This window comes from Zootoca vivipara, chromosome 12, assembly GCF_963506605.1.
Source record: "Zootoca vivipara chromosome 12, rZooViv1.1, whole genome shotgun sequence".
Taxonomy (NCBI): domain Eukaryota; kingdom Metazoa; phylum Chordata; class Lepidosauria; order Squamata; family Lacertidae; genus Zootoca; species Zootoca vivipara.
Genome location: NC_083287.1, coordinates 48465833 through 49619265, shown reverse-complemented (window position 1 = coordinate 49619265; position 1153433 = coordinate 48465833). Strand labels below are relative to the sequence as shown.

At 43.6% G+C, this 1153433-nt stretch overlaps 11 protein-coding genes and 1 pseudogene across 30 annotated transcripts; 4 read left to right on the top strand and 8 right to left on the bottom strand.

Moving 5' to 3' along the window:
* Positions 1-97772: 97772 nt before the first annotated feature.
* Positions 97773-98352, bottom strand: LOC118078769 (meiotic nuclear division protein 1 homolog; annotated as a pseudogene).
* Positions 98353-172826: 74474 nt separating this feature from the next.
* Positions 172827-268358, bottom strand: XYLB (xylulokinase). Of its 2 annotated transcripts, none has more exons than XM_035129159.2 (19): positions 268196-268358; positions 264518-264600; positions 264162-264231; positions 259736-259816; positions 259109-259195; positions 256146-256274; positions 254240-254305; positions 251350-251422; positions 242494-242612; positions 241849-241930; positions 241501-241541; positions 240065-240180; positions 239571-239686; positions 238919-238992; positions 237718-237814; positions 193835-193893; positions 193058-193145; positions 191461-191555; positions 172827-173886 (listed from the first exon to the last, which is right to left on the bottom strand). In XM_035129159.2, the coding sequence occupies exons 1-19, from the start codon at positions 268247-268249 to the stop codon at positions 173788-173790; spliced, it is 1629 nt and encodes a 542-aa protein (XP_034985050.2). In that variant the 5' UTR covers positions 268250-268358; the 3' UTR covers positions 172827-173787. The 2 variants fall into 2 exon arrangements, 1 of the variants encoding a protein (XP_034985050.2); XR_009558425.1 differs by having other exon boundaries at positions 173867-173886; positions 191461-191575.
* A 6820-nt stretch (positions 268359-275178) lies between these two features.
* On the top strand, positions 275179-283847 carry C12H9orf152 (chromosome 12 C9orf152 homolog). 2 transcript variants are annotated; one of them, XM_035130366.2, is made up of 3 exons: positions 275179-275997; positions 276187-276324; positions 282990-283847. In XM_035130366.2, the coding sequence occupies exons 1-3, from the start codon at positions 275817-275819 to the stop codon at positions 283532-283534; spliced, it is 864 nt and encodes a 287-aa protein (XP_034986257.1). In that variant the 5' UTR covers positions 275179-275816; the 3' UTR covers positions 283535-283847. The 2 variants fall into 2 exon arrangements, with proteins under 2 accessions (XP_034986257.1, XP_034986258.1); XM_035130367.2 differs by having other exon boundaries at positions 275179-276043; positions 276147-276324.
* Positions 283848-287820: 3973 nt separating this feature from the next.
* Positions 287821-312195, top strand: NUB1 (negative regulator of ubiquitin like proteins 1). Of its 2 annotated transcripts, XM_035129392.2 has the most exons (16): positions 287822-288133; positions 294977-295099; positions 295196-295363; positions 295941-295999; positions 296608-296678; positions 298036-298230; positions 299267-299355; positions 299489-299595; positions 301029-301215; positions 302927-303034; positions 303251-303403; positions 304014-304160; positions 304750-304842; positions 305368-305548; positions 308203-308244; positions 309952-312195. In XM_035129392.2, the coding sequence occupies exons 2-16, from the start codon at positions 294983-294985 to the stop codon at positions 310122-310124; spliced, it is 1890 nt and encodes a 629-aa protein (XP_034985283.2). In that variant the 5' UTR covers positions 287822-288133; positions 294977-294982; the 3' UTR covers positions 310125-312195. The 2 variants fall into 2 exon arrangements, with proteins under 2 accessions (XP_034985284.2, XP_034985283.2); XM_035129393.2 differs by lacking the exon at positions 308203-308244 and having other exon boundaries at positions 287821-288133.
* A 4436-nt stretch (positions 312196-316631) lies between these two features.
* WDR86 (WD repeat domain 86) lies at positions 316632-344870 on the bottom strand. Its single transcript, XM_035129395.2, has 9 exons — positions 344385-344870; positions 343029-343100; positions 339342-339489; positions 335005-335327; positions 333516-333657; positions 331472-331904; positions 326025-326160; positions 320142-320245; positions 316632-318804 (listed from the first exon to the last, which is right to left on the bottom strand). Exons 4-9 carry the CDS (start codon positions 335165-335167, stop codon positions 318586-318588), a joined length of 1197 nt encoding a protein of 398 aa, XP_034985286.1. The 5' UTR covers positions 335168-335327; positions 339342-339489; positions 343029-343100; positions 344385-344870; the 3' UTR covers positions 316632-318585.
* A 10220-nt stretch (positions 344871-355090) lies between these two features.
* On the bottom strand, positions 355091-368305 carry CRYGN (crystallin gamma N). Its single transcript, XM_035129157.2, has 3 exons — positions 364653-368305; positions 360590-360735; positions 355091-355814 (listed from the first exon to the last, which is right to left on the bottom strand). The coding sequence occupies exons 1-3, from the start codon at positions 365028-365030 to the stop codon at positions 355679-355681; spliced, it is 660 nt and encodes a 219-aa protein (XP_034985048.1). The 5' UTR covers positions 365031-368305; the 3' UTR covers positions 355091-355678.
* Positions 368306-368458: 153 nt separating this feature from the next.
* RHEB (Ras homolog, mTORC1 binding) lies at positions 368459-401048 on the bottom strand. Its single transcript, XM_035129158.2, has 8 exons — positions 400744-401048; positions 379411-379482; positions 378441-378508; positions 377027-377109; positions 373196-373252; positions 373039-373086; positions 371350-371431; positions 368459-368967 (listed from the first exon to the last, which is right to left on the bottom strand). Exons 1-8 carry the CDS (start codon positions 400793-400795, stop codon positions 368875-368877), a joined length of 555 nt encoding a protein of 184 aa, XP_034985049.1. The 5' UTR covers positions 400796-401048; the 3' UTR covers positions 368459-368874.
* Positions 378440-592405, bottom strand: PRKAG2 (protein kinase AMP-activated non-catalytic subunit gamma 2). 2 transcript variants are annotated; one of them, XM_035129352.2, is made up of 18 exons: positions 590866-592390; positions 530908-530979; positions 522278-522560; positions 463933-464144; positions 439133-439199; positions 428033-428142; positions 426164-426245; positions 423665-423723; positions 419129-419174; positions 417743-417797; positions 416846-416972; positions 414958-415123; positions 412972-413009; positions 412042-412188; positions 408653-408746; positions 401066-407256; positions 379411-379482; positions 378440-378508 (listed from the first exon to the last, which is right to left on the bottom strand). In XM_035129352.2, exons 1-16 carry the CDS (start codon positions 590962-590964, stop codon positions 407225-407227), a joined length of 1689 nt encoding a protein of 562 aa, XP_034985243.1. In that variant the 5' UTR covers positions 590965-592390; the 3' UTR covers positions 378440-378508; positions 379411-379482; positions 401066-407224. The 2 variants fall into 2 exon arrangements, with proteins under 2 accessions (XP_034985243.1, XP_060136906.1); XM_060280923.1 differs by lacking the exons at positions 378440-378508; positions 379411-379482; positions 401066-407256 and having other exon boundaries at positions 408659-408746; positions 410332-412188; positions 590866-592405.
* GALNT11 (polypeptide N-acetylgalactosaminyltransferase 11) lies at positions 589741-648200 on the top strand. Of its 5 annotated transcripts, none has more exons than XM_035129345.2 (12): positions 589741-589763; positions 621923-622255; positions 624503-624626; positions 629510-629676; positions 629790-629915; positions 633305-633554; positions 634950-635067; positions 635515-635667; positions 636786-637004; positions 641760-641864; positions 642852-642989; positions 644217-648200. In XM_035129345.2, the coding sequence occupies exons 2-12, from the start codon at positions 621961-621963 to the stop codon at positions 644346-644348; spliced, it is 1827 nt and encodes a 608-aa protein (XP_034985236.1). In that variant the 5' UTR covers positions 589741-589763; positions 621923-621960; the 3' UTR covers positions 644349-648200. The 5 variants fall into 5 exon arrangements, with proteins under 5 accessions (XP_034985236.1, XP_034985234.1, XP_034985235.1 ...); XM_035129343.2 differs by lacking the exon at positions 589741-589763 and adding an exon at positions 612643-612824; XM_035129344.2 differs by lacking the exon at positions 589741-589763 and adding an exon at positions 613104-613474.
* Positions 648201-648356: 156 nt separating this feature from the next.
* KMT2C (lysine methyltransferase 2C) lies at positions 648357-822950 on the bottom strand. 8 transcript variants are annotated; one of them, XM_035129359.2, is made up of 60 exons: positions 822177-822950; positions 777337-777425; positions 769943-770081; positions 768027-768224; positions 764058-764203; positions 760740-760849; positions 745534-745696; positions 744318-744489; positions 743214-743328; positions 734502-734674; positions 733813-733973; positions 731839-731949; positions 727800-728509; positions 722540-722659; positions 720467-720583; positions 720247-720348; positions 719145-719249; positions 717053-717234; positions 716659-716823; positions 715285-715394; positions 708164-708229; positions 706857-707069; positions 704617-704745; positions 701501-701620; positions 699556-699686; positions 698416-698602; positions 696429-696527; positions 696024-696071; positions 692197-692334; positions 692022-692054; positions 691811-691936; positions 688578-688716; positions 688137-688351; positions 687795-687868; positions 686734-686916; positions 683481-685595; positions 682468-682772; positions 679532-681318; positions 677515-677626; positions 677047-677125; positions 676504-676567; positions 675067-675299; positions 671855-673513; positions 668661-668876; positions 665723-665887; positions 663892-664033; positions 662702-662849; positions 662056-662234; positions 661812-661948; positions 660860-661112; positions 660256-660395; positions 658362-658469; positions 656448-657567; positions 655832-655968; positions 655033-655175; positions 654586-654754; positions 652930-653046; positions 652000-652073; positions 651534-651642; positions 648357-650302 (listed from the first exon to the last, which is right to left on the bottom strand). In XM_035129359.2, exons 1-60 carry the CDS (start codon positions 822362-822364, stop codon positions 650210-650212), a joined length of 15081 nt encoding a protein of 5026 aa, XP_034985250.2. In that variant the 5' UTR covers positions 822365-822950; the 3' UTR covers positions 648357-650209. The 8 variants fall into 8 exon arrangements, with proteins under 8 accessions (XP_034985250.2, XP_034985263.2, XP_060136900.1 ...); XM_035129372.2 differs by having other exon boundaries at positions 655045-655175; XM_060280917.1 differs by having other exon boundaries at positions 663892-664030.
* Positions 822951-846714: 23764 nt separating this feature from the next.
* Positions 846715-857327, bottom strand: XRCC2 (X-ray repair cross complementing 2). Its single transcript, XM_035130114.2, has 3 exons — positions 857178-857327; positions 849218-849299; positions 846715-848788 (listed from the first exon to the last, which is right to left on the bottom strand). Exons 1-3 carry the CDS (start codon positions 857214-857216, stop codon positions 848079-848081), a joined length of 831 nt encoding a protein of 276 aa, XP_034986005.1. The 5' UTR covers positions 857217-857327; the 3' UTR covers positions 846715-848078.
* Positions 857328-873008: 15681 nt separating this feature from the next.
* ACTR3B (actin related protein 3B) lies at positions 873009-895915 on the top strand. 5 transcript variants are annotated; one of them, XR_004693462.2, is made up of 12 exons: positions 873009-873192; positions 879556-879611; positions 880075-880199; positions 881644-881754; positions 882142-882237; positions 883307-883414; positions 885104-885247; positions 886239-886412; positions 887980-888072; positions 892773-892882; positions 894250-894333; positions 895290-895345. XR_004693462.2 is itself a non-coding variant. In XM_035129567.2 (12 exons), the coding sequence occupies exons 1-12, from the start codon at positions 873149-873151 to the stop codon at positions 895597-895599; spliced, it is 1467 nt and encodes a 488-aa protein (XP_034985458.1). In that variant the 5' UTR covers positions 873009-873148; the 3' UTR covers positions 895600-895915. The 5 variants fall into 5 exon arrangements, 4 of the variants coding, with proteins under 4 accessions (XP_034985458.1, XP_034985453.1, XP_034985454.1 ...); XM_035129567.2 differs by having other exon boundaries at positions 892757-892882; positions 895294-895915; XM_035129562.2 differs by having other exon boundaries at positions 892757-892882; positions 895290-895915.
* The last annotated feature ends 257518 nt before the right edge of the window (positions 895916-1153433 follow it).

Sequence of the window (1153433 nt, the reverse complement as noted above, 5' to 3'; positions counted from 1 at the left end):
CTGTGGAGAGGAGGAGGAAGAGGAGCCGATGTCACACACCTGCGTAATGGCGGCAGGCACCCACAATCCTGAGGGAGAGATGGCACCCCTGGTGGGAGCTGTTTGATAGTGGAACAGATTACCTCAGAAGGCGGTGGTCTCCTCTTCACTGGAAGTTTCTAAACAAGGGTTGGGTGGCCATCTGTCAGGGATTCTTTAGCTATGATTCCTGCTCTGCAGGGGATTGCACTAGATGACTCTTTAGATCACTTCCAACTCTACAATTCTGTGATTCCATGATTTGCGTGACCCTAATAACAATCCTCTGCATACCTGTTGCTCCTCCTACAAATCTATTATCTCCCAGGGGAGATAATGGTCAGGGATAATGGTAGCCTCAGTCCAAATGTCGGGGTGATACTAGCAGAGAGGCAGAAGAGGATGTGCTCAGGCATAGACAGATACCGTCGTACCTTGTTTTTTGAACAGCATAGTTCTCAAATGTTTTGGCTCCCAAACGCCGCAAACCCCAAAAGTGAGTGTTCTGATTTGTGAATTATTTTAGGAAGCCAAACACCCGATAGAGCTTCCGTGGCGTCTGATTGGTTGCAGGAGCTTCCTGAAACCAATCAGAAGCCGTGCTTTGGTTTCTGAAAATTTTGGAAGTCGAATGGACTTCCGGAACGGATTCCGTTCAACTTCTGAGGTACGACTGTATAGATATAGATTAGATATAGATCAGGCACCCCCAAACTGCGGCCCTCCAGATGTTTTGGCCTACAACTCCCATGATCCCTAGCTAACAGGACCAGTGGTCAGGGAAGATGGGAATTGTAGTCCAAAACATCTGGAGGGCCGAAGTTTGGGGATGCCAGATATAGATATAGATGATATAGATATAGATATGCCCTCCCTCTGTCAGGGCACAGTGGAAGTGTCTCTCACAGAGTTTGTTCTAGCAAACTTACAGGAAAAAACTGTGAGCTTCAGCTCCTATCACGGGCCTATCTAGCAAACATGCAATGTTGGTTTGATTGACTGCATTGCAAATATCCCACACCATTTGGAGGGGCACCGCGTTGGCCGTCCCTGTTCTAATCTCTTGTCATGCCCCATTACTGACATAGGCTGGGGGTGGGGGAAGCATTCCCTCTTTGCAAAAAAGGCAATCCGTTTTCTAACGCTGAGCAGGGGGAGTGCAATTTTTTTGAGAGACTAGTTCTCACCACAGTGAGAAGTTCTTTGTGGATATAAATTATCGCGGCCATATGGCAGACACCACACACACACACAGAGGGGGGGGGCGATGCAGGCGTTGCATATTCAATATCTCTATGGCCCATGTTGAAACCTGACTGAAATGTGCCCATTTAGAATGCAGTGCAAGCAGACACGGTTGCAGCCGCCCAACGCTCTCCAATGGCGCCGTGATTGCTAGGATCGTACAGAGTGCTACGACAGGCGCAGCAGAGGTAGCCAGAGAAGACTAGCCAGGCGGAGCTGGGAGAGATGAAAACAGCAATATTTGAATAAGATGGACGGCTTTCAGGGAGGCGGTCATGCTGATAGAATGTCACAAATGAGAGGGAGATTGTAAGAGGAGTGCATGGTAAATTGGGCACTGAGACACTTAAAGGTCTGGTTATTTTCTGGCTAGTTGCCTTCTGATTGTTCCTTTTTTTAAAAAAGAAAGAAAGAAAAAGAGAAAAATGAACCTGAGAACCAGAGAAGGAGGCACAAAAAGCCATTTATTTACAGCTTGCGAAACGCACAAAGGCCGAGTGCACACCTTACACTTAAAGCGCATTGAATGCGCCTAAGGATCCCGTGGACTGTAGTTTGCCCTTCCCAGAGCTCCAGTTCCCCACAAACTACAGTTCCCAGTATTCTTTGGGGGAAGCCCCATGCGCTTTAAATGCCCTTTAAATGTGCAGTGTGTAAGCAGCCAAAATCACAGAGACACGCTGTTCTTTGTGCCCTGCCATTATTGCCCAGGCTGTCATGCGTACATCACGGCAACATGGCTTGTGACAATGACAATGTTACCCAGGTGGCAGCTGCTCACAGGACGTCCGTTTTACTTATTTATGAACTTATTTCCATTTATTATCATCCCTCTCTTTCTGCCCAGCAGAGTCCAGAGGTGACTAATGCTTGCAAGCATCGAGAAGCCACACCGTAAAAACCAAATCAAACCACTAAAAACAACAACAACAACACCTTAATAGCATTAAAACAAACTCACTGGGCTTTCTGAAATAAAATGTATTTCTTTGCATCCTAAAGACCCACCAGCAAAGGAGGCAGCCCATCACTGGGCCACCTCTTTTATCAAGCACCACTTATATTTAAGCTGCTCATGCATTGCAGGGTTTGCTTAGCTAATGCTGTGCAAAATTATATGAAAAAATACATATATTATGCATATAACAGCACATAGAACGGTTGAGCCCCTTGAGGTGCTATAGAGAGGTAACCGTGCCCCTAAAGGACCAAGTATGCAGCCATTTTGGATTCTTATGGAGGTGCAGGTCAATTCTATGTCCAGGGCAGCTGTCTACCAGCTCCATCTGGGACGCTGGCTATGACCTAGCTGCTTGCACACTGTCTTGCCAAAGTGGTACATGCTCTGGTTATTTCCTGCTTGGACTACTGCAATGCACTCTGTGTGGGGCTACCTTTGAAGGTGACTCGGAAACTACAACTACCGTAATCCAGAATGTGGCAGCTAGACTGGTGACTGGGAGCGGCCACGAAGACTACATAACGTTGGTCCTAAAGGATCTACATTGGCTCCCAGTACGTTTCAAAGCGTTGGTGCTGACCTTTAAAGCCTTAAACAGCTTTGGCCCTGTATACCTGAAGGAGCACCTCCACCCCCTTCATTCAGCCCGGACACTGAGGTCCAGCTCTGAGGGCCTTCTGGCGGTTCCCTCTCTGCGAGGTTACAGGGAACCAGGCAGAGGGCCTTCTCAATAGTGGCACCCGCCCTGTGGAATGCCCTTCCACCAGATGTCAAAGAGAACAACAACTACCTGATTTTTAGAAGACATCTGAAGGCAGCCCTGTTTAGGGAAGCTTTTAATGTTTAATAGATTATTGTATTTTACTGTTTTGTTGGAAGCCGCCCAGAGTGGCTGGGCCAACCCAGTCAGATGGGCGGCATATGAATAAATAGTCTAGTCCCCTGAGGTACTGTATTTTTCTTGCATTGTTTAATATAAATGCATACTTTTTATGTACCAGAGTAGCAGGCATCTGCTTGCATGCTGGTTCAAAGGAAACCTGAACATGTATGCATGCCATACGCATACAATATTATACATGTAATGATGTGTCGTATGATACATGCGATAAGTGAGAATTGATTGTATTTATAGCAGGACTGGTTTTTTGTTTTAAAAAAGGTAACTCGCTTCTCTCAAGATTAAAGAGGAATTAAAAAAAACAACAGCGCACGACTCCTGGCAGATCACATCATCAAGATTTTCAGAAAATCCCACCCCTAGACCTGGCCCTGTATGATACATATGTCGGCAATTGTGCCTTTTGCCAGTAACATTTGTAGACACACATCCTTTAAAAACCACAATGTGTGAAGTGACCCTTAGAGCCCGCCTCAAAATGGCCGAACATCTGCTCTGCAACCTCTCGCTTGGAGGGAAGGGAGCCCTGAAATCCCTGAGCTCAGAACTTCAGTCAAGTCCAGGGCCTTCCTTCTGAAAAAGCTCGGCCTCAACATTTTTGGAACAAAATCAGCCCCCGCCCACCCCCACCCCTTGGAGATATATGCCTTGCTGTCAAGGGCTCATAAATGGATGAACAGCTCAGCTCTTTTTAATAGAGTGAGGCACGAGGCGATAATAGACTAGCACCACTTCCCCCCACCCTCTGCTGCTTAATTCATCTTTCTAAAAATCATTAACATTGCTGGAATAACTGCTATCATTAGATGGGTTTGCCTTCTTCCAAACGGCGGCCAGAGGGGTTTTAACAGAAAGTTCCGGGCAGTGGGGAAGAGCAACGAGGCTCAAAGTGACCTGCATAGCTCTGGCTGCAAATAGGTTAGGGGGTTCTGTGTTTGTGCTTGGGCACAGTTGTCTGAATGAGAACTTTAAAAAACAAATGTCTCCAGAGAGGCAGGAGAAGGTTCATCTGCTCCTGCTGGTCTGTGCCATATTTGCAAGGAGGCAGAAATGGTAGTCAGGCAGGGTAGAAAGGACAGGAATAGCTGGCGTGGTGCCTTCAGATATTGTTGGATTGTGACCTTCATTATGCCTGACCATTGGTCATGCTGGCTGGAGAGCCCAGAAACATCTGGAAAGCACATGTATGTTTTAAGAGGAAGGTACGGAACCTCAAACCTGGAGGCAGAATGCAATTCTCCAGTTGCCTCACAACACTCCAGAGCAAAACTATGTTGAGGGCAATTGGCATTACTCAAGCTTTACTCACTCATAATAATGAACAGACCTAACTTAGCCATGTTCACCTATTTCAATAGGCCTACTCTGAGTAACACTTAGTAGACCATCACCCAATGTATGCATGCCCCGTGAGTGTCCCAGAAAAAATGAGACACCCTTCTTTTTTCTTGTGAGAGGATGGCGGCCATTTTGGTTGCCATGATTTCACGCTTTCTTTCCCCCACCCCACCCCGGAAAATAGTGCCTTTTCAGGCCCATGTTTTCATGTGTTGCCCCCAAAACACACTTTTGGGTGCAGTGCCCCTTGGGGGAATTAGCAGCTCAAAATGGCCACCGTCCTCTCAAGAAAAAACGGGAAGCCAGTGTTTCGGTTTTGCAATTGAAATGTTGGCTCCAAGATTCCCACTGCATGCTGCCTGTTGCTCATTGGAGTGCTGCTTCCTGACAGTACTTATTCCATTAATGTTCTCTTCCTGACAGTAAGAGCTGTTCGACAGTGGAATTTGCTACCAAGGAGTGTGGTGGAGTCTCCTTCTTTGGAGGTCTTTAAGCAGAGGCTTGACAGCCATATGTCAAGAATGCTTTGATGGTGTTTCCTGCTTGGCAGGGGGTTGGACTGGATGGCCCTTGTGGTCTCTTCCAACTCTATGATTCTATGATTCTACTGTCTTAAGGACTAGAAACTTTAGAGGACTGTTACTGTTTTTAAGTAAGCTAAGTTGCTCAGGAAATGTTGTCGAGTGCAATCACAGAATAAAAATGATTATGAATGTCCTCATACTCTCTCCTACATATAAACATTTGCCTGTAACAGTCTCTTTGGTCTCCAGCTTAGCAGGTTCATCCATGGGGACAATTTTTGAATGGTCTTTCTAGGTCAAAAGGAAAGCTTTGATGCAGCCTGTTTTCGACATGGGCTCTGTAAGCAGGAAAGGTTTGCTTCTGCTGGTCCATTAATACAGACGACGACTTTTGCATTTTTATTTCGGTGGTAAGAGTAAGAGCAAAGCTTTTACTTATTGCCTCCCTTGTGTGATATAAACCATCATTATGAGATACATTTTCTTTCCATTATACAATAAGAAAAACCTTCCACCTTGCGATCTAAATATACATTTCCTCCGGGGCATCCTATTTGGTAACGAACATGGTGGAAATCTAATCTCCTTTTAATCAATAAAACACCAAATGATGTTTCTATTTAATGCAAACTTTGCTCCTTGCCATGTAATGAACCTGTTTCTATTAAGGATACAAACATTAATGGAATAAGTAATGTGTTCCTGCTTAGGTTTCTGCTGCTTCGCGGCTTTGGTTTCCCACTGCAGTTCAGTTATAAAGCTTAATGTCTAAAGGTCTGTAATTCGGCAATAAGGATGCAGTTTTGCTCATGAAACCTCAATTTCCTGCCTCTATTTATTTATTTTAATACTGTTACCATTATTATTTTATGCATGTAGTATTAACGGGATGTCAGGTTCGCCACTGCGATTTTGGCAAAAGCCATATGACCTTGGTGATAAGCCCTGGCCCATTTGGCTGTAAAACAGAGGCTAAGCTGTACACCATCAGGAAGTACAAAACGACGCACCTTCAATTCATTTAGTGAAGGCACTGCTAGTTGACCGGCACTAGAGACTGGTAATGGGTTTGGGGAGCTCTTGGTTTGCAACGTTTATGCTCCTTAACAAACGAACAAAAAAAATAAAAATAAACACAAAGCAGGCAAAATGCTTATTTATTTACTTCGAAAGATTTATATCCTGCTTGAAAATAAAACCCTCAAACAGGTTTACAAAAAGAGTAAAGCAATAAAAAATTATCCACAGAAACGGATAAAAACAGCTGTTTTAAAACATGCAGAAATTGGCGAAAGATTTATACGATCTGAAGAGAAATCAGAGTGAATTTAAGTACAGCATTTGACCTTTTTTTTACAATTGAAACAATACAAGGAAATGTAGAAATAAGGTATTTTCGGACAAAACATGAAACAAAAAGTTATAAGATATATGTAAACAAATGTGTATACATAAATGGACAACCGATTTAGATTTGTGAAAGAAAAAGAGAAAGTTGATGGATGAAAGAAGAACGTGCGGAATTCAAGGACTGAGATAAAGAAGGCAGAGAAAGAAAGAATGGAAGTCAGATCTTATGAACAAAATGTTTAAAAGCAATTGACAATTGTAAATACAGCATGTGTAAAATGAGAAACTAATAAAAAATATATGTCAAAAAACACATGCAGAAATTCATTAAAATCGGTGATAAGCTAAAAACAGATTAAAGCGCGTGGCCACGTTTTTCATGCCTGGATAAAAAGGTAAAGGTAAAGGGACCCCTGACTATTAAGTCCAGTCGTGACCGACTCTGGGGTTGCGGCGCTTATCTTGCGTTATTGGCCGAGGGAGCCGGCGTAGGTTTGCCCAAACAGAAATGCTTTTAGCAGGTGCTGAAAAGAGTTCAGCAAAGGCCTGATGTTAATGGGCAGGGAGTTCCAAAGTGTGGATGCTGCTACACTGGAAGTTCGATTTCTTACCAATGCGGGACGAGTGCTATGTGACACCTGTAACAGTGCCCGTTTTACAGACTGAAGCAGTTGTGTAACACTGATATACAGTATGTGGGGTGAGATGTTCAAGCCCAGCCAGGGATGGCAGGGGGTTGGACTAGATGACCCTCAAGATCCCTTCCAACTCTACAATTCTATGATTCTATGACCTTGCAGGAAGGCTAGTCCCAAGTTGTTAAGTGCTCTCTCTCTCTCTCTCTCTCTCTCTCTCTCTCTCTCTCTCTCTCTCTCTCTCTCTCTCTCTCTCTCTCGACTTCAGTGCCTTTGCATTTCATCAATCACTTTGTGGAAGCAGTGGCATTGCCAGGACAAGACGTTAGGGCGGTCGTTCTGGGTCCCACTCCACAGAATGAGTAGGAGGAACAGCTTACCACAATTTAGAGCAGGGGTCAGCAACCTTTTCCAGCCATAGGCTGGTCCACCATCCCTCAGACCATGTGGTGGGCTGGACTATATTTTTTTTTGGGGGGGGTGAACAAATTCCTATGCCCCACAAATAACCCAGAGATGCATTTTAAATAAAAGGACACATTCTACTTATGTAAAAACATGCTGATTCCCGGACCGTCTGCCGGTCGGATTGAGAAGGCGATTGGACCGCATCCGCCCCCCAAGCCTTAGGTTGTTTACCCATGATTTAGTGTTTATGCCCCACATAATACCATACCTCCCAAGTGCCCTGGGGAAAAAACAGCTCTCTTTCTCATGCTCTGGGAGGAAGACCTTTCATTGCCTACAGACAGCCACCCAATCTTAAACAACTCCTCACCCACAATAATACAACCACCAGACTTAACATGGACGCTGGTACCAGAGCCTGCAATAAACCCAGATGCCAACTTTGCTGCCACATACACCCGGACAACACTATTACTGGCCCCAACAACATCCAACATACCATCTCAGGACTATTTAATTGCTCATCTTCTAACATTGTGTATGCCATCAAATGCCAACAGTGCCCTTCAGCTCTCTATATTGGACAAACAGGCCAAACCCTACGCCAAAGGATAAATGGTCATAAATCTGACATCAGGAACCACAAGACAGAGAAACCAGTAGGAGAACACTTCAATCTCCCAGGACATTCTGTACAAGATCTCAAAGCAGCTGTTTTATTACAGAAAAATTTCAGAAACAGACTGGAAAGAGAAGTTGCTGAATTGCAACTCATTAGCAAGCTTAAAACCATGGAGCCACCTGGGATGAACAAAGACATAGGATTCTTATCTCATTATACATGATCAAGCTTTCCTTAGCACCTCAGCCCTTGCTCCCCCCCGCAAGACCAATTGCAGTCATTAACAGTCGTTAACAGTCATCAACAGGTTTACCACTCCTATCAGCCCATCACCCATTCCCATCACCCCCACCCTCTGAATATACATAAGGGTCTGGCTACTTCTGTTTCAGTGTATCTGACAAAGTGTGCATGCACACGAAAGCTCATACCAAAATAAAAACTTAGTTGGTCTTTAAGGTGCTACTGAAGGAATTTTTTTTATTTTGGAAAAAAACAGGACAGCCTGTTTTCTGGCACAAGATCTCAGTGGCCATTTTGGATGCCATGATCTCGTGCTGTGTTCTCACTCCCAAAAAGTGTGGGTCACGTGATTTGCCAGGAACATGTCCTGGAAGACACACATCCCAGTTTGGTCCCCACCCTGCACTCAGCTCTCACCTGTGGCTCCTTGAAGTTGTCAGTATGTGACAGCAGCCACACTCTGGGAACAGTTCCCACTGGCTGGCTAAATTAGGGGAGGGGAGCTGATGGGTCTCAAACCCTCAGTGAGTTAGGGACTTCCCCTGCATGCGAAGACAGGCTCCGGAGGATTGAGGGGACGAGACCAATAGGGGGTCCCACGGTCAAGAAGGCGGTTTCTGCACATGCTCTAGGGAAGTGTGGGGCAGATGGGGCTCGTCAACCTGGAAAAAGTCCTAAATCTTCCACCTTGCGAGATATATTCTGGAAAATAAAGGGCTAAGGAGTAAATCCTACACAAGTCCGGAGTCAAGTCCCTAACATGGTTGAATGGCATCTTGCACGCCTCCTTCTAGGGACTTCTGCAGCCAAGCTGGTGCCAGATGTATTGCTCTGTTTTCTTTTGGACCGCATCGGCGAGGCCGAAAGGAGGGTCTTGTTTTCTGTGCAGCCCAGGACCTCCATACACACTGCCCAGGTTTGCACCTCGGGGCGTTCACTTTGGTGCTGCTAACACAGGGGTTTGACTTCACCCCCAGAGGGTGGACTCCATTGACTCTCGAGACAGAAAGATGCCAACAATTAATTATACAAAAATTATAATTTGAGATCATTGCAGGTCTCTGTGAGTTGCTTTTCAGTGGGATCTACTATTTTCCATGCACATTTAGAGATCCTAGGGCTTGCCGATCAGAAGGCCGGTGGCTCGAATCCCCGCGACGAGGTGAGCTCCCGTTGCTCAGTCCCAGCTTCTGCCAACCTAGCAGTTCGAAAGCACGTCAAAGTGCAATTAGATAAATAGGTACCGCTACAGCAGGAAGGTAAACGGCGTTGCCGTGCGCTGCTCTAGTTCGCCAGAAGGGGCTTTGTCATGCTGGCCACATGATCCGGAGTACGAAGGCTCCCTCGGCCTACCACAGAGTCGGTCACGACTGGACCTAATGGTCAGGGGTCCCTTCACCTTTACCTTTCGTACCTTCATTTGGAATTACTTTTGTTGTGTTTTCCATGACATTCCATTTACATGCCACAGAACGTGCACACCATTTTCCTAAATGCTGAGCATTGGAGTATGTAGTGGCAGATCTCCTGGTTTCAGAGGCCGGCAGCAACACCAGGACGCCGTCATCCCACCCTACCTGCAATTCGGCACTCATTCCTCTGTGGTTCTCTGGTTCCCATCAAATAACCCCCACAGAGCCTGAGGCACCGCAGAGAATTTATCATCATCTTTTCTTTTGACAACTCTTGTCATTCCCATCCCGTAAATAAGGAAGTGATGGCAATATGATGAACCAGGGTCATAGAACCAGGGAAGAGAAACTAGGAAGCGATGTAGTATAAATGATATTTGAAGTTTGTGATGCAAATTGACCCCCCCCCCCCACACACACACCAGCCTCCCAAACGGCAGAGAAGTGCAGGGGAGGGGGGGATATTGGGGGAGAGGGAAAGATGAAAAACACCTATCTGATTTGCAATCTGACAATCTTTCTCCATTTTGAGCCCCTTTTTAAAATGTATAGGTGCTGTTTCAGTCTTAATAAATGGCCCTTTTGGGCAATAAAGCATGTAAATTGGGCTGCCAAGTATTTCAGAGGCGAGAAATTTCCCTGTTCAAATATCATAAATATCACCATGTAGATGCTATGCTAACACAGAGAGAGGCCATCTCAGCTTCAACTAATTCCCACAGAAGCACCTCTTATCCAGCAAGGAGTTTGTTCATATGCTATCTATCAGCTCTTCTTTTTAAAGAAGACGACTATGGAGACGGATCCTTACCTGATGTAAATTAAGGGCGGCACTGACATAAGCAATTTATGCTAGTGAAGGTTTTGGCCTCTGCCTGCGCTGTCTGTTTACCCTATGTAGGGACATCGGCACAAGAGAAAATTGACGATATTGGCAACTAGTGTTGGGTGGGAGAAAAATAGCGGGCAAGATCTTGGGGTGCTGGTGGTGAATCTTCATTTTTTTAAAAAGAGCAAACTAGTGTAGCAAATCAAGCTCTTTTGCTTCATTAGTTTTACCTGTACAGTACAAACAAGTGGGGATCCAGACCAACAAGTTACAAAGGAACTTCCCATTTGAAACTCTGGAACTTGCTTGCTAGAATCAAAGCCCTGGAACAACTTGTAAAGGTAAAGGTAAAAGGACCCTTGACCATTAGGTCCAGTCGTGACCGACTCTGGGGTTGCGCGCTCATCTCGCATTATTGGTCGAGGGAGCCGGCGTACAGCTTCCAGGTCATGTGGCCAGCATGACAAAGCCGCCTCTGGCAAACCAGAGCAGCACATGGAAACGCCGTTTACCTTCCCGCTGTAGCGGTTCCTATTTATCTACTTGCATTTTGACGTGCTTTCGAACTGCTAGGTTGGCAGGAGCTGGGACCAAGCAACGGGAGCTCACCCCGTCACAGGGATTCGAACCGCCGACCTTCTGATCAGCAAGCCCTAGGCTCAGTGGTTTAACCCCCAGCGCCACCCGGGTCCCTGGAACAACTTGTACAGATCATTTAAAAGTTACAGGGATGGGAGGGGATTGACAGACTGTTCCTTCTGCAGAGAAACATCAGCAAGGTCTGACGGCCCAATAGGTCTTCAGCTGACCATCGCTCTTCTCATGGTGAACAAGGGGAGGAATTCTCTGCAAGTATTCTCCTTTCCTGCAGGCCCCCTTTGCTGTCTTATGGTGTGCAAAACCAGATCAGTTTCTCTTCTGCTGCTGAACTCTGGCTTGCTGGAACCCAAATCTGCTTCTCAGTTCTGCTGCACAACACTGGCACCCCAGTTGCTTTCATGTCTGCTGTGCCACTCTGTAATTCTCTTAAGTTTTGAATAGTAGTTAGGCTGCGCTTGTGCACCTTCTAAAACTGCCCATGAAACAAAACCTTTTGACCTATCCGAAATGTGACAAGTCTGGTCATTTTTGGAGGCAGTGTTGGCTGCTGAAACATTTCTGCAGGAAAACAGAGAAGTTACAGGCAGAAGAAGTGCAAATGTGTCTTTAAGGAAAGCAATGAGAAGTTGGCAAGGATGTGTGCCATTTTAAGTGCCTCTAAGACTAGGACTTTTGTCCAAACCATCTGAAATGTGGTGGGTGTGTGCAACTCTCTCTGGATCAGGCTTACTTGTTTTAAAACAACCACAAAAGGAGCCACAAAGGAGCTACATTGGAATTGAATGGGAGACGTGCTTAAGTCCCTCACTGAAATGAATGAAGCTTACAAGCGCTTAACTTTGGCTGGATCCTGAGCTGATTGTGGACTGGATAAGGAGGAAGGCAAAAAACAAAACAAAACAAAAAACAGGCACAACATTTGAAGGTCTGGAAGCTCCAGCCAGTGTGACCTCTTTTGAAATATTCAGAAACCAATTTCCTCTGCCCCCTGTTTATAAGCATCTGAGCACATGCAGTCATCTACAGACATTACTTGGCCATGGCTGGGCTCTTTCGAGTCCTATTTGCTGGTCCATTACTGCATCAGAAATGACGAGATTGAATTTGATCCCAGCAAAATTACATTACGCACCCCAAAGAGTTCTTTTACTTCAAATTGGATGTGGCAGTTTCCTCTGGTATTTTTAATTCGCTCACAAACACACACACACCCCCTGATGCCAAAATGCAAGGCGAAACATTCTCAAGGTTTTTTTAAAAAATAAAAAATAAAATCAGTGACCTTCTTCCATAGCAGCCTTTGCTAACCTGGTACCCTCTGGATGTTTTTAGACTACAAATCCCACCAGCTCAAGATGTACCCACTCACCTGCCAATCCCCTGATGTCATGGCTTCGATGTTGTGCTTTGAAGCCCTGACTGTTGAGACTTTAAAGCGCAGCATGGAACTGTTTGAAAGTGCTTGTGGAAAGAGCCCCGTGGTGTTTTTTCAGTCTGATGGACAATTGGGCATGGTTTAGGGAAAACAGCCTCACAGGCCAACTTGGACCTCCTGGCAGGTCAAGACCGGCCCACGACCCACAGGTCGTCCCCCCAGCTGATAAGTTTAAGGAAACCAGTGCACTCCTTCCTGCCCTGTTTCACCAGGTAAAGGTAAAGGGACCTGTGACCATTAGGTCCAGTTGTGACCGACTCTGGGGTTGCGCTCTCATATCGCATTATTGGCCGCGGGAGCTGGCGTATAGCTTCCAGGTCATGTGGCCAGCATGACAAAGCCGCTTCTGGCAAACCAGAGCAGCACACGGAAACGCCGTTTACCTTCCCGCTGTAGCGGTTCCTATTTATCTACTTGCACTTTGACGTGCTTTTGAACTGCTAGGTTGGCAGGAGCTGGGACGGAGCAACGGGAGCTCACCCCGTCACAGGGATTCGAACCGCTGACCTTCTGATCAGCAAGCCCTAGGCTCAGTGGTTTAACCCACAGCACCACCAGGTAGGTCACCTTAATTATTTTTTTAAAAAAGTTTAAAGAGTCACAGACATTGCATGAAGCTTTCACCTACCACCAACTGCCCACCAGACCCTGCAAGAGTGTGTGTCCTAAAGAAAATTACAAGGGCTGGATAGAGGTCTGGAGGGCCATATCTAACCCCTGAACGCAAGGGTCTCTACCTCTGCTCTCCATGAAAATAAAGGGTCGTGGTTGGGAGTCATGACCAACCGGCTCCATTTATTTGCTTTTCCCTTTTACCCTGCCAAAAATCAGAATGGGGGATGAGAGAGAAGCATTTTTTGGGACTGGGCAAATGATGCCATTGTGCAGGTTGTGGAAGCTGCTTACCTTAAGAGCAATTATTTTTAGTTTCGCTGCCATTAGAGGGAAGTGTGACATCTCTTCTCCTGCTGTGATTTGTCATCTCACAACTGTGCTTAATCAGACAGTGCTGAAAAGCAAACTGAAGAAATAAGTGTGTGTTCCTCCCCCGACTTGACACAACCATAAAATATAATAAACAAACATGCAAAGTGCTAGGTTAATGCCCTCTGGACATCATTACTTGTTGGTTGTCACGAGCTGGCAGAATAAATAAGTATACCGGTATATCAAAATCCGGGGGAAAGGAAAAATCTGGATCCTTGAGTAAGGGATGCCATGAAATCTTCAAGAGGGAGATTTGTAGACATGAGCCCACAGCCCAGAGCCCCAGGAGGATCTGAAGCGCATCTCGCAGATGGAAGCCAGGAAAAGTTCGGGTCAAAACTAGAAGTAACATTATTTGTGCATTTTACAATTGCATGAATGCTTTTCAAATGCAAAGCAGTTGCAAGGGGGGAGGGCTTTAGCCTTTGCCTCTGCCATAGTCCTCATCCAACCCAGGACCCCCCCCCCCCGATACAGCTGCTATTTGCATCATTAGCAACTGTAAGGGGAAGGGCTTATAGAGAACAGCCCCCTCTCATCAGAAGCAGCCCATCTCCAAGCAGTCATGAAAGCGAAGGGACGGATGAGGAAAGTCAGGAGACGGAAAGTCTGGCAACATCCAGGAGCCCCTGCTCCACAGGCAGGAAGAGAGGGAGAGGGAAAGAGAGGAGAGGACGCAGGCAGAACGTAGACCCTTCCCCCGACTCCGGAATTGAGGAGGAGGAGAAAGGGGAGGAGATTCGCTGTCCCAAGGCTTTTATGCTGGTCCAAATTGCGTAAAGGGGCAGTGCCGGATTCTGATACGGAATGAGAAGACATGAAACCGACAGCTCACTACACTGTAAATAATGTGCACCAATAAAGACTTTTGAAAGACAAGTATGTGGAAGGTCGTTACTCAAGAGTAGTCGCAATAATCCCTGACAGCAACTAATAGTGATGGGGGACAGTGGCGTAGCATGGGATGCCAGCACCCGGGTGGTGGGTGGGATGGAAATGAACGGAGTATGCATGTGTATTCAACTGCCTATTGAATGCGTAGGGCTGCCATACATCCAGACCTTACAGGGATTTCAAAGGCGGAATTGACATCCGGGGAGGGGGTGGTTCTGAAATGCGGTGCTTTGTCCTGGATTTTAAGCAAGTCAATCGAAAATTCGCTTTGGTGTTTGTCTAAGAAAAGCTCAACAACTTTTGGGTTTTCCAAAAAAAAAAAAAAGCTCAACAATTTTGGGGAACTCTTTGAAATATGGCAACCCTACATTCGCGTCACCCAGGAGATTGCAGCCACAGAGATAAGAAGAGTCGTTCCATTGTCTGGAGAGGTCACTTCCTGGTTCACAATGAGAACCCCTATGGCTGACCCTCAGCTATGCCGCTGATGGGGGACAGCAATCCAGATTGAGGCCTTGATAGAAGAAAGGGCCCTTTCCTGCCATCAGAGCTCCATCAATCTATCTCTCCATCTAGCACAGGTGCTAAATGCAGTAGGCGTTAACGTTGCTACCTTTGTCTAAATCAGGCCCAAATTGTGTTGCTTCCGATATGCTGAACCGATCCATTGGCATGTTGCAGCCAGCGGATGTGATGTTCACCGCCAGCAAGAATCCATCAGGGCTAAAAATGTATCAAGTCTTGAGTGGAGCTTGCCTGGTTAATTAGCTGTATGCAAAGAGAGATGAATCTCCTTCCTTAGCCCTCCACCCATCCTTCACATATCCGCAGGGGAGCTGATAGCCCTGCTGCAGAGACCCTGAGAAGAGATCGGCATTGAAATAAAGGGTTTTAATTATTTAGCTCCCCCACCCACCCACTTTCACATTTACTGGAGGTGACGTGTGATCAAAGTGCCTATTCAAGGATGTGTCTGAATTCCTTCATTTCAGGAGCAATCTAAACAATTGTTTTATTGTGTTTGGTTGTGTGAGGTGGATATCAACATCAGAAGCATTATTTATAAAGGCATGAATAAGAGGAATAAGGTTGGTGGGGAGGGGGAAGAGAAAGGATTTATTTCCTATGATTCCACCCATGAGCACACACACACACACACCAGTCAGAGCAAAATAATGCTCTCACATGCCACAGAATGATCTGGAGACCAATAGGGCTTCCCGATTTCCCCTTAGGGTCATACTGGATCAGAAGTCTGGAAATAATAATAATAATAGTCAAAGGTTTTTGTGGCTACTCTTGAGTAACGACGCTCCACACCTCCTTGTCTTTAAGGTATTTTTATTGTGCATATTATTTACAGTGCAAAGAGTCTGGAAAACATGTCTGCTTAGACCGAGTCAGAACCTTGCAATGGCTTCTTCCTGTTTCGCGCCCAACATAACAGCTTGGGAACCCCAAAGCGCCTCCCTCTCGCCCTACGGGGTGCCGTGCGCTTCAATTCGGGCGTTGGGGGGAAGGGCCGTCCTTCTGACTGCTCTCCAGTGGCCGATCCCGTCATTTCCTTCCCAGCTGCTTCCCTCTCTATGTGGTGCTGAGGCTCTCGCATGCTGTCAGAGCCTCTTACCTCCCTTTCTACTTCCTGATTCCTGTAATCCGATCTGCTACTGGACTTGCTGCTCTGCGAAGAGCTCGGCCTGATTGGGGGAGGCTGTTCTCTATAAGCCCTCCCCCTCACAATAATAATAATAATTTATTATTTATACCCCGCCCATCTGGCTGGGTTTCCCCAGCCACTATGGGCGGCTTCCAACAAAACATTAAAATACAGTAATTCATCAGATATCTGCTACACATTCTCAAATGAGTTCTCTATGATGGGAAAGAGTTTTCGAGTTGACTCTACAGTGGTACCTCGGTCTATGAACACAATTGGTTCCGGAAGTCTGTTCATAAACTGAAGCGTTCATAAACTAAAGCGAACTTTCCCATTGAAAGTACAGTACTTGAAAGTACTTTCCATTACTTTCAATGGGAAAGTTTGCTTCACTTTATGAATGCTTCAGTTTAAGTACACCGCGGACCGTCTGGAACAGATTAATCCACTTTCCATTACTTTCAATGGGAAAGTTCGCTTCAGTTTACGAGCGCTTCAGTTTATGAACAGACTTCCGGAACCAATTGTGTTCATAAACTGAGGTACCACTGTAATGGAAAGTGGATTAATCCGTTCCAGACGGGTCCGCGGAGTACTCAACCTGAAGCGTACTTAACCCGAAGCATGGGTGTAATTGGTTCCGGAAGTCTGTTCATAAACTGAAGCGTTCATAAACTGAAGCGAACTTTCCCATTGAAAGTAATGGAAAGTGAATTAATCCGTTCCAGATGGGTCCGCGGCGTTTGTAAACCGAAAATTCGTAAACTGAGGTGTTCATAAACCGAGGTTCCACTGTACCAGTAAAGAACAGGCGATAAAGTTCGCTGAGGGCAGGAATGAGAAACCCACCCACCTCAACTGTTACTTCAGGGATGGTGGATGTTGTAGGGCTGCAACAGTTGGAGGGACAGAGATTCCTCACCCCCCCCCCGAGTATCTTCAATATATTGGCCTTTTCTTTAGCAACAATACTCAGCTGAAGTACGGTACTCTGTTCCTGGAAACCCTGAGGTGACTGGTTGAGAGAATGTCCTTAACTATTTCTAGGATGCTTTTAATTTTTAAAATTATAATTATGGTTGTGTTTGCCGCCCTGGGCTCCTTTGGGAGAAAGGGTAGCAGGGGTGGGGGGCATGGAATAATTGAATAAATGGGAAGGACTATTGGGGGACTGTTTAAACCGATGAGATAGCTCAGTCGGTAGAGCATGAGACTCTTAATGTCTGGGCTGTGTGTTCGAGCCCCATGTTGAGCAAAAGGATTACTGCATTGCAGGGTGTGGGGCTAGATGACCCCTCGTGGTCCCTTCCAACGCGACAGCTCTATGATTCCGTGAAAAATGAAGAATGCTAAGATGGGGAGGCCTTCAGGAGCCTTGGAGTTGCCCAGTTAGCACCCGGAGAGCAGACTGAGAAGGCCACAATCTTCCCAGCCATGGCACTGGGCTGCAGTAGCTAATGTTACATTCAGAGTAGACTACTGTCAAGCAAAATAATTGAGCAAGGTGGAGAGTTTGCTTGCTGCATACCCTCCAAGCGCCCCGATTTTCCAGGGACAGCCCCAGAACTGCAAAAGTCCTCCTAGATTCTGCTCTGATCCTGGAATGTCCCTATTTCCCCTGCCGGTGCCACCGTGCCAAGCTCAGGACACGAGCTGACTCTCAGGGGCTGAGGTCCCTTTGGTCACCCCAATAAATATTGAGGGGGGCCCTGCCAAGTTGATGGGCATTGCCATTCAACCCTGGGGAGGAGGAAGAGCCAGTGCTTGTCCCAAGCAGCTACTGCTGCAAGGGAGCGTCTCCTTGCTTCCCCATGGCCTCTCCAGGGCTGCCCTGGCCAGGAAGAAATGGGGAGCGGAATGAAGGAGTCTTTATTATTATTATTATTATTATTATTATTATTATTATTATTATTCAAAATGCTTTGTGCGTCCTCATCTAATCTTACCCCTTTCTAATATATATTTATTGCTCTGTGTTTTTCTTTCTGTAGACCTACCAAAGAATGAAATAAAATAAAATTGGGACCAAGGGGTTTTCTCAGGACAGTGGAGGGTGTGTGTTCTGTGTCCCCTTGGTGTGGGGGTGGCACTTGCCCTTCTTCTGATAAGAAATGTTCTGCAGGGGGTGGGGACAAAAACTGGGGGTTGAGGAGGGTCAGTTAGGGGGTGGAAAGTCCCTATTTTCATCTGAGGGATGTTGGTGGGTATGTTGATGGTGCTGCTCAGGGGCGTAGCCAGGATCAAAATTAGGGGGGGCAAGGGGCGGGAGGGGAGGGGCCACAGCGGAAATGTGGGCGGGGCCACGTGGCCTGCGCCTCCCAGGTCTTTGGAGGAGGCGGCCCCAGGCTCGCGTTCCCTGCGCGACTCTGGAGCTTCGCGCCGGGAGCGGGAGCCTGGGGCTGCCACACTGCGCCCCTCAGCCTTTGCTTCTGGGGGGGGCAATTGCCCCCTCCTGCCCCCCTGCCTACGCCTATGGGCTCGAAAACGCGATGTGGCCAAAATAAACACAAAAATTATCCTCGGGGGAAACTTCACCAAATCTATTAAGTGTCCTGACAAATGACTCTTCTCCCCCCCCCCACCGCCCACAATCTCTCAGACAGCACATGGCCTCAGGAGTCATTCTGATGCCTACATACTACATTGTGACCACAGCCAGTAGCACGCAATCTAGCAATGTGGGGATAAAGAGCTTAGAATTCATTCCCCCTCCTACTCCTCATTCAAGGATAATAAGCTCTTTTGAAAGCATATCGTGTAATATAGGGTTTTGCCCTTTGTACGATTTCTGGGAGCGATCAGATCAGAACTCAACTGCCTTTCTTTACAGCCAAGGCCACAGGTATTAATAAACCAGAGTGCTAGTTTGTCAATTGCCCTCCCGGTCCAGGGAAGTTGCTGACTTTTAGTACAGGGGTAGCTGGCGAAGAGGGGGGGGGTCTGTCGTTTTTATGAAGTGAAGCCCCCGCCTCGTTCCACAGCGTGATTTGGGCTGTAACATGGGGACCCAGGAGACCTCTCTTAAAGCAAAAGATAAATGATTTGTGTTGGGCTTTTCTGAGAAGTAGTGACCAAACTCATTTTTCTCGGGGTGACCTCAGCCAGAGTGATAGCCACATCTCATAAACAGAAGTGAATCAGTTATTATTGTGAAGCCCTGAACTGAGCTGACACTGGCATGCCGTCGCCAATGAAGCTGTCAGAGCCCGAGAGGATTTGAGCATTGCCATGGCCACGGGTCTGGCTGCCTCTCTCCTGGACAGCGGGAGGAAAGGGCTGTAGCTCAGGGGCAGAGCTGCTGCTTTGCATGCAGAAGGTTCTGGGTTCAATCCTCGGCATTTCCAGGTGTGGGTGTGGGAAAACTTCTGCCTGAAACCCCAAATAGCTGCTGCTAGTTTGTGCAGACAGTGTTGAACAACTACAAGGGCCAAGCTTCTGACTCAGTTTAAGGCAGCTTCCTTTGTTCCTAAAAAAAGGTAAAGGTAAAGGGGCCCCTGACCATCAGGTCCAGTCGTGTCCGACTCTGGGGTTGCGGCGCTCATCTCGCTCTATAGGCCGAGGGAGCCAGCGTTTGTCCGCAGACAGCTTCCGGGTCATGTGGCCAGCATGACAAAGCTGCTTCTGGCGAACCAGAGCAGCACACGGAAACACCGTTTACCTTCCCGCCGGAGCAGTACCTATTTATCTACTTGCACTTGACGAGCTTTTGAATTGCTAGGTTGGCAGGAGCAGGGACCGAGCAACAGGAGCTCACCCCATTGCAGGGATTCGAACCACCGACCTTCTGATCAGCAAGCCCTAGACTCTGTGGTTTAACCCACAGTGCCACCTGGGTCCTACCCCAATTTTCTCTGAACAGATGCACAGCAAAGTGTCAAAGCAACTCACCTTTGCTCGCCTGTACTTTGTGTGGTTGTTTATTTATCTCTAGATTATCTTTACCTTTAGATTTTTTTTTAGGTGGCGTGCAACTAGGGATGGAAAGGTCTTCCCATTTCTGGCCTCTCAATCTCTCATTTTTCCAATCCAAAATTCCGTGCTCAACATTTCTACAGCAAAAGAAATCATTCTGAAAATTCTTTGGTGTTCTAGTGTGAATCTCTTCTGATAAAGGTCCATGTTTTTGCAAGCATTTCCCCCATATAGAACAAATTTTTGTATGATAATTTTCACCATCCGCATTCTTTTTTCTGCACACTTCCCCCTAAAACGCCGTAGCTAGCGGGCGGCGAGATGGGCCTCCGCCGGGGCCATAGCTGCCAAGTTCTCCCTTTTTTTAAGGGAAATTCCCTTATGCTGAATAGGCTTCCTCGCGAGGAAAGGGAAAACTTGGCAGCTATGGCCGGGGCACAGGCAAGAGGGGGTGCAAAATCAGCTTAAAATATGTCCATAAATATGTCTTTTAATAAAAATATTGATTATTGCCTCATAAGAAAAGGTTTTTAATAGAGGGTGAATTGAATGGGTGGAGGGGGGTGGCTTGGAGGAGAGGCAGAAAGAATAGCTAATTTGTCTGTGGCTAGGGGGCGCAATCTGGACGGTTCTGCCAGGGGCGCAAGATCACCTTGCTACGCCTCTGCCCTAAAATATGAGTTTTTGAAAAACTTTGGTTGGTTGGAGAACTACATCACAAGATGAGTTTTGAAGGAGAGCTGTGCTTCAGTTGACACTATTTAGGAAAATGAAGATTTGGTAGATTCGTCTTTAAACATGAACTGAATTAGAATTACTCCCCTATCCTTTCCCCGCATCATTACAATAAGAAAGGGAGGGAGGAATCCTGAGGGTTGTAAGCTTTAGTACACAGGGAGAGGGGGAAATTGTGCCCTTTCAAATGTTGTTGGACTCCAACTCCCATCAGCCCCAGCCAGTATGGACAATGGTAAGGGATGATGGGAGTTGTAGTCCAATGAGATCTGGCGGGACACTGGTTCCCCAGCCCTGCTTTAATATGTTTAGCTGGATGGCATTCGGGGTGGAGGGGTGGGGGTGGGGTCAACTGGCAGCCAGCCCATGTGTTGAATCCAGCCAGAGAAAAACTTCTCTGGCATCTAGTGGTGACCCATACAATCCTGAATCAAGATATGCTACCAGTTTCAAGAAAGAAGATATTCTGCACATAATATCACATGTCTTTGTTGGATTTTGCATGGAATCTGTGCATAATGTGTTAAGGTCCATATTATTTAAACACGATGTACCTGATTGAGCATATGAGCTCCGTGATGACTACCTGCGCACCCGTTTTATTAGGTAGCCTAATCAGCTGCATGGAGCTCAGAACCTAGCAGGTGGCTTCTGTAATTCATAAATTTATTTTCATTGAATAATGATTAACTAATTGAAAGGTTTGTGGTTAATCAACTAACATTCTTTCCTTGGTGGACTGCTTATCCCATGTGGTCGCAGTGTAATATTTTTCCTCCCCTCCCCAAATGCATTTCCACAGGTTCCGCTTGGCATGGGGGGGGGTGCCCTTTGGACAATGGGGAAAGTAACTTAAACATTTATTCTGCCCCTTATCCATCCAGCTTCCCTTTGAAAACAATCAGTTCCCAGTGCCCTGCAGAAACAATTAACGAGTCCGACTTTGCTTAGCCTTCTGAAGGTGTGAAGTACTTGAGAGGTATTGCTAAGGCTGCTTTATTAATTATTACTAGCAGTAGCGGCGAAGCCAAGAAAACCAGCAGCCATACATGCGCAAGGAGAAATTTCTTTTACTATTCCGGCTAATTGCTTCTGAAGTTACACTGGCTAATTAAAGACAGGCACGGGAACCCAAAGAGAACATAGGCTTTTAACTTTGCAAGAGACAAAGGGATTCAGAACCAGCTGGGGAGATAACAGTATCCCAAATATCTAAACTTGAGGGTACCCCAACCCACACCTGTATGTTCATATCACATAAGATTTGCATGCTTAGTTCTTTGCACTAGGGTGGCAGTAGTTGGTAGTCACATGACTAGCCTGGCCTAATGTCGGACACCATGGAAAGCTACCACAAATTCTACATCTTTGCCCTAAGGCTGCAGAGGGGGTGGAGAGCTTGACCTTGTGCAGCGTGTTGTAGTGCGTTGCATTGGCTTGGTTCCTCCATCAAATGCCTTGCCCACATAGCTGCCAAGTTTTCCCTTTTCTCGCGAGGAAGCCTATTCGGCATAAGGGAATTTCCCTTTAAAAAAGGGAGAAGTTGGCAGCTATGCTTGCCCCTCCCCTCTCCCTCTCAGTAAGCGCCAGCTACTGTTGATAAGTGATTGCACTTGTATTATTAATTGATATGGTTTGACTGATTGTTTGATTGCTTTGATGGATGGATGGCTTTAAGTGTCATAACGGTCGTATAATCCAGCTGAGTTGTTTGCTGGGTGGTTTGTTGCGTTCCGAAATGATTTCCCTGCGTTTGATCCATTACTGTAAGGATGTGTCGATTCGCATTGTTTTTTGTTTTGCTGCCGTGAGCCTCTCTAAGCATATGTGTATGGAAAAGAGGCGTGTGAATTTAAATAACAAACTAACCAACCCAGTCATGTTGCACATACTTAAGTATCCCTGATTTCAGGGGCCCCTGGAAGTCGAATTGCATTGTGCGGTTTGTGGAGTCCCCTTGCAAATTTCTGTATTCATTTGAAAAGCGTGTACCGAAGGCTTCATTCTGGCATGGCAGATGCACAGGGCTGGGGAGGGATGTTTAACTTCTCCCTGCAGGCCATTTTTTCTTCTCAAACGCACCCATCTCAAGTGGCCTTTCACCCTGCTGGGGAAAAAATCCAGGCAGGGGTGGATTGCCTCACTGGGCGCCACAACAATGGCAAACAATGGAAGGTGAGAGGTGGGTGCAGGTGTTGAATTTTGGCGTTGCACAGGGTGCCGCTGGAATTTTAAAGCCCAAATCCTGCCACTGATCCAGGGACCTGTTTTACTCAGTGATAAAGTGGCCAATTAACATACTACCCCACCCACCCACCCAAAGGAAATGCAGGTGTTGTCAAGGCAGGACTTTGAAGCAGACAGGTGTCTGTGGCCCCACTCAGCAGATTCCCCACCCCCCAAAATGCAGCTGGGTTGGCTCGCCACATTTTGAAGGAAGTGAAGTAACGCATAACACCGGTGCTTTTTTTCTATGGGGGTACGCAGGGGTATGCACACCCCTAAACATTTTGTGAATCTAAGTTTGGCCTCATTGAGGGGCACTATTTCAATATGAGTAGGAAAATCAGAGTACCCCTAAATATTTTTTTAAGAACACTGCGGGAAACCCCTGAATTTAAATCCGTTTCCCGCTGCAACCCTGGACTGTAAAACACCCCGTAAATGTCCCGGCTCCTGGCTGGCTGCTCACTCACTTGCTGAGTGCTGCCAGAAATCGCCTCTGCGCATGCCCAGGCATGCGCAGAAGTGATTTCTGGTGCTCAGACATGCAGACATGGGCAGCCCAGCACTGGAAGTCGCTTCTGGACATGCCTGGACATGCGCAGAACTGATTTCCGGTGCCACTCTGCCCATGTCTGGGCACCGGAAATCGGGCACAGCCAGCACCGGAAGTCGGTTCTGCACATGTCTGAACATGCGCAAAAGCGACTTCCGGTGCCACGCCGCTGCTGATCCCTTATTTTCCAATCCGGAAGTTGATAGCTATGCTCTGGTACCACTTTATTGCTTCCCCCGGGGTGCTGTCCTCACAGACCTACAGTTCCCAGTACGCTGAACAAACTACAGCTCCCAGAATTCTCTGTGACTGTTAAAGTGGCATAAAACTGCTTTAAAGGCCTGGTGCGGATATAACTGCAACAACAACAATGTGTATCTTGAATTCTTCATGTGGGGGAGAGAGAGAGAGAGAGCGCAGACTTCTTTCTCCCGGCTAGTTCTTTGTACACGTTGACCGAAGCGAACCAGAACGTTGGAAGCCTCTTCCTCTTTGCAAACAATGCTTTTATTTTGTTATTTTTTGCTTCTCTCTCTTGCCGGCCCGGCTTTTCGCTCCGGACTTAATGCAATCAGCTTATCAGCGAGGGCGGCCTTTCGAGGCAGGCCTTGGTAGCACAAGGGGCCTCCTTAATCTAATACAGCAGAGTGGAAAGGGGGAAAAAAAGAAGAGGCAAGGACAGATGTTCAAATACTTTCACCTTGGCAACAGGGAGCTCAAGCATGCCAGGGAGGTCGGAAGGGCAAAGGGCAGAGGGGAAAGAAAAGCTGCCTAAGCAACAGGCATAGCTTAAGGATGGCGCTTTAAGGCCCAAGGCTGAGAAAACAAAATGGTGGGGCAAGGTTGAACTTGCCTGGAAACAAAATAGTGAACTCAAGGACCTTCTGCGCCCACTGGGGAAGTGCTTAGGTCTTCAACAGTCCTCTTTAAGTCTGTCAAGATAATACTATGTTTCAGAGTGATTGATTCCAACCCAAGGTGCTGGATTTTCAACCCCGCCCCCCTCCAAAACACCCCTCCCTCTAGCACAGGCATCCCCAAACTTCGGCCCTCCAGATGTTTTGGACTACAATTCCCATCTTCCCTGACCATTGGTCCTGTTAGCTAGGGATCATGGGAGTTGTAGGCCAAAACATCTGGAGGGCCGCAGTTTGGGGATGCCTGCTCTAGCAAATTGCATTGCAATTATTATTATTATTATTATTATTATTATTATTATTATTATTATTATTATTAACTAAGAAACCGTGTTACTTCATTCTCCTTAAGGCAAGAAAGGTCCCTGTAAGGCTTTGCCGAGAAAAGCGTTGTTTGTTTGTTTGCTTTTAAAAAAAAAAAAACCTCTGCAAAAGGCGAGGTGGGGGGAGAGAATGACGCCCAACTGCCTTTTCCACGCCGCCTGTTTTGACGGACTGAGCAAACACGTTATTTGGGTGACAGGCAATTTTCATACTGATTAATTCCCAAACATGGGGAACAATGGGCTCCTTGGGCTTCTGAATAATGCATGCCAGGCGACGCAGGCTGCTGTCAGCGGGGTTCCCGGCTAGTGACAGAAATTCACACTCGAGGGCTATTTTAAGACGTCGTCGCCACTGAAATTGTTTGCGTTCTCCATCTCCAACATGCGCGGCGCAAACATGTCAAGAACAGGGAATGTTGTCAGAATATAAACCTTGTTGACGACGGTGTCAATTAGGCAAATCTGATATGGACAAAGGTTGCAGGGAGGGGTGAAGCCTGCCTTTGTCCTCCCTGCTCTCTCCTGACCAGCAGGGCTGATATCCTGCATTGATGGATCGCTTGGGTTTCAATGGACGAGGGGAGCTGCCGCAAAGCCCCAGGGTCCTCTCTGGAGAAAGTAGGGCATCTCGTATGTGTGTGTGGTTTGTTTTTTTTTTAAAAAAAAATTATTTATACCCTGCTTTTCCAAATAATGCACGCTGGAAGCAACCCAGAATGCAAGAGCAATAGGACACAATTCAAAACGGAAAGAACAAAGTGGAACAACACAAACAAAGAGTGCAGAACCAGAAGAGGACAATCTAAAACAGTGAAAATGAATAATAAAACGTCTGGGATTTTTAAAAAAAGTTTTCAATGCCCATTTGTGTGTGGGAGATGTCTCTCCCTACACCTTACAGCAGACTGCCGTAGGCAGTCTTGGCTCCTCTCGCCTGTCTTCCCTATTGCTCTATCCTGTAACAGGGCGGATTGTTGGGGATACCTTGGTGTGCTTCTCTGAATACCAGTTGCTGGAAGCCGCAGGAGAGGAGAGGGCTCTGGTGCTTGGACCCTGTTTGCAGGCTGAACATAGGCATCTGAGAACAGGATTTATGACTAGATGGGCCATTGGTCTGATCCAGCAGGCTCTTCTTATGCTCTTAGGCCAGTGATGGCGAACCTATGACATGCGTGTCAGACGTGACACGCAGAGCCCTCACTGCTGGCACACGCCCCATCAGCCCATTCGTGCTGTTGTTGTTGTTGTTGTGTCCCCCCCCCTTTGTTCTCCCGCTCCTCCTTACACTACAGCTTGTCTTCGCTGTTAAAACCTGGATCCTTTTTTGTTGTTGTTGTTGTTCCTGGTAGCCAGAGATTGGTTTTTAACCCTTTCTGTGCCTTTTTTTCTGGCGCTTTGGCAGACGATGATTGGGTGTAACAACGTTCATTTTTTAACCCATTCTGTGCTGGGTTTTTTTGGTGCTTTGGCAGACTATGTTGGTGCTGCGTGTTAGTTCCAACGAAGGTATTATTCGTCATTTATTTCTGTTCTCTTCCCCCCCCCCAAAAAAGCAAAGCAACTTTTGCACCCCCCAAAAAATCTTCCAAAACTTTGGTCAGCATCTCCCCCCCAAAAAAGCTCAACAACTCTGGGCACTTTGTGATAAATAAGGGGTTTGTGGTTTGGTTTGGTTAAATAATTAGTTTTTGGTTTATTAAATACAGTTATATATTACAATTATACATTTTTGTTATTTAAACTATAAATATCATGAAATTATGGTTTTTTTCTCGAAGTGACACACCACCCGAGTTATGCTCGGTTTTTTGGAGAATTTTGACACACTAAGCTCAAAAGGTTGCCCATCACTGTCTTAGGCGCTTACCCGGGTAGGAAGGAGAAAAGAAGGTGGAAGCAGCAATGGAGACACAGAAGCAGCAGAGCCAGCACCACAGCTGGGGAACTGGAGGGTCAGATGTCAGGTGCCATTGTGGGCCTGCAAGCAGGTGTCCAACCATGCCACCTGGTGCCTCCAGGTCTTGTGCCCATCGAAACCCAGAATGAGATCAGGAAGCTTGATGGGAGGGAATTCCATGACTGAGGTGCCACTGCTCTCTCTAGTACGTGCCAGTCTAATCTTTTCTGAAGCTGGGAAGGGCTGCAGTTGAATGGCAGAGCAGCCCTTGGCATCTCCTGGTAGGGTTTGGAAATTCCCCAGTTTGAAACCAGTCAGTGTTGGTAGTACTGAGCTAGATGGATCAACAGTTTGACTTGTAGAATCCTAGAATTGTAGAGTTGGGAGGGACACTGAGGGCCATCTAGTCCAACCCCCTGCAATGCAGGAATCTCAACTGAAGCATCCATGACAGATGGCCATCCAACCTCTGCTTTAAAACCTCCAAGGAAGGAGACTTTGTATATAAGTGCCTTTGGAACTGCAGGGTGATAGTCTTTATATATATATAAAATTACCCCAAAGCAATACCACCGGTAAACAACAAAAGAGTAAAGAAAACACCACATACACAGTCAAACAGCTTTTTACAGAGGGCAGCAGCTACACAGTGTCAGTCCAAAGTCTGGGTGAATAAGCTGGTTTCAACTGGTGCCATAAGCTTATAAGACGTGGTGCCAACTGTATTGGGGATGAATGGGGGGAGAGTTATGTAAGAAAGGTGCCTGTATTGAGAACACCCTCTCTCATGTTGCTTCCACTCTCATATCGCTGCTCAGGACTTTTTCTTTTTTTAAAATTACATGAAATCAATAACAGCAGTATTTGTGCAGTGTTTTGGCCTCTTCAAAGCATCCCCCCCATGTGTGAGTGAAGAGAGAAAGTGTGAGTGTGAAAGAGAAAGAGAGAGGAATATGTGAGCAGAGGGGGAGGGATGAATCGACCCGCCCAGACTGCAGGCGGTTTGTAAAATGATTGAATTTTATTAATTTATTATTTCCTGCCATTCACTCTAAGGTCCCAGTGTGGGTCAAAGCATTAAAAATGTAATACAGTATAGCTCAGTCGGTAGAGCACGAGAGACTCTTAATCTCAGGGTTGTGGGTTCGAGCCCCAACAGGGGGTTGGACTAGATGATCCTTGTGGCCCCTTGCAACTCTACAATTCTATGGTTCTATTCAAGGCACTTATAACGAAAGGTGGGCTTTATGGCCACTGTTACCAGTCAGTTCAGCACCATTCACCGTGGGCGCCATTGAAGATGAAGCCCAACTCTGCCATTCCTTTGGCTGGTTCCACCACCAAGTGTTGTAGAGTTCAGGATATAATCAAAGTCACCTATTACTATAGGACTTCCTCCTTTGTGGTGTAGTGGTTAAGAGCGGTAAACTCATAATCTGGGGAACTGGGTTCGCGTCTCCGCTCCTCCACATGCAGCTGCTGGGTGACCTTGGGCTCGTCACACTTCTCTGAAGTCTCTCAGCCCCACCCACCTCACAGAGTGTTTGTTGTGGGGGAGGAAGGGAAAGGAGAATGTTAGCCGCTATGAGACTCCTAAGGGTAGTGATAAAGTGGGATATCAAATCCAAACTCCTCCTCCTCCTCCTTCTCCTCTTAAGATCACTCTGGGTCAGGGGAGAGAATAGTACAACCCCAGAACTAATTTACTATTGAGGCCCAGGAGCAATCCTTTCAGGATTTCTACCTTCTTGGACTCTAAATGCCACCTTTGACGTACATTAGGAAGATTGATATGCTGCAGATGTCGAAAGAATCAGCTTGCACATGTTCGCCACACAGCCATTTTTAAAATATGCTTCTCCAGCCACGTGGAAGCACAACTTATCTGTACATCCTGGACCTGCCCCAAATAGATAACACTCTTTCGAATTTATTCACTAACAAGGCTTTTCATTTTCTTGAGGCTGAGTAAAACTATTCCGTTTAATCAGGACCTTGGGAGGACGAAGCGTTGCACCCTTTTGTTGCAGTGAGTTTGTGAGCTGGAAAATTCTGATGGTAGATTGGTTTTAAGTTGCTTTTAGTATATAGCTTTTATTATGTATCTTAACTTTCTATGTGCCACTTTAAGAACCCTGCAAACTGGCAAAGAAGCAGGCTGTACATTTTTAAAACTAAATTGCAGTGCAATCCTATATATGTCTACTCAGGAGTAAGCCCCGCCGAGTTAAATGGTGCTTACTCCCAGAATACAGGATTGCAGCTTTAATTAAATAAATCTGGGATAATAGCTTCCCGAGAAAATTACATTTCCGTTTATAGTTTTTCTTCATGGCACCCTCTCCTTTTCACCCTCAGTTCCCCATCTGTGAAATGGGAATAATTATGATCTCCCCTGCAAACATAAGGCAGTTGTTGAAGCAAACACAGTAAAGAAGACTGCAGAGTGGTTATATATGCCAAAGCCCTTTGCAAATTTTAAGCGCTATCTCATTATTACACCGGAGTGGCTATTACTCTGCATTTGTGCTACAATGTGTCATTCCATTTCCGTGTTTGGGGACATTTGTAATGGATTTAGGCTGCAGAAAACAACTTAAGGAAAATAACAAATGCTGTAACGATCCTTGAAGATGCTTGATTGATACAACATTAGGATCCAATTTTCCGCTCACCTTCAAGAAAACCTTCATCTCTGGTCTGGAAACATGTGTGAGAAATTACATTCTGATATTTCTTGGGGAAGAAAGGGGGGGGGGCTGACAAGGTGACTGGAGTTTCAATCCAAACTCAAGCTCTTCCTTCTCTCTTTCACTCCTCCCAGCCCTACATTAAAGTTCTTTTGCTATAGAGAACAAAAGTTAAGAGTCTGTATTTTAGAGAATGGCTTGAGATGATGAGTTGTGCAAACAGAGAAGAAGAAAGAAGCCCTAAGGCTGCAATCCTATACCCTGAACACGTATAGGATTGCAGTTTCAATCAGTTCTAGCTGTTTGACAATGGAACCGTCTCCCTCGGGAGGTTGTGGACTCCCCTTCCTTGGAGGTCTTTAAACAGAGGTTGGATGGCCATCTGTCACGGATGCTTTAGCTGAAATTCCTGCATTGCTGGGGGGTTGGACTAGATGACCCTCGGCGTCCCTTCCAACTCTACAATTCTATAATTCTAAAAAGCTGGCCCTAGTTCCACTCGATCTCTGGGCATGGCAATCTTTACAAAGTGATGCCAATAATCCAATTAAATTTCCCCTTCACAAGAATGTTGCAGGAATTTTTCCTGTGTAGGATAATCCACATGGAAAGTGCTACTCAAAGGGACAAATCCATGATTCTGATTTTGAAGGAAAGCCCTTTGAAGTCACCTGGCACTCTCAGTCATGGATCCTTCCTGTAAAATCCATGTGGATTTTCCTTTCCAACACAATGCTATGCAAATTGTGTGTCCATCACATTTCTCAGGTGACATAGCTGGTCCTCAAAATGTTGGTAGCTTCCAGACTCTAAAGCTCAACCTCTCTCTCTCTCTCTCTCTCTCTCTCTCTCTCTCTCTCTCTCTCTCTCTCGGCTTGTCCATACAATTGTTTAACACCAATAGTAAGCTTCTTGCAGCTTCCATTAGTTCTCTGTTGGTCATATGACATTCACTGTCTTCCCAACATTTTCCCTTCCCTCAATCCAGATTTTCTCACATCCTCTTCCTTTTCAGAGTATCCCCTTTATGAGAGACAATAAAGTGCTGGAAGGCAGTGGTTTAGATTAGAGGAGAACATAATGTTATGAGTTTGGGTGCCAGAGATCATAGAATCATAGAGTTGGAAGAGACCAAAAGGGCCATCCAGTCCAACCCCCTGCCAAGCAGGAAACACAATCAAAGCATTCCTGACATATGGCCATCAAGCCTCTGCTTAAAGACCTCCAAAGAAGGAGACTCCACCACACTCCTTGGCAGCAAATTCCACTGGGTGCAAGACACCCATAATTCCTGGATTTAGTAAATGTTAGAATTTAATCAGTGCTTGGAGTATTGAGATGGGCTGGCAGCCGCTGGATTTAGCAAAGTGCTAAAATACAGGCCAAGCCCATTTTCCCCTGCTCAGGGAAACACCACCAGAGAGGCAGGCCATTAACACAGAACAAGGCTCATTAGCAAGGCAAAAAAACGTTCCCGGCTGCCAGATGGGTGAAGCCTGAGCTCTGTGTTTGTTAGCAGAAACAGAGGCAAGCAGTAGTAGAAGTTTTAGGCTTACAGTTCCCCCTGATGTTTCAGTTGGTAAACAGTGACAAGCTGGAGAATAAAGATGGCCAGAGCACAATGGGGGTCTGAAATTTTTGATTACAGGTAGGTAGCCGTGTTGGTCTGGGTCGAAGTAAAATAAAAAAATTCCTTCAGTAGCACCTTAAAGACCAACTAAATATCTCAGGACCTGGTTTGAACAGAGATATCGGATTCTTATCTCATTATACATGATAAGCGATCTTCAGCCATCTCAACCCTTGCTTTTTCATGCAAAACCATTTGCAGTCGTTTTCGGTCATCAACAGCTATCAGTCAGTCAATCACCCACTTCCACCACCCTTCTGAGTGATCCCCCCTCCCCTCCCCTCCCCATCCCCACCCCTTCTCTACATAAGTGCCTGGGGACTTCTATTTCACTGTATCTGAAGAAGTGTGCATGCACACGAAAGCTCATACCAAAATAAAAACTTAGTTGGTCTTTAAGGTGCTACTGAAGGAATTTTTTTATGAAATTTTTGAGTCCTCGGTGACCACCCAGGAAGAAGGAGAACCCTCTTAGAGTTTAATGCTGGAAGCCCCTCCATGGTAGTCTCAGGTTGTATACCTGTGTAAATAAACCATACAGCATAAAGACACCACAGTCTCTGCTGCATCAACAAAGGAGAATCTAGGTGTGCAGGAAGCTTCCTGTCCACATTAAATGACAGTAGGGATGAGCCTTCAGTCAGGCCAAGCCTGCCACTCAATTGCTCTGTTTCTCACACAGAAGACACCTGGATGATATTGCCTACAGCCAGGGAAGGGGAAAGAAAGGCATGGCTCTCTTTTGCCATGCTGCCTCTCACTTCCAGGTGAGTCTCCAGGTATTTAGTTTCCATAGCAACATATTGCCCTTAGCTTACATAGCAAAGGGGGGTATGACGGATCTGCTGTTTACATAACTAAAGAAACTGGTTTGACCATTTCAGCTGTCCTCCTCTTTTCTAGATTCCAGCCTCACAACTATATAACAGCAGCGCTAGATTATCCCAAGGGATACCCAGCCCACCACATTAGTATTCTCGTAATCTCTCCTGGGAAATATCTCAGAACCAGTCACATAGACTCTATGAAATCTATGGAGAGAAAAACATCACATTATTTTCACGGTTGGGCAAAAGATTCCTGCATTGCAGGGGGCTGGACTAGATGACCCTCAGGTCCCTTCCGACTCTACAATTCTATGATATGATTTATATGTTCGCCTTACCTTTTGTAATGCCTCCCTTAGCTTTCTTTTTTTAAGCATGGGGGATGACTCCAATCAGATGGAGTCGGGGTTAAGACTTCTGGATTTCATAAAAAGCCCCCCCCCACCTCAGCCTTTCCCTCCAGAATCCAAACATAATTTGCCTGCTGTTATTTCCTCAACCATGAGGTCTAGAAACTTACTTGTGAAAATTTGAAAAGTTCAAAAACTATTATTCCTGGGGCCTGCAAACCCCCTTCCAGTTCTCTATCCGATTTTACCTGTGGTTCCACAAGTGTTTATTCACAGAGGGAGAGGCAAAGTGACCCATTCTCTCTGGGGATTATCTGAAAGTACCTAGTGAATTAATCAATCTCCAAGTCCCTGGTGGGAAAGGAAGCCTCTCCAGCCTCGCCCTTTTCTTGAAGCACTCTTTGCTGATTGCAAACAGTCCTTAGTAGCTGAAATGGAAACAGCAAGCAGCTATTTTGAGCACGGGGGCCCTCTAGGCAAGCTCAGTCCGTTGAACCCTCTCAGCTCTAATTTATTGCAGCAGATCAATACTAATTATTTTAGTGCTTAAGCCTTATGATGGTCCCTCTCCGAGACATAATGATGATCTTTTACTACCTGTTTTGTAGCTTTACTGTATCATCCTTCATTACGGGGCACAGGGCTCCAAGCAGGCAGAAGGAGAAGCTGCTTCTAGGCATGGTGACATGATACACAGGGCTCTCCAGAGCCACATCTCTATAGATGTTTAACAGGGCCACATCCTTGAGCGTCCTATTGACAAAAAGGAGGGTGGATGCTGAAAGACTCTGGAAGACGATGATTTCATGTCAGCCAAAAATTCACACCAGATTCCAGGTGCTAGGAAATTGGGAACTTAATGTCACGAGCTGGAGATCGACTCTGTAAGGTGCCGGCAACCCTTTAATGGCATGTTTTGTGTTCTTCTGGCATCATGGAACCATAGAATTGTAGGTGGATGAGGGTCATTGAGTCAAACTCCCTGCAATGCAGGAATTTTAAATGAAAAATCCCTGGCAGGTGGCCACCCCAACCTCTGCTTTAAAATCTCCAATAGTGGAGAGTCCACTACCTTCTGAGGGAGTCCGTTCCACTGTTGAATAGCTCTAACTGTTACAAAGTTCTTCCTGATGTTTTGTTGGAAACTCCCTTCTTGAAGCATCACTCCATTGGGTTTGTCCCTACTCTCTGGAGCAGAAGAAAACAAGCTTCTTCCATGTTCCACATAACAGCCCTTAAGATATTTGAAGATGGCTATCATATCACCTCTTGATCTTCTCTTCTCTAGGCTACACATACCTAACTCATGCATTCATGGTAAACAGGCACCCCCAAACTGCAGCCCTCCAGATGTTTTGGCCTACAACTCCCATGATCCCTAGTTAACAGGACCAGTGGTCAGGGAAGATGGGAATTGTAGTCCAAAACATCTGGAGGGCCGAAGTTTGGGGATGCCTGCTTGGTTTCCAGACCCTTGATTATTTTGGTCGCCCTCCTCGCTCCAGCTTGTCAATATCATTCTTAAATTGTGGTGCCCAGAACTGGAGACAGTATTCCAGGTGTGGTCTGACCAAGGCAAAATAGAGTGGTATTTTTTCCTTCTCTTGATCTGGACGCTTCTGTTGATGCAGCCTGGCATTGAATCTCATCAACATAGTGTCCTTGCAAAAGAAACAGCTGTGAACTTAGGATGCTTCCATATCTTCTTATTTACAAATACATGACTTGAACTTCAGGGGAGCAGGCCAGCATCCAGGCAGGCAGTGCTGGCCTTTAAGGCAATATCAGTTGATACAGCTCCCCCCCCCACTGTCAGGGCTGGAGCCAGGCATAGGTCATCGACAAAGCAATAACTCACCCAAGGCTAGTGAAGTTAACTCTTTATGCAAGGAAACAACCACAGCTCAGGCCTGGTGGTGTCAGCAACTCTTGCTAGGAAGTCTTGCCTTGATGAGGCAGTCATCAGGACTGAAGATCTCCACCTTCCCAGTGCTCACTAGGGCTCCTCCTTTCCAGGGTCTTTCCCACACAGTCTCAGGCTTGTGTCTACGCACAACCACCCTCTTTTCTGCCCGTTTCATTTCTCTGTGTGTTCTAGGAGACCAGGTAGGAAGAGGAGCTGGTCACAGCAGGATGGTAGCCAGTTTCCACTTTGCCTTTTGGCCACTCTCCCCTCCAGCCTCTGCTTCAGACTCAAGAGTCTGAACTGCTCTCTGCCTCAGCCTCTTCCTGGTCACTAAACCCCATCTTCTCTTCTGCTGGCACCTCCTCCTCTCAGTCTGTTCCTTCTCTCTCTGGCCACTCATCGTCATCCCACCACCAATCCCCTGGCTCTGAGCCTTCTTCCCCTGGGGGTTCCTTAGGGAATTCCCTGGCTGGTGCCTCCCACCATTCCTCTGTCTCCACCCGGACCGTGACACCCAGCAGCCGACATTCCCGCTTGCTACAGCTCCTCCTTCCCAGGAAACCGCAGAAACCCAAGCTTCCTTATCCTTTTCTGGCTGCATGCCATTGTTCGCTTCAGGCCAATCAGTAGAGAACGGGCATAATCTAACCTCTGTGTAAGATTTGTGCAAGCAAAGCTGGATGCAACAAACAGGATATTGGGAAGAGGCTCTGACTTTTTTGCATTTTGTGCAAAGTGTCACTATGTGTGCATAACCCATTTAACCTTCACAAAACTGTAGGGTTCCCTCCTAGACCTTGGGTGAGATGATACATGCTGCACAGGAAGCAGAATTCCACCCCGTAAGAACCTTTCCCCCAGAAAAGCTGGCTTTAAGGATTCTCTCTTCCTGCACCTTTTCGTAGACCTGGCCCTGAGAGGCAGCGCAATGCCAAAGTGTTCTAAATTCAAATTGGGGTGACCCCAGGAGGTCTCGCCAGTTCGGAAGCAGCTGACACCAACCATATGATTCAGCAGATTGAGTCTGTATTAACAAAAAGCAGCAGATTATTTTCAGCCGGGCACAATTTCTTGCTATCAAAGCACTTGTTCAATTTGGGGCCGATGTGAGAGAGTTTCCCAGACAGCTTGCATAAACAGGAGTATCTCAAGAAATGAAGGGCCTGCTGGATTTATATAACCTTTATGGGAGGAAATAGATTATTGGCAGCGAGAGTGATGGAGAGGCATAAAATTACCCGGCAGTGCTTTAAAAAGAAAACTCTCGGAGAATTCCCATGTGCCCCTGGAAATCCTTTGTGCATGGCTCAGAATATCTGATTCCTTTGTGATGGCAGGGATGGCTGAACTGCGAAGAAGTGAAGCTGGCTTTCATCTGACCTGGAGCATCGTTTTGCCAGCAATTCAAGCAGCAGCCAATGAAGTGAAGCAGGGAAAAGGCATGACGATATCACATCCTTCATTGCGTTTAAATGGACAGAGGAAGAGGAGGTAGAGATACAGAGCTGATGTTTTAAGTAGATCACCTCCCCCCACCCCATAACATCACAGGCTCACATCCCGCATAACATCAATTCCCCCTCGAGTGAATATAACAGGGAACAATTGCAAGGAGCTGATATTTTAGTGTGGCAGCGGATGTGCTTTGGAACTCCCTGCCTATTGACATTAAGCAGCCGCCCCCATATTATTGGTTTAGATGCCTGCTGAAAACTCAGCATGAGAACATGAGAAGAACCCTTCTGGAACAGGCAAGTGACCCTCCTACCTCCACATCCTGCCCTCACAATGGCCAACCAGATGCCCTCAAGGAAAGTCCACAAGCAGGATCTGAGTGCCTCAGCCTTCTCCCCACTTGTGACCCCCATCATTCAGAAGCATACTCCCTTCAAAAGTAGGGATCAAACAGAGGCATTCTGGCTAGTAGCCATCGATAGCCCTCTCCGCTGTGAATTTGTCTAATCCTCTTTTAAAGCCATCCAAGTTGGTGGCCATCGCGCCATCTTGTGGGTAGCACACTTTTTATCATCTATATATATAATTTAATTAAGCATAGATAAAAGTCCCATTGATTTTATCTGTGTTTTAATGATGATGACATATCTGCGTTTTAAAGAGTTCTGTGGATTTTAGCTGTCTTTTACCAGTAATTGTGCTGCGTGCCCTGCTTAGAGTTTTGTGATTAAGTAGTTTTTCTAAACGAATGGATAAATTAAATGTATTTTAACACAGTGTGTGCTTGTGGTGCTGGATCTTCTGTTCATGGGACCCACATATTAGGAGTATGGGTTGACCACGGACAGTAATAATATCATCTAGTGCAGGAATATGCAGCTGTCCCAAATGGGGACTGAACCTGCAGCCTTGGCTTTATCAGCACCACACTCTAGCCAAATGAGCTATCCGTGGTACCGATAGATAGATAGATGATGGATAGATAGATAGATAGATAGATAGATAGATAGATAGATAGATGATAGAATTTTGTTGTTGTTTAGTCATGTCTGACTCTTTGTGACCCCATGGACTAGAGCACGCCAGGCACTCCTGTCTTCCACTGCCTCCCACAGTTTGGTCAGACTCATGTTGGTAGCTTCGAGAACACTGTCCAACCATCTCGTCCTCTGTCATCCCCTTCTCCTTGTGCCCTCAATCTTTCCCAACATCAGGGTCTTTTCCAGGGAGTCTTCTCTTCTCATGAGGTGGCCAAAGTATTGGAGCCTCAGCTTCAGTATCTGTCCCTCCTGTGAGCACTCAGGGCTGATTTCCTTCAGAATGGATAGGTTTGATCTTCTTGCAGTCCATGGGACTCTCAAGAGTCTCCTCCAGCACCATAATTCAAAAGCATCAATTCTTCGGCGATCAGCCTTCTTTATGGTCCAGCTCTCACTTCCATACATCACTACTGGGAAAACCATAGCTTTATCTATACGGACCTTTGTCGGCAAGGTGATGTCTCTGCTTTTTAAGATGCTGTCTAGGTTTGTCATTGCTTTTCTCCCAAGAAGCAGGTGTCTTTTAATTTTGTGACTGCTGTCACCATCTGCAGTGATCATGGAATCCAAGAAAGTAAAATCTATCACTGCCTCCGTTTCTTCCCCTTCTATTTGCCAGGAGGTGATGGGACCAGTGGCCATGATCTTAGTTTTTTTGATGTTGAGCTTCAGACCATATTTTGTGCTCTCCTCTTTCACCCTCATTAGAAGATTCTTTAATTCCTCCTCACTTTCTGCCATCAAGGTTGTGTCATCTGCATATCTGAGGTTGTTGATATTTCTTCCGGCAATCTTAATTCCGGTTTGGGATTCATCCAGTCCAGATTTTCGCATGATGAATTCTGCATATATGTTAAATAAGCAGGGAGACAATATACAGCCTTGTCATACTCCTTTCCCAATTTTGAACCAATCAGTTGTTCCATATCCAGTTCTAACTGTAGCTTCTTGTCCCACTTAGAGATTTCTCAGGAGACAGATGAGGTGATCAGGCACTCCCATTTCTTTAAGAACTTGCCATAGTTTGCAGTGGTCGACACAGTCAAATGTTTTTGCGTAGTCAATGAAGCAGAAGTATATGTTTTTCTGGAACTCTCTAGCTTTCTCCATGATCCAGCGCATGTTTGCAATTTGGTCTCTGGTTCCTCTGCCCCTTCGAAATCCAGCTTGCACTCCTGGGAGTTCTCAGTCCACATACTTCTTAAACCTGCCTTGTAGAATTTTAAGCATAACCTTGCTAGCGTGTGATATAGTGATATAGAGATATAGATAGATATAGTGATAAAATCAGAAGTGTGTCTATAAGGAGGGTGTGCACCTTTGATTAATTTGAGAGATTTGAGTGACAATTGATTGCATCTTCGACCCTTCAAGTGAAGCTTCCAAATGGGGATTTATTTGATCTGACGTTCTTGCAGCTTTGATGTCTTCTGCTGTCTTTTGGGAGCAGATAGTGCTCCGAGTGAGATGACATTTGCCTTGCTCCTCCCGAGCCCTCTAATTTCATCAGCCCTGAGTTTCCCTTCCTCTAATTTCATCAGCCCTGAGTTTCCCTTCCTTTATTTGTTTTAAACCTTTTTGCAAAAGCAAAAGTCGAAGGGGTTCATCCAGGCCAGAAATATTCTATGAGAGCAGAGGAGGAGTCAGTTACAGATGGCCAAAACTGGCTAAGCCAACAGGAATTACTGGAGGAATATTCCTATTACACAAGGCAGAATTCTGTCACTTTCTTAATCACGAAATGTTGATGAAACCATAAGCAGCCCCACCAAGGTGTTCACCTTTGCCCTCTTCCCCATTTGTGTGTGTGTGTGTGCGTGCACATGCGCGCATGCATGCAAGGACTGAGGAAGTGGATATGTGCCCATCCTAATCTCTGAGCGGTGCAGTGGGATTCTGCCTCAGATTTTGTCACATGAAATGACAATGCAGAACTCCCGCAATTTACTGAGTAAGCAGGGTTGCAAACTATTCCCGCCCCCCTGGGAACAATTAACATGGAAATGAGAACTAAACCTCTGCTAGATTTCCAGAGGTGGCTTTTATGTTGTGCGAAGGATCACATGAAATGCAGGAATTATCAGGTAAGGAGAATCAGAAGAAAGTTCTGTCTGAATGCAGCCTCAGTCTCTGAGAACAGCGAGAACAGATATCCTTGCAAGATGCTAGCTATCTTGTGGTATATCAGGTGTGAGTTTGTGGTACAAGGGGCTCCCTGTTTCTGTATCCTTTCTGACCACAGAAGACACACAACCCGATCTCCAGCATTAACATCTCTTTTATTTTACTACATTGGAAAACTTGGTTACTATTGAAGATAAACAGGCCATTCTTTTTGCATGGATCAGTTCTTCTTCCCTTGCAGGCCCCTCCTCCTCTTCCCCGTTCCTCTCCCAAGGCTCTGTGGCCTCTAAAGGCCTCCTAGAAAAAGGGGGGGAAATGCGTGCTTTCTCCTTTAAATGTTAACCACAGGGTTAGAGCCAATTACTTGTCCTTTGATCAGCTACTGCGGCTGACAAAGACCACCTGATGTGATGTAACACAGCAGGACAGGACAGAACTAGCTGCAGCAGAGCTGCCCTGTGTCCTTGCAACAGAGCGGCTGAGCTACTAAATGTGGTTTTCCTGTTGTTTCCTCCAGTCGCGCACACACCACCCCCAGCCGAAACCTCCCCCTGCACATTATGGTGATGCCAGTCACAAAAGGAAAACGCTCCAGTGGCTCAAGGCCATCAGTCACAAATGACTGCTTTGAGCTCTGAGTGCTGCAATCATATACACACATTTAATTGGGGAGTAGGTGCCATTGAACTTGGTGGGGATCTGCCATTGACTTCAAGGAGTATAGGATCTTGCTGCACATCCTTAAGCATTTTATGTTCAGTGGGAACTTTCACAAGCACCATCCATCCATCCAGGCTGGTTTATACTTTAAAGTAATGATGGGAAACTTGTGGCTCGTCAGATGTTTTTGTTGGACTCCAGTTCCCATCAGCCAATGGGTCAGGCATGATGGGAGTTGTAGTCCAGCCTCATGTGGAGAGCTAGAGCTTTCCCACTACTGCTCTAAGGCTGCAATCCAAGTTCTACTGACTACAGTAAGACTTATTTCTGAACAAACATGCCAAGCTGCAAAACACGCCTAGATAGCTTTGTGGGCTCTACTGAACATGATTCACTCTAGATCCCACTCTAGATCTGCCGTCTGGAGCTTCTGGTCCTCATCTTTTGCCCTGTTCTTCTTCTCATGACTTCTTTGGAGTGTCTTCTTCCTTCCATTTGTATCCTTCCCCTTGAGGGACTGTACTTTATGAACAAAGCTAAGTGGCCAGTGCACCGTTGGAGGAGGCTGGGGAGGGGAATGATAGAAGACATGGCTTTATCATCATACACAGCACCTTTCCCAACTTTGATCCTCAGATGTTGTTGAATTATGATTCCAATCATCCTTGACCATTGGGCATGCTGGCTGGGGCTGATAGGAATAGCAGTCCAACACCTGGGGACCCAAAGTTAGAAGGGGCTGATGTAAAGCAGGGGTGGGGAGCTGGTGACCCTCTAGATCAGGCACATCTAACAGGTAGATCGTGATCTACCAGTAGATCACTTGATGTTTGTGGTAGATCACTGGCTCCCCCCAAACAAGCTCAACAACTTTGGCTCCCCTAAAAAAAAGTTCAACAGTGTTGGCCTGCACCCCCCAAAAAAAACCAAGGCTTTCCTTCCTATAAAAAAGCTCAGTAACTTTGACCTGAATCCCATAAAAGGGGGTAGATCACTGCCAGTTTTTAACTCTATGAGGTAGAACGCAGTGTCTTGGGAGTTGGTCACCCTTGCTCTAGATCAGGCATCCCCAAACTTCAGCCCTCCAGATGTTTTGGACTACGACTCCCATCTTCCCTGACCACTGGTCCTGTTAGCTAGGGATCATGGGAGTTGTAGGCCAAAACATCTGGAGGGCCACAGTTTGGGGATGCCTGCTCTAGATCAATGTTTCCCAAACTTGGGTCGCCATTTGTTTTTGGACTACAACTCCCACCATGCCTCGCTAGCAGGACCAGTGGTCAGGCATGATGGGAACTGTAGTCCAAAAACAGCTGGAGACCCAAGTTTGGGAAGCACTGCTCTAGATGTTGCTGGCCTCCATCTTCCAAAATCCCTGACCATTGGCTGGGCTGCTTAGGGCGTCAAGCAACATCTCATTCCCCACCCCTGATCTGAAGTCGTGAATTGTAGTAGAGATATTAATATGAGATTGCCTTTCAATGAAGGTGGCAAATTGGAAAGAAGAAGTGATGGATTCTGGCAGGGATAACTTTTCTTTGGCTCTGTATCACAATCTTCTACGCATGTTTCTGGTATATATAGGAATTTTGTCCTCTGTTGCTGTATTTCATACCAAGATCTTCTGTGGCGCGGGTTCCATGCAACTCAATGAGATTTGCATGTGTAGGATTGCACGGTTATTTTCAATTTCAATTTTCAATTTCACCAGCAAGTCAAAACGTTGCAGGGTTCCAAGCAGCCAGCCCTGCCTCCACACAGCAGTCCTTCTAGGCGGGAAGCATAAGGTTACCTCCTCTCGTACCTTCCCTTCGTGCGGCTCTCTGTTCCTGCCTCCGAGTCCTGACCTTTTTTATTATATTATTTTACTATCACATTATCCCGTGTTGCAATTGTAAAAGCACATTATAAAAGCAACCAATATTGAACTAATTTTATCACAGGCCTGGTAATAAAGTTTAACACCAACTATGATGTTGCTGCACACTGGAAATATTGCGAGAGCGCTGTAATATCCTGTTAAAGTCATTTTTCCAGTCAACACCATGAGATCTGCCAAGAGATGTGTGCATGTGTGTGTGTGTGTGGTTTGGTAAATTTGACTGTGATGTGCCAGATGTGCTCGTAGCTTTGTTGGTCCACAACCAATGGAGCTGGGAAGGGGAACAAATCAATAGAGCAAACTGATACAGAGGAGTGAATAGGGGACAGGGGAGGAAAGGAGGGGAGAGGAGAGTGATGGATTAATCTTTTCCATTTTGCTGAGCCCAGATGAAGACTGCTGCAAAAGGGCAAGGAAAGTGTATTGATCAATATTCACCCTCAAGAAGCGCCTGGGAAGGCCTTACTCTCTACCTGCATGCATACAGAGCTGGAGCTGATAGAAAACCTACGGTAATACATACATGCACACACACACACTATAATGGCTACCATAGCTGCCAAGTCTCCCGTTTCCCCCGGGAAATCCCCGTTTTTCCAGCTGTTCCTAGCTGAAAAAATGGATTTTTTTGTTTTTCCCCGGTTTATTCTGGCGCGGCGGCCATTTTGGAACTGGGCGGAGCTTGCTCAGAAGCAACTTTTGATGCTGCTCTGCCCAGTTCCAAAATGGCTGCAGTGCGACTTCTGGCGCGGCGGCCATTTTGGAACTGGGCAAAGCAGCATCAAAAGTCACTTCTGAGCATGCTCCGCACAGTCCCAAAATGGCGGCAGCGCTACTTCCGGTCTGCTATTTCCGGCCCGGTCCCTTATTTCTCTGACAGCAACTTGGCAGGTATGATGGCTACTAGCCATAAGGCTAGGTTCTGGCTCCATAGCTAGAGGCAGGACTGCTTCTGAAGGCCAGTTGTTGGGAACCACAGGAGAGAGCTTGTTGCAATCCTGCTTGTTGCAACAACAATGGAGAGCTAAAATTCCACGGATCTCTGATGACAGATGACGGTCCTGTCGCGCAGCAGTAAATTAATCAAGCGGAGTCTTCTTCATGAACAGAATAAAACTTTACTGAAGAAAATAAACTTGTTCAGAAACAGCATGTGAATGAAAGCACCTGCTTTGTGGCCGAAGGTCTAACAAGGAACTGCAGCCTTCCCTTGTTTTATTCCATTGGAATGACAAAATGGCCTCAACCTTCCTATGTCTACTTAATGGTTCCTATTGCAGTCCTGCACACACACACACACCACCGCCAACCATATTGTGTTAAGTCTGCATTTTATTGAGGCTGTGCTGAACTTTGTGCCTGCAGCTACAATTTATATTTCATATGGATTTTGCATATTGAGTACGCTGTGTTTATGCTGATCAATGAAGAATTGTCCTTTGTTTTGCTTCTTTCCATATTTTCCAGGCGCAAAACTCTTAATTGCAAATGGAGATAAAAGCAGGTCACTGGTCTAAATTTTGTAATCTATCAAGGGGCCCCAACAGCAAGCCCTAGGTAACAACAAAGCAGAAAGCAGTGTTGCCTAGTGTGTTGCTTTATATATTTATTTAATGTACAATTTCATGTTTCAACAGGAAGCGCTCTCTCTCTTTTTTTACGCAGGAATCAGTATAAGAAATACAACATGAATTTCACATTCAAAACCCAATAATAGACAATTAAGAGACAAAACTTTTGATCAAATACAAACCAATGCAATAGCTGAGCATTCCCAGAACAAGCAGGTTATTCACATGTTCTCTGCAAGATAGTCGGCCATTCTGTTTATAGTGAAATAAAGCTTTTTAACCAAAAAACAAACACAAACACACAAAAGCACAGCCCAATAATAATAATTCCACATTGTAGGTAACAATTCAACAGCAATAAATATCTCTACACAATTTACACAAGTGAAAGAACAAAGAGGCACAAGACTAAATCATATACATCAAGACAGAAGATCAAAATGCAGCTATTATAACAAAATACATTGTAATGAGAGTCCCTTAAGTATTACAGAAAAAACAATTAAATCTTTCATTCAACAATCACCATGCTAAATCTTAATAATTCACACCTTTAGACTGCTGATCACTCACAGTGTTACATAATGAGCCAAGAACTTGGTAGTAAGCGTGGGATATAAATTTAATAAAACAATAATCAATCAATCAATCAATATTCTTCTGCATCCCAGGTCTTCCCTAAACTCCTCTTTGGTGAAGGAAAGAGTGCCCCAAAGGCAAAGAAGGGGCATAACTGGGACAGCAGTTGACCAAGGACATTAGGCAAATTCATGGTGGCTAAGGTTGTCCAAAATCATGGTAGCTATATATTACCTCCAGGTTCAGTGCTTCCAAGAGCAGATAGGGTGTGTGGGCATCCCATGGGCTTCTCATGGGTCATTGTGGTAAGCAGAATGCTGGACTGGATGGTTCTTTGGAGGAAGAAAGTAATAACAGCATGCTGGATCCGGCCAATATCTCCTCTTGTCCAGCATTCTGTTCTCACAGGGGCCAACCAGATGCTATGGGAAGCCCACAAGTGCGATGAGCATTGCAACACCCTCTTTGCATGCAGAATGATACAGCAGGCCTCTTCTCAATGTTTTATGTTTGGAGATTGGTAATGAGGGATCTGTGTTGTTGTTGTTGTGGTGGTGGTGGTGGTGGTGCCTTTTTAAATATCCTAGCAAAGTGATAAAATGGGCCCAAAGGGAAGCGGCAATAAGCCAGGCCTGTGCAATTTCTGACCAGTCAACAACATTTTATGGAGACCCACCTCCAAGTGCTCAATAATCCTCCCATTTTTTTCTCTCTGGGGCTGCAACCAAGGAGTCGCCAAAGCCTTGAAAATTCATGATACGTTGCTGATGGCCTGCCTTGGGCCCAGTGGACCACAAAGTGGGCAGACTTGCTTTGATGGGACTAGAAGGAGCAGACTCTCATTATTATCCAGGGAGACTCCTTGGCTGAGCCAATCTTTATTTTATTTTTATTTCTTAAATGTATGGTTCCTCCAGCTACCTATTCAGATCCAGAACATGCAGTCCATCTGTTCTTTTGCCAGTGTCCTTATGTACATGTTTTGGTGGGAGGGTGGACTTTTATCTTGCGGGGCAGGGGCTGGATCTGGTGATTGTACTGTATTTTTCCTGAGCTAAGGTCCTGTCAGATGGAGCTTAGAACTTAATATATTGTCTATGTTTACCAAGCTGTCTCTGGGAATGTCCATAATGATTCTGTTTTTTATCAGGCAACAAAAGAGGACGAAAGTGCAGCGATGCAAAGAGAGATACATTAGCTGTCAAGGCGCAGGTAACATATCACGCTAACACCCTTCATTCTCTTTTCACCCACTGCTTGGCGCACTGTTTTCCTTTAAGAGTCGCCCATCAGCCCTGACAGATGGATTAAACCTGAAAGGCATCAGCTCCCCTGGAAAACCGGTACCCACTCAAAAGCCAGATGCAGCTCTGTCATTCGAGAGGATTTTGTTTTCCTAATAGGTCCTCTTCTCGGAAAATGGTGGCCGCTCTTTTTCAACTTCTTTTTATATCTACCAGCATTTCGCAGGGAGACGTATTATCCACTGGCTGCAGAGAGATTGCGAGAGTATTTGATACCAATGTGGTTTAAGGACAGGTGAAAGAATTGCCACGGTTCTTGTATATATAAGAAAGAAGAAGCATGTTTTCCGTAGCCTTTGCTTGCAACGAAAAGAGAATAATAATAATAATAATAATAATAATAATAATAATAATAATAATAATACAGTGGTACCTCAGTTTACGAACTTAATGCGTTCCGGAAGTCCGTTCTTAAACCAAAGCATTCTTAAACCGAGGCACACTTTCCCTACTGAGGCCACCCACTGCTGGTGCCCTTCCGCCGTTTGGCTTCCGTTCAGCTTCCGAGGCAAAGTTTGCTAACCGGAACACCTACTTCAAGTTTTGTGGAGTTCGTTGCCCAAATAGTTTGTTAACAGGACTGTTCGTAGACCGAGGTAAAGGTAAAGGTTAAGGGGTGATATGATAGCCATGTTCAAATATATGAAATGATGTCATATGGAGGAGGGAGAAATATTGTTTTCTGCTGCTCCAGAGAATCGGACACGGAGCAATGGATTCAAACTTCAAGAAAGAAGATTCCACCTAAACATTAGGAATAACTTCCTGACAGTAAGAGCTGTTCGGCAGTGGAATTTGCTACCAAGGAGTGTGGTGGAGTCTCCTTCTTTGGAGGTCTTTAAGCAGAGGCTTGACAGCCATATGTCAAGAATGCTTTGATGGTGTTTCCTGCTTGGCAGGGGGTTGGACTGGATGGCCCTTGTGGTCTCTTCCAACTCTATGATTCTAAAGGTAAAGGAACCCCTGACCATTAGGTTCAGTCATGACCCACTCTGGGGTTGCAGCGCTCATCTCGCATTATTGGCCGAGGGAGCCGGCGTACAGCTTCCAGGTCATGTGGCCAGCATGACAAAGCCGCTTCTGGCAAACCAGAGCAGTGCATGGAAAGGCCGTTTACCTTCCCACTGTAGCGGTACCTATTTATCTACTTGCACTTGACGTGCTTTTGAACTGCTGGGTGGGCAGGAGCTGGGACGGAGCAACGGGAGCTCACCCCGTTGTGGGGATTTGAACCACCGACCTTCTGATCGGCAAGCCCTAGGCTCTGTGGTTTAACCCACAGCGCTACCTGCATCCCGTAGACCGAGGTACCACTGTAATTATTATTATTATTATTATTATTATTATTATTATTATTATTATTATTTATATCCCGTCCATCTGGCTGGGTTTCCCCAGCCACTCTGGGCGGCTCCTAACAGAATAATAATAATAATAATAATAATAATAATAATAATAATAATAAAGCGATAAAACATTAAACATTAAAAACTTCCCTAAACAGGGCTGCCTTCAGTTGTTTATTTCCTTGACGATGGGAGGGTGTTCCACAAGGCGGGCACCACTACCGAGAAGGCCCTCTGCCTGGTTCCCTGTAACCTCGCAGGGAGGGAACTGCCAGAAGGCCCTCGGAACTGGACCTCAGTGTCCGGGTTGAACAATTGGGGTGGAGATGCTCCTTCAGTTCAGACTGCTCAAGCCTCACCCAGTTTTGGCATCAGCCCCATTCACACTGAGCAGGTGGCCCCAAAGGGATGACGCCAAAGGGAATACGACCCCTTGACATGCAATGGGCTTTTCTCCTTGAGGAACCTGACCCTGGAGTACTGGGTTGTGTGGCCCTTTGCCCTTGGTGGTGTATGAGTGTCAGAGAACATGGTGCCTATTAAAGCTACAGGACAGCCAGTCCCCTGAAATGACTTTCCCAGCTCATGGCTGGTGGCGTCATGACCCAGCCTTCAAAACAGAGCATGCAGAAAGTCACTTTGAAAAGAAGAGCTGCTGGCCTAAAGAATGATCATTTACTCATAATCAATTTATGCCCATATAAAGATTTTATAAGGAACTCGGCCGTGCTTTATGGGAATGGCTTATTCTATCACTTCAAGGCTTTGTAGTTCTTGCTCCATCAACTCAATATAAGCAGCAGTGCAGTTTGCTGGCTAAGACAGCCTTCCTCAACCTGGCTCCCTCCAGATGTTTCAGAAGGAGCGGCAGTCCTAAGCATCTGAAGGGGCCCAGGTTAGAGAAGGCCGAGCTGGAGCCAGTGTAGTGTAGTGGTTAGAGTGTTGGGAGTGCAAGATCTGGGAGACCAGGGTTCAAATCTCCGTTCACCCATGAAGCTCACTGGCTGACCTTGGGCCAGTCACTTTCCCTCAGCCTAACCGACCTCACAGTGTTATTGTGAGGAATTAAGTGACGAGGGGGGGTTTCCTTGGAGAAAAAAAGTGGGATTTAAATGCAACAAACAGATAAGTAAGAGATTGATCATAGACCACTAAAATTTATATTGTTCCTGTCCTGAACTCATAAGGCAAGCCGCTATCAAAGAACATGAGGCGCGATCTGTTCGGGGAGACTTTAAGGCCTATCTAGACCAGCATCCTGTTCTCACAGTGGCCAAGCAGATGCCCCGATGGAAAGCCCACAGGCAAGACATGAGCTCAGTAGTACTTTCCTGCTTATGATTTCAAACAGCCGCTCCCCTGGGGCATACTGCCTCTGATCTCCTAACTCTCACGTGCATTACGGGGGTGGTGGTGTTGACGATAGCAGAATACCCTCCAACATATTGAATCCCCAAACCGGGGTGCATGTTTCCCTGCCCGTGCACCCGTGCAAGTCACGTGACCTGTGTGAGTTCATGGAAGACCCCAAAGATGCACTTTTTTCGGGGCGAGATCTCAGTGCGAAATTTCACGAGATCGTGGCACCCAAAATGGCCACCGTTCTCCTGTATGAGAAAATGGGATGTCCCATTTTTCCGGCACACTTTCAGGGTATGTAGCAGCATGTTTAGAGAGTATATTGGACTTGGACCGGGAAGATCCAGGTTCAGACCTCCTCTTAGCCTAGAAGCTTCCTGGGTGATCTCTGCGAGGCGCTATCTGTCAGCTTAATCACGACACAGCACTGCTGTGAGGGGAAAACTGGGGCATGTATGACACCCTCAAACTCTGCGAAGGAAAGGTGGGTTTAAAAGGAATGTAACAGATCAATGACAAGATTGGTTTCCCTTGCAGAGTCATTGTAAGGACTGGTGTGATAATGTATACCTGAAGGAGCGTCTCCACCCCCATCGTTCAGCCCGGACACTGAGGTCCAGCTCCGAGGGCCTCCTGGCGGTTCCCTCCCTGTGAGAAGTGAGGTTACAGGGAACCAGGCAGAGGGCCTTCTCAGTGGTGGCGCCCGCCCTGTGGAACGCCCACCCTTCAGATGTCAAGGAAATAAATAATTACATAACTTTTAGAAGACATCTGAAGGCAGCCCTGTTTAGGGAAATTTTTAATGTCTGTTGTTTTATTGTGTTTTTAATATTCCGTTGGGAGCTGCCCAGAGTGGCTGGGGAAACCCAGCCAGATGGGTGGGGTATACATAATAAATTATTATTATTATTATTATTATTATTATTATTATTATTATTATTATTAGTGAAGTTTCAGCAACTCTGCTGCAAATATATAGGTGACACATTATTAATTTAAAACATATTTTACTAAGCTTTTTTTTTTTAATGTCTCCCTTTACATGTGGCAATATCAGGTGTCCCGCTCTTAACTTTGCACAGTAAAAAAGGAATCTGGGGGGGAAGCGCTGGGTTTTCAATCTGTCTTCGTGGTGCTATTTTTCAGGTGAAGTGACATGTTTATTCCACTTGGTATATCAACTTTTACAAGGTCAGCCTGGACATTGAGTTCCCCTTTGATTGATCGTGAAGTGCAAAGCACTGTGACTGATCCGCACATTCCTCATTCTTCTCCCCAGCCACAATCTACCAGGCTCAGCTGCAGCCCAGCCCCACCTAAGAACATGGCAAGCTGCCTTATATTGAGTCTAATCGTTGGGCTGCCTAGCCTAGCATTGCCTTCTGCACTGAACGGCAGTAGCTCTCCAGGGTTTCAGACAAAGATCTCTCCCAGTCTGGCCAGGAGATGCCAGGGATTGAACCCCGTGACCTTTTGGACGTGAAGCTGATGTTCATTTCAGTGGGACTGGAGAACAGGCGAACTCCCCAATGTCATATGCTCCTGCTTCCCTCTGTACCAACTTCAAGAGGCACGGTTGGCTCTACCATTGGGCAGAGTGGAGCAGCTGCCTCAGGCAGCAAGGGTGGCAGAGTCCTTCCAGCACTACACCTCCTGAGTCCCCTATGATAGCTTGCTCTACACTTCCTTTTCCCCCAAAAAATAATTTTTATTGATTTTCTTTTCTCATAACAATTATTCAATACAATCATTTAACATCCATTTTCTAGCCCCCCCCCTCCCTGTTGACTTCCCCCAACTTCCATTTCTGGTTTGTTACACCAAATGTTACATTCTGCTGTTTATTCATAATGTTCTGTTATCACTAATTACATTTCTTGTTCTCTGTAAATAAAGTTGTAAATGTTTATTTAAATCCTGCCAACGAGTCCATGTTTTGTTGTTGTTTCTGCAAGTATGTTGTAAAGGGTTCCCATTCTTTTCCAAAGTCGCTATTGTCCTTTTCATGCAGTTTATCCGTTAATTTTGCCAGTTCTGCGTAGTCCATCCATTTTTCTTGCCATTGTTCTTTGGATGGCATTTCTCCAGTCTCCCAATTTTGTGCTATTGAAATTCTTGCTGCCGTAGTAGCGTACATGAATAATGTCCGATTTTCCTTCAGCATTTCTTGTCCTGGAATACCTAACAAAAAGGCTTCTGGTTTTTTTCACAAAGGTTATTGCTCTACACTTCCTAACCTAGCCCACTGCCCTTGGGTATTGTAGAGCAGGCACGTCCAACAGGTAGATCGTGATCTACCGGTAGATCACTGGCCACCTGTGGTAGATCACTGGTAGATCACTGGCTTCCCCCCCCCCCAAAGAAGCCCTTCACCTCCCAAAAAGAGGGCTTTCCTCCCACTTCAGAAAAGCTCAACAACTCTGACCTGAACCCCTTAAAATGGGCCTTCCTCCTCCCTAAAAAAAGCTTAACAACTTTGACCTGAACCCCCCAAAAGGGGGTAGATCACTGTCAGTTTTTAACTCTGTGAGTAGATTGCAGTCTCTTTGGCGTTGGCCACCCCTGTTGCAGAGAATGTTGCTCCATTGGCAGCATTTCAGTAAGGTTCAACTATCAACCCCTTTGGAGTCTGGACGTGGAACTGGGGTCGGAGATGCCATCGAGTCCTTCACCACAGGCAACAAAATGTTTGGGTCCAGCCCCGAGATGCATAGACCCAAGTACCTCATCAGGCTGAGCCCCAATCCACAACAACAAGTTTCTTCCCCGTACTTGCCAAAGTGTGACTGAGGTATCTGAAGAAGTGTGCATGCACACGAAAGCTCATACCAATGACAAACTTAGTTGGTCTGGTCTCTAAGGTGCTACTGTCTTTGTCCATGGAGTTTTCTTGGCAGGGATACTGGAGTGGGTTGCCAGTTCCTACTCCAGGTGGATCCGGACTGGATGAATCCCAAGACAGAATTAAGCTTGCCGGAAGAAATATCAACAACCTCAGATATGCTGAAGACACAACCTTGATGGCAGAAAGTGAGGAGGAATTAAAGAACCTTTTAATGAGGGTGAAAGAGAACAGCGCAAAATACGGTCTGAAGGTCAACATCAAAAAAACTAAGATCATGGCCACTGGTCCCATTGCCTCCTGGCAAATAGAAGGGGAAGAAATGGAGGCAGTGAGAGATTTAACTTTTTTTGGTTCCATGATGACTGCAGATGGTGAAAGCAGCCACAAAATTAAAAGATGCCTGCTTCTTGGGAGAAAAGCAATGACAAACCTAGACAGCATCTTAAAAAGCAGAGACATCACCTTGCTGACAAAGGTCCGTATAGTTAAAGCTATGGTTTTCCCAGTAGTGAGGTATGGAAGTGAGAGCTGGACTATAAAGAAGGCTGATCGCCGAAGAATTGATGCTTTTGAATTATGGTGCTGCAGGAGACTCTTGAGAGTCCCATGGACTGCAAAAGGATCAAACCTATCCATTCTGAAGGAAATCAGCCCTGAGTGCTCACAGGAGGGACAGATCCTGAAGCTGAGGCTCCAATACTTTGGCCACCTCATGAGAAGAGAAGACTCCCTGGAAAAGACCCTGATGTTGGGAAAGATGGAGGGCACAAGGAGAAGGGGACGACAGAGGACGAGATGGTTGGACAGTGTTCTCGAAGCTACCAACATGAGTTTGACCAAACTGCGGGAGGCAGTGGAAGACAGGAGTGCCTGGCGTGCTATGGTCCATGGGGTCACGAAGAGTCAGACACGACTAAACGACTAAACAACAACAACATACGAAGCTGCCTTAAACTGGTCCATCCAGCTCAGTATTGTCTTTCTTGACTGGCAGTGGTGCCAGGATTTCAGCCAGTGTTCTCTCCCAGATCTACCAGGAGATACTGGAGACTGAACCAGGGGCTTTCTGGATACAAGGCAAATGCTCAGCCATTTCCCCTCTTTCCCTGTCACCTAGCTTCAGGTGGTGGTGGTGGGACCTGGAGAAGAATCTTGGTTGGTGAGTGTAGCATTTGTGCAGGTTAGCACTGTGGAAGCTGGTCCCTTATTCCTCTCCCACTGTAGCTGGTGGGTGTTTATTTGTCTGTTTGTTTCTGTTTTTGCACATGGCAGAAGGGAGAGAACTCTCTGCTAAACAGTTTAGCAATGTGAAATCCACTCAGCCCGTAAATCTGCTAGGGAACTCGTCCGTGTGGGAAATGCCACGACTTCAGACTAATCAAATGGTCCTGGCTGTAGTAGTAGCTGCTCCCCAAGACCTTATAGCTCAGCCGAGGACGGCAAACTGCTAATCAGAGAATTGTTAAGAAGTGCGACACAGACTGAACGCGCGCACAGCCGTGCTCCCAAAACTCTGAAGTAAAGACCCTCTCTGATTTAAATGCACTCTGTCTCTGTCACCTTGCCTGCTAAATGCTTTCTATCGATCTCTGGTGTGTGCTCACTTCCTCCTCCCCCCAGCTCCCCCCCCCACTCCTTTCATTCCAGCCATTTATTTTATAGGTGTAAAGTGTGGTTTAAAGAAAAAGGCTGCAGCGCAGCCATTTACAAGACCAATTCCTCCCTACACCACATCCTTCTCTGTTGCCAATCCCGAAAGGATCAGAGAGAGGAGAGACCTTGTGGCAGAGTCTGGAATCTCGTACGTTCACAAATAGCCCACATTTCTGTGAGCACGGGAATAGTTTTGGTGGTGACCGGTGTCCTGCCTGAGAGCTCTCAGGGGAATGGAGCCATCTCCCAAGGGAGTAATTGTGGAAAAACAAAGGGGAAGGCATGTTGTTGCAGGTTGTGTGGTGTGTCTGCATCTGCTACTGCTATCTCACCCAGTCTTACCATATCAGACAAGACCTAGAGTGAGTGGGGTGGGTAGCCAAAACGGTTCTCTCCAGATGTTGGAATACCCTCCTCTCATCCTATCAGCCTCTGTGGTGTGGTGAATATCAGACTAGGATCTGGGAGACATGGGTTCAAATCCCGACTCAGCTATGAAGCTCCCTGGGTGACCTTGGGGCAATCATTCCCCCATAGCCTAACCTGCCTCAGAGGGCATTAAATGAGGAAGAACCATGTATGCCACTTTTTTCTCCTTGGAGAAAAGGATGAACTATAAATGTGAGAAATAAATAAGTAAATAATGTTGCCTGTGGCTAAAGTCCTGTAATATCTGGAAGGCACCCACATTCTCGTCCAAGACCAAAATCCACATCCATGAGGAAAGCGAGATCTTAATGTAGCCTAAAGACTACAAAACCCATAATGCAGTACAGTTCAGAGTACAATACATACATGCAAGGCATGAGACTAGAAACAACAAGCCAGCAAACACAACACGATGCATTATGTCTGCGAGGCAAAGGTGCCTGCAGGAAAAAAATCTGCAGTTTTCAATTATATATATTTTAATTATTGTCTATTCGGGGAATTCCACAACCTCGCAACCTTGTTGCCACCACAGAGAAGTCTCTCTGCCCCATGTCCCAGCCAATTGGACCTCCATTACTTTGGAGCAAGGCCTCTGAAAACAAATGCAGTGGATATGGAAAGACAGTGTGTGTGTGTGTGTCTTTTAGAACCTGGTTTTAAAACTATTTAGAGCAAGATTTGTCAGGGGATATATCAGATATCCACAATATTTTCTGCTACGGTAAACAGGGATGACTGGAGCCATTGTTTATTACTTTCCAAACTTTGACCAAAACTTCAAATCCACCTTGCACAGCATATTAGCCCCCCTAGAGTTATATCTAGCCGCAAATTAGTTTGAATAATTGCTTTTGCTTCTCTTCTCTTTGGGCAGCGTGACCTTCACTCCTGTTCCCTGCGTTAAAACCCACCTTTATTGCATTAATTATCAGGGGCTGAGTTTGCTTCGCATTCCAAGGCAACCCTTGAAGCCACTTTCTTCCCAGAGACATTTGATGAGCAGGTTCAGGGGGCACCCAGTCATACAGTGCCATTTGCATTCTGCCTGACAGCTCCCAACTTGCTCGACATATTTATTGCTCTTGCTCTTTTTCTTCGCGAGACCTCAGATCTGGTATGGAAGGTTTTTGGGGTTTCTTTTAACTTAAAAGTCAACTCGTGTTTTTTTTTAAAAAAAAAATCCGCATACAGATACTGCAAAAATGTGTGCAAATCTGCAGGCTCTTCTTCAATTACGCATTGTGGTCACCCTAGGCGTTTAGTTAAAAGCAGAGGTGCAAATTAGATAAGCTGGGCTTCAAATGCAAACTGAATTGATTTTTGGCCCCATCCCTGCTCTAGAGGCCCACACAGTCCTGATTTTAGATAGGTGCTTTCCCCATGCTCAACATCTACTTGGGAACTGGTCCACAAGGGCAGGTGATGGGTGTAAGTGCATTCCTAGCAATAGAGCAACCTTTCTAGAAGGGGAGAATGGTCATCCACCTGTAAGGTAAAAAGGTAAAGGACCCCTGGACGGTTAAGAACCGCCAAAGGCGACTATGCGGTTGCGGCGCTCATCTCGCTTTCAGACCGAGGGAGCCGACGTTTGTCCACAGACAGATTTCCGGGTCATGTGGCCAACATGACTAAACTGCTCCTGGCGCAAAGGAACACCATGACAGAAACCAGAGCGCACAGAACCGTCATTTACCTTCCCACTGGAGCGGTACCTATTTATCTACTTGCATTGCCATACTTTCAAACTTCTAGGTTGACAGGAGTTGGGGCGGAGCAATGGGAGCTCACCCTGTCACTGGGATTCGAACTGCCAACCTTCTGATCGGCAAGCCCAAGAGGCTCAGTGGTTTAGACTACAGCGCCACCCGCATCCCCATCCACCTGTAACACACACCATTACTGTGTGCAACGTACAATATGCCGGGCTGTATTTTCCTTTTTCTGGTTTGATCATTTAAACATTGTCCTGCCAGGTAGCGCAAGGATCCAACTCTCTCTGCCAGTGTTCCAGGGGAGGAACTGAGATTGGAAGTGGGGAGGGCACAGAAGGGGCAAAATACACTGCTAGAAAAGGGGAGTTTTGTCCCACCTTTTAGTTTTCTGGAATAATAATAATAATAATGGCATATTAATTTGATATCAGCACTCGCAACTAAACATTAGCCATGTTTAGCCATGTTGATTTTGATGGGGCTGGCTTTCGCATGCTAAGGACTGCAAGTTTATTTTAATTTCCAATACAGAATACGGTGGCAAGTTGGGAGTTATTAGTTTGTGGAGCGTGGGGGGAATTGTTCTTGTTTTTAGTTATGTATTTTGTGTTTTTATCTCATTTATTAATTTACTAGCTATATTAGATTTTATATACCGCCCATCATCAAAAGATCTCACGGCGAAGGTAAAAAGACGAGATAGAAGCAAGAATAAATAGTTTAAATAAATAAACAAATAATTGCTTTTTTATGTTGTGAACCACCCTGGGATCTGCAGGTGAAGGGTGGTTTACAAATTTAATAAATAATAATGAAATAATAATTCATTCAATCAATCAAACAAAGAAACAGCAATGGGGGTGGTGACAGGTAGGGGGTTCTAGTTGCCTCCCTCTGTCTCATGTCACCAATGTCAGCTCTGCTGTAGCTCCGCCTGTATCTTTGGCCCCGCCCAGATTCCTCGAGACTCCTCCTCCTCCACACACGGGTCCATTTAATTCAAACTTATGATTCCAAAGTCAGTATCTCTGCTTAAAATTTACCTTATTCTTTTAATCCCGTTATCCTTTAACTCTGCGGTGTCTCATAGTTTCCCTCTTTAAGAGCTCGAGATGGTAATCCACTCTGCTGGGAACACACCTGGAATTTCACGATCAAGCATCTTTAGATCCTGATGTTCCATGTGCGGAGCACCAGTGTCCATAAGTATAGCTTTTCACAAGATTGCGCTAAAAACATTAATGGCTAGGAGCTTAAAAAGCTTTAAATTACCGGCCGTGGATCACCTCCATGAGGGCTCTTTATAAAATGTGATAATTGTGGAACATTCATTGATATGTTAAGTGCCAAGGAAAGGTAATTACTGTATATGGTACATTGCAATATGAAGTAAATATATGATTTTCTCCCCCCGTAGTCACCTAGCAAAGAGTGCAGTGCAATTATAGCACTGAGTAGTCTGCAGGGATGCATAATTACTCTGTGGTGTGATTCATCTACAAATCCATGCTCAGCTTTCCTTTTTTTGTGCTGCCGAGGAACTACAAGCTGTGAAAAATGCATCATTGATGGCTACGGTGGCCCAGCAAGGACATCAGGTCCAGTCTTTGGATTTGGGGGCCTGTAGTAGAGATGAAGCCATTTTTATGGATGTGAGGCTGTTTTTTTTAACCTCAAAATAAAAAAAATCCTTCCAGTAGCACCTTGTTGTTGTTTAGTCGTTTAGTCGTGTTCGACTCCTCGTGACCCCATGGACCAGAGCACACCAGGCACTCCTGCCTTCCACTGCCTCCCGCAGCTTAGTCAAACTCATTTTGGTGGCTTCGAGAACACTGTCCAACCATCTTGTCCTCTGTCGTCCCCTTCTCCTAGTGCCCTCAATCTTTCCCAATCATCAGGGTCTTTTCCAGGGAGTCTTCTCTTCTCATGAGGTGGCCAAAGTATTGGAGCCTCAGCTTCAGGATCTGTCCTTCCAGTGAGCACTCAGGGCTGATTTCTTTCAGAATGGATAGGTTTGATCTTCTTGCGGTCCATGGGACCCTCAAGAGTCTCCTCCAGCACCATAATTCAAAAGCATCAATTCTTCAGCCATCAGCCTTCTTTATGGTCCAGCTCTCACTTCCATACATCACTACTGGGAATACCATAGTTTTAACTATATGGAGATTTCAGAAAGGGAACATTTCTATCCCTACCTGGAGATTGAACCAGGCACCTTCTGCCATCCTGATAATGGCCGCTAAGTATGAGTTGTTGACTTAACAAAGGCAAGGTGATTAGTCATTAAGAAAGCCGGAGCTTTGTGCCAGATGTGAGTGGGTAGAGCTCCCCCCCAGCACTGAGTTAGTGTAGGGTTGCCGTATTTCAAAAAGTAGAAACCAGGACACCCCAAAACTTGTTGAGCTTTTTAAAGGAAACCCCCAAAATTGATGAGATCCAAGGAAAAAGATCCAGGAAAAAGCGCCACCTTTGAGGAATTCCCCCTAGACATTAATTCCACCTTTGAAATCCCAGATGTATGGCAACCCTAGGTTAGTGACCAGACAGACAGAAGAGTTTTGAGGTTTCAAAACTAAGTTTCCTAGCATTTTGGAATCAAGTTCATAGTTACCTCGCCAGTGGCAAGAGAGGAAGAGGGAGGTTCCCCCAGGTTCCCCACCCCCATCTTTTCCATTAGTTTCAATAATTACTTCAGTGAACCCACATAGAAAAGGTAAAGTGACCCCAGACCATTAAGTCCAGTCGTGGACGACTCTGGGGTTGTGGTGCTCATCTTGCTTTATTGGCTGAGGGAGCGGGCGTATGTGGCCAGCATGACTAAGCCGCTTCTGGCGAAACCAGAGCAGTGCACGAAAATGCCGTTTACCTTCCTTCCGGAGCGGTACCTATTAATCTACTTGTACTTTGACATGCTTTTGAACTGCTAGGTTGGCAGGAGCAGGGACTGAGCAACGGGAGCTCACCCCGTCACGGGGATTCGAACCGCCGACCTTCTGATCGGCAAGCCCTAGACTCTGTGGTTTAACCCACAGCGCCACCCGCATCCTGAACCCACATAAGGTGTATAGTTTATGGGTGTCCATCATCTAACTAGGGGAAAATGTAATTGGGACCCCAGTTTGACCCAGCCACAAAACGTACACAGAACCAAAAAAAAAAAAAGTGTGTTTGTGGCTTAGATATAACTTTACGGTGGTTCAAATGAGCTTTTTATTTTAATTCTCCTTTTAACCCTGGTTCACAGTAGAGAACACTATAGCTTCACTGCCAGATGGAGAATGTTTTTGAAGGATGCATCACTGGAAAAGCTGGATTTTCCCAATCACCTTTTGCCCACAATAAACAGCGGTTGCACCAGCTTTCAAAACCTGGTCCATTTTTCACGCTGACTTTTTTCCTTATGCACAAACTACAAATATAAAGCTTTCACAATAACAGCTCCAGTTCCTTTGCTATACAATTTAACCTCTCAAAATTGTATTAGGCCACCCGGTCATCAAGTGGCCATTAGAAAGCGGCAAATGCTAGAGTGCTGGGCAAAGACTATAACCGTCCCCCCCTCCAAGTTTTACAACCTATATTAACGGAGCAATCCAAATACACTTTGTGTCTTTGAGTGGTTGGGGGCAGCAGACTGTATTGAGTGACAGTATATCTCTGCCCAGTTCTGCTGGCCTCTGCAGCCTCTACCTGTGGAATGACCCCGGTGCCAGTCCTTCTTAAAGTTGTAATCTTAATATGCATAAAATGTAATGTTTGTATGCATTCAAGTTAAAACTTAAGTAAAGGTTTCCATTTCCAAAGCAGAGAAGTGTGTATTAAGTGAGAGGTTCCACTCTAGGTGAAAGCGGAAGGCTGGTGTTTTTCCATTTCAGAGGGTTTTGACTACCTGATGACTCATTGCTGGGAGCCTAAGCAAATCCCCTGTCATTAGGAAGCTGAAATCTAAGAAGCTCATCATCTCTCTGTGTTGTGGGAAGCCAACAGAGAGACCATCAGCTCACTGTGTTGGGAGAAGAAGCTTCCAGCATGATGAAGTCTCTGTCTGGAATCAAAGAGAGAAGTTCCTGAACTGTAATAAAGGACCGAACCGCATTGCTTGCTACTTGAGTGCAATGTGTTACTTGGTTTGTTTGTAACGTTTATATGTAATGAGTTTTATGATGGTTCTGCAGTAAAGCTTTGAAACTCATTTTTGGGGTGGAAGGCTCATTAATTTCGACACAAGGTAGAAAAGATCAGGGATTCCACTGAACAACTCTAACATTTCTTCATTGCAGACTTCCACTTCTGCCACACACAGACCCGGTCTGTGGTATCCCTGCCATTATTAGGCAGTGGAAAGCCTTGAAACAGGACATTCTTAGGGTGGGGAGGTACTGAATCATTCCAGCATCTGTTGGATCTTGAGCTGGCTCTGCTGCCGTCAGGGGACAGTATCAGACTTAATCCAGGCCTGATTCTGCACCGCTTCATTCCCCCCCACCCCCAACTGCCATGACCAGGAGGGCTGTGAGAGTGGCCCTATTCAGTACCATCATTCAGCAGCTGGGGTTAGGATCACCCCTAAATTGTTCAGGGGAGAGAGAGAGAGAGGGGGGGCAACCCAGTCAGATGGGATGGGGTATAATCATCATCATCATTATCATCATCATCTATGTTTTTAATGTTATTCTATGTTTGCAGGCTACCCTAAAAACCTTTGGTGGGTGATATAGGGGTAAAAACCCCATAAAGAAAGCATCACGCAAATAAATAATGGTTTGCTTAGCGCCACTTTTTCAACTCCAAGGAGCTATCTAGCGGTAGCGTATTTGCTCACATTATCCGTGGCGATTTTTACCATCTTCCGGAGTGGAGTCATTTCGCAAGCTACTTGAAGAACTCAAGGCAGAGGCGCATAGCACAGATCTGCATGGGATTTGCATATGCTAATTAATATGCATAAAGGCCTCTGGGCAAATTACAATGGTTGGAGGCTTCGGACTCCGCTGCGCCCGGGTATGCTGCATGCAATTTGAAAAAGAAACATATCGTTTGCTACAATTTTAAGAAAAGGAAAAGAAGGAAAAGGGGCTTGAGAGCCAGGGCCTGGTGCAAAAGACCCAGGGGGTCAGAACGCATGGCTACCACCTGGGTTCCTGAGACAAGGTGAGATCCAGGGTGGGGGGACGAGGGGGGCATGAACATGGCAAGGAGGATTACAGCAGGTGTTGCATAAAGCCTTCCAGGTCAACCCTGGAGCTCTGATTCATTTTTGGACATATGGGGTGTGGTTGCTAATATAAATCTACAATTCAAAATTTTATTTTAAAATGACTCCTGCTTCAGAATGAACAGGAGCGAGGAGTTTTAATGTGACTTTTGAGCAATGTCTCCTTCCCCTCCCTCCTTTCGCTAGTTTCTTTGGAATCCTACACACAAACACACATGGATGGATGAATCCATCAATTTCAGTTTCTCTCAGTTTCTTGGTTTTTCCCAGGACTGAGTTCACTTTGCCACCTTTCCATATCAGTTTGCATTTTTAAAAAGAAGAGTCTTTAAGAAAATTCACCAGCATTTTAGGTTTGAATCCAACAAAATCATACGCAGAATAGATCCACTGAAGTCAGTGGATGTGACTAACTTAGTTCCATTGATTTCAATAGGTCTACTCTGAGTTTGACTTCCTGGATACAACCTTAATATACATATTTTTGAATGCCATTTTGCCTAATGTACATACTTTGGCAAGCAATTTTCCTGAATGTAATGGCTGTTTGCATGCTTCTTTCACTAATATAGGCACACTTTCTCCTAATATACTTTTTTTGTATAATTTTTCTTGGTCAAAGAACTGCCCTGCGGAATTCAGAGATCTGTGAATTTCAAAGGATTGTAGAGATTCAGTTCACATAGAGTTTCAGAAAGTACAGATTAGATTGCTTTGCATTGAGCTGTGAACTAAAATAAATTTCTCCCCCACCCCTAACAACAACAACAACTTATTACTTATACCCTGACCATCTGGCCGGGCCTCCCCAGTCACTCTGGGTGGCTCTCAACAGAATATTAAAAAAACACGATAAAACATCAAACATTAAAACTTCCCTAAACAGGGTTGCCTTCAGATGTCTTCTAAAAGTCAGATATTTATTTCCTTGATGGGAGGGCATTCCACAGGACAGGCACCACTACTGAGAAGGCCCTCTACCTGGTTCCCTGTAACCTCACTTTTCGCAGTGAGGGAATTGCCAGAAGGCCCTTGGTGCTGGACCTCGGTGTCTGGGCTGAACAATGGGGGTGGAGATGCTCCTTCAGGTATACTGGGCCGAGGCCGTTTAGGGCTTTAAAGGTCAGCACCAACACTTTGAATTGTGCTTGGAAACATACTGGGAGCCAACGTAGGTCTTTCAGGACCGGTGTTATATGGTCTTAGGTTATATGGTCTTAGCGGCTGCTCCTAGTCACCAGTCTGGCTGCCACATTCTGGATTAGTTGTAGTTTCCAAGTCACCTTCAAAGGTAGCCCCACAAAGAGCGCATTGCTGTAATCCAAGCGAGAGATAACCAGAGCATGCATCACTCCGGCGAGACAGTCCATGGGAAGGTAGGGTCTCAGCCTGTGAACCAGATGGAGCTGGTAGACAGCTGCCATGGACACAGAATTGACCTGTGCCTAACAAGCAATGTGCCCAATTATTTCACTGGGTCACATACACTTTTTCTCTTCAATTTGTGGCCAGTTTAGCTAAATCCTACATTCCATGATCTGCCTTCTGAAGTAAAACAGGTTCTACCTCCTCTATGCCTTACAGTGTGTGTGTGTGTGTGTGTGTGTGTGTGTGTGTGTGTGTGTGTGTGTAAATGGCCCCTGCAATTTCTTGTGGGGTTGTTACCCATTCCATCTATATAATATACATATTGCACTCGATGCCTTTAAAAAAATGTTTGGTGATTTTCTGGCCTTGGTCTTCTAATGGGAAGCAATTAAAATATACCCCATAGTTGTACTGGGAAGATGAAAAGTTCCTTGTATTACAGCTCCATATGTCACCAATATGCTGATTATTTGCTGTCTCTAAAACATATGCTTTAAAAGCAGTGAGATGGACATCCATCACTTCCTTGGCAACATGTCCTAGTTGCTTTTTCGCAGCCTGAAATTCTTTATCCTCCAGAGCTCGTATGATGTACTTGTGAAATAGCGGTTCTTTTTTTTTTTTCAAGCAACACCAACAACAAGCACCAAGATGCGAGAAACAGGGAGTTCTGGATCTGGTTTGCAAAACGAGCACTCAAAAACCATGTTGTAAACCAACAGCTATTAAATCCTGTTAAGTTATAACATGTTTCCTGTAGCCAGCATGGAATGAGCGAGCAGCTTTTCAACATGACCCATGCAAATATGGACCAAGTTTGCTTGGAGACTTCCATGGAGGGTGTGAGCAGCCAGAAGGTCTTTTGTGGCACGTTGCAGTGTGGACTTAGAATTTCAGCTCCTTTAAAAGGTAGTTTTGGAGCAGGGGGGAGGGCACAGAACTGAGCACAGAGACTACTTGTCGTGACCAGGGGTGCCAGCTCCTGGGGACCAAGTCCTTTTGGGGGTCTCTATATTTTGAGGGTAGAGGCTGGGGGGAGGGCAATGTTTAAAAAGCACAAAGGCAAAGTGTGGAGCTGACCGTGGTGCTGGTTCCTTCTGCTGCTCCTGCAGCAGAGGAGAAGGAGGCAGGGGTGTACGAAGTGGGGGGCAAAGGGGGCGGTCCGCCCCAGGTGCCACTCTGGGAGGGGGTGACAAGATGGCCCCTGCCTCCCCCCAGCTGTACAGTGGCCGAGGGCGCACGGCTTCCGTACAGGCTGCCGCTCCCTCACGCCAGCCATATGGGCGTCCGTACGGGCTGCCGTGCGTGTGCACTCCATATGGGATACAGCACATGCGCCATCCGTATGGGATGCCCACTCACATGGCAGCCCGTACAGATGCCGTGCTAGTGGCAGCCCGTACGGCCGCTGCGTGCAAGCGGCAGCCCGTACAGAGTGCACATGTGCGGCATTCCGTACGGACTGCGCACACATGGGATGCTGCACATGCACAGTCCATACGGGCTGCCCTGCCCCGGGTGCCGGAGAGGGTTCCTCCGCCACTGGAAGGGGTGTCAAAGCTGCCAGAGGCAGCACCAAGAGGGGGCAGAGGTGGAGTTGCCTGCCATTGAAGCCATGTGGCCACCAAGTTCAGCTCCATCCCCGGCTCCTCCTGATATCTTGATGCTGCATGTGTGACGTTGGGGCTCCCCCAATCGCCCTCATAAGCTGGCGCCTCTGGTTGTGACCCTGTATTGGTAGGGTGCTAATTCAAGCCAGTTCATACCCAGTGGGAGCCAAGGTACTTTGGTTTATCATAGGAACATTAACCTGATACCTCCAGGTCAAAGTCAGAAAGGCAATGGGTGCTTTTGAAAGAAGGGACCTATGATGGAGATGGAAAGGTCACAGTGAGGGCAGGCTGAAAAGCCCAGGCTATGAAAGAAAGGGACAGAGAGGCAGCAGGAGCACCTGAGGCTCATTTCACATCAGCCAATAATCGCTGCCACAACCCTGACTGCAGCTGGGGCACCATTGCCTTCCACCCCCCTCGTCCCCAATTCAGCATGATTTCAAATACAGTGGTACCTCGGGTCTCGAATGTAATCCATTCCGGAAGTCAGTTTGAGTTCTGAAATGTTCAAAACCCCAAAACTGGAAGCGGGAAGTGGAAGCCTCAAAACAGAAAACTCAAAACGGAAGCTGCATTTCCTGTTTGACTTCCAAGGCACGTTCGAAAACCGAGGCATTTCCTTCCGGGTTTTCTTCATTTAATGAGCGCTTTGCTCAGAAGACGCACCAACAGGACGGATATGTGAAGAATTCCCCTTTGAAAGCATGGCAAACAGAATTCCAGTGCAGTTTCGGTTTTAAATCTGCTGATCTGAAATAGGATCTGGGGCAGACTTTGGTCATCTTTCATAATATGGTGCAGGGGAACTACCAGCACTGCTCTAAATCTGGCACTGCAGGAACGCAGGAAGTTGTTTTATATTGAGTCAGACCAATAGCCTATTTAGCTCAGTATTGGCAACACTGGTTGGCTGGCACAGGCACCAAAAGACACTTGAGTCAGCTGACCACCTCCTCTGCCCCAGCCCCTACCTGGCAGATGCTCACTCTCTTCCCTCGTCACTCGCTTCCTCCACCTGCGCCGAACCTCCCATGGCCATGACAAGCTTTGGCAGCGGCAGAGAGGGACAAAAAAGAGTGTTGCACTCAACCGCTGCCTCTGCTCCAATGGGGAAATGCACAAAGGTTCTGCTTGAGGGTTCCCCTGCTAAGCACCAGCACCAGCTCATCCTCCTTCCATGTTTGGTGGTGGCGGCACTGGAGGGGGTGGGGAACAGGACACTCGTGGATGAAATCAGAAGCCGGGATTGCTTCTGCAGTTTCGTGAATGTCCCAGCTAAATAGGGATGCTTGACAGGTATGCAAAGGATGAAGGCGTATGCAAAGGATGAAGGCGTATGCAAAGGAAGACAGGTATGCAAAGGATGAAGGGTCTGTGCTGCTCACCTGAGCTGCGTCCAGCTGAATAACTACAGGATGGAGAAGGGGATGGGGGGGCATTGCTCCGAGGCATGGGGGGAAATTGAAAGGGCAGCTTGCCCAGTGGAGGTCTGGCAAGGTCATGGGCAAGCTTCTGCCTTCTGCGCCCACCAGTGATACAGGAGGGGTCCGACTCCAAAAGACAAACACTTTTCTGGAAATCCCCAAACCTAGAGCCAGGGTTGCATGAAATAACTGATATAGTCATGAAAGCCCAATACGCTCAGGAATACAGCATACTCCTTCTGCCACGTGTGGAATATTTGCTGCAAATTAGCCACTTCTAATTGTGTATCGCAGCTTGGTGTTCCTGGCGTAAGAAAAGGAGGTGGATTTCCACTACAGTCGTACCTTGGTTGCTGAACGCCTTGGAACTTGTACGTTTCTGCTCCCAAATGATTGAAAAGCGGAAGTGAGTGTTCTGGTTTTCGAACGATTTTCAGAAGCCAAACATCTGGCGCGGCTTCTGCAGCTTCTGATTTTGGAAGCCACAGCTTGGTTTTCGAACAGTTCTGGGAGTCAAACGGTCTCTCTGTTCGAGAACCAAGGTACAACTGTACAGTTTGCCCACCTGATTTGCACTTCGCAAAAAGATACAGGAAGAAAATGTTAGCTATCCTCTGACGTTCTTTCGGGCGGGGGAGAGACGTGACATGGTGTGCATGGGGAAATGTGTTAAGGTAGGGGAAACGGCTTGCAAAGATGTGTGTTTACTGTGCAGTAAAATGCCTCTATTTGCAGAAAAGCACAGTAAAATGCTGATGGATTACTGGAATAACTTTTAAAAATAAACAAATATATTTATCATAAACTGGCAAAGTGAACTTAAATCTGAAAAAAATGAGAAATTGAGAGAGACTGTAATGGATTTTTGTCCATCCCTACCTGGCAATTTATTTGGCAGTTGGAACAACAAAGGCAAATGCCTGCAGTGTCGCCTCTCCTCTGTCCCCAGTGAGTGGGGGGGGAGGGATTTATTGTGAAACCCTACAAGTACTTAACAACAACAACAACAACAACAACAACAACAACAACAACAACAACAACAACAACAAAGCTGCCTCCTTTGGAAAGGGAGAGTCCCACTGTACACTCTTTCTGAGATTAATGACAGCTTTGGAAAGAAAATGACTAGTGGCTTTATTGATGAATCCCAATGATTATTACAGAGAGATGGATGGAGGGATGGATGGATATAAAGGACTTGACTTCACAGAGACTGATCACTGGGAACACAGAGAAAATTGTTTGTTCTATGAGGTGCATTTATTTTTAAAAGAAAGAGAAGAATCCAGGGAAGATTAATGGCCTTTGCCATAACCTCTCTTGATGACAAACAAGGCTGGTTCGCCCAAGTCTTTGGCCTGGATCACTCGCAGTTTAGCCAAGTGGTATAGATAGGATCTGGGGGGCAAAGTAGACTCTCCTATCCCTAAAGTGCTGACCTTTTGTCTTGGCCACCCCAAATGCCTTTGACTAGGAACAGAGGAAATATATACTCTGGAAGGCACGGTGATCAACACTCAAGCGAAAGGACCTTCCCCAGAGAGCCAGGATGGTGTAGTGGTTAGAGTGTTGGACTAGGTGACCAGGGTTCAAATCCCCGCTCGGCCATGAAGCTCACTGGGTGACCCTGGGCCAGTCACTGCCTCTCAGCCTAACCTACCTCACAAGGTTGTTGTGGGGATTAAATGAGGAGGGGGAGACCCATGTATGTCTCTTCAAGCTCTTTGGAGATACAAGTGGGAAAGAAATGCAGTAGATCAGGCACCCCCAAACTCGGCCCTCCAGATGTTTTGGGACTACAATTCCCACCATCCCTGACCACTGGTCCTGTTAGCTAGGGATGATGGGAGTTGTAGTCCCAAAACATCTGGAGGGCCGAGTTTGGGGGTGCCTGCAGTAGATAGATACAAAGATCTCACTTGCAACAGGTTATCCAGCGCCAGAGATTATTATTATTATTGCAAATTTGCAAATGGGAAGTAAGATTGTTTGTTTATAGCATTTATATACTGCTCAATTAGCCATGACCTCTGGGCAGTTCACATTTTAAAAATCAATACAGCAGAAATACAATCAAACCGAAAAACAACTGAGCTAATTAATAATAAACAACTCACTAGAACAGCACAAGGGTCACATAAAAACAGGATAAAACCATCAAGAGGCAGCATAAGTTCATAAAACAAGGACAGCATCACTAAAACCCAACGAAAGGGGTTGGCGACAAAGTAGTTCTAAGAATTAAAAAGTGCTGAACCTTAGGCAGCAGTCCTAATTCCACTTGCCTGGGAGTAAGCGCCTTTGACTTCAATAGAACTTACTTCTGAGTAGACATGGCTAGAATTACAGCCTTACTCCCAAAGAAAAGCATGCTCAGGATTTCACAGCTTTAATTTCACATGTTATGGTACATTGAGGCTGCTGCCCTGGGCTCTTTCAGGACAGGGTATCAATTCAATGAAGAAGAAGAAGAAGAAGAAGAAGAAGAAGAAGAAGAAGAAGAAGAAGAAGAAGAAGAAGAAGAAGAAGAAGAAGAAGAAGAAGAAGAAGAAGAAGAAGAGAGGTCAGCAGGCAGAGGACAAAATTGGGGTTGGGTAAGTCAAGGGGTTGTATCCAACATCAGTATTTACTCAAAGAGTAGACCCATTAAATTGAATGGATATGACTGACTTGGGTCCATTGATTTCAATGGGCTAACTCTGAGTAAACATTAGTTGGCTACATCCCAGGATGTTTTAGATGATTGCTTATCATGCCTATTATTAGTAGCAGTATTATTATAGCAGCTAACAATAAAAATAAATTGAGCGATTGCCAGAGGAAGGTGCTTCATCAATCAGCAATGGAAAATTGAGCAAGCAAAAGGAAATGAGCAATCGTCAGGGCGTTAATTCAGATTGACTCTCTGGTGCTCCCAGATGCGTGAAGCGCAACCGTTGCAGGGGAGGAAATCCTCTGTTGCTTTTTCACCTTTGCATAAGGGAGGCTTCCTCGAGTGCAGCCCTCGTACGCTTTGGGGGCCAAGAGTTCGAAGAAGTGCCAAATCTGACCCAACAACCCACGTGTTCCTTGGGAGTTGCACATAGGGTTGCCAGACTCAATAGAGGACAGGACTTCTGTGCCTTTAATTGCCCTGCTCTCCTTTGAGTCTGGAAACCTTAAAGAGAAACCAGCAGAGCCTTTGCTTGGAAATTAAACAAAGGGTCTGCTAGTTTCTCTTTAAGGTTTCCAGACTGAAAAGAGAGCAGGGCAATTAAAGGCACAGAAGTCCTGTCCTCTATTGAGTCTGGCAACCCTAGTTGCAGATCCTGTCGGTTTACCTCTCCGTTTGGTACAGATGAATTCTTTGTGCTTTCCTGCCTCTGAGGAGGTCTCATCTTGTTTTTTGGTTCTACCCTGGCGATGCTGCAAAATGATAAGGAGCATGATAGATGGGGAAGCGGGCCAGGTACGCGCCTAGCCACTCAGTGAGAGCATCTTTCTAGCTGCCCTCTCAGGGGCTCTCAGTGATGACATAATGATTACTAGTTATGACGGCTATGGAGAAACTCCAGGTTCAGAAGCAGCAGTGGACCAGCACCGTAGGAGAGAGCTACTTCCCATGCATCCGGCTTATGGCTTGCTATAGACATCTGGTAAGTCACTGTGGGTAACAAGAACTGTGTTAGTCTTTACTACTCTTACTTAGCAGGCCTCTTCCTGTGTCCTGTTTTGCTGATGGTTGGTGGTGCAACCATAGTTTCGTCCAACATCACTCTGGCCCTCCAGATGTTGCTGGGAAAGACCAGCCAGATGGGCGGGGTATGAATAATAAAATTATTATTATTATAACCACCACTCCCACCATCCCTGGCTATTGACTATGCTTGCTCAGCCTGATGGGAGTTGCAGTTCAGCAAGTTTTGGAAGGTCAGGGGTTCCTCAGTCAAACAGCTTTGGACTGTTTATCCTACATGAGTGTCAAATCAGGCAATCCACAACAGAGCCACCTTTCCCGAAGCTGAATGAAGCAGGCAGAGTATGTTGGCAGGTCACCAGCAGCATGGTAATAAATTTCTGCAGGCAAGCCTATAAAAAACTTTGATTTTTATACTCAGGCAACTTAACTGACACCAAAATACATATTCAAAAGGAAAGGGATGATGGCAAGGTCAGCTTAAATTCCACGGTAGAATTACCAAGTCCACTGAACACAAAACTGAAATCACTTATCTTAAGTTAAGAACGTATACCTTTTTAAATCCAGAGTTTAACAAAGGGACAAAGAAGAAGAAGCTCCCTAAATCATCAACAAACAAAAAAGGACATAGGAACCTCCTGTCTACCTGTGCAAAGGTGAATGATGATCCAAATATAAGTTGGAAATGATGTTATATCACTTTGGAAAAATGTAATCCATATTAAAATCATTTGCATAATGGCAATCTGAATTATCTGCATGGCGCTAATCTGAAATATTCCACATGAAATCCACAGTTCTAATTAGCTCAGATTAAACTAGCCTCATTTCCCCATGCAAACAAAACCTATGCTACTGGAAAATAATAGAGAGAAAGGCCTAAAGGAAGTTCTTAATCAAGAAGTTGGCTGCAATCCTGCACACATTTTACAGAGGTTGTAAATCCCATTGACTTCAATGCGATTTAGATGTGTGTAACCTTGCACAGGATTGTGGTCTCTGTCAATGCAAGATTCATTCATTTGGATTAATTTAGGGCGCAAAGATTACATACTGGGCAGAAACTGTCATTTCTCTTTCAGAGCAGTTGATTCTAGAATATGAAGATTGAAAATTAATCAAAATGTGCTAAAATACTTCTGTTTATACATTGGGCCCCAGGCTTCGCTTTCCATCCATAGCTGCTGCACTTTTTAAAAAATCCAGTCTGTTTCTGTCCAGTCTGTTTCTGAATCCCTCTGTGCTCTCTCTGCCTCCAATCTGTGTTTCAGGTTCTAAGCCACTCTGTATGAATGATACTCTGTGATCCCAATTCACTATAATTTCAAAACAGCTATCACTTTCCCCCTGTTTGGCCAAAGTGGGTGAAATTTACAAGCACTGGAGGCCCCTCAGAGTGGATTAAGCCTGCAAGAATATAGACAAATCAAGTGTCAGGGGCTTTGGGTAAGGAAGTAAAAGGGATTCACTTTCCTTCGTAATCCCTTATTTATAATCAGCCTTCCCATTGCAGTGCTTGTTCATATCCTCCCACAAACCCTGCTGACCTAGAACTTTCCAGGCCCTTGAGGCTGTCTAGAATGCTTCCTGTGGAGTTCTGGATTCTTTTGTGTGTGTGTGGGGGGTGTTGTTAAATAGAGCAATGAAGTAGAGCAATGAAGTGAGAGCAGCAGCAGCGGGTCAGGTGGGGGTAATGAAGAAGTTGGCGGATGGAGCAGTTAAGGCTCAGAGATGTAAGAGAGCCCTTGCACTGCCCTGACCAACAGGTGGAGGGGAGCAGGCAGCGCGCCGAAGCGTAAGGTTGGGGGGTGGCATTTTGGGGTTCCCAAGCTCTTATGCTGGACGCGTAACAGGAGGCGTTCACTCCCGGATTCTGCAAGGGACTGAGAGGTCATGTTTTTTGCTATCTCTGCACTGCAAATACTATGCACAATAAAACTCTTAAAGACAGAGCAGACTCGGACGTTGTTACTCAAGAGTAGCCGCAACAGCACCCTTACAGGTATATAGGAAAATACAGAACTCCGTAGTTCGGAAAGAGTGACAGAGATGCCTGAGGCTTTTTGAGAGGGTGGGGCTGATCCAGTGGGAAAGGGCATCATGATTCGAGCTAGGAAGAAGTAAAATCACCCCAAATTGCTCCAGTTTCCCTTTCCCGGAATGGTTGCACGTCCCGAATACATACATTAAAGTGCCCTATAACCTTACACTGAAAGAACTAATATCACCCCTACAATATTTTCTTGCATGAATGCAGCATTTAAACTAGAGCAGCGCTGAAATGTCTGCGGACGATTTCCCAGCACCCTTAACGAAACTACAGTTCCCATGATTATCTGGTGGGGAAGCCATGTGTATTGAATATATGGCATGGCTGTGGCCTTAGCCCCATCCCCTCTGAGACCCGGGGTGAACCAGACTTTAAAGAGCCTCTCCACCCCGAACGGGGGGGGGGGGGTGGAGAAGAGGAAGCAGGCAGCAAAATGGCTTCGGCAGGCCCTGCTCAGTGATTCCATATGGGTAGACTAAGATAATTCACAGTGTACTGAGTCATCCTCTGCTTCAGTGCAATGAGCTCTGCAGATTTAGAATCTCGAGAATTCTTGGTACAGGATTCCCCCCCCCCCCAATTCAGTACCTATTTCTGCAAAAGCCTTTCTGACACATGCCAAGCCCAAGAGCTGCAGGCTGCAAAAGCAGGTAGTGGAGGCCAAGCTGTTACATCAACATATACAGCAGGATATAAAATGGGTGTGGTGTCAGAATATTTACGCTGAGCATCCCAGGCTGCATTTTATAGATCTCTACGGAATTCCCTTTATAGCTTATATGACACAATCAAGCAAAACGCTGAAAGGGAATGAAAAGCAATCCTTTCCTTCGTAGAAGTGGGGTCATAAAACCAACCGTCTCTCTCTCTCTCCTTTACCCCTCTTTTTTCATGAGTTCCTTTGCTTCAATGTCACCATGTAGTTTAATGTAAGAACACAAGAAGAGAAAGAGAGAGATGTTGGATCAGGCCAAAGGCCTACCTAGGCTAGCACCCTGGGCTGCATACACATCTTCCATTTTAAGCACATTTCAAGCACTTGACTCGCCCCTCCCAAGAATCCTGAGAACTGTTGTTGTACAGAGAAACTACAAGAGGACAGTGAAGCTACAAGAGAACCCCCTCTTAGCACATGCAGAGGGTCTATAGAGAAGGTGGGAGCCTTCAGGTCTTCTTCTTCTTCTTTGGCGATCATTTGTAGCCGAGTCTTCCATAAACACAATTTTAAGAGTGAGTCTGTAAGTGACTGGAGGCCAATTCTGGATCCACACGTTCTTCTACGGTGGGGGCATAAGTTTCCGGATGGAAGTTGATCACGGTGTGGATTTGCCAAGCGTGCCTTCCTCTTAGCACATTTCTCCCTTGCGTCCTGAGTCTGAGCGTCTTCAAAGCCCATGACACCTTTGGTAAAGGCTGTTCTCCAGTTGAAGCGCTGTCAAGCCAGTGTTTCCCAGTTGTCGGTTTTTATATTACTTTTTTTTTTTTAGATTTGCCTTGAGGGAGTCTTTAAACCTCTTTTGTTGACCACCAGCATTACGCTTTCCATTTTTAAGTTGGGAAATGCATTGGAATACAATAATCAGGCATCCAAACAACATGACCAGTCCAACGAAGTCAATGTTGAAGTTGATGCCTTTCAGGTACTGGGGGCCTGATTTGTTTAACCCCGAGTATATGCAGTGCTTTTTTTCCTTAAAAAAAGTGTTTAGGGGTACTCTCATTTTGTCTCAAGAAAATCACTATTTTATAGCTCAAATCGGGGGAAATAAATACAGTAAATGGACAAAAGTACAAAGATTCACAAAATGTTTAGGGGTATGTGTACCCCTGCGTACCCCCAGAAAAAAGCAGTGGGTATATGCATCCTTTGCTGGTATAAGCACATCCTCTTCCCCCAAGGGGACGTTTCAGTGAGTGCTGTTAACTTTCTCCACAACCCCGCTATTAATGCAGCCCAGATAACGTTCCCTAATCTTATGCTATCCATCTCCACAAAATTCCTGTTAGTGAATTCATAGTCATTCCTGTTCAAAAAAAATCATTGCTGTGTTAAATATTTGGGGGCAGGATGCGCGGGGGGGGGGAGAGACCCATCATGCGCTCATTCACTTCAGCGCCAGGACCACCAGCTCTCCAAAAATGCAAGCCAGTCTGCTGCACTGGGGTAAACACAACCCGGGGAGGGAGGCATGTTGATGTTTTCTCCCTGTTTGGGTGGAAGCAAACAAACAGAAGCACATAAAGGGAAGGAAGGAAGGAAGGGCCTCCTTGGCACAAACAGGGCTGTTTGGCATGTTGCTTTCCCCACACCCACCCACACTCGCAACAATTTCCTCTTGAATCAGCACAGCTTTGCAATAGCACGGCAGGTTGTTGGAACTGCAGCCCTGTTTGTGCGCCTGCTATTTGTTGAGAGGAGGGGGCTGCCTCGTCGCCAGCAGCTGATAATGCGGCATGGACAAGCGCTTAATGTCAGCACGTTGGTGTAAATATCATCTGGGTTGCTGGCAGAGAGAGACGTTGCACAGAACTGGCTCCAAGAATGAGGAGGTGGGAAGGAAAGAACCTAGGAAGCAATCCTATTCTGAGTCGGACCATTGGTCCATCTAGCCCAGTGTTGTCTACACAAACCGGCAGCATCTCTCCAAGGCTGCAAGGACGGACTCTTTCCCAGCCCTGCGTGGAGATGCTGGAGATTGAACCCGAGACCTTCTGCATGCCAAGCAGATGTTCTGCCACTGAGATCTGGTGCCACCCAATGAGATGCTTTATGATTTTCCCTGGTCTGCTTGGAGCCTGTGTGAGCAGAACAAGGGCCCCAGACCACACAACAGACACCATGTGCCAATATGTTCCTTGGGAGAACCTCTAGGGATGTTTTGGACTACAGGAGAGCAAAGAAAGGAACTTCTGATAATGCCTCTTACTTGTCTGGTTGGAGGATAGAGAGGGCTGTGGGAGCTTCTGCAGAAACTACTCCACTGGAGGAGGAGGAGGAGGAGGAGGAGGAGGAGGAGGAGGAGGAGGAGGAGGAGGAGGAGTTTGGATTTGATAACCCGCTTTATCACTACCCGAAGGAATCTCAAAGTGGCTAACATTCTCCTTTTCCTTCCTCTCCCACAACAAACACTCTATGAGGTGAGTGGGGCTGAGAGACTTCAAAGAAGTGTGACTAGCCCAAGGTCACCCAGCAGCTGCATGTGGAGGAGTAGAGACTCGAACCTGGTTCACCAGATTACGAGTCTACCGCTCTTAACCACTACACCACACTGGTAACAGTTACATTAATTGCTCCGCCCACTTTTTCCTTTGGCCCCTCCCACTATTGGCATGTGGCCCTCAGAAGCTTGACCAGAAGGGAATGTGGTCCCTGGGCTGAAGAAGCCCCCCCCCCGGTTATAAATCATGAGGATGAGCATCCATTTAGGCTGGTCACATTTTACTCCGAGGAGTCCTGCTCAGATCCTGTCTCTGCTTCCTGAGATACTTGTACGTAAGAACTTTAGGGGCTAGGAAAAAAATCTTTCCTTATCTATGGTGTATATAACTATATCACTAATTTAGGGTTGCCAGGTATACTTTGGTTGCCATTAATGGAATATACACAGCTTGGGATGAAGGACTTCACAGTCTGTACAAGTGGAAATGCTATCTCGTAAGATTGTGTCAAATATGGACCAATCTCTTGGAGGGCAACCAAGATGGTGAAGGGCCTGGAAACCAAGCCTGATGAGGAACGGTTGAAGGAGCTGGGTATGTTTAGCCTGGAAAAGAGGAGACTGAGAGGAGGTATAAGAGCCATCTTCAAGTATCTAAAGGGCTGTCTCGTGGAGGAGGGAATAAGTTTGTTTTCTCCTGCTCTGGAGGGTCGGACTCAAGCTAATGGATTCAAGAAAGGAGATTCCACTGTGGAACAGTGGAATGGACACCCTTGAGAGGCTATGGACTCTCCTTCCTTGGTTTTTAAGCAGAGGTTGAATGGCTACCTGTCATGGATGTTAAAGCTGAGATTCCAGCCTTGCAGGGGGCTGGGCTAGATGAGTCTTGGGGTCCCTTCCAACTCTACAATTCTATGATTCCCAGGGCAGGCCTTCTTGACCTGAGACCCACCAAGCACAGCTCATCACTTGTATAATACATATTCCTTCAGACCCCATCCTGCCCCCTTTTGTTTCCAGACCCTGGAGGTTGACCCGAGAGGCTGCGTATGGGTTGGTGGATCACCCGTTGATCAGGAGAGTGACCACCAGCTGATCCCGAATCCACAGCACCAGGACGGGATGCACGAATTCATCGCGGGAAGGAAAATGCAAAGCCATGTTAAGACCCACATTTTCCTACGCTCTTTCCTGGTGTTGAAAACAGACCCTAAATTGCACAGCGCAGCTTATTCTGCCCTTGCCAAACAGAGGTTGAGTTGCTCGGTTCGGGTCAGATTTCGTTGAAGAAAGCAGGTTTATTTTTGTTTTTCGATGGATCCTCAGCAGCAGCATCCCTTGAGTAAACAATCAAGAGTCGGTGCTGTCCAAGTAAATTCTTTTCCAGACTTGGCACAAAATGAGCGTATCGTTGCAGGACGCCACTGCGAAGGAGGGAGATGCAGAAGGAAACTCTACATAAGCTTCCCCTGCCCTCCCGGCCATGTTTTCAGCTGTAAATAATAATAATAATAATAATAATAATAATAATAATAATAATAATAATAATAATAACAACAATAACAATAAAACAGGGCAGGCCTCCAACAGGGTGATTTAATTCCTGCACATGCTGAGCTGTTCTTCCCAACTAAGCGGCTGGCTACCTTTGCAAAAGACAACAAGCCAGCGCAAGCAAATTAGCATTCACAAAGGCCGCTCCTGAATCTGCAGGGGCAGAAAATGGTGTTGGATAGAGGCCCAGGCCCTGCCACAATTTCAGTGGGCAGGTGTTGATCTCAGGAATGGCTTAAACCAGCATTTGGAGTTTGGCATCTGAACGGCCACTTCATGTCAAACTGCCCAAGACTCCTACACATTGGGGAAACGTTTAGCTACTCGCTAAAAATCAGAGAAATTCGCAGCCCATGTTTCGGTGTCACAACTCTACAGCTCAGAATCGCCTGAAACGCCACCCAATTCAAAAGTGCACTCAGACAATACTTTTTACTACAGTGTGGACTTGGACAATAACTCTTGCGAGCCACATATTATTTTATCATTTATTTTTATTCATTTCATTTATATACCGACTTTTCCTTTAAGGAAGCAGCTCCGTTAATCGAGGGTTGCCATATTTCAAAAAGTGAAAATCCGGACAAAAAAAGTTGTTGAGCTTCCCCCCCCCCTTCAATTTTTTGAGCTATTTTTTTTAAAGGAATGTTGCCAAATAAAATACTTTTTATTGCCAAATAAATTGTCGAAAATTGCCAATAATAATAATAATAATAATAATAATAATAATAATAATAATATTTTTTCCTACTGCCGTTATCCCGGCTATGTCTGGGAAATTCCATACACATGGCAACCCTAGTTAACCCATTGACTGGCCCAAGGTCACCCTTAGAGCTTCATGGCCAAGTGGGGATTTGAACCCTGGTCTCCCAGGTCCTAGTCTGACGCTCTAGCCATTACACCACTGGCCTGTATACATGCCTGAGGTCCGATGCACATGCTTAAGCAACTGGAGCCACCACATGAAATTGCTTCCAGTTGCTGCATCCTCAGTATCCTACAGGCCTTCACTGCCCGGTCTACTCATGTTACTTTGGTTTGGAGGTGATGGAAGAAGGATCTACCTTTGAACAGCAACTCAGGCAGCTCCTACCAGCACCAAGGTGGACTGCCCTTAACTTGACACCTGTTATTTCTGGGTCAAATGAAGGAAAGTCTAATGACTATAGACTTGCTCAGTGGGGTGCTACTGTACTGAGACTCTCTTGGCAGATGGTATTTGAAATACGTAGAGGACTTGCTAGTTTGGAAAGCAGGCATCTTCGCTTGCTACCATTGCTAAGTTTTAGATGTTTATCAGACTAGGAAGGGTGATCTGCTTCTCTGATTGGCAATAGCTGGAAAGGGGTTAGAGATGTGAAGGTCTGGAAAAACACTAGAAAGATTCCAGATTTCCCCCCTGAATATTTTTTGGAGTGGTGGTGTCTGTCCGTCCCCCCCATTTTGTTGGAGCATTTCCCCTAATTTTCTTCTGGTTTTTGGAGGGCCTTCCCATCTCTAGGAAGGATATAGGTGCTTGTTGGTCTATGCTTCTAATTTAGATTACTTCTTCTAAGTTCCAACTACAAGTGGACTTTAAAATTTAGTGCAATTTAGTGCAGGCAATTTAGTGGCATGAAATCTGCCCGTTAATTTGATACATTGATGACGATAATAGCCAGCTTGTGCATGTTTTCTTGTTTTATTTCCTTGCAGGGGAAACCATCACTTTAAGTTGTCAGATAAACAAAGCCTTTTAAAAGCACCGGCTAAAAATAATGAAGGATGCCAGTAAATACTGTATGTGCAACAGTTATGCTCTATTAGCAGAACAAGAAGTTTCAACATATATTAAGGAGAAACAGCTTTTGCTGTTGTTGCTTAGACTGTTCGTTTATCGCCCTTTGCTCAGGCTAAAGGGCAGTTTGCGACGAAGTCAAATAAGGAATGAAAGGAATACAGAAAATCTATAAAATAACACACCCCTTAAAAAACACAACTCAAAACAACTCACTAAATAGCAATTCATCAATAGTGGCAGCAATTAAACCATTTGCCCAATCGGGTCTCTTCCCTTCCAACCATCTCCTAAAAATATAAAGAAATGGCGCCAGACACACCTTAGTAGGGAGTTCCACATGCATGGAGCCACCACTAAGAAGACTCTTTCCTTGTCCTCCACAACACATACCAGTACTTCATCCTGTTTAGGACCCACCAACATTCCTCAGATAAAAATAGGTACATTTCTTCCTCCCCCACCACTGGACCTACTCGGATCCCCCCCCATTTCTGCACCCACCCACCCACAGAGCATTTACGCCACCACTGCACCAATGGGACACAGCACATACGCCCTCCACCATCCTGAGAAAAACCCCTTAATCCCATCCTGAGAAAAACCCCTTAATCCCAATTTTGTTTTATTCTTTGGTAGATTTACAAAAAGAAAACACACACCAATAAATAAATTTTAGAAAGGGGCGAGATTAGACATGGACACGCAAAGCATTTAAAACAGGCATCCCCAAACTGCGGCCCTCCAGATGTTTTGACCTACTACTTCCATGATCCCTAGCTAACAGGACCAGTGGTCAGGGATGATAGGAATTGTAGTCCAAAACATCTGGAGGCCCGAAAGTTTGGGGGTGCCTGATTTAAAACAACAACTCAAGACTCCTCGCAATCTGCTCTGCTCCACCATTCTTCTTCTTTTGGTTCAAAAAGTATGAATATTTTTAGAATGAAAACAAAATATCCTCTATCCGCAGTTGTTGCACTGTGTACCTGTTCTGGGCACTGGAAATTTCAAATGAAGCATGTGTGTTTTCCTGTCTTCCAAACATGTACGTAGAATTCTGGATTCCTCAATGTTCTTCCATGCTTAGCCAGAACATCTGTTTAGGAGTATTCTATTGCCTAGGATCCATCTCTATCCCTTTCTTTTCACGACTTCTACTCCTTTGGAGTATAATATTTGTCTATACAACAAATAAAGTGGTTCAGAAAACTACAGTAATTTTACCTACACCTTCTTTCTGAATATGCTTTGTTCAGAGTACGATCAGGGTCCACACATGTGTACACATGTTGTAAAGGAGCCATGATTTGTTGAAGCTTCGCGTTGAGTACAATGTTGGTGACAAACCAGGGCTCTCCCCCCCCCCCAAGTCGGAACTAATCAGAACTAATTCTGGCACCTCTCAGGTGGGTGCCATTGCCATTATAAGAAAACAAGGGTGGGAGGTATTCCTGGTGAGTTCCAGTACCCCTTTTTTCTAGAAAAATAGCACTGGGACAACCCAGCTGGCCAAAAAAACCCAATTCAAGGCCTATGGAACCACCAGCTAAATAAAGATTTGTGGTGGTAGTGTGAAGTGTGTGTTGACTGGAGTGATCCAACTGGTTCTTCCGTAAATCCAGTGTCTGGTCAATCTGACAATGAATCAAAGCTAGCATGCAGCCTTGAAGAATGAAACTAAACAAAATGTACCCCACACTGAAGCACACAGTTGCTCTGGAGGGACGAAGAGGCAGGAACAGCCCCACTGGGGTTGTTAAGGGAGACCTATTAGCATAACCCTAAAATTAAATCCCATTGGGCACCATTTACAATGTTAAAACAGCCCCTCACTTAATTGAGCAAAACATGAAAGGAAGCCCGTGGAATAATGAGATCCACCTTCAAGTTTCTGAGGTTTTGTGTTAGCGGGGACATCAAGAAGACTTGTCAGCAAGACTCTTTCTCAGATATTAGGTGAGCCTCACTTCAGCCAATGGGTCTACGCCAGCGTAAATAGCCACTGAATCACCTATTAAGGCAACTATTGTGAGGAGCTGGGAACTCTTGAAATCCACCGAGGCCGAAGTAATTCCCCCTGAATGCTGGCCCCAAAGGCAATTGTGCAACGGGGAATAAAGATATCAACATGGGCCTTTCATCGTTGGGTGGCAGGGCTGGTACTGCGCATGGAGAGCCCCTTGACCATTTAATTAATGAAGGAGGCCAAGCTGCCGGAATTAATGCGCTCCTGAAAGCATCAAAAAGCCCAAGCGAAGGATCAAGCTGATATTTTCATTTATATATTAGCTTCTTCTGACGCCTTGTTGTGCCCCCTCTTTCACACGACAGAACTGGCCCGTCCTTTGCGCTCTCCTCACCCGTAAGCTCCTTTTCAATCTTCCTCCACATCATTTCAGCAGGATGAAGGCTCACTCACCCCAATTAACAGGGACAATCGGAGTGGAGGGAAATTTTTAGCCAGCTCAGCAGGAACGCTTTTCTGTCCCAAATTCTTGGGGTGGGGTGGGGAGGGGGTGGGTAACGGGATTATCTGAAACTCAACTCGTAGGATGTGCCCCTTTCTTGTTCTGATTTGTAGTCCCGCCCCCTCCTTTCTTCGAACACAACACAAAAAATTGCACAATTCACGTGACCCCATAGTTTCTCGCTACTAAGTTTGGTATGGACAACTGTTGTCTTTGTAGAGCCTGGTTGGTTGGTTGGTTGGTTTTTAGAAGAGCGGGGCTACAATACAGTTTGTGCCACTTTAGAACATAAGGAGAGCCTGCTGGATCAGGCCAATGCCCCCATCTAGTCCAGGGGCCAACTAGATGCCTGTGGGGAACCGGCAAGCAGGATTCGAGCAGAAAAGCCACTCTCATCCCCTCCTGTGGTTTCCAGCAACCGGTCTTTGGAAGCATTGCTGGTTTGATATGTACATACTTTGTTTTGTCTGTCCTGAATCTCCCAACATTCAGCTTCCTTGAATGTCCATGACATCTAATGTTATGAGAGACAGAGGAAAAACTTCCCCCTGTCCCCTTTCTCCATGACATGAATAATTGTACACGTTTCTATCAGGTTTCTTACTTGTCTTTGCTCTAAACTAAAAAAGTCCCAAATACAGCCAGCTTTTTTCATGGTGGAGTGAATTTCTCCTAATAAACATGTACTGTATCTGTGTAGAATTTCCTCTAATATGCACACCTCTGCCATTTATCCTAATCTAAGGCACTTCTACAGGTTATTTTCACTAATATGTGCATTTTCCTGCACTCTTTAGCCTGGTACGTGCACTTTTGTATACACTGAGTGGCTGGAAATCTGCCCTGTGGAATTTAGGGAAGTGCAGATTTCGAAGGACAGCCATGTGTTGGTTTGCATATAGTTCTGGAAAGTGCAGGTTGGGTAGGATTGTCTATAAATCCAAACTGAATCGGATTTTTCCCCCACCCCTGCCTTTTATGCATAGCTAACATCGCTGCTGTTTTCCGTTACAAATCCTTAGGAAAAATTCCTCTGTGTGCGAAAAGATCACCAGTCTCTCCATGCATATACAAACACCAAATGATTAAACAGGTTTATTGGATTTCATGACACAAAGAAAGCTCCCTTCCTCTTTTTGTGTGTGCATTGCGTGTGCGGAGCAAAACACCACCTTGAATTTTACGTGAATATCAATACCAAGCTCTGTTTAATCAATACACTCCCGAGGTTTTTCAGCTTAGATCTCTTTTAAAATACTCCATCACTTTCCAAATAACACTCCCCTAGGAAATGTCTAGGGCACAAATGCCAGCTGTTTCTTGTTAACCTTTTACTGGGTGTTGGGGGGCGGGAGAAGATGGGAGAAAGAACAACTGGTCCCATCACCTCCTGGCATATAGAAGGGGAAGAAATGGTGGCAGTGAGAGATTTTACATTCTTGGGCTCCATGATCACTGCAGATGGTGACAGCAGCCACGAAATTAAAAGATGCCTGCTTCTTGGGAGAAAAACGATGACAAACCTAGACAGCATCTTAAAAAGCAGAGACATCACCTTGCTGACAAAGGTCCGTATAGTCAAAGCTATGGTTTTCCCAGTAGTGATGTATGGAAGTGAGAGCTGGACCATAAAGAAGGCTGATCGTCAAAGACTTGATGCTTTTGAATTATGGTGCTGGAGGAGACTCTTGAGAGTCCCATGGACTGCAAGAAGATCACACCTATCCATTCTGAATGAAATCAGCCCTGAGTGCTCACTGGAAGGCCAGATCCTGAAGCTGAGGCTCTAATACTTTGGGCACCTCATAAGAAGAGAAGACTCACTGGAAAAGACCCTGATGTTGGGAAATATTGAGGGCACAAGGAGGTGCTGTAGAGTCCTAAGCTTCTTGTAGAATTACAAAACTGCAGTTGGAGAAACCTAAAGGGTCCATTTAGTCTACCCTGCTGTGATGTAGGTCTAAGATTGCAACCTTTAGAACATGCTCACTTTTCGTACTTAAAATATAAGGTTTTGCCGCTTGGTTCCTACTCAGAAGTAAGCTCCACTAAATTCTACAACTCCCATCATCCCCAAACACTTTTTTTCCTGGAGAGGTGTATATAGGATTTCAGGCTAAAAGCAATTAACTTTAAATGGATCATGGCCATTTCTATATAATGGATTACCTTCATTTTAGGCACTGGCGTTTAGAGCCTACCCAAGCCCATTGATAGTTGGGGGGAATAATGTTATTTTTTAAAAGTAATATTGTGGTTTTGCACAATACGATAAAGATGCTGTTATTGAAGAAAAAGCCCTGTTAGGGAGTTTTGTCAGGGAGCTGTACATAACCCTGTTGAGAAAACCTGTTAGAGCATGATTCTGTAGCAAGGTTCAACAGAACACCTCCAAGGTACCCTAAATTCTGAACCAGGAAAAACTGGCATCTTTCTTTCAATCTACTGATCAATACACTTTGACCACACCAGGACTTTAACGATATATTTGTTGTTGTTGTTTAGTCGTTTAGTCGTGTCCGACTCTTCGTGACCCCATGGACCATAGCACGCCAGGCACTCCTGTCTTGCACTGCCTCCCGCAGTTTGGTCAAACTCATGTTCGTAGCTTCGAGAACACTGCCCAACCATCTCGTCCTCTGTCGTCCCCTTCTCCTTGTGCCCTCCATCTTTCCCAACATCAGGGTCTTTTCCAGTGAGTCTTCTCTTCTCATGAGGTGGCCAAAGTATTGGAGCCTCAGCTTCACAATCTGTCCTTCCAGTGAGCACTCAGGGCTGATTTCCTTCAGAATGGATAGGTTTGATCTTCTTCTCACAGTCTTGAAAGCTAGAAACATGGACCATTTCCAGACTGTCACTATTTTCAGGTGGGATTCAATCACATACAAACAAGTTCAGTTGTGCAGGTATAGTTGATCGAGAAGTATTGGGCTTCAAAGCTTCTTCCCCCCCAAAAGGCGAGACATTTTAGCAGTAAGGAAAGTGAAAGGAAATCATTTCCCCTTCTCAACCCCTTCAGATCCAAGGCTACTGATAGTGGATGGGTATGCTGATAACCCACTTGCTACTTTCCAAGGAAATGATCTTGGCCTGTCACCTAATCTAATTTGTTCAAGTCCCAATCTGGTGCCTTTCAGTGGAACTCTGAAGGCTTCAGGTCAACATTACATGTTTCCTGTCCTGCAGCGCAGATGGGAATGAAAGGCAGCAAACAGTAGATTAATAAACACACTTGGAAAGGTAGAGAATGGAGAGGAAAGCCCAAATTCCAACGATGTGTATTCTAGAAAGAGGTGTCCAGATGTTCTACAGATGGTCATTCATAACTAGTCTGTGAAGAAACCCAGTGGAATAACGAAAAGAGAATCTGAACTGCAAGCAGGATTATTGTAAAAACCTGCATTATTGTTAAAAAATAATAATGCAGTTTTAAATATATATATAAGATATAATGAGAATAATTAAAAGAATAAGTTGAGGCAATTTGGAGTATCCAGGAAAGGACAGAAATAAATTTAAGGAACTGCAGAAAGAGGGGGGAGGGAGTCGGAAATGTTAAAATTATGAGATTTTTAAATACACCTTTCCCCAAAAACCGGAAGCTTTTTTATTAGGACTTATAGGACAGGAGATAGTGAAAGGAGATCAAGTATTATTTATGTATGCGACAACTGCGGCTAGGACTTTGTTAGCCCAAAAATGGAAAACTCAGGAGTTACCGACGATTGAAGAGTGGCAGACGAAAATGATGGACTATACGGATTTAGCAAGACTGGCTAGAAGGATCCGAAACCAGGGAGAGTCAAAGTTCCAAAAGGATTGGAGTAAATTTGTGGACTATATGGAGAAGAACTGTAGAAGTTTAAAGACACTTGCAGGATTGAAATAAATCCTACAAATTGACTTTAAGTAGAAGGAATAAAGGAACTGTGAGATAGGAATGGATAGGAAAACCGATTGGGGGGAAGGAGGGAAGTCAAAGCTCAACAGAGCAAAGAAAATTGTAATAATTGATAAGATGCTAAGAAGAATTTTTTTGTGTTTATTATGTTTATTATGTGTTGTTGTGGTTGTGGTTGTATGTTTTGTTTTTGTTTAAATGTGTTTAATTGGAAAATTTAATAAATTGCCTTTAAAAAAAGAAAATGTTAAAATTATGGTTAAATAATTGTTGCAATGTATATAAATGAAAATTTTACATAAAATTTTTAAAAAATGAACTGCAAGCAGGAAATCAAGCCATTGGAAGGGCTCCCCTAGTTTTAGGAAATGGTTTACATTGTAAATACCTGTCTAATTGTGAATAGAGAGGTGGTATCGAACTAACCTTTCAGACTCTGATATATTTTGGTCTGCAATTCATATGTTTGCTGACAGATTTGAGTTTGTTAGTGTCTTGGGCAAATTATCTCTCTTACATTATGGATGTTGGCAAATTGGATTTCCAAAAGACAAAATAATATTAGAATTAGAGTTGTCAGAGATGCACAAGGGTTTTAATGCTCAGGAACTTAGCAAAGTCTTTTTCATATGATGATTTTTTATATTATGGGTGTATGTCCTGTATTACGTTATTAATCCTATTGCCTAACACAAGTTTATCATGGCCTTTGGCTAGAACAATAAACTTACGAACTTGAACTTTCGTTTCCCTGTCCTGAATATCTGGCGTTCCTACCAGCAGTTCAACCCACCACTCATATTTTCCATCCAGAACTTTTACCCCTGCATCCATAGCTGTCCATAAACCTGCTCCTGATCAGGGAGGCACCGTGAAGCTGCAGCCCTTGGAAAATGTTGTAAGATGTGGAAAAGCCACTCCATGATTCATGACTCGCTTGAAAACAAACCTTTCTAGGGATCATTAGGCAACCTGCCTTGTCAGCCACAGAAGATGAGAAAGGGAAACTATATTCTGTGTTCTGGCGTCAGGCAGCCTAGAAGAGAGCACTGTGTGTGTGTTTTGAAAACACTATCCAGAGTGGTGATAGGGGTTTTCTGCCAGCTTTTTTCTCATCCAAAAAAATCAATAAGGGAACCCTTTTTAAATTACTGTTAATGCAAGCTGCTCCTTTTGTTTTGTCTCTGTGCACCTCAGGTACTGGAACATAAGGAGAACTGAGAGTCCCCATTAGCACCTGAATGAGAGGAAGCTTTGTTGTTGTTGTTTAGTCGTTTAGTCGTGTCCGACTCTTCGTGACCCCATGGACCATAGCACGCCAGGCACTCCTGTCTTGCACTGCCTCCCGCAGTTTGGTCAAACTCATGTTCGTAGCTTCGAGAACACTGTCCAACCATCTTGTCCTCTGTCGTCCCCTTCTCCTAGTGCCCTCAATCTTTCCCAACATCAGGGTCTTTTCCAAGGATTCTTCTCTTCTCATGAGGTGGCCAAAGTATTGGAGCCTCAGCTTCACGATCTGTCCTTCCAGGGAGCACTCAGGGCTGATTTCCTTGAGAATGGATAGGTTTGATCTTCTTGCAGTCCATGGGACTCTCAAGAGTCTCCTCCAGCACCATAATTCAAAAGCATCAATTCTTCGGCGATCAGCCTTCTTTATGGTCCAGCTCTCACTTCCATACATCACTACTGGGAAAACCATAGCTTTAACTATACGGACCTTTGTCGGCAAGGTGATGTCTCTGCTTTTTAAGATGCTGTCTAGGTTTGTCATTGCTTTTCTCCCAAGAAGCAGGCGTCTTTTAATTTCGTGACTGCTGTCACCATCTGCAGTGATCAAGGAGCCCAAGAAAGTAAAATCTCTCACTGCCTCCATTTCTTCCCCTTCTATTTGCCAGGAGGTGATGGGACCAGTGGCCATGATCTTGGTTTTTTTGATGTTGAGCTTCAGACCATATTTTGCGCTCTCCTCTTTCACCCTCATTAAAAGGTTCTTTAATTCCTCCTCACTTTCTGCCATCAAGGTTGTGTCATCTGCATATCTGAGGTTGTTGATATTTCTTCCGGAAATCTTAATTCCTGCTTGGGATTCATCTAGTCCAGCCTTTCGCATGATGAATTCTGCATATAAGTTAAATAAGCAGGGAGACAATATACAACCTTGTCGTACTCCTTTCCCAATTTTGAACCAATCCGTTGTTCCATATCCAGTTCTAACTGTAGCTTCTTGTCCCACATAGAGATTTCTCAGGAGACAGATGAGGTGATCAGGCACTCCCATTTCTTTAAGAACTTGCCATAGTTTGCTGTGGTCGACACAGTCAAAGGCTTTTGCATAGTCAATGAAGCAGAAGTAGACATTTTTCTGGAACTCTCTAGCTTTCTCCATAATCCAGCGCATGTTTGCTATTTGGTCTCTGGTTCCTCTGCCCTTTCGAAATCCAGCTTGCACTTCTGGGAGTTCTCGGTCCACATACTGCCTAAGCCTGCCTTGTAGAATTTTAAGCATAACCTTGCTAGCGTGTGAAATGAGGGCAATTGTGCGGTAGTTGGAGCATTCTTTGGCACTGCCCTTCTTTGGAATTGGGATGTAGACTGATCTTCTCCAATCCTCTGGCCATTGCTGAGTTTTCCAAACTTGCTGGCATATTGGGTGTAGCACCTTAACAGCATCATCTTTTAAAATTTTAAATAGTTCAGCTGGAATATCATCACTTCCACTGGCTTTGTTATTAGCAGTGCTTTCTAAGGCCCATTTGACTTCACTCTCCAAGATGTCTGGCTCAAGGTCAGCAACCACACTACCTGGGGTGTACGAGACCTCCATATCTTTCTGGTATAATTCCTCTGTGTATTCTTGCCACCTCTTCTTGATGTCTTCTGCTTCTGTTAGGTCCTTACCACTTTTGTCCTTGATTATGGTAATCTTTGTACGAAATGTTCCTTTCATATCTCCAATTTTCTTGAACAGATCTCTGGTTTTCCCCATTCTATTGTTTTCCTCTATTTCTTTGCATTGCTCATTTAAGAAGACCCTCTTATCTCTCCTTGCTGTTTTTTGGAAATCTGCATTCAGTTTCCTGTATCTTTCCCTATCTCCCTTGCATTTTGCTTGCCTCCTCTCCTCCGCTATTCGTAAGGCCTCGTTGGACAGCCATTTTGCCTTCTTGCATTTCCTTTTCCTTGGGATGGTTTTCGTTGCTGCCTCCTGTATAATGTTACGAGCCTCCATCCATAGTTCTTCAGGCACTCTGTCCACCAAATCTAAATCCTTAAACCTGTTCCTCACTTCCACTGTGTATTCATAAGGGATTTGATTCAGATTGTATCTTACTGGCCCAGTGGTTTTTCCTACTTTCTTCAGTTTAAGCTGGAATTTTGCTATAAGAAGCTGATGATCTGAGTTACAGTCAGCTCCAGGTCTTGTTTTTGCTGACTGTATAGAGCTTCTCCATCTTTGGCTGCAGAGAATATAATCAATCTGATTTCGATGCTGCCCATTTGGTGATATCCATGTGTAGAGTCGTCTCTTGTGTTGTTGGAAGAGAGTGTTTGTGATGACCAGCTTGTTCTCTTGACATAACTCTATTAGCCTTTGCCCTGCTTCATTTTGAACTCCAAGGCCAAACTTGCCAGTTGTTCCTTTTATCTCTTGATTCCCTACTTTAGCATTCCAATCCCCTGTAATGAGAAGAACATCCTTCTTTGGTGTCATTTCTAGAAGGTGTTGTAGGTCTTCATAGAATTGGTCAATTTCACTTTCTTCAGCACCGGTAGTTGGTGCATAAACTTGGATTACTGTGATGTTAAAAGGTCTGCCTTGGATTCGTATCGAGATCATTCTGTCATTTTTGAGATTGCATCCCATTACAACTTTTGCCACTCTTTTGTTGACTATGAGGGCCACTCCATTTCTTCTACAGGATTCTTGCCCACAGTAGTAGATATGATAGTCACCCGAACTGAATTCACCCATTCCCTTCCATTTTAGTTCACTGATGCCCAGGATGTCGATATTTATTCTTGTCATCTCATTTTTGACCACATCCAGCTTACCTCTATTCATGGTTCTTACATTCCAGGTTCCTATGCAATATTTTTCTTTACAGCATCGGACTTTCCTTTCGCTTCCAGGCATATCCGCAACTGAGCGTCCTTTCGGCTTTGGCCCAGCCGCTTCATCAGCTCTGAATCTACTTGTACTTGTCCTCCGCTCTTCCTCAGTAGCATGTTGGACGCCTTCCGACCTGAGGGGCTCATCTTCCAGCGTCATAACTTTTATATGCCTGTTGTCTTTGTCCATGGAGTTTTCTTGGCAGGGATACTGGAGTGGCTTGCCAGTTCCTTCTCCAGGTGGATCACGTTTAGTCAAAACTCTCCACTATGACCTGTCCATCTTGGGTGGCCCTGCATGGCATAGCTCATAGCTTCTCTGAGTTATTCAAGCCCCTTCGCCACGACAAGGCATTGATCCATGAAGGGGGAGAGGAAGCTTAAAGACACGAATCTCAATAAAGCGTCAAAAGGCCAGGCCTCTTGCTGCCTTTGAAACCGTACACAAACCAAAACCAACAGCAGCAGCAACAAGAGGACGGCACTCCACTCTAAACTGCACACAAACAAAATCTCATTCATATAGACAGTAGTACAGTATACACACACACAAACACACACAATTATCATCACAAATAAATCATAATCATATACACATAGGATTCTCTGAATCCCCTGACTTCCCTCCATGGTTTCCATCCTTATTCTTTTCCAACTGCATCTTATAATGTTCTCCATATTTTCTTAATACTGTACTCAGTTCTCACCATAGTTTTTGCTATATTGCAAGTGGTTTTTTTTAGAATCCTTCCAGTGTTTTTAATTGTTTACTGTTATGTATTAGTGTATATAGTTTTCCCTCAGGTCCTCAGGTCCTTGTCAGTTGTTTTAGGAGGGAACTTTAGGAGGGAACTTTGAATTATGTTTGATACATTGTTTGAGCCAGCCTTTATAAAAGCAGGCCGGCTCGGCAATGCAGTTCAGTTTTGTTCTGGCTTCCGAATAAAGAGTTTCTTGAAGAACCGCTGTGTTGTCTACCCACTATTTAATACTGGCGACGAAGGTGGGATGGAAGGACAGCAGAGCACAGTCAGAATCGGACATGCAATGAGCTGATCGTTGAGCGAAATCACTGAGCGAAATCACATTCAGAGCTGACCGTTCTGGCTAGAGCACTGTGTGCCCTCCATCGCCATCCACGTAGGCATCGGAACCATGGCTTCATTTGTGCCTCTACCGCCGTTCGCACCAGCCTCTGAATCATGGGATACGTACCTTTTTAATTGTTTACAGTGTTCTTTTAAGTAACTTATAAATTTTCCCCATTCTTTATTAAATTTATTACCTTCTTGATCTCTGATCTTCCCATTTCAGCATAGTCCACCACCTTTATCAGCCATTCTTTTGTAAGTAGTTCATCTTCCTTCCATCTGCACACAAACAAAATCTCAGAGAGGAGCACCTGCAAAAAGGAAGGGTGTTCGGAGCCATTCTAAACTGACTGCCTTTGCAAACCTGTCTTTGCCAACCTGGTGCCCTCCAGAGGTTTTGGACTACAACGTCTGTGCTGGCCTGGGGCTGATGGTAGTCTGAAACATCTGGAAGCACCAGGTTTGTGAAGTCTGCTGAAAACATTTCCCCCTCTTTACCGCTCTTGTTAAGGGCTACTCCAATGGGGCTTTGCTGTCGTTGCTGGATAGGTCCAGATTCATCATGATAAGGGAGCGCTATTATGCAGTGACCTCTCCTCTCCTCACCGGACTGAGCAGGATTGTGCCCTTTTATGCAGAGGACAGGGGTTGTGGAGAGGGACAGAGAGGTATTATGGAGAGGGGGACCGCTCCAGGTTATGGAAACAGGGATAAAGCACCTTTGGCCGTCCCTGTGGACTACACCTGCCATCATCCCTGGTAGCTGAACCTGTTGACAGGAGCACATGGGAACTAGAGTCCAACAGCAGGCAGGATCCCTGCATTGCAGGGGGTTGGACTAGATGTCCCTTGAGGTCCCTACAATTTGATGATTCTATTATTAACAAAAAAGGGACCCAGGTGGCGCTGTGGTTAAACCACTGAGCCTAGGGCTTGCTGATCAGAAGGTCGGCGGTTCGAATCTCTGTGACAGGGTGAGCTCCCGTTGCTCGGTCCCAGCTCCTGCCAACCTAGCAGTTCGAAAGCACGTCAAAATGCAAGTAGATAAATAGGAACCGCTACAGCGGGAAGGTAAACGGCATTTCCATGTGCTGCTCTGGTTTGCCAGAAGCGGCTTTGTCATGCTGGCCACATGACCTGGAAGCTGTACGCCGGCTCCCTCGGCCAATAATGCGAGATGAGCGCGCAACCCCAGAGTCGGTCACGACTGGACCTAATGGTCAGGGGGCCCTTTACCTTTTATTATTAACAAGCACTCCATGGGGAATAAAGCTTGATCGTTTCCCTATTAACGGCACAGTACTTATCATCCATCAGAAAAGCCGTTTCAGCTTAAACAAGAACTCTAATTCTAATTTTCCACAACCCAAACTGTTTCTGTTTAAACTATTTCCTCCTCAAATGGCTATCCACTTTGCTCTTCCTGTAAACACACCTCTAGCCCCTTTCTAGGTCCTTTTCCCTCCACTTGACGAAACTGAACAGGTTTGTCCTGTCTGACAAACCCCTAAGCGCCCCATGCAACTTCCCTAGGCAGCTCAAAGGGACTAACTCTTTTCCACCCTCACTCTCTGCTGATTGGCTGCTTCTTCCTGCTACCGTGATTGGCTAAGGATTTGCAGGATGATGATAGGATGACCTGTCCATCAAAGCGAGCGCCACCAAGTTGAATGGAGCTTAGCACCAGGTAAAAACAGGCCTCGGACTGCAGCCATACGTACCACATGGCTGCCCAGAGATCTGAACCCAGGACTCACCAGCCCAATTCCCACATGCTAACAATCACACCACCCATTGCTGCTTCACAAGTGTCGGATGATGCTAAAATAGACTTTATGCTATGAACTTCTGCTCATTTCAGGGCGTAGACTATTTTCACAGATTAAAAAAAGAAACAACCCAGGTGCTTGGAGTCTCCCTGGGGGTTGCAGTTGCGAGGGCTGTCGTGACGAGTTCACTTCAAAGTTTGCCACCTCACCATGGGATATTTACCATCTCCCCTTCGGGGCTCCGTTGCTGTCTCTCTTAACTACACTGATTCAAATGCAGCACCCTTTTGTGAATATTAACCACCGCGGCCGAGGCACCCAGGGGCTGTTCATTAAAATTTTGTTCCCATTCGACTGAAGAGCCTCAAACCTGTTTGGCCAAACTTCTTAGGAGACTGTCCGAGAGCCTAGCTGAGGAATCTCCTCCCCGCTCCCTCTCCTCCTTTCCAAAGAGCTTCCATGAATTGTAGGGTACAGTCAATTAACTTGAATATTAATTATCTATAATGAATGTACCCTTCCTGAGGGCTTGAAAAGAAGCAAATTACTTGGAGAGGGACTAATTAAGATGATGTAATCTTGACCACGAAGAATAATTCCTTCCCGGTGACAAAGATGATCTAATTGAAGTATCTCATTAATTAACGTCTCGTGAAATTGACTGGGGGAGGGGGCATTTCGATGAATGCCATCTGAACCCGGGGCCAGCCGAGCATTGTAATGCACACAATCCCCTTCCAGACCCCGTTGCTGACAATATAATTAGCCCCTAGAAGCAAGCTGGCTTCAGAAAGATTTACGGCTCTGCAGTGTCTCTGAGAAGGCCCTACGTAGGAAGCTGAAGCGAGACTCTCCTCCGTTTCCAAACAGAGCAAAACATTTGAAGCCAGACAGAGGGAATAGATGGCCACGAACAATTCTCTGCCCTGGGATAATTACAAACTTCTCCCACTACAACTGAGCCCTGGATGGTTCCCCCCTCCCTGTAAGAAGTTGCCTACTACCACAGTTGGTTAATGGGTGGGTCATGGCCTGAACTTATGGAGGGTGGTGCCAGAATCTCGGTTTACTTTTTCCTTTAACAATATATATTAAAGAAAATCGTAAGAAATTCTCCATTTAGGCTACCAATACGCACTTCCCTGAGCATAGGGAGAAGGGGCAGAATTTCGAATCTAACAGCGCATCTATCACCACAGCTATCCATCAAAATTCACACGGGTCTGAATTTCGCAGTGCAGCTCTCCAACTGAACAGCGTTTATTTTTTAAAAAAATGCATCCATTAGGTGAAAATGAATATACTGATGAAGATAATCAAATCCAGAGACAAAAAAAGGTGTGGAAAAGTGGACTTGCAGGCTGGGCATGCTGGCCTGCCACCTCTCAGTCTTCATTTTCCTACATCTCCAGGGGAAACTGACCAGGCCTTCATTCTGGAACCTTTTTCAAGCTTCCATGACTGTGGCTGCAAAAGGATAATCGTTTTGTGCACACACCATACGACCAGTTCTCTCAAAGCGCCGAGCCCTTCGCACACCCACCCGGCGCCATGATGCATATGCCCTACGAATGCAATATTTTGTTTTTATTTGTTTATGCTGCTGTTGTTAAACCTTTTATCAAGTATGGGCATTTAATTGACTTTATCTACTGCAGCTAGGACTCCTTGAGCATCTAGCATCTAGCATCCGAGCACTAATTACATTTCAGGCAGCTACCAAATATACCATAACTAACATTTATTGGGCAATGAAATGTTGCACAGTTAATAATTACAGATTCATGCAGATAATAAAATCCAAAGCGTCGAAAGGGTGATGGCCGATTTACTGGGGATGTGGCATTTTGCAAAGCTGCTCGCTGCTGGCTGGAGCTTTTAGCAGCTTCGCCATCTGGGTTTTTATCTGGATGTGTGTGGTTTTTTTTGGGGGGGGGGGGAAGAGTTGTAGCTCAACGTAAAGCATCTGCATTGCATGCAAAAGGCCTCAGTTTCAACTCTTGGCAATCCTGAACTAAATGGACCAACAAGCTGACGGCTCAATGAAAGCTGGGCCAAGTGCAGTTCCTCCATATACCCTCCAAGCGTCCCCATCTTTCAAGGACAGTCCCGGAATTCCGAAAGCCATCCTGGCTTCTGATTTGACCCCAGAATGTCCTCTGCTAATACCACCACCACTGAGCTCGGGGAGGGGGAGGAGCTGGCACTTGTGCTGAGCAGAGCCGTCTTTCCCATAGGGCTTACTGGTGCATCGCACCAGGGCACCGGCCTCTCAGGGGCGCCCCCGCAAGTGGGGGAGCTGTGCAGCTTTGCCAGCGGCCTCCCCTTTCCCTGCACTCCCGCTAACCATAAGGCTGGCGGGCGTGCAGCTTCCCTCCCAAGCCTCCTCAGGAGGAGAGTGATCCCTGCAGAGGCTTAGGAGGGAAGCTGCGCCCCGCCAAGCATATAGTTGGCGGGCACAAGGATCGCTCTCCCGCAGCAGCATGGGGGAGAGTTGCGGTCCCCCCCCCCAAGTGCCTGGCAGTGTGCAGCTGTGGCCACCCCAACGCTATCCCTGGTAATTTGGGTGCAATGGGCAGATATTTGCACCCCGGTGACACATCTGCTAAAGACGGCCCTGGTCCTGAATGGTGGTGAGGTAGCATCACGTTGCTTCTCCATGGCCTACCCTGCTGGCCTCCTCCCTTGGGCACCTTGTGGCAGCTGCTGAATAGCAGGGAAGGAGGAGGAGAGGCTGTCATCATCAAGGTCTAGTCATGTGTGACTTACCGGCTCCAAGGAGCAGGCAGAGGGCAGGGCCACCCTGGGCAGGAAAAATTGGGAGCGTGGACTTGTAAAAGGGTAAAAGAGTATTGGGAAATGATCCACAATGAATTGAAAAAAATGTTTTAAAGTACTCTCCCCCCCAAAAAAAAAACACCAGAGTCCTTTGTGTTGGGAATAATTCAGACTGAAATTCCCAGGTGTCAAAAAAGGTTATTTATGTATGCTACAACTGCGGCCTGTGTTTCGTTAACCCAGAAATGGAAAATGAGCAAGGTCCCAACTATAGAAGAATGGCAACTTAAGTTGACAGAATATGCACAACTCGCAGACTTAACATATAGAATAAGAGAACAAGAAAAACATACATTTAAAGAAGATTGGGAAATGTTTCTTGAATATATGGGAAATAACTGTGTACGGCTGAAAACGCTGGCAGCATTAAGATAAATTCAACACTGCAAACACGTTTTGATGGATGCAATAATGGAATACTGAATGGTAAATTTGTTGTAAAATATGCAAGGATTTATGATATGTAAAATGAACCATGGAAAGAGAAGAAGGGAAGTCACTGATATCTTAAGGATGCAAAATGAGAATTTCAAATTGTAAAATGGAAAACTTAATAAAATTACAGTATATACCGAAAAAAGACATATTCCCCAAAGTGAAAATCCGGGGGGGGGGGGGGAATGGGAGCAGAGCAGAATGCAAGGATTACTGAGGGTTGTTTTTTTTTAATTAAAAAAATGCTTTGTGAATCTACGTCTAATCTTGCCCTTTTCTAAAATTTATTTATTGATATGTGGTTTTCCCCCTGTAAATATACCAAATATACGTAAAGGGTGGCCTTATTAGTGGCCTTAATTAATAACCTTAATAGAGCTCTTCTCCATCTTCAGAGAGGGGTGTCTGATGTTTCCCGTGGCCCTTGGGACCACCTCCCAAGGACGCTAGGGCTGCAAGGGACCATTATTATATTGGCCATGTCCCCCCCCCCCCATGGTATCTGTTGTGTGTTTTTATTTCTGTTGCATGTCGAGGTCCCCAAGACAGCCTCAAATAAATTCACACTTCACACATAATTTTTGTTTAAGGTTTTTGGCATAATTTTGGCCACAACTTTATTAAAATACAAAATGTGAGTGGTTGCTTAGGCATTGGTTACGACTGTCTATCCCTGCCCAGGGACAGAACTGACTTCCGCATGCCTGCAAAAGTCAGTAAGGGAAACACTTTGGGGAGAGAATGGAGCTGGGCGTCAGACCCTCGCCTCTCCCTAATGCTCCCAGGGGCTCTTGCATGGCCCTAGCCCCTTGGCGGGGGTACGGACAAAAGCATGGCGAGCCCCTAGATTCCTTCAATGGAATACCCTTGCAGCAGCAGCATTGGAGGGGCAGGCATAGCCAATCCATACCCCTCCACCAACCAATTTTTTAACCAATGCCTAACGGCAACCTTACAAGTTGTGACGATTTGCTACGCAGTAGGCAAAAACCAAATGGCACCAGCCAATCAGCCAAATGGACTAAATTCCTACCAGGGCCCTGCCTTAAAAGCAGACAACCCCATGACAGGCATAGCAAGGTCAAACGCAAACAGCCCTAAAATAGGGAGGGTGGGCGGGTGATCCGATGTGCGTGGCGAAAAGAGGAAGCTCATCGCTGCGCGCAGGGAAGATATAATTTCAAAACTGTCAATCAACCATTGGCAACATCAACATCTCCCCAATAACCAGAAGAGCCCAATCACATCTGTGGCCATCCAAACTAACCTGCCCAGCAACAGAGGGGTTTCTAGCCCCCACCGCAACACGTGCTCTCCATGAAGGAGAACATGCTTAAGCCCACATTCTTGGTGAGAAGGACAGAGCAGTGGGGGGAGGCATATGCTTGGCATGCAGAAGTCCCCGGTTCAATCCCTGGCATCTGCAGGTAGGGCTGGGGGGGACGACCCCTGCCCCAAACCCTGGAGAGCTACTGCTAGTAGGTGTGAACCAGGCACGGTGCCCTCCAGAATTTTTGGACTACAATTCCCATCAGCCCTGACCAGCCGCCACCTTTAGGACACCAGTGTAGTCCGTACTGAGCTTGGGGGACCAAAGTTCTGACTCAGTTTAAGGCATCAAAAAACAAAAACGAATAACAAACAAACAAGCAAACTCTTGCTTCTTATGAAGAACAGGCTGCTCCCTCTGCAATTAGCTAACACACCTGAGAAATAATCACCCACTGCAATGGAAAATCAAAACAAGCCTGTCTCCCATTTTTGTTCTCCTAGGCCTTTGCTTGAGTTAACATACTGCACTGTTAACATTAACTCCCCACTGTATATTGCTGTATAGATAGACAATCGATACAGGGACTGAAATATGGTTTTGTTAAATTGTCTAGGGGGCCGTACACATTTAGCTTTCGCACTATTTTCAGAAAATGAACATCAATATAAAAATAATGAGCATCATAAAATAGAACCCTGGTTCGGGCAGCTGAGCTGGCTTTTAAGAAACAGGCAGAGATTTATATGAAGGCACCAGGAAAGACTCAGGTTAGAATAACAGTTAACGTCCTTCAGAGGAAGGACATTCGGAGCCGAGATTGAAACTCTCAATCCCTTTTGTCCGAAGGCCGAAGGATGCAAACATGGCTGCCACTCAGAGGCGGGTTTCAGTGGCTATACAAGGCACCTATATCTGTTTGGCTCACAGGAATGCTGAGTGAATCACCGCGAAGATAAAGGAATTTCCCCTACACTGCTGCAAAACTACTGCAAATTTAGGTGTGTTTGCATTAAAATTTTAATGGAGATGGATGTCCCTTCCATCTCTATATGCTACTGATTCTGCCTTCCTTCTGCCCTCAAAGTAAGTTTCATCAGGGAGGCGAGAGTATTGCATAACCTCCGACGCAACGCACCCCAAATCTGGGACACCATTTTCTGGGTCCGAAATCCTGCGCATGTCACATGACCCACGCAAAATCGCAGACCTGGAAAAAGCTCTTTTTTCATGCATGGTGCCCAATCAGTTCTGTCGCCCACATTGCTGTTGGCAAACCAGACAAACAATTAAAAATATTACTTTGCAGAGAGAGAGAGAGGCACAAAAATAGATTCTGCCTGGGTAGTCATTTCTGAAGTTCGGGAGGAATTCTGTTGACGAATCAAAGAATAAACCCTTCGCTTGAGAAAGGAGCGCTATAGCTCAGTGTTAGCAGAGCATCTGTTTTGCGCGCAGGAGGTGGCAGATCAAATCCCTGGCGTCTCCAGCTAAAAGAAGCTCAGGTTTGTGGAGAGCTTGCTCTATTTTAACAGAGGACAGTCACAGTCAGCTCTTTGGACGAAAGACAGAGATGGTCATATATACTGTAGGATTTAGTCCTCTTCCCCTATGAAGGATGTTCACAGAGGTGAGACAACACACACTTCTGATCAATGAGTTCTTAAATACACAACTCTATTTGTTAGCATCTCCGCCACACCAGCCTGTTTTGCTTGCCTCAGGGAATGTCCTTTCATCTATCCTATTTTCTGCTTGTGGCTGGATTATGTCATATCAAATCCAGTCACCTCTTGTCATGTCACTTGCTGAGGAGACCAGAGCAACACAGCTTGAGGTGATGTGATGTGTTGGACGATTCATTCCCTGCCCAAACAGAAGCTCGTTCTGGGTGCCGAATGCCCCCCGGGGCCCTGTATTATTTACAACCCTCATGGGGAAGAAAGCTGACCTGTCTCTCAACCCAGAATAAACTTCTCCACTGAAACATAAGCACAGATTTGCCTAGAAGACCCTTCTGTGCTCATCATTGCAGCTCCGCTCACAGGCTGGTGGAAAGATGATCGGAAGAACAGGAGGAGGGGCTCACTTGCAACTTGTTTGCTTAGCACTTCAAGGGTAAAATTGTGTGCATCCGCCAAGACTTCTAACAGGTCTGTCTGATGAGAAAATAGGGGCAGGTCTCATATTGATAGATGACTTTCAGACGATGCAGTCAGGGTACAGTGGTACCCTGGTTTATGAACACAATTGGTTCCGGAAATCTGTTCATAAATTGAAGTGTTCATAAACTGAAGCGAACTTTCCAATTGAAAGTAATGGAAAGTGGATTAATCCATTCCAGACAGGTCCGTGAAGTACTCAACCTGAAGCATGCTTAACCCGAAGCATGGGTGTAATTGGTTCCGGAATTCTGTTCATAAACTGAAGCGTTCATAAACTGAAGCGAACTTTCCCATTGAAAGTAATGGAAAGTGAATTAATCCATTCCAGATGGGTCTGCGGTGTTCGTAAATTGAAAATTCATAAACCGAGGTGTTCATAAACCGAGGTTCCACTGTATGTGGAGAAGACACTTGGTTGGGTGTGTGTGGTGGTTTGTGGCCTCAATGCATGCTCTTCTTTATCATTATTATTCATCATTATTGTTATATTCATTTGTATGCTGCCTTTCTCCTAGAACTGGGACTCACAGAAATTAAAACAAACACAACTGAAACACAGAAAGCTGAAAGCACACAAAAGATAAGTAATTAAACCACAATAGAATTAAAATATACCTATATATTATACCTATAGGATATAAAATATAGGTAGTAAAAACAGAACGGTTAAAACGACACTGTTAAAGTGCCCTTTCCTTAAAAGCAGTCAGTTCCCAAAAGCCTGCAGGAATAACACAGCTTTCACCTGCCAGAAGAAGGAAAACAATGAGGGAGCCAGTCTAGCCTCTCAAGGAAGGGAGTTCTCCCTGCCCCCATGTACTTTCAGATTTTATTAACCAAAATATAAATAATGGTAAACGAAAAAGAAACTTCTGAATGAAAACGAAATCTCTTGAACAATATTAAATTACCGTATATGTCATTCTTACTAAACCTTTCTAATTGATGTAGTCAAAGTCTTCAGGACTGTCTGGAGGCGGTTGGAGGATGGATGGCGGCTAACAGGTTGAGATTGAATCCTGACAAGACAGAAGTACTGTTCGTGGGGGACAGGAGGCAGGCAGGTGTGGAGGATTCCCTGGTTCTGAATGGGGTAACTGTGCCCCTGAAGGACCAGGTGCGCAGCCTGGGAATCGTTTTGGACTCACAGCTGTCAATGGAGCCACAGGTCAATTCTGTGTCCAGGGCAGCTGTTTATCAGCTCCATCTGGTACGCAGACCGAGTCCCTACCTGCCCGCGGACTGTCTCGCCAGAGTGGTGCATGCTCTAGTTATCTCTCGCTTGGACTACTGCAAGCCCCTCTACGTGGGGCTACCTTTGAAGGTGACCCGGAAACTACAACTAACCTGGAATGCAGCAGCTAGACTGGTGACTGGGAGTGGCTGCCGAGACCATATAACACCGATCCTGAAAGACCTACGTTGGCTCCCAGTACGTTTCCGAGCACAATTCAAAGTGTTGGTGTTGACCTTTAAAGCCCTAAATGGCCTCGGTCCAGTATACCTGAAGGAGTGTCTCCACCCCCATCGTTATGCCCGGACACTGAGGTCCAGCGCCAAGGGTCTTCTGGCGGTTCCCTCACTACGAGAAGCCAAGTTACATGGAACCAGGCAGAGGGCCTTCTCGGTAGTGGCACCCACCCTGTGGAATGCCCTCCCACCAGAGGTCAAAGAAAACAACAATTACCAGACCTTTAGAAGGCATCTCAAGGCAGCCCTGTTTAGGGAAGCTTTTAATGTTTGATTTCTGTATTTTAATGTTTTGTTGGAAGCCGCCCAGAGTGGCTGGGGGAACCCGGCCAGATGGGCGGCGTATAAATAATAAATTATTATTATTATTACCGGTATTATTATTATTATTATTATTATTATTATTATTATTATTATTATTATCAATTTTGCTCTCTTCAAATGCAAACTTCCGTTTGGCCCAAGATTTCACTGCAAAGATATTATCAGTCCATCTGTTGGCTGCTTCCTTAGCTACTATATTTGCTTGACGGATTTCTTCAACTATATCCAGATCATATTCTTTGTATTTATCTATTTCTGCCGTTAGTTGGTCTCTCTTCTGTCGAAGGGCAGTAAGTTCCTTTATAAGTGACACACGTTCCGCAGTGTCTTGGAGCCCAATTTTTGATTTCTCAATGGTTTCTTGGAAGCTTTTTTCCTTTTGGCTATATTCTGAGAACTGATTCTGCAGTTCCTCAGTTTACGCTTCCTTGCGTGAAAAGCTTTGCATGGAAAAGCCCAAAAATAATTTGAAGTCCCAATCCTATCAGTGTCCACCACACTGTCATCAACTAAGCTCTGTAAGACCTCCTTCACCGACATAGCAGTGATTCCTTTCTCTTTCAGAAAATAATTCTCAGTGTCTTTTAGTTAGAAGACATCTTCTGTTTCAAAAAATATTTCCATCATCCGTGTTCTCTTCTCTTCTCTTCAACGCTCAGCCCCCTTTTCTTTGACATGTCTCTTCCTTCCCTCCGCGGGTAGGCAGGTCCCTGCAAGGAAGGGAGTTCTGAAGCCTGGGAGCACCCACGGAGAAGGCCCTGTCTTGCATCCCCATCTAACGTGCCTCTGGGGGGGGTGGAGCTCCCCTAAAGATATCAGAGCCCAGGCAAGTTTCTAAGAGAGAATACAGTCCTTCCGAAAGCCGGGAGTTGAGCCGTGTGGGGCTTTATAGGTCATAATCAGCACTTTGAATTGCACCCAGAAACAGACTACAGTGGTACCTTGGTTTACGAGCTTAATCCGTTCCGGAAATCCGTTCTTAAACTGAAACCGTTCTTAAACCGAGGCGCGCTTTCCCTAATAAGGCCTCCCGCCACCAGTGCCCTTCCACCATTCGGATTCCTTTCTTGTTGTTGTTGTTGTTTAGTTGTTTAATCGTGGCCGACTCTTCGTGACCCCATGGACCATAGCACGCCAGGCACTCCTGTCTTGCACTGCCCCCCGCAGTTTGGTCAAACTCATGTTCGTAGCTTCGAGAACACTGTCCAACCATCTCGTCCTCTGTCGTCCCCTTCTCCTTGTGCCCTCAATCTTTCCCAACATCAGGGTCTTTTCCAGGGAGTCTTCTCTTCTCATGAGGTGGCCAAAGTATTGGAGCCTCAGCTTCATGATCTGTCCTTCCAGTGAGCACTCAGGGCTGATTTCCTTCAGAATGGATAGGTTTGATCTTCTTGCAGTCCATGGGACTCTCAAGAGTCTCCTCCAGCACCATAATTCAAAAGCATCAAGGAATTGAATTCCTTTCTTAGACAGAGGTAAAGTTCGCAAACCGGGACACTACTTCCAGTTTTGTGGAGTTTGTAAACCGAATCGTTCGTAAACAGGACTGTTCTTAAACCGAGGTACCATTGTATTAGCCAGTGGACCTGTTCTAACAAGGGAACACTATGCTCCCTAGTATCTTGTAAAACACAGCAAAAAGAGGGTGATCAGTTGGATGAGGGAGATAATTCATACCTCACTAAGAGAGGGAGTCTGAAAGAGGTAGTGGTGAATCCAGGAGATATTAATTTTGGGATGGTTGCAAAGGTCCCCTTTCTGGGCAGGATTCTGAAGAGGGTGGTTGCCAATCAGATCCTGACCCTCTTGGATGAGACTGATTTCCTGAATCCATTTGGATTGGGGTTAAGGCCTGGTTTTGGCACAGAAATTTCCCTGGCCGCCCTGCAGAATAGTCTTTGTCAAGAGAGAACAAATTTGCAGGCGGGATTGACAAGACTTTCCATGCCATACCAATTTCACCAGAGCTCAGAGAGGGATATTAAAGGAAGTGGCTTGTACTATAGATGCCCACAGCCATGGGAAGGGAGGAATCGGATCAGGGATTTAACAGTAATCAAAGAGGCTTTTATGTACAGACCTTAAAATGTGAAAAAAAGCCTTTCTCAAATGTATACAACTCCTTCCTCCCCACTTTCTAAATTGCCCAAGGAAGATAGAGGCTAAATTTCAGCTTCTCGTTAAACTTGGGTCACCACGGGATTATTTTTGGCCATTCAGGCGTTTTCCTTCCACGCCTGCTCGTGAGTTTGTGGAGGGCATTTTGCAGAATCGCCATGATTAACCTACTTAAGCGATGCAGCGATGCCGTACTGCTTGTAGCAGAATGCTTCCATTGGTCCTTTAGAAACCCACATATTTGGCAGGCTAGTTTTTCTGCCAGAGCAAAGTCCCACAACCTGTCGAACAACAAGTCCACTGAGTATACAAGTCGCATGAATAGGAAATGGTGAGAGGAGGACTAACAAGGCGTTCCTGATTGAACACATCTGTTTACAGGTGATACAAAAAGGAAAACAGCGCAGAGAGGCTGGAATGTGTTCAATGACCAAGCAGGAAGAGGGTTTACAATTTTTTTTTATAAAAAAAACACTGATTAAAAACCCCATCTGCTTACATATTATAAGCTTTTTATCGGGGGTACTCAGGGGAATGGAGTACTGGCACGCCCCCCCCCAAAAAAATGTTAAAAGTGTGGCACTTATCGCAACAATTTCATGGTGAGTAACAGGACCTTTTTTTCTTTTTCCTTTTAAAAAAGCACTGACTATAAGGTGTTCCATGTCAGGAACCCTGTGTCTTTGATTCAAGATTTAGGAGAAAAACCGTGGGTTGATATAGAATTGGAATATCAGAAGTTTAGGGCCTGGCCCTTTCTTACCATTACCCCGAAATTAATTTACCAGGTGGAAAGCCCATTTTTACTCAGTACGGTCAGCGACCGCCTCCGTTTGCGACCGCTTCGGTTTCCGACCACCGCGGACCTGGAAGTGTTTACATCCGGGTTCCGTGGCACTCGGATGCGCAGAAGCGATCTGCGCAGTGCGCATGCGCGCAGAAACGCTCCTTTGGTGCTTCGCACACACGCAGAAGTGTGCCTTCAGCGAATGACAAATTCGGGGAGCGACTGGCTCCGCTGAACGGATTGCGGTCGCAAACCGAGGTACCACTGTACATTAAGTGCTTGGCAAACAATACTCAAGAAAGTCACTCCTCTGATCTTTCTGCTGTTTCCACTCAGCTACCACCCCATGTTTTGTGAAGCTGGAGATACGATGGTTTGGGAGGACTGGGAACAAGCAGTTCTATGTAAACAACAGATTTTGGCTAAAGTTTCCCAATGTAACATGGTCATGATTTAATTTTAATCAATTGTTTTTCCTGCTGTTGAAACTATGTATAGCCATTCAAGCAGACCAAGGGTCGACTGCTTTAGAAGAACTTATGGGCAACATTCCTGCTGCTCCAAAGGGCGTAGTATCAGCTATGTACAAAATATTGAGCTGGAATTTGGCCATCTTATGGCCTTAAAAATTCCCTGGGAAATGGACCGTCAAGTTGTTGTTGTTTAGTCGTGTCTGACTCTTCGTGACCCCATGGACCATAGCACGCCAGGCACTCCTGTCTTGCACTGCCTCCCGCAGTTTGGTCAAACTCATGTTCGTAGCTTCGAGAACACTGTCCAACCATCTCGTCCTCTGTCTTCCCCTTCTCCTAGTGCCCTCAATCTTTCCCAACATCAGAGTCTTTTCCAAGGATTCTTCTCTTCTCATGAGGTGGCCAAAGTATTGGAGCCTCGGTTTCACGATCTGTCCTTCCAGTGAGCACTCAGGGCTGATTTCCTTAAGAATGGATAGTTTTGATCTTCTTCCAGTCCATGGGACTCTCAAGAGTCTCCTCCAGCACCATAATTCAAAAGCATTAATTCTTCGGCGATCAGCCTTCTTTATGGTCCAGCTCTCACTTCCATACATCACTACTGGGAAAACCATAGCTTTAACTATACGGACCTTTGTAGGCAAGGTGATGTCTCTGCTTTTTAAGATGCTGTCTAGGTTTGTCATTGCTTTTCTCCCAAGAAGCAGGCGTCTTTTAATTTCGTGACTGCTGTCACCATCTGCAGTGATCAAGGAGCCCAAGACAGTAAAATCTTGGATCGTCAAGTAATAATCTCTAATGCAAAATGGTACATGCTTCTTGGGGGGAAATCTTTTAAAGCAGGCTTCTCCCGTGTTTGCATGAGTGCGAGGTACTGATGAATCCAGCTAGTGATGGCTCCTGGAGAGGCATTGGCTCTTGAACTCTGCTCTCTGGAGAAATGCCACCCTCCAGTTATTTACTTTGCCGCTTCTCCTTGCTTGAAAGAGAAGTCAGCAGTTCCTGATTGTGCCAGAACTGGCTGCCTCAATGCACTTTTTCAACCAATCAGAGCCTGAATTGGGTTCAGGGATGGTTATCTTGGGATAGCTAATTGCATAAACAAGAAATACATCAGGAGGAGGCAATTAAGGGAGAAAGGAAAGAGAAGACCCCTCCTCTTCAGAGAGGGGGGGATTTGCGGACGGGACCTGCTCTACGCAACAGGCAGGGGGCGGGATCCGCCCCCTGCTCCACCTATACCTGCCGCGCTCAGGGCTGGCCAATAGGGCCAGCTGAGGGGGCGGAGCTAACAGGTCTTTAAAATAGCGCGGCAGGCTCCAGATCGCCCCTCTTTGCCCCTGCACCACATCGGATCTGGATCTTCGCTGGATCGTCGTTGGATCGTCGTTGGATCTTCCTCAGAGCGACCACGCGCTGTCCTCAGCCCTCTACCGCAGGCGGACCAGCTGGCCGGGTGGCTGCTTTGAGCGCTGCAGATCGCGCTCCTCCTGTATTGCCTGCCCCCACGCTCCCGCCTCTCAGCTGATCAGCGGGAAAGCAGACAGCTTCGGATACACAGCAGCCTTTGCTGTCTCGGCTGAGGATCTGCGGCTTGCCTCCCCTGTAGTGCTTCTGCCCTCCTCACTGTAGCGCTTCCTGGACGCTGTGGGTCATCTGGTTATCCGTCGCTGGATCGGATCTTTGGAGTGACCGCGTGGTTCACCCCACCTCTCCCCGCTGTGCCGTGGTTGCGCCCTGTGTGCTTGGGACCTCGCAGTGAGTACCCGCGATCAGCGCATCCCATTTGGTATCGTGGTATCGTTAGTTGAGGGTGTTTGTGCGGGGGGTGGTTTACTTTCCTTGGTGGTTGGGGCCATTGCCAGTCCTGGGCTTTGCATGCTCCCCATCCCTTAGCAGGCGCCACGTATTGTTCCCCTCTGGTTACCTAGGTAACGTGGGACGCCATTTAGTCGGACCACGTGGGAGGCCGCTAGGCGCACGTGGTACGTATTTGTAGCTTGTTGCGGTTGCCTTCTGGAACTTGGTTATTGAATCGGTGGCCCCTATTTAAACTCAGCGCCATCTTGAGTGTCCCCACGTGTGCAGCCCCCGGCAGCCATTTTGAGTGTGTCTCTGGCTGTTTTGTTTTGCAAACCCGGCGCCATTTTGAGTGTCCCCACGTGTGCAGCCCCCGGCAGCCATTTTGAGTGTGTCTCTTGCTGTTTTGTTTTGCAAACCCGGCGCCATTTTGAGTGTCCCCACGTGTGCAGCCCCGGGCAGCCATTTTGAGTGTGTCTCTTTGTGCCCTGTTTTGTTTTCCTGCTATTTTCCTTTTGCTAGATAATAATAGTAATAATAATAATAATAATAATAATAATAATATAATAATAATAATAATAATAATAATAATAATACAGCAGTGCGTTGCCTGGGCGCCTTTATAAGCGAACTAATTCAGGAATCTTGCCTTTAATTGGGCCAGGGCACTGAGCAGGCTGATTCATTGCCTCTCCTTGGGGGCTGCATTATCAGCAATAGACACTTAATTGCATTGGGAGTTCTCTCCGGTACAAGTCTTTGTTCCCTCTTGGCCTGTAGCGGCTGTGCCCCAGGCAATTGCTTCCCTTGTGTGTTTTATCTGGCCCTTGCTACAATTTAGCTTGCCTTCCCTGATCTGAGATTCAGCTTGCCTGTGCTAGTGTCTGCCGCCTTGGACCCCCTGCTCGGTTTTTGCTTGTGATAAGGCCAATCCCCTGCACACAATAGTAAGAATAATACAGTTTAGCTTGCCTTTGCTAATTTAGCTTGCATTTGCCGGTCTCCTCCTTTAATAGTAAAGAATAATAATAATAATAATTAAATAAATAAATAAATAAATAAAAAATAAAAATAAATAAAAAATAAATAAATAAATAAATAGAATAAGTTAAAATAAATAAATAAATTAAACAAAGAAAAATAACCAAAAATATATATAATAATAATAATTATAGCATAATTAATTAATAGATTGTTGGACATATACTGTTGTCATTGTTGTTGGTTGGTTTCCACATGGAGTCGGGGAACAAAGTCGCCATGGGCGTGCAGCCACCAAAGGATGTGGAGTCGGGAAAGAAGCCCGCCCATGTTGACACTGCCTCTAACGCGAGACGACAGGTAGGCAGCAAGCCGCGGGCTCCTCGTAAGAAGAGTGCTACCCCAAAGGTGGTGACTCAATTCTTTAGCGAACTAAAAACCTTTATGTTGGGTTTCGAGGAACGCATGACTAACCCTTCTTCTAAGGAATCTAGGTCTTCATCGCCCGATATTATTCCTGATACGGAGCAGGACGATCGGCCGGGCACGTCAGCGTCTTTGTGTCACGGTCCACAGTCAGGTAGGCTGGACAGGTCCCCGGTCGCTGCCTTAATATCTGCAGCATCTGTGGCTAGGGACCAAACGGTGCAGGCTTCCCTCCGTGACTCATCTTTGCCCCAGTCTTCCTTGAGCATTCCACAGGGTCAGCGGCATAGCGTTCAGCATCCCGGGGCCGATATTTCTTCCGGAGGCGAGGAAGCACAGCCTCATGCCCCGAGGAGCCAGCAGCCGGGTGGAAAGCGGCGTGCCAAGACGAAGCATATCCAGGAGTCCCACACCTCTTCTGATGGGGAGGATGAGCGGCGTCAGGTCCGGAAAAAACACCAGGCAAGGCGAACAGGCAGTTCCGGGGGTAAGCATGTACAGGACTCCTATGCCTCTTCTGGAGATGATGAGGATCACAGGGACAAGCCAGCACGAAAGAGACATCATAAGAAGAAACATGCCTGCAGGAAGTCGCGTTCTCACAGTTCAGAATCAGGTACGTCATCCGATTATGATAGCGATGCATCTCTGGAGTCTTACTGGGGGAAGGCTGAAGAGATTTCTGGCCTTCCGGACTGGGCCTGGCGTAGGAGGGCTAATTCCCACCGTAAAAAATTTGGGGGTGCGTTGGAATGGAAGGATGGGGCCCTAGTAGCGGATGTTACTTCCTCCATGCACAATGAATCGGACACAGTTCCTGGTGACCACCTTTCCCCTAAACTGAGGGAAAAAGTATTGAATGGGGAGTACGTAGATATGTTCGATTTGGTCCCACCTGCTGAGGAGCTGGGTAAGGGAGAGAAAAAGCCTTCTTACTCGAGGCGTAGGGGCAAGCCGAGGGTACCTAGGACCTTCGAGAACTGGCTGGACGGCTACCAGGCTTTCATGGGGGCTGTAGTGGCCGCATACCCCAAGCGGGCCCTTCATCTGGTGGCCTATCTGACCAATATTAGGACAGCCTTTTCCCTAGCCGGTGAAGCGGCGGCTATTAGATATGACGAGAAGTTCCGCAGGAAGGCTTCTCGCATTCCTAATGCGCGCTGGGACAAAATTGAGAGTGGCATCTGGAACGTTGTGGTTGGCCCGTATGTGGAAAAGAAACCGCAGGAGGCCTACCACTCGGGCCGTGCAGATGCCAGGAAGGAGGTAAGGCGAAAACTGCTGTGTTGGGAGTACAATAAAGGTGTTTGTAACAGATCTGTCTGCAGGTACTCGCATGAATGCGAAAAGTGCGCAGGAGCTCACCCAGCAACGTCATGCCACAAGGGTAGGCAGCCCTTTCGTGGGGGCCGGGGACACTACCAACAAGGGCCTAGAGGTGCCCCCGGCCCCACCAATGCAACAGCAGGGAACCGCAATTGACATGAGACCGCAGGAAACCAACAGGGAACCGGGGCTGGCGTGTTCCCCCATTAAGCTTGCCCCATTGCGTCTCCTTCTGGATATCTATCCTAACAAGAAAGCCGCTAATTATCTCTGGCTAGGTTTTTCACAGGGTTTCAGGATTCCTGTAGCGGGTTCACTTACAGCCAAGGATTCCCCAAATCAGAAATCCGTCAGGGAAATGCCCGAGGTCGCCATCAAAAAAATTGGAAAAGAGATTGCAGCGGGTAGGGTGGCAGGCCCCTTCCCTGACCCCCCACTTCAAAACCTACACATCTCCCCTTTAGGCATTGTCCCCAAGAAGTCCCCGGGAGAATATCGGTTAATTCACAACCTGTCCTATCCAAAAGGGGGCTCCGTTAACGATGCGATACCACCCGAGTTATGCTCAGTCAAATATGCATCTTTTGATCAGGCAGTAAAGCTAGTTAGGGGGCATGGGCCGGGTGCCCTCCTGGCAAAGTGTGACATTGAGTCCGCCTTCCGGCTCTTGCCGGTTCATCCTAGGGATTTTCATTTATTAGGTTTCAAGTTCCAAGGAAATTTTTACTATGACAAGGCCATGCCGATGGGTTGTTCGGTTTCCTGTGCTGCATTTGAGACCTTCAGCACCTTCCTGGAATGGGCCCTGCGTTTTAGGACCGGCCTGTCAGGGGTGTGTCATTATCTGGATGATTATTTACTCGTGGGTAAACCAGACACAGCAGAATGTGCTTTTCTTTTAAATGCATTTGCGTCCCTAGCTCATGAATTAGGCGTTCCCCTGGCTGCCGATAAAACGGAGGGTCCAGTTCACTCCCTCACCTTTCTTGGCATTGAGCTAGATACCATTTCTCAGTCTTCCCGCCTTCCCCGAGACAAAATCCGTGCCCTTAGTGATACCATACGTGAGGTCCTTCCACTTAAAAAGCTTACTCTTAGGCAGATCCAATCCCTCCTTGGTCATCTTAATTTCGCGTGTAGGGTAGTCTCCCCTGGCCGCCCCTTTTGCTCGCGGCTGTCTAGATTGTCCGCCGGCCTCAAGCTGCCTCATCACAGGGTCCGCCTCCCAAAGTCCGTCAAAGCGGATTTGGAAATGTGGTTAAAATTTTTGGAGCATTATAATGGTATCTCATTGTGGCAGGACACCTTGACGTTACATGCAGACTTTCAGGTCCAATCTGATGCGGCGGGGTCCCTTGGGTTCGGCGTCTACTTCCGAGGGCGCTGGTGCGCTCAGCGTTGGCCAAAGAACTGGCAAGGCAAGGCCATCACTAGGGATCTCACTTTTCTTGAGTTTTTCCCAATAGTGGTTGCAGTGCACCTGTGGACAGCCGAATTCCGGAACCGCCGGGTTTGCTTCAGGACCGACAATCAAGCTGTGGTAAACGTATTGGCCAAGCAGTCCTCACGTTCTGATAGGGTTTCCAGTCTACTGCGCTCATTTGTGCTGCTCTGCCTAGAGTGTAACATACTGTTTTCAGCCAAGTTTGTGCCCGGGATAAAGAATGACATAGCGGATGCTTTATCTCGATTTCAGATGGACCGCTTCCGGTCACTGGCACCTCTAGCTCAGCAGTGGCCAGAACCCTTCCCGGACCACCTCTGGAGCCTTGGAAACGCAACGTGATTAAGGGAGTATTGGCCTCCGTGGCCCCTTCTACCCTCCGTTCTTACAATCAAACCTGGGGTAACTTTTTGGACTACCGGTGCAAAGTTCTAGCCCTTGCACATAATATCCCACCGACCACAGATCACGTTTTACAATACTTGGAGCATCAGTACACTTTGGGGCGGGCAGCAAAAACTTTAAAAATACATACAGCTGCAATTACTTTCTTCAGTAAGGCTATGTTCTCCTTGGACCCTTGTGCGGACTTCATCGTCCACAGGGCAATTGACGGTTGGGGCAGGCTTCAGCCCAAAAAAGCCGAAGGGCGTAGGCCAATAACTTACGAATTGCTCTGCCTGGTTCGCCAAAAGTTAAGGTCAATTTGTTGGTCTAGATACGAGGCACGTTTATTTTCTGCTGCCTATGCCATCTCCTTCTTTGGGGCCCTCAGGGTCGGAGAGGTGGTAGTGGAAAAGCACTCAGACAATGAATATCGTGGCCTTCTTTTGAATGACATTCAGTTGTCCAGCGCAGAACTGTTAGTACATATCCGCAGTTCGAAAACTGATCAGCGCGGCAAGGGTGCCTGGTTAAAGTTAACAGCTTCTGACCATCGAGGTCCATGTCCTGTGAAGGACACTAGGCGTTATTTGTGCCTGAGACCTGCTGGCGCTGGCCCACTATTTATTCATGAGGACGGTTCCCGGCTGATGAGGCACCAATTCACGCGGGTCTTGCGCATGGCAATCGACGCATGTGGGTTTCCAGCAAAGGAATATGCTGCACATTCTTTTAGGATAGGGGCTGCTACCTCTGCAGCACATTTAGGCCTCCCTACAGACAGGATTAAGGAATTGGGCCGTTGGAAGTCGAACGCCTATAAGGGGTACATTCGTAAGGATCTTTAGCTGGCAGCCACTTACCTCCTCCCTCTCCTCCCTTCATTCCGCAGCTTCACCCTCAGTACGAGTCTGGATTTGTGGGCACAGCATCGTGCACTGGGCGCGAGTGCGGGCGTGCGATCGGGGCCTTGGCAACAACCTGGGTTTGCCGGCTGACGTGTGCGTTTCCTGGATCTCAAGGCGTGGGATGCGTTGGGAAGAGCTGATGCCTGCTGTGACAGCTCGAGCTGCTGCTTGTGGTCCCCCTGATATCCTCATTATCCAGCTGGGGGAAAATGATCTTGCTTACAAAAAGAGCGTGGACTTATTGCTCCATATAAAGAAGGACTTTGATGGACTTGCTGCCTTGTTCCCGGCTACTACCTTGTTTTGGTCCACACTGCTCAAGAGGAGAGTGTGGCGCGACAGTCATAACCCACGGGCCTTGGAAAAATCCAGGAAACTGCTGAATCGTGTTTTGGCACGCAAACTGCGTAGCATGGAGGGCAATGTTGTGGAGCACCCTGAAATCAAGTTCAGTGAGGTGGCTCTCTACCGTGATGATGGCGTGCATCTTTCAGATCAAGGAAACGACATCTGGCTGGCTGATATCACACGAAGCATTAGGGCTTGGTTACAGCGGTGAGGGTATTGGCGGCGAGCCCCTTTTGGGCTCGGGTGGCGGTAGGCATTGGAATATGGAGTTGTCTGGTGTGTTCGAGGACTGGTTGTGGCCATCATCCAACCCTCCTCATATAGGGGTATCCCCTTAAGGGATCCGGCGGTCGTGGATCCCGTCCGACGCCCTGCGGGTGGCTAGGGCCATGGCACGACCCCGGTGGCACCAGGGGGAGCTTTCAGTTGTATTTGCATCAACAGGCTCCTCCCTTGGGGTGTTAACCTGATATGACCCCCCGCCGCGCGGGGTGGAGTCACGCTTGCTAGGGAGTCCAATGCCTAAGCCAATACCTCTCACTTGCTTTAACCAATAAAGTTGTGGCCTTATTCTACCCATTAACCTTAATACCACGTGTCACTGTGTCTTTATTTCTTGCGGGGGGCGGGTCCTCGAACCGCAAGACCCCTCCTCTTCAGAGAGGGGGGGATTTGCGGACGGGACCTGCTCTACGCAACAGGCAGGGGGCGGGATCCGCCCCCTGCTCCACCTATACCTGCCGCGCTCAGGGCTGGCCAATAGGGCCAGCTGAGGGGGCGGAGCTAACAGGTCTTTAAAATAGCGCGGCAGGCTCCAGATCGCCCCTCTTTGCCCCTGCACCACATCGGATCTCCCACCCACCCGCCCTTTAGGTCGTCCCTTAGTCAGGTACATTTTGACCTTGCTATGGACTTCGGTTGGTCGCCTTTGGGTCGCCTTTGGTGGCCCAAAGGGTCCGGGTAGGAGTTTTTTCTCCAATTGGCTAATTGGCACCGGCCTCTTGGTTTTTTCGCCTACCTCGTAGCAATTCGTCACAACTTATTCTTCGGTATTTGGCGGTAGGCATTGGAATATGGAGTTGTCTGGTGTGTTCGAGGACTGGTTGTGGCCATCATCCAACCCTCCTCATATAGGGGTATCCCCTTAAGGGATCCGGCGGTCGTGGATCCCGTCCGACGCCCTGCGGGTGGCTAGGGCCATGGCACGACCCCGGTGGCACCAGGGGGAGCTTTCAGTTGTATTTGCATCAACAGGCTCCTCCCTTGGGGTGTTAACCTGATATGACCCCCCGCCGCGCGGGGTGGAGTCACGCTTGCTAGGGAGTCCAATGCCTAAGCCAATACCTCTCACTTGCTTTAACCAATAAAGTTGTGGCCTTATTCTACCCATTAACCTTAATACCACGTGTCACTGTGTCTTTATTTCTTGCGGGGGGCGGGTCCTCGAACCGCAATGCCTGAAATAAGTTCAAGAAAGTATTTGAAATTTGCCTTCAATATTCAAAGAAGGGATTATCTAATCTGCCTGACCTTCGGAGCTTCCACCTTCAGCAGAAATAAAGAGCTCTGTGACTTAGATCAGATAGGATTGTTCTTTGCCTAGAATTGTGTTATTCTTTGTTCCTAATACCCAATAGGAAAAGGGGAGATAGGGAAGACCAGAACTTGGAGTTCCTGTTCTCTCTCTCTCTCTCTCTCTCTCTTTCAATAGAGAAGGCATTTCTCATGCTATGAGCCTTTGATGGGAGACATATAAATGTGAACAGAACCCCTTAGAGATAAGGGAAGTCCCATTTTAACTGCAGGTGAAGAAGGAAGAGAGCACAGAGTTCTCTTTGAAACTTTGCTGGTGCCCGTGCAACACATTGTATTTGTGCACCGGATGACAAATCATCTGTCTCTTCCCTGTCTTTTGTGCAGTATTAGCCTTTGCCTGGATGGGACTAGGAGGTGAACCTAGGATCACAGAAGGAAGGAAATGCACCAGCATTAAAGTTGTGTGATATCTAAATGTTTTGGAAATATGCAGCCATGTACTTTCATAAAAAGTACAGGTGAAACTCTGGAAAATTAGAATATTGTCAAAAAGTGCATTTATTTCAGTAATACAACTTATATATATATTTCTTTAAATTTTTACAAAAGCTCTCTTTTGGAAATTCCACAGTAATAAAACAAATAGTTACAATAATACAAAAATAAACATCGCTATTACATTTCATTAATTACATTCCATTTATGATTGACCCGCCTAACGACAAATAATTACAATTACAACAAACAAAGGCTTGACATATCTTGCTTTGCATGTCATGCATCTATCTCATATATTGGTTTCACTTTTTAAGTTGCATTCCTGAAATAAATGCACTTTTCGACGATACTCTAATTTTCCGAGTTTCACCTGTAAGGTCCCGTTTAGGTGACGTTCTCAGGCATGACCCATAATGATGATCAGCAAGATGGGACAGGCACTGTAGCCCTAAGCACATGGGATATGATAGCCATCTTCAAATATCTCATGTCACACGGAAGAGGGAACAAGCTTGGTTTCTCCTGCTCTGGAGGGTAAGACTTGAACCAGTAGCTTCAAATTACAAGAAAGGAGATTCCGACTAAACATCAGGAAAAACTTTCTGACAGGAAGAACTATTTGACAGTGGGCCAGTCTCCCTCGGGAGGTTGTGGACTTTCCTTCCTTGGAGGGTTTTAAGCAGAGGTTGGATGGCCATCTGTCATGGATGCTTTAGCTGAGATTCCTGCATTGCAGGGGGCTGGACAGGATGACCCAATTCTATGATTCTAGGAAGTTGGACCAACCCATTGAAAGGCCTTTGTTTTGCTTCTAATCTTCTTCACTAGGCTTGATGCCCATCATCTTATTGCACTCACAACAAGGGTGATTTGGACTCAGCTATACAGATGCAAATAAAACGTTTTGAGTGTGTTTTAAGTGCTGTTTGCTGTTTTATGCCTCAGAACCTTTATATATCAGGACTACTACCTTTTGCATAGAATTCTCTGTATTAGATATGTCTCCTGTAAAAGGAAATGCTGCATAACCTGTGCATGACCCCAGCCCACCTGAACCTTGCCCCATCGCCATCCTGATTCAAAAGACACACATGGACAAAGATGGATTAACTGGGACAGTTTATTCAAACCTCCAGAAGTGTCACCTTTTACATAATCCCAGGGATCATCCTTGCGTGACCTGGGGGAAAACACCTGCCGGATGGACCCCAACCCCTGGAACAGCCCCACCTCAACTCCCATCTAGACTGATCAAACAAAGGGAAACCCATCAGCAACGGAGGAGAACAATTGACTTTTCACCATATGAAGAAATAGTCCTATCAACACCCAGTTAATCCCATCAGCACCCATTTTCCTTGTCTTTCCCGTCCCTCCCAGTCCAGGGATTTCCATGTGTGGACAGAAAGGTATAAAAGGGAAATGCACCATTTCCTGGGGTTCCTTCCTACATTCTTTGAGGCAGGGACCCTACAGCTGTAGTTCTTTCTTTTCTGTAATAAAAGGATCAGTTTGTTTTTCCTGACAGCATCGTGTGGTCTCTGTCATTTCCCGGCGGAGCTGAACTTAGTGCAAATTTTGGAGCTTCCGACCCGCGTCTGTCCTTCCTAAAAGGCTGAGCATTTTAGGGGCAATTTTCCATAACAGTGCAATATCGGGTCCTCCCTAACAAGAGGGCATGTGTTGCAGTGTGACCTGGCAACCAGACCCTGTGTTGTTGGTGGGAACGTTTGGATGGCCACAACACACAATTGGAGGTCCCTCGATGCTGGGTGCAATCAGACCAATGGGATGCCAGCAAATTTGTGTCGAGGGACCTCTATTTAAGCCCATGCACGTGTTCCCTGAGCTTCCTCTTTGGGGCCAGTGCATCGGAACACCCGCCCACATCTCCCAATATTTAGGGCTTGCATGCATGACCTTGCCATGCCGTCATGGGTCACCTGTCGTTGGGACAGGGGCACGGCAGGAATTTTCTCCACTTGGCTGATTGGCTGGTGCCATTTGAGTTTCGCCTGCCACGTAGCAAATCCTCACAACTTGTAAGGTTGCGGATAGGCTCTGGTTCAGGTGATAGGGGTGGCAGAGCGGTCTGGCCATCCCTATGTGATGGGTATTCCATTTAAGGAATCCTGAGACTCTTGGGCCCAGGACTTCCCTGAGAGGGGTTGTGCCTAGAGCCAGAGTCCAGGGGGGCATCTGGCTGGTGGACTGGCTTGACCCTGCCTTCCACTATGCCGGGTGTTTGCCCAAGGCTGACCTATGGTGTGACCTGGGTCAGCGCTGCCTGCAAGGGTGCAGGGAGCTAGTCGAACCAGAGCCTATGCAACCACTCACTTGATTGGAATCAATAAAGTTGTGACCTAAATTCTGCCAAAAACCAAACCAAAATGTAACACTAGATGGCGAGCCTTATGAAAAATCCAATGTATTTTTAAGAAGGTTTTTTAAAAGAAGCATTTTCAGAACGGTTTTATATGTTTGTAGAATCCACCAAAGATATGGTGTACACGATATACTTTCAATGCACACTACCAGGGGAACTGGGCATTCCAATGGCCATGACCGAGTGTGAGCAATGGCTCTAGGATACAGGATTGCACCCATATTCCAAAATATTCCATATTCCAAGTGGCCACACTGGGTCTCCAAACTATATAGGTTTGGAGAATGGCATTGATGAAGCCCAGGCCTCAAAAAATGATCATCTGGTTGAGAAAGGGCTGGTTGTAAAGAGATGCATCATCTAACAAAAGTTATTTGTGCACACAGCACGGCAAAATAAAAATAAAAATAGAATCCCTTCAAAGCTCTTATGGGAATAAACATCTGCTGAAGAAGGATATTGTGAGGACACACACAACTGTGAAGATGACATTAGATGGAGATGGGCTCAAAAATTAACATGAAAACAAAGACCATAAATCCCGTCTTCCTAACAATGCCAAAGGTTTTTTTAATGGCGCCAGCCAGGAAGAGTTTAGCTAAAGAAAAATGGTTTGCATAATAGCTTCTGGATAAATCTTATCCTACTGACCACCAGGTGAGGTGGGGGAAAGAGACTAGCATATCTTTTGGACTCCGCTGGCGAGATCCTCAGGCTACTGAAACTTATTGATTTGTGATTGGGAGTGGCATGTTGGTGACGGCATCTGGGTTGAAAGGAGGCAATAAATTTACCGGATGCTGTTGCAACTCAGCTCGCTCCTTGGGACATGCAAGTCTGGCTTTCTGCAATGGAGACAATGAGGATGCAACAAAAGGTTGAAGTGGTTTCAGGCCAGCCTGCCCGTTCCATCAACGAAAGCATTCTCTGGGCTGACTAGTGTCAAGTTCTCTTGCTTCCACCTGACAATTAGAGGATCCAGCCTGTTAATTGTTCTCACAAGCTGAGAGCCTTCTTTCTTCAGTACAGTAATTATCTTCTGCTGTGGTTGGAATTTGTGGTTTATTTGCTCTTTAGTGAAATCGAGTCGTATCTTTTCCCCTTTTGCGGTCTAGATTTCTATTCCGGATTACAAGGCCTGTTATACTCTCAAATTGACGGACGTCAGCACTTACGCTGCTGATCATTAGTTAGTTGCACGGAAAGATGGTGAAGAGAGACTGGAGATGTGCTTTTCGAAAAGGCTGTGGCACATGGCTTGACTTGCTTGCATGAGTCGTCTGTGTAAGGGGCTCGACTCAAGACTCCTCAATGGTTAAAGAGCTGCACGGATAATCTTGTTCAGGGTCCCACCAATTTAAGAGCCACTCATTTAGAACTTCCCAGCTGCACCAAAATGCAAGCTTTTGGATTTGTTTTGCACAGATTTTTGTTTTTGATAGCTCAGAGTCTATCCAGCCTTAAATCTCTCTCTCTCTCTCTGTGGACACACCATCTAAATATAACCTCCTCTTCACTTGCTGCATGACACAGCCCATGATTTAACATGGAGCCTTTCTCAGCTGCTTGCTCCCTTCAGGTTAGCATGAATGTGCTCACTGCCTATCGATCATTTGTCAAATATCATACACCCGACTCTGAAGCTGATTAAGAAGCATTTCCTCAAAAAGTCAATATTTATTCATTAACAACCTTTTAGCAAGTTAATTGAAAGTGACAGGTTGCGCTTTTTTTTAGCTTAACGGATCAGTACATTTTTGTGCCCCCCCCCCGCAATTTCTAATTTACAGTAAAGATAATGAGCCATAGAAGTTGGTTCTGCAGATCAGGATAGACATGGCTTATGCTTCTAACGCTCAGCAAACAAAGATTATGCAAGGCCCTGGAGAGAGAAATGTGAGCTTCTGCAATCTCCCCACCCCAAAATTGCCATAACAGTGGCAAGGTGTGATACCACAATGAAGGCGGTAGCAAATTTCACTAGAGCACTTATTAAATATGAGCCAGGTATTGAAACAACACGAGACCTGAAACACGCAACTGTCCTTTGAAGTTCACACTTAACCAGATTTTGTGATGGAGTTTTCCTACCAATTTTTTAAATTGCATATAGAGAAACTGCCTGCAAAAATGGGTACGTTAGTCAAAACTGCGTACAAAAATGTGTTTATTGGGAGAAATGAACGCTGAAATGTTGGTGAATTCATAGAATTGTAGAGTTGGAAGGAACCATGAGGGTCATTGAGTCCAACCCCCTGCAATGCAGGAATCTTTTGCCCAGTGGGGGGCTTGAACCCATGTTCCTGAGCTTAAGAATTGAGGAAGTATATACAGTACTTTTCCATCTATAAAATGCCCCCATGTATAAGACGCCCCCTATTTTGGGGGGCCCCCTCAAATTTAAGAAAATGGGGGGAGATGGCACAGAGTTGCTGAGCTTTTTTAGGGAGGATTGCCGAAAATCGCTCACCCTCACACATTGCAAAATCCGCCTCCCATATGTCCCATCGCCGGCAGATGCTGCCCATCGCCTGCCCAACTGCCTGAGCACCAGCCAATCAACACCACCCATTGACACAGCAACCAATAACACACACAATAGCTGCTGACAACCAAGGCAGCAACCAATCCAATGTCCACCCTATGCACTACCCCCACTTTTCCAACTGAGGGACCAAAATGTATTGGGCTGGTCCTGAATCTAGAGCTGCTTCAACCCAAACCTGATAATTGCTCCATCTGTCCAGGTATTACTTCCTCTAGTCTAGCTTGCAGCAGCTCTCCAGAGGTCTCTCGCACACATACACCCTGTTAACTTTAACTGGAGATGCCAGTGTCCAAACCTTTGACATTTTGCATGCAAAACATGTGCTGCACCTCCAGGAATTGGGCCCTTCTCCCCACAGAGGCTTAAATTTGCTTCTCGGTTACCTATCATTCTCTTCCTGCCACAAAAACCATTACTGGCTACATTCTAGATTCCCCAGCAAGACAAAACAGAGCCTTCCTGTGCCAGCTTTTCAGCAAGGCATGCAAATGGAGCAGATTTATGCAAAACAAGGACATCTGCATATGTCGCATTGATTGACACCACGTATTTGGAGCCCAGAAACGGAGTTTCTGCCGTGTGGAATTGTTTTGGCCACAGATTTATGAATAACCTTGGCCACCGCTCTGCGTGAGCCTGGCCCCAAGCTGTTATTGTTTAAAATATCTTGCCTAGTACCTTTGCAGATTATAAAGCGGCGATAATTCACTCGGTGTGGCAGGCCAAGAGAGTGGAAAGAGAATTCTCTGCCCAGCAGCCTGGAGCACCGTCTTCTAAGCGTCACTCTGCATAATCGCAGTTCAAGCCCTCAGCCAGGAATGGCTTTCTTTCCGACGCCCTCTAGTTACATTTCTCGCCGTGAGACTTTTGCATCAGAATAAATTGAAGTCCGCTGCAACAACTGTCACCGCACAACATGCTTCCGCAGAAACAAATGGATTGCCAGCTAAACAGAGGAATAACCATTTTAATACAGCGGTGTATTACAGCACGGCTGTTTCAGCGCTCAGCCAGCGGACCCCAGTCTGCAGTCTCTCAGAGCAACACAGGGTGCCTGGCACTGCCTCAATAGCACTTGGCTACCTGTGCTTATTAGGGACCCAGGTGGCACTGTGGTTAAACCACTGAGCCTAGGGCTTGCTGATCAGAAGGTCGGCGGTTCGAATCCCTGTGACGGGGTGAGCTCCTGTTGCTTGGTCCCAGCTCCTGCCAACCTAGCAGTTCGAAAGCACATCAAAATGCAAGTAGATAAATAGGAACTGCTACGGTGTTTCCATGTGCTGCTCTGGTTTGCCAGAAGTGGCTTTGTCATGCTGGCCACATGACCTGGAAGCTGTATGGCCAATAATGTGAGATGAGCGCGCAACCCCAGAGTCGGTCACGACTGGACCTAATGGTCAGGGGTCCCTTTACCTTTACCTGTGCTTGTTAAAGGTAAAGGTAAAGGGACCCCTGACCATTAGGTCCAGTCGTGACCGACTCTGGGGTTGTGCGCTCATCTCGCATTATTGGCCGAGGGAGCCGGCGTATAGCTTCCAGGTCATGTGGCCAGCATGACAAAGCCGCTTCTGGCAAACCAGAGCAGCACATGGAAACGCCGTTTACCTTCCCGCTGTAGCGGTTCCTATTTATCTACTTGCATTTTGACGTGCTTTCGAACTGCTAGGTTGGCAGGAGCTGGGACCGAGCAACGGGAGCTCACCCCGTCACAGGGATTCGAACCGCCGACCTTCTGATCAGCAAGCCCTAGGCTCAGTGGTTTAACCACAGCGCCACCTGGGTCCCTACCTGTGCTTGTTAGATGATACTTATTACTTCTCAGGGCAGAACAGCACATAGCAGGTACTACAGTTCAGAGGGTCCACTTTAGCCATTGAAGCAGCAAACCATCACATGTGTACTTGGCCTTAAGAACGCAAATGCAACTATGGTTTCCACTTGGCAGTTCTTATCACCGTCCCCCAAAAGGAAGTGAAATGGGAAGAAATTACAATTTTGCTCCAACCCAGTGCCACATATCGCCCACAGCAGCAGCCAGCAGAAGTAGATCCGGATCTGTTCCTGGAACTTTGGGTGATTTGCAGTAGATTAACCAGGGTTTCTGATTTCCAATCAATAAAGAAAAGTGGCAAGAAAAGTATTTCTCCACCATGACTGGCCTTCTGCAAACCACTTGTCTCTTGGCCTCTGTGTTTCTGACCTGTAAAAACTGAGAATTAATCTGTTGCCTTTGACCAAGCCTTTGTGCGGCTATGCCTGCCAATGTTGGAGTTTTGTGTTAAATCAGTCAGATGTAGATCTGTAGTCTTATATTCAGGTCGTCCTAATATAAAGCTCTCAGGGTGCCATGAGAAATTGACTGTCCCCTGAGTCACCATTTTGTGCCTGGTTCTTGTTGGTAGATTTGCAGATTTGAAACCTTACACTTCTTCTCTCTACTAGGGGTTTCCATGCTGTGTTCCTGGTAACCATGAGGTTCCTCGGAAGCTTATTAGTTGCCCCTCAATGGAAACATCAGCAATAGTCAGTGACGGCTGGTGCCTTGCAAAAATGTTTGGTGGTGTACACCCCTCTTGCCTTCCTTGCCCAAATTTAACCCATCTGGGGTAGGTGCCCCCCTTTTGCTCCACAACGAAACAAAGGCTAAATCGGGTGAATGGGGCAAACAGGATTCCCAGGGGAACTGACCAGACCCAGAATTACTTAAATGCATCATATCTCAGTGTATCTGATGAAGTGTACATGCACACGAAAGCTCATACCAAAATAAAAACTTAGTTGGTCTTTAAGGTGCTACTGAAGGAATTTTTTTATTTTGTTTCGACTCAGACCAACACGGCTACCTACCTGTAACTGCATCATATATCTTCAGCGATAGAACTGGAGCACCGTGGATCCAGTTGCGTTATGGCCACCGTCCTAAATTTGTTCCTAGCCTGCTCTGCAGAAAATGCATGCCATAGCCACTCCCATGGTTAAAAGAGGATTTACTTAAATGTTTTCGAGAACTCTGTTTTTTAAAAATTGTTTTTTCCATTTATCAATCCATAAAGAATTAGGAACTCTCCGCTTCCCACCAACCTATCATTGCCCAACAGTGACGCGAAAACTTTTTGAAGCAACATCAAACTTATTTCCAGATCTCTCTTCCCCCCACCACAGCTTTCTAGTTATTTCCCTCCCCTGCCAGCACCTTTGCAGTAAAAAAAAACCACGAAGAAAAGCCCACAGGGAAATAAATGTAGCAAGTGCAATTCAAACCCTGAATGCCAGGGTAATGCTCAGTGGGCTTAATTATGAATTGTACATCTCCGAGTGTCTCTTGTGAAGCACAGAATCTCTGATGCATCAATGCTGTGTTTTGGAACAACTTTTGCAGAGGAGCTAGTGAGACTATAAAGAATTCAGGAACATCTGCTTCAATCCAAAATAGATGTACGCTGGGAGAGAGCCAGCCAAGCAGGCATCTTTGTCTATATGGCCCTTCTCTCACCACAGATCTGACTAGGATGCCTTTTCCCCCTCCAGAGAAACATGGAAGAAAGTCCATGGTACTGTATAGGAGAGACAGGCACCTCGTGGCCTTTCAGGGCATCCCCAGGTGACCCACAATTTACCCATACTGTACTTCTTCAGGTAGATAAACTGAGACTCCGCATACCTGGAAGTAGCCTTTCCTTCCATTCCATTGTAATGAGCAGACAATTCCATCCAGGAATTTCTCCCACTCCAATTTGTTTGCTTAATTCAGCACCCAAAATAGAAGTTAGGAGAAGCTCGCCAAAGAATAGGTTATATGGGGCTCCCTCCTATGATGTTGCACCTTTGTCTGCGTGAAGAAAACCATCCCTCTTTACCCTGCCAATGATTTACAAGGATAAGATGCACTTAATGCCTTTACTATAATGGTTAATGCATTTGCCTAGTGGGCAAAATGCAAATAGTTAAAATTTATGGCATCCAATCAGGAGGAGTCAGGAAATTGCTTAGAAAGCGCCTAAACAAAAGAACAGGGGTGGTTAAAAAAAGAAAAGAAAAAGATTACAGTAATCCTAATGTTTGGCCACACAGAATTCAAACAGAAGAAACTGGATTGGTGCCATCTAGAGCTTGGACTCCACAGTTGTGTGGCTTTCAACACACTTAAAACTCGTTTGCATTTGGCTTTTATCCTTTATAGGTAACATCTGCACCATGTGTGTCTGAGTCAATGGCTTCCCCAAGGAATCCTGGGGACTCTAGCTTACCCCCCATAGAGCTGCAATTCCCAGCACCCATAACAACCCAACAGTTCCCAGGATTTATAAGCATTTAAATGTGCTTTAAATTTAGGGTGGGGGAATGACTGATGTTGCATCAAAGCAAGTGTTACGTCACGCTTGAATTTTGAAATTTTCCATCACTTTCCTTATCGTAAAAAGTCCAGTCTTTGGGGGGAAGCAGGTGTGTTGTGCCAGAACTCCAAACCAGCTTTAACTGTGGAATCTGAATTTGCTGCTGTCTGATTGAATCCCATCACAAAATAGCAACAGACGGTGAGCACAAACTGGCAGAAAACCGATATAGGTCTGCATTATCAAAGGTTATGGTGGAAACATTGTCTTTCCGAACACACACACACACACACTAGGGTGGTCTCATTGTGTAATGTGGGGCAAATTTGGTTTTATTTATCTATTTTCAGTTTAAATTCACATTCCAGAAGCTCCCAAGGATGATCTAGAAAGCACATAATGCAGGGCCCTTCCTGAAGCTAAGTAGGCATCAGCAAGGTCAGATCCTGACTGGGAGACGACACAGGGATCCTTGATTTTTCCACAATGAGGGGGGCGGGGCGGGAGTGAGATAATCCAAATGTCCCAAATAAAACAATTAAAATGTTACTTTTGAGAAGACGTTCCTTAAGAGAAAATAAAATACACTGAAAGAATAGATGAGGTTGGATCGCCATATTTCTAGAAGTAAAATGCACAAAGTTGTGTGGCAGCCCTAAGGTAGGCAATTCCACTTACTGATTCAGATAGCTGGAGTGCTAGAATACAAGAAACAGCCTTATTGTTAGGAACACAGGAATCTGAATTAAACTGAATTCAAACCATGGCTCCATCTAGCTCAGTATTGTCTGCACTGACTGGAAGAGTCTCTCCATGATTTCAGACACTGGTCTCTCTCGGCCCTACCTTGAGATACCAGAAATGGAACTTTAATTAACTTTTGGTGTAGTTTTTTGTTGTTGTTTTACTCCTGTTTACTCATAACCATCGGCTTAATCCGAGTTTGCACTTGGCATATTCTACACACACACACACACACACACACACACACACACACACACACACAAACATCCCTCACATATTCTGAGCTTTAGCTTCATCCTTCCCTCTGTCTAAATTCTCCTGATTTTCTAGGGACCCTTGAAGGCATAATTCCCATTTCTGCCCCTTTCGGCCTGGCTCCTTTTCTCTCTCTGCATATGCAGCGTGAATTTTCCTTCAGCTGCAAGAAAAGATGGGTTTTCCTGAGAAGAGATGGAGTTGGGGGACGGGGAGAGAGAACAGTGGAGGGGTGGGGTGGATTGGGCTCAAATTGACAGCACGCACCAGCCCCTTCTGACACGCTTGCAACAATACATGTGAGCCAGAAAGGGGGGGGGGTCTTTCTGCACTCTCCCACCAGCAGGGCCTCTCATTGTTTGTCCCTCCTCCGAAGAAACCCAGAGTCTCTGTTGTTAATTCTCTGTGACAGAGGACCAAGTGGGTTGTGCCAGAGTAGGAGGAAGTGGCGGGTGAGGTGGGGTTAGCTCCCAGCTGCCTTTGCAAAACAGTTTACTCTTCTCCATCGATGCCTCCGCCACCACCCCTGCGGAGCCCATCTGCTTTATGGGCTTCTTCCTCCCCTGCCATCGGCAGCCAGCTGGCCTGCCTCGTTCCAGCCCCCTCCATGCACAAACCCTTGGGGGACCCGAAAGAGAGAGGAGGAATTAACCCCAATGGGCAAGGGCAGCCAGCAGGCATGGCAGCGAGAGGATGGAAAATAGAAGCCAGAAATCCAGATTGCGCTGGATGATCTGCCTAGTGGGTGGCCGAGAGGCCTAGTTTAACTCCGATAAATGGCTTGTTAGGCTTCCTCCCTGGGCCATGGATTCAGCGGTTGCCCCCTTGGGCTAGTCAGGGTATTGCCGAGAGCCTCTCTGTACACTTCAGAGAAGGCGTGAAAATTGGGTGCTTCTGTGTCTGTGGGTGTTGCTTTCTGAAGCCGGACATAAAATAAAATGGTGCTGATTTTATTGTTTTATATTTTTTTGTAAACCACTTTGAGGTTTTCCCTTCACCCCATAATCAAGTGATATATGAATTTTATGAAATCAATCAATCGCTGGGTGCTATGCTCTAGGGCAGGGGTTGGCAACCTAAGGCCCACGGGCTACAAGCAGCCCACAGGGGTCATTTAACTGGCCCATGAGCCGCCCCTGAACCAAGTGGCCCACTCGGTGAGTCCCCACGCGCTGCGCTAAACCGGCACAGGGACTTGCTTCTGCTGCGCCGAAAATAGTGTCTGCACATGTGCAGGCGCCGGAAAACACGGGGCCGCGTGTGTGATATGGTCCACAGAGGGATCTCCGCTGGAGTGAACCGGCCTAGGTGAGGTAAACCTCGCCGACCCCTGCTCTAGGGGCTACTTTCAGAGGCCCCCACAATGCAACACCTCCAGAAGATCTTGGAAGTGAGTGTTGAATGTTGAGTCTCTTATTTCTTTCACGTGTGGTGTGCTGATGCACAGACGGCATACTACATACCCTCCAACATTTCTCTGATGAAAATAGGAACATCCAGTGATATTTTTCTAGAAAAAGGGGTGCTGGGACGCCCTTTTCCTCTTATAATGGCATTGGCACCTGTCAGAGGTTGTTACGGCTACTCTTGAGTAACGACTTTCCACATACTTGTCTTTAAAAGAGTCTTTATTGGTGCACATTATTTACAGTGTGGTGAGCTGTCGGTTTCATCTCTGCTTACTCCGTCTCAGAATCCGGCACTGCCCCTTTTCGCAACTTGGACCAACATAGCAGTCTCGGGACAGCGAATCTCCTCCCCTTTCTCCTCCTCCTTAATTCCTCTGCCGGGGGAAAGGGTCTGCGCTCCGTCTTTTCCCTCTCCCGCCTTTCCGTCTCTCTCTCTTCCCGCCTGTGGAGAAGGGGCTCTCCTATGCTGCCGGAGACCTGGCTCTCTCTCTCCGCCTCCTGACTAGCCCCTTCAGACCCCGTGCTTTCATGGCTGCTTGGGGACGAACTGCTCCTGATGAGAGGGGGAGGTTCTCTGTAATCTCTCCCCCTTACAGCACCCACCCGAGAGGTGCAGGAACGGAGGTCTAATGAGTTGCGGCTGAAAACAAAGTCCTGGGGACGTCTTATTCCACACCCTCCAACATTTCACCGATGAAAATAGGGATGCCCTAAGGAAAAGTGGGACACTCCAGAATGAAATCAGAAACTGGGGTGGCTTCTGTAAACCAAGGACTGTCCTTGGACAGTCTGTAAACCTTGCAGACTGTCCATCTGCAATGCCATTTGCTGGAAACCACAGGAGGAGAGAGTTGCTCTTGTGCTCAGCTTCTGCTGAAAAGTTTCCCACAGGCTACTGTGGGAATATTATGCTGGACTAGATGGGCCACTGGCCTGATCCCACAGGCTCCTCTTATATTCTTATGTCCCCCCCCCCAACTCTTCTTTAATGATAGCAGTCTGACACTTCTGGAGTTTAAAAGAAGGAAAGACTTTCCCGGCATAGAGAAAAGTTTGGGGGAAGCCTTCGCCTCCCTAGTGCATCAACTCTGAAGACAGCTCCAGGATAACCAAGCATCATTTACATTGATGCAATAAACTTTGGGAGTTCCCCCCCCCTTAAATTCTATTCTTCCAGAATATCCATCCACTGACAGATCAGAATGAAATGTCTCTTATTTCAGACTAGTCCAGCTCTGAGGGTTGTCTGTTCTGTCTAGAGCGAACCCTCAACTGCTGTGACCTGGCATCACTCTAGAAAAAGCTCTGTGGCGTCTGACACCAAGCTGGGCAAAAGTCCAGGATTTATTTTTTTTACAAGACATGGGACTTTGGGGCAGTAAAGGTTTAACAAGGGCTGTATTTACTGGGTAGCAAGCAATCTGTTCCTCTGACACTCCGCCACACTAGGCACTCGGCTAGATTTATTTCATCTGGGTTCCTATTTATTTTATTTTTAAAGTTTTTACTGGCCTCTCTGTTCAGTTTTGCCCCACTTTGAGTGAAAGTCTTATCTCAACAAGCAACAGTGATGGACTGCGGGAAATGACTTAGTTCCAGCCTATGGAAACCAGTGTACAAACCTTCTCAGGGTACTTCTGAATTTCTGACTGGATTCTGGAGCTCAGAATTTCTTTTTTTTTTTAAAACGATCTAAATAGGATGTTGATCTCCCTTATTCCTGCTCAGGCTGTTTTTCTCTCCAGCTACATATTGCTGACTCTATCTGGCAACTGTTCCCTGGGGCCTCAGGCAAAAGCCTACCTGATCCTTCTTAACTGGAGATGTCAGGAATCGAACCCAGAGCTGCATAAAAGATGTACTGTTCTGCAGCCAAAGTCCCACCCAACCGCTGATGGCAGTTACATCAACAGAACGAAGAACAAATTCCAAAAGGGTAACAAAATACAGTATAACCTGAAAAAGCAGGAAGCAGATCAAGTTATAAACAATTGCAGTCGCACCTTGGTTGCCGAATGCCTTGGAACTCGTACGTTTCGGCTCCCGAACGATCGAAAACCAAAAGTGAGTGTTCCGGTTTTAGAATGATTTTCGGAAGCCGAACATCCGGTGTGGCTTCTGTGGCTTCCCATTGGCTGCAGGGCGCTCCTGCAGCCAATCGGAAGCCGCGTCTTGGTTTTCGAACAGTTTCGGAAGTCGAACGGACTCCCGGAACGCATTATGTTCGAGAACCAAGGTACGACTGTACAAGTAAAAAATCCTAAAAGTGCCAGGGGGGGGAGAGGGGGGATTCAGCTGGCCAGAAAGAGAACAAGAACAGCACCAAGCCAATCTCACGAGGGGAGAATTCCAAAGAGAGGTTGCGGCCATCCTTTGAACATGGAGGTTATATAAAACTAGACACAGGTGGAGAAATTGGACTAGTCCTCTCTCATAACACTAGAACTCAAGGATGACCCTTGAAGCTGAATGTGGAAGATGACTTGGGTGATGGGCTTGAGGGCATCCTGATCAAGTTTGCAGGCGACACCAAATTGGGAGTGGTGGCTAATACCCCAGAGGACAGGATCACACTTCAAAATGACCTTAACAGATTAGACAACTGGGCCAAAGCAAACAAGATGAATTTTAACAAGGAGAAATGTAAAGTACTACACTTGGGCAAAAAAATGAAAGGCACAAATACAGGATGGGAGGCACCTGGCTTGAGAGCAGTACATGTAAAAAGGATCTAGGAGTCTTGGTAGACCACAAACTTGACATGAGTCAACAGTGTGATGCAGCAGCTAAAAAAGCCAATGCAATTCTGGGCTGCATCAATACGGTAGGAGTATAGCATCTAGATCAAGGGAAGTAATAGTACCACTGTATTCTGCTCAGGTCAGACCTCACCTGGAGTATTGTGTCCAGTTCTGGGCACCACAGTTCAAGAAGGATACTGACAAGCTGGAACGTGTCCAGAAGAGGGCAACGAAAATGGTCAAAGGCCTGGAAACAATGCCTTATGAGGAACGGCTTAGGGAGCTGGGTATGTTTCGCCTGGAGAAGAGAAGGTTAAGGGGTGATATGATAGCCATGTTCAAATATATAAAAGGGTGTCATATAGAGGAGGGAGAAAGGTTGTTTTCTGCTGCTCCAGAGAAGCAGACACGGAGCAATGGATTCAAACTACAAGAAAGAAGATTGCACCTAAACATTAGAAAGAACTTCCTGACAGTAAGAGCTGTTCGGCAATGGAATTTGCTACCAAGGAGTGTGGTGGAGTCTCTTTCTTTGGAGGTCTTTAAGCAGAGGCTTGACAGGCATATGTCAAGAATGCTTTGATGGTGTTTCCTGCTCGGCAGGGGGTTGGACTGGATGGCCCTTGTGGACTCTTCCAACTCTATGATTCTATGATTCTAAGATTCAGGACAGACAAAACTTTGGAATTCACTGATGGGAATCATAGAATTGTAGAGTTGGAAGGGACCCTGAGTATTGTCATTTTCATTTCACTTTTAATTTGTACACTGCCTTGCTTACTGTGCACAAGGCGGTTTGCAAGCTGGAGAAACAACAAAGATCGCACACACCTTAGACCAGCCTGATCCAATACAAAAATGTCGTAATAAAAACATAACTTCAAAATAAACAACTTATATCAAATAAAGTAACATTCAATAATCCGTTAGGATATAATAGCGCACAATCAAATTCAATGTCGGCAAATGGCAATGAAACAGAAATTCACTCTTTAACAATTACAATAAATAATTCCCAAGCTAGAATCAATAAAAATAACTGCAAGTCAGAGTGCATAAAACAACCCAATACAAACTGAGAAGCAAAGACATACAACATATAAAATTGAGATAATCTAGTCCAACCCCCTGCAAGGCAGGAAGATGCAGCTGTCCCAGATGGGGATTGAACCTGCAACCTTGGCGTTATCAGCACCACGCTCTAACTAACTGAGCCACGAATCACAAGTAGGGAGAGCGCTCAGGTCCTGCTGGTGAGCTTGCATCCACTCCAACATTCCTCCAATTAGGGATGTCCCATTCCATAATGATAATTTTATTATTTATACCCAACACATCTGACTGGGTTGCTCACTCTAGGCAGCTTCCAACATATATAAAAACATAATAAAACATTAAACTTTCTTTCTTTTTTAAGCCTTTCCTTCAGACGGCTCGGGGGGTCAGATAACTCCATACCCTCCAACATTTCTCCAATGAAAATAGGGACATTCCAGGATCAAATCAGAAAGCGGGATGGCACATATAAATCAGGGACGTCCCTGGAAAACAGGAACACTTGGCGGGTCTGGGCTTGAGCATCTTGTGTCCGTGTGCACTGAGAAAGTCACCACCTGCAGCCAAGCAGAGGGAATTGGCGGAAGTTCACAGAAAAAGGAATCTAAGAAGGGTACCCTTATCTCTTCACTCCTTTGAGATAGCTGTGGACGCCAGCTTGCATTTCCCTCCCTAAGCCGGCAGCTGCATGGGTGAGAGAAATCTCAATTCCAGTATCAGTGGCTGAGTGAAGAATAAGCCTCCCCCTTTCAGGAGCTGACTTTGCAATGAGAATCGGGCTCCGCACCCCTGTAATTAATTAAGGGAAAACAAACCACCTGCTGGGTAATTAAGTGCACATCTAGATTAGCCCTATGTTCAACAAAACTGAAGAAATTCAAAGGGCAAAGCTTTTTTTTCCCTGCCACGGAATGCATTGTTGGGATGGGAAGCCACACCTGCCGAATTCTAATTGCAATTCTAATCCATGCCGGGATAAATTTGTACGGAATCCACCATGAAATAATTTAAATGTTTATAATCTGCATGTTCGTAAAATATATGGAGGCAGCTTGCAACACTCCAATGCAATGATGTCATTCCATAAATATCCGTAAAATATAATTAGAAGCATCAATGGAACACCAATAGGCCGTCATTGGTTAAAAATAGAAAATTCCTAGCGTGAAGGCCTCTCCAAACTGTACCGTTTTCAGAAGATGTCTGAAAGAAGACAGGGATAGTACCTGCCGAACTTCAACTGGCAGGGAGTTCCACAGGACAGGACTGAACTGCCACGCTAAAATCTCGGCCCTTAGTGAAACTCGGCTGTGTGGGGAACCACCAAAAGTGATCCACCAAGGAATTTCATTGATCAAGGTGAAGCATAAGAGATCTTAAGGTCAATAGAAGGAACATCTGACGTGAAAGTCTAGCAATTTGCCTACTTTTTTTTTCTTCAAGGGTAAGGAGAATGAGCTGGAAAACATCTGTGAAGGTCTGCAAGAGCCATTTGTTCCCGGAGTAAGGATTACATGGTTTTAAAGATCCCTTTCTCTTACATGTCAAACTGTCACAAAAGGCCCCCTTTTGTGCATGAGCTATTCCTCGGTGATTGGCGTCAAAAAAGGAAGAGATTTGCCAAGGACAAAAACTTCAGTGGCACAAACACCCCTGTGGTCACCATTCACTGTACTTTTACAGCCCTCCCAAATTCGATCCAAACCAACCTTTGTACTTGCTTCCTCCCAAAGAAAGCCGAAAGGCAAAGATATTGGCTAGGCGGGTGGTATTGCATTTTTGAAGTGCGGTTCTCTATCACTTCCTCTTCAACTCTCTTGAAAATGATGGTCCAATCCCAGCATCAGATTCTGCTCCAGCCACCACAACACTCTTTCCTAGATGCTGCAAATTTTTCACACAGGCGATTTGCAAGACAGCAACTCAAACAGTCATGAAATAAAGTAATTTCCAGCTTCCCTACTCTGCACACAAAGATTTCCCTGAAATTGTCCCACCCCTGTGAAAAGCAGCAGAACATGGTCCCACGCGGGACAATTTTTGACACACTTTTTATGCCTTCTGATGGATGTTGGCCAATAGGCATGCTCTCAAACTAGCGCTGTGCCAAACATTTCTTGCATAGTGGCTTCTCACCATTTCTCCAATGATCAACAAGAGGAAAAATTGCACGAGAAAATTATCAAAGGGGAGAGAAAATTTCAGTGGAATTCTCATGGCTTGGGTCTTGTCATTTTGCATTCACCTTCCTTCCAATGTAGCTAAAACATTTTGTGAGTGTCCTTCCTCTGATCCTTTCACCAGGGATGTCCCCTAGTACGCACCTGAAAAATTTTCACTGTTATTGTTATGTACTGAGTAAAGAGCATTAAATTCACTCTCGACTCCGAGTATATTTCAGTTATATAAGTGACTTTTTCTTACTTCTCAAGAAATGAGAAGGAATGATTTAGCATAAAAAAATAAGATCAGCAAACATCTCAGGTGTTTGGTAACTGACCTCTTGGCTTTCCTTGCTTCAGTTAAAATCCTGGCAAGATGTCCTGAGGAAACTCCTCCCATAAGACTTTTTCAAATCAGGACGTGTGGTCAGTCTGGGTGCTGCACAAATGTTTAATGGAAAGCAAAACGCAAACACATCGTCCTCAGTCACCTGGTTACAGTAAGTTCAAAACCCAGCAGTCTCTGAATTCTAAAGTGCCCTGAGAATAAATAAGGCAGAAAAGCAGAAACATCTTTTGCAGGTGGGGATGAAGGATAAATTAATTATCAGGGAGAAATTGGCAGGGGCACAGACTTGGGCGCCAGATCATGGGTGCCCAGCGACATCGACAAACGTGACACCATGACATCACATGCACCATGTCACATGATGTCACTTCCAGAAGTGGTGGCAGAGGCCCTGCGAGGCTGAGGAAGCCGCTTCCAAGGCCCACTGAGGCCTTGGAAAGGACCCTGAAGTCGTGTCCAAGGCCCCGTGGAGTGGATGCTGAGCACCCACAATAATTGTTTTGTGGGTCCCCAGGCCCCCCTGGCGTAGGCCCAGTCGAAATTGGCACTTCCTGAACCAAAACACAGCATTCACAACCCGCACTTCTTTGCAGTGCAGTTCTCCAACCAGAACTGTGCGCAAAAATACAGGGAACAGTGAAAATAACATACAAAACTACTTCTGTTATGAAGAATTGCATGCAAGAAGAATGTGTTTCTTAGGCAAAAGTACATACAAAAATTCATATCCATAAAGAGAAATGAAAATGGATACAAATTTTCGTGCAGGCTTTTTTTAAAAAACACACACCAAAGAAACAAATTGCAGATTGATGCTGAAAGGAGATAAACGGAACTTGGGGAATGAGAAATTGAAACGGACAGATTTAACCCATCCCTACCTGCAGGGAAATGAAACTTTTGAGGAAATTGGAGGACGTGTTTCAGCACTAAACATCGCTGGGAATGTATGGAACCAATTTCCCTTTGCACTGAACACAGCGAGGAAGCTATTGCAGCAGTCTTCACCGCTGCAAAACGCCACACCTGTCTCCTTGATCCTTGCCCATCCTGGCTTATAAAAGCTAGCCGGGAAGGGCTGGGCGATGGGCTTCGCGGGTTGGTAAATGCTTCTCTCCATGAGGGAGTCTTCCCAGACCCGCTGAAAGAGGCGGTTATTAAACCGCTTCTTAAAAAACCATCTTTAGATCCGGCCAATATGGCCAACTATCGCCCAGTCTCAAATCTTCCATTCTTGGGCAAGGTGATTGAGCGAGTGGTTGCTGAACAACTCCAGGCACGCCTGGAAGAAGCGGACCATTTGGATCCCTTCCAGTCAGGATTCAGGCCTCATCATGGGACTGAAACTGCCTTGGTCGCACTGGTCGATGATCTCCGGCGGGCTAGGGACAAAGGTAAGAGCTGTTTCCTTGTTCTGCTGGATCTCTCAGCGGCTTTTGACACCATCGACCATAACATCCTTCTGGACCGTCTAGAGGGTTTGGGAGCTGGGGGCACTGTTATGCAGTGGTTCCGCTCCTTCCTCCTGGGCCGTGTTCAGAAAGTGGTGGGGGGGGATGAGTGTTCAGACCCCTGGGCTCTCACTTGTGGGGTGCCTCAGGGTTCTGTCCTCTCCCCCATGCTTTTTAACATCTATATGCAGCCGCTGGGAGAGATCATCAGGGGGTTTGGGCTGGGTGTCCATCAGTATGCTGATGATACCCAGCTCTACCTCTCTTTTAAATCAGAACCAGTGAAGGCGGTGAAGGTCCTGTGTGAGTGCTTGGAGGCGGTTGGAGGATGGATGGCGGCTAACAGATTGAGATTGAATCCTGACAAGACAGAAGTACTGTTTGTGGGGGACAGGAGGCGGGCGGGTGTGGAGGACTCCCTGGTCCTGAATGGGGTAACTGTGCCCCTGAAAGACCAGGTGCGCAGCCTGGGAGTCATTTTAGACTCACAGCTGTCCATGGAGGCACAGGTCAACTCTGTGTCCAAGGCAGCTGTTTATCAGCTCCACCTGGTACGCAGGCTGAGTCCCTACCTGCCCACTGACTGTCTCTCCAGAGTGGTGCATGCTCTAGTTATCTCCCGCTTGGACTACTGCAATGCGCTCTACGTGGGGCTACCTTTGAAGGTGACCCGGAAACTACAACTAATCCAGAATGCGGCAGCTAGACTGGTGACTGGGAGCGGCCGCCGAGACCACATAACACCGGTCCTGAAAGACCTACATTGGCTCCCAGTACGTTTCCGAGCACAATTCAAAGTGTTGGTGTTGACCTTTAAAGCCCTAAACGGCCTTGGTCCGGTATACCTGAAGGAGCGTCTCCACCCCCATCGTTCTGCCCGGACACTGAGGTCCAGCTCCGAGGGCCTTCTGGCGGTTCCCTCACTACGAGAAGCCAAGTTACAGGGAACCAGGCAGAGGGCCTTTTCGGTAGTGGCTCCCACCCTGTGGAATGCCCTCCCACTAGAGGTCAAAGAGAACAACAATTACCAGACCTTTAGAAGGCATCTCAAGGCAGCCCTGTTTAGAGAAGCTTTTAATGTTTGATGGATCTCTGTATTTTAATGTTTGATGGATTTCTGTATTTTAGAATTTCTGTTTTGTTGGAAGCCGCCCAGAGTGGCTGGGGGAACCCGGCCAGATGGGCGGGGTATAAATAATAAATTATTATTATTATTATTATTATTCCTAAGGAGAGTTTTCCTCCTCCCCCTCAGGACCCCACAGGTCACCGATCCCAACATATCTCTGAGAAGTCAAAATCTGGCCCATGACATTCTTCCAGGACTAAAATTAAAGGTGCCTCCTTCCAGCTCATCTTGGCTCCCTGGATGTGCGCCGCAGTAACAACACCTGCAGTTAATCACCTGCCTTCCTCCCTTGTCACCGCGAGGTCTGCAGGGAACCGCCCGATCATTTGGCCAGCATTTTGAGGAGGGGACAGAGCGATCCAGGAAGAGCAGGGAAGGAAGCAACAGCCAGGCAGGGAAGCAGCACCGTGGAATTAGCAAGGAATTCATTCAGCCTGACCTCTCCATAAATATTTAGATATAATCATTATTACCGCGGAGTAAATTAAGTTATAAACAGCCTTCAGAACTGCACATGACAAATGTCTCTCGGTGTACAGGAGCACTTCATTGCAAGTTAATGTGGGAAGGGAGAGGCACAATCAATCAAGATGCAAAAAGAAAAAAAAAGCGCCGTCTGGTTATATCAGCCAATATAAACCTTCGCTCCAGCTGGACAAGAGACGCACACCCACCAACCAGGACTGACTGGGCACATCCTAGCAGAGCAGCAGATGGTAACAAGGAAGTGTATATGACAAGGGAATAATGAACTAGAAGGAATGGGGAGGGGTGGCGTCGCTGGAGCTGTCGGCTATTTGTCTTCTTCTCGTCCCTTATTTATTTATTTGTGTCTAGGCAATCTTCCCACCGTGCGGATGAAAGTCCTTCTGTGGAATTCTGAGTGAGGAGAGGAAGGTGGACCCTGCCCGTCAGTGTTCACAACCGTCAGCTAGCTGGGCAGGAGAGACACTTGCGGGGTGGGGGTGGCTAACTTACTTTCCCGTGACACGAAGGCGGGTGCCACCACCCCACCCGATTCGTCACCTGCTCCTGCGGCCACCTAGTCAGGTGAGCGGCTGTTGCCGGGTGCAGGGACCAAAACTTGCCTGCTGCCGGTACTCTTTCGGATTTCACCAGCTGTCAAAAGAGAAAAACAACTACCAGACTTTTAGAAGACATCTGAAGGCAGCCCTGTTTAGGGAAGCTTCTAATGTTTAATAGATTATTGTATTTTAATGTTCTGTTGGAAGCTGCCTAGAGTGGCTGGGGAAACCCAGCCAGATGGGCGGGGTATAAATAATAATAATAATAATAATATATTATTATTATTATTATTATTATTATTATTATTATTATTATTATTTCAGGGACACCAGCGGCATACGGTTGGTGGACTAGCAGGGGTCGGTGAGTCCCCGAAATGTTCCCCTGGCGCCTCCATCCCAAAGCCCAGGAGGGAGGCGCCATTGCAAATTTGCAGACTGTGGAACTCACTCCCACAAGAAGTGGTGACAGCCACTACCTCGAATGGTTCCCCAAACTCCAGATATGCCTTTTTAAAAGAAGCCAACAAAGAAACTGTGTGACATGCAGGAAAATAATTAAAAAGCAAAGGTTACGAAAAGCGAAGACCTTTCCTAGGCTGAATATTTATAGGGTGAGGTGGGACTAATGTGGCCATAATGTTTTCTCGCCCCTGATCTGTTGCTGGATAAGAATGGCACCTGCCTCTTCTCTCTCCTAGGCTGCCTCTGAAGAAGGAGCGGCCTCCATCATTAAAGTCCTTGGCGAAACCAAGGCTACGCAGTCGAAACCTCAAGACCTCTGTAGGGTTTTTAGCTGTGTTTGAACAGGTTTTGCGAGCCTAAATCCACTTGTTTAGTTTGCCTCAGAGCTGCATTAATAATCACACCAACCCCATAAATTATTACAATTATGCGGAGATCTCTGTCACAGCTTCAGGAACAGGCTCCCAGCAGGCATTCAGATGGATTTGTCTCCATAAAATAGGAGCTGAAAGGAGACGCTTGGGGTTCCTTTCCCCTCCCATTGAGCTCAGCTGAGGAGCTAGGCATAAAATGCAAACAAACAAACAAACCCACAACCTTTTGGCTCATGGAAAAAGCAAGGCCGTACCCATGATTTCATTAGACATGCCTAATACATGGAGTGTCCAAACTGGTATAATGAAATTTCACAGCATTTTAAAATTAAGTTTCTAGTCCATATGACCATGCTTGATATCGGACATCAAATACTAGAAGGAAGGTTAGGCAGCCTTATCCTCCTGTTTCATCCTATGATACCGTATTTCAGGGGCGTAGCAAGGGAGGGTGGGGGGGCGCTCTGCCCCGGGCAGCACGCGATCCCGAGGGTGCCATGGTGGCTGCCACCCCGCCCGCGCTGGGCACCCCACCCCCAAAATGTGCACCCCGCCCCCGCGGGCGACGCACACCGCCCCCAAAATGTGTGCCAGCCCCACCCCTGCCTGCTCTCCGCCCCCGGTGGCAGAGCATGAAGCTACACCAGAGCCGTATTTTTCTGTGTATAAGACGACCCCTATTTTTTTAACCCAAAATTAAGAAATTTAAGTTGTTTAGGTTTTTTGAGGGGCCAATTGCTCACCCGCCTGCCTGCCACTGCCAGTCGCTTGCCACAGCCCCTGCTGATCGTACACCTCACCGCAGCTGCCAATTGTCTGCCACCAACAGCCCACCCTCCCACTTGCCACAGCTGCCAATAGCCTGCCCGCCTCGCCACAGCCGCCAATCACCTGCCCAATCGCCGCAGTCGCAGCCAATCACCAGCAGGCCTTGCCGCAGCCACCAATCACCCGCCCAGTCGCCACTGCCAATTTCCCGCTTGCTGCTGCCATTAATCGCATGTCCCCTCTCTGCATTCACTATCTGTGTATAAGACGACACCCAATTTTTGCCTAATTTTTTTTAAAAGCAAAAAACATCGTCTTATACGTGGAAAAATACGGTATTTTTAGTTGAACAACAACAACAACATTTATGAATCTGTATATTTTGTTCAAAGAACAGCATTAGGAATTGAGAGGTGCATTTTAAACCTTCACAGAGATTAAGTATCTGCTAGACCAGGCCTTCAGCTTCAGAAACTAGAATCATAGAATTGGAAGGGACCCTAAGGATCATCTAGCCCAACCCCCTGCGATGCAGGAATACACAGCTATCCCATATGGCGATCGAACCTGTAACCTTGGCATTAACAGCACTGTGCTCTATCCAACTGAGCTATCCAGGCTATGCTTTAAGAGAGCAGCTTAAGCTTCTATATATCATACTTTGTGGATCATCCTCAGTCCTTGCCAGTTTGGCCAAATGCCTCCTAAATGCATAGCTGCCCTTTTCTGAACCTTTTCCATCTATACAATATCATTTGAGAGGTGAAGTGACCAGAACAGTACAGAGCCATCCAAATGCGGTCACACGGCACAGATTTGATATCAGCAGTTTTCATTTTCAGTTCATTTCCTAATGAACCCTAGCATGGAATCTGCCTTCTTCACAGCTGCCAGATGCAGGGTCAACATAAAAAAAAAAAGAACACGTATTAAACAGCTCTGGTGATTGGGGAGAGGCTTCCTGGTGACTTCGCAGGCACTAGCCAATCAGTGCTGCCAAGCACACAATGGGTTTCTCCAGAACTAACCAAGGATTGTTGTTTTCCCCAGAGCTTGATCCTGGAGAAGTAAGGCACATTCATACTGACTGTGTGCCTGCCAGCCAGAGCAGACCATATTGAGCTAGATGGACTAATGGTCTGATTTGGTGCAAGGTCAAAGCAGCTTCCTATATTCCCCTGCGTCGAATCAGCCCCATCGCCTGACAAACACTAGGCCTGCCTTGACCTTCAGGGCCAACAAATGCCCACTAGATCTCTACGGCTTTCTGGCAGAACAAATTTCCCGCCAGCAAAAGGAACACATGGGTAGGACTGTTTGTCTTAAAAGCAGCTGATTTGTGTCGGGGTGCACTGCAGATCTGATGGGGTCAAATGAGCAGGCCCTGACTGCTTATGTGTGTGAGAGAGACAGAGAGATGGGGAAATGCATAACTAAACTGGTATCCCCGGAAAGATTTGGATGCCCCATTCAGTATGCCAAGCAAACAAGCCGTGGCCATCCTATTGCATGTGGATTAAAAAGGACCCAGGCATCAGTTATGCCCCATGCATATCCTTTTCTTGTAAAACAAAGAAAAGAGGGGAGGGGGGGAGGAAGGGTGATCCTTGTGCAATGCCTGGAGGGCAAATCTGCTTTTATGAGCCTGAATAATGCATGCGTGTTCATCTATTATTAATTAATATTCCACGAACAAGCCTGGTTTATTCACCCAAACAAAAGCATCCGAACCCCCATCCGGCACCCGCGCCACCGTCAGAGCCCACCCCTGCCCTGCAGCCTGGCATGAACCTGCTAAAGTGGCTAGCTGGCTTGACCAAGCAGCTTTCGAGCCTTTGCGACCCGAAAACACATAATCCATAGGAGGGTCCAGCAAGTCAAAGTGATGGGTGGCTTTGCAAGCAACCGAGCCCAGAAGCAGCCGGACAGGATCTGGCCTAGGGAAGTCCTGGGCAGAATCAGGACTAGGAAGGAAGCTGGTCCATTAAGGAGGCAAAGGCGTGTGACCCACTGAACAGGCTTGTCTACACTGACTGGGAGTGGTTCTCCAGGGTTTCAGACAGGGGGCACTCCAGCCCTACCTGGAGATACCAGGGACTGACCCCCGGACTTGCAAAGGGTGTGTGACTGAGCTATAACTTCCCCCAAAACTAGACAAGCAGGCCCAAGTAGCTCAGCATCCTCTGTGGCAGGAAAGGGGAACTTTAGCCCTTCCCCAAGATGGACTGCAACTCCCATCATCTCTAACCCTAGACCATGCTTTGTGGGGTTGTGGGAATCCAAGAACAGGGGCACAGGTTCCCCATCCCTGGTCAACGTTGACTGGTAGTAGCTCTCTGGGGCTTCAGGCAGAAGCCTCTTCCCATAACACCTGGATATTGAAGGTGGGACCTTCAGTGTGAAAAGCACATGTCCTGCCAGGGAACTAGAATGCTTGAATTAAAGGAGATCAATGGGCTGCGTACCATTTGTGATGGCTCCCCCAGCCCAGCTACTGTTTTTCAAGGACAAGATGCAGGCGGGATTTGGCTAAATCTGAGACATAGCTGCCAAGTTATCCCTTTTTTTAAAGGGATTTCCCCTTATGCTGAATAGGCTTCCTCGTGAGAAAAGGGAAAACTTGGCAGCTATGATCTGAGAGGAGTCCAGGCAGGGCTTGTGGGTTTCATTAAAGGCCCTGGACCTTCCCCTCCATAATATGTACATTGAAATTTGCAGAATAGGACATGAAGCAAGCAAAGTGACAATAAGCAGCCTTCACTGTTGGATCCTGCTGCATGTTAGGTAAAGGTAAAGGGACGCCTGACCATTAGGGGTTGCGGCGCTCATGTTGCTTTATTGGCCAAGGGAGCCGGCGTACAGCTTCCAGGTCATGTGGCCAGCATGATTAAGCCGCTTCTGGCAAACCAGAGCAGCACATGGAAACGCCGTTTACCTTCCTGCTGTAGCGGTATCTATTTATCTACTTGCACTTTGAGGTGCTTTCGAACTGCTAGAAGAAGAAGAAGAATTTGGATTTGATATCCCGCTTTATCACTACCGGAAGGGCTAACATTCTCCTTTTCCTTCCTCTCCCACAACAAACACTCTGTGAGGTGAGTGGGGCTGAGAGACTTCAGAGAAGTGTGACTAGCCCAAGGTCACCCAGCAGCTGAATGTGAAGGAGCGGAGATGTGAACTCGGTTCCCCAGATTACGAGTCTACTGCTCTTGACCACTACACTACACAGCTAGGTTGGCAGGAGCAGGGACCGAGCAATGGGAGCTCACCCCGTTGCGGGGATTCGAACCACCGACCTTCTGATTGGCAAGCCCTAGGCTCTGTGGTTTAACCCACAGCACCACCTGCGTCTTTGCATTAATCTTTGCAGTGGCAGGGATTGTGTCTGCTAAGGTACAGGAGCCCTAGCCCTCTTTTGCATGTGGCCAACGTAAGGCCAGCTCATGCATCAGTGTAGCATCAGTGTAGCAGTTTTCCCATGTTCATCACGTTGCACCATGGCTGAGACTCAAACTGCAAGACTATGAATGCTTACTTGAGAGTAAGCCCCATTAAACTAAGATGGATTTACTTCCAAGTAGGAATGGGGGAGAATTTTGATGCAAATGTACCTAATTCATGCTTCCTGAAACTATCAGCAAACTGAAACACAACTATCTTTCAAAATTCCCGCCTCTCTGAATTTTGCAGTGCAACTCTGCAGCATAGCAATGTGTGCAAAAATGCATACAACCAGGATAGATTGTGCCTGAAAATGCACATACAACTGAATATAAATATGCAAAATGCATATTGTGTTAGGGGGGAAATGCTTAGGCAAAATTGCCAACAAAAATGTGTTTTGGACTACAATTCCCATCTTCCCCAACCACTGGTCCTGCTAGCTAGGGATCATGGGAGTTGTAGGCCAAAACATCTGGAGGGCTGCATGTTTGACATGCCTGTACTAGAGAATAAGCCCCACTGAACTTAGAGAGCCTACTCAACACTTACGGTAGTACTTTGGGGTGCCCTCCAAATCTGTTGCACAGATACTCACAGTCCAATGCTTTGCTTGCTTCCATTGGGTTCAATGGTTCTTGCTCCCAGGATTGCAGCCTCAGTATACATTATGGACCATTTAACAACCAAGAGCTGTACTAGGAAGACTCCAAACTTTTTCAATTCATCTGTCCCCTCCCCGCTCTGTCCAGAAATGAAAAATTAAACCCTGGAAGATTTATTAAATTGATCTGTAAACAGAAATGTTTAAATTCTCTCTGTTAATCGTTCAAATGTAATTGAATTTATGTAAAACGCAGGGGGAAGGGGCGGCAATGCGGCTGCTCGTGGAGGGAGCCAAACATCATTGCATTCAACGGCTGCTTGCAAGGCAAATTGACAAACAACTCGGATCCATTTAAAGGTGTGGCAGAAGGAGTTCGACGCGCGCGCGCGCACACACACACACACACACACACACACACACCCAGCCTGAGCTGTGCTAAAGCTTGGGATGGCCAGCAAAGCAAGCATAGGTAATGTAGCAAGTCCTGCCATTCCGACATTTCAGTTAACACCACAAGGATGTTGTACAGAACAGAGACAAGGGAAAGGCTACAGCTCCGTGCCAGTGCACCTGTTTGGCATGCATAAAGTCCCAGATTTGATCCCTGGCCAATGAAGGTGTATTGTCTGAAATCCACATTCTCAAAGAGCGTCCAGGATTTACTTGCCAGGGGCAGGTCCGGGGCCAGAGACAACAGCGGTTTGAGGAAGGCATGTAAACTTTTGCCTTTGCACAGTAGCCTCGTTTCTACACCTCTTTATCCTCCGTCCAGGCAAGCAGGTGGCATGATCTGAGTTCAAGGACACATTCCAGGCAGGCAAAAACACCTGAGGCTGGTGCAAAGTATGACCAGGGAAGCATATGCCAGGAAGAGAAGGTATGTAGCTGGGGGTATGTCAGGCGTCAGAGGAACCAACCCCCGCAGTAGGTTGCCAGGAACAGATAAGACAAGGAAAGTTCTTGCCAATGCTTTTTATTCAATATTCACACAGAGAGGCTTAGAAATAGAGCCTCTTGGAGCAATGGCGCTGCTCTGAGTGAGTCTCTACCCCCTCCCTCTCTCCCATTATGTGTTATCGCTACGGGTGCTGAAAAGTGCCCTCTGCCTCTGAGCTCTCTGCTCTCCTACTTTCAAGGCCCACTGGGTTCTGGGAGAAGGGGGGTCTGGAATGCTTTCTAAAGACACTGTGTCTGTCAGCTGTACCCCCTCTGGTGGTGCTTCTTCTTCCTCCTCTCCCATTATTTCCCAGCTTTCCCCCTCATCTTCCTCTGAGTTGTGATCTCCCCCAAACCCTGTTGTAATTCTGAACTGTCTTCTCCTTTTCTGGAAGGGTCAGGCTGGGGAGGCGGTCTCTAGCATTCCTCCTCTGTGTGGAGCCAGTGTGGTGTAGTGGTTAAGAGCGGTAGACTCGTAATCTGGGGAACCGGGTTCGCATCTCCGCTCCTCCACATGCAGCTGCTGGGTGACCTTGGGCTAGTCACACTTCTCTGAAGTCTTTCAGCCCCACTCACCTCACAGAGTGTTTGTTGTGGAGGAAGAAGGGAAAGGAGAATGTTAGTCGCTTAGAGACTCCTTCCGGTAGTGATAAAGCGGGATATCAAATCCAAACTCTTCTTCTTCTCCTTCTCCTTCTCCTTCTCCGTCTCCTTCTCCTTCTCCTTCTCCTTCTCCTCCTTCTCCTTCTCCTTCTTCTCTGCCCAGTCCCTGGCTGGGTATGACCTGGTGGACGTGCCGGAGTGCAGATAGAGAAGCCTAGAGGGTCCCAGACCCCTGAGCTTGGTAGGCTAGTGGCCTGATCTGGTATAAGGTAGCCTTGAAAGCTCAACATATTGTTGGTGGGAATTGCAGGTGGTCGTGTGCCGTTGTGCTCAAGCCCTGGTCACAGACTTCCCACGGGGAACTATTTGGTCATTGTGAGAACAGGATGTTGGGCCACATGGAGCCCTTGCCAGATCCAGCAGGGCTTGTTTTGTGTTTCTGTGTTCTTTTAAACAAATGCCCCGATGGCTGGACCTCAATGCATCTGGCCATTTGACAATCTGGTGTCCCCCACCCTACAGCTCGGACGCCATCAGCCTGGACACCTTCCCTAACTTTGGGGAAAGGCAGGGGGTAAGGAGGTCAGCAGACAGCCGCACTTCTTCCCGAAGTCCCAGGAGGAGCCGGAGCCATTTGGTGACATTTGTGCAGCAAATTGAAATTTCAGGTTTCTCCGAATGCATTTGTAATCAGCAGCTGCATCCCTTCTGGCATCCAGGGGTAACTTATCACCCAGACAGCAGCAATCTGGGCTTTCACAACCATATTGAACTTCTGCGCCGCGTTCTTGAAGGTTATATATTAATTCCTGATCAATACCAAAAGTCGCAGACTTTCTGCCCCCCCCTCCTGCTGTTCTCCCCTCCCCACCCCCCCACCCCCCGCCCCGCCGGCCTCCACCCTTGCCGCCAGCTCCCTCGCTAAATGCATTGTCCTACATTATTTACAATTCCCCTGTTTTGTCCAGCAATCACCTTCAATCACAGCATTTCCATCACTTGGGGATGCCGGGAACCAGGAGCGACTCGTAGATCGGCGTTCTATGAACTGGAGAGAATGAAGAGGAATTGGAAGGAGGCAAACTGATCCGTCCTGGAGGCTGGCAATGTGATTGAATGGACACACACACACACACACACACACACACACCTAAACACAGAGAACTGTCATAGCACAGCGAGGGCATCATCCATAACATCCTTCTGAACCGTCTAGAGGGGTTGGGAGCTGGGGGCACTGTCATACAGTGGTTCCACTCCTTCCTCCTGGGCCGTGTTCAGAAAGGGGGGGTGAGTGTTCAGACCCCTGGGCTCTCACTTGTGGGGTGCCTCAGGGTTCTGTCCTCTCCCCCATGCTTTTTAACATCTATATGTGGCCGCTGGGAGAGATCATCAGGGGGTTTGGGCTGGGTGTTCATCAGTATGCGGATGATACCCAGCTCTACCTCTCTTTCAAATCAGAACCAGTGAAGGCGGTGAAGGTCTTGTGTGAGTGCCTGGAGGTGGTTGGAGGATGGATGGCGGCTAACAGATTGAGGTTGAATCCTGACAAGACAGAAGTACTGTTTGTGGGGGACAGGAGGTGGGCAGGTGTGGAGGACTCCCTGGTCCTGAATGGGGTAACTGTGCCCCTGAAAGACCAGGTGCGCAGCCTGGGAGTCATTTTGGACTCACAGCTGTCCATGGAGGCACAGGTCAATTCTGTGTCCAGGGCAGCTGTCTATCAGCGCCACCTGATAGACACTTTAAACTACCTGACTGCAGACTGTCTCGCCAGAGTGGTGCATGCTCTGGTTATCTCCCACTTGCAATGCGCTCTACGTGGGGCTACCTTAGAAGGTGACCCAGAAACTGCAACTAATCCAGGATGCAGCAGCTAGACTGGTGACTGGGAGCAGCTGCCGGGACCACATAACACCGGTCCTGAGAGATCTACACTGGCTCCCAGTACATTTCCGAGCACAATTCAAAGTGTTGGTGTTGACCTTTAAAGCCCTAAACGGCCTGAAGGAGCGTCTCCATCCCCACTGCTCAGCCCAGACACTGAGATCCAACACCAAGGTCCTTCTGGCAGTTCGCTCATTGCGAGAAATGAGGTTACAGGGAACCAGGCAGAGGGCCATCTCGGTAGCAGCACCCGCCCTGTGGAACGCCCTTCCATCAGATGTCAAGGAAATAAGCAGCTATCCTAATTTTAAAAGACATCTGAAGGCAGCCCTGTTTAGGGAAGCTTCTAATATTTAATGCTGTATTGTTTTAATATTCAATTGGGAGCCGCCCAGAGTGGCTGGGGAGACTCAGCCAGATGGGCGGGGTATAAATAATAAATTATTATTATTATTATTATTATTATTATTATTATTATTATTATTATTATTATAATAAATTATTATTATTATTATTATTATTATTATTATTATTATTATTATTATTATTATTATACTTCTAGCTAAAGGTTGTGCAAAGCCACTTCTGAGAAGTTTTGGTAGCGGAATGATTCAATTTTCGTTTTGCCCAAGCTTCAGGGTGGATGCCATATCAAGACTCAGTTCCACAACAACCCGCTCCAAATAGATGCAAATGGGGTTATGCAACACATGTCCTAAACCTATCAAGGGGACAATGAAGCCACTATCCATATTGACTCCTTGGGCAGGGGGGATGCTCTGGGACACAGAGTATGGATCACAGTACTAGAAGAACAGGATGGATGGTTGGATAGCATTTATCTACCGCCTTTCTCCCCAAGGAGCTCAAAGCATGTGTGTGTACTTGTGTATGTGTATCTGTGTATAAAAGAGGGTGTGATTTTGCTGTTGTCTGTGTGTAAGATTTTGCTATCTTAAATTATTGTCAGTTGCACCTTATTAGTCAAATCTTGTATCTATTTTGACCTTGGTGATCCACCTTGGGGGCCCTTTTGCCGAAAGGCAATATGGAAATAAAACTTAAGTAAAAGATCAAGGTGGTGTGCTTGGCTGTCCACATCCCACAACAACCCTGTGAGGTAGGTTAGGCAGAGGGGCAGTGACGGGCTTAAGGTCACCCAGTTAGCTTCATGGCCAAGTAGGGATTCAAACCCTGGTGTCCCAGGTCCTAGCCTGACACTCTAACCCAGGCTTCCTCAAACTGGGCCTTCCAGATGTTTTTTGGTCTACAACTCCCATGATCCTTAGCTAGCAAGACCAGTGGTCAGGGGTGATGGGAATTGTAGTCTCAAAAACATGTGGAGGGCCGAGTTTGAGGAAGCCTGCTCTAACCGCTACGCCGCATAAGTAAGCCTGCCAGATTATGCCAAAGGCCCATCTCCTCCCGCATCCTCTCCACAGAGGGGCCAACCAGACGCCCGTGAGAAGCCTGCAAGCTGGACACGAGAGCAACAGTTTCCAGCAACTGGCATTCAGAGGCATGATGACTTTGACAATGGAGATAGCCCTTGATAGCCTTGTCTTCCTTGGATTTATCTAATCCTCGCTAGGCCTTGCCTCGTGTTCCGGGCAAGGTCTCCAAGTGCCAAAAGGACCCAGAGGTCTCTGGCCTGCAGAGATTCCCGGAAAACAGCAAGGTCTCAGAAGCTTAACGCTTGACCTCGCTTTCCTTGCCCAGAGAAAATCCCACAGTCCCTCTCCCTGAAAAGATGGCCCAGCTGCTGTTCATTTCCTTTGTTCCTTAGAAATGAATGGGAGCCATGGAAAATGGAGAAGCCTGCTCACAGTCTGCAAACAGTCCTGTTATAGTCGCATAGCTCCTTCCCCCTACGTCCTGTCTCTTGGTCTCTCTAGAGTGGAATAAAGGGATGGCTAAGGGGAATAGATAAATAGACAGAAAGCAAGAGCAAAATGCATATCCTCCAATGTTTCTCCAGTGAAAATAGGAACATCCTATTCAATAATAATAATTGTATTATTTGTACCCCCGCCCATCTGACAGGGTTGCCCCAGCCACTCTGGGTGACTTCCAATTCAATAAAACATTAAACACTAAAAAAAAACTTCCCTATACAGGGCTGCCTTCCGATGTCTTCTAAAGATTGTATGGTTATTAATCTCCTAGGCTCGGGGGTCGCATAACTCCATCCCCTCCAACATTTCTTCAATGAAACTAGGGACGTCCTAAGGAAAAGCAGGACGTTCCAGGATCAAATCCGAAACTGAGATGGCTTCTGTAAATCTGGGACTGTCCCTGGAAAATAGCGGCACTTGGAGGGTCTGAAAAATGCCAATTTTTGTGGTGGGTTTCCTGCATGTTCCAAGGACCCATGAGGAGGGTGGTGTACTTGTGGGGTCTCTGAAGACGGATACATTCGGCACTAGCATATCCTCAATGAACTGGAGCACTCAGTGTCAGGGGGAAGGAGATAAATGTTGCCCTCATGGCAACATTTACTGTTCCCTGCAGGGCTGAGAGGCAACTGTTCACTTATATGAGACCGAGCCAAGAGATGCACCCTGGGAGACCATTGGCATTTTGGCTAAACTTGTCCCATCCCTTGAGGCGCCACTGAGAATCGAGATTGTTCCTATCTGAATAGCCTGTTTCTGGGTCCTCTCCCCACTTACTAAGGAGCAAGCTCCACTGAACTTAATGGTACTTACACTGGTGTTGACATGTATAGGGTTGTGCTGTTGGTCACACAGTGTGTGATGGAATGCAGAAAGAAAGAAAGAGGAGGGAGGGAGGGAGGGAGGGAGGGAGGGAGGGAGGGAGGGAGGGAGCACCATAGCCCAATGCTTTGCATTCAGAAGTCCCAGGTTCAATCCCAGGCAGAGCTGGGAAAAGACCGTGTCTGAAGACGAACGCTGCCAGTCAGTGTTGTCAAAAGGGAGCTAGATACACTCTGCCTTGGTATAAGGCACCTTCCCATGTTCCCAGATGTACGAATGCTGAGAAAAGGCAGAAGAGCTGCAACGTTTAACTTGGTTAATCAGTTTTAAGATTTTCAATCAGCTGAAAAGGTGCTGCAATTAATCAAAAAGCAGATTATTATTTTTAAAGGGATTATTCTTTTTAATACAAATGCTGATGGCAAGCACCAGTCACAGGGTGAAGACAAGGTAATAAATTAAAATATAACAACAACAACAACAACAACAACAACAACAACAACAACAACACCCAGTTTTTCTCTCACATATGATGTCTACGGCACATGTGAATGTCAACTACTGGTAAATCCCCATGTCCTTGCAGTGTCCCGATCAGACCACTATAACATGTTATATGTGGGGCCGCCTTTGGAAAGTGCAGTCAGGCTGCTAACTGGACCCGGTATTCCATCTGGGAATTTCATTTGAAGAGTAGGGGTATAAACCAAGCAACGAAATAAATAAGACAAAGGGAGCGAGATTCTTGCTTTCAGAAATATTGTTTTTGCGTGCATATGCAAATTCAATCAATAGCCTAATCGACTAAAACTCATAGGGTTAATCAATCAAAATATTTTTAATCAAGTTGCAGCCGTGATAGATATTAATGCGGCATGCTGACTGCCGTCTCCTTTTCTCGTCATCCATTCCTTGCACGAAAACCATCCATGGCGGCAGAATGGCTCCCCCCCCCTTGCAATTTGCATTGGTACCATCGGGGCAGGATTGGGGGAATGGTCTGGGGGCCCACTCAGCAGAGAAAGCAGGGGGGGGCTCTCAAATGCCGCCCGGTAAAACACATGACCACATGCCAGTCAGCAGAGGGCAGGCCCTGTGCTGGTCCCTAGGGTTATCCAAGAGGCATAGTCAAAGTCCGGTCCATGGTTCAAACGTTCAGGGTCAAGACAGTCCAAAGTAGCCGAAGCTGAGAGCAGGGCAGGGCGTCAGGTGAGATCAGGAACAAGTATGTAGGTCGGGAACTAAGGCAGGTCAGAAGTGCGGGCAGGAAAGCTAGGCAGGTCAAAGGCAGAAACACTAGCAGGGTCTAGCAACCAACAATGTTGCTCCCGCATTCTGGGGCAGGGTTTGGCCGCCTTTTATCTAGAGTGGGGTAACGGATGGCCCCGATCCCCTGGCAACTCACTTCCTCGCCTCGCCTGGAGGTGAGCACTCCTCCTGCGAGTACTCAGGTCACTTCTTCTATCAGCCCTGAGTCGCTGCAGCTCAGGAGACACCGGTGGGTTACTGGACCCAGGAGCCCCCTCAGCCCCAGCCGGCAGTGGGCCAGCTGCTGGTGACGACCCGGCTGATGGCAACAAGGTATCTTCTCCATCTGGAACCAAGGCAGGCTCAGGCCCCAGACTCGGCTCAGCTGATGCTTGCTGCAGAGGAGGTTGAGTGGACTGAGGCTCCTCAGGATCAGGCCCCAAACTTGGTTCAGCCGATGCCCCAGGCAGAGGGTCCGGTACAGGCTGCGATTCCTCCGGCTCCAAGTCCGAGTCCCAGGACATCACAGGTCCAGAGGCAAAAATGGGTAGAGCAGATTTGTGATTCTGAACCTTTGCAGAGCAGACTAAATTCCAACCAACTAACTATTTACTATTTATGGACCTTAAGGTCCTCCGCGGGCATACCGGGAGAGGCGGTCCCGTAAGTACGAGGGTCCTAGGCCGTAAATAGAAAATATAATCCAGTAGCAAACAAGCTCTATCTAATTTGATGGACCAGTATTGTTGCTTTAAAGTTTACAGATTCCTTTAGGGGTGTTTCACTGCTGCAACCCAGGCTGGAGTCTTATGGAGAAGGGTTGTGGTCGGCGTCCATCTGTCTCAAGAGACAAGGGGCGGAAGCCTGGGCAGTGCGTAGGGAGGTGCTGGGACGCTCAGATGACAAGACCACCCTCTTCCTAGCCATGCTGACGTGGTCCAAAGGAAAGCAGAGCAAGACATTTGGCACCAACTTGGCTATGGGAATTGCTGGAAGGAGGCATACAAGGCGTCATCCAACCGTCTTAGGGACGTCTTAGGATTTGTGTAGGGTTCACTCCTTAGCCCTTTCTTCTCCCAAAGATAAACCTCAAGGCACCAGAGGTTTTGGCGAAGGGTGGGATGTAAGTTTTAAAATAATGCATTTTAGAAAATTGGGCATGGTGACCTCATCCTGCTCCTTGCTCAGCCTACCTTGCAAATGCAGTAAGATCCTCCAAGCTCTGGAGATGTCTGCAGAGGGATTTGGGCGAGGGTGGTGGTGGAGGTTTTTTTTGTGCGTTTCCCCCCTTCTGCCTGTTTCATTTGTGTATTTAATTGTTTTCCTTTCTTCTTCCTGTCTTGACTTGTTTGATCTTGTGGTAACAGCTGTTAGAGGCTCCAAAGATACCTGTCAGAGCGTAATTGCTAGTGTATGGTTAATTAGTTGAGCTAATCAGCGATGTTTAATCGGTGTGGGAAAATAAACACACAGTCACCCCCGGCCTCTGAGTGGCTGAGCTGAAGCATAGTTGCCAGCAAGGAGGTCAGCCAAAGATAATTCCCAGGACCTGGGAGTCCCTACGACAGCGGAGAGGGAAAGGAGAAAATAGGCAGGCTGTGTAGCGCAGGCCCTCCAACATGGCACAGGTGAGAACAGGTGGGTGGCTGTGTTGCACCTTTGCAGCATCTATGTGCATGGCCTATGCGCATAGATCCATGTGCAAGTAAGTGTGCGCTGGAATCAAGTTGCATGTCATGACACACAGGGTTGTATTCTACCCAGAGCAGACCCATTGTAATATTAATAAAAAATCTAAGTTTTGTCCATTAACATCAATGGTCAGTCTGTCACGTCAAATTTATTGTATATAGCCAAATTATTATGATTATCATCATCATCATTATCATTATTATGTTGCCTTCTTCTCTAGCAGGGACACAAGGCAGCTTGCAGATATCCAAAGGCCTTTACAATAAATTTTATAAAACATAAAATTTCCAAAATAATACATGAAATAAAGGAGAAACTTGTTAAGGAAGTCACAGGGTGAACATTAACAGCATGTATGCTACCCTCGCAGGGCAACAAAGCATCGGATTAGAAATTATAATATATTATAATTCTTGATATGGCTAGAAAGCGGCTTCTTAGCTACCAGTGCAAATTTAGCTACCAAATGTGTAATGCACAATTCTTTGTCAGCTGGAAGTTCAATTACCACTTCCCGAGGCGATTGATCTAAATACAACTGAAGAACAGGTGACAAAAATTTCACTCTGGGCTCTGAATGCACACGAAAGCTCATACCTATGACAAACTTAGTTGGTCTCTAAGGTGCTACTGGAAGGAATTTTTTATTTATTTTTTGTTTCAGCTGCAATAAACTTACCTTTAAAATTATGGACTGGTCATTTCTTCGTCAGAGGGCAAACGGGCAAATTTAGCAGGGGATCAAATACTTTTTCTCCTCACTGTATATTAATAGTGAAATAATTATTAAGCTCTAAGTTAAAATGTTTTTTTTTATTCCTAACAAACTTAATAATGCATTTGGCAATAACAAAAGTTCCTTTAGAAACACAGTTTACAAAGACTCATAATCTAGTCTCTAGAAACTTGCTATAACATGAAATAATAATAGCAAACCAGTGATATTTTAGGGAGCAGGCTAGCAGGCGGGGGCCTTACTTACATCCTAGGAGCCTCCACAACACAAAACACTGTTGCTGTATGTAGGTTTTATTTTTTGCTTTTTATCTTATATTTTGGAAATTTACATCCAGGTGTTTTTTTCCTTCAGTTTTTTTGGGGGCCCCCAAGAGAGTGGGGCCCTAAGCTATAGCTTGTTTAGCTTATACATAAATCCGGCACTGGGCATGGCGTGAAATGTGGCGGGGGCCCTGGAGCATTCTGAGGGCCGGGAGGCCTGCATTTGGCCCCCGAGCCAGAGGCTCCTCACCTGTGGCATAGGCACTTCACCAACCAACAGACTCTTTCCCGGGAGTCTTTGCTTGGTGGAAAGGAACTCCGCACATGCTCAGAGGCAGCAAGTTCTAGGGCCAGCCCCCCGCCCCCCCCCCCCATGAAAGCAAAAGTGGCAGGCCTGGAAAGAACCCTGAAGGCAGCAGGAGGAGAAATGAGTTTGTGACAGTTCCCCCCACCCCCTTTCCCTTCCGCACCACTAGCAAGTCACCAGCAACATGAGATTAATTGCCGTGACAAAACTAACCACGCTGGCATAGACATCTGTCATTCTGGCTGGGGCTGCGGGTCTGAAGCCAGATTGAACGTGACTGAGGGTGTCGTAGGAGGTAAGAGGCCTCTGGAGCAGCAGAAGGAAGTGGCATCTTTCCATGCGCCTTGCTCAGGGGGGGGGGGGACATCAGGAGGAAGACAACCCTTAAGTCAGCTGAGAATTTTTTATAAAGCTCCCCTGTTTGGTCTGTCTTGCCACAGACAAGGCAGGAGGTGTTCACACACACACACACACACACACACACACACGTGCATAGGGATGTATATTATGGGTGTGCGTGGAATCTGAACAAAATACACTACCATCTGTCCAATAAATCTGACATAATAAATATGTCATTTTACTTAACTAGTGTTCAAGATAAATAGACAGAGCTAAAGGAATCAGGAGAGTGTTTGGTTTAAAGCAGGCATGTCAAACCTGCGGCCCTCCAGATGTTTTGGACTACAATTCCCATCTTCCCCAACCACTGGTCCTGCTAGCTAGGGATCATGGGAGTTGTAGGCCAAAACATCTGGAGGGCCGCAGGTTTGACATGCCTGGTTTAAAGTGTATGTGTGTGTGTGTGTGTGCGCGCGCACACACACACACACACCCTCTCAAGACGGCAAAATTAAAGCAATCAATCAGGGCCTCTCAAAACGTTGACATCACTTGGAATAATATTTTATTGTCAGCTATTGATTGGATCCCGCAGCACCAAATTGCAAACAATGAATTCTGGCATTCTCTAAACAAGAAGCGCCACTGGAATAACTTATGCTGAAACCTCTCGCGTGCTCTCTGCGCGTTTGGCAAGATTGGGGGGGGGGGAGTTAAACAAAAAACCGTTCTGGAAGTGTTCTGCTTCTTGCTTGCTTTTATGTGGAGCTCCTTGTCAGGAGGTTAGCAGAGAGAAACCTTTGCTCCCAATTTCTCCCCATCTTTCTGTTCTTGAGATTGGTTGTTGTTGTTGTTTGTTGTTTTGTTGTTTGTTGTCGTTGTTGTCGTTTGGTTAATTGGGTTTATTAGGGCACATCCAAAGTATGCATGAGGGAAAGACCAGTTGGGCAACCAAGCTTTCTCCCCTCCCCCAGCAGACCCCGTCGCCACCCAAATCTATGGCCAGAGTGTGTGATGTTCATTCTGACAGCGCGGGCTGTGTTGGAGGAGAATACAGCAGGAGAGGGTATCTCCCAAAACTGGGTGGAAGAAATGCGCAATGTGTCGGTGCATTTGTAACCTGCGTGCATGCGCAGAAGCGCTAAATCACACTTTGTGCATGCGCAGAAGCACCACAGATGTGGCGCTTCATGTTGCAGCCTTTTCATGTTGCGAACGGGCCGCCGGAACGGATCCCGTTTGCAACATGAGGTACCACTGTATTCCAAATTTTTAAATGAAAAGCGTAATGCTGGTGGTCAACCGAAGAGGTTCAAAGACTCTTTCAAGGCAAATCTAAAAATATGTAGTACTGTACAAACACTGACAACTGGGAAACACTGGCCTGAGAGCGCATCAATTGGAGAACAGCCTTTACCAAAGGTGTCATGGGCTTTGAAGATGCTTAAACTCAGGACAAAAGGGAGAAATGTGCTAAGAGGAAGGCATGCTTGGCAAACCCTCATCGTGATCTCTTTTTTATTATTATTGCGTTCTAATAAAAGAAATTTACAGAATATTCCGATACAACAACAACAACCAGCAAGATATATCAACTTATACAAGTACATAACTACCTTCTTCCCCCTCCCCTTTCCACCCCAGAAGCCTATGTCCCCACTGTGGAAGGACGTATGGATCCAGAATTGGCCTCCACCGTCATTTATGGACTCACTGTTAAAACCGTGTTTATGGAAGACAAGCTTACTCGGCTACGAGTGATCGCCAAAGAAGAAGTACGGTAGTAGTAGTTGGGGAGGGAAGTTGTTTTCCTTTGATTGGCAAAAGTTGCTTCTAAAGGAAGCTGCTGAGGGTGGCAGTTGTGGAGTGTGTGCGTCTGGACATGGCATCTCTTAAAATTCAGCTCCGAGATGCTGCTGGTGACGAGCATTCCCAGGACAACTGAAAATCAATGGAAGCCCCCAAGAAAAGGGCTCCGAGATGTAATTAGCCAACACACACATTCCTAACCCAAACATCTCTGCGGATGAATGGGAAGCAGCTCCCCGTATCCCTTAGCTACATCTGAACCCCTTTGACCCTAATTCTCCCCTCCCGCCTGTGAATCGATGATCCCGGGCCTTGCAAAGGCGACCTTCGCACGTTAATTCTCCCGCTATGAAAGAGTCCCTCTCCGGGCAGCTGATTCTAGGGAGAGAAATTAGTAATTCAAATGGGAACAAAGACTAATCCACCGATTCGAAAGCTCTGGATTGAATTTTCTAACATTTATTTTAACTGAGGAGAGGACGGCACTTGCATTTGACCATCTTAACAGGTCGATTCGTTATGCAAAAGTTCCCCCGAGACAGGGCCCCCTGATGATCATTCAGCACAGCAGCAGGAAAGGAAGACTTTGGGAAGGCAGAGTGCAAAGGAAAAATAGGGTTGGAGAAGAGGGGAAATCTGTCTATTTTTCCAGCGTGGTACCGAAACTTGACGAAACGCTGTTGGATGGAACAGATGGCTGCGTGGGCAGAGTATATGGCAGGATGTTGTATGCGGATTCTGACTCCAAAGGTTACAGAAGTGCTGCAGGGGGGAGGTAGAGGGAGAGAGATTTACTTCAGCAAATGGGCATACAAATAGTAGACACATTTAATACACCAACCATTCTCACAAAACACACTGAAGGCTATTTAAACAGAGGTTGGATGGCCATCTGTCAGGGTTTTTTTTAAGTTGTGCTTCCTTGCATTGCAGGGGGTTGGACTAGATGACCCATTGGGTTCCTTCCAACTCTGCAATTTTGTGATTCAACATTACATTTAATTTGAATCCTCTTCGCAGGATAACCGTGAATTGTTATTCAATTCACCTTACAATGTATTGCATTAATTCGCCTTGCAATGTATTGCATTGTTGGTTTCCATTCTTTTCCTCCCCCCTCCCCCCCCAAAATTTTTTTATTTGCATAACACTCACAAAAAGTATAAAAAGGGGTTTCAGGATATAAAAGTACATCCTGAAGAAAAAAAGATAGATAGCAATAAAACCAAGTAAAAGAAAAGAATCTATTATAAAGGCACCAACAACTATTACTAGACACTGTGCTTCTGTTGATGCGGCCAAGAATAGCATTAGCCTTTTTTGCTGCTGCATCACACTGCTGACTCATGTTAAGTTTGTGGTCCACTAAGACCCCTAGATCCTTTTCACATGTATTGCTGGTAAGCCAGGTGTCCTGAATCTTCAAAGATTCAGCTACACTGGATGTCCCCGAGGTCTAGTGTCATGAAGGGACACACACGACTTTTTCCTCTATCCATTCTCTCCATGCTGTTCATAATGTGTGAAGCACACATTACTCAATCCTCATTTGTAGTTCTGGTGAACACAAAGGGACCGTCCATAAAAACATATCATGTTATCAGTACCTAAAACCTTCTCACTACCTCCTTGTCTTTTTGCCCTCGTTTTAACTAGATCTCTCCCTGAAGACCAGATTTGCTGTGGCAACGCAACCCAGATAATAGAGAATTTGTAGGCCGGTGGAATGGGCAGCCAAGATGCACAGAACTTGGAAATTTCAGCCGAGAGGGAAAGTATCAGACATGCTAGGGCAATCTGAAGAGAAGGCTCCTTGGATTAAAGCAAACTCTGGTGGACCGAAGTGCCCTCTGGTGGGGATGATTTGGAACCTGCCGCATTCGAGCCTTTCCTCGCCCTTGCTTCTCACTGGGTTATGTTTTATTTTAGGGATTCCCCTGCCTTCCTTCATCTGTCACGCACAATGTGTGAGAACGGCGGCTCAGAATGCAAGAGAGAGAAGGCAGAGGCGGTGTGAACAAGCTGCTGCCATAACAGTACGTCCTCGCCACCGACACGCTTCCAAAATGCAATGCCCTAACACGACACTAAAAGCTACCCCATCGCACATGGCACAAGTTCACATGAAACCGTTCGGTGAAATCTTGAAGGCCTCAAACTTGCAAGTTTGTTTTTATATGATGATGATGATGATGATGATGATGATGATTCCCCAGCCACTCTGGGCGGCTCCCAATGAAATATTAAGAACACGATAAAACATCAAACATTAAAAACTTGCCTAAACAGGGCTGCCTTCAGATGTCTTCTAAAAGCCAGGTAGTTGTTTATTTCCTTGACATCTGATGGGAGGGCGTTCCACTGCTGAGAAGGCCCTCTGCCTGGTTCCCTGTAACCTCACTTCTTGCAGTGAGGGAACCGCCAGAAGGCCCTCGGAGCTGGACCTCAGTGTGATGGGGGTGGAGACGCTCCTTCAGGTCTACTGGGCCGAGGCCGTTTAGGGATTTAAAGGTCAGCACTGTTGCAAAAAAATACCCCCCCTTTCATTCTTATAATACATAGGTTCACTATCAAAGGGGGGATCTTGGAGGCCACATACACAGCCTCCTCTGGCAAGGGAATTTCCTCCTCCGACTGTGCCACACAGCCGACTATCTTCTACACAATGGATTTTCATCCCAAATTGGATTGACTCAGGATCTAATCAGAGAACAGCTATCACCTTCATAATGACTGTGAAACTTCTCTTTGTCCTGTGGAATGTAACAGGGAGGGGGTGAGAAGAGGCCAGGAGCAGCTGGCCAGGTACTCAAATTTCTACCTCTGGACCCCTCCTTTTTGTGATGTATCTATGACATATGAGTGACATATTAGTGATGTATCTTTAGGGGTGTACCTTGGTGGTGGGATGCTAATAAAAAGGGAAGACCCCCTTTGTTCGGGGTCTCCATCTTGCTTCACCTTGTTGCAGGTGGGGCCCTGTCGCGACAGTATTTTTCTTTAAGAAAGACCAAGCCTACTGGCTGCTGTTTTGCTCTGATAATCTTGGCTGGAGTCTTGTTTTGTCCAAGGGAGCCCTCAGATTTTCCGTTAACAGCACCAACACTGAGAGGCGCCGCACGCCCAATGCAAGGAATATGCAGAAATCACACCCTCATCTAAAATATCTCGGGGAATATCTGGCCGCACGTCAAATTAAGCCAAACAGCCTTACAGGTATTGCACATGGGCCAAGCAGAGCCCCCAAACAGGTCCTAATTTGGGACATAAGGCTGTTTTCCCCAAGCTACCCCACACCTGATGCCCTATGGCACAAGGTGGAGGGGGGGCAAGTAAAGACATGGCTGCAAATGAAACATTGGGAGACTCTGTGTGTGCTTCTGATGGTTCCTTGGCAAGTGGGGCTGACTGCCAATCCCCACTGGGACCAGCTGTGCTCAGGGGATCCTGGCCAGGAACTCCCAGGCTAAGCTGATCCCTAAGCTGATCCCTAATAAGCAGCCTTTGGGGGGGGGACAAGCCCTACAGGGATGTAGCAGCAAGAGCACCTGGAACTTAGGAAGCTGCCACAACTGCACTACTACTTGTGGCTTGTATAACACAGGTGTGCAGAAACTTTGGCACTCCGCAAAATTTGTAAAGGTAACGTCACACCCACTTGCTTCATGCATCCAACGTTTCTTATGGCTCAGCTCTCCAAGATGGAGCACACCCAACAAGGGCCAAAGAGAGCGGCTTCAGGGCACTGTGTGTACACACTGGAAAACTAACTCTCCTTCTCTAAATGCTGCCATTTCCCCCTGCCATACCCTTTGCCCCATCAGTCACCTATCCTAAGCATTGGCAATTGTATTTTACGATACCGAACACTGCCATGAATTGCAGATTCTGCATGTCTGTAACTAATTGTTAGGGGAGGAGGAAGGTTCAGCCAGTGGCATTTAAGTGCAGGACGGAACCCAACATCCATTGTTCAGCTGGTGAAGGGTGAAGGCTGTGGCATGAATTTTAAAGGGACCTCGCGACAACTTTTACTCGCTGCGATAAATGCATGCACTTGTGAGGCAGCCAGACATGGGCGTAGCCAGGATTTTTGTTGGGGAGGGCAGAACCGACATGATTGATCAGTTAGTTAAGTATTTCTATGGTTTTACTTGATCTGGGGGGAGGGCAGCTGCCCCCCCCCACTGCTATGCCCATGCATCCAGATGTTTTTCACTTACCCCCCCACCCCACCCCAAATCATAGTTAGGACTTTCAAAAAGAAATAAGATTGCAAAGGAAAGGGGAAACAAACTTATACTATTACTTCTTGTAATTTTTGTTTTTATTGTTATTTAGGAGGGCACAAGGAGAAGGGGACGACAGAGGACGAGATGGTTGGACAGTGTTTTCGAAGCTACGAACATGAGTTTGACTAAGCTGCAGGAGGCAGTGGAAGACAGGAGTGCCTGGCGTGCTTTGGTCCATGGGGTCACGAAGAGTCGGACATGACTAAACGACTAAACAACAACTACTACTACTACTACTTACCTTTCACCATAAGCTCCCAGGGTGGGTTGCAACAATGGAAAGATGAAATAGTAAAAGTAGTGAAAAGGACACATTAGGAGTGCATTCTAGTGCAATTTTAAGATCAGTTAAAATAAGATACCCCAAGAAAAGGGAAGGGAAATATCAAATGATCACAACAGTAAGCCCCAGGAAAAGGAAAACCCTCAGGGAGGATGCAGTTGGTAAAGAATGAGACTCTTAATCTCAGCGTCGTGGGTTCGTGCCCGACGTTGGCCAAAAGATTTCTGCACTACAGGGTGTTTGGACTAGATGACCCTCGTGGTCCCTTCCAATTCTACAATTCTATGCTTCCATGAACACCCCTGTATATCAGGAGCAAGGAATACCTTTTCCCCTAGGGCCCAGCTCCCTGGGGAAATTGGGTGGGGTGGTCACATGCCCAAAGTGGGTGGAGCCAAAGTCCAAAGTATGTAGGCTTATGACGTCCACTGCTAACTCCTTTTTTTTAAGCTGCTAACTACCCATAATGCTTCTCCCTTGAATGGTTCCTCGATAGAGAAGGCAAAGGGGTCAATTTTAAGCTGTTCAAGAAAGCCACAGCAGGTTCCTTCAAACTTTGAAGGCTTTAATTTCCACATAGCTTTGCTCAGTGGGCAGGACTCTGGCAGCGATTATTAGGCTGAGGGATGTAAAGACTTGGTCAAACTCTGGGGACTCTGTTAGATGAACATCTGCCCTTCCTGGGAGTTCTCCCAGATCCAACAGAGCCAAACTCCGCTTGTGTCGGCCAGAGCTTGCATTGTGCCCTATTATTTGGAGCCTGAACCATCTCGCTGGCCAGATTCCAGCTGAAGGTCAGTGAATACTTGCCAGTTGTGGCTTATCATGCTGCAGGCCCATAGCTTGGTTGGAACAGGACAGTATCCTGGCAACTGAGAGTGACAGCAGTCTGCAAAGTTAAGTTTGCCAGCCCTGTGTGTCAAGATGGGCATCTGCGTACATCTGACCAATCAGATCTTATGAATGTAGGTGTTTTAAGGATGCAATGATAAATAGTAAAATATAACATCAGTCGTATACCCAGGACTGGAAACCAGAGCCCCCATTTCCAGAAAGTCACTTTGGAGGGACTTTTTGTCTTAATTGTGAACAGGTATAGTAGATGCGCTAACCTAAGTCTAAATTTGTTATTGACCTAACCAGACACATGGTTTGTAAATAATTTTTTATTTTATTTTACAAACGAAGAGTTATAACAATACCAAATAAATATCCAGATTTAGAGATTTCTCTGAATCTCCTGACTTGCCCCCCATGCCCTCCATAATAATAATAATAATAATTTATTATTTATACCCCGCCCATCTGGCCGGGTTCCCCCAGCCACTCTGGGCGGCTTCCAACAAAACACAAAAATACAGGAATCCATCAAACATTAAAAGCTTCCCTAAACAGGGCTGCCTTAAGATGCCTTCTAAAGGTCTGGTAATTGTTGTTCTCTTTGACCTCTGGTGGGAGGGCATTCCACAGGGTGGGTGCAACTACCGAGAAGGCCCTCTGCCTGGTTCCCTGTAACTTAGCTTCTCGTAGCAAGGGAACTGCCAGAAGGCCCTCGGCGCTGGACCTCAGTGTCCGGGCAGAACGATGGGGGAGGAGACGCTCCTTCAGGTATACTGGACCAAGGCCGTTTAGGGCTTTAAAGGTCAGCACCAACACTTTGAATTGTGCTCGGAAACGTACTGGGAGCCAATGTAGGTCTTTCTGGACCGGTATTATGTGGTCTCGGCGGCCGCTCCCAGTCACCAATCTAGCTGCCGCATTCTGGATTAGTTGTAGTTTCCGGGTCACCTTCAAAGGTAGTCCCATGTAGAGCGCATTGCAGTAGTCCAAACGGGAGATAATCTTATTGTCAGCATTTTCAACTGCATATTATTTCATAATCCCATGTTTTGTATCTATCCATATTGTCCATAGTGATTGTTACATTACAAGTGTTTTTAAATACTGCTAATGTTTTCATCTGCTTACAGTGGTCTCCTAAATAAATTATAATTTGTTCCCATTCTTTCTTAAAGTTTTTGTCTTCTTGGTTCCTGAGCTTTCCGGTCAGTTTTGCCATTTTGGCATAGTCCATCAGCTTGGTTTGCCATTCCTCTCTGGTAGGGACCAGACACACGGTTTGTATTGTCAAATTGAAATCTTCTGGTGTGGCTGGATGCATTTTCTCCAATCTTGCAGTTGTTTGTTTTGTGGAAATAATAATAATAATAATAATAATAATAATAATAATAATAATAGCTTTTTTCAGCCGGAACTCAGTTCTGGCACCTCTCAGGTGGGCACCATTGCCATTATAAAAGAATGAGGGAGGTGTTCATGGTGAGTTCAGCCACCTGCTTTTCTAGAAAAATAGCATTAATAATAATAATACTTTTTATAGTGTGAACTCACTGTGTGCCCCGCCACACTGATTCCTGTTTACCTCCCACATTATTTACTCCAAACTTCAAATTATCACAGTGCTTTCTGGACATTCTCTGAAGGTGTCACAATAAATTAGGTTGCCTTCTACTATTGCTGTGCAGCGCCGTCTTAAGCGCCCCTGTCGCCATGCTGCGCTGAATCTCTCCGGCGCCCTACGGCGACCCTTTCGCCATGGCGCGCCGGATCTCTCCGGCGCCCTTCCGCCCCGTTTCCCAGCGCGGTGGGCGGGTGGGCGCGGCGCTGCAGCGCGGCGGGCGGGTGGGCAGACACAGCGCGATCTCTACGGCGCCCTCCCGCCCCGTTTCCCAGCGCGGTGGGCAGGTGGGCGCCACGCGCAGCTGCGCAGTGGACCAGCGGACCGGCCGGCCAGCGGGCGGGCGCAGCTCGCGGCGCCCTCCTGGCGGGCCGGCGCCATGGTGCCCTGCGCCACCGGGGGTCTATGATGAGCCGGCCCTGTTGCTGTGGCCTAACACGCCCCCTTCCCCAAGCTCTGCACCTGATCAGTCAATGCCAACATATTGGCCTGCTATCTATGAATACTGTGAAGTAAACTGAATAGAGCAAGGAGGGAGGAAACCCCTTTTTTAATAGATTTGAATCCCTTGCCAATGGTGATGTCAATATCCCTTTATGTTAACCATTTTAACTCTCATCTGAGAATCTAGGGGGAATGGAAATAAACCAAGCCAGTGCCTTGAAGGATAATTTCTCCACCCCACCATCAGTTAGAGTTGGGGGAGAAATTCAATTCAGTTTGCATTTAAAGGTGAAACTACCTAATTCACACTTTCCAAAACAATACAGAAACGGAAATGCAGCTATCCTTCAAAATTTGCAATGCAGTTCTCCATAGCCGCCAAGTCTCCCGTATTCCCCGGGAAACCCCTGTTTTTCCAGCTGTTCCCAGCAGAAAAAACAGATTTTTTTGGTTTTACCCCAGTTTATTCTGGCGCAGCAGCCATTTTGGAACTGAGCGGAGCATGCTCAGAAGTGACTTTTGATGCTGCTGTGCCCAGTTCCAAAATGGCTGCAGCGCGACTGCTGGTGCGGCGGTCATTTTGGAACTGGGCACAGCAGCATCAAAAGCCACTTCTGAGCATGCTCCGCCCAGTTCCAAAATGGTGGCAGCGCTACTTCCGGTCTGCTACTTCCGGTCCGGTCCCTTATTTTTCAGGCTGGAACTTGGCAGGTATGGCTTCTCCAGCTGAGCAATGCATACAAAAACCCATACACTTGGGTTGAGTCCAAAGGTGCATAGAAATGCATTTATTAGTGAAAGTAACATACAGACATTCATTATTTGCTTTGTGACAATATGTATATTCGGCAAAACTGCATTCATAAGTATGTCTGTTAGGAGAAATTCACACTAAAATGCTTATGAGTTTTAATGAGGCCTCTTTAAGAATAACAACACTCAAACCAATGAAGAAATGCGGAGAACTATGATTGGGAAAATGAGAAACTGCAAGATTCCAAAATTATTAGATTTACTAATCCTTACCTCTAGTGCCCTAGTACCTCTAGGGCATCAGTGAACTAAAATGGAAGGGAATGGGTGAATTCAGTTCGAGTGACTATCATATCTACTACTGTGGGCAAGAATCCTGTAGAAGAAATGGAGTGGCCCTCATAGTCAACAAAAGAGTGGCAAAAGCTGTAATGGGATGCAATCTCAAAAATGACAGAATGATCTCGATACGAATCCAAGGCAGACCTTTTAACATCACAGTAATCCAAGTTTATGCACCAACTACCGGTGCTGAAGAAAGTGAAATTGACCAATTCTATGAAGACCTACAACACCTTCTAGAAATGACACCAAAGAAGGATGTTCTTCTCATTACAGGGGATTGGAATGCTAAAGTAGGGAATCAAGAGATAAAAGGAACAACTGGCAAGTTTGGCCTTGGAGTTCAAAATGAAGCAGGGCAAAGGCTAATAGAGTTCTGTCAAGAGAACAAGCTGGTCATCACAAACACTCTCTTCCAACAACACAAGAGACGACTCTACACATGGATATCACCAAATGGGCAGCATCGAAATCAGATTGATTATATTCTCTGCAGCCAAAGATGGAGAAGCTCTATACAGTCAGCAAAAACAAGACCTGGAGCTGACTGTAACTCAGATCATCAGCTTCTTATAGCTAAATTCCAGCTTAAACTGAAGAAGGTAGGAAAAACCACTGGGCCAGTAAGATACAATCTGAATCAAATCCCTTATGAATACACAGTGGAAGTGAGGAACAGGTTTAAGGATTTAGATTTGGTGGACAGAGTGCCTGAAGAACTATGGATGGAGGCTCGTAACATTATACAGGAGGCAGCAACGAAAACCATCCCAAGGAAAAGGAAATGCAAGAAGGCAAAATGGCTGTCCAACGAGGCCTTACGAATAGCGGAGGAGAGGAGGCAAGCAAAATGCAAGGGAGATAGGGAAAGATACAGGAAACTGAATGCAGATTTCCAAAAAACAGCAAGGAGAGATAAGAGGGTCTTCTTAAATGAGCAATGCAAAGAAATAGAGGAAAACAATAGAATGGGGAAAACCAGAGATCTGTTCAAGAAAATTGGAGATATGAAAGGAACATTTCGTACAAAGATTACCATAATCAAGGACAAAAGTGGTAAGGACCTAACAGAAGCAGAAGACATCAAGAAGAGGTGGCAAGAATACACAGAGGAATTATACCAGAAAGATATGGAGGTCTCGTACACCCCAGGTAGTGTGGTTGCTGACCTTGAGCCAGACATCTTGGAGAGTGAAGTCAAATGGGCCTTAGAAAGCACTGCTAATAACAAAGCCAGTGGAAGTGATGATATTCCAGCTGAACTGTTTAAAATTTTAAAAGATGATGCTGTTAAGGTGCTACACCCAATATGCCAGCAAGTTTGGAAAACTCAGCAATGGCCAGAGGATTGGAGAAGATCAGTCTACATCCCAATTCCAAAGAAGGGCAGTGCCAAAGAATGCTCCAACTACCGCACAATCGCGCTCATTTCACACGCTAGCAAGGTTATGCTTAAAATTCTACAAGGCAGGCTTAGGCAGTATGTGGACCGAGAACTCCCAGAAGTGCAAGCTGGATTTCGAAAGGGCAGAGGAACCAGAGACCAAATAGCAAACATGCGCTGGATTATGGAGAAAGCTAGAGAGTTCCAGAAAAACGTCTACTTCTGCTTCATTGACTATGCAAAAGCCTTTGACTGTGTCGACCACAGCAAACTATGGCAAGTTCTTAAAGAAATGGGAGTGCCTGATCACCTCATCTGTCTCCTGAGAAATCTCTATGTGGGACAAGAAGCTACAGTTAGAACTGGATATGGAACAACTGATTGGTTCAAAATTGGGAAAGGAGTACGACAAGGTTGTATATTGTCTCCCTGCTTATTTAACTTATATGCAGAATTCATCATGCGAAAGGCTGGACTAGATGAATCCCAAGCAGGAATTAAGATTGCCGGAAGAAATATCAACAACCTCAGATATGCAGATGACACAACCTTGATGGCAGAAAGTGAGGAGGAATTAAAGAACCTTTTAATGAGGGTGAAAGAGGAGAGCGCAAAATATGGTCTGAAGCTCAACATCAAAAAAACCAAGATCATGGCCACTGGTCCCATCACCTCCTGGCAAATAGAAGGGGAAGAAATGGAGGCAGTGAGAGATTTTACTTTCTTGGGCTCCTTGATCACTGCAGATGGTGACAGCAGTCACGAAATTAAAAGACGCCTGCTTCTTGGGAGAAAAGCAATGACAAACCTAGACAGCATCTTAAAAAGCAGAGACATCACCTTGCCGACAAAGGTCCGTATAGTTAAAGCTATGGTTTTCCCAGTAGTGATGTATGGAAGTGAGAGCTGGACCATAAAGAAGGCTGATCGCCGAAGAATTGATGCTTTTGAATTATGGTGCTGGAGGAGACTCTTGAGAGTCCCATGGACTGCTAGAAGATCAAACCTATCAATTCTTAAGGAAATCAGCCCTGAGTGCTCCCTGGAAGGACAGATCGTGAAGCTGAGGCTCCAATACTTTGGCCACCTCATGAGAAGAGAAGAATCCTTGGAAAAGACTCTGATGTTGGGAAAGATTGAGGGCACTAGGAGAAGGGGACGACAGAGGACAAGATGGTTGGACAGTGTTCTCGAAGCTACGAACATGAGTTTGACCAAACTACGGGAGGCAGTGCAAGACAGGAGTGCCTGGCGTGCTATGGTCCATGGGGTCACGAAGAGTCGGACACGATTAAACGACTAAACAACAACACCTCTAGTGCTTGCATATTATAGTATGTTGAGTCAAGACTCTTCTTCTTCTTCTTTGGCGATCACTCGTAGCCAAGTAAGATTGGCTTCCATAAACACGGTTTTAACAATGGGTCCGTAAGTGACTGTGGAGGCCAATTCTGGATCCACACGTCCTTCCACAGTGGGGACATTGGTTTCCGGGCAGGAGTTGATCACAGTGTGGATTTGCCAAGCGTGCCTTCCTCTTAGCACGTTTCTCCCTTGCATCCTGAGATCGAGTTTCCATAGCTGCCAAGTTTTCCCTTTTCTCGCGAGGAAGCCTATTCAGCATAAGGGAAAATCCCTTTAAAAAAGGGATAACTTGGCAGCTATGAGTTTCTTCAAAGCCCATGACACCTTTGGTAAAGGCTGTTCTCCAACTGGAGCGCTCGCAGGCCAGTGTTTCCCAATTGTCAGTGTTTATACTACATTTTTTAAGATTTGCCTTGAGACAGTCTATAAACCTCTTTTGCTGACCACCAGCATTATGCTTTCCATTTTTAAGTTCGGAATAGAGTAGTTGCTTTGGAAGACGATCATCAGGCATCCGCACAACATGACCAATGTTGGCCCTTGTGGAAAGGTAACTGCCTAGGTAGGAGAAGTGATCAATGTTTTCCAACGTTACACTACTGAGTTGGATTTGTGGCGCTGCAAAGGGGTTATTTTGTACTTGTTGGTGCAGCACTTTGGTTTTTTGGATGTTGAGTGATAGGCCAAGCTTTTTGTAAGCTGCTGCAAAGATATTTAGGATGGTTTGGAGGTCATCCTCTGAGCGTGCGCACACTACATTGTCATCAGCACACTGAAGCTCTATGACGCAAGTCAAGACTACTGTTTTGTTGAGCCTTTGGTCTGGATTACATAGACATTGTTTGTTTGTTTGTTTGTTTGTTTGTTTGTTTGTTTGTTTAAAAAATCTATCCCACCTTTCCCCCCAAAAAGCTCAGAGTTTCCTTCTCCTTGGTGCTTTGATTATTTTGCTTGTGCTGCTGACTGCACTTAATCCGCTGCTCCAATTTCTGTTGCTTATTTAGTTGTCCCGCTGTTGTGTTCTCCTGTGTATAATTTTCTCCTTCAGCTGCATTATTTGGGTGTGTTTCACCCAAATCCCCCAGGGCTGCAATAGGAAGGAAAGCCCTTGACTTTGTTTGCAAATGCACCTCTTCTCGTTCTGGCACGGTGCCACTGCGTTGAGGTTCTTAGTGGTCAGGAAACAGGAAAAAGAGCACTTATTCCTGCTTCCTAAGCACTAAGACCTTGGGTGCAGTAGCAGTGCACCGGAAGGAGAAGAGGCATGTCTCCGACGTAAGTCGAAGGCAAAAGAAAGAGGTGCCTAATATTAGGAGGGCTGGCAGGTCAGCAGAAGTGGTTTTGCAGGCCAGACGTGGCCCGAGGTTCCATGGGATGATCGCTAGCCCTGAAGTGAGTCGTGGGCAGCTTACCACTGCCAGGAGCAATGCCCCAATGCCTTCTACATGCACTGCATCAGGAAGATTTGGGGTATCACAAGGCAGTGTGCTCCCAAGCCCACATTCCCAGCATGTTTGCACTCCTGTCTCAGTGACGTCTACACTTGCTTGGTCCTGTCCACAGAATGGAAGATGGCAGGATCCCCAAGGATGTGCTCTTCGGAGAGCTGGCTTCTGGCACCAGGCCCATTTGGCAGACCAACTCCGCGTTACAAAGATGTCTGCAAGCATGACAAAAAGGCCGGCAACACCACCCCCGCCATGTGGGAATCTCCTGCAGATGACCACAGTGCCTGGAGACAGACAGTCAAGCTCTGTATCCACAGCAGTGACCAGAAGAGAAATGACCGCTGGGAGGAGCACAAAGAGACGAAACACTGTGGTGCATCTGCAGCAGCACAACCGGACTCCTTCATCTGCCCCAGCTGCAGCAAAACATGTCTCTCCTGCATCAGTCTCTACAGCCACAGCAGGCACCGCAACCACATTTGAGGGCCCTGAAATGTAGCCTGCAAAATATAATTATAAATTCCAGATGGAGGGAAATGGTTGAGCAATAACCTTCCTTTCTTTTGGACCCGGGATCCAGCTTTAACTCTAGCCTGAAATAGGAAGCCCACTTTCCATTTTGTAACAGCTGAAAATCCGTTTGGGAAGGGTCACAGCCCAGAGGCAGAACACCTGCTTTGCTTGCAGTTCCTGGCACCTCCACTTAAAAGAAGCAGACAATGCGAAGGATCTCTGCCCGAGATCCCAGGGAGCTGTGGCCAGTCAGAATAAACGATCCTGGACTAGCCTTTTACTCTCTCAACCATGCCTGCCTTCCTCTCTAGGAGACCAAGATGCCAATGAAAACACGACCCCTGGGCTTTACCAGTTCTGATGAAAGGGCAACTGTACCCCAGCCACAATCAAAACTACTCCAGGACTTCAAAGATGGGTGTGACACCGCTCTGGTCTTCAGCTGGTGGGTTGTTGTTCCATAGGGGTTGTTGGGGAAACCTGTGGCTCTGTTTTTAATCCTATTCCTTGTAGTTTTACCATGTCATGGGAAATCCATCTCCATGTCCAGGCTAAATACAGACAGACAAGGATGGCTCAGTTGTTCTGAAGGCATGGATAGGATTACGATGCACTGCAAAATCAGGAAACCAATGAGAAGATTGTATTGAGAGTAATAAGAAACATAGTTCATCATTATTAGGAGAAGCAGTGGTGAATGTTAGGCTAACGTGTTCCCCTCTCATTTTTGCTTCTTCCTTCATGTGTGAAGGGGGAATGGCAAACCACTGTTTCCCATTTGCAACAAATGAGGGTTTGTGCAAACCACAGTTTGCTCTCAAACCTGGATCCCAAACCATATATGAAGGAAGTGGGGGTGGGGGGAGCCCAGACCTCACCACTGTTCATTCTTGCAATGATAAACGGTGGTTTTCCATAGCATCTGGTTGCACTGAATGCCAAAATGTTCTGAAGCCCATGATATAATGGAACCGCATATATTAAAACACATTCATAAAAAACACCAATGGTGCATATCACATTGACAAACTGAGAGAGCAGTGCACTACAGAAGTGCCAAATTTGGTTCAGCAAACAGATTTTCTAAGAAAACCCACTCCTTGGGGCTAATATAATGGAACTGATTCTATCCTATGGGCTTTTGCGCATAGCTAATAGTAACACGTAGCTTAATCTGCTTGTGTTTGCTGTAGGAAACTCAATCTAACAAGCTCCGTTTTGTCATATTAAAAATAAACCGATGAAACAATTTGTCAAACCCCTAAGGCAAAATGTTCATGAAGCCACTAAGGATTTCGGAGAACTTCTTTTGATACTTCTTTTGATCAAATGACCTTTTGCTGGCAATTAATCCTAAAGTAAATAAAATGTTGGTAGAGTTAGAGAGCCCAAGTGATCAGCCAGTGCATAGAGCTGCTTTTTAATTATTATTTTTTGCGCAGATGAGGCAACATAACCCATCTGTGACCTTTAAAATGACTCTTAAGCAGATCTTGCCTGTCGTTCCAAATTGTGCGGTCAGCTGGTGATGGGGATGTGATGTTCACAAGGGACCAGGAGCAGACCATCAAAATTGACATCAACCCTCTTAACAGGAATAGCTCCATCTTCATCTTCCAGGAACCTGAGAGAACTAAGGTACGTGCAATGCAAGTTATATTACCAAATCCAAACAAACGAAATAAATGGATGTTGTTTAGTCAGTCGTGTCCGACTCTTCATGACCCCATGGACCAGAGAATGCCAGGCTCTCCTGTCTTCCACTGCCTCCCGCAGTTTGGTCAGACTCATGTTGGTAGCTTCGAGAACACTGTCCAACTATCTCGTCCTCTGTCGTCCCCTTCTCCTTGTGCCCGCCATCTTTCCCAACATCAGGGTCTTTTCCAGGGAGTCTTCTCTTCTCATGAGGTGGCCAAAGTATTGGAGCCTCAGCTTCAGGGTCTGTCCTTCCAGTGAGCACTCAGGGCTGATTTCCTTCAGAATGGATAGGTTTGATCTTCTTGCAGTCCATGGGACTCTCAAGAGTTTCCTCCAGCACCATAATGGGAATGGGGAGTAGGTCACAAGGCGACTGATACAGCCAAAATTAAATATGGCAATAGTCTACTACTGATTTCGGAGAGACTAAACCCTTAACTCTCCTAGGGGGGGGTCTGTGGCCTTGATCCAGCTGTGGACTTTTTTTGAGCAAAAAGCAGCAACTTTGCAAAACATCTGTTCAGCCAGGAAGGGTCAGCAAAGGAAACTGAATCTAACCTGCACACACACACACACACACACACACACACACACACACACACACACACACACACCGGTCCCTTTTTCTAGAACAGCTTCTTGATGCTTCTAGAGCAGTCCTCTTGGTAGCTGGTTCTGGGTACATCTTCTCACAGAGTTAGGAATATGCACGTGAAGTGGCTCTCACAAGTGTATGGGGTATCAAAATGCTGACCTTTGGCCGTTTACTTGCTTCTGTACTACATTGTATGCAAGGGGCGGGGAGGTTCCTGAAATATGAACTGGTTCTGTGTTTGATTAAACCAAATGCTAAACAAGATAAGCTGCTTGACATCTGTGATTGAATCTTCCGCCTCTGTAGTTTTCTCTTGCGAAGCAGTCACTGTGTGGAGGGAGTCGGGGGTGTTTGTGTATGAGAGAAAGAAGAGGGGGAGAATCGGTTTGGGATTGCAGTGCTTGGGAGGGGAGGTTAACTTCTTACAAAACAGGGACCCCCAAGCTGCCCATTTTCCCCATTGAGGAAGGCACGCCCACCTACAGTTTAAAAAGAAAATCCTAAAATGCAGCAGATCCAACTGTTGATCTCCATGCCTCGTTGGGTTTTGTCCCGATGCACACAGCTGGGCTGCGTTGTGTAATAATGACCCTATCTAAAGCCTACAGAAAACGATGGCGTTGTTCAGCAGTGTGATGGTTAGAAAATGGCTCTTATGTCCTTCCCAACTGCTCATTTAATGCTGTGTGTATCCATATTTCCTCTTCCCACCCACCCACCCAGCCCTTCTGCCTATCTAGTCAAGAGTTCCTTTGACAATCTGGGAGAGTGCTACTCCCTGCAGCACTCGCTTAAATTTTTAACAGATGGCCTGTAATAAGTAAATTGAAAAGTGCAAATAAGGTTAAAACAATTTTTCGTTATTGAATATCATTAACTTCAAGGCTGCCCACTTTAAAATGCTAATTAAGCCTCGCTTTCCCTTTCGCGGGGTCCTGGTGAAGACAAATGGCTGTGGAGTAAATTAATCTTGTTTGCAAAGGACCGGCCCAGGAGAAAATCTGATGAATAGATCTTCATCCCCACCCCCCAAGGTTATGCAAAGCATTTTTGAAATTTTCCACAGCGTGCAGCAGCCCCTGCTAATTAATTTCTTTCCCAAAACTATAAAGGGGGTCAACAAGAGCGTTGCAGACTGAGGAACATGGGTTAAACAGCAAAATGAACCCCTCACCCGCCCCTTGCTCTTGAACGACGTCAGGACCAGGAATTACGTTGCCAGCTAGCGCAATCTAAAGGCAAAGTCTCCCTTGGATGGCCTTCAGGAGATTCGCTGTCCAAGAACCAGGCTATGACTTCATTTCAAGAAACCTGGCTCCAATTCAGTGCTGGTCTCTTTAGGGTCACAAAGGAGGGGAAACACTTTGATGAAGGCACCCGGCTGAAGTCAAGAAGATCCCCATGTTCATCTGAGGAAGGGGAATTGGGGAACCCCTTTTGGGCTGAGGGCCACATTTCCCTGGCGCAAAGCTCTTGACACCCGTTTTTCAATAATGGGCAGGGACAGACACACACAGTCACAAACCCTCAACAGAGGGAGATTGGCACCCACATTCACTCATGTGCACTGCACTTTCCAATGGAAACAGAGGTGCATTTAATCCTGAGTGACTCCGGTCATGTTTAACCTTCTGCATTCTGCGTGGGCGCTTTCTTATGAAGTTGGATACCCAACACCTTTCCTCTGTCCCCACAATTCTAGCAGAAGAATGTAAATACACGGATGAAGTAGAAGCTCTGCAGCAGCCGTTTAAAACCGTAAATTTCAAAATGTTGTTACATTATGCAAACTGTGTGCATGGTTCGCTTTCTGCATATTTGCAAGGAACACCAGTCTGCCTCTCTGCTGAGACATTCCCCTCTGCTTGTATTTTCCTGAGGCAGATCCTCTTGCAGAGGACGGAGCTGGGCTTGCATGCTTTGAACAGCATCGAAGCCTTGCCCCCTCTCAATTGATGTCCACTGGGGGAGAAGTCCAGGGGCATTGTGGCCCTTGGTCTGCAAAAGGTTTCCCAGCTCTACTTTATGGTCTGTTGGGAAACTTGCAACCTCATGTGTCCATGGAGTCCCATTTCAAAGCAAGTCGCCCCTGGTTGGGTCTGAAAAAACATCTAAGCCAGTAAGAATGTTCACTGGGTCAATAGCAAAAGAGGCACTTTCTGCAAGGATGCTGTATTGATCTGTGTAAACTCAATTATGTTTCTAAAGGAAAGAACTGTAAGCAAAAGGAATGAAGCATCCAGATCTCCTGAGCCAACAGGCATTCTCTGGGCCAAGCTAGGCAGAAGGTGTGGGAAACCCGTGAATAGGATCCCAATGGTTGGTTTGTTTTTTCTTAGCTCGAAGAAGCACCAGGAGGTGGGAGTGTGACTTAGATTGGAGACATGGTTTAGGCAGCAAGAGGTTGAATTGCTTTGCCATAGGTCATCATCCCAAGCCAAATCAAATTCCCTACCACTGAATGGTACCTCTATGTTGTGGGATGTAACATCAATGAAGCAGTCAAATACAACATTTCCTGTTTGCCTAGAGTGGATACACAGGGGAATGTTGCTCCAGCCAGGAGGACTTCCTGTCACACCTGGTCTGGAGCATCCTCCCCCTGTGTGTGACCAGGTAGATGGGTGTGGCCCTGGCAGACCCTATAAAAGGGCTGGTCACGCAGCCATCTTCCCTTTTTTCACCTTATCCCATCTTGATGCCTTTTGCTGTGTGCTGGCTCTCAGCCAGCAGCACATGAGATCTTCCCTCACAAAGGATGAACTTTTCTCTGTAACTGTAACTACAAGCTAAAGCCTGCCTTCAGGCCCAATACTGTGAAATGGATGTAAGTAAACCTTTTAAAAGAAGACTGTTGTGTCATGAACATTTACCATGAACAATCCAATCTGGACAAGCCAGACTGGATTGCTTAACTCAAACGGTTCTAATGAATCTATCAACTAGCTTCCTGCTATGTACAAGGGAATATGCTCTGACACTAGCTCACTGGCGTAAGTGAGGTAGGATAATATTTAATCAATACCCACAACATTCCCACAAATGTTAATCAGGAAAACTCAATGGAGGGAAGGATTACTGCCCCCTCCCTCTTTACCAGGGGGAGCCAGATGTTGTTAGACTCTGTGTAAAGCAGCAGTGAAAAAGGTGAATCATTAGGAAAGGGATTGAAAATAAAATTCCCAGCATTATAATCTATGGTGTCTCCGCATTTGGAAAAAGGATTCAGAAGAGCTCAAAAAGGTTTAGAAGAGGGCTAACGCAGCTGGAGCAATTCCCCTATGAGGAAAGGTTGCAATTTTCAGGGCTCTTTAGAGGAAAAGTGGGTAGAGAAATGAAAGAGCTGTATAAAATTATGCATGGAGTGAAGAAAGTGGATAAAGAATAACTTTGTTCCGTCTCTCATAAGACTAGTCAGGTTGATGGGAGTTGCAGTCCAACACTTCTCAGAAGGTGACAGGTTCCCCACTCAGGGACCAGAAACAACCGAAGCACAAAACCACAGCAATATTAATACCCTGGGAGAACAGTGATGGCATCAAAAAGATGACCCTGTTGGTACCCTGGCAACAGTGCTCCACAAATCGGGGGCTTGCTCTGACAAAGCCTGCTCTAGATTTAACTATAGAGCAGGTGCAGCAAGCCAGAGCCCTCAAGATATTATAGGCTATAATTCCAGTCAGTCCCAGCCACCATATTCAATGGTCAGGGATGGGCAACATTGGCTACCTCTGGGTCAGAGGAATCGAACATCGCCTTAGGTTGTCAGTTGCTTAGGTGGAAAGGCAATTGCATAATGCTTATACAGAAAATAATAGTGCAATGGTACAGGCAACGATTCTTATTGCGAGATGTCACAATTGTCACCAAAAGCAGCCTGAATTTCGGATCGCACAGATGAAGTATACAAGAATAGGTGTTGCTCCTCCACATGCTCATACGCGGAATCTGCAGCAAAGATGCACAGCCTTTTGAGCCATGGAACCACAGCCACCTTCTTGAAGGAATCTCACCTGGCCAAGCTGCAGGATGGGGGCTTGCGGGCACAATCTGGGTGTCTAGAAGAGTCCCAACTAAATCAAGGAGCAAAGCATGATTGACGGAACGCCGTGCAGAGACAGAGATCAAAGGGAGTGGGGGTGAAATGCATGCCACCCTCAATGAATGCCCATCATAAACTGCAGGCATCCTGTGCTATATACAGTCTTAGTAGGGTGCCACCTGGCCAGGGAAAAATATACTGTACCCAGATTATGACCAGATGCTTTTTGACAACCTATGCTTATTCCTCCTGTCCACTGCTGGCCTTGAGCCTAACCCTTAAGAGTAATGGCTTGCAGTGGCGTTGCTTTTTAAGCACCTCCTATATTCGCCACACACATCCACACATAAGCACACACCAAAAATAGTTAAACTGAAGAGGATTCAGCAGAGATCAAATTAGGTGTTGTTGGATCAATGGTGTCTTTTAAAGCATGAGCACTGGGGTCGGTAGCTTCAGTTTGTCAGCACTTTGAAAGCAAATCCCTTCAGAAAGCGCCAACTGGTTTGTTTCCATTTCCATGATAAAAGGGCTTTAGGCAGCAAAGAAAATAATTTTTCATTGTGTCAAGCTTATTGGAGAATCAATAAACGTTTTGCAGATGGATTAGAGGTAGGTCCCAGGGACCATCGTGATGTTAAAGGGAAAGGCTGCAGCTGTAGGCTGTCTAAGTCAACGCTTTGTATTCAAGGTCCAGAAAACTAGAACTAGGAGAAAGGAGAGGCGAAGCGTGCGGCTGAAAGGATGTTAACAGGCAGAAAACGTATTCAAGAACCGCCACCTGAGTTGAAAGCTTTTTCAGAGATCCAAGGGAGAGTCTAGTTCCTCGAATCCCACCTACACATGATACTCCAGATACACTTATGTTTTTGTCCAAATTCTCAGAGAGTGGAAGTTTCACATTTTCATAGCAAGGTTGAGAAAATGCTAGGCAGAGGTATAGGACGGGTGCTGCCAGATGGAGCAGTTGACAATTCCAGGCTAGAAAGTTCTCTGGTTTGACTCTTAATAGAAAGAAGCTCCTAATAGCTTAGTAAATGACTCACAGTTCTGTGACAGAGTAAACGCATTGCATGTGCAAGTTCCCAGGGACAGATAGGTAGCCGTGTTGGTCTGAGTCGAAGCAAAATAAAAGAAATTCCTTCAGTAGCACCTTACTGGCCCCAACAACATCCAACATACCACCTCAGGACTATTAAATTGCTCATCTTCTAACATTGTGTATGCCACCAAATGCCAACAGTGCCCTCAGCTCTCTATATTGGACAAACAGGCCAAACCCTACGCCAAAGGATAAATGGACATAAATCTGACATCAGGAACCACAAGACAAAGAAACCAGTAGGAGAACACTTCAATCTCCCAGGACATTCTATACAAGATCTCAAAGCAGCTGTTTTATTACAGAAAAATTTCAGGAACAGACTAGAAAGAGAAGTTGCTGAATTGGAACTCATTACCAAGCTTAAAACCATGGAGCCACCTGGGATGAACAAAGACATAGGATTCTTATCTCATTATGCATGATCAAGCTTTTGTTAGCGCCTCAGCCCTTGCTTTTCCCCCCGCAGGACCAATTGCAGTCATCAGCAGTCGTTAACAGCCATCTACAGGTTTACCACTCCCATCACCCATTCCCACCCACCCCCACCACCCTCTGTATATACATAAGGGTCTGACTCTTCTGTTTCAAGTGTATCTGAAGAAGTGTGCATGCACACGAAAGCTCATACCAAAATAAAAACTTAGTTGGTCTTTAAAGTGCTACTGAAGGAATTTTTTTTAAGTTCCCAGGGTCAATTCCTAGCATTGCCAATTAAAAGGAACTCCAGGGACAAGGCTGCAAGAGAATCCTGTCTCAGACCCAAGAGCCAAGATCTGGTTGGATTACAATTCCTATCATCTCTCCCCATGCATTATATTAGGGGAAACTGCTTGCAAAAATATGTATGTTAGGGGGGAAATTGCATAAAAATATGTGCATATTAGAGAAGTATGCACAAAAACGCTGGGAAATATCCGTGAGGATTTAAAAAAATATTCCAAACCTTAAAAAAAAAACATTTATTCGAAAGTTACAATACATTTTCCAATCAATATATCCCCTCCACAGACACCTCTGTGATGATGGTGGTATTAAAATATCCTGTGCTTCTTCCATAAAAGAGAAAAAGGGTGACCAGATCGTGTCAAAGGTATCTGATGCAGAAATGTGACAACATAGACTTAAGGTTGGGGGGGGGGGAACTGGGAGAAACCTGAATTGATATCCCTAGTTAGCTTAGGGCTGTCACATGTCCGGATTCCCCTGGTTTAGGGCAACCCTAAGTTAGCTGGCCATATGAATTGGACACCAGGAACCGTCCTGGGCCTCATAACCCAACACTAATTACCTGCCTCTTTACATAAGGTTTGTTTGTTTGCTTGTTTCTTAGGGGATGGAAGATGCCTCACCTGGGTTTTGTGATCATTTCTAAATATTAACACACACACACAAACGCCTCACTTTCATTTTCTTTTTTAAAGTATTCACAAAGAATGGTGAGAAAACCTAGATGCTATGTAAGTCAAAAAGGGGGAAGTTTGTCCATCCCTAGTTCTGGGTTAGATGAACTAATCATTTGGCCGAGTTAAATGTTGCCTTGCAGTACCCCCCCCCCCATCCCACTCCAAAATTATAAGACAATATAACTTTTCACATATTTGAAAAAAAATGCAGTATAAGAAAAGTCTAAAGGATCCTTCCTCACTGAAGCATCATAAATAAGTTTATGGCAGGAAGGCAGAAACCTCTACCATAAAAGCCGTGCAACTATTGCAGTTTATTAGCTGCCCAATGAAACAAGCAACGCTAAAGGCGTTCCTCCTTGAAAGGAAAGAGAAAGGCCATTTAGCATCAGTCTTTAGGAGAGGGGCAAAGTTGGCTCTTAAGTTTTTGTGGGGCAAGTTCATGCCTCACCTCTCTACACTACTTTGAAGCAGAGATGTCTCAGCTAGGAAACACATGCCAGAGAGGGAATGGTGGAGTGGCATTTAATCCAGAATTTCCTCTTTCTCCAGAAATAAGCTTCCCTTCTCCATTCCTGAGCTGGCCTCTAACCTTGTCCCAGCTCCCAAGACTCATGTTCTGGTTCTTGCTATGAATTCTGTATCAGAAATAACCAAATATTGCACACGGAACAAATGGTGCAAATCAAATTTATTGGTTGCATTTATGTTGCACATGCAATTCAAATTTTCAAAGAATTTAAGTCATTTCTCCTTTTTTATTTGTTTGTGTTGAAAAGGGGAATATAGAAAGACTACATGAAGCCTTGCAGGACTTTACAACCCAGCATCGTAACCTGTGAAACATCTACCCAGCTCCAAGCTGGTTAATGAGGGTATAGCTACAATACAGGGTTACTTTTGCCCACAGGATTGAATTCTTTGAAAAGGATGCGTGAATGCAAAATTCTCAGTGATCTCTTACAAAAATTAAATCAGATTTCCAGGTTCTTTGGGGGTAAAAGCATAGTAACTAATTGGTAGAGTAAGCCATCAGCTTTCATTTAGCACTGCCCAAATGTTTGTCCGAAGCTACAAACTTTGAAAAAAGTGCAGGTATTCTCAAAGTCCCAGATTTCAGGATTTCAAGGTGAAGCAGCAGGCTTGCTTTTGCTTTTCCTGTTTAAAGAAGGTTTTAGACTGATTTTTTTGGTTCTCTCATATGATGCTCCTTTGGCCTATTCAGTACCTGCTGCTCGAGTTCCTTATATCGTTTAAGCAAAGGCTGGTAAACCTAAAACAAAAGAGAAAGAATACATTTTAAAGGGGGCCATTAAAAATATTTTAGTCTTTTAGCCTCATAACCAAAGAAATCAATCTAGTACAAAAGTCCAGGGCTGTTTATGTGCACCTACCATTCTTTGAGTTACCTGTGCGTTCACACATCTGGGCTCTGTGGTAAACGGTAGTGAAACTGAGGTAAACAGTGGCAATGAGAGATTAAATTCTAGCCCTTACTGGCAAATTTAATATGAGCAAATGACCAGGTCCGGAGGACACCCACATGAGACTTTCTTAAGCAACTCAAATGCGAAATTGATGAGCTTCTAACAAAAATATGTAACTTGACTCAGAGACCAGCCTCCTTATCTGAGAGCCAAGAAAATAAAATAAGAGATCTTTAAAACTCCAAAACCCAGTGTAGCTAATATTGCAGGACCAGGTCTCTTCTCACATCTAGCGTATGTCAAAAACTACTGCCTGTGAAAAATGGGGTGGGAAATAGGAGTTTACCTTGGATAAACAAAGTGTTTGTCCCAAGCACCACTTTACATTAATGAAACCCACATAACGAGGTCTGAAAACCCTCCTTTCTAATGTTATCACAAGTAGTAAAACAATCCAGTAAGATGGCAGCTTCAGGCAACAGGTTCTTAAACTGCTGTTTAAGAAGGTAAACCGACGACTAGAAGGGCTTGGAGGCTTCTCCTCCTCTTAATAAGCCAATATAGACAGAAGCATCTTCTTGTCCTTGATTCCATTAAAAAAAAACAGGCTCAGAACTCTCCAGAGGAAATATATGTCAAAGAAAGGAATAAATAACATTTATCTAGTATTTAAAGCATACACTTCATTTAATATCGAACTGCCAAGTTCCAAACAGAAAAAACCCAGAGAATAGCACCTGAGGTTTTGTCTACTATCACATGCAGGCCTTAGTCAAGTTACACATATTGTACAGAAAAACTAAGGTCCACTGAAGGTGTGTATACCAGGAGTTCCTTAAGCCAATGAATTGAAAACCTTTATAAAAGAGAAGGAATTGTGCATTTTCAAAGGCTACAGCTGAAGCCTCGTGAAACTTGAATAAAAGACAAGTCCATCTTTCAGTTTCATCCACCAGGCTAACTCAGACCCCTTTTCTAGGGGAACCCTTAAAATTCCTCATGGTCTCGTGAGGTGATTATTTTATTTATCTGTTTTAAAGTATAGCTATTTAGGAGAGCAAACTGCCCTTTTCAGTGCTTCCACATATAAGTATTACAAGGTCTTCTGGGTGAGTAGGGGGGGACCTTTTGCAAACACATGAAAAAAATCCTGAAGGAATTTGTATCTACTAATTTATTTGACTGTCCCCCTCTGGAAGAGCCAACAAACTTTTTTGTCCTTGCCCTTGGAAATGCTGCCCTGACCTTTCAGACCTTGGAGAGGAGAGTCAGCTTTCTAACAGGAAACAATCTGATCCTCAAATTCCAGCACTTTCTGGAAAAAGAGGGGAAAACTCCTCAGCTAGAGGACTGCTCTCACATATCTGCCCATATTGCCTAATTTTGTTGTCTGTTCTGAGGAGAAAAGTGTCTCATTTTCCACAGAAACAAACCTGGAACTTATTATTAATTATTATTATTATTATTAATTTCATTTCTAGACCGCTGTGTATTTTTTAGGGGGGAGACTGGCAGCAGTTTATAGCCTACGCTAAAACACCAAACAAAACAATCCAGAATCAAACATTACAGATGAAAGTCAATACAAAGTATATATTTGCAATGTAATTAACAGGGAACAAAAAAATATGTTATCTTAAAAGATTTCAAAACAGAACATGATGAAGGAGGTCAAGTGCAGAATGCACATTTAAAACAGCATTTTAAGATTCCTCACCCAACATCTCACCCCTCGTGTTTCTGAGGGGGGCGAGAACTGACACAGGTAGCCTTGAGATTGACAAGGTTTGAGGAAATTGCACATCACCACAACCTGAGTGTAAGCCTATCTGCAATGATATCATATCCATAGCTCCACTCCTTGACCTTAAACCCCTGCCATTTCAGGGCTGGAAAACATGGAGAAAAGATACACTTCGCAACCTGCAAAAACTTTTGCATCACAGTCCAAGGTAACACAATCTCCCAAAAAAACTGATTAGCAACCTTTTCTCCAGCTGACAACTTTGTGGGCAAAGGGACCTAACATCAGCCATCACAGCAGAAACACAGGAAACTAGAGACTGATTTAAACTTATTTGGGAAAAGCCTACTGAGCCTTCCAAGCGTTATTATTGAAATGAGAGCTAAGGCTGCAAAATCTGCCTGGCCTTTGCCAAGCAGGCAGAGAAAACTTCAGGTGTGAAAAGGCTGCCTTGAGAAACCGCAGATTCCAACTCTGAAAACTCACAGCAGAAGCAGCCTAAGGCATAAGCCAGTAGACCAAGCACTGGGCTTCCCTTGTAATCTCAGTTCTGTAGGAGGAAAAATATACGATCCCTGTGACCCATGTGTTTGGGGGTGAATAATAAAAGAATCAGCTGGGTGTCTGGATTCAAAATGTGGGCTTTAACAGTCTCTCCAGCAGGAGAGAGCCCCCAGCAGCAGATTCACAAAGTCAAGAAGCACAGTGAAGCATTAGGAATGCAGGCTGTTAAGCCTTTGCCCCATTTAGTCCACTTGCAAGCAGCGTTCCTCTGTTTCTATTTACCCCTCTTGTGATGAATAGACCACACCCTGTTAAGTACGTATAAAAGGCTTTACTTACTAAATCCAAAGGTCTGATTCATTGTCCCATACAGCAGCAAGGAGAACACAGGTAGATTACTCCTGGGTGCAAAATACACAATATAGTTTCCAACATGTTGTCTGAACCTGCAGCAAGTTCAAACACATCCATCCTGGGTGATTACATGGCGAGAAGAGGGAGGGAACAGGAAGAGAAGGCTTTAATTGCTTTCTCATGAAAGAAGAGGGGGCGTGGCCCAGCTGAGTCTAGGAATCAAGCTCTATTGTCTTAACCGCTTCATGCACCAACTAGGACTCATGTTTGACTGCAAGTTCAACTACAAGTTTGCTTGGGTAGCCTCCGTCTACCAAGCTGTAATGTCTCAGCTGCAGATTCTTTGCTATAAAATGGAGACTAACTGGCTGGGCTTTTGTAGGGACAGATGAGATGGATTGTAACGTATTTTGTGCATTTAAAAAGGCTATAAAATGGCTCTTTAACAGCTACATTTTAATGATATACTCAGCCAGTTTCTATGGAGATTGTGGTGGTGGCCAGAAAGGAGTGCTTCACATTAATATCATTCTAGTATGTATCAGCCACTTACTTCAGGGATAAATCTTAAAATCACAAAAGGATTTCTAGCTAACCACATGACCAGGGCTGAGCACAAGCAATTGGGAAACCTTTGGTGAAAAAGTATGTCCGAAATGTCAAAAGTAAGAGTTTCTTAAGCACCTAGGCCTGGAGCTCCTTTCTCATCCACCTGGTCCTGCAATTTGTAAAACTGTTATGGCCAGTTTGAGGCACACTGTGGGTGTTTTTTTTAAAAAAAACTAACAACCCATTGCCCAGGTAGCCTGAATTCAACAGCAAGAAAAGCTGCAACCTACGTAAATTATGCAAATAAAGTATATCCTCATAATTTCACACTGGCTGGGGGGGGGGCTTTGCTAGTTATGGGGAAAGGAGAGATGCCCATAGCCACTCTGCATAGTTACATTAGAGGGCAGGCAAGAAAGAGATGCTCCTCCATCAACTGGACCAGGGATCGAGGAAACCTTTTTCTTTAGCATGGTATTCCCTTCTGGGGAACCTGCCAAGGGTTGCATGCCAGTAGAGCAGGCATCCCCAAACTGCGGCCCTCCAGATGTTTTGGCCTACAACTCCCATGATCCCTAGCTAACAGGACCAGTGGTCAGGGAAGATGGGAGTTGTAGTCCAAAACTTATGGAGGGCCGAAGTTTGGGGATGCCTGCAGTAGAGGGTGGAGTCAGGGGCAAATGTGAGCAGGGCAACAAATACCAATTTTGCACAATACCCTAGTTTATATTCTCATTGCTGCCTGGGGGCCCATCAGAGTGAGAACAGTGACTCCAAAGGACTTCACTGAGGGTGAGCTGACATCAGAGTCATTGGAGGTTCACAAATTAGAGCTGCTTTGCTGAATATTATTGCTTTGCTCTTGTCTTCTCCCCATATGAGGGATGTTATCAGTGCTTTTTTCCCCCTGGGGGTACTCAAGGGGGTACTCAACTCCCACTATGCAGTACCAGCACACCTTTTCAAGAAGAAAAGCACCGGTTAAAAGTATGGCACTTGCTGTAACAACTTCATGGTGAGTACGGCACCTCTTTTTCTAGAAGAAAAGCGTTGCCAGCATCCATCTCTATTCTCCATTTGGGGCAAGCAAGGAGCAGTATCAGAACTCAAGGACACATTCCATGTTATCAACAATTAGCAATAGTCCAGTATTGGAAACAATCTAGAAATCCCCATTGAAATCCGGTTAAATAATATTTGGAATGTGGCTCCATCTCACCACAGAAGGGTAATTAAAGGCAGTTCAAGGATAGAGACTTTTGGTGAGACTTGGCTTCCTTTCTTTGCCTTTATAAATAGAGACAGGAGGTACTTTTATTCCACCCTTAACACAAGAATCTCTGTGGAGAGGCTACTTGAACTGATAATGCATAAATAAATATAGTGCTTGTGTGCTGTGTGCTGCATATGGAACTTGATAAGAATGTACCACTGGACGAGTTACTGTAGTTACATGCTGTTCTTATATTTAAATGGACAACAAGAAAAATTACAGGGGGAAAGGACACATTCCAGCCAGGGAAAAACACTGGGGAGGAGGCGGCAAAGGATGACCAGTGAGTGGTGTGGCCCGGGGAGAATTTCAAGGGCTGCATTTAGTCCTTGGGCCTGAAGTTCCCCACTCTTGATCAAGTGCCAACTGGTCCATCCCCCTCCTAGCCTTTTCTCCACCAGTGCCCATTTCTCCACCTGGTTATCATGTGAGTTTTATGTGAATTATGGAACAAATAGACATGATAGAAAAGGAATAAGGGATGAGTAGGGAAGAGGACAACCAACAGATTCGTTGCTTGTCCTCTTCCTTCCTCGTCCCTTTTTCCTTTCCTATCATGTCTATTTGTTTCAAAGCCATTATGGCAAGAACCCATCCAGTCTAGTTTCTGTACAGCGCTAATGAGCATCTTGGTGTAACTAAACATGCGCACCCAAGCAAGGTGGTGGGTTTATTTCCTGTCCTCAAGGATAGAGAAAAGTGTGGAGCTTGTGGAGCTTGAGCCTCAGAGGATGAGGATGCTTGGCAAAAAGAAAAAAGGTAAGGGTTGCAAACCTCTGGCCTGCACCAGGAATTACTGCTGCATCCTCATAGCATCCCACAGCATCTTGTTTTCTTTGAATATATATGTTGGAGCAAGCAAACTACTGAACAAGCACTTATGGCTGTATTAGGGCATCAATATGTCAGGCAAAAATAGCTCTTTTATTTACTGAAATATCTATAGTCAAGCCTCACTAATTCTCACTTTGATTATCTGCAACCCTGATAAAGCCTGCTTGCTTTGTGCCAACTGAGATTTAATAGCACGGCCCTGTATTGGCTGAAAGCGGCTGTGCTACTGAGATAGCAAAAGCCGTATTCCTTTCCCAGTGTGAATAATATTACAGTATTATTGTTTTTACAAATTAAAAGAGAGAGAGAGAAGAAACCACACTACCTTTATATACAGGCGTGTTCCAGAGCATAGTGGTGAACACATTGCTCTAAATTAAAAGTGTCAAAAGAAACGAACGGCTACATTTAAGGCTACAGTGCTTTTGACTGTTTTATTGGACTTGAATGCTTAACTTGCTAATTTGCAAAATTCAAGCATCTGCTGCAATGGGTCTCCCAGCCATTAGCATGAATAACTGATGTTTGGCTGTTGTTTTATACCCATGTGAACGTGGAGGGAAAATTAAACCGATCCCTCTTTCTTTGTTTCTATTAATTTTCTGTGAAATTCACCTCCTTGGGCCTCTCTGTTACTGTAAATATGGGATATAAAATAAAGAAACTTTTGCAACCCATCCTGGACTCTTAAAATGAGGCACACTGTCTGAAGAAGAGGCTGTGTAATTTGAAAGCTGGCTTTCCTCCTCCTGGAATTGTTCCCATTAAACAATCAAGGCTTGTTAGGGTTGCCAGAATCGCTGCAGCCTGATCTGAAGAAATCTTGGTTGATTAATTTCATGGGTTTTTAACCAATTGACTCCTTATCAATTAAATCTGCATATCAGCACATATGGATGAAAGAAATGACATACTTTGTGTCTACATGAAATCTGCACTTGTTGTAGGGGCACCATCTGAGAAAAGGCATCCCCTCTCACATGTTGAGAGAATAAAGAACGCCTCTTCCAAGATGGCGCCAGCTATTGTCATGGCTCCAGCCTTGAGCTCAGATGAGGAGGAGCCAGTCAAGTCTGGGGCTGCTGTAGCATCAGGTGAAGAACTGAGCCAGGCTCCCAAGGCTGGTGGCCCAGAGCCAAGCTCAAAGCCTCACAGATGGCGCCCACAATACTGACTCACCTGCCCAGTGGCACCAGCAGTGTACAAGGCAGGAAGCCACAGAAAGGCAAAGATGTGTTCATCTTCATGTTGGGAATCTGACATGAGATACCCACACAGCAGAGGTTGCCCCCAGTTCTAGTCACCACATAGGATCCAAAATAGTTTACCGCCTTAGAAGATTAGGCTTCAGTAATAGTTCCTGATATTGATCTGTGATACAGCTTGTAAAGGTAAAGGACGCCTGGACGGTTAAGACCAGTCAAAGGTGACTATGGGGTGTGGGGCTCATCTCACTTCAGGCTGAGGGAGCTGGCGCTTGTCCACAGACAGCTTTCCAGGTCATGTGGCCAGCAAGACTAAACCACTTCTGGCGCAATGGAACACCATGACGGAAACCAGAATGCATGGAAACACTGTTTACTTTCCCACCACAGTGGTACCTGTTTATCTACTTGCACTGGCATGCTTTCGAAGGGCTAGGTGGGCAGGAGCTGGGACAGAGCAACAGGAGCTCACCCAGTCATGCTGATTCGAACCGCTGACCTTCTGATCGGCAATCCCAATAGGCTCAGTGATTTAGACCATAGCGCCACCCACATCCCTATATAGCTTGTAGGATTTTGCAGATACAGATAAATCCAAACACTGAGTATCTCTGTTGCTCTGTCTTCAAGATGTAACACAGACTTCGACTCCCTTCTCAAGATTCACTGACTGACTACTGAGCTGACATGCTTTAATCACTTATATAGTCAGCACTGGGCCGTTACCATAGCAACTGGCTTGGCTGACCTTGCACCTGTGACTTATCTCATCCATGGGACGATTTGTGCCCATGAAGGAAATTAACCCTTTGCTCCATGTCCAGTTCCTCCAGCACTTCAGACCAGCGAACAGGCCCTTTAAGAGCCACAGCCTTCAGGCCCAAGGCACTGGAGCCTGGGAAGGATGGGCCCGGTTGAAGCAAATCACTTGGAACTCTCCGTGGTGCTGCAGCCACTGGTCCACTTTAACTCTCTGGGTACCTGATACGGACAGCCACCTGCAGTTTGCAGCAAGTGGAGGAATTCTTGTAGGTCTTGCTAGGGACCACAATGTGTTCTCAGGAAATTGCTCGCATAATGAGTCAATTATTTCCAATGATTTCTATGGGGAAATTTCTAATGCATTCCTGACCATGTAATTTTGACAGGGCAAAATCCAGGAAAACCCTCTGAAATCTTGCAAAAGGCAAACAAGTAGCAAATAAAGCTCTCCACTAATGGTTCCTCATCATCGTGGGAAAAAGTGACTAGTGGGATGCCACAGGGTTCTGTCCTCAGCCCGTTGTTGTTCAACATCTTTATAAAAGACTTGGATGAAGAAATTGGGGGGATGCTCCTTTCTTAGAGGTTTATAAGTAGAGGTTAGATGGCCATTTCTCATGTAGGATTTAGTTGAGATTCCTGCACCACAGGGGGTTGGACTAGATGACCCTCGGGTTCCTTCCAACTCTACAATTCTATGATTCTATTCCCCCCCCCTTTTGGAAAAATGGCCGCCGTGGACCAGCAAAACACAAAGATGTAAGGCTTGTTTAAGACTGCTTATTTGTTTACAATACTACACACAGGTCTGGCTGTTTGGATGTCTGACTCTGCAGTGTGCATAGCAAGGCTTGGGTACTAATCTCTTGTGTTTTGATAAGTGATTTTCCAAACAGCAAGTGTTTGGATAGTGGGACCTGCATGTAAGTACAATAATTATACTTATTATACTTTACCTTACTGTTTTATCTTCTTTGTAAACGGCTTTGAGGTTGTTGTTTTTTTACAATCAAGCGATGCATAAATTTTATGAAATAATAATAAAGTGAATTATATACAATGTTGTATACCAATTATTTCTTTTTGAGACTCTTGCATGGTTAATTGGAGTTGCTCTTTCAATCAATCAAAATGTTTTTAATCCTATTAATCTAACCAATCAATCAACCAAAGAGATTTCATACCCTAGTTGCCAAAGTTCAACCCACAGAGCCCACTTGTGCCTTGACCAGTATCTGTGTGGCGAGAGAAGTTGTCTGGACAGTTTAATCCCAAGTCGTTACATCAATTGCAGGAAACCCAAATCTCATGGTACCTTTAAAGGCTTAACAAATGTATCATGGTATAAGCTTTCATGCCCACAAAAGACAAGCAGGGTCCTTCTCTTTGTTGGCATCTCTTGTATGGAATGCCTTTCTTTCTGAAGTATGAATGGTCCTGACTTTGTTTTTCAGCACCAGTTGCTAACTTCTCTTTGCCTGGGGTTTTGCAAGAGTTTAATGTGATGTGACTGTGTGCATTCTTAAATGGTATGTTTCTCTTAATCTTTATATTTTAACTGATTCTGTTGTGTTATGAACTGGACTTTTGTGTTTTTGGGGATTTTAAATGCAATCCACCTTGGGGTTGTTAATCAATGAAGGGTGTGGCTAGAAATACACGAATAAAAAATCATGACAATAAAATTAAAGGTTAATAATCTGAACCCTTACCTACCCACAGCAGCTGAAAATGTGAAGTCTAATTCCTTTGCATTTCAGGTAGCTGCATTCTATTGACCTTATTTTGGAAATCTCCTTCTAAGAGATTTCTGGAGTATATAGCCTTAGGCAATTAAATGGATTTATTTTTTGTAATTGATGTCCAAAGGAAATAAAGAACACTCAACGATGCGTTAAAAAGGACCCTTAGGAACATAAATTCCCTCGTCGTTACAGCAGCAAAATCTAATGCATCACAAGGAGTGATATTTTACAAAAAGTAATTATACAGGCCACCCTGAGAAGCCTGATCTTGCTGTGTGTAGCGATGCACTCAGCAGACTTCTGCATACGCGGCAGCTACCAGTGGGTAAATTAGTTTCACTTGCTACCTGTCCTTAACTGCATCTGAAGCAAGTGGGGTAGATACATTACAAGTCTCCACTGTGGCTCCTCAGTGCACAGAAGGTGCAGACAGCTTTCTCCATCAAGCTGTTGGGCTCTGAAGGAGGAATAGAGATGGATAGAGCTGTGAATTTCAGTTTCTCTCCACTTTCCATTCATGGGGATGGTTCAGGAAGACAAATTAGGAAGATCTGCAAACCAAACGAATATCCCTACCCCCAGACCCCCTATAATGTGGAAGTAAGCTATCACTTCATGGAGCAAGATACAGTGGTACTTCGGTTTATAAACACAATTGGTTCGGGAAGTCTGTACTTAACCTGAAGCGTACTTAACCTGAAGCGAACTTTCCCACTGAAAGTAATGGAAAGTGGATTAAACCGTTCCAGACGGTCTGTGGAGTACTTAAACTGAAGCGTACTTAACCTGAAGCGAATTTTCCCATTGAACGTAATAGAAAGTGGATTAAACCATTCCAGACGGACCATGGAGTACTTAAACTGAAGCGTACTTAACCTGAAGCAAACTTTCCCATTGAAAGTAATGGAAAGTGGATTAATCTGTTCCAGATGGGTCCGCGGAGTACTCAACCTGAAGCGTACTTAACCCAAGGTACCGTACACCCAAGGTTTATTTCAGCACTGAACTTGCTCCAAGGAATGCAGGCTAGCATTGTACCGTTCGCCCAGTGTAAGCTGCCTTGCCTCTTTAGCTCACAGACTGCTTTTTAAAAACCCCAGCGCTAGCAAAAACAAATAAATGACAACACAGGTATTAGACAATCCTGAAGCAAAAGAGAAAGAGAAAACAATTACACCCATGAGTAGATATCAAGACTAATTTTATGAATGCTCCGTTGCGTTGCCCTCCACCTACATTTTAATAATAGGAGTGAGTGCAATGAAACTGAAGCACACTGCCCTGTCTCCCTTCTTGGAGAAGGCGACGACATGCCTCATTGCAGGGAAAACCTTGCTTCTTTTACCTCCTGACAGATTTGCAAGTCACGTTCCACTGAGCCACTGAATAGGAAACAATGCAAGTGGGGTTGTGTGGGCTGGTGATGTTCTGGGTTTTCAAAAAGGAAATGGATTAATAATTCTTGGGTAGTGCCAGTGTGCTCTCATGTATGAAGTTTTAGAGTTGATTCTGGTTTCAAGTCCATCTAGTGAGCTCTGTGTGTGTGTCAGAGAGACAGAATGGTCTGCAGGGTCTCCCATTGTCTCTGTTGAAATACCAGTAACTTTTGGCTTCTCTCCAAATTTTTCCATCCCTGCTGTTCACTACTAGATCTCTGTAACTAAGAATTAATGCATGAGCTTGCTTTCTTCCTACTCGTACCCAATCAGAGGCTGAAGAGAAGGATAAAAATGTGAATGCTATGAATAATAATAATAATTTAGATTGTAAGAAGGGCATGTGTTTCCATTTTATGATTATTTTTACAGCATCTAGATTCTATTTAAAATTATATGGTAGAAGGCATGGGAGAGTAGAGAGAGAGAGAGAGAAGTGAGAGTTCTTTTTCCATTAAACTTATTTTATTACAGTACTAGCTTATGTTGCAGTTCTTGTTTTGTAACTGAAGCTTGAGGCCCATTGCTCAGATTTCACTTTAGTGTTTATGCTACAATTCGCTCAATATTAGCCTTGGAGTTGGCTTCTAGTTCTTGGGTGGTGAAAAAGCAGGGTGCCCCCCCCAAAAGTCGTCTTCTCTGATATTCACCTGTTTAATTGCCAAACAAAGGAATACCTTAGAAAATGATAGCAGAAGATGAACATGTTCACACAGGAGAAAGTGGTAAATACCTGGTTCCCAGACAGTTTGAAACAGCATTCCTCAATCTGGTGGCCATCAGATATTGTTGGACAACAACTCCCATGAGCCTTAGGCAGCATGGCCAATGGTCAGGGATAATGGGAGTTGCAGTCTAGCAATGCCTGGTGGGGGAAAGCTGACTCAGAGCTTAGTAGGTTAAACCAGCACTTTGAATTGTGTCTCCAAACAAACTGGGAACCAGGTTGAGGAACACTCCCCCATTGTTGGCGTAGGAATAGAGGATCTCAGCCTTTGGGGGCTTGCGGGCATATTTAGAAATATAAGAAACTGTTTTGCATACCACAAAGTACCCATTTCACAGAGTAAAAACTAGCAATTCTCAGACAACCATCCCAAACAAAACAGCTACCCTCTAAAAGCAAATAAAACCCACAAAAAGCGTACACCCCCCGCCAAAAGACAGGCAACCCCCTCCCAACCAACCTAAAAGAGAGAGAGAGAGAGAGCAGGGGCCTTGGTGGGTGCCAAGGGTTTTGGCTGAGGGTGCTGTGGTTCCCATGGGTGCCATATTGGGCAATCTAGACATCGAACAAAGCCAGCCATGTAGAATTTAACAAATAGGAGATTCAACTAATAACATGGAGGTGTCTGTCTTTGCGGTCTGGACTCTTGGCAAATGCCCTCATTTATCATGATGATGTTGCGGTGTTGGAAAGCTGGCCTGGAGCAACTGATTCTGTCTTCAAATCAGTGGACAAATGAATAGGCTGTTAAAAGAGCCATCTAATGGTAATTAATTTTTGCTCATTATCCATCCAGGGTGGATTTGAATGACCAGCTGAGCCCATCAAGTTCTTTGTGTCTTGTTTCAGTAAACCTATTGAGGCTTCTCCCCCAACCCTCATTTGATAATAAAAAGAAGAGGTAGAAGAGAAGATTTGAAAACATTTCTTTTAGAAAAGGAAGATTAATCCGAAGCAGTAGGCATGACTGAAATAACTGGGAAGATTTTATAACACTAAGTATATGCTAACAGACAGTAAGAATCCATTATTACGGCATTAAAATGCAGCACTAGTTTAGCAATCTATTAAAACCGGAGATGCTTGGCTTGTTGGTTAATTAAGCCAAAAGGCACAAGAATGGAGTACGATTATCTCGGAAGATAATCACAGCGCTGGTGTTTTTACAAGCCACATGCCCTGCAAAACGGCCTAACAATGTTAAGGCACATGACACTTGCTTCAAGGCCTCTCGCTGTGTTTGTGCATATGCATGGAAGTTGTTAATACGAAATGTTTGTGATTACCTTCCAAAGCCTTAAACCTGCTGCACACCTCTCTTATATACTGAAAATCATAGCCTGATGCTGAGACCATGTGCAGTGAGCTACCCAAATTACATGCATGTGCTTGCAAATGGAACAGAGGGCTGTAATGCTGACTCCTGTGATTGGCAGTGCTTCAGCCCCTAGACCAGCCTTGGCCAACCTAGTTTCCTCTGCAAGTTTTGAACTACAACTCCCATCAGCCTGTGCTGGTTGGGGCTGATGGGAATTGTAGTCTAAACCACCTGGGATACTAGGTTTGGAAAAGGTTGCCCTAGATTATACATCCCTGAAGCAATCCACCGAGCTGTTCAGTGTGCATTTGGGACACCCCTTTGTCCCTTTGTTTAACTTAAGGAAAGAGGACCATATGGCAAACAACCATGTTGAGTGAATTTACCTTCATTTGAAGCTTCCTTCAAATGTTGGTTTTGCTTCCTCGAGGGACTTTCAACCAGGAAGGAGGAGCCATGAGGGAGAAAGGCTTCCATCTAATGAGCTTATTACCAGCTGAATGAGGCTTCACAGTAAGTGGAGTGGTTCCATTTGTTGGGTGAAATGTCACGTTAATACAGTGGTACCTCAGTTCTCGAACAAAATCCATTCAGCTTCCGAAACATCCGAAAACCAAGGCGCGGCTTTCCATTGGTTGCAAGAGCTTCTTGCACTCAGCGGAAGCCGCGTTGCATGTTCGGGTTCTGAAAAACATTCGAAAACGGAAGCATTTCCTTCCGGGTTTTCAGCGTTCGGGATCTGAAATGTACAACGGAGCCGTTTGAGAACCAAGGTTCCACTGTAATGGCTGGATCTAGACACATCAAAAAAATGTTTCAGGAAAATATGTTGTAAACCTCATAATGGGAAATTGTGTTGGTGAAAAAGGGAACTCTACAGCATGATCTGGTGTCACAGTGTTATAACGCATTTAAAATACTTTTTCTTTACTTATATAGCTGAGTCCTATGGCAGTCCGCTTGCTGGGGTCACTCACAGAACTGGGCAAATAGCTTGAGAGAACCTTTGCTCTAGGTGGAGTTGCTGGTTTAAAACAATCACTGCCTGTTTGGTATTGATTTCTTATGGATTATTATTTTGTTTTATGGTGGTTTGTGGATTTTATTGCTTTTGTTTGCTGCTTCACAGGCCTTTATTTATTTTTTGCAGTGAATGCAAGTAACTGAAATCTCATTGAGGGTCAGGGCAAAGAGAGGAAAACTGTCTTTGTTTGCTCTTCTCTTTCATCCTCCACACATCCATGCCCTGATCCAGCCCCTTACATGGAACCAAACTTCCATGGGTATCTTCAGTTGGTGGATCAGGGGCTGCATAAAGGTAAAGGTAAAAGGACCCCTGATTAGGTCCAGTCGTGACCGACTCTGGGGTTGCACGCTCATCTCGCATTATTGGCCGAGGGAACTGGTGTACAGCTTCCAGGTCATGTGGCCAGCATGACAAAGCCACTTCTGGCAAACCAGAGCAGCACACGGAAACGCCGTTTACCTTCCCGCTGTAGCAGTTCCTATTTATCTACGTGCTTTCGAACTGCTAGGTTGGCAGGAGCTGGGACCGAGCAACGGGAGCTCACCCCGTCACAGGGATTCAAACCGCCGACCTTCTGATCAGCAAGCCCTAGGCTCAGTGGTTTAACCCACAGCGCCACCTGGGTCCCTGAGCAGGGACTGCATACGTAACCCAAATGTCTGTGAAGTGATGTCTTGGTTTGCCCATGCTGCTTTGTTTTTGGTGGGATGTGCGTTTGGATTGTTATAGAAATAATAAAATTGAAAATTGAAATGTGTGAGAGCAAGGCTGAGCAAGTGAAGGTTGGAATGTGAAGGTCATGCTTTTTAAAAGAACCATGAAAGAAGGATGGAAGGACATGCGTACAGGAGTTTTGCTAAAACTGTTAAGGACAGTGCCTTGTGATTAAACCAGTGGAAGCTAGTAGAGGGAAGTACTTGCATATATGGACATAATTGCCCCTTTGCTTCCCTATGCTTTTTTATTTCCTATTTGGTGTGTCACCCCTCAACTGCATGCTATTGGAGGTTGTGTTGCCTTGGCCTTGCAATGCCTAAATAAACATCCTGTTTAATGGACAGTTGGAGTATGGATCTTTTTGGCCATCCAGGAAGAACCCACAGGATATATTGGGTATTGAACCCCAAGATTTCCCCAATTAGATGAGCATCCAGAATGCCTGGATGTGTATCCCACTGGAAGCAAAGTAGAGACAGAATCTTCACTCAGATGTTCATTCAGTTTAACCTCCCACCGCTAATACAGTCATACCTCGGTTTAAGTACGCCTCGGTTTGAGTATTTTCAGTTTAAGTACTCCACGGACCTGTCTGGAACGGATTAATCCACTTTCCATTACTTTCAATGGGAAAGTTCACTTCAGGTTAAGTACGCTCAGGTTAAGTACGGACTTCCAAAACCAATGACACTCATACTGGTACATTTACATTTGATGCATGCACACGTCTGGATCCACAATGTCTTCAGGACATCACCCATCTATATGTTGGCTTGACTGTATAGTGACACAACCTGGTGTGAAGAGAGCTTGCCACACATGGATGCTCATCATTTGATGTTCGTAGTATCGGGTGGTGACTTATATGTGTGATTGAGGCACCAGACTGCTGTGTGCCAACAGCCACTAGACAGACACCGAGTACCTAGAGCAGGTAAAGCAGGCTGTATGCAGGCATGCAACCTGGAAGTGAAGAGTGGCTTCTTTCTAGTTGCTAAGACTATAGGAGTGCAGCAGACCTTGGATAGCAGGCCATGTTATAGGACTGGCCATTTGGGATTCTGATGCACAGGACAAAGAGGATTGTGCTCTCAGGTGCTGGCATCCCAATGTGAATGGCTTGTCCTCCTCTATTTTGACAAGCGGTCTTGGTGCTGCTGAAGGAAAAAAAAAAACAGGAATCCATGCCTCACCCGAGTTCAAGACTTAAACCAGGAGCCAGATAAAGCACAACAGAAAGCACTTTTTTAAAACCGTTGCTTGCATTTCTTCACATGGCAAAGATACAAATTTCATACGCTCAAAAAAGAAAAAAAAAGAAAACGTAGGGTTGTGACCAAGACAACTTCACATGAGGTTAGGCAGGTTGCTTTGCAGAGTATTCCCCAGGAAGACAGTGCTTAACCTCAGGTTGACTTTGAAGTTTATAAAAAGAACCATCACTTAAGTGAAAGCTGCTAAACTCGACAGAATGAAATCAGATGGACAGAGAGAAGCAGCCCTGTTAAAAACAGAACCAAACTGACTCATCAGATTATGAACTTCTCCTGCACTTTTCATGCTAGCACACTATATTACTGACAGGCCCTCTGGCTTTTGTGGTTTTGCAGCCATGAAGCTCACACAGGAACCCATACTGTCAACAAGCAGAATTGTATAGATTTCTAAAATGGGAAGGGAAGTGTTGGGGGGCCAGGGAGAGAGCATTTTAGTAAGATATGGTCTGAGGACATCAAGGCCCCCAAAACCCACAGAAAAAAAAACAGGGAAAGGAGAAAACTACATGCTATGAGAAAGCATGGGTCTGTACCAAGAACGGCAATTCTGCGCCTCTCTGTAATGTATAGTACAACTTACCCTGTGTCCTATGCATTTATCTGCCCCCTAATTCCACATTATTGGCTACTTCTGGCAGGGAAGAGCTCAGCACAATGAGCTTAGGACATAGAGTAAGTTGCTCTATACATTATACAGGGGTGAATCTGCCAGCAGCAAACCTGTGTTGGTTTGTTTTCAACGCTTAGTTTCTTTCTTAAATTTAGAACTGCCTCTGGGGTGGTAAGGCCATGCTGTACGTAGGGCAACTGCTCCATCCACGCTTCTCCATGGCATAAGTCGTCAATGCCTGGCATTGGTTGCTGCTCAAAAATGGACATGCTCGGTTTGATACCAGAAATACCAATCTGACTGCAAGGGGTTTGGACTGTGTTGGAAAACAGAGAGATCACGTCAGTTCCAGTGCCTTTCCTCTTTCCTTCCTACGCCAAACTGCACAGAAAGGCAGGTCAAGGGGAGTAGCTCCAAAGCGTAGGAATTTGTCCAGCCATGCTAGGGTTGGATAGCTTGTTCCCATCAGCAGCAAACTACTCTCTGCCAGTGACTTGTAATGTGCTTGCCATAATTACTTTTGTTGTTGTTGCTAATACTTGCTGCTACAGTGCATGTTAAAACTCTCAGGAGGAGGTGGATAGCCCCCCAAGGGCTTAATTAACAGCTCCAAACCCTTGTCATCTCTACACTCATGGCTAATCCCATCTAAGACGCCTTCCACCGATGGTAACATGGCACTGATTTACTAATGCAATGCAGCAAGTTGGGCATCTCAACATCAAGGTAGTTCAATGCACAACAGGGAACTACAGAGACATATGTGGCCAAAAAGCTTTACCATAACAGGAACCCAGTATCCCCGAGAAGTTTATGCAGCATCTTCAGTGAAAATCAGTAGCGGTGGGCAAGTGTAGTTGAAAAAACAGCTTACCCAGTACAACCAACCCTCCCTTCTTCTGAAATGCACAACCACTGGAGACGGTTAGGTTTGAGCTTTACAGAATTCACAGAGTCCAACATGCATCCAAATCCTTTGTAATGTGTAATGTTCATCTCCATTCAGTTTTATCTAGAAAGAGTTACCTGAAGGCAGAAGCTTGCCATTCATAGAATACACTTAAAACTGGTCATTCCCCCTTCCCAGGGAACTCTGGCGATTTCAAGGCAAACACTCAACCCCAAACATATTCCTTAAACAAAGGAGACTAGCCCAGATTCACCCTATAATACTGATTTGCAGTACATCCCCCCCAAAAAAAGCTATTCTTCCCGTAATAAGTTCGCTCCCCTCTATAAACATTTTAATTATCAGCCAATCTATTTTTAAAGCAGAAAGAAACAAAAAAAAGGGGGAGGGGGGAAGCCAACCAATAATATTGCCTGAAGCCACCTCACCTGGGCCATGCCAGCTGTCGGAGTAGCAACTAATCTGGGCTCTGGAGCTAATTTCACAACATCAGTCAAGGACACGCTTGTCTCTGCCACGAGTCCTGCAATGAGGATCACAGACCTGATCAATGAGCAGAAACAAGATGAGGGATGTGCCTGGACTCCTTGGCAAATTAATACATTGCATTGATCTTCCTTGGTCAGGTCAGCATTCAGAAGTGAAGGATAAAGGGTAAAGATCTTACATTCCAATGCACTTGGGCCTGGGCAAGCAGGGTCTCGGAGATTGAGTTTACGTCAGTCATTCAATTTGTCCCATGGAGGGCAAAGCTAGCCACAGAGTTGCAAGTTCAACAGTATCAGTAATCATTGAGGAACGCCAATAAAGCAGCAAATAGATGGGGAAAATATGGAGAAGTAATAAATTCAAGGACAAAGCATGACTTAAAAAAAAGAAGAGTTTAGCTACAAAAAGGGAAAAAATTGGGGGCAAGGGGAAAAAAATATTAGCTTTACCAATATTTTGGCTAGCTTGTCTGTCCACACATATCTGTGCTGGTCTGTTAAAGCAAACACACCCACAAAGAGTCTTTCGGCACTTTAGGATTAATAGACATAGCACTAAGTCCCTCATTCCGTTAGCACACAAATTTCCATTCACTCAGTGGAACTCCCCCCCCCACTAAATCTGTTCTAGGGGTTCCACCAATCTTCTGGAGCAGATCTGGGGAAGAGTGCATAGCTGCCAAGTACCCCGTTTTCCCCGGGAAACCCCCGTTTTTACTTACCTTTTCCCGGTGGTCCCCCGTATCACTTCGTCTCCCGTTTTTCTCCGTTATTTTCTCCTGCCGGCGGCCATTTTTTTCTTTCCGATTTGCCCTTCTATGGGCACCAAAAATGGCCGCTGCCGGCTTCAAAAGTCACATCTACACATGTCCGGAAGTGCATAGAGGCGACTTCCGGTGTTGGCGGCGGCCATTTTTGGTGCCCATAGATGGGCGGAGCGACACCAGAAGTTGCGTCGACGCACTTCCTGACATGCATACAAACGACTTTCGAAGCCGGCGGCAGCCATTTTTGGTGCCCATAGAAGGGCAAAGCGACACCGGAAGTTACGTCGACGCAACTTCCGGTCCCGGATTCTGCAGTCCGGGACTTGGAAGGTAAGGGAAGAGTGCAAGGTATGCACAATGCACAAGCAGAGGTGGTGTGGGAGTTCCGCTGCGCAAATCCTTGCACTTGACGGAACAAGGGAGCTGGATACTGCCCAGAGGCAGTAGGTAAGTGAATAACAGTAGCTGGGGGACAAGAAGCAGGGAAGTTGCTTTCATGCCCTGCTTGTGGGCTCCCCGAGCCAATGGCTGGCCATTGTGGGAAACAGGATGCTAGACTAGGCAGGACTTCAGTCTGATCCAACAGAGCTCTTCTCCTATTCCTACACAGCACGTTAAATAACTTGACTCAAGGGAGCCTTGTGAAAAGAGCAAGTAAGGACATAAATTTAAGCTGAGGATTGGCCTGTGACAAGGACGGGAGGCAGCAGCTGCAAACAAAGTTTTTGAATCCTGTTCATGCTGCTTAGAGGACTCTTTGGTTGACTTACCATGGATTGCTCTGTAAGCAGATCCTAAACAGGCTGAATTAGCAGTGTCAATAGTGTAAACTGGAGCACTGAACACATCAGACAAGACCTGAGAAGCATAAAAAAGCATCTGTTACAACCAGACTGTGGGAAACAGAGACAGCAGGCAGTTTTGTTTCCATTGGCGAGACTTACAGAGAAGCGTTTGTTTCAAGACGGGACCTTGTACTGATAATCAGGTTTGGATAACTAGTCACTGAAGTTCCCGGGCACTGAATCTGGAAGGCCACATGACAAAGGAGATTTCTGTGGCTTTTTTGAGTGCTGCCTCAATAAAGCAGGGGTATGGAACCTTTTTCAGCCCTGGGGGCTGCTTCCCATCCTGAATAACCTTCCTGGGGCATGTGCCAACCTTCAGTGCTCCTCACATTTCCAATGACCCCCTAAGTTTCATTTCTAATAGTAAAAGACAGTCGTGAATCTCTAACACGCAGGTGGTTAATCTCCAGGTTGTGCTCAGACCACTATTTAAACAATACTGACTTTCTGTGAGAGCGTTCAATGGGAACATTCCTAGGTCTACAGGCTGACCCAGCCCTGCCTACCTACAACGGATGTTTCTCTGCTGTTTCACACTGCCGGCTAAGGGTCAAAACAATCATTCCTCCAATTGCATCTGTGTCTGGACTTGTAAAAATAATAATATTTGTTTGGCCCCAACTTCTGCTTGAGATCAGTCCCCTCCCAGCCCAATAGCTCAATAGGTTTGGTATTACAAATGCAGTAAGCCCAACTTACTTGTAAAATTGCTTTATTGTGGGATGCCCCTCCAGTAGCCAGGATTCTTGTTGTAGGCACTGCAAACCGAAAAGGAGAAAACAAATTAACGCAAGTATAATGTGTCCCCATTTATACTATGATGAATGTTTGGTTATGCTAGCCTAAATTGCCCGGTTTGGGTTCTGGGATAAGTGATGGAAAGCTGATTCGCACAGTCCTTTGCTTGCACAAAGTTGTCCATTCACAATAGCATGTTGCAAAACAGGAATTGTATTGCTTCACAACAGGGGGTCCACTGCCCTGTTCTGTACATGTCATGGACTGGCTGGATACAGAGGAGGGGTGGGAAGCACCAGCTGGGGAATCCCCAAGGGAACTCCCAAGGGAAGATGCCTCAGAGCCAGGGGATTGGTGGGGGGAGGGCAATGAGTGGTCAGAACAAGAACAGGGAGCAGACTGGGAGGAAGAGGTATCAGTAAAAAGGTCATCTGGAAGCATCCTAAGATGATGATGATGATGATGATGATAATTTTATTTATATGCTGCCCTCTCCGGCCAAAACCGGGCTCAGAGCGGCTAACATCAAATATATAACATGTTACCATAAAATCAAGCAATCAATTAAAATACATCCTAAAATCAAATCAGAATCAAAGTGAAATCCAATCAGACGGCAACCTGCAAATTAGGGATAGGGACCTTAAATGCTCACCAGGCCTAACTGTTTATACTGATCTTATATGAGCCTGTGAGAAAAGTTGGGGGGGCCACTTTCATGCAAGTTCTTATAAGGAGAGAGGGGGAGTCAGAATGGACCCTGCAAAAGGCTGGCGGAACAGCTCCGTTTTGCAGGCCCTGAGGAAAGATGTCAGATCCCGGAGGGGGGCCCTGGTATCTTGCGCCAGAGCATTCCACCAGGAGTTGGAGGTGAAGAACAGGCTCTCCTCATCACTCCTGCTACAGGGTGAATGCAACATTCACCGTGGAAAGAACGGTTAAGAAAACTGTGCAGCCATTGAAATAACTTTATACTGAAGCTATTTTTAAAATGTCTGCCTCAGTCTGAGTTTTCATTACGCAAATTTTAATTGGAAGGTAAGCAGCAAAGTCAATAAAATTCCTGAAAACATCCTTTTACAATGTCCACAAATGAGACATCAATTAAATTTTGGCAAACCCTAGCAATATATTAATGAAATTTGGTCCAGACATGAATCATTAGCAAAGAAGAAGGGAACAATTGATTTATTAAGCAAATATATACCCCGCCTTTCCTCCAAGGAACTCAAGGAGGTATAGAAACCCATGGCGAGACAAAAGAATCTTCCTGAAACTTTGCATCATCTTCATTAGACAAAACAGGTTGGTAGGACAAGGAGCTTCCTGCATGGGTTTCTGAGCCCAGAATGCTTTGCTTGGGTGCGGACTTTCACAATGCAGCCAACAGCTCTGCATAGAGGAGACTTCATTCCACCGATAAATTTAATCAGATCTTCCTCTTTGGAGGATATTCAGCGATGCACAAATTGGGTTTAAAAAGCCATTAAGATCTCTGTCAATGTCAGTAAACAAATAAACCACACAGCTGAGTGATTCCTTGGAGAAAACAAGTTTCAATTATACCTGTGCACAGTGACAGAGCCCTGCCAATACTTTCAGAAACATGTCACTGAAAAGCAGTGAAAAATAACTACTAAGACCACTAGGCTTGGAAGGAAAAGACAAGAAGAAAACACAAACACACACCCAACACAAATTCTAAAAGCCTTGTGGTTAGCCTTATTTATATGCCACAAACAAGGGACCAGCAAGTTTACACCGCAAGAAAACAAATGCGCAGTTGTGGATCTGGTTCTCCTTAAGTAAGGCAAGGCTAGTTCAACATTTTATTACACATTTAACAAAAAATATATACCCCTTACTCAAACTAAAGTGGTTTACTAAAAGCAAGGCACCTGAAACAGCTGGCATTGCCTTCTTTTAGAAAAAGTGCACCCACAGTTCTTTTAGATATTTCAAGGAATGCTGGGGCATAATCCTCAGAATTCATTCTTATTTCATTGGCACGAAATCAAAGCTGGAAAAGTTACAGAAAAAGGCTACAAAAATGATCAAGAAATCAGAGCACTTTCCCTACAAAGAAAGACTGGAGCACTGGAAGATTTTAGTTGGGTTCCCCACCACACCAAATCGAAGGGATGCTTAACAGAACCTTATAAAATTATGCTTGGTGTGGAAGGAACTCTTACCCCCTTTCCCATAATACCAGACCTTAGTGGTCTTCCAGTGAAATTGATCAGCTATAAATCCAGAGCAGACAAGTATTTCTTCACGCAATGCATAATTAATTTACGGAATTTGCTGCCAAGAAATGCGATGGTCAGTAGCGTTGACATGTCTTGACTGATAGCCACATACATCCTAACCGTACCAGTAGACCTCATGAAATTAAGAATATAAGAATTGCCATGCTGAGTCGACCTAAGATTCATTTACCGTAGCCCAGTACGCAGTGGGTGATGGGATCGCTCATGGATTTAGCCCCACAGCTATAGACCAGAGTTAGTTCCTAGAAATGAAGTCCACATAATGCCTATATGAAATCTAAAAATCCCAATCCCTGACTCAGTCCATTTTTAGATACATTTTGTCCAGGGCTCCCCCCCCCCGGGCCAACCAGAATTCACCAAAACTCAGTTGTGGCACCTCACAGGTGGGCACCATTGCCATTATAAGAGAACTTCAAGGGAGGTGTTCATGGTGAGTTCCAGTACCTCTTTTTCTAGAAGAATAGCATTGATTATGTCCCCTTCTGAAAACATTGAGTAATGGGGCTGGACAGCTTCTGGATCCCCCATAATGTGAGCGTAGAATTCACATAAAATCAACCCAAGGACACCTGACAGTGCTTGTAAAAGAAAGTCCTAAAAAATTTAAGCAGCGGGGAAACAAGCCACTCTTCAGGGCTGGTCCTGAATCCCCAAGCATGAGCAAAAAGGCAATCAAGTAAGTCAGGTAAGTGTATCAGAGGGTAAGCGAAACATCAGAGGGGTAGCCAAACATGAAGTCATAAACCAGAAGCCTCACATGGACTTCTTATGCAAAAGCCTATCTGGAGCTCCCAGGAAGCTGGCTAGATGTCCCCAAGCTTCAGCTAATCAACAAACAAGAGGTGGGTCAGAAAAGCAAGCAAGGCCCATGGATTCAAACCTGACACTGCCCTGTTGAGATCTTCAGCCAAAGCCTCCAAAGTCTACTAGCCCTCAGTACAAGAAAGCAGTTGTAAGCTCGAGGAAGGAAGGGCACATGTAGCAAAAGCTGAACTCAGAAGCAGACAGAGGAGAAAGTGTGCTACTTGGAGAGAATTGTGTTGTTCTGGCTTTTAGGGATGGCTGGTGAGATACTTGAGACATCACGCTAGCAGATGTCGGAACCAGAGAGAGCCACTACGTACTAAGGAAATAATTCTGTACCTATCTGCATCCTCAGCTGTTGACTGTAATGGAATTAAAGGGACAAAAATCTTGTCTTGGAACAGCATGTCTCTTGTTCTGGGAGGCTTTTATGAAGCCGCTTTGTCATTTTGAGCTAAGGGTCGCAGGCAATGGAGGGTCAGGAAATCTGCAAGCCTCTCTGCTGAAAAAGAGACCTCAAAAATAATGCCAATAGGGCTGGAAGGAGTTCAGAAAAGGGCTGCCAAGTTGATCAAGGGTTTGGAGGAACTCTCCTAGGAGGAAACGGGGAACAGGCAAGTAAGCAGAGACATGATAGAAGGTAATGAAATTATGTTTGGGGTGAAGAAAGTGGGTAGAGACGTTTTCTTCCTCGTCTCATGATACCAGAACCTGGGTTCATCCTATGAAGCTGAATGTTGGAAGATCCAGGACAGACAAAAAGAGGTTCCTCACACAGTACATAATAAAACTAAGGAATGTGCTATCAAAAGATGACCACCGACTTACATGGCTTTAAAAGGGGGTTAGACAAATGATGACTATTGATGACTACTAGCCTTGATGGCTAGACTACTGCCAGTATCAGAGGGAACATGTCTCTAAACATCCAAAGTGGGATCACCTGGTTGATTTCATGTCCTGCTTAGGGGCTTCTCATGGGCATCTGGTCGGTTTTGAAGAGAGCCATTCTGTTCTCTGAATGGGGCCAGGTGCTTGTTTGAAGCCTCAGTCCTCCTAACTTGCCAAGGATGTACAAATCACAGAACCAAACAGGTTGTGTGCTAAAAACAAGCCCCTGGAGACCCAATACTTGACGAAGGGAAACAATCTTAGCACTTTGCACACAACACCAAAAAGCGTATCACAAGCCCTGTACAATTTGTGTCGAAACCTCAATCTTCCTTTAGCTTGGACCCTGAGATTTCACTGGCCATATTGAGACTGAAAGCTTCAGCAAACAGACAAGCTAATAAGCCGAAGGAATCCTTTAAAGAATTGCTCTATTCCTCTATCAACTTGCCTATGCAGATTGGTAGCTGATGCGCACCTTAACAGGCAAGCACCAGGTGGTACCAATCTATTCGCTGGACAAGGTTCTCACAAACAGGATGGTGGTGTTGCCTAGCAACAAGAAGATACTTAAGGCTGGAAATTTAGCTTACAGAAATCTAACAGGCTGAAGGGAAACAAAGCCACAGTCTCGTCTAGATTCGTAATTATTTATTTCATTTTTAAACCACCCTTCATCCTGTAGGATCCCAGGGTAGCCTGCAACATAATCAGATAAAAATGCATTGCCACAGAACAAGGTTTGAAACAATTAGAAGTCTGCTTACCAAAAGCACATTACAACCATAAGCAATTTCTATCCATCCGCAGAGAAAATAAGGACGGCTGGGCTTCCATAGCGTGTTCCATCGCCCCAAAGGAGAAATGCACCTTTCAGTTGATGCTGGAAAGCTGACTGCTAAGGGGAAGCCATGCCTCCACACAGAAGTGGCCCATGAGTTGGGGTGGAGTCACTAGCTCAACACCAGCATTGCTACAGCTTTTCTGGGTGGGGCTAAGAAAGCTGAGGCTGAGCAAGTTGTAGTGATACCAGTATCACATAGACCACTGCTGGCTGCATTAGAAGGAAATTCCACAATCAGGGTGCGGCAGCCAGGAGGGCACTATCTTGTGTCACCACCAAATAAGCTAAGCCCATCAGAGGGCTACAAACAGGGCTTCCCCCTAGAACTCAATGAATGGGCCAGCAGGTTGTAAGAAAGTTGCTCCTTTAAATACTTGCGCCCCAAGCCATCTTTGTACAACGGTACCAATACCCTACAGGGTTTGTGTGCAATACAGCAAATAACGATTAGTACGGTATATTTTCAGAAATCAAACAGCACAAAGCTGTTGGCGAAAGTGCGGCATGGGCTTGATTAAGCTAAAAGCCAATGATTGAAAGACCCTGAAGAAATTAACTCAAGAACAGCCCAAGGAATCAGGAGCTCATCCGGATGAGAAGAAGCTAAAGCTAAAAGTAAGTCCAGTTGCGAACGACTCTGGGGTTGCGGCGCTCATCTCGCTTTACTGCCCAAGGGAGACGGCGTTTGTCCACAGAGAGTTTTTCCAGGTCATGTGGCCAGCATGACTAAGCCGTTTCTGGCGAAACCAGAGCAACACACGGAAACGCTGTTTACCTTCCCGCTGGAGCGGTACTATTTATCTACTTGCACTTTGAAGTGCTTTCGAACTGCTAGGTTGACAGGAGCGGAGACTGAGCAACGGGAGCTCACCCCGTCATGAGGATTTGAACCGCCAACCTCCCGATTGGCAAGCCCTAGGCTCAGTGGTTTAGACCACAGCGCCACCCACGCCCCTAGCGTAACGTTAACAAGGGAGTGGTGTGTGCGAAGCATCAGGATGTCTCAGTTCAAATCTTGCCTCTGCCATGAACACACAAGTTGGGCTCACGAAAGCCGCATCCTCTTAACCTCAGCTCCCAATCTGCAACCTAAGGACAAGACGCCCATCAATGGCTACCATTCATAGTGGCGGCAGACTATCCCCAGGTTCAGGGATCCTATGCAGGAGTGGCCCGTGCAATAGGTGAAGTGAAGCCATTTGCTTCAGGTGGCAGATCCGCTCGCCACCCTTGCCATTGTGCTGTTGCCAGCCCTTGCCAACACAGCCCTGTTGCCCTCACTGCTGCGCCCTTGCCGCTACTGCCTTGTGATGGCAGCACAAATTCAATGGCTTGGGCAGGGAAATGGTGGGGTGGGGTGGGGTGGGGTGGTGACCCAGATCTGCAGGGGCAGAGGTGGGGCGTTTTACCTACATTGGCAAAATGTCTTGGGCCAGCCCTGATCCTATGCCTCTGGATAGATGTTGCTGGGGGGGGGGACAGAGCCTACTGCCTGCATGTCCTTCTTGCGGACTTCTCCAAGGCAACTGGTTGGCCACTGTGGGAATCAGGGTGCTATATTAGATAGGCCTTTGGCTTGATCTAGTAGGGCTGTTATTATCCATTGTGCAATGGAGCAGTGATAAGGAAGAATGATAAGCAGCACTGTCACTTTTTATCACAACATGGAGAACAATGTCATCTTCTATGGGGGAGCTCTACATACCAAATGAATAAGCTTCTTCCCCCCCCCCCTCCAAAGAGAAACCCACCCAATAAGCTATGCAGAGAAAAGAGGTGGCATGCATGGCTAGGGGTTAAACTGTCACCTTTATTTTAGTCCCTTTATTATGAGCGATCAAAGTGCCTCAAAACAGCGAGCAAGCTTTTCAGTGCACCAGAACTCCTCATCAGGCTGGATATGAAGAAAACCTGGAGGGGCCAGACAAAAAATTGTGACTTGGTATTGAAGCCATGGGGTCAAAAAAATTGTTTGCATTGTAAATACTCTTAGAAAAGGAAGAGTTATGGGGGCACTTCACAATTTCCCACTGAACCACTGATTCTTGTTTTCCTAACTCTTGGACAACCTCAAAAGATTGCTGCAAGGATTGTTGAGATAACGGAGTTTTATGAACTCCTGAAATGTAAATGTTAATGTTAATATTATGAGTGGCAGCACCAATTTAAACTTTCACTCATGTGCACTAGATGTGCTGAGTCACCAAATGTTTGTATTACTAATTCAATTTTTTATTACTAGATTAAATTGTGTTCTCAAATGCAGACATAAGAATGACTTGTATGAGTACAGAAATTGAATGTAAGAACCCACCTAAATCTGTTTCACACAGATCTGGGCTCTCATTGTGTATTTTATGCAGAAACCCATTACTGCTATCAAAGCCAAGAAAGGTTTTTACTCCATGTTTGGATTCAGAGACATTTGACCAAACTACACAGAGTGTACACCTGGGAACAACCTGAAATAACCTTGGCTTTAAGCGTGTGCTATAAATTCCTGGTTTTAATGGCCACTGAATGTCACCAATCTCTGCTGCACTGTATTAAACAACACCGGGAGCACTGGGGAAAGTGAATAGCACTGAAACTGCCCTTGAAGGACATGGGTCTAAATTACTCTCCCCGCCAGAATATTCATATGATCCTACCGAGAACGAAACAATTATGGAATGACAATGCCAAGAGAAATGACAATGGCAATATTAACCAGAAGAGACACACCTCATTCATTCATTTATTCACTCATTAATCCAATTGTCAATCTAGAGAAAATCCAACATGTTGATTTCAAACTCTTCTCTTGTTTTTGGACTCTCGTTAAAAAGCTCTGGAGTGGGCATACACCATTTCTGTGTCTAGCGAAGGACACTTGAACAGGGCTAGCGGTGGTCCAGCACACAAAGGATATCGCAGAGATGGAAAAGTCACAGAAATGAGAAAACAAAATTATTTAGAAGTTGTGGCACCTTTCGTATAAGGAAAGGCTTAAGTGGTTGGGGTGATGAAAAAAAGATAACTAAAGGATAGGCATGTTAGAGGGTTATAAAATCATGCCTGATGTGGAGAGATTAGATAGATATTTTTGTCCTTCCCATACCACTAAAGCTCAGGTCTCCTAATAAAATTGATTAAAAGTTCAGGACAAAAACACAACACTTCTTCATGTAATGCATAACAACGGTATGGAATTCACGGCCACCAAATATGAGGATGACCACTTCCTTAAACGGATTTTAAAAGGGGGGTTGTTATGTTAAAAGCTTTGTTTCTTCCTCAGTACTGCCTTTTAATTGAAACACCCAGTTCAGATTTTAAAAAAACACAAAAGCTTCTGTCTCTTTCACATCATTTCTCAAATTCACGCAGCCTTCAGGAATCAATGTCACTGGCTGCTCCATTTGGCGCTCTCCCCCTTCCTTCCAAACTGACAATATTCATCCCTCACTGCAAAGTGCCTAGGACTGACAGAGCTTTGCTTCAAGTTCCCTGGCACACACAAAAAGATTATTTATTTATTTTTGCCAGATTGTTCATAGAGAGGCTGTTCCAAGAGGTAAAACAATGCCCTGCTGGAGTAGCCGAGTGAAACTGAGTTAAGTTGCAAGGAGTTTCGTTCCCAGAAATGAAATTGTGGGCACTGTGCAGAACAAAACTATGCTGAACTCGAGAGGACGCACCAGCAGCAAGACCAAAAAATGCAGCTTTGTTGCAAATGCAACACAAATGTGGGGCATAAATATATAATAATCATCAACCTCGAGCAAACTACCTTGCTCCATCCAGACGCTGGACTAAATGTCACAATTAGGCCAGTGGCGTAGCAAGGTCAGGTGGTACCCAGTGCGAAAAAATCTTGTCACCACCCCACCCCACCCACACTGAAATCTAGTTGGACTCGCAAGAGACTGTGATCTACTCACAGTATAAAAAGACTGGCTGTGATCTACCCATTGTCAGTGCCAGGAGTTGTTGAGCTTTTTCTAGGGGAGGGTTGCCCAAAGTTGTTGAGCTTTTGGGGGAGTGGAGAGAGCTTCTGCTTCTCTCCTTCCCTCCATCCTCCGCTTGTTTGATCGCCTGCATCCTTCCGGTCCTCTCCCTGCATCCCTGCAGGCCTCCTCCAGCAGCCTGGGAGAACAGGGCTGTCAAAATGAAGTGGCAAATAGCAGCACAAATACGCCCCTTCCCCTGATGGCTTGGGGTAGGCAGGAGCCGCGGGCGGTGCGCCAAATGTCACCCCCCTCAGTGATGAGATCCGGGGCGGGCTGCCCCCACCACACCCACCTTGCTCCACCCCTGACTTAAACTACTGCATTGTGCTGTACAAGGCACTGTGCTTGAAGAGTTTGAAAGCTTCTGCTGGTGCAAAATGCTGCAGCCAAGTTACTGCCCAGTGCCACCAAGTGGGATCAGGTTAACACCTATCCCTAAGAACCCGCACTGGTTGCCTGGTTGCTACTGGGCCAAATTTAAGGTGCTACCTTTTGACTATTACGTTCTATACAGCCTAGGACCCACCTCTTGCTATCATGATTTTAAAGCAAGTGGGGAGAACCCGAGGTCATTGAGATTACATCCCATTATCCTTTGGCCATTGATCACTCTGCCTGGGACTGATGGAAACAAGATTTGGAGGACACAGGTCCCCTTGTTTTAGACATCAGGCCAGTTCTGTCTTGTTGGCCCAATATTTTCATGGCAGTTAACATGAACTGCTTGTAGCTGTGTCTTGGTAATGGTACTAGTGGCTGCTCTCTATTATTTTAACCTGCTTTTAGGATTGCAAACATTATTACTATTTATTATTGTGATATTAATCTGATGACTGTAAGATGTCTTGTGGGCTATTCTAGCGTGAAGTGGGATATAAATCTGGTAATTAAAATTAGATATTCTTTAGGCAAGTATCAAGGCACAAGTAATCAAAAGTCTTACATGTAAGAACAATAATGAAACATAATTAGTGACCAAAAGAAACCCACTGGTCATACTTGGCCACAATGTTTGCCCAGATAAAGGGAGCTATTTGAGAAAATCCACACACTTTGACAGAATTCTGTGAGAACAATGCTTGGGAGCTGCCACAGACTACACCTCCCTGAAAGTCCTCACATTGGGCATTTGCGACATGGAAAGCACAGACAAGAGGCTATTCTCAGTTGACCAGAAAGATCACACAGAGGCACAGGCAAGGGCAACCTTGAAGGTTACAAAGGGCTTGCTTAGAATTGCCATCAAAATGTCACCTAGAGTGAATTTTAGGATTCTTTCTCAGGAGAACCCTCTAAGGAATTGCTAAGGAGTTTTGCTAAGGAAATAAAAGAAGCGGAGATGGAAAACGGAAGCTTTTTAGCAGTCTCACGAATTCCCAGAAGAAAATATCTTCTGGGGCAACCCTCCTATTCTACTCTTACAAAGCCTCACAGCTTTGCCTGATTAGCAGCATCCTAATTCTGCAAAACATGCAAATACAGTTAATCTGTATATTTCCAAGATGTTAACAGAATTCATATTTTCTCTGAGTAACGTTTGGGAAAGGGGTGGGAGCAGAGGAAGAGTCAGCAGGGTGCAAAAAATGTTTGCAGCAAAAGAAAGGCTCCTATTTGAGTGAGTCTCACATTGTTGTGCACTTAGCACAAGAGTTAAGTTAGCACCAAAGCCAGAAATGGTAATTGTGCAAAATGTCACCCTTGCATGATAAAACTGAAAGCATCCATAGAAGTAACTGTTTCTCCTTTTCCATTCCTCAGGACCAACAAGGATCTTGCACACATAGAGAAGGTGGGCTGGGGGTGGGGATACATTGGGAATTGCAATTGGCCACAACTGCCCATTTCATGTTTATAGATGTGCATCTCCCATTCACACTTGACAGCTTTCCCTTTGGCAAACATCAAACTTGCTGTGCAAAGTGTGAATTGGCTGTGTGCAGAATGGGCTGCTCATATGTGAGTCTCTATATATAGAGACACACATGCTATCAATATTCACTGTATTCCCAGAAATAGTATTAAATGTTGGCTCCCAGTGGGGGAGAAAACCCATAGTCTCTCTTCATTAATACTTCAAGAGGCACAGAAGGTTTTGTATGCTGAAAAGGTTAATTATACCATGAATAAAATAAAGTACTTGAATAAACTGTATGTTTTATAGGTAATGGAGGTTGAAGGTGGGTACATTTGTCGAGCACAGAAGAGAAAGCCTATTAGGTATCAGTAAGTGATGCCAAGTAGCCAAATGAAGTATTAACAAGCAAGAAGGGGAGGCTGGGAAGCTACGTATCACTCGAGGAGGTTGGCGGCCATGGCTTCTCCCTGCGACACTGTCACTGGCAGTCATGTAAGAAAGCATTGTTTTCTTTTCAGCCCTGCAAAAGCAGCACTGCTTCCATTCTGCTGCAGTTTGTCTTCTATTAGATATATTATTCGTTTTTCTGACTACTATGGCAAAATTACACAACTGTCAGGTGGGTGTTGGGAGCAGGTCAGCAATAACTCACAAGGTGTCAATGAAGTTAACTCTTTATTCAAAGAAGCAGAACCGTTCAGGCCTGGTTAGCACAGCAATTCTTCCAAGTAGATCTTGCCCCGATGAGGCAATTGTGAGGACTGGAGGTCCCCGCCTTCCCACAGCCCCCTAAGTGACTTTCTCCCCTGGTTCCTTCCAAGCAATCTGAGGCTCCTTCATGTAGCCTGTCTTCTTCACCAGCCTGACCCATTGCTGCCTCTTGGCCCCCCTCCTCTCCAGCCTCCTCTCCTGCCTCTGATTCTGGACTGCTCTCTGCCACAGACTCTTCCTGCTCACTAAACCTTGTTACCTCTTCAGCTTCTGACACCACCTCCTCCCAGTCTGCTGCCTCTCCTCCCCTGGCTCTGAGTCTTCTTCACTTGAGGGTTCCCTTGGGGGTTCCCCAGCCAGTGCCTCCCACCCCTCCTCTGCATCCAACCAGCCCATAACAACCAATTCCATAATTTGTGTAATGAACTATGTAAGTCATGTTGTTGTTACATCGCTACAGTCCAATCATTTCAATGCAAAGGAAACACAATGCCAGTGGGGAAGAATCATAATCAAATACTGTATATTGTTTGTGGGCTGAAAGCAAGAACAGAAAATAGGAATTCGTTGTAATAGTGATGGAGAAGTGGCCCTAGGAATTTCTAGATTTTCTAATATATTGGCCAAAACTGCTTGGGCAATATATAGCTAAACGCAGAGGAAGCCATTTCTACATTCCCCCCCCCCAAGGTGTGGCTCCCTTTGAGATCAGCCGTGAACTAGAATTACAAAACACAGTGAGTTTGGTTCAGTGCTTAAAGATAAGATCATCATCTTTCTCTAACCCAAGGACAGTTGTTCGCCTTTCAGAAAGTATCAGCATTTGTTGCTTTGCAGCCTTGAATTATTCATCAAGCTCAGACACTTTCTTGTCCAATTCACTTTGTCATTTTCCTCTAACTTATTCCCAGCAGCTCTGATGAAAATATAACATAATAACACCTGCTTACAAGAAGCATTCAATTTACTACATGTCTTGATTGAAAAGACATTTCCTGTGGTCCCAGTTAAAATTAGATGCTCTTTTTAAATGGAAGATTCATGTTCTCTCTCTCTCTCTCTCTCTCTCTCTCTCTCTCTCTCTCTCTCTCTCTGTGTGTGTGTGTGTGTGTGTGTTAGTTATAAAATGCTGCATTATTTTTCCAAGAAAAAAATCCTACCACAAGTTAAAGCTTTCTGCTGAGTTGGGATGTGGCTGCTTAAAATGCCCTAATGTTATTTAGTTCTCTAGCAATTTGAGGGAGGAAGATCACAGAGGAAGTGTCATTATATGGGCACCTTGTCCATCCATTCCCAGAATAAGAGAATTGTATAAGAAGAAGAAGAGTTTGAATTTGATATCCCGCTTTATCACTACCCTAAGGAGTCTCAAAGCGGCTAAGATTCTCCTTTCCCTTCCTCCCCCACAACAAACACTCTGTGAGGTGAGTGAGGCTGAGAGACTTCAGAGAAGTGTGACTAGCCCAAGGTCACCCAGCAGCTGCATGTGGAGGAGCAGAGATGCGAACCCGGTTCACCAGATTACGAGTCTACCGCTCTTAACCACTACACCACACTGGCTCCCATAATTTATTCACATGAACTGTAGGACTCCACATTCATAGAATATCAAGCCATTTTCGCAAAGCAGAAGTGATCTGAGATATTTTGGTGCCCAAATCAGGAAATCCAAACACACAGCAACACACACTCTGCACTACCACCATATCAATATTTGACAATCTGAAGCTCATAAATATCACCGAAATGCCAAACTGGGGCAACTGCCACACTCTCCTTTATGGTAACTGGCTCCAGAAACAGGGTCCTCCTTACCCAAGAACACTTCTTAGGTCTATTATGATTTCACTACTTGTTATTTCTAGGATTTCCTCACAATTTTTGGAGTCAATAATATCACAGCTATTGCTCATCCCATGTGACTAGGAGGTGCTGTTGGTAAGAAGAGATGGGGCTTGTATGACACTGATTTCTCCCTCCCACAAGTTTGTGTGCAAATACTGTCACTAATAAATTTTAAAGTAAGTGCAAACTGAAATCCTGATCAAGCAGTGCCCAAAACCGCCACTTGTAAATTCATACCTGAACTTGCGCAAAAGGCAACGCTAGAAGTGTAAACGACCCCAGTTATGTCATCAACACCATGCAAATATTTAAAAAAACTAAGTTACCCTAACGGAATTGCAATGTGCCAACTAGATGCAGCTCTTTGGCTAGCTGGCTGGCTGGAGGCATTCTCAGTTCAGCCCTTAGTTGATAAGCCAGTTGCCAATCCTTGGAGTAATCTCACCCCAGGTTTACATTGGTTTACCTGAGATGGGAAAGGGAATGTGTCATTTGCTTTATTCCCTAGAAGGCCAAATCAGGTTACTTGGCATGTGCGCAATGATGCCAACCTCTGTCGCTGGCACTGCTTACTGGCGCCATGTGAATTCCTTTTAGCTTCCCAGTTCTTTAGGTTAACAGCAGACCTGAACCATCCTGTGATTTACTAGGCCAGTGGTTCCCAACATGTGGTCCGCAGACCCCCAGGGGTCCGCGGGCTATGCCAGAGGGGTCCGCAAGATGCTATTAGAATAAAAAATATATTGAATATATTTCGTATGATAACAGATTTTTTGTTTTGGCCGCTTCCTGCATGAGCAGAGTCTAGCGCAAAACTAGAATTAGATGAGGCAGTAGTTCTGCTGTATGCCGTTAGGTGGCGCTTTACAAACACTACTGTTTTGCAAAGAGGCAGCGCGCGCATTCTACTAACGCTCACCTCCCCTAGATGCTTTGCGCGCGTCGGCTTCATTTGTGCGCTACTGCGCAGGTACCCTGTCTTCTCCATTCCCCTCCCTCCTCCCTGGACTCTTATAAAAAAGACTCTTAATTTGGCTCTCACTTTTTAATTTTAGGATTAGGAATTAATGGGGGTCCTTGTCACAATAGCGGCTCGATGAGGGGTCCTCGAGAAAATTTTGTTGGGAACCCCTGTACTAGGCCAACCGTAGCCCACCAGCCATTATGGTGGCCCAGCAGAGTTTCAATTTACTTCCTGTTTCATTTGCCTGCCACAGACTTGCCAAAACTAGGGGATTACTAAGCACATGGCAGGTGGCTACAGCTGCATTCAGCTAAGTGGATTTCAAGATTCTTTACTCTCTTCTTCTTTGGCGATCACTCATAGCCAAGTAAGATTGTGTTCCATAAACATGGTTTTAACAATGAGTCCGTAAGTGACTGTGGAGGCCAATTCTGGATCCACACGTCCTTCCACAGTGAGCTGATGACTGTGTGGATTTGCCAAGTGTGCCTTCCTCTTAGCATGTTTCTCCCTTGTGTCCTGAGTTCAAGTGTCTTCAAAGCCCATGACACCTTTGGTAAAGGCTGTTCTCCAATTGGAGCGGTTGCTCCGATTCTTTTCTCTGATGTGTTACCCACTCCTGCTCCCTCTCTTCCGTCTCACACAATGCCCTATTTAGTCTTAGAAAAACTAACAAAAGTCCTTGTTCATGTCAAATATTTAGTCTTAGTTACTATAAACTATCTTCAGGGAGAACTAACATTTTCTCCCTCTGGCAACCTGTCAGTCACAGGAAATCTGCAAATAAACTGTCTGACTCTATTCCAGTCATCGTAAGGAGTAAAACTGGAGCAGCTGATACGACCCCCCCATCCACCCCGCCCCCTGTACCCCCAAACAAGGCTGTTTTCACAGCTTCTGGCTGGATTCACTGCTTCACAGCAAGTCTGATCTGATATATTGTGTGCAGCAATGAGTGACATCTTTGCTAATCATCCTATTAAACTTGCCACCTTTTGGAGAGAGAGAGAGGGAGGGAAAAGTACATACACAAGATGACTTTTCAAGGACACCGAGACTTCTTGATTTTGTAAACAACTGATTCAGTTCTACAAACCAAAATGTAACACAAAAATTATCTAATAGGTCAACTCTCTCCTTGTTTGCTCCAGATTAAGTACCACTGAGGGGTTGTTGTTGTTTTTTTTGGGGGGGGGGGTTCTACTGCCTAGAAAGCACACACAAAATTGCAATCCAAAAGAAGGTACAGTACACTAAAAAAAAGCAATTAAAAAGCAATTCCACTAATAATGGGATATTGTTACACCTTTCCTTTATTGTGACAAATGGAAAGTGGGAGCGAGGAAGCTACGAAACAAATCAAAGGGAGTCAGACAAGAACGCTGACTGAGTGCATTCTTCATCCAGAGACTAATTAGGCATAATGATAAAACTGTTAAGGAAAAGAACTAGTGCTTTCATTCCGCAAGTTACCATTTAACACAGAGGTTTAACATGCATCTAACTCTCGATGCCTTTTGGTGGCAGCCATTTGAATCACATTCCTCCCCAACCCTAACCCCACCCCACCCCCCAAAAAACCCCAAGGCAGTGTGGTTTAGTGGCTGGAGCAGTGAGTAAGTAGCACTTAGCATGCTGTTGCCTTTCAGCCTGCCTTGCAGGGTTGTCATGGGGATAAAAAGGCTACCTGGAGCCTCTCGGAGGAAGAGGGAGATGCAATTGTACCAAACCGAGGCTACAGCAATAGAGCTGCTCAACCGGAGGAAATCTGAACAGATGAAGGGCGTGTGAGCTGTTTGGCAACACCTCACAAACTCTGCAAGCGCTGCCAATGCACCGAAGCACTTCGAAACATAGCTGTTGCACAGCTTGTAAGTTGCCCGCTTTGGAGCTGATGGGCTTGCAGCGCTATAAGCTCCTTAAGCTCTTTAGTCTAGATCTAAGCAAACAGCTTGCTGCAGTTACAAGCTTCCCTACCCTTGCAATAAAGTTATTAAGCCTCTTAAGCTTACTGTCTCCTCCTGCTTCCACTGGTTAAGTTTTTGTTCGCCATACAACCACCTAGCACCCTGGACATGCACATGACATTTATATTTTAACAATCGGCTCCCAATGAGACTTGAAGAGGGGGGTGGGGAATCAAGAAAATCCAGTTCCTCCTACCTGTGAATTTTCATTCTTACAGCTGCACTGGGCAGTAGCTGGAAGAACGGAGAAATCTTTCCCTCCGGCTACTGGAGGAGAAGTGGTGGCGGATCGGGATCTCATCTGATTCTTTAGCATTCAGACTACAAGCACCTCTAAAATGTAATGCAGCAAAAGCTAGTCTGGCATGGTTCTTGGGGCCAGGGGGCAGCAATGTTTGCATGAGCCCCACAACCGCAGAGGTATGCACCTTGTGTGTAGGAATTAGAGGCATATATATATCCTATCAGTCATGATTGCCCATGGGAAGCTGAACCCACAGAAAAGCTTACTCAAAATTTAAGAAAGTGGTTCCTCCCACTAGAGTCTAGTAGCAATCTCAGGTCCCTCCCTAGAGCAATAACCTTTTCTGCTCAAGAATCTACTTGGAGAGAATTGTGCTTAAGAACATCAGACCTGCGTCAGAACTGCCTATGCTGGGTCACTCCAAAATCTAGTCTAGCACTGTGGTCAAAGCAGAGAGCTCAGTGGTATAGGACACACTTTGCACGAAGGAAGTCTCAGGTCCAACCCTGCAATGCAGGAATCCTGCCCACAGCTGCCCCAAACAACCAACTTTCTGGTTAACCTCCTGCTGAAATCCCCACCAATGTTCGGGGGGGGTTCCTCGCTTTCGTTGCACTACAGCCCCTTTGTACAGCAATAACATGGTAGCTTTGGAGAAGCATCACAGAATATGTTGCAGGATACACCCACAATTATACATCATGTGTTGCCACATGCTTCAGTATTCTGGGAGTGCCTCCTAACCGAAAGGAGTTGCAACAGGCAACCTTCTCTATTCTTATCCGCTGCTCTGTATCTTGCAGTGTCTGAATCCTCCAATCACAGAATTTTCTCTGCCTGGCAGAAATAAGTTGGAAGGAGCCCAGATCAAAGTAGTGAATCATGCAGAGATGCACATTAGCACTCCTCTTGCAGCACACTACTGCACTTCCACAAACAGTTTGGGAGTTATTGCATTAGATCATGGCACAGAAAGGGGGAAACCATAAAGCAATGAAATTTGCAAACGGCACAAAACTACCCAAAGCAAGAGGGCAAAGAGGTCACAGAATTATCTCGCTGCTGTTCTGATTTAGCTATTCACAGTGACCTTAGTCAGGGCAGAAAAGAAATATATTCCAAATTCCTAGATACCAACATGACATTTTTAGCTGCTCAGGCAAACAGGATTCTGCCAGCCCTGATCTTGCAAGAGCATTCACTGAGGCATCCATAATGCCGCTCTCAACAAATTCAGCATATGCTCCACTTTTAAGCAGATAATTCACTACTTTCATGAACCAGGAGCTTAATCCTGCCTTCATTTAACAAATCGATGAGAGTTACTCCCTTGTAACTGAGAGCAGGGACAGTCTTAGGAATTCACAACAAGGAGGCCATTCTATGGAAAAGCTCATGCGATCAATTTTTTTTTGAAGCTGTTACCTGGGTTCTGGCAGACAGCAAGTTTTCTTTTTTTCTTTTTTAGCATGCTCCTTCTCTGAATGGGAATGTGCAAATGTTTCACACGGACACAGAGACTTTCCCCCTCCCATTTTTTGAATAGCGATGGATACAACAATATGGTGCAATGTTTTGTAAAGTATCACTCACTGGGTGCCACTTAGCAGCAGAATACAAGCAAACATTCACAAGCATCTAAAAACTACCGCTCTTTCCAGCACAATCTATGGCAGGCTTCCTTAACCTCGGCCCTCCAGATGTTTTTGGCCTACAACTCCCATGATCCCTAGCTAGCAGGACCAGTGGTCAGGGATTGTGGGAATTGTAGTCTCAAAACATCTGGAGGACCGAGGTTGAGGAAGCCTGATCTATGGTACTGTAATGTGAGACAGGCCATTCTAGTTCTGTGAAAAGGAAACAGATATACTTTTCTCAAATAAGCCACAATAGGGAAGAAGCAAGATAAGCTTGGTCTCAGAACAAGACCTCCAGATCACAAGGAATACTGTGGTAGGAAACTTATTCTTCCATGCTGTCCTTACCATAAACAAGCGGAAAGTGCCCGACATTGCTTGGGAATTCTAAGAAACAAAATAAGGAGTTTTGAAATCAATGGTTAAAATCAGTGCAGTTTTGAAAGGTTTGGCCAACCATCTCAATTTACAATGATGCCCAGCTGTGTATCATTATGGGGGCATATAGGTAAAAACTTGCTCCTTGGTCTCAGGAACCATCATGCAAAACTTGGTTGCAATACCTTAAGATGCATAGAGAACAGACAAAGACACAAGAAATGTTCAAAAAAAGAAAAACATAATATGTCAAAGACTTAGGTCTTTTCCTGCAGTCTAGCAAACTGCAGAAAAGGTAAAGAATCCCCTATAGACCTTTGAGAGCTACCATAGCATGGCACTTAACAGCTTATGTTGAGAACTTGGAAATGCCCTTAGTTCAAATCTGATCTTAGCAACAACCCAAAAAAACCCCACACTAGACAAGCCACTGTTTCTGGGCCTCAATCCCAGCTATGATATGGAAATTATTAATAATAATAATAATAATAATAATAATAATAATAATATTTATACCCCGCCCATCTTGCTGGGCTTCCCCAGCCACTCTGGGCGGCTCACAGCATATATCAAAACATACTAAAACATCAAACATTAAAAACCTCCCGATACAGGGCTGCCTTCAGATGTTTTCTAAAAGTCAGGTAGTTGTTTATTTCTTTGACATCTGATGGGAGGGCGTTCCACAGGGAGGGCGCCACTACCGAGAAGGCCCTCTGCCTGTTTCCCTGTAACCTCACTTCTCGCAGCAAGGGAATCAGCAGAAGACCCTCGGAGGAGGACCTCAGTGTCTGGGCTGAATGATGGGGTTTGAGACACTCCTTCAGGTATACTGGGCCGAGGCCGTTTGGGCTTTAAAGGTCAGCACCAACACTTTGAATTGCGCTCGAAAACGCACTGGGATAACACTACATGCCTACTTTGCAGGACTGTGATAAAGTTTGCAAAGATAATGCATGTGAAAAACAGTAAGCTCTTAGGAACAGTGCGATACAAATTACCATCCAAATTCCTAGAACGCAGTTGTGTGATGACTAGGGTAGTCATTTATGGGCATGGGGAACCTCTAATAGTTCCCCCCCCCTTGACTTAAGAGAGTCTCGCAGGGGCAAAGTCAGAGAACCCTTGGCATAATGCAATATGGCATAAAGATGAAGGCATTCTTCATTTGTCAAAAATAATTAAACATGTCACTGACATTCTGCATAACTCAAAAGCCAGCTGGGAAAAGAGCAGTATGTCTCCAGATCCTTTTGACTGACAAGGTCAGCTCATCCCTCTTTTCTTCAGCTGCTCCTCCATCACTGAGCCTGTTCATTATGCCGTAAATTAATCTGTAAAAATTTGGACAGACTACCTAATGTAATTAGCTCGGCCTGTTCAAACACAGCAGAGTTACACGGGGTGGCAAATCTGAGCAGCTGACTGGTCCGCGGCCAATGAATGACAGAAAGAGGTTAATGTACAACCCTTATTCCAAAAGAAAAGCTGCAAGGAGCTTCGAGACCTTCAAACTCAGAGGTCAGGGAAAATGTCACATCCAGTCATTAAGAGTCGAGACTGAACTGCACTTATTTCTGCTCCAGGCTGTTGATTCCCATCCTACCTCCCACAATTGTTGAGAGTGTGACATACACACACACACACACACACACACACAGAATCACTGCTACACACATAGTGATTCATCCTCATCAGGGATGAGCCAAAACATTTCAGCACAAAACAACTCTCACCTTTTGTCATGGACTGGCTGGATGCAGCTGGGGAACCCCTAAGGGAAGAAGGCTCAGAGCCAGAGGATTGGTGGTGGAATGGCAATGAGTGGTCAGAGGTAGAAGAGGGAGAAGATTGGGAGCAGGAGGTGTCGGAAGCTGAAGAGGTAACAGGGTTTAGTAAGGAGGAAGAGGCTGGAACAGAGAGAAGTCCAGAATCAGGATTAGTAGTGGGAGAGGAGAGAGGCCAAGAGGCAGAGATGAGTCAGGCTGGTGAAAAAGCCAGAGGGTCTTCCCCTGCTGCTGCTCCCCTTCCCCTGGTCTCCCAGAACCAGAAGGGGTATGAAGAGGGAGGAGCAGAAACAGGCATGCCGGCAGAGTCTCAAATTGCTTGGGAAGGAACCGGGGGACAAGGAGACCTATGCAGCTGTGGAAAGGCCAGGACCTTCATTCCTCACAGCTGTCTCATTGGGGCAAAATCTACCAAGAGTTGATGTGCTCATTTGACCTGGCACTCTAATAAAGAGTTAAGTTCCCTTACTCTTCTAATATTGGATAGCTTTAGCATTCTCAGGAACCAAAGGTTTTGTGTCTCTTTTAGTAGGAAATGTATGCTTTTCATGTATTCTGCAATCTCCATTTCATTGCTCACCTGCTCCTGTTACCTTTTCACTACCAGAAAAAGGCACACAATCCACCAGGAGCTGGTAAAAATCCCATTGAAATGAATGGGGAAGGACTGTACCTCAGTCCAACCTGGTACCTTCCAAGTAGGGCCAGAAAAGATTCTGGCCTAAAACCCTGGAGAGCTGCTACCAGCCAGTGAGATGAAACTGAAGACCTGACTTGTATAAGGCCTGGACTGTTTTAGAGGAATCAGATTTATCTCCCACTCTGCTGCCCTTAATATCACCCCCCCCAAAAAAAAAACCAGTTGCTGACACCTTGCCTTATGGCAGGGGTGCCTTATAGCTAGGATGCCTGAGATGATAGAAAGGTGTTAAGCAGTGGCAAATTGTGCCTGAAAACTTACTGGAATTCCTCCAGACATCAAACCTGTGATACCTCCCAGTTGCCACCATCAAGGCAGCCAGGAGAGGGATGCTGCAAGATTCAATGGAAACAGACAAAGTGGAAAATACTGCCCATAGCAGCCCATCACGAATCTTATATATCCAACAAGACTGATAGTAAGCTTTTTCTAAGATGGCCCCAGTTCTGGAAACCAATGCTCCAGTGAACCCCACCTGTGTCCAATCTTGCAATTCAAGACACTCACTCTGGATTTGTATCTGTTTTGCCCTATATTCAGATTATATGTGACTTTCTGAATTCTTTATGTCCAAAGCCAGAAATGTCCCATTCTACTTGCTAAAAGGCTTACAGAATATTGAAAACCTCAACCAAGAGCACATGGCTATTGTGTGTGATAATCTAAGTTTACCTAAATTGGAGACACCATTTGTTAACAGAAATTATCCCATGGTTTCTCAGATATTGTCCTCTCTCCAAGGAGGTGAACTGCATGAAATTGAAAGATTTCTAGGAAACTGCTGAACTTACGGTAGCTGTTACTACTCTCAGAGCATCCATTAGGGCTGTTGGGGAAAGATGATTCTCTCAACTTTAGAATCGTGTTTTAATTTAAAGATGGCTTGGTCAACATGGGATTTGTATGTTTCTGCCTCGCAGGTCTACACTCAGGAAGCTGCTCTCTGGGCTAACAGTTTCCTGCAAACTTCAGCTGTAACTTTAATATGTAACTTGAACATTTATTTACACATTTCAAACTAGAACATAAGCTGGTGTCAGAAACAATCTTCTGAAAACATTAATCAAGTTGATCTGTGCCATCCGAATTTTCTAAGCGAAGCTTCTGAGCTGTGCATCAGACTTTAATAAGGACAGAATCCTTATGAACAGACCAACACGAATCAAGGATGCGTACCCTTATTTCTTCCGCTGATAAATCAACCAAAGCTTTGGTTAATCAGCCAGTTAAATGAAGGACCCAGATTTTAGTACTTTTTACTGCAGTATTTTTATTCATACCCCTGTAAAAGGAGGAAATGGAGGAAAGGGGAATAATACCGTAATAATGGGTTTAGTGAACTGGCAGCAGACATATAAGCAGATAAATGAAAGCAAAGTAAGCACTAGTTGTTAACATTTTGGGGACATTCAAATAGCAACATACGAAAGCTCTATCTGCCTTTGTATGGGAAATTGTAGGATACAAATCAAGCCAGGTTAATATGATTCTCCCAAAAAATCTAAAGAAACACAGGAGCTTGGAAATGGTTGGGACAACTTTTTTGTAGCATGTTTTAGGTTCTCCCAATATCTTGGTCAGCAACTAGCTTCACTAGCAGACCCTTCTGAATTGTTGGGACTGATGGGACAACTGATAAGCCCAGGCCCATATTATGGGTGCTGGGAAAGATCTTTATCTGAGATGCAGAAGAGTTGCTGTGGCTGCCCACCAGAGTAGACAGTACTGGCTGGATGGGCCAATGGTCTAAGTCAGGCAGGAGTTCACGTGTGTACTTTTGGCATTCAGTCAGGCCCCAGGAAAGATGACCTCAGTCTGGAAGAGCACTCCAATATCAACCCATGACCAATTACCAGTTATCTCTCTGACCATCTACAGTGGTACCTCGGGTTACAAACACTTCAGGTTACAGACTCCGCTAACCCAGAAGTAGTACCTCGGGTTAAGAACTTTACCTCAGGATAAGAACAGAAATTGCGTGGCGGCAGCGGGAGGCCCCATTAGCTAAAGTAGTACCTCAGGTTAAGAACATTATCAAGTTAAGAATGGACCTCCAGAACAAATTAAGTTCGTAACCAGAGGTACCACTGTACTGACAAACTGGCCAAGATAACAAAGAGTGCAAGTGAAGGAGGTTTGATAGCTGAGGAAGAGTTTGGAGAGAATGCAGTATCTCTGGGGCAAGATGGCGGCCATGATGATGCCTTGGTCCTTCCTCATCTTTCCTTCTTGCCATCACTATGAACTCCTAGACTGACCATCTAGCCATCAGAGCACTTATTCATTCCTGGTAACAATACCTCTCCCTGCGCAGTGTCTGCTAAGGTACATATATGGGAGCTCTTTCATTTTCTGAACTGTATTCAATAAAGGTTGTATTCTTACCTTTACCCTCCCCCAATTTTTTTCTTCTTTCTAGTAAGCATGAATTTTCAGCATCTGAACTCACCCTCTGTCTCAGAACGTCACAGGGCAGCAAAGAAAACAGTCCCATTAAACAGGTCTCTCTGAGATCATAATGCCACATAGTGTTAAGTCAGCTCAGTGACCTAGAAATGCTATGTGCTTCTTATGCGCTGGGAAGCTTTGGAAGGTCAAGAAGGGGAAATGGAAATACAAAATGGACTCCATTAACAGGAGAGCGGGGTGGGGATGGGATGGAAACCTTTTTGGTTGTTGTTGACAGAATAACAAATACTTTGGCCCATGATGGTGGACTAGGTATATGCCCTGCAATTGCTCAGACTGCAATTGGTCTGATACCATGTCCCCGAGTTGTGAAAGTGACTTGCACAACCCAATCCAGTACGTACAGGTGAAACTCGGAAAATTAGAATATCATCGAAAAGTGCATTTATTTCAGTAATGCAACTTATTCTTTTTAATTTTTCTTTTAATTTTTACAAATGCGTTCTTTTTGGAAATTCCACAGTAATAAAACAAATAGTTACAATAATACAAAAACAAGCATCACTATTACATTTCATTACTTACATTCCATTTATAACTGACCCGCCTAATAACAAATAATTACTATTACAACAAATAAAAGCTTGACATATCTTGCTTTGCATGTCATGCATCTATCTCATATATTGGTTTCACCTTTTAAGTTGCATTACTGAAACAAATGCACTTTTTGACGATGTTCTAATTTTCCGAGTTTCACCTGTATTTCCTCAGGGCTTCAATTCGCAGCATCACCTGAGATCCCTATGGTGTCAGGTGATTGACAGGTGGGTAGCCCTGCCTATCATAGCTGTCAAGTTCTCCCTTTTTTTAAGGGAAATTCCCTTATGCTGAATAGGCTTCCTCGTGAGAAAAGGGAAAACTTGACAGCTATGCTGCCCACCTGCCCAATTTGGCCCACCAGGGATAGGGAGATAATGATCCAGCCCACAAGACAGAGAAATCTACAAGCCTGGGACACTCCAATGCTCTGCGCACTGGCCGCTGTAGACACCTGAAGCTTCAGACAGGGCCTGTGCAATAATGTGGGGTTTCTAGAAGTTTCAGGGTCCAAATGCACGCTCAGTACTAGTGATCTAAATGAGAATTCAACTGGGGGGGGAGAGCAAAAGGGCTTATATTGCAACGGTGGTACTTTCCCCCCCAGGCAGAGCATTTAAGGTAAGATACTGGGCTCGGTGAAGAGTCAGGTGCCTGCACGGCAAAGAGCAGATCAAATCTAATTGGAATTTGTTCCACGCCACTGCTCTACAGAATGTCAATAAAAACAATATCCACATTGGATTCCAGGTTCACTTCATTTACATTTCCTAATTTAGAGTTTAACTAATTTAACAATGGTAATGATTTCATTCAAATTAAAGTCCAGGGTAAAATTAAAACAATTTTAAAGGGCTGTTAAAAGGTTTCATTAAGGGCTATCTACAGTAATAGAAGATTTCATAATATCTCCGTAAATCTCTCCCTCCCTTTGCAACAAATACCCAGTTCCCCCTGTGCAGCCAAGCTTTAGACAAACCTTGTTAGATTTATTGGCATTATTTCATGCAATTAATTAATATATATTAGAGCTGTGAAATAAAAAAAATAGTGCAAAGAGTGGCAGTAAAATAAATTAGGCTGTTTTTAAAAAAAACCACTATTGCATTCTTCTGAGATAATTGCTCTTTTATTCAAATGCCTTCCTGATGGGAGCCATCTAGGAATATTCTGCCCATTAGCTCCCTCCTTTTGCTAAATGTTTGAGGCACAGGGCTTAAGCTCTGGCCTCTTAAGCTGCCCATCGGAGATGTTGCAGTGGCACAGCAAGACATTTAAGACTGGATCCCCAATAGGGCTTGTCGTTGTTGCTGCTGCTGCTGTTTTCCTAGCAAGGCTGCTGTGGCTTTATCAGTTTCAGAACAAGCAGAAATGTAGCAAGTGGAGTTTTCCCCACCCATGCATATGTTAAGGCTGACCAAAACACAGAGGAGGACAGGTAGGGATAGGGGAGAAACCTGCCTCAGTTTGCAGCTGAAGGCAAACCTCCCCCATACACACACACACACATTGTTCAGTCTGGACACTGAGGTCCAGCTCCAAGGGCCTTCTGGCAGTTCCCTCCCTGCAAGAAGTGAGGTTACAGGGAACCAGGCAGAGGGCCTTCTCGGTGGTGGCACCTGCCCTGTGGAACGCCCTCCCATCAGATGTCAAGGAAATAAACAACTATCTGACTTTTGGAAGACATCTGAAGGCAGCCCTGTTTAGGGAAGTTTTTAATGTTTGATGTTTTATTGTGCTTTTAATTCTGTTGGGAAACCCAGCCAGATGGACAGGGTATAAATAAATTATCATTATAATTATCAGCATTATTATTATTATTATTATTATTATTATTATTATTATTATTATTATTATTATTTGCACTTCCCGAAACCCCACACAAACTGAGACAGGGCCATCCTTTTTAAAAATTCACGCTTTTCCAAACTTTGCAATGCAGTTTCTTCAGCCAAGCAATTGGTATAAAATGCCTATAATTAGGGTAAAAATATAAAAGAGCTTTATATCAAGGGAAACTGCTTGCAAATGGGTGTACAGGCATACCTCATTTTTTATTGTGTTTCACAAATATTGCTCCTTAGGAGGATGTGGGTGCAGCTACAAGAAGCCCGGCTACTTCCAAGGGGAGGAAGGTCCCTGCTGCTGCTGCTGCTGCTGCTGCTGCTGCTGCTGCTGCTGCTGCTGCTGCTGCTGCCGCTGCCGCCAACACCACCACTGTGAAAGGATTGGAGCTGTCTAGGGCTGGAGCTGGGTTTTTGCCCTCCTGCCCCTGAAGCCATGGGGGCCTGGCTTAATAGACTACAGTATAGTATAAATGTAACTTTTTCATGCACTGGGACACCCCCAAAATTGTGTGACGAGTTTTATTGCAATATTCGCTTTACTGCAGTGGTCTGGAATCAAACCTGCAAAATCTCTGAGGTATGTCTGTATATTAGGCAGAAATGTATACTGGGAGAAATTCACCCTAAAATGCTAAAGCTCCTTAAAGGCTTTTTCTATTAAACAAAAACAAAAAACGATGTGCAAATATGAAGAACAGAGCTTGAGAGTGGAAGAATGAGAAACCAAAATTGACAGATCCGCCCAGCCGTAGGACATGGCTCCTACACACCTTTAATAGCTGGAATGAAGAAATAATTTTGGCAGCTCACCGTGATGGGGTGATAAAGGGCGCATCAGCTCTTTTTGTGCTTATTGCTGTTTTGACAAAAAGAAGCATAGAGGATTGCGAATATATAAAGAAAGAAAGTTGGGTTTGTTTGTTTTTGCTTATTTACATATTTATATCCTGGGTTCTCAGGCAAATCTTCACAAAGCGGCTGCAATGGGAGACTTGGAATACCTTAACGAATGCAGATCTGTTCAAAACCAGTAACATTAAACAACGTTTTCGTAAACCACACAAAAATAAAAAACCTAAGTAGCAGCAGCAGTTAAAAAACAACATTATAAATACTTGGAACAAGCTATAGTATTATGAATATTATTATTATTATTAATTTATTACCTGCCCGTTTCCCTAAAGTCCCAGGCTGGGTTGCAGCATTAAACTGCAATATTAAAAACAATTTAAAACAATTGCTGAGACATGCATGTACAGCACTGCTTCTGAATTGTGCCTATACTTAGAAATGCTTCCACAGAGAAGTACCAGACACCAAGGGAATTTTGTGCTGCCATGGCTGCAAAATTTGGTCAATTGAACGGGGACCCCTTCCAAGTTGCTATTCATATGAACTGTTTTGCAAACAAACAAGATTACGTTTTTTACATCTGTGCCACTGAAATATGACTCACTATACTCTATACTTAGCAACTGGTTCCAGTGTTTAAGTTACAACTTATGAAGCAGCCCCAAGGCTCACTTCTTCAAACGCCCCTTCTTCCCCCCCCCCAGCCCCGAACTCAATGCTAGGGTGCATTAGTGTGTTGTGTAAGGGGCTGGTGGCTGCAAGCATAACACCAACAACCAGGGAGCAAGTTTCACTGAATTCAATAGGGCTTCCTTCTGGGGAAAAAACAGGGTTAGGATTGCACTCTTAATTCATTATTCTGGGTACCGCTACCCAGAGCTTTTTTCCTGGGGGGGATGTGGGGGTACGCATACCCCTAAACATTTTGTGAATCTTTGTACTTTTGTCCATTTGTTGTATTTATTTTTCCCAATTTGAACTATAAAATGGTGATTTTCTTGAATCAAAGTGAGAGTACCCCTAAACATATCTTTTTAGGGGAAATGCACTGCCTCTACCAATTTATGCCCATCAAGAACAGAGGCTGGAGAGGCCCTGTGAAACATAGATGCCTCTCTTCTTGCAAAGAAATGGCCAGCAGCCTCAACCCAAGGAAGCAAATTAAGAATGCTCTGGGGTTCCCTGACGTAGCCAACTGTACTACAGTGGTGCCTCGCTAGACAAAATTAATTCGTTCCACGGGTCTTTTCTTATAGCGAAAAATTCATCTAGCGAATCCCATAGGAATGCATTGAAATTTTTTTGATTTTTTTTTTTTTGCCCATAGGAACGCATTAATTGAATTTCAATGCATTCCTATGGGAAACCGCGATTCGCTAGACAAATTTTTCGTAAAACGCATTCGTCTAGCGAGGCAACCTCCGCTCGAAAAATCCTTTCGTTAAGCGGAAATTTCGTTAAGCAGGGCATTCGTTAAGCGAGGCACCACTGTACCTCTGACTGCCCTAGGGGAATCCCAGGGGCATCATCATTGCCTAGAAAGCACATTCCTATCCCTGAGCCTTAATTGACCAGGTAGACAGTAGGGTGAGTTGCAGAAAAGCAATGTTAACAACTGCAAGAGGATTTCTGTCTTTTGTTTTGGGAAGTGATCCAGAAAATATCTATGCATCTTTCTGAGTGTGAAGAGGAAAGATCTCTGCATTTTTCATCCAAAGGGAAAAACACTACTCTATTCAGCGTATATAACACTGCAGAGTCCGGTTCCATGCATGTTCACTCCTAACAGCCTCAAATGTTGGAGTGAACATCGCCAGAGCCCTGTATTAGCATCAACAGGAATAATCACACATTTAGTAACTAGCTTGATAGACTCCATCTGGAGCACAAATGTTCAGAGCCCTTGATAAATTTAATGGAACTATTTAAACTTGAAGTACCCTTTTAATTTGAAAAGATCATTCAAGCGGTTCCAGCCTTTCATTATAATATAATGAATACACAGGCCTAGAAACCAAGTTTAGGCTTTTTTTATTAAAAAAAAACCTATACAAAGTTTGCTTTGGGAGAATAAGTAACGTAGATCTCTATTGACACAGGCCTGCGTGATTAGCAAAGAGCATCACTCAGGCCTTTGCAAAGCTGCAGTTCCACAACATGTCTGGGGCTCAGAGCATACCGCCTGTTCTCTACCTTCAAAACTGCCAACGGCCAGGATTAGGCAAGGAATGTAAGCGTCCAACCTCAAACTTGAACCCAGGAGGAATGTTTTCCAGCCCTAGATGATTCATGATGACCTTTGCCAGCAGGACCACTGCAAGGGGTGTGAACTGGAACAGCCTTCCTAGGACCTTTTTGACCAGAGGTCGGCAGCCTAAGGCCCATGGGCCGGAAGCGGCCCATGAGGGTCGCTAAACCGACCCATGAGCCATCCCCAAACCAAGCCACTTGCTTGGCGAGTCCCCACACGCTACGCTAAACCAGTGCAGCACGGCGTGGGGAATCTCTTCTGTGGCTCTGGAAATCATGTCTGCGCATGTCCGTGGCGCCAGAAATTGCTTCTGCGCATGCCCACACACTGAAAAACACTTCTCTGCAGGCACAATTTCCGGCATTTGGGCATGTGCAGAAGCAATTTCTGGCGCCATGGACATGAAGAGACGCAATTTCCGGTGTCGCACTGCGCCGGTCTGGTCCACAGAGGATCTCCACGGGAGTGATCCAGCCCATACCAGGTAAGCCTTGCCGATCCCTGTTTTAGATGTTTGTTGGACTCCAACTCCCACCAGCCCCGGCTAACATTGTCAGGGACGATGGGAGCAGTGGTCCAAAACATCTGGAGGGTACCAGGTTGGGGAAGGCTGGGCTGGAGTGCAGGTGTCAGAAGATACTTCCTTGATAACCAGGCAGGGACAGAAGATCAGGCTCCTGTTATTTATACTATGTCCAACAGCCAATCTGGTGGCTACATAGTACTAGCTAATTGCAGGGGATGGTATTGTCCACCCCAGCTCCCATCTATGCCTGAAAGGAGCCATGAAGCAGATTCACACACAGTCCTAGGAAGCTCGCTAGGTTGTAAGTCCTAGCCTCAGAAAATAAGGCTCCCTGGCAAACCAAGTATATTTATTTATTTCTGTTTTATCCCATCTTCCCTGGGGGAAGTGCACATGGTTTCCCTCACTTTATCCTCACAACAAGCAGGGGAGGTAGGCTAGGGTGAGTCGGTTAAAGATCCGAGGTCACCCACTCACCAAAGTGGGGATTTGAACCCTGGCTAATGTCAAGGCTGTTAAGGCTCCGGGAAAGCTATTCCTCCCCCAGTTGCAGCAAGAGCAGATAAAACAAGGTAGACTCCTTTTAATGAGTTTTATTCAATCCTAATAGCAAGAGACAAACTAAAGCAACAAGCCTTAACAATGGCTTCGCTCCAAACTGGGCTCCTCCTCCCTCCTTCCTACCAACAGCAACTTCCCTGATGGTGGCCACTCGTGGTCAAATGTCTTTGAGTCCATTGTTGCTGTACTCTTAACGAACGCCGCATTCTGGGAGAAGGGGGATCAGAAATACTTTCCAGTGACAATGTGTCATCCAGCTGCCCTGTTTCTCCTTCCCCCTTCTTCTAACACTTCCCAACTTTTCTGTTCGTCTCTCTCTTGAGCTGTGACTTTCCTCAGACCCCTCAAAGCCCTGCTGTAAATCAAGGTTGTCTCCCTCATCTTCTGCAGTATCAGGAGAAGATGGAGGGGTGATCTCCACCGTTCCTCCTCCTCCATCTCGCCCTCTTGAGTCCGATCCCTGACAGCTAAGTTCAACATCCTAGCCACTATATCACACCGGTTCTCATGTAAATACATACCAAGTTTAACTGTGGATTTTCAGTGTTCAAGGAGGGTATCACAATTCCACATGTTTTATAGTTTTCCTGGAATTCATGAAAAACAGGAGGAGATGCAGAACTAGTGCCCAAACGTGAAATGTAACCAAGGCGCTCTGAATGTGTATACCACAAAGTTTAATCCTGGTATTCAAGGGAGATTTCGCGTTGATACAGGAGTAATATAAAGCAGACAAGTTAAACCAAAAGCTTTGCTTCCCTTGGCCAGCAGCACAATAGCTCCAATTCCTGTGCAAAAAATGCCCCAGTTCCAAAGCAAAGTTTGCTCATTTGTTTACCCCACTTGTAATTAAAATGGATAAGTAAACTATATACAGAGCGATTCCTTGTGGGAAAGACATTTGATTTGTATAAATAGGATCTACTTAAAAGCTGGCACATCATAATAAATCAGCAGACAGCAGCATGTATACAGGTTACCTTTCAAAGGAGCGATCTGATTGGATAGCCACAAATGGGAAGGAGAGGTAACAGGCAAATTAGTGACATTCTCAGCTAAGATTGACAAATGCATTTATCAGTTTATTTGCACCATGCATATACCCTCTAAAAATTGATTTAGTCCTGTCAAACTATCAACTGCAAAATTATTAGAAATCTGCCCCTAGAGCATAGGCACGCTTTTTTAAAATACATTTGCTCCTTTCAAAATTCTCTGGAGTTTTTTCTCAGCACAGGTTCTAACTTGCCAAGGAAAACACATCATTCAGAGCCAGTGGAAGCTGAAATATGAGAACAGGGATGTCCATTGACTTCAGTTTGGCCAGCCCCAGCAGGGGAGGTGAGTCAAGGTTTGGTTCTTGACTCATTCAGAGCAGCAAAGGGGGTGGGGTCAGGGGTGTATGAAGGGGGGGCGGAGGGGGCAGGCTGCCCCGGGCACCACTCGGGGGGATGACAAGATGGCCCCCTGCTTCCCCCCTGCTGTATAGCGGCCGAGGGTGCACACGCAGTTAGAATGGGAATCGCTCGCATGGCGTCCATACGGGCTGCCGCCTGTGCGCGCCATGCATGCAAACATCCATAAGGGCTGCCGCACGTGCGCCACCTGGCGGTTCATCCCGCCCCTTGGCGTCCCGCCCCGGGTGTTGGAGAGGGTGCCTCTGCCACTGGGTAGGGTTCAGCTCTGGAGACAGCTTTCCTTTTTCCCTGGTGGGGCTCACAAAAACCTGAGATTTGTTCACCACAGGAGGAGTCGCCAACCTTTTTCGACCAGTGGGCACATTTGGAGATGTGAAAATGGGTGCTATCACAAAAATGGCAGGTAAGTTCCATCAGATGCAGCATTGATGGGGGGGAAAGCCACATACACCAATGCTTGCTCAGAAAGAGAAGCTCTTTGCACATCTCCAGAGTAGATGGAAGAGTGGGTCTCCAACCCTGGTATTCAGTGAGCATTGTTCCAAGTGGGCAAGGTGCAACATAGGAGATGCTGAGCCAGTGCAAAAAGGAACTAAAGAGCAAACATTCTCTCGTGTATTGTGACTTATTTTCAGGGGATATTTACTGGGACCTTTGCAGATGCCATAGAAGAAACTGATGGGCACACTATTAGGGCTGTCATACGTCCTGAATTTCCCAGACGTAGCCGGAATACTGCAGTGGGAAGCAATGTCTAGGCATATGGCAATTTTTTATTTTTTGAGATTTTGCAAAAGAAAACTCAACAACTTTTGTGTCTCGGTTTTCACTTTTATCTAGTACAGTTGTACCTTGGAAGTCGAACGGAATCCGTTCCGGATGTCTGTTGGACTTCCAAAATGGGGGTGGCAGCAGCTTCTGATTGGCTGCAGGAAGATCCTGCAGCCAATCAGAAGCCGCGGAAGATCCATCGGACGTTCGGCTTCCAAAAATAGTTTGCAAACCGGAACAGTCACTTCCAGGTTTGCAGCATTTGGGAGCCAAAAACATTCGAGAACTAAGTTGTTCAAAAACCAAGGTACAACTATAATGAGTACACCACGCAAGTAATGCCTACATTGACAAATAATGGGTACAAATATTGGTTCACAGTCTACTAACAATCTTCCTGTTAATGTTCCAGACACCTGCATATGTGTCCCCCTTCCCCTCTTGAGTCACTTCAGTGATGTGTGCAATAGAAATACTTTTTCCACCCTTTCAACTTTAATGGAACCAATCTGGGCATGAGGATCATGTGGGCCTTCATCACAAATGCCCCACTCCTCCTAGCAAAAGCAACAAAGAAAGGGCTTTCTAAAAGCACAGTTTAAATGCCAGTGTAAAATCTAGAGCAAGTAGTCCAATCCTGTATGTGTTCCCTCTCACCTGTATTGCATGTTTGAAAATTCTGGGCTCTCTCTCGGAAGCTAGGCCATGCTGCAGATTTCAAACATTATTTCGTGTTATTCAGCGTGCATCTTGCTGGTATCCCATAATAGGTAAGCTCTTCCAGGAATTTCTCTCTAGCAAAAATGAATGGAGGATATGCACAGTCCCCTTTCATTTGAATGGATGCAAGCATTTAAACATATAAGTGGGCTTCTGACAAAGGACGCCCTTTCACAACATGTAAAATAATTTGTCCATCACTAGGTATGCAATGGGGCCTTTTTAAAATATGATCAAAAGGCAGTCAAAATAGCAACAAAAAGAAAACACAATAAACTCTTTTCCTCACCATCAACAAATCCATCTTCTTATCCCTCATTATCCTTGCCACAAAAATTGGATTGCCAAATTTTGGGTTGTAAACTCCTTGAGGCAGTTGCTTGTCTTTTGTGCCTAAGTTTTTCTCTAATGCCATGAACATAGAAATAATAAGAATTAATGTTCATATTTTCTGCTTGAGCTCCAGCTTGAGCGACCAATAAGAGTTAAAAAAATAAAGAAATCCCTGGCTGAATTCTTGCATGCAAAAATGTCTCATGCATGTAATCCACTTTTATTGCTCATTAGAGGTGTTAAACATGAATTAAACTGCCTTTGTTGTATCCTTAGGCTAGACTTCACTCTATAACCTTCTGCATGTTGCACTCTGCTCAGAAAACCGGCAACGTGCAAAAGAACCTTTCTGCAAATCACTGCTATGAAGCCAAACACTGGCCAATCCTGAATGGCAGCCACTGTTATCGCCAGACAATGCAGTCAAATGAGTTGGGGCACTGAAGTCCCACAAGTTCAATGGAACGAAGGGATCCGCTGCTACTTTCCATAGCTTTTTTCACCCTGTAAGTCTGCAATCCTAACACCATTCATCCATGAGTAAGTCCCACTGAACTCAGTGTAAATTCATTCTGAGCAGACATGGTCAGGACGGCACGAGGAAAGCTTCTTGGTCGGAATGGCAAGGGGGATTTCCCTGCCACTGTGCTCTGCCCCAGATCTCCCTCCTGCTGAACCAGTCAGACCAGGTCCTTTATGGCATTAGTTGACCAGTTAAGTACCACCCTTTACATGTTCAAAAAGGTTGCTCGGTTCCCACAGAGACGAATGAGAATAGCCCTCCTTCCCCCTCCCCACACCTAGTTGGAAGCAAGATGGCTTTGTAAAGATGGGGAACAATAGGCTAAGTGGGGCTGTGTGCAAGAGAGAGAGAGTTTTGACTGGTGCTGGAAAGCTGGAGACACAGTGTCTTGTCTTGCTCTGTGATAGACCCAAAGCTATGGCTTGGGGATCTCTCTGGAAAGCAAGATCTGTTGGGGTGTTAACACTATCCTATGCTCAGATATGCCGAAGAATTGATGCTTTTGAATTATGGTGCTGGAGGAGACTCTTGAGAGTCCCATGGACTGCAAGAAGATCAAACCTATCCATTAAGGAAATCAGCCCTGAGTGCTCCCTGGAAGGACAGATCGTGAAGCTGAGGCTCCAATACTTTGGCCACCTCATGAGAAGAGAAGAATCCTTGGAAAAGACCCTGATGTTGGGAAAGATTGAGGGCACTAGGAGAAGGGGACGTCAGAGGACAAGATGGTTGGACAGTGTTCTCGAAGCTACCAACATGAGTTTGACCAAACTGCGGGAGGCAGTGGAAGACAGGAGTGCCTGGCGTGCTATGGTCCATGGGGTCACGAAGAGTCGGACACGACTAAACGACTAAACAACAACAACATGCTCAGATATGTGTAAATAAAACTTCATGCCCTAGACACCACAGCCTCTACTGAGCATCCCTGGAGTCTCTTGACACCCAGATTGAAGTGCACACTATTTCTGCCTGCACTGTGTGAAGAGTGGGGTTATTGCCACACTCACTGACCATTGTCATGTTGTTCTTTTTTAAAACCTGCTCATTCTGCCAAGAGATGGTTTGTGCACTTGTCTGTGCGTGTATTCTGGAGAGTTATATCCTGCATTTCTTTTCTTCCCTTTTAAAACACAGAACAAACTCAAGGCCTCAAACAATTTGAATAGGGTGTTTGTGTGTATATATAATGTAAATTTCCACCTGTGTACCACTTTCCTTTTTGTTTGTTTTCAACACAACAGCAGGCGTCAGACATGATAGCTGGTGTCAAGCTTAAGGAACACAATGAAAACTCAGAGCAAAGAATGGCAAGAGGGAAGCTGGCAACCAGGGCAACATCTCAGCATTGATTGTCTTTGAGAACTGCAAGTCCCTCTGGGCAAAACGAAAAAGAAAAAGCCATCGATTTAATCTGTATGCAATTACAGAGTGGCCTCCTTGCAGAGCTCTTCACCTCATCCAAGGAGGAACAACATTAGTTACGACACAGGTAGCCATAACTCTTCAGCAGTGAACACAACAAAAGGTGACAGAAAAGGATTTTGACAGGTTGTTGCTCACGTTTAAGCAGAGCTCTTAAAAATGTGAAACTGGGGCCAGAATCAGCTGCACGGGCTGCATTAGCCGCAAAGGAGGCAGCTCCGCAAAGATTTTCACATGGGCACATAGAAGGCAAAATCGTTTTCTGCTGCTCCAGAGGATCAGACTAGATCTAATTAGGGTGATCAGATGCAAAACAAGGTCAGGGCTCCTGCGCCTTTAATAGTTGTTCAGAAGACAGAATTCCAGCAAGTGCAGTTTGCCATGCAAGCAAGACCGGGGGGAGGGGGTTGTTCCCTGTAGAAAACACTGAATCTGGCAACACATCTACTAAGGTGCATAATGCAGGGTGGGAATAGCCCATTCATGTCAACTGAGCTTGCCCAGGAGACTGTTCACGTGGACTGTGCAAATCTCGTTTAACCTTGCCAGTGATAAAGATGCCATCGAGGCAGCACTTTACACTGGGTCAATACCGTACAGCGTACTGAAGCTATTTATTTATTTAAATAGCCTCCCCCTATTCTGAAAGTTCCAGGGATGGAACTAACAATGGACTAAAAGCATGTCTAAAATTATATGCTGCAAAATGCCATTAAAACAAAATGAATGCCAAAGCTTTACAGAGCTTAACCTTGCTACCACAAAGCAGTAACCACTTTGAAAAAACATTGCAGTGCTTCTGGGAAATGCTCATTCTTGGCCCTACTTGCTGATGGCAGCAACAGAACCTGAGACCTTCTGCATGCAAAGCAGAGGCTCCACTGCTGGGATACAGCCCTTCGCACTGCAGACGAGGGTCTCATGTGGCCTACAGTGCCTCTCTACAGATCATTCCCTCATTATAAGGGTTCAAGCCTAGCTTTCTCCCCAGAATGCTTCTTTTCTGTCACTGTGTTCAAGCGTTAAAGGCCGCTGTAACTGGAGTCTGGTGCAGCAATGCCCAGACACATGACAGTGAGAACTGGACTCGTGTTGGGAAGAGAAAGTGGGATTTAGAGAAGAAGCATTAGGGATCCAACATTACTGAACAGGTTCACTCTCGTCACAGCAAGAGCACCAGCTGACATTCCATTCTGCTCATATGCAAGTTTGCTCAGGCGTTGCTCAGTTAAAGCAGGGGTCAGCAAACCTTTTCAGCAGGGGGCCGGTCCACTGTCCCTCAGACCTTGGGGCGGGGGGCAGACTATATTCAGGGGGGGGGATATGAATGAATTTCTATACCCCCCCCACAAATAACCCAGAGATGCATTTTAAATAAAAGCACACAATCTACTCGTGTAAAAACACACTGATTCCCGGACTGTCCACGGGCCAGATTTAGAAGGCAATTCGGCTGGATCCGGCCCCTGGGCCTTAGTTTGCCTACCCATGAGTTAATATTGCCGGCCTGTATTTATGGAGCAAATTCATGGGGCATGTAGTGGGCCTCTGTTCATAAACCTGTTGGCACACCATAGGCAACGGCCCAATTTTTAAAGTCCCCAATACACTTACATTAAAGGTAAAGGGACCCCTGACCATTAGGTCCAGTCGTGACCGACTCTGGGGTTGCGCGCTCATCTCGCATTATTGGCCAAGGGAGCCGGCGTATAGCTTCCAGGTCATGTGGCCAGCATGACAAAGCCGCTTCTGGCAAACCAGAGCAGCACATGGAAACACCGTTTACCTTCCCGCTGTAGCGGTTCCTATTTATCTACTTGCATTTTGACGTGCTTTCGAACTGCTAGCTTGGCAAGAGCTGGGACCAAGCAATGGGAGCTCACCCCATCACAGGGAATCGAACCGCCGACCTTCTGATCAGCAAGCCCTAGGCTCAGCGCTTACATTATCAGATCCAAATTTTAAAGGGTGCGAATTATATACTGAATTCAAACACGGCATTTTATTAACAGCATGTTACATCTCTGGAGGCCTGTGGATTTGACCAGAGTTAAGGGCCAGGCTAACAGGGTAGCAGGAGCAAGATGTCAAACATCAAAACAACAGCGTACCAATCTTGCAATCTGAATATGTGACAACACCAACACCATCCCAACTACATTATGTCTACAGTATATTTATCCTTCCAGATGGGAAGGAGGTGGATAAACCTAACATTTTCAAAATGCCATTAAAATGCACTCACTTGAGACACACAGAGACCCCAAGCTCCAAAAAGTCTGAAAAAGAACCCTTGAAAAGAACGTCTTGAAACACCACTGTGCCCCAGAATGAACTGCTCAAATGTTTTTTTGCATTTAACAAGTAACAGTGCATCATGGACTAGATCAGGAGTGGAGAACCTGCACACACACACACCCGAACTCTTAAAGAATTCAAATGTGAAATTGCTGGTATAGTAACATAAATATGTAACTTGTCCCTAAAATCAGCGCCCACACCCAAGGACTAGAAAGTGGCCAATGTAACACCTTTTTTTTTTTTAAGGAATCCAGAGGGAATCCAGAAAATTATGTCTCTTGGGGAAAACTGGTGGAAAGCATTATTAAACCCAGGAGTACCTAGCATATAGAAGTACAAATTTTGCTGAAGCGTGATCAGCATGGCTTCTGCAAGGTTAAGTACTATCTCACTAACCTTTAAGAGTTATTTGAGAGTGTCAGAAAGCATCTAGCTAGAGGTGATCCAGTCGAACTAGTTAGGAAACTGGAAGCCAAGAGTAGGAATAAATGTACAGTTCTTCCAATGTAGAAAGTGTTGGTTTGGGGACCTATGCTTTTTAATGTGTTCACAATGATTTAGGATTGGGGTGAGTAATAAGGTTACCACAGTTGCTGATGATACCACATTGTTCAGATTGACTAGAACAAAAGGGGATTGTGTGGAGCTCCGAAAGGATTTCTCCAAACTCAGTGAATGTACAGTAAAATGGCAAACAAAACTCAATGGACATAGAGGCAAAAAAATAATAATCCTAATTTCACATACATACAAATAGATGCCACCACCAGGGAATTAAGGTACTGTACTAGCTTTTTACCCGGTTCAGGCTCCCCTGCCTCCCTATTATGGAAATGTGTTTTCTTAACTGCCTGCATAAACCTGGCAGCATAGAAAAGTGTTTGGCATGAGAATATGAGCATGAGAATATGCCCAGAGATTCTCTCTTTCCTGAAAGCAGAGGGAAACGTGGTGGTGCGGGGAGAGAAATTGCAGGAAGATTTCAGTTTGGTAGCCACACAGAATCTCCTGTCCTGGATGAGGGATCTGTGTACTTATGGAAACTAAAAAGGGAAAGGGGAAAGGAAGGTGATTCTCGATAGTAAGGAAATTCATTTAGAGAACTGCCAGGCAGTAGTTTTACAAAGAAGTCCCTATCAAATCTTGCACTGGAAGCCACTGTGATTGCCATTGCTATCAGTTGTGAGTTTTGAAACGCAGCCAAACCAACAGCCCTAAAGCAGAATCATTATCTATGGCTTGATGCCTCTCAAATGTCAAGAGCCCCCTGACAACTAATCTGGCAGCCCGGATTGCTTACACTTCAGGGTGTTGTTCAAATGTTGGTTCCATGAAACGAGATAAGAAGTCACTGTTGTGTTGGTTCCAGAGAATAAAAACGCAAAATAGACCGAGATGGTATCCACTGTTGAAGCAGCTTCTGTTGACACAGCAAGAATTTGCAGGGGGTTTTTTTGAATTACAGAGACATTTTTTCTCATGGACAGTGGAAAGTTAATGAAGTTTCCAACTGTCAGGGCTCTCGACTGGAAGCACAGTCACGGCAGAGCCAGGCAAGCAGAAGGCCGATCACCAAGACATCAGCCTTGGGAAGGCAAAGCAAGAGAGGCACTATGTGGAAGGACAGGCAGGCAGGCAGGCGAGAAGCCTGGAAACAGCAGGTTTACTCTGTCAGCAGTTTTGCAGAGACTCGGTACTCAGACTTGAGGAGCCAGGCCAATGTCTAAAGACTGAGACTCCTTATGTCACCTGGCAAGCCCTGCCTTTGCAAACTGCAGTACCTCCTTCTGCCCACCTACACTGGTGGCGCACAAGTGCAATGTTCCCCAAGCCAAGCGCTCCCTCTTCTGGTACACTGCCAGAGAGGTGCAGAGTGCAAGGCACTGGGGTGGATATGTCTGCCAGAGTCCTCCGCCCAAGGCTCCCAGAGCCTGAAACAAGATGGTGGTACTGATGCTAACCTTTAAATCCTAGTAACCTTTAGAGTTAGGTTAAGGACTGGATTTAAAAGGCATACGTGTTAGGTGCTGAGCCATTTTTGGGCTCCAGATATTTCTGGTCCAAAGGCCAAGCTTGTGTATCCTTGGGTCCATTGCCACTACTGTACTGTCACGTAATATGAAGCCACAGGGCTGATCTCGCCATGCACAGCTTTCACACGGGCTTTGCCCGCATTGTGCAATCATCCATTTTGGTGTCTGGTAGACGACGAAGGGTCTTGGAAATTTCAGCTTTCTTTTCTTTCTTTTCCCCCCCAAAACAACAACAATAAAGCAAGTCTCTGGGCCTTATAGCTTCCGAGATAAGCCTGAAAATATGTGGGGCAGCAACTCATGGAAATTGAGAGGTGGGCTGAGCAGAATCGCAGTCAAGAGGTGGGTCTTCTGTGACGTAGATGTAATAGCTCCACACTCTTTGTTGGGACAAATAGAATAAATTATGCAAAACAAGCAAAAGACGGCATATTTGCATAAGATATTCAGGATGCAAAATTTTCTCAGCATAGATACTGGGTTGCCTTGGTGAGGTTTTTTTTTTTTTTTTTTTTTTTAAAGTGAGCTCCCACAATGGATTGAGCTGCGGGAACTTTTGAAAAACTCAAGTACAGAGAAGAGACAGGGCCACAGGCCATATATAGATACCAGGTCGCCTAATTGCGAAACTGAGACACTCATTTTGCAAAATGGGAGGTGGGGGTATAGAAGAAAAGTGGCAATTGGTTTATGTGGGGGAAATGGGAAGTCAGGGGGAATGAAAAATAAATTGTTCCCTTTACCACCACAGACCAGAGTGTATAAATTAAAAAGAGCTGTGTTTGCTTTTTTTTTCTTTGTCTTTATTTTTTATTTTTATTTTATTTTTTCTTTGCTTTCCACCCCTTAGGTCAACAACCCTTAACAGGATACAGGGCGTTCCTAGAGGATTTTCCTTGTAATTTGATTAAAACGCATACAGAAGAACACAGTAACTGAAAAAACACTACAGTATAAGTTTTACATCATGGCAGGAAACCTGCACTAAACTTTTGTCACACAGTCCAACAAGAGTCTTTGTACTAGAAGGCAGGGCTGAGTCAGATAAAATTAATCTAATTGTTAAGATAAAACTGCCATGAGGTGGGATCTACTGCCCTCTCCTGGAAAGAGGGGGGAAAAAACCAGTTTTTTTAGGTGACCCTATGAGAAACTGTGTGCAGTGTTTTTTGGGATTCTATTCCTGTAGCAATGAGTAATAATATTTAGATTTTAAAACTGCACATGTCTGCTTGGAAGAAAGATACAGCAACCCTTGTCTGTCACTCTGCAATGTATATATTATTATGCAGCAGTTTTTGTATATGCTGTAAGCCGCCCAGAGTGGCTGAGGAAACCCAACCAGATGGGTGGGGTATAAACAATAAAATTATTATTATTATTATTATTATTATTATTACCTGCAACAAAACTCCTAAATATTTTTGTTTTTACTTCTTCAAACTTCAGGACTCCCCCCAAATCTGCTAATGGCTCCCTCTTCGGCATAGGGGGTGCCATTTTGGCTACATTGAAAATGGCACTGGTACTTGAACATCAGAAATAGAAGGAATGCTTCTTTAGTACTAGAGATTAACTATTTCTCCAATGCTGTTGCTTGAGGCTCAGGCAGTCTCAGTGTTGCAGGTGCCTTCCATCAGCTTTGGCTGGTGGCCTAGCTGCCCCCTAGGCAGGGATAACCTAACTTCTGTCATCTAGGCTCTGCTAACCTCTAGGTTTGATTACTGCAACACGTTATACATAGGGCTGCTCTGAAGATGGTTCAGAAAATTCAGCTATGGTAGTGCAGAATTCAGCAGCCCAGTTGCTCTCCAGGGCAACACCATTTGAGCATATTACCCCGATCCTGGCCCGACAGAACTACCTGCCAATTTGTTTCCGAGCCCAGTTCAAAGTGCTGGTTTTGACCTATAAAGCCTTAAATGGCTGAGGACCGCAATACCTCAAGGATTGCCTCTCCCTGTAGGAACCGACCCAGACCCTGTGTTCATCATATGAGGCCCTTCTTTGTGTACCTCCTCCATGAGAAGTCCAGAGGGTGGAAACACAAGAACAGGCCTTTTCTGTGGTGGTTCCCCACTTGCGGACTGCCCTCCCTAGGGAGACTCACCTGGTGCCTTTGATACATAACATTAGGTGCCAGGCAAAACCATTCCTTGTCTCCCAGGCCTTTGGTAATTAAACAATCTATGGCCTTTTATACTGAAGGTGGGTGTTTATTGTCTGTTGCTATGTTATGCATTTTTGCGTTTTCATACAAGCAACTCCCCATTTGCATGGGGGTTGCATTCTGGGCCATCTGACCCCACCCCACCCCCTTCTGGAGCCAACAACGGTATGCGCATTGGCAGTCTGGAGTCAATCAAATGCATGCAAAATGGTCGTCACCTGTATTGTAAACTGCATTATACTTTGTGATAGCAAAGACACAGGCACTAGTATAGTTTTATAAAAGCCAACATTCCGTCTTAATTGCAAGAGACCTGGGCTTCATGCAAATTTATATGCACTTTTTGGAGACGGCAAACACTGAATTAGCAGACGTTTCCAGACTGGAGAGCAGGCTCGAAAACAAGCACTCTTTCCAACAGAGCAACCTTGATTGTTTTCACAAAGGTATGATTTCCGGCAAACATGAAACGTGAGGCACAAGCATCACTTAACAGCAGGCGTTGCCACAACAGAAACTAGAGCACAGGAACTGACCCTCTGTTTCCAGGACTCAAATACTAAATTATAAAGTGTGCTTTTTCCAAACTACAGATATTAGAAGCAATAATAGCATGGATCGCTTTCGCCTAAAACTGCTTCCCCAGGGGTGCCTGTTGCAATGCCCCCTACTGCTTAAAATATGGATTTCTCTGAAGGTGGAAAGATAGGATTTGAGGGAGGAGGCCTTTAGTCTAACCTTCTCCCCTAGCTTTCCATGTGCAGAGATGTGTAGCACTGGGGAGCATTCATTCATGCATTCCACCCGCACTCGCTGCCAGCAGTCTAAACCAATACAGTCCCAGAAGACAACAGACTATGGTTAATTTTTTTCCTGCACTTTCAAATCAGATCAGAAACGTAACAGTTGTTGGTTACTTGCCCATAGCTATACAAAGAGTCAGTAGAAGACTCAAGAATCAATAAGCTCAGGGCACACAGATACCCTCGCCAGCTCGGCAGTGCAAGAGTGACTCCGACCCATTCCCTTCTGGCAAGCATACAGCAAGAGCGCCCTGTAGAGTGCTGGGGCCATGTGGCACCTCTGCTATGCCTTTGTCCCAGGGAAGGGAAGCAGAGGCTGGCCTCAGGGGACAGGCCTTTGTTGTCCACAGGCGGCAGCGGCGGCAGCTCCCGCGTTTGGTAGCAGCCTTAGAAATTGCCCCAGCACCAGGATCAAGAGGAAGGAGATGCAGAAGCCACTGCTGTTGCTCCTGCCCAACCTCAAGACTGGCAGGTCTAGAACCCCAACAGTGCTGATTGGCCCTTCAAGCAGAGGCGGCAGCCCCAACGGAACCAGCAGTCCAATCAGAACAAGCCAGCGATCCTGAGCAGCTCCAACAATCCCTACAGCAGCTGTACAGGTGGTGGCGTCCTTGCCAAAGTTAATTGCCACTGGTAGCAAGGCTGCAGCTGCTGAAGTGATGACTGCTGGAGCTTCTCTGGGGACAGAGTGGTTTGTTCCAGTGGCGCCGCTGCCAAAGCAAGCAGGCTCCACTGTTGCAATCAGCTCTGGTGGCTTATAGGCTCGGCTCAACCTCAGCCTCCTGTTAGACGTCCATGGCTCCCCCTTGCCTCCTTGGAACGAAGCCAAAATCAAGCCCTCCCTCAAGGGAATGAAGGCGCACATTCCAGATGGCTCTGGAAGGCTTGAAGCAGCCGACATGGTTAGACCTCAAGTGCATAGTGATTTCCTACTTTTGGCTCAGCTCCTGCAACAAACCACCCTTCCTTTCACTGGCAAGCCAGGACTTCACTCAATGCACAAAGAGCCAGAATGTAGCCAGCAGTCACCCACAACATCCAGGGACACTGATGCTTGTAACAATCGCACAATATGGCGTCGAAGAGTAAAAGGAAGAAGACCACCCAAACTACACTTTCAATCCTCTGTAGATCCAAGTGATTCACTTTTTTCCATTTCAGCACCCCTTCTCTCAGGCAGGATATTTCATTTCAGATCCAGTGTTTAGAAAAGGGAAAACTCTGAGGAAGCTTTCTCTAGCCCACACTCAAACTACTGACCCACAGGGACCCTTCAGCATGGCAGTGCTCCTCAGAGCTGGGCAGTTGTGCTCTTTTTGATCCAGATCGGCCTGGAACTACTCAAACAGGACTTATCAGCTTAATGCAGAATTCTTTTAGCCCTCTTGTCATGCCATAGACACACTCACGGATTGCATATCCCAGCTTTTCAGCATGAATCCTTTTGGCCATGAACTGCCCTTCAATCAAGGCCCGTATCTCCAATTCCTTGGGAAATGATGAGACCTGTAAAGAAAGAGAAACAGATTAATATCCATGCGCCCAATGCAGCAGGAGGGGCTACTTTAAAACCATGCACACCAAGTGCCCGGTTTATGATGCGACAAAGTTGCCTTCGCCTTCCGAGTCTGTACTTAGTCAGAGCTACTCTGCCTTCCTGCAGCATCATGACAACAACCCCAATTCAGCTCATAATCTTGTCCTAGCTGGCACATTCCTCAATCCTGAAATCAATGCATGATGAAATATTTGCAGCACAACTGCTAACTTTGTTTCTGTATTTTCTCCTTCATATGCAAAGGACCTTTTGAAGCTTGCTTACAGAACCTTTTCGTTGGAGGGGTGGAGTGCAGAAAGCAGAGCCACAGATAAATTCACCAGCAGAAACTTGTCTCCCTGCTGCCTGATTAAAACTAACCCTGCGGTGTTGTCACTTCCCTTCGTAACAGTGAAATCCTTTGCATGTCTACCCAGAAGCAAGCTCCACTGAGTTGAGTGGGGCTTACTCCCAGGTAAGTGTGCTTGGGATTGAAGCCTAATTCAGTGAGGTGTGGCATCAATTTCTCTCTGTCCCATGTACACCATTTAAATAAGGAACCTTGTATCACAAATATTGACAAACTCCCCCATGGACCTGCACATTGTTTTGTTTTACTGCACTGATGGCTGCAGACCAAAGTTCACGCACTAGGAAGCAAGCGAACGTGGTGGGACTTCCTCCTGAGGATCACTGCTAGAAAACAAGTGTTTAAAGTGCTTTGTAACCCTTATTTATGTTCATGACAAGCCTGTGAGGTTCGGCTGCGGTTACTATCTCTCGTCTTAAAAATGGAAAGCTGTGGTACAGACAAGAGTGTCTAGCCCAAACCCATTGCTATTGAAATCAGGGGCGGAGGAGGGATTTGAATCAAAATATCCCACGGACAAACTTGACGTGCCATACATTCTAGGGAACTGAAAAGCTTGATATCTGTTTTGGTTGGTATTGCCTGGTTATGGATTTTGGAACATGCAAAGTTGTGACACGGGTTGTATGTGGAAGTGTTGCCCAGGCTGGAATTCAATTATGCTTCAAGTAACCCTTAAACAAAGATGTGAGGCTGGTCTTACTCTGTTGTTGTGTGTGTTGAATCGGTGAATTCCCATGGTCTCTGGTATAATCTCCATCACATCAAAATAAAAGCCTAAATGGAAAGTTTAAAATATTACATTTTTGTTTGGTAACAACCATCTTTAACCTAATATATATATATATAATATGAAGAGAATAAGCAGAATGATTTACACTTTGTGTTAGGGTATTACATGGGGTCTTTACATGCTTCTTCCTCTCTCTCTCTCTCTCTCTCTCTCTCTCTCTCTCTCTCTCTCTCTTCCCCCCCCCTTCCTTCTTCCATCTCCCTCCTCCCCTTATATGTTCTGTTTAAATAGGTACTTCCTGGTTTCTGGTAAACCACGGCCTGCCATTACATCTTAACCAGCAAACAATGGCATGCACTTGTCCTGGAAGCCACAATTATTAACCAGAGTTTGACTGTGACTCGCAAGGTAAGAAGCACTGCCTTTTTCTGATGGTGATTTCTATGTCTCTTCCAGTGGCTACTAGTAGTCTGCTGCAGCCAGTGTGTCTGATAGCAGTTAACAGAAGATTGTGTTGCTCTTCTGGTAGATGAGCAGGTCATTGGTGCACAAGAGCCCAGTGGAGCAGATGCTAAAGTATCTAATCAAACCTTGATACTTCCCTCTCTTCAAAGACACATACCCACATTCCCATCATTTCCAACAGCCGTAGACACAAGCGCTTTGGAAAATTCCTCCCATGAGCCAGAGGCAAGCTCATCTCGAATCTTCTCTCTCATCAAAGAACCATTCTTATAACTAAAGTAAATTATAAAACTAAAGTTATAAAATGCCAGTCAAATCTCGCAACAGATCCGATCAAAATTTGAAAGTTACATCACTCTTTTGTTGGGGGGGGTCTGGTAGGACTTACTTTTTGCATGTCTGACCTACAAGTTAACAGAAGTCTGTCTGAAAAGGCTTGTGGGTTCCTGGAATCTAGAGATGCTATCAGATCTAATAAGATCTAATTGTGTAACCAAAGCTTATTTTAGCTGGGGACACACCTCGTAAAAGAGAGATCACTGGACCTACTCCAGCGCTCAGTTAGAGTCGACAGGACTACAGAAAACAGGCCACTGGCCCAACTCCAAATAGACACAGTATTCATATGTGAAACAATGTAAACTTTGTTACCACAGCATGGCCATGTAGGCTTGTGAATCAACTGGACTGCAGAGGATGTGACCTTCTAAAGCAGGTTTTGGCTCTTTAATCCAGAGAAGCAATGTATCACTAGTGCCAAGGCTAATCTGTGAGAGGAAATAATTGAGGTGTTAGCGCACAATGTGCATGAAAAGCAATGCAGAAATTAAATTAAACCCATTTGTTTGTAGTACTAATTATCTTTAAATTACACATTAAGGCAATTGCATTCTTGAGGTATCAGCTTGGCTTGTCACCTTTGCGTGAAGCATAGAGCAGAAGGGACTCAAATGAAATCTATGGATTTATTAGGGTAAATTCTCACACATACATAATCGTCACTGAACAACTGTGACATACAGTGATGACTTGCGTGCGTGAAACAGCCGCCACAGAATCCCAAGCCTTCCTAGCACCCGACTTCACTCCAAGCCATACCTTTTAACAGAGCTTGTTTATGCATTCAAGCAGAGAGTCGTTTCACTAGGTTGGTTAATCAACTCTCTTTCTACATCATCTCAATCCATTCCGAAAACCTTCTCAACAGAAATGAAATAAACCTCAGATCAGCAAAGGGTAATCAATGCACACTTCCTATGCTTGTTAGGGCACACAATCCAGTCAAAATTAAGCATTTTAAGCACCACTGATCTTAATGGGGAAATATTTAAGGACATGCATAACAGGATTCCCATGCTTTTTAAGATTCAGAAGTACCATAAATCCCACTATATGTAAGGATTTACTTCAAGACCACATAACACCGGTCTTGAAAGACCTACATTGGCTCCTAGTACATTTCCGAGCACAGTTCAAAGTGTTGGTGTTGACCTTTAAAGCCCTAAACGGCCTCAGTCCAGTATACCTGAAGGAGCGTCTCCACCCCCATCGTTCTGCCTGGACACTGAGGTCCAGCTCCGAGGGCCTTCTGGTGGTTCCCTTACTGCAAGAAGAAAAGTTACAGGGAACCAGGCAGAGGGCCTTCTTGGTAGTGGCGCCCACCCTGTGGAAAACCCTCCCATCAGATGTTAAAGAAATTAACAACTATCCAACTATTAGAAGACATCTGAAGGCAGCCCTGTTTAGGGAAGCTTTTAATATCTGATGAATTATTGTATTTTAAAGTTTTGCTGGAAGCCACCTAGAGTGGCTGGGGAAACCCAGCCAGATGGGCGGGGTATTAATAATAATAATAATAATAATAATAATACTATTATGTTCCATAGATTTTGCTCCCAAGTAACTATGCTAAGGATTGCAGCCTTATCTTCCATTTAAATCAACAGAACCTGAAGGTGATATTTCAAAGGCATTTTCAAAATATGTCAAACACCAATATGTATAATGCAGAACTGCTGCTCAAGGCAACTACCCCATAAAGCACTGGATTAGTAGCATGAGCATAGCATGAACATGTCAACACTTACTGCAATGTCCCCTTCTCTAAGTCTCATTGCTGCCAGGGATGCTGAAAATGCAAGTAAGAGAGTCCTGTGAAATTATGGGATTAGCCTCTGTATCGGATGCTAGGACACCCTGCACAATAGATACAACTGAAAAGATAGAGGCGCACCTTAATTCCATCAAAAGTAAATGGGACTGAAGCTGCTAATTGTGCAACTAAATCCCATTGTTCATCATAAGACTTAAGTTCACCTTTCTTTTTCTGGATGGCTGCAATCTAGGCACAGAAACCATTGCAGCCTCTTTAGAATAATCATAAGGGACCTAGAGAAAAATAGACAAGGGATAGAATTATGGAGAGACTTTCTTACCTGGATTGTCTCCAGTAAATGCAACGACCTTACAGCCAGAATTAAACCCAAAGCGCTGGATGTAGTAGGGTGAAACAGAACCCTAAAATGGGGGGAAAGAGTACAATATGAAAGGTTTTTGGTTTAATAGTGCCACAACCCTTTTGCATTGAACATATGACACTTTAAGAAAAACATCTAGCTTCCTCTACAGAAGATCCACAAAAGTCTAAGTGAGCACTTCAAAAGATAAATCCAGCAGCCACAGTCTACTATTTTGTTACACAGACTCAAAATTCTACCAGCATTTTTTTAACCTAACGTTTTTACAGTACACTCGCAAGTACCTGTGCCTGAAATAATCTGCCACATCAGTTTCAAACAAGAGCAAGTAGCCACTTCAAGGCCGATGGCAGACTCTCTTTCACTCTAAAACAGCATTCACAATACCTGTAGATCACATAACATATACAGCCAAATTTTGCAGCTATCAATTAATTTCTTAGATTCCTTCCAACAATCTAAGTCCCAGGGATCTTTGGGGGGGGGGGGGAAAGCCACGGTAATTTAAACCAGTTTAAATTTGCAGTCCATTGAAAATACAAATAAGTGTAGGAGACACAGGCCTTAATCCTCCACTGTCATGTTTGTCACAGCAGTACATACCAGTACTTTGCTAGATGGTACAGGATGGCCCAACTTTTCCCCTAATCCAGGTGCACAAGCATCCAGACAGACCGGACTCCATACTTTCTCGTGGATCTGCAGTAAGTTCATGCCAGAACCTGAGAAGGGAAGCAGCTTTTTTTTTGCCCAGCAGCCAAAAGCGTGGGTGCAACTACTGTGAAGGCTCTGCACCCTGCAGATCTCAGCTGGCTGGACAAGGGGGTGCTCCCCTGGTGATCAAGCAAACAAAACATAATTTCCATCCCCACAGGCTCACAATACCAGATACACAAACTGGGTAGGGGGGGGTGCGGATAATTTGATGTGAAGGAAGTCAGCTGGAAGTAGTGCAGCAAGTTAACAGAGGCAAGGGCAGTTCAGAAAGGGATTTGCACCTTGAAGAGAGCATGCCCACCACCCCAAACATTCCACAGATTAAACATTTGTTCATTTGTAGCACATCTATGCTCAGGCCAATGGTCACGTCCTGAGCACATTGCAATGATTCCCTTTGTAATAGCTTGTCCCAAACTTGCTTCTGAAATAAGAGGGCATTTGAAAACTTAATAGCCGATGTTTAAAACACTAAAAAGAATGTTTAAGGACACTCGGTATGAAAACAGGCCTGTGGTTACACCTGGTACAGAGCAGCTGAAACTCAAAAAGCCGCAGCATCGTCCCAGAAACGGCCATCTCTCGCACCCATCCTCAAAATCTCCCCGTGCATCGCTGGAGACCTAGGAGGAGCAAGGTCCTTTCTGTGGTGATGCCACAATTCTGGAATGTTCTATCCCACTGAAATCTGTCAGGCTCCCTCTTTCTGCTTCTTTTGCCAGAAACTAGACACATATTTCAACAAGCTTTTAATGTGTAACACCTAGTTTTATTGATGCCAGTTTTAATGAGTAACATCTTTTATTCTTGTCGCTGTGAGTTTTTTTAAGTGTTGGTGGTATCGTATGTTCCCTGTCATCACTTACAGTAATTATTCATTGTGCTGAGATATACAGTATATGAATTATTATTATTATTATCATCCTCGTCCTCGTCCGGGCATTTAGCAGCATTCACTATCTGGACAGGTTGTGGAGGTAAGGATGTAACTATAGCTGAGCATTCAAACAGCACTTTCAGGTGCCATGCATTAACATGAAGATCTTCTGTAGTATTTTGGCCCTTCTGGCTTGCCATACCAAGAGCCAACTGAGCCAACATTCAGAAGCTATGCTTTCAGTTTGCCTGCTGTGTGGTTTTCTCCACCACAAACTTTTTTTGTATTAAAGATGCTTTTGTTATGCATCTTTTCTGTGAATATTTTTTTCATAATTTCCATGACATTTTCTTCATTTTACTGTTTACTGAGCATCCACCTTGATATGTTTGCACAAAATTTGTACAAAGATTGTTGTACAATGTCACTGTTTACCGAGCATTCATTCTGATTTGTTTGCAGATATTATATGACATCACCCAGTAACACCGCCATCTCACATTTTCCTGTGTGTACTTTCACAGAATCATAGAATTGTAGAGTTGGAAGGCACCCTGAGGGTCATCTGGTCCAACCTCCTGCAATGCAGGAATGTCAATTAAAACATGCGTGGCAGATGCCCATCCAACCTCTGCTTAAAAACCTCCAATGAAGGAGAATCCATCACCTTTCAAGGAAGTCTATTCCACTGTCAAACATCTCTTACCCTCAGAAAGTTCTTCATGATCCACAGAAATTTCAGACCTGTGGTGGTGGTGCTTTGTTTTAAAGCAGGTTTGTCACACAAGAGCACCAAATTCACTTGCTATTGCACAACATAAATTTGTCAGCTTATGATCAAATCATATCCACAAAAAAGTGACAGTCTGGAAGCAGCCCCAGGAATCAAGATGCATCCGCCACCCACTCAGATATCTTGTGTGCATGCTAACAAAAAGATGTAAGAAGGCAACCAAACATCTTCCCAAAAGACAAAACGGGTAGTGGTTTTCCAGCAATTCGGAGTAGAGGCTAGCAACACCCTGAGCAGCTCACTTCATACATGGCAGAGGAGAGTCAAGTGCTCTCTCTTGCTTTTGTGCCTTTTCTCTTCTTGTCTTTTTAAAAACAGTGTAAATCCACCTCTTGCACTTCTGTCAATGCTCTCTCTTTTCCCTCCCTACTCTGCTTTACTTCATTTTTCAGCTTCAATTAAGTTATTCTCTCTCTCTCTCTCTCTCTCTCTCTCTCTCTCTCTCTCTCTCTCTCTCTCTCTCTCTCTCGTCTCACCCAGCTATTGGCAAACCTTTCCTTTTAGGTGTTTCTTTGTTCTGATCTCTTCCAAGGTGTAGAGGGAAAGCTACTAGGACTGTGATTCCCTGAGGCTTATTTCCATCCCACTCTCATCCCTTTCTCTTTCTTTCTTTCTTTCTTTCTTTCTTTCTTTCTTTCTTTCTTTCTCTTTATAAATAGAGAGGCACTAAATCTGCTCTTCTTCTGGGACCCTGCCAGTTCTCCAGTTGCTACTGGAGGAAGGAGACATTGAAGCATGCTGCCAATTGGCATGAGGCTGAACTGGCTCCCTTGCCGCGGACCAGGAAGCAATTAGTGGGCTGGCATCGTTCCATGGGCACTCGCTTTAGTTGAAAACCAGGACTTGAAGAACACACGGTTGGTTATGAACACTGCTCAGACCAGAGAGGTGCCACAGAGGTACCAGTTATTTCACAGAAGCTATACTCTTGCATCTGAGCCTAGGCTACTCCAGTTTAGGGGGAAACATCCAGCATCTAAAATCCGTTATCTAACATCACCTAAAAGATACCAGGTGCAGCATAGAGTTTAAAATCAATGAGGCCAGGCTTTAGGCTTGCATGATCTTCATTATTCACTAGTACCCTGATATCCACCAACAGGAACCAAGTACGATACATCGCCTGGGCCTACTCACATCCTTCCAGCACTCTGATGCCAAAACTATTCCTCTCTCTTGCCTTCTCCTTCAAAACTATTATTGCCTTTTCTTTAACTCTTTGGACTTATTTCCAGATCCCATTCTTTAACTTCCAACCCTCAATTATTTTTCTTTTTTGAAAGGTAAGTTTAAATGGTAACAGAAGTGGAAACATTCAGGCAATATTCTATCTATGCAGTTTCAGTTGCTCAGATGGAAGTCAACTTGCCCCTATATTCCTGTGTTCTAGCTACTGAATCCAAAAGGGAAGCAACTGGAAAGCCTGTTACATATTGAAAATCAAAATTATTTCACCCATTAGAAAACTTTGTAAACATATTCAACTATTCATGCTTAGGTTTTGTTGCTCAATGTACCCTTCCCCCTACAAAATAATTTTACGAGTATGAACCAGATACATATTCCATTCAATTTAGGTTGCTGCTGTTCTTTCCATTTCTATTTGGTGGTGGGGTTTAATTTAAAACAAAACAAAAAACTCTAAAGATTTGCCATTTGCATAAAGGCCAAGAATTGACAGATTAATGTATTCAATGAGCAACTGCAGTTTTAAAGCAACATATGGCGATTTTCAGATGAAATCCCTGACTTCTCTGAACCCTGAGAAACATTTAATCAGAACTCTCTTGTGCCACTTTGCAAAAGGGCAAGATAGCTCCAATCTTTAAACTCCATCTGTGCATGATTCTCTAATCTCCTCTGTACAAAGCACATCGTCTAAACCAACGAAACCAGTAAAACCAGTCCACTAATGCTTGCATTGCAGACCTAAGATTATTTATTCAGTATGCCCAGTAATTTAATACATCTCAGCGGTGCTTGTAACCCCGTGAACTATACAGCTAGCTGGATGGTAAACAAAACCATCAGCCAAAGAAAATTAGGTTCCGTCATCTGGATTGCAAAACTATCCGTAGATCAACTTTCCCAGCCTCTTCATCCAGAATTAATGACTTCTAATAACAATGACTGTCCAGTAAATCATGACCCATTAACACACTTTGATATGTCTTGTCAGTGTTTTCAGCCCAGAAAGGCGATGCACTCTATGTCGGGCTACTATTGAGGTTGGTCTGGATGTGGCTACTCCTTTTCTGTGGAACTGTACTTTCCAGAAACAACTGAAGGCATTTTTGTTCTTTTCCCGCTAGTGCTAGACGAAAAGGTGTTCATTTTGTGTTATGTGTAAACCTATAGGGCTGCTATTGCAGCTGTTCTTAAGGATGCTTCTGTAAATTGCTTTGGGAGATATACGTGGAAAGCGATTCACAAATTAAATAACAGCAGCACAGGAGATACCTTTTATCGGGCCAATGTTTGTTAATAAGCATTTTATATTGTAAACCGCATTGTGTTCTTCAGATGAAGCTGGGTAAATAAATTAATAATAATAATAATAATAATAATAATAATAATAATAATAATTACTACTACTACTACTACAGCTTGCAAAGTGCTACCAGGTTTCAACCTGGAGATTCTCTATACATTTCCATATCCCAATAAAAAGATGAAACAACTATGGTTGCTACATCATATCCCCCCCCCCCCGCAAAAAAATGTTGCAACCCTGACATATAAGGCCCTACACAGCTCAGCACCAGATTACTTGAGAGACTACCATATCCCTTAGATACCCAATAGATTGCTGTGACCTGCAGAAGAACTTGCAGAAGTTCCAAAAATCTCAGAATCTTACTTTACATCAACTCAGAGCAGGGCTTTTAGTGTGGCTGCCCCTAGTTCTGTTGAATAACTTTCCTGTCAAGATATGCCGGGCGTCCACTATCTGCACTTTCCAGAAACAAATGGAGACTATTTTTGTTGTTGTTGTTCTGAAAGACTCCCCCCCCCCTCCAAGCTGGGTAAATGGGACTTTGTCATGATGGGATTTTACAGGCAACTGTATGAATTATTATTATTATTATAAGTCCTCTTTGATCCCCAGTTGGAGGAACACCCAGGTTGAATTGTGTTTTAAAAAAATCGAAAGAACTTGAGCACAAGGTTATCTTGCTTACTGAAAGCAATGAGACCACATCTCGGTGGGACTATACCCACGGAGTTTGGAAGCTTGCTTGCGCCGATTCAGAAAGGATTGGCGAGGACTTTGCCCTTGCATTGTTCTGCTTTACAACCTGCTGTTATCTATACAGAGAGATATTGCTTGAGAGAAGACAGGAAGAGAAAGAAAGAGACATTCATTAAGCAGCAATGTAAAGAACGGTGCTGCCCCACAGATCCACATCAAGTGTATTCAATCACTTTGGTCTACTACTCTGAATAGATACAAAACTACCAATGAATAGCAGCTCTCTCTCTCTCTCTCAGGTCGTGGTTCAATGACGAATGCAAAGAGGCGGCAATGTTTAGATGAAAAGTGGGGTCAATATGTGGATGAATAGAGAGGCTCACTAAGTGGATATAGCAGCTCACTTCAAAACTCAAAGTGGCCAAGCAACACAACTGACATTTTTAGGGAATATACAAACGCTGACACAATATTAACCAGGTACGCAAAAACATCTTTCCTAAATGCACAAAGAAGTTCAAGGCTGACAAAGAATTTCTCCTCATTTGTCCTTTACGTTACAAAGATTGATGCTACACAACTCTTTTCTTTGGAATTGCCATCCTCCCCAAATTGTTGACTTCCAATGCTTTATGTATTGCCCTCCTGGGTGGCGGCCCTGTTCAGGGAGGCTTTTAATGTTTACTGTGCTTTATTACTGTGTTTTATTTTTCTGTTGGAAGCCGCCCAGAGTGGCTGGGGAAACCCAGCCAGATGGGCGGGGTATAAATAATAAATTATTATTATTATTATTATTATTATTATTATTATTATTCAGATCAGATCAGATTTCTAGTAATTTTTGTCCTAAAATGCTATTAAACGTTTAATCTCACTGTAAACAAGTGGTACAGTGACAATAAAGTACAGTGGTGCCTCGCTAGACGAATTAAATTCGTTCCACAGGTCTTTTCTTATAACGAAAAATTCGTCTAGCGAATCCCATAGGAATGCATTAAAAAAAATTATTATTTTTTTTGCCCATAGGAACGCATTAATTGAATTTCAATGCATTCCTATGGGAAACCGTGATTCGCTAGACAAATTTTTCGTAAAACGCATTAGTCTAGCGAGGCAACCTCCGCTCGAAAAATCCTTTCGTTAAGCGAAAATTTCGTTAAGCAGGGCATTCGTTAAGCGAGGCACCACTGTATTTCTATATTTCTATTCTATTGTAGCTCCAGCCTCTCTACTGCGGACAGACAAAGTAATGTTAAGGCCCTCATGACTTTACACCCTTCCTTTTTGCAGGCTCTGGCCATTTTATTACTTCCTGTTGATACTGGCTGAGCAATTAGTAAGTAACCTTTGAACAATCTTTCTTGTGATTGCCCCATGTCAGTTTCTATTCCTGCAGGGGGGTGATGGGAGTCTTTAATTACAGTCGGACCTTGGCTTTCAAACAGCTTAGTTCACGAACAACTCGGACCTCAAATGTCGCAAACCCGGAAGTAGGTGTTCCAGTTTGCGAACTTTGCCTCGGAAGCCGAACGTCCGGTGCGGCTTCCGACTGGCTGCAGGACGCTCCTGCAGCCAATCGGAAGCTGTGCCTTGGTTTCCTAACATTTCGGAAGTTGAATGGACTTCCAGAACCCATTATGTTCGAAAACCAAGGTACGACTGTACTGGCTTCATCTTATTATCCCCTCTCCAAAAAAAATCTCTTCACAATTTGGAAAAAAACAAAAGTGGAAGAAATTTATCAAGGCCAGAGGCAAATCCAGCTGCCTCAAGAAAGCCTCAGTCCAGCTGCTGAGAGGACGAGAAAGCTAGGGAAGGAAATTGTTCAGTCTGCTTTCTACAATTTGACATTCCTGAACCTGCTTAAGATCAAAACATAACTATCAATCGGATTACAGACTTCTCCAGATTCTACAGAATCAGTCCCCAAAAGTGCACATATTTTACATTTAAAATGCAGATTAAATACATATTTTAGGGGTGGAGGAATTGTGTTGCAAGATGTTTATTTTATTGAAAGAGTGCAAACGAAATATGTGCAATTTGAACAGTTTTGTGTGTGCTTTCTTTCAGAAAGTGTGCAAAAAATGGAATGGAACCCAGACTTTATGAATGGGTGCAAGCAAAACCAACACGGAATAGGTGCAAGAAAGCATTTGCAACTTAAATTATTAGAAATAGGCTATTAGCACAGTAGAAAAAGAGCTGCTTTTGGACATGAAGAGCTAGGTCAAATAACTACACGCATTTTATGCCTTATGCAAGTCACTATCTGTGAAAGTAAGACATCTCTGTGGTGAGAGTGAATTTTAGGCATCTCCATGGTGAGAGCAGAATGGCTGTTTTCAAAAGTTTTAGTGTTTTATCACTCGAAAAGGGTGATACATCAAATGACACATTTAAGTCGTTTAGTCTCAAGTTTCTCACTTAAAAACAAAACCCCACACAGTATAAATGGAAATCATTTGTCATTCTAATATAGTTTTTTGGCACATTTTAAAAAATCAATCAACAAAGTGCAAAACATTTTACAGGAAGAGATTTGTGCCTCCTGGAACTGGAACGTCATCCTAGATTTGCTTTTATGACACACACACTTTCTGCTGGAGCTTATTGGATTTCTTAATTTTTTTTTAAGGATCTGTTCACGATCCTACTGGAGGGCTAAACAGCTGGACTGAGTATCTTTATAAACCAAGCAGAAATGAAGAAGGGAATCATTATTCGATGAAGGCTGCTTCATATGGCACAGGTCGCCATGCCTATTTGTTTGCAGCTGCATGCTACATCAGCAGATGCAATCGTCTGCCGATTTTTTAAGAGTTCAGGAGAACACCGGGGGATGGAACGCTCCCTTCCCTTCCATCACTTTCCACCATTCTCCACTCTAGTGCAATAACTTGAACCATGGTTAAATATTGTACTGGTCGCAATGTGAACCATGGTTAATGCTATCCATGATTCACACCAAGCAAACTCTACTACAGAGGAAGTCTGTCTTGCATTAAACACCGATAACTTTGGTGTCACAGTCACTCTAAGAAGGGGTGTGTGGAAGGGATAGAAAGGAGCAGAGATGGGGAACCTTTATTCTGTGAACTGCCCTGAGATCTTATGATAACATCGGCATAGCAACCCCCACTTTTTAAAAGAGATGTTGAGCTTTTTTTTTAAGGAGGTCGCCCAAAGTTGTTGGGCTTTTTGGGGAGCAGCGCCAAAACTTCCTTACCTGGCTTAGCCCAGCTGCTTCATATGGCTCCATATGGCACAGGTCACCATGCCTATTTGTTTGCAGCTGCATGCTAGTACATCAGCAGCCACCTTCATGATGCCCTGCACCCCCACCCCATGGTTAAATGATAATAACCTGTGGCCCTCCAGATAATGCTGGACTCTCTTCATCCCCAGCCAGCACGGCCAGTAGTCAGGGGGTGATGGGAATTGGAGTCCAACAATATGTTCCCTACATCTGGTTTAGACAGTCTCCAAGCAAGATAGGCTTTCCCAAGGCTACCCAATTGATCTGTGACCGAACAGGAAGTAAATCCTAGGCTCCCAAATTCAAATCTGATGCTTGATCTGCTTTACCAGAAGCACTATTGCTCCATTCATGCCATATTTCAGGTATTAAAACTCTTTATGGCTTCTTTCGTTCACTCCCAATGGTCAAGAGCAGGCATCCCCAAACTTCGGCCCTCCAGATGTTTTGGACTACAATTCCCATCATCCCTGACCACTGGTTCTGTTAGCTAGGGATCATGGGAGTTGTAGGCCAAAACATCTGGAGGGCCGCAGTTTGGGGATGCCTGGTCAAGAGAGACCTTTTGAATCGGGTCAAACATATTACACAGCCAACAAACAAGCCTAGAAGTCACTTACCGTCACTGTAATCAATGGGAGCATAAGCCCCTAGGAAAAGGGAGGCTGCAAAGCTGCTGACCAAAGAGATCCTCTGGAAGAGAAAAGGGAAATGAGAAACTGAACGCAAAATATATTCGTTTTGATTTACAAACAGATCAAGGGCTCATTCCAATAAAATAAAAAATAAGCATTTTTTAAGTTCCACTTTCAATGGAAGAGTTAGACAAGATACTAAAAAACGTCTTCTTGAACAATAGTCCTTATGGGTGCTGAACTTCCCAAAGACTGCTCTCGGCCCAAGTATACAAAGGCAATATGGAGCTGGGAGATATACAAAGGGGGGAGGGGGACAACAAAATGCAAGTAGGGTGAAAAATCAGGACCTATGCTCCAAAACATAACAAATTCAGAGAAGGCAGATCAAAGCTCAATAAAGCATACACTTTGCCTGCAGGTGGTCGGGGGGGGGGGGTCAATTCTTGGCATTTCCAGTAAAAGCAAGGAGATAGCTAGTGGCCCAGGAGACCTCTGACCAGAAACCTGAATAGCAGCCTGAACAAGTATAAGGCAGCTTCTTCAGTTCCTTATATACAGTATACCATATAGATCATGGGTAGGCAAACTAAGGCCCGGGGACTGGATCTGGCCCAACCGCCTTCTATATCCGGCCCGTGGACAGTCCGGGAATCAGCGTGTTTTTACATGAGTAGAATGTGTCCTTTTATTTAAAATGCATCTCTGGGTTATTTGTGGGGCATAGGAATTCGTTCATTATTATTTTTTCCCCAAAATATAGTCCGTCCGCCCCCCCCCCAAGGTCTGAGGGACAGTGGACCAGCCCCTTGCTGAAAAAGTTTGCTGACCCCTGATATAGATACTGAACACTGTTGGGCACAGCTGTAGGCCAAAGGTGGATGCAAAGGGGCCAACTTTTGTTCTGCACTTGCAATGAATCAGTCCTTCAGTGTAGCAGCATCTACACTTTGGTATTACAGTTTTCAGCGCCTGCCAAAGCCTCTCCTGCTCAAGTATGTCCCACACATGCCCACACATGTAATTGTGACATGTCTTTTAATATGCAACTTTATTTTATAATGTATATTTTAAAAACTAATCGTTTTGTTTTGGGGGGGAAACATAGGCTACCTAACTAATATCTGATTTCATTGGTAATTTTAATGAGTATTTTATGCAGGCTGCGTAAGACAGTTTGATGATGATAAAAAGCCTCCTGTGTATTTATTGACTGTACTTTTCTGCCGTACGAAGCTTAACAGTTATGAAAATACCCAGGCCTTTAGCCATTAAATAATCTATCACCTGTTAAAGCCGGGGGCGGACTGTTATTATGATTTCATTATTGATGCTCCGTAAAATGTCTTTTGATGTTATACACCACCCTGGGATCTTTTGATGAAGGACAGTATATCAATCAAATAAATAATAACTTGTGAATATCAGGTGGATTCTTAACTGGTTAGGATACACAGCTGCCATCCCTAAGTCTGGACTTGATGAAGGGACCAACATCTACAGCTGCAATCTTTCTAGCACCCAGTAAAAAAAAAAAGTATTTGTTTGGACAAGCATTTAAAACTGCTGTGAGTTGATTTTATTGACTACTGTATATTCCGGCGTATAAGATGACTTTCTAACCCCCGAAAATCTTCTCCAAAGTCAGGGGTCGTCTTATACGCCGGGTACTGCCCTGCCGGTCCGTGAACCGAGCTGCCCGCTCGGCAAGTCCCCCACACGCTGCGCTAAACCGACGCAGGGACTCGGCAAGCGGAGCCGGAATCGCGTCTGCGGCTCCGCAGAAGCGATTTCTGGTGCCACGCTGCCCATATCCAACATGTCTGCAGTGCCAGAAATCGCTTCTGCGGAGCCGCGGACGCAATTCCGGCGCCGCTCGGCGAGTCCCCGAAATCGCAGAGGAAAGGGAGATCAAGACACAGCGAGGTTTGACAGCGAGCCGGAGAGGAGGGAGAGGAGCAGCTTTGCTAGTGCTGCTGCTGGGGGGTGGGGACCGCTTTGCTGGGAGGGAGGGAGGGAGACGGAGGAGCCACTTTACAGCAAGCTGGGGAGGGAGGCAGAGGAGTAGCTTTGCCGGTGCTGTTGCTCACGAGTCGCTGGCTTGCCAGAGATTTAGCCGGGGCTTGTCCACGGCTGCAAGTACATAAAATATAGAGTATGTCTCAAGCTCTAGATAAGATAAGATAAGATAAGATAAGATAAGATAAGATAAGATAAGATAAGATAAGATGTCTTTATTGTCATTGTCCCCTTGCGGGAACAACGAAATTACTCGGTTGCTACATCCAGTCAGATAAAGCATTCCGCATAATCCAAAATTACAAAAATCTAATTAAAAACAGTAAATATAATACAAAATAACAAGTAAAATAAGATGACTTCAAAGTCCAGGCTTTCCATTTAAGGCCAAAATTGCTGTAGAGAAGAAACTGTTCCTTCTCTATATTTTAACTTGAAGGGGGGGGGGGCGTCTTATAAGCCGGAATATACGGTACATTCATTGCGTGATTGTGTTTTTTTAATAATAATAAAAAGTAATGGATTGTACACAACTTTGAATGCCTAAAAAAGAATGAAACGTGGTATAAAAATGTTATAAGTATATGGATTGGTAGTCAGAAAGCTATGCATTGCCCATGTTTAACAAAATGGTTGAGGCTGAAGCCAAAACCACCAGGATTTACATTTCAGCAGCAGCTCTTGCTAAGCATTTTCCCACAAAAAAAAATGTTTTCCATTTAGTGAGAATTTGTTTGTTTAACTGTTGCTTTATTTATGCTAGTACAATTTGCGCAACTAAGTTCCTCTCCAAAATATCTAGGCAAAAACAAAAATCAGCTCCGATTTCCAATAAGTGAACTGAAGATTAGCCAACCTCTGTGTGTTTGTAGACCTCGGGGTTCTGGCTGTAAATCTTCGCTATCTGGTTTCCTGTAAAACGCTGCAAAAGACAGGCCAATGCTTAGGAACACAAACTGTAAATTGAGTCAATAACCATTAACTCGGCATAATGAGTTCAGGACGCTGCACTTTGGGTATTTAATTTGTCTGACGCATGATGGAATTTCCTTTTCGGTTGCAATAGGCACAAAACAGACTATAATGCATCGGCTCATTATGATAATTCTGCTCGCCTTTTGGAAAAGCAGAAGAAAAATGAAAACTGCAGCAAGAGAATTCCTGGCCACAATTTACATTCCAGAAATGACGAATCAGTGGAATGTGCAATGCTGGTTGGCTAGGCAAACTCCCATCGCGATCCAGGCATCACCTCAAGTTCTCAACTGGTTAAAGTCCTTCAGTTTGCACAACCCAGCGAGAAGACTAGTTAGATCCACACTAGCTTCAAATTAAAGTTGCTGAGGACCTTTGCTGAAACGGACTTACCATACTTTTCTATGTATAACATGCCCCCATGTATAACACGCCCCCTATTTGGGAGAACTAAAAACTGAGAAAATGGGGGGAGATTGCCCAGAATTGTTGAGCTTTGGTGGGGGGGTTGCCTAAAAACGCTCACCTGCCAGACAAACGCTCCCACCGGACCAATGCTTCTGATTGCACGCAACACAGAAGCAACCATTCATAATCAGACCGCTCACCGGCAACAGCTTAAAATCACCCGCCCAATTGCCACGACAGCAACCAATCAGCCGCACTGTCGCCGCTGACAATCTTCTGCTCACGGCAGCAAAAAATTCCCCATCCCCCCTCTGCACTTTATGTGTATAAGACACCCCCCGATTTTTTTACATTGTTTTAACGTAAAAAAAAACCTAGTCAAATACACTGAAAAGTACGGTACTTCTCAACTGGGGGTCTTAACATCAGCATAAAAAACTAGGGAAGCTGTGGGGAACCTCCAACTCATGCACCATTCTTGACACACCCACACCCCAAGAGGTCCAAGATCAGTAGGGGCAGGACTCAATCCTGCTGGATGTTGCTTCACTAGCACATTACAGGAATGCATTAGCAAAGCAGGCCCCTGCAGAGAGCAGGATTGAAGCCTCTGCTCATCAATTGATGAGTGTAGAGTAGATGAAGTAGATCACCCTCTCCACCCCCATAGATCAACTGACAGGTGGACAGAACTACCCACCTGTCAGTGACCTGCTATCATTATAGCATCAGATGGCTGTCAGGTGGGGAACTAGGCCCACCTGTCAAAGTTGGCCCAATCTGACCAATGAGGACTAAATGGTTTCTCACCCCTCAATAGGAAGTATGCATTCCCCTTTAGAAAAGAGGGCATAATCATGATTCCCCTAACCATAACTGTTATCTGAATTAGAAAAATACTTCTAAACATTAGGAAGAACTTCCTGACAGTAAGAGCTGTTCGACAGTGGAATTTGCTGCCAAGGAGTGTGGTGGAGCCTCCTTCTTTGGAGGTCTTTAAGCAGAGGCTTGACAGCCATATGTCAGGAATGCTTTGATGGTGTTTCCTGCTTGGCAGGGGGTTGGACTGTATGGCCCTTGTGGTCTCTTCCAACTCTATGATTCTATGATTATTTCATTAATTTTATATCCTGCTATTCCTCCAAGGAAATCAACACAACTGTCTCACCGGCCCATTTTATCCTAACAGCAAAATAATTTAAAGACTTTGTTCAGATAAAGACCTTATTCATGGGTGTATGAGCAGGAGAAAAGATACAAGAAGTGGGAATCTTGTGCCCTTACCATTTGGTGCACACAAAAACCTCTTGGAATGACTTGTTCTCACTTCCAAGAACAGCCTCAAAAGCCGAACATTAGTCTCGGTTCTCAGCTCTCACCTCGTAGGCTCGTGAGCCGGTGACCTCAGCAAGTTTCTGAGCCCCTCCAACAGCTTTTTCCAGAGAGCAGCACTGGGCAGTTGTGCTGGAATCCATCCAAACAGGGCTGTTGCTAACAGAAAAGCAGGACTATTGGGGATGAGAAAAAACAATGGCAGAAAAGTGGTCAGTGCCAAACCAGCAAGCTGGTTTAGGAACAATTGCACATATCTATTTTGCATCCCAATGTAGAATGTAGAATCCAATGTAGAAGATCAGTCTACATCCCAATCCCAAAGAAGGGCAGTGCCAAAGAATACTCCAACTACCGCACAATTGCGCTCATTTCACACACTAGCAAGGTTATGCTTAAAATTCTACAAGGCAGGCTTAGGCAGTATGTGGACCGAGAACTCCCAGAAGTGCAAGCTGGATTTCGAAAGGGCAGAGGAACCAGAGACCAAATAGCAAACATGCGCTGGATTATGGAGAAAGCTAGAGAGTTCCAGAAAAACATCTACTTCTGTTTCATTGACTATGCAAAAGCCTTTGACTATGTCGACCACAGCAAACTATGGCAAGTTCTTAAAGAAATGGGAGTTCCTGATCACCTCATCCGTCTCATGAGAAATCGCTATGTGGGACAAGAAGCTACAGTTAGAACTGGATATGGAACAACTGATTGGTTCAAAATTGGGAAAGGAGTACGACAAGGTTGTATATTGTCTCCCTGCTTATTTAACTTATATGCAGAATTCATCATGTGAAAGGCTGGACTAGATGAATCCCAAACCGGAATTAAGATTGCCGGAAGAAATATCAACAACCTCAGATATGCAGATGACACAACCTTGATGGCAGAAAGTGAGGAGGAATTAAAGAACCTTTTAATGAGGGTGAAAGAGGAGAGCGCAAAATATGGTCTGAAGCTCAACATCAAAAAAACCAAGATCATGGCCACTGGTCCCATCACCTCCTGGCAAATAGAAGGGGAAGAAATGGAGGCAGTGAGAGATTTTACTTTCTTGGGCTCCTTGATCACTGCAGATGGTGACAGCAGTCACGAAATTAATAGACGCCTGCTTCTTGGGAGAAAAGCAATGACAAACCTAGACAGCATCTTAAAAAGCAGAGACATCACCTTGCCTACAAAGGTCCGTATAGTTAAAGCTATGGTTTTCCCAGTAGTGATGTATGGAAGTGAGAGCTGGACCATGAAGAAGGCTGATCGCCGAAGAATTGATGCTTTTGAATTATGGTGCTGGAGGAGACTTTTGAGAGTCCCATGGACTGCTAGAAGATCAAACCTATCCATTCTGAAGGAAATCAGCCCTGAGTGCTCACTGGAAGGACAGATCCTGGAGCTGAGGCTACAATACTTTGGCCACCTCATGAGAAGAAAAGACCCTGATATTGGGAAAGATGGAGGGCACAAGGAGAAGGGGACAACAGAGGATGAGATGGTTGGACAGTGTTCTCGAAGCTACGAACATGAGTTTGACCAAACTGCGGGAGACAGTGGAAGACAGGAGTGCCTGGCGTGCTACGGTCCATGGGGTCACAAAGAGTCGGACACGACTAAACGACTAAACAACAACAACATTTTGCATACCAAAATGTGATTACAAGGGGGAAGAGACCATGTGCAAGTCTCTATAGCTGGCCAAAAGAGTTTTTGCTACATCACCCTCTGGTCTGAAGCAGATGCAGCTGGGCAGTAACTGTCTCCTTTCATAGCCTGAGGCAGCACAAACTGAAGCAAGACAAGTCAGCCTGCAATGGGAAAAGGTCTGCCTCTTTGGAAGCATCAATAGAGGAGGGAAAGGCATTTCTCCTATGAAAGAAGTACCTAGGGTCCAAGAAAAAGCCTGGATTTGGATTAAGCAGATGGGGAAACCTGGTTTAAACCTGATGTCATGGATGCAAAAGAGTGATGGCTGGCACTGGCTGGGGAACCACAAAGGGAACCCCCGGGGGAAGAAGGTTCGGAGCCAGGGGACTGGTGGTGGGAGGACAATGAGTGGGCAGAGGGAGAAGAGGGAGCAGACTAGGAGGAGGAGGAGGAGGAGTTGGAAGCTGAACAGGGTTTAGTGAGCAGGAAGAGGCTGTGGCAGAGAGCAGTCCAGACTCCAAGACAGGAGGAGCAGGGCCAGGAGACAGAGTAGAGGCAGGTTGCTGAAGAATCCAGGGAGTCTCCTCCTCCTGCTCCCCTCCTCCCTGGTCTCCCAGAACATGTAGAGAAATGAAGAGGGCAGAGCAAAGAGAGACACGACGGTGGAGCCTTAGGCTGCTCGGAACTGGGGAAGGAGCATTTGAGAGCGCTGGGAAAGTGGGACCTTCAGTCCTCGCAACTGCTTCATTGGGAATCTTCTGGGAAGAGTTGCTGTGATCACTAGGCCTGTGCTGTTTTGGTTTCTTTGAATGAAGAGTTAACTTCATTCATAAAGAGGTGCTTCATTCATAAAGCATTGGATGTTTTATTGTTTTACGGCTGACCTCCACCTGACTCCAGCTCCTGACACCCATATTCAGCCAGGAACTTCACCCATCATGCTAGGAGCTGCCAGAGCATCAGAGTTCAGCCTCATCCATAACTGGGGTCTTTGCAGAGGGAACAGGACTCTCCAGCAGATCCCAGCACCGACTGCAACCCTGAGGAGCCACTGGATCTAGACACCCAGGTATTGGCTCTGCAGGTACTGGCTCTGCCCATACAAGCTGGCCCCTGGCTCCTCCCAGCAGCAAAGGCTTTAAAGGGGTCCTGTTCATACGACCGCCACTGTTATATACTTCTTGTTCAGTGGAAGAAAAAGAAAGCATCTTGTCTGCATCATCATTTGTGCTTATCCTGTGCTAAAAGGAATACAAAGTATGCTTCAATTATTTCTAAAGTCAGCAAGGAGCTGGGAAAGTGAGCACAGCCATTAAGGGTCAATGAGCAATAGTGGACTTAAACGTCCTTCCAAACTCCTAAGATAAGTTACCTTCAGTGACTGATGCAAAGGAAGATCAGGCGATAGGTTTTGTAAAACAAAGTTTGCACCTTCTTTCCAGTAGACACTTCCATGTTGCTGTTAAGAGAGCAAAAGCATAAAACAAAAGCAGAGTGGCAAGTTAAGATGCATATATGGATTTCCACTAAATTTAAAATAAACTTGCATGCTGCTAGAACATCAGCAATGGTGCCTTTTAAGAATACTAAAATAAGTTTGAAAGAATACTAAGATAAGTTTGAAGGCAAGGCAATTTTCTTTATCACAAATCATGCCAGTAACGGAGGCTCGCCCATGGCAGGAGCACATGGCGGGAGCACACTCCTAGATCGCTCCTGTTCTGCCTTCTAAACCTCCTCAAACTCCAACTCTCCACAGGCCTCAATGGTCAGTGTAAGGGCTCCTGGAATTCCAGTTGCAAAGGTTCATGGGATTGCGCACCTTTTTGCCCTTTCTGGGCTCTTTTCGGGCTGTTTCTGCGATTTTTAAAGTCACTTCCGGGTTTGGTGCAATGTATGTGTGCAAGGTAGCATGTCAATCGGCTGTTGGCTGCACAAGCAACCCAGAATAAAGATTCTCCCACTCTCTCTCAAACACACCCCTATACTTTTAACTGACCTGTCCAGCTCCAGACAAAGCTTTCACTCTGGAGAAGTTAAATCCAGAAGACTTCATCTTTTCCAAGATCATATCCAGGGCCTAGAAGAACAAAAACATGATCAAGACTGACTGCTGCACTCCAGGAAATTATGAATCCCAACAGGCTTCAGAATTAAATAGGTAGATTCCTGTCATCAGTGACAGAGAAGGAAAATGGAAGAATTGGATAATCAGTAGAAGGTCTCTCGAGAAAATGAAATGATTAGCATACTGAATAAAAGCATTTTTCAGATGAAGAGGGGGGGGGAAGCCTTCAAACAAGTTTAGTACACATGCTAATCTTCAGGGCCAAACTAAACATCACAAATTCAACCTTCAGATGAATAAATCTTCATCTATTAATTTCAGTCAATTCAAGACCGTCTTAAGCATATCTGGTGCCCTGGCACCGTGGTGCAACGATCCCTCCGCGCCCCCCCTTGCCCCGTTTCCAAGCGCCCGTCGCACGGCTGCCGCGGGCGCAGCAGCGTGGCGCTCCCCTGGCGGCCCTGCGTCCTACACCACCCAGCCTTGCCATAGGGCCGGCCCTGAGTCAATTAACAGTGCAATATTAACCAGATTTACTCAGAGGTAAGTTGTATTTAATTCAATGGGACTTACTGCCAGTGAGTCCGTATGAGTGATCACCAAAGAAGAAGAAGAAAGAAGAACTGCCAGTGAAGTGAGGTTAGGATTTCAGCACAATCTATTAAACTTGAATGCCAAAAAACCCAGTAATTCTGAAGCAAAAAGCACATGTTCTTTGTTTCTAATATGATGCATGCTTGCTTTGTAGCAGGCATCATCTTATAAGAAGCATCCCCCTATATCTCATAGCCAGGAAGCCTCTTCCATAACTGAAAACCTGCAAACACTAAATATTTGAACTAAAAACTGTGTAGAAATAGAGATTTAAACCTGCTGTCCCTTTTCCAATTGAAAGGGTTAGAGTAATAAATCAAAAGCCATTGAATAAATTAAATATTTCCATCTTAATTATCATGAATGCATGTAACATTAACCAAACAATTCACTCTCTTTTGCGAAGTGCCTTTGGGAGGTGGCAATGTGCAGCAGAGAAAGAGACATGAAGGGAAATACCACATATGTTTCCCAGCCTGACTGTTTCAACTACAATTTCCAACCATCAACAGCTGCCAGGGGTTTTCTAACCAGCATATACCACACAGACGTGGATCTGGAATTATTTGGCTGGAAAAGTAGAGTTTCTGTGGGAAATGAAGAGTTAAGCACTCCTCCCCTACCACCCTTACACCTTTCTTATTTCTTGTCTACATAGGTAAAGGTAAAGGGACCCCTGACCATTAGGTCCAGTCGTGACCAACTCTGGGGTTGTGCGCTCATCTCGCATTATTGGCCGAGGGAGCCGGCGTACAGCTTCCAGGTCATGTGGCCAGCATGCAAAGCCGCTTCTGGCGAACCAGAGCAGCACACGAAAACACCGTTTACCAACTGAGCTATCCAACCTCGCTCAACTTTGAGGTGACAAATATGCCTTGAATCTTAGGGGAAACGTGCCGCAGAACAATATCATGCCAGCACAACCCTTAAAAGCAGGCACATGCTGGGAAAGCGGCCATACTAACATCTGGGCAGTTCTGCTGTGCAGATTTGCATGGCACATGGCTGACGTTCAACCATCTGCTGGACTAAGCCGAGCGCAGCCAGTGTGAAAATGGCAAAATAGATTTGCACCAGCAGAAAGGCAGAGCCTAAAAGGAAATTTATGCATTTATTTATCCATTTCAGAAAAGTGTATGTTTCACTTGATTAAAATGTTCCTCGTTCTGAGATGTCTGTTTCTCAGTTGGGGGGGGGGAATCCTCGGCACAAGGTGAGAAATGCTATCATTCTAGCATGGTTACAATATGCTTATAGCAGCAGCACACTGTAAACCAGGCATCCCCAAACTTCGGCCCTCCAGATGTTTTGGACTACAATTCCCATCTTCCCCGACCACTGGTCTTGTTAGCTAGGGATCATGGGAGTTGTAGGCCAAAACATCTGGAGGGCCACAGTTTGGGGATCCCTGCTGTAAACTAAACAAGCAGCTTCTTGGTTTTTCAGTAGGCCAAGATCTGTGGATGCACTTGAGAGGTCGGGAATTTCACGCCCAGGAACTAAAGGCAATCTTCCCAGGCTTCTCTAGCCAACCCCCAAGGCTCTCCCCAGGCCATCCCACCAACCCCCCAGGCCACACCTCTCACCTGCTTGTGGCTGGTTGGAAGGTGTGCTTGAACTGTGATTATGCCTCTTGGTTCTCTGGATTGAGAACTGTGTGTGCACATTTGTGTGTAGGAACCTCTGAGTTTTGCATGGCTTATGTTCCGAGGCACTACACACATCAGTGAAATCTCGTATAATTGAATCTCATTTAAAAAGCCTGCAAACACCCAATTCCGGGCCCCGTTCCGCCCTTTGAGTGACGTTTCAGTGAGATCTTTATGATGTTTCCAGGTCACTTCTGGGTTTGGCGCGATGCGCGTATACACGGTTGCGCACCTATTGAACACATGTTAACGGTGGGCTGCCTGTTTTTCTTTTTCATCATTTGGAAAGAAGGCAGATTTACTGTATAGCTAGTTGGCGCTGCGTACACACCCTTTTTTGCTCCAGTTCATGCATAAGCCCCTACCCTACCCATTGTTAAGCCGTGGTTTGGCTAAGCATTACATCCAAACTCGGTCTCAAACCTCAGTTACAGCTCCAGACAAATCACAAGCCATGGTTTGAACATATCAATAAGCCAAACCATGGCTTCACCATGGGTAGCACAGCAGCGGCAGTTTAGTTTCTCCATACAGTACTAAGAAGTCCCAGAGTTGCTCCATCCCCTTGATCGTTTTGGTTGCCCTTTCTTGAACCCTATGCAACTCTACAATATACTTCCTGAGGTGAGGCAACCAGAGCTGTACACAGTAGTGTACATTTCACTTGTCAGTTGGCTTTATTTTTAAAAAAATTACTGTATCTAGAGATGGGGTATAAAAGCTAAAGTGACCACGCAAAAACCTCCAATGTTCAGCAAACAAGGGGGGAAAAAACAGAGCCAAACTGTTACTCTTCCCCAAAGAACAAAGAGATAAAAAGCAAGAAAGAGCAATACAGCTTTCAAGTGGTGAAAGAGTGTAATTATGTCAAAACTCAGCTTAATCCCAAACGACGACGCCATCATTTAGAAATTAATGCATCTGTTATCACAAACAATGATACAAAATGTGACTACTTAAAGAAATGAAGAAGAAGAAACATGGTACAGGAAACTGCAGCGTCAAAAGGATCCTTAACAGCATTCCAAGTGAAATAGAAAACAAGCAAATTATAAATTGTCTGGCAAATGTAATGGTTTCTTGTATAAAGTAATTTTAATAATGCTGAGCTAAGAAGCTGAATCATTTAATGACACAGACAGAGCCAAGCAACCAAATTTAGAAACAATGGCAGCTCCTAATTAAGAAGGGAAGGGGTCTAACCTCCCAAGTTACAGTCTCTGTATTAGGTAATCACTTTGCACTCCTGCTACTGAAGGATCTAGAGCAGGCATCCCCAGCCTTCGGCCCTCCAGATGTTTTGGCCTACAACTCCCATGATCCCTAGCTAACAGGACCAGTGGTCAGGGGTGATGGGAATTGTAGTCCAAAACATCTGGAGGGCCGAAGGTTGGGGATGCCTGATCTAGAGTATGCACAAAAGATTTCAGAAGTAAGCATAGGCTACTCTCCTACCCAATGAGAGGGGCACACCACTACCCATTTGGGCTGCATTCAGTTTGGTAGGACATCTATGAGCATACCTGAACAACAACTATGTTTAGCATTAGCCCAGAACCACATTGCAAGCACTTGCAAGAATATGGCAAGTATTTCCAGAAACAAAAAGCTGTCACAGCAGAAAACTACCTTTACACCACAAGGCCGCTGCTAATACTGGTCTGATTCCCATTTCTAGTATGTACCAGTAGAGATGTAGCAGATCAACAGAGAACCATCATACTGTAAGATTCAGAAGTGCAGTAAGATACTTCCGAAACCTTTTGAGCCCCATGCAGCACCTCTTACAATTAACTCAAGACCACCAAACGCACTTCATTGCTGAGCAAGGACCTGAACCCGGATATTCTAAGTGAAAAATGAATTATGTCATCCACAGCACAGAATAGAGTCAGATATGGTTGGAGGCAATTCTAGATCATTGCATCTTCCTTGTTGGCACAGAGATTTTGCTAGGCCTCTATTTACATAAACCTAAGCAAACAGGCATTGTGTCATTTTGACACAGACAGGAGGGCAAATGGGGAGAAGGGAGAGGATTGGAGCCAATTGCAGGAACCCACCGGCCTTCCTCTCCAGACACTGGCGACATTACTCAAGCATCAAACACTTACCTTCACCCACATTAGTACAGGAGAAGTCACGGTCAGTCTGTCACTGTGAACATGGACGCCACCTTGAGTGCTGCAGGAAAAACAATGCCTAGGTGAATAAAACTAATTCATTATTTCACTTTGCATTTCCCCAAATAACACACAAGTACTCTCTTGTACACAGCTAGGACAGTTACCCTTAAAAAGAATGCGAAAAGAAAACCAAACATAGTGCAGTGTTACTAAGGAATACTTTTAATCACAGCATTCTATGATCCTTGAACAGGATGTGCCCAAGCGCAAGTACTCCAGATGCAGAGGGAATTTTAATGCCAACGCAGGTTTAGACCAAATAAAGCACAAGTGACGAAACATACCCAAATTCTGGAATATCTTTGTCAAAATTTACACTGTCCTCATGGATGACTCGCAGGTGGTCATCTACAGCAATTACTTTCAGCTGGAGAAAAGAAAATGTTGCTGCTGCTGTTATTTATTTCACTAGGATTTGCTTCCTATAAAGCATCTCAAAATACTGTATAACAAAAACATATATAAAACAATCGTATGTATAAAAAGAGTTAAACAATCACATATATAACGAGTAAAAAACAATTAAATATACCAAACAAAACCAGTAAAAATAATTACAGAGATATAAAAACAATTTCAAATCCAGTACAGATACCTACAGGTATCTTCCAAATGGTGGCGTGCCTTCTAGAATTAATTATATCCGCTGGTTCATTGATTCTAAAATGCATGCATCCATTTGGAAGAATCAATAATTTCTGTGTGATCAGTCACTTAAAATAGCAAGTAGCTAGTTCATTCTGCACTTCATCCCATCTCCAGAAACTGATGGTCCCTGATTAGTGCTCCACTTCCTGGGAGCAAATTAGAGTCTCACTAAGGAAGCAGTGAAACTCCCATGATCAGTTCAGAAAAATGCTTCATGTTTTCCCATAAGTGGCCCTGCCCTTCTTCCTTCACCATTGGTACCTTCTTTCTTTTCATTATCGCTTTTTACAATCTAGTTTTTGTATAGATCTTTGCATTCATCATAAAAACCTCACTTCCACTCATCCTGTCAATTTATTGAAGAGGTGGGATGGAAGGGAAAGATTGCTTCAGTTCTGACCCTACATCACCTTAGCTCAGCCTTCCCAAAGCTGGTGCCCTCAACGTATTTTCAACTCCCATCAAGCTGTTTGTAGTCCAAAACATCTGGAGAGCACCAGGTTAGCAAAGGCAGTTTACTTTATGTTACTTATAACTGCATTTCTATGCCACCTTTACTCCAAAGAGCTCAAGGTGGCATACATGGTCTCCCCTATTTTATCCTCAGAACAACCCTGTGAGGTACTTTAGGTGGCATGATTAGCCCAAGGTCACCAAGTGAGCTTCATAGCTAAGTGGGGATTTGAACCCTAGTCTCCCAAGTCCTAGTTACAGGTAGGTAGCCGTGTTGGTCTGAGTCGAAGCAAAATAAAAAAAATTCCTTCAGTAGCACCTTAAAGACCAAGTAAGTTTTTATTTTGGTATGAGCTTTCGTGTGCATGCACACTTCTTCAGATACATTTGAAACAGAAGAGTCAGACCCTTATGTATATACAGAGGGTGGTGGGGGTGGGTGGGAATGGGTGATGGCTGGTGGGAGTGGTAAACCTGTAGATGGCTGTTAACGACTGCTGGTGACTGCAATTGGTCCTGCGGGGGGGGGGGGGGGAAGCAAGGGCTGAGGCGCTAAAGAAAGCTTGATCATGCATAATGAGATAAGAATCCAATGTCTTTGTTCATCCCAGGTGGCTCCATGGTTTTAAGCTTGGTAATGAGTTCCAATTCAGCAACTTCTCTTTCCAGTCTGTTCCTGAAATTTTTCTGTAATAAAACAGCTGCTTTGAGATCTTGTATAGAATGCCCTGGGAGATTGAAGTGTTCTCCTACTGGTTTCTCTGTCTTGTGGTTCCTGATGTCAGATTTATGTCCCCAAACTAAGGCCTGGGGGCCGGATGCGGCCCAATCGCCTTCTGTTTTTAGATGAGTAGAATGTGTCCTTTTATTTAAAATGTGTCTCTGGGTTATTTGTGGGGCATATGAATTAGTTCATATTTTTTTCAAAATATAGTCCGGCCCCCCCACAAGGTCTGAGGAACAGTAGACCGGCCCCCTGCTGAAAAAGTTTGCTGACCCCTTATCTAACCACTAAACCATGCTGGTTCTCTGTTCACAGTATCTTGAATGAATTAGCAATTATCTGCTTTGCACAAGCAAGTCGTCCTTATTTCTCACCATTGGGCTCCTGCCGTCTGCACCTACCACCCCTTGAAAGACCCTTCTTTCTCGTTTGCTATTTATGATATTTAGAGAGAAAGGAGTGTTTAAATGTTTTTTTAAAAGTGTAACGGCAGTGTCCAAATGAAAATGCTATCTAGTAAAATGAACTTCTCCCACTTCATCAGTTTGGTTGGGGCTATGGGAAAGTTAGGGTATTAAAAAAAACTGCAGGTAATGACTAACTAAACTTCATAGGTTAACCTTTGATTTCTCATTTAAATATGCTGGAACTCAGGAAGTACAAGTAGACTTTGCTTCCAGGTACAACTTGTTGAAGCCTGTGCTAAGGGGCTGAATTTCTCCAGTTTGCAAAAGGATTTTATCAGAACTGTGAGATGTAGTGCCACATCATAAAAACCAAGGGAGAAGGAGGGGGGAGAATCACTTTTGAATTTCAGACTCACAGTTCTAGAAAGACCTATCTTCCACAGCTCAGCTGCAAAAAGGCAAAAGGTGAAATCCATTGGCAAGTTTTCCTAAGCAAGCCACATTTATGTGCACTGTAGCTCTTATTCATTTAAGAATCCATGGGCATAGTGGGGGGGCTGCCCCCCAAACAAAAGCTTGCCCCCCCAACAAAGACCTGCCCCCACCCCCAAAAAAATCCTGCTTATGCCCATGCTAAAGTCCCACCCTGTTCTCACAGTGGCTGACCTGAGTGCAACAACACTCTTCCCACCTGTGATTCCCAGCACTTCAGTAAGGGAACATGCAAACGAATGTACAGTATCAAGCACATGTTTGCAAACACCTTTGTGCCTGGACTGGCTGCAACTTCCTGCTTCAAGGGTACACTCAGGCTTGCCTCTATGTAAGGTGTGAAAAGTCCCTCAGATCCAGAATTTAAAACAAACATGCCTTTGATTTTGTGCATACTTGCAGAGAGGAGGGTGCGTGATGGCAAATCTTAACATTTGCTAACACTTAATAATAATAATAATAATAATAATAATAATAATAATAATAATAATAATAATAATAATAATAATGACTGAAGGTTTTATTATTATTATTATTATTCAATGTCTTCATCTGAGGATCACAGGGAGGTTTACCATATAAAACCAGTTATCACCACATGCTGGCTTGGTTGTAAGTCACTCTGGGCTGCCTAGCGCAAAACAAAGTGACATACTAATATTAAAATTAATACTAATATTAATATAATAATACTAATACTGCTGCCTGCTTGGCTCTGTACCAGGGTTTCCCAAACTTGGGCCTCCACCTGCTTTCCGACTACAATTCCCATCATCCCTGACCGCTGGTCCTGCCAGCCAGGCATGATGGGAGTTGTAGTCCAAAATAAGCTGGAGAGCCCTGTTTGCGAAACGCTGACTTAGGGGCGGGGAAGGAACCATCGCCTCTGCCCATCCGATCAGAGAGGCTCCCGGGGGGCTTCCTCTGTGCCCGAGTCCTGCGATGATGGCACGGGATTTCCTCAGAGCATGTGCAGAGCGCCCGCTTCCTTCCCCCCCCCCGCACCCCCCTCCTGACTGGAACCAGGCCCCAGAGGTGGGGCTGGAGAGGGGACCGAGCGCTGGGCGAGAGGAAGCCTTTCCCGCCGCTTCCTTGCATCCAAGGAGGCCCGTCCCTGAGACGACTCAGCAGCCGCGGCCCCTTCCCCACGGCAGGGACGCGAAGCGAGTGAGGGCGGAGGGGGATGCTTTGCCCCGGCTCCGCCTCCTCCGCCGCGTCCGTTTTTTGGCCACGGGTACCTGCTGGGTGCTGAAGTCCCATCCCAAGTAGCTGGGCTCGGCAGGCGCAGCCATGGCGGCCTGAGGCGAGTGGGCCTCGCCGTCGTCTTCGCTCGGCGGGAGGCAGCCCCGGCGCCCGCTTTTGCCTCAGCGCCGCCTCACAGAAACGGCTCGCCCGGCCTCTCTCCTGTGCCCAAGCGCCGGGCCCTGGTAGTTATTAACCCGCCGGCCCTGCGGTCCCTCCGGGGGCGGTGAAGGAGGACCCGCCTCTCGCTCGCCCAGGCCCGGGGGTCGAAGCGGCGTTGGCGAGCGGCCTCCTCTCGGCGGCTGTTTTCCTCAGGTTTCTCGGCACTTTAATTCCCGCACTTTTTAATATACAAATCACACAACAAGGCGGCCCACAAATAAATGGTGACGGCCAGGACACTAAAGGGGAAATGAGATTAAGTTACGATCGAGTTCAGATTAGCAATGAGACCGTTAGTTTGGAAAAGGAAAGGGAAAAAACGCAAGGTTTAAAAAAAAGCCTAGCATACCATCACAAGAGACTGACCCAAAAAAGGGGACTGGGGCTGGTCATGGCTTGGCTGCTGGAATTCAGATTCAAAAGCAGGGGTCTCCCCCCCCCTCAAAAATAATGGATCTTTGTTGCGTAACCAGCAAAACTTTAGTTACAGGTAGGTAGCCGTGTTGGTCTGACGTAGAAACCAACTAAGTGCCATTGGTATGAGCTTTCATGTGCACAAGGGCGTACCCACCATGCGGCAAGTTAGGGCAGCTGCCCTACTCTAGAAGCAGGGCTGGTGGGCAGAGGCGGAGCACAGCCCGGCGGAGCGCGAGTTCGCCATTCCCGCCGCACCGCGCCGCACCCTCCCTCCAGCTCCCCGGCGCGCCCTCAGGCAAGGCCAAGCGCGGCGGGGAACCAGGGAGCGCGGCGCGGTGGGCGGGAACGCCGAACTCGCGCTCCGCTGGGCTGGGCTCCGCCTCCGCCCACCAGCCCTGCTGCTAGGGAGGGGCACAGCCCGGCGGAGCGCGAGTTCGCCGTTCCCGCCCGCCGCGCTGCGCCCTCCCTCCAGCTCCCCGGCGCGCCCTCAGGCAAGGCCAAGCGCGGCGGGGAACCAGGGAGCGCGGCGCGGTGGGCGGGAACGCCGAACTCGCGCTCCGCTGGGCTGGGCTCCGCCTCCGCCCACCAGCCCTGCTGCTAGGGAGGGGCACAGCCCGGCGGAGCGCGAGTTCGCCGTTCCCGCCCGCCGCGCTGCGCCCTCCCTCCAGCTCCCCGGCGCGCCCTCAGGCAAGGCCAAGCGCGGCGGGGAACCAGGGAGCGCGGCGCGGTGGGCGGGAACGCCGAACTCGCGCTCCGCTGGGCTGGGCTCCGCCTCCGCCCACCAGCCCTGCTGCTAGGGAGGGGCACAGCCCGGCGGAGCGCGAGTTCGCCGTTCCCGCCCGCCGCGCTGCGCCCTCCCTCCAGCTCCCCGTCGCGCCCTCTGGCAAGGCCAAGCGCGGCGGGGAACCAGAGAGCGCGGCGCGGCGGGCAGGAACGCTGAACTCGCGCTCCGCTGGGCTGGGCTCTGCCTCCGCCCACCAGCCCTGCTTCTAGGGAGGGGCACAGCCCGGTGGAGCGCGAGTTCGCTGTTCCCGCCCACTTTGTGGCCCCTCCCCTTCCGTGCCTTGGCCCCTCCCCTTGCCCCCCCCCTAGTTTTGATCCTGGGTACGCCCATGCATGTGCATGCATCTGAAGAAGTGTGCATGCACACAAAAGCTCATACCAATGACAAACTTAGTTTGACTCTAAGGTGCTACTGGAAGGAATTTTTTTATTTTGTTTCAGCAAAACTTTGGCCTCAGTTTCTATATATCAATATGCTGCCATGCCTAAAGACAACAAGGATTCTTTTTTAAAAAATTAACAATATTTGTTTAAAAAGGCCAATGAAACCCAAGCTACTCACTTCAAAAGAATTTAAGGCTATTTGTTTAAAAAAGAATTAAATGAACCAATTTTAATTTTTTTATTTTATGTTTTTTTAATCTACAGTAGAATAAATCAAGTTACATTGAACGAGGAAGGTTTTCTTTTTTCAACTACGCAGTACAGTATTTGAAGTCTGGTTGCACCAAAGATTTTCATAACACCATTATGCAGTACTGGCAGTTTTGTTGTAAGCCAAAAATAGCTTATCTCCTGAATTTAAGCCAGGGGTCAGTAACCTTTTTCAGCTGTCCCTCAGACCTTGTGGGGGGGGGCGGACTATATTTTTTTGGGGGGGGGGAATGAATGAATGAATTCCTGTGCCCCACAAATGACCCAGAGATGCATTTTAAATAAAAGCACACATTCTACTCATGTAAAAACACCAGGCAGGCCCTACAAATAACCCAGAGATGCATTTTAAATAAAAGGACACATTCTACTCATGTAAAAGCACACTGATTCCCAGGCCATCCATGGGCTGGATTGAGAAGGCGATTGGGCCGCATCTGGCCCACGGGCCTTAGGTTACCTACCCCTGGTTTAAGCCAATAAAAACTCAGAAACGTGAGGTGTTAGGAGCCCAACATTGTTTATTGCAAAGCAATAGGTTACAGTCGGATCATTCTGCAAAACTGCAACCACGCCTGGTGGCTCAGGCAGTGGTATAGTATTTCTAAAGTTTCAAACAAAGCATTTTGATTTTTACCAATCATACATCATTACCTCAGTTCATGTTTAATACACATGGGCAATAAGCACTGGTAATTTTGCTGATTCAGTGTTGATTCCCACTGCGTTCTGTTACATTGTGCATGTTGGGAACCTGTGTTACGTGTATCCATTCACCATGTAGCAACTTATGTTCTAGCTTTCAGCTTTATCTTTGTGATTCACATATTAGCTGTATTTCTGCCCCAATGTGGGGGCGGCTACTTGCAAAATCATCAGTTTCACAAAGCAACAGGTTACCATACCTTCTCTATTAGAAGCGCACTCAAGGATTTCCAGGGGTACACATTATCACATTTATTGTGGCCCTTTCAGTCCCTTTCCTAATGATCCCTAGCATGGACTTCATAGTTGCCTCCTACTGTGTCAACGTATTAATTGAGATATTCCCCCCACAAACTCAATATCTCTTTCCTGGTCAGTTGCCAACAGGCCTAAGCCAGGTTTTGAGGCCCTCTTAACCATTAAAAAAATGACAATGCATGGAAAGAGAAAAAGGTGCCCCCCACAAAAGAAAATTGAGTCGTTTGTTTCTATAATCAGCTGGTCTACAAACACATTGGTCATGGTCTAATCTTGTAGCATCATTCCTATTAATATTGATGAAAAAATTTAACTCTGATATAGGGTTGCCAGACTCAATAGAGGACAGGACTTCTGTGCCTTTAATTGCCCTGCTCTCTTTTGAGTCTGGAAACCTTAAAGAGAAACCAGCAGACCCTTTGCTTCGAAATTAAACAAAGGGTCTGCTGGTTTCTCTTTAAGGTTTCCAGACTCAAAAGAGAGCAGGGCAATTAAAGGCACAGAAGTCCTGTCCTCTATTGAGTCTGGGAACCCTACTCTAATATGAAAAAGGTTAACAAAAAAGTATTTTGCCGAATACCTGCAGATCTAAGGAGAGAGTGTGGGTCATGTTTTGGTTTGATGCACATAAAAACAAGTTGCAAAATTTATTGAATGACCCCAAATTAACAAGCATCTAAATCTGAGCCACTCTTTGAACCCAAGGCCCAAGCCAAATGGCAGTATGCATGTATGTCATGTAGAAAATAAACAAGAACAGCTTTTCCTCCTAACACTGAGCAGCTGGGCCAGATTAAGAGTAGCATGATGAAAAAGGTACCCAGCAATGGATGTGTGAAGCCAGCCTGACAATTGTTTTTCTGTAAAAGTATTGCACTAAGTCTTGCAGGGCAGGCAGAAAGCTAGCATCCCCAAAGTTTGACCGCAGTGTCCTCCAGCTTAAAGAAAATAACTCAGCCGTTTTCTACTGTGAACATACCTAAAGCTAGCAATAGAGTTAACAGTAGATTAAGTAGGTCTTTTCATTGTGCACGTGAGCGTTATCAAAATCTGCTTGAAAATTAATGTTGACATTGATTAGAAGCTAGCCGATAGAAAGTCAGGCCTTTTTGCTTTGCTCTTCGATAGGGCCATAATACAGAACAGCAATTTCATATACAATACTTTCTACTTAGATACCTGAATTAACACCTTATAAATTATTTTAATTTTATAGACAAAAGTTGACCACCTTTGCTGAACTCAGAGCTGACCCTACTATTAGGCAGAGTGGAGGATATTATCCAATCACTGGTGATGAAGTAAGATTCAGCTGGCATACTGCTTGGGTTCTGTATATGGAATGTGAGCAGCTAGCCTCGGGCAGCAAAGTGCCTTGGGGAAGCCATGGCTGTGCCCTGTTTAAATATGTAATCCTTTGCTTTCCTGTTCCTAAAGATAGCATAGGCAGGGCTGGGGAACAATGACACACAGGCTGCATATACTGTACAGGGTGAGTCTTTTAAAAGAGGCCCCGTGGAACATGTGTACTCTGTATCCACGGGGCCTCTTTTAAAGGACTCACCATGTACATTTCCCCCTTAAATAATTATGGGCACTGTAGTTTGTTAAGCAATGCTAGGAATTGTAACTCAGTGGTGAGCTACAGTGCCCAGAACCTTTGAGGGTGGAAATGTGCTTCAGATGTGTTTTAAAGATATCTGTACACAGCTACAGTCCAAAATAATATTAATATTCACAAAAGCAAGTATTACCCCTATGGGGGATATCCAGAAGGTACATCTCTCTCTCGTACTGTTCACATATTTCAGAACAGGAGTGCATATTGCTGACTCCCATCCACCTCCACAGAGGTTCACATTCAGTAAAGGTACAGAGGGATATGAAAGTTTCTGCTGGTTTTGCCTTCTACAATACAAATAGTCTTTAGTGGACAGGGGCACCTTGGAGAGGGAATGAACAGGACCAGCTGCTACCGGTATATTGTTCAAAGAAACAGTTCGGGATGGGGAAAGTGTTCCACTTTAAGGACTATCCAGAAATGTTCCTTCTTCATTTGAATTCTTCTATTGCAGCCACTCTACACATTCAGAAGGACTATTTGGCAGAATCTTCCCTGGACTGTTCAATGTTTTGCACAGTCCTCACAGTGATCTACACTGAAGCTAAGTAACGTTAAAGAATAAAATGCATTTGTTAAACTGTGGATATACTATTTATATCACCAAAATCCAAAAATGAAATGTCAGGCTTAAGGTCAAAACAACCTCCTGGAATTACATAATTCCACACAGTGCTTTTTTTTCCCTAGGGGCACTCAAGGATAGGCAGTACCAGCACCTACCCCTCCCCCCCCATTGTTAAAAGTGTGCACTTACTGCATAACTCAGATGGAGACACTATATAGTTCATCAAAATCAGCTTGTGAGATACTACTCAGATTAGGCTTCTGATTTTTGCTGCATTCTACATAAAGTGAAAAGGGCCCAATAGTCCTCCAGTGGCCTCAGGTACGGTAGGTACAGTATCTTCTAGCACCCTGGCTATGCCCCCACCCTCCTATCTCCTTCAGTAGTACTTTCCCCTGGAGGACTGTTTTATTAACTTCATTCAACCTAGTGTTCATTTTATTGAGCTGCCCCTCCATAGGCATCATCAGTTCTTTCTATGTTTCCATCACCCTGGAGCACTTTGATCTGTCAGGACCTCGAATATATAAACCCTTAAACCAGGCATCCCCAACCTTTGGCCCTCCAGATGTTTTGCACTACAATTCCAATCATCCCTGACCACTGGTCCTCTTAGCTAGGGATCATGGGAGTTGTAGGCCAAAACATCTGGAGGACTGCAGGTTGGGGATGCCTGACTTAAATAGTCCAGGATCATAATACCTCAAGGACTGTCTCTCCTCATATAAAAACACCCAGACCCCGCAATCCTCATTTGAAGCCCTTCTTTGTGTATAATATGAGGTTGAATGCAGGTGTAATGCAGGAATGACTCTGAGTAAGCTGAGTAAGTCTTTTGTTCCCATCATTTGTGGGTAACATTTTGGTTTCAGTTTTCAACACTGGGCTATCTCTGATATTTATTTATAATATCACAACAAAGAAGGGGACACAAAGAAATAGGATACATGTCTTGAGTTCTGGTTACCCGCTATTTTGACATACGTATTTATTTTAAAAGTTAAGGGTATGGGAGAAGTGATTAAAATCATTAAATGAAAGAGGATCACTTCTCACTAAGGAGGAGTGTGCCTGCATATTGTTTTGCTTTAGGAAACTCATAGACTGAAACAAAAAGGGGTGCTTTTAATGCATAAGTGGCTTGATAGCTAAATGGTAGCACCTGTCTCATCAAAGTCATGTGGAGCAGCAGTGTCTTTGGTTCTAAGTTTCATTTTAAGATGGTGAAAGTGCTTAAAGATCCACAAGGTCGCTATGTTTTGGCTCAGGGTTTTTTGGATAACACACTCAAGAGAAATAAAAAAAATCCTTCAGTAGCACCTTAAAGACCAACTAAGTTTTTATTTTGGTATGAGCTTTCGTGTGCATGCACACTTCTTCAGATACACTGGAAACAGAAGTGTCAGACCCTTTTATATATATACAGAGGGTGGTGGGGGTGGGTGGGAATGGGTGATGGGAGTGGTAAACCTGTGGATGGCTGTTAACGGCTGCTGATGACTGCAATTAGTCCTGGGGGGGGGAAAGCAAGGGCTTTTTTGCAGTCATCAGCAGCCGTTAACAGCCATCCACAGGTTTACCACTCCCATCAGCCCATCACCCATTCCCACCCACCCCCACCACCCTCTGTATATATATAAAAGGCCCCACCCCACCCCCACCACCCTCTGTGTGTATATATATATATATATATATATATAAGGGTCTGACACTTCTGTTTCCAGTGTATCTGAAGAAGTGTGCATGCACACGAAAGCTCAAACCAAAATAAAAACTTAGTTGGTCTTCAAGGTGCTACTGAAGGAATTTTTTTATTTTGCTTCGACTCAGACCAACACGGCTACCTACCTGTACACTCAAGAGATAACTGCAGGTTCGATTCATGCACCTAATGTGGAACAATTATTTTTCCTGTGGAAAGTTTTTTTTTAGAAAAACAAAACAAATCTTTGCTAAAGGGAATATAATTACAGAGGAGTTTCATCTAAAGTCTTCATCCCATAGTCATATTCAACAGAAGAAGAAAACAGATGAGAGTAGAAAACAGATGAATGCATCATTCTATGGAATATTGATAGGGTGAAATTGGAACAAATCAGAAATTAATACCCCACAACAGAAATGTACTTGTGGACAATCGAGAAGCTACATATTACAGTTTCCAATTCTATGCAACTCTATGTGCTTTACACTTTTTTATCTTAATATCTGGGAGATGGGAGATGAATAAAATAATAATAGTTTGGGGGGGAGAAGCAGCAGCAAAATACCATAGTTATCACAGAGTTTACCACAATAATAATCAAATCTCATAAAATAAATATGGGAAAATTATATATAATCACAGCTAAAGTGACATGCTGCCAACGTATAACTGTGTCACTTTAAAATTAAAATTGCTACATCAACCAGCATCTTTTAGCCTTTTGTGTGCATTTGGCTGTGTTAAATGAGGTTTTGTATTTCACTGTGGGTTTTGGCAAGGCTTCGTATGTTTGGACTTAAGTCAACACCGGTTCCAGCTGAACAGTTCCTGTCATTAACTTTGCTTTCAGAGGTTCAGGACACACTGGATGTATTTGAAGCAAAGTTGATATTTCAGTTGATTGAAATCAGCAGCTCTGCACCAGGTACTGAAGGGAATCCGAGCAATGCAAGAAAGCCATTGCCTGGCTCGTGAGTGACTATTTCAGATGTTACAAACACCCTTTGCCTTTTGGCAAGCACAATGAAGGAAATGCTCTGCTTTTGCCTGATTTTGTCTTTCTTATGGGAACAGATGGTGAAGGCTTATAAATATATGGGTGGTATTTTCTTAGTGACTCATCTATCAAAGCAACGAGCCTCAGACTGTTCCGGGCAGCCAACCAAGATGGACGTAAGCATGCTTGAAGAGCAATACGACTGTCTAAAACAGAAGCAAAAACTGCAGACACACATTATTGTGTTTAAAACAGGTAAGTTTTAGACTTGGCTAAAACTTTAAAAAACAGGGGTCCACAAAAAAGGCTTGAAAATGTTCATTGATTTTTACAATTGCAGTAAGCTTATACTCACATTTGAAAAATTAAGTACAAATGTCTTCATAAGAAATAGATCCGTGATACTTACAGACTAACAGATGTATTGTGGCATACACTATACGTCTGCTGATCTTTAAGGTGCCATAAAACTCTTATTGTGTTTGCTGTAACAGATGGACAGCCCAGTCCTATGCATGTTTACTCAGAAGCAAGCCCCACATTATTAAATGAGACTTGCTTCCTGGTAAGTTTGCCTAGTTTACAGCCTTATTCATCTATTCCCTATGGGAATTGTTTTCACATTGTTATGCACAGTCATAATAATGTTCTAAACAGATCCCCAATATGATTTTATAACAATAACAAAGCCAATCGTTAACACTTCTTTCATGTTCGTGGGGGAAGAATATCTTTTAGATAAATGTGCTCTGTAATATACTTATTAAATGTGGGTCTTGTTGTTGCACAAATTTCAGCTTCAGTCCACAAAGAAAGCCACTGCTGGGTATTACCTTTATTAGAATCGACTAAAATGCTAGAAAATAGTGAGCAAACTTTTACGCTCTCCAGAACTCTTGTTCAGGCAGGATGTTTAGCAAAAAAAATGACAAAAGAGGAAAGGGAGCAAGGTGGGGAGAAGCTGAACATGATGAAAAAGCCCCACTCTGGAACTGGTAAGTAAATTATGGTAGTCGGTATTAAGAGCAAACTACATTTCCGGTTATACCAAGAGTTATTGGGACAAAGAAACACCAACAGCTGTTCCCCCAGTTTCTTTAAACTATAGAAGGCAGTTGTTACTCTGATACGTCCTAAGAGATACAGCAGGAGTGACTAACTTCTCTGGATTAGAGCTGTTTTGTATAGACTGAGAATTGTTGTGTTAGTCCCAGAAAGTGAGAGAAGCAATGTAAGTAATTTATTACGTTTTGTTAAATTAACTGAACCTAGTAAAACAATGGCCAAAAAAATATGCTGATGTGGAAAAAAGTTTGGTAAGGAGAATTTTAAGCACAGCTTGCAGGTAAACTCTTTTCAGTCTTACCCCCAAAGAAACATGGAAAATGGGATCGAACTTATTTTCCACCAACTGTGTTTGATCCAGTAAAAAGTCACTATGGGTTGTCTTGGGCAAGTTAATTATGTCAGGGAGCATCTATGTAGAGTTTATTGTTATATACACAACACAGTCTGTAACCATTTTAGGTTGCAATCCATTGCATATGTTTTTGGGAGTTAGTCCTCTTAATGCAACAGGAACTTCCGAGTAAACATGCATAGGGAGCATATAATTACTTTAAGAACCTAGCAGCCTGCTAAGATTCACCTTGAAGTTTTACTGAATGTTACTGTGAAAGGCAATCATGTGAAAACAGTACACGTAGCTTTGCCAGGTCCTAGGTGGTAATATGTAACTAGGAGAAAACGTGTTGCTCTGGATTACTGGTTATCAAATTATGTCACCGTGAACCTTCCTAACCAATTTGTTCAGGCCTCCTAGAATATAATGTTGGACAATTCCTTAGCCTAAGGAAAAGCAGATCAAAGGAGAAAACTTCTCTTTGCAGGTCCTTCTATAATGTAAACGTGCAGGTGAAAACCAGTTGCTTGGCAGGGAATGGGAAATGATGGCATGCTGAACTGTGAGGTTTTAACCTTTCTGAAAGAACTTAACAGGTACAGGAGTGGCAATGGTGGCAACACAGAAAGGCAGGTCTTCACCAACCACATTACCAACTGACTTGCATACCACTCGGCTATCTATAGTGCCTTGCCAGGTTGGCGTTGCAATTGCATCAGAAAAGTAGCAAAATAAGCTTTTGATAGGAGGATAACAGGAAACATTGGAATGCATGGTTTTGCATTGCCATCATCTGGATTATCTAGGAAGTCCTGGATGCACCTATCTTTCAGTTGCAGAAAAAAACAGCTAGTGTGTGGAAGCGCCCTCACTAATGACAAAATTTGGGAATTCCTCTTTATTCGCAGTTGTATCAATTCCTCAATGAAGAGTATAAGACATTAAATCACCGTGCCCATTCATCTTCTCCCTCTTTCTTTTTTAAAGCAGGTAATTCCCTTTTCCAGCTTCTTCCTATTATTTATTTATTTATTTATTTATTTATTTATTTATGCCCCGCCCATCTGGCTGGGTTTCCTCCGCCACTCGGGCCGCTTCCAACAAATACCAAAATACATTAAAATATCACAGATTAAAAACTTCCCTAAACAGGGCTGCCTTTAGGTGTTTTCTAAATGTCAGTTAGTTGTTCATCTCCTTGACCTCCGATGGAACGGCATTCCACAGGGCAGGCGCCACTACCGAGAAGGCCCTCTGCCTGGTTCCCTGTAGCTTTGCTTCTTGCAGTGAGGGAACTGCCAGAAGGCCCTCGCCGCTGGATCTAAGTGTCCGGGCTGAACAATGGGGGTGGAGACGCTCCTTCAGGTATATAGGACTCAGGCTGTTTCAGGCTTTAAAGGTCACCACCAACCCTTTGAATTGTGCTCGGAAACGTACTGGGAGCCAATGTAGGTCTCTTAGGACCGGTGTTATGTGGTCTCGGCGGCCGCTCCTAGTCACCAGTCTAGCTGCCGCATTCTGGATTAATTGCAGTTTCCGGGTCACCTTCAAAGGTAGCCACACGTAGAGCGCATTGCGGTAGTCCAAGCGGGAGATAACTAGAGCATGCACCACTCTGGTGAGACAGTCTGCAGGCAGGTAGGGTCTCAGCCTGCGATTAACCTGCACCTCCATGGACAGCTGTGAGTCCAAAATGACTTCCAGGCTGCGCACCTGGTTCTTCAGGGGCCCAGTTACCCCATTCAGGACCAGGGAGTCCCCCGCACCTGCCCGCCTCCTGTCCCCCACAAACAGTACTTCTGTCTTGTCAGGATTCAACCTCAATCTGTTAGCCGCCATCCAACCTCCAACCGCCTCTGGACACTCACACAGGACATTCACTTCCTTCACAGGTTCTGATTTAAAAGAGAGATAGAGTTGGGTGTCATCCGCATACTGATGAACACCCAACCCAACCCCCCTGATGATCTCTCCCAGCAGCTTCATATAGATGTTAAAAAGCATGGGGGAGAGGACGGAACCCTGAGGCACCCCACAAGTGAGAGCCCAGGGGTCTGAGCACTCGACCCCCACCACCACCACTTTCTGAACACAGCCCAGGAGGAAGGAGCGAAACTACTGTATGACAATCCCCCCAGCTCCCAACCCCTCTAGACGGTCCAGAAGGATGTTATGGTTGATTGTATCAAAGGCCGCTGAGAGATCCAGCAGAACTAGGAAACAGCTCTCACCTTTGTCCCTAGCCTGGCGGAGATCATCAACCAGCGCAACCAAGGCAGTTTCAGTTGCATGATGAGGCCTAAATCCCAATTGGAAGGGATCCAAATGGTCCGCATCCTCCAGGCGTGCTTGGAGTTGTTCAGAAACCACTTGCTCAATCACCTTGCCCAAGAATGGTAGATTTGAGACTGGGCGATAGTTAGCCATATTCCCAACATGTCCCTATCAAGAAAAAAGGTCAGAAAATCTGTATTTTGATCAGGGTTCTCATTAAAAAGGCAAAGGCCCTCCCTCCGTCTTGCAAAAAATATATATCCTTTTTTAAAAAATAATAATAGAAAAATCTTTATTGGTTTCAAAAAAGAAAAAATATTTACATACAAATAAAAATGTACAACTGCAATACAGGTATTACATTGTCTTATTTTTCCCTCCCACTCCCTCCCTCTCCCCCCCCCCCCACTTACTTCTCACCCTGTTCTGAGCTTATCCCTGTTTTCCAAATATAGATTACATACTGTAATTCATTACTATACATACTATAATAAATTATTTATATAATTCATCTACAACCGTTTTCATGATAGAATCTTTAGATATCTGAGATAAGATTCGGTTTTTCTATTTTGTCATTAATATAATTAATAAATGGTAAATGGTTTCCACATTTTGATGACTTCTTCTAAACTTGTTCCTTTAATTTCTTCATATTTCATCGCTAAATTATAATAATAAAATAACTTTGTTTGCCACTCCTCTTTACTAGGGATTTCTGGGGCTTTCCAATTCAAAATATATATATCCTTTTGTTACACTGAGAAGATGGTGCTCCACTCACATTTTTGAGAGTGTAACAATAGCCTATTTGGGTGCAATGTGGTTATTGTATGCTGTGGCAATTCCCCACCTGCCAATGAGATGATGCATTTACTCCCTTTGGAATCGGTCCCAGAAAATGAGATAGGCTTACCAAAATGTTCAGATTTATGTTGGCAAAAGATTGTGAAAAGGGTTTTTATTTTTTTTAATTAGAAGGAGCACAAACAGAATAATTGATCTGAGGCATTTTTATGTGGCAACAATGCTTCTACTTGAGAATTTAGTGGTAATAAAAATTTCAAGGTAAATAGTTTTTTGGTGTGTGCACCTTTCCTGCCCTTCCCTCTCCACCAAGATGTGAAAGTGGCAAAATTAGCCATAACACAAGATCACTATAAACAGGAGGCGGCAATCTGATACCTCTTATGGTGCCTGTGAAAAACCTCAGTAAATGTACCTCAAAAATCCACACCGCATAAGATAGTATTTACTCTCTCTACCCAGTTGTTGGTTGACTGACTCCTATAGTGCACATGTATCCTTAAAATCACCACATTCCATTGGATACCAAGATTGGACATCCATCCTCCCATCTGTTCAGAACAGAGGAGAAGTCTCTCCTTCTAGATGTGGCAGCCATTTTGTGTTATGCCATGTCGCCATGGCAGCCATTTTGTGGCATGCACACCGGACCCCCAAAGTTGGTGAATCCTGCTATAAAACGTATTGTAGTTAATTGTTTTGCAAAAAATGTTGTTTGTCAAATTAAAAGGGATTTTCTGGACTATACTCCTTGCCACTACACAATTTTTTATGGCATCCTTGATACATCACTTTGTTTCCATTCACTACTGGGAGGAAATATGAATACATATTGTTTGCCCTAGATCAGGGGTGGGTTCAGGGGTCCAGCAGGCGAGATATCTATCTACCCCCTTGGCCCATAGGCCACCTTTGAGAGGTGAGGTGAGGGTTTCTGATGGCACGATCCCATCAAAGTTGACTCATGTGAGTGGAATTTGTTTTACCAGGAGGTTCCTTGCAGGAAGGGACGCGGGTGGTGCTGTGGTGTAAACCACTGAACCTTGGGCTTGCTGATCAGAAGGTTGGCAGTTCGAATCCCCGCGATGGAGTGAGCTCCCGTTGTTTGGTCCCAGCTCCTGCCAACCTAGCAGTTCAAAAGCACGTCAAAGTGCAAGTTGATAAATAGGTGCCACTCCAGTAGGAAGGTAAATGGCATTTCCGTGCACTGCTCTGGTTTCGCCAGAAGCAGTTTAGTCATGCTGGCCACATGACCCGGAAAAACTGTCTGCAGACAAACATCGGGTCCCTTGGCCAGTAAAGCGAGATGAGCACTGCAACCCCAGAGTTGTTCGCGACTGGACTTAACTGTCAGGGGTCCTTTACCTTTACCTCCTTGCAGGAAACAGGCTGGTAAAGGAGCATGCAGCAGCTCTATTTGAATGGCAATGCCCATCAATGAGAGGGGCTCAATTGTTGGGGGGAGGACCTCGATCCCTAGGAGTGGCTCCCATGTCTATTGATGAGGGCTCTGGTTTTCTCATCAGTTGATGAGTAAGAGTCAAATCCTGCTGCTTCCATGGCACACCACTTCCCTGTGGGGAACTGATGGGCACAGACAACACAGAACTGAATTCCAGGAACGGCTGAGGAACGGCTTAGGGAGCTGGGTATGTTTAGCCTGGAGAAGAGAAGGTTAAGGGGTGATATGATAGCCATGTTCAAATATATAAAAGGATGTCATATAGAGGAGGGAGAAAGGTTGTTTTCTGCTGCTCCAGAGAAGTGTACACGGAGCAATGGATTCAAACTACAAGAAAGAAGATTCCACCTAAACATTAGAAAGAACTTCCTGACAGTAAGAGCTGTTCGACAGTGGAATTTGCTACCAAGGAGTGTGGTGGAGTCTCCTTCTTTGGAGGGCTTTAAGCAGAGGCTTGACAGGCATATGTCAAGAATGCTTTGATGGTGTTTCCTGCTTGGCAGGGGGTTGGACTGGATGGCCCTTGTGGTCTCTTCCAACTCTACGGTTCTATGATTCTATCCACCCCGGCCCATTGGCTGACATCACCCAGTGACTCTGGCTGAATGAGAGGCAGGTGTGGTTTGGAGAAATGGCTTTGCAGACCAACACTGGCCCACACAAGCAGGGGGTTCTTCACATTTGACCTTAAGAGAAAACTAGCTGGTGGGACCTAACTTGCCCAATCTTGCATTTATTTTCTACATGTGATTCATTTGTGGCTAGATTATGGTAAGGCAGCCTATCTTTTTGGGATGTGTTAAGATTGTTCATCAGTTTGCAACAACAGATTCTTGCTGTGGCTGATCTGGAGTGAGGGAGAGTCTCTTGCTCCTTTCTACCTATTTTTGCGATAGCCCCGAATGTGAACAATCCCATCAAGCTTGTACTACTTTGCCACTTGTAATAACATGCAAAAATATTTTTTCTTCACAGGTGAGAATGAGACAGTCCCAGGGGAATCGATGGTCAGTGCTGTTTTAATTAACAAGAAAATGAGGAAAGCAAAAGCATTGAAAGAGCATGCTCTTGTCAAAGAGGTTAGTCTTGAATTGCCCTGCAGTGAAAATATACAAGTGAGTTCACCTTGGCGGATACATCTAGAGATCCACCGTCTTGCACATGGAGAACACCAGGAAGTTCCTTTGGGTGCTGTCCAAAACAGCAATGAACAGGTTAGCACTGAGAGCGAAATACTGTCTCAGAAGGAGAGAGTGATGACATGCGAAGAATTATTAAAAGGAAGTGAACAATCTGCTGGAATACTCAGCGAACAGGAAAGTTTGAGCCCTGCTGAAACGACAGACAGTTCTTATTCACATTTGACCTCTGTTACTTCACCAGCTTGGACACACACTCAAATTTCAGTCTCAAAATTGGCACCGACATCTAGTAAGCTACCCTACTACCCTTTCCCTCAGAAGAAAACTCACAAGATCTCTGAAGCTGCAAGAAGACTTGGATTGTATGTTTCACAGTGAGAGCATCTCATTAAGGAAGCCAGCCAAGTCTTGCTATGCACAGAGTCCCCTACGTAGAAGCAGCTGCATGTTCCTTCTGGTCACATGTGCAGCTGTGATCGGATTCAAACACCTGTGGTCACAGGAATTGCTGTGGCTGTAGCCATGTATAGCCCAGCTTACACAAGTGTTACTCTAGAGTGGGAAAGGAAAAACTGGGGACAGCTCAAGCTATTTTAAACATTTGGCTAAAATATTCTTTTGCCCCCATCTCCTGTGTCAAGGGGCTTGTTCACATTTGAGTACTCGTTAGCTGTTAATCAACTCCCCACACATGGGCGTACCCAGGATCAAAACTAGGGGGGGGCAAGGGGAGGGGCCAAGGCACGGAAGGGGAGGGGCCACAAAGTGGGCGGGAACGGCGAACTTGCGCTCCGCCGGGCTGTGCCCCTCCCTAGAAGCAGGGCTGGTGGGCGGAGGCGGAGCCCAGCCCAGCGGAGTGCGAGTTCAGCTTTCCCGCCCGCCGCGCCGCGCTCTCTGGTTCCCCGCCGCGCTTGGCCTTGCCAGAGGGCGCGGCGGGGAGCTGGAGGGAGGGCGCAGCGCGGCGCGCGGGAACGGCGAACTCGCGCTCCGCCGGGCTGTGCCCTAGAAGCAGGGCTGGTGGGCGGAGGCGGAGCCCAGCCCAGCGGAGCGCGAGTTCGGCGTTCCCGCCCACCGCGCCGCGCTCCCTGGTTCCCCGCCGCGCTTGGCCTTGCCTGAGGGCCCACCGGGGAGCTGGAGGGAGGGTGCGGCGCGGCGCGGCGGGAATGGCGAACTTGCGCTCTGCCGGGCTGTGCTCTGCCTCTGCCCACCAGCCCTGCTTCTAGAGTAGGGCAGCTGCCCTAACTTGCCCCGTGGTGGGTACGCCCTTGTCCCCACACCTTTTGAATTAGGTCAGAGTAGTCCACACCTGCACATATGTATTTGAATTTGTATCCAAAGAACAACTTTGGTCTTAGGGGGTTTTGAATTCATCCTAACTTCTCTGTTCTAAATAAAAGGGACTTTCACTCAACTCACTTCTGTGGAATGAGAGAATTGAAGGCTGTAACCCAGGGAACAGCAGGACACAATATCTACCAACCTCAGATCTTCTTAGTCTGGAGACTCTGAAATTCTCCTGCCTCTATCAGCCTCCACTATGTACTGTATAATGCTAACCCATGATTTGTTTAAAAAAACCAAGACTTTTCCCACGGACGGTCAAACAAACATGGCTTGTTCCCCCAAAGCTTGGTTCATTTTCCAGCTGCCCTTGCCTCATGCCCTTCCATGGTTTCAAATATGACACATCATAGTTAAAGGAAGCCAAGGTTTGCCAGCCAACAACAAAGCACGATTGGAGACACTGTGGTTTGTTGGTAAGAAACAAACAAAAGTTAAACCACTGGACAGAGTTCAGGCAATCAAACAATGGCCTCTGCTTATTGGATTCAGCTGGCCCTGCAATGGGGGAGTTAACTGTGAACGCTATCTAATATTTTACCAAATACGTTTGATGTACTTGCTAAGGAATGATTGCTTAAAACCTGTTTTGGACTAATAAGTGTTCAGGCTTATATGAAAATACATTTTGAATGTTCATTGTGTAGAAAATCTTTTATCCCTGCAATGTCTTCATAAGTTCACGTGCCTTTACTAAAATATAATAATGAAAAAGCAGCAGAATAATGTGAATTTGGTTCCTGTTAGAAAAAGAAAGATTGACTAGCTGCACCTTGGTCTGATCAGGTTGAAGAGTTCTTATTATGTCTTTGTTAATCTGTGATCCCTGGACCATGTAAACAAGCCCACAGTGGTTCTCTAAATGCCCTGCTAGTTTTGTTCAGGTGTAGATGTAACTATGAAATGTATTTTTATAAAGTGGTGATAGTGATACTATTTCTAGAAATGTCTTATTTTCATGTACTGGATTTCAGTACAGTATTAATAAGAATGATTGACATATACTGCTTTGTTAATACTTTATTGAAACAAATTATTCCCCCCCCTGCACTTTCTAAAATATGGAGTTGATCCTCTCTTTTTCCTGCCCTTTTCAAGATTAAATATAGTTAATGTGTAAATATATACGTTTCCTATTTTCCCCACATCGTTTTCTCAGCTGCATGTCAGAAAGCACATATGCTTTTCCGCATCACTGAAATAAATTAATGACTTACAATATGATTTTTCAATTCATGGAAATGTTATTTTGTAAGAAATATAAATTGGAAGTACAGTCTACTTTGCATCCAGACCAGTTGTTTTATTTTCGTAATCTGTTCCTGAGAGTCAGTACTGATGTTTCATTTTGAAGGTTTTTTGGTTTTATGTGTATAAATTAATATTTGATGTGGGGACACATAGGCTGCATTCATATATTATAACAAACCCTGGTTTGTTGTTACAGTAATGCGTTGTGACAATACTTTGGCTTCTCATCCCAGAGGAAGGGGGGTGGGAGAGAAGCAAATCGAAGGCATGTTCTCGTATCAGCAAACCATAGTTTGAAGTTACATTTGAGTGTGTCCATAGACCATAGTGGATATTTGTATTACTTTAGTAAAAACGCATGATGCATTTTTTTTCCCTAGTCACTACAATCTAGCATTGTGGTGAAAGTTATAGTATGAACCTTTTTGGCACATTTGTGAGGGCCTTGGGGAGTGGAGATATAAAGACCCACAGTCTTAAGTGGGGTGGAAAAAAATCATTAAAATGTCAGGGATGAAAAGTTACACATACAGTAATGGAATGGATGCCTCCTTCCCTGCTTCTCTCATATTTTAAAAGCACCTTTTCTTCTTCTGTGACATTCTGTGACATGTGCAATGCCCCCTCCCATACTACTTTGGAAACATATGATACACCATAACCTGCTGTTTTTCAAGGGGCATTGTTAGGAGGTGGAACCCCACTCCAACCTGCATTGCCCCAGAAAAAACATGACTGAAGTGTGTCACAAAACTTTATACAAAAACATGTTGGTTGTTCTTTAAGATGCTACAGAAATCCATTTTCCTACAACAGTCATGTGCTTCTGGGCCAGCCACTAAATGCACAAAGGGGCGGGGGGGGGGGAGTTGAGAATTCCATTATCTGCAACATACATTTAAAGCACATGGTTTCTTCCAAATAATCCTGGGAATTGTAGTTTACCCCTCAAGCATCTTTAGCAAACTACATTTTGCAGGATTTGGGGCAGGGAGACATATGTTTAAAATGCACAGTACAGATGTTACCCAAATGTCAAAGTGAGTACTATATTGTGATTTCTAAATAAAGTAGTTGGTAAACACCCTTTTTAACCAACATTTTGCAAAACATGGAGCAAACTTTTGAATCTGCAGACCAGAATAGATTGTTTGTGACATTTTTGCTGGTCATAATTAAGGTGGTTTTTTTTTACTGTTGATTTGTGTTTTTCCTATGTGCTAACATACCTTCCTTTGCTTTTTTATACTATCTATATGTATGTATAGATACACACACACCACACAAAAATTCACAAAGCGAGGTCAGGTTTCCCACTCTCCCCCTTGCCAGTTCTGCCAACTTTGGCTATCCACCCACACCTAGGACAAAAAGGGCTCACAACCTAACAGCAGAATCCTATACATGCCTCGCTCGTGTTTACTGTACTTAATATTGTGTGCACACACCGCCTATGGGGCCTGCAGCCTAAAATGTGTGCTCCTTAAAAGTTTCTGCTAGGAAGCAGTAGGTAAGCACCATGAGTGCCACCATTTTTTATTTTAAAAACAGGAGCCTTTCAAAAATGTGGCCCCTCCATGAGGATCCAGGAGGGCATCAACAAAAGAACGGGGCCTTTTCTGCAATGGCTCCGTTCTTGTGGAATTCTCTCTCCAGGGAAGCTAGCCTGGTGCCTTCATTACATATATTTAGGCGCTAGGAGAAAACCTTCCCCTTCTCCGCCACCTTTCGCTAATTCAATCTATGGACTTCTAAACTGTTGTGTGTTCCAGGCACCGAGTGGTGGTGTTTTTGTTCCGTTACTATGGTGTGTATTTTTGTGCTTTTACGCTGTAAGCAGCCCCTGTGGTCCTCGGACGAACGGGCAGCACATAAATATTCCAACTCCGTTCCGCTCCTGAGGAAAGCGGAGAAGGACCCTCCCGTCGTTGCCGTTAGATTTTTAAACGAGTGCGTGAAGCGATGCGCACACCTGGCTGAGGCAACGGTTGGCTCCTCCCTCGTGTGACGTAGGTCGGCGGCGCGTGCGAAAGAAGGCGGCGAGCCTTTCGACGCCACAAACGAAAGAAGAACTAAAATGGCGGCGGCGACAGCGGCTGCGTCTCGGGAGCGCCGTTCCCGGTCACATGACCGCCCGATCTGGGAGGGGGAGCCGGGAGTGTTTTCTCTTTCATTTCCGACGGGCTTCCACACGTAGGAGACCCGGCAGCGCCTTCTGTTCCTTGTCAGAACCTGGGTCTGGCGGCGGGTGGATCGCCGAGGGGCGGCGGCGGCGGCCGGGAGGCGGAGACGCGTCTCCACCCAGCGCGTGCCGCTCTGGACGCGCCCTCCTCCCCCGCCGCCGCCACTGGGAGCGGAGCGGGGCGGAGAGAGGAAAGCGTTCAGGTGAGTGACGGCCAGCGGCGTCCCATAAGCAGCCGTGGGGAGAGGAGGCCCCCCCCTCTGTTTTCAACAAAGCCCCTCTGGCCTGGAGGAGGGAGGGGGTGGCAAAAGGCTGCTTCAACAGTCACCTTAACCACAAATATTAACAGCAGCTCCCTACAAATGCTCTCTGCATAGGGGGCAGGGTGGGCTCAAAATGTCTTCATAAAGGATTTTAATCTGCATTTTGACAGCATACTCCCCAAAAGTGGCTAACCTATAAAAGTATACAATGCAGTCTGAAAATCTAAAATGCACATTTCATAATAGTACTAAAACCTAAACTGACATGGCCTTGAGATCTTTTGATGAAGGGTGGTATATTTAAATCTAATAAATTTAAATTTAAAAATGCACGCATACCCCACACACTGTGTCCCCAGGGAGGTGGGATCTGACTTGACCCGTCTGCCTCATCTCTGGGGAAGCACTTAATTCCCTTCCTCACACACACACACACACACACACCGAGTTAAATCAGTTGGGTGCTGGCTTGTGGCATTTATGTGCTGCCAAAAGCATCCAATCAAGGTGGTTCGGGGTTAAAAAGCACTGGGCACACGCACCCAAACACATCATTAAACCAGCAGGGTCATTAAAGGTGGCCAACCCAGATGACCTCCTGATTGAGCATTTGTTCTGAGGTGGTTGTGGGGAGGTCATGTGGCGTCTCCCGCAGTTGCTTATAACCACACTTTCCAGCACGGTGCCCCCTCACTTTTCGGTACTGCAAAAAGTCAGATTTTTAGAAGCAAGTTTGTGGTGTGTGAGCTTGAAATGTGTTTTGGTTGCAGAACCTGAATTTATTTGCTTGGTAGGCATCTGAATCCCGCCCTTTCCTCATATGGCCTCCAAGGAAGAATTTAAGCAAAATAAATAGAATAAAACACTTTTGCAGTCAAATAGAACCCAGGTGGCGCTGTGGGTTAAACCACTGAGCCTAGGGCTTGCTGATCAGAAGGTCAGCGGTTTGAATCCCTGTGACGGGGTGAGCTCCCGTTGCTCGGTCCCAGCTCCTGCCAACCTAGAAGTTCGAAAGCACGTCAAAATGCAAGTAGATAAATAGGAACCGCTACAGCGGGAAGGTAAACAGTGTTTCCGTGTGCTGCTCTGGTTCACCAGAAGTGGCTTTGTCATGCTGGCCACATGACCTGGAAGCTATACGCTGGCTCCCTCGGCCAATAATGCGAGATGAGCGCGCAACCCCAGAGTCGGTCACAACTGGACCTTTACCTTTAGGAATATCAGTTGGGGCAGGGCGCCGCAGAATTAAAAAATTGTCATGAAAGTAAAAATGTAGTAAAATGTAGTAAATGTAGAAAGTAAAAAAAAAGTACATCATGGCAATGTACTATGTAAAACTTGGGAAAATGAAACTTTTCACCCCATGCCTAAAAGATGATAGCATATGCCCCGGGCAAATTGTCAACTTGCAACATTTCTCTTTAGTTTCCTTGTGCCTGTGTCTTTTAATAGGAACCTGACTCATGAAAATGACACCACTGAAGCTTTTCCTGCTGCTTAGCTCCATGTACACAATTCATTTTTAGTTCAACGGTGTAGCTTTTCTCCAGAATTGTGATTACTTCAGACCTGCAGATGACAGGCAGTATACAAATTTAATAAATAACAATAGGCATTTGAAACTCCTCCCCTCTAAGGGATCATTGACACCTTTTCCCCCCCACATGCACCCACCCACAACATCACTGGACAGATGTGACTACAGTACACCAACATTGCTGGGACTGTTTTCAAATGGGCACACTGCAGAGCAATGCAGAATCAATCTGCAATAAGCTTTTACTTTCAGAATGAATTATGTTTAAAGGCCAAGGGCACAAAGCCCTGCGCCATCAGCCAGTCCTTAGCCTGCCTTAGGTGGTTGAAATATAATGCTTTGTTTAGTCGTTTAGTCGTGTCCGACTCTTCGTGACCCCATGGACCATAGCACGCCAGGCACTCCTGTCTTGCACTGCCTCCCGCAGTTTGGTCAAACTCATGTTCGTAGCTTCGAGAACACTGTCCAACCATCTTGTCCTCTGTCGTCCCCTTCTCCTAGTGCCCTCAATCTTTCCCAACATCAGGGTCTTTTCCAAGGATTCTTCTCTTCTCATGAGGTGGCCAAAGTATTGGAGCCTCAGCTTCACGATCTGTCCTTCCAGGGAGCACTCAGGGCTGATTTCCTTAAGAATGGATAGGTTTGATCTTCTTGCAGTCCATGGGACTCTCAAGAGTCTCCTCCAGCACCATAATTCAAAAGCATCAATTCTTCGGCGATCAGCCTTCTTTATGGTCCAGCTCTCACTTCCATACATCACTACTGGGAAAACCATAGCTTTAACTATACGGACCTTTGTCGGCAAAGTGATGTCTCTGCTTTTTAAGATGCTGTCTAGGTTTGTCATTGCTTTTCTCCCAAGAAGCAGGCGTCTTTTAATTTCGTGACTGCTGTCACCATCTGCAGTGATCAAGGAGCCCAAGAAAGTAAAATCTCTCACTGCCTCCATTTCTTCCCCTTCTATTTGCCAGGAGGTGATGGGACCAGTGGCCATGATCTTGGTTTTTTTGATGTTGAGCTTCAGACCATATTTTGCGCTCTCCTCTTTCACCCTCATTAAAAGGTTCTTTAATTCCTCCTCGCTTTCTGCCATCAAGGTTGTGTCATCTGCATATCTGAGGTTGTTGATATTTCTTCCGGCAATCTTAATTCCGGCTTGGGATTCATCTAGTCCAGCCTTTCGCATGATGAATTCTGCATATAAGTTAAATAAGCAGGGAGACAATATACAACCTTGTCGTACTCCTTTCCCAATTTTGAACCAATCAGTTGTTCCATATCCAGTTCTAACTGTAGCTTCTTGTCCCACATAGAGATTTCTCAGGAGACAGATGAGGTGATCAGGCACACCCATTTCTTTAAGAACTTGCCATAGTTTGCTGTGGTCGACACAGTCAAAGGCTTTTGCATAGTCAATGAAGCAGAAGTAGACGTTTTTCTGGAACTCTCTAGCTTTCTCCATAATCCAGCGCATGTTTGCTATTTGGTCTCTGGTTCCTCTGCCCTTTCGAAATCCAGCTTGCACTTCTGGGAGTTCTCGGTCCACATACTGCCTAAGCCTGCCTTGTAGAATTTTAAGCATAACCTTGCTAGCGTGTGAAATGAGCGCAATTGTGCGGTAGTTGGAGCATTCTTTGGCACTGCCCTTCTTTGGAATTGGGATGTAGACTGATCTTCTCCAATCCTCTGGCCATTGCTGAGTTTTCCAAACTTGCTGGCATATTGGGTGTAGCACCTTAACAGCATCATCTTTTAAAATTTTAAATAGTTCAGCTGGAATATCATCACTTCCACTGGAAGTGGAAATATAATATCCTGTGCTATAGGCCTGCTGGTTTCTGGTAGACTCTTTTAAACAGCCATGTGACAGATTAAAAGCCAAAGGCAGCAGTCTTCCTGAAGTTTAAGTCTTCCCGCTTTGATCTCTGCATGTCACACAGCTATTAAAATGCAAGAGGGAACTGGCAACTTGGTGGGATGAGCAGAGGGGTTAGATCAGTTGCTAATTGATGTGTGTTTCATGCAATGTTCTCATCAAAAAAATATAATTCAGTGCACCTCCCTCATTGGTTTTCTTACAGAGGCACTGTCTTTAAAGTTCGCTCATATATTTACAGCGTCTGTCTGAGAAGTAGAAGTTTCACACAATAAAACATTAATAGAAATGTTTCCTCATGGAGTCTCCTTCCATTTCAGTGTCAATGGCAGTGCGATAAATGGATATGAACCAAACTCTAGAAATGAAAGCAAAACTAATGAATCAGTTTTACTGCCTTACCCCAAGTGGCAGATGGCAGCATTTTAAAGATCTTCGCCAGATCTTTTAGCAGCCATAAATGAGTCTCTTGACTCTTGAAGAGGCTCTGCATGTAGATTTCTTTCACACAATGTTCTCAGTTTCCGTCCTTTCATTTGTCCTGCTCTTTAATATCTTCCACCACCACCCCTTTCTGTTTTTCTCATCTGGCTCAAACAGAAAAGGCAATGCCAGTCAAGACCACATATTTGGTTGATTTTGTAGAAGGAATCAAAAGTTAAGCCCCTGACCTTCTGCTTATCCATATGGTGACAGAAAGAGAAAGTCCATGAAGAAATTAGGAGTTGCTTTTCTCTGGCTTCCTACTTTCATCACAACTTCAAAAATATCAGCATGTTGGCAGGATATTTTGGCTATGTCTGTAAAATCTGGCAGCAGCTCTGGCTGCGCTGGGATCATTGGCAGATACTAAAGTGTGGAAGGCATGGTAGAGATGGAAAAGAGAAGTAGCAACAGCTGAAGTCCTCAGACCACTTCCTCTATAGAGTTGTGAATCTTGCAAGATAAAAGGGGTTTAAAGATTGCAGCATTTGAAATTTCTGTTTTGCCCTTTTTGGTGCCAACTTTTAATTTGGCCCCTGTAGTGCAGCCTCTGGTGACAGCTTGATCTGCATACATTTGCAGGTGGTCATGTTTTTCTTCCTGCTATCAAAAGCTTCCAAATGCTGATTTCTGCAAATCAAGCTGCTGTTTAAGGCACAAGAGCAGCCCAAGCAAGCTATTCTGGTCAGCTGTCATCCAATGCCAATCCAGTTTAGTTAGAACTTCTCCCAGGCTTTACACAGTCAGCTGCATTAAATCCTGCTAAGATTTTAGTTTGAGTAGATTTCAGAGCTGATATGACATTTTATCCTGGGTAAAGATGTGAAGCTGTGTTGGAGCATTGATTCAGCATCCATCTCCATGTATCTTAAATTTCCAAGCAAATACATTAGTTCTTTCTGTGATTGCAGGCATAAGATTTCAACCTGACAATGGTTTTTATAAGATTGGTTTACAAGAAGAGAACAGCTATATGGAGCAAATAAAAACATGTTAAATCATTAACAAACATCAGTTCCAAGTTTATTGGCTGTTTGCTACTCAGCATCAGCTGAGTGCTTTTGTTTGTTGCTTGCTTGTATAATGTTCTTTGCAACTTCCATTTCATTTTTGCCACCAAAAATACAGGCATCATAGCTTCATATTTTTTGTAAGTTTCAGGATTGCACTATTTCACTCCCTCCCTTTTCCGTAGCTACAACAATCAGTTTCCTTGTTAGGAAGAAAGTCTTAGAAATGTGAGATGAATTAATGCACCATAATATGAATAATATGGGGAGGAAGAGAGCCATGCATGACACCCTGATTTTGAAGGAAAGGTGGTATATAAAAAGGAAAAAATAAAATATATAACTAAATTAAAAACAGTTTGATAACTGGTGCAATTTCTTTGCTACACCTGCACTAAAAGAAACAGTTCCACTTCTCTGCCTCCCCCCCTTTAGCAGTCTATCATTAACTGTCATGTGGGAAAGATCCTGGTGTTTTGTTAAAATGCATAAGTGAGTGCTGTTTGTAAGCTGTTTTCTATGATTTATAACCTGAAAGGCAGGATATAAACAATTGTAACAAAGCCATAATATATTGGAAGCTATTTTGCACCAAGTCAAGACAATGGTCCATCATTCTCGGTATTATTGATGCCAGGGTGGATTTGATTTAAATCAAACTGATTTAAATCACGATTTAAATCACTAGTCAGTAAGGCTTGATTTAAATCATAGTTGATTTAAATCATAAAGACTAATTCTTGCTGGTATAACTTTATTATGCAAGTAGATGAAGATTTTTAGAATAACAACTTTTCATATTAGTTTTTTTATCCCCAGTTTAATAGGTTAATCATTCATATTTGGACAACTTTACTGTTGTACTTAGGAAGGAGAAAAATAATCATTACCTTAATAATAACAATCTAAATAGATTTATTCAACTGAAACAATAACATTTCAGCAAATGTTATTTGCTTAAACAAACATCCATGTTTGTTAACTAATTTGGCTAAACAAAAACAAAATATATATATTTTAAGAAACTTAGACTGTCAGCCCAGCCTACACATGAAAAACTTAAATACTGTCCACTCCAAACAATCAGAAAAATATTGTTTCTATTCTATTCACTGAACTTCTTGAAACTTAGCACTGAAGGGGTTGTTTCTGTATTCATAGGTTTGTAGAACAATAGGATTAAGGTCTTTTTCTCAACTCTGTTCATGTTATAACATTTTTGCTGTGAAGAAGAGGCATGTGATCTCTGTTACAGAGTCAAATTCAGTTTTGAGAACTGCAAAAGTAAACCAAGCACCTGTGATAATATCTTGTAGGCAGAGAAACTGCCCAATAATCTTACAAAAACCTCTGGAAGAGGTGAATGGATTAATGGAATTTATTTACCCCAAAAATTAAACATATACAACCTTATACTACATAATTAAAAAACTAATCTTTATTTCATGATGGAATAACCTTTGGATGGTAATATGTTTTCCTCAAAAAGCATTTTATTTAAAAAAATCCAATTTAAATAAAAAAAAATCGATTTAAATAAAAAAAATTCGATTTTTTTTGATTTTTTTAAAAAAATCATTGATTTTTATCCACCCTGATTGATGCTGACTAGAAGTAGCTTTCCAAGGTTCCAGGCAGGTCTTTCTCACTAGGAGATGCTAGGGGTTGAACCTAGGATTTACTGTATGCAAAGCATGTCATTTTCTACCAAGCCATTCCTGTACTTCATCAGTTTCTGAACCATTTAAACAAGCAAGTTTCTTTTTGGGATAAGAGGAAGTAGAATATGCATTTTGATGCAGCCTATCTACAAGATTACGATGCCCATTTCAGCAACTAGTGCACATCGGACTGAGCATTTTGATTTTGTTTCCTAGGTAAAAATGGCACAGAACAAATACCTCGCAGCAAAACTGAAAAACTATTTGCGAGAAGACAAAATTCAGCTATGGAAACCCCCATATACAAACAGCTACCAGGAGGCGGGTGAGGAGCTGAAGGCAAGTAGTCTGTGGCTGGCATATTGTTGCTGCTTTTTACTTTGTGCAAATTTACTGCTTTCATTTCTTAACAGATCCTTTTTTTAATCATCCTAGGATCTCGCACTGCAATATTCAGCCAGGCTAAATTGTAATGACAATGAAATAGAGGCCCTCCTGGAAGAGATACGCTCCAAAGCAGTCGAGCGAGGAACGAAAAATGAAGCTTATAAGATGACGGGAGTTGCGACGCTTGAAGTAGCCTTGCCTACAAGGATGGGTAAAGTAAGCAATTGTTTAATATTCTCAAAAGAAGCATATATAATACGCTCAGTAATTGCTGTGGATGTGTAACGAATGGAAACATTTCATGTGTACAGAACAGGCAGATAAGCTGCCTTGAAATGGGTCTTCTCTTTGCCTTATGTAGGGGGTGATGGAGTAAGGAGCCACTCGATTGGACAGCTCAGTTGGTTAGAGCACGGTGCTGATCACCCCAAGGTCTCAGGTTCGATCCCTATATGGGATAGTTGCATATTCCTGTATTGCAGGGGGTTGGCTAGATGATTCTCAGAACAATTTCCAACTGCATAATTCTAATATTCAGTGATTGGACTTCTTTTGTTTTACCTTAAGGCTTCATTGCATGGAACTTCACAGTTGGAAAGGATAAAGCATTGAGTCTAGTGCTTTTAAAAACCAATTTACAGATTTGACATTGGGCTCAAATAGCCCTAACATAAACCATTGTTTAGAATAAAAACACTCAATTCCGGAAAGAAATTTGGATTTGTTGAATTTTGTAAGTCTCCTTGGAAGGAACCACACAGTTCACTTTAACTTGGCAATTATATCTCTGCAGGCAAGAAAAAATGTGCTGGAGACAAATTTGGTCATCACAGGCAAGGAGCTCAGATCTCAGTAAGTAATTACCATTTGCCTTTTTGAGGTTTTCTTCCCTACCCACCTTTTATATAGTTTTTTATACCATATAATCTGGGTCTGGTGTATTCATATTTGACATTTAACTTAGTAATGCCTCCTAAATTGAGCACAGTAATGGCACCTTGGGCATATTTTGCAAATATTTTTATCAAAAGGTGCAGGTGAATTTTGTGCATATTTTTTCAAAAGTAAGTCTCTGTGAATTCATTGGGATTTACTCGTGGGGTTATAGCCCTGTGTGATTATCAGTTGAAACAAGAACAGGACTGACGAACCCTCTTGCTTCTGTGTGGTTCTTGGTCTATAGCAGTGGTTCTCAAACTCCCCCCATCCCCATGGACCACTTGAAAACCTCTTAAGGGTCTTGGTGGACCACTTAATGATTTTTTTCTGCCTGTTGTAGTAAATTTAATGAGTCAACTTCCTCTCTGTGTGGTAAAAATGTGTGAAAATTTATTCAGAAAAAAATATTTTAAAATTCAGCATTTCCCCCCCAGAAAAGTAAGTTAGAAGTCAAAAAAATATACAAACTAATATCCTGTTAAAACTGAACAGCATTTAATATCTATTGCTCTGCTTCACAGAATAGCACAAGCATATGGATTGGAAGAAAATTGCATCAAAATAATTATAAATAAGAAGCAGCTTGACTTGGGTATGTATCTTATAGTTTCAGATATGGCGACCATTTTGTGCACATATGATTGACATGCAACTGCCAACACACACACTGCTTTTGGCCCCGGAAGACGGCAGAGGTGGAGCAGGCTTATATGTGACTGCTGACATGCACAGTGACCTGGAACGCAACCCTGGTGCAAATGGGGAATAGGCTATATCTAGATATATATATAAATGCTCCCACTGCATGCGCGGATGTAACACCCTTCCTCCGTAACCGCTGAACCGAAATGCAACAAATTAGGACAAAGCGTACCTTGCCCATCAGGGAGCGATCTGGCATAAAAAATTTTCCAGAAAAGCACACCTTTCATACCTAAAATAATGATTAAACACAAAGAAGGTGGTGCGCAAATTAGACATCACCAGCAGAAACTCTGAAGACTCCAGCAGCATCCAATAGAAAGGCAGATCACACACTGTCGCCAGCAAAAGCTCTGAAGGGCGGCGCCAAATAATGATATCATCAACCGAACAACTGAAACCACCAAAGCGGCCATTACCAGACAACCCACGGCGTCAGGCTGGGGCCGAGGAATGGAGATACAGGGTAGAGGCCTTGGCTCGCATTTAAATACTAGCCCAAGCCAAGGCCAACAGACTAGGCCTCAGCTCTACTTTACAGCCCACAGACTAGGCCTTGGCTCTACTTCACAGACTAGGCCTCGCCTCTAAAGCCTACAAACTAGGCCTCAGCTCTACTTTACAGCCCACAGACTAGGCCTCAGCTCTAATTTACAGCCTATACACTAGGCCTCGGCCCTACTTTACAGCCCGCAGACTAGGCCTTGGCTCTACTTTACAGACTAGGACTGAGGTTCACTTTACAGACAAGGCCTCAGTTCTACAGCCCTTTAAATACTACCCCGAGGGGAGCCCGGGGTGGGGGGAGGAGGGGCCCAAATAGGTCATGGGCTGATATAGGGTGGGGGGAGCCATGGGGTGGGGGGGAAGGGGGACAGGATACCTCATGGGTCACCACAGGATGGGAGTAATCACAGGGATGAGACACAACCGGGAGGGGGGAGAAAACACATAGTCCAGGGGGAAACGAACACATCCTCCCCCTTTCCTGGGAAACAAGGACCCTGAGTGAGGCACAGCAATGTGTCATGGATCGTCACAGGGTGGGGGCAGCCACAGGGATAACCCACAGCAACACATGGGAGGGTCAACTAGTTGACTATAAAGTGTTATGCAGCTGCAGCCTGTATTTTAATTGAAGCTGTGTCGGGTTTTATTTGTTTCTTTTCAGCCATACATTTAAAAAACTTTTAATCCCATATTCCTCCAGCTGACTTTGGCACATTAAACCTGCCTCCATTTTACAGGAAAGACTCTAGAGGAGCAAGGTGTGACGCACAATGTCAAGGTCATGGTGCTTGAGCTAAAACTGTCCGAAGAGGAAACCAGGAAGAAAGTCCGCAATGAGGAAATGGAACAGGAGGAAGAGGCTGTGAAGAAAAAAGAAATGAACAAAAGGATGCAAAGGACAAAAAAAGGCTTAGAAATACTTGCAGAGCGAGGTAAGGAGCGCTTGTAAATCCCATCATTAGCAGTACAGATTAAAATTCCATTTAAAGAAGACTAATGAAATGGAAATGGCATTGTCCTGCTTTGCAAATAGTGTGAAGATGCATGTCGTTCTTAAAAAGAGTCACAGCTGGTTTTTCTCTCAGTGTAAGCCCAGATCTGCTTTTCCCTCAACTGACATACCAGCAATTGCAATCCTGGAAAACCCATCAGCCTTGCCCTTCCTTCATGCTTCAGGCAGTTTGTGTGTGTTTTGTTCACTTACAGCAGAAAGGAGGGGCCTTTTGGCCCAGAAGGCCATAGCATTATATCCCACCCCATGGGTCACCCACTCCTAACTTGGACAGGTGCTCCACAAGGCTACCACATTTCTTTGGTCATGGTTCTAAAATCCAGAATGGCCCATCCAACTGAATGGTTGTACGTGTGTTATCCCAACTAGGAGTTTGTCACTGTCCATGAGTGTGAGACACCTGGTTTGCATGTAATGCTAAATATATTATTTATTTCTTTTATTTTATTTATTGTTTATACCCCACCCATCTGGCTTGGTTTCCCCAGCCACTCTGGGCGGCTCCCAATAGAATATTAAAAACACGATAAATCAAACATTACAAACTTATTTAAACAGGGCTGTCTTCAGATGTTTTCTAAAAGTCAGGTAGTTGTTTATTTCCATTACATCTGATGGGAGGGCGTTCCACAGGGCAGGAAAAAGACCTCAATTTCTTTTGGACAGAGTTGTGTATTATTAAGAACCTCATTCAGGAACCACAAAATACCTACTTAAAAAAAAAAAAAAGATCTAGCACAATAATCAGTTATTTCTCGTGGCAATTGATTTATCCAAAAATTAATACAGATGTGTTGTATACAAAACAAGAACAATCCAGTGAAGCAGGCCATTGTATTTTACAGATGGAATATTGAGAAACAGTGTCTTGGTCTATACATTATTGGAATTTAAGGGAGCCAGAGCTAATCCTGCAAAAACACAGATTTCCTCATTTTCTGCCTGATCTGTTTCAGAGGATTCTATGGATCCCGACAGAGCACCTTACCTGGACATAGCAAACCAAACCGGAAGAACAATCAAGATTCCCCCACAAGCAAAAAAAGTGAGTGTATGCTGTGAATAAGTTGTTCTTTCTGTTTTGTTCTTTTCCCTGAAGAACAGGAAAGGCTTGCTTTTAATTGCAGTTTGTGCTAAGGTTTAGTGTTAGTCAAATGCTTTTCCCTCCACCCCCACAGGCTCTTTTCTTAGCCATGGGCTATCATGAAAAGGGCAGAGCATTGCTGAAGAAAAAAGATTATGCTATGGCGCTGCCGTTCCTGTTGGATGCAGATAAACATTTCTGGTGAGAACCTCTTGGTACTTTTAAAAGAACTTTGGATATGGTACTTGGTACTTTTAAAAGAACTTTACAGCGCAATCCCGTAATGTTCTTTTAAAAAGAACTGACAGTGTATCGCTACTATAACCAGGAGATGACCCACATGGGAAAGAAAGGAGGGCATGTCAGAAATAAAAAAAAATTCAGCAAAAACTCCAGCCACATTTCTATTGTCCTTAGCAACATCACCCCTGCCCACAAATCCCAGGACATAGCTGAAACAATGCTGCACACCACTCAGAAACGAAAGGAACTAACCATGTCAGCCAGTCTGGGATGAAGCCATGATAACACCATGCCCCACCAACATGCACAGCGCCCAACAGCATGTCACAGTGGGTGCCCCAACCAGTGGATTGCAGAAGCATCAAGCGTGCAGCTCCTGAGAGATGTGAGAGAGCCCTTCTGGAAAGAGCTCAGCACCCCAAATACCACTATATTTGCACACACTGGTTGATAGGCTCTAGCAGAAATTAATAATCATAATCTTCCTCTGTGCCACCCACAACATTTTCTGCACAAGTCTTTAGGCGATGGAAAATATTACATGGTTAAATTGTACTCATCTATATGTAGCCCACCCTCGGACTGCATGATTAAGGGTGTGCTTCAAATGCCTATAAATAAACCCAGTCTCATTTTGGTTCTTTCTTTGCCATCTTACTCATAGCGGCGGCGGCCATGTATCTGGCATTTCTGTGCTGATACAGTGGTGTGTTCTCTGAATCCTATTGCCCAGGCGTGCAGAACCAATCATCCAGGAATTGCATGCTGGCAGTAGGAGGGGCCAAAATAAGACCGGGTGCAGCCGTACCCTCCAAAATCATGCCTAATTGCTTTGTGTGGGTAATCTTCACGGAGACTGCTTCTGGGAGAGTTACCCTTCCTTCCCTAATTGCACTGTTAAGAAAAATTCCCACAGCAATTGGGCTGGAAACTGCCTTCTATTTGCACCAGTGGAAGGCGTTTTCAAGCCTGTGTGAGGTGGGGTGGGCTGCAGCTAAGATAGAAAGGCCCCTGCTGGCTGCTACCACCCTTCCTACAGCCCCTAGGCCAACGGAGTTTCAGTCAAGAACTGTACCCTTAACCACTTTGCTACACTAATGCACCAGACTTTTAAGGAAAATAATTGTATTTTGCAGCATTGCACATTTTATAAAAAAAAATTCTTCCAGTAGCACCTTAGAGACCAACTAAGTTTGTCATTGGTTTGAGCTCATACCAATGACAAACTTAGTTGGTCCCTATGGTGCTACTGGAAGGAATTTTTTTATTTTGTTTCGACTACCGCAGACCAACATGGCTACCTACCTGCAACTGCACATTTTATGTTCATGTAAATTCTACTGGTGGCTGAGCCTCTTTGGAATACCAATCATTTTCTTGTTGTGTTTCAGTGAATGTGGTTCAGACCTCCTGAACACTGTTGATAATTACGCAGTGTTGCAGCTGGACATCGTCTGGTGCTACTTCCACTTGGGTCAGCTGGATTGCCTTGATGATGCTGAGAAAAAGCTCCTTGCAGCTCATGATTGTTTCAGGAGGTGTTACGGAGAGAACCACGAAAGACTGGTCACTATAAAAGTAGGCTAAAGAGGATGGTGTGTGGTTGTGGCAGGGTGTAATTCACTCGCCCTTGTTATAGAAAAATGTGTGTTGGAAATCTGAACTGTCACACTAGAGCTTGGTTGCCTTTGGTACTCGGGACTTGCTTCTTGCTTTTCCCAAGGAAGGAGTGTGGTCTTGAGAACCAGAGGCATGAATACAAAATCTCAGAAAGGAAGCGCATTCACAAAAGATGCATTGAATCCAGGACTGATTCTGTAAGATCACCTGCTTGGGTGTCTTCGTTCCGAAACAGATGTTTATGTTGTTCTTCTGACATGGCATTTTTTGCACATCATGGAACACAGGAGTAACTCTGAGAATTGCACTTATTAGACTTCTGCAAAGGCTAGGGCACAGGTGAGGAACCTGTGGTCCTCTACGGTTTGGACTCCAGTTCCTATCACCCCCAGTCAGCATGGCCAGTGGTCAGGGATAGTGGAAATTGTAGCAACTCAGGAGAGTTGCATGTTCTCAGTCCTTGAAAAATCCAAGCAGAAAACCCAGTTGCGCTGTTAACACTCTTACTAAGGATACCATGGTGTGGATACCTGTGGGCCCCTCTCAAAGAGCAACAGTCCTAGGGCCTCTGTTCTACCAATCTGGTTAGAAAGCCTGAAAGGACTGTATAAACTCTACTGAGTGAAGATTGTGGACTTCTGAAATTCTGTTGTTGCATACAAATGGCCTCACGTTCTGTAGCTCCTTTTATACTCTCCAGTTATCTGTCCCTTGAGGTTCCGTATCTTGAATTTGCACGACAAGCAAAGAAAAGGAATAATCCTCCAACTCAGAGCAGTCATTCAGCCCTACTTTTCCAATTAATGTTAACAAAAGTAATGCAATCTGATCCCTGTGTAATCCGGTGGGAAGGTGCTTCCAAAGATTAAGCGAAATGCAGAAGCGTTTAGCTGGAGCATTCCAGCTGTGCCCATTGAAGTGAAAGGGAGTTGTACAAGCACCAGGGGGCTCTTGCACAGTTGCCATTTGTTTCGATGGGACTTGTCCGGCCTGATGGTTTTTCACAAAGCATCATTACAGATCCAAAATAAACTAGGCTCTAAGGCTGGGTTCCCAGCGCAGCATCCATCGGCACCACAGTGCCCTCCTACACATCAGTCTCATTAAGAACCCATTCCCCTCCTAATTTCTAAATTGAGGTGTGTGGGGTTTGTTTTGCTTTTGAGTGGAGCTGCTTGTTTGAACAGGTACCTGTTTTTTATGGAGGGGATCTTGCTTTTTTTGTCCGTGTTTTATCTGTTCTTTTGCAAGGTGTAGGTGTCTGGGGGCAGGTTCCTGAGCATCGCCAGTTTTTCTTCTGTGAAATAGGTATATTTGTGGTGGGTGCCCATGACAGTTTTTGAGATTCCCAGATGTCCCCAGGCCCAAAAGGTTGAGCATATTTTCTCCCCTTTCAATGCCTTTTGAGTGGCTAACCCACATACAGCGAATGACAGAGAAAACAAAAAAATGTACATGTGCTTATTATTGTTAGGAAGCTCTTCATTATTGAATGACTTTCACATTAAGCCTTTTCTAGATTATTGGTTGCATGTCTGGTTTTCAGCTTATTTGACATTACAGGCTATTTACCTATATTCAAGCCTGATCTTTAACCAGTCCATTTCATGGGATTCTTTGTAGAGAACTCATTTAAGTTTACCATTTATAAATGCTTTCTTTTCTTTAGGGAAGCTCTGGGAGAGAGAAGGCTTTGTTTCTAAGGCTGTACTTGCTTCAAGGAATAAGCCATTATCATAATGGCAGAGAGAGGGAGGCTGGTGAAAATCTTCAAAGGGTAAGTTTCTGTGTTTAGTGTCGGACTTAATAATTCCTCCCTAAGCCTGCGCAGTTGCCTGGAAGGAGGCCCCTTTGAACACAAGTCATGAAGCATCAGATTCCCAGTGTTATTTTTCCCAAATAGCCTGTAAGCAGAAAAACTCTTTTTCTTCATATTTTATTCATTCCCTTGAACAGAAGTGTATTTTTCCTTTTCCCTTCTTTTTCTACACAGGCACATGCCTTGTTTAAAGAGTTGTGCATCGATCCTGACAAGATAAATAGCTTGTTACTACTGGGATTCTCTGCTCAGGAAGCCCGCCTGGGTCTCCGAGCTTGCGATGGGAATGTGGACCATGCTGCCAGTCACATTTCCAACAGGAGAGAGGTACCGTAAGGGTCTGTTTTGTATTATTGTGGTGCAGCAAGTGGGGAAACATGAGGAAAAGCTAAATGCCACCAGCATTGGATGTGTGTGTGTGTGTGTTGCTGCATGACAAAAAAAAACCACTGAAGAAACCTCAGAGAGGTTTCCGCATAATGACCAAATGGGTGGATCCCACAATTAAAGAGGCAGAGCTGTTCTCACTTACATGTTGCTTTTCCCATTTAAAAAGGTCATGGGCTGAATTTTTAAGCAGCTTCTGAACTTCTGAATTTAATGAACAATTTGATCATCCTTGGGTAGAAACCTCTGAGAGAGGTGAAAAAAGAAACTTGTTCAAAATCTGTGCTGCACGAACCCTTTTTGATTGTAGACTTTCTGTGCATTCCCTTTGCATTCTCACTTCCTTGAGAACTCTTGCACCAAGTAAGGTTCACTGTAAGGACGCGAGCAAGAAACAGTTGTAATGGGAAGAAATGCACTTGAGTCAAAGAATAAATCTTACCAACACAGAAAATATATCCACCAGGAGTGTGTGTGAGTATGTAACTAGCTTATATAATAAATAGCTTTCTCTCTCCACACCTCCCCCCTCAAACCCCCACTTGTAAAGGAAAAAGCTCAAATAAGAAGAGAGGAGAAAGCTAAAAGAAGAAAGCGATTGGAGGACATTAACTCCTTGAAGAGTATGGGCTATTCAGAGCGAACTGCCAGAGAAGCTCTTCATAATGCAAAAGGAGACCTTGAACTAGCAGTTAAGGTAAATGCTTTTTCCAAACTTTTATTAAACTGCAAAAGAAGAATCCCACATTCAGTTGAAGTGCATAAAAAGAAATTCTGTTGGCTTTATAGTTTCTCTGGCCTTCTTCACTTTTACGGATCCTAACGTTCAATCCCAACCTGGTGAATCAGGTTTCACTGTGCACTAATGTGTAGTCTTGAACATGATCATTGGACCTGGACAAAACTCTTGATTCTAGGAGTTTCTTACCAAGCCTCTCTGTGCCTGGATCTGCAAAATGAAACAAATGGAATTCAGCCACAAACGAGTTCACTGAGCAAATAAGGAAGAGGGAGTGTCAAGCTCCATTTGATGATCCAATGCCTGTTGTTTTGCCCCTAGAAAATGGAAAGGGTGGCCAATAAAGCAAGAAATAATGGCTGTCTTTGTGGCTACTCTTCAGGAGTCCTACACTGAGGGTGGTCAGTGGCACCCAAAATGAGATGGAGGAGATGCATATAGTATCCCACCCCACCCTCTAATTGGTTTTTTTGACAATCATAACTTTTGTGTGAACTGGGGAGGCATAAATTTGTTTGGTATATATACTCACTGTTTTCTGCTCTAGATTATGCTTGAAAACCCCCACCTACTCCTGTCAGATGATGACGATCCAGTGCCAGGGAACCAGTTTCAAGTTCCCCAGGAAAGTATTGATCAAGTAAGTCCAGAGAATACAGTAAGCTTACATTTAAGAAAAATAAATCCAGTGACACTTAGGGTTATCGGGCATTGTTCTCCTTCTATTACAGTTCATTGCAAGCTACTATTTACTTCAGTATAGCCAATTAGTAGACCGTAGGAATATTTACAATCCGTGGTGCATTTTCCCAAAACCCATGCCTCTTGCATTGTGGAAACATTGTGGAACAAGAGCTGAGAGCGTGGAGTTTGTATATGGGATGTACACTTCAGACTCCCATTCAGCCATGCAGTGTAGCCTTAGGCAACTGTTCTCTCTAGGTGGAATCCAAATTAAAGTCATTCTTGGAGTGAGACTTGTTGAAATCAGTGATGCTTAAGTTAGTGATGACTTGGGTCTAAATCTGGCCACGCGCTCTCTTTTTGTGTTACCGTAACCTTGCTTATCAAGCTGTTTTGACATGAAAATGCCATGTTGCCCTCCTTGGAGGAAGGGTCCAATGGCTGGTGATGTGTATTTCTTCCTTGTCTTTTTATTGCCTAGTTGGTGTATATGGGCTTTACTCCTGAAGCAGCGGAGCAAGCTCTGAAAGTGTTTAAAGGCAACATTCAGCTGGCTGTGCAAATGCTTGCTCATTATGGGGGATCTCTCCCAGCTGAATTGCAGACCACTTCAGATAGCATCACTCCCTCAGATGAATCCAGTTCGTCAAAAGACTCTGCAGGTAAAGGAGCTTGCTGCAGGGTTGGGTGGGTGAGATACTCTGGGGTGATGAAACCAGGAGTGAAGAGGGAATTATGTTGCATGCATAGTGCTGGTTGAGACAAGGAAGATGGAGCACAGAAATACTGGGAAATTTCCTTGTCCATGGGCAGCTTCATACGTGTTTGGACTGTAGCAGCAAGGGATGCCTCGTATATGTGATAGAATATTACAAGAATAATGTTAAGTCAGACGCTGCACTATAAAGTTGAGGCGATTCACACATTCAGCTGTGAGTTCTTTATCACACGATGCATGTGCGAACTGTTCCCCATTTCTCAAATTGCTTAGTTTTCCATATTGCTTGGCACCGTAAAACAAGACAGCTTTACAGAAGGATTTCTGATGGTATGCACTGGAGGCCTTTGAATTAGACTCTTAGTGTTATTGCGCAGCTGATAGGTTTGAGTGGGATAGCTCAGTTGGTAGAGCATGAGACTTAATCTCAGAACATGGGTTCAAGACCCACATTGGGTAAAAGATTTCTATATTGCAGGGGGTTGGACTAGATGATCCTTGTGTTCCTTTTCGACTCTACAATTCTGTGACTTGCAAATAAGATACATACCGGTATCCAGTAAAAAAACCAAAAGCCTAACCTCAACCACATTTAATTGCTGCAGTTACTCTGACAGCATTATTTATTTATTACGGTATTAATTAATTAATTAATTGATTAATTAATTTATACCCCACCTTTCCACCAGAGCCAAGTCTTAAGGATGCTTACAAAAATTAAAACAAGCACTAATTAAACACAGAAAGCTAAAACAAATAAAAGATGAGTTAAAAAGTAATTGAAACAATATTTAAAAAATCCTAAATATAAATATTAAAAACTGTAAAAACAGCACAGCACTATTAAATAATGACAATATTTCCTGATGGGAAATTTGTGGTTCCAAACATCACTAACGCTGCCCATTTCTTAGGCTGCTGAGACACTGCATCATCCTGACCTGTCTGTACATCCATAATGGCTAATAGTTTTGTCATAAGCATTATGTGCACAATTTTTCTGCACTATACATTGGTAAATGGTAATTTTTGAATATAATAATAATAATAATAATATATTATTATTATTATTATTATTATTATTAATTCACTTTCCCATAAATCATCTTACTATTTTCATTGTTATCAGGAGAGATACCAAAAGTGGTGAGTTAGTTGTTGACAGTTTGAGAGATACTAAGCATGTTTTTTATATAAAAGAATAGGGGAGTACTCTGATGTGCTCTCTGGACTTCTTTGAGCAGGTTCCAAATTTGAAAGTCCTGAAACTATGGTGGTGGGTGGGTTTGTATAGTTTCCTGAACTTTGATACATGTCATAAATCTTCCTATAATGAATATATTGCAGAGGCAGGTCCTTCTGGGCCCTTCCTAGGTCATAAAGCCTGAGACTTCTTTTGCCACCTTAATATCTTTATAGAAGATCACTGAAGTTATTGGAGATGACTCTGAAGCCCACTTGTTCCCTAACAACATCCTTGTACTACTTAGGCTATGTATAGATAGATATTTTTTCATGTGTGTATATAGACTAGGAACATCCCATTCTTTCTGGTGGATTGCTAGTCTTTGCTATCCAGTATCATAGCAGATATCCTGACTGGACTTCCACCATTGACACAGAGAACTTAATATGGCTATGCATTAATGTTAATTCCCATTGCTGTCTGGCGATGCCATTCCCTTGTCCCTCCATCTCCATTATGAAACCTCAGCTTTGATGCCAGGGATTTTGGTAGGTCCAAATGAAGTAGTTTATAATTGCTTGAATCAAGTTCAGCTTTTCTTCCTTGGGCAGTTTTATTATAAAGTTACGAAAGAAAGAAAAACTTAGGAAGGCGTGCATTTTTAGCACTGTTGTCCTGCCCAGCAGAGTTATGTTTTTAATTTTGACCACTCTAGTATTTGCTGTTTCACCTTGAATATGAGGGTATTATTTTTGACCATTTATTTTTTCTGTCGTTAGAAAAAGTGCCCCGGGTATCTCCCTATGTTTGGCTTTCCACTTAGCTTTACATCAGTGGGCAATTTCCACTTCAGTTGTGTCTCTGTTTACTCAGACTTGTCAAAACCCATATGCTGCCAGAACTCAAAAAACCTTTAAGAGCTCATTTAACTGTGACAAGGTTAAGGCTCTCCAACCATGTGTCTTCCACCCTAAGTCATCCTGTGGACTTTAGGGTACAACGCTGATCAATACATCAGATACCAAAGATGGAGGGAGCCTTGTTTTATGCCTCTCTGAAAATAGACTGTCCTTGACTACTGCCCATTGCCCAGAATGCCACCTGTAAAATGAATCTATCCAAATTCTTATCCCATACGTTTTAAGTTTATCTAAAGCACATCTTAAAATATTACATCTCCTTTCTGCATCTTCTATGCATTCATTAATGGAGAAATGGACACAGTTGGTTATACCAATTACTACACCTTTTGGTTTTGTTCATGGGGGAGCAGGCTGCTTATGTAAAAATTAGATCAAATTCCTCCCTTAAGAAAAGAGAGCTGTCATTTTTAATGGGTTGTTCAACCCACTTACATTCAAGCTCATCCATTTGAAATTACTCATTTTTTATTTTATTTTTTCTAAAAAAAGAGAAAAGGAAAAAGAGAAAAGAAGAAAGAGGAAAAACTCAAGGTAATAACGGCCTTCCTATTATCACTAATTGCTTGTCGGAATGAGATGAAAAATTATAATTAAACGCAAAGATGGCGCCCTAAAATTCCCCACTGTATCTTCAGGGCAGCACTGCCTTCACAATATTCTTTATTTCTTATATCCTCTGTTGTCATGTCATTTAAAACTACACTTTCAACCTCCTCTGAGCTTACATATATACCCCTTGCCTCTTGCACTGAGTGATAGTCAGCTCTCTTTAATAACTTCCATTAATTTAAAGAGAAACCCCAATTTGTATATTCACTTTTCTTTACCTAATGTTGGTTTAAAAAATGTAATTTCCTCCTTTTCAAGTATAAACCTGAATAAACTAAAACTTCCAATCATTCTACCATCAATTTAGGGATTTTGTATGGTGTATTTTCCTCTAAATCTTTCCTTTGCCCGTTCTATAATTTTACTAAGCGATTTTAAGGCATGTTGGTTTTTCCTAAAACAGGCATCCCCAAACTTCGGCCCTCCAGATGTTTTTGACTACAATTCCCATCTTCCCCGACCACTGGTCCTGTTAACTAGGGATCATGGGAGTTGTAGGCCAAAACATCTGGAGGGCCGCAGTTTGGGGATGCCTGTTCTAAAATGTTTATTTAAGATCCTATGCCCATTTTCCTAGAAGTAAGCCCCTCTGAACACAGTGGGCCTTTGAGTAAGCATGCACAGGATTGTGTTGTAAAAGCTTTAACAATCTTTGCTTTGGTCTTTAATACCTGAACTTATACATGTAGTGATCAGTTCCTTTGGACTGCAATCCCATACACACTCCTTTGGAGTAAGTCCTACTATGACTTAATTCTGAATAGACATGTATAGGATGCTTTTACATAAAGAACTAGCTCAGCTCCATTTCCTTTCTTAAGTCTTCTTACTCTGTTGATACCCTGTTCTTATGCTTCTGTCGTCTATATCCTCTTGAGGGATCTGAGAAATTATCTGCTGTCTCTTCTTGTTCATTAAAACTTTCACTTGTATGTGAAAGGCTCTTACAAATTTGTTTGTACTTGTCAGAATTCCTGGATTCCTTTTTGCATTTTAACCGCTTTCTGTCCTAATACTGAATTTGATCTATGCTTGAACGCTCGAAATCTAAAGAGCTTACTTTCAAACGTTTGCTTCTGCTTCATGCATGGGTTTTATAATGGGTTGCATGTAGCCAATGCTGGTTCTACTCCGAGTAGGCCCATTGAAATTAATGGACATAACTAACTTAGGTCCATTGAGTTGGATACAACCCACTAAATGATATTTTTCTTTAAATATTAGCTCTTTATCCATAAAAAAAGTCTTGCACAGTGATATAGCTTGACCCTTGAATAGCTTCCAGGGTCAAGTCAGTAGCATCTTGGGGTGGTTCTCCTCCCCCCTTTTGTTCTGTTAATGTTCACAATACTGTTGTCAGTAATTAGTTACAGGTCTGGACGTTATGGATATAATCCCTGCTTCTCACCCCCCCACTGATATTGTGCTTGATACAATCTGGAAAAGGTTTAAGTCTGAACAGTACATCTCAACTATTGACCAGATTAGATGAGAGATTCCTAAAAAGCCTTGTACCAAATCAGATTGTTGATGCAAAGTACTGTTGCAGAAGAGCTAACGTTATGGTGAGGGGCCTTTTGAATTAGAGACTTTTCCGTCGTGTGTGCTACATGCCTGTCTTCTTTGCAGGCACTTCCGGGGCTTCAACTGATGAAGACATGGAAGTAGATGCTGTCAATGAAATCTTAGAGGACATCCCAGAGCACGAAGAAGATTATCTGGACCTAACTCTGGAAGAGGAAGAGCTTGTCATCAATGAATACCTCTCTTACATACAGCACCTGCAAACACAGTCCCAGTAGGCAAATTCTGAAAGACTCCAGTATCACTTACATGAACCAGCTTTTGGGGGGCTTAGATACAGGGGGGAAATTAGTTGCATGTAAGTCGCAGTGAAGTCAGTGGGTCAAGTTGGTCATGACTAATTTTAAGTGTAATGTACTTAGTCTAGATTAGGACCGTGGACTTCTAATACTTAGATTGCAAATATGTCTGACCCTCTTTTTGCCAAATGCCTTAAGTTAAGTCAGTTGCATATTTTTTTAAAACAAACACTGGCATGAGTAAAACTGTAGTACTATTAATCTAGAGTGATACTGGAGGGGAATACATTTAATTGTAGAACAAAAATATTTGCAGAAGAAATATTTTTATAGAGAGCTTCGATATATTATATTGGTGTGAAATGCATCTATTTAATTAGTAGAGCAAATAAAATCAGTTCTGCATACATTCACAAAACCCAGATTTCTTTTAAAACCACAGATGATCTGATTGTGGCAGCACATACATAGTATCCACTGTGACTAGCTCTGATATCTTCTGGTTGCAGAAATAGAGACCTAAGTGTATAGATTTTGTCCATTCTTACAGAGCTTTTTCTGGCCATCCTGTATTCTAGAGCCAGCTGTAAATCTATTGTGCATGGACTTTAAACAGTTCCTTTTTTCAATAATGCAGTAGCAACCAATAACCCCCCCCCCACCAACCCATCACATTTATTGAAGTTTCCCCATAAAGCTCAGGATTGCCCACTTGGAAGTGGTAGGCATTGAAGTTAATTATCTTTAAAGGAAGAGGCTCTTGGGCAGTGTCCCATGTTGCTTTTCCCTGCTGATGCTTTTCCCTGGAAAAGTGATGCAAGTGTGCATATTCATAGTATACAAATAGCCAGACATGTGTTTGAACTTCAATTGCAGCACATCAGTTTAAGAGGCTTTTGTTTCAAGGGGGTCCAACTGCAGCCATTTTGAGACCTCTTCCCCTTGTCAAAATGCAAATGAAAGCAATACTGCAAGCAGAGCTTTTAGAAATGGGCTGGTGGGTTCTCCTGAGCCTGTTCAAGGAGAAAATTGTGTGGCCTCACTTGCACTAAATCAAACCATGACTTAGCAAAAAGGAACAAGCATGCCAGGCACTCAGAGCAAATATCATGGTCACTAGGCCGTGGTTCAGTTTAGCGCTGTGAGTGAACGTAGATTTGTGGTGTGTCTCCCTGAAACAAACCACTAGTGGTGAATCCAGAACAAACCACAAACTTGGATTCACACACAACACCAAGCCCAAACCATGCCTTAGCTCTGGGTAAAATGGCAGCAGCAGGACAAGGGGAGGAGTGAAAGGGCTGTGGTTTTTGCTCTGGGTACCAGCACACCTGCTCATTTTTGACAAGCCATAATTTGGCTTAGTGTTATGCGCAACCTGTGACATGGTCTTTAGACTAGGCTGTGCTTGTTCAGTAGTTCCAAAATTTAAGGTTTCTTGCCTTAAAAATAGAAGTGTGTTAAAAGTAGAAAGGCAGGCGCCATGCTGTGTTAAACCAGCGGCCCATCCAGTTCAGTACTGATGACTCATGCCATGATTGGCTCTGAGGGATCTCATGCAAAGAAACACCTTTTCCAGTTTTTGCAATATCCCGTAACTGCTAAATTTGTGTCTTCAGTAATTCATCCTGCACTGTGCTCACTGCTGATTAGCAAACCTTGGAAAATTAACTTGCAAATTGCAGCCATAGGGAGCTTGTAGGTGGCTTCGATCTGGACAGGGTTGGCAATGTGGTATGATTCTTCCTTGTACTGCTGGCTTACAAATCACTCCCCTCCTTTATCCTTCCAATGCAAATTGGATTGAGGGGTGATGTTGTCACCTAACTTGTTTTTTTTTTAAGCGTTTGCTGAATTCATCCTGGATACCACACACCAGGCCAAGTTGGTGGTGTGACTGTGGACCTCAACTTAAGCCCCTCTTGATAACCAGACAGGGAACTACTGGTTGTAGTGGTGATGTAGACACAATCTTATGTGCATTTATGTATAACACCAGTTTTTGCAGCTATAAACACGGGGCAGTAAATAAAGAATTGTTGGTAAAAAACATGGCAAACGCTATTTTTTAACCTGCCTAGCAGTCCTGGTTCTGAAGGCACCCTCCAATGTATTTAAAATGCAACAAAATAGGCAAAAGAAACTAGTAAGAGGCAAAGGTGTATACAGTACATTTTTCGCAGATGTTCCAGCTGCTACTCAGCTTCTGAATCCATGGACCACAAAAAAATCAAAGAGTAAATTGCCCTGAAATGTTAGCCTCTCACCTAGGAGGCTGCCGCTGCTGGGGGCAGATTCACAAGGCTCCAGGAGAGCAAATGTGTTTATATAGCAAGAAAGCTTCATGATCTTAATTAGCACCCACATTTTAAGTATTAATGAAGAACTACAAGTATCACCTCTGATGTAGTAACTTGTTTTTATGATGTGATGGTTCTTGCACCCGAACCTTTCCTCCTGTGACACAGGATAAAAACCTTGATCCTTGAAGAGACCTTCCCAAACTGAAAAATAAGTTGCTGTCTCGCCACTAGAGGTCACCCAGGATTCATTCAGTATTTTAACTAATATGAGACAGAAATGCAGGGTTCCTGTTCTGGAGATAATGCTCCTTAAGGCTGTGCTGGACTTAACTTGCTGCCATTAAAATGGCTTGGTCAGGACAGGGGCAGGCAGCCATGTCACGGAGCATCATTCTCCCATCAAGGCACACCCCAAAAGCCACAAACCAAGTCTGCTGGTCATCATCAGAAGGTGATCTTGAACCTGGATGTATCATGTGCAAGGACACATTAGGTACCTTACTTCGCTTTTCCAAGGGACAGGACTAGAAAATGGTAGGTTTAGTTTTTCCGAAATGTCCTGATGCACGTTGGGTGGTAACTTTATGATTGAACACAGTCATTTGGGTGATGACAAGTATCAGTCACATGAGATTTTCTTCTCAGATAAGTGGGGATGTAGCAGCTCCTCCTACCAGTGTCATTGTCCTTACACCTAACTAGCACTTTCTGATGGGAAGACAATGTGCTGGTTATCTGTTACTCTTTATTCTGTCTGTATGGCTGAAAGCATATCTGCACTTGCTTGGAGACAATTCGTTTTAAGAATTCTTGAAGGGCCCAGCCATGGTGGTGGAGAGGAAGTGGGGCTCCTGACATTTTTTCTGCATCCTTTTTGGTGCTAGGTTTCTTAACTGTGTTTTAAATACAGGCTGTGAACAGTGCTTCCTTGCTGTGTCTGTTGTAAAGACAGTCTGTTGTAAATACTTTTTGCTCTTTACAGCTTGTTTCTACCGTAATTGTGCTATACTGTGTGTGTGTGTGTGTGTGTGTGTGTGTGTGTGTGTGTGTGTAATATAGTCATACCTCCATTTACGTAACCATCTGGGGAGCTGCCATGTTTGCAGCAAGCAGTCAAGGCACATGCAGGCTCCTCGGTCAGTGGGGCTCAGCACCCACCTGGACTCAAGCAGCCTGGATTCCACCTGGGAACATGAGTCCTTCAGGGGGCCTCTGGCATTTGAGGATGGTGATAACATGGATAGAACACTGCTCTCCTTTAAAAAAAAGGTTATGTGGAGAAGGTCCATAGCTCAGTGGTAGAGCATCTGCTTTGCATGTGGAAGGTCCCAGGTTCAAGCCTGGGAGTGCTCCTTTCCTGAAATCCTAGAGAGCTGCTGCCAGTCAGTGCAGACAGTACTGAGCTAGATGGACCACCAGTCTGACGCATGTAAGGCAGCTTCCTGTCTTCCACTGAAACGTTAATGGGGAGATGCCTCGCAAGCAGCTGCTTTTCGTAAGGAAGCCTTCCGTTAGCACCTACCGTGTGCCATTTGGCTTTCCTTTTTAAAAATAAGTTTTAAAAATCCGTTGAGTTGTCACATTTATGAGTACTATGAGAGCTAATTAGTGTAGAAGCCATTAGCCCTGCGTCTTTTACTCAAACACTGAAAGCACCCCAAAAGCTGCCACTCCAGCTGGAAAGAATTGTGCAAGTATTTGCAGTTTGCACAGCAAGAGTAATTGGCAGAAGCGTGAGAATGTTGTAATCTGCTCAGGAACAGGAAAGCAAATAAAAGATGCATTCATCCACCCCAAACGAGTAGGCAGAAGAATTGGCTGGAAGCCTCAAAAGCTGCCCAGTCCCCCCACCAACACTCTGACACTGTAGGACGGGTACTATTGAAGTCAATTGAACTCCACAGTCTCCCCCGCCGTCCCTTTTTCTCCTGTGCCCAGTTAACTCTGCTGCTCATCCTTGCTCAAAACCTATCAAGATTGCAACCCAATATAATAATAATAACAACAATCAATCATTTAAAAATAAAATATTGGCCCATGCCCTCCCCTCCAGGAAACTATCAGCTGCAGGAGCTCTTGTGCAGCTTACACCAAATGCCCCCCTTCTCCCTTCTGTCTTAGGGATATTTAGCCTCTTGGTTTTTTTCCCATATATGAATTACACTTCTGAATGAATGAACTTTATTATGGTCACAGACCAACATAATTCCCCCCCCCCAATATATGTATTTTTTGTACTTTTGCCATCTTACGGGATTTCCTCTTAGCATGATGGTACCTCCACTCTTGGCTTCCTCTGTTTTCCCTCCATTTCCCTCAGCACTGCCCACCTGAGTTGTTATTAGAGTAAATGGCTGTTTCATTAAAGGCAAGCTGAAAACAAGGTTTGTCACCTGCTTTGGCATTGTATGATATATTTTTTTTATTGAAACGAAAAGCTGCTTGAGGGAACTAGATTAGAACTACCGTGTTTCCCCCCTTTTAAGACACCGTCTTATAACTTTTTTCCCCTCAAAAAAACACAGGGCGGCTTACTTTCAGTGGGATGTCTTATTTTTTAATTACTGGTACGGTTTTTACGGCTCAGGGCACTGGCTCAGGGCGCTGCTGTGCTCTCTTGAGTGCTCAGCACTGCAGCAGCCACCGGTTCCGGGCGGCGGGGCAGCAGGCGTCCTTGGCCAGGCCAGGCGGAGGCCACTGGCTCAGGCGCTCCCCCCGCCGCTGCAGGGTGCTCCAAGCTCCTTGGCTGGGCCAGGCAAGGAAGAAGCAGTGAGCCCAGCGGTGGTGGCAAGCGGTGGTGGCAAGCGGAGCACGGGGATGCAGCCAGCAAGGCGGGAGCGCGATCAGCTGTTAAGCAGAGCTCTTGGCCGCATGGAGCGACTCTGTGAGTGGAGGTGCCTGTGGGGGTTGGTTTCCATGGCGTGGAAGTATGGCTTATTTTGGGGGTATGTCTTATATTTCTCAAATGCTTAAAAACCCTGCCATGGCTTACTTTATGACTATGTATTAAAAAGGGGGAAACAGGGTATGGGGTGGCAATGGGGACACCAATTGGGATCACTGTAATTGGGATCACTGGCAATGGGTGAATGCACAACCTGCTTTGGTCAGCTAGCAAATGGGCCTTTTTAATTCAATCTAGTGAAGAGAGAGGATGATAAAGTATACACACACTTAATATTTACATAGCACTTGCACCATTCAAAGCATTTCACTGCATACACTATTTGCAGTACAGTAATCCTTACACCAGACCTGTAAAGTAGGCCAGTGTTATTGCAGATGGGGAGGCTGAGGTTGAACTAATATGGCCAGGTAGTGTATTTGTGGTGGAGAGATGTGAACCAGCAGCCTCACAGCTCATTCTCTCAAGTCGCTACACCAGGAATGGGCTTTGGGAGGAAAGCAGTGATTCCTGCTGACCCACCCACCAACACTGCCTTCTTGAGTTGGCCTTCTAACAATATAACTTGTTTTAGAGGTATAGAATCAGCCTTGTAGGCCAAATTTGACAGAAGGTGGGACTGCCCTTCTGTCAACCACCTCACATCACAATGACATCAGGTGGAAGGTGCTTTGAAGTCCCAAAGTTGGGTTTCAAAGCACCTTGCAAGTCGTTGCTAAAAGGAAGGATTTCCCCCTCTGCTTTTGCAGGGGATTCCATGCAAACCGTTTCCTGAAACGGGAAAGGGTTTGGCTGGAATGCTGCCGAACTGAGCAGGATTTAACCCCCACTATCAGCTGATGAGCTGGGGTTAAATCCTGCTCAGCTTGGCTGTGTACCACAATGCCTGCTGGGAACAGGTGCACGTAGCCAAACTGAACAGGATTTAACCCTACACAGCTGATGAGCAGGGTTGTTAATTCCTGCTGCTTTGGCTGCATGTGTTTGTTCCCTGCTGGTAACAGGCATATGCAGCCAATGCAGGATTTAAGTCCATCGGATGATAAAATGAGTGATATCAGCTGATGGGTTTGAGGAAAATGGTCTTATAGGCCAACTTGGATACCCTGGTGGGCTAAGATTAGCCCACAGGCCAGAGGTTCCTGATTCCTGAGATAGAGGAATTATCAATTATTTTAACCGCAGATACTTACAAAATTGCTTCCTTCCTTTTCTCCCCCATGCCAGTTATATTTCTTGTATTAGACTTTCATTTGATGCTGTGGAATATGGAAGCCTTTCTCCTGTTGTTATTAAAATCAGTCCAAAAGGGAAAAAATGAACACGTTAAGTGTTATCTCTATGACAGTTTTTATTACACACACACACCCTTGTCACAGGCACTGGCTCGGTACGCTACACAACAAAGAAAGCCACACACAAGTGATTAAAGTACTTGTTTCAGTTACACGCTGCTACAACAAAATCCACAACATCATAGTTACATATTTATGGCTCAGTGGTTATCTAAAACAAACATCGGGGAGAAAGGAGAAAACCAGGGTAAGGGATTGCTTCCACAGGTGGAGAAGCTCAGCCACACAAGCAACAGAGGTCTTCCAAAGCCTCATGCTAGCCTCCACTTCCTTTGTCTTTCATGAACAGAAAAACAGCTCACACAGCTTCCACTCCACACACGTCCCATCTCAAGGACAGGTTCCAAGTCACTCTGCTGGGCCCTTATTCCATACATTCACACACACATCTTTGCTGCAAGGGTTCCTCTCCAGTAAAGGACAGGAGATGTATCTCCCTGCTCCTTCTGCCACCAAGGAACCTACACACCTTTACTTCTGAAAGAGCTTACGTCAGACCCTCCTTCCATCACCAGTCCCCATGAAGATTATCACAAGTACCTACCCACTTACAAAAAAACCTCCATATTTTACCCTGATAGAACCCAGACAAATTTCCTCCAACCGTATCCTGATGAAGACAAGCCCAACCATTTTCCAGTTCCCAAATGTTGCCAGAAACCTCTCGCCCAGAAACCCAGTTTTGCTTTTAAGAATCCAGCCTTTAGCTTTTAACGGAAGTTTGAAAAACAAATCAGTAAGTGAGGCTTTTTGTGGCCTGGAGCTGAATATACTCGTCTGTAGATCGAACTCTTGTTTAAGGGCCACTTGGAGAGGCCAGTGCATAAGCTCACAACCCACCACAATTGCAATTTCTGCACACCACACTACGCTAAGCTAAGCCATGGCCTAGTGCAGATGTGGAAATGCGCTGGTTCCCTAAGTGGAAAGGAAGCTATGCAAAGTGCTGGTTGGTGGGTGGCTGTGATTCCACCTTGGATGCAATATGCTTTGCATATGCATCATGCTCTACTGGGGGGGGGGGAGGTTGTAAAAGTGCCACATCATTCATGAACTTATCCATCCATTTAGCATGATTCATTTGCAAATAATTGCAAAACTGCTCTGAGGAGAACGAGGGATTACAGACCAGTAACCAGTGCTCTGCTTAGCTGGCTCTGCTGCAGAACCCAGAGAAGCAGTTTCCCCTGGTGTTAAATTATGGAATGGGAATGTGTTGTTAACAAGGGATTAAGTGCGCATCCAATGCACAGCAACTGCTTTTTCCTGCATGTACCATTAAATACCTTTCCAGGTCAGCATGACAACATGACATCAGGCTCCACAACCTTCTATGACTGACCTGTTAAAGCTCTGTCTTCCACCCCTGAGTCTTCCTTGCCCCCTCCCTTTCTGGGCTGCTCCTAGTGGTACTGGCTCTGCGGGCCCAGTTGCTTAGAAATCTGCGCATGCAGCATGCAGGGTGAGACAGCTCTGTGGGCGACAAATGGTGTGTGATGTGGTTGGCCAACAAAACGGGCATTTCTATATGTTTGCGAGAATAGCAAATATTCGTCTTCGTGAAATAGGTATTTGTCATAGTTCACCTCCCTGCTTCTTTTTTGCTGCCATTTCATCAGCATCAGGCCAGGATCGTGCCTACACAGCTTGTGACCGACCTTGCTGAACGCAGCCCACTCAGGATATAAGGGTGTGGCCGGCCAGGTGCTTGATTACGGCAAGCGGGCAGAAATGCCAGGACATGGAATTTGAGCCCCTGATAGGCCTACTCAGTATAATGAGCTACAGGGTGCATTTGGCTTGGTAGGTCAGTTGGTTCAGGCGTTCCCTTATGTAGTTGACTGGATGGTTCCTGTCCTCTTGCACCAGCCCAGCCATCACACAAGCTCCACGGCCTCCTGCTCCCCCCTGTTTTCCTGGTGCACCATGCAGCCCACTTTGTTGTTGAAGAGCCGAGACAGGCTTCCCTTCTGAGAACGCCTGCCCTGGATTGACCTCTCCTTCCAGCGCCGCTTGCTCCGCTTGCTGATCTGCCGTATGTCCCAGATCCTTAGCGTGCCGTCGTGAGAGGCCGTGTACAGTAATTCGTTGTGAATCTGGAACAAAAGTGCCATATTTTAAAAGGACAGCTGAGAACCACCATAATCACAACACAGCACACAGAAGCAAAGAGGCAGCTTCTCTGTTCCTTTTTTTGTACAACCCATTTGTGGAGCAGGGTTTTCTCCCTTCTGAGCCCAATCCTAGGTGGGAGGGGGGGCTGAACCACCTCCTTTATTATTACACTGTATGGTGAGTCAGCTTGTGGCCCTCAATGCCTTTTTTTTGTGGCCCTCGGCAAAATTTGACACACACCCCAACCTTCGCACTGCCTGCCCAAATATGCTTTTCGGGGGAGTTGTAGGTCAGCAACATCTGGAGGACCAAAGGTTCCGCACATCTGTGATACGTGACAGGTGAAAAGACACTCACAGTGTTGTCAGAGGCAGCACACAAAGAAAACGAGAAGTACTCCTTTATTCCCCCTAACCCTGCCTCCAGTATGATGGGAAGAAGAAAGTGTGGCAAGCACAGAAGGAACAAAGTCTGGCAGAGGAGGCCTGCTAATGTCTACCACTCAGAAGCAGGCACAACACCCAGCCGGAGTCGGTGCGTGAACCCAGCTTTAAACCGATAGTGGCAGGAGATGCAATCCTAATTTTATTCATACTTAAACACCTCAGTATTTTTTAACAAAGTGCTCGTGTTTCAAATGTAAAGAAACCTGAAGAGGCATCATTATCTTGACCTCCTGGCTCCCACTTCCTGCGGGCACCATCCAAAAAACAAAGGGCTCTTGGCTCACCCCACTCCATGCAGCACAAAAGAGCAATAGAGCGTTGTTTTTCCCAGGGAGCTGCTCACTGCCATGTGCCTATCTTGGCTCACGAATTTGAGTGTATAACAGAAGAGCACAGCCAATGCCTCTCTCGCTGCTCGCTCTGATGGAAGCTTTTGGCCTTCATCTCAGGCATGTTGGGTGCATAATTATGCAAGCGCTCTGCTAAAGAGTCCACTTCTGTTTACTGGGGAGGAATGGGTGAAAGCTTTTTTTGCATGTGCCTTAGCTCACTGAAAGCCTGCAGATTGGGGCTATAGCAAGCAGCCAGGTATGAAGTCTACGGGGGCTGGCTTGAATCCCCAGGTTGCCTTGTCTGGACCAGTGGGAAGGGGCTTTTCAATGCTATTTTCTAGCCTACCTGGAAATGCTTGGGATTGAACCTGGGGCCTTTAGCATCCAAAGCATGTGTTATAAAAGTGAGCTATGGCCCAGCCTGCCATTAATAGCTAACAGAAGGAACCCTTAAGCGCTTGTAAAACAAGTGACACCAAACCACTCCTGACCCACAGAGCTATAGCCAAATGTTGTGCAGCTGCTCTTTGTGAGGCTCACCTGGATGCAGTTAATAACCAGCTTGTGTCCTCGGAACACTCTTTGCAGGATACCGGTCTTGGTATTAAAAGCTCGAGCACAGGCGTCACCACTTCCTGTAAACACTGTAATGAAAACAAGGATGAGGGACCTTTTCAGAATGACTTTTTTTATTCGTTTGCTATTAAAATGTTTGTTTTCTTCTATTTTCAACCCAAAGGGTCAGCTTGGCAGGCAACAAAACGAAGATTCAAATTACACAAGATAAGTGTTATTGAATTCATCAGAGCTTACTCCCTGGTAAGTGGGTTCAGGGTTGTAGCCTAAAGCAAGTCTTATAAGGGGAAGGGGGGGAACAGAGAAGGTAAATGTGCCAACCCTTTGGGAATTATTTTCAGCTACCGGTAATTCCTATTTTTGATAGCTAATTCTAATTTTGGCCACCTCATGAGAAGAGAAGACTCCCTGGAAAAGACCCTGATGTTGGGAAAGATTGAGGGCACTAGGAGAAGGAGACGACAGAGGATGAGATGGTTGGACAGTGTTCTCAAAGCTACAAACATGAGTTTGACCAAACTGCGGGAGGCAGTGGAAGACAAGAGTGCCTGGCATGCTATGGTCCATGGGGTCATGAAGAGTCGGACATGACTAAACGACTAAACAACAACAATGGAATTATCCAACCCCTAAGCCATCTGAAGGCAATCCTGTATAGGGAAGGTTTTTAAAAAATATTTAATGTTTTATTATGTTTTTATATATGCTGGAAGCTGCCCAGAGTGACTGGGGCAACCCAGTCAGATGTGTGGGGTATAAATAGTAAAATAATCATTATGGATTGGGACGTCCCTATTTTCATTGGAGTAATGTTGGAGGGTATGGTTTTCTTCATACACTGTCCAGTCTAGAGCCCAGAAAGTTGTCCACTGCCATTAACGTCACACTGTCACACACACACACACACACACACACACAATGTAAGGCATAGAGGAGGTAGAACCTGTTTTACTTCAGAAGGCAGATCATGGAATGTAGGATTTAGCTAAACTGGCCACAAATTGAAGAGAAAAAGTGTACGTGACCCAGTGAAATAATTGGGCACATTGCTTGTTAGGCCCAGGTCAATTCTGTGTCCAGGACAGCTGTCTACCAGCTCCATCTGGTACACAGGCTGAGACCCTACCTTCCCATGGACTGTCTCGCCGGAGTGATGCATGCTCTGGTTATCTCTTGCTTGGATTACAGCAATGCGCTCTTTGTGGGGCTACCTTTGAAGGTGACTTGGAAACTACAACTAATCCAGAATGAGGCAGCCAGACTGGTGACTGGGAGCGGCCGCTAAGACCATATAACCTAAGACCATATAACACCGGTCCTGAAAGACCTACGTTAGCTCCCAGTATGTTTCCAAGCACAATTCAAGTGTTGGTGCTGACCTTTAAAGCCCTAAACGGCCTCGGCCCAGTATACCTGAAGGAGCATCTCCACTCCCATTGTTCAGCCCAGACACTGAGGTCCAGCACCAAGGGCCTTCTGGCAATCCCCTCACTGCGAAAAGTGAGGTTACAGGGAACCAGGTAGAGGGCCTTCTCGGTAGTTGTGCCTGTCCTGTGGAATGCCCTCCCATCAAGGAAATAAATACAGTACCTGACTTTTAGAAGACATCTGAAGGCAACCCTGTTTAGGGAAGCTTTAATGTTTGATGTTTTATCGTGTTTTTTTAATATTCTGTTGAGAGCCACCCAGAGTGGCTGGGGAGGCCCAGCCAGATGGGCAGGGTATAAGTAATAAATTGTTGTTGTTGTTAGGGGTGGGGGAGAAATTTATTTTAGTTCACGGCTCAATGCAAAGCAATCTAATCTGTACTTTCTGAAACTCTATGTGAACTGAATCTCTACAATCCTTTGAAATTCATGGATCTCTGAATTCTACAGGGCAGTTCTTTGACCAAGAAAAATTATACCAAAAAAAGTATATTAGGAGAAAGTGTGCCAATATTAGTGAAGGAGAAGGAGACGACAGAGGACGAGATGGTTGGACAGTGTTCTCGAAGCCACCAACATGAGATTGACCAAGCTGCGGGAGGCAGTGGAAGATAGGAGTGCCTGGCGTGCTATGGTCCATGGGGTCACAAAGAGTCGGACCCCACTAAACGACTAAACAACAACAACAACAACAACAAATTCTAATTTGATAATCCACCCTGAGGCTGAATATAACACTCAAAATAATAATATATGCCAGGGGAGTCGTAATGTATTTTTTCACTTTTTATCCTCACAACAAACTTGCACAGTAGGCTGGGATGGGCACTTTCCCCAATTCTCTCAGTGAAAATCACGAGGAGGGGAACTGAACCCAACTTTCTTATCTACTTTGGCACTCCTCAGCTTTACATTTTATAAATTTATCAGCATTCACCAAATACCAAAAATGGAAACAACTGGCACATGCAAAAAAAAAAAGCATTAAAATTTATGACATCAATTATAAATTAAATCAAAGCCAAACACCCTATATAGCCATGTAATTTCCTTTTCTATCAGTTAGGCACGAAGACCAAATATACCACAGGATGTAACACAAACAATGAATCACTTAGCAAGCAGAATGAGATTTTCTTTTCTTTAATTAATTGTTTGAACAACATAGCAAGTCATTTTTAATCTTATTGTCTTCTAAAAAGGGGCATTTCTATTTGGAATGTGTTAAATATTCTTTTTCATTCAATTAACCCAGGGCATTTTTTACTTTGAAAAGGTACCCTGCTATAGCGACCCATAATCACAGGTTTCACGTGATAAACATAATCAAACAAAGGTTGCACTTACAATCCAAGACATGTTGTAAAGCTAGAAAAGGCTTCCAAATAATCCAAAACGGTGGCATGCCTGTCAAATTTAGAGTCCTCTCTTAAAGGTAATTATTTGCCCTTTACCACCCACAGAGGTAATAGCTCCTCCCAGCACTCACATGGGATCTTTCTCCTCCCATATAGCAATGAATTCTTATTAATGGGTCTAGGTGGCAAACAGTTCTGGGTTGCAAACAGTGGCAGAGCCTCTGTTAGGTGTAGTGGGAAGGAAGGACATTAGGAGTGAATTACACAGTCTGATTCATCCTTAAGCTCCTGTTTTCTGTATTCAAAGCTAAAGCATATCTCAAGAGGTCAAGGCCCATTGCTGAGTGGCAAAGAGCATGCTTTGCCTGCTGGATAGATTGCTAGTATCTCCAGACTCCTGCCTGAAACCCTGCAGAGCTGCTGCCACTCTCTGCAAACACTACTAAACTAGATGTAGCACTGCTCTGGCTCAGAATAAGGGAGCTCCTGACTGGCTATGGTGTTAGGATGACAAGACACGAAGGAATGCATTACTAAAGCATTCTAGAGCCAGCAACTTTTTTGCAGCTCAGGCTGCAAGGGGTAGACTCCTAGCTTTAGTTGCCAAGGATGCTTTCTTTCTGGTATGATTACTTCAGGTAGGCAAGCATCCTCTCTACCCTTTCAACTCTAGCATGTCCAGGCTAAGAGGGAAAGGAACCTGTTGGTGCAGAATGGGCATCAAAACACAACTGCAGCCGTTTTCAGCACAAATCATGCCAGTTCAGCTGTATGCTTGCTGCACATCCAATATGCAACTGGGGTTGGGTCAGCATGAATAAAGTCTAAAGGGGGTATCAGATTGGGTATGTAGAAAAAAAAAAGGCATGCAAAATCAGTAACGCCCTCTGAGAACATTTATTACTTTACATCCAATTACTAAGTTGTTGGGTGTTTTTTTTTAACAGAGACCAGGAGAACAGTCCAAGTTTGCCAACTGCCAGGATGATTTTGTGCCATCTGGAAGCATTTATTCCTTAAACGAAAAGGCCTTGGTCTGCTGCTACGGAAGGGGAGGGTATGACTATCTCTGGATGAACAACTGAATGTTCTGCTTTTCTACCAAGGGCAAGGGTGTGCAGGGGGCAAAAAATAAAGACCTAGCTCAGAATACCTCTGCACTTATAGCCCAAATTTGCCTTAAAGTACCCTCAACATTCAACTGAACATGGGGGGCGGGGAGCATCATATAATTTGCTATGCAGCTTAATCTTTTGGGCTAGCAAGGTAGGGTACTGCCAGCCGGGGGAAATACCCAATTTAACATTTGGCTTTTAACTGGTAGCAGCTAATGCCAAGGACATAATCTGCCAGGCACACCTCTGATGAAAGCCTCATTGAAATGAAGCCACCTGGACCATGGGCAGTGAGAGCATGAGGAGGAAGTTAGCTGCTAGCGTAATTCCTCGCCCCGCAACCCAATATGCTCATGCAGCTGAAAGGGATTCCATCCTTCAAGTTACAGAGTCCCCTCTCTGCAGGCTACATGGACCCTCTCTGCAGGCTACATGGACCCATTCCAGGGAGTTCATGCCAAAACCTACATGCTTCTACGACAGGGTAGGGAGTCTTTTTAGCCTGACATGCCAAATCCTTATCTCCCCACACCCCCATGAAAATATGACAGCTTGGTGGGCTGACCCATCTGTCAATCATCTGATGTCATAATGGCATCAGGCTACTGATATCTGGGTGGTCCTACCTACCTGTCAAAGTTGACCGGGGGGGGGGGGTACTGCTTTGCCAGTGTGTTCCCTTCACCTGATGAGCAAAGACTTCAGTCCTGCTCTCTGCAGGAGTCTGAGCAGGATTTAACCTCATCAGGGGATGAGAAAAGGGGTTACATCCTGCTTCTTCGGGTGCACAGCCCCAACCCTGTGGGGAACGTGGGGCAGCCAATGAAAAATTAATTTTTGCTTTGTATTTATGTACTTAAGCCTAGATTGGTTTTTTTCTTTGTAATGTTGAGTTTATTATGTGTTTCCTAAACTACTGATTTTCGTTATTTTGAATTTACTGACATGTTCTATATTTTGTATATTTGTACTTTTAATGTTCTATATTTTAATGCTTTGAATGTTTGCTGTAAGCCACTTTGGCCACAGCTTATTGTGGAAAAGTGACATATATGTAAACTCAATCAAAATAGAACTGTGCCCTTGTATATTGGCTGACATCACTCACCCATCAGCATGACATCAGCTAGGCATGGTTTGGGTGAAATGGCCTTGTAAGCCAAACTGGACTCTCTAGCAGGCCAGGATTGGCCTACAGGCTGTAAATTCTTGCTCACTCCTGTTCTAGGAGGTCTTTGTTTTTTTCTGCAGTATAGTTTTTCCACAAATGCCTGGAAAACTGGTTTAACCAGAGTCCATAGCAAGCCACCAAAATGAGATATAAAGCAAAAACCATCGCTAGGTTTTTTAAAAGATGTCATTCATTCACAATCTACATCCTTAACAGAATATTTCATCGATACTCGTCTGCTTTCACTTCTTGCAACATCTGTCAGTCAGATTTTTATTGTTTGCAGCCAACTTATTACTTAACTTTCAACTATTTATATACCACTTAATCACCATAGTTGCTAAGCGGTGCCATTACAAGCTTTGCAACATACACAAAAGCAATTTCACAGGCCTGGTCTAAAAATATAAGTGTGTCTTCAACTCTAGCAAAGTGTGCCAGGTGAGCAAAATGGCATCAGGGATGAGAGAAAAGAAAATTCAAAACTGAAACGAGATGTGTGACACCCTTTTTATAAGGAGCGAAAACTCTACATGAGCCTCTGCCTGGCTCTGTGTTGTTGGCTTACTTAACAAAAGACGGAGAATAGCATGGGGATGCTTGTCTCCTTCATACCCTCAGGGTATGTCTCCTACAAATTATGCTATAAGGAGAATACACAGGAGGTGGTCGTTCCTGGACTAACATATGTGGACAAGTGGACATGGTCGTTCCTGGACTAACATGTTAGTGGACAAGATGAGAAAAGGCAATTGGGAGGGTTTCCTGGAACTTACATATTCCAGCATGGTATTTCAAAGTGCTGACGCTGTGCTTGTGAGCCTTGAATGTCCGGACTCGCTCCCCGGTATCAGCCAACCAGCATTTCACCGTCCTGTCTGCACTCCCTGAATACAAGCGCCGATTCACAAGCTAAGAGGGGAAAGAGAGGAAAGATCACTTTCGCAAGGGAGCATCATTGGGAGTCATTGTCATTTACGGCCCTGCCTCCCCCCTGCAAAAAGGAAAATGATGACACAATTCAATGATATGATTGCAATGTAGAAAGCAGCACAGCTTTTGGAGCTCTAACATAGACCTCTGATCTTATGTTCTGCACGCAGCCAGGGCTCCCACCGGGCCTCCAAATGGCTTTGAGATGTCAAAGAAGAACAGATGAAATAGCTCTCACTCCACTAGTATAATTAGGAGCAGATCCTTTAAAGCTGGTGAAGCTCCATCCCTTTACATATATCTGTAAATAAACCATGTATCATGAAGACCCCACAGTCTCCGCTGTGCCTCATTCCCAAAAGGAAACACGAATCCTGGGTGAGCACCTGGAACCCCTGGAATCTCTTGGCATTCAGAAACTGGGGCGGCGTGTGACAATACAATACAGTATTAAAAACACTCACAAGAAAGGGAGATCCGTGTGTGTGTGTGTGTGTGTGTGTGTGTGTGTATCAGATGGCAAAGGCCATGGTAAAGAGTTGCATTTCAGCACAATGAATATGCTAGCAGCTAGATGCACCTCTGTGGGGAGGGAATTCCATAACTTCCTGAACTACTTAGGACAGTAGAACTACCCAGAGGGCCCCCTCTGCTGAGCTTAATATCCAATAGAGTCTGTAGGAGAGGTAATGGCTGCAGAATGGTACCTTGGAAGTCGAATGGAATCCGTTCTGGAAGTCCGTTTGACTTTCAAAATGTTCGGAAACCAAGGCACGGCTTCTGATTGGCTGCAGGAAGCTCCTGCAACCAATTGAAGCCACGCTGGACATTCAGGTTCCAAAGAACGTTTGCAAACTGTAACACTCACTTCCAGGTTTGTGGCGTTCCGCAGCCAAAACGTTTGAGTCGCAAGGCATTCGTCAACCAAGGTACGACTGTTCCTCAGAAAACGGAGGTACAAAGAATCCCTTGTATATGCTTCTAATTTAAAAGACAGTGGGTTAGAATGACTAACACAATGACTTGGGTAAAAGACTGGAGGTGGCAATTCAATTGAGGATAATAAACAAGCAAATCTATATGTATTTAGTTAATAGCAAGCAGTTTTTTTAAAAAAAATGTAGGGTCAGTTACAAAACTCTGGGCTCATCTACTCTTACATTTCGCCCTGTGCTTTCTAGGCAGAGGTCCGTGTTTTAAAGTGCAATGTCAGAGCATTTCCCCCTCCCCCCCAACAAGCAGCAATTCAGGTTTTCTGCATATTCACGTTTTCTTCTTTCACGTGTATGGGTGAAAGCACTAGGCCAAACAAAAAAGTGCTCCAACACATAGCTTTAAAGAGCAGACTTGTTCCTAGAAATGTGGCACAAAAGGAAGTCTGGATGAGCTATCTGAGAAGCTGCACACTCTATTACCAAAGCCAATGTCTCCTACAAATTCATATTTTTAGCTATTTTCCTCTTATCTCATTATGCATGATCTAGCTTTCTTTTGTGCCTTGCTCCCCCCCCCCCCGCAGGACCAATTGCAGTCATCAGCAGTCGTTAACAGCCATCAACAGGTTCACCACTCCTATCAGCCCATCACCCATTCCCACCCCCCACCCCCCACCCTCTGAATATAAATAAGGGTCTGGTTGATTCTGTTTCAGTGTATCTGACGAAGTGTGCATGCACACGAAAGCTCATACCAAAATTAAAACTTAGTTGGTCTTTAAGGTGCTACTGAAGGAATTTTTTTATTTCTCCTCTACAGAAAACATACATAGACAAGAAACCCACAAAACAGCAAACTTTCTTGTTCAGAAAACTTCGGTTTGGTGCAGGTTGCCCCTCCCCCTCCCCCTGAAGGAATGCTTGCTTCCAGAAGAGATCCATTATTTTAAATAAAAGAAACATTTCATGCAACCTCCCACAACAGTCGTTTGGCTAATGGAATGGAAAAACAACTGCAGCCGTAGGGCTTAAGGTATCCTATATCGTGAGGCACATACCAAGTGTGTTACAGGAAAGCCTATACATGATTTTTGCTTCATTTATGTCAAGATAAAATAAAGTGGCCAATCGCTGCGAAACGTGCTTTTAATTTCTTTCATTAGAAAGACAGGCATGCATTTCATCGACAAAGAGCAGAGATTAATTTCCCATGATTAGCAAGGGAAGGAAGGGAGAAGCGGGAAAGAGGCCTTTCTACCAGAGGTTTCTTCCAAACTTATCCAAACCCCAACAATGCCTGGTTTAGTTTAGGTTTAGTTTAGTTAAAAAAAAAACATAGCTGGGGAGACACAAATCCCAATTATAATCTGCCTGTGGCTTGAAGAAGCAGCAAACGGCTTTGTTGCTGTGTTTTTCTTGGCTGGCATTGGAAAAGGCTTTGTTCACTCTGGCTAATTTCCCAACAGAGCGGCTGTTGGAGAAAAGCACAGCAGATCACGGAAAACAAGGAGTACAACTGCGCTCGTACCTCTTAGGGAATGTCTGCAGGGTGGCAACTGCCTGAGCTCCGAAAAGACAGATGCTCTATCTTTCTGCGGCATTCACACGGTGCTTCGTGAAGCTGGCCCAGCAGGTCCCCTGCAATCACTTCTGCTGTGTGGACAACTAGAGAAGCAGACAGCATGGAGGTGTCCGTCCTTTACACCAGGGATGGGAAGCATCTCTGGCCCTCCTGAGTTTGCTGGGCTCCCACTCCAATCAGCCCCAGCCAGGATGCTCAGTGGTTAGGGATGATGGGAGTTGTACTACAACATCTGGAGGGCCAGAGGTTCCGCAGCCCTGCTTTAAACCAGCGGAGCTTGCAACCCTTCGTTCAATGGTGCTTGCAGTATCTTCATATCCCAAAGAAAGGGGAACTTGGTGACAACCTATTTGACAAATTTCTCAGGTCATGTTGACAATACTACATGGGATGGCTTTCATCCCATTTCACTTGCTTCATGCCGTCCCATAAAACATGGAGGAAGAGCCTTAACCATTTGATTTCCAGCAGGCCTCCTCTCACTCATCCCAGGCCATGTTCACATCAACATGTTTCATGGAATCACAGATAACACTGTCCACACATGACTGACTCAACCCTGGAAAGCTTAAATTGGCACCTACTCATTCCCACTACTGCACAGGCGTTCGCAAAAACAATGTGTAGAAGACAAGATTATCTATCTCTGCCTTGTAGTTATCCCCCTGCATGGAGCAAGTAACAGCTGCTTCCTGATCAATGTCTTGCTAAACCATCCATTCAAAGTGCCCTGTGTTAAACGCAGGCATGGAGTCAGGTGCTGTCCTCGCGCTTATTCGTTTTTTATAACATTCCTTCAATGAGATCACAGCGTCACATAATCTCTGCAACAATCCTGTGAGGTAGGTGTCAGAAGCTTTTGGGCAGTACACACAAGGCATGTGCCTTATTCAGCTCCTCAACACTTTGACCTGATGAACCACAGCTGAACGTGCGGATTCATTCCACTAAAAAGCAAAGCACGGTTGACATGAGGTAACTGGGTTCTGTCCTTAGCATTTATTTTGTGACAACTCACATGAAGAATACACCCATTCGTGCTGAGTGGTGATGGACATGTGTTTGTGAGCCAGCTTGGCAACTTTCTCAAGGCTGTTCAGCTAGCGTCATTGCTGAGCAGGATCTCAACCTGCATTCTCTATGCCCAAGGCCAGCATTACTCACTCTACTAGTCTACAAATCATAACAATGAAGAGACCTTTGTGGTGGATAGAACATGTTTACAGTGATAACTTATCTCCTGCTCCAACTTTCTGTGGTCCCTTCCCTTGCAATTATACAAATATTGCATGGCTTTTCCTAGCTTCCCACATGGAACCATGCCTGCACAGCTGCATTTTTCAATGGTTACCGCACCACAAATGTCATGGGTCAGTGACAGAGCAGCTGCTTTGCATGCAGAAGGTCTCAGGTTCAATATCCGGTATCTCCAGGGAAGGCCAGGAGAGAATGCTGTCTGAATTCCTGGAGAGCCACTACCTGTCAGTGTATACTGACCTAAATGGACCAAGGGTCTGACTCAGTATAAGGATACTTTCTATGTTCTTCCTAGAATTACTCTCCCCCCCCCTCTGTCACACACATACACTGTACATAATTCTTGCTTCAATGCAAGGAAAATAAAAACCCAGAGTAGTTGACAGACATGCTCCGCATATATGCAGCTGTTCAAGGCTACAGTGATGTATCGCAAGATGAATTAAATTCGTTCCGTGAGTCAATTCATTTTGCAAAAAAATCGTTTTGCGAATCGCGGTTTCCCATAGGAATGCATGGAAATTTCTTTTTTTGCCCATAGGAACGCATTAATTAAATACCGTATCAATGCATTCCTATGGGAAACCACAATTTGCAAGACGAATTTTTCGCAAAATGAATTCGTCTTGCGAGTCACTATCGGATCCAAAAATTCATCTTGCATGGCATTCGTCTTGCGAGGTACCACTGTATTTCTGTATCTTTCTGACCAAAGAAATCTAGAAGAGAGTTGCTTAGAAGTTCCTTCTGACCACAGTTCTCAGGGATGTGCTCCATCCCAGTCGGATGCAGAAGAACATCCTACTTGTATTTTAATATTTTGTTGGAAGCAGCCCAGAGTGGCTGGGAAAACCCAGCCAGATGGGTGGGGTATAAATAATAAATTATTATTATTATTATTATTATTATTATTATTATTATTATTATTTTCTTTTCTTGGTCGTGGAGTTCTTCAGTTCATCTCATTTGTGTACACACTCTGACAGTTGCTTTACTTTTCCTGAATCTCTCCACGTATGTATTGCAATCTGTCAGGAAATACCTTATTTAAGCATACAACACTGGCTATAGAAGTATTTTATCACACTGGCTTCCTCTGTTGTTTTCTCTTCCCAACAAATACTACCCTAGTTGGTTGCCCAGTTGCTCCAAGCAGCAACACTGGCCTTAGTGAACGGCTACATTGCATACATTCAAAGAAGCCGTGGTTCGTTCTCCGAAACTTGGTTCATTTTACAGCTGCTCTTGCCTCATGCCTCTGTAGTCTGGCATGCATTTAGGGTGCTGTGGTCAAACAAACCACAGTTAAGCAAGACACCTGGACTCCAATGTGCCACCAAACAATCTATGGTGTGTTAGCCAACTACAAAACACATCACTGATCGTTCCCAGAAAACAAAAACAAACCATGGTTAGTCTGCTGGGCTGGGTTCAGACATTCAAACAAAGGACACTTTGGTTAAACAAACCATGGTTTAGTGTTATGTACAAACCAGGCCAATATCAAGTCACTTACCTCTAGGCAAATGACAGATCCTTGATGCTCTTTGAACACTCTTAGCTGCTCGCCAGTCACGATGTTCCAAGTCCGAATGGTGTAATCAGTGCTGCCTGAAAAAAGCTCCCTGTTTGGAGCATCAAGTATAAGACATAAGACGGCCCCAGTGTGTCCCAGCAGGGTTTGGTGGCAGCGCCCACTGGACACCCACCAGACCTTGACAGTGCAGTCTGTGCTCCCTGTCACCAAGAAGCCCCTGCTCAATTTCTCCTCCTCCAGCTCTTCCTCTTCTGAATCCTCAAGGACATCCTTGGAGGAGTAAAGAGCCAATGTCAGAACACAGTTGCGGTGGCCTCGAAACTCTTGGATGGGCTTCTCCTTATCCACACTCCAGCACCGTGCTGTCCTGTCATAGGAGCCACTGAAGAGATAATCCTTGAAAACCAGAATCCTGTTGGGGGGGGGGATAAGCCACATGTCAAAAGAGTTCGAAGTTTTTTCCCCAGCTCCTTCTGCCTGCCCTTATAATGTTTGTGCTTTAGACTCTCAGCATGCAATCCTATACAGTGGTACCTCTACTTACGAATAACTCTACTTATGAATGTTTCTACTTATGAATGGAGCTCAGTCCGCCATCTTGGATGCGGTTTAGATAGGATTTTTTCTACTTACAAATTTTTAGATAGGGTTGCTTCTACTTACGAATTTTTTCTCCCAATGCATTCCTATGGGATTCGACTTACACATTTTTCCGACTTACAAATGTGTGTTCGGAACGCATTAAATTCGTAAGTAGAGGTACCACTGTACATCTCTGCTGAAAAGTAAGTCCCACAGAATTAAATGGGGCTTACACTCAGGTAAATAAGATTGCAATCTTAATAATCCTTGTAGCTTTTTTCTCAGTTTTATTAGCTGAACTGCTGTATGCAGAACTAAACATAGTACCCCACATGAATATATTTTTATTCCTCCAATTTGCATACTGCTTAATCACAGTCGTCTCTAAGTGGTGTGCAGAAGATCCAGTAGGATAAAACTAAAAATGAGTTTTAAAAATACAGTAATGTCGTAATTCAGTTGTGAAGCCTGCTGGAATAAAAAATACTGTGCTAGTTCCTCGAATTCCCGGCTACTTTTCCAGAGACGTATTTACAGTATATCTAGATTAACTGAAATGGGGTCAGAATAAATTCTGAGGCAGCTGAATTCTCAACCTTATCCACTAATAGCCATGGTTGCATGCCCGCCATAGTTTCCTAGATAGTGGCTGTTTCTAAACAAATTGTGGTGCAGCTGTGTAATGGAAGTGCTTGGCCATGTGGACAGGTGAACTTTGTCACAGCCCTAGATTTCCCCAGGTGCAATAAAACTGAACACTGCAGATGACCAACCCTAAAGACAGTATAGTAGCCCTAAGGGTGGTCCTCTGTATTCCAGCCTAGGTTGCCAATTAATTTAGAAATTTCATTTGCAAAAAGGAGAAGTACATTTGGCAGCTGACACATACACAAAATACCCTTTCTTGCTTGCACACATAATGCACGTTTAGCATAACAAATCAAGGTCTGTGTTTAAGCTTCTCTGGGGGGTAATTAACAGCAGGGCAAAATTCCAAATCTTAAAACAAAGCTTTAGCTGTATTCCCCCCCCCCTTTCTTTCTTTTACTACTAAGAAGTATGCTTAACACAATGCTTTTTAATCTCTCTATCAGGTGCGGCTGTTGCCAATTTCATTCCCAGCAGAGGATTAGGTTCAGTTCTTCCTTGTTCTTCTGTCCGTCTCTCTTGCCCAGGCTGTGGCTGCATCAGCATTCTTGCTGGAATAACTAATCGCATACAGCCAAGAGCATGTGTAGCAGAAATTTAGGCAATCCACTCGTGCAATACAGCATAGGGAGGAAACAACTAGTTTTGAACAGAATCAGAAATAAGGATGGGGGACCTGAGGAAGTTAGCTGAGGAGCTAACTAGCATCAGATTACAGGTTGTGACAAGCAGAGAATGCAGGGTCAGGGGAGAAATCAAGGCAGCTCTAAATAAAAGACTCTGTAGTACATACCTGTTCACAATCGATGTGTGCCCTCGGTAAATTGCCAGGCACTGGCCTGTCATCACGTCCCACTTTCGAATTGTGTGATCCGCACTACATGTAAAAGCAGCTTCATTTTCTAAGTGGCAAAATGTGATGTAGCTTTCATGTCCTGGGGAAAAAATATACAGAACTAAAAACGATCAGTACAAATTTACCAAAAACTACAAAAGGAGATTTTTGTAACAGGAATGTAGCCACATTCAGATGTTGTTGGATTTCGGCTCCCATCAGCCCCAGGGCAGCATAGCCAGTGTCCAGGGATGACTGCAGTCCTGCAACCTCTGGAGGACCACAGGCTTCCCTTCTCTGGTCTTATAACAGGAAGGTTTGCATCACACTCTTAAATCAATTACTGTGGCAGATCTGAAAGAACCTTTGTACCAGGCATCCCCAAACTTCGGCCCTCCAGATGTTTTGGACTACAATTCCCATCTTCCCCAACCACTGGTCCTGTTAGCTAGGGATCATGGGAGTTGTAGGCCAAAACATCTGGAGGGCCAAAGTTTGGGGATGCCTGCTTTGTACTGATCTTATGCTAGGCTGTCAGGACTTCCCTGAAAGGATTCCTGGGAGGTGTGATTGTCAGTGCCTGGAATTATCTACAGATCTGCAACCACTTGAAGAACTACAATACCCTGGATTGCCAGGAAAGGGAGAGATGTCTGCTTAACTTGTTTTGAATCTGTGATATAAATATGTCCTTATGCAGGGTCTCTTCCCCCCCCCCAGACAATTGCTCTCCTTAACAAATCAATCCAAATTATTTAAATTCAATACAGTACAAATTTTTAAAGTAATTAGGTTTCCCGCTCCTGTTACAAACATATGTCCATTGCTTCCTGATGTTGCTACTTCATTCTTCTTTAATCATCTTCTCATCTATTAATTTTAATCCATTTACATAGCTAGCCTTTGTTTTCTTCCTTGCAATCAGCGATAATCCCTGAATTCTCAGTTGTCATAGACAGGGAGTAAAGGGAAAGGGAAAGGGACCTGTGACCATTAGATCCAGTCATGACCAACTCTGGGGTTGCGGCGCTCATCTCGCTTTATTGGCCGAGGGAGCCGGTGTACAGCTTCCAGGTCATGTGGCCAGCATGACAAAGCCGCTTCTGGCGAACCAGAGCAGCACAGGAAAACGCCGTTTACCTTCCTGCTTGGAGCGGTACCTATTTATCTACTTGCACTTTGAGGTGCTTTCGAACTGCTAGGTTGGCAGGAGCTGGGATCGAGCAACGGGAGCTCACCCCGTTGCGGGGATTCGAACCGCCGACCTTCTGATCGGCAAGCCCTAGGGTCTGTGGTTTTACCCACAGCGCCACCCTCATCCCAGACAGGGAGTAACCAAGGTTAAATCACCTCAGATGCGGTCATTTTGCCCCGCTCCCATCTTGACTGAGGAAGTTTGCCACAGGCTGCACCCCAGAATCAGTGGCTAAGGGAAGGTTTCCCCTACCTTGAAAATGGGCCCTGCACTGGCTGTCTGCAGTGCTCCAGAGCCGTGCAGTGCCATCTTCACTACCTGTCAGGAGCCACTGGCCGTCTGGGCTGAGGCTCAGCCAGTTGATGCCTCCCTGGTGTTCAGTGCAAACTTTCAGTGCTGAACTACTGCTCCCCATCCTGCGGGTTCCACAACAAGGCAGGAACTGGGGCGGAGAGTCTCATAGGGTCCGAGCCAAACAAGGATCAGGAGTAGGCCTTAAAACAGCAGGCTGCATCAAGCTAACGTCAAGGATCATCTTTGGCGCAGAAACAAACAGCAGGGGGATGTTGCGGTCTCTACGGGGAAAAAAACATGTATTAATAATGATAAGAGCAACGACACCATGATAACAAATGATACTACAGTAGATTGCTCAGACACACAGCCATATTAGCCAGAAGCGTAACCATTAAGCTGGCCAACCCCTGTGCCTCCCCACCCCCCGTGAGCAAACTCATTATATTAAACATTTCATTGTTTATTGTAACATGAGAATAACCCTGGAAAATAAACCCTGGAAAAATATCTGGAAACTTTGCCTGGTTAAAAACATGGCCAGACTTTTGACTAAAGCCCACTGGAGTGACCCTGTTTTTCCACATGTAAGCTTTCAGCTGAAACAGAATAAGAACTCCACAATTCTATTATTCTACTACAGTTATTCCCAAATTGTATGCCAGAGCGTTCTGGTATGACTTGGACAAACTACTTACTGTGCCTAAAGGAGGCTTGTCTGAGGCTCTGGGCATGCCTTCCTTGAGAACAGGTAATTCTGCTGATCAGGTGTGATTAAATGATCCGATCATGCAATCATATCAGATGCAGACAAACAACATAATTTCTTTCCCTTCCCTGCTGTCTGTGATTTTCACTGCTCTGGGCATGCCTCTTCTCAGATGCAAAATGAGAGTAGACTTTGCTACCAGTGTTCCTTAGCAATCTGGAGTCTCGGAAGCTGCCCTGCCGAGTTTAGGCAAACTTATATTGAATGATGCACCTACATCACCTTGGAGAATGGAGGGCTATAGTTATGGCTAAGAGTTCAAGCAACAAACTCTGTAGCTTATTCCATATGTTTTTCCTTGATCTCCCTCACCACAAAATAGTGGTTGCTACTCACAAGTGTCCAAAAGCTAAAGGGAAGACAAATTATTTTGACGCTAGCTGCTGTCATTTCAATAAAAGCCAAGGCTGCGCTAAGGTTGTGCCAAAGAAAATCAAATTCTGTGACCAGAATAGACATTGCAAATATTATGCATATCCTTAGTTTGCATTCACTTATCCTGCTTCAAAAATCCAGGTTTTCAAAATGCTTGCAATTCTTTGGCAAAGGTTAAAGGATACTGAAAATATGTGGGCCGGGGGGGGGGCACAGAGCTGCCTCAGATTACCGTAGTATATTCCTTTGTGGAAACACACATACAAAACCATTTCTGCAATAAATCTCAGTGGGAGGGCAGCACGGGTAGCAAGTATTTATCCCAGCAAGTGTCTCCCCAACTCCTTGATCCAATTCGCAAGAGAAAATAGTCTCTAGATACCATGGGGTTTGTCTTTAATCTGCACAAGGCTGCCCGGGCTAATATCTCGAAGCCAAAGGGAAGCCTGTCATAGCAAACTCTGCCTACACAATTTGTGACCCAGGAAGCCAAACACAGCCTGCCAGCAAAATCTATCACAGCCCATCAAGAACTCAATACACTTCCTAGTTTTGCTTCCTGCCTGGGATTGGCAAAGATAAAACAGTAAATTGTGAAGCACCTGGCAGCCCTATTTCAGCAGCCAGAAGAAGCGGCAAAAGGAAAACATACAGATAAGGGTCCATCCATCTTTTCATTCCATCATATGGCAGTAATTTATTCCCCTGAGGGAGGGGCTGGTTCAATCCTCAGCATCTCCAGATAAGGATAGGAAAGACTCATGTCTGAAATCCTAGAGAGCTGCTGCCAGTCAGTGCAGACAATACTGAGCAAGATGAGCCAATGGTCTGGCTCTGTATAAGGCAGCTTCCTGGGCCCTGTGTTCCTGAACCGCTCCTATTATCTTGAATGCAGCCTGGGTCAATATGAAAACTGGCCACAGGGTGAAGCTTGGCACATTCCTCCTCAAGCCACGTTTATTTACTTTCTTACAGTATTTATATGCTGCCTTTCATTTAAAAATAACCCACAATGCAATTTACAGTAAAGAAGTTTAAAATATAGGGCCAGGAGAGGCTAACATGTGGCCCTCCGAATGCTGGTGGACTCCCAACGCTCAAGGCCAATGGCCAGGGATAATGAGTGTTGTAGTCCGGAGGGACAGAGTTTAGCCGCTCCTGCTATAAATTATATTCAAAGCCTTGATTCTTGCATCCACTCTAAGAACAGAGATGTAATATACGTGCAGCTATGAGGAGGGTTTTCCTAGTGGTGCAGCAATAATTGCACAGTCCCTTCCAGCTATACAATTCTATGATTCTATGTGCAACACCAACACTGCCTTTGAGGCTGCCTCGTGTGCTATTTATGTGTTGGTTAGACCACGGTGCTGATAACGTCAAGTTCGCAGGTTTGATCCCTGTATGGGGCAACTGCATATTATTGCATTGCAGATGGTTGGAGCATGATGGTTCTCAGGGTCCCATCATGATAGACCACACTAGCTAGGGATTATGGACTCCCATCTGGAGGCCCACAAGTGCCCCGATCCCTGCCCTACATGAAGGCCTTTAATTTTTAAAATCAAAATTACTTCAAAATTGAGCCCATGCCCAAGGTGGTGTGGTGCAGATATTTTATATTCCATCTCACGTATCCCCTAAAACCTCAATTTAATGCCACAGTCCTGTGCATGTTTTCTCAATAGGCAAACCCATTAAACTCAGCGGGGCGTTATTCCTAACTCTTAAAGAGTACAGGATTGCAGCCCAAGCCTCAGGTGTGAAAGCGCCTTTCTAGTTTCCAAGTCCAAGGGGTTGGCCTGGGGAGAAGCAACCCGAAAAAGGTCTTCCTTATGGAATCGCTTCCCCCTTTGACCGCAGGATATCAACCTTCCTAAATGGGGGCGGGGTGGTGGTGGAGAGAAATGGACCCCTTCGAGGGCGGGAAAACTCCGGGAGCAGCCAAGACCCCTTTCGCCTGCCTCGCCCAGGAAGGGAGACAGCCAACTCCTCCCCATAACCATGTCTGCGCTGCTTCCCTCACGCCACCGCCTCCCCACCCCACCATGTCTGGGTGGGCTGAGGCTTCCCTCGCCTCCTCTAAAAAGACCCCCCCTTCCGACTTCCCTCACGGCCCCTCTTTAAACAAAAAGAAAGAGAAGCTTCAGGGCTCTGTCTGTAACCCTCGCCCACAGGATGCGGAGCAGATCCTGCCCGCTCCCCCACCCCAGTCTGAAGAAAAAAAGGGGGGACGCGCGCACACACAACTAGCAACGCCCCCGACCCAAATCCGCAGCGCCCACCCCCCACGTCTCTCCTGTTTCCTTCGCGCGCGCCCCGCAGATATGCCTGCAATCCTCCTCTCCGCTTTTGTTTCCTGTCCCCCCTCACGCAGCCCCGCTCCTCACAGCATTCTTGCTTTCTCATAAGTTCCCCTCAGGACCCCCCCCCTAAGGCTCCCCTATAACTCCGCTGTTTCCCTCGCCACCGCCACACAAACACGCACGAAATGTATTTATTTTTCCTATCCTGAGGAAAGAAAGAAGAAACCCCCTCCTCGTGTAAAAAAAAAAAAGTCAGCACACATCGCTCTCCTCTCCAGTCACACAACTCCCCATGACTCGACGGCGTTTGGGTTTTTTATTGGGCTGCCTCTTCCCTCAACGAACTTCCCCTTGGGTGTCACACGTTGGGTGCCTTCCCAAGACCCCTTCAGTGGGGAGTGGGTCTTTTTGTGTAGGAATGAGGAGGGGTTTCTGTCTGAGCCAGATTGGTGAGGCCGGTCTTAATATCATGAGGGAGCAGGATACAAGGGTGTGAATTAGCCCCACATGGTGACCCCCCATGACCCCAGCTGTGCCTGCCTTCCTCCCTCAGAAAGAGCCCCCACAGCAATCTCTGTGAAAAGTCCCCAGAGAGAAGCATCCATACCAACTGGGCAAGTTTTCCCACCAGCAGGGAGTCACATCTCCCTTGCGCCTCTTGTCCATTTCTCCACAAAGCTACACCATAATTCATTTTCTAAACAATAAGGCAAATCAAATCTGCACAGCCCCAGCTCTCCCACACGGCACCATTCCTATGTTTCCGCCTAGCAATCTCCCAGATTTTCAAAAAAATTATAATTATTACATGTGGACACAGCCCACGAGAGTTGTTGCTGGCTTACTTCAGTTCAAGTCCCCATCCCAAGGGGAAATCCTCTTGCTCATGATCTCTGGTGTCGTTGGAGAGAAGCCAAATCAGCAAACACGCCGCACACCCCCTTTCGCCTTCAGAGAAGCTTCATCCAAAAATGTTATCTTTTTACGCACAAACTACGGCCAGGCGAACAAGCAAAAAAAAAAATTAAAATCAGAAAGTGCAGGGATCCAGGCTGTAGGATCAGGCTTCTTCACATTGTTCCAGGGGGGGTGGAAGGAAAAATCCTAGAGGACACAAACTCCAGAGAGCAAACCAATCTAGTAACCGCAAAACTCATTTCCAGGCAGATCTCATTTCCTTCCATGATAAGGGGGGTGGAGAAAAAGAGGGAAAAGAAAGAAAGAAAGAAAGAAAGAAAGAAAGAAAGAAAGAAAGAAAGAAAGAAAGAAAGAAAGAAAGAAAGAAAGAAAGAAAGAAAGAAAGAAAGAAAGAAAGAAAAGGGGGTGACAGATTGCTGGGTTAATGGAGCAAAATAGTTTTGCCCGGCAGTTACTAAATCCTAACTTTCTCCAGTGGCTTTTTGCATCGTAATAAGAAGGTGTCTATGCAGATCCTGAGTCTGAGTTTAGCATAATTCATTGGGGCGGCTGCTGCAGCACTGCAGAGAGAGAGAGAAAAAGGTTTTTAAAAGTCTTCCTGTTTAGAGAGACTAGCTGCCTTTTGTCTCCTGTTCTTACCCCCTTCAGTTGTGTGTGAAGAAGGCTCATCTGAACTGCTTGCCAAGATCCCTGCAGGACTCCGAAACCTCTCTCTCTTTCTCTCTCCTTTTACCCAGTTCTCCCCCAAAACTTTTTCACTGTTTCTTAGATTAATGCAGTTGTGCAGAGCATAACTTGTCCGTCTTTTCACGCTCTGCGGGGGATCAAATACCACCCCTCAGATTTCTACAAGGTCCTAAAGAAAGCTGAATTAAAGAGCAGAAACTAGTAGTATCTGCAGCACAAAGAGTGCCGCAAGACTCTTTGCTGTTTTTACTAGGATTTAAACTTCTCGGCAACAGATTCTTGGAAATGCACAATGCCTTGTGGTATATAAGTGATATGGAAAGTTTTGTATCTCAAGGTGCTAAAGGAACAGCTGTTACCCCACACAATATGGAATTCCTAGGAAGGCAAGACGTGAGGACAATGGGGAGTGTGAAGATGAGCAAGAGAAGCTTTGGCTGGATCAGAACTTGGGCTTTATCAGATGTGTCAGTCTAGCTCAGTGTTGCCTTCTCTGATTGGCAGCCACTCTGCAGGGTTGCACTGCACAGTAGTTTTCTTGGGGTATGGGGTGTTAGGGGTTAGGTAGTACCTCTGGTGGGGGTCATGTCATGCTCCTTCTGGGGTAGACTGTCCACCTTTGGTCCCCACCCTGCACTCAGCTCTCACCTATGGCTCCTAGAAGCTGTCACCATGTGACGGTGGCCACACTCCAGGAATGGCTTTAACTGACTGGCTAAACCAGGTGAAGGTAGCCAATGGGTCTCAAACCCTCAGTGAGTTAGGGTGAAGACGTGAAGACAGGCTCTTTACACGTGAAGACAGGCTCAGGCGGATTGACCGAACAAGACCAATGGTGGGTCCATCGGTCAAGAAGGTGGTTTCTGCATGAACTGTAGAGGGAAGTGAGGGGCAGATGGGGCTCGTCAACCTGGGAAGGTAGCCCATCTGGGAGAAGGAAGACTCTGATGCTAAACCTCCGCTGCTTTGTGGGATGTCTTCAGAAGAAAAGGCTAAGGAGTAAACCCCTACAAATCCAGAACGGAGTCCCTAAGAAGGTTGGATGGCACCTTGAACACTTCCTTCCGGCAATTCCTGTAGCCAAGCTGGTGCCAAACAGATTTCTCTGCTTTCCTTTGGACCACACCAGCCAGGCCAAGAGGGTTTTGTTGTTGTTTTCTGCTCCCTGGGCAGCCCAGGAGCTCCATACACACTGTCCAGACTTGTACCCCGGGGAGGTCACTTGGGTGCTGCTAATGCAGCGGTTTGACTTCACCTCGGAGGCACACTCCGTTGTCTCTCAAGACAGGCAGATGCCAACAACACAGTCAGATGCCAACAGGCAGATGCCAACAACACAGTTCTGGGAATTAAACCTAGAAGAACTATCTGCATACAAAGTGAATTTTCATACAGAATTAAAAAAATAAGAGGTGACATACGTAGAGGTGTATAAAATTATGCATGGTGCAAAGAAAGTGTATAATGAAAAGTGTTTATCCCTCCCTCGTTATACTAGAACTCGGGAACATCCAAAGAAGTTGAATGTTGGAAGATTCAGGAGTTAATTTGTCCATGGCATAGTTAAAGAGGCAGTGATGGCCACCAACTTTAAGGACTTTTAAAGAGGATTAGTCTAGACCAGGCATAGGCAACCTTGGCTCGCCAGATGTTTTGGAACTACAACTCCCATGATCGCTAGCTAACAGGGCCAGTGGTCAGGGATCATGGGAGTTGTAGTTCCAAAACATCTGGAGAGCCAAGGTTGCCTGTGCCTGGTCTAGAGCAGGCATCCCCAAACTTCGGCCCTCCAGATGTTTTGGACTACAATTCCCATCTTCCCCGACCACTGGTCCTGTTAGCTAGGGATCATGGGAGTTGTAGGCCCAAACATCTGGAGGGCCGCAGTTTGGGGATGCCTGGTCTAGAGGAATTAATGGAGAAGAAGGCTGCTAACCCTGATGACTACGTTCAACTTCATTCCAAACCAGGTGGGTGGACTAGGCTGGTTAATGGGGCAACTGGGGTGCTCTGAGCACAGCCTGCTGATGAATCTACCAATGGCCTCTTCTTCATCCTGCTTTATTTTGCAGGAGCCACTGAGAGGCTGGAGGGCCAGGAGGACAAGGCAGCCAAATTAGTCCCAGCTGTGCTTCATTCCAGGTCAGGAAGTCAGGAACACATATCCAAGCAGCGAGTCTGAATAACCGTGTCATGCAGTGGCTCATAGGTCCATGCCATAAATCAGCCCTGCAAATAAAATGTATGCTTTAGTGTACTAATCTGTAGCTCCAATCTGATATAGCTGGCTGTCTACCCTGATTACTCACTGTTCTATTCATGCAGTGCTGGGCGTTAAAGGCTGGATATTGCTATTTCAGCCATCGATATAATAAAACAGGGGTTTGCTCCCATTTCACCAAATAGTAGGAAGTTTCAGGGGCAGCCCTGTAAAGGATCAGTTTCCTTGTGAGAGAACAATCTCAATTATCTTTTATTGTAATATTATATTTACAAAAATAGGAAATGAACATGAAGAAGCAGGCAACAGCCAAGACCGATACTGCTGGATTTTAACCCATGTTGGTTTCCCCCATAACAAATAACATGTCATTTGAAACCCTCCCATACAAGGCTCTTTAGCATTTAACTGGTGGAAAACAAAATGTGATTTCTGCCTCCTTCACTAGCTTCTCTCCAACTGTTTCTGTCAAATTCCCACCAAAACAACTAGTGTGTGTTCAGTAGCAAGCTGCCACCAGTCATCAAAAGCCATCAATACTAATTTAAGGAAGCACCTTTCAGCCAACAGTGCTCACTGAAGAAAGATCTTTTAGCTATTGAATTACAAGAGTCTAGAGAAATTTTTGTCCTCTCACTTGACAGCTATAACAACAGTATTATGAGTATTTCCCTTGCATCTGAAGTTTTGACTGAACAAACATTACCTCTGGCTAATCTGGCTTCTTTTTCACTTGGTGAATAAGCATTTAGACTCCCACGGCAAGCTTCAATTGCAGCTGGAACGAAATAAAAGAGGTATAAAAAAATATATGCATTTGATCCTGCCTTGTTTTGCTTTCAAGAGGCAAAAGGTTTTGGACAAAACCACTATTTATGTTTACAAACAAAATAAACAACCTTATTAAGTTTTAAATGGAGAGAGGATAAGACTACTTCTGATTCCTGTTTTGTGGGGCCAAATCCAAAATGATTAGGAGTGCTATGGTCTTCTGCAGACAATAAAGGCTCTTTTGTTCTTTCTAGGAAGTGGAGCCAGCAATGTTTTAAAGGCCTAAGCAGTCAGTCTCAAGCCCCTTCTTAAGCTGATCATAAACAATGAAGTGCCCAGCCATTCGAATTAACTTTCCTAGAGGATTAGCCCCCTGCACAGTGCAAGTCTATCCCATGTGATAAAAGCAAGAAGAGGTCAATATCCAGAAGCAGAGTCTCCAAGTTGCTCAGACTAGTGAGAAATCCTGCTCTGGTCTCCTGCTGTTAAGAAGTTTTGCTACACATGAATATCTGAACCCTTATGCACGTCTACCCTGCCTAAGGACCCAGCAGAGACAAATACCTGGGAAATGAGACCTGTTGCTTGGAAACAGAATGTGCATTTTTTAAATGTGTGTGCACCCCACCCTTGTGCCCAGTAAAACCAGCGCTTTGAATTGGGCCCGGAAACTATTGGCAGCCAGTGCAGTTGGGCCAGGATCAGTGGAACATGTTCTATGCTGGCTGCTGAGGAGGAATGAGCCCTTTCTCTAAGACCAGCATGGACATGCAGAAGGCTAGTGGAGAAGGGAGGGGTGGGTCATTCTGTCTCTCCTCAACCAGTCCACTTGGTAGAAACAGTGGCATAGCATTGGTTGCTGGCGTCCAGGGCGGGTGGGTATATGTCGGGCAGTGGGTGCAGCCCATCTAATGCTGTCAGAGTGACCCCACCCCCACCGGAGCAAAGTGGAGCTGCAATGAGCTGCCTGGCTGGCCAATGTGGCCCTTGGCGGGCGGAGAGGAGCACTAGGCCAGGCCATGCTGGGGGCGCCTGCTTCGCGCCTGCTTGAAAATTGTGCACCTGGAGCCACAAGCCCCTGGCACCCCCCACGCTATGCTCCTGGGTAGAAATGTTTTTCCTAGCCAGTCAAGAGGTTATAAATACCTGCATTTCTATGCAGACTTCAGATGACAACCAACATGGAAATTCAAGCTTCTAGCCTCATGGCACACACACACACACACACACACACACACACACACACACACACACACACACACTTGCAGGCTTCTAGCTTTTGTGGACTTACTTGATCAATGCATTGAATGTGTTAGAAAACCCATTATGGACTCCAGGACACCACCGTTCCTCTTCTATTTTTGAAAGTTGTTTCAATACACAAATCTTCCTCACTGGATTTTGGATAATACGTTTGGTACCTCTAATTATAAAGCACCCTTTTCAGCGGTGCAAACATTGCTGCTGGTACAGCTGTTTTAGGAAAGGGATACTGCCAGCAGCCAGTTCCAGTCAAGCCAGCCATTTCCCAGGGATATTGTTGCATTGTTGGGATTTGAAAAACAACACACACACGCGTTCTAATAACCTAACCTGTTCCCTACTTTGGTGGAAGCTCTTGCTTCATTTGCAGTGAACTGGCCTCTTGCCCAGCCTTGTCTATCTCTAACAATGCATTCCTGAGGGGCTGAATCTAAGCACAAGCCAAAGGATATAAGTGTAAAAGTATATAAACAGGTCTTGGTCAACATCGCTCTTGTTTATACCAGAGATAAATGAGGAAATGGGACCCAAATTGTGAAATTGAAAACAAAATGAAGGAGCAAATAAATGAAATCTACCAGTGGCTGTTTCACATTTCAAAAAGCAACCCTTCTTTTTAGTTTGCAAGATTTGTTTGCAAACTGGCAACTGAAATGGAATGAAGATTGTTGTAATTATTTTTTCAAAGTAGGAAGAGTCTTATAAATAACTCCAGGTTTTTGTTGTTGTTGTTGAAAAAACTACATAGGGTGGGAAAGGAAAGATGACTGGTAAGTAGGAAGATGAAGGTGAGCAAATATCATTTCACATACTTAGAACTTGGTTGCAGCTTGGTTGTCTGCTGAGTGGTGACCAGGTCCAGGGTTACAGCTTGGATGAGACAACCCACCTGTCTCATCCAAGGGAGGTCTGGAGGGTGGAGCCACATGGAGAGGATTTCCCACCCCACCCCACCCCCAGTAATTGTTTTGTTGTCATTTTCCCTGCATACCGTAACAAGACATCCCATTTAATCCAACAGTGTTACAGAATCAAAACATACATAAACTCAGTGCTGGAGACCATTTGTGCCAATAACAATTTTCAAACAGTAGCGGACAGGACGTTTCAGCAGTGGCCACCCATTTGTGGAATGGCACTATCGGGACGCGGGTGGCGCTGTGGGTTAAAACACTGAGCCTCTTGGGCTTTCTGATCAAAAGGTCAGCGGTTCGAATCCCCATGACGGGGTGAGCTCCCATTGCCCAGTCCCAGCTCCTGCCAACCTAGCAGTTCGAAAGCATGTCAAAGTGCAAGTAGATAAATAGGTACTGCTCTGGCGGGAAGGTAAACGGCATTTCTGTGCACTGCTCTGGTTTCGCCAGAAGCAGCTTAGTCATGCTGGCCACATGACCTGGAAAAACTGTCTGCAGAAGTGGACAAACGCTGGCTCCCTTGGTAGGGGCCGTCTTGAGCAGATCGCGCGCCCTGGTGCTGAGGGGCGGAGATCGCTCCGCCGCCCGCCCCGCCCTCGCAGGCCGCAATTGGTTTCTGCGCGGCTTCGTTGCGCGGCGCCCTCCTTGTCAGCCCGGCGCCCAGCTTACCAGCCCCCCCGCCGTGGTGCGCTGCGCCACCGGGGGTCTATGAAGAGCCGGCCCTGTCCCTTGGCCTTTAAAGTGAGATGAGCGCCGCAACCCCTAAGTCGTTCGTGACTGGATTTAATTGTCAGGGGTCCCTTTACCTTTACCACCATGGTCCGGTTTTAGGTGCCAGGCTAATACTTCTTATTGACCCAGGATTTTGGTGGTTAAGTTAGCTGCTTCTGTGGGTCCTCATTTTTTTAGTGGGGTGGCTTAGGGCTTGTACTTATTGTATTGTTGGATGAGCATTTTAAGGAATTTGTATTGCACATTGATTAGAAAATTGGCATTTAATTGATTTTACCTATTTGCATTTTACCCTGTTAAGACCTTTGATTGAGGGTGTGTGTGTGTGGTCAAACACAGTTGATATTAACAGTCGCAATCCACTTCAGAAGGCTGCTTGGAAGGATGAAGTAGAAAAAGTGAAATGTTTTGCTGAAGTGAGAAATAATCGTTCCCTTCTCCTGCGCGAAAGGCAGCAGTTAGCTGATTCATAAGCATCTGTTTCCATTCATTCCAGACTGTGTGCCCTGATACTGCTGGATTCCTTTCCAGCGCTGACTAGGGGGCCAAGGAGCGGTTTTGCTGCTAAACATAGCATATATACCATACCCAAGATGACATGGTCTGAATATGGATGGATGCGGGAAGGAGCCTTTTATGAACTTCCTTTAACTCATCTGGTTTTGCAGACAGTCCTCCGACTCAACTTACACAGTGTAATCAGCGGTTTTGCTCTGACGAATGGAATGTGCATCCATACTCTGTCTTCCTCCAAGTGAAACAGGAGAGTCACTTTCTGACCAAGCAGATGGAGCCCCCTTCCAGTCATTCTTAAACCTCAGAGCAGTCCTCACTTCCTTTCTCTTCCTTCATGTGTACATGATCAACAGTATCCCAGGGGTCACCAGCCTGATGCCCAGAGGCCCACCAAGGCCTTGTGCCCATAGAGTGCCCTCTCCCTGCTGAAATCAGCCTGGATAGAAGCCCCATCTAAGCTAGCTTGTTCTTTTTACTTACAGTGGAGGTTGCTGTCCCATCACCAGCAAGCCAGATTCCATTGCCATTCCAGTTGCCTTTTGTATATGTCAGGCATGTCCAACAGGTGGATCGTGATCTACCGGTAGATCACTGGACGTCTGTGGTAGATCACTAGAAGATCAGTGGCTCCCCCCCAAAGAAGCTAAAAAACTTTGGCTCCCCTAAAAAAACTCAACACCTTTGTCCTGCACCCCTAAAATGACTTGAACCACCAAAAACAGCGCTTTCCTTCCTAAGATAAAAGCTCAGTCGCTTTCCTCCTTCCTAAAGCAGCTCAAGAACTTATACGTGAACCCCAAAAAGCAGGGCTTTCCTTCCTAAAAAAACCCTCAACAACTTTGACCTGAACCCCCCAAAAGGGGGTAGATCACTGCCAGTTTTTAACTCTCTGTGTAGATCGCAGTCTCTTGGGAGTTGGCCACCCCTGGTATATGTCATGGGATTGCTCCATCTTGCTCTTCACCTAGGGCAAATAAATGAGTTGGGCCAACTCTGGAAAGACTGCTTGTGGTACAGCTGTGTTGCCTTGTTTGCCCCTCATCACACACGGCCTGACACGTGAGCCTGTACAAGCAGTGGTTGAATTCACATGTAACAAAAACCTAGAACGACTTACTGCGCCTGGATGTGAATGAGCGGCATGCTGGTGCACAGTGATGCCTGGCTGCTCCCACTTTGCACCTCCCAGGACGTAAGCGGGGTAAACGAACCCAGGGAGGCTGTGCTACATTAATGTTTTAAAATGCAGATGCGTCATTATATCTCTCAATTCGGATTGAAGTGGATTCGGGGTGGGGTGGGGGAACACATCGAAACACAGTCTTTGGACTCAGCTACATTGTCAAAGAAAAAACAGTTTATATGCGTTGTTTATGCATTCTTAACACTGTGACACCAGATGGCGCTGTGGAGTTCCGTTTTTGCCAACCTGATTTCTCATACAAAGTTTGCAATGCGTTTAAACTGAATCGCTTCTTTGGTGTGTCTCGATCCAGCCTCTCTTAAGAAACAACCAAGTAGACCCAGGATTGATATGGATTGTGTGTTACGTTGTGTGTCTACTGCTTCCCAAGCCAGCAGTGAGAGTGCACTTGGTGCAAAGTAAACAGCAGTGTATACACAGCCAAAGATTTAACTTCTCGTTGTGTTGCTCATGGTCTGCTGTTCCCTAACAAGCCTCCGTCACTAGCCATCCTTAAGATGTGGTTTGTTGTTGGCTTACAGATCATGGCTTCTGATGTGACAGGAAGTTGGTTATCCTGGTGGGAGGAGCAAAGTGGGAGACATGATAAAATGTGCTACAAGAAATTGGGTAAACCCGTCATCAACGTGGATTCTGTGACGGAGGTGAGTGATGTGTCAGATTTTGTTTACCTTTCTTTAAAGACGGGTGGATAGAGCCAGTGGCAGAGGAAGGGGGTGTGGTGGGTGTTGGCCGCCCCAGGTGTCATCACTGAGGGGGAGGGGTGGCAAAATGACAAAAATATGAGTTTTTTAAAAATAAAAAGTGGGCTTCCGAAACTTTTTAGTTCAGTCAACAAACGCAACAAAACGCGGCTGGCACTGGGCGCCACACTGCAGGAGCCAGCACTTACCATGGGGCCTGCAGTGTGCCCAAGCCATGTGTCTTTCCTGGGAGTGACGTGGTGGCTTGGGCGCCTGCAGGCTTGGCGCTGGCTGAAACGGCAGTGTGGAGCATGCACCTGCCCCTGCCTCTCCCTCAGCTGCCCTACAGCTGAAGGGGAGGCTGTGGAGAGGCTCCGCGCTCCGCTCCGCGCTCCACCCCCTGGCTGCATGTTCTACCCAGCCAGCTACACCGCTGGATAGAACTGGCTGGATGCGCCGAGACAGGCACATGTTGTGCTGAATACACAGAGAGGTGTGCAAGGTGGTTCACTGCAAGTACACGATAGTGTGTGAACTGCCCCATCTTTGGTATGAGCCCCACAAGATTCCAAGAGACATTATGGAATGTGCCAGCTTGCCAATGGTTAACCGTAACCATTAAATGCTGTGAAAGTGACTCAGTGGGTTTGGGGGGAGGCCATCATTGCTAGGGCTGGGAAGGATGGAAAGCAGTTAAGGTGCCTTTCAAATTCCACTGGTACCCCCAAACTATCTGTGAAAACCTCAGGGTTTCTTTCTGTAAACCCAGAAATAACATTTCTGCCACATTTCACCCACCTTTGGGAGCTATAAAGCACTAAGCCAAAGTACAGCCTGAGGTTTTCCATTCCATTATATGATTATTAATTGCAGTGGGGAGGAATAAATGCATGAAAGTTTGCAAAGCACCCTTCCTCTACCCGGAGTAGAGAACAAATGGAATTATAAAGCTCACAGCAGGAGCACCGAATTGCCTCTGGGTTCAGTTTTCACGTCAAACAAAAAGAGACACACATGAACTTGAACCAGCCATTTTACGGTCCTGCTCATATGGCCAGCAGCCTTGTTGCCATTTTCTCAGGAAGCAGAATAACCACTTTACCCAGCAGGGTGTTGGGAGATGCCATGCTGTGGTCTGTTAACATTTCCTGTGGGAAGTCTCCAGGCCAAGTCACAGTTTAGAGCAAAAAGAAGATGGCCCTGCCATGTTTCCACAGAGGACAAGTGTGCTTACACACAAACAAACACCTGAAGGATGGGCATGAACACGTTGCAAACCAATTGCGTGGAATCTTTATTAACCTGAAGGCCACGTGAGTAGCCTTGCTTCTGAACTTCTTGTTTCTTGGACAGGTGGGAAGTGTGAACCAGTATGTGGCAGTGGGTGGGTTTGAAAGAGGATTAGACAAATTCATTGAGAATAAGGCTATCACAGACCCTCCAAGTGTCCTTATTTTCCAGGGACAGTCTTGGATTTACAGAAGCCGTCCCGGTTTCTGATTTGATCCTGGAATACCCAACTTTTCCTTAAAAGGTAAAAGGACCCCTGACCATTAGGTCCAGTCATGACTGACTCTGGGGTTGCGCGCTCATCTCGCTTTATTGGCTGAGGGAGCCGGCGTACAGCTTCCAGGTCATGTGGCCAGCATGACAAAGCTACTTCTGGCAAACCAGAGCAGCACATGGAAACGCCATTTACCTTCCCTTCCTCCTTGGAGCGGTACCTATTTATCTACTTGCACTTTGAGCTGCTTTCGAACTGCTAGGTTGGGACTTTTCCTTAGGATGTCCCTATTTTCCTCAGTGAAATGTTGGAGCGAACAGAGTTATGCGACTCCCGAGCCAAGGAGATAAGAAACTATACAACCTTTAGAAGACATCTAAATATTGGGATTTTTTTTATTGTTTAATGTTTTATTATGTTTTTATATATGTTGGAAGCCGCCCAGAGTGGCTGGGGCAACCAAGTTAGTTGGGTGGCGTATAAATATGCTGCTGCTGCTGCTGCTGCTGCTGATGATGATGATGATGATATTGGAATAGGATGTCCCTATTTTCACTGGAGAAATGTTGGAGGGTATGCTATCAATGGCCACAAGCAACAATGCCTTCACTGCTGAAATCAACATACAGTACATCAAATACAGCTGCTGGGGATCACAATTGGGGAGAGTGTTGTTGTGTTTAGGTGCTGCTTTTGGGCTTCCCATAGGCATCAGGTTGTCTCCTGTAAGAACAGGATGCTGGGCTAGCTAGATATTTGGTCTAATCCCAGCAGGGCTCTTGTGTAAAGAGAGAATGTCACTTTCAGGAGAGAGAGGAAAAACACCAAACGAAAACAAAGCATTTTACACTTTGAGTTGATGCACACAGGACCCATAAAACAAAAAGAAAGCTCTTGAGTTCTCCTCTGATTACTATTATTACAGGTTCAGATGATCCCATTGTTTTCGTTTCGCCCCGCTGGCCAAGATAACCACGTCCCACTGTGCAAGTCTCAGCACATTCTGCTCCCTGCTTAGTTACATTTCGGAGAAATTGCGATGCTGGAAACTCCAGTCACACAGTCAAACCATTTCAAGTGTTGCAGTCTAAACAGGACCAGACTAGGTTACAACCGGCTTCTAAAGGAGTTCTTTTTTTTTTTTTTGCTTTCACCTTTCTGAAATTAGAACATGAGGAATATGGATGTGCGGGTTTGCCTTTAGAAAAATGTTTGTACCTTGGATGGCAAGCAAAATTATTCCTGAAGGAAGCTGGGGGCTCAGAAAGCAAGGTGGAAGAGAGCTCTCTGTGCTACACGGCTGGCAATGGCTTTAGGAACCAGAACTACAGTCACTGGCAGGCTTCTGTCTATGTGGCGCCTCTTCAAATGTGTACGAAACTAGCTGATTGGTGCTAAGTAGTACCTGGAATGATAAAGGAGAGCACATTTCCTTGCTCCTATTTCCCCTGTTTTAGCCAAATTGATGTAAATTAATGTTCAACAGAAACAGATGAGATTCTCAATTTGTTTCCCTTTATTGTTAATTTGTGAAATTTCACAGCTGCACAAAATGCTTGAGATGCAATTACAAAAACAAAACAAAGCCATGGCTACTGTACTGCCCAAATCTCAAAGGAATTGATTTTTAAGAGGAAACCTTTGCACTCAACTGGAGGCAGTTTGCTCCTTGTGCATTCCTTCTGCTTTTAAGGCAAGCGGCGCGGTTGCTGAATTTTAACTCAAATGGAATTCCACAGCACTTTTGAGTTTTCGCCTCTCACTGGCACTTGGCGTGGAATTCTGCTGGGAATCCACTAGAAACTGACTGTGGTTCCAATGGACTCCGGATTGGGGGCTGGCTGAGGGCGGTGGGGCAGCGGCCCATAGAATATTAGAACCACAGAACCAAAAAATTGTAGAGTTGGGAAATACCCCATGCAGGAATTTAATTATAATTTAATTTTTTATACCCTGCTCATCTGGCTGAGTTTCCCCAGCTACTCTAAAACATCCATGACAGAAAGCCATCCAACCTCTGCTTAGAAACTTCCAAGGAAGGAGAGTCCGCCACCTCCCGAGGGTGTTCCACTGTCGAACACCTCTTCGTCTGTTCCACTGTCAAACACCTCTTACCATCAGAAAGTTCTTCCTGATGCTTGGTCAGAATCTCTTCTCTTGTCACATTACCCACGCAAGATCTTGGAACTCAAAATATACACTATTTTCAGGGCCGTGCTTTCAGAGCACCCCAAAATGTGCATTTTGTGGCGCTGTGGAAGATTGCAGCTCTGAAAAAGCACTGGGGGGCGGGGAGGCGAGATCTCGGCGTGAAATTGTGCGAGGCCATGGCGCCCAAATTGGCCGCCATGCTCTCGCAAGGGAAAATGAAATGTCCCAGTTTTTCTGGGACATTTGAGGGGTATGCCAATGATTAGGCAGAACCACCCTCCTGACACCTGCCATAGCATCCGCCTACCAGGATAGGGCAGGTGGGGGTGCGGTGGTTGCAAGCTTGGGGCTGCAGGGACATACTGGTGGTGGCACCAGAATGCCTCTTCCAGTGCAATCTCACTGTTGCACTGCACCATCCGGATAAGTTGCAGTGATGCTGGTGTTCAGAGGGCAGATCTGCCCCACCACAACAGCTGGTATTGGTAGCTTGGGCCCAGAAGAAGAGACTGAGCTGGAAAGTGCCTATAGGAACCACTGGGGAATATATGCTGCCCACGTGGCACCCAGACCTTGGGCTCAGCATTTCTCCTTGTGCTATGCAAGCTGAGGACAGCAGGCATGAGTTCACTTTCAGGGCAGAGTCAACCTAAGGTTAGCCGCAGTGGAGGAAAGGGATTCATTACAGAATGCATTCAGCATGGGATGCCTTCCGTCCTGTTAAACACCCACATTTTGCAAGACTCAGCTGATGATTATTATGATTATTATTTCAAGCACGGAGCGAGTTCTTCCCGTTTTAAATCACTGGCGCTCTCTCTCCCACTTTATTGCTCTTCGTTCCTAGTTCCAAATGACAACCTCCTCAAAAAGATGGAATAATAAGAAATAGGTCACTGTTCTATTGAAATCATGTCTGCGAAAAAGCCAAAGCTGTGAATTGCTGACAGATTAGCAAGGCAAGAGGTCATGCTGGAGCCAGAATGTACGGTTCTAAACAGAAATATTTAATGGCACTTGGAGCAATTAAAAAAAGGAGACTAGTGAGCTATCCTGGCCCTGGAAGGAATGCAGTTTGCAAGTGGGAAATAATTTTAGGAGAGTGCGGAATCAGGCACAGAGCATCAGTCCCTGAATCTTGCACTTTGCAGCCCAGTCAGGGTGGCATGAGTCATTCTCTTCCTCTGCCCCAAGCCAGCCTTGGTCACTTATTAAAGGAGGGCTATTTCTTTCTAGATGAGGACATAGAAATTGTCTGACATTGCTTCGGAGACAACTCCCTTAGCCACGGCTATGCAGACTAGCTTTGCAAGGGGGGCAGTAGAGAAAGACAAGAGGTTTTAGTAGAAGATGGCTAATGGTCAGAGGTAACTGGGGTTCTAGTTCTAAAACATCTGGAGGGTCATAAATGCTCCATCCTTGATGTAATTGGAGGTGTAGTTTCTTCAGAGTGCTGGAATTTGTGGCTCTGTGTGTAGCTCATTATTCTTTGGGGAAGACTATGACTGTTTACATGGCATAATGTGCCTTATAATGTGCATAGAATATGCTCAGAGGCATTGTGTTCTTGGTGTCTGATAGGGGAACTCTTCCTTGGCTTCCTGCCCCTTTCTAGGTCTGGAGCCTTTCTTCTGCACCCAAACCCCTCTGCATCTATACAGCCAATGGGATGAAATGTGTCATGAAGTGGACTTTGACCAGCCATTAAGGTCCGTGATGGCTTTGGGACACTAGTACACACGCTCTCTCACACTGGCCTACCTCACAGGGTTGTGGTGAAGACAGAATGTGGTAACTCGGGTGTCTGTCAAATTTTTAAACATAGTCTTTACCACCTCAACTTTCTGTGAACTTTCCAAGCGCAGTTCATGGCTGCTGCCAGAGCACAGCAGATTTCCTTGATCTTACAGACATCGCTCCGTGCTTCTCGTTTACTTTTGTTCCTGTCAGCCTGCACTTTGCTGCAGTTCAAAAGCAGCATTAGTCATCATCCTCATCACCAGCAGCACCAGCGTTGCAAAGGAACTCTGCAAATTCTGCTGATTTGAGGCTGGACTGTCGTGAACAGACACCTCCCTCTTCTCTGTGCTCACAGACAGGGTTGAAGTCCAGGGCAGTGGTGTGTGTGTGTGTGTGTGTGTGTGTGTGTGTGTGAGAGAGAGAGAGAGAGAGAGAGAGAGAGAGAGCAGAACCTCCATTTGCCAAGAGCTAGCTGCCCATCCGCCCTCTAGAATTGGCAAGCCAGATAAGATCCCCATAAAAGTGACAGATCAAAGTAGCTAATTCATCAGACTCTCCAGGAGATTGGCAAGAGGGGCTTAGAGCAGCGCCAGCGCCAGCATTTGTGGGCATCCATCATGCAGATGAGTCTAAACAGGCAGTGGGGGAACTTTTCCCGCCCGAGGGCCACATTCCCTTCTGAACGACCTTTCAAGGGCCGCATGCCAGTGGTGAATGGGATCAGAGACAAAAGCAGGCAGAGAAAGTCCCCGGAAGCAGTACGGTTTCAGGAGTGCACAGCCTTCCCTACAGGGTGGCATATTACCAAGGCCCACCCCTGAAGTCCTGCACATTTCCTCTTTGCACAATAGGTTCGTTTCTTCACATGCCAACACACGACTCTCTCTACCCCTAATCTGGGAATGGAAGGACACATCCCAGCCCAGCAGAAGCACTTGGAGTGCAAAGTGGGGGCCGGTGAGGGGTACTGCCTGGGCAGAAATACAAGGGCCAGGGAAAGGGGCCTGGAGGGCCACATTCACTCCTGAGGTTCTTCACCCCTGGTCTAAACAGCCAATGGATGATCTTGCAGAGAATATCATGCAATGCCTTTAGGAGCGTGGTCACTTAACATTGAATGCCTCCTGTGCTCCTTTGGGACCTCATACCAGGGTCAGTATCAACATGTGGCTTCCTTGGACAGTTGCCCCAGCACCTTGCAAGTCTCCACACTCCATCCCACCAATAACAGCACCAGGTTTCTATTATTATTATTATTATTATTATTATTATTATTATTATTATTATTATTATTATTCAGCAAGGCACTCCAAGCAGTAACTAACAGCTGGACTTCCCTGCCATTTTGACTTGCTCCCATTCCCGCCAACGCAGCCGTGCTCTCGATTTCAGAAGCCCACGTCGTGTTGAAATCCATCACAAGTCGATTTCCTTTTTCATCTTGCTCCTTCTTTTCTGAGGGCATGTGCTCACCTCCATATTTAGAATGAGGGTGTCTAAATAGTCTTGTGATGAAAAGCAGCTTTCCGTGCCCGTTAAGGGTCTTCAAACCCCGTAATTATATTTACATCGTTAGAGTTCAAGTAACGACCTCCCTACCCATCTCTTTATCCCTTGCAGTTTATTGAGAGCCTTCAGAATGCCTCATTCCATGAACAATGGCACTTATCCCCAATCAGAATCACCTTCCTACCTCAATTGGCTGGTCCACAGTGGCTACCCAGTGTGCTATCAGGCCCTGGACTGTTTAAGCCAATGATCTGCCTGGACATGTGGAGGAATGCAAAAGAGGCGCATTGGATTTCAAGTCTTTATTATTTCACATTTCTAGAGACCAGGAGGGAAGGGACCAGACTCTCGTTTTCACCAGGCAGTTAGCTAAAAATAGTTGACAACCCTTCTGATTGACTGGATGTTTGCACAGGCAGCTTGCCATTCATTGCAGCTGCTATAGTCACCTCTCTCGACCACATACATCTGGCCACGATAGTTAGGTTCCTCATACAGCACCCATCTGAAACAGAAACAAAATGTTTTCTAGTCAAAACACTCCAAGCCACATTCAGAGATGGTTATGGCGCCATATTGGTTTCCTCCAAACAGTTGGCATTTGATGTTAAAAGTTGATCGCAGCTAAAATTCTAGTGGCTCCGAAGTGGAGAGATGGACTTGCTCCTTTTCTGAAGGATTGGTTAACCAAAGGTTTGGAAAGAGCAGTGATGAAGACATTAACCCCAACATATGTATGTCTGGGAGATGGCAGACAAAAAGCAGAAACTGTTTTTTAAAACAACTGATCACCACTTATTCACCTTATAAATACAGTTTTAACAAATGCGTTATCTTTCCCCCGATGTGAATCAGTACGCACACCTCCCATTTGTTTAATGTTTATCTTGCACATATGTTTGTATTTAATGTGTTTATTTTAGATCTCTGTTGATTATTTAATTGTGTTTGGGTGTTTTGGAGATACTGAATTTGTAATATATTTTGTTATAAGTTCATTGACCTAGACATCTATCAAATTTACTCGCTCAGCCAACCCCCAAAGTTCTTAATATTGAGAATGTTAATATGAAAAGGCTGCAGAAAATATGCTTTAAGATACCCTCTTTTTCATCAATACATCTAATAAGAGACAAAGGACTTAGAGGCCAAGCCACATAATTTCTGGCCAGAAGTTCTATATGAGCACTGGGGTACATGCCCCACTACGTATGCCCTATTCTAGTTGTGCAGAAGAACCCATTGATCAATGCAGGTGGTTGTCTCAGCACCAAGGATAGCGCCTAGTGAGCAACTTGCTCTAACAAAGGCTGGAAGCGAAGCTAACCCTTTTGAGCCTCTGCCTGCTGCCCATCTCTCCTAGGCCAACCCTCTGACCTACAGACGGGCACTTCTGTGCTCCCTGCCCTGCCCACCTGGTGCACCTCCTGTGCCGCTGGACTTTCAGAGTACTGTGGGAGGCACTTGGTTCCTCAGGCCCAAAGGAAAGCACCCGTGAGGGTTTGCCTCTGGTTTTATAGACCACGGATGTTGTGGAATCTGGCAATGTGGACTCCTGCCTGCCAGCCTCAGGTTCAATGGTTCCTTGACTGCCTGCTGAATTCTGGGGTCAAGACTATCGTTTCCACCCATCCTGTATAATATGGGACCGTCCTGTATTTCCATGTAATACAAATGTGAATAAATCCTATTTCATAAAGCTACGACAGCCTCCACTGTGTTTTGATTCCTGGGTGAGCACATGGAACCCCCTGGAATCTTGCCATGGCTTGGCAGAGGTTGGAGATGGTGCCCAACTTTTGTAACAATACAGTCATACCTTGGTTGTTGAACGCCCTGGAACTCGGATGTTTTGGCTTCTGAACGCCGCAAACCCAGAAGTGAGTGTTCTGGTTTGCAAGAATTCTTTTGCAGCCCCAACGTCTGACAGTGCTTCCGCAGCTTCTGATTGGCTGCAAGAGCTTCCTGCTGCCAATTAGAAGCTGCGATTTGGTTTTTGAATGTTTTGGAAGTCGAATGGACTTCTGGAACGAATTCTGTTTGATTTCCAAAGTATGACTGTATATCTGTCAACGGAGGATAACACTTCATGCATCTGATGTGGTGGACTTTATTTCATGAAAGCTGATACTGTAATAAATCTGTTACTTCTTTAAGGTGCCACAGGACTTTCACCTGCATGGCTGTTAGGGATTTAGGAAGCTGCCTTGCTCCAGGCTAGACTCTTCCTCCATCCAATCCAGGGGTTGGTAAGTTGCGGAGATCCTCTGTGGGCTGGGCCGGCACAGCGCGACGCCGGAAATTGCTTCTGCGCATGTCCGCGGTGTCAGAAATCACTTCTGCGCATGCCCGGACACCAAAAAACATGCATGCACAGAAGCGATTTCTGGCATCTGGGCATGCACAGAAGTGATTTCCAGAGCTGCGGAAGAGAGTCCCTAGCGCAGCACGCGGGGACTCACCGAGCGGGCGGCTCAGTTCGGGGGCGGCTCGTGGGCTGGTTAAATGGCCTCTGTGGGTCACTTCTGGCCCATGGGCCTTAGGTTGCCGACCCCTGATCTAATCCACTATTGCTTCTCTTGTCTATCAGCTCTCCAGGGTTTCAAGCAGAGGGTCCTTTAAAATAAAACAAATAACAACAGCCTTGCAGTTGCCAAGCCTTGAAGAAAAGACTCCTCCCTGGCCACAGAGGACATCTGGCAAGCACTTTGGGCATTTCAGCCAGAGAGCCCAGAACAGTTGTCGCCATCCTGCTTCCCCACCTAGCTGCAGGAACTACCATCACCCCAATAGAGACTGTGTCCCGTAGCATCTGTCAGAGCACCAGGTTGGGGAAGGTTGCCTTTGAGGTTCTGCTTTTTTGCCCTCCTAAGAGATGTTCCCTTGGCACGGAAGCACGAAGCAGCATGAACCAGAACTCCAGCTGTGCCTCACACAAGCCAAGCACTCTCTGGCTTGGACAGAGGGCTCCAGCTCTCTCCCAGGCACGCACATCCAAGTCATGCCTTCTGATTGTGTTTGTTTGTCCAAAGGAAGCTCATGGTACCATGAGGTCAGAGAGATAGTGGGGGAGGAGAGAGAACGAGCCAATGACATCATAACACAACAACTCCATCACTTGTGAAAGGGCGAGACACAAACGATGATTTTTGTTTTTCCCCCCACCCCCTCAAGAGAACATTTGTCCCTGGTCAGAGCAATGATGGAAATACAACCCTGCGTGATTGCCGGTTTTCAGGGGAAATGTTTTTGGGACAGAGGGAGGGGCAGCAAGACTGTCGGCCTCTCCAGTTGGCGCTTCGACCAAAGGATCAGAAAGCAAGAATGCGAGAAGGAACTATAGTGGGAAGGCTATAATTGGTGTTAATCTTTTCCAGAATAAAGAGGCTTGTTAAGCTGATCCTCTCGTGCCACATGCAGTCCCCCCCCCCCCTCAGATGAGCATTTATGACAGAACTGCTGGATTGGATATTGCTAACCTGCAATTATTTATTATTACTACAGTAAGGACTCCACACATAGACCCAAGCCCAGGGTTGGTGGAATGTCAGGGGAGTAGAGAGCTGGGTTTTGGTCTCTTTTAAAAGGGATACCCTGTAGATATGGGGGGGGGGAATCAATAAATCAATAACTGTACATGGCTTTTTTGAAGAAAGCAATTGGAAGCTGCCTTATAGTGACACAGACAATCGGTCTATCTGGCTATCTGGTTGTTTATGCTGATTTTGAACTGATCAGCAGTGCTTGCCATAGCTGCCAAGTCTCCCGTATTCCCCGGGAAATTCCCCAGGAAATTTCCCAGCTGTTCCTAGCTGAAAAAAACGGATTTTTTGTTTTTCCCGGTTTATTCTGGCGCGGCGGCCATTTTGAAACTGGGTGGAGCATGCTCAGAAGTAACTTTTGATGCTGCTCTGCCCAGTTCCAAAACGGCTGCAGTGCGACTTCTGGCACGGCGGCCATTTTGGAACTGGGCAAAGCAGCATCAAAAGTCACTTCTGAGCATTCTCCGCCCAGTTCCAAAATGGCGGCAGCGCTACTTCCGGTCTGCTACTTCCGGCCCGGTCCCTTATTTCCCGGACAGCAACTTGGCAGGTATGGTGCTTGCAAACCCCATTTTTCGACCAGCCACATCTTTTCCTGTCCCACATCTGACATCAGGTGTAGAGGAAGTGGATATCAAGTCCTAGACCCAACCCTGGAACATACAAGAGAGATGAGAAACCCACTTAGAAGTAGGTTTAGTCTGTATGGTGGGAGACTGAAGAAGTGTAGGGATTGGTAAAAGCTACAGAAAGCAACAGGGGCCCATGTCTGCGGGTGGCTATTCTGGCATGGAGCTGCAGAGTCAGAGCAGTCATCATCTATATCAGGGTGGTGAGCTCCCCATCTCTCTCCAGATGTGGATGGACCAGCTCCCATCATTGCTGACCTTTAGCTATGCTGGCTGTCAGGAGCTGATGGGAAATGGAGTCCAGCAGCACCAGGGCAAAGCATTTCTTGGAGGATGGATCTGCTGCCCCTGTGGATTCTGCCACCTGAGGCAGTCGCCTCATTTTGCCACAAGGGTGGGCCAGCCCTGACTGCAACAAATCTTGCTTCCCCTGTAGGTTTCCAGAGGAGACCCAAAGTCCAGTACAAAGCAAGACCTCTCTCTCTCTCTCTCTCTCTCTCTCTCTCTCTCTCTCTCTCTCTCTTAGCTCATATACACAACTCTCATCTATCAGGCAGGTGAGGTGGGTAGGGAAAGGCCTGCTCATTTGTTTCTATGGCAACAGAGCTCACCATTTCAAGATGCAGATGGTGGGTAATTAACTGGCCAGTCGAAGGAACTGGCATTGACAAACCTTGACAAAGGAACTGGTTTGGCAAGTTTCCTCTTATGTATGTATTCTATCCTCGCAGATGCAGAGTTGCGGGTTCAGAAGGGATCCAGTTTCATCCAGACTGACCAAACTAGCAAGTACATTAATAGCAATCTGAATTATACAAGTGCTAGTGGGTACATAGCGAAAATGGCACCGTACATGCACACACATCGACACAGAGAGATGAGGTTAGCAACATGCTCAAGGGAACACTGAGAGGCAAATGGCTCACCCAAAAAAAGAAAGCAGCAAGATGGGGGCTGAGTATGCTCAGTGAGCAGGGAATAGGAAAATGGCGGCAGCTGGAAGATGAACGGAATGGAGTGCTCTGAAGAGGGCTAAAAGGAGGACTCCATGCTGCAACCCTTTATTGCAGGTTACCCTTGTATTATTTTGACATCCGTTAGCTACTTACGCTCCATCCCCATAGACTTTGATGGCGTTGATCCAGTTTTTGGCCCAGCCTTGCCTATGCAGGCAAGAGCAATCTTCGGTGAACTCCTGGCTGCGCCCACTAAAATGCCTGCCCTCAAACACTTCGATCCGGTAATGCTCACCATGCTGTTGACAAAGGCAGGCCAAAATTAGCTTCATGAAACAGCAGCGGCAAAACCCAGAGACACCTCACTTTTTCCAAATTTGCACCAAAGAGCTTGGTGTTGCAAAATATGAATAAAAATGTATTTAGAAAAAATAACATTTGCACCCTTCTCTTCTTCTAAGGAGCTCCAGGCAACACAGAGAGGTGTTTTTTTTTTCAATTTGACCCACCAGTGAAAGACAGAAATGTGCCCCAGGCCGGCCAGTGAATTCTGTAGCCAGCAAAAAGCCACAGGTGGAAAATGGGTTCAGCATCAGCACTCGCCGGCCAGCGACTGTTTCATCACTTTAATATTTTATTTTGTCTACTGATTTAAAAATTGGTATTCCACTTTTTGAAATCATAGCAAGATCTCAAGGAGGTGGTTAGCAGCCGACATTAAAATATATATCAATAAAAATGTATTAAAATGTTTGTTTAAACAAGCAACACTTTGTCCCCCCTCCCCCATACTATATACAAAATTTGCCACTGATTTGTGTCCTAAATACAGAAGTAGTGCAGTGTAGTGGTTAGAGTGTCAGGTTGGGATAGGACAATGTTTACAATTTATTACACACCCTTTACCTTTGGGTCCCAGGGTAGGCCACGACAATTAAAACATAACATTGATATTAAAAAAAAAGTTTAAAGCAACTTTAAAATTCAGAAATAAGGCGGGTTCTAAAATATGCATATCCAGTGTCAAAAGCCAAGATAAAGAAATGTGTCTTCAGCTAGGGAGACTCAGGTTCAAAACGGTTCTGAGCCATGAACCTCCCTAGGGAATTGTTTCCCTCAGAGTAGCCTACTTTGCAGGATTGTTGTGAGAATCAAATGGAGGTGGGAGAGAAGGACCCAACACTTTACAATAGGAGCAACATGCCTGTAAAGATGTGGTCATGCTAAGTTCTCCAAGCAGTTAGTACTTTTCTTATTATTACTGTTTTCAGTGAGTAATTTAATGCCAGACTATGAAAGTGTTCAAACTTCAGCTGGGATGGGGGAAAGGGGTTGTTCTTGTGACTGCCCTAAAGATTCACAGCATAAAACACACACACACACACACACACACAGAGAGAGAGAGAGAGAGAGAGAGAGAGAGAGAGAGAGAGAGAGAGAGAGAGAGAGAGAGAGAGAGAGAGATTCAGACCATCCTCAAGTGCCCTTTAGCATAAAACCTGCACCGGAAGAAATACAAACCACGAAACGACCACGCACAAGGTCAAGAAAACAAGGCCACAAGAATGCCACTTTTGACATTTGCAAGAGAACCAGACATCCATACATGGGAAATGAATTAAGAACCCCACGAGGAACGGAACTATGAGGAGGAAATTCCAAAACACACATCTATTTGAGACTGTTTCCCTTAAAACAAACAAACAAAACAATAATCACATTTTCCTTGTTCCTAGTCAAGTCTGTGGTTATTTATTCAGGATAGTTGTGACTTTATTAAGAAAGGAAAAGAAAGAAAGAAAAACACAAGCACACAAGCTTTGGCTTCCAGTATCCTGTCTATGCAATTCTTGGAAGGTGAATTGAGGTAAATCGCTTTGGGAATCTCCCTCTCCTCCCGCCGGTAGTTTTGTTAGGTATTTGTGAGGGAGTCTGCAGACAGGTATAATAGTCTTTTTAGAAAAAAAGAAAAAGAACCAACAGACAGAGGATATAATATATTTATAAATGGAATCATGTATGAGAAGACTTGGCTGAAGAAGAGGAAAGCTTGTGGCATTATTTTGGCTGTGGAATCTCAGATATACCTGAAACATCTGATGGCGGTCCAAAAAAAAAGCAAAGAAGGGGTTCTCTCCTGTTCCCCATCTTGTACATAAAGGTAAAGGGACCCCTGACCATTAGGTCCAGTCGTGACCGACTCTGGGGTTGTACGCTCATCTCGCATTATTGGCCGAGGGAGCCAGCGTATAGCTTCCAGGTCATGTGGCCAGCATGACAAAGCCGCTTCTGGCAAACCAGAGCAGCACATGGAAACGCCGTTTACCTTCCCGCTGTAGCGGTTCCTATTTATCTACTTGCATTTTGACGTGCTTTCGAACTGCTAGGTTGGCAGGAGCTGGGACCAAGCAACGGGAGCTCACCCCGTCACAGGGATTCGAACTGCCGACCTTCTGATCAGCAAGCCCTAGGCTCAGTGGTTTAACCACAGCGCCACCTGGGTCCACATAGAGATGCACAAATACACACATACAGTGGTGCCTCGCTTAACGAATGCCCTGCTTAACTAGACGAATGCGTTTTACGAAAAATTCGTCTAGCGAATCACGGTTTCCCATAGGAATGCATTGAAATTCAATTAATTCGTTCCTATGGGCAAAAAAAAAATTCAAAAAAAAAAATTCAATGCATTCCTATGGGATTCGCTAGATGAATTTTTCGTTATAAGAAAAGACCTGTGGAACGAATTAAATTCATCTAGCGAGGCACCACTGTACACACACCTTCCACTGCAATGCAAATTTAGGCTGGAGACGGGAAATAGTACTGTAGTTAAAAATTGCTGAAGGTACTTTGAGGGAGAGCTCCATTCCTGTGGTGTGTATGTGTCTTATTGTATTAAAAATATGTTTTCTGCTTTTCAGCTAGTAAGTTTGCAGAATACCTTACAAAAAAAGGGCAGCAGGAGGGCTAACGAATTAACAAGCACAATCCAGTACATGTCTAAAAGAAGTCCCATTGAGTTCTATTGGTTGTTTCCAACTTAGAGTAGAGCCACTTAATAGACATAATATAGACCTGCCCATTAAGTACAATGGGTCTACTCTTGAGTATGCATCACCACCCACAGCTATTGCCAGGAGATTGAAGTAGGACATATCTAGTGGATCTTAATGATTGGGTGGGGTATGTTATTCCTTCAGATACTTGGGTTCCAGGTTATTCAGGGCTTTATGCACCACCAATATTATTAAGTTTATTCGAGCCTGGCAATGCACAGGCAGCTGGTGTGGGGACTTGCGAACCAACTGGAGTTTGAAGAAGACAACAGAGGCTTAGACAATAGAAAATAGTTGCCTTGCCACTCCTCCTCAGGTGACAGCTTAGAATTGATGAGCAGCCCCAAGCAATGAACTTGGTCCTTCAACCACCAACCCACAGAACCACCATCTCATTGGGCTTCAGCTTCAATTTATTGGACCTCAACCATCCCAACACTGGTCAAGTACTTAAACAGCATCTCCTGATTGAGGTGAGATAGACCACTCTGTGATCGTCAGATGTAGGGCATCATCATCATCATCACTGAAGAGTGGGCTGTTACCAACACTGATTGGGCCTTGCTCAAAATCCCTGGATGACTTCCCCCAATAACTTCATAAAGATCTTAAAACAGCAACCGGAAACTCAATGGAACCCCGGGGAACCTCACAGTCCAGAAGCCATGAGGTTAAGCAAGGGACTCAGGTTCCTACAGGTATGAACAGAACCACTGGGAGACAGAGGCACCAGCCCCTAACCCAGATTGGATGCCAAGGTCCAGGAGATACGTTCTTGTTCTTTGTCTTGCTTGATCACATGATGGCACAAAGACCTGGGCTATGAAGGCAAGAGTTTAATCCCCTGGAACAGACAAGCCTGCCCAGGCATGTGGAATGTTTTAAATAATAGTAGTAGTTGTTTACTATTTTTACTGATAATTTTGTTTTATACTTTGTAAACTACTTTGAGGTTTTTCTTCTATCAAGCGGTGCATAATTTTTATGAAAAGTAATAAATTATGACCATTCTGGCAAGTTGTTAAAACATACAATGATGCTGAAAACATTCCAAACATCTTCCCAAAGGGCAAGAGTGAGATACCTGGAAATAGAGACTCCCTGTGATAAACAGCACCTGTTCAGTCACTCATCGACAAAAAAAAAGGAGCACTAACCATCCCAACTGGCTTGCAGGATCCCATTCGGTCATTGTGCCCGTTCCAGCGGTGGAAGCCGGGATATTCGCCATGCTCCAGGATGTACTGCTGGCCTCGGAAGTCTGCGAGGCTGAAACAGATCCAGGCTCCGCTCTGCACACAGATGGAATTGACTCTGTTCATGAAGCCTCGCTCCTGGAAGTTGTCGCAGGGCCCGCTAACCTCCAGCTTCCGGCCTGTGAAGCATTTGCCTTCATAGAAAGTTATCTGGAGGAAAGAGGACGTTCCAAGCATTGAGCTACGGCCGTTGCGCGGCCCCCACGACCCACCGGTATTCCAAGCAAATGGAATCCGCTGCCAGACGGATTTAATTTTGCATTCAACGAGAGAGTTCATTGAAAGCTGGAAGTATTCTTTTAATGAGACATTACAGCTTACAACACTGTGTGTGGCTAACAATGCAGCCCCTCGAGGTTTTCTTTTATAAACACCATTTTTTTAAATTGTGTATTTAGATTAAGACACACTTCATTGTATTTCCCAATCCTCTTTATCCTCTTGCTTTCATATGCTTTTCCTTCTCTGGAGTTGCCAGATTACTTGTTTTTAAGGAACACCCCTTAATCTCAGACCACCCCAGCTGTGTAGCCCCATCCTGCAAGGCAACACAGCCCCACAATGTTTTGGAAAGCGTAGCTCCATTAAGCCATCCTGTCTCCTGTTGGCATCCAAAGCTTTTATTTTTCCAGCTCATCTCCTCCTCCCTTTTTTTAAAAAAAGCCTCTGATCTCGTACATAGGCAAAGTTACAAAAAGGAACACGTTACTTACTTTTCCTGAATACTGAGACATGTTTCATTGGCAACTGCTAACACAGAGGCGGACTCCCAAATGGGATTTTCAGAGCCACGGGAACCTCTACTATATATCAGCAGCAGGGAGACCAGGTTGGGTTTGTAAGGCCTGCCAAACAATGCACACTGGGGATGGTTCATGCTTAGCTGGCAAGAACGGCATACCTCTCTCTCTGCTGATATGGGAGTTTTAATTTAATCCATACAATTTAACAAAAGAATCACTCATTGGGGGATTTGAGCAATGAGCATTGAACATTTACAGTTCCTTTTAGAGAGGAGCTTTATTTATTAGACTAGGTAACAAGCCGATTTTCATCTGCTTTTCCTTTTAACACAGCACATGTAAGCCTCTCCTCCTGGAGCCCATAGAGTGAGTCTTCAGAAGATGCCTTGGAAATTAGGAATGTGCCCTATACCCTATTGGTCTGTCTAGTCCGGTATTATCTGTTTTAACTGGAAGTTATCTAAAGCTTCAAGTCTCTTTTTCCTCTTCCTTCCCCGCCCCCTTTTCCTTGTGTCTCTCTTTTTTTAAGATTATAGCAGGGACTGCCTTGTTTTAATCGTATCATGGCTGTCAAGTTTTCCCTTTTCTCGTGAGGAAGCCTATTCAGCATAAGGGAATTTCCCTTAAAAAAGGGGAGAACTAGACAGCTATGATTGTATACGAGCCTTTTTAGCTGGATTCTCAGATACAAATGTACTAAATACGAGTAAAGGAGCCCAAGATCCTGGAGATGAAGCATACTGTATGTAAAGTGTATGAACATAGAAAGTTGCCTTATTATTATTATTATTATTTGCATACTGCCCTTCATCCAAAGGTCACAGGGCAGTTCACAACATAAAAACACTAATACAGAAAATACACAAAACACAGGCCTGAAGGATGTTTAGAATTACATCTGAACCAGACTGCAGCAACAGCCAACATACAAACGCAGACTTGCCCTTCTTTAGGGGAAATGGGACCTTCGACTCTCAACTAGAGGCTTCCAACAAGTGTTTCCAAAAAGCAAATTCCTCTGTGGCTCTGCAGAGGCTAGATGTGTTGTGCTCACATTTTCCTCACAGAAAACAAGCCCCTATGGTGTATTAAAGCACAGAATGGCTATGTTCAGAGAAGCACCTTCTTGCTACCATATTATGCTGTCCTGCTTCATCAGAAGACCTCATTAAACAATGCTGGAACCAATTTCATGTTAAGCCAAGCCCTGAAAATACACTTCTATTGCCAAGCTTCAAAATAATTTCCACATTGCATATGTACACCCCCCCAAAAAAATTCTATATTGCTTATAAACGCCCTGCAGTACTAGAGTTAATTCCTATATGAACCAGCAGATATAGAATGAGATCAAACTGGCTCAGCGAGTGCTATTTTTGTACCAGCACGCAATTTATTAGCAGGAACATTTTATACATTCAAAGCACTCTAGAGACAAAACTAATTAAATCATATTACCCCTGGGGAAGGAGCTAATGATAACCATTCCTTTTTCACAGTTGGGGAAATTGGGCCAATGGGAGGTCCCAAGCCTCAAGAGGGAATTAATGGCAATGGCAGACTTGAAACCTAGCCCTCCAATGCTTGCACTAGGCCCCCAGGTGCCAGACTTCCATTGCTTGGATCTTGGCAAAGCTTGCTGGATGGAGAAATACAATGCACCATGCTGCGTGCTTCCATTGTGAGCTCGTTATTTTTCCGGTATTACCATTTTGTCTTCACAACCAACCCTTCAGGTACAAGAAGGCTGAAGCTGTGATTGGCCCAAGGTCACCAACAGGACGCATGACGAAGCAAGGATTTGTGCTCATTCATCCAATCCAAAACTACCGACTGTAGAACCCTTGTTCTCATATCAGAACTGAACCATGCAATTTGAAAAGGGGAACCCCTAGCATGTTTCAATGTACGCCCAATATGAAATGTGGGCAGCTGACGGAAAGGTTTATGATTGGCTGCTGTGGAGTATCACTCACTGAGGATCAACTGTGGGAGAGGGCTATTGACCTCACGTCCTACTTGTGACCTTCCCAAATGCATTTGGAAACAGAATGCTGGACAAGACATGCCTCTCCTCTGACCAGCAGGGTCCTCAAGTTCTTGTGGCCTTTGCTTTCATTATTAGATTAGCACACCCTAAAATTCATGCAATGGTCAAGACACTTTTCAGAATAGCATACAGAGCAGCAACCCAACTGAAGTATCCCAGCCTGTTGAGATGCTGAAAATTTGTCTGTTACTAAACATCAGCTTGGCCAGCTTTCCAATTTTTGTGTACCATTTTTGGATGACGAGTAGTGCTGTGACATCTTAAATGTTTAATAGAGTCATACCTTGGGTTACAAACGCTTCAGGTTGTGCGTTTTCGGGTTGCGCACTGCGCCGAACCCGGAAGTACCGGAATGGGTTAATTCCAGGTTTTGGCGATCACGCATGCGCAGAAGCAGCAAATTGCGCTTTGCACATGCGCAAAGCACCGAATCGCAACCTGCGTGTGTGCAGACTGATTGCAAACGTGCCTCCTGCACGGATCACGTTTGCAACCTGAGCGTCCACTGTAGTTTATTGTGGAATGAAAGCTTTAGGCCCACATCAAATGAGTGAAGAGGATGAAACTGGATCATACTGGCAGGAAAGTGAGGAAATATACTGGCAGCGGGGGGAGAACCTCGTTCACAAGATTGAGTTTAAAAAGATAATATGCATTCAGTTCACCCGTTACTGGAGCAGTAAATATACCACAATTATGGCCAGGGGGAGGTAATATACTGCTCAAAGCGCAAGAACAAGCCATAATTCTTCTTCAAAACCTGGAAAGTACAACCAAATATGTTAAATTAAAAAACTGCAGTCTTTTCCTGTAACTGACCTTTGAAATTGTTCAGTTTAAGCATTCCATCATACAGGTGGCATACTGGACTAGGTATTTTTCAGAAACGGCATTAAAAAAATGTAAAGAACCTGTTAAGCAGAGGGCACACAAAGGTCTGCAGCTATTTTATTTACAAGTATACATTTAACACAAAGAAACACCGATATTCAAGCCTAGTTAATAGTAGTGTAACAATATGCATTATCTGGATGATTATTCTAACCCAACTACATTGAAAAATTAATGCCAGTAAAATTCTTGGTCATAATATTAAGAAATACAATATATAAATTGAAAATATGATTGCTTAAAATTTGAAAATGGAAGTGAAGCCTTTTTTTTTGCACAGGAGTCAGAGTTTAACATAATCTGAAGGAAAAGTCTCCAACTGACTTTATATTGTTCAGGTTAACAGAAGAAGAAAAAGCGTAGTTTCGCTGTGAGGGGGAACAGGCAGTTTGCTTCTTAAGGTAGAACATATTCTCAGTGTTCAGCCTTCGGTGGGCAATCACATCACCGAGCATGAAGACTTCCCTTGTGAAGATGCCCCGTCAATTTTCTCTGCCTCCAAAATTATCCTTCTGAAGACGTCAACAGCAGTCTGGAAAGAAGGCAGAGGGGCTATTAAGAGTCTCAAGCAGTAGAAAGCACAGCAGCCGCTGTAACTGTTTTAGAATAGTGAACAAGGATGAGAAGAGGAAAGGTGACAACATGCTGTAGCTCAGCATTGCTAGCATGCCTGAGATGGATATGCATGTGACACGATGCAATAAAAGCAACACAAAAAATCAGGATTGCCTTATTTCCCCACCCAACTCTCATTGCTGAACTCTGACCTGCTAGCCTTCCTTTTTCTTGCAATATGCAAGTGATGCTCAACATGTGAACTGCCTCTTGAGCCAAAATCGCTCAGAATGGGCCTTGTGTACCTTGCACAGTGCATGGGAAGATCACTGCAGACCACCATGCTGCTGAAGTTTCAAGCCAAAGTGTAAATTGGTTGGCTTTCCAAAGTGTAACGAAGACCTCTTTGTTAGGCCTGGCATGAGACCAGTGAAATATACAGCGGTACCTCGGTTTAAGTACACAATTGGTTCCAGAAGTCTGTACTTAACCTGAAGCGTACTTAACCTGAAGCGAACTTTCCCACTGAAAGTAATGGAAAGTGGATTAATCCGTTCCAGACGGGTCCGCGGAGTACTTAAACTGAAGCGTACTTAACCTGAAGCGAACTTTCCCGTTGAAAGTAATGAAAAGTGGATTATTCCGTTCCAGACGGGTCCGCGGAGTACTTAAACTGAAAGTACTCAAACCGAAGAGTACTTAAACCAAGGTATGACTGTAATAGTAATTTGGTTTCATACCTACTTGTGTTGCACTGTAAGTATTGTTACCTGCCCTGAGCATTGGGAGTGGACAGATTAGCTGTCTCATCTCAGAAGGCTACGAGGCTATTTCAGGGACATGAGCCTGAATTCATAACCCAATGTGAAGTGAGTTACAGAGCTGGAAGCTATGAAGGCCAGGGAAATGTTTCTGAGAAACTAGATGGCGATGTTAACAGATGCTAAGAGGCAGTTGACTCAAATAAGCTCCAGGAGCTGCATTTTGATTTGGAGGAAAATATGCTTTTCAGAAGGTACTTCCATTATTGAGCTAGAAGGTAGCACAGAAAGGCACCCCAATATTTAAGGAATGAATAGGAAGAACTGTCCCCTGAACAAAAATGTTGCCCTTCAGTATCTTTATTTAAAAAATTATAATCTCTTATCACCTAGTTGCTATTGATGTTTCATTTTTTTCATGTTAAAAGCTCTTTTCCTCTTGTACTGAAACTTGTTAAGAATTTTTGCCTGCAGAAGTAATAGTTGCAGGGAAAATATAGTAAAGAACGAAGAAGCGGAGGTTTTGGTAATGAGAATGCTGCAAATCATTTGTGTGAAACTATCTCGGCATTTCTGAGTTGGCACACTTGGAGAATCCAATGCTCGTCTTTCTATTTTTTTTCTGTTCATCAAGGGTCATTTGCCAACAAGGTACAATTCGGAACTGGGCTTCCTTCCAAATTTGTTCCAATGGATTCAAGCAGTCCCTTAAGCATCTTAAAAGTGCAATACGACAGTTAATTGAACATTGCCTCATATAATGTCAGATATGTACTGTATCTCATGTGACATTTAAAATCTAAAATCAAATGAAAAGGGTATTTGTCAGTACAACGTTTCCCAGGCACAAATTGTCCACAATTGGTCAATTAACGTAATATATTTCCTCTGCAATTAGATTTTTTCCAGAATCCCAAATAGCTTGCTCTACAGAAGTTTCACCTCTACATGCTGTTTCTTTACTCCTGAAGGTAGACAGGAATGCAATTTTATTGAAACATTCAGATACCCTCCCCGATATTCTAAAACAGCAATTCAGCTCCCATTTTTCCTTGTGAATATATGATGTGCTGCTTTAACTCAAGTTCAAGTCTAAAACTGCCAGTGCTCTTTTTAGTGGATCCTTTCATGTTACAAAATTAAGGAGCTCTTAATCTGTGGTGGCAAAGCAAGAGTCCACCCTACCTCTGCATCTTAAGGATAAATTGATGCAGTCATGCAACAAAGTCTATGGAAAATACATGTTTTAACAAGGTTCCCAGTTTGCATCGCCCATAACTAATCTTGTTTTTTTTGTAGTTTCAAGTGGCTGCATTCATGTGACCGCATTAATCTTCTGATGACTGTAATAGTTACATGACAGTCTTGTTGCCTGAAGATTTCATCATATGGTGACATATCACAGTAATCTCCAGATTAGGAACAGTCAATGGGATGCAAACGCCCAAGTGATGAGTTTGCCACTATGCAAATGGTCATGAGCAAGCTGTAAAAGGTTGACTTGGGTAGCTCTTCTCTCATTTCCCTGGAAACACATTCATAATTAAGCAGCAATTCCTATTTCAACTTCAGCCCTTTAGAAGAAGAAAATTGGCTACCTGGTTTTCTTTAGCAGAAGATTCCAAGAAAGCTGCATTCCAGGATTCTGCTAAAGCTTTCCCTTCTTCATAGCTGATCACCCTGAAAAAAGGAGAGTTATTCATAGTAAGAGCCCTCTAAATTAAAGTTCCAACCATTTGACTGCTCGTCGTACTGTATTATATGTAAGATTTAGGAGAACTCGTCCAACAGATCCAGATAAGATATGTTTACAGTTTGGATTATCAATGTTTCATGGAGAAGGTTTCACATCAATTTTCAATTAGAGCAAGAAGCAGGCAACACCGAGTTTTGAAGGAAGGGGAGCTGAGTGTATTGTTAGAAGACACATAATGAAAGCCAAAGCTTAGTCACACAATAACATTAAAGCCCTGCTGATCACACAGGTTTGGAATCAACAACACAGGCACCATCTCTAACAGCAACTTCACAAGCATGTTGCGTATTATTTTGGGTACAGCCACTTTGAAAAATAACTAAGTTAAGGCTGTGCCCATTTACAGGCTAAGCAACGTCCCATGGATGAGGGTATTATCTGGACCATCTCTCTTCTAAGAGAAATTTTTTTAGTAGTGGCAGAAATATAATTATCCTGTCTATTAAAAACGTAGGAGAGCCTGCTGGATCAGGTCTAGGGCATACGTAGCCCAGCATCCTGTTCCCACAGTGGCCAACCTATGGGAAGCCAGCAAGCAGGATGTGAACACAAGAACACTCTCCCCCTCTGCTGGTTCCAGCAAGTGATATTCAGAAGCATAGGGCACCCAATTGTGATTGGCAGAGCATAGCCATAGTGATCACCATATTCTTCACTAATTTGTCCAGTTCTCTTTTAAAGCCATTCAGCCTGGTGGTCATCACTGCCTCCTCAGGCAATGAGTTCCACAGCTGAGCCACGAGCTGCTTGAAGGAGTATAACCATATTACCATAATTCTGAGTTTATGTGTCACCATAAATGTGTGATTATAACGGCAAGTGACTTTTTACCAATCAGCAAAGGGGACTAGTGAAGATTACGGGAATTCTATTGTTGTAGTGGACACAGTAGTCAAATTAAAAATCAACTTTGCCCCGGCAGTAGTAAGATCCACCAGAGGATCGGCGACAAATATCCAGGCAACAGGTTACCCTCAGGCAACTTTACCTGAACCTGACCTGGCCAAAATGCTACGTTTTAAAAACTAATTGCAACTCTAAAACCTGAAAGCAATACTAGTACCAACCCAAGTAGGATGACCTGAGCTCCTTGGAGGAATAGCAGGGCACAAGTGTGACAAATATAGCTCATTCTTGGCCTCCTACACAACTCCTCTGCAGATAAGTAGGTCAACAACTGACCAACATTCCAACCTTAGTTGAATTTATCAAATAAAAGCCAGGAATAGGAACTGGAATGAGGTAAGCTGTGGTATCTGAGGTGATGTATCAGAAGGAAAGGTAGTAAATTACAAAAACATTTCAAGGCATAGGACTACTATAGCTGTCTGCAGACCGTTATGGTCAGAGAAGCATATCCTTCTAGGTTCTACAGAGGTTAGACCCACTGAAATGAATAAATAAAGAATCAAGGTCAGTAACGTCTATTAATTTCAATGGGCCTACTAAGAGTATGACTGTATACAATGCATAACAACATTTTAAGCTTAGCAGGGTTGCCTTAACTCATCTCAAGAGAAATATTCCATACCGTTCCATGTGCAGGTCCTTTTTATTCCCAACCAACATAATGGGGATCCTATGGGATTAAAAACAACACAAATCACTTTCAGAGCAGAAGCTGATGTCTGCAGAGTAATAGGACAGCAAAATGAAACATGGAATGAAATGAGAGTGTTACTACTTACTGGACTTTTCCCACCATATCCAATAACTTGCCATGGATAACTTTAATCACTTCAAAACTGAAAAATAAAAGGATGACATCATACACGCCCTCCAACGTTGCACCCTCTGGCATTTCTACCCTGCCCACAAATAATTCTACAAAGATCAAAGCCACAAGCAAACACTACCTCATTTAACTACTGGGAATTCTATTTTCTGGAAAACCTAAGTGAAGCCCCGATGCCAATGGTATCTCATCATGTTTACACAATTAAAAAATGAGAAATTAAAACCTGCACCCTGGCTTATACATGGCAAGCGAGACATTACTTGAGCTGTGTATGAATTTGATTTCTTTTAAACAGCAAAAGGTGATAAAGTTGAGCATCAAACACCATAATTATTTTAAGTCACAAACTCAGGGTTAAAGAGGCTGTTTCCAAAACGTAACACGAACCCGATACTGTTATATACCAGGTCACTTCCAAAGCAGTTTATGTTCTGTGTAGGCTGGTTGCACAACCCTGGGAACGTGAGCTGTGCAAGCCTCACTGAAAGGAAGGGAGAATTGCACAACTGCAGTGGGAGTACATGCAGAAGTTTCCACCACAGTGTGACCTTGACCATGAAGGACAACTGGGTCAATGAGGTCAGGACTTCATTTTGGCACAGAAAGGTAAACAGAATTGGAGAAAGCCAGAACTGTCATTGTGACAGTTTGATTGCTCATGTAAATGGAAGACAATCCATAAAACACCAATGGCAGAATTCCAACACAGCACAGTACAATCTAAAAACAATTTGCTGACTGAAAAGGGAGATGCACAAGGTCCTGCGTTCACCCTGCTCCTTTCACCTCCCACCAGCAGGCCAAACTCATATCACCCTACGTTTTATGTATGGACTACAATATTTACATCACAAATTCCCCAGGCCCTTGCCCGCTATCTGCACCTAACACTGGGGGGAGGAAACTCCAGCAACTTAAGCCAACTACCCCACGGCTTTCACTTTCTCTACTCAGCTGGTCCGTGTGGTGCTTCAGGCACAGCCTGAACTTGCTGGTGTTTGCTTCACATTTCAGTGTAGACTGCGACATAAGACGACTCATGTTCCCTTCCTACCGCTTGCATTGCAAGGTGTTTAGGATTTGCAGAGCTCACCAGTACCAACACTTGCCAAGGCTTGGCCTTGTTCACCCCCATGAAACAACTTTACACATAAGGAGGAAATAAGAGAGATCACGTCTGAGACATGCAAGACATTAGAATGGAAATATATTTGCAACTCTCATGTTCCTCAAAAACAGAAGCGAAATTACTGCAGAGGTACAGCTTAAGCATACTCTCCAGTATTGACAGGTACCAGGAATTTACGAGAGAAGTAAATGCAGAACTTGTGCCAGTGTTTATTCTTTGTGTGTGAGAACACAGTTAACTCCAGGAAAACAAGGTAGGATCCAGAGGGTTGTAAGTGGCTCTACTACAGCCCTCATGTCCCATTCCAGCCACTCCTGAAGTTTTTGTGTTTTTTGGGGGGTGTATGTGTGTGTTGTTCTCTGGAACAACTTTCAATATAGCACAGTGGGGCCACAGCTGGAAGTGAAGGTTAGCAAATATCCTGGACAGAATACGGATGCAACACAGTGCCTTCTCAATCTACTTTAGGCTCCTGGAATGCAGTGCATAGTGATGAGCTGGCAAGAGGGTAATGGGCAAGTTAGGGAGCAGCTCAAGACCCAAGTGCTCTTCCCTCCTGTGTGGCTTATGGCCCGATCATGTGGGAGCAGAACACGTCCAATTCATGTCTGATAGCTTAAGGTGTAGAACAGCAGACCGGTGAATAAAATATTCTTAAAGGGCAAGAGATCGCAACAATGCTGAGACACATGACCATGCCCTTGGAGGCTTGCTATAATGGGTATGAAGTTCACAGAGGCCGCAGTCACAAGTGACACTAAAGCAAGCTGTGGGGCTCATTTCAAGCAAAACGTGTGTGTGTGTTTGTGCATAGATCTCACTTCGCTTCTCCCTTAATTGAGTAGGGAAGCAAACCATGACTGGGAAGTCAGGCCTTGCATTGCGGTTTGTTTGGAGAGAAGTACACCACAAGAACTCTGTTCAGAGGCAACTCCAAGCCAGCTGACTTGGGACTTCTTTAGCAGCTGAACTAAGGGAGGAGGTGAAGTGTTACGGTTAAAACTAACCACATGGCTTGGCATAGCATGTGGTCACCATGACCCTCCTTCTATTCATTATGGTGAGTCCCAAACAGCTGTTGTCTCCTAACAATATTTTCTTCAGTCTGCTGCTCTCAAAAGGAAGTTAGAAATCACCTTCACTTAAGTCTGTGCAAGAGGACAGTACCACAAGGTTTACAGAATATTAATTTGGAAACTTAAATTAAAACATCAACATTTTTATTAAGACTGCAAACAGGCTTAACAAGAAGCCTATTCTAAAATTCTCTATTAAAAAGAAAGAAAGAAAAGCAAATAAATTGCTATCCACCCTGCGGACAAGAACACACACATATGAGAAAGTGATAATTGAGCCCATCACAGAAAGCAGAGCTCAAAGAATGGAAATTTCCAAAGAAAAAGAATGCCTCAATACTGACTTCAAGAGCCAAGGTTACACAGTCCAATAAACTCTTGTCTTCTGCTATCCTGTACAAAGTGTCCACATACACTGCCCCAATAAGGAGATCTGTCTGAGCCCTCAGAGCATACTGCAAATGGATCAAGGTTGCACTCTCATTTTTCACAGGCTACCAGGCAGCTGAAGGTTGGTAATGCCACAAAGCAACATCGTGAGCGAACTCAACATGAAAGGCTCTATATCCCATTAGCAATCTTTTACCCACAGTAATAGGCTTTAGGTTATCAAGCACTAATGGCCTTGAAATGGTGCCAAGGTTTCTCTTTCAGGAAGGCAGAAGGGTTAATATCAAATGAGTGGAAGATTCAGCCTAGGGACAAATTCTCAGACCTCACTTTTGATACCCACTGAGTTGTGTGCAAGTTCAGTTCTAAGGCTTTGCAATATTCGTTTCAACAGATGAACACGAAGTTCTACTCAGGGTTTGCCCATTGAAATCTATCGACCCAAGTTAGTTTTGCCCATCAGTTTCAATGGATCTGTTCCTACGATACCAGAATGCTTGACACATGGCACATTAGTAGGTCAGAGTAGGTTGCAGCTTGGTTACCACAACTTTCGGTACCTACACACCAGGCATACTGGTGTGCATTTGCAGAGAAGGCAGCAAAACAATATTGGCAGGTACCACTGATGCACACTTGAGAACAAAATTAATTGTCTAAGAAAGTAAGTAAAATAAAACTATTATATGGCAAGATAGATTTTTGAGTAATTTTTATACATATTCAATAGTCAATGTATGTATATTTCTGAGCACAAAACCTACTTTGGCAGTTTTATGCTATTTATGAAAGAGCGTCAGTGGAATGTGCCACTTGGTAGCTGGCTTGGTGGCAAAGGCAGAGGAAAGAACCACAACTGCCTGAAATACTATTCTGTTTTTTTCTTCTCGGTCTTACAATTTTGCTTCATGAAGAGCAAATGGATGCTGCCCTTTTATAGTACTTCTCAATTTAGCTTGCACTTCATGGCTCCCAGAATGTCAGTGAGAGGCAATACTACTCTGAAAGCTAATAAATAAAAACTCAGTATGTTTTTATGGCACTCAACCCATGTCCTGCAAAATATTTTTTCGGATGTGTTTGCACCACATTTTCAATCGAAGTAGGGGGACTAAAGCAGCCAAAGTCTGAAACAGCTCAAAATTAAGAAACTGCCTTGATAGCAGGAATTGGAGGCATGACTTACCTTTTTATTGATGTGACTGAGTAAACAAGAATGTATCCATTAATGTCTATGGAGTACGTCTGAGGAAATATTGAGTATTCATCCTGTTGGAAGATAAAGCTGCACGTTAATGTTTTGCTGCCACACAAGCTCATTAGTAAGCTTGAAGAACTGAGTTAGGATTAAGCGCATTTAATCCTTGCATTGTTAAAATGCTGTGCATGAACGTACATGTACTGACTTCCTTTCACTGCTGTCTTGCATTCTAGTGAATTCTTTGCATAGCTGAAGGATTACAATTCCTCTACAAAGGTCTACAGGAGCAGTGCCACTGCTGAAAATGGAAGGCACCAAACAGGAAAGCTGACATTTCACCGGCATGATGCACTCATGCACTCACTATGCATTTACAAGAGCGGCACTGAATGTGAGAACTGGTAACTTACAATTACTAAACAGCCCTATGGGAAGCTGTGCATCAACTTTGACACAGTGTGTCAAGACAAGAGAATTTTGACATTTAAACCTATCAGTATTATATCTGTTAGGAAATTGGACATCTACTTAAATAACTTAGAACATGCTCAATACTATTGCTCAATACTGTTTAAGATGCCAAATGATCTTTCGACTATGAAGTAATGCAAATAGTAGGTTATCAACAAAGCACTGATCAAATTCCATTTTAGCTTCCACAGATGTGAGCACTAGATCGATCTCTCATTGCTCCTTCAGAATTTAAGGTAACTTTGACTTTATACTCCCACTGGCATCAGCTTGCTTGAAAGAAGGAACTTTCTTAATGACAATGCAAGCAGACAAATTCAAAACAAGGTTCTGTTTAAAGATTTTTATTTTACTAACTGAAATACAACTGTAAGTACACAAAAGTAAACACAATTTCCCTCTTCTTTCCTGTGACTTTAGGATGTTCGCAGAGGGAAAGTTTCCCATTCCCTTCTCCCTCCTTGAACCACCTATGCTCCCACAAGTGTCTGCCTGGAGGGTCAGGAATTCCTACTGCACAATGTGAAATGAGGTCCAGAGAGGCTGCTAGGGAAGAGGGGAAATGGGAATTTTCCTCCCATGAACTTGATTATGCTAAAATGATGAAATTGATGTCTAGGGTTGCCATATTTTGAAGAGCAAAAAAAGAGGACACATTTGCCTAGGGCAGGGAGAAGGGGGTGCGGGAGCGGAATAGCACTGGAGCATGCCATGGGTGGGGCATGTGCTGGAGCAACATCAGAGGGCACTGGGAAGGGACGTGGCAAAATTTGTGCATGCAAAATGGGTGTGTGTGATACACACGTCTAATTTCTACTTGAAAATAATTAAAAGGGCCATAACCTTCTCTCCTAAGTCCTTTAAGCCACCGTACCAATTTTAGGATACCAACACTGGAAATACTATCAGGGAAACAAACATCACTTACTTGGCCAGCTGTGTCAACTACTTGAAGATGATATTCCTGCCCATTTACTGTAATCAGCTTTGTGAATGCTGGACAAATGAGAAAAAGGGCAGTTCAGTGCTTCACAGGAAAAGTCTATCACTTCAGTTCAAACTGGCCATTTTACTCTTTAGGAGACTAAAAATAACCTGGGTTTCATTGGCCAAATTTTCACATCACAGTTAACTATTCTTAATGGATTAAAAAGTATGCGATCTATGGCTTACCATTATGTCTGAACCAGAGGCTGTGGTTGGTTTCACCCAAACACAAATCATGATTTGTAAGTCAAAAACAAACCTTGACTTATAGATCATTGTTTGAGTGAAATACACCATGACCTCCAGTCTTAGATTAAGGCTGTGAAACTTATTCCATACACATATATTCAGTGCTTTTTTCCCTAGAAAAATAGGTGTCAGTACTCACCATGAAGTTGTTACAGTGAGCATCACACTTTTTAACCAAAAAAGAAAAAAAAGAGGGGGGGGCAAGAGAGGTGCTAGTACTGTGTACCCTTGAGTACGTCCTGAAGAAAAGCACTGTACTGTATGTATTTCTGCAGAGCTGAACTAGAAAGAGTAGCCTTAAAGGCTAGCAGTTATATTAACTTTAGATCCAACATAATTTCAAGCTCATAGGTCTCATTTCCCAAAAGGCTGCAGAGAAGTGTTGCTTCTATTCCTTTTCTGCATATGTGATTTCTAAACACAAGCCATAGTATGTGCACAAATTTAAAAAGATCGATTGGTTTACACCCTAGCTTCTCTATAGAAAACTGTACTTCATGAAGTTCTGCCTCCGTTAAACATCCAACTTCAGATTAAATAATAAATCAATGAAGCACAAACTGCTTCAAGCTCTTTGGAGGAAAAGTGCATGTGTGGCCGAAATGGATTAAGGCAAGTCAGCTCTCCTTGCATGGTCAGAGAAATAGTTCAGAGTTACTTACTGTTTTCTATGGTAGGATCATATGAATCAACAAACTGGCCTTCCACAAACTGAATCGTCAATGATGATTTCCCTGTGAATAAAACAAGGCAAAAGCTAACAGTGCTGCACATGCGGTTAATGACATTCTGTTACCAAACACAGAAATTTTGCACTTTTTTTTTGAAGCGCTGTTTAGGTGATGCCGACTACACTGTGCGTGAGAGACAGTGTCTGACTCCCTCCTTCTATGCCGTATCTGCGTTTTAATTGGATTGAAAATTGATTGATGACGACTTTTTCTCCCTTTGAACTGTAGCGCATCATGCCATATCACAAACTGTTCTTCACATTTTCCTCTGCTAGGATCTACACATTATAGCTTGGCTTGATAGTCACACCCATTATTTGCAGCTGCTACAAACACTTCCATTACCCTAAAACCCAAGGATGCTAGCATCTTTTCTACACCCTTGAGTTACTGCCATCCCATTTGGTCATGCTGTCACTTCTGCTGTAAAGCAGCAAATATATCAATAGGCATTAGAATTAACAGTCCTGCCTCACATATATCCAATGCAGGTTTTCACAAGTGCTAAAGGAAATATGTATAGAGGTGAAACTATAACCACGGCCTATTAAATACTGAAGCATTGCTCCAAGCATCTTTCAAACTGAGTTCTGAAGACGTCTATCTGTCTAAAAAAAAAAAAGTTTCATATGGTGAACATATGCCTGTGCCAGGCAGCCATCTTATTTCCACATACCACTTATTACCATTAGAATAATTTAAAATACTCATTGTTTCACGAGAAACCAGAATGATTTGCACATAAGGTGACCATACATTCTTCTCCTTAAGTGTGACAAAAGCCAATGTTCCAACCCTCTTGTCTCTTTAGGAATATTATGTTTGCAAAAAACAAAAACAAAAAACAAAAAAACCCCACAACACCCCCCCCCACCCTGACATCTTCCATGAGGGCAAAGCCTATGACATACATAGGTATTGCGAACAAAGATGTTTCTAACCCACCCCCACCCTGAACCGTCCCAGTAGACACTCCTCGCCCCCACATTCCCATGAATGGAAAGTACTATTATTATATGTATTAGTCACGTTCCTCACAAATGTGACCCAAAACAAACTGATTGTAGGGACTTCCGATCTGCCGCGCTGACTGAGAGCCGCAGAAACCTCGAGCTCCGAGGTTTCTGGCTTGCGGGGGGGGGGATTTCGTGGGGGCGACGCGGACCCCCGTAGAACCCCGGGTAGAGTGTCCCGGGGGCAAAAAAAGCTCGGCGGAGCTCCAGGAACGACTCCTCCGCTGCCCGGTAAGCTCGTAAGAGCCCCGAGAGTCAGCGGAGTCGCAGTTGTGGGAGCCATTTTGAGCACCAAAGTTACCTCCAAGAAGCAAAGCTCCAAGCCTACAGCCTGCAAGCGGCGGATTCTTCCCTTAAAAAGAAGAGATTTGGATCAAGTTAGTCAAAAAATTATGAATTGGACTGGATAATTGGCGCTGGGAGGAGGCTTAAAAGGGAAGTCAGCCCCCCCCCCACTTGAGTAATGGACGATGCAGCAAAGCTGGGGAAAGCCCAGCAATTTTCTTCTAAGAACTTTTTCCTGATGCAGAGTAAGGGAAAAAGATAAAGTGCATATAAATCTCTGCAAAAGACTGTGATTTGACTTGAGCTTGGAGTCGGGTCAAAGGAAGGATCGCCTTTATGACGTCACAATAGAAAAGAATGTGATTGTTGCATGAGACTGAGAGCTGCAGACAAGTAAAAGAGGAAGTTTTAAAAAATAAACTTCAAGGCCACTCAGTGTTGAACTTGAGACTGAATAATAAGAGAAAAAGTAAAGAAATAGAGGTTGGATCCAGTTCAGACGGGACTTTATTCTTTTTATACTTGGAAAATATAAAACAAGGACAATAACAACACCACTTCCTGCTCTGCCATAATTATGGAGGCGGAAAGCATCAACAGGAAGGGAGAGAAGGTTCTGGACTGTGAGAAGAATGGTACACAGTGGGACTTGATTTTGACAACAATTCTGGAAATGACAGAGGAAATTCGCAATCCCAAAGGTGTTGCAACAAGCATGGATGAGAGGACTGATGAACTAATAGAAATGAATTTTGAAATATAGGATCCATACAAATTCAGAGAGGAAGAAGAGGAAGAAGGACTAGGGGAAGGACTAGAACAAGACGCATGCTGTGATTTGACTTTAGGGAAAATTCTGGAAATGACAGAGGAGAACCGCAATCCTGAAGGCAACGCAATAACTACGGGAGAGAAGACTGCTGATTCAACAGAACTGATTTTTGAGACAGAAGAGGAGGAAGAAGAAATCACTGTTTCACCGGTGGGAGGGGTGGAACAGGGAAGGGACTCGATCCTAAAGCCCCCCAAAAAGGGGAAAAACAAAAAGGTTGTTACCCCAGTGAGAGAGGGGGTGAAGGAAGCAGGTGGGGGGCAGAAAGAGAATGAAGATAAAATGTTGGGAATACAGCAGGGGGGGAAGGGTTGAGCAAAATTTAGAATGGGACAGAGCAGGAGTGGGGTGAGGAGGAATTGAGATGATTTTTACAGGTGGATAAAACACGGTATCAAGGGTAAATGGTTAAAAAGAAGTTGTAAATTGGAAGAAAGAAGGTAATCTTAGATTTGGAAACTGCAATAATTAGTGATTAATAAGGAAATCAAGAAGGGGAAATGAGGAGGTCCGAAATGTTTAGATTAGAAATTGGAAAAATGAGTATGTCTTATGTCTATTTATTTTTATTTTGGTTTTTTTCTTTCTATTTTTCCTTCACTCTTCTTCTATATAAAATGAATAAGAATTATTTAAGAATAAGGTTATGAAATGGGAGACAAGATGTAATTTCATGATTTCTAGCTAAGATTTGGAAATGGTAAGAGTTAATTATTAATAAGGACTGTAAGAAGGGGAAGTGAAGTATTTTGAAGAAATAAGATGGGATAATATTGTCATTTTTTGTTTCTTGTATTTTTTAATTTTATTTTTCCCCCCTCTATGTAAAATTCAATAAAAAATAATAAAATAAAAAAACCTGATTGTAACACGAAGCAGCGAATATGTGGAACATTTCAAACTAAGAACCAAAAGCCTGGATAAAAATGAAAGGCTTTGCCTAACACCTAAAGAAAGAAGTTACCAGGCATGCCTCCGAGTGGAGATCATTCCACCAGCCACCAATGAAAAGGCCTGTTCTAGTGTTGTCACTCTCCAGACCTCCCATGGAGGGGGCACACAGAGAAGGGTCACACATATACCCATCTGGGAGGGAATCAGACTCTGCCAGGACACCCATCTCTGTGCCCCTCCTGGCACACAACATACTTAATAGGATGGTCTGGGCATGTCTGTCTCCATTGCTTGAGGGAACTCTCTTGACTGTTTACTTTGGCTTCAACAGATCCTGTAAATCTGCCTGCAGGTAACGGATGCTAATGTTTTTATAAGTCATTGAACTAATCTATTTATTTATTTATTTAATGCATTTTTATCCCACTCTTCAGCTGAAAAAGGGCTTCCAGAGTGGCTTACAAATGTCAATGATGAGCCAGTCTCTGCCCTCAGGCTTACAACCTAGAAGATGCAAAAGAAAAGGAAAAGGGATTAGGAGGGATGGAGAGACTGCATTAGAGGAAGGATTAGTTGGAAAATTACTTTTTTCCTTTTATGCAGTTTCTGATATATCTTACTCTATTGTATTGCAATGTTAAATAAATATATTGAATTAGAAGCCTGGAGTTGATTAAACAGCTTTACCCATACACAGCCTCCTTCATGAGCTGACTGCTGTGCCCAATGCTACTTGGATCCTGAAACGGAACTAATTCAGGTCTGCTTCTTCCCGTTAAAGATACTGTTCAGTCTGAATTCCCACATACTCAGATGAAGGTCACATAACATGGATGGCGGCACCCAAATTCATGAGGAAACATAACAAAGGGTGGTTTTTGGCCTGTCTTACCTCGCAATGAACACCTCTCTGTAACAAATTCTTTTCCTGTTGTTTATTATGGCAATTGTCCAGCTTGTGGTGTTTAACTACACTATAACAACTAGCTCAGAAATATCACATTCTTGCAAAGAGGAGCTGGCAATAACCTTAAGTAAAGCTACCTTCATAAAGGTAAAGGTAACCGACCGTTAGGTCTACCATTCGCACTGAGAAACAGCTTGATACCCTTCTTGCAACTACTCAGAAATCGAATGGCATTGAGGACCTATGTTGGTCTTCTAAACATGTGACATATCATAAACCAGGTATTATGCCTACTCTAAATTGTCGGTTTCTTCACACTGAAAGTAGGGATAGGGAATCTCTGCCCCACAGCACAAAGTTGACCCAGCAGGTCACCCTATTTGGCTCACGAGGCCATTTCTCCCAAACAATGCCCGCCTGGCCCACATCCTATACCACAAGTAAAAAAACCTGACAAAAGCAGGATTGAATGCACTTGGTTCCCATCTCCCTCTATCGCTATGGGTTAAAGATCTGGGCCCATTGGGCCATAAAGGTTCCCCACATCATCCTAAAGGCTTTACTTTATGCTGTGCCCCCACTGTTAATTATGGATTTTAAAATACTGTGACGTGAAGCACTGGGGAGCCAGTGCTAGGCAAAATGTAAGAAGCCTGCCATCTCTTCAGGTCCTTGGAAAAACTTTCTTTTTGAGATATAGCTGTGCCTTTTTCTGCACTGCAGTGACCCCTGTCTACATGAAATAGTTGCTAGCACCTGTCTGATGTGTTTGCCAATGGCAGGCAACATAATCCTAAAGCAAAGATCACAAGGCATGGTGGATACTTTGGGGCCCAGGCTTGCATTTTTTTAAACTACACACCACATTGTAGTTGCATTTCGTAAGCATTTCTAGCTAATAAACAGGTCATCTGAATTAAAAATGAAACCAACAACTTCTCACATGGCAGGAAGAACCAGACGCACAAATATAGGCGGGGGACACCTGGCTTACTAGCAGTACATGTGAAAAGGATCTAGGGGTCTTGGTGGATCACAAGCTTAACCTGAATCAACAGTGTGATGCAGAAGCAAAAAAAGCTAACACTATTCTAGGCTACATCAACAGAAGTATAGTGTCCAGAAATCAAGGGAAGTAATAAGGTAAAGGGACCCTTGACTATTAGGTGCAGTTGCGGACGACTCTGGGGTTGCCGCGTTCATCTCGCTTTATTGGCTGAGGGAGCTGGCATACAGCTTCCGGGTCATGTGGCCAGCATGACTAAGCCACTTCTGGCGAACCAGAGCAGCGCACGGAAACGCCATTTACCTTCCCGCCGGTGCGGTACCTATTTATCTACTTGAATTTTGACGTGCTTTCAAACTGTTAGGTTGGCAGGAGCTGGGACCGAGCAACGGGAGCTCACCCTATTGCAGGGATTCGAACCGCCAACCTTCTGATTGGCAAACCCTAGGCTCTGTGGTTTAGACCACAGCTGCCTTGGTCAGACCATACCTGGAATACTGTGTCCAATTCTGGGTACCACAATTTAAGAAGGATGTTGACAAGGTGGAAAGTGTGCAGAGGAGGGAAACCAAGTTGATTAAGGGCCTGGAAACTAAGCCTTACAAGGAATGCTTGAAGGAGCTGGGTATGTTTAGCCTGGAAAAGAGGAGACTGAGGGGAGATATGATAGCCATCTTCAAGTATCATAAGGGCTGTCACATGGAAGAGGGAACATGCTTGCTTTCCCACCAGTCTGGTAATTCTAAATATGTGTTTCTGATGCAAAAAGAAGCTCAATGGGGTTAAACACCTGCCTTACATGCAGAAGGTCCGAGGTTCAATCCCTGGCATCTCCAGGCACGCCTGGGAAAGACCCTTAAAATCCTGTACAGCCATGGACAAAACAAAAAACACTGAGCTATAAAGACCTGACTCAGTATAAGGGAGTTTCCTATGTCCTGACTATTACTTCAAGATGTCTACAGAAATACAGAAAAGCTTGTAAACTGATTTCACCTATCAGCTTGGCAGAAATATTCCATTTGATGGGCACAGCAAAATTCCCGCTGGTCTAATTATAAAATGTTTTCAAATGTTGCTTTCCCCCATTTGAACTGAATCCAATGTTTCATTCATAGGCGTTGTAGTACATAGTAAGGGCACATTTGAAAGCAAACCAGCAGAAATCCAGATAGCACAAGTTCAGGGTCGGCATTCTATGGATGATATAGAGACAGCAAAAATCCAAGACCAAAACATTCTGCCAATCATATTGGTAAAAAGTGTGAAGCCCCTAAAAAACCCTTTAAAAACCCAGTAAGGCAGAGATGGGAATAATGAATTATAATATGTGACAACACAAGTTCAATTACCTATTCAGCAGCAAGCAGACTAAATTAACATGAAAAAATGTTCATCATTTAAGAAGTTGCCAGTTATGCAACGTTCAAGCTTCTGGGCTCCTTGCCAACCAAGTGTGGGCAGGCAAGCAGCATGCTTGGCTATAGTTCAGGGCTGGCCAAATGGCACTGGAATATATTGCAAAATTGCAGTCAGACAGGATAAAGCACAATAGCTCCTGACTACTTTCAAGTTTGAGTGGGAAGAGGGAAAGAACACTGTTATGTGCAAGTCTAAAATGTCCGCCTGTACCAAGACTATTGGTGTGGCTTGTCTTCTTCATGTTAGTCTGCCATCTGTGAATCAAAACTGCAACAACCCTCAAAGTTGCTTTAAATCCATATTCAGCAACCAGTGTTCGAAACTCCCACTGTTCTAGGCGCATTTTGTGACAGGGAATTTCATTAGTGTAAGCAGTTTCTGAGCTCTGGGTGCAGTACTGTGCGTAAGATTTCAGATTAAAACTGCAGAGTGGAAGGAAAGGAGGATATTTTTCTGCCTCCCCACTTCCAGCTACTCTCTGAAAACTGGAGAAGAGACCCTTTTAATAATATTAGAGGGGTGGGCAGGGGAAGGACTAGACCAGGCACCCCCAAACTTCAGCCCTCCAGACGTTTTGGACTACAATTCCCATCATCCCTGACCACTGGTTCTGTTAGCTAGGGATCATGGGAGTTGTAGGCCGAAACATCTGGAGGGCCGCAGTTTGGGGGTGCCTGGACTAGACCATGTGAAAAATGAGCACAATATTTTAGCTGCAGTTCATTCATTTTCAGCTCTGTTTTGTTATAAAAAGTGTGCCTAGACATTCCGTTGTTGCGCCCATAACCGAGGTTTAAGGTGCCATTTAGCTCCTGGCTTTCATATCTCAGGTTCCAGCACTGTCAGTGACTCACCCTTTATAACATTTAGGGGAGTCCAGGAGGGTTAAAGTAACAGGCCAATTATTTTCAAGACTTTTCCGTTGTTGTTCAAGAATCCACCAACAGCAGCCATCCCTAAACTGTGGCCCTCCAGATGTTTTGGCCTACGACTCCCATGATCCCTAGCTAACAGGGTCAGTGGTCGGGGAAGATGGGAATTATAGACCAAAACATCTGGAGGGCCGAAGTTTGGGGATGCCTGCTGAAATCAGCCTGGATAGAAGCCCCATCTAAGCTAGCTTGTTCTTCTTACTTACAGTGAAGGTTGCTGTCCCATCACCAGCAAGGAAGCCAGATTCCATTGCCATTCCAAAGTTTGGGGATGCCTGACCAATAGCATATGAATCAATATGGCTAGCTTCACCCAACAATCCCCCCCAAGCAAACAAATCTCACTGCAGCCAACTAAAACAACCAACCATGCCCCACCCCTCTTCAACCTCTCTCACTATCAAGGAAATAAAAGTGAATACAAAGAGAACTTCCCAAGTGATGCCGACACAAAACCCCACACATACACCAAGTAAAAGAATATAAGTTTTACCACCCTATCCCCCTATCTGCCAGCTTTTCTTCCCCAACCTTATACTGTCTACAACACTGTCTCCCAACAAATGTAATCAATCTGTAGAAAACACAACCTGAAAAAGAGACAATGCACATACTTTGTAAACCAAGAGAATCTTTAATATTCTTTAATCTTTAATAACACACACACACATCAAAAACTGTTAAAAACTGGTGGAAAGAAGGAAGCAACCGAGTCCATATTTTTGTCCTTAATCTTTTGGAGTTGTAAGCAGAAGTACTTACACCCCTTCCTATAAAACATGTATTCAAGTCTCTATTCTGATTCAGCTGCTGGTGGACTTGAAAAGTTTTGAAGTTACAAAAACTTCAAGGTAGGATTCAACAGAAAGCATCAACAGAGTACGCTTAGATCATTTTCAGAGGTATGGATAGCATATGCACTATGTGTGGGGCGTATTTGCTTAATATGTGTGGGGCGTATTGTCAGCGTCGCTTGTGTAGGTTCTCTGCTGATCGCTTGTGTTCCTTTGCTGGTGAGAGATGTTGGGGTTGGCCTAGGATATGGTTGTTCCTTTGTGGTTGGCTGTGGTGGTCTTTGTTTTGTGTGTGAGTGGGGTGGATGAGTGTTTTGGATCAGGTTAGCCATATTGATTTGTATGCTGTTGGTGGATTTTTGTCATTATCTTGTTGAGCTGTGTATGTGATAAAGGGGAACCATACCGGGGTGAAGCCGTCTTCTTCTATTTGTCCCCGTGTCAGTTTCAACTTATTGGTTAATTTTTCTAGTAAGGCTGTTTCCCATACTGTTTGGTACCATTGGTCCATGTTTACTTCTGACAGGTCTTTCCAGTGTCTGGTTATGGTGTTTCTGGTTGCTAAACAACATAATTCTAAAAAGATTTTTTTTATATATAGACTCAATACAGTACTGCCTCGATTTGAAGTGTCTTTCTGTATACTGTGGCAGACAAGGAGGGGGAGAGAGAGAAGGTGCCCTGCGGGTGTTCTTCTTCTTTATACTTCCCTGAGGGCCAAATTTAACATGGCTCTGCTTTCTCCTCAATACCATCCTTCCCACTTGCAGCAAGCAGCGTAGCCATGAGGGAGGAAATTCTGGCACTGTCCTCCTCCTGCGCTCTCTCGCATTCCCATGCACTGATAGAAGTTCCAGATGGGATATTTCTAAACTTCAGTGGTTTGTTTTGAAATCTACTTCAAAGTGTTAACTATTCTGATGTCGTGCTTAGTGGTCTATACTTGTCTTAGGTTCTCAGTGAACTGCCTTTTCCCATTACCTCTCTTCTCCATAAAATATAAATAACTCTTGGATTAATAAGTACACAGAACTGAATTTCAGAAATTCACCTTAAGCGCCTTTAAAATGCTAACATTCTGTAGCATCTCATTTCTTGTTAATGAAGCTTAAATAAATAAAATTGCAGAAGCCAAAAAGAGCACATAGCTATCCCAACTGCACTCAATAGATTTAAAGTGGTGGGACAGACACCTCCAATGGTATGGTAATACAGGAAGAAGCAAGTTTGCTGCTTTGGTGCTTTCCAAAGACCAGTGTGGGAGACTCAATCTGGTCAGTGGGCCAAATCCTTACCTCCTCCACAGGTCAACTCCAGCAGATAGGCAGGGCTGCCCACCTATCACTTACCTCATATTATTAATTCTGTGTCCAGCAGTACCTGGTACAACAGCTGAGACCCTACCTCCCTGTGTACTGTCTTGCCACAGTGGTACATACTCTGGTTATCTCCCGCTTTGACTACTGTAATGCACTCTATGTGGGGCTACCTTTCAAGGTGACACAGAAACTACAATTAATCCAGAATGCAGCAGCTAGATTGGTGACTGGGAATGGCCACCGCGACCTAACTCCAGCCCGAAAGGATCGACATTGGCTCCCAGTACATTTCCAGGCACAATTCAAATTGTTGGTGCTGACCTTTAAAGCTCTAAACAGTCTTGATTTTGTATACCTGAAAGAGCGTCTCCACTCCCATAATCCAGCCCAGACACGGAGGTCCAGCTCCAAGGGCCTTCTCGATAGTGGCACCTGCCCTGTGGAACACCCTCCCATCAGATGACAAACATAAATAACTATATGACTTTTAGAAGACATCTGAAGGCAACCCTATACAGGAAAGTTTTTAATGGTTGACATTTTACTGTGTAAGATTTTGTTGGGAGCCGCCCAGACTGCCTGGGGCAACCCAGTCACATGGGCAGCATATAAATAATACAGTGATACCTCGGGTTAAGAACTTAATTCGTTCTGAAACTGAAACTGTTCTTAACCTGAGGTACCACTTTAGCTAATGGGGCCACCCGCTGCTGCCGCACCGCCACTGCGCGATTTCTGTTCTCATCCTGAAGCAATGTTTTTAAACTGAGGTACTATTTCTGGGTTAGCGGAGTCTGTAACCTGAAGCGTCTGTAACCTGAGGAACCACTGTAAAATGAAGATGCTGGGCAGTGACAACTTCAAAGGCCTTTGGCTGACTGGTATAGAGAGCAAGCCTCATTGGTGGCACTAGGGAATTCCCAAAAGCAAATATCCTGTCTCCCAGTGGGGCTCACTGCCAGGGAACAATTGGGAGCACACCTTATAAACTCCCAACTGCTGCTTTTCATCCATATCTTTACCTGCCTCACCCCTGATGTCATATGTGACATAGGGCAGGTGGGTGTGGATTTTGAGAAAACAGCCTCACAGACCTCATTAGTACTACTGCCTAACTGAATTAGGCCTAGAGATTGGGGGGTTCCCTACTGCTGCCCTAGACAAATGGCAAGGTGCGGGTCCACTGCTAAGTCATTACACACCATATAAAATGGAAATATTGAAAATAAGCACTGAACACTTCAAGCTTAGTTTTATTTTTGCCACTGCTAGTCTCAATGCTATCATACAATCTCATGAGAAACTATCATGTTAAACCTACCTTTCAAATTTAACCCTCCCCCCCTCATGGGCCAAACAATTTATTATGAAGTATAATCCCCCCAACGTCTCTATTCTTGTTTCCAAAATAACTGCTCTTCAGTTTGAAGAGCCACCACACTGGACAACATAACAAGATTATCCATATCTCCATCAAGATTTACACCCTGAGACAGTTTTGCTTCCAGCAAACCTCCTTCTGTCAGTTAAAATCCACTACAAGATCAAGAAGGAAGTACACTGGTCTTCTATCATCAATCTGCCAACATGAGCTGTATTTTTCATGTTCCTTGCATGCAACTCAAAGGGAAGTGGCAGTACAGTGGTACCTCAATTTAAATACACAATTGGTTCCGGAAGTCTGTACTTAACCTGAAGAGAACTTTCTCATTGAAAGTAATGGAAAGTAGATTAATCCATTCCAGACGGTCCGCGGAGTACTTAAACTGAAAGTTCTCAAACCGAAGCGTACTTAAACCGAGGTATGACTGTACAGTAAAATGGGCAAAGAGAGGAATGTCTAGAATACTGTCCACAAGTTAGAATTCAGAATGTCCTCCTCCTTTTCTATATAAGGGATTTCTAGTCCTCATCGTCTTAGAGGACAGTTTACTAAGGTCAAAGCAGGGTTTACTGAACATTCACAGGCAGAGTTCAATGGGGTCTTCTGGTCTGGGCAAAGTGCTTGATGTCCTATAGAGCAGCGAAGCCTGTGCAAGTGTAAACCCAAAATAATTATTGCTTGCAATCCTTAACTGGAATGATGAATGCCTCTTAATAACTTCATTTGCATACAGTGGTACCTTGGGTTACAAACGGTTCAGGTTACAGACTCCGCTAACCTGGAAGTAGTACGCCGGGTTAAGAACTTTGCTTCAGAATGAGAACAGAAATTGCGTGGTGGCGGCCCGGGCGGCCCCATTAGCTAAAGTGGTACCTCAGGTTAAGAACAGTTTCAGGTTAAGAACGGACCTCCGGAATGAATTAAGTTCTTAACCAGAGGTACCACTTATTATAATCTAGCGTTGACACTTATAAGCAAATTTCAGAAAGGCTTGATTCTTACATTTTAACAATTTGGAACTACTCTCTGATGACTAGTGGCAGAGAAGACCCAAGGTCCCAAATTCATGTGACAATAATTTGATGGGCTATCATACCAAGTAAATTAAGACCAGTGGGTCACCAAACCAAGAAAAATGGGAATCACTAGTAGAGTTTACAGGATTTTCCCAGCACCCCTAGCTGCCAATTTCTTTCTCATTTCCCATCTCCGTGCTGCTCCAACTTCTAATTTCAAACATTCTTCTATAGTTGACAGTTAATGACCTGATTTTTAGATACCTCAAGATTTTTTGGCTAGGTTTAAAGAAGCAACTGGTGTGGGGGGGAATCAATGGCTGTCCCTACATAGTCCCCCCCCCACCTTTTGGTACATGCTACCAAATGCAGACCGTGTGCTGGAACCAAAGTTAATTGATATTAAATTCATAGGAGTTGGAAGTTGACCTCCTGCAATGCAGGAATATGCAGCTGTCCCATATGGTGATCGATCCTGCAACCTTGGCATTCTCAGCACCACACTCTAACCAAATGAACTATCCAGGCATGCATTATCTAAATAATTTTTTTAAGTGTGTACTCAAAGTCAAGTAATGATTTGGAGTCACTCTCATGAAAGGCTACCATCTCCTTCCCTGCCTCCTGAATCTGCAAGGGATTCTTTTTTGTTTTTAATACAGATGTTTTGTGCAAGATCTCTTCTGTGAAAAACAGCTGATTGTTTTTAGAAAGGGGGAACATACCCTATCGGCTGATGAAAGCAAAATGGAAGTAGGGGGTGTGGTGACAGAAATGTCACCAGAACCACCCGCAAATTGCACTTCAGTGTATTCACAGCAGAGTAACAAGTGGTTTTATACTGCATTTAATTCCCCTTTTCGGATTTTCCCCAAATCTGCGTTTATTGTTGAAAAACTGCAGGCAGCCAATTGGATAGGGGAAAATGTCATGTTGAGAGCACATACACACAAAAAGCACATGCTGCTTCAAATTCACATTAAATTCACGTATGGATGAGCCTGTAAACACAACAGTTCACTTTCCCAGCAAAGAAAATGGCAAACAAACTCTTGAGGCTGCACTGAAAGATAGCTGGAAATCTGAAGTGGGAAGTTGCAGTTAGAAGTAAGCAAGCAATATGGTAGACCAGTGGCCTGTGGCCTGGATGTGGCCCATGATGATTTTTTTTGGCAGCCCTTGGCAACGTTAAAGAAAAAGCAACATAAAGCCTTAAAAAGGTTTTTTGTGTAACATGTGTTATTAACTTAAGCACATACATCTATTTGTGTGTTAAAATGTGCTTAATAATTAAATAATATGCCCTGTCAAAGAGCATAGCACAACCCCCAAGTTACATTAGAGACAATCTGAAGACTGCCCCTGATAGCCCACACACTTCTTCAATGGCAGGGGCAGGGAACCTGTGGCCTTCCATTTTTGATTGACTCCAGCTCTTCATGAAAAGTAATGGATGGCTAGTAAGAAAGCCAGTATTTGTGATCCCAGAGGGTATCTCAAAGTAGGCCCAGCACACTTCCAAGGTAGCTTTCTCTCCCATCCACAGCCTTTAAAATCAATGCGTCAAACGGTACAATATCATCTGAGGACCATGTTATAATGAAAAGGTTACATAAAATGTTCAGTATCTGCCCCCAAACTGTGAGACACCCTCATCCTTGAGATCAACAGTCTCAAACTGAATACTGAGAAGTGCTGATCCTGCATTTGACACACAAAGTTAAGTGGGCAGGTGTGTATTTGTCTAATTTCAATATAATTCAACTATCTATCTCAGACATTCTATTTTTAGTGCGGCCTCCCACCCACACCACCTTAAACAGCTACGGTACTTAATCCAAGCCTTTTGAGGCACAGATGAGGACAGAAACTAAAGTAAATGAGGGGTGGGGAAACCCTTTCACCATATCCCTGTAGGACCAACAGTGTCTGGAAAAATTAGACATGCTTTCCTTTGGCAGGAGTTATCAATGCAAACACATCAATAGCCCTGCTTAATGTGCTCCCCAAAGCAAGATCAAGCACTGAAAACAGGCTCTAAACTGGGAGCCTCTTTGCTCATTTTGAATACTACCGTGTTTCCCACATTATAAGACACCGTCTTATGTTTATTTCACTCAAGAAAATAAGCCTATGGCTTATTTTCGGGGGGTGTCTTTTTTATTGTTACTATAAGTACGGTACCTCCTTACTGGGTCCTGCTGGCTCAGGGCTCGGGACGCGCAGCAAGCCGCCTCCTGCTGCTGCCAGATCCCGGAGGCGGCCTACTGGGTCTGGTTGGCCTGCATGGCCTGAAGCTGAGCGGCGGCAGGAGGTCCGCGGGTCCTTCCCTGCCACCAGGGCGCCGGCGGAAGCGCTGCTGGTCCCTTCCGTGCCGCCGGAACGTCGTGGGCTGCATGGCCCGAAGCTGAGTGGCGGCGGGAGGTCCGCGGGTCCTTCCGCACCGCCGGGATGACGGATGGCAGTGGGAGCACTGCTGGCCCCTTCAGCCGGATGAAGGAAGCGGCCTGCCGGGTCGGTGCCCAGCAGCGCTGCGCGGAGCACCAGATCGAGTCAGTGCCCAGCAGCCCCGAGCTGGATTGAGGAGGCGGTGCTCCGTGCAGCGCTGCTGGGCGCTGACTCTGCAGGCCGCTTACTCGATCTGCTGCTCCGCGCGGCGCTGCTGGGCACCGACCCGGCAGGCCGCTTCCTTGATCCGGCGGAAGGGGCCAGCAGTGCTCTCGCCGCCCGTCACCCCGGTGGCGCGAAAGGACCTGCGGACCTCCCACCACTGCTCAGCTTTGGGCCATGCAGCCCACGACACTCCATCGGCACGGAAGGAGCCAGCAGCGCTCTCGCCGGCGTCCGGCGCCCCTGCGGCGCGGAAGGACCTGCGGGCCTCCCGCCGCCGCTCAGCTTTGGGCCATGCAGCCCACGACACTCCGTCGGCACGGAAGGAGCCAGCAGCGCTCTCGCCGGCGTCCGTCGCCCCTGCGGCGCGGAAGGACCTGCGGGCCTCCCGCCGCCGCTCAGCTTTGGGCCATGCAGCCCACGACACTCCGTCGGCGCAGAAGGAGCCAGCAGCGCTCTCGCCGGCGTCCGTCGCCCCGGCGGCGCGGAAGGACCCGCGGGCCTCCCGCCGCCGCTCAGCCTCAGGACATGGAAACTGGCAGGGATGGGGGATGGGGGAGCGCTTTCCCTCCTCCGCATCCCTCCGTGTAACTCTACCCTGCCAGGCGAGCGCTTGCGCTCTAAAGGAACGCAACAAGGTATGGCTTATTTTCAGGGGGTGTCTTAGATTTCACAACTGCTTAAAAATCCTGCCCTGGCTTACTTTATGACTACGTATTAAAAAGGGGGAAACACGGTAACAGAATTTTAAGTTCAAAGTTGCATCACTTGCTTTATAATCTAAATAACAGCCATGTTTTACCTCACATGGGAAATGCAGCAAATAGCATTTCAGGCAAGGGACTATATATTCATTAGCTAAGGCCAAGCATTCACATAATAATAATAATAATAATAATAATAATAATAATAATAATAATAATATTAATAATAATAATTTATTATTCATACCCTGCCCATCTGGCCGGGTTCCCCCAGCATACATACATGCAGTTATATTACGAATACATGCAGTTATATTACGAAAAAGATGAATTTTATTATGCAAAGAAGCTGAAGATATCTGACTTCCAATGTTTAAGGTAGCTCTGAAAAAGAAATCTATTTTGTCGTGATTTACTGCAAAGGTATGCAAAATAGGTTATTGCAAATCAACCTTAGAAAGTGCAATTATTTAAATACACAAAACTGGAAGGTCAGAGCTAAGTTCCATTTGACGGTGTCAAATAGCTTCATAGTACGAGCCAAAAATATTTGAGGCTTCCACAGCACAGAGACCCAAGATTCAATTACATCAGTATCTATATTTGTAGACTATGCATTGCATTTAGGAAACTGATATTTATATAAATACAGGAAGTGTTAAAAGGAGTTGGAGACTGAACAAGGTATCCTATGTAAATATGTTAGCAGCTTGACTGATTTAAGTATTGTTGAGAGTGAGACGAGGAAAAAAGCTCAGAAATGCAAACCAGGCAACGCAGGAGTTAATTCTAGCACAGTGTCCTTAAACAACCCTTCCAGTGGCTTGATATTACAGTCAAACATGCTGCCTCTAGAGTTTACTGCTACCATTAACAAGTGCATTGCAGTAAGATTTGCCACTAGACAGCCAGGAATAAAATGAAGCTTTTAATTAAAGCTGGCATTTCAGGCTACTACTCAGGAGGAGCTATCCTGCTTAAGAGCAAGATCTGGATTCAGCAAATAGTTAAGACCATGACCAAAGTATTGTGTAAAACTGCATTTCAGCAGCTGTTTCAGTGATGTGATTAAATATTTAGCAACTTTTAACTGCAGATTGTCTTTGTGCATTGTGATCATTCCCCCATCCATGTTTGAAAATGTGCCTAATATTTAAGCACCCATAACTAAAATAACTAAGAAAAGAAACTCACACTAAAGGCATAGAATGCAACACTACACTAGCATAAACCAGTCTTTTATTTATTTTAAAAAAATAAACCCTAGCACTAATACCTTAAGGTACAGGTGGTGACCATTTTGCATGGGGGTTCTGTTCTTGGCCCTCATGTGTGTTGGTGGAGCGTGTATAAGCACGTTTCGCCCTCTTCCGGGTCCAAAAGGAGTGACCCACGCGATGGCGATCACATGTCAATTGGATGCATCTAAAATGGCTGCTGCTTGTATATCAGTGTTTATAAGGCTTAGGAATTCAAGGTGGCCTGAAAATATGGATCCTCCATAGAGCCATTCTGCATCTGCTTCTTCCCAAATGAAACTGAATGCCAGAAGAGCCCCAGCTCATCTTATCCACTTTTATAGAAGGAACTTCCTGTCTGAAATGCTGTAAAGCCAGTGTACTGTACTGAGCTGGATGCCAATGGTCAGACTCTGTCCTGTGTACTTCACTGTATGTGTGCTAAGGTTTCAACAGGAGTAGGCCTCCTTCAGAGAGTTCTGTGGACCATTTTCAGATCAGTAAGCAAACATATATTGTAGGGTTGCTCTTTTCAGGCAATCCAAGTGATTTAATGAATTAGAAAGTCTACCTTTACTTTCCTAATCTAATTACAGTGGTACCTCGGGTTACAAACGCTTCAGGTTACAAACTCCGCTAAGCCAGAAATAGTACCTTGGGGTAAGAACTTTGCTTCAGGATGAGAACAGAAATCGTGCTATAGCGGAGCGGCGGCAGCAGGAGGCCCCATTAGCTAAAGTGGTGCTTCAGGTTAAGAACGGACCTCTGGAACTAATTAAGTTCTTAACCAGAGATACCACTGTACTTTCTTCACCAGGTACTTTCTTCTTTGCCTTATACCCATGCTAGCTTGAGCCTTATACAAAGAGGGTACCTTACACCTGAATTATCTTTGCATTCCAGCCTGTAAAGTCCACACATGTAGGGCAAATTCTTGCATTCGATTACAGACTGATGCTGATTGTTTCCTTGGTCACATTGTATGAACAAGCTACATTTTTGTTCTTTTATTCAGGCCTCTCTATAATCTTTGTGCCAGGGAAAGAAATGGAATTACAACAACTGGAACTTGATCCAGGAAGGCTTGAGGTATGCCTTTTTCACACTGAGAAAGCATTTGAAGGGTTCTGGAACCAAAAGTCACTGTTAATTTTACAGTACCGGAGAAGCATGTCAATGTTACATCTGCTTTGTCTACTGCATTGCCTTGATTTCCTCTTCATTCTCAATAAAGGTGGGGGGGAATTGCTATGGTAAAATTTCTATGGCTATATTCTTTCCCAAAGTATATGAAGAAAGATACAGCAGATGATAACTTTATAAGGTTGTACTTGGAAACTATTTTAACAAGGAGTTAAGGTTCTGGATTGAACATATCATTTTAAAGATCCCACTTCAAAACAAAGGTCTTTTAGCTAAGCCTTCTGTACTTTCTAACCGGAGCTGAAAGTGTGCTTGCTTCACTGAACCTAGTAAAAATGCCTGTTTGACTGAGTAGATATGAAAACCTGACCTCAGTATATTTTGCCTTAAATAATTTTCACACTTATTTAATTTATACTCCACCCTTTTCTTCCAATGAGCTCAAAGGTACATGGTTCTCCTCCTCCTCATTTAATCCCAACACCACTGAGGTAGGTTAGGAAGAGAGGTAGTGAATGGGCCAAGGTTACCCAGTGAGCTTCATGACGGAGTGGGGATTTGAACCCTGGTCCTACTTCAACGACTAATCCAGGGGTTGTCAACCTGGTCCCTACCGCCCACTAGTGGGCGTTTCAGGATTCTAGGTGGGTGGTAGGGGGCTCTATGACACAAGCTGAATCCTCCTTCCATCAAGCACTGGTGGGCAGTAAGGAAATTTTACCATCAAGGAAGATGCATTAGTGGGCGGTAGGTATAAAAAGGTTGACAACCCTACTCTAACCACTACATCATTCAAGCTCTCCTATTAACAAAAGGCCCTATAAACCAAAGTATGTTTCAGCATCACGTTTCCAAACATTATGGCAGTCATTATGAAAAATGAAGCTGGAATATAAGAACCTGCCTATTTAAGCATTTCTCTTATCTACATTATACAATAAACTTAAATAAAGATTAAATACTCAGAAAGTGTACTGTGAAAGTGAACATGAACAGCTCCTCAACTTTGGACTCCTCCCACCTTGTGCTGAAAATAACTTACTTTACACACTATGAATTAACACTCAACTGGTTTATATTGTGGATGCTGCTGCCCAGTTTGTTTATACAGTGGGACCTCGACTTACAAAGTACTTGACATCCGATGTTTTCGACTTACAAGCGCAAAAAGTGGCCGCGCGCTTATGATTTTTTCGACATCCGAACAGAAAACCCATTCACGGCTAGATGCGGTTTCCTCGACTTACGAATTTTTCCATTTCCAATGCATTCCTATGGGAAACCGCTTTTCCTGTGGGAAACTCGCCTTACGAAGTTTTTGACCTACGCGTGTGCATTCGGAACGGATTAAATTCTCAAGTCGAGGTCCCACTGTATAGCTGGACTTTGAAGCCCTTCTTCCACCCACCTTGCTCCCTAACATCACTTTTATTTACAACAGAACAAAATATTTAAAGAATGCCATCATTTCAGCATTTAAGGGTCCATGGACCCTTAGGGGCAGAGGAGTGAAAGCAGAGAGCACAGTGTTAAAACAGGGTTAGATTCCAGCTTTAAATGACTGGGACAGGCACCTATGATAGTGCTGTTTATATTGCTAAGCAGTAAGTGGATAGAAAGTGGGGCATCCCAAAGCACTTGCTACATGTTTCAAGCAAGCAGCTGGGTAGCAAACTGCATGACTGACTGACTCATGTAACAGAAGACCTTTACTAAACACTCAAGAGGTTTTTTTTGTGTATGACAAGGTTGTAAACCCAGGTTTGCTGCCAAATGTGCACTCAATGGGAAGCTGTAGCCAATCAGAGCTTCCTGACAAATGTTATTTGTACAATGATACACATGTGCAAACATCTGTGTTCAAGTGCCCAGGTAATTAACACTTCATTTTGTAGGTGTGCGCCATAAAAGATAATGTGATGAGTCTCCAACACAGCTTTGTCAGCTGTAGAAGTGGTCACATGATCTTTGCCCTCAAACGTATTTTGAAAGTGACCCAATTTTTCTGACAAAGACCAGGTGTCACTTGAGCTTTCTAATACAGTACAAGCAAATACATACTATTTAATATTCTCTAACACTTGCTGTACAGTAGCCAATAAAAACACACACATACAGTCACACCCTTTACTATGTGTTTACCTGCCCCATCATCACACCTGGAGGAAACAGTCAGAAACCAGACAAGCTGCAAAATGTTTGAGCAAGCAGAATAAAAGAAGTTTGCCTAATCCCTGAAGTTGATTTGGGCCTCCTTAAGGAGGCAGCTGCTAGAAAAGGGAGGAGGCTTCTTTCAGAGACATTCCCCGGCACCTCCACTACATGTCCTAATTAAGTTATAACTTTATTTTCAATTACTCCACAATAATTACTTTCTAATCTTACGTTTTGAAAGACTTGGCCAATGATTTAGGGAGACTTGATGTGGCAAATCTTGAGACCCTGTAATCTAAACTACTTTAAGCAATAAAGTAAAATGATTTAAAAAGAGCAAACTGAGGTTAATGTATTTTATATGTAGAAACTGTGCTCCTGAGATTAGTTTCAAATTACTAATAGCATTCTGGAGAATTCTGCTTGAATGAGTTTTACTCCCTATGAAAGTCCTTTGGTCTATAAAGTATGTCCAAGACACGAGACAAAGCCATAGTTATCTTCCTCATGGGATTAGACCAAGAAAATTGTTGAATGGTTTTAGTAATGCATCACCAATACATTGTTAACATGCAATAAATCCATAATAACTGACCCACATAGCAATGTAATTTGAGGAAACAAAACTCAAATCGGTTAACTTGCACTAACACTTTAGCCACACTGTCATCTTCAGACCAGGATAATTTGCAGAACCGAATGTGCAAATTATTTCCACCAACTCATTTTAACCAACTCGATACGTTTCCAACTTTGGGGAGGGGTGGAGGGAAAAAACACAAGAGCCCAATTTTCTTAAGGCGGTGGGTCACCGGAAGCGAATGCTCTCAAAGACCAAATGTGTGGAGCGGCAAGAAGAGATTGTCACTCACTGTAGCGGCAGCTACAAAATCATTATTGCGAAAGCGCGATCTTGGGTATGCGGTGCCAGGCGCAGTGGATGGGAGTGGACATCTGGGAGCTACCCCGGAAACCAGCATTACCCGTAACAACGCTTTGCACGAGAGAAAAAAAAGGGGGGGGGATTTCACGTCAGCCTGCAGCAGGAACATTGTTCCCCGCGAGCCAGACCGCGGAAGATTAACAAGTCGCTTCTGCAGACGCGGGAAATGCAAAGGGGCCGCTCGGAGCCTCTCCCGAGAAAACGGCCCCAGGAGTTGTGAGGCATCTGCCCCGGGTGCACTGCGTGGCTCGGCATGCCTCGGGGAGCCCGGCGAGGCTAAGTTACGGGGAAAATGCACACAGACACGCGCGCGAGGCCACCGCCACAAGCTTCCCATCCCCACCAGCACGGAAAGCAAGCAGGGCAGCAGCCCGCCCGGAAAACGGCTGAGAGGCCCAATTCGGGTCGTCGTCCTACTCCTCACCTGCGACCGGCTTCGAAGGCGGGCTGCCCCCTTTCGGCCGTCAAGCCACGAGGTGGGAACGGCGCGCACGTCCGCCTGCGGCGCCTCAACTTGGGCCGAGGGCGGAAGGCGGAGGCCGGGCGCGCCCGCGTGGGGGGCTTGGCGGGCGCCGTTGGGAGAAGCGCCCCGCCGGCAGCCTAGGTATGGGGGGAGCCCCTCAGGGCCCGTTTCCCGCACCCTCCACCCGCCTCAGGGAGTGACTCACCGACGCTCCTGTAGCCCAGGATGGCGATCTTACGGGACTTGGACGGCGGCATCTTTTCCCCGCCGGGCCCCGAACCACATCAAGGGCTCCGGCCACGAGCGGGCGGGACGAGAAGGAGAACGGGAGGCGCTGCTCCTGACGAGGGGGCGGCGGGCGGCCGAGGCCTTAGGTGGGGCCGGCTGGGGACAGGTAGAGGCGGCAGGGGGCGGCAGCGCGCGGCATGCAAGGCGGCGGAGGGAGGGGTGAGGGAAAGAGACAGACCGCGCGGGACTCGCTGACTAACTGAGAGGCACGGCGATGCGACGGCGTCCGCTTCACTCACGTGACAACCGCCGTCCTCGGCCGTCTCCTCCTCCGTTTCCTCCCCCCCCCGCTCGCGCGTGCGCGCATCGTCACCTCAGCATTCGCTCGCCCTCGTACGGCCGCCATCGTGCGCGCTTGCGTCACGTGGGAGGGAGCGGTTCACCGTTGGACTGGCAGGCGGGCTAACGGCCGAGCCGAGCGAGCGAGTGCTGGAAATTTCGCTGCGTCATCCTTCCTTCAAGGGGGTTGCCCCGCCTGGTTGTTTGGCTCTGGCCCTGGCTCTCTCTCCCGCCTCCGCCCACTCCTTTTCACCTCCTCAGAAGGGGCATGCGTTGGTTGGATATATCGGTTGGATATTTTTTGTTGGTTGGCGGAAGGCGGGGTGGCGGCGGCTTCGCGCGCGAACGGGGCTGCTGATTGGTCCCGCTGATGACTCGCTGCTATTGGCCAAATCCGAATGTAAGGTGTGGGAGGGCGGAGTCACGGTGATTGGCAGGAGATAGCGGAGCGGTTTTGCGTGAGGGAAAGAGCAGCGCGTGCGTGCGTGCTTGAGTACGTGCGTGCTGGGCCCATTGTCAAAATGTCCTCTTAGCAGCGGGCAAGAAGCCGCTGGTGGTTTCTGTTTTATGTGCCGAAGAACGTGAGGTTCTACTTCTAGTGCAATGGTTGCGCACGCTTTCGCCCCCAAATCAGCGCACAGGACAGATTGAGCTTCCGTTTGCACTGGGAAATCTTAAAAAATGCATTGACGTATCTTACTATCTGTCTGCCGCCCGAACGCGCCGCCAGGGATTTGTGTGTACCTGAATCACGAGTGCTGTGCTACGATATTTACACTGGTTTGATTCCTTGAATGGTTTTACCACATGTGTGGATCAGGGGGGCTACAGTATTTTTTATTTAATTAATTAATTTCTACACTGCTTTATATTTTTAAGAAAAATTTCAAAGCGGTTTTACAGTATATTAAATCAATGAAGCATAAATAAAACAATCTGAAGAAAGTCAAATATAGAGTATACAGTCAAAGCAACATAATTAACAAAAAAATATTATCGTATTTCAAAATAAAATCTTTCCATCCAGGAAGAGAACGGCAGTTTAGTTTTTCCGTTTCCCCCTCACAGCACGCTGTAAACCAGAGCAAACTAAAGGTTGTGATTTGGTCGAGGTTCATGGTAAAGTGCAGCGATTTCAGCCATGGGTCGTCTGCTTGCTACAACTATACTGCGCCACACAGACTGCTTTTATCAGTGACTAATAATGCTAATATTGTATGCACTCACACAGAGAAATTATATGCACATTAGTCACTGTATTACAACTTACATGGTTAAAACTCTGCTCTTGTGAAGGACTGGGTGAAGAGACATTATAGGTTTCTGCCCAAAACCTACATTATAGGTTCCAAAGCATGCAGGTTCCCGGGGATTTTTTGGGGTGTGTGTGCTGTTTGACAACATAGTGTTAGGTGTGCTTCCTATCTCCTAGTCCCCAACTCACTTGCTTCTCCCAAGCATATGTGTAACTAGCATAGAGTAACTTTTATGCGGGGCAGTGTGGTGTAGTGGTTAAGAGCAGTGGTTCTTGTAAGGGTGTAGTAGCAGAAAAGGATGGCAGTGTGGCAGGAAGATTCAAGGTCCATCAAGGAAACAGTTACATTTCAGTGCAGTATAGTGTAGCATACAGGCAGCAACCATTTTGTACGCATCCAATTGATGCACAACTGTTGACAAGTGGCTCATTTTGGACGTCAGAATGAGGGAGTAACGGGCTTATGCACGCTTTGCTGACGCACCTGAGGGCCAGGAATGGAACCCCCAAGCAAAATTGTTACTGCCTGCATTATCAAAATATTTTTTATTTGTAGAACATTGCTATTTTTGTTTTCTGATGTATCTATCAATTAAAAAAATTAGTGCATGAGCAAATGTCTCTAGGCTAGAGTATAGCCTAGAGAAAAAAGCTTAAAACCATGGAGACCTGGTCTGAATAAGGACACTGGATTCTTATCTCATTATACATGATAAAGCTCTCTTTAGCACCTCAGCCCTTGCTTTTTCCTGCAAGACCAATTGCAGTTGTTAACAGTCATCAACAGGTTTACCACTCCTATCAGCCAATCACCCATTCCCACCACCCTTCTGAGTAATACCCCTCCCCACCCTCTGACTATACATAAGGGTCTGGTAACTTCTGTTTCAGTGTATCTGAAGAAGTGTGCATGCACACGAAAGCTCATACCTATGACAAACTTAGTTGGTCTCTAAGGTGCTACTGGAAGGATTTTTTTAATAGTGTTATAGTAGAGTCTTTGTATACTCTGGAGATTGTTGGGACAAGTAATTGTTGAGAGCATGCTTGCATATGGATGAATGTATGCTGGTAGTTTTACAGATGTTTCAGTAGGAGTGGAATTTATGTGCATATTGAGTGAGGGGAATCCCATTTCATGGATTTTGGTATTTTCTGTTCTATATACTGTACTGTATAAATAATAAAAAAATCAGGGCTTTTATTTCAGTCAGAACTCACCAGAATTCAGTTCCAGCACCTCTCAGGTGGCTGTCATTGCCATTATAAGAGAACAAGGGTTCATGGTGAGTTCTGGCACCTCTTTTTCTAGAGAAATAGCTCTGATGATGATGATAAATTATTTATTACTTTTACCCTGCACATCTATTAATTTTGTTTGTTGATTTCCTTTGTAAACTGCTTTGCCATTTTTTAACTAAAAGTAGTTCTACAAATAAAATAATATTTTGTGTTCTAGCCATTCCCTCCTCTCACATAATACAATTTCATAACCCCTCCTGTTTTCTATTTCTGTAAACCTTTGAGTTCTCCCTAGCTTGCTGATACGTACTTCCCTAGTGCTTTGTGCCGTTTTGGCTGCATAAGGATTCACACTTGAAGAAAGAGTATACTATTAGTATATACAATGTTTCTCTCAGCTCATAAAGTGTTATTTAATTTAAAGATGCTTTGGACAACACGGGATGAAGTTTTCTTATCCAATAGCATTTACTAATAATTGCTCCCAGTTGTTGTTTCATACATGTATTTTGCTTATGTATTTAATTTAAATGTTTAACCTGTTTAAAGCACACATTCTGAAGCAGGATAGAAGTCGGTACCAATGGTGGGGAAAGTGCATTATCCTTCTCAGCTGACTGCAGCTGACAAAATCTTATCTATCCCATCTGAAATCTCTGGACAATTGTTCACCTTTCATGAGACCTCAATGCTGTACTGGCACCCTTCAGACGTAGATTATGAAATTTGCACAAACCATCATGTATTGTTGGAGGGGTCAGGACTCCCCTCAACAAGAATAGTTTGGAGAGTAGTTAAAAGGAACAGGGTATTCTGGATTGTAAGCACGATCAGTTCCTTTTGTTTTTTGTGTCATATGTACCACCTATTTGAAATGTAAATGATGCAGAAGAAAACTAGGACCTCTCTTGTGTCACGTTCCGAATGTCCATAGACAGCAAGTATCTTTTTTGGCAGGGGAGGGGTTTATTTTGTTGCTTCCAAAATAAGACCCTTTCACACTGCTCTTTCATAAGCATCTGGATGTGGAATTAACACAGTGTTTCTACATGGCGCAATACAGCACTATATAATCCACATGTGTTCTTCTCCATGGCCAAGAGTCTTCTGTAATGTTTATTGACAAGGCAGTTCCATTCAGCAAAGGTCTCTTGCAACATTAGTAGATGCCTTATTCCAGGTTTAGTGCTTTTTATTGCTTCCTATGCGGCACAACTGGGTGTGTGGATTAATTATGAATTGCCCCTGAAGTCTGTTCCATTTGTGTGTGGTGTGTATGAAGATTTAATTATTGGCTTCCTTTCATTATGTAATAGATAAAGAGAGCTATTTGCTATGGGAGGAAATAAACAATAATGTTAGCGAAGTTAACTAACATGAAACTTTTCAAGAGACACAGTTGGAACCACCTCAGCAGAAACACTGAAAGGCTGGAGGAGTTAACAGAGCCCACAGCTTTTATCACTGCCCTTAATTTTTTTTTATTTGACTAATTTTTGCTTTCTGTATATAAATAGTTTAAACAATTATAAAATGGGCAGAAACTCTAAAGAAGAAACGGTTAATTAATGATCAAGTAAACTCTAAAGTGCTGGGGAGGTTGGCGCTCTGACAACACCCCACCCCCAAATCAGGACATTGCACTGAACATAGGCACTTTGGCAATGATGTCTGAACAAAGCATGACAGATCTGGAAAAAAATGCTTTGTGTGGAAGCAGCCTCGGGTGGATAAACCTTGTATAAGCAACTTCCCTCCTTTCCCCTCTTGCAGGCACCCATGTGCCCCATTTATTCTAGAGGGTCCCTTAATCATTTGAAGTTGATTTGGTGGGCATACGGAACTACAGGGAATAGGGATGGGAAGTCTTGTTGCAGAGATCCATTCTGCTAGTATACAGCCAACATACCCACACCATGTACAGGGGACAAATAGATGCTTAAGGGACAGGACCTTCCCTGGAAAGAAGCTATCCAACTCCAGAGGCTTCCACAGATATCTTTAATTTCTCAAAAGGGAAAAGAACTGCCTGTTTTCTGGGTTTTTTTTAAATATTAAAAAATAAGATTAAAAAGAGAAGAGCATATCCTTAAAAACAACTACATTTTGGACAACAAATATATGTTTATAGTTAACACAGATAATCAGTTTGGCTTATGAAAGGAATTAATCTGAATCACCCTAAAAATGGAATATGCCAGAACATGTGGTTGTACTGTGTTGCGCTGTGGTCTAAACCAGAGCCTAGGGCTTGCCGATTGGAAGGTTGGTGGTTCAAATCCCCTTGACGGTGTGAGCTCCCGCTGTTCGGTCCCAGCTCCTGCCAACCTAGCAGTTCGAAGGCATGCCAAAAAGTGCAAGTAGATAAATAGGTACCGCTCCAGTGGGAAGGTAAACGGCATTTCCGTGTGCTGCTCTGGTTTCGCCAGAAGCAGCTTAGTCATGCTGGCTACATGGACAAACGGCTCTCTCGGCCAGTAAAGTGAGATGAGTGCCAGAGTTGTTCGCAACTGGACTTAACTGTCAGGGGTCCTTTACCTTTACTTTTTTTACTGCATATGGAGACATGGGTGTAATTTTAAGTGGATTATACCATCTTCTGGGCGCCTAGGATTTTTTTGTTACTAAAATTACATAGCAGGACTTTTGGAATTATTCTCAGACCCTGGCTTTCATTCCAATCTTTACAGAATACCAGCATGATACTGTTACTTTTCTGCTAGTTTATATGCTAATCAACATTCAAATTCCTTTGTTGATTACTTTTTCATAGCTTCTTTTCTGTGGTTATATGAGGTGTCAAGTGGTGATACATTTGACAAACCCCTGATTTCTGTGCCTCTTGTGTACAACCCATCTAAAAGCCACAAGGTATGCACCACTGTTTAAGTAATGAGAGATCTTATATAACAATCAATGTTTTATTAATGAATATGGTGAAGTTTTAGCTATCCACCAAAGATGTGTAAAAAATTGCAAGAAAATAAAAATAAATAAAGCTGGTTTTAGATCAGTCTTGTTTTACCATCTCTTCAGAATGCAACATTTATAAACACACAAAACTGTCATTAAAGTTTTAAAGTAATCTACTGATATTCAAATTACAGCTTTTATGACAAATCTAATGATAACTGAAACTGATTTGGTTTTAGGTTTAGCGACTTGAACATTCAAATACAGTGTCTCGTTTCACACAATACTTCCTCTTATTGTGATGGGCAACAGTGATGACATATTGTTGGCTTTTTGACATAAGGCACTATGATATGAATATGCCATACACTTGCCTTATGTCAGAGATCTGTTGCTGAGCAGTGACTTCTATCAAATACAAAAGATGTTTGTTTTCAGGATACAGTGCATTTTAGATGAAGGACATCATGTGAAGTCTTTCAGCAAACATTTTGAAATGCAAGCCTGTATTTAATACATAAGCCTTTTGTCATGCTGCTTTTTGTGTATGACAGTCACTGGGAAGTAATAGACTAGTTACCCAACACTCAGTCCCAATACACACATACTCATCCCCATTTCTCTCTTCTCTAGTGCTGCCAGTGTTCTTGAGGCAAAGATGACCCAGTAACTTCAATCAAGTTTTTCTACAAAGGTATGTTCACAGCAATCATTCAGTTTCACTTTCCTTTTGTTTGGCACCTGTTAATGGAAAGGTAGATGTGAGAAAAGGTGTACACCGGGGGCCAGCAAACTTTTTCAGCAAGGGGCCGGTCCACTGTCCCTCAGACCTTGTGGGGGGCCAGATTATATTTTTTTGGGGGGGAATGAACAAATTCCTATGCTACACAAATAACCCAGAGATGCATTTTTATTTAAGGACACATTCTACTCATGTAAAAACACTGATTCCCGGACCGTCCACGGGCCGGATTTAAAAGGTGATGATTGGGCCGGATCTGGCCCCCGGGCCTTAGTTTCCCTCCCCAAGGTGTACACTCCCATATCACGGGAGAGATTGCATTTGCCCAGCATTCAACACATAACATTTTTGTGCTTGGCAAAATTTGCCAAGTTTCTACCCCTGCATCCACAGGGACCCAGGTGGTGCTGTGGGTTAAACCACAGAGTCTAGGGCATGCTGATCAGAAGGTCAGCAGTTTGAATCCCTGTAACGGGGTGAGCTCCCGTTGCTTGGTCCCAGCTCCTGCCAACCTAGCAGTTCGAAAGCACATCAAAGTGCAAGTAGATAAATAGGAACCGCTCCGGCGGGAAGGTAAACGGCGTTTCCGTGCGCTGCTCTGGTTCGCCAGAAACAGCTTTGTCATGCTGGCCACATGAACCGGAAGCTGTCTGCAGACAAACGCTGGCTCCCTTGGGCTATAGAGCGAGATGAGCACCGCAACCCCAGAGTCGGACACGACTGGACCTGATGGTCAGGGGCCCCCTTTACCCCTGCATCCAGTGAAATTTTCAAAGCCATTCTGCATTCTGCCAAACCTTATATTTTTATGGAAGTTTGGACTATTCATAATATACAATGTATAAACTTTACTTTTAAGCTCTAATGCAATATACACTTGTACCTTTTATTATTTTAAATTTTTTAGCTAGAGGACACTATGGTCCAAATGCAAAGTTCTGCTGACACCCAAATGCATTCAAAGCACTTGTGGCCTGTATACAATTCTTTGCTCACTTATATCAGAGGCAGCTCAGCGCACAAAGTGCAAGTGCAAGTTCAGTCCATTACATTTGTGTGCAAGGCAGAGATCAATGTGCATACCAATGCTCCAACATGCACAAAGGTCAATCTGTCCGACTAACTGATAACTAGAAGTAGTAATCCAGTTCTCCACATAATGGAGAAATTCACATTGTAGGAGTGCTAACTAAAAGATGTGCTGGTTTTTAGATAAGGTTATCATTGTGGCATTTGGTGTGAATAGAGACAACTGGCTCAGTCATGAAGCCCACTTGGCCTTGAGCAAATCAGCCAGCATCAGTCTCAACTTTCAAGAGTTGTTGTGACATAAAGTTATTGTACGATACTTGGTATGTTACAGAAGAACTCAGTACATAAATGCTGCGTACATACCAGCTGGTGTGAGCACCAGAGCTTGTAGGATGTCCGAGAGGGAGATGATACCAACAATACTATCTGCTTCATTCACTACCACCAATCGATGCACCTGCAAACATGAAACATAAGCATATTAAGAGATTACTGTATTTGCCAATAAGCAGTGCACTCCACATTCATGTTAATAATAGCCAGATGAATCAAGTTATTTAGGACACAACTCCCCCTCAATGAATTAATACAGAGACTTTCCAGAACAAATTTTTGTTCAGCTCCAGAGACCCAGGAGGGCACACCACGTTCAAATCGAATTTACAGTGAGATACAAAGAGAAAACATGAAATGGTTCCATTTTCCAATGCCACTAGGTGAACCCTGGATCAGACCATTTATTTTTACACCAGTATGTCATTAAAAAGCAGTCCCAATTTCCCTCACTGTTAGCACTGTGCGTTTGCATTCACATCTTTTCTGTGGGCTTGTACATGAATAAGTGGAGGCCCAGCTGTTCTATAATTTAACAGGGACGTGCTGCACAGTAGCAGAATACATTTCACTTTTCACAGCTATGAAAGGCTAATTGTTGAAATGCTAGCAAGGTGTTATTTAACAGTAAAGAACTGTCCGTAGACGGCTAGAAGAAATCTGAGAGTGCAGATTGCATTTTCCAAGTTCAACAGAAATCATTCCTACTCATTAAGAATACATTCAAGTGGAAAGTTCTTGTTAAAAATAGATACTGTCTGTAACCCAAACACTGCCACACAATCTAACAAGGAACAGACTAAAACTAACAAGTCTATTTTTATTATAAAAGTGAAGTGTAATGTTACTGGTTCCATACATAGTTAAATCGTATTTATAATTAAAATAGCCTAATTTACAACTTCAGCTTAATTGTGTGTCTTTAAAATTTATGCACTGCTATTTTAGGTGCACATAATAATTTGTGTTTGCCCAGTAGGACTTTTAAATAACATACCCTCCCCACATATCACATCTCCCGAGTTTCAAAAGCAGTTTGCTATACTGCATAGCCACCCCTTTGGGCAAATGTACAACCAGTCAAGCATTGATGAGTAGACAGTGCCAGCAGCCCTCTGTTTGTGAGTTTGCATCTAGTTAATTGAACTGGGGAACAAGCCAACAGCAGTGCCATAAACCCACACGGAGTATGCCACAGTTGGCATCTCATATATGGGGTATGTGAACAGGTGTTTGAGAGAGAAAAGTCCACAACCTTATCTGACATGCTTTTCTAGAGTAGGTCTACATCTTTTTCACTTTATAACCTGACAAAAGTTTTGTTCAGCTGTTTTTAAATATGCACACTTATCATGGAGTACTTGTAGCTTTGCCACGAAGACATTTGAGTAAGACAGCAGTTGTTTATGGGAAAGATGCCCAAATGATTAAGATGCAAAATAGTGAGATGATCAGTTCCTACAAAGCATTTAAAGAATGACCAGACTCTCAACAGATGACCTCGGCTGTACTAAACATTTGATGTTTTATGATTGCTCTCAACCATTTTCCAATTTTGTAACCACTTTAAATTTCCATCAAAATGTTTGCTAAAAGTAACTCAGAAATACAAGAAACAAAGAGCAAGAGAGGCCTTTGTCAAAGAAATAGACATAGCAAAGTTCAAGTCAAGGTACGTCAACAGTTTAGGACAGAGGTGAACTACATACCGGCCAGGTAACTTAGAGCTCCTCTTCTCTTGTATTTGAACAGTCATACCCACCTGATACAAATGGGGAACACAGGAAAGAAATAGAAAAGGGGGGAAATTCTATTTTTATATATGTTCCTCTTACGTTGGCGATACTTTAGACAGGGTTATTATGATGGATGGGTTTAATATGACTATTAAGTATGGACTATCACATGGTCAGTCACTTGGCCATCTTTCTCAAGTTCAACAGCTTCATTACTCAAAGGCTATCGGTTAATAAAGTGACAGTACAAACACTTCTCTGCCAATATGCAATAGTAATAACCACCCATCGTCTAATCTAATTCAGATTTCTGGTATCTACATATGTTGTAAAATAATTACATGGCATCTTTCTGAAAAGATATTGTAAGATCAGCTATGTCTGTATTTAGAAATATATAAAATAAAATTGATATACCATTCATTTTAAAGCACACACCTATCTGAGTTAATGTTGGAAAGTTTCCATTGCTACCTGTTCTTGCTTTGCCTGAGAGCAGGTGTGCACCTGATCAGGTGTCATAACTGATTTTACCCCATATGAAAAATATAACTCAGAACATTTTGCATTCCACTTTTTCAAATTATGGTCTGAAATTAGGGCATTGGGCAGGGAGAGAGGAAAACGAGAAAGCCTGTTATGGCTTGGTTGGCTTTGTCAGTGAAGGAAGAATGTACGGTATGTTCCATTAAAATGGTGGTGGTTGTATGCGAAAGTTTCCCATATGCCTCATAACATTTATCCAGTCCCATCCTAGGGGAGAAGGAAGGAAGAAATCCCAAGATTTTAATGGGGATGTCTAACAGCTTGAGTCTAGAAGCTCAAAAGGATACCCATTTTCTGATGGAAACCTACTTCCTAGCCTGCTGCTTGCAAGGTGATCATGCCTGTGGCTAAAAGGCGGCAGTATCCCAGAAGAACTGTCCTGTCCCTGGTATTACTGCAGAATTCAATACGTGCAGTATTTTGAAAGCAAAGCTTAATTATTGATTACACCCTTATCCAGAACTATGTGCTTTGTATTAAACTTACAGGAACATTCACTGAGTTTGCATTTCTCTTCCCCTTTCAACCAACGTATACTAGTTGTCACATACTGATTAATACAAAGCGCTAGCAGAATCCACATTTCTGTGATGTGCCTTTGCAAACTAATATTCATCAAATTTTAAAAAATATGGCAGAAGTCACAGTTCTCACATAACCACCAACAGTCCGGCTAAGTTTATCATCTATAAACCTTAGGTAAGAGCAACTTTAGATCTCCCACCTCCTGCATTTCTTCGTTTCAGCAAAAGACCTTTAGACTTCAGTCCATCAGCAATGCCACATATTTTCATAGGTAGTCATCACAATCTCCACAAAAATCAGGGCTTGGTCACACTGCTTGTCAAAACCCCAAGTCTCCAAGGCTGTAGTAGTTCATCATGCTCAATTACTTTTTTATTTTAAAGAAAGTGTAAGAAATATGACAGTCTTTAAAAGTTAGAGTAAAGAATCCATGAAGTACAGAGCTGTTGTGCTTTATGTAGGATTATAAAATATAAGTTTAAATGCACATTCTAGCACACCTTTGAAGGAGTCTTATGTAGACATCATCTGAGTCCTTCTTTGAAATTGTGTTAGCTGGAATTCTGGTTAGCAACACTACTCAGAAATGTTTTGTGGTCCAAGAATTCTCACCTCAGCTTTAACTATCCGATCCACGATGGTCTCCAGTGTTTCCAGCTTACTGCATTTCACAACACCTTCAAAATACTGAGAGCGGTGTTGTAGAGCTTGTGTCACTGTGATATCTAAGTTATTATAAGTTTTTTCAGCAGCAAGATTCTGAAAAAAAGTGATTACATAAGACTCTTTTTAAAAAAAACGAGACACCCAATGTATATCAGGAATGTGATGCTACTAAGATCATTTCAGAAATGGAACAAAAACCCAGTCCTCCAGATATGCTAAGAGTACAATCCAAATAAATATGTGCAATGTTAAGTTGCACAAAGATATAACATTATGACCGAGCTTGCATGCCAGTTAGGAGGACTAATGATTGGCTCTTTGCAGATTAATGTTTCCTGATCTCCAAACCAAGTTTAGGATATCAGGAAAACCCAGTGAGCTTGCACACTCCTCTACTTCCTGTCTCAAGTGGGTAGTCCTATTTCCTTTAAGTTTGCACCAGATTTCCACTTTAATCATGGTTGCAAACTGTGGATTAGTGCAAATCAATGTGTAAACACAACACTAATCATAGATAGCTACAAAACTCAAATTGAGTGGTGGGTGCTCACGGAAGAGGGGAGAATGTAGGAGCGTGCAAACCTATGATATCCCAATCTTGATTAGGAGATGGGGCACCATTAGGTCTGCACTGAGTAACAGACTGCAGTCTTTGGTTGGTTGTCAGCTGCTTTCTCTTCTCCAAGGAAATTTACCTCCCCACCCCTCTAGAAGCACTCATGGAAACCATCATAGAAATAAGTAAGGTTAGAGACTAACATAGAAATATCAGGAACTGAAGAGCAAAAAGGACCATTATACTCTAGGAAAAGCCTCTGGGCAAAAGTGAGAGATATAAAATATATTTAAAAAGATATAAAACATGTAAATACTTACTATTACATCAAATTTGGAATAAATATCTACAACTTTTCCTAAAAACAGAAGATAAAACAAACTTTATGTTGGTAATTAAACATAAAACTTTATGTTTGGTAATTAACCAAACTTTATGTTGGTAAATACAAGACACTATATTAGCCTCTGTCAACCTGGTTCAAATGTTTTAAGAGTACAACTCCCACCAGCCCCTGGCCAGCACAATGACTATACAAATTAAAAAATTGTCCAGTAGCACCTTAGAGACCAACTAAGTTTGTTCTGGGTATAAGCTTTCGTGTGCATGCACACTTCTTCAAGATTGATGTTAATACACCTAGAAGTTGTATTAACAGATTTACAGCTTGGTCCCATACTTGTTTATTCAGAGGTCATGGGATTTACTTCCATAATGTGTATACGACACACACTAGGCCTGTGAGTCTGTACATGCTTACTATTTGAGTCAACAAGTTATAGTGCAGGATGAATCCATGTAAAAAGGTGAAACATATTTTAGGAAACACAGTGAATTTTTAGCTTCAATGATTTCAGCACAGAAAATGGGAAATTTCACCTTCTTTACTCAAGAAATGCAAAAACACAATCCATCTGCACTTTTCTGTACATTATTTTGGAATGGAAGGAAAATGAAATTACTGCAGAGGTATAATAAAAATGGAGGTGCAAATCAGGAGTAACTTTATTGAAGTGAAAACACACAGCTGAAAAGAGAAGCAAAAATATACCATATTTTCCGCTCCTTAAGATGCACTTTTTTCCTCCCAAAAAGTAAGAGGAAATGTCTGTGTGTTTTATGGAGCGAATGTGTGATCCCTGGAGCCAAATTGCCCAGGGGCTAAAGGCAGATTGTGCTTTTATATATATATATTTAACTAAAACAGGCACCCTCAAACTTCGGCCCTCCAGATGTTTTGAACTACAGTTCCCATCATCCCTGACCACTGGTCCTGTTAGCTAGGGATCATGGGAGTTGTAGGCCAAAACATCTGGAGGGCCGCATCTGGAGGGATGCCTGAGCTAAAAGCTAACAAGAGGGAAAGAGAGTGTTGAAAGGAACCGCTCAGCAGATGATTGCAAGAGATCGGGGAGGGAGATAAGGGAGCTAGCTCGCTTCCGCCTGGCCCCTTGTCTAGGCCTCAGTTGTTGTCTGCAGAGGGAGACATGTGACTGGCTGATTAGATTGTCTGTCTGGAAACTGTAGAAATGGGTCCCTTTCCTTTCATAGAGAAGCTGCAGAACTGTGAGTTGAACCCCATAAAACAGGATTTTTCCCCTTTGCAAGGAAACTCAACAACTTTCAGCTGATCCTAAAAAATGGAGCTTTCCCCCTTTGCAAAAAAGCTGCACAACTGTGAGCTGACCCCCCCGGGGGGCTTTTCCCATTTGCAAAAAAAATGGGAAACTTTGAGCTGATCCTAAAACTTGCAACTTTGAGCTGATCCTAAAAAAATGGAGCTTTCCCCCTTTGCAAAAGAAGCTTCCTCAAATATTTAATGGGGGGCAAAGGCACCTAGGCCTCTAGGAGTTGGCTGCTATGCCTAGGACAATTCAAGAAAGCAAAAAAATAATAATCTTGTTTTCCTCCTCTAAAAACTAGATGCGTCCTATAGTCAGGTGTGTCCTATGGAGCGAAAAATACAGTATTTTGTTCTAGATCCTATAGGGTTTGATGAGAGTTGAAAAGGAATATGTACAAATGTGCTCTTAGCTTTAAATGATAATGAAAAGAAAGCAAGATAACCAAAGCAGAATGAAACCATTTTGTTATATTACAGTTTCCTAGAAACGTAATTAATTCAAGTGAGATGATAGAGATGTTATGAATAAAAGATTGATTAAAGGTTGATAAAGAAGCTTTTTTCTCCTTTTATTTTTTCCCATTTAATAAGGTGGCTCAGATAATTTCGCACTTAAAGCAGATAATCACTAGCAAAATAAACTATTTCCTTCCGAACGATAGCCATTTTACTGAATACACACCTGACTCATCCACAACAGGTAGTGCCGATATCCTTCTATCTACAAATATATTCAATGCTTTAATGATAGGAGTGTCTGGGTGTATAAAGGCGATGTTGTCATATGTTCCTATCCCAAGTTCATCCAGGTTTTGCTTCATAAAGGCAGGCTTTGGCATTTCTGACACCTAGAAGAATTAAAATACTACTTGTTTGACAGGCATATTTTACAATTTTTAACTTACACAGCACACACAGTTTTAAAAATTACCACGCAAGGAATTTCCTTATTGAGTCTTTCAACTGGTAACATATTTTAGTAGCCTAGTAAGCTTAAGATTAGTGGGCAAAGTCAAATGCGTTAGAATGAAGCTAATACTGTCTTTGAAGTTGAACTCTATTCTGGCATTCTGTCCCACGTTTCTTGCCTATACAGGAATGCCCTGAACTGGGAAAACACAATAAATATCCAATATAACACGTTCATAGCTTTTATAATTGCAGCATGGATTGCAGTGGCACAAGTGTCCTTGGTGTTTTGAAGATGTACCGGTAGCTTATGAATGAAACAGCACAGTTATCATTCAAAGCTTGCTGCTTCCTTGCCCAAGCTTCACAATGCAATGATTAATGCCTTATATAAGGTTGCATGCTAGAACTTTTGAGTGTTGTACAACCCAGGCATCATTTGGACATGCTTCTGCAGCTGTGACATTTAGCACACTGAATTTTGCAAGAGAGTTATGAAAGGGATAGCATGTCTAGGGAGTTGTACTAGCATATCTTTTTATTGTACCGATTACAGACAAGTGGAACCTCCAAGAATGTTGCAATGTGTATCCTCGCCTCTTAATAAGAATGCTCAGCTAGCCAATAATGACAATGTCCATTCTACATTTCTTTTTTCCTACAATCAATCAACATTCTGTGCTTATTGAGCATGCTCAGCCCTCATTGGGCTGTTTTGTGGTTTGCTTTTTCAAAATGTTCTACTTCTGCAAACCTCAGAGTTCCTCTGAGCATGCCAATACCTCTTTCCTTTCTCAGTGCCCCAGTTTGGCTCCAATCCTGTCTCTGAACTCAGTGGTGAGCCCTATTATGAGAATGCAAAGTTTGCGTATATGAAGGTTTCTTGGCAGTAAACACTGTAAAGTTGCTGCTATCTGAACACTTTGTAAATGCTATTTGCATGACCCATCCCAATACAAGTAAATTTGCCACAGGAAAAGTGAGACAACAAAAACCATCCATGTGGTCATTTGACAATTCTCAACTATAATCTAATTATATTCCTAAACTTTATAAAAACCTAGGAGAATCAACTACAGTTTGAAGTGACTGAGCTAGGCCAGATGACTGCAAATGAGCCAAGCCTTGGATTTGCACCCTCTCCTCTATGAACAAGAAATGAGAGTGGAAGCTTAAAAAAACTTAAGGAACTTTTCCTTATTCAAAGTCCAGTACGATAAAGGAATCCAGGATCTAGTTAGAATAAACGAAGGTTCCAAGTTTGTACGTAACAGGAAATGGTGCTTTAGTCTGCAGTGAAAGCAGAAGCTTTGATTTTCCTCTCACACATGCAAACTGGGTGATGAAGTTTCACCTGCAAAAGTGACTGGATTATAGAGTCTTTTTTGAGACTGCTTGATTGCACAGGTCCAATTAAAATACTTCCTACATAGTTATTATGGATGGAAACACTTTTATCACTGGAGTGCAGAGTAAAGGCATGCTACCAACTGCATGAAGAGAGACAACAGGAACATACCTATTATTTCTGTACCAGTGTAAGTGTATTCAAACGGAATGGCTCATATCAGTACAGTTGTTTATAAAGACTTTACTAATGTAACAGTGAGCTTTGTCTGTTCCAACATCAAGCAGTAATAGGAATTTATTATTTTACTTACAAAAAGCTGGAGAAACTTGAGGATTCTTTTATGGGTAAGTATATAAAGTGCATTTCCGCTCACTGGGTCAATAACTGGCAATCTGTGGATTCTGTTTTTGATCAGTGAATACACAGCATCAAAAAGGCTGAAGAGAAAGTTATTGCAACTGTTAGTATACTCTTACTATGATATCCGAAGACAGCTTTGATGATTCCCCCAAAGCTCCACTCTATGCCAACTAAGTGATTTTTAGTAAATAACGTTGGAGGAAGTTGTGAAAACTGAGCTAAAGGACAGATGATTTCATTACAGCAATGTTAAAGTAGGTATAGTACAGTTTAACATCAATATTATATCAGATCCTGTCAGCCAAACAGCAAATATGTTAAGAGGGAAAAATGCTTTGTGATGGGGTGGGGAAAGAGAATGTTATACCGTACTTCAGGAAGGACCTGAAGATTAGTAAGATTCAAATGCAAACTAAAATAGAGGGAAATAACAGTAATAAACACAACAGCTTTATCACTAAATGTCCTTGTGCTGGCTTGGAAGGGTTACACAGAATGGATGGTTAATTATGGCATAACAAACTTCACTTATACTGTATAGTAATATACTAATACTACATACAGAAATACATATAACTGGAGTGGAAAGGAAGAAAACTTACACCATATCCTCAGTATTTCTTGTGTAATCATGACCCCCCCAAAAAATCAGATTCAACCCCCCCCCCAAAGATTCTAAGATAAGCCATAAAGGTTCCTATCACCAATTTAGAAACTTAATTGAAGTTAGAAACTTAGAAACATCAATTGCTAATGCACTGTCTGTCTTAGGTTGTCCCTTGCAGCTGTGTGATCGATGTATTAGCACAATTTACATTTTAAGATCAAAAGTAGAAAAGCATCTTACCTGGCGTCTGGTGAAATGTTCACTAAAGGCTTAAAGGTTTCTTGTAAATAAAGCTCTGTATAATTAAAAACAAAACCAATGCTTCATAAATTAATACTAAAAATAATATTTATCGAATATCCACACACACCCCAGTGTTACTCTTAGCAGTGAACCCGGCATATGAAAGTGAGGACAATCAATGTCTTACTAAAGAATGGCAGTGGTTCATAAGAGCAATCACTAGAGGTCACTATAATACTATATTAATACACATGAATACCATAAAAAGAGTAGACAGTGAGGGCTGAGCAGAGGGTATTTTAAAGAAGTGTTTCAGATTACTAATATAAGTGCTTTTTATTTTTAAGGCACCACTGTCTTCTCAGGCACCTGCAGCAATAAATGAACTTCCAACTTTTTCTGCAACGCAGAGCATATCCTAAAGACACATCTTCAAGACGTTTTTTTTTTAAAAGATCTTCAATTTTTTATCTAACCATCATTTCCTAAGGAGTGACTTGGTAAGGCGGAAAGAGACAAAGGGAGGCAATTTATATTTATGAAAATATAAATTCAAAAAGCCATTTTTACCCATATTTAAATCAAAACATGCAACATGTAATAATTAAAATTACACCACCAGTCAGAAATATATAATACATATTTATATTTATGAAGATGATAATAAAGAGTTTCAGGGGGATTTCCAAGATAACTCTTATCATGTAAACTATTCACCGTTTTAAAGTCCTCTAGCAACAGATGATCCTTCAACAATCCCAAAAGCAGTATTTTAGGATTCAACAGATCACATCCAGTAATCTTTTACTACTTCAATTACTCTTGCCAAAATGAGGACTTAAGCTTTCCCAAAATACCTGCATTAATTTTGTCTGTTTCTAAAGCTTTACACCTCCAACTCCCACCTTCCTGTAATTTTATCCTTCCCGCAAAGAAAGGCCTTAATTTGAGCTAATCCCTTTAGAATTTTACAGAATACAGACTAAAACAGACTTGAGCTTTTCCCAAGATATGAGCAATTAGGATGGATTCCAGCACTCACACTTGTGTTGGAATCTCTTCCACAGCCCATGGCAGAGCCCAAGTATATATGGGTTCTCAGGCTAAGGGAACATAGGAAACTATTCCTGAGTCAGACCATTAGTCTATGTAACTCAATATTGTCTACACTCACTGGCAGCAGTTCTCCAGGGTTTCAGGCAGGGTGTCTCCTGGCCCAAGCTGCAGATGCTGGGAATTTAACCTGAGATCTTCTGCATGCAGAGCTGATGTTCTACCACTGAACTATATAGTCTTTCCCCTATTAAGGACAACACATAGTATAGTACTGCATAACAGGTTGTGAATCGCGTTCTTAGTGCATATCTTTCAAAGGGTACTTACCCCTCCATGTTTCAATCTTGTGCTCCTCCAATTCATAGATCTGTACCTGCAAAGAAAAAACAGGTTTAAAGCTCAAATCTTTAGCATATAATTTTAAAATGGCCAGTGAACTAAAGGCTATCTACTTTCAAGTAATTAGGACTGAGGCACATAGTTAATATGCTGAGATTAACTATAGTAATATGGGTGACTTTAAAATGCAATCAATGAAAGGCTGACAAATTGGAAACCAAACCAAAATCCTGAACAAATATCCTGAACAAATACTTAAATTTTCTGCATACACAGCCAATGTTTAGAGAATTGACAATTGAATCATTTTCTTATGCTCTGTTGCAAGCACATTACAGCAAACAGGAATTAAGGCTGGTGGGAAAATACTAATTGCTAATGCCAGCACAGGGATGAACAAGTTTCTCATCTGCATGTTTTGAAAATGAAATTTTATTTTCCTACACTGATAAAAACTAATCAGAGCACTTAGCTGAAAAGTGGTTGAAATAACCAGGTATAGAATACATTGCTAACAAAATATATTCATTCCGCAGTCAAGAAAATAATGAAAAAAATCTTGCTGAAGCAGAAAAGTTGGGCATCTTCCATTTTCTTGTGTAGATTAAGATTACATCATAACTTGTCAGCAGCAGCCCCTTATCCCCATCATTAGCTGTGTACAGTTATGGGTAGCTACACACAATCTTTACAATACACTTGCTTTAAAAGTGTTTGAAAATGCCACTTTTGATTTGTCATCTTCATTCTGACTGATGCAGATGAAATACATGATCAGGCGATCGGGAGCATTCCACAGGCTCAGAAACTTCCATCCTTCCCAGGTTAGTGTTCACCATGCTGCAGCATTACATCTGCGTTAAACTAAGCAGTTTTCCATGTGAGGTAGAAACCCTAGCTTCGAAGCTAGCTACAGTTAATGCTAGTGCAGACAAAATGCTGCACCATAGTTAACACTAATAAGGGCAGGGAAGGAGATTGCAACACATGCCCAGTAGTGTCATGTGTGCTTGTCCAAGATGTGCAAATGAATCTTCAAAGTTATACTGGCACATCATCATAGAATCTTATACACTTGTGTGTGGTAAAGGCCCTCTCTGCACACTCATTTTGCACTAACATACATATGCAGATCCACTGTATCATCCCTACCCTGGCAGAAAATTGCTACCAGACCCCAAGATAACAGGAGGAGCAAAAGAACTGGACATTCCAGAATGTTACACTTTGAGCTCAGCATCTTTCCCTGCAGTTCCCAAATAACATTAGCAGAGGTGGGAGGGTGCATTACAACTTTGCCATCTCCTGACACTATGGTACCATGCTTCAATAATTCAGAAGTTGGGGTTAAAAGAGCTCTTGAATGTTGTATTTTAGACTGGGCTCTAAAGAATGCAAGCTACAAGAGTTAAGAAGCACATTTCATTTTCTCTGCCTAGTTGAAGGAGTAAGAAATCTTCTTTAAAGGGAATGAATCTTTGCAGCACCATTTAAAAACCAAGTACCAATTTTGGTATATAGAGTTTGACTTGTTGACATTACTGCAACAGTAATGATTTGAGTAATGACAGGAATGTTTGTAGCAATGGAAAGAACTTGAACTTTGTACAGAAATCCCTTGGCATGGGTGCTTGACACTCTAATGCAAAATAGAAACTCTACTTAAAATACTCCAACTTTCCTCATGATGGAGTAAAAAGACCCTGAATCCATACACATCAGCAAATATGGAAAACACTTATAAGCTATTGGAATGCATGCAACTCTTACAGCAGTGGTACAGCTGGATTTTATTGCCTTACAAAAACGAACACTCCCTTATTTGATGCTGAAAATGCTGCAGTGCTAATTTAAAATTCCTGGCTCCTCTACAGACCATGGTTTGCAAATCAGGAGTCATGCTCTTTAATAGTGCTCCCTTTCCTTCACTCTCCAGATGTTACTCTTTTCTTCTTCTTCTTGAAATTCACTTCAACAATGCAAACTAGGCATCCTTTGTAAAATGGAAACTGTATTCATATTTGAGCTGGGATTATTGTATCAATGAACATGGTTTTTGCTTGTGAATATGTAGCATGAAAAACGAGGAAGGGAAGGGGACAATAACTCTGGAGAGGAAGTAACTATGGTTTCTAGGGAGTTAAAGTTACAAAATGCACCCATCTAATGATTCTGAAATTGAAATTATGGTTTTCAAAGTGCAAAAAGATATGGTGCTAAGTTTACACTTAAAATTCACATAATTGCATTTCATCTCTCATCACATCTACCCACTGTGTTAAACATAATGGCCCATTCAAGGTTTGGCGGATTAGGAACATGCCACAGGCTCATATGTTTCCCGTTTGTGGATTCCTTCCTCCATTTTCTGGATGCCTCTATTCAATTATTTACCCAATTCAGATTACAGAAAACCAGAAATGGAGGTGAGTAAGCAAAAAGGGGAAATAATAATAATAATAATAATAATAATAATAATAATAATAATAATAATAATAATTTATTATTTATACCCCGCCCATCTGGCTGGGTTTCCCCAGCCACTCTGGGCGGCTTACAACAGAAAACACTGTATGCCTGCAGTGTATGCCTGATTCTCTAAACCTCTACATGAAACTGTTTGAACTGAGCCAAATTAATTATATTTACATCATGATTAATTCCATTCAGTATTTAGTGAATTTATGCTGCAACATAAATTCCTCTCCTTGCACAACTTGATTATTTCCTGAAAAAAAACTAACAAAGGAAGTTCTTCTCCTTAAAAGTGCACCAAAAGGGTTTCCCCCCTATAACTGAATTTATATGGTTCCAACAATATGCTCTGTGCTTGACTGAAGGGAGAACTAGAACTTACTGGCATTAAAGCACATAGGAAAGTGCATTTCAACCTTGTATGCAAGGCAGAAGAATTTCAAATTGGAACAGTTGGCATGTTCAGATAAAGCTGCTATGCTGAAACGAACAAGAGGAACTAACAGGCTGGATACCAATCACAATTGCTATGTAGCAGATAAATCCTGGATCTCAGCAGCATGCCTATACAACTACATGCAGTTCTCACTTACCAAACACAATGTGTACCCAGGAAATTGTTCATTAGGCAAGGGTTTGCATAACAAACTGGTGATTTCCATTATTTCCTATGTGAACATTTCTAACCCATGATCTCTCTCCCCTCTCCCACCACGTTTCTTCATAAAACAAGAAAAAGAGAGGCAAAGACATAACTAATTTGTCCACTCTCTCTTCTCTCCTCCCTCCCTCTCAACGGTTTCTGTCCGAAAATGTCTGCTGCAGACCAACAAAGCACAAACAAGGAAGGAAGTGGGCAAACTCCAGTTGTTTGGATATCTGAATCAGCTTTGTATGTAGCGAGGGTTGGGTATAACTATGTTCAGATAAGTGAATTTTTTGGATAATGAGCAGGTGGATAAGTGGGATCTGTGTGTATAAATTTGTGTCCTAACTTCATATTATGAAACTGTGGAGGGGTTGGCTCATTTCAGTCTTACAACAAACCTAGTGCCCGAGAGTATCTTGCCCCAAGACAACTAGTTATTTTCAGAGTTAAACCAGCCTTTGAATCAAGGTATCTGCAATCCAACACTTATCCGATGTACTAAACCACACTGGCTCCATTCCATTGTGCATATTTTCTGCATACTTTGTGTTACATCCATGTTATTTCTGCTTTTTATATTGGTTTGTGCGTATCATTTTATAACTATCATGGTTAAGCCAGCTACCCCATGCATCAGAGAAATAAAAAACAAACTGCTTCAGTATCATAGAAGTAAAGCAAGGGTCAGCAAACCTTTTCAGCAGGGGGCTGGTCCACTGCTGCTCAGACCTTGTGGGGGGGGGCGGACTATTTTTTTGGGGGGGGGGGATGAACGAATTCCTATGCCCCACAAATAACCCAGAGATGCATTTTAAATAAAAGCACACATTCTACTCATATAAAAACACACTGATTCCTGGACTGTCCGTGGGCCGGATATAGAAGGCGGTTGGACCAGATCCGGCCCCCAGGCCTTAATTTGCCTACCCATGATCTAAAGCGATGTTTCCCAAACTTGGGTTTCCAGCTGTTTTTTTAACTCCCATCATCCCTAGCTAGCAGGACCAGTGGTCAGGGATGATGGAAACTGTAGTCCAAAAACAGCTAGAGACCCAAGTTCAGGAAGCACTAAGGTAAAGTATGAAGTCTGATATGAAGACAGGAATAACAGTTCTTATCATATCTCTTATTCCTCACTCCATGGGTAACTGGGGCACACAATAACTAACGAGTGCTATAAGATAAAGATACCTTTGCCCAAATGTCTACAGAAAAGGTAGGGATCTTAATTTCACATGTACCATTCAGAATCTAGCAGCAAAACTTTCCTTCCTCTTCTTTCAACCACCAAGCCAATTGCAATATATATAATATATATAATCAAATATATTGTTATCAATGCTTTTATTTCAGGGATACTGTTTCACTAATGATAATTGTATTTATGAGGTTGTACATACCATTGGAGACTTATAGTATCTATGCAGTATATTAATGAAATCTGTAATAGTTAACATTCCTGTAACAAGAGAAAACAATGCAAAATAAAGATTTAGATAATATTTAGACACAGTTTTTAATTAGCAAATTAAAATAAATATTGCATCCCTAATTGATAAAAGTTCCTTAAAAAAAATTCCCAGCGTAGCTTGGAAATATGAGTGTACATGACACTGCCTGCCTTTTACAAGAACCACCAGAGCTGCAGAAACATAATTCCTACATAATAAATGGACATAACATTTCACATCTTTAAAACAGGTACACAACTTTTTGTCACACAACTCTAGCAAAATGTCCTCACTTAACAGCTCCTAACTGTTGTTTAGTATAGGATCAGGAACCTCAGTCTTCCACGCCTTACCTTGCATGCCAAGATTAGATGATTCCATTTTCTGGTTAATTATAAACAAGAAGTAGCCAATGTGATGTTTAACTACAACTCCCATCAGCCTCAGCCAGCATGGCCAATAGTCAGGAATGAATGTTTACAGAACTTGGTGAATAAATCAAACTGAATCCAGAAAGTTAAGAGTTTGACAACTTTACTTAGTTATACACAAGTAGGCCGAACAAAACTGTAGCCATAGGCCTACTGTAAATAATACTGTAGAAACTTCTGGTGATGCAGTCAGACTGCAGGCTGAGTTTCTGATGGAAAGGAAATACTGTTACAACTAGAACATAAGGAACATGTTAGCATTTTTATATGCAAGAAATCCAGGAAGAAGCAAAATTCTTTGGCTCCGTTGCTATTGCACCTACTAGCTGCTTTAAAACAGTAAGAGCAATCCAATCCGTAATTTGCACCAGTGGTTGCCAACCAATACCTCCCTATGTTATTTTCAAAAGATCTCAGGAAGTTTCCTTTCAAAAATCTAATGCGTGAGAGTGTTTGCTCTTCCTAGTCAAGTCAGTTCTTGTTTACACTGCCTCAGCCTCTTCTAAACTGAATACACCCTTCAACACGACCACATTTCATTGGATGCCAGGAATGGATGCCCACACTTCCATCAGGAGCTGCAAAGAGCTTCACTGTGAGCAAGCATGGCTGTGGCCAGTATAGGTGCTTCTCACTCTCATAGATGGGGCAGCTGATGGGAAAGCATGTCAGCACCATTTTGTGGTCCTCTCTCTTTTTTGCTCTTTAAAGATGTGGAAGCCATTGTGCCCACAGCAGTCATTTTCTGTTATGTCATCTTCACGGTAACCATTTTAAAACTGCTGCATATGGAATTCCAAATTTTCCCACTGGTTGGTGACCCCGGGCTTACACTTTTTGGTGCAATTCCCTGCCAGTGCTATTCCAGCAGGGAATCCAACAACATTTGGAGGGTATCACAGTGGCTGCCTGCTATAAACATTAGCTCACCAGGATCAGACCAACTGGCAGTGACTGGAAAATTCAAATCTTGGCACACAAGGGAGCATAAAAGTATGAGGTGTGTTCTCATAATGTCAAACTATAGTTTGGCATTCCAACTGAATAGTCCCCAAGGCCGTAGGGGAGAGGCGACAGTACAATGGAAGAATTTTTTTGGGAAGATATTAAAAAATCACATCTACATCCTCTTCTTAGGTATGTAATTTCATATCTTTATGCATGAGAGAAGTACAAGTCCAGGCATGGATTTTATTACCACTCTGCTGGCAGGTATACAAGAGTTTTTAAAATCAGAAAATATTTTCAAGCAGCAAAGGTCTGGAGGGCTCCATGTGTTTAAAGAGACTGGACACAGCCAAGCAACGGTGTTCTCTTAAGATGCAGTCAGAACCAGTAGTGTCATGCTACAGATAAGATTCTTGCATATTTATCATGGAAGTGAGGCCTAGAAAGATTTTTTGGGGGGGGGGGGATACGGAAATCAAATGGGATTTCAGAAATAAAGCCAACAGGAATTTGCTTGTAATGTTAATTACTTCTCTCTCTTCAGAAAAGCTGAAGATAATTCAAAAGCACCTGAAATATTGCTGCTTGCACCTTTTCAGTTCTTTGTATGTTTGGCTCTCGAAAGAGCAATGCTGACTCCTTGGAATTTAAAATATTTTTTCCAGCCCTGCTTTTATGATACACTAAGCATCCCATTTCCCAGCATTTTAAAATGTCAGTATAAAAAAACCAAGAATTCAGCTTCCTCCACAAAAGCACTAAGTGTTGCAGACCCTCTCCATCACCCATTCTATGATTTGAGGCCCACGTTAGAGATAATGGGAAACCACTGTGTCTCACTATTTGATGAGCTTCCCCATTGCCTCCACACAGGTGTGAAAGCAGAGACTTCCTGTTATGTCTGAAACAGATATGGAATGTATTTTCATGAGTATAAAATAGAAAATTGAAGAAAAGGCGAAAGCACAAAAAAACCCTCCACAACACACCACTATATCTGATTCCAGTGTATAGTGGAGATGAATTATCTCTCTCTCTTCAAACTCTATACTAATATACATTATCTTACCTACAAAGCTTTGTTTTTTACTCTCCCACAGAGGAGCTGCTCGGACACCATTTGCTACCAAGGCAAAGAAAGCTTTCTTTACCTGAAAGACAAAATAAAACAGCATTTTTAAAAAAGGACATAGAGCATTGCTATTTTAAAAAAAATCTTATCATACAACTTGATACTGAGGACATGACAGCTACAATTTGCTAGAAAGGTATGGATGAGTTTCAAGCCTGAAGGAACAACATGGATACACTGAAACACTAAAAACTCCTCTCTCGCTCTATATCCATTTGGCATTACACTTGTATGTATAAACCGGAACAGTGACTTAGTTCTTGGCAGCTTCCAAAACTCAAGAACATGGAAAACACTTATTTTATAATAAACCTGCAGTATTAGCCAATGAATATCCCCCACTGCCCTGTACAAAAATCACATTCATTGTTGCATTTGTGTTTGCCTCTGGCCCCACCCACCACTGGCCTGCGGGAGGTTGTCCAGAATGGAATCTGGCTCCCCAGCTGAAAAAAGTTCCCCATCTATTTCTATGCCATACTTTGTTTTAAAACATGGCTTAATCGTGAATGTGACTCCTAGCCTACTGTGTGACACACACCCCACCTCTGGTGGGTGCCATGTGCAGCACAAAGCAAGCTATTGTATGGCTTATCAGATCTTGTAAATCTAATTTGTTTCAAATGTTTGTTATTGGCTTATTTCTAGCTTACCATTCATGGTTTTTTTGAAATATGACAAACCATGCTGTGGCTCGTTTGTGCCACACACAGCATTGTACAGAGGTAAGGTCATGCGTTTAAAATGAACTATGACTTAGCATGACATGCAAACTAGCTCTTCTGGAAAAAAAGGGGTCACCTGAATCCACTGGCATGTTAAGACTTTAATCGTGAGAAAAAATGGTAAAGAATGGAAGACTAGGTTTCCTTCAGGCTATCTGGGAGGATAATATACTTTTGTTCTATGTAGGTCTTAAGGTTTGAGTGTTTACCTCCCAACTTTATGAAAGCATGCATTGTATAAAAAGATCTGTCTATCAACAAAGACAAGAGCTCAATTTATTTACCTACCAGGTCCAAGAAGATAATGCCGCTACATTATAAAGGGATATATTTTTAGTAACATACTTTTCATTGTAAACAATTCAATGTGACTTTGAAAGTCAATGAATATAAAAGGAGTGTATTTTGTGTCAACTAGAAATGCTAATTTATATGAAAATGTCATGTTAGAAGAATATATGTCTCTCAGAAAATCTGTTCCATGCTGTTTCTCTGTTCCTATTCTGCTATATTGAGTGCTTCTTTTCACCTTTAAAATGATGCTACAGTGAAAAATGTTAATATAGAGCTTCACAGTCTAAGTGTTGGCTTAATTATGACATCTTTATTTTAAAAATTTCTAAAATGACCTTCATCCAGACAGACCCTAGGTAGGTATATAAAAATTATAGTTTAGTGGGCTTACTTGTAAATACTGGCATGCAGTCCTTAAAAGTTACTTTACCAAGGTATTTGAAACCTTATGTCATATAATTTATAAAACAAAAGTTGGCATCTGCTCAACATATGATTTTAGAACATATTTGATAGCTCCATTTTCACAACCACACAAAGGCACTCTGTCACTAAGCCTTTTCCATTTAAAAGGAAGGGAACTTCCATTGGTCATTAGGATTGATGTCTAATTATTGATTCAAAGAGGAAGAACATTTTTTTTAAAAAAAAAACTTTAAAAATGTCTTTTGAGGCATTGCATTCTGAAAACAAGGTCATCTGTATCACAGGCTACAACCCATGTAGATTATTAGTAAGGCAACTACAGTAATGGTTAGGAAAAGGATTCTGAAAATGGGCAACTCACCTGTAGTGTAGTGTCAAAGACCACAAGCTTTGAGCTTGTTGGAACAATATCATAACACTTATGTGACCTCATGAATCGCATGTAGATATCACTTTCTGATTCGCCAACAGCTGTAAGAAAAACCAATGATTTTTTTAAAAATAAAAATGCCTCAAATCATATGTGTCAGGGGGACTGCCTACAGGGAGCCTCGCCCCCCCCCCCTGTCATCCTGAGTCAGGAGGAGGGAATGAAGAATGGAGCGGTATGGAGTGAGGGCTCAGTGAGGTGTCCAAGCCCTGGCAACGCTCTGGGGAACAGAGCGGGCAGGAAGGGCTCAGAGACATGTCAGAGCCTTGGCACTGCTCTGGTCAAGGGACAGTGGATGAGGGGCTCAGCGAGACGTCGGAGCCCAGGCGCCGCCCCAGCCAGCAAGAGGGAAGACCTCTCCTTCCGGTGCCCGAATTGAGGTGCGCGCCCACACGTAGGCTATGGGGCGGCATTTTGGGGTGCCCAGGCTTTTATGCTGCCTCCGAGGCAGACAGAAGCCATTGCCGGGTTCTGAAAGTGACTAGGTGGTCATGTTTTCTGCTATCTCTGCACTGTAAATAGTATGCACAATAAAACTCTTAAGCCAGCGCAGACTGGAGCATCTTTACTCAAGAGTAGCCTTAACAACCCCTGACAATATGAATGCTATATGAAGTACAAAGTGAAATTCTCAACATTTCTACTGCAATAGCCATATAAACTTGGGCATAATTTTTAAAGTTATCGATGAGAAAAATCAATGAACAAATTTAGTGGGTGCAGAACTCCAGAATGAGGCAGGTTCACTTCCCTGATGAAAGGCAAAACCCAGCAAGAAAACAGAATGCCTGGAAAGCAAGCAGTGAGATGTTCCTCCACAACAGGTCTGAGAATATTGATGTGAAAAGGAATTTACCTTTGGAAATTAAAAAGAACACTGTTTGAAAAGAGGATTTATTGGCAGTGGTGAGAGTGGATTATATCTAGCGAATATTTTAAGTAGATTTCAAGAAAAAAGGATGTGGGAACAACAGAAGAGAAAGACATATGTTGGCAACAGGAGTGGGAAACTTGATTTTTAAAAATTGTATTAAATTAATTAGGTTTGATTTGTATTAATATACAAAACTAATAAAATAATTTGAAAAAAGAAGAAGAAAGTAAGCAGTGCACCTTTAATGGGAAGTTGAGACAGCCGCTATTCTATGGGATGATATGTTTCAGCATATTAACAAATATAATCAGAACCATGTGCTTCCTACATGCATATGAATTCAGAGCAGACAACTAAGCACATAAACAGCCCAAGTGGACTCCCAGTGTGATAAACACATGCCTGAAGGTTCCCTCAGCTTTGCTATGATTTGCACTTCTGGTTTCATGTTGCACGATTATTGCCATGTTGGGGGGAAATGATACATAAAGCAGCCCTAATTAATTTTACACCTGAATTGGCACTGATATTTAAAACCCAGTGTTTAAATATTCATGGCATTAAGTTCCAAATCAGATTGCTGTTGCAGTTTTGGGGCGACAATGCAGAACAAAGAGAGCAAAAAATATGAGTGGTTTCTAGAAGATGCCAGAATGGGCGAGTTGAGATGGAGCCACTTGCTTTGAGACAATATAAGTTAAACGTCAGCCATTGTTAGAATTACCCATTTATATCACACTTTAAATCTTTTTTAGGTGGCTTACAAAGAAAGTCACAAGGTTACAAATTCAGCTTAGAATAATTCCGTTATAAAACTATTTCTCTACCATCACATCAGGTAATTCAGGAATCACCACACTGGCAATTGCCTTTCAATACTGTACATTTATGAATTGCATTGATACAATTCATACAGTTGATACAATGCACCAGGGATGCAGGTGGCACTGTGGGTTAAACCACAGAGCCTAGGGCTTGCCGATCAGAAGGTCGGCAGTTCGAATCCCAGTGACAGGGTGAGCTCCCGTTGCTCGGTCCCAGCTCCTGCCAACCTAGCAGTTCGAAAGCACGTCAAAGTGCAAGTAGATATATAGGTACCGCTCCAAGGCCGCAACCCCAGAGTTGGTCACGACTGGACCTGGTCAGGGGTCCCTTTACATTTATGAATATTTTATTTATTCTGGGAAACCTTTTCAGTTTGCTTCTAGATATGGCCAAGTTAGTCGATATCTGGGAGGGGCTTCCCTTCCACAGACATGGCTGGAATCTAAAACTGTGGCTATACCCAAGCCATATAAAGATCCGTTGCAGGTGGAATCCTACTGCACAATATTTTTGACTAACCATGTACTACATAAAATCAATATTTATAACCACAAACAAATTGATTCTTAATCTAAAGCTATCATTCATATTAATCATCTGAACTCCAACAGTAGACATATTAAATGTGGGACAAAGCAAGGTTGTCCTTTATTACAATTTTTACTTATTCTAACACTAGGGACTAGAACCTTTTGCTATTACGGCTGAATTTCCCTGCAATGCCCTGCATTGTTCAGCAGGCTCCGGGAAGTGGATAATCTAAATGCAGTTGGAAAAGGCTGCGTCTCTCATATGGATATAGTTACAGCTGCAGCCACTTCAGTGCCAGATCTGCTCATGTCCTGGCTTACAAGGCATCATTTCCTTTTTCTATTAGAAACTGGACCTCGGCAGACATTTCAGGGATAAATATTAAAGGAAGATACTGTATCTTCGGAAAGTACATGGATGATATTATGCTAACTACATCGAAACCCATGCAAACAGCTCAAGCAATACAAGAACTTAACTAACTTTGCCTCTGTCACAAGGTGTGTACAGTATTTCAAGAAGCATGTATAAATGACAGACTGCACTGCAAGTAATTAGGTACAGTAGAACTTGGATTCAGTCAAGACATGTATACTGTATAAGTATTGCATGCCTTTTCTGTTTTCTTCTGCAAAAGCAATTATGGTAAGTTGTGTAGTCAACAGTATGGACACATCTGCATAAACATTGGTTAATATACCAATGAAGTGAAGAGTTTATATATAATCCAAAGTATAAATCAGGGCAACATTACAGCAATTGTTGTTTGCATTAATCCACAAATGAAGATTCAATGACTTGTGACTGGTTACTCATTAAGACTAGAAATAACATGAAAACAGCCTGGAAGAAAGTATTCCATTTGTATATCTCCATCAAAGCCCAGGAGACTGCATGGGGAGGGAGATCATTTCATTTTATCCAACTGCTCTGTGAGGTAGGTACAGGTAAGAGACAATGACTGGTCAAGGCAACTTAGTGAGTTAAACAGGAATCTAAACATGTTACCCACCTCAAACCCAAAATTCTAGAGACAAAGCCACACATGGATGATAGGTCATCAGATCTCCAGTCATCTTTTTCAAAGCTTATAAAGCAACCTTTTCTCCCAGTCAATATTGCTCCAGTTATTAGCATTGCTGGACTGGAAAAAAGCAAGTTCCTGTCCCCCATTGGACAGAATGAATCCACAATTCAATCAGGAAATGATACAGAGAGAAAAGGTTAAATCCTTGCCACTTCAGCTCTTTGGCACCATTCAAATATGGTCTCTGCCCCCCTGCAGCTTTCTTTAGAAACACTTTTACCATTGGGAGTGGTCTTTCCTCTAAGAAGGTCCAGATGGCATATATGGTTTTCCATGTGAAGAAGGTTAGGCTGAGAGATAGTGACTGGTTTCATAGGTGGTCTCACAAGTCACGGTCTAACCACTACATCACACTGGCTACCAAGTTCCATACACTGGGACAACTCCATATAGTAATGCAGTTACAGTGGTACCTCGGTTTATGAACACAATTGGTTCCGGAAGTCTGTTCATAAACTGAAGCGTTCATAAACTGAAGCGAACTTTCCCATTGAAAGTAATGGAACGTGGATTAATCCGTTCCATACGGTCCGCGGAGTAACCGTTCATAAACTGAAGCAAACTTTTCCATTGAAAGTAATGGAAAGTGGATTAATCCGTTCCAGACGGGTCCGTGAAGTACTTAAACTGAAGCGTTCATAAACTGAAACATGGGTGTAATTGGTTCCGGAAGTCTGTTCATAAACTGAAGCGTTCATAAACTGAAGCGAACTTTCCCATTAAAAGTAATGGAAAGTGAATTAATCCGTTCCAGATGGGTCCGCGGTGTTCATAAACCGAAAATTCATAAACCGAGGTGTTCATAAACTGAGGTTCCACTGTACTCCTTTATGACTTATGATCAGCATTGTACTGATGCTGATGTAACTATGAAACCATAAGGAGAAATGGGCAGAAGTGGGACTGTAGGGGTGGAGTAGCTAGTGTAGCTGTCATCTTATCCTACTAATTTCAAAAGTTATGCCAGCTGTTCTATGCACTTACTAACTCAATGGAAAACTAAAATGAATGCTAATCATCCTTCAGGTCATGTTGTAGAATAGGAGGACAGCACCAGAAAGACGTAAGGAAGGGACTAGAACTCATACAAACACAAGATGAATCTACAGCACTCTGCTCCTCACATCTAAGTAAGGAGATGGATTTAACGAAAGGGCAGTTTTATACAAAACAAGACTACAAAGGGCAAACAAACAACACTCCCCTTTTCAGAAACCATTATTAGGCACACTTCAGGATTCTACAGCCAGATGGGCGGGGTATAAATTTATTATTATTATTATTATTATTATTATTATTATTATTATTATTATTATTATTATACAACTATCTTCAGCCCTGGTGAAGTTTTCCCCATACACTGGAAAAAGCAAGGGGACACCAAACATTCACATTCCATGGATTGCTGTCTTTATTTTTCATTAAAAGATCAGAACCATAGTGCATGACAGGAGAACAGTAATGAGACAGATCCAATGCAACTTCCTCCAGTAAATGGGCATTGCCTTAATATTGTTTCCTCAAATGTAGATATCGGAACTACTACTTGAGTGCATACTCACATAAGTGTGACTGTGACATGCAAAAAGTGGAAGAGAAACAGCAGCTGTCACTATCTTAATCGGGCAATAGGACCACTGTTTCCATTTAAGTCATATAAACTACCCAATTTTGGAAGTTGGATACTACAGCACAGGTCTAATGTTTACATTCAAGATGTTATTGGCAAATGCAAAGAGCTCACACTACAATTCTATCTGGGAGAGAGCCCCAAGGAAGCCAGTCCCGTCATGTTCAAAAATTAATCAGAGAAAACAAAGCCCACCTGTCACTTAAGAATTCATAGCACGTTTTTCTAACAGGAGAAAGTTTTTAGCCTAAGGGGAAAATGACTTACTAGTACTATACTTCAACACTTGGAGAGGATGTCAGCATCTCCCATTCCTTTTCTTCGATATAAGATTTAAACAAATTGCTCTGACAGCAAGAATTCAGTGTCAGAAACCTTTTTGTCCCTGGCCACCAATGTGTAAAAAGATATCTCAAAGAACAAATGCAGTTTTGTATATTGTCTACTGCTTCTTGTTCTTAAAACTGTGCTGATGAGAAATGGATGAAAGCCAACATTGCAGCAGAACCAGTTATCCAAGATAGACTTACAGCTCTGCACCAACCAATTAACAGAAGTGATAGGTATATAAAAAAAGGTAAAGGGACCCCTGACCATTAGGTCCAGTCGTGACCGACTCTGGGGTTGCGCGCTCATCTCGCATTATTGGCCGAGGGAGCTAGCGTATAGCTTCCAGGTCATGTGGCCAGCATGACAAAGCCGCTTCTGGCAAACCAGAGCAGCACATGGAAACGCCGTTTACCTTCCCGCTGTAGCGGTTCCTATTTATCTACTTGCATTTTGACGTGCTTTCGAACTGCTAGGTTGGCAGGAGCTGAGACCAAGCAACGGGAGCTCACCCCGTCACAGGGATTTGAACCGCCGACCTTCTGATCAGCAAGCCCTAGGCTCAATGGTTTAACCCACAGCACCACCTGGGTCCCTGGTATATAGTTGATGCTTAATAGTTTTATTCTTAGAAATGGTTTGCAACCAAATTGAATTTTAGTCCAATTAATTTCAGAACACATTAACACTAAGTTCAAACTATGCTACACAACAAACTGCTATTAAAGTTTCATGCCGAACAAACAAATATATTGGGATGCCCAATCATTAATAAAGCAACTTTTAAAAACTGAGAAGTCTGATACCAGTTTCCCAATTCTTCCATCACGTAATTATAAAAATCAAAACAATCAAATACATTGCCTACTAAAGACTTAAGTATAGCTGTTGCTAACAACAGTACAGTACTGCTTTTGTCACTGAACCATTTTCAGCTATGAAGTAGGGTAATAACTTTATTCTTGATAAAACAGATTAATCCTTTCTCAGAAATCATATCTCTATGGTACTTTATAAAATTATTTTATACAGGTTGCCTACTGGGTTTAAATATTCTGTAAAATTGACATGAGCACCACATTTTTATTGGGAAGCTGGGCTAGAGAGAAAGGAGCTCTCTACTGGATGTAATGGTTCCATTTAATCAAGGCAGCAGTTCCTCTCCCTGTGAGCAGATATAATTTCCATGACTTCTATTCCAGAGCAGTCTCTAATTCACCCTCTTCTTGCTCATCTCCTGTGTGCCACTGGGGAGATGATTATGCATCATGGAAGCGAGTGGTACATTTTAACTGGAAAAGATGTACCGTATCTCTTGTACAAAGGAGGGGGACATTGCAGGTGTTTTCCTGGAGGGGGCGCAAACTAAGGGCTAGCTCTGCTTGTAAGATGCCTATAGAGCTAAAACTCACAAACCTCTCAGGGACAGAACTCTCATCTGAACATATATTTCAATTCCCCCAATCAAGATGGAGTGAGTGAACGCAAACATCAACTTATCTGTGTTAACAGAACGATACTGGTGGCAGGGAAGAATTTTAATTTATCGTAAGTGGGAATCCAGCAATTTTTGTTCTTCTCCCTCTTAGGAATAAACCTAATTTACATGAAGCATCAATTTGGCTACAAGGTACACACCCTGACACTTAATGTCATAGTTCTTCATACAACAAATAGGGGAAAGGCTAGGCATGAGCAATGTGACTACTGATTTTTGATGAGAGTTGAAGCTTGCTCCTAAACAGGATTAGAAATGGTGACAAAAACCTATTGTGAGTACAATGGACTTGTACAATATTCTGAGTACAATAGACTTGTACAGTTGCACCAAGTAATCTTTTTAACTTAGCCAAGACCTCCTCATCTTTAACTTAGCCAAGACCATCCTCCACCTGGTGGAACGCTCTTTCCCAGGAGACCAGGGCCCTGCGGGATTTGTCATCTTTCCGCAGGGCCTGCAAGACAGAGCTGTTCCGCCTGGCCTTTGGGTTAGACTCAGCCTGACCCCTGTGTTTTTCCCCCTCATGGCTTGGATTTATGGCCTACTTGAAATGAGGCTGCACTTTAAATTTTAATACTGTATTTTAATCTGTATTTTAACTAATTGTTTTTATGTTTTATTGTGGTTCTGTTGGTGTCAGCCACTTATGGCCTACTTGAAATGAGGCTGCACTTTAAATTTTAATACTGTATTTTAATCTGTATTTTAATTAATTGTTTTTATGTTTTATTGTGGTTTTGTTGGTGTCAGCCGCCCTGAGCCCTGTTTTTGACTGGGGAGGGCGGGGTATAAATAAAAAATTTATTATTATTTATTATCTTGTGCCCTTTGCTACACATTCTGGACAACAACTCCTGCCACAGGAGCCAACTCCTAGGGGCCAAGGTCCCTTTGCCCCCTACCAATAAAATATTTGAGGGGGCCAGACCATATTTTATTGCTGGTTCTTGAAATCAGCCAGCAATAATCTCTTGTATCCATTTACTGCTTTATCACAAAATGCTCAGCTCAAGAAGAGAAGACACTTTTGACATTCCTAATGAAGTCAAAGCTTAGACCAAACGTTTTAGCATCTTTAAAGCACTACGGTAATTTAAATTGAAGATGCACAGTTACTCGGAAGAGATCATTCATAAAAGCAAACACAACCATTAGATCAGGAAGAGAGTCTTGTAGCTCTACTACCCACTAAACTGTGATTGCTGCAGTCATTCCATGGTGAGACCCATTAAGAAACTGGTCTTGCTGATGTTTCAAGCCAAGACATAGCAATGATCAAAAGTCAGTCCTATAATTCATGAGGTGGTCCAGGAAACCTTCCAATACAAAGTGCAATCAAGTTGCTAACAGCACAATCCTATATGTATTTACTTAGAAGCTACATCCTACTGTGTTTAGGATTGCAGGAGTCCACTAACTGTCCTCAAAGTCTACTACAGTAATCACAGGAAGAAATGGAGTAAGTTCTTAGGAAAAAACCAGCTCTGTTAATTATAAAGCATTTTTTCTCTGTAAATATGTTCTGGAAAACTGCTTTTGATTGTTGTACCGCCTATAACTCTTAAGAGTCTAATAAACTGAGTCACCAAAAATTGAAAAGAAAAATGAATCCTTTGTTAAAAGATCTTTTAAATAAGAAGCTCAGTTATGAGTGGGAATGCAAGAAGCATTATGTTAACTTGTCCATCTAATTAAGTAGACTTTCTCAAAACAAAACAGACTTTGAGAGTCACTGTGCTGAAATATCCTTTAAGAGCTTTCTGTTATTTACACCATATTTACGTGACATAGCAGTCACTCTATAGTATCTTCTATAACTAAAGCTCATTGGGGGAAAATAGGCCTGTACTAAATTTACAGAGGCTTATCCTAACAGGCTTAAATTTCCAAAACAAAATGTGGATATGAAGTTGTGTGAAGAGATTGCAGTCACAACAGTGCACTTTGAACAAGTATTTTAATGGAGGTCCATGGAAGATTATCTTAGGAGAACTGTGCATATCTGCAGAAGAACTAACTGTTCAGAGGTACTCTAAATGCTTCTAGGGGGCACACGGTAAAGGTGCCAGATGTCCCTTATTTTAACTCACTGACCTGACCCTTAATCCAGAATACCACAGCCCATTAGACCACAATAGCAAAACATTATGTCAGACACCACTGCTGTTGCTTTTAAAAACAATTAGGTTTGGCAATCTCAATATGATCTGCCCCTTCTTACAAAACTACAAATAAAGAGCTATATTGCCTAGGAAGGCCTGTGTATACATCAAAAGTTTATTTTGAGGTCTCAGAGTTGCATGTGGCAAGTTGCCTGTTTAGCCAGTTTTTAGATGGCTGTGTGAGAGAACACTTTTAGAACACATCCAACAGCAAAGGGTGACTAACTGATGGGATAAATGGTGCTGGAGGGAGAAACCTATTCCATGGAACGAGAACACACTGTGCACACAAAACATATCTATTCTATGGAAACGGGTAATTCCCATTTATGAGAACTGCTTGGAGAGGAAATAGGTAATTCCCGTTTGGGAATTGCTTGGGGAGGAGTAATTTCTGTATGGCAAGAATGCAGAAATAGATTAAAGGCAAAGGTAAAGGGACCCCTGACTCCAGCCGCGGACGACTCTGGGTTTGCGGCGCTCATCTCTGTTCTATTGGGCAGACTGCAGGTTTGTCCCTGATCTACTAAGTAAGTAATTGCTCTACCCACCCCTAGCCTCAATTCCATACTGTTTCAGAATAGCTACTTCACACAACTGTGTACTGACAGAGCAGAAATGGATTTACCTTCTAGCACCACCCTCTCCAAATGCAAGTAGGGCACAGCATTTAAAGGGTATTACCCAATGCCATAGAGAACAGGAATCAAGAATTTTTAGAGGAATAATTTTATGAAATGCCACTTGTCATAACAGTGGTGCAGAGCGAAGGAAAGCTACCTCTGATGAAGTTTCCTTTCCCATAGAGCTATTAAAAGGTCTTCTTGAAGACCTTTAATTAACACTGCTTTTAATTACTGTGTGTAGGTCTGTATTTTAATGCTGTTGCTGTTTTAATTATGCTTTTAGCTTTGACTAATATTTTCAAATTAATGTATGTTGAATTCTCTCTCTCTTTTTAATGGTCCATTTTGATATGAACCTCCTCAGAAGGGTTTGCCCTGTAAAGAGAAATACATATTCTGAAATAAATATATAAACCTAAGAACCCAGGCATAAAAGAGTTAATATTTTAGACTGTAGGGTCCATGGGGGCCAGGGATACATCCTTTCACTTCTGAACCCATGTACACTAACGGTACCGAAGAAACTAACTAATCCACATGAAGCCCCTTTGACTATGGCTGCATATTCACCATACATTTAAAATCACACGACTTTCCCCAAAGAATCTGAGAGGGCTGCAGTTTGAATGTGTATTGTAGGAATTGTAATGGTAGGAATTGTAGCTCTGCGAGGAGAAAACGACACTTCCAGGGATTTTCTTCGGGAGAAACAAATGTACTGTAAATTCCGCCCACGCACTGTAGGCTGTCAATTCTTTGGAGGGGGGGCGCAATACCATTTTAGCCCAGATCTTACCACACACCTCTATCTTGCACCTCCCATTGTTACTTGGGAGAGGTTGCTTAGAATATAAAGAAGCCTATATCCTGTCTATCCCCCCCTGCCCACTTTACCTTTCATTCTTTCTCACCAAATCATTTATTGCAAGCCACCGGTTGGACATCATCATTATTAATATTATTATTATTATCCCGGCACTAATGCAACTGGTATGCCTGTATGCCTGGCTACTCCAGAAATCCCTACCCCACCCCAGGGTGGCCTTACCTGGCTGGGAAAGGAAAGATGTGTGTGTGTGTGTGTGTGTGTGTGTGTGTGTGTGTGTGAGAGAGAGAGAGAGAGAGAGAGAGAGAGAGAGAGAGAGAGATACCAAAACTGCCCGCTCTTCCTGCTACCAAGGAGCCCTGTACAAATTCATCACAGAACACAGCAGCAGGGAAAGCAGGTGTCTGCACGGTCAGCGGTGTGTGCCCAGGCAGGCTCCATACCCGGTTACGAGGTTGTTGTTGTTTTGTGTGTGTGTGTGTGTGTGTGTGTGTGTGTGTGTGTGTGTGTGTTTCTGAAGGGATTCCACCTGCCCCGGGGTTCCCCCATGATCTCACCCAGCCACCCTGTCCCGATTTGTCTGCCGGCCTGTCTCACCGCCCTCCCTCCCCCTCCGCCGCGCCTGCCGCCGCTTCTCCTTACCTTCATCCTCGAGCTCCAGTTTCTCCAGCATCCCTTCGCAGGCGGCCGGGGACTGAGGAGGAGCTGCCTGCAGGAGGGCGGGGAGGGAGACACAAGAGAGAGACGGTGGGATCAGCAGCATCCAGGCGCGGGACTCACCGGACCCGCGGCGGCATCCCCGGGGGCGGGCGGAAGCGGAGCGTGCGGCGGACAGCCGGGGGACTGCGGAGCCGGTTACGGCGACCGGCAATGCTCCAGGCTCGGCCTGACAAGAGCGGGCTCGGTTTGCGATGCCTCCCGCACGCTCCGAGGAAGGGGACTGGCCGAGGGGAGGAGCCGACGGGCGGGAGGGCTCGGCCGCCCTTTCTCTCTCTCACTCCCCCCCCCCAACAGCCCATTAACCCCTTCGCAGTCTTGCCAAGGCCCGGCGATATACCGAGAGCTCTTCCCGCCCCTTTCAGGGACTCGGTAAGCCGCGGCGCGGTCTGGCTTCCCCCTCAGCAAGGGCGGCATCCCCTCTCCCTGGGCTGAGGTGCGAAGGGCGGACGTTAAGCGGCCAACGGCCGCCAGCAGAACGTTGGCGCGTTTCAACCGCCACCTTTACACACCCCTATTTCGGGAAAGCGCAGTGGAACATCCCACGCCGCGCTACTGCCCCTCGGGAGAAGCGGGCAGCTACCACCTAGCATTTCGGAAAGAGGGAGAGAAGGGGGCGGGTCTGGCTGGCCGGCCGGCCGGCGGAAAATTTCCTATTTTGCTAGGGAAATAAGACGCCTACTGTCCTCCTCCCCACTGCTACGCCGCCGTTAAGAGATCAGGCCCGCAGGATTCCATATTAGACTTAAGAGGCGGAGGTAGGAGAGGAGACGCTTCTTCCCCACGCACCCCACCCCCTCCAGCTGCTGTTGGTATTGTCCAGTGTGCATTCACCTGCACGGTAAACAGGATGAACCACTGCTCTGGTGCAGGGGAGAAGCTTCATGTTCTTGTCTCCCCCTGCCATTCACGGCACACAGAATCGCAGAAAGCAGGGATCCCGAGGGTCATCTAGTCCAACCCCCTGCAATGCAGGAATCCTGCCCACAGCTGTCCCCGGGTGGGTGGGCTTGAACTGCCAAGCTTCTGGCTAACAGCCAGGTACACCGACCCATTGCGCCACAGTAAGAATGGACTTAGATTTGTATGGGCCTTAGTTTATCCGCAATATGATCCAGATGTTAGTTTCTCTCCTCACAGGGCAGGATGCACCAGTGGTTTCTACAGATGTGTCAGTGACTCCACAGTCTGGCAAGCCTAGTACTACAATGCCCCATCGTTGCATACAGGGCATCCTATCCCACCTGCCTTTGTTTTTCACCACCACCCTTCAGTATGCGCCCACACATCGTGCAGTATTCCCATTATCTGGTGCGCAGCCTTGCTCGTCTTTTTCAGTTCACCCTCCAATTGCACAAGAAGAATGAGACGGAGATGTATTTCCAACAACCTCCCCATTCAGTACTCATCACCACTGAACAGATTCCACCATACCTGTGCACTTTTTGTTAGTCTTCAACCTCCCAGCAGAGTACTTAAGGCAGGAAGGCCCTCCAGGTATTGGCCCTCCAGGTATTGGTCACTGCATCCTGATCATTGGCCGTGCTGGCTAGTGGTGATGGGGAAGTCCAGCAACATCTAGAGGGCCACAGGCTCTCCACCCTTGGCTTAAGAAGCAAATTTATATCCACACAACAGATGCATATGTTCTTATCTTTTTCAGCCACTTGTGGGTACATTTACTGTAACTTGCTTAAAACTTCTCATGTCCCTCACTTTAAGAGGTATTGGTTCTCCTGTTTCCGTCCCTGGCTCCCCCACTTCCCAAGAGTGCATATGCCGTTCCCCCTTAATGTTTAGCAGAGATGCTGAAAGGATTAGGTATCTCTGACTGCAATGAACAGCTCCTAAAAGGTGGATTCTGCACTTTACAAGTGCATTATTCATACTTTATCTGCTTTTTCTTGGAGGGTGCGTGGATTAACATGCTTAGCCAAACAAGTCTTATAGCTGGGTATAGGCCCAATCTAATTTAAGCAATTAGAGCAAAATAAAAATGGAAAGCTTGTAAGAAAGTCTGGTTCAGAGTAGATTTTATTTACCTGAACGGGATTTGCACAATAACTACAAATTAGATTTATATCTTGTAAGAATATGGCACATTATGTAATTTCATGCTTTCCTATTATTGAAGTTGGTTTTCAACAGGCAGAATTTTCAGGAGCACAGGAAAAATTCAGAACATTACTCATCTTTTGTAAGTGCACAGAGTTTATTTTTGAGGTTATATTATCCACTGCCAAACTCAGGCTTTCAGCATAAGTAGATATGCTTAACATAAGGATTCTAAATTTAAATAAGTTTAAATCACACATCTCAGCATAACCACACAAAGTCTTAACCAAATCCTTGCCTAAATATAAAGGTCTTTGACTGCATCCAGAGGGTGCTTATGCTAGGGTTAGACTATGGGTAGGCAAACTAAGGCCCAGGGGCCGGATGCGGCCCAATCGCCTTCTAAATCCAGCCCACGGATGGTCCGGGAATCAGCGTGTTTTTACATGAGTAGAATGTGCCCTTTTATTTAAAAGGCATCTCTGGGTTATTTGTGGGGCCTGCCTGGTGTTTTTACATGAGTAGAACGTGTGCTTTTATTTAAAACTAGCTGGCCCTGCACGCGTTGCTGTGCGTTAGTCTGTCAAATGGAGGGTAATAGGCCCCCTTCAGATCCCCCTGAGCCTCAGAGTCCCCCTGTTTTACAGGATCTCGTTGCGGAGGCGGGGTTTGTGGGTGTGGCGCGTTGTTGTGGCTAATTCCTGTGACTGCCCCCACCGTGTCCCGATCCATGATCTATTCTGTTTGTGTCCCCCCCCCTCCGTGACCGGCGTATCTCATGCCATTTTGAAGGATGGTATTTATTTTTGTCTTGTGGTTATTTGGTGGGGGATTTTGGGGGGTAGTGGTGCAAAATTTTAAAGTAAAAACCCCTTGCCATGCCCCCAAGTGCGTTGCTGTGGGTGATCCCCCCCAGGCCTAGTGGGGGCCTGGGGGCCTACATAAAACAAAGGCCATGCTGCATCCTGCGATCCATGTGGTTGCCCTCTCCCCCCCCCCCCGGGCCTAGTGGGGGCCTGGCGGCCTGGTAGGGGCCTACATAAAACAAAGACCGTGCTGCGACCTGCGATCCGGGCGCTCGCCCTCTCCCCTCCCCCGGGCCTAGTGGGGGCCTAGCAGCCTGGCAGGGCCTAGGGGTCTTGGTGGTTTCAGTTGCTTGGTTGATGATGTCATTATTTGGTTTGTGGGCGTGGTGTAGATTTAACAGGACGGGAGGGGTGTACTGTGGGAGGAATTCCACTTGAGGGCACTGTTTTACTTGGTGGAAAATCAGGTTTCTACCTGCGCAGGTGTGAGATTTGAGGGATTTTTTTCTGCAAACACTTGGGGAGTGGCATGGATCATTGTGTCCAAATTTCAGGACGATTGGTCAAGCGGTTATGGAGAAAAGTGGAGTCCACACTTTCACCATTTTTACATTTTTATATATATAAGATGCATCTCTGGGTTATTTGTGGGGCATAGGAATTTGTTCATTTCCCCCACTTCAAAATATAGTCTGCCCCCCACAAGGTCTGACGAACAGTGGACCAGCCCCCTGCTGAAAAAGTTTGCTGACCCCTAGGTTAGACGAAAGTGCACCATAACTATGGAGCTAATGTCACCAGAACGACTACATAATGTTTCTACTTGTATATAAAATTTGACACGTCAATTCACCCATCTTACTCTTCCATAGTCACTGACTATTAGTCAGTTACCTCAAATATGCCTGGAGAGTTGCTGCTTCCATCAATCACCCATTTCCAAATTCTTCCAAAATATTTATAGTCTCACTCAATCCTTATTCAGCCCACGGCATCATTCATGTCCTTTCACAAGGCAATATTGTATCTGCAACCAGAACCATGTTGAAGAAAAATGCACAGCTCCCTTTGTCTATGTAGAATTGTCTCAGGGAGCAAAATTCAGAGACTATTACTTCAGTATTATCATCACATACTCTCAGGTTCTGAATCCAGAGTAACAGTAGTCTCATACTTTGAAATTTGTTCTACACACAGAACAGGTCCACATGCACTCTGTACTCTATCTGTTTTTCTGGGATTGCTGCTCTAATGCACATGCTTAGTGTACTAAATATCATTTGATAAAATCATGAGTTACTTGAAATGACTAAATCTGCAAGCCTAACACAAGCATACTCGGAAGTAGCTTTCCTCCACTGAAATAATTCAAGGCAGGGGCTGCAAAAAAAACCATGGTGCAGATCAGCTGAATAAATGATAGGCATGTAAAGCAGCAATTCTTGTGGAGCAAGTTTCACAGAACTCATTTCACATAGCCTGGATAGCTCAATTGGTTAGACCACGGTGCTGATAATGCCAAGGTTGCAGGTTTGATCCCTGTAAGGGACAGCTGCTTATTCCTGCATTGCAGAAGGTTCGACAAGATGATCCTTGCGGTCCCTTCCAACCCTGATTCTATGTTTAGGAACTTGCTGCAAGCAGTGTTCAGCCTTATGCAAAACAAGGCTTTTCACCAATGCACAGTGGCCAGTGATCTAATTTCTATGTTCTATAAGTATAAAAAGAAGAGCAGGTTTATTGACTTTTCAGGCAAGGTAACAGTTGCTTTAAGAATAAACATGACTCTTAATATGTTTCTACCTTTTAGAAGACACTCTGGACACACTTGATTTATGCAGAGATTCCATCCCAACCCAATACTTGTCCTTTGAAGCTCATTGGGCAGATACAGCAGCCTTAAGAGATCCCCTTTTTATCTTCACACCCCAAAACATGGTTTTCAAGTGTAGTGTTTCAACAACATAAGCAACCAAACACATGGTGCAGGAGATTAGGTTTGCCAGGGTGACTGAAATCTCTCCTGAAAGGTTCCTTCAATTTCACATCTTCCAGACCTAACCCCTTCATCTTTTGCCTGCCAGCTGTCAGTTTGGATCTTAAGGGTCATAACTGTTGTTACACGGTTACTTAAGTGTTTTTCCTTAGAGAGAGACAGAGCCAGCAATTTCCTGCAGGGCTCAGATGCTCCCCGAGGCTTCTGTCTGCCACCAGCCACTGAACTTCAATGAGAGTATTCATTTTCCTCGGAAACAGTTCTCTCTCTCCTGCTGTGCTGTGGCAGCAAATGCCACTGCGGCTTAGGAATGCCCCTGGATGCACAATGCGGCACTTCAAAAGGAGCCATAGTGGCCATGCAGAGAATACAGACTTTTCTTGAAGTCAGCGCACAGGACAGGAACTACCAAAGCCCAGCAAGTCCCTAAATTGGGAACGTAACAGAATGTTAATTAAAAACAAAAGAGATGTTAGGCATTCCTCCCAAGCATCAGAATATAATTGCAACTGACAAGACCAGAGCAGAGCAATGGCCCATCTAACTTCAGTATCCCAATCCCAAAAAGTGACCAGTTTCAGAAAGCCCAAGGGAGGGAAATAGGAAACCTATAAAAGATCCCAGGCCGACTCAGCAATTCGTGCTTGCAGAAATAAATCTGCAAGTCATTCTAGTGCTCGCCAATCCCACACAGGTATGCTATTAACGCCAGATGCCAAGTCCTTCCAGCATCATTTGTGGCAGAATAATGAGTTGAAAGTGACCCCGGCAGCATACCTCTACAGTATTTCCTTGAATCCAGAAACACAAGAAGGGCCTTTACTCTCATCTCACACGAAGTTTGGCATTGCCCTCGCCGGTTTTGGAAGGATCTTTTGGGAAAGTCCCATGTGCCCAGAGACTTTGTGCCTGCCCACTAGGAGAAATAGGAAGCTCCGAACATTTGTTTTTTAGATGCCCCTTTTATGATGAGGTATGCAGAGAAACCATTGCCCCTCCCCCAACTGGAGAGGCTTGCTGACCTTCTGGATAAGCCTAAACTTAATGCTCTCCTCTTAGGCAAAGATCAAAAGACGACCTGGATGGTCTCCAGATTCTGTGCGCAGATTTGTAGGCGCAGACCTTCCTCCCAGAACAAATTAGTCTGCTGGGAAAACAGTTGAAGTGAGCCTCCAGGGTGATAGGGCCAATCTGTATGGTATCTCAAACTTTAAATTTCACGTGTCTAAATTTCACCGTAATTTTAATTCTTAAGCTGTTTGCTGTATGCTGTTTTAAATGCATATTTTATTCTTGTGAAACCTGTCCTAGATGTGCCTTTCAAGCTGGTCTATAACCGTAATAAACAAATGAATGAAAAGGACTTGAAAGTGAACTTCAAGCAGCACCATGATTGCAGAAGAAGCTATTACTCTTTGCAAGACATGAACTGGGAGGTACACCTGTCAAAAGCCACTCTTTTAAAGCAAAAGGAGGTGGTAGCTTAAACCTGCAGGGAAGAAGTATTTATCATATATGTTCCTGTTCTGCATTTTTGAAAAGCCTCGTAAGATTCATTGTCAAATGACTAACTTGGATTTGGATTTTTAAAAATTCTTGCTGAAAATAGTCATAACATCACAACTTAAAGCCATGCAGGTGAAATTCCAGTTGCTGCTTCTACTGGGCACACCATAAAAGTTTCATCGGCTCAGTATTAATGCAAGCAACACCAAAACACCCAAGGCTGCATGCAGATGTTCTTGGATCTCCTACTGTGGACTTGCACGATAACATACTACCGTAATACAGTACATTCATATTCCAAGATCAATTCGCTGCCTCACCACAACAGACCAATAATCACACCCACCCAAACACTTCCTAGTTATGTTCCTTGGTCAGCATAGTATATATACAGAATGCTACGTACTTTTCCTAGGCATATGCAATCTGACAAGAAGAAGAAGAGTTTGGATTTGATATCCCGCTTTATCACTACCCGAAGGAGTCTCAAAGCGGCTAACAATCTCCTTTCTCCCCCCCCCCCCACAACAAACACTCTGTGAGGTGAGTGGGGCTGAGAGACTTCAAAGAAGTGTGACTAGCCCAAGGTCACCCAGCAGCTGCATGTGGAGGAGCGAAGACACGAACCCGGTTCCCCAGATTACGAGACTACCGTTCTTAACCACTACACCAAACTGGCTCTCTGTTCCACAAACTGTGGAATATATTGAGAAGCCTTGCCATTGGCCTCATCTAGCTCAGTATGGTCTACTGATGAGCAGTGGGCTCTCTGGGGCTTTTGGGAAGGGGTCTTTACCAGTCTTATGTGGAGGTGCCATGGATTGAACCTGGGAGGCTCTGCATAGCAAATATGTGCTCTATCACTGAATTATGTTGCCAGGATGCCACCAGCAGTCTCCAGATCTCCAGCTGTCTCTCAGGATGCTTCCTATTTGCACCTGTTAAGCAAAGAGGGACTTGTCCACACCGGACTGGACTGTGAACTTGAGTCCAAGATTTCTGGGCAATGCCCTCAACCAGAACCCAGTCATCATTTATTGTTGAGTGAAGTTAGATTTCCTCAACTATGGGAAGATCTGAAAAGCAAAGCAAAACCCAAAACAAATCCAGTGGTGCTGTTTGTATTCCCTTCAGTTAAGGCAGCACCAGAAAGATCTATGCAATCTCAGAGTGAGGTGGGGGCAGGGGGGGGGCGAATCCGGAGTTTGAATGCAGGGTGCAAGGGAAGAAAGGACATTTTTCTCTGCTTCCCCACTTCCAGCCACGCTGAAGACTGGAGAAGGGACCCGCATGAGAATGTGATGGGAGAGGGAGCATGACTTTGCTTTTGAAGGTGGATGAAGATTTGTTTGAGGGGCCACCTTAAGCCTTGTTAAAGCTTGCAAGTGGTTGGAGCAACACTGAATTGGCTCTGGTTTCTGAAACTGTGACTGAATCGTGCATTCATTTTGGGATCCTGCCCTTGTGTGGACCAGTGTGTTGTGTGCACTTGCTACATTATATGTGCAATGAGCCTGCACAACATGCGATTCCTCAGGTTGACTGCAGCCTGCATAACGCAGCAAAAGCTGGTGCTTGACAATTCCTGTAGCACATTGACTTCAGCAGACTGGGCCACATGTGGTGCAGGCCTAGTGCATACTAAGAGTACTATGAGACACTTCCGCTAATCCTTAAGGGAGTCACTGGGCCTAAGAGTCAGACCAAGTTATCCATTCTCATGCCAAACCTATTTGGATTACTTTCATGCTCTCCGATAACCTTGAGATATATATATATATTTCACTCGCTGCATTAATGGTTTCACTGACCTTGTGCAATTGATCTGCATTTTGTTGCCAGTGAGGAGACAGTTTCTTGGTACCTGCCTTCAAGTTGTGTTGTTTGTCAAGGGTTGCAGCTCTCATTACACTGATAAGGCATTCTCCATTTCCTGGATTTCTCTGTCGAGGACTTCCAGAGCACATTTAGGCCACTCTGATTTTTAAAATACATGTACTGGTAATTTTAGGAGCAGACTTTGAATACAATGTTGCCAACATACTGAAGTGCCAAACAAAAAGTGTTAAAGAAATAACAGTCTAAGCCAGAATTTTCATTATCACAATACTCATGTTAGAGCTATGGATAGCTGAGTTGCTATATGAAATATGAAAATCTAATTGTTTTGCACCAAATGCATTTTACAAAATGCATTCATTATATGCCTAGGATAAAAATAGTTCAGTGCTGTTTCTCTTCTGTGCTTTCTTTTGGAGCAAGACTGCTTTTATGGTGGAGTTATTACAACTGGGTGTTTGCAATCAAAATGCTGATCCAGGCAAAATCACCACACAATAATACTAACCCCCACCCAAGGGCTGTTTGAAGTAATAAAATATGGATCAGAATAAAATTAAAGTGCTTCTGTAATGGAAGAATATGAGCTGCAATTCAACTAACTTGAAGGCCCTGGCTTTTATCCCAAATACTGCTAAGCTTTTGAGTAGGAAATAGAATCCAAAGTACTCCATCCTGCAAAGTCTTTTAATTGTGTACCAATACACAATGTAGCATACCTCTGCCCATGGAAATAAAACTTATACAAACTTATAAAGTTCTCCCCAAAGAATCTTGGGAATCATAATATTTATGACAATGCCATTTATTCTCTGAAAGTGATAGCTAGCCTTCTTCACAAGAGTCTTTAGAAAGAGAAAGACAAGCTAAACCTGTCTAAGACTATAGTGCAGATAAGTCCTTGTAGGATTATTCACTGCATGGTTAGTCATTGGCAAAAGATCAAGCTTTGATAGCATAGCATATCTTCATTGCACATTTTGCAAACAATTTGCAAATTATCTGTCCAAAACAGAATTTTACTTTATTGCACTGAACTAACAAACAAACAAACAGCACACAAGAACATCCTAGCTATAGAACAAAATAAGATGGGAAAAGGATGAATTTGTGCTGCTTTCCCCCCACTGAAAGTGCTGCTTCTGCACATAACCTGCAGCAAGTTCCATGTACATCAGGGTCAAAACAAGCTTGAGGCACGATCCAATACAAGCCCCATAAAGCCAGAACTTCTGAAGACTTTCCCATACAGAGCTCACCACAAGGAGACTGAAAACTCACTCAGGGTAGGGGGGAGGAGGAAAGGTTTTGCAAATCCAAAGCCATGGATGTCACCCAAACGTGCTAAGTTGTTTTTCCTCCAACAAAACAAAATCTTAGTTTAATATTGACTCTCAAATGCCAATCCAAATTTCTTTCAGCTGAAGCTGTAATGCAAACCCAAAATTCTGATTCTCACAAGTATTGCTGCCAACTTTCTCTAATTCAAGTTGCCCATCATAACTATTCATTGTGAACTGGGGTTCTGACAGCTAGCAGGAGCATATATTGCAGCCATTTAAAGAGAAAAGGAATGTGTGCATGGCAGAGAAGCCAGAACTGCAGACTACAAAAGTCCTACCTAGATCCTGTTCTAATCTAAGCCATCAGCAAATCCACCTTTATGTCACCAAGTTCTTCCTCAGGAAGGAAGTTCTGCACCACATACCAGGTTGCACACTTGTACAGCAAACTCACTCATACAATGTTTATCGTACTGCCTACATTAGTATCTGCATTTTCAATGTGGCAGTTTTAAAACACTAGGTCTACCTAAAAATTAAGGCATCTCAAACCAGCAACATCTAAGTACCTCAAATGCAACAATTAAGTGCTCCCTTTCAGTAGAGAAAAAAATGACAAAATAATGGGCTCTATATACTGATATCAGTTGTATCCTGTTTGTGTAATATTCTTGCTTTTCAAGGAAAGGAAAAGTTGGCGTCTCAACAGGCAAAATGACTTTCATTTATAACATACAGAATGCACCCAAGCAAATGGTGTTTTGAGTAATTCCAGTGGTTACATATTAATCTGCTGTGGCTGGGTAGAGGCTCAAGAATCTTGTTTTAAAGCCAGAACTGCATGACAGAGAGTTACTCAAGCACTTCAAGAAGAGCCATGGGTGCCCTTTATTAACAGTTGACCTTCCTTGATACACAAAACACTTCTTTCAAAAAACCTTTGTTTCCACCAAAAACACAGAAGCCAATAAACTAATGGGTTCAGCATTATGCTCTAAATATGTCTCTGTAACTAAGAATGTCATACTAGTTTTTAATTTCCCTCCCAGTGTTTCTTAAGAACACACACACCTACATTTTTTTAAAAAAAGCTTAACAGACTAAAGTCCAATGAGAAGGAATTCCTATCTAAATGCAAATCAAGGTACACCAATCTTGAATGCACATATAGTTACAAATGGAACTTTTCCCACCATCTGTGAATGAAACATGCCACAATTTATAGCTTTTGCACATGCTTCCAGTACTTCTCTCTGAAATGGTTATGTCTAAACCACGGTGCTTCCAACTCAAACCGTGCAAGCCTCAAACCCCATCCTACTGTGTAGGAATATACAGTATGTGTTTCAAGTTAAATTGAGAATATAATCGTGAAGCTGAGGCTCCAATACTTTGGCCACCTCATGAGAAGAGAAGACTCCCTGGAAAAGACCCTGATGTTGGGAAAGATTGAGGGCACTAGGAGAAGGGGAACACAGAGGACGAGATGGTTGGACAGTGTTCTCGAAACTACAAACATGAGTCTGACCAAACTGCGGGGGGCAGTGCAAGAAAGGAGTGCCTGGCGTGCACTGGTCCATGGGGTCATGAAGAGTCGGACACGACTAAACAACAACAACAATACTTATTCTTGGATCATCTGGCACTATTGGTTTTGCTCCAGTAATGTCAAGAGATGGAGACAAAGCAAGGGTGGCTCTTCTGCTCAAATGGCAAAGAAAATGACTAATGGTTGCATTGCCCAGGTGAGCTGGATAGGTGGAGTTATCTTTGCACTCATTGGCACCAAAGCTGCCAGCTTCCGGGCCTTGCAGTGATTCAGCCACTCAGCGGTAGCAGCAACCTCCTTCTTCCCATCTTAATCAGCCTGGCAAATGACATGCCTTGTATTTAATCTTATTGTGCAAGGCTTATTTAAGTCTTGAGGTTGTCTTCAGGATGTAGCAGGCATGGGAAGAAGAAGAAGAAGAAGAAGAAGAAGAAGAAGAAGAAGAAGAAGAAGAAGAAGAAGAAGAAGAAGAAGAAGAAGAAGAAGAAGAAGAAGAAGAAGAAGAAGAACCAGAGTCTTGGGCTGGAAGAGCAGAGGAAGGGTACACATAATCTTGAACTTTTTCCATTGCATATCCATTGCAAAACAGTCAAGAAATGTTACAAATCACCGACATTTAGGACACATGCATTTAAGATCCTCTTTACCTTTTGGTTTATTATGAGCCTGAAAAAAGCACGTCAGTCAGTCATGAGAAGTGCCATTCCACTTTCCCCTTGAGAAATGAATCAGCTGTCCATCCCAGTGGCTGGCCTAAGGCAGCACTGCAGGCCCTAGCCAGAACTAAGTTAATTGCAAATCTGCCAAAGGAGTAAACCAGGCAGAGCTGATGTTAATGGCTTCTCGGCAGCATAAAGCAATGGAGCTAATGAGGAAGAGAATGGAACTTCCATTTCCCCCATCACAAAAATTGTAACTGGAGACATGCTTTGTAGAAACATAACTGATTCAAGTGATATACGGTAAATTACAATTAATTGTGTAATCCAGTTTAGGAGGCTGGCAGAGAGTTTTTCCTTTCACTCTGCAACTTGCGGGAGGAAAATGGCCATCTGTTTCATTTATTTAGCAGACATACTGCAGGACGTGAGACTCCTTGTTCTAAAGGGATCCCTGAACAGATTAGTTCTCCCATAGTTTATTTTGCAGCATGCGGCCGTAAAATGTCATTCAGTAAAGTACAAACTCTCTCTTGTGGCTTATATAACGCCTGTGCAGTTCTGAGGTTTGACAAAAGGTGAGTTAACAGTGCACACGATTATCTGTATGACAGCCAAAAGTACTGTTTGAGTAGCCAGAATTTACTTATTAATTAAAACCATTTATATACCGCCTTCCATGTAAACATCACAAGACAGTGTGCAAAAATACATTAAAATAAATAAATTACCATAGTCCCTTCCCACTATGATTCTACATTTCTGTGCCTTTAATAGCAGAAATGAAGCAGGTGGAAGCTGAGTGCTGCGAGGGCATTCCAAAACAAACACCTCCATTCCAGGCCTTCTCTTTGGTCACTGTGAATCTCACCCTAGATCAAGGGTGGGTTACTTGCAACCCTATCTCCACATAGAGCCCTCTATCAAATTTCACATACAGTAGGTGGCAAAGTGGGAGGAGAGGGAGAAACCTCTGGTTCTGTGAGGACTAGGGATTAAAGACCATTTCCAAAGAGCATTACTAAACTAAAATTTCCATGAGTCCTTGGACGGAGCCCTGACAGTTCAGTTATTATGTTAATTACCCACCCTTCACCCTAAGGTGCCACGCTGGTTAAAACAATTATATCCATTTGTGGTGCAGACAACCTGCCCATGTTCCAAAGTGTGTTGTATACTACCGTCAAACCACGTATGGACACATCTCATTTTAAGGAAATGATCAGTGAAGCGTTATTTAAGCATCACTGGAGTGAATCGGGATTATGCAGAAGCAGCACTTGGCCAAAGGACACACATTCAGCCAGGCTGCTATAAGTGACTAAAGGACTGCAGAGCAAGGCCACATCCCTAGTGCAAAACAATCAAAATTATCAACAGGTTGATTTTATCCTTGCCCTCAGTTCCAACTGAAAACATGACAGTGATGAATCTGAAATAATAACTATTTTGAGTTCACATCAGTCATTTAACGCAGAGGAAACATTTTCCAACCCACTGCCGAGACGTTCTCCAATATTATTATGACTCAGCTGCCCCAAAGCATCTCTTTTCCAAGGGCCAAACCTAGCCCGTTGCAGGTTTTTGTTTTTGTTTTTTTGTAAAATGCAGACTGTTTTTAAAACAATCTTATGCCTCCTGCTTCCCAATGGCTTAGCTGGGGTGGCATTGAGTATGGACAGAGAGCAGTTCCCATTGAGCAGAATCAGGCAGTGAAAGCAAATATTACTGGACAACGTAGGCAAAGCCACCATTTCATTCTCAGTACACGACATCATCTGTGGAATGGGATAATGCACATTAAAAAAAACCCCAGGAACTTCATTCTCCATGTGGCTTAGTAACAGAGCAATCATAACCATACCTACTTTGAAGTAAGTCATACTGAATTCAATGGGGCTTACTATGAGGTAAGGGGGCTGAGGACTGCAGTCTAAAACAGTAAGCTTTGAATCAGCAAGACCTCTGTCATAAACTCTTAAGGGCAGCTTCTACACTGAGCATTTTTACCTATGGAAGTCACACTTCCTTCACTCTAATTTTCAGAGGGATCTGTAGTGATAAAAGCATCCTCCTCCCATCTTTTCCCTGTTCAGCTTCTTTATTTCCTCCAGAGTTCAGAAAATCTGTTTGTTCTCTTTACATGATGGAACAGCTATGCAATTTCCTCAGGTGTAGATGAACCATCACACAATTGTTCCAGCCTATACAGACCAACAGTGGCCTGAAAAGACTGTACAGTGGTACCTTGGTTTACGAACTTAATCTGTTCTGGAAGTCCGTTCTTAAACCAAGGCGTGCTTTCCCATAGCAGCAGGGGACTCAATTTACAAATGGAAGACACTCAACAGGAAGTGAAACCTGTTCTTACAAGGCAAAGTTCACAAACCAAAACACCTACTTCCGGGTTTGCAGCATTCTTAATCCAAGTTGTTCATAAACTAAGCTGTTCTGTTTGGAGGGCAGCAGTGGGGGAAAGAGCACTGCACCTTCTTGCCCCGCCCCAGCATGGTCTAAGTGATGCCCCTCCCAAAAAACATTTGGACTGGGAAAACGTGGGCTGATCACAACAGAATGCTATTTGTATTCTGAAACTGCCTTGGCCGTGCTGGTCAATTATCTCCGGAGAGCTAGGGACAAAAGTGAGAGCTGTTTCCTAGTTCTGCTGGATCTCTCAGCGGCCTTTGACACCATTGACCATAACATCCTTCTGGACTGTCTAGAGGGGCTGGGAGCTGGGGGCACTGTTATACAGTGGTTCCGCTCCTTTCTCTGGGGCCGTGTCCAGAAAGTGGTGTTGGGGGATGAGTGCTCAGACCCCTGGGTCTCACTTGTGGGGTGCCTCAGGGTTCTGTTCTCTCCCCCATGAAGCCGCTGGGAGAGATCATCAGGGGGTTTGGGCTGGGTGTTCATCAGTATGCAGATGACACCCAGCTCTACCTCTCTTTTAAATCAGAACCAATGAAGGCGGGTGAAGGTCCTGTGTGAGTGCCTGGAGGCGGTTGGAGGATGGATGGCGGCTAACAGATTGAGGTTGAATCCTGACAAGACAGAAGTACTGTTTTGGGGGGATGGGGCGGCGGGTGTGGGGGACTCCCTGGTCCTGAATGGGGTCACTGTGCCCCTGAAGGACCAGGTGCGCAGCTGTCCATGGAGGCACAGGTTAATTCTGTGTCCAGGGCGGCTGTCTACCAGCTTCATCTGGTACGCAGGCTGAGACCCTACCTGCCCACAGATTGTCTCGCCAGAGTGGTGCATGCTCTGGTTACCTCCCGCTTGGACTACTGCAATGCGCTCTACATGGGGCTACCTTTGAAGGTGACCTGGAAACTGCAATTAATCCAAAATGCGGCAGCTATACTGGTGACTGGGAGTGGCCGCTGGGACCACATAACACTGGTCCTGAGAGATCTACACTGGCTCCCAGTACGTTTCCGAGCACAGTTCAAAGTGTTGGTACTGACCTTTAAAGCCCTAAACAGCCTCGGTCCTGTATACCTGAAGGAGCATCTCCACCCCCATCGTTCAGCCCGGACACTGAGATCCAGCGCCGAGGGCCTTCTGGCGGTTCCCTCGCTGTGAGAAGTGAGGTTACAGGGAACCAGGCAGAGGGCCTTCTCGGTAGTGGCGCCCACCCTGTGGAACGCCCTCCCAGCAGATGTCAAGGCAATAAGCAACTATTTTACTTTTAAAAGACAACTGAAGGAGGCCCTGTTTAGGGAAGTTTTTAATGTTTGATGCTGTATTGTTTTTAATATTTGGTTGGAAGCCGCCCAGAGTGGCTGGGGAAACCCAGCCAGATGGGTGGGGTATAAATAATTTATTATTATTATTATTATTATTATTATTATTATTATTATTATTATATTATTATTCCAAAAGAGGTTGCTAGATGAGGTCCAAAAAGAGGTCTAGATGAGGTTGCTAGATGAGGTTGCTAGATGAGGTCCAAAAGAGGTCTAGATGAGGTTGCTACTGCACTTCCTGTTTAAAGCAGAGGAGCAATGACCAGGCATTGCCTGGAAACAGTCAGTCAGGTTGTGCAACCATAGCAGAAGAGGAATGACTGCTAGAAAGAACACAGAGAAAAGAAACACTATGCTGCATGTGCAGTAGCACAACCGGGTGCCTTCACTTGCCTCAGCTGCAAAAAAACCCATCTCTCCCATATCGGTCTCTACAGCCACAGCAGGCGCTATAACCTTCCAACAGTTTAACTTCACCCCCAAAGGCAAACTCCTCCACTGTCTCCTGAGGCAGACGGATGCCAACCATGCTAAATCATCCATGTCTGTAAGCACCCTAAGTAACCTGGATCAGCTCAGTTCCCCTCTAGCCCAGCATCCTGTTCTCATTTTGGCCAACGCAGATGCCTGTGGGAAATCCACATGCAGGATTCGAACACAAAAGCCACTCTCCCAATGTGTGATTCCCAGCAACTGGTACCAGTATTTGGAGACCTGCCATGCCATGTCCCCCAACCTCCCATGTCATGTCTCCTTTGGCCTTTAGACAAGCTGCTGTCTCTCGGCCCAGGCCTATATCTGGAGAGGCTACTGATCTACCATCCAGGGTCATTGTAAGAAGACCTGGGAAAGTCTCCTGGAGTCCTGCAAGCCAACCTCCCTAACAAAGGAAAAATGGACCACTGTGCTGCTAGAGGAAGCATTCGGATCATTGTCCCTCTTATTCCATGTCTACTTAGTTACTGTGCCTGGTGAAAAATTTATGAAGCCCTAGTCATAAGATGTTTTCAGACAGACGTACTTAACTGCCAGCCCTTCACTAACTGCAGCAGCTTTCACACCAGCATTTATAATGTCAACGGAGAGTTTTATTTCAGCATTTATTGCTGGCTATGGTCCACTGAGATCCATTAGAGTGTGGAGCAATCTCCCTCAGGAAAGTGGTGGCTAGCCGAGGGCCTCTGAAACCAGACTGGGCAAAATGCTATTTTTAAGGAATCGATGGCAAGTCAGACACTGGCCACTGCCCAAGGAGAAGAGCTTGCAGCTGCTCCTAAATCCCCTTTTGTGATATATTTACTGGGGCGTAAATATATCATGGCTGAGTCACAGAAACTTCTTGGCACAACTTGCTAAATCATGTTTGCCCACCTGAACACTGGAATGCTGGGCCTACAGTACAATGACAGCACACATTCTCCCTTTCCCTCAAGGCACCAAATTTCTTCCCAAGAAGTGCCAGATTCAGGCTCAGGTACTTTCCTTTCCTGCTGCAGTCTCCATGTGGAACTCTGGGATATGCAGAGGTGGTGGAAAGAGGAGGTTTTTTGAGGGCAGGGTTGTACCTCGTGTCCTTGGCCTCTGTTATCAGAAAGATGTGAGGCATCATTCCGAATGCATGGTGACTGGGAGTTAATTGTCATTAAAATAAAATAAAATAAAGCAGTGAAGAGTTTGCTTGTTTACCTTGCTTCTCCCAAACCCTGTGCCTGAGAATGGACCATATTTGCAGATTGCCCAATCTTGGGACTCTGACTTAGTCTGCAGCCTTGGAGGCCCATTGGATGGGTGCACAAGCAGGACTTTAGACACCAGGGGCAAATATGACTTGCCTAGAGCCAGCCTTTCTTCAGTGATATGGCCACAAACAATATGTTTGAAATCACAAAGTGTTTTTTTGTGTGCAAAGTCACTTCCAGGTGAAGCTTGAAAAGCTTAAGAGCGTATGTAATAAATGCATATATTTATGCATGTCAGAGGAAAGCATGCGATTCACCACTAGGGTCCAGGAGCTGCCATGAAATCAAAGACCCAAAAGCTCTCTTACATTCTGTGTTCATCTCTTTAAGTGAGAAAAGGAATGGGCAGTTGCTAGAAAAGCAGAGGTCACAGCAAAAAGGTTGAGGGAAATGGAAGGATGGAGTCAGGCATGAGAGGAAGAGACAAGGAGAGGAAAAAGGAACTATTTCTGAAGGCACAGAAAATGCAAAGGGGGAAAACTATAATCACCCTCTGTATTAAAACAAAAAAAACACCCATACACAACCCTATCAAATCTTACGTGAAATGATTGGTAGAATGTTTTCCAATGCATGCACAAGAAACTTGGTTGGGCTGATAGAAGGGGGATGGGTGGGAATGCAAGGTCATCTTACACATTAGCTTTCTGACTTTATGGCTGCAGCCAGGACACACTTCCAGGTACTCTACAGCTTTTTTTCCAGGGCTGGTGGAGCTCTCTCATGCGCACATGACAAATGGCTATTAAAACAGGTGATTACTACAACAGGGCCTTTTGGGTGGTGGCACTACAGCTTTCTGGAAAAGACCCTGATGTTGGGAAAGATTGAGGGTACAAGGAAAAGGGGACGACAGAGGACGAGATGGTTGGACAGTGTTCTCGAAGCTACCAACATGAGTCTGACCAAACTGTGGGAGGAAGTGGAAGACAGGAGTGCCTGGCGCGCTTTGGTCCACGGGGTCACGAAGAGTCGGACATGACAACAACAACTACAACTTTGGAGGGCTTTATGCAGTTCCACGTTTATTTAGCGCTGCTGCTTTTAGTTGTGCTGAGTTTACTGAAAATTCTAACTGCATTGTTAGCTCTGTGCACCATTTTGCAAGTCTGGCTGCAGGGGCTGGCACTGCTGGGTCCCTGCCAAGACCTACATCCCCGCAGGAGGTCCAATTCTATCCCCTGGATCCTTGTGGCTCTGCTGTTCCTCCACTTGGCTATTGCTGCCTGCTTATCTGCTCTCTTTGACCAGATAAATAAAGTACGTTTAAAAAATTCTCAACCACCTTTAATTAAAGTGTTCCAGGGAGATGTACAATAATATTTACAATAGCAGAAAAAGCCCCTGGAACTGGGCATCCTTTTTAAAATGGCAGATTTTAAACTTACACACCACCCACACCATAAAGCTTCAGAGAAAGGAATGAAGAGAACAGTCTCCCTCTCCCTCTCCCTCTCTCACACACACCAGGCAAAACGGAAGCAAAGGAAACTTGCCTCCCCCATTACCTTCACAACCTCTCTGCATTCCACTCACACTTGGTAATGTGACACTAAGGAAGAGTTAAGTCACCATCCTCCAGCTACTGTTTGAAGGTCAGGCAGTTCAAATAACAAGAAGTCAAAGTACAAATTGTTGTCTTATAGATGTTTCTCTCTCTCATGTTGTGTGTGTGTGTGTGTGTGTGTGTGTGTGTGTAGTAGTTGTATGTCTTCCTACTAAACACAGCTGGCCTAACCTTTTGTTGAAGGAATCCAGCTAACCTTGGACTCTTTATCTGGAAAATTGCTTTGGACTCCCTACTAGGGACAGATACATAAACACACACTTTCCCATAAAATCAAGCAGTTGCTACTTTGCAACCAGGGGGTTTGCAAGACAGCATTAAAATTACCTTTAAGCAGGGCAATTCTCTCGCCAGGTTCTGCCATAGTCATTCTGCCCAAGCTTTATCTACTCCAGATGTGCCAGACAACAGATCAGCATTAGGAAAGGAGTAGGCAGGGGCAGCCAGGGCTGCTATGTCACTTTAAAGCTAGAAACCTCTGGGTTGCAACCCTTACCCCAATTGCAAGGATGCCTGTTCCAGCTCTGATTTAACAAGCAACTCTGTCTGCCAGGTTGTTGCATTAAAAAAAAAATATTGGCTATGTTCCTGTGCCTTAACAACAGCCTGACATACAGAAATGCTGCAAGTAAACCTGCTCCCAGCACTCAGCTTCCACCTGCTTCATTTCTGCTGTTAAAGGCACAGAAACATAGAATCACAGTGGGAAGGGACCCCAAGGGTCATCTAGTCCAACCCCCTGCAATACAGGAACCTCAGCTAAAGCATCAAATGCAGATGGCCATCCAATCTCTGCTTAGAAACCTCCAAGGAAGGAAAGTCCACCACCTCTCGTGAGAGTCTGTTCCACTGCTGAACAGCTCTTACTGAGAAAGTTCTTCCTCATGTTTAGTCGGAATCTCCTTTCTTGCAACTTTAAGCCATTGGTTCGAGTCCTGCCCTCCAGGGCAGAAGAAAACAAGCATGCTTCCTCCTCCATGTGACAGCCCTTAAGATATTTGGAGATACAAAGAGACAGAAGCATTTCAGTTTCTGTGGAACTACAGGCAATGACCATTTTACACGGGGCTTACATTCCAAGGCACCGTGGGTTTAAGTGAAATCGCGTATATTGGGGACGCCCATAGAAAAAGCCTGTGAACACCCTCTGGAAACCCCAGAAAAACCCTTTAAAAAACCAACAGCACTTACCAGATGTCAAACTCCACCACAGTTGTTCCCTCCAAACCTCCTTTCTCAAACTCCAACTCTCCACAGGCCTCAATGGTTGGTGCAAGGGCTTTGGGGATTATACTTGCAAAGGGTCGTGGGACTGCTAGGTGCTGTTTTCACACCGTTTTTGCCCTTTCCACACTTTTAAAGGGCCGCTGTTGCCCTTTCCCCCGGTCACTTCCTGGTTCGCGGCAATGCGCGTGTACACGACCACACACACATTGAATGAGTGTAAAATGGTCATTGCCTGTACTTATAGCAATGGGAAATAAAGTATGAAAATTAGAAAGCATAAAGTATGTCCAGTTGGTGAAGGGTGATGGAATCTCAGCTGGGGGGTTTCGGGTCAAACCAATTAAATTTGCCTTTCTGGGCTGTGACCAGGGGCTCACTTTTTACCTTTACATCATCTGATGCTGAGGTAGCTTCTGCTGCCAGTGTCCCCCCCATTTCTGAAATCTTCCTCTTCTCCCATCAACACATATAGGGAGCTAATGTCAGGTAAAGGATACAAGCCACAGCTGCTAAGCATTTTGCTGTATGGGTGGATTTAAAGGCAGAGGAGGAAATCTGCAGGTTGCAACCTGAGCATGTAGACAGCAGGTGTGTTATTCTCTGTCAGAGGAACCCAAGGCCTAACATAGAAAGGCTGCAAAGGATATGCGATGCAAGGCTTATAAATCATGGTTTCTCCGCCACTGTCAGACTTGCCGGCTATCTTATGCAGCCACGCTCCAGAAAATAGGAAGAGTTATTGAGCCAATGAAAGATGTGATAAGTACAGTACACAGGCAGGGGCAAGCTATCCATCTCCCAGGCATCTCAGTTTCCTGTGTCTAAGCCGTTTTATAATAACAATAATAATAATAGTAATAATAATAATAATATTGTTCTGATGGACAGTCTCATATGTAAATATGGATGCTAAAAGAAAACATCCAAGGATCCTGTTTCCATACTATGATGGTTTTCTCAAACAAGCTCCCAGCAAACTTTCCTGCTGCTGTAAAGAAAGTTTGGGGGGGGGGTCAAATGGGATATTGTTCACAGGAAAATTATTCCTGAACCTGTACCTTTAACAGCAGTCACATGCAGAGAAATTTAGCAGGTGAATGTTTTTACCCACCATTTATCTCCACGGTGGAAAAAGGTTTCTGTGCATTAGGCTGCCATCAGAAGCACAGAAACAGGGCAGTTTGAAAGGGGGAGGGGGAGGGGAAATGCTGGTGATCCTAGAGGTTAAGAGATAATAGTATTTCAATCTGCAGAGTCTATTGCACCACATATAAGTATTAGCAAATGCATCAATATTGCTGAAATATCTGAGGACCCATTGGCTCTCAAAGACACACCTTCTAAGTGAAGTATTTCCCTGAACCTGAGCTTTCTGATTTAATGTTTTGATTGTTATGCTTTTTCACAGCCTTGTTTTATTGTATATTTTAAATACAGATCTTTTTATGTTTCGATGGAATTGCTTTATTCTCTATTTCAATTATGTGCGGATATTGAACACTTGATTTTATACATGTAAACTGCTTTGAACCTATTTTGGTATGCAAGCGTTATATAACTAAATACACAGTGCTGACATTAATCAAAAGTAAAGGGGTATGTCGCAATTGTCAGATTTGAATAATGACATATTGAAAGTAGTTTCAGAAAAGCGGACTCACAGGAGACACCAAAAGAGGAGCAGTATGCAAAAGCATGACGTAGGACTGGAGACTATTTAGTGCAAAACAATCGCTGCGAGTTGGAGTAAACAGTAAACCAAGTAATTAAGGTTAGAACAAGATTGCGGAGTAGAAATTTAGATGTAAAGGAGAAAAATATGGAAGCAGCATGAAATTTTTAGGAAGAGATCATGGTGATAGGAAGCACCCGCCATTCCTATGGTTGGGAATATACTGTTGCACACCACCCCAATCTCAGAATAGTGTGAGATTCCAGGCACTTACCCAGGGTTTGTGTTTCCTTCGGAATAAGGGATAGTGGAAAATGTGGTGTCTTTATAATATATGGTTTATTTACACACATATATACAGCCTGACCCTATGGTGGAGAGGTTCACAGCATTAGCAGCCCAAGAGGATATTGTTTCTCTAATAGCCACAGCCTTGGATTTGAACAGAAATCAAACATACCTCCCCCCCCCCTCTCTCTGGCTTCTACTTGCTTCTTTCCAGCTTCTAGCTCACATCATTCCCATGTCTCTGATTTCAACTCTGCCTCTGTCCTTCTAGCTTCCCACGAATTGAAGGAGGCCCCCCCCACCCATTTGTCATCTCGCACAGAGCCCCTTTCTTTGTTCCCTTTAATGGCTCATCACCTCACCAGGAAGCTAGCCTGGCTATTAAAAATTAGAAGGGGGTCCAGACATTAGCCCACCCCTCCCCAAACTCATAGCAGTACTAACTGACCCCAGATATAGGGAGGTGGCAAAACCAAATGATAGAAAATATTTTGGGTAATAGGAATGGGATAGGTAAGGCCTAGTAGGAAATAGCAATTGGGAAGGATCTTCTCACCCTAGACTAGGTGTGCACAGGAGATAATAAAAAATGGCACACAGCTTTCAAGCTCCATATGGGTTACTTAGTGCTTGGGGATGGACGGGTTTCTTGCAAAGGATGCTGAATTTGGCAGACCTTAATCTGATCCACCCAGGCACTTCTTATGCTCTTAAGAAAGAACACATACATATTTAGGATCAGTTAGCACAGATTAGTTATGCCTCAGCTACCCTGACTACTTTATTGGCACATTTAACACACCTTGGTGGCGAATTCTAGCTTTATAAAAAGTAGACCACAGAAGACTGGTCAGCCCACCTCTTACCTTGAAAGGTAACACCCCCTGCTATTGTCTCCCCATCTCTTTCTCACCAAGTTTTAGTACTTAACTTAGGTGTCCTATTTTGTGTTATTGTCCTGTTGGCATGGCCTGGGACAAATGCTGACGTAACACCTTAAGACAGAAGGGAGACCTCTGAGTATTCATATTATATTGCTGTTCTGGTCCAAGTCAAGTTTGATCATTGTGACTAAGACTATGTTGTTTTAACTTAGCTGTTTTGGGCTTGTTGAGGAAAGACTGGGTATAAATTAATGCAGGGCTAGAAAGTCAAAGGTCTGACATAAGGTTTTCACGTGGCCAGAGGTGGAGGTTGAGCACATCTGGAAAAACTTTCTGGCAGCAAGAGCCATTCAACAGTGGAGCTGTCTCCCTCAGGAGGTTGTGGACTCTCCTTCCATTGAGTTTCTAAGCAGAGATTGGATGGCCATCTGCATTACAGGGGGTTGGACTAGATGATCCTTGGTATCCCTTCCAACTCTGCAATTCTCTGTTGTTTGATTGCCATATTGTGATCAAATTGTGTACTTAGATCAGCAGCTCATGTCAAAGGTGAATGGTTTGAAAAACTCACCATCACTCAGGAAGGCTGATAGAAGAATAATCTATCAACTGAATCACCAAGCTATATTTCATACATCCGATCCCCAAATGAGTAATTTCTTCTTCCTATGAAAGTTGCCAGTTGACTTTCACACTCAGAGGCTCTGCAGTGGCCATTCAGGAGTGTTTCCCTACCAAAGTCAACTACTATTTCATACTGGCATGTAAGCAAAGTATACAGTGACCTGATGTGATTGATGTTAGAATGAGCTGAGGTCAAAGTATTAGTTTAGTCATCAGTGGCTTCTTGCCAGCCACATCTAACTGCACGACTCACAGCAGCACATATCAGCTACCTTTGCTCTAGTTCCCATTAGTCATCTCTTTACGTAAATTCCATAAATCTACAGGTGCTTAATACAGCTGCCAGACTGCAAGCCAGATTGATGCTAACCCTTTAAATTCCCAAGTTAAGTGTGAGATTCTGCAACCCATTTTCCTCTACCCCCCCTCTCCCTCTCTCCCTGTCTCTCTCTCTGTGTCTCTCTCTCTCTGTCTCTCTCTCTCCTGTAGCAGGTAGAAGGTTGGCCTGTCTTCACATTTTTCTCTGAAAAATGCAGGCTTTAAATGTTTGTTACTGTTTGTTACTTCTAAGCTTCAGCAAAAGTACTGTATATTGGCTATGGGTGAGGTCTTATATCTGAATTTAGAATTTAGAACACAGTGTATTGCCTACCCCTGAGAAAAGAGCTTACGGCTATTGATACCATAAACAAGACTGATGGGTGTTCACAGCTAGAATCCTATACAGGATTAAGCAGAATAAGCTGGTCTGAGGAAGGAACTCAAGTAACCAGAACAGCTTTATCTTCAAACAGAAAACTGCATCCTACAAATTAAACACTGTATCCTATTGAAGACAATGGTGCCAATAATTAGTTGCTATTTATAATGGCTGATGGCTAACTACTCAGTGTGCAAGTTAAAATTTAGGCACACCTTCTGAAAACATAAAACTAAAACAAACTCTACTCATGCTCACTCATTTCATCTCACTAGTCTCACTGAGATTAGTGGGGCTAACTCCCAAGCAAACCTGCAGAGATTGCAGAATTGAGAAGCCACTGGTTCAAACCTCATCTCTACCTTCGACTCATTAGGAGGCCTTAGACAAGACATCAGCCTCAGTTCTCACCCCAACTGAAATATAGTGATAACTGTCAGACTTAAGCACCTTGCAGAATTATCAAAAGGATTATAAGAACATAATCCATGTTATGCACTTGGGCACTTAGAAGCACCCTGTTAATCCTAAAATGCGCACAGGAGTTCGCTTTTCTTACAGAGAAATTAAACGGTCCATACTTACGGCTTTTGAGGTAGCACACGGGGTGGAGGTGGGGGGTTTGGCCACACTTTGTCCAGGAGGGAGGCTCGGTCTCTGGCCTGTATCTGGGGGGGAAGAGGATGTGTGAATCCGTGTTTCTAGCCTCTCTGGTTCATGTTTGTAGGATTCAAGTGGATACGTTGGCTGCTTGATCACTTGTGTCGGGGTCGAGGGAGAGGAGGAGAGACCAGAGGCTATAAACAAAACAAAACAAAAAGATGCAGATCATTAAATATTGGTATACCAATGGGGTGAGGAATGGCTTAAGCCAGGGGTGTCAAACTCAAATTCATCGGGGGCCGCATCAGCAGTTTGGTCACCCTCAAAGGGCCGGTTGTATCTGTAGGACTATGTGTCCACTCTTTATTATCATAAATTATTGTCACTGCATTCAATTATTACTGTTTTTTGTAATAATGTAAGTAATAACTAGCTCTGAAAGCAGAAACATAGTCAGAATAATGGCAAGTAGATATTTAAATGTACAATTATTGTACAATTTATTGAAAAATGATTTTTGGTAACTGCACCGGGTGGTGGAGGCTCACTAGGGTTTCATGCAGGACCTTTGCAGAGCTACTAGTACCTGGAGATGCTGGGGTCCTTCTGCATGCAGGGCAGATGTTCTGCCAGTGAGCCACCACCCTTCACCAAAGGGACTGGCTGAGGTTGACTCACTGGAGCTGCTCTCCTGGTTCCAGGGTTTAAGGGCCAGAAGTATGAAGCAGCATCCTATGTTTCTGAGGAGAGGGAGAGGGAGGGGAGGGGAGGGAGGAAGGAAGGAAGGAAGAAAAGAGGGAGTGGGAGGGAGAGAGGAAGGAAGGAAAGAGGGGAGAGAAAGAAGAGTAGGAAATAAGGAAGGGATAAAGAAGGAAAGAAAAAGAAAGAGGGAGAGAAGATGGAAAGGGAGAAAGAAGGAAGGAAGTAGAGGGAAAGAAAGAATAAGAATGAGGGAGAGGAAGAAAGATGGGAAGGAAGGAAGGAAGGAAGGAAGGAAGGAAGGAAGGAAGGAAGGAAGGAAGGAAGGAAGGAAGGAAGGAAAAAGAAAGAAAAGAGGGAGCAGGAGGGAGAGAGGAAGGAAAGAGGTGAGAGAAAGAAGAGTAGGAAAGAAGGAATAAAGAAGGAAAGAAAAAAAAGAGGGAGAGAAGACAGAGATAAAGAAGGAAGGAAGGAGAGGGAAAGAAAGAATAAGAACGAGAGAGAGGAAAAAAGAAAGGGAAGGGGGGGGTCGCCGCCTTGATTCAGCGCCAGAAAAGAGCACGAAGGGACCCAGGGGCAAAAGCATTTCCCGTGCAGCGTGAGGCAGCGGGTGTCCGTTTTAGGAGAAGTGCGTAAAGCCTCAGAGTTGCACGTTCGTGAGGCTGAGCCGCTGCTGAGCTCACGTTCATGAGGCTGAGCCGCGGCAGGAGGAGGAGGAGGTGAGGCAAGAGGAGGAGGAGGAGGCGGCTACCCTGGTCGGTGCCCGGCAGCGCCGTGCGGAGAGCCCCGAGCCTCTGGGACGCAGCAGTGCTCTGTAGCACTTTGAATCCTCCTCCTCCTCCACACGGCGCTGCTGGGTGCTTTGTCTGTGCTTCAGGAGCAGCAGCAGCAGCAGCAGCCGTTTCCAGGCGCCGAGCCATGGCAGGAGGAGGAGGATTCAAAGTGCTACAGAGCACTGCTGCGTCACAGAGGCTCGGGACTCTCCGTGCGGCGTTTCCGGGCGCTGACCCGGCAAGCTGTCTCCTCCTTCTCCTGCTGTGGCTCGGGGCGCTCCACGCAGCGCTGCTCCGGCCGCCTTTCTATCCCCCCCGGCCCCAGCTGTTTGTCGGCGCTTTGTCGGCGCGGCGCTTCAGCAGCAAGGTCCCGCTGCTGGGTCCCACTGGCTGGGGTGCTCGGCGGGCCACATGACGAGGTCTGGCGGGCCGGATTTGGCCCCCGGGCCTTGTGTTTGACACCCGTGGCTTAAGCCATGCAAAGGCTTTGATCCAATATTTTCATCTCCCCACAACACTGCAACACTAAACAGAAATCTTGTCCTTCTATTTACGAAGTACGGGTCTTTCTCCCATTGCCATAAAATGCATTTTTTTAATCTATAAAGTAGCTGCTGTGAAGAGTTTGTTGATCTCAAGCAAGCAGAACCAGCCAGGTGTGGCTGCCGGAGAGATACCATCCCATTCCTCGGTGTCACCAATGAAGAAAATTCATTGCTGACAGCCATGTAGAGCAATCTGTGAAGAAAACAGGGGTGAAAGCGAGAGTAGAGATGCTTGTGCCTTCCTGTTTTCTAGGGATTTCTCCTCCCCACATGTACACTGACACAGCAGGGCCTTTTAAAAGACTGGGGGGGGGGAACTAATGATATGCCAACTCCCTTGGCTTGAATCACTACTGGATCACATAAACCGAATACTTCAGGTGGGGAGATCACATTCTTTGAAAGCTCCAGGTACCCTAGCAATGTTTTGCTTTCTCACAGTTGCCTGGGAACAGTAGTGCGGTACGGATGGAGTTTCAGAGCAAGGCAGCTCGGCTGAATACACTCAGGTACTGCAAGGTCAGAAAATTTGTACAGCGGGCCTGCTATTCTAAAAAAAACCTATAAAAAAACAACAACCCCAAAACGAAAAGGCACCGAGAGCAGTGCAGTAGAAAGCAAGCAAGTTCAGCTAAGCCAAGGCAGTTCTTTTGTGGAAATTTATAAAGCTGATTCTAAGAGATGATACTGCTTAGCTTAGCCACTTTCAATGTCTGATGGAGCTAGATGGGAAGGGAAGGGCAGAATGTTACAGGATTTCTTACAGAAAATGTATGTGGTATGATGACTTTCCATAGCAAGCACTGCTGGAGGGAGAGTTGGTGGATACAATTAACCAGGCATCCCCAAACTTCGGCCCTCCAGATGTTTTGGACTACAATTCCCATCTTCCCCGACCAATGGTCCTGTTAGCTAGGGATCATGGGAGTTGTAGGTCAAAACATCTGGAGGGCCACAGTTTGGGGATGCCTGCAATTAACAAAGGTCTCTAGAGCAGCAGCCTTCTCCAACTTGGTGCCCCCAGGACAGGCATCCCCAAACTGCGGCCCTCCAGATGTTTTGGCCTACAACTCCCATGATCCCTAGCTAACAGGACCAGTGGTCAGGGTTGATGGGAATTGTAGTCCAAAACATCTGGAGGGCTGAAGTTTGGGGATGTTTGCCCCAGGATGTCTTGGCTTACAACCATCAGTCCCAGCCAGAATGGCCGATGGTCAGGGATGATGGGAGTTGTAGTCTGAAGAGAACCAGGCTAAGGAAGGCTCCTGTGCAGAGGATTTGTACCAATCCCATTATTTCAACACAATCCGTCTTCTGCTGGTCGAAAGTATCATGAAAGTCAACTGTACAGCAGTTTCCGTTGATTTTAAAGACCATATCTTGGCAACCTGAAATTGACTTTTGTTTGAAGAGGCATTTCTGTTGCATAAAATTAAACAAAACACACACACAGTAGCTGTTAAGGTACTGTTCAGAACCAGGAAACTGTTAACGCATGCCCTCCTCAGCAGTTCTGTTATCTCAGATGTTGCTATGAGAAAGTGAACACTTCCAAGCAGCAAAGAAATTGAACTAAAGATCTAAAGGCTGTTATGAATGGAGAGGCATTAAATAAACAAGAATGCTGAAAAAATCGTTGTTTGCTCTCTCCTATAAAGATTCCCAATTGTGACATGTTATAAAAAACAGAAAAACCTTCTGGGTATACTCTTATGCCGGCTGTTATTAGGATGCACATTTGTCTTTCTAAACACATGACGTTGCTTTATGCGGGGTCTGATCATTGGCTCACTTAACCCAATACTGAATGCTCTGATCAGCAGCTGCTCTCAGGCATTATTTTGTAACAGGCTTGGATCGTTTTTCGTTTTTGTGAGTCACCTTGGGAGAGTTTTTAAGGACCAACAGGTGGATATTAAAGTTATTATAAAGGAACACCATGAAACATCTCAGCGGAGGGTCTTTCCTATCCTTCTACCTAGAGTAATATTTAACTAGATTTGTTATAAACCACAGGAGCTTTTATGTGTTTAGCATTTCCCCCACTACTGCTCTGTAGCCCCACATTCCATCACAGTTTAAAAATATTATATTCCATTTCACTTATGGAGGTGAAGTCTTGCTATATATGACCAGGAAAGTGACAGGAGGGAAAAGAGATGAAAAAGCCAGCAAAATTAGCACATGCAACAGGAAAGAGGAAGAGGAGACAGATGGTCAAGAGAACAGACCTGGTGAACACAAGAGAATACATTTGTGGGAGATTGTGGGAGTTGTTGTTAAGAAGCAGAGAGGGAGCGTGCAAATGGGTTCTGATCTTGAGTGAGACCTGGGATAAGAAAGAAGGGGGAAGAGTCTGTGGGTACACATTTGTTGGTTTGGAGATACAGTCGTACCTTGGATCTCGAATGCCTTGCAAGTCAAACGTTTTGGCTCTCGAACACCGCAAACCCAGAAGTGAGTGTTCCAGTTTGTGAACATTATTTGGAACCCGAACGTCCAGCGCGGCTTTTGCGGCTTCCGATTGGCTGCAGGAGCTTCCTGCACCCAATCGGAAGCTGCACCTTGGTTTCCGAACGTTTTAGAAGTCAAATGGACTTTCGGAACGGATTCCGTTTGACTTCCAAGGTACGGCTGTACTGCCTCTCAAACTTTGGACAAGTGAAAATTTTGAAAATGGCTGTTTTGGTTCACATGTTGTTTCAGAAAGTGTGAATTAGGTTCACATTAGTGAGAGTCTTATGCATGAAAAGCTTGCAGTCTATGTCCTGACAGATTCTAAGCTAGAGAACATTCATAATTCTTGAGAGCTCCCTACATCCTTCTGCTGCGCCTGATGTCTCTTAGAAAGTGAAATGCTAACTCCAGCTAGACTAACAGATTACTATAGAAAGAATATTGTTTCTTCTAGCTAGAATAGCAGTGATAATATTTAATGCTCTTTTCTATATGTTTGAAAAGACCTTGCCTCAGTCCGCTTGTCAAGCTATCAGACAACAATACTCCTTTGCAGTCAGACAGATATCGCTGTACTGTTTCAGACCACGATACAAACTAAGGATTAATCAGAGTTGCCATTTCCCATCAGACTACATGGGAGTCAAGCTTTCTAGGTTGTGAGAAATGTTAATGAACTGTACAATCCTATAAATGTCTACACAGGTGTAAGCCATTGAGTTCAGTGGGATTTACTCTGAGGAAACCGTGAACAGGATTGAAATCCTAACTCTCTTCCCCAATGCTTCATTTCTTCCAAGTTCAATGCATTACCTTATGGATAAAAGTATATTCAGAGTGCTTGAAGTTTTGGTGGAAACTGCAAATGATGAAAATGACAATCCATTCAAAGGAAATATGATTTACTGCATTACAGCTCCTTAATGCGACTGCTGAGATGCATCTACCACAAGAGCTAATGGGCTAACATGTCAGCTGAAGAGAGGTCCAATAGCAACAGGCTGTGCCAAAACACTAATAATCAGACACACAGGAGCCAAGCCACACAGTTAGCAACATCACAGACATGCCAAAAAATAAATAAGAGGGTGCAGTAAATGGTCAGCAAATGAGGTTTCGTCAGGAACACTACAGAGCTGTTTCTCTCCACTTTCGCTTTCCCTGTTCCCACTCAAATATGTGAACGGATAGGGAGTATGCCAGGGCTGAACAATGGATAGCAGTCTCAAGTGAGCCAGGATCTAGGAACCAGGAGCAGTGGGAAAAGCCAATAATCAGAACTGAAGAGCAAGCCCCGACGCAAAGGACAAACCACAAGGTGAGGTCAATGAGCAAGCCAGAAGTCCGGAACAAAGAATAACCAAGGATACAATACCACAGTGTTTCTCAACCTTTTTGGGGCCACGGCACATTTGTTCCGTGAAAAAAATCACGAGGCACACCACCATTAAAAAAGTTAAAAATTTAACTCTGTGCCGCCCTATATTATAATTATGACTGTAAGAAACACTTGCCAAATATTGCTTTCCGGCGGGTCAGTGTTAAGTATTGGCGGCCGCCAGGCTCGTTTGCACTGAGCTTTGGGAAAGAGGAGGAGAAATATTGCTTTCCAGCGGGTCAGTGACAATGCAAATCGCCCTTCTCGTTGCCGCACGTTGCGGCACACCAGCCAGCGTCTCGTGGCACACTAGTGTGCCGCGGAACAGTGGTTGAGAAACGCTGCAATACCACACCAGAGTCCAGGAAAACTTTGTTGCTTGAGCAACAAGGTTAGAGGCTTCCCCCTACACCCATCTCTAGCACTAGTGGCCTCAGGGGCAAGGGGTGGGCGGTTTGAAGGAGGGCTGAGGCATGGGCAGAAAGGGCTAGACCTCCTTGTCCACCCATACTTCAGCCTCAATTACTGAAGTGTGCTGGTTTTAAAATGGATGATTTGTAATTTAATTTGGATTATCGATTAGCCAGGATTGCACACAGAAGTCGAGCAGTTTTGCACCCACACAAGTAGGCCCTTGCAATGTGTGTTTCAACAAGGCTTTGGCGTTCAGCCTTTCCCCTTGCTTTTGATTTGTGCATCAATATTGCTGCAAGTCCAAATCTGTCGTTAATCACTCTTCTATTTTCCCATCAGTTTAGGCTTTCCTTTTCTGGCACTGCTCAGGATCTGACATGCAAAGCCATTTCTCTCCGGGTTAAATATTTTGCTTACCATTTTATATTCCATGTGCACTGTGTAAGGGCATGGGGCAAAGGACTCTCTTTCCCTGCAACCTTTCCATAAAGGACGGCAGCTTCCGCCCCTCCGTGGTTTGCACTCTTCCACTAGCAGTGAAAACCGAGGCGCAGGCAAGCTATGGCGGGTGAATGTTAAGTAGAGTCAGTTACTTGTAGCAAAACTGAGCAAGGCCTGCTATTTCTCCATTTGGCTGATTCATCGCAAAGAATACCAGGCATTTAAGGCAATTGCTGCCATGTGATAACAGTTGACTGCAGTTGCTTAATGGCTGTTAAGGCACATACAAAGCAGCAGGTGAAGAGTGTGTTGATTATTTGTAATGAAAGCTCTCTGGAGAAGGGAAGCCACATAAGGAAGCAAGCAGCTAGGCAGTATGGGAAATGTTGCATTTCCCTTTAAAATATATAATGCAGGGGGAGATACGGCTTCTCCTGCCTCATTCTTCCACTACTCCCCCAATAAATGCATGTATCGAACGACACATGAACATGACTGGCCCTATTGTATCTACACTGGCCCCAACAGATGGGAGGAATTTCAATTTCTATGCCATTCTAAAGATGTTGCCATCCATCTGTCTCGGGAGGCAACGGTAGAGTGCACTTTCGGGGGTAACGTCAAACTGTTGGAGAGTTACAGCGCCTGCTGTGGCTGTAGAGACCAATATGGGAGAGATGTTTTGTTGCAGCTGGGGCAGGTGAAGGCGTCCGGTTGTGCTGCTGCAGATACACCAAGGCGTTTCTTCTCTCTGCGCTCCTCCCAGCGGTCATTCCTCCTCTGGTCACTGCTTTGGATGCACAACCTGACTGCCTGTCTGCAGGCCCCACGGTCGCCTGCAAGGGATTCCCACAGGGCAGGGTTAATGTTGCCAGCCTTCATGTCACATTTGCAGACATCTTTGTAACACAGAGCTAGGCTTGCGCCAGGTTGAACAGAGACCCCTGTCACTGAGCTGTATATAATCTTAGGCAAGTCATCTCTGTCCCCCACAACCCTCACCCCAGTCTATAATATTTATTTATACTGAAATGTATAGGCTGTTTTTTGTACTCGGAGGGCCCTTAAAATAAAATAAAAACCCAATGATGAACACAATAAAAAGGAAATGGAGATTTGAGTTCTGGTTGTCAACTGGGTTGTCTGTAAATTTGGTTCTCTGCTATTGTGATGTTTGGGGTTTTGTTGATAATAGTTTTATATTTTTGTTTTTGTGTTTGTGGATTTGGTATATTTTAGTATATTGCTAAGTACCTTGGCAGGAACCTTTGGAAGAACACAAATTTAATCAATCAATCAATTAGTATGAACAAATGTCAAATAATATCCATAAAAAGATCTGAGCAACAGAACAAAGCAGCAAAAAGGGCAGCAAAGACGTCAGCTTCACTAACTAGGACAAGCATCCCCAAACTGCGGCCCTCCAGATGTTTTGGCCTACAACTCCCATTATCCCTAGCTAAGAGGACCAGTGGTCAGGGATGATGGGAATTGTAGTCCAAAACATCTGGAGGGCCGAAGTTTGGGGATGCCTGAACTAGGACAACTAAACAATACCAACTGCCCATTGCAATAAGGCAATTCTCACCAGGCCTCTGGAGACCAGCAGGATGAATCTCCTGGTGGAGGGAGTTCCAACGTTTGGAAGCTGCAATCATTATGGACCTGTTTTGCGCTCCCACCAGTTGAGACACAGAGCAGGGCCTCTTCCAAAGACCAAAATGGGAAGGTGGGGTCATGTGGAAGCAAGTAGTCCTTCTGGACCAGGGTGAGGAGGGGAGGGGGTGGTAATCCTAATAATATGGGGATAATAATTTACCTGACAATACTGTGGTAAGGATTACTAATATAATGACCTTGAAGGCCTTGAATGCTCTGAAGGCATAAATTCAAAGTGTTATTGTTGTTGCAATTAATGCAGCATTCAAGAAATCTTTCAAGACGATGAACTTGGAACATTTTCAAGCTGCCCCTGCCCTAGACAGCATATTTTCCTGCTGATTGGAAGGGCCATTCTTATTCAGTTTATTATTCAAACACATTAGCTGACAAACAGCAGCGAACACATTCAAGTAGTCCTTGAGCGAACACATCCTTGGCCCCTGCTAACGTCACAACAAGCGCTAAGACAACACAGCCCTGACATGCTGACCTCCGACCCTGTCACTTACGCCATGAGTCTGTTGATCAGGAATGATGTGCCTGCTTGTGAGGGGAGGGGGTTACATTGTAGGAAACAATGCCTAGGCATTCTGGGCTTTATTTACTTAGCACATCACCTGGTTTCTCATTCTCTTACAGAATACTTCACATTCCTCAATGGTGAGGCTTTAAAGGAACAAGGTTCTGAGCCTAGTCTGCACCCATGCAAGTGTGATCGCCATTAACCTGGCGATACTACCAGTGACATTAGTTACACTCAAACCCATGCACACTTTGTGCAAAATATAATATATACAAATTCTGGAGCCCAAATTCTGTGATGAGAAATGCTTGATTATTTGCTCCTTACAAACCTCACAAATTAGGTAAAGCTTCGGGAGTTTCTCCTCTACAGCGTTATTAATTTGATTCTTTTTAGAACAACCACCGCAATCACGAATCATGTAATTTGCAGGCAAAGGAAATGTCTTCATATTCAAACAATCCATAATTAACATGAGAATTTGCTGCCATAAGATGTGGTGGTATACAACTAAGTTTTACTCAAAATAGACCCAACAGGTGTTATCTTGAGTTGAAGAAAGAGCCCTCTAATTATTTGGGTTTCTTCCCCCTTAATCATTCCACCCCTTGATTGTGTGGATCATGTGAGAAGAGGTTCCTGTCTCCAAATAAGATGCTAATAAACTTGGCCAACTACAACCAGGTCCTACACATGTTATCTCCAAAATAAATACCATTGTGCTGAGTTACTTACTCCCAACTAACCATGCACAAATTTGTAGGGAAGGGGGTTGTGTTATATAGCGATGAGAAAAATATTCCACAAGCTAGAACTTGGCGCACTAAATCCCTCTGAAATCCCTGAGGATTTGCAAAATAGCCTACATATTATGCATGTCATTCAGAACATAGAATGCCAACGCATGCAAAACCATTGTGCTACTGTATATGATTGGCATGCATGCTGGATATTTCTAAAAATGGGGTGGGGGTGGGGGGTGGGGTGGGGGGACCAGGCCAACACCAACAGCCAAGTTGGGGTAGCCTACTTCTTAAAGTAGGCAAACCTCAGAGCAACTATGAATTTGTTTGTCTGTCACTATTTCTAAGATGCTCCAAATGTAGCTTATGAAATAAACAAGATAACATCAAAACACAGAAATAAAATATCACATACAAACACAAGACCCAAATATTAAATGGGCAGTCTGAGTGATCAAGGAGAAGGTTATGGTGTGTACCGAAGCCAGCTCCCTGTCCTTTATTTACTACCCTAAATTCTAAGCGCAAAGCATAGGTTCTCTCCCCCCCCCTTCATTATGGTGAATGGTAGATGTCTGTTTTTTAGAGAGAGCGTGTAAGGACCCACTGGGGATTGCAGTGAGTCTCATGTAGAGAACACGATGGCACATTGCCAGTGAAGGCTGACGCACCCACAATCAGAAGAGGAATGTGATACAAAAGTACCTCCTAATGCATCACTTCACTTTTCCCCAGAAGAGTGTATGGCAACCATTCATTTAATTGGGGGAAGGGGGAGTAAAGGGGTGCCCTGGGAGCCTACTGGGGTGAGATTTAAACTTCTTCCTCCCCTGCCCATTTTCCACAGGAATCCGAGCCCTTAAAAATCGAGCCCACTCCAGTCTAAACAGCTCTCGTCTCTGTGAAGAGGTCATAACACAGGGACAGAGTAGGTGTATTGATCTGATACAGTACCTACATTCACCGAGTATCCCCATCCTAGGTTTCATTTCTTGGCCACACTCGAATGTGCAATAATTTTTGGAACTGATTAGATATCGCTGACCATTTCTCAGACTTTGATTGCTCAGGTCTTTAGTCCTCATGGGATCCCGCTGGCAGTGATGAGAGCCAAAGGTCATTTCCACAAAGGGATGTCAGATTGAGCCTTCATAAAGAACAACGCTCTGAAAGGGTGCTGTCTGTTCAGGACCATCCAATGCCTCTGCTAAATATGGTGCTGTGAATGGCTACCCGGAAAACAGCCTTCTTGGCAGCAGCACCCCATTTCTGCAATGCCCTTTCCAGGGAGGCCCGCCTGGCACCAACATTGCTATTTTGTGTGTGTGTCCAGCACAGAGCTTTCAAAATTTTAATTTCTTGGGTTGTTTTGTTTTAAGCACTTTGATTTTGGAATAGCACCTGGTTTTATGCTGCATTATCGTCTGCTTTTATTATTTTGTATTTGATGGCGAAATTGTGTGGGCTGCCCAAATAAAATTCTATCAGAAAGGTGGGATATAAATCTCTGTTAACAAAATAACAATGAAGTAATGTGCTTGGGAATAAGACCAATTAAACTCGGTGGGACTTAATTTCAAATAAGCCTGCATAGAATCAGGCTATTAAAACTATTTAGCTTTGACAGGCTTGTGCAAAACCTCTGGACAAAGCAATACGGTATGTCTAGAAAGCTGACTCCCAACCTGGGAATACAACTTGCTTTTATGCTCTGGGCTGCAGGGGTTGAACATGAAAATGCTAGTGCCTCTTGGAAGGCAAGCCATTGTGATAATAAAGACTTAGTTTGTCATTCCTTCTCCTTTGTGAGACTGGATTTTTTCAGCATAGAGGCATTGCATCCTTGCCAGGAGAACAATTAATTCCTCCCCCCCCCCCAAGTAACCTACACCATTTAAAATTCAAAATGCATCCGAGTGCAGCCTTGTCTCATGGGGAGACAGCAGGGGTGTGAGGTGGGGAAAGAGAGCTCCAGACTTTCAGTCCTGCTCATCATCATTCTTATCCTGCTAACGTGGGAAATTAATCTCTTTATTAATGTATGTCGCAGTGTGGTTCCTTGGACACCTGCCAAAGCCCTCCTGGAGGAATGAGTGATGACTGCTTAGCTCCTGTTTGACAGAAAATAAACTGCTTGTGCCTCGCTTATGATCCCTTACTGTACTTAGTGAAATAAATTTGTGCCGGTTATAGCAAAAGATCACACCTGCAGCTTGCACGTTGGAGCAATATGCTCTCAGAATCTGATCTCACAGCTGCTCACTCACCTACCTCCCATTTAAATGGATGCCCTCTCTGCACAAAGACCCTCCCTGACATCAATTGCTTTTCCCCACCCCTACAACCTGGTAATCGTACAGACAAGGCATTGCACTTCTTACAAAAGGAAGGCTAGTACGGGATCTTGGTATCTCAGCCATTTACACTTTCTTGCATTTGGACTTCCTTTCTTTTCTTTCTTTTTTGCAGTGGAGTTTAAACTATTTGTTGCGCCACTCCTGCTGCCACCAGGCTAGTTTCCCTTGAAATCCCCTTTTAAAGAAATTCTACTACTCCTCTGCTATTGGCTGCTTGCAGGGAGGCTGAGCAGGCAATTGTCTCTGGCTCTAGTTCCACTTGCCAGCGTCCGTGTTTGCCCTTGAGGCTGAGTACACTCGGATGAAACGCACCACAAGGCGGCTTTCCGAGTCGTGCTCTGAGGAGGCCGGCAGCTGTTGGTTCCTCTCAACACTCCTCTTGCACTGCACACAGTGGGAAGCGGCTGGCCAGAGACAAGACGGGCCGGCCTGTCAGCAGCGTCCGATCCAACTCACGCCTGCACTTCCCACAGGCTTTGTGAAGCAGCATTCTTCTCCAGAAAACTCTTCCTTTCCCAATTCAGAGGCTTAGACCCCCCAGTTGGTCTCACCACCGCCACTTCCTTTGCCTCCCTACCCAAAAGCACTCTCTTCTCTGGCTAATGTAAGGATGTGAGGCCCCTGCTGAAGGAGATCAAAGGCCGATTTAGTTCAGCATCTTGCTCCCCACAGTGCCCTGGCTCCAAAGCCCAACAGCGACCCAGAGACAGAGGCTGAGGGTCTAAGTGAGAAAGCTTTGGAACTAAGTCCCACCACTGAACCTGAGGCATCCAAGCTTGAGGCCATCGGATGTCTGCATGCCCCAGGAATGACAGCCCCATGTACTCTGCTGAGCTAGGAGGGCAACAGAGACAGCATGCACAGCATGAGCTCCTGGAGAGACGATGGTGTGTGGGCTTGCAACCAGAGAGTTGCCCCTTTATTAGATGGAGCATGAGGGGTGCAGTAAGGCTCAGAGCGCAAGTGGACTCAGTGTGCCTTGGAACAAGGAGCCTGTTTTCATGGATCTGTCCAGGGTCCTGAAACCACTGATCTCTACCACGGGTTTTCTTTTGTTTTCAGGAATCCTCCTCTTGAATGAGCGGTGCAAGTCTTCTCCTTTTGCCCCAGATTTGCACACTCCTGACCCAATCGAAGGCTCTCTTTTACCAGGGTGGGATAATGAGATGCCTCAGGTAAGTACACAAGCAGTAGCACCTTTCGCTGTATCTTGCCACTGAACACGGAAGATCCACTTAGATATTATGACTAGTAGCCATGGATAGATCCCCCCCCCCCCAGCACGTGATTTTGTCCAATCTTATCTAAGCCTGTGGCCATAATCTCATTTTGTGGCAGCAAATTCCACAAAATGCTTATGTACTGTTTCCTTCCTTTTGTCTCCCCTGAGTCTGGTGCCAATCAATATCAACGTAGGCTCTAGCACTATGAGATGGGGAGAACAACTTATCTCTGTCTACTCTGCTCGCGCTGTGGGCTTATTCTCCCCAATGGTGCCCTTCAGACTGTCACCAAATTCTTCCCTAAAACTTACTCAATAAAATTATCTCTGCTCTGGTCTCTATTTTGGCCCCTGCTTCCCTCAGAAATGTGCTCATATATTCTAGTGTGGCTTCAAGCATCACGTTTGTGCAATTCTGTTGGTAGTTATCAGTCAGGGAGCCAGCGAGCAATAAATCTCATCGAGTAAGTGAAGTTAACTCATTACGGGCAGTGACCATTTTAGCTGCGTCCACCAACACATGGGCCCTTTTGGACCCTGAAGAGGGAGGAATGGGGCCGTTAACGCAGGCTTAGGCACACTCCGCTGATGCATGGGGGGTTGAGAAACGGAACCCCCATGCAAAATGGTCGCTGCTTGTAGTAGAAGAAACAAGGCCTGCTCAGGAGCACCAGGCCTAATGAGCACAGCAACTCTTCCTCGGTAGGTCTTACCCCTATGAGGCAGTTGTGGAGATTGAAGGTCCCTGCCTTCCCACAACTGCCTAAGTCGTCTCCTCCCCCAGGTCCTTCCCAAGCAATCTGAGACTTGCCGGTTCCATGCTTGTATTTGCTACTCCCTCTTCATACCTCTCATGGTTCTGCAAGACCAGCGGGGAGGAGAGCTTGTCGCCGCAGGCATGGGAGACACCCTAGCTTCTTCACCAGCCTGACTCATCTCTGCCTCTTGAGCTCCCTCTTCACCTGCTTCTGCTTCTGGACTTCTGCCACAGACTCTCCCTGCTCACTAAGCCCTGTTTTCCCTTCAACCTTTGACACCTCCTCCTCCCAGTCTTCTCTCTCTTCTCCTTCTGACCACCCATCATCGTCCCACCACCACTCCCCGGGCTCTGAGCCTTCTTCCCTTGGGATTTCTCTCGCTGGTGCCTCCCAGTGTTCCTCTGCATCTTGCCAGTCAATTACATTATCATGACCTAAGTGCACCAGTACCAAAACTTTCATGGTTAAGCAAAGAAAGGCAAGCTAGTAATTTTCAGAGGCTTATTTGGCTGCCTTAAAGAGGCTCACTTCCCACTCCAGAAACTCTGGCACTGCATAAATGTCCAAAGACAGCACTGTGTGGTCACCACTGCTGAGCTGGGATGCATTTGAGCTGGAGGTGCAAATCTCCATATCTCATTACCCTGGAGTCAGCCTGAACCCTCTGCTCCCAGCTGCCGTGTGTGAGTGTGTGTGTGTGTGTGTGTGTGTGTGTGTGTGTGTGTGTTCATTTCTGTAAACAAACAGCAGTTTGAGTTCTTGATTTAAGAAGTAGCTGCCACCTAGAAATCTTGGTCCACATATTACCCATGGTCCAAGGCCTGGGAGGTGGGGGTGTCACAAACACGTCATTAAAGCCTGAATCTCTTTGGTCGAGAGACTGCCTACATTGCCCCATGAGTCTCATGTGGACACTATGCTCAATCCACTTGCACAATCCAACTGCAATCCAGATACGTTAAAATCAGTAGGTTTCTTGGCATTGATTTCAGCTAGATATGGATGGCAATCTAAGAAACCTGAACCCATGACTTTCTAAAGGGTCTGCTCTAGCATTCTCACAAACTACCGGACTCAAAGAAGTACTGTCTGGTTGAAAAACCTAGGGTCAATTGTGCAAATTAGGTGGTGTTGTATACATCCACTCAAGACTTCCATAATTTATTTGGTTTTGCTCTTCAGGTATCTAAATAATTTGGATTTTTGCCCTCACCAGAGATTGCCTGGAATGGGAAGAACATGCAGTGGTTTTAACGGCAATGAATGAGACCTAAAAACTTGCTTTTTAAACCAACCACACTCAAAAATCTACCATGATTTCTATGCCACATTCTATGCCATTCAGTTGATTTTCTGTTTCTGTGACACATTCCCAGCTGTGCAGAATACACCCAACCCTTGTTCATTCAGTAATGTTGAAACTTCAGTGCGAAGGAACCCAATAGGCTCTTGGGAGTCATGTAAATCCTGGGCATTTATAGCAGATGTAGACAGAATGCGAGAAAGGCCTAGACAACTCCCTGGGAAGATACAAGCCTCCTCCTATCTCCTTGCTGGGGTGTGCCAAAGGGTGGAAGAAAAGAACCAGAAGCCATGCAACAGCAACCTAACACTTAATGCAAAGTGGTTTTGACAATATATGTAACTGGCTCCTGCTAGCATTGAGAAGAAGAAAAAGAAGAGTTTGGATTTGATATCCTGCTTTATCACTACCCAAAGGAGTCTCAAAGCAGCTAACATTCTCCTTTCCCTTCCTCCCCCACAACAAACACTCTGTGAGGTGAGTGAGGCTGAGAGACTTCAGAGAAGTGTGACTAGCCCAAGATCACCCAGCAGCTGCATGTGGAGGAACGGAGACACGAACCCGGTTCACCAGATTACGAGTCTACCGCTCTTAACCACTACACCACACTGGTGTAGTGCTATGCAGAGAGACTCAGGCTACCACTTATTATTACCATTCACTTAATGAAGCGTTGAGCATCAGTGGCGCTCGCTTCCAAGTAGTAGGTGCACACTATTGGCTTCAGGCATGCTTCTGACTACCTCATCCTAAACATATTTACCTGGAAGTGAACCAAGCAGACCCACCACCCTTTCTCATGTGTTGCACAGGAAAATGCCTTATAGTAGCTCAGTCGTGTCTATCCGGGGGATGGGAAACCTGTGGCCCTCTAAATGTGCTTGGACTACTTCAGCCTAGACCAGGAGTCATGCTGACTGGGGCTGATGGGAGTTATGCCATCTGAGGTGCCGCAGGGGAGCCTCCCCTGGTCTACGCTGGCCACTACGGTAGTAGCTCTCTAGGTTTTCAGCCAGAAGTCTTTTGCAGCCCTACCTGCAGATGCCAGGGACTGAACTTTGGACTTTTTGTCTGCAAAGGAGCTGCTCTGCCACTGAGCAATAGCCCCTCCCTGAAGGCTCCCACCGGTCATGAAGACTTGGTGAGAGGGGACCGAAGGAAAAGGAGAAAGGTGATAGGCTAAGGCACGGGCCTGCTTCTCAGTGAGATACTATACCTGTGCCTGGGAATTTATGTGACTTAAGGCTTCTCTTTTTTATGTTGGTGTGAAGGGACCTCAGACCCTAGGAATTGGCTCCTATGACAATTGCATGTAGGTGTTGCATTGTCATTTTCTGCAGCAAATGTGAAAATGTGGGCAACATGAGAGCATCAGATGGAGTTAGGACAGGGCATGTGGTTCGCAAGTAGAAGATCCCAGGCTGATTCTCTGGCACTCCCAGGTAGGGGTAGTAGTAGTAGTAGTAGTAGTAGTAAATAATAATAATAATAATTTATTATTTGTACCCCGGCCCATCTGGCTGGGTTTCCCCAGCCACTCTGAGGGCTTCCAACAGAGATTAAAAATACATTAAAACATCAATAATTAAAAACTTCCCTAAACATGGCTGCCTTCAGATTTAGAAAAGTCAGATAGTTGTTTATTTCCTTGACATTTGATGGGAGGGCATTCCACAGGGTGGGCGCCACTACCGAGAAGGCCCTCTGCCTGGTTCCCTGTAACTTGGCTTCTCGCAGTGAGGGAACCGCCAGAAGGCCCTCAGAGCTGGATCTCAGTGTCCGGGTAGAACGATGCGGGTGGAGACGCTCCTTCAGGTATCCTTCAGGTATCCTTCAGGATAAGACAGATTCCTGTATGAAACCCTGAAAAGCCATTGCCAGCTACTGTGCAGACTATGATAAGCTGGAGGAACCATTGGTCTGATTCTGTGTAAGGCAGCTTCCTGAAGATATGGGGATGTTATCCACATATTTGTTGCAAGAAACACCCTTGCTTTGTAACACATGTGCACGTGCGTATTTGCAGCAATCATGGTTTCCGCACAAAAGGTGCATCCCCATGCAGACTTCAGGGTTAAGAAGCAAGCTCACAAATGCATTTTTACGCAACATCATTCTCCAGGGGCCCATCCTCTGAGCGGGCAGACATTGCTTACATTGCCAAAGGAGGAGAGATAAACACAGCATGGGGCTTGCTCTGCAAGGGCTATTATAGTTTGCTTTATTTGCCCTGTGTGATCTGAATTCGCCCCGTTTGTTTTTGCCAGCATAAAACCAACAGCTGAGAAGAAAAGGTCCTGAGACTGCTAATGCAAACCTCAGAATGTGTATGAAAACAGCTAGAGCAGGAAGAAAAGAGAAAAGGGCGGCAGCTGGTCGCAGGAGGAGGTGAGAGGTAGGGGAACAAAAAAGAATGTGGACAGAGCAGGGTTAGTTATTAAAACAGCCAAGTGAAACAAGGCATACGCAGGAATAAGCCCCTTGGGGAGATATAAGCAAGCAAGGGAAAAAAATCCCAACAGTGCAGTTTTATGTAACTCTTTCACTGCTCATTCTTAAATGCCATCGTCCGCCTGCAGTCCAAACACAGTGACAGCTAAAATATTTTGCTCTGAGGGATCCCCTCCTCTTTTACTGAATGCATACTGTTCCGTTCCGTTTGGAATGGTTTCACTTGTTTTACAATCCTAAAATGGTATATTATGTTGTCATAATTCACCTTGGGGCCTTATGGTGAAGGGCAGGTAAAGAAATCTTAGAAATAAATAGATTAGGGAACAAGCCATATTGAAAATGACGGGCTGTATTCAGACTTCCCTGTCCATTAACACCAGGGACCTGTTGTTGTTGTTGAGTCGTTTAGTCGTGTCCGACTCTTCGTGACCCCATGGACCATAGCACGCCAGGCACTCCTGTCTTGCACTGCCTCCCGCAGTTTGGTCAAACTCATGTTCGTAGCTTCGAGAACACTGTCCAACCATCTCATCCAGGGCCCTAGCACTGGCAAACAGGTGAGCTTTAATGCAGAGCAATCGAGCACCACAGTTACACTAGCAGAAGCTCATGGTTCAATGGATTGCTCAGACTGTCAGTTTATGGATTGTTCTGCTGGTAAAAAAATATTGGACCAGCAGAACAAATACACAGCTAGGTGACGTTAACTTGGGGCTCATCCACACTGCTGCTTTCTCCTGCTCTTCAGCACTGGATCAGAGGACCCAATTTGCTCCTATCCAGCATTGAAGATCAGGTTTCCCCGGGGGAAAGCGGTGGGACAAGCGGAAGTCTGGGGGCTCATCCATACCTCCATTTGCCTAGCCACTTTCTCCCAGGAAAACTCCTGGTTTAGCGCTGAAGCAGAACAAGCAGCAATTGGGTTCTCTTTGGGGGGAAAGTTGCAAGGCATAAGGCAAAACTGCTCAGACCTCTGCTTTTTAAGCCCAGAACAAGCCAAAGTGTGTTCGGGGGCCCCAGGAGACCTTGGACACAACCCACTGGTCCTTACTTCTGAGTAAGGGCTGCACTGCTAGATCACGTACTTACTCAGGATTACATCGGACGCTTGTGTTGACAGCACTGAAAACGCCAGTAATGCTGTGGCCAAAGGTTTCGCATTACAATTATCTCCATAGCAGGAGGTTCTGCAAATCAGAGCTAGTTAAAGGTGAAGAACCCAGACAGATGCATTAGTCTCAGGTTTCAAGTTTGCAAAAGAAATAAAGGGCAAATGCGGATTTGAAGTTACATTCCCTGACATTCTGTAAAACACAGCCAGCAGCAAGATTATAATTTACAAACATATAAGGGCAATATACTCAAGTAAACTATAACGCTCCTCCCCGCTCTGCTGCCTGATGTGTTATTTCCCGTGGCACTTTTGCTGGTGCACACCCGCAAACATACATAGGGACTGTAACTAAAGAACCACAGCTGGATGAAGCAACAGTTGCCGGGGATCTGGTATCAGTATGGAAGTGTGACTGACAAGTGCATGTCAGCAGCGCTGGACTCGGGAGCAGGAGAAAAGCACATGCCTGCCGACCACGTGATCCGCAGCCATGTGCTCGGCAACAGCGAGCAAGGGAAAAACAGCTATCATCAATGCTCCCATCCTCTGCGCTTTCTTCTAAGGCGTCATCCGATTGGCTCTTCCCGGCGCAAAGCTCATTTGATTAGATTGCTATTAAAAGAACAATTTATCTAAACACGCTAAACTGGGGGAGAAGTGTGGGCTTGAAGCAAGGCAGATTTTTGGGAGAGTGAGGGGGGGGCATCCATCTTACAAGCATCTCTGAGGCAGATGAGTTGCCGCTGCTCCCAGAGGAGTAATGAAGCTACGTTTCATTTGCACGTGTTAATTAACTCAAATGGTACGCATGCTTAAATGTATGCTGCTTAGCAGAAAAATTACTGGCGAGAGGCATTTCGGAATGCAGCTAGGTGCTACTTAACTCCCCTTTCATCGAAGCAGCAAGGCTGTAATAATTTTCTAGAAAAGCCAGGCATGTAAAATGAAGAGAACCGTTGAGTTGGAGTACTGTTGGAGCAAGGTACGGTGAACTCTATGGCTCTCCATTTATCAGGATGGTTAGAGCCTCGAGTTTGGATGTGGAAAACTCAAGTTCAAGTCATCGCATGGCTACCTATTACACTTGCCGGGTAGCCTCGGGCATCGTACTCTGTTTGGACCTGATACCAAACCACAGCTAAGGAAGCTATCTAATATTTATTGCATTTCCATCCCCCTTCCTCCTCCAGCACTTGGGGATAGTGTAGATAAGAGATGGAGAACCTGCAGCCCTCACTCCCATCGCTGCGACTATATCCCCACAACCCTGCGAGGTAGGACAGGCTTAGAGATCGTGTCTAGAATCATTTTCCCTTTTTTGTAGTATAATTATTGTATAATTATTTTCCCAACAGGTGTTCTGGCACTGGTAGTCCCAGTCCCATCTCAGGATATGCCAAACATACTGCCAAGGTCCCGGGAGAACCTGCAATCACCACCTTGCTCCCAAAGGTAAGCTCTGTTAGGCAAAAGCAGCAGAAGTGCTCATAGGAGTGCATTCACAGGATCACAGAATTGTAGAGTTGGAAGGGACCCTGAGGGGACATCTAGTCCAACCCCCTGCAAGGCAGGAATCTCAATACACGGTCTCCCATCCAACGTGAAACCATACTGGATCCTGCTTAGCTTTGCAAATGTGCTAGCGGTTTTATTGTTGTACCATTGGGAGTCACAAAGATGCCATAAGCCTCCAGCTTACTCTCTTCACAAGGAAGTTGCACTTGTGTTGTATCCAACACTGGTTCAACTCATGGTAGACCCATTGAAATGAATGGCATGACTAGCTTAGATCCGTTAATTTGGGATACAGTGTGGTGTAGTGGTTAGAGGATCAAACTAGGACCTGGGAGACCAGGGTTCAAATCCCTACTCGGCCATGAAGCTCACTGGGTGACCTGGGCTGCTCACTGCCTCTCAGCCCAGCCTACCTCACAGGGCTGTTGTGAGGATTAAATGAGGAGGGAGAGAACCATGCACACCGTCTTGAGCTCCTTGGAGGACAGATGGCCTACAAATGGAATAATTAATTTCAATGGGTCTACTCAGAGCAGGGCTTAGTTGGATCCAACCCCCTCTAGCCGAACTACCGTGTTTCTCATATTATAAGACATGTCTTATATTCATTTTTTCCTCAAAAAAACACACTATGGCTTATTTTCAAGGGATGTCTTATTTTTTTCCTCCTCCTCCTGCCGCGGCCGGCATTGCTGCTGCGCCTATCACTATGTCTTATTTTTGGGGTATGGCTTATATTCCTTGAATGCTTAAAAATCCTGCTATGGCTTATTTTATGGGTATGTCTTAAAATATGAGAAACAGGGTACCTACTGCTCGAGGGAATAAGGAACTATGTGCAAAAACAGTGGGGGGAAAAATCACTTAAATCCTAGAGAACAGAGTACTTTGTTATGTATGGAATAAATGCCCATTTTGTCCCTTGATAAACACAGTACAGCTAAACAAAAAAAAAACCTTCTGGTGCACACAATGTTTTATATTCTTGTGGTGCCTTTATTCTGGAGATCAACATTCTTAAAATGCTCATGTGATTCCCGCCCCCCTCAATATCTAGCCCGATGTCATCTGATTTGAATTTTTCTGGTCCTCTGCAGAGAATTGGGCAGTGCGAGTCCTTTGGCTCTCGCAGCATGACTTTATCTGGATGTCATCAGAGCACAGCGGCATGACTGGGAGGTGTGTCTCCGCACCCACGTCAATGGGGCCCAAGTGTGTCTCCGGCTGCCAAACCATGTGACTTGGCAGACCTTCCGTGCTTGGGTAAATATTATGCCACTGAATGGCAAAGAGATGCCTGGATCCGGACCAAACCAGGGTCAAGCCCCCGAGGCTTGGCTTTGCAGAGGCTCTCTCTTGCGCTGCCACACAGAGAGCAGAGGCTCACACACCTCCCGCGGGGGGGGGGGGCGCAACGGCAAAAATTCCATTTCATTCCAGAAGCAAACTTGGAAGGCTCAACAAGTTTGCAAGAGACCGTAAACAAACCCGAGGCTGTAGGAGGCAATCCTCTATGAACCCCAGTCCAATTATATGGGGTTAGAAAACCCCAGCCCTGGACAAAAAACATGCTTTCAACTCATGCCCCTACCCAATGCTGTGAGGTTTCCAGAAAATATATCTGGAACATTTCAATTGCCCAAAGTTTAGCATGGAAATTATGATGAGCGACCTCTCTCTCTCCCTCTCTCTCTCTCTCTCTCTCTCTCTCTCTCTCTCTCTCTCTCTCTCTCTCTCTCTCTCTCTCTCCTATCTTCCTTTCACAGCCAGCCCCAGTGATTCCCGGAGGCTCAGGGAAGCCTGCCGCCCTGCCTTGGCTCTTGCCCCCTGGAAATTAATACATCAGCAGCTCAGGGTCTTTTCTGCCCCTGTGCAAGCCCAGGAGGCCCCTCCCCACGCAGGAAGAGGCATGCCGAGGAGAAAGGTGCTTGTGAGTTTAATGGTCTTACTGAGCCGGGAAGTTCCTTGGATGGTGATGTGTTTTGCTCGTTTCAAAATGTAGCCAGATAGCCTGGCTGCAACCGGAGGTCTTGCTCGTTCTTCTGAGTTGGGCATGGACATCTGACCCAAAGCCCTGCCCTGTTGGCTGCCACTGCCAGGAATTGCAATCTCATAGAAACAGAACAGATGTACTGCAATAAAGGGCAGCTATGTCCCCCTTGTTCTTCCCAACTCTGGTGTTCATGAAATGCGTGCGTAAGGGGCAATTCATGCATTATGTTCTGACAGATGGATGTTCACATCAGATGGGTCATCAGATGGATGATTTGGTTGAGATTCCTGCATGGGGTTGGAATAGATGACCCTTGGGGTCCCTTCCAATGCTACAATTCTATGGTTCTATGATTGTATAATACTGTAACACGCCACCCCGATCTTCCAGCGGTGCGAGGAGTACCAGGCGAACTTCGTGTTGGATCAATCCATCACTTTCGCTGTGTGTGTGTGCCAGTATCCATACCTAGCAGAGTTGCATCTCAACGCAGTTCTTTCCTTGGAAGCGTCTTCGGGGTTGGAGGTACATACAGCAGGCAATAAATACTCATGGACGTCATAAAGATTCAGTCAAGTGTAGAGGTTTACTTGACAGGCATAAAAGCATATTGGCAGCAAATATATACAGACATTCACCACTGCCATGGTCAAGGCATACTTAAAGAGTCCAAGACTCACTTTCTGCTTCTCTCACCGCAAGGCACAAGCAACAGACTCACAACAAATTACACAGAACCTTGTTTTCCTGTTGCACAGCGCATGTCCAAAGAACAGTTCCCACAGAAAATGTCTTTGCATAGACAAAACAATCTCAGCCTTCTGCTGCTTCTTGAAACTTCCTTCTCTGTTCTTCTCTGTTTCTGGTACAAATGATTCTCTCACACACAAACATTTGATTAAAACTTCACAGAGCACATGGGAAGGGTTAAAAAAGGGAGGAACAAGACCCCCCCCCCCACGGAAACTAACTTAAACTAAAAAGACAACATCATCTTTTTGGTGGTGTAGTTACATCCTGATTGTCACCCGCCAATCGAGCAAAGGTGTCAAGGTTAAACCTGCTATTTCAAGGGCAGGCTTAACACCCGTCTGGATGGTTCACAGAGAAAATGAAATCAATCCTCTTGTAACATGAGGAGATGCACCAGACAAGCCACTAAAACTTGTCGTCTTCCAGATGTTAGATGTCAACTATCAACACCCTCAGCCAGCATGGCCAGCAGTCAGGCATGATGGGAGTTAGTGTCCAGCAACATCTGGAAGATCATAGGTTAGTCATGCCTGCGCAGAAGATTTCTTTCACAGACAATGACTTTGTGAAACGCAATTTGAGCCTGTGGGACACTGGGACTGCCTTGACATCCACGACTCTCACACGTCCAGCGACCTGTCTTGTGCACAGTGACTTATATCTTTCCTTTGTAACACAACCCTGTTTGCAATGCCTCCTAACATTTGCTATTCTCTTCCAAGGAGCTCAGGGAGAGGCCCAGAATCCAACAATCAACTTGAAGGACCTCCAGAAGGCAGTGGAGGTGACAACAATAAAATAAAATAAAACAGGAGTGCTATCGCTAGTCTCCAGATACCGCTCTTGAGTCTGCACAGCATTCTGAACCTGGGATATGTCAGAAAAAAATGCAGTCTGTGCCCCACAATCAAGATTTTGGCTAAAGAAGAAAAGAACAGGAAGACCTTTTGGGCCATCGAGAAAGGTGCTATCTTGATTCTAATCTAGGGCAGGTTTCCTCAATCTGTTGCACCCAAATGTTCTTGGATTCCAACTATTCCAACTCCCATGAGCCTCAGCCAGCAAGGCAAATGGTCAGGAATGATAAAAGCTGTGGTCCGAAATGTCTGGAGGGAATCATGTTGGAGAAGGCTAGGATTCCAACACACCTACTACAGACTCCAGCCTATGCCGGAGCCAAATACTATTATCTCTTGTTTCTTGCATCCCGAAGCTTGCAATGTGTTTGGAGTCCCCTGCTGGTGTTGTAAAAAGCTCGCCCTTTCCGATTCCATCGATGTCCCTGTCTGAAACGCTTGTGGGGTTGCTGAGCCGTCTGGGTCAGAAAGCTTTGCTCTGACTGATGCTCACACTGTCGCCCCGAGCCAGGCTTCTCTCTAGCTTTGCCTCAGATTGTGAATGCTCAGATCACACGGCTCATTTGTCCTCCCTTCATGCCTGAGAGGGCAGTGGAGAATGAGACAGAAGAAATCCATTCTTCTTGTGGGCTCCAGTATAAATAAAACCAGCTCAGATTTGGCTAATGAGCAGCTATCATTACACCAGAGTGTGAGCTCTGTTTGGCCCTCTGTGATGCGTCTCGGCTTCAACCGGCATAAGAAAATACATCTGGAGTGGAGTGACAACTTGAGTCCATCTCATTTAATACTGTCTGTTTCAGACCTGGTGTCCCCCAGATGGTTTGGAGTGCAACTTCCATCAATCCCAAGGGAAACCCAAGGGGATATTGGGTTTCTGTTTTTGTTTTGATTGTGGTTTTATATTTTGATTTTGTTCTGTGAACCGCCCTGAGGCCTCCGGATATAAAGCATTATATAAATTCAATAAATAATAATAACTCTGGACTCTGGAAAAGGCCACATCTAGACTGTACGTTTAGAGCAGTATAATACTGTACCACTTTACACATTCATGGCTTCCCCCGAAGGATTCTGGGAGTTGTAGTTTGTTAAAGGTACTGCGAGGTGTTAGGAGACACCTCTACCACAGTTCTACAATTTGCAATTCCCAGAGAGGTTTAACAGCCAATCCCTCTTCACAAGGAACTCGGAGAACTGTAGTTCTGTGAGACAAAGAGGGGTTTCTAAGATTCATGCAGGGTTATTGGGACAAAGGCAGCGAAAATGGATGCCTCCCATTTCTAAGAATAAAAGTTATTGAAGTGACTACTAAGTAGTTAATTGGGTCTGTCTCAGGCCCCAACTGGAACAAACAGGTCTCTTGGGAGGCAGAAAATAATACAGAGCAATGTGTCTTTATATTAGCAAAGCTGGAGAATAATGATAAGGCAATACTATTTAGGTTTCATAGAATGGTAGAGCTGGAAGGGACCTCGAGGGTCATCTAGCCCAACCCCCTGCAATGCAGGAAATTCAACTAAAGCATCCATGACAGATGGCCATCCAACCTCTGCTCAAAAACTTCCAAGGAAGGAGAGTCCACAACCTCCAAAGGGAGTCTGTTCCACTGTCGAACAGCCAGAGGCAGAGCTAACTGCTCCGACACCCGGAGCGGCGCACATGCTGTGCACCCAGGGGTGGGGCTAGCCATGCACGGGGGTGGGACGAGCCAGGGGTACGGTGCGGCGATGTAACCCCCCTCAGGGATGACACCTGGGGCGGACCGTCCCAACTGCACCCCCCTTCCTCCACCACTGTGAACAGCTCTTACTCTTCCTGATGTTTAACTGGAATCTCCCCTCCTGCAACTTGAATCCATTGCTTCATGTCCTACCCTCCTGAGCAGGAGAAAACCAGCTTTCTCCATCTTCCATGGGACAGCCCTTCAGATATCTGAAGATGGCCATCATATCTCCTCTCAGCCGCCTCTTTTCCAGGCTAAACATACCCAGCTCCTTCAACCGTTCTTCATAAGGCTTGGTTTCTAGACCCCTGACTCCTCCAAGTCCATCTCCTGAGCATTCATATTGTGTAAAAGCAGGTCTCTCGAGTTCAAGTCCTAGTCTTGATAGATGCCATTTAATGGTTTCAATACTGTCTGCCTCTGCAACCGTTTTGGGGGCAAACACGCAGCTTTCGTTTCCGATCAGGGCATGTCCCATAGCTTACTAATGAAATCCTGTAACTTTTTATACCGCAGTGTTTGAGGTGTGTTTCTGTGGGTGAATGTCCTGCTGTTGTTGCACTATACTTGCAAGACAGCAGCACTTGCAAAGCACCGCAGAACAGGTAATGAAGCAGAACGATGTGTTGACGGTCCGTTTAAATCCCCCACTAAATTACTACTGTTGGGTCAATGATATGTTGCATAACATAACCACGACAAAACGCCAGTCTGGAGGGGCCCTGCCCTATTATGCCATTATGATGCAAGGAGGCTCATCTCTGTTAAGCATCACTGATCCTTCATTCCTAAAGGACTTGGCTATTAGGAACCCACTGTATCATCCTAAAGAATTATAACCACACCATCCTAGGATCTTATTTCGTGCTCCTGCGCACACATGGAGCCTCTTCTTGCCTGAAGGAATGTGAGGGAATGCAATGTGGCCTTTTACATTATCTCCAACAGTTCAGCGAGATTATCTCATTGCCAATTCCAGTTCACACACTGCCACACAGCAGTTTCTTATTCTGGATGTGCTGCTGACATGTACAGAAACCGATTAGAAAGCTTTGCACAGTCCTCAAATAAGTCTTCGCTGAAGAAAAATGGCTCCCTTGGTTATCTCCCGCTTGGACTACTGCAGTGCGCTCTACGTGGGGCTACCTTTGAAGGTGACTCGGAAACCGCAACTATTTCAGAAGGAGGCAGATAGACTGGCGACTGTGAGCAGCCGCTGGAACCTTATAACACCAGTCCTAAAGGATCTACATCGGCTCCCAGTAGGTTTCCGAGCCCAGTTCAAAGTGTTGATGCTGACCTTTAAAGCCCTAAATGGCCTCAGTCCTGTATATCTGAAGGAGTGTCTCCACCCCCATTGCTCAGTCTGGACACTAAAATCCAGCGCCGAGGGCCTTCTGGCAGTTCCCGCACTGTGAGAAGTGAAGTTACAGGGGACCAGGTGGAGGGCCTTCTCGGTGGTGGTGCCCTCCCTGTGGAACTCCCTCCTATTAGATGTCAAGGAAATAAACAGCCACCTGACTTTTAGAAGACATCTGAAAGCAGCCCTGTTTAGGGAAGTTTTTAATGTTTGATGTTTTGCTGTGTTTTTATATTTTGTTGGAAGCTGCCCAGAGTGGTTGCAGCAAACCAGTCAGATGGGTATTATTATTATTATTATTATTATTTGCAGCTTTTGAGCTTTTGACTCTCTGCACCGCTGGGTTCTTGCCTCTGCCTGGCTTTGCTCTCCATTCCCACAAACCTCCTGCTTGTCTCGCTGGTCCATCCCTACATTCCAGTGCAAGGAAAACCTTCACAGGGACCCCTCCTTTACTCCTGCCACAACAGTCATTTCTCCCAAATCCTCCCTGGCTGTCCATAAGAACTTTGCTGGATCAGGCCAGAAGCCCATCTAATCCAGCATCCCATTCTCACACTGGCCAACTGGATGCCAAGTTTCCCCTAAGCATTGGTCAAACACTTCAGCCATTAAAGAAAAGCCTATCACATGCTAGCACCTTGCTACTTAAAAATAAGTTTCTCAAATCCAGGAACGTCAGTAATCTTAAAGCAGTGGGGTGGGGGGTGGGGAGAACCCATGGCCCTCCTTGTTAGGCTACAACTCCCATCGGCCCCGGCCAGTTTGACCAACGATCAAGGATAAACAGAGTTGTAGTACAGAAATGTCTAGAGGGCCCCAGTCTCATGTATACAGTCGTACCTTGGTTTCCAAACAGTTTACTTCTCAAACATTTTGGCTCCCGGACGCCGCAAACCTGGAAGTGACTGTTCCAGTTTGTGAACTATTTTGGGAAGCTGAACGTCCGACAGGGCTTCCACTTGGCTGCAGGAGCTTCCCACAGCCAATCAGAAGCCACGCTTTGGTTTCCGAACATTTTGGAAGTCGAACGGACTTCCGGAACAGATTCCGTTTGACTTCCAAGGTATGACTGTCTATCTGATTCCTACAATTCTCTCGTGTCTCTGTCTCCCTCTGAATCAGATGCATGCAATATCCTGACAGTCTGCACTCTGGCACTCCACAGATTCTTGTGTCTGTTCGCTTCCTCTCAACTCCCCTTTTGGGGAAAGCTTTTGGGGAAAGCAGTGCCAGAGCTTTCCCATGGACGTGAATGGGTTTCAAATCACTGAGGCCAGATCACTCCCCACAAAGGAGGCCTTTGCACATGTGCAATCTGGATGTTGCTCCATGCACCAGTGGAACACACACACACACACACACACACACACACACACACACACACACACACACAACATATCCCTCGCTTCTGGGCAGCAGCTAGTGGTTTCTCTTTCGGGTTGTCCCTCGGTGACAGTAGCCTGGGACAGCAGCACACGCCCTGGGTTGTAAGGCGCTTGGTGTAATTTACACCACAAGTAGGACTTCAAACACAACCCTACCGTTTCTGATTTGTTGCTTAAATAGGCTGCTCATGTCATGCCTACTACTCGCATTGTGGAAGGCTTTCATTTGTTGGATTTCAAAGGCAGAGCTGCTTTGTAAGCACCACCACGAAAGTCAATCACGCTGGCACCTTTTGATTTCCCCTGATTTCCTTCCCCGGGTTCAAGGTGATCTATTTTTAGCAGCAATACTTGGGCAAGAGAAGCGTTGCTATAGCAACAGCTGGCAGATACAAACCCAGCCCCTGCTGCAAGACTTCAATCGAGTAGACGAATAAGAGCAGCAAAAAAGGAAGGGAGTTGAGGACATCTAAATTTTGCTCAGTTGGGAGTGGGGTTCGTACTCTGCCAAGGCATACAGCTAGTTCTCACATATGAGGAGATGCCTTCTGCCTGCCCTGTAATTATTTCAGATTGCGCGAGCGCAGTGTGTGTGTGTGTGTCATCTTTTCTTTTAAAAAAATTGTCTGAAATTCCTTGCACATAATATACAGGAGAAGTAATTTATTTCATAAACTGCTTGATTGGGTTTTTATTTTATTTTTTAAAAAAAACAACCCCGAAACTTCAGAGTTGTTTAGATAAGCTTTGCTCGTAACCCAACTTCTGACACCCTAGATTTCCCGGTGTAGGGATTATTGTTTTATTTTTGTTTTTAGGCATAGAAGAACCTACAGTCATATGAGCCCCCCACCCCGGTGAAATAGTGTGGGCAGAGCACACATTTACCCTCTCACCCATTCTGTGAACCACCCTGAGACTGTATGATGAAAGGCGGTATAAAAATATCAAATAATCAATCAATCAATCCACTGTTTGCAGGAAAATTACATCCATCAGCAGAAACTGGCCTGAAATGAACATACTTTTTTATTTTTTTAAAAAAAGTGGCGAGGAAGGTAAACATTTTACAAGCTGAAAAATGCAACATTCTCCATCATCTTGGGTGGCGGACATGGAATGCAACAGCCTCACTAAAGCCACGCAGTTCGGATGGGAGACAGGCAGGGAATGTACATACACCACCCTAAGTTGAATGGAAGCAAAGCAGAATAGAAATCAAATCACCAACTATCCCAATATATCCAGGAACACAGGCTAAATTATTTGCCCTTCTAGCCTACGGATGGGGAACTTGTGGCAGCTCCAGATACTGTTGGACTGCACAGCCAGCATGGCCAATGGTCAAGGATGATGGGAGTTGTAGTCCAGCTACATCTGGAGGGCTATAGGTTCTCCATCATTGATCTACCCCGATATTATGCATATTGACAGGCAATGGCTCTTCCAAGGTCCCCAGCAGAGAATCCTTTACGCCATTGTCGTAAAGGTCCTTTTTATCAGCAGGAGATGCCAGGGACTGTGCCTGGACTCTACCACAAAGCTATGGTCCCCTTCCAGGGCACCCAATTCAGAATATACATGGGTTCTGTTGGACTGCAACAGGAGAAAGAGGAAGAAACTCCAGCTGGAAATTCCATCATGTGGATAAACCACCACAGGAAGTCCTATGGTGGTTTATGAACCTGATGGAAGCTGCTAAATGAAACATGCTCCCAAAAGAAGGTTAGTTCATCTGAAATGCATATTTTACAACCTCTGGAGTTCCAGTAGTTCCACCCTGCTGTCAGTCATCCTTGGACTATATATAATGAACTGTGCATCTAATGCAATCTAATTTGAAATGCAATGAAGCATCCTTTGGCCTTTGACTAAACGTAGCTTGGAGCCACAACCATCAAATGGGCCAGTAAATGTGATCTCTGATCTCTAGGGCTATCTGTGGACATTATGGATCCACACCATAATGGAGCTCCCTAGGAATCATTATGCTTACAAATCATGACCTTAAGTCTCAACAAGCCCCTTACCCTTTCCAAGGCAAACCGAAGCGGGAAAGTGATGCAGAATCCACAAAAACTTGCATAATTATTCAGGTCACAGCTTTCAGGGTTTTCCTTTATTCTTTATTTATAACACTTACAGCCCACCTTCCCACTAAATTAATGCCCAAGATGGCATGATTTAGTGCAACGTTTTGAGTTAACTTTGTTGTGCAATGACAATGTGTTTTTTTTAATATGGAACACATGCAGAATGACTGGCTGCAAATGACAACAGAGTTTCTGTATTTTCCATAGATGTGTAGTGGCAGGAATTTTGGCGCCCTGTCATCCACCTGCCGAAACTCCCTCTTCTACACAAGGCCCAGAAGCCCCTTTACATTTGCTTACTCTAATATGATGGGTGGATTAAAAAATAAATAAAACAAAAACAAAATTGTAAAAATATTGGGGGCCCTTGAGGGCAGTTTTAATAGTTCAGCCTGTCTCCCCATAACTAGGTCATCTAAAGCTGTTCCAAACCTGGCAGGGGTGAAAGTCAATCACTCGCCATTATTTCTTGCAAGGCTTTCTACATGGACCCTTCTCCATTCAAGCAAGTAAGAGGTGTTACTACATTCCAGCCAGGCAAAAGAACTGGAGGAGAGTGTGGAGAAAGGCAAAGGAGGGGTGTGGTGCAAGGAGAGTCCCAAGGGCCATATAAAGATGACTGGAGGGCCATATCTAGCTTTTCAGTCAGCAATGCACCCAACACCCAGGCTTGCCCTTTGGCATGTAATTTTAGTGGGAATCAAGGTTTATCCCCGAGGTCCTCTTTGACTGATAAAAGTCCTAAATTAGGGACTGAAGATTAGGCAGGCATTTTGCAGCTCTAGAAATACTCCTGACATTCAAAGCACCTTCAGAGAAGTGCAGTAACAGCGCCCAGGGAGGGAGGGAAATATGTGAGATCCCTAGAAGCAAACCCCAGGGGGAAAGGAGGTTTCCACACCACACGGCAATCCATCACACCTTCTCCTTTCAAACTGCAACCAGCTGTTCTCAGCGTCCAGGCCTCAGTGTCGTCTGCAATACAAGATTAATTGGCATTGATCGGCCACTAGTGCACATTTTCTGAAATTGCCGTCAACTCAGCAGGCTGAGTGAGCAGACGGCTAATAAATGAAAGAGCTCCGCAAGTGTTGCTGTGAGTTGTACTGCTGAGCCCCAAATGCATGAGTGAGCAAATCTTTGAATGCAATCGTGGGTGTGTCTCAGCATGGAGGCTGTAGTGGTCCCCCTCAGCCCACAATGCTGGGCGCTGCTGATGGAGAGCCAGGCTCCTTGGGCACAACCCCATCCCTAGGGTAAATTGGGATTTCTGCAAAATAATCTGCAGGCCAAGAATGCCCCAAGTACACACAGATAAGCCTTTCAGGGGAAAGTAGCACAGGCAAAGGGCCGGAAAAGCAGGATACCGCTGAAGCCAAACAGCTGCAGACAAGGTAAACCAAAATATATACTACAGAAAGTTGGATTCTGCAAGCTGTTTAATTGGCAGCTTTTCTCTAGTCGGAGGGAGGGCAATGAGCTACGGAGTGCCCAGAAGACTCACTTCATAATCACTCAAAATCCTACAGAGCTCCCCCACTAGCTTCAAAGATTTCTCTAGACACTGTTGATGCTCAAAATGTACACTCAATTGAAGAAGCGTTCATGCACACGAAAGCTTATCAGGCATCCCCAAACTTCGGCCCTCCAGATGTTTTGGACTACAATTCCCATCATCCCTGACCCTTGGTCCTGTTAGCTAGGGATCATGGGAGTTGTAGGCCAAAACATCTGGAGGGCCGCAGTTTGGGGATGCCTGGCTTATACCCAGAACAAACTTAGTTGGTCTCTAAAGTGCTACTGGACATTTTTTTAATTTTTTAATTTAACTCAATTATTATTACACTTCTACACTTCCATTCCTTCATTTCACCCGTTTTATCCTCACAAGAGCCCCGTGAGCAAGGTAAGACCGAGAGAGATCCACTTGTTTCCCTCCCCATCAAATAAAAGCTGAGAACTCTGGATTCTTCAGCCAGTAACAGATTCTGACTTCAAAGTTTAAGGAATAGTTGTGCAGACTCCGTGCAAAGGCCAAAACCAAACCTAAATGTTGTGCAATGAAAGAAGAAACCCAGATGGCTGAAACCTGAATTTTCCTATATACTTTATCATTATGCATCATAGTTCTGTTTGAGCCTGCTAATCCAGGATAGGATTATAATCCCTATTCCAAGGGCCACATTTCCTAATGTGCAATCATCTGGGGGCCACTTGACGAAAGCAGGCAAAACAACAGATGTGAGTCTTAGTTTTGTACAGGAGGCCATGTTCCAGCCGTGCAAAAGCAAGAGGTTTCTGCACCCTTCCACATTTCTCTCTTTTTAATTTTTTTAAAATAAAATTTCTGTTTTGCATAGAATATTCACTTAGCCAACCTTAAAATATCAATGACTTCCCTTCCTCTCTTTCCATTGTTCATTTTGCACAACATAAATACCTTCATATTTTATATAAACCATTCGGTATTCCATTATTACATCCATCAAAACTTATTTACACTGTTGGATTTATCTTAATGCTGCCCACGTTTTCAAATAAACACAATTTTCCTCCATATACTGTATTCAATAAACATTTTCCAATCTTCTTTAAACATATGTTCTTCTTGATCTCTTATTCTATATGTTAGGTCCTCAAGCTGCGCACATTCCATCAGTTTACTCCACCCACATTTCTCCACCCTGGTAAGAAGCTGGCATTATTAGCTAGATACCCAATTGTAGTAGCGCATGGTGCTGCGGTGACAGATGCACCAATGCAGTTAACTTTTGATCCTGCGGGAGTTGCAGTGAGTGCAATTAGCCAACCTGGGTTGAGCTTGGCACAAGCCCAGTCACAGGAGCAAGCTGGGCTTGACCAGACCGTTCGAGCCCAGGGCAGCCCAGCGAAAAGCCACATCTGGGTTGCCTTCCAAAGAACCACTACTAAAATAGGCTCCAGATGGGCATGAGGCTGGATCTTTGCTGGAGTCAGCAGGCATCCAAACCAGCAAGTGGGCCGTCCCCCAGTTGCTGTTGTGCTGAGCCAGATGTTTTCACAGCTGCAGGGCTCAGAGGAGAGCCCCCCCCATGTGCCGGGCTCGTCAGAGGGGAACCCGTTTTAACCTTGCGTTCTTCGTATGTGTCATTCAACCTATCCCTGAACAGATGGTGTCCTTTAAAGGGCAGGGATATTAGTCTCATCTTGCTTGGAAGATGAAGAAGAAGAAATCTCATTTACAAACAGCAACAGGGACCTGACCTGTTTAAACACAACTGGCCACGTTGAGAGTCAAAGGGGAGCCAGGGGCAACTCTTATAACAGGCATGTCCAAAGTCCATTTGGGGGGCCTTACTTGGCCCCTGTGGCAGTTTATTTCCTGGGGTAAAATCCTAAAAGAAGCTCAACAACTTTGGGGTAAAATCATAAAAAAGCTCAACAACTTCAAAGGCTAACAACTTTGATCGGCCCTCACGGCCCTTCACTTCATCAAATCTGGCCCTCTTTGGAAAAAGTTTGGACACCACTGTCTTATAAAGTTAAATAAAAAAATTCCTTCAGTAGCACCTTAAAGACCAACTAAGTTTTTATTTTGGTATGAGCTTTCGTGTGCATGCACACTTCTTCAGATACTGAAGAATCTGAAGAATCTGAAGTATCTGAAGAAGTGTGCATGCACACGAAAGCTCATACCAAAATAAAAACTTAGTTGGTCTTTAAGGTGCTACTGAAGGAATTTTTTTATTTTACTTCGATCCAGAACAACACGGCTACCTACCTGTAACCAGAATTATAAAGTTAAGTAGCAGGTAGTTCAGTGGATTTCTTCTGGGGGACCCACAGGGTTCCTTTGAAGCTCACCAGGCATTATTCCATGAGAAGATCAGTAATGGTAGAGAAGCTCCTTTGAGCTTGCCGGTCAGTACCATCTCCCCCTGCAGTGTGAGACCTAGCAGTATTCTGGGGTAACACTCAACACCCAATAAGACATGACGTTGCAGGTTTACGATCTGATCTCTTTGGGAATCTCCGGGATAGCTCAGTCAGCAGAGCATGAGACCCTTAATCTCTTTTTTTTTTTAAATATTTTTATTAATTTTCCAATTAAAACCAATTATATCACATTCAATATTTCAAATTATACACATATATATATCAATCAAACCGAATGTTATGCCAAATCATCTAAAGAATTTTTTATTTGGGTTCCCATGCTTCAAGAAATTGGGAATTCCTCGCAACTGTCCACTGCCGTCTTTTTTCTAAAGTTCAAATCGTCCTCCAAGTTCATAATAATCCAGATCTTCCCCTTACAGTCACATAGATGTTTTCCACTTTCATCCAATTGTTTCCCAGCTGCTGAGATAAATATCAAACAAAGTTTCACAGATGTTCTTTCTCCTGTGTGAGTTAATCAGTCCAGCCTCCCCATAAATCTTCTTAATGGAGCTCCCTGTTGCGTCGAAGCAGCTCGAAGCAGCGCCATCTTAAAAAGCTCAAATCACTTTCGTTTTCTCTCATAGCCATGAAGATTTACGATCATTATAGAATTTACAGCTTTTCCAGGCAGGAGACCCAAACATCAAACCATAAACTCTTGGTAAATTAATGGATCTCCTTGCCCTATAGCTGAACTTAGCTTCAGGTCGCTGCTCCAATTTAAAGTGCGTCACAGCTCATAAATCCTCCGAACGCGTCCAGAACTCCTTCCGTCCGACTAGGGGGGGGGCTTTTCTCATCGGCAACTCCACATCTTTAAAAAATATGCTCAGTAACAACAGTTATAAAGTTCAACTCACACAGTCTTTTGCTTCTCTTTCACTCCAAACAAGCCAGGACATCGCGTCCGGGAAGGTACGAGGCAACAATATGAAGAAAAAAAATAAAAACTCACTTCCCTTATCGCTCCGTCCCCATCAATCCTTCTTCCAGATGCAGTACAATCTTTGACTCCTCTCAGCAGCATAAATTTCTCAGCAGTAAACAGCGCTTCTTCCCCTCCTTCTGAAGTATGTCCATAGATTTAAGCCTAATTATCTTCTTTAACCATGGAAATCCCCGCCATGCAGATTAGCGTCCGGGAGTCCTGGCCCTCGTAAGTGCTCAGCCCAAGCTCCCCCCACTCCAAAAACAGTCGGAGTGGAGACCCTTAATCTCAGGGTTGTGGGTTTGAGCCCCATGTTGGGCAAAAAGATTCCTGCATTGCAAAGGGTTGGACTAGATGACCCTTCATGGTCCCTTCCAACTCTACAATTCTATGATTCTATGATAAAAACAAACCTTGGGAGGATCCTAAAGATCATGTCCCAGATATAACCAAGCTGTCCTCAAGCTGCTATCTCCCCTATTATCTGCACTCAATTCGTTTTGGAGAGGCAATTGACATCAGAAAAACACAGCCTCAGTGCAACTTTGGAGGGCAGGGTGGTGGTAAAGAAATTTAAAGAGGTGGGCAAGCCAAGTAGGGACCCTCAACATCTTGTCCAGCTTAGTCCTCATGGGATGGTGGCAAAGGTCCAAAAGAATACATTCCTAGGATACAGGTGAAACTTGGAAAATTAGAATATCGTCGAAAAGTGCATTTATTTCAGTAATGCAATTTAAAAGGTGAAACCAATATATGAGATAGATGCATGACATGCAAAGCAAGATATGTCAAGCCTTTATTTGTTGTAATTCTAATTATTTGTCGTTAGGCGGGTCAATTATAAATGGAATGTAATTAATGAAATGTAATAACAATGTTTGTTTTTGTATTATTGTAACTATTTGTTTTATTACTGTGGAATTTCCAAAAGAAAGCATTTGTAAAAATTAAAAGAAAAAGAAAAAATAATAAGTTGCATTACTGAAATAAATGCCCTTTTCGACGATATTCTAGTTTTCTGATTTTCACCTGTATTCACCCGCCCACAGAATCCTTTGCAATATTCCCAGGGTTCCATAGCAGACATCTGGCAAAAGTTTCTTAGCAGGTAAGCGAGTGCAGAAATTGGGACAAATCCAATATAGGACTGTAGGGATCCTGTAGGAAGCCAAACATGCCCTAAAAATGGTCACAGTGAATCCAATTCATCATAGGAATTGTAAGAAGACTTGTTACTGGGTTAGACAAAAGGTCCACTTGCTTCAGCATTCTGCTTCCCACAGTGGCTAAGCCAATGCCTTCACAGCCCCCAAGCAAGGCGTGAAGGATTGTTATTGCTCCTCCACAACTAGTGTTCAGTAAAATAATCTACACCAAACATTTAAAACACATGGTTCTCCACCCTCCCACCCGCCACTAAAATCAGAAACTTAGTTCTCTCCTTACAGAGCTATAATTCCCAGCGTCCACAACAGTTCCCAGGATTCTTTGGGGGGAAAGCCATGCTCTTTACATGTGTGTTAAATGTGCATTAAATGTATGGTGCGTATGTGGCCTGACTCTCAACATGGGGATCACTTATAGCCATTGATAAGACGCATCTTGTATGGCTTTGTTTAATCCACTTCTAAAAGCCAGCAGCCACTGCCCTATTCTAGTGGCAGTGAATTCTACTGGAAGCTTGGCTTGATAAAGTTGATTCTGTCATCTGTTCTGGATCTAGATCTACTGCCAATCAGTTTCATGGAGGAGCGACAGAGAGCACCAGTTGACAAGGAGAGTTAAACAGTCGAGTGGGGCGGCAAGGCAAGCAGGTAAAGGCATAGTATTCTGCTCCTCCTTTCCTTGGCATTAAAAACAAACAAACCATAAGCTTCCAATGAAGTAACTTAATAAATTACAAAAACAGTTATGCAGCAGCTTTTCACAGGTGAATGTGCAAAGTTTAACCTTGCTTCTGAAAAAAGGAACTGGGATTTCCTTTGGGAGCTCAGCAGGTAGTCTTTAGGAAATGCAATGACACACACCTGCTTTGCAGTTCCTCTCCATCAGCCTTGTGACCTGCAGCCAAGGTTAGTTCCAAAAGGCACCTGCAACCCTTCATTTAGGATGCTGCAGAGGCAGCAGATTCAGAGAGCACACCAGAGAATATATCATTGGTGAAATTCCTCGGTACTAAATGGGTTGCTAAAAGGTGCCACTAGTCTGTGATATGCAGCAGGAAGCAGCAACAGAAGCAGCCAAAGATTATTAGGAGCTAACAAAATCACCCTGACTGCTTAAAACTTGCTCTACAAAATGAAGGCGAGGTGGAGTTGGGTGATGTTTCAAACGGCTTAAGGACAGTTTTCTGCTAATTTGAGCAGCGGCTGGATCAGAGGAAAGCCATATCTACTGCAGCATCAAAGATATCCTCAGCAGACACATTCGTATAGCATCCCTGGTACTGGAAAGCTGGAATCGCACTCGAATTCCACCAGTAAGATACATCCAGAAATTCACTAGTTTTACAGAGGAATTCTAAATGCAGGGGGACATTCCATGATCACCACGGGAGGGGAAGTAAATGCACCATCCATCAGTCAGAAAGGAGCAGCTGCTCCAATGCTTTCTTTTTCTTTCCTTTTCCCTCCTCATTGAATTTTCCTTTTGTGCTATGGCTATGGGATTGCATGCCTGCAGATGTCATTTTCATCCCTCTACGACGATTGTAATTTTTAGGCAATTTAGAATAGTTAAATCACAACAGTAATAATGAGTAAGAGGAGGAGGCAATTTCAGCAAAATTGCAACTGACAATAAGTATAGGATATAAGCCTATCATTACGCTGCTACATGTTGTTGCAGTCCCTGTTGTAGTTCTGTGTGTCTATAATATCAGGGTACCTGCAATGAGGTCATCCTATAAAACAGAGTGAAAACCAAGAAGAGGCTTTCGAAGGGATAAGTCAAGCACAAATAACTAAGCAATCACCGGACAGCTCTTGAACTCCTATAGCACTGGTGTCCAGAGACGGATGACTACCTCATAATGTGCCTTGGCTTTCCAAGAACGGAAAAGGACACTTGTGAAATCTCCTGGTATTTTGCCTGCCCATACAGTAATTCCAAACCAAAGTTTAGAATTATCAACAAGGCAGAAAATTCACCGTTCAACATTATTATCTGAAATTCTGCAAAGCAAGATCTGGGGGTGGGGAGATGCTAAGCTAGTTTGCTTTTGAGAGAGGACCTGCTCTTATTGGCATGTAGAAAGCAGCTTAAATCTCTTCCAGGCACCTGCATTTAAACAGCCACCCCCAAAACTCAAAAGACTGAATTGATATTGAATTATCCACAGCTCCTGGCTGCTGCCAACTCTTGGGGTTCATCCAAGGCTTTTAAGGCGCAAGAGACAGCGTTTGCCTACCTAGAAGGCCATGGGGTTCAGATTTGCGCCTCTCGGAGCTCCTGCCTTGATCCTTTCGTTTCTTGCTTCCTCTCAGGCTGCCAAATCGCTTCATGGGCTACAACAGGCACAGACACCACCAGCCGTCAGTCATACCCGTCTCTCCAGAAGCAAATGCGTCCCACAGGTGGAGCGAAGCGGGGAGAACGCGTCAACTGAACTTGTCAACAAAGAGTCAGAGAAGCAAGCAAGCAAAAAATAAAATAAATCCAGAGAAAGGGGGGGGAATAAACCCGGTGAACCAGCAGGTGTGCTAATCAAAACAAGTTTAAAACCTTCTCCTTGAGCCCACAAACTTTCTGCAACTTTGTAGTGAATTATATCTTCCCAATGCACAGTAAATAACTGTGCGCTGCCAACATCTGTTGATATCAGGAGCAGCTGAACACCCCAGTCCAGCTCGCAACAGCGGCACTTCTATCCTTAAGGAGGAAAAAAGGAGAAAAGAAGCTCGGAGACTGGGACTTCACCCAGAGGATCGGCTTCGGCAGAAAGGGGTTGTGGCCGGATGATAAGCCGTTTGCCTCTTTTTAAATAAAACAGCGAACATGCTAAGTAGGCATGAGATCCCTGGGAGGTAATTGCCATGTGCAGTTCGTCGTAATGTCTCTTTAAAAAAGACTGTAAAAGGAAACCACCCCGCAGCAGACAATTCCTGGCACCAATTGGCCGGAGCACATTCTCATTATGACATCACTCAACTATTTTGATTCATGTCTCCTAGGTCTCTTTAGTAGGGCTGCCTGATGGTAACCTCAGCGGTGTCCAGCCCCCTCCAGGATGAAGCAACAAGCCAGCTCACGGGGGAATGAGGTGCTGCCAGTTTCGTGACAGGCAAGTTAAGTCGCTTCTTGGAAACATGAGTAGCTGAAGCACCCTGGATGCATGTGCAAAACCACACTCAATGTATTTGCAACTGCATAGTCCAATATTTTTAAATTGAGGTTTAAGGACAAATGGCTTAAATATCAATGTTCCCATAATGTGATGCACTGCTCACAATATTCAGGCTTTTAAAAGCAACCTTGTAATGCAGAGATAAAATATAAAACTCCTTCCTTAAGGCCACAATTATTCTATACTAGCTGGGCCTGCCACGCGTTGCTATGGCTCCCCAGTTCCGTTCCCTGCAAACCTGAGCTATCCCGTCCCCGTCCTGCCCCCAGCCACAACGCAGGTGAGTCCCCACCTCCATTCACTGCAAACCTGAGCTGGCATGTTTTGGGACGTGGGTGGCTAGGGGCAGGATCCCAACGTGGCCCTTTGTGGAGGAATGGCTGTTCTGGCAGTTATAGCATATTGGTTGCTGAGACACAGGTTCGGCCTTCTATTTCCCAGGATGCACTCTGTCCCGCCCTTGGAGACGCAGCTTCTGGGTTCTATTTCCCAGCATGCCCGGCAGTGTCTGTTGTCTGAGTTTTTAGGTCCACAAAACGGGGTTTTACCTTGTGCTAGGGTATCATCTGTGTACGCAAATGGTAAGTGAACACTCGCTTATTCGCATGTGACGTATCCAAATTTCATTGGCATTGGTCAAGCGGTTTTGGTGAGAGGTGGAGAACAACACACAAGCCCTTTTTACATTTTTATATATATAGATTAAGGGTGCTTTCAAGGGCTGATATATATAGAGAGAAAGAGAGAGAGAGAGAGAGAGAGATAGCGTGTTATTGTTAAGGAGCTGTGCAGTTTACAAAGACATCCTAATGACTCCTTATATGTTTTGAGTAGTATTCAAAATGTGCTGCATGATTTTCTTCAGGAATTCTTTTGATAAGTCTGTTAGACAGGCCAACGTTACACTACAAATTTGGGGAGAGAAGCACTGAGATGGAAAGACAAATTTGTTAGACCTCACTGTAAGCTTTTTTTTTTTCCAGAGCAGCAATCTTGGCCGACACCCCAAAATGCATGTTTTTCCCCGCTTCGGCGGGAAGGTAAACGGCGTTTCCGTGTGCTGCTCTGGTTTGCCAGAAGCAGCTTTGCCATGCTGGCCACATGACCCCGGAAGCTGTCTGCAGACAAACGCCGGCTCCCTCGGCCTATAGAGCGAAATGAGCGCCGCAACCCCAGAGTCAGACACGACTGGACCTGATAGTCAGGGGCGCCTTTACCTTTAAAAGGATACATTACCTATGTAGATAAGTATGTAATAGACATCCAGACACTGTTGTGTGGATAGAGGACGCAAGGAAGAAATGTGCTAAGAGGAAGGCACGCTTGACAAATCCACACTGTGATAAACTCCTGCCAATGTCCCCACTGTGGAAGGATGTGAATTGGCCTCCACAGTCACTTACAGACTCATTGTTAAAACCGTGTTTATGGAAGACAATCTTACTCAGCTACAAGTGATACCAAATAATCTATCTATCTGTCTGTCTATCTGTCTATCTATCTATCTACACACGCACTCACAGTGGTACCTCTGATTACGAACTTAATTCGTTCCGGAGGTCCGTTCTTTAGCCGAAACCGTTCATAACCCGAGGCGCGCTTTTGCTAATGGCGCCTCCCGCTGCTGCCACGCTGCTGGGACGTGACTTCCGCTCGCATCCCGGGACAAAGTTCGCAACCAGGTGCATCTACTTCTGGGTTATCGGAGCTCGTAACCCACAGTGATCGCAAGGAGGGCGTTATGTAACACGAAGTTCCACTGTACTGGAAAGTTTGCTGTTTGCTGTGCACCTGGACCCCTCTTAAGAGATCATAACCAATTTTTGCATGATGGGTCCTGAGATCAAGGAGCAGGCTTTATTTAGTCTATGTTTGGATACAACGGAACAATATTTTGAATCAAGATGGCAGGCTGATACTTTCAAAACTGCAGAATATTTTTCAGAACAGAGAAAGAGGAAACCTAAGCAAATGGTTGAAAGAAGCGGCATTGCGTGAGCTCACGGCACCTGGGCAAGTGTGCACACGCGCCAGGGGGGAACGGGTGGAGGGAGGATGAGTCCCTCACAGCACCCTGGCCTTCGCCGCTGACTCTGCCCCACACCAGAGCCAAGCAGGGGCACGCTGCTTCCTCTGATGCTGGGAGAGGAGTGCCAGGCCCGGCCACGCTGGAGGGGCCTGCGTAGGGTGCCTGCTTCATGCCCCCTCAAAAATATGTGCCCGGGGCTACACCTCTGGCCGAAATGTTTGAAACAAGCTGACTACTAGGGCCATGAGAACGAACAGGCTAGGATCAGCCAAAGCTTGGGAATAAGAGGGCTGTTCCTTCTAACAGGATTATAAAGGTGTTGGTATGGGTATTTGGTCATTCCGATTTTCCACCCCACTGTTACTGCAGTGTGTGAACCTAGGAGAGGTTGCTCAAAGGTCGGTCTAAGCGGTTTTGGCAAGATGCGCATAATATATATTTTTTGGCAGACGGAGTTGCACATTAGCCCTGAATCTGGGTTTAGTTTTCAAGGGCAGCAAAGGCCCAAACCACCCTTCAAAGCCTGGGAGGAAAATATCCATCTCTCTTTCAAGCATTTTCTTTCTTTAATATGAGCTGATCTGAAAGCATCACAGAACTGCGATAGCTAAGAGGCACCTGAGAGACCATGCAGTCCAAACCCTCGACAGATTTAACTCCAATCACATGCCAAGGGTCAACCTAGACTGCCTGCAATCTTGTGCACAGATAAACCCAGTGGGGTTTGCTACTGAGAAAGTCTGGAGAGGTAAACCATGAGAGAGGCTTGGAAGCAGCCATGGTGTAAATATCTTGGAATCGGATAAAGCCATCTTGCCCAACAGAAACCGACTGATGCCATGCTGATGTGAACAGCTAGGGGAGAAAAGACTGTGAAATGCATCTCATTGCATTCTAAGGCGGTAATGCAAGCACACCTTCAGTGGTACTGGAAAAAGCCACTCTACATGTAATGCCGAATGAGGTGAATTCAGAATTTCAGACAACAGAATAGAATGTTCATTGCATATGTTTTGTTAAGTTCCTGGGGCTATTTATTTATTATTAGAAGCCCGAGCAATTTTTGTAATGCTATTGTGCTACACTGATGTTATGATTGTTCTATAGGGTGTTGATTCAAGTCGCACACCAACCCGAGTGCTGTTCTAATCCCAAAAAGAACTCTATCCCATTTTGACCTAGAGCTTTTCAGCTGCCCTCACAGGAGGATGGCTTAACTTAAAAACATAGAAAATTATCCCCCCTGCTGCCGCCCCAGTGCTCTGCCTACGTATGTTCTCTTGATAACAAGAGGAGGTCATGTCAAGCCAGCCCAGAGGTTGTAGAAAGGATGGTGCTTTATTGACAAGGCAACAACCCCCACCCACCTGTTCTGAAGCCTAGCAGCCCAAATCTGAAAGCACAAAAATGATGGCATGAGTCAGGAGGAAGTATAGGGGGGGGGGGGAGAGAGAGAGAGAGAAGAGAAGGATTTCAATCATAATAAAGTAAAGGATTTGCTTCTGCAACCAGCTTGGGCTCCTCTGTTATTCTAAGAGTTCAGATAACTCCAGTGGTGCTAAGAGCAACAGCACGAGCTGGATCTTTCCCCCCCATTGTTTATTTTCCACTCCCCAAATCGCAAAATAAGCAAGAGCATGATGATAATGATCCTTAACCTTAACCTGATGGCTGGTGGGCGTTAGCTGTTAAACAGAGAGATCAGAGACTGAATCATGAAACTGGCAGATCTGCCCCAGGCCTGAAGATAATCCATGTTGGCACCTGGGTCAGAACTAAAATGTCGTTGCTCTTCTGGCTACCTGGCTTAGAAAGATGGGTGTCAGCCGCCATACCCAGATTGGAGAGTTTGGGGGGGGGGTGCTACAGAGATCATGGGTGTACAGAACTGCTCAGCTGACCATTATCTGACAGAGCCGTGCCTCAGAAGCAGGTCAGAAATAATTCACAGTGGAGTTAACTCTTTATTCAAAGAAACAAAACTGCTCAGGAGGCCAGGCCGAGTGAGCATAGCAACTCTTCCCAGTAGATCTTGCCCCAACAAGGCAGCTCTCTAACTTTCCTCTCCCCCAGGTCCATCCCAAGCAATCTGAGACTCCCAACACCTTATTTGTCATTGTTCCACCCTCTTCATACCTCTTCTGGTTCTGGAAGACCAGAGGGTAGGGGAGCTGGTTTTAGCAGACGGTGGAGACCCCTTGGCTTCTTAAACAGCCTGCTTCATCTCTGCCTCTTAATCCCCCTCCTCAGTTTCTGCCCCTGATTCTGGACTGCTCTCTGCTGCAGAATCTTCCTGCTCACTAAACCCCGTTGCCTCTTCATCTTCTTACACCTCCGGCATGCCGCGGAGGTCTTTTAGTTTAGCAGCCCTTATAATGGTGTGGGTAGCTTCCTCACGAGAAAGCAGCTCCAATCCCCGTGCTTGGTTTTTACAGGGTTTTATTATATACATGGGACCCAGGTGGCGCTGTGGTTAAACCACTGAGCCTAGGGCTTGCTGATCAGAAGGTTGGAGGTTCGAATCCCTGTGACGGGGTGAGCTCCCGTTGCTTGGTCCCAGCTCCTGCCAACCTAGCAGTTCGAAAGCACGTCAAAAATGCAAGTAGATAAATAGGAACCGCTACAGCGGGAAGGTAAACGGCGTTTCCATGTGCTGCTCTGGTTTGCCAGAAGCGGCTTTGTCATGCTGGCCACATGACCTGGAAGCTATACGCCGGCTCCCTTGGCCAATAATGCGAGATGAGCGCGCAACCCCAGAGTCGGTCACGACTGGACCTAATGGTCAGGGGTCCCTTTACCTTTATTGTATACATATGTACAAGACAGAGCAACTAAAAGCATGACTGTCCCAATCCGATTCAGAATCCGGAAGCGCCTCCCTTCGTGACTTCCACCAACATAGCCCCCTGGGCACCCTGAACCTCCTCCGTTGGTCCCTCCTCTGTTGGGGTGAGGGTGCTGGTGGAGCACCTTCTCCACTAGAGCTGCTCAGTTGAGGGACCGGCGCTGTAGCTCCTGGAGCCTGCCCCTCTTGAGTGCTTTGGTCTGCCCTCTGCAACTCTCCCTCTGGAGCTCTCATCTCCACAACATCCCTAAGGGTCTGCACCTCCTCCTGAGCCCCAGTCCCACCTTCCGGAGGAAGCTGCCAGGCGCTAGGCTCTGGGGCTCTGGCAGCGTCTGAGAGCCCTCGCTCCGATCCACCAGGCTCTCCGCTGACCCCTGGTGGTCCCCTGACACCCCTAGTGATGAAGAAATCTGTTCTGGTGAGTATTAGACCTGCTCCAACCCTTTTACCGGTAGGATTCGGGCACCCATAGAATTACCCACCCTTCACCCTAAGGTCCTCAGGTGTGTTACAGCATTAAAACACAATACTAAAAGCAATTTAAAACAACGTACAATGCAAGAGACACATGTCTGAGGGGAGGGAATTCCACAGCTTAGAGGCCACCACAGAGAAGGCCCTCTTCCCCTGGGCCACCCCCCCCCCCAAAAAAACCTCTGAGGGCAGAGGAACTTCTAAGAGGGCCCCATCCACCAATCTCAGCACCTGAGAGGGTCTGTATGGAAAGAGGCAGTCTTACAGATATTTGGGGCCTGAGTCGTCTAGGGCTTTAAACACTAACATGAGCACCTTTAATTGGCCCTGGCAACAAACTGGCGACCACTGCAGCTGTTTTAAAACGGGGGTTATACGAGATCTAAATGGAGCCCCAGCAGACTGCATTTTGGACCAACGTACGTTTCTAAATCGTATTCAAGGGCAGTTCCACAAACGGTGTATTACAGTAACCCAATCTAGAAGTTTCCAGAGTATGTTAAGATTAATTAAGAATAGAATTGTGTTTTAAGACAGTAAAAAGAGGTTTATCATATTGCCAAGTTAATAAGAGTAATAATATGTTCAGAGAAGTGTTAAACAGACTGGAATCAAGATATGGAAAGTACTAAGGAAGTAAGATAATGAAACGCAGTAGGGAAGGAGTGGAGGAAGTCGACAAAGATTTTATTAATGATAGAAGACTGTTATTGCTTTTTATATATTTTTTAATGTTGTGTTTGTGGCTTGTTTTTGTATGCCTTTTGTGTTTTTCTTTTCTGTATGTCTTATTTTATAAAACCAATAAATATATACTTAAAAAGAAGAAGAAGAAGTTTCCAGAGTATGGTGGCCAAGTCATCTCTGCCCAAAAGGGGTCGTACCTGGTGATCCAACTGTAGCTGGGAAAAGGCGCTCTTTGGCCACCGAGGCCACCTAAGCCTCAAGCAACAACAATGAACCCAGGAGCACCTGCAAGCTGCAGTCAAAAAGGTGGCAGAACAGTCAGAGGCTGCAGCTGTTGCCAAGTCTCTCTTCACAGTGCACACAGTCCTGCTCTCGTCTTTTTCTTCTTCTTGGCTTTTCAACCAGTTTTGAACCGAAGATTACCTGCTTTGAAAAGAGGAACTAAATGCATCACTAGCCCAGCTTAGAAAGCTGCACTTTGTGATAGGAGCAAAGGAGATTTATGATCGGAGCTGTCAAGAGGCAGGATTCTGTTGGGTAAGTTGTCAAACCTTTGGCTGTCTGGCAAAATGGGGAATGCTTTGCACTTTTAAAATGAGAGCAATATGCTTTGGGGGGGGGGAACGACTCCGATGTTTTCTCGGCAGCCAGCAATGAAGACATGGCATGTCTGTGGCACTCAAATCAGAAGAGTGTGACTGGTGTCTTAAATATTAAAACCTGAATCTTAAAGAGACACAAATAGGAAGTATTGCTCCAATCCACATTCTCTGCTTAAGCATGTTTGTTTCTACCATACGCTACTCAGAATAAGGTGGGAGATAATATGTGTGGATTCAATCCCTTCAATCCCTTTATTTCAGCTTTAAGCCCATAACGGACAGAAACAAGAACAAATACACGGGCAAATTTGATTTAGAATTAATAACAATAAAAGGCTTAATAGATATACAAAATTAAATATAATATAATAAGAAAAGTTGTTGACAGATGCCAACAACAACAAAAGTGGTCAAAGGCCCAGAGTTGAGAAACTCTGCTTTAATCCACACATTGGGGCGTTATTATTTCAATTCCTTCAATTCATGCGCCATCTTACCTATCATCTCTCCCTATTGCCATTCATCGTTTTGCTTTTATTAAAGCGCGTTTTAATGTTTTCCCTTCAAATTCCCTCTTTCATAGATTCTCAGTTTCAGTTTTATGTTCCTGTGATAATCGTTCGATTGAAACCCTTCAGCACATCGTGTTTATATGTTCTTTATATTGTGCTGTCTGGAAGAATTTATTGCTACCATTAATCCAAAAATTTCATGGGCACCCGGCAGATTATCATCTTGCCTTTTTATTGCAAGATACAGATCCGTTTGTAACTTTACAAATGGCAAAAATTTTAACTTCTGTTATTCTATCCTTCCTGGACCCTTCATCAGGCAGGAAGAGAGGATTGAACGGTCCCAAGAGAAAAAAAGCAAAGAGTTACACCTTTCTCTGGAGCCTCCTGCCTTCACCCCTCCTTTTAGAGCCTTCCTGCGCCAACACACCCATTATCTTCCTTTCTGCTGAGGCGGCATAAGAGCAAAGGCCTGCAAGACTGAATTTGATTTTCTTCAAAACACAACACTGTGCAGAAGGGATTACGGCCAAAACAATACCTATAGCACAGTCCGACCGGCCAAAGATAAGAGACCCAGCTGGGGGAGCAGTAGGCAACAGGCAGGCGCTCTTTACCACCTGCTGTGCCCCGATATTAAAAATCTTGAGCCTGTGTTTTTCCTCCCCTTTCAGTGTATTCGGAGATGTAACAAGACCCACAACAGGGACAGGGAGCGCAACGTGGATTAGGAACTTTCCGCTGGGCTTTATTTTGGGTCGCAGCGGTCAGAGTGTTCCGCCATCCACCAGAATTCCTTGCTTCCCTTCCCCTATTTTTAGGCTCTGAAATAAAATTGGCTTGAGAGGCCAGCTTACTAATGGGCGCCTCTTCCAGGGACTCAGGGAACTACAACATTATTATGTAATCTCCAAGAATTCAAGCGTCATCGTTATTTATTATGGGGTGGTTGCTGTTGTTTTATCTTGCTCTTCCGGTGTACCAACTTGCACAATAAACAAACAAACAAAGCAGCCACATATTTTGGGTTATTGTGATTTGCAGGTGCCGTCCATCAAGGGTTCCATTCTGCACGATATAGGAACAGGGACTTTAGTGGCGTGGCCCCTACCCTTTGGAAATCCCTGCCTTTGAATATCAGTCTCTGTTGTCTTTTTGGTACCTACTGAAGGCACTCCTCTTCCAACAAGAATTCTTGTGGAGCTATTTCCTAATCTGCATCTGTACAGGGGTTGGGTTTTAACTGGATGGCTCAGTTGGTTAGTGCATGGTGTGGATAACGCCAAGGTTTCAGGTTCAATCCCTGGATGGGACAGCTGCACATTCCTGCATTGCAGGGGGTTGGACTGGATGACCACCAGGGTCCCTTCCAGCTCTATGATTCCATACTGTTATTTCTTTATCCTTTTGTTGTTTGGCACCCTGTGCTCCTTTGGGAGGAAGAATGATGCGACACCTACATGGCACCTGCTCTATGCAAGTACATGCCTTGTGGGTGGGAGGAACGCCACAGATTAATTGCTTGATCTGTAGTTACCCTAATTAGGCCTGGCACTGATAAGCAGTTTCTTAACAAGCTGTGACAGATTTCTCAGCCTTTCCGCCAGAAGTTTTCCTGAGTTTTATTGTGCTCAGCAAAGCTTGGATCTGGTGGCCTTTAATGTAATTGCAGGAGTAATGAGTCTTGGTGCCAAGAGCAGATTTCTTCCCAGGGCAAAAAACAGCAGCCACGGACCAATCTGAATTGGGGCCATGAGAAGAGCCAGGCATGTACTTAAACATCTACTTCAAAGAACTGACAAATTATTTTCCCTTCTGCAAAAATCCCAGGATTTGCATGGTAATTGGGCTGGCCCTAAGAATGTTAGAGATCTCCGAATTTGCCCATGCCAGTATTTCTTCTGTGTTGAGATTAGAACCGCAGGGGAATAATTTGTGGCCGTGGTATTTTTAGGGGCACACCTGCAGAGCTTGTGAAAAGGCAAGGCGCAAGACAGAAGCCGGTTTGCTTTATTCTGGGTCTAGAGTACAACATGGCACATTTTGAGAGTTGTGAATTGGTTGCTACAAGGCAATTTCCCACAGCCTCTGATCCTAAATATAGTGACCCTGCAGATGTCATTGGACTACTGGGCAGAGATGATGATAGTTCAAGACATGGAGAGCCACAGACTCCTTATGCTTGGTTTGAGGTCTCAAAACGTATCTTGGGACATGCAAGGACAGTTCATAACAAAGGTGAAGATCCACCGCCCATCACTAAAACAAGAATGGAAATGTGGGTATACAAGGAAAAACCCATGAAAAATAAAGATTATAAGAAAGTCTATATATGGTCAACTTTTGCCTTTGTGCAGAGAGAGATTAATTCCTTTCTCAGGATGTCAGTTGTGCCAGGCAATTTATTCTGCCTTCTCTCTAAGAAGCATTACAAAAACTGCCAACAGCATTAAGGATACCTTAACAAAAAAACAAACAAAACTACTCAGCCTCTTTGCCAAAAGCACAACTGCTAATGGTTACTGGGATTTGCTTTTCACACGGAAAACTCCCTAGTTTTTTAATTCGTTGGTTCTTATTCTGAGTGCCTGATTTGTTAACTCCTGTTCCAGCCTAACTTTGAGGTGGGGGCAGACTAAAATGAAACTTTTTCTCTGCCTGTCTGAAGCCAATCTTTTCAATTATGGGTGACACACAATAGGGCACAGGGGTTTTGTTTGGTCTGACTTGGCTTTAGAACTTTAGATTTCTTATTCATTGTTTGAGGTTTGGGCTGCAACGTAGTACGGTAGTGATGAGTGCAGAAGACATTCCTTGAGGACTTCCTCTAGTGCTCATGAAACCTGACGGGCCTCCCTTGCTTACTGCTCCCTTCATCACAAGGTGATGAGGGTGGTTATTCCACCCCTCCGCTCGAAAAGAGCTGAAAGAGGAAGCTAGAGGAGGGATGCTCGTTCCCTCTTCCAACTTGATATCCTTTTTGAAGGCTCACATCAGCATCTCAGATGTTAAACTGGAATCACTGCAACAGTTTACTTATGTTGGGACTGTCAAATGGAGGAGGCAGGGATCTAATCAGTTTGAGGTACCAAATAAGGCTTGAAACACCCACACCTATGCATTACTGCAGTAGATCCAGAGCCAATACACCATTAGCAGGGCAAAGAGGCTGAGCACTCAAATGGTTGCTACAGCACACCTCAAGGTCAGCTTCTCCCGTATTCCATTTAGTGTCGAAAATTTTCAAATTGTGTGTGGGTTAGGGTTTGGAACAGGTGATGCTGGTAAATGGAGACAGAATACAGTAACAATAAATATTTCAGTTGGCGGCATGGGGGGAGGCAGCCATTTTGGCATGGAAGAGGATTCTGAAGATTACGAGTCCACCACTCTTAACCACTACACCACGCTCTGGTGTAATGGTTCTCTGGAGAATAAGCAGTAGCAAGGGCACCATTGGTGTCCTGCTTGGGAGACCCTGGTGAAGCCAAGGCACTCCCTGGCTGGATTAATCATATGCCACATTCCAAACAGGAGGATTACAGAAAGCAAGTCAGGTAGATCAGTCAAATGCACCTGGCAATACAGTGGTGCCTCGCTTAACGAATGCCCTGCTTAACAAAATTTCCGCTTAACAAAAGGATTTTTCGAGCGGAGGTTGCCTCGTTAGACGAATTCGGTTTATGAAAAATTTGTCTAGCGAATCGCGCTTTCCCATAGGAATGCATTGAAATTCAATTAATGCGTTCCTATGGGCAAAAAAAAAAATTCAAAAAAAATTTCAATGCATTCCTATGGGATTCGCTAGACGAATTTTTCGTTATAAGAAAAAACCCGTGGGACGAATTAAATTCGTCTAGCGAGGCACCACTGTACCAGATTCCAACCATGGTGGAAAGCAGGGCAAACAGGAGCATATCAGCTGGCCTGGACTGTCTATTAGCCCTACCCCTTCTATGACAATGTAGGCTCTTTTAAAGGATCACTGCCCTGCTGGGTAGCTATTGGTTCCTACAGCATGGAGATAGTGAGGGATGAATTGGAAGGGTGTCATCCAAGCTGGAGGGGTCTGGTAAGGCCACATCTTCTGATCTGGATAGTCCAGAGGGCAAGGCAGTATTTAGGTCCCAAGTGATGCTTCCTCTCCCTGCAGGTCTGCCTGTGAGCTAGATGGAGGATTGTGTTCAAAGAACATGACAAATAGCAGGGGCCTCAAGAGCTGCAGAGGTTGCTCAGGCCTGAGTAAGTGGAAGTAGTGATGATGGTGATGAAGGAATTATGGCACACCGAGGTTGGACAATGAGGGGAGGGGGACTTATGGGTGTGGTCACATCTGCTGGGTGGGCAGCTTTGCCCTCCAACTTAAATGAGGTTGATACCCCTGGTTTAGCAGAATCTAAATTCTCAAATAAATAAAATGGGAGGGATCACATAAAACAGCATAATATTCACATTGCATGACTGCAAACTTGCTGATTTTGCTGTGTGCATTTGCAGTGAAAACAGATAGAAGTGCAGTCGTCATGTGTGATGCTCTACACACGCTATCTGCACACTTGCATGTTTTTGAAATCTGAAGTTTTTATCCTGTCTGAAAACCAGAGGTTTCAGGTTGGAGGAAGGCCAAATATACCACAGGAAGTTCTAGATAAAATATGCTTTTGCCATTAACAAAACCAACATCTGGTTGCCGCTCGCTTTTATAGCAATTCTTTGTGCGGCTGGATGTGTGGAGTGGGCTCCTTCTTCCCATACTTTTCCAATGCCCTTCCACCTAAGGATTTGCTACCGGTAACAACTTCAGCATTTTTCGAGTGGATGGATGCCTGATCCTAGGAAATTCGGGCAGCTGTACAAACCAGCTCATGCTAATCCCTGGCATTTGTGCAAAAGCTTACCATAAGCCTTCAACTTCAGGAGGTGTCAGAACAGCAAGATCCTCACCATCAATTAATTCTGCTTTCAGAAAGTAGAAAAGAGAGCTATTGGGAGGCAACAGAGTGAGAGACAAAAGGCTGGGCCAAGGCCATTTCGTCAGCTTGGTTGAGACCACCAGTTTCTGTCAGGGGACCTTCCAGGCAGGCTCCCCCCATCCTGCTGACCAGCACCTCACCCAGTGAAAGCAGCAACAGTGGGTCAGATGGGAGGAATGAGGAAGTTAGCGGGATGGAGGAGGCAAGGCTCAGTGATGTGGGAGAGTCCTTGCACCGCCCTGATCAGCAGGTAGAGGGGAATACACAGCCCCTTCCGGCGCCCGAATTAAGGCGCGCCACCAAACGTAAGGTCGGGAGGAGGCGTTTCTGGGTGCCCAAGCTCTTATGCTGGTCACGCAACAGGAAACATCCACTCCCGGATTCTGTGAGTGACTAGGAGGTCATGTTTTCTGCTATCTCTGCACTGTAAATATTATGCACAATAAGACCGTTAAAGACAAGCACGGACTTGGGCGTCTTTACTTGAGAGTAGCTGCAACACCACCATTACAGTTTCACTGGGCTCCTCCCCCCCCCCTCTTCTGTCACCTGGCAGCAGCCAAACCACCAGGATTCAACAGTGGAGAAGTTGGGAAGCAGGGTCGTAGGTCAACAGAGCTTGATGGAATGAATCCAGGCTGTGGCATTTTGATCCTCCACTCAATGACTTTTTCCCTGACCTCCGATATCATTTGTCTGTTCTGGGTATGCATGCAGGTGTTTCTGCACCTGTATGAATGTGTGTGTACCTTTAAAGAAAATTCCCAGGAAGGGCACAAATGCCAAGATTACCAACCTTAGTTGTCATTGATTCACAACAGGGGCAGCAATATTGTGTAAGACTAATTTTTGCCTGCATAAAGCTTGCCCAAGAGCGATGAAGAGAGATGATGCTGTTCTGTCCCAAGGCCTCTCTATTTATTTTTTATTTTAATGTACAAGGTGTGACTGCTGTTTAAACGTATTATCATTGCATTAACAAAGATATTGCATGCTGTAACTTGGTAACAAAGCTGCACACCAAATAGGAAGGAATTAATAAGGAAATTATAGGAGCAGCTGTAAGTGATAAACTTAGTGACAATGTTGTGATTACTTAGAGCATCTTATAGAGTTTTAAGAAATTCCAGTTATGCGATATATGAAGAAATAATTAGGAACTGCAAGTATAGGAATAGAAAATATGCCACTATAAAGATCGGAATTAAGGACTTTGTTTCTGATTAAGCAGTTTCAAACGCACGTATTGGGGGATTTCATAAGAGATATAAAATTGTTAAGATAGGATGACCTTATTGATGACATTAATGATATTTATGACTTCTACATTTATGAAATGTAACTTATTTGGATTACTTGAGATATTTATAAGCAAGGTAGTAGAGATGTTTAGTATAAGGTTTGACACTAAATGTTAACCTTAAAAAACACCTATACTGGATTTTTTATTTAGTTTAAGTATGAACAAAAACTAAAAAGAATACTTTTTAAAAAGCCTGATGTATATACTGATTTAGAGGTAACACACACACACATCGATGCAATCCCATACCCATGTATTGTGTGGAGATCTGAAAAAACTCCTCCTGGTAACTCGGTTGTTAAACTTCACATGTGTAGGCAGCATTCAATAAAATTGGATGCACTTATACCATATGGCAAATATGGCCACACACACACACACACACACAAATCACCAAAAAAATCACACATGACAAACCTGCCCATCAAAACATAAAATGTGCTAACAAGCTTCCACATCAGCAGGTGTGCAGCAGATTGCAAATGTATAATGGGTTGTTTTAATTTATTGGATTTGTGCTGGAACACGTAAATCCTGATTAAAGGAAGGAAAACTATGATAACGATGATACTGTCTGGATGCTGCAAAAACATTACACAAACGAACAACACAAATTCCACAATAAACACATGTCCAAAAGCACCCAACGTAGCGCAGGCACTTCAAAGCCCTCTTGCTGTCATGGATTGGCTGGGTGCAGAGGATAGGTGGGAGGCACCAGCTGGGGAACCCCCAAGGGAACCCACTAAGGGAAGAATGCTCAGAGTCCAGGGATTGGTGGTGGGATGACAATGAGTTGTCAGAAGGAGGAGGAGGAGCAGATTGGGAGAAGGAGGTGTCAGAAGCTGAAGGGGTAAAAGGAAGAGTCTGTGGCAGAGAGCAGTGTAGAATCAGTGGCAGAGGTTGGAGAGGAGGAGGGCTGAGAGGCAGAGATGAGGCAGGTTGCTGAAGAAACCAAGGTATCTTCTCCTCCTGCTGTGACCAACTCCCCTACCCACTGGTCACCCAGAACCTACAGAGGTATGAAGTCATCAACAGGTTTACCACACCTATCAGCCAATCACCCATTTCCACCACCCTTCTGAGTAATACCCCTCCCCACCCTCTCACTATATATAAGGGTCTGGTGACTTCTGTTTCAGTGTATCTGAAGAAGTGTGCATGCACACGAAAGCTCATACCAATGACAAACTTAGTTGGTCTCTAAGGTGCTACTGGAAGGAATTTTTTTATTTTGTTTTGACATCTTGTGAGTTATTTATGACCTGCTGGCCCAGTAAGGTACCTGGATAGGAGACATACTGGTACACATATGAAATCTAGTGTGAACTGTTTGGAGGAAGAGAAAAGTATATGATTTGGTAAGGGCACCTTCAGAATTTGGGCACATGCCACCTGTGGGCCACCCCTAATCTAGGGTTTCACAACCTGGGAATGTTTGATGACCCAAATGAAATCCTGCCTTCAATGTAAAGTCGAATGGACATGAGAATCTGCCTATAACAGATCAGACTATTTGTCCATCTAGCTCCAGAATGGGGAACCTCAGGCCCAGAGACCCAATGTGATCCCTCCAGGTCTTTCTGCATGCCCCTAGGAACTCTCCCCCCAGACCACCTGATGCTCCACCCACTTTTGCTTCTGGCTCCGCCCACCCCCAGAATGTAGCCACCCTGTAAGGCTGCCTCAAAGGAGATTCAGTCCTCAGGCTGAAAAATGTTCTCCACCCCTGGGCTAGCCCAGCATTTTCTATTCCCGACTAACCTAATGGCAAAGAAAGGTGTTCACCAAATGTTCTGAACCCCTATGCCCCAGAGCCTGCTGTATTTGTGGAGACAGGGGCCCCTATGGCTCTGGTAATGGATCCTGCTGCTCTGGTTCCCCTCACCACCCTCCCCATCACTCCATGAGTAAGTACTTCTTTCCCCATCCCAGTCCTGGCTACACCCCATGCTTGGGACCCTGTTCCTTCTCGTCCTCCTTCCCATCGTCCTGCCAGTTCATGATACCAACGCCGGCTTTCTGGTCCCCTTTAACAAGAGCTACCAGAGCTTCAACATGGGGCGTGCTGCACACAGAGCATGTCTTCTGCCATTGAGATGCAGATCTTCCCTTACAAAGAGTCAACAATCCTTAAACACCTATGATTCAGAGACCCTGATACAGAGCCACATACAAAGCCCAGTCATGCCCCATTAATATCTCTAGCAAATGTGAAATTAAATATTTCTGGGGATGCAATTGGGCTAGATAAGTCCAGGCCAGGCCATGAAATTGAACATTTCAGATGCATGGCTTGTGCATTGCTGCTGAGCATTGCCTAGAAGCTTCAACCATAATAAGCTGGGGCTAATTTCCCAGTAATGGTACTTTGGTCTTACAAAAGCAGGTCCTTTTTTTCATTCTGCAGTCAAATATTGTTATAGGAAATGCTATAGGACCTGGCCCTAGAAGACTCTAAAATCAATCTAAACCCATTAAAACAGTGTTTTTTGTTCTCTCTGTCCCTTGGGAAAAAAGCTACTTTGTCATTTTATCTTAGCCAAATAGGGTGGAAAGAATTAATTTCATTATACAGAACAGAACAGGATTTCATTGGATTGAACCCAAGGACTTTCGATGTGCTTTTTAATATCTGCAGAATTGCACTGCCCTTTCACATTTGTAAAATATTCACGCACAAAAGGTCTCCAAATCCAAACCCATCCCTATTCCCAAGAGTGGCTGAATTTGCCGCATCACAGTAAGACAATGCCGGGGAAACTCCAGTTTCATAAGCCCACCCAATCTCCCCACTTGGCACACAGTGTGGTTTAGACAAAGCCATGCTGGGCAGGTTTACAACAGGTAAACCTGCAGTGCCAAACCAAAAAGGAAGAATCAAGAGCACACCCCGAGAGCCTTTTTCTGTTGCTCTGTACCGGTAGTAAGGAAAATCGGCTTCAGATTAAAAAAGCAGCGAATTACAGCTGAACAGGAAGAACAGTGATTGCGTTTTGGCTCTGTACACACATTTTGCATGTGCTGTAAAGCACATGCAAAATACAATCTTTCCCTCAAAGAACTCTGGGCACTGTAGTTTGTTAAGGGATGCTGGGATTTACAACTCTGTGAGGGGTTAAACTACAATGCCCATAATTCTTTGAGGGGAGGGTATGTTTCAAACGTGCTTTGAAGGTAAGAGCACACATAGCCTTGAGACTGCATTCTTAATTCTTCTGCAGCCTCAACTTAAATCCAAGTCGTGGCTGCAAAGGAAAACTCTTTGCAGCACTGGCTTATGTTTATGTCATTATTATTATTATTACTACTACTACTACTTTTTGTATACTGCCCTTCATCTGATTTCACAAGCCACAGAGGGTTGCTATATGACCTCTTTTTCTAGGACGTGTCCTTTTTTTCATGGGTATGTAAAATGAGAGTCGACATAGCGATCCATAGTTAAAAGTAGTAGTTGGCAAATGTGCCCTCTTTTTTGCTCTTCAAAATATGGCAACAAAGAGCCGTAGCTTCAATGGAAGCATTGCAGATATACTGTACTCCTAATTCTTCCTTGGCGAGGCATAGGCTCAAAGCAGAATCCAGCTTCACACTCCTTCAGTAAGTCATGAATCATGGGCTATTGTGCATGAGCCAACTGTGTCCGCCTTGACCCGACCCCGACCCCCCAACAATGGGGTGAAACTATTCACAATCCCCGATTCAGCATTACATCTGATTCAGGGACTGTGGCTTGTTTTGCCCTTAACCCACCAAGGGCAAGAGTAAGCAAAGAGTTGATCTTTGCTCATAAACCATGGTTTGACTGAAAGAAACTAACCACGGTTCCATGATCCAGGTGCAATGCTAAGCAAAGGATTGATTTGTTTCCTCCAAGCAATAGCGGGGAGGAGCAAAACAGCCCAGACTGGCTCAGTCACAGGAAACCATTAAGTATGACACGAGAATTGGGTCATCATTTTAAAAAGAAGAAGTCTTAAACTTGTTAAAAGCACTTTTGGGTATCTTGCACACTTTCTTCTTCATAACTGTGCAACCCCTGTAGATTTGCCCATATCCAAGTTTAGATTGCAAGCACTTTGAAACAAAGACGTATCTTATTAGATGGCGAGACCTCTGGAAATTCCCTGCACATAAACAGATGAACAAATCATAACACACACACACACACACACACACACACACACACACACACACACACCAATTATGGCTGGGGAACCTGATTCCAAATAAAAAGTTTAGATTTAAAAGGCAAACTTTTAAGAAGCAATGATTATCAACTATATGTTGGAGAATCAACGTGTGGCTATTGTATCAAAAGGCAAGAAGGTTGCTGGTAAAAGTTATGCTTCTCCTCTACAGCACAGGCACAATAGAATCTGTTTAAAACCCTGAAACGATATCTGCAACTAAAACTAACAGCACCATCTTAAGGCAAAAAATAGAAGTGCACATTAAGCAGGAAAAGAGGAGGCAGCTTTATGCAGGGTCAGGCCAATGATCCGTCTTGCTCAGCACTGTTTATACCCAAGGTGAGCCAGAGTGGTGCCTTCCACATGGGGTTGACTTCCCACCAGTCCCTAGCATGAACCATGGACATAGCTCAGTTGGTAGAAAATGAGACTCCGTGTCAGGGCTGGAGTCCTTCCATTCCATCCTTGGGGCTGGTCCTGCACCACCAACCCAGAAAATACACAATGGAGTCGCTGTGTTTCGCACTAGCGAACAGGGCCGTCTTAAGCGCCCCTGGCGCCGTGGTGTGCCGGATCCCTCCGGCGCCCTCCCGCCCCGTTTCCCAGCGCGGTGGGCGGGTGGGCGCCGCGCACAGCGCTGCTGCCACAGGTGCTGCTGCGCGGCGGGCGGGCAGGCACAGCGCGGTTGCCGTGGGCACAGCTGTACGGCGGACCGGCCGGCCAGCAGGTGGGCGCAGCTCGCGGCGCCCTCCTGGCGGGCCGGCGCTGTGGTGCCCTGTGCCACCCAGCCTGGCCATAGGGCCGGCCCTGCTAGCGAACTAGAGTGAGAAGCAACCACTTAAAAGCACCTTAAACAAAACTCGGAACCAAACCCAGTAGGACACACACTCTCTCTCTCTCTCCTTACTTTCCTGCTGCAGGAAAAGGAAATGGGCCTGAAACACAGAGCACCTTTCCAAAAATTAACAACGAAGAGTTCCTTACTTTTTCTTGATCTGGAGAAGAACTTTATGCCCCCAGGGGAAGTGGATGCGTTGGAACTGGGGGACGAAGAGTCTTTGGAAGACGACCGGAAGATCCCGCTTAAGCTCATGCGCCGAGGGGAACGAGGGGGAGATTCCTGGTAGGGGAAGGGGAACACTGTTTTGGGCGAGCCAGGACTGTGCTTGGATTTGACCGGGGCAGAGGCTGGGCTGGAAGGCCGGTTCTGGAGCCCCTTTGGGAAAAGTCCTTTGGAAGGGCTCCCTGTGTTGTAGCTGTCTTCTGCCTGCAAGTGAAAGAGAAAGGGGCAATATTTTTTAACAAAAAAATAGTATTCCAAGGCTGAACTCTGTGAAACCATTGAACTAACGAGCATCTACCTGCAGTGAATCTGCTGCAATAAAATATTGCCGGATGTGAGGGACAGGGGATACCGGGAGGTCCCTCCCATCTTAAGTACCAGCTCATCGCCAAGCGCTGGGGAAAGCGGGGAGGGTTATGCCTCAAGCGGAGACTCAGGAAGTGGTGAACGAGGCTCCAGCAAGGTAGCGGAGCCCATGCACAAGGTGGTACAGGAAGGGGGGGAGCAAGGGGGGAAGGCCGATCCCGCCGACCCCGGAATTACACAAGAAACGTCGTGGGAGGAGATTAGGGCTTCCCAAACTTCTTTGCTGGAAGAAAACGCGCCAACCTCCATTCGAGCACTGTAAATAATCAGCACTTAATAAAGCCTAAAAAGACAATGCTGTGAGGAGTCGTTACTCTAGAGTAGCCACATCGGCATCTCTGACACCTGCCTTTCTCTTAAAATTATATTTTGCTGGACTAGCCAAATACTAGCATCTTTCCTGTGTTGGAAAGGTTGTGGAGAGATATTCTCATATTTTCATGCATGGTGGAGTCGCACATTGGTATACTTCTTTTTGGGGGGGGGTTGATGTTTCTCATTATTTCCAAAATTACACAGCAATCCCTTCCGCCCAATTTGGGATTTCGCCTTGTTATCATTAGTCTCAAATTTAAAGAATAACCTTAAATGCAGAGATATAGTAATTTTTCCTATTATCAGCAGTCCGATTCACAACAGGAAACAACTTAAAGAAACCCCCACTGAAATCTGATTAAATAATATTTGGAATGTGGTTCTATCTCGCTACAGAAGGGTAATTAAAGGCAGATCAAGGATAGAGACTTTTGGTGAGACTTGGCTTCCTTTCTTTGCCTTTATAAATAGTGACAGAAGGTACTTTTATTCCACCCTCAACGCAAGAATCTCTGTGGAGAGGCTACTTGAACTGATAATGCATAAATAAATGTAATGCTTCTGAACTGTGTACTGCATATGGAGCCTAACAAGAATGTACAAGAATTAACTGGACAAGTTAATGCTGTTCTTCTATTGACATGAAAACCAATAAAAAGTATTGGGGGGGGGGGTATTGTCTGCCCAACACTGCAGGTGGTCAGAAAACAGAATTAAAAATCAAATCCCTTCTTCTAATGAAAAGTTAAAATGCAAAGACTCAATGGGTGACAACAGGGTCCCCTGCAGGGGAGGCAGGACCCACTACCAACATAGGAAGACAACACACTACTTTATACCGGTTAGCCTTCTTGTCTATCTGCTGCTGAACTTTGACAAGAAGTCAATCTCCATGGTCTTGGGGAAGAAGTCTCACCACCCTCACCTCTGACTTGATCTTTTAAATTTGGGACTGGACTTACGACCTCCTGCATGTAAAGCATAAGAAATGATCCATCCCGGTCCCAACAGTTGCCATTTGTGGATGTGAAAAGAGCGGGCAGTTTCTGGGATGGAACCTAGTTAATTACATAAAATTCTGCTGCAATTGCCAACAAGAGAAGCCATGCAGGTTTTTTTGGCAAGCTGAACTGCAGCAGTGGCGAGCAATGGGTCAGACCAGAAATCTATGCCTTCTTAGACCTCCTACCTTCTGCTGAAGAAGAGCTGTTTTGCCTCACATGCACCACCCTGAGAGCTGATAATGGTTTTTTATTGTGGACAACATGCAGCGCTACAGCCGTTTTAAAAACTCAAATTATATTTTAACCGGAATATAACAATATTCCCTTTTAACTGGACTGAAACGTGCTCATACGTTATAACAATCTTGGTCCTAGAGAGGGCGGGAACCAATTACGCTGATATTAATGGCATGTGCCATGCGCATGACTATCTCAATTGCTTTATGGCTGCAGCCATTAGCCTGGGGGAACAGACAGGGTCCACTTCCCGTTCTCTACTCTTGATGCTGCAGCAATTGTTCCAGTCAGAGCACCTCCAGCGAGATAATTTGATTAATTATTTACCTTAATGACAAGGGGTAAAGAAAACATTAAAGCAGAAGATGAGTGTAAATATATATACGTACATATACTTGCTTCCCTATTGGCAATTCACTTAATCAATTTTTCCTTCTCTGAGCTTATCAGACAGGATATCGTCCTCAATAAAGAACGCATATACAAGTACCCATGACTTCTAAAGATACCCAGCCCATTCTTGATACTCCGGCAGCTACAGAAGCTCAGCTGCAGAAACCAAAGGGTCTTAGACAATCCTGTTTAAATATTAGTCAAGGAAGGAAGGTGGTGGGGCCTCTGGTATCCTCAGATGTTCCACAGGCTGAGCAGCAGAGGGCGAAGGGAGCATGTGGAACAAAGTGAGCGAGCTGAAGAAGGAAACTCCAGCAAACAAGCATTTTGCCAGGGACCCCCAGGCACACACATTAGTCTGCAGAGCACCTACAAATGATCAGCCCCACACCGAACTTTTCCACACAAGGCACGTGTGGCAATGCAAAACTGAACCTGGGATCCATAGCTAAGCTCCAGGCCCTTTCTACTCAGGGCGTTCAGCTTATTACTCTTATATTGCCCCCAGAGTACACAAGTGCTTTAGAGAGCCGCAAAAGCAAGACAGACTGAAGAGCTTGGAGTCTAGACTTTGGCACCAGAGGTCTTTCCTTATGCCTCTACCTGAAAGTTCATTTAAACAGACAATACTGCCATGCACCTTTTGATGCAGTAAATTTTTTTGTATTTACTGCATCAAAAGGGAAAGAACAGGATTTGTTTAATAAAGATTTAAGAAGAAAATAAAGTACCCAATGAAGTGATGAAATGAGGGACAGATTTATTGTCACAAGCAGCACTAACTCAGATCTTTACATGGCTTGAACTGGAGCATTCCTTACAAAAAAATCCACAGACATTAACACAGTCTCCCCATTTTAGGCAGAATTTGCTGATCCAGAGTCTCTACGTGGAGAATGTGTGTGTGTGGCTTTTTTTCTATTAAAAAATGTTTAGGGGTACTCTCAATTTCCTACTCATTTTGAAATACTGCCCCTCAAAGAGGCCAAACTTATTCACAAAATGTTGAGGGGTATGCGTCCTCCTGGGCCCCCCTAGAAAAAAGCACTGTATGTATATGTATATGTATATTGTGTGTGTGTGTGTGTGTGTGTGTACGTACATACACACACACACACACACCCCTCTAAAAGTACTTTTACTCATCTCCTTGAATTTCTTTCCCCCTCCACTTTTTCTTCTTAACTTACATTCACTTCCTCCTCTCGTTATCTCATTCCTTTCTATTCCCATTTACAGCGGTACCTCGGTTGAAGAACAGCCCTGTTTACGTACTATTCGGTTTAAGAACTCCACAAAACCAGAAGTAGTGTCCCGGTTTGCGAACATTACCTTGGTCTAAGCACGGAATCCGAACGGTGAAAGGGCACCGGAAGGCCTCATTAGGGAAAGCGTGCCTCGGTTTAAGAACGGTTTCGGTTTAAGGACGGACTTCTGGAACGGATTAAGTTCGTAAACCAAGGTACCACTGTATTATCATTTTAAAATATTAACCTTTTACCTCATCTCCTAATTCCCTTCAACACTGTCACTGACTTCCAAGGCCATATCTGACTCCTGGGCCTGAAGCAAGTGAAGAGGCAGGCTGCAGTGCTAAGGTCCACATGGCCCCCTGTTTGACTATACCAGGCATAGGCAACCTTGGCTCTCCAGATGTTTTGGAACTACAACTCCCATGATCCCTAGCTAACAGGGCCAGTGGTCAGGGATCATAGGAGTTGTAGTTCCAAAACATCTGGAGAGCCAAGGTTGCCTATGCCTGGACTATACCAACTGGCAGTGGCCTCTCCAGGGTTCAGACTGGGGACATTCCCAGCCCTATCTAAAGATGCCAGGAATTGAACACGGGGCCTTCCGCATGCACAGAGGATGCTTTAACACTGAGCTGCTACAACAACCCTTCCCTGGTAGGAAGAAAAATTCTTTCCCTTAGAAGGACAGGCCTGGAGACATGGAGTTCCTTATTTCCTTCACGCAAACTAGGGAGCGATGGCGCATACCAGATTAAACTAAACGATATGTTATCGGTCTTCATGTCAAGGTGCAGTTAGATTAGCGTCCTTCAAGGTGAGGCAATTTCTGCCCGTGGTACACCGCTGCACAGCATAGCTCATGCCTCTCCAGATAGCTTTATCGGACTGTACATACATCCTCCGAGGCAAATGCAAGATTAAATGGGCTGTTAGTGTGTGTCACTGTGTTCTGCATCTGGCTGGGGTCTGGGTAAGGATGTAAGGAGACAGTGGTTTTCAGTCCTGTCCTGAGTTTGGCATGCAATAAGCGCAGCTTCTGTTGTTCTACGGTTCAGCTTCCACTAAAACCTACATTACCATCCCTTCTAACGTTTATCCTGTTTAGGGAAGCTTTTAATGTTTGATGGATTTCTGTATTTTAATATTTTGTTGGAAGCCGCCCAGAATGGCTGGGGGAACCTGGCCAGATGGGCGGGGTATAAATATGTTGTTGTTGTTGTTGTTGTTGTTGTTGTTGTTGTTGTTGTTGTTATTATTATTATCCAATGAAAATAGGGACCTTGTATTCTCCGTCAGGAAGCTTCTCCCGCGTTTGATCTCGCCGCGCACAGCCGTCATATCTGTCACCTTGAGCCAACGTCACCGCCTCAACCTACCTCGCAGGATTGTTGTAAAGAAAAAATTTGTGAGGGAAGGGATCATGTGCAACACCTTCAGCAGATAAATGAAACAAAGCGGAAGTTTTAGCAGCAAGCTAAAACTGCCAGCTGGCAGTTAAGTCTGGGGGAGCAAGTTGTGATATAACCACCATTTTCAAACTCATAGCAAAGCTAAAAATGTCACAAGCCGGGCTGGGGAGGAAGGAATGAGTCAATCAGTATTTGCAATAGGTCTTCCCCAGGAGGTACAAACGCAAACTCATCTGCCTACAGAAACACTCTCACCAAGTGACACCTAATTTACCCCTCAGGTTTGAAAGCTACAGGCATACCTCGGAAATATTGCAGGTTCGGTTCCGGGCCACCACAATAAAGTAATTATCGCAATAAAGCGAGTCACACACATTTTTTGGGGTGTGTGTGAATATATAAGTTTTGTTTACATTATACTGTAGTCCATTGGGCTGGCCCAATCACCTTCTAAATCTGTCCCGTGGATGGTCCGGGAATCAGTGTGGTTTTACATGAGTAGAATGTGTCCTTTTATTTAAAATGCATCTCTGGGTTATTTGTGGGGCATAGGAATTCATTCATTATTATTTTTTTCCAAAATATAGTCCAGCCCCCCACAAGGTCATAGAATCATGCCCTCCTCTGGACAACCAAAATGGTCAAAGGCCTGGAAACGATGCCTTATGAGGAACGGCTTAGGGAGCTGGGTATGTTTATCCTGGAGAAGAGAAGGTTAAGGGGTGATATGATAGCCATGTTCAAATATATAAAAGGATGTCATATAGAAGGGGGTGAAAGGTTGTTTTCTGCTGCTCCAGAGAAGCAGACACGAAAGCAATGGATTCAAGCTACAAGAAAGAAGATTCCACCTAAACATTAGGAAGAACTTCCTGACAGTAAGAGCTGTTTGACAGTGGAATTTGCTGCCAAGGAGTGTGGTGGAGTCTCCTTCTTTGGAGGTCTTTAAGCAGAGGCTTTAAGCGGAGGTCTTTAAGCGGAGGTCTGAGGGACAGTGGACAGGCCCCCTGCTGAAAAAGTTTGCTGACCCATGGTGTAGTCTATTAAGCCAGGCCCCCAGCCAGCTGGACTCCTGCAACCAAAAGCATGCGTCTTCCTCCCCCTGGAAGCAGCTGGGCTGCCTGCAGCTGTACCCATGTCCTCATAAGGAGCAGTATCAGCAAAGCACAATAAAACTGCATATGCATGTACAAGATTGAATCACTTTACTCTCCATTCCTTTGCAGAAAATTATATTTTCATCTACAGATGAGAAGCGATAATTCCGCATCACTGATGGTGGTGGCGGTGACGCCAAAACGTTTAAGGTGCTGTAATGTAGCTTCACTTAAGAACCATTTTTTTCTTCTCAGGCAATCAGATTCTACACTCCTAAAGTGTGTCGTGCTTAATGCTTCATTGTGAAAGGTGTGAGTCAGCTCTGCAGAATTTAAAATGGATCTCTGCTTACTAAGGCAAAGGGTTTTGTGAAACCTTAACAGGCAAAAAGATGCGTTCCCGGCATTTTTCTCGAAGCTGTCCTAAGAGGTGGAATATCGCAAGAGTAGCAGATTTAACAACAAAGCTCTTCCCCTGTCCTTTCTGCACAAAGGGAGGCAAAAGAGAAAAATAATAGCTTGCTCCTAATTTGCTGGAAAACAATGAATTATGCAAATCATGGTTTGCCCCATTCAGACATAAAAATATTATTTGCCAACAACTCAGTTCTGCTTATTTAACTTGCAGAATTCATCATGTGAAAGGCTGGACTGGATGAATCCCAAGCCGGAATTAAAATTGCTAGAAGAAATATCAACAACCTCAGATATGCTGATGACACAAACTGGATGGCAGAAAGTGAGGAGGAATTAAAAACCTTTTAATGAGGGTGAAAGAGGAGAGCGCAAAATATAGTCTGAAGCTCAACATCAAAAAAACTAAGATCATGGCCACTGATCCCATCACCTCCTGGCAAATAGAAGGGGAAGAAATGGAGGCAGTGAGAGATTTTACTTTCTTGGGTTCCATGATCACTGCAGATGGTGACAGCAGTCACAAAATTAAAAGACGCCTGCTTCTTCGGAGAAAAGCAATGACAAACCTAGACAGCATCTTAAAAAGCAAGACATCACCTTGCCAACAAAGGTCTGTATAGTTAAAGCTATGGTCTTCCATAGTAGTAATGTATGGAAGTGAGAGCTGGACCATAAAGAAGGCTGATCGCCGAAGAATGGATGCTTTTGAATTATGGTGCTGGAGGAGACTCTTGAGAGTCCCATAGACTGCAAGAAGATCAAACCTATCCATTCTGAAGGAAATCAGCCCTGACTGCTCACTGGAAGGACAGATTGTGAAGCTGAGGCTCCAATACTTTGGCCACCTCATGAGAAGAGAAGAATCCTTGGAAAAGACCCTGATGTTGGGAAAGATTGAGGGCACAAGGAGAAGGGGATGACAGAGTACGAGATGGTTGGATAATGTTCTCAAAGCCACCAACATGAGTCTGACCAAACTGTGGGAGGCAGTGGAAGACCGGAGTGCCTGGCGTGCTCTGGTCCATGGGGTCACGAAGAGTCGGACACGACTAAACGATTAAACAACAATTCTGAATTGGCAGTGTGCAAAGAGAAGGAGATCATATCCCATATATTGTGGCTGTTCATACATGTAATGCCAAACCATGGTTTACCATTGCATCTGAATGCACACCACTGTCTATGTTTGAGCTATTTGTTTTGGGCTGCCTGGCAGTTGAATTTCTTACCTTCTAAACCAGTTTGAGTGGGCTTTTGCCTCTCCTGGAGGGATTTTAGCTTGCTAAAGGGTCTGTTCACATGTCCAAGGTGAAAAAGTTATAGCAAGCCCATGCCTCCATTTTCCTCACAGAGCAAGCTGGTCCTGTGGAAACGCCTCTGGTGGAACCAGATCCACAGGTCAGGATAAGGGTGGCTTCCTTTTGCCATAGAAGAGGCCTTTTCCCAAGACCACTTGACCACATCATCAATCACAGAGGGGACAAGGGACATTGCAGCAACTTCCACTTAAAAATATTCAGCTGAATCAGCCGTATCTGGACAAACCAACATGGCCGACGTGAACTCAGGGAAACAGGTGTCTGAATTCTGGGAAGATTGATGGAAGTGCCGCCATCCAGAGGGGGTTGAGAGGCCAGCTGGCTAGCCCCCAGCTGGATCATGCCCTTCCTGCCAACATGCTGGACGATCCCCCAATCTCTGGTGCAACGTAACCCAGCGACTCAGACTTCTGAAGTCTGAGCACACTAAATTAGCAGCGTGCTGCGCGAACAGAAGCGGCATGAGAGGCTTGTGAAAGCATAATTACAAGCAGATTTATTAAGGATAAATCAGGACAAAGAAAAAAAACATGTCGTCTCTCCTTCGTCTCCTCAGAGAGAGTCTCAAAAGCAAAAGCTGTACACAACGGAAGTTCCCAGCAGTCTGTGCTGGAACGTAAACAGAAATGTGACATGCAACAATCTCACACGTCTGCCCTTAAGGTGGAATGGAATATCCCAACAGGAAGCACCGCCAGTTTTCACTAGCAAGAGATAGAAAGAAGACTCAGAAAGTCCTACCTTCCGTGAAGCATGCTTTTCTGCACCGTCCACGTCTCCATCCAAGAATGGCATGGCAAATGAGCTGAGATCCTAGGAGAAAAGAAAAAAGGAAAATTATAGTCTTTCAGTTAAAAGTTTCTAAAAGGCAATGCAATACTGGTACGTAGAATAGAAATGCAATATGTAGTATGCAAAAGGAAGCTTCAGAAGTCATTTTATAAAATGAAAAGCAGCTCTGGGACGGTTAACCCTGAGTTGTGTAGTGGGGGGGGGGGTGTCACTTAACTTATTTGCTGGCTGTTTATCCACTTATTTGAGCAGCTTCACTCTTCCACTGTACAGTCCCAGGTAATGTTTGCCTTCCCAAACAGGCATTTGGCCTGCTATTCTATTCCTACTTACCTGGGAGGAGGGATATCAGAGAATTCCATTGAAAGTAGAAACGGGAGCGGAAATTGCCAATGTTCATTTTCTTCAACCCACTCCTCCAACAGAACTCAATCCATCCAATACAATCAGTATATGCTGCAGCTGTTGCTTTCAGTCCCATAAATGGTACATAATTGATCATGTGTCAATTCCCCACCAAGGGGAGCAGGTGGCACTGTGGTTTAAACCACTGAGCCTCTTGGGTTTGAATCAGTGTGACGGGGTGAGCTCCCGTTGCTCTGTCCCAGTTCTTGCCAACCTAGCAGTTCAAAAGCATACCAGTGCAAGTAGATAAATAGGTACTGCCAGTGTTTTTTTTCTAAAAAAAATGTTTAGGGGTACTCTCATTTTGACTCAAGAAAATCAACGCTTTTAAGATCAAATTGGAGAAAATAAATACAGTAAATGGGCAAAAGTACAAAGATTCACAAAATGTTTAGGGGTTATGCATACCCCAGCATCTCCCCAGAAAAGAAAGCACTAGGTACCACTGCGATGGGAGGGTAAATGGCATTTGCGTGCGCTCTGCTTTGCGTCACGGTGTGTTCCATTGAGCCAGAAGCAGTTTAGTCATGCCGGCCACTTGACCCGGAAAGTTTTCTGCAGACAAACGCCAGCTCCCTCAGCCTGAAGTGAGATGAGCACCGCAACCTCATAGCTGCCTTTGACTGGACTTAACCATCCAGGGGTCCTTTACCTTTATCCTTTTTTACTTCTATATCTATTTCTCTATTTTTATCACACTTTTCTATATAAAATACCCCAAACATCAATCAAAACTAAAACAACTAGATCATAAAATGGATTAACTATGATCCAAACCCACAGAGAACAGATGGACAGACATAAACTATTTTCCAAAATATATAGCAGGTGAATCAGCTGTCACCTAGAATCTCCGAGGAAATGAGATGCTAATAGCATTTTTAGATGAAAACCTATTGTCACAACAGTACACCTAAGATGTGTGAATATGCCAAGTGTATGTGTTTGCAATTGCACAGGAGATTTGCCTGTCCAGTGTGTTAAGGGACACTAATCAGATTGCCAACTTAAAGAACCAACAGGAACACGGGAAAAGGGAGAGGGGAGAATTCTGTACTCCTTTATTGAATTATCGCCCTGCCTTTCTTCCATGGAGCTCCAGGTGGCTTATAATGTTTTCCCCCTCCAAATTTCATCCCCACAACAAACATGTGAGGTAGGCCAGGCCAAGAGCAAGTGACTGGCCCAACATCACCCAGTGAGCTTCATGGCCAAGTGAGGATTCAAACACTGGTTTTCTAGCTCTTAGTCCAACGCTCTAACCACTACACCATACTGGCTCGCCGATTGTTTGTGGAAACAGAAATTCTTCTGAAAATACTTGATAAGACAGAATCATAAAATCATTGAATTGTAGTGGTGGAAGGGACCCTGAGGGTCATCTAGTACAACCCCCTGCAATGCAGGAATCTCAACTAAAGCATTTATGGCATTAAAAACGAAGGAAGGAGAGTCCACTGTCTCCAGAGGGAGTCAGTTCCACTGTCAAACAGCTCTTACTTTCAGAAATTTATTCCTTAAGTTTTAGCCAGAATCTCCTTTCTTATAACTTGAAGCCACTGGTTTGAATTCTGCCCTCCAGAACGGGGGGGGGGGCAAACTTGCTCCATCTTCCTTGTGGCAGCCCTTGAGATATTTGAAGATGGCTATTATATTTCCTCCCAGTCTTCTCTTTTCCAGGCTAAACATACCCAGCTCCTTCAACCATTCCTCATAAGTCTCACAAAGGTCTGAAGTAAAATCACAAAACAGGTAACATGGCTATCCTAGAGGCTTCAACACTTTCCCCAACCCGATGCCCTCCTGATGTTTTGGACTAAAACTCCATTCATCCCTGACCATTGGTCATGCTGGCTGGCTGGGATAAGAGATGTAGTTCAAAGCATGGGCAGTTCACGATGTAGTTCACAATGTAGTTCACGATGGGCAGGTCCACATTGCATTCAGCAAGGTGGTTTAATAGTTACCTGGGGTCAACTTTTCCTTCACAGTTATGAGACTGGATCCTTCAATGCTCTTTGCTATTTTGGTTCCTTTTAGTCCCTAAAGCAGACAAAAGGTTCTCTATGGCCCTTCTCCACTCTACAAAACAACTCTCTCTTTTCCAGAAAAGGGAGAACAGAAGATCTAAATCTATTCCTGCTCTCTCATACATGATACACGTTCTGCCCATCTTCTGAGTCAGTTAAAAATAGCCCTGTTAATTCCAGTTCATTCTCTTTCTAGAAGGTTCTGGATTAGAATGCTCTCAAATGCAGAATGGGAGCAGTACCCTGATTTCCCTAGCAGCCTCTCTCTGCATACCCCAGTATCATATTCCCAAGGGTAACTCAATAAAACACAAACATTTGTTGGCATAATATCACCACTAGCAATCTACGGACCTTGCAGGAAGCAGAAGACATTCAGAACAGAAGATTGCAATCAGTGCAACACTTCAAATTAAATTCAAAGGAGATGATTCCCTTTGTGCCACCATTCAATATATTTCGATTAGCAGGAGCTATGTTCTCGTTAAATTAATTAGCAATGATTACCAAAAGCTGGGGTAGCGGTGGTGGTATTTGCACTGGTGATCAGACAGCTTTGAGTGATGCGAAGAAAATTACACTTATGAAACAAGTCATCCTTAATTAAGGAAAATAAACTGTAATTACATCCCTCCCTCTGCTGGTTGCTCACTGTCAGATTGACTTTTGTGCTTATTGAACTATGTGCTGTTTTAGTATGTTGCTATTTAGCAAACATGTGCTGATAATGTGCACAGACGAAGAGGAGAGTGTGTTGCATGAACCCTAGGCTCAAATCACCTCCTAGGGCTGGGTTCAAATCCTTTCTCAGGTGCAGAAAAGAATTTGTGCCCAGCCAAAGTACAACGCTCTATCCTCTACCTTGCGACCTTTTCCTGTTAAATGCCACATTCTCTGTTGGATTAATCTGCTTCTCAATAACCCACTGTGCTCAGTAACTCACATGTGCTCTGCCAGTGAGTGATGGCCTCTATTGAAGAACACTTTCCAACCTGCAACCTCTTCAATTTGGGACAAATAATGGTTACTGACAGGGAATTATTGAAGCCGCATGAGATGCAGAGGGGGTGGGGGCATCAGAGGGATTCAAGTCAGATTTCTTTCAAGTGATTATTTTTGTTTAAGGACCCGAATGTGGATGGTTTTAAAAGAATAAATCAGTAATGCTAATCTCAAATTCTTGGCATCTCAGACAAACCTAAATTAGGTGATCCAGTGGCCTTTTACATCTTAAGCCCAAAACCTGGAAAGCACCAGAGATACCCAGAAAAGGGCATATTTTCCAACATTTCCAAAAAAAGGGAAGCACCAATTCCAATCACAAATGCCCTATGAAACCTACCAATGTCCTATGAAAACTATTTTGCCTTGGGAAGGATCCACAGGCAAAGTTGTGGCTTGGTGCAGGGGGGGAAGGAGATTAGCCACTCATGACAGTCCCAACTTCCCTGCTCTCTCATACCAGATTTCAAAGCTGAAGCTTCAAGAGCCATGAGGTTCCAGAGATTGCCTTGAACAAAGAGAGAAAAGCTTGGAGATGTGGGTCCCCACCAACCCATAGTCTCCCCTGTGCACAGCTCATTAGACACCAAACCATAGAGCTCCCTTCAAAACTGAGTATGAGCAAAAGCTACTTGATATATAAGCTTGGCCCATCATATCTGAATAACACATAGGGAAGGCCACAGACAAGTATCTGCAGGTCGGGTCATGCAGAGAAGAATCTCTACATCCTGCTGTTAAAAATGCAGAATCAGAGCTTATGAAAACCCATTTGTTTCCTTTGGTTTATAGCGATGATTTACTTCCAAGGCTCAAACATTGGTTCATTCTCCTGGGTTTGACGTTCTGCACACTTCACCAAGGGTGTGTGTGTGTGTGTTTTCTCTTGAAAGAGTGACAAGCTAAATTGTCAGGTGTCAGAACTGGGGTGGCTGGCTTTCAACATGACTCCAAGAGAGTGGGTGGTAACAGATGCAGAACACATAGCTGCCAAGTTATCCCTTTTTTTAAGGGAAATTCCCTTATGCTGAATAGGCTTCCTCGTGAGAAAAGGGAAAACTTGGCAGCTATGGCAGAACGGTACATTCACACAAGCCAGTAAGCAATGCAGCCTTCATCGATCTCTGATCATTCAGGAAGCAAACAGAGGAAGAGCTACAACAGGAGGATGGGTGGGAGTAGTAGCAAATCAAATCAAGCAAAAAGAAACCCGAGGACTGGCTGGGCTAGGCCTTTCAAAAAAGTTATTTTTCAAAAAAAAAAATCTGCTGATTTGGTTTTTGTGAATAATAATTATAACAATTTACTTATACCCTTTCCACCTGACTGGGTTGCCCCAGCCACTTTTGTCAAGAAAGTTATTGTTTGTGCAAGTAGGCTGCACGTAAAAACTGTATGGATTTGTCTATGCTATTTACCAGCTGCCTCTTATTTATATACTTTGCTTTCATTTCTGGAAAGAAACTGGCCCCAAGGTCTACATTAAGAGGATTTATAATGCTGCCACATTTCTAAATCTTCACATTTTACAACGTAATTTTATTTTGTGACTGGTGGGACTTGAGGTTCTTTGCTTTTTGTAGTTCTTTTGCACTCAGAAGTCCTCCTGTTATGGATAGAACATTTGTCACAAACAGCAGATGGACACCTACAGGATAAATAGAACAGGATTTTTTGTACTGCTTTTCAATAGGAGATAATGACAAAAGATGCCTGAATCTTTTTGTGTTCCCTGCGCAGTGTGGGGCGCCCGCACAGTTATGGAACTTCTGCTTAAAAGCACAATCCGTTTGCTTCCATTTTCCTGGGATTGTGCTGCATTGAACACAGTGGAACTTACTTCTGAGTAGACATGCTTCGTTGTACATTCCTGTGTTCAGATCATTGAAAGGCCCAAGAGCTGTGGCATTGCAGACCGGATGACTGCCCCCTAAATGTATTATTCATCATCTATTGGATTTAAACGCCACCTTTCTCCCATGAAACTCTTGGCTGAATGCATGGGGTCCCCATGACATCTCCCATCCAGGCAGGGTCCAGACTCTTTAATCTCAGGGTTGTTGGTTCGAGCCCCACATTGGGCAAAATATTCCTGGATTGCAGGGGGTTGGACTAGGGGGCCTTAAGGCCCCCCTCCAACTAGTCTATGATTCAGCAAGATGGCTGAAGCCCATGCCCCGTTGTTATGTTTGTATTTTAATATCACTGAAATATCATTCAATCGGTGAAGTGTCTAGCACACAAAGGAAGTAGACAAAACCCACCTTTGCATCCCAGTGCCATGTTAGCAACTGAACTAAACTGCTCTGCCCTCTAAACCACAGACCATAAGGTTTCGTTCTAGCGAGTCATGCTGGACACAGAGCATCTTGCAACTGTCATGCTCTGTGCTCAGGCAGGGCAGAACACAGGCTGGGTACCAGGCAAACAGAAGCAACGCTAGGTAGAGAAAGACTCAGACTGAATGCAGGCCTTCAGGCTATCTTCCATGAACCCAAAACCTCTACGTTGCCCCTGCAGGGAACAAACTGAGCTCCAGCCCTATGTAGCCCTGTGTGCACAGCTGATTCCAGATTGAGAGTTCTGTCCAAACCAGAAGACACTCCTTCACTTAAAGAGGCACAGCCCTCTCCATTTGTACTCCATGGAGGTTTCCCTGAGTCTGAAGATGGGAGTGCCACATCCTCTGGCCAGGGGGACACATGCATCACAGAGTGGCATCGCTTCCAGGGTATGTCACAATGTGCCCTTCCCTTTCTGTTTTGGAGTCTTCCATCACCTGAAGCCGACTCCTGGTCCCTGACAGAAGCCTGCTCTGAACCAGGAAGTTGAAAAAACTGCACCAATGCGGCGCCACAGCGGCGATCAGTTCTGCCTTTAAATTTTGCTCTATGCCGTTGTCCGAATCACGTAAAAACGTGCAAAATCTCAAAAACACAAGCAGAGCAAAGGCCACACTCCCATCTCTCAGCAGTTAGGGAAACAGCTGTTCTTCCTGCTTGCTCTGTACAGTACATTCTTTTTGGTTAATAGCCATGAGTAATTCTCATGAGCAAAGAGATCAGCTGGCACGCAAGGATATTATAGCCTGAAGATTACCGTTATTATCAATTGTTTACACAGTGCTTCTGATTCGCAAACATCTTTCGAATCCTTGATTTGTTTCATCTTCACAACAACTCTGCATAGGGGGAAGCCACTGTCATTTCCATCGTTCCACAGAGATTGGCAGCTGAGGTGGGTGGAAGGGTCGTCGCTGCTCAATATTATTCAGCAGAACAACATTTACCATGCACTCAAAGCCTTCGGTGTGTTCCTAGTACTATACAAAGCATGAGAGACAACTGCACTATAGTCAAAATGTTAACTGTCCACGTTTTTGGCAGATAAGCAAGTGCGGAGAGCGAGAGAAACACAGGGACACGATGGATGTTCAGGCACAGTGACGACTTCTACCCATTCTAACAAAAACTAATGTGATGTACAGTGGTACCTCGGTTTAAGTACACAATTGGTTCTGGAAGACTTTACTTAATCTGAAGCGAACTTTCCCATTGAAAGTTATGGAAAGTGTATTAATCCGTTCCAGACGGGTACGCGGAGTACTCAACCTGAAGCGAACTTAACCCGAAGTATGAGTGTAATTGGTTCTGGAAGTCCGCACTTAACCTGAAACTGTTCTTAACCTGAGGTACCACTTTAGCTAATGGGGCCTCCCGCTGCCGCCGCGCGATTCTCATCCTGAGGTAAAGTTCTTAACCCGAGGTACTATTTCTGGATTAGCGGAGTCTGTAACCTGAGGTACTACTGTAATTTACTATACGGTAAAAAAAACCAGCATATGGGGGACCCAGGTGGCGCTGTGGGTTAATCCACAGAGTCTAGGGCTTGCTGATCAGAAGGTCGGCGGTTCGAATCCCTGCAGCGGGGTGAGCTCCCGTTGCTTGGTCCCAGCTCCTGCCAACCTAGCAGTTCGAAAGCACATCAAAGTGCAAGTAGATAAATAGGGACCGCTCCAGCGGGAAGGTAAACGGCGTTTCCGTGCGCTGCTCTGGTTCGCCAGAAGCAGCTTTGTCATGCTGGCCACATGACCCAGAAGCTGTCTGCGGACAAACGCCGGCTCCCTCGGCCTATAGAGCGAGATGAGCGCCGCAACCCCAGAGTCGGACACGACTGGACCTGATGGTCAGGGGCCCCTTTACCTTTACCTTTAAAAAACCAGCATACTCCATTAAATACAACAAATACTAATATGGATAAAATAAAGTAAAATAAATGGTAAATAAGCAAAATTGAAGACTTAGGAATTTAAAAGAGAATCAGAAAGTCTATGTAGACCCAATGGGGTCAATTTTTCTGAGAAAATGTCTGAGATTTTTCTCTCTTTTTTCCCCCTTCCACTTTGCAGAATTTCCCCAGGATATTCTCCTCCCACCCCCCACCCCCCCGGCTGTGTGTGAGATGGCTGCCATCCCCCACTTTCCCTCCAATGCTGTGGAAAGATGATAGATCTGGGGCAATGTGGGAGGTGCAAAATGGTGGCCAGGGTTGATGTTGCTGCCACTTGCCGTGGCAGTGGCAGCAATAACAACAAAAACTCCAAACTTAGGAAAACGAAAAATAGCTGTGCTGTTCTCACAGTTAATGGCGAGCCCCACCCCAGGAAACAATTAGAGAATTTCTATTCCCCTTGGAGAAATCTGGAGAAATGATGTGTCGTCCTTCCCACCTGTACTCATCCCTTTTCTCCACCCACAATTATGGTGAGAAAAGTCCACGAAGAGCTCTAATATTTCCAGATCTATATTCTTTGTGCATCTCAGCATTTGGGGGGGGGGGGAATGCTACACTGCTTCACTTCTAGAGTCTGTCCCTGATTAGTGTCAAGCTTGGTTAAGATGGAGGCAGATGAAACTGAATTTAAAAAGACAAAACTGTGAATACATTTTTTTTGTACCAGACTGTTCTGGAGACACAACCTGTTCTTATCAAAACATCTTTTGTGTTATGCAGCTAAAATGAGATGTTTGGGAGTTGGCGGAAGTAAATTTAAGAGATTATTCCTTGTATATATATTTTTATTTTTTTAAAAAAAAATCAGGTATGTGTCAGGAGTAAGTCTCTGGAACACAGCAGGCTGAACGTGGCAAGTCACAACTTGCATTGCATTTCTTTCGTTTTCAGACCCAGAGACAACTCACAGAATTCCTGGGCAGCTACCAGGGTCTCAGTACCCTGGCAAGGCGTATTGTAAATAACTGTTCCTGGGTCTCTGCTTTGAAATATGTATGCTGGTGCTTTTATCAGTCCCAGGCAGTTGATGTAGTGAAATTCTAAGGCACTGGTGGAAGTAAAAATGGCAGCTTCAAGATGCGCACCCAGATAGGAGGGACCCCACTTACACAGAAGAGAGACTGCTGAAAGGTACCGTGGTACTTGGCTGAGGAAGGGACTCAACAAAGGGAAGTTTGAAGCACGGGCTCAAACCTTAAATTGGCCTGGTTAGGTGTCCACAGCAATGCTCAGTGTTGTAAGATCACTCACTTGGAGTCCACATCCCAAAGCCCCAAGATCCTCGGTGTTTGCTCAATAAGGTGGGTGAGTAGAAAACAAACTCTATGATAGAGGAGTATTCTCATCCCTGCTACCTGATCCTTTTAACTAGGGCAGTGGGTCCCAGTTAGCTAAATTCTGTGGACCCCCTGTTTTTCAAAAGCCAAGCCGTAGACTCCCTACTTTTGAAGAACCACTGGGCTAGAGCTATCAGGGGATTGAAACTGGGGTGTCCTGCATACAAAGTATGAGCTTGGCCACTGGGCTACAGTCCCTCCCCAAGACGGAAGATCATTTGCCAGCCTCACACTCCAAGTCAACAACCATGATACAATGCACAGAGCTGCATTGTTGACTACATCAAGGAACAAGTATGACATCTTATGAAGGATGGCAGTTTTGATTCATTACAAAGATAACCAATCTCTACAAATCAATAGGAAACATGGCCATATTTGTTTGCTCAGGGAAACAGAGCAATGCTGTCCTAGCAAGATTAGATGCTGATCCAAACTCTGAAGTTTGTGGCATCTGGTTCTGACAATGGCTAAGAAAAAGAAACAAATTCATCTGGTAGAAAGGAGCTCCTGTGATTACATTCAGGAAAATGGAGACAGATAACAAAGTATGTTTATTCATCAGTCTTCCTGGAGGTATGTCATTAGACCGGCCATCCTGTCAAGTAATTTTATCAGTCCCACCATGACAGAGATGAAAAAGTGAAATTAGGGAATGAGCATCAGGAATGCTCTTTTCAACTAGCCTCCTACAAAAACAAAATGCTGCAGTAAGTTGTAAGAATGGAGCAGGGCCTTTACCGGTATAGGAGAAGTGTAAAGTACTACACTTGGGCAAAAAAATTGAAAGGCACAAATACAGGATGGGAGACACCTGGCTTGAGAGCAGTACATGTGAAAAGGATCTAGGAGTCTTGGTAGACCACAAACTTGACATGAGTCAACAGTGTGATGCAGCAGCTAAAAAAGCCAATGCAATTCTGGGCTGCATCAATAGGAGTATAGCATCTAGATCAAGAGAAGTAATAGTACCACTGTATTCTGCTCTGGTCAGACCTCACCTGGAGTACTGTGTCCAGTTCTGGGCACCACAGTTCAAGAAGGATACTGACAAGCTGGAACGTGTCCAGAAGAGGGCAACCAAAATGGTCAAAGGCCTGGAAACGATGCCTTATGAGGAATGGCTTAGGGAGCTGGGTATGTTTAGCCTGGAGATGAGAAGGTTGAGGGGTGATATGATAGCCATGTTCAAATATATAAAAGGATGTCATATAGAGGAGGGAGAAAGGTTGTTTTCTGCTGCTCCAGAGAAGCGGACACGGAGCAATGGATTCAAACTACAAGAAAGAAGATTCCACCTAAACATTAGGAAGAACTTCCTGACTGTAAGAGCTGTTCAGCAGTGGAATTTGCTACCAAGGAGTGTGGTGGAGTCTCCTTCTTTGAAGGTCTTTAAGCAGAGGCTTGACAGACATATGTCAAGAATGCTTTGATGGTGTTTCCTGCTCAGCAAGGGGTTGGACTGGATGGCCCTTGTGGTCTCTTCCAACTCTATGATTCTAGTGAGGGCATAGTCTACTGCAGAATCCTCTCCACAAGGAGACTAGCACTGGCCCCTCCTACATCAACCTTCCTCATGCATTTAGAGCTTCAGATGAGGTACTTTTTCCATTTATAGATGAGTTGTGTTGTGCATTTACACAGGAGAGAGCCTTCTTGGTGGTGGGGCTTTAGCTCTGGAATACCCTCCAGAAGGAAGGAAGATGAGGGCCAACATTATATTCTTTTCTGTGCCAGGTTAAGACCGTTTTTTTTCTCTGTGGCGTTTAAAATCTTCTGTATTGTTTTAGGTGATTACATTTTTTCTCACCGATTATTGTTTTGGATTTTATTGCTGGTTTTAATGTAGTAGTGATAATGATAATGATAATGATAATAATAATAATAATAATAATAATAATAATAATGTATATGCCGCCTATCTCACTGGGCTGCTCCAGCTACCCTGGGCAGCTCCAAACAAAAGAACAATACAACATCAAACACAAAAAACTTCCCAGAAGAGGCTATGACTGCATTGCATGGTTGTTTTCTTCCTTAAAACGTCTATTTAGCTTTCTACCCATTTGGCAAGAGTTCTTTATCACCGTAACCAGCCGGGATATACTGTATGACACAGCCCAAACCAGATGCCCAAACTCTTTGATGGTCTACAAACAAAATCTATAGGCATTGCCAATACTCTTGCCTCAAACATTGGAACTTCAAATCTAAGCCTTTGGTGACCCTCCTCTCACAGTTAACAGCCTGTTGTATTATAAAATTATAATAACTGCCTGTGCTGGAACAGATTAAGGTTTCTTCACTACTAACAGCCTGTTTCCAATCAGATGCTCTTGATAAAACTGCAAGTGGAACAAGATGGAGGAAGCCAACTCTACTCTCACTGCTTGGCTCCAGTATCTGAGGGTGGGGGTGAGCTTAGATTTCAAAGCAAACAACCTCCCCTTCCGAAATGTCTCTCTAATCTAATCTATCTCCCCAAGGGACAAATGACTGGGGACAATTTATTGGAACATGGACCTACTTAATAGATTATGGAAATAACACTACTGTACACATACCACCTCTAATTACACAATACAAAGTACAGACGGACGTTCTAGGATAAGCATGCTAGGATAGCTCAGTTGGTTAGAGTGTGGTGCTGATAAGGCCAAGGTTGCAGGTTCGATCCCCATGAGGAACAGCTGTATATTCCAGCACTGCAGATGGCTGGGCTAGGTGATCCTCAGGGTCCCTTCCAACTCTATGATTCTATGAAAGAAGACTGTCTAAAGACACAAAATGCATGTTCGAATTAAGTTTAAAACTTAAATGCTTACCCAAGCTTTCCCTGCCCTTCTAATCCTGCTCAGTTTTATCTCTGACAACATTGGTGTTTTTTTTTATCTTGCTTTCATTCAGGGATTTTATTAAATGTATTTTTGTTATCTTTATGCAAAATTTTATCTTGTGGGCAATTCCCGCTGAATTTAATAGGGCTTGCTCCCACATAGGACTGTGGCCTAATATCCACTTCCTAGGATTGAGCCCATAAACTCAACAGGACTTACTCCGAGTAAACATACACAGGGCTACACTCTTCTGGTCTTGCAAGGCTGACCTCCTTGCAGGGGACCTACTCTGTGACAGGCATGCTTTGCTAAAGGTCAGATGCAAATCCTCGAAGACTAGAAACGGCAAACAAGAGTATAAGCAACGAAGTCGGCTGTTCCGTTTTACTGTGTGCCTTGGCATTCTTAAGGAGTCCTGCAGGATCAGGTCATCATCTTGTTCTTACAGTGGCCATCCAGATTCACATGGGAAGCCTACAGGCAGGACACGAGAGCAACAGGATCCTCTTAGGTATTTTTAAACATACAGTGGTACCTTGGTTTACGAACTTAATCCGTTCCGGAAGTCCGTTCTTAAACCAAAGCGTTCTTAAACCAAGGCATGCTTTCCCATAGCAGCGGGAAACTCAATTTACAAGTGGGACAGGCTCAACAGGAAGCGAAACGTGTTCTTATTCCAAGGCAAAGTTCATAAACCGAAACACCTACTTCCGGGTTTGCAGCGTTCTTAATCCAAGTTGTTCATTAAAAACTAGGCTGTTCTTAAACCAAGGCACCACTGTATTATAAAGTGCTCTGACCAAGCACAAATGAACAATGTGCTGAAAGGGCCTGATGTGGCTCAATTTCAGAGGTTAAGCAGGTCTGAGCCTGGCCAATATATAAATGGAAGATCACCTGAGAATGTCTTGCACGCTCCTCTTGATGATGTCTGGCAGTATAGCAGAAAATTTAAAAAGCTGCTTACCGTAGCTCCACATGTTGCTTTGAAGTGCCACGCTGGCCTTCAAAGTCAACAGACCAAAGCAATGAAGACCACCAGGGAAAAGCAAGTCCGTTTTTTGACTCCACACAGGACGTGGGACAAAATGTACCACCACCTCTGCTAGCAGCGCCCGCTGAAGGAAGGAACTTTTGACTGAGTGAAATCAATCGGTCTGCTCCTCATACCAGTCCTGGGCGATATATCAGTATACTCCCCAGGCCTAATTTTGACGATGTTGTTTTTATTTTCTGTTGATTGCAGAACACAGAATGTGTATCAGGCAAAACCCAAATAAAATCTTCTCCAGAATACATACACAATTTATTCACGTCCCCCCTCCCTTTTAGCATTATTTCAGTACTTGTTTGTTTGTTTGTTTCAAGAAAGAAAATACGAGAAGAAATCGATAACTAAAACCTTCTCCCACCACCACAGGAAGAGAAACTGACACTGGTCCATTCAAGGAAGGCTACTCAAAAGGCAAATCAGAGACTTTTCATCACTTCCCCCACAACTTGGATCAATAGAAAGTCATACACAGGGGTAGAACAGGTGAAAGGTGGTTTTCAATTAGCGTTAGAAAATATCTTGGCTGAATGCAACTTATTTCTGAGTGGACGTTACAGAAGGATGTCACTCACAGGGAAAAGTACTAACAGATATTATAGCTGTAGGCCGCTTCAACCAGGCTTTTGGCTAACATCCTATATCATTTTAAATGTTTTTGTGGGGAGGAGGGGGTTATTGCTTTGTTTTGTGCCTGTTCTTGTTTTTATTATGCATTTTGTGTTTTTGTCCTGTATTTGCATGCTGTGAACCACCTTGAGATCTACGGATGAAGGATGGTATATAAATTTAATGCTTAATAAAAATAACTCAAATGCTGCTTCGACCTGCATTTTAAATCCTCTTCCTACTAACGGAATAAGTAACAAAGCCCTGTTAGCACAGGGGCCATTTCCAGACCGTCACTGCTTTCGGGTGGGACGCAATCACATACTCACATTGCACCCTTAAAGTGGATTTGGAGGTCTCGCACAACAAACTCACTTCCCTCAAAGATCAAACATTTTTTGCAGTAAGGAAAGAGATGGGGAAATGTGCTGGAAAATGCAGGATAATACTTGCTTGGTGCAATGCCATCTATGCTCCCAAAACCAAATCATAATGAATAATCATTAAATAACCAATGCTATCTAATCGTCCTGCAGAAAGAATGCTCAGTAAATAGCAGGTGCAATCAAACATCCCTGGAAACCGCTCAGGAAGTGACGTTAAGTGGAGAAGCAACCCATAGGCTGAAGGCAAGGTGAAGATGGGCCTTGCTTTGCCCACCTGCCAGAGGTAGAACAGCTGCCTTGATTCTGCCAACCACCTTTGTCCAGTCCACAGGTCCTATTTGCCAGGGCCTAATGGCCAGGCACAGGGAGGTCAACTGCTCCCCTGAACTTCCACAGCTGCCCTGACTCTGCCAACCATCCCAGACAGCAAGCATAGCTTCCATCTTAACCGCCAGGTGAGGAAGGGAGGGAAGAGAGGAGGCCCACCTGGCATCGCCCACCTGCCAGAACTTCAGCAGTTGCCTTGAGTCATGGCAGAAAGGAAGCAACGCACAAAGAAGCATCAAGCGCCCGTGGCTTCTGCACAAAAACTGTGCTAAAATGCTTTAATTTGAAGAAGAAATCACCTCCAGCAAACAATATGACAAGCTACATGATTTGTCCAATGCCTTCTGATTAGCTGTAGGTACAGGGCAGCTCAAAGGAACCCCATTTTCACACGGCACACATTGTACGGTATCAATGGGTTCTTTGAAGCCAGGGGCAATATGTTTGGCTTTGTGCTGCAACATAAGCTTCTGTTCACAGGATTTGAGTGCTTTGAGATTTACGTGCCTGTGGTTTAAAGGTCTGACACAAACTGAAAGTTGCCTCAACTGTGAATCTTTATAAAAGCCAACATTTTCATTAGATCTCAAACTGGAAAAATATATCTATATTTTTTTAAAAGATCACCATCAACAGCAATGTTTGCAACTAATGAACTTCCAACTAAGCCAAGATACATGCATGCATACATATGTGTGTGTGTGTGTGTGTGTGTGTGTGTGTGTAAGCTGAGACTGCTTCTACCAGACAAGCAGAAGACAGACACTGCAGGGTACAGAGAACAGATGGTTAAACATGCATTCAGCAAATTCTCACCCACACCCCTTGCACTCCACTGAATATCTCCCTGGAATATCTAATCTTTCTCTGCAAATTGCTAAGGAGAAAAAAGTTGTGGTTGAAAAACACCCTGGAAGGAGAACATGATCTACAACCTTTCATCTCGCTGTAATCAGGGGGAAAGCGTCGCTGTGTCAGTTTAGACACGCAGAACAGACAAAACACATCCACTCAGTAAAATACACAAGGACTATTTCTATTCAGCCAAACAAATTTCTCTCCCCTTCCTCCCAGCCTTGGTCTTTCTTGCACACTGATAGACACAGTTTCCCTTTAACAGGCACGGTTTATCTGCTTCTTCTACAGCCTCAGGAAAAACACAGATGACTCACACAAATCCATTACTTACAGCTCTGTAAATTCCTGCACCTTGGGTTGAAATATCCATAGAAATGCACTTAACAAGAATAAATATTCCCAGGGAAAAGAAAGCAAAATTGAAATGTTTCAGGTCCAGCGAGCGATGCAGCCGCAACAGATGGGGACCGGTGTCTGGGTGTGCTGTAAATTCCCAGAGCAAAGCAACCAGTGAGATCTCAGGGAACACAAGGTAACCCAGGAGAACACAGACAACAGTTTCATCAGATGCTCAAAGGCTGCAAGCCAGGCACGCTTCAGACAATTCCGATTTGATTACGAGAACCCTCCAGCCTACCTCTATTAACTTTGAAAAGAAGCGTTAAAGAGAAACACAATTTGGGGGAAGCACTCAATTGTCCAAAGCCGGGGGGGGGGGGTAAGGCAAGTGGGAGGTTTGGAATAAAATGTGTTATCTTGTTAGTAGTAGACATGACATCCATGCAGGGAGGGCAGATTGTAGGTCTGAAGTTTGGGAAGAGCCATGTGTCTATTCCGGACCATCAGGTCCAGTCGTGTCCGACTCTGGGGTTGCGGTGCTCATCTCGCTCTATAGGCCAAGGGAGCCAGCATTTGTCCACAGACAGCTTCCAGGTCATGTGGCCAGCATGACTAAGCCGCTTCTGGCAAACCAGAGCAGCGCACGGAAACGCCATTTACCTTCCCGCTGTAGCAGTACCTATTTATTTACTTGCACTTTTGACGTGCTTTCGAACTGCTAGGTTGGCAGGAGCTGGGACCGAGCAACGGGAGCTCACCCCATTGCAGGGATTCGAACTGCCGACCTTCTGATCAGCAAGCCCTAGACTCTGTGGTTTAACCCACAGTGCCACCTGGGTCCCTATACACACATACATAAAAAGCCCACTTTATTCATGGATAATACAAAAGACAGGTGTGCCTACTATTAAATTAACTGCTGCTATTCTTATAGGTCAACTCATAGCAGTCATGATCCAGCAGCAAAAGGGGGGGGGAGCAAAACAATAGCAATATGGAGAAGATAAAAGGCAGTGTCTCCCACCAGTCCTGGCCCTGCTCCCTGGTGACATCCAGAGAGCACCCATGGAGGAAAGGTCTCAATGGGTGGCCACTACAGGGGCACTACTGGTTATGTTGTTCCCACAAGAGCAGGATGCTAAAATTGGGGGTAATTAAAGGAAGGTGGCGCTGTGGATTAAACCACAGAGCCTAGGGTTTGCCGATCAGAAGGTCGGCGGTTCAAATCCCCGTGCAATAAGAAAAACCCCTCGTGCAATAAGAGGAGCCTGGAAGATGAAGGCAGCACTTCAGGACTCTCTATATGGCCCCTGGGATCATCCTCCAAACTATGTCCCTTCCCAGGCATAACACCTTTTGCTCACCTGACTGAAGGATGGGGAGGGAGGGAGGGAGGGAGGGAGGGAGAGCGAGAGAGAGCGCAGTGTGTGCATTTAGAAAACTATGACTTTTGTGTGGCTTCGCCAAATTTTATGCTCTTAAGTTGTGAAGGTTTTGTGGAAGAACACTGCTCCTGATTTTGAACCGCATGGAATTTCAACATATGCAGAGAAAGGCAGCTATGAAAACAGCCACAGCATCACCAACTACCTGTGGACTCCCCTCAAGGAAGCAGCGACATTTGCCCATTCTGGTCACACATCACCAGTTCCTCTCTTCTTCATTCTGCCTCCTCCCTGATCTAGTTAAATTAAATGTCTAAGCTTTCCCCTATAGCTGGCATAACACAAGCAGTGAAAGATTTATCTAAGCTAGCTATCCGTTTCCCCCCATTCATTCAGTTTCTACCATGAAAATGTTAGCAATAGCTTAGAAGTAGAAGGGACTGTTCCACCAACAGGAACATTTCCACCATTTTCAATAAAGGAAAAACTAGTTTTTTTGTTCAGATGAGAAGATAAAATTAAAATTAAAATCCGATCCAGCAACCTACTTCTGCATTTTGGCCCTACTCCAAATCGAATTAGGCCTAGAATGGAAGGCACTTAGCAAATGCTGCTGACAATTTAATTACAACGAATGGTATTTAAATTGCCCTCAACGTTTTGTTATACCTTGCTTTGATTACACACAATTTTGCATCCTTTTGGCCAGCCCTTTGTTGGAGGTTGGGAGAGCAAACATTCTTGGTTGATTTTTTAAATGGACTTTGTTTGAAGTATAGTAGCTTTGAACATGACTATGCTCTCGTAAATCCACCTTAAATAATCAAGTGAGTATTCATAAATCTGTAAAAGCTGAAAGCCAAGAAACACATGCAATGGAGGCAACAGGCACCAACCCAGATGCTCGAATGAACACCAACTGATGTGTAGAGAGCTGAGCAAAGAAGATGGCAGCCCAAATGTTTTTTAAAGGCCAATAACTTCTTAGAAAAGCACCCTGTAAGGCCCAACTGATGCTCTGGGAGATCAGAGCAATGCAGTGGTCCACAGGATCAGTAATTTTTTTGCAGCCGGAGCGGGCCAGAGCGCAGCATCTCTCAGGTGGGTGCCATTGAGGGCCGGCACTCCCCCATCCTGTTTCTTGCCTTTACATACTTCTGAGAAGCCTAAAATGAATATTTCAAGTCAAAACAGAAGCTGACCAGTACGTTTGAGTCTACACTTTTTTCCAATCTATGACTCCACCTAGCTCCTGGCCACAACTGGTCAAGCTACGGGGAATTGCCAATTCACATTTCCTTTTCTTCAATCCGTCTCCTGTGTAGCAGCGGCTGCTTCAAGCTTTCCAGCCAGTCTTCTACCGCTGCAAGTGTGTGTGTTTGTGTGAGGGCCCTTCCAAGCTGCCCTAGCCATCTCCTGAATCTAACAGAACAAGGGAAGCGGTGACCTATTTTTCTTGAAGAAAAGCACTGCATAGCATTGAAGCTTTAGATCAGTGATGGCCAAACTTGGCTCTCCAGGTGTTTTGGGACTACAACTCCCATCATCCCTAGCTAACAGGACCAGTGGTCAAGGATGATGGGAACTGTAGTCCCCAAACAGCTGAAAGGCCAAGTTTGGCCATCACTGCTTTAGACCAAGCTAGAATCCCAATAAGAGGGGAAATACTGTACAACCAAGATGACCAAAGGGAGCATGGGGTGAGGAGACTAAAAGGCAAACAAAGATTGTCGGGATCAGGTAGACCATTGTGTAAGCCAGTAAACAGGAAGCAAGGTTACTCTCTATTGAAGACTAAAAAGGGAGGACACACCTTTTGGATTCAGGGTGGATATGGCAGGAAGTTTTTTTTGAAATCAGCAGAATGGCTACAATTCAAGAGGAGCTACAAAGAGATATGCAACAAGGAGTGGAACGTTCGTGGCACCACCTGCCATTACGTTTCAGCAGATCAACTTCTCGACTCCGCAGGTATAGCTTCCAGCTGGGTTGAGATATCTGCCATGGTAACACCCAACTGAAAGACTGACCCCTCTTCCTCATGATTTAGAGACTCACAGTCCTTAACATCCTCACAACTAAACAATTTACATCAAAGGAAATCACAGTGACATCTCCTGAGCTTGTTGCCTAGTGAGCAAGTTTAGTACCTTGGCTGGACATGTCTACAGGTACTTTATCATCTGCTTTGGAGCCATGTCAGATTTAGCCATCCAGAGGGAGAACCTAAGAACTGGAGGGGAAAAGCAACCAGGGATTTAGTCTAGCGTTTTACATTAACATGGCCTCCAGCCACTAAAGATGCTTAGAATTACATAATCAAAACCCTGCACAGTACTTTGTGATTTTTGGCTGGTTCCTAATAAAGGTATTGCTTTTAACTATCCTTTTACTGTAGGCTGAAATACATTTCCCCATCCATAGGGAATTCCCACGCCTACAAATGTTTCGTGGAAGTCTGATTTCGTTGTTGTTGTTGTTATTGTTGCTGCACAGATTCATATGTGCATGGGAGACACAGAGACATGGCGCTAGCAACGTCCACACTTTGGTAATTAGCGCCCTTATTAGTGTTTTCATTTCCCAACAGCATTTATTAGTGTGATGATCCAGTGTCCCAAGGACATAGCCATCCTAGCCCTAGACGTACCAAGAGAAAACAATAGCATGCTATTGTAACAAACATTGAGCCCAAGACAAATGCGTAGAACATCAGAGATGAGAACATTGAATGTAGACTCAGAGTGGCTGGGCTGGACCAGAGGCAGGGTGGATAAAAATCAATGATTTATTTTAAAAAAAATAAAATCAGATTTTTAAAATTTTAAATCAATTTTTTTTTATTTAAATCAGATTTTTAAAATAAAATGCTTTTTTGGGGGGAAATCTTTCTAAATATAGTTTTCTAATTAAGTTACATTTTAGTCCAACAGTTATTCAGCAGAAAATTAGTATTTGTTTAAGTTTTTCATGTGTGCTAAAACTCAGTCTAAGTTTTTTTGTTTGTTTGTTTAACCATATCAGTTAGAAAACATGGTACATATGCTATAATGTTATTGTTTTAGTTAAATAGTTTAAATTGTTATTAAGGAAATTATTATTTTTCACCTTCCAATAAAGTACAGCAGAAAAGTTGTCCAAATACTGTATAAACAGTTAACTTATTAAACCTCACAATAATTTCACAATTTTTATCAGTCTATGTATTTCTAATAGTATAACCAAATCAGAAATTTTTGATATAACTGTAAAAACTACTCTGAAAATTTATTATTCCAAAAATGAAACCTTCCATCTGGTTGTAAATATTAAGATTACACCAGCAAGAGTCTTTCTGTATTAAAAAAATATATGATTTAAATCAATTGATTTGATTTAAATCAAATCCAACCTGACTATAGAGGTTCTCCATTTCCTATACCAGATCCATTCCAAAGGCAAGTCTAGTGGAGGGATCACTCGCCTTTTCCTCAGCTGTGAGAATTTTTATAAACATTCTGTCATGTCACAAGGATCAGTCATGCATTGAGGAACATAGTGCTATTCTGCACACCAGAAGCTGCCTTTTGCTGAGAGACAAACTACCGAGCCACTCAGCTCAATTTTGTCTACACTGACTGGCTGGATGTGCAAGCAAACCAGCTCCTCTATCAATGAGGAACGGTTGAGGAAATTGGGTGTGTTTAGCCTGGAAAAGGGGAGGCTGAGGGGAGATAGGATAGCCATCTTCAAATATCTCAAGGGCTGTCACATGGAAGATGGAGGGTAGGACCCAAACCAATGGCTTCAAGTTACAAGAAAGGAGATTCTGACTAAACATCAAGAAGAACTTTCTTGACAGGTAGAAAATATTTTTAAAATCAGTCTTTAGATGCTGCGTTTCCAAAGTCCTAAAGAATTGCCAGACCCATTTTTATTTTGTAATGTACAGTACCATTCCAGAGCTCCTCATCCCCTAATGAGCCCCCAGGCCTGTTTCACTGACTGAAAATGACCTCTGGTCAAAATTCACCATTTTGAAACCTCCCATTCAGGAGCAAAACACATGGATGGTGGAGTAGCAACATTCAGCTGCCCTCCTAGGTTGCTGCCCCTTACGAAGGAGAGGTGGCAAGGCTGGCACAGTGCAAAAGCAATGGCAAATCCAATCTGGTTATCCTGCTGGCGTGTTTACACTGCAGAAAACATGCCCTTCGCCTTTCCCCTCCCTGTCTCCTTCCCAACATGCTTTCCACTACGGATCCCATTCAGTGGCTGAAATTTCCAGATGTTTCTGGCGGTGCCTTATGCACACCCAACGACCTTTAACACACCACAGTGTATGGAGCAGCTTCTGCTACAGCCAACAGCTCAAGTATCTATGTATGGAGAGGTAGCTAGGAATCGACTTCCATCTCTCTTTATCAAGTTCATTGCCAGGCATGTTTTCCACAGCTCCACAGGCTTCCACTTAACGATGATTTTGGCACGTTACACAAGCTACTAAAATCCCAGCAAGAATCTTTTGGTTTGGTTTGTAAAATAGCAGTGAGCAAATTGTTCCCAACGGCAATGCACATAAACACTTCTTTTTAGTTTCTTAAATTAAACAGCTGTGGCTCAATTTGATCAAGGGTCAAAATGAAATGGAAATAGGGTGGGAAGGGTCTACCAGTTAACCCTTCTCATTAAATGTCTAACAGTTTAAGGACATTAGAGGAGTCTTGCTGGAGTCCATAAAATCTGGAGGGCCACAGCCTCCCCCTTTCCTGATTCCGGGATGTGCAACAGGCTGCAGAATCGTCTGCCCCCTCCATGTCTCTCCCCTCCCTTGTGCAAATTCTCTCCATCCTTCTCTATCCTGATTTTAGCACCAGGTCAAGGGTGCTACCAAACCCCCAATTTGATTGTCCATCAGTGTTCAAAACTCCCATTGTTCTAGACGCATTTTGCAACAGGGAATTTCATTGGTGCTAGCAGATTCTGAGCTCTGGGCGAACCTAAGATTTCAGATTAAAACTGCAGAGTGGAAGGAAAGGACCACCTTTTTCTTTCTCCTCACTTACAGCTACTTTCTGAAGACTGGATAAGAGATTCTCTGAATAATATTAGGTGGGACGGGCAAGGGAAGGACGAGAACATGTGAAAAATGAACATAATTTAGCTGCAGTTCATTCATTTTCAACTTTGTATTCTTGTTATAAAAAAGTAGGCTTAGACATTCCGCTGTTGTGCACATAACCTAGGTATAAAGTGTCATTTAGCTCCTAGCTTTCATATTTCAGGTTTTAACACTGATGTCCATTATAAATGTGCTCCACTAAAGCGCATCCACTTAGTTAAATTAAAATCCAATTAAACCTTATTTTTTCAAAAAATGTAACAAATAAAACCATTGGATGGATTACATATAAAAACCAATACCCGTACGGTACTAGGACATTCAGTTCTCTGAATATCGCAGGCACGCAAGCTCAGCTGCTCATCAGTTTTCAGAGATTTCCATTATAAACCCATTGAGGGTGCAGGGGTTTGTCATGTGAAGCAGCGGACAATCTATTCTCAAACTTTATATTCTCTAGACAATACAATTGGTGCTATTTTGGCCATAGGAAAGGAATTGAGACTGCAGGCCTTTCAAAGCAGCTGTGTTATAGCAGAATAATTTGCAGAGTTGTCATTCACCTGTGGTTCCAGATGCTCTTCTTGAAGAGAGCTTGTTGGGGCGAGGAATTTATATTTCCCCAGTATTTAAATTGCCACCGTTGAAAAAGGATGCTGGGCTAGAGGGGCCCTGATCCATTAGAACTCTTCTTATGTTCTAAATAATCAGGTAACAGCCATGCAAACATCCCACATTTTGGTCCCTGAGAATAGCAAAACGAGTAAGTAAGCGTTCGACAGAGCTGTAGCTACCACCTCCGATAACTTGAATTTCATTTATCAGAGGCATCCTTTCATTGTAACGCTCTTAACCTACATTGCATGAACGAGCTTGGAAAATAAGTAAAACATAGCAGCAGCCCCACTCCACTTTGTACTGCAAAGATAAGAGGAGGTGGATTTTGGACTGATTTACTTTTTGGAAAGCATTTTACTTTCATAAGTGTTATAGGTCACGGTCGTGGAATCTTTCCCAGTCCAAGAGCTGTGTTCTCCAACGGGTATGACAATCCTCAGAATGCTTCAATACAATCCAGCAGAGCTCTGCTGCTCTCCCTTTAAGGACCATGAGCTGAGAAAGAGGAAAGAAAATACAGTGCTCTCCCCCCAAAAAGAGGCTTTGTTCCTTCGGATCACAAATTTGTCAAGAACTCAACATCCACAACTGTCTTCCTAAGAGAGTATATCAAAAGTGGGGAACCTATGGGTCTCCACTGGTCTCTCTCTGGCCACTGGTCATGCCAGAGAGTCAGGTTTCCAACCTGGGATTAATTATGATTATGCCAACAAAATGCCTCTCTGCCAATCGTGCAACTGCAGAAGTGTGCATGGCGTGGTGTGTTGTTGTTCATTTCTTTTTTCCTTTTATTATTATTAAAGATTTTCTTGATTTACAAAGATATATGCAATGTCTCTCGTAACATTTTTACAAATCAGTTTCGTTTGTTGAGACATTGGGAAGAAAGGGGAAAAGACGTAGATGGGGGAGAGATGGGTGGGGGTGGGTGACGATGTTTCTATTTTACTTAATATATATGGGGGGGTCAGCATCGCTTGTGCAGGTTCTCTGCTGTTCGCTTGTGTTCCTTTGGTGGTGAGAGATGTTGGGGTTGGCCTAGGGTATGGTTGTTCATTTGTGGTTGGCTGTGGTGGTCTTTGTTTCATGTGTGAGTGGGGTGGGTGAGTGTTTTGGATGTTAGCCATATTGATTTGTATGCTGTTGGTGGGTTTTTGTCATTGTCTTGTTGGGCTATGTATCACACTGAAAATCACCTACAGGTGGTACCTAACACCAAGAAAACTAGCGCTAATACGCCCAGAAACCTCACCAAAATGCTGGAGAGGGTGCACCTTAACAGGCACATATTTCCACATGTGGTGGGAGTGCCCCAAAATCCAACTATTCTGGACAACCATACGAGAAATAAGCAAAATAACCAAGCAAACACTAGAAATGACCCCAGAATTGGCCTTACTAAACATCTTCCAAGACAATAATGCCCAATTACATCACAAAGAACTCATAACCCACTTACTCTCAGCAACCAGAAGCACCATAACCAGACACTGGAGAGACCTGTCAGAAGTAAGCATGGGCCAATGGTACCAAATAGTATGGGAAACAGCCTTGCTAGAAAAACTAACCAATAAGCTGAAACTGACACGGGGACAAATAGAAGAAGAAGACTCCACCCCAGTATGGCTCCCTTGTTGTTGTTGTTGTTGTTGTTGTTGTTGTTGTTCATCCCTGCGCCCACATACATAGAATCATAGAGTTGGAAGAGACCACAAGGGCCATCCAGTCCAACCCCCTGCCAAGCAGGAAAAACCATCAAAGCATTCTTGACATATGTCTGTCAAGCCTCTGCTTAAAGACCTCCAAAGAAGGAGACTCCACCACACTCCTTGGCAGCAATTTCCACTGTCGAACAGCTCTTACTGTCAGGAAGTTCTTCCTAACAGTAGGAAGAATCTTCTTTCTTGAAGTTTGAATCCATTGCTCCGTGTCCGCTTCTCTGGAGCAGCAGAAAACAACCTTTCTCCCTCCTCCATATGACATCCTTTCATATATTTGAACATGGCTATCATATCACCCCTCTTCTCCAGGCTAAACATACCCAGCTCCCTAATCCGTTCCTCATAAGGCATCGTTTCCAGGCCTTTGACCATTTTGGTTGCCCTCTTCTGGACACGTTCCAGCTTGTCAGTATCCTCCTTGAACTGTGGTGCCCAGAACTGGACACAGTACTCCAGGTGAGGTCTGACCAGAGCAGAATACAGTGGTACTATTACTTCCCTTGATCTAGATGCTATGCTCCTATTGATACATTCCTGAGCTTTTCCTTTGAGGATGATGGTTCTCTAAAGCAAGAGGAAGCAGCAAAATCGACCGATGCCATTTCTAAGGGGGTCAGGACACAGCTGCTCAGATGTTTCTTTAAACTGTCCCAATCCAGACACCTTCCCATTCACTTCCACAAAAGTGCCAGGAACATACACAAAACGGAAGCTGAGGTGAATGAATGGGGGAAACAGACAGCTTAGGAAGTCTGCGTGTAACTGTGAATCAGGGCTCATGCCTCTTACTTTAATTTGAAATACAACCCAGTTTCTGCCAGTGCCCTATCATCACCACTACCACAAACACAGTGCTTAAATGGGTACATTTCCCTAAATAAAAAAGACAAAGACCTAATGAGTACCCAATAAAGACATATTTCTTTGTGTGACAAGAGTCTCTGCAGGCAGTAAAGAAATTCCTGAAGTGGAACAGTAGTAGCAATAAAGATGACGCCGATGTGGATTTAAAGCCTTAATAGTCCTCAGTCTCTGTAGAGCGGGCCTATATTTCTTGACTTTAACATAATTTGAATGGAAAATGAGAAAGAGAAATGGCCTCCAGATCCATTGGGCTGCCTTGTCGTTTTACAATGTTCCCTCATCACCTTTTTCAAGCAGGGGCTGTAGCATCCACCTGCAAGGGAGAGGTGTGCCAGTTAAAAAAAAACATTGCCAGGAGGGAAATCAGACACAAAAAACTACGGCCCAATTTTACTAAGAAGTAAGTGCCACTTAAAGGATGCGGGTGGCGTTGTGGGTTAAACGACAGAGCCTAAGGTCGGCGGTTCAAATCTCCGCAACGGGGTGAGCTCCCGTTGTTCGGTCCCAACTCCTGCCAACCTAGCAGTTTAAAAGCACGTCAAAGTGAAAGTAGATAAATAGGTACCGCTATAGCAAGAAGGTAAACAGCGTTTCCGTGTCCTGCTCTGGTTTGCCAGAAGCAGGTTTGCCATTTGTCATGCTGGCCACATGACCTGGAAGCTGTACGCCGGCTCCCTCGGCCAATAACGCGAGATGAGCACCGCATCGGCAGAGTCGGTCATGACTGGACCTAATGGCCAGGGGTCCCTTTACCTTTAAGTGCCACTGGATTTGATGGAATTTCTCCCTTGTAAGGATTGCAGCCTCCATCTTTTTGGTTTCTTTTTGGTTTCACAGATGCAGGTGTAAATGTTGGTTTGCAAATTGGAAGTCAGTGGGGAGGGAAAATTCGAAGTCCAGCCACATATAATGACAGCCCACATAGCCAGACACCCCAAGGAGGATCCAAAAATGCAGATTTGTATAATAATAATAATAATAATAATAATAATAATAATAATAATAATTTCAACCCCAAATGTGAATGAAGAAGCAATTCTGTGGCTCGATAAATACTAAATTTTTATCCAGTGTAACTAAGTCCTATGCATTTACCCAGCAGCAAGCTCCATTGAACTTAGTGGTGCGTACTGATGACTCAATAGGTTAAATCTGCAAAAGGCACTGGGCTTTAGTGCAGTTGGTAGAGCATGGGACTCTTAATCCCAGGGTCATGGATTCGAGCCCCATGTCAGACAAAAGATTCCTGCATTGCAGGAGGTTGGACTAGATGACCCTTGTGGTCTCTTCCAATTCTAAGATTCTACGAAAAACACCTTTTAGCTTTTAATTTGAAGTGCAAACGAAGTAGCAACCCCATAAGAGAGAAGGACCTGAAAAAGGAGGGTCCATCAATTATCCTAGCACTCCAGCAAATGATATCATCCCTGCTATTCCAGAGCTGCACTGCCCCCAAATTGCCTCCGCCACTAAATCATTTCTGGAAGCCAGAATCAGGATGAATGCTCATTGCCATGTGACCTCTCTGCAAAAAAATCAGAACAAATACTCAATAAACAGCAAGCATCGTATAACTGCCGTGCAAGTCAGGATGAATGCTCAAGGAATAGGTCATCTTGAGGCTCACCTACTCTTAAACTAAGTCAAAATTTCATTTTGAAAATTCCAGCCCAAGCAGCCATTTACATTAAAGTACCAGGAAAGAAGTCACCCGATAATGGAGAAAGGTTAAGTGGGGGCTTAGCCAGATATGCCGACTCGCATTACTAAAGCCAATCAATTTCCCCCTTCCTCTAACCGTTAAATAGCTCCAAAGAAAATTTAAAGTGCTTCCGGTCCCTGAACCTTTAGGGGGAAACCTTCCAGCTGCAAGAACTTCTTATAACCATGCAAACAAGTAATAGCATCAAATTGAGAACCACAGCCATTATGTTGCTAAGGAACTCACGCATGCAAACATAACCAGGATGAGAGTACAGGGTAGGGTTGCTAGGTCTGAGACATCGTTCCAGAGACCCAGGTTTTGAGGTTCCTTCTTATGTCTTCAGGGCACTACATTTAAATCAATAGCACGAGCTGGATGCTTCCCTGTCGGTTGGTTCCCTGTCTGTTCTTCATTCTGCAACATTTGGAACTATTTTTCCAACATAAAGGCCTAACAGAGTTGACCATTTAGCAATAAATCCAGAAAAATCCAGTAGCAATCATGAATATTTTTACTATCAAATTTAGAAGTATACAGCCAGTGTTAATGTTATCATGTTGAAAGAGAATACGCCGCATAAGAGATTTTAAGGTTTTATCACCAGGGTGGTTGAGAGAAATCCTCCCCACCCCACCCCAAGGAGAATTCAAATTCAAATCTTTACTGCTTGGGCAAAGGCCGCTGTCAACAGGATAATAAAAAGGAGAGTGCTATTCAAAACAGAAAACATGTAGAAAATTAATCCGCTACCTCCACGATTTTTCTGACCCTTCTTATTTCTAGTGCCTCCTTTCACTGCTGGGCGACATCTTTCACTTTCGAGAACTGACAACCCTGAATCATCACCAGTCCCTGATGCCTCGTGAAATCATAAATCTCTGCCTCTCAAGTCTCTGGCATTGCTTGGATGCTGCGAGACCCCTGCCAGCTCTAGCTCAGCATAAGACACAACAAGCACAAAGAGCTCCCAACACAAGCTGTCCAACGGGCTTGTCAGCGCTCACTTCCTGCTTCCTTTCGCACTTGAATTTTCAAATACCATCTAACAAATGGGTCACTTTCACTTCTTCTCACTTCTCATTTCCTCAGCTCTGCAAGAAGCGTGGTGATTACTTCCCCTTTTTGTTTACTTGTCTGGAATCTGGAAACTCAAATGCCATCCAGAGAAGAGTTTGCTTCTCTTGAGAAGCTACTGGGTTTGTACAATTTTCCCAGAGAAATTCCATGTACAAGATTTTCTTAATGGACAAGATCTTCTTAACCCTCTAAACTGAGAAGGTTACATTAGTGGAGGACTGAAAATAGAATCATCATTATGAAAAACTTAACATGTGTGTACAGCACTTCCTAGTGCTCAAAGCACTTTACGTACTTTATCTATTTGTAAGCTTTACCCTGCAAAGTAAAGCAGTATTATTCTTGCCCATGACAAACCTAGACAGCATCTTAAAAAGCAGAGACATCACCTTGCCGACAAAGGTCCGTATAGTTAAAGCTATGGTTTTCCCAGTAGTGATGTATGGAAGTGAGAGCTGGACCATAAAGAAGGCTGATCACTGAAGAATTTATGCTTTTGAATTATGGTGCTGGAGGAGACTCTTGAGAGTCCCATGGACTGCAAGAAGATCAAACCTCTCCATTCTGAAGGAAATCAGCCCTGAGTGCTCACTGGAAGGACAGATCGTGAAGCTGAGGCTCCAATACTTTGGCCACCTCATGAGAAGAGAAGAATCCTTGGAAAAGACCCTGATGTTGGGAAAGATTGAGGACACTAGGAGAAGGGGACGACAGAGGACAAGATGGTTGGACAGTGTTCTCGAAGCTACGAACATGAGTTTGACCAAACTGCGGGAGGCAGTGCAAGACAGGAGTGCCTGGTGTGCTATGGTCCATGGGGTCCCGAAGAGTCGGACATGACTAAACGACTAAACAACAACAACAACCCTGCAAAGTAAGGCAGTATTATTCTTGCCCATATTGCAGAGGCTGCAAGGCTGAGATAAGACTTACCTAAGGCCACCTAGTGGTTCACGGAAGAGGCAAGATACAAATTAGGAACTTCCTGATCTGTAGCACAGCCTCCTGCAGTGCATCCCTGTACATGTTTACTTAGACGTAAGTCCCATTAAGGTTAATGGAACTTATTCCCAAGGTAAATGTGTACAGGATTGTACCCATGCGCACAGTGCCGTCACTGCACATGCTGTTTGCAGTCATGGCAGCAATTGGCAAAAGTTTCATGAATCTGATTTTGAAATCCTAGTCTGACCCTAGAAAAGGATATCCAGCATAAAGAGATTTAACAAGCTGCTAGAGGACAAGTTAAAGAGATGCTTGAACAATTGGCAGAACTGGCACTTCTACAGATGCCACTTAATACCTATTCTGCATTTGTGAGAACTTGATGGTTTAGTGTGGCAGCACCTGCACGTCGGAACTCCCTGCCTATTGATTTCAAGCAGGTGCCTTCGGTATAATCTTTTCGGCACCTGCTAAAAACGTTCTTGTTTAGAGAAGCCAACCCAGATGGTTAGATAGCTAAGGTAATATCAATCTCCTTTAGTATTTTAACTTTTGTATGTTTTAAAGTAGAATTGTGATTCCCCCCCCACCTTGATTTTCTTGTTATATCTTTTTGTAAACTTATTTGAGGCTGTAGTTTGTTTGTTTGTTTTGCAATCAAACAGTGGATAAATTTTATGAAATGAAATAAAGTAAATAAATAATCGCAGCAGCAAATGGCGATGTAAATTCAAAAGGGGCAACCTTTTGTTATACCCGTTACAGCGAACAGGCGGTAGAGAACGATGCCTTTACCACCCTGAACTCTTTGGAGGAAAGGTGAGATTAATATCCAGGAAATAAATAATAAAGAAACAAATGAGCACCTGCACACACAAAAAAGCATCTTAAAGACAACAGTGGCACAATTTTCGGCAGATGCACAAACAGACTCTGCTGTGCAAGAAGTTTCTGCCACAAAACAAATCTCAGAAGACTCTTTGCTGTGACTGCAGCAACGCAATCCAACTCGATGAAGGAGGATCTATGAAATCCAGCCCTTAATGCAAGACAGACCTGAGTATTGCAAGAGTCCTGGCTGCAACCCAGGCAAAAATAAAGCCACTGGCCCTGGACTGTCGTCCTTGGCTTGAGTTCCCCAGACTGGCGCTACTGATATGGAGCAGAGCTATAGTAGAAGCCATTGTTAATATGAGCCCAGGGGCAGCAGAGGGAGCTCAGGCCTTGCTAAGCAGCTGCTGGCTTTCCTGGGACTTATTTGCAAAGGCCAGAAACGCCCCCCCCCTTCCCCACTAGACCCAAGAACCTCATTAGCGCATTGTAATGTGTGCATGAAAGCCAGCAGAGTTAATGCGGCTGAGTGTCAGAGGGCACCCGCAACATCTCCCTTGCGCCCATCTAAAGTGCAGCTTCCCAAGCCCCCCACCCCACCCCAGGAGGATGGCAAACGTCTTCCAGTAAAGCGCTGGGTATCGACCCCCAGAACAGGAACATTAATAGAACTTAATGGACAAGTGATGACACACACACACACACACACACAGAGCGCAGCATTTGCATTTGCTGCGGAGCTCGGCATGAGCTTCATCTGCTGTTTGACATGATTCACAGCCTTTTCCCAGCCATAACTCCCTTCACATAAACACAGCCTTTGGAAGGTGAGCGCATTCCAAGATCAACTTCCCAGGAGGGGCCATTGCAGGCTGGCTCACCAGGCAGGGCAAGGATGATTCTGCTTCCATGCCCTCCATCCCGTTTGTTTCCGATGCGACATGCGGGGAAGCTCAGTGGCAGAGCATCTGCCTTGCATGCAGAAGGTCTCAGGTTTAAGCCCCAGCAACCCCAGCCATTGGGAGAGACCCTGCCTGATGCCCTGGAAAGGCTGCTGCATGTAAAGACAGGCTCTGGCAGATTGAGGAGGCAAGACCAATGGGGTCTTGTCCAATGGGTACAATGGTCAAGAAGGAGATTTCTGCATGCGCTGCAGAGGAAATTGAGGGGCAGGTGGGGCTCGTCAACTTGTGGGATATTTTCGGGAGAAGAAAAGGCTAAGGCGGATGAGTGGCGCCTGGTATGCCTCCTTCCGGGAACTCCTGTAGCCAAGCTGGTGCCAAACATATTGCTCTGCTTTCCTTTGGGTCACATCAGCGAGGCTGGGGGGGGGGTGTCTTGCCCTCTGGGCAGCCCAGGACCTCCATACATACCGCCCAGGCTTGCACCCCTTGGAGGCCACTTTGGTACTGCTGTGGTTTGACTTCACACACACACAAATATACACACACACCATTTTCTCTCGAAACAGACGGGTGTCAACAGCGACAAATATCATAGTGTCCCAACACCCTACTGAAGCTCAGCCAAATAACACGTTATTGAAACAGTGGCGTATTCTTCCGTTGTTTACTCCTGCCTCTATTCCCTCCTCCTTCCTCTGTCGTTTCCTTGTGTCTGTTTCTGCCATGCAAGCCCTCGGGGTGGGATCCTGTTAGCTTGTGCTTTGTAAAGTGCAGTGCGAGGAGGAGGAGGAGGAGGAGGAGGAGGAGGAGGAGCTATCCTATGTACTTAACAGCAAACCCACTTCTCTAAGTGCAAAACCTTACGCAGCCAAAAGGACTTTGCTTCTGATATGGATGAGGATTCCTGTATGCATGCTTAGGAGTGCAGCTTTAATCAGGCTCCATTCCTTTTTTAAAATGCAAAGCAAAAGTAAATCACACCACAGTTCCTTATTTCAGAGATTAAACAGCATTTGGCTGTTTCTTTAACTTTCCCCCCAAACAAGTGTAAATTCTAATCTTCATTCTTGAGCCTAAGAAACGTTTGCCAGAAGCAGCAGCTTAGCTAGAAGGTTGGAGAACAGAGTAATTCCAGGATATAGCAGAGAGCTGTGACTGGAGTTCTCAGGCCTTTGGCTGCTGGGGCTGTTATGTGCTAATCGAAACTGATGTGCACCGTTTGGCCACTGTTTTTGTATTTGGAGCTAAATGTGCTCAAAAACAGCAGGGAGTTCCTTTTCTTTTTCTAAAACCCCACTGCTGATGGAAACTTCCATACTCAGGTAAATTCACTGCTAGCAAACAGGAAGATGCTTTTATGGACCGATCTGTAACCCTTCCTAAAGCACAGATGCTGTGTGGAGACAGGGTACCCTAAATGCAAGGGTAGAGGGAAAGCCAAGAGAACAGAGTCCAGGCTATGGAACGCAGAACTGGAGCACAGAAAGGAGAAAGACCCTAAAATTTTAGGGATACGAATGTATAGAGGGAAGTGTATAGAAATCTATATAAATAATGAAATAGCTTTAGATATAGGATTTGGTAATTAAATTAAAGCAAGATTAGAAGAAAGCAAGAAAAAGGGAAGTGATGTATGAACAGTAGGGAGTCAATTTTAATTAATATGTTTATTGTGATGTTTGTAGTGTTGTTTTGTATCATGATGTCTTATATTATTGAGTATTGTGAAGTATTATTTTGTGTTTTTCTTTTCTCCCCCCCCTTTTTTTTATCCTTTGTAAATTTCAAATCTCTTTTTGTATTCTTTTTTTTGTCATTCTTTTTTATAGCAATTGTATTGTTTGCAAGAACTGAAATAAAGTCTTTTTTAAAAAAGAAAAGAAAAAGAAAGGAGAAAGACCATAGCCCAGGCACCCCCAAACTGCGGCCCTCCAGATGTTTTGGCCTACAACTCCCATGATCCCTAGCTAACAGGACCAGTGGTCAGGGAAGATGGGAAATGTAGTCCAAAACATCTGGAGGGCCAAAGGTTGGGGGTGCCTGCCTTAGCCCAAGGCTGGAGGACATGCTCTGGATACAGAAATCCCGGGTTCAATTCCTGGTGTGTCCAGGAACAGATGGGAGAGACTTCGGCACAAAAAAGAGCCACTTTCAGTCAATATAATTGTAGACAATACTCAAGAGCCTGTACATTTAAAGTACATCTCCCTCCGCTTCCAAGTGTCTTGGGAGCTGTAGTTTACCATGCACAGAGTTACAAAACCCAACACCCTTAACAAACTACAGATTCGGGATGGGGCTTTAGTGCATTGTGATTATACGGAGCCTGAGCTAGACAGACTGAGCTCCAATTGTAAAAAGCACCCAGCATCTTGTTTCCTAAGCTGCCTTCTACCAAGCCAGACCACTAGATTCATCTACTTCAGTGTTGCCATTCATTTTGGGGGGGACTACAATTCCCATCATCCCTGACCACTGGTCTTGCTAGCTAGGGATGATAGGAGTTGTAGTCCAAAAACAGCTGGCGACCCAAGTTTGGGAAACACTGGTCTAGTTCAATATTATTTATTTATTGCATTTATAGACTGCCTTTCTGCAAAGGTACCCAAGGCAATTTGCAATTTTAAAAGACCCAAACAGATGAATGATAGAAAAGGGAAAGTCGGGGGAGAGGGGGTAGGTGAGTCCAACTGGAGCAGGCCCTGAAGTTGTCTTCGTCTTCCTCCCATGGCTTCTTCTTCCTTCCCACAGGGCAGATGCCACTAATGGGTGGTAGATCTCCAGATTTTTAGACAAGTACTTTTCCAAGTCCCAGCTGCCTGGGACCTGCCGCATGCAAAGCATGTAACCTGCCAGCGAATCATACAGGGACACAGAGCCTCCTCAGGCATCTGGTGCTGTGGGCGTGCAGAAATGCCTAATCTGTTTCTCTATGGCACTGTTGTGTACCCGGCACACAACCTAGGGATTGCAGTGGCAGCTAAAATATCAACCGTAGCCAACAGCCCAGGGATGCAGCCCCTGAAAAAGTGGGGTTCATTTCACTGCATTACATCTCCACCTGAAGCTTTCTTCTTTCTCTGAAGGAGAGGCTGTTGTTGTGCAATTAAAGGAAGTGGAAAGTACACGCTGACAGACCAGGCAGCTGTGGCGGGAAACAGACAGGAAGAAAAGAAAGAAAATTACCTGCCTCTCTTATTAAAGGAGCGGCAAAATACTACCCACCACGATAAAAGAGCAGCAAACTCACACTTCTTTCTTCCTTATTAAAAAAACCCAGTTCCTTGGGATGTTTTCCTTCTATTTGTCCTTTTTCCTCCCTGTTTCCAGCGGGTTGGCAAATATCTCTTTGTTTCTGGATCACTGGAACCCGCAACCTACCAGGTTGAAAAGAGCACATGGTGGGCCATGCACTTCGGCCTGCTAGGGGGCTTGACAACCACGCTGTTTTGTAAGCCCGGACAGGCAGCAGGGACCTTGGTGGGAATCACATGGCTGGAGGGCACCATTCAATTTGGTGGTTTATGAGCCACACAGGTTTATGGCAAGACATCTTCCACCTGCATTCCAAAGAACATTATCCAAGGAAGAGCGATTGGTGTACCTTTCTCAAAACCTGCCCTTCAAGCTTTGTATGCTGTTGTGACAGATAGACTCTAAGGCAGGGGTAAGCAAACTTTTTCAGCAGGGGGCCTGTCGACTGTCCCTCAGACATTGTGGGGGGCTGGACTATATTTGGGGGGGATGAACGAATTCCTATACCCCAAAAATAACCCAGAGATGCATTTGAAATAAAAGCACACATTCTACTCATATAAAGACATGCTGATTCCCGGACCATCCACGGGCCGGATTTAGAAGGTGATTGGGCCGGATCCGGCCTCCCGGCCCTTAGTTTGCCTACCCATGCTCTAAGAAAACAGAACTCTATCATTACTATTATGATGCAATGCTGAAGAAAAGCAACAGTAATTATGGTTAATTGCATCCAGCCAAGTTTTATTCAAGAGTCAACTGACTGAAAGTAATGGCTCCCAAATTCTGGAATCTTCTGCCTGAGGTGCTGTGGGAACCTGCATCTCCATAAAGCACTTTATAAATGTAAGCAAATAAAGAATTCTCTTGGAGCTCATTTTTTGTTTCCCCCCATAACTTTTCATTATCTGTTTTCAAAATATAGTGCAATAAAAACCAAACAAATCCGATACGGAGTTAAAAATAAATAAATACAGAGATAAAGCAAGAAAAAGAGAAGGGGGGGACACAGAACAGAGTTTAAAAGACAGAAAGATGAGGAAAACAAAGAGGAGGAGAGGACAGAGAAGTATGGTATTTCCACATCTCTAGCTGCCAACTGTATTACAATTATTCAAAATACTTAGCATATACACTCCAGAATAATTTCTTGATGCAGCTTTTCTACCAAACTGCTAAATGGTATCTTTCCTAGTCCCCTTCACTAGTTTCCTACCTTCACAGGCCTCCGACAACCCATTTCTGCCACTCATAAAATCTAAGATATCTGTGACAGGAAAGATAATCTCTTTGCTCCCTGTCCAAAGTCATCTATCACCGATCATACGGTATTTATTGATGCTTCCACAGGTGGCTCCCTTTGGGCCTTGGTTCTATCTTGATCTGCTTTCTGTTTATCTCCAAGATGGGTGCTCTCTCTATTAAAAAATAAACAGGGCATTAATACTGCAGATTGAAAAAGGTACCCTTTGTGTGGGTCTGTGTTTTGGAAGACCGCTGTTGAATCACCACTGGGCACATGAAGACAGAGCTTCGCAAAGAAAACTCTCTTTACTTTAATTGTTTACTAGTAACTTGCTGGCACAATTCCCTGGCCTGGCGCTGTGCTTAAAAATAGGCCGAAGGGCAAACAAACAAATCACTATGAAGTAATTCTTTTCCTTCTGTTTTTAAGCACAATATTGCATCAAAAGGAGAAGTCGTGACAGGCTCAAGAAACCAAGCCAAACACTGCAAAAACAACATGCATTGTGGGGGAGGTAGTTAAAGGCGGTGAATTTTTCCACCCTCCTCAACTCCAAAATTGAAAACGGAGGATATATTAAATAATTAACTGTTGTTGCTGCTGCTGTTGCTGTTATGCAAGTTTACACCACGCCAAACCTGGTACAACTAATTTTCCTTCCATGGGGTGGGGTGGGGAGAATAGCCCAATACTGATAACCACACCATTCACATCACCATGACAGAGCACAAAATTTAACCCCTTACCCAATCACACCACACCATGACCACCACCATCTTTATTACGGTCACAGACCAACCTAAGTTAAAATAGAAACGCACAATAATTTGGGAAATAAAACAGATAAAACAGGTAAAAGGAGTGACTAAAAGAAGGGGGGATGTGTGAGGGAGAGAGACTTAAAATCAGCTAGATGATACTAGCAGTTGCATAAGTCATTATAGAAGAGGCAACAGGTCTTGTGTATGAGCCTTCACTTTAGGTTTGGTGCGTGACCCAAACCAATCTTTGGCGAATGTCCATCACAGCAGCACAAAATCTGGCTGCTGAATACATTACGCCTGGTTTTGCATCTTGAAGTAGCAAGGAGGTACAGATTGTTCTGTCTGCCTGGGGAATTCGAACCTGACTCGTATCTCTGTCACTCCTCATAAGGCTTGGTTTCCAGACCCTCAGTCATCTTGCTTGCCCTCCTCTGCACACGTTCCAGCTTGTCAAACATCCTTCTTAAATTGTGGCGCCCAGAACTGGATACAGTATTCCAAGCGTGGCCTGACTAAGGCAGAATAAAGGCAAAGGGACCCCTGACCATTAGGTCCAGTCGTGATCGACTCCCGGATTGCAGCGCTCATCTCGCGTTATTGGCAGAGGGAGCCGGCATACAGCTTCCGGGTCATGTGGCCAGCATGACAAAGCCGCTTCTGGTGAACCAGAGCAGCGCACGGAAACGCCGTTTACCTTCCCGCTGTAGCGGTACCTATTTATCTACTTGCACTTTGACGTGCTTTCGAACTGCTAGGTTGGCAGGAGCTGGAACCGAGCAACAGGCGCTCACCCTGTCGCGGGGATTCGAACCGCCGACCTTCTTTAACCCACAGCGCCACCCGTGTCCAGATTAGAATAGAGTGGTCCAATTTCTTCCCTTGATCTGGGACACTAGACTTATGTTGGTGTTATATTAGGGGTGTATTGATTTTCAAATGAATTTAGTACATGGGTGGGGAACCCATTTCCTCTTAATGTTGCCAGAATTCCTCTCCCATCAGCTCCAGCCAGCGCAGCCAATAGGGAGGATGGAATGATGAGTGTTTTGGCACAAAATCAGAGCTCCATTTTCCATGTTATTTAGAAAAGTAGCTCATCACTTTATATTATCTCACACAGATCCCAAGAACAGTCTCGTGCAGACAACTGATAACAGAGGGAGCTGCTTTTTTCCAGGTCAGACTATTGGCCTATGTAGCGAAGTGTTGTCTACACTGACTGGCAGCAACTCTCCAGCATTTCTGACAGAATTTCCCCCTCAGGCCTAACAGGAGACACTGGGGTTTTAAACCTGGGACACTGCATGCAGAACATAGGCTTGGTCACTGAGTTATACAGCCCATCCTCAAGTCACAGCCACATCAAAACAAATCACTCCCAGGGTATGTTAGTTATTTGGGCTTACGTGGCGTTTTCAAGGATCACAAGAAAGTGGCACTTCCAGGGTCATCGGGATTTTGAAAAGACATGTCAAGTTTCACAATACGAGGAAATCCTTTTTTCTCTCTCCAGGCTACACAACCTGTTTCATGAAAAGGAGCACAGCAACAGGATCCAAGAAAACGACAATTTGTCATTAGACATCTGCAGCCCTCCTGGAAGTCTGGCTGAGATCCAGCTGCTTCAGATCTAACTACATTTTGAGGACTTCTTGGGAGATGGATGTTCTTCCGCTGAATGACAAGACAAAAGTTTTGCGCATAAATGAGCAAGGAGAACCAGCTAGGTTTCTTTTGGGGGGGGGAGCAGGCTTTGATTCCAAGGAGTAAGAAAAACAGGCATCAATCCTAACCTCACTTATTCAATAGGATTTGCTCCCATGATTAGGATTATTACTGGTATATATTGAACACATATTCCACCCTTCCTCCTGAAAGAGCCTAGAGGGGCAAATACACCCATAGCAAAACATTTTTAAAGCATTCCAAAAACAGTTTAAACTGGTTTTGTAATGCTTTTAAAAAAATGTTTTGCTGCGGGTGTATTTGCCCCTCTAGGCTCTTTCAGGAGGAAGGGTGGAATATGTGTTCAAAACCTGTTAAAGACAAAGGTATAGAATAGTCTACTTTAAAAAAAGCTCACCCTATGCTTTCTCTATGTTCTTTCCAGCACTTGGTGAAGACCTATTCATTCTCCCAGGCCAGGCATCCCCAAACTCGGCCCTCCAGATGTTTTGGGACTACAACTCCCATCATCCCTAGCTAACAGAACCAGTGGTCAGGGATGGTGGGAATTGTAGTCCCAAAACATCTGGAGGGCGGAGTTTGGGGGTGCCCTTGACTGAACTCCCCTTGACTGAATATTGACAAAGTTGGGCTTTAGTTACTCTCCCCCCCCCAACCCCACTTTTTATGCTACACTTAATTTTCAATATTGCATATTTTTTCATCTTCTCTTTATGAGCCACCAGGATGACTAAGAAAGAAATGAATCTAAAAATTCCATTTATTCCTATAGGATCGGGAAATTCCCCTTAAAACCTAGATGTGGTATGTGAGGAAGTGTCGGCTTGTTAATGCTATGAACCTTACATCTTATTTTCAACCTGTGTGTTTTTAAAAAAAGAACTTGTATCATGAAAACTCCATTGGTCTCCACTGACCTCATTCAAAAGAAACCAGCCCAGAGTATCTGCTGGAACTCATGAAACCTCTCACCCCCCTAAGACTGGGGCTGCATGCAAATACTACTGAAGGAGTCACGAACATCTCTCTAGAGAGGCTGTATATTCAATCTTGACAGCTCAGCATGGCTGACAACCACTCCTCTCATGAAATATTCTGATGTTACCACATGGAATAATACAGAATCATGTTGTCCCCACCTCAGGTCAGCAAATCAAAACTAGCCAGAATTCTCCTCTGGCTTCCTCAGTCTCATTTATCTAGCCCCAAATATCCGGCTTGTATCCAACACCACCTCTGCCTACCTGTCCAGGTTGGTAAGAGATCACTGTTCCTACTTGAAACTGTACTCTCATGTAAAACGTCCCATGCTACACTTCCAAACGCAAGCGCCTGCAAATAAATAGCTCTGCCTTGCTCTTGTTGTTACTGCTTCTCTCCCTCCATTTTTAGGGCTTCACCTTTTCGTGGCAGCAGAATCAGGTCCCTCGAGGCTGTTCCCCAAAACAATACATTTAGGTGTACACCAAATTCCTTTTTTTGCAAGTACATAATGTGTGAACAAGTGGGGTAAAACATGTGTTTGCAAACACAGGCATTAGGAAGGTAAAGTTCCAGGTTAGTGTACTTTTAGCAGGAAACCCAGGTTTCAAGTTGTGTAATGTGTGAAATGGCCCTCAGACTATTTTTTTTTGCCTGCCTCTTCTCTACTTTCAGCACAGCTGTTGCTATTGTTCCCTCTTTCTTACCATCTTGCATGTACTTCCCTGCATTTCTGAACTCCATCAAGTCTCCATTTACAATCTTCTGCCATCCCAAAGCTGCTAATGTTCAATTAGCTCTAGCAAAATGCATGTCTCCCTCCAAGCGGGGGGGTGGGGGGGTGACACTGCCATAATCAGATTACCTTTTTTAAAAAAGTTATTATAGCATTCACAAATCAGAACATAACAATCCAGTAGCGATAATAGCTATTTCAGCCAGGGAACCACTTCATATTTACTTAGTAAATGGACAGATTCATCGCCTGTCTCTTAGGAAGATCAATGTTTATTGCATGAAGCTGGCGATGGCTGGCTCCTGTCACCCAAAAAGATTCCTACCCTGAAACCAAGATACAATTTAAATACAGTACAAAATATTTTATCGGGCTCCCTATTTCCCTGAGCTGAAGGAGGTTTCACAGCAGCTGGACCCTGTGGGGTGTTTTTTTTTTTTTTGGTGTGTGTTTTTTTTGTTTTAGAGAGGGTACTGGAGGCTTCTATTAATAAACTTTTTATTTGCAAAAGTATAGGTTGAGCAGATGGCAATGAAACATGCAGGCAAGCATTGTTACTCCCCAGACAATAATAATTCAACTTCCCAATATCCAAGATGCTGCTGCCAGCTAGAAAACATTTAGCATCCTTATTCAGCAAGCTCCAAATCTAGGCTTTTTGGCTTTTCTCCCACATTCATACTACAAAAACAGTTTACTTCTGCCCTTGACTCACTCAGGTAGATGGTATCGCAATAATTCCAAAGGCTCAGAATAGCCACAGGCCAGCGATAAACGTTCATTAGGAGCCATCTGGCTACCGTCAGGTGCCAGGCTATGCTAAAGGTCTACAGAAGGGACGGGGAACCTATGACCAGTGTTAGAAACTCAGATATAAAAGCTAGGCACAAAATGGCTCCTTAAACCAGGGCACCAAAATGGAATGCCTGGTTGCCATTTGGGTGCCAGACGGCTCCAAAGTCGTATTTCCCAATACAACTTCTGGGTATCTGAAATTGATTCTGATTACACAGACAACATATAGCGGACAGAATTCTACAGGATGTGTTGCTAGTATGTGGAAACAGGCAAGATCCAAGGATCCCCAGGCACGCACCTCCAGATGGTGGAAACACCAGGCACAACCTTGGTGCCCAGGCATCTTCACTTGGTCGCAAGCAGCCAACAGCCAGTTGCAAAACGCACCTGGCAAATTTCAAATGCTGCCTGTGGCCCTCCAGATGTTGCTGGACTCCAAGTCCCATCATCCCTCATCATTGACTATGTCCAACAACATTTGGAAGGCCAAAGGTTCTCCACACCTGCTTAATCCAGGAGCAGGTTTACAACCATGTGGTGGGGAACCTTTGAGGGTCACATGCCCTTCTGGGCAACTACCTGAGGGCCACAGGCCAGTGGCAGGCAGGACCTGAGACAAATGTGGGCAGAGCAACAAATCAACATTTTGCCTTTGTACACAGACTTTCTGCACATGCCAACAAACCCCTCTGTATCCCCCCTTTCAGCACCTGCTTAAAACATTTTCTACAGACATGCAGAAGATCTACGGGGTATAAAGCAGTGTACAAATTTAGTAAATAAATGAATAAAATGTGTTTTGATCTGTTTTTAGTTTACTGTTGATTTCAATTAGGTTTTTTTGAATGTTGCTTTAAATAACAGTTTTTAGCTGTCCTCCCCCACCACCACCACGCACGGTGAGTTGAGTGGACAAGACCAATCGTGGGTCCGATGGTCAAGAAGGCAGACTCTGCAAGTGCTGTGGAGGGAAGTGATGGGCAGATGCGGCTCGTCAATCTGGGAGGGAGCCCATGCAGGAGAAGGAAAAACTCTGGTCCTAAACCTCTGCTGCTTTGGGGGATATATTTGAGAGAAGAAAAGGCTCAGGAGTAAACCCTACACAAATCCGGAGCAGAGTCCCTAAGACGGTCGGATGACGCCTTGTACGCCTCCTTCCAGCACCTCCTGCAGCCAAGCTGGTGCCAAATGTCTTGCTTTCCTTTCCTTTGAACCACATCAGTGAGGCTGAGAAGGGGGTCTTGTTGATCTGGGCTGCCCAGGACCTCCAGCCCAACCAGCTCAGCCTTGCACCTCAGTGGTTTGACTTCACTCCCCGGAGGCGCACTCCGTTGCCTCTCAAGACAAAACATATGCCAACAGCAGCATCTGTCTCAGATGGACAATTCTAATAAAACGTCCTATTTGTTTTTTTGTAAACAAGCCTGAGGTTTTATCACAATCAAGCGGGATGTTTTGTAAACCACTTTGGAGTTTTTACTACAATCCAACAGTAGTTTATTCCGACAAGTAAAATAAACTTAAGGCTTTCCCTCAGTTTTTGCCTGTGGGTTGCTTGTAATGAAACACTGTTCCTGTGCAAGGCCTCATCATCAGAGCATAATAATAATAATAATAATTTATTATTTATACCCCGCCCATCTGGCCGGGTTCCCCCAGCCACTCTGGGCGGCTTCCAAAAGAACAGAAATTCTAAAATACAGAAATCCATCAAACATTAAAAGCTTCCCTAAACAGGGCTGCCTTGAGATGCCTTCTAAAGGTCTGGTAATTGTTCTCTTTGACCTCTAGTGGGAGGGCATTCCACAGGGTGGGTGCCACTACCGAGAAGGCCCTCTGCCTGGTTCCCTGTAACTTGGCTTCTCGTAATGAGGCAACCGCCAGAAGGCCCTCGGAGCTGGACCTCAGTGTCCGGGCAGAACGATGGGGGTGGAGATGCTCCTTCAGGTATACCGGACCGAGGCCGTTTAGGGCTTTAAAGGTCAACACCAACACTTTGAATTGTGCTCGGAAACGTACTGGGAGCCAATGTAGGTCTTTTAGGACCGGTGTTATGTGATCTCGGCGGCCGCTCCCAGTCACCAGTCTAGCTGCCGCATTCTGGATTAGTTGTAGTTTCCGGGTCACCTTCAAAGGTAGCCCCACGTAGAGCGCATTGCAATAGTCCAAGCGAGAGATAACTAGAGCATGCACCACTCTGGAGAGACAGTCACTGGGCAGGTAGGGACTCAGCCTGCGTACCAGATGGAGCTGATAAACAGCTGCCCTGGACACGGAGTTGACCTGTGCCTCCATGGACAGCTGTGAGTCTAAAAGGACTCCCAGGCTGCGCACCTGGTCTTTCAGGGGCACAGTTACCCCATTCAGGACCAGGGAGTCCTCCACACCCGCCCGCCTCCTGTCCCCCACAAACAGTACTTCTGTCTTGTCAGGATTCAATCTCAATCTGTTAGCCGCCATCCATCCTCCAACCGCCTCCAAGCACTCACACAGGACCTTCACCGCCTTCACTGGTTCTGATTTAAAAGAGAGGTAGAGCTGGGTATCATCAGCATACTGATGGACACCCAGCCCAAACCCCCTGATGATCTCTCCCAGCGGCTGCATATAGATGTTAAAAAGCATGGGGGAGAGGACAGAACCCTGAGGCACCCCACAAGTGAGCACCCAGGGGTCTGAACACTCATCCCCCACCACCACTTTCTGAACACGGCCCAGGAGGAAGGAGCGGAACCACTGCATAACAGTGCCCCCAGCTCCCAAGCCCTCTAGACGGTCCAGAAGGATGTTATGGTCGATGGTGTCAAAAGCCGCTGAGAGATCCAGCAGAACAAGGAAACAGCTCTTACCTTTGTCCCTAGCCCGCCGGAGATCATCGACCAGTGCGACCAAGGCAGTTTCAGTCCCATGATGAGGCCTGAATCCTGACTGGAAGGGATCCAAATGGTCCGCTTCTTCCAGGCGTGCCTGGAGTTGTTCCGCAACCACTCGCTCAATCACCTTGCCCAAGAATGGAAGATTTGAGACTGGGCGATAGTTGGCCATATTGGCCGGATCTAAAGATGGTTTTTTTAAGAAGCGGTTTAATAACCGCCTCTTTCAGCGGGTCTGGGAAGGCTCCCTCATGGAGAGAAGCATTTACCAACCCGCGAAGCCCATCGCCCAGCCCTTCCTGGCTAGCTTTTATAAGCCAGGATGGGCAAGGATCAAGGAGACAGGTGGTTGGTTTCATTCGTCTAAGCAGCCTGTCCACATCCTCGGAGGTAACAGATTGAAATTGATCCCACAAAACTTGACTAGACAGGACTCTAGCACTCCCCCGCCCCGGCCCTGCTCCCACGGTGGAGTCTACCTCTTCCCGAATCTGAGCGACTTTATCTGCAAAAAACTTTGCAAAATCATTGCAGGAGATCATGTGGCCCGTACTGGGTCCGGATGGAGCAGGTGGTTCCGCTAAATTGCGAACCACCTGGAAGAGTCCCCTGCTGCTGTTTTCTGCAGATGCGATGGAGACGGTGAAGAAGGTCCTCTTCGCCGTCACCATTGCCACTTGGTAGGCTCGAAGTTGAGCTCTAGCCCGTGTCCGGTCTGATTCAAAATGAGTTTTCCGCCACCGGCGCTCTAGCCGTCTCAACGACTGTTTCATTGCCCTCAGCGCCGGGGAAAACCACGGGGCTGTCCGGGCTCCATGCAATCTGAGAGGGCGCTTCGGAGCCAGACAGTCAATAGCGCTGGTTAACTCCGCATTCCAGCGGGCCACCAGGGAATCAGCTGAAAGGCCATCGACATGGGATAAAACATCCCCTACCACTCTTTGGAAGCCAATTGGATCCATTAAGTAGCAGGGGCGGACCATCCGAATCGGTCCCACCTCCCTGCAGAGGGGAAGGGTTGCGGAGAAGTCCAGTTGCACCAGAAAGTGATCTGACCATGGCACTTCTTTTGTTTCGCTTTTACTTAATGTCAGATCACCAACATCCATAGAGGTAAACACCAAGTCCAAGGCATGTCCGCGGCTATGAGTTGGGCCAGACTTATTCAGGGACAGCCCCATGGTGGCCATGCTTTCCACGAAGTCCCGAGCGGCTCCTTGTAAGGTCGTGTCGGCATGGATGTTAAAATCCCCTAAGACAACCAAGCTAGGTGTCTCCAGGAGCACATCCGACACGACCTGAAGCAGCTCGGGCAGGGAATCCTTGGTGCAGCGGGGAGGTCGGTACACCAAAAGGAATCCTGTACTGCCTCTATTGCCCAACTTCCAGAACATGCACGCAGAGAACTGGGTCTTCCCAATAGGACGCCTGGTGCAAACTAATGACTTCCTAAAAATCACTGCAACCCCCCCTCCCCGTCCAGATGGCCTGGGTTGCTGTGCATAAGAGAAACCTGGTGGGCAAGCAGCGCCAAGAACGGGCCCATCGGCTTCCTCCAACCAGGTCTCTGTCACACATGCCAGGTCAAATCCTCCATCCACAATCAGGTCGTGAATGGCGGTGGTCTTATTCATCATCGACCTGGCATTGCACAGCAGCACCTTCAGGTCATGTGGGTATCCCTTGCCTATTCCAATATCCGTCCGGTCAGGACCAGACCTGGAGGCAGGGATAGTCCTCAGACAACGACTAAGTCTGCCTCCTCGGTAATGACATGGTCTGGTCTTAGCGTAACTCCTCCTCCTACCCGTGACCACTGAGATCGGTTGTTCCAGTGCACCCCCCCCCTGTGGAATCTGCCCCAGCCATTTTGCTTGCTGGGACCCCCTCCCGGGCAACCCTGACCCCTCCCCTTAAAAACAAAATAAAACCTCTGTAAAAACAGCAAAGAACTCAACAAAAGAAGAACACAAAAAAGACAATAAAACAATAAAACCAAAAACAATAAAAATTACAAATACACTAAAATTTAACAGATTCCCACACCCAACTAAAAATCCCTCCCACCTACCGCCCCAAACACAATAAAGCAATAAAACCAAAAACAATAAAAATTACAAATACACTAAAATTTAACAGATTCCCACACCCAACTAAAAATCCCTCCCACCTACCACCCCAAAGAAGATAAAAACATAAAAAATTCTTTTAAAAGCATTTTAAAAAGAACTCTGTGCTGTTTCAAGTTCCCCTGGGCAGCACCAGCAGCAGAGCGGCGGCAGCAGTCCTTTATGAGGCCTTCCAGGCCCCGCCCTAGACCAGGTGGAGGGAGGTAGGGACAGGGCCTGTGGGCACTCACAGCAGGAGAGAGTCCTGGGCAGCACCAGCAGCAGAGCAGCGGCAGCAGTCCTTTATGAGGCCTTCCAGGCCCCGCCCTAGACCAGGTGGAGAGAGGTAGGGACAGGGCCTGTGGGCACTCACAGCAGGAGAGAGTCCTGGGCAGCACCAGCAGCAGAGCGGCGGCAGCAGTCCTTTATGAGGCCTTCCAGGCCCCGCCCTAGACCAGGTGGAAGGAGGCAGGGACAGGGCCTGTGGGCACTCACAGCAGGAGAGAGTCCTGGGCAGCATGGCCAAGCGCAACTACATTTTAAGAATTTGTGTGATATTATCCCAAAGGATAATTCTGCTGATCAGAAGGTCGGCGGTTTAAATCCCTGTGACGGGGTGAGCTCCCGTTGCTTGGTCCCAGCTCCTGCCAACCTAGCAGTTCGAAAGCACGTCAAAATGCAAGTAGATAAATAGGAACCGCTACAGCGGGAAGGTAAACGGCGTTTCCATGTGCTGCTCTGGTTTGCAGGAGCGGCTTTGTCATGCTGGCCACATGACCTGGAAGCTATACGCCGGTTCCCTTGGCCAATAATGCGAGATGAGCGTGCAACCCCAGAGTCGGTCACGACTGGACCTAATGGTCAGGGGTCCCTTTACCTTTACTTTATCCCAAAGGGTAATCCAATCTGAATCCATGGCAGAAACATGCAACATGGCACATTTCTAACAAGAAGGAGGGAAGCCAACCTCCCAATGCCCCCCCCTCTCACACACGCACAAACACACACACACAGTTGACACCATTCTCACTGGGCTTATAGGCTGTACAGGAGCCAAGAACTCTCATATCCTGCTCTGATCTAGAACCTTCCTATCCGAAGCTCCACCACATCAGAGGAAAGGATTCAGGAGCCACCATGCACAGCACTATGATAATTATTATTTTTAAGGTAGCCAGCTTCCAGAGCAGACACATTCCCACCGCCTCTCCCCTTCTCTCCCGCTTTATGTGTTCTGCCGCCCACAACAACAATTAGTGGAAATGACCGGCTATGCTTGTTTGCATTGTTCCCAGGCTTGTCTCTTCCCCCCAGTGAGCTCCGAAGACCATGCAATATTGGAATTGACAAGTCTTTCGACTGCAGCAGAAACAACAGTTGCATGTGGGGAAAAGGAGAGGGGAGGCCAAAGTTCCAAAGCGGGACTCGCAAAGCAAGAGCAGGTAAAGTCAGCAATATATTTCAATTTGTATTTCAATGAAAGTCTTCTTGGGTTGGGAGGAGAGGACAGCTTTTTCAGTGTTGTGGCATCAGTAGGATCTCTCTCTCTCTACGTGTTTCTGCAGAGTTTCAAAAACCAACCTGCAAAGCTCGTTTGGCCCAGGGACAAATACAACTTGCACTTACTTCCACATCATGGGAAACAGCAGCTCTATCAACCAACCTCTAAAGAACTACTGTCTGGCTCCAAAAGAATTCGCTTGCAAAACTGTAAACACCAAACCCTCCAAACGAAGGCATAAAATCGCAGCAAAAAAATATGTTCTGTATAAACATAGCCAGCCAAACACATCCTGACATAATCACAGTTCTTAGGCACTCAAAAGCAGGGTGGATAAAAATCAATAATTTTTTTTAAATAAAAGATTTTTTTAAAATCAATTTTTTAAATTAAAATCGGATTTTTTTATTTAAATCGGATTTTTAAAATAAAATCCTTTTGGAGGAAAAATCTTTCTAAAGATAGTTTTCTGTTTAAGTTACATTATAGTCCAAAGGCTTTTCATCAGGAAATACAGATTTGTTTTTAGTTTTTCATGTGTGCTAATACTCAGTCTAAGCTTTTAAAAACAACAACAACAACGTTTAACCACATTAGTTAACAAACATGGATACATATGCTATAATGTTATTTTAAAAAATAAATTGTTTAAATTGTTATTAAGGAAATGATTATTTTTCTCCTTCCAATAAAGTACAAATAGAAACAATAATTTCATAATTACCTGTCTTTATATTTCTAATAGTATAACCAAATCAGTAATTTTTTATATAACTGTAAAAACTACCCTGAAAATTGATGATTCCAAAAATGAAACCTTCAAATGGTTGTAAATATTAAGATTATACCAGCAAGAATGAGTCTTCCTGTAATTTTTTTTATTTAAATCAAGTCTTACTGACTAGTGATTTAAATCGATTTGATTTAAATCAAATCCACCCTGCTCAAAAGTAAGCCCTCAAAGGCCTTGTGATACAAGGTGGTCTCGCAGTGTTTGTTAGAAGCAGGAAGGCTTGGGCCGAGGCATATTCACCTTGGGAAACATACCTCAGAAGCTTGGGGCCAATACAGAAAAAACCCTGCTCTGTCACCCTGACACCCTTGTGGCATAAAAGCCCCTTAAGCCAACACAGATCCACACCAGACATTTAAAACACAGTCAAGACATTTTTAAAGCAAACAGCTTCCTCCAAAGAATTCCAGAAACTACAGTATATTTTCCCCCTCCCCACAGAGAGCTCCCAGAACTCTTTGAGGGAGGACATATGCTTTAAATGTGTGTTGGATGTACTTTAAATGTATGGTGTGGATCTGGGCTTTGCTGCTGGTTTATCTCTGGGGTGTCTGGATTGGGACCATAGTGTGGGGAGTAGGTGGTCTTAACCCCCTACCCCCCCCCCAGGTCCAAATCAGATCAGCTTCTATGGGTGTTTCTGCATTCATACACAACAAAAATGAATGTTTCTACCCTTTTTAATATAAAAAACCCCTCTTCTGTGTATTGCCATGCATTTGTTAAATCAGTTAGGTCAGGTGGATTTTACTGCTCATGGAAGCATGTAGAAAAAGGTATTCCACCATCAAGGGGAAAGGGTGATCTTCCTGAACCAAAACAGTCCTGGCTTAAGAGTTTCCAAAATAATGACTTAGGACATAAATCAGCCCTTAACCAAAAGTGTAAATTAACTCCCCAAGACCCTATTAATTCAAAACATGTTTCCACACAACATATTTGTTTTGTAACTTTGTTCTTCTGGAATCTGGATTCTTAAGTAATCAAAGTTCAGTCTATACGCCAAATGGATAGGCTGCCAGACATCTTAAGATGATACTTTGGCTTGGGTTGTTATAGAATGACTGCGATATTTTAATCTATGGAAAGAAGCCCCATCGAAGACATAGGGCCAAAATAGATGGGCATCCATTCTACTCAAGTACTGATGCTTTCGGATGCTGGGTTTGTGTTGGGGATCCGAGAAAACGCCTCATACACACCACACACCAAAACACACGCTGAAAGCAGATTATATCCCCCCAAATAACCCTAGGAGCTGTAGTGTGTTGCGGGTGCTGGGAGCTGTAGCTCAGTGAGGAGTAAACTACAGTTCCCAGGATTATTTGGGGGGAATAATGTGGTGGGTACGCAGCCGTACATGAGCTTATAATCCCGGTTGCAGGTTCTGCCATTAGGCAAAACAAGGTGCCCAACATGCAGCAGATGCTTGGAGGCAGGGGGTCCTGGCTGTTCCTCATAAGCCCCCTTCATTCCCCTCTATTGGAGGACAACTGTGTATGCCGAATGACATGCTCTCTCCCCACACTTTGTGACAGGTGAGGGGGCAACAGGCTGCAACCTCAGGGATTGTGGAGGACACTATCCCATCACCATCACTGAAGGCGCAAAACTCAGTAGTTAAAGCCCTTGCTTTGTATGAAAACAGTCCCAGGTTCAATCCCCGATATCTCCACTTGAAAGAATCTCAAAGAACAGAGGTGAGCAGGAACTCTATTCCTCCCCTACTCCAGAGTAGACAATATGGGGCTAGACAGACCAATAACATGAGTTGATATACTAAGTTTTTTTTTATCCAAAATCAAAAAATGCAGGAAGCAGATGTCCGGACAAGCCCTTACATGCTATATTTACGGCTGTGTTGTTGGTTTCAAAGGCTGGTGCCAAATTGGCAAGGCAAATGCAGGTTTGATACATATCATTCTGAAGCAGGGCCAGCGCAAGACATTTTGGCACCTGAGGCTAACCACAAAATGGCACCCTCCGTCCCTGCCAAGGAAGAAGGGGTGAGTGAAAATCCACATCAGGAACAAGGGAGGGGGGGGGGATAAAGGCTGTACATGGGAATCTGCTGCTCTTGTGGATCCTGCCGCCCAAGGCAGTCACCTCACCTTGCCTCATGGGTGGGCCGGCCCTGTTCTGAAGTCCGCCAATCCATCATTATAAGCAGTACCTCACAGGAGTAGCAGCAGCACCATTAAACAACTGAACTGACTTCCAGCTCCGACAGGAGAATCTAGATGCCTCCGGCTGAATTTGGGCTTCAGCACATTACAACTGGCAGGAATACACACGTAATGAGCAATGTAGAATGATTCAGCAGCCTCTCTTTGGGGCTTATATAGCAGAGGTTGGGCGGGGGGGGGGGGGTTAGAGACAGAAAGATGGAGAGATGTAACTGGCCCCAAATCAGATCAAGTCACTTGTGGGTCACCTTCATAACTCCTTCAACACCAGCATCCAAATCCTAAATAAATGCATAATTCAGAAAAGCATGTTTTCTTTTGACAACCTTTTGCAAGCTGCCTTCAGGCAGCCACTTGGGGCTACAAAGCAGAATATAAATACGTACTCCAAATAAATGTAGTGGAAAAAAGGAGAAGCGAGTTCATTGTACACCTCTTGGACATGAATTAAACCCCATTCTTACAAGTTAATTGGAGGATTTCTCAGGCAGGGGTTTCTTGCATGCCTCTCTTTTTTATTTTTATTTTTGCACCATCCACACAATGTTGTTGGCATCAAAATGCCAGTTCCAATCTCCCCAACTTAAACCAAATTTACTCATTCCAGGATAGCTCTAGTAAGAGAGAAAGAGAGAATAAAAAAAACCCTTTGCCAACAACCCATTTGCATTATTAAGCCCCTGTCCAAAGGTAAAGGGACCCCTGACCATTAGGTCCAGTCGTGACCGACTCTGGGGTTGCGCGCTCATCTCGCATTATTGGCCGAGGGAGCCGGCGTACAGCTTCCAGGTCATGTGGCCAGCATGACAAAGCCGCTTCTGGCGAACCAGAGCAGCACACGGAAACGCCGTTTACCTTCCCGCTGTAGCGGTTCCTATTTATCTACTTGCAGTTTGACATGCTTTCGAACTGCTAGGTTGGCAGGAGCTGGGACCGAGCAACGGGAGCTCACCCCGTCACAGGGATTCGAACTGCTGACCTTCTGATCAGCAAGCCCTAGGCTCAGTGGTTAGACCACAGCGCCACTGTCCAAAAGCACCCATGAATTGCAACACCCCTCGTAAGGGAATTAGAGTAGTACAGTATACAGTAATAGCAAAAACATATACTAGACATGATAGTAGAAGATGCAGAACTTTGAATTTGAGAAGTCTGTCTTTCAAAAACAGGTCGATCCATAGATTCACAAACAAGACTCATCCAACTTCCAATTCCTTTATTTGTGAACTAAGGATTATAATGTTAAAAGGACATAATTGTGGGGACCAACCTAACTTCCCTATTGTCGGGGTGAATGAAATGCTCTTGATCCCTCCATCTTACACATCAAAAGTACTGAATAAATCATTAAGAATATTAATAGCTATGTATCTCTCCAGGTCACAAAATTTATAGCTGGCTCTGGGATGACTGGAATGCCTTCAGCATCCAGGAGTCACTCCCAATGCAGGTGACTCATCCACCTCCAGCCACGCTCAATTCCACTTTCATGCCACACAGCAGCATCCTCACACAACACTGCAATGCAGCAAAGGCCGCCGTGGCTTCAACGCAGTACCCAAGGCCGGCTTGCAATCCAGCAACAACACAACTGATTGCAGTGCTATGTCCCATCCTAAACACTTCCTTAACTGGTGTTCCAGGTCACCAGAACACATTCCAAATGTCCAAGCGCTACGGCAAATGCATAACCCTACAGCAGTGCCGTTAAAGGCAAGGCACCCAAAAAAATCCAACCTTCTTTTGGGAGAGAGAAGGTTTGCCAGATCCCAGTCTTGCCCTTCCAATGCTCTGCGCCTATCTGAAGGGCGTTTCACCTTAGGATGATCCCACCTAGTATAGCCAGAAAACAGCAACCCAAACAGGACCAGTTTGGGAGATCATAGTTCATTGTCAAAAGTTCGAATCCTGGCATCTCCAGGTAAAAGAATCTGGTAACAGACGATGTGAAAGGCCTCTACCTGAGATCCTGGGAAAGTATTGCCAGTCCAGAGAAGACAGTACTGGGCTAGATGGGGGGGAACACTCAAAATTAAAGCAGTAAAAAATAAATAAATTTAATTGTCCAGTAGCACTTCAAAGTGTGCATGCACATGAAAGCTTATACCCAGAACAAACTTAGTTGGTCTCTAAGGTGCTACTGGACAATTTTATTATTTTTTAATTTATTTCGACTGCATCAGACCAACACAGCTACCTACCTGAAAATTAAAGCAGTGTCTTGTGTTCTAATGTGCCTCCAGCTTCCTAGACTATGCACTGCAGCAATTGACAAATCGTCTGCACGCATGCTGAGTTTCCCCCCTCTTTACCTTTAAGAATCCACTGAATAATAAGTATGATCTCTTAACAAAAAGGAAGGGGAGGGGGGAACCTTATAGGTGAAAAGCTCTCTTGACAAGTAATTCTGCGCTGACAAGAGCTGCTGAAATAACACAAATGATACTCTAAGGCAGCCCAAAAGAAAGAGGAGCAGCAGGAGAAAGAAAATAGTTGGAGTCTGCATGTCATGATGACTCAACAGCCAACAAAGAGTGTGTGAAAAGAGTTCTCCTTACATACTTATAGTGCAACTGTCAGGCCTAATCAGAAGAGGCCTTCCTGTTTGCAGCCCAAGTTGTGTAGAATTGGTAATCCGAAGCTAACCTCCACCCCCCAAAAGGGGGTGATTCGGTTTGGGGCATATCAGTGCAAATGTTGGGGTCTTAAGCATTTCCCATGATGTTCCGAAAGCCAAAGCATGAACAAGGCATAGATGATCGTAGCTGATGTGCCCCAGGGCTAAAATCAACACAGTTGAGCTTTTAATTTTGGGCATCACCGACCTGAGAAGCATGTGGTGGGGAGAGAATCAAACAGAAGAACATAACTCTGAAAGTGGAAATGGACTCCACAGGCAAATCTGCAAAAAATATATAGACAGTTTGGTGAATCCAAGCCCATTATGTGCTCATTTCATCCTCTGCGCCAATGTGGTTTAAGTGGATTCACTAAACCCAAGCCATTGCAAATGACACTACCAGAAAAGGGAGGGGGGTGATAGACCAAGAAGGGTGGGAGAGTGTTGAAGCATGTCACCTGTAGATCATCACAACTGATTGTTACCAACTTGGATGGTAGAAGGTAGTGGAAAGCAGCAAATTGGCAAAGCAAAGGATTCCTAATGGCAAACAAAAATTCTCTATAAACATTAGAACAGCTTTGCAAAAGCATGCCTCCTTTCCACAGAAATCAGTCTTTGTTTTGAGTTTCTTCCTCCTGACTTCACCACTCGCCGCTTTCTCTCCCAGCCCAGCATCAAGCATCCACAGCAATGATCAACATGGATATCTGAATGTCCCACAGCAGGGTGAAACTGCTTTTTCCTTGGAGGAAGTAGCTGCATTGGCAAACATCATGAGATGCCCAACCCATTTGCCTTAGTAAGGATCTTCTCTCAAGCTTGGGCTGGATGCGGCCCAATCGCCTACTCAATCCAACCCGTGGATGGTCCGGGAATCAGCATGTTTTTACATGAGTAGAATGTGTGATTTTATTTAAAAGGCATCTCCGGGTTATTTGTGGGGCATAGGAATTCGTTCATTTTCCCCAAAAAAATATAGTCCGGCCCACCACATGGTCTGAGGGACGGTGGACCAGCCCACGGCTGAAAAAGGTTGCTGACCCCTAATATAGGGTCTCTACTCCACAGTACATGTAACCTGGACTGCAAACTACTGAGTAGGGAAGCTTGCAACTCACTCCTAGCCAAGTCAAGCAGCACAAATGCCTTCAGGAGAAAAGGTAAGCCCCCTTTCAAGAAGAAAAGGTGAAATGTTACAGCAAAAAGAGAACTAGCATGGCAGAGAGGATACAAGACAACCACTTGGGTTCTTGGAGCCTGACACTATTGAAGACTCGCTCTTTGGGCAACATGCAAAACAGCCCTACTCTGCCCACAAGTTTCCACTTCCCCTAAATATCATGTTACTGGAGGTATTCTGAAGAAAGAAGAGCAGGGCTCTCAGACACAGAGTGTTGGAATCAGAGCTCACAGCAGGACAGTTCTATGCCTCCAGAGGTACGCTTTCCGAGTGCATAAAAAGTGCCAGTGGGTTTAGAACCGTTAGCCTGCTTTTGTTTCCTGCTCTCTCAATGCAGACCGGCATAAACAGTGGCCTGAAAGCGCCAACTTCAAAATATGATTTCTACTTTACCAGCCAATAACAAAATGTGGCTTGAACATTTCAGAGATCATGCCAAACCAAGGTTAAATGTCCTTAACCATGGTTTTGTATGAATGGAGCAAAACACTCTCTTTTCTTTCAATGGTCCAATTTTCACAGCCACTTTTGATGGGGTCAGGACACATCTTCCATAAAACGAGTTCTTTTGAAACTCTGCAAGCAGCAACTTTGCCTTAGCCTATTTTGTTTTAGAGCCCATGTTTATGTCCTGTTTCTTTGCATGGCTTCAATTATTACTGTAAACAGTCCAGGGAGCAGTGTGGTATACTGGTTAGGGTGGTGGGCCAGGACCTGGGAGACCAGTGTTCAAATCTCCACTCAGCCATGAAGCTCACTGGGTGACCTTGCGCCTGTCTCTCTCACTAACCTAACCCACCTCGCAGGGCTGCTGTGAGGATAAAATGGAGACAAGGAGAACCGCACATGCTACTTTAAACTCCTTGGAGGAAAGTTGGGATATATAAATGTAAAATAAATAAATGACTGGGAAATATACATAAATATTGCAAGAATAAAATCAGCCATAGCATTCTGTTCTTCAACAGGATGTAGAAGCTGGCAATTTTACCACAAGGAAGAAAAGCCTCGCCAAGTTAAAAACACACACAAACCAGAGCCAAAATCACCTCAGTCAAAAGCTTTCTTGCACACGGGGCATTCCTGATTCTTGCTCAATCATGTTCCATGCTGGCCTCTCTATCACAACAAATACTCTTGGCTAAGTAAGGAGGGTGGCGGATTTTACCAATGACAAAAATAACACAGTCCGCATGCCAGAATGTCGCAACTTTATCCCAACCCAACAAGCCACACTAACCTGAGGGGGAAGGGGAGAGAAATCTGTTGCAAGAGTTTCCAACGACGATTGACTGCACTTGTTATGCAATAAAGAAAGAAAGAGCTGAAGGTCTAGAAAGAGCTGAAGGAGTTCATCTTTAAACTCATCTCAGTTTATTGGTGCAATTCTTTGGATATTTACCTCAAGTGGGGCAATGGTGAAGGAACCTTCCATTTTCAACCGAGACACTTCCTAGTTTATTTTTGTGTGCCTTGATATAAAAATAAATGAAGTTCTCATTTGAGACAGATTAGAAGAAATGCACCAATAAGCTATCTCAAGAAAAGTTTGGGTTGAGGGAAGAGATGCTATGTACACGACTTTTGCTGCACACATGAAGATCAAACAGGCACTTGTGCACATAATTCTCTGCCTGCCACCACAAATGTGAGGACAATTGAGACCTTAGAGACCAACTAAGTTTGTCATTGGTATGAGCTTTCATGTGCATGCACACTTCTTCATATACTTGGCAGGATGTCACCCTATTTAGCCTAGCCTTTGACCCTTGAGAAGTGTGTTTCCAGAGCCCAGCCTACCTGTGAGTGTAATATGTTGTGTTTTTAATTCTGGATATTATAATGCATTAAAGGTAGAAGGTTAAAGGTAAAGGACCCCTGGACAGTTAAGTCCAGTCAAAGGCAACTAGGGGTGTGTGGCGCTCATCTCATCTATTTTTGGGAAGTTCTTAATGACTGATGTTTTAATGTATTTTTAATCTTTTGTTGGAAGCCACCCAGAGTGGCTGGGGAAACCCAGCCAGATGGGCGGGGTATAAATAAATTATCATCATCATCATCATCATCATCTCACTTCAAGCCGAGGGAGCCGGTGTTTGTCCACAGACAGCTTTCTGGGTAATGTGGCCAGCATGACTAAACCACTACTGGGACACGGGAGGGCCGTGAAGAGTGCCAGAGCACACGGAAATGCTGTTTACCTTCCCGCCGCACCGGTACTTATTTATCTACTTGCACTGGTGTGCTTTCGATCTGCTAGGCTGACTGACGCTGGGTCGGGGAGCTCACCCCGTCGTATGGATTCGAACCGCCGACCTTCCAATCAGCAAGCTCAAGAGGCTCAGTGGTTTAGAGCACAGAGCCACCTGTAACCTATCCTGGCGCCTGCTAGTAAAGGTCGGTAATGCAAATCATCAATAGTGGTAACACGTCTCTTTTTGCACATATGATTGGGTCCCTGCCCTTGAGGAAAAGGGGATATCTGACATTTGGGGAAATTCCCCTGCCCACAGTCAACACAGAAGCAGCACAACACGCCTTTTGCTGTTGCTCCGTGACAGAAAGCAGGAAACTTTTCCAGTAGCTATTCATCCACTCCAACCCTAACACACTCTCTGACCGCTCCGACCAGCCAGCAATCTGACTTGCAGTGGCACTCATTGCACATAGACCTCCACACACACACACCTGGTTGCATGCCCCAAAATAGCGGTTATTCTCCCAACATGACCACAGGTCAGTCCTAAACCCAAAAGCAAGTCCCGCTGAGTTAAATGAGAGTTTGCAGCACAATCCCATATGCGTTTATTTGGGAACAAGTCCCACTGTGTTCAAGAGGTGTAATTTCCAGGTGAGCGTGTGAGAGATTATACCATAATCTTCACAGCCTCAGTTCCAAGAAAGTGTGGTTAGGACTAAGGTGAGGCTACTAAGAACTTGTCACTCTCTAGGCTGGAGGTCCATAAAATAATTTAAGGCAAATTAAAATGGGGGTGGGTAGAGAACATGCTTTGTATTGCAGAAGGTTTTGGATTCAATCCCTGGCATCTTCAGATGGTGACCAGGAAAGAACTCTTTCTGAAAGTATGGACAGCCAGTGGCAGCCAGGGTAGGTCAAGGGTGGGCAAACCTGTGCTCTCCAATGTTGATGGACTAGAACTCCAATTATCCCTAACCACTGGCCATGCTGGACAGAGGCAGAAGCCAACAACATATGGTTCCCCACCCTCTGGTGTAGTGTTAGAAACTCAGATATATAAGCTAGGCGCCAAATAGCTCCTTAAACCAGGGTTACAGTCTCCAAAACAGAATGCCTAGTTGCCATTTTGGGGGCAGAGAGATCAAAAGTCGTATTTTCAATATGACTTTTTGGTTCCTGAAATTCATTCTCATTGTGCAGATAAAATATCACAGGTAGAATTCTAAAGGATGTATTGTTAGTGCGTGAAAACAGGCAAGATATAAGGATCTCCAGACATGCACCACCAGATGATGGAGATATCAGGCACCGTCTTGGCGCTCAGGCAGCTTCACTGGGTCGCAGCTGGCCTGGCAAAATGCGCCTGGTGAATATCGAACACTGGATGTAGACAATGCTTCAAACCAATGGTCTGAAACTGAATATTGGGTGTCAACTTGAATTAAATATGGGGAGCAGGTAAGCCCTGGCCCACATAATTGATCACATGATGTGGCACACACACACCATTTGAATGGCAATGCCCATCAATTGGGGGGCGGCGGTCCCCTCAAATATTTTATGGGGGAGGGGGGCAAAGGAATCTCAGCCCCTAGGAGTTGGCTCCTATGAACATAGCTGCCAAGTTTTCCCTTTTCTCATGAGGAAGCCTATTCAGCAATCCCTGTAAAAAAGGGATAACTTGGCAGCTATGCCTATGAACTGAATGACTGTAAGGCAGTTTCCTGTGCTTCTGACAACTTACTGAATGGCCAAATCACAGTGAGGGAAATTCAAAAACAGTTAAACTTCCAACCTCCTCTGCACACAGACTAGGGATTCTCATCTGTGTTGATGACCAAATTCACAGGCCAACAATAAAGAACTGATACTGAGTCAGGCTGGGATCCTGTTCGTGTGGCGACAGGTATGTGGGTTAAGGTGCTGTTCACTTCCGTGTGCAGAACCATTTCTTACTTCCTCATGCTCACAAAGCAACTGGCAGAAAGGGCATTATTACTGGTGAACCTGTTCCTCACTATCAGATTGTGCATAGTTTGTGCATCACTACTCAGCGATGCTTCAATGTCTGAACGCCTGTCACACCCGACGAAAAGTATGTGGAGCTACAGAACATGCCCACAGGCATCAAGGAACATTGCAGCAAGCGCTCGCAAACTTCTGCTTGCTCAAGAGCCCCGCTGAAGAAGCGCAATTCCTTTAGGCCGCCCCTCTTTTCACAGGAAACAGGAATTGTGATGCCCTGTGCTACAGTCGACAGAGTTTGCCCCTTGGGATTTATACTTCTACTTTCCCAGCTCTGAGCCAAACAAGTAATAGGTGAAAAAAGTGAAAAGCGTAGCATGGACACCACTTCCAACTGTCCTCAAGAAACTAACACATTAGGGAACATCAGAAGCTGCTATATACTGAGTCCAATTGGTCCATCTAGCTCAGTTTTGTTTCTACAGCATTGTCTTGCCACAGGGTTTCAAAAAGGAAGACTCTCTTCCAACCCTGGCGGAAGATGCTGGGGATTGAACCTGGGACATTTTGTGTGCAAAGTTGATGTTCCACCACTAAACACAACAGCCCTTCTTTGGGAAGAAAGGCTTGCTCTGTTGCACTAGCTTCTGCTTGCATGGATGTTTGTTTTCTTTTGAGGTGTGTGCCCTTTGCATGGGGGAGAAGAGCCGTCCTAAATGCAAGCCCACCAACCATCAATTTGAAGTGGTGGAGGTTATTTGGCCACCTTGAGATGCTACCATCTCATTCTGTTGCAGATCAGATCAGAAGATGAGGGTGGACATTTTCTACTATTTCAGCGCTTTCTGATGGGTTATCTAAGCCATTTTAGCTTATTGCAAACAGGGCACCAAGGGTTAATGGGAGTGTGATATACAGTGTACCATATCAATATCCTATATATGGTGCACAAGAAAACTTGGAACATTTTGTGTTCTCGTATGGCTTAGCAGTGAGGACCTTTCATCCTGGAACTTCTCACAAAGCAGTTATTATTACTATTATTTATTAAATTTGTATACTGTCGTGTCTAAAGCAGCCTCTGCCAGCCAGGTGCCCTCCAAATGTTTTGGACCATAGCTCCCATCAGTCCCAGGCAGACTTTGGGAGTCAAAGTCCAAAATATGTGGAGGACACCATCTTAGCGAATGTTCTCCAGGAGCTGCACACTGAGCAGAGCCCAACCTTCAACGAAAAAGTTGCTAGATCCCAGGACAGCTTCAAAGCCGAAGAGCTGCTTTAAAGGTATTGTACGGTGATCAAGGGCACCTTCACAATACAACCCTATACGGGGAAGCAAGTGTAGGGTTGCAAACTAAGCCACCTCTTAAGTCTCCATGCAGCAGTTTGCATGAATGTGAGGTTGTTCTTAGTCATGAATAGAAGGCAGGCAACCGATGCTTTATTTTTTAATTCACTTGTAGGTTTTCCATTCAGGCTGGAATCTGGTTTAAGCAGATGCACGTGGGTGTCTGTGTAGCATCACAGCCCTCAAACTGGGCTTCACCTCTCCTAGCCTTGGGAAGTGTTTGGTGCCCACAACCAGCTGGCAGAGAAACCAGACTGAGGCTGTAAAACCTGTGCACACTCACTGAGCATGAGTTCCATTGAATGCCATGGGGCTTACTTGTGAGTAAGGAATGCCATCCTCAGAGAGACTCACCTGGTGCCTATGCTTCTTCCTGCTCCCCCAGGCCTTTTAATTCCAATCCATAGGTGCTTCAGGGCTGTTATTGTTGCTTGCACCATGTTACCCCCATGCTGTGTTTTAAACTTGCTTTAATGGGGGCTGGGTTTGCTGGGGGAGGGGGGGTTGCTTCTCTCTCCAAGGGCTTTTGTTTTATTTTGCACTGTACTTTAAAATATATTCTTTTCCTCGTATTTTATTGCACAACCTTCCAGACAGCTTGGCTGGATGGGTGCCGTATAAAAATGTAAACACCATAAATCCCTCCCCTAGAAAAGGCTGCGCGGCTGCCAAAGTGCCAGGGCACGGCTGCCCCATTGCTCTCACCCTTTCCCGCCCCACCAGCCACCCCCCCCCAAAAAAAAGAGCCGTTCCCCAATTGTGGCTTTTGAGTGACAGGCATGAGCACATTCCTGCCGTGCCCCACCCCCTCCCAACCTGTTGCTGCAAGAGAGAGAGAGAGAGACTCTGCAAAGGAGATAACATAATCCGGGGTGTGTGTGTGTGTGGAGGAGAGGTGCATCAACTTCTCTATAGCTCTTAACTGGCCAGAGAAAAGAGAAGACAACAATAACTCGCTTCTCGGTCTTTACTAGTGCTAGGAATCGAGCAGGGGGGAAGGAGAGGGAGAGAGAACGAGATCGATCAGGCACAACTTACTGGGATGTGGACTCGCAGAAGGCGCTTCTTCTGGCTGCTACTCCTCTTGCCACTGGGCGCTTCATCTTTCTTCTTGGTGTCCATAGCGGTGCTTCCCATCTCTCCGATGTGCCTTCCGACGGGAAGGTCGGAGGAGAGGCCCACGGGAACCGGCCCGGCCAGGTCTCTCCTTCAGCCAGGCTCTCCGGCTGAGCCTCTCCAAGCTCCTCCGCCAAGTGATGGGTCTTTTGAGCTCCTAGTTTTATACTGCTTTGTTTTTCCAGAGCCTTTGGCAGCAAAAGAGGGACGTCCCAAGCTGGTGGGGGGTGTTACGACCACAGCGGCTGCTCGGGGTCCTCAAGGGCACGGGATGGGTCTGGGAAGGAGAGGCGGAAGAAGGCGCCTCGCATCGTGCAGAAAAAGCGCAATGGTTGGAAGGCGGCGAGAAAGCTAGCCGAGGTGGGTGAAAGCTCAGGCTGCAGCAGGGAACTCCAGGGCCGATTCAGAAGCAGCCCGCGCTTCTGGGCGGCTGCAAAAGTTTCCTTCCCCCCGCGCAGCAGGAGATGGGCATGTCCTCTGAGTCAGCGTGCCCGGAGGGCGAAAGCAAGGAGGTGCACCCAACACAATTTAGTGTAATCGTGCAGATTATCTGAATGCGGAGGCTGTTTTGCAGAAACGCAGCCCCCCCACCTCTCTGCTCTTATAGTGCCAAGTCTGGCTCCAGTGCCCAGGTCGGCCCCACCGCCAGCCACCACTACGGAGGAGGAGGAGGAGGAGGAGGAGGAGGAGGAGGAGGAAGAAGAGATGCAATTCGCGTTGAAGAGCTGGTTTCCTTTCGCGCTGCAAAACAAGACTCTCAGGCAGGCAGGCGGCCGCAGTTTGCAAACACAAGTGACCCAGGGAGGGAGGGAGGTGAGCAGATCACCCAGCACTGCTCGCGGTTCCCGTTTGGCGCTTTGCAAGCGAGGACGCTTTCTGACAGCTGCTTGCACAAGATCCAAGCGAAAGGAGCGCGAGCGAGCAAGGAAACCCAACCCGGGAAGGCAGTCACCAAGCTCTGCGCGCGCGTGTATATATACTGTACACAGTATATATTCCTCGCAATCGGGGAGAAGGAGGAGGCCGCTGCTGCCAAACAGGAAGTGCAAAATCACGAAAGACAACTTTCTCTCCCCCAACGCAGAACGCGCGCCCCGCCCCGCGGCCGACGCCCCTCCGCGCGTCTCCAGGACCAAGGTCGAGCCGAGGAAAGATCTCGGCGGGGATCCCGTCTTCAAGGACATCCCCGGGGCTGCCTCCTCCTCTCTTGATCTTTGCCTGAGCAGATGGAACCAAGATTGGGGAGGAATCGGTTGATCCCGCTTTGAAATCGGGGCTTAGCTGCATAGCCATGCTATGCCACCCTCTTTAAAAAAAAATAATTAAATTTAATAGGGGGATGATATTCCGAAAAGAGCGTCAATATTCTTCCCTACGAGGAGGAGCTCCCCCGCCCCCCGTAAAAAAAAAATAATAATGCTTGGGTGCCTGCGCTGCAAACGTTGCTGGTCTGGCCGGGTAAGGCGGCGGGAGAGCCGCGATTGTGCACAAACGCGCTTTCTGGGTTCGCAGAAGGAAGGCGGCTCCTTTCCCCAGCCTCGGGCAACGCGCCGTTGCGAAAGGCTGCGTCTGTCGTGCCCAAGCTGCCTTCGCTGCCAGAGGCGCGGCCGGCAGGTGGCGCTGGTTGCTCCTGGCCGAGGGCGAAGCTGCAAGCGAAAGGTTACAAGGTTTGGACACGAAGCTGCTGGCGAAGGCAAGCCTTTGGCCAGCTGAAGCCCTTCCAGCTGTTTAGAACTACAACTCCCATCAGCCCGGGCCTGCGCGGGATGGGATTTGTAGTCCGAAACAGCTGGAACGGCTTCAGCTGGGCAAGGCGGACGAAGGGGTACGCAGCCTCTGCTGTGCTTAAAAGTCTATCATATTTTTATATATATAAAAGTTTTAATACTAGAAACATATATTAGTTGTCTTTTAATACTTCAAATTTCTATGTTTTCAAAGCAGAAGTAAACCAGTTGTGTAGCATGTTAACAATTTGCACTAGGAGAGGTCTCAGTTCGGTGAAACACACTTTATATAATTTCCTTTTCAAGTCTATCATATTTTAAAGAATATTTTGGTAAGCGCATACCATAGGAATAAACAAGCTTTTTTGTTTTCAAATGACTTTTTTTTAATTGGCCATGTTCAAATGTGGGGCGGGGCGAGGGTCAAACTAATCCAGGCATGGCCAAACTCGGCCCTCCAGATGTTTTGGGACTACAACTCCCATCATTCCTAGCTAGCAGGACCAGCGGTCAGGGATGATGGGAATTGTAGTCCCAAAATATCTGGAGGGCCGAGTTTGGCCATGCCTTATACTAATCCCTTTGCTTTTTTAAAGGGCCTTTTCACGTGTATGGCATTATACCCTGCGTGCATGTACTGTATGTGCTTTGTTGCTGTTGAAGGCAGGATACAAAACAAGAGAGCCATTTTTAATGGAATATACCTTGCATGTGTTGAAAATACTGTAGATAGCAAAGCAAGAGACTGAAGGAGAGGCAAGGCAAACTAACACAAACTAGAAATACAGAAGAGGCGTGATCTTCCACCCCAGGGCAGGCTCTGCCATTCCATACATATGTAATTTTATTTGTGTGCCATATTTCCACAGTTCAAACCATGCTCAAGGCATAACACATAACTGCAACATAACAAAAGTAGTAATAAACAATAAATGAACATTTAAAAAATACACAACCAAACCGAACAATTTCCACATAATTCACAACAAGATCTACCGTAGATTTAAAAAAACCCAGCAGCAACAACCCCCCAACAAAATAGGCACCAGTAATAAAGTGCAAGCAATAAAATACACCGTAACTTACAAACATTTAAAGCAACAAAAATGTCAGCAACCTATCTTTTTTATATTAAAAACTAATACTCCTCTACAGATTCACTCTTCCTGCTGTCTAAAGGCAAAGGCTAGCCCGCTCCCCATCCAAACAAAAAACATTAGAGAGAGCAGGAGTAAACTCAGCCAGCTCTTCCTACTTCTGTAATCTCAGCATGTCTTAAACAGGCCAGATAACAGCTTTCAACCACCTCTTCCTAGATTGCAATGTGCACCGTTTTGCACTAAACTGGACCGCTGGGGCAGCCCTGAGCTTTCACAAACCCTGTGCATCTATTGTACACCTACCATGATCTTAAGGTCCAAAGTGTGCTCCAGTAGATCTACTTAAACATGCATTCTCCTTTGAACAAAGCTTCTATGCCTCAGTGATCTGGAATACAGTATTGCCCACTGGCTGCTTGTCCTTTAGCACAAAGATCTAGTTATGGTTTTACATGTGCTTTAAACAATTTTGCAGCATGATTGCTCTGCTGTTCCACAAAATATATTTATATGAAGGGCCCTTGGAAACCAGTGAGCAATTATATGTATGGAATTGTTGGATATATTCCCGATTCCAAACATTACTGTAGCAGAAAGCAGTTGCTGAAGTAGGAGCACTGACCATTGTCCTAGTGTGGGATCATAAAGGCTGGTGTTCCTATGCCTTTGCTACAGTGCTTGCCGAGGCCGGCCCTGCTGTGATGCAGGATACAGCAACCTGCTTCAGGTGGCCCTTTGAAGGGAAGGACAGTCCCATAGTTTCACTATGCGCTGCATAAAGAACTACTTTCTGCCCTTAATCTTCCAACATTTGGCTTCAATGGGTGCCCACAAATTCTAGTATTATGACAGAGGGAGAGGGGAAAAAACCTTCTCTCTATCCCCTTTCCATGCATAATTTTGCAAACTTCTGTTGCGCCACTTGCCTTCTGTCTAAACAAAAAAATCCCAAACCCTGCATCCTTTCATCATAGTGGAGTTGCTCCACCCCCTTGATCCTTTCGGTGGCACTTTTCTTAACCATTCCCAAATCTACAATATCCTTTTTGAGACGAGGCAACCAGAACATCTTGCATTGCAGATGGCATTTGCAGGCAGCAACTGTTCAGTACTTAAGAGTAGAAGTTATTGTTTTCTTCACAAGACATGCCTCATTTACTATGTTCACAGGAATGCTGCAAGGTAGGCCATTTCTGGTGTATTTTTACATATTAGGAAACCACTGCAGAGTGGTTTGTTTATTTTTAAACAACAAAAACAACCCTCAAAGTGTTTTACAAATAGCAGTGGCAACTTGCCTATATCTAACCCACCAGGATCCATGTCTAAGGAGATGTTTAATTCTGCGGCCCATTCTACCAGCTCAAAACCCAGGACTTTATGTGCAGGCAAAAGAAAGGGGTGGATGAATTACAGAGTGCAATGAGAAGTGAAGAAAAGTAATACCACCTACTAAGACAAGAAGTAAACAAAACCCCTTAGAATCTGCAAAGTCTGGACCTGAGCCAAGGATGTCCACCTTTGTGAGGCTATCGGGGTCCTGTAAATGGCCCAGTGTTCTCTCTCCTTGTCTTGCCAACCAAGCCTTATTGAATTGACTGTAGTCATTCAGCATGTTTGCCTTTCGAATCAGCCAGCTGAGAGAGCTGTTCTTAAGGGTGCCTGAGTCATCAAAAAGGCTTCTAGCAAAACAGGGAAGACTAGGCTTCGGTTCCCACTATGGTTTCAATATGACTAACAAAACAGACATTTAAAATTCTTATAGCAAAATGGTTTGGCGTCTGCCTTCATCCGCCTTGGAAACGGCATCGTTTTGATCAGAGCAACTGATGGAAGGCAGAAGCCAAAATATTTTTCTTATAAGAATATAAAATGTTTGTTTTCTCTGTGTGTGCTTACCTGGAAGTAAGTCTCACTGTGATCAATAGGCCTTATTTCCTAAAAAATATAGGGCTGCAGTCTTAAACTTATTAAACTAAATGTACAACACGCAATCACAAGACAAGGTCACAACAGATAAAAACTTTTCAGTTCCTTGAACCAGCGTGTGTGCCGCGAGACGCTGGCTGGTGTGCCGCGAGACGCTGGCTCGCAGCGTGTGTGCCGCGAGACGCTGGCTGGTGTGCCGCGACGTGCGGCGACGAGAAGGGCGATTTGCATTGTCACGTGCCTGGCGGCCGCCAATATACAATGCTGACCCGCCGGAAAGCAATATTTCTCCTCCTCTTTCCCAAAGCTCAGTGCAAACGAGCCTGGCGGCCGCCAATACTCAGCACTAACCCACCGGAAAGCAATATTTGGCAAGTGTTTCTTACAGTCATAATTATAATATAGGGCGGCACAGAGTTAATTTTTTTAACTTTTTTAATGGTGGTGTGCCTCGTGATTTTTTTCACGGAACAAGTGTGCCGTGGCCCAAAAAAGGTTGAGAAACACTGCCTTGAACAACTAAGAATGATCAAACCCACCACGTCTGCAAGACACCCTGAAACGCCTTAGCAGTAGGCCTACTTCCCACTGCAAGCCAACTGCTCTGAAGGGTCTGTCCCATAATATGCATGCACCTGCTTCCTTAAGAGTTGCAACCTTGACTATGCAGAGAAAAGGACAGAGATGTGAAGGGACCAGGTTGCATATGGATTTCAATTAATGCCTATCAAGCTGGAAACACTGTGCCTCCAGTCAGCAGAATACAAACTAAGCAACATCTTCTCCAATGATTTAGCTTAGTACAAACACTCTCTGCCAATAGTCCTGAACAGCTTAAAGCAAAACATCAAACATGAAACCATCAAGGGCCTAGAGCAGGCATCCCCAAACTGCGGCCCTCCAGATTTTTGGCCTACAACTCCCATGATCCCTAGCTAACAGGACCGGTGGTTGGGGAAGATGGGAATTGTAGTCCAAAACATCTGGAGGGCTGAGGTTTGGGGATGCCTGGCCTAGAGTAAGGAAATACCATTCCAAAATAAATTGCTTGGTGACTGCCTAATCACTTTTAGAGCAACCCTAGTGCTTAGATTTTAACAGCAATTAGCAATGCATTTTTACTTGATTTGCTTTTGTTTATCATGTTTCATAAAGAAACACATCATCATTTCAATTTGGGGACAGCGATGTCATATCTGGACAGGGGCCAATTTTTGGCATAGTAACAATATGATCTTTCAGCACTAGCACATATGAAAAATACAACCACAGAGTCATTTGGAAATAGTTAGGCTGAGCCTGGGTCTTTGCAATGCAGAAACCTATTTTGATATGTCAAAGGAGGGAGGGGGAAAGGCAGAAAAAGTTGGCATGTGAAAGTTTTTGTTTGCATTCCCTCACACAATTCGCCCCCACCCCAGCTACCCTTTACATCTGGGTTATGGAAGTCAAATGTTTCCTTATAAAGACCTGCAGAACATTCCCAGACTTCTTAAAATGTTTACAATATGTTTGCTCTGAGCTTTGGTCACACTGTTTTATACTCTTCATGCCATAAGCAAACATAATGACTAGCTCAGCTTTTACATTTTGATGCATAGTACATAGGAGGATGGTATTCTGCATAAACACTCTTTTTACCGAGTAAAATCCTCTGCTTTCATTCCCTTGTATTAAAAAGAGAGCTGCCAATACCAGGCGTAATTTGCAACCAATTGTACTTTATGTATTTTCTGTCAAAAGCTGCAGCTCTCTCAAAACGCCCCCACACATTTGCCACTTGATAAACATTTTCCACACTTACTTTGATTGCATTTCTGAAAGCTGTGTGAACATGAGACTTCATAACAGCCTTACTTACCAGATTCAAACTTGCCTACATAAAGATCCTGACAAGCATACAGCTTGCTTGACAAACATGTGCAAAAACTGCAGATTGGGTCATGTGCCAAGCCAAACAAATCTGAGATAGGCAGTTCTGTCTCCCTCTGCTTGGTGCAGGCTTCACAAATGGGCCTTTGGAATCACAGGGTAGAAGCTCAAACCAGTATGTGCAAGAAGTGCTTAATAGCAGCAATTTGAATACAGCTGATAGAAAACTGCTTTGGATTCAGGATGCCAGGAGGACTGAAGTGGCTTTGGGACTGACACTTCCCACCTGTGTGCTTGCTCCTGCATCCTGCAACACCCACTCACCTTGCACATTTGTAAGCAAGCATATTATGTCCTCGTTGTAAATGTTGACTTGGTTTGGGAAAGGAGGGCATGGAAGAAGACCACTGAGGTGGGGTGAGGTTTATTTAAAAACTACATTGGAAGCACTTGAAAATCGCATGCTGACATATCCTTAGCATGCAAGGTTTCCTGCAGTCCTTTGTGCATCATCCACACCAGCCTTGTGAGGCCTGCCATCATGTTCCACCTTTTGCAGGGAGGAAACTCATGCAGATAATTAACTCTAGCAGAAATGGTATCTTAGAATTTTGAAGTGTCAGGCATAGCTCTAGTGGCTTTAGCCCAAACGTGGCAGAGTTTTCCTGCACAGCACAGAAGCTAGTTGAGGTGGAAATGACTAGTCGGCTAGATGCAGAATAACTATTTACAGGATTTATTAAAAGAAAAAAAAACCAGCAGAGTTTCTGCATACAAAGCAAAGCAAAATAAATCCTCTCTGTCTCTCTCTCTCCAACCATATGCAGCACTCCTACTCCTAACACCCAACAAGAAACAACTGTGCTAGCATTCCTAGATAACAGAGTTCAGTGCTGGTCGTTAACCAATCAGAGAGTAGTTTCCAGGCCAGGCAGACCTTGGCTTTCTGCCAAGAGTAAATTGACACTGCCTTGAGTTAATTGTGTGAAGCAAGAATCTGTAAGTTTCCCATGAGAACCAATTAACAGAAACTGAATATGGTATTGGGCTAATGTTTATGATTATTGAAAACATGGTGACATTTAAAAAAAACAAACTGCAGGCCATTGGACTAGGCAACGTATTAGGCCACCAATGACACTCTTTGGCACAATTTAACTTGGTGTGGTGTTGGCTCACCCAACGGCTATTAAAATGGCAGGCCCCATTCATTTTAAGATGGATGCCCAGCTTGATAAGCCTTTAATGGTGCTGCTGAAGGATCAAAGAGCAAACTTCTATTCAGTCAGCTACCTGCCTCCTGCTAAGGTTTGCAAATTTCCCACTTCTGAATTTCCTGATTGTTGAAAGTTCCCTGGCCGCAGGCCAGATAAAACTGCCGTCCTTCCGAGGCATACAGTGGAACTGATAACACCAAAGTACATTGGTGGAAAGTACATGCAGCTGGGATTTTGGCAGAGTCCAAAAACTAGCCTTGATCATAAACAAACACAAGAAAAATTCCTGGATGCCAAGGTCCAGGTTTGGGGCAAGTACTATTTGGTGAGAGAACCCCAGGAGATATTTAAAATCACAAAACATGTAGCAAACCAAAGCATTGAAGTATAGGCTGTGAGACCTTTTAAATGTACCCTTTAAAATGAGTTCAAAAATAGTCCCCTCTTCCCCCAGCATGGGAACAAACCACACATAAAGTAAGTTAAAAGTGGTTTACTTACAAACTATACAAAGGTTGGGTTTATGTGCTTTTCCATACATCAGTCAGAAAGGTTACACCGTAGTAAAACTTAGTTTAGTTCCAAGTGGTGAAGGATCCTAAATTATTGGTATAGGAACTCAATAATGGCTGATGAGAGTCAAGCAACTCAAGCTGGAACAACCAGCTCAAACCTCTTTACATACTGAGCTTCTCAGGTTAGTTGAAGAGGAACAATAATCTTATTGTTGGGGGAAGTGGACATAGCTAAGCCTGGCTGTACAGCTTACTCTATGGCATTAACCCCTTCATCCATTAGACTTAAGCATGTTGGTTATATAAGGCTGGTTATCCCGCAATCCCCTTCTCAGGAAAATATAACAACTGCATGCACAATTAATGAACCACCCAGTCTCATATTGACTCGAAGGTTCTCCAAACTGCCTCTTGGTAGTGGCTTGGTCAGAATGTTGGCTGTAATTTCTATGCCAATTCAACAAGTCCTTTTTGTATCACCTTACCCACATAGTGGTATTTCACCCTAATGTGTTTGGTTCTTACATTAAACTTATTGCTTTGAGAGTACGTCAGTCAGCTTTGCTTGTTGTCCATCAATCAAACAGGTTTCTGCCCACACAACCCAAAGTCCATAGCTAGTTGGTCAATGCCAGGCATGTATAAAGACCGTTTCAGGGGCCTAATTCGGCCAGCCAGTTGCTTTAATCCGGTGCCTGTGGCAGTTTATTTCCTGGGGTAAAATCCTAAAAAAAAAAAACCCCTCAACAACTTCAATCCCAAAAAAAGCTCAACAACTTTGGTCGGTCCTTTGGTTGGCCCCCACGGCCCTTCACTTCATCAAATCTGGCCCTCTTTGAAAAAAGTTTGGACACCACTGGTCAATGCAGACCAGTTCTCTGCATGCCTCTGTTGCACAGCTGAGCTCTGTGACCCTGCAAAAGAAAAAGCTACAGATCCTTTTTTATAACTGGCCCAGGAAACAGGACCATTCCAAACATGAAAAGAACTCCATCTGCTGATTTGAAATCCTTTTTTTCCCCGGCCCTTCCAGCATCTGGGAAAGCCAGTTTAGGATTGCTGTAAGCTGGTAGTTTAAGTTTACAGTTTATGGTTCCCTTTAAGTATCTAGCAACTCTTTTCTGAGAAGTCAAGTCCTTTACTCCCTTAGATGATCTCGGTGACCAGCTTGGGACACACAGGGTAAGGCATTCCTTAAGCTTCTTGAAAGGAGAGCAATAAAGAAAAACAAATATGCAACACAGCCAAAATATATAGAGCAAAGAGGCAGGCACAGAGAGCAACAGGGCCTGCTGCAGTTGAACTCTCCCCCCACAGCCAACCTTGTTTATTATGTCATTTGTTTCAGTCCCTTAAGACTGTAAAGAAATGTAAATGCAAGAAGTATGTAAATGGACAGACCATACTTTTACTAGGGATCTCTGGGAATTGTAGTTCTATGAGAGAACTTCGATGTAGTTGTTAGAACTCTCATCAAATAGTTCCCAGAATTCTTTGTGCCATTGCACTTAAACTGGTATAAAACTGGTCTAGGTCTGTTGTGTAAAAATGCTCCGGGGCTCGCTTCTAAACAGCTGCTGTGCAGAAATAAAAAGCAGAAGAAGCCTGGAATAAGGACCCATTTGTACATTCAACCCTGGTTTCTTTTTAAATTGATTTATGTTACTCCCCACCCACACAGAGCAATGGAACATGCAAAGAAGGACATTACATCCTTTCTCATCATGACACTTTTAGAACACTAACGAAAAGTGGCTTCATCTGCTGTTCACTTTTGCCATGAACAGAAATGTAACTTTATCTTTCTTTCTTTCTTTCTTTCTTTCTTTCTTTCTTTCTTTCTTTCTTCAGAGGCATAGTGTTCAGATATGATTTTACATCAGGGGTGGAGAATCTCTGGATGTTGGTGGATTCCATCATCCCAAGTTGATGGGGGTTGGAGTCTAACAACATCTTCTGGTCCACAGCTTCCCCATGATACAGAGCATCATCTACAGCAGTGTTTCCCAACCTTGGTTCTCCAGCTGTTGTTGGACTACAGTTCCCATCATCCCTGGCCACTGGTCTGGCTAGTTAGGGATGATGGGAGTTGTAGTTCAAAAACAGCTGGAGGCCCAAGTTTGGGAAACACTGATCTAGAGCAAACTTTCTCAACCTTGGGTCCTCATAAGATCATCCCGGTCTACCAGAACCAGTATTCAGGGATGATGGGAGTTGTAGTCAAACAACATCTGGGGTCCCAAGGTTGAGAAAGGCTGATCTAGAGAGAGAGAGAGAAGTCCCGAAGTTAATGCGAGAAAAAGTCTTAGTTGTTAAGAAACCAAGTGGGTTGGTGGGCCAGTCCAGAAAGACTAAGCATTCCACATAACAATTTTGCAGCATTCCTTAGGTTATGACTCTAGCTGCATTATCACCTTAGGCATTATTGATAATGTATGCATTTATGGCATATGCATTTACCTACAACACATTTTTGACCAGTCAAATATAGAGCTCAGTATAAACAGTGAGTAGTAATAAAATGACAGCCATAATTATTGGTAGTTTCATTACATAAAGGATTGGGGATTTTTTAATGTAGCAGCTTCTGTCAATTACTGTTGGCGGAAACAAGAAATAATGAAAGAAAATGAATTATGATTCATAAGTTTTAAAAAATAATAATTGTGCCTTGACAGCTAGGAAGATTAGGGCAAAAGAATTAGATAACTGCAAAGTGGACTCAGAGATTTAATATGTATATTTTATATGAGAATTACCTATTATTCCATGTAGCAAAGAATTTTAGTAGATTTGATTGTGGTTTTGTTGTATAAGTAGTGATTTCTGATGTTTCTGGATTATGCTTTTGCCTAGTGCAATAAAGTTTATGATGATGAATTATGGGATCAGTTTTGCAGCTGAAGTGATGTGTCCAAATATCAATAATTTGAGCAGTGGCGCCCACTGCAACGTTGTGCCTTCTCAACTTAAATCTGATGTACAGCCCTTCTCTTAAGCACTGAGATCGGCAGAAACCCATTCTTACAGTTTGCAGTTGAGGGGTGGCTAGGTGCAGTGCTGATTGGCTGGCACTTGTGACAACAATGACATCATCTCCACTCCTCCAGAGCAGGTTTTCAAGTTTACAAATAATGCACTTGGGGATTTTGCAACAAATAAGACAGCTAGTGAAAGTCTTTAATCACCCAACTTCTGTATGTAGGTTATACCAGTAAGATGAAACAGTAACTGGTTTTATTTGTTAGCTTTTGTTACAGAGTTTTCAGTTTGGAACCACTTCTTAAAAAAAAACAACCAGGCTGCTTTGAGCATGCTCGGTTCCAACTTTTTTCAATAAACACTTTTGTGTTTTGGCCACAAGGTGGCAACCACATAAATGTATATTACAAGAATGTGGGAGGAAAAAAGGCGGACAGTCTCATGGCCAGCTCTACCATTGGGTAGAATGAGCGGCTGCCTCAGGCAGCAGAGGCTCAGAGTGGGGTCGGTCAGTCCTCTAAGCTAGCCAAATGTCCTCAGGTGCAATGGAGTACATGTGGTGAAGTAAAATTCAAATACCACGATGGTCAGCTTCCTATACACAGAATGCCATATTGTGCTTCACCTCAGACAGAAGAATGAATTGATTTCAGTTGTCCCTGCAAGAGCTGACCCTTGATTTTCCCATATGAGGGGAAACTGAAGAGGAAATCAGCCTTGGATTGAGAGACGGTTATCCTTTGCATATTTGTTCTATTGCTACTTGAAATTCAATCAACATATACCAGCTTCTTTTTTAGCATTCAGAAAAAGACAACAAAACACTGTTCATCTTCCTCGGGTGAGTTCTGCTTCATTTAACTCACTTGCAGAATTCTAATTAAAACAAGATCAGACAGCTTTTTTAAAAAAGAAAACAACAACATTCCATCTTCTTTCCAAAAAAATCTGTCACCACTTCAATATGGTATAGTGAAAATTCAATCTACCAGAACAAAGCTTAATCATACCAAGTCTTTCCACCCACAAAACACACACACATCACTGAAAATGAGGCCCTTAGCAACAGGCAGCATTGAGGCATGATTCTTTCTTTCTTTCTTTCTTTCTTTCTTTCTTTCTTTCTCTCACAGATTCCACCCCCCCCCCAAAAAAATAAGGAACAGTTATATCCAAATCTACCTATAGTCCTGGGTATAATGCTTATGTCTGTTTCATACCACATTGACAGCTCTTAAAGAAACTTGAGAATCATAATTTGGAATGGATGTTTAGAATTATTTGTAGGAGACCCTTAGTGCTTCACAGATAACTACTTTCCCCAAGGTTTCATTCATTCATTCATTTAACAAAATGAATATTTTGCTTACTAGAACAAAATACCTCTAAGCAAATTACAAGAGACAAGCTAAAATATTCATTAAAAATACTACTAAAAACAAACAAACATTAAAAACAAGTTGTGTAATAAAATATAATCTGGGATAGCTCAGTCGGTAGAGCATATGTAAAGATTATATATTTATTTGTAAAACTAATTTTGATTTCTCCTGATCACATTAATATTGAGCTTCAGTGGGGGTTAGGAAGAATATATTCACAACAGGAGTAACTAGTTCCAGCTAGCATGTGATGATATGGACACATAGGACCTTGTCTAAGGATAGTAAAATAATGCATAAGGTGATGTCCATAACAGGAAAATACATCTCTAGAACAAGCCTCAAAAAAACCCTAATGTGTAGACATATATAGCAACTCTGCTATGTCCCCTAATATCCTAAATGCAAATTAGGAGACATGCTACAAAACCTTTCTTCTCAGTAGGATTGGTGAACCATTTCTTGCTGTGGTCAGGGGGAAATAGTACTAAGTTTAGGTCAGAAAACCTTTGTGCTTGCATCCATCCATCCAATATTCCAGGTGCCATTAACACCTCCAGGTTGATTGTCCCCACCCTCCTTGGCTGTGTTCCCTTCCAATTTAGCATTCACTCCCTGCTTTTCCAACGCTGAATTTATAATCTGTGTTCACACAACATTATCCAAAAGGCATATTATCTCGGCATATTGCTGGCACAAGCTATAACTGGGTCCTTATATTACCATTTATTTAAAAAAGAATCCTTAGCTTTTTGGAGCATATATATTTCTTTTAACACGAGCCAAATGCCAGCACTCAAACTATTTTTTTCACATGGTTTCTCTGTCACAGAAGTGTTGAGCAATCTCCTCCACTTTTGAACTTACCAAAATTAAACACCATGTTTTACCTCTTTGAAATTTACAGGCAGCCTTGTTTTTTAGTTCCTTTACATATAAGATCTTCATACAGCTCTATAATCTTATGGGCCTATACACCCTTTTCCCTCCATATTTGTTATGAAAAAATTAACACACAAACACGCACACTGAACTGTTGGCAATGGCTAAGTATTTATTAGATGCCTTGTTTAAACGTCTAGAGGGTTTATGTTGTAGTGTTTATAAAAGGGAGTGCCCTGGGAGTTTTCTTGCTGAAAGAGCACAAGTGAAAAAGGAAAAAAATGAGAGAGTTTAGATCAAATATTATGATACCATAAGCTGGTCAATAATTAGCTTTCATGTAATTCCAACTTGGGCTCTGCCTTACAAGGACACATGTTAATATGTAATTAAGCATTTTTTTAAAGTGTATTCAGTGCAGAGTTAAGGCATGAAGTTGGAACAATTCAAATATTTAAAAAGCAATTTTCTGTTGATGTTTCGTTTCTATGGAGTTGTAATTTTATGGTGAAAATTAATAGATTCTTTAAAAATAAAAACAAAAATAAATGCAACATTACACATATATTTTTCTGTGTCATCCATGGCAGCCTGGCTGCTTTAATTCCACTGAGAAACAAAGTAGTTAAACAACAACAACAACAACAACAACAACAACAACAACAAAACACACCCCAACAGACTAAGTTTTTTTTTTCTATTGAACCTACAATTCATGTTTATCCTTAAAGACCAGGGAGGCTATGCGCCTGCCTCTGATCTATGTTCCAGAAAATTATCAAGTTTGCTCCAACACAGATGTCTTAACACTTGGCACCTGGACCCATGTTAGCAAGAACCTCTGCCAACAGCAGGAGTTACCTGCAGGGCTTGGGAGAGACAAAGCAGATCTGCTGATAGTAGCACTGAAATCTTTCAGTCTAGGCAGGTTCTGAAACAGCAAGAAGTTGGAATGGCATGGCCGCTGCTCTTTCCTGCATCATTATTGTGGAGCCAACAATAACCCTCCTCTTGGATTATACCCCAGAGAAGGCCAACTAGCAAAACCAACAGGAGGAAACCAAAGACTATGAATAAAATGCTGCTGGCAGCCATACCAAACCACAGCCCTCTGTGATCTTTTGTGTGTGTGTGTGTGTGTGTGTGTGTGTGTGTGTCCAAGTGACACATGATATGGGGTAGGCAGGAGTAGCTCCAGGCTGGCAAAGAGAGAGCAAATCTTTAGGTTATGTAGCTGCATGGGTGAGCAGTTGGAAGGATTAGGCAATGGATTATGATTTCCAAAATATCAATTTCAGCCATAATGTTGAACATACACATGAAGCTGCATTAGACAGAATCTGACTCAGGCCATCGGTACATCTAGCCTAGTATTGTCTGTGCTGACTAGCAGCAACATTCAAAGGTCTCAGAAAAAGATGTCTTCCTAGTCCCTATCAGATCCTTTTACACCAGCCTTCCCCAACCTGGTGCCCTCCAGATGTTTTGGACTACTCCAAGACTGGGGAGGCTACGGTACTTAAAATCAGAAATCAAACATGTGAACTTCTGCATGCAAAGGATGTGTTCCAGCCCACCCCCTTGTTTTTGTGTTGCAAGCAGAATTAATAGGCTCAAGAGGGACCTGCCACAAAATATTGCAGATTACATGCACACAACCCAAGAGATTGGGGAGTGACATTGTGCCTGGTTGTCCTTGAGATACCCTGCAGAAACCTTGAATGTGGAGTTTTAGAAAGCAGAGTTTGGTGCATGCCTGGGGATGTTTGCTGCACCAACAAGCACAAAACAACCCCTCTGCAGCACCACAAATCCAACTTAATGGTGTAAAGTTGGGAAGTGTCAATTACTTTTCCTACCTGGGCAGTTATCTTTCCACAAGGGCCAACATTGATGCCAAAATCCAGCATCGCCTGAGCTCTGTGAGTGCAACTTTCTCTTGATTGAAGTGCAGAGTGTTTGAGGACTGCGACATTTACAGGGAAACCAAAGCTATTTACAAAGCTATTGTACTACCAATCTTACTGTATCAACGCAATATCCAACTCCTCGAAAGATTCCATTAAGATCTCTCCTCTTCAGGGAGGGGAGACTTTGCGGGCGGGACCCGCTCTGCTCGCGGGCGGGGTTTACCTGCTTTAAATGAGCGTGGCAGCCTCCGGAACTGCAAAGGTGTCTCCCAAAAAATTTACACATCACTTGGGAAGGCAAACTAATGTCAGAGTACTAGAGTAAGCAAAGATAACCAGTGTCAAAGTAATGATTCTTCAACATCAACCTCATTGGACTGGTCATGTTGTTTGGATGCCTGATTATTGTCTTCCAAAGCAGCTACTCTATTCCCAACTCAAGAATGGAAAGTGAAATACTGATGGACAACAAAAGAGGTTTAAAGACACTCTCAAGGCAAATCTAAAAAAAAATGTAATGTACCGGTAAGTACTGATAATTGGGAAACACTGACCTCCTCTGAGCGCTCCAATTGGAGAACAGCCTTTACCAAAGGTGTTGTGGACTTTGAAGAAGCCTGAACTCAGGGTGAAAAGGAGAAACCAGCCAAGAGGAAGACACATTTGGCAAACCCTCACCGTGATCAACTCCCACCCAGAAACTTATGTCCCCATTGTGGAAGGAGATGTGGATCCAGAATTGGCCCCCGCAGTCACTTGTAGACTTATTTTTAATACTGTGTTCATGGAAGACAAGCTTACTCGGCTATGAGTGATTGCCAAAGAAGAAGAGAAGAAATAAGCTTGCATTTGTCATGTGTGCAGAGGATCCAAGGCACACTGTTTTTGCATGTTTCCTCCTCAGTGGGACTGGTCCTTTAGGGCAAATGGGATACTGCCCCACCAACCAGCCTGCCTTCTTACTTACTTACTCTCAGCCCAAGGGTGGCAGCTTTGAATGCCAGCTTCCTCCTCCTCTGTCTCAGCATTTTCCTTGTAGAACTCACCAGGGAGGAGAGCGGCAACAAAAGTAGAATTAGTTGGCTCCAGCTTGTCATTGGCTTCGGCTCCACCTGCTACTGGGTGTCCCCCCACTCTACCAGTGCCAAGAGGCACCAGCTGCCACTGCTGTCAGCACCTTTTGGGAATTGAACAGCAGACAGGCAATTGCTTTTATGGTTTGACCCATAAGAAATGGGTTGCTGAAATCTGAAAATGTTATTTTGGGTACTTTGCAATGCTGAAGGAAAAAAAGGATGATTCATCCTGTTTCACTCAGGCATCAGAGCTGCTCTGTGGAAGAGAAACCCATTAGTACTTCAGATTGAGTGGATCTCACTTAACATGCACCTAGTAAGACCAGAGTCGTCGCTAGCTGATATTGCACCCCTGGCAGAACTATCCAGATTGTGCCCCCTAGCCACGGACAAATTAGCTCTTCTTTCTGCCTCTCCTCCAACCCCCCAACCCCCCCCATTCAATTCACCCTCTATTTAAAAACATTTTCTTATGAGGCAATAATCAATATTTTTATTTATAGACATATTTATGGACATATTTTGTAGCCAATCCCCCCCCTGCTCCCCTGGCACCACACCCCCTCACCACCCCTAGCTACAGCCCTGATTAAATCTGGAGTGCTGCAGACAGTATGGAAAAAAACACACACACCAAAATGCAACCTTAGGTGGAAACCAGTTTCCATAATCATTTTTAAAACTGTGATTATGTAGTTGCAGAGGAACTCCAGCCTTTAATGGGACAATAAGAGCTATCAGTGCAGCACTTTCTCTTAGCTCATGATCAGCCTCCTTCTGTCCTGTATTGCTTTGGAGGTCCATCTAGTGGATATATCAGGGGTGGCATCTTACCAAAGATGGAAGAGGAGTATTTATTGCATGCAAGATCGGTGGAGTAGTGGCAAATTTTTGAAGTGCAAAGCCTCATAACGACAGGAAAGTAATACTGCAACTTTGTGATAATGATGTGACACAGGGATAGGCAATGTGGTGCCCTTCGGATGTTGATGTACTACAACTCATCATCCTTGACTATTGGTCATGTTAACTGGTATTTGTTTACTCTCACAAGCAGTGGCGAACTTTGGGGTCTCAAATTCTACAGCATTGCTGTGGCACCCCCTTGTAGTGCGGTGCCCAGTGCCCAAACTGGTCATGCTACCCTAAAATCATCTTCATCACAAGCCAAGAGGATCAAGAAGCAAGATGACATTGGGACCACCTCATTCCTGCAAGAATCCTGTCCATATCTTCAGGTTGCACCAATTGAAAGTGGCCCCACAGATAATGAGCAGCTGGCACTCTGAACACCTTCACTGTATCCATTACAACTGTGGCATCAAAGGCAGCATGGATGCAAGCAGGTTTATCCTAAAAATAACTCACAAATGAGTTGCATTTATTAGATGGGCACATTGTTCCAATTTCCAGACTGAATCTAACTAGTTCACGCACCACCCAAAACAGCTCTGCAGGGCATTTCGCTGAGGAGGCAATGATGGCAGAGAAATCCTGCCTTTATGTAGTCCTCTTAATCGGGCAGCCCTTGTATAGTTCCCTTAATTGTGCGTGCTTTCATTACATGGCTTGGGATCCAAGTCTCTTAAGGACTGCCTTCCTTCCTGTACATAAATTCCATCTTTGTAAACTGCCTTGAAGGTGTTTTTTTTTTTTTTACAATTAAGCGGTATACAAATTTTGTGAAAAAATAAAATAACAATTAAATCTTCAAAGGCTCTTCTCTTGGTTCCCCAGTCTCCTGAAGCCAGCTAGCTGCAGACTGGAGAGAAGACATTTTCTGTAATCATAGAATTGAAGAGATGAAAGGGACCATGGGGGTCATCTAGTCCAACTCCCTGCAATGCAGGATTTTTTTACCCAACATGGGGCTCGAACCCACAACCCTGAGATTAAGAGTCTCATGCTCTACTGACTGAATGGCATCATGCCTTTGGAATGCTTTCCCCAGGGAGGCCCACTTGGTGCCTTACTTCCTTTTTGAAACTTTTAATACCATCTGGATTGGGGGGCAGAGTCCTGCCTCTGTTGAGCCTTTGGGTGTTGTCAATTGTAATATCTATATTGTGTGTTGAAGTTTTCAATCGCTTTGATTGTTTGCAGTCAAAATACTAAAAGGCAGGCCATAAAATTAATACACGTACACAAATCCACTAGAGGGCTAAATCTGGATGGAACAGATCTCAGCTTTCTGAGTTAGGCCAATGCTAGATGGTTTAAGATCATTTTATTCTTATTTATGCTTGATTCTGCATAGGAGATGGGGTTAGGAAGCAATGGGTGGGACTTCAGGCCCTAACAAGGGTAAGGGCTGGGGGAACATGGTCCCACTCACCCCTTTCTTAATTCATTGGGACAGCATTCTGCCTTGCATGCAGAAGGTCCTGGGTCGAATCGCTGTCATGTCTAACCAGGATAAAAATATCCCTATCTGAAAGCTTTGAGAGCTGCTGCTAGGCAGCATTGACGGTACTGAAATAGATAGACCAGTGGTCCAACTCAGCATGAGGCAGCTTCCTATGGTCCTCAAATATGCAATACCAGGCCCCAAGCCTCTGAACCAGGAAAAACGGATTAAGAATACCCATGACACAACTCCTTCTAATGCTGCTTTCTTGCTTTTGTACCAGGAAATCAGTCCAGCAAAGCAAAAGGTGGCTTCCAACAGAGAGAATGTTGTGATTATTAAGGACAAATTGTACATGCTTTATATTATTGCTTTCTTTCTAAAAGGCTCTGAGCACATTGGAGGCTATTTGTGCCTTAGCAACTTACCTAACACACATTGCCCTCGTGGTGCTGAACAGTTAACAGATGGAAACACTGAAATGTTCTGCCCTCTAGAAACTGTGCAGGAGGTTAAGTGTGAGAGATTATTGGGGGGGGGAGTGGCTCTTTATTCCCATTAATTAATAGTTTATTGAATTGCATGTGCTCCTAAGCTGCCTGAGCATAAGAGCATTAAAAGCATGCATTCCTTTGAGCAAACACTGCCTTCTGAACAAGATTAGGGTCCCTGCAACACCCAATTAATGTGGGTGCTGTCAAGCCAAGATAGATTAAGCCATGTGGAGAACAGCCTCTGTGTTATGGAATCTTATGAAATGTTTAAAGTGCTTGACATTTAGTACTTTTTTCACACCAACAGATTTGTTTCTTAGGTTTACTAATTATAATTATGAAAAAATAATTATGGTCTTTCAAATAACCTATGCCACAAAGGCATCCCCCCCAAAAAAACATTCCCATCATTTAAGGCGAGTGTTTTCTAAAGTTTTGAGAATGGAGGCGTACTTTTTGTTGATTAAAACTCTGCCTCCCGGAAGTGCGCCGGAAATAGCGTGTGCGCACATGTATGGTCGCGTGCTCCCCCCCCCCGGCCCGCCGCGCTAACGGTGATGCAGGCACTGGCCCAAAGCACAGTAAGTTTGGTGACCCCTGATGTAGATCAATAGCTGAACCCATTCGCAGACCCTCAAATTTTATTTTTGATGCTTACAAATGAAAAACTTACATTGACCATAGTTTTCTTAGATGAGACCAACATGGTTGGGATCTGTCTGTCTTAGGAGACAGTGGGAAAGTGTGCCTTTATGGGTTAATGCCCCTGTGGAATGCCCTCTCACTAGATGCCAAAGAGAAAAACAACTACCAGACTTTTAGAAGACATCTGAAGGCAGCCTTGTTTAGGGAAGTTTTTAATGTTTAATAGATTATTGTATTTTAATATTCTGTTGGAAGCTGCTCAGAGTGATGTGGTATAAATAATAATTATAATAATGATTAATTTGGAGAGTTACAGCACCTGCTGTGGCTATAGAGACCGATATGGGAGAGACATGTTTTGTTGCAGCTGGGGCAGATGAAGGTGTTCAGTTGTGCTGGTTCAGATATGCCCAGGCGTTTCTTCTTTCTATGCTCCTCCTCTGGTCACTACTGTGGATACATGACCCGACCAATTGTATCCAGGCGCTGTGATCATCTCGCAAGGGTGGAGAATGTTGCCAGCCTTCATGTCACATTTGCATACATCTTTGTAATGCAGAGTTGGTCTGCCAATGGGCCTGGTGACTGAAGCCAGCTTTCTATAAAGTACAGTATGTCCTTGAGGATCCTGCCATCTTCCATTCTGTAGACGTCGCTGAGACAGGAGTGTGAACACTCTGGGAATGTGGGCTTGGGAGAGCACATCTTTCTTTGCGACTCTCTCCTGCCACGTGGTGCCCAAAATCTTCCCCTGACACAGTGCATGTGGGAAATTGGCATCACCATCAACTTGATACAGGAAGCCTCACCACAAGAAAGAAACCACATCTATCACACCGGTAGGGAAGAGAGCACAGAACAGGAGATTAGGGGTTGCTGCAAAGGAAGATGAAGGCCACACCCAGCAACCACAATAGTCTCCTCAAGCCTTTGAAGTCATTTTTACTAATGCAATTGTAGTTGGTTTATGCTGTCCACAGCCATTTTTTCTCTTTGTGTTGGTGGCATAGAAATAAATAAACAAAAAGTTGCTGCCTTCCCCTGTCGGAATCCGGCCCCCAAAGCTGCGGTTATGAGGGAATCCGGCCCCCAAGGAGCAAAGCCATTTCTCACCTCAGGGCCGGAGGAATAAAGGTACAAACAGCCAAAAAGACGATATCTAAAACAGCATTATAAACTATTAGAACAGTACTTGACCTCCTTAAAATGTAGCAAAATAAACAAGAGTGAATATTTTCTTTCTTTCTCTTTTTCTTTCCAATTCATGCAAGTCTTCCGGGAGAGTTTCTTTTGCATTATAACTTCACGTGCCGTGCACCAGGCACATTTTCAAAGGCATCCTTGGATTGAAACCAAAGCCGTGGGCTGGGCCGGATCTTCCGCCTGCCTGCCTTAAAACTTGCCTGTCCCACCGCCCGAGAGAGCGAGCGAGGCGGGGGAGGGGAGGCAGGCAGCAAACAGCCCTGCCTCTCGTGTCATGGCGACGCGCACTGCACGCACGCACGCTCGCGCCTACGAACAAGCGAGCGGGACGTCACGTGGCCGACCGTGCCCACTAAGCGGCAGCGGCGAGGCGGCTCGCGGAGGAGCGGTTTGCCCCCCCCCGCTCCCTCCCACTTTCCCGCTGACGGTTTGGTGCCCCGCGCCGCTGCCCCCCCCTCGCGCGCTCCCCTCAGAGAGCCGTTGCCGCCAGCGCCTCTCTCTCTCTTCCTCAGGTGAAGAGGATGGTGGCGGTTCCGCCGACTCGCGCTCCTGAGCCCCGCCGCCCTCCAGCAGCCGCATCGCACGGTCGCCACAACGCGGGTGAGTCTGAGGTACCGGCAGCAGAGACCTCCTCCCCGCCTCAGGAAAGCGCCCTGAGGCGCCCGGCTGCGCTTTTTGTGCGGACGCCAGGCCTGCTCCCTGGGCGCCGATTGAATGGGGGAGCCGCGTCGGCCCCTCTCGCCTTTCTCCTACCCCCGCCAGCAGCATTCCTCCTCCTCCTCCTCCTCCTCCTGAGTCTCCTCCTCCGTGCCACGCTCCCTGCGAAGTCAGTCAGCCCGTGAATTAACGTCCTGCTCCCCCCCCCCCCAGGCGCTGTCAGTGTTTAAATATTAACGGTATTCTCCAACGTTCTTTTACGGAACATTCCTAACTTAGCAAACGAAGGACGGTTTGAGGTGCGCGCGCGCTCTTGTGTTTTGTGTCCGGCTAACCTGGGAGTCAGCGCCGGTGGGACCAAGGCAGGCGAGTGTAAGACGTGCAAGGAATTGCGCTGAATCTCGGCGAGCGAGGAGAAACTTGGCAGGGAGGGGCCGGGGAGAGACAGACAGACGCTGGCTGGGGAGCTTGATAATCTAAATTCCGAAAGTGGGGATAGACGAAGGAGGGAGGGAATCGTTTCTTTCCTCCCGTTTTGGAGGGGGCAACTCAGTCAATCAAGGGGACGTGCACCTGAGGCAACGGTGCGTCAGGTGAGTAAAATGCGAGCAGTTTTCGCAGGCCAGTTGTTGCCTTCCTTTTCCTCTCCGGCTTGCCGCAGTGTCAGGAGGAAGCTTTTCAAGATCTCCACATGCAGGTTAGGTAGGTCCCTCTTTTGTACCTACTGTGCAATCGGGGTGGTGGAAGATCAGTATGCGGAAGTGTGGGGTTGTTGTCATTGTTGTGTTCCTTTCCCTCTCACCTTTGTAGGATATTGGGAGTTGGGAATCTGGAGTTGAAAGATTTGTGGGTTTTTTGTTTTTTTTGTTTGGTATAAAGAACCAGCTGCTTACAAGTTCTTGCAACCAATGAGCAAGATGATTTTGCTCCTTTGAGATGCTCTTTTGTGCTACCTAATGAATGCTTTCAGCCCTGGTCAGAATGTGGCAGTCTATAAATCGGTAGCTGAGAGAAAGCCTCAGTCCAAAAAACACTTTTTCAGGGAGAAAGACCCAATTAATTCAGCACTGAGCAACAGTTAGGATTGAGCTTCATTCTTTTGTGGCTCTTTTGTTGTAAACAGGAATGGTCTGTTTCTGTGGCATACCATTTGAATTTTATTTGTTTGCCGATCATAATGTAGTGAAGAAAGTGGAACAGGCATTTCTAACATGAGTTGTAGAAAAGGAGAAACTGGTGTGAGCCAGAATTTTCTCTATACTGAAATGTATAGCATTCTACTATGATGACCACACCATAGATTCCCTATCATTGTAAGGCAGAAGCGAATGTCATGGTGGATGCTCTCTTCATATTTGTACAGATTTTGATGTTTAGAATTTCATCCCTGCTTATATAGGAATGATATGTGGTAGTAATTTTTAAGTATAAGCAGGGCTTTTTTCAGCCAGAACTCACCGGAATTCAGTTCCAGCACCTCTGAGGTGGCAGGGCACCATTGCCATTATAAGAGAACAAGGGAGGCGTTTATGGTGAGTTCTGGCATCTCTTTTTCTAGAAAAATAGTACTGAGTAGAAGTATCTGAAGTAAGTTTTAACACATTTTTTTTATTGGTAAGAGCTTCTCTAAGCCCTGGTTAGAAGTTTTGTATAGCCATGGGTTATTGCAAGCTTACTTTTAGCAGCTACAGAAAAGTATTCAGTATATTGATCAAAATATTCCTATGCACTGTAGCCTTATGCATGTCTACTGAAAACTAAATCCCATTGACTTTAGTGACACTTACTCTCAGGTAAATATCAATAGGATTGTCGCCTTAGGCATCTTTCTCTTGTGGAAAGTTCAAGCTTAAATAACATTGGAAATAATGTTTTAAAAACTCCCATCGTGTCATGTTATATCTGCTTCAGAATGCCCTAACTCCTGAACCCTGTTGGCTGGAAAATAGCAACAGTGTGAGGTAGGAGACAGAATAGCTCCATTCTTAACATATCACATGACCTGGATTTCTGCGCTTCAATAATCCTTGCGTTTTCCTTGGCACCAGATAGTGCGGGACAGAGAGTTGCTTTACTTTGCTACTGCTGTTGACTAGGTTAAGCAACAACAATCCTTACTATTATTTATCACAGTTACAGTGTTGAAAATAGGCAGATTAGTGAATCAGGAAAAAAACTTTCATTTGTTTCCTTAATATGTTGCAATTGCATTCTGTTATTGTATGCAGACATTTGTAAAATGTGGATTTTACAGCCCCAACTTGCATGTAGGTGAGAACAATGTATTTTTTTAATCTTCACTGTTACTACTAGTGATGTGTTGCACAGGTAGTGCCCTTTTATTATCTTTGGGTGGTATTCTCATAACTGATTGAACAATTGTTGTGGAGAGTGTATAGAAGGATAAAGTAGGATATGGAAAGGAGAACTATTCTTCAGCCTCTGATTGCTGCAGTAATCCAGCTAAACCCTACAAAGTCTAATCTTCTGGCAGAGATGGGTTTAGTACCATGTTGATTAAGTACTAGTTATTGAAGCAGGGGATAATATAGGGAAAATTACAGAACTGACGTAGGAAAACTTATGTGGGGGCTACATTCTAGAGATTGTGCCTAAAGCCAAAATTGTGTACAGTATAGTCAAAACATACTGGGTTTAGCGGTGGATGGGATTGCCAGTCTTTTTTTAATGTGTATGCATGTGTATATAGTTACAGTATATGCACAAATAAATAACTGAATAAACAAATAGAGTGGCTTACAGCTGCTTTGTTAAATGTTTAGGCTTCTGCCTTCCTCAATAACCCATTTGTTATTTCAATTGGATGTTGGAAACCAATAGTACAGTCTTAAAGAGGCCGAAGATGAAACAATTTTAACAAGACAAAAGTGGTATGTAACCATTTCTTTTTTTAAAAAAGGAGAATTAAAAGAGGTGAAGGAAGTGATAGTATTGCCTCTACAATTTCTTCATTTCCATCAGCTTGCCAAAGTTATAGAATTGGGAAGTGCATTCTCTCCAAAGATGCTGTTGCTGAAACAGTTCCGATCTGAGAGGGGTAAAAAAAGAGTGCAGTTCTTAAGTTATTTGAAAAGCTGGTATATGCATAGATTTAAGTTAAGATTAATAGTTCACCTTAGGTAACAATCTTAGAACTTTATTTATTGATTGCATTTTTGATGACCTCTCTAGTTTTTCAGCTTTCAGAATGCGGAAGAAGCAGAAAGCCTTTGTTTTCCTGTCTTTCACTCAGTGAGGATGATGTCACAGTAAGCTAGTCACAACTTTCACAACTCTATTGATGTGTTTCAACTAGATTGGAGTATTGCTCAGATTCCTCTTCTATGGTACTAGATGGAAAATGAACATGACCTGCTTTTCGCAGCAGTAAGATCATGCCTAGTCAGTTCCTTTGTTGAGTTCAAAACCTATAAATCAGGGGCACCAACTTGAATAAAATATTGAGGACTGGATTAAGGACGCACACACTCCCTCCACTTTGTGGAGGAAACCCCTTTTTGTTTAACATTGTTTTTGTGTTTTGTTTTATAACTTTCTTTTGAAATATCTGATTGACTGCCGCCCTTTTTTTAAATACAAAGAAAGCTAAAATTCTATGACCTCTGCTGGCATGGGGCCCAGTGTACCTGTACCCTCTGTATCTCCCAGTTGGTAACTCTGCTTGGAAGAGTTTAGAAGCTTTCACTTCAGCTTTTGGTTCTGGCTAGGTGTTTCTTCTGTGAATGATTTTAGTGGTGTTTTAAGAGACAAACCTGTCTTGATGCCCCTCTTGGAAGTGGTTCCACTTTCCCTCACCTTGATCAGTTCATGGTCCTCTAGGCCTGGTCTATAAACCTTGAAATGTTTTATATGTGCCAAGAAAAAGATCTATCTGCCTCTCATTGAGACATGTGATCCTGTTAGATGACATTTAACCAATCTATTATATTTCAGTCAGCAGCTTTGTCATAAAACTTTTAGTAGCTTATTCAATCTGATCTGTGGTGTTAGCCATGTATTCTTAGCTATCGTTGTGGAAAAAATACCATAGATAGTTATAAAAATTTAGCAGTAGCTATAGTAGGCTATCTTACATATATTATAAGGTTGGCTGAATATCTGTTTCACATGAGTATAGACAGCTTTAATTTTCTGTTTCTTCCTAACTCTCTTGAGAATGTTACATTTCCTAAAAGCATGCATGGGTTGCATAAAAGTGTTTAGATTTAATTTTGATATTTTGGACAGGATAACAGACAGCCTGTTTTATAACTGTTTTATGTCCTGTTTGGACAGGATAACATACAGCTTTGTTATCACCATTTGAGCCATGAGCACCTTTGTTTTCTACAAACCTTAAGCTGTTATTCTTTTAAGGCTAATCAAAGTGCTAATGTAAACAGAGGCTATTTGCCCCAATCCAGGTACCTACAGCTTTCAACTATTTGGGAGCTTGCAGTTACTTTGTAACTGGGCTATAACATATTATGGCTCTTTTGGATATAGAACTGTTCAGATTTTTATTAGTCAGGTTTAATAATGAACCGCCTTTCCGTTTGTCTCATATTTGGGGGAAAATGTTGACAGATGTTTTCCTCAATTTATCCTCATGTCTGCAAAAGCAGTGAAAGTTTTAGAAAAGCTAGAACCAGTTAAAACTCTGTGGAAGCAATGATGGTTAGAATGGAATATAGTTGATATGGGCAAAAATCTGCCTTTATTCCCTTATTGGGTTCTCCATCGGTTGGAGAATATAACAGAGGCCAACCAGAGAAGTTTGAGAAGCAAAGCCTTTATTTTCGCTGTTGCAACAGGGTCCTTCCTCTCACGCAGGAGAACAAGGAAGGAACCCCAAACAAAGATGTCTTGCCCTTAAAAAGAAATTTGAAATTGGTTTCAGCCCACCCCCCAGAAGCATCATCCATATGTCACAGAAGGGGTGTAGCCCAAGACCCCCCCTCCCTAGATTCATCATAGGTACATCATGAACGGGGAGGTCTGGTGGCAGTAATCTGAGCAGTCTGGACCCTGCCCCCTGCCCCCAAAACCTAATCAACAAAATTGAGAGATATTTACATTTCCCTGTTTCCCAGCCAAGTTAATCACACCCTTTTGTCTGGCACCCAGGTATCAGGATGCCAGGGATTATCACTTTAATTCCTGAGACAATGAGAAGGTTCCCCCCACCCCCCTTCTTCCTTGCAGAGGAACACCTGGTCAGAGAGAGAGTCAAAATGGTGTCAGAAAGGCCTGTCTTCCTGTGCTGCTTCAGACATGTGCCTGTACTGTACATTCATGTACATGTTTTATGAACAATTATTATATATATATATATAGATATGACCTCAAAATTCTTATAACATAGTCATTCCACCATAGTCAGAATTGGCAGTATCTTGCAGTTAAAAAAGAAAGAAAATATGGCAACATTCTGATGCCAAACTCAATTTTTGCGCTCAGGGAATTATGGGTTGTGAAATTTGTATTTCACATTGGTAATATTTTTGAGTTGAGTTGTATAAGGCAAAGAAAGCATGGCTTGTGGCATGGAACAAAGACTACATGCAACATGATATAACTCTAATTGTACACACAAGTGTGGAAGTCAGTGCTGGACATGGGACTTGAATTCCTAAGCATCTCAGTTTTCACCTGGTTGTGGCGCCTGCCCTGTGGAACACCCTCCCATCAGATGTCAAGGAAATAAGCAACTTGCTTGATCTTCATAAGAACAGAAGAAGAGCATGCTGGATCAGACAAAAGGCTCATCTAGTCCAGCATCCTGTTCTGTCAGTGGCCATCTAGATGCCTGTTGGAAACTTGCAAGCATATGAGCACACGGGGCCGTCTCAAGCACGTCGGGCGTCTGGGTGCCATGGTGCGGAGATCGCTCCTGCGCCCCCGCTCCGCTCCGTTTCTTGCCGGCACCCTGCGCCACCCAGACTACCCCTAGGGCCGGCCCTGTGAGCACAAGAGCACTCTTCTGTCCTGCAGTTTCCAGCATCTGGTAATCAGAAGCATACCACCATGATGGCAGAGCACAGCCATGATGGCAGAGCACTGGTAGTCTTGTCCTCCATGAATTTTTCTAATACTTTTTTAAGACCATCCAGGCTGGGGACCATCACTACTTCCTGTGGGAATGACTGCATTTGGAGTACAGTTCTGATCTTCTCACTTTAAAAAGGGTATTGAAGAGAACAGGTTGGGAAAAGGGCAGCCACAATGATGGGGCAGCAAGTCCTGTATGAGGAAAGGCTACATAATTTGGGACTTTTCAGTTTAGAGACTGTCGCGTAAGAGGTGTCTTCTGCCATACAAGTGGTGTCTTGTGTAGAGATGCCTGATGCTATTTTGTTTTTTAAATAGTACTGTTTAACTGAGATGGTCTGAGCAATTTGGTTTGGATGCTGCAAACACTATTTTCTTGTATGTGTTTTTCTTGAGCAACATAAAAGAGGAAAGAGACACTTCGGACCTCTGCATCTGCCAGTAAACAGCATTAAGTAGAATTAGAGTAATATGGCAAACAAGAAGGATACTACTTTTGGAAAGGGAGCATTGAAGCTGAAATAAAATAGGCAGGTTGAAAGAAATGCATCTGTTTTGAAGATATCAGCATTACTTCTTGGACTTCATGTTTTGACTAGCTTGCTTATAACTGTCTCCTGTGTTGATTGTGAATGCTATCGCTGTATCATGATCATACCAGAGAAATTTGTAGAATTATATATACAATCAAATTTTAGGAGTAGCTGTGTTTTTCCAGAGTGGCACACAAATTGGTCCCCCCCTTTTAAACCATTTTTGTTATATTTATATTCCACCATTACTCCAAGGAACTGAAGGTGGTTTACACGCTTCTTTCTCTCTCCATTTTATCCTCGCCAACACCCTTGTCAGGTAGGTCAATCCTAAGATAGTGACTGTCCCAAGGTCACTCAGTGGATTGAGTGGGGATTTGAATCCTTTTGGGAATGGACTGGTTTTAATTAAAGGGCTGCTGTGCCTTTTATTGTAATTATTGTTATGAAAACACCAACTAGATTATCCTGTAACTACAGGGCACATGCTTTTACTACATAACGTTGTCCTCTGCTAGCGTGCATTTTAATAGAGAAAGGTCAGTACTTGTTTTTTTCACTTTATTATTCAGAAAGCGAATCTTAAAACTGTCCAGCTGAGATGTGTGTATCTGCAGCATTCCTTTACAGCTCATTTAACCAAGTGCTATGGATACAGTTTGAAGAAACTCTGTGAAGATGACTTAATTTTTACAGGTACACTGGATTCCTTGTATCTAGGAAATTGACCTTGCAGTCCCTTCTTGTACTACAGTACTGGTGAGGACAAAGTGTCTCACTGTTAATGACCAGCAGCTAATACTGGAAACTTAGTGCGTACTCCTGTGCATGTCTGTTCATTGAATTTAGTTTAAAGGGGCTTAGTCCTAAGTTGATGGGTATAGGATTGCAACCTTAGCTCTCTTCTGTTCAGAGGACCTAAACTCAGAGGTTATAGCATATATTATTTGTAATATTGCAGCATGTATATGTATATATGCCAGTGCAGGTTTGTGGGCAAATTAAAATTTGTGGGAGGCTGAAGCATCATTGCCACTGCTCTTTGCAGCATGGCCTATAAGCAAAATAATGAATAAATTTCAAAATTAAGTAAGAAGGGGCAGGAACTGAACATGTTTCTGAACTGGTTGTGACATTCTCATAGGAAATATACTGTTCCTTGTTTGAGAATTCACTGAGAGTGGCCTTGGTAATTAATTACTCTATGGCTAGTTGCAGAAACTCTAAATCTGCTGCCAAATCTTGAGTTTGAGGCGCAAGTGTTGTGGATTGCAGGGGGAGAAAAACAGAGCCAGGTGTATGTAATTCCTTGTGTAACTGAAGGGGAGGGGAAAGAGGATTACCAATTGTGTCCTGGGTCTAGAAAAATATTTTCTGTAGCTGCAACTACACGATAAGTTAGTAACAGAGACTGGTGACCCAGAGCTTGGTATGATCCAGGGTATTCCCACCTCACCTGCAGCAATCCCTTGTTCCATTGACATGGTGTTGCAGTAATTCTTTCTGACATGGGTAAACAAGAGTGAAGTGGTGCAGCACACAAGTGAAGAACCAGAGTTTCTGTGTGTTGAAGAGAACAAAGCTTGAGAACCCATGTCTTTTCTCCTGTAGGATGAGTTGAAATAGAGCTAAAGTTGCTGACTTTTTAGCCTTTGTTCAGTTCAAAACATGCTCCCTGTTAAAAATTAGTTGTTGTGCTACAAATATTTTTAGTGGTTAGGCTGTAAATGTTTAAAGTTCAGATTATATTTGCTGTTAATATGTCTCAACCTGACATTTCCAGTAATAAATGAACTTTACTTGTTTAACATGGTATTTGTGCCATTCTGAGGTGAAGATCAGTCTGTTTCTAACAGTTGAATTTGCAAGTAACTTGTTAGTTTTAAAAAAGGAAGGACTCACGGACTGAATGCATATTTTAATTGGGTTCTGAAGCAGATTAGCAAGTCATAAGAGGGAATTTAGTTATCATTAACCATTGTTAGTGCCGAAGCAGATACAACACAAAATGCTTGTAAAGTCAAGGGCAGTAGGATTTTTAAAGGAGAGGGGAGGGAGCATTTGTTTCTGAGAGTGATGGTTGATTTACAAACAAGAAGCCAGCAGTTTATCCAAGATAGAGACATTTTATTGAGATGCCCACAAGGCATTTGACAATGTAATCTTATTATGTGGTGCTTTCTTTGTAGAATATTTGCAATGATAAGTTATGTAAAATGCTGTTAATGCTTCACTTAAAATTTCTGTATCCATTGCTGTTCCTTAGTTTATGGTTACTTGGCATAATGATAAGTTGATGTATGATTTGATGCTTTTGCATAGGATGAAAAATTATCATTCTCAAGACATTATTACAGTATACGGTTAATTTAAAATAGATCATTTTCTGAAAGGCCAGCTTTCAGGAAGACGCTTGTAATTGGAAATCTTATCCTTTTCCCTTTGATATTCTTTTAGGGGATTGAGAATGTGCTAACAACAATGCTAGGATTACAATGGGAAGTGTCACACTTCGCTATTTCTGCTATGGCTGCCTCTTCACATCTGTGACTTGGACACTTCTACTCTTTATTTATTTCAACTTCAGCGAAGAGACCCAGTCTTTCAAGAATGTGCCCATCAAGGGGCTTGAACCTCAGAAGCCATTTCCTAAAAAGATCTATCCCCGTTTTGTCCATGGGCCAGTACACATACCTGAAGCTCACCAAAGATACAGTAAGAACAGGAATCCATTGGGAAATGCTGTACAAGATCCAATCAAGGGGGATACTGAGATTTCTCCTGAAATGGGTAAGTGAATAGTAATTGACTGCATTGAAACTCATATTGTGAAAACCAGATGTGAAGTGCTTCTGACTTCCTATGTAGTTTCAGACAGGAAATGAATGGGAGCCCTAAATTAGAAAACTGCTTGCTCTTGAAGGACAGTGGTTTACCCAGATTAGTAATTGCCAGGCATATATATTACTAATGAAAAATGCAGAGGCAATTCAATTAGATCTGCTATTTTAATAAACCATTAAAATACAAATAGATCTTTGTCTAGTTTAGTGGCAAAATATGCTAGGGATGTTTTGTCATCTGCAAAGAAAGTATAATCTAATAAGGTAATCAGACTTGCTTTATTTATGATATGAAAGCCAGACATTCAGCATAGTGTTCATTATGAATCTCATTCTACAATATTAGGGGTATAGCTTGGTCTGAAATGTATTTGTTGGAATCCACCTGGGTCTGGACTCTGAGGAGACCTTTGGAAGAGCAAGATTCTGTAGGAGTCTTGGTATTATAGGGGAACAGGAACTTTGAGGATCCCACAATCTTTGACGGCTTGCAGAATCTGACAGCCTCAAAAAAAAAAAACATCCCACCCAAGGAACTAAGTGTCTCCATATTCTCTGCCCCCTCTTTCTCTCATAATTGAAGGTGGTGGTGGGCCAATCTGGAAGCCCAGAACTGGCAACAGTGAACCCCTACAGTGGTTCACATAGCCGCTTATGGTCTCTTTACTGTAGTTCCACCTATGATAAGGGGAAATGAGTGTAGTCCCTGGAATAAGACCCAACTGAGAATGAGGAAGGGGCTTAGCAGTCACTATTACAGAATCGTGTAGCCTCTGTCTGGTATCTTGTACAATAGCACCTTTTCTTCACAGAGCCAGTTGTACTCTGCATCCGGGTCCCAACCTCAATTTCCCTCTTATTTCCTCAGGGTGAGGAACCTCTTCAGCATTAACCAATGCATGTAGAATGCTATTACTGCATGTAGCTCTCAGAAACATAGTTTTGTCCAGTAGGTTTTTCTTCATGAAATTGGAGATGCTAAAAATTCTTATTTACTTTAGATCACGCTTTCCCTGAATGCGTGCTTCATAGTGAATGAACTGAAGATGCCTATTGGCTTTGACTGTTAAGAAGATTAGGTTACATGAACCAAAAGCTGTATGCAATTTTAGTTGCAGTAAGGAGAGAATATGCTTTGTAAAATAGGGAGGAAAGCTTAGAATCATTTCCAAGATGCATTCCCCTCCTTTAAAAATAGTCTTTTTCTAGAATAGGTAGGTCCCAGGTTCATTCTGCAGAGTCTTCAAACCAAACGTGCTTGTTTCTAGTCCTCAGGTGTGCAAGAATAGATAAGAGGTCACAAAAATAATAAAGAATTTGAACTCGTTGCATGCTGCTTTCTAAACCTTTTGTTCTATGCCCCCCACCTGTTTGATTTGATTTTTCTTCTTTGTGCTGCTGGATAGCATGATCCACCAGTTTCAACATGTTTTGTGATAGATAAAACAAACTAGCTGTAGTCTTCTGGCCTGAAAATTTTAACCCCAGTATGGCTGTATATTATGGACAAGTGTTGTTAAGGATGTACACATAGATGTGTTTTCTGCACAACTGGAAGATCTAGAGGGAACAAGTTGAGAAGAGAAGAGAAGAGTGGTGTGGAGTATTCCATGCCCCTTGATGCCATTTTGTCCTATTTGCACTGTGCAATCTGTTCTTTGCCTACTATACTCCTGCCTGTCATATGGGCAAGTGAGGTTAACGAGTGGTTAGCATGGACTAGGTGTATTGAATCAACATGCAAACACAGCCATGTCTCCTCCTCTGAAATCCCATGCAGCTATATCACTGGGGACTATTTAAAATTATTGAGACCAGCTTTGCAAATTGTGTGTGTATTTTAGCCTTGCGCCTCCTACATTCTTGCTGTCCTTCACCCACTCCCTCCTGCCCCAAAGAGCAATATTCCAGCTACCTCTTCTGGCTCTCCTAAGACTTGATAAAAGAGCTTCATTAGTACCATAGTAGTATGGTAAATACTGCACAAATATTGTTGTAAATGCCTTAAGCTTAGATAGGCCATCCTGTGTAGCAGTAAGAGCTCCTCATTAGTCTTTCCCTGGGCCAGGAAATGAGTATGGGGCAGTGTTTGAATTTGAATATATCATTAGCTGAACACATAAGTTTAAGAAGTTGATCATTGGCAATACATACATTAGACGGTGAATTGATTTTGGCACATTCTCTGTTGCAGGTATGATTTTTAATGAACAAGACCAGGAAGTGAGAGACTTGGGCTATCAAAAGCATGCTTTCAATATGCTCATCAGTAACCGGTTGGGATATCACAGAGATGTGCCAGACACAAGAGATGCAAAGTATGTTTCTGCATGTTCTCGATAAAGTGAATACTTTGTTTCAAGAGCCCAATGGTGATGAACATTCTAGCAAAAAGGCCAACAGAAAGATGGGCAGTGGGAAGGATGGGGCTTGTATGTTGCAGGGATGCCTTTGGTTGTGTGCCTATTTATATTCCTATACTGTATATACGGGGGGGGGGAGATTCCATTAGGGAGCTGTTTAGCTGTTTTGAGGAACATGGAAGGAAATAGCACCTAAAGAAAGGGTTCTGTCCTTTGCAAAAATGGCTTAGTTCTGCAGAAGGGGAAAGTCAGGTCAAGCACGGGAGCATCAAGCATTTTACGGTGTTTGTAGGTATGCATATGGTTGGTTTAAATTTTAATCAGAACTATCACAGGGGAGGCACTTTTTACATTCCTGTATGGCTCCTCTGAGATGGAGTCCAGGGGGTGGTGGGGTGAAGGGTTTTGAGATGCAGTGATGCTTGAACCCCTTTCAATCTACACCCCATATCGAGGGTCGAGGGGAGGGTGAGCAGGGATTACCCACCTCCCTTTCTATGGAGGCGCAGGTTACTACAACAGCTAAGGCGACATTTTTTCACCTTCACCGCATTAAGCAGTTGGTCCCTTACCTTTCCCACCCCGACCTAGCCACAGTGATCCATGCAATGGTCACCTCCAGGCTTGACTACTCTGATTCGCTCTATGTGAGGCTGCCCTTGAAGCTGTCCCAGAAACTCCAGCGGGTGCAGAATGCTGCATCGGGCTCCTCACGGGGTCCCTGCCATGGAAGCATATTCACCCAGTGCTTTTCCAGCTGCACTGTCTCCCGGTGGAGTACAGGGTCAGATTTAAGGTGCTGGTTTTGACCTTTAAAGCCCTTTATGGCCTAGGACCCTCTTATTTATGGGACTGTCTCTCCCGGTATGCCCCGCGGAGGACCTTAAGGTCCAAAAACAGTAATACCTTAGAGGTCCCGGGCTCGAAGGAAATCCGATTGGCCTCTACTAGAATCAGGGCCTTCTCAACACTGGCCCCGACCTAGTGGAACGCTCTGTCTCCTGAGACCAGGGCCCTGCAGGACCTGATTTCTTTTTGCAGGGCCTGTAAGACAGAGTTGTTCCGCCTGGCATTTGGCCTGGAGCCAATCTGATTCCCTCCCCCATTTTCCCTTTCTTTTTCCCTTTTATATGAGGCTGCATTTTTAATTTTTAACTTAATTTTGATGTATGTAGTCTTGTTGTTTGAGTTGTATTTTAATCAGTTGTTTTATATTTTGTGTTAACCACTCTGAGCCTGGCTTTGGCTGGGGAGGGTGGGGTATAAATAAAAATTTATTATTATATTACTGTATTATTATATTGTGAGTGGAGTGCATGCTATACACCTGGAACAGCAACGTTCTTAAGTGTATTACTTTACTTTCTCCCATAGGATTCCCCGTCCCATATTTTCTTCATTTGATGGGGGAGAGCAGCTTTGGCCCTTCCCCCAAAATTTGGCAGCTGATCTATTCCCCCCACCCAATAGAACTTGACTCTTTGAAACTTGGCTATTTCATAGCCCTGTCCTGGGTTCTATTTCTTAGTCATGCTCAAGAAAGAAAAAGGATATACATGTGACATTGTAGTTTTTTCATAAAGTAAACATTTTTCTTCCAGTCCTCTACAGATTTAAGGTCTCCTCAGAGTTGTCGAATGAGCATATTTACCCCCAAATAGAGAGCTGATGGAAATGAGAGAGGATGAGAAGTAAGAAATTCAGACCATACCAGAAATTATATTAAGAAAGGGAGCGATTCAGAAATAACATGGTTTTGAAAATAATTTCCTTTTTGTATTTACATTGGCAAAATATGCATAGCAGTAGAACATGTAGAATTGCTTGACGGTTTTTGCTGTGCAGTATGCAAGACAAATATGTATTTTTCTGTTGCTTAAAGTGCTTAACTTTGGCTGGATTGTGCCCTTTGTGTGTGAAGTTCTTTGCAATGTAAAATCTGATAATCACTATGGTATTAAGATCCATATAGAATTTAAAATTTCAGAACCAACTTTTAACATATGCATGCACAAAAGGCTGTATTCCTTTCTCTTGTAATGCAGCTATATATTGTGTACCTTAAGAAATCTTTTCATTTCAAATTAAATATTCAGATCTGTGAAACAGCCCTAATAATTGCAGATCACTGAATATTTTGTTTTTTGAGCTTTGATTTTGGCTATGTCATGATCCTGTTGTAATGTATAGGTTCAAAGATCTCACTTAAAAGGCCTTTATCTCCTTATTAGGATGGAGTGAACATTGAGTTCATGCTTGACATCATTCCGTGTTTTAAGTATGGTTTATGAACAGGGCTGGAAGATTCTTTGCAAAACTTAGTAACCTGTATAATTTTCTAGAAGCAATATTGGAGAGAAGGAGGGAGAAATACTGCTCCCTATTCTGCTTTCATTTGTAAAATAAAAAAATTCCTTCAGTAGCACCTTAAAGACCAACTAAGTTTTTATTTTGGTATGAGCTTTCGTGTGCATGCACACTTCTTCAGATACAGTGAAATGGAAGTTTCCAGGCACTTATGTAGAGAAGGGGTGGGGAGGGGTGGGGATGGGGAGGGGGGATCACTCAGAAGGGTGGTGGAAATGGGTGATTGACTGACTGATAGCTGTTGATGACCGGAAACGACTGCAAATGGTTTTGCATGAAAAAGCAAGGGTGGAGATGGCTGAAGATCGCTTATCATGTATAATGAGATAAGAACCCGATATCTCTGTTCAAACCAGGTCCCTCCATGGTTTTGAGCTTGGTGATAAGTTGCAATTCAGCAACTTCTCTTTCCAGTCTATTTCTGAAATTCTTTTGTAGTAAGACAGCTACTTTGAGATCTTGTATAGAATGTCCTGGGAGATTGAAGTGTTCTCCTACTGGTTTTTCTGTCTTCTGGTTCCTGATGTCAGATTTATGTCCATTTATCCTTTGGCGTAGGGTTTGGCCTGTTTGTCCAATATAGAGAGCTGAAGGGCACTGTTGGCATTTGATGGCATACACAATGTTAGAGGATGAGCAATTAAATAGTCCTGAGATGGTATGTTGGATGTTGTTGGGGCCAGTAATGGTATTGTCTGGGTGTATGTGGCAGCAAAGTTGGCATCTGGGTTTATTGCAGGCTCTGGTACCAGTGTCCATGTTAAGTCTGGTGGTTGTATTATTGTGGGTGAGGAGTTGTTTAAGATTGGGTGGCTGTCTGTAGGCAATGAAAGGTCTTCCTCCCAGAGCTTGAGAAAGGGAGCTGTCATTGTCCAGGAGAGGCTGTAGATCTCTGATGATGCGTTGTACTGTTTTAACTTGGGAGCTGTATGTGATGACTAGTGGTGTTCTGTTATTTTCTTTTTTGGGTCTGTCTTGCAGCAGGTTCTCTCTAGGTATCTGTCTGGCTCTGTTGATCTGTTGTTTAACTTCATCAGGTGGATATTTTAGTTCTAAAAAGGTTTGCTGTAGATCTCTTAGGTGAGATTCTCTGTCTGTAGAGTTGGAACAGATGCGGTTGTAACGTAAGGCCTGGCTGTATACGATGGATTGTTTGGTATGTTTGGGATGGTAGCTAGAAGCATGTAGATATGTTTGTCGGTCAGTTGGTTTTCTGTATAAGGTGGTGTCTATACGTCCATCCTGTATAAAAACTTAGTTGGTCTTTAAGGTGCTACTGAAGGAATTTTTTTATTTTACTTCGATCCAGACCAACACGGCTACCTACCTGTAACCTGCTTTCATTTGATTCAGTGTTTAATTGAGAATTCCTAGGACTCAAGCTTAACTGGAAATTAGATATACAACCATTTTTTTGCATCATTACTATTACGTATTTTCTCTAAGCTATAGAATTGTAAGAGATTCTGTAATATAGGAAGCCCTACTTGTACAGGGTTCAGTAAAAGTAGAAATGAGCCGTGGAAATGGCTAAATATGAGGGATAGCTTGAAGCAGGGGGAAATAATGGAATAGAAAGGGAAATATATTTGGGTCTTAGAAAAACATGCAAATGGACAGGAAAAAAGCTGTGGAGAAATTTAAAGAATAGTGTTTAAAGTTTTAAGGAACAGTGAAGTAGGGAATTTAAAGGGGAAAGAGCATGTATTCTCTTCATGCTGAAAGTCTCTGAATCAATTACAGTACTGCCACCTCTAGGTAGCACTGGGGAACACCTGTCTGAGATGCTGCTGTAGTTGGTGTGGAGTATATTGAATGAGATGGATCAGTGGTCTGACTGTATAAAGCAGCTTCATATGTTTGTTAGAAGGATATCAGGATTAGAAAGGTATTGCAGTGCTGAAAGAAAAATTACCGTAAATGGGGAAAGGAGGAGGCTGAACGAAGTGTAAGATGAAGAAAGGGCTATGAATGGAAGGAGCAGAGGAAGAAAATGAGTGGGGTGGGGTGGGAAAAGGACTGGATTTTGTATAACTTATCTGTGGAGGCATTCGAGAGAGGCTAACTGTGTTCCCTAAATTTCCTGTTTTCATTATCTTAAAAAAAAAGTTAGTGGACAAATGTAATGCAGAGAAAGAAATGTAAAATATGCAGGGTTCGGTTTCTTCAAACAACAAGCACGCACAGTAAAAGGATAAATCTGAATCCTCTACAGAAAACAAAATCCTGTATTCCTCAGCAACTCAATTGCCAGACTCATTTTTTAGGTGCCAATGATACATAGGGCATATGGTTTCTTAAACTCATGAGTAAAAGAGATTCTGTGGGGGAAACAGCTACATGCATATTGCATGGTTATTATAAAAGGGAGGGTGCAGCTTCTATTTTGGTATTATATGGGGTGTTCGTGAAATATTAGCAACATTCTTTGAAAACTATGTGTTATAATATGTGATTTTTCTTTCTTGCAGGTGTAAAGAAAAAAGTTATCCTCATGATCTGCCCTATGCTAGCATTATAATTTGTTTCTATAATGAAGCATTCTCTGCCTTGCTTCGGACAGTGCATAGCGTTTTGGACCGCACACCATCTAATCTTCTCCATGAAATTATCTTGGTGGATGACAGTAGTGAATTAGGTGAAAGACTCTTGCATTATTATGTTAATTTTGTGCAGTGTAGTCTAAGGATACTTGAACTACTGACAGATTACTAAATGCCGACTTACTCCCCTTGCCTTTTCTTACACTAGCTGATCTGAAAGAAGAATTGGATACTTATTTAACAAAAAATCTTCCGAACAATATAAAGCTAGTCAGAAATGAGAAGCGAGAAGGGCTAATTCGTGGGAGAATGATTGGAGCTTCCCATGCTACAGGTAATGTCCTTCATTTCTATGAATTCAAGTAGACCCTTTGTTTGTTCAGTACTTCTAAATCATGATGGTTTGTCCAAATTACTTGTGACTTTAATACATTTAATGAAGAATAAAGGAAAATATGAAACTTCTCATAGTAAATCCTCCTTGATCAGCTTTCAAGCAAAACAATACTACTACAACAACTAATTTAAACCCTGTGCCCGGTTTTGACTTGGGAGGGCGGGGCAGAAATAAAAGAGTGGTTTCCCAGCCACTCTGGGCAGCTTCCAACCGAATATTAAAAACACAAGGCAGCATTAAACATTAAAAGCGTCCCTAAACAGGGCTGTCTTCAGATGTCTTTTAAAAATACATCATTAAAATGAACAAAAAATAAGTCAGCAAAATACATAGAACATCCCTGGATTTAAAAACAAATAAAAGTCTGTTGCTGAAAAGACCACTGTTAGCCACAGTTAGCAGATAATGAGATATAATTCTTTCACTGTCCCAAATTTTAAGACGTATGCTTTTTCCTGTTATTTCCAGGTGGTTAAATATTCTGTAGGTACGGTAGTTGTCGGCATCAGTATAGAACCTGAAAACTTGTGATGGGGTCAGACTGTAGTGAACCACCATTTGGAAAATAGGGTGGACACTCAAGAATAGTGTAGTTGGCTATCTGTTCTCTATTTTATCTTAAATATGGAATCTCTCTTGCTGTCCAGGATCATCCCTCTTCTGCTCATGGTAAGAAAAGCAGGGAAGGGGCAAATCTGAGATGGACTTCTAATCTTGAGTGTATTAAGCCTGGGAAGTAATGTCATAACAACCTCCTTCTTTTAAAAGGTTTTTATTTTGCCATAATATGCACCAGTTGTGAAAACTAGGGTTTGTGAAATGCAGTAAAACGACTGTGACTTGTCTTTCTTTCCCCAAAAGGGACTAACTAATCTGGCCCTAAGTTGGCATGTTAAATTGTTTCCATTATGACAAGGCATCTTACTAAAGCTGTTTACATTCATGCTGATTCACAATCATCTCCCCAGAGAGATTTGTTGTGGCTATAGCATTTAATTAGGTTAAAGTATCTTTTTGATAATCTTTATAATCAGCCCACATTGTGCATGAACAATGATCAGTGTTGAATCAGGAAAGCTTGTGTTATAATTTGTAATGATGATTTAAGCTCCTCCTAATTAATGTGTGTTAATCATCTACATTAATGCAGTATAATTACATTGAAGTTCTGAACATGCAGCAGTACTTGTTCAGCTTTACTATTTGAGCTCAGTGCTGCAGCTTGTGAATAGCTTCCCTAAGCTATACCCAGCGAAGTAGGAAAATTTTATAGCTATAATTGGAACACCTAACTGCCTTTTTAGAATGGAATTTCCTGAGTTTCTGGTTTCCAACCTCTGCTTTCATTTAGGAATAACTTCTAAGTTTTTAATGGGCTTTTAAAAACTCATAATTTTATCTTTTTTACTGGCCACCCCCTTGGCCTTGTTTGTGACTCACAATTGTAATGGATGACTCATATGATCAATAGTATAGTTTTTATCGTTTTAGCCTCCGGAGAGCATTCATGATGAAGGCTGTGGGATACAAGTTAAAAAAATACAGTGGTACCTCGACAACCGAACGACTCGACTTCCGAAGGTTTCAACTTCAGAAATTGACAACCCCGGAAGTCTTTTTGCCGTGTGCGCCCTGCGCCTGCGCAGAACCGTGAAATTGCGCTTCGCGCATGCGCAGAATGGGCGCTTCGAGAACTGAAGACTTCAACTTATGAAGACGGCCGCGGAACGGATCGTCTTTGTAAGTCGAGGTACCACTGTAATACTCTTGGTGATTCCACACACTCCCCCCCCCCCAAAAAAAATCTGAGGGATGCTGTAACTTAATTTCCCTAGAAAAAGTACTTGATATAAGAAATGAAACTATTATCCCACTTATTATTACATTATTAGTATCCAGATAATTGCTACAATTTAGGTCACCAACCTCTCACTCCATGTGTTTTCCAACAAGACAAGGTCTGTGGCTATATGAGTTGTGTGGTTTTAGTTAATTCTAAAATTGATTTCTTTTAGGAATAAATCCTGTTTGAGGCAAGTCTTATTGAGTATAATGTGTTCTGACATTTGTATTGTAATGTGTTTGAGGGGTGTCTTCTGTCTGATCAGGTGAAAATTGATTTAAATGTCATGGGGGACCTTAACTGACATCTGAAGAGGGGGTGGAGATAAAACGCTCAGTATGCAAAGAAGATTAGAATATATGCATTATCTGACTGCTGGTTGCAGGTGTAGAATTCCTTGTTAGACATGTGATTGGCTAAGGCCAGACCTGGAGCGAAGCCAGCCCATGTTGGTTGGTGCTTGGTGTTCATAGGGAACAGCCCGTAGAAGAAGACAATGGAGGAGGAGCTGAGGGGAAGGCAGCATAGTTTGGTGGCGAAACACTTGCTGGGATAGGTGAGTCACTTGGCTTAGCTGAATGAATGAGAGGGGCGGGATCTGTCTGCAGCACTGAGGCAGAAGAAGTGAGAAGCAGTTTGGAATGGTAAGCTCTGGTTTTCGGGTGGAGAGTCAGAGGAAGATTCCAGGACAGGACAGCAAAAATAGACCTGTACGTGAGGGTTAAGCAGGATGGTGTAGATATAAGGGCAGTCTGGCAAAAGGATTTTAACAGGGTAGCCTAACTGCTTCCTCAGAGCTGCTATGGTTTAGTAACGGTAGTGTAAAATAAGCTGTTGATAAGTGGCAGTAACAAAAAAAGAGAGTACTATGCTAAAGCAACTACGTAAGCTTGTGCACTACATACTCTTGTAGTAAATAAACATTAATGTTTTTGTTAAATATTGTAGTTATATCTGTCAGGCTTTGATATTGATATTGTATTCACGCATATGGTCATGTGTTGCTCAGGCTTTGCACCATGTCTATATCCCAGTTACCAGGGCTGTTGATAAGTTAAGGGTTCAAAGAGGATAAGTGATATTATATGTTGGTTGCAGTACAAGTTTAGGATAACCATTTGCGTGGAAGTTGGGGTTTGTTAATAGAATAAGTAAAGAATCACACCCTCTTCCCACTGAAGTTTAAAAGGCCCAATTCTTCTATATAGCCACATAGATGGGGGAATCCCTCTAAATGTAATCATGAGATAATCCATCCCAACTGTAGTGTGATAGAGTTCTGCCTTTTTAAAAGAAAGAAAAGTGGAATTAGCTGGATGTAGCAAGTACTTGAGATTTCCCCATAAGGCTGCTATGTTTCATATTGTTCCCCTCTCTCTGCTAGAGTGAACATGTCTAGAATAATGAAAATATGTAACTGACTCTGATTGCCTTGCTTTTTGTTCTCTGTCCCTCTGTTCGTATTGTGCTTCTCTTTTCTCAGGGAAGGTACTTGTGTTTCTGGACAGTCACTGTGAGGTGAATGAGCTGTGGTTGCAACCTTTGCTGACACCCATCCAGGAATCACGAAAAACAGTGGTTTGTCCTGTCATCGATATAATCAGCGCTGACACACTTACCTACAGCTCTTCCCCAGTTGTCCGTGGAGGGTTCAACTGGGGTCTGCACTTTAAATGGGATCTTGTTCCTTTGTCAGAACTGGAAGGCCCTGAGGGAGCCACTTCTCCAATCAAGTAAGATTTATTTACCGGTATTTATATTATAACCCACACTGCATCATTCACACAGAGTGAGAAACATTAAAATACAATAAAACAATATTTCATTTAAAGAAAACTTGATGTAAACAAAGACAATAAACTAGCAGCAAAGCTGCTACATAATATGCTATGTAGTAAGATACCTTCTCTAAGTACCATATGCTAAAGAGCATACCATATTATGAAGGGGGCACCGTGTATGCAACCATGTGCTCCTTCAAGGAAGGGGAAGATAAAAAAGGAGGGTACAACTGCTTCAGCACTCATCTTTAGGACTGAACACTTAAACTGAAAATAAGAATGAAGAAAAGGGATAGCCAATAGATGCAATGAGCTGTACTAGCGAATGTCAATATTTTTCTTTGGAGAAATCTCTTTCAACATCTAATTTTTAATAGGAAAGTTGAAACCAGAATTTCAGCAAAGCTGTTAATGGGTTAATATCAACATGTAATAAATAACTTATCCATAAATGCTGTTCATTCCAGGTTTGGCAAGCCTTTAATTCAAGGGTTGCCAAATGTTTTGGACTAGTGGATACATTTAGAATTTTGAGAGAGTGCTGATGGCTAACACAGGAAGTGTGCCATAATGCAAAATTAGAGGTCAAAACTAGCGCTTTGAATTGAGCCAAGAAGCTAATGGGCAGCCAGTGCAGTCGGGCAAGGATTGGCATTACATATTCAAACTGTATTGTCACAGTGAGCAACCTGGCCACCAAATTCTGCACCAAGTTGGTGACTCCTGTTTTAATTTGTAACCTGTCATAGGAACAATTGGTAAGTAAAGGTCCTTAAGACCTTGTACAAAAGCCTAGGAGATGTGTCACAAATGAGGGAGGTAAGGGAAAAACAATGTTCATCATACAGTAGAAAAAGTGGCTGACTCTTTCAATTACTTCATTACATCTATGCCCTTCCCTATAGCCATAAGAGCCTCTCAGGATGGCGCACAGCAATAAAACAATCAGCAAACTTAAAATTAATAAAAATCCCAGGCTAAAATATCAGAATTGGGGATCCAGAATAACTTCCTAAAAGCCATTACCTGCCTCACAAGTGGTATGCACTGTATGTCTGTGGGTTTTCAAAGTTTCCTTGAGTAGAAATGATGCTCGACACCACCTTGTCACCATTTTTTTTTAATTAGGGGCAGGTGTTTGGATCATACAGTATGTGTGTTTCTATTCCCACTCTGTTAGTCTTATTGATTGGACAGTATTTTAATTTCCCCCCTGTTGCTGGACTTCCACATTTGATGCCTAACTATACATACCTCACATCAATCCTCTGTAAATTTTGTGTGACTTCAGCCCTTTCCCCCCATCATTGATAGGTATGGCTTTGGAAAACACTCATTTTCTTTTAGGTCACCTACAATGGCAGGAGGCTTGTTTGCAATGGACAGAGAATATTTCAATGAACTTGGACAATATGATAGCGGCATGGACATCTGGGGAGGGGAAAACCTAGAAATATCATTTCGGGTATGTATGCTATTTTTGTACTATAACCTTTTTTCTTGGACGAGGACCCTGATTGAACTGCATTTCTTTACACACTACGGTTGCGCAGTAATTTTCTTTAATTTTGCAGAGCAGTTCTGTGAATGTTGAAAGTTCTTCTAAACTAGATGTTGGGAATCTTTTCTTGTCGGACCAGATAATTAATTTTTCTTAAAAATAAATTTTATTTTTCATATCACAACTCCCATCACCTCCAGCTAGCAGGACCTGTGCACAGGCATGATGGGAATTGTAGTCCCAAAGTTTGGGAAACCTTTATCTAGAAGTTATAGCTTCTATCAGCTGTAATCCTTTCTAACTATGTTAAATAGACATAGACCAACATCTTCAGAAACCACACCTATGCTTAATATGACCTTCCTTAAGTAATAATCCTTTGTTTTATTATTTACTTCTGTTTCTGAACAGATCTGGATGTGCGGGGGCAAACTTCTCATCATCCCATGCTCCAGAGTCGGACACATCTTTCGTAAAAGGCGACCTTATGGTTCCCCAGGCGGGCAGGATACTATGGCACACAACTCTCTACGGCTAGCTCATGTGTGGATGGATGAATATAAGGCAAGATGGCCACTACTGTAGAATTACAAGCCATAGCAAAAGGTGGATGTATCTGGGTGCCTTGGTGGTCACAGCAGGGATGGGTATTCAGAAACTCTGGTCCCATTCCTGAAAAGTGGTAGCTGTTTCATCTTCTACTTTTTGTGTGGTATCAGAACCTTTCATTACAGGTTCTGAGTTGTAACAAAAGTTTGGAAATTTGCATTGATAATTGCAGTAGGGAAAATTAAAGAAATCCATTCCAGAGCCCGTAAGTGATGGAAATGAAATATAAAACACTAAACATTCTCAGGTTGTACTGAAGGGAAACTGGTGGAATTCCATCCTGATTTCACCAAATGCTGTTGGATGATCTCTGTGCAGAAACCAGCATCCCACATCTGCTATTCTTTGCTTGGTGACGTGTTGTAAAACAGTAAATCAGAACAAAATTGGTCCTACCTGAAGCATAGGTTTCATAGGTTACGAGGGGCTAACTGGGGTCCATCCCATTGAGGTTTGCAGTTATGTTTTCTAACTTAGGTTATATGTTCGTTATTTATCTTCACATTCTTACTTGCATGCATGTTTTGAGCCGGGGTGGGAGATAGGCAAGTATGTTCAGATTTTTTTTAGATGGACAGAGTTTGCAGCTGCTATGAAAAACTCAGTAGAGCGAGCTGACCTCCCACAAATCATTGCTCCTGCCTTTGTCACTTGATTGAGGCCTGCCCCAACCCAGTTAACCCCTCATCAACCTATGGAAATCAGGGTGTGATGATGATGTTGTATCCCATTGGTTTTCCACTCCTGCACCACTTCGTTGATTGGTTGAGGGAGTGAGACATTTACAGTGTGATTATGTTATGAATCCAGGAATGAGAGGCAAAGGAGATGGGGAATGCTGTTTTTGGCAGTGGTCACATAGGTCCCAAAATGTGTGGTTCCGCCCTTGGTCATTATTGGCTGGATAGGCACAGTAGTTTCAAAGTAGCTTTATAGCATGTACAAACCACATTAGTTTACACTTCAGAGAAATTGGCTTTTTGCTTGTTTTGTTTTCAGTCCTGTGTATTCAAAATAGAATCATTGTTCTGAACTGTAATTCTTCCTACCACACTTTCCTCTCTTTGACATAGGAACAGTATTTTGCTCTGCGACCAGAATTACGTACAAGGAACTATGGGAATATTACTGATCGTGTGGAGTTGAGAAGAAAGTTGAACTGCAAATCATTTAAGTGGTATTTAGATAATATATACCCAGAGATGCAAATTTCTGGATCTAATGCCAAAGTACAGCCACCACTCTTTTTCAACAAAGGGCAAAAACGACCAAAAACATTGCAACGTGGACGGGTAAGATGCTGTTCTAACTCTCAAAGTTCTTTAAAATCATGCTCTGAAAAATGTAGTTATAAAGATCACAAAAGCTGGCATCTGAATTACTATTATGACTTTCTAGCTGTAAAAGAGTGCAGCTTCACAATAAGAGTAGCTTTGAAAATCTGTAATTATGCACTGTAGTTTTTAGATCAAATATGCTAAAGGTATATCAGTCTTACTTAGCTTGCTTCCTGTGCAGGTTAACAACCTTTATTATGGATGAATGGCTTTCACATTTGTAGGCCACTATAATCTCTTGTCTGATCAGAAGCACTTGCTTTAGGACAGGGTGGTCCAAGCTCTCAAACCAAGTAGGCTACAGGAGTACTTCGACACAGAACCTTGGGGGGCACACAATGAATTAAATTTCCATATCATAAAGTGTTTGCAATATATTTAATATTATTTATTATACACACATTTATCTACCTACCTACCTACCTACCTACCTACCTACCTACCTACCTACCTAAAAAGTGTCCAAAAAGATCCCAAATCATGAAGGCTGCCTGGTGTGAGGGAAGTTGCTGGATGCAGGCTGGACTCCAGACAGGAAAGAGGAAGGGAGAGGGAGGAGCAAGAGAGTTATTACCAGCTCTTGGTGGGGCGGGACAGAGAGAGAAAAAGTGTGTGCAAATGACCAACTCACTGCAGCTCTGCCATTTTGCTTTTATTGCTTTCTTGCCCTGTTTCCCCTTCTTTCCTCCTTTGCCACTCCTGCTTCCAGCCCTGCTGCCACCACCACCACCAAAATATTCAACGCGTGTGCACACTCACTATCTCTAGTTCAAGTTAGGGATTCTCTCCAGATGAGAGAATCTTCTGCGAGGAAGACATTGCTTGCTTGGCTGAAGAAACTGCCTTTCACTCCTCTCCTTCCTTTTCTTCCTCCCATATCCCTCTTTCTCTGTACTCATCCTGCCTCCAAAGAGGATTCTCAGCCACAGCTGGGGCGGCCGGCCTGTGCTAGTCACAAGCAAACTAGGGCAAGGCTTTCATGTTGTCGCTTCCGGTTCCCTGCAGATTCAATACATAGCAAGGGCCACCAAGAAAGCCCTTGAGGGCCACAAGTGGCATGTGTGCCATGTGTTGGACAACCCTTTTTTAGGAACACATATATTTTGGTCAAACTCATGTTCGTAGCTTTGAGAACATCCATAATATCCATAATATCCAGAGGATTGGAGAAGATCAGTCTACATCCCAATTCCAAAGAAGAGCAGTGCCAAAGAATGCTCCAACTACCGCACAATTGTGCTCATTTCACACGCTAGCAAGGTTATGCTTAAAATTCTACAAGACAGGCTTAGGCAGTATGTGGACCGAGAACTCCCAGAAGTGCAAGCTGGATTTTGAAGGGGCAGAGGAACCAGAGACCAAATAGCAAACATGCGCTGGATTATGGAGAAAGCTAGAGAGTTCCAGAAAAACGTCTACTTCTGCTTCATTGACTATGCAAAAGCCTTTGACTGTGTTGACCGCAGCAAACTATGGCAAGTTCTTAAAGAAATGGGAGTGCCTGATCACCTCATCTGTCTCCTGAGAAATCTCTATGTGGGACAGATGAACTACATTCAAGAGTATTAAAAGAACTGGCAGAGGTGATTTCAGAACCACTGGCAATAATCTGATAATTCCTGGAGAACAGGCGAAGTTCCAGCAGACTGGAGGAGGGCAAATGTTGTCCCTATTTTCAAAAAGGGGAAAAGAGAGGACCCAAACAATTACCGCCCAGTCAGCCTGACATCAATACCAGGAAAGATTCTAGAGCAGATCATTAAGCAAACGGTCTGTGAGCACCTAGAAAGGAACTCTGTGATCACTAAAAGTCAGCATGGGTTTCTGAAAAATAAGTCATGTCAGACTAATCTGATCTCATTTTTTGACAGAATTACAAGCCTGGTAGATGAAGGGAACGCGGTGGATGTAGCCTATCTTGATTTCAGCAAGGCCTTTGACAAGGTGCCCCATGATATTCTTGTAAAGAAGCTGGTAAAATGCGGGCTAGACAATGCTACCATTCAGTGGATTTGTAACTGGCTTACTGACCGAACCCAAAGGGTGCTCATCAATGGCTCCTCCTCATCCTGGAGAGTAGTGACTAGTGGGGTGCCACAGGGTTCTGTCTTGGGCCCAGTCTTATTCAACATCTTTATCAATGACTTGGATGATGGGCTTGAGGGCATCCTGAGCAAGTTTGCAGACGACACCAAATGGGGAGCGGTGGCTAATACCCCAGAGGACAGGATCACACTTCAAAATGACCTTAACAGATTAGACAATTGGGCCAAAGCAAACAAGATGAATTTTAACAAGGAGAAATGTAAGGTACTACACTTGGGCGAAAAAAATGAAAGGCACAAATACAGGATGGGTGACGCCTGGCTTGAGAGCAGTACATGTGAAAAGGACCTAGGAGTCTTGGTAGACCACAGACTTGACATGAGTCAGCAGTGTGATGCAGCAGCTAAAAAAGCCAATGCAATTCTGGGCTGCATCAATAGGAGTATAGCATCTAGATCTAGGGAAGTAATAGTACCACTGTATTCTGCTCTGGTCAGACCTCACCTGGAGTACTGTGTCCAGTTCTGGGCACCACAGTTCAAGAAGGATACTGACAAGCTGGAACGTGTCCAGAAGAGGGCAACCAAAATGGTCAAAGGCCTGGAAGCGATGCCTTATGAGGAACGGCTTAGGGAGCTGGGTATGTTTAGCCTGGAGAAGAGAAGGTTAAGGGGTGATATGATAACCATGTTCAAATATATGAAAGGATGTCATATGGAGGAGGGAGAAAGATTGTTTTCTGCTGCTCCAGAGAAGCGGACACGGAGCAATGGATTCAAACTTCAAGAAAGAAGATTCCACCTAAACATTAGGAAGAACTTCCTGACAGTAAGAGCTGTTCGGCAGTGGAATTTGCTACCAAGGAGTGTGGTGGAGTCTCCTTCTTTGGAGGTCTTTAAGCAGAGGCTTGACAGCCATATGTCAAGAATGCTTTGATGGTGTTTCCTGCTTGGCAGGGGGTTGGACTGGATGGCCCTTGTGGTCTCTTCCAACTCTATGATTCTATGATTCTATGACAAGAAGCTACAGTTAGAACTGGATATGGAACAACTGATTGGTTCAAAATTGGGAAAGGAGTACGACAAGGTTGTATATTGTCTCCCTGCTTATTTAACTTATATGCAGAATTCATCATGCGAAAGGCTGGACTAGATGAATCCCAAGCCGGAATTAAGATTGCCGGAAGAAATATCAACAACCTCAGATATGCAGATGACACAACCTTGATGGCAGAAAGTGAGGAGGAATTAAAGAACCTTTTAATGAGGGTGAAAGAGGAGAGCGCAAAATATGGTCTGAAGGTCAACATCAAAAAAACCAAGATCATGGCCACTGGTCCCATCACCTCCTGGCAAATAGAAGGGGAAGAAATGGAGGCAGTGAGAGATTTTACTTTCTTGGGCTCCTTGATCACTGCAGATGGTGACAGCAGTCACAAAATTAAAAGACGCCTGCTTCTTGGGAGAAAAGCAATGACAAACCTAGACAGCATCTTAAAAAGCAGAGACATCACCTTGCCGACAAAGGTCCGTATAGTTAAAGCTATGGTTTTCCCAGTAGTGATGTATGGAAGTGAGAGCTGGACCATAAAGAAGGCTGATCGCTGAAGAATTTATGCTTTTGAATTATGGTGCTGGAGGAGACTCTTGAGAGTCCCATGGACTGCAAGAAGATCAAACCTATCCATTCTGAAGGAAATCAGCCCTGAGTGCTCACTGGAAGGACAGATCCTGAAGCTGAGGCTCCAATACTTTGGCCACCTCATGAGAAGAGAAGACTCCCTGGAAAAGACCCTGATGTTGGGAAAGATTGAGGGCACTAGGAGAAGAGGGACGACAGAGGACGAGATGGTTGGACAGTGTTCTCGAAGCTACGAACATGAGTTTGACCAAACTGCGGGAGGCAGTGCAAGACAGGAGTGCCTGGCGTGCTATGGTCCATGGGGTCACGAAGAGTCGGACACAACTAAACAACAACAATATTGGAAATGCCTATACAGTGAAAGGAGAGAAACAACCTTACCTTTCCAAAGAATTGTGGATGATGTAAATACTCCTAAATTAGCCTGTTTTGCAACATAAAAATGTTTCTCTTTTATCTCTACTTAGCCTTGAGACTGCATCAAGTAACTTTGGGCAAAGTCGCTGTCTCTGAGGTTACCTTATCAGCACACAAAGTTTTTTTTGTTTTAAAAGATAGGCTGAAGAGCTTATAGTTTACTGTGTGTGTGCTGAAAAGTTTTGTGTCCTTACTAGTCCCTACCACGCATATCTACTAGAAATCTGTCAACAGAGTTGCTTCTGTGATTGCAACAATACCTTGATACTGTATAGAGAAAATTATTCTAGAGATACAACTATTAGGCATGGGTGGAGCCAGGACTTTTGTTAGGGGGGCAGAGCAGATGTGATTGGTCAGTTAGGTATTTCTATTGTTTCACTTGATTGGGGGGGGGCAGCTGCCCCCGCCCCCCCTTGGCTACACCTATGTTGTTAGGGAAAATTCTGTAGAGAGCACATAAAAGAACCTTCTGCCTCTTTCCTCAAAACATCTCCCATTTTTTCCATAATGATCTCCCCCATTCTCTCCCTTATATAATATGGCAATAATAAATAGTATTGTGATTGCAGATGTGTGTGTGCATGTGTGTTTTTTCTTTTGCAGCTGCTTCATCTTCAGACAAATAAATGTCTTGTTGCCCAAGGCCACCCAAGTCAAAAAGGAGGACTTGTTGTGGTCAGAGAGTGTGATTACAATGATCAAAATCAGGTATGTGCCTGATACTTACTTTGCTTTCCCTAGCATTGTTCATTTTTATAGTCTCCACAGTGTTGATTTTGATCACTCCTTCATAACATTAAAAAAACCACCCAAATTCCTTCCTCAAAGGGTCTCTCACTTGATATCCTCTCACTGTATGCTCTGGTCATCTATATCTTTTGACACTTATGTCACATAAAGCTTTCTGTTTGTATCAATTCCCTTTCCATTATTTCAGGACTGATCAGTCAGATAAATACATCAGTATCCATTAGCTACTTTTACAAATTTTTGCCACTGTTGTCTGCTTCAAAATCACTTACTAAATGGAGGCTTTGTGGATTTCTTAAGTACCTTACCACACTAGGTGATACATTCAGAATTCTGCTCAGTGCTTGAGGTCCATTCCCAGGACTTTCTAGGGCACCAAGAACAGATCTGCTTCAAAATGTGCCTTGATGAGGGGCCCCATATCCTGGAAATAAGTTCAATAGAGTTACTGGCCCATATGAATGTGGATTTAAAATAGCCAGAGAAATTATATCTGATCCAAAAATGCACAGCTGTTAGAAGGTTTCAGAATTAAAGCAAACAACATCTGGCATCCTCCCTACTTTTAGGTAATTTTCAAGAAGCCAAAAAAGGGGGGGAACTTGGAGTTTTGCATTGCTAACACCTCTCCACATGTTCAGAAAGCTCAGCTCATACTTGTTCACAGAAAATAAGTATCTGTGGTAGAGTTTTCTGCTTAAGGTAAACAGATTTTTTTCCACTCCTCATTTGAAAATGTTAAGAAGGGACTCTTACTTAAATGCAATTAATAGGAAATTAATCTGCTTCAAAATACTTTAGAAAGCTGAGATTTTACACTGTGGCATATTTTATAAAGTGATTTGTGGCTGTTTTTATGGTACTATTTTACTGCTTGTATTTTTGTACAATACTTAGAGGTTTAGAAATGCTTTTAAATAAATAAATATATTATTCCACTATTAGATATGGCTTTACAATGAAGATCATGAGCTGATCCTAAACAATCTCCTATGCTTGGATGTGTCTGAATCTCGCACTTCTGATCCACCACGCCTTATGAAATGCCATGGATCAGGAGGATCTCAGCAATGGGTGCTTGGGGTGAGTTGCGGACAAGAGTGGATGATTTCAGATCTCTTTCTGTGTGTCTTTGTGTGGGTAGGTATGTGATTTTCTAATTCTGAAAATCACATATGGGTTAACAATTCCACAGTAATATTTTTCAGTACAGGTTTCCTATTAAATGATGTATGTGCTAATCTAAATTATGTAGAGATTGGTGGTAGCAAGACCACATGCTGAGTTTTGAGGAGTGAACTATCATGTAAAAGGGCCATTGTTGCAATAAAAATCCAAATACCTCCTTTTGAGGTTGCATGGAATAACCTGACAAGCTTAACAATGGAAGACATTTATCTACTGGGGAGTAGTCATGCTAGAAACATTTAATCCAGAGCCCGATTTGCAAAAACCTGGCCATATATGTGTTGACTGTTGATCTAATTGTGTATTCAGAACTACACAAATATTGTTGCAAGAGGGAGGAGAATGGAGCCATGCACTCTCAACACCAGCCCCTCAACACTGTCCACATACTGGAAGGCATGTCTGCAGGAGGGCTGTGCAATAAATTGCCATATTGTTGAATACCATAACATTGTGATAAGTGTTGCAACAAGGCAATATAGGTACTGATAAACAAAAAAATGGAGACTTAACAGCTTCCCAGGGGGTAACTGAATTGAAGGATACTTTGCATTGTCGGCATGGTGTCTCCAGCTTTGTTTACTCTCTCCCTCCTCCCTCCTAACCGATAGGAAATGATGATAAGACAGCAAACTCTTTTAGCTTTGCCAGGGTAGAACATTGCATTTTTAAAATGTGACTCTTTACTACCATACCTGGTTATTTTAAAATGAAAGTGTTTTGCAGTCCAAATAATTTAGAGGGCACCAGGTTGAAGAAGGCTGACCTATATCAATATCCCATGAGACAAGCTCTCCAGGATTAGCTTCATGGAAACACTAATCTCACTGTTTTTGTCTACAGTGGTAACGTATTGTAATGTTTGCAGAGTTCCCCAGTTTTGGAATACATAGATTTGGCTAAGAAAAGTGATCCAAACAGATCACTGCTGCATCAACATTAGTGCCTGAATAGTTATTCAGAGTTTCTGTCCTCTAGATGAGTGGTGACTGAATCAGGGCAACATTTTAACTGCCCTAGTAAGGTCAGCTCTTCTCATCCCAGCAAAGACAATATTCTCATTTAGAAGCAGGTTTTGAGCTGCTTTGCCTCAACTGTTGCATTTTATTTTTCTGTCTCCAGAAACATAATCGACTCTATCAGGTGTCCGTTGGGCAATGCATGAAGGTAGCTGATCCGCTTAGCCTCAAAGGATATGTGACTATGGCAATTTGTGATGGCTCCCTCCCTCAGCAGTGGCGCTTTGAAAGCTGAGTGACAGTGAAGGCCCATTTCCACAGTAGCCCAGAGTTGATCTTATAGAGCCTGCAGTCCCTGCTGCTATTTCTGAAACGGAACAGTTTGGGAAGCTTTTAGAAGCAAGCGGAATAGGAGCTGTGGCAGCCACATTTCAATCTCTACACACATAGAAGTGCAATTCATGTAGGTTTTTTGCACTTCCCTGGCAAATGTAGATACTCTAATAGTTAGACCATTGTATTTAATTAGGAAAGAAAATTAATATTGAATATTTCCAATAGTCAGATGACTACCTTGTCTTGCCAGTACTTCTTGCACAAGTATTACTGTAATATTATTTTCTTTGTTTGGATGAATTATTTCAACTGATCTGGAAAAAGAATATTCATTTTTAAACAAATCTCTGTATTTAATTTTAATTCATTGATTTTAACATGTTACATAGTTAACATTTTATGTCACAGCATTTAAAATAACAGTCATTGCAGCATCCAGAATCATGAAGTGGAAGTATGTTTATGCAGTGGGTCTCATGCCTTCTCCCTGCTGCCCTCTCCCCCTGTATCCCAAAAGCCTCCCAAAAGATCTGGGAATCCTTAGGGAGGTTTTGGAATGGGGGCTGCAGCAGTCGGGAACAATTACTGGAATTCAGGTAGGGGCTGACTTGCAATAGCAGAAGTGCCTTTCTGCTTGCGAAACTTGAAATTGGCATTTTAAGATCAAGTATGGAACTTTTTCTGTTATAATCAGTTTCTGAGTAAAGAGGTCAACAGAAATGATTATGGTGCAAGATGTATGTATCTCCTTTTGAGGTTCCTAAAAAGCCTTCCTGCTTGGCAGGGGGTTGGACTGGATGGCCCTTGTGGTCTCTTCCAACTTTATGATTCTATGTGTGGACTTTTAAATTTCTTCCTCTGGATTGAAACCATTAATTGCTGATTTTTCCTTTATTGGTTCATTCAGCACTGGTTTAAAATGCAGTTGCATAATAAACTTGTGAAAATACTTCAGGGTTAACAATGTTTCAAACATTTTCTGTCTTTCTCTGAAATCGGGCAATATGCTGAAGACCTTGTCCAAAGCTTGGGGGGACGGGAAGAGAGAGAGATCTGTACCTTATAAGAATTTCTTAAGTTTTAATTTGCCACAGAGTTAATTTTTACTGATTTGTGGACTGTATGCTGCTCAGCATACAAATGGAATACCAGCTAGTGTATGCCACCTGCTTAAACAGGTCGTCTAGTTAGGCCTGTGTCCCCAGCACATAACACAGCACACTATGAACACTTCTGAGCATAGACTGCACTTTCATTTCAGTGAAGCTAGCTCCTCTGTAAGTATGGGGGAGAAAGCCCTTGTTAGGAAACAGTGGAGGGCAGCCCTCATCCAACAAAACATTGGCTATCAGCTCCACTGTGTTCATACAACAAGAAAGCTGTGATGGAAGTTATAGTGTCAATTCAAGGAATTTGAATCTGTCCTAATATTTACTGTACCTTATTTTCAAAGAATTGAGCAGATTATATCCAGATGTGGAAGGCTATGACATCCAGAATAGAAAATTGGGTGGAGGACTTCCGGTTTGCCGCGCTGGCGGAGAGACGCAGAAACCTCGAGCTCCAAGGTTTCTGGCTCAGTGGAGGGGGGGGGAATTCCGTGGGGGCGATGCGGACCCCCATAGAACCCCGGGTAGAGTGTCCCGGGGGCAAAATAGCTCGGCAGAGCTCCAGGAGCGACTCCTCCGCTGCCCGGTAAGCTCGTAAGAGCCCCGAGAGCCAGCGGAGTTGTAGTCGCGGGAGCCATTTTGAGCACCAACGTTGCCTCCACGAAGCAAAGCTCCAAGCCTACAGCCTTCAAGCGGCGGATTCTTCCCTTCAAAAAGAAGAGATTTGGATCAAGTAAGTCAAAATTTTGTGAATTGGACTGGATAATTGGCGCTGGGAGGAGGCTTAAAAGGGAAGTCAGCCCCCCCACTTGAGCAATGGACGATGCAGTAGAGCTGCGGAAAGCTCAGAAATTTTTTTTAAGAACTTTTTTCCTGATGCAGAGTAAGGGAAAAAGATAAATTGTGCATAGATCTCTGAAAAAGACTGATTTGACAAGGGGAAACCCCCCGTGAACTTGGAGTCGGGTCAAAGGAAGGACCGGCTAGCTGATTTTATGGCGTCACAATAGAAAGGAATGTGACTGTCTGTATGAGTCCGAGACTGAGAGCTGTAAACAAGCGAAAGAGGAAGCTTTAGAAATAAAATTTTAAGGCTACTCAGTGTTGAATTTGAGGCTGAATAATAAGAGAAAAAGTAAAGAAATAGAGGTTGGATCCAGTTCAGATGGGACTTTATTCTTTTTATACTTGGAAAATATAAAACAAGGACAACAACAATACCACTTCCTGCTCTGCCACAATTATGGAGGTGGAAAGCATCAACAGGAAGGAAGAGAAGGGTCTGGACTGTGAGAAGAATGGTACACAGTGGGACTTGATTTTGACAACAATTCTGGAAATGACAGAGGAAATTCGCAATCCTAAAGGTGTTGCAACAAGCATGGATGAGAGGATTGATGAATTAATAGAACTGAATTTTGAAGTGGACGATCCATATGAATACAGGGAGGAAGAAGAGGAAGAAGAATCAGGGGAAGGACTAAAAGACACATGCTGTGACTTGATTATAGGGGAAATTCTGTAAATGACAGAGGAGAACCGCAACCCTGAAGGAAATGCAACAACTACAGGAAAGAAGACTGCTGAACCAACAGAACTGAATTTTGAGATAGAAGAGGAAGAAGAAGAAACCACTGTTTCACCGGTGGGAGGGGTGGAACAGGGAAGGGACTTGACTCAAAAGTCCCCCAAAAAAGGGAAAAACAAAAAGGTTGTTACCCCAGTGAGAGAGGGGGAGAAGGAAGCATGTGGGGGGGGGAGAAAGAGAATGTGATTGAAGATAATATGTTGGGAATACAGCAGGGGGGGGGAAAGGGCTGAGCAAAGTTTGGATTGGGACAGAGCAGGAGTGGGATGAGGAGGAACCGGGGTGATTTTTATAGGTGGACAAAACACGATCTGAACTCGGAAAGTATTAAGGAGCTGGCTGAAATCTCTGGAGACATCGATTCCAAGGAAAGGGGAGTTTTGAGGGTGGGAATAAAAAGGGGGAAAAGATTTTGAAAATTAATTATGATTTTTTTGGGTAGAGAATAATGGGTAATAAAAGTAAAGAGAAGTATGAAGGGTAATTGATCAATAAGAAGTTATAAGTTGGGAGAAAGAATGTTATTTTAGATTTGGAAACTGCAATAATTAGTTATTAATAAGGAACTCAAGAAGGGGAAATGAGGAAGTCCGAAATGTTTAGATTAGAAATTGGAAAATATAAGTATGTCTTTTATATTTTTATTTTGGTTTTTTCTTTCTATTTCTCTTCCACTTCTCTATATAAAATTGAATAAGAATTATTTAAGGTTACAAATTGGGAGATAGGATGTAATTTTATGATGTTTAACCAAGATCTGGAAATGGTATGAATTAATTATTAACAAGGATTGTAAGAAGGGGAAGTGAAGTAGTTTGAAGAGATAAGATGTGATAATATTGTCACTTTTGCCTTTTTTATTTCTGTATTCTTTTTATTTATTTTTCTTTTTATTTTTTCTTCATGTAAAATTCAATAAATATTATTTTAAAAAAATTGGGTGGAGTTCCTGAGGTGGGTAGTGTTTTAACTCCACAGATCATTCAAAAGCCATATACTATAATGGTCTGGGAAGCATTCAGCTTATATGAACCAGCACTGTGGCTTTCTTCCAGCTTTATCTGCTCTAGGCTATGTGCCTCTCAGCAAATAAATCATTGCTTTTGGTATTTTAGTCTGGAGTAAAGGTGATGGATTTATTTTTATATTATTATGGCTGCTTCTCTCTGCATGGCAGTCCAGTGCTGTACCAAATCTTGAGGCTCCTAAGAAAACCATTAGGAACATTCTGGTAAAAAAAAAACATTTCCAAATGAAAATACGGAGGTAATATTTATAGATGTAAAATATTTTATTTGTAAATGCTGATCTTCTAAATCTGTTTCCACAAATTTCAAAGCCCATAACACTCTGTATACTTCAAAAATTCATTTTTTGCCAACATTAGATAACTATTATACAGAACAGAAAAAACCTGTAGGACAAATACTGGTAGGATGTTGGAATATTGTACAAGAGAAGAAAAATATTTGAGAAACAAATTTCATACAGCTATTTATCAAGAGAAAAATATATACAATTGATTTATTCTGTAAGATAAAAATACATCATGCCATATACATTACAAGTTCAGAACTGTAGCACTGAATATATCAACAGTTTTACAGTCCACTTTCGCTGTGCACACAAAAAACTTCATTTTTTTAATATTTAGACTGTGAAGTGTCAGTACCAGAATTTAAAGTACAAAATAAAAAAACTAACCTGCTTCAAAATGTTGATTAGGTTTCTACAAGCAAACACAAACAGTGTTTTATTTTTTTAAAGAAATGTAAACAAAACAATCCATACAAACACATTTTTTAAATTACATTTTCCAAACCCCTATTGCCAGAGTCCTGCAGCTGAAAGCACAATTACACCTAATTTTTTCTTTGTTTCTACTTTTAAAGAAGGCAGCTATTGTATTAGACTTACGCTCTCACTACACATTTCTATTTTCCTTACATGATTTAGTGTAAGCTGAACAGTTCATGTAATTCCCACTACTTTTTTCTGGAAAAGAAAATCAATGTTCAGCTTCTATTTTGGGTAGTTTTAGCAGTTATTCACAGTTATCACAAATTCTAAGCACAAAAAACCTGATTTAAGAAATAGGGATGTAACAATATAATACAAATAAAATAAATCGGTCTAAATTTTCTCAGACACCTACAAAAGTCATAGTTGTAATATACATGCTCTCTACCAGTCTTAACTGTTACTTAAAAAAGTTATTAATAGAGCACAGTTGAGCCTGCTTTAAAGATTAAAAAAATAAAGTAAAACCTCTCTTTAAATTGAGATTTTGGTTATTCCATAACAACTGTAAATGGCATTTTTAATACATGAGATCATATTGTAACATCCCTATCAAAGTTTTATAATAAGCACCCGAACTGCTGCAAAGTCTGGTAGCATTTGGTCAATTACTATTTTTTTATACTGTACTTTATTCCTCAAAATATTTACACTTTTGTACAAAGTAACAGGGTTTGTTAGTTCTGCAGGTAACAGCAGCAGCTTGGCTTCTAACTTTTCCTTTTAAAAATAGCTTCATTCACTTATTTCAATAATAAATACAAAAAGTCTCTTATTTTACAGAAATCAAAAACTACAATAAACTGACTCATGGAATCAAGTATTTTAAATGTATTTTAGTGCAAGTTATTTCCCTTAGCTCTATCCCTAAGGAAGTCATTTCAGTACATTCCTTGTTCAGTGGTGTCTACTTTTATTTATTTATTTTTCTGTATTTAGAGGGCCTGCCCCTTTAATAAGTAAGGCTGTGGCCAGCACTTTGGACGTCTCCCTTTCGCTGGTGATTTCAGTCTACATTCATTGATGCCCCACTGCCCTTTTGCAGTTCAGCCATAGCTTCTCTGCCCAAGTTCAACGATTTCTCCTTATGAGTTCATAAAATCAAAAGTGCTGGACTGGTTTGGAGATCAGTTTCACCTCTGTGTGCCTTGGACATCAGACAACAACTCCATATTCTGCCAGCTTGCTTCACACTGGTGTAGAATACAACTTTCAGAAGTGATTGCTTTCACACCCACCCACACCCACCCCATAAAAATAAAAAATAAAAAAATCACTTCTTCCTTGGGACAAGCAACCCCTGGAGACAGCAAAGGAATGCATCTAGTTCATCCATTTTCGGCAGTTTACAGCTCCACAGTGACATGGAATCTTGTGCTGGTCATCTTCAAAATCAAACTTATAGTCATAACAGAGCTGAAAGAAAGGGACTGCCAGTTAGGTTTGGTGTTGGCAAAATCAAGAACTCCTACTCACCTTCATACACATATATATTAATGGACACATTCTCAATTTTATCATATGTTGTTGGATATTAAGTTGCCAACATTGATTATGGATGGAAGAAGCAGCTTCTTGCAAGGTGAACTGTGCCTAGCCTTGTTGAATCAATATAGTGGTAAATGCCAAATTCATCTGTAATGTGATGATGGGCTGAGTAGCCACCCAGAATGGCTGGGGCAGCCACTTCGGATGGGTGGGGTATAAATAATAAATTCTTCTTATACAGTTGTACCTCGACTTACGAACGACTTGACAACTGAATTATTCGACTTGCAAATGGCCGCACGCTTACGAATTTCTCGACATCCAAACGGAAACCGCGGCGGTTTTAGATGGGGTTGCTTCGACTTACGAATTTTTCGACCTACAGAGGTGCCTTCAGAACGGATTAAATTCATAAGTCGAGGCACCACTGTATTATTATTACCCTGAATTGGTGTTGCAGATTAAGGGTTGGTTTAGGTGATACCCCATTTCTGTAACCAGCTCATTGTGGCTGAAAATATAGTGCAGCATCAAATGTGCAAGAATGTTCCCCGAGGTGTTTGGAAGCATACACCTGAAAACCTTTATCTGTTGCTATCAAAGTAACTTTCCACATTGGGGGCAAATACATCTCCACATGAAACGGTCTGCATGCTGCCCAAGAACTCTACAACACTGTGTGCATTTGAATGGACTCCAAAACAGTTACATCAGAATTAAATATTTTTTTAAGAAGTAGTTTCCCAATATCCTCTTTAGTGTGGTGTTTCAGCATACAAAGCAATATTTTACATTGACAGCACACTTCTATATGTGTACTTGCAGAAGTAAGCCCCATTGAGTTCAATGAAAGTTACTCCCAGGTATGTGGGTACAGGAAAGTGGTAACTGTTAAACAGCTTTACAGTATAAACAAACTTTGACAAGGCATTCTTCAGAGTGGCTTCTAATAGATCACCTAAAATGCTAAGCAGTGCATGGGGGAAAATACAAGGGGTGAGACTGTCCAGTTGATGAGCCAACAGAAAATAAATAAATCATGGTACTTAAAAAAGAAGCAAGTGCTGAAACATTTTTGTAACTAGGAGTTTTAGAAAGAAGAAATTGAGCATATTCTACAAATAAAGGTTTAAGCTACTAGAAGCTATACAAATCCTACCTCTTCTCCCTTCTGGATTCTCCTGCTAGAGCTAATGATGATCTTATGTCCCCTTTCAAAGGTTACCACCTCAGCCACACAGTTTGGTGCACAGGAATGGTTAATATACCTACAAGGGGTGAGGGAAACAGGAGAAATCCAGGCACATGTTTTAAAGTGTTGAGGAAGCAAACTGATTTAACTGTAAAATATATATATACAACCTCTGACCTTTGTCCAGGAAAAAAACAAAGTTCAAAAGTGCTCTATTGCTGGACATCTGCTTTGAGAGCACAAATCAAGGCTACAGTAAATTAATAAGGCAGCTTTAGAGTTTACTGGGAGTATGACCGTTGAATGGGCCAACTTACAGAATAAAGGCAATTGCGGAAGAACACTTCCAGTAGAACAAATCAGGAAAGAGCCAGCAAAGAGAACATGGCTGGCATCCAAAATGAGATCACCATTCCTCTCAAGAGCCACCCACCTTGCAGGACCTCCTGTCAATGTGGCATCAATGACATGGTCATTGTCAATGCGGAACATGTACACTCCGCGATTCTGCAAGGAGGGAAGCAGAGAAAATGCTGTCAGATCTGTACAAGAAGAGTCAATCATTCAAACAAAAAGAGTGACACACAGTTTAAAGTGTTTTTCATATTCATAATGAGACAACCCATTGGCATACTATGGAAGTGGGAGACTTGTGTATATTTATACCCAACACAAAAAGTAGAGCATGCTTACTAGTATTTGTGACTAGATGTATTGAATAGAAAGGCAACCTAGAAGATCCTTTAGAGACAGGCTCAGACATGGCCACAAACTAATAGTCTCAGTCCCTCTAAATCAGACATGTCCAACTTCCAAGAGACTGCAATCTACTCCCACTATAAAAAAACTGGCAGGGATCTACCCATTGGATTTGCCAAAGTTGTTGAACTTTTTTTAGGAAAGCCAAAGTGATCGACCGGTAGATTGCAATCGACCTGTTGGACATGGCTGCTCTAAATGAATTCACAGTCTCACACAATCTGTACCTATAGTCACTGGATGGTAGAGGGCACATGGCTGTTGCTCTGAATGATTGGTGTGTATGTAGTCTCTCTGTTGCACAGCTCTCTCTACATATATGGGCCCAGATCTCAGTTCATATGGACACGAACACACATTTTTCACAAACAATGTTTATGAAGCAGAATGAACATCTGTTAATACTTTGAGCCATTTTTTTAAATTCTCCAGAAACACCAGGTGCTCCTGTTATCTGAAGACACAATTCTGAGTGCTTCACTTCCAAGCTGTAATACATGTCAGCATTCACAACGCTATAGCTGTTTGCTCTGGAGAAGAGCTCACACATTTTTGATTATGTTACATGAGTTCTTGAAACAGGTTAAGTTGCCTTATGTAATACCTGAGATTCATAAAGCTTCTCTTTCCTGTTGGCTACCTCATTGCGGATGATGGTTCCAATATATTCAATGACCATGGTGTGCTTTTCAATGTCTCTAGCAGCATATAAGCCCAGGCCCTACAAAGAATAGTAGATGCTTTAGGAATATCTCAGTACCAGAGTACACAACCTGAACACTATGTTGGTGTGGTTTAGCATTAGGGTACAAGAACTTGCACGAAAGAACTGATGCTTTTTAGCAAACTTACAGTCAATCCTATACATGTTTACTTAGAAGTTTGCCCCTCTGTGTTCAATGGAGTTTACTCCTACTTAAGGGTGTTTAGAGTGCAGCTCAAATCAGCAAGGGGAAAAATAACACACAGCCCACCAGTATACAAGTGCTATTCAGACCTTAATGTAAATTGCATGTAATCTTTTAGGCAAGAAACCTCACAAGTGGATTACATAAGCCACAATACAATATATTAATAAAATACAGGATCACAAATATATCACATATATAAAACAGTCCTGAAAAACAGCTGCATGTTCAGCAACAGGTGAGCATCAAATGATTAATATCAGCTAAAACATTTAAACAATTTCAAATCAGTGGGACCATAACATCATTAAGAGTAAGGGCTTGAAATTAATGGGCTTTTAAAGCCCTTTTGAAGGTCTGCAGTTGGGAAGGAGCCATTGGGATGAAGTTCCACGAGTGCAGGGCTAGCACTATAAAGGCCCTATTCTTTATGCCCACCAATCTGATTGATCCTACAGGCAGGCCTTACAGCAGGGTCTCCACAGTTGATCTCTGGGCCCAGGCAAGTATGAAGGGCTCCTTTCTCCTTTAAAGATCAACACCAGTATATTAAATTTATTGATGTTATATATTTTACCAGCCATCTGGCCCACACTGATAGACACATTTTTCACCAACGGAAATGTTCTAGCCATCTTCAAAGGCAGCCCTATATGCAATAGCAAAGTCGGGATGCCATTGGCTCATGAATAAAAGAAGTCAGGTCCACTCTGTCTACATAATTGGGGCTCCTCTCTTGTGGAGCCAATCATCTACCGGCCAAGCAAGTTTAGCAGCAGGCGAAGATGGGCAGGGCAGACTACGCTGTCCACCCACTTTGTGACTTAACAAACCCCAAACTTCCAAATTAACTAACACATCAACAGCAGATATGTAGATAGAAAGCCAGTAGTGGTGGTGATAGTGTATTTTATAGACCGTCACATGTACAGCTTATCTGCATACTGGGCAGACGTTTGTTCCCTTGAGGCCAAGATGGCTAACTTTTTATTCCAAGCAGCACACATTTTCCCCAAAGATACTAGAAAATCGTCTGGATTCATCATCCTGTGGAAGCAGACCATTAATGTTAACCCTCCACCACTGTGAAGTTTACAAGAAGCCTGAAGGTCAAATTTGATCAGGTAATGATCAGTTCATGACAATGAAGCCATTGCTAGCTGCTCCCACCCACAGAGAATTTCCTCCTAGCCCAGTACAGAACACCAAAGTATGCTATACCACTTGCATTGAGCCTGATTTTAATCTGAACTGTACCATGGCTTCATATTGTTTTCATGGTTGATTGGAAGAGACAGTGGCAGATTTTTAAAAGAATGAATGCATTGAACAGCAAAGTTGTTGCAACTGACCTGAATACGTGAGCGTGCCAAATAGACGTTGGATTTCCATTCAGTCTTCATTTTTCGATACTGAGAGGACTTTGAATGAACAAACTGTTTACTGTAAGGTGCATTCAGTTCTCCTGTAACTGTGCTCTGAAATGACTTTGAAGTGCTGGTGCTATTTAAGGTATGAGGCCTGCAGTAGTGGGTCATATAACAGAAGAGACAAAGAAGGAAAACTGAAGATCTCTCTGAATTTTATGACATTTAGAGGTTGTTTTTAAAAAACAAACAAACTCAAAGACAGACAGACATTCAAAGCCAGCTAGCAGAGACAACAAAGCAGCTCCCCTGGCTCAGACATGCACATACACAGCCAACAACAACAGGGTTTGTAAGCAGCACACAGAAGCACAGGTATCCTACGCAGCCTATAAACCCTGGGCTGTACTATGTGAATTTAAAAGAAAATACCTTAACACCAACCTCTTGACATGGCTGCTCATTTTTGGCTCAGAGCGGGCGCAGCCTGTGGGGTTGATGGCAAGAGGAAGTTCCATGAGGGGATTTCGGCCATACCGGAAGGTGTAATGTTCACAAGCCTCAACCCCAGGAAGCTGTAAACACACAAAGGATTCACATGTCAATGCAGTTGCAGAACAGCCTAAGAAATGTTCTCTGATTCAGGAATAGGTTTAGGAATTAGAATAGCACAGAGAGAAAGCGCTCAGTGAAGTGCTTTACAAAACTGCCTTCTTTTTCCTTCTTGCTTTTCTTTAAGAGCACAGATCCTCAAACAGATTATACAAACCCAACCCTGCATTTTCTATCCTAGCCTGCAATACTCAATAAGCCCTTGGGTGCTTTGCCCACTCACATAGTATCTACTAATGCATGCTTCTACCTGCAAAACCTGCTGCCATAAGTGTTGAAGAGAAAGAGGTGGGGTGGGTGGGCAGGCAGGTAATTACAATATCCCACACCAAACCATTGTTTCCTGTTTCTAAACCTCTGAAAGTGAGCCTATAACCCTGGCCAAAAGGACTGCTTCAGGGCTTTCCACTGACTAAATTTTAATGCTACGTTATGGCACAGCATTATATACCAGAACCATTTCTTCCTTCGGATTCTATGACAAGTTTTCAATAGGTAAGAGCCTGGACACATGTTACACACATTGCACAAAAAACTGCCATGTCTAAGACAGACAATGATTTACTACTAAAGAGTAACAAGCCAAGAGCCGGCCTAGTACAGCCGCATGACCTCTTACCGATTCAGCAATCCTAGCCACTGCAGAGACAGTCAAACCAAAAAGGTCTTCGCCCTTTAGATATGCAGGGAATAGCTGCAGCATTTCAGAACTCCTCCTTACTGAAGCAACAGGCTCTAGGATTTTATCCCAAACACCTGCATAGGATAAAAATTACATTGAATCACAAAATAAATGCAAGAGAAAAAACAAATCACCACAATAAACTTGTTTAAAGTCATATCTACTTTGGATGTAGCACTAGGATTGCTCTAAAATACTAAGGGGCCGATTGTGTTTTTAGGATTGTACTGCTCCCAAGATGAATTCTTTACATCAATTTCACTTCTGCATGGAAAACCATGTATACTTTATATATTGACTGTCCTATATGATGAACACAGCATGCACACATGGCAAAATAACACGGAGATCATCACATACAATACTGACATGGGTACTCGCCATTTGCTACAAAGAAGTCTTTTGTGCATTGACGAGTTAGCTCGTGTGAAGTGGACTTACATGCAATAGGCCTAAAGGCTTCCAGTAACCAGTTAGAAATATCAAATGAATGTCAACAATGAAATGCACATCTAGCACTTGGGCCAAAGACTTCCACAAGACGCCGTGTTACCTTTAGGGGTTGAGTCAGTAAGAACCAGGTCTTCATGGCCTTGCTCAATGATCCTGATCACAAAGAGGGGAAGACCATCCTTCTCTTCAATGGAACATAGGTAACGACATCTGCGGTTGGCATAGCGTGTGCTCCAATAGAACCGGCTGGCCTCATAACCCACAGGGTAGAGCACCTTTGAAGAATGGAAGGCCTGCATCTGGTGTGGCAGCAGCTGGCCAATCGTGTGGAAGATGAGGCTCCCCACCCGGAAGGTGTGCTCACGATCCCCCCGTTGGACTATGCTGGCAATTTGTCGGACTTCATCCCGCTGGACGTATACCCGCCTGAAGACTGCAAAATAGCTGAGTTCTTGCTCGTGAGCGCCCTTTGGTTTGTGCATAGGGCAAAGCATAGTTTTGTCTTTAAAAAACATGCATTGTGCTTTAATGGCGCAGGTAAAGTGATAAATATTGGTGCACCTTAACCTGTGACAGCCGCTGGTGGCGCCCATTTTGTGACAGAACATGCATTTCATTTGCAAGCCCCTTCGCAGGGCGAGCTCCACGTTGATTAAGGCACCAGCTTGTGTCTCATAGACCTCAGTAGACCAAAGAGCACAGTTCAAGTGGACCCAAACATCTAAGTCAAGGTTTAGAAGTCTTGCTGGTCCATCTGTTAGCCCATCACCCTCCTCATGACAGAAACAACACTTTCGGTAGTCCTTCGGCACTGGATCAGGTTTAATGGTTGTGCCCAGCTTTTTGAGGAATTCATCTATCTCCTCATCACAAGGAGGTTTAAATGTTCCTTTAGGAATCACAATCTGTATGTTCCACTTTTTCCACTTCATTCCTTTCCATTTCTTACTTACTGGTCGACAGTCATCCAGACCATTCGGTATAGTTCTCAGGCGGGGTTTTAGCTTCACTGTTACCTTAAGCTCATCTGGTTTTGGCTCGACTCTGGCTGCTTCAAAAGCAGGAGGGAAGGTGATGAGGGGCGAGGAAGGCGGAGAAATCTTTTCCTGTAGCTGAGGGAGGCAGTGCACATCTAACGTAGAGATGTTGTTGTTATACTGATGGAACACTTTTGGGGCTGCCTCCTTCAATGGAAACTGTGGCAAGGTAGGAATTGATTCCTGAGAAATAATAAAGCAATTAAATATGGAATCAAGGAAAACATGTTTGATCAATATTATTTCAAAGTCAGATGCCTATAATTACTATGAATGTATTATGATAGTTATGAATGCATGAACCAGCAGCATCCTATTTTACTTGCAGAGGAATCTTCCTGGTACTGTGTCTTCCCAGGCAGTGTGGTACACTAATAATAACAGTAAATGCTTAGAAGACATGTGCTAGGAATTTATAAGCTTGAGGCTGATTTACTTGCAGGTAAGTATGCCGGCTTGATGGTTGCAATGATATACTTCTCCACTTATAAGAAAATGTATTCATGGGCAGGCATGTCAGATTGCAATTTTAAGCAGAAAGTTTTAACAGAACAAAGGAGACAGAACAACAGGGAGACAACCTGAAAATGAAATCATAAAACACCACCCAAGATAAGATTCTGATGGCACCAAATATTCTGAATGTATCATGGGACGTATCATGCATATGTATGTCACTGAATCATGGCTAGAATGCACTGGGAATATCTGCTGTGTGTGTTACCTGCTGCTTCAAATGATGCCAGCACAGGAAAAACACTTAATAGATTGTACCCTCTATTGCAACAAAACTGAAATTTTTGGGACAGGTACTGATTTAATCTTCTAGAGTTAACTGACATGAAAGCTACTCTTCGTTTACACTAGAGATTGATCTTGCAAACATTAGCGTCAGAATTTTGAAAGAAACTGAATCTGTATATATTTCAATTAATATTTATTGTGTATTTTATTAATGCAGCAGCGCTGGGAATTACCTTGCTTTCTGAGCTTTTTGCTTGCATGGATGCTGAATAAAGAACAAAGCAGTTGTTGCTACAGAATACAATGTCTTTCTCAATTCTTTCAGACTTCTCTCTAGAATCCTGTAAATAATAAGCCAAAGAGCGTAAACATGAACTTCAGGGAATTTCATTTTTAGTACATTTAGTAAATTAGAAAAACCAAGCTGCCCATTACTTATAGAAAACTTTTCTTATATTAATACAAAATATTGGAGAACAAATCCTATTCAGAATGAACTAGGAAAAGGAGTCACTTATGTTGCTTGTAATGTCAATGTGTTTATTACTCAAGATGTTGCTAATTACATAAATGTGAGTTGATGAAATACCATATTTTTCTTTGTATAAGACACCCCCATGAATAAGACGGCCCCTATTTTTTTAAACCCAAAATTTAAAAAATTAGTATTTTAAACATCAAACAAAACAATGCTTTTGTGTGCATGCACACTTCTTCAGATACTTTCTTTCAGTTAGAGTGACAGGGGGAGCTTTTGGGGGGGGGGAGATCACCTTCTAGCCCAGGCAGAAAGTGTGCAGGATCCAAATGACCTGACACGTAGAAGAGAGGGGGCCAGTCTGTTGTTCTCAAGCTCTTTGCGGCCTAAGCCACAAGCTGCCCAATCCTGCTGTGCCTGGAGATTGTGGCAGCAGCAGCAGCAGCAGCAGCAACAGCAGCAGCAGCAGCAGCAGCAGCAGCAGCAGCAGCAGCAATGCCCAGGTTCCAGGATCAGAGCCGCTGGAGCTGGGAGTGGATCCAGGGGCTCTCGCATGCCAGTCACCTCTCGGTGGACTAGGCAAGGTGAAGCAGGTGGGTGCCAGAACTGGAGGAGCCGCCTGCTCCCCTCCCCAAATAACACCTTCAGTGCACTGCTGACGTCACCCAACTTTGGAACTTTGGTAGAAAATGTTGGGCGAAAGTTTTGGAAGGCGGGAGGGGCAGCAGAGCAGAGCCTTCCGAGCAGGGTGACGAGGCGTCCTCTTCAGCATTGCACTAGAGGAGCTTCTACAGGATGCCTCATGAAGCTTAGGCAACATGCATCAGGCTCACTCCCGGCAGAGGGGGAAAGAGTGCATTTGAGCATGAGCAAAGCGCCTTTCTTTTTCCACCATGTCACCGGACACCAGCCAAGCTCCTCCCCTCCCAATTCACATTCCGTTTAGAAGACAACACCCAAATTTTGACTGGAAAAAAATAAGGTAAAAACATAATCTTATACACAGAAAAATACGGTACATTTGTTTCTTGATGTAAAAAATAGTTCACACTGTACCTCAGAATGTTAATTTAAGACACACAGCCTTTTCACTATGCACTATTTGTAGCAAGAAATGCTGGCATGTTGGCTTGTAGTTACATACTAAAACTACCATTATTTTACATATGATTTTGATTGTACGAAACTACTTGGTAGTGAAAATAATTTCAAGGAAAGATAAATTGGCTGGTGGTGCTAGTATGGATGCATGCAGACTTCTGAAATTTATACTTTGAAGCACTCTGGTATTTATTGAAAGGCTAGAGAATCCCTAGGGATCTTTATTTTTATAGAACTGTTGAAACAGCAGAAATAAAATGAGAGCAAGATTTTTTTAAAAATTATGAACTCTCTTCTCCTGCAACTGATAAAACATTATTACTCTGCAATGGGTTTTTTAGTTATTTCTAACTTGCCAGAGACTAGTTGTTAATGAAAGAGAAATCTCTACTGAATTCTACCAACCTCCAAAATGCAGAACAGTAATAATTAAATGGTTGTACAATGTGAAGTATATGAACTGTAGAAAACAACCTGGCCTCCCCTTTTTGTAGTTTAACCTTATAAAGCAAAAAACAATAATAGACAAATGGGTATCACAGTAGTACCTGTTTCAGGAAAGGTAGATCATTGAAGGATTTCCGTACTCCACTACCCAGAACTACGACTTTACAATGAGAGCACCACTGTGTCCTCAACACTGAACGATCTGCAACATGTGGACTGTGTGCCTTATAGCCTGCCAAGACTTAACAAGAACACCAACAAGTTATAAGGTGCCATTTTGAATAGAGCATATGCATTACTTCAGTGTAAGTATTAACATGGGTGTGCATGCTCCCCCAAATAATTAATCCTGCTTTCATTTTTAAAGCACAATTTCCCTACAAAGGTTGCACAGCAACACACCTTCCACCACTGCGGACCTACTTTGCCCTTCCCCTTCATACCACCCTATTCTTTTTACAGTGCTTCTGTTTACACATTTTTACATTGCAGTTTAATGTGACAAAATATCTGCCCCTGGACAATCTTCCACAAGTATGGCTTTTGCCTAGTCACTCTCACCAAAACACGATTCGTATTACCGAGGAGACAGAAAAATGAAGCACAAAGTCATTTCCTCACCTTGGATTAAATTCTTCATTGCCACGTTTTCTAAAAAAAAACCCTACAATTAACAAAACCCCCAAAAGATATATCCTTACTCACCGTTACCACTGGGGGGAAATGGCATATTATGTTGTTTGAGTCCGTAAGGCCCTGTTAGTCCAGGAGGCCCTACGGTGCCTGCCTGAGGACCATGAAGTAACAAGTGCTGCCTGTACTCAAAGGCTACATTTGCTCTGTGAGAGTTCATAATTCCCAGAGTGGATGGAACATCTGGTGCACTGCTCACTTCATAACTGTTTGGAATTCTGACATGCAGAAGATTGGAAAATGCAGCTACCACACTGCCAATATTCTAGAGTGGGAAAAGAAAAAAGGACAAGTGCATACCATCTTTTTTTCTTCATCACATAATTAAAAGAGGACTGTGCTGAAATAGAGCAGGGCATGTTTTGCAGAACACCTCCCCCCTCCCCTGAATGCTCTCACCCAGTTTTGAGGTGGGAGGGATGTAAAACACGTCACACATTTCCACACACTCCAAATGGCAGACTGAGGGCAATGCTTCCTGGGCTCACTTTCTGTTCAGCCTAATGACAGTAAATTTGACTCATTGCCTGATGACGTGACATCAACACACTAGCTACGTGATCCCTGATTGGCCGGGATTACATTAGTAAGAAGCCCTTGTTTTCTTTTTTTTTAAAGAAGGCATCTAAGCTATTATTATTATTATTATTATTATTATTATTATTATTATTATTATTATTATTCAAGGAAAGCAGCTGTTTCAAAGAGCATGTGATAAAACAAGGAAATTGGGAATTTGTGAACCCAGCCCTCCGCAATCTAAATAAGTGTCTTTTTCTTCAAAAAAATGTTTCTGGAAAGTATTTTGGTGCAGATTTACAATTTAAAGAAATGGCACTGAAACTAATAACCAGAGTTTACAACAACTGTTGTACTGCAACACAAATAAAATAGCCATAACATCTGCAGGACATGGGGCACAACATTGTCACAGATACATGCAGCTCACTTGAAATTTCCTTACCTCTGTAGCTGTGGGATGTAAAGTAATTGCTATGGACACAAGGCCAGATTTTGGACCATTTTGAGAAGGACCAAGCTGAGAGCCAAAGAAGCCAGAACCAGGCTCTGTTTTGATATAATTTCTTTTTTCTTCTGAACCTTCGGTTAAAGGGAGAGATACAAAATTAAATATGCATGGAATTGAGGCACATGAACATGCTGGTGGGAAAATTAGAACAAACATCTAGAAAATATTTTGGCAATACCTTTTCCAGTACTGGCAGGTAGAATTGGAATGATGGGGGATGGAACAGGTTCGGGCATCTCTTCCTTTACTGCTGACAGATCAGGGTACCTACTTATTTCCATGCCCATTACACTCTCGGGAGAGGAAGAAGGAACAAAGCTGTCAGGAGTGTCTCTATCATCACAAGGATCCTGAACCCTGAGAGGGAAAAGAATTGGAAATGTTTTTCAACTATAGATGTGTAAAATGGAAATGGGTATGTTTAGCTGGTAAAGAGGAGACTGAGAGGAGATATGATAGCCATCTTCAAATATTTCAAGGACTGTCACATGGAGGGTGGAGCAAGCTTCTTGTTTTCTCCTGCACCCATCCAATGGATCCAAAAGTTACAAGGAAAGATATTCCGACTAAACCTCAGTAAGAACGTTCTGATAGTTAAGAGCTGTTTGACAGTGGAATGGACTCCCTTGGAAGGCGGAGGACTCTCCATCATTTGAGGTTTTTAAGCAGAGGTTGGATGACCATCTGCCATGTATGTTTCAATTTACCTGAATTCAATAGGACTTACTTCTGAGTAACATGGTTATTTAGAGTTTAGCAGCATCATGGAGCACCTAAGATAACAGATACCCAACACAAAACAAAAAATTAGAGAAAATATCTACCTCAGCTCTTCATGATTGTTATGAGGTGGGGTTGGAAGAGAAGCAGGAACATCCACACTTTTAGGACCCTGAGCCATGGCTCTGGCTAACAGATCATCCTGTGGTCTGAAAGGCAGCTGAAACTGCTTCGGTCCCAGAGCTTTGGTAACTGAAATGCAGCAAGAACAGACAAAACAAATGACCCAACTATTCAGTGACATATAAAGGGGGGGGAGGGGGAGAGAAAATAAAAAAATGGATCCTAACTTCAACCTATACTTCTTTTGTTTTACATTTAATTAGACTTTCAGTCAGTAGCCAAAGTTGTGAAAATCTGCAGCAATCTAATACAAATGAAAGGATGAGAGAAGCTCATGTCCACTTTATGAGGATCTGAGTAGGATGGAAGCAACAGGGTAAGCCACATCAATGGCAGGGGGGCTAGATGCTGGCAATGAGGCAACATACAGGTTAGCTAGCACCCAAACAAGCCCTTTAACTTAAAGCTGTTCTTTCTTGTACATAAATGGTGTATAAGCTTCCTGCAATAATAATAATAATAATAATAATAATAATAATAATAATAATAATAATATTTATGCCCCACCCATCTGGCTGGGTTTCCCCAGCCACACTGGGCGGCTTCCAACAGAAAAATAAAATACAGTAATCTGTTAAACATTAAAAGCCTCCCTAAACAGGGCTGCCTTCAGATGTCTTCTAAAAACCGGGTAGCTGTTTTTCTCTTTGACATCTGGTGGGAGGGCGTTCCACAGGGTGGGGCCCACTACCGAGAAGGCCCTCTGTCTGATTGCAACGAGGGAATCGCCAGAAGGCCCTCGGTGCTGGACCTCAGTGTCCGGGCAGAATGATGGGGATGGAGATGCTCATTCAGGTATACTGGACCGAGGCCATTTAGGGCTTTAAAGGTCAGCACCAACACTTTGAATTGTGCTCGGAAACATACTGGGAGCCAATGCAACAACTTCCAAAATCTTCAAAAATGTTTAGATGTACAGCATTCCAGGGTCAACAATATAGTTATCTATACTGGCCATGTATACATTATGCAAGCACATGGAATGATAACAAAAAGTCAAAACATTCTGCTGTAAAGTGGATTTCAAATCTGAAAAAATTAAGCACCATATTTCATTATAGACCATCTGAAAACTGAAAATGCATACTCTGGCATACATGTGAAAACTCACCATCATGCCCCCCAAGCATTCCAGCCTTTGTAGCAAGTTCTTCAGTGGTTGCAAATCCATTTACCATTTTTTGGCAAGTCACAGGTGGAGGTGTAGGAGGGAGGGAGGCTGGAGGAGTGGGAGGGTTACTCAAGTTATTCTGCTGCATAAGAGGAAAGAATTTAACGTTAGCTTTCAGCAAGCTTATCTGGTACATGACAAGTTATATATCTTATGTACAAAAGGTCCAACAGAATGCACATATTTTTTATTTTACAACTGCACATACATAATGCAACTATTTATCTACCAGTCACACTGGCTTGATTCAGATGCAACACAAAGCCTGGTTTGGTGCTATGAGAATGAGCCTGGAAGGATAATATACTCAGAATAAGAAGTTAGGGGGTAAACCATAGCTTACTATTATATCTAAGCATTTGACCTGCAAACCAAGACTGCAAGCTTTGATCAACTTCGATTTTGCATGGCAAATGCAAGCCATAATTTGCAGGTCGCGTTTGGAGTTATGCCTGAACTGAGGTGACTGGCTTGGTTCACACATTACACTAAGCTGAACCAAAGCTTAGCATAAACACACGTGTGTGGGTTCTGGACAAGAAGATTGGCTGGGGAGGAACAAAAAAAAAACGCAAAAAAACACAATTCTGCTGCAGCACTGCAATGAGCTAAGCCATGGCTTGGCCTTAGCCTGTCATCTGCAGCTGGACTTGTGGTTTATCTCTCTCCAGACTAACTACAAGCAGTAACCAAGATTTGCTCCATGGTTTATGGCTCATGGTTTGTTCAGGAGAGCTTATCCATAAGCCTGGGTTTGGATGACACACTAAGTAAAACCAGGCCTTAGTTCAGTGCAGGGCAGCAGAACAACCAGTGGGGAGCAAAGCAGCCACAATCCCCTCTATGGGAGCCCACATGCTCATATGTTTGTGCTAAGCTGATGCACCATAGCCAAGGAGATCGTCTCATCAGTCACCACCTATCTAACTCCAAAAGGTGGAACACTATTTAAAGCTGTAGCTTAGTGGTAGAGCAGGCTTCCTCAAACTTGGCCCTCCAGATGTTTTGAGACTACAATTCTCATCATCCCTGACCACTGGTCCTGCTAGCTAGGGATCATAGGAGTTGTAGGCCAAAAACATCTGGAGGGCCGAATTTGAGGAAGCCTGTGGTAGAGTATCTGCTTTACATTTCAATTTCTGGCATCTCCTCTCTGGGAATGCCACCTGTCTGAAATCGTGGAGCACCATTGCCACTCAGTGTACAATGCTGAGCTAGATGGACCAATGGTCTGACTCAGCATAAGGCAGTTTTCTGTCTCTAGTAAATGGAGTGATGCATACGAGAAAGGAAGGACAGTCACTATCCTTCAAATTAAGCAGTCCTTTATGACTTCAAATTATTTTGTGTTTGCATTGCACTGGGAATTTTGTTAAAAAAGTAACTTTAAAGGTTAGGATTACAACTTTCACAACTGCATCAGTTTGGAAAGATAGTTATAGAATAAAAAATATTTACAGTGTGAGTAATGGGTCATATCCAATGCGGCAGCAGACTTCCACTTGTGCATCAGAGGTATGCCCCACCTCACCCCCACGGCTGCCAGTATGGGAGGGGAAATCCAGTTGCACAAGCAGAATTCTGATTTTGATATGCCTCACCACTTTCCAGTGAAGAAGAACAAAAATTAGGTTGGCAATGAGAGTGTAAGAAAAACTAAATCTTTTAAATCCAGCATGTTTCATGAAACACCATGGTATAACTACTGCTGGATCCCAATGTTTTGTTTCATATAGAACATTTGGAGAATCTATGTAGAAAAAAAATACACCTTGTAGATTAGCTGAGAATAGTAATCTGATACCCCGTCAAGCGTTGCACTACCAAAGCTTCCCAAAAGGCGATTTCCACTATTCATATGGCCACTGCCATAAGGAAGAAAGTGGGCAAAACTCACTCCAATTATCGGCTCCATTAGAGGCAGCAAAGAGAGTTGCTGTAGGAAAAGATGAGTTGCAATTATTTCTCAATGGCAATATGCAATAATGAACTGTAAATTTCCACTCAATTACACTAAGATGACTGTAACCATTAGAAGCCCAAGGTTTTTAAAAACTCATTTATTGAACACTAGCCTTGAGGTTAGTCCTTCAAGTACTTTACATAAAGGACTTCAGACAGAATCACAGAAATGTAGAGTTGGAAGGAACTCAAAGGTCTCCTAGTCCAATCTCCTGCAATACAGGAATCACAGCTAAAAGAATCCCTGCCCTGCTAGACTGCCATCCAACCTCTATTTAAAAAGCCTCCGATGAAGGAGAGTCCACCACCTTCCGTTCCATGGTTGAACAGAGTTCTTCCTAATGCTTAGTCAGAACCTCTTTTCTTGTAATTTGAATATTAATATATTTATTTATTTATTTATTTATTTATTTATTTATTTATATTCATACATACATACATACATACATACATACATACATACATACCCCACCCATCTGGCTGGGTTTCCCCAGCCACTCTGGGAGGCTCCCAACCGAATATTAAAAACACAGTAGAGCATTAAACATTAAAAACTTCCCTAAACAGGGCTGCCTTCAGATACTGCAGTTGCTTATTGCCTTGACATCTGATGGGAGGGTGTTTCACAGGGCAGGCGCTACTACTGAGAAGACCCTCTGCCTGGTTCCCTGCAACCTCACTTCTTGCAGCGAGGGAACTGCCAGAAGGCTCTCACTGCTGGACCTTAGTGTCCGAGTTAAACAATGGGGGTGGAGACGCTCCTTCAGGTATATAGGACCAAGGCAGTTTAGGGCTTTAAAGGTCAGCACCAACACTTTGAATTGTGCTCAGAAATGTACTGGGAGCCAATGCTGATCTCTCAGGACTGGTGTTATATGGTCTCGGCGGCCATTCCCAGTCACCAGTATGGCTGCCGCATTCCGGATTAATTGCAGTTTCCGAGTCACCTTCAAAGGTAGCACCATGTAGTCCAAGAATTGATTTGTCTCCTACCCTTCAAAGGAGAAGAAAAGAAGCTTGCTCCATCTTCCCTGTGACAGCCCTTCTGATATCTCCTTTTAAATTCCCCCAAGCTAAATATACCTGTCAGGGGACCTTCCTACAGGGAACCTCCCCCCCCTCTTGCTGACCAGCACTTCGCCCAGTGAGAGCAGCAGCAGCGGGTCAGGTGAGGGGCATCAGGAAGTTAGCGGAATGGAGGTGTTGGGGCTCAGTGATGTTGGAGAGCCCTTGCACCGCCTTGACCAAGAGGTGGAGGGGAACAGGCAGCCCCTTCCGGCACCCGAATTAAGGCGCGCCACTAAACGTGAGGTCGGGAGGAGGCATTTCAGGGTGCCCAAACTCTTATGCTGGTCACACAACAGGAAATGTCCACTCCTGGATTCTGCGAGTGACTGAGAGGTCATGTTTTCTGCTATCTCTGCACTGTAAATACTATGCACAATAAAACTCTTAAAGACAGAGCGGACTTGGGCGTCTTTACTCAACAGTAGCCGCAACAACACCATTACAGCACCCAACTCCTTCAACTGTTCATCATAGGGCTTGGTTCCCAGATCCTTGATAATTTTGGTTGTCCTCTTCTGCACACATTCCAGATTGTCAATATGCTCCTTAAATTGTGGCGCCCAGAACTGGGGGGGGGGGCTGACCATGGCAGAATAGAGTGATGCTACGACCTCCCTTGATCTGGACACTATACTTCTGAATTGCTTTAGCTTTTTTGCTGCTGCATCACACTGCTGACTCATGTTAAAGTATGGAATTACATCCTTTTATGCACATGCACTCTTCCTGTAAGGTAAGCAGGCTTTACCAATACATTTTTACTCACAGACTTTGCTCTCAAATAAAATAAACTAACACCATCAGGACAGTGGTTCTCTAACCATGGAGCAGTGCAACTGTTTCCCAACCTTCTATCTTAATGATAAATGAACAACACACACACACTGTTTTAAAAGCTTATTGCGTACAATTAAAAAAAGATGTTTTCATGATGATTTGGAAAGTTGCAATAGTTCTGCCTCTTCTGTCTCACCTCCAAGCCTTATTATTTTTACCTACCTTCCAACATACACTTTCTTCGTCTTTTATGCATTAGCCCTATGCCTTTACCAAGTGTCTTTCACTTTGCCATTTCTCAGTCTCTTTGCTTTCTTCTCCATGATCCTGGCTGCATTCTTTAATCAACACTCCCAACAACTGTGAAAATTCACCCTAACTCTGCTCAGTTGGATGAGTTATCTGAAATCAACTAACATGAGCTGCCTGGTTTTTGATACATGAAGCCCCCTTTGGGGGGGGGGGTTCTTTTTGAGGAAGAGACACCTATGTGGGCATGGTGGCATCAAAGCTGTGCTGACTCACTCATTTAGAGACAATAAAAATATATGCTCTCACATTCCCTCAGAGTCTTTTATGCTTCTGGGGCTTCTAGACATCATTCTGAAATATGACATGAAAGTACACATGGAGACCCTATGCATAGGCAATCCCTAAAACACTGACATTATGTTGCAGGGGGCAACAAGTCAAATATGTCAGCACCATCATGCATCACAATAAATGTAGATGTGGATTGTAGGCAAATGTTAAGTGCACTTAAAAATGAAAATACATGTATTTCTAGGTTATCAACTACTGTGAATAAACAAGCATGCTAAACATTATAGTGCTGGATGTGACCACCTTGCTCAGTATAATATATTTTCAGTTTTTAAGTTCTTTACCCCTTCAGTGCTCACCTGTTTTAACTGCATAAATGTTTCAGTGTTAGGATAAATAGCATGCTTTTCCTCTTCCTCTTTTTTCCTCTTCTTAGATCGAGGTGCTGCCTTCTCACCCGCCTTCTGAGTTCGTTTGTTTCGTTGTTGTTTTTTCATTTCATGTCCTAAATCTGCTCTCTGAAGCTGGCTGTTACCACATCCAAATGTACCCTGCAATGGATTCCCTAATGATTGCTTATGGGGGGGCGGGAGGGAAATGATAAAGATATATCAGTTCAAATCACTTAGTTTAACATTTTGTTTTGTATTCGTATAAAGCAACATATAATGCTACTATACATTTGGCATTACTTTATTAATTTATTACCTATAACAAGCAAAACACCCACCAAATGGTAAGAACACGACTATGAAGATGAGCATGGAGGCAAGCGCGTCTTTTCTCCCCTATTCCAAGGAGGTTTTGCTCAGCCTTGTCTCTAAAATCCCAAGCTTTCACCATATCTTTAACACTGTCTGCTGCCTCACCTGCCCCCTTCCCTTATGCTTTGTCACCTCAGTTACTCCCTTTAAACACTGCCTTCCTTCCTCATCTCCTGGGCCCCAAGCTGATATTGCTACACCTTTCATTACTTTAGCTCCTGCTTACTCTAAAGTGACTTTCCAAACCACCTGTATTTTTCTGCCTCCATATATCTTTGCTATCTCCTCAGCACTCTTTAATCAGGTACCCAGCCTGCTTCCCTTCAGCCTTCAAAAAGGGGTCTGATATGAGGAAAGGGAGAGGACTGATCTATTGGATGCCAGTGTCGCACAATCACTTAAATCTGCATACAGTACTCATATAGCCTTGCTGTAGCTCTGCTTACAGAAGTTCCTAGTAGGAATACTGGTGGGGGTCTTCGTCCCAGGTGCAAGGTTACAGGCTCCTGAAACATAGCTTATCAATTCCAGATCTCCCTTTCCTTTTGTCAATACCCATCCTACCCTGGCTCTTAAAATAGCAGTACATGTACTGAAGGAGAAGGTGGACAGAGACTCACAAATGTTGCAGATATTTTTCTTTCTTATTTTATGTATAGGTTTGAATGCTTTTTTGTTACTGCCCAACTTTATATGATAAATATATGGAAAGCATGCCGAAATCATAACTCTTTGAGGTACAGATGCCCCCCTCACTAAACAAGCTAAACAAAAATAAAAAAGGAAGCAGTACAATTACCAGTGACATTAATGATTTTAGGAGGGTGAAGAGAATCAGAAGTTTAGAAGTATATAATTGCACCCATGCTAGAGAAGTGCCACCCTTTCTATGTGATTCCTTCCTGCCCTAGTATTTTTGCTAACGTTTTGCTTAACAATGCCCAGAGTCTCTTGACAGGCTACAATAATGACAAAGCATACACACCTAATGAAATCAGAACTCCAGCATTCTACAGTAATATTTCACAGACACAAATAAGCTCTCTGATCTTAGATTCCAATAATGTCAAACCAAGAATCACTGTTATTAAAAATTATAGCTTTTAAGTTCTAATACAAAAGCCATTTTTAAATTATCAGTATAATTTATTGGGATCCAGGTGGCGCTGTGGTTTAACCACTGAGCCTAGGGCTTGCTGATCAGAAGGTCGGCGGTTCGAATCCCTGTGACGGGGTGAGCTCCCGTTGCTCGGTCCCAGCTCCTGCCAACCTAGCAGTTCGAAAGCACGTCAAAATGCAAGTAGATAAATAGGAACCGCTACAGCGGGAAGGTAAACGGCGTTTCCATGTGCTGCTCTGGTTTGCCAGAAGCGGCTTTGTCATGGTGGCCACATGACCTGGAAGCTATACGCCGGCTCCCTCGGCCAATAATGCGAGATGAGCGCGCAACCCCAGATTCGGTCACGACTGGACCTAATGGTCAGGGGTCCCTTTACCTTTACTCTTTATAAATTATTTACATACAAGCAGAGTGCTAATGACAGCAAAACCTTCCAAGCACTGGCTTTATCCAGTTTTCAAGAATATTGAGCAATTATCAGTTCACAACAGCAGGTTTACCTCTGGGAGGCGCAAGAGTTTATGAATGTACAAGAGTGACTCCCTGGAAGATATAGTTACAGGTAGGTAGCCGTGTTGGTCTGAGTCGAAGCAAAATAAAAAAATTCCTTCAGTAGCACCTTAAAGACCAACTAAGTTTATATTTTGGTATGAGCTTTCGTGTGCATGCACACTTCTTCAGATACCAACATATCCCTGGAAGATATGTTAGCTATGAATTACTAAATTGGCTGACAGAATATATTATTCAGTGTTCAGCATGACTATAGGTATTTTTTCTAAGGTGCAGAATATCTTCATCAATGAATATCACTAGTTTATTACTGTGCTCAAACTAACTTATTTTGAGTAAGTGTGTGACTCAAGTGCTAAAAAAAACTTTAAAGTCCAAAATACAATAACTTTTGCTGTTCCTTATCTAATATAAACAAATGACTGCTTTATTATAGTATCTGTTCAGGGACCATAATCCAGCACGTCAAAGGAAAACTGAGGTTTATAATTTCCCATACAATCTTAAACTTATCCTCACATCTAAACTGGATATTCACTAAAACAGTTGCTTGCGAGTAGCCCTGTATATTTGTCATGCTTAAAGGCTGGGATGCTGCAACTATGTATTCAAAGGCTGTGGAGCAGGGGTTAGCAACCTTTTTCAGCCGTAGGCTGGTTCACCGTCTCTCAGACCATGTGGTGGGCTGGACTATATATATATTTTTGGTGGTGTGTGTGTGGGGGAAATGAACGAATGCCTATGCCCCACAAATAACCCAGAGATGCATTTTAAATAAAAGCACACATTCTACTCATGTAAAAACATGCTGGTTCCCGAACCGTCCACAGGCCAGATTGAGAAGGCAATTGGGCCGCATCCGGCCCACGGGCCTTAGGTTGCCTCCCCCTGCTGTGGAGTTTGCCTTTGAATCATGTTTCTCCATTTCCTGCTTTACTTGATGACCTCTAGAGGGGGTGAAAGCCCATATACAGTACAGAACATTGTGAAGGAGGAACATGTTCAACCAATACTGCTTTTGGTTTTTTTTAAGGGCATATCCTTAGCGGCTGGGCTATTTTATAATAAAAACACAAATAAATTTACAATAAAAAACCAATGCTGCATCATTTCCAATACCCTCTAAGTTTGGATGTTAATAATAAAAATTGGTTACCATGCTGCCTTCCATCAGATCCCGTTTCCCCACGAATTTGCTCTCCTCAGCACTCTCTTCTGACTGTAAGCTGCTTTCTGCTTTGTGCTTGAAAAGAGAGGCAGATTTTTTGTTCTTAAGCAAGTGTTTGAGGAGTTCATTCCCTGATTCTCCTTTTGCTGCTGGAATGCTGTCAGGTTGTGCCTGATTCTGCAAAGAAGGGGAAGGCTGCACAGTAGCTTTCTCCTCTTCCACTTTAATGCCATTTTCATTCTCCATCTTAGGCTCAGATTCACTAGGGCATTGATCAGCGCTTGTCTTTTCCTGATTAATTTCCTGAATGCTCATAGAAGCCTCTGTCTTGTCCTTGTCTGTCTCCTGGTTCATGCCTGGCTGCTCAGGCAATATGTTTTGTGGCAAATCAGTACTGGAGAGCTGACTTTTCAATTCTAATGAAGACTGACTCTCTGCAGCATTTGGAGGTGATGAGCCTGGCAGCTCCTCTGCCTCGGATTCTCCTGGATGCTGTGGAAGTTCACCAGGCGTGCTAACTGTTGGGGTGGAGACAGCATCTGAAACAACTGGAGTTGGGGGTGCAGTTATATCTGAATGTGGGGTTGATGGGGTATTTACTGACTCAGCATCGTCCTCTTTCTTCTTCTTTCTGGTTCTTTTCTTTTTGCCCTTCTCCTCTGGAATGATATCAGAATACAACTGGATGAGAGACTGACTTGTTCCAGGAAAGTTTGTTCCATTGGGCATGGCATCCTGACCACAGGGGGGACCACTGCCAGTTCCAGGAGAAACTCCAGGCAGACCAGTGGCAAACTGAGGCCGAACCTGGTACTGTGAAAAGCTTCCACGCTTTACAGAATGGAAAGGGGGACTTCCATCTGGAATTGGGGGTGGATCGGATACAAAGGAAGAAGATCCCACTGGCTGCCGCTCACTACACTGCGGAAAGCTGGAAGGAGGTGGGGAGTTTAGAGGTCCTTGCTGCATAATGGGTCCCATCTGCTGCTGCTGTTGAGGCTGTGGAGACCGCATGAAATCACAAGGTAGGTCTGAATTGAAGAACGGTATTTGAGGCAAAGAAGTTCTGGCATTTAATTCTGATCCCATTGTACTGTGCTGCTCCATTTCAATTTTCTGCTGCAGAGCTCTCTGTCGATCCACCTCCTGCATAAGCTGAATTCGTTGCCTTTCCTGCTGCTCTCGCAAACGCTCCTTCCGCTCACGCTCTTGAAAGCTTTCACTAAATGGGTTGTTGTCATCGAACTCTACACGTGGTGGTGGCCCTGATTGCACATTTGAGCTAGGAGCTGACACAGAAGTGGGAGTAACAGGATTCACTGGCAACTGTGCCATTGGTGGCTGCATCCTTGGTACATTGTGTGGGATGTGTGCTGAAGCAGCACTGGGCGGTTGCCAGCCAGGCAAACCTGGCATTCTGGGTGGATTGGGTTGTCCAGGAACAACTATGGCATGCTGTTGATGCTGAAGCTGTTGAGATACCATTGGGAAACTCTGCTGACCCACTGCTGGTGGAGATCCTCCTGTGACCATTGCAGGCTGAGCAGGCATACCTGGCATCATTGCATGGGGTCCCATTCCACATTGTTGCTGTTTAATCCGATATTCTTCAATGAGTTCCGCATGCTCTTTCTGTTGCTTTCGTATCTACAATGTAAACATGTTATTAACTGATGACCCATAAAAGCACATTTTCTGTTTCTTAAGCTGGAGACCTCTGTGAAAAAACAAACCTTAATACATATAAGCAATGAAAAAATATTTAATAAAATACTGGGCACAACATTTTACAAACTTTCTTTACTTTTTTAAAAAATTAGTTAACTGATATTCATTTCTGTGATATATAAATTCACTCTTTTTCCTTATATTGTCTACATTTGAGCTGCAAAGAAAAGAATGACTGGCCCACCTGAAGGGTAGATTTCTTTCAGCTTAGCAGGGCTGGTATGTTGGGTTATGGCTCCACCTAACATACCATCCCTGCTAGCTGAAGGGAAACAGAACAACTGACCCACCTGAAGGGTAGATTTCCTGTGGTTTAGCAGGGATGATGTGTCAGGTGGAGCCGTCACCCGACATACAATCCCTGCTAGCTAAGGGGAAATACAGATTAATATGCTTTTCTCTATACCCATGTATTCGCCTTTACTTACTATCAATTGAGGCTAATGCTTCATGCCCGTGATAAAGTGAACTCTAGTCCATGAAACCTTATGCAACAATAAATTTGATTGTCTTTAACTCTGTTAATTTGGTATGTATTATACTATATTACATTAATGTAGCTCCACTCCCCCTGCCCCCTGCTCATGGGCAACTAGAAAATCAGGGTCCCAAAATGAGTAGGAGTCTCCACAAGTAAAGGAGGCTTCACTGCTAAAGATAGTTACCCTTGAACATGTGGAGGGCAATGGAGATGGGGAACAGAGTTATTATGCTTATTCATGCTCTCCCTATTGTGTGTGGTTATTTAAGCCCCATTATGAACACCTAAAGTGGGTTCAAGAAAACCCCTGAACTGCAGACCTGACTCTTCAGAAAGAGTGCAACTCCATTCAAAGCCAGTTAAAAACCACCATCCAGATCAATGTTATTATTTGTCAACAGTACCATCTTAGCTGGATTATGTTTCAGCTTGTTTCCCATTCCAGAACTTCCTGCAGACACCTGTTCAGGATTTCTACCACCTCCCTGGTAGTAAATGGGAATGCAAGGTAAAGCTGTGTGCTATGCTTTTCTCTATACCCATGTATTCATATTTACCTATTTACACTCATCCCAAATCTCTGGATAACCTCACTCACTGACTCCATGTGAATGTTAAAAAAGCACAGGGAAACAGAAGTCTTTCAGCAGCACCTGCTGGATCCGTCTCTCCAAATGGTTGCATTTGTTCTGTCTTCTCTGTGGCACAGGTCATGCACCTGGGCAGTCAATACCATTTTTGTCCCAAAATCAAGTCAAAGGTTAGACTGGACCAAATTTAAATTTTGGGAATACCACAACCTGCTCTAACCTGTTCAAATGATAGCTTTGACAGGGGACCATAATTCAGGAGTATGTGAAAATCTAAAAATACTTATGTGGCTCTGAATCGTATACTTTTGTTTCTTTATAAAAAATTGCTACCACCTCTTGCCATTTTTAAAATTGTTGCTATTGGAACAATTGCAATTTAGTTATTGATAAACTCTCACCTGTTCAAGCTGTTTTTGAACCATACTCTGCTGTTCAGTAACATGCTTAAGCTGCTCTGCATCTTCCTCTGGGAATTCTCGACCAGCTTTCTTTGCAGTGCGCTGTTTTGCAGATAGTGCCTTTTTTGATTTTCTGTGTGCTCCAATTTGTTCTTCAAGGAATTTCTGTTGCATCTGAAGAAGCTGCTGTGTTTCTTGTAGCCATTCTTCATATTGCTTTCTGTGTGAATCATCTAAGGATAAAACACAACAAATCAATTTTCTTACCATGGGTTTTGCAAACTTTCACAAATCTCATTTTCAAACTGATTTCAAAAAGAAGGGATTTCCGTTCATATCAACCCCCCGCCAAGTTTTAACACCTTTCTCTTTTTGTAATAGAGCAAAGCATCAACAAAATCTGGAGCATGCAAGCATGCACTAACATCTTTCAAGGCAGAATTTGAGGCCAATCTTTTTTTACACTAACCAAGGAATTGAACTGACAATGGGGCTACAAAATCCCCCCTTTAAAAAAATGAATGTCAGGTTAGTCATTATTACCCAAATATTATTATCATCTAAGCCAGACATCTCCAAACTTCGGCCCTCCAGATGTTTTGGACTACAATTCCCATCTTCCCCGACCACTGGTCCTGTTAGCTAGGGATCATGGGAGTTGTAGGCCAAAACATCTGGAGGGCTGCAGTTTGGGGATGCCTGATCTAAGCAATGCTAATTATTCTGAGATGTTTCTGCAACTGGTTTTTCCACATTTTATAAGTTCGGTAGTGTCAGGGGGACTCCCTACAGGGAGCCTCCCCACCGTCATCCTGACCAGCACTTCACCCAGCGAAAGAGGTAGCAGCAGGTCAGGCGGGGGAATGAGGAGGAGAGTGGAATGGAGGGAAGGCTCAGTGAGGCATCAGAGCCCTTGCACCGCCCAAGCCAGCTAGTGGAGGAAGGGAGGCTCAGCGATGTATCAGAGCCCCTGCACTGCCCTAGCCAACAGGTGGAAGAGGGAGCGCAGCCGCTTCCGGCACCCAAATTGAGGCGCGCACCCAAACACAGGTTTAGGGGCCGGCGTTTCGGGATCCCCAAGCTATTATGCTGGCCCCAAAGCAGAAGGGTGCCATTGCCGGATTCTGCGAGTGACTAGGAGGTCATGTTTTCTGCTATCTCTGCACTGTAAATAGTATGCACAATAAAACCTTAAAAGACAGATCGGACTGGAGCGTCTTTACTCGAGAGTAGCCGCAACAATCCCCTGACAGGTAGATTGTCACATTTCAAAAGCTTATTATGCACTGGGTCAGAATATTTCAGTTAATTATGTCATAATTCAATTATTGTCTTTGAATGGGCTTGTAAATAAGCTGTGTGTATTCTGAAATATAGTATGTGCCCATGGAGTTGGCTTCAAAGTCTAATATCCGTTTATGAGAGTTATATACTTACTTACAAAACCAGGACCAAAATTTGGAGGGTTAGGCCTAGACATCTGCGGTGTTAGGTTTCCATCCTTGAAAGGGAGGGGGGTGGAGAAACAGAGTGTGTTAAACAAAATTCTGTTTTACAGTTGCTCTTATGCTGTGAGGAATGGGGATCTGTGCACAAGAAACAGATTTCTGCACTCAGGCTACATTCAACACGTGGTCAAGAGGCTGCTGCTACTGGGTTTGGGTTATAGGTTGTGGCATAGTTATGGATCCAGTCCAGAAAACATCCTGCTTCCCTTGTGGGATGATGAGCTCCTCTGACAAAGAGATGATCATTGCAATAAGGTGTAACAGTGCAACTCACCTGCTCATCTCAGGTAAGGACAACAATTCAAATGTCTAGGGTTTCAGGCCAGAGACTTACTTAACTCATGAAAACATTAGTGGCTGTGGATATGGATGCAGGTTTGTCTAAATGCTCTATCCATTATAGCACATCAGCTTTTAGACCACAATTCCACTTACGAAAATCTGCTTTATTTCAAATTTCAGGAAACATTACCTGTGTGATTGCTTGCTGAACAAGATTCTGGCTTTCACCGCTTGGTACTCCTGGCACTGCTTGACCCATAAAGGCAAATCTAGTAATGGGTAAATAAAATCACATTTTGGATTTGTTTTACAGCTAAAATTAATGAAGTGTTAATAATATGAGATTGTGATATAAACTAATCTCAGAAGGGAAACAGTGTGCTCCTGGGCATGCACAGTCTGCTGCTTCACATTCCCAGCCCCTGCCCTTTTCTGCATACCACAGAGTTATTGCTATGTGCAGAGGAATACAGCTGTTTGTGTGCATGACATGAATCACAAAGTAGGAAATTAATGATTAATGGTAAAATTAATGCTAAAATTTACTTTGCTAATCTCCCAAGAAAGGTAACAGCTATCAGAATAACCTGAAATTTCAGTGAGCAGAAACTCATGCTGATATCTAAGAGAAGCCAAAATATTCACAATCTTTGCCTACCTGTTCATGACCATTTGTGGCATGCCCATATTGTTCTGTGCCATTACTTTATTGATCCCTTTCAGAGCCACCATTTTCGCTTTCATTATAGGATCAGTGATTGCATCAAAATCTATGAAACCAGAAATTAAGAAGAATAAGTATTTATTATATAAAACAGCCAGTGTGAATAAGCATATCATTTGTTCACCACTGCTAACCTGTTTAGGCCTATTTTTAAAAGTTTCATAATTATGACAGAAAAACTTGGTCCATTGATGTTTTAATTATTATTAAAGACAATTTACTGTGGTTACTATAAGTGTTTTAGAAATTCACACTTAATAATTGGTTCAAACTACATTAAGACAGGGTGACTCTGATAGATTGATGCTAGAATGCTGATGGGCATCATAGGGAATGTTTCAGACAGAAGCAGTTCTCTTAGGTGCCATTTCCCCTCTTTATACTAGCCCTGAGCTAGTGCCAGCAGCATAATCCCTTGTTTGCAAGAGAAGTAACCATATTGCTGGAGGGAGAGAGGGAGGGATGCCTGGGACTGGACTGTGTAGATTGCCCACTCATGTACTGTATTTGCTTTGAGGTTTTTACTCTACTTGTCACCTTCATGACAGAGTCTATCCTCAAGTTCTGGTTACAGGTAGGTAGCCGTGTTGGTCTGGGTCGAAGTAAAATAAAAAAATTCCTTCAGTAGCACCTTAAAGACCAACTAAGTTTTTGTTTTGGTATGAGCTTTCGTGTGCATGCACACTTCTTCAGATACAGTGAACTAGAAGTCCCCAGGCACTTATGTAGAGAAGGGGTGGGGATGGGGAGGGGAGGGGGGATCACTCAGAAGGGTGGTGGAAGTGGGTGATTGACTGACTGATAGCTGTTGATGACCGAAAATGATGACCATTTGCAGTCGTTTTCGGTCATCAACAGCTATCAGTCAGTCAATCACCCACTTCCACCACCCTTCTGAGTGATCCCCCCTCCCCTCCCCATCCCCACCCCTTCTCTACATAAGTGCCTGGGGACTTCTATTTCACTGTATCTGAAGAAGTGTGCATGCACACGAAAGCTCATACCAAAACAAAAACTTAGTTGGTCTTTAAGGTGCTACTGAAGGAATTTTTTTATTTTACTTCTATCCTCAAGGATTTCCTCTTACTGGCTTGCTTCAACTGAGTAAGCTCACAATTTATACAAATTTCAATAAATTGAAGTGAGAGCTGGAATAGTGATCTCTCCCTTACTTACTTGCTAACGTGACATTCTTGGCCTTATGAGAATAGCAAAGGTATTTTTTTTGCCATTCTCACACCTCCAGAGCATGTTATACCCTGCTCTGGATCCAAAACAAATAATATACAATGACAATAAGAATATTAACATATTAACTGGAGTTTGGAAACAGAATATACCAGTGGGGGATGTGGTTGCAAGGAGTGGCAGAGTAACTGACCTGCACCTGCTTGCCCAATCCACTTAAACAGAAACACACACACACACACACACGAATGCATATTCAAATACAGAACATGAACAGAGTTTGGCAGAATGAAGAAGCATATTTGCTCTTCCCCTTGTGGAAGACACCTAATATGCTGCACCTTGTTCCAAATTATTCCCTTCACCTTTACTTCTCACTCAAATTCTCACTCAAATTCCTCCTTCCTAAACTAAGAGGGCCAGTAAAAATGGAATGGCAGCCCCCCCCCCCAATTCAAATGAAGTTGACAACATTGTTTCAGGCTAGACACCAGATGAAGATTTCAGCTTCTATAATACACGCTTTCAGCTGCTCAGCAAGCTATGTCAATTGGATTCCAAATACACACTCTCCCTGCAAGAACAGAAAACCTCTTGGGCCCATTCCAATTTCTATTTTCTTTTTTTCTACATACAGATTAAACAAATCAGAAAACACAATAGAGATAATAAATGTTACTGAATGGTGGACATTCCAAGTATTAATATATGGTTGTTGGTTTCTATCGCACTTAGCATTATCATAGAAAAAACAATAACATACCAATGTTGGGGAAAAATGGCTCTGAACGCTGGCGAATCATGGCTTGCATCTGTCGCTGCTGCTGCTGCTCTTGCCTTTCTTGATCCAAAAGATCTTGCAGCAGAAGAGGCTGTTCTTCTAGCAGAAGAGGCCTCTCTCGATTTTGCTGCTGGGCTAATGTTTGTGGAATCATCATTGGCTGTGGCCCAGGCATACCACTGGGGCCGGGTCGATTTACAACAGGCACAGTTTGATTACCAGGCTGCACTGTCCCAAAGCTATTAGCTGTCTGACCAGGAATGAAGGCTGGATTTACCGCTGTCCCTTGTGAGAAGTTATGGCTTATTTGTGGAACCATGTTCACATTAGGTACAGTATTTTCCATGCTTTGACCAGCAGATGTCATTAAAGTTTGTGGCATACTTGAAACAGGGTTGATTTGTGCTGCTGGCTGTGGATTAGGTGGAGAGCCCAGAGGCCTGACATCAGGGTTTTCTGAATTCTCATTAGCTAACAAACTTGTAAGAACAGGAGTGGATCCAGAGATATTGCAAGAACCTTGAGTTGATGTTGGAGCAGGGCCCGGAACAGTATCTGGGCTGGGCACAGTGATTTCCTCATTCATATTTGTTTTGCCAGCTAATTCCACATTATGGGGCATCACAGATGTTGCTTCTCCATCATGTAACTCTGTTTCAGCAATAAACTGAGTGCTGGAGGATGCCACACTTACATCTCTTTTTTCACTTTCAGATTTAGTTTCTTCTAATGTGTTTGGAGACATAACTTCTGTTTTAATTTCACTAACTTCAGCAGTTTTTTTCTGAGGAGACAATGCTGCAGGAGTGGCAGCTTTCTCATCCTGATGCTTTTGCTGAGTATCTTCTCCCTTGCATTGTATTTCATCTATGGGGACATTAAGATCTAGCTCCTCATTAAACATACCTTTTTTGTCACCCAAATCGAGGTCTGGATCAGTGTAGGCAATTATGTCAAATTCGCCTGATCTTAGAAGGTAATCAAGGTGACGATCATTAGTTTCAAGATTATCTAATGTGTCCAGTTCATCTCCTTTGCCGTCTTCTGGGTCTAGATTTAGATTTTCAAGGTCCTCGTCAACTAAATCTTTAACCTCAACACCATCAAGGTCCTTGACATCTAAATCTTTTACAGAGGAGTCATCAGGATCAAGCTTCTCTTCTAAACCATCAGTGGGTTGGTTGGGAATCTGTAAGTCACTTGCTGCCTCAATAGGTGGTGTTGTTGGCAAAGAACCTCCTGAAAAAGCATCATTAACTGGTGGATGACCTAAAGAACACATGACTAATACAGGTGGTTGGTTGGGATTCACTATAGCTTGCTGACCTGGCGGTAAATGCTCCAAACCCATTGCCACATGCAATGGATTGTTTAGGCTTTGAGAATTATGTCTTGTGGGCTCTAGGTGTCTTGGGCCTTGACAGTCCTGTCTAGGTACAAATCCTGTATGTTGTTGATGCTGGGGGACTGTGTTTGTAACAGCTGATGAGGAATTAAAAGGAAGTCTTGGCCTGCCTTCAGGTGCTCTGTGACAGAGCTCGATAAATGCCTGCCCCATGATGTTGTGCTGTTGAACCTGAATACCTTGTGGTGGGAAATGCTGTGAGAGTCCAATAGGGTTGCCCATTTGTGGCTTGTTAGGGAGTCTAGGCATGTCAATTGATCTTCTGAGTTGTGGTGGAACTCCAGCACGTTGCATTTGCTGGGGAGGCCCAAGGAAACGTTCTTGACATGGTGGAGGACCATGACCACCTCCAGAAAAACCAAATCTGGAAAAAAAATTGGTTGACTTAGATTGTAGAAAGTTTACACAACAAACCAATTTTGTGGGATGTTATATCTGTTGAATCAATTGAAGTGACACCTTTGCTAGCCAATTTAGATTCTGACTGGCTGTTACTGAAACAAATTATTGGACTAGATGGTCATTACGTCTAAAGTAGCAATACATGCTTATCTTCATATTATGATGAAATCCAGAACAGGTGTCAAAACAGAGTGGACTGGTTTAAATTAAGGCAATTTACATAACTATTGAAATAATCAGGAAAAACAAGTGAAAAAATCATATTTCAGGCTAATCCATGTATTATCTGGGCTAAACAAGCATTCTATTTATTTACTATGATAAAAAATACAAGTTTGCAATATATTATTTATAGTCTGCCCTTAAACCTACAGTCTCAATAGAGCCTCTTTATTGCCCAGAACATAACTTTGTTCCGTCATATCTTTTGCACTAAAGAATTTAAACCTACTTGTAGAACAATTTTGAAATTAAGGATACTAAGCAAGATCACTTACTTGAAGAGGTCACATATTTTTGCCCCTGCTTCAGTGTTTCTCACAGAAAAGCAAATGTTCAGCAGGTTCAATAAAATAACATGAGTGTAGCATTTAATGTGTTTGCAGCATCACATTCAGATATAATTTTAAACCGGAACATTTTTAAAGGGTCACTTAATATAACCAGCTGGGATGCAGGTGGCGCTGTGGGTTAAACCACAGAGCCTAGGGCTTGCCGATCAGAAGGTTGGTGGTGCGAATCCCCGAGACGGGGTGATTTCCCATTGCTTGGTCCCTGCTCCTGCCAACCTAGCAGTTCGAAAGCACATCAAAGTGCAAGTAGATAAATAGGTACCGCTCTGGCAGGAAGGTAAACGGTGTTTCCGTGCGCTGCTCTGGTTCGCCAGAAGCAGCTTAGTCATGTTGGCCACATGACCTGGAAGCTGTACGCCGGCTCCCTCGGCCAGTGAAGTGAGATGAGCACCGCAACCCGAGAGTCGTCCACGACTAGACCTAATGGTCAGGGGTCCCTTTACCTAATATAACCAACACTTAAAACATACAAAGAACCCACAAATTTATTAAACAATGACATATACTGTATTTTATGATGAAGTAATCAAGAAGTATACCTAATTCCATGAGGTCTCATTGCCATTCCACCCATATCTCCTGGAAATTGGGGTCTATTAAACTGCCCATCGATGGGAAAACCTGTGAACCTTAGTCCGCTGGGAGGGACAATGGCTGACCTAACATTCCCAGGATACGGAGGAGGAGGCCTGTTAAAAATCTGGTTCAGATTTTCTTGCTGCTGCCATGGTTGAGTAGATCCTGCATGAGGTGCTGTGGTAGGCTCTTGTGACATTTTCTCTTGACGGATTGCATTCTTCTTTTGTTGCTGCTGATGCAGAATAATCTCACGTAATTTCTGGCGCTGACAGGGAACAAAAACAATTCAGATCATTTATTTATTTCATTCTTATACCACCCTTCATCAGCAAGTGATCCCAGGACAGGTTATATACATAATGAAACATCAAAACAGATCAAACAGTAAATAAAACATTAGAAGAAAATAGAAAAAGCACCTAAGTAACACACATCTCCTTTCAGTATTAATACCACAAAATCAGTTCCCCTCTCCGCATCAGAAGCCTGAAGGAAGAGATGAGATTTTAGCTGGTGCTAAAAACACTAAACAATGTATGCACCATCCATTATCTCAAGGTGGAGATTATTCTACAATTGGGGTGTCACTACTGAAAAGATCCTATTTCATGTAACTGAGTACCCCTCAAGAGATGGGACAAGCAGAAGGGCCTCCCTGGAAGTTCTTAAAGCTGAGGAAGGAAAATAAAGGAATACATGTTCCTTCAGGTATCTGGGTTCTATGTTGTTCAGGGCTTTGTAGTCACCACTAAACCCCTGAAGTGGTTTCACTAGGATACAGACAGTGTTAAAGGCCTGATACTGATGATAAGACTACTGCCACAGAATACAAAATACCTGCATCTTATAGTAGAAAAGAAATGATTTATTGATACAACACAACCACAATGTTTCTAGAAGCTATTGATAGGTTCTATCAACTCTGGCATCTCATAGTTTTCACAAGCATGTTATTCAACAACAGTAAACTCACTTGTCTTATTTTTTCTGCATCTGCCTGAGACATTGTTGTCTGCGTATTTGTTGCTCCAGCTGTTGGTACTGGGCCAGGAGAAGCTTGGGGGAACTGTTTTCCCTGCAAGCTCATGGAAGAGTTTACAGATGAGCCCAAGTTCCCCTCTGATCCAGATCTTGGCTGATCTGAAACATCGTGGGGAAGCTGAGCAGTTCCAAAAGTTTCTGGCTGAGGTCTTGGAGTCATTGGAGGTTGATCATAAGGATCACAAGGTGGTGCTGTTGAAGCATGGCTAAAAGAATCTGTCACAGCAGGTCCCAACAGCTTTGGAGGCTGAGAACACGGATCTGATGGCCTTACAAATGTCCCAGGTAAGGTCCTGTTCTGTGATGCCTGCAGATAAGGATCACGATTTGACATTAGGGCTGGTCTACTGTAAGGTTCTGGAATTCCAGGCCTTGGTGTTGCTGGTGGTTGAGAATATGGATCACTACTAACCGGCCTTGGTGTACCTGGAGGTTGGGCATATGGATCAGAATGCCTTTGATTAGCTGAAACCTGAGCAAATAAGTCTCCAGTCTGTGCAGGTCTTGGTGTGAGTGGCTGATGCATGTATGGGTCAACAGCAGTGGGGCGAGGAGTACCCGGAGGCTGGGCGTAGGGGTCTGTGACAGGCCGAGGAGTACCTGGAGGCTGGGCGTAGGGGTCTGCAAGTGGCCGAGGAGTACCCGGAGGCTGGGCGTAGGGGTCTGCGACAGGTCGAGGAGTACCCGGAGGCTGGGCGTAGGGGTCTGCGACAGGCCGAGGAGTACCCGGAGGCTGGGCGTAGGGGTCTGCGACAGGCCGAGGAGTACCCGGAGGCTGGGCGTAGGGGTCTGCGACAGGCCGAGGAGTACCCGGAGGCTGGGCATAGGGGTCTGCGACAGGCCGAGGAGTACCTGGAGGCTGGGCGTAGGGGTCTGCGACAGGCCGAGGAGTACCCGGAGGCTGGGCGTAAGGGTCCTGAGCAACTGCCCTTGAAATAGTTCCAGATTGAGAAAAAGAATCACCCTGGTTTCGCACTACTCTTTGTGGGTGGGCAAAAGTCTCTTTTATTGCTGGATGCGGAGTCAGAGGAGGCTGACTATATGGATCATTAGATGGATTGTGTGAAAAGCTATCTACTGGCCTTGGTGTCAAAACAGGCCGTTCATAGGGGTCCACAGACATGCGCCGTGGGGTTGGTGGCATTGAAGCATACAGATCTTGTGGGGACTGAGTTGGGCGCATTGGAGTTTTAAATGGGCCAGGACTTCCCTCAACAGGAATGGGAGTCAATGGTGGACGTGCATATGAGTCAGCAGGAGACATCCGGGGCCTTTGAAATGCATCTGTCCTTGGAGGTGGTTTAGCAAAGGGGTCACTGTTTGCCACTGATAAAGATGCTTTCCCTGGTTGTTCTGCAATTAAAGGTGATCTTGATATCCCCAAAGGTTTGGAGAAAGGTTCTGTTCCCATTGTAGGCCTGGGTGTATCTGGAGCTTTTGCATAAGGGTCACTGTTGACTGGAGACAAAGAACATGAATCTCTGACAGGTGATGGTCTGCTCCCTGCTGATTCAGATGCCTGAGCTGGCCTGGATATGGGTGAAGGGGGTGGACAGATATCTACTGATGTAACAGAATTTATTCTGCCAAAGTTTTGAATTTGGTTAACAGGTGGTGGCCTAGGAGTTCCCACCATTTTTGCATAAGGGTCAACAGGAGAAGGTGGTCTGGTAGAGGAGCAAGGAGAAAATATCTGTTGTGGTGGTGCCTGGCAATGTGCATCTTGAACAGGCATTCTATTTGGTGTTGCAGGTGGAGGTGGGGCCTGTGGTTTTAAAAAAACATCAGAAGGTGTAGAAGTAGGGGTACCAGGAAGCTGTTTTGTATATAATGTCTGTTGTGCAGGAGACATACTTTCATTGCCAGTCTGAGGGGTTAAAGGACTTTGAATCCCACTACTAGGTGTGTCTGAACCTGACTGGTTCAAAAGCTGCTGTGACCCAAGTTGTTGTTGCAGTTGCTGCTGCTGCTGCTGCTCATTTTTCACTTGCTCAAGTTTCTGAGTTGCTTCAATTTTAGCTTGCTGTTTACTTTTCTGACGCATTTGCTGTTTTAGGAAAGGAAAAAAACCAGGTTGCATTATAACTATCAGGAAATTAAACAATAGTAAAAAAACTTATAAGCACATTGTAAGGTCATTTGAAAAGTTCCAACAAATCAATAATATGGGGCCAATTATTTCTAATATGTATATTATTTATGCAGGCTTCCAGATGACTAATAGCAAACATGCAGATCTCTCAGAATATATACTTAAATTTGAAGAAGAAAACAACATCTATTAAAAGATACAGGGGCACTGTATAACTTTCTTGGACATTCCATCCAAGGTGAAAGTACCAGAGGCTCCTGAACTTTATTTTTAAAGGTCCTATTCTGAGTTTCTTATGTAAAACAAAATTATCCCTATGGTGGCTTGGCACATGAGGTAACATAGCATGCAGCTCACAATACACTGGTCTACATATGCTGAATGCACTGACTATCAAAATGACATTTTATTTCACTAGTGGAGAAAAACCTGCTAACTTTCTTGTGAAACACCATGTGGAAATAATCCTCCAGGCATTTGTAATAGCTATGAGTAGCCTCTACAAATGCTCATGACTTGAGAATTACCTTCTACACATGTGGTGCCTCACCGAGAAGCTGAACTATGAAATGGCTTTGAGTTCTCCAAGCATTTGCAGTATGGTGGGACTTCTTAAACCAGGCATCCCCAAACTTTGGCCCTCCAGATGTTTTGGAGTACAATTCCCATCATCCCTGACCACTGGTCCTGCTAGCTAGGGATCATGGGAGTTGTAGGCCAAAACATCTGGAGGGCCAGAGTTTGGGGGTGCCTGTCTTAAACTTTCTAACCACAGGGCCAATTTGAGGGGCCTAAAACTTACTGAGGCCTACCAGTCTACAGAGAGAAGGTACAGGGATGGAGCTAGTCACAAAACGGTAGCAGATGGAGGAAAGTTTAATTTAAGCCCCACTTTTTGTCACTTTAAATTGAAAATTCTCAGTTAAGGTGTTAGGATTATGTAGATGTCACTTCAAAGGTTACCTGTACTTGCTGTACACAAAGTATATGATTAACTACTATTTCCTTTCCTAGCATCTGATGTTAATTAAGGGCAGCTCTTTCTACAGCTGTACTAGACAAAAGGGAGAATCAAAGACCAAATGCAACACACCTGTCTAAATTTCCACTCTTGCTCATGTTCTGATTCCCTCTGCTTTAATGGGTCCTTAAAGAGTTCAGTGTCGATACGAGAGCTTGGATCAATGCTATCCTGCTGCTGCTGCCTTTTCATGGAATCATTAGACATCTGCACTTTGTTGATCCGTAAGGCAGCTCTATTATCTCGGGCTTTTTGCTGCAAAACAAGCACACATGTAATTTTTTAGACTTGTTTTAGACTGATATTGAAAGTAATGCCATTCTTTATTACCAACACAAAACCCACAAATGCTTTACAGGGTTTGAATAAATTTCACATAGGAAATAAGAAACTAGGACACCCCCGGTTACATTTCCAGAAAGGTAGCCATGTTTGTTTGTTGTAGCAAAAACAAAGAGTCTTATGGTACCTGTGAACTACTAATCTTCCTGGACACACAAAATAAGGTTCATGCACCTATGTCATATCAAAGGTACAGTTACGGTAGCAAAACAAACAAACAAACAAACAAAACAAACAACACAACACACACATTGAAAACAGTACAAGAAAAAGAGTCCTATCCATGTGTTTTGCACCAACAGCAGCTTCATTATTTCATGAAACATATAAAGTGAATTGGGACAATATCCGAAATCAAGCTAACCACTGTAAGCACTAAACAGAGCAAATGGGAAATTAAAAAACCCCAACAGACATCACTTCAGTTAATAATATAATCAGTTTAACCATTTAAAAACAGCTATAGGAATTAATTTCCAGGTGATGTTCATGATATTTACTTTTCCAGAGGATCAAATCATGTCAGTTTTTTAAAAGTTTAGTATGCAAATTCAACACTAGGTTTTTAGAGATGCAAAAGAGCAGTCAGAAGAAAGCAGGCATGGCTCCAAATCCATAAAAAGTAAATTTACAAAACTAACTGAAATTCATGTATGTAAAATGCATGTTGCAGAAGCAGTGTGCTTTATAGCAGTTTTAAAACTTAAAATACTTATACTGTGGACTAATTAATGGAAATCAGAGACATAACCTTTTTTTCTGTTTCAACAAAAATGGAAAATACTTATTACCACATATGGAGCTCTTTCTTGTGAGCTTGCTTTCCTCCACAATTTAGCAATTTGCTTCACTCTTGTAGTCCAATCTGAGAATGCATAGGAGAAAAAGGAGTAAGATTTTGTTATTTTGCTTTGATTAGGAATATCATCAATGCATCAGTAAACAGTAAACATGAAACTGTTGCCTTTTTCAGAATTCAGAAAAGCTGAACTTTACGAAATAAGATTGGTGTCTAACAGATTTGTAATGCAAGGTTTAACTCAGTGGATTTCCTGTACTGGCAAAAGGTTGGATTAGGTAAGATTACTTTTAAGGTTCCTTCCAATTTTATGATTCTACAATTTATAACATACCTGGGAACTCCTCCTTTAGATTTGGAAAATTGATATTTGTGTACAAAACAGGTGCTACCGTTGCCATTTCACCAAGTGCTTCTTCCTTTTCCCACTTAAGAGTGCTTCTCTGCGCGTTAGACATGGTATCACCTTCACCATCCAGTGGTGTAGCAGACGGAACCCAAGAACTGGTGGGATCATTCATCACCGCATTAAATGCTGCATTCTTATCCCTGGCAAAGCAAAGCAAAATAGGGATTTGTTCATTTCAATATAGGAAATACATTATTCCAAAAACACACACAAATAGCAACACCTCAAAATTATTAATAATTTTGGTTACTCTAAAACCCCGGAAGAAGAGAAATCAGAGAGCCCAACTCATTAGCAACATGATAGGTTCAATCATTATAGCTATGCTGAAGTAGGGGAGATATCAAATTACTCAATTTGACTCACCTTGTGTCTGTGTATGGTGGCTGTGCTATTGTAGAAAAGGAGCCTATTCCTCCTCCCGGAACCAAAGTTGTATGAGGGAGATGGGGGCTTGGTCCAATCAGGCCATTTATAAGTGGAGCTCTTGAAAATGCATTCTCTCCTTTAAAGAAAAGTTGAGAACACAAATAATATTTATTTATAGTAATTTATTTACATACAGGCTTTTAGGGCATAGCCCATCCAAGGTGGCTCATAATACCATAAAGCACAAAAACTTTAACAATCTAAAATATCATAATTAAAAAACTGATTACTATCCAAAAGCCAATACTCTATGTCAGGAAAAATAAATGTAATAGTAGTACTTTGCATATGAAAAGCAAACTAAAACTCTGCTTCACTATTTCACAGTACAAAACTATTTGTACAAAACATTTGAAGGGACATTTTCTGCATACACTAAAACTCTGCTTCACTATTTCACAGTACAAAACTATTTGTACAAAACATTTGAAGGGACATTTTCTGCATACACCAAATATTAAACATTCAAAAATATTAGTTACAGGTAGGTAGCCATATTGGTCTGACGTAGTTGAAACACACACACAAAAATTCCTTCCAGCAGCACCTTAGAGACCAACTAAGTTTGTCATTGGTTTGAGCTTTTGTGTGCATGCACGTTACAACCACATCTGTTCCAACTCTACAGACAGAGACTCTCAACTAAGAGATCTACAGCAAACCTTTTTAGAACTAAAATATCCAGCCGATGAAGTTAAACAACAGATCAACAGAGCCAGACTGATACCCAGAGAGAACTTGCTGCAAGACAGACCCAAAAAAGAAAATAACAGAACACCACTAGTAATCACATACAGCTCCCAAGTTAAAACAGTACAACGCATCATCAGAGATCTACAACCTCTCCTAGACAATGACAGCTGTCTTTCTTAAGCTCTGGGAGGAAGACCTTTCATTGCCTACAGACAGCCACCCAATCTTAAACAACTTCTCACCCACAATAATACAACCACCAGACATAACATGGACACTGGTACCAGAGCCTGCAATAAACCCAGATGCCAACTTTGCTGCCACATACACCCAGACAACACCATCACTGGCCCCAACAACATCCAACATACCATCTCAGGACTATTTAATTGCTCATCTTCTAACATTGTGTATGCCATCAAATGCCAACAGTGCCCTTCAGCTCTCTATATTGGACAAACAGGCCAAACTCTACGCCAAAGGATAAATGGACATAAATCTGACATCAGGGATCACAAGACAGAGAAACCAGTAGGAGAACACTTCAATCTCCCAGGACATTCTATACAAGATCTCAAAGTAGCTGTCTTATTACAAAAAATTTCAGAAATAGACTGGAAGAAGTTGCTTCCTACAATAATAATAATAATAATAATAATAATAATAATAATAATAATAATAAATTTTTATTTATACCCCGCCCTCCCCAGTCAAAAACCGGGCTCAGGGCGGCTGACACCAACAGAACCACAATAAAACATAAAAACAATTAATTAAAATACAGATTAAAATACAGTATTAAAATTTAAAGTGCAGCCTCATTTCAAGTAGGCCATAAGTGGCTGACACCAACAGAACCACAATAAATCATAAAAACAATTAATTAAAATACAGATTAAAATACAGTATTAAAATTTAAAGTGCAGCCTCATTTCAAGTAGGCCATAAATCCAAGCCATGAGGGAGAAAAACACAGGGGTCAGGCTGAGTCTAACCCAAAGGCCAGGCGGAACAGCTCTGTCTTGCAGGCCCTGCGGAAAGATGACAAATCCCGCAGGGCCCTGGTCTCCTGGGAAAGAGCGTTCCACCAGGTTGGGGCCAGTACTGAAAAGGCCCTGGCTCTAGTAGAGGCCAATCTAGCCATCTTATGACTCGGGATCTCCAGAATATTATTATTTGTGGACCTTAAGGTCCTCCGCGGGGCATACCAGGAGAGGCGGTCCCGTAGGTACGAGGGTCCCAAGTCGCATAGGGCTTTAAAGGTCAAAACCAGCACCTTAAACCTGATCCTGTACTCCACCGGGAGCCAGTGCAGCTGGTAAAGCACTGGATGAATGTGATCCCGAATGTGATCCCACAAGATCTCAAAGTAGCTGTTTTATTACAAAAGAATTTCAGAAATAGACTGGAAGGAGAAGTTGCTGAACTGCAACTTATTACCAAGCTTAAAAACATGGAGAGACCTGGTCTGAATAAAGACATTGGATTCTTATCTCATTATACATGATAAAGCTATCTTTAGCCATCTCACCCCTTGCTTTTTCCTGTAAGACAAATTGCAGTCGTTAACAGTCAGTTATCACCCTTTCCCACCACCCTTCTGAGTAATACCCCTTCCCTCCCTCTCACTATATATAAGCATCTGGTGACTTCTGTTTCAGTGTATCTGAAGAAGTGTGCATGCACACGAAAGCTCATACCAATGACAAACTTAGTTGGTCTCTAAAGTGCTGCTGGAAGTTTTTTTTATTTTGTTTCAAAAATATTACTCTGTTTTGAAGACTTTGAAAGAAGATAACATGCAGGGACTAAACTCAAATAACTCTGCCTCTCACATCATGCTATTTTGCAGACTAAAGCCTTGTTTTGGCATTGTTTTCTGGGTTCTGGGATGCTGTACAGAAGACAATGTTTGGTTTCAGGAACATATAATAATCTATATTCCTTGGCTGGAGATAGGAGGAGCTGAAAAGATGCTGGCCAAGCATCCTTGGGTACAGGGGTGGGAACCAATGAAGTAGTAGGGGCAGGGAATCTGTCAAAGGCTGCCTTTCTTCAGGGAGAATTTGCCAGGAGCTGAGGGACTGTGGGGCAAGGAAGAGAAGAGACAAAAGTGGATGGAATTTGCAGCACTGCAGAATGTTCTCTCTGGCACCTTATCTTCCTCTTTCTAATTCTCTCTCACACATACACATACAACTTGGAAGAGAAAGAAAGAGTGGGCCTGCACTAACCAGAGGGTTGGATGCAGCCGCCAGGCCACAGGTTGCTCACTACTGTCCTAGGTAGATAGGAGATAGGCTGTATCAAAAGAAACATATCCACCCTTATAGGATAATTTTATTGATAAAAAAAATACAAAAACAATACTCTAGCTTCCAGTTTTCACAAGACTGAGTGACAATGGCTGAACTGCACATGAATTGCTAGCAGTTGCATTTTTATTTTTTATTTTACAAAAAAGATCATAAACAAACCTTGATTATGCAAATGCATTAGTTGAGGAGGTGGCGGTGGTGGGGGTTGTGGCAAAGGAGTTGATTGAGTAGCTGAAGGGCTCAGTACAGCAGTAAACAGGTCTTCAACATCCTTTCCTCCCAGCTCTGCAAAACACTGCATGTGAGTATATAAGGTATGATTGCATTTAGTAAGTTTCATAAAATGGTATTAAAAAGCAGGAGAACATACCTGGAATCTTGTACAGTTTGCCAAGAATTGCACCTGAACAAAGTAAAAGGAACAGAAACATTAGCAAACATATACATACAGTGAGCTGTGGTAATTGCAACTAATTAAAACTAAGCACGAAGTAAAACTAAAAAGAAGTTCCTTCATGAGGCAATGATATAAGAGAAACATTTACCATCTGTGACCATCTTGTCCAGTTCAGGGCTCAGGATTCTATCTAACTGTTCTTCACTCAGTGGCCGTGAACTCTGACTGACACTTTGTGGATGTATAGAGGATGGATCATCAGATATGGGTCCAATATCTAGTCCAGCTGATGGAAGGAAAAGCATGGTTTTAACTAATAGACCAGCAATAAGCTGAGGTGCCTAGTTTAACAACGGCTTGGAAAACATATTTGAAGCATATTTTTCTATAACACACCCAACTAGCAAACTTGTTTGGTTGGTCTAAGACAGTGTTTCTCAACCAGTGTGCCTCCAGATGTTTTGGGACTACAACTCCCATCATCCCTAGCTAGCAAGACCAGTGGTCAGAAATGATGGGAGTTGTAGTCCCAAAACATCTGGAGGCACACTGGTTGAGAAACACTGGTCTAAGACACAGATGTTTTGCAAACCTGACTGAATATTATCTTGAATCATAAGCCTCTCCTGAGATTAAGAACTTAAGAATTCCAACAAAATAACTAAGGTTTAATATATCTCAAAAAGTGATTGGATTATTTTAACACTAGTGTATTTCAGCCTGTTTAATAACGGGCGCTAGAACATCCTGGGGTTCGGAGAAGCGCTTGTGCAGCGCTTCTCTGAACCCTGGGACCTGTCCTTGCTGTCGGCGGCAGGGGGACAGGAACGGAGGAGGAGAAAGCGCTGCATTCTCCTCCTCCGTTCCTCTCCCGCAGCCGCCGACAGGAAGAAGACATCCCAGGGTTCGGAGAAGCGCTTGCGCAGCGCTTCTCCGAACCCTGGGACCTGTCCTTGCTGTCGGCGGCAGGGGGACAGGAACGGAGGAGGAGAAAGCGCTGCATTCTCCTCCTCCGTTCCTCTCCCGCAGCCGCCGACAGGAAGGACGCACGCACTCTCTCCCCCCTGCCGCCTCCAACCGCCGCACCTCACGGCCAGGGAGGGTTGTGAGGAGGCCTTCGCCGGCCTCCACCCTCGCTGACGTGCCCTGCAGTGAGGCGGTGTCCGGCGGGAGCGGCGGTTGGAGGAGGCAGAGGGGGGGAGAGTGCGCGCGCGCAGTCTCTGCTGTCCAATCCCTGTATCCCTGGGGCACATGCGCAGTACCCCAGGGACACACGGGACAGCTTGGACGCAGGGACAACTTGCACATTATTATATAGGATTAGAGGCTTCTTTGCAAATATTCATCAGCAGGTAAGAGTTATTCTATGGAAACTACAAAACCGTCTCAGCAATAGTTAAAGAGCAAATATTTTCTTTAGAACTCATATAGATACATTTACACAGAACTTAATATGGTGTTTAAATCTGGTGACACAAAAATAGCCTGCAGAAATGGATGACTCTACCCTCTTTGTAAGATTCTGCAATTTATTGCAATTTTCTAGTGAAGAACAACATTTGCCAATGAGAGCCAAGAATACACTGGGGGCTTCTGCCCAAGGCACTATCCTAGATGTTAGGTGTGGTTTGACAGAACCATTATTGTGTCTCTTTCCACCTTTGGCTCTGGGGGTGCTCAGCAAAAAGCAACATTCTACTTGGCATTTTCTCCCATACATTACAGTAGTAGTTTTTTGTCACAATTCACTTCCTGGTTCTGAACTTCCTGGAATGGCGTCTGTCATCAATTACAGTAAAAGCGAGACCTCCCTCCAGGCTTTTCTTCCAAGTACATCTCCATCTCCTCTCTGAACTGCTTTCCCTATATTAGAACCTGTAGTACTCCAGTGTGCTCACTGGAAGGGCAGATCGTGAAGCTGAGGCTCCAATACTTTGGTCACCTCATGAGAAGAGAAGACTTCCTGCAAAAGACCCTGATGTTGGGAAAGATTGAGGGCACAAGGAGAAGGGGACGACAGAGGACGAGATGGTTGGACAGTGGTCTCGAAGCTACGAACATGAGTTTGACCAAACTGCGGGAGGCAGTGCAAGAGAGGAGTGCCTGGCGTGCTCTGGTCCATGGGGTCACGAAGAGTCGGACACGACTAAACGACTAAACAACAGCAACAAGTACTTCATCTATTCTATAACTGATCTAAATCTGGATTCTGTCTGTTTTTTGACTTGCATTATTTATTCACAGTATTTATATAGGTCACCTTGTAGTAATATTCTCAGGGTAGCTCACAAGAGGAAATAAAGCAATTTAACATTCAGTAACAATGATACTATGAAAGTACAAATACAGCATAAAACAGTTGCTGAGAATAGAAACAGCTGAAAGCTGAAAGAGAATAAAAAGTATAGGAAAATAAAAAAAGATATTTGCCTGGCACCAAAATGACACCAAGGCAAGTGTAGGTGAGCACCCTAGGGAGGTCCATCCATAGCTGGGGTGCTACTACTGTAAAGGCCCCTCTCTCCCTTAGCCACTTGCCCATCTCACTTGTAAGGGGCACTTGAGTAAGGTCTAGATGGAGAATTATTCAGGAGCCCTGGTTTTAAGTTATGAAGGGTCTTAAAGTTCAAAATTGTCATCTTGAATTAAGCCTGGAAAGGACTATGAGCCAGTGAACAGGATTAAGCACTGTGAAATCATTTATATTACTCAGTACACCCCAAAGAGTTCCAAAGAGTCCACACACCCCTGACCACTGAAGCCTCCCAAAGTTGTGTGAGAGAGGAGATAGATTAGAGTGGGTTTCCCACCTTCTTCTCCTTCCACATGATTTGCCCCTGGCACAGGTCCTCCTTCCTCCCCAATGAAAAAAGCAAGGCTATCTCTGGACCAAATGGGTGTGCTGGACACGACCCTTGGCTAATCTGCATTAACTGTGGCATCCAAATCATGGCAGTTGTGAGCGGCTCTTATCTTAGAAGAGCCTTGCAAACATGTCAAGGCATGCTTTTGAGGATTTGTTCACATGTCCTACTGTGCCAAACTGCAGAAGGCCTGAACCACTTGGAGAAGCTCTGTTGAATGATGAATAATTATACTAGACTTGTTCCTGTTATCACACACACCAATGAGAGGTGGAATTAAGTATTTCCTCATGTTGGATTGGTTAGTGAACACAGAGAACAGTATATTGTTCAGTAGCACATGGTAATGGTTGCTGAAGCTCAACTGAGTGAGTTTTAGTCAACTTGTCTCAAGGGGATCTAAAGCCCAGGCTATCTAGGTTATTTATGACCGCTCTGTCTTCTTGTGGGTTACTCCTGATGGGTGATATAGGCATTGGGAGTGGTGTTGTGTAGGACATTAGAATGAGGTGACTGAGAATTTCCAGTCTAAGAATGATAGAATTCTTGGAATTCTACATACAAATGTTACTTAATATGGGTTAGTATCATAAACACACTTAACTTATAGCACTCACCACTTAGTAATAATACTTAAAAAGATAATAGTTTATATAATCTTTAAAAATAATGACTCCAACCTTATGTTTTATGCTTGACAAAGTTGCAGTGTCCATCCAGGGCCAAATTAAAATCTGATATTAACTTTTTATTCATGCTTTTCATAATATGACAAACTAAATTAAAAACAAGTCTATCACTGTGGTGCTCTATTAAGCATACTTAAATAGTTCAAAAGGAAGAAAACGTGTTACTTTGTACTGTGAAAGGCACACACACATATCCAGTTATTCACAACATTTTAAAACAAAATTCTGAAACACTACTAGGTGCACTGCACAGGCAGGTATTTAACATTGCACAAGACTCTGCACACAGAGATAGTGAAACATGAAAGCATTTTTAGTGACATGGAATATATTTACACATGCAAAAATAAAAAAAATCAGCCGAAACCACTAGGAAAGATGACTACTTCTAACCATGAATCACCCACTGTTTGTTTCCTTACCAAAAGGGGAGGATGAGCTCTCAACCTGGAAAGTGCATAAATCAAGACCTACAAGATCCAAACCAGATAAAATGGATGATTATAACAAGAAAGAAAGAAAAAGAGAGGCTGAAAAAGCAAGAAAGAATATAAACCAAAAGTATATACAGCTGCATGCTAAAATAGTACATGGGAATGCCAGACACCAACAAGATTTTTAAAAGTTATCCCCACATCAATAAAGTGCAAAGTAAAATAAAGTGCAGATTTACTGATCAAAGCAAGAAGTATGAAAGAGTCCTTTGTTTGCTGAAGCATACTTATGGTATAACAAGTACATATATAAATAGTTGCATAATACCATGAACAGCATGATTTTATAAATCAGTCAGATTTCACAAAACCAACAAGAACTTATACATGTACCTGAATGATCCCCAGATTTCACTAAATCATCAGAAAGAATTCCAAGTATGTCATCATCAGTGCTCAGCACAAGGGCAGCTAATGGGTCATCCGAGGTACCTACAGAAAACAGGTACTTTACACATTGAGCTTATCCACATTTACCTTTTACCCTGCTCTTTCAAGGCAGAGGTCTGCGCTTTAAAGCTCCGTGCCTGAGTGTGTTTTGGTTGGTCTTTTTGCCCTGAGCTTTCCCTGCAATAACCCTTCTTTAAAGCCAAATTGGAGCAAATGTCAATTTGGGTTTTCAGTGGATTGACATTTGTTTTGATTGGACTTTTCAGGGCCGGCTCTACATAGACCCCCAGTGGCGCAGTGCACCACGGCGGGGGGCTGGTAAGCTGGGCGCCAGCCTGGCAAGGAGGGCGCTGCGCGGCAAAGCCGTGCAGAAACCAATTGCACCCTGCGAGGGCGGGGCGGGCGGCGGAGCGATCTCCGCCCCTCAGCACCAGGGCGCGCGATCTGCTCAAGACGGCCCTGGGACTTTTAAAGAGTGGGTTTTTGACCCCGGGGGAAAGCTGTGGAGCAATAAAAAATGGAGGACACTTGAACACAGCACTTTATATCACAGTCCTTGCCTAGAAAGAGTGAAAGCAAGGTCAGTGTGGAAAAGCCCTTAAATCATAACAACTGTGATTCCCCCCCCCAGTTATTTATCCATTTGTTCTGAGCTCAAGGGTTTTTAAAAAAGTATTATTTTGAGTATCTGTTTCTCCAATCAGATACCTATTTTCTCTTTATGAAAAGGAGGCTTGAATGTTCCTTTTAAACAGAAAGCTCCAATTTAAGTAAACAGTTGAAACACCATTTAACACTTTGGCAAATGGCCTACAATGACTTAAACCAGGGCAAGAAATTGGCAGGTCATGGGTAGGATACAGCCCACCCACAGCACCCCCCTCATCCCCCGCTATCCCTACAGATTTTAGGCTTGAAAAAAAGCCTCCTATTTGGAGCCCATAGAATCCCTTTTCCAAGCTAAATTACAGTGCAGGGGGCCATGGGGGAGGGGAGGGAATCACAGCTGTGATCCTCTTCTGGAAACAACCTCCACTGTAATTAGGCTTGAAAACAGCCTTACCAGTGGAAGGCTTTACTCAAGCCTAATTGCTATGGGTGCGGGGATGGATTTCACAAAGGGGGCAGCTAGGAAGGGAAGGGTTAACCATGCAATCTCTGTGAGGATCACCCTCTTTGGCAATTAAAACTGATAAGGCCTATTTGTGTGTATGTGTGAAAAAGAGTGAGATCCTGCATATATGTATGTGTGCGCAGCATAATTATGTGGTGTGTGCAGTACATTTATGTGGGCACACCAGCTCCTGCAGTACTTTAGGCCCATGCACTTTTGTTTTGGCCTTACTCACCACTGGCATGTAGATGCCGGAAAGTGGCCTGTGGCTGAAAAATGTCCTCACCCCTGGTGTTGAAACAGCTTGGATCCATATAACACCTTCCCCATATAATAAACATAGACTGTAATGTCAACCACTGGTGTCCTGGCCCAGGCTTCATAATGGGGTCCTATGTTTGGTTTTATACCATCTGCACTCCAGCAATTTTCTGAACTGCTTCAGAAACATGAGCTCTTTGGTAAATCATGGGGATTCTTGTCACTATAATGAGAGCGTATACTCAAGAGCCACTGTCCAATTGCTGCCATCTGCTTGCTGACAAGACAATGTAGCTATCAGATTTAAGTACAATTTCACCCCTTCCAACAGTGTTGGAAACCTATAGGAACTGTAAACTGCCAGAAGGGCCATAGTTCAGCAGTAGAGAACACATTTACTGAGAATACTAATTAATAAGATAGCTAAGGAAATTATTCAAAATACTTTCCCTAACCACTGTTCTTCTACCAATCCACCCAAAATTCCTGCCTTTAAGAACTCTGCTCTTCAAGTAGCCCTTACCAAAAGAAACAAAAACATACAAGATGGTGTACCTTGTATTCCAGATTTTGATGGAGCTGGAGTGGAAGTTGAGCTAAGAAGTGGATCTGAAGATGGATCTAGGAAATTTGTGTTCAAATTTGCTTTGCAAGAAATGTTAAGGCTCTCTTCACATAAATTATCTAAACTTGGTTTCCTTTGTCTACTGGTATCTAGGAGGTCTTTTCCAAAGAAGGCTTCCTACAATTAAAAACAAACACATTCCTCACATTTGAGCATTGGAACACAAAACCAAAAACTGATTTCTTTACATACAAAACTATTGTTCACCCAATTTAGTTCATTCTAATGTTAACTTTGTGGCTAGAACATAGTAAAATTAAACTCAACACAAATGACTAATTTTTTCTGTAAAGTTCTTGGAAGTTAATTCATCGCCCTTTACTTCCTATTCAAATACTTGTATCCTATGTAAAAAGAAGAAACATTTCCAATTTGGGGCAATTCTCCCCTCACTCAACAGTTCCCCATACCCATCCAAGGTTGTTCAGGAAGCCTTCTCACCCCTTGGATAAGCCTTTTGGAGTACAGAGATAGCTGCTAGAGAGAAAAGTAGATTGGGAATTTTTCTTCTGTGAACTTGGTTCAATTCACCTATCTTAGCATACAAGCTAGGTAATATATGGTGAAAAGAATTAAGTTCTCCATATTGCTCCATATTGCAGTGCAAGACAGGAGTGCCTGGCGTGCTATGGTCCATGGGGTCACGAAGAGTCGGACACGACTAAACGACTAAACAACAACAACAAATATTGCTCCATACTGCTGAAAAAATAGCCTCTGTTTATATCAGTATACAAAATTAAATCCTCCTAGCAAGGGCAAACTATTTTCAACTGAAGCATCTATATCAACATTAATACAGACATTTGGGTAATGTCTGAATAACATTCTATTGTTTTTGTTGAAAAAAAACGAAACAGGAAAATTAGAAGGAAATGTGTAATTTATGTTTTAATGCTTAATAGCAAAAGGAGGCTGTTGAAACGATCTCTTTATGCAAAATCAACTTAGAGTGATAATGAATTACACAACTGGAAAGCAAATGTTTGTGTTTTACACCGATTAAGAGTTTATTCAATATATGCAAATGCTAATCTTAAGCAGCACACTATGCATAGCAATGACTATACCTGCAGGTATGCTGGGAAGATTTCTTCAAGCTTGTTTTTCTTCTTCCTGTAACGCTTTTTAATTTTTTCTGTATTCTCTGAAACAGGAGTAGTTTCATCAACGGGTGTATCTAGTAGCTGTTCACTCCAACCTAACAATAACAATCATGCATAATAACAAATTTACTTATAACTCTTGCCCACTCTTGAGGTACTGCCCCACCCTGTTTAGCATCTGTACATCTCCTTAGTTTAAACAGCAATATTATAAAAATTACAATAATGCAGAACTGCAGAGATGGACGAATTAGCGAATGATGCGTAATGTTTTCTTAAGGTATTCAGAGATGCTAAGTGAAACGAAACAAAATCTACAAAATTATTACTGGGCTGAATTGAGATAACTGTGAAATAACTGCATTCGAGGAAGATAGGGAATGGTTTTTCTTCAACAGAAAATGAATACTGAATACTGTATACCAGGGACGTCCAACTCCCAAGAGTCTGTGATCTACAAAAACCTGTTGGATATCCCTGCTATATACTGTAGATTGCATATCTGTATTTGTATATATTTTAGTAACAAAGTCTCACAAGTGACAAGTGCTATTTTTAAACAAATAAAATTTGTTACTGAATTAAACCTCTTAAAAGGATGTTTCATTTAGGTGCTTTCATTAATTCTCATTATATTATCATTTTATATTAGCAGGATTGTTATTTTTCTCTTGTCAACCAAATGATACTGTGCACAAAGTTATTCAGCTACTGAAGTGACACTTAAATACATTTAGCATCTTTTCAAGTGTTAAGGAAATGTCTGCAGTGTGTCAAGATATGGAACCTACACATTACCACCTACGTTATGAAAAGCATCAGGAGAGATTTCTAAAAGATTGAGGGGAATTCCTACTTTTGATGAGCATTATTAGGTAATTGAACAAGTCAGTTATAGGTAAATCAATATAATCAATCCAACTGCAATATCATCCACTCTGCAGTTACTGTCCATTCCTAAACAAAGCTATGGTAAGATAGCATTTCATTAACATTGCCTTCATAATGATGCAACCTATTGAGACAAGACCCAAACTCCAAATTATTGATTAAGGTAAAATCCCCGGTTCTAAACAGAGCATAAAAAGCACTGGAGTTTGTGTACATGTTATGTAAGGAGGCATTTAACCAGGTTAAACTAATTTATCAAGAGCAGATGCGATCACTACAATTTTTTAAAAGGTTGAACTGCAAGAAACCCATTTGTCGGTTTTCCCTCAACACTACTACATTACCTGTAGCCACCTCCTGACAGGCAATTTTGAGTATAAATGGGCAACATGAGACAGTGTGAACAGATGGCAGAAACAAGGTGAGATGGGTGGGTGAGCAAGCAGTTGTAGGTAGGTGGAGAAGAGTTTTATTTGGCCCACAATTTAAGTAAACTGACCTAATTCACACAGATCAGAATGCAGTTATCCTTCCTCTGAATTTCACAATACAGGTTTTTTTGCTTAAAAACATACTGAAGTATGTAATTTAGGATAAAATATTTATAGAAATGCATACATTGAAATAAAATGTTTATTTCAATATGTATTTTGCAGTAAAATACTGCAAAAATTATTTAAATAAAAATTAAATGAAAAAAAATCATAGTTTTTTTTTAAATCCACAGATTAATGCACAAATGGTATGGAACAGGCTTAAGAATAAACACATGCAAAATTAATATGACCTGCTCAGGACAGGCACTTTTAAAATGATGCTTCAGGAATAAGTAGGTGCTATGGGAAGTGCTGAAAATACAGATGTGGAGAAAAACAGTAGTTAATTAAAAAAATGCATTATAATGAATCTTAACAATATAATGCTCCTATATTGGAGTACATGTTGCTATAGTGACAGATAATTTAACATAACTATCAGTGTCACATTTAAGTGGTTGATTCACATAATTAGTACCCACTTTCATCTCTGCTGGGTATCTGCTCAGATACAGAGCCAGAGGAGTCCTTCCTTGAAAGAGATCGTTTTGTTTTTCCTTGTCCTGTACGACTCCGCTGACGTACCATAAATCCACCAATGCCTGTAAAAAACACACACATAATACACCTTGAATTTATTCGAATTAGGAAAACATACTTGGATTTCACCTTTTTGTAGATTCACAAACACTAAAGTCCACTTAAGTATAAAATTGGAAGTGGATACACAGTACATATTTAGTAAGCATCTGGCTCTACAACATAATACAAGAGGTGGTCATGCAATTTGTTTTACACTACCAGAACAGGTGTCCAGGAGCTTTGAGTAATCCAGATGGTCCTGAGATGTATATGTAATGAAAATGATGCACCAGTGCCTCACTTACTATAGCAGGGATAGTGAACCCTTGATCCATGGGCAGCAAGCCATGGCCAACTGCCCCACACCTGATGTCATATGTGAAAACAAGTGAGAGTCTTAAAGTGTTTCCAATTATTCTTTGGCAAGGGAGGCTTGCTGTCAGTGCTAATCAGCAGTGACAATAAGCTTTCAAGAATCAACTAACTGCTACAGAGTTCCCCATCAGAAAAGCATCTGCCAAAAACCCAATGACTATAGACCAACACAGGAAGAATATGATGTCTATCTAGGAAATTTAACCATATGGAATATGGAAGGGTGAAATAGAATGTCCTTTCATTCTTGCTGAGAAAGATAATTTACTGTGTAAGACATTAGGTAGAAGTACAGATGGGAGAGTTAGGACCAAACTGATTTCACAACCATGTTTAGACCTACTGATTCCTTGTGGAACATGCAAAATTCCCTCATTAGAGAGTCTAATTTGAAACGTTTGGATTATGTTGTTGTGACAAGGAAAACAATATTCCAGGAAAGCTCTCTTAGGGTAAAGGGAAAGGTAAAGGGACCCCTGACCATTAGGTCCAGTCATGACCAACTCTGGGGTTGGGGCGCTCATCTCGCTTTATTGGCCAAGGGAGCCGGTGTACAGCCAACTCTTAGGGTACTGTCTGACAAAAGTTTAAAGAGGATATCTTGTATGACAAGGTTGCGGTTTCACATTTAGAAACAATGCCCTGGAGGTGCATTGTCCCACCTGCTTACACTCTGGAGGCAAAGGTAAGCTGCCAAGGAACTTCACACCCTTGGAGCTGAAGTTAGATAAGAAGGAAATGGATAGTGATGTGAATCATAAATGAAGTGGAGACAATTCCTGTGCCCTGGAAGAATCACAACATGGAAGTATGTCTCTATAAGATTAATAAAAACTGCAAGTCAGATGGATATGACTGTTTCCACAGGATGACATTTCACAACCTGTTTGAAGGTCACGCATCAACATCAGAAGGAAAATAGTGAAAGAATTAAGAAGAAAAAAACACTCAACTGCCAAAGAACAGAGAGAGCCAGGAAGAACTAATTGCTTTCACCAGGCAGGAGAGAGAAAACTGATGAAGATTCACTCCACCTCCCACAATTCTGCTCTCCTGCCTTCATCATACCGCATGATCATAACCCAACCCAGTTAACCCTTCCTAAACCAACTGAAATGGGGAATTTGTTGAAGAGATGAATTTATGTTGTGAACTGCCCTGTAATCTTCAGATGAAAGGCAATATACAAATATAATAAATAATTATGATGAATTAAGGAAGGCTACTCTGGTAGGGAAGAACTAAGGCTGCTCACCTTTGGGAATCTTGAGCTGCAGAGTATGAAGAACAAATTATCTCTCAATATAGTCACGGAAAAAGCATATATTCATTGTCTCTCCCCCTTCTGAACAAGAGATTCTGTCTCAGAAGCAACATAACATGGGGCTGATAGATATTTAAAGTATGAACACTCATGTTCAACCCAGTTCTGAACAACAGGGATCCAAAAAAAATGCAGAGACTCTATAGCAAGAAACAAGATTTTTGTGGATCTGCAGCTGTTAAGTGGAAAGATGGTTCACCTGTGGAGGAATACTGCATTTTCTACTTGCTATCTTTCAGGTCAGGTCACACAAGTTATTTGAACTACACATGCCATGGTGTGGAGTGATCAGTTGACCCTCCTCTTCAAAGTTGCACTAGAGTAAGCAGAGGCACTATCTTCTTAGGAGGATTGAGGAGGTGTGTGCACGATGCCATGGGTGTCATCTGTGCGACCCTGCGAGGAACTAGGAGGCGGAGCCAAATGCCCCCTGAATATTGAGGGGGCTCAACCCTCTCAAAAATACTTTTTTGGGGGAGGCAAAACTGCCTCAGCCCCTAGGAGTTGGCGAACATGAAAGCAACTTCCCTGTGTCAGGGAGAGAATGCTCTCATGTCTCAGGCAGTGCACCGTAGGTGGGATGCTGCAGTGAAACAAGGACATCCCTACTCACCTATCTATAATGAAAAGAGAAGTGAAAAAACAACAAGAAAAAGGGAGTAACAAGAAATAAGACCTGTAAATGGGCAGAATAAAATTAATTGTACAGAATAAGCATAGAAGTGCTCCCTAACAGGGAGGAGCAGATGGAGGAAAGGAACCCTCTAATAGTCATTCCATCCCTTGAATTCCAACTTCACTGTCAAAACTAGTGTCCCCCTTCCTGATACAAACTGTCTAGAGTTATTAGACTTTGCACATGCACTGGGGCAGAAAATAAATTTCTTTTAACTGCTATGGTAGTTATTTGCTTTAATGAAAGGTGCTCTAACAGCACCGCCAAGATAGTGTTATGGGGAGATAGTGTGTGCGCACATATACATTTTCCTGTCTTATACAGTGGAGGCAATCCACTCAGAACAGCAGGCCACCTATCAGGTTTAATGATCCAATGGCAAGTTTCAATACAAAATTCGTACTTAAGAGAATGATAAGGGTAGTTCTCCTGTTTGGCAACAATGGAACACCATTCTTTAGAATCAGAAAGGAAATAAATTGGGAAAGGAAAGGAAGCTGTAATATACAACAAACAGGGAAGTGTTAATTCTCAGCAAAATCTTATTTAGTCAATCAAGTTTGTAAGTTAAAAGATTTTTTACATATAGATAATAAATATAAACCTAATGAATATGCAAACATCTGGAGCATGTACTCTACCAGGTCTGTATGGTTTTCTCTTTCTCTTTTTAATCCCCTCTGTTCCTTCTACTGCCTTAGGATCATCATCTGCAGGCTCCCGTTCAGGGCTTGTATCAGATTTTCCCTCACAGTCCATGAGATCTCCTTCTGAATTTAAAAACACACACACACATAAAACAATTATAAAGTAAAATTCATAGGAAGTTATCATTTTCTCTTACAGAATTCTGCCTCACCTCTCAGGAAAATGCTTCCTAAGGTATGTAATGGCATATATAAAATAATGAGCATAATAAAATCACACACAATTTTAAATGACAGCACACTGAAGTAGTAGTAGTAGTAGTAGTAGTAGCAAAAACGGACTCTGCTAAAATCAAATGCTGGGAAAAGACAGAAGGTATAAATGCTACTAGGGATGGTGACTGACACGCAGAGAAAGGTGTGGAATTTCAGAGGCAGGATGCCATAACTGAAAAGGCCCTGTTTGCCACCCAATGCACCTCTGAAGGTGGGTTAGGGGGTGCACTGAGCAGAGCTTCCAAGGTCAAGTAGTTATTCTAAGTCTGCGGGGACTGGGTCATCTAAGGTTCATCCAGTTTGAATGTCATTAGGACATGTGTACTTGTGCCCAGGTCCCATTTCTTCAACCTGAGTAGCAGCTGGCAGTCAGTAAAAGTTGCTAAAGGGTACTAAAGTTATGGAAGACAGCTGGGCATCCAGTTTAGGGAAGTTTTTAATGTTTGATGTTTTATCATGTTTTTATTCTGCTGGGAGCCGCCCAGAGTGGCTGGGGAAACCCAGCCAGATGGGTGGGGTATTATTATTACAGTGGTACCTCGGTTTATGAACACAATTGGTTCCGGAAGTCTGTTCATAAACCGAAGCGTTCATAAACCGAAGCGAACTTTCCTATTGAAAGTAATGGAAAGTGGATTAATCCGTTCCAGACGATGAAAAACACCCCCCTAAAGCAGCAATTTTACATGAATTTTACTGTCTAATAAGACCATTGATCCATAAAATGAAGGCAATAATTAATGTACTGTAATGTAAAATAAATAAGATGGTACAGTATTGTAAAAAAAAAATCAAATATTTTTTCTTTCTTACTTGAACTCACAGAGCCATCATGGGATCTGCGACTGGGGCGCAGCCACGGAAGCACCACATGGCTCCGGGAAGAGAGATGATTCACGATGAGCTGCTGCCTCTCCATGGAGTGGGAAGGAAGGGGAGCCGCTGAAGCGTTGGGGGGATTTTGCTGAGGGGAGGAGGAAGGGGAAAGCAAAGAGGACTCGGCTGTGGGTGAAGGCGCTGAGTCTCTCGGGCCCAAGAGACTCAGCGCCTTCACCCACAGCCAAGTACTCTTTGCTTTCCCCTTCCTCCTCCCCTCAGCAAAATCCCCCCAACGCTTCAGCGGCTCCCCTTCCTTCCCGCTCCATGGAGAAGCGGCAGCTCATTGTCAATCATCTCTCTTCCCAGAGCCATGGGAGCGCTTCTGTGGCTGCGCCCCAGTCGCGGAAGCGCTCCCATGGCTCCACGAAGGCCATCGGAAACCTCGGAAACCTCAGTTTACTTATTTCCGGTTTATAATCGTTCGTAAACCGAAAATTTGTAAACCGGGGTGTTCGTAAACCGGGGTTCCACTGTATTATTAATTAAACAGCACCTAATACACCTGTACTCATAAGCAGGCACTTATCATACTAATGAATAGCAATATTGCTGGGTATTTGATTACGTGGGTTTCATTATGCAAGTCTTCTTTCTACTATGTGTCACTAAGTATTGTATTAGTCAGGTATTTCTCACGAAAGTTAAAATCCATTCATGACCTATGTATCTCCTTATATAACATCACCATCGTGAAAGTCTAACATCCCTTTGCTAATAAAGGTACTGGGAATTAATTACTTATGTCATAGCACTTACACCAACATGGAAGGGCTCCAGATGCAGTGGTGGAGTACATGTTTTACATGCAAAAGGTTGCTAAAGCCACAGATAGGCAGAGCAGGCAACCAAAGAGTTATATATACAGTAGTTGGAAGGTTTCTTGGAGATAATCTAGTCCACACCTCTGCTACATGTAGATCTATAACATTCTGTCTACTGAAGGGCAAAATTTCTAGTTCTATTCTGGAAGACCTGAAATACTGAAAACCCCAACTGCCTCAATATCCTCCTACAACCCATGTCCTTCTGTAAACTGCTTCTATTGTTAACAGTGACATACAGCACAAAGCAACAATTACCTCTACTGTCATCCATCTCGCCATCCCTTGAGTGTTCTGATTGGATGTCAGGCAGGGTCTGGAGTACAGCCACACTATTCTGGTTTATAATCTTCAACTTGAGCTTTGGCTTTGTCCGTTTTCTTCTTGGTACAACAGCACTGAGGCTCTGTAACTGAGACATCCCTGTTTCTGTCAGACAGACTCCATCCTGAGTGTATGTCTTCGGTGGGTCTATGAAATTTGCATGAACCATAACAGGAATACACAACTTTAATAACCTTAGCTTACAAGCATTGTATAGCTGTACCCCCCCAAAAAAACTTTAAGGAACTTGCAATTAACATACTGCTAACAATTACATCCATTGTAACATCAGAACAAATAAATAAATAAATAAATAAATAAATGAGCAGAACTATTTCTGAGGTAAATCAACACTGGTTCAGAATAATACAGTTTTTTCCATTGATATATTATTTATTCCAAATGAGTGGTTCACATGTCATGCTAAACTCAACCATGGTTTAGCAAAAGTGTGTGGGTTCCCAGAGTCTGGGAACAATCCTCCCTGATTGTTTTACTGCTGCACCATGCTGAACTAAGCCGTGACATCTGGATCTGGGCTTCAAGTTTTGCTTTTTCCAGACTAACCATGAGCTCTAACCAAGGTCTGTCCTGTGGTTTATTGTTTTTTTTCCAGGACAGCCTGGGTTCAGATAGCACACTAAGCCAAACTATGGCTTCACTCAAGTGTGGCGAGTGAATTACCAGGGATGAAACAGCAATGAGCTCCTCCCTGGAAGCCTACATGGTCCTGCTAAGCCTAAATTTGGATTAGCATGAAATGCAAACCAGACTATTGTTTCTTTACAGTTTTCTTGATAGCTTCCTGCAGATATTTATTCATGGTATCACCATAGCATAGCTACATTGACCCTGCAAAAGTTCTACTCAAACTGAGTCCAAGGAAAACCCCATAAAGGCTGTTCCATAAGCAATTTATAGCAGTGCTCATGTTAATGGAGAAAAGGTAACAAATAAATGAAATCCAGAAAAAACCCACCCACTAAAATGTCCCATTTCAGCCCTGTTTTTGGCTCACTTTAGGGATTTACTTAAACAAAAAATCTGCCTGTTCCATAAATTTTGAAGAGCAGTTGCATGTTCAAAAAAAATAACATTTATAAGCACACACTTTTAGTAAGAGGCAATATGATGACAAAAGATAAAAAGAACTAAGAAACATATTGACACAATGTAGAACTTATTTCTAGGTTAAGCAATAACCATGTTAGGGGGAAGAAATAAAGAATTTTAAAAGTTACCAAATTCCTTTGCTTTTGTTATAATTTGAGTGGCAACTGATGGTTCACAGCATTCAGAGGAAGGCACTGAAAGACAAAAATTGAAATTGGCTTTGAGTCCTGGAATACCTGCTCCCTGCCTTGCAGGCCTTTTCCACATGGCAGTCCCCTAATTGACTCCAGCTACAAAAGCTGAGGTTGCTGAAGAAGCCAGATATCATCTTGTCTGTCTCAGTGCAGACCCAGGTCATCAAGTCTGAGCTTCCACAGCTGCCACCACCCGCCATAAACCACCATTGGCAGAACTGGCAACAACAACACCAGATATGTTCTATGCTTATAATAGTATTTTATTCTCTTGTAAACTATGCTACTTAAAATGTGCATTTTATATTGGACTTCCTTTAGTAATGTTTTATGTTAGTAATGTTTTAGTTTGAAATCTTTTAATATAATATTGTAGTTTCCTGTTAATTATATTGCTTTGGCTGTGCACCCTATATTAAGGTTACCAGATTTTTTTCAATTAATCTGGGGAAACTTTTCAACTCCAATGGATTCTGTATGGGGACTGATTTGTAAATCAGGGGACTGTCCCCGGGAAACGGGGACGTCTGGTAACCTTACCCTATATTTGACTTTCTTCAGTAATATTTTATTATAGATTGCTTTATTTGATGTTTTAATGTAGTGTAAACTGCAGGTGGCACTATGGTCTAAACCACAGAGCCTAGGAGCTTGCTGATAGGAAGGTCAGCAGTTCGAATCCCCACGACAGGGTGAGCTCCTGTTGCTCGGTCCCAGCTCCTGCCAACCTAGCAGTTCGAAAACACGTCAAAGTGCAAGTAGATAAATAGGCACCGCTGCGGCGGGAAGGTAAACAGTGTTTCTGTGTGCTGCTCTGGTTTCGCCAGAAGCGGCTTAGTCATGCTGGCTACATGACCTGGAAGTTGTCTGCGGACAAACGCCAGCTCCCTCGGCCTATAGAGCGAGATGAGCGCGCAACCCCAGAGTTGTTCGCTACCGGACCTAATGGTCAAGGATACCTTTACCTTTAAACCACTTTAAGATTTTTCCCCTTAAAATAAAGCGGTATAGAAATGAAATGAATAATGATGATGATGTTGCTTGTATTAAAATATATACAGTAATCCTCTATAACTATAGTTTTTGATGTTGGTGTCATTTCTAATCATCTGCAAGTCTCTTGTGCTCATTACTTCAGGCATGTCAGAAGTGCATTTTTAAATTTTTGAACAATTGAATTTTTTTTGGCTAATAAATTTCAGTTGACATTCACTGTTACCAGGAATACAATGGAAGGCTGAATATACAAATTAAAAACAACTATGTGCTAATAGTGTGTTGAAGAAATACTTATATTTCTGGAAGCACTAGGCACAATCTAAAGAACATTAATTCCATAACAGCTCTCACTGAAAGCAGTAAAGCTTACAGCCTAATTCCATGCATGCATACCTGCAAGTTATTTTTTCCTGACCTGTTTTTACCCACAGCACCAGAACACTCTGCCAAGGCCCCTATGCCCGCAATTTCTTACTAATATACTCAAGGATCTCTGGCAACATGACTGCTGACTCTCTGGTGGGTCTTCCTCTCTGCTGGTAGAGTGGCACTTACACAACTTCCAAGGGACCCTCAGTTGGCCTTTGGCTGGTTTTAAGATTGCTCCCTTAAATCAAGCCTTTCTCCGGGTCGTGAGAGAAAGCACAATGTACCATTTGTCCCTTTCAACAATAGCATTCATTTATTTCATTTCTTTGTATGCACAGCCTGCTCCATCTTGAAAAATCTAGGCAGGTATCAATTAATTTTTTTAAAATGTAAACAATGCCTTTAAAATAAAATGAAAATCTAATTTGATGTAAACCTGAGCAAGTTTATTTTTTAATGGTGTGGGAAACAACATTCCATAGAGGTTAAAGCCTGGATAATTTGAGAGACGGGGGGATGGAAAGGCATAAGCACATTTGGGAAGCCAAAGAGGCAGCAGTCCCATTTGACTTAGAAATAGCTAATTAAGACAAACCATGATAATTTCAGAATTAACTAGAAAGAAATAGTATGGACAGACAGTGATTTGGATGTAGCAGCTGGCAGATTAACATATGAAGAAAACAAGAAATATAAGTTAGTTTAAAGATCAATGACACAATCTGCCAAGTGTTCCTGCTGGGCAACCTCCATGACGGACTCTGGTGCAAGACCCTTTGAAATAGATGGAAGTCTGCCATTCTGCTATCACAGTCATTTCCCCAAACCTCCTAGGTATCAAAAGGTTATTGGAAAACCATTAGCAGCCCACTAAGAAGGGTTTTAGGATATGAAATTCTTTTAGATCCAGTGTCGTTGTTTTTACCCTTTTCCTGAATTATGTGGAAGACACAGTGAAGATCAAAAAGGAATTAATTTACTTCATGGTTTCTAATACAGTAACCACCACTAGAATTTTATAGCTGCTGGAATTTTATATGCAGGAAGGTGGGAGTGGAGATTATCAATGACACCACCTATTGAAGAATGGATTGGTAAAATATGGAAGTTTGCTTCAATGGCTGAATTAATATGATACATCAGATTCATAGTGGGGGAGACAATAACAAGATAATTTTATGATGAATGGCATTTCCTTTATCAAATATAGTAAGAAAAATTGGATGCAATCTAATATAAATCATGGTTTTATAGTGTTCTGAATTATGATTAATTTTGCTACTTGGAATTCTTTAATGGTGGGAAGCAACAAGAAACTGGTCACCTCTGAACATGATATGACACAAAAGAAAGAGAGAGAAATGAAGTCAGAGTACAATTCTGCTTCATTTGTGGATAGCACCTCAGCTTCCATAATATATGGAACAATAATGACTGAACTGAGGATAAATCTTGTGACAATGTCTCTCTCTCTCTCTCTCTCTCTCTCTCTCTCTCTCTCTCTCTCTCTCTCTCTCTCTCTATATATATATATATATATATATATATATGGGTGTAAGAAAAGAGAAAAATCTGGAAATGTGTTTCTGTTATTAAGAAACAATGAAAAACGAAATTATTATAGGATATTGTTAATATAAACTATTGATAGGAATAGCCATCATGTGTTTGATACGATGTAGAGAAATGTGGTATATATGCTTGTTTGCCTAGAAGGTTTTCTCTGTGTGTTTTATGGGGGGGTGTTAATCTGTGTCCTCTTTGACTGTCAAAGGTCATGGCCTTGTTTTGTTATTATGTCAAAAGCCTGTCTGGCATCAGCAGCTTAGTGAGAGGTACGGTAGGAGAGAATCAATCACCTTGAGAATTAATTATATAGGGCCTGGATCAGGTAAATTTATTCTAATTGGTCTATGTGGCTGTCAGTTAGGGAAAGAGTTGAGATTTGACAGGGAGAGATGGTACAGTAACTCTGACTGTCATCAACATTACTTAGAGCAGTGGTTCCTAATTAGGGGTCCAAGGACCCCTGGGGGTCCACGGAACACATCCAGGGAATACACGCCCCCACCCCTTGCTTCCCCCCAGCTAAAATTTTGTCATTTTTGCATGGTAAAATCACAAATTTTATGGTCTGTTTTAGCGCTGTGCGGTTTTTCAATATATTGGCCAAAATTAGTTTTGAAATCACACCTCAATGACGATTTTGACCCGGCAATAAAAAGCCATATATCGCTCCTCACGCGAAGGAAAGCAGGACAGTGTTATTGTTGTTTGTTGTTGTTTAGTCGTGTCCGACTCTTCGTGACCCCATGGACCAGAGCACACCAGGCACTCCTGTCTTGCACTGCCTCCCGCAGTTTGGTCAAACTCATGTTCGTAGCTTCGAGAACACTGTCCAACCATCTCGTCCTATGTTGTCCCCTTCTCCTTGTGCCCTCAATCTTTCCCAACATCAGGGTCTTTTCCAGGGAGTCTTCTCTTCTCATGAGGTGGCCAAAGTATTGGAGCCTCAGCTTCAGGATCTGTCTTTCCAGTGAGCACTCAGGGCTGATTTCCTTCAGAATGGATAGGTTTGATCTTCTTGCAGTTCATGGGACTCTCAAGAGTCTCCTCCAGCACCATAATTCAAAAGCATCAATTCTTCAGTGATCAGCCTTCTTTATGGTCCAGCTCTCATTTCCATACATCACTACTAGGAAAACCATAGCTTTAACTATACGGACCTTTGTTGGCAAGGTGATGTCTCTGCTTTTTAAGATGCAGTCTAGGTTTGCCATTGCTTTTCTCCCAAGAAGCAGGCGTCTTTTAATTTCGTGACTGCTGTCACCATCTGCAGTGATCAAGGAGCCCAAGAAAGTAAAATCTCTCACTGCCTCCATTTCTTCCCCTTCTATTTGCCAGGAGGTGATGGGACCAGTGGCCATGATCTTGGTTTTTTTGATGTTGATCTTCAGACCATATTTTGCACTCTCCTCTTTCACCCTCATTAAAAGGTTCTTTAATTCCTCCTCACTTTCTGCCATCAAGGTTGTGTCATCAGCATATCTGAGGTTGTTGATATTTCTTCCGGCAATCTTAATTCCGGTTTGGTATTCATCCAGTCCAGCCTTTCGCATGATGAATTCTGCATATAAGTTAAGTAAGCAGGGAGACAATATACAGCCTTGTCCTACTCCTTTCCCAATTTTGAACCAATCAGTTGTTCCATATCCAGTTCTAAATGTAGCTTCTTGTCCCACATAGAGATTTCTCAGGAGACAGATGAGGTGATCAGGCACTCCCATTTCTTTAAGAATTTAGAATAATAAAATCATAGAGTTGGAAGAGACCACAAGGGCCATCCAGTCCAACCCCTTGCCAAGCAGAAAACACCATCAAAGCATTCTTGACATATGCCTGCCAAGCCTCTGCTTAACGACCTCCAAAGAAGGAGACTCCACCACACTCCTTGGTAGCAAATTCCACTGCCGAACAGCTCTTACTGTCAGGAAGTTCTTCCTAATGTTCAGGTGGAATCTTCTTTCTTGTAGTTTGAATCCATTGCTCCGTGTCCGCTTCTCTGGAGCAGCAGAAAACAACCTTTCTCCCTCCTCTATATGACATCCTTTTATATATTTGAACATGGCTATCATATCACCCCTTAACCTTCTCTTCTCCAGGCTAAACATACCCAGCTTCCCCAAGCCGTTCCTCATAAGGCATCGTTTCCAGGCCTTTGACCATTTTGGTTGCCCTCTTCTGGACACGTTCCAGCTTGTCAGAATCCTTCTTGAACTGTGGTGCCCAGAACTGGACACAGTACTCCAGGTGAGGTCTGACCAGAGCAGAATACAGGGGTACTGTTACTTCCCTTGATCTAGATGCTATACTCCTATTGATGCAGCCCAGAATTGCATTGGCTTTTTTAGCTACTGCATCATGCTGTTGACTCATGTCAAGTTTGTGGTCTACCAAGACTCCTAGATCCTTTTCACATGTACTGCTCTCGAGCCAGGTGTCTCCCATCCTGTAATTGTGCCTTTCATTTTTTTTACCCAAGTGTAGTACTTTACATTTCTCCTTGTTAAAATTCATCTTGTTTGCTTTGGCCCAGTTGTCTAATCTGTTAAGGTCATTTTGAAGTGTGATCCTGTCCTCTGGGGTATTAGCCACCCCTCCCAATTTGGTGTTGTCTGCAAACTTGCTCAGGATGCCCTCAAGCCCATCATCCAAGTCATTGATAAAGATGTTGAATAAGGCTGGGCCCAAGACAGAACCCTTGCATAGTTTGCTGTGGTCGACACAGTCAAATGCTTTTGCGTAGTCAATGAAGCAGAAGTAGATGTTTTTCTGGAACTCTCTAGCTTTCTCCATAATCCAGCGCTTGTTTGCAATTTGGTCTCTGGTTCCTCTGCCCCTTCGAAATCCGGCTTGCGCTTCTGGGAGTTCTCAGCCCACATATTGCTTAAGTCTGCCTTGTAGAATTTTAAGTATATCCTTGCTAGAGTGTGAAATGAGCGCAATTGTGCGGTAGTAGGAGCATTCTTTGGCACTGCCCTTCTTTGGGATTGGGATGTAGACTGATCTTCTCCAAACCTCTGGCCACTGCTGAGTTTTCCAAACTTGCTGGCATATTGAGTGTAGCACCTTAACAGCATCATCTTTTAAAATTTTAAATAGTTCAGCTGGAATACCATCACTTCCACTGGCCTTGTTATTAGCAGTGCCTTCCACCTGGAGAAGGAACTGGCAAGCCAAGAAAACTCCATGGACAATGTGTTTTTAATATACTTAAAATCCTTTGCTTATTAGGGGCTACCCCACATTTTGTTCAAAAAATTGCTTTGCAGAGGTACCCAGTAACTACCATAGGCTTATCAAAATTTTCAAAAGTAGAGGGTCCGTGGCTTGGATTTTGAAAAATAGGGGGTCTTCAGTAATTAACTAATTGGGAACTACTGACTTAGAGTAAAAACACATATTTGTCTGCTGTTATTAATGCAACTTCCTGCCAACCTAGCAGTTCGAAAGCACGTCAAAATGCAAGTAGATAAATAGGAACCGCTACAGCGGGAAGGTAAACGGCGTTTCCATGTGCTGCTCTGGTTTGCCAGAAGCGGCTTTGTCATGCTGGCCACATGACCTGGAAGCTATACGCCGGCTCCCTCGGCCAATAATGCGAGATGAGCGCGCAACCCCAGAGTCGGTCACGACTGGACCTAATGGTCAGGGGTCCCTTTACGTTTACCTTTATTAATGCAACTTACGAAAAAAGAGGTGATATGATGACAAAAGATAAGAGAAGTATATCTGACACTGCGTTAAGAGAAGTCTATCTGACACTGGGAGAAAATATTCAAGATAATGTTACTGTTAAATAATGAATTTCATCTGCTCAAAATCATGGTGCTCTGAGTGCAGTCTTTCTCTCACTTGTGGGCCCACACACACACACTCTTGCTGCTATTATAATTTTAAGCAGACTTACAAATCCTCTGGGAAGAGATTTACCCAGCTTTCTACTCTAAATTGTTTTTTTCCTCATTAATAATCTTGCAGTGCTAAAAGCTAGACATAAGAAATTATTTCCCTCAAGTACTGCCTCTGAAATCAATTCAGCATCTGCCAATCAGGAGACAGACCAAAAGAAGTTGTTTCCAAAGCTAGTGCTATGCTGCTAGATACCCAATTAAGAAATTCCTTACCATTTGCTGGTGGTATGTATGGCTGACACATGGTGCAGTCAAAGCCACTGTCAGCCGTGCTTTCCACTTCCTCGTCTGTGTTTAAGTTTTGACAGATTGTGTGCATCCATCTGGAAGTTAAGTTAAAAAGGAGGAAATGATGAAACGTATACCATTTTATGCCAGAATACCATTCAGACTCTCTTTAGATTGAAAGAAGCACAGAACAAGTCTACTGCTTTAAAAGCTTCCCTGTAAAGAGGCAATGATATGAAGACCCCAGAGGAAGTCTGCTTTAGTCCCAGAAGACAGTTGTTAAAATTGTCAGATAAGACAGGGGTACTTTGGGTAGATGGTTTGTCCACCCAGGGGAGCAGTGTTCACTCTGTGCTAGATGGGATTATACTCTCCCCAAGCAACAGGCTGCACTTTGGGAGTGCTCTTTGCAATATAGAAGCAACTTGCACCTCTAAACGTTGCATCAGAAGCCTGGCTTGAATGTCGTATTACATCATAGTTAAAAACAAACTCTGAACAAGCATCGTGCTGGTTCATGCTGCCCAACATTTCTCACTCTCTGCTCCACCCCTGCTTCTATTGCTGCCGTGCTGCAATGTAACAAGCCAGGCTTGTGGTTTTCCTCAAACAAACCATGAGCAATAAGCCAAGAACAAACCTTGATTGCCATCCATGTTTTATTTGGACAAAAACAAATCATGAGCCTGGGTTCAGACATTATGTCGAACCAGACTATGGCTTGTTTCCCAGCAGTAACAGGGGAGAAACAGAGCAAGAATGTTTAAGCACTGGACACCAGTGACTTGCATGTCCACATTCAAATATAGTTGGTTTTAAACTATAGTATAACGTGATGTATGAACCAAGTCAGAGTACCATTTATCAACTCAAGAGGAAGAGATAACTTTCTTTTTTAAAAACAACAACAACACATGGTGGTTTTCTTTTTTTCTGATACAGTCATACCTTGGTTTACAATTGCTGTGGTTTGTGATCGATCAGTTTGCGACTGCCGCGGACCCGGAAGTGCTTACATCCAGGTTCCGCAGCGTGCGGATGCGCAGAAGCAATCTGCGCAGCTCACGCAGAAGCACTCTATCGGTGCTTCGCGCACGTGCAGAAGAGGCGCTCCGTTTACGACCTGCTCGGGGAGCAACCAGCTCCCCGAAACCAATTGAGGTCGTAAATGGAGGTACCACTGTATTAGCTACAGCTTTTTCTTTGGAAGAGGCTATCTCTTATTGGAAAGTGATTCTGATAAGGGAGGGATAGTAAATTCCATATGATAAATTAAAACAATCTTCAGTCAACATTACACTATGAGCAAATAATTGACGTATGAAAATACATAATTCACTGTGTAGCAGAAACTCTGACCTGTCGCACTGTCTGCATTGCAGAATAAGCTCTTCTTCTCTGTAATTGCAACAGCAGACTGGGCAGGTAGATAAACTTGCACAGGGAGCACACTGTGTGTAATTATTTTGCCATTCACATCTAAGACCAGGAGATGTAGCACCACAATGTCTGCACCAAACACACCTGTAAAACACAAAACAATATCTTCCTTAACATGGGCTCATGGCAAGATTCACTGCTTAACTTTATTAAAATACTTATTTTCACCTTTAAATTGTATTATCTTTAAATGACAGCAAAAAGTAATTTGCCAAATCAGCCTTGCCATATTATATTAATTAAAAGATTAAAAGAAAACATTAGTCAGATTAAAAGAAAACATTAAAAGTGAAAAAAACAAAGTTAGACATACCATTTGCATTTCCAACTTCCTTTAGGAACTGTCTGCAGTGGCGGATCTAGGCAGTAAGTGTGATAGCTGATATCACAATCATCACAAAGGAGCAGCCTTCCCGGATCTGTAGCCTTCCCACAGGCTTCACACACAGTGCATTCCAGACATCTCCAACCTTTGTGGAGCACCACTTTTGTTATCTGCATAGTGGAAGACAGCAGGTTAATTATTTATGGAAGCCATACAACCTCAGTAGATTTACAGGCTTATATTCTCAATAAATTTGCTTCTATCATTTGGAAATAGTATTTTTTTAATGTTTATGCTCTCCTTTTTGTTTTAGAGGGAAGTCCTGATTTTTTGAGAAGTCAAAAATATCTTTACATATGGTATTCAATAGCAATGTACATTGTGCTCTCCAAGATTATGGATGAAAAATTGTTTTAGATTTTTTTAAAAAATAAAATAGCCCAAGTGTAAGGCTTCAGCATACTGCCAGTTATTGCAAATATCAAAATCAAGATTCACATTTACTGAAATTAAAAGACAACATAGTTCCAAAATCTGGAGAAATACAGTTTGCTCTTTATTTACAAATCTATTTGGCATCTCCTCCCCATTATGACATTTAAACAAAAGTACAATAGTGCCAAATACTACATTCCTAATCTTAACTATGGCTATAGTTTAGAAACATACATCGAAACTTGAAAAAAGAAGTTTTTCGAAAAGGTCCATCACGGTACCTGACAGAAGCAAGGTGCAATGTTCCAAACCTCTGAATCAGTCTTTACCAGCATATGTCACAGTGCAAAAGCCAGTTTACATATCACTCTGTTGCAAAGTGATCATGTGAATACCAACCTCACATTACTTATTTAGAACCCTAGAACTTCTCTCCCACTAGCAGAGATGGTTGGGGAAATATGAAGTGTTCATGTTCTGTGAAAAGAGCGAGTGTGCTCCAGTTTTGTCACACACCCTCAAAAGGAGCAATTCCTTGCAAGAGGTAAGAGGTTGGTACTGGCTAGATAGTTATTTCTTAAACAGTTGAATCTTCCATCTTTCTTGGGGGAGTGGGGCAGAAAACAAAAGAGAGCTGCTCCTGACATGCTAAGTATGAGAGGGCTGGAATGGTCTCCCTCACAACAGTACAGGAAAAGTCAAGGGGCAGGCAAACATTGGTAAGGAAAGGTGTTTGTAGGTTCAGGATTTTAAGCAATCAAATCAGAGTTGGTTTTGCTGTGATCATTAAGAGTGTTATGTGTGAACCAGCTCTACCACTCCTGAATGTTTTCTTTTTTCATTCACTACAACACAGTGGTGCAAGACATATGTAAATAAAAGGAGATAGGCTTGGAAATAGTTATCCAATTCCCTTCATAATCAGGGTTTGAAATGCATTTTAAACTGCTTCAAAACATGCTATTTATGAGGATTAAAATGGCTACTTTTTACGGAGTGTTCAAAAGTTTACCCCATCTACTACACTAATCATTCTGTAAGAACAAAAGCTGTCTAGAGTGTGTTATAGCTTCAGTACAACCCTTTCATAAAAGTGCATGTGATTTAATACATTAAAAGAATATTCCCTTTTTAAATAACTGCACTTAAAGACAATTCATTGTTTATATGCTGAAGCAAATCGTTTATTATCTGTGCATGTCTTCCCATAACTATCCAAATTTAACTTTTTGCACATTCTCTCCTAGCTTAATGAATGTAAGAAATTAATTACTCCAGTTTCTGAAAATTGTGATAGTCAACAGACAAAGTGAATTATTTTTTTAGGAAACCAGCCTTAAACAAAACAAAACACACTATATTGCTTCATATCTTAATACTTAGGTTATATCTAGCTCAATACTTTCTTTTAACCATCAGCAAGATAAATGGTGCTATTTATAGCAGAAAAATTACACAAAGGTTAACTTTTCTTGCATTTATAAAATGTCATTTAATTAAAGTGCTTTGTCAGTTGCATACAAATAATGGTCACATTTCCAGAGGAATATTTTACAAGCTAAAAACACTCCTTAATAATGTAAAAACTGGAATCAATGTGGTATATGCAGGGACAATGTGCTGACAATAATTTCAAAGTGCTCACCTTAATACTGACACAGTATGGATGGTAACACTGACCACACTGAGAGCAGGCAAGCAATCGTCCTTCTGCACCTTGGCCAAAACTCCCACAAACTACACACATATCCTAGAATATCAAAGAAACATTTTCAGGTAAACAACCAGTACTAGGTAATTAAAACATAGAAGAAATATACACCTTTAAACAAACCTTGTTTGTTTTTTAGCAAACCTTGCACTCTTTCAAAAATTCAGATGTATATAGTCTCCTTATTATTATCATTAATATACCCTATGTTTATAGCAAAAATCAATAATACTAGTAAAACTAGCTTGAGCATTTTTGTAAGGACAGGTAGTTAAAGTCTTAAAACAATTTTAAAAATCTACAAGAATTTCCATAATTTATTACAAGCTCACTGCAAATGTCCAAAGAGAGATGGACCAAAAATATCCGCTCAGCTTTAGATCTAACTCACTTCTAGCTTTAAAGACCACTAGAATTGTGGCCAGAAGCTACATAGCAGCCAGTGTAATAACAACTGATGAAGCAATTACCTGCCCTCAAACCCTAAGAGGACAGTAGCCACACAATGCAATAACTGCAGCCTCTACTATAGTAGCCCATATACAGAATAGTTAATTCCTAAGTTTAACAAAACTCTAACAGGCTTATTACTTGTTTTATGGACCACCAAGTAATAAGTTATAAATTATCTAGATTAAACACCTATAGATAATTACAGGTAGGTAGCCATGTTGGTCTGACGTAGTCGAAACAAAATTAAAAAAATTCATTCCAGCAGCACCTTAGAGACCAACTAAGTTTGTCATTGGTATGAGCTTTCATGTTTGTCATTGGTATGAGCTTTTTTTTATTTTGTTTCACCTATAGATAAATTGTTGTTGTTTAGTCGTTTAGTCGTGTCCCCATGGACCAGAGCACGCCAGATAAATTAACTATCGTCAAATGTCTTGCTAGGAAGAGGTTGGATGTCACCAGAAGTGGACAGCTAGAATAAATAATACCTTTAAATATTGCCTACACTTTTCATCTGAGGCTTAGAAATTGGGAAATAACCAATGACATTAGAAAATAATGAAATATGAATTAATATTGCAACCTGATGCAAAGTAAACTTGTCACTGCTTGAAAACAGGACAACAGTATTGTGCATTGAGTTTTCTTCCTCGTCTTTGTTACATGAAAGGTCCTTATCTGTGACCTACAAATAAAAGAAAACAAAAACTTAAACAGTTTTCTGGCAGTAAAAGCAGATCATTGTCAGCAGAGACACAAATCAACACTTCTGCCTGCTCAAATGATATGCTATAGATTCTTACCCCTGGAGAAAGAAAAGATCCAATTCCATTTTTAAGTTTTGATCTCCCCCGTCCACCTCTTCCAGAAAGGCCTGCACCACGTGGTCTCCGCTTCCCAGGAAACCCTGAGCCACGACCCTATTTAAAGCAAATTAAAACATTTAGATTGAACTAAGCAGTGCTTCATATAAATGTTCCTTATAAAGCAGAATTTGTAAGAATACAACAGGATTTTGCATTTTGCAATACAACAGTATTTTTCACATGAGCATGTCCCCCAGCAGGGCTTGCAGATATGAAAAGATCTTGATACACAGCAGTGGTACCTCGGTTTGCGACCGCCTCAGGGAGCGACCGCTTCGGTTTCTGACCACAGCGAACCTGGAAGTGTTTACATCTGGGTTCTGTGGTGCTCGGATGCGCAGAAGCGATCTGCGCAGTGTGTGTGTGTGTGTGTGTGTGTGTGCAGAAGTGATCTATCGGCGCTTCGCGCAAACGCAGAAGCGTGCCTCAGGGAGCGACGAACTCGGGGAGCGACCGGCTCCCCTGAACCAATTGTGGTCGCAAACCGAGGTACTACTGTACTGTGAGAGTTGCGGCCTATGAACCTTTGTCAAGTACCTTATTATGAATTTTGATCCAGGTGGGGTTTTTGATTTAGTGGGAATCATTTGCTAGCAGAAGAGGAGGAGAGGAAGTTTTGCTACCCAATAATCTGTCCTGAAAGGTCACCTGGCAAATAATGTTTTCCCTTCTCTCTGATTAGCAGGCACCTCTGCTGATGCAGCACTGCAAGAAGCACCAACTGGATTCCACTCTATGTTTATATCCTGCATTGGCTTAAGAGTAGCTTCCCATCAATCTCATCAAAGGCATGCCTAACACTGTACACGCTATTCACAAGGTATGTACTAGGCATTGATGACTTGAGAAAATGGGAAGGGGGAGTAAAAATATTGCTTGCTAAGAGAATATTCACAACAATGTTCACTCTAGCTCCACAGATAGTCCTGAAAGTACCAACACACCATTAACTTTCATTGTTTATAAAATTTGTAAATGATATTGGAAGGACACATTTTCATGAAGCTTAATATTAAATTAATAGTACAATTACTGATACAAACATATTAATCAAACGTGGGCGTGCTGAAAATGAGAATGCAAATGAAGAAATCTAAGTCTCATGAGAAGAAACATTCTTTTCAGCTTGTTCAGGTCTTAGGCTGGTTACTCTAGATACAGAGTTCATCCCTTCTAATAATGTATACAATTAAACACTATCTTGAAACAGGAAGCACAACAAAAAGCAGCAGCACCTAGTCAACAAGAGGTAATACAATAACCATTGCAAAAATACTGCAAAAATAAAAATATTTATTTTATCTGTACTGTATCTATATTATGCTGATAATCTTTCAGGACATATATAGTATTTCAGCTTTTGAGATTTAAAAAATTCTTCATTAGGCTAGATTCTGGTGAAGAATTCTGGAAAATTCAGAACCTTGCATACTATTTTGTGATGTTTTGGTTGACCTAATAAAGGCACTGACCTAATATGGATTTTGACTTTGTGGAGCCACATAGCTACCTTTACTTTTTATGATAATAACAAGCTGCCATAAAGCTCTTTGTATGGAAATAATAATCTGCAGCCCTTTGTGTGAGACCTTCTGGAGGAGGAGCAGAGAAAATTAGTTTTACAGCAACCTCTAAAGTATGCACTGGCCATTGGAGGTTTCAGACACGATATACATTGGTCTCCCATCTATTGTATTTCAAACTCCATCCAGATGATAGCAGTAACTCGTAACATACAACATGGCGCAGTTACCATGTATAGAATACACCCTGTAGGCATTAAGCACCACATACAGCGGAATTAGAAATTGGCTCAATGTTCATTCTGCATGCACTGAGAGAGAATGTAGGGATTTTTAAAAAGCAAGTTATACAGCTGTTTAAGGATTGGGTTTAAGTAGCATATTAATTTAGCTATGCTTCAGAAGAGTTTTCATTAGTATCTTTTTATAATGGAGAACAGCAGAGAGATAGCAAAGGATAACAAGAATATAAATACAAATTAATTACCACTTTGATGCTCCATATGGCACTGCCAGGTAGCGGTCTGGACTTAAAAATTTCCCGACCTTCTGAAATGTCTGGGGACCAGGAAGGTGGGCTCACTGTATTATGGCTACTCCAAGCCCCCTAGGATATGCCAGGTGAGAAAATAGATGTATAAAACTCAGCCAAATAAAATAAAAATAAAGAACGCAAATAAAATTTTCTGAAAGCAAAGCACATGCAGGCACACAAATACTTGGTTTAACAAACACATGGACTTACTGGGATAAATTTCAACCTATCACTCACAGGATGAGCATCAGACTTCAAGTGTGAATAAAATTTGATTAAATAATAAATATAAAAGAGAAGCACTGCCAGAAAACAAAAGATTGCTTGGCATGAGGAACAGATGAAGAGTGACTGTGACTCATTTTTAACTTTTATTACTACAATACTAAACCAAGATACACCTATTGGGATCATGGCTTTATTTTTATGGCAATATTATTTCTATATTTAAGTCTGCATCTTGGAGAAGGCAACTGACTTGGGCTATGTTGTGTGACTGTTAAAAGAAATTTTTAAAAATTACAAACCAGAAAAGCTAAGAAGCATAGCAGAAAAAATGGATTAAAGTAAAAGGTATAATATGAAAATGAAAAATAAACGAACAGTTAAAATATCCATGAGCTGAAGCTATACCACCCAAGCACTATTAAAAAAACAACTGAAATTTTTATATAAATTTTTTTAGCAAGCAATCATGTCTATAAGTGCCTAATATATTGTATTCTGTAGAGTCCAAAAATGGGCTAAGATTGAATTCACCAAGGCAATTTCCATATTTTCTATACTTGTACATAATTCTTTTTCTATACTTGTACATAATTCTTTATATATAGGAAAACAATCCCTAGATGGAGACTGGGTATCAGACGTTATCTGTAAGGATCCCAAAACTGCATTTGCAATACTCTTCACCCCCAATCCTTGCTAACATTTGCTATGCATCTACAGTAAGTGTAACAGGTGGCTGTTTCTTTGAACAGTATCAGTAATGCTCTCAGTTTCCACACAAAAAATATTTAGGAATAGGGTTCCTCAAATTTCAGGATTGGAGATACTGTGGCCCTCCAAATGTGATTGAACTGCAGCTTCTGTCATCCCATGCTGGCTAGTACTGATGGAGTCCCACAATGTCTCTGGAGGATCACAGCTTCCTCTTCCCTCTCTCAATTAGAAGAAGTCTCTAAACTTTAAGTACCCTCAGAAATACAGAAGTTTTATCAAACAAGACACTTGTACAACAAAATCTTTTAGGCTACTCTAGCGAAGAAGTACTACAGCACTAAAACTCCACTTTCATACTTAATAAAAGTACTAAAATATGATTCTACGAAATTTTATCCTAAATATACTAAACATAATATTTCTACATTTGTGTGTGCACCTAGCTTCTTGAAGGGGGCAGCTGACACACCAGTGTTATGCATACAAAATATGGTTTGTCAAGAATCAGGAAATAATGAAAGCAATTAGCAGATGTGAGTGAGTGCATCGTCAGAAGATTAATTCGCTAACTACCCAAATCATAATCTGGTGCCATGTCTAAATAAGACCATAATCTTCAAAAGAGATTCTCAAAAACAGGAAGAACATTCAGGCTTTTGATTAATGTCCATGAAAGCACAACTCAGGAGAAAGCTCATTCACTTAAAACAAAAATAAAACAAAAAGTAGTAATTGGTGTGTACTTTGAAGCAAACTGCCATTTCTCTAGAATTGATATTAATAAAGAAACACACAGCATCAACAACATAGATCAAAAGTTTAAGAAAAAAGTTAATAACAACTACACTGCCCAATGTAAAGTCCATTCCTACTTGCCTCTAATGAACACAAACAAAGTAGAGGTGGGGCACAGCCAGCAAGTAGCAGGAAGAGGCAGCAGTTCAACAGCAAACAAGTTCTAGTCTGATATTACAGATGTGTCCTACCTCTATTTTTTCTGGTTGATCATGCAGGAGTGCATAACCTCTTCAGCTGTGCTATCAGGGAGTGTGACCCCGACAGAAACCAACTCCTGCACAACTCTAACCAATCAGAATGAAGAAGAAGCAGGATATGCCTATTATATCCACCACTGGAAACTCCAGGGTCCTGCTAGAACTATCAAATTCTGTGTCTTCGTAGTAGTGCAGCTTCTTTTTTCAAAGGGCTCCAAAGCAGCACCATTAAAACTAAAAACTAAGCTGCATCTATGCAGTGAGCCTTTGCATATATTGGTCAGTGTCAATAGTGGTTTTTATTGAGACTTAAGGCATGCTGGCTGGTAAATGTGCATAATATTGCTTTGCCACAACTGCCTTTAAAAAGGCAGCATGCTTGCTTTCTCTCCATCTAAACCCCCAACATTCTCTTAAATGAAACCTATAAGTTAAACCTAGTGTGGTCAGAATTTTTATAATTATGTCCCTACATCAACTTCTGTTGTAAATCATCAGAACTTTCCATGATCTGTGTTAGGATATTCATGTAAACTGAAATAGTATTCATGTAATTCCTCAAATATCTTAGGCAGCATGCCATATTTTCTGGAGATAAGCATGCATTGGACAAATCAAAATTGTGTTTAAAGATGCAGGGAGGTTGCAGGGGAGGCAAATACGTCTTGAATTTCTTCTGTGGCTCCCAACATTTTTTAACAGGCAGTGTCCACTCAACAGCAGCCTTTCTGTAATGGATCATGTGTCCATGGCAGCCATTTTATGATGGTGCCCACAACATCTTCTCAAATCTCAGATGTGCTTATGGAAAGTTTCGGACTCCTGGAACATAGGTGGTAAGAAGAGGCACTCTCACAGTACATTTATTTAGGCAGAGCAGGAAGTGCTGCCTGGCACTGGTACACTTTTACCAACTTTTTAATAGCTAAGTTGCACGGCTAACACAGGCTTTGAAAAACAGACCAGTGGTCCTGAATCTCTTCATTTCCTACCATTGTCATCTTTCTGGAAGAGAATTTCTTATTCTGCCAGCTACCTGTCTACAAAAACATTAAGGCCTGCACAAGTATACCATCCAAAAGCCATACAAATTAGTGGGGGTAAGTACTCCCATTACTTACCTTTTTGCAGTCAGGCAATGTTTCTAACAGGCAAGATTTAAAAACGCAAAGGCAAGAGACCCATTTCCCCACAAACTAATTCCTAATTAGTACTATGAAAGCTAATTGTCCTTTGCCAGATGAAATACACCAAATCCTATATATGTCTAGCACATGATTCAGGGGCAAGGATAACAAAAGATTAAAAATACAACCTAAAAGGTTACATTCTAGCACCAATCTAGTAACCAGAGAAATGAAAACAAAAGACTGAACTGATAGCATTCAAAAGCATAAGACATTTGCTTATAACACAATTTGTTTCTGGAACTCCCTGCCTATTGACTTCAGGCAGGTGCCTTTGTTGCTCTCATTTTGGCACCTCTTAAAGCAGCTTTGTTTATGCAAGCCTATCTGGACACATAGATGTTGGTGTGTTTTACTCTTTTGTTTGTTTGTTAGTTATTGTTGATTTTAATTATCTTTTGAATATTGTTGGTATTTCAGGAGACTGAAAGTCCTCCCCCAATCAGTCCCTTACATGCCTCCTTTTTGCCTTTTCCACCATTAGAGCATCAGTAAAATCAGAGGTGTGACGGCAGTCCACCTTCCTTGCTAAGCAAGAGTCTTCTGAGGGCAGATCCTCCAATGAACATAGGACTGCACCCATTAACTATACAGTCGTACCTCGGAAGTCAAACGGAATCCGTTCCAGAAGTCCGTTCAACATCCAAAGCATTCGACTCCCAAAGTGTGGCTTCTGATTGGTTGCAGGAAGGTCCTGCAGCCAATCGGAAGCCACAGAAGCCGCACTGGACATTCGGCTTCCGAAAACTAGAACAATCACTTCCGGGTTTCAATCGCTTGTGAGCCGAAAGGTTTGAGTTCAAAGGCATCGAGCTTCCGAGGTTCCACTGTATATGCATTATTGTTAAAGAGAAGTTGCAAAGAAAATATAAAATGGATTATAATTTGGTACAAGTCAGTGAAACCCATTACTGTACTGAAAATTGTGTGGGCTAAAGCAGACGTGGCTAATTATGTATTCAGTATTAAGCATAGCATGAACATTAAATAAATTGTGATAAAATAAAAACATTAATTATTTTACTCTTCGGGGGGTGGGGTGGAACCTGTCTAAATGAAAAACAACTTGAAAGGTTGTGCAAGCCAAAACTCTTTAGGGGGTGTTGTTGTATGAATGAATTAAGAAAAGCGAGCGAATGGAAATTGGTGAAGGAAGTGATACACAAACAATTGGAAGTAGTTTTTAAGTTTTAAATAATTTTTCTTTTTCTTTTCTTTTTCTGTTTATTGTTCTTTTTAATTTTTTCATGAATTGTATATTTTTAATCTATGTTATATTATGTTATATATCTTTTGGAAGGAGGAATTGAATTTCTAATTCTCTGTTTATGTTTGTAATATCTTTTTTTCTGCTTGTGTTTGTTATATTTTAAAGAAGTTAAATAAAGATGGTCTTAAATAAAATAAAATATAAAATAAATAAATAAATGAAAAACAACTTTCATAGGAAAATCCATTTGTTTTTTAAGGTTCCTGCACCTAGGAATAATTTATAATAATTAGAAATCTAAATCAGCCATTTTATCAGGACATTTTATTCTTTTTTTTACCAATTAATATTATTTCATTTAGAATATATATGTAGACTAAGAATAGAGGGGGAACTATAAAGAAGTTCATGAAATCAGCAGTGAAATAAATTATCTAAGTAATGTGTGGGTTCTAAAGAGAATTAAATGAGACTTGCACAGCAAATCTTTGAACAGCATTGTTATTCACCACCTACAAGTAATAAATGTTTGGTCTGGACATCTGTACACCCTAGCTAAATTAGTAATATTGGAAAATATGCTTTACCCTGAATTAATTCCAGAATACAAACCTTTCAGAAAAACCACAGGAAACATAATTACTTCTTTTTCTTTCTTTCTGACAAAATCTGTACAAACATTTACTCATGAAATCAGTTCTCCACAGTAAATTGTTGGTAAAGAAGTGTACTAATAAGCTAACAACAAACTCTGTAGTCTCAGTTTCAGACAGAAGGCAAAACAAATACCTCTCTTGATGTCATAGCCAAAGTAATGATTCCGGTAAACAATACAACTAAAATGTTTTTTGTAACTGATTTCAGTAAAACATGCTCACCTGTCTTGACCTTGGTCTCCCAGGAGAAAACTTTCTTTTGGTGATAGCTGGTTTTCCCATTCCAATTTTTGGAGTGAGCGATACGTATGTTGTTGGAAGAGTTATAGAGGATTCTAGTGGTGACATCTGACTACGCATCATGTCATGTGAAGAGCCTAACTCTAGTGAGGCTGCTGGTGAGGAAGACACACTGGACTTGTTTAATTCAACAGAAGATGAAAATAAAGACTGTGTTTCAGCTGGTGACTTTAAAGATTTATCCAATGGTGAACTGTCAGTTGCACAACTTTCATTTGCAGGAAGAGATGACGTTTCATCATTTTCAGGAGTGTCATCTCCTTCTGCAGCTTCTGACACCATCGTTGTTTCTAGTTGCTCTTCCTTCTTACAGGAGCTGCTCTCGCTATTGACCAAACTGAAGGCTTCAGATATCTTTGCTACATCCTCAGGTGTCTCTGGTGAAAGCTGAGATTCCTCTGTGGACATTTCAAATACTTCAGTGGTTTCCTGTGATGGTTTTGTTTCCTCAGTTTGCTTGTCTAAGACTTGCTGCATTGTATTTGAAATATTTTCTGTCATTTCCATCTTTTTATCAGCATGATTAAGATCAGATGCAGGAGCCTTTTTAGGAGATGTTTCTATTTCACTTTTACCAAAATGGTCAGGAGCCTCTGTTTCCAGTTCACCATTATTTTCATTTAATGAGAAGCCTGAAATAAATTAGAGCATTTCATGTGAGTCTGAAATTAGAGTATGTTGAGTCCAAAGTATCTTTTAAAAAATATGTGAACATTTGTGAAATATGTGAAAAATATGTGAACAGTACAAGAGTGTGTTGCCTGTACTGCTAGTCCCACATCTTGAAATTCTGAAGATATTCTATTATCATTCTGTATCATATGATCAAACCATATGGGTTCCATTTAGCAATCATAGCTAATAGCCACCGGCAGAACCATCTTCCATGGTTTGTCTAGCTCTTGTGCAAATAAAGTATGAAAAAATAGTTCCTGCTTGTTTGTCTTGATTCAACTGTCAATCAATTCAATCAGGTGACCCACAGTTTGAAACTTAATCCATAGAACACCTTAGCCCAGGGGTCCCCAAACTACGGCCCCCGGGCCGGATGCGGCCCAATTGGCCTCCCAATCCGGCCCGCGACGACCCCCGCCGCCCGCTGCCGCCGCCCGCTCTTACAGCACGCGGCGCGGCGGCGATCTTCAAAATCGGCAAAAAATCGCCAAAAATCCTTTGTGCGCATGCGTATGGGCCTCTCCCGACCCAGAAGAGGTCATTTCCGATGCACTTCCGGGTCGGGGGAGGCCCATACGCATGTGCACAAGCGATTTTCGGCGATTTTTTTCCGACCGTGTGCGTGTGCGCATGGGCGCGCACTCCCCCGCCCTCCGGCCCGCTGCGTGCGCACTCCCCTGCCCTCCGGCCCGCCGCGCTGCCGGTGCGGCGGGCACCGGCCCGAAGCCCGGTAAGTCTGGGGACCCCTGCCTTAGCCTTTCCTTACAGGGAAGATGCACAGTCATGCTGACTGCCCTTTTCAGTTCATTTCCCAGCTCTACAATTTCCTTCTTTATGTACAGTGACCAACACTCTACCCAGTGTCAGTGGTATAGCAAGGTCAGGTGGTAGCCGGTGCGGAAAATTTGTCACCCCCCACCCTCCATTGAAATTATTAAAAGAAGGAAAAATAAGATACTTTCAGTTGCAAGTGTTATTTTCTGGTTTATTTACTTAACGTTGTGAGCATAAGCACTTAAAAACTTTTTTCCTAACTTTGTTCTCTGCAAATTTTGAAATCACATCATCAAAATCAATTCCTTTCGCTACTTTGTTTTCAACTGACAAGATGGCTAAGCCAGAGAGCTACACACTGAGTTTTTGTTTTCATTGAACTATCCACCATTAAAATGCAATGAAGTCTAGAATATCTATTATCCAGTACCAATTTCAACATCACTAAATAATCCCCTATCATTTTCTTCACCTTAAACATCAGAATATCTCCTGCATAGTGAAGTACTGCATATGCACAAGCCACATAATACAATGGTACCTTGGGTTATGTACCTAATTTGTTCCGGGGTGTGGTACGTAACCCGAAAAGTACGTAACCCGTAAAATCACAAAAACGTGCTTCTGCACATGTGGCAAACCCGGAAGTAAACACTTCCGGGTTTGTGCAGTACGTAACCCGAAAAGTACACAACCCGAAGCGTACGTAACCCGAGGTACTCATTCTTCACTTGAAGGAAATCAATCTTTTAGTGTGGCAGCACATTGGAACTCCCCTATCTATGGATATGAGGTGGGTGCCTGCTAAAAACATTTTTGTTTTGGAAAGCCTATCCAGAAATGTAGACACTGTCATGTATTTTATTCTGGTTTTTAGCTAATCGTTGATTTTAATTTTTTTTAATGTTTCGAATACTTGGTTTTATTCACTGCTAATTTTATTGCTCTATTCTTTTTGTGGTCCCTCGACTTACGAACTTAATCCATTCCAAATGCACATTCGTAGGTCGAAAAGTTTGTAAGTCGAAACGCGGTTTCCCATAGGGAAAAAAAAATCGGAAAGATTCGTAAGTCGAGGAAACCGCAGGTAAAAATTTGTAAGTCGAGGAAACCACATTTAAAACTGCCAACGGTTTCCATTCGGATGTAGAAAAATTCGTAAGCGTTTGTCCCATTCGTAAGTCGTAAGTCGAAACCTACGGATGTTGAGTAATTCGTAAGTCGAGGGACCACTGTATATTTCATTTTTAATATTTTGTTGTAGGCCACCGAGAAAATGTTTATTGATTAATGGCTATATAAATCTAATCAATCATCATCATATCATCATCATCATCATCATCATATGAATGTCATACAGAACTATTAAACCAAATCTATACCCTGATCTCTGGATCACTGAAGCTTATAGTTAAGCAGGGCCGTCCTTCATATTGGGCTGACTGGCACGGCGCACCAGGGCGCCCACCCAGCAGGGGGCGCATCAAAGAGGGACACGGAGCCGCCTCCGCCTCGCCCGTTCCTTTCCCGGCAGCGGTGGCAGCTATCTCTGTCGGGGGAATCCTGGACCTGGGCTACCTTCCGCCCACACTCCTTCAAGTCACAGTGAGCACAGACAGCACTGCCCCACAATGCTCCATGGGACCTCATTTGCATGCATTGTGGGGCAGCGCTGTCTGTGCTCGCTGTGACTTGAAGGAGTGTGGGCGGAAGGTAGCCCAGGTCCAGATCCAGGTTCCCCCAATGGAGGCAGCTTTGCTGCCGCTGCTGCCGTCTCGCTTCACCCGAGCAGGCAGAGCACAGCTGGCAACGTCCCTGCCTGTCGCGCTGTGCCTCCGGCTGCCCGCTGCGCCTGGTCATGCCTGACGGAGTGCGAGGGACACCGGAGGGATCATCGCACCACGGCGCCCGGTACACTTAAGACGGCCCTGTAGTTAAGTATAGTAAGATTGAAAGATGCAATATTTATTTTTATTTTTGGCTTTAGGCAATAGCTGCACGTGAGACCCTCATGTTCATTTTTTTAACCTCTGTGAGCCTTAACTTAGTTCCCCCCCTATGACTTTTCCAACTGGCATTTTCTCCATATGCTGACTTTCACCCCCCAGTGGAATTCTACTGCATTTTCACCGCCTTCCAAATTGGCATTCACAAAAATCTTTCAATTCTTCCCTACCATTGGGAATGAATAATAGACTTCCCCCATTCTACTGCTCAAGTGAGCAGGATGCATAGAGGCATCCCAGCCTTGGCAATAAAAGTCCAGTAATCAACTATTAACTCCACTGCCTATTATAGAAATTATTTCGTACTTTTATATTGTGCATTTGTTTTTAAGACCTTAACAATACTTTGTACTGTTCCCATGGCACATCCTCAAAAAAGAAAAAGAAAAAAGGAACATCTTAATTCTCCAACTGATTTTAGATTTAGATTTTTGAAAATAAATTCCACATACAGTATTTATTGTATATGAGTGTATTGTGTCACATCAAAAGAAAAATGCTCTTACCATCTGTGCCACAGTTAATCACTGATTCTTGAACAAGGCTGCTATCCATTACTAGTTGGTCCTTGTTGGCCACATCTTCTCCTCCTTCTGTTTCCATTTCATCTGCACAAACTTAAGCAGCAAACACTTTTAAAAATCTTCATGCAGTATTTATTGTATTACTCACCATCATTAACTTATCTTGGAGCTTGACCATTTTGCTTCCACAAAATGATATTTTAACAGTGAACACACACAGTTAATGGTTTACTATGCACAAGCTAATGCACCCATAATACTCCTCCACACCAGCACTGGGGAGAAACAAACCATAATTCCTGGTTTAGCAGTACATGCTTCACTCAAACAATGATCTGTAGCCAGTTTGTGCTTTTTTTTTTTTACTAATCATGGTTTGTTTTGACAAAACAAGTCACACTCCTTGGTTCAGGCATAATGCTATGCCAAGAATTATGGTATGTTTCATCCCAGTAGTAGACAGGAAGAGTGAAGCAAGTGTGAAAAGTTCATACACAGTAAACCATTAACTATGAGACATGGCATGATAAAAACTTAAATTACGATAAAATAGGTAGAGCTAAAATCTAAACACTAAAGACCAAATATCTAAAATTACTAATAGATATATTACACTTAAAGGTAAAGGGACCACTGACCATTAGGTCCACTTGTGACCGACTCTGGGGTTGTGGTGCTCATCTTGGCCGAGGGAGCCGGCGGACAGCTTCCATGTCATGTGGCCAGCATGACAAAGCCGCTTCTGGCGAACCAGAGCAGCACACGGAAACGCCGTTTACCTTCCCACTGTAGCGGTACCTATTTATCTACTTGCACTTTGCTTTCTGCTAGGTTGGCAAGAGCTGGGACTGAGCAACGGGAGCTCACCCTGTCCCAGGGATTTGAACCACCGACCTTTTGATCAGCAAGCCCTAGGCTCAGTGGTTTAACTCACAGCGCCACCTGCGTCCCTCCATATTAAACTTATCAAAGTGTAAAATAGGAAACTTTTATTCTATGCCCATGATTCAATGAAAACAAAGAAGAAATGCTGAACTTGGATTGTAAAACTTGTAAAAGCTGTAAAATCCCAACATTTCAAATTAATAATATCTCTTTTGGTCACAAACTCTCTGTAGTATATCCTAACCTGAAGTCTACTTTTAAAAAGCCAGAACAGTAACATGCTTTCATACTAGTAAAACTCATTAAAATGCACAAAAGCAAGCAGGAGCATGGAGACGACCTCTACAAGAATATTAAACTCTTAGCTCCTAACAAGGAGATCCACAGAGAATATTACTGTTAAAAGGCATATGATTATGTCTTTTTATGTGAAAAAGCCTAGCAAAGTTCAAAATGGCAGAACAATTTGGAGTGCTGCTGAATTCAGTAACTAATTTGTTCGTCTTGGAGACTGACATTAAAGTGAAAACTTCAGTATGAGGAAATGATCATTTACATTGGTTTCAAATCTGAAATTATTGTAGAAAAGTAATCTCTTGGGAGTATGGAATGAAACAACCCATCTCCTATAATAGCTTCATATTTTTCTTTGTTGTTAAAATGGCATTGCCACTCTTGCTGTGAGACAAGAATATATTCCACAATTTCTCTTCAAGTACAAACCATGGCAAAACCTGTTTAATAAAATATTCTTCTGCTTGACAGCATGTTCCCCTTTTTAAAAAAGATGAGAATGGTGCTATAGAATTAGATATTGGCAGAGACAATAGCTAATTTAAATATCTGGAAGATGTTGTAGAGTTAAAGGTTTTCTTGTTTTGTCCTGAGAGCCTTTGGAGCTGGAATCTCAATGACGTACAGTAGTGTGAAGATTTTTAAAAGATTATTATATCCCCCCACAGTGCTTTTTGGCTACAATGTTGGCAGCAATAATATTATATAGGAAGTGCTCCTCAAATATTAAATGAAAGACAAACAGTGGGCATTGAAATGAGAAAGAGAGTCTTTTACCTGTACCAGTTGCAGGAAGAAGTTGGGCAGTATCCATCACATCACATGCCTGTGCATGTTCCTCTTCTGCTTCTAAGTATTTGCAAAGACTGCAGGTGTATTCTTTTAAGTGGGTATCCAGTTCGTTATCAGGAAGTTTGTCACATTCTATGTGAATCCACCTAAGGGAATCATTTGTCAAAAATTCACATTAATTAATTTATTAAAAATTTCCCACTGAAATCCTATCTTCATTGTAAATTTTTTTATAAAAAACATCTGGATTTGGGGGCACCTCGAATCAAACCAATACCTAAAAGGGATTCATAAAAGCATCTGAATCCACTTTACTTGCAGAACTGATCCAATGTGCTACATTCACTAATGAGTAATTGTTTCATGTACATAAACATAACTACAATAACCCTATAAGACTTAGTTCCATATCTATTTAAAACTTGAAGAAGCCAACCATACACTGAACAGTTAACCCTATATGGGGACAGAATTTTTCAGAAGATTCTGAGAACCTTGTGGCAAGTCTCATGATGGATGAACAGTAGTTGATACGCATATTATATTGCAGGAAATGAAGTGTCTTCAATAGATCAAAGTTGGATGCAACATGGGGCCACCTTAACAAAAAGGTCTGGGAGCCATTAAGAAGTAGCAGAGTTATCCAATCGTTTAAAATGAGTTAGGTATCCTACCTTTTGCACATATGACAATGCAACTTGTCTTTTTGCAAGTCTGGATTAGAGGATTTTTCACAGAAAGGACAAGGCATGTTGTCTTGCTGACGGTAACAACTATCACACATAAGACAGTTGTGATGCCACTGACTACTGTTCCGTGTGCCACATTCTGCACATACCCTGCAGTTCTGAAAATATGAGAAAAGGAAATCATACGTGTTTACGATACTATGCTATTGCATCAAAACAATCACTGGCAAACATGTTCTACATTGACGGAAAGAGGACTTTAATTTCATTTATTTGGAAGTTTAACGAGCAAAACTATGAGTCTATAATCTATTCCTGATGGTAAATTTTCACACTGCACTTCCACTAGACAAGAAAGTCTTTGACAAGGATGTCTTTTATGGGACATAGTTCTCTTGCCAGTAGAAACTTAAGTCTCCATGCAGACACCATCAAAAGGATTATTAACCTTTGAGGGACAGAAAATAAAATGAAAAGCATCCTTTCTTCCTCCTGAAAATTGAATTATGGTATATACTAACTCTTGACAATGTAAATATAATCTGAATAAATATCTGCTCCTCTGCACAGAGAGTTATCCACTGTTGTAAGTTGGGACTTCTTTTTCCTTGTACTGTAAATGTCAATTGCAAAGGGGTGAGAAACTGATCTCATGATTTCTAAACCTGTATTAAACAGTTAGTAAATGAAGTATGTGACATAAGGAAGAATATTGTGTCATATATTTAATTTATGTGGGAGGAACCACAGCTCAGTGGCAGAGCATTTGCTTTCTATGACAAGGGTAACAGGTTAACCCCAGCTGAAAGAGAATCCTGTCTGAAATCCTGAAGAGCTGTTGCCAGTCACTGTTAACAATACTGAGCTTGATAGATCAGTGGTGTGACTCAGTATAAGGCAGTTTCCTATATTCCAAGTACTGCTACTATCCATGGCAATTGAGAAAGAACGGAGGTGCTGCTGGACTCCCATCTCCCAGCTGTCCCAAACCAACATAGTCAACAGTCAGGATTATGAGAACTGTAGCCTAACAACATTTGAAGAGCCACAGGTTAACTACCCTGATTTAAATTAATCCACCTTGACATAATTGCCTGGTTGCCACTGCCTCTTAACATGACAATATGCTTATGCTAGGAGAGCAAAAGGAGAACAAGTTCGGCTTCTCTTCTTGTCCTTCCCTCTCCTCACTGTACTACATTGCATATGAATCAAGCCCCAGTTGTTTTCATCCTTAGAAGATTCTCCTTTACACAAGTTAAAAAGATTCCACACTGAATACGTAAATTTATGTTAAAAGTATTATGCAATTGTAAATGTAGCCTCTCAAGGTAAACCAGTTTGGAAATGTAATAAGTACTGTATATTTTTATTGACAGTTAAGTATAGCTACCTTCTAATTATTATTATTTAAATGGGAATGTAGTTATTACAAGCTATGAAACTCCAGGAATCTGGCAGACAGAAATTCTATAACATCACAAGCATCTGGCTGGAGTGCAATAAATTCCCCATCCAGAAGGCAAATAAAAATTACAGAATATTTGGGAAGGAAATAACTAATGCATCTCAGAGAAATGTCATTTATACAAAAACAAGAAGCATTTTTTTAAAAATAAAGCTTACATCTGTTTGTGCAATCAACAGCCTTAAGTATCAGTCTATTTTAATCAGCCATAGGTGTTAAATCTCAGAAAATACACATTGTTCAAATTTTATAATTATATGTTCCTATTTTGACAACAGTCTAGTTTGGATTGATCATTAATAATAATACATTTTTATTTTTACCCACCCTCCCCGGTCAGAACTGGGCTCAGGGCAGCCAACACCAATAAAATTTCAATAAAACGTAAAGAAAAAAGAAAAAAAGGGTAATTAAAAAACGGGTTAAAATACAATTTAAAATGCAGCCTCATTTAGTAGTAGCCCATAAATCAAAACCATAAGGGGAGGGAAATATAAGGGTCAGACTGAGTCCAAACCAAGGTGAGGCAGAACAGCTCCATCTTGCAGGCCCTGCGGAAAGGTGTCAAATCCCACAGGGCCCTGGTCTCTTGTGACAGAGCGTTCCACCAAGTTGGGGCCAGTACTGAAAAGGCCCTGTCCCTAGTTGAGACCAATCTAACCATCTTGCGGCTCAGGACCTCCAAAGTGTTGTTATTTGTGGACCTTAAGGTCCTCCGCGGGACATACCAGGAGAGGCGGTATGAGGGTCCTAGGCCACGTAGGGCTTTAAAGATCAAAACCAGCACCTTAAACCTGACCCTGTAATCCACCGGGAGCCAGTGCAGCTGGTAAAGCACTGGATGAATGTGGTTCCGCGGTGAAGACCCCGAAAGGAGCTACGCCACGGCATTCTGCACCCGCTGGAGTTTCTGAGTCAGCTTTAAGGGCAGCCCCGCATAGAGCGAGTTACAATAATCAAGCCTGGAGGTGACTGTCGCATGGATCACTGTGGCCAAATCAGGGCGTGAAAGGTAAGGGACCAACTGCTTGATACGGCGGAGATGGAAAAATGCCACCTTTGCTGTGGCTGCAACCTGCGCCTCCATAGAAATGGAGGAGTCGAAGTTGCTGGCACTAATTGAGCCCCCGCAAGAGATGGGAGTTGCCCCCCCCCCAACCCCATGTCATCCCGACCCAGCCAGAGGACCTCTGTCTTCGAAGGATTTAACTTCAACCGGCTCCCACGCAGTCATCCAGCCACAGCTTCCAAGCAACTGGTCAGCGTGTCTGGGGCCGAATCAGGACGGCCATCCATCAACAGATAAAGCTGGGTGTCATCAGCATATTGATGACAACCCAGCCCAAAACTCCAGACAATCTGGCATAAGGATATCTAAAAGCATTGGGGAAAGGATTGCGCCCTGCGGAACTCCACACACCAAGGAGTGCCACGGCGACATATCCTTATATCCTTCCCTAGTGCCACCCTCTGTCCCCGACCGGAGATAAAGGAGCGCAGCCATTGGCAGACTGTGCCCTGAATCCCCACATTGCCAAGCCAGTGGTCTAAAAGTTCATGATCGAACATGCCGAATAGTGATCTATGATCTATTTATATTCCTACACTTTTTTCTACATGTCTTTCTTTAAAAACATTTTAAAATACATCAAAGGGGATCACAGATGGTAGTAACAATAAAATACTCAACCAAAATATATTAATAAAAGATTTGACAATTGTTTATATTATTGAATATTATTGAATCCATGCTGTTAATATATTATTAAAACATCTCCTTGTACAATTCTTCATAAGTTTTTGGTAGGTTCCTTCTCACCCTGTTTATTAATAAAATCAATAAAAGCAGACCAAGTTGCATAAAATTAATCAATTTCCTTTGTTCTCTTTTTGCCCAAACTTGTCTAGTTGTTTTTTCCCCACCAATATAACAATTGTCCATACTTGGTTATACCATGCTTCTAATGACAGATCTCCCTGGCTGCTGCTGCTCTGCCAGGGAGTGTTTGGGAGGACTGCTCCCCCGTAAGCCCACTTCTACCTGGGGCTTGGGGCGGGTCCCCCACTCCTCCACAGCTTTTGAGGCTCCTGGGAGGCCTGGAACATCACTGCTGCTGTGAGTACTGGAAGGACTGCTCCCTCCGAAGCCCACTTCCACCTTGGGATTGGGGCGGGTCCCCCACTCCACCACAGCTTTTAAGGCTCCTGAGAGGCCTGGAACACTGCTGCTGCTGCTCTGCCAGGGAGTGTTTGGGAGGACTGCTCCCCTGAAGCCCACTTCCACCTGGGGCTTGGGGCGGGTCCCCCACTCTACCACAGCTTTAAGGCTCCTAGGAGGCCTGAAACAGTGCCGCTGCTGCTCTTCTTGTAATTCTGATGTGTTTGTAACTTTTATTGTTTTTGGTTTTTGTTGTTTATCGTCTAGTTTGTTAGTTTGTTTTTTGTATTGGTTTAAAATTCGATTTTAAGGGGAGGGGTTAATTTTAGTTTGTAATTCTCTGTCTTTGTTTGTATTGGTTTATTGTATTAGTTTGTTTTCTGTATTAGTTTTAAATTTGATTTTAAGGGGAGGGGTCAATTTTAGTTTGTAATTTTCTGTCTTTGTATTGTTTTATTGTATTTTTTGATTTACATAGGTTTTAGGGAGGGATTTTTAGTTGGGTGTGGGAATCTGTTAAATTTTAGTGTATTTGTAATTTTCATTGTTTTTGGTTTTATTGTTTTATTGTGTTTTTTGTGTTTTTCTTTTGTTCTGTTCTTTGCTGTTTTTTACAGAGGTTTTATTTTGTTTTTAAGGGGAGGGGTCAGGGCTGCCCGGGAGGGGGTCCCAGCAAGCAAAATGGCTGGGGCAGATTCCACAGGGGGTGATGCACTGGGACAACCGATCTCAGTGGTCACGGGTAGGAGGAGGAGTTACGCTAAGACCAGACCATGTCATTACTGAGGAGGCAGACTTAGTCGTTGTCTGAGGACTATTCCTGCCTCCGGGTCTGGTCCTGACCGGACGGATATTGGAATCAGCAAGGGATACCCACATGACCTGAAGGTGCTGCTGTGCAATGCCAGGTTGATGATGAATAAGACCACTGCCATTCACGACCTGATTGTGGATGGAGGATTTGACCTGGCATGTGTGACAGAGACCTGGTTGGATGAAGCCGATGGGCCCGTTCTTGGCGCTGCTTGTCCACCAGGTTTCTCTTATGCACAGCAACCCAGGCCATCTGGGCGGGGAGGGGGGGTTGCAGTGATTTTTAGGAAGTCATTAGTTTGCACCAGGCGTCCTATTGGTAAGACTGAGTTTTCTGAGTGCATGTTCTGGAAGTTGGGCAATAGGGGCAGTACAGGATTCCTTTTGGTGTACCGACCTCCCCGCTGCACCAAGGATTCCCTGCCCGAGCTGCTTCAGGTCGTGTCGGATGTGCTCCTGGAGACACCTAGCTTGGTTGTCTTAGGGGATTTTAACATCCATGCCGACACGACCTTACAAGGAGCCGCTCGGGACTTCGTGGAAAGCATGGCCACCATGGGGCTGTCCCTGAATAAGTCTGGCCCAACTCATAGCCGCGGACATGCCTTGGACTTGGTGTTTACCTCTATGGATGTTGGTGATCTGACATTAAGTAAAAACGAGACAAAAGAAGTGCCATGGTCAGATCACTTTCTGGTGCAACTGGACTTCTCCGCAACCCTTCCCCTCTGCAGGGAGGTGGGACCGATTCGGATGGTCCGCCCCCGCTACTTAATGGATCCAATTGGCTTCCAGAGAGTGGTAGGGGATGTTTTATCCCATGTCGATGGCCTTTCAGCTGATTCCCTGGTGGCCCGCTGGAATGCGGAGTTAACCAGCACTATTGACTGTCTGGCTCCAAAGCGCCCTCTCAGATTGCATGGAGCCCGGACAGCCCCGTGGTTTTCCCCGGCGCTGAGGGCGATGAAACAGTCGTTGAGACGGCTAGAGCGCCGGTGGCAGAAAACTCATTTTGAATCAGTCCGGACACGGGCTAGAGCTCAACTTCGAGCCTACCAAGTGGCAATGGCGACGGCGAAGAGGACCTTCTTCACCGTCTCCATCGCATCTGCAGAAAACAGCAGCAGGAGACTCTTCCAGGTGGTTCGCAATTTAGCGGAACCACCTGCTCCATCCGGGCCCAGTACGGGCCACATGATCTCCTGCAATGATTTTGCAAAGTTTTTTGCAGATGAAGTCGCTCAGATTCGGGAAGAGGTAGACTCCACCGTGGGAGCAGGGCCGGGGCGGGGGAGTGCTAGAGTCCTGTCTAGTCAAGTTTTGTGGGATCAATTTCAATCTGTTACCTCCGAGGATGTGGACAGGCTGCTTGGACGAGTGAAACCAACCACCTGTCTCCTTGATCCTTTCCCATCCTGGCTTATAAAAGCTAGCCGGGAAGGGCTGGGCGATGGGCTTCGCGGGTTGGTAAATGCTTCTCTCCATGAGGGAGCCTTCCCAGACCCACTGAAAGAGGCGATTATTAAACCGCTTCTTAAAAAACCATCTTTAGATCCGGCCAATATGGCCAACTATCGCCCAGTCTCAAATCTTCCATTCTTGGGCAAGGTGATTGAGCGAGTGGTTGCTGAACAACTTCAGGCACGCCTGGAAGAAGCGGACCATTTGGATCCCTTCCAGTCAGCATTCAGGCCTCATCATGGGACTGAAACTGCCTTGGTTGCACTGGTCGATGATCTCCGGCGGGCTAGGGACAAGGGTAAGAGCTGTTTCCTTGTTCTGCTGGATCTCTCAGCGGCTTTTGACACCATCGACCATAACATCCTTCTGGACCGTCTAGAGGGCTTGGGAGCTGGGGGCACTGTTATGCAGTGGTTCCGCTCCTTCCTCCTGGGCCGTGTTCAGAAAGTGGTGGTGGGGGATGAGTGTTCAGACCCCTGGGCTCTCACTTGTGGGGTGCCTCAGGGTTCTGTCCTCTCCCCCATGCTTTTTAACATCTATATGCAGCCGGTGGGAGAGATCATCAGGGGGTTTGGGCTGGGTGTCCATCAGTATGCTGATGATACCCAGCTCTACCTCTCTTTTAAATCAGAACCAGTGAAGGCGGTGAAGGTCCTGTGTGAGTGCTTGGAGGCGGTTGGAGGATGGATGGCGGCTAACAGATTGAGGTTGAATCCTGACAAGACAGAAGTACTGATTGTGGGGGACAGGAGGCGAGCGGGTGTGGAGGACTCCCTGGTCCTGAATGGGGTAACTGTGCCCCTGAAAGACCAGGTGCGCAGCCTGGGAGTCATTTTAGACTCACAGCTGTCCATGGAGGCGCAGGTCAATTCTGTGTCCAAGGCAGCTGTTTATCAGCTCCATCTGGTACGCAGGCTGAGTCCCTACCTGCCCACTGACTGTCTCTCCAGAGTGGTGCATGCTCTGGGTATCTCTCGCTTGGACTACTGCAATGCGCTCTACGTGGGGCTACCTTTGAAGGTGACCCGGAAACTACAACTAATCCAGAATGCGGCAGCTAGACTGGTGACTAGGAGCGGCTGCCGAGACCACATAACACCGGTCCTGAAAGACCTACATTGGCTCCCAGTACGTTTCCGAGCACAATTCAAAGTGTTGGTGTTGACCTTTAAAGCCCTAAACGGCCTCGGTCCGGTATACCTGAAGGAGCGTCTCCACCCCCATCGTTCTGCCCGGACACTGAGGTCCAGCTCCGAGGGCCTTCTGGCGGTTCCCTCACTACGAGAAGCCAAGTTACAGGGAACCAGGCAGAGGGCCTTCTCGGTAGTGGCACCCACCCTGTGGAATGCCCTCCCACTAGAGGTCAAAGAGAACAACAATTACCAGACCCCAGACCTTTAGAAGGCATCTCAAGGCAGCCCTGTTTAGGGAAGCTTTTAATGTTTGATGGATTTCTGTATTTTAATGTTTCATGGATTTCTGTATTTTAGAATTTCTGTTTTGTTGGAAGCCGCCCAGAGTGGCTGGGGGAACCCGGCCAGATGGGCGGGGTATAAATAATAAATTATTATTATTATTATTATTATTATTATTATTATTATTATTATTATTATTAAGAATTCTTCCAGCATTACATAACTATTATTAACCATTTATTAACTAATAAATGTGATGCTACAAACAAACACAATAAATATTTTCTTACATGCAATTTTGACATTTTGGCCACTAAAGATTGATGCCTTTGGATACATCTGTATTTCCTACTTTCAAGATACCTTCCAAAATCCATGCACATATTGGTACATCCAACAGTATGAAAATATGTTCCTCATGCCTTCCATCCCATCAATCAGGTGGTGTAGAACCATAAATATGACTAAGGATAGTTGGGGTCATATACCAGCTGAGAAAAAAATTCAGAGGATTTTCCTGTATTTTTGCGAAGATTGAATATAATGGCTATGCAAGCCAATTACTATTTCAATCCTCAATTATTTCTTTAAAATCTCATTCTCATATTTCATTTAAACTTTGGAATGACCCAACTATCAAAATTTTGTAAAAATAATAATAAAAATTTCATCCCTTTTATAATGGAATCAGAGCATAACAAGCATGAACAACTCAACTACTAGTAACCTCATTCCTGATATATTTATTTTAATTATAGAAAAGAACTTGGGTGTTATTAGAACCAGTTTATTAATACCATGCCCAACTCTTTTTTCAGATGAAGACCTGATTTGGGAGTCACTACTGCAAACAGATCACATATGGAAACTATACCCATTTTTCCACTGGTTAAAATATTGAATTTTGTCCCTATGGACAAACCATAGGTGTATTAAAAAGGGAGTAAGCAGAGAGAAACATGCAGAGAGTTTACACTGCCATTTTCTCCACACTATAAGTGTGCAATTAAGGAAGGGATAATCTATAGCTTTTTGATATTTTTAATTGGTATAAAAGGTAAACTTTGAACCCTATACTTGGTCAACCCCTTTGTTTCAGTATTAATCCACTGGTTTTCCTCTTTACTATGAAGTAATTTAAGAATATGTCTCAGCTGAAAAGTCTCATAATAGTTGTATATTTGGCATACTTATCTCTCTTTTTTGCACTTATTTCAAAAGATTGTGATTGACAGAAGTAAAGGTCACTTGAAAATCAACGTGAGATTAACCAGAGATTCTCTGTGTTGCTATTCATTAGATGAAGTGAGTTGAATGGGCTAAAAGAACATAAAAACAGGCTTCTTATGTAATCAACTTCCAATTTCAAAATGTAAACTCACTTTGCATTTCCAGCCATTTGTTGGTACAGAGTCCATAATTGGTTGTAAACAAAAAGTATGATACCCTTTGTCACATGTATCACACACAAGCATCTTGTTGTCTTCTCCAGAATGCCTAGGAAAGAGGTTAACAGGTTAAGCTTGCTGGATAGGAAGGAAAATACTTAAAAAAAACAAAACAGCACTTTGCAGCAAGGTAGCTAAACACAAAACAGTAAAGCACCAACTATAAAATATGTTAGATGATCCAATGCTGAAGCTTGAAGTCACATCTAATAATATAGAGCCAATACTTCAGTTTCACTACTTGACTCTATTAAATGTCGTGCTACTCCACCAGTGCAACACTTCAAATCATAATTATGCACTCACAAATATTAATAACAAATGGTAGAAAGGGAGAATTAAAAAGTCTAACAACTCTCTTAATTGTTATGGAAGTAATGAAATAAAAATCAGAGCCTTGCCATATATGCTAAAGTTGCTGCAGATAATGTGAGAAGTGAATGATATAGGGGTAGTGAGTAGGTGGGAGAGGTATTTTCTTTGCACTAGTCTAAACACCCTCCTTTAAACCAACTCTGTTGTGCTGTGCTTTGGGCCAGTAAACAAACAGAATCCACAATCCATTGTGGGCCTCCAGCACCAAGAGCAAATATTCCTAATCAAATGTTTTCTCCACTCTTCACTCAAGAGTGAAGAAGCCATATCCAACATTTTGGTAAGCAAATCAGGTTTGGTTATGCAAAGTGGAAATGAGGGACCATTCCCATAAACCTGTCCAAGTGCTTATCGTCAAGTTCCACAGAGGAAGAAAAGGAGGGGGTCACAGCCTTTAGTTAAATTCTCTTACACCTTTTATAACCATGGTCAATACATTAAAACAGATTTCCAAGTCTGCCTCACCTCTCAATTTCTGCCTCAGAGAGCACCCTCTCCCATTTTAAATAATACAATTTTATGAGAACTTCCTCTTCCAACTACCAAAGCATCTTGTCTCCATTATCAGGCTCTGGTGAGTGCGGAACTGTAACAGGACAGGATTGGGTTTCACAACTCACTGCAGTTCTAAACACAATTAAACCACAGTCTACTTTTGCTTACTTGCAGTTCTGGCACACTTTGCAATCGGGACATTGCCAACCTGCCCGTTTTATAGGTGTCACTTGTATATCCAGGCACATTCCATGGTAATGCTGGCCACAGGTAGTACAAAAAAGCTGATCTAAGAGGTCGCCAGGGCTATCACACACTGCACAGTTTGCTTCTTCCTTTGCTATAAATTAACAGATGAATTTTGCATCATTTTAGAAGGAGTCGTCATAAAGCTTTACATTATATAAATATTTTTATCCTGTTATTCCAACGGTATACAAGGATTATGTAAGCTGGCAAAATACAACTGAAGAATATATAAGAAATCAGACGTTTAACTGCATATGAAAGCAGACTGTGCATAATGACACTTTGCATAGCAAACTGCTTCACACAGGTTAAAGGTAAAGGTAAAGGGACCCCTGACCATTAGGTCCAGTCGTGACCGACTCTGGGGTTGCGCGCTCATCTCGCATTATTGGCCAAGGGAGCCGGCGTATAGCTTCCAGGTCATGTGGCCAGCATGACAAAGCCGCTTCTGGCAAACCAGAGCAGCACATGGAAACGCCGTTTACCTTCCCGCTGTAGCGGTTCCTATTTATCTACTTGCATTTTGACGTGCTTTCGAACTGCTAGGTTGGCAGGAGCTGGGACCAAGCAACGGGAGCTCACCCCGTCACAGGGATTCGAACCGCTGACCTTCTGATCAGCAAGCCCTAGGCTCAGTGGTTTAACCACAGCGCCACCTGGGTCCCTGGTTCACACAGGTTATATCCTTTAAAAATGAAACTTGTATTGGAAAATTTCTCCTCCAATACTTTTAAAAGACAAGCAGCATAGTGAGAACAATTATTTACTAATATATTAAGAGCGACAATTACAAGTGGGTGGGTGAGCGGCCACATGTAAGCTAATGGTAGGCAGCCTGGCTTCCTTCCCTTGTTTCTCATGAGTTTATTTGAAGAGCTACAGATTGGGAAAGGAGGGAAATGGATTTCCTGCCACTTTCCTGGCTGTAACCCTTCACCTTACTCAGAGCAGCTAGAATTAAATGCTGGAAGTTGGGAAAGGCTAGGACATAACTCTCTCTCCCAATTCCCTTTTATTATGATTGAATAAAAGGTAAGCAATAAAGAATTGATCTGGATCCAGTAACAAAAATAGAAATTTTGTACTGATCATCAACAGGTATGAACTGCAGCTTTAGCTCACTACTGCTACTTACATCTTTGTGGAGCCTGGTCAATGTGGTCTGGGCAAAGAAGGGAAAAATGATTAAAGTCCTGAAAAGTGCCTGCTCCAGCAGCACATGGATAATGGTACATCTGGGTGCATTTCTCTTCACAGCATTTGATAGTGGCTCCAAGGTGCTTGCAATATGCACATCGCTGAAAAACAAAGCATGCACCTATTTAGTATTTAAAATCAATCCCACTAGGCAGAAGATTCACAGGAATGTAGCATTTTTCTGTGTGCTGTAAGTTTTGCAATTCTTCCTAGGTTTATCCTCACAATCTTCGTGTGAGTGAGGTTAGGAAAACAGATAGTGACTTAGTCCAAGACTAAAAAAAATACTGCATCATCCATCTCATAAAATATCACAGATACAAATAGTATCAATCATTTCATTTTTCATTGTAACAGGATTGAAGGGTATCATGTCAGTAAAAGGAGCATATATAGCTTCTGTTTCTAGATTTGCATTTTGTCATTGATTATATATTTATTAACTTTGTGTTATATGCACCAATTTATGGTGTCTGGAGTTTTCAACACTTAAAAGCGAGATAAATCAATGCTTTTAATTCTTTGAAGCAAACAGGGGTTTTTAAAAATTAAAATTATTTACACAATACCTTTAATAGTATCCCAATTACTGTACAACAATCTAAACACACACAAATCAGTCATAAATAATGAACACGGTAAATGTTTTAAAGATACTCATAGCAAGTAATTCAAATTACAGATATTACATGTAACTGCCACCATAGCCCAGGTCTTCACTTGCCCTGAAAAAAATAAAAATAAAAGGAAATGCCAAACTGTTCTCCCTTATCAGGGAATTTCACAACATCAATGCAACGATAAAGAACGCCTTGCTCTAAGCCTTCACTGCTGAAAATACAGGATCCAAAACAAAGTCTTCCTATCCAGCTTCAGTGGCTGGTGTGGAATACGCAGAAGGTACTTCTTCAGGTATGCAGGGATATGGGGATTTAAATTAAACCTAGCACAGAAGGATAATCTAGCATTGAATTTCTACTGCTGTAAAATTATTCCTTAGGAATTGAGGATAGACATTGTCAGTCACAACAATCAACAAGAATAGCAGCCTTTAAAAATAAGCAGTCCATTAACTGGTGTTGTGGCCCCAGACCAGAAATTCTCATATACAGATTCCACAATCAGCACTTCATCCTCTATACAGTACACTCCAAGGAGGTACCCTTTGTCAGGTAGCTCCAAATAACTGGACCATTGACTCCTTGGAGTACAGTGGTACCTCGGGTTACAGACGCTTCAGGTTACAGATGCTTCAGGTTACAGACTCCGCAAACCCAGAAATAGTACCTCAGGTTAAGAACGTTGCTTCAGGATGAGAACAGAAATCATACGGCGGTGGCACGGCGGCAGTGGGAGGCCCCATTAGCTAAAGTGGTACCTCAAGTTAAGAACAGTTTCAGGTTAAGAATGGACCTCCAGAACGAATTATGTTCTTAACCCAAGGTACCACTGTATTAGTAAAGACCAAATAAATCCCCATAGGTTGAAACCTTGTTGCCTAGAAGAAGTCAACAGCTGCATAAAAAGGCACTGACCCATTAACTGTTCAGATACAGCACTCAGTGTGGGGGCATTAAACTTTACTATCTAGACCAGACATTTTAAATTTTACATATCCAATTATTTCAATTGTAGTGAAGAGATGTTTTGCATAGGGACTATTATATTTCCATCTTCCATTAAATCATCTTTTTTTCACTATTGGGCATAGGCAAATGAAGTGAGGAAATAATTAACAGACTGAATAATATACAATAGACTGCAGAATTCAGGTCTTTTCCTCCATAGGATTTCTACTGTCTGCAACAACAGCATGCCTGGGCACACTGCAGGACCAAGTCTAATTAGTGAAAAGCAAAAGCAAATTGGAATACAGTACACAGATAAATTGAGCAACACACATTACAGATTGCTATAAAGTACTGCAGCTAACAACATGGCAGAATTTAAAATTCAACACACACATGAAGCTTTGGCAGTTCCTTAGGTCAGTGTCAAGACAGCTTCCTCCATTTGCCTCAGCTGCAGGAGTGCTAACCGTGGTCCTGAACCTACTGAATTCTGAATTAGCACCTTGATCCTTGTCCAGGGTCCTGACCTTGCCTTAGATCCTGGCCAATCCTGAAGCCCTGGGTCATCAACTCGTCTCACAATGGATAAGGATAGTTGGGAGAGGAGGAAGAACAAATCCTTGCAACCCTGGTTGCATTCACACATAAGGCAAAAGCAGGAAGTAACCTTCAGGGAGGTGCTACCACTTCCTGTACCTCTCTATTAACCTCAGTTCAAGGCTTCCTGCTTTAATGGCAGACCATTGTCTCTCAATGTGTCAATGGCTTCTGAAAAGCTTATACCCTAATCTGCCATAAGCAGAATTCTCTCCACAATTGAAGACTGAAATGGTGCCACTTTTTAAGTTACTCATATACTCTGAGTTGAGAACATGTCTTCCATAGCAAATTAGCATGTCTCCTTAGGAAGGTCAACTTCAGTCTGGAAATCACTACTTCATAACTCAATTAAAATACCTTGCCGTTTTGCTGAATTCTTCATATAATCACTATAATGTATCAAGCTTTACTATGTTCAGCCACTGACATCCAACCTGTACATAGCAACAATTTGCCTAGTATGTTAGAGTGCAGTTAAACTGCGTAGCAATATATTGATTTTAAAAAATGTTTACATCACAGCTTTTTTAAAAAAGGGTTCAAAGCGGCTAATAAAAAAATATATACCATTAATTAAAATACAACAAAACACTCTCAAGATAGAACAAAACACATAAAATCATTACTATAAAAGAGAAACATAAGCCAGGAAAAAAATCTTAAGTACTGTATCAAAAGCCCTTCAGCTAAAGTTCACTAATAACTAAATATTTTCCTAAAAGGAAGGTTTTCACACTGTGATAGAAGACCAACAAGACAGGAGCAAGACAGATCACTCTGGGCAGGGAATTCCAAAGTACAGTCACTGAAAATATTCCAGTGAAAATAAAATTGATATTATTGATATTATTTGTTACATTTCCATTTAAAATGCTGTAGGTGGCCATATTCAATATCCATCACATTCAAACACAACTGCACTGTGGATATTTGAATTTTTTACACCAAACCTCCAATGTATATGGTTTCCATTATTATTTTTTAAAACACACACAACCACTTTAAAAGGAGTTCCTGTTTTTAAAAAGTACAATAATCATGGCTTTTCTAACCTACTTTCTTATTTGTTTGACAGTTTTTTTAACTCCATTGGGCAATCAAGTTAGCAGCACTGACCCCTCAACTTCATTGTTTCCTCCTCAAGTTATCAGCCAAGTTTCCTTGTCATCAATTTTATGCAAGGGGATTGCATAAAATTAGATTTTCAGAAATGAGAACAATCTGGATAAACTTGAGAAATAGTGAAAAATATTGTTGATTTACAATATTATGTAGAGAAATTGTGGAGGGTGGGAAATGAAAGGCATTGAACTAAACCCTTACAACACATGGTAAAACCATGTCGACAATTAGAAGCATTTGGAAACTTAGCAAGAAAACCACTTTATAAACAATGTGGTTTATGAAATCTGAATAAGAAAAAAAAACCCTAAGGAAATCAGCATTTGTTTAAACCATACACAAGTGATAAAGCAGTCAGAAGTACTAAATCCCCACAGGGAAGTTTTACAACAGCTGCTGACTGGAAGGCTTTTTTTTTCTCCTGCAGCAGAAGCACTGTTTTGCTAGACTAGAAGTTATGATCCAAAGAGCTCAAGTATGTTGTTATTGTAACTCTGCCTGACCTTTAACAAAGAAGAGTTCAAACAGCACATGATTAAAATGTTTTTAAAGGTGTGTTACATAAAAGCTACCACTGCAATTCTGAAGCACAGAAATATTTCATAAGGACATTTTTTAAAAAATTCAGAAAATGTCAAAGCACACTGCACAACTGACTGAATGAAATTTAAAGCAGCAGCAGGTAGGGCATTTGAGATTCGCTAAAGATGCCTCTTAGCAGACACCTTTTTTTGCAGAACAAAACTTTGTTTTGCATGCTCAAGAAAACACGCTATCCGAACAAGCATTTTTCCATGGTTTGTACAGAACTAACAGTTTTGACATGTTATTTGTCTTGGATAAATATTTTGCTTAGTGCTACTGAACTAACTAGAAAATTAAGACCAGAAACCCAGCACCCATATCTTCCATATAACTAACAATGGCCTATTTTCTCCCATATCTTTCTTTCAGTTTCCTCCTGGTTTCCTGGCTGTTTCACACATTTTGTTCCAGCCATGCATTCTATCTTCCCTTCTACTTAGAATCATATAATTGTTGAGTTGAAGGTGACCCCAAGAGTCATTTGGTCCAACCCCCTGCAGTGCAGGAATCTCAACTAGATCATATGTGACAGATGGCCATCCAGCCTCTGCTTTAAAAACAACAACCCTAAGACAGGAGTCCATTCTACTGTCTAACAGCTCTTACTGTCAGAATGCTCTTCCTGAGGTTTAATTGAAATCTCCTTCCTTGTAACTTGAATACATTGACTTGGGTCTTACCCTCTGGAGCAGGGGAAAACAAGCATGCTCCATCTTCCATGCGACAGCCCTTTAGATATTTGATGATGGCTATCATATCTCCTCCCAGTCTGCTCTTATCCAGGTTAAACAGACCGAACTCCCTCAACCATTCCTCATAAGGCTTGGTTTCCATACCCTTTATCATCTTGGTTGCCATTTCAGCTTGTCAATATCCTTCCCAAACTGTGTGGCACAGAACTGGACACAGTACTCCAGGTGTGGTCTGATCAAGGCAGAATAGAGTAGGGACTATTAATTCCCTTGAACTATACCTTTGTTGATACAGCCTAGAATAGCATTACCTTTTTTACTGTAACATCAGACTGTTGACTCAGGGTAACCCATAGGAATAAGTAGATACAATTCTGCCATTGCTTAATTAAATAAGTTTCCATAGATCAGTCAAGAGAACCAAAAAGAGAGCAATTCTAGCTTGATCACTCTTTCCCTTTTTCCCTAGCTTCGCCATTTCCCCCAAGATGGAGGAGCTGGCACTTCAATTTCTGTCATGAAGGAAAACATGGGGGGGGGGTGCACCTGAGTGAAGATGAAACAGAGGCAGAGATGTTTCTTTCTTTTTATTCCAGCTAGAATGAAGGAAAGTGCTTAAGTGAAATGTGATAGGAACTCAGGATGTCATATGATTCTTCACAATGCAAAACTTATTCATCTGATGTCATGGAAGTCCATAGTGAAAGGGAAAAGGGGTTGAGTGATCCCAAAAGAAGTTCTTAATTACAAAGAGAGATTCTGGCTGCTGGATATAACTAATACATAGCAGGCGTATTCTAGAGAGGAAAAAATCCCTTATCTATCCCTTTGTGGTGACTTCCCTTATTCTCTATTATAGCTGCCTTTTGCATACCTTTTTCCTATTCTCCCAGTCAGGACCTTAATGCTAAATTGGGTTCTCTCCAGACAGTACTGATTTTCCATAAGCCACTCTTACAGCTAATTTGTCTATATTGCACCCATATAAACCAATTAGACAGCAAATGTTAAAACATTATTGTAATTTCTAACCTATTAAAAGCTATGTAAATTTTAATCTGTCTGCTGCTCAGCTTGACCACATTAGTCAAACAAATTCTTCCACAGTATAGGCATACCTCAGAGATATTGCAGGTTCAGTGCCAGATCACCGTAATAAAGTGAATATCACAATAAAGCAAGTCACACATTTTTTGTTTCCCAGCGATAAAAATGAAGTTCACACTATACTATTCTATACTCTATTATATTAAGCCAGCCCTGCTGGCTGCAGGGGTAGCAGGGGGAAAAACCCAGCTCCAATCCTAGCCAGCTCCACTCCCATGGCCAGAAGAGGGGCAGTGGGGGGCCAGGCTGCACCAGCATCCTCATAAGGAACAATATGCACAAAGCACAATAATATGAAGTGGAATAAAACAAGGTATGCCTGTATATTATTTTTCTCAAGCATTTTGTTGTATTTTAGATCTACAAATGGAAAAAGAAGGAGAGGACACACTAGGACTACTTTCCACACACTCTATTATTTTTCTATTATTTTCCATTTCTTTATTTTACAACTTAAAAATTTATATAACTTAATTGCTGTATGAGCTTTCAACATGTATTAAGACTAGCCTTATTCAGCATTCCCTGGGGGGACTAAACACATTTGCCAACTTTCTGTATTGAATTCCACAGTACATTAAGCATGATTCTTAGCTGAAGCAATTAACTGTTAAGTAAATTGTATAGTTTTGATAAATATTTGAAAACATTGATTCTTCAATCCTTTAACTATGTCCCAAAACAGATGTGCACAACTGCAAATTCTATTTGCTTCCTGGTTTCTGAAGTGTAATGACATTTTTACAACCACACGTGATGCCCTCACCCAAGAGTAAAACAAACCATAATAATTCTTCACCATCTGTTTCTTAATTTTGCATTCAGTTAACTTTGCATTCCAAACTAAAAATCATTTATTTCTTAACACACATTGTTCAATTGGTAGAAATTATAGATGTTAATTTTTAAGGGCTTATATCTGTAATGTTTCCATTGCTCTTAATTTAAGTGCTATTAAAGCTACCATATGGAAGACCCATTTTTATTCTACTCCAAGAACCAGTGCCCATTATAGCAAGAAGGTCATTTGTACTCTCTCCCAGTTCTGCCCCCCAGTATCATACAATTGCATTTAAAAGGTATGGGGAATATTGGAACTTTTGAAGCATATTCACAAAGATGTGTTTTTAAGAAAGTTACACTGATTAAATACATCAAGACCTGCAAGCTCACATATTATCCCAATACAGCTTTATCTCACTTTTCTGACTAAACATAAAGCACCTAGTGTGCCTGAAGGGGTGTGTAAGTGTATGTGTACTAAAGCTCCACAGTGTAACTGAAACAGAATGAACAAAACTATACAATCATGGAAAATACCAAAATCCACAGAGGGAGAGGTAATTCCAAATGCTGCCAAAGGCCTTGGTAAATAAAAGGTTTTATTTTTTAACTGGCACCTAAATAATACAGCGAGTGGCTGCCAAATGAAACTGGGGAGGTGATTTCACAGTCTAGTTGCAATCCCAGAAAAGGGTCTGCCTGCCTGGCTACCTAACTTAGCAGCAAAAAGTGTAAGCAGATGGAACAGCACGTGAGCACACACACACACACACACACACACACACACACACAGGCAGAGTTGTACGGGAACAGGCAGTCCTTAACATACCCTAGTCCGTGGCTAGCTTTAAAGGTTAAAAACAGCTGTTTGAATTGTGCCTAGAGACAAACTGGCAGGTAGTGCAAGTCCTTAAGCATTGGAGAGATAGACTCAGACCTAAGAGCCCTACATAATAACCTGGTGGCTGTGTTCTGTACGAGTGGAAAATTTCTGGACAGTCTTCAGAGGCAGTCCTGGACATAAGACTGCAGTACTTTAAACTTCGATGTAATTGGCTTCCGGTTCTGCTTTGCCTTAATAGAGACAGACCCCACAATAGTGGGAGATTGTTGGCGAAGGAAAAACAAGGATGATTGGAGGTAATTATCCTTGCAAATTCCCCCCAGGGGTGGGGGTGGGGTGGGGAATGGGCTTCACTTGCAGTTCATCCTGGTACCTGGCTCTCGCTCCGGCATGGAATGCAGGGGGCAGGGATGTCCTGAGTGCGAAAGCACTTCACCTGGCGAAAAGCCTCCAACACCGCCATTAAGAAACAAAGGTTATCCTGTTAATTAGAGCTTAATTGGACTAAAGTAGAGGCATGTGCTAGTAGAGATGAGATCACAAACTGCAGAACAAAACCAACTGCAAGGACTTTAAGGTTTGAACTTGAGACAAGACTTCGGTGCAAAGACACAGGGGGGAGGGCAGCCTATGATTTCTTTATTTAAAGTTTTCTTCTCTACATTTATGATTTGGCAACCCTCCTCTCAATGTTCGTTCAAATTATATTTGTACAAGCGAGGATGAAAGAAATTGGATTATAAATATGGAATATAACATCAACTGGAACTGTGTGTAAAAAAAGGAAAAAGGGAGGGAAGCTCTATTTTGTAAAAGGTTTACAATGGAAACTTAGAGCTGACTCTTCCCCATCCTTTATTATTTATGGAGCGAACTGAATAATGCTAAGAGGACTTGGAATTTAATTTAATTGGAAGTATAATTGCTCATATATCTTCAGTTGGAAGGAAGGATGAAAGGAGTTTGTTAACGGCCAATGAACTGATAAGGTTCTTTATTGAGTCATCTGCAGGCCCCTCTTCTTCCCAGACTGAGAGGGAAAATGGTGAAAACAGGTTATTTATTGGGACAGAGTGACTTTTGCAGCTAATGTTAAAGTTGCAAAACAATGAAGCATATGACGGAGCGATGGAGAAATTTCTGGAACAATGGGATATCAGCTCCACCCAAGGCATGATGGATAACAGCAACAACTGGGGGAATGAAAGATATAACATTTTACAAGGACAGGAAGAAACACCACGGACAGAATAATTGCCACACACAGGAAGAACAAGGATACAGTTTGAGTTCCTCACTTGTATCTTTGGAAATGATTTAATGTAGCAACACGAATAGAAGTTATTCATATTGTAGTTGTTGTATAAGGGATTATTATTATGACCAAAATGGAATGGAAATCAATAAGATTTTGGAATGCAGAAATTAACCAAATAATCAATTCATTAAATCTAGCACGTGGGGCCCCCTCTTTATCTAAATTATAAAATTCGGTATTTGAACGATTGGTATTAATAATTGTATTATAAATTGGTATTGTTATAATGAGGTGATTACTGGATTGTAATTGAAAAATAAAAATTATTATCAATAAACCTTGATGTTATCAAAGCAGAGTAATTATGGCAAGATCAAGTTAATTCATAAGAGCTCCTGCTAGCTAACCAATGAAAGGTGCTTTTAGGCTACAGATGCCACTTGAACATGCAACTGCATATGTGGATCTAAAAAGCACACTTCCCTTCTGGAAGGCTCCAATCCTACAGAAACAGGCTGAATATTAATTAATACAATAATTTTTGCAACCCACCAAGATAGTCCTCATCTAGTCTAGCTTCAGGTTACTGGCTCTCGGTCAGCCCATTACTGAATCAAGGTACCTGTTCAGAACTTTCACTACCTTACCTGGTTTAGGTAAGCAGAGCTGGGCATCATCTACATTTTTTCCTAGCACATCTTTTAGCATTAGATAGCATGGGATATGGAATCTTGCAGAACCCCAATGCACAAATGCTATGGGCCAGGCAGGTTCCCTTGCAACACCTTCTGGAATCAACTCACTAGGCAGAAAAGAACCACTGGAGCACAGTGTCCCCAAGACCTACCCTTTACTGGTGATTTCAGAAGAATCTCATATCAAATAATACTAGAAACTACTGAGAGGTGTAGTCAGCACCAAAACCAACAACATGGGCACAACACCCTTTCCCCCCGAATTTTTAAGGCATCCTTTTCTTTCTTTTGGCTGTGCAATACATTCAATAAATACATTCAATACATTCAATACATGCAATAAATCAGGAACGTGGAAAGCTTATTATGTTAGATATGCCTGTGTTGATTTAACCAGGATTTTTGCTTGAAATAATAGAACCAACTATAGAGTGTTACATTTTTTGTTATGCGAGTTATTTGGTATTTTTTAAATCTATGAAAAATATTATATGATTGTATAAAAGATTATTGCCACTTTGTAGTAACAATTAATACAGTTTAACATAAAATAACCAAGATAAGGTAGGTTCGATTATTTTCTAGTGGCTAACACTGATGTGAGCAAAACAAAACCACTTGCCTTCTATTTTCGAAAGGCTATGCTGCTTAATTATTTTAGGCATATGTCACATTCCAGATACTTCAGCAGTGGTCAGCAATTTAATGCTAGGACCCGTGATGAAAGGAGGTAGCAATACTACAACCTTGATTTCGTCCAATTAAAAAAGTGAAATGAAGTGGATAGAATACCAAATAACCACATAGTGCTTAATAAGGTTGACATTTTTGCAGCGGACAAAATAAATGAACTGCCAATGTTAATGCACGAAACAGGTCCAAATAAAATTAAGAGAATGTGATTATGAGGCCCTTATACTAGTATGCAATGCCCGCCCTCTAGCTTTACTTTACCTGCCACCCAAATACTTTGACCTTTTTGTTTTTCAGATGAGTGAACACTGCTGCCATGGCCGACCTTTACCAGAAAACGTATCCATCATAGGAGTCCAGATCTGACAGGGAGCAAACATTTTCAAGATGCCAAGGCAGTCTGACATAATAGATGCATGAATCCACTCCGAGCAATTATTTTTCTTAAAATTATAAAAATGCATCTCTTACCACAACCCACCTAATAAGTGCATTTTAATATTCTAACAACTCAGTAACTGATTTGCTCACATGACATGAGTTCCGAGCATACAGAAGAACTGTTCAGTGCTCACAAATCTGCAGTGAATGCTGCTGTAACTAAAAAAGAGAACAGATCCAAAGGTCTGTGTTCTTTCTGTAGGCTTCCATTGGATGCCACTATTGGATGTATGTAGAAAAACAAAACAATATACATGAATATGGGTGCAGATTCCCAGGTTTATCTTACTCAAACAAGGTAGCCAATATGGTGCCCACAAGATATTTTGGACTACAAATCCCATCAGTCCCAGCTTCATGTGAATTATCAGGAATGATGGGAGCTGCAGATCAAAACATCTAGAGGATACCATGCCAATCACCCCTATACTAGAACAATACTATCTGTATACCATTTGTGCCTCAATGCCTTTGAAAGGCAAATAAACACACAGAAGTCACTGGAAGCAGTTTATGAATAATCAGAAATATACAGTGCAGGTTTATGTGCAATTCCCTTAACATACCACACCTTCTTCTTCATTATTATAGTTAAGGGTCAGTATTTATATAGGGCTTTTCCTATGCATTCAAAAGCAGTCCCATGCTTGAAACAACCCAATATAGCAACTTTGATTGCACCAATATTGTACAGAAGAGGTAGTACCAAAGTGGAATAAAAAAGCTTATCTGTGGTTGCTCAGTTCAGCCAAGGTGGGTTTTTAAAAACTCATCTCTCATATTATATTCAAATCACTTTACAACACCACACCTATATATCCTTTCCACCTACTGTAGATAAATCTGTAAGGTGCTGGAAATATTCTTTGAACCCATTTCCTTCAACTGTTTACTACTGATTGAGAAGTGACACACTGCCTACTTCTAAATACTTACAAATCTACTATTGTTATAACATTAAGAACTGTTTTTTATTTAGTAATTAAGATAAAATTAGTTTCTCAGTATTTATTTGTGCATACAGCACAACTTCATGCACAGCTAGTTTTATTGCTTATCATTAATAATCAGTTTTCCCAGCTGTTGATTCCCATTTGGAATGTAACAAAAGAACATTTTCTAATAATAGTAAAATGCATCACTGAACAAGATCAGTGAGCACAGAAGACACAATAAATGTAAATATTAAAAGAACATATTCTAGAAGGCATATTACGTTTTCTATATTCAAGTCACATATGATCACCAGATATTCACAACCTAAGTAGATCATGTCAAAAAGACGCCTAACACTCCTGTTGAAATGTAAGTCCTCACTACAACATTGAAAAGTAGTATACTAATCCTTAATGAACTTGAAATCCACTAAAGATGCTCAAATCAATTAACTTCTGAGTGAACCAGCACTCCCATCCAAATTCACCACCCTGGCCAATGGCCCATCTTGCCCAGCATTCTGTTCTCACAGTGGCCAATCAGATGCTTGTGGGAAACGAGAGAGAAGAACATGAGCACAAGTGCATACTCCCCTCCCGTAGTTTCCAACAACTGGTATTCAGAAGCATATCTTGGGCTTGCTTAAAAGAAAATTGGTAGGTACATGCAACACCTGTGCTGAAAAGTAAACAAACTAAAAGACCATAAAACCAGGTGAGGAAGAGCAATCTCAATCCCCTATTTCAGGGTCATGACCTCTAGCAATTTTAAAGGAAGTGTCTGAAAAGAAAAGAAAAAGTAGTACTTTATTTTGGCCATTATTTTTTTAAAGTGCTTCCTACTCAATTTATGCAAGAAGAAATAAAAATGCTTAAAACCCAATGATAATATGTTAATTCAGGGTGCACAGAAAACAGCTTTGCTAAGTGCTAGTGCATAAAAGAAGTGTACAGTGGAAATCCCTTCAGGAACATAAGTCCTTTTATGCATCTCTGATGGGGTCTTTCAAGCTTTTTGATTTGTATTTTTGTGGTTTCTCTGTCAGTTTCTCTCTGGATGCCCTTGTCTATTCTGTCTTTTTCCAAAGCAGTTAAGCTTCCAAGCTTTCATTGTACTTCTGATCTTATTCAGCATCAAACTTTCTTTGAAATTTCTTTGTAGCAACAACCTCTCTTCCTTCATTCTAGTACCCCGACATACAAAATGTAGAGTTCAAGAAAGGGCGCTTTTCCATAGTACTGAAGTTAAGAAAAGCAAGTGAATACTCTTACAAGACTGCCTCTGCTTTCCTACTTCATTGTCAAGAGTGCATTCACACAGAATATTTCCTACAGGACATTCTCTTGGCACTTTACTAAGAAATCAGAAGCAGCACTTCAGTGGAGGAAATAAAGCTATTTTTTCTTATTGGTAGACGCTGCCAAAATATCTTAGAATGAAATGACCCCATACTGCTAGCACCTGTAAAAGAAGCAAGCAAGAACATGGCTTGAATTCAACCTGGAATAACTAAAAATATTTTGTAGACTACAATGGCACGCCTGTCAGGGCAATGAATCTACAATGGTACTTCATTGTTCAAGCATATCTGAATGAGCAGTAGCAACTGTGAACAGTTGTTAATGTGCAAGATTTGTCTTTTTAATATTCAACTGAATTTGTAGAATGAAAAGTAGGTATGTAAGTAGGATGATGAAGATGATGACAATGGCAGACATCTTTCAGCAATAGAGCTATCAGGATACTATTGAAATGGAACCTCTATGTGCAGAATAATGCTGTGTTGAATTCCCAATGATGCATTGGGTCTGTACACGCAGTACTAAACAGATGGCTAGTGCTGTCAATGCATTCTCAATGGAATTACTCCAGAGTAAGTAATAGGATAGGCAATCATTTTGACTGTCTGATACTTTCTCTAAAAACTAAACCGATTAAACTAAATGAAATGCAATTTTTCTTATTAAGTCTCATTTACTGTATGCACATGATGTTTCACCAAGCATTTTCAAACGACAGGCCATGTGCTAAATTATTGGCATCAGTTGGTAAAAAGCATAGAAGTAAAGGACCTTACCAGTCTCAGAAGTCGTTTAACAGACTTGCTCAGAGGGAAAACACACACTATTCATTAACATTTTAACACTAAACGGAAAACAGCAATATCTTTAGTTATCATAAACTTTCCTGGAACAGAGCACTGTGGGTTGGCCAATCATTTTGATTAGAAAGAGTAGCAAAGTATGTCCCTTGGGAAAGTGGAATACTACAGTGAACTACTCTGGCTTCAACTAGATTTTAAAAAAATCATATCATGTTAACTACTAAACAATATGTCTTTTTGAAGTAGGACTATATTCCTCAACTCATACTTTACTAGACTATGGAACCTGATTTTTATTAAACTTTTTTAGTATCAAACTTTATAATCTTTAAATTCCAGCTTTCAAGTTTTTTATACTTCACTTTAAACTTCGACTTCCCGCATTTTCTTCCATGCTGTTCTGAATCCCATCCAATCTACATACCGCATTCTAATAGACATTCCATCTAAAACATATTTTTTATTTCAAATATTATCATTTTTCTTACTCTGCTCATGTTTCAAATCCTGCTTGTGATTTCATCTGATTATGATGTTTTTCACATACTCCCCAAAGGGCTTCCATTCTTCCACAAATAGTCAAGCCCTACCCCAAGCCCTTCACCGAAGAATTGATGCTTTTGAATTATGGTGCTGGAGGAGACTCTTGAGACCCCATGGACTGCAAGAAGATCAAACCTATCCATTCTTAAGGAAATCAGCCCTGAGTGCTCACTAGAAGGACAGATCGTGAAGCTGAGGCTCCAATACTTTGGCCACCTCATGAGAAGAGAAGAATCCTTGGAAAAGACCCTGATGTTGGGAAAGATTGAGGGCACTAGGAGAAGGGGACAACAGAGGACGAGATGGTTGGACAGTGTTCTCAAAGCTACGAACATGAGTTTGACCAAACTGCGGGAGGCAGTGCAAGACAGGAGTGCCTGGCGTGCTATGGTCCATGGGGTCACGAAGAGTCGGACACGACTAAACAACTAAACAAACAACAACAACCCCAAGCCCTACACCACTCCAGTAACATTTGTTGAGAGGAACTGCATCAGCTGTGAGCATAGAGGTTCCTCCACTAATCAGGATCAAGCATGCCAGCTTCAAGTCATGGGTCATGAAATGGGCTTGTTTCAACAAACAATAGTTAAGATCAACCACAGTTTAGAGTTCAAAAATAAAAACGAACCATGGTTAATAAAAACAATCATAGCAAAAGCTTCAAATTCTTCCCTGTGACCATGCCAGAAGAATAAAAGTGAGGAGAAAGCATTTGATGTCAAGGCTTGCACAGGCTCATTCTTGTGACAATAAACCATGTTTGATACTGATATACGAACAGAGTGATATAGTTGCATTTACTGGGAACAGAAATAGTGACAATTAGATCAGCAGTAGAATTGAATCAAGCACCAGCTAACTCCAGCTCTTTTTTGAATATTTAGTCCACAGACGAACTTGCCAGCTGGGTTTGCTAGTAGAACAAACACAATACTCCTTTTCTCTCTTCATTGGATCTACCACACAAATTAATATTTGAAAGTGACACATTTCATAAATAGGAAAACATATTTTCAAATAATCAAATGATCAAATAATTGAATGATCAAATAATCAAATAATCAGTACTTCATTAGGAATGCTTTTTCTGCAATTGTAACATTTTATACTAGAATGATTATTTTAAATGATTTAAGAGAGATGGAACCTTAATTACTTTGAACTCACTTTTGTGCTCCCTGAGACAACAGCTTTGTCCACACTCACTGGTAGATGCTCTTCAGTCTGGCAAATTCCAAGTGACCATTCCGCACAGCGGTGATGAGCCCAGCAGTAACCTAACATATTATCATCAGCAAATGAATGGATTAGTTTTATAGCTTTTTGCTGCAGAATAGCAAAACGGAAAATGTATAGATAGCATCTGATAAACCATGGGTAGGCAAACTAAGGCCCGGGGGCCGGATCCGCCCCAATCTCCTTCTAAATCCGGCCTGCGGACGGTCCAGGAATCAGCGTGTTTTTACATGACCAGAATGTGTGTGTTTATTTAAAATGCATCTCTGGGTTATTTGTGGGGCATAGGAATTCGTTCATTTTAATTCTTTTTTCAAAATATAGTCCGGCCCCCCACAAGGTCTGAGGGACAGTGGACCAGCCCCCTGCTGAAAAAGCTTGCTGACCCCTATGCTAAACCAACAGAATGACTGGAGAAGAAAATTATCATTTTTAATTTGTTAAGAACTCCAGGTCTTTCGGCTTCCGGTTTACCACCCGAGCTGTCCGGCGGGGTTTGCCTCGCGCTCCGAGGCAGCCCGACTTTGCTGGGGGGGAGGGCTGCGAAAGCGACACAGCGCCCCAAAAGAGCCCCAGATAGTGCGTTCTGGGGACGAAGAGCTCAGCGGCGCCCCATTTTTTGCGATTCCCTGACTCTCCGGTAAGCTCTAATAAGAGCTCCGGAGCGAGAAGGGTTGTAGTCGCGGGGGCCATTTTGAGTGCCAGTGTTACCCTAGCGGAGTGAAGCTTCGAGCCGGAGGTGGTGAGTGGTAGATTCTTCCATTTTACCAGATTCCTCCAAAGTATTTGATCGGGAGAATTGGAAACCGTGAGTAAAAGATTGGAAAATTTTGCCTTATTGGATTACAATTTGGAAACGGGAGAGAGAGAGAGAGAAAACAGAAGCCATCTCCTCCCACTGATTGACTTAAGAAGCAGTTTAAAAATACCTGAAGCCGGGAAAATAAGTTTATTTTTTTATTAAATATCTCCAAGGATTTTAAAAAAAGATTCTCCCCTGGAAGCAGGGTAAAAGGGGAGAAGGATATTTGTGGTTTAAACCCCCTGCAAAGGGAGAAACTAAAATTTGGAAAAACCTCTTCCTTTCCTGGAGACAGCAGCCCTGACAGATCAGCGAGTCTATTGCGTTGTTATAAAGGAAAAGAAGGAAAAGAAGATATTGACTTTTTGGAGTTACTACCGGTATGTTAAACATTGGTATAGAATTCAATGCAACAGGACTTTGAGAAGAAATATTGCAGCCAGTTTCGTGAAAATGTTGTTGGAGAAATAAGTAGCAACCATTTCCTTTCTCCCAAGACAAGCTCCGACCTTGAAAGGATCTGAAAATCTGGATTCCAGCAAAATGTTTTGAGACGCCTGTGGGAACTGAAAATTGGAATGTCTGGTGATGAATTGCAACTGTGAGAAATGAGGCAATATCTACAGACGGATCAGGACATTAATAATGAATTATTAGAGGAAGACATTAAGGAAAACGAACTGAAGGATAGTGATATCTTTAAACAAGAGGAAGTTCATTACGAAGGAAAAGAGGAAAATGTCCAACAAGAATGGTTTGGGATTACCATTCTTATGCTGAGGGAAAGACATCAATTTTTTGGAGATCAGAACACCCACAAGGAGATGAATGTTCAAAGAAGTGGGGAAAGTCAGGAGGGGTATAAGGACGTCTGGGTTGTAAAACATCAGAGAAAGGGGGTGGGATGAAGGGAGAATGGTCATTTCGTTTATATGGATGGATTAAAAGGACTGAAAACTGGACTGATGACTATGGAACTCATTGGACTGAAAGGGATTAGCTGGGATCAGGGGAGGAGGAGGTATTTTAGTGGATAGATATATAATAAATTAAAATCGGGAATGTAGAAATGGTTTAAAATGTAGGGATGTTCTTGGAGTAAAATTTTTAGGCAAGGGAAGAAAAGAAGTTTTGAATAGGCTAGAAATAAGATAAGATTTAGAAATGAGAATACTAAAATTATAATTTTGTAAGATGAATTGTTAAAAGGGAACGGTTGGGTGCCTCCCCCCCCTCCTGTCAGTTTCCGGCGTGTTGGGAGCCCTTGGTGGCAGGGGGGGCTTCTGCGGCTGGGGAGACGGGGAGGGGGGAGGATTCAATCGGAAGAGGGATCACCTCCTCCTTCCCTTTTCCATCCAGGACTTCTTGTGGCAGGGGGAGTCCTGGGGGACCGGGGGGGGAAGGAAAGGGGTGTAATGATAATGAAGGAGAAATTAACAGGAAAAAAGGGTTAGTATGCGAAATATGAGGTTGGGAAATTTGCAAATAGAATGGGGATAATGATAAGAAAACTGTTAAATGAGATTTAAAAATGAAAATCGGAAAAGGGGGGAGGTTGGGGAAGCCATTAAAATAATGTTTAGGAAAAATGAATAGTTATAATAATTTTGTTAGTGTTGTGTTGTGGTTGTTTTGTATTTTATTTTTTATCTTTTTATGCTTGTTGTTATGTTTTTTTTATTATGTAAAATTGATAATGTATGTTAAGATAGATAGCTGGGTGGACACTCTCCTGCATTTCTCCTTGTCCTCCTAGAGCTTCCTGGTGGCAGGAGGGGGTTCTGGGGGGAAGGGGAGGGGACAAACCCAATTATAAAATGGACCACCTTCGACTGGCCACTTTTCATGGGACTCTCTCGTAGCAGGAGGGGGCTCGTGGAGGGGGGGTTAGAAGAAGGCGGATAATATGTTGTGTATGTTTTTCCTTATTATGTAAAATCAATAAAAATTTATTTAAAAAAAGAACTCCAGGTCTTTCAAATAACTTTAAGTTTGATCCACAACCACTTATAGCAAAATAGGGAAATAAGTATTCTCTCTCTCTCTAAGGACATAATTTTATCCTTAGACTGAATGTTCTTTTATTTTTTTAAAGAACATTAGAACTTAAAGATAGACATTGATTCCTGCATTGCAGGGGGTTGGACTAGATGACCCTGGGGTACCAACTCTACAATCCTATGATTCTATGAAATATACACCCACTGAAATAATTTAGTATTTGTTCAGCTAATTCGCTATTGATGTTATGATAGAATGGGAATTACATTTACCAGTAAATCTGAAAGGTTGTATTTCTGCAGTAGTAGTAATAAAATTTCCCCTATATTTTCTCCTTTTAAAAGGAGCGGGAAGGAGATCTTTTCAAAGAAACAACTTCATTCAAATCGAACGATAAGTAAAATATACAATATATTGAAAGGAGTTACATTTGGGTAGTACACTACCTGCTGGCTCAAATAAGGCTTGGACATCAATGTCATCTGGTAAGCCAACCATTTTGAGTTCATCCCAGAATTTGACTACCTGATCATCAGGAGTAGTTTGAGTGCTTATACTTCTACAAGATGTTATGCTCTGATGAGACTTCTCTCTGTGTGGAATACAAGATTTGGTTAAATGATTGCAATTAACGTAACATGGATTTACATACTAGATACAAATTACATTTAAACTACAGTATATAGAAAAATAAACTCTATGGAAATATACATATTTGCAGGTTTTCAGGTATCTGACACAAATGTATCAACCTAGGAAATGAGTATACTCTAGATTAACTTGCTTCTTTATTTTGCATTGGGCTCATGTCGCTACCGTAACTCACAGCTCATAGTAAATCCTGCTTCAATTTTTTATTGGATCAGTTTATACTTTTATTATCTTGAGCAAATAATCTCTACTATCTAATGAAATAGTATGTTATTCGGAATCTAAAGCACAATGAAAAGACACTGTTACTGGGGTGGCATGAGTTGGGGGAAGAAGTTATACAATACTTTAGAAATCTACTGCCAGAGTATACAATGCTGGGTAGGTCTGACCAGTGGTCTGACTCAGCATACCAGCTTCATATATGTTAAATGTGCATTTGTGTTTCACTGATGTCAAACAGAAAATGATTAATGTGTGGACAACTAAGTAATTTATTTATATAGAAGAACAAGCATTCAGACTGGCAGAGCTAAAGCTGATACCCAGAGGTGAAAGTAAAAGAAAGCATAGCCATGCAAATAAAAATACAGTGGTGCCTTGACTTACGAATTTAATCCGTTCCGAAGGCACCTTCGTAAGTCGAAAAATTCGTAAGTCGAAAAATGCCATTGGAAATGCAATTTCCCATAGGAATGCATTGGAAACGGAAAAATTCGTAAGTCGAAGCAACCCTATCTAAAAATTCGTAAGTCAAAAAATCCCCATCTAAAACCGTCGCGGTTTTTTTCCGGATGTCGAGACATTCGTAAGTGCACGGCCATTACCCCCATTCGTAAGTCGAAAAATCTGGTTGTCGAGTCGTTTGTAAGTCGAGGTACCACTGTAAGTTAATACACTTGTACCGTGTTTCTCATATTTTAAGGCATCCCTAAAAAATAAGGCATGGCAGGATTTTCAAGACCTTGCGAAATATAAGGCATACCCCAAAAATAAGACATGAGCAGGACCCGGCAAAGGCAGCAGTGCGCGCTTTGCCGAGCTCCAAGCCGGCGGCGGGCTGCTGCTGTCCCGCTCAATTTCCCTGCCCCCTCTCGCGAGACTCGCCGCCGGGTCCGCTCTCGCGCACATGGCCCGGTGAGAGGGAGCCTCCCCTGCGCGCGCGTCTGCGCTCACCCTCCCCCCTCCCTCCCCCTTTTCGGCCCAGCGCGCCGCCTTGCCTGTTCGTGTGCCGCGCGTGTGAGGCGAGCGGGAAGGCAGGAGACCCAGGAGAGCCTGGCGGCCGCCGAGAACCCCGCCACCGCTCTTCCCGCCCAGGACGAGGGGCCCGGAGGAGGAGAGCCCAGCGGCGGCGGAGGAGAAGGAGAAAGAGGCAGCAGCAGCAGCGGCGACTCAGAGGCCGAGCTGCTGGACGGGCCTTCCGCGGAGGAGCCTGTGGGGAAGAAGGAGCTGGAGCCCGAAAAAGGCGGCAGTGAGGAGAAGGAGGAGGAGGAGAAGCCGCGAAGCAGCAGCCCGCCGCCGGCTTGGAGCTCGAGCCGGCAAAGGTACCGTAGCAGCGGCGCTTTGCCGAGCTCCAACAGAGCGGGAGCTGGCAAAGGCAGCAGCGCGCACGTTGCCGAGCTCCAAGCCGGCGGCGGGCTGCTGCCTTTGCTGGTTCCCGCTCAGTCGTGGCTCAGCAAAAAATTAGACACCCCCGAAAATAAGCCATAGGCTTATTTTCTTCGAAAAAAAAAAATATAAGACATGTCTTAAAATATGAGAAACACGGTAAGTTTTGGCCATCCAAATTCTCATTAAAATGGTCCACCTTAAGTCCCTTTAAAAGGCTGCTTCATTTTGTTATTGTTTCATTTCCCACTTTACTGCTTCATTCTATTGGCAGCAGTCCAGGGTTAGCCACCAATCAGAGAACTCCAACACAACAATCGCTTTAGTACCTAAACTTGGATAGCAGCCAGCATGGCACTTGGGTATGATTACATCACCATCTTCAGGGGACAGAGCTGGCTAGTTGTTCCAAGCTAAATTAATTTTGAACTTTCCCATAGGCTACAAAAGCAACTACTAATCAGCCAGCACCACAGAATCCAAAGAGCAGCAAAGCAGCCCCTTAGGGAACAGCTTGCTGTGGATAAAAGTGAAATAAATTGGAACTCCTAACTATATTTGTAAAATCTGCAGTACTGCATACTGATGAAAAGCTATATTTCATCAGTATATAGTACTGAAGACTCATAGCTTAGTTACAGAGCATCTGCTGTGAATGCAGAAGGACCCTAGACTGACCTCCGATATCTCCGGTAGAGCTAGACCAGCATATCTCTGGTCCGAAATGCTGAAGAATTGCTGGTCTGACCCAGTATGATGATGATGATTAGCTATAATATTTGTGAGTTGCTTTATACGAAAGGTATCAAAGCAACATAACAAGATAAAATAACATTTCAAACCAGAATATTTAAAGCAACATAAGATACAAAATACCAAAAATGCCCAACCAGGAAAATAATAATGACCAATCCTACCCATCCTAAAAAGATGAGCACCGCCACAGAGGTCAGCTTAGCTACCAAAGGCCTCAGTGAATAAAAAGGTCTTATAGCTTGGAACCTAAAAATTGATAATGAGGGCACAAGACAAGTTTCCCCCCCTCCAACTCACAAACCAAAGACAGATCCTGAATGCTATGAACTACAGCACTAGCAGTGTTGGCAGAGAGCAGATGGAAAAGACAGGGGGGCTACCAATTCAAGGTGCTGGTACTAGTATGCAAAGTTCTAAATGGCTTGAGGCCCAAGCACTTCCTGCATCTGCAGACCCTTACTTTAAGATCTGAAGGGGAGGCCTTGCTCATGATCCAGTTACTAATATTTGCCCACTGGGTTGTGACATGAAGCAGAGCCATGTATATATGAAGTTTCCACTCTGAAGCAGAGCCATGTATATATGAAGTTTCCACTCTCATATTGCTTCAAAACATCAATCAAGGACATATCTGTTCACTTGAGTTTTGGCACATAGTGAGGAAGTTATCTGCTTAGGTCTTATTGCTGTCAACTGCATTATGTTTTCACGTCTGTATTTTGATATACGGTATACATTAGTTAGTATTTTAATTATGATTGTAATGTGATTGTACTTTTTGAAACCCTGTTAGCTGCCCTGTGTATCCTTGGGAGGAGGGGCAGGACAGAAATTTAATAGCTGACCAAGGAACTGAACCTGGATTCCTTCATCAAAATCTAACACCATAGGCCAGGGTTGGCTAATCTGTGGACCCCATCATCCCTGACCATTATCCATGCTGGCTGGAGCCAATGGGAGTTAGAGTATAGTAACATCTGGAGTTACATGGTAGCCTACCCTGGGTTAGCCACTGTTTCACACTAGCCTTTGTCACCTTAGTATCTAACTGACCTTGTTTAAATAGAATTGTCCATGTATTTTGCTGCTACAGCTTCCTGAAACACTTTCTATTGACAAAGGCCCCTTATATTTTATGTCATTAATATGTTTTTTAAAAATTTCAGCACCTACTTAGGCTAGGGTTGCCAAGACACCCCGAAAGTTACTGATTTTTTAAACAGAAAAATCGCAAAGTTGTTGAGCAGCCCTAACTCTAGGCAAAGCTCAAAACAAAATAACAAAAACGGACGTATGGCAACCCTAACTGCATGTTGTCTTACTGCACATTTACTTACAAGTCAGATGACTAGAACATGAAATGAAATGGTATATATTTTGGTAAGCATAAAAAAACTTACTTCTTTTTGTGTAGGACTGAATTCTGCCTTGGAGTACTCTCACAAATGCCATCATTGCTGTCACCAGTTTCACTCTTATTTAAAGACTGGTTGCTCCATGGAGCGATAAACCCTGGTGTTGGACTAAACTGCTTAAGTTCTCCTTGTCCCAGTGAGCTTCGTTCCCCACAGTAACAAAAGGCGCAGAGCTGTTCACTGCTAGAGAGTCAGAAAGCAAAAAAATAGAGATGTCAAAAGCTGTTTTGAAATTAAGGACACAAAGTCCTGGTAAATTGGAAAGCTTTTACCTGCACCTAAAAATAGATAAGGATGGCGCCAGGCTAGTCTCCCTCAGTAAAGCATTTCACAAGTGGGGAGTCACCACTGAAAAGTCCCATTCTCATGTTGCTACTCTTATTGATTTCAATAAAACTTACTCCCTAGTAATTTTGTAAAAGAACATAGCCTTAGCCTTTAAGTACCACCTTAATAATGTCATCTGTTCATCATTTTGCATTTTACTGAAATAAGAATGATGGGGCTATTATTACTACATTTTAGTAGTCTTTAAAGCTTTAGGCAGTGATAAATAGATAGTATAGTAACAACTCCAGTGAATGCACTACTGCTGGATAAACTTTGGTAAGTTGGGAAACAAACTTTGGGAGTCTATTATTCTGATTGCATTATATAGTTCCTTTAATGTTTATTTTATATACAGTACAGTCGTACCTTGGTTCTCGAACGTAATCCGTTCCGGGAGTCCGTTCGACTTTTGAAAACCAAGGCATGGCTTTCAATTGGCTGCAGGAGCTTCCTGCATTCAGCTGGAAGCCACAGAAGTTCGGCTTCCAAAAAATGTTTGCAAACCGGAACACTCACTTTCGGGTTTGCAGCATTTGGGAGCCAAAACGTACAAGTACCAAGGCGTACGAGCACCAAGGTATGGCTGTATTTTAATAAGATAAAAACCAACATTAGTAGCCTCAGGAAATGGAGCTTGATCAAAAGGCACTGCAGTACAGTAATTTATTGTTTTGTTATTAAAATTTGTATACTGCCTTTCATCCGTAGATCTCATGGTGCTTCACAACATAAAATTAGATTATTAAAACCACAAAACATATAATAAAAATAAGAAACATCTTTGCTCCTCTTAATACAGTGTTGAAAACCCACTGAATAATCAGTATTGCCTACTTGCACCACTCTATCACATAACGTAACTCAAATTCTCAAATTTCCTATTCTCATGTGGCCACACAGGAAGATAAAGGGACAAATGTCCACACTTGAAAAATGTCCAATTAATCTTCGTCCAAGTGCAGTTATTGTATTTAAATGCATCAAACACCCTCAGATATTTACATTTCCTAAATATGTGTATGCACTTTTCAGGACAACTCACTCAATTACTGGCATAGTTGCAACCGTAGTGTAAACAGATTAATGGCAAATAGAGTGTGTGTGTTTTAATATTCAGGATTAATTTATATGTTTGCAATGAAGCAGGTTTAGGCTTGCAACAAGAATGAAATGCTGCTGCTAGTCAGAGTAGACAATTCTGGGCTAGAGGGAAAGAAAATTGGCTCTGATATAAGGCAGCTTCCAATATTATTAAAATATAGAATTTGCATTTTGTTTTATTAAATCCACACACAAATTTCCAGGAGTATTTTAATCTGCTGCATCAATATCTTACAACATTGATAACACTCCTGCCCATAAACCTATGTCCTCACTGTGGAAGGATGTGTGGATCCAGAATTGGCCTCCACAGTCACTTACGGACTCACTGTTAAGACTGTGTTCATGGAAGACAATCTTATTTGGCTACGAGTGATCGCCAAAGAAGAAGTCCTAGCATTTTCTGTGTTGTTTGTTCAGATCCCAGCCCTTCCCCCATGACTCAGCATCTGCCTATTTCTCTTTCTAACCTGGTTTTTGCTTCAACACCAACAGAGGCAACGGAGCTTGCAGATTCCACAGAAACTGAGCGCTGAAGAACTGGCGTTAGCTTCTTGTCACCATGCACTTCAGTTTGGGCATCCTCCTCTGCAGATTGTTCCTTGATTTCTGTTTGACAAAAGAAAGTAAGTTGATTAAAGATCATACTTTTAAGTGTTAGGAGAATCTGGCACAGCATACACATCAGTTTTTCTGTTTTTATTCAAAAACATTGCAGTTACGACATCTAGGTGGAAGCATATGCCACCTTCCGTATTTATTGAAACAGTCATACCTTGTGTTACATGTGCTTCATGTTACGGCTTTTCATGTTACAAACGTGGCATGTGCAAAAGCACTCTATCACGCTTTGCGCACACGCAGTAGTGCCACTCTACTTATGGACTTTTCGGGGTGTGAATGGCACCCCAAAATGGATCGCGTTCGTAAGTGGAGGTACCACTGTTCTTTAATTCTATGCCTATAACAAAATTAATAAACTAGACACATAGAGATACTGTTTCAAAAGCATAAAAAACTACTTCAAAATAATTTTGCCTGCAACTTTAGTTTAAATGTTACAAAAGAAAGCTAAGTTCAGATTTAACATTTCTATGTCCATAAATTCTTCTAAAGTTAGTTTTGGTACTGAAACACAAATAATGATAAAGATACTTTTAATTTCATTATCCTTATTTCATCAATATCCCAAATTTGCTGCTGAACTACAGGTTGAAGGGCTTCATCTTAAAAGTTTCACACCACAGTTTTTGTGATGTTTTAAATTTTACATATCAAATTATTTCAATTGCAGTGATAAGAGATGTTTTGCACAGGGACTATTATAGTTCCATCTTTCATTACATCATCTTTTCCCCCACTATTGGGCATATGCAAATGAAGTGAGGAAATAATTAACAGACTGAATAACACGCAATAAACCACAGCATTCAGGTCTTTCCCTCCATAGGATTTCTGCTGTCTGCAACAACAGCAAGCCTAGGCTCATTGCAGGATCAAGTCTAATTAGTGAAAAGCAAAATCAAATTGGAATACAGTACACAGCAACTATGGCAAGTTCTTAAAGAAATGGGAGTGCCTGATCATCTCATCTGTCTCCTGAGAAATCTCTATGTGGGACAAGAAGCTACAGTTAGAGCTGGACTTGGAATAACTGATTGGTTCAAAATTGGGAAAGGAGTACGACAAGGTTGTATATTGTCTCCCTGCTTATTTAACTTATATGCAGAATTCATCATGCGAAAGGCTGGACTGGATGAATCCCAAACCGGAATTAAGGTTGCCGGAAGAAATATCAACAACCTCAGATATGCTGATGACACAACCTTGTTGGCAGAAAGTGAGGAGGAATTAAAGAACCTTTTAATGAGGGTGAAAGAGGAGAGCACAAAATATGGTCTGAAGCTCAACATCAAAAAAAACTAAGATCATGGCCACTGGTCCCATCACCTCCTGGCAAATAGAAGGGGAAGAAATGGAGGCAGTGAGAGATTTAACTTTCTTGGGTTCCATGATCACTGCAGATGGTGACAGCAGTCACGAAATTAAAAGACGCCTGCTTCTTGGGAGAAAAGCAATGACAAACCTAGACTGCATCTTAAAAAGCAGAGACATCACCTTGCCGACAAAGGTCCATATAGTTAAAGCTATGGTTTTCCCAGTAGTGACGTATGGAAGTGAGAGCTGGACCATAAAGTAGGCTGATTGCCGAAAAATTGATGCTTTTGAATTATGGTGCTGGAGGAGACTCTTGAGAGTCCCATGGACTGCAAGAAGATCAAATCTATCCATTCTGAAGGAAATCAACCCTGAGTGCTCACTGGAAGGACAGATCCTGAAGCTGAGGCTCCAATACTTTGGCCACCTCATGAGAAGAGAAGACTTCCTGGAACAGACCCTGAGGCTGGGAAAGATGGTGGGCACAAGGAGAAGGAGACGACAGAGGACGAGATGGTTGGACAGTGTTCTCGAAGCCACCAACATGAGACTGACCAAGCTGTGGAAGGGAGTGGGAGACAGGAGTGTCTGGCGTGCCCTGGTCCATGGGGTCACGAAGAGTTGGACACGACTAAACGACAACAACTGCAGCTAATAACATGGCATAATTTAAAATTCAACATACACATGTTATAAAGCATAGGATAGAATATGACATTTCAGAGGAGGGGGGAGGGAACCAACTGCCATATTACTGCTAACAATTGCATTAAAGCATAGAGGAAAATGGTTAGTTTAAACTGATCCAAAAACATGTTTCAAACTGTCGAAAGGCATAACATTACTAGGTATACGCTGGGGGGGGGAGTATTTGATCCCCTGCTAAATTTGCCGGTTTGCCCTCTGATGAAGAAATGACCAGTCCATAATTTTAATGGCAGGTTTATTGTAGCTGTGAGAGACAGAAAAACAACAGGAAAATCCCCAGAAACCCAGAAGACAAAAGTCAGAGATTGGTGTGCATTATAGTGAGTGAAATAAGTATTTGATCCCTTTGCAAAAGATGACTTAGTGGTGGCAAAACCCTTGTTGGCAATTACAGAGATCAGAAGTTTCTTGTAGGTGGCCACCAGGTTTGCACACATCTCAGGAGGTATTTTGTCCCACTCCTCTTTGCAGATCCTCTCCAAGTCAGTAAAATTTCAAGGCTGATGTGTAGCTACTCGAAACTTCATCTCCCTCCACAGATTTCCGATGGGATTAAGGACTGGAGGACCTTAATGTGCTTCTTCTTGAGCCACTCCTTTGTTGGCTTGGCCATGTGTTTTGGGTCATTGTCATGCTGGGATACCCATCCTCGACCCATTTTCAATGCCCTGGCTGAGGGAAGGAGGTGCTCACCCAAGATTTGGATACATGGTCCCATCCATCGTCCCTTTGATGTGGTGAAGGTGTCCTTTCCCCTTAGCAGAAAAACACCCCCAAAAGCATAATATGTCACCCTCCATGTTTGACGGTGGGGATGGTGTTCTTGGGGTCGTAGGCAGCATTCCTCCTCCTCCAAACACAGTGACCTGAGTTGATGCCAAAGAGCTCAATTTTGGTCTCATCTGACCACAACACTTTGATCCCAGTGCTTCTCTAGGTCATTCAGATGTGCACTGGCAAACTGCAGACGGGCCTGTACATGTGCTGTCTTGAGCAAGGGGACCTTGCGGGCTCTGCAAGATCTCAGTCCTTCACGGCGTAGTGTGTTGCCAACTGTTTTCATGGTGACTATGGTCGCAACTGCCCTGAGATCATTGACAAGTTCCCCCCGTGTAGTTCTGGGCTGCTTCATCACCGTTCTCATGATCATTGCAACTCCACGAGATGAGATCGTGCATGGAGCCCCAGACTGAGGGAGGTTGACAGTTATTTTGTGTTTCTTCCATTTGCGAATTATTGCACCAACTGTTGTCACCTTCTCACCAAGCTGCTTGGCAATAGTCTTGTAGCCTAGTCCAGCCTTGTGCAGGTCTACAATCTTGTCCCTGACATCCTTGGACAGCTCCTTGGTCATGGTCATGGTGGCTACTTTGGAATCTGCTGGATTGATTGCTTCTGTCGACAGGTGTCTTTTGTACAGGTACTGTAATGAGCTGGGATTACAGGTAAGACCTCTCCCTTACAGCAGCTCATTACATACAGTTAAGATACTGTACCAGGTAGCCTGACATCTGGCTGGTTGAAAATTTAGCAGGGGATCAAATACTTTCCCCCCTCACTGTATGAAACCTTTGGAGTTAAACCATTTATTTGATGGCAGTTAATTAAAATAAATTTATGTCTTGTGTGATTGCAATAGCACCTTTCCAGAAAAGGTTTCAGATTAGGTCTTCTGCAATCAAGTAAATAAACCAGAGGAGCAAGTTAACAAAAATAAAGTGTAATATATTTACTAGTCCTCAAGTAAGCAAAGGAAATATGCAAATTCTATAGTAAGAAAACATCTTCCTATGATGCGATCTAAATAATTCTGGTTCAGTTTTGTGGATTGACCTGAATATTATGTGTCTTAGGAGGATGAAAGCAGTCTGAGACTCATGAGCAATCAATTCAAAGTCAACCCAGGAATGAGGCTGAAGATCTCCACTTAAGACATAAATATAATACTAGAAACTGCAGTCCAGCTCCATACAATATGGTTGAAGTACAACCACAGGAAACTCAATGAAATTCCATTGAGATATTCCATGAAAAAAAAATTGACAACCCCTTGAATGGCTCAATGATAACACCAGATGTCCATCTGCGACTGACATGATGTTCAAGTCTTAAGTTTAGTTTTTAAAAGATTGATTTTTTTTATCTGATCAGCATGAAGGCTACTATAGTTGTATTGAACACATCCAGTCAACAATATTTCCTACCTCATAAACCTATTGAGAGGAAGAAAAGTTTTTGCTCTCTTTTTCTCCACTCTGCATCTACCTAAACTCTAACTTTCTGCAACCACCTAAATCTGCTCCAGAGGACCTACCCTCCTCAAGAGCAGATAAAGAAAGTCTTCATGGCAATGTAGGAAGCAGGGATCACTAAAAATTACCTCCCTCCCCATTCTACCAGTGGATTCCCTCTGTCAGCTGACAGTCACCACTGGTTTATTTTATAGTTGAGTATAATAAGAATACAACTGGTTAAGACAATATTGTCTTGGCCTTTGTCATATAATTATCAGATATATGATTTTACCTCTTTCAACTAATGTTATATCATCTGTATTCAGACACTGAAATTGGGTATTTATATGCTGTAGGTGGATGATTAAGTGATTTTGGTTGACAAAATAGACCATTCATTGTAGTGAAGAATACAGATGGATGCTGTAAATGGAATTACTTTAATCTTGATGGATTTATCATAAGGTGCTTTCCCATAACATTCAAAGGCAACACTAATCTGATGCATAAGGTGTTCTCAATTTACAGATCTTGTTAGTTATAACAATCTCAAAAAGTATAGAGGAGACCAACAGGAAGGATTAATGACCATAAAGAAGAGTTAAGTGGTTTATGAGGATTTGAAGAGAAAGGCAAGGATTAAAGGATTAAATTATAAAATTCAATTTCTATTGAATTTGCAACAGCCAATTCTTCAAATAGAATTTTGTTAAAATTAGATAAACTTTAAAAGTAAAAACTACTTTACTTTTTCTTGCCTCTGTTTTGTAAACTGCTTCAAATAGCTAGCATAAGCATTTTAATGTAGTCTCAAGAGAACAAAGCCTTAAATAACTTCAAAAGCTTTTAATTGGAAGGATCTTTATGAGCAATCAATTTTAACTACTGTGTTGCACCAGACTGATATTTCCTAGGAAAAAAATCTAACTTTATTTTGAAAACCAAAAAGAGAATGGAACAGCCTACTTCTAAAGGTTGTTACTGAACTACTCTTAGACATGCTTCCTAATAAGAAAGAGGAAGTTGGAACAGGATCTTTCTGCAGCAGTGCCTAGAATTGGAAGTCATTGCCTTGGGAGGTTCCACAAGCTTCCTCATTAGAAAAGCAAGTCAATCAGACATCTATTAAAAAAAACCACGGAAGCAACATTCTAAGACTTATTAAGCAGACATGGAGGAGCTGTTGTTGCTAAGGTCACTTACTTACTTACTTACTTAATCACTGTTGCTAAGTGAGGCATTTCCTGTATCTTCCCATAATTTCGTTCCTGAGATTTACTCTCTTCCTACAGAACCAGCTTGCAGTGAATAGTACAGGGACAAGGACAAAGTTAACGATGCCTTGTGCCTTTAATAGCTTTGTCTCTGGCACAAATGAAACAGAATAAACCTATTCTATGATGAACATTCAATTATGGGGAAAGCTTCACCTATTGAAATTCTGCCTGTCACACATCTTATTAATTGTGTATATTTCCCGCTTTAGTTTTGGACCTTAAATTTCATTACAGCAGCTTGGAAAATTCTGAATGTTCTTTTTAACTGGAACTAGCTCCTTTCGAAACTGAACTTTCCTAGCACATAGACCAAGCACAGTTAACAGTGGTACCAACGTACCTTTTAACAATAACTAAGTCAATTTGAAAAATGAATTTGTGCCTGAGAGTGTCACACTCCTGCAACCTTCTTCCCATTCTATGCCATTAAAAAAACAGTCATATTATGCCTGCACCAGGCCTAAATCTGGCCCATTAAATAATTTTTTGTTCAGGAAGAGAAGCTAACTCAATGCCCTACTCTAACTGGGAGTTGCACTCTAGCCAACATCCAGCTATCAAACATCAAACAATTAAAACTTCACTATACAGGGCTGCCTTCATATGTATTCTGAAAGTCATATGGTTCTTTATCTGTTTGACAACTGACGGGAAGGCATTCCACAAGGTGAGCACCACTACTGAGATGGGCCTCTGCCTGGTTCCCTGTAACTTCACTTCTCACAGTGAGGGAACCACCAGAAGGCCCTCAAGAGCCTCAGTGTCCGGGCTGGATGGTGGTGATGGTGGTGGAGACGCTCCTTCAGGTATATAGGCTGAGGCCATTTAGGGCTTTAAAAGTTGGTACCAACACTTTAACTTGTGCTGAGAAATGTACTGGAAGCCAATATAGATCCTTTGGGACTGGAGTTATATTGTCCCGGTGGCTGCTCCCAGTCACCAGTCTAGTTGCCGCATTCTGGATTAACTGAAGTTCCTGGGTCACCTTCAGTTAACTCCATGTAGGGTGCATTGCCTCTTGGACTCTCCATGACTGAAGAAAATGCTTAGGAGTGATCCTAACAATGGCCCTCTACATCTCACTATTCCATAAGGTATAACAAGGGTATGGAATCCAACATTATCTGAAGGGCACTCAGGTTCCTCTGATATATAATCATTTAGACGCAAAGAGACAGTTGCCTTGGCTTTTGCCTATATTGAAGTATCTTCCTGTATTCTGTTCTGCATAAGCACACTGTCAAATGTAGGATTACACTGAAGGACCAAAAATATTAATAATAATTTCAGTACCCAGGATGCCAGAGGTGGAGACTGAAAATTGATTTACATTTGTAGTGAGGTACAAATGTAGTCTTAATAACCTGTCTTTCTTTGATTTTCTGATTTTCCCCTTTGGTTTTAAGCCATTTAAAAACATTCCATGTCTGTTTTCTTCAATCTTTTGTGTTCTTTTTCCATAGAGATAAGTGTATTGAATATGCGTTTACTATTACTTTCAACAACTGCTAGCCCACTGAATTTTACCCTTCAATAAACTCATGCTTCTCAAAGCACACTTTTCTTTTAAAAAAAACATTTTAAAAAGATACATTTTCTACTTGCATTTTTGATATTCCCCCCCCCCCCTTATATATGGATATATGCTAGGAAAACAGCCCATATTCCCAAAATTTATGAAAGCATTGCTACTACATGTGCCTTTACCTTTTTCCACAGTGTTTTCTGTTTCTGCTGCCTCCAAACCATCCATGCTGTCTTCATCCTCCACTGCAGGTTTTCCTCTGCTTCGAGGCCTGTGAAATATGAGAGATTGTAGTTTTGTATTATTTTTTATTCTATATTATAAACAAAGAAAATCACCTGAATGGTTAAATATTAAATTAGCAGGTATTTATAAACTTTAAAAGTCAAATATCTATTTTTAATGGTACTCATAGATGGAATATGCTTCTAGGAGAAAGACTGTACCATTCAATCCATCTGCTCATACCTGGTCATTGCATTTTCTATTACAATTGAAAGTTTCAGATCAAAAATACATAGGCTGGGTCCAAAGAGCTACTTTAGGAATGCTGAAAGTGTTTGGTTCATAGAGTCAATATTCTTTCTCTCTCTCTCTGTTTAAACTGTAGTCACATCCCTTTTTATCAAATACTGTTTTTGAAAGTCTGCTTTGTTTCAAAAGCAGTTTGCATCTGAGAGAGAAGGAAGCAGTTGCTCATGAAACATTACGTCCAAAGCACACTTGCAAGCAACTAACTAGCAGTGCAGTTCTTCAGATAATATTATTTGGAAGATTACAGAAGAACTGCAAAATTTAAATCAATAAATAGATTACACAACTTTTCAATTGACTAAAAATGTGCTGAGATTAGTTGAGCAGCAGTATTTTGAAAAATATTTTAAATACAATTACCGTAATTATATTATTTTAAAAAGTGATTCCATTCCCCCTTCTCTCTCATATACAGGAGGATTGCCTGATGCAAAATTATGCCTGTTATAATACAACATACACATCACTTCACCTTTCCTCAGACATATTAAAATTCAAAATTTATAGTCAATAAAAAAACTACTCAGCAAGTGGGCAGAGGTGATAGCACTCTTACCCAACTAACTGGCCACAATAAAATATTTCAGTGTAACATTCAATAACCCTATTTCTTCATAAAACAATACCACACTCATTCATATATATATATATATATATATATATATATATATATATATATATATACACACACACACATATATATACTGTATATGGAAATAATCTAAATCAAACACCACACCACAAATAATGGGTTCTGACAAAGCACGCCATCATCTTTGAAAATGTAACCCTATATATATATATCATCACAACAGAAAAATCTGACGAGATACTGGTTTTGCAGCACACAATAGGAAATTGGATTAACATTACATGAGAATTTAAAAACTGTGCAGCTAAATCTCCACACAAATTACCCAGATTTTTCAGATATAATCTAGGATGACAGAATTTCCAAAATTATTATAATCTGGCTGTCAAAAGAACTACGGTACGCTAAACAAAAGATAGCAGAAGGGTGGTGCTAGCCACAGTGAAAAAGAAGTTTTAAAAGGAGTATAAAAGTAATTGTTGGAATTAAGAAAGGAGGGTGATGTGAGAGACAAGAAAAGGAGTTGGAAACATGTCAGTTTTATTTTATTGGATCATATACTAACAGGAGCTGAAGTTCAAAATGCTGCCAGATCAGGTTCACAACTTTTCAGATTTACAACACACTACACAGTATGTAAAAGTAATAAAAAGAATAAAACTGAACTCAATGAAATCTTTGTAATTGCCATAATTATGCTCAAGAGAATGTACACAATCAACCCATGGAAGGAGCACACTTGAGAAATCGAATCTAATTATACCGTATTACATATACACTGCAAGTTTCTTTTCTTTGCACATGTAAGCTTCTGTCCTTGCATTTGCATACATGATTGCTTTCTCTTCTTTTAGTATCAATATTATATTGTGTTTCTACTCAAATAAACTTTTGGGTCATATTTTATTTCTGAGGGTATAATTCTACATGGACAAAGACAAAAGAAAATTAATTTAAGCAGGTGAAAAAGTATTTCATGCTCATCCCACTTGAACAAGGAGTACACCCTAGAAATAGCAACATTTATGAAAGCCTGTTTTGCTCTTATTGTATGGGAAGGGTAGTCAAGTGTGGTCTAATAGCTAAAATCTTCAAAAGGTAATGTAGAGGAGAGGTTACATATTGCTTCTAATCACAGCACCTGCATCTATGCAGGTTTTACTAGAGTAAGGAGGCACAACAATTAAAATGGTACTTTTAAAGCACATCTAATACCAAATTACTTCAAATTCTCACCTCCTATAGAAAACCTTTAGGCAATTAGATTAAAATATTTTCCTTCTGTTTATTTCACAGGTTATGTAAACTTTTGTATTTACATCCTACAGTGCATATATTAGTATGCAAAGAACGGCACACACACACACACACACACAGACCTTTTAAATGTGCCACACTGATGATTTCTCAACTGTGTCCCCCTCCCCCAAACACATTTCAAGCAATGCATTTAACATTAGCAAAATCACAGGTTTGAACTAATTGAATATAATTACTTCTTTTCAATAGAGAACATACCCACATCTGGTGTTTTCATGCAATTTTCTTCTTTTGCATTTACTGTACTACAAAAGACCTTCCAACTACTGCACAGGTTTAAAATAGCTCCATTGGGGGGAAATTACAAAATAGAAGTTGGAAGAATATATTTATACTTTAATTTAATTGGGTTTTAGTATATAAAGCAATCTGAATAAATAGTATACAGTTCTACAATATAAAGCAATACAGGTGGGTTTTTTGTTTTTTTGAAAGGGTGAGGCATTAAAAAGTTGCTCTGAAAGCTGGAATCAGAATTATGTTCAACATGTAGAAATACTGTTTATTTGTTATAAGCACACTTTGGCTGTTCTTCTGCTGTGCTCTCAGAGCAGTTTATAAATAAAAGCATAAAATATACCAAAATCAGGAAAATAACAGGAGGCAGTTAAAACTAGTATAAAAAGGAGATGCCGAAGATTTCATGCTAAAAATCCAAATCTCTTAAGCTTTGAAGGCCTGGGCAGATAAAAACAGTTTTTACCTGTCACTTAAGTGAGAGATATGGTACTGTCAGGAAAGCCTCTCTGGAGAGTTCTTAAGATGCTGCTACTACACACAGCTCACCCTGTTTGTTTCTTGCTGAAGCAACATCAGAGCTCTACATTCTTATAACCCTATTACCAGTCTAAGTCCCACCCCATCTCGCCCCAGGACAGTCACAGAAGCCTGGAGGCTGCATTTGGCCTCCATGAATGAAGTTCCTCACTCTTCAAATAAGGCCAAGGTTATGCTGGAGCAAATTGTTGTCATTTGTCCTGGTCACCATAAAATCCTGACAAAGCAGCCTTGGCAACATCCTGGGGGTCCTCAACACTAGCCCAGAGATAACGTCTGTCAGCTCCAGGCAGGAAGACTGCTGAAGAGTGTGGTGAGTGGTAAATCAACAAGACTTCCTAATCTGTCTTACTGTCCAATACCAAGTAGAAACATTCAAAATTGGCTCCCAGGCAGGAAGTCTGGAAAGGAGACTGCCAGTGCTGTGCTGCATTAAGAATTCAGGCGGACGCAACCAAGGCAAATAGACACCTTCCAGCAATTCAGGCCATGTGGCTCCTTCTGATTTGTGTTATATTATGAACCAACCTTTCATTCAGCAACAGTACCACATGGGCTGATGGCTTGTTAACATGGCAACTATGGTCACAAAGGATGGAGGAGAAACCAGAAAGAGGAACAACCACTAAATATTTGACCAACACTCATTTAAATGACACATCCATACCCACCACATCTTCCCCAGCCTATAATGACCTCAGTAGGGGCTATAAAAAGAGAGAGCACCTTACAGGATTGTTCACTACAATGTTAAGGAACATACCACAAAAATCTGGTAGTTAAACCGGGCTTATAATATCACTATTCATCAAATATAAACAATAGGCCAAATTCCTCAAGAAAACTGGATTTAACAACTTGCATACATTATTAGAAACGAAGCAAATACAGTGGTACCTCGCAAGACGAATTTTTTTGCAATTTTTTTTTTTGTTCTGGTTTGTTTTAAATCGCACAACCGTTAATACCCAGGATGCATTGTGCCTGGAGGTTTAAAAAGCCTCCCCAATGCAGCCTGGGTTCACTTCTCCACATGCAGTTCCAGGGTTGACTTTGAGGAGCAACTGTGATCTGTGCTGTGGGCGAACCCTGCCTTTGGTCAACTGTTCTGAGCAGTTCACCAACTCCTAGCAAGCCTTTTTGGAAGCTTTTTGGAAGGTTTTCAGAACTTTTTTGAGCATCTTCCCCACATTTGCTTCTGTGGAACTCATTAAGGAGCTCATTAAGAAGAACCGGCCAGCTGTTCTGAAGGAGGTGGAGAAGTTGCTGCTCATCTGGATAGAAGAGAAGCAGACTGAGGCTGTCATTTGTGAGAAGGCCAAGGTATTGCACGCAGACCTTGTACAGCAAGAGCCAGGAACCTCAGCCGAGCCAGAAGTCTTCAAGCAAGCAGAGGCTGGTTTGAAAGATTCAAAACCAGATCTGGAATCCACAGCGTGGTCAGGCATGGAGAGGCTGCCAGTTCCGATGTTCCTGCGGCTGAGGACTTTGCCACGGAGCTCCTGGAGGTTGTGACTACACAGGGCTACCTTCCACAGCAGGTCTTCAACTGCAATGAGACCGGGCTGTTTTGGAAGAGGATGCTTGGCGCAACCTGTGGCCAGACTGTGTGGCAATAAGTGACTCTGATGCTTCTGCGCCTGCACCAGAGTCAACAGTGCTGGAGGACATTGTTTCCTTGGGGAGGACCATGGGCCTCGAGGTCACAGAGGAGGACGTCTGCGAGCTGGTGACCACGACCAGGAGCTGTCCACCCAGGAGCTGGTCGAACTGCAGGCAGAGGCTACACAGGAACAGGCCTCTTTGGAAGAGGAAGAAGCGACAAGTGAGGAACAGCTGTCCTCCACGGAACTGAAGGACATCTGCCAACAGTGGAAAAACGTGCAGGCTTGTGCACAGCAGCACCACCCAGACAAGGCTCTGGCACGTGACCTTGCGAACACGTTTGATACAAGGATCATGTCCTCTTTCAGAGGGGTGCTGAAAAGGCGGCTGAAGCAGCAGACCATGGAGAGGTTCATCATGAGGAAGCAAAGAGTGGAAGAGGAACCTGCTGCTTCTACCAGTGGTGCCGAGTTGCCTTCTTCCTCCTCCTCGTCCTCCTAGAAGCCTTGAAGTCAAGCCTTGAAGCCTTCTCCAAGTTGTCCAGTGTTGTCCAAGTTGTCTGGTAACTTAGAGCAGTGATGCTGAGACTTGGGGGACAGAGGGGTCTGTCTCCAGGTTGGCTTTGGCTAACTGTAAACTGCTTCTGTCCTAGCTAGCCAGCCTGAGACTGTTCCTGCATGCACCTCCTCCACGTTTGACAGTGTCCCTGCCTACTCTACTGCGCCTTCTCCCAGTTGACCAGCGTTCGTGCCATCCCCAGAGAGACCCTCCACAGCTCTGGGAACGTAAAAGACTGCTGCTGTGATGTGGAGACAGTTCCGTCTGCCTCCAGTTTCCTGACTTAAAAGACTGGTCCTGTAGGTTGAGACACTTCATCCTCACTTGGTCACCTTAAAATGTTTGTGTAAAAGCAGGGGTCAGCAAACTTTTCCAGCAGGGGGCCGGTCCACTGTCCCTTAGACCTTGTGGGGGGCCGGACTATATTTTGAAAAAAATATATGAACGAATTCCTATCCCCCACAAATAACTCAGAGATACATTTTAAATAAAAGGACATATTCTACTCTTGTTAAAAAACAAACAAACAGGCAGGCCCCAGAAATAACCCAGAGATGCATTTTAAATAAAATGACACATTCTACTCATGTAAAAACATGCTGATTCCCAGACCGTCCGCGGGCCGGATTTAGAAGGCAATTGGGTCGCATCCGGCCCCCGGGCCTTAGTTTGGTGACCCCTGCCTTAGACAGTCCTTTGGCGATTTTAAAAAGTTTCTGTATTGGTTTCTGTATGATGTCCCTGTTTACATGCCTTAAAAATGTACTTTCTGAAGAGTTTTGCACAGTCCAAGGACTGTTCGTGACTGTATCTGTTCAGTTTCAATGTTGAGCCTCAAGTCAGATGGTCCTGCCTCATGTTTGCTGATTTTTAAATGTTTTTCTGTCATGTTTAAAAAGTTGAGGTTTGTGCTTGAAATTTTTTGAAATCCTCTGTACAGTATGTATGCCTTTAAAGAGCACTTAATAAACACTTTATAAACCAAATTTGACTTTGTTCTGACTTTTTTGCCCATAGGAACACATTAATTAAATTTCAATGCATTCCTATGGGAAACCACGTTTCGCAAGACGAAATTTTCACAATACGAAACGACTTGCGGAACAAATTAATTTTGTCTTGCGAGGTATCACTGTACTGCAATTCATTCTGTTCCTGCTAATCATGGAAATAGGCAAGGAGTTGTATCTTGTTCCCAGCCCTAGATAGCCTACAAAAACCATTCTCTATCATTTGTTATTTCACTAGGCATTGCACATGGTTTTAAGCTTATTGCCATTGCCATAAGGCATTGAGACTCAGAATGCTGCATGCTGCACCTAATACCAACTTCTGAATTTGTGCTCCACCTCAACTCCAAATATTATGAGGGGGGGGGGTTTGCTAATATGAATAGATTTACTTTTTGAATATACTTAACATTTTATGTTGCTCGGAGAATTAATGCCAATTCTTGTATTGCTATACATTTATATGTGACCGTGACCAATTTAAGGTTGGCATATGTTGACATCTAAAGGCCCATATGACTTGGGACCTAGGTACCTGAGAAGACACCTCTGCTGATACCAGCCTACTTGGGCCTTGAGATTGTTGGATGACGTGAAGATACACTGATCTGAGGCTGATCAAGTTACCTCGGGACCTGAGGCACACACACAAATACTACAAGTACCGCCACCCCCCCTGAAAGCCTAAATTTACTTTACATATCTGTCAATATGCTACCCGTTCATAAATTCCAAAATCTACTTCACACTGTCTAATGACAGGACTATCCCTGCTACTGAAATAACTAGAGTGCACCTGAAAGAAAGAAAACACAGAGAACATTGTTGTTTAGTCGTTTAGTCGTGTCCGACTCTTCGTGACCCCATGGACCATAGCACGCCAGGCACTCCTGTCTTCCACTGCCTCCCGCAGTTTGGTCAAACTCATGTTGGTAGCTTCGAGAACACTGTCCAACCATCTTGTCCTCTGACGTCCCCTTCTCCTAGTGCCCTCAATCTTTCCCAACATCAGGGTCTTTTCCAAGGATTCTTCTCTTCTCATGAGGTGGCCAAAGTATTGGAGCCTCAGCTTCACGATCTGTCCTTCCAGGGAGCACTCAGGGCTGATTTCCTTAAGAATGGATAGGTTTGATCTTCTTGCAGTCCATGGGACTCTCAAGAGTCTCCTCCAGCACCATAATTCAAAAGCATCAATTCTTCGGCGATCAGCCTTCTTTATGGTCCAGCTCTCACTTCCATACATCACTACTGGGAAAACCATAGCTTTAACTATACGGACCTTTGTAGGCAAGGTGATGTCTCTGCTTTTTAAGATGCTGTCTAGGTTTGACAGAGAACATTAGGTCATTTGAAAATGCAGACATAGTTCAGCAGATATTAGGTCAACGACATTTAACCAAGCCATACAGCCCCTCAGGAGGTGATATACAAAATCCTGAAAAACATTCCATAGGGAGCCAGGGCACTGTCATAGTAACAAAGAAAAGGGAGAAACAGGTTCTTAAAAAAAAAAAGCTAACCAGACTCAAGCAAAAATTGGCACTTTTGAGAACTTGCTTCCAGAATCCATCACCTCATATTCCATCTGAAAACTACCAGTATGTAGCAATGCATATAGCAAATTTATCTGTAGCTATATAAAAACGCCTCTGGTGTGTTGTTTTTACATGCATTTTTTAAACCTGTGACTTGTGAGGTATTTGATTATAATGCTGCATACTTAGTAGGGGGTAGAGGGTTAAAGGGTAAGAACTACTTCTCTAGTTACATGAATCTGCCTGCTTAATATAATAGTTATCAGCTTAAATTACTGTATTGTCCGGAAAGCCAATGGTTCAAGGCAACCCTTTCATGGTAACCACACAAGAAGGCCAAAACTAGGCAGCCTTACAGGGTCACTGCAAGGATTACAAAGATTGTATATGTATTGACCATGAGGAAAAAATGGAATAAAAATAAAAAGCTTACACAGAGTAGTGCAGTTGATAAGAGTGATGGTTTTAGTTTTCAGATGCCTTAGATGTTTTAACTTTGTTCTGAGAATTGTATCTTTTCTGACTGATGGTTGAATAAAGAATGATGATGATAAGAGTGATGGACTGGAGAGACCGAGGTTCAGATCTCCCCACTCAGCCATGAAGCCTGTTGGATGGTCCTAGGCAAGTCAGCTTAATCTGTCCCTCAGGGCTGTTGGGAGGACTTGATAATGAACTCCTGAACCCAACTAGATTTTAAAAGCAGTAAATAAATATGAGTTTCCTCTTGAATGAAGGAAAAAGGCAATTAATATCCCACCATTTGTATTCTCTTGCTAAGCTTCCTCTGTCAGGGATAGAATGAGTTAAAGGTATGTCTACTGGGCTTGCTCCTAAAGCACATGACTAATAAGACCATCTTCATTAATTTCCTTAAATTGCCTCTGAACTATTATATTTATTAAACCACACAGAAGCTGCTTGTAGCTCATAATATTAAACTATAGTCTCTTGAAGCTTCCTTCTAAGACCAACAGCTCTTTGGAGCTTTCAAGCTTGCATTATTTTCTTTCATTAACAAATTTGGCATAGGAAGGGGAAAAAAATTAGCTTGGTAAATGGTCCTGTTAAAATTGTAAAGTAAGCCTGCCCTTTCCATTGAAGTACATAAGCAACTCCTTGAGGGCAAAGGAGTTTGGTGCTTTTGAAATCTTGTGGCACTCAACCACAGCATATGTCTACAAATTTGCTATGAACATATTGTTATGAGTTTGGAAGGGAGGATAGGCTCTACTGTATGTCTGAGCCCCCTTCTAATTCCTGGATCCAGCATGGATTCAATTCCTGGAATTGCCAGGCTGCCTTCCTGATGAGGTAATGACCCTCTAAGTATCCTTTGTCGTTCTAAGCAGTTAGAAAAACAAAGGTTAACAAGGATAGTTCTGTGCCAGACACAAGGTGCAGGCTAAAGCCTGCAAGACAAAACCATGCCTGATATCTGCTTGAATTCAAGGCTGTTGCTATGGGAGAAGGAAGACCCTATTGGGGTGTTAATGCTGGGAACCCCTGAATTGTAGGCTCAGACTGTATATGTATGTAAATAAATGATATATCACAAAGACACCACTGCCTCCACTGTCCTTCATGCCGAAGGGAACACAACCCTGGGTTTAGTCCTTAGTCATTTCTTCTTCTGAACATACCCCACAAGGCTGTGGAGGTTAGGATCAGAGTTTTCCTTCTCCTAGATGGGCTAGCTTCCCAGGTTGACAAGCCCCATCTGCCCCTCATTTCCCACAACAGCACATGCAGAAACCACTTTCTTGATCATTGAACTTGCTATTGGTCATTTGCTCAATCCCCCAGAGCCTGTCTTTACATGCAGGGGACAGACAAATCCCTCACTCACCTGACTCACCAAGGGTTTAAGACCCATCAGCTACCCTCAATTGGTTTAGCCAGCCCCTCAAACCCGTTTCCCAGGGTGTGTAGCTGCTGTCAGCTTCTAGGGGCCACATGTTAGAGGTGAGAGCAAGGTAGGGACCAAAGGCAGACAAACTACTCCAGAAGGAGTCCAATGTGTCCCCCACCAGAGATACTGCCCCTCTGCTAATGCCCCATACACTCACAATGCAGGAATGGTAAGCAGAGACAGATGCAAAACATGCAAGTTCTTTGAGTTTTAATACTTGCCCAGAGCTTGGGAAACAGCCCATAAATTTAAACCATTCACATATCACACTGCTCCAAAAATGAAATCCTATTCCATTTATTAAAGCAAAGGTTCTCTGCTCCAGACCGTACAGCCAGCTGCTCTAAAAGTCTTCCCTAGCATATGCCTGAGGTATATGAATTTTCTTCAGTAATAACTGGGGAAAAGAAAATTTAAAAAATCTGTAGTGCCTGCAGGCATCTCTATCTACTATTCTTTATATGTAGAAAACAAAATCATTACAACAGTGAAATTATCTGGGGAACTAAAACTTTTTAATTATCTGAAAGGTATTAAGGAAAATCTTGAGACAGTGTTCAAGAGGTTGCTGAGTTGTCCCTCATTTGCAACAATAGAAAGCAGGTGCAAATGTTTACCTCAGCTATGGTACTCTAAGAAGCTAACTGCGGCCCTCCAGATGTTTTGGCCTACAACTCCCATTATCCCTAGCTAACAGGACTAGTGGTCGGGAAAGAAGGGAATTGTAGTCCAAAACATCTGAAGGGCCGAAGTTTGGGGATACCTGATCTAGTCCAATCCCCTGCAATGCAGGAATATGTACCTGCCCCATAAGGAGATCAAACCTGCAACCTCGGCATGCTCAGAACCACTATCTAACCAACTGAGCTATCCAGATTATGGGATTTTATTCCACACCATATCATCACTGCCTGAAGTACACACTTAGTACTACGGTAGCAATTAAAAGACTTACCATTTTTATTATACATATTCACAGATCTAAGCAATTAAGAGGCCAGTCATATGGCAGGTGCAGAAAAGGTGGTAGCAGTTACAAATTTAAAGCAAGGATTTTTAAATTTGCCAGAAGTTATTTGGCTGAATGACTGAATGAATTAAAACTAAATGTAACTAAGGCAAAGCCAGAACAGTTCATTTAGCAGCACTGTACTCCAAACAGCTTAACATGAAACAGTCTATTTTCAACATTCTTTTCTGAAATAATCTCTGGTTCTGAATATAAGCCTTCATTTTTATCTTAAAGGAATTATTCACTATAATTATTATATAATAATAATAATAATAATTTAATAATAATAATAATAATATGGTAATAATTTATCATTTGTACCCCGTCCATCTAGCTGGGTTTCCCCAGCCACTCTGGGCGGCTTCCAACAAAGATTAAAATACATTGAAATGTCACACATTAAAAACTTCCCTAAACAGGGCTGCCTTCAGATGTTTTCTAAATGTCAGGTAGTTGTTTATCTCTTTGACATCTGGTGGGAGGGCATTCCACAGGGTAGGTGCCACTACCAAGAAGGTCCTCTGCCTGGTTCCCTGTAGCTTTGCTTCTCGCAGTGAGGGAACCGTCAGAAGGCCCTCGGCGCTGGACCTCAGTGTCTGGGCAGAACGATGGGGGTGGAGACACTCCTTCAGGTATACTGGGCAGAGGCCGTTTAGGGCTTTAAAGGTCAGCACCAACACTTTGAATTGTGCCCAGAAACGTACTGGGAGCCAATATAGGTCTTATAGGACCAGTGTTATATGGTCTTGGCGGCCGCTCCCAGTCACCAGTCTAGCTGCCGCATTCTGGATTAGTTGTAGTCTCCAGGTCACCTTCAAAGGTAGCCCCATGTAGAGCGCATTGCAGTAGTCCAAGCGGGAGATAACTAGAGCATGCACCACTCTGGCGAGACAGTCCACGGGCAGGTAGGGTCTCAGCCTGCGTACCAGATGGAACTGGTAGACAGCTGCCCTGGATACAGAACTGTCCTGCACCTCCATGTACAGCTGTGAGTCCAAAATGATTCCCAGGCTGCGCACCTGGTCCTTCAGGGGCACAGTTACCCTGTTCAGGACCAGGGAGTCCTCCACACCAGCCTGCCCCCTGTCCCCCATGAACAGTACTTCTGTCTTGTCAGGATTCAACCTCAACCCATTAGCCGCCATCCATCCTCCAACCGCCTCCAGGCACTCACACAGGGCCTTCACTGGTTCCTACTACTGTAGATTCTATTTCATAAAAATATTCACACTAGACATTCCAAGAGAGAATATTTCATAGGAGTTCCCCAGCCCCAAATTCCTCCAAGTTTCCAAATCTTCCATTTAAAAGAACTAGGGGAAAGTATAGGATGGAGAGAGGGTTCCCCACCCCCACCCCGGGCTTTTATACCTCTAGGACAGAAAAAGGTTGTGTGGCTTTATGCCCTTGAAACACTTTTACAATGTAATCCAATACCCGTTTACTTAGAAGCTGCACCATCTTCAATTAGGCTTACTCCCAGGAAAGCGTGCAACTTTAATATGCAACGTGCTTTGTAATCCTTCATGCATTCAGTCTCACACCAAATGTAACATAACAATTTTATCTCCTTTAATAATAATAATAATAATAATAATAATAATAATAATAATAATAATAGAAACCAGCTGAGAGGTAGAGGCTTGGTCAAGGCAAACTGGTAACTGAATGTTACAGGTAGGTAGCCGTGTTGGTCTGCCGTAGTCGAAACAAAAGAAAAAAATTTCTTCCAGTAGCACCTTAGAGACCAACTAAGTTTGTTATTGGTATGAGCTTTCGTGTGCATGCTACTGGAAGGAATTTTTTTCTTTTTGGTAATTGGTTGACCAGGAGCATAAAGTTAGTTTGCCAAGCCCTAGTATGCTTATGATTTCAGCAAGTATACTTTGTTACTACCATTGTCTTATATTTATTTTTCCTCAAGAAGACACACTATGGCTTATTTTCAGGGGATGTCTTATTTTTATTACGCGTCCAGCCTCGCCTCTTGCTTGGCACCCTCCATAACTGCGCCTATCACTATGTCTTATTTTTGGGGTATGGCTTATATTGCGCAAATGCTTAGAAATCCTGCCATGGCTTATTTTATGGGTATGTCTTATTTTCGGGAAAACAGTAGCAACAACCAATAAACTGGGTATTTACACTTAGTTAACCCTAATTCACAGCCATATGAAAAGAAAAAAGGAGGAGAAAGTATACTGTTGGTGTACACCCAAATAAAGTGTGGGAAACCTCTGTAGGCTTAAAATTAGGTTTTGGACTTCAAAGATTACAAATAAAGGCATATAACTGGAGAAAAAATCTGTCAAAATCATGAAGGCTACATGGGTATCGTTTTTTGCAACTTTTTTATACCAAATTTTATTCTAAGGCAGTAATTGGCAGGGACAAAATTATATAGCAATTAGGGCACGACAGCAAAAGCAAACAAGTACTGAAAATGGGCTCGACACTTCTAGTAACAAGCAGGTAATTATCACAGCAGCTTGAAAGGGGCATAATCAACCAAACTGACATCATCCCACCCACATAATAAATGTGAAATCCCTTTATGTCCAAAGTAGCTTTTACACACAGCTGGCAAATGTGGCTAGTCAATGTCTGACTCCTTTGTAGCTGACATTTCTTTTAGGCCAGTTAAGCAAACTACGGTACTTTTTTGATGTGGAGATTTCACCTAATGTTAAATAACTTTCCACAGAAGCATACATTACCACTGCACTTTCATTTTAAAATTCAATAAATTTGATTAAATAATTTGTACTTCATTTAATGCTGATAGTTTCACATTTTAAGATTTCTGATGACATTTTAATGAATGTTCAATTGATTTAAAAGTTCTGTTTACATAGGTACAACATGGACACATAATTTACTTCTCTTTTCACACTCTTGTAATATCCAGTAGTAGATCTACATATATTAAAGACTGGGTTTTTAATTTATGCATTTTAATAAATAAGTCTAAAAACTTCCCTGCAAGATTTTCAAAAATGTGTTAACGTCACGGTTTGGAGCTGTTTTATAACCACTGACAAATGCTCAAAACTCCAGTGAAATACAGTTTCATATTATTGCCTTTTACACTTATTTTTAAGCCATCAAAAGAATCATTCACTAAGTTCATTTTACTATTTCCCTATGTAACTCTAAGGGAAATCATACCAGAGTCAGGCACCCATCAAAGCGAAGGTCCTTCTACATTTCCCCTCACCCTGAATCCTAGCAGAGAATGTGAGCAGAGCCCACCTGCCAAACTTAGCTGGTATTGAAGGAGGTGTGCCTGCAAATGTTTGGGCCCGAGCCATCTTGGGCTTTGTAAATCATTACTAATACATTGAAAAGAGCCTGGTAGCACAGAAGAAGCCAGTACAGTTTTTAGAAGTGATATTCGTTGATCCTATCTCACTGCCCCAGTTAATAAACTAGCAGCCACATTCTGCATGTTGGGAATTATTTTCCCAGTTTCTGTCTCTCTATTTCCAAAGTGATCACAGCATGTAATAATAGCTTAAGGGGACAAGGAAAGAACTGCGGTAAATAAAAAATAAAATATTTTATGTATAAGAGCAATCTACAAGGCTTAAATGCCACCAGTGCAGCAGGCTAGAAAACTGTATTGCATATTCTAGTTCTAGAATTGTCAGGTGATAAAAAGGGGAGATGTAAGTTATCTTCTGGCCTCTCACCTGATTCCTTATTTTGAGTAACTTGTTTTGAATACAAGCTGCTTTCCACCAGTCAATACCATTTGGTGCTTGTTTTGCCTCTAGCTCTACTAGTCTGACAGAGATCCTTCCCACTCTCAATCTCCCTTTTTGGGCCACCTGTTCTACAAGGGAGAGACTGCGGTCGGGACACTGGCCAGAAGAGGGGCGCACTGATTACCCATTCATCTTCAAAAAGGAAAATCTTTGTGTATATACAATCCAGTCTTCATCTCTCTTCCTCACATCATCATCCAAGATACATGAAGAAGGATTAATACCTAAGGGTTGAGGTGCAGCATTGCTCATGAAGACCAAGTTTAGTCCAGATTTACTACAGTTAAATTGTAGTAGATATACCAAGAAGTCCTACCATGTGAGTCCCATTGAGGTGTCGTGGAGGAGGTCATGAGATCTGGAGGAGTGGGAAGAGATCAGAGAGTTGGAGCTAGGGGACCTGTGGGAGGATCCAAGTGGGATGAGGGGAGTGGAATTGCAGCCTCAAGCAACATCTGATTCTGGGGAGGGGTGCAGTGGTTTGGGGAATGGAGATCAGGATCCTGGGAAAGGGCTGAGTGAATTGTGGGAGGAACATCCCTTAGTGCCACAACAGATGATGGAGAGTGAGCTCCCTGAATATGTTTTTAGTTCAGTGCACTCCAATCAGATAACAAAGACACATAAAGAAGTCCCTGGTGGGCACATGATTCTGCAAACACTAAGCACTTACCAAATCAGGATTTTTTAAATAGTTTTTTTTTGTGTACGCAAAATATTTGACTATATTTGCCCAAATACTGACAAATCCTATTTCATATTACTGTATTGAGCAATTACAATTTTAGTCACAGAAAAAAAAGGCATTGGGACTTTCTCACTGGCATTATCCTAAATACACATATTGCCCTCTACGGACCTTGAAAAAATGCCAATACATCTCCACTGGCCAAAAGGAACTAGTTCCTTTCTGTGCAGCCAGAAAACCAGTAGGATAGAGGGGTTAGGTAATGGATGAAATTCTTAGAGCAGAGAAACCCAACGAAGTGCCCTCCATATGTTGCTAGATTTCAGTTCCCATCAGCCCTAGTAATCCAGGTCAATGGTCATGGATGGTGACAGTTGCACCTAGCACGCAGCACACTGGCTACTTTCCTATTCTATCATATCATATGCACCACTGTAACATTGGAGGTCATAAGCAACAGTGATACCATTCATACCTAGACAGATTTATCAGTAATTGCACATATTACTGGTACAGTGGTACCTCGGTTTACAAACACAATTGGTTCCAGAAGTCTGTACTTAACCTGAAGTGTACTTAACCTGAAGCGAACTTTCCCATTGAAAGTAATGGAAAGTGAATTAATCCGTTCCAGACGGTCCATAGAGTACTTAAAATGAAGCGTACATAACCTGAAGCGAGCTTTCCCTTTGAAAGTAATGAAAAGTGGATTAATCTGTTCCAGATGGGTCCGCAGAGTACTCAACCTGTAGCGTACTTAACCTGAAGTGAACTTTCCCATTGAAAGTAATGGAAAGTGGATTAATCCGTTCCAGGCGGTCCGTAGGGTACTTAAACTGAAGCGTACTTAACCTGAAGCGAGCTTTCCCTTTGAAAGTAATGGAAAGTGGATTACAGTGGTGCCTCGACAGTGCTCGACTTATGAATTTTAGAAAATTATAAAATTACCAGTACTGTATACTTCTGTTTCTTGTACAGAAGTAGACAATTACAAATTAGACAATATAAAACCTCTCAGAAAAACTACTGCTCACAGGCAATTCACACAGCCCCAACTTATTTTTATTGTGTTTATCTATGTGAATTAGAGCTTGAAAAAGGTTGAGTGAGAAATATTCACTATTTCATCTCTACCGATCAGATGCAGTACAGATGGCCACAGGAAAATACCCTGCTGCTTTGATATGATTCCTTCAATGGGAAATGGAAAGGCAGGTTTCTGACACAGAATAGGTTCTATATACTCACAGCCTCACAGTAAAAACTTAGTCCATGACAGCAGAAACTTTAGTTGCATGAACACTTGCCATAAAGAAATTAGGTACAACCAATTTGTAAAATAAAAACCAGAAACAATGGTTTTATACACATCAACAGTTACCGGTAGCACTTTTAACCCAACACTGAGAGAGTCAAAATTCATCTAACAATCTTCAGAAAAACAACACTTCTTGTTTCTTCCAAGAAAGAATTTAACCAGATAATTAACGTCTATAACTGGTACATGCTTTGTTATTGCAACATACAGACTGTATTTTGTATGTACAATGGTACCTCGGTTTATGAACACAATTGGTTCCGGAAGTCTGTTCATAAACTGAAGCGTTCATAAACTGAAGCGAACTTTCCCATTGAAAGTAATGGAAAGTGGATTAATCTGTTCCAGACAGTCCGCGGAGTACTTAACCTGAAGCGTTCATAAACTGAAGTGAACTTTCCCATTGAAAGTAATGGAAAGTGGATTAATCTGTTCCAGACGGGTCCGCGGAGTACTCAACCTGAAGCGTACTTAACCCGAAGCATGGGTGTAATTGGTTCTGGAAGTCTGTTCATAAACTGAAGTGTTCATAAACTGAAGTGAACTTTCCCATTGAAAGTAATGGAAAGTGAATTAATCCGTTCCAGATGGGTCCGCGGCATTCGTAAACCAAAAATTCGTAAACCGAGGTGTTCATAAACCGAGGTTCCACTGTACACCATAAAAGTTCTTTTATCTCATCTCCTTACAGCATCTTAGATATCATTATGTTATTTATCTTCTAGACATAAGGATTCAGTTTTTAAGATTCTATTTTTAAAAAAATACTTTTTATTAAATTTTCCAATTAAAACACAATTCAATTATTTCAATTATATCCAATTATACACATACATATCAATTAAGCCAAATATTATGCCAAATCATAAAAAAATTAGGCTTCCCATGCTTCAATGTCTGGGGATTCTAGATAACTATTCGCACTGCCATCCTAATCCTGATATCAAAATCTTGCTGTAGTCCACAATAGTCCCAATTTTTTCCAACAGTCCCTCTAGATGTTTTCTCCTCTCTTTTGTCTTTTGTCGCAGCTTCTGAGATAGGCATCAAACAAGATTTAACACATATCCATTCTTCCTGTGTGGGTTTTTTTATCCAGTCCAACCTCCCCATAAATCTCTCTTGATCTGGAGTGCCTTTCTTACCGCGTCAACAGTCCGACACAAGCCAGCGTCATCTTGAACGCCTCAGATCGTATTCCATCTTCTTCTGCCCATCGATCGCAAGAGTACAGCTTTTTGGCGAGGAACAGCCGGTTCACATTGTGCACAATCTCTTATAGCTGATTTATGGCTTTCCTCGCCTTTTAGCTGCCCTCTGCGTTGCGAGACTCCAATTAGGCTGCTATTATCTCTCAAATTCCAAATACGCCACAGCTCGTAAATCCAACTCACCGGCGGCTTCCAGGCCATTCCAATAAGCATACTGACTGGGGAGGTTTTTTACTCTAACAGTTTAACAAAGCAACTTCTAAAATCATACCAGATGACAATCCTCTATTTATATGAATTCTGATGCCAAACAGTTCGTTTCCATTTCTCATTTGTCCCAAATAATCAGACAGTCCGTCCGGGAAGGTGGTAGGCACATCTTAAAGTATAAAAATAAAAAGTTCACTTCCCTTTTCGTTCCAGCCCAAGCATTCTTTCTTCTTGATGAAATACTCCCTCGATTCTCTTCTCGCTCAGAAGCTGATAAAGTCCTGGCAGTATCTTCTCCCCCTTCTTTTGAAGCATGTCCATGAATTTAAATCCAATCATTCTCTTTAATCATGGAGATCGCGCTCACATAGGGTGGCCTCCAGGAGTTCCGGCCCCCATGGGTGCTCGGCCCAGGCCCCACCCCACCCCTCAAAGAGTCGGGGTGGGTTAGAGGGCATCCGCGGGCCAGCGCCCCCCTGTCCAAACCCGGGGGGTGGGGAGACTGCTTTACTCCCCAAGCAGCTGCCAAATTCCCCATGAAGGTCGGAGAGGTGGAACAGGGGTCAGCCATTTCCCCCCACGAGCGAAACCGGAAGCCCTTAAGATTCTATTTTTTAAAATAATAGTTTAAGGTGCCCTTTTCTTTTCTTTCCCTCCAAAAAGCTAATAGAACTGTATACTTTATTAGGGCAGATGACCATGTCCTTCAAAAAGGATAGGGGAGCCACCCAGAACTACTAGAGAGATAACAGCAAATTAACAATACATTTTCCTTGCCAGATTAGGAGTCAAGCCACTATGATATTTTAAGCCTGCAGAACAAAGCATTCATAATGGTTGCACCAAACTGTATATAGCTGAAGTTTCATGTCATGCCTACCATAAATGCATGGAGATAGCAGGCTGACATGTTAGAATATTACTACTGTACAAATAATTAATGTGTTTTATGCAAAGTTGTTGATGTTGTTTAGTCATTTAGTCGTGTCCGACTCTTCGTGACCCCATGGGCCAGAATGCAAAGTATCCGTGCGACAGAGTGAGCTCCTGTTACAAAGTAGATTGATTTAAAGAAAAATGTCCACTTTGAACTTCATGTATTTCCTCAGCTTGCATTCATATTAAACTGGTTACATCACTGCAACGTGAACAGAGGGGGGGGGCATTTTGAAAGAAACACCTTACTCATTTATGACTGCCCAAATACTCAGAGCAACACCACTCCAGACTAGGGCACAGAGTGCTGTCATTCGTAAGGCTTCTGTTTCCCTTCCAAGGATGCCTAGGAACAGGATCTGTACTAGGAGGTTGGGCCAGATAGACAGAATGGATATTCTGCTAGTACCCTGATGCCCAGCAGTCTCCCCACCTAAACTGACAAAGAAAGTCTCTTGTATAGTGTGATGTTGGAAAACCCCAAGACATTTGATATGAAGAGTTATCAACTTCCATGTGGAAGCTGCCTTGATTGGAAGAACTCCAGACTTCACGGCCACCATAACAATCATGTGGCTGTCTCAGCACATCTCTATCCTGATATACAAAGTGTGGCATGCCCTCAATGCCTCCCCCCCCCCTCAGCTACACAACTGTTCAGTAGGAGACAGAGTGGTAATCCCTGCACTGTCATGGGAGCAACATTTCCCAGTAAGGTTTGGATTGGCAGCAACACTTCCCCCATTAAGATGATTTGCCCATGGAGACTGATAAATTCCTAAACCCTCTGTGAGATTTTCCAGATGATATGGCTGGCACCCCTATCAAAATCTTGGTCTCAATGTGGATCAGCAACATGAAAAGGGCGATAGACGTGGTCCTTTCTAAATCCATCAGAGTAAGCTACAGATGCCCTGTTGTTTACAGGAATGCTCTGAGGGCTAGGTGGTGTAAATCTTATACTGAATACAACAAAATACACGTTATATATTGTTGCATCTAATATGTGGTGGTAGTGATGACAAAGTAAATATAAGGTAAAGGAAACCTGGGCAGTTAAGTCCAGTCAAAGGCAAATATGAGGTGCAGTGCTCATCCCATTTTTCAGCCCGAGGAAGCCTCCATTTGTCCACAGACAGCTTTCCGAGTCATGTGGGCAGCATGACTAAACTGCTTCTGGCATAACAGGACACTGTGGAGAGTGCCAGAGTGCACAGAAATGCCATTTACCTTCCCACCATAGCAGTACCTATTTATTTACTTGCACTGGTGTACTTTCGAACTGCTAGGCTGGCAGAAGCTGGGGCAAAGCAACAGGAGCTCACTCCGTCACACGGATTCAAATCACTGACCTTCCGATCACCAAGCCCAAAGAGGCTCAGTAGTTTAGACCACAGAGCCACCTGCATCACTGTAGGCTAACCTCTCTGTTATTGTTGCATTTTCAAGTAACTATCCAATATAGTCTTGAGCCTTTGGAATCCTGGTGTGACACATTTGTAATTGTGTTGTTTAAAAAGCTTAAGTTCAGGTTTTAGTTGCCCCCCTCCCATGGTTCTCTCCCCCTACCACACACTGAAAAGGAGCCTTTAACTCAGAAAGTCTTTAACAGAATGCCATTATTCAGTTTTAGGACACTGTAAGTGTAGATTATAATTTTAATGGGAAGTGTTACATTCATGATAAATTCACTCTCTTTGTAAATCAAGCTTTTTTAAAAAAAAGAAACCTTTGCTGCAACTGTATTTTTTAAAGTTAAATTTTGAATTTTAAAGCCCATTTTTTAAAGTCACTGCCAATTCCAAATGGAATATGATGCTGCTAAAAGATACTAGCAGGGAATGTCATTATATCATTTAAATCCATAAGTCTCATTCATATTTAAATAATTCCATGAAGAATGTTAATTTCAAACAGCCACAGAAAATTATTTGGTGTCACTCCTAAAAGAACAATTTCAAAACAATAAAGTACTGTAAACTAACACGAAGGTGTTTCTGCAGTATACAGATGCGAATAGAAAAGAATGGCACAATTTGATACGAGACAAAGCAGCTGGTGTGCAAGAGCATATGCTAATCATGTTGGCCAGAATGTTTCATGTTCTTATGCTATACATCTATCCCACCCACCTGCTGCACTTTTTTTCTCAAAGCTACAAGTTATTTGGGACAAAGACTGTGTTTATGCTGTGCGTTTATAGAAAATAATGCAGCAGTATGCTGTATATAATTTGGGACTCTCAAAAACTCAAAACTATGATTGCTAATCTCAAAACATGGCTACCTTGAAAACTCTACCTTGCTATCTGTAACCAGTAACAGATCTCACTGGAAAGGCTAGGTAGGGCTTTTCATCTTTCTTTTAAAGTGCCTCAAACAACTATGTGTTGTACATAAAATAAATATAAAACATAGCTCTGCTCTCAGGATTACAATCTAAAAGATTGCTCATATGAGGAAAGGGAGGAGGAAGGAAAAATGTAAAGGAAGGAGATTAATTCAACATACAGTGGTACCTCGACTTACGAAGGCGATCTGTTCCACGGCACTCTTCGGAAGTCGAATCCTTCATAAGTCAAAGCGTCCATTTTGCGCATGCACAAAGCGCGATTTTGCTCTTTGCGCATGCGCAGAACACACACACGTGGCGAAAATACTTCTGGGTTAGCGGACTTCAGAAGTCAAGGCATTTGTAAATCGAGGTACCACTGTACAACTTTTATCATATTTATAATGGTTGTTTTTCTGCAGGGTTCTCAGGAACAGCTAACTTTATAGGACTGCAGCCTTAATAATCCATTCCTAATCATAGAGCAAAGAAAGGCTGATCCATAGAAGGCCATACTTCTCAACAAAATTTAATTGCTTTTAACAAAAAGTTAAATTTGTTCTACAGATCTAGCTAAACCAATGAGAGTCAAAACCCTCCTATTTGGTAAGTGCCATTTGTTATGGTTTAGTTCAAACTAGAGAAAAGAACTTTTCCCAGCTGTCAGTTCATACATCTGCTCAGACGGATCTCCTCTTGTTTGGTGAAGTATTGTCCAAGTCCTTGAAACAGTTCTATTCAGAATAGACCCACTGGAATTAATGGGCATTATTAACTTAGGGCTGTTGGTTTTTATGGGTCTACTCCAAGTAGAACTTAGCGTGATACAACCCATGGGAAGTTGCTTTAATGCCTTATACCAAGTCAGACCTCTGGTCCATCTAAACTTCTCCATGGTTTCAGGCAGAAGTCTTTCCCAGCCTTTTTTAGATGCCACTAGGTAGACGGAACATGGGACTTTCTGCTTGCAAAGCATGTGCACTACTGCTCAGATATGGCCCTTCCCCAACGTAATACCCTAATATGCAGGATCTTTGAAGATGTGCAAGTTTAAAAGGTGATGGATTATATATAATTGTTACAAGAGTGGACCCAAACTTATATACAGATGAGGAATATGAAAGGATCCGATGGTGCAAACAATTCCCTTAAGATAAGATACTAACTGTACCAAAGAAGAATCTTTATTTTATTTACTGGTTGTTACAGAATTTCATACTGTACCTTAAATTAATGAGAAAATATCTAGAATTTCCCAGAAAGAATAGGGAGTGCAAGGCAATTTAAGATATGCCCTGGCTTGTCGTTTATTAAGTTGTGTGAGTGCTAGATTCCATTCATGTCTCCAGTATTGAAACATAATGTAGGCTCCAGCATATTTCGGTTTTGTTTCAGTTGTAAACAGCACCACTAATGTCAGATTGACTTTACTGTTCAGGTTGCAAATGTATTCCAGACAGCCTTCATCTTCACAAGTGAACTACATACTACAGGAGTAGTAAAAGCTATCATGACTAGACTGAAAAATGCTAAAGGTTCAAGCCTATAGTCCTCTGCAGAAAGGTCAGCCAGCATTCAGGTGTCTTACATTTCTAGACAATATGGAATCACCCCTTTTGCTCTTAGTATACCAGTTGGTGTCATGGGAAACAGATGCACTTGATCATTAAAATATTGTAAGAAAATTCTTACTTTAAGAAAAATTCTTCTTTCAGAATGACTGAAATAATTAATTTAACATACTGTTATTCCTTTCAAGTTAGAAAAGAAGCTGTTCCCTAGAGATAATATCTTATTTCTCATACCATACAAGGCACCATAATAGTGACAGAACACAATGTCTCATCCAGTGCTTAGTGATTCCCCTCCCCCATGACACTCAAATCGTGTTTTTAGATTTCTTGGAGTTATTTACATTTTACAAAATCTTACAATATAAAAGCAGTATATACTGAAACAATGCCACTGCATGCAGTAAAGTGAGTCAGTAAAGTACAGCTAATATTTCATGTTTAGGAATAAAATTGCACTGATAAGGCTCATACATTTAAATATGCACATTTCCTCACAGTATTTTAAAAACATGACAACACTTGTCTATATCAATTCTTTGCTTGCACTTCCTCAGGTGTCACTTTTTACATGATAGAAAAGATACCCACCTACACCCAACCCCCCCCCCAAACTTATCATGGTTTAGAGACTATATTACCCTCAGAAATCCTAAGCATGAATGGGTATGAACTATTTTTCTTGGGTATGAACTTTTTTAAAAACTTCCATAGGCAATAATGAAATGTGACCACACAGATAATTGAATGGCAGCTACTTTGTTTCCCTGCACTCCATCACAAGTGGTGTGGTTGGTAGTATCTTTTGCCTCACAATTCAGTTACAACACACCTGAAATTTTCAACCTTACTACCTAGTAGGATCTCATATAAAACATTACCAAAGTTTTTCTTGTTTTTTCCCCTCCTATCCTCTTCTTAAAGTTCGTATTGGAGTAAAACAATCTTCTCTATTTCCCAACTGTCTGTCAGATATAGTCATCTACCTTTCTCAGGCTGTCTCAGATGTAGCTTGATACATGGGCACCACTGGTAAGGTAAGGTAGAACTAATTATTCATTCCCTTAATATTATTCTGAGTGTCCCATGTCTCCAAGGCTAGGCTGCTCTCAAAGAACATTACAGTGAATGGCTTATGAAGCAATCCAAGAGGACTACTGGTACTTCCCTCAACCACATTGTATCCACAAGGCTCAGACCTCCATGTGCTGCTGGAATGTCCCCTTTCCCCCTTCTTTTTACTGCTTATTCCGCCCCGCCCCCTGCTGCTGCCATTGAGAATTGGAGGGGGGAAAGCAGAGTGCGGCCCTTGAGAATTGGAGGTGGAGAACCAGTGGGCACCTCTAAGTTGCTCTGCAGACGTGCAAAGGAACGGTGGCCATTCACTTTCCAGTTGGCTGCAAGAGCGAGTTTTTAAAAGCCTTAGCCCACTCCATGCTTGGCAACAGTTCTCAGATTGATTGCCCTCTGCCACTAAAGCATTTTGTTCAATGCATACTTTATACAGCTGTGGAAGTGCACACAGAACAGCAGAACCAGCTGGTGGTAGAATGGGAATCCTCAACCAGAAAAATCCTATCGCTAGCTACCTCCTCCTGAGGCTTTGGCTCTTGGGGCAGTCAGGCAGTGCCTCTTCCCTACTGCATATATTGGAACTGGAGAAGACTCATAAGAAATAGGACAGGTAGGGACTTCTGGATCAACATCCTCTGAGACTCATTGCAAAGAGGGGCTACAACAGAGTTACACTTTATGAGGGCTGAATGCACTCCCCAACCCCACATGTGGTGCAAACCCTTTTTCCACAGAGAAAGAGAGGTCTCTTTACTCACACCTCCACAACTGTGGTGCCACAATCCTGATACCTAGGGGAAATGGGCTTTCAGCCCAGTCTTCTACCTGGAAAACTCTGAAGCCTGCCCAGCCCTTTGGATGCAAGTCTTTCCATTCCCTTCCCCCTTCCTTGTTTGATGCCTCAACAATCATCTGTAAACCTGCACCCATCTCCAATTGAGTTCACATTAAAAAGGCCTTGTCTGCTGTGCTGTATACAGCCTGCTACAAATGTATTTCTTTCTATATTTTAGAAAACTGTTTGTTTATTATGCATTTGGAAAGTTCTTAAGATATTGTAACCAAATTTTGCATGGTGGTTCCTGAGATCAAATAAGAGGCTTTAGACTATATTTGGATACAACTGGACGTGATATTGATTCAAGAGGGGGAGTTGAACCTTTCAAGACTGCACTGATTTTTTGGTTTTAGAAATCCCAAGCAATGCCAAGTATGAGGCTGCAGATAAGCTACATTATGAACAGTCACTTAGATCTTTAGGGAAATTTTATTTGTGGTACCATACCCTATAGAATATAACTGGATGGTTTCCCTGCAATACAAAAAATGCCCTTCTGCTTCCCATATGTAAAGCACCATCTATTAGCATCAGGCATCTTGTGAAGATACATATTTTTGCCCTGGCTTTCCCTGATCCATAAGGTCTGAACCTGCTACTTCTGAATTCCTGTCTGTCTATCTATCTATCTATCTATCTATCTATCTATCTATCTATCTATCTATGTTGCATTGTTTTTGTGCCATTAGCCTGATCCAGTAAGGCTCGTTATGTTCTTATTAACACACGTGTGTGCAGAATCAATCAGAGGGGGGCCAGGGGGACCATTTGGCTTGAGGCCTCACACTTTCAGCTTGAAATGGCTAGAAAGTGTTTGTTAGATAAGTTTCAAAATTCAAATTATGTCTCAGTCTACTTTTTATGCCTTATTTTGTTTTTGGGTGCTGCATCTTTCGTTTCATTATGGCTAGTGGCCTCAAAAGTGGAAGTGGTTGGAAGTAGCCCTGAGAGACTCGTCTGTGGGTGGGTGATGTTTACAACTTGAACTAGAAACAAACTACAGTAAGTCATTACTGTAGTTTGCTTCTAGTTCAAGTTGTAAGCATCACCCACCCACAGATATGGGAATTCCTCAGAGTAACAAGACAAATCATACTTCCAACCAGTGCTTTTTTTCCTGGGGGGGACACAGGGGTACGCATACCCCTAAACATTTTGTGAATCTAAGTTTGGCCTCATTGAGGGGTAGTATTTCAATGAGTAGGAAAATGAGAGTGGCCCTAAACATTTTTAAAGAAAAAAAGCACTGCTTTTAACAGAACAAAAAACTGACAAGGGAAAGGAAAAGAGAGAGCAGAAATATCACTTCAAGCTCATTTGTTTTAGAGCTGGCTAGCTTTCACAATCACAGGATATCTTACAGCACAAGCCAAGCCATATCTACTCAAAAGCAAGTACTGTACCATTGAACTAAACAGAAGCATTACCAACTTACCAGGAAGTAAGCACAGTGGGACTTACTTCCAAATAAATATGAATAGAACAGTGCTGGTAAAGAGCTGTTTTACTCAGTCCCTACAGAGTCTGATTAGAAACATTACTCATTGGGGGAGGGCAGGGAAAGGAATGAAATATATTCTATATATGGTAATGTACTTTACTTTTAAATACATTGTTGCTTGTGCTAAATGTGGTGAACAACAAGAATAACTATGCCCGTTTCCAGGTTGAAATGAGAAAAAAAAGAAAATAAAAATGATTAAACTAGTGTAATATAACATGCCAAAGAAACAAAACAAAAAGAAACTACACATAAACTACATTTTTCTTTATTCTAGGATTTGAGATTACATTGTCCAGATGCAGAATCAAAAAAATTGGTCAGTCACTACAATCTGAAATGATGAAACTAGCACATCTAAGCATAATAGGTTTAAAACAAAAAAGTATTTTGAAACTAAGTATTATTCATATGTATAAAAAATCCAGTATAGTAAAGAGTCCCTGCTCTGTGATACATCAGCACAAGTAGTGTCTGAGGCAGCTGTATTCAAGGGGTATGGAGCAACTGCTTTCATAACATTAAGAAATTATTGTATAGTGCTCTTTAAAGAGACATTAATGAATGGCTTAGCATGAATGCAGCTGCATTGCACTGCTGACAGAACAGTAGCTTGTCCTTACCCTGTATTTGTCTTGAAAGTATCACAGCTAAAAATATTTTCAACTACAAGGCATTGTACTACAGGGATTCTCCTATTGTGCATTAAAATAGTACCAGCAGTGCTTGTATACTCTCAGCATACTATTAGGATAGTTATAGTTAGGATTTTTGTTTAGGCATTAAAAAAAATTAACTAGAACTTTTCATACAATTCTATGATAGTAGCAATAGTTTTGTGAAACCAAGACAGACCTGCCTGCCTCATTATATTTTCAAGCAGGCAAAAGTCTAATAACGTGTATAAAGTGCTCATATTTTGAAGTATAATGCAATTCTGCTATTGTTAAAAATTCAGAAATCAAATAAAATTAAACACTCCAATTTTATGATAGGATAGGTGTGTCATAATGTATATCTAGCACTTGATACTTTTAAAAAACTTTATAGATATTCAGAGATACTAAGGAAATAACCCTATAGGCCTTATATGTAGAGAACTCCTTATACTGTGTATCAAGTTCACTGAAAAAAAACCTAGTTACATAACCTATTCTTTCACTTATGACCTCTTCCTTGTAGAAAACCAAACATAATTTGAAAATGTTTGGATACTATGTTTAATTTACAATGTTCCAGAAAACACTCTTTAAAGATATTTCATTAGAGGCAGGAATTGTTATATTAAACATTCTATTGAAGTTCTGTATTTACATTGATTCTTTAAATTATCTGCAAAAATAAAGAGATTCTCTAGCGACGTTACTAAACCTATAAATCATATTCTCTACTATATGCTATTCAAGCAAAGAAAAATGAAGCATTCAAGTAGAGACAAAAGTCACATATGTCATTTGAAATAAGTATATTTATGATATCTGAACAAATGCATTTTAGCTATAAATTAGTTGCTACGTCAGAGCTGGATTTTTCACTTGATTGTAGAGTGTTGTGCTTGTTATTATGAATATTCAACACACATGGATATAAACGTTTTCCTGACAAGCAAAGATAACAAACTGTTCCTAAATATCTCAAGTGTCAACTTAAGCCATTTCGGATAACTTTCCTGCACGGTAGCCTCGGGTACTACTATCCATCGTTATTGCAACCCACCATCCATCTTCACAGAACTGTAAAATAGCCTGTCTGCCATATATACCTCCAGGGCTCCTGTCATATTTTGCCCTTTAATACAAAGAAGTTGACGGCAGGGTACTTACCACCGTTCAATTTTTTCTGCACAACGTCATCCACAACCGCGTAACCTTTCACAAAACCCGTAGGAAGGATGAAGGAGCAGGCATCGGTGCCCCAAGCCGATTACCCGAAGGAAGAAGTTATTTACATGTTAGAATCCAAGCCCAGTGTCGCGTGGAAAGAGACAAATTGTTCAGCACTCCCTTAGATCAGCCATATTACTCTCCCAAATCAAACAGCACTTCACTTCCCAAGCTGCTTCCCTAGCAGCCTTGGCGAAGACAACTGGCAGGCGCTCCCCAAGGCGAGTCCTGCCCTCACCCCCACTGCGGGCACTGCTCACAAATGTTATAATCCGAACCCCCCAAAACGCCGCGGAACTTCACCCCTTAAGGAGTCCCCCATCCAACACTAGAGCCGCCGGAGGAAGAGGAGGAGGAGGAGAAGGGGAGGGGAGGAATGAAGAAGAAAAAGCAGGGCTGGAGAAAGTAGATCCGACTATTCCGAGCGCCACAAATGTGCGGACTGGATTTCTCTCACAAAGGATCCGGAACGACAAGCCCCGGACACACTCACTAGGAAAGCAGCCTCTGACTTAACTCTTTCCTGACCAGCTAACAATGTACTGACAAACTTATATTTACTCAAGCACAATAACCCTCAGTCTCCAATAAGCTCTCTGCCGGCACAACAGGGGAGAAATGTTGGACAAAATCAAGGTGAAGGTTTCATGGTCTGACGGAACTCACATTCATATTTGCATTAAGAGTTGCATATCCAAAAGCCTGTGGATAGTCTGAAAGCAGGGAGGAAACCTGTCATCTCAGGCTGTTAGGGGCTTCAGACTGCCTCCCCTGTGAATAGTTCCATAATCAGGGAAACAGAGGCCTTGTTTTCTCTTGCTAAAGAACCTCCAATGTATGTGTGTTAACCTTACAGTACGATTTTAAACTAGAGTTTTCATTCAACTTACTCTCAACACACTGGTACCATTTCCTTCTCTGTCCCCTTTCCAGTCCCTCAACTAGCTTCTGCCAAAAATACAGTTCAAGTGAACAGAAACAAAGGAAGTGTTATGTAACTTTTATTTCACTTGAGCTTTTATTCCTGAGCTTGTCCTCTAAAAATATCACAAACTCACCCAGTTATCCTTCAAAACTAACCTATCCGTCAACAAGGTCTTAAACCAAGGAGGACACTGGACTCCAGTCTTTCTGGACTGGAGTATGTTTCAAGCAATGTTTACTTGTGCAAAATTAAATAAGCTTGATATTACTATTTAGTTTATTATAAAATCCACAGTTATCTTCATGTCAAAATTAAATTGAAACCTATTTTTAGGCTAAAATTCACATGGTTTTTAAAACAAGAATAGTTTTTATTAAACTTAAGCTACTTCAGACTTTCCCCAATAATGCAAAATTTTCTGTTTGGTTAAAAAGACAAGGCTGTAATCTTATGCTCATCGATTTGGAACTCTTATGATTGTAATTTTAAAACTCAAAAACCTGTGGGCCTTACTTTGAAAGAAACAGGAATACTGTACTGTACTTAGAATCAGAATGCATATGTAATTGATATACCAACTTAAAAAATTCCTTCAGTAGCACCTTGAAGACCAACTAAGTTTTTATTTTAACCTTAAAGACCAACTAAGTTTTTATTTTGGTATGAGCTTTTGTGTGCATGCATATTTCATCTGATGCTATAATGATTAAACACAAAAAAGTGGCGCCCAAATTAGACGTCACCACCAGAAGCTCTGAAAACTCCAGCAGCATCCAATAGAAAGGCAGATTGCACCCTGCCGCCTCCGAGGGTGCGCCGCCAGATGGCATCACAAAATTCCACAGTCCTGAAAACAGTCCTTTGGCAGCAACAAGGCCCATCTTTTTCAATAGGCCGCAGCATTGCCAAGCAGTGAAAACTGAGTAGGCCGCACCATCCAGTAGGCCACAGGCAAAAACAAACAGAATATGGGGCTTTCACAATGGGGGGGGGGTCACAGGGATGAGGCACAACAAAGGGAGGGGAAAACCCCATAGCCATGGGGGGGGAGGTAGGACCCTGAGTCAGCCAACGCAGTGGGCGGTGGGGACATTTTCAGGAACACACGTGGGTGGGGGAGTTTTTGAAACTTAAGGTTTTGAAACTTACAGTGGGGGAGTCAGGGTAGGGACAGGGCAGGTGAGGGGACTCTGAAGGTCCATTTAACAGAAAAAAGGTCCACTTAACACAAAAACCCACAGCAACATGTGGCCGGGCCAGGTAGTTCACATATAAAAAGGTATGAAGATCAGGAATGTTGGGGCGAAGGATTAAAAAAAATGCATTGTGTGTAAAAACCTAAGTCTTTGATTAACAGGACAATATTTTTTCCAAGCTCCTTCTAACATGTCATGATGTCATAAAATATGACATCATGGCACTCCTTAGGGAAAGAGCTTGCTGGTCAGCTGGAGTTTAAACACATATATAACTCACAATAGCTATGAGATAAAGAGGCTGGGGTACCTTACCCCAGAAGTACAAATGTGTTGAGTATCTGTCATCTTTTCAGAGGTATTACTATGTACACTGTAGATTTTTAATGGGATACTTCATGTCAGTTTACTTTAAAAAAATAAATTGTAGTTTAAATTGCTTCTTCTATATTACAGAATATTTATAGAATGAAATCTATATTAGTTTTGAACAAAATATGCTGAATAGGAAAACATTTCCTATGTATGCCACCTTTCTCATAAGGAAAAAATAGCATAATGTTAGATGTTGGGGGAGGGGCAGATTGCCCATGATTCCTGGATTTAGTAAAAATTAAAGTTAGTCAAGGTATTATTAAACTTTGCCAGCCCCAGTTATGCTAATATGACCAGGGAGCTCCACAGAGCCAGCTGGATGGGCCACTAGCAGAGAACAAAGGCCAGTGATGGCCCATCAAGGAAACCATCAGGGGGCAAGACTGCCAAGCAAGGGTGAGAGGGGGCCCTTCTGTGCAGGGTGAAAGTAGGCAGAAGCAAAGGCCAGGTTTAGGATTTCAGCTTTGAATGAGTAGGCTGTGGGGAGGTCCCTGGCAGCGAGGAGGAGATGAGTTGGTAGATGAGCCATCTACCAACAAAACCTCCATCTTATCTGGATTGAATATTATTGTATCGGCCCTCATCCATTCATGAGTAGTTGCTTTGAAAGACGATCATCAGGCATCTGCACAACATGACCAGTAGAAAGAAGTTGATGTTGAAGAATCATTGCTTCAACACTGGTGATCTTTGCTTCTTCCAGTACACTGATATTAGTTTGCCTGTCTTCCCAAGTGATGTGTAAAAATTTTGGGAGACACCATTGATGGAATCTTTCGAGGAGTTGGAGATGGCGTTTATAAGTGGTCCATGTTTCACAAGCATACAGTAAGGTTGGTAATACAATAGCTTTGTAAACAAGCATTTTGGTTTCCCTGCGAATGTCCCGGTCCTCAAACACTCTGCACTTCAATCTGGAGAAAGCCGCACTCACAGAGCTCAGGCGATGCTGGATTTCGGCAACAATGTTAGCCCTTGTGGAAAGATAACTGCCTAGGTGGGAGAAGTGATCAACATTTTCCAATGTTACACCATTGAGTTGGATTTGTGGCGCTGTAGAGGGGTTATTTTGTACTTGTTGGTGCAGTATGGTTTTTTTGGATGTTGAGTGATAGGCCAAGCTGTTCGTAAGCTTTTGCAAAGATATTTAGGATGGTTTGGAGATCATCCTCTGAGTGTGCACACACTACCTTGTCATCAGCATACTGAAGCTCTATGACGGAAGTTACAGTAACCTTAAAAATGGAAAGCATCATGCTGATGGCCAACAAAAGAGGTTTAAAGACTGTCTCAAGGCAAATCTAAAAAATTGTAGTATAAACACTGACAACTGGGAAACACTGGCCTGCGAGCGCTCCAGTTGGAGAACAGCTTTTACCAAAGGTGTCATGGGCTTTGAAGACACTGGAACTCAGGACGCAAGGGAGAAACGTGCTAAGAGGAAGGCATGCTTGGCAAATCCACACTGTGATCAACTCCCTCCTGGAAACCAATGTCCCCACTGTGGAAGGACGTGTGGATCAAGAATTGGCCTCCACAGTCACTTACGGACTCATTGTTAAAACCGTGTTTATGGAAGACATTCTTACTCGGCTACAAGTGATCGCAGAAGAAGAAGAAGAAGAAGAAGAAGAAGAAGAAGAAGAAGAAGAAGAAGAAGAAGAAGAAGAAGAAGAAGAAGAAGAAGACGACAATTCATGATTCCAAGCAATGGTTAGGGGTTGAAAAGCAGCAGCTCTGGATGGCATCAGCATAAAGTACACTGACATCTCATTCTAAATCTCCCATCCGTCATGGTAATCCATCAGGGCAATGAAACCCATTTCCATGCCAAGATCAGGCTGAAACTAGAATGAAATGGGCCAAGATAATCAGTTTCATCCAAGATTAAATGCACAGGGTTCACCCACTCAACTATCCTGTCAAAGGAGGTGAATATCTGCCATCAGCTGATAGATAATAAACATTTCTTGGAGTCCAAGGACTGTAATATAGAACAGGCTCACTTTTAAGGTGGTGTAGTTTGCTCACTCTCATAAAGAAACAATTGTCATGAGCCCCACAAAGACTTCTTGGCAGAGGGGGGAAGAGGAACGTGATGTGAGTCTGGAAACCAATCCTGGAGAAGGATCCTGTGGATTGGGGGGTACTGATCTAGTTGCTAGGGAGTGACCAAGTGAATTGTCAGGAAAAAGGCCTGCCTCAGCAACAGTGGACATCCCAAGTTCAGATGGAGTGGTAAGTGTCCCACCTCCAACTAGCAGAGTGATCCCTGCCATGGGGAGGCACCTTGAGTCTAGGTACAACAGTGAGCTGGCACTATCACCCTGACCTCCAGCCTCAAGGATGTGACATCAGTTGTGGCAATATGAGCAGACTCAGCCTACTTACAGGAGTGCCCACTTGCTTGCTCAGTCCCATAACTTTGGACAGGACCTGCACAAATGACTGTGCCTACTCTGCACTTTAAAAGGAGAGCTCAGGGTGTGTGTCAAGTTATTCTTTTATCATGTTTTTCAGTCAATTATTATCCCCCAAAGTCGCTCATATCAAGTTTAAAAAATGAGAGTCAGTTTGTAAGCATGATGGGAAGATCTAAGAAGACAAGGTGGGCAAAGGAAGGGTAGTGGAAGGAAAGGGGTGATCAGTTTACAGCCAGATGATGTTACTGAGGTATAAGCAGGCGTTTATATCCAGTTCAGGCCAAGCTGATCTTCCCTTGCTGTTGTTCTCATGTGAACTAGTGGCTGTTGCTCCTTGGCCAAGGATGGGGTCAGAATGTTCTCCCTCTATGCTTCTGTGACCCCAGGGCAACTGTTCGAGAAGAGTGTTCTTTCTGACATGGGAAGGGAAGCAAATTACCTGCAGCAGCTGCTTCTCTGGCTAATGAATGAGACCAGGCTAGTCTTTCTCCGTCATGAAGCTGTTACTAGGAGGCATGGGATGCAACATTCCAGTAGCCCCTGATCCTCTGGTCAGTGACAGAGACCAAAATGTGCTTCCCTTTACTATGAAAGTCCCAGGAAAACAAGTTTATAATATTCAGAAGTAACATAATATGTTATTTTCATAATTACAACTTGGAAGTTAGCCAGTTCTCTTCTATAGTAACACAAAAAATAATAAACCCATCATAGCAGATACTCAGAAATATACCAACCTCCAAAGTTACAGGCAAAAATAAGAAATCTGAACTAAAGGCAAACAAGTCAGAATCTATGTTAAAGATATGCCAAACCAACCTCTTTTCAGTGTACAGTGAAACACATAGATCCCTTGACCCAGCTAAAGGAAGTACATATAGAAGCAGACTTCCATGCTTCTACACCTCATTGGAAAAATACCACATTCACAACCAGGTTCATGAATCCCTTCAGGCATATATAAGGTTTTGTATACATACAATGGAACTTTTAATTTTTCCACCTCACAAACCAACTTTTCTCACAGCATGTGAAGATGCTTCCTAAGATGCCCAAAGTTTTGAAGGTAGTTTGTAAGGCGGGGGGCGGCTACAGAAGCATTACCAAGTTTATCGAGTCCTTTAAATCAGGGCCCAAAGCTTATGTAAATTGTGTTTTGATCCCACACAATTATGTAATGTATAATTATATTGCCTCTTCTTCCTAGATGTCTTCTAGATCCAGTCTTCTGGATTCCATGTAATTACCGGTAAACCTTTTAGTGACATCCTCATCGACCAGTGTTGCTCTCACTTTCTCTTTTCCTTATGAAAAGTCATTAACCCCACCACCAAGTTATTTATACCTGGCTTAGTGTTTTCACATCACCTAGTATCTGGATTATATATGGTCACTGCATGCTTTTTAGTGCAGAAAACACTGTATTTTACTGAGAAATTGCAATCCAAATTACACATATAAAAATCAAATAAAAAGTGGTTGGGTGGATTGCAGAAAAGCCAACAAAGGACACCTCTAAGAAAGCAGAAGTACACAAAAATGTACTGGAACGGTTAAAGAGGAGAGGGGGAAATTCCACTTTTATGGAGAACTTCCATTGTTTTTTCATTATTCATTTAGTATTGTATCAAAATTATATATATTAATATTTTACATGATTGGTTGTAGAAGGTAATACCTTAAAAGAAGTTACAAAACATAAACAAGTCTGATTCATGACTGATTGCTTTAAAAAAATCATTGTAGCTTCAAGGAAACTGATTATTTGAATTCATTCCAATCCTGTTTTAGAATGAAAATTTTGGGATGGAAACAACCTTTATTGCTCTGGCATACTTCAGAGAATGGATGGAGTAGTGCAATCCTATTCGTTTTCCTGGATTTCTCAACTGCTTTCAGTACCATCACCCACTTTCGGAGTTGGAATGGTTGGATGAATATTTATCTTCCGTTCCCTTTTGGCATTTGCTTCCCCCCCCCCCCAAGTCTGTTTCCTTCTACTCTAATATCAATGTGCTGCTAGAGAACAAGGTATTAAGAAAGGGGTAAAGTTTAAGAGCTGCCCTCAGACCACTTTATTGAACTGTAGGTAGCAGATTGAAGAGGTACAAACTAAATGATTTCTAATGTGCACAACGGTCTAAAAGGTTCATAGCAAATCAATTTGTTCCCAGATATGGAGCAAATTAATTTGTCCACCATCCCTCCTGAGGAAGCATAGCACTGCAGTGACTCCAGTTTTTCCATGAAGGGTTGGTCTCAGAAGGCGGTGCTGGGGGATTTCTGCCCCAGAGCCTTTGGCATACGGGGTGCTACTGGGTTCCACCTTGTCCACATAGTTTAATATCTACATGAAACTGCTGGGGAAGTCATCCAGATGTTGGGGCGTCAATGTCATCAGTATGCTGATAAAATACAGCTATTTGTTTTCCACCTATAAATCCCAGGGTTGTTGTGGAATTCTTGAATTTTGGAGGCAATTTGGGGATAGATGAAGGTGAACAAGCTGAAACATAATCCAGATATGCTATGGGTACAGCAAATTTTGAATTGAGTTGCATTTCCGCCAAAGGAACAGTTTCGAGGTTTTGGGGGTTCTTCTGGACTCAGCACTATCTACATAAGTAGAGGTGCTAATGGTAGCCAGCCCTGCCTTTTGTGAATTTAGGCTGTTAGTCTACTGTGGATCTGACTTACCTAAAGAAAGTGGGTCAATGTAGAGTTATGTATGTGTTTGTATCTGGACTAGAATTTTTAAAAAGGTAAAGGTAAAGAACTCCTGGATGATTAAGTCCAGTCAAAGGCAACTATGGGGTTGCAGTGCTCATCTCGCTTCAGGCCAAGGGAGCCGGCATTTGTCCACAGACAGCTTTCCAGGTCATGACTAAACTGCTTCTGGTGCAGTGGAACACTGCGACAGAAACCAGAGTGCACGGAAACGCCATTTACCTTTCAGCCACAGCGATACCTATTTATCTACTTGTGCTGGTGTGCTTTTGAACTGCTAGGTTGGCAGAAGCTGGGACATAGCAACGGGAGCTCACCCTGTTGTGCGGATTCGAACCGCCGACCTTCCAATCAGTAGCCCCAAGAGGCTCAGTGGTTTAGACCACAGCGCCACTCGCTCCCGGACTGGACTAGAATGCAATGTGCTCTACCACAGAGCTGCCTTAGAAAATGACCCAGCAAATTCAGCTAGTATAAAACATGGCCATTTGAGTGTTCTTTGGGGTTAGGTGATATGACTATATCACACCAATTCTGTGCTAGTTTTACTGGCTGCTGGTGCATTTCTGGGCCTTGTTTAAATACCTGGGCATGCTTATTAAAGCCATAAATGGTTTGATGTCTGGTTATTTGAAGGATGTCCTGTGTTTTGAAACTGATATTGTGGGTGCTGCTTTTTTGTCCTGCCTTTAAGGTCAGAAAGATTAATAAGTCTTAGGGACAGAACGAAAGGCGCCCTATAAATATTTTTACAATAATTAAAATTTTGTGCTTTGCTACTGGTTTAGCTCAGTGTGGCCCAGAAATGGGCAACAGGAGCATTGCATTAAAGAAAAAACAAAGCTTTAAAGCCTTATTAATTTTAAAGATTTACATGCTGCCTTTCAGCCGTGCTTCCTGGGTTATTTGCAAAAACAGAAAGAGCATATTAAAAGATAGATAGATGATAGATAGATATTAAATACACTTAAAAGCCTAGGAGAAAGGATAACATCTTCACCTCATCATCTACTAATTCCTTTAGGTTTTTCTCCCTATGGACCATGCTACATGGTCCCTATGCTACATGGACCATATTTCTAGACTCAAGCCTTTCCTAAGCATTGAATACATTTCTAGAGGGAGAGAGGAAATCTACACAACTATTCAACTACACAACCACTCAAGAAATATCTTGTTAAGAATCCAAGATGCAATGCCTACAAAAGAACTAATGCTTAAGCACCTGACATGCTATGCCCAGTAACTCATTGTACTGTTCACAGCTGTCTCATTGTTAGTTTTGCTACACCCATCTCATCACCATCTGCTGCCTTCATTCTAAACTTAGAAGCTTCTTCGGGTAGAATACACCTTGCCATTGTGAGATGCAGATGTTAACATAAGGGGGTTCTATCCTAGTGTAGGGTATCTGATAGACTTGTTTATGGCTTTGGGGTGAATGAGCAAGTAAATTTTTTAATGATAACAAGTTAAACTTTAAGGAGAGGATTGGTGTATATACCAACACTATATATTGTATTCATAAAATAAAGTCTATGTGATTTTACCTCTATAATTTCAAGTGGGGGGATGCAAGCAGCATTTCAACTTATTCTAATAAAAGGGTGCATTTTCATGACTTGATATGGAAATTTCTAATTGTTATTATGTAATAGCAGAATAGTTTATCCCATCATTCTTTAATAGCAAATATTTATACTAATCTTAATAAGGGCTCATGTGTCAGAGTTTTTCTTTCAGTTGATTGGAAATTGTACTCCCATTCGGGTTAAGTTTCAGTAAGAATGGGAAATGCATAAATAATTATTAACAATCACAGCATCATTATTACTAATAATCATGTTGAGATTCTTAGGTTACATACCTAAACACACTTACTATAGAGCAAGGCCAATTGAATCAGTGACATTTCTGGGCAAACATGTATAAGATTTGCAGTTAATAGAAAAATGCATGTTGTCCCCACCCCCGAAACAAAATTAATCCAAATGAGTATACAATTTTTGGTTTATTGAAAGAAGCTATTTAGTTATATGCCTAACTCTTGGTTGGATTGCAGCTATTAACAGTTTCTTTTGATAGAATGTCTTCTGCTGATAAAGGGCAATGCCATGCCAGTTAAAGGCACCACATTTCATTCACAAGACACTTCAACTACTTCTAGACTCTCTGGATAAATTAAAGCAACTGCTTTCATCCTACAAGAGGTCCATTTTTACATTCACTTCACAATATGAGAAATGTGAATAGCTATATTGGTAACAGGCTAAAAAGGTGTTGCATATGCATTCTCAATGACATACCAGCCAACATTCAAAAGGCAGGCTTGCTGAGACCTTAGTTGCACACACATACCGTGTTTCTCCGAAAATAAGACACTGTCTTATATTTATTTTTCCTCAAAAAAAAACACTATGGCTTATTTTCAGGGGATGTCTTATTTTTTTCCTTCCTCCTGCTGCGGCCGACATTGCTGCTGCACCTATCACTATGTCTTATTTTCGGGTATGGCTTATATTCCTTGAATGCTTTAAAATCCTGCTATGGCTTATTTTATGACTACGTCTTAAAATAGGAGAAACAGGGTATGTTCAGCTATTACAATAATGGTTTTGTTTATATTACCACTATGACTGACTACTCTCTATAACAGAATACACAAAGCAATCTTATTGACATGCTAGACATCTGCATTAAGCATAATTCCACTAGAAAAAAGGAAAATGATACTTTATGTAGAAATCTGTTTTGAAAGGGAAATATCCTTACAGTGAGTTTTTCCTGTACCTTCTGGAACTTGAATATGATGCAAATACTGTATGACACAACATTTATAGTAAGAAGATCTAGCTACCATTATTTTTTAAGCACCAAACAACATGCTACCCCACTTAATTATTTTAAATGTTCTTGCCTTCATGTGACCTATGACACTTTGAATTAATAATCATAATTATTGCTTATATTGGTTACTATAAAATATTAGTATAAAGTCTTGTAGGTATTTCAGAAGTACCCAGAACATGCTTGCAAGGATCACTTTTCTAAATTCATTTCAGGACACAGTGGCACCTCAGTTTAAGTACACAATTGGTTCCAGAAGTCTGTACTTAACCTGAAGCGTACTTAACCTGAAGCGAACCTTCCCATTGAAAGTAATGGAAAGTGGATTAATCCGTTCCAGATGGGTAAGCGGAGTACTTAAACTGAAAGTACTCAAACTGAAGCGCACTTAAACCAAGGTATGACTGTAGTAATATTAAAACTTTGGTAATAGAAACATCATTTAAGTGGTTATGTTACTTATTCTGCATTTTTGTCACACAGCCAAAATAAAAAGGTACTGTATAATACTAACATTTCAGCTTTGCTGGTTAGCTTCACTTTGAGAGCTGTCATTCAAAAATATGATGATGTTAAGTCTATGTTGTTGTTTTTTAAATGTTTTATTACAATTGAAACTAAAACTCCTATCCTAATTCTACTGAGAGCATATTACCATAACCATCAATTTATAAATTGCTTTTGATACAATTGTCTCAAGGCAATGTACAACAAAAACGTAAAAAACACACCAAAAAACCTACAAAATAGGCAGTCACAAGCGAAGACCAAATTATCTAACTGGGAAAGCCTGTCTGAACAAAAAAGTATTCAATTGTTTATGGAAAGTGCAGATAGTGGACACCTGCCATATCTCAACAATAATGCAAAACAGGGGCATCCACACTGAAAGCTCTGCTTCTTTACTGCAGAGCAGACTTCTGACATCTTTGTAACTTGCAGGAAAAACTTTCCTGCATACTGCAGAGATCTACTGGGTCTATAAAGGAAAAGGCAGTCTCTCAAATAAGCTAGTCCTGAGTTATACACAGCCTTATATATTAGCACCAACACCTTGAACTTGGCCTAGTAGCAGCCTGGCAGCCTGTGCAAATTCTGTAAGCAGAGTGTTACATGCTAGTGTGATGGTTTGCCCCCACAAGAAACCTAGCCATCATGCTCTGCACCAGCTGCAGCTTCCAGACCAACCCCAAGGTTAGCCCCACACTGACTGCATTGCAGTGTTCTAACCATTAGCTTAGGGACCCAGGTGGCGCTGTGGTTAAACCACTGAGCCTAGGGCTTGCTGATCAGAAGGTCGACGGTTCGAATCCCTGTGACGGGGTGAGCTCCCGTTGCTTGGTCCCAGCTCCTGCCAACCTAGCAGTTCGAAAGCACGTCAAAATGCAAGTAGATAAATAGGAACCGCTACAGCGGGAAGGTAAACGGCGTTTCCATGTGCTGCTCTGGTTTGCCAGAAGCGGCTTTGTCATGCTGGCCACATGACCTGGAAGCTATACGCCGGCTCCCTTGGCCAATAATGCGAGATGAGCGCGCAACCCCAGAGTCGGTCACGACTGGACCTAATGGTCAGGGGTCCCTTTACCTTTAACCATTAGCTTACCAACACATAGGCAACTGTATCACAATTTTTTAGAAACACTGAAGTACTGTACACCAATATCCCATTTGGCATTTGCATCACCTGTGCCTCATGACTGACAACAGCTATGTAAATTGATTTATGGAATATAATTTCCTCCCAAGAAGACGCCTGCTTCTTGGGAGAAAAGCAATGATAAACCTAGACAGCATCTTAAAAAGCAGAGACATCACCTTGCCGACAAAGGTCCGTATAGTTAAAGCTATGGTTTTCCCAGTAGTGATGTATGGAAGTGAGAGCTGGACCATAAAGAAGGCTGATTGCCGAAGAATTGATGCTTTTGAATTATGGTGCTGGAGGAGACTCTTGAGAGTCCCATGGACTGCAAGAAGATCAAACCTATCCATTCTTAAGGAAATCAGCCCTGAGTGCTCCCTGGAAGGACAGATCGTGAAGCTGAGGCTCCAATACTTTGGCCACCTCATGAGAAGAGAAGAATCCTTGGAAAAGACCCTGATGTTGGGAAAGATTGAGGGCACTAGGAGAAGGGGACGACAGAGGACAAGATGGTTGGACAGTGTTCTCGAAGCTACGAACATGAGTTTGACCAAACTGCGGGAGGCAGTGCAAGACAGGAGTGCCTGGCGTGCTATGGTCCATGGGGTCACAAAGAGTCGGACACGACTAAACGACTAAACAACAACAACAATTTCCTCTGTAAAATTTGGATCACAAGCATTTTCTCAAAGCAGGTTGGAAAGCATACTGGAATGGGTAAAGAAACAAAATAGCTTTATAAATTGGCCTAATTAATTGTTCTTAAAAAGAAAGAGGCTGCAAACTAGGCAATAACTTTCTACAAATCAGTAATAAAGCTTTAACTTGGTTCCAAAGATAGTGGATTTTGGTCTGTTGTATGGTCCCTGTTAGAAGCTCTGATGATCACAGATCATTAAAGCAGCTTGCTTCTCCCATGTGGCTTTCACAAGCCATGGGCGGGGATCCGGCAAGCTCCATGTACAAGCATCTACCAATACTTTTCCTTTTTAAACATTTATTTATACTGCCATTTCATAGCTTCTTGAGAAGTTCCTGATTTGTGGAGTAGCTTATCAGGTAGCACATGGGACTGGTTTTGGAATGGGGTTTTCAGAAATCCTCCTACAATATATATATTCCATTTGATTCCCATTCATGATGGAAATCACATCTAAGTAGAGATAACCTAAGCATAATGTACACACTCTCTATTTTTTCATATCTCATGTTAGTCAATAATGGGATGCAGGCAAAGCCTTTGAAGTTGAATCCAGTCAAGACCTGCCAACCATCATTGCCTCAGTCTTGTAACCTGGAGGGATATGCTTACCAGCTACTGATGGGGTTTATCCTCCCATCATCACTATAGCCTAGGGATTCTCTTCAACTACTGCATCTGGAACTGGTAGCAGTGACCAGGAGCTTTTTCCACCAGCCTCTTCTGGAAAGAAGGCTGCTAGGCTTGTTGTCAGATTCAGACTGGTCTGCTGTCATTCCCGAATATCAAGACTAGAGTTCCATAATTTTAAATTTAATTTTAAGTTCATTGTGTAGGGACCATGTCATTTATGTGTTCTGGTGGCTGCAGTTGGTGCATAGCAAGGAAGCCTGTCTATAAAATGAGAGGAACACATTCCATCCGTGTTCCACCATATGAGATGTATTTACCTGTACATACCATTACAGAAACAATCCATGATACTGGGTTTGACCAATATGGCACAAAATAGTTTGGTGCCTACATACTTTAAACTCCATCTCCTTCCCTCAGTGTTGCAGTATGCCACAAACAGAATCCCCATAGTATGTTCTGTGTGAGATGTACAATAAACAAAAGTAAACAAATATATCTAAGGTTGGGGAACAACTGTACAACTTCTCTTTGAAAACTGCCAAACCTCCTTGCTCACAATTTCCCCCAAGGCAATGCAATTCAGACAAATGTATGGTAGCCACAAATAAGCAGGGATTTGTCTTGTTATCCATTTGTTTATGTGTATTTCATACACATTTTAATGTAAAGCAGCACTCCAAAAACAGAAACCTGCCAAAAGAATTCCCCAGTACAGCACCTTCCCATGTTCTCTTCTATACACAGTGTACGCGCAGACAATTTTGCAACCACAGAAAAATATAGAAATCCCTTTTGCATCACAACCTTACTTCCTATTTTATTTTTTATATTTATGGAATTTTATTTACAACATAGGACCCAAGTGGCGCTGTGGTTAAACCACTGAGCCTAGGGCTTGCTGATCAGAAGGTCGGCGGTTCGAATCCCTGTGACGGGGTGAGCTCCCGTTGCTTGGTCCCAGCTCCTGCCAACCTAGCAGTTCGAAAGCACGTCAAAATGCAAGTAGATAAATAGGAACCGCTACAGCGGGAAGGTAAACGGCGTTTCCATGTGCTGCTCTGGTTTGCCAGAAGCGGCTTTGTCATGCTGGCCACATGACCTGGAAGCTATACGCCGGCTCCCTCGGCCAATAATGCGAGATGAGCGCGCAACCCCAGAGTCGGTCACGACTGGACCTAATGGTCAGGGGTCCCTTTACGTTTACCTTTATTTACAACATAACACAAACCCCCCATCCCCAATACACAAATCCACCCTCATTAAACGTGAACATAACATACAACAATACAAACAACCAAATAAAATACTTCCTTTATCCTGTATCTGGCCTCCTTATTTACTTCTTATAAACTGTTCCCTTTATGAATAATTATTAAGATTTTTCTAATTATAACTTAAATAGCTGCAGACATTAATCAAAACAAGTCCAGGTATGTTTTGTGAAATATTCTCTGCATTTCCCCCATGCTTTTTGAAAGTCTTGTCTAGCGTGATGTTGCCTCTGTTAACCTAGTCAGTTCAACCTTACTTCCTGGCCAATAAAAAAACAACAACCTTAAATTTAGTTTTTTAAAAAACATTAAGAACAGATCAAGTACCTATCTGTAGCTGCACACTATTACTTCTGAAAGCCATCTAATGGCAAGGCCTTCATGCTAGTTTTTACACAATACTAAGTATAGCTAATAGGTAATAGAGGTGTCTTCAATAACTGGTGGTACTATGCCTCCTGGATACACCATGGATGAAAAAAAATTGGTGAGTTGTTTCTCCTCACTTCCTTAATTTTTTCTCTCCCAACTGCACATGAAAATATCACATTTCTGAGTTTTGCCTGAAAATTTAAAGGATTGCTTTTATTGAACAATCAAATAAAAAGGAGGAACGAGTTGGTATCAGCATAAAGCAAATGCAATAAAAACAGCAGTGTCAACTTTAGCTATACATTATCCAGCCAAGGCCCAGATGAGTGGGGTTTCCCATATCCCTTTGATTTTTATTTTAAATCAAGTGTCTGAATTGTTGAAAGCCAAGCATAGTGTCTGTTTTGTTTTGAGATGGAAAGTAATATTCTAAAAGTTAGCTACTACCCATAACCCACTTTCTTTTCCATTTAACTGGAGGCAGAAGAACTGTGTGCTTCAAAGACCAGTATAGAATTATAGCATATACATTATCTGAGTCCATATTAATTATTACACAGAGCATAGATGCTTAGTATCAAAGTACTCCCAAACCTCAGTACAAAATTAAGTATGTTAATTTTTGAATGATGCTTTCTATGTAAAAGAAAGCCAAAACTACCTGCATCTCCAATGTCAGATTCAGCAAAGGACAAAATAATGCTCCTTGTTTTCATTAATACTCAAGTACTCAGAGCCATAAAACAAGACACTAATTTAATTTCTTCACATTAACTGACAGGATGCTAACAAACAGAAAGATGGCAGTAGCAAGAGACAAAGCCAAAACACCACAATCTTCCCCCAGCCACTCTCCTGTTGTTGTGCATACATACCCCTGGCTGTGGCTTTTGACAGCTCCTAGGGAGGAGCTTCCCATTACACAATCACCATCCTAAGATTGATAGAAGTGCTGCTTGTATGCAGCGAGAGTGAGAAGAAGAAATTTGTTTTCCAAAGTAATCCTGTTATGGCAAAGCCAGACTTTTAAAAACAGGTTTTAAAAAGCAAAACAAAAGGAAAAACAAATCCCACTATATTGCGCTCTCTCTCTCTCTCTCTCTCTCTCTCTCTCTCTCTCTCTCTCTCTCTCTCTCTCTGTGTGTGTGTGAGAGAGAGAGGGGGGGGCAAGAGAAGCGTTGGTCTAGTAAGCTAGAAGAGAAAAGACCCGGTGAGAGCAACTATTCTCAAAAGAAGAGAGGAAGGACAAAATTAAAAACAGAAAGAGTAGGATAATAAAGAAGAGAGAGAAAAGAAAAAGAGAGCAATTCTAAGCATCAAGCCTGGGGCAGGAGAACAAAAAGAAGTTAAAAGTAAGGAAAATAATGGGAATGGCAGGAGGGTGACAAAACAGGGGGCTGGGGAAGAAAAAGAAAGAAGGAAGTACGGTATGAGAGGAAGGTAAGCCAAGGCCTTTCTCAATATGGCACTGGGGCAGGGAGGAGTGAAAAAAGTATAAACAAAAGGAAAGGCAGAAGCAGGCGAGGAAGGGGAGGGGAGGCAAAGTGCAAAGGGGAGAGGATGGAGGAGGAAAAGAAGCCAGAGGTGGCCCTTCTCGACATGACAACTGGGTCAGGAAAGAGGGGGGGGAAGGAAGCCCCTTCCTGGAGCTGACAGCGCTCCTGCCCTGCCCTGCCTTCCCTTTCTCTCTCTCCCCCTCTCCACCATCCCCACACGCACTGAACTTACTTCTTCCTGACTCTCTGGAAAGGGGAAGCGCCATCTTTGCGAGGCCGGCCCCTAGGTCTTTTGTCTGTGGCGGCCGCCGCCGCCGTGGGGAGAGCTCCCGGCTCGGGGAGTTGTGGCGGCGGCGGCGGTGGAGGGGGCTCTCGCGGCTGCTCGGCCGCCGGCGCCGGGCTCTGCTCCTCCGTTGACATTCTAGTCAGCAGGACGGGAGAGGAGGCACATGGAGGGCGAGGAGGGAGCTTGGGGGACGGGGGTGAGGAGGAGGAGGGCGGCGATCCCGACGCTCCTCCTGCTCCCGCCGCCGCCGCCGTTCCCCTTCGTCGTCGTCGTCGTCTTCTCCTGCTGCTGCTTCTTCTCCGCCTCCGCCTCCTCTCTCCTACCTCCGCCTCGCATTGCTGGCCTCAGCCGCCGCGGACCAGCGCGCAGGTAGCGGCATGGGGAGGGCGAAGGGAGGAGGGCCCGCCTCAGCCCACAAGCAACGAGACCCCTTTCCTCGCGGGGCAGAGGGGAGGGCCGGCGAGGTCGGCGCAGGAGGGGATAAGCGACCCACGACGACGACGACACCAACCGCCACCAACCGCCGGCGCGCGCAGGGCAGGTCGGCTTCTCCCGCCGCCTCAGCTGAGGAGAATCTCTCCCTCACGCGACGACGCCCGCTCTCTCCTCACACAAGGCCCCGGTGAGGGTGGCGGCCGCAGGCAACGACTCCTCTCCTGCTGCTGCTGCCGAGGAGGAGGCAGCCGCCGCCGCCGCTTCATCGGACGTTGGCCCTGTGCCCTTCCCCCGCCCCCGGGGGAAGGGGAGGAGGCGGAGGCCGACGCTGGGCTGGGGGGGGAGGGCAGCTGAGAGGAAGTTTTGACAGCTCCTCCAGCTGCTGTTGAGGGAAGGGAACGTACAACTGGAAAGCGCCCGTGTGGAGGTGGTGGTGGTGGTGTTGTGTGTTCGGTGTCGGGAAGGGAGGTGGGTCGCTCTAGGGTGTGCGCTGGCTTATTACAGGGCGACTCCTCTCCTCCGCCTTCCCTCGCTCCTTTATTTCCTTTTCCTTTCAGGCGGGCCCGCGACGCCGCCAGCCAGGAAGTTTTACTTGAGGAGAGAAAGATAGTTACAGGTAGGTAGCCGTGTTGGTCTGCCGTAGTCGAAACAAAATATTAAAAAAATCCTTCCAGTAGCACCTTAGAGACCAACTAAGTTTGTCATTGGTATGAGCTTTCGGGTGCGTGCACACTTATTCACGTACACAGGAGAGAGAGAGAGAGAGAAGAACCCGAGGCCGGGGGGAGGGGCGAAGGAGACAGTTCTTGAGACGGAGGGAGGGTGTCGCGCGACTGACGGGCGCAACACCCCCCTCCTTGAGGTGACGACGGTGGTCGCCTCGTTACAGCCGCTGAGGCGCGCCAGCAGCCCAGTTAGCAGCAACAGCAGGGACAGCGGCCCTCTCAAAACGCCGTGTTGTTGTTTTCCGCCCTCCCTTTCCCCACAGGCGCAGCCACCACCGCCACCTTCCGAGAAGAGGGAGGGAGGGAAAGGCGGCGGCGACAATCGCTCGGCCTCTCCCCGCCCTCCCCCTCCCCCTGCCCTAGGCAGGGCCCCCCACTGCGCCTGCCCAAGTCGCCCGCCCACTGACCAGCCCTTTCCCTCTCAGCGCAGACTTCTCATTCGACGCGCCGCCGCCGACCTCACGGGCGGCGCTGCTGCTGCTGCTGCTGTTGGCAGCGGTGAATTTGGTGGCGGCTGTGGCGAAAATGTGGAGCGCGGAATCAAGGGACGGGATGAGATGAGAGTCTCTCTCAACTGAAAGGAAGCAGCTAGGAGGACTTGTCCTGGTGTGGCTGCCTCGTATATGTGTTGCAAGCGAATTTTGCGCCTCTATGTGTGCGCGCGCATAGGAGCCAACATCTAGGGGCCGAGATCCCTTCGAGGGGCCCCCAATAAAATATTTGAGGAGCCAGGCCCACCCCAAAGTTGATGGACAGTGCGTGTGCATCTCTCTTGTGTTCGATTATGTGGGGCGGGGCTTATCTGCCCCCCGCATATTTTATTCAAATTGGCTGTGTGTGTGTGTGTGTGTGTGTGTGTGTGTGTGTGTACATACATATATATCTCGCGCTGGACCGGCGAGTGAACTCGGCTCCTAAGGTAGGTCTTGGCTCCTATGGTCCCCCATCTGGATGTGAAAAGGATACCTAACCCCACCTACGACCTCATCCCAATGGGGATAAGAATACTGGGCACGGGCTTGGCTGCGACTTCTCCACCCTCACACGACCACACCCCCTGAGGCTTCCCTGACCGTTCTCACACGCAGTCTACGCGCGACTGACTTTTGGGGTGTGTGGGCGGGCGGGCCTCTTGCCGCGCGCTCGGCAAAATATGCACACGTGGAAGCGCCTGACAACAGCTGCGCTGCTGCGCTTTCCTGCCCAGACCTCTCGCACTCATCCCAGGCGCGAAGTGGGAGGTGCTTCGGCCGTGCAATTGTTCCAGCCCCTGCGAGGTCAGCGGAGGTTGAGCAGGGAATACGGGAATAGCTCTGCAGACGTGTAGGGGAAGGGAGGGAGGCAGGGTGTGCGCGGAGAAAGCGCTGGCCGGCCGTGGGCGTGCCATTTCACCTGGGCACAGAGAAGACACCGTCGATTTGACGGCTGTGTACACACACGCACACAGGTCGGTTGTAGTTGCTCGGTCCAACAACACTACAGACCCGCCCAGGTCAGCTTTCACTGAAGCCTGAAGGGTGGGGAGCCAGCCGCAATTGGCAAGGGGCTGCGCGTGAGGGAAGCGCGGCACCAGCAAGGGAGATCGCCTGGGGAGAGGGATGGTTTCCAGCATCTCTGGTTGCAGCTGCTGCTGCTGCTCGGAGGTGGAGGGGGCTGGCGATGGCGCTAATCCTGCTCCCCACTCCCCCTGGGATAGGGGCCTAGCTGGCTGGCTGGCTACCTGCCCAGATTCTCTGAGGCTCGGCTCGGGGGTTAAGCCTCATTACATGGGATTTAACTTGTCCCAGAGTACAGCCCGAGACTGGCTCGGAGGAGGAGACGCTCGCTCCGTGGTGTCCTCCTGATATCAGGACATGGGGCGACAATGGAGTTGGGTGGAGCCTGAAATGGGCAACAATCTGCCTCGAAGTTGGGGTGCATATCATTCTCACCTGACCTAGCGCCAAGTAAGCTAATTTTACTTTTTTATGGCCTTTTAGAATCTTTCTCCCCTTCTCCTGACACTAGATTTGGGTTTAACTATTGTGTGAGTTACCACATCACAACTGCCGAGTCATGCAACCAGAGCTATGGGCAATAAAAGAATTAACCCTTGAACCTTTTGAATGAGCCATAGGATTTCGGAGGCAGAAAATAACAGTGCTACGGAATTCAACAGGACTTACTCCTGGGTAAATTAAGGCTGCAATCCTAACCCCATTTACTTGGGAATAAGCCCCATTGAAATCAGTAGGAATTCTGTGTAGCCATAATAAAAATTGCAGTTAGATGACTGTGATTGCATAATTTGCATGACCCTGGATGCAGAATTTGGATTTTTTTAAAAACAACAACAACAACACAGTGACCTCATGTTAGCCAACATTTTTAAACAGTTGGTGGTCATTATAAAAGTTTCATTAATCCAAAGTGAATGTAGAGCTTTGTTTAAAAGGGTTGCTATTGGTTTGTGCATAATAATAGTATTTAACATTTGTTTTGAGTGTGCATTATATCAGTATTTTACATGCATTATCTCAGTAAGCTTTACATTAACCTTGAAAGATAGACAGCATTATTTTCCCCATACTGTGCATGGAGCTGCAGAGGCTGAGAGTGTGGCTGCTTTGTGAGTTTATGGCTGGGTATAGCTTTAGCAGCATACAGGGAGCAAGATTAAATGAAAAGAAAAATGGATAGAAATGTAACATCCATGTCCATTTTCCAAAGTATTGTATATCTCGGGAGTGGGGACCCTGTGGCTCTGCACATGTGGACGACATCTCTCATCAGCCCTAAGCAGCATGACCAGTTGGCTGGGATGATGGGAGCTGTAGTCCAGCAACATATGGAAGGCTATCCTTGTCACTGCTGCTTCTAAACTGGTGCATTTTCTTATATATAAAATATAAGAAGTCTATGACAAATCAACAAAGTCCTTTACACAGAGTATGTCATGCTAGCTTTTATGAGGCTTCCACACAATGAAATGTTGCACAATGGCATACACTGTGATTGTGTGATAACAGTAGAGAGATTTCACAGAAGAGCCATGGGGTAACAATTGCACAATCATTTATTGCAGGATACGAGTGTTTATATAATGGACACCCTCTGGAGGCTTGCCTTGGATGTTGGGAGACGACTGAGGTTGCACATTTACTTCAGACTAAACCTCAATAAACCTTGTGGGATTTAACTTTTTAGTAAATTTGTATAGGGTTGAGCTGCATACTTGGGACTATCTCACTTGCTTCCAAATGAACATTGTTAGGATCAGCAAGGGGTATATGTTGCTGTTTAGTCGTGTCCGACTCTTCGTGACCCCATGGACCATAGCACGCCAGGCATTCCTGTCTTCCACTGCATCCCGCAGTTTGGTCAAACTCATGTTGGTAGCTTTGAGAACACTGTCCAACCATCGCAAGGGGTATATTAGTTGGTCTCTAAGGTGCTACTGGAAGGATATTTTTTTATTTTTTGTTTCGACTACGTCAGACCAACACGGCTACCTACCTGTAAGGGGTATATAGTTTGCATTAAAATCTTTTAGGGCCACCAGATACCATCCCTTCCCCAGGCAAGTTCACATAATTTGAACATACGGTATACTTATTGGTTGTGAAATTGCTGGAGTACAATGAAAGCTTTTTTAAAAAGTTGTCTATATAATGTTGAACAACTCTCTTATAGTTTGAATGCACCTCTAGGAGGAATAGCACTTGGGAAAGAATAAAGGACAGACCATCGTAACCAATAAGTGCAACCAAGAGCAGGACCAGTGCTCCAGAGCTGTTGCTTTCCTGTACGGGCGGTACAGTATGGAGTATGATGCAGGCCTGGACCTGCAGTGCTACAGCAGGTTTTGAGTTGCATGAGGTCAAGTCTACTGCAAATTTCTCACCTGATATTGCAGGACTTACGCTCCTCCACCACCACTTTATTCAACCTTTCAGATAAGATTATATAGCTTACTGATAAATATGTATATGTATGGAATATATGGCAAATTCGCATAGGTTTTTTCCCTTGTTCTTATTATGTATTTTGTGTTTTTATTTTGTATTTTTATGCTGTGAAATGCCCCAAGCTCTTCAGATGAAGGGTGAAATACAAATACAATAAATAATAATAAAGATGCTACGGTACCTTTGGAGCACTGTGGCATTTATTTCCAAGTTCCAGTCACAATTTGGATCTTTATGCCCTGTTAGTTACAGTACTTTGCTTCCATGCAATGATTACATATAACAAAGTTAGGGTTATTCCAGGCTGTCACGGTTTGGGGGCAGGATACAATCATATACCAGCAGGTTCAGGTTGCACAATTAAATCTGACGATGTTCTTGCACTACAAAGCCAACACCCCTCTCCCCCAAACCCAGACTTCTCACAATAAGGGAAGTGACAGAAAAATGCACCAGAAAGTGCGGGATAACACTTGTCTGATGAAACATTGCATACCATCCTCGCAAACAAATCAGAACAAAAGCTCAATAAAAAATGACTTGCACTTTCCAGACAAGAGCGCACTTAGGAGGCCAGATTTGTAGATTGCAAACCTAAGCTGGTGCCTCTGGAAGGCCACTGGAAGACAAATGCAGATGGACACTCACTATTATTGGGTGTCTTCTGATGCACTGGTTCAACACCCACCCAAGTCACCAGTTATTGCCATCTGGCTGTGCCCCAGGGAGGGAGATGCTTTAGCCTTAGCATACGGTAGGGAGTCCCTCTCAGCCACAAATGCTGAATGTCCTTGTTCTACTCATTATCCTTCTGACTTAAGATCAGGTGTGTGATGATTACATACCTGGTAGCAGCTTTAATGACAGTGGAGTGAACATGACTATTATAATACTTAGGCAAATGTGCTTTCTGAAGGGGGAGGCAGACTTCTTTGTGGCTTTGTTTTTACCTGTGGTCAGTCATATACAACTGTGGCAGTAAGATGTCAGAGTGGGGTGACGGTGCCTCCAAACCAGCAGCTCATCTCCTACCCCACTACTCAGAGATTAATTTCTGCAAGGCAAATAATAAATAATAATAATTTATTTATACCCTGCCCATCTGGCTGGGTTCCTCCAGCCACTCTGGGCTGCTACCAACAAAACATTAAAACACAGAAATCCATCAAACATTAAAAGCTTCCTAATAATAATAATAAAACAAAACCCCATTAATATTCCCTAGTCAGAGCAGCACATACATACACACCCACCATACATGGCTTCCCCCTCCCCCCCCCGAAAAAAATCCTAGTAAATGTCACTTGTTAAGGGTGCTGGGAAGTGTAGCTCTGCGGGGGAGGACAACACACCACAATTCCCAGGGTTTGGGGGGTGGGTGGGAGATGTACTCTAAATGTATGGTGCACATGCAAGCATCTGTATACTTTTAAAAGGCCCCTCGACTGGCAATGAAAATAAGGCTGCGATCCTTCCAGCATCTCCACCGGGATCAATAGGGCTTCCTTCGAGAGATAACGTGCCTGAGATGGGAGCGTGCAGACACACCTTTTCTAAAAAGGAAAGTATAATGTATATATATAATCGCTTAGCCGGATGGCACCACAAGGCGTTTTTCTGGAGCCTGGGCACGAGGCTTTTCCCTGGGAACGGGGAAAGCACGCAGGGCGTGGGTTGGCTGAGAGTGAAGCCGAGAGAGGAGGAGAGAGCTGTGGCTGGCTGGCAAGCTCGCTGCTTAGCGAGAGGTACCAGGCAGGGGGAGCTGGGCCAGCGACCAACCTGTCAAATCCACTTTAGGACAAAGTAGGTCAAGCCAGCCAGGGGTTCCCCTCCCCCGCGGGGCACTGGGCAGGCCCAGGAGGAGGCAGAGCCCTGACATGCAGCCAGGCGGGGAGCTGGGAGGGGAAGCGTACAGAAAAGAGAGAGAAAGAGAAAGGAGGAAGGTCGGGCTCTGCATCCTTGCTCGCCTCCTCTGGATCTGAAAAAGGCAGCGCTCCCCAAGCAAGGCGCCCTCCTCCCTCCCTTTCCTTGGCCTCCCCTGCAAGCCTCTCCTCCGGCGCCCTCCCCCCTGCTATGTGCATCGCGGAAGGCAAGGCAGCTCCAAAGGGGAGGAGAAGGAGGAGAGGCCTGGTCCCCTCCCGGCTTGCAAACGGGGAGGAGCTGCCAGCCTGCCGCTTTCCCAATTCGCTTAGGCGGGCCCAGCTCGCTGGCTGGCTGGCGGTGCTCAAGGCGTGGTGATTTTCTGCTGCCGCCGAGGCTGTTTTGCAAAAGAGAGCTGTTGTTTCTGCTTGCTGCTGCTGCTGCTGCGTCACGGCTTGCCGAGGCTCCCCCGGGTGGGTTTGTTTGGCCTCGCAAAGTTGGCGTTAGGAGATAAGAGATGTTTTGTTTGTTTTTTAAATGCAAATCAGGGACATGTTGCTACTCTCCCCTCCTGCACTGCTCCGGATCCTGGCTGCTGAAGGGAGCAAGGCTGCTGTTCCTCCCATTGCAATTTTCTGATCCCAGCTGTGGCGGAAAGCAAAATCCCTTCCCTTCTTCACTTCCGCCTCTTTTAGCCCCACCCCACCCCACCCCGCGTACTTTCAGTGCTCCAAGAAGTTCCCTCCCCCGCCTGCGATCCGTTATTCGCAGGGGAAATTGAAGAAAGGCAGAGGCACTATTTTCTGCGGAAGGATACTAACTGCGAGGATGATGCGACTTGCAGGCAGCGAGGCGGGTTACTCCTCTTTTTTTAATATTGTAGCGTGAGTTGGGAAACCTCCCGTGCGATGACTGTGCAACCTCTGTGTACACGTGTGTATATTTATAAGCCCCTTCTGCTATAAGAGAAGGCAAGGGCTGGGGAGGATGTGACGGCGTCCTTTCTGGTCTCTTGCAAATGCACTTTCGGCCCGCGACATCGTATTAGTTGCAAGGAAGCCCCGAAAGAGAAAGGAAATGACCCTGTTGATGGTGTTTGACAGCTGTTTGTCATCTAGTTGGGTGGTTTTTGTGCACTGCTTAAGCAAGAACCCAATCTGCTGCTGAACAGTCCATATATCCTTATAAAATTATTTATAGAAGAGTCCAATTGTATATTTGCACAAACTATCGCTAAGCCACAAATGGTTTTCGTGTGTAAGAGAAAATATATTTTGGCACCGAATACAAATGTGTCAGATATCCCCAGTGAAGAAAATGGGTACAATTTTCCTGAGCATTATTTGAGATTTCTTTTACGCTATATATTAAAGCAACTGTTCCCATGTTTTGTGTGCACAGCACAGAGGGGAAATGTGCTGCAAACAGTAAGTGAATAGTTTGAATGTTATACATACAAATGAGATCTGCAACACAATGTTGCAGCATATCATCACTCAGTAAGAGAAGTGCTCCTGTTCTGGGTTCTAACTAGCTTCCCAGCCAGCCATGTCTTCCTCCAGAATGCCATGCACTGTTAGGGACTAAAGCAGGTTCCGCTTTCCCTAGCAACATTTCTATGTTTTTAATATTCAGTTGGAAGCCGCCCAGAGTGGCTGGGGAAGCCCAGCCAGATGGGCGGGGTTGTTGTTGTTTAGTCGTTTAGTCGTGTCCGACTCTTCGTGACCCCATGGACCATAGCACGCCAGGCACTCCTGTCTTGCACTGCCTCCCGCAGTTTGGTCAAACTCATGTTCGTAGCTTCGAGAACACTGGGGTATAACACTGGGCGGGGTATAAATAATAAATTATTATAAAATTATATATGGCATATTGGGGACCAGGGTCTCTGCTCTTTTGTAATACATATACAGTCATATACATATACATATACAGTCATATCTCTGGATACGAATGCTGCGGGTTGTGTACAACACGGGATACGAATGCAACAAACCTGGAAGTAACGGAACGGGTTACTTCTGGGTTCGGCGGTTCGTGCATGTGCAGAAGTGTTGGATGACGTCATGCGCATAAGCACCGAATCGCAACCAACGCATGTGCAGAAGTGCAGACACGGGGTGCGTACTGCTCATGTTGCGAATGGGGCTTTGGAACGGATCCCATTCACAACCAGAGGTACCACTGTACATTACTACTTCCTCCAGGGTTCACCCACACACACTGTAGTGCAGGAGTCGGCAAATTTTTTTTAGCCGCGGGCTGGTCCACTGTCCCTCAGACCTTGTGGCAGGCTGGAGAAGCAACACCAGGGTGGGGGCAGCTGGAAGAAGAGGCGAGGGGGGCAAGTAGTCCTCCCCACGCCCCAGCCGCTGCGCTTGCCTTCCCAGGGGCTGCCATCACCACCACTGCTTCTCGTGGGTAAGCAGAGCGAGTTCATTCGCTCCGCTCTCTGGCCCACAGGAGCACCAGGGTGGCAGCGGAGGGATGATGAGTGGCTCGAAAGGGCTGGCTCTGGAGAGGGGCTGCTTAAAATGGCACCCAGCCAGCTAAGCCCAGCCCCCTTCCTCCTCTAGGTGGGGGGGGAAGCAGGAGGAGGGAGGAGGTGCCGCTGCAGTGTGGGGGGGGGCGGAATGGAATGGCGCAGGAAAAAAATGGCAGCCTGAACAAACAAAAACCCAACGTCGATCTGCGGGCCGGATCCTGAAGGCAATTGGGTCTGATCCAGCCCCGTAGGCCTCAGTTTGCTGATCCCTGCTGTAGTGTATTTCATGGGGCTTACCTGTCCCCCCCTATTTTATTCAAGTTGGCACCCCTGTATGCAGGCTTGGTTGTATGGATGGAGGCTCCTGTATACTATTATTCATTAAATTTGTTAGTCTGATTTATCTTGCCCAAGGCAACTCAAACCAATGAAACTCAGAAGCTTAAAAGTGGAAAAAATGCTTTCCACCTGAGTTCTTCTGTATTCTTAACTTCTGTATTCCATTCCCTCATTCTCTTACCTTCTCAGCTAGTCTCAGTTTAACAACATATGGGGATGGTATTCAACTAAGTTTTGCTCCGAGCTGACCCATTATAATGGGTGGACCTAACTCAGTCATGTTCTTTTAATTTCAGCGGATTTACTCGATGAGTAAAACTTAGCTGAATGCCACCCTTGCTGCAGAAAGCAACATATGTAAAGAGTTTTCAGTGCTTGTATCTCCTTTATGACTAATACCTTGTTGATTGTGGGATTACAAGAATGGGTGTATGCATAAAGGGAATAACTGTTCGGCCTGAGCAAAGCATGTCTAATTCCCTTCCATAACACGGATTTGTATAAGTCCTCCAAAAATGTCCTGGCAAGGGTCAATGTTACCCTTTGGCTCTATGAGGACAGGGCTCAAGGGAGAATTCTGGGCTTGCTCTTGCTTGTTGAACTTTGCACGGAAGCGTGTTTGAAATCGCTTGCTTGGTTGATTTAATAACATTTATATACCACTTAGTTGTAAATAAAACCTCCAACTGGTCTTATTAAAATCAGCAGAGATGTTTTCAGTCTTATCACTTGTCCAGCTGTAACTGAAGTGGTGGAACCAATAAATAAATAAGATAAGAAAACTAACGAGTTGTATCCAGTGCTACTTTTACCCTGTGTCTATGACAGTCTACAGTTGTGAAACTTGTAAATAAATATCTCTGAAACATGCTGTCACAATTGTTAGGCTGGGCTTCTGAGCCCATAAAGCTGCTCTCTGTGGCTGTGATAAATTACAGAGACTGTTTTCTTGCTCTCTGGTGCAGCAGCCAAGAGAATTCTCTACCTTTATGCTGATAGTTACGATGATGTGGTGCAACTTTCACAGAATCATCCATATCCCGGCTCTTCATGGGCCTCGCTGGGACTTGTTTTCACCACGAAAAATGTCTGAGTGTCCGTGTTTTCAATTGCTTCGCCTCTTCAAGAAGGGGGAAGAATCAGAATTCAATTGCATGAGAGGCTCCTCACAAAGATTAACCAAGGAGGTTTAGGAGGATATTCACTGGTGGTCTCAGTGCAGTGTTCACAATTCCTGAAAGAAATTCATTAAGCTAGGAAAAAGCTGGCACCAGACCAGCCTCCCTGTAATGTCCTCCATAATATGCTACAAGGGACACATTTACAGTCACTTCTGGTCGTCTTTATAGGACTGGTGCAAGATGAAGGGCCAGTTCACAGCCGTAAGACGTGTAATGAAAAGAAGCTGGGAGCTTGCCACAGCCCAAATCATTTTTCAGGCATCTCAAGCACAACACAGCCTTTTGAGCATTGGGTTTTCCCAAGGATGTGCAAATAGACTCATAGCTGTAATCTCTTGAATCGCTGAGATATAATGACCATTTTTGTTCTGGAATCTTCATATTTCATGCTAATCCCCTTATGCACAGCAAGGAAACATTCAGATACTACACTTTTCACTGTGGCACAGTCACTCCAAAAGGATTAAATACTGTCTTTATCATATCCTACTTAACTTCCCTTTACAAGCTTTTGTGCAAAGTTTAGTAAAAGGAAGTGTGTGTGAACTGAAGAAATCCTGGCCAGCTCTAAACAGAGGCAGCCAAACCTACCAAGCCACCTATTTAGGAAGTACCTGCCGATTACAATTTGCATCTGTGAGCTAGATTATAAACTAGGCCCCACTGGGTAGCTGGATCATCTGCACCCTGCTTGTTTAAGGTTGGGTGTTGTTTGTTTTTTTCAAAACACCCAAAGCTTAGGGTTTCCAAATGTTCAAAGGCAAGAACCTGGCAGATAGTGGCTGTGATCTGGAGTTGTGCGCTGGGTGAGTCTGATAAGAGTTCATAACTTGAACTAGGTTAAGGCTGAAAGCAGAACTCAACGCTTTAAGAAGGTACTTTTCTGGAAGAATGAATAAGGCAAGGTGGGAGTGGACAATGGTGAGTGAAGCCCAGGGAAGCCAGCATACCCAGACAGCATACCCAGACCATCCAGATAAAACAACAAAATCAAATAGGTATTCACACAATCCTTAATCAAGCAGTGCCCACAGATGGATAACTTGTGGTCCTTCAGGTGAGATGCTGGACTACTATGAACTCTTAAGAATAGGCCAGGCACACTCTTGATTGTGAATATGCTGTATATTGCCTGCATGTTACAGGTGATGGTGGTGGTATTTGCCAAATTGGAAACATTCTCTCTCCCCCCCCCCAAAAAAAATGCCCAAGCATTTATTAAGGAGTTTCTTACCAGTGATGAGGTTATGAAACAATGATTTTGTGCCTCTTTCCCACCAAGACACTTGCATACCGGTAGTTACAGATGAAGACAAACCCTTTCCCATCTCTACAAATTATTTTGTTACTTTCGTGGCTTGGGTATTTTACCTGTATGCTAATGATGACTGGGATATGGGTAATTAGGTGGAGAGGCTGGGAGGCAGTCATCTTTCTAGCAAGCAAGTTAATTCAATTTAGGCTTGGCTGATTTTGCAGCCTCTGGCAATTTGACTTTAGCCATCTCAGTGTTGTTTTGACAACCTGACGGCACTGCTTCGGTGTAAAGAGACACAGCAAAATCAAGAATCACTGTGCATGGCATTTGTTTGGAGGGTGCTACTGAAAATGTGGTACATTTATAAAATATATACTGTTTGGATTACCATTCTCAAATCCACTGTGTGAGATCAGGGGAGGGAGAGGTGCAGAAAATAGGAAAGTTCCTGTTGGTGGAGATGTCAGAGAATTCCAACAAAAAATGAAAACAGAAGCAGCAAACATCTCTACCCTCTGGCCCATTTATATGCAGAGGAAGGTGATGGAGGGCTAGTGAAGGACCCTGTGTGAGAGGCAGGGAAGGGAAGATCTCCCAGTTTGGAAGGCTGGGAGAAGAAAGGGAAGCTTCCAGATGAGAGCTGGAAGAGTCCACCTCTTTCTGTGTGAGACAAGGGTTAAGATCTACCTTTGAGAGAGGACCATGCATTTTTCTTTTTCTTTTAGGTTAGCTTTGTTTTCTTATTGTATTATCTTATGTAAAACCCCAATAAAATCTTACTTTTAAAAAATGGTGTTTTCTTTGCATTGAAATGAATAGTGTACAACTAATTACATCATTAATTAGGTGAAATTCATAACTTATGTATATTATATTAACATTGAATAACAGACAGTGAGATGAATAATGTAGTACTTGATGGAAACTGAATTGCAGCGGAATGGAAACAGTGCCGATTGTGATTAAGTCAGGATGGAATGGAAATCGCAGCCTTCTTACATCTCTACCATTGGGGAAGCTGTATAATCTCATTAGTAATTCTTGTACATAATATGCCAAGGCAATTGCTGAAATCTTAGGTAGGGACAGGAAACCAAGTCATACCATTGGTCCATCTAGATTAATGCTGTCTACACTGACAAGCAGAAAATGTAGTTTTCTCTGGTGTCAATGCTTATCCACAAAGAGATTGCAGAAACAATGCAGAATTTGGCGGAGGTGGGGACACCATCACCAAAAACATGCTGATTTAAACTGAAGTTAATATATGTACTGTATAGAAAATCATGTGTGTCACCAGAAACCAGACAATAAGCTAACTAGAGAAACTCGTCAAAAATTTTGTGGCGCCTTAAAGAATCATTATAGCATAAGCTTTTGTTGTCGTCTACTTCATCAGATAGATGAAGATTTTTAGAAGACATTTAGGGATGCTTTTAATGTTTAATCAATTATTTTATTTTATTTTTCTGTTGGAAGCTGCCCAGAGTGGCTGGGGAAACCCAGCCAGATGGACGGAGTATAAATAATAAATTGATGGTGATGATGATGATATGTTAAACCAGTGTTTCTCAACCAGTGTGCCTCCAGATGTTTTGGGACTACAACTCCCATCATCCCTAGCTAGCAAGACCAGTGGTCAGGAATGATGGGAGTTGTAGTCCCAAAACATCTGGAGGCACACTGGTTGAGAAACACTGTGTTAAACAAAGTTGTTTTGGGTGCAAAACTGTGACACGCAGCCACATATTCTGTTTTCCTACAGTTTTCTGGTTCTCTTTTATCATAATAATTTATTGGGGTTGAAAAAAGAGCAAACAAATATCTGAACTATAGCAGCCCCTAATGGCATATAAAACTATTTCATCCTTACAAAAAAGTATGTGGCTGCATCTCGAGAGACAGAGGCCAGCCACCTGTTCAACTGGGCCTTGTCCAAAGGCTGAGATAATCTGGATTTAGATGAACTGCATTTATCACAGGCAGACAAATCCTTGGAAAGGCTGGCCAGGTAGATCCCATTCCATGAACATTTGTAGCAAAACTGATGGACTTGGAAATAACTTAAATAGAAGAAGCCAACGAGGTGTAATGGGAATTTGTCGCTCTTCTAGTGAATTCTGGTTGTTACAGGAGTATTCATTAGTGTATACTGGTGAGGTTCAGTTAGAAGAACAGGACACTAACTGGGTATATTTTATTTTCATGGGTCTCAAAGGACCCTTTCGCAGATGATTAGGTTTGTAGAGCAAGAAATGTGCAGCTGTTACGCATTTGTTGCAAGAAATCTTTTCTTAAAGTAGTGCTTCTTCTGCAGGGCCGACATTGCGTTTCCCCAGCAGCCTGCAAATTACTACCATACTACTGTTGTTGTGTGAATTAAATGAAAAGTGGTAGAACCATATATGTTGCCTTGAGCTCTTTGGGGTAAAATGTGGGGTATACCGGTAAATGCAATAATAAACCAACCAACCAACAAAAGCATAAGAAGTGCATGCTTGATCAGGCTAATGGCCCAGCACCCTATTCTCATAGTGAGCTGCAAACAGGACCCAAGCACAAGAACACTTTTCTAGAAACTGGTACTCAGAAGTATTACTTCCTTCAACTCATAGCCATATCATGGCTAGTAGTCACTGAGATGAGAAAAGATAGCCATCTTCAAATATCTCAAGGGCTGACACACGGAAGATGGAGCAAGCTTGTTTTCTCCTGCCCTGGACGGTAGGACTCTAACTAATGGCTTCAAGTTACAAGAAAGGAGATTCCTACAGTGTAACCTCAGGAGGTTGTGGAATCTCTTTCCTTGGAGGTTTTTTAAGCAGGGGTTGGATGGCCACCTGTCATGGATGCTTTAGCTGAGATTCCTACATTGCAGGGGGCTGGACTACATGACCCTTGGGTCCCTTCCACGGTTCTATGATTCATTGATAGCCTTATCCTCCATGAATTTGTTCTTCTCTTAAAGCCATTCAAGTTGTTAGACATCACTGCCTGCTTTGGGAGTGAGTTCTATGCTTTAAATATGCACTGTTCTGAATCTGCCAACATTCAACTGGATGTCCGCAAGTTCTAGTGTTATGAGAGATTCCCCCCCCCCTCAATCCATGTTGGGCCAAATCCAGAGGTGCTGAGTTCTGCACAACATTGCGGGGGCTCATTGCATGATATCACATGTGCAACACGTGTGTGATGTTAGGTTTGGAGAGTCCTCTGCCACCACAGGGAGGCCTGTCAGAGCCCTCCGTTGCTGCGGGGAGGCTCAGCAGGGCCTGGCCCTTCAAAGGTGGGGGGGCTTGACCCTGTCCCTGCATACGTGGGGGGAGCCCCACAGAATTGCCACCTATGGCCATATCTAATTTTGTAAAACTTTTATCATGATGCCTCTTTAAACTAAAAAGTCCAAAATGCTGCAATCTTTCCTCATAGGAGAGCCACACCATCACCGTGGTATTTGGGTTACCCTTTTCTGAACATTTTTCTAACTCTACAATATCCTTTTGGGGGTGAGGCAACTAGAACTGTGTTGGGGTCCCCTTACTGGCTAGTGCAGATCACATGGCTTATAACGAGTCACATACTTTCTTATTTAGAGCCCATTATTTAGAGCTACAACCAGCCCACTAGACGTTGCTTTCGGCCCAGCTGTTCCTTAACAAATCTCTGGCTTTTGATGTCTGAGGCACACTGGTGGCTATGCTCAGCTCCCTGGGTCACAAATTGTTCAGAACTGCCATAAAGTGACATTTCATTTCATAATGTTTAACTTTTAACATTATTTTGATGGTGATTCATTCTTTAACAGTAGAATGCTTTCCTGTTGTACCACTTAGATGCTGCATCATTCATGCTGCTCTCGTTTAAACAGTAATAATGTGGATGAACATTAGTAAGGTTATCCTCTCCCTCCTTCCACTGCAATGCTCTGCTTGTTTGTAGAACTAATTTGGTTTGTTCTGCCTCTCCTGATTTAAAAAAATAAAAAATTCAAAGATGTATGCTCTTGCTCTCCAACAAAGGAAATGAGTCTCATATAATGGATTATGGCAATGGTTCCCAATTAGCTAAGTAAGGTGGACTCCCTACTAAGCCATGGACACTCTACTTTTGAAAATTGTATTTCTACGGTATTTTTGTTATGTGAATGGTGCTGCAGACCCCCTGGGTGGGTTACATGGACCACCTGGGGTCCGCAAACCACCAACTGGGAACCAATGGATTATGGGTATATGCATTACCTTCAGCAAGGCAACATCTCATCCATTACTTGCAGACTGAATATTGCCTTTCATCTAGGGCATACCGCTCAACTGCCCTGATTTAAGTGGGATATCCTGGAATTACAGAAGCCACCCTGGTTTCTGTTTGGATCCTGGAATGTCCTGCATTTTGGACTGGTGCTCTGACTCACACCAGAGCAGCTGACCACAAAGCACTCATTTTTTGGCTGGGTGCTCTTGTGGGAGTCAGTTGGCTTGTGCCGGAGCGGCTGACCAAAAACGAGCATCCCAATTTGGATCCCTTGAACGTTGGAGGGTCTGCTGGGGGTTGCAGGATTATCACTTGAAGGATAATGAAATGCAGTCAGGGCAGGACACCATTTGATGGCTAGCCTGAATAGGCCAAAAGCTGGAGGAATGTTCACATATACCGTACATCATTCAATGACTCTAAACTGAGTATGTGAACTTCTTCTCTTGAAAAGTGTGGTGTTGCCCAAGACAGCAAAACCTGCACATATTGGTGCCTGCTACCTTAAAAAGCAGAGACATCACCTTGCCGACAAAGGTCCGTATAGTTAAAGCTATGGTTTTCCCAGTAGTGATGTATGGAAGTGAGAGCTGGACCATAAAGAAGGCTGATCGCCGAAGAATTGATGCTTTTGAATTATGGTGCTGGAGGAGACTCTTGAGAGTCCCATGGACTGCAAGAAGATCAAACCTATCCATTCTGAAGGAAATCAGCCCTGAGCGCTCACTGGAAGGACGGATTGTGAAGCTGAGGCTCCAATACTTTGGCCACCTCATGAGAAGAGAAGACTCCCTGGAAAAGACCCTGATGTTGGGAAAGATGGCGGGCACAAGGAGAAGGAGACGACAGAGGACGAGATGGTTGGACAGTGTTCTTGAAGCCACTAACATGAGACTGACCAAGCTGTGGGAGGCAGTGGGAGACAGGAGTGCCTGGCGTGCTCTGGTCCATGGGGTCACGAAGAGTCGGACACGACTAAACGACTAAACAACAACAACACATGGAGGCTGGCTACAGTTCCTAGAGACATTGGAAGCTCTTTTATTAGATGTCATATTTAGACTCATAGAACTGTAGAGCTGGAAGGGACCCCGGGCTCATCTAGCTCAGCCTCTTGCAATGCAAGAATCCTAGCTAAATGAACAAAACTGGTTTTTCAGAATTTTCAGTATGAACCAAATTTTCCATGTCTCCTCATCATCCATCTAGTTCTACTTACGACCTGACAGTGGCTCTTCAGGGTCTCGGCCAATGACATTCTCCCCCTGGACAATCCCCTTTTAAAGTTTAAATATTAACTTGGGGGTCTTCTGCATGCCTACCAAGGGCTGTAGCCCTGTGCTATGGTCCCACTGAACATGCACAACCAGCAAATTCATCCGACTCTCACACACCTGGAATCAGGGCATGGAAAGCACTTCCTTTTCCATTTGCGAAACAACCCACTGCCGCCCACACCCCAGTCCGCAGGCTGCTTTGCTAACAACAGGTCCCATTGCTGTGCATGATGGGGTGTGTGAACTGGCAAAAGAACTCGATAACCCGCTTTGCTTGCTCCATCCCTCCTTATCAGTGAACCCAAGAGGGCTTTTCTTCTCAATGGTGCTCGTGGTTTTGGCAAAAGGCACTTTCACACAGGGAGTCATCATTTCCTCCCAAGCTGTTTTCATTGCCACTTCATCTCTTTCCTAGCTCAATGGCCATTTTCTGCACAGAGGCTATTTTGTTTTCTTGGACCAAGGCCATTCAATCGAGTGGGAAGCGCCAAGAGAGGAAGAGATAGAGTGCTAGCACTGTTCCCACATATCCCCAAGGCTGATCTTGACGCAGCTGTGACTGCGAAGGACACCTCTGGAAATAAAGGGCAGCTTATAACCCATCTTCTCCAGCTCCTGTGAGGAACTAAATATACTGAAGTAAGGAGTAGCTTCTACACAATGGCCCTTTATAGCTCTCTGTGGGCCTTCTTTGCTGCCTCCAGCTGCCTCTACATGCTGTTTTCCCTCAGTTCTTTTCTTCAATATTTTTTCCAGTTGACTTAATTATTACAGTGCATGGACCAGGCTGAGGCGAAACACACTGAGCGTTGGAGTTGGCATAGTGGTAAGTGCTAGAAGAGGGAAGCGCCTTTGCCATGTAATGATATCATCGGGGAGTTGATTGGTCGCCTTCCCCTAGAAGGGAGGCGCTGGCCTGAGGCCTTTGGGATCTGCTTCGACTTCCGTGATGCAGAACAGAGACAGGGCCTGTCTCTTGCCAGCCTGCTTTGCTGCCAGTGCCCTGGCAAAGCCTGAGAGACGTTTAGAAAAACAGCACAGTACCTTTTTTTTTTTTTGCCTGTGCTGGGAGGGGAGGTGAAGTTGGGGGGGAGAATGGGGAGGGGGCGGCGTGGAACACAAAGTCGCTACACAGCCCCAGCTTGGACACCTAAGTGGGAAAAACAAGCCAGGAAAGAAAGCACCAAACTGCACATTTCTAAATTGACAAGTTAATAAACAAGTTGGATTCTCATGCCTAGAAGTAACCGTCGGAAACCAAGAGGGCCTCCTCGCTGGTCTCTGGGGGTGGAAGTCTGAACGCAGACCAGGTCACAAAGGAAATTTCGTTTAGTGGTGTGCAAATACTGACTGCGGTGCCAGTTGTTTGTGGAACTGCCACAGATGGCACTGCGATTAGCTGTCTCTTTGCCAGGCTCATTTGGCTGGGTGGGGATGGGAGGCATGGCAGTTACACAGAAAATGTCCCGGTTTACCTTTTTATTATTATTTTATTACAATGTTTATAGAACACCCTTCATTGTAAATTAGGGAGGCAGTTCATAGAACCACAGAACTGTAGGGTTGGAAGGGATCGTGAGGGTCATCCAGTCCAACCCCCTGCAATGCAAAATTTAGGTAAAGGTAAAGGGGCCCTTGACCATCAGGTCCAGTTGTGTCCGACTCTGGGGTTGCGGCGCTCATCTCGCTCTATAGGCCGAGGAAGCCGGCGTTTGTCTGCAGACAGCTTCCGGGTCATGTGGCCAGCATGACAAAGCTGCTTCTGGCGAACCAGAGCAGCGCATGGAAACGCCGTTTACCTTCCCGTCCCTATTTATCTACTTGCACTTTGATGTGCTTTCGAACTGCTAGGTGGGCAGGAGCTGGGACCGAGCAACGGGAGCTCACCCCGTTGCAGGGATTCGAACCGCCGACCTTCTGATCAGCAAGCCCTAGGCTCTGTGGTTTAACCCACAGTGCCACGAGGGTCAACTAGTCCAACCCCGTGCAATGCAAAATTTAGTCACAACTAAAAAAATCCCTGACAGATAGCAATCAGACCGCTGTATTAAACCTCCAGTGACTGATCGTCCATCACCTTCTGAGGTGCTCTCATTTGTATTTTTATGCTGTAAACCACGCTGTGATCTTCAGATGAAGGGTAGTATACAAAGCAAGCAAGCAAACAAACAGTCGTCTATTCCACTTTCAAACAGATTTTGCCACCAGAAAGTTCCTCCTAATGTTTAGTTGGAATCTCCTGACTTGCAATTTGACTCCGTAGGTTTGGATCCAAATGTGGACCATTTGGATCCCTTCCAATCGGGATTCAGGCCTCATCATGGGACTGAAACTGCCTTGGTCGCGCTGGTTGATGATCTCTGGCGTGCTAGGGACAAAGGTGAGAGCTGTTTCCTAGTTCTGCTGGATCTCTCAGTGGCCTTTGATACAATCAACCATAACATCCTTCTGGACCGTCTAGAGGGGTTGGGAGCTGGGGGCACTGTCATACAGTGGTTCCGCTCCTTCCTCCTGGGCTGTTTTCAGAAAGTGGTGGTGGTGGGAATGAGTGCTCAGACCCCTGGAATCTCACTTGTGGGGTGCCTCAGGGTTCCGTCCTCTCCCCCATGCTTTTTAACATCTATATGAAGCCGCTGGGAGAGATCATCAGGGGGTTTGGGCTGGGTGTTCATCAGTATGCGGATGACACCCAGCTCTATCTCCCTTTTAAATCAGAACCAGTGAAGGCAGTGAATGTCCTGTGTGAGTGCCTGGAGGCGGTTGGAGGATGGATGGCGGCTAACAGATTGAGGTTGAATCCTGACAAGACAGAAGTACTGTTTTTGGGGGACAGGGGGACTCCCTGGTCCTGAATGGGGTCACTGTGCCCCTGAAGGACCAGGTGCGCAGCCTGGGAGTCATTTTGGACTCACAGCTGTCCATGGAGCCACAGGTTAATTCTGTGTCCAGGGTGGCTGTCTATCAGCTCTATCTGGTACGCAGGCTGAGACCCTACCTGCCTGCAGACTGTCTCACCAGAGTGGTGCATGCTCTAGTTATCTCCCACTTGGACTACTGCAATGCGCTCTACGTGGGGCTACCTTTGAAGGTGACCGGAAACTGCAATTAATCCAGAATGCAGCAGCTAGACTGGTGACTGGGAGTGGCCGCCGAGACCACATAACACCGGTCCTAAGCACAATTCAAAGTGTTGGTGCTGACCTTTAAAGCCCTAAACGGCCTCGGTCCTGTATACCTGAAGGAGCGTCTCCACCCCCATCGTTCAGCCTGGACACTGAGGTCCAGCGCCGAGGGCCTTCTGGCGGTTCCCTCACTGAGAGAAGCAAAGCTACAGGGAACCAGGCAGAGGGCCCTTTCGGTGGCGCCCGCCCTGTGGAACGCCCTCCCATCGGAGGTCAGGGAGATGAACAACTACCTGACATTTAGAAAACACCTAAATGCAGCCCTGTTTAGGGAAGTTTTTAATCTGTGCTATTTTAATGTATTTTGGTGTTTGTTGGAAGCCGCCCAGAGTGGCGGGGGAGGCCCAGCCAGATGGGCAGGGTATAAATAATAATAAATAATAATAATAATCTGATGTCTACAAATTTCAATTGAGTACTAAAAAAAAAAGTAATTGGAAATGCCCTTGCAAATAGGAGTGCTCCCACTAACAGATCATCAGCACCAGAAATGTCCACTATAACTCTAGAGGGAGGTCATTCCATAGCATGGGAGCAGGTGGAGCTCAGATTCAAAAGGCCTGCATGCATGAAAGCAGGTAACCAGAGTGGTGGAACCAAGGAACCAGGAAAACTTGCACAGCCAGAAAGGAAAGCAATAGCAGGCAAAGGCAGAGTGAGGAACGGAGGCTGAGAGTCACACATAGATCTGTTGCACAAAGGGAAATGCTGTATCTTAACATAAAGAGAAAGTTTATACGTATGGGGCAACAAAGGACAGGGATAAATCACAGCAGGGATTCAACTTGTGGCTTGCCAAGTGTAATGAAGCCCACTAGCTTTGCATGGCAGACCTTTGTTGTTGCCTGTCTGAAACTGCAAAAGCAGTCTAGCACATGGTGAGCCACCCTAAGATACTGAAGGACTGCATGCCACAAGGTGTTGGGGGTTTGATTGTGATCAATGCAGTGCTGCCATTATGTGAGCAAAAGGTGCTTCTTTCAGACCACTTCTGTAAGACTGAGGTCCCTCAATTCTCCCCACCATGTATCTGAGCTCTCATTTGTGTTGGTGGTCTGGGCCAACCAACTCCCTCGAGCTGTTGGCAAGACACTGGTATTTGCACACACAAGTATTTTACTTACTGCAAGGAGCTCTCTTCTTTCCTCCTCAGTGTAGTAATAGGCACCAGTCTTGCATATGGCATGATGGAACTGTGTTGAGACTGCCAGGCTCTTTCAAGGGGCTTGGCACTTGAACCAAGCAAAGGCTACTTTGCTATTTCTAGAGAGCAAGGCCTCACACCAGCTTTCTGCCGAAAGCATTCCAAATGGGAGCAGAGGCAGCTTGAGTTAGGTGGATTTAAAATAAAATAAAATAGTTCAAAATATAAAAAGTGCTCTGGAAGGAGGAAAAGAGTGCAACATATGTTCCTACCATACAAGTTATTTAGTTACCTTCTAGGGGAAAGTGGGGGGAAGGAAGGAGGGGGGGAGCTTTAATGGACTCATTATTGGCTTCCCTTGGCGGAGCTGTTAATTAATTAAATACCAACATGTGAATGGCATCCATTGGAGAGGTGCATTAGAGCTTCCAGATGAGCAATGCCGGCTCATTCGAGACCTAAAATAGTTGCAGTTCAGTCACCACTTAACTCAGAGATGAATTGGTGTGGTATTTCCACCTGGGAAAAGAGTTACACTCCTCTAGTTTGCACCAAATATGCACCAGTATCTGCACACACACCCAGCTCAAAAATGCAGTTGAGATTAACTCATTCTTTTAGCAGCAGAAGTCACAATTATAAAATATTCAAGCAAACCTCCCAGCAGTGGAAGAGGGGGTTAAAGTATTTGGGGGGGGGGCTGACACAGACAGAGCAGCCTAAGACACAAACCTGTTCAGCTGGCATACAGTGAAGAATCCCTGCCATGGTAATGCCTCTTTCAGTCCAAGAGCTCCAGTATAATAGGTTTGCTAATTACCATTTTAATGAATATAACCAAATTTCTGGTTTCTTCTTCTTCATCATTTAAAAAATAAATCATGTTTACGACTCCCAAACACACAGTGAATATAATTTATAGGGTATAAAATGATAACTTTTTTTTTGATAGGGCTCTGGAGCCATGTAGGCAAATGCTTTCCCAAGGCCAGAACCAATGATAGAAGGTGTTTGGTAAAAAAAAAAAAACCTAGTAAAATAGGACAGCGTTTCTCAACCGCTGTTCCGCGGCACACTACTGTGCCGCGAGACGCTGGCTGGTGTGCCGCGATGTGCGGCGACGAGAAGGGCGATTTGCAGAACTACCGTACCTATGTGCGGAGAACCTTCTCAGCATGGCTGCGTTTGAGCGCGCCCTTCACAAGATGGCGGCGATTCCTGTCATAACCCGCCTGCCTGCCCCACCCACACCACCACCACTCTCTCTTTTATCTCTATGGTTCCTCCTCGAGCATCCCTTTGACTTAGTTGTCTATGGTCTTCCGCACCTAATCGAAAGCCGCCGAGCGCTCCCCCTCCCCTACTCACCATCTCTGCAGCCGCAACCTCAGCCCAGACCCCCCAGAGAGGAAAAAGCAGCAGAACCCCCAGTATCCCAACATGCACCGCAACCTCAGGACAGCCCAGCCGGGTTCGACGGGAGGAGCGGAGCCACGTGGAAATGAAACGATGCATTTTGTAACGCATAAAAATCACACACGGACTCCATAGGTGCAAAGAGAAGAACCTCTTTTGTCCAGCCAGCATCCAAACTGTCACTCTGTCAGGGAGTGAGCGGCCTCTTCGGCGAGGAGCACGTGCTGGCAGAGAAATCAGCGGCTTGTGAAGCCTTATTACAGGAGATTGCAACCAACACAGCAATTGGCAAGTGTTTCTTACAGTCATAATTATAGTCAATATAGGGCGGCACAGAGTTAATTTTTTTAACTTTTTTAATGGTGGTGTGCCGCGTGATTTTTTTCACGGAACAAGTGTGCCGTGGCCCAAAAAAGGTTGAGAAACACTGAAATAGGATGATACAGTCTTTCAGCATGGCTCTCTGGACCACTAGGAAAAAGGAAATTTAAAGGGACAGACATTTGAATTTTCCAGAACTCTTTAGCAGGCAAGGTGCTCCCCAAATCTAAGAAACTGGAGACTGGCTTATAGCCCAGACCTGTCCTGGCCCTTAAATGAAACACACAGGTTTCTGGGGAAAACAGACGGGAAGGAGAAACATGGCAGTCTTTGATTTAGCAAAGCTGGGGATTAATTTTGATGTTCTAGGGAAGAAAACTCAATCTTCTTTCTCTTCCAGTATTTTTGCCAAAAGGGTCAAGCATACACATGGGTGGGTGGACTCATCTAAGGACCATGACCACTTCCTGTTTGTGGACTTCTTGCAGGCATCTGGGGAACAGGGTGCTGGACACGATAGGTCTTTGGTCTGATCTAGCAGAACACTCCATATGATGAACTTTCAACTCATGAGTCAAGTAAGATCAAATCTTAAAAGAAATGAGAGAGTCCCTTTCATTCAAGCTTCTGACAGTCTCTTCATGAATCATCTTACAACACGACCAAGGTAGTAATACTTTATGATCAATAATTTAAGTAGCTTATTGAGAAAATCCAGGGTTTAATAGTTCCTTAACTTTATCCCCAAGTCTGAGTATGGAATCAAGAATCATTATTAAAAGAAAATCTAGTGGCTGGCTTTTCTTTTTAGTCCATAATAGAAATTTCGTAGGGAAATCTATGAATTCCTGTTCAAAATCACTCCGCAGCACCTTCCTGTTCAGCCAGTTATCAAGAGGGGACCTCAACCACTCCATCCAAATATGTAGATTACAGAACTGACCTATCTAGGGTTGCAGTATATTAACGTACATGATACACACTGAGCAGTCAAAAATATACATTTCCACCATCAATTAATGGAAGGTCATCTGAACTACTGCCCACGTTTGTTGAGATCCTCTTTTTGGAGCCAATGTATGTGCTGGATTTGTAAATAATGCAGAAGACAGTTTATTTCGCAAAGGATTTGAAGCTTTCCAAAGCCAATACAACTAGCATTTGCTTTACTGATTCAATATGGTTTTCTTCTTGCCAGAGCTACGGATCATTTCTCATTAGGTGAAACTGGACTGCCAGAATTTTGATGAGTTGAATGCTGCATTCCAAACACAAATGTTCTACTTGGATCTTATGCAGGACAGTGCCTTTATTTGTTCTACCATTGCATGCAGTTTTTCAGTACTCTTGGGAACTGCAACTCAAGTTACAGGCCAAAAGTAAGCAACCCAATTTAACCCCAATACTATCCCATTTGAAAGGGTAAATGTGGACAAAAGCAAGTTGGTGAGTGGGACCTTAGTGTGTATCCTTTGATGGCTGTTTTACCTCCACCGTTGGCAGCAGTATGCCTCTAAATGCCAGTTGCTGAGAATCACAGGTGTCCAGAGTGCTGTTGTGCTTATGTTGAGCTTGCCATGAGCATCTGGTTGGCTGCTGTGAGAACAGAATGCTGGACTAGATGGGCCACTGGCCTGATCCAACAAGCTTGTCTTATGTTCTTCCTATTAAGTTCAAATGTGTGCAGTGCCGAGTGTCAGCTAATGCACTTATATAACAAAGAATCAAGCTCAACTATGCAGTGCTCAGTTTCAAAAAAAGCTTCCATTTCTACGGGATGAGCATCAAAAGCAGCTAATAGACATTATGAATAAATGATCTTTTTTGGAATGACAGGTCTCTTTTTTAAGGCTTCAATACTGCATGGCAACAAAGTCTGACAATCCTGAACCTTTATTATTTACATTTTAGAAAATATTGGCATAAAATAATTAAACCTTTTTTAATAAAAAATTGGCACAAGTTTTTAAAAAACTAACTTGACTGTAGTGTCAAATTGTAGTCTACTTTTAAAAAACAGTCCACTGTCAAAACTGGATCCCACATTCTGTAATGCTAAATGGGCGTTTTACAACACTGTTATTTCTTAAATGGCAAGCAGTAATTGAAAATCCTTTTGTGCTGCCTGAATGGCACTGTTTGGAGAAAAAGATTCGATGAGTTATCAGCCGTTGCCACGACTGACAGAGGTAAGGCCGGTAGTCCATATCTGCATCACTGTGGTGTTTTCCTGAGCTTTCAGATGTGTTCAATGATTTCTGCATAATTGTTTGAGTCGTTGCAAACAAAACTAAGTGGTGCTCTCTTACAAGCTTCTCCAGGAACTGCGCACATCTCTTTAGGTTTGCTTCCTGCTGGCTAAGGTTCTCCCCTCCATTGACTCTGTCAATCCAATAAAAGGCTGATATACTGTCAATAATCAAGAGGCACAGGGAAGGGTGAGAACAAAACATGTTTTCCAAAGAGAAAAGAGTAAGAAGCAGCTGAGGGCTGCTGCTACAATTAACAAGGAAAAACCTCCCCAGACACTGCTTTATCATCTCTTCTGTGCCTTGGGGCAATCTGTGCTCCAGAATAGTCACTAAACGCAACAGGTCAAAATGGAAGTCTGTATCAATAAAAAGCACACCAACATCCAAGCCACCACCAGATTTTGGAAGAATGCAGCGGGCAATAAGATGATAGAGCATTTCTGTTTTTCCTGTTCCTTCTGGACCATGGAATTCAACAATATCTCCTGTTTAATAATGAAGAAGCAAATGTTTAAGCTAGGAAGGCACCTTTCAAATGGCTCACCTTTCAGCTGTAACACACCCACCCACCCCTACCTGAAATCATGTGCAACTTTTCAGTACAATCAAATTCACAATCCTATGCAGGTCTATTTAGAAGCAAGCCCCACTGGATTCGATTATTTTATTTTAATACAACAAACAAATACAGCTACACTTCTGGAAAGCAAGTGAATATATTTTCTATTCTTGGTGTGTGTAACATCATGCCAACCAATTTGTTCTCAGGCAGCAAGAGAAAAAAACTTTCCCTTCCAAAGATAAAAAGTAAATGGGGAGCATAAATTTTAATTTGTTTGTTTGTTTACCATGTATCTTCCAATATGCCAGACAATTATTACTGTGAATATTTTAAAGGATGTGTATGTATTTACCATGAATAGGATATCCTTCATCAGCAAACAGACAAGGTTCAAGTGTCTTCAGAGAACCTCTGCCCTCAAGTCGTGCAAGCAGCTTTGAAAGAAAGAGAAAGACAACTTTACTGAAATTAATGAGTCAACAAGCTAAATGTATTGATTGTGCACAAAACTTAGTATGAGTTCAATGGCTTCCCAGCAGCTGGTTTTAACTGCACTGCTGCATGTGCAATTAAAAGTATATCTCAATTACTTTTAAATTTCTAGACATGGCACCACCTATAGAATCCAAATAAAAACCTGTGGACAGAAAAGCATGCATGGCATAAACAGAATACTGTACATTGTACAGTATCCTCAGTGAAGCCATTTCAATAAAACTTGCTATTTTGGTTGATTTCTATGTACTTTCAGTAAAATTATTTAAAGTAGCTTATAAAAGAAACTCTGTTACAATCTAAAATCCAGCAATAAAATCTTAATGCTCCAAAAGCAACATTCTATTATATTGTATTAGCATATAACATATCAATTATAAGTGTTAGAATATGAGAGATATTAAACCAGACATAAAATAAATATGGAATTGCAAATTCCTCCCAAATATGACCACAGTGATTTTTAAAAGTTTGCAGGCTAGTGCTGAGGTAGGACTCTTGAGTTGCAACAGTGAGGGCCGTAGTGTTGAGGTCACTAAGAAAGCCCTGCTGCATTTCCCCACTGATCTTAGCTTCCTGATTAAAGATGGCTATTGCCAGGATTCTCTTGATTACAGAAGATGGAAAGCCTCATATAGGGAGTGGGCCTGTCAAATGCAGATTGGGCCCAGCCAGGCTACATAGTTTAAAGCCAGCACCTTGAATTGAATCTGAAAGTCAGCGGAGCACAGACCAACATGTACACACAGGGCCTGCTATCTGCTCGCTCATTATGCAAAAATTCAGTTATCCAAATGAAAAGTATGATGTTCAAACCTTGCTATAGATATCCAAGTTTTCCTACTTCCTTGTTTGTGCTTTGCTGGTCAGCGGTAGTCATTTTTGGGCAGAAACCATGCATGTAGGGAGCGGGGAGAGAGTTTGGAGAAATCAGGGAGCATGAGAGATCATACAAATTACATATTAGAAATACTCCCATAGGAATCCATGGAAATGTGGACTCATTATAAAGGTAAAGGTAATTAATTTAATTACCCACGTGGTAATTAAAAGTAGTACCACATCATAAAACCAGCAAAGTATGTCACAATTTAGGGGAAATTAATCCAGCCCCACCTCAAAGGCATTTTGAAATATTGAAAAAATGGAATCTTGAATTAAAAAAAAACTATTACACTAAATAAAATGTCATCCACTACCTATGTGCTGGCTAATACACAAACAGATACAGCTTGGATTGAATCCATTTATCAAGAGGTTTCTCATATTCAGACACTGGCCCCTGTACATCATCCTCCAAAATCAAAGTGTAATTTTTGCAGTTCCTGTGTAACGTTCTGGTATGTGATGTTCCACTTCCACACTTGTCTTTGTGTCTCATATCAAGTATATTTGCTTGTGCATTTTAACTTTGGTTAAGTATTCTATATTGTTAATCTAGATTCTCTTATTGTTAATCTAGATTCCTGCTTGGCAGGGGGTTGGACTGGATGGCCCTCGTGGTCTCTTCCAACTCTATGATTCTATGATTCTATGATTCTGTGTGTGAGATATACACTGGAATATGTCATACTGTAATTATTTGCAATATTGCTGCTTTAAACTGCTTTAAAGGTCTTCAGTACCCACCTTCTTGTGCAGAAGATGGCATGAGGAGTAGAACTTATATAAAAAAATTGCAGATTGACTATCAAAATTAATGCAAATTAAAGAGTGAAATCACTTTGGATGCAAGACTATTAGGGCAGACTATTCCCCTGTATATAGTGCCTAGTCATGGTGACTATGTTTTGTGTGTGCCTTTCTCCTTGTACCCCAGGACATTTGTGGTATTGATACAAAACACACCATTAAATTGAGAGACTTGTCCATCTAACACAAAAATCCATATTGCATTAGGCTCCCTGGCTGTGCTGTCCATGAATTTCTTGGTAAATGTCATGAAGCTTGCAGACCAAAATAAATGGCCTGTTTGTATCTAGAAAGCCTCAGCATAAGACAAATGGGCAAATAAAGAAGAAAGATAGTTTGACCTTTTCTTGGCTGCCTACATGCATGTGTTTCGATCTGGCCTGCACTTGGAGCCAAAGCTGCTTTAGTTGCCCCAATTGGATTATCATTTCGCTTGACCGAAAAGGACTGGACAGCACAGTTTTCTTAGTCTTTCTATATCACTCAAATTTAGGCATAGCCAGCAACCAGATAAGGTGAGACCACGATCTTTTCTGTTGGGGTGTAGTAATGGAGGAAGATGTTTTATGGAAGTCGTCAGGTTAACAGTTCCTCTACCTTGCTGTTAGGGTCCCAGGTGGCGCTGTGGGTTAAACCTGCAATGGGGTGAGCTCCCGTTGCTCGGTCCCAGCTCCTGCCCACCTAGCAGTTCAAAAGCACATCAAAGTGCAGTAGATAAATAGGGACCACTCCGGTGGGAAGGTAAACGGTGTTTCCGTGCGCTGCTCTGGTTCGCCAGAAGCAGCTTTGTCATGCTGGCCACATGACCCGGAAGCTGTCTGCGGACAAATGCTGGCTCCCTCGGCCTATAGAGCGAGATGAGCGCCACAACCCCAGAGTCGGACACGACTGGACCTGATGGTCAGGGGCCCCTTTACCTTGCTGTTAAGTTTATCTGTCTGAAGTTACATAGAGATCATCTGGAGGTGTTGGCACACTGAGGACCCTCAAATATTTTTGCCCCAGTTGGATGAGGACAAACAAGCAGCAACTAAATCCAGGCAGGAAGTAATGGGGTTGTTTAGGGATCCTGGGTGTTTAGGAAAGAAAGTTGTCCAGTATTTATCTGCATCTTCAGCCTTGATAAATTTGGTTCAGTGCTTAGGAGCATTGCCTGATACTCTTTTTAGAAAATCTGTTGGTGGCAGTGGATTGAGCCATTGTTTTGCCAGCTTTGTTTAATATGTAGACTAACATTTTTTGGACTGGGGGAATCTAGCAACCACCATGCATGCCTTTGTTACACTGAAGGTCCAATGTGTAATAATGCCTTTTATGTAAGACATTTGTTGTCAAAATGCCTGGAAGCTAACAGCTGGTGCAGAATGTGGCAGCCACTTTCTTGATAGGAGTAGGGGGGCGGGAAAGCCATATACATGCTGCATACTGAACAAAATGCATTCCCTGAAAATCATTTGTTAAACAAGCATTCGTATAATGAGTCCTTGGGGACCCAGGTGGCGCTGTGGTTAAACCACTGAGCCTAGGGCTTGCTGATCAGAAGGTTGGCGGTTCGAATCCCTGTGACGGGGTGAGCTCCCGTTGCTTGGTCCCAGCTCCTGCCAACCTATCAGTTCGAAAGCACATCAAAGTGCAAGTAGATAAATAGGTAAGGTAAATGGCGTTTATGTGTGCTGCTCTGGTTCGTCAGAAGTGGCTTTGTCATGCTGGCCACATGACCTGGAAGCTATATGTCGGCTCCCTCGGCCAATAACGCGAGATGAGCGCAGCAACCCCAGAGTCGGTCATGACTGGACCTAATGGTCAGGGGTCCTTTTACCTTTTTACTACTTTTAATTACAATTATGATTTTAACAGAATTAATTTTGTTTTAAAAAACAGCACACTCATATGGTCTGTGTAAGAGACTATTGGAAGACCAACTCATTCTTCTTTTCATCTGTATTCTATATATTTGGAGATGTACAGTATGTGTGAGGGGGTCCTCACAGTGACTGTCTAAGAGATTTAAGGGACAAAGGTTACAGGCACTACATTTTTATTTATTATTATTTACAGTATTGTTATTTATTATTATTTATCCAAAGATCCCAGGGTGGTGTATTGCACAACATTAAAAACATAATACAGAGCATAATGATAAAGTAATCATGATAACAGTCCCCTCCAAAATATTTAAGAAGCTATAGATTATTTAATGGCCAAAGGCCTGGGTAAAGAGGAACGTTTTTGCCTGGTGCCTAAAGGCATCTAATGATGGCACCATGCGAGCCTCTCTGAGAAGAGCATTCCAGAGATGGAAAGTCACCTTAGAAAAGGCCCATTCTCGTGTTGTCACCCTCTGAACCTTTCAGGGGGAGCGCACAGAGAAGGGCCTCGGATGGCAAGCACCTGGTCTGGCTTGGTTCGTATGGGGTCAGGCCCTCGGGTCCTAAGCACTTTGAATTGAGCCTGAAAACCAATTGGCAGCCAGTGCAGTTGGGCCAGGACTGGAGTTATATGCTCAAACCATCTTGTTCTGGTGAGCAATCTGGCCATCAAATTTTGCACCAGCTGAAGTTTCCGAACGGTCTTCAGAGGCAGCCCCACGTATAATATATTGCAGTAATCCAACCTAGAGGTTACCAGAGCATGGGCCACAGAGGTTAGGCTATCCCTGACCAGATAGGGGTGTAGCCATAGCTGCCAAGTTATCCCTTTTTAAAAGGGATTTCCCCTTATACTGAATAGGCTTCCTCGCGAGAAAAGGGAAAACTTGGCAGCTATGGGTGTAGCTAGGCCACCAGCTGAAGCTGATAGAAGGCACTCTGTGCCACCAAGGTCACAAGCGACAGTAATGGATCCAGGAGCACCTGTAAACTACATACCTACTGTATATGGAAACCATTACATCCGAGTTCACAGCCGATACATTCTGCACAGACTATCTGAAGGAGGGGCTTTAGTTAGTGACAGAGCAGACACTTGGCATGTAGAAGGTCCCTGGTTCAGTCCCTGGAATCTCCAATGAAAAGGATCTGGAAGCAGGTAATGTGAAGGAGGCCCTGGGGAGCCACCACCAGTCAGAGTAGATAATACTTAGCTTGTCTGATCTAGTGCAAGGCAGCTTCCTATGCAACTCCATGGCTGCTGTTCCACCTCCTTCTCCTTTGCTAGCCACTCTCAATAAGTAACCCACTCACTGTTTGTTACAGGCTAAATACGATTACCTGTATGTTATAATAAAGGCTCACATATTTTTCTCATATAACAGCAGGTGCTTATCTGGAAAACAGCGTATGCAAATTATTATGATAATTTAAGTACTAATGCACCTGTGCTTCTGATGTATGTTTACTTTCTAGGTTTTAAACCAAAACAACTGCAGCCATTTAGCATCATGCTGTGTACGATGGGCAACATCCCAGGGGAGTCAGCTAACAGTTTTACAGAAAGAAAAACCCAACAAAAGCCAGCCTCTGTGCTAACCGTCTTAAGCCAAACTGTTAAGATATTAAATATTAATCCCTACAAATGGACTATTAAATACTGTATTTTTTAATACATTCCAAAGAGATTCTGAAATTTTTACCAACCTAACAAATTCCACTGTAAGAACATCCCCAGTTTTTATTTAATCCCATTGTTGCTGCAAGGACTTCACAGCATTCTCTCTCCCCTCCTTCATTGTATTTTCACAGCAGCCCTGTAAGATAGGCTAAGAGATGGCAACTGGACCAAAGAAAGGCTTTTGTAGTCCAACATGCCTAACCTCTACTACAGCACACTAGAGACATGGACAAATGGTCAAAATGGAACTCTGATGTAATGGAAATGAAAGTACTCTTCTTAATAATCATTCAATGGTTATACTGTACAAACTTTTGGAAAACAGAGATTGCCAATTTTTGTAACCCCAGGAGCCACTCTGTACTGAAGACAGCAGTTCCCAAGACTCAGAGTGGGGCTGGCTTTATTCTGAAGCTGGCATCTATCAGTAAGACTTGGCTCCATCTTGGACTGAGCGATGTCCAGCTGTTCAGCTCCATTCCCTTGCCTCAGAGGTCTTTGCTGGGAACTGTTTGGGAATTGCCAATGGCCAAAGCAGGACTTGGCTCCATTGTGGACAGTGAAGTCTAGCGGCTTAACCTATTCGCCTTAGAGTTCCTCAGTGGGAAGTCCAAGAATGAGGGCAAAAAAGTCTGAATAAACCTGGTGCCATGTTATTTCTTATTATATGTGCTAATCTTTTTGGGTGTAGTTGTACTGTACAAACTTTTTCTCCGCCACTCTAAGAACCTCTTGGGGCTTTCAAGTGGGATATGGAATACTCTAAATAAATTAATAACAGCTTCACATTTATGGAGCAAATGCACTTCAGACATATATTAAATCTACAAACAATAGAATTGTAGAGTTCTATAAGTAAAAAGAAGAAGAGTCAAATCTCTTTAACATTTGTAAACACAGGGAACCGCCTCACACTAGATCAGACTACTGGTCTGTCTAGCTGTGTACTGCCTAAAATGACTGGCAGCAGCTATCCAGGACTGCAGACAGCCCTGCCTGGAGATGCCAAGGATTGAACCTGGGACCTTCTGCATACAAAGCAAATGTTCTACCACTAAGTCATGGCTCCCCAAGTTTTGGTACGGCCACCAGGGACCAGAGCTCACAACTGCCATCCTGAAAGCAGGGTGTGTGTCAAGTTAGGTTTGCATAGTGCTGTCACTGACTCACAAGCATCTTGTAAACCTGGCTCTGCCATCTTCCTCCCCACCCCTTGGCAGCGATGTAGAATATAAATGACTGGCATAAATTTACCCATTACTGGATTGACAGGGCAAATGCTTCACATTTTCCGTATTCACCTGTCATTACGATGCTTTCCCCTGACTACTTAAATTAGGCTAGTGGAGCTTTTCCTGGCCTCAAAATCTGTTTGTCATGCTGCTATGACATAATACACAAAGATAGGAAAAGATGTGGCAAGACATTATATCCAGGACCTTCACTTATGGAACCACTTCCCAGAGAAGCATAGCTGCCAAGTTATCCCTTTTTAAAGGGATTTTCCCTTATGCTGAATAGGCTTTCTCGCGAGAAAAGGGAAAACTTGGCAGCTATGCAGAGAAGTCCACCAGGCCAGCTTGCTGTTGATTGTGAGGTTGGCTGGAGGCAGTCTTTAGCAGATTCTGGCTGTGTTTGGATGGCTGTAAATCAGCTTAATAAGCCTTAATAAGCTTAATAAGCCAAGATATGAATGAACTCCATGGCCTGCAAGGCAGGTGCTCTGCTCCTACCTGCTGCGACTCATTGACAGGGAAACAGGTCTTCAGTTAACTATGGTTTCCCGTTACTCCTGGTTAATGACTTCCAAACAAGGATCACTAAACTAGGGCTTTATATCCAGGGTTGTTTGGAAGCTGTTAACCAGAGCTTTCCTTTTCAGACATAGTGGGAAATAACACTTCACTGAAGTCTTGCTTCCTGGCTCATGCAGGCGAGGAAAAAAGTGTGGCCAAGAGAAACAGGCCCACGTCTCAGTTTATAAAGCAGAGGCATGGCAGTCCAAAGGCAGCTGCTGGGTGAACATGTACGAACTTTGGTTTGCTGCTTTATCCTCAGTTTATTTAAAGTCTTTTTACACCGCCCTTCGGTTTAGAAAGGAAGGTGTCATTGAAATGCAGGTGGAGAAACAAGTAAGAAACAAAAACCGTGTGAGGGGCCAGAGTCTCATATAAACCGCCTTGTGAGAGCTGAAAGATGGGTCAGAAAATTTCCAAGTGTCAAGGCCTATTCCAGCTGCACACCTCCACAAGGTAACCTACCATCAACCATCCTGTGGAGAAGGTTCCTGAAGGTTTTAAAAATATATCGTTGGCTGCTTTTTTCTGTTTTCTATTTTTCACGTTCATAGTCTGTGTACCACTGTGTGTGTGTGTGGCTGGAAAGAGGCAGAAGCCCAGCTTGAGGACTTCCCGACAGCGTCTGTAGCTGACCCCTGCTGGAAACAGGATGCTGGGTTGTGTCAAGTCTCCCCACCCGCGAGAGGTGATGGGAGAGACCCCCCCTCCCGTTCCCCTTAGCGCGAGAGAGGGGCTGGGGGGGCGGCGTGCGCGTGCGTGCGTCATTCTCTGCCTCACCTGGGCGCCCGACTCCGCCTTTCCGAGCCCGTCAGTCATCGCTCGCGGAGGGAAATCCGCAGCAACGGCAGTTCATAACCGTAAAAGGAGGAAGGCGCCAACGACCTCACACTTAGGCGCGCAGGCGCCGCTGGAACTGCCACGCACGCGCTCTTCTCGGATCTGGAGGTGGGGGAAGGAAGCAAACTTCATTACCGGTCGTCCGGGCCTCCCTAGCTGCTGTTCTGCCTTGCGCATGCGCAGTTGGGGCGCGTCTCTGACTCACCGCTTAATATTCCGACGTTTTCCAGTTTGGAGCATCCCCTGCTGCATGTATGGAAGCGCTCCTGAGTGAAGGGTTGCTTGCGCGCTCTCTCTCTCTCTCTCTCTCTCTCTCTCTCTCTCTCTCTCTCTCTCTCTCTCTCTCTCTCTCTCTCTTTCTTTCTTTCTTTCTTTCTTTCTTTCTTTCTTTCTTTCTTTCTTCAGTGCGAGCGAGGAGTTTCGATTTCATGTTTTACATTTCAAGCGGGAGTCTTGCTTGGTGCGCAACCTCTTGCCCTGCAAGACAGGCACGCTGGTTGCTCGTGCCCCGCATTTCCAGGCGCACTTACTCACGAGTAAGCTGAATTCAGTAGCCTGACAGTGAAATACTTTGCGTGTTTCCTTCGGAAATCACTCTGTGTTCGGTGGGGCTTACTATACGAACAAGTCTTAGCCTCCACTTATTTACCCTGGAGTAAGATCCACTGGATTCAGTAGGATTTACTGTACTTCTGATTACACGTTAGGATTTCGGCCAAAAACCATTTTAAGCAAACCTACGTGGGGTGTAAAACCTGTTGAACATAATGGGATAAGTGAGTAAATACGTGTAAGATTTCAATTTTAGGTGCATACGGTAACCCCGCGATTTATGCACATTAATTTTTTGTGCATTCCGTTTTAGGTGTGTGGCAGAAAGAAAGAAAAAGCCGCTGCCACTGGAAAAATTACTTCTGGCAATCTCACTCACCATTGAACCCAATGGGTTGAGACTTGGTTTAGGCGTGAGCCCCAGAACATAATTCCCATGTTAGTTGTGGGCATACTGTATTCAAATGTTTAGAATTAAAACTTGTTACAAGGGGAGACTTAGCGTGAACAAGTAAAACCCCTGAAATTTTGAATAGCAGCAAGGCAAGAGCCTGATCATAACTTGGGGGGCGGGAATCAATCATATTTCGTATTTCTCTTGCCGCTTATTTTCAAGTGCATTCATGGTGCATTCCATGGCAGGATCCTTAAGCACTTTGCAAATAAGAGTGAATTAATCCTCTTAATATCCCAAGAGAGAGCATACATTAAATTACTAAGGTAATTGAACAAAGATACAATTACCTTTGTCTAGCAGAGGAACTGCAAGAACCAAAGCAATCATTCCATGGACTATTGTACAGGGAAGGAGATACTGTATTTCCATTTTCTCTCTGACAGTTTGTGCGATTTCCCCTGAAATGAACAGCACCTGTACAATCAGATTTCCAGCTGCAATTTTTAACATGGGGCATTAGGCATATACTGTATAAGATTTTATTTTTGAGAGGGAATCCTAGGTGTGAGCCTGCTCCTATGCCATTGATAGAAGACAAATTGATCAGGAGTAGCCATTCCTGGGACAGTGATGGGAATAGCTTTACCTCAGGTTCTGCATCTTCAGCCCCACCCCTCAATTAGCAAAGTTTCTTAAATAAAGCAGACAGAATCCAGAGAGGAAAGAAAATCCTGAAAACACTGCTGAAACAGAATGAAAACTGTAATTTAAGGAGAACTTTTTTTGGTCATTCTTGCTTAAGGCCTTGTACATATCAGGGAGACATTCAACCAAACATACAGAGGAGAAGATTCCCTCAGAACTACACAGCCAGTCAGAGTGCATGTTACCTTCATGATTGAACATCATGCCACTCTGCCTAGTTGCTAAGCAACATTTCCATTCCCCACCTTGGTTAGATGACCCCTAACACTATCAGAGGTAACCCATATGGAATAATGATCCCTGCTGTTGTTCAGATGGGAGGTGCTCAAAGCAGACAGATTTGACAAACAGAACTACTGTATCTGTAGCATTCATATCCTCTGCTAGGTGGCTGGTACCTGGAGATGCAGGGGATAGAAACTTGGACTTTCTGCATGCAGGGCAAATGCTCTACCACTGAGCTACAGTTCTTCTCTAAAGAAGAGAGAGCAAGGTGCATGAGGATGGTGGGGTAGAAAGCTAGAAACACAGGAAACTACTGTATTGTAGTGGGTCTGCCTAGCTCAGTATTTTTAAAACTGCCTGGCAGGGGCTGTCCATGGTGTCCAAGACGAGTCCTAGCCCTACCAGAGAAGCCAGATTGAACATGGCAGCCTCCATGTGTGAAACATGTTCTCTAGCATTGAGCTAGAGCTCTTTCCCAGCTGTGAATAATATGGAAACTGGCATGTAGCTGAATCTGTAAAACCACAAGTTCCCATTCTTTAAAGAAGAAGTTTCTAGCCATCATTACTAAATGGAAAATTTGGAAAGGAAAGGGCAGAAGTGTATATTTAATCTAATTTAGGCAAGTTCTCTCCATGTAATGTGAAGTGTTTGTACAATTTGGGATTTCCCCTCCATTCTGTGCAGTACTGCAGCTCCTCTGGAGATGTTATAAAGCAGTAGGTAGAGTACAGTACATGCGCAGAAATGTTCCAGTTTCAAACTTCCCCCATGCCCCAGAGTGCACCTCCAGTAAAAGGATTTCAAACATCAGGAACAGGAAAGACTAGATGGACAAGAGTCTGAATCAATGTAAGGCCGTGTTATGCTGTCCATCTGCACTATGATGCGACTGAGATGAGACTGGATTGCTAGAAAGATAAAACTACAAGCCGCAGTCAAAACATAATGCATGAAGAATGGCATAGTGGAAACCAGCCAAAACGGCTCAGACTAATCAACCATAAAGCGTAAAAGAAAGATGGCAAATTGAAGCAGCTTGTTTGCATAAGATCTCTTAGTGCAGATAGAGGAAAAGGCGAGAAGAGTAGCAATATCCTATTTCTATGGCTGCTCACCCAGATGCCAGTTATAATTAACTGGCATTTTAAATGTCTATTGCTCTTTAAACCATGTGAGAAAAAGAGAAAGAAAAAGAGCACTTCTTTAACTATAGACAGCAGCCTTTCTCATGGGGCATATGCAAGAGGATGAAAAACATCCAACATTAGACAGTCATGAGTCCTAAGCCATTCATTACTTAAACCTGGGTTGGTTCTTGCATGTGGAGAACCTCCATATCCCCCCAAACACAGGTATATTATATTCATGTTATCCCAATGAAAATATGCAGAGCCTGTTTGCAGCTATATGTATCGACGCAGAGATTTTGACTTCACCAGTGGGAAAGTACGTCTCTCCATTAGGCCTGCTCTTCCCTGAACTGACATTTGGGGCCAGCCATTCCATCTGGCTGCCTATCTTCTTAGTGGGAGAGATAGGAAGTAGAAGGTACATTTCATTAGCTTTGCTGGAGGCCCAGCTCCATCAGGCACTTCCTGCCCCTAAACTGTGCCAGCTGCTCATTACAGGAATAACTGTTTAGAGACTGGTGCCTGATTTTTTATTTTTATTATCCTTTCCCCCTTGTGTGTGTGTGTGTGTTGTTGTTTTTTTAGATTGTGAGCCTGCGGGTAGGGACTGCCTTGTTTTGATTGTATGTAAGCTCCTCTGGGAACCTTTTTTGGCCAAAGAACGGGAGCAAATGCTTTGAATAAATAAATAAAGCACAATCAGCTTGCCCTGGCCTTCACCACCCTGGGAAATGAATGCTTTTTGAAGAGGTTAGACAATCCCTGATAGCGGATCTCAGGCCTGGTTTTACAGCAGGTACCAGGGTTCAAGGAAGTTCATAATGAAAGGTCTCTCCTGTCATATTAAGTTATGCCAATCTTTTTACTCATGCCATGATCTACAGTAATTTCCAGAAAAGTTCAGATTGGTACACTCCTATGCGCAAAGTCTAGGGTGGTCCCCACAGCTCTCGGCATGTTGACATCCATCTGTCTCGGGAGACATGTTTTGTTGCAGCTGGGGCAGATGAACTGCTGTACTGCTGCAGATGCACCATGGAGTTTCTTCTGTCTGTGCTCCTCCCAGCTGTCATTCCTCTTCTGGTCACTGCTGTGGATACACAACCTGACTGTCAGTGCTGCCTGTGTTATAACAGCTCCTGCAGGATGCACTCAGTACAACTGAAACCGTAATAATGCCCCCCGCATCCTTGATAGGTGTTTCCATCTCTCCCCCCCCCACACGTCATGTTGTCCTTCATACTAGGAAATGGGTAGTGTGTTTAGTTAGCTCAAGTCAGCACCCTGCAGGCCAGTTTGTGCTGCATAAGGAAGGCATATATGTGGGCTGTGCTTTAAGAAGGGAATGTTTAAAGTTGAATAGCAGCCTGAGGGCAGAAGGAGCTGCCTGTGAATTCTTCCCCTGCTCATTTTCTAACTAAGATTACATGTCATTCCCCGCAAGCTAGGGCCAAGAGGGACACTTGTTTCCATGAGTCACACACAGCAAATGTGGGTCATTTGTGATGCGAAGCCTGATGAAAGTTAAGCTTTGCACTACAGGCAGCAACAAGGGAGCTCCTTTAACACTTCTGGGTAAGTATGCCTTTCATAGCATGAGATACTGTAAATGTATGACTCACAGTCCTTTAATGGCAGAAATGACTTTTCAGGCTACTGAAATCATTTCAGTGAAATGAGGTTGTTGAGAGCACATGAATGCCCCACAAAGAAGCCTGGGAACAGTAGTTTACCCTTTACAGAACTACAATTCCCAGCACCTTTAATAAGCTACAACAGTGCCCAGGTTTTTTTGAGGGAAGTCATGTGTTTGGACTTTTCTGTGAAAGCACTTCAGTTCTGCTATTGCAAACAAATTCCTAGGCTTCTAGTGTGCTCAGATACACCCTATTCTTTAATTCTCAATGATATGGCTTTTGCACCTGGCTCTGCGGTTCTAGTAAAAAACTAAACAAAGCACATCTGACAAGTCTGAAGTCTGCTGTTCCAAACCGTAGACCCAAAGGAGGGCATGTGGGAATGGTTGGGTGCAGGGATACCAAAGAAGGATGCCAAAAACAGCGGAATGGCTAGTTCTAGTGTTTTATTAAAGACATATTAAAGAAGCCTGCCAGGTCGCCTAGTCTTTGCTGACAAGGGATGGGCAGCAAGGAGCAAGGAGCAAGCAGCAAGGAGATGACTTGTCCATGCCCAAGCAAACGTGCGTCCATTCTTTATACACAAAGCAGCACCTGTCATTCCACCTGACTAGTTGAGGGCACAGGTGGCAAATACCCAAACCTTACAGATAGCTCCCCTTTCTGGGCTCAGATCCCAGCACCCCAAGCCCACAGATAAGGATAACATCAAAGCATGCCAATTAGCTTATATCAAAGCAAGTGAATATAAGCACATATGAGCTCATTGCTACAAGAACTACCAATTAATTGTGTGGTTATCTTGACTGCCAAGATGGCGTTCGCAAAGCTTCTGGAACATTCATCTTTGGTTCGACACATCTGCCCACCCCTGATTTATATGGCATGAGACTGTTCTAGCTCCCTGAGGTATCGGCCATTTAATTCACTCCACCTTCTGATCTGTTTAGCCTACCTTCAGTGCGGCAAATCCAAAGTGGAAGCCAGCTGGCGATACCTGTAGGAGCTGGGGAGAAAGGGAACAAATGCTCCCATACGAACCAATGGGCATTTATTTTCACATGCTCACTGCCCTAGTATGAATAGCCTTGTTGTATGGACCTGTGTGTATCTACATTCACTGTGTCGAGTGTGGCTTAGTTCTTTTACATTATTGCTGCAGTCCTATGCACAGGCATGCCTATTTTTCTCCACCAAACCCTGGTGTGAATACATGATGTATGATCTACCCTTTCATATATATTTTTACCTCTGCATCATGGAGGAAGTGGCCCATGTTTACATGCTTATTAACTTTAATATTATTTTATTTGTACAGTACCCTGCCCATCTGACTGGGTTGCCCCAGACCCTCTGGGACATATTAAGATTGGAATGTGTTTGCCGCTTAATACAATGTTCTAGGGAACCTGTCAACATGAGGTAGATGGCCTCTCCATCCTGCAACTGCCAGTGTAGGGCTTTCTGAGAACCATTTTTGCCTTGAACGGAAAGAGAGAAAGATGGGAATGACAGCACAGAGAGCTGCCCATTACCTACTTCCAAAAGTTCCAGGTGAGATGGCTTCACCCTCTCACAATTGCCACCACCTAAGGAACATGTTGTCCAGATGAGAAATCTAGGGTGTGTACACACTATACCTTTAAAAACACATTCCTTCCCTCAAAGATTTCTGGGCACTGTAGTTTGTTAAGGGTTGCTGGGAATTGTAACTCTGTGAGGGGTATGTACTGCCCAGAATTCTTTGCAGGAAGGAACTTTAAAGGCATAGTATTTACACACAGCCCAAGTTTCAAATACTGTAGTCCAGGCATGTCAAACCTGCGGCCCTCCAGATGTTTTGGCCTACAACTCCCATGATCCCTAGCTAGCAGGACCAGTGGTTGGGGAAGATGGGAATTGTAGTCCAAAACATCTGGAGGGCCGCAGGTCTGACATGCCTACAGTGTAGTCCATTCCCCCACCTAGGTTGTCTTGGCTGTTTTATTATATAGTTTTAATCAATGTGAGTTTTTTAAATATTTCTTCATAAACTGCTTTGTGAGGTTTGACTGAAAAGCAGGATGTAAGTAATACAATTTTTTAAATGACTTTGTGGGTGCCAGGCACCCATAATTCCTGGATTTCGTATGTGTTAGAATTTAATCAACATATGGAGAATTCAACTGGAATTCAGACTCTTAATAGATTCTCGTGTTCAGCAGATCACCTGAGAGCCATTAACAAAGAACAAACACAGGGAGATGGGCAACGACTCTGTGCCAGCCAGCAAATGGGTGGAGACCTTCCATGAGCTCTGAGATAGCAGACTAAGATTGCAGTTGGGGATGATGTGGGCTGGAGGAAAATAGGGGCAGTCCATATACACGGCAAGCTGGAGAGAGGCTGAACCATGGCTGGTATCTTTTTTGAATCCAAGTCTGCTGCGGCTATGGGAGAAGTATGAACCTCTTGTGGTGTCAATGCTATGAGCCCCTCCATTGTACCGTGTTTCTCCAAAAATAAGACACCGTCTTATATTTATTTTTCCTTAAAAAACAACAACACGGTGGCTTATTTTCAGGGGATGTCTTATTATATATATATATATATATATATATATATATATATATATATATATACACACACACACACACACACACACACACACACACACACATATATATATATATATATATATATATATATATATATATATATATATTAAGTATGGTACAGTTTAACCTACAAGGTTAAACTGCCTATCACTATGGCTTATTTTCGGGGTATGGCCTATTTTCGGAGAAAGACGGTAAGCTCAGGTTGTATATACAGTGGGACCTCTGGTTGCGGATGGGATGTGTTCCGGCGGTCCAGCTGGATCCCAAGGTTTTCGCAACTGGAGAGACCGCTTCTGCGCATGTGTGCGCAGCAAAAAACCAGAAAAATACTTCTGGGTTTGCCGCTTACGCATCCCAAAGTTTTCGTAACCGGAGGGATACGTAAGTGGAGGTTCCACTGTACATGTAAATAAACCATATACGTATCATAAAACACTACAGTCTCCACTGCACCTCATGTTCCAGAAGGAAACATGAACTTTGGGTAAGCTGGAATCTTTAGAAGACATCTGAAGGCAGACTTGTGTAGGGAAGCTTTTCAATGTTTAATGTTTATTATGTTTTTATATATGCTGGAAGCTGCCCAGAATGGCTGAGGATAATAATAATAATAATAATAATAATAATAATAATAATAATAAATAGGCTGGGGTGGTGTGCAACAATATCTTAATGAGGCTGCCTAGCCCCACCTGCCTGAGAGTATGCCTCACTGAATTTAATAGGGCTTACTTTTGAGTGCACACAATTAGGATTACACTGTAAATACATACCGGTATTTTAAATTCTGAACACTATATTATAGCTGGAATCTGAGATGAGTAAATGTCCCTCCCCCAGCCTTATGGTGCATCCTGAAACATTTTTTCTCAATTGGCTGGTAATTTTTTCTCCCCTTCATCTGTTTGCTCCCAAAGTTCTTCTTAGCTTTGTGTACTGTGAGAAGGATAACAGAGCCTGTTAAGAGACTAAACAAGATAGCGTTTGTAAAAGCTCTAAAAAGAATCAAACTGCAAGAACAACAACAAGAAGAACTTGCACTACAACTTGGTGTTGTAGACTCTCCTTTGATTTCATAATTTCAAAAGTTTACCTGCGAGTTTCTGTATAACTTATGGAAGAAGGCTTAGCTTTGTAATGGCTAATGTGTTAAAATGCATTCGGTGTTCAAAGCCCATTAATATATTGATGGATCAAAACAAACAAAAGATAAAACGCCACATTAAACTCAGCAGTTCTCCGTTCAGAAAAAGCAACCCTTCATTTTATAATGGACGATAGTAGCTCAAAGATGACAGTTAGATCCGACAACACTTTCCTCCCTAGATTTACATAAGGCAGAAAATCAATTGCACTGGACTTTATGGTTGCTTCTGCTTCATCATCTCTATGTGAGCTCTGTTTGATCTCTTTTCTTATAACAGGTGTCACCAATTAATGAGAAATCAACTGCTGTGGGAAACTCTTTTGTATGTGAAGCAAGATGTGAAGGTGAAAATTCTACTTCCCTTGTTTGCAAAAACTAAGAGAGTTTGGCTTATTGCAATCGTCAAAAATATTTGTGAACTTGTTGGGCTGAGCTAATATTTATTGCATGGTGTCGTCTTTTTGGATTGTTCTGCTTCCTTTGCATGGAATACAACCATAACCATATCCTACATAATGTCACACATTACGTTGAGAAGTTTCAGGGGTTACAGCATGCACTCTGGGTTGGTTTTCCTGGAAAGAGGTCATTGGAGACTTGAGGCATTTATGGGATGCCAAGTTTCATTTACACATACGTATATACAGGCTGAACATAAGAATGGGGTTCACAGTGTGAATACTGCAGCAGATCCTGCTCCCCATTTAGCTTTCCAGGGGGCTGCTAATACATAGGAAGCTGCCTTATACAGAGCCAGACCATTGCTTCATGTAGCTCAGTATTGTGTACAGGACACTGACAGGAAGGAGCTGTCCAGGATTGCAGGCAGGACACTCTCCCAGTCCTACCTGGGCATAAGGCATATGTTCTGCCACTGAGCTATGGCCCTTCCTGAACCACATCAGTAGACTCCCGCCCCTGTGTCTCTTTCAGACTAATTTCCAGATCTACCAGTCTGTTGTCCTCTTTCACACACAGAGATCCTTGATCACGCCACCTCCAGCCTGGGGAGGGAGAAAGAAAGACTAGTCCCCTTTCAGAAGGTTCTCTGACCATTAGCTTCTGTTGCAGGAATAGCCAACATGGTGAACTCCAGATAGTAAACATGAGAACAACACTGGATCAGGCCGAAGGGCCACTTTGTCCAGCATCTCGTTCTCACAGTGGCCAGCCAGGTGCCTATGGCAAGCCGGCAAGTAGGACCAGAGTGCAGCAACACTCTTCCCCACCTGCAGTATTCAGAGGCCTATTGTCTCCGACAGTGCAGAAAGAACAGGGCCATTGTGGCTAGTATCTGCTAATTTGTCTAATCCTCTGAAAGCCATTTTAGTCGCTGGCCATCATTACTCCTGTGGGAGAATGGTCAGTGGTCAGGAATGATGGGAGCTGAAGTCAAACAGCACCAACATCTGGAAGGCGCCACCTGACCACCAGCAACAAGCCACCTGTATGTGACCATATATTTAATGATGCAAAAGACAGTCCTCCCAGGAAAAGGGAATCTAGCAGGCCAAGCTTAACCTATTTACCGGTAGCAGCCTCTTTTCACAACCAGAGTTACAGGGTTGCCAGAATCCTTGAGACACTATGCTATACCCATCCTCTCAGCTGGGATTTCCAGGTCAAGAGTCTGATTTAGCTATTCTGATGAGCTCTTGAAATAATGCAGTTTACTCATTACCTTTCAAGAGCTTGGGCGTCTGTTTTCTACAAACACTGCTGGCTTGTTGCTTTGGGGTTTATCTGTCACATTCATCACACAATCCCCATTCATATTTCATGATTTATTATCCTACACAGAAGTGCTTTCTGTGTATGAAACACAGCATGTGAAGCCATCCTCAGGTGAAAGTCTGGTCTTGTTTGAACAGAGGTTTTCCTAAGCCCCTAATAACATCTTCCCTTACTTTTACTCTTAGTAGATCTGACAGATATTACTTATAATTTATATTTCCTAATCTAACATATGGTGACACTTTGCTTCCCAATAGCCGATTGACATTTTTTAATGTTTCTCTTGGACTGTTGCCTAAGTACATTTGCAAATAGTTTAGTGCTCAGCTTAAAATGAATTCACTCCCAGAATTCCATTTGCAATCTATTATTTATGGCTTACAAATGTTAAGATCAAAAAGAAAATAATCAAATGTATATTATATTGTGGCATATAGTCCACTGGGATTACAAAACTCTAGAAACTTTAATGCTAAATTTGTGTAAAGGGGAGAATTCCTCCATCTTCCCCAAGATTCCAGAGCTCACTGCATTTCCTTAAAAGGGGGGGGGGGAGAGATGAACTTTCTTATTTTCGTCCACTGGTAAGAAAAAGTATACTTGACTGCCCTACGTTTATTTTATAAATTCAGAGAAAAATAGAGCAAATACTGTCACTAGCGCTGGACATACCTATGGATCAAATGTAGCCACCCACTAGCTCTCTTACTAACTGCATTATGAACGATTCAAAGAGCAGTGTGTAAATAGCTCTGCATGATATTTAAGGAAAATTATGAATGCCAAGATTGTGGCATTACTTGGATTGGGTTGCGTGCATTTGTGTCCATCTAGTAAGGTAGTTCCAGATGTGCAGTTGATGCACATCTGGATGTGCATGTATATTTGTGATGTTATAAATTATTATTTATTATTAATCTGTTCCCCACTGAATTTTCTGGATGTGTGATGCAGATGTTAATGAGCACCCCAGAACACTAGCTTCTTGGCACAAACTGACTGCCAGAGATGGGTGAGCTATCTAAAGCTCTTCTTAGAAGATTCACTTGGGAATTTTGCAAAATAGTGGGGAAACTACAGTTTTCCTGCCAACCTCCACATCTCCAAACATGCCCCCCTTCTTCTCTTAAATTGGAGACCGGCAACAAAGGAGCATCAGCAAAGGTAAGCAATAAGAGAAGAAAATATTCCCCCCTCTTCAACCTCTATCACTCAATTATGCAGTCTAAGAGTAAGCTGGAGTGTGGGAAACGACAGATAAGTTTCCCCAAGGTTAGTTTGCAGTCTGTGTGGGTGTTTGCAGGAATCTCTTAGGGCAGAGCTTTTCAAACTGTGTCATGACACGTTAGTGTGTCCGCTGCAATGTGTAGCTGTGTTGCGCAAACACTCCCCGCACTCCTCCTGGGACTGGAAAGGGGCTAGTTTAACCTCCGGTTTGCTAGTAAAACTGAATTACTGTGTCGCGAAATGATGCATGTCTAAAAAGTGTGCCCCCAGGGGTATTGAAAAGATTGGGGAAGCAGGTAAGCTTTATGAGCTCCCATAGTTCAGTTTGCAGCTTGGCTCTGGAGAACAGAAATTTGCTGGTCTCTTTAAAGTTATTGTGGCCATTTTCTCCACACACATCTTACTGTTGCCTTAATATCCCTTCTCCATCTTTTCCAAACATTCCTACTCCTTTTTTAAAAAATCATTTTTATTAAATTTCCAATAATAACAGCACAGTTTTCACAAATAAAATGATTTAAGAAAGATAATTCCAGGGCATTGTTTATTCTGATGGTAGGATTTGACGCTGCTGCTTGCAGGATGTAAGGTAAAGGGACCCCTGACCATTAGGTCTAGTTGCGGATGAGACTGGGGTTGCGCCGCTCATCTTGCTTTACTGGCCGAGGGAGCTGGTGTACAGCTTCCAGGTCATGTGGCCAGCATGACAAAGCCGCTTCTGGTGAAACCAGAGCAGCGCGCGGAAACACCGTTTACCTTCTCGCCGGAGCGGTACCTATTTATCTACTTGCACTTTGATGTCCTTTGAACTGCTAGGTAGGCAGAAGCTGGGACTGAGCAATGGGAGCTCATCCCGCCACAGGGATTTGAATGTATTCATGCACAAATCTACACCAACACTTTTTCAGACTTTTCAGGTCTTAACAAGAACATCATGGAAAGTGATGTTAAAGAGCTGCATCATGGAGATGCTCCTGATAAATCTTAACAATAGCTGCCAGACTTTTAATCTGGCAACATTATGTACCTTTGTTACCTGCCTAAGGACTTCATTTCTCTGAATCCTCATTGTGTTTTCTTCATAATTTCTTTTATATAATTTTATATAATTTCTCTCTTATATAATTACTTCCACCTTGTTTCACAACACTGAAAGATGGATAGATTAGGTAAAATTAAATTGCATTTATACCACCTTTCATGGGAATTTGCCCCAGGTAATTCCTTATCAGACAGAATTTGAATTTGAAGTGATAGTGTGTTTCGAATTGGAGGTTCATTAGAAAATGAACCACTTTACTTAGGAAAGAATTTACAGGAAATCCTCATTTGTGCACGTTAAATATGTGTGCAACCACGCACACGTGCATTGCGCCAAACATGGAAATGACTCAAAAACATCATAAAGATGGGGTGGGGGCGGAACAGAGTGTTTGCAGTCTTTTCCAATTGTGCTTCAAGTACTGGTATATATGGTTTCACTTGCACATGTGGTGCCTCAGAAGGTAACTCTCGTGTAATAGGGTCAAGTATGGTCAAACTCAAGAAGAACGAGTCACACTCCCTTGAATTACTGTCACCTCCAGTAACTCCAGCTCTGCAGGCAACCGGAAGCCATGGAAGCCTCATCTTATACTGTATCTATATCTATATCTATATCTATATCTATATATCTATATCTACTGTGTTTCTCATATTTTAAGACGTGCCTATAAAATAAGCCATGGCACGATTTTCTGAAGCCTAAAAAATATAAGGCATCCCCCAAAAATAAGACATGCTGGACCCGGCAAGGGCAGCAGCGTGCGCTTTGCCGAGCTCCAAGCCGGCGGCGGGCTGTGCTTTTGCTGGTTCCCGCTAAGTCGGGGCTCAGCAAAGCGCGTGCTGCTGCCTTTGCCGAGCCCCGACTGAGCGGGAACCAGCAAAGGCAGCAGCCCGCCGCCGGCTTGGAGCTCGAGCCAGCAAAGGCAGCAGCGCGCGCTTTGCCGAGCTCCAAGTCGGCGGCGGGCTGTGCTTTTGCTGGTTCCCGCTAAGTCGGGGCTCAGCAAAGCGCGTGCTGCTGCCTTTGCCGAGCCCCGACTGAGCGGGACTGAGCGGGAACCAGCAAAGGCAGCAGCCCGCCGCCGGCTTGGAGCTCGAGCCGGCAAAGGCAGCAGCGCGCGCTTTGCCGAGCTCCAAGCCGGCGGCGGGCTGCTGCCTTCGCTGGTTCCCGCTCCGTTGGAGCTCGGCAAAGCGCGCGGGAGCCGACTTCCGGTTTCCTCGCGCTCGCATCGGACGTGCTCTGCGGGAGCTCCGAGAAAAGCTCCGTGCACAAAGCTGCTGCCTAAGGGGTCTAGGGGCAACGCGAGGCTAAGCGACCCCCTAAAAGCCCTGGGGTGAACCAGGGCGAAACAATAGCCTGCAGCGCGGCTGGAGGAGAAGCCCCTGAAGCCTAGATCTCCAACGCAAAGCGGGAGGAGAGAGAGAGAGGAGAAAGAGAGACTGACGTGAGTGAGTGATAGCGACGCCAAGAGGTAAAAGAACAGACTCACAAGGAAGGCAAACCCCAGCCCAGCGGGCTGCTGCCTTTGCTGGTTCCCGCTCAGTCGGGGCTCGGCAAAAAAATAAGACACCCCCGAAAATAAGCCATAGGCTTATTTTCTTGAGTTAAAATTAATATAAGACGTGTCTTAAAATATGAGAAACACGGTATATCTATATCCCTGCCCTGCCCCATGGCATCTCACTGCTGCCAAAATGTTCTCAAGAGAACTCTTTCCATATTAGAAAGGTTTCCTAGAAATGTACAACATTGCGCTGGACATAACATCTATAAAAACTGGCAATCTATTGTTATAGTATTTTCATGTGCTGCAGTATTGGAGTGCTACTATGTGTATCAATGTTTTCAAAATGTGTTGTTCAACATTTAGGACTCTGAAAAACACCACAACAGCAGCCATTGAAATAACAGGCTTGCTGCATCTTAAAGCTGGTTTATGTCCCTGAGTCTTTCGTGGGCATTTAGACGGTTGCTGGAAGGCATTGCTGCGTGCCTGTGAAGAAGATGCATGTTGCAGCCTATAGCATTTTCTTACTGCAAGTGTTAGGACTGTGTGAGAATGAACTCTGAGGGAAAAGCCCCAAAGCCTCCAGATCCCAACTCCCCTTCCCTGCTTCTGTTTACTGTATTTCTTAAAATAAGCATATCCAGCCTCCACCCCACCCCCAAGCTCTTAGGGCAGCTTACAAAAAGAAAGAATATTTATGTAAAAATTGGGGTTTGGCGAATGGATGGAGGCAGGATCCAGTGGAAAGCAAGGCAGATATTTTTCTCTTGCAACAGAGTTCCCTCACCTCCTTGCAAGGAAGGAGAGACCCTGAACAAAAGTGTACAGAAACCCAGTGCTTCCCCCCCCCCAAAATATTTAGGGGTACTCTCATTTTCCTACTCATATTGTGGTGGTGGCTCAAAGGGCCAAAATATTGAAATACTGCCCCTCAATGAGGCCAAACTTAGATTCACAAATGGTTTAGGGGTATGTGTACCCCTGGGTCCCCCCAGAAAAAAACCACTGCGGGAACCTTTAAAGACTTTTGACATTGCCCAACCCCCTTAGCCAAAGACCACCCCAAAATCATCATCATCATACATACATACATACATACACACACACACATACATCATAGGAGGCGATCTCCAGCAGAAATCCTGTCTGCCCGGATACCTTATAATGGTTGCTGATTGCATTACCTTGTGATGGTTCCTGAATCCACATCACAGGCTCACCCTATTCATACACAAATACTCCCTTAAGACAGGATTTGTAAGCAAAAAGATAATGCCTCCCTCACTGCAGAGGAATATTTGAGGTCATTGGGAGAGTCAAAATGGCCTCAGGATTGCTCTCCTGTACTGCTTCAGACACATGGTTTATATATTTACATATCTGCCTTTATGAATATTTATTATATATGTGAGACCTTAGAATTTCTTATAACAAGGTAGACCCTGCTTTCAGGCTTGCAATCTAAATGTCATGACACATGACGAGAAAGGCTTTGGTGGAGGGAGAAAAGCATGAAGATGGCAGTTGGTTTGGTTGCCCAGATAGATGGGAACAGCCAGTATTACGGGTCATGCCATACACTCTCGTTTTTAAATGTCACTTTATTTATAAACAAGGAAACCACAACACCAGACACATTTCCCGCTGTTCGCCCCTGGGCTTCTCCCCGGGCAGGCCGGCCCTCTCCAGCCTCAGCCGCGCCTGTTGCTAGGCGACCGCTGACACCAAGGGCAAAGGCCTAACCCGGGCCACATCCCAAAATGGCCGCCAGGGGAGGCGCCGCCGCTGGCGGGTGGCTTTTGCGTCGCCTCCCTTAAAACCGCCGCGGCGGGTGCGGAGGAGCGGGGTGGGGGGTGGCGGCGGGAGAAGCGTGGGGCTTGGCGCAAGCGTGCTGTTGCGGCCGCAGCTGTCAGGCTCGTCGGCTGCGGAGCGTTGCTGTGGCGGCGGCGGCTGCTGCTGCTGGTGGTGCTGGTGGGCTTTCCCAGGCCCCTCCGCCTCCCCGAAAATGGCGAGCCACCTGCCGCCGTGCGTCGTGGACGGCGGCACCGGGTGAGTGAAGGCGGGCGCCGGCCTCTGGCGTTGCGCGGCGGACCCCGCCCCAAAACCCTCCTCTCCTTCGCCCCAGAATGGGCATCTTCTCTCGGAGAAGGAGCCAGCCCCCTCCTCCCATCACTAAGACCCTTCCATTTATAGCCCCCTTTCCTTATCACGTTCTCTTTCACCCCTAAAAAGACTCGCTGCCTCTCCTCTTGATCTCCTCTTTTGGTCTCGAAATCTCTCCCTGCCAGCATCTTCCCACCCCACCCTACCCCAAATACTGTACTGATACGGCTTTGTATTTGACCCCCTTCTCCTCAGGGTGGGGGTACATGTTCTCATTGTCAACCCCCCACCCCAAATCCCATACTTGCCACCACCAGTTTTGCCTTTTCCTCTTTCGTCTTTCCCTTCCACCCACCCAAGGGTGCTTGCTCTTAGGCTAACCTCCTCCGGCATGTTCCCTTCCCCAGAGGATGTGAGATTTCTCTTGGTACCTCTTCTCCCTTTCCTGCTGCTTCCTCCCTGTCAGATTTTAATGGCCTATTTATTCCTCGAAAACAGTTAGCCAAAAGAGATTAGTGAAGGGTTGCACCCCGGGGTCCGTCCGCTCTCCCTTCTATCCTTGATGCCCTTGGTGGCCTCTATTAATAAGAAGCCATTTCAGAACATAAGCAGTATATAAATTAATAAATAATAATAGCTGCCTTGCTTTATCTCCTCTAGAAATGCCACTTCATCTCCGCAGCTTTAAGAAGCAAGCCTCTATCTAGGTTCACCTCTTAGGAACAGAGATGCCAGGAGTCTGAAATCCTAAGGAGGAGTAGTAGTAATCTGTTCTCTGTTCTGCCCTTTCTGCTCTCTTGTCCTCCATTGCCAGTGCTTTCAAAGTGTCCAAAATGAACTCATAATACTTCTCCCCACCCCTGCCTCGCTAATTTGTGCCATCCTCCTTTTACACAAACAGCACACCCTCCCCTGAACCAGGGCTATCCCCAAAGGAACCAACCACCTTTCATTTTATGCTCTCTTTTAATGGTGTATTACCCGGATTGACCTTCACCATGCTTCTGAGGCACCCTTAGCTCAGCATCCAGTCCACGGATTCTCTGCCTGCCATACCCACAATTTAGCATATTTAAAATGTTTTCCTCTGTTGGGTTTCAAACTAGTGTCATCCCTTTTGTTCTTCTGGTCCCTTGTGGATTTTCTCCCAGTTATATTATTTTGCCAGCTTTCCTAGCTCTTAAACTTTCCCTCCAACCTCATATTTCATATATTTTGATATGATTGATTGTATATTCAGAAGATGTTGAGGATATGCTGGCATGTTGAGGCTCCTTAACCACCACATTTGTCAGTTTCTGGAATTTGTTCAGTTCTGCACCATCTGTGAATCAGGCTTGTAATGATCGAATGTAGATGGAGAAGGAGTTCCTTGTAGGAAGCTGAAAGTGTTTTATATGTACACTGTGATGATGCTATACTTCCCTCTCTCCTCACCTGCTCCCTTGTGCAAATGACAGGGTTAAATCACAAGTTCATTTCAAAATCCATCTCTTAAGCCAGAATGTAAAGCCCTTGTACCCCACCCAGTCCCCCATCCTCTGTTTTCTTGCTTAACCTCCTGTAGAAGAAAGGTTTGGTGACTACAGAAGCTTTTGATCAAACATGCTAAAGTATTTGATTCTCACATTGTGGTTTGGTCTATATAACCTTGAAATGTATCAGTGTTACAAGCCTGCAATTATCTATTCCTTGAATACGTTTTGAAATGTATGTGCATACCTGCAGTTGTGTGCTACAGGTTGTATAAATCTTTGATTTATAATAACTCTTGCAGCTTTCTTGTAAAAGGGGAAAAATCAAGTTTTTAAACCCATATTGGTTTAAAAGAAAAGTAATGCTGGGGGAAGGTTAAAACCATAGGGTTGGATCTTTTTTAGTCACACTTAGTTCTAATTAAAATAAATGGTACTGTACTTAAATTGATCATGAATCAGTTGTTACATTGATATTAAGGTGAAGGTGAACTCACTGGAGCTACATTAGTCTGGATCTGACCCATTGAAGCAACAGGTGGAGGGGTGATAATTCTAGTAGTCACTGGGTAGAGGAATTTTTGACTTTGTATGGTTCTTATTTGTAGCACTTGGACGTGCAGCTTGTCACTTTCACTGCAGATGATGATCTTCTTAAATTACCACCTCTCTGTACAACTGTTAAAAGTTTTTTTTTGTATATGGTCACCAAATGGACAAGAATGTAGTTCTTCCTATCTTTGGAGTAATATTTACCCAAGTTACAACCCTTCTTTTTGATGTCCTCTCTTGCACACACATCCCCAAATCCTACAGCTACAAATTCTGCCAATACCCTCCTGAAAGCCCTGCCCAACTTACTCCACACACACTTCACATTTTGCAAGTGTATGATTGGCTAAGCTTTGCGAAGAAGGCAAACCCCATCCACCAGCTCTTAAGTCTGGCTGGCATGCTGGAGATCTGCCACTTTCAAGGCTTTCTGGCATGTGCTGGCTGATCACCTAGAGTTCCTGGATTGCAGGATTCTTGGTTGTAGCCAACTAATTTCTACTTGGAGTAGATCCTTGATAATTAATGGATGTAAGTTAAACATATCTATTAATTTTAGTTGGTCTGTTCTGAATTTGAGTAACACTGGATAGAACTCTCTTAGGAAGTGCGCATGTGCCATATGCTAGGAATTGTATAGCAATTGACCAGTGCTTTCTCGCCAAGACATTTGATTGGCCTCACAGTCACAGATAACCAAGTCCTAGTTGAGCAAGTAAGGCTGGAGTCTGTGTCAGTCTCCATCTGTTGCCAGGAGAGTATGATACCCACAAAACGATTTTGACTGTATCTTCAGTATCCATATGGAATCGAGAAAAAGTGTAATAAAAATCATTTAAGTGCAAATTGGATTTCCAATGCCAGGATGCCTGTGTTATCAACAACAACTGTTTTTATGATGACCAGTGTTAATAGAATTGTTGTTTTTCTGCATTTAATTTCCTTCTGACCTTATTGTCTACAACCACTATACCCGCAACTCTAGGTAGCACATCATGCATCTGATGAAGTGGACTGTAGTCCATTGAAACTTATGCCATAATAAATTTGTTAGACTTAAAGGTGCTGCAGGACTCTCTGCTGTTTCATGTTATAGCAAGCTAACACAACTGCCCCTCTGGAAATTCAGCACCATGCTTCTTAACAGCAATGCCTCTTCCAATGCCCCCTCCCTCACGGCCCGTTGCATTTATTTTTAGACTTTCCTTTTAAAGTAACATGACCAATAAACGACTCTAACCAGACTGTAAAAGTCTAGGAGAAAAAGCCTTGGATCTGTCCTATTTTTAGTGCCCCCTCAGGGCTTGGGTGTGCTCATAGAGCACTTGGCTAAATGAGTTTAGTTAGAAAAATGTCATAAAAAATGTCAAATTGTGCACAAAACTATGTGCCTGAAATTTTTCTAGTTCTGGAAATAAGCATATCATTATTGTATGCATTTGTATGTTGACTTTGAGTACTGCCACACTAAATCATTGATTTCTTATATATATAGAACAAGTATTATGTGGCACCTATAGCAGTGCCAGTTCCATAGATTAAAGTGGTCAAATAGGCACATATGAGGTAAGGTGGTCTCACAAGTAAACTGGCCCCAAGCTGTTAAGGGCTTGAATTTACTGTTTTATCACTAGGAAGTTTTTTTTTATTTATTACAAAAATCAAGTGGAGTATAAATTATATTAAATAAACAAAACAAGCAAATAAATATAGTAACACCTTGTACTTGGCCTGGTAGCAAATCAGCAACCAGTTTCTGGTCTCTGAGCAGAGATAATTACTTGCTGAAAGGGTTTCACTCTTGCCAGCAATTGTGTTGCAGCACTAATTGAAGCTTCCGGATCAAGCGCAAGGGATGCCCCACATAGAGAACATTGCAGTAATCTGGACTTGCAGTAACCAGTGCACGAACTACTGTAGCCAAGCTTTCCTGGTCCAGGAGCGGCTATAGTTGTACCAGGCACAGTTGGTAAAAGGTGTTTCTAGCCACTGAGGCTTCTTGGGCCTCCAGTGACAAAGATCGATCCAGAAGCACACCCAGAGTGCAAACCTGGCCCTTCAGGGGGAGTGTAGTCTCACCCAGGGTAGAGAGTTGACCAATGTCTCAGACATAGAAACCACCCACCCATAGTGCTCCATTTTGCCAGGATTCAAGCTCAGCTTGTTTCCCCAAATCTATCCCGCCAATGCTTCCAGGCACCTGTCCAGGGACTTCATAGCCTCTCCCGACTCAAGATGTTACGGAGAAATAAAGCTGAGTGTTGTCAGCATACGGATGGGCCCTGGCCCAAAAATTCCTAATGGCCACTCCCAGTAGCTTCATACACATAGTAGCTAGCACTGGAGATAAGATAGTGCCCTTTAGACACCCCATTATTATAGTGGTGGCAACACTAAGCACTCTTCAGATGTGAGCCCTTTAGATTGCAGGCGTGGGTGTATGCTAATAGCACATGCATGTGTTTCATTAGTAGAACCCAAAATGGTTTTAGCAACTGCTTGATCCTTTGATTAATAATCACTTATCCTGTATCTCATTCCCAGGCCATGATTGAATTTTTTTATTTTACTGCATTTCTTTTTACCTTTCTCAACAATTATTATACTGTACAACTTTTAATATCTACCTAAAGGCACTGTCTGCCAGGTTCTGCTCCTCTTTCAGTTGTATAAATCATCTCTCTCTCTCTGACAAGTTTCTCTAGCTATCAGTTTACATGCCCCTGATTTCACATGGTCAGAGTGATCTATATTAAGATTGTTTGGAATGACATGTGCCTTGATGTTGAAGTCAAACTGCATTTCATATTGACTGTTAGTTTCAGCAGTGTAAGGTCTCATTGGGAGCCTTATAACTTGGTAGTGTTGCGGCCTTGCTGCATTTGGATTAAGGTTATGCCCCTAAACATATATACCTGGGGAAAGTTCCACTGAAATTGGTGGGACTTATTTCTAGGAAAGCATGCTCAGGACTCTGCTGTAAATTAACACAACTTCTCAAAAGTGGAGGTATATTATTATTGTTATTTGTTCATTTTCTATGCTGCCTTTCACCTGAAGACCACAAGGTGGTTTACAGTATAAAAAGAAAAAATAATGCCCGCCCCACGTAATTGTTTAATTAACCAAAGGCCTGGGAGAAGAGGAACGATAGCCGGGCACCCTTTGGAGAGAATTCCACAAGCGAGGAGCCACTGCAGAAAAGACCCATTCTTATGTTGTCACCCTCCGGACCTCTCATGGAGGAGGCATGTGAAGGAGAGACTCAGTTGATGATGGCAAGGTCTGAGTCGGTTCGTATGAGGAGAGGCAGCCCTTGATGTGTTGTGTTCCTGAGCCATTTAAGGCTTTATAAGTCAAAAGCAGCACTTTAATTTCGGCCTGGAAATGAATTGGCAGCCAGTGCGTTTGGGCCAGGAGTGGCATGATTCCCCTACTTTCAGATCACCCTCTTCCTGCCCTGTTGAGAAAACAAGGTCTAGAGTGTGCCTTGCATTGAACAAGAGACATGTCAGGACAGCCCCATGGTTATCATGGAAGCCATGAAGTCCTAAGCCACCCCAGAACCAGTCGCTTCAACATGGATGTTGAAGTCCCCCCAAACCAGCAGTCTGCGAGTCCTCAGTACTGCCTCCGAGACCAGCTCTGTCAGCTCAGGTTGGGAGATTGCTGGGCAGCGAAGTGGGTGGTAAACCAGCAGAATCCCTAATCTGTCCTGATTGCCCAGTGTCAGGAGCACACAGTCTAGATCCCCCCACAACTTGACAGAGACCCTGGAGAGAGAGAGAGAGAGAGAGTTTCTATAGACAACAGCAGCTCCCCTTTCCTGGCCCTCTAGTCGGCCCTGATGCTGCCCCGAGTACACCATAGACCAGAGGTTTCCAAACTTTTCATGTTGGTGACACACTTTTTAGACATGCATCATTTCATGACACAGTAATTCAGTTTTACTAGCATCTTATAGGAGGCATAGCAGTCCTTGATGAGGTCCTCAGGTTGCCTCTTGAAGAACAGGGTTAAACTGTAGCCTGGTGAAATGGTTACTGGTTCTTACCTGGTTGAAGGGACCTATCCTTGCTTTGCCAGTCAACTTACAGACTTTCAGGGAATATACCTCATTGCCTTTGGCTATCAAGTGAATTGTTAAAACGCAATTGACCATTAGTCAAAACACCAAGTGTTGTGTGAGTCACTAATTATATTTTGTGTAGCACATTTGTATAACAGCAGCTTTGTTGTTCCACAACACACATTTGAAGACTGGTTCACTTTCTTGTTTTAGGTATACAAAACTGGGTTATGCAGGGAATACAGAACCACAATTCATTATCCCATCATGTAAGTAATTTTTACTCTTTGTTATAAAATATGTGCTGATTGATGAAGAGAGGAGACTGCTTTTCAGCTCTCTAGCTCAGCTTTTTTTGGGTCGGGTACATTTTGCTATTTTTTGGGAAATGGTATTGACTACACTACTGTGCTTGGCTAGTGGATAACTGAAGAGAAAAGCTTGCTTTCCTTCTTTGCCAGGTCCGTCCCCCATTAGACCAGTTTCTGGTTGCTATGACAAGTCCTGTTTCCTGCCTATCTCCATTGTGTTGCTGCCAGGGATCTGCCTTAGCAGACAAGGGACTTCCTCTTTACCTGACACCATGGATACAACTTGAATAATCTTGTGCGAGTCTTCCAGTCAATTTATATACTGAATTGCAGATACCACCTGGCTGTGAAATTGTAGGATTTTAGAGTTAAGAAAGGGCTGGTGTTAATGGGACGACTTCTTGTAATTCTTTTAATGTAGGTATTGCAATAAGAGAATCGGCAAAAGTTGGTGACCAAGCACAGAGGAGGCTTACTCAAGGAATTGATGATCTAGACTTTTTCATTGGAGATGAAGCTGTAGATAAACCTACCTATGCTACGAAGGTAAGGCTGGAGTAAAAGTTGAAGCACCCTTCAAAGAAAAGAAAGGAAGAAAGAAGCTGTAGGGCAGGCTGATCTTTGCTCTTGCAAACTGTAGCTCTGCGTGCTGTTGCAAGATGTAGCGCAGTGCAGTTTAGTGAGGACACATTGTGTTTTTAACCAATCTGATTCCACAATACTACTTCTTTTATGGATGTGTTGTTAAGATGTAGCAAGCTTAGAGTGGGTATGACCAATGCACAGAGGAGAGCTGGGTATATTTGGGAGTTCTGACTTGATTATCCTCTACCACAGTGTTTCTCAACCTTTTTTGGGCCACGGCACACTTGTTCCGTGAAAAAAATCACGAGGCACACCACCATAAAAAAAGTTAAAAAATTTAACTCTGTGCCGCCCTATATTATAATTATGACTGTAAGAAACACTTGCCAAATATTGCTTTCCGGCGGGTTAGTGTTGTGTATTGGCGGCCGCCAGGCTCGTTTGCACTGAGCTTTGGGAAAGAGGAGGAGAAATAATGCTTTCTGGCGGGTCAGCGCTGCCTATTGGCGGCCACCAGGCACGTGACAATGCAAATCGCCCTTCTTGTCGCCGCACGTCGCGGAACACCAGCCAGCGTGTGCCGCGGAACAGCGGTTGAGAAACGCTCCTCTACCATGCCAAAGTATCTTGCTCCTTTAAACACCTCCACTCTTCCTCTTTTGCTGCCCCATATGCTTGAAGCACTTCCCAGTACTCGGTGCCACTTTCCTTCAAATCTCTCTTTAAAACCTGTGAAGTCTTTAGCTCAACTCTTAGTCCTTCTTTTTCATTTCAGTCAAGGTTATGTGTACATATGTATTTGTCCCCTGTTACCCTTGCTTTTCTCTATACTTCTCTCTTCTCTGTCCTGCTGTTGTAACCTAGACTGCAAGCTCCTTGCATATGTGACTCCATAAAGCATGGCACTGTGTCTGCATGTTTTGTTCAGGTTTATGTTGGCTTCCTCCTGATTAGGCAGAGGCCAAGCAGTACCAGGGTTCTTCCCTTCCCATGCTCCATCTCCTGTCTCCTGTCCTGGTATTGTTGCCTTTCTGACTGCTGCCTAAGTTAAGGTGTTGCAAAGGACTTCCAGAGCACTCTCACTTGGTGTATGTAGGGCCTGGCAAGGTCAGAGCACACTCTGTCTTGACCATTTCATATTATTTGCCAACTGAAAGCCATTGAATTCTGATGTGTACACAGAACATGGCATGCAAAGGGACTCTTTCCCTTCAGCATTTCAGTGTCAGGTATGACTTGTTTTTCTTATTTGGAAGCCAATTGGGGCAGGCCCTGCTCATGATGAGCTTCTTGTGTGCAGCGTGTCTGCTGGATTGAGACAACAGAATATGGTAAATACTCATATTATGCAAAAGTGATATGCTTGTTCAGTAGTGTGATATTTTCCCATTTATCTTTGCTTCAGTGGCCTATACGACATGGTATGGTGGAAGACTGGGATCTTATGGAAAGATTCATGGAGCAGGTTATTTTTAAATATCTTCGAGCTGAACCAGAAGATCACTACTTCTTGATGGTAAGAGGAACAGGCCAAAGGTTTGCCATTCTTAAATGTATTCTTAATGCCATTCTTAAATGTACATTTTATAGCTTTTTAAAAAACTGGGGAATAGTTAGTTCCATGTTCTCTTAGGTCAGTATTCCTCATCTTCTCCCCTGTGCATGTTTTGGACTGCATTGTCCCTGATGGGGCTGAATAGCATTGCAGTACAAACATCTAGAAGGCATCAGGTTGGGGAAGTCTGTCTTAGATTCACATATATTTATAAAAACAGGACTGCTACACACACACAAACACACACACACACACACACAGAGAGAGAGAGAGAGAGAGAGAGTCAATGCCAAGTTTAATAAAATGTGTTTTATGCTTTTATAATTTAATAATATCTTTTAAAAACAGACTGAGCCACCACTGAATACCCCTGAGAACAGAGAATACCTCGCAGAAATCATGTTTGAATCTTTTAACGTGCCAGGACTTTACATTGCGGTTCAGGTAAACAGTGAATCTCTCTAACAGTGAACAATATCTTCACGGAATAAAGTATGGGCATCTCTGCATGTATTACCTAAATTAAGGGTTTTTAGAGTGTGAAGGTTGCTTTAATTTGGAGGCAAAAACTTTTGCTAGATGTGATGAAAGCAAGCAAGCTCAAGCACCAGTTCTTAACGTTATGATGTTTTTATAATGATCAACTTAAATGGAAACACTTGAGGGGTGAGGAGGAGCCAAATGTGCGTTGATGGGTCTCTCAGCTGAACCAGTGGAGTGGGTCCTGTGGCTAGGTAGAGTGCCAGCTAAAGGATAGCTAATGAGGTAGAGGAGGAAGCAAATGGATCATTTCTTAAACTGAAGGTGAACAGGACCCATAGAGAATTCCTGTATTTGTTTTGTACGTGAACTACCCTTTTATGTAGATTTTAATGCCTGCTATGTTCCTGCTATTTACCTCTGATTTTGCTACAACTCAATCTAGAAAGATGTTCTTGTTTCATAGAATCATAGAGTTGGAAGAGACCACAAGGGCCATCCAGTCCAACCCCCTGCCAAGCAGGAAACACCATCAAAGCATTCTTGACATATGCCTGTCATGCCTCTGCTTAAATCCACAGGGTCTTTTCTAACTCTATGGTTCTATCATTTTATCATCTCTTTATTATGCCACTTCTCTTCCCACCCCATCACAGTGAAAAAAAACTGGCTTCTTGAAAGTTGCTACTTGCATCTTGAATGAAGCCACTGCTACCGCCTATACAAGCTTTCCTTGAACTGCAAATACAGGTAGTAGTTTTAGCTGTTCAGGCTTTCACTCTATTTACATAACAAAAAAGCACATGTGAATTGCATTCATGCAATTATCATGGTGTCTGGTTTGACCTTCAGGCTAACTCTTGGCTTAAACTGGATTTGACTGGAGGGCTTCCTGTTTCATAGCTCAAGTTCCTAGCAGCTCTTACCGTAGGTTTCTAGTTTTTAATCTGTTAATTCTCAATTTGGCTGGAAATTTGGGTGGTGGTTTTATGGCTGCTGAATGGTTGTGGTTGTAATCTTTTACCCTGTGCAGGCTGTGTTGGCTTTAGCTGCGTCTTGGACTTCACGGCAAGTTGGGGAACGTACTTTAACTGGAACTGTTGTTGACAGTGGTGATGGTGTGACGCATGTCATTCCAGTGGTAAGTGGTATATGTGTTCTGCATCATGTATATTCAACATTATGTGCTTTGCTTACCAAAGCTTATTATGCTTATTATGTGAATTTTTGAAATAATAAGGAAGGGAATTTATTGAACCAACGCGTTTAACATTTAGTATCAGAATGTGGTAGACACACACTCATTTGATCTCAAATAAGACCATGCTTTTAAGTGAAACATGTGAAGGTCTTGCTTGCCTTTTGAAAATAAGGACATATAAAATGGTATTGTGTAGGAAAAATTAAGTTGTCCAGGATCTCACAATCTATACATTAAGTCAAAGAACCCTAATGAAATTTTGATTCCTGTTTCTTGAACAAAAGTCTCTTTTGTTTTATTGTAAACCACTTTGAAAGTCCATTCAGATTTACCAGTAGTATGCGGTTTTTTTTGCATTTAAAATATTTATATCCTGCTTTGGAAGACTCCTCAGTTTAGCTTCCACTTAAAATTAAATAGCACATACAATAAAATCTAAGATACAATAAAAATGACAAATAAAGCAGAAGACAACACATTAAACCGAAACCAACACAGAAAGCTGGAAAAAAAATTCAACACATGCTAAATGCCTGGAGAAATAAAACCCTCTCTTTAGGATGGGGGTTTCATTGTCTGGGTATTGCAACCAAAAAAGCCTTGTCCTGTGTCCCCCACATGCCTCTGAAGGGGTCAAGCATGGAGAAGGGCCTTGAATGTTGAACGCAGTGGCAGGACAGATTCATGTGGTAGGATGTGATCCTTCAAGTATCCTAGTCCCAAACTGTTCAGGGCTTCATAGGTAATAACTGGCATTTTGAATTGCAGCTGGAAATGAACAGGAGATTATGCAAAGCTTGACTAATGTGCTCTTCAAAGAGGGCTCCATCTGTGGAAGCCCCAAAAGGGCATCTCATTTTGCCCCAGCTATAGTTTCTGAATGCTTTTCAAAGGCAGCTTCATGAAGAAGAGTGCATTGCAGTAATTTCTAGTGCAGTATGGCAAGGTGGTGACGTGGAGGAAAGAAAATTGCAAAATCCCCACTGGGCCCATGCAAACCTTTGGGTGCATGAAAAGTTAGCTTTTTGGATCCCTGCCCAGGTTGATTAAAATAGCGGCTTCTCCCTTAGGGCATGCTTTCAACTGTGCTTCTGTCACCAGCTTAATTCTTCTGGGACCCTGAAGAAGCTAAACTTCCATTTAGAGCATGAAAGTAAGAACTGGTTCACACAACTATTTTGCTTGAACCAGGGCCCTTCTTATTTCCATCCCAGTTTATACTATGGCTTGGCATATGGGTTGTCTTGATATTTCTCATGAGTACATATTTTGCATGCCTGACTAATAATGCTTTAGGCGACAGCAGTGCCAAATGGTGGCTTCTTGTAGCAGGTGGCATCTCAGGGACTGGTTTGCTGTGGGCCCAGTGCAATCCAAGTTACGGGAGAAAAAAGTTGGTCACCTGCAAGAGAGGTTGTAGGAACTGGCTTTCCTGTAATGCTTGATAGCAACTTACCTGGGAGTACAGTCCCAATGAACTAAATGGGGCTTTTGTCTAATAGACGTATGTATAGGATTGTCCTATAGGTATGGCTTCTCTTGAACTATAAACAGTAAGTAGCAGCAAATGTTTGAACATGTTGCTATGGATCTACTACTCATAACCCCTTTTTTCTCCTTTTTCTATAGGCAGAAGGTTATGTAATTGGCAGTTGCATCAAACACATCCCCATTGCAGGTAGAGATATTACATATTTCATTCAACAGCTCCTAAGGGAGAGGGAGGTGGGAATTCCACCCGAACAATCATTGGAGACAGCTAAAGCCATAAAGGTAAACACTTTCGTGAAACTAACCAGCCTGTCGAGAAATAGATTGCCAGTGAATCATTGAAATATAACAACTTTGTAGTAATATATTCCCCCTGCCCCATTTTTTCTCAATTGTTTATTACCAGTGGCTGTGTTCTGTGATTATTGCAGCACAACGGTGCCATGCATAGACAGCTAGTTAGAGTTTTTGGGACTTGGGGGAAGGAAGTGAGCAGGATAATCTCCTGTCATCTTGCACACACTCTTGTCCCTTTGTGTCCCATAAGGGAAGGCGTTGATGGGAAAAATAAGTAGTGAAAGGGAAACTAAGGCAGCAGTGACTGAGAAAGCAAGAAGAGGTGAAACTCAAAACTGGTGCAGAGTTGAGACTTTGATTAAACTGATTTCAAAAGCCCCAAACTTTTTCTTTGGCAAGCATCTCTTCCTCTGTGCAGTCACATGAGGCGATTGCAAGCAATTCGTGTGAGCTATGTTTTTCTCTGCACTGGCCACGCATGGGAATTGTTCTGGCCATAATTGCCTGCAGGAGCTAATGTTACTGGCGACATAGAAAGATCATATTTTGCGTAAACAGACAGTCAGATATGCTACAGTTCCACTTTTTTTACTTGTGCTTACCGGTATTATGGGCTTCAAGAGGTTGAGACCCTGAATTTTGGTTCAAATGGCAGACCCTCCCACTGGTGTTTCCCATATAGCTGTGCTGCAAGGGATATTCTCTCTCTTCGACTGCAGATCAGCCAGGGAGGAGAGTGCTTCTTTACAAGCACAGAGTGTCATTGGCTCACAAGCAGTTGATTGTAGCATTCTTAAGACATGGCAACCGATTCCTACTTCTGGCTGATTTGGATGCTGCCGTGTCTCTTCTCAATTGCATGTCTAAGGCCATAGATGTACACTTTATTGGGAGTGAGACCTTACTGCATTCAGGTGGCCTATCCCTTTAATTCAATAAAATATTTGTGTTTCTTCATCTTTGTATTTCTTCATAGGAAAAGTACTGTTATATATGTCCAGACATAGTGAAGGAATTTGCCAAGTATGATACAGATCCACGCAAGTGGATAAAGCAATATACAGGCATCAATTCAATCAACAAAAATAAATTTATCATAGATGTTGGTTATGAAAGGTTTCTTGGGCCAGAAATCTTCTTTCATCCAGAGGTAAGAGTCTGCTGTACTAGTGCATGTTGTTGGCATCTTTCTCGAGAGACAATGGAGTCTGCCTCTGGGGGTGCGGGCGGTTGAAAACAAACCACTGTGGCACTGAGGCGAGCTCTCTGGGACACAAGCCAGGGCAGTGTGTATGGAGGTCCTGGGCTGCCCAGATGACAAGACCCTCCTCTCAGAGAAAGCAATGCATTTGGCACCATCTTGGCTGCAGGAGTTGCTGGAAGGAGGCATACAAGGCGCCATCCAACCACCTTAGGGGCTCCACTCCAGATTTGTGTAGGGTTAACTCCTTATCCTTTTCTTCTCCTGAAGATACCCTGCAAGGCATTAGAGGTTTATGATCAGAGTTTTCCTTCTCCTAGATGGACTCCCTCCCCAGGTTGACGAGCGCCATCTGCCCCTCACTTCCCTCTACAGTATGTTCAGAAACCTGCCTTCTTGACTGTTAGACCCACTATTGGTCTTGTCCGCTCAATCCACCGGAGCGTGTCTTTGCATGCAGGGGAGGCCCCTAACTCACTGAGGGTTTGAGACCCATCAGCTACCCTCACCTTGTTTAAGCGGCCAGCCGAAGCTGTTTCCAGTGTGTGTCCGCTGTCACATGCTGACAGCTTCTAAGAGCCACAGGTGGACAGGCTACCCTAGAAGGAGCACGATGTATCCCCCACCAGAGGTACTGCCCCTCCTCTAACACTCTATACAACAATAATATTAAAAGTAACAATTGTACTAGTCAAATTAGGAAGGAGTGTAATGGCACTTCTTGTGAGAGAGCACCACCTTGTGGCTGAATAATAGTAAGATGTATCAGAATTAAATGTACACACACAACTGTTATTAACACTTCTCTATGCTTTCTAGTTTAGGGGAGCTTTCCATGCAACACTGTAGAATTTACAAGGGAATTAGCCATTAACCTCCTGCAGTCTCTATACTGAGAACAACTAGGAATGGGTATTAAGTGTCGTATAAGCCATGGAAGAAGCACTTCTTCCGTGATATGATATTAACATACCATGTTGATTTAGAACTGTTGCAGATAAGTTTGTGGTGGCTGCACTGATGCCAATGTATTACAGAAGTTACTTATTGCTCCCCTGTGTTATTACAAAATTGTTTTTGTACTGAGGTTTTTTTTAAACGCATTCCTGCTTTCTTTGTTGAAAGCTTATTTGAGCATGATATTTTCATGTGTGGAAAATGTCCTACAGTACAAACAAAGTGAATGAAAATGAAAAAAGAAGAAGAAAACATCCACTGATTATCTGTGGGACAAACTGGTGGTAGACAAACAGTATTAATTACTACTGTGGCTGCATGTGTGAGGTTTAAGTAGTAAGGAGGTGCTATTGCCAATGTCAACTTGGTCTATCTTTTGGGTGGATCTGCAAAAGCACCTTGTCAGTCTTCAGTGTGGCACAGCACTCTGAGACGTTTCTTGTTGCAGTGGGCTAACGTAGTCCTCTAAACCATGTCTCTTTAGCCTTTTCACTGCAGCCTTGCTTGTGCGGGCATATAATGAACCCATCACCTGTGTTTCTACCTACATTTCTTTTAGTTTGCCAATCCAGACTTCGTGGAATCCATTTCAAATGTCGTTGATGACGTGGTACAGAACTGCCCCATTGATGTTCGGCGCCCTTTATATAAGGTACAGTTTGGGGGTGTGTTTTGTCTTTTTTGGGGTGGGGATAACTATTGCATATTCATTTGGTCCCCCAGATATTGTTGAACGCCATCAGCCCCATCCAGCATGGCCAGTGATCATGAATGATGGGAGGGAACTCTAGTCCAGCACCATCTGGAGGACCACGGGTGAGCCACCTCTGATGTAGATTCAGAGGAGCCTCTGTAAAGTGGCCGTATTGTGTGTACAAATCCCAAAGCAAATGAACAAAGAGTGAAAGCAGTTGGTTTTATAAGTGACAGAAGCCCTTAATCCTTTAATATCTAAGAGTAGTGATTTTGTCTTGCTGGTGTGATAGATTGCCAGTACAAGTAGTTTTAACCAACTTCAATTCCTAGATGTTGATTGTATTATTATTATTATTATTATCATTCACATTTGTATACCGCCCATCATCTAAAGATCACACGGCAGGAGAAATAATCTTGCAGAACAAGATCCTGACTTATTCCGAAGGTGATAACCATAGTTTTCTGTTTGGACAAAACAGAAAATTATGGTTCCTTGGAGAACTCACTCTGTTGATGTGCTCTGCAGGAAGAGGAGAGCAGGGAATCCATATTTGGGCTTATTAAGCTGTGATATGACCATCCAAATGGTCCAGTGGTGGGATTTGGGGAAAACTTGAACTTTGAGAGGCACTTCCTACATTTATTTCCTTTAAAATAGGTAGGTGAAATTTCCTTTAAAATAGGTGAAAAGTTCCTGAAGGTTTGTGTAGACATAAAGTGAGATGAGTGCTTTTGATAGGTTTGACTTCCACAGGCTGGTTCTCAAGCTATTCATTAGCATGATAATACTAGATGAGACTATATATATATATATATATATATATATATATATATATATAGTCATCTCACTTTCATCAGAATGTCCTTAGTGTGGCAAGATCTGGCACTTGCCATGTCAACATACCTTTCCAGAAACTTAGTAAATAGCAGACTCTTCAGACATACACTGTCTGTGGATATTCTGCTTCAGTAATGACTGTAGGTGGATCTCTCTTCCCTTCATGAATTTTTCTGTAATAGGTTTTGAAAGCCACCTAATCTGGTGGCTAGCTTTTGTTTGTGAATTCTCTCCTGTACCTAACCCCATTGATGTTTGTGAATTGTATAAGTTAATTATGTGTAGGTTGAAGATACAGCCCTTAGCTTGTCTGGCTATTCATGCATTAATGACGCCAGTTTCTGGGTATTATTTGGCTACTTCCCTAGATGTGTCTAAAGAATTGAAGGAAAATAAGCTGGGAGGCAACCCTGAGAGAAAAGAACTGAAGGAAAATGGGAGCCTTATTGCCATGTGGATTCTCTGAGAAGAAATTGATTGTTAGCACTCTGGTAATAACAAAGAGTGCTGCTCCTTCCCTGCTGGGCTCTTCCTTTTTGTATTTCTAGGGTATGTTAGTAATTTAAATGCTAAACACTGTATTTGGGAGTCCCACTGCACTCTCCATAGCAGGGAGCCTAGCTGAAGTCTGCTTTTATTAATTTCTGTCTTCCCGTTGGTTTCTCTTTCTTAAATCTTTTCCAACTGGGATTAAATTACTTAGATCTTCCCCGGAGTGCTCCATATTTTTCCCTGTTATGCTGCTTTCTGAGCATCAGTCAATGTTCTCTTGCACTCAGCTGACAAAATTGTGCTCTTTTCAACATGGCTGGCCATGTGAGGCAGTAATCAAAGATGATCACCTGCATTCTGCATCTGAGAGTGTACCAGCTCTCCCCAATCGTACAGGGTTCTAATCCCCCTCATTTTGGGTACTTCCTTATCTTTTAAAAATAAAATTAAAATTGCACAATTTAAATAGTATTTTGGAATTGTAGTTGATTGTAATAGAACAAGGGAGGTTGAACATTAAAGGAAACATATGGATGAAAATCAATTGTTTCTTTCTAAAAAAGAAATTTTAAGTGATCAAATACTATTATAGTTGGTGACTGATGTGATTTTGAAAAACACCATGCTTGATATACAGCAGATGCCTGCTCAGCGGTGGTGTCTGGTTTTTTTTGTTAAAAGATTAGCAATTTTCACTTTTGAGTTCCTTAAAAACTCTCAAGTGGATGCCATTTGGATGCAGTAATGTTTCAAATTTCAATTTGTCAGGTAAGGCCTGGAACTTTGTCCCTTGTCATAACTGTTTGCCTCAGTTCCTCAGATTCCCTTCCTGAGAAAGTTAGTTCAGGCACAGGGATCTGTCATACATCTTCCTTTGTGAAGACAGATTGGAAGAATTCAGCTTCTCTGCAATCTCCTTTTCCTCCTTTTGCATGCTTTTGATTCCATTTTTGTCCAAAGGTCCAGCCACCTCCCTAGCAGAATCAAAGCTTCTCATAATGTATTAAAACATTTTGTTAGTGGTGCCTCCCCACCTTTGTAGTGGTGTGCTCTTCTAATTTGAATGCCTTATTGTCTGCTTCCTTTTCTTTTGCCAGAGTTTTATGTTCCTTTTTGTTCTCTTCATTCAGAAGATAGAAGCCTCTTCCCCTTAACTAGCTTTCTTCACTCTGCCCATTAGCCATGCTGGCATCCTCTTGCTCTCAGCGGTACTTTGCTTGAGCTGCAGTAGGCATTCTAGCTGAGCTTCTATTGTTGTTTTGACACTCACTCACCCAGCACCATTCTGGAGAGATTGGATCTTATTCCCATTCTTTTTGCCAACTTCCCTTTTTTTTTACCAAGCTCCTCTGTTTTGGGAAGTTTTCCTTTTTTGAAGTCCAAATGTGATGGAAATCAACATATTTGACTTAAATAGCTCTATTGGCTTGCTGGACAAAAGGCAGTCTGCTAGGTGATACCTGGTTGCCATCATTATGATATCTCACCAGCTAAATATCACGATATCAATATTGTGATATATATCTGTGGCAGTGGAGGGCCTTGCTGAGTCTCCCAGTGGCAGCAGAGGGTCCCACCATACCTCCCCACAGCAGTGGAGGGTGTGCTGCGCTTCCCCTCAGCAGCCTAGGACCTTGACGAGGCTCCCTGAGGCAATGGAAGGCCTTAAAATGCAAGGAAGTAGTAGATTTAATAAAAACATCAAATAAACTTCCATATAATATATTTAATATACTTTCAACTAATTTTAAGAGTAGTTTAAGTGATTTACTAGTCACTGGTATATTGCCATATTGAAACACTTACCATGATGTTAGTTCAGTGATATGGCGATTTCTCACACAACCCTGCTGTCTGCTGGATAAAAACAAAAGTCCTAAACTGTGAAGACTGATTAAAGAAATGCCTTCAAACCATTAAGGCTGTTTAAAGATGTTAGCTTAAAAACTGACCGTGATAGATAGGTGGCACTGTCTGATCAACATGACACACCTAGTTGCACTGCCTAATAATTAAATATGGTATTTCTTTTCACTACAACTGGTGTTTATTTTAAGAAGCTGCTCTTGGTTCATGGTAGGACTATACTTGAAGGTTCTTGTGCAGCACAGTGAAAACTGCAGAATATAGATTGCAGCATGCAAAGTGCTGAAATGATGGCAGGGTAGCTCAACTTCTTTTGCTGATATGAAAGTGGGTCAGCACAAGGGGGAGAGCGAGGAATAATGAAGATTAGGGTGCAGACAGACTCTCATCATTAGGTCACAATACATATACATTCTGTACTTTTTAGAGCACTTAAAAAAAAATGCCACTAAGACTCATGGCACTCAAAAGTCAGGGTCTGTCCAAGAAGATATAGGCTGTTGCTATGGGAGACCCAAGTGCCTTCCTCTCTCCCCCAGCCATGTGTATTTTAAGAATAAGGAAAACATGCAGAAGACACAATACTTGAAGATAGACAAACAATAAAGTGTTGGAAGAACTGGGCATGGAGGGTGAGGTTAATTTTCTTCATGAGCACAAATCACCCCATGTATGAGATAAGCCAACAGGAGGCAGTGATGGCCACCGACTTGCGAAGGCTTTTTAAAAAAAGGATTAGATCAATTACTTGAGGGTAATTCTGTCAATGACTACAAGCCATGATGGAGGATATGCTCTGCCTCCACGGAGCTTGGAGCTGGTATGCTTTTGTATACCAGTTGCTGGAAACTTCAGGAGGGGAGATTGCTCTTGTGCTTCAGTCCTGCTTGTGGGTTAGTCAACGTGAGCACAGGATGCTGGACTAGATGGACTAGTGTGAAGCACTGGCTCAGTCCTGCTATATATACCTTTAAAAGCCACCTATGCTGTTGCATTAATGTTGTTGCTTTTAGTTGACCCTGCATGTGTTTCTGTGTCTATTGAGGCAAGGCAGGTCTGTCTTAGGTCTTTCAGGATTGCAATCCCTTTCCTCAAGCAACTCCATGTTTGTTTTCAAAGTGTATGTGTGTGTGTTTGTGTATTGTTAAGGCTAAAGGCAGATTTACATAACCCCAAAACAGCCTTGAGCACGTTGTAAACTTGCAGTATTTTATAGTTGCTAGCTTGGTAAGCTGGTTGTCTGCTTATGGCTACAGGAAAGGCCACTGGCATGACCAGTTTTCCAAATGACCAAATGTAATGTGGCTTTAGCATATTTGTGTCCTGTTCTTCCTCCAGTGGCAGTGCACATGGCACTTTATCTCAGAATTGCCATGTGCTCAGTGCTGCTCCTGGGTCATAGCCTAAAGGGCAAAAACTGTTCCATTTCTTTGCCCTATAGAATGTGGTTCTTTCAGGAGGATCCACGATGTTCAGGGATTTTGGGCGCCGGCTGCAGAGAGACTTGAAGAGGGTCGTAGATGCTCGACTGAAAACAAGCGAAGAGCTCAGTGGTGGTCGGATAAAGGTAAACGGGTTTTACTATCTATTAAATGCCTGAACGAGCAAAGCAAGTGCACATGTAGCTCTGTTAATGAGCCCTTTAAATCAGATGACATTTTTACTAGTGTACTAAAAGCATCTCGTGATGCCAAACCCCAGACCTGAGATGCTGCAGCAAAGGGGAAATGGCTTTAACTGGCTCTAGCACTTGAGGTGATGTGATGAGCATTGCTTCTGACTGTTTCTGGATTTTTCCCAATCCAAAGGAATCACAGCATTCAGAAGGCCTCTGGAATTTTTCTTTCTTTCTTTCTTTCTTTCTTTCTTTCTTTCTTTCTTTCTTTCTTTCTTTCTTTCTTTCTTTCTTTCTTTGAAACATTTTTATTGTTTGAACAACAAAACAAAACAATAACATGATAAATACAATAATACAAAAAATAGTCCCCATATCCAATAACTAATAGTCCACTTATCCTCGTGGGTGTGCCAGTGTGCCATGGGTGACCAAAACAAGTGCTATATTCGAAGAATTTCTAGCCTGCTGCAAAAAGCCATAGCAGTTACCTGTAAAGTCATCCTCCTTAGTGTTTGTTCTTTGTTAATTTCTCTAAGAAATCAACATGCCTCATATAACTATCCCATTCCATTATACTTCCTCCCTTATACCACCAATCATTCGCCATCACCAGGATAAACATAAATATTTTTTTATATGGAGGATCTTGTTTCTGACCATCATATACATTCAGCAGTGCCAGATATAGCTTTGCTTCTTTGTTTCCCCCCAAGCATTTTAACTCATCCCTCCAATATCTGTTCTCTAGAGTTTCCTTTTTGCCACAACCGCAGTCAAGGTGTTGCTGGTTCATAACTGAACTCGGTCTCTTCAGCAGTTGGAGGTGCTGTTGTGAAAATTTAGACCTGCAAAATGGAGCCACCACCCTCAGTATAGAAATGATAGAAGCAGGGATACTTCTGCATTTCCTTGTCCATTCCCCTCTGGACTGCAGATGACAATGCTGTGATTCTAGCATCCTTTTGCAAGAAGGTGGGATGCGTGGGTGGGGAGCTGAGAATGTAGTTTTGAGGTGCTTGGAACTATGGAACTTGGAACTATGCAGGATAGGAGGTAGAAGCTGTTTGAAGCAGTAGGGACTTGCAACAGGGTGTGGGACCCAGACAGGGCAAGCTGCATGAATGCTGGATAAGTAATCTGTACCGGCCTCAGTACATCTGTTTGTCTCTGCATAGCTGGACATTCAGAATTCTCCTTCCTTTCTCTCATAGCAACCATCTGGGATTAAGGTACATTTGCTGCTCTGACCAGGTTCACATAAGGTCATGCTGTGTTTTGATGATATACTGAACTGCTGGTTGTGTTTGCTTTTGCAGCCCAAACCTGTTGAAGTTCAAGTGATAAGTCACCATATGCAGCGCTATGCAGTCTGGTTCGGAGGATCAATGCTTGCATCAACAGTATGTCTCTTATGAAAACACTTTGTTATAGAATAACATTACTGGAAAATAATTGGAGGCCATCTCCTCCAATCCCATACACGGTGGCATAATTCTCCTTAGATAAAGGAGAATTATTAGAAGACTAGCTTTCGTTTGGTGTTCTTTCCATTGCTGGGTATTGTTTTATTTTGCATTATCACATGGAGTTCTTCTGTCTTCTGTTTTAGGGGAGCCAACATGGTTTCCTCCAGATGTTGTCTGACTTCGACTCCCATCAGCTCTAGCCAGCATGACCAATAGTCAAGGGTTGTGGGAGTTTTACTCCAAAAACGTCGGGAGGCCACCACTTTTTATTTTCTGTTTTGTTCAATTTTATATTCATATTTACTCATTCTGGAATAATTTGTGGTGAATTGTAGGAAGGTATGCCTCGATCTCTCTTGAATTGTATTGTATTATTAAGTAATGTGGGCTGTTGAGGGTAGCAATGCATTTTGGAGTGTGTGTGTGTATATGTATGCCTGAAACCAAGACAATTGGCCACTGTTGTTTCCGAAGTCCACTCTCTCTGCTACTATCACTGCTTCCAATCCAACACGCAAGAGGGGAATTAGAGTACAGTGGAACCTTGGTTGTTGAACGTAATCCGTTCTGGAAGACAGTTCGACTTCCGAAACGTTTGACAACCAAGGTGCAATGGGCGGTCGACAATTTCAATGGAGAAAATGGAGAAATGTGCCTCGGAAGCCGTTTGACTTCCAAGGCATATTTGGAAACAGAAGCATTCACTTCCGAGTTTTCAGTGTTCGGGTTCCAAACCATCCGACTTCTGAGATGCTCCAAAACTGAGGTTCCACTGTACATTGATTGATCTTATTTTGTACTTACCACACCTGTTTCATACTTGCTTTGTTATTAATCTTGGTTTGTTTGCTTCTTCATATCCAGCTCCTTTTCTCCGTTTGTTTTCTCAGTCAGAGTTCTTTGAAGTATGTCACACCAAGAAAGATTATGAGGAATACGGTCCTGGAATTTGCCGCCACAATCCTGTCTTTGGAGTTATGTCTTAATTCTCGTCGTGTGGTGGTGCCTGCTCTTGTGTCTAATGGAGATCCTTTTGCTGGCGAGGAGGAGAAAGCACTTTGTGTAAATATCAGAACACAAGTGTGGGTGTTCGCTTGCCTTGGGGAGGAAGACTTCAGTCCTACCTTGTGCAGTGGAATCATGCGTTGCAATGAAATGGACAACCCAGAGCCTTTTGAACAAAAGTCACACATATGCTGACGCTTTGAGACTCTCCTCAGCATTAGCTTCTAGACGTATGGGGCAGCTCCTGTTTGGAAGATGGTGGAAACAGGAATTGCAGGGATAAACAGAGGCCAAGAAAAAAAGCGCCAAAATTTCTGTAAAACTTCTGGAACAGGGAAGAGTGCTCAACAGTTTCCTGCATTGATCTCAGCCCTGCAGCCCAATATGTAAGGAGGAGATTTTATGCTTGAAAATTACCGCTTCGATTTCAGTGGGTTCTGGTCTTCCCTGATTGTAAAACGAGGCCTTAGTTTGTGGAAAAATTAAAAGTACTGTAACCTTGCAATACAAATGTGTTTTTTTGGAGAATTTTGTATTTTATGACAATTAACAGGTGGGTTTTCTGAGTGAGCACAAAGAACTAGCGATGCATGAGGATTGTGGGAGTGGTGCAATTTTCTGGTTGCCTTGGTGAAGCAAGAAGGCAACCCAGTGGGGCTCTCTTTGAGTATGTAAGTGTGTTTTTGAAAATGGTACTGCTTTTTATGTGAGTGAGATGAATTTTAAGCCTCTGAAAGTAATGTATGAGATTTATTACTGCTATTTATTTAATTCGTGTTTTCTTTTTTAATTTGGGCCTAGTGAGTAGTAGTTGGCTACTGATCAAATAAAAGCTGTGAACATGTTCACACAGATAACTGTTCTTGTGGTTAAATTGCTTCTTCTTGAAGGTTCCGTTTCTGGGAAATTCCACATTTGCTCAAGAATGGGCTAGTTTGTCCCTATATATGTAGGAAAGAGCATGCCCAGGGGTTGCAGATATAAGCTTTATGACTATAAATAAATCAGTCCCACTAATAATCTCTCGTGTACCAGCAGTAGCAGTAGAAGAATGTAGAAGCTTTAGTTGGTTGGCGCTGCTATATTGAAGTACATAACCTCAGGTTGGCACCTTGACATGGTGGGTTGTAATCAGTAGCGGAAAGCATATTCCACTCATGCAAGATGCCCCCTCCATTTTTGCTGATCCCTCCTACCCACTTAATCACCACCCCCAAAAAGTTGATCCTGAGGGTTAGGGGACCCTCTAGAATAGTTCTGGATATGGCAAAAAGGTCTGCAGTAGGTACAGGGATCAAGGAAAATTGGGTTGTGTGGGCAGAAGGAACCACTGAGTGCAAATGACTGTAAATAAGCCTGCTATCCCCGCTGCCTTTTATTGTATAATTTATGCACAAATGTGGGAATTATGCGAAAGGTGGTAAACCTCCAGAGCTCCTCCTTGGGTCTTTCTCTGGTCATATACAAGAAGCAGGGGAATAATACTTGTATAATTCCCATAACAAAGGTTGTCATGGGCTGAAGACATTCAGTGACAACCATAAGAATTCAGGAAAAGTTACAAAGTCCAAGTTCTTGGAGCTTTGAAATCCTGTCCCATGTTAGAAGAGATTACCTGCATTTGCCCATCAAATCTCAGGTGAATTGGTGTCCTTGGTTAACACATCCAACACATATATTCTTGATGAGATCCTGACTTCATTGCACTTAGTTCCCATGGAAATCAATGTAGAAAGTTGCATTGATTTCAGTAGGCACTAAGTGCAACCAAGTTGGACAGGATCTAACCCATTGTGTCTAATGTACAATCCTAAAAGAATGCAAACTCCCAAACACCAAATAGTTTATTGTCAACAAATTTGAGCTGGATTTTTTTAAAAAATTTAAAATTGTTAATTAGAGGTGGCTGGCTTTCCATCCCACCAGCCTATCCATTGGGTTGTCTCACTAGTAAATGTTTAATAAGTATTGGGTTTCCTTGTTATAAATCTGAAGAACATTGTGCATATGTCTTGCCATGGAACTTTCAATTAAATACAATTAGCAAAGCCTTGACGTGACTTGAAGTGCTGATCTTCCTGTAAATAATTCATTCTTTATGATCATGCTGTTCTCTCTCATCTGGAAAAAAACGCAGTTCTGCCAAACGAGTGTCTGAAGATGCCAGAGCGAAAAGCTTACTCAAAACCACTAGGGAAAGGGATGGAAGCAGGAATGTATAATCTTCTGCTTAATTGAAAAGCATTACATAATGTCGGAGTTGCTGTGAAATGAAGTAATACAGTCTGGTATGGCTGTGACCAGTGATGTCGATTTTCCTTTTTGAACAGAATTTGTTTTAACACATTTTTGTTAAGGGCTTCGTGGAGGGCAAGGGAAGTTAAGAGGAGTTTTGTGGGAGCAAAGTGAAGCAGTCAAAAACTTCAAAAAACACACACTTTGATACTCTTGTAGCACAGTTTGAGAAAGGTGGATTACATAAAAACAACAATCTAAATGTACATTTGATTGAAAATATACAGTATTTTCAATAGTAAAAGCTTGACACCAAACTGGAAAGAAGTAATCAGCAATAGTCTGGTTAGGGTGGAGTTCTTAAGTATCTTCATTAGTGAGCCTGCTGGGGGGGGGGATATAACACTTAGCAAATTAGCTGGTGACACAAAACTGAGGAAGATTGCAAACATTTTAGAGGATAGCCTAAAATAATCTCCAGTAGAATACCTAAAAAAGCACAGCTGTGAAAAAAACCAAATGAAAAATACAGGATGTGGGGATAACAGGCAAGAAAGTCATTCTAAAAGGATACTAGGTATATGACACAAAGACCAGCACTGTTTTTCAGTTGTATTAACACTGTAGCATTATTGCCAAGTTAGAAAGTAGTATCATTTAACACAGCTTCAAAATCCAAAATTCAGCACTCTTGATTTTTTCTTCTTCAGATTTCAAATTTGTGCAAACTTTCAGTTCTGCTCTTCAGTACTTAAGCAAGGTGGAATCTACACACATATAAAAACCATTCTGAAAATGCTTTTTCAAAAAATACATTGACTTTTCCATAAGGCTTGCCATTGCCATTTAGTGCCACATTGTATATTGCACTTAAAACATTTTATTTGTAGCTGTATAGCTGAGTCCCAAGGGTGTAACAGAATATATATATATATATATATATATATATATATATATATATATATATAATATATATATATATATATATATAACACAGTTTCTTTCCCCCTCCATAAAAGGTGTATTTCTGTGGAAATTGCTTGTGGAGTCTATTGTGACTGGATGGGGAATTGGCAGGAATCTGAAGAGAACATAGAAGTTGCCCTGCAGTCTCTTTTAGTCAGCATTTATGGGAAATCACCTAACGATACCTGGACAATCATAAGGCAAAATGTATGAAGGTGTGCTGGACTTTAAGTATCCATTGAGAATATTATCCTTCTGAGGCAGAAAAGGGAGGATAAAGATAGACACTGAAATACTGTACACATACCGTGTTTCTCCAAAAATAAGACACCATCTTATATTTATTTTTCCTCAAAAAAACCACATGGTGGCTTATTTTCAGGGGATGTCTTATTTTTTGGGTATGGCTTATTTTTTTTGGAGAAACATGGTACTGTTTGTGCTCCAGTTGCCGTCTTCCGCTTTTGAATATATACGTGCTCCCCTGTTGTGCCAGACAAAGCCCAGTAGCCCAGTATCCTGTTTCCAGCTACAGTCAGAAAAAATGCCTCTTCATACGCGTACAAATAGGGTATGAAAGCAAAAGCCCTTCTCCATGGTATGTCCCCGGGGACATACCATGGAGAAGGGCTTTTGCTTTCATACCCTATTTGTACGTGTATGAAGAGGCATATGGTGCCTCTGGCTATGGAAGCCCCTTTCCAATGCATCTTACAAGCAGTACCACGCTAGCCATACCTGCAGAAATAACAATATTGCAAGAGGGGGAAAGCGTCCATTCCCAACGCCAGCTTTGCACCAGCACAAAGCATGTCCCACCCACTGCAGCTTCCCATGCCCACCACCCAAAAACTATTGAATGTTGGGGACCATTTGGGCTATTGCACAAAGGGCTGCAGCGTGTAAGAGGGGATCAGAGAAAGATATATTGCCATGCAAATTCCTATTGATAGCAGTAGGAGGGGGGATTTCCCTCCTATTGCAAATGGCAGCTACAGAGGAGCAATTTTAATCAGGACTGTATCAGGGAGGATAGGGTTAACCCCCTGCTAATTATTGACTGCCACCCCCAGTGGTTGCTGTTTGCATTTTATAGAAAGAGACCACCAGCACCCGTGTTATATGCAAATACACATTTTGTCTAGTTTGGCTGTCATATGTTCTTTTTACCAGGCAACTACTTGCCTTTGCTGCCTGCTCCGCTTGGTGCCTTGGACTATGCTGAGTCCCCTCCACCCCCATTTATCCTGTGATATCGCCCGCAACACATCAAATGCTAATGGCAATTAAAGGATTAGGGACAGGCTATAATTACAGCCCTGTGGAATAAAGTTCTTAAAAGGGTTTGGTGCTGCCTATACTGTAATTATTCTGCCCGTGCCCAAAATGAGCTGGGATTAATTGTGTGGGGCTTGCAAATGGTCCGCGTTGAACACGCAGTTCACCGCTAAACAATTTGCGTTTCAGTGGCGATAAGGAGACTCCCTATGCTGCTTCCCAAGAAAGGTGGCTTTTAATTAGAAGGACATTAGGTTGACCCAGGCTGCCCACAGTGCCGAGCTGCCTCTCATCTATATTAGCACAGCGGAGTCAGATTCAAATCATAATACGTTATAAAAGTATGACCCACTAAAGCCTCCTTTTAAAAATATTCTGTGCTTTGATCTTTTAAAGGCTTCTTAAGACTGCATCGACACTGATACTAGTCATTATGCTAATTGCAATATTTTGACTAGTCTTTTGCCACCATGCAGACTGAACATAGAGGAAGCTGCCTTCTCAGACCATTGGCCTGTCTGACCGAATACAATGGTCTACTTTGAAGAGCGGCTGCTCTCCAGAGAAATGAATTTTGTTAACCCAATACACTTCTTTAAAAATGCCTTTTATAGGTGGTTTCTCTTCTTAACTTGGGATTGTATGCCTCGAGCACATATGTTCCGTGACTGAGCTGTGCCTTCTTGTTGGAGGTTTTAGAGGAGAGGTTTGGGGGTTTTTTGTATGTGTCTTACTATCCACATCGGTCCAGCACCATCTGTTCTGACAATGCACGGACAGGGAGCTCCAGGTGGAAGAGAGGAGCTGCCTCACCTCAGCTGAATTTCCCTGCTGAAAGATGTTACAATGGAGCCAGCAGTGCCATTACTGTCTCAACGGTGCAGGGAACTTCCATTATGAACAGCTGCGTAAGGTTGTGTAGCGCTGCTGGGTTTCTGTTAGTTGACTGGTGTGAAGCAGTTAAAGAGTTCTGTTAAAAATAGAGGTAGATCCTACATCCCTGTCCAAATTTCACAGTACATACGGTACCTATTCATTCACCAAATGAATTAATGAATTAATGTCAACTTAAGCTCCAGACACAGGTCTGCTGAGATATTTTACAGTAGCTACAAACGGGCAGTGATATGATAAAACAGGTGAAAACTTTTAATTGCAGTTTAAAAAACCCAATTTCCTTAGATTTTGTATGTGTGTAATAAGTGTGTAACCAAGATCATGGCCACTGGTCCCATCACCTCCTGGCAAATAGATGGGGAAGAAATGGAGGCAGTGAGAGATTTTACTTTCTTGGGTTCCATGATCACTGCAGATGGTGACAGCAGCCACGAAATTAAAAGACGCCTGCTTCTTGGGAGAAAAGCAATGACAAACCTAGACAGCATCTTAAAAAGCAGAGACATCACCTTGCCGACAAAGGTCCGTATAGTTAAAGCTATGGTTTTCCCAGTAGTGATGTATGGAAGTGAGAGCTGGACCATAAAGAAAGCTGATCGCCGAAGAATTGATGCCTTTGAATTATGGTGCTGGAGGAGACTCTTGAGAGTCCCATGGACTGCAAGAAGATCAAACCTATCCGTTCTGAAGGAAATCAGCCCTGAGTGCTCACTGGAAGGACAGATCGTGAAGCTGAGGCTCCAATACTTTGGCCACCTCATGAGAAGAGAAGACTCCCTGGAAAAGACCCTGAGGCTGGGAAGGACTGAGGGCACAAGGAGAAGGGGATGACAGAGGATGAGATGGTTGGACAGTGTTCTCGAAGCTACCAACATGAGTCTGACCAAACTGCGGGAGGCAGTGGAAGACAGGAGTGCCTGGTGTGCTCTGGTCCATGGGGTCACGAAGAGTCGGACACGACTGAATGACTAAACAACAACAATAAGTGTGTGATGGATTTAATGGGTAGGAGAGGATATATTAATTGCAATTTATTCCTCCAGACGCCCACATGTGTGGGTAGAACAAAGTTTCAAAATCCCATCCTTGGCAGCAAAATTTAAAGCATGGGAATTAGACTTGTTTTGAGCAAGTCCAGCTATGCAGTAAGCTGGCTCTCCCTTTCATACTCTGCTTGGCACCAGCTTGGGAAGTAAGTTTAAAAATATAATTTACTTATTATATTGCACTAGTTCATAGCAATGGCAGCACAAAAACCATGCAGGCAATATACTTACATTTACAGTATAACCAGCTTCAAGCATGTGCCCAAAGCTGGAGCAAGCAGAGTCAGGTCTGTATCCAACCCTGGTCACAGGAAAGGAAAGAGAGGAACATATGATATACTTCTTCCTCTCCAGGAGAGGAGGGGAAGTGACATCATACAGAGCCCTCTCTACCAATGGCATGTCTATGATAGTCTATTTGCCTCTCAGCAATACAGCTTTGTGGTATTGGCCCCTTCTCGTGATAACTAGCAAGAATACGTACTTGTTCGGTTTGGCCGCTAATCTCCCACAATAAGATTGTACAGTTTTTGATAACTGATGCATAACAAATCCTAATTGATTAAACTTTATACTGGCATTAGATCTGAGAAGCCTGTTGCAGGAATGGGAAACTAGGGCAAATATGTGTGAAGGAGCTGCCACCTAGGCTAGATTGAGAGGCTGTAGCTGTCCCTTTAGTACATCTTATTAACCCAGTTTCCCTTAGCTGTGCCCAATTCTGTTGTGCTTGGCTGTCTTTGCGTGAAATTGTTTTATGTACACCTTTGGAGATGCAACACGGTACTCTACATTTCTTCCCCCAAATCCCCATGTTTATTTTAATTTCAAACAAAATCGCCTCTTGGTTAGCAAAGTGTCACTTGAGATCAAGCTGACTTATTCATGCTACTAATTGCCCAGTGAACTTCGTTGAACAGCTTTGGAAAGGTGGGTGTCTTCTTAGCCAGCGGTCTCAGCATGATCCCCGTCAAGAAGGCCCACACTATGACCCTGTTCACCCCATATATGTAAAGTACTATGATGCCACTTTAAATAGCCCTGGCTTCCTTCAAAGAATTCTGGGAACTGTAGTTTGTTCAGGGCGCTGCTAGCTGCCTGGAGACCCCTGTTCCCCTCACAGAGCTACAGTTCTCAGAGTGGTTCAACAATAAATCCCTCTCCCCAGGGCACATTCGGGAATTGTAGCTCGTGGAGGCAAATAGTTTCCTAATAGCTCTCTGCATCAGTAAGAAACTACAGCTCACAGAATTCTTGGGGGAAGTGGTATTGTAGTGCTTTAAATGTAGCCTAGGTGAAGAATGGATGCTTTTGAATTATGGTGCTGAAGGAGACTCTTGAGAGTCTCATGGACTGCAAGAAGATCAAACCTATCCATTCTGAAGGAAATCAGCCCCGAGTGCTCACTGGAAGGACAGATCCTGAAGCTGAGGCTCCAATACTTTGGCCACCTCATGAGAAGAGAAGGCTTCCTGGAAAAGACCCCGAGGCTGTGAAAGATGGCGGGCACAAGGAGAAGGAGACGACAGAGGACGAGATGGTTGGACAGTGTTCTCGAAGCCACTAACATGAGACTGACCAAGCTGTGGGAGGCAGTGGGAGACAGGAGTGTCTGGCGTGCTCTGGTCCATGGGGTCACGAAGAGTCGGACACAACTAAACAACAAGGTGTAACATGTAGATAGAATTGCCTGTACCATGTCAAATCCACCCCCTTCCCCCTGCCGTTTCTAAATAAGAGCTGCAGGAGCTGCAGGAGTGGGACTGTGGCCTGTGGGGATGGGCAGTTTAATCCTTTCCTGCACTGTGATCCCAATTAAAATCTGCCTGCTGCTGCTATTAGCCTGTGACTGATGGAGGCCGACCCAGAAGAGAAGGAGGCTAGTGCTTTAATGGGGTTTGGTGCCCCCCCACGAGGCAGTAGCCAGGGTGAGGGGAAGGGTCTGAGCAGTCCGAGATGGAGGAGGAGGCGCAGGATGCGACGAAAGTGGAGGAACAGGCTTTTCAGGTCAGTTGAATCCACACTGTCCCCTGCCCTCCAAGATCCAGGAGGGGTTTGAAGAGGGAAGTGCAATGGCGACTTCCGTGCAGGAGACGTCTCAGGTTGAATGCATGTAGATGCTAGAAAAGTGTGTGTGTGTGTATACCCTGTGCATCTGAGGAGCTGCTGTATGTGTGTGCTTTTGTCAATGAAGAATTAACTATCAGCTGTTTGCCTTCCTTGGCTGGGTGTGTTGTGCACGACAACATGTCCCTGAGAACTTTCTTCCAAAAAAAGCTCCCTCCACATCCATTATTCTCTGTTGGGTAGATGTGCAAAATAACACGCAAACCTACAGTTTCATGGTGATAAAAGAAGAGCGATGGCAGCGGGCACATGCCTGTTTGAGCAGAATGAGCAGGCACGGCCCCAGGAAGCCAGAAATCCATTTCCACAATGGCCCTATTCATAAATTTTAATTAGAAATAGAAATGGGGGTCTTTCTTCTCCTGCGTTTGTGTACATCCCAAGCCACAGGAAACCAATTAACTTCCTTATTGCATCTATACATTACTTCTTATAGAGGGTAAAAGTGATAGAAGATGATTTTCTGTATTAATGGCTGCCTTTTGGCCTTAATAGAAAATCGGTTAGTTGCAGTTGATGAGACTATTAGGAAGCCTATATGAAAGTGAAGCTTTTATCTTCCCAAGCACGAAGGGGATGCTAGGCCATTATGGTCTTCAAAAAATGCTTTTTGCGCTGTGCATATGATTCCCCAGCAAGCCTTAGATCCTGATAACAATGCACATTAATTAAAATGTAGATGAATGTAGACGTCTTTGCAATTAATCTCCAAAATCCAACTGCACTGTGATGCAACAAATCTTTGAAGCCTCTCTTTCGGCATCAGCGAGCTTTTCTGTGGGGCTTGGCTTTTAGAGAAGAGGTGTATAAAAATTCTAAGCCCTGTGTGAATTGATGTCTTATGGATGAACTTCCCAGCTGCTTTCTGAGAATCATATAGACTTGTAGAGCGGGAAGGGACCCCAACTTCGCTGGAAGTTTTAAGCAGAGGTTGGGTGGCCATCTGTCATAGATGCTTTAATTGAGATTCCTGAATTGCACGGGGGTTGAACTTAGATGACCCACGGGAGACTTTTCCAACTCTGCAGTTTTCTGATTTTATAATTCTTTGAAAAGATACCTTCCTCAGCTGAGGTGTTACAGAATGATAAGGATTTCAACGGCTGAAAAGTTAGACTGTCAGCACTTTAGAGCTGGGGTTTGGATGAATTCAGTGGTGATAAGGAAGGAAACAGCACTGTCCTAGTGATCGTTGCCGGCTTATTCATGTGTGTTTGTGTGTGCAAGAGAGACAAATAGGCAGAGACAGGGGTGAGTGAGTGTTTGTGTGTGAATGGGGTGTGTGAATGAGAACAATATTAGGAGATGGACAAAAGAGTTATTACAAATGAAAAGTCATTTAAAATTTGTGTGGGTCTCCAGTCTTATTTTAGTTTATTCTTCCAGGACTAATAGCTCCTGCAAAAGGTCCTGGCAGGAGATACTGGTTGCAATGCTTTAATAACGAACAGTGGGGCTTTGTCTGGAAAACAGGCTGTTATGCACTAAGCTTGGATCCTAGAACAATAGGCAAGTAGGATCCTAGAATGCAACAACTGATTGGCTTGCAGGAGAAGACCAATCAGGCTCCAGGAAGAAATTAATCAGCCTATTAGGCTGGTAGGATCATAGAATGCAACAACTGATTGGCCTGCAGGAAAAGACCAATCAGGCTCCAGGAGGGAAGCAGAATCAGCCAATCAGATGGGACTCATTGTGTAAATAATGTATATAAAAGCCTGAGGTTCCTTTGTAAATCAAGAAATCTTTAATAAAAATACTTTAATCTGTGGAAAAAATAAAAAAATAAAAGCCTGAGGTTTGGCGGGCATTTTCATTCACTGTTTTACAAGCTGCAATAAAGAGAATGAAGTCACTACAGAATTCTGAGTATATTTCACTAGTGATAAGGATGGGATCCTGCTGAGCTGTCAGCGAGTATATTTCATAGGCTCTGAGCTGCAGCCTTAATGAGCAGAGTTTCAAATTAAACTTTGAGGCTCAATGGCCCTGCGAAGCGTTATATTTGGGTTGGTGTACGATGGATCTTTATTTAACAGAAAGCACTTTAGAGGGAGCTCTTTCATTGTGCAAAAGACATATTGAGTCTAACACTGTAAAAAAAAAAGGGCGGGGGAGGCGAGAGAAGACTCAAATAGCATCTGTAACACTGCTTGCTTCCAAAACTGCAGCAAAATCACATGCATGTTTATGGGAGATTGTTGTGGAATCTACTGTGCGGCTATCTGGAGGTTTTATTTTCACGGTGTTCACTAAGCATGTTTTTAAAATCTGTCAATTTTTATTCTCTCAGTTTTTAAGTTTTCCAATATTAAATTCAGTTCTCCACATTTCTACAGTAATTTGTGATTTACTTATGAAAAGTCTGCATTTTGATGTGAATTTCTCTTCGTATAACACATTTATGTCCCCCCCCTTCTATTCATTGTTGTTCTGCACATTTCCCCAAGGGATGCATTTTTGTAACTTTAGGATTTGTAGTTTGTTGAGAGTGCCAAGACGTTTTCCATGAGGCATTCCTCAGCTCCGGAGTAGAACTATAGATCCCAAGGATCTCTGGAGAAAATGGAATGACCGTATCAGAAATGGGAGTGGAGCTCAGTCGTGGAGCACATGTTTTCCAAGAAGCATGTCCAAGGTTTAATCTCGGGCATCTCCAGTTAAAAGAAGACCAGATAGCAGATGGTAGAAAATACCTCTGCCTGAAATGTTGGAGAGCTGTGCCAGTCAGGAGTATACAGTTCTGGGCTTGATGGACAAATCAACGTATTGTGTTCATGAGCATGTGATGCATATATGCTGCGGAGCATTTATTGGGCACATAACCTTAATCCAGAGTGCTGGGATGGGAGGCTACCCGCTACCTACCCTACATATAACGTTTTCAGTGGTATTCTAAAAAGGAAAAGGAAAAGGTGGATCCACACCATACATTTGAAGCATGTTACTTCCCCCGAAGAATCCTGGGAACTGTATTTGTTAAGGGTGCTGGGAATTGTAGCACTTTGGGGGAAATACAGTTCCTGGGATTCTTTGAGGGAAGTCATATGTTTTAAATGTGCGGTGAATGTGCTTTAAATGTATTGTGTAGATGCGCCCAAAGTATAAATGGAATAGATACTGTTATACTCTGGGCAGATCCACATGTATACATGGAGGAGTATGTATGAGAGAGAGAGAGAGAGAGAGAGAGAGAGAGAGAGAGAGAGAGAGAGAGAGAGAGAGAATGAAACTGAATGGGTCTTGTTTGGCTCATAGTCCGGTTCTGAGTGGCTAATGTGATATGAAATTTGAAAGATGAATTCTTTACATTGTGTGTGTGTGTGTGTGTGTGTGTGTGTGTGTAAAATCTTGAGGTCTTGGTGATTCATAAATCTTGATCTTGGCCTACGTTGCATGACAAGGTCTGCGATACATCAGGGCAACTTTTCAAAGTCCATATACAAAGTGCTTCATTGAAAATTTATTTTATTTTTTTGCTGGCAGAAATATGGAGAAATGAAACCCCCAGCGGCGATACTTTGACATGAAAGTCATTTTAAGCTTTGTAATTTTGCTGACATGGCATGTTTGGTTAGAGTAACCGCTGTAAAGCTCAGGCAATATATTTCGGTGGCTGTGCTATCCCTGACAAGATTGAACGCATTCCTGCCAGCTAGGGTTTTCCAATAAAGATTTCATTGTCCCTTCCCTATGTGGAAAGTGATAAGTGACCCTGATATTTCTCCGCTCAAATTTTATCGATAAAAAAATAGTTCTGGGTGGATTAGTCCTGGTTGATTCTTAATGCAGTGCCATTTTACAGGATGTCAGTAAGTCCCGAAATTGAGAGGTGCTATCTATTAAGCAGAAGGCAATTCTGACACACTGCAAGGGATACTGAGTACAAAGGGATTGAATCCACTCTCCCCTCAAGTACATAAATCATTCTCTTACGAATAAATACATGGAGAAAGGAACATTGATTGTCTGTTGGCCCAAATTCATGGCTGTAACTCAAATTACTGCTTGCTGAACCAAGTATGTTGTTCAATGAATCCATCATAGGCTACCATTTCTTGAAAGTGATTGGATGCTCTGGACTTCCACCAGTGGACCTGAATTCTAATTCTCAGCTTTCATTGTGCATCAGATTTCTATTCTACTTTGCTCCAAGGAGCTCAAGGCAGTGAAAGTAGGGTCAGATTAGATTATCCCGACAACAGAAAACAACAATTTCCTAAACAACAATTTACATATTGCCTTTCAGGATTCATCTCTAGGTGGCTTACTAGTAGGGAATGTGCGAAACTGTCCATGGTGATTTCCCTCAGTTCCTCATTTTTCAAATCATAAATTCAGTTCTCCACATTTCCACATGAACCTGCAATTTTTCAAAAAAGCCCTCCTGAAAGTTCATAAGCACTTTAGTGCGAATTTTGTCTAATTTGCGCATTTTTGCAAAGCACGTTCCCCAAGTACTATGCATTTTTTGCATGCAATTGTCATAAATATAGTCACATTATATGCACATTCTACCTTAGGAAACTCAATGAAAGAACAGAAGGAAGGAGGAGGAACTGGCCACAGCAGGGAATAAACCACAGTGCTATGGCACAGAACCAGGGCGAAATGCTGGCCTTATAGCCTCATATTGGGCTTGTCTCCAGGTACGGAACATTTCCTGATCTGGCCACATCTGCCAGGCCACACCTGACTCCCTCAAGACAAACACAGCAAGGGCCTGGTTCTGCAACTCCTCACTGCGTTCAGGGCCTGGCCCCTGCAAATACTCATGGTACTCCTTACAGGAGGCTCCTCTTCCTTCTCCTCTCCGCAGCCAGCGAGGCACCCTTTTCTACAGAAAGACTCTGCCTCCACGTTTGCCCTTCCCCTGGAAAAAGGTGCCTCATTGGCTGGCTGTGGAGCTGAACTGCTTCTCTCTTGGAGGCAGTACTGACACCTGCTGGCTTTTCTCATTGATTTTGTGGGCGCCCTGCTCCCACAATTATATTATTGTGGGTGCCCAGGCACCCATAGCCCCCTGGAGTAGGCTCCTATGAGACACATCAAGAAAACGTTCCAGGAAAACGTGCTGTAAACTGTATGACAAATCAGGTTGGCAAAAAATGGAACTCCACAGTGCCATCTGGTGTTACAGTGTTATAATGCATATACAATGTGTTTTCTTTACCAATCTAGCTGAGTCCTTGGTCTCATCCATTCAATGCTCCAGAACCTGTCTTCACATGTAGGGGAACTCACTGAGGGTTTGAGACCCATTGGCTACCCTCACCTGGTTTAGCCGGCCAGTCAAATAGGGGTTTCCTATCAACTCTTAAAGCACTACAGCTCCCATAAAGAATTGGAGGGAGCTGTGAGCATTTAAAGTGGTATCATAGTGCTTTAAATGTTTGGGATGAATGCGGCCTGTGTCACTAGATGTGTCTTGGTAAGTCCTAGAAAGCATTGCCTGTTGTAACTGTACTGTTTTGTTTTGTTTTGTTTTTGTAAGTCTGTTCTGTTCCATCAAGAAAGAGATCTATTCCGGCACAGTATTCTGCCTCCCCCCCTTCAATTGATTTCTTGTCAGGAATAACAAGATCAATCAAAACATATGGCTAATAAAATGGATATAGAAGCCATAAAAGGCTGAGGAACATTCCATCTGGCAGGCTGAATATGAACAACAAGAAAACAAGGCCAAGTCGCTGTGCTGATCGGAAGCCCCTTTCTGGCAGTAGAGGCTCATTCTGCAATGTAACATTTTCTCTTTCACCCAATTAAATTTAAGCCAAGGAATGAATAATCATGCAGTACATCTCTGAAGCCTCCAGGACTGTACAATATTTGTTTTAAAGGCATTGCATCTCTAGCAGGCAGCACTATGCATTTCAATAAGTTGTGTCTGTTTTCATGATGGATGTTATTTTCTATGTGGTGCATGAAGCCCCCCCTCCAACCCCCCCCTGCTAACATTTCAAAAACAGATGTCTTGTAGAAAAAACAAAAAGCACAAAACTTGACATTGCCGAATTAATTTTAAATTGCAATAACAAGTAATACAACAGTCTTTTTCAAATACAATAGTAAATGTTTCGGCACAAATAATTTTGAATACCCTTGTGTTACCCTGGTTGTTTCAGTGAAGGCAAAAATTAAGATCCTAAAAACCCTATGATAAACAAAGTATTAAACGACCCAGCCAAAGTTCAGCATTCTTAGCATTAATTCAATTAAGACCAATAGGATGTAAATATGCTTGATCATGCATAGTTTGTGCCTTTGCTCAGAGATGCTATGTCCTGGATCAGAATTTCATGTTTCCTTGGGATAAGCCCTGACATTGAAAAGAGGTCTGAGGACTGTCGCCTGCAGAGGCCTGGCGTCTATGAATGGGTTTCAGAGGGGCATCTGTTTTGCAACTCTAGAAACAATACAGAACACTAAAACAAATGCTCAAGGATAATGGAAATCATAACCACCACTTAAAGGTAAAGGTAAAGGGACCCTGGACTATTAGGTCCAGTTGTGACCGACTAAGGGGTTGCGGCGCTCATCTCACGTTATTGGCCGAGGGAGCCAGCATGTCAAAACTGCTTCTGGCGAACCAGAGCAGCACACGGAAACACTGTTTACCTTCCCGCTTGGAGCGTTCCCTATTTATCTGCTTGCACTTTGATGTGCTTTCGAACTGCTAGGTTGGCAGGAGTTGGGACTGAGCAACGGGAGCTCACCCCGTCGCAGGGATTCGAACTGCCAACCTTCTGATCAGCAATCCCTAGGCTCTGTGGTTTAACCCACAGCGCCACCTGCATCCCTTAACCACCACTTATGTGCATACAGTCATACCTCAGTTTAAGTACACTTCGGTTTGAGTATTTTCAGTTTAAGTACTCCGCGGACCTGTCTGGAACGGATTAATCCACTTTCCATTACTTTCAATGGAAAAGTTCGCTTCAGGTTAAGTACACTTCAGGTTAAGTACAGACTTCTGGAACCAATTGTGTTTGTAAACCGAGGTACCACTGTACTAATCCCAACTTTACTTATGTCTGTGTTTTGCCCTGCAGTTCTATTCTGTGAAGTTTTTGTTTTTTCCTTGTGAACTAAGAACCTGAACGAATAACTATTTTAAAAACATAAACAAACCCCCAAACGCTCAAGAGCAAAAGCAAGCCTTTCTCTTTTTGATAAGTGCTTCTCCAACTGCATGGCAGAATAACAGACCCAGAAAAACAAATGATAACCTTGTGATAAAGTATTTGTTTACAAGACAAAAAGCAAGTTTCTAGATCATGCATCCTCAAACTTCGGCCCTCCAGATGTTTTGGACTACAGTTCCCATTTTCCCCGACCACTGGTCCTCTTAGCTAGGGATCATGGGAGTTGTAGGCCAAAACATCTGGAGGGCCGCAGTTTGGGGATGGCTGCTCTAGATCATGTCATCGTTCTCCACAAAAAACAATGGGGGATGTCCAGACAGTGTTGGGTGAAGGTTTAGAAAACAGAGCAGAAAAGGGCAACTTTCTTGCTTTCTCGTTGGGATAGCTCAGTCGGTAGACCATGAGACTCTCGATCTCAGGGTCGTGGATTCGAGCCCCACATTGGGCAAAAGATTTCTGCATTGCAGGGGGTAAGACTAGATGACCCTCCTAGTCCCTTCCAACTCTACCATTCTATAATAAACTTCTAGCCTCTTCCCAGGAACTCTGGAAACTGTAGTTCTGTGAGGAGTGGGGCTAGGACTATCTAACATGTTCAGCAACAATTACCCAGGATTCCTTTGGAGAAGCCATGCCAATCAACCTGTCATGCAGTGTTTGTACTGCTGATATGCCCTCAGGGTCTTAAAAACCTTCCTTTTTAATATTACCTGCACCACACCCATGATCTTACTGATCTCTTAACGCTACTTCCCATGCTGCTCCCCTCCTCTTTTGCCACTTGCCGTTTGAGACCCCAGTTCCTGGTCCCTGAAAAATCCAGATTCTGCATGTTAGAAGAGGCATGATAGGTTGGATACATAACAAAACCATTAGAGAAATAAAAAGTCAGTGAAAAGGGACCGAGTAGCTTGAAGTGCCTTGATAGACAAGAAATAAAATATAAAGTACAGAGACAAATGCAATTTTCTCAGCGAAACAGGAAGTTTTATCAGAAGTTATTATCTACCACTAAAGAATCTGAGGCAGGAGGAGATATCCAATAAAGTCAAAAGATGGCAGTTTATTATTTTTTAAGAGGTGGAAGTTTAGGATCCTCCTTGGCAATATCTTCTTGAGACCGAAGCATCGTTTCTTGCTGAGGTACCCTTCACTTCAGTGCTCTCTCTCTCTCTCTCTCTCTCTCTCTCTCTCTCTCTCTCTCTCTCTCTCCATCTTCTTTTTAGTAGCTGAAGATGAAAATGCATAGCTGCCAAGTTTTCCCTTTTCTCGCGAGGAAGCCTATTCAGCATAAGGGAAAATCCCTTTAAAAAAGGGATAACTTGGCAGCTATGAAAATGTCATTCCTAACCTTGCTTATTTTACATTTTTATAAAATGGCAGTTTGGTTTTCTCCTGGAAACCATGTACTCTGCCTCAGAAACTCTTCTCTCGGATGCACAGAAGCTGGCAGATTTTACTCAGTGGTGAGAAGGCACTCTGTACATGCTTGAGGGGTAATAATAATAATAATTTTATTTATACCCTGCCCTTCCCAGTCAAGACTGGGCTCAGGGCGGCTAACAACAAGAATAACAAAGCAAACATAAACATATGGTTATCCGCCTCTTTATTATTTCACAATGCTCTGTTGCTGGGCTCTAGCACTGACAAAACTTTTGAACCCCAGGATAATGCCAAATTCTGCAATGCACAGAGAACATTTTCCATGTAATGAAAGAGAACTAGACTAGTTCTCACCTTGTTGTCTTTCAACTGGCAGGTGAAGACTGTTTTATTCCCAGCAGGCTTTGGGGGATTGGCTGCTTTTAAGGAAAGGGCTTTTAATAGTGCTGTTTTTATCCTTTTTATTTCCATCATGGTTTTAATTCCACCATGGTTTAATTCCTTTTCAAATACAGTCATACCTTGGATACCAAACACCTTGGTACTCGGATGTTTTAGCTCCCAAATGCAGCAAACCCGGAAGTGAGTGTTTCGGTTTGTGAACGTTCTTCGGAACCCAAACGTCCGATGGGGCTTCCGATTGGCTGCAGAAGCTTCCTGCAGCCAATCAGAAGCTGCACTGTTTCTGAACGTTTTGGAAGTCGAACAGAACTCCGGAACGGATTCCGTTCAACTTCCAAGGTACGACTGTATTATCTTTTCTATGTTTTTAGCTTTCTGTGTTTCATCCATGTTTATCTTAAGTTTTGTAAGCTGCCTTATGTCCCAGTTCTGGGAGAAAGGCGGTGCCATGGATTGGCTGGATGCAGAGGAGTGGGGGAGGCACCAGCTGGGGAACCCCCAGGAGAAGGAGGCTAAAGAGTGGTCAGAGGGAGAAGAGAGAGCAGACTGGGAAGAGGAGGTGTCAGAAGCTGGGCCCTCCCCAGACAAAGAGTCATAAGAACATAATAAGAGTCTGACTCTTTACTTAGGCTCCTGACAGGTGGGGTATAAATAAAATAAAATGAATGATAATAATAATAATCATCATCATCTTGGTTTGGTGTATCTATTTAAGACTTCCTTTGTACTTGGAGAGATAAAAGGTAAAGGACCCCTGAACGGTTAAGTCCAGTCAAAGACGACTATGGGGTTGCAGCACTCATCTCGCTTTCAGGCTGAGGGAGCCAGCGTTTGTCCACAGAGAGTTTTCCAGATCATGTGGCCAGCATGACTAAACCACTACTGGTGCAATGGAACACCGTGATGGAAATCAGAGTGCTGATTACCTTCCCGCCACAGGTAATACCTTCCCTACCGGTATTTATCTACCGGTATTTATCTAACCGCAGGAGCAGGGACAGAGCAATGGGAGCTCACCCCATCGCGGAGATTTGAACCGCCAACCTTCCAATCGGCAAGCCCAAGAGGCTCAGTGGTTTAGACCACAGTGCCACCCATATCCCTTGGAGAAACCCTATTCCAGACCTGTGTTAAGAGCTCTCCCACCAGGCTATAGATAACCCAATGGCATCACAAACAGCTAGGTGGAATCTCATATCCTCCAACATTTCTTCCCTATTCTTCTGACTGAGTTGCCTCAACCACTCTGGGTGGCTTCCAATATATAAAAACATAATAAAACACTAAACATTAAAAACAAATCCCCATACAGGGCTGCCTTCAGATGTCTTCTAAAGTCCAGTTACTTATCTCCTTGGCTTCGGGGTCACATAATGACCGTTCCCCATATAAAAAGGGGTGCACATTTTGCATGGCCGCGCGCAGCCCCTGGGAACCCCTGGACAGTCCTTAACAGTTCGGAGGCTGGCACCACCTTCCCAGGCTGGATACCTGTGGTCTCCGCCCACACAGCCAGCCGTCCAATCCAGCTGGGGAAGGTGTTTCCAGGGGGGATTGGCCAGGTAGGAGGAGGTAACCATCCAGTGCACACAGCAGAAGGCGAGACATACCTGGGGAGCAGCCGACGACTCCAGAGCTTTCCCACCCTCCACTCCCAAAATTAATGCTTACATTACAGGTTAACCCACTTTTTTCTTCCGCAGGCAAACATGCATGCAGGCGCTGCTACGACAAGGCCGCTGTTGAAAGGCCGGAAAGAACTTTTCCTGCATTGGCAGGTTTCGCCTTTCCTGTAGCAATTCGTCACAACTTTGGCGGGTGCAGGCCTTGGACGGAATCCTTTAGTCATTTACCAGAATGGGGGGGCGTGGGGGAGGTGACCCCCTGCCCCCATTGCGGTGGCTATACCGGGGTCTAGGGGGGAGGCATTGACCATATGCCCAGAGGTCATCATTGCCCTCCCCTGGGGGCGGGCTAACTGCTTGAACATATGTTCTCCAGAGCTAGCCCAACCCCCACATATGCTGGATAACCCGAAAATTACCCAGACCCCCGGCTGGGGGCTGGGAAGGATAAACGCCCAATGCCTGAGCCCAAGGTCTCCCTACACCTGAATCTTAAAAAAAGTTGTGGCCAATTTTAATCCCATAGAACGTTGTCTGGTGTCATTATTCCGCTCGGGGGCTGCCTGGGGTTTTGGGGGACTCCGCCTGACCGCGCAACTCCCTACCCTCCAACATTCCTCTGATGAAAATAGGGACGTTCCTAAGAAAAAGCGAGACATTCCTGTATTCATTCAGAAACTGGGATGGCTTCTGTAATTCTGGGACTGTCTCTGGAAAAGAGGGACACTTGGAGGATCTGGAATCTTAATCAGGACTCGATGCTGAAAACACAACACAGTGCAAATTGGTCCTTTGACGTTGCTTCTGGAGGCTGGCTTGCGGATTTTTTCACAGTGGCAGAAACGGCACCAGAGACGTTTGTCCCATTTACACATGTGCCACTGTGGTCTATGAGCTGCTTCCTAGCAACAGCAGGAGTCATGGCTGCCTTCCACTTGGGAGGCCTTCAGCAGTTAAAATTAAATAGATACAATTAAACACTAAATAGGAATTACAGGCACATGGGGAGTTGGGAGTTATTGATTTGAATTCTACAAGAATAAACAGGAGTCCTGTTTGACTTAGCCAGGATTATATTTCACCACTAATTAAAGTTCAATGGCGTAGCGTTTCCCTGAATATAAAGAGAACCTGGCCTCTATGGATTGCTCCGCTAGCAGCAAGGAGACACAGACCTTGCAACCTGATAGCTTGCTTGCTTTTTCCTTGATGATGAAACTGATGCACATTAAATCATGCACAAAGTTGCCGGTTCTTCATACATTTACAAATTCCTCAGCCACAATAAATCTGAACTGCTCCAAGCGGAGGAAAATTTTGGTCAGTGACAGCTCGATCTTTGCTTCATTGCTGATTTAAAGCCCAAAGTAAACTCCCCCCTCCCCATTATGCTTGACCTTAGCCATATTAAAACAGTAAATACAATAAAACTGGTTATAAATTGTGCCACTGATGTGATTTAAGGGGATAAATTGCAACCCAGGCGAGAATCTCATCATTCCCTGGGCTCTCTCGCATTAGCTTGGGTGGATTGGTGAATGTTAAGTACAGCTTGGTTTTTGATGCAAATGTTAAAATAATAAATAACTCCCCCCCTCCCCCGGTGGCCTAGTAATTCAAGAAGACCCTACTTTGTAAAAACAGCCTGGCAATGTGAAATGGATTTGGGAGTTAACATAAAATTGTCCTGCTTAGCTCCATGTAGAGGTTTTGGGAGGGGAAAAGCTGTGGCATTCTCCCCACAACTCCTTACTGATGTGATGTGAAAGGACACACCCAGTGCTTTTTTTCTGGGGGGGGGGATGCAGGGGTACGCATACCGTTAAACATTTTGTGAATCTTTGTACTTTTGTTCATTTACTGTATTTATTTTCCCCGATTTTCTTGAGTCAAAATGAGATTACCCCTGAACATTTTTTTAAGAAAAAAAAAGCACTGGGTATACCTTTTATTTATTTGAAGCACTTTTACCCTGCTTGTTAGCTAAGAAGGCTCTCAGAGCAGCTTACAGACCAACACAATTCCTGCAGGATCCAAGGTACAACTGTATTTGAAAAGGAATTAAACCAAGGAGACGGGGAGGGAGGAGGGAAAAAAGCAAATTCAGGCACCTTTCCTAAATGTACAGTTCTTACCATCATCGACAGGGATGGAAACAGATCTGATGTAATTGCTACTGCTAGCTGACAGATGAGGGAAAAGAAGCAAAGGCAGCTGGCTGCTCATTCCAGCAATGGAATAACCCTGCTTCCCTACTCTCCTACTCTGCATGTAAGGAAATGTCTATTGATAGCTATGGACATACGTTTGTACCCAACCTTTCTTCAGTGAAAGGTTATTCCATTCCATTCCATTTCCCCCCCCCCAAATAATTTTTATTCATTTTCCAAATACAAAATCACAAAAAAACTCAAAACAAGAAAAAACACCAAAAAAACCATTAAAAAGAAACATCTCAAATCTTATATTATTTGATGTGGGTTACCTGTAGGAGGTTTAGTAGTGTGGTCATACCCCATTTATGTATCCCGCTGATGCCCTCAGTTTTATATTTTTATATTTTTATGTATCCCGCTGATGTCTTCAGTTTTATATTTTTTATATTTTTATGTATCCCCCCGATGCCTTCAGTTTTATATGTTTATCTTTGTATTGAGAAATGTTTTTGTTCTGACTATCGGTCGAATAAAGTATATTTCTCTCTTATATTATTTGCTTAACATTGTTGACTTCCTCAATTCCCCCCTCACTGGGTCCAGTTTAAAATTCCAATTGAGCAGTTTTCATCTTAGGTCTTAAATTAGTCTAACACATTTTATCGTTAACACTCGAATATTCTATTCTAAAAATATCATCTATTCTCCACCAATAATTAATCAATTTATCCAAATATTCCATTCCATTTCATCCTGGAACAAAGGAACTTCGGGTGCCGTCCAAACCTCGGTTGCTACTTGGCAGTCATTAACTGAGCTGTGGTGTCACTCACAACACTCACAGCACCGACACTCATGCTGGGGCCCCAATTCAGCCTGATGCCATCACGTGACACAGCAAAGAGGCTGGCCAGCTGGGGTCCAGCAGAATGTTCAGCAGGTGGAGGCCAGCAGGGCTGGGTGAAGGGACCGAATCCAAGCCCCCAGCTGGGCTGAAAGGAGGTATGGTTTGCAGTGCCTGGGTTGGGAGTGAGCAAATGACTCTCCAGTTCCTCTGAGTTAAGCACATACACATACCAGTTACCAGTTGACCTTGCTTTAGGATGGACTTCTATGGTATGCAAGATTCTTACATCTGCTTCTTACAACTCTGCTGGGCAATTCTCCCCCTTCCTGCCACCCACCCACCCCACGCACGCACGCACGCATGCACGCTCCTTCTCCCTCCAATGACAATGGGTAGATCACTGCCAGTTTTTTTTAATACTGAGAGTAGATCACAGTCTCTTGGGAATTGGACGTGCCTGTTATAGATCAATAAACAGTAGTGAGTTTTACATTTAGGATATTAGCCCAACTAGAACAGACAGAAAGCCCATCTATTCTAGCATCCTATTCTCACAGTGGCGTTTGCAAGCAGGATCTGAGCGTAGCAGCTGGTACTCTGAAACATATTGCCTCCAATGATGGAGTGAGAACGTATACACCATAGCTAGTAACCGCCAACAGATTTGTCTAACCTTGTTTTAAATCTGTCCAAGTTGGTGGCCATGATTACATCTTGTGGCAGTGACTTCCAGAGTTTACCTATGTCCTTTTCAGCTCTGTAAGATCCATAGCTGCCAAGTACCCCGTTTTCCCCGGGAACCCTCCGTATTTTCTTACCGTTTCCCGCAGGTGTCCCGAATGGCAAAAGACCCCGTATTCCCCCCAAATTACGGAGCTCCTCCCAGTGGCCATGTTCTTCTGGTGCCGCGCCGGCACCGGAAGTCGCTTCTACGCACTTCCGGACATGCGTAGAAGTGACTTCCGGCGCTGTGGACATTTTGGAAATGGGCACAGTGGCATCGGAAGACACTTCTACGCATGTCCGGAAGTGTGTAGAAGCGACTTCTGGCGCTGCGGACATTTTGGAAATGGGCACAGTGGCATCGGAAGACACTTCTACGCATGTCCGGAAGTGCGTAGAAGCGACTTCTGGTGCCGCGGCGCTGCTGATCCTGGATCTTTCAATCCGGAACTTGGCACCTATAAAGATCCTTTTTCAGGTGGCCAGAGTTGTACATCGTATTCCAAGTGCAGTTGCTTCATAGATCAATGGACATAGAATGCAAGCTTGCTTTTAAGAACGTGATATGAAATTAGCTGTTTCCATACAAGTGTAAGGCAATGAGTGATATTACTAGACGGGTTGGGAGAGTGATGGTGGAAACACTCCTGATTTCTTTGATGTGGTTGCCACACCTAATTATCCTTTTCACCTGTGTTTCCAGATGGAAGAGTGACTCTCCCTGAGCTGAGCCAAAGTTTACATCTCCTTAAGCCAGGAGATCAAAGTGTCTTTCTTATATCAAGAGGACAGAGTGCATAAACGGTGCCACGGCATCCCTTGGGCTGGGATATTATGACATCCTGTGGGAGGTACTAAAAATTGGATGAAGTGAGGTCGCTCTTAATAACAGGCTTGAGGGAATGATATATAGGGAAAAGTTAAAAGCTGAATGCCTGCACTTTATCTACAAGACACACCGCATACACTCGAGTGTAAATAACGCTGGGAGATAGAAAAGTTATGTAACATTAATAAAAGAGAGAGAGGCCACGAACAGATGCCTTTCCCAATCTGTTATCTGAATTAAACAACAGCCCACACAGAACAGCATTCACATTCTTTCCTTCTGGGGGTGTTTTTGCATTGTCAACACAGGGGGGAAAGGGGTTTCAGAAGATGAGCGATTCTGAGGTAGGTTGAAAGAAAGTGTAAACTCTCAGTAAGTGTAAAAAGATGTGGGTATGGGTGTTTTGTCTTGAAATTACTACTACTACTACTACTACTACTACTACTAATTTGATTTATTACTCACTCTTCACCCTAAGTTCCCAAGGCAGGTCCCAAAAAATTAAAACAACATTTAAAACAGCTCAAATCACAGTCATAAGAATAAGGTGTGTTCTGAATAAATACATTTCAACTGTCAAAGCTAAGGGCAAACAGGTGCATCCAGGTAACTTTAATTTATACTAAAGACTTGTAAATAAGAATGTCCTTGCAGAGCAAAGGGCCATCAATAAATGTATGCCTGATTTATACTCATTTAATAAACATGCATATGGTAAAGAAGGTAAAAACATGTATATACTTTTGTACTCACAACCAAATCCTGTTGGGAATTCATATTTTTATCTCATCCTTCCTCTTCCCTCGAGGGTGGTGCACATGCACACCCAATTTTATCTTCACTATAACCCTGTAAGGTAGTTGAGAAATGGTGTCCGAAGCAACGTCACCTAGTAAGCTTCATGGCAGAGTTGGAATTTAACGCTGAGGTCACCCTAGCACTTTAATCACTCCACAGCGCTTGTTCTTCTTGGGGGGGGGGGGCTACAAAATGTAGCATGGCGGGCTCCTGTTCTGGGTTCTAGCCAGATATTCCATTCCAGTCTCCCTTCCCCAAGTTTTCATGCACCCTCCCAAGTTCCCAAGAGCCACACAGTATTTTGTAGCATCTGACTGAGGATGCGCCAAGCCTCACTGGGCTGTTCTTTGGGGTCTGAAAATTATTTTCCATTTTCAAGCAATTGCATTGCTTCGTCTGGTTAATACGCTGGTGAATTATAGGTTTGCTTCTTTCTTTCTTTCTTTCTTTCTTTCTTTCTTTCTTTCTTTCTTTCTTTCTTTCTTTCTTTCTTTCTTTCTTTCTTTCTTTCTTTCTTGACTTCCTTCTGCATAGGTCAAGAGAAGGGAAACCTGTAACCTTTCCAGATATGGTTGGACCACAACTCCCATAATACTCGACCACTTGCCATGCTGCCTTTGGCTGATGGGAATCGTAGGATGGCAGTGGTGCTGGCGATCCCTGGCTTAAATGAACGAGTGCCATTGACTGTGCCTGGAGTCTAATGTGCTGAGTCTTCAACAAGAAAAAAAACAAACAAACCCAGAGAATAATCTCCTGGCAGCATGATTGAATGCACCAAGAAGTTCTAATTTCCCTGCTGTTTCCTTATGCTGCATGTTAATTACTGAGCGGCAGGCATCAGGATCCTCGTGGCTTCTCCATAAAAGTAACGGTGTGCGTCCAGTTCTGTGCTCTTAATGTCTGGGGCAGAACCCCCTCTCAGGATAAGGCAGACTGTAAAGAGCACAAGAAGAGCCTGCTGGATCAGGCCAGTGGCCCATCTAGTTCAGCATGTAAAATATAGACACGCTTTTACTCTCGGAAGATTGAATGTATTGCCCTCGGCTTTACTTGGAGGGACGATTCCAACAGATTCCACACAAAAAACGCTTATGTCCCTGTGGAGATGGCAGTCCCGAATCGGTGGCGCATGCCCTTCTGGCTTGCACTCCTTATAAAAACTTGAGGAATGAGATTATCACCCCTCTTTTATCGTCTATTCCGGGTCGCCCAACCACTGCCACAGTGACCTTTCTCTTGGCAGATCAAGATGGGCAGGTGGCAGCAAAGGCTGCAAGGTTTTTAGCTGGGGCAATCGGAATAAGATCAACTATTTGACTATTGATACAAAACCCTAAAATGTATCTTATATAATTGACTTTTTGTTTCTATTCTTTGTATATCATATTGTTGTGTTATTGCTATGGCCGATGGCTGACGCAAATAAATATTCATTCATTCATCTAGTCCAGCATCCCATTCTCACGGTGGCTCAACAGCTGCCTCTGGGAAAGGATTTGCCCATCAGGAGATCCAAAGAATGCCATCCATTCAGATCTTTGTAATGGCATATCTCCCGTCTGAACTATTGGCTTTCCCTCTAGGGCAGGCTTTCCCTGACCTGATGCCCTCTAGATATTTTGGGCAACAATTCCCATCAACCTCAGCCAGCATGGCTCACAGTCAAGAAAGATGGGAGCTGTAGTCAAACAGCACTCGGAGGCTGCCAGATTGGCTTCCTTTGCTTTAAGATGACACATTGCAACAGGGGCAGGATACTGGTGGTGGTGGCCCCTCAGACATTGCTGGACTAGGATCCCTGGTTGTTTTCTGTGTTGGCTGGGCCTGGGGGGAGTACGGCAGCTCTTGTTGACAGCAGGTAAAAGCAGAGATTACATTACAGGAGAGGGTGAACATACTCTGTTCTTGCTAGCACTTTTGTGCAATCGCAAACTTAATAATAATAATAATAATAATAATAATAATAATAATAATAAAATTTTATTTATACCCTGCCCTCCCCAGTCAAAACCAGGCTCAGGGCGGCTAACACCAACAAAATTACAATAAGACATAAAAGAAAACAAAAGAAAACAATTAATTAAAATACAGATTGAAATACAATATTAAAATTTAAAATGCAGCCTCATTTTAAGTAGTCCATAAATCCAAACCATGAGGGAGGAAAATGCAGGGGTCAGACTGTATCCAACCCAAAGGCCAGGCGGAACAGCTCTGTCTTGCAGGCCCTGCGGAAAGATGACAAATCCCGCAGGTCCCTGGTCTCCTGTGAAAGAGCGTTCCACCAAGTTGGGGCCAATACTGAAAAGGCCCTGGCCCTAGTTGAGGCCAATCTAGCCACCTTATGGCTCACAATAAACAACACCCTGCAAATTTTAGTGTTATTTGAGTGGAAAATAACACACTGCCTAATTTTTGATCCTCTTTCTCCTAATTTGGACTTCCAAACAGACACAGCATTATGATAAATAATTTTACTGTGTTATGATGTGGTTTTTTTTTAATGTAAGGAGCAGCTGCAAGATCCCCAATCACTAGGTGGGGGTGGGTGGGGGAAATGGCATGCCAGGAGCAGGGCTTAACCCTTTCTTTGCAGACTGTGGTCTCTGGTTCTTCTGTTCAGCATGGGAGAATAGCTGTTACTGCTGCTAGCCAACAGCAGCTTCCATCCCATGTTAACTAGCAATGCCAAACCATGTGGGACAACCAGCCTCATGTAACTAACGTGCTTAAGTCTAATTAATGCACAAAGGGGTTGATACGATAGAGTAAGCTGTCCTGCCAGGCTTAGCAAGGTCATTTCCCCTTACTCTGAGAGGAAATGGGTAATCAACCCTATTGTTCTACCCCCAGTCTACCTGAGAAGCTCAGCGAGTAAAGAGATCTGATCTGGTTGTTCCAACCTCAAACTGCATGGCTCTTACAAGCCACTCTTGTGTTCCTAGGACCTATACCAATCATTTAGGAACTTTCACCACTGTAACTAAGCTAACACTGCCTATGATGTCTGACTGATGTATGGAAAAGCACATGAACCTGACCTTTGCACAGTTTGTAAGTGAACCGTTTTAAACTTACCAAATTTGTGGTCTTCTCTATGCTAAGGGAAGAAGGAAGTTTTGGAACTCACAAGGGTATATTTTAATGTTCTAACAGCCTATAGTTCCATGCTTTACTTTGCTGCATATCTTATGATTTTAAATCTCTTCTGGGGTTCTCTCACCAAAGAGTACTTGCCCCAAACGTGGATCTTGGCATCCAGGAATTCTCATTTTCTTAACCTATTTTTTCTTGCCACCAACAAACCACACACCTAACCTAGGCCCTGCCTGCACTATACATTTAAAGCAGCATCAAACCACTTTAAACAACCTTGACTTCTCCCCAAAAAATCTGGGAAAATGCAGTTTGTTAGGGATGCTAAGGAGACCCCTATTGTCCTCACAGAGATACAATTTCCAGAGTGGTTTAACCATTGATTCCTCTTTGCAGGTACCTCTGGAAATTATAGCTCTGTGAAGGGAACAGGGGTCTCTTGACAACTCTTAGCCCCTCTAACAAATTATGGTTTTCAGGATTCCTGGGGGTGAGGGGAAGGCGTGACTGTTTAACGTAGTACGATACTGCTTTAAATGTATAGTGCAGATGTGGGCTTTAGTGAGTAGTTTGGTCCTTAGTTTGCTCACATATAACAAAACCTGATTCCAAATTTGGGCAAAATAGGGCACATCTGAGGCAGGCTCCCAGCAGTGTTCATATATTATCTTTAAAATGCTACATTTTAAGTATTTTAATTTTGTGTGTGTGTGTGTGTGTGTGTGTGTGTGTGAGAGAGAGAGAGAGAGAGAGAGAGAGAGAGAGAGAGAGAGGGAGAAATTTTCTCATCCCCTTTTCAACAGTTGAATGTGCTTTGCTGTGTAAATAATCACAGTTTGTGTCGGTTTTCTACAGAATATTCTACAGGAATATTCAATGATCCATGGCAATGGCACACCTCTGCCTTGCCTAAGCCCCCTCCTCCCCTGGCATGCTGGAATCTGGGTTTTCACCTATGCCTGAAGCCCTCTCAGAGAAGGCCTCTTTGGAGACATTGCCATCCGAACCAGAAAATATCTTCCTTAATGGCAGCTTTACCTCCAAGTCAGTCTGTTGAACTGATGCAAAAATGAACGACTCTATCTCTCTTTTGACTGGATTTGCTGTCAGAAAGCATGCCTTAACTTGAGTTGAAATGTTTAGGCTGATGCCATCAAGCCACTTCATTATCTGGAAGCAATCCTGCCAAAGCCAATGGAGCTACTCTGGAGGAACTCACCACAGTCTTCTTAGCTAATCTGATTAAGTCGCTGCATTTGTTAGATCCAGTCAATATATTGTATTTTAGCTGTCCAGGGAGCAGCTGAGGTATATTGCAGATGTTGAGTTGACAAAGCTAGCCAGCTCAGGTCTAAAGGAAGTTGGATTCAGTTAGGAAATGTGTGTCGATATTCATCTAGTAGCAGTTCACAATAGCTGAATCTAAGGGTTCAAACAACAACAACAACAACAACATCATCATCATCATTACTATTTACACCCTACCCATCTGGCTGAATTTCTGTAGCCACTCTGGGCGGCTTACAGAATATATAAAACATAATAAAGCATCAAACATTAAAACGTCTCAATACAGGGCTGCCTTCAGATGCCTTCTAAAAGTTGTGTGGTTCTTTTTCTCCTTGACATCTGATGGGAGGGTGTCCCACAAGGAGGGTGCCACTACTGAGAAGGTCCTCTGCCTGGTTCCTGTAACTCTGTTTCTCGCAGTGAGGGAACCAGCAGTTGACCTCAGTGCCCAGGCTGAGCAATGGGGTGGAGACGCTCCTTCAGATATACTGGACCGAGGCTGTTTAGGGCTTTTAAAGTAAGGTTATCAGATTTTTTTCAATGAATTTGGGGACACGTCAAGCAAGCAAGCAAGCAAGCAAGCAAGCAAGCAAACAAACAAACACACAGATACAGAATGTATATGTATGTATATATATATATATATATATATATATATATATATATATATATATATACACACACATCATTTAAAAAAGGAGGACAAAGGTTATTAAAAAAATAAGTAATATTTTCTCTTCTGTGGTCTCCTCTGTTGCACAGCCTTCCTCTGGGTCCTGCCTTTCTTGGTGCGCTAGCTGTGCTCCCCCCCCTTGCGCTGCAATCCACTACAGGCTTACTTGGGAGTAAGCATTAGCAGAAACCCCCTCATCCTGCTGCTTCCCTGCCCACCTGTCTGGGTGTCTCCTGCGCAGGCATTGTCCAGCGGCCGCCCATCCGCCCTGCGGTGAGCCCAGTCAGCGGGTCTGGGGAGGAGCTGGTGGTGAGCAAGCGGGAGCTTGTCTCCTGCTTGCCTATCGGCCATGATGGCCACCAATGAGCTGGCCGACAAGCTGAGCCACCGCTTGCAAGTCGAGGAGCACAATGGCAAAGCGGAGCAACTGCTGCAGCCGCCCAAACACCACCTGGAGCCAGAGCCGGAGCCGGAGCTCCAACCTCAGCAAATGCTGCCTAAATCCCTGTCTTGGCTTAACAAAGGGAAGATCACCTACTTGAGACCCCAGACGGCCCAGCAGAAAACACAAAATTTAAAGAGACAGTCATGTTTCCTCGATGGAAGTCCACAGGGGGACATTAATTAAAATCCAGGGACATTCCGGGGAGGAATGTTGTCCAGGGACAGATTGGTGAATTTGGGGACTGTTCCCAGAACCGGGGACGCCTGGTAAGCCTACTTTAAAGGTCAACACCAACACTTTGAACTGTGCTCAGAAACACACTGGGAGCCAATGAAGATTCTTTAAGACTGGTGTTAAATGGTGCCGGCAGCCACTCCCAGTCACCAGTCTAGCTGCCACATTCTGGATTAATTGTAGTTACATCATTCAGGATCAGGGAGTCCTCCACACCTGCCCATCCCTTGTCCCCCCTAAAAAACAACAACAGTAATTCTGTTTTGTCAGGATTCAATCTCAATCTGTTAGCCTCCATCCATCCTCCAACCGCCTCCAGACACTCCGATTTGAAGGAGAGGTAGAGGTGGGTATCATCTGCATACTAGTGAACACCCAGCCCAAACCCCCTGATGATCTCCCCCAGTGGCTTCATGTAGATGTTGAAAAGCATTGGGGGGAGGATGGAGCCCTGAGGCACCCCACAAGTGAGAGCCCAGAGGTCTGAACACTCATCCCCCAACACTGCATAATTGTGTTCCCAGCTTCCAACTCTTTTACACGGTCCAGAAGGATGTCATGGTCGATGGTATCAAAGGCTGCTGAAAGATCCAGCAGGACCAGGAAACAGATTTCACCTCTGTCCCTAGCACACCGGAGATCATCGACCAGGATGTTTAGGAGGCAATAGCTTGGAGTAAATGGACATTTTGGCTGAGCTGGAAGGGTTCCACTTTTGTACATTTGCAAGGGAGAAGTGGCTCAGATCACACCCTTTCACACGAGACCCCTTTCTTCTGATTCCAGATATGCAAGGCTGACTGCTAGAAACTCGCTAATGAGGAAAACACCCTTTGCGCATGCTCAATGGCACATCATTAGTTATGACTGGGCTGATCTTTGATGCTGGAGAAAGAATTCAAGGCTGAAATTTGGCTCAAATTAATTCCTGATGTTTATGAGGGAAAGGTGATGATGATTTAGTAGAGAAGGTATTCTCAAGCACTCTAGAAGGTAGACACGACAGAAGTGAAATATTTGAAGGAGGACCGTTGTAGGGGTGTGGTTTGATGGTTAACATGCTGGCCAACCCTGGGAGTCTTGGGTTCGAATTCTCAGTCACAAAGCATACTGGGTGGCTGTGGACCAATTGCCCTCTCTCAGCCTGAGCGACCTTACAGGATTGTTTTGAGAGAGAAAACAGTGGGAGACAGATTCACATATGCTAGTTTTTTAGAGGAAGAGTGGGCTGAAAGTGGAATGAATGGATAGATAACAGCCTTCACAAGAGCTTTAGTTATGAAGGGATCACAATCCCATGCAGGCTGGGGTGCATATTCTATCAAAATGTGTGTGAAATTTCCCAGGACTGTGAAACTTCCACAGATTTGGAGGTCAGCATGTATCAGGACAGGACACATTTTGCACTCCCCCCCCAAGTGGGCAACTCAGCGGGGTCTCTGATTTACTTTTGCAAATCTAAAAGCCACTGTATCACCAAGGGACAGGCAAAATAGGAACCACGAGACATAACCCACGCCACCCAAGCTGAATTACAGTACAAACAAGGACTTTAAGAACTGGGCAGAGGGATGTCAAAAGTTGGGTGACAAAGCACTTGGTCGCTCTTTCGCCATCTATTATGTCCAAAAAGCAATTGCCTTTTTAAAGGGGTCTATTTTCCTTGCTTTATCTTCTGAGCAGGAATTTGTGGCTGCTAAATTTAAACAGATAAAACACAAGCAGGTGATTTTCTGAAGTAGTATTAGCCTCTGTCGTAAAAACCTTCCTGGGAAATGGAGGGCTTTTATTAAACGTAATATAAAGCAACAAAGGCGACCTTGTGATGGCTGAGGGGCCAATACCTTGGAGAGACAGTTGATTCTCTCATCTGCCTTACAAAACGGACACCTCCCTCCCATTTTGAGGGCGGTGGCCGGGGGGGGGGGGGAAGTTATGCTGCACCACAGTAGCAAAAGCTCTCCCTCCAATACCTCATGACACCAGGCCTTTAAACCAGCCCCACTTGAAGGTGCAGGAAGGATGGATCTGCCGATTCTAGTTTCTCTCAGTTTTTCTTTTTCCCAATCTTAAATTCAGTTCTCCGCATTCCTCCTTCTGTTCGCATATGTTCTGTTGTGGGGATTAAATTAGGAGAAGAACTATGTTCACCACCTTGCGCTCCTTGGAGACAAAGGTGGGATATAAACAAACAAACAAACAAACAAACAATGGGTAAGGTCTATGGCACTGGTTGTTGCAACCCCCCCCCCAAAAAAACAGGGGGGAATGTGGGAAAGGGCTGCCCTATGTTTGGCTGTGCTGGACCCATTCATTCGCTTTCAATGCCACATCTGTTTCCTCCTGTTGAAAGTGGCTGCTGTGGATGTTGCTGGGACACCACGCTGACAATCTCAATAGTCTCTCTCTCTCTCGCTTTAAAACATTATTGCTTTTCCTTTGGTGTCTAACTAGGTGCTCATACTTTATAAAACCCTTAATTGGGTGAGAAGCCTAATAACATGGGGTCGGCAGCAACCCACACCTCGCCCCTTATTCTCGTAATAGACTCCCACTAAAATAAAATAAGGCTTAATAAAACTTCCACTTGAAAAACTCATTTGCTTGGGCTATTGATTTAATTAGCGCAAGTCTATTTGTTTTTTATCACCAGCCGTGGTGCTTCAAATGCAAAAAGTAGAACTTCCCAAAAAGTGAGCCTGCACAAGTTGGCATGGCTGGGTCCAGGCAGGAGTGGTCTTCTTGGTGGGCTTTGCACTTGGCCCCCTGTTTTCAAGCAGCCCCCACTGCTTTTTATTATGCACACCAACCCACTGTTGTCGTTACTTTTAAAGAAAATGATCTTGTTGCAGCAGACACCAGAATACTGTTCGTTCATCACACTTTTCTAACCAGTGAGAAGCTCCACAATTGCAGTGCTCGCTGACCCAGCTTTCTGGATTTGGAAGGTCACTAGAGGCTTACTGCCATTTTGCAACATCAGAATTTATTTGCAAGCCAGCAGGGTAAGCATAGGTGGAGGCCAGCTTAAACATTCTCAGCAGGCAGCCAAAGTCCAGGTCTCTAGGGGCAACACCTTAAGGTGGTTCCAGAAGCCAAACACAGCTCTCTGCTTGCATCCTTCTTAGTCTTTGTCTCAAAACCCTCAGTCTCTCTTCATGCACAGACACCTGCACAATCTCACCCTTAGCTGGGGAGAGAAGGTCTTCCCTCTTCTTTGACGAGTTTTTTCCTATGCCGAACAATTTCTCAAATGTCTCTGGATCAAGAAGCAATTGTGCAACTATTTAGTTCCAGGGTGTGGCTGGCCAGCAGGCTGGAACAAAGGTAAGCAGCACTTTTGGCCCACTAGCCTGGTCCAGTCCAACCTTCCAGTCTTATGACAATACTGTGCTTGCTACAGCCTGATGGCTAAGCTCTGTTCAGTTATTTAGGAAACAGGGCAAAAGAATGCATGCATCAAGAATGCGGGGATGAACCCATGTTGCAGGATGAACTTCTCCAGTGAGGAGCGTGCCGTACTATTGTAGGATCCATGCAATTTAGAACCCCAGCTATGAAGCCTGAGATTGCAATCCTATCTACACTTACCTGTGAGTAAGTCTTACTGAAGTCAATAAGGCTCACTTTTGAGTAGGCAAACGCAGAGTTGCCATGTAAAAAGGAAGGGATGTAGCTCTGTGTTTGCTTGCAGAAGGTCCCAGGTTCTACCCCACCACCCCCAACATCTTCAGGTAGGGCTAGGAAATATTCCTTGTCTGAAACTCAGCAGACCATGCCGAGCTGGATGGTTTGATTTGGTACAAGGCAGCTTCCTAAGTAAGAGACGACAGCTCAAAAAGCGCCTAGTTTAAATTATAGGGTGACAATGACCGGGGCCAGAATAATTCTGGTCAGGCCACACAGGTCCTAAGTAGCCATAGAGGCAAACTCCAAGCCAGCAAACCATGCAGTTTAAAAGTTAAAACTGTTTTCTGTGTATTCAACACTCCTTTGTACCCCCTCCCTTATATGTTTGTACCTTTCTCTGTAACCACAAAGCTTCAAGAGGAAGCTAGCTATGTTCCATTCTGCCTTAGTCTAACACCTAGCATAACCACAACAGACAAGATGTTCTGTTCCATCTGACTACAGAGGATGTAGCCCGCCACAAAACCACAAGTTCTAAGTAGGGCGCAACCACAATTGTGCCTGTAAAATTCCAGAAATATAGACACGGGTATGAAAGGTACCAGGTACATAACGCCACTTAGTGGAGTTAGGTAAATGACTTTACAGCTTGAAATACTCTCCTTTGATTGGTTGATGAAGTACTGCAGGAAGGCTGACCTTCGCTCTGTCAAAAAGGTATATAATCAACACTCTGCACATGCACGGGGGTGCAGAATGAGAAAACTGTTATTTTCACTGCATCATTTATTGCATTTGTCTGACAAATCTAATAAATCTGTTTATGATATAGAATCTGCTTGAATTGTTTTCATCTGGTAAATCTGGGAGGCTAATCATCCGTATTACAAAATCACTGCCTTTAACTCAGGAGGCAAGCCACTCTCTCTCAGACTCAGCCCCCTTTACAACTGCCTTGCAGCAGGTATGGGGAACCTGTGACTCTCTAAATGTTGTTGGATTCCAACTCATGTCAGCCCCAGCCAGCCTGGTCTATGGCCAGGTATGTTGAGAATTGTAGTCCAACAAGACCTGGAGGACAGCAGATTCCCCATCCCTGCGTTTACAGAGTTGCATTGAAAGGGCAATATACTATTCATCTTCTTATGCTGCCAGTTTATGCACAATGTTCATGGGTGGGTGTGGCTGTTGATATGCATATCCATGTCCTCCATTCAACTCACGTTAACAGAACCATTTGGACCTTTGGAAGTAGTTCTCTATAGTCTTCTGGCTATAATCCAAATTACTGGTTGGGCTCCGCATTTTCACAGTCCCATTCCACTTATTCCCGCCATGTTGGATCATGTGAGATAGATCGAGGGGTTGCTCAAAACACTACCTTCTGTGCACCTGGGTTCAAACTGCAAGGGCACATAGCCAGCGATTCCCAGGGATTGTTCTCGAGCATTGGCACGCCCTCCCATTTACATTTATTTCAAATATAAAAGTATCCAATTGATCATCACTGACAAATCTTACGCAGATCTGAGCTACTCGGTCTTTTATTCTCCCATCTGTTACAAGCTAATTTCATGGCTCTGGCACACAATTAATAATTAACTCCTGCGAATAACTGGCCTTTTACCATGCTCATTATACTTCCCATTGCAATGGAATTTGTGCAGCCTTGATCAACACTATTCCTCAGACTCTTTCTATTTTGACATCATGGGGTTATGCATGGACTTGCCTCAAAGAAGAAATACTTGACAAGGGCCTGGTTGGTTGATTTTGCTGGATCAACATTATATAATAGAATTGGTGGTAGATGGGAACTTTGGTCACTAGAGTATGAGGACATGAGAATCTTCAATGCCTGGGACCGATGGTGCTCAGTGTGGGATGGGACAAGGTAGGATGACATCCTAGGCCTTTTTAGCAAGACCTAAAACCAAGCGAAAGGAAAGTCCGATGCTGTAAAGAAAAATATTGCATAGGAACCTGGAATGTAAGAACCATGAGTGGAGGTAAGCTGGATGTGGTCAAAAATGAGATGACAAGAATAAATATCGACATCCTGGGCATCAGTGAATTAAAATGGAAGGGAATGGGCGAATTCAGTTCGGGTGACTATCATATCTACTACTGTGGGCAAGAATCCCGTAGTAGAAATGGAGTGGCCCTCATAGTCAACAAAAGAGTGGCAAAAGCTGTAATGGGATGCAATCTCAAAAATGACAGAATGATCTCGATACGAATCCAAGGCAGACCTTTTAACATCACAGTAATCCAAGTTTATGCACCAACTACCGGTGCTGAAGAAAGTGAAATTGACCAATTCTATGAAGACCTACAACAACTTCTAGAAATGACACCAAAGAAGGATGTTCTTCTCATTACAGGGGATTGGAATGCTAAAGTAGGGAATCAAGAGATAAAAGGAACAACTGGCAAGTTTGGCCTTGGAGTTCAAAATGAAGCAGGGCAAAGGCTAATAGAGTTCTGTCAAGAGAACAAGCTGGTCATCACAAACACTCTCTTCCAACAACACAAGAGACGACTCTACACATGGATATCACCAAATGGGCAGCATCGAAATCAGATTGATTATATTCTCTGCAGCCAAAGATGGAGAAGCTCTATACAGTCAGCAAAAACAAGACCTGGAGCTGACTGTAACTCAGATCATCAGCTTCTTATAGCAAAATTCCAGCTTAAACTGAAGAAAGTAGGAAAAACCACTGGGCCAGTAAGATACAATCTGGATCAAATCCCTTATGAATACACAGTGGAAGTGAGGAACAGGTTTAAGGATTTAGATTTGGTGGACAGAGTGCCTGAAGAACTATGGATGGAGGCTCGTAACATTATACAGGAGGCAGCAACGAAAACCATCCCAAGGAAAAGGAAATGCAAGAAAGCAAAATGGCTATCCAACGAGGCCTTACAAATAGCGGAGGAGAGGAGGCAAGCAAAATGCAAGGGAGATAGGGAAAGATACAGGAAACTGAATGCAGATTTCCAAAAAACAGCAAGGAGAGACAAGAGGGTCTTCTTAAATGAGCAATGCAAAGAAATAGAGGAAAACAATAGAATGGGGAAAACCAGAGATCTGTTCAAGAAAATTGGAGATATGAAAGGAACATTTCGTACAAAGATTACCATAATCAAGGACAAAAGTGGTAAGGACCTAACAGAAGCAGAAGACATCAAGAAGAGGTGGCAAGAATACACAGAGGAATTATACCAGAAAGATATGGAGGTCTCATACACCCCATGTAGTGTGGTTGCTGACCTTGAGCCAGACATCTTGGAGAGTGAAGTCAAATGGGCCTTAGAAAGCACTGCTAATAACAAGGCCAGTGGAAGTGATGATATTCCAGCTGAACTATTTAAAATTTTAAAAGATGATGCTGTTAAGGTGCTACACCCAATATGCCAGCAAGTTTGGAAAACTCAGCAATGGCCAGAGGATTGGAGAAGATCAGTCTACATCCCAATTCCAAAGAAGGGCAGTGCCAAAGAATGCTCCAACTACCACACAATTGCGCTCATTTCACACGCTAGCAAGGTTATGCTTAAAATTCTACAAGGCAGGCTTAGGCAGTATGTGGATCGAGTACTCCCAGAAGTGCAAGCTGGATTTCGAAAGGGCAGAGGAACCAGAGACCAAATAGCAAACATGCGCTGGATTATGGAGAAAGCTAGAGAGTTCCAGAAAAACGTCTACTTCTGCTTCATTGACTATGCAAAAGCCTTTGACTGTGTCGACCACAGCAAACTATGGCAAGTTCTTAAAGAAATGGGAGTGCCTGATCACCTCATCTGTCTCCTGAGAAATCTCTATGTGGGACAAGAAGCTACAGTTAGAACTGGATATGGAACAACTGATTGGTTCAAAATTGGGAAAGGAGTACGACAAGGTTGTATATTGTCTCCCTGCTTATTTAACTTATATGCAGAATTCATCATGCGAAAGGCTGGACTAGATGAATCCCAAGCCGGAATTAAGATTGCCGGAAGAAATATCAACAACCTCAGATATGCAGATGACACAACCTTGATGGCAGAAAGTGAGGAGGAATTAAAGAACCTTTTAATGAGGGTGAAAGAGGAGAGCGCAAAATATGGTCTGAAGCTCAACATCAAAAAAACCAAGATCATGGCCACTGGTCCCATCACCTCCTGGCAAATAGAAGGGGAAGAAATGGAGGCAGTGAGAGATTTTACTTTCTTGGGCTCCTTGATCACTGCAGATGGTGACAGCAGTCACGAAATTAAAAGACGTCTGCTTCTTGGGAGAAAAGCAATGACAAACCTAGACAGCATCTTAAAAAGCAGAGACATCACCTTGCCGACAAAGGTCCGTATAGTTAAAGCTATGGTTTTCCCAGTAGTGATGTATGGAAGTGAGAGCTGGACCATAAAGAAGGCTGATCGCCGAAGAATTGATGCTTTTGAATTGTGGTGCTGGAGGAGACTCTTGAGAGTCCCATGGACCGCAAGAAGATCAAACCTATCCATTCTTAAGGAAATCAGCCCTGAGTGCTCCCTGGAAGGACAGATCGTGAAGCTGAGGCTCCAATACTTTGGCCACCTCATGAGAAGAGAAGAATCCTTGGAAAAGACCTTGATGCTGGGAAAGATGGAGGGCACAAGGAGAAGGGGACGACAGAGGACAAGATGGTTGGACAGTGTTCTCGAAGCTACGAACATGAGTTTGACCAAACTGCGGGAGGCAGTGCAAGACAGGAGTGCCTGGCGTGCTATGGTCCATGGGGTCACGAAGAGTCGGACACGACTAAACGACTAAACAACAACAACAAAACCATCCCACTTTCTTTCAGCAGACTCAACCATCTGGCCTCATTTGCAACCAATGCACCCCACATCCTTTCCCCCAGGTTTTGGGGTGTCCCTGTCCTTCTCCCTGCCCCAGCTGCAAGGGGTACTTGCTTGTGCACCCGTCTTCTCTCTCTGGGCAGCAGAAGCGTCAAACACACCTTTCTTCTCTCTCTGGGCAGTGTGGCGATGCAGCACAGAGGAGGGGACACACCTATACAAGACGGTTGAAACCTCCTAAGTTCCTCAGTATTCACTCCTGATGTTGGCTGCTTCTTCTACTTCTTTTTCTCTATGCCATTTCTTTGTACTTTTAAAAAAAGTCTATGAGAAAAGTCAACACAGAAAACAGAAGCGCCAAACACAACTGTTTGGATATCTTTCTTCTGTGCAAAAGAGATTCAATACAACACAATGCAGAGCTCTCACATTAGTTACCGGTTTGTGTGCCATTATCCAAGAGTGCCTCTCTGCAGGAGTATGTGCGTGGGGGGAAGTTGATAACTCTGTTCCTTAGCTCTTGCACATAAAATAAAGCCATTCCACATATCATAAAAGTCACCCGATTGCTTATTGATTCTGTGTGCTTTAATTTTATTATTCAGTTTCTCCATCAATGTGACAAACCACAATTGCTGGTACCAATCTAACATCAAATCACCTGAACTGGACTCCCAGTACTTGATTAGCATTAGTATGACATCTGTTCAATACCAGCCTGTGATTTTTTCCCCCACCCAAAAGAAGTGCTTGTGAAAATTTGCCAGCATTTTAGTGTGACTGTCTCCTAATTTACACATTTTTAAAAATGCAGTGCTGCATAATGTACACATCTGCACACTTGCAGCCTTGGTTACAACTTCTTATAAATACAGGGACTTGCGGCAACATTGCAATGTCAGCCTTTTGTTATTGAAATCAGGAAGGTCAGGGGAAGCTTTGCAGATTCAGCTTTTCTTTGGTTCAACACCATACTTTTAAAGTGATGGGAAAGGAAGCCAAACTTCTGAGCTGAGGAATTCATTCAGCGAATTCTCCCCTTCATCACAATCAAACCAGATTTCTATTAAATCCCTCTCTATGCTTGACTGCTCATGCTCCAGTGGCTGTTTCCAACAATTACATCAAAATTGGCCTTTTTCTCTTCTCCTCCAGTCCTCTTTCCGATGACCCTTCTAATCAGTACAATATCCGCTGGATATAACTAACTGCAATCCACACACTTAATCTTAAAATGTAATTAAAACAAAGGAGTGTGAAATGAAAGCCCATCAGACAGAAAATCACAGAATTCACTCAAAGAGGCTGTGCCTTTTGCTGGGGGAATGTAAATGTGGGTGGTTATGGAAAGGGCATCTACAGCTAGTTGCAAGGCCAGCAGCAAAGCTTTTAACAAACTCTTTTCAAGTTGCAGGTGTCTTAATTTTGCCTGTTTTTCGATCAAAAAGAAGACAGCTCTTATTTGGGAGAGCTTGCCTTTCCACCACTTTTTCCAGGCACAGTCTGAGCTTTAAAGCTCTGTGTTTAAAGCACACTTTCTTTTGCTCGATCAGAGCAAATGGCAATCTGCAGGAAACCCAAATTGATGTTTGCTCTGATTGAGGGCTAAAGAGCAGGTTTATATGGTGAAAAACCCCCAAACATTTGGAAACAGAGCTTTTTAAGTGTGGATCTCTGCCTGGAAAGAACAGGGCAAAAGGTAAGTGTGGGTAAGCCCCCAGCTATTTTTTGTTGGTGTTTTGATAATTTGGTTAAATAATAAAATGAGACTTTCCTGGATGCCTAGATCCAGGTTTGGGGCAAGTACTTTTTGATGAAAGAGTCCCAGAAGATATTCAAAACAAAAACAAAAACAAAATGCAACAATGTAAAGCATGGCAACATAGGGTGTTAAACCATTAAAATACCCCCTTCTAAATTATTTCCAAAGCTTCTCACTTCCCCTTAGCACAGAAAGAGACCACACATTTGGTAAGTTAAAATGGTTTACTTACAAATTCTTCAAAGGTCAAATTCATGTGCTTTTCCATACAGCAACAAGAAAAGACAGGCAGCACAACTTAGTTTCAAAAATGGTGATGTTTCTAAATTATTTATATACAAGCACAAAGATGGCTTGCTAAAGTCATGTGGTCTGGGCTTGGAGCAACCAGCCCAGGCATTTATTACTATTACTATTATTGTTAAATTAAATTTGTATACTGTCCTTCATTCACAGATCTCATAGTGGTTAACACCATAAAATTACAATACAAGAACAACAAAACCTATATTCAAAACAACAACAACAACAACAAACCAATACCCTCCTCCCCCTACAGCACATTTAAAAGGGCATTGGATGTCAATCAGTCAAAGGTCTTGTTGAAGACATCTTTATAGGTCGGTTTACATGGTTGAAGAAAAAAAGGGAAAACAAAGACTTTGGTTACTTCAAAGTGAGAGGGTGTGAGCTAGCTAAGCCTTGTAGGCAGCTTACTCTGTGGTCTTAACCCTTACATGCATTAATTACAGTTAAGGGTGTTGGTTATATAAAGCTGGATATATCCTACAATTTTCATCTTGGATTTGAAGCCTCATACTTAACTATACTTAAGGCAGTGGCAGATATTGAGATCTCAGATTTATTCATTCCTGTTCAAAGGAATTCAAGGCAATATGGCAACCTCTTTTACCTTTGCAGCAACCTGGGCAGCAAGTTAGGCTGGCAGGTGATGGCTAGGTCAAGGTCACCCAGCAAGTCTTGTGGCTAAGTGACAGAGCTGAACCAAGATCTTCCCACACCATAATGTCTGCCTTTTCCAGCCGCTTTCAGCAGCTCTACAGCTTTTTGCCACTATTTCCACATCCATTGCCCTGCTTATGGTCACCTACCATCCAAATGAATAACTGATAGGGTAGCCAATCAAGTGAGCGTGAAAGGGCAAGCTTAGCTCCCACAGAATTGCTTCACTCCAAGCTCAGGTGAGCAATACCTGTTAACATGGGCAGTACTTAGGAGCACTTGTTTGCCATGAGTATCATAGAGCTGTCGAAGAATTTGTGTTGCAAATCTGGGTACCATTTACCAACATCTCTCCCTCCCCCTCTTCCTTTCTCTCCCACACCACTTCTTGCAGCCATTGCATGTCATACAGTAAAATGAAACATGCAGCTATGTTCACAGATTTCCTTCACAGGTTTACACCATAGCTGACAAGTTCACCCTTTTTTAAAGGGAAATTCCCTTATGCTGAATAGGCTTCCTCGCAAAAAAATGGAAAACTTGACAGCTATGGTTTACACCTGTAGGGAAAGGTGACTGCAGCTTCTGAATGGAAGAGTTTGCATTTAGAGAACAATGTGGGAAAACCATCCGTGTTACTGTATTGGGTACTTTACACAGGAGCTGAAACACAGACTATGACATTAAAGCCCCTTTCAGTTTCAATTTAGCTAGAGCCACTTTCGCTTTTGCAAGGGCATACAGTGGAACCTCAGTTTATGAACACCTCGGTTTACGAATTTTCAGTTTACGAATGCCGCGGACCCATCTGGAACGGATAAATTCACTGTCCATTACTTTCAATGGGAAAGTTCGCTTCAGTTTATGAACGCTTTAGTTCATGAACAGACTTCCGGAACCAATTACACCCATGCTTTGGGTTAAGTACGCTTCAGGTTGAGTACTCCGTGGACCCGTCTGGAATGGATTAATCCACTTTCCATTACTTTCAATGGGAAAGTTCGCTTCAGTTTATGAACGCTTCAGTTTATGAACAGACTTCCGGAACCAATTGTGTTCATAAACCGAGGTACCACTGTATTCCCAAATAATGGATATGCACTTGCTTGGCACCATATGGGATACTTAGACGCTATTGTCATTATTACCAAACTATAAAGCTTATTCTGTCATTTAAAAGGGTTGGGGTGGTACTGGTAATGTTATAGCCTTTGCGACATCTTATGAGCCACTGTGGAGCCCAGTTATTGTGGTGGGGATGTTCGAGATAATGTTAAGGAACACGAAGTGACATCTGGGATCGGTAGGGAGTCTTATTGACAGCAGAATGAGGAGAGTTAAGGGGTGGGGGGGCAGGTTTCACCCTTCACCTCCCCGCTTTATTATTATTATTATTATTATTATTATTATTATTATTATTAAAAAGAATTTTGCCATCTTCCCTTTACAGCCAAACATATGCTCCTCTGGTCCCTCTGCTCCCTGATATTCCGCTTCAAAAATGAGATGGGACTGAAGATTTGTAACACTGGCAGAGGGGTAGCGAATGTGGTGCTCTCTGGCTAATGATTGGGGATGATGGTTATGTTGTTCTTGTATTAATAACTTTCAGGGTCCATGATGTCCATAAACATAAGATCAACTTTATTAAGTATAGAAGGAAGAGTCTCTGTTAAAGGAAGCTGTAGCTTCTCTATTCCTAAATGATTCCCTACCCCGAGGCCCCTTCTAGTCTCATCAGGAGAGTGTCATGTTGGCTAAACTGCTCAGGACCGCAATACCTCAAGGACCGCCTCTTTCCATAGGAACCTACCTGGACCCTGAGATCATCTTCTGAGGCCCTCCTTCGTGTGCCGCCTCCTCAAGAGGTCTGGAGGGTGGCAACACAAGAATGGGCCTCCTCTGCAGTGGCTCTTGGTCTGTGGAATGCTCTCCCCAGGGAAGTTTGCCTGGCACCTTCATTATACACCTTTAGGTGCCAGGCAAAAAAGTTCCCTTTTAACCAGGCCTTTGGTTGTACTGATCAACATCCCATATCCTTTTAAAATGTTGCTCTTTTGGGTGTGTGTGTGTGTTATTGGGTTATTGCTTTTATTTTTATTGTATACACTGTGATCTTTTTATGCGAATCGCCCTGAGACCTCCTGGTATAGGGCGGTACATATATTCTAATAATAATAATAATAATAATAATAATAATAATAATAATAATAATAATAATCCCAGCTCAAAGCAAAACAATCTGAGGATATCCCCAGCTTCCCCACCCAAAGGCAAAATAAGGACTGGTTCACCAGGGGCAGATAACCAAAGCAAAAGGAGAAACTGAGATAATAGGAGCATATACAGTACAAGTCCTCTTCACTAAGGATCTTTATCCTTTCTCTTGCCGTAAGATCTACCTTTGGCCTTCCAGCAGTGGACACCAGCAGGCTCATCCTGCAATGTCCGAGGGGTTCAATTTCTTCTAGAGTAACAGCTTGCAGAGTAATTTCTTCCACAGTAACTCGATGAACACGTGAGGGCATGTGAAAGATGGACAACTGTGCTTACACAACTTCCCTCACAAATGAAAGACCCCAGTCAGTGAGAAAAGAAGTTCCCAGGCTAAAGTTCAGTAGCCTGCCTTGTTTTGATGTAACTTCCACATCGCCGGGAAACACCAGGAACAGAAGGTGTCATCCTGAGCTGGCTCTGGATTTATGAAAGCGGTAAACCTTATTCTGCCGGGTGACAAAAGGTGAATCGCCATTAAAGCGAATGACCTGGACTCCAAAAGGAGTCTGTCAGGAAAAGAATTGGAAACCTGAAGCGGCTGCTCCCCAAATTACAGCTACAAGATTGCTTTGGAAGGGGAAAAGCCCAGAGGCAGAGGCAGAGGTGAAAAGGCGCCATGTGTGAGGATTGCAAGGCAGATCCTTCCATTACTTGGCTTGCAAAAAAGAAAAGAAAGTGGGGAAGTTTTAGAAAACCATTAACCAGTGATTTAAGTCTTGAATAGCAGTGTCTGCTAGACAAAGTGAAACGAGCAGGTATAGCCAGACCCTCCAACAGTTCTCCTATGAATATAGGGACGTCCTATTCCACAATCCCCTTCATGGATCACTGCCTTGTCATGGCAAAGGGGCTTGAATAACTCCAAGAAGCTATGAGCGATGCCATGCAAGGCCACCCAAGACGGACAGGTCATAGCCGAGAGTTTATACTAAATGTGATCCACCTGGAAAAGGAACTGGCAAACCATTCAATGTTTTGCCAAGAAAACTCCATGGACATACAAAAAGGAGAAGTTTTGAGAAGAAAGTGAGAGTTTCCAAGGCATGCTCTGGTTCATGGGGTCATTGAGAGTCAAACACAACTAAGACGACTAAACAACAACAACAATTCCACAATAATAATAATTTTATTATTTATACCCTGCCCATTTGACTGGGCTGCCCCAGCCACTCTGGGCGGCTTCCTACATACATAAAAAACAGTTTAATGTCTTCTAAAGGTTGTATAGCTACTCCTTGGCTCGGGCGTCACATGACTCCATTCCCTCCAACATTTCTCCAATGAAAACAGGGACGTCCTAAGGAAGAGTGGGACATTCTGGGATCAAATCAAAAACCGGGATGGCTTCTGTAAATCCGGGACTGTCCCTGGAAAATAGTGGGCCCTTGGTATGGCACTCACCTAAATGTGTGGCACATGGAACTGCACATGGATGGGGGCCAGAGGGTCTTCCAGTTATTGAGGGACTACAATGCCTATAAATCCTGACCATTGGCCATGCTGGATGGGGCCGATGGAATTTTTAGTCCCACAACACCTAGAGGGCCACAGGCCACAGATTTTCCCATCCTGCAACTTCCCTAAACAGTTTGTTCCACAGATTACCTTTGCAATGATGGCATGTCTCACCAGGCTAGGGATGGGGAATATAATTTTCATTCAGTTCTCATTGAAAGGCAAACTTACCTAACTGGGGGTGCCTTACCTATGTGGGGCTTCCCAGTCTTGATGTGTATTTTATAATATTTATAAACCATTTAGAGGTTTTCTTTAAATGTAAGCAGTACGTATATTTCTGATTGCTTTGAGGTGCCTCCTGGGAAGCAATTCATAAATGAGATTAATACTACCACCAAGAATAATACTGAAATGAATAAACTTGGAAAAAGCCTTCTCTCTTTCCAGGGAGGTTAACCTGCAAGCATGCCTTCTCTTATTTTGTTGCCCTTTTATTCACCAGGGATTTTAACGCATGCTAGACCTCTGCTGCTGCTCTTTTGAAAATGTGCCTGCTGCTCCTTTGCATTTTCATTTTTTTTTAAAAAAGGATTTTAATTCTGGGCTATAAATTTTGGGGACTGAAAGGTGGAGGTAGCAAACATTTTATAGATGCATTTGGCTTGATCCTCTCAGAATACACTTACAAAAAACAAAACAGTCTATCCTAGATTCCTACACATAGCCACAAAGGGATGGTCCCATGTTTAGTGGGGTTCTGGCCAAGTGGCCTTTGGCGACCCCCTTCCTATGGTGGTGGGCTCCTCTTTCAGTCCTGTTCCTGTGTTTGAAACCTTCTTTACATGGTCACCTAAGTGCCTTTCTTACTTGTCACAGGTAAACTGGGTGAGTAACTAGCCAGTAGCAGCACCTGTGTTGTGGTGGAGCTGAGGATTCACCCTCCTGAAATCGGCACCTGTGAGCTGTTTACCTGGGATGGGGCAGAGTGGTGATGTCCAGGCCAAGTGGATGCTCCAGTGGGAGCTCTGGATAAGCAGTGGTGGTCCTGCTAGTGCAGCCGTGTGTGTCCCCACCCAACCCAGCCCTGATCAGGAGAGTAGCAGCTACCCCTGAAAAAGGATCAGGAGAGCAGTTGTACCTGGACCTGGCTGTTTACCAACTTGTCTTGCCAGCAATTGTAGACTGTTGGCTCAGTTCCATTGAGCACCTCACATTTTAGAGGATGCTGTTTTTTTTCCAGTGGGGCTTACTTCTGACCTGCAATTGTCACAGAGTGCCTCGGTTTGACAGCATTTCAAATGCATATTCCAAGCCCCTGGTTTCAGATGAATAGTATGCATATAAACGGCAAATTGTTATCATGAGAGGAACTGATGCAAAGCCAATGGAGTGTCACACAATGCGGTTTTATTCCCAGCTAATTTTCAGGAATTGCACAAGATGTTATACACCATTCTCTGTGCAGATGAATTACCTGATCCTGAAGTGAACCCAATGAGTTTGTAGATTTAAGAAAAACCAAAAGACCTTGTATTTTAAATTTCTGAAATGTGTATTATCATTACACTGGTTAAACAACAAATGTAAAACATTAAGTACTACAGATAACAATATTGCCACGGTTAGCATTTCTTTTAGCAGTTCATAAAGTCAGATTTCTAGGCTACTCTTGTTTGTTTCAGGTCTTCTCTGGAAAATCAGTTTTGGAAAACGCTCTTTCCTTAAGTGGCCCATCAGACACCTGTCAAAAATATTTATGTCCATTAGGAAAGATACTTGATTACATCTCTAGTAAACCGGAAATAGTGGCAGCAGGTTGCTAAATAGACTTCCTTCTGCTTCGCACTGAAGATGTAAATGTTAAGGTGATTCCTTTCATTCTCTGGTCGGGTGTTTTTCAATGCTTCCTCCAGTGTGGTACCCTCCACCTGTCGTGGACTGCAAATCCCATAAATCCTGATCGTTGGCCGTACTGACTGCTGTAAGTTGCAGTCTACAACATCTGGAAGACAGTCACATAGTCTACCACTGCCTTACTTTCTCTTAAAGCAATTTCCCCCAGAAGTTTTTGTATGCAGTGCTACTGAGTATTCACCCTTACTGTATTACCAACAATCTTGAAAATCTATGCATTCTGAATCACCTCTCAAGTGCATTCAGATTGGCCTCATCTACATTATTGAGTTTTCTGCTGCTTTTGTTTGCTTTGCTTTTTGAAAGTTTATACCAACTGTAGAGGCGATTTGCATAAGGATAAGCTAAGAGTGTTTATGGAATGTTTGCTGGTATAAATATTTTATTATCATTAAGTGTCAGCTCTCCCTTTAACAGGGCTACTTAACTATTGTGCAAAACTAAATATTGCATCAAGGTACACCAGGGAGCTGGGCCAGAATTAGTTTGTTCTTTAAAAAAAGTTTTGCAAGGAGGCAAGAATTTTTGCGGATACATAATTTCTTATTTGTTTAAGTAATTAAGCACATAGTGCAAGTGAGCAATCTGATGAAGATTCTATGGAGGTTTTTAAGCAGAAGTTGGACGTCATCTGTCATGTATGCTTTCATTGAGATTCCTGCATTGCAGGAGGTTGGACTAGATGACCCTAGGAACCCCCTTCCAATTCTACAATTTTGTGATTGCACAATTCTAAGAAGGTGCTGTTTTAAGCAAGCTTATGCTTGTGAACTTTCATGACTGAAAAGTTGTGTTATATAACAACAACAACAACAACAACAACAACAACAACAACAACAACAACAACAACAGTTTATTATTTCTACCCTGCCCATCTTGGCTGGGTTTCCCCAGCCACTCTGGGTGGCTTCCAACAGAAGGTTAAAAATACATTAAAACATCAGTCATTCAAAACATGTGCATAGACTGGATCAGTTTGTACACCCGCAATAAGCTAGACAATCTATTACCTAGATATGTCAGAAAATGAAGCATGTTTTTATCTGATATTGCTGAGAGAAGAGCTAATTGCTGATGTAAGGACAAGCTACCTTTGAATAGCATGAGCAGGAATAATAGATCAAAGATTGGATAACTGTCATGGGTACCACAACATGTCCATTTCTCGGAAGAAAAACTGACAGGGCTCAGCACCTTCCTGAATCAGGCAAAACACCTGCACCCTATGCCAAAACAAACACAGGCACCCTCCCAAAAAACCTCAGGTACCCTGCCCCCACAAACAGGCAACCCCTCAACCAAACAATATAAAAAGTCACAAACCCCTAAATTAAAATTTAAAAAATGGTGGCTTGGGGGTGTGTGTCTTGGTGGGCACCAAGAGCACCATGTTGGGGACCTTAGCTGTATATAACAGTAGGTGATTTTTTAGCTTAACAGAGGAACCTTGGTTCTCGAATGGCTTTGATGATGAATAAATCGGCTCCCGAACGCCGAAAACCCAGAAGTAAGTGTTCCAGTTTGCGAACGTTTTTTGGAAGTTGAACGTCCGACATAGCTTCTGCTTGAGTGCAGGAAGCTCCTGCAACCAATCAGAAGCCGTGCCTTGGTTTTCGAATGGTTTTGGGAGTCAAACGGACTTCCGGAACAGATTAAGTTTGAGAACCAAGGTTCCACTGTACTTCATTAGCTTATTTGGAGCTGATTTTTATTCACCATTGGAATATAGTGTATTGCTTATGCAAGTAAGATCTGTTTGCTTTGCTTGACTCAACTGCTTTCCTTTCCCCCCGAAAACAATTACCATCTCAAGGTTTAGGGTGATCTAGTGCCGGGGTAAGGAGGTCCCCCCCCCCGCCTAGGGCTGCATTCTCCAATGCACTCCAGCTCCCATCATCCATGTACAGTCAATAGTAGGGGTCATGTCTATTTGGAATCAGGCTCTAAGGAGCCAGAGTGAGACCATTCCCAGCTTGATGGCTGCAGGTAGTGGAAGAATGGGCCTCGCCACTGAATTTGTGGCTCAGGGTTTGTGCGCAGCATTCACTGCGGACCTTCGAAGAAGGTGAAGCATTAAAAATGGCATCTTGCCCCTGTAATGTTCACATTAATGTGTTTTAATTAATTTTTATGGTACATTATATAACCTCATGCGTCAAAGTCACACAAGTACAGTAATAAGGCAAGTGCAGTTGAAGGCATTTGAAATACTCCATACGTCTATCCCCAATTTTCAGAAGATTGCTCGTAATTCATGTCCTTACCATAGCTGCCAAGTTTTCCCTTTTCTCGCGAGGAAGCCTATTCAGCATAATGGAATTTCCCTTAAAAAAAAGGGAGAACTTGGCAGCTATGGTCCTTACACATGGTAGTTCTCAAGGAGTGGTGAGCTGCGATCGTCTCCTTTAAAATAATTGAATGAATACTTATCCTCTCCCCTTCCATGCTTTTAATTTATTTTGCCACTCCTCTATCCTCCCTTATTTACATTAGATTTGTTCTCTTTTTACAATCAGGCAGCTGATTGTAAACAAAATGTATGCAATGACTGGCTTGGAGAAAGAAGGCAGAGTCTGAAAACAAGCTTTCCTGCAAACTATGAGGGTTACTGATTTTTCTAAAAAAAAAATGCTCAGGATTCTGAACAAGATGCGGGATTCTTTATTGTGGAACACAAGAATGGCGGCAGGTGCTCTAACCGGCTTCAGGTTACAAGAAAGGAGATTCTGACTAAACATCAGGAAAAACTTTCTAGCAGTAAGAGCAGTTTGACCGTGGAACAGTCTCCCTCGGGAGGTTGTGGACTCTCCTTCCTTGAAGGTTGCAGAGATTCCTGCATTACAGGGGGTTGGACTAGATGACCCTCAGGGTCCCTTCCAACCTCTACAATTCTATGTTCTATGATTCTATCCCTGCACTACTAGATACTAGTGCATGGGTATAGGTTGATGTGTGGATACTTTCAGGCTGTCTTGCTTTTCTACTGCCTGCTCTCTTCTTCCCTCTCCTTCTTCAAGGAATACATATTCACATGAACAGCATCTCTTTTTACTTGTTGGGGGAGAAATGTGAATAAATGTATGAAGGCAGCCCACAATTCATTTATCCTGAAACTTGCAGACCTAAAATGACCCAGAAACCAAAACTATGATCCTAGGTCAGGAGTCAGGAAACTTTTTCAGCAGGGTGCCGGTCCACTGTCCCTCAGACCTGGGGGGGGGGGGCTGGACTATATTTTGAAAAAAAAAATGAACGAATTCCTATGCCCCACAAATAACCCAGAATGCATTTTAAATAAAATGACACATTCTACTCATGTAAAAACAGGCTGATTCCCGGACCATCTGCAGGCCGGATTGAGAAGGCGATTGGGCTGCATCCGGCCCCCAGGCCTTAGGTTGCCTACCCCTGTCCTAGGTAGACTTAATAAAGAGTAAGTCACATTGACCTCAGGAATGTCGGGCACCTTCTATTGCAAGAAACATTTGCTCATTGCTTGGGCATAAAATTGCTTTAAATAAGTAGCTACCAATGCTATTTTGCAGTTTTCTCATCCAGCATATGGCACAAAGTAGTAGTTTCAAAAAGAGAGTGCTGGTTGGCTATTAAGTGAAATGCGAGCAGATGTGTTTTAACCATAGAATTACAGCTATATTATTTTCATTTTCACTTTAATGGTTGCATCATAAGCTGGTAAGCAGCCAGAATTATTTAAGTGCTGACATTCTATCTACCTATAAGTTATATTTTTAAACTTCCAGGCTGTTTTAGCACTTTTTAAAAAACAACATCTACTGTTGCTGCTTCAAAAACAACAAAACAAAACAAAACAAAACACATGTTTCTAAGGTTGGCTTTCCCAACTCAATCCTGGCAGAGAACATTCAGCTGCAATTAAATATTATCTGCACAATATATTTGCACACACAAACACCAGGGACCAATCCTGTGCGCAAGCTGAACATTGGAGGCTTCAGAACAGACAAAAAGAGCACAATTAGACTGTGGGATGTGCTAGAACATGACGGCCGCCAATTTGGATGGCTTTAAAAGAGGACTGGACAAATTCATGGAGGAGAAAGCCGTCCACGGCTGTTCGCCACGATGGCTGTGTTCTGCCTCCACTCTATGAGGCAGTATGCCTTTGTAGGGCAGTTGCTGTGAGTCACAAGTGCAGAATGTACTGTTGTGCTCACGTCCTGCTTACAGACTTCCCACTAGGGCATCTGGTTGGCCACTGTGAGAACAGAATGCTGGACTGGATCCAGCATCAGGCTCTTCTTATGATGGCTTCTTCCCAGTCAGAATACTATTCCAGAGAGGTCTTGGTACCAAGAGACAATTGTTTAACAACCAGCTATGACATTCACTAACCATGAAGAAACATCAGCCATTGCCATTCTTTTGTTTGACAAAGGATATGGCCAGAGCGCCATAACATAAAGGATGACCTGCTCTCCATAACAATATGATTCTTAATTTTTTATTTATCTATATTATAAAGGTAAAGGTAAAGGGACCCCTGACCATTAGGTCCAGTCCTGACCGACTCTGGGGTTGCGCGCTCATCTCGCATTATTGGCCGAGGGAGCCAGCGTATAGCTTCCAGGTCATGTGGCCAGCATGACAAAGCTGCTTCTGGAGAACCAGAGCAGCACATGGAAACACCGTTTACCTTCCCATTGTAGTGGTTCCTATTTATCTACTTGCATTTTTGACATGCTTTCAAACTGCTAGGTTGGCAGGAGCTGGGACCAAGCAACGGGAGCTCACCCCGTCACAGGCATTCGAACCGCTGACCTTCTGATCAGCAAGCCCTAGGCTCAGTGGTTTAACCTTGGTCCCTCTCTATATATATTATATATTGCCATAAAGCCTTTTAAAAGCGTGGCCGTGGTGACTTTCCGTGAGAGATGGTGTTCCTCTTTGGGACTGAAAGGGGGTAGGGAGGGTATAAATATTTTATAGAATCATAGAGTTGGAAGGCACCTGCAAGAACCATCTGGTCCAACCCCCTTTCAATGCAGGAATCTCAACTAAAGCGTCTATGGCAGATGGCCATCCAACCTCTGCTTAAAAACCTCCAAGGAAGGGAAGCCCGCAACCTCTGTTCCACTGTTGAACAGCTCTTACTTTCAGAAAGTTCTTCCTGAAGTTTAGTATGTGGGGATGTTCAGGGAGGCAGGAGGGGATATATTGTTTATTAATATCCTTCCTAACTTGCGCTAGCAAGTTCCTTTACTTAGCAGAGTTTCACATTCCCTTTTTAAATGCACAGCCGGAGCTGGTTGCAGGCTTGTGTAAGCCTCTCACCATTTGGTTCCTGGTAAGTTCGCTTATATCCCCCTTAAAAGAATGAACACACCACAATCTTGTGTAAAGTATATAAAAGTAGTTTACTCACATTCAGTCCACAGCTGGATCCCTGAAGGCAGACTTAGTTATAAAGTATATACATGTGGATCTATCCCATATGAGGATAACCCCAGTGTCCTCTGTTGGCTGGAAGTCAACAGAGCATCTCTAGCTAAAAAGCTGCTCCAACGACGGAGGAAGTCAAAAAGAGAGAGGGTAGGGTGGCAGCAAGCCTTGTCCTTTTGTTACCTAGACAGGTAAGGTCACGTCCACCTCTAGTCACATACAAAGGAAGTATGTCCCAGCCAGGAGGAAACAGGAAGTTTTCGACTGGCTGGACCAAACATTCCCCCGCATGTCCACTCTAGGAAAACAAGGAATGTTGTACTTGACTGCTATTTATGTATCACATCCCACATAGTCAAAATCTCCTTTCTTGTAGCTTGAAGCCATTGGTGCAAGTCCTGCTGTCATGAGCAGGAGAAAACAAGCCTGTTGCATGTGACAGCCCAATCTTTAAAAAGAATCTATCAAGTCCTCATGGGTGCGGCAATGCTGACGTAGAACTCATCTGCTGATGGGCTTTCAGTGTTTTGAGCACCTTTGCTTATGCAAAGGAATGGTTGCACAGTCCTCAATCTGCTGCCCCATCCATTATGGAAGAGAACGGGGAGATATGCACTTTAGAGCAGACATTGGACAGATCAGGGCCATTCCTGTGTGTGGTTGAGAAACATTGGCTGCCATCTTGTTTACCTTTGAAAAAACCTCAAGCTTTTGTATGGCTTCTTCTGTTTGGCTGTCTTGTTATGATGTTAAAACACCCCCCCCAATTTCTTCAACATTTCCTTCCTTTAAAGGGAAACTCTTTCTCACCCAATCAGGCTTCCTGATTGCTTCTCTAATACAGAATGCTTCCCATTACATTAATTAGAATGAAGGCCGGTAAAGGGCAGTAATAAAGAATAAAAGAGAGCATAAATACAAAACACACATTGGCCAGTTTTTCCCCCTAGTTAAGATTGAATTAAATGTGAAATTCAAATCAATAAGTTTGTGTGTGTGTGTGAGTGGCAACCTATTTATCTGAATTTCATATATATATATATATATATATATATATATATATATATATATATATATACACACACACACACACACACACACACACACACACAGTATATATTACCCATTATCTAGTAATAGGGTATTCTAATGCAAGTTTTCCCGTACAGGCAAAATAATGACCATGGAATGATCACGGAATTATCTGACTTTTAATTTACACTGAGTACTAAATGGCATTGCTTTTGCTTTATGCTCCAAATGTGTGGGATGCCATCCTCGCTTCCAGACATAAGACATAATGGACATATGATCATTGGCTCTCACTGGATGATTGAATTATTGCTGCTGCTACATTCATCCCTTGAGATTTCTGGTTCCTCAAAGGTTTCAAAATTCAGTTGGAAACTCAGAACAAGGGCATGTGAATCCTGCTAATTACATGTAGCACGGCTGTTTCCCAGTGCACTGGATTTATTTAAGTGCCAAGGACAAGGTGATAAAATAGTCCACTTCTTTCATGCATGCACCAGTTTGTGCATAGAAAGCAGGCATGGGGAACAGACTCTCAGAACATGTTTATTCCAGGAGCCTTTTAATGATTAATTTCTGTTGTATGCTGACTTGTTTTATTTCTTATAAACGGTGCTTTTAAAAACGTGAATTATTGTTATTGTGGGTTTTTAATGGTTTTATTGCTGCATTTTTATGCTGCCTTGTAGATTTTTTTTTATAAAAAAAACCCAGAGTACAAATTATTAACAAAAATAAGTTTTGAAATATGCTGCTAGGCTGCAGTTCCCAGACTTCTTTGTGGGAAACAGTGACAGTTAACATGGTGTAAACCCTGACATACATTTAACAATAACAATAACAATAATATAAAAATAATACATTTTTATTTGTATCCCGCCCTCCCCAGCCAAAGCCAGGCTCAGAGGGACTAACGACAAGTAAAAATAGCACAGTGTACATAAAATCACAAAGTCAATTAAAATACATTCTAAAATCAATTCAGAATCAAATTAATGGCAACCATTGAGTTAGAGTTCTATGAGGATTACAGAAGGAGAGAGGGGGTCAGACTGTGCCTTGGCCAAAGGCCTGGCGGAACAACTCTGTCTTGCAGGCCCTGCGGAAAGATGTCAAGTCCCACAGGGTCCTAGTCTCTTGTGACAGAGCGTTCCACCAGATTGGGGCATATCCATCCCGTGGGCATAACTGACACCATGGAAGAGGAGTAGAGCATACCCTTTGATTACCAAAGGATCCGGGTTCAAATCCTAGCACCTCCAGAAATGTCTAGGAAAGATTCCCTGTCTTAAATGTTGGTCTGCTGCCATTCAGTATTGACAAATACAGGGTTAGATGGACCAATGGCCTGGCTCAATATAAAGATGGCTCTTTATGCTTCTGTGACAAACTACTTCAGCAAGAATTGGAGGTGAGTAAATTAGGGCACGATTGGCATTTCATTGTACCTCGGACAATAAAGAGACTCCGCTCTCTCAATGTCGAATCTTATTGTTGCAACTGGAGTCTGAGCCTCCAGAAAATTTGCTTTCAGAAGAAAGGGAAAATGAACTAAACAAAGAAATACCAGGCTGGCAGGTATTTCATGAAAAGGTTCAGGCGACTGTATTTGAGATTCTGAGTTGGGAAATAGCATCTTCAGAAAATCCATTATACTCTAATGATCCATAACAACATAAGAGTCTCTTTTGTATAAGAGACAAGGGCCTCGTATCAGGACAGGCGGCATCTTTTGCTGAAGTGTACCGAGCCTAGCTGAATTCGGAGGGAAGAGGTGAAGCAGACATTCTGAATTTGCTTGCTGCTAAGAATGAATTGATCTGCTGTCTGTTTTTATGAGGAAATTGCATCCGGAGGTGACAATTCTACTGCAATTGCGCTCTTTCTCTCTCTCTCTCTCCCTCTCCCTCTCTCCCCCCCCCTCTCTGTATTCCTGCCTTCCCTCCTATGGTGAAAACTGGGATGGAGACAAAAGAAATGCAATCACTTAAAACCAATGTTGAATTTCCAGCAGGAAGAGGGCCTTCTTTGGTCCTGGAACAGTTTTCCAAGGGATCCTCAGCTGGTGCCATTTTGGGGGTCCTTTCTTGGTCCCTAGAGCCACATCCACACAACTTTTTGCTTCCCGAGCCTTTGTTTGGAGCAAAGTTCTCCCTAACCTCCGTTTTCCACAAAGAAATATGTTTGAGATAAAGACAATTGGCCATAAATCAGCAGCAGGGAGGAAAGGAGTCTACTAGCTGAGGGAATAGAAGCTGTTGGACTAACTATTTGCAGTCTGGATTCAGACTGTTCTTCCTAGTCTGGAAAAATGGTGAAGACGGCTTGTTTACTGGAAGCCAAATTAAGGGGCGAAGTGCTGCCGTGACTTTTGGAAACTGTGAGATAACCGCTTCTCCTGAGGCATGATGGGAACCATCAGCAGTTGAAGGAATGAAGGATATAACACCATATATGGTTGGGAAAACATCATGGAAAAAACTAAACTCTCACACACAGGAAAGAATAAGGATTACAGTTAGAGTTCCTCACTTGAAACTTTATAATACACCAACACAAATGTAACTGTTATATAAGGGATTATTATATCTGAATAGAATATAATGGAAATTATTAAGATTTTGGGATTCAGAAAAGATGTAGAAGAACGAAGCCATCAAATCTAGCACACGGGGAGGCCAGTTTGATTAAATTGTATAATTTGACATTGGAATAATTGGCATTAATAGTTGTATTAACTGGATAAATGTTATAATGAGGCTGCTATTGGAACCATATTGGAAATGGATAAAAACATCATTTTTTTAAAGAAAAAGAAAGAAAAGCACCTGATCAAAGGAGGCCCAAAGGCCTGGAGGTTATTGCATAACTCTGTCTTAGAGGCTATTGAGAATAAAGTGGTTAGATGGCCATCTGTCGTGGATGCTTTAGTTGATATTCCTGATGACCTGCAGGGTCCCTTCCAGCTCCACAGTTCTATGATTCTATTCTATGAATAAACTACTTCTGGAAATCTGGAAATTTAGCTTTCATTTCTGTGTTAATTGTACATGCCAATGCTTACCTGAGGGACCTGGAGTCTGCTTCTAAGGAAGGCAGCCCTGCTGGGCAGCAACACATAACCAACCAACCAAATAAAAATTCCTGTGGCTGTGTCTCTTTTTGATGTTAGATGGTGGAAGACTTCTAAGTGGAGGTTCCAACATTCACCCACACATTGCAAGAAAGTGTATGTGTGTGTGTGTGTGTGGGGGGTAACAGGGCTGTGTGGGCTGCCCCCTTTGCTGCCATGCGCAGCAGCCATGTCCCCACTCTCTGCGATTTTGGCTGAGATGGATGCTTGCAGAAGATGGATCTGTCCCCATGGACCCCACACAATTCGTTCAAACCCCCCCCCTGTGCATAGAGGGGTCGTCTTAGTTTCCCCAACCCCAGAAAGTAGGTCTTCCAGCAAAAACCAGAAAGAGACAGTACTAGCTTTAAGCACCCTGGCACTCTCCATATTGATTGGGGTTGATAGGAGTTGTAGTCCTAAACATCTGGAGGGCACCGGGTTGGCGAAGTCTGATTCATACCAAGCAGAGGAAAACCACACTCATTATACCAACGCAGCCCATTAATTACAGAACACAATTCTCCTCTGTAGCCGCATGTTCCACATCAGCCACCCAACTAATGCTGCTGCTTATTGCTACCTTGAAATATTTTGTTAATTACAGTGAGGTTTACGTTAGTTTTAGGTCACATGATTTCAGTTTAATCTATGTCCCACCCACCCCCACTCCCCACAGAAAGTGATTTTAGTAGATAATGGCACCTGAGAAGCACAATGCAGGCCTGGAGGGAGCTCATTATCCTCTTCCCAATTTATGATAATTTCACAAGTCATTAAATCTATTTACGCCTCCATGCTGTTACATTGTTCTTTGAGTCTCTCTTTATTTTCCTATTGTCAATAACATCTTTCTCCCCACAGCCCCACAGCCTACCACCGGAAGACAAAAGTTCCTCCAGCAGCTGTTTGCAATGTACGCAGTGCTTGAAAACGGGATTCGCAGCTTGTTACTCACAAAAGCCAAATGGCCCTTCAATCTAGCCACTCCAGGGGAAACTCAGTTTCTGACTCTACCTGAATCAGCGTGACCTGACGGAACCAAATGCAGCCCTCTGGAAATCCTATCCCCAAAGCTACTGGGCAGAAGACCTTTTCTTTTGCCAACAAACAAACAAACCAGGCCATTATCAGCCTATTGTTTCTTCAGTGACCCACCCTCAGTGACAGAAGCTCCATCTTTAGGGGGACCTGATGCGCCATCCTGACATCACATGCACAGGAGTCAGGGGCCGCAGCTGAATGCCCTCTGAACATTGAGGGGGTCTGACCGCCTCAAAAAAACCACTGGGGGGCCTGAAACTGCCTCAGCCCCTAGGAGCTTGTGCATATGGCCAGGCTGGCCCCATGAGGAAGCTAGCCAGTATTATTTCCAGCCTTTGCTAAATTCATGAATTTATGAGTTTGCTCAAAATCTAACCCTTCACTGAATATAATAATAATTTATTATTTATACCCCGCCCATCTGGTTGGGCTTCCCCAGCCACTCTGAGCGGCTTCCAACAAAATATTAAAATACAGTAATCCATCAAACATTAAAAGCCTTCAGATGCCTTCTAAAAGTCTGGTAGTTGTTTTTCTCTTTGACATCTGGTGGGGGGGCGTTCCACAGGGCGGGCGCCACTACCGAGAAGGCCCTCTGCCTGGTCCCCTGTAACTTGGCCTCTCACAGCGAGGGAACCGCCAGCTGCCCTGGATACAGAACTGACCTGCACCTCCATGGACAGCTGTAAATCCAAAATGACTCCCAGGCTGCAAAACCTGGTCTTTCAGGGGCACAGTTACCCCATTCAGGACCAGGGAGTCCTCCACACCTGCCCGCCTCCTGTCCCCCACAAACAGTACTTCTGTCTTGTCAGATTCAACCTCAATCTGTTAGCCACCATCCACCCTCCATCCATCCTGGGGGAGGGGTCTGCTCCTCAAAAAACTCATAACAATACATTCATATGAGAGCCTGCGCGGTGTAGTGGTTAAGAGCAGTGGACTCGTAATCTGGTGAACCGGGTTCGCTTCCCCGCTCCTCCACATGCAGCTGCTGGGTGACCTTGGGTTAGTCACACTTCTCTGAAGTCTCTCAGCCTCACTCACCTCACAGAGTGTATGTTGTGTATGACAAAGGGGAAAGGAGATTGATAGCCAATTTGAGACTCCTTAAGGGGAGTGAAAGGGGGGATCACAAGTTCAAACTCCTCCTCCTCCTCCTCCTCCTCCTCCTCCTCCTCCTCCTCCTCCTCCTCCTCCTCCTCTTCTTTTCAGTGACAGTGAAAAAAGGCACACAAAATCTTGCTATGTGAGGTTTGTTTTTCATTTTTAATGACTTAAAGTGAGCCCCAAGTATTATTGTGATTTTATTTTGGCAGATGAAAGATTTGGCTTATATAGGCTATAACAATTGAATGCTATTTTTTTAAAAAAAAATGTTATAGTGGTATTAAAAAGCTGTCACTCCCCCAAATAGTAAGATAAGCTGCCTAGCTTCAAGGAGCCCGAATCATGAATGGTTAGTACACCAGAACTATATTTTCAGCCACATGGATGAAATTTACTTATTTATTTCTATGGACGTTCCAGATGAGAATGGTGGTATACAAATAATTTAATGAATTAATACATTCTTATCCAGCAAATAGCATTTCCTTTATTACTTGCAATGCCTTCAATTCAGTATATATGTATACACAATAACATTTTCATATTACTGCATTTACCTGGAGTTAGTTAATGTTTATGCATCAGACAACATTTCAATAAATTGAAGTCAGCGGCTACAGAGCAAGTGAGCGAGGGCGGGAATCAATTTTCTAAACCCCAGGAACCTGTGCGGGTAATTGGAAATAGTTGCTGGATATTCCTTTTGCAGTCATTATTTGGAAGATTAGCCCAGGTTACTAGGTTTGATTAAAGGATTTTAGATCTGTCTTGTTCAAGAGCTGGGGATTTAAGCAATAAGGAGCTTTCATCTCTGGTGTGTCCCAGAGTTTATCAGTTCTGTGCTGCAGGACATTGATTACACACTCATTGTTGTAAAACATGCCAATTTCATTCATTCATTTGCAGCTTTCAGATCAGCCGGGATTATTTAGCCTGCTGGGTGATATAATTATCTGACAATTTTACTCATCTGGAGCATTAACCGTGATGTCTTGGTGAGATCAAAGACCAAACCTTACCTGACTTGTTTATTTCCAGTGGAAACCGCTGAGGTGCCCATTTAGTCAATAATTGGGCAATGTAATTGTGGGTGCATTGCTTATGGGAAGATGGCAAGGGATATGCCAGTTCGGGTGAAGGGAATTTTCCAACATTCTTGCATTTTGCTTCAATTCATTTTCAGCACCTCTGTGATTTCCAAAGCAGCAGCTGCTGGAAGGCTAAGGGTGGATTTGATTCCCCACCCCACCCCACCTCAGAGGTTCAAGGTTCCTAACAATATTTCTACGTTTAATTAATTTTCACAACAATCCTATGAGGTGCATCACTCTTAATCCCACTTTACAGATTGGAAGTTTGACAGGCTCTTAGACCACGCATCCCCAAACTTTGGCCCTCCAGATGTTTTGGACTACAATTCCCATCTTCCCCGACCACTGGTCCTGTTAGCTAGGGATCATGGGAGTTGTAGGCCAAAACATCTGGAGGGTCGCAGTTTGGGGATGCCTGTCTTAGACAAACAACCGATCACATGGTGAGACCATGCTTGGAATCCTAGACTTGTTCACATGCTTCACTGAACTCAGGTGCCAGCTGCCTCTGTACATGTGCACATGCTTGTGTGAAAGAATGATCAGGTCAGCTATTGTGTACACAACAGTGATACCAATACAACAGCAAAAATACCTGTCAGGACACCATTGTATTGAAAAGCCTACTGTAATAACAAAAAAATTCACAATGTAACCTCACAGTCCAAAGAAACATAATCCTGTTTTGTACATTAATTTTAAAAACAGGCAATATAAATCATTAAAACACATCTCAATTGATATAATTTCTATTAAAACCCCAGTCAGGCTGTGACAAAATTTTCCAGTGCATCGCCAGCTATCAATAAATATTATAACTAGTAACACGATCCTCAAAAGTGGTTGGGGGTGTGGCTAGTGGGCACTGTGCATCCTGACCCGCCCCTCCATGCATAAATTTGCATATAATTAGATGCGTGTCAAGACCTTCCTTTGCACTCCTATTCACTGCTGAAATGTCGCTATGACTAACACGTGTAACTTTTCCTATTTCCTGTGGTATTATCTTTCTTCTGCTTTAGGTCCCTTGGCTTTTGACTACAAGTTCATCCTTTCCCCTTCCTCAGTTCTTCTGAAAAAAAATAAAAATAAAAATCAAAGCACTAAAACCCATTCATCCCGTATTCTTTTTATTCCCTGAGGTCAGTTTATAATTCATGCAGCCTATTAATTTTGTGTTGTATCATGCTTGGCTTATCTCCCTTCAAACAACTCATTTGCAGTAGCTGCAGTCAAAGCCTGCTATTAAACTTTCTGGTGCTGGCTCTAATTTAAAAATGCTTGGAGGAAGATTCAGCAGAAAAATACCTCCGTAGCAAATAACCCATGGGAGCTGTGTCTCTCTTTGGTTCCATGGCCAAAGGCTACTTATTATTCCAAGGCTGTGTGGTATGTGAGGTTGTTTGGAGAGTAACCTTTCTCTGTCTCCATCCATGCAGTCATGTTGGCAAAAGTATTCTAGCCAAGCTTCTGCTTGGGCATAGAAGGCAGAATCCAAAACAGCAAATTGCATGCCCAGGCACCACTGCCCTCCAGCGCCCCGACTTTAACATTTAAGAACCAGACAGGCACCATAGATTGGGTTGAATAAGGCCACAACTTTATTGATTACAGAAGTCAGTGGTTTGGCATAGGCATTGGGTCTAACCATTAAACCACTAGTCAACCTGCTGGCAGTACCTGAAGAAGAGTTTGGATTTGATATCCCGCTTTATCACTACCCGAAGGAGTCTCAAAGCGGCTAACAATCTCCTTTCCCGTCCTCCCCCACAACAAACACTCTATGAGGTGAGTGGGCTTCAGAGAAGTATGACTAGCCCAAGGTCACCCAGCAGCTGCATGTGGAGGAGTGGAGACACAAACCCGGTTCCCCAGATTACGAGTCTACCGCTCTTAACCACTACACCACACTGGCTCTCAGTGTGTCGATACCTGAAGGGATCAACTCCAGCAAGGAGGTCCTATGACTTATACCAAATAGGATTATTGTCCCTGCATGATCACTGTTTTGAGGAGTGCTATGGCCCTAGCCCCCATTTGGGGCTTCAGACAGAAGCACCTCCTCCCAGATGCCTTTAATGGGATGCCCCTTTCCTTCAGAGGGGCAGGCAGAAGCTTACAATCTCCCCTCCAACCAAGACAACACAATGCCAAACCGCCAAAGTTGTGACAATTGCTATGAGGTTGGCAAAAAACCCAGACTGGGCCAATTTAGTCTGGAGGAAAATTCCTGCCTGGCCCTGAATATGGTGACCATCAATGTCCATAGCAAGATCAGGTAAAAGAACACAGAAAATGCAAGGGAGAATGGGCAGGGCATCCGATGAGGAACTGCACAGAAGGGGAGAAGCAAGCTTCCTTAAATGTTTTGGACATGGACCCAAGTGAAGCTCGGTTGGGACTGCCCCCGGCAAGTGTCTACCTCTTAGGCTGGTGGCCATTGGCCAACTCAGCTGGCAGATTTACAATCCGCTCCCTGATCAATGGGGAGGGCTGTTTTGGTACCCCATCGGTCAGGAAGCTTTCCTGTGTGGTTGCTGCATTGGAAAGCATGGAGACCAAGTGGCCAGCCCGCAATGCAGTCGCACCCAAAATACAGCAAGAAGACATACTTGGGGTGCATTCAGACATGGGGGTGGTTGCATTCATTTTCCTGATGATACTGCTAGCACTTTTAGCTCAGAAACCATTGTTTATTTTCACATATTGTTCCAGAAAGTGCAAATTAGGTAGGTTCACCTTTAAGTGTGGAATCAAATCCACCCCCAACCTCTAGGAGTTGCTGCTAGTCAATGTAGACAACTAGATGGACCAATTGCCTGAGTTGGTGCAAGGCAGCTTTGTCTGTTCCAGTGGAGGCATTACTACTTCCAACACAGAGAAGGTAAATGTGGACTATGGGGTTGTTGTATTATTGAAATGCAAGGCAGCTTTCAGTAGATTAGCTTTGCATTCATAAAAACTCCCAGTGAACAGTACTGAGAGTAAATCATGCGCATGTTGTGCTACCTGCTACTCTAAAAATTAAATCCGTGCCACACAGAATGTGTTTGACTGTTTTATAGCCATTACATCGGGCCCCTTTGCAATGTTCTCATAAAAGGTGCTCCATAAATTTTATATAGTCTTCTATTGTATTATGTTTTATTGTAATAATTCAGGCTCTAATGAAAGTCCCCCCCTTCTAAAGATGGGAGCAGGGTGAGAATGCACAGGTGCAATTCTAGTAAAAATATAAATGTATTCCTGAAAATTGCCACATTCCGTGTACTCAATAGCATTGATTTTTCATTTTTTTACTGTAAGACCTGCAAAGGGAAAGTGTTTTAAAAGTTTATATATAGGGGGAGCACCGTGGCCCATGGTTGATTCTTTTTCTAAAAATATTTTTCTTTCTTAGAAAAAGTTCTTAGGAAAAAAATATGGGTTAGGAGCTTTTCCTTCCAACATGTCACTCTAGATGTGCAGAAAGAATCCTAGTCACCAGCTTCTTCCAAGCCTCCTCCATTTCTCTCCTCCCCGCTATTGGTCCTGAGCTAGATGTGCAATTAAAGTGAGAGTTTTATCAGGAACATTATTAACACAAATGAGCTTCCATGGATTTAGCCTGCAAAGCAGCTGGCCTTGGGTCTGCTGACTCTGCATACACAGAATCTCATTTTTCATTCCTGTCTTGATAAGAACTTTTATGGGGAAACAATGCATCTGTCTGTCTTGAGAAACAATGGAGTATACCTCTGGGGGTGGAGTCAAACCTCTGCATTAGCAGCACTGAAGTGACCTCCCTGGGGTGGAAGCTGGGCAGTGGAGGTTGTGGGCTGCCAAGACAACAAGAACCCACCCCCTCGGTCTTGCTGAAACCACAACACAAAGGAATACTTATTTTTGCTTATTTTGTTGTGTTTTGCTTATTTTGTTGTGGATATAGCAAAGTGGTCCAAAGGAAAGCAGAGCGATACATTGGGTACCAGCTTGGCTGCAGGGTTTGCCAGAAGAAGGTGTACAAGATGCCACCCAACCATTTTATGGACCCCTCTCCAGATTTGTGGAGGGTTAACCTTTAGTCTTTTCTTCTCCCAAAGATATCCCACAAGGCAGTGGAAGTTTAGGATCAGTTTTCCTTCTCCTACCTGGGTTACCTTCCCAGGTTGACAAGCCTCATCTACCCCTCACTTTCCTCTAGAGCACATGCAGAAATCACCTTATTGATTCCTATAATTATGGAATATTTTGGGGTGGATAGGATTAAGAGGGAAGAGTCACAGTAGGGCTGGGAAATATTCCTTGCCTGAAACCGAGGAGATCCTGCTGCAGGCCAATGTAGATAATACTGGATTAGATGAACCAATAGTCCAGTGATGGGCAACCTTTTCAGCTTGGTGTGTCAAAATTCGCCAAAAAACCAAGCATAACTTGGATGGTGTGTCACTTTGAGAAAAAGACCATAATTTTGCGGTATTTATGGTTTAAATAACAAAAATGTATAATTGTAATATATAACTGTATTTAATAAATCAAAAACTAATTATTATATATTACCAAACCAAAAACCCCTTTATTTATCACAAAGTGCATAGAGTTGTTGAGCTTTTGGGGGGGAGCTGCAGACCAAAGTTTTGGAGGTTTTTTTTTGGGGGGTGCAAAGGTTGCTGTGCTTTTTGGGGGGGAAAGAGAACAGAAATAAATGATGAATAATGATGAATAATACCTTCGCGCTGGAACTAACATGCAGCACCGACATACTCTGCCAAAGCGCCAAAAAAACCAGCACAGAACGGGTTAAAAAACGAACGCTGTTACACCCAATCATAGTCTGCCAAAGTGCCAGAAAAAACAGCACAGAGGGGGTTAAAAAACCAATCTCTGGCTACTAGCAACAACAACAACAACAACAACAACAACAACAAAGGATCCAGGTTTTAACAGCGGAGACAAGCGGGAGAACAAATAGGGGGGAAAACCAACAACAAAAACACGAATGGGCCAATGGGGCGCGTGCCAGCAGTGAGGGCTCTGCGTGTCACAGGTTCGTCATCACTGCAATAGTCTGACTCAGTACATATCCTCTTCCTATGGTATTCTTCTTCCAGCCTGTTTTTCTAAAACGATCCATGGTGCTTACTATTTATATTCTCACTGCTTCTGCATTCTTTGCTGCATATTGGAAGTTTCCATCCTTGTCAGCTGTTTTAATCACAGTGATGAAACTGGATTAAGTCTCCTTAAATATGCTAATATTTTGACAGGCCACAGAAATGGGTTTGTAATAAATGATTCAGAAGCTAAGGTAGCTGACTCAACCTCACACAGCTGCACCTGATTAGCTTTGATATTTCTGCTTGTCAAGTACATTAGAGCTCCACTTACTTTGCTTGCTAACCAAGGCATCCTTTTGGTTACAGCAGATTTATTTCGCATCTTTTGCAAATCGCGCCACTGTCCTCCTGCCCTCATGAAGGTGCCTTTTGAAATATGGCATTGCAACCCGGGCCTAATTGCATTTCACATACATTGTGTTGCCTAGGTATGCAGTCCATCAGGCAAGCAGGTGAAAGGCTGGGGAAGATTAGGCAACTGAGCAGGAGGTTCATAAAAGAAGGAATTAGCAATTTATATAGACTGCACTTCTGCACACACTTGGCAGGGAAAAGTCCTATTGAATTCCGTGAGACTTACTCTGAGCGGTGATAGGTAGGTAGCCGTGTTGGTCTGGATCGAAGTAAAATAAAAAAATTCCTTCAGTAGCACCTTAAAGACCAACTAAGTTTTTATTTTGGTATGAGCTTTCGTGTGCATGCACACTTCTTCAGATACAGTGAAATGGAAGTTTCCAGGCACTTATGTAGAGAAGGGGTGGGGAGGGGTGGGGATGGGGAGGGGGGATCACTCAGAAGGGTGGTGGAAATGGGTGATTGACTGACTGATAGCTGTTGATGACCGCAAACGACTGCAAATGGTTTTGCATGAAAAAGCAAGGGTTGAGATGGCTGAAGATCGCTTATCATGTATAATGAGATAAGAACCCGATATCTCTGTTCAAACCAGGTCCCTCCATGGTTTTGAGCTTGGTGATAAGTTGCAATTCAGCAACTTCTCTTTCCAGTCTATTTCTGAAATTCTTTTGTAGTAAGACAGCTACTTTGAGATCTTGTATAGAATGTCCTGGGAGATTGAAGTGTTCTCCTACTGGTTTTTCTGTCTTCTGGTTCCTGATGTCAGATTTATGTCCATTTATCCTTTGGCGTAGGGTTTGGCCTGTTTGTCCAATATAGAGAGCTGAAGGGCACTGTTGGCATTTGATGGCATACACAATGTTAGAGGATGAGCAATTAAATAGTCCTGAGATGGTATGTTGGATGTTGTTGGGGCCAGTAATGGTGTTGTCTGGGTGTATGTGGCAGCAAAGTTGGCATCTGGGTTTATTGCAGGCTCTGGTACCAGTGTCCATGTTAAGTCTGGTGGTTGTATTCTTGTGGGTGAGGAGTTGTTTAAGATTGGGTGGCTGTCTGTAGGCAATGAAAGGTCTTCCTCCCAGAGCTTGAGAAAGGGAGCGGTCATTGTCCAGGAGAGGCTGTAGATCTCTGATGATGCGTTGTACTGTTTTAGCTTGGGAGCTGTATGTGATGACTAGTGGTGTTCTGTTATTTTCTTTTTTGGGTCTGTCTTGCAGCAGGTTCTCTCTAGGTATCTGTCTGGCTCTGTTGATCTGTTGTTTAACTTCATCAGGTGGATATTTTAGTTCTAAAAAGGTTTGCTGTAGATCTCTTAGGTGAGATTCTCTGTCTGTAGAGTTGGAACAGATGCGGTTGTAACGTAAGGCCTGGCTGTATACGATGGATTGTTTGGTATGTTTGGGATGGTAGCTAGAAGCATGTAGATATGTTTGTCGGTCAGTTGGTTTTCTGTATAAGGTGGTGTCTATACGTCCATCCTGTATTTTTATAGTAGTGTCCAAAAAATGTATTTCTTGCATAGATTGGTTCATTGTTAGGTTGATGGTGGGGTGAAAGTCATTGAATGTCTGGTGGAAGGTTTCCAGGGTCTGTTGTCCATGTGTCCAGATAATAAAAATATCGTCAATGTATCGCAGGTACAGGAGAGGTTTGAGTGGGTAGGAGTTAAGGAAACGTTGTTCTAAATCTGCCATGAAGATGTTGGCATACTGTGGGGCCATGCGGGTGCCCATGGCTGTGCCGCTGATCTGGAGGAACAGGTCATCACCAAATTTGAAGTGGTTGTGGGTAAGGACAAAGTGGCAGAGTTTGGTAGCAAAGTCCGCTGTGGTTTTATCTGAAATGGTGTTCCTTATGGCTTGTAAACCATCATTGTGTGGGATGTTGGTATATAGAGATTCCACATCCATAGTGGCTAGTATAGTATTGTTAGGAAGATTGTTCAAATATTGTATTTTCCTCAGAAAATCTGTGGTGTCACGTACGTAGCTGGGAGCACTGATAGCATATGGTTTCAGAACAGAGTCCATATAGCCGGAAACACCCACTGTAATGGTGCCAATACCTGAGATGATGGGGCGTCCTGGGTTTCCTGGTTTGTGTATTTTGGGTAGAAGATAGAAAGTTCCTGGCCGAGGTTCCGCTGGTGTGTTTGTGAGGATCTGTTCTTGGATGTGTAGGGGTAGCTCCTTAATAATCTTGTTCAGTTCTTTTTTGTATGCTTGTGTGGGGTCTGAGTCCAATTTCATGTAAAAGGCAGTATTGGAAAGTTGTCTGTGGGCCTCTTGGATGTAATCAGTTTTGTTCATGATGACGACAGCTCCACCCTTGTCTGCCTCTTTAATTATAATGTCTGGGTTGTTCCTGAGATTTTCTATGGCTCTCCTTTCAGCATGGTTTAGATTTTGTTGTAAGCGATGGTGTTTTCTGGTCACATCCGTTTGGATTCTGTGGCGGAAGCATTCGATGTACAGATCTAGTGTGGTATTGCGTCCATCAGGAGGGGTCCATGTGGAGTCCCTTTTTGTGTAACTTCTTTTCGGTGGTAGTTGGTGGTCAATGTTCTGTTCATTGATGCGTTTGGAGGGTGATGGTTGTTTCCCAGTAAGTTGAGAGGTGTTGTGTTGTGGGGATGTAGTTTGTTCTACTTTGTCTTGTTCTTGTGTGTGATGAAAATACTCCTTCAGGCGTAAACGGCGGAAAAATGCTTCCAGGTCCCCGCAGAACTGAATCATGTGTTGGGATTTGGCAGGGCAGAATGATAGTCCCCGTGAAAGGACGGATTCCTCAGCTGGGCTGAGTGTTTGCTGTGAAAGATTGACAATGTTGTTGATCTTGTTTTGATTGGTGGCCTGTAGGTTGGAAAGGTTGCAGAGTTTTTTATTTTTCTGGTTCTTCAGTAACTCCAGTTGAGAGTGGTAAATGGTTTGTTTTTCCTTGTGGAACTTCTGCCAGGCCGGGTGATTCCTGATGGAGTTCTCCAGTGCAGAGAGTTCCTCCTTTATTAACTTCTGTTTGGAATACAGAACGCCGATAAGATGTTTCAGCAGTTTCTTAGATAAAGTGTGGCATAGTTTTCTGGCATATTCTGTGGGATAAGTTGATTGAAGAGGGTTCTTAATTCTAAGACCCTTAGGTACAATGTCCAGGTTTTTGCATTTAGATAGAAAGAGAATGTCAGTTTGTACCTGGGCAAGTTTCTTGGTGAGGTTGATGGACTTCCATTTCATGCGGCTCAATGTGGTGCCTTCCATAGTTCTGGTTACAGGTAGGTAGCCGTGTTGGTCTGGATCGAAGTAAAATAAAAAAATTCCTTCAGTAGCACCTTAAAGACCAACTAAGTTTTTATTTTGGTATGAGCTTTCGTGTGCATGCACACTTCTTCAGATACAGTGAAATGGAAGTTTCCAGGCACTTATGTAGAGAAGGGGTGGGGAGGGGTGGGGATGGGGAGGGGGGATCACTCAGAAGGGTGGTGGAAATGGGTGATTGACTGACTGATAGCTGTTGATGACCGCAAACGACTGCAAATGGTTTTGCATGAAAAAGCAAGGGTTGAGATGGCTGAAGATCGCTTATCATGTATAATGAGATAAGAACCCGATATCTCTGTTCAAACCAGGTCCCTCCATGGTTTTGAGCTTGGTGATAAGTTGCAATTCAGCAACTTCTCTTTCCAGTCTATTTCTGAAATTCTTTTGTAGTAAGACAGCTACTTTGAGATCTTGTATAGAATGTCCCGGGAGATTGAAGTGTTCTCCTACTGGTTTTTCTGTCTTCTGGTTCCTGATGTCAGATTTATGTCCATTTATCCTTTGGCGTAGGGTTTGGCCTGTTTGTCCAATATAGAGAGCTGAAGGGCACTGTTGGCATTTGATGGCATACACAATGTTAGAGGATGAGCAATTAAATAGTCCTGAGATGGTATGTTGGATGTTGTTGGGGCCAGTAATGGTGTTGTCTGGGTGTATGTGGCAGCAAAGTTGGCATCTGGGTTTATTGCAGGCTCTGGTACCAGTGTCCATGTTAAGTCTGGTGGTTGTATTCTTGTGGGTGAGGAGTTGTTTAAGATTGGGTGGCTGTCTGTAGGCAATGAAAGGTCTTCCTCCCAGAGCTTGAGAAAGGGAGCGGTCATTGTCCAGGAGAGGCTGTAGATCTCTGATGATGCGTTGTACTGTTTTAGCTTGGGAGCTGTATGTGATGACTAGTGGTGATGACTAGTGGTGTTCTGTTATTTTCTTTTTTGGGTCTGTCTTGCAGCAGGTTCTCTCTAGGTATCTGTCTGGCTCTGTTGATCTGTTGTTTAACTTCATCAGGTGGATATTTTAGTTCTAAAAAGGTTTGCTGTAGATCTCTTAGGTGAGATTCTCTGTCTGTAGAGTTGGAACAGATGCGGTTGTAACGTAAGGCCTGGCTGTATACGATGGATTGTTTGGTATGTTTGGGATGGTAGCTAGAAGCATGTAGATATGTTTGTCGGTCAGTTGGTTTTCTGTATAAGGTGGTGTCTATACGTCCATCCTGTATTTTTATAGTAGTGGGACTGCATTGATAGCCTCTGCTGGATATTAAAATAAGTTGCTCAGTGAGTTGTCAGACAAAAGGTTGTCAGACAAAAGGTTGTCAGACAAAAGGGGCTGCGGTTAAAATGACTTCTTGATTAAAAGTAAAGGATTTTACCTTGACATGATGTCACTTACCTCACCTCCATCCCACCAGTCAGCGTTCCTGGAGTCCCACATTGAGGACGAAGGTGGGGAAAGAGGGTCAAAAGGCCATAACAACCCCTGCCATGTTATCAGCTTGGGGTCTCCCCATAAAACTGCCCTTCAGCAAAACTAGCACTGGGTATGAACCATGTACATAGCAGGATTGTGTATGAACTGTCCATATCTTGGTCACGATGTCAGAATGAGCTCCCTGCTTTGGTGCCTAGGAATTCAATGCAATCAGTTACAGTGCAGTGTAAAAGCTCAGCAGATTTTGCCTTCATTTGCTCAGGATTTTCACTCGTCCTCCAATACTCCTGAGGACGGGTGGTTGATTTAGGGCTGAGGCGTTTACAAAGGTTCAGTAGGAGAATTGCCATGAGTGCGAATTATGCTTTGCCTCTTGCATTGGGCTGTTAATAGGTCACCATGCCCAAAGAACCAAGGCCCAGATTTTCTTCATCGTCAAAACATGTGCTGCACAGATTTTCATTGCCGTTGGCTACCTATATGCTTGAATTTTTATTTTTGAGATAAGGGCAGCCTCAGGGGTGCGGACAGCTCCCAAGTGCTGTAGCTACAGAAAATGGAACTGATAGCAAAAGGAGCTTGAAAACACACAGTGCAATAGGGGATGCCAGCTTTAAAGTGGCAAAATGGATCCAGCTCCAACAGCTGGATCTCTTTTACCACTTTATAGCTGGCATCCTGTATTGCTTTGTATGGTTTCAAGCTGACACACAAAATCTAAACTGATTTGGAGACAGGTAGTCCAAAACACAGGAAGTCACAGTTAGACCATTGGCCCCATCTAGCTCGGTATTTCCTGCTCCAGGTGGGGGGACCCTTTGGCCCTCCAGATGCTGCTGAACTACAACTCCCATCATCCTTGGCCATTGGCCACACTTGCTGGGGCAGATGGGTGTTGAAGTTCAGCAAGAGCTGGCGGGCCAAATGTTCCCCACGCCAGGACTACCCTGACTACCTGCAGCTCTCCGGGTTTCAGACAGAGTTCTCTCCCTGCCCCTCCTGGAGATGTTGGGGATTAAGCCTTGGGCTTTCTGAATGCAAGGCAGATGCTCTACCACTGAGCTATGGTCCTTCCATAGAAGTGCTTGGCTACTGTGGAATCAGACCAAATATTTATCCATCCATCCGTTCCTGTGTCGAGCACTGGCCAACCAGATGCTTCTGAGTAACCCCACAGCCATCTGTGAAGGAACAACAGCCCACCCTTGCTGTGGTATTTAGAGAGCAGTGGGAGATCAATTTAATCAGTAAAGCCCAGAGTTAAGGTAAGACTGGCTAAAAAAAAAATTGCAACTAATTATACTTCGGATTTGTTATAACAGAAAATGAAAAAATGAAGCATTAAAGGTGACTTTGAAAACAAATAAATAGGGTGGTGGCTTTTCTTGCTCAAATCTAAGTGATTGCACACTTCCTTCAGCCCACATGCACCCTTGACCACTGAGCTGTCCAAAGTGCTGAAGTTCTTCATAGACTATGAGTAAGTTCTGTTGAGTACAGTGGTACCTCGGTTTATGAACACAATTGGTTCCAGAAGTCTGTTCATAAACTGAAGCGTTCATAAACTGAAGTGAACTTTCCCATTGAAAGTAATGGAAAGTGAATTAATCCGTTCCAGACGGTCCGCGGAGTAAGCGTTCATAAACTGAAGCAAACTTTCCCATTGAAAGTAATGGAAAGTGGATTAATCCGTTCCAGACGGGTCCGCGGAGTACTTAAACTGAAGCGTTCATAAACTGAAGCATGGGTGTAATTGGTTCCGGAAGTCTGTTCATAAACTGAAGCGTTCATAAACTGAAGCAAACTTTCCCATTGAAAGTAATGGAAAATGAATTAATCCGTTCCAGATGGGTCCGCAGCGTTCATAAACCGAAAATTCATAAACCGAGGTGTTCATAAACCGAGGTTCCACTGTAGTGTGTATGGCAGGGGTGGGCAACCTTTGGCCCATGGGCTGCAAGTGGCTCACAGGGGCAGTTTAACTGGCCCACGAGCTGCCCCCGAACTGAGTTGCCTGCTCGGCGAGTCCCTGCATGTTGTGCTAAACTGGTGCAGTGCAGCATGGGGATTCGCTTCCGCAGTGCCGAAAATTGCATCTGCGCATGCCCAGATGTTGGAAATCGTGCCCAAGGAGAGATCTCTGCAGGATTTGACCAGCCCAGGCAGGTAAAACCTGGTGTATGGGGATCAGGGCAGGGAACCTCTTTAAGGCCAAGGGTTACAGTCCCTTTCAGAGGGCCTTTATCAGTGGTGTTGGTGGGACAGGGGCAGAAGTGGGCAGAGCAATGGATGTGAACTTTACCTTTGTACAGTAGGCTCGTTTTTACAACCGCCTTCCATCTATCCTTTGTCCAGATAAGCAGGAGGCATTATTAGAGCTCTGGGACACAATCCAGCCATCCAAAGACACTCAAGTAGGGGGTGACTGGAGATTGGGTGTTGGACATGCAGCAGAGGAGGTTGCATGTCTCCCTGCTATATAGAAGGTCTGACCTCTCTGTTTATTTTCCCACAAATTATATACTGTTTTTGCTCTGTTTTCCTCAGTAAAGTGTTATCAGAGCTTTTGTCTCTGGACTCCACCTGCATTATTTAAATGACTTTGCTAACACTGGAAAGAGTCCTGAGAGTCAGATAGATGCTTGGAGGGCTGCATTTGAGCTTCCCCACCCCAGCATAGATGTTTATTATAGCATGCTGGCATGGATATGAGGCAGTAAAATATTATGGTGGAAATTATTTGGATCCACAGACAGGGTACACAACACAGGGCTGCCCTGAATCTTTTTTTTCCCTTACATACCTCTGAACACACCAAGGTGTAGTTCCCTTTGCTGATGGTGTTTTAATTAAAGTACAGCTCAGTGCCGGTTTTTTTTTAAAAAGGCATATCAAACAGGGTGAGAAGGCAGCAACTTAAAATGAAAGACAATTAACAGCAATCAGCAGCAGCTGCATCAAATCAATCAAGCAGCCGCCCCTCTTTTTCCTACACAATTAGTGCCAGCTGTAGCAAAATGCAATAATAAAAGGTAATTGGGGAGAAGGAAAACAAACGTTTTCAAAAGCTGCACACCTTCATGCTCTTAAGGGTTTGTTGCTTTAAAAAAAGAAGAATTAAATTAATCAATATCACCTTCTACTCCAGTCTTTGGGAAGGAAGAGCAACAGCCACCTCTCTGCTTGGTCATACCTGCATTCACGTGATGTGCTCCCTCCTTGACGCTTGGTCTTTGAGTGCGGATTTATTTATTTATATTCCAGGGAAGTTTTGGGCTCGCTCTTCAGCCAAGCCCCCCTGCCCCCACCACTCAGAGCACCTTACATAAAAATGGGCTTGCAATCTAAAACACGACACAAAACTATAGGGAGAGGGAAGAAGGAAAATACCGAAAGCATTGTCCCGTCCCCCCTCTATTTGTGGTGTTTGATCTGCACTGGTTTGATTCTGCAGTCAGGCCATTAGTGCGTGAATCCATCCTGTGTCACTGCTTCCAGTTTCCCAATGTGGTTCTCAAAGGGAGTGGCAGGAGAGGATGGCAAGTACGGCGGGAAGATTCAAGGACAACCAATATTACACTTTTGGGAATGATTCTTGTCCCTCTGTAGCTGCATTGTTAGATACTTTCAGGGTGCCCCATGATCATATTCATAAAGTAGCTGCGTTCTGTGTTATAAATCAAGCAGGTCACTACAGCAGCTGCCTCACCACCCATGTCTCTTGGTCCTATGTACATGTGAGACAGCACTTGGGCTTCTCCCTCAAAACACCCTCACAAATGCCCCTGTTTTCAAGTCCTGGTCATGAGCTTCCAGAGGCTTCAACTAGCAAAACAGAACTGCTGCTGGCTGTGGCGGAGGAAGCTGCTGGCGTACCCGGAGCAGCAAATATGACGAGCACCTGGGGACGGGGAGATCCGCCCACAGAGGCGGAGTGATCCGCCCAGGGGGTGGGGCGATCTGCCCACAAGGTGGCCCATACGAACGCTGCACATGCCCTTGGCCGCTCTACAGCTGGGGGGAAGGCATCTTGTCACCCCCCGCCGGCTGGCACCCAGGGCGAACCGCCCCTCTCACCCCCCCCTTTGTATGTCACTGGCTGGCTCCTAACTCTTTCCCAACTCCCTTGTTCAGCCTGGCTTCTGAAAGGCCCTTTCAGACAGATTTCTGCCTGAATTCTGCGGAATTCTGCAGCAGTAATTCTGCAGTGTGGTGACACAAGGAAGCAGTTGGGAGAACGAAATAACAAATGGATTAAAGATTCATAGTGTGTTCCTTCTTTCTTTTTTCTTTTTTAAAGGCTCTCATCATCTGAAATGAATCCAATAGAGTCCAATTAGAACCCTCCCACATCTTTGTATGGCTTCCAAAATCTCGTTAACACCGAGCCCTGGTCAATTGTGATGGCTTTATATAATAAGATCATTGAGAAAGAATTATGCATGTGTTGCTGATGTAGAGGAAATCCAGGAAATGGCAATACATATAGCTGCCGAGGGATTGCTGCTGGCTGAATTCTTGGAAACAGAAGTCAGAGAACATTGAGAGTAATTCATTACCAAATGGACCTCATTGTCATTAGAAGGTAGTTATACATATATATAGCTGCCCTTTGTGTTTCAAGGCGCGTCTGCTTCCTGAAAAAAAGAAGTCTGAAGGAGCTGTTTCTGTCTGGAAGAGAAAAAGAAGCACAATTTCTGCCTGCTTCTCCAATTGGCTTACAATAGCTATTGTTGGGAAACTATTGTTTAAGAGAAATCGATGGAGAAAAGGTGGGTTTTCAGTATCTTTCTGGGTGACCTGCAGTGTGGAAAGGAGGAGACAGTGGGGATTCTGGCATGGTGCAAATGCATGAATTGGCTCCACTGGTGCATTTGTTGTTGTTTAGTCATTCAGTCGTGTCCGACTCTTCGTGACCCCATGGACCAGAGCACGCCAGGCACTCCTGTCTTGCAGTTTGGTCAGACTCATGTTGGTGGCTTCGAGAACATTATTCAACCATCTCGTCCTCTGTCATCCCTTCTCCTTGTGCCCTCCATCTTTCCCAACATCAGGGTCTTTTCCAGGGAGTCTTCTCTTCTCATGAGGTGGCCAAAGTATTGGAGCCTCAGCTTCAGTATCTGTCCTTCCAGTGAGCACTCAGGGCTGATTTCCTTCAGAATTGATAGGTTTGATCTTCTTGCAGTCCATGGGACTCTCAAGAGTCTCCTCCAGCACCATCATTCAAAAGCATCAATTCTTCGGCGACCAGCCTTCTTTATGGCCCAGCTCTCACTTCCATACATCACTACTGGGAAAACCAGAGCTTTAACTATACGGACCTTTGTTGGCGAGGTGATGTCTCTGCTTTTTAAGCAGAGTGCATTTGCAACCATCCTAATTGCCCTGCTGCCTCTCCACTCCCAGTAAGAGACAGTGACCCACCTGCAGGGAAGCTACTGCTGTGACTGTGCTTAAGCCGCTTTTGTCATCCACAAGGACAAACAATGCTGTTTATGCCCCCACCCCACCCCAACCTAAAGAAACAGGCCAGAACCATTCTCTGTGTTGGCTGACATGCCCACGGCTACTTACTTTTAATTGCACCAGCACCTGAAAACAGGAAGGCCATAAAAATGGGTTCGCCTCAGCCCAGCTTCATAGGTTTCTCTGTGGGTTGCTAAGAGGAGCCTCTCCACAAAGTATTGCAGCATCACAGACGATGCCACAAGGACATCTCCACTCAAGTGTTATTCTTTTGTGAGCTTTTGATGACATTTTTTCTAAACAAAATGAAGCTAGGCCACTCTTCTTGGATGGGAGCACAATAGGGAAGATCACAGCGCTGCCTCCTTTTTCTTCCCATCTTCTTCGCTGTTGTTTGATGTTCCTTCTTAGATAGAAAGGGATCGCTGGGAATGCGCAACTAAAAAAGTAGCAATCAAAACAACTTATTTCTCTCTCTGCAACAAAGAGTACAGGATTATTTTATTTCAAAACTTTCAAGTGCCTCTTTGCTGATGTGCCTTCGTTTTTTCACTCTCTTTTTAAAGCTCTCAGCAATCCTGAAAAACAGGACACACACTAGAACAAGTCAAAAGTCATTGTTTCTGAGAGGGTATATATGTTACTCACTTGGTGTGCTTCCTGCAAGTAAGTGACTTCCCTCTTACATACTTTTTTATGGCTCCAGCTAAACTCTTTTTCCTGTATCAACTGGGGATATATAAAGGTCCCATTGATTGATTCAAATCATCAGTCCATTTAGGCAAGTGACCTCGTGAGCAACAGCAGAGTTTAAGCTGCAAGACACAGCGGGTTGGTAGGTTGTGTAGAGCCTGAGGGGCCAAATAAAAAGTCTTGGAGGGCCAAATTCAGTCCAGCTTTCCCAGTCACACTGCCAGAGGACCTGAATTTGAATCACTTGGGATGTATCTAGCTTTTCCATGATCCTTTAATGAATGCAACCCTTCAGCAAAGGTGCCATTTTTAGGATCCTGGAAAAAAGAGGATAGTTTCTGGAAAGTGCAAGAGAACTTAACATTTAGTTGCCAACACTCGACTGCATGCTGGGATTACTGCAAACGTTACCTCTGGGGACAAATAGCAACCCAGGAGGTGATGATTTTCTGCAGGAAACTATTTTATGACTCAAATAAGAAGCACGTCCCAGATTTGAGGCATCACTGCTGCTTTTCCTTAAAAATATAAGTGGCCAGTGTAAGCATGCTTTTAAATACAGTTGTACCTTGGTTGTTGAACGCCCTGGAACTCGGATGTTTTGGCTCCCGAACGAGCGAAACCCAGAAGTGACTGTTCTGGTTCTCAAACATTCTTTTGCAAGCCAAACATCCGATGGGGCTTTAAGAAATTTGGTTTATAGCTTTAAGAAATTAGGTTTATTTGCCTATTTACACCATCCATCTGCATGGAATCCAGATCTAACAGCATAGTCATTTCAAGAGGGGCTTGTTCCCCACAGCAGTGCAGCCCTGGAGTCAAAGGCATACTTCCCAGTCAGCCTTCAGCCAGCCTGCCCAGGATGGATCCCAGTCTTTCTTCTCCCCGACACACCTTGCTAAAGGCTCTCTCTTTCCTGTCACCTTACGCCCAGTTTCAGCTGGATTCAGTTAGGTGGTATTTTTGATATCATCTTCTTTAAAATGTTTGTGCAAATCAGCTTATTTCCCTCTTTGGGGTTTGCACAAGAGAGACTACGTGTGTGTGTGTGTGCACGCGCGCATGTGTGAGTTTGGGCAGGCACCCCCAAACTTCGGCCCTCCAGATGTTTTGAACTACAATTCCCATCATCCCTGACCACTGCTCCTGTTAGCTAGGGATCATGTGAGTTGTAGGCCAAAACATCTGGAGGGCCGCAGTTTGGGGATTCCTAAGTTTGGGTATACACATGCTGAGAGTGAGGGTTATATCTGCAAAATCTCTCCCCGCCCCCAGCAATGTTAAAGCAGTTTTACAGCCCCACTATGGGGAAAAACATTGTGCATACCTTGATTTGTGAGATATATATCTGAGATTCAGTGCAGTTATTCATACCAGTCAGTTCACAGTGCCCAATAAACTCTCAGTTCTGCCTCATTTATATTGTTGAGTGAGGTAGCCCTATGATCTACTAATATTAAACCACAACATCCCATGAATAAGGGACGGTCTGTGCATGAAGAATTAGCAGTCGAGTACAGAAGTAATTAAACGTTGCAGATTGGGGTGATGAAAGTGTAGCAGTCTGAATGGGGTTGGGAAAGGGCATGGAAATGTTTTGATGGAACTACTCTTTAAGCATCTAGGAGCTGGTGATATGATGGTGGGGTGCCCAGGATCTAAGACCTTCATCTGGTTTGCCAAGACTGTGCGTAGGTCAAGGAAACAACAGTTAAGCTGCTGATACAACCAAGAAGTAATAAGGGCTTCTGCTTAAATCGATCATATTAATGCTTCTTAATTAGCTGGGTATTAGGTTATAACTCACTTTTATAGGAACCACACAGAAACTACAGCTGATTTATACATTATTATCCCAACAAGGGGAAGATTTGCCTTCGGTGGGGCTGGCCCAAGACATTTCGGCACCTGAGGCAAACCCACAAAATGGCCACCCACACTGGGTGGATGCTCAGCCCAGGAGACCCCAGAGGGCAGCCCCTGCCATTTTCTCCCTAGAGACAGAGGGAGACCAGGAGCACCCCCAATTCACCAAGAGGTTGCCATAGCGGCAGAATTAGAAGGGGCTGCCAAGGAGGCCGCAGTTCCAGCCTACAATGAGTATATAGCAGCAGCAGGCAAGGCCAGATCTTCTGCCCTGTGGATCCTGCTGCCTGAGGTGGTTACTTCATGGGTGGGCCGACTCTGGCCTTTGGTATACAGTGGTACCTCTGGTTAAGAACTTAATTCGTTCCAGAGGTCTGTTCTTAACCTAAAACTGTTCTTAACCTGAAGCACCACTTTAGCTGCGCCGCCGGAGCACGATTTCTGTTCTCATCCTGAAGCAAAGTTCTTAACCTGAGGTACTATTTCTGGGTTAGCCGAGTCTGTAACCTGAAGCATCTGTAACCCAAGGTTACAGCATTTGTAAGCCAAGGTACCACTGTATTGCATTTGTTTCTGAGCAGGTTCACAGTTATTTGGGGATGCATGGTCCTTCTCAGACTTAGGCGTGGAGAAAGTAACATGATAACATGGCTATAGCATACAGTGGAACCTCGGTTTACGAACACCTCGGTTTACGAATTTTCGGTTTACTTTCAATGGGAAAGTTCGCTTCAGTTTATGAACATACTTCCGGAACCAATTACACCCATGCTTCGGGTTAAGTACGCTTCAGGTTGAGTACTCCGCGGACCCGTCTGGAATGGATTAATCCACTTTCCATTACTTTCAATGGGAATGTTCACTTCAGTTTATGAACGCTTCAGTTTATGAACAGACTTCCAGAACCAATTGTGTTCATAAACCGAGGTACCACTGTATTTTGTGTGATTCAGATTCATTTCTGCTTTGGGGAAGCATTTTTTAAAAAGATGTCACAGCTGCGGAAATCGTTGCACATAAGCAGGAATGTTCATATGGGGGGGGGGGAACACTGGCAGGTGAAAACATATAGATAGATTGGCTTTTGGCACTCAAATGCCCCTCAGTTTTGTGGGGTTTGCACTGGAATGCAAAACCTGGGGCACAGAAATGTGGCTGCTTGGCACATAGCCATTTTAGCTCATAACAGCATGACTGAATGTCCCCATGGGATTGACAGAAGTCATGGCTTTTGTGGTAACTTTTAGAAGTGATGATGATGGTGATTATTTTACTTGGTACAGTGGAACCTCTACTTACGAATAACTCTACTTATGAATGTTTCTACTTACGAATGGAGCTCCATCCACCATCTTGGATGCGGTTTAGATAGGATTTCTTCTGCTTATGAATTTTTAGATAGGGTTGCTTCGACTTACAATTTTTTTCTCCCAATGCATTCCTATGGGATTTGACATACAATTTTTTTTGACTTACGAATGTGCGTTTGGAACGCATTAAATTCGTAAGCAGAGGTTCCACTGTATTTGATAGTAACGGACAGGATGGGATTAGTAACTGTGATGGGTTTTATAATTTCGACATATTATTATTAGGGATAGGGGGACCTGTCATTTTCACTTCTCTCTGTTTCTCATTTTTCCAATCTTAAATCCAGTTCTTCACATTTCGCAGCAATTTTCAGATCTTTTATTTAACCGTACGAAAATTCACCAGCAATTTAGCGTGAATTTCTCTTAACAAACCACCTTTTGTATGCCGTTTTGACCGATGATCACATTTTTGCAAGCATTTCCCCCCAATGCAATGTACTTTTGTTTGTTAATATCACCAACAAAATCATTTTTATTCACACTTTCCCCTAATATATATATATTTTTCAATTCACCCTCTATTTAAAACCCTTTCTTATGAGGCAATAATCAATATTTTTATTTATGGACATATTTTTAGCTGATTTTGTTTCCCCCTCTCGCCTGTGCTCCTGGCAGGGGCCCACCTCACCACCCCCCAGCTATGGCCCTGTCAGAAGGTGCAAATTTGATAGTTTCAGCTTCAAACAAGACATGAACCGGATTCCACCTCTTCCCTAATTCTTATTCATCCACCCCAAGCCCTTGGAATGTGGGGGGCAGGCTAGAAAGGAAACAAGCATGGTGGCAGTTGTGGAAAAACCAGTGCACTACTTCAAAATGCTGAACGCACAGAGAAATTGCTTTGCATTCTATCAAGTCCTTTGCACTGTAACCAGATCTGGTACCGAGCAGACTAAATTTTCTCCATGAAATGTGTGTTAAAGAAACCACATCCCTTAGGGAAAAAGAAGTTCATAAATGCAGCTGTAGGAAGTGTTAGGAATAAACAATTTTTTAAAAAAGAAAGAAAGAAATAAGTATGCCAACAGTGGTTTGATTTGATTTGGAATGAGAAATCATGCAGACTGTTAAGAAGCTATGTTTTATTTAAGCCATGCCAAACCTTTGAGGACCATGATAGCACACCTTGCCTGATCATTTATTTATTTTACTTATTTCAGCACCAGCATACAAATGTCAAAATGCATTTATTATACTTAAGCTCCAGGCATGTTACGAGATTTTCTTTTTAAAGTTTAATCAAGCCAGAGCAAGGAAATAAAATAATTCCAAAACAATTCTTAAAAAATGTCCTTGCTGTGGCGAGTGCTCCCCACAGCACTCCTGAAAGCTGACAGGAGTCAGTGTGAAAGACATGAGGCTCTGTTGTCAGTGAAGTGAACTCTCTTTATTCAAGGAAGTGACATACAACACAGCAACACTTCCCAGCAGGTCTTGCCCTTAGGAAGCAGTTGCCAGGACTGAAAGTCCTTGCCGTTCACCCTTTCTAAGGCTCCTCCTCTCCCAGATGTTTCCCAAGCAGTCTCAAATTGCATCTGTGCACCTCTGGTCTCTGTTCTGCCTTCCTCGTTATTCTGCATGTTTTTGGAGACCAGGATGGAGGGGAGATTGTCACAGCAGGAGAGGGAGACTCCCTGGATTTTTCAGCAGTCTCTTGACCCCCCCCTCCACTGCTTCAGCCTCAGAGTCTGAACTGCTTCCTGTAATAGGCTCTTCCTGCTCACTAAACCCTGTTGCCTCTTTAGCATCCAGCCCTTCCTCTCAAGCTTCTCCCTCTGCCCTCTCCTTAGTGTCCCACCACCAATCCCCTGGCTCTGAGCCTTCCTTCTCTGGGGTTTCCCTTGGGGTTCACTGGCTGGTGCCTCCCACCACTCCTGGTGTCAGAGACCAGGGTGAGGAGTACTGCTCTGATGAGGAATGGTGGGAGCCTCCCCCTCCCCCTGCTCCTGACCAGGATCCTGAAGCTGCCCAGGAGCAGTGGAGCAGTATAGATTTGGAACAGTGGTTTGCAGAGGGGCATAGTTGTGAAGACAAAAGTTGGGACGAACTGGGGGGTGAATAGAAAAGTGAGGAAAAGCCGGAAGAGAGAGAGAGAGAGAGAGAGAGAGAGAGAGAGCGAACAGACTCTCTCTCTTGCTGGAAAGTGTCCAGCCTACCAGTCCAAGGTCATGTAGGACAGATAAGGTGGCTACACAGAAAGCACGGTGGTTGTGAGATCAGATTGCAAGTCGTGGAAGTGAGTAGGGGGGAAGTGGGTGGAAACCTTAATTGGGAATACCTTCATTCCAACAATGGCTGCTTTGTTCTTTTCCTGTGATCATTAAAGACTCTTTAAATGATAAGCAACTCTTTTCGCTTTGTCCTGCTTATTTACAGCCAAATGGGGGGAGGCAGCTGGGTCCCTGAAGCCTGACACCTGGTCATTATGCATAGAGCAGTTAACATATGAAACACTACCATTATATTGCAGTTTCCATTCTCCCTGTCCATGCCCCAACCTTCAGAGGCTCCCAGGTAAATAGACTGGAGGTGTGAAGGTTCATTATGACATGATAGGGCTCCACATGGCAAGCATATATTCATGTTACAGCCAGGATGTACAGCTCACTCATCATGTGGAGCCCATCCATATTGTCACCAGCACCCTTCTGGTAAAACTAAATCCCTGTATCCTGGTCCTTAATGAAGGGCTTTTCAAGGGGTTGACTTTGACTGCAACGTCTGGGATCCAGCGCAGCCCATGTGCAAAGGGGAAAGACACAACTTTGGGGTAGGCTAGCATATTCCTACCACCTCCAGTTAGAAGGATCTCAGATTGCAGGAGAGCAGCTGCCCATCAGAGTAGACATTACTGGGGTAGATAGACAAATAGGTAGCTCTCTATTACCCAAGGTATCTCTCTATTACACAATACACTTCTGTGCATGCACAGCTGAAATGTGCTCTTTTTTTAAAACAACAACAACAACAACAACAACCCGGTATTTATTGGATTTTTTTCGATACAAAAAGAAGTACCGGTAGTATATATGGCCACATGCCATCAGTGACAAGATAAATTAATCTTAGTAAGGAAAATAATCATAAAGCATAAAGGAACATCATGAAACAAAACAAAACAAAATAAGGCAATGGAGCATAGATTCCTTTCACGTTCAGTTGTGGCAAGCAAAATATATTGTGGAACGAGTAAAAGGAGGTTCTCCATTATAAAGTGTTTCATCACACAACACTAAGAGGACAGTAAATAATATTAATAAGCGCAGCAAGGTAATATTGTAATGCAGTCATCCAATAACATCCCTCCCTAAAGATGCACAAGTAGGGGGGAGGGTATTCTTGAGGGGCCTGTGAGGGGCCTTTGGAGGAGTAGAGTGTTCTCCATTATTGGGTTCCATTTTGGATGGTCCACATACATTTAAGGCTGCTTTTTAGGGTGTGCTGATTGCCACCTCCAGAAATGGAAGGACTGAAAATCCCTCATATGCACATTAAGCATCACAAATAATGCTTTTGATGGGGATCTTGTGCCAATGTCTGCTATTTTGTGACTGGAAGTAAAATGCAACATGTTGGAATACCTTATTCAGTGCCAGTGTTCCATTTTAGTCATTTATTTATAAAAGTAACTTACTTACATAATCAATCATCATGTCATATAAAAGATCAAGGTGGTGTATAAAACTATATAAAGACAAACCAAGACTTATCATACCTTGCAAAACAGTACAGAACAATCATTAAAATGAATGGGAAGTCTTAAAATAATGTAAACAGAATAGCTCGAATCTCTGCTGGAAGAGAGAGCTCTGCAGCATGGGACCAGCAACACTAAATGGCTGAGATTTAGTTGAGGCTGTTTGGGCCTTTGCAACATGGGGCACAACCAACAGCACTCCTTTAGATGGTCTCACTGATTGAGTTAGGTGGTCCTCAAGATACCCTGCACCCAAGTTGTTCAGGGCCTTCTTTATACTAATACGAGAGCTTTGAACATGGCTTGGTAGCATATGGGTAGCCAGTGCAGATGTCACATGTTATCAGTCATCTTCTGCACATCAGCCGTCTAGCTGCTGCATTCTGCGCCCCTTGAGTTTCTGGATCAGGTCCAAGGGCAGCTCATCCTTCCTGCCTTTCGGATTGATAATGTGAAGTATGGCAAGGGTGAGTCTCCTCCCCGTTGGCACTCTGGGCTGGGCAGAAAGGAGGAGAAAAACTGCCCTTTTTGGTCTTCCTCCCCATTGTAAGAACGTGGGACTTGGCCTGTCCCAGTTCCCTCATATTGCAATGGAACAACAGGGAGGAAATATTTTGACTGAAGGCAACCATCCCTGCTTCTGCGAAGGGTGACTCCTCAATGTCTATCTTCAGTTTGTGCAGTGAAAGAAAGAGGATTATCCTAAAACTGCATCAGCTGTCTTAAGGATGATTTATATATGTCGTAAAGCAAGAACAAACTTGCCATAAAGGTGTATAGCATCCTACTCTTGAGAGAGCAATAATTGTAAAGCTAAGGAGTCTGAGAGTATTCATTATTATAACTGGATTATACCGTACATATGAATAATTTTAGGGGCAACTAGTAAAACATTTGTTTGCATGCTTGTTTATTGCCCATAGATTTTACTTGTGGGGGCGATTATTCTACACTTGTCTTTTTTAAAATTAAATTTGATGGTCATTCATCTCTTATTAAAAATGTTTATGTGCCATAAGTTATGCAGTTGTCATCTCAGTATTCGCATAATGAAAAAATATTGCGCTTGATTAATCTTCCCATATTCTCCAGTTAAGCAATAGTACATAAGTGCGTGGGCAATCTCACACTGTGCAGTAAATTGCAAATTAATCAAGGGTTTTAACAATGGGGTTTTGAACGTATGGTTCCTAAATGAGACGGCTTGCAAACCAAAGCGATTGTCAGCAGAACTTTTTTCTTTTCTTTTGAAGACATACTAAGAGCTGGTCCTCGACCGTAATAATAAATAAATGTAAATGTTTGAAGACATATAGCAGTCTGCAACTCAGGAGCACTAGGAACACAAATCATAATTTAGAAGTAGCATTTGTTTTCATGTGGAGGTCTGTCCCCTTGGACAGGTGGGAGCCTGGGTTTCTGGGCTCAGCCTGCCTGAGTTGGTGTACTTGGACAACCTGTCTGAGGCATGAACCGCCTGGCAAGAATGAGGGCTGACATCATTTCTGGGCGTGGGATGCAATGTGTCAGCTCATCGGTTGGCTTGCTTTTATATTAATCAGAACATAAGAACATCCCTGTTGGTTCAGGCCACAGGGCTGCCTTATCCTTTGATCTGTTATCACAGTGGCCAACTAAATGTCCCAATGTCAGGGGCTGGACTGAGGAGGAATGGTGGGGTCCGCCCCCCCTTCTCCTGAACCTTCCTGAGAACAGGAGGACAGTATAGATTTGGAACAGTGGTTTGCAGAAGGGCATAGTTCAGAGGCTGCAGACAGCAGAAGCTGGGAAATATTGGAAGAGGAACAGCAGGAGGAAGGAGAAGCACCAGGGGGGAGACAGCTGACAGACTCAGTGTCCTCGGAAAGCATTCCTGAACCTCCCTCTCCCAGGACCAGGCGGGCATTGAGGGTATTAGCAGAGAGGCAGAAAGCTCAGATTAACTGATGCAGAAGTGACGTCGAATAGGGGAGACGCAGGAAGGTGGGACTTTACTTGGAGCAACGCCATTATTAGGGAAGGCTGCATTCCTTCGTCGTTCTCTGTGAATTATTGAATAAAATGCTTGGTAAGAACTTTTATTGTTTCTCTGATTCTGGGTTGCCACCGTGGGAGGGATCTGATTCCCCGAAGCCTGACACTCAATGGGAGGCTTGCAAAGAGAACCGGAGTGTAACAGCATCACCCCTCCAGATCAACAGTAGAGGTCGGACATAGCTGCCATGGCCAGTAGCTACTGATAACTTTATCCTCTGTGAATTTCTCTAATCCTCTCTGAAACCCATCCAAGTTGGTGACTATCATACACCTCTCACACAAGCTGCAAAGGTGGGTGTACATTAGGGCTGGACCAAATGGATAAGGACCATTAATCAGCTGTTTCGCCCACCCTGACATTGTTTCAGTAAATTTCCAGGGTTTAGGTGAATCCATGCTGTGGTGGGAAGAGAACCAGAGCAATCTCCATGCCTGCTCCACCCCCCCCCCCCCAATTCTGAGATGCTTTTTGAATTTTGGAAAGTTCAAGATGATCTTCACAATTTAACCGGCTCCCTCTTTTGCTAACCATTGGGAGCTGCCATTGCAATGGACAATATTGAATTAGAATGTGTGTGTGGAATTCTCATTCTCCACTCTCAAGAGCTAAAGAATTGAAGAAGGCTTGTTAAAAACATAAAGTCAGAGTGTGCCAATCCATGCCACCCTATTTTTAATGTTTAGATTTTTTTAAAAATAGAAGAATGTCTGCCCCCCCAAACACAAATGTACTTTATTTGAAAGTTTAAATGCCATTCTGTCCAGTTTCTCCCTTAGTTTACACCATGAGTGTAGGAACTGCTATGACTGCTCCAGGCATGCTATGTTTATTTCAATATAAAAGCAGTGGAGCTGTATCATTGAATTTAGGAATGCTTAAGCTAAGGATGGATACAGACTCCTTAACAATCACCTTGCAGTATCTTAAATTTCAGGTAGGTAGGGAGAAACTGCAGCCACACACCTCATCTGTTACTGCTTGTAGGACAAGTGGCCTTTCTAATCACTTTACCTTCAACTATTAATTCTGCAAGAATCTCTGCATAAAGTTATGTCAGTGTGGCCATAAATCAGATCTACAAGAAATCAATGAACACCAAAGCCAGGTAAAACTAGACTTATTGAGCTATTAAATGATGCTCAGGTTTCTTGCATATTGCTGAAAATAGGAACCTCATAACTGAAATATACAATGATTATAAAACTAGTTTTACAAAAAGAAAAAAAAGAAAAAAGAGAGCACAATATACTAAAATTAGCATTTGCAACACAGAGACATATCTCAATAATAAAACCCAACACAAAATCATTTTAAACTTATGAAAATTAGTCAGCGACCAGTGTCTAGGCAGCCATTTCCCCCCAGTTGATACTATGATTAGTATTCAGTATTTTTCCAATATAATTTCTGCTACTCCTAATAAAAACCTGTGTTGATCTATCTATCACAGGCTTCCTAAACCTCGGCCCTCCAGATGTTTTGAGACTACAATTCCCATCATTCCTGACCACTGGCCCTGCTAACTAGGGATCATGGGAGTTGTAGGCCAAAAACATCTGGAGGGCTGAGGTTGAGGAAGCCTGATCTATCAGCTCATTTGACAAATATTCACAGGGCAATCAAAACTGCAGTCTACCCTATTGGAGGGGTATGAGTGGAGCACTCCTCAGCCCAGCCTGACTCCACCAAATTGGCTGGCAAGGAGTGCCCCAAAGTACTCATACAGCGGGCACATGGATGTCCCTGCCACTGGCAGCCCCACTGGTAACCAGCAGTGCATTTCAGGGGCTGGGCTGGGCTGGGACTGTATCGTTTGCATTCTGAACTGCTGCTGCTGCTATCCTATGATGGCAACATGCCTGATCCAGGCCTCTTTGCTCAGCCAGCCGGGGAGCTGGTGCAGCGAAGCGGTATGTTTGTCCTGCCTCTACCTTCCACCCTGGCAGTGGTGCTATGGTGCTGGCTGCATTGCTCCATGAAGTCTTAGCATTGCTGGTCAGGGTTTAGGGTTGCAAGTCCCACCATGCCACCCCCAGCTTTTTAACCTCTTGTTAACAAGTGAGCATTAAAACAAATCACCAAAAACAGCAACGTTTTGCAGGCTGAATCATATCGCCATCTATTTTTTTCAAGAGTAAGTGTACAGGTGGTCTGGAAGAACCACTCCATAACTCGCAACAAGCCCTTGTAACAGAGAACAATATCCATTCTATTTGCATTGCCTGGAACAGAGAAACAGAGAATAAGCGAGGTCCTTGTTACTGGTAAAGTGGAAACTGAGGTACTGCCACAGTATTCATCCTTAATCTGCCTGGTGCAGAAATCCAAGCCTTGTTATCTATAGTCCCCCATTTTAATGTGTTTTTAATTGCCTATTCAAATGCACCTATTGCAATTAAGGAGAAAATATCTTCCCTTTTGAAAAATGTATGAGCTTTGCAATTAGAAGTAATTGCCCTTGTTAATTAAAAAGTGCTCCTTTATTTTCTGTTGATCGTATTCCCCCCCTCCTGTATTAAAAGAGTAGTTAATGGCTTTGGAAATTCCATTACAGGGCAGGTTTTGCCCTTGCGTGCCTTTATAAGGTTGGTGCAAAGGCTCAGTATCATTCTTGAGCTCCAAAAGCGTGGCTTGGGAAATCTACGTAATTTATGGTCAATTCGGCCTCATTCAAAGGTGTCCCTTAATCTCAGGAGTCCTCAGTCCTCAGCAGCAGCACATCCATTTTGTGGTTTTTGAATGCAAGCAGTGTTAGCAGAGTCATTTAGACGCAGTTGGAGTCTAGAGAGAAAAGAAACTGTTAATATTTTACTGGGTAAACTGAACAAAAACAGTACATAATGCGAGGAGAACTAATAAAGAAAGACAAAATCTCTCTATTTATTTGTTTATAGCAGGCCTTGTTGATAGTAGGAAGACACACAAAGGTGAAAGGCTATCAGGGCCGGCTCTCGGCCCGCCCCCGGTGGCACGGGGCGCCAGGCCACCAGGGGTGCTGCTGCGCCCGCTGAGAGGCACGACTGAGGCTGCCCCAGGCGCGCCTCCACTGTTCAGCGGCTTCAGGCCGCTCTCCGGAGGCGCACGGGCCTGGGGCCGCATCCACCGCGCGCAGGGGCGTCGCAACAGGGGGTGGGCAGCGCCCCCTGGCCCAGGGCCGGCCCTACGACAGGCTGGGTGGCGCAGTGCAGCTGCGCCCATCCGCCCACCCGCAGCGCTGGGAAACAGGGCGGGGGGGCGGGGGGCCGGAGGGATCTGTCACACCACGGCGCCAGGGCGCCGGGCATGCTTAAGACGGCCCTGAAGGCTATTGGGAAATGATTTATAATGAGTTTCAAAATGTTTAAAGTGAGATTCCCAAGAAACCTGAGGCCCTTCTGTTACGTATAATTGGGCCAGAGCTTCCGAAGGAATTGTTTAATTTGTTTATGTATGCTACGAAGGTGGCAAAAATAGTCCCAACGAAAGAAGAATGGCTTATGAAGATGATGGAATATGCTGAGATGGTTACACCAACTTTGAGAATTAAAGTTATTAGAAATAAGGAACAGTGTAGATTAAGTGGTGCTACGCTCTGTGGATCATTAGAAATATGACGTTAAGGAATTCATTTTGAAGCCTGATTACCATTGTTACATGGTGTACTGGTGTAAATAAGGTGTGGCACCCAATGTAACAAGCAGAGTATTGTGGTCAAATTCAAACTGCTAAATAAAAGACTCCATTCTGAATAAGAAATCATTAATGACCTTAACCTAGTAGGGAAAGTTGTGTACAGTATTTTGCAAGCTAAAGTCAATTATTTGATTTGCCATCTTCCACGTATCTTCAATACAGTTTTGAAAACTGCCTTTAAATTGATCTTCAGTTTGGGATCCTGTGCTTGCATTTGATTTAGTTGTATCTTTCCAGGTAAGAGTGCTGCCAGTCACATGCTTATTTCTCCAGCGGAGGCAACTAAAGTGTTTTAAAGACTTTAATTTGAACTTGTGGAGATCAATACCCAAGAATTGTGGGTGTCCAATATCCATGCAGGCTTATTAGAATTGAATTAGGTGTAGGAGGTGGATGTTTTACCTGGGAAAACAAACACATATCTGATTTTATCACTGAGAGCCAGAGCGATGATCTGGAATTTATATCCCCACCTTGCCCTCTCATGAAGAAAGACAAGGGAGCCTTATGCTCATCTCTCTTTCCATTATCACGTTCTCTCTTTAATGATTAAGAAATTGTTACGGCTGAGTATGTGCAATATAGTCTTAAAGGTCAGATCAACCATTCAGTTTATCGCGGAAAGAATGGCACTAATAGTTTCTTTACACCCACAACACCAGTAATGGATTATAGACTATTGCCCTGAATATGAAGATGTATCTTAGCCATGACAAATCATTAATGACGCTCATTGTTTGCAAACTGGTACATTCTGCCACTGGATGAAACACAATACAAGCTGCAACACATCATCCTGCTTCATGTCCCCCACTCTACCCCCTCCCCACTTGCATTTGGCTAGTTTTGTAAAGGATATAGCACAGGCTCAGGGAGAGCTCACAAAACACTGTGCTATCACTTACCTTTGTGTGCCTTGTCAGGATTCTGCTGCTATAATTAGAGATAAGTACGTTCTCATCAGACAAAACAAATCTTTCCACCTGCTGAATGGGTACATGGTGCAATGGAGCCCTATCACAGCACCACCAGGACTTGCATTCAGGAAACGATGAGAGCCTATGGACAATGAGCGCAGCTTATCCACCTGTGTCCCTCTGATCCTCCTGTGCTTTCTTCTAGCCCTTGTTTGTGTGTGAGGAATGTACAAAGGGGTGTGGATGGAAAGGTTCCTCTGGCTTCTTCTGTTCTGCTTATGGATACGTGGAGTCGTTGATCTATTGTGGTCATTGCATTATTTACAGAGCTCCATCAACATGCTTGGGTGCTTTACTAAAGATTTATAAGCAGAAGACAAGAGACAAACTGAAACCTACGTTTTGACCATGGGGAAGACAGTGGAGAAAGGGAAGGAAGGGAAGGAAGAGGAAGGACAGCAGTGAGGTGTCGTAATGTTGGGTTCAGACCGGGGTGGGGGAGGGTGGAGCAGGGTTCAAACGTCCTCTCAGCCATGGAGCTTCTTGAGCCACCTTGGGCCAGTCACCACCTCTAACTGAGTTGCCTAGAGCAGGGGTCAGCAACCTTTTTCAGCAGTGGGCTGGTCCACCATCCCTGAGACCATGTGGTGGGCCGGACTATATTTTGGAGAGAAAAAATGAACGAATTCCTATGCCCCACAAATAACCCAGAGATGCATTTTAAATAAAAGTACACATTCTACTCATGTAAAAACACCAGGCAGGCCCCACAAATAACCCAGAGATGCATTTTAAATAAAAGGACACATTCTACTCATGTATAAACACGCTGATTCCCGGACCGTCCGTGGGCTGGATTGAGAAGGCGATTGGGCCACATCCGGCCCCTGGGCCTTAGGTTGCCTACCCCTGGCCTAGAGCGTGGTGTTGATAACGCCAAGGTTGCAAGTTTGATCCCTGTATGGGGTCGTAGAGGGTTGAACTAGATGGTCCTCGAGTCCCTTCCGACTTTACAATTCTATGATTCTATGATCTACTTCATAAAGCTGTTGTAAGGATAAAAGGATGGTGGGGGTTGTGCATAGGGCCCTGGATTATTCCCTGGGACGACAGGTTAAAAACACACTTGATAATAATAGCAAGGCTTGAATATGAACAAGTGCTAGCACACACGTGAAATGTGATCAGAGGAGGGCAACCAAGATGATCAACAGTCTGGAAACCAAGCCTTATGAGGAACCATTGAGAGAACCTGGTATATTTAGCCTGGTAAAGAGAAGATAAGTAAATCTGCTCTGTCTTTCAGAATGTTATTTGTCTGTGGACAACCTCTTAAGGTATTTTTTTTGCATGATGGCTCCCAAGATCAAGGAGCAGGTTTTCTTCTATGTTTAGATACAATTGGAAGCCATTTTGAATCAAGATGGTGGACTGAATCTTTCAAAACTGCTCAGATTCTTTTTGTTTCATAGAGTTCCCAAGCTGTGCCAGGTTTGAGGCTCCTAGTGGCACAAGATTTATTTATTTAGTTCACAAAAGGCCCAATAAACCACCTGATTATGTTGCTTGGGACTGCAAAACAGGAGGATTGTCAAGTACAGGATACATGGGTCTGGCTTGGTGGTTCTATCTGGAGTATATAGTAAACATATTGTAAATATGATGCATGACATCAGTGGAATTTGCTGCCAAGGAGTGTGGTGGAATCTCCTTCTTTGGAGGTCTTAAAGCAGAGGCTTGATGGCCATATGTCAGGAATGCTTTGATGGTGTTTCCTGCTTGGCAGGGGGTTGGACTGGATGGCCCTTGTGGTCTCTTCCAACTCTTATGATTCTTTGAATGTGTGTGATGGGGAGGTTTATGGCATGAATGGCTTAGCTTTGCTTCAGGTGGTTGAATTTGATATCTATTGACCTCTGTGGATCTGTGAATCTATCTCTATTAATACAATATCCTCAATCAGTATATTTGAGTAGATTTTTTGGGTTAGGAAGACAGAAATTGATTAACACCTGTGATTAACGACTTCAGTGTTGGCAGGTTAAAATACGTTGATTTAAGTCAAATTTTAATTGGAATTGCAAAGTCTGAACTTTTCATTTTCTTATTTTTATTGCATCGATCCAGAAGATGTCTTAAAGATAATTTTCTGAACAATTGATTTTTTTTATTTGGTTGATTACTTCAATGTACTTTGCAAACAACCTCATATGATCACCTATACAGAAACACTGTATTGATCTTAATTGTAAATGATAAGGGTCAAGTTGCTGAGAATCTCCTCCATTATTTGTTTAGCCTTCCTGTTTATGAAAGTGATAGAACAATTAATTAACTGAGATTTTGACTGTTGTGAGCTGCTTGTCTCTGCAAGTGAAAACAGAATATTTACTTGCTTGTCTCATTACACGTGTAATGTGAAATGTGCTCATTTTTTGTATGTTGCAATGGCTAAACCCCATTAGAAATTCTAATATGCAAATGGATAATGAGAGCATATTGAAAATTGGTTATATTATTAAATTTATTTTTGATGCCTTTTGCCACCTTTCTAAAGTGACCTTCCTTCCTTCCTTCCTTCCTTCCTTCCTTCCTTCCTTCCTTCCTTCCTTCCTTCCTTCCTTCCTTCCTTCCTTCCTTCTACCATAACCTATTGTTTTGGGGTTCCTTGCTTGCCTCATGGCAAATGGGCATGACTGATTCTGCCTCTTAGATGGAATAAGCAAGGCATGGACACATATTGGTGTCCAGCTCAGTGGGGTGCATGGGGCATTGTGCATGTTACAGTAACAACACATGAACCAGGAGTTCCTTCTGCAGCGGTTCAGTTAAGTAACTTTTTTGTCTCTGGAGAGTGTGTGTGTGTGTGTGTGTTTGGTGCTCTTTAGAAGATAATGTGGATTGTTTCACTTCAAAATGTGATAAGCCTCATCCCTATTTGTTTGCCCATTCCACTCCTGCTCATTCTGCTGACTGAGGCCCTGGGCATCTGCTCCACAGAGCAAAAAGAGTAACTTTTTAAATAAAAAAATGGAAGTCATACAGAGACCCTTTGCTATAACATGATCTGAAACTTAGCTTTAGATAGACCCTGCAGAATTGCTTTGTTTTAAAATATTGCTGCAGATAACAAGGATGTGTTAAATGGAGAATGGGTATAAATGCTAGCCATTGGACATGTTGACCAGACATGATGGAGGATTTGTGTAGCAGCGATTTCAGGGTGATGTCGGCATGCCGCGTCAACCTGTCAAAGCGCAGGAATAAACCATAATAGTGTAGTGCTGGCAAGCCACGCTAAATGTCAAGATAGGAAACACGTATCAACAGGAGGGATCAATAGGACATTACAGGGCAGCAGTTCATGGCAGAGCGAGGTGGAACAGGGCAGAGCAAGGCAGGACAAGACGAAGCAGGATTTGACAGGTCAGGACCGGACAAGGAGAAGCAAGTCGGGAGAGAACAATGGGGTCATGGAAAACTACTGAGAGGGTCGTGAGCTGGTCAAGGAGGGGTATTTGGAGAGTAGGCATGTGACAGGAGTATGGGCAGAGTGTGTGAGAAACAGCATGTATGCAATGGAGACCATGTGGGAAAGTTTTGGGGTGTTGCCGAAAGTGACGTGCACAGGAAGCATTGCCTTGTATGGAGTCAGATTGCTGTCATAATCATTAACTGTCAAAATGCCTGTCAATAAAAGGAAGCGCTCGGGCTTGCCCAGGGTCACCTTCTGCAAAACCATCCTGTCTTTCTCGCGTCGTCTCTGCAAGCGCCACAGATTTGCATCAGTGAATAGCATTAACTGTGGATTTTGTATATCGGTATGTACTGTCTGGTCAGTGTGCAGTCTCTAAATGATTTTGTGGAACATGTACAACTTGACAGCATTAGACAGACAATTTCATACATTTCCCACTCTCTGTGCATTTTTTTCTTGGACCCTACCCACATTTGTTGATCGGCCTGTGAAATATTTACATTCTCCATCACCACTTAGCGATGGTGCAGATTGATTGGACAATGCGCCCAGTTCCCTGTTCATGCTACTAATAGACACATAACTTTTCCCAAAGCCTTTGGGTGTGCACAATGACTAGTGCCATTTCCTCATTTTGCTCACACTATCCCCCAAATTTACATTACACATGGCAACATTCTGGCTGCTTCTGTATAGATTTGTGACACAAAGGGAAGGGGGAATCAGCAACTTGAGTGACTGGCTCTCTGATGTGCTGTGAAAAATATGCCCTGATCCAGACATAGAGAGAATGGTCCAGTCAGGAGTTCCTAACAAATTTGGACCATGGTTTGAGGCCAAAAAAATCACACATCCAGTTTTGCTGCCACTGGTTGTTGCTGCAGCTGTCGTCTGCAGTTCTGGCCAAGCAACAAAATCAATAGTTTATTGAACTCTTAGAGGGAAGACATCATACTTGGGCTTTGAGAATTGCATTTGACTTGGTGGGTCAGAAGTTGTACAGACTTGTAGTACAGAGTTTGGAAGCCACTGCATAGTGTGGGAAGGTTCTTTCCTAGTATTCTGCACCAGGAATGTATTGGGGCTCAGAAAAAAAGCCCACCTGGTTGTTTTTCTGATCTGAGCTGGCAACAGTTAATGCAGGGAGATAGTCATCCCCCTAAGTAGGGTGTAGTGCATGGCTGATATATTCAGCTTGATAGATCATAAGAAGTGCAGGAATTGCTGTAGATGCAGGTCATGAAGCCATATTGGAATCTTCCCAAGTAACTGCTTTCCACAAATTAGGCTAATAGAAAAATTCCTTCAGTAGCACCTTAAAGACCAACTAAGTTTTTATTTTGGTATGAGCTTTCGTGTGCATGCACACTTCTTCAGATACCAATAGGCTAATAGAAACAGCCAGAAATAAGCAGAAACCATCACCACCCTGACCCATATCCATTTAAATGTTAGTGATTTTTTTATCCATTTAAATGTTAGTGATTTTTTTTTGAAATTCTGCACAAAAGAATATGTTTGTGACTTAAATCCTATGCAAGGAGTTGCTGTCATGAACGATAACAGCAGCACTGCTAATATATGCAAGGAAGTGGTTCGTTTAAGCACCATAGAAGAAAAGGCAGCAAGCAAGATAATTTATGGCAAAGTGAGTCATTTTATTGATTACTGCAGAAGGACACATTTGCTTTCTCAAGCAAAATATGTTTTTTCGGTGTTTTGAGATAGAAAGGTATTTCTGTGGTGTACATTTTTCTATGAAATCCCCCCCAGCAGCTGTATAGAAATCAAAGTTAGTCACAAGAGGCCAATTATATGTAGTGTCCAAACAGAAGAACTTGGGAGGAATGAATATGTACATCATGTCACTTAAAACGCACACACAGCCTTGGTACTTACAAATACATTAAATGGGTTCATTGTTGGATACTGAGTATGGTAAGCCTTCACTAACCAGATGGTAGTGATGTTTCTTATTAGAAGCAGTATGGGGCTGTAATAATAAAATATATAATACAGCTTCTTTTCTTAGGTTGGTGCTATTATCACAGGTATTCTGTTCTGTATTTTTGTCCTCCCCCCAAGTTTCTTGAGTAGCCACAAGGTGGCAGATGAGCTACAAAGATAACAAAATGGTGGGGGGGGGAGACACAGCGATTTATAGTGGATATATATATATCTATAGCCAATGCATTTATCTACTGCACTTCCCCCCCTACTTGTGGGTGGGGGTGGAGGAAGAACCTTCTCTTTTAAATCAGAACATGAACCCAGCAAATATGTACTACAGCCCATCAGTTCTGGTGAATTTGCTGGTGCAGAGTTTCTCTGCATAGATATTTCAAGAGGTATCAATTGTTGGAAGAAAAAATTGCATGTGATTTTCTGCTTTTCAACAAGAGGGGAATTGCACTGCCCCGGCTATCAGCAGAATATAAGGAAAGTGTGGCTACAGATCCCTTCTATGGTCTCCCAGAAGTCCGTTTTGTGATCTTCCTAGTGTCCTTCACGCTTCCAACTCATCACCATTGAGATATTTTATGGTTGGGGTGTGTGTGACATATTACCATAGAAGGAAAGAACGTCTGGGGACCATTGTGGGTGCTTCTGAAAGCTATGCAGCAATCCATTGATGAATGTTCTGCATAAAAAAGGGACCCTAGATTGCAAGACACAGATACGTTTTTGTCTTTACAATGGCTAGTAGCCTCCAGCCTTTTCAGCGATGATCCAAACAGATGGTTTTAGGAACCAGTTCTTAATGTTTTACAATATATATTGGTGGAAGTGCTGCTGTTGCAATCTTCCAACTTAGTTCAGGTAGTGGGGTCACAACACACCTGATGAAAACCAATGGAACTGGTCACCTGTTGATAGTTTTATTCACCGCGAAAGAATGCTACGCAAGCTGAAGATGCGCGGATTTTGTGCACGCTGTGAAGTTGTCTGGTGGTTGCATTTCCATGTGCAGGTCTTGATTTCTTAATGCTTGTCACCACTTTAGCATACCAGAGAACATTCTAGAAGCCACCAACCCCCTTCCCCCTCAGCCTGTACACGATCATCAGTTATTGCTGTCACGAATGGCCACTGTGCTTACTTTTTGTGCCTACTGTCACAGATGGTACTTTTTGGGGAGGCTTTTTGTTGCCATTTGACCCCCATTTTTTACATGTCCCCCCTCTACACCTGTGTGTGTACATAAACACACACATACTGTGTACACATAACTCTGCAAATTTAGTGTAATCCTCCATGCACCTGATGAAGTGGACGCTGGACACAAATGCTTGCTCTTTAGTAAACTTACTAATTTTTAATGCGTGACAAGACTCTTTTCAGTTTTGCTTCAAGAGGCCAACATGACTACTCTTCTAGAAGCCTCTTGGAAACAGCGGCAGAGCATATGCCCATGCTGCTCAGGGTGGGCACGCTCCTGAGGGGGGCGTGGTGCAGAGGGTGCCCTCCCAGGCTCAGGATAGCCGCTCAGGTGCCTGGAGCGGCGTGCGCACCCTGCAGTCAGAGGCGGAGTGAGCCACCCATGGCAGACATTCAGTGTGCCACCTGCCTGTGACTCCCAAGCCTCCCCCGCTGTCAAAACGAAAGGGGAAGGGGAGAATGCCGCCGGCAAAGCGGCATAGCTCTCCCCCATACCCCAACGGCTCGGGGTAGGCTTGGGAGTCGTGGGCAGGCGGGGCGCTGAATGTCACCCCCCCTTAGTGAGGGCACCTGGGGCAGTCCTCCCCATAGCTGCCAAGTTATCCCTTTTTTACAGGGATTTTCCCTTATGCTGAATAGGCTTCCTCGCGAGAAAAGGGAAAACTTGGCAGCTATGGTCCTCCCCCATGGCCCCCCTTCCTATGCCTCTGCTTTGAAGACATAGCTGTGGCCCAGTATAATGTATTATAGTTTTAAAAGTGAATGGATTTTGGAAAATGTGAAAATATGGAGGCTTATAGAGGGAGAAAAAATTAGGCACGGGAAGATAAAATGGGAGTTTGATTTTTCAGTGATTTGAATATTAGATGAAAATGTTAACAATTGATTTATAAGTTGTATAAGATACAAAGGTGTATTTGTATAAAGTAAGAAACTGTTGCAGATGATAAAAAAGGGATGAAAACCGGGGAAGGGGGGGGGAGGGGAAGCCCACAAAATATGGTTTTACAATCATGAATGTAAGAAAAATTTTTCTGTTTTGTATTGTTTTTTCCCCTCTTTTTTTGCCCTTTCTTTTTTTTCTTTTTTCCTATTTCTATTTTTCTCTTTTTTTTGGTTTGACAATAGATGGTTGGATGGATGGCCTCCTGCGTACTGCCCTGGTTTGCTGGAGCTCCCTGGTGGCAGGGGGGGGCTTTGGGGTCAGGGGAGGGGGAGGAGGACAGAAATCCAAGCATAAAATGGACCATCTCTGACTGTTCACATACATGGGATACTTCTGTGGCAGGGGAGGACCCATGTGGGTGGGTAGGAAGGAGGTGGAAAAGGTGTTTATGTATGTACCGTTTTTTTTGTTTTTTTGTATTCTGTAAAATTAATAAAAAGTATGTTTAAAAAAAAAATAGTGAGGGCACCTGGGGCAGTCCTCCCCCATGGCCCCCCTTCCTATGCCTCTGCTTTGAAGACATAGCTGTGGCCCAGTATAATGTGTCCAATGCTATACATTCTTCAAATGCTTTTAAATGGCTCCTTCCTGCTTTGGGCAGATTTCAGTGCTACATCCCTCTGCCTGCCACTTAAAAGCTCCGCTGGAGAACTGAGTGAAAAGTAGGCAAATTAATGAACCTTCGTTGCAATGGAAAGCCCAGAGGGGAGGCTCCAGAAGAGCTGCGTGTCAGGCTCACAAAGACCACCCCCCCTTGCCATATTGGTCAGCTTTAGCCTAGGAAAGATGCCTTCGTCTGGTCCATCCAGTCTCTTTTGCCTAACAGGTGTTCTTCAAGGCCTCACTCAGGGCTTCTTCCCATCATCTCCAACCTGACCCTTTTAAATGGAGATGCTGTGGAAGTGAACTTGAGGCCTTCTGCGTGCCAAGCAGATGCTCTGTGCCCCTGAGCCACGGCTCTTCTCTTAATGCAGTTACTGCAAGTACTAAAATGTAAGGTTGAAACTGACCCCAAACTGGGCATTGCTGCTGCTTGATTACCCTTCTAGCAAAATGTGCACTTGGAGGATAGGAAATTGTCCAGAGACTTTCTTCTCTAGAGAATAATGCAAACAGCACATCTCAAGCTGCCTGCTTCCGGGTGCAAAAGGTGAATATTGCAATTACTAGGAAGCAATGAAGAGGCATTTCTGTGAAATATTGCCAAGAGCTGCAGACTTTCCCCTTCTTCTGTCACACATGGGTGTGGCATCTGTATGTAAAGATATTTTCCCCCACCCCAGTATCTCTTTACTCATTTTCTCTGTACATTCCACACATGATTTAACATGGTATGATCATCACAGTTCTCCTTTCCAACTTGTCAATGTCATAATTGACAAGGTAAGGTAATTGAGAGAGCGGTTGCCAAACAGCTTGGTAGGTTTCTGGATGAAACATTGGCTCTGGATCCATTTCAGTCCGGCTTTTGCCCTGGTTATGGGACCGAGACAGCTTTGGTCGCCCTAGCAGATGATATCTGTAGACACCTGGATCGAGGCGGGTTGGGAATGCTGATTCTTTTAGATTTGTCAGCAGCCTTCAATATGGTCGATCACAAACTTTTGGACCACTGCCTTGCCGACGTGGGGATTCAGGGCACAGTCCGACAACGGGTGCACTCCTTTATTTCAGGTCGGGGACAGAGGGTGGCACTAGGGAAGGAGTTGTCGCCGTGACACTCCTTGGTGTGTGGAGTCCCGCAGAGCGCAATCCTTTCCCTGATGCTTTTCAATATCTTTATGCGCCCCCTTTTCCAGATTGTCTGGAGTTTTTGGCTGGGTTGTCATCAATATGCTGATGTCACCCAGCTTTATCTGTTGATGGACGGCCACCCTGACTCGGCCCCAGACACACTGACCAATTGCTTGGAAGCTGTGGCTGGATGACTGTGAGAGATTTAACTTGGTTGAAGTTAAATCCTTTGAATACAGGGGTCCTCTGGCTGGGTCGGGATGACATGGGGTTGGGGGGCCAACTCCCATCTCTTGTGGGAAATCAGTTAGTGCCAGCACCTTCTGTCAAGAGCTTGGGTGTAACCTTCGATGCCTCCCTTTCCATGGAGGCGCAGGTTGCAGCCACAGCAAAGGTGGCATTTTCCCATCTCTGCCGTATCAAGCACTTGGTCCCTTACCTTTCTCACTCTGATCTGGCCACAGTGATCCATGTGATGGTCACCTCTAGGCTTGATTATTGTAACTCGCTCTACGCAGGGCTGCCCTTGAAGCTGACCCAGGAACTCCAGTGGGTGCAGAATGCCACAACGTAGCTCCTTTTGGGGTCTTCGCTGCGGGACCACATTCATCCAGTGCTTTACCAGCTGCACTGACTCCCGGTGGAGTACAGGGTCAGGTTTAAGGTGCTGGTTTTGACCTTTAAAGCCCCATGCGGCCTAGGACCCTCATACCTATGGAATTGCCTCTCCTGGTATGCCCCATGGAGGACCTTAAGGTCCACAAATAGCAACACTTTGGAGGTCCTGAGCTGCAAGGTGGTTAGATTGGTCTCAACTAGGGCCAGAGCATTTTCAGTACTGGCTCTGACTTGGTGGAAAGATCAGGGCCCTATGGGATTTGACATCTTTCCGCAGGGCCTGCAAGATGGAGCTGTTCCGCCTGGCCTTTGGTTTGGACTCAGTTTCCCTCCCCTTATGGTTTTGATTTATGGGCTACTACTAAAACACGGCTGCATTTTAAATTGTATTTTAACCCGTAGTTTAATTAACTTTTTCCTTTTTCTATTATGTTTTATTGTTATTTTATTGGTGTTAGCCACCCTGAGCCTGGTTCTGGCTGGGGAGGCAGGGATATAAATAAAATTATTATTATTATTATTATTATTAGAACAAAATTCTATGATTCTATTGTTCAAAATGGAGCTTGAGTCTGGTCAACTCTTCTAGAACTGAGTTCCGTCATTTGACTAGGTCAGGTGTCCTCTTCCACCTACACTTTTATGTTGAGATATTGGTAAGAGGCTCCCTACAAGCTCAGTCCATCACCCATCACAATCCCTTCTGTTTCTTAGGACAACTGTCTGGGGAAATTGTCATTCTTCTTTATTTGTTCAACACACACAAGAAAACCATGTATCCTGAGAAGCCTTGTCATAATGACTCAGAATATATATGTTGCCTTTCTCCAGAGTAGTTATGTGAGGGGTTTGATTTGGGCTTCTTAATATAGTCAGTGTCTAATCACAGGTCCTTAGAGTAGAAACAGAAATAATAATGAAGTAGCACAAATTAAAAATGCCGGTTGTATTAATGTAAATGATAATAACAGTGGTGCAGCTTGCTTTTCTTTAAGCTAGATAATTAAACAACAATTTATTTTCTTGTGTTGTGGAAGCCTTTATACCCTGCATAGTTCATTGCTGTGCTTTGATTATGGGATTTCTTATTTGATCTGCTTGTTTGCGACAAGAAAGATGGATCCTGGGGCACTCTTTAAACAGAGGGAGAAAGAAATTAAGGGCTAAATCTGTATCCCACTCTCTAGTCATAAAATCAGTACAATTTTTATGAACAAACTCACTTGTTCATAAATAATTTAAATGGTACTAATTAAAAACATTTTATTCCCAGATAGTAGGTTGACGGCAAATGGGGTTTTTTTGGGTTGTTTTTAGCCACTCCTTTATTCTGTTATCTAATGCATGGTAGTCAATGAAAACATTTCTTATTTGCATGTTTAAAGTTGAACAAGCAAGGAGCTTGGATGCAATGTTGCTGTGCCCTCCTAGCTTCTTTTAACTTCCACTTTTTATGTACGCTGTCCAAGGTCCTCATTTATTTAAGTGCCAAGTATGAAATGTACAAAACAGTTGTGTCTAAAGGTCTGGCAGCCTATTCCACACCCCCCTAATTTTCACACACACTATTAAGCTCTGTAGCCGCCATCAGCCCACCTGCCCCCCCCCCCAAATCCTGTGGTATGGTGGTACATTTTGGAGTGCAGGAATGTGTTGTGGCAGCCTTTGTAACCATGTCTCTGCGGAAAGTCTAAAAACACAGATAGCTGTGTTGATCTATTACACACACACACACACACACACACACACCCCACACCAATTTATAGGGATCAGTTTATAGCCAGAACACAGTAAGCAAGCAAAGGATAGCTGGACACACCTGGGCACACATTTCTGTCCGTCACTGAATTCTCTGTGTGACCTTGAGCTAGCTATTGTGTCTACTTCATAGGGTTATTCTTAAAAGGATAAAGTGGGTGCCCCAGATGTAGACATACTGTCATGGCTCCTGCTCTGAAAAAACTCACAGAGCTGCATCCCCCCTCCGTTGCAAACAGTTAATCTCACCAGTGATCCTGCAGTCAACAGCTTCGCACATTCTTAGGTTCACTGCTCTTAGGGTTTGAATGTGTTGCTTTTAAGGTTTCAAAATTCTGGACACTGCCACAAAGGCCCATGGAGAAGACATTTGAATCACAAGGTGCAAGTTCACTCTGGATCATCCCTCAAATCTGTTAGGCTTTGAGGGGGTGTTGTGAGCCTTCAACAGAAGTGTTTAATTTCTGAGCTGGTCCCTTAACTTTCCCCGAAGATGAAAAAAAAACTTCCTATTGGGGAAGGTGGGGGGATGAACAAGCAAATAGAGGGTTCACTTAGATACAGGAGAAGACTGTTCAGAGTACTGATTGCCCACTGCCAGGAACACACACTTTAAATCACCCTCAATTGGACAGAGAGCCTGGAGAGAGAGAGACAGAGAGTCTCTATGGACTAGAGCAACTTCCTTTCCCCAACCCTCAAATCTACCCTGATGCTGTCCCAAGTACACACATGGGCACAGCTGTGTGACACCAACACCACCCTGTTCACTACCCAGGCCTCAGTGATACAGACCACATTGGCCTCCTCATCCAGTGTGGCTGGGACAATCCAGTCAAATGAGCGGGGTACTAACAACAAACAAACAACAACAACAACAGATGTGGGAGGTCTTCCTCTAGGGTTGCCAGACTCAATAGAGGACAGGACTTCTGTTCCTTTAATTGCCCTGCTCTCTTTTGAGTCTGGAAACCTTAAAGAGAAACCAGCAGACCCTTTGCTTGGAAATTAAACAAAGGGTCTGCTGGTTTCTCTTTAAGGTTTTCAGACTCAACAGAGAGCAGGGCAATTAAAAGCACAGAAGTCCTGTCCTCTGTTGAGTCTGGCAACCCTATCTTCCTCAAACCTGACCTGGCATTCAGCAACAGCAGCCACAGACCCGAGGGCTGGTTGATATGACAACTGCAATTCCTAGGGTTGGAGGAGTGGTTGGCACACAATGCAGTCACCAACTGCCTGTGCCATGTGCCCCTTTCTGGCCTGCCCAGCCCTCCCCCCACCATACCCCCCATGCCCAGAACACTGAAATCAGTGTCACCCCTCCTCTCCCCAGCTCCTCTTTCCCCAGGCACATCTTACATCTCTTAATCTGAAAAACAACAAAACCGCCAGATCTTAAAACACATACGTTAGCAGCCTCAGCCTTTGTAGCTGGAGTCAGTCCAGGCCCTGCCCTCCTAGGCCAGGTGGAAAAGGCCTGCAACACAGGGATCAGGTCCTCCAGGATGCACAGCCAAGTTGATCTATTATTGACTGGGGGTGCTGGGAGATGGATAAGAACTTGTGTTACAAATCAAAGGTGCAAATAATCACCCACCTAAAACTTCAGCACCAGCCATAAAAATCACTGCTGGGTAAACAAAATGAGCTGCTACACTGGCTATCAGCTGGAAATAAAACCTCCTACAGTCTCTGTGGTGGTCATTAGAAGATAGAATGAAATGAATTGTCACCATGTGATATGCTTCCCTGGTTGACAGTCTTGTAACATTTGAGCAGAATGCACAAGAATCTGAGACCTACAAGAAGCTGAGCCCTTCGCTTCAGAACAAAATAGAGTTCGGCACTCCAATATATTGGTTCGCCCCAAGGATAGCAACCTTTAGCCACAGTGGTAAGCCAAGGCAGCTTGGCTTGTACATTCCCTTGTTTATTCTTGAAGAACTGAAGGAGCAAGTGGTCACATGTTCTCATTCTATTGCTACATTTTTGCATGAGCAATGCTTGGATACCTCAGGGAGAGTGGGGGAGGAGATTGTGCTCAGCCCACCAATACACAGCAGAATCCCCCCCCCCCCAAGATGGACTGATTTAAGTAAAATATGCAGGGGAAAGATAGACTTCTGTGTGATAGGAAGGAACTAGCTGGGATGAGACAGAGACCAGAATTTAGAGAGATCTCACTGAAGTGTCTGAAATACCCTAGAAGATAATTAAGAGATCCAGTCAAAATCTTCTTGCTGGGAGAGAGTGGTATCAATCCCTGCAGGTCTTTCCTAGCATATATGCCTTTCCTCTTCATCAGGCCAGTCAATTTTAGACCCTGTATTAATGGTCCTATGGGAGAAAGGCCTTTAGATTGTGTGTGTAACTTTAGATGTGAAGTGAGCATCCTTAACTACATACGGTAGATCTACAGCCTCTCCTGGACAATGACAGCTCCCTTTCTCAAGCTCTGGGAGGAAGACCTTTCATTGCCTACAGACAGCCACCCAATCTTAAACAACTCCTCACCCACAATAATACAACCACCAGACTTAACATGGACACTGGTACCAGAGCCTGCAATAAACCCAGATGCCAACTTTGCTGCCACATACACCCGGACAACATCATTACTGGCCCCAACAACATACAACATACCATCCCAGGACTATTTAATTGCTCATCTTCTAACATTGTGTATGCCATCAAATGCCAACGGTGCCCTTCAGCTCTCTATATTGGACAAACAGGCCAAACCCTACGCCAAAGGATAAATGGACATAAATCTGACATCAGGAACCATAAGACTGAAAAACCAGTAGGAGAACACTTCAGTCTCCCAGGACATTCTATACAAGATCTCAAAGCAGCTGTTTTATTACAGAGAAATTTCAGGAACAGACTGGAAAGAGAAGTTGCTGAATTGGAAATCATTACCAAGCTTAAAACCATGGAAGCACCTGGGATGAATAGACACATCGGATTCTTATCTCATTATGCATGATCAAGCTTTCTTTAGCACCTCAGCCCAGGACTAATTGCAGCCATCAGCAGCCATTAACAGCCATCTACAGGTTTACCACTCCCATCAGCCCATCACCCATTCCCACCCACCCCCACCACCCTCTGTATATATATAGGGTCTGACACTTCTGTTTCTAGTGTATCTGAAGAAGTGTGCATGCACACGAAAGCTCATACCAAAATATAAACTTAGTTGGTCTTTAAGGTGCTACTGAAGGAATTTTTTTATTTTACATACGGTACATTCCTGGAAATCACCCCTTGACTATGAAATGCTTTTTCTAAAATAAGAAAGCTGGGTTCTGGCATGTCCATACTGTCTTGGAACTCAAGGCAGCCAATATGTGGTTCCAAGGCAGTCACACATTCAGGCATTGATCAGACACGGACCTGCTTAGCTCCAGCTATCTCCCTCCCTTATACTGAGCCAGACCATTGCTTCATGTAGCTCAGAATTGTCTACACTGACCGGCAGAAGCTCTTCATGGTTTCAGACAAAGGAGAGTTTCCCAGCTTTACCTGGAGATGCTGAGAATTAAAGCTGGGACCTTCAACATGAAATGCTGAGGCTTTATCACTAAACAGGCTTCCCATTCTGCACATGTAAGTGAAAAAAGTTGCAGATGAAGTAGCCCAAAGCATTGCCAAGAAGAGCAAGGGCGGTTTGCTAGAGAGCCTTTTTTTTAACACCACTCTGCTGAACGATTTCATTGCTTTTCTTTATGCCTTTCTGCGAATGTCTCTAATAAAATCACAGGCTTCCTTTGCCCTTGTCTTTCTCAAAGTGTTTACATAATATGCCCTTTAACACACACACACACACACACACACACACACACACACACACACACACACAGAGAGAGAGAGAGAGAGAGAGAGAGAGAGAGAGAGAGAGAGAATGAAACCCTGTAGCAGTAGGCTACTTCTATTGTTCACATTGGATCTGTATTCTCCTCATCTTTTCCCAATACCCCATTCCAAAGCCCAGGCTTAACAAGCTGCTAAACTCTTTGATTTTTTTTATGTTGGTGAGGCAAAGCCTCCATTGTTCAGAAGGCACTCTAACAGAGTGTGAAATAATAATGTGATGCTACAGAAACAATATTAGGAGTCGATGATTAGAGGCACCCGAGCCCTTGCTCTTAATTGGATCGTTACAAATGAAACTCATGGACCATTAAAAGGGCATCAAATAGGGTGGCTACCATTATTGTGTGAGCTGTTTTTGGCAAGGACAAATTGTTCATTAAGACCATATGATGACTCTAAGTAGGGGTCGTTAAAACCAAATTTTGTTATAATGGCAGTGTTCTTTGGGGCACAGTTAATTGGCCTCTCTGTCTTCCATGAAGATTGTCTTTCAATCTCTCTGTGTCACAGACCTGTCTCATTGCTTGGATATCTCCAAGAAGCCAGGTTGTTGTCCCTCACTTATTCTCATGCAAGATTGCAGACGACACCAAATTGGGAGGGGTGGCTAATACCTCAGAGGACAGGATCACACTTCAAAATGACCTTAACAGATTAGACAACTGGGCCAAAGCAAACAAGATGAATTTTAACAGGGAGAAATGTAAAGTACTACACTTGGGCAAAAATTTTTGAAAGGCACAAATACAGGATGGGAGACACCTGGCTTGAGAGCAGTACATGTGAAAAGGATCTAGGAGTCTTGGTAGACCACAAACTTGACATGAGTCAACAGTGTGATGCAGCAGCTAAAAAAGCCAATGCAATTCTGGGCTGCATCAATAGGAGTATAGCATCTAGATCAAGGGAAGTAATAGTACCAGGGGTGTACCCAGGATCAAAACTGGGGGGGGGCAAGGGGCAGGGCCAAGGCATGGGAGGGGAGCGGCCACAAAGTGGGAATGTGGGCGGGGCTATGGAGCCCAGGTGAAACTGACTCCGGTCTCACCTAGGCGCCGCGATTTCAAAACTTGAGATGGCAGAGCCTTCAACCTTCTGCTTAGTGAAGTTAAGGAAGATGGTGAGACTTGGCTGTGGCCATGCCATGTGGGACAGAGCTAAGGTTTTCCATCCCAGGGGTGTTGATGGGATCAATGGAGGAAAAGTTTACTCAGATTCCAATCCTGCTCCACTCAGATCAAATTACACAGTTCAAAGCAGTCAGCAATGATCGTCGCGAGAGTTACCGAAGTCTGCTGTGTTTCCTGCCCTCCACCTGCCTCTTCAAGTCCCTAAAAAGTTGGCTTCGGTGGGGTTGATTGAGGTTAAGTTGCTCAATCAGCCTACGTATTTTTTTAAATCCCTTGTTAAGCTTTCAGAGAGGAGCAGGAAAAGTACACAGGGTGTACTTTTTCACCAGAAAAGGAAGATGCACCAGTTCCAGCCTCTGTTGGACACTACAATTTAGCTCAGTTAGTAAAGCATGAGACTCTTAATCTCAGGGTCGTGGGTTTGAGCCCCACATTGGGCAAAAAGATTCCTGCATTGCAGGGGGTTGGACTAGATTATCCTTGTGGCACCTTCCAATTCTACACCCACATGATTCTATGAAAGTCTATTTTATGTCTGTTAACCTACAATAAGTTGGACCCCTGTACTTCACCCTGACTATAGGTGTTCCCTCGCAGGAAGTTTAGAAACTGCAGGTGGTACAAAATCCATCTTCTGCGCTACTAACTGGAATCAGGCATACATTACGCAGCTTGAAAGTCTTAAAACAACTGTATTATCTCTTGGTCTGTTTCCTGGCTTAATTTAAGTTCTTAACATTTAAACTCTTAAATGTGGAACCTGAAGGCAACCTGAAGGACCACCGTTCCCCTTATGAACCAGCCCAGTTATTAAGATCTTCCTTAGAGGCAGGTAAGGACCACCATGGTATTAATTATTATATTTTATATACCACTCTTCATCTACGGATCACAGGACGGTTTACAATATAAAAAAACAAAAATACATAACAGAGTAACAGACAAAAACAACACTGCCCCACAGCTGTTAATCAGAAAAAGGCCCGGGAGAAGAGGAACAATTTTTGCCTGGTACCTAACAATGTGTAACAAAGGTGCTAGGTGAGTCTCCCTGGAGAGAGCATTCTACAAGTGGGGAGCCACTACAGAAAAGGCCAGTTCTTGTGCTGCCACTCTCTGGACCTCTCATGAAGGAGGCACATGAAGAAGGGCCTTAGATGATGATTGCAGTGTCCAGGTTTGTTCATATGGGGAGAGGCAGTCCTCTCAGCCTTACTCACCTCACAGAGTGTTTGTTGTGGGGGAGGAAGGGAAAGGAGAATGTTAGCTGCTTTGAGACTCCTTCGGGTAGTGATAAAGCAGGATATCAAATCCAAACTATTCTATTATTATTATTATTATTATTATTATTATTATTATTATTATTTCCCAATGGAGTCTTCCTATGCACATGTACCTGGGAGCAAACCCCTCTGAATTCAACCAGTCTCTCTCTGAGTAGCAGACATTCCTAGGATTGCACTGTTGATGTATGATCATATTGTTTTCATTTCCAGCTGATGTGAGAACTCTTACATACTAGAGGTGGAGACGGAGGGTAGAATGGCACCATCAAGGCTTAAGATGAAAATGACATGGAACAATCCACTCATAATTGCTGCTGGGGAAGCTCCATTGAAATGGGTGGAAGAGGTTAGGACAAATAGCCTATGAAAGCTATTGCTGTATCTGCTCTTTTGAAAGTTCATTACTCAATATGAAGCTGCCTTCCCTACCCAGTGCCTTCCAGATCTTTCAGACTCCAAGTCCCTTTAGCCCCAGACAGCATTTATATTTTATTGGGTTTTATTGGATTGTTTTTATCTTCTTCTGAGCTGCCTTGCCAGTGTTGTAATTAAAGGCAGTATAAAGGAGTCAAACAAATATGTAGATAACAGTAAGAAAATCCACTGCACTCTAGTTTGCATTGATCTCCCCATGCCAGAGAATGGCAGCTTTATATTATATTGCTAATTATATTACATAACTTGGTTGGGTCAGTTTTTTTATTTATTTGCCCAGACACTGTCACGGTGCTGTAATGATAATGCTCCGTTATGTTGCCGTGGTTCATTGTTTGCAAGCCGCTTTGGGATTCATTTGAATGGAAAGTGGCGCAGAAATACATTCAATTAAATCAAATCAGCTCATTATGGCTGTGCCTGCTGACTCTCCTGACCTTAAAAGGAGATCAGGTCGATGGAGGAGAAAGCAATGGCTCTCCATCTCTTAGCTTAGGACCTCATGCTGACTTTGAATGCTACAGCAAGTGGAAAGTTGGCCCAGCCATGCTCTGCTACACTAAGCAGTTTGCTCCATAAATCCCTCCTAGCATGAACATACAATAACTGAAGAGGCAACAGGTTTTTCCTTGTTGGGTTTGTGCTTGCTCCTTTGGAGGTTTGACAAATTGTTTTGTTACCCGAGCAAGCCATCGGTGCTTTGCTCGTGCCTCTGTACACTCTGAAATCTAATTTTTGTAATTACTCTCAATTATCTCTCATTATGACATAGGTCATCATAGCCTGGGAGACTTATTGATGCCATGCTACTTGCTGGCTGCTCATGGAAAAATAAAGCGAAATAAAACAAATTAAATAGCTCCTTTTGTTACTGATCTACTTGGCTCGTGTCACTGAGTTTCCTTTACTGTTGGTGGACTAGTGGTGGGTTTTTTATTTTATTTTTTAGGAATGCTGAAGAGATGCAGCCATTTCTTAGCACAGGGAGTCTGGCAGAAGAACTATGTTCTTTTCTTTGCAGTGGGGGATTCTGCTCACGGAAATAAGTAGCCTTGTCACACTCACTGCTGCTGCTGATGAAAGGCTGTTACAACCTTAGCTTGCAAAAGCAAAAATATTTTGGTTGCTCTCTCTGGAGCCCTCTCTCCTTTCCTCATTTCCAAGAAAAGAAATTCTGTTAAAGGGGAAACACTGAAAAATAATCCCGAATTTAAGGGAGAGGTCAGTAAAAGATGAGTTGAGAGAATTGCCGCTGGAAAGTTCTCTTTTCCAGTCTTCTTTTGGGCTTCTGCCTTTGACAGCTTCTGCTGATCAACATGGAGCAGCTTGTGAACCCATATCTCAGCCAGCTAATTTCACTTGATGACCCTAGATCAGGCATAGGCAAACTCGGTCCTCCAGATGTTTTGGGACTACAACTCCCATCATCCCTAGCTAACAGGACCAGTGGTCAGGAATGATGGGAGCTGTAGTCCCAAAACATTTGGAGGGCCAAGTTTGCCTATGCCTGTTCTGGCATTTAGGGATGAATTAAGCTTTCTCACAAAGCACCAGAATTCAGGGTCACCATCATCCCTCACCGGTGCTTCAAAAATCTCCGAGCACCCCTTGAAAATAATTTCCATGATTGTTTCCCCTTCGCAGAGCTACAGTTCCCAACTCTCTCAACAAACCACAATTCCCAGGATTCTTAGTGGAAGGAGGATGTGCTTTAAATGTATTGTATGTAAACAGTCTTAGATGGCCCAGCCAAGCTAGTAAGTTGCAGAGAATATTGAGATGGGATGCACACCTAAACAGATAGGTCCAAAATGACAGAGAAAGAAAAGTGACTTCACTACATTAAATTGGCTCTCTCTGCTGAGTAGTTGGCATGTTTTCCAGCACGATTTGGTTAAAGAAAAAGGAAGGAAGGAAACCTTTTCCTTCCAGCTCTAACTTGAGCTGTAATTGATCCCAAGAGTAAAACAGAACCAATCTCTGAACAAAACACAATTATGGTAAGTATTTTGGAAAATTTAATGACTCTGCCCTTGGGAATCCACTGCTGTTAGACGTGATCTAATTCTTAATAGGCCTATTAGGCCTAATTCGGTAAAAGAAAGGGGCTGTTAAGGAGATAAATAATGCTTTGATTCTCATAACAAAACAGGCTTTAATTTTTACCATTAAGATAAATTCACCAAGGGATATGTTCTTTCCTAAACTATAGTTACTTAATCCAGACCTTGATCTTTGTCTTGATACATGCAAATCCATGTTTTATCCTTAAATATGCCCTGAGTCCAGTCAGGATTAAAAGTGGGCAGTACTTCATAGTTCCAATTGCCAAAAAAGGTTTGGCAGACACAGAGGGTCTACCAAGAAGTTGGCTGAAATACTAATTCCACTGACGATCTTCCTGGAATTAGAAGAACATTGGTACTGGGGATAATCATTGATGCACAGGAAACTGAGGTGGTGCTCCAAAAACCTGCTAAAGGGCAGGAAACTACAAGAAGGGAGCAGCTGGAGGAAATGACTTGTGGTTTCAATAGTCTCCATACTAATGCATAGAGTATGGGAAACAAGCAAGATGAATTTGAGCTCTTAATAATGCTTTAGTTGATACTCCTGCATTGCAGGATGTTGGACAAGACCCTTGGGGTCCCTTCCAACTCTACAGTTCTGTGATTCTGTATTGTAGACCAGCCTTGAATGGGCAATAGAAATCATAGAGATAGACAAGAGTAACACCCAGCCCTCACTTCCTCCTTCTATGTGAATGGTGCTAGGATTACAAAGCAGCTGGGAAAGCCATGCTAACCCTACATCTCTGCGGGACAATTGCCCTCTGTGCCAGTATTGGTGATCACCTTCCATAAACAGTCACAATTTGACCCAGTTAATTTTGCAAAGGGTTGTTGTTGTTTAGTTGTGTCTGACTCTTCGTGACCCCATGGACCAGAGTACGCCAGGCACTCCTGTCTTCCACTGCCTCCCAGTCCATCAAAGCTTTAGTGCTATTTAGCTTCTAGTCATACAACCAGGGGCACCAAAAACACCAAAAAAGGAGGCACTTGTTGACTCACAGCTTGGTGAGGCTTGCCACATGCATTTGGGACCATGCACTGCCTTCAGCTTTGCCATGCCACCTCAAACACCCAATAAATGGTATTTGCATCACTGTGCCAAAAGCTGAATCTTGCTGCTGCTAGCAGACACAAACAGATTCCCAAAGCACTCGGGGTCAACGTGTGTCAGCTTTCTCTGTGTTTACTACACAAACATCCAGATGGTTGTGTGAATATGTCCCAATCCGGCCTTTCAGCAAGTGCACATTTTCCACTTCACTACTGTGGCCTGCCCCACCCTAAAATGTAGTGACACCCATGTTGGGAGGGTGGCGCTGCTACACCACAGCAGCTGCTACTTGAGAAAAAATGGCCAAAGCACTTAAGGGGGCAAAGGGCTCCATGAAACCCCTGCTGCTGTTCACACTGGGAGAAACAGGGTTAAAGAGCCATTTGCCGGTGTCTCAGCTGAGCAGAACAAAGTGGTTGCAGGAAATGACAACAGGTTTGGGTGTCTGGAGCTATCACTGGACTACACATGGGAATATGCTGGGAGCAAAGATCAGCCTTTGAGCTGCCAGATGTGTCTCCTACCCCTTGTTCCATCCATCTCATCCCTTGGGTTTAATTCTGGACAGTTTAATAACCCAAATTACCCTTCTCCTTAGTATTTGTTTCTCAATCCCTGTATGTATTTTTCCCATCGTGTTTATGTTTTTCAAAATGTTTTGTTAATGGAGATCCTATTCTATTATTCAGGATGTTGCTTCTGTATTCTCCTATTCTCTTTCAACTTCTTGTTTTCCCTCAACACCTCCCCCCTCATCACATGGGCATCCTATAACCTGTCTGTCTTGTATGTTGTGAAGTGTCTTAAAAATCACTTTCTTCCATCTTCTAGGTTTATAAAATGATTCATTGGTAGTTTGCCAAGAACAGGTCTGTTTGGTGCATTTTTTAAAAAAACCCGAACAAAAAATTGACTTTTGGATATTGTGATCCTGGCAAATTGTGTAGTTTTCCATCTGTTGAAAGATACATCACTGTGGACAAAAATATCCTTATTAGGCTGGAGGGAAATCTACAGGAAAGAAGAGAAGAGAAAATAAAAGAAGTTATGCAGATAAGGAAGGTTTGTTTCTGTGCATCTAATAGCTGTGTAGAGGAGGGAATTTTGTTTGTCATGGCAAATAGTAAATCTTCCTTGAATTTCCCTAATGCTTCTTATGGGCCAACCTAGCTGTTCTCTTGCCTCAGCCTCATGTTTTCTGAGCTCATGGAGAAAAAGGGGAGCACTTCAAGGAGAAGATTGGCCTAGATGAGGGAAGCCTATCTCTCCCAAACTTACTGGTTTTCTCTGCAACAGTTCTCCTGAGTCCATTACCCCACCACACCCCAACCAGTTCCATGTGGAAGGCATAAGAGGGAAGAACTGGCAGATATGCAGAAGCATTCAGAAGACATTCCTGCCAATTGTCTTCGGAAAATGCATGATGTGGAAACCAGGCCTGAACCTTAAATAGAACTGTAGCTTCCTTTGAGCAGCAAGGTCCATCTCTGATGAGTGGCGCTTCTACTCTTAAAGGTGTCCAGCCTGTTGTAGGAGGCACTGATTCTGGTGGCACAAAGGAGGCCAGGGTTCCATGATGGCTTCTGATCTGGAGAAAGGCACTGGCACCAGGGGCTCCTCTACTGCTGAAACTCATAGGCTCTTGTCTACAGGATCCCTGTTGGCACTTGGCAGATCTCTTGATGCCAGCCCTGTATTGTAGCAGCACCCGAAGGTCTCATGTTTACATGGCAAACAACTGAGGTGGCTCTAAGTACCAGCCTCAAACTTTTCAAGCATTGATCCAGGGAGCCAGGTTCAAATTATTTCTTTGCTATGCTGCATAACCAGTAATAAAGGCTTTCCTAGTGAGAGATTATACGATTCTTCTGTAGGTGTAACTGAGTGTGTAATTTGAAGATGAAAGAGTTGCACACTTGATTGACTGCAGCGGTTTTCCCTCCCAAGCACAGCACTACACTGCCATCTCCATGACCTTTATTTTTACTGCAAAAGGTAAGCCCTTTAATTCATGGCTGGCTCGCTCCTTTGCTACTTACAATTTCATGCCATCTTCAGAGCAGGCTTCAAGTTGCCTTCCAGCTCTATTCCTGAGCCCTCTCGTTGGCAAAGTCCACAGGTAGTGATGCTTAGATGAATATCTTAATGGTTTCAGGGTTGACGAACAATTAATTTCTTAAAAGTGAGGATTCAACATAAACCTGTTCAGAGAGAAACAGGTAGAGAAAAGGAGACTGTTATGGGCTGTAGGGAAGTTATTGGAGGAAATCAATTCCATGTAGGTCATAAATTGGTGTTTCTCAGAGTCGCTTCCAATTGCTACCTGGAGGCAATGGTACCTGAGTCCTCAACTAAATAGACATTCTGCTCAAAGGAACTTTTCAACCTTTTCTCCTCCTGCAGTTTGTGGTTGAAAAATCACCCCCCCCAGGCTATCACACTCATGGGAAGAAAAAGAAATGTGTGTGTTTTTCATAACAAAAACACACCATGGAGGAAAGGACTAGGAAGCCCTCCCCCTTGCTCTCCCTGTGGGTCTTCCACTTTGGACTGCAGCCTCTACATCTGCATTTCATTTATCACACACAGAGAACTTCAAAGAAAAACTGTAACTCTATGTCTCATGCAGTTTGGCCCTAAGGCTGGAGACAGGCCATAGTTTTCAACAGAGCTGGAAGAGAGAGTGGCATGTCTCATCCCACATTCCTGTTGTCCTGATATTATCTCCCTGGTTTTACAGCACAACACACACACCCCAAACCTGTTAAACCCAGAGGATATAGTGGAAATGAAAAATGGTGTGTGCTTTCTATGGGCAACAATCTGTATATCATCAACCTCCTTCAACTTCCCAGGTGTGGGGCGGGGTGGAAGATGCTCTGTTTCATGCCTAAGTAAGCATAGCAGCATCTGAGTAGCATGCTTTTAAAATGCAGCATGCAATCAACCACCTGTATTCTTGCAAGCACCTGCCTTTTGTGCCATATTGTTTTCCTGCATTTTATTATTGTGATGAGAGTATCTTCAGTGTAGAAGCTGAGCAAGGTGCAGTTCAAGAAATTTCAGCAGCAAGCATTTAAAGTATGGATATTGCAAAGTGGTTCTACACCACTTTAGCCATTGCAGATTTCCCCAAGAGCTCCTAGTAGCTGTCCTTTGCTTTAGGGTGCTGAAAATCTCTGCCCTTCCCTTGCACAGATCTAAAGATCCAGGGTTTTTTGAGGGAAGACGATTAAACCAGTTTCAGCCTGTAGTGCAACTATTCTATTGTTAATTGCATGTTTTCCAACATCCTTCAAGGACCTCAGGGTTCTTCCCCTGTCATGGCAACCTTGTAAGGTAGGGCAGGGTTGCGGGGGGGGGGGCAGGCCCAAGGACACACAGTGAGCTTCTTACTAAGTGGGAATTTGGATGCAAGTCTCTCTGGTTGTTTAGTATGCCTTGAGTAGTAAGCATTTTTAAACCACTTAGTTTTTGTATGTGAAAAATGACTAACAATCTGAGACTCCCCTTTACAGTTTTGCTTCAATCCCAGTTTCTCCTCTATTAACTTCATGCTTATCCTTGTTCCACTTTGTTGCTAGGAAAAACTGAGACTTTATGAGATGACCTAGGGCTCATTTAAAAACATTTCCTGCTCCACCTGATCCTCCATATGTTTTACACACACACACACACACACACACACACACACACACACACACACACACACTGTATATATACACATTTATAGTATTTTGTTACAGAGCATCCCATAATTTTAAATCTCCCCCCCCCGATGATTCTTTGCCCCCTTTAGGGAGAAGCAATGCAGACTTTAGCCCCCTGTCACAAACATTGCCGATACGGCACTGGGAGTAACTCCCTTGATTTGAGTTAAGATGACAAGATGGTCTATGTTGGTTCACATTGGGGTTAGAACCAGCGCATTCTATTTAGGTTTACCAGAAATATCTGTTAGTCTTAATGCCCCCAGCCAGCATGTTAAGGAAGCTTGGTGAAAAGCACTTGATGTAATAAATAGATACCTGAAAAACTATAGGCAACCATTCAGCGTGAAGTTGTTTGCCTTACCATCTTGAACAAAAGTTCACATATTTCTCCTGAGAATGTAATTTTTATTGTGGAGGGAAACTGTGCTGTTTTTAATAGGACACACACACACACCCCTGCTTCTTCAGCTTTCAGCCTGCCCTTAAACTGAATTCCAGGGAAAGCGTCACCTGTTGAATTTCTGCTCACCACCTGTTAAAAGGGTAGAACAGATAGAGCCCCTAAGCCATTCTCCACCTCGCTTGCTCATCTGTGATGGCAACTGTGATGGAAGGCGGCGCTTCCACGCTGTCACTATTTGGGGCCCCGAAGCAGTCACGTACCGGAAAATTCACCATTAAAGGTGATTTGGAAGTCTTCTGCAGCGAACTCGTTCCCCCTCAAAACACCAGACTTCTTGCAATAAGAAACATGACGGCGAATTGTGGTGGGAAATGTGGGGCAGACTTGCTTTCATGCAATGCCATTTAATGTCCCACGAAGAAGTCAGAAGGAATGCTGATTGCATGGCCGACATAATCTACTCTTGCTGCAAGCAAATCAAGATGAATGCCCCAAAAGAGGAGGTCTAGAAGCACCCTAGCCGCTGATCAGTAGTGGGTGATGTGGTTGGGTGCCACCCTTTGCCTGAGCTGTGGTTGGCCATGTTGCTGCTGCTCACCGGGAAGCAGAGTTGGGAAGGATGAGGAGGTGGGGGAGGCTGCTGGGGAGGCAGAAGTGCTGGATATTTGCACTGCATTGATCTCACTGTCACGTGAGTTGTGGTGACTCACCACACCCTCAACTACTGGAGCTGCTTCAGATTCAGCTCCCAGTCTGTGGGGCTGGCTCCTTGGAGGACAGCAGGCTTCATCCCTTTCCCTTCCCAAACAAGCTCCCTATTGAAAAAGCAGCTGACCCAGCTGTGTGTTTGCTTACTGTTGTGCAGAGGGACACAACAAAAAGAGGACACAAGGCAAACCCCAGAATGGCAGGCATGTTTTGTGTGTAATACCATTTCCTGGGGATCTCGTTTCTGTAACTCTGTTTCTGCAGCGCACAGTATCAAATGTTCTATCAGGTGAACAAGCACTCAGGGATGTTCACTGAGAGCCTGAGATAGTCACAGAGGGAAATATTTCATTAGCTGTTCAACTAAGTAGGATTTATTTCTGAAGGATACTTCATGGCTGATGTAGTTTAATTAGGGATTTCAATAGTGGCCAGTTGGGATTAGAACACCCCCCCTTTTCAGTCAATTCTGATTTATTTTTTCTAGAGCCCCTTGATTGCAATGTAAGGAAAGGGGCTTATAGTCACAGGAAACCATGAAGATTTATTGGGTGATAAGTCAGAATGAAATTCCATGTATCTGTGTGTGCACATGCTTGTTCACCTGCTTGTAAAATCCTAGACCTTTTATCTGGTGACTGGCTTCTGGGATTGTAAGTGACAGCCATGTGCTCTGCTGGTCCACAGTGCATAAAGATGTTCTGGGATCTGTGAAATGTAAGTAAAGTTTACATTAACATTCCCAGTGTATCTCCGTAAGCTGCTATATGATAAATATTTGATCAGTCTGAGATCAATAAAGCTCATATCCTATCTGCTGAGGTCTTTATAAAGGAGCCTTGCCTTGGGAATAAATTGCTGTGTGTTTACATACCTAAGCTTAATTTATGTGGCAATCCATCCACAATCAATTTACCTGACTGCACAGGTCTACGTATATGTCATCACTATCAGTTGTCCTGGCACAGAACCCTGGACAAGACTTATTATTATTATTATTATTATTATTATTATTATTATTATTATTAAAAGCATTTGCAAAATAGCCCCCTGACAGCTTAGAACTATAAAATATGTAATAAAATATCATGGCAGGCACAGCAGTAAAGAAGCAGATGAAACAATAAAACATGAGATTATAAAGGCAACAGTTGAAACCACAACATAACCAGCAGATAACTGAGGCTCCAGTGCACTTAAAAGGCATTAAAGGCATATGAGAACAGGACTGACTTTGGCTGGCACCCAAAAGACCCTTGCGAAGGGAATTCCATAAATGGGTGCCACCACTGAAAAGGTTATTTCTTCAGTGGTCACCCACTGTGCCAGACGCTTAAATGGCAGGCAGGTTCATAGGGTAAAAAGTGGATCTTTAGATACCCTGAAGTTCAAAACCAGCACTTTGAATTGAGCATACAGTACTAGCAACAGTTAAACTAGGAAGCAGACCAGCAACCAGCTATTTCAGTACTGTTATAGGTATAGTATGGATGCAGCAAGAAAACCGTATTGCAGTATGAGCAAAAGGTGTGTGTGTGTGTGTGCATGCGTACGTAATTTTTTTAAATAAAAAATGTGTTGTGCTTGCAAGAATCTACTATGCAGCAGATAGAGGACAAACATGTCAAAACTTAATCACAGCGCACCTAGAGATGTTCATTTTTAGAGTATTCAGCATTTGAATCAAGTAAGGAAAAGATATTAGAAAATTATACGTTAGCAATATGACATACAATGTTCTTTCCATGGAAGCAACCCACAGATCCTTTGTATATGGGAATCCAGATTCTTTTAACAGGAGATGTCATGGATTAACTCTGAGACATCCTGTTTGCGAAGCATGGGTTCAACCCTGACCTCTGGTCATTGCTTTCGGAAGCACCTTGTGGAATTCTGTTCATGAATAACTGCTGCCTCCAGAGGCATAGCAATCCCAGGTGGTACCCGGTGTGGAATTTTTTTTGTCAACCCCCCCCCCCCATGTGGCTCTGGTGAAAAGTGAAAAACACGAATTGCAAAAATAAACTAGAGCTTACAGAGGAAAACCGACTTCAGATATGAAATCAGCATTGAAAGAACATATAAGAACAGTTGAAAAAAGTTCCCCAGTTTGGGGGGGGGCGCTGAGTGTCACCCCCCTCCAGGGTGGCCCGCTCCCATCGCCCCCCTTGCTACGCCACTGGCTGCCTCTTACCATTTTATTTCTAGAAACATGTTTTGAATGAATAGAAATCCTTGCACAAAAGAATTCAAAAGCATACTTGTGCCACAAAGCCTTTTGTTTCTCAGTGGCTTAGAGATGGCGGGGAAATCAAACGCCTTCGAAAGAGAAGAGAAGCAACCTCCAAACTCGGATCGAAATGTCAGGGACTTGAGAACGACTTGGATCCCAGGGATTGTGTTTGTTTTCGCCTTCTGTGCTGCTTACCCAACTGTGAAGATATGACAGGCAGCCAGGCACCCTGGGGGATACCCCTGGAGCAATCAGTTTCAATAGACACCAGTAGAACATCAGCAAACATGCGCCAGTCACATCTCTCTCTGATGAGGCCTGTTCCCAAATGGCAGCTCCCAAAATCAGAGAAGACAGCACAACACAGACCGAAGGGAGCCACAGCATGGGGCCTGAGGGGTTGTCAGAGTAAATGGAGGGAATTATTTTTTGTTTGTTTTTTAAGGGAGAGAAACTCTAATAGAGATCTGAGGGCAAGCAAAGGAGGGAACCAAGAGAGCTGTTGGTCTGTGAGGGAGAGAAATACAATTGCATCTGAAGAAAGGATGGTGCAACTGTTGGAAATGCAACTACAGAGATATTTATTTTTAAAAATCTGTGCGCAACTTAAGTGTTGATTCTGTTAGTGTTACAGTCAACTAGCCAAGAGGGGGATGGGTGCTCTGATCGGTTGTGTAGTTCTGAGGAAGTTTCCCTCTTCTTGTTTTGTTGCTGTGTGTTTGTCTCCTTGCTATGTACAAGGTCTGGTGTAAGGAGAGCAAAGCCTCTCTGTTCCTTCCTCCTCAAATTATACACTGTTTTTTGTTTAGTCTCCTCAGTAAAGTGTCATCAGGATTTATTTTCTCTCTGGACTCCATCTGCATTATTTTAGTGACTTTGCTAGCAACAGCACGGTGCCTGTCCGTGTACCCAGCAGCAACCAACTGCTATTAGGTTCCTCTCCTGCTATTAGCTCCATCAGAAGCCATCTCCCCGGATTGTAGCTTATGAAAAGGGAACTTTTCCATTGAAAGTAATGGAAAGTGGATTAATCCGTTCCAGGCGGGTCCACGGAGTACTCAACATGAAGTGTACTTAACCCGAGGTATGACTGTAATTGGTTCCGGAAGTTCATACTTAACCTGAAGTGTACTTAACCTGAAGCAAACTTTCCCATTGAAAGTAATGGAAAGTGGATTAATTCGTTCCAGACGGGTCCGTGGAGTACTTAAACTGAAAGTACTCAAACTGAAGCATACTTAAACCGAGGTATGACTGTATTTATCCAAGCAACTGGAACAAATGGAATGGCGGGCTGTGCACTGTGGAGTGCTTTGATGTTCCTAAGTGTGCATTTACCTTGATGCGTAAAAGAGATCAGGTTTATTGACCCGCCCACTCACTCAGAGATCTGACATCCCTGGGAAGGGATCTAAACCCTGCTTGATAAACAACAATAGCAACTTACCTACTAAAAAACACCCAGTATAGCCAAAAACGGCAGTACAGACAGAACAGCAACTGTGATCTTGCTGGGACAAGGAACAAATTAAAGACCACAGGGGAAGAGCCACAGGATCCCAAGGAGTGACTTTCTATTGAATCAGACCATTGGTCTCTCTGGCTTACTACTGGCCAACGGCTCTTCAGAGTTTTAGATAGCAGACACTCCCAACTCTCTTCGTAAACCTCTTTGATGGTCCTTTAAACAACAACAACAACAATCAAGCAGTGTATAAATTTTATACCTGGAAACAATAAAACCTGGAGAGGCTGAGCATTGAAACTGAGACCTTCTGGAAACCAAGCCTTATGAGGAATGGTTGAAGGAGCTGGGTCTGTATAGCCTGGAAAAGAGGAGACTGAGTTGAGATGTGATAGACACCTGAATGGCTGTCACATGGAAGATGGAGCAAGCTTGTTTTCTCCTGCTCTGAAGGGTAGGACCCGAACCAATGGATTCAAGTTACAAGAAAGGAGGTTCTGACTACACCTCAGGAAGAACTTTCCAACAGTAAGAGCTGTTCAACAGTGGAATGGACTCCCCTGTAAAGTGGTGGGCTCTCTGTCCTTGGAGGTTTTTAAGCAGAGGTTGGGTGGCCATTTGTCATGGGTGCTTTAGTTGCAGGGGGTTGGACTAGATGAGCCTCAGGGTCCTTTCCAGCTCTACAAATCTATCACCCACTCCCCTGCCTTTGAAATACTGGTAAATATGACTAGTCAAGCTGTATGTGTACACACCCAATCTTACCTGGAACAGCTGCAGTAGCCCAGGATGCAGACTGAGAAGGTTCCAGCAGGACTCCTGCCTCTTTAAGAGCTCTTCCTAGCAGGCCAACAACCAGCAGGCTCAGCTCTTCCCATCACTGCAGCTGCACTATAAGTAATACCAATCAATCTCTCTCTTGATGCAATGCTAATAGGAAAAGGGGATAAAATTGCTAATATGATATGGAGCTGTTATTTTGATGTAATAGGCCATTTAGGACAAAATTGCTATAGATTTTCTGTCTTTCACCTGATCCATTTCCTTTCTTGTGAGGAGAAAGAGCTAGGAAGGAAAGCTGGCGTATTCTGGTTACACAACTGCCACAGCACTTAGAAACTTCTGCTGCCGTAATGGAAGACACTTGGAATCATTCACTTTTAAATAGCTGTTACCTATTATTTTCACATTTGTTTCCTGTTACTGTTAGCAAAGCATCCATTTAGTAACCACGGCTCAAGTCTTGTGTGCAAACAGCAGCAGGGTGTTTACTATTAGCCAGGGATCAACAGTGCTTGCTCTGACCCTCCTCCCCGCACCTTACTTTTGCCGTTTTGTCTAAGCAACAAAACCCTGGTACAAAACCAGACCAATCCCAGAGGCAGTTTTAGGGTAGTGTGAACAATTCTGCCACACTGCAGGGGGTGCCACAACAATGCCGAATTTTAGCATCTCACAGGGTCACCGCTGACATGTGAAAGCCCAAAGTGTGCCATTGCCAATCCTGTCATCTGGCCTTGTCCCCAAGATTGAGGGGGCCCAGGGCATAGCTGCTAAGTCCCGTTTTTCGCGGGGAAACCCCTGTATTTTAAAGCGTTTCCCTCTGGCAGCCCGGATTGAAAAAAAATCCCGTAAATCCCCCGGATTTCCTACCTGCCAGGGAGGCTCCATTTTGGGTCCTGGCGCTGCCCGATTTCTGGTGCCCATACATGGGTAGCGTGGCACTGGAAGTCGCTTCTACGCATGTCCAGACTTACATAGAAGCGACCGCTGCTGATCCCACATTTTTTGGCAGGAGACTTGGCAGCTATGGCCCAGGGCTGCATGACACCAACATACCCTGCTCTCAGGCCCTGTGGCATGTATGCATGACATCAGCATGCACCACCGTGTGCTGACGTTACTTGCACACGCTGTGGGGCATACTGGCATGTCTCGCCACCACAAAACTTTTTTTGGGGGGCCCTTCATTTAAAATGTTGGAGGGGCTCTGGCTCCCTGCCCCTCCTACTTGGCCCTGGTGACTTCTAGTAACTGAACCAATTGGAAGCTGAGGTATCTTTTCAGAACGCCCCATGATCTGCCATCTTTCTCTCCACCCCAGTTTATTCATTCATTCATTTATTAGACTTATTAGTCGCGTGTGATCCCAAAGGTCTCCAAGTGACTTACAGCAAGAAAAGATATGCAATACATATTACCATAGTGAGGGGAGGGGAGGGAATCATATAACATATTAATATTTCATAACATCCATTAAAAACCATACACAAATAATAAGCGAAGCAATACTTGGTCCCACTAAGTAACAAATAAACAAAACTAAACAAAACCACAACCTCCCCTTAATCCAAAAATCATTCGCATCAAACCAATAATTCCCCCCTTTAACCCCCTCCCATCCCAAGTCTGGACCAGCTGCTGAAAATCAGGGGTAGGTGGGTTCTGTTTCCTCCAGGGATTGTCCAACATCTCTCCTTCCACTTCAGTGAGGAGCAGTAGCAAAGCAGGAAGGTAACAAAAGTTTTGCCTGCTTTGCAGTTGACCTGGCTACTGGTCCTCTCCTGCTGCTAGTGGGGGTGCAGAATTTAGCACTCCTATTTCCATTCTCTATTTTGTTTGTAGGGCGAAGCTTATACCATCCTAAAGAGATATAAGCCCTTCCATAAGTGGTCTACATGAAGTTTCATACATGCAAAACTGCTTTTCTCCCAAAGTTCTCCCACAGTTCCATCATGCTTCGCAACACGGGAAGAAGCTATGTTATACTAAGCCAGACCACTGGGCCATCTGGGGGTTGTTGATTTGCTTTCTGCTTCTTTCACCACAACGTTTGGCAACTCCAATGTTTGTTCTACCACAGACTTGGTGGGCTTGAAGCTAGTTGCCAGTGAGTGCCACCCACTGAGAAGCTATTATACAGCTGGCAGATGTTAAACTGTGCTTCTCTGCTGTTTGGATTTGTCTGACGGAAGAAAAATAAAACAGATGGAAGCTGGTGGTTTGTTTTTCCAGCAGTTGGCTGCATAATTCAGATGTGTGTGTGTGAGAGAGAGAGGGGGGGGGAGGCAGGGAGAGAGAGAGAGAATCCATATGTAAAGAGGTATGGATATAAAATGTCAATGACTTTATCTTATGGCTGGTGTGGGATTCACTAATGCAGCATCTGTGAGTGCAATGGTGCCCTTGAGGTCTCCCCTTGGTGCCTCTAATATGATGGCCACCTTTGTCAAGAGATGGGTGGGTGGATTTACCTTCTCTCCTCTGAAAAATACACAGAGCTGAAGGAGGAAATTAGAAGAGCAACATTCCTTCTCACTTCCTTCAGCTCTGTGTGCTTTTCAGTTTGGCACCTGAGAGAGGGGGAAAGGTGTGTGAGACAGAAAGTTAGAGAGACAAGTGCAGACCTTGGTAAGATGCTACCCTGTGCAAGGCCATTTGACACCTTTCTCCCAGCCCTTGCAGCGCTGGCTTAAGCCAGGCATTGGGAAGGAGATGCAAGGCTCTGGCAGAGTCCTAGAGCCCTTCTACGTCCTCCCTAAATCCCTTATGCCAGGGGTCAGCAAACTTTTTAGCAGGGGGCTGGTCCACTGTCCCTCAGACCTTGTGGGGGGCCAGACTATATTTTGAAGGGGGGGAGAACGAATTCCTATGCCCCACAAATAACCCAGAGATGTATTTTAAATAAAAGGACACATTCTACTTATGTAAAAACACACTGGTTCCTGGACGATCCGTGGGCCGGATTTAGAAGGCGTTTGGGCCGGATCCAGTCCCTGGGCCTTAGTTTGCCTACCCATGCCTTAAACACTTGTCCAGCTTTGGGAAGGAGAAAGGAGACTCTGGGACCCTGTCAGAGCCATCACACCTCACACTGCCCTAAATCTGCCAGAGAGAGGGGTGGGTGGGCACACACACACACACACACACACACACACACACACACACAGTGAATACAATGGATCCCCTAGAAATTGCATATTTTTTCCACGGGTTCCCCCCCCCCCCATAAAATCTCAGAGCATGTCCATCTCCAGTAAAAATGGCAGAGCTGGTGACACACACAAAAGTCTGTATCTTGATTTCAAGCCACATTAGGAACATTAAGAAATTGTCTTATACTGCATCAATCCATCTAGCTCAGCAAGCTTGGGTCCATAGCAGCAGCCAGTCATGGCCCCTGGTCTACTGTTGCAGCCTCTTCCAGCCAGTCCTGCATGGAGTTCTCCCTTCCTTCTTGTTCCCAGAACAGCCTTCCAAAAACACAACCCTCCATGTAGAAGGACAACTTTTCCCGGTGTGACATCATGCCCACGTTGCCACGGCAACTTCCCCCTTAGTTACTGTAGGGTCTTTGTCTTGTAGATGGCTTTTGCGATGGTTTAATGGCAGGACTGCCATTTCCCTCTGCCCCTCTTGCCTGTCGATTAAACCAACACCCAAGAATCTAGAGGAGAAAACCTGGCACCCAGGAATCTGGGGGTCCCTTTTCCCCACTAACCCATAACAATACTATCCCTCCCACTGGAACCTGAAATATGGTGGTTTTTGCTGGATTTGTTGGTGGGCATAGTGAAGGTCTATATGCCATGTCTTCGCAGTACATCCATGGGGGAATAACTTGGGTTTTCTCCACAGTAACTATCCTCCCTGTTGGGTCTCCCCTATTTTTGCAGGCATGGGAAGGAGATCAAGAGCTGTCCTTGGTTCTGCTGTGAAGTTTTTCTCTTTCTACATTAGGACGTTTCTGTAAGATAAAACATTTCTTTTCTTTCTAAGCCACTCTGAACCCTAATATTTTCATCATTGCATTTTTATTCCACCTTTCCTCCAGAAAGCCCAGATTTCCTCCCTTTTATTCTCACAATAACCCTGAGAGGTAGGCCAGGCTGAGAGAGAATGATTGGCCCATGGTCACAAAGGTTTTTTTTTTTTTTGCTGAGTGGGGATACGTACTTGGATTGCTCAGGTCAAAATCTAGCACTCTACCCACCACACCACATTAGTTCTCAAATGTGAAGGGATTTGTAGTTCATCCAGATGATACAATGTTGGTTACCGCCGATCTAGTTTATATAACTAGGAATTAAAGGGAGGTGGGAAGCACGGGAAGAGATCCATAGCCAAGATACTTCAACATTGATTGATTGATTGATTGATTGATTGAATACCTGATTTATAGATGGCCTTACTGGGCATGTTTACATTTTAGGTTTCATCTCTGTACATTTCAGTTTTTTCCTCCTTTTCTGAGACATATACTAAAACAAAGGGCAGCAGTGGCAATGATATGAAATATGTTGATGTGGGTTGGAGGAATTTATAGCTGGAAAAGTAAGAGCAAGATTTTTCATATAACCCCTTTCTGCCCCAGATAAAACCTGCATATAGAACTCTGTTATTACACTATTCCAAAACAGGAGAGTGGTTGGCTTCTATCACCGTCATTGTGTTCTAACCGACTCATTTTGGAAAATTGTTTTGCTACTGAGAGTGTAATGGTCCAAGAGGAGATAATTATTTTCTCTCCCCGTCTCCCATATCTCCTCTGCAGATGTGAAAGAGAGGAGTTTTGGCAGACGATTTACAGGCTCCACAGCACCCCAGCCTTCAGCAGTAAACATCCTTGTATACCACGGAGGGAGACATGATCTACAGCTTTCATAAGCCCTAAACTGTAGACCTCCACGAATGCTTAACAAATGCTGAATGTGCGCCATTGTATTTATGGAGATTCAAGAAAACGCTGCGTATTTAATTGAAAATTAAGCAATGTTCTCTTATAAATAAGATTTGCATTGACATTTATCCTTAAATAATGCATTATTGTAACATCTGCTCCCATTATCCCAGGGAAATTTTAGAACTCTCTGCTGTTTATATAAATAATCATCACCTCACTTGGTGGCAGTTTACTGTCAACATTTGCATCTTTTCATGCAGCGTTTTTGTCTAAATCGTGACAGCGCTGGCAAGCGGTGTCTGTCGCAAGACCGTTAATATTAATGAAACTGTCAATAACGTCATGAGGTGCGTGTTATTCCTTTTAATTGATCTGCTGTGCAGAATCTAAAATTAAAACAAAACCACTAATAAAAATGCGTACCTAGGCAGATCAAATCATTGCCTTCAGTACATTGATCCTAGTAGATATGGGTCACAGCAATGCCAAACATTAAAAGCAATCCTATACCACTTTAAGAGAATCCTGGGAACTGTAGTTTGTTAAGGGTGTTTGCCTCACAGAGCTACAGTTCCCAACACCCATAACAAACAGCAGTTCCCAGGACTCTCCATGGCTGTTAAAGTGACGGAAGAGTGCTTTAGATTGTATGCTGTGGATGTGACCTTTGCTAAATGAAATGACGTAATAGTCTAAGTTTCTCAGGGGCAGTCTACTCCATGGCCAATGACAGCTGGAAGTAATATGATGGAGCCATTGCTGCCTTTGTGTAAATATACTTTTCTATCCCCTCGCCCCCACAATCTCTGATCAAACAGGTTCCATGCTTGATTTGAGAAATTACTATTATTATGATTAGTAGAAGTAGTACCCCACCCATCTGACAGAGTTGCCCCAGGCACTCTGGGTATATATGGCGACCTAACATATGGGTGGGGTGGGGTGTATCTGGGATGTATCATAGAAGTGAGAATGTGGGTAAATGCAGATTGTACCGTCCTGGTTTTTCCTGACCCCAAAATTTGGGCTGAAGAGAAGATTTTATCTAAAGCCAAGAGAAGGTGGGGCGGAAACTGTTGCATATTTCTTTGTCTTCTATGCCCAGACCTTCAGTGAATGGAGAGAGCGTAGTTACTGACATGCTCAAGGAATAAGCTATTTAGGCCTTCTAAGTTAAACGAGGAAGAACTGAAAAAATGAAGTGAGGCTGGGAGTCTTTAAAGAACTGAGAAACAAGCAATTAAATATTGAAACACACTACAATAAGCAGAATAATGTTCCGATTTTGATGAACATTATTCAGATTTTATGAACCCCTGCAGGTTACTTGAATAGCTTGGCATTGCTCGTTGCTGGCTTTGTTTAAGGCTGGAGCAGCGAGCCGTAGCCAAATTTAGACCTGTGTCTCTGTCCGTCTGGCCCCTGATGGGTTTGTATGCTCTAGCCTGCAACCGGCAGGAAGAACAGTTGCATGCTGAGCCAAGGAAAGGGGGTGGTGAGACATTACACACACACACACACACAGACACACCGAAACAAAGCTTTGCCTAAAAGGAGTGCACAATTTGTCTGGAAGAATAAACGTTCTTCCTAATGACAGTTCAGCAGAAAATAAAATGTGTGCTGCTGACTCCACTAGGTCACCATCAGCTGAAAATCGCCATCAAATCCCAGCAGGGTTTGAGAATAGAGGAAAGGCAGCATGAAATATTGATCAGAGGGAGATTTGCCTCTCTTGTAGGAAACTTTATTTTCAAAGTAGAGCACCTTCATGATTTCAAAGGGAGATGTAACCCTTGAAGAGATGCTGACTGCGATCGGGAGTCAGGAGCTGCTGGGAAACTGCTCTGAAGGGCTGGGCAAGACTAGCTGTGACTGGCTTCGGGAAAGGCCTGAGACTTGGTTTCTTTCAGGAAACCTTCATCTGTTTCAAGGGGTTCTGTGATGACCCAGAGTCTTCTGAAACATTCTTTTGATCGCAATGGAAATCACTGTGAAGATAAAGTTTTGATGTAACCCTTTGCCGACCTGAAATAATAGCTGCACATTTACCTAGGCATAGACATCTTCCCCTTTCCAGACTTGCATGCTATAACTTTTTGTTGTTTTTTATCAATAAACATACCATTGGCTCCATAATTTTGGACTCCATACGAGCACAAGGCCCGAAAAGATTCTGGGATTCAGCTGACTGTAAGAACTTAAGAAGAACTTAAGAAAACTCATTTTAAAACTAGAGAAAAGCTGAAATTGACAGGTGCACCCATCTCTGCCACCCCACAGTGAGTTTTAGAGAGGCTTTGCCATGGTCCCCAACCTGGGAAGGTGCCCCAGACTGTAGCATTTTCTTTCTTTCTTTTATCTTTTTTTTATAAAAATAAGTCTATAGCTCTTGGGTTACATTTCTTCTTGTTATGTCATGACCTCACAACAACCAGTTTGTGGCTGGCTCTCACAGCACACTCTCAGAGTTTCCAGAGACAGTCCCAGATTTACAGAAGCTGTCCCAGTTTCTAATTTGATCCAAAAATGTCCCGTTTTCCCTTAGGACATCCCTATTTTCATCAGAGAAATGTTTTTTTTCTGGGGGGGTTATGGAATTATGTGACCCACCAAGCCAAGGAGATAAGTAACTAAACAACCTTTAGAAGACACCTGAAGGCAGCCCTCTATAGGGAAGCTCTGGGGTATAAATAATAAAATGATGATGATGATGATGATGATGATGGAGTAAGAGGTCCCTATTTTCATTGGAGAAATGCTGGATGTTCTCCTATTTTCATTGGGGAAATTCAAAATGTGCCCACTGTCTCCAAAAAAGCTTGGTGACTCGTGCTTTAGAAGATGGAGAAATATATTAACTCAGCTTCAAACAGGGATTAAAGCTGACTTCATTTTTAAAGAGGAGTCCGTTGTCGAAGCCATTAAAAGTGCACATGTGTGAAGGGAGCCCCAAGCAGCTGTTTGGTGACTTTTGTATGGTTATTAGGTCATTGCTGGTTTTCATCTATTAACAATATACAGCAAACAACACAAACAGAGTCATACTGATGGAAGATCAGTGGTTTTAGGCTTCCCACATAAAAGAGAATATAATTGCTCTGAGACTGCAACTGCATTTTAGCTTTTGCAGCGTTTACTCTAGAGAGCACAAACAGTTCTATTATATTTTTGTCTACAAAGAAGAATGAAGAGAAGGACTCACCGGTAAGAGCATTGTTGATCAACTAGGAAGGAGGAAATTTTGGTAAAGACTGACAGAGGAACCCAGTTCAGAGGTTTTGACACAGGGCAAGAAGTCTAGGGCTGTGAAGAAAGTAATTCAAATTTGTGAAATGGACCCGGTAATTAGAGGAGAAACAGTTTTGTGTTACTGAATCATTTCACCCATTTGTCAGGATGTTTACTTGGGAGTAAGTCCAGGGGGGTTTACTTCTGACCCCCCCCCCAAAGGTGGCATGGAACCAGGGCAGTCTCGCGCAGGTCGGGCGCCCTGGCGCTGAGGCACGGAGATCGCTCCGACGGCCCCGCCCTCGCAGCGCGCAGCATGGCTTCCGCGCCCCGCCTGCTGGCCCAGCACCCTGGCACCCCGCGCCACCGGGACTATACCTAGAGCCGGCCCTGCATGGAACCCATTTTAAAACGTTTGTATCTGCTTTTAAATAAAGCACATTGGGATTTTTGCAGAACATTTTACTTATTTAAATAAAAGAAATCCAAACATATTGTAGCATTTCAGGCTTAAAAATAGGGTTGCGTTGAATGGCAGGCTATTACTTTTTAACAATCCTACTTCAATCGCTGCCCTTTCTTTTGGAGTAGTATTTAACACTGCACCTCTTGAATTAAATAAACTGCTGGAGGTACAATCTGCTCGCGCCACTCATGTGGGTGCAGGCAGCCCTCCACATTTAAACTGGGCCTTGAAACAAACAGGCAGCCAACATAATTGGTACAAAATCGGTGTGTTCCGAATGCTCAATCCCCTACCGGCGTTCTTGCTGCCACATTCTACACTGATTTCCAGCCATCTTTAAAGGCGGTCCGCCATAGAATGCATTACAATAACCCAACCTGCATATGACTGAAGAACATGAGCTGGGCTCAGTTTCTCCAGGTAGGGTGACAGCTGGCAAACTGGTCAAAGCTGGTGAAAAGCTGAATTAGCCATTGAATCCACCTGCACCTCCTTTGAGAATGCTGAGTCCAGCTTTTTGGGTGGAAAAAGGTGAATTTGAGATGCCTGGGATTGAAGATTGAGAAAACAGCGCCAGGCAGATTGAGAGAACACCTGGGCATTAATGCAGCCAGAGGTTATCCTTGAGTACATACTTTGACTATTTTGAATAATTATCATATACATAATTGGCAGGCAGAAAAACGGAAGTCCTTCTTATTTCTTTTCTTCTTTTTACCAATTTACCTTTCTATGATCTCTAATTCTTGATTTCTTTCTGTTAATCCTATGTACATTTATGCTTTGGTTTTTTTTTGAAGTTCCCTATCTTAGATTAGCGAAGATACAAACATGAAGGTGGAAGAGGCAGGACAGAGAGGATTTCCCAGGGTGGAAGGCTGGCGAAAGAGGCGGAAGCTCCGAGAGCTGGGAGGGTTTTTCTTCTGTGTGTGAAATAAGGGGACCTTGTGTTCTCCTTTTCTCTCCTTTTTCTTCTTTATTTTCTTCTGTTTATTATTCTTGCTTTTTTCTTATTCCCCCCCCCCCCGCAGATTACTTTGGCTTTTATTGTATTTTATGTTGAAAACTTTTAATAAAAAAGAAGAGAATGCTGAGTCCAGAAGCACCCCGGACTAGGTAATAGTAGTAGTAGTAGTAGTAGTAGTAGTAGTAATAATAATAATAATAATAATAATAATAATAATAATAATAATATATTATTTATACCCTACCCATCTGGCTGGGTTTCCCCAGCCACTCTGGGCAGCTTCCAACAGAAGATTAAAATACAATATTCTATTAAACGTTAAAAGATTCCCTAAACAGGGCTGCCTTCAGATGTCTTCTAAAAGTCTGGTAGTTGTTTTTCTCTTTAACATCTGATGGGAGGGCATTCCACAGGGTGGGTGCCACTACGAGAAGGCCCTCTACCTGGTTCCCTGGCTTCCTTGGCTTCTCTACCTGGCTTCTCACAACGAGGGAACCACCAGAAGGCCCTTGGTGCTGGACCTCAGTGTCCAGGCTGAATGATGGGGGTGGAGACGCTCCTTCAGGTATACTGGACCGAGGCCGTTTGTAGTAACATAATCACACCTCAAAAGGAGGACAAGTCATGCATGCCATTGCACACCTCTGCTGGAAACAAACTTGGTGGCATTTGAACTGGGAAGCTCATAAAGGCAGGCAGACACACAATACAGATTTGCTTGCAGTCAAGATTAAACAAAGTAAATGCCAGGCATGTGTACATATCCATATGTTTCTGACTCAATATATGACTTCCCCACCCCCTTTTAAAATGGAATCCAGTCATGTCAAGGTGCTCAAACCTCAATCAGCGTGACTCAAACCCAGTCTGCTACATTCATATCTATATAATTGGCTATTATGTTCTGACAAAGCACCGGTTTGTGGTTATAGGACAAAACTCCTCCTTTTAAATGGGAGATCCTGTGATTTTCCTTTGTTAAATGTTGGCAACTACTGCAGGATTGATCAATATGGACTCATTCCCCACAATTTATGAAACTTTTGCCCAAATAAAGCTTTCATTGGATGAACTGTTTATAGCCGGGCTGCCAATTTTCTCCGCTTTTGTTTTGCCATATTTTTTTCCCAGAGCAGAAGGACTCTAAATTTTTAAATTCTGATCAATGAAATAACATGCCTCTGAAGTGCTGTGCAAGCATTTACCAGCATGAGGTGTATTTCTAAACAGTTCCAGGCAGTCAAAGATATAATCTGCTCGGATTCAGAGCTGAGAATGTGATGCACCCGAGCGTCGTGTTTACCCTTTATGTGCAGGGAAATGTACAATGTTTGATTTAAATTCTTGTTCCCATCAACAAGTGGTAAAGGGAAGATCTCGCAATAGAATTTCTGACTTAGTTAGGAGGAAAATTAATCTCAAACCCAATGGCAGGGCAATTCATTCATCGGTTTATTCCCCAATCAATCGGCCAACCCACACTCTCTAAACTACAGGTGAAAGATGGGGGAGAAATTCTACTGAGTTTGCATTTAAAAGCAAAACAAGTCAACCCCCTCTTTATGAAACAATATGCAAACCAAAACACAGACACAGTTTGAACTTTGCATTTATCTGAATTTTGCAATCAGTTGTCCAGCCAAGTATAGTACTGCATACAAAAGTACTTATACTAGGGGGGAAGTATGTGTATAAATACGCCTTTCAATGAAGATAGCATGAAAAATGCATTATGTTGGGGAAACAAGCAGCGTAAGGAAGCCATGTACTACGGGGCAAGGCATTCTGCTCCTACAAGGTCTGTAGCTAGTCTGAGGGATCTTCTTTAACAGTGGGCTTCTCCCACCTATGTATGAGGGAGGTCTCAGGGGAAGTCAAAAGTCTGCAGAAGTACAAAGAAACCAAAAATCATGAAGCGGTGGTGGCCGCGGGGGTGGGGGTGGAACCTAAGGAAGGAGGAGATAAAAGAAGAAGAAGAAGAAGAGTTTGGATTTGATATCCCGCTTTATCACTACCCGAAGGAGTCTCAAAGCGGCTAACAATCTCCTTTCCCCTCCTCCCCCACAACAGACACCCTGTGAGGTGGGTGGGGCTGAGAGACTTCAGAGAAGTGTGACTAGCCCAAGGTCACCCAGCAGCTGCATGTGGAGGAGCGGAGACGCGAACCCGGTTCCCCAGATTACGAGTCTGCCGCTCTTAACCACTACACCACACTGGCTCTAAAAAATTTTCCTAATGGAGGGCAGAGCAGGCGATGGAGTACCCTGAAGGAGGACAGTGTGGTTTAATGGCTAGAGAACTTGCACATTTTTTCAGAAAAAAGAGGGCTAAAAGCATGAAAAATGTTCTGTCTAGTTTGGCCCTGTGAGCCTCTCTAGATTGGAAGATCTCCAGCTTGACTGCAACTGCTAAAAAGGTCTGAAGAATCTCTCAGTGGCCAATCAAAATTAATCCTAAAAAAAAGAAAAAGTAGAATATTAAAATAGATGTAAGCAGAGACCAATGAGGCTTAGAATATCTATATTCTATTTTACGCGAAGAACACCAGGAAATTGTTGGGAACTTGTTCATATGAAAAGGAAAATTATAAAGGTGCCAATCAGCAAGCTATTTGGAGTGTTTCAAATCCAGCCAACAGCCGACGTCTCCTAATTGATAAATACCACCAGGGCACATTTGGAGAATGGCAAATACATCTGTGGTTGTCCATCTTCCAAAGCAAGGAACTTGAAAAGCCACTGCTGTAATGAGAAGATTTATGCCTTTCTGTGCTTTCCATCTACCTAAAACAAATTAACGTCATGCTGCTGCTGCAATAATGGAAGTAATCAGGGAAATGTTAATCAAGGAGAATATAACACTCTGAAGCAGTCTGAGAAATGAATTACCTTAAATGAATGTTTGAACTGGGCAATAATTTAATTGCAAGATTTGCAAATGAGGAACTCGACAGACACTTTATTTATGTATCCATCTATCTTGTCATTAATGAGTTCAATTAATGTGGCTCGGAATGGATCTTGCCAACTCCCAAAGATCATGGGTGTTTAGAATCATGAGCCTTGCCCCTTGTCTCTCCCTGTGGCATGGACTGAATTCCCTTAGGGATGCTTTAAGACCATGCAGAAGTAGTCAGGCCTGCATGCATTATCCAATTGTATTCAGAATCTGCATGCCTGCACAGACATATTTCTGTAACATAATCTTTATTAATTTTAGGGAAGCTTTTAATGTTTGATGGATTTCTGTATTTTAGAATTTCTGTTTTTTTGGAAGCCGCCCAGAGTGGCTGGGGGAACCCGGCCAGATGGGCGGGGTATAAATAATAAATATTATTATTATTATTATTATTTTATAGAATAAACATTATTACAAATCCATTCATATTGTTGTCATTTCCAGTTATTTTCTTATGATATATATCATATCAAATATATAGTCTTGGGGAATAATAATAATAATAATAAAAATAGTGTACATAGTTTATCACAATAATAGAACAGACCTAAGAAAAAGGGGAAAAAACACACACGACCACAAGGACTTCCCTGCATTCTTCCTCTGTTTCTTACAGTCTTCTTTTTTGGGGCATTGTAGTTTTCATTTTCCATATACAATTTTTATTTCTTATTCATAAATGTGCCAAGTTGGAGTATTTACAACATTTTAACACAAATTTCCTTAAGGTCCTTACAGCACTTGACAATGATTTAGTCATACATTTTAGATTTTCTTCTTCCTCACGTTTATTCTTAACAGTTCGTGGTGCGGTTTTTGTCTATTTTACTTCCAATTGATTTAATCACAAATTTTATCTATATATTTCATAAATTTACTCCATTCTTTCAGATGGGTTTCATTGCTCTGGTATCTGATCTTTGCTGTTAATTTAGCTATTTCCAAGTATTCTAACATTTTCTGTTGCCAGTCCTCTATTGATGGAAGTTGCTTTTGTTTCCACAACCTTGCCAGGAGAATTCTGGCCCCGGTTGTTGCATAGAGAAAAAAATTACGGTTGTTTTTCTCTATATCCTCCCCAATCAGCCCCAGTAAGAAAGCTTCTGGTGTTTTTTTGAAGGTGTATCTTAATATTCTTTTCAACTCATTGTAGATACTTTCCCAAAAGGTTTTTAACTTGTCACATTTCCACCACATGTGGATGAAATCCCCATCTTTTTCGCCACATTTCCAACACCTTTTGTACCCTGTCCTATACATCTTTTCTAGCCTGGTCGGGGTGAGGTACCACCTATACATCATTTTGAATAAGTTTTCTTTCAACGTAACACTTGCTGTAAATTTGATGTCTGTATTCCAAAGTTTATACCATTTTTCAAAATCGATATTATATCCAATATCAATGGCCCAACGTATCATTACAGATTTTACTGATTCATCCTTGGTATTCCATTCTAGCACAGACATATTTCTGGACCGCCCCAGCATGTGCACTGTTTGCATCAGTCAAACATTGCCAATTATGCATGCGCCGCCACCGTCGATTAAGGACACTGGGCAGTCTGCAGAGAGAGGCAACAATAGCTATACCTGCCTTATCCTATCAGACAGGAGGCCCGTCCCATATGACCACAGCCTGTCAAAGTCTCCCACTCCCACCCCAGTCATCTGGTTTCTGATTTTTTTTACCACAAGTTGCATTTCAAAGTAACGTGACCCTGAAGACAAAACAAAAACAGCAGCAGAGAAGAACACAGAGGCCCATTTGGCAAAGCATATCCCAGCCCATTCACCCTTGAGTTTTAAAATCTTATTTAAGAAAGAATAGCTAATATGTCCTTTCAAGCTGCAGTCCCCACCTGAATTTGGGGATAATCTGTTACATCTGTTACATCTGCCCCCCCCCCCCACCATGCTGACCACTATTGATTATACCATCAATCTCTTATCCCCCTGCCCACCAGCCTGGAAAACAATATAGGAGGGTTGGCTATCAACTACAGCATCTTGGGGGTGGGTGAGGATGCAAGACATATTAATAGCTTCCCAGTAAATTAGGGCTGGCTGGGTATGACAATGTTCGTTCTGAAGCTGTTTCAGTTACATCAAAATGGTTTTCGCCAAAAATTGATGAACTGAAGCAAACCATTTTAATGGGAATGAAAGAACTTTGAAATGATTGCTGCCATTTCAAACCAGCTCCAGCTCCTCGAGGAGATATTAATATTCTCACAGTGATGCACTGAACATTAAACATCTATACGTTTACGACTTGTAAATGCTAAAAAATGTGCTTTTGAGAATGGTTAAGAAATATATGTTTCGAAATTAATGTCCTCGGAATGTACAAGAAGAGGACTCACTGGGAACATCGTGGGCCTTCTGTCTTGGTGCGAGTTGCACAACGGACCACTCGCTCACTTAATTTAAAACCCACATGCCTGTAAACTGTTCAGAGATTTTTTATTGTATCAAGCAGCGTAATTCTTTTTTTTAAATAAATAATTAAAATAAAATAAAAACAATGGGCTCAGTGTACAATTCCAGCTGTATACACAAAAGGTCCCAAGTTCAAACCTTGGCATCTGGGTAGTGCTAGCAAAGATCCCTACCTGAAATTCTGAAGAGCTGCTGCCAGTCAGTGTGGACAGTATTGAACTATATGGACCCATTGTCTAATGTTGAACAATATGCAGCATGGCCAAAACAGAATGCATAGGAATCCCGAGCCATCAGAACTTGTGTACCAGCAGGTTGAAACAGAACTGATCCTTTCATACCTTGTTTTGAATGTAGGGAGAACAGGCTAGAGCTTAGAGACATAACCCTGCTCTCCTCCTCCTCCCTTCAGTGTGAAGGGAAGGTGTGAAAGGCATTAACATGGTTTTCTTGAACTTCATCTATGGCCACATCCATACCATATATTGAAAGCACCTTGCTTCCCCCAGAGAGTCCTGGGAACTCTGGTTTGTTAATTGCTCACAGAATTGTAGCTCTGTGAGGGGTCTGCTACATTTCCCAAGATTTGGGGGAAAGCCATGTGCTTTAAATGTATGGTGTGTGTGTGTGTGTGTGTGTGTGTGTGTGTGTGATATGTTAATGGCAGTGGACAACTTTCTAGGCTCTAGACTGGACAGTGTATGAAGAAAACCATACCCTCCAACATTTCTCCAATGAAAATAGGGACGTCCCATTCCATAATGATTATTTTACCATTTATACCCCACACATCTTATTGGGTTGCCCCAGTCACTCTGGGCAGCTTCCAGCATATATAAAAACATAATAAAACATTAAAGATTTTTTTAAAAAAACCTTCCCTATACAGGATTGCCTTCAGATGGCTTGGGGGTTGGAGAATTCCATTGTTGTTGTTTAGTCGTTTAGTCATGTCTGACTCTTCTTGACCCCAGGGACCATAGCACGCCAGGCACTCCTGTCTTGCACTGCCTCCCGCAGTTTGGTCAAACTCATGTTCGTAGCTTCGAGAACACTGTCCAACCATCTCGTCCTCTGTTGTCTCCTTCTCCTAGTGCCCTCCATCTTTCCCAACATCAGGGTCTTTTCCAAGGAGCCTTCTCTTTTCATGAGGTGGCCAAAGTATTGGAGCCTCAGCTTCAGAATCTGTCCTTCCAGTGAGCACTCGGGGCTGATTTCCTTCAGAATGGATAGGTTTCATCTTCTTGCAGTCCATAGGACTCTCAAGAGTCTCCTCCAGCACCATAATTCAAAAGCATCAATTCTTCGGCAATCAACCTTCTTTATGGTCCAGCTCTCACTTCCATACATCACTACTGGGAAAACCATAGCTTTAACTATACGGACCTTTGTAGGCAAGGTGATGTCTCTGCTTTTTAAGATGCTGTCTAGGTTTGTCATTGCTTTTCTCCCAAGAAGCAGGCGTCTTTTAATTTCGTGACTGCTGTCACCATCTGCAGTAATTAAGGAGCCCAAGAAAGTAAAATCTCTCACTGCCTCCATTTCTTCCCCTTCTATTTGCCAGGAGGTGATGGGACCAGTGGCCATGATCTTGGTTGTTTTGATGTTGAGCTTCAGACCATATTTTGCGCTCTCCTCTTTCACCCTCATTAAAAGGTTATTTAATTCCTCCTCACTTTCTGCCATCAAGGTTGTGTCATCTGCATATCTGAGGTTGTTGATATTTCTTCCGGCAATCTTAATTCTGGCTTGGGATTCCTCTAGACCAGCCTTTCGCATAGTGAATTCTGCATATAAGTTAAATAAGCAGGGAGACAATATACAACCTTGTCATACTCCTTTCCCAATTTTGAACCAATCAGTTGTTCCATATCCAGTTCTAACTACAGCTTCTTGTCCCACATAACATAACTTCACTAAGTTATTTAAGCCCCTTCGCCACGACAAGGCAGCGATCCATGAAGGGGGATAACTCCATACCCTCCAACATTTTTCCAGTGGAAAAAGGGACATCCTAAGGAAAAGCAGGACATTCCAGGATCAAATCAGAAACCAAGATGGCTTCTCTAGAAAATATGGAAAACATAAAAGGGAATATGGCATGGGAGTGGTGGTCAGTGAGTGGGATCAACAAGTACCACCACAGAATACTATAAGATGGTTGTATCCTTTTAACTCCCCCGTTCATTTATTTTTGTCAAGAGCTAAAGGGTACAGAGACCCAGGCAGTCATCCTTGTGATAGCTTTAGTGTTTCATTTTCAGAGCATTTGTTTAACTACAAACGTTAAGATGATTTGTGGGGAAATATCTTATAAGGAATTATCATCTCTGCAGCGCAATCCCATTTTTAATACTTGCCTTTCCCCCCCTCAAGGCACTCTCCCTCTCATCCAGAGTTTTAGCAAAAGCTATTAAAATTGGCATGAAGCTGTCTTGAGGTAAGTAATGTGGATGTATAAAAAGCCCAGCAGAAATATACGAAATTTAATATGCTGTGTTTCTTTTTTTAAAAAAAACCCACCCCACTTTCAATTCTAATACTTTGTTCTTTTTTTTAATTAAGTGACAGATAATTAAGTATTCATGTAATCAGGCATTTGTGCAAAATTACTCTTTGCCTCTTAATATTTCTTGCTGCACATACACAAATCTAATCATTTTTCCAGGACACGCAAAACACAGAAGTTTTTATCTTTTGGTGTTCTAAGAATCAATACAGTTTTCATTCTGAATTCCATTTCAGTGACTTATGGCCCGATCATAAAATTTGTTGCAGCAAAAATTGAATCTATTTGCTGAGATGTTTGTTGCCCGCTATGTCAGACTGAGAACAATGGCACAAAGCATGATGCTAAACTTGTGTTGCTTGATAGGTGTGGGGGTAACAGTGAAAATGCAGACAGAGGCACCAATGCTACAATTAATGTTTCCATACATAAGCTATGCATTGTTTTTATTGAAAATAAGTCCCACTGGGACTTCAAAGTGAGCATGTACAAAGTCTTAAAGCTAACTTGGTCCTATTAATCTAATGACTGTGCAAACAGGGCTGGCAGGTCCTTAGCTTGTGCCTTCATTTTTAAACCCAGACCCCCAAGTGAGGCTACAACAAGTTATTTGAAGGATGTTCTGTACCCAAATGAACCTGCCCAAGCCTTAAGATGGGTCTCTAAGGTCCTGTTCACAGGCCTGCCTTCCAGAGCCAGTGTGGTGTAGTGGTTAAGAGCGGTAGACTCGTAATCTGGGGAACCGGGTTCGCGTCTCCGCTCCTCCACATGCAGCTGCTGGGTCACCTTGGGCTAGTCACACTTCTCTGAAGTCTCTCAGCCCTACTCACCTCACAGGGTTTCTGTTGTGGGGGAGGAGGGGAAAGGAGAATGTTAGCTGCTTTGAGACTCCTTCGGGTAGTGATAAAGCGGGATAACAAATCCAAACTCTTCCTATTCTTTCTTTCTTTCTTTCTTTCTTTCTTTCTTTCTTTCTTTCTTTCTTTCTTTCTTTCTTTCTTTCTTTCTTTCTTTCTTCTTCTTCTTCTTCTTCTTCTTCTTCTTCTTCTTCTTCTTCTTCTTCTTCTTCTTCTTCTTCTTCTTCTTCTTCTTCTTCTTCTTCTTCTTCTTCTTCTTCTCCCCCCTGTGGACATTTGCGACAGGTCCTTCTAAGTAGTGGCCCTGTATATTTGGAACTCTCTCCACAATGAAGCACATACGGCCCTGTTTTCATTAGTTTTTTTAAAATAAAAAAACAGACCTTAAGACCTTATTTGCTCAAACCTACATTCCATTAAGAGTGCTGCGAGTTGTAGGGCTTCCTCCTGAAAGGGCAAATGTCAGTATGCTAAATTAAAACAAAAGGGATAAATATTGGTGTCCCCTCCCTCCACTGATAGCATCACCTGCCCATCTTCTGACTCTCTTCCCCCACAGTTGCTCCACAGTTGCTTCTGATGGGACTCTAATGCTGTTCTCTTTTTGTCACGTTTGGGAGTTGCAGTTGGAGAGGTTGCAACATACACTGGCAGGAGATGTGGAGAAGGTAAACGGTGTTTCTGTGCGCTGCTCTGGTTTCACCAGAAGCGGCTTAGTCATGCTGGCCACATGAGCCGGAAAAACTGTCTGAAGAAGTGGACAAACGCCGGCTCCCTTGGCCTTTAAAGCGAGATGAGCACCGCAACCCCAGAGTCGTTCACGACTGGACTTAACTGTCGGGGTCCTTTACCTTCTTAATGATCTCATTCTCCATCAGCTGTATTGAACTGCCCAGTCTTCATTCACTATGAAAGACGCCTTGACTATTTACTTGTCTATTTAGCTAAAGTAACACAAATCCCAGAGAGGACAGAGTGCAGGCAGTCCACACAAATGGGGCACAGAGATGCCCCCCCCACTCCCTGCATTGTGCATTGCTATTTTCAGTAGCATTCATGCCACCACTCCCAAGACTACAATTCCCTTCAGCACTTCAAATGCTCAGGGATGATGGCAGTTGTAGTCCAACAGCATCTGAAGGAACTCGAGTTGCCCACCCCTGGACTTTACAGACATGTGTTCACAAGTGTTAGAAGAGAAATACCAGTGCGGTGCCAACAATGGGTTGCCTTCTCTTCGCTCCCTGTAAAGAACTAGTGTAGTGTGTGGTTGTAGTGTTGGACTAGGACCTGGGAGACCAGGGTTCAAATCTCCACTTGGATGGCATTGGGCCAGTCACTGCCTCTCAGCCTAACCTACCTCACAGGGTTGTTGTGGAGGGCGAGAACCGTGTATGTCACCTTGAGCTCCTTCGAGAAAAAGCCAAAGGCTTCATAATTGTTGGGGCGGGACACGTCTGATTCCCCTAACAACTCAGTATTAAGGGTGTAGCACCAAAACCGGGTGGCAGGGGAGAAGGGTGTCTCGCCCATTTGTTACTTTCCTGAGGAAATCAAAGCACATACAGAAGACTCTGCAAGCATAATTTAACATTTCCCATATGACTGCCTCAATGGATACCTGCAAATGAGACAGCTCCCTCTCCCTCGGCTTAATATCTCAGCTCTCCTGGAAGCATCCATCTCAGAGAAGCTACCGGAAGCTAGCAAGCCTACCTTTACCACAGTGATATTTATAAGGAAGTAACACATAAATTAGACCCACCTTTAGTAGGTCTATAAATATGCTTCAAGGCGTAGACACCAAGGCGTCTCCACCCTCTGCTAATCTGCAGGATGTGATCCGATGTCTGCAGTTATTTTCAAACATCCTATTTCTGGCTTCACAAAGGACCAACGGTGCTTGTGGAGGCGATCATAAGGAGGGGAGAGTGTTGTCTGGTGAGGCATTGGCTTGACATTGGAGAATAGAGGTCAGTTTTCACAACCTTGGTTGACCTTTGGACCAGTCATGTGGGATACTCTCCAGACAATGTTTGTACATTGGTCAGATTCCTAGAGGAGGGTTGAAGAGACTCACATTTAAGCTCACACTCAGTTATGAAACAAAATAAAAAAATCCTTCCAGTAACACCTTAGAGACCAACTAGGTTTGTCATTGGTATGAGGTTTCATGTGCATGCACACTTCTTCAGATACGTGTGCATGCACACGAAAGCTCATACCAATGACAAACTTAGTTGGTCTATAAGGTGCTACTGGAAGGAATTTTTTAAATTTTGTTTCGACTACTTCAGACCAACACGGCTACCTACCTGTAACTAGAACTCAGACGGCTACCTACCTGTAACTAGAACTCAGTTATGAAACGCTCTCTCTCTCTGACCATACTCTCTCAGTATGCCAAGGCATTCTGAGTGCCTTGGAGGAAGGCATTTGTGATATCACTGTGCCTTCATTTGCAAGGGGTGATTAACCTATGGCTCCACAGTGTTAGGAGATTCATTCCCCGTCTGCAGTCATAGGATTATCATATGACTGTATGTGTTTTGTTCCCACAGAGTGGATGTGACGTAGACAGGATGTTTGTCTTACTGTTGTTCCTGAAGTGGGATTGTTGTTCCTTTGTCCTTTCTCTTTACTGGCTGTGAAGCTAGAGAGAGGGAGCCGTGATGTAGAGCTCCCACCAGTCTATATGTAAATAAAGCAGTTTAGCCTTATTTACTGACGTGTGTTGTTCTTCACATTTGTGAGAGCAATCACAATATGCTCTGTGGGTCCAGTCTAACAACTGGCCCCCAGGGCAGGCTTAAATGCTAACACACAGATGTTGCAGGACAACAAGTCCCATCACCCCTGACTATTGTCCATGCAGTCTGAGGCTAACTGGAACTGGGATCAATCAACATCTGGAAGGCCACAGATTCTCCACCCCAGTCATAGCCTGTTGCATGACATGTCAACAAAATTAGCTACTGTATATGTAAAACATTGGCTAGGAAGGCAGGACTGACTCTAGCCAGCAAATATCAAATGGTTAACATGCAATTCAGCCTCCCCCAATTTGGTGCTCTCCAAAAATTTTTGGGGGGAGGTACTACAACTCCCATCACTCCTTCCATTGACCATTTTGGCTGGGGCTGATGGGAACTGTAGTGCAATCACATCTGGAGGGCTGCATCAGGTATGGCGAGGCTGCCTACTTTACACGATCATCACCAAAGTCCTACAGAAAAAGATAGTCATTAGGATAGGCAACATGCAAGACTTGCTAACCACCACAACAGCACCAACTCCAAGTTGGGCAGCAGGGGTGTGTTCAGGACCAGGCCACCAGGATAAGGCACTCATGGCAGATGGGCACTCATGAAAATTGTAGCAGCAGAATCTGAGATTGTCAGGAATCCATGGTCAGGAATTCCTCACCAGATTTTGCACGGGAACAGGCTACAGATGCTGAATCAGGTAAGATAACAGCCTTGGCTACAGTGTTCCAAAGTGAAATTTGCTGCATCCCTCCCTGGGTATATGGCAAGCCTGGCTTCCCTTTACAGTTTGGATTCTGCAGTTCAAGGGACTTGCATATTTGTCCCCATACCCTCATTTGTCTCCAAGGCCCGTCACTTTCAAAGTTTAATTATAAGTCTCTGTGACCCCCAAGCTGAGAAGGTAAATGTGAATTTCATGGCAATGCAAATGCAGAATTCCAATTTCATGCTGGAAGGAAGGAGAAAGGATTGAGGAACCTAATCTAATTTCCAGGCCTTTCCTGAACTAATAGATCTGATCTGATTTGGGCCTCACTGTTACAGCATCTGCACCTATCGAGTCATCACGATTTCCTGTGCCTTTTTCCGAAATTGCCCCTTCCCTATCCTTTTGAACCAATTCAATTTTTGATCCTCTGTGGCTTCCTCTCAGGTCTCTAATCTAATCCGTCAGTACCTTCCTACACAGTTGGATTTTATGGCTCTTTGAAGCAGAGCAGGTAAACCTTTCCTGTGGCTTTTCCTACACGTCACATTCATGCGCTCTGCTCAACTCCCCCATATGAGCCACGGGAACATCTGGTCGCACTGTAGGAGCTAAGCTGGATAGCACTCCATTGCTAGAGATCTTTTTTTTAAAAGAATGAAAGGGTTTTATTCATTCTCCCTGCTGTCAGGGCTGATCCCACTACCTTTCAGTCTGACTGCTGAAATCCTGGCATTGTGCTTAGCTGGCGTCTTTGTGCACCTGCATTCACTGCTGATTGCCAGGAAACAGAATGTCAGTTGAGTAGGACTGGGCTGACCCCTGTGCTGTGCACGGCACAGATTAAGATGACTATGAGAGCATCGTCATCAGATTGGCTTTGTATGGAGAAGGGGTATAAGGATTTCCCTCCCACCTTCTAGTGGCAGAAGTGATAGCCCATGGGCCACCGCCTTGGGCACTTCCACTGCCTGAGGCAGCTGCTTCACCCCGTCTCATGAGTGGGCCGGCTCTGAAACTAACCTACTCCTCAAAGTTAAAACTGTTTTAACATTGTGCTTTAACATTGTTGTGACCCACCCTGGGACTTTTTGGTGAAAGGCAGATAATCAATCCATCACCATCATCCCTCACATGCATTACCTGGCAGGTAAGATGCAGCAGGTGGCATTTTGGGAAGTGGTACCCTGGCAGTGGCTTGCTGCCCCCACAAAGACTTGCCTGGTGCCTTTTCTTTGGTGGTGCTGGGGTTGTTGTTTCAGTGCCAGGTTAAACACCTCTTTTTAATTTCCCTGGCTTCTGACATATATTTAAATTATTGGTTTTAATTTTAATCCTGGAGGGTTTTATTTATAGCAGCATTAGATCACCTCGTCCTCATGTTTATAACTGGATTTTAATGCTCATCTTGCTGCTGCAAGTCTCCTGGAGTAGATAGCCTCTGCCATTAGGTACCATACAAATATGGTAAACAAACAGATGAAATATATATATGTAGGCATTGCGCACGCAGATGTAACAGCCTTTCTCCGTAACTGCTGAACTGTAATGTAACAAATTTGGCCACAACATTCCATGCCCATCAGTGAGGGATCTGGCATAATCCCCCCCCCCAGTAAACCTTTCATACCTAAAAGAATGATTAAACACAAAAAGTGGCACCCAAATTAGACATCAACAGCAGAAGCTCTGAAGACTCCAGCAGCATCCAATAGAAAGGCAGATCACCCAGTGCTGCCTCGAAAGCCGCACCACCAGATGATATCACAAAATTCCACAGCAACCAACTAAAAAAGGCCTTTTGCAGCAACAAGGCCCAACATTGCCAAGTGGAGGTAGGGGCCTATCGGGGGTGGGGGTGGGGCGAATAGGGAGCAGGGATAGGTAATGGGTCAGAACAGGGTGGGGGGAGACATAGGGATGAAACCTGCCCTCTCCACAGTATCTCGCCTCTGCTTTGCAGACTAGGCTGAGTGGATTTAGGGGTCTGCCGGGGGGGATGGGGGGAATAGGCCACAGCATAGAATCAACTGAATATGGGCCTTTTACAGGGCTGTGCCTTTGGGTAGAATAAATGTTATTTCACATAACACACGTGGGTAGGGGAGTCAGGGTTGGGACTGGGCAAAATTTTATAGAACATGCACATTGGGGAATGATTGTGTGCAAAATGAACGGTCACAGGGATAACTCGGGGGGGGGGGTTGGATGGAGGAGAGGAGGGAAATCACAGGGGGAAGGGGGGGTTAGGGGGAGGAGAGGGGGGAAATCACAGGGATAAGTCGGGAGTGGGGGGAAGAGGGGGCATAATAGGTCATGGATCATGACAGAGTTGGGGGATTCACAGGGATGAGGGAGGGGGATGAGGGGGGAATCACAGGGATAAGCCGGGGGTGAGGGGAGGAGTGGGGGAATCACAGGGATACGTCATGGATCGGCACAGGGTAGGGGAAATCATACAAATAACCCACAGCAACGTGTGGCAGGACCAGCTAGTAGACAGATAAATAGATAAAAGGACAGACTTCAAAACAGAAGGAAGTTGTCCCAGATGACATATAGTTGAATTTGACTGACACAAATGTTAAGATTTTAAGCTACATGTTTATACAATTGCTGTTTGACAAAAGTCACCTTTGATTAGAAATTTGCTGTTTGATGTACTAGTTACATATGTTTCTGCAGTGATTGCAAAAGCACCAGTCAGAGCTGGGAATGATTGCGCCGATAGATGTTAAAGGTTACAAAAAACATCTCCAGCAATCTAATCAGCGTGGGCAGCCTTAAGGGCCAATTTATACTTTACTTTTTAAATGTCTGTAGAAAAAGCATGTGAATTTCAGTAGCAAAACTATGTGTGCTTCTAGCATACTGTTCTCCCTCTTTTTATGTTTTAGGGTAACTTCTCTACTGCTGTTTTATCGGATGTGCTGTATTTTTTATTGCAGTTTTATTGTTCTTAGCCTTTGGTTTTTAGCTGCCTTTGGGGGGGGGGGGGTTCTCATTTGTGAGAAGAAAAGTAGGTAGAAATATTTAAGTAAATAAATAAAGCGAGCAACACATTTATTGCCTTAAGTGATGCATGTACTTTTACATGCGTCTCTCCAGCTATAAATATAAAAGCATGAAGCTGGTCCTTCCCATTCACCAGTCCCCTGTTTATTCTGGGGAAAATCTAGCTGTTATAAACAAGTATGTGCCATTCACAATATTTAAACTCACTCCCATTTTTGTATGCCTTTTTTTTTAAAAAAAAGCAAAATGCAGATTGCAGTGTTGACTCATGTATCTGGCTCTATACCCCCCCCCCCAAAATCTATATAGACTAACTGCATCACCTTGTTTATTTGTTTAACATCAGTTGGCACAAAGGATGTGCAAATCTGTCAATTTCAATTTCTCTCAATTTAGCTTTTATTTAGAAATTCAGACAATTTTACCAAGGCGTGTTACCATGTAAACTGATAGCATGGAGTAGGAACTCTATCAAAGAAAAGAAAAGTAGTATCCAGCCTTTGTTTGATTATTTCCCTCATTCTCTATGCTAATTTCTCCATGCTTGTTGTTGTTTAGTCGTTTAGTCATGTCCGACTCTTCGTGACCCCATGGACCAGAGCACGCCAGGCTCTATGCTGATGTGTCACAAACAATAGTAAAATCGGCAGGTCCATTCACTTGCCAGAACCAACAGCTAACCTGGCTGTCTAGTGGATTCTGCTCTGAAAAAGTCTCCCCCACCCTTTCGGCTCCACTACACTAGCAAGCAGAGCTCAGGGCAGCTAATAAGATAGCAAAAGACCCTTTTAGGCAGCAAGGTCCCTCTTGAATAGTTGCAGTTTGAATTGTGTTGTGCTAATGAATCTTCCGCAGGTACCTGAAGAGCATACCAACTTTTCCTGATGACTTTGCATGTTTTCTGAATTGCTACCTCCTCCAGAGACTCGGGGAGCTTAGCTGCTTAAAGACAGGAAATCAGTTTTGTTTGTCTCCCCCCCCCCCCAAGTTTTCTTCTGTAGTTTTCAATTATTTGCAAACCTGCAGCTTCCCTTGGGGAGACCCCTTTGGAAAGAAAAACCAAATAATGTTTATTGAGTCATTAATGTTGAGCTGAAAACTGTGGAATCCCTGTCTGTCTGTCTGTCTGTCTGTCTGTCTGTCTGTCTGTCTGTCTGTCTGTCTGTCTGTCTGTCTGTCTTACAGTTCCCAGGAGATGGGAACATAAGCCAACCCAAAAACCTTTCACTTGTTTGAATATTGTCAATCATTCAGAGATCTCTGGACGCAGTTATAAAACCACATCTCGGGGTGGAAAGAAACAGATCAGCATAGGCAATCATAAGTGGTGATAGGAGGAGAAAACATTAAATACAGGAAAGATTTTAGTAAGAAAAAATGAACCGTTTCGAGGCAGATGGAAGTCTACAACAAGTAAATACGGAAAGAGATTCAATACATATGAAAGGTATTATTTACGAGAAATACTAATACAGGATTGAATTGTATTGAATAGTATCTAACAAAAGATACATGTGTGTGTGTGTTTTTATGTTTTTTGTTTTCTTTTTCTTTTTAGAAAGTGTGTGTTCTTGTCATTTTTAAGTGTTATCTTTTTTCTTGAATATACAGTATGAGTTTGATATTATTTGAATTGACAATTATTAGTTGATTCATATAGAAGTTATCAATGTATGTATTTGTTATCTATGCGTTATTTGTATATTTTGAAATGAAAATTTAATAATAATAAAAAAAGAGGTGCCTGGGGGAGATGCCTGCGTCAGCAACGCTGGATGCCATGCCTGCTCTTTTATGTCCATTAAACCTTCCTTATCATCTTCCAGCACAAACTGTTCTGTATTCATGCCCTGAAGAAGCTCTTTACCCAGCTCTGATCCACGACAGCCAGAGCACACTATTTTAAAAGCAGCCTTGCATTCTAGCTGACAAGCAAGGAAGTTGTGCCATCTACTTCCATAAAGCTAAAAGCATTAACACAGGTGAGAGTGTGACATGTAGACGGGTGCTGCTTGCTGTTCTTGATATTCTTGCTGCTTGAGCCAATGTGCATTGGGTTGAGCTATGATCAGAACATCGGTCATTTACAGGACTGTACCCAGACCTAGGGCACTCTGGGCAGGACAAAGAGAAATCAGCATCAGAGATCAGCATCTTCGAAGTCTTCCCACGATCAAGAACATCCTGGTTACACAAACAATGACTAGAGCAGGGGTCGGCAACCTAAGGCCCCTGCGACCCGCTTGGGGACCCCCGCAGCCCGCTCGGTCGGCTCCCACATGGAGTAGAGCTTGGACCGCCTTCTGTGACACTGGCCAGCTTCCCATTGGCTGCAGGAAGCTCCTGCAGCCAATGGGAAGCTGCGCAAGCCTCCTCTGCGCTGGAAGGAGCGCCGGAAATAGTGTTTGTGCATGTGTGCACGCGCACTCTGGCCCACCTTGGCGTCTGCGGGACCGTGAACCAGCCCAAGCCGAAAAAATCTTTGCTGACCCCTGGAGATGAAGCAGTATCATTAATTTGCTAACTGCTCATCCTCAGGTGCGCAGTCTGATTCCTCGCAGGTGCCAGCGGACTCCAACTCCCGTCATCATTGTCTAGTGTAGGCTCAGGCTGATGCAAGTTGTAGTCCAAGAAGTTTGAAAGTCACCAGTTTGGGGAACGCTGTGTTTGTTTTTTTAAAGTATAAAATAAAATGCAAAGCTGCATTGAATAATATTACTGTAACAGCAGGAGAGAAAATCATTCTTAAAATGCTGATACATAAAACCATCCAAAAAACACCAATCTAATGGCGGCCCATCTGTATGTCACCTAGGGAAGGTATTCCAAAGAAAGCAGGGCCACCACAGAGAAGGCCCTGCATGTGATACTAACCTAATAACTCCTCCTAGTGTACCAGAAGACCTCCAATGTTGATCTTAAGTTATGGTGAGGTACATATGGGTATAAGCAGTCCATCGGATACCTTTTTCACTCCCCTGGAGGAATCTAATGGCTCTGTTCTTCCCCAAGGCTGTTTATGCACAGTATTCATAAGTGATTTCTGTAATAACTCTGCCCCTTGAATTTTAAAGGATAACCACAGCTCTCTTTTTTTTTGAGAAAAATAGTAATACAAACTCCTTACTGCCTTGTCTTGTTGAGCCTCCATCCCTTACAGGGATGTCTTTGGATTGTTGGAGAAAGCAGTCCCTTTCTCCAGGTAAACCTGGCCATATGAACAGGAAATGCTGTAAGGATGAGCACTCCAGACCCACAGGAAAGAAAGAGCCAGGAAGGCATGTTTTGAGAACAGACCACAATGTGTATAATTTAAAAAGCAAAAACAAATAAAACCCCAACAAGCTAGACTAGGATGTTTCTGACCAATGAATCGAGAATTTCTAGGGAAAATGCAATGATTTTCACACAGAGAGAGATTACAGGAGACTGGGGGCACAGTGCCCCCTATAGGCAAGCTAGCAGTGTTGTGCTAATCTGATACCTGACTCTCTTGGGGTTTTTTTAATTGATGGAAGTGGTATTCCAGTTTACAAGAGAGCTCACTCTCTCTCTCCTCTTTCTCACCCCCCCACCCTATATACACACATTTTGCTTAGTGGCCCTTTGAAGAGCCACCATCCAAACCTTTTGCCTCTTTTAAACAACACCAACCCCTTCTCTTTTTCTTTTTCTAAATACGATGTAATCCACTTTTAAGGCAGCAATGTAATTTGATCTGTACTGAGATTTTTAATTCTTAGATCTGAAATTAAAATCCTCTGCAAAAATAAGATCTTTCTTGAGGGCACAGGAACATAGGAAGCTTTCTGTATTTCTCCAAAACACAGAATTTCCCCAAGCGTGCAAATACCTTGCTTTTTGTGGGAATGTTAGGGATGTGGATTAGGATATATTATTAGATAGATCCTATCCAATATCAGCAGAGTGACATTCCCCTTTTGTGCGCAGCAAAGCATGTGCGTTAGATTCGCTAGAATCTCTATAACAATATTACACTTTATACTTCAATATTACACTTCCTGGCAAAGGTCCCCTTTGTCCCTCTTAAAAGAAATACACAACACAGTGTTTATAAAATAAGATAGAGTTTACTTACAGTTTCATCCTGAGTTACAGCATAATCTCAGAAAAGCAGGCTTGCTTAGAAAAGTTACAAGTATATACATCTAGAGACTACTTAGTAAAGTAAGACTCCATTTGGTCTCACTCTTGGCTGCAGGCCTAGAGTGAGAACCATCCTAACTAGAGATTCTCTTGAGATGTGTTTCCATCGAAGGAGGAAGTAGCTAAGAGAGCGAGTGAATGCAGGCTAGGGCTCAAATCAGCTAATCTCATCTGCATATCAGGAGGGGACAGGAACTGACCTGTAGTCAGGTGTCCCTCCAGGTGAGTTCCTGTTAGTGGACACTCTAGGAATTGTTGTGACTTGTCTGCCCCAGTGTTCCATCCCACACTTTTGAGCAAGAGTGGTACTGTTACATAAGCAACAGCACTCTCCCACAGAGGGTGGGAAACAGAGGGAAATGACCTATTCTTTTCAAACTCTTGTGATTGTGGTCAAGTTGTGGGCCGATGCAGCAGAAGTCAGTGTAGCCTCCACTTCATCTCATCACTCCGACTTTACTTATTCTCCATGTTTCATATTGTAACTCCCCCCTATGTCTAAGCAGGGCAGTGTCTCTCAAAGCTGCCTAGCAGGAAGACTTACCTGTAACTGCAGGCAAGCTGCTCTGAGCAATTTGTGCGAAGAGCAGGGTCAAAAAGTGTGACAGGTTTTCTTTTGATGTAACTTTGTGATGTGCTTTTCAAAGGCAGCTTCCTTGATGCACAAAAGTTTCAGAGAGGGGTTCCTATTATTTTTTTTTAATCAGGCCAAGATGTGCGTTAGAAATAGTTCATTCAATGTGTGTCAGTTTGTACCGTGTTTCTCATATTATAAGTCATGTCTTATATTTATTTTTTTCTCAAAAAAAACAACATGGCTTATTTTCAAGGGATGTCTTATTGAACTGCGGCTCCAGCCAGCTCCCGGGCTTCGCGCACTGCCTGCTAAGGCTCCTGCCGGCTGCCGGGGCTTATCAGGAGCACGCTTTGAGCTGGGGCTCCAGCCAGCTCCCGGGCTTCGCGCGCTGCCCGCTAAGGCTCCTGCTGGCTGCTGGGGCTTACCGATAGTGCGCTTTGAGCTGCGGCTCCAGCCAGCTCCCGGGCTTCGCGCGCTGCGCGCTAAGGCTCCTGCCGGCTGCCGGGACTTATCAGGAGCGCGCTTTGAGCTGCGGCTCCATCCAGCTCCCGGGCTTCGCGCGCTGCCCGCTAAGGCTCCTGCCGGCTGCCGGGGCTTTGCTTAGCAGGGTCCCGATCCTTTGTTCTTTGCGCGGCTTGAGCTGCGGGCTTGAGCTTTGCGCGGCTTGAGCTGCGGGTCTAGCAGGGTCCCGGCGCCACGCGCTGAGGCTCTACCGTAGCCGGGCTTCGCACTGAGGCTCCTGCTGCAGCTCTTGCTGTGCGTGCTGCAGCTCTTGCTGCCTCCCACTCGGACGGAGCTCCACGTGGCAGCGGCATCCAGTTCCGAGGAGGCATCTTCCTTTTCTTCTTACGGTACCGTATTTTGCACAGACCTGCTCCCACCACAACCCGGTACTGCTACGTCTTATTTTCGGGGTATGCCTTATATTTCGCCAGGTCATGAAAATCCTGCCATGCCTTATTTTTTAGGGATGCCTTAAAATATGAGAAACACGGTAGTTGGAACGTTTAAGGCCAACTTCTTGGTGTTGATGATATTTAATTCACCTTCATTAAGTTCGCAAGGATTTTACTAACTTTTATCTTGCCATGTTAGTTGCTCTGCTTCCTCCAAAGCCCGAGAGGAAGGTCACTTCCTCCCACATTCTGGGCTCTGAGAAAAGAAAGGAGCTGGAAGGTCCATGTCAATAACTGCTTTAGGAAATGCATACTGTATTTGGAAAGGTTAATCCACTTGGCAGTACTTCTTCCCCTGAGGCCAGAATTGAAAGTTTCACATCTTTTGAAGTCTTCTGCAAGGATTATGAGTTCCCAGTGGCAGGGCTTTTCAGTTAACACTGCACAGCAGAATTAGGTGATTTCGTTTAATCATTTAAATGTGGACTTGGAAAAACTGCAAACTTTCCTAAATTGTCCCGGGAATCTGATACTTTAATTTGCTAGCAAAGTTTAGTTCAAGAGATCAAGCAATATGGTGATTTGATTTATTATGGGAGTTCATCCAGGAGACCAAAGGTGTTGATAATTTGATTTTATTCCCAAACTGCAAAGTGTCCAGAACCTTGACACATTGCTGTTAGCAGAACGTGGCCTCTAATACAGTGGACTTTGGGGGGAATCTCAGTTTTTCACTAACTTCATTAAGAGTCAAGTTCCAGGTCCTCATTGGTTGCTAAGGGGGGGGGGCGGAGTTGAGAATTGTGAAAGCAATTAGCTTAGAGAGCTTCAGAAGATAAGGAAGGATAGTTTTTCACAGGTTGCTGAATCCAACACATGTAGGAATAATCTTACTGTGTTCAATGAGGCTTGTTCACAGGTACGTGTGTACTGGATTGCAACTTTAGCATCATTTCTAAGGTGTTTCCTATAGTCCTTAATCCCACTCCTTCTGCTCAACTATAAACCTGAGATATTATGACTTACTTTTGTAAGCTGTGAAAAGTTATGATGATAATGGCACGAAAGCTAGATGGAATGTTTCTGGCAGGCTACTATAGACAATAAGATCAGTATTGTGTCCAGTAATGATAAAGGCTAATGCCTTGCTTCTTATTTCTCAGGGGAAGTAGACCCCTATCATGCACAAATTAAGCATCCTTGCTGGGTAGGTGATAGAAAAGCTTAACCAGGCTGCATTGCACATGTTGGCCTAGTCTCAGATTGGCATGCTGGTTTCCAGTTTTAACACGCCTCCCATTCCATTCTGGGGAGTCAGCAAAGCTGTCCTGGCTTATAGGTATTCTGTGTTGGTCTTTTCCCCTGAGCATGGTGTTCCAGAATGCGGCTGCGTACTGTGTCAGTCTGCTTGATCCCTTGTTTATCCAACTGAAGCATTCATTGGCCTGGTTTACTCAGCAGAGAATGTGATTGCTTAGCTGAATCTGCATGACATCACGTTACCCCTTTCTAGCTAAGATAGTCTTCTCACAGGCCCCTGCATCTTCCCCTTTGTACAACAGTCATTCATTCATACCGGTAGAACCACGAGGGTGAGCACAATTTTGCTGGTCACAAAAATTTTCCTTTTTAAAAGGTGGGATGCTTGTTCTGAAGGAGCGTCTCCACCCCCATCGTTCAGCCCGGACACTGAGGTCCAGCTCCGAGGACCTTCTGGCAGTTCCCACACTGCGAGAAGTGAGGTTAGAGGGAACCAGGCAAAGGGCCTTCTCAGTGGTGGCGCCTGCCCTGTGGAACGCCTTCCCATCAGTTGTCAAGTAAATAAACAACTATCTGACTTTTAGAAGACATCTGAAGGCAGCCCTGTTTAGGGAAGTTTTTAATGTTTGATGTTTTATTGTGTTTTTAATATTCTGTTGGGAGCCACCCAGAGAGGCTGGGGAAACCCAGCCAGATGGGCAGGGTATAAATTATTTATTATTATTATTATTATTATTATTATTATTATTATTATTAGAGGAAAGTTGGACATCAGATTCAGATGCAATTTGAGTTTGCTGCTGTCATTGATTCTTCTTTTGAAGAACCATGTATTTTAAAATAATGAGGGCTAGTAGCTTTTCAATCTGACTCTGAAATTTCATTTTTCCTATTATGATATAATGCCATATAGTTTCTCTTTGTGAAACCTATTTTCCTAAACTATAACCCTTCTTTACATATTTGCATCTTTCCAGGCTGCAAACCTACAATCACTTACTACAGGGAATAAAGCCCCATTGAACTAAATGGTACTTCTGTTTAGGAGCACATAGGATTCCACAGTTCAGCCCTACTTTTGTACTCATGGTTATGGACAGATATATGGGGTGGGGGCGCGCATGCACATTTAAAAAAGAAATAAATGAGGCACACCCAAGTACCTAAATGACAGATTGAAAAATATTAATTTAAAAACATGAATTATTAAGCATCCATTTGGAGCACTGGCAACATTTACTACCATATACATAATTTATTTGCTTCTTTAAAAAACGAAGAACTGGATGAAGGTGCAAGACAATGAGGTTAATAAATCCCAGATTTTATCCGAGGCCCTGAAACACCCCACTGAGAAACTTTGTTCTGTCAGAACAAAACGCAGCTTAATTTTGAACAGCAAGTGCAGAAATATTGCATTCTATCAGGTGATTACCCTTCACCACTTACCATCCGTCTTTGACTTGCTGATTGACAATTTCTACTGTCTCCCTTAAGCATCTGAGAGACGAGCAAGATGAAAGTTTTTGATTCCTTTCCTAGACAACGTTATAATAAGTGCATAACTTTTCTTAATTCATGGCACTGCTGTCCTTTAAGAGGCAAATTCATGCCTCCCATAGGCCAGAACAGATCTTAGCAACACAAGAAGCTATGTGACTTCTACAGAGCCAGATCATTGCATAGCTGTCAACTTTCACCCTTTTTAAAGGGAAATTCCCTTATTCCGAATAGGATTCCTCATGAGAAAATGGAAAAGTTGACAGCTATGGATCATTGGTTCATCTGCCTCAGTATTGCCTGACTAGTTCTCCAGGGTTTTTGTTATTTTATTTATTTATTTACTTGATTTATATGCCGCCCTTCATCATAAGATCTCAAGGCAGTTCACAGAATAAAATACAGGATAAAAACAAGTAAATAATTAAAACAAAAGAGCAATACAATAACACCCCCTTCCCACAGACACATTTAAAGACTGTAGAATATTAATCAGCCAAAGGCCTAGTAGTTGAAGAGGAATGGGTTTTTTTCTTTGCCTGGTGCCTTAATATATGTAATGAAGGTGACAAGCAAGCCTTTGTGGGGAGAGCATTGCACAAATGGGGAGCCACTACAGAGAAGGCCCATTCTCGTGTTGCCACCCTCCAGACCTCACGTAGAGGAGGCACATGAAGAAGGGCCTCAGATGACAAACACAGAGTCCAGGGCAGTTTATATGGAGAGAGGCAGTCCTTGAGGTATTGCGATCCTGAGCCACTTAAGGCTTTATAGGTCAAAACCAGCACTTTGAAATGGGCCCAGAAACAAATTGGCTGCCAGTGCAGTTGGGCCAGGATCAGTGTAACATGCTCAAACTGTCCTGTCCCATTGAGCAAGGGTTTTAGACATGGAGTATTTCAACTGGGAGACACCAGGGAAGGAACCTGGACATTTTGCATACAAAGCCGATGTTCTACCACTAAATGATAGCAGTCTCAGTCAATGGCTTTGCCTAGCCTTGCTATTTGAAATCCAAATGACACTCTCCAAGGTTTCCCACCAGATCAGATATGCTGTACCATAATTTATTTATGTTTTTGCTGGAGATTGCTCATGTGTCTGAAACTGCCCTTTGTTCATAAGTAGGATGGATCATTTTGGAGCCACATATGAGCAAACCACGATGGCCTTGCAATTAATTTGTGTAGTGCAAATTCATTACCTCTTTGAGGAGAACCTGCTTGACTGCACTTGATTCGTACAGGCCACATCTAATGATCCTTAATGTTATAATGCTGCGATCTACAGCTGGTGTTTCTTTAGTATGCGAGAAGAGCTGCGTTTTTCTTTAAGTGGAAGGATAGAAACCTTGATTTTAGGGCTTTTCTGGGAACCAAAGCAAAGGAGAAAGCTGCTGGAAGTGTTGGCAATAATGATGTACCAATGACAAAGAGGTAAAGAATACCCGCAGCCCACAAGTGCCTTTCATCAAACCCTTCCCAATCAATATAACACTAAACGTAATCCAGACCGCAAGGGTAAAAATAACGCGTTCAAGATCACTTAGGAAACTGGGCTAAAAATAAAGATTAGCTTTTAGTACTGTTTAGAGGGCTTTGCTTTAAAAAGAATAAAAAAAAGAATAAATGGAGAGAAGCTTAGTGGCCCGGCAGCTAATATCCCTCAAGGGATCTCTGTTTGTTAAACAAAACTTAATGGGAAAATGAGTGCAAGTGCAGATGAGAATTGCCATTTTCTTCTGCAGTCCTATTCATTTGCATTGCTTATCATTGGATAGTCCCCTCTAACAGATAGATATAGCTACAAATGACACATACACACACTAGGGCAATGGTCTGATTAAAATGCAATGCTTGGTGTGTGTGTGTGTGTGTGTGTGTGTGTGTGTGTGTGTGTGTATCACACTAATTTTTTTTCCAAAAAAAATATTTGCAGAGTTCTATAAGCAAGACAAATTGAGGCATGCTGTCCCACTGGAGAGGCAGTAAATACAATGGAGGGGTTGGAAGGAAGCAAGGAAAGGTGGTGAAATGATTGAGGCAGAATGTGAACAAGTTGCAGCTGCATGCATGTAAGCATCATTTCTCTTAAGGATGTTACATGCTCCAGATGTCTTTATTTACTGGCAACAGACATGGCTGGCAGATTAGCAGCCAAACCTAACTAATGCATATTCTTGCTAGTTAGCATGATAAGGGGCTAAAACTACAGAGCTGTATTGCTGAGAGGCAAATACTCAGACCATAAAAATACAATTGGTAGAGAGGACTCTGTGTGATGTATGTTCCTCTCTCTCTCTCTCTTCCTTAGACCGGACACTTGCATCTGCCCGACTGCCTCCCTCTCAGGCTGAGGGGGAGGCAGTGGCATGGCTCTGTGCAGTGCACCCTGCCCCGGCTTGCCCCATCCAATACGTGACTTGCCCCGAGGCAGCTCATTCCACCCCTGGGCGCAGGGCACATGCGTCACCCCAGACGCCCGAGCAGCTAGCTACGCCGCTGTGCCGGATTCCTGGTTAAGCAGGGTAGGAAACGGGAGAAAGCTTACTCCATAGCTGGACTTGCTCAAAACAAGGCTTTCCAGCCTAATTCCTATGCTTATAATTTTTTTGCTGCCAAGGATGGGATTTTGAAACTCTGTTGAAACCACACACATGTGCACCTGGAGGGATGAATTCCAATTAATATATCCTCTACTGCCCATTGAAATCCATCCCACATTCTGGACCTTGTTCCTGATTAACTGTTGTCTTTCTGATGCCTCTGCTTTTCTTCATGTGGAAACCTTGTTCATATTTGATGTCAGTTGCTACAGTTATCATTATTCTGAGTCATCTAGTCTCTAGTGTAAAAGGTAAAGGTAAAGGTACCCCTGACCGTTAGGTCCAGTCGCAGACAACTCTGGGATAGTGGCACTCATCTCGCTCTATAGGCTGAGGGAGCTGGCGTTTGTCCGCAGACAGCTTCCAGTTCATGTGTCCAGCATGACTAAGCCACTTCTGGCAAACTGGAGCAGCACACAGAAATGCCGTTTACCTTCCCATCATTTACCTATTTATCTACTTGCACTTTGATGTGCTTTCGAACTGCTAGGTGGGCAGGAGCTGGGACCGAACAACGGGAGCTCATCCCGTTGCGGGGATTTGAACCGCCAACCTTCTGATTGGCAAGCCCTAGGCTCTGTGGTTTAGACCACAGTGCCACCCGCGTCCCTAGGCTCTAGTGTACATGTAAGTAAATGCATTGGCATGGGCAGCAAACCACCACGTAGTGCATAGCATGAGCAAAAGACCCTGGAGGGCAATAATACAGGTTGCCATATTTCAAAAAGTTGTTGTTTTTCTTCTTCTTCTTCTTCTTCTTCTTCTTCTTCTTCTTCTTCTTCTTCTTCTTCTTCTTCTTCTTCTTCTTCTTCTTCACCAAACTTTTATTAGGCATTACCAGTACTGTATAGTAAAACACCATAAAACATCCATAGTGAAAATCCAGACAGAAAAGTTGTTAGACTTTTTTGGCCAAATCACAAAATGAAAATTGGCAAAAACGACACTGGACATTTAGCCGATTTCTGCCCACATGGCTTTTGACTGTGGTATTCCGAGTAGGTCCAGGAAATTCTGGACGTATGGCAACCCTAGGCAATATTTTTTTCCTAACACAGCTTTAAGCATAGCAACCCTTATTCCACTGGCCATTTAATCAGTGCACAACAGTAATAAATGAGAATGGGAGACAAAATTGGCTTAGATTACATTTGACATGGATATAAGAAGAATGTTCCATGTTTAGGGTTTGAATTGCAATGACAACAAGGCATTGCAGTACAGCGTATTGCTACAAAGCATTCCTATGAGCCATTTTTTTCTTTCAGGATGTTCCATTCCATCACCCCTCTCAGCTAGTGTCCCACTTTTCCTCCAAACAGTCAGGCAGAATTCCATGGCCACTGATCATACTCAATCCTCAGTGAGCTGATTTGGGATCATCCCCTCTGCTTTAGGGTTGGCACAGGGCCTTCTTGGTGGTGGTTCCCCATTTGCGGAATGATCCCCATGTGAATTGCACCTGTCCCCCACTTTATTAACTATAAGGAGGAATTTTAAAACAATCCTGTTTGCCCAAGCATTTGATGACTGAAAATTTCCATTCCTGGAAACCTTGAAAGTATTAGCTGTGAGAGTATGTGATTGCTTTTTGTTGTTTTTAGACATGTTACTTTACTTTTCTTGTATTGTTTTAAGGCTGGTGTGTTTTCCGCCCTGGGCCCCTTTTGAAAGAAGGATAGCATAACAATCTATTATATGTGCATTTTTGCAAACGTTCCAGTTCCTCCATGCCTGCTGAAATCTCATTGTTATGCACGATAAGATTTAGAGTACAAAAGGAGTGGCAATTGCTCACCTCTGAATCTTGGAAATAGAGATACTTGTCTTCAAATAATTTATCTGGTTATGTTCTGGTCATGTATACACCAGGGTGAAATGCTGCCCCTGTTGTAAATAGAACCAATGTTTTTCTAGTGTCAGCTCATAACAGTGTTTCTCAGTGGAACGGCTGAATCGGCTTTTCATTTTGATTTATGGAGATAAATGCAAGCTAATTCATTTAATCAATGGCGTACACTTTGGCTATGGGATGTCAAATCTCACTCCCAACCCCAGCAAAAAAAAAAAAAAAGCAATGGGTTACTTTTCTCAAGCTCATTATAGCTAAGTGACTATCCAAGAACACAGGTCCGCATGCTTAATATTTTCCCCCTCCTTCTGCTGCAAACGTTGATTTGCTTCCTTTGTAAAATGTTGTATCATTTAAGCAGATTGTTTTCACCATCTTATCCCATGGAGCTTCCTGGTTCATAGCTCTTTATCTAAAGCCAAGCTATCTCATCCTACTCATTCAAGGAACTCTTATCACTTGCCGCGTGAAGGAAGTTATCTTTATAAGCTCTCATTTTTTACAAAAGACCCAGCACTGAAATATATCCCATTTAAGTTCTATGCCAAATTGCATTGTCTTATGCTAATATATGGCTGGGTGGTGATAAATAATCAATGTGCCAAACTGAAAGGGGATGCTTCAGAATCTATTTAAATGATTGCCAGCAGTTCTTGAGAGATCAACAATTCTGCATAGCTCGGAGGAGGAGACATAAAATCTGCTGGTGTGTACAGTTTGCCATTTGAGTGTTCATTTCTGCCTTCCTGTTTGAAAACAGACATTATGTAAAATATTCTAGTAATTTCCCCCCTCTTCGGTCTGAACGGAGTTTAAACTATGCAACTATGCATACCCAGGGCTTCAGTGATCAACCCTCACCGCCCCCTCCACAAACATTGTTCTGTTATTCCAGAACATATCCATATAACTGTGTATCAATATCTATGTACTACAGCCCATTAGAGTTAATATATAGATCGAGCATAAAACACAAAGTGACTGTGATCTAATTTTCTGTGGGCATCTCTTAGCCTCAGTTTCCCACTTGGAAATTGGCAATCATTTTTAGGGTCTACCTCGCAGTGTTGTTGCTGGACAAACATAATGAATACTAGTACAGTGGTACCTCGGTTTTAGTACAGAATTGGTTCCGGACGTCTGTACTTAACCTGAAGCGTACTTAACCTGAAGCGAACTTTACCATTGAAAGTAATGGAAAGTGGATTAATCTGTTCCAGCTGGGTCCACGGAGTACTCAACCTGAAGCATACTTAACCCGAAGTATGAGTGTAATTGGTTCTGGAAGTCCGTACTTAACCTGAAGCGTACATAACCTGAAGCGAACTTTCCCATTGAAAGTAATACCGTGTTTCTCATATTATAAGACACGTCTTATATTTATTTTTTCCTCAAAAAAACACACTATGGCTTATTTTCAAGGGATGTCTTATTTTTTTCCTCCTCCTCCTGCCGCGGCTGGCATTGCTGCTGCTCCTATCACTATGTCTTATTTTCGGGGTATGGCTTATATTCCTTGAATGCTTAAAAATCCTGCTATGGCTTATTTTATGGGGATGCCTTAAAATATGAGAAACAGGGTAGAAAGTGGATTAATCCGTTCCAGATGGGTCCGCGGAGTACTTAAACTGAAAGTACTCAAACCGAGGCGTACTTAAACCAAGGTATGACTGTAATGAGTGTAACACACTATGATGGTACTTTAAACAGCTGGGGCTTCCCCAAAGAATTCTGGGAGCTGTCCTTTGTTAAGGGTGCTGAAAGTGAAACCACCAGAGCTACAATTTCCAGAGTTCCCTGTGAAGGATTGTTTCTTTAAAGCCCTGTAGTTTGGGGATAGGGGTCTCTGAACAACACTGTGAATGAACTACAACTCCCAGAGATATTTGAGGAATGTTAAAAGATGTATCATAGTGCTTTAAATGTCTGGAGTGAATGTGGCCACAGTGTAGTTTTGCGGTATTAGGATTGTTTAATATTTATAATCCTGGAATCGTATTTCCTGTGCTTGAATTATGTTTTTTTCCATTAACTGGGGTTTGTAGGATTTTTTAAATAAAAAAAACCCACACATGTTGCATGTATTCTGTTTTGTGTAGCGGCATAACTTCTACTACGGCTATGTGTCTGTATATTTTCTGTGAATGGAGCATAGCTGCCAAGTTATCCCTTTTTTTAAGGGATTTTCCCTTATGTTGAATAGGCTTCCTCGCGAGAAAAGGGAAAACTTGGCAGCTATGGAATGGAGTGTCCATGTCCATTTGTTGCCACAAAAACAACAAAGTATCTTGTGTATCACCATAAGGACTAACAAATATTATTTCAGCATAAATTTTCATGGTTTACATTCCATACACCTGATCCCTAATAAAGGTTGCAATCCTAACCCTATTTACCAGGGAGTAAGCCCCATTAAACCCCATGGGACCCACTTCTGTGTATGGGTGCTACTGGACTCTTTGTTGTGTCTGAACATGTATAGTTTAATTGAAAAATAAATGAAATATAAATTAATTAAGCACCTGGTATATTGTTCCTATAATTGACAGAATTACTGGAATGCATGTATCTTTGAAACATTTGATTATTATTTTGTGGCAACACATGTGGAATCAATAAATAATAGACACAACCAGCTATATGATTACAAGAATTCTGAATGCTAAATGTGTAGGAATACCAGAGCTTCCGCCCCCCCCACAGCTGGAACTCACTGGAACTCAGTTCCGGCACCTCTCATGTGGGCACCATTGCCATTATAAGAGAATGTGCTGAGTTCTGGCACTTTTTCTTCCAGAAAAATAAAACTGAGCAATGGAAAAATGAATATGCAACTGCAGCTAAATTATCAAATTATGTTTGAGCCAGGCAAAAGTGTAACAGTTTTAATGAAACATTTATTAATTTCTAGAACAACAAAGCAACAAATGTAAAATTATTTTAGACTCTTAGTGATACGTTCCTTGGCAAAGGAAATCTCTGTTCCTTCTTGCAATCCATGTTTAATTTACATTTTTCTTTTAAAGTATTGCTCTTGTGGACAAAAGACTATTATACTAACGTATGTGGAACCAATGTGCCTTATGAATATTTAAGTGTTCGAAGTAGGTCATATCATAACCTCTAAAAGCAGTAAACTTTGAAATAACCCTGTGACATAGGCCAGCATTTATATTATACCCTAATAAATTTAGCTTGCAATCTGGATGCCCAGATGAGCAGGGCACAACACAATGGCAGGACACTTGCTTTGCATGCAGAAGGTCCAAAGCTCAATCCCAGGAAGGGCTGGGGAAGGGTCATGCCTGAACCCAGTTAGTGTGGCTCAGAACATTTGGCCCTGCAGCTGTTTTTGGATTTCAGTTCTCATCCGCTCAAACCTGTATGGCCAATAGGCATGATGAACATTGCAGTGCAGCAACATATAGATGGCCAAAGGTTTCCCAGCCCTTGTATAGACAATACTGAGCTCCATGGACTTAAGCCACATTGGCACCACACATTTGAAGTACTACTGTATTCTACTGCTTTAAGCAATCATGGCTTCCCCTCAAAGAATCATGGGAACTGTAGTTTGTTGTTAGGAGACCCTATTCCAGGCATCCCCAAACTGTGGCCCTCCAGATGTTTTGGCCTACAACTCCCATGATCCCTAGCTAAGAGGACCACTGGTCAGGGATGATGGGAATTGTAGTCCAAAACTATTCCTATTCCTTTTACATGCCCTATTCCTTTTACACAGTTACAATTCTCAAACAATAAATCCCTCTTCCCAGGGAGCTCTTGGAACTGTAGTTCCATAAGAGGAATAGGGGGGGTCTCCTAATAATAATAATAATAATAATAATAGTTGTTGTTGTTGTACCCCACCCATCTGCTGATTTGCCCCAGCAACTTCTGGCAGCTTCCAACACAATATACAAAAACATAACAGAACATCACACATTAAAAACTTCCCAATGCAGGGCTGCCTTCTGATATCTATGGAAGGTCCAATCCCCTTTAAAAGTTGCGTAAGTTGGTGGTTATCACATCTTATGATAGCAAATTCCAAATGTCTAACTATGTGTGGAGTGAAAAAGCACTTTGTGTTCATTGGGTGACCCCAGATTCTCCTACTGTAAGGAAGGGAGAACATTTCAGGTTAATAGCTTGTAGAGAAGTGCCATCGCAATGCTGGTATATTCCTGTCAATCAATCAGCATCCAAGGTCTTTCTTTATACATACAATTACATATGCCACCTAAGTCTTAGAGATAGCAGATTGTCTAATGTCATTGTATAAGTTGTGGATGGACTGAAATGTGAAACCAGGGACTTCCAGCTCTTAATTTAGACTCTTCACAAGCACTGCACACACATCCGAGGCAGCCCTTTCATGCAGCCGTTTCCTTGGTCTAGTGGCAATATAAACTCTCTTACCCTGTACTTCCAACATGGCATGAGCTTTGGATCAAACATTGCATGCCAAGTGCGGGAAAATGTCACTTTTAAAGCAGCCCTCTGTGCCGAATACTATGGTGACAGTTGTTTAGACAAATACATTGTTGTTGTTGTTGTTAATACAGAAAGCTGTTAAGCATGAGGCCTTAAGTGAGACTGAGCACAGCAGCCTTGCTGATATAATTGCACATGATGCGCTAACATAATTGTTGTTTTTTCATGAAAACTGTGTGCAGTCATGCAGTAAGTAAAATTCCACCTTGGTATTTCAGAATTACATTCTGAATGAGCTTTAGCTCAGCTTTTACATCTCCCCTCTTCTCTAAAGGAGCTTTACAAAGTGTAATTTACTAGCTCATACACAGTATATAATTATCACCTTCCCCTGTTACGATGCCTCTTAATTTGTCCAGCCTGGGATTGGGGTGGTGGCAGGATCGGGTGAGGATGGAATTAATATTTCCTATGGGTGAATGACATTGTGCTAGGAGACCAACAGAGCTTTTTGTGGACTAAATATATAGGCTGGATACAAGCATAACTGCGCAAAGCTTGATGAATTCAGTCTTTATGAATTTCAGCATGAACCAACCTGATCTGCACGTGCCCTGGGAATGCAAAGGGTGCTTTTAGAATAATGTATGGAAATGCCCTCAAATATACTGCCAGACTGCCTCTTCCGTCTGAGACACTCCAACACTTCCTGGAGTATGTTTGAGGGTTTTTATGAGTACATCTGAGGGGTTGAGTAGCATAAGAATGTGTATATGTGAGAAATGGGTGTGGGTATCAAGGAGGCATTGAAACTACAAATATTCACAGATATCCATGTGCAAAATAGTGTCTGTTTATGTATCAAAATCTGCATTCTATACTCACGTATGAAACATAGAACTGAAACATTTCAAGACCATAGCTATGTCTGGTGAATAATCATATTCATTGAAGATTCACATTCGGTTTGACAGTTATGATAACATGCCAAGTGGTTTTTTCTTGACCAAGCATCCCCAAACTGCGGCCCTCCAGATGTTTTGGCCTACAACTCCCATGGATCCCTAGCTAACAGGACTAGTGGATGGGAATTGTAGTCCAAAACATCTGGAGGGCCGAAGTTTGGGGATGCCTGTTCTTGACCTTGAAAAACATGAGGCCCAAGATGATATTCACAATTCTATGAGACATTTATTTATTTCATTTCATTTCATTTCATTTCTATACCAGCCACCCAGAGCTCAGTTCTCTAGAGGATTAATGTTATTAAAAATAAATTTAAATGGCAAGATCAAGACGTTTTAAATCAAAACCAAACTCCAATTATAAACACACAGGACATGGAATTCTTCTCGTAGGCATTGAGAGGTGGGAAGCCTACTCACTGATGCATAGCTGCCAAGTTTTCCCTTTTCTCACGAGGAAGCCTATTCAGCATAAGGGAAAATCCCTTAAAAAAAGGGATAACTTGGCAGCTATGCTGATGAGAACTTACCTGCCAAAGTTCATCTGTCATTGAATTCCTCTTGGAAATGTGGTTTCACGGGACCAGATATGACACTAAAATGTTTGCCTGATGAGGCACTTCTTTCTTCTAGGCTGAAAAATAACAACGTAATTCACACCATGCCTCTTATTAGAAATATTAATGCTCTCAGACAAGCAGAATACTATGCTCATTCTCTAAATTAAACTGTTAATTAGAAAACCAACAGACCATATCATCTACGTTGATTGACAGAATAAAATCAGTCATTAACAATTGATAAATTACTCCACTGTGTTTTTTTATAGTGAATATTTTTAACTGATGTGCATTGTGCCATTCAGCTACCTGGGCTAGTTTATGTTAACAATAAAACCTGAGAAGTATTATTTACTGTTTGTAATAACAATCTCTCCTACTCCTTGCTGTAAATAAGAGAAATAATATGAGCTCAGCTAACCGCTATCTCTCACTGACTAGATAATGAGAAAAATACCTGCATTTGGGGAGATAACTCACATTTATCCCTCCAATTAGGTGTAGAAATCAGAATTTTTAATCCCATCATAGCGCAGAACGGATTATAGTCTTAATTTTTAATTGCATTGTCTTTAAATCCTGATTATGTGATTCACTGTACAGACAGATATTTAGGATCTAGTGCTATAATTGTAGTACCAGCCTGTGGCATTAGATGAGTATCCAAAGCAGATTTAGATTATTATACCAGCACAGTTGTGTGCCAGCAGTAGTGAAGGTGTTTTGAAACAGGGAGTGTAGAGTGATGTAGAGTGATTAATCTACATCAGCCTCCTGCTAACCTTATGTTCTCCAGATATTTTGGAGTACAGTTCCCACTATCCCTGACCATTGACCATGCTGGCTAGAGTTGATGAGGATGCTAGGCCAAAACATCTGGAGGGCACCAGGTTGGGGGAAACTGATCTACATGATTCAGTAGTCATGTGGACTCCTTGCTTCTTCACATGTGCTAATGAAGGTTAATGAAATAGACTTGTTCCCATAGGTTTATTCTTCATAGGGGTCTTTCCTTCATGTGCCTTATATGCTGGACAAAGCTGCTCATCTCAGAGGACCTAAACATAAATAATAATACATTAATAATAATAATAATAATAATAATAATAATAATAATTTATTATTTATACCCTGCCCATCTGGCTGGGTTTCCCCAGCCACTCTGGGCGGCTTCCAACCGAATATCAAAAACAGTACAGCATCAAACATTAAAAACTTCCCTAAACAGGGCCGCCTTCAGTTGTCCTCTAAAAGTAAAATGTTTACTTATTGCCTTGACATCTGCTGGGAGGGCGTTCCATAGGGCGGGTGCCACTACCGAGAAGGCCCTCTGTCTGGTTCCCTGCAACTTGGCTTCTCGCAACGAGGGAGCCGCCAGAAGGCCCTCGGTGCTGGATCTCAGTGTCTGGGCTGAATGGTGGGTGTGGAGACGCTCCTTCAGGTATACAGGACCGAGGCCGTATATATGCAAAACCCCTTGACTGGCCACCATGACATCTATGGGTCTATCTCAGACAACCTTGAGTTTAGTCTACATAAGTTGCTGACCATGTTGCTCTTCATCTGGTCCGGACAATATGATGATGTGTGGGAGAGATTTCTGTAATGTCAGGATGGATCATTGTCTGATACTGTCTCCTAATTTTTTGAGCCAGCTGCCCCCACTGCTCAACACATCAATCCGGATTTCAGATTGCTCTGGGATAATTTTCTGGTGGTGGCTGATGTTCCTGTCAACAACATGGTTAATCCCGCCTGCAGCCTGGTTTATATATTAGTTTTATTTATTTTCTTAAAATTCAGGCGTTGTCTTTCTTCTGCCATGGAACCTGATGTGCAGGTGCTTACTCATCCAGGCACTGATGAGATGCAGACCTGCTTAGCTTCAGCAAGGAGGTGCCTCGTGAGGCTTTAGAACAGACTCTGTGGATGGGAACTGGGCACACTTTACAACCTGCTTCAGATCATGCCCTGCTTAGGTGCCTGCCTATATGAGAACTATCTATTTGGCAAGCGCATGGAGGAAATCCATCTCTGAGCTGGCCAACATTTTTGGAATATGATCCCATGGGAATTTAGACAATTTCCCATCCTCATACATTTTTAAGTGGGTTCTGAGGACCTATGTCTTTCCTCTTCCCATAATGGAATTCCTAGAACCATAGAATTGTAGAGTTGGAAGGGACGACGAGAGTAATCTTGTCCACCTCACTGCAGTGCAGGAATCTTTTGCCCAATGTGGGGCTCAAACCCACAACCCTGAGATTGAGAGTCTCATGCTCTACTAACCAGTTGGGTTTTATTTTATTTTATTCTGCTCCAAATTTGATTTTAAGATGTCTTTTAATCTATTGTTTTATTTATGTTTTTAATGTATCATACTTTGATGTTAGTCGCCCTGAGCCCAGTCCTGGCTGGTGAGGGCGGGGTATAAATAAAATTTATTATTATTATTATTATTGGAGTTACTCTCACTCATATTATTACTGCTACTGCTACCACTATCTAGTAGATCTAAGGGCTCCTCACAACATAAAATTACAATATAAAAAAACAAAATACATAATAAAGATAAGAACAATAACAAACCAATAATACTCCTCTCACAACACATTTTTAAAATAGCATCTGATTATGATAATTAGACCATGGAGCTTGTGTTGCTCTTTTTACCTAGGTTATTTTGTGTTTTATGTTTATGGTCAGCTAATTATTGTTTATGTGCTGGCTGTCTTAAGGGTTTTGAAGGAATCAAAGGGTTTTTTTAAAACTGCTTTTGTATCACTTAATTTGTGAATTTTGCTGTTCTGTGATAAAAGTGGGATATAAATCTATTACATAAATAAGTAAATACATCAAAGTAGACTCTGCCAATTGAAATGCTCACTCAGATGCAATAGGCTCCCTGATTTTTTTTGGGGGGGGGGAGTTTAGGGATAATGCAACAAGTTAGGGAGACAAGCAAAAAAGCAAATGAAGGAAAACTGGGAATGAGTCTGACAAAGGTGGAATCTACAACACATATAAGACACTGTGAAAATGCTTTTTTAAAAAACGTTTTGAAAAATGCATTGAATTTTCTATCACCACATTTGTACATTGCACTTTACAACACATTTTAAATGTTCTATTTGCAGCTGTACAGCTGAATTGTAAATATTGGCTAGATCCTGTGAGAAGGTCTTTTCAGTGGCGGCAATGGTGGCAAAGAAGACTTACTTTTACACCACCGCTGTGTCCATGAGTGCAGTCCAGTGGAACTTTTCTGAGCAATCCTTTTTATCTTGATTCCCAGGAAGACTCAGCTGAGTCTTCAGCAGTCTTCTGTAGCTCTTTTGTTAAACACTTCAGAGAGAAAATCACTCACATCTCCTTGGACTGAGACTTTGGTTTAGATGCAGTGTAAATTCTGAATGGTCCCACAGCAACATTGAGTAAGGATGGGTTTCAGTTCCTGCAACAATGCGGATACAGGGTGGTTGAAGAGGACTGACCTGCAACCCATTTGATTGACTCTAGGCCTATTTTTATTTTAAAGTAATCAGTGGCAAACATGGCTAGTAATTATATCACCCCTGGTTCTACACTGCCTGATCTCTCAAAGGCTATATTCTTGAGAAGCTGTGTATACTTAACAGTTCTTCAAAACAAGTGTCAAACTAACTGTTATTCATGAACTGTGATGCTGAACTTACAGAGTTTTTATCTTCCTTGACTGTTATCTTGTGCATTTAAGCATTCAGTGCTTAATGTAGGTCACTGTTAATCCTTAAATTGCTTAAACTTGATTACGGTTTTCTTTATTAACATAGCAATTCTTTTCTGTACCTAATTTTAATCTTTAGAGGAATGAACACCCACATCCCCCCCACTCTTATTCGCACAGGGTTTGGCAACCCTGGAAGTTCAGAATTTATTGATCAACCCCTTGCTAAGAATTTTAATGCAACCACAAGGGCACCATGAACATTATGGCTCTGATCTTTTGCATTTGCAATGGATATACACAGCAAATGAGGTTAACCTTGATTTGGGTCCTTAGGAAAATAAATGAAATTATGTTGACTTTGCTGAGTTGTTCCCAGTCATTTTTGTTGTTGTTCAGTGTTCTTGTACTCATGGATGTCATTCTAATTAAATTCCTAGAGTGACAGCTTCCAAATGAGGGAACTTACGGTAGCATTGCATGTGTAAGTGACTACAAAACGAAAGTCCATTAAAACAACCATTGGCTTCAACAGCACAACTGCCATTCACTGTTTTGTATTAGATTTTGGCAAATATAGGACTGAACATAGGGTTATTTTATGGTTAGAAGTTGATCCACCACGGGGACATATTCTGCATTAGACCATGTTCTTGTCTGGAGTGTTATAGGGCAACAAACATGAGGGGATTACATTTTTCTCACAGAAAACTAACTTCACCAATACACAGCCTTGCATAATTTTTCAGTCTTGCCAAGTTTGTGTTGTGCTTATATACTTGAATACCACTGTGTTTTCTCGGATATTCATTTATTTGTTTTTTCAGTCTGTCTACTTCAGAGCTAGCCCACCCATGATGCAAGGTGAGGTGACCACCTCAGGTAGCAGGATCCACTTGGGCAGCAGATCTGATGTAGATCTTTATTCCTCTCTTGTTCCTTCTTTTTTCGGCAGGGAGGTGGGGCAACATTTTGTGGTTTGCCTCAGGTGCCAAACTGTATTGGGACAGCCCTGGCCTACCCGCTGCTTGCATCTTGTGTCGAGATTTCCTTTGTAAGACCCATTTTGGTGGTGAAACTTTGCACCACTGCCTGTAAGACTGAACAACTCTAAAAAGGTTAGCCTGGACTCCTTGAAAGGGACTGTGTGATCCTAATGGTTTAGCCACAGTTAGCAGGGAATTGGTATATCTCCTGTGTGCTTGTGGTGTGTGTGTGTGTGTGTAACTTCATTAAGCAAACCTTCATACCCCTCTGATTCTGAACATAAGATCAAGACAAGTTCAGTATATCTAACAGTTTAGTAGTACACAGGATGGAAAAAAGTGAAGCTTTCTAGATTCAAGGAACTAAAAAATTGCTACATAAGGATTTTCTTGCTGGAAAGGGAGCTGTTAGAATTGGTCTTGGTTGGGTGTGCTTGTGTAATAAAGGGCTGCAACTGGATTTAGAAAGTGTGGAAGTCTGAATAAAATTGGATTAGGTTGGTTTTAGTGGTCCAGAAAATAGAACCCTACATGAATAAATGTCCCTGCCTTGTAGCCTGGTAAGTTTTCTAGTTCTCTTGGTTTTTCAGAGCTAGAGCAGAGGTCTAACAGGGATGTCACCAAATAAATCATTCTCACAGTCAGTGATCCCTGTCCCAGCCATAATGTGTAGAATGACTTTCCCTATGGATCACTGCATTATGTATTACATCATGTATTGCCATTCTCCAACTTAGCGGCCATCAGGTATGTGAAACAGAGGTGTGGAAACTCTTAATGTATGATAGTAGTGGTCATTCATTGCAGTGGTAAAAAAAAAAAATACAGCCAATTAACATTCAATGGCTTTATAAACGTGTTTATGGGAGGGGGTTATTGGGGTTTTTTTGTATTCTGTATTATTGTGTTTTTCTGTTGAAAGGTATCCTGGGATCTTCAGATGAAGGGTGGTATACAAATTTAATTAATTATTAGTCTTACTAATCCATGTGCCAGGTTTTTATAACATTAAAGTGTCTACTTACATATTTTTATGTAAGTAGGCATTCCATTTATCACCAAGTGATTAAAACAACAAGCCATTGCATTTGAATAATAATAATAATAATTTATTATTTATACCCCGCCCATCTGGCCGGGTTCCCCCAGCCACTCTGGGCGGCTTCCAAAAAAACAGAAACTCTAAAATACAGAAATCCATCAAACATTAAAAGCTTCCCTAAACAGGGCTGCCTTGAGATGCCTTCTAAAGGTCTGGTAATTGTTCTCTTTGACCTCTAGTGGGAGGGCATTCCACAGGGTGGGTGCCACTACTGAGAAGGCCCTCTGCCTGGTTCCCTGTAACTTAGCTTCTTGTAGCGAGGGAACTGCCAGAAGACCCTCGGCGCTGGACCTCAGTGTCCAGGCAGAACGATGGGTGTGGATGCATATGGGAATGGATACCAAGTCAGGACTTTGGAGCTGGGAATAGAGAACTGTCCAACTGCTGCAATATGACTCTTGTGAACTGAATGACTTATTGGCCATAAAACCTAGATTGCAACATTTTAGCTATGGCTTTGGAACGTTTTCAACATTCTTGCATTTTCCAGATGAGTTCTTGAGAAAACAAGGAGTGTTTATTTGTGAACATCATTTTCCCATTCTTCTTGGAACTTGGCTTTAATATTTTAGCTTTCGAAAAGCCCTAATTGTAAAAGTGTTTTTCACCCTATGCCCACCTGAATTGAAAATAAATCTCAGGAGATGCCGACATGCATCAGAAGCCAAATAAATAAAGGCAGCATATTAAAAATTATGATCGAGGGAACCTTATTGGAGAAAAAATAACTAAGAGCTGAGAAATGACCTGCCATTGTTTAATGTGGTCCCTAACTCATATTGTTGAATTGAATGCTCTTTTTGACGTAAATCTATCATTTTTAATGAAACCCACACCACTCTGGGATCTTGGAATGCTGCAGGGGCTGTGAAGCTAACAAAGAGCAACAATAATCATTATGATAAAATACGGCCAATTGTGCTAAATAAAAAGTTTTGTCTGCATAAGTGCTGGGTTCTACTGGCACAATGCCAAACCAAGTTTTTAATCCTGGGCCTGAAAAGAAATGGAATATAATTATGAAAAACACAGGCGCCATTCATTACATTGCCTTTCTGATAGTGGCACCACTAATTAAATGACTAGGTCATGTCAGAGCTGCCCATTCTGAAGCTCCCCCCTTCACCAGTAACACTGGTATCAGCAGTAACTCCATGCCATCCAACATTTCTCCAATGAAAATTGGGGTGTCCATGTCCTAAGGGAAAATGAGACATTCTGGGATCAAATCAGAAGCCAGGATGGATTCTGTAAATCCGGGGCTGTCCCTGGAAAGCAGGGGCACTTAAAGGGCCTGCGATTTATTGTTAAACCACTCTGGAAATTGTAGCGCTCTACGAGGGGAAGTTCCCAGGATTCTCTGGGGGGAACCATTCCTGTTTAAAGTAGTACAATAGTGCTTTAAATGTTTGGGGCAGATGTGCAAGAAAGGGTGGCACTGGTCTCAGTGTATGGACATACGTTGGGTACAACTTGATGTAATTCCAGTGGGTTAGCTGTGTGTTCGAGAAATGCAAACCCTGGCTAAGCAGAGCTGGATTGGAAGAGAATGGTGGGACCATGGCTGTTTTGTTGGCCCCATTGTTCTTGTTGGCTGGGAACGAAGGTGGAGGGCAATCAGGCTCAGCTCAAGCCCAGTGCTGCCAAATGATGGGAGAAATACAATAAAACATTGAAATGATCAAAAAAGCCCACCAAATAGCCCAATGAAGATTGAGTAGGCACAATGGCAATGGAAGGCTGATTGACTCTTGTGGGAAGAAAAGGGGAAGGAAGAGGATGGGATGGCGTAATCGGAAACTTGAAGAGCAGCACTACATTCTGCAAAACTCCTACTTATTTTATGTACATTACTTATGCCTTTATTATGGATTATTTGCTGTTGTATATTTTATCCACCTAACTAGCTAAATAAATAAATAAATAAAAGAATGTCATTGTCTTAAATTTAAATGAAAGGAAAGCATTAAAATAAAAATGCAGAATAAAGAAAGAACAGGTTCTGATATGCAATTCGTATTATACCTCCTAATTCTAAAATTGAACGGAAGGTAACCAATTATCTGCAAAGAAGCTTTTACACAAAATCCCCTAATGCAATTTAATATAGAAGCTTGGTTTTCCCATTATGATTGAATCCCAATTACTTCTTAACCATTCATCAGTGGAAAACTTTTCTGCACACTTCCAGTTTTCTGCAATTAATTATTTAGCAGAGAAAATCAACGACCATATTAATTCTCTATTCAGTGTGTGTGTGTGTGTGTGTGTGTGTGTGTGTGTGTGTGTGTGATGTCTTTCCTTTTCCCAAGTATTAACAGAGCAATTTCATGCCTTTTTAACTAACTTTTTTGCTTAGTGATTGCGAGGGTGGAAAAGTTGCTGTAGCATATTATGGAGTTCTCAGCATCTTTTATAGAAAGTAGAATAGCAAGCAGTTTTGTGAGTGTAGCCCACAATGCTTACAGCTAAATGGTTTTCAAACTTTTTAAAAAATGAACAATACTAAGTTTTTTAAAGCTAAAAAAACTTGGCGGAGGGGGGGATTAAACTCTCGGAATGTTTCTTATGCCATTGTCCCATCTTTCTCAGTATTCCGGGGTTTCCCACACTTGGGTCGACAGCTGTTTCTGGACTACAACTCCCATCATCCCTAGCTAGTAGGACCAGTGGTCAGGGATGATGGGAACTGTAGTGCAAAAACAGCTAAAGACCCATATCTGGGGAAACCCTGTGCTACCCTAACTGGCAGCAGCTCTCCCAGTCTTACCTGGAGATGCTGGGGATTAAACCTGGGACCTTCCGCATGCCAAGCACATGCTCCATCACTGAGCTACAATCCCTTTGCCAATGTAAGCGGAATTTCCACAGGCTTCAACATACTGCATACTTTACCTCTGCTTTGGCCATTCTGTCCTGGCTAACTATCGTCTTGGGGTGAATAGAGACAAGCCACTTTTTCTCCTTCTGGAAACACTGGCTTTGAGTCACTTCCTACTACAGTGGTACCTCGAGTTACAAACGCCTCAGGTTACAAACACTTCAGATTACAAACTCCGCTCTGCTAACCTGGAAGAGTTACCTCAAGTTGAGAACTTTGCCCCAGGATGAGAATGGAAATCGTGTGCCGGCGGCACAGCAGCAGCAAGAGGCCCCATTAGCGAATGCACGCCTCTAGTTAAGAATAGTTTCAGGTTAAGAACGGACCTCCGGAATGAATTAAGTCCGTAACTAGAGGTACCACTGTATTACAAAAAGGGTGCTGCATTGCATTCCCATAGGGAATTTCAGGGTTGCCCTCATAAATCATAGAATCATAGAGTTGGAAGCAACCTTGAGGGTCATCTAATCCCACGCCCTGCAATGCAGGAATCTCAACTAAAGCATCCATGATAGATGGCCATCCAACCTTTGCTTCAAAACCTCCAAGGAAGGAGGGTCCACATCCTCCTAAGGCAGTCAATGTCAAACAGCTCTTACTGCCATAAAGTTCTTTCTGATACTTCGCTGGATTCTGCTTCTTGCAACTTTTGCAGACTGCTGGTGTCCTTTAACATCTCCTTATTTAGAAAAATATAGGCAGGGCAGTTTGGAAGCAAGCAGACCATTGAAGCAGGCAGCCCAAGGGCTTAAACCTGCATGAGATTCCCAGAAATGAACCTCTGTGTGCTCTTGCACTGAGGATTCAGTTAATGCCAACTAAATTCCAATGTTTTCATCTGATTCTCCCCTCCCAAATTCAGACTGCAACCAAGTACCATGGAGCGGCTTCCCAAATGCCCTCCAGTATGGCACCATTTAACCTCCCAACATCTTTATGATGTAGGAAATCTGGTGCTCTTAATCACATTTTACAAATGGAGCACTGTATGTGGGAGATAGTAGCTTGCCCAAGGCCATTCAGTTAGTGCACAACCAAGATGGGATTTATTTGAGTCCTGGTTTCAGAGTCTTTTACTCCAGCTTGGAGCATGCCAATTACATAGCTATTTATAAGCATGAAAAGGTTCTCTATTATGTTAAATCCCTTAAGCTGCCTGATGCTTTGATCATGCCTAATCTCTCACCAGTCTTCGTTTACTTCCTTGCCTGCTCATGAGTTCCTTGGCAACTTTAAGGATCTCCATGATCTTTCTAAGCAATATGCTTCTTGGTACATCCTTGCCCGTAAGTCTATTTTCTTCAATTACTCCAATGTTTAGTGATCTCTCAAGCAAACCTCCACTAGTGTAGTGGAGGGGGAACGCACAGCTCTGAGACTTTTTGTTTTTTTCCAAATTAGGAGCAATGATATCATCTATTGGAGCAAGAGGATAGGATTGCTCTGGCAAATGAATGAGATGATAAGATTTGTGCAGGAGCAGCTAGTGCCACAGAGCCATTTTCTTCTGACAGTCACATCATTGCCACTTATCTGGATGGCGTGTGAGCAGGATACTGTTCTGGTGAGCTCAGGGTTGCACAGGTGCACCAGTGGAGCCTATCAGGCACTCCCATTGGTGAATCCATGCAGCCCAAACTCATCACAGCCCCACCCCTGCACCATCAAGGTAACTGGCAGTGGCACTGCTGTTGGGAGAGTGGCTCTGCAGCAATGCCCCATCAAGCCAGCTGCACCCGTGTTTCTGATGTATTAGCACAGAGGAAGTCAGAAAAGGAGGAAATTCATCAAGCTGAGGCTGGATACTCCTTTTCTTTTATGGGGTTCCTGCTTCATGCTTGCAATTATAAAACTTCTATGCAAGTTGCTTTGCTAACTAATTAAAGGCTAACTTTCATCTGGCTGAAAATCTTTTATTAAAGCTCAGTGTGTTTTGCAACTTAAAAGCTTTGCAGTCAGAAGTATCACTGAGCTCAATGGCGCTTACTCCCAGGTAACTGTGCCTGGGATTGCTGTCATGCAGGTGCCAATAAACTGGATATTATATACTAAATACAGATGCTTTTACCTGTGTGTATATCTATGGGGCTTCTCCTTGTTGCTCACTCTGTTAGCCAGCCTTCCACCATTCATCTCTGCCCCTGTAAGACCCTAAACCTTCTCTTTCTTCTCTCATGCTAAGGCCCCTTTTCACCTTCACCTATGTTAAAGACTACAGCTCCCATCATCCCTGAACCGCCGGGAGGCGGTTGGAGGATGGATGGCGGCTAACAGATTGAGGATGAATCCTGACAAGACAGAAGTACTGTTTGTGGGGGACAGGAGGCGGGCGGGTGTGGAGGATTCCCTGGTCCTGAATGGGGTAACTGTGTCCCTGAAGGACCAGGTGTGCATCCTGGGAATCATTTTGGACTCACAGCTGTCCATGGAGGCACAGGTCAATTCTGTGTCCAGGGCTGCTGTCTACCAGCTCCATCTGGTACGCAGACTGAGACCCTACCTGCCCGTGGACTGTCTCGCCAGAGTGGTGCATGCTCTAGTTATCTCCCGCTTGGACTACTGCAATGTGCTCCACGTGGGGCTACCTTTGAAGATGACCCGGAAACTACAACTAATCCAGAATGCGGCAGCTAGAGTGGTGACTGGGAGCGGCCGCCGAGACCACATAACACCGGTCTTAAAAGATCTACATTGGCTCCCAGTACGTTTCCGAGCACAATTCAAATTGTTGGTGCTGACCTTTAAAGCCCTAAATGGCCTCGGTCCAGTATACCTGAAAGAGCGTCTCCACCCCCATTGTTCTGCCCGGACACTGAGGTCCAGTGCTAAGGGCCTTCTGGTGGTTCCCTCGTTGCGAGAAGCCAAGTTGCAGGGAACCAGGTAGAGGGCCTTCTCGGTGGTGGCGCCCGCCCTGTGGAACGCCCTCCCATCAGATGTCAAAGAGAAAAACAGCTACCAGATTTTTAGAAGACATCTGAAGACAGCCCTGTTTAGGAAGGCTTTTAATCTTTAATCGATTATTTTATTCTTCTGTTGGAAGCCGCCCAGAGTGGCTGGGAAAACCCAGCCAGATGGGTGGGGTAAAAATAATAAATTACCATGATGATGATGATTATCATTGGCTGTGCTAGCTGGGGCTGATGAGAATTGTAGCCCAAATCATCTGAAAACACCAGATTGATAAAGGCTGCTGCAGTGTAGACACTTTCTCCTGGCCTTGTTCTTACACCTCTAATAGAGCCTACACTACAACAGTCTCCCCAAACCTGGTACCTTCCAGATTTCTGGGACAACCACTCTCATCAGCCCCAGCTACAACGGTCAACAGTCAGATAGACGTCCAATGAGATCTGGTGGGCAGCAGCTGGGGAAGGCTGTCTTACAGCCATTCAAGTGAGCTCATTGCCAAACTGAGATTATTAATTCTATATACTGGTAGAAGGAGAGGTAACCTACGCTGGTATTTCTATCTTGTTACATGGTTGTTAACAATTACTGAAATAGCATATCACACTCTGAGCACTTAGGAGAAATTCCATTGAAATGCCAAATGTTATTTTAATATCCAGAAATAGTTACATTTTGTCACCTCTTTCTCACCTCTCCTGCCACCAGCATGTAGAATGAATAATGATTAAAAACATTTATTTCACATTTCCATGGCATTTTCCACGTTGAGTGTTCTCAGTTATCCCTACAACAACTGTATGTTATTTTTTGCCGTATTACAGAGGGAGGACTGAGGTTCAGCCTAACCTTGGAAGCCCTCTTAGCCACTGAACCACAACAGTATGTGCAAGTGTTGGAGTTCAGAGCATGGGAGCAAAGTGTGAAATGGTTGGAAGTGAGAGTCAAGAAATTGGTCCAGAAGCTTTTGTTCAAACGCACCATCCTGATTTGTGAAGCATTGCATTAGAAATACACCACAGTCAATAACATCATTTCAAGGCTCAGTAGCATCTTAGCTCTCCTAGAAGGAATGTGTGACATTTATGAATAGGGGTACTGAAGGACTGCATTCTTTCTGAAAGCCACCTGATTCCATGAGCCAAAGTACCTCTCCTTTGTCCATTGATTAAAGTTCTGCTTTCTCTAGTGATGGCGGATTTCATTTTATTTTGTTGGCAAATGAAATAGTCATTTCCTCCATGTAATTCTCCCTAGTCCTACAGGCAAGGCCAGTCCCCACTCCCAGGGAAAACCAAAACACACCAATAACCTTTCAAAGCACATCTGTTCCCATTCCCTCTTTAGCCCCCCCCGCCACATATGAATTTAATTTATTTGCACTATTTATACCCCACACCTTCAACACTGATATGTTACCTTGGCAGCTAACAGACATGCAAGAAAAAAGTCCAGTATTATACTGCTGCTCATAAGAATTGTTAACAGGCATGGCCATCACAGTGGGGTGGTGCTGTGGGGGTCACACCCATACAATACTGGCATCGCTGCCACAAATTGAGACAATGCAGGGGCAGGCAGGGTAGTGGCAAAGTTGGGGCAGCATGGGAAACACTGGATGGAGCCCTAGATTGGCTGCACTTGCAAAATGTCAACCCTGCACTGTCCTGGTAAGCAGTGGTGACACCAGTTTCTGGAAGGTGGCATCAGGCACCACCCCATTGCGCTGATGGTGTCATGGACCTCTTTGTTTTGTCAGGATCTGGTGTGGTCTGGCAGTCCCAGGTAGATGAGGATGAGAGGAAGGAAATAAAGCAGGAGGCGTATGGGTATGTCAAAGGCTGGAGGACACAGGCTCTCTCCATGTTGACTCCAAGTGTCCGTGTCCTGGCTCCCGCTCCATGAAGAACTCAAACTCAGGGTGAGGTTTCTACCGAAATCTCTATTGCTCAAAGTGAAGCACAGGATAGTTGCATAGCTCAGTTGGTTAGAGTGTGGTGCTGATAATGCCAAAGTTGCAGGTTAAATCCCTGTATGGTGTGGGAATGTTCAGGGTGGCAGGAGAGGATATATTGTTTATCCTTCCTAACCTGTGCTAGCAAGTTCCTTTACTTAGCGGAGTTTACATTCTCCTTCTTACACACAGCAGAAATCTGGTTGCAGGCTCGTTAGAACCTCTTACTATTATGCAATTCAATCTCCCTCAGATTGAATTGTATGTTCCTGGCAAGACCCCTTGAATCCCTCCTAAAAGAATAAAGACACCACAGTCTTATTCATAAGCAACAAAAAGAAAGTTTACTTGCGATCAGGCAGAGCACAGTGTGATCCCTCAAGGCAGGCTTTAGGCTTAAAGTTACAAACTTATACTAACAGGTTATGACCATAAGGCACGTGACCTGGGGGACTGCTTGGCTGGCAGCCAGCAGTTCATTCCAGGAAGTTCACAGGATGAAAAGAAAATGGAAAAGAGAGAGAGTGGCAGCATGCCTTGTCCTTTTACCAGGTCTGGAAAGGTCACGCCCACCCACTAGTCACATGCAAGGAAGGATGCTCCAGGCCAGGAGGAACAGGAAGTTTTGACTAGCTGGACCAAACATTTCCTTGCATGTCCACTCTAGGAAAACAAGGAATGTTGTACTTGACTGCTCTCAGTGGATTACATCCACATATGGGACAGCTACATATTCCTGCATTGCAGGGAGTTGGATGAGATGATCTTCAGGGTCCCTTCCAGCTCCACAATTCTATGATGCTCAAAGGCACAGCAGGTGCTGCCCATGGCTACACAAGCACAGACATTGATGCAACAGCAACACACACCCTGCAACCCTGTTATAAGGGGGAAGGGTGGGCACAACTTAACATGGCAAATGGTTCTGATCCTTAGACTAGGCAAACAACCTAGCACTTTCCCAAGAAGGCTGAACTAGCCCCATCAGTTCACACCTCCCTGACCTGGCTGACAGGTTTTACTGCCTCCTCAGAGGCAGGGGGGGGGGGAAGATGGGGTAACCTTATGTCAGGTTTAGCACTTCTCCCACACAAGACACAGAATGCTGACAGTTTAAGTAGCTGAGGTTCATTTCTCAGTAACAGGCTTATATCAGTCCAAGCTTCCACAACTCATCCTTCACCATTGATATCAATTGACTTGACTGGCTTCTGACCCCTCCCAAGGCAAGATATATGCCATGTCCTCCCCCACCTCCTGCTGGCCCGCCTCAGCTCTAATCGCTTGCTCCACCTCCTACTTCTTGGCGACTCAGCTGCAGCCAATTCCTCCTCCTCTGGAGATTCATCTCTGCTGGGCGTGTCCCTGACACCTTATGGCTTTCCTTAAGGCTCCTTCACTCTGTATGGCTAAGTCACCCTAGGTAAAGGGAGGTAAAGGGAGCCCTGACCATTAGGTCCAGTCGTGACCGACTCTGGGGTTGCGGTGCTCATCTTGCGTTATTGGCCGAGGGAGCCAGCGTACAGCTTCCAGGTTATGTGGCCAGCATGACAAAGCCACTTCTGGCAAACAGAGCAGCACGCGGAAACGCCGTTTACCTTCCCACCTATTCATCTACTTGCACTTTGACGTGCTTTCGAACTGCTAGGTTGGCAGGAGCTGGGACCAAGCAACGGGAGCTCACCCCGTCGCAGGGATTCGAACCGCCGACCTTCTGATCAGCAAGCCCTAGGTTCTGTGGTTTAACCCACAGCGCCACCCGCGTCCCTAGTCACCCTACAGGTTGCCAAAAGGCCATGCAATATTCTGGTCCATCTTTGTTTCACTAAGTGGATTGTGGGCTGTGCATCACTCCTTTGACAATGACACTGGAAAGCTTGAACGGAATGGAAGAGCTTGGAGTTGTTGTGGGTTGTTTTGTGTTTTTTGTTGCAGCAGATGGAATGGGAGAGGAGAGGAGAAAGCAGAGAAGGTAGAACCTTCTCTCTTCAGCTTGGTTAGGTGTGAGAGAAAGCAGGTGTGCCTGAGGTCATGCCTGCCTAAGCTAAGTGAGTCTCTGTGTCCATATATTTTTATCAAAGGGGCAAACAGCAAATTCCAGGGTTGGGGTATCAATTGGGGAAAGAATGAAGCCCTCTCTCCACACTGTGGTCCTGATCCGGAACAGAGACCCCCAGAGGCTTCTATATGCAAAACCTTTAAAGAGATGGCATTACATTCATGCTTCCCTAGCCATCCTAATCTAATGCACAGTTTGACCTAATGCATACTTTGTCACCATGGCAGCTAAACCACATTTATAGTTTTAGATGCAAAATGCTTGAACTACATACCCCCTTTCTTTTCAAAGCTAACATTTATTTTTTCAATGGGTTGCTTGCATTTCCCTGAAAGCTTATGTTTGGTTCATAAGCATATTTTGCAAGGGGACGGAACTGTTTGATCAACACTTACTTTAGTTTTGCTTTTTTTTAAAAAAAAGTAGATTATTTAATAAGATCTAATATTCACTAGGAACTGGATGCACTAATTCAATGAACAGTAATTAAATACCTAATGACCAGCTGTCACAAATTTGCAGTATAATGTTAGTTTGTTAGATTATTGGTTTTTAATGATAGCAGCATTTGAATTTGAATCTGTTCAGTCATTAAAAGTTTATCCAAGCGTTGACTTCAGCTTGAAAGCTGAGCTAACAAAACTTAAGTTTTGGGCAAATGCCCCTGTGACACTTCAAACTCATAGCACTCTGAATATTAAAAAATATATCCAGACTCTCTCAATGTACGTGTATTGTGTTATATAATAATATGGCTTTTTATCATCATTATCATTATTTCAATTTGTATTATGTTTTGCTTTCAGTATATGTCCTGCTTTTCATAAAATGTGAATACAGGTACCTATAAAACACTATCAGTCTACTAATTAAAACTGTGTAAATGTGATAAACAGCATCCAATTCACAATACTACAATTAAAACTATAAACCAGCAGCATTAGATAAAAACAACTCTAAAAACAGCAAACTAGTAAACATTAAGGTCCTCTTTGAATTGGTAGGTTTTCAAAGACCACCTAAGAGACAAATCGTATGCCAAGAGATTTTTTTTTAAAAAAAAATGTGAAAAGTTAGCTTCAACTGGCCATTATTATTATTATCCCCAATCTGGAACCAGCTCACTCCTTTTGCCCTTAGTAATCTTTCCTCTCCTGTAAGGATCATCTTCCTGTCTCTTGGCTTCCTAACTCCCTGTTGTTTTCAAGACAGGATTCAAATGTCATTAAAGTCTTTGACTCTCTCTGCCTATTATATACACCCCCATTCTGCTCTTTCTTTTGCCGGTTGAACAAGCAATCCTGTAAAAAAACCACAGGAGAGTCCATACCTACTGACAGCTCCTCTTCTATGAAACATATATGATAATATTGACACTAGTCAATGAGTATAATATCATGCCTTGCTTAAAAGCATTGGTCTTGAATAGAGAGCACAATAGGAGAAAAGATACCATCACAGATTTGAACAGATGTCATACAGATGCTGAGAGGAGCATATTTAGTTTAGAATTTCTTTACTCCATCCATTGCAAGACACATCCCAGTCTCTCTATGGAGTTTAGTACTGTGTTTTTCAAAGTTCAAGATTATTTATCATCATCATCATAATTTTGGTACTAAAAATGTACACAGCCTTGCATGCCCCATTTTTCAGGTGTGTTCAGTTACTCTCACAACCAGGTGTGTTCAGTTTATCTTACAACCTGTACTCTTACAACCAGTAGCAACCTATATATTGCTACTGAAGCGCACAGTAGGTACTTCCCTTGCACATAGGATTGCTGCCACCTGTCCATTATTCACCAAGATAGTGTGGGACAGCCTTCAGCAATCAGGGGCCATCCAGAGGTTTTGAACTACAACTCCCATCGGCTCCAGCTCTTCAGTTCCTTTTTCATCCATTTCTGTTCTCTGGGAGTTGGTGATGCGGCCCAAGTTCCAAGCTCATCTTTCCAGGAGCAAATGACTGGTGTAGAACAGGGAGTTGGTAGGGAACTCATTTTACCTCAAGGTGAAACCTTCCTGGGGTCACATGCTAGGGAGGGCAGGGCCAAAGTCAAGTGTGGATTTGGCTGGAGGCAAAAAGCCCAATAAGTTGGCAGAGAAACAGGTGGGACTCTTACCTTTGTGCAGCAAGTTATTTTCCAGTCTTCAACAACCAACAAGTGGTTTCTACATGCACACACAACATATTCCACCATCAAGGGATGTAAGAGGCAATCTCACAATTTAAGGACATTTCCAACTCAATACAACCATTCAAGCAGCACATGAAGTATGGAGAGGGGATGGACTGGGAAGAGAACTGGAGAGCTGCCTTCTGCTGTGCCTGAGATTTCCCACCAGTTCCATAGAAAAGAGAAACTCAATCCATGGCATATTAATATTCCTTCCAGTCTTTCAAAGACATCTTTTATGCCCCTGGACTTATTTTCCCATTGTTTTTCTGTTATTTCACAGGCAAGGGGCACTATGTGTGTTGACAACTCACCTCCCAGCTACACAGTTTTCTTCCATTTATTTTCGTTTTTTGTTTTAAAACCCTCTTGTGATCCTTGAGAATGTGCTTATCTTTCCATCCAATTTGCCTGCAGCGGGTGACTGTTGAGTTATATCCACTATCATGCTTCACAGTAATCTTTCCTTCCCCCCCTCTTTCCTTTCCTCCCCCCTTTTTTACAGTAGTGAAATATCTTGAAAGATGGACACATTAATCAGAGTAAAGAATCTTTGCAAAGGTCATTAGGAAACAAGAGCTCGGCTACCTAAATTGGTTCTCTCACAGCCTGGCAATTAAGGTACAAGCCAGAGAAACATCAAAGCAGCTGCTCTCACCACAGTGATGAAATGAACGATTCTTGGGGAGCTAATAATTGGCCTCTTTTATCTACTTATTAAATAGATTAGCACTGTCTTATTTTTATATCATCCTTGTGCCACTTTCTCATCAATAAAATGGGATTTAGATAAAATGCAGAGGAACCGATTTCTAAAGACCACCATGTTATGATTTGTAGAAGTCATTTGGCCTATAACCTGTTAGACTTGGGCCCTCCATCTGTTGTTGACACTACACTACACATGGACCAGTGTGATTAGCAAAGTATGCGCAGCTCCAGCAGAGTCTTCCAGCAGATCATCAGTTTTCCTGCTTTCCAGTGGTCAGCCTTTTCCATAGCCAACAATATTTTTTTTGGTGAAAATAGGGATGTCCTATTTCATCATCATCATCATCATCATCATCTGACTGGGTTGCCTCAGCCACTCTGCGTGGCTTCCAACATATATAAAAACATAATAAAACATTAAACATTAAAAAACCTCCCCCATACAGGGCTGCCTTCAGATGTTTTCCAAAGGTTGAATTCCTTGGCTCAGGGGTTGCATAACACCCATACCCTTCAACATTTCTTTGATGGAAACAGGGGTGTCCTAAGGGAAAATGGGACATTCCAGGATCAATTCAGAAAGCAGGACGGCTTCTGTAAATCCGGGACTATCCCTGGAAAATAGTGACTCTTGGAGGGTCTTGCTTTTCCAGAGTTTCAGGTTAAGAAAACTTCTTTCCTACTCAGTTTAGTTTAGAGTATAAAGTGTTTAATGCATACCTTCCAAGTGTCCCAATTTACCAGGGACAGTCTCGAAATTACAAAAGCTGTCCTGGCTTCTGATTTGACCAGCTTAGGAAAGGTTGGTGTTTAGTGAAAAGGGCTAGAGGCCTTACCTTTTCACCAGTGTCTACAGCACCAGTTCCCTATAGATAACTGTTTGTTATCTGTGTGATGTGTGTGTGTGTGTGTGTTGCTGCTTTTTGGTAAAAAGAAGAGAGGTGCCAGTACTTTACTCATATTGTGAAAAGTGCTGTTTGTGCCTGCTGACATGGACAGCAAAAGGACAGGTGCTGGTGAGCACTGTCAACAAACACACTGTATGTATGTATGTATGTATGTATGTATGTATGTATGTATGTATGTATGTATGATCTATCTATCTATCTATCTATCTATCTATCTATCTATCTATCATCTATCTTGCACACGAAAGCTCATACCTATGACAAACTTAGTTGGTCTCTAAGGTGCTACTGGAAGTAATTTTTTTATTTTTTGTTTTGACTAAAGTACGTCAGACCAACACAGCTACCTACCTGTAACACTCTCTCTCTCTCTCTCTCTCTCTCTCTCTCTCTCTCTCTCTCTCTCTATATATATATATATATATATATATATATATATAATCACCTATCTATCTACTATCATCTAATCTATCTATCTATCTATCATCTATCATCTATCTATCATCTATCTATCTATCTATCTATCTATCTATCTATCTATCATCTATCTATCTATCTATCCATCTATCTATCATCTCATACATGCTAGCATTTAAGACTTCAAGCATCAGATAAAGAGGACTCAAGCCCATGTCTCTCCAGAAATGTGTTAGGCTAACATCCCATGAGATTATTTGTTGTTTTTCTATTTAGACTTTGATCAATACAAAACAGAACAAACTTATTCATTGAAAAGAGTAGGGTTGTGTGTGAGTTTGGGAGGGGGGCTGTTTGCTTCTACAAAATCTCCAGCTAATTCAAAGTATCTTCTGCAAAGGCCAGCTTCTTTAAGGAGAAGGAGACGGATCTCAACATGCTTGCTTGAGCATACCTTGATCTTTGACAACACAGGTGGGCGCAGCTTGCATTTCAACCCTGAATACCTGGAGTATCGCTCGATCAGTTCAGATTCTGAAACTGTATAACCTTAACTCCTTTTTTTTTTGCTCACAGGGCTTGTAATAACATTGAAACTTCTCCATCGTGCAGAAAATGCATCCTTTCTAGTTGGGTGAGCATAAAAGCGTATTACACCTCCAAGGCTGCTTAAACTGGCAATCGTGAACATTCTGGACAGTTGTCTCCTGGCTGCACTTCCAGCCTCTGCAGGTGTAATAAAAAGCACACAGCTCCTTTCATTCATTTGCCTCCTGGGTATGAAAGATGGCTTCCTAACAATAGATCCTCACTCTGGCTGGGGATATATGGTTAAGTCTTCAGCCAGGGGTGCGCAGGCAAGTTATTGTACACTGTGTAAACTTGATTGATCGTGTACTTTGCAAGGAAAGGACACAATACTCTTGCAGAATGTGAACATATTAAGCTGCCTTATACTATCAGATCATTGTTCCATTCAGCTCTCTACTGTTCCCTGGCTTCGGGAAGTTATCCAAGATCCCAGGCAGAGTAAAGGCTTTCCCATACCTGATCCCGGAGACCTTCTAACTAGAGATCTGAGATTAAACCTTGGGACCCCCCTGGGCAGACAAAGCAGATGCTCCGCCCCTAAGCTGTGGGCCCTCTCCAAGACCTGCAGAATCAAGCCAAGGCATGCAAAAAAAAGCGATGTGTGAGAAATGTGTATAACTTGTGCAAAAAAGGCACCAATGAAAGACTGCAATGTTAAGTATAATTGTACATTGAAATGGAAAATAACTCCGTATGTGTACTGCTGAAAGCATGGTATGGAAACTTGCACTGAATCTAAACACTAGAACAGCAGAGTGCCTAACAAGTTCATGATTAGTGTGAATGTATCTCTGCTAGATCTGTCATGAGGTGTTTAACGTAGATCACATAAAAGTATTCAGTTGCAAGTCTCCAATTTGAGGGTGTCAGCTAGGTTTTTGTTCTGAAGCACTAGAGAAGTAAGGATGTGCAAATGATTCTCCAGGAGAACACAGCCTCAGGCTAACAGAGTCTGTGTTGGAGAAGCAGGGCTTTGATTTCAGCTCTGGATGAAGTTATTTCATATTTCTAAGATGTTTCACCTGTGCTGGGATCAGCACATGATATTATGCAATTATCTGGATGTACCATTATTTGTTATATGTTTGTTTTGAAGCAAGTTCAGTTAGTAAAGCTTTTAAACCATATTTTTGGGCTGGGCAATTTTTATTTCAAGAAGAGTCCGTTTTTATTTATTCTATTGCTTCCAAATCTGCAATATGAAGTCACACAGAAATCCTGTCTGAATTCTTATGTAAGCGCCAAAAGGTCCAGCAGGTTTAAATCCTTTGCCTTAGAATGCAGCAATAAAAAAGGTCATTTGAGGTGCTCACTATGTAATGATAATCAATCTACATGCACACATACTTCTCTGAGCTTTGTTTGTACAGTCATAGCCAATGCATTTGAAGCCAATGCGAATCCCCTCCCCTTTTTGAAATTTGCAATCACCTTAGGTCCCTCCACAATGACTGCCAGTAGGCCAAAATGGCCTCCTACTGATTGATAGCCTCCACAATGACTGCCACTGTGGAGGCTATCAATCAGTAGGAGGTCATTTTAACCTCCAAAATAATCATGGAGATAAATAGGAGGAGGAGTTATGCTGCTGACTCAGACAAGCTTCAATGAAAACGACTGTTTGACAACCAGGAAGGTGCTGTTTTGCCTGATGCAAGGCTGCAGCCAAACATGCTCACATACCTATTTTAAGGTAAACATGACTTCCCCTACACATGATGAACAGGCTATTTATATATGTATTTATTTTAGCACTTTACAGCGTCCCTTTCAAAATGGTGTGCTCTTAAGGGGGCTTACAGTTATTATGAGAACAGCTGATACCCTTTAGAAAATACTGGCTAGGCTATCCCTTTCCCTACAGAAATTCCACTTCGTGAAGCTTTAAATCTGAATGTTGCTCTTTAAATTTTAATTTAGTTCTTTGAAGGTTGTGCATCCTTTCAGTAGCTGTAGAACAAATATGCACATGGTGGGTGGGGAACCAGAGTGAAGCTATTTGTCCCCATATCCATGGTATGGATGCAATGAATCATATATAATTGTAGAGTTGGAAGGGGACACAAGGGTCATCTAGTCCAACCCCTGGCAACGCAGAAATCTTTTGCCCAATGTGGGGCTCAAACACATGACCCTGAGATTAAGTGTCTCGTGATCTACTGACTGAGCTATCTATCATGCAGCACCAAAATGGCCCACACTGAGAAATCTCTAGGTGTTGGTTCCAGATATATGAACATTATTTGTCCTTTGTAACCATTTGATAACAGCCTGATTGAATATAGCTGATTAATCTGCATTTTCCTTTTTACAAGAGAATTTACATGCCCATCTCCTAGGTAGAGGGCTTTAAATTCTGCTAAATTTTAAACAGGGTTCTTAAAATCTAATCTGGGGTCTTGACAAAAACCTCCCTTCCATGTTCTTTCAGCAGAAGGCTGCGTGCTTTTAGTGCCGCCATCATAGTTTTCAGAGCATGGTGACTTTTATTTGAATGCCGTGATAAACTGTCGCACAATACATGCTGAAATAATTATTGATGCTCCATTTCCCTCAGAAAATCCCATTACACCTGACTTCAAAAGACAAGGCTTCATCAGATATGCTGAGATGGTTATGTACTGCCAATAAATCCCATGTCTAATAGTGCTTCCTTCTCTCTTTTTAAATTGAAGTCTAAATTATTATTTCAATTTGTATTGTGAAATGGCATTTTTGCACCCGCACACCTCACATAAATATGTGCCGTTCAGAGGCCAAGTGAAGTCAAGGGATAAAAGTTAAGCTTTATATTGCCATTTACTAGAATCCGAGCTTGTCATTGGCTTTCTGTCACAGACTTTAATAGCATAGTTCCAGGCTCTTTTCTCAATTATTCCGATGTAAATGGAAACAACTTCATTACTTATTATTGCTTTTGTTCCTGCAGCACCTTGATTGCTAATGAAATGAATTCTGCTACCATGGATTCAAACATCAGATTATTGTAACATGAATTTATCTACCATCTTTCTGCAAGTGCACTCAAGGCCATTTTGAGTAAGAGCTCCCCCAAACTGATTTGCACCCTCACAGCATCTGATCAGCTCGGCAAACAGTTCAGTATTAGATCAAGCTCAACAAGCACCTAAGCGGCTCACTGCACATTTAGGCAAAATGATCACCTTATACAGAAATCACCTGTTCCACCCAGCTTGTGGGGGGAGGGGGGAATCACTGACTTTCCCCCATCCTAGATGAGATCCACAAGCAAAGTCAGATTACGACCAAATTAATCCCAGCAGGGATCTTAATTTGGTCCAAAGGCAGTTTTCCCCAAACCATGCTCACCTTCTCCACACCTGACACCAGGTGTCAAGCAAGTTAAGATGACAAAGGCACAACTTTATACCCCACCCATCTGGCTGGGTTTCCCCAGCCAGCCACTCTGGGCGGCTTCCAGTAAAATACTAAAATACAATAATTCATCAAATATTAAAAGCTTCCCTAAACATATTCCCTAAAAATATTAAAAGCATTCCCTAAAATGCTACCTGTCAGGACCTGGTCCCTGAAATGCTACCTGTAAACCCTGCTTAACAGCCTCTCTGACAGCTGCCTTTCAAACAGAGCAACAGGGATGCACAGGACACAGGAAGCTGCCTCATACCAAGTCAGGCCCAGTGGTCTATGTATCTGAGCATTGTCTACACTGACTGGCAGCAGCTGTACAGGGTTTGAGGCAACCCTGCTTGGAGAAGCCAGGGATTTATCCTGGGACCTTCTGCATTTAAGACAATTGCCCAACCCCCCCCCCAAGAAACCCTTTCCCTCTTCTTAGGATCTCTGCTCGACCATTTCGTTCTCTGCTGCAGGAAATAGCAGGGGGCTGATGGAATTACGCACCCACAGAAGAGTTGTAGCTTTGTGAGATATTTCTCGCAAAGCACAGAAACAGCTTTTCACTTGTGCAAAGTTATTTAAGGCACACAATTGGATTTTGGAAAGAGCAGAGCAGAAATGAAATAATCTTTTGTTTTTAAGAGAAGAAAGAGAAAATGAACACTCTGCACTTAGGAGCAAAAAGTCCCTTCTTAAAATATTGATAAAAATAATTGACAATGGTGTGACTATAGAGCTTTTAACTTGTGTTCCTCTTTGTTCTCCACTAAGAGATTTATTTTTTTGCCCAGGGCAGATTGTATTATGAAGATAAAAGCACTAGGAGGAAAAGCAATACAGACAGACAACGGGCAGACAACAAACAGAGGAAATGGCGCTTTTTGGATAGTTATCTTGCCTGGGCACTGCCCTGTGCATTTGATCAGCTCCCCCCTCCCCCCCCGCCCCTCTGCTTGGGTCACTAAAATAATAATAATAATAATAATAATAATAATAATAATAATAATAATAATCTGCTCTTCTCACTAGCAGTGCATGCTTTTGTGCCTTGTCAGGCCTGATAAAAGCAAATACGATTGCCTGCTCTGTGGTCATCTGTCAGTTGGTGTTGGCTTGGTGAATATTAGCTCATGCCCAGTAAATAGTCATTGATGCAGATCTAAACCAGCAAGTTGCTTCAACAAAGAACATGTGTAAAGCACACATACAGTACACCCCAACAAATAGTACCTGGAAGTGTAGTTTGCCCCCCACAAAGCTACTAACTACAGTTCCCACAATTCTTTTTTGAGGGGGAGGAATGCTTCAACTAGATGGCCCTTGGGGGTCTCTTCCAACTCTACAATTCCATGATTCTAATAAATGTATGGTGAGTACACAGTTTTAGTCTTAAGGCACATGGCACAGCAATTTGTTCTTACCAAAATAATAAGCCGGTTTGTGTGACACAGTAAACTATGGTTTGCTTGGTCTGTGCATACGTGCAGGATCCCAGAGAGGAGCATGCAGCTGCTTTGTTCCTCCCTGGTCCTTAGCCACTCCTGTGTCACATGCAACATGTCTCCCAAACTGGGGCTTGTGGTTTTGATCTGTCCTCATCAACCGCAAACTATAGCCAAGGTTTGACCTTGTGATTAGTGAGCAGGGTGCTGAGTCATGAGCCTATGTATGGATGATGTGCAAAGCCAAACAAAAGGGACTCATGAGGAGCAAAGCAGCTGCAAGCATCTCTTTGCGAGCCCATGTCTTTGTGCTGTCCCAGAAAACCATGGTTTGGATGAATCCTGTTGTATATACCAGGTCTATCTATCAGGGTAGTTTGCATTTTGTGTGTGTGTCATTGTAAAGAGGTAGTTGTACAGGAGAACATTCAAACACTCAATTCCCCTCTAGCTGCAGTATTTCCAGCATACATGCCTGCAAAGGGCCTGCAAGTTTCTCTCTGGGAGTCCACACATTAGCACAGTCTTTGTAAACCACAGTTTGGCTTACCATTTTGTGCACACTAGGCTTATATGTCAAGGCAATTTGTGTCTTTTAAAGAAGCATTCTCCCTGCCCCCTGCAGTCTCCCAAATATACATGCTGGCAACAGCTCCATCAGATGGTATCGTCTTCTGATTGTGTCTCTCTAGAAGATCTTAAATGAAGCCTGGGAGGGTTTTATTTTTAACCACTGCGGTTTGGTAATTGACGACGAGATCTCCTGTTTGGGAATGTTCAAACCCAAGGTGTGTCATTTCTAGATACATAATGCTTACTGATCCATTTATGCATAAAAACTATAGCCAGGGTTTTGTGGTTTGGAGATGAGACAAGAAGGCTGACCTGCTTTAGAAAGCACATTGTTGAACCATTAGAATAGAGGGACATATTAAAAAAGGTTGACATGAGAAACCAATAGATGCCTTCAGAGCTAATCCTACCACTAGGTACACATAGGTGGTGTCAGAGACTGGGCAGAGGAGGAATGGTGGAGACCGCCTCCCCAGTCTGACCCTTCCAGAGAAGAGGAAGACAGGGGTTTGAGGGAGGTCACCTCTCAGAGCCAGATGAGGGGGAAAGCTGGGAAATAATGGGAGAGGAGGAGGAAAAGGAAGCATCAGGAGGGCAACAGCTGATGGACACAGTGTCTTTAGAAAGCATTCCAGACCCCCCCCCCGAACCCGGCGAGCCTTGAAAGTAGGAGAGCAAAGAGCTCAGAAGCAAAGGGACCTCAGTGGCACCCTTAGGGGAGATGATGACAATGATGAATGAGGAAGTGGGAGAAAAGAGGGGTGGAGAATCACTTGGAACAACACCCATTATCCCAAGAGGCTGTGTTCCAAGCCTCTCTCCGTAAATACTGAATAAAAAGCAGATGGTAAGAACTTTTCCTTGTCTTGTATGTTCCTAGCAACTGGCCGTGGGAGTTGCTTACTGCCACCTGACAGGTGGCTACCTAGCTTAGTCTTTTGCAGGAGGTCACATCAAGTGAGTTGAATATCGCAGGGGTGCTTTTCCAGCATGCATCCACATCATATTTTGGGGATCAGTGGAAGTTATGGGCACATGGTGATTAAATCCAGGAAAGAGCAGCCAATTGGCAGTTGAGGATATTAGCCAAGTCTAGTGGTTCCAGGAAACCTTAAGGGAATAAATATAGACTGGTTCCAAGTATGGAAACTCCATTTAGCACGTAATAGAGATAGGTTGTTGTTGTATATTAACTATAGAAAGCCATCTATGCTGGGGGATACCACAATCACATGCCAAAATGCCTGGCTTTGAATTAGGGGGTGTAGTAGTATCAATTTACTGGACACACAATTTCAGAACCAAAGTTAGGAAGGAGTGACAGAACCTCCTGGCCCAAATCCTGCCACAAGGCGGGTCCCATCCACGGGATCAAAAAAATGCAACCATTCCTCATGTGGACATAAAGTTGGTTTGACAGTTAAAAATATCTAGCCAATTCCAACAGGAGGACTGGGGCCCTCTTACTGTAAAGCACGAGAGCCAGTGCGATATACTGGATGGGATACCAGACTCTAGGAATGGGGAGCTCTAGGTTCAAATCACTGCTCAGCCATCAAGCTCACTAGCTACCCTCATGCCACTCACTCCATGTCATTCTAACTTTGCTCACAGGGTAGTTGCAATGATAAAATGCAAAGGGAGAACCATCTATACCACCTCAAGCTCCTTGGAGGAATAGTTGCAAAGAAGCTACTTACAGCAGAGGTTTTTTTAAAAAAGGGCATCACCCACAGAAGTTCCCTTCCCTGCCCTACTACCCCTGGTCCTATCACAAGGCAGAGAGAAGACACCACCCCAGGCATCTGATTTGGGGTATCACGGTTTGCAATGTGAAGTTAGTGCATATTTCTGCTGATAGGGAGGAGAGGTGGCTGTGTGCTTTCTGCTTCAGATGTCCAAATAAAGGTGGCTGGCCTTGGAGGAGGGCACCATTTGCTACTCAGCCTCCCGCAGCAAAATGTCTTGAGATGCCCCGCTAGTCAGTCACCCTGCTGAAGAGAGGCAGAGAGGTGAGAAAACCTGGAATAACGGGCCTGTGGTTGTCAAACTGTGTTCAGGTGACACCCAGGGGGTGCCTGCCAGGGGGAAGCTGATCAGAGCCTGCAGCTCCTCAATGAGAAGGCAGTAGCGACAGGTATGCTCCTGTGAAAGACTGGCCACCTGTTTATTACTGAACTGCTGCAATACACAGGTGCAGAGGACCGCTGGCTGTGCTGCAGGGTAGATTTATAATTCATACAGAGCAAGTCTGGTGCCCTGAGCAAACTGATTGTGCGCTGAAGAAATACGTCCTCCAGAACCTCACCCCTGGCAACACGCCACAGATGAGCTGGAAGGGGCTCACTGGCAGTGCAGAAAGTGTCCCCTGAAAGCAGAACAAGGTTTGAAAACTGGACTAGGCAAGTTGGCTTCCTTAGTCACACACACACACACACACACACACACACACACACACACGTGTTCTCATAGCTCCTTTACACAGATAGGCTGGAAAACCTTTGACTGTCATTTAACATTTCTTCCAGTTTCTTCCCCAGCTCTGCCTCATCAGGAATATTTTCTCTTCGTTTCTTACCACATTTCCCATCTCTTTTGTGACTCATTTCCTTCGGCTTTGCTTCTCTGCCCCACTGTCAGCAAATAAGAAGCCTTCTTTATTTTAAAGCAATCTTTCATTGCGAGCATTGTTTCATCTACATTGTTTTCGACATCTGCCTCGAATTGTTTTGTTTAGCGGAAGCCTCCTCTCTCCCCACACCCCTCTTAGCTTAGCTTTGTGCTCATCTCAAGGCCCAATTCTTTAGGGATGGTCCCCCCCTCCTGCCTCATATGCTTCGGCTTTCACGTGGTTGCTCTTTATCTCTGCAATTCAGTTTTCCTCTGTGTGCATTTTCTGCAGTAGAACATCTTCCTCTATCATTTGTAGCGTTGTGGAGTACTTATCCCCCTGCCCACTTGCAGAAAAGTTTACATTGTGGTTGTCAAAACCCTTTTTCTCTCCTCCATCGCCTTCTGCTTTTTATTCATCTGCTCCCACCCTATTTTTGGTCTCTTCTTATCACTCCGGAGTTATTTGTTCTCTTATTATAGTGCATTTCCAATCCTCATTTCTCTTTCCTCTCATTTTTTATCAATTTTTCCCCATTTTGTTTTGCAGCATTTCTGTGAGTTTCAGTACTGTACTCAATCCCTTTAGAATCATAGAATCATAGAGTTGGAAGAGACCACAAGGGCCATCCAGTCCAACCCCCTGCCAAGCAGGAAACACCATCAAAGCATTCCTGACAGATGGCTGTCAAGCCTCTGCTTAAAGACCTCCAAAGAAGGAGACTCCACCACACTCCTTGGCAGCAAATTCCACTGCCGAACAGCTCTTACTGTCAGGAAGTTCTTCCTAATGTTTAGGTGGAATTTTCTTTCTTGTAGTTTGAATCCGTTGCTCCGTGTCCGCTTCTCTGGAGCAGCAGAAAACAACCTTTCTCCCTCCTTTATATGACATCCTTTTATATATTTGAACATGGATATCATATCACCCCTTAACCTTCTCTTCTCCAGGCTAAACATACCCAGCTCCCTAAGCCGTTCCTCATAAGGCATCGTTTCCAGGCCTTTGACCATTTTGGTTGCCCTCTTCTGGACACGTTCCAGCTTATCAGTATCCTTCTTGAACTGTGGTGCCCAGAACTGGACACAATACTCCAGGTGAGGTCTGACCAGAGCAGAATACAGTGGTACTATTACTTCCCTTGATCTAGATGCTATACTCCTATTGATGCAGCCCAGAATTGCATTGGCTTTTTTAGCTGCTGCATCACACTGCTGACTCATGTCAAGTTTGTGGTCAACCAAAACTCCTAGATCCTTTTCACATGTACTGCTCTCAAGCCAGGTGTCTCCCATCCTGTATTTGTGCCTTTCATTTTTTTTGCCCAAGTGTAGTACTTTACATTTCTCCTTGTTAAAATTCATCTTGTTTGCTTTGGCCCAGTTGTCTAATCTGTTAAGGTCATTCTGAAGTGTGATCCTGTCCTCTGGGGTGTTAGCCACCCCTCCCAATTTGGTGTCATCTGCAAACTTGCTCAGGATTCCCTCAAGCCCATCATCCAAGTCATTGATAAAGATGTTGAACAAGACTGGGCCCAAGACAGAACCCTGTGGGACCCCACTAGTCACTACTCTCCAGGATGAGGAGGAGCCATTGATGAGCACCCTTTGGGTTCGGTCAGTAAGCCAGCTACAAATCCACTGAATGGTAGCATTGTCTAGCCCACATTTTACCAGCTTCTTTACAAGAATATCATGGGGCACCTTGTCAAAGGCCTTGCTGAAATCAAGATAGGCTACATCCACAGCGTTCCCTTCATCTACCAGGCTTGTAATTCTGTCAAAAAATGAGATCAGATTAGTCTGACATGACTTATTTTTCAGGAACCCATGCTGACTTTTAGTGATCACAGAGTTTCTTTCTAGGTGCTCACAGACTGTTTGCTTAATGATCTGCTCTAGAATCTTTCCTGGTATTGATGTCAGGCTGACTGGGCGGTAATTGTTTGGGTCCTCTCTTTTCCCCTTTTTGAAAATAGGGACAACATTTGCCCTCCTCCAGTCTGCTGGAACTTCGCCTGTTCTCCAGGAATTTTCAAAGATTATTGCCAGTGGTTCTGAAATCACCTCTGCCAGTTCTTTTAATACTCTTGGATGTAGTTCATCTGGCCCTGGAGACTTGAATACATCTAAACTAGCCAAGTATTCTTGTACTACCTCCTTACTTATTCTGGGCTGTGTTTCCCCTGCTGAATCATCTGCTCCATATTCTTCAGGTCGGGCGTTTTTTTCTTTCTTGGAGAAGACTGAGGCAAAGAAGGCATTGAGGAGTTCTGCCCTTTCTCTGTCCCCTGTTTGCATTTCACCATCTTCTCCTCTGAGTGACCCCACTGTTTCCTTGTTTTTCCTTTTGCTACGGACATACCCATAAAAGCCCTTTTTGTTGCTTTTAACCTCTCTGGCGAGCCTGAGTTCATTCTGTGCTTTAGCTTTTCTGACTTTGTCTCTACACGTGCTGGCTATATGTTTGAATTCCTCTCTGGAGATTTCCCCCCTTTTCCATTTTTTGTACATATCCCTTTTAAATCTTAACTCAGTCAAAAGTTCTTTAGATAGCCAGCCTGGCTTCTTTAGGCACCTTCCATGTTTCCGTCTCATTGGTATTGCCTGAAGTTGTGCTTTTAATATCTCCCTTTTAACAAACTCCCAACCATCATGAACTCCCTTCCCTTTTAGTATTACTGTCCATGGGATTTCACCCAGCGTTTCCCTAAGTTTTCTGAAGTCGGCTTTCTTAAAGTCTAGAATTTGGACCTTAGTATGCTTGGTTGCTCCTTTCCGCTGGATAATAAAATCCAGAAGAGCATGGTCACTCCCACCTAATGATCCTGCCACTTCTACCCCACTAACCAAGTCATCACTATTGGTTAGGACCAGATCTAAAATGGCTGATCCTCTTGTTGCTTCTCCCACTTTCTGGACAATGAAGTTGTCTGCAAGGCCAGTGAGGAATCTGTTCGACCTTATGCTCTTGGCTGAGTTTGACATCCAGCAAATATCAGGATAGTTGAAATCCCCCATTACTACTATCTCACTTCCTTTGGAATGCTTGGCCATCTGTTCCAGGAAGGCATCATCTGTGTCCTCAGTTTGGCTTGGGGATCTATAGTAAACTCCCACAATGAGATCACTGTTGTTTTTCTCTCCCTTAATTTTGACCCAGATACTCTCAATTTGGCTTTGAAGTTTTAAATCCTGGATCTCTTCACAGGTATACATATCCCTAACATATAAAGCTACTCCTCCTCCTTTCCTGTTTGGTCTATTTCTCTTAAATAGATTGTATCCCTCTATTACTACATTCCAGTCATGAGACTCATCCCACCAGGTTTCAGTGATGCCTATTATGTCATATTTAGTTTGCTGTACCAAGAGCTCAAGTTCATCTTGTTTATTTCCCATGCTCTGTGCATTAGTATACAGACATTGAAGACCGTTGATCATTCCCCCATGTCTCTTATTTAAGGATATTTTCGTCCCACCACTAGGTCTGCATGCTGCTTGCTCCATTTGGTCCTTGACATTCGGATGATCATCTTCAGCATTTGATAGACTCCTACCTTCAGGACCACTGTCTCCCTCCCCCACATAAGTCAGTTTAAAGCCCTCCTGATGAGGTTTTTGAGTTTCGTGGCAAAAACATTCCTCCCAACTTTTGTGAGGTGCAGTCCATCACTTGCCAGAAGTCCATCTTCAAGAAACTGCAGACCGTGATCTAGGAATCCAAACCGTTCCTGTTTGCACCATTTGCGAAGCCAGTTGTTCACTTCCCCTATTTTTCCCTCTCTCCCTGGGCCATGTCGTTCAACTGGGAGGACAGAAGAGATGACAATTTGTGCATCTAATTGCTTCAACTTCCTGCCCAGAGCCTCATAATCATTTTTGATCTTCTGTAAGCTATGGCTTGCAGTGTCATTGGTTCCCACATGCACCAAAAGGAAGGGGTATTTGTCGGTGGGTTTTATGATTCCTTGCAGCCGTTCTGTTACATCTTTGATCTTGGCCCCAGGTAGACAGCACACCTCTCGAGACATCTTGTCAGGCCCACAGATTACTGCTTCTGTACCCCTCAGTAGGGAATCCGCAATCACCACTACACGCCTCTTCATAGGCTTGGTTGGGATTCTTCCATGTGCTGTCCCTTCCAAGGTTACCTGCATATTCCCAGAGGACTGACTTGGTTGCTCGTCTTCATATTCCTCATCAACTGTGATGAGGGAGAGATCCTCAGGTGGAGTCTGTTTCTCGTCTTCCATGAGCACTTCAAAACGGTTGTGTAATTCTGAGCACTCAGAGCGATCCCTGGGCCTTCTACTTCTATGAGTCACGTCCCTCCATACATCTGGCTGCTGTGTTGGGGAACTGACCTCCTCCTCAGGGAGCTCCCCTGTCTCCTCCTTGGTGCAGATAGTGTGCTCTGCTGCATCCAAGAAAAGCTCCAGCTCTTTAATTCTCTGGAGCGTAGATACACGCCCCTGAAGCTGCTGCACCTTCTCTTCCAGAAGGGCAACCAGCTTTAGCTGGAACACTTTTTATCTTTGATTGCCATCGCACCAGAAAGAAGACTAGAGACAAACTCACGGGGGAACAGGTTGTGTTTATTAAACGTAACAAATTAGAGGACCTGCAATCAGCCAAATTAACCAGATTAGCCCGTTAACTTGGTTTGGGCAGGTGAATTGTAATACCGGTAAATGGTAGCGGATTCTGTCCCTCCCATATCCTGCACAGGTTTACAACTAGATGCTAAAGACAGGCTTAGGAAGAATCCTCTCTCCCTGCTGCATACATCCTGGGGGTGTGAGCCTGACATGCCCTCCATGCACCCCCCCCCCAGCCAGTGTTCACCCCAGTGTGCATGCCAGGCCTAAAGGGCATGTCCAGGACCCACAAAGGCATTGGCCAATGGTAGGTGATTAAGGAGAATCCTTGATTCTAAATGACTCAGGTATTCTGAAAGCCTGTCACCTGCCTGGACAAAATGCCAACTAGGCCAAATTAAGAGAAGTGTGAAATAGGCAAAAAGAGGTAGTTCTTACCTTTTCACACTATAAAAAAGCAATTTTCCAGGATTTAAAAGTAAGTTGTGCCTCCCATTTTTGTTCAGGGGGGAGAAAGGCCTCTATGCTCTCTGGCTTATTTTGGAAGCCCTGCTCTAATCCTTATGCGCACCTGTATTTTTGTTTGCCGTACTCTAGAAATCCACCATCATTGCTACTTCAAATGTTGCTGCTTGACGGATGGAAACTGTTATTTTTGCTTTCAGATTGTTCCAATTTCTCTCCCTTGCCTGCTCTGTAATTCCTTTGTGCAAGGTTGACTGCATAGTTAATCAGCATTTCCTTACACAGCTGTCAAAAAATCCAGGATAGTGATCATCTTTAATCAGCGTTATCAGGCTGGTATATGTGGCAATAGAAACTGGAGGGGTTGTTAAGCATTAAAGAGTTGCATTCATGAAACGCAGTAAAATAAAAAAAATTCCTTCAGTAGCACCTTAAAGACCAACTAAGTTTTTATTTTGGTATGAGCTTTCGTGTGCATGCACACTTCTTCAGATACAGTGAAATGGAAGTTTCCAGGCACTTATGTAGAGAAGGGGTGGGGAGGGGTGGGGATGGGGAGGGGGGATCACTCAGAAGGGTGGTGGAAATGGGTGATTGACTGACTGATAGCTGTTGATGACCGCAAACGACTGCAAATGGTTTTGCATGAAAAAGCAAGGGTTGAGATGGCTGAAGATCGCTTATCATGTATAATGAGATAAGAATCCGATATCTCTGTTCAAACCAGGTCCCTCCATGGTTTTGAGCTTGGTGATAAGTTGCAATTCAGCAACTTCTCTTTGAAACGCAGTCACTGTGTGTTGCTGGGAGGTCCTGTGCGGTAGGGATGTTGACAGAGGTGGCAAAAGAATGACTTGCTGAAGAGGAAAAAGATTGACAGCTTTGTCCTGTGTTCCTGTTTATCAGCCGGTAGTTCCACTATCGAGAGCCTGTGCCTTAGAATCAGCCTCCCTTTTAAAGGGAAAGTCCTGTGGCTAAATTGCAGGTAAGATGAGCACATGGTTTGCCCGCGTAAGGTCCTAGGTTCTATCCCGGATATTTCCAGACTTTGTCAACTTGGCACCCTCTGGAGGTCTTGGGCTACAATGCGCATCTCCTCAGCCAGCAAAGAGGTAGACAACATCTACAGGACATATGAAAAATTTAGAGGCAAGTGATGGATGAACTAATGAGTCACCAGTAGCCAGGAATATACTGTTGCTCTTTGTTGATAGGAATGCTAGCTGGAGCAAGGGAAACCGGTAATAATCTGTATCCCTGGAGCATCAGCTCTGCTGTCTGGGACTGATAGGTGCTGGAGCTCAGCAACATATGGAATGTCACAGGTTCCTCCTTCCTAGTCCAGGCTGAGAGCACTTGACTGATCCAGCAGTGAGAATGTAAATGAGACTCAGATGCCTAAGACTCTCTGTCTGATAATTTTCATGGAATCGTAGAATTGTAGAGTTGGAAGGGACCTGAAGGGTCAACTGGTCCAACTGCTCCTGCTGAAATGCAGGAATCTCAGCTAAAGCATTCATTACAGATGGCTGCCCAGCCTCTGCTCAAAAACCTCCAAGGAGGGAGAGTGCCCAACCTCCCGAGGGAGGCCATTTGTTTGTTTGTTTAACAAGATTTGTATGCCATTTAATAATATTTTTTTAAAAAAAAACTCAAAGTGGTTTACATAAAGCAGTATCATTATTGTCGGCCTTGATTTATTAATTACCTTCCTAAAGGCAATTTCCGTATAAGATAACTAAAAACATACGAAACAACAAAATACATTTAAAACAGCACTACAAAAATATTCATTATAAAATACAGTTTTAAAAAACAAGTGGTCATAAAACTCATCATAAAATTGCAAATATATGTAATAAAGGTTACACCTCAGTGTAGGCTTTCCTGTTTTATTTATTAATCATTTAATAAGCACCCATAAGGCAGACCCAAGGCACCCCATAATCCCAGGGGTGCTTCCTAGGAATCCTTGCAATGTCACAGATGTAGTGGAGGTGCAGCTCTTGGGTCAAGTATGCGGCTGGTGGTCATGTGAGTATCGTGCCCCCAGCATCCTCTGGGTCATAGCAATTATCAGGTCACATAGTACTTCAATAGTGCGTCTTAAAATATATACTTGGGATTCTCATGTGGTTGGGCTGGCCTTGAGCATTGATGAAGCCAAGCTGAACAGGATTGCTTAAAGGTGCAGAGTGGCTACTAACTGGCCAAGCCAGCCAAATAATGAAGGTGAACTCAAGAGTCAGCTCAGCAGTAAGCAGAGACGGATGGCGATTGTTCCCTCAGTCTCCAAAGGATCAGCCCAGGAACAATGGCTTTAAACCTCACAGAGGTATAGGCTGAGCATTAGCTAAAGTTCCTTATTGCAGCTGGTCAGCATTTCAACAATAAACCAGCTAAGATGGTTGCGGAATCTCTTTTATTAGACTTTGGGTTTTTTAAATTGGGCAGGCACCTGTTCCGAAGGTTTTGGGTACAGGATAACTTGCTTCGGGGCAGAGGCTTGGAGCTATAGAAATAGTCTGCCCCTCCCTGTCTGTGAGCCTTTTCCCCCCCTGCCACTAAATCACAAATAGAACTGGATAAAATGGATGAAGGATATCTATCAATGTAAAATGTGGAGGGGGGGATTTACGAGCGACGTGTTGCAATTGATAACTAGCACCATCTGTAAATGTGAAAAGCTATAATTGCTTGGAATAATTCAGCTAATGATATACTGTAATGGGATCGGTCATTATACATAAGCCACTTTTGCTCTCCATAAGGGCAGCCCTTCTTTCACACGGTAGCATTTTCTATTGCATCACTAAGCAACCCAGTAAAAATAGATCAGTTAGCAGGCAGATCTAAGCACAATAGTACTATTATTAAAGGTAACCAGAGCTTCAGAAATTATTTATTGACAATGATGACTGTTCCTTGGGGGGGGGGCAAACAAATCTTTCTACAACGATGAAATATAAACTTTTTGTTGCATTTATTGGAAGGTTCAGAAAGAGGAGCTGGGTCATTTTAAAGTTTTAGTGGCACCATAAAATGAACCTCTGAGATTTGACTGTTCTCATCCATCAGTAGCTTTACTATCAAACCTGTTAACCTTTCTTAATAGCAGCACGGCCCAATTTCTCATGCACAAATCACATCATAGAATGAGTGAGGCCTTTGCTTCACACCATAAAGACCCAAAGTACCTTCGGTATGCTAAACCAAATCATCTATGGCTCACATCAAAGACTTCCTGAGGGCTGATGCCAAAGTCTAGAAATCTTTCAAAATTATTCTAACAATCAGATATTTTTGCAGGACAGGATGACATAGGAAGGAAGGAAGGTTTTCCTCCACACGAGAAGTTGAGTCTGGAATTGTCACCTTTGATCACTAGAGAATCTAGTCTATTGGATTCTAGTGGTTCTTCATCTTTCATCTTTTTTGTCCATGTAGTTCACCATTGTCTACTACACTGACTGGCAATAGCTCTACAGCATTTCAACAGGGCTTCCTTCCAGCCCTACCTGGAGAAGTCCTACTCTACCCCTGAGCTGCAGCCCCCATTAGCCCATCTAGAGGGCCACAGGTTCATCATCCTTGGCTTAGAGCCTTAGTTTTTGTAGCCAATGCCTCTCTTTGAGCTACAGCCCCAGTGTCCTGGTGGGTTCCTCCTGCTGTTTATGTTTCTCCTTCTAATCTCACTGATTTCCCACTCCTTCCCTGGCAGTTCCTGATCTATGCAGGAATCAAATTTCCAGCACATTATTCAGGTCAGAGAGAGGAGAAATATACAGCTCTATGCAGCACTGGATTTAGGGCAGTGTAGTCGGTTCTGCTGCACAGGGTACCGAGCTGAGGAGGCGCAAGATTGAGAAGATCCATAATGGAAAAGATCCATTTGGAGGCGCCAAATTTTGGCCTTGCACAGTGCGACATGTTACGAAAGACTACCCAAGTCCGCCTCTGGTTTATGCATCTCTCTCTATATCCTGCAGATTATGCTGGTCTGCGAGGAAGTTTCTCCTGCAGGTTTCAAAAACCTCAGAAGCCTGCTCTGCCATAAGTCAGAGCAGGGCTTTCAGTGTGGCTGCTCCTGTTCAGTAGAACAGCATTCCTGTTGAGATGCAACAGGCACCCACTGTTTCCACCCGCACCCCTTGCACCCCCGGTTAAAGACGGCCCTGTTCTTCACACAGAGCTTAGTAGCTTAGTTAAACTGTAGAACTAGCTCCCACATGAGGCAGCAATGTCCACCAACTTGGATGACTTTAGAAGAGGATTAGTCAAATTCATGGAGGAGAGAGGGCCCTCCAAGGCTATTAGCCATGATCCCTATGCTCTGCTTCCATAGCAGGAGGCAGCAATGCTTCTGAATATCAGTTGCTGGAAGCTGCAACAGGGGAAAGTGCGCTTATGTTCAGGTCCGACTTGTGAGTTTCCTACAGGTATCTGGTTGGCCACTGCGAAAAAACGATGCTGGCCTCGATGGGCTACCGGCCTGATCCAGCAGGTTCTTCTTATGGAAACAGTTGAAGACATTTTTCTTCCAACAGGCTTTCCCAGTGGGATAAATTGGTCCTTGCCCATGGGCAAGTTAAGTTTCGGCTGTGTGTGTTTGTGTTTAGCAGTTTTTATAGTACATTTGCCTGAGACAATTGTATAGAAGGTGATTACAGTGGTACCTCGGTTTACAAACACAATTGGTTCCGGAAGTCTGTACTTAACCTGAAGCGTACTTAACCTGAAGCGAACTTTCCCACTGAAAGTAATGGAAAGTGGATTAATCCGTGGATGGGTCCGCGGAGTACTCAACCTGAAGCGTACTTAACCCGAGGTATGAGTGTAATTGGGTTGTGGAAGTCCGTACTTAACCTGAAGCGTACTTAACCTGAAGCGAACTTTCCCATTGAAAGTAATGGAAAGTGGATTAATCCGTTCCAGACAGGTCCGCGGAGTACTTAAACTGAAAATACTCAAACCGAGGCATACTTAAACTGAGGTATGACTGTAATAATAAAATAATCACAATGCTTTACATATTCCCGTGCAAGGTTGTGTGCCTGCATGTATGAAAACATGATGTACGAATCTGACCTTGGTGCAAATTCTTTCCATCAATTGCTGAAAAAGAAAATCATTTTCTGTATTACTCACTCTTAATAAGCCACACAGCACAATCCTCTCTATGATAACCTAAAACTATTGTTTTGGGATAATCTCTGCAACTAGACAGAACAATTGTCCTGTACCTGAAAGGCTTGTTCCATTATATATACACACAAGGACAAAAGTGATGTCCTTGAATCCTTTGTCCCATAATTTAGATCCAATCTTTTAAAAGAGGTTGGGCACCATTATACTATTGAAATCCTATTAGTCTGCAATGTCAAGGGTCAGATGGCGCTTAGATAGATTGTACAAACACAAATCTCCATTTTTCTTAGTGCAATTAACTCCCCTACACTCCACCTTGCTGTGAAGAAGGCAAACGCCATGATGAAGTACCAAGAAAATGCAACATTATTTAGCAGCCTTCATTGGCATGGAAATCTATGGCAGCGTTTCTGAAACTAAGCAGTGTGGGTCTAGTCAGTGCCTGGAGGGAACTCAAAGAGTGTCCTATGGCTCAGGCAGCAAAAATCCTAGGCTAATACACTCCCAGTCTTGCAGGTGGATCACCTCAAATTCCCCAATCTGAATAAATGGTGTAAATAATGGTGTGTTTTTTTCCTTTTCATGCTAATTTGTTCCAGTTTGAAGGGTGTGATATTATGTGGAATTTGTCTTCACAAAATCATAGAGTTGAAGAGTTGAAGGGACCCCAAGGGTCATCGAGTTCAACCCCCTGCAATGCAGAAATCTCAGTTAGATCATACAGGACAGTCAACCTCTACTTAGAAACCTCCAATGAAGGAGAGTCCACAACCTCCACAGGTGGCTGAACAGCTCTTACTACCTGAAAGTTTTTTCCATGTTTAGTCAGAATCTCCTTTCTTGTAACTTGAAGCCATTGGTTTGAGTCCTACCCTCCAGGGCAGGAGATAACAAACATGCTGCCTCCTCCTATAAAAGCCCTTGAGATATTTGAAGATGTCTATCATATCTCCCCTCAGCCTCCTCTTTTCCAGGCTAAACATATCCAGCTCCTTCAAACATTCCTCATAAAGCTTGGTTTCCAGACCCTTGATCATTTTGGTTGCCCTCCTCTGCACCCATGCCAGCTTGTCAACATCTTTCTTAAATTGTGGTGCCCAGAATTGGACACAGTATTCCAGGTGTGGTCCATAGCTGCCAAGTTATCCCTTTTTTTAAGGGATTTTCCCTTATGCTGAATAGGCTTCCTCGCGAGAAAAGGGAAAACTTGGCAGCTATGGTGTGGTCTGACCAAGGAATAATAGAGTGGGACTCTCGGTTCCCTGGACACTAAACTTCAGCTTTGCCACCTTCTGCAGTAGCACTGGGACTCCCACCTTCACAATGACTCAGAGGTCGGCAACCTCTGGCCCATGGGCCGGATGTGGCCCATGAAGGACGTTTATCCAGCCCACGGGCTGCCCGTGAACCGAGCCGCCCGCTCGGTGAGTCCCCTGCGTGCTATGCTAAACCAGCGCAGCGCACCATGGGGACTCGCCGAGCTGTGCTGGAAATGGTGCCTGCACCTGCGCAGATGCTGGAAATCGCGTCTGTGCATGCCCAGACGCCAAAAATTGCTTCTGCGCAGGCGCGATTTCCGGCATCTGCGCAGCCACAGAAGCGATTTCTGGAGCTGCAGACATGCACAGACGCCATTTCCGGCATCGCGCTGCGCCTGTCCGGCCCACGGACGACGTCTGTGGGAACGATCTGGCCCATGGCCAGATAACCTTGCTGACGCCTGCCCTAACTGGATAAGGACATTACTGTAATCACAAACCCTTAAGCAGTGAGTGTAGTGGTTATAGCATAACAGAAAAAAATGTTACAGAATATCAGAACTATTCCACCCACATTTATCACTAGGAAAGGGCCATGGATCAGGGTTAGAGCACCTGTCTTCCAAGCAGAATATCCCAGGTTCAATCCCTGGCATCTCCAGGTAGGGCTGGGAGGGAACTCTGTCTGAGAACCTGGAGATCCATTGTCAACCAGTGACTACCAAGCTAGATAGACTTTACTTGTGATGATTTGTCATAAGCGGGACTCAGTAACTTTAGAATCTGTGCTGAGTGATGGGAATTTGAGGCTAATTCTGCCTTCTGGAAATTTTGACTTAAATGGATTAACAATGTAATTCTCTGACCTCAAGCAGTACGATCCCTTAGCTCCATTACTTTCCTGTCTATAACTAGATTACTACAGTTGCACATGGTTCTGACAGTTATTGAACAGAGCTCCTTGTCTAATCAGTGCATCTGCTGCTACCCAAATGGAGTGATATTTCACTAATTCTGAAAATTTTGACTTAAACATCAGTCTTACCAAGCCAGCCAGGCTTACTTAAAAATCAATGGATCAACAAGCAGACAGCATATTAATTTATTTTGAGAAGTATTTAATCTTGTCGCTGTACTATTGCCAGTGCAGAAAAGAAAAATGAGCTGTATATCTTGGCTCCCATGAATGAAAAATGAAATTAAAAAGCAGCACTATTAGCCAGTGCCAGGGACAAGCAACCTTGGACCCTATAGTTTTTTTAAAATTATTATTATTATTATTATTATTATGCAATTTTTTCTTTAAAATACTGGCTTTAAAAAATTGTGTGTGGCAACAGTCTAAATTTTAAAAGTTTTCATTTACAAACGGTCACAGTTTGTCATAAGGTTATTTTGAGCACAAGAAAGTCGCATCAATCTTTAGGCATATATGAGCATCAGGTTTTTTATATTGAATATTAATTGCATGGTCTCTGATTATTTGCTGAGTATTTGTAAATAGGAGTTTCACATCTGCCTGCTTCCACTTGGCTCTGCTTGAATATTTGCAAATAAAAAAAATATTACAAAGATTTATAATATTACCATAAATCTCCAGTGCTGTTTCATTCAAAAACAATTCTATACAGTACACATCTTCTCAATTCAGTTGAATAGGACTTACTTGCAGGTAAGTGTGTTTAAAATCGCAGCTTGAACCCTTAAAGGTTGTTGTTGGAACTTATCAGTGCTCTGTGAAATATGAAGCCTATCATTATTCAGTATCTGATTATTTTCAATAGCTGGCTTAGAATTGTATTTCGTTTTCAATAGCAATTGACAGTCGGCATGTAAATTTATTAGTATTCATTACCTGACAGGATCTGAAAGATGACATGCAGTGGTATATAGTATTTGACAACTAGAAGTTGCTGAGATTACCTGCTTATATTGCCCACCAAAATCAAAACGGTCAGGAGATGCCAGCAAGTCTAATTGCTTAGGTTTTGAAGTTAAAAATTACATTAAATTTTGAAAATGGAAATTTGGCAAGGTATTTTTAAAAGTGAATATTCTTTTGCTAGTGGGCCTTGCTGGTGGGTTGGTGGTAGTTCAGCATTTCTGTCCCTGTGTCTCTGTTGTTCCCTGATTCATTAATGCAAATCTGTAAGAGTTGGGGCTACTCATGATTAGCTCTGGGTGGGGGCAGAGTCTGCTCTATTGTAAGCACTTTACAATTTCTTGGTAGGAGAAGGAGAAGGAAAATGCATGTTTCCCTGTTGTGCAGAATCTTCTATGAAGTGGCTATCACAGCTTCAAAAGTTTTAAATATTCCTTTCATGTTCACACCTAACTGACTATATCGGGAAGGAATTTATCTCTGTAAAAACTGTGCAGTGATGAGTTAATGTAACTACTCAAATACATATATCATCATGAAATGTTCCTCAGATTAGTGATAGATAGATAGATAGATGATAGATATAGATGATAGATAGATTATAGATAGACCCTCCATATCTACATAGATTCTCTTCCTTGCTATAGGCTTTCTGCAAAGAAAGCTTGCACCCCTTTACCTTGATATAGAATTTGTGCAGCTCTCACAGCCACCATGGCCATAAATCTCAGAATTATAACATCATGGATTAACTTCAGTTCCTGTGTGTAATTCCGGAGCACAAAATATTATGAAATAGACAAAAACAAACAAACTGCTAGTTGAATCAAGTTCCAAAGTACAGCACAGCATAGAGAACTGGTCTTTTAACAAATGTCCCTTTTACATACAAATTTAATTACATCTTGGTATTCTGCATAAAGGAATAGCTACTCGGTGAGTCTCATCTTTATAGCTTTCTAATACAATGAATCTCCAATGTGAAATACTGTTAATGATTTGTATAAAATTTCAATATTTTTAGTGCAGCGGTAAATCAAATTTTATTTTTGTACTTGAATTTCAGGGAAATATATTATCAACGGGTTGTAAACGGGTTGTAAAACAGGCAGGATTTGAAGAGTCATTTCATTGGTCCATAATGAATTTTTGTGTCCATGACAACCCTGGTCGAAACTTATTAGCCAAAGTTCCCTCCCTCTTATCAAGGTGCACATTAAATATTTTTACAATTTACTGGTCGGAAAGCTGTTTTGATTATTTTGCAAACGACCATTTGAAAGACTGCAAGGCTGCAAAGATCAATTATAGCTTAAAGTGATGATGGATTCATCCTTTGGAGTGGTTTATACAGTAACCATAGAGGACAGTCTTCTGTTCTGAAGGTGCCCTCTGTTGGAGAACTATCCAGTCCAAGTCTAGATTAAAGGTAAGGAACTACAAGAAGGCAGAGCAGGAGCCTTGAAGCTATCCCTCAACCATTATTTTGCAGCACCAGATCCTCAGACTGAAGAGCCACATAGCTCATGCCTTCCCCACGGTGGTGGAATTTCTTTCATTTCTACTTGAATTATAGTCCTTTTTTCTACATTTGCATCTATACATATAAATGGTCATATATTTAAATTTTATGCAACTTGGTGTCCCATTTTGTCCTAATGTTTTTGGTAATGTAAACCTTCTTCTTTTTTGCAATGCCTAACCAGACACCATTGAGGAAGACTTGAAGGGCAGCCTGCTCTCATTTTGAGATGATTAAGGTTGCTGGTGCTGGAGGAGACTCTTGAGAGTCCCATGGACTGCAAGAAGATCAAACTTATCAATTCTGAAGGAAATCAGCCCCGAGCGCTCACTGGAAGGACAGATCGTGAAGCTGAGGCTCCAATACTTTGGCCACCTCATGAGAAGAGAAGACTCCCTGGAAAAGACCCTGATGTTGGGAAAGATGGAGGGCACTAGGAGAAGGGGACGACAGAGGACGAGATGGTTGGACAGTGTTCTCGAAGCTACGAACATGAGTTTGACCAAACTGCGGGAGGCAGTGGAAGACAGGAATGCCTGGCGTGCTATGGTCCATGGGGTCACGAAGAGTCGGACACGACTAAACGACTAAACAACAACAACAAGGTTGCATGAATTTGAGCAAAACATCTGCAGACCAACATTTTCTGTACTGCCTGTTGCTCCTCTGCCATTCCTGATCTTGCCATAACATATCTGTGGAAAAGGCCGTGTGATGCAAACATGCGGGTGTTGGGTCTGCGAGCTTCAAAACCCGTCGGAGCTATGAAATTGCCTTGGCCAAGGCATCGTCTTTCATCCTACCCTACCTGACAGGGTTCTCGAGGGACTAAAACAGTTATCCTAGCTCCTTGGTGAAAGGGCGGGCAGATATATGTTAAGCAAGCAGATTCCATGTTTCTTTTCAAAGGCACGAGTTCCTGGGCTGCCTAGACCCCATGAAGGCCGCTCTGCAACTCTCTGTGCCCAAGTAAATGGGTAACAAAATGATAGTAAATAATGATGAACTAGCCCAGAGCACAATCTGTCCCATACCCCAAAGCACACCCCTGCTTCTTCCATGCAGATAAATAAGCTTAAATGTTCTTGCCCTTGACACCTTCACTTTAGATTCATACACATCGCCTCTTGCATTTTTCTATCACCATATGCCAGCCTGGCATGTTGCCCACTCAGAAGCTCCTCATAAACCCTCGCCCCTAGGTAAGCAGCGTCTTCATATCGTAAGCAACATTCTGGTAGCTAGAGGTTACCTTTCCTCTTTGCCTTGCTGTTTTACATGTGGCTGATTTTGCTGTAGGGAATGAAGGCAGATGTAATAGCTCCCCCCACCCTAAAAAAAAAGGATAAAAAAGAATTGGGAGGTCACTGGTTATTTTCAGCATATAACTATTCTGCTCTCCTAAATCAAAACAAGAGCCATGTAAACGCAGCTAGGGAACACCATTGCAGCGATATTCTGCAAGCACAGTACCTGAACAAATATTACTGTACTGGTTGTTGTTGAAGCTGCATTGAACCATTGTACTGTTGTTGTTTTTTTAAAAGGATTGGGTTAGGGGCAGAATCGGATGAAATTCGCAGGAAGGGTCACCTCTTCTGAGCATACAAATCCTTTTAAAAAAAAACAAAAAACCAGCAGGATAGTGGCCATGATAATTCCACAAAGGCAGTCATTACAGTTTTGGCATAGATGAAAAAGGAAGCTCGTGTTTTGTGGGCAAATGGTCAGAAAGCTGCAGGCCTTTGGGTAAGAAACCTGCAAAGATTGCAGACAAGTAGGTCCAGGGACTTTTGTGCCAGGCATCTTTAAAGTTGATTTGGCAGGGTGGGGGAGCCTCAAAAGGAATTTGTAAGATGTCCCCCCCCCCGCCGCCCTCTCCCCACCTTGGTACTGTATTTTTTCTTCCTCCCCCATCCCTTCCACTCTGGTGTAAATTCTGATAAATTTAGTTCTACAGTGGAACCTCGGTTTATGAACACCTCGGTTTATGAACGCCGCAGACCCATCTGGAACAGATTAATTCACTTTCCATTACTTTCAATGGGAAAGTTCGCTTCAGTTTATGAACGCTTCAGTTTAAGTACTCCGCAGACCATCTGGAACAGATTAATTCACTTTCCATTACTTTCAATGGGAAAGTTCGCTTCAGTTTATGTACGCTTCAGTTTATGCACAGACTTCCGGAACTAATTGCATTCATAAACCGAGGTACAACTGTACCGTACTTTCAGGAGATACTTCTGCAGATTTATGGGCACATCTAGAACCCCAAGGCACTACAAAATTGTTTAGGGGCCCCCAGTTTGACTTCTGCCACCTCATACAGCAGCTTCTTCTTCTTCTTCTTCTTCTTCTTCTTCTTCTTCTTCTTCTTCTTCTTCTTCTTCTTCGGTCACTCGTAGTCAAGTAAGATTGTATTCCATAAACACAGTCCGTAGGTGACAGTGGAGCCCAATTCTGGATCCACACGTCCTTCCACGGTGGGGACATCCTGCTTTGCCATTGACAAAACTCCCAGTTCAGCTCAGCATTCATTCGAGTCAGATGTAAAACCCTCCTATTAACTATCTGGGATCGCACATGCATACAGAGTTTTAAATCACGGTTTCTGAATCTCTCCCAGTTTCTGAAGATTATTTCCCACAGATTAACGGACTATCCAAGAATAATGCAACAATGAATCAAACTGAAGCCAGAGAAGAAAAGCCCACCAATGTCATTGCACTTCTGCTAAAGCCAGCTGTGCAGGAGAGCATGAGCCGAGTGAAATAATGTTTATGCGCTTTGATACTATAAATCCTCCTCAAGCTCTCCGGGAAAAACTGAAAGTCATCTTTCCCATCTGTTACAGTCTGGTACAGGATGACCCAGCCCTCTAAGGGCTCCTGATTACCTGCCCCCAGTTGCAGCTGCTTCCTAGGAGACCTCCTTGATTTGGGCTACTTAGGCTAAAAGAACCTCAAAAGGGGAACAGGGCAAAACAAGAGGGGAGAAGAGAAGGTTAAGGGGTGATATGATAGCCATGTTCAAATATATGAAAGGATGTCATATGGAGGAGGGAGAAAGATTGTTTTCTGCTGTTCCAGAGAAGCAGACACGGAGCAATGGATTCAAACTTCAAGAAAGAAGATTCCACCTAAACATTAGGAAGAACTTCCTGACAGTAAGAGCTGTTCGACAGTGGAATTTGCTACCAAGGAGTGTGGTGGAGTCTCCTTCTTTGGAGGTCTTTAAGCAGAGGCTTGACAGCCATATGTCAAGAATGCTTTGATGGTGTTTCCTGCTTGGCAGGGGGTTGGACTGGATGGCCCTTGTGGTCTCTTCCAACTCTATGATTCTATGATTTGTAGAGCAGCCCCTATGCAACAACAGGCAGAGGGTTAAGGCTGCCACCTTTTCTCCATGCCTTTAAGAACAGTTTGAGCTCAGCAAATTTGGGAGATGTGGTTTCTGATCTAGGCACTGACCAGAGTCAGCAAGGTGATAGACTCATGTGCTTTCAGATCACATAGCATATGATGGACAATTGTGGTCTCATGGTAGCCAGATGCTGATCATTCAGGAAAGTACAGAATGAACATGGAATCCACCCAGGAGATATAAAGCTTTCAGGGCTTGAGACTATCATCATCATCACCACCACCATCATCGTCATTGTCATTATTATTCTACTGATATATTTAAAACTAAATACATATATAACATGTTACTTAAAAACATACAAGTATTTGCAATAAAATCAGTATGACACCACTCCTTTAATTAAAAGCAGTCAGTTCCCCAAAGCTTAGTCCATACATAGGCAAACTCGGCCTTCCAGATGTTTTGGGACTACAACTCCCATCATCCCAGTATACCTGAAGGAGCGTCTCCACCCCCATCGTTCTGCCCAGACACTGAGGTCCAGTGCCGAGGGCCTTCTGGCGGTTCCCTCACTGCAAGAAGCAAAGCTACAAGGAACCAGGCAAAGCTACAGGGAACCAGGGAAGTTTTTAATGTGTGACATTTTAATGTATTCTAAATTTTTGTTGGAAGCCGCCCAGGGTGTCTGGGGAAACCCAGCCAGATGGGCGGGGTACAAATAATAAATTGTTGTTGTTGTTGTTGTTGTTGTTGTTGTTGTTGTTGTTGTTGTTGTTATAGCTAACAGGACCAGTGGTCAGGGATGATGGGAATTGTAGTCTCAAAACATCTGGAGGGCCAGGTTTGCCTATGCCTGGCTTAGTCAGTCTCAGAGGGCCAGCCCTACTGTTGGACAGAGGAAGGAAGCTGTGGCAAGCTGCTGATTCACCCAGCAGTGTCACAAAAGACCCAGCATTGCCACAAAAGAGTACTTTATTTTATTTATTTATTTTTACTGCCAGAGAGGGGAAGAGCCCTTCTGCCTCAGGTGCAAAAATAACTTGACCAGTTTAGCTACTATAACCTTGAGTGGGGTGGGCAGGCTGAAGGGTCATTTGCTGCTCCACTTCAGGCAGCAAAATACTTCCTGTATTTGTCTTTATGGAAATGACCTGCTTGGTAAATCCCTTTTGCTGAAGACACTTTCTCTTTCTGTGCACGCAGAAGGCAAAAGGCAAAGCTGGCATCGAAATGAATGGGTCAGCCAGGCAGGTAAGATTCAATATAAGTTGCTTGTCTTTAGGATCTAAGCGAGCTTTGCTTACAATGGCTCATCCTCTATTTCCCCCATTGCTGTCTCTGAATCCTTCCAAGGATTAGCATTACGAGTGAAGCCAGGCAAACAGGGAAGGATGCAAATGGCTTAGTTGGGATTTCTCAAGCACAGCTCAGTGTCACTCAAAAGTGCCTTTAACCATCTCTGGTACAGGACTGAGATTTGTTGATCTTGTAGTGCAGGTGAGATTTGTTTCTCTTTGAAACAATCTCTCACTTTACTGTGGATGTATCACTACAGATATGGATAAAACTATCGATGAAAGGAAGCTTGCAACACAACAACTTGCAGGGACAGCATGACTGCAGTCTGGAGTCAGATAAGCATGGTGACCATTCTCAGTTGAAGCAACTGGTCACCATAGCTGCCAAGTTATCCCTTTTTTAAGGGAAATTCCATTATGCTGAATAGGCTTCCTCGCGAGAAAAGGGAAAACTTGGCAGCTATGCTGGTCATCAGTTGAAGCAACAATCATCCTAGTCGTGCTATAGTAATTGACTCCTCCTAACGTGACTACTCTTCTGAATTGTCATTGTGCTTATCTTGTATACAATTAGGTTTTTATAAAGACCCACTGAAATAAATGGACATAAGTTATTTTATTTATTTATTAAACTTCTATACTGTCCTTCACCCGAAGATCAGAGTGTGGTTTACGATATTAAAAACCCCAAAATACACAACACAGTACAAACAAAGCAATACTTAAAAGCCTATGCTAGAGATCCACCAGGAAACAGAATTAATTAAAACTTTGGTTTTTATGCTAATGGGATTGTAAGGGACAAGGAGCACATCAGTATATAGGTGATGGGTGTGTAATTATGTATGCAAGTTCTTGGAAGTGGGTTGTAATGGAGATTGCAATGGAGATTGACATTATTGTTGGCAAACTGATGACCTTTGATGTTAAGCTTTGTCTCTTATACATTTTTGATGGTGCCAATGTTGACCTTACTTCTCAACAATTATTTCTATATCTGTTGGTTGCTGCTCATCTAGTGATCTCTCAAGGGTGGAAGAAGTTCACATATTTATTTATTTATTCTTCAGACTAAGTTTAGCAAAGTTAACTTCCATTGAAATCAATGGGACTTCATTTAGTCATGACTAACGTGCCCCATTGATTTCAGTAAAATCTTAGCTTAGCTTGGATCCAACCCCATGTTCCAAAATCTCTGCAATGTTTGACATTCCCATCAAAGTTGAATAATATGAACACACCCCTTTCCCAAATTCTGACTATTGTTTGGGAGTATTAGATGAAGCCTTGCAGCGGGATAATGGACAGCCTACTGAGAGTTTGTGTTGTGCTTCCTTTACATTAGCATTGAATGATAAAGTTGTGTAAGAACTCCAGATATGCTGCCAATTGTTTTATAGCTGCTTTAAATTTGGCTAAAGGCATGGGAGAAAGATGCTTTGCATGACAAGCCATTAATCTAAGCCATCACTCACCATGCAGAAACTCTGATTATTATTTTTTACCAGCCTGCTGCAAACTCTCCCAAAATTAGTCACAATCAATGACCATGGGTGGGTAATAGACATGTCATCAATCAATGATTCTCCCGGGGTAGACTATTGATGAAACTTAGTAGTGTGCACCAGGTAGAGTTATCACTTCTCTGATTTACCAAGGAAGTAAAACAATTGTGATGAATGAAGCAGTGGGGAGGACATTAATGACATTTGTCTATATGAACCCTATGGGTTCTTGGAAGGCCAGAAAGAAACTGTAAGACTGATACTGCCAGTAAGATAGCAAACACATAACAAAGACTTGAATGTATTATTCCAAGGTGCATTTGATAATAGAAAGTAAGTAAGTGTGATGTGTACATATGTATGGGTGTGTGTGTGTGTGTGTGTGTGTGTGTGTGTGTGTGTGTGTGTGTGAGAGAGAGAGAGAGAGAGAGAGTTGATGTTGTCCTGATTGCTTTTTGCAACCAGCACCACTACCTGACCCTTGGAATCATAGCCATGAAGGCATATGGCCCTCAAGCTGACATGGTTCCCCATCTCTGTTTGTGATTGTGGTAATGTAGGGCCCTGACCACAATGCGTCTGCGGAAGGCAGCAAAAGCATTTTAACATTTCTGGGTGTCCCCACCCTTAGCCACTAAGTTGTTTTTTTCCTAACCCATAAAAACCAAGGGCAGGCCAGTGCTTCTGGCGATGCATTTCAATTCCTTTGTGTGTGAAAAAGCCTGTCTTGGCTTTGGGAGGTACAGTAATAAATAAACAAATGGATACTTTGTCCCCTAAGCCTCCTCAAATATTTCCTTGGGAAGAAAATTACTTCCATCTGTTCTGAGTAGGTTGTTCTAGTGAAAGATAGACCCATTTGCATGAAAATAAGTGTCCTTGTTGTTGTGACTAACCCTACTGAGAATCTTGTCTAATGTCACAGTTGAAGCAAAGTTCACGAGCGATTCTCTGCAATGACAGAGTTATGATTATCTCCGTAGAATTACCTATTTATTTATTTATGAGCTTGGGTTATTTCATCTTAAGTAAATATACTTGACGGTTGCTGTTGTTTGTTTGGATTATAAAAAAAAAATCAATTTCTGCTGGTAAGGTGGATTCTGAGTTAATCCTGGAAGCCCTCAGAAATTAATGTTCTTAGTGTATTCCTTTCTTCACCAACTGCGCTCCCGGTCTTCTTGACACAGAGCTCACCTAGACATTTGTCATGAAAGTTGTGCATGACTGTCACAATCCTGTGCAAGCACAGAAAAATCACAGAATGTGGCGCTGGATGCAGAATGGAACTCTGGGGACATGGCAACATGTCTATACAAATAGTCACAATCACCCTTTATCCCACTGGTACCAATAATGAATTCTTTGTGTCACACCTAGAGAACTCCGTTCCACCTGTCAATGTTATTATTGAAATATCACCACATTCTTCTCTGTGCATCACCACAGCATATGCTAGAGAGTCGGCTTCATTTTTAGTTAAGTTCTCCCCACGTTTTTAATCCAATCCTCCACCGCAGATTTCTGTGTTTCAAAATAGAAAAGAAATGCAGGTGTTAGAATCAGCATAGTTTATTGAACGTAAATGTTATGTTTGATTCATCTGTATAAACAAAGCCTGCAAGGAAAAATGTGGAAGGCTCCTGTGGGTGTTTTCATTTATGGGATGCTAAGCTCTGAAGTTGTTCATTGTTTTCTACCTAGAAAAAGAAAAATGCAATCTTTTACTTTAGGGCCAGGATAGGGACTCTCCAGATGTCATTGAACTTCCAGCCAGCATGTCCAGTTGTCAAGAATGAAAGGGGATTGAGTCTGACAGACCACTGATTCTCCACTCCGTGTGTGTGTGTGTGTGTGTGTGTGTGTGTGTGTGTGATAATTAGAAAAGGCTGGGGTCAGTACTTTATCCCAACTTGGTTGTACCTCCTGGCTAATCATGTTACAAAACTCAGGGTGGGAACTCCATGGCACTTTATAGTTTACTTCCAAATTTATTTTGCTTTTTCTAGAATTTTACTGATTGAATGCTTCAGAAAACAGCTTACCACCGCAAGCAGTTGTAATTACACTCCCTATCTTATCCGTTTCTCTTCTGCTACTTTCATATCACAAGCTAGGTTCTGGGGAGTAAGGAAACAACTCACACTTGCAGAGACACCAACCGTGAAGTTGTTATCAGGGCTAGCCAATAGGGCTTTCTCCAGATGTTGTTGAACTTCAACCAACCCCACCACCACCATCCATGGCCATTGGCCATGCTGGTGGGGTTGCCAGGACTACCATGAAGCTACCCCAGAGAGGACTACCATGAGCTGTAAATCCCACTGAGTTCATTAGGGCTAACTTCCTGTTAAGTCTGCATACGACTGCAGCCTAAAGCAGATTATAGGATCATTAAGGATGAACTCTCTGAAGATAAGAAGATCATTAATCTCCAGAAATGAAATGTTTGGCCATTTGACCATACATTTTGGGGGGGGGGCACTAATGCTTTTTTTAAAAAAAGAAAATGGACACCACAAATGTCTGGACAATCTCTATATTTCTCTATATTGTTGCATGCCACCTCAATCTCTGAGCATTGCGAGATTCCATGGGTTCCAGGCGCTTACCATGTTTCCTTCAGAATGAGACACAATGGAGGCTGTGATGTCTTTTATTTACATATACAGTCGTACCTTGGAAGTCGAATGTTTTGGCTCCCGAATGCCGCAAACCCAGAAGTGACTGTTCTGGTTTGCGAACTATTTTTCGAAGCCGAACGTCTGACGGGGCTTCTGCGGCTTCCGATTGGCTGCAGGAGCTGTGCTTTGGCTCCCGAATGCCGCAAACCCAGAAGTGACTGTTCTGGTTTGCGAACTATTTTTGGAAGCCGAACGTCTTCAAGGAGCTTCCTGTAGCCAATCAGAAGCCGTGCTTTGGTTTCCGAATGTTTTGGAGGTTCCGTTTGACTTCTGGAATGGATTCCATTTGACTTTCAAGGTATGACTGTATACACAACCTGATCCTATGATGGAGAGGCTCACAGCATTAAAAACCTTGCTCCCCTGGGTAGCTCCCTCCACTTTGACTAGGATCTGCAAAACCCAGTGCTACCTCTGCAGAGTGGGAGGTATGGTTTGTAAGAAGATCAGGCATCACTACCCTCAGGCCTAGTCAAAATGGGATGCTTTTTATAAATGTTTTCTGTAGCATTAAAATGCACCCCAGTGTTGTTGTTGTTGTTGTTGTTTTGGGGGAATGGTGTCTTGTGAAAGATTGCGAAATGTGACGAGGACGCTCAGTGGTCTGATTAGTTGGGATCCTTCATTTGACCAGGACACTCTCCGTCAGTTTTGTTGTCCCTCAGTAAAGTTTTTACACAGCCCAATCTGCTATGCTGTGCTGTGATATCATCGCTTCCTCTGTGATCCCTGATTGCCTGGGATCACATCAAGAAAGCAACCTAACTAGAGGTGGGGTTGCCATATTTTGGAGAGCAAAAAAGAGGACACATTTGCCGACTTCTACTTTTAACTATAGATCTCTATAGAAAAAGAGGACATATGGCAACCCTATCCTTTAAGGAGGAAAAACAAACAGTGGAAAACAGGCAAAAACAAACAGGCAGATCTCACAACCATCAGGGAAGGAATTTTTGTGAACATTTTACCTCCTCAGCAGTGTATTTTCAACTCGAAAGGGGAGAATATTCTACACAGCCCTAATTTCAAATGCTGCTGTAATGAAATGGGAAACTACAAAGTACTCAGATATCCATTAAGCTCCCAACACAATTCTTCAGTTGCTAATTAAAATAATAAGAAGACACAGTCATGGAGCTGAAACGAATTAGCAGAGATCTTAAAAAATTAGCTAGAGCTTGAAACAGAAAATCCCTTCTGTGCCTTCTTGTAAAAGACTGGTTGATAAATGTTTACAAGGAATCAACACGGGACAGACACCTTTGTTGCCATTGTTCGTGCCAGCGTCATGTACAATGATGCTGGATTCCAGGTTCTTCCAGGTTTGTAAATTATGCTGGGGCCCAGCAGATGATGATGAGCTTCAAAATGGGACTCCAAAGTCATATCTTATATGGCAAATATAATTAAGGATGCATAAACACAGTGCAATTGGTCCTGGAACGAAGTATTGAAAACAGGAGTCGCAGAACAAATATGCACAGGTGCTGATTGCCAAGAAAAGAGAATTGGGAGTGTTTGGGAGGAGGCAACGAAATCAAATCCTGTCTAGTGCTGAAGAGAGGTTTCTGAAGCTTTATTAACGAAAGCACACCACTGAGCACACCTAATATACACTAAATCAAAGGAGATGATAATAAGCAGCACTGTTGTCTAAAGGCACCAGTTCTAGGTCACCTAGAAAAACTCTCGCTTTGCAACACCTTGGAAAGAATATAGTTCACAGTTTGGCACAAGTAGGAAGCAGGCACCTGAAACACTTGTGAATGATGAACAAAACAATTGAAAGGGAGTTGTGTGTAGGTGTTTTTTGTTATTATTATTATATCTTAATTGCCCCAAGGCTGCATGGTTAATAAAGCTGAAGGGCTCTCTCCTCAATCAGTATTGATGAAACACCTTGAAACCAACAGTCCCTGTAGGCTCAATAACAGACGGGAAAAACACATTCCGTTCAGTAAGCTCTAATTCAAAGAGAAGCCTGCATTGCAGGAGGAGAAGAGGGTGAAATCACTGCAAAAAAGATGCATCGGTTCTGCATGTTGCATGTAGGAGAAGTGTGCAGCTGGAGGCTCCCAACAGGGGACAGCTAGCAGTCATGCAATTGTGAAATGCACACACGTGGAGGAGGTTTCACAAACCACTGCATGAGGGAGATAAGCAGTGTTGGAGACCCCAGAGCCAGGAGCCAGGGTCTGTGGGCAGGCAGGCATAGGGGTCGTGTTTTACTATTTTATCCAGGGTGCCCTGAAGCCTTCTGTTACCAGAGTCCAATGGTTGCCTTGTCCCCATGGCTCCATCCCATCTCAGAATGGGTGAAATCCCATGGGAGAGGCATCATTGGCCTTCCCCTTTGATGTCAGGGGCTGGCAGGATGCTGAGGAATGTGCACTGGGGAAAGGGGGGCTGGAGTTGGACTCAGAGAAAGGGTGGCAGTGGTTTGTAGGGGCCTGTACCAGCCAAGAAGCAAGAGTTGGAGACAGAGGAAGGTCAGAGCTAGAGGGTGGAGCACAGGATGGGTTGGAAGAAGAGGAGGGAGAGGCAGGTCGGGCAAGTGAAGGGCCAGGCCCCTATCCTTTCCTTCATCACTGTATCCCAGATCTAGGAGGGAATTGAAAAGAGAGGAGCAGAGGAAGTTTCCACGCAGATGTAGTCTCTAGCTGCCCATCGAGTAAACTGGTGGGAGGTGGGGAATGGTCCGCTGTTGCTGCAACTGCTCCATAGAGCGTGGACCTGGAAATAGCGGCCTAGCTGTTAGATTGATGCGTGTAGATATCCAGAGCTGTAGAAGCGGCTGTGTTGTTTTTGACAGTAAATACTTAACTATCTCCCCTTGATGGATCACTGCCTTGTCGTGGTGAAGGGGCTTGAATAACTCCAAGAAGCTATGAGCTATGCCCTGCAGGGCTACCCAAGACAGACAGGTCGTAGCCAAGAGTTTAGACTAAATGTGATCCACCTGGAGAAGGAACCGGCAAACCACACCAGTATTTTGCCAAGAAAACTCCATTGACATAAAAAAGTCACAGTGGAGCATTTGCCATGAATAAATTAGGCTTCACATTACAGGAGCCGTATGAAGTGGAAATGCATCAGAATCAGCAACCACACTGCTCATTCCATGCCATGATTCCCCCCCCCCTCTTTTAAGAACATTTTTTGTTTATTTATTTCACAAAAGTTTATACACCACCCAAAGCAGTTTACAAAAAAAACCCTCAATAAACTACCAGTAAAAAAAATTGGAAAAAAAACTATTCAAAGCAGTCAAAAATAAAAACAATAAGTTAAAAACTGGGGTAGTTCAGCCAGTAGAGCACGAGACTTTTTATCTCAGGGTCTTGGGTTCAAGCCCCACATTGGACAGAAGATTCCTGCATTACAGGGGGTTGGATTAGATGACCCCCGTGGTCCCATCCAACTCTACAGTTGTATGATTCTACATTGAATATATGAAAACATATGACATTCCAAACATTCTTCATGTTTGGAAAATACTTTTAGCTGGTCGCAAAAGAGTACAGTGAAGGAGGCTGCCTGACGTCAGCGGGCGGTGGGTTCCAGTTGGTGCAGCCACACTACAATATCAGTTTCTTATGAATCTAGTACGAGTGTTCTGTGTCACCTGCAACCGTGCCAACCTGCAAAGGCAATCTTGCAGGTCAGCTGGTCCCAAGCTGTTAAGGGCTTTATATATTGATTGTAACCCCTTGAGCTTGGCACAGTAGCATAGTAAATTGCCTCATGTCTACTCGGCTCCTTGGTCCATCTAGCTCAGTACAGTACTGACTTCAGGAACTGGCAGTAGCTCTCTGGGGTTTTAAAGAGGTTTCTTTTGCATCCCTAACTGGAGATGCCAGGAACTGAGCTTGCACTGTGTTGCTGAGCCAAAACCCTGTTGCGCACTCCCTCATTAAGGGACCTGACTCCTCCCCTCATATCCCAGCGATATGTTCAGAAAGCAGACGAGTCTATTTGCGGGCTCATTCCCAAAGTATTCCCCATTCTTACTTTCTGGGTTCTAATTGTGTTTCAGATTGTGTGCATACATCACTAATATTCTGTATCTTCGTTTTCTGGCCTGTGTAGTAATTGAGCGTTCAGTTATTGTTCTGCCCTCTTTTCTGTCAACACTTATTAAAATGAAGCAATTAGCTATTGTCTTAAATGGAGTTTAGAGGTACGGCTCATTAGTTTTAGGCTCATTACAATTAACTGGGATGATAAATGTAAAATCCCTTTATTGCGGCCCCTGTGCAGAAAAGTTGCAAGGCTTGATTATCTTGCGTAAATGTTAATTCAGCACAGAGTGCGCTGAAAATTGCGTTTTCTGCTGGGCCTGCTTGCTTTATGGGGAAAAAAAATTGGTTCTGTAACACAAATGCTATTAAATGTACTAAATCTCAGGTCCTCCTTGCCAGGGCTAATGTGCACATGGCAACCAAACTTCCATGCGCTGTACTTGGGGATCGGAGACGAATTCAGTTTGGTTTTGATTTTATTTTGAACCTCCTCACTTCCTGAAATGAGGCATGAGCCAAAAACACAGCTATCCTCCGAAACATGAACTTTCTTGGCTTTTGCAATGCAGCTTTCTGGCCAAAAATTTTTTTGAGTGCAAATATGTATATAAGGCAAAAGAGAGCATTTAAAAAGATTATATTTGTGTGGTGGTGGTGGGGCACAGAAAAAAGCATTGCATTAGGGTACGGTTGCCATATTTCAAAAAGTGAAAATCCGGAAACAAATTTCGGATATGCCTGGAAGATCTCAGACATATGGCAGCCCAACATTAGGCGGAATTGCTTGCAAAAATCTCTGTTGTAGGGGATATGACCACTAAAATCCTGATGAAAATTTGTGAGGACATTAAAAAAAATAAACAATCACAAACTAGTGAGGAAATGTGGCCGATGGAATTAAGACTGGAGAAATGAGAAACTGAGACAAACACGACTGGCACATTTGTCCATTCCTACCTGCTAAGTCAGACACGACTAAACAACTACTACTACTACTACTACAACAACAACAACAAGACTTATATTTGAGTGTTTTGGCAGCATTCGGTCTTTTTCCTCTCCCACTTTATTCTTTGCTCTAATTACTCTGCATTCTATTTTCCGGTAATTCTATTTTTTAAAAAACTGAACTATTTTGTGGTTGTTGTGGTTTTTTTTGCAGTGTTCTTGCATAATATTGCAGGTTATTCATTTATAGGATTAAAGTGGTTACTGGGTATACCAAGGCAAAAATGTATACTTTGATCTCCTGAGTTATTTGGAGCAGATTATCAAGGCTTTCTTGTCTCGATATTTTAAGTACTTACTACAGTACCCATTTTTGGCTTTCACCGAAAGCCTTTTTGGCTGAAGGGTCAGGGTATAAATGCTGAAAGAAGAAAGAAAGAAAGAGTGAGGAGAGAGAGAGAGAGAGAGAGAGAGAGAGAGAGAGAGAAGCCCAAGAACCTGTTGGATCAGTCCTACGGCCCCTCTAGACCTGTTCTCACAGTGGCCAACCAGATGCCTATAGAAAACCTGAAAGTAAATTAGTAATACCAGGCTGCTTCTCCCCCCCCCCTTTTCTAAACCAGACTGCTGTTCAAATGTTGTTTCAGATTTTGGTTAGCAGAGTGACATTAAGTCACAGCTCCCCATTTCAGATATAAGGTGAAAACGTGGCTTTAAAAGACCAGGACTGGAGTGCCAAAGCCGGCGAAGAAAGGGAGGATGGGGATGTGGGATGGAACACTGGGGCAGACAAGTCACAACAGTTCCTAGAGTGTCCACTAACAGGAACTCACCTGGAGGGACACCTGACTACAGGTCAGTTCCTGTTCCCGCAGACATGCAAATGAGTTGGATTAGACAAAAGCCCTAGCCTGCAATCACTCTCTCTCTCTTAGCTACTTCCTCCTTCGATGGGAACACATCTCAAGAGAATCTCTAGTTAGCATGGTTCTCACTCTAGGCCTGCAGCCAAGAGTGAGACCAAATGGAGTCTTACTTTACTAAGTAGTCTCTAGATGTATATATACTTGTAACTTTTCTAAGCAAGCCTGCCTTTCTGAGATTATGCTGTAACTCAGGATGAAACTGTAAGTAAACTCTATCTTATTTTATAAACACTGTGTTGTGTATTTCTTTTAAGAGGGACAAAGGGGACCTTTGCCAGGAAGTGTAATATTGAACTATAAAGTGTAATATTGTTATAGAGATTCTAGCGAATCTAACGCACATGCTTTGCTGCGCACAAAAGGGGAATGTCACTCTGCTAATATTGGAAGCTTGCTAACACAAGCTTGGATAGGATCTATCTAATAATATATCCTAATCCACATCCCTAACATTCCCATAGGGGAGGGGTAGAAAGCTCAGGTCTAGAGCTCAGATTTTATGTCTGAACCAGAAGGAAGCAGGTAAACTGACAGTATGTAAAGGTTGCGGTATATTGATCTGCATAATTTATAGGGCTGCAACTCAATGAACTGAATATTCATGTGAGTTTTAGCTGGTGAATCTAGCACACCGTTCCCATCCATTTGCATATGGATAAAAACAGTATTCCTGAAATGAACCTAGGAAGCTGCCTTTTACTGAGTCAGACCACTGGTCCATCTACCATAGTATTGTCTATACTGACCGGCAGCAGCTCTTCAGAACTTCCAGGCAGGGATCTTTCCCAGCCTTACCTAGAGATGCCTTGGGCCTCCCCAAAATTTTCAGTGAGGGCCCCAGGGCCCCTCAATATCTCATGGCAACATGTACACGCTGTGTGTCACCACCCAACATGCTCACTTCGCTCGCACACACTGCACAAGCCACACTGTTTGCACACAACACGCAAACATGTTGTGTGGCGTGTGCACATGATGTGAGCAAGTCGCATGGCGCAAGCCCCGTTAATCGTAGGGGCATGCTGGTGTGCCTATGTGTATATATATGCGTGTGTATGTGTATGTGTACACACACTCCAATTTAATAGTCTCTTAAAGTGCAACAAAATAGGCCTCTTAACTTTCAATTTTCTGAAAGAACTAAGCAGTGCTGAAGATGTGAATGAGATTTGCATATTTTCACGTTATCCAGCTGCAATCCTGCCTACATTAAGGCTTCCTAAATCCCAGCAAAGTTCCTGAGATTTAAGCAGTCAGACTGTGCTCTGGGTTACAACCAATTTCTCATTTCTATAGCACTGGTACAGTGCAATTCCGCTGCAGCTCCATAAAAATCTCTGTGTGGTGCATTAAACCAGGAACGACAGTCACAAGGCCACCCACAAAGTTTAATTGCTGGGCATGGATTAGAGCCTAAGGCTGCAATCCTAAACACACTGATGGGAAAGTCAGATCCACTTGCATCCCTTATACCAGCTCAGGCTCTTGGTCCTTTTGCCCAATATTGTCTATCTTGGCTGGCGTCAGCAGCTACCCAGAGGCTCCATTAGAGAATAGTCTTTCCCAGCACCTGCTCCCTGACTCTTTTAACTAGAGATGCCAGGGCTTAAATTTCTGTATGCAAAGGATGTGCTCTACTACTGAGTGTTGGATGCTTCCTCTAACGTGGGGTCCTTCTTTTCCCCTAGTGCCTGGGTTTGTCTGGAAATTGAATCCAGGACTTCTCACATCCATAGTGAGTAGTATGCCCCTAGATGAACAAATGGGATTTACTTATGAGTAGGATGGTGGACATCTGTCCTACTTTGCAGAGGAAATGTGAGAGCAGGAGCCTGGAAATTGCCCATCAGTATAATAAAATAATAATAATATATTATTTATACCCCGCCCATCTGGCCGGGCTCCCCCAGCCACTCTGGGTGGCTTCCAACAAAACACTAAAATACAGAAATCCATCAAACATTAAAAGCTTCCCTAAACAGGGCTGCCTTGAGATGCCTTCTAAAGGTCTGGTAATTGTTGTTCTCTTTGACCTCTGGTGGGAGGGCATTCCACCGGGTGGGTGCCATCCGGTGAGAGATATACTGTATTTCTATTCAAATGTGAGTTATTAATTCCAGTGCTATTTTTTGAGGAAAGGGGTGCCAGAACTCACCACAAACACCTCCCTTGTTCTCTTATAATGGCACCCACCTGAGATGTGCCGGAACTGAGTTCCTGTGAGTTCCGGCTGGAAAACAGCCCTGGTAATTTTTAGTTTGCAGATTTCATGCAAATTGGTGCCATCTTTTGTCTCCTTTTCTTTTGGTGGTACTAATCCTTTTTTCTTTTTCTTTTTTTGAGGCAATGCAAAACCAGCCACCTTACCGAGTGAACAGGTATTTGATAGTTGCAATTCTTCAACCAACAAAAACCAACATCCTTTATGTTCCATGTGATTTGCAGAAGATTCTGAACATGCTTTTTCGGATGTAATTTTTGAGATACAGCTGTAGTGAATGGGCTCCACTTCAGAGCAGATATTCGCCATTTGAGCTGGTCAGATATTCCCCCCTCCTCAAAGACAACTCTGTACAAATATTTACATTTCAAAAATTGCATTGAGCACAACTGCTTTTCCTGGCTGCTGCCCCTGCTTTCCCTGCATTAATCAAATGAGTGTTCCCACCCAAACAGGACTCACATAGTGAATGGGGTATTAATTGCAACGCTATGGAGATTTCACTTGCACCACTCAATGTGTCACTGAGAGCAAGTGATGGTCATTGAAAGCAGGTGTAAGTGAGGGCAAAGTGATTGAAGCAGTGAAGGTTAAAAAAAAACACAGTAGAGAATAGCCACAATTTCTGCTAGTGATAAATACTGGCTCTGCCAGAATTCGACCTTCCATACCTAGTGAAAAGGCAGATTTAGACTTATTTAGAGCATCAAAGTATTGTTGGGCAGTTTCAATTATGCATTAGCCTTGACTTTCTACAGGGGCCATTCAAGCACTCAGTACTGAAGTGGACAGCCTGATAGCTTTGAATTGCTATGTGCTTTTGAGAACTCCTAAGAGCTAGTCCCATAGGTATGTGTGCATTTCATGGTAGGTATTAACCCAGTAGGTAGGTTTAACCCAGGTGGCTCTGTGGGTTAAACCACTGAGCCTAGGGCTTGCTGATCAGAAGGTCGGCGGTTCGAAAACCCTGTGACGGGGTGAGCTTCCGTTGCTTGGTCCCAGCTCCTGCCAACCTAGCAGTTCGAAAGCACGTCAAAGTGCAAGTAGATAAATAGGAACTGCTACAGCGGGAAGGTAAACGGCGTTTCCATGTGCTGCTCTGGTTTGCCAGAAGTGGCTTTGTCATGCTGGCCACATGACCTGGAAACTATACGCCGGCTCCCTCGGCCAATAATGCGAGATGAGCGCGCAACCCCAGAGTCGGTCACAACTGGACCTAATGGTCAGGGGTCCCTTTACCTTACCTTTATATGGCATACCTACCATAACAACATGTCTGTTTCACAGGCACATGCCTGAGTTTGTTGCATCATTTTCAGATAATGCTGTTTCTTGGGATGTGCATCGTCCATTTCATTATTCTGTAGGCAAGACTAATGGAATGTAACGTTGATGACAGGGGGTGTCCCGACCCCCACCGATTAGGAACTGGAACATGGTGGGCATTTTAGAAAAACACATAATTGAAAGGCCCTTTTTGTAGCCATAAGTACTAGAGGTACTGAAAAATGATCTTGGTTGCTAGGATCCAACTGTTGCATCCTCACTGGAAACAAGATCCTTGAGTCATTTAAGCCCAGTAGCAGCTGAAGCTGGGCCTTTGGTCATTCCCAAAAGCAAAGGTATCATCTATTGCTTCATCATCTCCAAGGCTCCCATTGGCTCCCACTTCTTCTAATAATAGTTTGTTATTGGATTTTGTATTTTCCTTATACTTCTGATTTCCCAAGCTCTTCTAGCTCAAGCCAGTCCTAATGCTGATCATTTATGCTGAGCAAGTGTGGACATCTCAGCCCCGATTCATCAGATCCTGTCCACCACAAAAAAATTAATGAGTGCCCATTATATAAAATGCAGGCTAAATTGTTGGTACCTCTTTGATCCATTATCAACCTCCGAAGCAATGCAGAACCCTTTCCTCTTTGCTGGGAATCCTCTTTGCACCAAGTGAACAAAAGTCCTCAGAGCCAGTTCCACCTGTAAGCTTCTACCTGATATGTCCTGTGTTGACTACAGAATGTTTCTGAATGCCCTGGGAGTTCCTCCCTTCTCTGCCTCTTGCACAAGGTGACTAAGGAATGTATTTCAACAGATATAAACAAGAGCCTTCTTTTTTTACTTTTCGCTTCCAAAATGTAAAGACAAAAACACAACACAGACAAATTTACAACATGTAACCACTAACAGAAGGTAATGTTCTGGAAAAGAGGAGCCCCTGGCTCTGTGTGGGTGGTAAGAGATTTCAGGAAAGAGACTTATTGCACCCCTTCCAGAAAGGGAGTTGTGTTATGTCTGTTGCAGCAGAAGCAAGAACACAATTATTATGGCGCATCAGATGCATGAAGTATTATCAGATGCACAAACCATTATCAGATGCATGAAGTAGTATCCTTGGTTATCCCTCTGGAGAAGTTTTAGGGGAGAGGGGCTCCAGGGGGGAAGAATCACTGAAAACCACTTCCCTCTCCACTCCACTGATTGAAGTCTTACTGTCAACCAAGTGACACTCGAGCACACAATGCTTTATCCCAATTCAAGCCACATCCGTCCCTTGATAATATTTGCAAGGCCGCTTTCCCACAAAACCAAATCGTGCTCAAAGGAAACAGGAAAGCATTTCAAACAAACATTGCAAAAACAACTTCATAACAGCATAGCAAAACAATAGCAAATATAATAATGTGGGGGGGGGGACCCACAACACCCACCACATTGCAATACTGAACCACTTGATGAATCACAATTCAGTAGTTTATGCTGAAACCTTACGCTCTGATATATTTCTCTGCCTGCCCCTTGGGACTCTCCCCAGGCCACGCCACACCCTTCATGGGCCTGGCTCCACCTGCTTGTCTTGCCTGGCTGGACTGTGTCCTTGAAATGTGATCACGCCTCTTACTTGCCAGATGGAGAGACGTGTGTACAGAAACCTCTGGATTGAGCATGGGTCAAATGTAGTTTACGTACAAAGGGAAGAATTGCACCTGTTGCTCCAGCCACTTCTTGGCTCTGGCCATCTAGGTATGTGGTCCCTGGAAGCTAGCCTATGTTGGAATGCGGCCCTTGAGCTGAGAAAGACCCCCCCCAATATATTTGTTAGTCATAAGATGTCACAAGACTCTTGCCAGATTTGCTGCACCAGGGCAACCCTCCTGGAAATAGTTTCAAATCATTAAATGCATCGTATTAGGCTTGTCCTGTGAAACCATGTGCATATAATTCCCATAGATATTTATTTCACTCCTGAGAGTTTCTTTTCCTTACACGTCTGCCTTATTCTTTTCTAGATGCAGATGTCGGGAAACTACTTTGTTATTATAATAGCCCACATGTGCTGTATTTACAATATATCCCCATACAAAAGGGATCCACTGATTTGCAAGATTAGATGTTGACCCTGCTTCATATTCCCTTCTAAACCAAGCGAGCGAAAATCATTACCGACTATCCGTGAGATGTCCAAAGGGAATTGAGTCTTAGCAGCCTCATCCGAGTCCCTAATGTACTCTAATCCCTAAACAGGGAGGTTGAGTTGCATTGATATGACGCAATGCTCTGGATAAGTAGGGAGATCAGAGCGGCAGAGGAAATCCTACATCTCTTGTGGAATATATTTAATCAAATGAAGGAGAAAAGAAGCGGCAATGATTCACTTTTCCTGCAATGTTTCTACAAACTGCCATGATTGAAATAGAAGGGAATGTTGGATTCTCCCCCTCCCTCTTTTCTGATCTGACTCTTACAGGGTCATTTCACACTTTGCACAGTGCAAACCCGGGTCTGCCACAGTCAGCCAATCCTAGTTTCATAACAACTGTGTTCATATATGTGGCTGCATGTACATCATACATGTAAAAGGTAAAGGGACCCCTGACCATTAGGTCCAGTCGTGACCGACTCTGGGGTTGCGCGCTCATCTCGCATTATTGGCCGAGGGAGCCGGCGTATAGCTTCCAGGTCATGTGGCCAGCATGACAAAGCCGCTTCTGGCAAACCAGAGCAGCACATGGAAACGCCGTTTACCTTCCCGCTGTAGCGGTTCCTATTTATCTACTTGCATTTTGACGTGCTTTCGAACTGCTAGGTTGGCAGGAGCTGGGACCAAGCAACGGGAGCTCACCCCGCCGCAGGGATTCGAACCGCCAACCGTCTGATCAGCAAGTCCTAGGCTCAGTGGTTTAACCACAGTGCCACCTGGGTCCCTACATCATACATGTATTGCGTATTTAAAGCACAGAAAGACCCTCCTTCAATCCTGGGAACTGTAGTTTGTAAACTGGTGCTGGGAACTGTACACTGTGGGAGGAAAACTACAGTTCCCAGGACTGTTTGCATGGTTATGTGCTTTGAATGTACTGTACAGTGTGTACACAGTCTATGTTTATCTATAGACCCTTGCAGGTGATCTATTCATTAAGCATTCATCCTGATTTGCTTACAAATAATAAATCATAATAAAGATAAGTTATTATTTATTTGCCGCCCGTCTCGCTGGGTTTCCCCAGCCAATCTGGGCGGCTTCAAATAAAACATTAAAATACAATAATCTATTAAACATTAAAAGCTTCCCTAAACAGGGCTGCCTTCAGATGTCTCCTAAAAGTCTGGGAGTTGTTTTTGTCTTTGACATCTGGTGGGAGGGTATTCCACAGGGCAGGTGCCACTACCGAGAAGGCCCTCTGCCTTCTCAGTAGTGCTTATGGAAAGGTGTGATTACATCTGACCTTTTGTTCTTCTTCTTGATTATTCATTCTGATTTGTTTGCATGGTGGTTATTTGACTATGAGGCTGCATTTATCCTGATTTGCCTGTGGAGGGGCTGTTCACACATCTTCCTGTTAGTCATTCGTACCCCTACACTTTTCAATGCATTTCCCTATCACTTTCCAAACTGCAAAAAGTCCAGCTTTTTAAAATGTAGATTTGTTGTGCTAGGACAACAGAGCACCTTAATCCACTTTAAACGTACAAACTGAGAGCTCTGGTGTGCACTATTGCAAATATTAATATCCCACAGCTTGAAGCAACTGGATGCATAAAAACTGGCTGCTTTTGGACCGAAGCATTGTCCAGACCCATTAGATATTATTCAGAACTTTACTTGCAGAACTTTCTTCAAAACAGATCACAAACATCAAAGATGCATCCAAATAATTCTATACAATGTCTTGTGCTGTCCAGCACAGGCTCAGCATCTTAAAAATAAAATAGGAATTCCAAGCAGACCTATAAGCAAAGGTGTCTCTCCTTACAGCCTCCATTTTGCCTGAAGTTGCATGCTCTTGGAGTGAGTTCTGTTATCACATCTTATTCTCACAGAGGCTGAGAACGAAGACTAAAGGCAACTGGAGATTTGCAACCAAATACCTTTGTCCCCTGATCTAACGTTAAACACTCACATGTTAGCTACCAGAGAACAACAACACTTGGTTATCAACCCATTAAGGAACTCAGAGACCACTTCTTGCTTTTCTTTAGTTTCAATGGTATTTTCCAATGCCAAACCTTTCAGCAATACACATAGCTATTCCCCTTTCCGTGTCAATTAAATAATTACACATAATATGCGCTTTGTCAGGATCTTCCCCCACCAACACCTATTGTTCAGGACTTTTGATAAACTTTGATGATGTGGTTATTTGACTATGAGGCTGCATTTATCCTGATTTGCCTGTGTGGGGGCTGTTCACACATCACACATGTTGTTTTGCTGTCTGTGTGCTGCATAAGCTTCCTTCTGCTGTTCTTGGAGTGGAGGGGAGACTTTTGTGCATTTTTCTAAATTCCATATATGTTTATGTGAAAGTGTCCATGTTATAATCTAATATTTGCTTCTTCTTCTTCTTTTAAAATATGCTGCAAGTCATTTGCGTAACAAGCAACTAACTAGTTTTATAAACATATAAATAAATTTCAATTTTTGCCTTTTAAGATGGGCATTACATGCCATGTTTTTCATTATTTTATATTGCTCCTTAAAATATTGCTGTAAGCTCCCCTGAGCACTGTGCATGCAGTGGGAGGGGAGGACATCAATGGTCTGAAACAGGCATTAAATAGTCTGTGAAGAGGCTCAAACGCTTAAATCGAAAGAGAGAAGATGGCAGCAAACTGAACTAAATTTCCCCAAGTAAGGCTAGCAAAATATCTCAGCAGGGAAGGTGGAGTTATCCACATATACCAATCTGGGACCCAATGAAAACATGCAGGTTCTTTTCATAGTCAGGGCCACGCTCTTAGCATCCCCTTCCTCCTTCCTACCACCACTGGGTTTATATTTGAGAGTCCGCTGCTGGTGAAGAAATTATCCATATCGTGTGAACAGCTGGCGTGCCCTGCTGGATCTAGAGATGCTGCTAGCACCGAAAGGGGAATTTGGAAGCAAATTTAGATACACCTGCTTAAGGAAAAATACCCCAGGATTTGCAGGGTTTGGGGCATTCCACTAAAATTAATGGAATTTTTCAGGAATTTTTGCATATCTCTTTGACTATACAGGAAGGCTACAGCATTAATGATGTTTTTCCCCCTGCATTCTTTCCCTAGAATTGTTGCCTGTTTCTCTTTTGTGGCAGGAGCAGGATGCTGTTCCATGGCATGTATTGACACGTCAGCTGCTCCACTGCATGTTTGTTTGGGTTTATTTATTTTTTTGCTCTGTATCAGATCCAAGATTATCTGCCTCCATCTGCTATCTATCTATTTTGGCAACATGACCCGTGCATCACCCTGCTTTTCTTTTACTTCCTAGACCAGTTTTCTTCCATTCAGTGCCTGATGCTGTTCTCTCTTTCTAAAAGAAAAAAATAGACCCTAAATTTCCCACATGCCATGTACGGTAACAAGCATGTTAGAAAGGATTGTATGGAAGAGGGGAGGACCAGACTCTCCCATATAAGCAACAGGGTGGCATGTGGAATAAGTTACCTAAGGTGGACTTTGCAGAAATCTGGGAGAAAACATGTGGTGGTGAAAGGCCTTTAGGCAGACCATGCACATCTGCAACAAGAAAAATGCTTTACAAAATTAAAAGAGGCAAATTTGCTCTGGATCTTCATTACCAGGCACAGAGGCCTCCCTGAGCCTTGCTGAACTTTATTATATTTGTTTCATTGAATTTGTATCCCACCCCTCTTCACAAGTCTCCAGGACAGCAGACATATCTGTAATTTTTTTTAAAAAATACAGTTAAAACTAAAATAAAAACAATTATAGCATTTTAAAAGCCGTTAAAAACATATTTAAAAACACAGTAGAAAATCTAAAGCAAGTTTAAGAACAAATGTAACCCAAACACTTGTTTATTTGGTCTGGCAAAATCCAGCAGGAATCATTGCAAACTGGGCCACTGAACGTCTTCCTAGACATGTGCATCAGCTCTCTTTAAGTCCTGCTTATTTGAAAGGAATGAATATGCAACAAGCTGTCTCTGGCTTATCGTTTCTGTCCTTAAATATCTTTGCTCCTTTTGCTTCTGTCTTCTTTTGATGGCGGAGCTGAATAAGTGATCAGGTATCAACAGTAATCAGAAACAAATTGTCAAGTGTGTTTCTCAGAGCAGGGAGTGTGTGTGTGTGTGTGCACGCATGTGAGCAATTAACACCCCCCCCCCGCACATTCATGTAAACAGCATTGCAATGCTGCTTTGTGGGTACCTGTGCATCACTTGGGTGAAAACATTTTGTTGCCTCTCTTACTCTCCAGCTTTTCATTTCTCTCTCTCTCCCTCTCCCTCTCCCTCTCCCTCTCCCTCTCTCTCTCTCTCTCTCTCTCTGCAGATAAGGGGGAGGGATGTGCTAGAGAGCGGGAAGGAGAGAAGGTAAACAGTGCTGTGACTTGCTCAGTCAGAAAACTCCCCCCTCCCCTTTCACAATGCAAGGATAAATAAGTTATTTGTCATTACCTGGGAAGAAACATCTTTTGCACAGGGCCTCCCTCCTGCTTCTATTCATACGGAACATCTTTTGCCAGAATGTGGAATATAACCTGTCACTGATTTTCCTTTGTAGTATGAAGAGTATGTTAATAAAGGGAGCAATTCTCCAGACACAGCTGGTGTATATCCACCACTCGCTTGTGCTGGTGGCCTGTTTCATGGGAGGCCACTGGCATCCCCAGTAGACCAACCTCTGAACTGGGGACAGACTTTTCTTTTTTTTCAATTTATTTATTTATGGCAGAAAAAGAAACAAAAAAACAAAAAAACCAAGAAAAAAATCTTACAACTGCAATCATTCAAAATAATTCAAATTACAGTATAAGCACAATTGTTGTCAACCAATTTACATTTATATCACAATCTTAATGATCCAAATACCACCCTCTACTTCCCTCCCCCGACTTCCCCTCACCCGTGTGTGATCTTATTGGCATTTATATTATATTTCTTGTTGTGTTAGCAGTAATTTATACTTAAAAATCATATCCCTTATATTATCATCTTGTGTCCTTGCGAGTCTTTCCTTTTACGTATATATTAAAATTAATTTCCATATCCATATTTTTTCATATATATCTCTACACACTCCCACTCTCTATTCGTTTTTTTGCTTCGGGATGCTGCTAATTTTGCCATCTTCATAAATTCACAGATCTTAATTCTCCATTCTGATAATTCTGGTATTTTTCCTGTTTTCCAGTTTTTTTGCCACTAGTAATCAAGCCGCTGCTGTCACATAGAGGAATATATTCCTTTTATTTTGGGGGATATCGTTGGTTATTAAGCCTAACAGATATACTTCTGGCTTTTTGAGAATTGTACTCATAAATATTCTTTTCAGCTCTTCATGAATCCTAGCCCAAAATTGTTTAATCACCTTACACCCCCACCACATATGGTATGGATGTGAGGGCGATCTGGCTGTGACATCTGTCACCCCATTGATCGCCAGGGTTGATTCGGCTGATCTGGCTGGCTAGGCGGGTGTCCCCTCCCTCTCTCCATGTGTGTCCCTCCCCAAGCTATGCGCTCGGTGGAAGAGGACGACCATCCCAGATAGAAGGAGTGTACCGTTCTTCGGTCAAGGGTATATGATAGCTGCACTCCCCTGCTAAAACCTCTAAACAAGCTCAGGGACAGACTTTTCATGGCTGGAGGGTCACAGCCCACGACCTCCAGACACCCTGCCCAAGCTTGTGCCCCAGGAATGTCACTTAGGTGCTGCTAATGCAGATGAATGCCAACAATTTCTCCCCTGGTATATTGTTCTTATTTTAAAAGGGTTTATTCTCCTCTCTATTTCCCTGCTCCAATCTCTCTTGGTTGTTCGTTTTCTGTGTAGGGTTGCCAGACTCAATTATGGACAGGACTTCTGTGCCTTTAATTGCCGTGCTCTCTTTTGAGTCTGGAAACCTTAAAGAGAAACCAGCAGACCCTTTGCTTGGAAATTTCCAAGCAAAGGGTCTGCTGGTTTCTCTTTAAGGTTTCCAGACTCAAAAGAGAGCAGGGCAATTAAAGGCACAGAAGTCCTGTCCACTACTGAGTCTGGCAACCCTATCTCTGTAGCTTCTTCTTGAATACTTATGGCTTTATCAAGGCCTTGTAGATGCACAAGAGAGCCTCTCAAGGATGATATTCTGTCAATTATTATATATTGTGACCAATTAGGGAAAGGTAAGAAAGAGTTTAGATATCTTGTATCCTCCACAGCAGGAGAATTTCTCATCCCGCCTTCCCACCAATGAGCTCAAGGCAGCAGTGTTCAGTGGAAGTTTCTAATGTGTACTCTTTCCCTTTTGGAGAAATTTAAGGAGGGGGTGGCCTTGATTGGTGGTGATCTTTATCATACCTTACAACATTTCTCCGATGAAAATAGGGACGTCCCATTCCATAATGATAATTTTACTATTTATACCCCACACACCTTACCGGGCTGCCCCAGCCATTCTGGGCAACTTCCAACATATACAAAAACATAATAAAACACTAAACACTTTAAAAACTTCTCTATACAGGATTGCCTTCAGACGGCTCGGGAGTCGGATAACTACATATTCTCCAATGTTTCTCCAATGAAAACATCCTAAGGAAAAGCGGGACATTCCAGAACCGAATCAGAAAGTGGGATAGCTTATCTAAATCAGGGACCTCCCTGGAAAATAGGGGTGCTTTATATGTAATAATAATAATAATAATTAATAATAATAATAATAATAATATATTATTTATACCCCGACCATCTGGCTGGGCTTCCCCAGCCACTCTGGGCGGCTTCCAACAGAAAAATAAAACACAGTAATCTATTAAACATTAAAAGCCTCCCTGAACAGGGCTGCCTTCAGATGTCTTCTAAAAGTCTGGTAGTTGTTTTCCTCTTTGACATCTGTTGGGAGGGCGTTCCACAGGGCGGGCGCCACCACCGAGAAAGGCCCTCTGCCTAGTTCCCTGCAACTTTGTCATGAAGGTTTCGACAGGAAGGGCCAGGAAGCCCTGGTTTCTCCATCCAGGGAAGTGGTCCCAATTTCACTTTCTGTTCCTCTCGCTATGGGTTCCTTTCCAGAAAGGATTGTGCCCTCGTCTCTCCAGGAGGGCTTGAAGATCTCGGACCATGCACTGGTAATAATTAACCTTTTGATTCTGGGCACTGTGGCCATTAAATTATAACACTAATGCGTCCATGCACACACAAGCAGCTCCATCTCTAGGGAAATAACTTGACCTCTTTAAATTAATTACATAAATGTACAAGGCTGTAGAATATTTTCAGGTTTGAAGTTGTCAGGATTTGATACACCTCAGCTGGTTGTATTGTAGACTGGCAAGGATCAACAGCCATTATCTTTCTGGACAAATCAAAGTTCCCATAATTCTTTGGGATGATACTGCTTTTAAGGTAGAGTGCAGATGAGACCTGTGGTTGTGTGTGTGTGGTGTGTGGTGTGGTTTTTCATGTTCCCTCACATAAAAAAGCTCCCTCTGTGTAAAAAAAACCAACCTAGCACCTCTGCGAGAGGATTACATTAACTTTCCCCATCCTTTTACCACACATATGTGCTATATTTATTAAAATGTTTATTTAATCATAATTATTATACATAATCATACATAATTAATCATGATTATTGTACATAATTATACATAAATTGTAACTACAACACATTAATTCCTACCACTTTGTCCTGGAAAACTTACACTTATTAGAAATATAAATCTGAGGTAAGGAACAATTTCCAGGGCATAAAATGTTAAGACTTCTCTTAAATATTAAAACATAGTACCATTAAAAACACAGATGCTTTTTAGACAGCATTAATATATACCTATAATACACTAAACGTAAAATGCTATAGTTTGCATATCATACTCAGGACACCAGCAACTTAATTCTAATTCCATCTGTGAACGCTTGTAAAACCAACTACAAATGTGACTTCCAAATATATATTTTCTATTTCTTTAATTTAAAGACTACATTTCACATTATAATAAAGGGAATGGATTGCCACTTCCTACAGTTTTCTTAGCATTCCAAAACCACTTAAAGGCATTCCAGTCCCATTTGGCTCAATTTATTCTGTCTGTTTTCCTTTTTTTTTTTTACCCAAGGAGACTGTGCAATTTTGCTCAGCGTTACTAACATCAAGGGGGTCAAGAAGGGGCAACGGGGGTGGGGGTGGGGGTAGGCAGATCTACTGACATACCCCAAGCCCTGCTGGTTTGTGCCAACCAAGGCAAAAGTTGGGTGTGTGCCACACCACCCCGTTTTCACACCAGCTTGGATTCAAAGAGCTTTGTACCCCAAGCCACTGGCACCCTGTTCCAAATGCCCCATTTTAGGGTATCTTGCTCCCCTCCCCTGGCTTCCAGGTAGTGAAGTTAGGACAGAAGCGTTGGGATTCTAAGGGATGTGCTAGTTTTCTGCATGCCAGGAAGCAGGGGCATAGGAAGGGGGTGCGGAGGGTGTGGTCTGCCCCTGGTGTCATCCCTGAGGGGGTGAGAAAATGGCACACTGTGCGGAGTGGCACTTACCCCGGGGCCTGCCCTCCACTCCTGGGAGTGACGCGGTGTCCCCCTAGGCGGATCGCCCCACCCCTGCCACTCCGGGTGCCAGATCAGCTAGCTCCGTCCCTGCCAGGAAGGCCTCCCATCGGATGTCAAAGAGATAAATAACTGCCTGACATAGCTGCCAAGGGATAACTTGGCAGCTATGTCCTTTGGTGGTGATAGAGGTTGGGGTTGGCCTAGGGTATGATTCATAGCTGCCAAGTTCTCCCTTTTTTAAGGGAAATTCCCTTATGCTGAATAGGCTTACTCGCGAGAAAAGAGAAAACTTGGCAGCAATGGTATGATTGTTCATTCATGGTTGCCTGTAGTGGTCTTTGTTTCGTGTGTGAGTGGGGTTGGGGTGTGTGTGTGTGTGTGTTTTGGATCAGGTTAGCCATATTGATTTGTATGCTGTTGGTGTATTTTCATCATTATCTTGTTGGGCCCTGTATGTGATAAAGGGGAGCCATACTGGGGGTGAAGTCGCCGTCTTCTATTTGTCCCCGTGTCAGCTTCAGCTTATTGGTTAGTTTTTCTAGTAAGGCTGTTTCCCATACTATTTGGTGCCATTGGTCCACGCTTACTCCTGGCAGGTCTTTCCAGTGTCTGGTTATGGTGCTTCTGGTTGCAGTGAGTAAGTGGGTTATGAGTTCTTTATAGTGTAATTGGGCATTATTTTCTTGGAAAATGCTTAGTAAGACCAATTCTGGGGTCATTTCTAACAGGGAAGTTTTAAATGTGTGACATTTTAATGTATTTTAAATCATTGTTGAAAGCCACCCAGAGTGGCTGGGGAAACCCAGCCAGATGGGCAGGCCACAAATTAAAATTAAAATAATTAAAATTAAAATTAAAATTAAAAACAACATGACGGAACATTCACATGATCCTCCCCCCTATAGATTTAAATGGTATCTAAGTCCAGGACTCTTCTGCCTGAGCCTACCACTGCATTCTGCCTCCTGTCTTGATCAACAGTATTTGTTGTTCCACAGACCCCACATACACAGACATGGTAGATTCATGAAGGGCAGATGCTGCAAAGAAATAGCAGGGGAGGCCCATCACCATAATTCACTCATGAGCTTCCAGAGGCATAGAAACAGAATGGTAGACTGTCTTGCTCTTTCTCAGTTTCTGGGGTGCCAAACTGTTGGTAACAAGGGGTTACTGGAAGTTCTGACATGGCTGTGGGAGATGTAGAAGGTTTCAGGATCTGTAAGAATCCTGGGAGCTGTTCCCTCTGACAAGAACCCCCCCGGAGAACTTCTACAGAGCAGGTACATGTCATTTGCTTGTGGCAGGTATATGGCAGATAACCATTTTAGCAGGCAACAATTTCCATTGCCACTAATGCAACCATACATACATTACGTATCAATTTTTAAGTATCAGTTGGGTGATTGGTTGCTTTGTTACCAAGGAATATTGTGGCTAGTACTTCCAAATAAACACACAGAGAAACAAGGTTTCAACTAACTAGCAACCTCACATAGTCTTGCAAGACCAACTCTGCATGTGGCTGCTGTAAATGTTTATTATTAAGTCCCCGAAGCATTTTAAAAATTAACAACTTCTTGCCTGTTTAAGATAGAATTTTTAAAATAGCATTATAAAGCTTAAAACACAACAAGGTTTAGTTTTAGTAGCATAATGGCAAGGACTAACTCAAAGTATTATTATGATCATCATCATCATCATCATTAATTTCAATTTATATACCGTCCGAAACCCCTTTGCATCTGCATCATTATTATTTTTTGCTATGCTGACATATCATAAAATATCAGGACAGTGTATAGTGTTAAAAACAGAACACAATAAAAAATATAAAATTATAAAATAAAAATACATAAACTGTTTAAGGTGACTGGCTAATCAAATTGAAAATTAACAGCTAAAAAAGCCTATTGGGGTAAAAAGGTAGTTAAGAGATGCCTGAAAGTCCACAGCAAGGATGCCTGCCAAATCTTTGCTGGAAGAGTGCGTCCCACAGAAGGGACCAGTACTGTAACACTGAATGTCCAACTTCTAATTGAGGTCCTGCAATGTGGGGAACAACTGACAGCACTCCTCTGGATGGTTGTGTTATATTATAAGGGTTCAGGTGGTCCTTAAGATATGTTAGTACTAAGTTGCTCAGGGCTTTGTATATCAACGCAAAGACATTGAACTTGGCCTGGTAGCATATGCAAATGCTTTAGCAGAGGTGTCCCATGCTGCCAGCTGTTTGCTCCCAACAGCAGTCTAGCCCAGAGCTTTCCAAACTTTGCATGTTAGTGACACACTTTTTAGACATGCATCATTTCACGACACACTCATTCAGTTTTGCTAGCAAACCAGAGGTTAAACTAACCCCTTTCCAGCCGCAGGAGGAGCACGGGGAGTGTTTGCAGCTGACACATTAACATGTTGCGACACACAGTTTGGAAAGCTCTGGTCTAGCTACTAAATGTGTGGTGGAGTCTCCTTCTTTGGAGTCTCCTTCTTTGAAGGTCTTTAAGCAGAGGCTTGACAGGCATATGTCAAGAATGCTTTGATGGTGTTTCCTGCTTGGCAGGGGGTTGGACTGGATGGCCCTTGTGGTCTCTTCCAACTCTATGATTCTATGAATTCTGCACCAGCTGGAGTTTCCAGACCAGGCACAACAGCAGCTCCACATAAATGGGACTGACCTATGTGAAGTGCTGTAAATGCTCTGAACATATTTTATAGATGTCAAGTATTTTTTGCCCCCAGTTATTCTACAAAGCATTCGCAAATGAAGCTGCAAATCAAAAGGGCAGCTGTCTACATCACGCAGCACCTAAAATCAAGATACTGTAGGTTTCAGCCTTTGCAGAATAGGGCCAAGTCACTGAAGGACTAATGAATTACAGAGGCACGATTTTTGAAAGTTCAGCAATATGATATTCATAAATACGGAAAGTGTTATTAATTTGTCTAAACCCCTCAAGGACTCCATGCAGAAAAGGATAGGCAGAGTAGGAATAAATTTGATTAATTAAGCAGCGAAACTACAGTAATTGGAGGCATAAACAATTCAAAAGTACTATTGTAGTTGTAACGGTTACAGTGACAATTTTTTAGTGCATTGAACTCTTACACAGAATTGCAATTACAGTATCATCAATCTTTTAAAAAATAAAGTAAAATAAAATAAGTGAACCACCTTTTTAGCCCTATGTGACTAAACTCCACTCGACACACAGGCTGGAATTCTGATGTCACTTTTCAAAATATGGAGATAGAGGACAAAGACTCATGTATGACAAAACTAAGAAACAAGGAGAGACTTGGTGGGGAAGGCCAAATGCTTCTCTAGTTCATTACCCTGTTCTCACATTGGGAGCCTGCAAGAAGGAACTGATCACAGCATCCTCCCTATTTGTTACACCCAGAAATTGACCTTCAGAAGGAGAGCATAGCTCTCGTGGCTAGTGGCTACTGAACGCCTTATTCTCCATTCATCTGTCAAATACCCTTTTTAAATGATCCAAGTTGGTGGCCATTGTGTGAAGGCCACGTTTGTTGGCTAAGAAATGTAACATTTCAGCAAATTACATGAGAACACAGAAATAACTCTGTTGGATGAGGCCAAAGGTCTTTCTAGGAGTTTCCCCACTGTTATCTCCCTGCGAATTGTATCCTAGTTTCATATTGCATGTAGCCATTCAAGATTAGCAACCATTGTCAGACTTACCTTTCATTAATGAAGAAGGATGGTCCTCCATTCCTACATGTTGCCTTCACAGCGAGACTCAGGATCCCATCCTTCTGTCACTGGGTTAGAGAAAAGCAAAGATGCACAGTTTCCATACTGCATATAAAACATATGACTTGTTGGGTCCCCTGCTAGGTTTTTTAAAAATAAAATCTTTAGAGCTATCATCTAATTATGCCTAATGCAACATTTTGAGGAAATGCTGATATTTTGCCTTGGGCAAAGTAGGCAATGAAGGAAAGGAAAAAAACCCCGAGAAGAGAATGTTCACAGTTTCAGCTTAGAAAGCAATAAGTCTGATTTCCTCATTGTGCTACAAAATGCTCCCTCCTCCCCCAAAATCACCACAGGTTCCCCAATGCAGGGGGCATTTGTTTATTTTATTAAATACCTATACTGCCTTTCATATGATGATAACAGAGTGGTGCTTGTTTTTAACTTATCCGTAGCTGATGAGTGCTTGTACCATTGAACGCAACTGTGTGCACTTAATCGTTCAACAGTAACAATGGTTACCTGGATACGACATTGCAGGGAAAAACTAGTGGGCATCAGGTACATATCTGAGCATGCACATTCTGACCTCTCTTCTTGTGCCTTCACTCTGGAGAGGCTTTTTGAATTTGGTCCTTTCACTCCCACAATGACATCATCACTGCAGGACCCCCTACAGCAAAATAGGTGGCTTTGGAAAAGAGGCTCACAAGGCTTGCTAATAATAATAATAATAATAATAATAATAATAATAATAATAATAATAATTTATTATTTATACCCCGCCCATCTGGCTGGGTTTCCCCAGCCACTCTGGGCAGCATCCAACAAGATTAAAAATACATTAAAACAGGGCTGGATTTAGGTTTGATGAGGCCCTAAGCTACTGAAGGTAATGGGGCCCTTTATATGTTCAGCTGTCCTTTGTCAACAACAAATTGTCACTGTTTTTTTGTGTTGAATATATGTTATATGGTAATTTATGGACCTAATAGGTATCTAAAGCCATTTGCACATAACAAATAGGAGCCTACACAACACAAAACACTGTTACTGTATGTAGGTTTTATTTTATTTGTTTTTTTATCTTATATTTTGGAAATGTACATCCAGGTTTTTTTTCCTTTAATTTTTTTTGGGGGGGGGGCAAGAGAGTGGGGCCCTAAGCTAGGCATCCCCAAACTGCGGCCCTCCAGATGTTTTGGCCAACAGCTCCCATGATCCCTAGCTAACAGGACCAGTGGTCAGGGATGATGGGGATTGTAGTCCAAAGCATCTGGAGGGCCAAAGTTTGGGGATGCCTGCCCTAAGCTATAGCTTGTTTAGCCTACATAAATCTGGTGTTGCATTAAAATATGAGTAATAAAAAACTTCCCTAAACAGGGCTGCCTTCAGATGTCTTCTAAACGTCAGATAGTTGTTTATCTCCTTGACATCTGATGGGAGGGCGTTCCACAGGGCAGGTGCCACTACCGAGAAGGCCCTCTGCCTGGTTCCCTGTGACTTCGCTTCTCACAGTGAGGTCCTCAGTGCTGGACCTCAGTGTCCGGGTTGAACAATGGGGGGGGGGGAGACACTCCTTACGTATACTTACGTATACTTAAAGACATATACTTAAAGGTGTAGGATTGCAATATTTTGAAGAGCAAAAAAGAGGACACATTTGCCGACTACTACTTTTAACTATGGGTCGCTCTGATGACTCTACCCATGAAAAAGAGAATGTGTCCAGGAAAAAAAAAGGACACATGGCAACCCTAAATTGCATGGGCTTGTGGTTTTCCAGTTGCTGTAAAGTTGGTTTGAAAGGGCAGGGGGCAGAAACAGGATGTGCACACACATTACTAAGAACACTGTCTGAACACGGCTTTAAAATGCAGCACTAGAAACATGATGAATGCACATTAAATATAAGTGTGAACATACTCTAAGTAAGGAGGCAACTATTTCAAAACCCTCAGAAAAGGGCTGGGGTGGGGGGTGGGGATAACGGAAGAATTTGAGCTAAAAGGGAAATGGTCCAAAGCTTCATATTAATAGGAACTTGCACGGGAGGGGGGGGGGAAGTTAGTAGTTAGCTCTCATTACCTATTGCATAGCCTTTGCTTTGTATTTAATCAAATTTGTTGCTCAGCTTAAATCCCCAACTGTTGTCCCGTCTCTTCATTGTGGGCGTCTCGGTGCAGAGTGCTAATTGAGAACACTCGTGCCCATTCCATGCATAGTCTAAAGCAGCTTATGAAAAATACGTTTCCGAATAAAGCAATTAGTCTGTTGCTGGAACTCTACCTCAGCTTTCTTTGTTGTCTCGAATTGACAATGACAATTTTAGCTATGGAAAATGTTATATGAAAATTTTTAGGCTGGAAGCTGGGGCCATTTCCTTTTTAATATTAATTAGAATTAGATACTATCTGCTCCTTTCCCACACCACAATTTGGATGGGTTCCCCTGAATGCTTTATACATCTTAATGCAAATTAGTCTTTATTGATCTCTGGTGCCTGGGAAGAAATCAAGATTGAATTTTGTGTAAAGCAGCTGTTGTTTAGAGAACTGATACTCTGAAATCAGCAAGTGTTATGGATAAGGATGCAGATGAACCAAACCTGATCTTCTACAGAATTCATCTGCAAAGAGTTTCTTTCCTTTAATACACAGGAGTAGATGAACAAATGAGAGAGAAAGTGCAAATGAATCTCTTCTTTTCATTTCGAAATAGCAAGTAACAATGCGACACTTGATTAATTCCACTGATGGACTTTTCAGAGATGATCTTTACATTTAACTCACTGAGGAGGGGAGACACTGTCTGCATTTCTTATAATAGCTTCTATTCTCTGTTCTAGTTCTTTGCAACTTAATGCTGAACACCTTTATAAAATACCCTTAACCCTCGCACAATCCATAGAAAGGCTCCGTCTTCCAGGCGCCTTTGAATTAGTCAAGAAATGTTGTTTCTGAATTGCTGCAATTCTGAACTTTGTGAGCTTTTGCAAAATGGGTTTAGTGAATTGTAAAGTGTTACAATGCATATATAATAAACACAAGCACAATAAAGAACCAAGCCTATGACAGAATTCATTCACATAATAATACCTCCATAGGTCTTAAATAATTTGTAGATAAACATTTGCATGCATACCTGCAGAGTATGCATACATACCTATGAATATTAGAAATGATAATTGCAAATGCATACCTACAGAATTGGAGGAGGGATTAGGAAGTGGAGCAACTAAAAGCTGAAGCAAATTCCACATGCACAACGTTATAAACAAATGAGATAAAAGCCAGAACAATTCTTAGTGTATCATTATTATTTTCTTCCATTTCAGAAATGAGACCATTCAGGAATCCAACATCCAGGGAGAAATTTGGAATGTGAAGAACTTTGAAAGCTTCCCAACTAAGGTTGAACGGCAGATTTTCTGTTGTGTTTACAAAGGCTATCTAAAAAATAAATGATAAATGCACCGGTTTGCAGGTGTTTTTTTTAAAGGCACTGGGTTTTGGGGTTAGTTACAATTCTTAATGTCAAAATCTTGTCTTCTGTCATCTTTTAAAAAGCCTCAGTGGTAAGCCACACTTCTTGTTGCTTTCTGCACTACAGCAGAAAAAAGTCAATAGTATCTCTTAAGATAATTATGAAATAAATTATGTACAACCCATTGCAATTTGTACCACACTCTGCAGAGTAAAATACTTAAGATACACGGAAGGCAATGTATTTCTCTGCAATTATTGCATGCATTATGTGGTAGCATATAGGATATTACAGCTAGAAGGGAATTGTAAAGGCCAAAGGTTATTGCTCCTACCCAGTATATGAAAAAAGAGGATTAATTATAGCCCAACAGATTTGTATTGGGAATCCATTCCTGAGTGAGTGCAATTGCTTATGGAACCAAAATGGTGCCACCCATTGACCAGATGAGGGATCAGGCTTGGGGGAGCCCCCAGATTTTCAGAAGTACAAACCTATTTTGGGGGGAGCTATAGGAGCCCCCACCTCAACAGTCCAGTGAAGACTGAGCATGCTCAGTTGCTTAGCAGCAAAAGTGCTGCACTGCATTTAAAGGATGAAGATAGAAGTAGGCCTCCTTGGCTAGAGAAGCTGAGTCAGGCATGTATGGAAAGGAGGTAAAGGGAGGCGAGAGCCTGAGTCTCCTTTGCAGAGTGGATCCCTGTATTTTAACCTGCTGGGACCTGCCCGGGATAAAGCATGTCTTGGGGCTCAGAATCTGCTACCCCCATCTTGCTGTGACCCTCCACAGGGTCCTCAAGGTGTCCAAGATTCTCTGACCATCCCTCCAAGACAGGACTCAAGAGATGCTGGCAAATATATGTTAGCAAAACAGATAAAACCGGGTGTGGTCATGGGGATGTGGGCAGCATAAAGGAAGAAGACAGTTGCACCTCTTCAATCCATGGCCGTGCCCCTGTCAATGGTAGCTTGAAACCTGATGCAAAAAGAAGTCTCTCCCATTAACTTTTTAAAAGGCTGTCCTGCCCACATTGCCAGCATTCAATCACGGTGCACACTGCCACAACTCAATATGATAGTCTGTGCTACATGAGACTATGGGTTATACCCAAACCAGCATGAAGTCATGGTCCTGTCGGCACAAGGTTTTCCACGTGTGCAACAGGACTTACCCCTAAATCTGTTCTAGGGGTCCCCAGACCCCCTGGGACATTTTTTAGGAGAGTGCAGAGCATGGGTGGGTAGGAGAGGGGGAAAGTCCTGTTGTACAAATGAAAATCCTTGTGCTAATGGGATACATATGTTAGCTGGATACTGCACAATACCTCTCTTCACAAGGTTGCATTTTGGTGATAAGTTTTTTTTAAAAGCAAGCAATCGAGCAAATATACAAAATACATTCTGCACAGAATAGCAACAAAGGAAACTGAATGCATTGCGCACACCTCTCCGCCTAGGATGCTAACAGGTACCTTGCTTTGGCACTCTGGACACACCCAACTATTCCCTATTTAAGTTGACCAGCTAAGTATATTTATACTCCACTTTTCAGCCAAGATTAGCTCCTGGAGCAGCTTACAATAAAGGTAATTCCACAAGATGTGTATGTGTGTGGCATGGTGTGGTTAGGTAAGTAGTATGGGTGATCCCAGCTATTTATCCTCTTGTATTTGTGATCAAGTTGATATTTCTATAGTGACATGCCCTAGCTTCTGAATTGCATTTTGATCTTTCTAGGCAACAAATGATATAATTGTGGGGTGTTTTTTTTTTTTTTGCTTTTAAAAAAGACAGCATCCACAATGATAAAATACAGTCTCCAGCAGATGGCAGGATTAGGACTATCAAATTTTATGACCGACTTTTTCATATCTTCTTCTATCATATTCATGACACACACACAGGATCCAGAGTCCCCAACTACATTAGAACTTCAGCTTTTTTACTTTCCATTAGAGATGAAGATTTCTAGTCTCGGAAGCTGAGAATCCCACTTCATAAATACCCCAATCCAGCTAGAAACACTATATGTGTTTTCTGTGCATGTGCCCCAAACCCAGCGGAGGGCCCTGCATGCACACAAATACCGTGCAAATGGATCCTGTCTGATACAGCAGCTGGAGCTGTGCATATGGAGCCCTTTCAAAGAGGCTGAATAATACCAGAGATCAGGTGTTTGGGAGGAAGAGGAGATTGCATCCAGATCTTCCTGCTCCCTGTCTGACAACTGATCAAAAGGACTCCAGTCTTTTTTCAAAGGGCTATTTATGCGTTCTTTTGGACCGAAACTCTAATGTTCCTTTATGTGCCTCCAATCGTTCCTTGCCAGCTGTGACTAACCAGGAGAGGTTTTATGTGCCCTGCATGTGCTATCAGGTGAGGGACAGAGTTTGGTCATCAGCATTGCTTTTTCTGGGGGTACTCAAGGGTTCACAGTACCGGCACCTCTCCCCCCCTCAATGTTAAAAGCGTGGCACTTACTGTAACAACATTATGGTGAGTACCGGAACCTTGTTTTCTTTAAAAGAAAAGCACTGGTCATCAGAAAACGATCACATGGTCCCTATTGGTTGCTGGGGTTGGTCTAATTTGTCCCATGGGCTAGTTAAGCTAGTTGGTAGATCTTTTACGATTACATGTCAGTAAATTTGTATGTGTCTTGGGATTGAGGCGACTGAGCATTAATCCCCAGGAAAGGGTTTATAAACTGAAGGGTATTTTATTAGCAAAATATATTACACTATGAACATCAGCTAAATTTAGTACAAACCGCTGGGAGTGTTTCTTGTGCAAACCCTACTAAAGTAAATCAAAGCTGAGCAATAACATTATTGCAATTCAATGGGGCTTGCTCAAGATAAATTCCAGGTGGCGCCTGAGATCATTGGTCTGTGTAGTTCAATGCTGTCATCTCTAACTTTTCCTTTTTTTTGTTTTGACTTTTCAATTCAAATTTGACTTTATTAGAATTTGAATTAAAATACATTCACAAACACACTCAAAAAACAAACATACAAAACAAACAATAACATAGAAATAATATAAAAATAATAATATACAAAATCATATATAACTGATAATAATAATATAACATAAAGAATAATTTCAAATAGCTTCAGCTCCAAATAATAATCATCATCATTCCAGCTATATTCCCAATATTATTTATATCATACGCCTTTACTTTAATCATTCCTCTCTATCTCCTCCTCCCGTAGAAGACTTCCACTTATCTCTATCTCAGGTTCTTTAATTAATATTCTCTAATACTGCTCTCCCTTAATTCTATATGATTATATACATAGATCCAATAATCCTCAAATAATATCTAGGTTCAAATAACATCCGAACTCATAAGTACAATAAAATAAAATAAAAAATCACCATTATCCAGTTGTCTCTATTTAAATTGATTCAGGTTGGCTCAATACAAGATATTAAAAATAGACCCAAGATTTTACCGTGGGGCACTGTGGGGCATCTCTAACTTTTCCATAGCCATCTCTATAGGAGCCTTTAAGTGAAAGTACCAACCAGCAACTTTATACATGCAAAAGCTTGTGCTCTTGCACTACACGGCACATGATTAAACTATGGAAGTTGCTCTCACAGGATGTGGTGTTGGCCACCAACTGGCTTTAAGCAAAAAAAATTGACAAATTCATAGAAGATGTGGCTGCTCATCATGATGGCTACAAGGCCAGCTCACAAGGCAAGGGGAGGTGACGGCATTAGGCATCAGGATCCACAGGGGCAGCAGATACCAACGTAGATCTTTCTTTCCCCCCTTGTGATAGTTTTTTTCACAGTAGATCTTCACTCACCCCTTCTTACCTGGCATGGATGGAGGGTGCCATTTTGTGGTTCACATCAGGTGGCAAAATATCTTGGGCTGGTCCTGGATGGCTATATACCACTTCAGCTAACAGAGACCTACTAATCACTGTGAGAACAAAGGGCAGGTGTGGCCTGCTCACTCTTGGCGCCAGACACACCCACCTATGGCATGCAGCCCCCAACAGATTGCCCTTGCAGAAATGCATCCCTTAACTGAAAAGAAGAAGAAAAATAACACATTAATAATAATAATAATAATAATAATAATAATTTATTTATACCCCAGCCACTCTGGGCGGCTTCCAACAGAAACATTAGAATACACTAAGTTCTTAAAGGTAAAAAGCTTCCCCAAACAGGGCTGCCTTCAGATGTCCTCTAAAAGTCTGGTAGTTGTTTTTCTCTTTGACATCTGATGGGAGGGCATTCCACAGGGCAGGTGCCACTACCGAGAAGGCCCTCTGCCTGGTTCCCTGCAACTTGGCTTCTCGCAGTGAGAGAACCGCCAGAGGGCCCTCGGTACTGGACCTCAGTGTCCAGGCAGAGCGATGGGGTGGAGATGCTCCTTCAGGTATGGACCGAGGCCATTTAGGGCTTTAAAGGTCAGCACCAACACTTTGAAATGTGCTCAGAAATGTACTGGGAGCCAATGCAGGTCTTTCAAGACTGGTGTTATGTGGTCTCGGCGGCTGCTCCCAGTCACCAGTCTAGCTGCCGCATTCTGGATTAATTGTAGTTTCCGGGTCACCTTCAAAGGTAGCCCCACATAGAGTGCATTGCAGTAGTCCAAGCGAGAGATAACCAGAGCATGCACCACTCTGGTGAGAAAGTCTGCAGGCAGGTAGGGTCTCAGCCTGTGTACCAGATGGAACTGATAAACAGCTGCCCTGGATACAGAATTAACCTGCGCCTCCATGGACAGCTGTGAGTCCAAAATAACATTTTGGATAATGATAAAAAGAAAAGAATCTGAAACCTGCTCCATATTTTTGAATAACAGTAATGTTTTCATCAAAGCCTTTAAATAATTCTTTATAAGGGCATTGCTTTGGAACCCTGGTGCTTTATTTATCTGTGTATAGTATTTAGATTTATTACTCGCCCTATCACTGGGGCTCAGGATGAATTACTACATTTTAAAAAGGTTAGACATCAAATATTCAAAAATGAAATCATCTTGCTGCATTCAATTCTCTGTGTAAACAATAGATGGAAAAGGCCTTTCTTAGCTTCCAGAAAATGCTCAGACCTTAGTGAATCTTCTGGGGAAAATGGTTTCAAAACCACTGAGGAACGAATGAGAATATCCATGTCTATGACAGGGGTGTGCATCAGCTCTGTGTGTGGGCCAAATAATTAGGTTAGTCAGGATAATTCAGGGGTCTTATCCACCTTGTGCAATATCAATGCTCCACCACCAGCCAGATCAGGACTCCTCCAAAGCCTTGTCTTTCAGTTGCTTGGGGTTTTCCCCCTGTATGCTTTGTACCTTATAGTGCTATAGCAGCTGGGATAGCTCATGAGACTTTTAATCTTAGGTCGTGGGTTTGAGCCCCACCTTGAGTGAAAATTTCCTGCATTGCATGGGGTTGGACTAGATGACCTGCATGGTCCCTTCCAACTCCAAAAGGACCTGTATGTCATTCATCATGCATCAGTTGGATGATCCTAAAATGATCACCACCTGTACAATAAATTAAAATAAATCCCCATGAGCTTTCCAGCTCTCTGTAGGAAACATTCTAGACCAGACCTTCCCAAACTTTTCAAGTTGGTGACACATTTTTTTTGGTCATGCCTCATTTCAAGACACAGTAATTCAGTTTTATTGGAGGTTGAACTAACTGGAGGCTAAACCAACCCTTTCCAACCCCAGGAGGAGCGCAGGGAGCATTTGTGCAATACATCTACACACTGCAGCCAACACACTGTGTCGTGACACACAGTTTGGAAAGTTGTGTTCTAGACAGTCTCACATTGTAAACTCTATTGGAAGCCTGTAAGGCCTAGGTGTGAAACAGAAAAGTTTTTTTTTAACGCACAAGCAAGAATTTACATGACTTGGCCGCTTAATAATTATTTTAAGGTAAGAAAGAGGAGGGGATAAACCCCCTCTTCCTCAAAAATATGAAACAATGATGGTTAATGGAGGAAAGTGAATCTCCTGCAAAATCCCCTGTACCTACTTATCTGAAATTCTAGATGAGCTCTCATGCCTGCAAATTTCATACACTTTGGGCAACGGGGTGGGTGGGTGGGTTACAACCGTTTTTAGATTCCCTGTTATGGTGAATGGGAATACAGACTGAAGTGGAGAAAGCAGAGGGTGATTCAGAAGCAAATTGGACCTCACAGATACAAGAAAAATATTGGGGCCTGTGTCCACTCTTAGTAAAAGCCATCATTATTTGGTCACAGCTCACCAAATATATTGGAACAGCATCTAACAAGAATGCAGTTTATGGTAGGTAGGTCTTAAACAGTACTAGCCATAATTTCTTAACACATCTCTGAGCTGTGTTAAGGCTATGGACATGATTCTATGAAATGTGTTCTGATGGCATTCCTGAACAAATCCTGAACAAATACCAAGGCCAACACCTAAAACTTCTCCATAGGTATTTTTTAAATAAAATATTTATAGGCTGACTTTATAGGTGCCTATACTTTATAGATACATCTCATAGAAGCCAGTTCAAATAATAATAATTCAATACAATATCTATAATACATGATATATAAACACAACATAATTCTACAATACCCTCAAAGTTACTAAGCCCTCAGGAATAAAAAAAACCCCAGATCCAGCTCAACTATGCCATAGCTCAAGCCTGAGTTACTAGTTGCTCAGAAATTCTTGATTTATAGATCATACCTGCTGTTTTTTTAAAAAAATCACCCAAAGCAGCACAAAAGCAACAATAAAACAGGATTCGACTAGACCAGTTGTACAGGAATTTAACATGTCCGGGGGCACATTAATCTGCAACGCGTAAAAATGTACCCCCCCCAAAAGAGATGTGGGACTTTGGGGGCTAGCTGGCATGACAATTACCAACAAATTTTAGACTGTTTGGCTATGGCTGGAAGTCACAAACTTGAGGCCATCAGCCAAATATTCTCTCTCTCCCTGATTGTCCTCAGAAAGCAGGATGACAATGGATTCAGGCAGCATCTGATGTTATGTACCTGGGATTCCTTCCAACTATGGGCAATATAAATGGGAACTAAGTTATAAAAACAGGAAATGGCTGAAGTCCTCTGTGACTTGTATTCAACTGGCAAGCTAAAAGTTTTGGTTTGGGATGGAAATGCCACCCCAGTTACACAGGTATACAGGTATTCGGACATTCAAAGAATGGGGATAGGAATAATGCTTAGGGCAGGTGTGGAGAACCTTTGCCACTCCAGATGTTGCTAAATGACAACTCCCATCACCCCTGGTCATGCTCACTGGGGAAATGGGAGTTGTAAGCTAACAACATCTGGAGGATCAGAGGCTTCCCACACCTGGTGTAGAGGGAACATGTGGAGCACACACCAGCCTTGCTCTCAATGTTCCCATTGCCTCCATTCCCTCACTTTCAATTGGAGGGGGAATTATTTGCGCATTCAGATGAGCATTCTTGGGATCCTCCCCATAGTCAGGGTTCTCAATGTGTTTAGCTAAAAGCGCAATTGATTTTCGCCCTGCTCCTCCCAAAGAATGATCAAAGGTCAGAGGTAAAGCTGTGGTGGGGATACTGAGGGCTGCTGGCATGTTTTCACACTCAGTTTCTAAACCCTTGATTAGGGATCATATTTCTCTTAAAAAATATAAAGATAGCAGCTGACATTTAGCAGGCTGTTCAGCACCTGGGACAGTTCCAGCAGCAGCAGAGGTGAAATCTAGCATTAATTTAAACAAATCTGTGTGTGATTTTTAAAGCTTTCATATAGGCTGAGTTTAACTTGTGCTGTAGCCATTGATCCTGTTGCATCATTCTTGTTGGGTCCCAGTGGGGTATGCATTTCCTTACTGGTGGGAGATGAAGCTTTGGCGCTATTATACCCACCACCAAGGGACAGTACATTTCCAAACACAATTACAGGTGTGGTGCTGACCTTTAAAGCCCTAAACAGCCTCGGTTCAGTATACCTGAAGGAGCATCTCCGCCATTGTTCAGCCTGGGTGCTGAGGTCCAGCTCTGAGGACCTTCTGGTGGTTCCCTCCAGGCAGAGGGCCTTCTTGGTAGTGGTGCCCGCCCTGTGGAACACCGTCCCATCAGATGTCAAGGAAATAAACAACTGACTTTTAGAAGACATCTGAAAGCAGCCCTGTTTAGGAAAGTTTTTAATGTTTGATATTTTCTCGTGCTTTTAATAGTCTGTTGGGAGCTGCCAAGAATGGCTGGGGAAACCCAGCCAGATGGGTGGGGTATAAAGGAAAAAACAACAACAACAATAACAACAACAACACCTGATGTCAAGTCCAGTCCCTGACAGTACCACAACAGCTATAGACTATTGAGAAAGTTCGCTCAGAAAGTTCATTCATTTTATTTCCCTAAGGATTCTGGAAGCCATCTTGTTCCATGAGGTTCTGGAAGTGATCAAACTAAACTGGAACTTGAAAGATAAATAATATGACTTTTCCATCTTAACACAAACCATGGAACAGATTTGCTTTTCCTTTAAAGTTTTATGATTGTGTAATAATTTATGCTATTATTTCCTCCTTTTAAATTATATAGTGCTAGGCCCTCATCACTTGTAAAATTATACTAAAAAAACACAAACCCACACTCAAATGACTTAAGAGCTAGAAACTACACTAACAGCTAACATGTTATTTTCTAAAATATTTAAAGAATTGGGCATTTTCTCCCTCCAGAAATCTTTCAAGGTTTTGGAATATGTGCTCTTTTATGATATGATTTATTTATATGCTCCTCCTTTGGCCCCCAGGCCCCCAAAGTGGTGAGCAGTATATTCAAACAAAAGAACGATGCATTAAGAATGGGACATACATAATCAATCAATCCAAACCATAAATGATACCAAAATCACCAAATACCCACCAGTGTCCATGCGTGTTCACACCATACCGGTAGTTACAGCTCACCAGCATCCCATGAAAGAGGCAGCTCTGCTTTTATATAAGTTCTGAGTTTTCTTGGGGCTGTTATATATAATTCTAGCTGATCCTTGAACTCTCTCTTGTAAAATGTTCCTTGCCTCTGCTTTAATATTGCTTTTAGCTGAGCCGATGTAAAACCCTTTTCACAAAATATAATGCCTTAGGATGTTTGCAAGACAAGGTATTTTAGAGAGCACTTTTATGCTCTGCTCTTTTGCACTTTGCTGTTCAGCCAGTCTGTGATAATTGATAAATTATTCTACTTCTTTTCCTTCTGCCTGTATGGGCTGATCCAAACAACAGCCAGCTTTTCAAGCTACCTGTGAGTGATATTTATGTGATAGGAACTAAGGAAGACCATTTGCCCATCTAAATCAATATTGTCTGCCATGATTGGCAGCAGTTCTCCCAAGTGTTCAGAGAGGAGTTTTCCCCCCAGCCCTACCTAGAAAAGCTGGGAATTACAGCTGCAACTTCTTCTTCTTCTTCTTCTTCTTCTTCTTCTTCTTCTTCTTCTTCTTCTTCTTCTTCTTCTTCTTCTTCTTCTTCTTCCTAATAGTAATAGCAATAGTAATGATAATGATAATACTGTAATTCCATTTATGAATTGCTTCCCACAAGACATATCAAAGCATTTCACAATATACAAAACAGTTACAGTTAAAACAATTGCATATATAAAACCATTTTTAAAAACCACACACACACACACACACACACACACACACACACACACACACTAAAACAACAACAGTGCAGACATAAAATCAATTCATATTCAATCCAGAAACCAACTGGAATAAAGATTGCCATTTACAAGACTTGTTGAAAGAGAAATGTTTTCAGCACAGGCACCCAAAAAGCAATAGAGAATGTGCCTGGCTGAAGGGAGTTCTTTCTACATGTGAAGCTGTTGCTCTGCCACTGAGCTAAAAAGCTCAGGAGAAAGCTCAGTCATTTTGGGATCTGCCTCACCTCCTTAAATTCCTTACCCTGAAAATATTGATCCTTGTTGAAGAGGGACAAGCTTGGAAGACTGACCTGAACAAAAACCTTCTCATACTGGTCTGAAGATGTCTGACACCTCCTAAAGTTATATAATGGCTTGTAGCGCTTGCTTTATACCCTTAATCTGCATATATATTTTAACAGCAATCCTATACATCAGGGGTGCCAAACTTCCAAGAGACTGCCATCTACCCCCACTATACGGTAAATGATTGACCAAAGTTGTTGAGCCTTTTTTAGGGAGAGAGGCCAGAGTTGTTGAGCTTTTTTATTTTTTATGTTGATCAAGGAAGATCCCAGTAGATTGCGATTGTCCAGTTGGACAGGCCTGCTATACATGATTATTCAGAATTAGACCCCCGTGCATTGAGTGAGGCCTGTTCCCAGGAAATTGTGTATAGGATTAAAGTCATTACTCATTGAGTATTATTTGAAGGTATTGCTAGATTGTATTTGTCTTCCTGGAGCCACTGGTGTCAGAACGGTAGGATTAGCCATGAGGGAACATTGCCGTTGCCAACGGGGTTTTGCCTGTTGGGCAATGGTATGTTTGAATCCCATGCACACCATGTCTTGTTAAAAGCAGGAGTTTCCCCCTATAAAATAATTAGCTGCTGCCATCATTAAGCCTGTGGGGAGAAAGGGGGCAGTTAGGAGAGGAGAGGTGGCATTGAGACTTACACTGCAAGACTTTTGGACATTGTCTAGCCTGAAGCCTCATGTGACCCAAGATTTGCCTTTGAACTTTGTGATGAAAAGTGTGAAAAGGCCTGTGCCTAACTTAAACAGCAATCTGGGCAGACTTCTGCCGTGTGCACAAGCACATGGTTTGAATGTCATGATTCCCTGCAGTCTAGCATCATTGGGTTTCCTAATAAAAGGCAACTCTCTAGTTTCCAAAGCTCCCTAGTTTTCTAAATACAAAGTCAAAGCTAAAGAACCTTGTCAGAAAATCAAAGTCAAATACAAACCTGTAAAAGTGTAAAAGGATGTGCTTGTGTAAGCAAGGGAGCCTGTAGACAGGAGGATAACATGATCCCTGGTTGCATCTGCCTTTTTTTTATAGGAGTTGTTAACTACAGTTGGCGCTGTGGTTAAACCACTGAGCCTAGGGCTTGCTGATCAGAAGGTCGGCGGTTCGAATCCCTGTGACGGGGTGAGCTCCCGTTGCTTGGTCCCAGCTCCTGCCAACCTAGCAGTTCGAAAGCACGTCAAAATGCAAGTAGATAAATAGGTACCGCTCCGGCGGGAAGGTAAACGGCGTTTCCATGTGCTGCTCTGGTTCTCCAGAAGCAGCTTTGTCATGCTGGCCACATGACCTGGAAGCTATACGCCGGCTCCCTCGGCCAATAATGCGAGATGAGCGCGCAACCCCAGAGTCGGTCACGACTGGACCTAATGGTCAGGGGTCCCTTTACCTTTAACTACAGTATAGATAAAGAAAATGGATGATTTTAAAAAGCAGGTGTCCATGATAAATATGGGAGAGATATCCCCCCCCCCCCCGAGTATTGGAGGTGGCACAATAAAAGCATCACTACTTGTAGTTTATTATTTTGATAGTAGGGTTTCGAAGTGTTTCAAAAACACCTGTCTGACCAGAACTCGCAGCAGGCTTCTTTTACCCAGTGTTTGTGTTTCTCGGCATGCACCAAGGTTAAAAATGCCTCTCATGCTATTTCCAGCTCTTTTAAAAGCATTTTCTGTCTCCAGCTTATATTGTGATCAATATTATGACTATTTGGGAGGATTGGAGAACCGTTATATATACTCTCAAGGCATGGATATATTTAATTATGCCTGAGCCTTAAGTATGACACCAGCTAATTAATGTATATTCCTTTCAGCAAGGGGTGTGGGGGACCCTTCTGAGCCTTAATTCTCTCATGGGAAGCCTTCCAGAGACTGCATACCGGTGACAGGAAGAGCTAGTGGGGAAAGTAGGCAGAACAATGGATACAGCTCTTAACTCGTACAGCAGGCTATCCAGTCACAGAAAAGCCAGAAGTTTCTGGACACAAGCCCCTCCATCAATTTAAGAAAGAGCCATTGTCACAGTTCACGGACACATTCCTGTCTAGCAAAAGAAAGGCCCAGGGTAGAGCCAGTCCTAAGAAACACATTTGGCCACTGAGGTTCCATATCACATTGCAGAGTTAAGGCTACTATTCTAAACGTCAAGGGCAGGGACTTGTCCAGCTTCTCATTTCCTGTTGTGATTGTTGTGGCCTTATGACCTAACCCAGTGTGCACAACAGGCATGGAGGACCTTTCGCTGTCCAGAAAACACTGGACTACAACTCTAATCATCCCTGGCTGTTGGCCATTCTGGCTGGATCTGATGGGTGTTGCTGTCCAATGACACCAGGAGGGCCCAGGGATTCTCTACCACTGATGTACAGCCTGATTCCATAAATACCTACGCAGAAGCAAACCTCATTTAGTTGAGAGTAAGCCACAGAGAGCTAAGTGTGAATTCGTTCTCTCAGCCCTAATGGCTATCCTGCCCACCCTTGAAGGCATATTGTATTTGCTTCTTCATGGTCAACAGCCTCAACCAAACAATTTTTTTTAAAAGACGTGCTGCTCACAAAGTCCTGTGGCTTGATTTACTGCCACGTAACCACCTTGCTCAGTAAAGTGTGGGTACCAAACCACTAAACTATGAGTTCAGAGCAGCATACTTTAAATCTTGGCTGATGGGAGATAACTAAGATCCGACAACACTGTGTACAAAGAAGGGAGGAACTGCCAAATTTATGGCACAGTCTTTCAGTTTGTGTATCCCACCACTGGATTTATTGGTCAAAGTGTAGTTGCTAGGGTATTACTGAGACTAATAATACTTTCCCAGAGAAGATTGACAGTCTTGGCAGGCTTTGACAAAGCCCCCTTGTTTATGAATAGTTCCTCTGTTGCATATTCTCATAATCACTATTGTTTCCAGAGATGTTTGAGAATATGAAGTGGTGGATGTTGTGAAGATATAGTAATTTTAATATATATATATTTACCGGTAAGTGTGTAATAGACTGTGCACAAAAAACAGGACAGCTCATCACAGGCCCATCACTCAAGCTATGGTGAATAAATGAGGTGGTGCAGATTCTGTTTGGATGGAGAATCAAGCCCCAGTGGTGTGAAGTGAAATTTATCTGCTTTCTTTTAACAAGTTATAGCAGGCATAGAAACATAGAATTGTAGAGTTGGAAGGGACCCTGAGGATCATCTTGTCCAAGCCGCTGCAATGCAGTAATATGCAGCTGTCCCATATGGGGATCAAACCTTGACATTACCAGCACCATGCTCCAACTGAGCTATCCAGGCATGGCTAAATGTTTCCAGCCTTTCATGCCATACCCAGTGGTTTTACCTTACTAAGAGATAATTTCAAGTTGAGCTTATTTATTTAGAAGTGAATTTCACCAAGCTGGATGCAATTTTGTTCACTAGTAAGTGTGCTTAGTGCAGTCTAGAGAGAACTTTCGAACTGGAAAAACACTTTCTGCCCATGTCCCCAAGCTATCAAGGGACATTTGAGTCAGGCAACTGATGAGTTGAGCTGGCATCTGTCTGTCTTGGTGGACAATGGCAACTTGAATGTTTTAGTTATGGGAAGTCAAGGCCAAATATGGGCTTTTGGAAGGTATTCTTTTCAACTCAACTTTTCAACTCAACTCTGCAAATTTACACCTATTCTTCTCTTCTGGAAAAAAAAAAGCATTTTGTGGGCAGTTCAGAGCAGGCGTTACCAACCTGGTGTCCATAGATGCATATACAGTATTTGCTGCAAAGGCCCTCTCCCTTCCCCTTGCAAAAATCATGCTTAAAAGAAGCATTCTACTGCAACTAGTAGAATAGGTTGTGGTATGTGCTTGGTTGTGGTGGGTATGTGACACAACAGTTTTTATGCCTCACAAATTTGCCTATGGGCCCCGAAAGATTGACAACCCCTGGCTTACTCTCAAAAAAAGTAAAAGGTTCAATGCTTTGTGGTGTTGGGGGGGGGGGTTGGAAAGGGTTCTATGCTCTCATGGTGAGGGAACCCAAAGGAGAATGGGATTCCCATGCAGGTGTGCTGAACAGGGCATTTCAGCAGATGCAGTTTGTCATCTAGGGTTTAGAAAATCTGCTACCATTAGGGCAACCATCTGGGAAAAGAGGATTTCTGTTCTTTCAGTGGTTGCACAGAAGATGCAGCTGTCCCTCAAGAATCATCCACAGAGTATGCCATATACATCAAGGGGCAGACTGAGTTAACAAAATCATGACAAGGTAGAAATGTGGGCACTGGCTGGAATGGGGCACAGTGTGACCTGGTGTGTGTTTGTGTGTGTTTATTAGGGGTCACAAGGGTATTTAGCAATACGATATTATGCACG

Bases quoted from the DNA above. Each gene is read 5' to 3' on its own strand.
- C12H9orf152 (XM_035130366.2), top strand. From the start codon at position 275,817: ATGAGGTTTTGTATTTCACTGTGGGTTTTGGCAAGGCTTCGTATGTTT. The intron at 275,998-276,186 runs GTACTGAAGGGA...GTATTTTCTTAG, and splicing joins AATCAGCAGCTCTGCACCAG to TGACTCATCTATCAAAGCAA. The intron at 276,325-282,989 runs GTAAGTTTTAGA...TTTTCTTCACAG, and splicing joins CATTATTGTGTTTAAAACAG to GTGAGAATGAGACAGTCCCA.
- XRCC2 (XM_035130114.2), bottom strand. From the start codon at position 857,216: ATGACTGACGGGCTCGGAAAGGCGGAGTCGGGCGCCCAG. The intron at 849,300-857,177 runs GTGAGGCAGAGA...TTTCTTTCAAAG, and splicing joins AGGCGGAGTCGGGCGCCCAG to CTGCTTGCACGACTTGAGGG. The intron at 848,789-849,217 runs GTAAATACATAC...ATTATTAAACAG, and splicing joins TGAAGGATATCCTATTCATG to GAGATATTGTTGAATTCCAT.
- CRYGN (XM_035129157.2), bottom strand. From the start codon at position 365,030: ATGAACTCTCTCGTTGAATGCAAAATTAAATCCGTCTGGCAGCGGATT. The intron at 360,736-364,652 runs GTTAGTGCTCCT...CTTTGTCAACAG, and splicing joins CCTGCAAGCCAGTTGGGATG to CATGGTGAGCATTACCGGAT. The intron at 355,815-360,589 runs GTAAGTAGCTAA...TTTCTGTTTCAG, and splicing joins AAAGTCTATGGGGATGGAGC to ATGGGTGCTGTATGAGGAAC.
- NUB1 (XM_035129392.2), top strand. From the start codon at position 294,983: ATGGCACAGAACAAATACCTCGCAGCAAAACTGAAAAACTATTTGCGA. The intron at 295,364-295,940 runs GTAAGCAATTGT...ATATCTCTGCAG, and splicing joins TGCCTACAAGGATGGGTAAA to GCAAGAAAAAATGTGCTGGA. The intron at 305,549-308,202 runs GTAAAGGAGCTT...TTCTAAAAAAAG, and splicing joins TTCGTCAAAAGACTCTGCAG to AGAAAAGGAAAAAGAGAAAA.
- WDR86 (XM_035129395.2), bottom strand. From the start codon at position 335,167: ATGGGGAGCAGTAGTTCAGCACTGAAAGTTTGCACTGAACACCAGGGA. The intron at 333,658-335,004 runs GTAGGGGAAACC...TTTTTTCCCCAG, and splicing joins GTGCAGGGCCCATTTTCAAG to GACATGAAAGCTACATCACA. The intron at 326,161-331,471 runs GTAAGTGACTTG...TTCCCCTCTTAG, and splicing joins GATCTGTCATTTGCCTAGAG to CTTGTGAATCGGCGCTTGTA.
- RHEB (XM_035129158.2), bottom strand. From the start codon at position 400,795: ATGCCGCCGTCCAAGTCCCGTAAGATCGCCATCCTGGGCTACAGGAGC. The intron at 373,087-373,195 runs GTAAGTAGTAAC...TTAATCCCATAG, and splicing joins GATATGGTGGGAAAAGTCCA to GATCCCCATTATGTTGGTTG. The intron at 368,968-371,349 runs GTAGCCAATTTT...CCTTCTTTCCAG, and splicing joins CTTCTGCTAAAGAAAACCAG to ACTGCTGTTGACGTCTTCAG.
- ACTR3B (XM_035129567.2), top strand. From the start codon at position 873,149: ATGGCGAGCCACCTGCCGCCGTGCGTCGTGGACGGCGGCACCGG. The intron at 882,238-883,306 runs GTAAACAGTGAA...TACCCTGTGCAG, and splicing joins GACTTTACATTGCGGTTCAG to GCTGTGTTGGCTTTAGCTGC. The intron at 888,073-892,756 runs GTACAGTTTGGG...TTTGCCCTATAG, and splicing joins TTCGGCGCCCTTTATATAAG to AATGTGGTTCTTTCAGGAGG.
- GALNT11 (XM_035129345.2), top strand. From the start codon at position 621,961: ATGGGAAGTGTCACACTTCGCTATTTCTGCTATGGCTGCCTCTTCACA. The intron at 629,916-633,304 runs GTAATGTCCTTC...CTCTTTTCTCAG, and splicing joins TGGAGCTTCCCATGCTACAG to GGAAGGTACTTGTGTTTCTG. The intron at 633,555-634,949 runs GTAAGATTTATT...ATTTTCTTTTAG, and splicing joins GGAGCCACTTCTCCAATCAA to GTCACCTACAATGGCAGGAG.
- KMT2C (XM_035129359.2), bottom strand. From the start codon at position 822,364: ATGTCAACGGAGGAGCAGAGCCCGGCGCCGGCGGCCGAGCAGCCGCGA. The intron at 688,717-691,810 runs GTTTGTTTATGA...TTTTCTTTAAAG, and splicing joins AATGCATTTGCATAATCAAG to GAGAGAATGCATTTTCAAGA. The intron at 658,470-660,255 runs GTACTACTGTGA...TATTATTTACAG, and splicing joins ATCTACCTTTCCTGAAACAG to GATTCTAGAGAGAAGTCTGA.
- XYLB (XM_035129159.2), bottom strand. From the start codon at position 268,249: ATGGCTGCGCCTGCCGAGCCCAGCTACTTGGGATGGGACTTCAGCACC. The intron at 264,601-268,195 runs GTACCCGTGGCC...TCTTTTCTCCAG, and splicing joins GGGACTTCAGCACCCAGCAG to CTGAAAGTAATTGCTGTAGA. The intron at 173,887-191,460 runs GTGAGGTGGCTT...CTTTTGTTTTAG, and splicing joins CGACAGCTGGCATGGCCCAG to GTTTACCAGCCTTTGCTTAA.
- PRKAG2 (XM_035129352.2), bottom strand. From the start codon at position 590,964: ATGGGAAGCACCGCTATGGACACCAAGAAGAAAGATGAAGCGCCCAGT. The intron at 412,189-412,971 runs GTAAGTATTTAC...ACTTTTTTTCAG, and splicing joins ATTCCAAATTTGATGTAATA to AATCTTGCTGCTGAAAAAAC. The intron at 408,747-412,041 runs GTGAGAATTCTT...TCATGTTTGCAG, and splicing joins ATCGGATAGTTAAAGCTGAG to GTGCATCGATTGGTGGTAGT.